At 43.9% G+C, this 1,153,433-nt stretch overlaps 5 protein-coding genes and 1 long non-coding RNA gene across 10 annotated transcripts in view; 4 read left to right on the top strand and 2 right to left on the bottom strand.

Annotated features, from left to right (window-relative positions):
• Window positions 1-30,083, top strand: part of smoc1 (SPARC related modular calcium binding 1) — a 214,958-nt gene extending 184,875 nt beyond the window's left edge. For all 3 annotated transcript variants that reach the window (XM_067991284.1, XM_067991283.1, XM_067991285.1), the window contains exons 11-13: window positions 498-746; window positions 9,783-9,832; window positions 29,466-30,083. In XM_067991284.1, coding sequence (XP_067847385.1) covers window positions 498-746; window positions 9,783-9,832; window positions 29,466-29,482 — 316 coding nt within the window. In that variant the 3' untranslated portion in view covers window positions 29,483-30,083. The remainder of the gene's footprint in view (window positions 1-497; window positions 747-9,782; window positions 9,833-29,465) is intronic.
• Window positions 30,084-208,548: 178,465 nt separating this feature from the next.
• cox16 (cytochrome c oxidase assembly factor COX16) lies at window positions 208,549-257,317 on the top strand. Its single transcript, XM_067990981.1, has 4 exons — window positions 208,549-208,695; window positions 225,424-225,501; window positions 246,332-246,400; window positions 256,913-257,317. The coding sequence occupies exons 1-4, from the start codon at window positions 208,645-208,647 to the stop codon at window positions 257,009-257,011; spliced, it is 297 nt and encodes a 98-aa protein (XP_067847082.1). The 5' UTR covers window positions 208,549-208,644; the 3' UTR covers window positions 257,012-257,317.
• Window positions 257,318-288,471: 31,154 nt separating this feature from the next.
• slc8a3 (solute carrier family 8 member 3) lies at window positions 288,472-800,699 on the top strand. Of its 2 annotated transcripts, XM_067991281.1 has the most exons (7): window positions 288,472-290,305; window positions 626,919-627,025; window positions 635,743-635,760; window positions 695,224-695,348; window positions 722,269-722,368; window positions 777,977-778,249; window positions 791,076-800,699. In XM_067991281.1, exons 1-7 carry the CDS (start codon window positions 288,540-288,542, stop codon window positions 791,450-791,452), a joined length of 2,766 nt encoding a protein of 921 aa, XP_067847382.1. In that variant the 5' UTR covers window positions 288,472-288,539; the 3' UTR covers window positions 791,453-800,699. The 2 variants fall into 2 exon arrangements, with proteins under 2 accessions (XP_067847382.1, XP_067847383.1); XM_067991282.1 differs by lacking the exons at window positions 288,472-290,305; window positions 626,919-627,025 and adding an exon at window positions 629,238-629,335.
• A 51,178-nt stretch (window positions 800,700-851,877) lies between these two features.
• On the bottom strand, window positions 851,878-913,667 carry LOC137326771 (uncharacterized). Its single transcript, XM_067992166.1, has 7 exons — window positions 913,428-913,667; window positions 912,932-913,088; window positions 912,655-912,791; window positions 908,285-908,357; window positions 905,619-905,712; window positions 883,549-883,690; window positions 851,878-852,123 (listed from the first exon to the last, which is right to left on the bottom strand). The coding sequence occupies exons 1-7, from the start codon at window positions 913,665-913,667 to the stop codon at window positions 851,878-851,880; spliced, it is 1,089 nt and encodes a 362-aa protein (XP_067848267.1).
• A 190,270-nt stretch (window positions 913,668-1,103,937) lies between these two features.
• Window positions 1,103,938-1,128,370, bottom strand: synj2bp (synaptojanin 2 binding protein). Its single transcript, XM_067991280.1, has 4 exons — window positions 1,128,213-1,128,370; window positions 1,112,218-1,112,354; window positions 1,110,110-1,110,205; window positions 1,103,938-1,108,234 (listed from the first exon to the last, which is right to left on the bottom strand). Exons 1-4 carry the CDS (start codon window positions 1,128,271-1,128,273, stop codon window positions 1,108,118-1,108,120), a joined length of 411 nt encoding a protein of 136 aa, XP_067847381.1. The 5' UTR covers window positions 1,128,274-1,128,370; the 3' UTR covers window positions 1,103,938-1,108,117.
• Window positions 1,128,371-1,128,514: 144 nt separating this feature from the next.
• LOC137326105 (uncharacterized) lies at window positions 1,128,515-1,152,348 on the top strand. 2 transcript variants are annotated; one of them, XR_010964102.1, is made up of 4 exons: window positions 1,128,515-1,128,588; window positions 1,129,448-1,129,572; window positions 1,147,200-1,147,288; window positions 1,148,189-1,152,348. It is a non-coding gene; the product is annotated as an uncharacterized lncRNA (long non-coding RNA). The 2 variants fall into 2 exon arrangements; XR_010964103.1 differs by lacking the exon at window positions 1,147,200-1,147,288.
• The last annotated feature ends 1,085 nt before the right edge of the window (window positions 1,152,349-1,153,433 follow it).

The following is a 1,153,433-nucleotide window of genomic DNA, read 5'->3' as shown; positions in this document are numbered from 1 at the left end:
AAAAATAATTCAATGGCCGTGAAGTGCTTTGGGACAACCTGAGGACATGCAAGGTGCTATATAAATGCAATTCTTTCTTCTGTTCTTTAAAAAGTGTTCCTTTTCTGGGGGTTCTTCCCCATCAAACGACAAGGTCAAGCAACAGCTTCTGGTGCCTCAAACCTTCGTTTGTGTGAATTTTTGGATAAAGAATCATCCTACTTGCCAAAAGGCGAATAATCTATTAATGCCTTCCTCCAGGCTGCCTCATTCACAAGCACAGATTGCCAATTGCTGTTGGCACTAATGCGCCAGTCCTTTGTGTGGTGCTTTGCTATTGTGTTGTTGTTCCGTGTGGGTTAGTGAAGCTAAAACTGTAAAAAGCTATTGAACAGTAAAGGCTCTTTGTTGTCGGTCAACTAAAAGTAATCACGGCGCTAACAATGTGTTTCAGCTGTGTTTATTCTTCGTGCCAGTCGTCAATCAGAACTGACGGGGCCCTTGTGTTTTTGGTGCAGGTTTCCTGAACCCGATCCAAGCCACACATTGGAGGAAAGGGTCGTGCACTGGTACTTTGGTCAGCTGGACAAAAACGGCAGCAACAACATCAACAAGAAGGAAATGAAACCATTTAAGCGATTCTTGAGGAAGAAAGCCAAGCCAAAGAAATGTGGACGGAAATTCACCGATTACTGCGACTTGAATGAGGACAAAACCATTTCACTGAACGAGTTGAAAGGATGCTTAGGAGTAAAAGAAGGAGGTAGGTGGCTATTGTAATTAAAATGATCAATTGACCACTGCAGATTAGACAGAATCAAACCAATAGTGACAGAACCGTTACCTTTTGCCCATTTCAGCATTGGCAAAACATTTAACATGGGTGAATTACATTTTAGTCAAATGGAAAAAGGCATTTCAAGTAAAATGAACTCCCATCTCTCGGGCTAGCGGATTTTTTTTTTCTCTGCTCTCTGTTGAAGGTGCTGACTGATTTGTGTGCATCAGTTTTCCAATCTTTCATTGAACCCATAGACCTTTTTTAGACAATATTTACAGTTTGTTTCCGCACCGTTCTCTCTTATGAATTTGTTAGAATATTGAAGTCCTTTCATTCCATAATCCTGTAACACTCGGTCTAAAAATGTACATAGATCATCTGGTAACCCTTAGTAAGCAAGCTACACAGTGACTTTACCTGAACAGCAGCTCTCAACCTTGGTTGAAGGATTGTAAACAATTTTACAACACCAAGTTATAGTCCAGCAATTTTATTTTAAATTCACAAGCTTTCGGAGATTTTCTCCTTCCTCAGGCAAATGTTTCAAGATCTCCTTGAAGCCTACGCAAATGCGTAGGCTTCAAGGAGATCTTGAAACATTTGCCTGAGGAAGGAGAAAATCTCCGAAAGCTTGTGAATTTAAAATAAAATTGCTGGACTATAACTTGGTGTTGTAAAATTGTTTACAATTGTCAACCCCAGTCCATCACCGGCATCTCCACATCTTGGTTGAAGGAAGCTGCTTTCCTCTTGCCTCTTAGCGCTGCCTTTTTGTACCTCCCAACTCTTCTTAAAGAACACACACACTGCAACATCCTCTTTTTCATGATAAGTGAAGGAGGAGAAAAGGCTGCAAGTGGAGCTGGGAGTACCTCCAGTACAAAACTCCTCTGTCTCTGCAATTAAAAAACAGAGTGTGCCGACCTTCTTGATAAGACACATCTTTGTTTGGTAACATATTTTGCCTGTTAGGATGGCCCATCAGTTTGGGTCTCCTCTCGCACTATGAGTAGATCCAGTGGCATGGGTCATAGGTACATCTCAGAGGAGCTCCATTCAATAATACTTAAGAACACTGACTTGGACATATATGGTCATTCCTTCATTGTCACTGGGTCAAAGTCACATTATTTAAATTAGCCAACTATTTAAATAATAAATAATTATGAAGCTGCTGGTTGAACTTAATAAATTGCTGACTGGGTCTATCAAGTGATTAACATGCCGATTTCAACTGACTTTTAAAAAATAATAAGGGGCTCGATTTTCGGACGTCCGAGCCGGCGGGTTCGTGGCAGGGGGGGGGGGGGGCTCCAAAAATCAGGGATTCCCGGGGCGGGTCCGGAGCCCGGCTCCAACCCGCCCACTTCCGGGTTCCCCAGTGACGCGCTTAGATGCGCGCGCAGCCCCCGCATGCGGGACTCCCACCGGCAATTAAAGCCGGCGGGTTCCCACTTAAACCAATTAATTACATGGTTCAGGTCGTTTGCAGACCTGATTGACATGATATTTTAGGAGGGGTGGGATTTTCAACTCAACTGAGCGTGTTTCCCGTACTGGGGGAAATACTCCCAGTTGAAATGGACGTGTTGCAGCCATCAGCCTGTGGCAGCTGCAAAGGTCCATATGACAGGTGGGGGGAGGGGGGGTGGGGGGAGACCCTCACTCATTGCAGGAGGCCACTCTGTCACTTTGGACAAAGTTTGGCCTCCACCACCCTCCTCCTGACAATCAAATTCACCAACTTGGAACCTCAACCCCGGTGTCCAGAGACATGTACCTACCTTGCGGACCCCCTCAGATGTACATCTTCCGGATGGGGGCTGCCGTAGCTGCAGTCATGACCTCCTCGGAGGGCGAACAGCATCACCAGCCTCGCCGTCTACCTCTGACACGTGGAGCTCCACAACAGAGCGCTGTGACACATCCACCTGTACAGCAGGAGGGAGGGCAACCGCAGAGAGAGATGCGTCGCAGAAGGCACTACCCTCACCACATGGTCTACAGACCGAGGCTCAGCTTCCTGGACCTCTCTGAGCAGCAGTGCACACGGAGGCTCAGAGTCACTCGACATGTAGTCATGCACATCTGCAGCCTCCTTCATGCCGAGCTGCTCCCGGCTGGCCCGAGCACCATCTTCTTACCTGTCGCTGTCAAAGTCACCACTGCCCTCAACAACTTCTCCTCCGCATCCTTCCAGGGTGCCACCAGGGACATTGCCGACGTCTCTCAGTCGTTTGCACAAAACAGCCCTGCAAATACACCTACGCCCACTCTGCAGTGACACAATGGGTGGCATCAGTTGTGGGTCTTCATGGTGATCCTCAGGAAAGGGCATTATTGCACAAACCAGACAAGATTTGCAAAGACCTGGCAGTAGTGGTGACAATATAATATGTAATGTGAGTTGATCAGAAATCAAATATAAGTAAAAACCTTAACAAACCCTCAAACACCCTTGTGCATCCCCTTCATGCTCACGACACGTTTGCCTTATGCTTCCTACTGCACACATGTGATGCATGCCCTGTGGCTGCAGCACAGATAGTGGCAGGTTGGGTGATGCTGACCGTGAAAGAGATGCATCAGAGGGTGAGTATGAGATAGAGCCGTGAGATTGTATGAGGATTGGGTTGAGTGGTAGTGGCGGGATGAGTACTTGCGAGGTGAGTAAGTGCAGGTAAGATGAGGATGAGCTTTGAGTGGGTATGAGGGGTGGTGTGACAGAGTAGTGTTGGCAATGCAGAAGGAGATGTGGGGTGGGGGCAGTGATGTGGCAGACAGAATGTAGGGGAATGAGTAAGTGTACTCACTTTGGCTGACCTACTTAGGTCATTGCAGCACCTCCTGCACTGTATGCAGGTGCGCGATATGTTGGTGGTGCAGGTGACCTCCTCTGCCACCTCGAGCCAGGCATCCATGGTGGCAGAGGCAGGCCGCTTCCTCCCGCCCGCCGGGGTGAAGATCTCTGTCCTCCCCCTCCTCCTCACCCCATCCAATAAGACCTGGAGTGAGCCATCATTAAACCTGGGAGCAGCCTTTCCCCTGGGCTGCTCCAATCTGTAATTTTGCCTATTTTCTGCAGCATCAGTCAGTGGAGGACTGCCCCTTTAAATAGGGCTCCTCCAGCTGACAGCCTATGATGCGGGTGCGCAGTCCGCCCGCTGCGCAGCTTTCCAGCACGAAACCCGGAAGCCAAAGTAAGTACCTCCAATTAGGCTGCGATCGCGTGCGGAGCACCCCGAATTCACTGGGCGTGTTACCCACGTGCCCAGTCAACCCCCCCGCTGAAAACCCGCCTCCCTCCTAAAATTGAGGGCAAGATGAGTGTATGAATTTAAAGAATTCCTTTTTGAAAGTGTGTTACATGTCAATGAGCTGTTGACAGCAATTAGTGAAGAGTGTAATAATTGTCTGATTTTATTAATTAGCTGTGTTTCTACCAACCCATGCACTTTTGCCCTTCTGATCCCCATCCATTGGTTCAATCTGCTGCCGTTATTCCAGATGAAGTACTGCCGGCTTCTCTCCAGTAACCACCGCTCAACTCCAAATGCACTTTCTGTTTCTTGCATCTGCCAGTCTCTGACTGTTACCGCCTTGAACTCTTTCCTCCAATTCAGTACTCCTGCTGAAAAAATCGGCCTCGTCTTTTGGGGAGATTTTCCCAGGCCATTCCCAACTCGAACATTCATGGGAAGTCTGCGGGACGGATGGAACCGTTGCGTTCGACATCACTGATCCAATGCCAACCCTTCCTTGGGTTTCCCCCTCTGTCTCCAATTCTTCATGGTTTCTGTCTCCGCTTTCTTGCTGCTTTTCATCCTTCGTGGCCTGTTTCTTCTCTTTGCGTGACTGATTTTCTCCGTACTAAAGTTGTATTTTAGTCTTACCTTATCTGGCTCAAGTTCAAGTGGCAGTTTTGGCTGAGCAAAAATTAGCTTCCATGAGTCCGAAGAAAAGCCCAACTAACTCAGCAGAGAGTAATTTTTTGAATATTTTTCGTTATCAGCCAGGAAGCAATCTGTCTCTTTTGGGGTTGAAGGCGGGGCAGGGAAATGGTTATCTTGCAGGGGAGGACTCAGAGTCCAAGTGGGTAACTTATTTTCACCACCATTGCTTAGATGCAAAATTTAAGCTTTTACCCACAAGAGTGAAGTGTTTGAGAGATTTTAATGGTCTCAGCTTATGCAAATGATATCTATCCTGCCAAAGACCTTGACATAATTGCCACATTTTGTGGTATAGATGTTGCTTTTGCACATGTTGGGTTCTCTGCACATGTGACATGTTAGCTGAGACATTGGAAGTTGCTACGGGGAAGGTTTTTCCACCTCCAGAGATGCACCCTTGATCCACTTGAGCCCCCAAGAGTCATTTGAAAAATGTTGGTGGGCTCCCAAGTCCTTGTCAGGGTTGGGGGGGGTGGGGGGAAGATTGGCTGTGGCAGCTTGCCACGGCATAGCATGGATGGTGGTCTTTGTGCTGACACTTGAAAAATTGGGAAAAAATGTGTGTTTTTAAAGGCGGCCCTTTGCCCTCTAAACTTGAAATCTGACCTTCACAGCGCATAGCAACACTTGATACCAGGGACAAATAGGCACCCCTTATGACCAGGGAGCTCCTGGTGCAAATGATGAAAGGTACGTCAAATGATGTATTTCCATCATTTGCAAATCATTACAATATGACTGATCACATATCGACAAACAGATTGTACATCATTGATCATTTCTGGCAGGAGATCAGATGGTAGAGGAAAAAAAATGGACAGGGTCCCAGAAGACCCCATTTCCCAGCCCAGCCCAGCCTGATACCTCTGGAAAAATCAGTGAAGGAGGGGCTGAAAATCTAGGCCATTAAGTTTGCTTTGTGCCAGAAAGGAGAGCAGTCACCTGCACCCAAATCATCAGCTGTTAAACCATGAGGCACAAGATTTCTGCTCCTGACTGATGTAAATATAGCTCATAATATTTGTAGCATTTTGAGTTTTACCAGAGCAGAATTTTGTTAATTTCTGTTTATCGATATTAAATGCAGCATGTAGCAGCATTGTAAACCTCTCCGCCTCTTCCTCCTCCTTTAAGACGCTCGTTAAAACCTACCTCTTTGAACAAGCTTTTGGTCACCTGTCCTAATATCTCCTTTTTGGCTCAGCATCAGTTTTTTGTCTGATAACTCTCCTGTGAAGCACCTGAGGACGTTTTACTACATTAAAGGCAATATATAAATGCAAGTTGCTGTTGTTGATTTTCTTGCATTAGGACCCCCAGATCCCTTTGTACTGCAGTACTTTCCAGTTTCTCGCCATTTAGATGATAACTTGCTCTCTGATTTTTCCTGCCAAAGTGCATAACCTCACATTTTCCAATATTGTATTGCATCTGCCAAATCTCCGCCCACTCACCCAGCCTGTCTATATCCCCTTGTAGGTTTTTTATGTCCTCCTCACTCTCTACTTTCCTTCCCATCTTTGTATCATCTGCAAACTTTGATATGTTACACTCGGTCCCCTCCTCCAAATCGTTAATATAGATTGTAAAGAGTTGGGGACCCAGCACCGACCCCTGCGGAACACCACTGGCTACTGGTTGCCAGTCAGAGAATGAACCATTTATCCCAACTCTCTGCTTCCTGTTAGATAACCAATCCTCCACCCATGCCAGAATATTACCCCCAATCCAGTGATTCTTTATCTTGAGCAATAATCTTTTATGTGGCACCTTGTCGAATGCCTTCTGGAAGTCTAAATACACTACGTCCACTGGTTCCCCTTTATCCACCCTGTACGTTATGTCCTCAAAGAACTCAAGCAAATTTGTCAGACATGACTTCCCCTTCATAAAGCCATGCTGACTTTGTCCTATTAAATTAAGTGTTTCAATTCTTCACTGCATCTCATTCGCAAATGCCAGCGCACTCTGAAAGTGACTGCTGAGCACCCACAGGGTATCCACTCATCCCTCCACAAAACTGAAGAATTAAATCACTTCCTCACAGGCAAGTTTAACTGCAACATTTTGGCTAAAGGAAATGGCAGATAAAGGAAGAAGGTTATCTGTCCGTACAGTACAGTTGTGAACCTGTTAGAGAGCTTTTCGGGCAGGGTCCAGGAACTGTGTGTTCTGTTTGAACTTTAGTATTGTGCCCTGTATCTTTGACGGAGGATTCGTTATTGTGTGAATAATTCTGTACAATGCTGAGAAAAAGGCGGCTGTCTTTACATTTGCCACAGTTGAGAGATTCTCCATCCTCCCCCCTCGCTGGGGTGCAATTCCACAGGAGGCATTGGCCTTCTGGTACCTCAATCAATTGGCCAATCTTCACGTGTGACTCTGGACGCCGTGTGTGTCAGCAGGATATTTGACAAAGGCATCGCAGCCAAGCCCAAGTCAGGAAGTCACCTAACATCCACATGCACGCACTTTCCAGTCGCAGTGACTGGGTACCAACTATTTTACGGTTATGCCCCCCTGTTCTGTCTTTTTTAAGCTTAGTGTTGTTTTGTTCCAAACTGATGGAAGGCACATAGAAGGCCTACCTGCAGGCCTCTTGCCTGCAAGCCCTGCAGGCCCCGTTGAACAGAATGCTCGGAGGTGCATGAAGATGGCCCAGGGTGATGTAGAATCTGGTTTGGCCTGCATACTAGAAAAGATCTCCCCTCAGCACTTATATACAGAACTTGCCATGTGTAAAACTGCCATGGAAACTGCACACCTTCCAATTTGGTGGCATGGCACAGTGGTACATAAAATGAGCCACGGCAAGGCTGGTCATCCGGCTCTTTCCCTCACAAATATACTGCTTCCCAACAGCGAGAGCAATCACGGAGTCCATATAATTCATTAAAAGGTGTTTCAACCAAAATGCTTGTATACTCATTACATGCTTAGACAGATTAAGGAGATGACTAGTAGATGTGAGTCAAGTGCTATAAATGGACCAAAAAGTAAGTTGACATTCTTTTGCGTGTAGTCACCAAGAAACATCTTAGAATGTGGCGGACTGAGCCAATTTGCACAATATGTTTCAAATTAATATGTGTGTAAAAGAACACTGTGGTTTTTATGGACGAGCAGAACATTACTGCAAACACTGGGTTTCTGGTCGCAGTAACTTTATTTTTACACTGCTTCAGCAATTTTTTTTTTGTCTTTTAACTTGTGGTAAGGGGATGTGATGCTAATTAAATTTCACCCTCATAGTTGAATTTGGCACATTCAGGCAACACAGAGTAAAAGAGTTGGGAATTCTCCTCAACTCCAATTTTAAACCAAGTAAATCCTCAGGCTTTTAGGACTAGTCATCTCCAGTGGTGGATACAATTTTTGTACTGATCGGTGAAATGAGGCAAAAAGTCCGGACTATAAATGAAAAAAACCCAGCGGCCTCTAGATCTTGTTAAAGAAAGCTCTTCCAGTAATGGAGATTTCTGCATTAATGATGTTTTTTCTTTCATAACACCTACTACAGGTAATTCAGTATGTGTATTGTTTTCATCGTCCATGCATTCTCACTGTGTTGAAATCGAGTTGTTACCCTCTCCTACTCTAATTCACTCTTTCCTGGGACCTTATAGCTCTTTACTTTCCTCAATTTTTCATTCCCCATACAAAGTTAAAAGAAAGAACTTGCATTTATATAGCGCCTTTCATGACTTCAGGACATCCCAAGGCGCTTACAGCCAATTTGAAGTGTAGTCACTGTTGTAATGCAGGAAACACAGCAGCCAATTTACGCACCGCAAGGTCCCACAAACAGCAATGTGATGATGACTAGATAATCTGTTCGAGTGATGTTTGTTGGGGGGAGAAGTATTGACCAGGAGAACTCCCCTGCTCTTCTTCGAATAATGCCATGGGATCTTTTACGTCCACCTGTGAGGGCAGACGGAGCCACGGTTTAACGTCTCATCTGAAAGACAGCACCGCCAACAGGCTTCTTAAAGCAAAACTTTGCATTAACAAATTGTTATTTTCAAATTGATCTAGTCTTCTACTCTACTTTTCTCAGTGAGCTCCTTGTCTTATGGCCCCCTTGAGCTGGGATTCCCAGTTTCAAACAGTTTTATGCTTCTTTTCCTCTATCTGAGAGTTGTGTTTTCCAGGACTAGTCACCAACATAGTGTGTCAAATAAAAAAAAACTAAAAGTTGAAGTCGGTCGTTAATGAAAGTGGTAAAAAAGCTCAGTTCTTGCAAAGGCCAGGAAGAGCCTGCACTGAAAATTCCACACCGGGACACATGCTGGCACCAGTTATGATATCTGCTGCAGCACGGGCTTTTGTAAGATGCAGCAGCCTATTTTAAAATGTAAACTTATTTTCTCACGGCGATACTCTAGTATTAGCAATTACAACGATATCACTGTGTCGCTGATCTTATCAGGCCCATCTGTTTCTAAACAGGGTAAAGAATTGTTCTCTCAGGATGAAATTGGATGGGGACTGGATGAGCACACTAGTCCACTCACTTCTGGGGCCTGGGTTTGAATCCAGCCCACATAGTCTCATTCATTTGGGTTTAAAAATGTGAACAGTTATAATCATTTGCCCCCAGAGAACCACTCTGTTTTCCGTTGCTTTTCCTGCCAGTTTTCTTTCTTTCTCCTCTCTTGATGGGGTATAGTTTCCATGGTTACTGATTCCCTCCAGTATCTTGCCCAAATGGCCATTCTTCACGTGCGAGCTTAACAGTGAGCGTCAGCAAGCTGTTCAACTGTGGGGGCTATCAGGAGCCCTGGATGATTTCCCCTCTATCTAGCTACACTTGAAACCTCTACACTTGCCACAGCCGAGATCAGCTGATTCACCAGATGAAACCTTGGACATTCTGTTCTTATGGCTTAGTGCTACACAAAGGGCCTCACCCACTGGGCTCCTGATTGAGTTCACTCCATATATTTAAATAGATTTGCAAGTAGTCGCACTCCTTTTTGATCATAAATCTAAATGCTTGCATTTCTCCGACGTTGACAGGGCATCTAAACTAACCTTTGAACTTTTTGTCTTTTCTCCGCAGGTAGCAGTGCTGGTGGCCTCTCAAATGGAAGACGACAAGGAGCGAACCCTTTCAGTAAGGCTCTGCTTCTCTCACTGCTTGCAGCTATCACTGACTGGGATCTGACACCCAGGGGATGGGGTGATTGACAGGTGCAGCTGGAGAATGGTGCAGAGTAGAATCCCCAAAATTAAAGCAAAAAGGTTAATTTTTCATATTCTTAGCTCCCCTCCTCCTCCTTCTCCACAAAGATTGCATTTCAGGATCATGTTGCACCCGCTAAGTCCCTCTGCACTGTTGGAGCCTGTGGGCTTGTAGACAAGAAAGATACGTTTTTCCCCTCTAAAGTCCTAAGAGGAAAATATTAACCTCAAGCTAGTTGTATACAATAGTTTGCAATGAAGATGTAATAACTTGCATTTATATAGTATCCATCATGTGGAAGAACATCTCAGAGCACTTCACAAGGGGGACAGAACGGGACAGTGAGCAAGAGATGGGGAAGATTCAGAGAGGGGGAACTGAACAGGCGATCAAAGAGCGATGTGTTTAGAAGGATGGAAGAAAGGTGAGACGGTGCAGTGCTTTAGGGAGAATGTTTCAAAGAGTAGGGACTTAGTGACTGAAAGATCCCCCTCCACTATTGGAGGGGGAGAACAACCAGTCAGAGGAGCAGTGGGTGCAGGAGGACCAGTGACTACCAGAGTTGGAGGGTGCAGGAGGACCAGTGATAAACCAGAGTCAGTGGGTGCAGGAGGACCAGTGACTACCAGAGTCAGTGGGTGCAGGAGGACCAGTGACTACCAGAGTCAGTGGGTGCAGGAGGACCAGTGACTACCAGAGTCAGTGGGTGCAGGAGGACCAGTGACTACCAGAGTCAGTGGGTGCAGGAGGACCAGTGATAAACCAGAGTCAGTGGGTGCAGGAGGACCAGTGATAAACCAGAGTCAGTGGGTGCAGGAGGACCAGTGACTACCAGTCAGAGGGTGCAGGAGGACCAGTGATAAACCAGAGTCAGTGGGTGCAGGAGGACCAGTGATAAACCAGAGTCAGTGGGTGCAGGAGGACCAGTGACTACCAGAGTCAGAGGGTGCAGGAGGACCAGTGATAAACCAGAGTCAGTGGGTGCAGGAGGACCAGTGATAAACCAGAGTCAGTGGGTGCAGGAGGACCAGTGATAAACCAGAGTCAGTGGGTGCAGGAGGACCAGTGATAAACCAGAGTCAGTGGGTGCAGGAGGACCAGTGATAAACCAGAGTCAGAGGGTGCAGGAGGACCAGTGATAAACCAGAGTCAGAGGGTGCAGGAGGACCAGTGATAAACCAGAGTCAGTGGGTGCAGGAGGACCAGTGATAAACCAGAGTCAGTGGGTGCAGGAGGACCAGTGATAAACCAGAGTCAGTGGGTGCAGGACGACCAGTGATAAACCAGAGTCAGAGGGTGCAGGAGGATCAGTGACTACCAGAGTCAGAGGGTGCAGGAGGACCAGTGATAAACCAGAGTCAGAGGGTGCAGGAGGACCAGTGATAAACCAGAGTCAGTGGGTGCAGGACGACCAGTGATAAACCAGAGTCAGAGGGTGCAGGAGGATCAGTGACTACCAGAGTTGGAGGGTGCAGGAGGACCAGTGATAAACCAGAGTCAGAGGGTGCAGGAGGACCAGTGATAAACCAGAGTCAGTGGGTGCAGGCTGGGGCGTACAGCTGGATTAGATCGTTCAGATAAGATGCATGGTACATTGGGGGGATTGGAAAATTATTCTGCACAATGCTCGAAGTAAACAGAGCAACAGCTATCAGTGAAAATTCAGTGTGAGCAATTGAAATTTCCAATAGCTGCATCCTCACTATTTTTCCACTAAGATTTCAATAATAATGGTGGCTGGGTGACATTTTTCTATATACTATTGAAATGTCAAATCCATCCAGCAGTGCAATTATAGATTTTAATTTTTAAACTTAGGCTATGTCTAGAGAAAGAAAGATAATTTGCATTTATGAAGCAACTTTCACTTCCTCCAGACAATCCCAAAGCGCTTTACAACCAGTGAATTATTTTTGAAGTGTAGTTCCTGTTGTTATGAAGGTAAACATAGCAGCCAATTTGTGCACAGCAGATGAGCAAATGACCAGTTTATCTGCTTTGGTGGTGCTGATGAGGGGTTGATTGTTGGCCAGGACACATGGAGAATTCCCCTGCTCTTCTGTGAATACTGGCCACGGGATCTTTTATGTCCATCTTCTAGCTTCTTTATATTTTTAAATCTCCCAAGTCTTGTGACTATTTTCTGAGCCTATTACAACGTATCAGTGTTCTTTTAGGGGAGAGCACCCAAAAGTGCACACAGTATTTCAGATTACCTTGTCAATCAGTTACACCAGGGTGTCACATCTTTCTATGATTAATAATCAAATGGTTTGATGATCCATCTCCACACTCAAGCAGCCTTGTAGTTAACAGGTCAGCACTGACTGGATATTTTGAGTGTACTGTTGATAATCACAACCAAATCCTTTTTTATTGTTGCCGGTGACCACCCATCCACTCTGTACAGATGTTTCACATTTCCTGTTCCATTGTGCATTACTTCCCATTTATCCACATTAAATACCATCTGCCATTTCTTAACCCATCTACTTAACTTGTCCAGATCCCTTTGAATGCTATCAATCTCCCTTACATAGGTCACCTGGCCACATAGCTCGGTGTCATCAGAAAATTTATATCACTGGAAGTGGTCTCCTCCATTATCATTGATGAATCGTTTGAGCCATCGGATAACTCATCCAGTCACACAGCCCCCACAATCATGGCTTATCCTCCGGTCCGGAACTCTACTTTCTATTGCCAACCCTATTTTAAATTTAGCCAGTTAATTTTAATTAATTCTATATGTTTTTGTTCCTTTAAAAGCCTCTGATGAACTTTATCAAATGCCTTCTGAAATTACAGCTATTATATATATTACATATATATCTTTAAAATATACTTAGAAGGGGCCCTCATCAACAAACTTTAGTTCCATCTGTAAAGAATTCCAGTTGATTTGTGATGCACGACTTACTGCTTCTTAAACCACTCGGACTTGCATTTGTGGCCTCTGAGCTCTTTAGATGGACATTGATAGCATGCCTATAACGTGTGGTCAAGCATTTCCTGCACTAACAGTCGATGTTTATTGATCACTAAGGGAGTACGCACTTACTCACGGTGATCTTTGTAGCTTTCATTTTTAAATTTGTACTTTCGCTTCAGCACAGAGCCCTCTAATCAACCATTTCATTGAGGGTAGAATGGAGCAGAGGTGCTGACTCACCTCTGTCAAAGGGATCCCGTTGCAGTGGGTGCACTTCATATTAATAACAGTCTGCTCTCCCTCTCTCTCTTTCTCCCTCTCGAGACCAATTACAGGCCAGCTGGGTCGAAGAGCTTTTTAGAGCCTGAGTATTTGCTGAAATGTAACAAATACTCACTGGAGACTTTAAAAAAATGCCCAGCTGGCCTGAAGCCCAGCTCCGAAGAGACCAGTCACTGTGCTACCAATGATACAGAGCTGACGAGGGATTTCTTGCAACAGAGCCCAACCAGTGGCTCTGTGTCGTTGAATGTTGTACAAAATGGATAAGCTTCGCTCGGGGGTCCTGAAATTGCAAATACATTAAAAGAAAGTAAACCTTTACAAATAATGAAACTAAAATCAGAGACGTGCTGTTTGGTTAGGTACCCAGAGTCACTAGTAGTGATCTGTACAGTTAGCTCTGTGAGTAACTACCTACTATCACTAGTACTTGACTCGGGCATAGGGAAAGAAAGAAACAAGTATTTATATAGCGCTTTTCACGACTTCTGGACGTCCCAAAGGGGTTTACAGCCAATTAAGTACTTACGAAGTGTAGCCACTGCTGTAATGTAGGAAACGCGGCAGCCAATTTGTGCACAGCAAGGTCCCACAAACAGCAATGAGATAACGACCACATAATCTGTTTTAGTGATGTTGGTTGAGGGATAAACACTAGCCAGGACACTGGGAGAACTCTCCTGCTCTTCTTCGAAATAGTGCCATGGGTTCTTTTAGGTCCACATGAGAAAGCAGACGGCCTCAGTTTAACATCTCATCCGAAAGATGAGATAACAATAGTAAAATTTGTTGATGGTCAACTGCAAGGATGACTGAGATACTTCAGGAGGACAAAGACAGGTTAGTTTAATGGGCAAGTAGATAGCAATTTAACATGGAGGAGTGCACAGTGATATATTTTGGGGGGAAAAGCAAGGAATGGGAGTATACACGAAATGCAGACATTGAAGGGTGTGGATGAACAGAGAAACCAAGGGGTTGAAACACATAATTCCCTGAAAGTGAATGTGCGGTAGGTAAAGCCATAAAATAAAAGCCAGCAGCATTTTTGGGTTTTATAAATAGAAGCGTAGAATACAAGAGCAAAGGGTTAAAGATAACTTTGTACAGACAACTGGGCTGGGCCACAGAGTACTGTGTGCTGTTTTGGCATCCCATTATAGAAAAGGAATTAAAGCCACAGTAAGCGTACAGCACAGATCCATCAGAACGATGCTTGAGATAGGAGATTAGGACTATGGGGAGACACTGGAGATATTTGGACTGTTTCCACTAGAGAAGAGAAAGCTATGAGATTTAATGAAGATTTTTAAAATTTGGGGAGTCAATGATGAGGAGTCATCAATTTCAAATTATCACTGAGAGTAAGGAGAGAGGTTAGGAGAAATTTCATCGAATACAAGTGATTGAGGCAGAGACCAATGTGTTTTTGGGGAGAAATTGGCTAAATAGTTGAAGCAGAGTAAGATACAGGCTATAGGGATAGAGAGTAGTGAAAGTAAATGTGGGTCCCTCAGAGGTTTAGACGGGAGAAATTATGATGGGGAATAAGAATGGCTGAGACGTTAAACAAATATTTTGTATCTGTCTTCACAGTAAAAGACATGAAAAACATACCAGAGATATTGGAGAAACAAGGGTCTAATGAGAGTGAGGAACTTAAAGTAATTAAGATTAGTAACGAAAAAGTACTGGAGAAATTAATGGGACTAAAAGCCAACAAACCCCTTGGACCTGATGGCCTACATTCTAGGGTTTTAAAAGAGTGGCTGCAGAGATAATGGATGCATTGGTTGTGATCTTCCAAAATTCCCTAGATTCTAGAACGGTCCCAGTGGATTAGAAGGTAGCAAATGTAACACTGCTAGTTAAGAAAGGAGGGAGAGAGAAAACAGAACTACAGACCAGTTAGCCTGACATCAGTAGTAGGGAAAATGCTGGAATCCATTATTAAGGACATGACAATGGGGCACTTAGAAAATCATAATATGATTAGGCAGAGTGAACATCGTTTTATGAAAGGGAAATCGTGTTAGACAAATCTATTAGAGTTTTTTGAGGATGTAACAAGCAGGGTAGATAAAGGGGAACCAGTGAATGTAGTTTATTTGGACTTTCAAAAGGCATTCAATAAGCTGCCACACCAAAGGTTGTTGCACAAGATAATGGCTCATGGGGTTGGGGATAATATATTAACATGGATAGAGGATTGGGTAAAGGACAGAAAACAGAGAGTAGGAATAAACGGGTCATTTTCAGATTGGCAGGCTGTAACTAGTGGGGTGCCACAAGGATCAGTGCTTTACAATTTATTGCCATTTACAATTTATATTAATGACTTAGATGAAGGGACCGAGTGTAATGTATCCAAGTTTGCGACGATACAAAGCTAGGTGGGAAGGTAAGTGGTGAGGAGGACACAAAGAGTCTGCAAAAGATTATAGACAAGTTAAGTGAGTGGGCAAGAAGGTGCCAGATGGAGTATAATGTGGGGAAATATGAGGTTATTCACTTTGGGTAGGAAGAATAGAAAAACAGAATATTTTTTAAATGGTGAAAAACTAGTAAATGTTGGTGTTCAGAGAGATTGGGTGTCCTTGTACACGAAACACAGAAATTAACATGCAGGTACAGCAAGCAATTAGGAAGGCAAATGGTATGTTGGCCTTTATTGCAAGGGGGTGGGAGTACAAGAGTAAGGAAGTCTTGCTGCAATTGTACAGGGCTTTGGTGAGACCACACCTGGAGTACTGTGTACAATTTTGGTCTCCTTAACTAAGGAAGGATATACTTGCATTAGAGGGGGTGCAAGATTAATTCCTGGGATGAGAGGGTTGTCCTATGAGGAGAGGTTGAGTAGAATGGGCCTATACTCTCTGGAGTTTAGAAGAATGAGAGATGATCTCATTGAAACATATAAGATTCTGAGAGGGCTTGACAGGGTAGATGCTGAGAGGATGTTTCCTGGCTGGAGAGTCTAGAACTAGGGGACAATGTCTCAGGATAAGGGGTCGGACATTTAGGACTGAGATGAGGAGGAATTTTTTCACTCAGAGTCTTTGGAATTCTCTATCCCAGAGGGCTGTGGATGCTCAGTTGTTGAGTATATTCAAGACTGAGATCGATAGATTTTTGGACATTAAGGGAATCAAGGGATATGGGGATAGGGCAGGAAAGTGAAGTTGAGGTAGAAGATCAGCCATGATCTTATTGATTGGCAGAGCAGGCTCGAGGGGCCGTATGGCCTACTGCTGCTCCTATTTCTTATGTTCTTAAGTACGGGCAGTGGGATTAGTTTTGTATTGCTCTGGACCACACCTGGAGTACTGTGTACAATTTTGGTCTCCTTACCTAAGGATATACTTGCCTTAGAGGGGGTGCCATGAAGGTTCACTAGATTAATTCCTGGGATGAGAGGGTTGTCCTATGAGGAGAGATTGAGTAGAACGTGCCTATACTCTCTGGAGTTTAGAAGAATGAGAGGTGATCTCATTGAAACATATAAGATTCTGAGAGGGCTTGACAGGGTAGATGCTGAGAGGATGTAAAATTCACACATGATCCAGGTGTTTATGGGGCAGGAAGGCCGCAGTTTCACACAAGACTGAGGTTCATTTTGGGTGGAAATGCCATGGCTTTGCATAAGACCTAGACATTTCTGGGTAGTCACTCACTCAGCATCTAAAAAGGATTAAAAAAATACCACAAAGCGAAGAATATTAAAATTGAGAAATGGAGTGCTTCTGAATTCCTAAACATATGTGTAATCACTGTTTTTCCTGTGCCCAATTTCTCAATGCCAGCCATTAACAATGCTTGTCTGTCCTTCTGAAAACCAATCTCCAACTATTTGGTTCCTAACATGACAATCTCATGTAGTCTGGAGGTGTGATGTAACTTCCCTATTCCTGACATTAAAATCTAAGCTCTCGACAGAAGAAAAAAATGTCGCTGTAACATTACCTACTTTTAAGATATTATTAAAAGCTTCTCCAAGATTTGACTCGCAGTCTTGCTGAGACTATCGACCTGACCCTGCTCGTGTCTGTCTCACTGGTTCCATGGAACGTACGTGACAGGTTCAGCGCTGTCAGAATCTGTGGGAACTTAAATACACTATTGCCATCACGCTTGTGTTGTAACCCTTTGCAGATCAGTTCTGAACTGAAGAGGTAGGAAGTATGAATCAAAAGCAAAGAAGGTGGTTGGAAAACTGCCAGTGAGAAACTACCAATCCCTCATGACCAGTCAGGAGAACCTACTAAGGAAAAAATAAAATAGGAAAACAGAAGTGAGAAAATGGAATCACCAAAAAGTTTTCCAAGAACATTTTTTCCACAGTAACTAAATTTTTTTGATGTTCTTAAGTTTTAAAATAAAGTAAAAACATCCATTTTCAAAAGAACAAATAATTAAATTCACCGATCCAATTGTCTTTTGATACCTTCATTAAAGTTTTTAGACGAAGTTCTCAGCCTTTCCCAAAAGCCTGGGGCTTGGACGTTATATTTGTGCCTGGGGCTTGGACGTTATATTTGTGCCTGGGGCTTGGACGTTATATTTGTGCCTGGGGCTTGGACGTTATATTTGTGCCTGGGGCTTGGACGTTATATTTGTGCCTGGACGTTATATTTGTGCCTGGGGCTTGCACGTTATATTTGTGCCTGGGGCTTGCACGTTATATTTGTGCCTGGACGTTATATTTGTGCCTGGGGCTTGGACGTTATATTTGTGCCTGGGGCTTGGACGTTATATTTGTGCCTGGACGTTATATTTGTGCCTGGGGCTTGCACGTTATATTTGTGCCTGGGGCTTGCACGTTATATTTGTGCCTGGGGCTTGCACGTTATATTTGTGCCTGGGGCTGTGACTCGGTTAGCCACGGACAGATCCTACAATCTGAGCATGTGCAGTGTGCACAGTTTCCCAGTAGCATATGTTCGCTCAACTGCTGCCATCATTCTCTTCAGCATTCAAAATTAATTGAAAAAAGCTCGAGGACAAATTTCAAAAGCTTTATTCAGATAAATCTGACATTTAGAGTTTTATGAAGGCTGCGATTGTGGGAGAAAAAGAGAGAAGGGAGCAACAGAAACGGGCAAAGACTTAAAATATAACAGACTGCACTGATTCCACAACTGTTGTAGATTTTATATTTGACTTCACATTTGAGGTCTTTGCCTGTTTATTTTACTCAGTTCAAAGGTCAAATTCTGTCTCTGTGTATATCAGTATTTCATTTTGTGTCTTTGGAAAATGATTTGAATACAAACTGGACAGTGAATTTGAGTAGGTTTTCAACCAAACGTTTAAATAAAAGCTATTCATTTTTAATTCAGACAGTGTGAGAGAGCGTGAGTGAGCGGGGGGAGAGATAGAGAAAGAGAGAGAGAGAATATGACAGATAAACGATGGGGGTAATGTTCAACTTCACCACCTGGGCGGTAACCTGGCAGAGCAGATCACCCACCCGATCCACCCCACCAGGTTACTGTTCAGGTGGCAAAGTTGAACATTACCCCTGATATTTTTAACTTGAGTTCTTCCTTCTTTTTCCCAAAATAAGGAAAAAGTGAGTTGAATTTTGAATGATTGGCAGAGAAATAGAAAGGGTGTGATGAACATCATCTGTGTTTTGTTGATAGTTAGAAAATGTAAACAGTCTAATGTGTGACAGACAGAGACTCAGACATCTAGGAAGCAATCATAAGATAACTGGATTCAATGTTTGAGATCTCGCTCAGAAACTTACAAACCAGCGCAGCCGGGCCCCGGGGCCTCGCCGCCCGCAGCGCAGCCGGGCCCCGGGGCCTCGCCGCCCGCAGCGCAGCCGGGCCCCGGGGCCTCGCCGCCCGCAGCGCAGCCGGGCCCCGGGGCCTCGCCGCCCGCAGCGCAGCCGGGCCCCGGGGCCTCGCCGCCCGCAGCGCAGCCGGGCCCCGGGGCCTCGCCGCCCGCAGCGCAGCCGGGCCCCGGGGCCTCGCCGCCCGCAGCGCAGCCGGGCCCCGGGGCCTCGCCGCCCGCAGCGCAGCCGGGCCCCGGGGCCTCGCCGCCCGCAGCGCAGCCGGGCCCCGGGGCCTCGCCGCCCGCAGCGCAGCCGGGCCCCGGGGCCTCCTCATCCCCTCACTGCTGATGGACCCCAGGAATCGACCAGTGAGCTGAACCCCACATCCCACTACCCAATTCTGCTAACCCTACTGCATCGTTCAATCTCACCTACTCAACCCCTCATTTATGTAGGGGGGGTAAGTAGGTGAGATTAACTATTGAATGTTGGTGTTCAGAGAGACTTGGGTGACCTCGTACAAGAAACACAAAAAGTTAGCATGCAGGTACAACAATAATTAGGAAAGCAAATGGCATGTTGGCCTTTATTGCAAGGGGGTTGGAGACAAGAGTAAGGAAGTCTTACTACAATTGTACAGGGCTTTGGTGAGACCTCACCTGGAGTACTGCGTACAGTTTAGGTCTCCTTATCTAAGGAAGGATGTACTTGCCTTAGAGGCGGTGCAACAAAGGTTCACTAAATTAATTTCTGGGATGAGAGGGTTGTCCTGTGAGGAGAGGTCGAGTAGAATGGGCCTATACTCTCTGGAATTTAGAAGAATGAGGGGTGATCTCATTGAAACATATAAGATTATGAGAGGGCTTGACAGGGCAGGTGATGAGAGGTCGTTTCCCCTGGCTGGAGAGTCTAGAACTAGGGGGCATAGTCTCAGGATAAGGGGTCAGATATTTAGGACTGAGATGAGGAGGAATTTCTTCACTCAGAGGGTTGTGAATCTTTGGAATTCTCTATCCCAGAGTCTGTGGATGCTGAGTCATTGAGTATATTCAAAACCGAGATAGACAGATTTTCAGACTCTAAGGGAATCAAGGGATATGAGGATCGGGTGGGAAAGTGGAGTTGAGGTCGAAGATCAGCCATGATCTGATTGAATGGCGGAGCAGGCTCGAGGGGCCATATGTCCTACTCCTGCTCCTATTTCTTACGTTCTTATGTTAAAAAAGAACATTGGCTTGCAACCCAGAACTTTCTGCATATTTAAGAAAGAGGGCAATAGTTACAAAAAGCTAAATCACAGAAAACAATGGTTTGATTTTATCAAACCACATCAAACAATTCACCTTTACCTACATCTAATTCATACACAACTTCATTCTGCAAGAATGTCTTAGTTGAGTTTAAGCCAGTCTTTTCTGATTGAATAAAATCAGCAATTTGGCAGAATTTATTAATTTTGGGGAGAGTAATCATTAGATGTGTTTGATTGATGTGGGGATGGGAGAATTATTAATCAGCAGTACTTATCAATTTAGGTCAGAATTATGTTAAATTTTTGCATTTGGGAATGTCACATTACATCAAATCGCATTGTATAATTTATAATTTAGGCCATATAATTTGATAAGAATTCAGCTGTTGTCTGCACTTTCAAGAAATGTGTGTGTAAGTGATGCCAGTGTCCTTGTTAATGGTTCAGTCGTTACTGTGAAAGAGTATTTAAAGTAACTGCAAAAAACAGATAATTCAGTCCAGACTCAATTATATTGTATGCTAACTGCAAATCCGTCACAAGGCTTCCACTGAAGCTCTTCTGACCCGTAGCCCACCAATACTTCCTTTCCACGATGTAAAATGAATCATGTTTTTACAAAAATGAACGTCCTCAAACTTAGGATGCTAGTCCCTACCATCCATAGATCCAGGAAGAAGTCCAGCATCATCCCACCATCCATGACACACATACGTGTGAGAAATGATCATCTTATGGACAAATTTTAAATATTGTACATCTCTCTGATAGAAAACAAGGTGGAAGAAATAGGTCTTTGGGCTTATTTTCATTCTGATCTGGTGATTATGAGAAACATTTAATAAACACAAAGATAATAGATTTGAAAAAAGGCCGTTTTCAACCCTGATGTGCAGGAGGCTCTCTGAGCTCCTTGGCCAAGACTATCACATGTGAATGAACTTTTCATCCAGACAGTCAGTAAGCAAAGAAAATCGAAGCAGAAATGATGAACTGAATGTCAAAAGATGAGTAAGTGAGAGGCCAACTCAGTAGGACTGGCACTAAATTTGCCCTAGTGGACAAATCAAACGAAGACCTGTACCACCAATTAACCAGCTTCGGTCCCAAATTTAACTGTACTCACTCAGTATTTGATTCAAAATTAATTATTTAGAGAAGATGATCTTAATTTCTTTGAGCATCAGATGGAACAGCAGCAGAAAGTTAACGTAACAAAAAATTGACCCTGCCGAGAGGATAAATAGAGGCTGATAGATCTGATCAACCCAGCACAAATTATTTAGGCCTGTCTTCAGTAGTTGGAGTGGAAAATAGTACTGGTCTCGATTTTACATGGACCGAGTTATTTTTGCTACTGATCATAACCTTTCCAAACTGCTCATTTGCACTCCCAAGGGGTTTTAAAGGGATCAGCACCAGAAGGACAGCTTCGAAAAGGAGTTTGGCTCCTGGCATTGTATTTTACTGACCTGGTACCAATTCAGCAAACTTTCAGTGTTAGCACGTGGAGCATAAGCACAGTTCAGTTCCATGGATCTAAATTTTGCCAACTGAGATTTATGGAGACGTCTTAACTCCACCCCAAGCAAATCTACACAGTAGATGCCTATCATGGGGAAAGGTAAACAGCTACAAGGCAACACTGATCGGTTGACATTTAATCAAGAAATTTAATTTGAATGACTGATGAGCAAGTATCAACCCAAATTCTTAGAGCTGCATTAGTTGGTCAGGTCAGTTCCATGCTTCAAAGGTATCCAAACACTGCCTGGATATTGAGCTTAAAAATACATATTTCGATTCAAATAGATCTCTTAAAATAAAGATAAGTCTTAATGAGCAGAAAACATCACTAGAACTTCCATTTTGGAATTTGCAAGGAGGTAGGCCATGCCACATGCAGTAGGCAGAATGATTCATAATGTTTCATAAATTGGCAGGGTCACAACAACTTACATTTTTTATAATGATAAAACAGTCCAAGATGGTTCACATAGGAGAGCTTGGATGCCAAGCAGTAATAGTCAGGAGAGATCACCGAATGCACAACTAAAAACAATAGGTTTTGAGAAGACTTTTAAAAGCAGGAAGAAAAGGAGCAAGGTGAAGAGTTTATAGAGAGAGTCCCAGAGATTAAGGTCAAGGCAGCTGAAACCTTTGCCACTGAGGGAGGATCAGCGGGAGGGTGGTGATGCACAGGACCGAGGGCGTGCGTTGGGATAGAAATTCAATGCATTTGGAGGATAAAGCAAGAACGTGACTTGTCACCTGTCTGCCCAATCCACTAAGTTTTCCTGAATTCTTTTACAGCCATCTTCTCAGTCTGCCGAACCCACGGTTTTTGTATCAGTTATTTTTTTCCCTCACAAACGAGCTTAAAACTTTAAAGTTGGAGAGATTGGACTATAAGGAGGGATTACATAAATCGGGCTGTTGATTCACTCAAATGCAAATTAGATAGTTTTTTTCAGAACGTAATATTTTGGGATACGGTATATGAGTAATTTGAGACACGACATATGGTAAGTGTAGCATGCTTGGTATTAACAGGTGACTTTGGATCTGTGGTTCCCAAAGCTTTCCACCACTTGTGGGTTTTCCTCACCTGATATCTGGGTCCGTTGTAGACTAATTGATGGCCATGATTAGTCAACAACTCCATTTTCGTTGTCATGTGACTACCAGGATGGTAGATGGCAGACTAGATGGACCGTGGTCTTTTTTCATCCAGCAATTCCTATGTTCCTATGTCAGCAAATTTCAATTTGCCAGGACCTACTCCATTAATGGTAGGGCATTGGGGAGAGTTATAGAACAAAGAGATCTAGGAGTACAGGTTCATAGCTCCTTGAAAGTGGAGTCACAGGTGGATAGGGTGGTGAAGAAGGCATTCAGCATGCTTGGTTTCATTGGTCAGAACACTGAATACAGGAGTTGGGATGTCTTGTTGAAGTTGTACAGGGCATTAGGAAGGCCACACTTGGAGTACTGTGTACAGTTCTGGTCACCCTATTATAGAAAGGATATTATTAAACTAGAAAGAGTGCAGAAAAGATTTACTAGGATGCTACCGGCACTTGATGGTTTGACTTATAGGGAGAGGTTGGATAGACTGGGACTTTTTTCCCTGGAGAGTAGGAGGTTGAGGGGTGATCTTATAGAAGTCTATAAAATAATGAGGGGCATAGATAAGGTAGATAGTCAAAATCTTTTCCCAAAGGTAGGGGAGTCTATAACGAGGGGGCATAGATTTAAGGTGAGAGGGGAGAGATACAAAAGGGTCCAGAGGGGCAATTTTTTCACTCAAAGGGTGGTGAGTGTCTGGAACGAGCTGCCAGAGGCAGTAGTAGAGGCGGGTACAATTTTGTCTTTTAAAAAGCATTTGGACAGTTACATGGGTAATATGGGTATAGAGGGATATGGGCCAAGTGCAGGCAACTGGGACTAGCTTAGTGGTATAAACTGGGCGACATGGACATGTTGGGCCGAAGGGCCTGTTTCCATGTTGTAACTTCTATGATTCTAATATCATACTCCCCATGCCCTAGTCCAATTCATCGAAATATTTTGAGAACAAAGTGGCCCCAGCACTCACATCTTTGATCCTTCTCCAATCCTATGGAGAACAAGTTAAAGCCAGTGACATAGGCCAGGAAATTCCTCAGAGATGCTACCGCTGTGATAGTGTTGCCTCAGTTTGCACACGTAGATGAGGTTTTTTTCCACACTTCCAGCAAAGTAACATTGGCAAAGTGAGAGCAGCTCCAAGGAATTTCCCTGTCATAGGAAGGAATCAATTGAAGTCCTGTAAATGGACTTTCAGGAATTAAGGGTCAGATTAAAGAACAGAACTTTAAGGGTAGTAATCTCAAGATTACCCCTCATGCAAAACAGTAGTCTGTATAGGAATAGCAAAATAAGGAAGATAAATGCGTGGCTGGACAGAAAGTCTTGGAGGGAAGGGTTCAGATTCCTGAGAAATTGGGACCACTTATTGAACAAGAGTGGCCTGAACAGGATGGATGGTCTTCACTTGAACAGGGCTGGGGCCATTACTGTAGAGGAGGGTGTAAACTAATATGGCAGGGACAATGACAAAGCAAGATGAGGAACAAGAAAGGAAAGCAAAAAGGGGCAAGGAGTGTAGGAAAAGAAAGAGAAAAAAAACAGGGAAGTAATAAGGAATAGATCAGAAGGAGAAGAATTAAAAAGAGTACAGTAACTAAAAAAGTGGAGTCAGAATGAATGGTGTATGAATTTGCAAAATGCTCAAATGAAATAGGAAGGTTCAAAGCATTACTAACTATGGAGGGGTGTATATAGCAGCTATAACAGGTGTGACTTTGTTCGGATAGGCCTGGAAACTTATTATTCTTGATTATAACTTTTTCAGGAGAGGGAAACGGAGGAGGTGGCTGTATTAATAAAGGATTCTATCACCATGCTAGAAATATAAGAATACTCCAGGGGGATGTGTTACGAAAGAATCCATACAGATAGAGTTAATGAATAGGAAGGGAAATGGTACAAACTCTGCATTACCAAACAGTGGAGATGTGATAGAGGAGAAGATTTGTAGATAGTTTAAAGAGCAATGTAAGAACAACAGGACCACAATATTGAGTGAACTATCCAAAGATAGACTGGGGTAAAGGTAGCATATGTGGTTAAAGTGATGAAAGCTTTTTCAGATGCATCCAAGATTGCATTCTAAATCGGTATATTACTAGTCCAACAAGGAAAGAAGCATTGCTTGACATAGTTCTGTGGAATGACATGGGGCAAATAACTGATGAGAGATTAGGAGAACAATTGGGAAATAGCAAACACAATATTGTTATTTCAGTAGAAAAAGATAACAATTGAAGATTAGGTTGCTGGAGTGGATTAAGGGAAAAGTTCAGCCAGATAACAAAGAATCGGACCCAAATTAACTGGGCAGGAAATTAGCAAAGATGCTCACAGTGAAAATCTTCATTGGGAGATGGATAAAGTACAAAATAGATATGTTACTATAAGGTAAAAAGGAGGGGGGGGGTACATCAATGGGTAGAGTTCCCTGGATTGAAAGTAAAACTAAACTGAAACTTAAAGGTGAAGTATATGATGAAACAATATTTAATTATGAGGAATATTGATTGAAGAGATGAAAAGTGCTAAAAGGTAATATGAAAAAATGTTTGCAGATAGTATAAAAGGAAATAGTAAACATATAAACATATTAGAAATAAAAGAATAATGAGAGAAAGTAGGGCCACTCAGGGATGAAGTGGGTAATCTAGTTATGGAGGATGAAGGTATAGCAGAGATGTTAAATATTCAGCATCCCTTTTTACAAATATGGGGGAAGTGAGAATGCGGGTGTACAAGAGAAAGATGTGGAACGATTGTTAGAGATAACTGTAGAAAAGTAATTGATTCAGGAAAAAGTAGCAGAACTGAAAGTTGATAAGTCACCAGGCTGTAATGTCATGCATCCCAGGGTGTTCCAGGAAGCCAGAGAGGAGATAGCGGAGACTCTGACCACAATTTTTCAATCTTCCTTGGGTTGGAGGAATGGAGGGTAGCCAGTGCAACACCTCTGTTCAAGAAGGGAGAGAAGGAAAAACTAGGTAACTATAGACCAGACAGTCTGTCAATTGTGGTCAAACTCTTTAGAATCCATAAATTGAGATGAAATTATTAAGCAATTAAAAATGAGGGGCTAATCAAGGTTATCCAGTACAGACTTGTTAACGGCAAGTCATGTTTGACAAATATAGTTTTTTTTGAAGAAGTGACTGATTATACAGATAAAGGGAATGCAGTATACGGATTTTCAGAAAGCAATTGATAAAAGTGTCTCACAGAAAGCTTGTTACAAAAGCTGATGCCAATATCTCATGCCAATATCCTCAGCTTTTGTAACAAGCTTTCTGTGAGTTAGTTGACAGACAGGAAACAAGGTTAGTGTTAATGGGTATTATACCTGACCTCAGGGTGCTTGATGCTAACACTGGGTGTAAAAAGTGGATGCGTGTTCCATTCCCATAATTGATGCCCAGCAACTCAATGAGGAAAAATATTCACTCAGGGCAAAGAACTTTTTAGAAATGACATGAGTTTAAAAATGTCAGATCCTGGTGCTAAAGGTTAAGCATTTCAGTAATTATTTTAATTATAAAAACTTCAATTACGAAACGTTTAATTCAGAAGTCCATTAAAGTATTTGGCATACTTTAATCAGCTCTGTCCTCTATTCCTGAATAGAATGCACTGCATCAGTCTTTATAAAGTAAAAATTACAGTTTTATTTCTCATGAGTATTCAAGCACTAATCACAGCGGTGGGGCAAATGTCGAGATCCACCTCAAACCAACTGTATTCAAAGAACTTTGGAGATTGGCAGATGGCATCATGTGCTCATGTCTCACCTCCGACTGGACCTATTCTCATATGGAGCTGTATGATTGGTACTAAATGAGATTGAAGTGGACTCCGCTCTCCTCCCCAAATGATTTTTGGCCACGTTACCGCTGAAGTCAGGCTTGAATTTTTCCTTTACGCGTGGCATAGGCTGATGCACTGAGACGCAATGGGGAGGATAGCATCCAACTGAACTGCAAAGCCAAATACGCCCAAATTCTTGGAGTTTAATTTAACCAAGGCAAATCCAGAGCTACGGAGAGTGAATGTGAATGTAGCTCATTTTATGAGTGAAGAATTTCAACTCTGAATATGCAACTTTTAGGATTTCAGAAAAATCACCAATTCAAGAATGAGCCTGTGCGTGAACTGAAGTACCAGACATGCAGGGGTAGAAATTGGTATCGCATTGGCGGCCTGGTACACGCCCTGTTACGTGCCGTGTTCTACGCCCTGTTACGTGCCGTGTTCTACGCCCTGTTACGTGCAGTGTTCTACGCCCCGCCTAATATTCAATTCTATTGATGCCAATGGAGCTGAATATCGGGCAGGGCGCAGAACAGGGCGTACAATGATTGGACCAATGCGATACCGACCCTATTTGCGTTACCTCCCGAGCCAAATTTCTAGCCCATATAGTTGGGGCTTGAAAAAAAAAATCACTCAGGTCAATTCAAATCTAGGTTCAGCTAAATGGAGGATAGTCAAACCCAGGTGGACCTGGGTCAGGTCAGCTCAGTTGTCCCTAAGTGCAAGTCAGACTTGGTGATGTAAAATTATATTTAAACCAGTGTGCATGTCGCTGGTGTAGCAAGAAATGGCAACATTCAAGGTGGATGACAGACAGAGCCCATCACTAATTTGACACAAGCCAGCTGCAGAACAAGGAAATACATTTCTGATGATAGCAACCTCAATATTACTTACAAAGCAAATAATTTGTACTTGCTTCGCAAACGAGAGAAAGAAATGTCAGCATTTTGTGCATCATAAAACACTGAGTTAATGATATTAAATTAGAATAGGTGGATGGCAGTTAATCTGCTTCCCAGCCACAGCAGAATCAGATGTCTGGGGAAGTGAAACATGAAAGTAATTGCTTCTGACAAGATGTTTTATTCATTCCATATTTACTTTATTATGCTCAGCTGCCATTGTCTAAAAAGGAAAGTATGGCATAGATTAGAAAACTATTCCCTGCTAGGTTTCTATGGGGTACAATTTACTCATTACACAAAATTTCCCAGAAGTTCACCTTCTCAGATACATCTGGATCCAATCTGATCTCTGTCAAAATACACTCTTGCCGAATGCCAGCTCTGCTACCAGTTTTTCAGCTACTAACATGCTGAGGCCATTCATGTACCACTAGGGACATGCTGCTTCACCCGTCTTATCAAAACATTGTTTCAAGTATATAAAAAGAATCCAAGCGGTGGGTTCATTCTAGGAATTTCCTGGACTGGATCAATGATCTGCCGCTGTGTACAAATTGTTTTGGATATTTTAAACTAGGGCTGGACTCAAGGTTGCACATCTCGTTTACACCGGGGGAACCCTGGGAGATGCAAACTATTGGGAAGGTTTATTTCTTTTTGTCAGTGCCCAGGGATTACTCCCTTATTCTTTGTGCTTATTATCGTGGGTTTTTTTTAGCATCCATCAAGACCTCAATTTAATGTCTTTTCCAACAGTTGGTGCTTGGATGTGGCCATTAGATTTAAACTCAAGCGCCCCAGCTGGACTTGAACCCACAACCTTCGAACGAAAAGGCAGAAATACTGCAGTCCACCCAATAGACCAAATATTGGTATTAGACACAAGCATTAGATCGGTTTATTTTATGTCAGCCAGAATGCCCTTGTTTTATAAAGTAAATGTTCCCCCTCTTGTACTCAGGCTTTTCTTTTTTTGCTTTTTCTTCTCTCTTTCTCCATTCTTAACTGTCCTTCCCAAACCTTGCTGTGTGCAAATTGGCTGCGTGTTTCCTACATTACAACAGTGACTATACTTTAAAGGAACTCATTGCACTTTGGGACGTCCGGAGGTCAAGAAAGGCACTATAAAAATGCAAGTTTTTCTTCCTTTATTTTTCCTTAATATATTCAAAATGGCTGTATTCAGATTTAAAATTCTGCCAGTGATTCTTCAACCAGGCATTATAGGTAAGTACTAATGGGTGAGGTGGCGGGGGGGGAACAAGTGTCATCATGACTCAGTCTTGTATCCAATTACAGAATGGCACTGTTGAATTCCCAGTAGGCCACCTTCTTGCCTTCTCAGTATTGCTTGGCATGAAAGAGAAAGCACTTTTTTTAAAAAGAAGGGCTTATGACTACATTTTGAAAGCCTAGCTATTTGTAATTAAAAGGGAACGCTAATTATAAGTACTCATTCAGTTCAAGAGTACGTTATGTTGGAAAAGTTATGAAATACCGAACTTTTGACATGGTGAGGTAACTCACTGGCACATCGCACATTAGATGACGGGATCACAGATGCAAACTCCTATCCTTAATATGATGAGTTCTCGACTCAGTAATGCTGCCATTGGAGAGGAACTGAACAAAGTGGGTAGACACTGCCACACGAGGCAGCGAAAAATTGGATAGTCACTTTGGACTGTTCTTGTCCTATTCCACATAGGCTGGCTATAGTGTGATATTACTGGAGCCATGAAGACAGACCTCCAGCCCTGTTTTCTTGGCCAGGGAGTGTTTGTGGAATGGTGGAGGGGGCAAGAAAATATATAAGTACCAGATTTGCATGCTTTGAGAATTGCATGCTTGATAACTAATTGCTCTTTATATAATCATCATCAAGCTGAAGATGAAAGAGAGTAACCATCTGAGTAGTTATTCTCTGCCAGAATAAATACTAATGCATTCTCATTTCTTTTTGTTTGTAGTAGGACGCTTGGTGTGAAGGACAAAGTGGAGCCTTGAGGGGAAGACGGTGGATAGAACCAGTGCTTCTATAAGTGGGCACGACAAAATGGCAATAACCTGAATGCAAGAAGTGTCGCCAAAAGTTTGCACTTTTTAAAAAAATGTATACCATTATAGATTGATTATAGAAGAAAGATGCAAGTTTCTAAACAGCTACTGATTTTTTTTTTAAAAAGTTAAACCTTAGTGGTTTGGACAGAACAAAACTTGAGGAGATATTTAATTGTACAGTTCTGATGTACAGTTGGTTGCATCACTGCGTCTGTGGCATTTAGTGCTGCCCTTGTCCTTAATCACATACAATGTATGTGTCGTTTCTATAATCAACAGGTTTTTCATTGACAGATTCTTTGTTGCTAATTTTAGTCACAACCTAAGGAACAAAGTACGACTAGTGAAAAAGACTGTTAGAACAGAAGAGAGCTCTACTCCAATGGCTAATGGAAGCAATGTCTTGTAGATGTCAAAGCTTACAAAAAATATTCAATCTTCTGGCTTTTTTTCCATTACAGATAAAATGCATATTGTTTTCCAACACAGTGCATTACTGATTTACTAATAAAACTGTATAGAATGAAGACCTTGTATGTTTTACAGATTATAATTATCTGAATGGTCCCTTGTTCCAGAGTCTCAAAGCTTTGTAAGACGAAAATGGTTCAATTTTGAAAGAAAGGGTGCAATATGGAGAATTTCTGATTTCACAACCCCCCCACCCCTCAATCCCACCCCGGCCCGAATCGGACAACTACTCAGTAAATTAGTTAACTCCTTAAAAATAAGGTCAGAGAACCAAGCAATTGTTGGTTTAGGTGGTGTGCAAGCCATTGTGTCACTTTTTTTTAGCCTTTGTGCTCCACTTGATACAGGTCTTATTTTTTTCAATAACTTTTATCAAAATATTAGAATGAACCTTCACTCCCAACAATAATTGAGTTCATGCACTAAACAAATAGCCCATTAGATATATGAAACTAAATAGCCTAATTAATAATTTGGTCATCGAGTGGACTGCGAGTTTTAATCACTGGCTAGGGCAAAAAAAAACTTAATTCCTAGTTAGAATATTGAAGATGACTTGAAATCATCTGCAACAAATGCCTTACACACAGCGTGCATCAAACTTTTAAGCGTGTCCATTGCACAAAAAAAATCTATCACACTTTTCTGATGGGTTTAATTTGAATTAAGAACACATTTTCTTCTTCCACTTACATCACTGCCTCTCACAAATTTATATCATGGGCTCAATTTTAAAATAGAAGTCCGTGGTGGGGGGGCAGAGGCGAAGAAAATTGGGATCTCCTGGAGCGGGCAGGAATCCTGGCTCCAACACGCTGAAGAACACACACGACCCAGAGCGATCTGGGTGCGTGCGCTGTTCCTGAACCCGGAAGTTGCTGGCTGAACAGTATTTAAACCAACAATTAAAGTACTTGAAATGTGCATGAATGTAATTAATTATGCTGGCAAGCGATGTCAACGCTGCCTCTGTATTTCCCGTGCTGTGTGAAACACGCCATGGTGAATGAGTCGTGTTTCAGCCGGCAGCCATTTGGACATTTAAACCCCTGTTTGACAGATGGGATAAGAGGTCAGTTATTGCAGCAGGGCAATCAGTTCTCTCAGACAAATGTTTGGCTAGGTGTTCTTTTGTGTTTAGACTGAAAATACTTAGTTTCCACTCAGAATTGTTCTGTTGACACAAATTTACCAACTTTCTGGACCCCCTCAAATTGATACCATCAGGATGGGGGGTGCGATGGCCGCATTCACCAGTACATCCGAGGACGAGGACCATCACCATCCTCGCCAGGCACGCCGTGCACTTCCGCCACTTGCAGCTCCACAACACAGTGCTGCACCACAGGCACCTGCACAAGAGCACAGAGGGGAACAACAGGGGGAGCAATGTCGCAGGAGGCACTAACCTCGTCAGAGGGTCTACGGACCCAGGCTCAGCTTCCTGGACCTCTCTGAGGAGCACTGCATATGGAGGCTGAGAGTGAGTCGCCAGGTGGTTGCAGACATCTGCAGCCTCCTTCGTGCCGAGCTGCTCCCGGCTGGGCCTGGCGGCATCTCATTACCCATTGCAGTTAAAGTCACCGCTGCCCTCAACTTCTTCGCCTCCGGATCATTCCAGGGTGCCACCGGTGACAGTGCCGGGGTCTCTCAGTCATCTGCACACAGGTGCATAAAGCAGGTCACGCAGGGCCTCGCAATACGTCACTTTTCCCATGGATGACCTCAGCCAGACGGAGAGGGCAGTGGGATTCTACTCTGTGGCTGGCTTCCCACATGTACAGGGTGCAATCGATTGCACGCAAATAGCAATCCGAGCACCTCCACACGAGCCAGGGCTGTTCATCAACAGGAAGGGGTATTATCACTCCAACGCTCAGCTCGTTTGTGACCACCACAAAAGATTTCTTCACGTGTGCGCCAGATTCCCTGCCATGATTCCTTCATTCTGAGAGACTCCAACATCCCGGGCCTCTTCCACACACCGAATACCCTTAAAGGCTGGCTCCTCGGGGACAAGGGATACCCCCTGCACACGTGGCTCATGACACCTCTGAGGAACCCCATCAGTGAGCAACAGAGTCAATACAACAACAACCACATCGCCAACAGGTCTACAATTGAACATCCAAAAGGGTTGCTGAAGATGTGATTTCAGTGCCTTGATCGTTCTAGGGGAGCGCTTCAATACGCACCAGTGAGAGTGGGTTGCATTACAGTAATGTGTTGTGTCCTGCACAACATGGCGCAACAGAGAAGGGTACCGTTTGAGAAGGCCCCATCCACCATCCACCAACCACATTTGCCATCCATATTGAGGAGGAGCAGGAGGAGGAGGACGACGAACCCATGGGCAGAGCAACAGCTCACCTGGCTGCTCGTGAGGCCAGGGAATCACTGATATGTGACCGGTTCTCCTAAGATCAGAAAGTGAGCAGAGTCCAGTCCTCACACCACCTGGAAAGAGCAGCGCCAATACCAGTAACCCCCCTCCACTCCATGCACAAAACATTCCTGCAACTACACATACACCCACTGTAAAGTGACCCAATGGGTGGCATCAAGTGTCGCCGTTCATGGTGAAGCACATATAGAGGCCCTATCACAAGAGCCAGTCAAGAATGAGCAAGACGTGGCAGTAGTGGTGAGAATGAAAACATTTAATGTGACTTTAACAGAAACCAAATATAAATGAAAAACATGACAGTCTGTTAGACACCCTTGTGCATTCCCTTTGTGATCACAAATCCTTAGCCTTTCTCTTCCTACCGCTTCTACGTGGTGCATCCCCTGTGGCTGCAGCAGAGGTAGTGGCAGGTTGCTCATGTCAACGACCAGACTGCTTAGATGTGTTCGGCCTACGCCCTCTGGGTCTTGGTGCCCATGAGTACCCCTCCATAGACTGCTCCACCTGCAGCTGTGCAGGAGCAGGCTTGGCCACCTGGAGAGGAGGCAGCATTGCAGGTACTGGTTGAGAGGGGGGCGACGGGTGAGAGGTGGGAGAGCTTTGAGTGGCATCCCCACTTCCATGTCCCCTTTCGCCATCATCCCTCTCCTGGGCCAGGCCCACATCACTCCTACCATTCTGCTGAACAACAGTGTGGTAGACATGTGTGAAGCCTTGTAAGGCCAGTGCTAGTGTATCTGTCAGCCTGTCTAAGGCGGCAGAATGTTGTTCTCCCTGAGTCCGAACGGCCGTTGTCAGGGCCTGAATGGACTCATTTGTGAGCCGTGCTTGAAGCTTAACAGAGGCTAGCCTTCCATCCATCACAGACATTCCCACACTCACCTGCGACACTATCTCAGACATTTTAGCAGTTACATGCAACACTATCTCAGGCAGTTGCTCACGTCCCTGCGACACTCTCTCAGCGATTCCCTCACGTCCTTGCGACACTATCTCAGCGATTCCCTCACGTCCCTGCGACACTATCTCAGCGATTCCCTCACGTCCCCGCGACACTATCTCAGCGATTCCCTCCTGTACCTGTGCCACCATTCCACTAATGCAATAGTTAGTCTCCTCCATCCTCTGGGCGATTGTGGAGAGTGTGCATGGCACCTGTTCCAGTACCTTGCAAATGTGCTGCTGTCCCTCGATCATTCTCCATTTTAAGGATGGCCCCCAGGGTTCAGCATCAGCATCCAGTTGAGCAGAGCCTGGAGAGGAGTGCGCCCACCAACGCAGACTTTCCACAGCTGCCCCTGCCACCAGTGTCTGCTCGTGCTCACATGTGTGTGGTAACTCACCAGGTGCCAACCCAACTAACTGAGGACTAGGACCCACCGAGGTGTGAGTATCTGCAATGATGGATGGCTCGCTAAGATGTGACGGTACACCCTCAGAGGCCAGCAGGTCCTCTGCGGAATCGCTCTCTGCCGTCACTGCAGTTGTTGAAGGGCCTGTAAAAGAACATAAGGCAATATTAAGCATCATCACAGATGTGTCATGTGATGAGCATACGGAGGTGTTCAACATGCCAAGCATTGTTAACATCAATTCACGTTGTGTGTGATGAATGTTAAAGTTGTGTCACCAGACGTTTGTGGGCTGTCAGTCTTGGCGTCCCCGACGGACAGGCCCTCGACAGTGTGGCTGATCTCCAAAGCCTCCTCCTCCGCCTCTGTGAGGACCACTATTTGTTGTGGCCCCCCTCCAGCCCTCGCCCTCTTGTGTGCATTTTGTGCTCTCTCCTCCTAGAAGAGGGGAAAGTACAGACGTGTGAGTGAGTGATGGTGAAGTTGCCAACCGATGAATGCATTGCTTTGGGTGAGGCTGACCGAGAAAGAGATGCATCAGAGGGTGAGTCTGAGATAGAGACATCACACTGGACGAGGATTGGGGTGAGTGGTAGTGGTGGGGTCACAAATGGGAAGGTGAGGAAGTGTAGGTAAGTTCAGGATGAGCTTTAAGTGGATGTGAGGAGTGATGTGATGGAGTAGTCTTGGCAGTGCAGAATGGTGTGAGGGGCAGGGGTGATGTGCAACAGGGAATGTAGGAGAATCAGTAAGTGTACTCACTTTGGCTGACCTAGTTCGGTCATTAAACGCTTCCTGCACTGGATCCAGGTGCGGGAGATGTTGCTGCTGCTGGTGACCTCCTCTGCCACCTTGAGCCAGGCCTTCTTGGTGGCAGAGGCAGGGCACGTCCTCCCGTCACCCCGGCCAGTAGCAGCTGAAGTGAGGCATCGTTAAATCTTGGAGCAGCCTTGCTGCTCCATTGGGTCTTCTTTCTCTTTGCTCCAGCAAAATCCATTGGAGCAATGTCCCTTTAAATTCAGACACTCCAGCCCACAGCCTGTCATGCGGGTGCGCAGCCTGCCCACTGCGCAGCTTTCGGATGGCAAACCCAGAAACAAGATTAATGGCCACCAATTAAGTCCTGATCGGGTGGGGAACAGTAAGGTTTTATTAGTCGTGTTTGCCACATGCCTATTGATCTTCCCCCCCATCCTTTTAAAATTGAGCCCCATATCTTTCAACTCACCTTGAACAACCTCATGAGAGCGCCACTAGTAATAATCTGGATTTGCTTTAGTATCTAACCAGCAAATCTTCTGGTGTTCGACCGCCCACACACAAAATTTATCCACCTGTGTCAGGCTAACTCAGATCTGTGCCTAGGATTTTCCGTTGCACCTCATGTTTTGGGAGTGAGCAAGCAATAATAACTGATTTGAATTGAAGTTTGTGTACAACAGTTAAACAAAGATTATAAAGTAACAAACTTTGGCCCTGAAGTTCTTCAGACTTCAACCTTGGCCATTACACTAGGATTGTGCTGATGGTGCTTTCCACCACTGATCCTGCTGGAGTATGGCAGGGCCATTGAGAATAGTCCACCTGTCCTATGCTCTTTAGCATAGGACTGGTGGACAATTGCCACTTCCGGCATTTCTCTGGCACCAACATACCTGCTAGAAATTCCATGGCCTCCACCCCTAAATCTCAGCAATGCAACTATTGGCCACCTTACAAGGGGGCTGAGCAGCATTCATTTTTTTGAAAAGAAAATTTTAAATTCTTTAGAGGTCCAGGCCGCTTGCTTGACACAGAACTCACCAGTAGGGCCCACACCCTGGCTGATAAGCCTGCACTCAGGGTACAAGCTGCCACGATTACCCTGGGACCCGGCTTAAGGAGGTCCCTCCCCTGCCTGAAGGTAATGTTGTCAGCAGCAAATGGAAATTCTGACCATTACAAGGCTGAGGAAATTCTTACTTTCCACTTTAAAACCACAAGCCATTAATGTTAGAACACCCATACAGGATCTGATTTTGTGGTTTTTCCTCCAGTGACCAATACCCTCTGACCTACTGTGCGTGAATATAATTATATGAATATAAATTGGAATTCAATTGAGGTTTCTAAAGCACTTAGCCAGACACGACAGAAGGAAAAGAAAATTATATTCATTACTGCCCGTGAAGCACTTAACTAGGAAAGAACTAATCCCAATGGACCAGGCTGGTATTGAAGATGCAGACAGTACTGTCCACATTTGCGTCACAGTGGTCCCATATCATGATCAGATTTTCCCTGTACTTCCATTTCTCCTGCATTTTCTGGCTGGGATCCCTGTACACATGCACAAAAATGGAAACAATGAGACTTTTTGCATATTTTTCTTGATGTGTTCTTACTCATGTGCAGATTGGAAAACTTTTTGATCCTGCTTTGAATATTTCAAACTGACTGGGGTGGAAATGGGTTATGGTCAGTTTGCGGACTCATAACCAACAGCAGGGCGCACTGACCATAGGCCCGAGGCCCGCCCAAAATTGAGCCTCAGGCCTTATTTCAATAATTTGGGCAAGCTGCCAGCTCCTGTCGCCCCTCCAGAGGCAGTTCACCCATTGGCAACGGATCACTTTTGGGCCGCTTGTCTCGCTGGCAGTGGCTCTCAGGTAAGTCCCGGGAGCAGGGGGTTTGGGGGGGGGCGTGGGGGGAAGGACAACAGGAAGGGGGCCGATCGTGGGCCGACTCCACATCAAACTTTAAAAAAAAAACATACCTTTTTGGTGGCTGCTTGCGAGGCTGCATCCATGCCAGGAAAACCAACAAGATAAAAAAAGAATTTCATCCCATCAGACTTGGCTGGATTAAATATCGATACCAGGGATGAATGTCCTAAATTGAACCCACTGTACCAGCCGATCTCCCATTTGGACAGTTTCAATCCAATTTCTGATGAATGAGTGTCCACGGGATGAATCTTAGTATAAATTGGCTTGTGTGGAATGAGTTTGGCCAGTCACAGTGTAGTTCCTGGTAAGATCGGGGATGCATTGCCAAGGTTTGTGTTGTTTTTGAAAGAAAAACACACAGCCCTCCCTTCAGTGCTCATTCTAAACGGGTACTAGGTCACTGCAGTGCTTCTCAGGCATTCCAGCTACATTATGGGGCAGCCGCCAAATTCAAATGAAAGTTAAGAGTTTAATGAGCCTCCCACACAGCTTACGCGCAGGCTTTTAGCCACCTTTGTAGGCCTCAGCACCCGTAACATGGGGAACAGACGCAAGATATGCTTCAGCGGACCAGGCATCTGCCATATTATCAACCCCAGATTAACTGGTGTTGTGTATAGACACTCAAAACACAACGCTACTGGCAAAAGAATGGTTAGCATCCCCTCACTAATCCAGATAGATCAGACACTCATGATCTTGCCCCCCACCCCACCCCTGTCCCCATATCAAATAGACCAAATGCAGTTAGATCTCAGCTCCAAAATAAAAGAAACATTATAGTAACTTTGCTAACTTTTATAAGAGGAAAGCTTCCATTTTTCTTCTAACTGTACTATACCTGACCCGAGTACTTGATGTAAACAGTGGGGGTGCTAAATTGGGCTACACGACCTCTCTGACATCCAAGATGGCATCTTGGAAGCGCATGCACGTTTCCAGCGTGGCGTGCGCCGGACGCCATCTTGGTATAGGAGCTAGCGCAGGAGCAGATAACGAACGCTGGAATCATGTAAAGTAGGGAGAAAATGGCTTCAATTAGTGTGCAACGCTGATTTAAAGTGATAGACAACATTTTGGGACTTAACGCTCAACTCAATGCACAGTCTTAACCCCGACCATCTGAGCGTGTCTTAGAGTGCCTGGAGGGCGCTATTTAAAGGGACCATACAGGATTTACAGGTTAGTGCCTGGATTCTTGCCTCTGGCTGCCGAGACATTTGTAACTGTTTTTGGAGGTCTCCTAGACTTGAATACTAGGACGCGGGGGCATGGCCTAACATTTAGAGCCAGGACTTGCAGGAGTTAAGTCAGGAAATGCTTCTGCACACAAAGGGTGGGAAACGTTTGGAAAGCTCTTCTGCAGATGGCAGTTGATGCTAGCTCACTTGTGAATGTTAAATCTGAGATTGATAGATTTCTGTGAACCAAGGATATCAAGGGATATGGGGCTAAGGCGGGTGTATGGAGTTAGGTCACAGGTCCACCGTGATCTCACTGAATGGTGGAACAGGCTCGAGGGGCTAAATGCCACTGCCACTTGCTGCCTCCTGATATGCACCACCTTCTCATGCAAGAAAGCGGGACGTGTTCCTGGGTGATGTGCCTGTCATGGTTGAATAGCTGCCAGTGTGTGTGGCCTGTGAGTTGTGGGTGGTAGTGTGTAAGGGTGAGAGGAAGCATCTGATTGGAAGAGTTGAGTACTGATGGAAAGAGTTTGTTGTTATGTGGGTGATGGGGGGTGTAGTGCATGGAGCAATTGGTATGAGATGCCACTTGACAGTTGACCTCACTCACCTTGACCACTCATGTCAAAGCATTGAACTTCTTCCTGCACTGCATCCGTGTTCACGATGCTGTGCACCTGGCATTGACTTTGTTCCCCGCTGCCTCCCACTGCCTTTTCGATACATGTCTGGAGGGCCTCTTGCACCCCACCCACCCCCCCCCCCCCCCCCCCTGGGCAGTAGGATGTCCATCCATCTGTCCACCTCTTGCACCAAGGTCGCTAGTACATCAGCAGAGAACCTTGGTGCACGCGCTCTCAGGCCTGGTACCAACTCAGATCGGCAGATTGGTGAGGTCTGGCGTGCAAATTGGAGGATGTGGGATTTAGTAGTGCGCAACCTTTATTCAATGTTTTACCATAACTCATCAGTGTGTAAACATAGGGATGGGACCTGCATCTGTCTTTTACGTGTGCGATGTCTGATCTCAGTTCAGACTCCGTGCAGACAGTAGACTGTTATTTTCAGCAAATAACAGGTACCAGCTACCTTTAAGAGATTGAACGCCCCCTGGTGGTGGAAAGTGCGAATTGCATTGATTCTTTGTTCAAGGCCTGGAATGAAACGCTGATTGCAGGTGAGTCCTCGGGCCGGCCGAAACTCGCATCCTGCCTGCGCAGGGGCCATTGGGCGCGGGGCAATAGCGCATTACGCTACCTATGCCCAAAAATGGCCCTTATCCAATTTTTATCCCTCCCCACCCCCCGCCCCCAACAGTGCCTTAAAAGGGAAGTGTTTCATTTCCCAGCACTGACGCCCCTCACCTTGATCAGCACAAAATTCACAAAAATACAAACACTGTTGTCATTGACTGTGCTTACGCTGAGGGATAATTTGTTACTCTGCTGACAACAAAACGTGGATATGGAGACCCTCATTTTATTTAAAAAAGGAGCAGACAAAACAGATGCTGATCTGAATCTTGCCCAGTACGAGTTGCCCAAATGTAAAATGTTTGGAATTAACTGAAGACACCAAAATATGCCAATCGGACGGTCTCAATCCAGATCCTAGTAAGCGAGTCTAAACCACAAAACCCACCCATCAGTCAATCAACAACATCCCAATGGAGGGCTGATGTGGCAAATGACAATGTCACACTGGCGCAGCAGTGGGCAATCACCAGAGATTGGAATTAAGGGACATTTTTGGGGGAACTTTACTGTGTATTGAGCCATTGATACTAGATTTGGGAGTGCTTGATTCCAGTGCAGAAAAAGGGTAATGTTCTGATCCTCAGTACCTTACAAGTACCGAATTCTCCCCTTCTCCACAAAAATATTAGAAGGTGCTGGTTGTAGGCTAGTACAGATTCACATTTATCAGATACTGCTCATTCCCTGAAACAACATCCAGCCTACCAAGTAACAAACTGGCTTTACACTCTGAAATGAAATGGTACCGACACACATATTGTGCAGTAGATCAGTGCAAACAGTTGGAAAAGGCACCGTTTCTGCCAAAATGTGAAAGATGGCTTTCTATAGCTTCTAACTAGTCTGTAAAGAATATATTGAGCAATTATGTTACAACAAACTAAAAAAACTCATCATATTAAATGATGTGGAGCACACATCGAAATTGCTGCCTTTCTGCTCGAACTACAGTCCAGCCCTCTCATCCAGCTTCTTTCTGTCTGGCACAATGTTTCCTGCAGAGATCTTAGCACAGACTTCAGTCCAACTAATGTGAATTTGTTTTACATTTTGTTTTGTTTTATTATTTAACCAACCTGTTAAAGTCTTGCTTGAACGCAATTTTTTTTTTAAATCACAGAAAGTTAAACAGATGTGAAATTTTATTTGTTTTGTACGAAAATACGTCAGCGCTGTCTGGCAGACATTCCATACACTGCATTTCAATCCGATGCTGCATTTACTTTGCAGTAGCCGCTGATGACAGGCTGAGCTTGGCAGCAACACTAAGGAAAACAAGGCAACACTGCTGCCCTGATGGTTCAGTGACCAACCAAAAAGAGCTTGCTTTTGGCAGCACCGTTGACGGCAAAAGTGGCCCCAACGAAAATATAAACATTGCTGGAGGCAGGAGTCACCATCGCTCTGGACCTCACCCCCCTCAGCTCAGCAATGCCTTTTCTCACTTGGTTGCATAGACCTTAATCCACCCAATGGGAAAGAGGTGGTGGCTAAGAAGAAAGTTGCAAACCACAAGTCCGTGCAGCTGTTTTTCATGTTCTGGTGAAGCGCCTTGGGACGGTTTCATCGTATTATAGTAGGTACAGCACTGGAGGAGACCATTCAGGCCATCCTGCTCTTTGAAAGAGCTCTCCAATGAGTCCCATTCCCCTGCTCTTTCCCCATAGCCCTGTAAATTTTTTCACTTCAAGTATTTATCTAATTCCTTTTTTGAAAGTTACTATTGAATCTGTTTCCACCACCCTTTCAGGCAGTGCATTCCAGATCATTACAACTCGCTGTGTAAAAAAATGTTTCCTCATGTCACCTCTGGCTCTTTTGCCGATCACTCTCAATCTGTGTCCTCTGGTTACTGACCCTTCTGCCATTGGAAACAGTTTCTCCTTATTTACTCTGTCAAAACCGTTCATGATTTTGAACACCTCTATCAAATCTTCCCTTAACCATCTCTGTTCTAAGGAGAACAATCCCAGCTTCTCCAATCTCTCCACATAACTGAAGTCCCTCATCCCTGGTATCATTCTGGCAAATCTCTTCCGCACCCTCTCTCTGGCCTTGACTGCGTTCAGTTCTGGGCACCGCACCTCAGGAAGGATGTATTGGCCTTGGAGGGGGTGCAGAGCAGATTCACCAGAATGATACCAGGGCTCAAAGGGTTAAATTATGAGGACAGGTTGCACAGACTAGGCTTGTAGTCCCTTGAATATAGAAGATTAAAGGGTGATCTAATTGAGGTGTTTAAAATGATTGAAGTCAATGGGAATCGGGGAAAACTCTCCAGTGGCTGGAGTCATACCTAGCACAAAGGAAGATGGTAGTGGTTGTTGGAGGCCAATCATCTAAGCCCCAGGGCATTGCTGCAGGAGTTCCTCAAGGCAGTGTCCTCGGCCCAACCATCTTCAGCTGCTTCATCAATGACCTTCAGAAATGGGGATGTTCGCTGATGATTGTACAGTGTTCAGTTCCATTCACAACCCCTCAAATAATAAAGCAGTCCGAGCCCGCATGCAGCAAGACCTGGACAACATCCAGGCTTGGGCTCATAAGTGGCAAGTAACATTCGCGCCAGACAAGTGCCAGGCAATGACCATCTCCAACAAGACAGTGTCTAACCACCGCCCCTTGACATTCAACGGCATTACCATTGCCGAATTCCCCACCATCAACATCCTGCGGGTCACCATTGACCAGAAACTTAACTGGACCAGCCATATAAATACTGTGGCTACAAGAGCAGGTCAGAGGCTGGGTATTCTGTGGCGAGTGACTCACCTCCTGACTCCCCAAAGCCTTTCCACCATCTACAAGGCACAAGTCAGGAGTGTGATGGAATACTCTCCACTTGTCTGGATGAGTGCAGCTCCAACAACACTCAAGAAGCTCGACACCATCAAGGACAAAGCAGCCCGCTTGATTGGCACCCCATCCACCACCCTGAACATTCACTCCCTTCACCACCAGCGCACTGTGGCTGCAGTGTGTACCGTCCACAGGATGCACTGCAGCAACTCGCCAAGGCTTCTTCAACAGCACCTCCCAAATCCGCAACCTCTACCACCTAGAAGGACAAGAGCAGCAGGCGCATGGGAACACCACCTGCACGTTCCCCTCCAAGTCACACACCTTCCCGACTTGGAAATATATCGCCGTTCCTTCATCATCGCTGGGTCAAAATCCTGGAACTCCCTTCCTAACAGCACTGTGGGAGAACCTTCACCACACGGACTGCAGCGGTTCAAGAAGGCGGCTCACCACCACCTTCTCAAGGGCAATTAGGGATGGGCAATAAATGCCGGCCTCACCAGCGACGCCCACATCCCATGAATGAATTTTTAAAAATGATTAAAGGAGTTGATAGGGTAGAAAGATAGAAACTAATTCCTCTGGAGGGGGATTCTAGAACAAGAGGGTATATCCTTAAAATTAGAGCTCGAACAGATCAGGGGTGATGTCAGGAAGCACTTCTTCACACAAAGGGTAGTGGAAATCTCGAACTCTCCCCCACAAAAAGCTGTTGAGGAGAGGTGTCATTTGAAAATTTCAAAACTGAGATTGATAGATTTTTGTTAGGCAAGGGTATTAAGGGTTACGTAACCAGAGAAAGAAAGAACTTCTATTTATATAACTTCTTTCACGACCTCAGGACATCCTAAATCGCTTTATAGCCAATTGAGTACTTTTGAAATGTAGTCACTGTTGTAATGTAGGAAACGCAGCAGCCAATTTTGCACACAGCAAAGTCCCACAAACAGCAATGAGATAATGACCAGATAATCTGTTTTAGTGATGTTAGTTTAGGGACAAATATTGGCCAGGACACTGGGAATAACTCTTTTACTCTTCTTCAAAATAGTGCCATGGGATCTTTTACGTCCACCTGAGGGGGCAGACGGGGCCTTGGTTTAACATCTCATCCAAAACACGGCATCTCTGACAGTGCAGCTCTCCCTCACTACTGCACTGAAGCGTCAGTCTAGATTACGTGTTCAAGTCTCTGGAGTGGGACTTGAACCCACAACCTTCTGACTCAGAGGCAGATGGAGTTAGAGCCATGATCTAATCGAAAGGAGGAACAGGCTCAAGGGGCTGAATGGCCTACTCCTGTTCCTATATTCCCAGTTCAACATCCTATTAGTTTTGGTGACTGCTGCTCTGCATTGGTTCCACAAGTAGTTTAGTGCCAAATCTACTAAGACTCATGGGTCTCTTTCAACTTCAACCCTTACCTATTTCAACACCATCATGGAGTAAGTGTGTCAACTATATTTCCTTCCTATGTGTTGCACTTTGCACCTTCCATTCTTCTGCCCACTTACATATTTGTCCGCCTCATGCTATAATTTCTGAACCGCCTCTTCTAATTCCACCGTCCCTCCTAGTTTGGTATCATCCTCAAACTTGGTGATTTTGCACAGAGTCTCTAAATCCAGGTTATTTATGTAAATTAGAAACAGCAGTCGTCCAAACACTAAGCTCGAGGACACGCCACTCGGTACTCCTCTCCCCAACTCTGACATAACTCCTCTAATAAGTATCCATTGTTTTCTACCCTTCAGACAATTTCTTATCCATTCCCAAGGTTGAATCCCCAGTTTTGATGTTAACGAACAGCCTTTCATGTAGAGCTTTGTCAAAGACTTTTAGAAGTCAAGGTAGGGATTTACACATTTCACCAGGGTTGTCACTTCTTCAGTCATCAAGGAGGTTGGTCACATGGGTCCTTCCCCTTCTGAATCTGCACTAGGTCTGTGCAGATAATCCTCAGGTTTACTGCTCATAACTGATTCCATTATTTTACATGGAATAGAAGTTTTGACTAAGGTCTCAATTTTAACCCCCCCTCACCCAGTGAGAATGCTGCATGGGAGGGGTTAAAATTAGGCCGAGACGTGATTTTAACATCCAGTCAGGGGGAGTCCTGCACTGTGTGGAACCCGACAGCTGAACCAGGGCAGGAGGTGCTGACTGGTCAGAGGAGGCTGAGGTAGGTGTTAAAAAATGACTTTTATCCAGAACTCCTTGTGGGCCATTAGGAGAAGAAGGAGTGCTCCCCTCCAGGCCCTGCAAGAAGTCCTTGGGCCTCCCCAGTCCCGGCCTTGCCTCTCCCTCTGCGCGCTGGCACGGCTGCTGAAGCCCTTGCCCAGCACTGAGGTTATGCCAAGGACTGTACCGTTGGGTCCCCAACATGCTAAAGCACGCACCCGCCAGCCCTGACCTCAGTCCTGCGGGTTTCGGGCAGGAGACAGTGCTGCATTATTTAAATGAGGCTCGGGCCACACGCTCCAATCCCCGTGAGGATTTCCCCCCTGCCCACACACCCGCCCATCCCGAACCCACCCCCCCAGTAAAAATTGAGGCCTAAGTCTGTAGTTATCCATGTCTTGTCACCCTTGCTGAATATGGGCCTCATGTTATTCTGTTTCCAATCCACTGATACCATCCCACTGTCCATTGACTCCTGCATCATGATCATCAGTGTCTCTTAAATCTCCTCCCCAGTCTCTCAGCATTCTGGGGTAAATACCATCTATCCCCGAAGATTTATTTTTCTGCAGGTCGACTCGATTCACGGATCAGGTAGTAGTGACACCAGATCCAGAGTCCCACGATACGTGAATCTCCACTATCAGAACAACTTGTGAAGTCATTTAAACTGGGAGAGCTGTCAACTGCACAAGACCCACTCAGAGTGACTCAACAGCACCCAAGTACCTCAAACATTTCTTTTAAGTGAGAAAAACCAAGAATTTCAAAGAATCATATTCAATGGTACCAAATCATTTATTCTGTTTCTTCTAGGGGTTTTCTTTTTAACACAGTAATCCATTCAGTGCTGGTGAGTTGCATACTTGCAAGAAAATGTGTTTATTTCACCTACATGTGAATTCTCTCTCACTCTGGTGAAACAGGATTTAAATGCCACAAAAGTATTACTTGCCCCTTTAGAATACGGTCAACTAAACACATCAGAATAGCACACTACATCCTTACACGTACTCGTGTGAAATGACTCACCACACCAGAGTCAGAAGAGACTATCATATGTTAACCTAAAAAATTTAAAAGCACAAGCATTTGAATCTTTAAAGTATGCCATTGATATGTTTTCAATTATATGTAAGCTCACTAAAAACTTAAAATAGTACCAGCAGTCCCACAGGTGATTCCCGAACATGTGATAGAATAAAGGGGTGAAATGCAGATATGACAAGTACTCATTGAGGCAATTTAGAGCAATTGTAAGATTGCTAATATTGCTGAAAATCATACGTGAAATGGGAGAACAGGAAATTGTGATTTACCCATCTAACAAGATCTGAAGGATCAATCAGACTAACAGTCATCTTGCAGTTGAATCTGTAGGAAACCACACATACAATCAGATTTGCGTAAATTCAGTGCTTCGCTTAGAATTTTTTAATATGGAAGTGTCGCATTCTCCATTTAACCGACTTCCAAATGATGGTGTTTGGTTGTCACTACTCCCCAGTGCTAATATTACAAACGGTACAATTATTCATTTTAGCAACCTCATAGTAAGTGAATCGGCAATGTGTTAAAGCTACACTTCAGAGGGCCATGTGACTGACTGCTGACACGGAGTACAAGGAAAGGAACAGCTGTAAGACATCTGCCTCTGACAGGAACATATGGGATCATTCAAAGACCATGAATTTCAAAGAAGCTTTGCAATGGCCTATTGCAAAGATGTATACAGCTACGAGGCCAATAATACCATGCAGTCAATGATCCACTGATGTTTCTACCACTGTAGTCTGGGCCATTGGCAATGGGTATCTGGTAGCACTCTCGCCTCTGAGTCAGAAGGTTGTGGGCCCAAGTCCCAGTCCAGAGACTTGAGCACAGAAATCTAGGCTGACACTACAGTGCAGCACTGAGGGAAAAAAGGAAAAGGAAAGGACTTGAATGCTGCATTGTATTTCGGATGAGATGTTAAATCGAGGCCCCATCTGCCCTCTCGGATGGATGTAAAAGATCCCATGGCTCTATCTGAAGAAGAGCAGGGGAGTTCTCCCTGGTATTCTAGTCAATATTTATCCCTCAACCAACATCACTAAAAAAAATTATCTAATCATTATCACATTGCTGTTTGTGGGACCTTGCTGTGCACAAATGAGCTGCTGCATTTCCTACAATTACAACAGTGAATTACATAGAATTTACAGCACAGTAACAGGCTATTTGGCCCAACTGAGCTATGCCGGTGTTTATGGTCCACAGAAACCTCCTCCCACCCTACTTCATCTAATCCTACCAGCATTTCAGTCTATTCCTTTCTCCCTCATGCACTTACCTGGCTTCCCCTTAATTGTATCTATGCTATTCACCTCAACTACTCCATGTGGTAGAAAGTTCCACAATCTAACCACTCTCTGGGTAAAGAAATTTCTCCTGAATTCCCTATTGGATTTATTAGTGACTATCTTATATTATGGCCTATAATTTTGGACTCCCCCACAAGTGGAAACATCTTCTCTAAGTCTACCCTATCGAACCACTTCATAATTTTAAAGAGCTCTATCAGGTCACTTCTGAGACTTCTCTTTTCGAGAGAAAAGAGCCCCAGGTCTGTTCAGTTTTCCCTGATAGTTATAATCTCTCAGTTCTGATATGATCCTTCTAAATCTTTTTTGCACCTTCTCCAGTGCCTCTATATCCTTTTTGTAATATGGAGACCAGAATTGTGCACAGTACTCCAAGTATGGTTTAACCAAGGTTCCACATAAGTTTAAAATAGCTTCTCTGCTTTTGAAATCTATTCCCTTAGAAATGAGCCCCAGATCTTTGTTTGCATTTTTTAATACTGTACTTCATAAGGACTTCAATGGTTGTAAATCGCTTTGCGGCGACCTGAGTTCGTGAAAGGTGCTTTATAAATAAAAATTCTTCTTCTCTGTACTCATGAATATGAACCCCTGTGGTGGCTGAAACAAACCCACTTAGCAATATTTGTGAAGTAGTTTGTCACTTGTGAGGTATCCTGATTTTCAATCTATTTAAAAGAATCAACAACTCCATCATTCTCATTACAATTCTGTCCAGATTACAAAGCAAGTCAGAATCCACAGGAAAACCTGTGACATGTCTATGCTGCTGGGCAGAGTCTGTGTTTGATATGAGCAATAGCTATCAAGGAAGGGGCAGGAGTTAAAGTAGAAAATCCCAGATAACTAATTTGCACAGGAGATAGCAAGTTGGATGTTCATCTATTTTTCATTCAGAAGTGTAACAAAAATAAAGAAATCTATTCCATATTAAAATGGAATGTCAACATTTCAGACACCCAACACTATCTAATGCAAATTTCTTTTGCGTTTCTAATGCATATTGTATTAGTACTGGAGCCAGAATATCTGAAGCTTCGTAATCGACCTTCCCACAAACAAAGATAGGGTTCTGGTCGGCAGCCTGACCGGTGAGTGGCATGAGCATTCTTTTCAAAAACGCTTTCGGATGAGAATAATACTGTGTGTTTTCCATGGTATAAAGTTCCTGTCCTTAGAAATCGACACATCTTCCAAGTTAATGTGATCAGTGCCATGGAAGAATACATGAACACCCTTGAAATTCGATGAACACTTTGTGCGACACTTCACCTTATTTAAACACAGGAGAGCAGTTGGCAACAGAGCAATTATATTTGTGCAACTAATTACTGTTTTACTAAAAAAAACACTTAGAGTTAAGGGACACCAAGGTATAACATGTGCCAATATTGCAGATGTTTCTGATCGTTTTCAGAGCCGGTTGTTGTGGGAACCAAACCTGTCCATTATTCCCCACTGAGGTAGAATATTTGCCGAATGGCATGGCTGGCCTTAATGATGTCTGCATATCTGCAGTGAGCCATTCAGAGATCCTTTGAACTTCATGGGCTCTGAATGATCCTATTTAACAATGGCTTTATAGATCTTCCAATTTACACGCAATTTTATCAGAAAAGCTTATTCTTTCCTTTTAAAGTTGAGTTTGGGTCGATAAGTAAAATAAGGTCAATGTCACCTTTTGTTTCATCTAATGAAAAGATGAAAGCAGAATATTTTAAGAATTTTTTTAAATCAAATTTAACAAGCAAGTCGCCTAAAGGGATAAGCTATATTCAGTTCAAAGTTGGGTTTGGTCCGATTTTAAACACGTTACTTTTAATGGCCATGTTTTCATATATTTAATGGTTGGCAACACATTGATTGCAGCTTCATATTTCTCTATTTTTCCCTATCTGGGTTTTTTTGTATGCAGCTGCCCCTCCAGTACAGGGAGAATCAATGTCAATGTTAATGTCGACACTCGAATTGTTTGACAAAAATCTCAGGTATTGAAACAAGTTAAAAAATGTTCGAGAATACGGTGTTAAAGGGGATCTTATTCAATCAATTATTTATGTTTTTGTCAGACAAAGCACATCAGAGAGCAGGGTCTGCAGCTGCTGCTGGTGTCCATGTTGTACAATCAGTACTTTGGTGTCAATCAGAACGGATACTCCAATAGGAGTCAAAATATTGATGACTGCATCAATATGTGACCTTCTTATTAACGCTGATGTCGAACTGATCTGACTAGTGCTTTATCCACTTCAGAGGTCCCAGTATTTGTCAACGTTGAACTGCTAGAGAGCCCTGGAATGAAGCAACTTTACCGCTGGACCTGCATTAGTCCCATGGAACCTAGGCCTCCTCTTTGGCCCTGTGAGTTACTGCAGAGTGCAGGCTGATTGATTTCTTGTTTATAGATTGCCTGAAGTGAATTCTCTTCCTAATCCTAGAACTGAAGGTTTAAGAAACCACAGAAAAAAAATCACTCCATCACGTGCATCAAGTTTGGACAATTTTTACAAAGCAACAAAAGGAATGATTGTGATCAGTCATTTTGCTCAAGCCTTAAAGTGCTGAGAATCCTACAGTGCCCATAGACAATTAAGGCAAGTGTCAATGGCTCGAAGGGATCCACAAGTGGGGGTGGGGGGGCGTAGGGACAGGGGTGGGGGGGGCAGTGGCAGAGGCGCAAGGTGGGGGCTCTTGCTACACACGCCTGTTCACAGGGTCACAGAGACCACATGAAATTGGTGCAGGCAGCTCATTATTATGATTCAGGCATGCAGCCAGCCTAGTGCTCTCTTGTCCTGCTTCACTGTGTCCATTGGGAAAGTGATGTGGGTTTTCCTCCTGGTGTAGAGATCCTCAGTCACCTCCCTGATACAACGGTGAACAGCAAACTGGGAGATGTCTCTGATGTCACCTGCTGCAGCCTGGAAGGAGCACGTTGCATTAAGGGCCATGGTGACCTTAACAACCACAGGAAGTACTGTCCATGCCCTGGTTTGAGGCTCCAGTTGTGGCTGCAGTAGGTGACACAGATGGGTAATAGCTCCTTTGTGAAGTGAAGATACCTCATACATTGCTCCTCAGTGAAGTTCAGGTAGAAGAAGTGCTCCCTGAAGATCCACTGTGAGTATGGTCTCTTGCCCAGTGACCTTCTCCTCTCTCTTCTCCCAGCTGTTCCTGCTCTCTCAGGCTGCTCCCTCTCCTCCTCTAGCCCCAACAGACCACCCATGACTGCAGTAAAACTGTTTTGAAGGCAAACAAAAGCAGTCCAGCACTAGCACAAAGTTGTTAGCAAAAATCAGAAATGTGTTGTAGAAGGCAGAAAATAGGCCATAAAAAAACACCCAAAAGTTAACCAGCAGCTTAAAATGGCAAACCAGTAACTAACCAATAGAGGGGATGAGCCCTTTAAATAGAGCTGCTGCCTGTTAATGCCATGATTTGCTGAGTGAGTTTATCGCGCGGCAAGTCAGGCCCTGGGGCAGACCAATATCACAAATGGATTCCACTACAAGTGTGGGGCCCTTACTTAAATATTATAACGAGTGTTTGAAATATTTGCGGCGTGCCCCGGATGCCGGAGCCAATATCGCAGGTAGCGCACTCCTGGCGGGAATGAGCGCGTGCGCACTGCTCACCATATTGGGCCCGTAGGTGCCCTTTTTACGCCAGTAAAACGGATGGAGTGCAATCGATTTTCTAGGCCAGCAACCCTATTATGTCTTTTGCTGCAGTGCAGGGCTCACTCAGCACAACTAAAATCTTATAGTTACATCACATACAAACCAGAGCAATTTACAACCATATATTCTTACACTATTGCGCAATTACCCACACAACAGTTCTGCTAGTTTTACTATGTGCCGCTCGAAAGAGAGAAGAAAAGAGTGAACGAGAGAAAGAGAGAAATGAAGAATTCGGCAGAAGCATGAAAGGGTGGAATGAGAGGGGATGTCAGATTTCCAGATAAACTGTAGGTCAGTCAAAAACCCCTGATCTGCTTCCTAAGAGCTAGAAGGTTGGGTGTCTTGAGGGTTTGTCTTTATAGCTTCACTCATTCCAACAGTCCATTATACCACCTACTTTAGTGGTAACAGAGCTGCTTTATCTTTGCAAATATTTTCCCAAAGCTCGCAAGTTAAAAGTTGAAATGCTCAGGCATACATTTAAAAATCAAAGTTTTAATTGAGATATTTGGATAATAACTCACAACCGGGGCTTAAAGACTAGGATGGGGAATGACACCTGTGTTCCACCCTTGTCTAAATAGCCATTATTCATGCATAAGCTTCAACGTAATTGTTGGCCAGCTATTCGATTCCAACTGGGGTGGCATCACAGCCAACTTCAATCCTTTCCTCACCCAGTGTCCATACATAAATAGATCCAGCAATCACTTCTGGATCTATCAGTTGGCATTGTCCCTTCCGTGAACCCTCGTGTGACGAATCAGTAACAAGCAGACCAAATACAGAAGGTCCTAGATAGATTGGGGTATAGAGCTGACAAGTCATAGATGTTGTTTAGTACAGACAAATACAAGGTGATGAGTTTGGGGAAGGGGAATAAGGGGAATAGAAGATGAATAGTAGACATTAGGACGTAACACAAGAGGGCCTGGGGATACTGATGGATAGGTTATTGAAACCATCAATGCATTGTGTGAAAGTAATAATGAGATCTTGGGGTTTAAAGCAGAGGGAATGAACATAAGTTGCAGGGTTAATGGTGAGCTTGTGTAGGGCACTGGGTCAGCCCACCTGTTTGTAAAGCAAAGATGTACTGAGATAGGCAACTAGACTTCCTTTTATTCATTCATGGGATGTGGGCATTGCTGGGAAGGCCAGCATTTATTGCCCATCCCTAATTGCCCTCGAGAAAGTGGTGGTGAGCCGCCTTCTTGAACCGCTGCATTCCATGTGGTGAAGGTTCTCCCACAGTGCTGTTAGGTAGGGAGTTCCAGGATTTTGACCCAGTGATGAAGGAACTGCAATATATTTCCAAGTCGGGATGGTGTGTGACTTGGAGGGGAACATGCAGGTGGTGTTGTTCCCATGTGCCTGTTGCCCTTGTCCTTCTAGGTGGTAGAGGTCATGGGTTTGGGAATTGCTGCAGTGCATCTTGGATAGGCTTCTTCAACAGCACCTCCCAAACCCACGACCTCTACCACCTAGAAGGACAAGGGCAGCAGGCACATGGGAACAACACCACCTGCACGTTCCCCTCTAAGTCACACACCATCCCGACTTGGAAATATATCTCCGTTCCTTCATCATCGCTGGGTCAAAATCCTGGAACTCCCTTCCTAACAGTACTGTGGGAGAACCTTCACCACACGGACTGCAGCGGTTCAAGAAGGCAGCTCACCACCACCTTCTCAAGGGCAATTAGGGATGGGCAATAAATGCTGGCCTTGCCAGCGACGCCCACATCCCATGAACAAGTAAAAAAAAATGTGAGCAGTGAATACAGTATACTAAATTGAAAGAAGTTCTTTCCTCCCCTCCCCTTCCTCTGTACTTGCTTAAATCCTGTTTAACCTTCAACTTCTTCCAGTTCTGACGAAAGATCATCGACCTGAAACGTTAACTCTGTTTCCTTCTCCACAAATGCTGCCTCACTTGCTGAGTATTTCTAGCATTTTCTGTTTTTATTTCAGATTTCCAGCATCCGTAGTATTTTGCTTTTGATATAGTTTCTTCAGTTACAGCTTTCTCCAAACTTCCCTAGATACACACTCACATTCCAGCTAAGCCTCCCAAACTTCTGTGCAGCTCTTTTCTGAGCTGAATTATTTCAACCAAGTCACCACAATTCTCCACTGCTATAATTCCCAACGTTTTTCAGCTCAACTACATGAAGCATAGCCTTAGATTGCTTACTATTGTACTCAGAATGAAATATAGGACTTGACATTTTTGTCAGAACTTCTGGAATCTCAAGATAAGCAAAATTCTGCACAATATGCAATAGAAAGTGATAAAATCTCCCACCATTTTGATCAAAGGATCTAAAAAACTTACAGCAGTCTGCCCAAATGCACCATTTTCAACAGAAATGATAAAAATCTTGTACAATTCTGATCAAAGACCCCAGATCTGAAACTTTATGAGTAGACTGCTGAATGTACATCATAGATTAGTCTACCATTTTACTGAATATGAAATATAGGCTTTGACATTTTTGTCAAAGCTGGCAGAATCAAGACTGGGAAATGATGCAAAAATGTACCATTTTCAATGGAAAATGATAAACATCTTGCACAATTTTGATCAAAGGTCCAAAGATTGAACCCTTGAGTATAGTTTGGTTTGGAGCTTGCCTTTAATTGGAAGATGCACTTTCAGCCTCGAGAACTGAAGGAGGCTCTGAATTTCAAACACATTCCCGTTATAATTTACTGGAACGTGAAGTTCCACCAAAAAGTTCAACTGGGCTAAGTTCTGGTTGAGATTCAGGGCTGATGTGCAATTTGATAAGCTCTGTATTTTCTATGTTAGAATAAGCACATTGGTTTAAAAAAATGGATTTCCCTCCTCTTGTCTGTAGACCGTTGAACTATTTCCCCCCCCACTTTTAACGCATTCAGTCTCCCACTCGATGCATTATTCCCTGGCTATGAAGGGAAGCAGGTGACTCAATGGCAGTTGAACTAGCTGGCTATAGTCCGCCTCACAAGTGGTGATTATATAAACAGTAATCAATTCAAAGCAACTTTTAGACTCACTCCATGCCAAGGTACTGTTCTAACATAACTCCAGCATGGTTAGCGTTTTAAATAAAATAAGTTTGGAGACAGAGCATACACATTACTGACGTCAGCAAACTGATGTTCGCTGGGGTCCCACTGACTCACTGGAGAACGCCACTTCACTGCTTTACACAGTGGATGGTTTGCTTTTAGGTTTCTATGGGGAAGCCCTCTTTTGGTGGTTTTGACTGCTTGCTGGGGTACAGTGCCACAGCACACCCAAGTGACCATTATTCATGTGTGAACTTTAGCAGTAAGTACCAGCAAACTGTTCACACTGCGGGGGGCATCCAAACCCTACTCTGTGCAAACACACACACACACATATATGTACACAAGTGTACACAGACAATTCCAGCAGGGGTAGCAACCAGCTGCAGGAATCCTGGGGCCTTTCAATCTGTATGACCTAGCTGCTTACTGACTAAATCTACTGAGCCAAACAGGGGAGTTCCCTGCCTATTCAAACATCATTTTTTAAAAAAAGAAATGCATCAAGAAATAGATATTAATCCTCAAACAATTGTCCCTTGAATGATTGCCTCCTCAGAAAGGCATCTGTCATAGCTTTGGGGATTTTTCGGGTAGAAACGTTCCTGGAGTAGCGAATTATGAAAAATGTTAGCAGTCCCAGTAATTGGCTATCAAGGGCAAAGTTTGTGCTGCAGCCTGTAGGTAAATGAAACATGACAAAATCTTCAACGTATGCATTATAAAATCTACATTGGAAGTCTGATGCAGCAATTGTGATTTTGAGCTGACCTACTCGATAATCTAAACATCTTTTAGTCTGCCGGTTACAGTAGAACAAAGCTTTTAACCTGTCTCTCCCGTGAACTCTGCAAACCAAGGAATATTATTTATCACTAATCATTGATACCATAAACAGCCACTGAGGGCTAGAGATTGTCAGTGGTCTCTCCACAGTTGGCAATGTTACTTTGCCTTAAGTCCACTTCAAGGTTGCACCTACAATTGTAATTAAGAAATCCACTAAAAAACATTCCATGCCATGGGGAATGATGGAGTATCCTTGGGCTTTCTTAACCACATTTTTGATTTTATTTCCCTTCTGTTGCCTAGGCCCTGAGCTCTGGAATTCACTCACTAAACCTCTCTACCTCTCTCTCCTCCTTTAAGACACTCCTTAAAACCTACCTTTGTGACCAAGCTATCTCCTTATGTGGTTCAGTGTCAAATTTTGTTTGATAATCGCTCCTGTGAAGTGCCTTGGGACGTTTTACTAAGTTGAGGGCGCTATATAAATGCAAGTTTTTGTTGTTTATCAAGGGCAGGCCAGACATGAAGTTGGGGTAAGAACCGTAGGTAACTTCCTGTGGAAGTGGATTAAAGTTTGTCACTAGGGCTACAACAATAAGTGGCCCACTGGTAGACATCAGTCCTTCTTATTGAGACTGATGTCCCATCTCTATAAAATGTGCATTCTGCACTTCAGGTACTTGTTTCTTTAACTTTTCTGGTCCTATTATCCCTTTTCCCTACAGCCTTAATTTCATGCATCTGGGACCGATGTGAACAAGGCACACAGCTGTGTATCTCCTTAACCAATCAGATTGAAGCATTGTTAATAACAACGCAGAGTCAGAACCAGGAAGTGTAAGTTAGAATAGTGAATTCAATGTCAAATCAGGTACAGAAAGAGAAATAAAAAGAGGGTAAGAAAGATTGAATTAAGAGACAGAGATAAAAGAGACAGAAAGCTAAAATTAAAAAAAAAGTATTTAATTTTTTTTTTTTAAAAGTCCAATAATTAAAATCTGAAGGATTGTGATTCCAAATTTGTAAGGTTAATTTTCAGTGCCAGAGAGGTTGTTTGGCAGTAATTAAGGCTTACCATGCTGTTAAAATTGTACTTAGACTTGAAAATGAATTGACTTAGCTTTTGTTGGCGAGTTTAATCCATATCTGCAACGTATGTATAGGAGCTTCACACTGTTCAATGCATTTGAATGGGGAGCCAGACAGTGAGGTGCTGTTTTCATGCAGCTTTTGGAGGAGCATCGCATCTCATCTCGGACGGCAAATTCCGGATTTCACTGCACCTGTGCGGTCACTGGAAGTTGCTTTCCAATTTGCACATGAATAATGGGGAGTACTCTTCCAAAATTCAATAGACTCTGGAACAGTTCCTACAGATTGGAGGGTGGCAAATATAACACCACTATTTAAAAAAGGAGGGAGAGAAAAAACAGGGAATTACAGCCAGTTAGCCTAACATCAGTAGTGGGGAAAATGCTAGAGTCTATTATAAAGAATGTGATTACAGAACACTTGGAAGGCATGAACAGGATTGGACAAAGTCAGCATGGGTTTATGAAAGGGAAATCATGCTTAACAAATCTATTGGAGTTTTTTGAGGATGTAACTAGTAGAATAGATAGGGGAGAATCAGTGGATGTGGTGTATTTGGATTTTCAGAAGGCTTTTGATAAGGTCCCACACAAGAGGTTAGTGTGCAAAATTAAAGCACATGGGATTGGGGGGAATATACTGGCATGGATTGAGAATTGGTTGACAGACAGGAAACAGAGAGTAGGAATAAACGGGTCTTTTTCCGGGTGGCAGGCAGTGACTAGTGGGGTACCGCAGGGATCAGTGCTTGGGCTCCAGCTATTCACAATATATATCAATGATTTGGATGAGGGAACTAAATGTAACATTTCCAAGTTTGCAGACAACACAAAGCTGGGGTGGAATGTGAGCTGTGAGGAGGATGCAAAGAGGCTCCAATGTGATTTAGACAAGTTGGGTGAGTGGGCAAGAACATGGGTAGTGGGTAGTGGGTAAGTTGTTAGAGGGTATTCTGAGGGACAGGATATACAGGCATTTGGAGAGGCAGGGACTGATTAGGAACAGTCAGCATGGTTTTGTGAGAGGAAAATCATGTCTCACGAATTTGATTGAGTTTTTTGAAGGGGTAACCAAGAAGATAGATGAGGGCTGTGCATTAGACGTGGTCTACATGGACTTCAGCAAAGCCTTTGACAAGGTACCGCATGGTAGGTTGTTACATAAGGTTAAATCTCACGGGATCCAAGGTGAGGTAGCCAATTGGATACAAAATTGGCTTGACGACAGAAGACAGAGGGTGGTTGTAGAGGGTTGTTTTTCAAACTGGAGGCCTGTGTCCAGCAGTGTGCCTCAGGGATCGGTGCTGGGTCCGCTGTTATTTGTTATTTATACTAATGATTTGGATGAGAATTTAGGAGGCATGGTTAGTAAGTTTGCAGATGACACCAAGATTGGTGGCATTGTGGACAGTGAAGAAGGTTATCTAGGATTGCAACGGGATCTTGATAAATTGGGCCAGTGGGCCGATGAATGGCAGATGGAGTTTAATTTAGATAAATGTGAGGTGATGCATTTTGGTAGATCGAATCGGGCCAGGACCTACTCCGTTAATGGTAGGGCATTGGGGAGAGTTATAGAACAAAGAGATCTAGGAGTACAGGTTCATAGCTCCTTGAAAGTGGAGTCACAGGTGGATAGGGTGGTGAAGAAGGCATTCGGCATGCTTGGTTTCATTGGTCAGAACACTGAATGCAGGAGTTGGGATGTCTTGTTGAAGTTGTACAGGGCATTAGGAAGGCCACACTTGGAATACTGTGTACAGTTCTGGTCACCCTATTATAGAAAGGATATTATTAAACTAGAAAGAGTGCAGAAAAGATTTACTAGGATGCTACCGGGACTTGATGGTTTGACTTATAGGGAGGGGTTAGACAGACTGGGACTTTTTTCCCTGGAGAGTAGGAGGTTAAGGGGTGATCTTATAGAAGTCTATAAAATAATGAGGGGCATAGATAAGGTGGATAGTCAAAATTTTTCCCCAAAGGTAGGGGAGTCTATAACGAGGGGGCATAGATTTAAGGTGAGAGGGGAGAGATACAAAAGGGTCCAGAGGGGCAATTTTTTCACTCAAAGGGTGGTGAGTGTCTGGAACGAGCTGCCAGAGGCAGTAGTAGAGGCAGGTACAATTTTGTCTTTTTTAAAAGCATTTGGACAGTTACATGGGTAATATGGGTATAGAGGGATATGGGCCAAGTGCAGGCAATTGGGACTAGCTTAGTGGTATAAACTGGGTGACATGGACATGTTGGGCCGAAGGGCCTGTTTCCATGTTGTAACTTCTATGATTCTATGGCAGATGCAGTATAACGTGGATAAATGTGAGGTTATCCACTTTGGTTGTAAAAACAGAAAGGCAGATTATTATCTGAATGGTGATAGATTGAGAAAAGGGGAGGTGCAACGAGACCTGGGTGTCCTTGTACACCAGTCGCTGAAAGTGAGTATTCAGGTGCAGCAAGCAGTTCGGAAGGCGAATGGTATGTTGGCCTTCATTGCAAGAGGATTTGAGTACAGGAATGTCATACTGCAGTTATACAGGACCTTGGTGAGACCACATCTGGAGTATTGTGTGCAGTTTTGGTCTCCTGATCTGAGGAAGGATGTCCTTGCCATGGAGGAAGTGCAATGAAGGTTTACCAGACTGATTTCTGGGATGGCAGGACTGACGTATGAGGAGAGATTGGGTCGACAAGGCCTATATTCACCAGAGTTTAGAAGAATGAGAGGTGATCTCATCAAAACATATAAAATTCTAACAGGACTAGACAGACTAGATGCAGGGAGGATGTTCCCGATGGCTGGGGAGTCCAGAACCAGGGGTCACAGTCTCAGGATACGGGGTATGCCATTTAGAACCGAGATGAGGAGAAATTTCTTCACTCAGAGGGTGGTTAACCTGTGGAATTCTCTACCACAGAAGGCAGTGGAGGCCAAGTCATTAGATGTATTCAAGAAGGAGATAGATATATTTCTTAATGCTAAAGGGATCAAGGGATATGGGGAAAAAGCAGGAACAGGGTACTGAGTTAGATGATCAGCCATGATCATTTTGAATGGCGGAACAGGTCCGAAGGGCTGAATGGCCTATTCTTGCTCCTATTTTCTATGTTTCCAACTTCGCTTCACCGTTATTTCTACAGCAAAATCTGGCCCAATATATTTTATTCAATTATCAAGCGCTAACACAAATATGATCCATCTCTGAAAAAGAGGCATGGTCAAAGAGGATACCATATTTTGAACCAAAGATTGCTAGGTCTTACTGGTCAATACCAGTAAATAATTGAAAACTGGGCATAATTGCATTCAGTCTGATTCAATATGCATGACCTGCAGATCTCATTCGGAAATATATGTAAATTCTCTGCTCTGACATCTAAGATGCACCAAAGCCTACTCCCATCCTAATGAGCTGGTAATTGAGTAGATTCTCTGGAGTAATTCTCTGGAGTTTCGAAGAACAAGAGGTGTTCTCATTGAAACGTATAAAATTCTTAGAAGCCTTGACAGGGTGAATGCTGAGAGGTTGTTTCCCCTGGCTGGAGAGTCTCGAATTAGGGATATAGTCTCAAGATAAAGTGTCGGTCATTTAGGAATGAGATGATCAAAAATTCCTTCACTCAGATAGTTGTGAATCTTTGGAATTCTCTACCCCAGAGGACTGTGGATGCTCAGTCGTTGAGTATATTTAAGACTGAGATTGATCGATTTTTGGACACTAAGGGAATCAAGGGATATGGGGATAGGGCGGGAAAGTGGATTTGAGGTAGAAGATCTTATTGAATGGCAGAGCAGGCTCGAGGGGCCGAATGGCCTACTCCTGCTCCTATTTCTTATGGAATGAAGTTATTCGGAGAATTGAGTTGTTCAAGCACTTGATAAACTTTAATCTAATTCCACAGGATGTTCAATGGTATTTTCAGTGGAAAAGAGCCTCAACTTCAGAGGACTGAAGTACTCTGCTTTGCCAAACATCACATCATTGCACTAATTCAGAAGGGGAGAGAGACAATCTAATGGAAACGGAGGACATGAAAGAATCCGGAGATATATGAGGGAATGGTTCATTTGTTGATTTTGGATTTTCCGGGAATTGAATATGCTTTAGCTTTTCTAGAAGACAATGAATTTAGTTCATGACAGCAAATATTAAACATTACATGTCTGTTTCGTAGACTAGTAAATACTGGTAACCATAGTAGGCTGTATTGACATTAATGATTTGTTAGTACATTTCAAACAGTATATATCACTTAGCAAAATGTGGAGTCAGAGGAGGTGTTAGCTCACTTGCCCTGAAAGCTGCACGCACAAAAAAACAACTATTTTGGTGAAGGAGCAGTCTCTTTTCCACTAGTTGTACCATTTTCATTCCAGACTGTTTTTAATTACTCCTTTTACTCAAAAATGTTTTGAAATCACTTAGTAGACTATGATAGACCAAATCTCAGTTTTCAATTGACTGCTTCCTTCCACCTCCTCCAAACTTCATATTTGTTTAGAATATAAATTCTTTGTCTGAAAAATGGCCGGAATTGTCAATTACAATAGCCCAGAAATGAATGTTTAGGGTTTGAGTACAAGAATACCTTACCAATGCTTGGTAGGTTGTTCCATTGCTGCCTCTGTTAAAGAAATGTCATACAAATACTTTAAGGATTTGTAGACAAATATCAAACTAAATTTCACCAAAATATTCACCAAAATACTAAGCCACATTCATTTACATTAGTCAAGTGGCTCATTTTCAATTAAAGCAGTAACTTTGAATAGTGCATCAGTACGTGGCTTAGAGAAGCAGTCTTCATGAAATTGGCAAGTATTTGTTCACAAGACACACATGCAATAATAAACTATATACGGTGCTGCTTATGTAACATATAATGAGAATGTTCTATGCCTATTTTTCCTTACCAAAGGTTTGTCAAGCACTTAAGACAATGATCTAAACTCACCCACTCAGTACCTTAAGACAATGGTATCCTAACTTGCACCAACTCCCGTTCACCCATCACTCCTGTGCTCGCTGATCTACATTGGCCCCCAGACCGGCAAAGCTTTGATTTTAAAATTCTCATCCTTGTTTTCAAATCCCTCCATGGCCTCACCCGCTTCCTATCTCTGTAACGTCCTCCAGCCTTCCGAGATCTCTGCACTCCTCCAATTCTGGCCTCTTATGCATCCCCAGTTTTCATTGCTCATGTGGACATAAAAGATCCCATGGCACTATTTCAAAGATGAGCAAGGGAATTATCACTGGTGTCCTGGTCAGTATTTATCCATCAACCAACGTCACTAAAAAAGATTGTCTGGTCAGTATCACATTGCTGTTTGTGGGATCTTGCTGTGTGCAAATTGGCTGCCACGTTTCCTATGTTACAACAGTGACTACAATTCAAAGGTACTTCATTGGCTGTAAAATGCTTTGGAATGTCCTGAGGTTGTGAAAGGCTCTATATAAATGCAAGTCTTTCATTCAGAATCTGTAATGCTCCAGCTTGTAACCCATTATATTAGAACCAAAATATCTGGTATTTCCTTTGAAATATCCTCCATACACTGCATCTATTCAATTGACACCAATTGAAATAATGTCCCAAAATACAATGGCCGGGAAATTCCTCGGATCTGTTCTTCCTTTGCCGGTGTTACTTCGCGTTAACGGGATTTCTGTCACACTTCCGGCGTAGACATGCCAGAAGAGTGGGAGCAGCTCCGAGGAATTTCTCAGCCAGTGTTGTACATCCTGATCCATGTGGTCAGTTCACACAGATCAGAACAAATCATTTCTCATTAAGGAATCAAGCTGTTGAAAACTCATTTGATCAAAGTACACAGTCTAATCTTTAAAGAAAACAAAACCAACTCAAACTTTATTACACATATCAGTAAATTGAGGCCTACATCTTGTACGACAGAACATGTTAGCAGCTTTGGCATAACAGCATTTTCATGAAAACAAGTTAAGACCTCTCAACTCATTAAACGTTGTACATTATTTACTCAAGTCATTACCGGGTCCTCTAGGTCACAACATACTCAAGGAACAGTTGAAGATTATATCCATCTGTTCTTTGAACAGGACCTGAGCAAAAGCAATACAGCAACTTGGTACAGACTCTTGATGAATATATATATAGGTAGTAATCCCTTAACCTTTATTCAGCGTTATCTATTTATAGGAAATGAACAAAGCCTGGTTTTACACACTTTTGATTTTGATGTAGAGAATGGTATCTAGCTTGGACAATGGCTGCCTATAGGGAAGTCTGAACTGGCTGGGGCTCTTTTCTCTAGAAAAGAGGAGGCCAAGAGGTGACCTGATGGAGGTCTTTAAAATTCTGAAGGAATTCGATAGAGTAGATGTGGAGAAGATGTTTCCACTTGTGGGGGAGTCCAAAACTAGGGGCCATAAATATAAGATAGTCACTAGTAAATCCAATAAAGAATTCAGGAGAAACTTCTTTACCCAAAGAGTGGTAAGAATGTGGAACTTGCTATCATATGGAATAGTTGAGGCGAATAACATAGATGCATTTAAGAGGAAGCTAGATAAACACACGAGGGAGAAAAGAATAGAAGGATACATTGATAGGGTGAGATGAAGTAGGGTGGGAGGAGGCTCGTCTGCAGCATAAACACCAGCATAGACCTCTTTCTGTGCTGTAAATACTATGTAATATCACCAGACACTATAAATTAGTAGACCTAACACCACATACGCAAGTGTCACCATTAGGTTTAAGAACATTGACTGTAGGGCAACACATTCACCAGCAGCCACTCCTAGCACAGCTGAATCTGCATTTTAAGTTCAGCACAACCCTCCTTAAACACATAAGGGCTAATTCTAACCAGGAGCTGGAGTCATGTGGGCAAGTCCACGGTGGACGGTAAACCATCCGAACCACTGCAGCGTGAGGCCCAGGAGATTTGAACTCGAGCCTCATCTGCAATCAGTCTCCCGCTCAAACCTCATGGGAAGCAGTAGCCAGTCGGTGGGCAGGAGTGGGATGTCAGGCAGCGTTTGGCCACAGCCGAGGATCCAAAGGAACAGTTCCAGGTACTCGGGTAAAAGTTTGGGGGGGGGGGGGTGGGAGGGAGGCCCTAGCCGTCATGGGAGGGGGATGGAAGTCCAGAGCAAGGGAGGCCTAAGGTTTCCTTGTGTGGACCAGAGGAACACTCCTACTCCTCCTGCTCCACAAAGAAAGTAAGAAGAAAATAAAATCCACTTATTTCCTGAACCTCTTCTGGCCCTTTCTCCTCTCCCCATCAGGTTGGCCAGGCAGGGAAACCACAACCGCTCCTCCACACCAGCTTCTGGTTAAAATTACAGTCTGCATATTTGAAGAAGGCTCCCGTTGTCTTCCAGCCAGTGTCCCGCTCGTCTGCTCAGAAAAGCAGGTTAAGATTGCAACCCAGGGGAAGGCAGTGGGATTGGTGCGGGTAAATCACACGGCTCCTTTTAACTGCCCCCCTGCCCGGTTTTCGCTAGCTGAGAGGGAGTGGAAAGTTTTGTTTAAGGCGGCAAAGTTCTGTCATGCATTTTCAGAAAGCAAAATCACCACAGATTTCATTACCATTTTGGGCACAAATCACAAGTACTGTTTTTATATTGTTCTTTTAATTTGGATTCCATCATCAGTAAACTGGCTCGTGGCTTTATGCTGTAAACTCTGTTTGCATAGACTGGTGGTATTCTCAAGAGACCCAACTAAAAAGTAAAATAGAAAAACATTCATCCACAAGTGAAGAAAGGTTTACTGAGTACTTTGCAAAGTCTGTGCCTCTAAGCCTCAACCTAGATTTCACACCCTTGAACATGTCCAATTCCTCAGAGGACTTAATTGAACAAGATGAACTGTTGGCCCAATTTGTAATTAAATTCTAAATGAGCTGCTTTTATATTTGACCAGTTCAAATGAACTCTTTCCAACAAATTTCTCCCTTAGGTAATTTGCAAAACAGTTCAAAGTCAAACTGTTTAATTTCTTCTCCAGAACGTGTTGCAAGCTTGATTTATTTTAGTCATGCCTGTTTGAGGCCCCCTTTACAAAATTGGATTGCACGGTGCAGTTAGTTTCTTCTGGCGCTTGGCAGCCAAACCAGAGGTCGACGGACCAACTTGCCATGGTGCTCCTGCCGGCCTCATTAAGCACCTGTGCTGCACCACGATCCTGCTCCGATTCGGATGGGATCCAAGTTCTAGGCCTCAGTGTTTACTATATGGGACATAGGGTGCAACCAAAGTAAACAATCCTTTCTTTTAGTGTCCAGGATAGTTTTATCATTCAGGAGAAGAATATCAGTCACATCAGATACCTTATGTAACAGGCTAAGTGACTGAACAGGTTTATTCATAAAAGGAGCGATTTACAGAAGTGGCAAAGCCCGTACAACATTCTGGAGTGAGTCCACAAGGCAACAATCAAACAAACTAGCCCAATGAGATCCTTTGAAAACTTTCTTGCAGAACTTGAGAAAACGTAGTTCAGGGTACTCGGGAAGAAATGTGCAGTGTTTGTTCTTAGCAAAAACAGGATACATTCTGTGCAGGCGTTTATGCAAGCACATGTTTGTGGAGTCACTCTCCATCCCCATATTTCACAGCAAGACAAGGCAAAACTAAATAAAAGTCAGCAGTTCTGTAACATTTACACTCAGGCTTCTCCTTTGATCTAAAAGCATTTTCCTTTCAGGTAATTCTCAGCGTCCTAATCAGATTTGCAATGCAAACCACATCATTTACATTTCGATTCAACGAGGTAACAAGCTACAGTCTGGTAAAAGCAATTGATGGCCAATTTAAGCAAATATTTCATGAGCATTGTTTTGGTGGGACAACTTTGCAAATAAAATATCAAAATGTAATCATGTCACCGCCAAAGGGTCTTTGTCAAGATTGTCCACTTCTGAACTCCTGGCGTGGCATACAAAGAAATTCCACACCCTCAGTATGTGACTTTCCTATCATTAATTTAATGGGCAGAACAACATGGGCTGATGGTGCAGAATATCCCAATATGCACTCAAGGCATGAGTGAGAAGCATTGAATCAGAAATTTTAGGCCCTCATCTCTGAGCTAACAAGCTGGCTCTTAATTGAATGTGTAGCCTTCACTTTGAGCGTTGTTGACTGTAATCAAGCTTAAAAAAATAAAATTCCATCTTTGTTACAATCCTCATAGTTCACTCTTTGTACTAAAATACTGTTCTATTCCAGTATTGCTCAAAAGTCTCAAATGATAGAAATTTATCCACAAATTAATTTCAGATGATTACTGAAAAACCTACATCCTGCTGTCAGCTAATTACCAATTACCTATTAAAAGGGACAGTCCTGCAGATATTCAAATGCCTTGGATATGACCTGTGTACAAGGTATTCCCTGCCCCAATTTAGCTCCAGACAGGGACAAAAATTTCAATCTTATATATAAGCATATCCACGTTGAAGGTGAGATTCTTCTCTTTCTATTAACTTCAAAGCTTTTTTTTAAAAAGAAAAAATCTCCTACCTGTTATTGATCAGATTGCACTGGGTCAGTGAATCGGGCTTCACCCTCGTTCAATTTTCCAGGCCAGAAAGGATGCCAATCTCTGTATTTTAAGACCAGTCACTTACCGATTCAAGCTAGTTGCTGAAATTAGCTGAGCAGAAATCCAAGCCTCCTCCATCCACTTTCCCCGGCAGAATGGTACTTGTCCAAATTAAATGGTGCTCCTCACAGGTAGGACATTCTGAAAAATAATGGTGGAATTTTAGGGCTGGGAGTAATTTTACTGCCGACTTGCTGCCTCTCAAGTTATGGGATTTGAATCATATTTTTTCCGCTGATGTATGGTTTAAACAGTTACCTCTTCTGAGTTTAAAACTCTAATTTGGTCAATTATCAGTGGGTGGGTTGCACTAACATTAGTCTGCTGGTTTCATACTGTTGCCAACAGTGTGTGTTCAATTCCATCCAACTTTTATTACTGATGCAGCAGTGGTCCAGGCACTGTTGCAAGCCACTTGTAGAGGATGTTTCATTGCAGCAACAGTACCAATAATTCACTATGAGGAGGAACAGGGCCAATGGGAGAGGCAACTTCAGAAAGATTGTTAGGAGGAGATTACCCAGGTCAAATGTTTTATGGGCTAAAAGATAAACATGTCTTGCATTACCTAAGAATCAGTGTGGAAAGAAACACAGGCTTTTTACTGAGGATACAATATTAGTTGGAGATAGATGTCAGGGGGCTGAAATTCTAATCGAAACACTTCAAAAAGCGAAGCACACATCCACCCAAGAGTGAAGGCTGCTGAGCCTGTCCCAAATTACGGGAATGGGGTCATTAGCATGGTTTAGGTGGGCACACTGTGCCTGTAAGGACGCATCAGCAGCACTCACCCTGGCTAAAGCCCAGTCGAATTGGCTCTTTGCCACTCCAGTGGAGCAGAGGAGATCCAGGAAGGGCCTTACAGGAACAGAGCAGCCCCGACTTTGCAACTCCCAAAGGAGCTATCGAGCCAAACTCCTGCTCCCTCTGGTATCACGGGGCCTTTACTTAGGCCCATAACAGAACCTACACACACCCCCAGCAGCCGTGGATTCTGTTCGGCCTATCAGAAGCCATACTGGGTGGAATTTCCTAGGGAAGCCTAGAAACCTCCCAGCTATGCCCGCCTTTTGATGAGAGGGAGAAGCTGATGGTGGGTTCGCCCACCAATCCCCCTATTGCAATTTCCTACCTTCCTCTCCACAGGGCAGAATCCTGACACATCCAATTTTCTACCCTTCTCCAGCAGCAAAACCGAAGAGACACCCAGTACAAGGGTGGAATTTCAAGTCCTTGATATTTAGCATTTCTAAGTGGGATTTAGCTGCATGGAGGGAGGCCTACTCCTGCACCTTGGTAACACTAAGGACAATCGTGGGATTTACCAGTACTGGGGGGTGGTTGTGGGATTTACCAGTACTGGGGGGTGGCTGTGGGATTTACCATTTCTGGGGGGATGGTTGTGGGATTTACCATTTCTGGGGGGATGGCTGTGAGATTTACCATTTCTGGGTGGATGATTGTGGGATTTACCAGTACTGGGCTTTGGCAAAACTAGGGTGGGGGTGCTGGAGTTTGACAGACAAAATTTTCAATGATTAAAAGTATTTTGAATGATTTGATTGATTCATCAACAAATGGTGTCCATGAAATATTCACATGTTTGGATAGGGCTTGGTCATTATAAATGTTTACATATGGATTTTCAATGTTAAGTGTTGACATGCAAAACATAACTCCAAATTGTGACACAGGAAGTAGGGTTTGTGGGCAGGAAGTGAGTACCACATGCAAGATTTTTAATATTATACTAGGACTTTGATTTATCGACATTAGAGGGTTGGCCCTGGGAGCTGGGAGCACTTGAGACTGAGAGCAGAGCAGGACTTGGAGGTGGTCTCAGGATCTGGGAGCTTTAGAAAGGGGTTCCAGGAACACTGGAGGGGCAGGTTCTGAGAACACTGGGGCAGATCTTCGGATCTTGGATCCCTAGGAAAAAAGATGCTGGAATCTGGGCGATTTGGAAAGTGAGGTCTCAGGATCTGGAAGCACTGTGGGTGATCCTGGAATCTAGACAGTATTAAGCGTAGCAGGATCGAGCGGCCATGTGAGGAGTTGGGCCCAGGAGAATGGGACCCAAATTGCTCTTGACTCCTTTCAGACCATCATGCACCACCTTTCCACCATGTTCATGCCCCCCCATCCTCTCCTGAACAGATTGCATCCCCTTTGTACCATCATGTTATCCCCACCCCCCCAACACTTTTACCATTGTTGTTGGTTCCTTTCTTTATATGCCTGCCTGAAAGTACCACAGGGCATTATACCATTAGTCTGGGTTGGATTAAAAACCTCACTCCCTAAAAAGAAAGAACAGTGTGCTCACCAACTGTGCTACGCAATTCCTCTCACCCAAAAGTAACCATTAATAAAGGACAGAATTTCCTGAATTATTATATATTAAAACGTAATTTATTTTAAAAGGCACTTTCCCCGATAAGGTTTCTGTGATAAAACAATGTCTTGAGTGGTTTGATTCTAGCTCTGAGCCTACAGTTCATATCAGATAGAGCTGAATATCCACAGCAAAGCCAGACTTTGAATGTTACAGAATAAAATGCAAACAATGCAAAGAAACACATAGAACTAGCCATTATGTGGTACACCTTAAAAGGAGATTAAAATGGCAATCTTACATCATTTGTAAAAATGGTGCGGTAGATGGTGATATAATCGTCACAGGACGGGCAAAGAATGTTGGGTATTTGAGGCTGTGTGTCAGGCTGAGGAGCTCCAAGTTTGGGGATTAATTCATTTGGATTAATCTCAAAACCAGCTGTATGTTTGAAGTTCAAATGAAAAATTAGAAGGACTGACCACAGTGCATGACAAGGGTGAGTACAAGAAATGAATTGATGTTAAATAATCACACTGTTCCGCGTAACATTTTTTACATCCATCATCTCAAATCATCTAAGGCTACAATTAAACAGTTCCTGGGTTGTGGGTCTCACAGCTTACCATTTATCCCAATATTTTGTTACTGTATATTGTTGAACGATTGTGCAAAGACAGCAATTTGAACTAAATATCTTCAGTCTCCAAGAGCACAGTTACACTACAGGTATTGGTTGAGACTGGTACATACTTCCACTGAAGAACAAACAGACTGAGTTAGACTGTAAGCTCTGCATCATTCTTTAGTCAGGGAGAACAGAGCTATGGGCATCACTCAGGAGTCAAAATGCTGATCAAATCTTAATGTTAACAAAGGACTAATGGGATAGTCTTAACATAAAACATTTAAAAATTAATTTTGAAAGTAAATTTAAAAAAAAATTTTGGCTTCATATTGGCTGCAAAATAATTTTTGTAAATTCAACTTGGGCAGCTGTATGGCTAAGTTACATGGTGAGTTCCAGACGGTGTAGTTACATGGTGAGTTCTGGAACAGTGTAGTTACATGGTGAGTTCCAGATGGTGTAGTTACATGGTGAGTTCCAGACGGTGTAGTTACATGGTGAGTTCGAGACGGTGTAGTTACATGGTGAGTTCCAGGCGGTGTAGTTACATGGTGAGTTATGGAATTGTGTAGTTACATGGTGAGTTCCAGATGGTGTAGTTACATGGTGAGTTCCAGACGGTGTAGTTACATGGTGAGTTATGGAATTGTGTAGTTACACGGTGAGTTTCGGATGGTGTCGTTACATGGTGAGTTATGGACGGTGTAGTTACATGGTGAGTTTTGGACGGTGTCGTTACACGGTGAGTTCCAGACGGTGTAGTTACATGGTGAGTTCTAGACGGTGTAGTTACATGGTGAGTTCCGGACGGTGTAGTTACATGGTGAGTTTTGGACGGTGTAGTTACATGGTGAGTTCTAGACGGTGTAGTTACATGGTGAGTTCTAGACGGTGTAGTTACATGGTGAGTTCCAGACGGTGTAGTTACATGGTGAGTTCTAGACAGTGTAGTCACATGGTGAGTTCTAGACGGTGTAGTTACATGGTGAGTTTTGGACGGTGTAATTACATGGTGAGTTATGGAACAGTGTAGTTACATGGTGAGTTCCAGATGGTGTAGTTACATGGTGAGTTCTAGACGGTGTAGTTACATGGTGAGTTCTAGACAGTGTAGTCACATGGTGAGTTCTAGATGGTGTAGTTACATGGTGAGTTCTAGACGGTGTAGTTACATGGTGAGTTTTGGACGGTGTAATTACATGGTGAGTTATGGAACAGTGTAGTTACATGGTGAGTTCCAGATGGTGTAGTTACATGGTGAGTTCTAGACGGTGTAGTTACATGGTGAGTTCTAGACAGTGTAGTCACATGGTGAGTTCTAGACGGTGTAGTTACATGGTGAGTTTTGGACGGTGTAATTACATGGTGAGTTATGGAACAGTGTAGTTACATGGTGAGTTCCAGATGGTGTAGTTACATGGTGAGTTCTAGACGGTGTAGTTACATGGTGAGTTCTAGACAGTGTAGTCACATGGTGAGTTCTAGACGGTGTAGTTACATGGTGAGTTCTAGACGGTGTAGTTACATGGTGAGTTTTGGACGGTGTAATTACATGGTGAGTTATGGAACAGTGTAGTTACATGGTGAGTTCCAGATGGTGTAGTTACATGGTGAGTTCCAGACGGTGTAGTTACATGGTGAGTTATGGAATTGTGTAGTTACACGGTGAGTTTCGGATGGTGTCGTTACATGGTGAGTTTTGGACGGTGTAGTTACATGGTGAGTTATGGACGGTGTAGTTACATGGTGAGTTTTGGACGGTGTCGTTACACGGTGAGTTCCAGACGGTGTAGTTACATGGTGAGTTCTAGACGGTGTAGTTACATGGTGAGTTCCAGACGGTGTAGTTACATGGTGAGTTCCAGACGGTGTAGTTACATGGTGAGTTCTAGACAGTGTAGTCACATGGTGAGTTCTAGACGGTGTAGTTACATGGTGAGTTCTAGACGGTGTAGTTACATGGTGAGTTCTAGACGGTGTAGTTACATGGTGAGTTCTAGACGGTGTAGTTACATGGTGAGTTCTAGACGGTGTCGTTACACGGTGAGTTCCAGACGGTGTCGTTACACGGTGAGTTCTAGACGGTGTAGTTACATGGTGAGTTCTAGACGGTGTAGTCACATGGTGAGTTCTAGACAGTGTAGTCACATGGTGAGTTCTAGACGGTGTAGTTACATGGTGAGTTCTAGACGGTGTAATTACATGGTGAGTTCTGAATGGAATAGTTACATGGTGAGTTCTAGACGGTGTAGTTACATGGTGAGTTCTAGACGGTGTAGTTACATGGTGAGTTCTAGACGGTGTAGTTACATGGTGAGTTCTAGACAGTGTAGTCACATGGTGAGTTCTAGACGGTGTAGTTACATGGTGAGTTCTAGACGGTGTAGTTACATGGTGAGTTCTAGACAGTGTAGTTACATGGTGAGTTCTAGACGGTGTAGTTACATGGTGAGTTCTAGACAGTGTAGTCACATGGTGAGTTCTAGACGGTGTAGTTACATGGTGAGTTCTAGACAGTGTAGTCACATGGTGAGTTCTAGACGGTGTAGTTACATGGTGAGTTCTAGACGGTGTAGTTACATGGTGAGTTCTAGACGGTGTAGTTACATGGTGAGTTCTAGACGGTGTAGTTACATGGTGAGTTCTAGACAGTGTAGTCACATGGTGAGTTCTAGACGGTGTAGTTACATGGTGAGTTCTAGACGGTGTAGTTACATGGTGAGTTCTAGACAGTGTAGTTACATGGTGAGTTCTAGACGGTGTAGTTACATGGTGAGTTCTAGACAGTGTAGTCACATGGTGAGTTCTAGACGGTGTAGTTACATGGTGAGTTCTAGACAGTGTAGTCACATGGTGAGTTCTAGACGGTGTAGTTACATGGTGAGTTCTAGACGGTGTAGTTACATGGTGAGTTCTAGACGGTGTAGTTACATGGTGAGTTCTAGACGGTGTAGTTACATGGTGAGTTCTAGACGGTGTAGTTACATGGTGAGTTCTAGACGGTGTAGTTACATGGTGAGTTCTAGACGGTGTAGTTACATGGTGAGTTCTAGACGGTGTAGTTACATGGTGAGTTCTAGACGGTGTAGTTACATGGTGAGTTCTAGACGGTGTAGTTACATGGTGAGTTTTGGATGGTGTAGTTACATGGTGAGTTCTAGACGGTGTAGTTACATGGTGAGTTCTAGACGGTGTAGTTACATGGTGAGTTCTAGATGGTGTAGTTACATGGTGAGTTCTAGATGGTGTAGTTACATGGTGAGTTTTGGATGGTGTAGTTACATGGTGAGTTCTAGACGGTGTAGTTACATGGTGAGTTCTACACTGACATTAAGAACATCTATAAACAGAACACTTTTTTTACATTTTGATCCATGAGCAATGCCATGGGAGATTAAATTTTAACACAAAATAAAACAAAATACTTTGCAAATAGAAAACACCAATTATAATCCAATTTGTACTTGTTATAAAGTTCAATTTTACTTCTATGGATGAAAATAAAGCACAATTGCCTTTTCAAACCAATTGCAATACATGCATTTACATTCATTATTCCTTGTTAAGGCAGGCACTTAAATTCCTGGATAAATAGCATTGACTGCATTCAACACATACTGAACTGGTTGTCCCAAAATTAGCACCTCTTTCTGTTCGTATGATGTTAAACAAGCCTCTCTTATTTCTCTGATGGGTCAAATGTAATTGTTTATTCAATTAAAGTATGGTGATCAGAATTTTTAATTACAAAAAAAATTCCTAATTAATTTGAATGTTAAAATAAGAAAAAAAAACAGCCTATAATGGTAAACTACACAAATCAAGAAGTTCCCAGTTTTACTGGCTGGTCTGTGCTGAGTTATCCAGTCTCATCTTGAGTAGCAGTAGGAACACTAAGATTGGCATGGGCACTGCTGGAAAGTGTGTGCGGGGAGGATTGTGCTGAGCAATGAAGCTTTCGGTGGTTAAATAGCCAGATGATTGTCACTATCTAGCTAGTGCATGAATATTTACTACTTGGGAGAAGTCCAGAGGGTAGTTGGAGGCCATGGAACTGAGAGTCAGTTCCAATTTGTTGTCACTTGTTTGTGCTACAATTAAGAGAGACAAAAATCGTGTTGAAGTGAGAGTTGACAACTCAATCCTAAATGAAAGTATTAGTATCTTTAATCAGATTAATACGTTCTTAATTGTTATAGATGAAAAATGAAAGGAAACCACATGGACTTTGAGGTCTAGCAGCAGGTCTACGAACTCTTCTACTGAGAACTGATGGAGTCAGATGTGCAAGGTCCTAGACTTAACTATACTTCTGAAGAGATTTCGACAAGTTTGGCAAGGGTGAAAAGTGGAAACGTGTTTCACTTCCCAGCACGTCAACCCTTGCCCTTTCAAACGCATACATTAAACAAAAATTAAGATGACGATGTGAAAACAAAGTTTGGCAAGAAGGATGTCCTACTGAAAGTGTCACAAGCAGAAAAGGTTCTGTAAATCTGAATATCAGAAGGTTTTTTGAATCCACATGGGAACCCAGGTACGTCAAACACTTTGGGCCTCTTGTAAAATCAACAAGCAGCCACTTTGTGGAATAATGTGAAATGTAGGATACAACAAGGCACAAGGCTCCTGTGGAAGAATTCGTAGCAGATGTCATTGGGGAAAGTGTGTGGGGGGAGAATTCCATATACATTTTTGTATAGAGGAAGATAGTTGCAAGATAAAGTAGAAATAATTATTAAAAGTACTGATTAGAACTCGGTAGGTATGGTTAGAAAGAGAAAGATAGAGGGGCATAAATAAAAATAATTCAAATGCTGTCTTCAGATGAACAGAACAATTGGAAAGAAGAGTTGTTGACAAACTGGGGATGAATTTCCTCCTTGTAATTTCAGGGCATAATCAGGGCAAGTAAGGTTTTGTAGTGGGAAAATGGGGAAGAAGCCATTTCTGCTGGTTTTCTGCCACAGGATTGATTCCCCCTGAATTCCCTCCCAATCCACCTGCCAAGTTCTGAGTGCCCTCATTTAAACATATTATAATGAAGACCAGTAACGCTGCAGCTCCAAGTTTCCTGATATTACACTCACTAAGCACTTGGGGTAACTTAGACTGGGAATTATAAAGCACAGCTGCTGCCAGGACCAGCTGAGATAGTCAGAAGTGAGGAGTTTGTGAGCTTGAAGAGTGTGGAGAGTTTCATTAGTGATTTCTGCAGCTGGGAATTACTTTTTGCAGTGATTATTTTTTTTTTGCCATTCTGCCTACGCAGACTTGCACTTGCTTCTCACTGGCTGTGAGAGATCACCAGGAGATTTTCACCCATCCAGCGAGGGCTTTGCAGGAGGAGGTATGGGATTCCCTATGGGCAGACCCTTGTATGCCGTCATCATGGAGGAGGAGGAACAGCACAGATGAAGCAAAGGAGAGTCAGTCAGCGTTTGACATGAGAGTGTAACCTTCTTCACCCCCACTTTCAAATAAAGAAACATTCCCTCAATCCGTTACCCATCCTACAACATGACAACACATCCGATCTCTTTTCATCAGGCCAATAATCATCACCCGATTGAATAAATCAGCACTAAGTAAGTGCACCCTTTGCTGTTTGACTCTAAACTCCATGAATAACAAAGCACAAAGTCAGTGCACATTCTATTTTATTACAACAAATTCCAAGGTGAACACAAGCCAACCTACTCTTTCCTAACACCTTGCTTTCCTGGGTGGATACAGTGCCTTTCTTTCACCTATTCTATTATTTCTTAGGTGCAAGCTGAGGTAAGTATTGTCAGAGGTGTGTGGCTGCATGTTCTACAAAAGGGTCATGGGACTGAGATAGTCCTCTTCTCGTGGTAGCTTGCTCCTGGCAGGGAGTCACTGCTGGCTACATCTGTGGAGCTGGTTCCTGAGCAGCTTGGTGTCGCTGCTGAGAGGGAAAGCCAGAGGCCTGGAACGTGCTGATGTCCTGGGAGACGGTAGCATCAGGCAGGTGGACTCCAGCTGTCCTCATTCCACTGGGCCCTGGATCTGTGTCCCCCCTGATCAGCAGGGTGGTTGGCCTAACGGTAGCTATCAGATGCTGAATGCTCTGACAGACAGCAGCATGCATCACGGTCGACATGGTCTGAAAGCCAGGTGCTGACTGTTCTCTCCGCTACTGCCACCAGAGCTGCAGTCTATGCTTCAGTGGAGGTGGAGCCACTGACTGGTCCCTGACCCATTCTAAGGTGGGGAGGTCTGCTGCAGATTTCAAAGAAGCTGCCACATGCTCCATGCGCGTCTACAACAAAGACGAAACTTCCCTGACGTTGCCGCAAGTGAGAGCTGTACACTCGAGAGTCACACCTGTCAGTCGCCACATATCCTCAGAGACTAACCTCGAGAGCCTGCACGTAGGTGTGATGTTCCTTGAACATCCTTCTTTTCAGTTGACTACCCACGAGTTCTGGGTCCCACGACTTTGAAGCTACATGTGACCTTCTCCTCTGCCTCCGCTGAGAGAGTTGCACAGTCTCACCCACTTCCTACTCCTCTGGCTCCCTCATGCTCTGCGATTCACCTGGTGCCACACTATCTGAGCTGGTGTATGAAGAGGTTAGTTATTCAATGGGTAAGTTGGTAGAATTTTGGGCCGAGGAACATGGGAGGATTGAAGTAACAGTTGTGCGGGTACCAGCCTGTTAAAGCGGAGGAAGCAGTTTGAAGATTGTGCATTAAAGTAATTGCTGTTAAGGGGGATTTTACGCTACAGCTACAAATCCCAAGTTAGAGACCTCCCCTTAACCAGAGTGCATTGTAAAGGGTTAGTTGTACAACTGTTCCTTTTAGCGAGTGAAGAGTGTGCTGGTGCACAGAGTGGCCAAGGAAAACATGGAAGAGTGTCTGATGTGTTTTCTTGCCTGTCCTGGAGAGGTCATTGAATTTACTGCAGCATTATGCAATCTGGGGGGTGAAAGAGTTGGCAGTCAGTGCCAGTGTCACCTCATTCCAGGTAGCACGACTGACATTTCTGGCAGGTTTCCTGCCTTGGACACTCAGCAGTCTGTGTCTTTTCGAGGAGGGCTTACAGGTCAGGCGCTGAGAGATTGGGGCATCTTTTCCCTGCCTGTGGGCTATGCCCTGGTGTCTTCTTTAGCTGCATGTACCAGCTGCTCCTGTGGTAGACATTGTTGAAAAGTGGCAGAAAAAGAATCATGAGACCTGCAGTCAAGTTAGCTGACAGTCACACGAGTGAGCTAAACATTGTTCCTTTTTACCTGTTAGTCCCCAGTCTGCTGATAGAGTTCAGCCAGATCTGCCTTTTTATAGGCTGCACTCTAATTTCCATGCAGTCCGGCAGGTTGCACCTGTTTTATACGGATTTATGCCAATGACTCCTCCAATCGATATGGAAATCAGAAGATCCATGAAATTCTCCTATAAATCAGTGTTGACCAATACACTAGCCACTATCCATAAGTGGCTAATTGGGAATCCAGGTGTGGCTAATTGGCATTTCTGATTAATAAAATGAGTGACAGACACCATCGTTGGGTATGTGATCTCAACACTCATTCACAGGGCAAATGCATGTGCACGTTGACCTTTTTGTGTGTTTGTTGGTAAAATAGTAAGACAAAAAGCAGAGTGTGAGAATGTTTGATTGTTGTGAGTGCTTTACTTCCTTGGCTACTGAATGGTGGTAGATGTTTGATAAGTAAATAGCCACGTGATCGTATTGTGAGTTTTCTACTAAAATTAGTGTATGTGGCTAAAGTGGTGTCACTTTAGCCACACCTGTGGCTCATCAGCAATTGCTATTGGACAGCACTGATATAAATACCTCTCCAGGCCATCTGGGGGCGCAAATCCTTTTCCATTGGCATTAAAGTGGTGCAACACACCGCACATTTCTAAATGCTTCCATTAAAATGTGTTAAAAATCCCAGACACAGGTGTCATGCCAGTCACCAAAGTATTATTAATTTAGTAACATTTTATCATCTGAACCTGAGAGCAGATTCATCCTGAGGGAACGAGAGCCACTATTGCGCCAGAAACCTGGACCCTGAGCGGTATCTTTGAGTGAGATCGCTTGGAATTAACTTGTGATCTGTGGAGTTTGGACTGGGGTCAGAGTTTGATGGGGTTGCATTCGATCAGATCTAACCATATCCTCTGGAGTGATGTCTCTTCATCTACTCCGTGGAGTGTTTATCTAACATTCAATCCAATCATGGTTTGGCATTACACTCAAATGATGCATGCTAACTTTTTTCACCTAAAACCTTTTTTTCTCCGAGGTCAATTATCTATCACAAATAAATCAATGCAAATTTTGTTGATGACTTCACTCTTAACTAAATATCAAAATAAAAGTGCAATCATTGGAGCCTTTAATTAACCATAATGCCCTATGATAACTCACTGGCAATCCATTAAATGCGTATGAATAAACGTGAAGTACACTAGCTGATTTAGCACAGCAATCCAAGTTCCAGTTTGTTGAACACCAGCTTATCATGTCCGATAACAGTGTGCATCTTGCTGTCACAAGGCCACATTCTGTGCTGGTGTTAAACCAGACAGCACTGTTGCATAAGAGTGATATGCAGCTGGCATCAGTGCAGCGCGAGAGCCAATATGATTGAGAAATGCAGCTGTAATATCTTGTTCTGAAGCACGGTTCACTCAACAAGTCTATTTAGCTCATTTGTACAGCTGAACGTCTGTTACAATTAAGCAACCCTCCTGATCTATTTTCCAACACCCAGTGCAAAGGATCATTTCCACAGGGGAGCCCATTTTTTCCACGAATTGAACGGTGACCTTATGTGTAAAGTAATCTAGAGGGTAACACACTCACGGTGAACGATGAACCCCTTTTGTTGCTGACAAGCTCACTGTGTATTGTAACTCTGCGTCTCTCCGACTGATGGGCAATAACACTGACAGACTGTTTATCTCAGGCTATAAACTATGAATCAGTTCACTTAAAAAAATATAAAATTGGCAGAAGCAATAATCAACTAAGAGCAGAAAGATGAATCACTGTGGTTTACTGAATTTACAAAATCTGTTTCAAAATAACAAACAAGATTTCAAAACTTCAGGAATTTCTTGTAAGCTGGAACAAACGTTTGTGAGGAAGACATGAAATTTGGTTATTTATGGAGTTGTTGGTTCTACCAGTGAGTCTTCACAAAAACTGAACTAGTCAACTGGGAGAAGGCTTTGGTTTCTATCATTGTGTCAGGCAGGCTCTGAGCATAGTGCTGTCAATCAGTACTAACGTCAGCCACCGTGGTTGAAGTGCCACCTGCAATAGAACTATACCTATTGGTGGGTAAGCAATCCCAAATGCATAGATTTGTCTCCTCCTCACAGAGGGGATAATCAATCTTTTAAAAGACTTGTATTTACATAGCACTTTTCACAACCTCAGCATTTCCCAAAGCAATTTACAGCCAATGAAGTACTTTTGAAGTGTAGTCATTGTTTTAATGTAGGAAACAATTTGCACACAGCAAGGTCCCACAAACAGCAATGTCATCATGACCAGATAATCTGTTTTTTTAGTGATGTTGGTTGAGAGATAAATATTGGCCAGGACACTGGGGAGAACTATGCTGCTCTTCTTTGGAATAGTGATATGGGATCTTTTACATCCATCTAAGGGGGCAGACAGGGCCTCAGTTTAATGTCTCATCTGAAAGACAGCACCTCTGACAGTACAGCACTCCTTCAGTACTGCACTGGAGAGTTAGCAGGATTATGTGCTGAAGTCGCCGGAGTGGGATTTTGAACCCACAACCTTCTAGCTCAGAGGCAAGAGTGCTACCACTGAGCCACGGCTAGACAATTACGTCTTCCTAGACAAAGTAAGTCTGAAATCTGAACACTACCTGTTAGTCCTCTATCCCTTCATTACCTATTAAACAGACAGCTGCAACCAACCCGGCTGTGGTAACAACTTGTGACCATGTAAGGTGAGACAATTTCCCGATCCCATAGTCTTAGGCCAATCATAGTTTCCTCAAATATAATTGAGGACATCTGAGAAGAAATTAGTTCAATGACACCCTATTTTAAAAAAGCCATGAGTCACTAATTACAACTGACCACCCAGTGCTCTCAGTCAGAGCAGTAAATAAATTGCAATGAACAGAGTTCCCATAAATAAATATTAAAAATATAAAGCTCTGATTCCACAATCAGACTCACAGGGAGTGTGAGTTAGGAAGTTGTAAGCCGCAGCCCGTGATTTTCTGACCATTAATCTGAAATATTCTAAGTCCATTGGTGCTTTGAGTTCACTCCTTTCACATTGTTGTGGGGTGGGGGAAGAAATTTTAAAACATCACCAAGTTGCACTCATAGCTTCAAGTTTAAGGTTGTGGAATTTCCTGTGTATTTGCACTCAGAGACACATGTAAAGCAAATGCCCGGCGTAAAAGATCGGGGAAACTCGAGCACAAGTTTGTTACGTGTATGATTATGCTACACCCAAAAGTCCTCGATCTTTTACGCCTGTCTATCGATCCCTATGTCCGAATGCATCTATAATAGCTCTGCCCCCAGGCTAAAGAATTGTATGTGTGAATTCCCTGCAATCAAAACGGGCGTAAAATTATGTCCAGAATTCTAGACACAACAGGAAACAAAGTTATTTTTCTGGTGTTTTATTGAGATTTTTAAAGCTATTTAAAAAAAATTATCCTCACTGAGACCTGCTTTGTATTTTCTGTTTCCTTGAATGCATTTTTATGGCATCAGTAAGAGTCACATTAAAAATTCAAATGCTTCCCCGATTGCAGGTTCTTAAAAATGCTGGCCCTGAATTTCCACTTTGGACGCAATCAGCAATTGGGCACAAATTGTGTCGGAAAACTGCACTGTCTGGGTTTTATTGCGAGATTCCACTAAAATGCATTAACATAATCACAAACGTAAAATCTTCCATCAATCAGCGCAATCCGGCAGCTTAATAGAGTGCAATAGTTTATTATTGCAATAAAAAATATTCATTACTCTATTTAAGAGTGGTGACCTGGTGCAGTTTTATTAATACAGCTGAAAATGGGTTTATCACAAAAAATAAGCATTTTGAACAAGAGTGCCTAGTCCTCCACCTGTGAGTAACCTGATCTTAAATCTCCGAAAACTTTTTAAAAAACCATACTGAAGCATTTACTACTTTCATTGATGTACGCTGGTCAGTTTCTTAGCAAATTAAATATTTTTTAATATTGGATAAAAACAAGTCAGCTATTGATCTTTCTTATTAAGTAGGTCACTCCAGTTTACAGCAAACCACTTCTGACAATGGTAATCTATTCACTCATACATAACGTACATACATGAAAATTATAATCTTTGTAGAACTACTTACAATATCCATCTGCTCCCACAATCCATCCAATGCAGTCCAATAGAATGAAAGCCTCCTCTCTCTTGAATTGGAAGGTAGCTACATGAAATGAGTTGGGACAATCTCAACCCAGTTCTTAGGGGATGCATGAACGTAACATAAAACTGCCCATAATGTGGTTCCAATCGGCACACTCACTCAGGCAGGTCACAAGGATGGTGGTGTAAGAGATGGAAATTTCACAATGGTGCAATGGTGTGTGCTCTTTTGAGTTGGAGTTAAGGCACATTTTAGGCCAGAGAAGAGGGATCTTCACTCTGAATATGGCGCATGCTACGCCAAGTGTGGGAATGTTTAATGCTGATCCTGGAAGCTAAAAGTAGAAAAGTGTCCCATTTTCTAGCACTGTATCCGTCACCTTGATTAGCACAAAAAAAATACGCAACATATTAAATTGTCTATCGTCACATAAAAATAATACACCATAGAGAAACCTTCCAACATAGATACCATACTGTAACAGAACAATTGCTGAATAGTGTAGTACCTGATTGCTACACTACTTGAAAAGTTGACCAATGTAACTATCACTTGTTATGTTACTAATGTTAGAGATTTCCCACTGCATGTTTTGTGACAGATTCATTCCATCAGTTGGAGTATATTCCACTATACGTTTTGTGATAGAGACACTCAGCCAGGCGACTGAGACAGGAAGGAATTTAGGTGAGGATGTGAGAGCTAAGAGTACATGACTGAGGGAAGGGGTTTAATGAACGTGTATCATATATTTAAGTTGTAAACCTTTCGTCACTAGTTATATGGTCAGGTTAATTTATGCAATGACATACCACAGCTGGTAACGGTTCATTTTCTCTTTGTCAATATGCTTGAAGGAAATGGCATTTGACATTGTTTCAAGTCATTTTCCTCACCTGCTCATAGCTGAACACTTCATGGAAAACCTGTTCAGTCAAGGGTTTTTATTAAACTTCTAGAGAAAAAAAGGGATTGGGGGTTGGGGGTTGGTGGTGGTATTAACCTGAGCAGGCCAACAAAAATAAACTTTCTTGCATCTTTTAACTTCCAAAAATGCTATGATGGGCACAGGAGAGGTGATTTACGCTGCAGCGGTTTCCAGTGTGGTTTATGGCAGTCTCTTAATTTGTTCTAATATTTACAAACTTCACAGCTCAGCCCGCCCAAGGGTACATGATGACCTCATGCGTATTATATTGTTAGACATTAAAGAGGTGAAATTGCTCTCTGTGCTAATTGTAATGATTGCATTAGCCTGCTTTATGAAAGCCCGCTGTGTGCTATTTTAAAGAAAGACTTGCATTTATAAAGCACCTTTCACAACCTCAGGACATCCCAAAGCACTTTACAGCTAATGAAGTATGTTTTTGCAGTGCTGTCACTGTTGTAATGTAGGAAACACAGCAGCCAATTTGCACACAGCAAGGTCCCACAAACAGCAATGTGGTAATGACCAGATAATCTGTTTTAGTGATGTTGGTTGAGGGATAAATTTTGGCCAGGACACCGGGGAGAATTCCCGTACTCTTCTTCAAAATAGTGCCATGTGATCTTTTATGTGACAGGTCAGAGAGGGAGCCTTGGTTTTAACATCTCATGCGAGAGACAGCACTCCATCAGTGCTACACTGGAGTATCGGCCTAGATTTTGTGCTCAAGTCCCTGGAATGGGACTTGAACCCACAATCTTCTGACTCAGAGGTGAGAGTGCTACCCACTGAGCCACAGCCGACACTGTACAGCTGTGTCAATTTAAGGCCTCCATTAACCAATTTAAAATAAAGAGATGAACAAACGCATTAATGAATTTCATATGAACACGCTAGCATCTTCATTACAGTACTTCTGAGCAATTACACTCTCAGAAGTGGCTTGCAAGACACTATACTGAAGGATAATGCCCCTTTAAATGCTCTCAACAGAAATGAATTAGCCAATTCATGGCTAAAAAGACTTCCATATCTTTGGGGATTTAAGCTGTAATTTGCTTTGAGAGCCAAGCAGCAATGTGATCTACAGCAATACAGAAGAGATTCAGTGAGGAATATTCACTGGCTGAGTGCCCAATGTAACTTCTCAGTTTCTTTCAATTCCCTACTCTCTTTACGATCCCATAGATGTATCACATACATCACCCACATGAAAACCTGAGCAGGCCATACTTTACACTGACAAGGGGAAAGATACAAAACCGGGAGTAGCTCTAGTTACTCAGTCTCATCTCATTCCTTCTCCGTGACCCCGCTAAAATATTTTAAAATTCAGACTTACCCACCAACCGAAGATGAGAATTTCAAACTGACGGGTGAGTTCTGTCTGTGCTAACACCATGCTCACTGAGCTCCCTGTATCCTCATGTCAGATTCTGAAGGGCTATTTGTTACAACCACAGCAAAGACCTGGCATTAGTATTCTCAGGTGAAGAACCAATTGAAAAAAGGAAATTTGTCATTACAAAACCTGTTTTAAAAATCAAACAATCCAAAATGCCTTCTATTTTTTTTCCATCTATTTCTGCTCACACAGAACGTTTAAAATATATATTGAGGTCACCAAGGGATCTCGCTTAAACTACTGGTAATGGGCAAATGTAAGTCAGGGGTCAGGAGAATTTCTTTGCCCAGGGAGTTATCAATAATTGGATGAGGTCAGGAGTCTGGACTCCTATGAATCACTAAGGTGTATATCAAAGAGTCTCAAGGGCCACATATATAAACTATAAATGAATGTTTCTGTTAATTTGCATGGAGCTAAAGCTGCAAACACCAACTGATCCTGGTGTTCAGATGTAACCACCAATGAGGCAACAAAGCTAAGTACAGCCCTTTCCAAACCCTCAGGTCGGCCCCTAAAATTCATGCAGTATAGCACAAGTAGAACCTTAGTTCTTTGTGTTTCATGGACCAAATTGCCAGGGGTTGTGGGCTCCATATGGCCTATGGGCCAGTTTGGACAACCCAGAGCCAGGTCTGTATTGGGAAGATAATAGAGTTGGTATTCAGGAAGGACGGGATAAAATGGGCTGAAGGGCATTCTTTGTCCAAACCTTTCTGATATACCGAGCCTGATAATGTAAGAGAGCCGAATTAGCCTAACTCGTTGACCCAGGCATCAGTTTCAAACACGTACACTGACGCAGCTCCCTCATTCAGTCACACTATGTAACTCTTTATGGACAGCAACCCAGGTGTCACCAATAGCATTCTTGAGTCACCAAATGCCTTGGGGCCCAATTTTGGTTTGATGTAGTAGTCGAGTGGATGGCCAGCATTGCAATTGTTCAGCTCGCCCGATGCAGCAACAAGAGGCTCGAACCATCTTGGTAATTAAAGGTTTAGAAAAAGTAAACACGGAATATTGCTTTAAATTAAACTGCGGGAATAGAACTTGGGTTCATGGTTTCAAACTAATAAAAAGTACCTTTAGTGCTGATATCAGGAAATTCTTTTTCACACAAAGCGTGATCAACATGTGGAATGAAGTGCAAGATAGAATAATGGAAACAGAAGCCATTTAAGAAACAATTGGACTCTACAATTGTGGGAGTGGGGGGGTAACGGTTCAGATCTTTCTGGATGGATAAACTAAGATGGGCCAAATGGCTTTCCTCATCCATAATTATCTTGTGACTTTGTGTCAGAAAAGTAGAACTAAAATTTTAAAAGGAGTCCCTCAAGATGGCGAACAAGTGTCTGGAATCTCTGGCACTGCACATAGATCAAGGAGGTATAATGTTGGCCAAAGAGTGGTAATCAGATGAGAGAGTTTGATAAAATTGCTGGATACTTTAAGCTCAATAAAATGACCGATGAGCCACTTACATTTCAATTACCCCTCCAAATATACATCCCATTGGTCTTTTAAAGCAAAATAAGCAAATTGGTGCCAGATAGCAAGGAATATGAAGAAAGTCTTGATTCATGTTCATGAGGAACTGCATTTCAAGATTGTCCAAAGACATTGCACTAGTAGGGCTTTTAATAGCAATCATAGCCATTGGAGAATGGAGAAACTCATCACATCTGTTTGGACTGGATTTGAACTGAGCTTCCAGAGGTGAAAGGCAGTGTTTTGTAACACCTTGTTCCTACCAATCCCTAAAATTCCTCAGTCCCTCTGCTGGGAAGGATTGCATGGCAAGAGGCAGCTAAAAGCCTTACATTAATTAAGGCAAAGTCTCTTTTCAATACTTGTATTGCTAAATCGGAAGTAAAAATAACAAGCAATAGCTGAACGGCCGGACTTGAACATTTAAATATTATTTGTACCTTAAGGACTTTGTTACATAACTTGCATTGCATATATAAAAACCCACAAATCAAAAGCCATCTGGCCCTGAAACAAGGCACTGACAGCTGGTATTCCAACTATGACTAATAAACTCAGCACTTTGTTTTGGGAACACTAATGAGTTTTTTTGTCTAGTGTACCATCATTGACAGACAACACAGGACAGGGAAAGGGGATCATAACTTCAGCAACATTTTCGTGCTAAACGTATATAGCAATTGTTTTTTATCCCAACGAAAAGACCTGAGAAGTTGGACTTGGCAATCCCTATTAAAGTGGCAGTAGACTGCAGTAAAACACCATGTTTTCATTCCTCATATGGAGTAACATTTTATTAGCTTTTTTGGTTCTGTTCTTGTGTTCATTAAAGTGTAATCAAACATAAAAGAAATTGCTTGCTACTTTGTTTCCTCTTTTTCCTGTTTTCACTTCAGTCAATTAAAGTAAAACTATTGATACAAATACGAACACAGAAAATGCTGGAAAAGCTCAGCGAGTGAGGCAGCATCTGTGGAGAAAGAAACAGAGTTAACGTTTCAGGTCGATGACCTATCATCAGAACTGGAAGATGTTAAACAAATAGAAATACAAAGCCTGCTCTGAACAGCAATTTGGGCGACTGAATATCACCCCCTTTTTTCTTGATTCTCCTGATAGATGAATCGCCTGCTTTTAAGTGTTGCATTAACCTAAACACTGCAAAGAAACATTTAAAGGCTGTCGTTCTGTTTGTTATAGCCTTCCATAACACACTTCATTGGGGAAAATCCCAGACATCCCATTCAGCCTACTGATGTGACATTACTTCACAAGTGCATTACAGACTCCAGTATTTCAGGATTATTCACCAGGATTTCATGACTTCTCCAGTTTACACATGCTGAAATTTGCTGCATGTTGGGTAATTCTCTGATACAGGCTGTTCCCATTGCTACCTAATGTTTCTGTCCATGTTTGGAGATTGCTGGTCGCACATGAAACTGATAACATCGCCCATGTAGGAGGTGCTACTGGACATTGATGTCATGTAAGCCTAATTAAATTTTCCCTTGTGTCAGTGGGTTTATTGGGGTATTGGCAGCCTGACAGCCAGTGTTTAATAATCAATGATATGCTTTGCTGATACTTGAATACATGATGGTACCACATACTTGGGTCTCTGAAGATGTAATGTAGATGTGTGTGTGGCTTTGATACAAGAGAATAACTAACACATATCTGCTCCATCACCAAGATCGCCTACTTCCACCTTTGTCTCCACCCTGGCCTCAGCTCATCTGCTGCTGAAACCCTCATCCATGCCTTTGTTACCTTCAGACTGGACTATTACAATCCTCTCCTGGCTGGCCTCCCATCTTCCACCTTCCATAAACTTGAGCTCATCCAAAACTCTGCTACCCGTATCCTAACTTGCACCAAGTCCCATTCACCCATCACCCCTGTGCTCGCTGACCTACATTGGTTACCGGTCCAGGAACGCCTCGATTTTAAAATTCTCGTCCTTGTTTTCAATGGCCTCTATGGCCTTGCTCCTCCCGATCTCTGTAAGCTCCTCCAGCCCTACAACCCTCCGAGATCTCTGCGCTCCTCCAATTCTTGCCTCTTGTGCATCCCTGATTTTAATCGCTCCACCATTAGCGGCAGGGCATTCAGTTGCCTAGGCCCGAAGCTCTGGAATTCCTTCCCTAAACCTCTCCGCCTCTCTCTACGTCTATCTTCTCCTTTAAGATGCTCCTTAAAACCTACCTCTTTGACCAAGCTTTTGGTCAACAGTCCTAATATCTCCTTATGCGGCTCAGTGTCAAATTTTGTTTGATAATCACTCCTGTGAAACGCCTTGGGCTGTTTTACTACGTTAAAGAAGCTATATAAATGCAAGTAGTAGTAGTAGTAGTTGTTGTTGTTGTTCCCACCTTGTAGAAGTAGCAGAGAAGCAGAGCTTATTGGGGTGGACAATCAGTTTGGGCTGTAGCACAAAACAGGCGGTAGTGAATCGGCCGCCCATTTTACACTCAGCCCGATTTTCTTGTTCAGTGTAAAATGGGCTGTCAATTCACTATTGCCGGCTTTGCACTACTGTCCAAGACAAATTTCGCCCTCCTTTGGCCAGAAATCGCGGCGAGGCAACACTCACTGCAGCGCCTGCTAATTAAATCAACGAAAATACTTGCCATGGGCTCTGTGCCGTCAAATTGGAACTTTAAACAAAATGGTGCGCTGTCATCCCAGTCTCTGAGCAGCGTGAGTTGCTGCACGCCTAGAAAAATCAGTGAGGAAAAGACACGCCCACAAAATCTGTCAGGCCGACAGATTCAGGCTCAAGCAGGCAAGCAGACTTCATTCATTGAAAGTTATATTTTGTATGTCATTGTAAATAAAAAAATTAAATATTTTTTTATAAAAAGCCAAAGAAATAATTGATTAAATTAAAGAGACCGAAGGGAAAAGTAAAACAAAAATTATTTTTTAAATAACCAAAAACTATTAAAATAAGGGGTAATATGAAACTCCACATTTTTAAAAGTTAATTACCGCCGAACAACTAAAAATTAACTTACCGCGTTGTTAAAACTTAGTTTAGACCTGTATTTTTAAACGTACCTGCTTGGTGGTGTAATTAGTTATTTTCCAGCTGGGCAGAAAACAAGTTAGCACTTTTTCAATGATTTCTCTGATTGCAGCGTGCGATGGGCCTTTAATTCGAAGCTGTCAAATCGCCAGCGAACCACTAGGCGCAAGTTCCGGATTTCCACGTTTCACTGCACATGTGCGAACATGGAAACTTGCTCCTTCAATTCACCACTAAAAATGGAGAGTGCTGTTGAGCTCCTCCATTATTTCGGGAGCGATTTCTGGCCCAATGTGTCTCAGAGGGTGGTGGGTGTATGGAATTCGCTGCCCAAATTGATGGTAGGGGCAGGGACCCTCAACTCTTTTAAAAAGTACCTGGACCTACACCTAAAGTGCTGTAAGCTGCAGGGCTACAGACCGGGTGCTGGAAAGTGGGATTAGAATGGGCACCTGGTTGTTCTTCGAGCCGGCGCGGACACGATGGGCCGAATGGCCCCCTTCTGTGCTGTATCTTTTCTATGGTTCTATATCACTAGGGGCAAATTAGCACCCGTGGCTTGCTATGGAAGAGGAAGAGTTCACAATCCCAACCACGCAGTCGAGGCTGTTGCTGATGAAAGGTTAGGACGCTTTCCAACTGGAGCAAACCTCGTGAACCAAGATTGGTATTGACAGAGTCAAAGTTGTCGGCCGCGTGCCCAACAGGCTGGTTGGTAGGTAGTGGAACATGGCAAAGGGGAACCAAAGAAGAAATAAATGGCATATGACTTTGCTTTACATCACTCATGTGAAAGGTCTATAATTCTCAAGTGCTCCACAGGTGCAAATAAATTACCAAAACTTGCTCCTGTAGCTCCAGTAATATTTAACTAACAGTGCAACACACTGATTTTATACATCTTTTCCAAATATGGAAAAAGGTCGCTGATGATAAATATTGAAATCCAAAGTTCCCCCTCCCCCACTTTCTCAGTGTGTAATACTACAAGTGGTGGGGGTTCCCATGGTAATGAGGTTTCAGTTCTGCTGTTGTGTTCAAATGGTCTTGTCCTGTTAACGCACAGCAGCACAGAGATACACTGAGCTCAGCTCATGCAGGATAACCCTTATAGTAGGCTTAGTGCAGCAACTAGGAATCTCAAGTGTTCATTTTCGATTTGCGCTGTGGAAATGAACAATGATAGGGACTGTGAATGCGACTGTAACAGATACATGAGAATGGGTAGGACACCTTTGAACTCCAGAAGTTAAAGGCCTGTTGTCTTCATGGAAAGGTGTCTGGCAGAGGGAGAAAAGCTGGAAGAGCCTCATTTTCTTTGCCATAATATCACGCACAGCTTAATATATTTCCCCTACCCAACTATCAAACCATTCATTTCTCACAGTCTTCAACATGTTACTTCTCAGGAACAGAAAAGCTAAGATCAGCGCCCTGATCCTGTAGTGAGATCCGTAAAGATAAGATGCCCAGATGGAAAAATAGCAGTAAAAAACAATGTAATTAGAATTTTTAGTGAGATAGTTCAGAAAAAAATACTTCATCAGATAGATAAAAACTCTGGAATCATTTAAGGGGCAGTTAGATGTTAGATGCTGGGGTGGGAGAACAAAAAGAAAAAAAAACTTGTATTTATGTAGCCCCTTGCCACATTCATAATCCCAAAGCACTTCATAATCAATAATTACTTTTGAAGCTTTCTCACTATTGTTACTTAGGCAAATATGGCAACTAATTTGTACAGAGCAAGAACCCACAAGCAGCAAAATGAGATAAATGATAAGTCAATTTGGTTGAGGAAGGAACATTGGCCAGGACATCTTTTCCATCCACCTGAACAAGTACACCAGGGCTTAGTTTAACAACTCATCTGAGCATCTCATCTCATCAATTTCAGTTCAATCTGAGCCCTAGTCTCCCCTTCACTCGCTCCCCTCCCCCCTCCACACGATGGTGTATAGTTAACTTTTTCTTCAGAGCAAATGGTAGGGCATTTGAATGAGCCTTTTCCATAAGCTTGGTGTGAATCACTTGTTTCTCAGCCCAAGGCAACTCCGAGGTTTTGAAATACTGAGCATCCAGAAGAAAGAATGTTGCACTATATATGGCCATTTGTTCGATTCAGACCATAACACATTGAAACTTGCAGCCCCAGTATAAACGGGGCTTCAGGCTGTTGGCTTCGAGAGAAAAAAAGGATGAAGGCACCGAGGTATGGAACATTTTTCACAGGTGCTCAAACCAAATCCAGATTTTGGCATTTTTACAGAACACACATTTTTCACATGTTTTCTTTTACCAACAGCCAAGCACTTCAAAAGCAAAATAAATGGGACTGTTAGCCGGGCAGGGGCTTTTAAAAAACGCCATGCAAACTAAGCAAATCACTTCTACATTTCTCTTGAGTTAACCGACCAACATTAATTTTGCTCTGCGTCGGATCCCATTTAAAAAATATATTGTTTATTTAACGGATGATGCGAATTAAGGGTAGAATACTGAACTGGTTAAGAAAAGTTCAGAGATCAAAAGAAATATTACAAATGCTGAAAAATTAAAATTAAAGTCAGAACGATAAATAGTGAGAAATAGATAGCAGCATCCGGGGAAAAAATGGTTAACATTTCAGGTGGGAGCCTCAATCAGGACAGACCTGCTATGTGTTTTCAGTACTTGCTGTGTTTTAAAAGATATATATATATAATACAATAAGATTACGCATGGCCTGGTTCATCCTACACGCAGGTGTAAAGCTTCTGTTTTATTGGAGTAACTATACTCGACTGCTCACAGTTACCACCGACCCACGAGAATGCTACTTTGGCATTTTTGCATGGTAATTGATAACTAACAGTGAGCTAAATCAACCGTGGAAATAATCTAATTAAATTTAGATTAGAAACCTTCAGAATTAGAAGTGGCCCAGTTTCTGCTGATGATGAAAGTAGAAAAGAACTTCAAATGTTGGTGAAAGATATCTGATTTTCTCCCCCACCCCCAAATCTCTTGGCAATACTGACTCTTGCAGGGGTTTAGATAGTTCTCATGGACACCAACTGCCTTTGGCACCTTGCCCAAGTGGACATTCTTCATTCCTGAATGACAGCAGCCATGAGGGTATTACAGATGAGCCTTATCCTCTCCACCACCTGATATCCATACCCATAAACTCTCCAGTGGGAATCACTACATAGCAATGAGTAGGAAGTCCGACGGGTTCTTTTATTCTTTTTCCTCTCCTTCACCTAAAGATGGTGGTGCTAATTATAGCATCCCAACAGCCATCTCAAGTGAGATTAGCCTACTCAGCACAGACCAGACATCAGATCTGGGACCGTTTCTGGTCTGCATAGCTCAGTTGCATATAGACTGGCAATTCCCCTCAAATGTCGCAACTCAGGTATAATAAGAGAGGCCATTACAGGCCCCCAAAATAAATTAACTGGAAACCATTTGGTGTAAAACTTCCTGGGGTAAAATAGCTCTCCCCTTCCTAAAATTAACACAGCTTTCAAAATTGAGAAGGATGCCCCGAAATGCAGATAGTACCTCAGCAACTTTAACAGGATGGCACCTTTGAAGGAGCCTTTTATAAAGATCTAAGAAGAAGGGGAAAAGGAGATGTAACCCCCCCCCCCACCACCCCCACTTCCAAGAAGTAGGTCTACGTTTCAACTAAAAGTAACCAGTTGAGTCCACTGATGCTTAATTCCAAAGTTATGTGCTCATTAAACACGCCTTCAGGAGCTGAGCCCTTCAGACCAGAAAGTCTATGTTAAACCAACTTATTTCAGTCAGGGTGGATCTGGGATCACTGTGGGTCTCTTCAGTGCCCCTGGATTTTGGAAGAGGAAAAAAATAGCCAGGTTCCTGTTTCTCATTGCTCTCCAGCAATACTTGCTGCAGGTGTGCTTGTGGACATCAATTGAGGAGAAGATAAAGGTCGGCGTGGCATGGTGACTTCAAAGTCAGAAGATTAGAGGTTCAAGCCCCACTCCAAGACTTCAATGTAGACTCAAGACAAAGTAGGCTGACACTCCAGTGAGGGAGAGTTGTATTGTTGGGAGTTCTGTCTTTCAGATGAGATGTTAAATTGAGGCTCTATCTGCATATCCACAAGGGTATAAAAATCTAATGATACTTATTTGAAGAAGAGTTCTCCTGGCTGACATTCTTCTCTCAAATATTGCCACCAACACAGATTATCTGGTCATTTACTTCATTTGCTGTTGTTGGGACTTCACTTTGTGCATTGTCTTAGCTTACATTACAACAGTAACTAAAAATAATTTATTGGCTGTGAAGCACTTTGGGACATCCTGAGGTGCTGCATAATTGAATAACATGCCAACATGCTCAAATGAAGCATATCCACTTGGGTGAAGTACTAATAGCAGCCCTGCCAATGGAACTATACCACAGCAAGTGTCAACACCATCAGGAGAGAAGGGAAAGAAACTGTAGGAACAAAACAAATTGTTTTAACAACATATGGAGTTCTTTCTTCCTGTAACGTGGGTTTTCAATTATTTTAGGTGAGAACAGGATTATTGAAAAAAACTGACAACACTCACTTTCTAGGATAACATGTGAAGAATGGCCAGTTGGTCAAGTGCCAGGAGTGGAGGAAGGAAGGGAGAGGGTTCATCCACATTTCCATTTATAACTTAATTTTCTGATGAAGACCCCATTGCTAAGTCAGAAAAGGAAGACGACAAAGAAGATTCAGAAGAAGAGGATTTGATTGATTCTTTTGGCATCAAAAAATTAACATTTATGGATATTGTTATGTTTTTGGGTCTTTTCTGCCTTTCTTACTCTAGATATTCAGCTTCTGTATCTTAAGTTACTCTCATAGCTCTGTATGTTCTCAAGAGTATCTTCACTGGCCCTGATATTTCCAGATAACATCCTCAGGAGAATGAACAGAAAACCATTTTCCATTAACTATTTTAGCTACTAGATCGATCCTGTGCCTACACTGGAATTTTCTTCTGTCTTTGAAAAGTGGCAGAGTAGCACAATATCACACCTAATTTTTAGATTACTAACTATCAAGTAAATTTATGGTTGATTTTTATGCACACAGTTTTCCTTTGTAGTCTTTTCTAACTATGGCAGGAGCTAGTTTAACCTATTACATAGAATGTATAGCACAAAAACAGGCCATTCGGCCCAACAGGTCTATGCCAGTGTTTATGCTCCACACAAACCTCCTTCCACCCTTTTTCATCTAACCCTATCAACATATCCTTCTATTCTTTTCTCCCTCGTGTGTTTATCTAGCTTCCCCTTAAATGCATCTATGCTAGTTGCCTCAACAACTCCTTGCGGTAGCGAGTTCCTCATTCTAACCACTCTCGGGGTAAAGAAGTTTCTCTTGAATTCCCCATTGGATTTATTAGTAACTATGTTATATTTATGGCCCCTAGTTCTGGACTCCCCCGCAAGTGGAAACATCTTCTCTACGTCTACCCTATCAAAACATTTCATAACCTTAAAGACCTCTATTTGGTCACCTCTCAGTCTTCTTTTTCCTAGAGGGAGTGTTTGCTAGTGCTGTTGGGGAGGGTTTAAACTAATGTGGCAGGGGGATGGGAACCGATGCAGGAAGTCAGTGGAAAGTAAAGTGGTGACAGAAACAAAAGGCAGTAAGGGAGAGTGTACAGAACATGACCGGACAGATGGTCTGAGAAAGCAGGGCAAAGACCAAGGGAAGTCTAGATTAAACTGCATTTATTTCAATGCAAGAAGTCTGATGGGCAAGGCAGATGAACTCAGGGCATGGATGGGTACATGGGACTGGGATGTTATAGCTATTACTGAAACATGGCTAAGGGAGGGGCAGGACTGGCAGCTCAATGTTCCAGGGTACAGATGCTATAGGAAAGATAGAGCAGGAGGTAAGAGAGGAGGAGGAGTTGCGTTCTTGATTAGGGAGAACATCACGGCAGTAGTGAGAGGGGATATATCCGAGGGTTCGCCCACTGAGTCTATATGGGTAGAACTGAAAAATAAGAAGGGAGAGATCACTTTGATAGGTTTGTACTACAGACCCCCAAATAGTCAATGGGAAATTGAGGAGCAAATATGTAAGGAGATTACAGATAGCTGCAAGAAAAATAGGGTGGTAATAGTAGGGGACTTTAACTTTCCCAACATTGACTGGGACAGCCATAGCATTAGGGGCTTGGATGGAGAGAAATTTGTTGAGTGTATTCAGGAGGAATTTCTCATTCAGTATGTGGATGGCCCGACTAGAGAGGGGGCAAAACTTGACCTCCTCTTGGGAAATAAGGAAGGGCAGGTGACAGAAGTGTTAGTGAGGGATCACTTTGGGACTAGTGATCATAATTCCATTAGTTTTAAGATAGCTATGGAGAATGATAGGTCTGGCCCAAAAGTTAAAATTCTAAATTGGGGAAAGGCCAATTTTGATGGTATTAGACAGGAACTTTCAGAAGTTGATTGGGAGAGTCTGTTGGCAGGCAAAGGGACATCTGGTAAGTGGGAGGCTTTCAAAAGTGTGTTAACCAGGGTTCAGGGTAAGCACATTCCTTATAAAGTGAAGGGCAAGGCTGGTAGAAGTAGGGAACCTTGGATGACTCGGGAGATTGAGGCCGAGTCAAAAAGAAGAAGGAGGCATATGACATGCATAGGCAGCTGGGATCAAGTGGATCCCTTGAAGAGTACAGAGATTGCCGGAGTAGAGTTAAGAGAGAAATCAGGAAGGCAAAAAGGGGACATGAGATTGCTTTGGCAGATAAGGCAAAGGAGAATCCAAAGAGCTTCTACAAGTACATAAAGGGCAAAAGTGTAACTAGGGAGAGAGTAGGGCCTCTTAAGGATCAACAAGGTCAACTATGTGAGGAACCACAAGAGATGGGTGAGATCCTGAATGAATATTTCACATTGGTATTTACGGTTGAGAAAGGCATGGATGTTAGGGAACTTGGGGAAATAAATAGTGATGTCTTGAGGAGTGTACATATTACAGAGAGGGAGGTGCTGGAAGTCTTAACGCGCATCAAGGTAGATAAATCTCCGGGACCTGATGAAATGTATCCCAGGACGTTATGGGAGGTTAGGGAGGAAATTGCGGGTCCCCTAGCAGAGATATTTGAATCATCGACAGCTACAGGTGAGGTGCCTGAAGATTGGAGGGTAGCAAATGTTGTGCCTTTGTTTAAGAAGGGCGGCAGGGAAAAGCCTGGGAACTACAGGCCGGTGAGCCTGACATCTGTAGTGGGTGAGTTGTTAGAGGGTATTCTGAGGGACAGGATCTACAGGCATTTGGAGAGGCAGGGACTGATTAGGAACAGTCAGCATGGTTTTGTGAGAGGAAAATCATGTCTCACGAATTTGATTGAGTTTTTTGAAGGGGTAACCAAGAAGATAGATGAGGGCTGTGCAGTAGACGTGGTCTACATGGACTTTAGCAAAGCCTTTGACAAGGTACCGCATGGTAGGTTGTTACATAAGGTTAAATCTCACAGGATCCAAGGTGAGGTAGCCAATTGGATACAAAATTGGCTTGACGACAGAAGACAGAGGGTGGTTGTAGAGGGTTGTTTTTCAAACTGGAGGCCTGTGTCCAGCAGTGTGCCTCAGGGATCGGTGCTGGGTCTGCTGTTATTTGTTATTTATATTAATGATTTGGATGAGAATTTAGGAGGCATGGTTAGTAAGTTTGCAGATGACACCAAGATTGGTGGCATTGTGGACAGTGAAGAAGGTTATCTAGGATTGCAACGGGACCTTGATAAATTGGGCCAGTGGGCCGATGAATGGCAGATGGAGTTTAATTTAGATAAATGTGAGGTGATGCATTTTGGTAGATCGAATCGGGCCAGGACCTACTCCGTTAATGGTAGGGCGTTGGGGAGAGTTATAGAACAAAGAGATCTAGGAGTACAGGTTCATAGCTCCTTGAAAGTGGAGTCACAGGTGGATAGGGTGGTGAAGAAGGCATTCAGCATGCTTGGTTTCATTGGTCAGAACATTGAATGCAGGAGTTGGGATGTCTTGTTGAAGTTGTACAGGGCATTGGTGAGGCCACACTTGGAGTACTGTGTACAGTTCTGGTCACCCTATTATAGAAAGGATATTATTAAACTAGAAAGAGTGCAGAAAAGATTTACTAGGATGCTACCGGGACTTGATGGTTTGACTTATAGGGAGAGGTTAGATAGACTGGGACTTTTTTCCCTGGAGAGTAGGAGGTTAAGGGGTGATCTTATAGAAGTCTATAAAATAATGAGGGGCATAGATAAGGTGGATAGTCAAAATCTTTTCCCAAAGGTAGGGGAGTCTATAACGAGGGGACATAGATTTAAGGTGAGAGGGGAGAGATACAAAAGGGTCCAGAGGGGCAATTTTTTCACTCAAAGGGTGGTGAGTGTCTGGAACGAGCTGCCAGAGGCAGTAGTAGAGGCGGGTACAATTTTGTCTTTTAAAAAGCATTTGGACAGTTACATGGGTAAGATGGGTATAGATGGATATGGGCCAAGTGCAGGCAATTGGGACTAGCTGAGTGGTATAAACTGGGCGACATGGACATGTTGGGCCGAAGGGCCTGTTTCCATGTTGTAACTTCTATGATTCTATGATTCTAGAGAAAAGAACTCCAGCCTGTTTACTCTTTCCTGATAGGTATAACCTCTCAGTTGTGGTATCATCCAAGTAAATCTTTTTTGCACCTTCTCCAGTGTCTCTATATCCTTTTTGTAATATGGAGACCAGAACTGTGCACAGTACTCCAAGTGTGTGACCTAACCAAGGTTCTATAAAGTTTAATATAACTTCACTGCTTTTCAATTCTACCCCTCTATAAATTAACCCCAGTGCTTGATTTGCTTTTTTATGGCCTTATTAACATGAGTCGCTACTTTTAGTGATTTGTGTATCTGTATCCCCAGATCCCTCTGCTCCTCTATCCCATTTTGACTATTATCCAAGCAGCATGTGGCCTCCTTACTCTTCCTACCAAAATGTAATACCTCACACTTATCTATATTGAAATTCATTTGCCAATTATACACCCATTCTACAAGTTTATTAATGTCTTCCTATATTTTGTCACAGTCCTCCTCGTATTAACTAGACCCCCCCCACAATTTGCTGTCTGTAAAGTTTGAAATTGTACTTCCGATTCCTGAGTTCAAATCATTTACGTAAATTGTGAACAACAGTGGTCCCAGCACCGATCCCTGTGGAACACCAATTCCCATCTTTTGCCAGTCTAAGTGACTACCTTTAATCCCTGCTCTCTGTTTTCTGTTTTGTAGCCAGCTTGCTATCCATTCTGCTACTTGTCCCCGAGTCCACGTGCTCTGACCTTAGTCATGAGTCTACAATGCGGTACCTTATCAAAGGCCTTTTGAAAATCCAAATATAGTACATTTACTGCATTACCCTCGTCTATCCTTTGTTACTTCAAAGAATTCAATAAGGTTGGTCAAGCCTGACCTTCCCTTTTGAAATCCAGGCTGACTATTCTTTATTATATTTTTGGTTTCTAGATGTTTTTCTATTATATCTTTGAGTAAAGATTCCATTATCTTTCCTACCACTGACATTAAGCTAACTGGTCTATAGTTCCCTGGAGTGGTTCTATCTCCCTTGTTAAATGTAGGCATCATATTAGCAGTCCGTCAGTCCTCTGGCACTATTCCCTTTTCTAATGAATTTTTATATGTATGTAATAGTGCCTCTGCTTTCTCTTCCTTAACTTCTTTTAATATTCAACGGATGCAATCCATCCGGACCAGGGCTCCTATCCTCTCTAAGTCTGATCAATTAATCAATTATCTCCCCTCTTTCCATCTTAAATGTCTTTATATCTTTTTTGATCTCTTCTTTTGACGTCATACCCACCATGTTAGTCTCCCTGGTAAATACTGAGGCAAAGTAATTATTTAATATTTCTGCCTTTTTGCTGTCATTACCTATGAATTTATCATGTCTATCCCTTCGTGGCCCTTTCTCGATCCTGATTTTTCTTTTGTTATTTATGTGTCTTTACTATTTCTTTTTATATTCCTTGACAATTTAATTTGTAGTTTCTCTTTGCCTTTCTAATTGTTTTTTTTAAAACTTCTTTCCGAACCTTTTTGTATTCCCTTTTGTCATCCTTTCCTTTATTGTCTATGTACTTAGAGTATGCTTTTTCTTTAGTTTCAATTTTGCCCTTATTTCTTTATTCATCCATGGTGTCTCATTACTGGCTAGTTTGTTCTTGCTTTTTAGTGGAATATATTTCTCCTGGACTCTATTGATCACCGTTTTAAATGTTTCCCACTGCTGTTCTATTTCTTTGATTGTCAGTAAATTTTTCCAGTTGATTTTCCCGAGTTCCATTCTCATCCCCTCAAAATCAGCTTTTTTCCAATTTATTACTTTGGTCTTTGTCTTACTTATGTCCTTCTCAATCTTTATCTTAAACCTTATTATGTTGAGATCACTATTGCCTAGATGTTCCCCTACGCTTATCTGTTCTGGTTCATTTCCCATTACAAGATCCAGCAGTGCTTCCGCTCTTGTTGGGCTTTTTACATACTGGGTAAGAAAGGAGTCCTGCACACATTGTAAAAACTCCATTCCATGTACCCGTTTACCTGCCAGTTTAATTGGGGGATGGTTAAAATCTCCCACGACTATTATTCTATGTCCTTGACTCATTTCACATATTTTCTTATATATTTCTTCCTCCACCTCCTTTCCACGATTAGGTGGTCTGTAGCATACCCCTATTAGTGTGATCGATCCCTTGTTATCTTTTATTTCAATCCATATGGATTCTGTTTTTATCCTTCTGTTTATTATGTCCCTTTTTTCTACTGCCATTATGTTATCCCTAATTAGAACAGCTACTCCACCACCACTCCCCCCCCACCCGAACCCCCACCCCGGTCAGTTCTTCCTTCAAGAGGTAATGTTATCCCTCTTGCTCAGGTCCTGCAGCCTTGCTGCTCCTCTTCCTGCTCCCAGCCGAGTCTCACTGTTCTTCTTTCTCCACACCCCACTTCCCGCCCCCCCAACCATTGGTCATCCTTCTGCTCCCACTGCCGGCCCGCATCCGGTGCCCTCACTGTCCTCGCTGCCGGCCCGCATCCGGTGCCCTCACTGTCCCCGCTGCCGGCCCGCATCCGGTGCCCTCACTGTCCCCGCTGCCGGCCCGCATCCGGTGCCCTCACTGTCCCCGCTGCCGGCCCGCATCCGGTGCCCTCACTGTCCCCGCTGCCGGCCCGCATCCGGTGCCCTCACTGTCCCCGCTGCCGGCCCGCATCCGGTGCCCTCACTGTCCCCGCTGCCGGCCCGCATCCGGTGCCCTCACTGTCCCCGCTGCCGGCCCGCATCCGGTGCCCTCACTGTCCCCGCTGCCGGCCCGCATCCGGTGCCCTCACTGTCCCCGCTGCCGGCCCGCATCCGGTGCCCTCACTGTCCTCACTGCCGGCCCGCATCCGGTGCCCTCACTGTCCTCACTGCCGGCCCGCATCCGGTGCCCTCACTGTCCCCACTGCCAGCTCCCACCCAGCGCCCTCCCACTGCCAGCCCGCACTTGGTGACCTTGATAATGTGGGGTAACTGATTTTGGGTGAAGCAAGAAAATAGGGGAGCATAAAGGCAAATACAAGCAGCAGCACTGACTGACTATATTTGTATCATTATTTTCAATAAAATCAAAATATATTAAATTACCTATGACCTAAAAAGCAAGGAAAAATAAATGTATTAAAGGAAATGTCTTTGTTTACTGAAGAATGTACCACAGTAGGCGCAACAGGAATCACTAAACCTCAGTGTCTAATGCCCCCTTGACTTAGGCAGACCCACATTAGCCTAGGTCCGAACTCCAACTGACAGAGTAAACTCGCTGACCTTTGCCCTCCAAATTGATCCTGGCCTGAGGTGAATCCACCTGTAGGTGTGGGATAGCTTTTGTATGTGAGCCAATATGGAGGCAGTCCAATATAAGCAACAACCAAATGTGCTGCTGTATCTAGACCATTTTGCTCGCTCGACCTGCCCATTCTGGTCTGGCCATTATATTAACAAGTGCATCTTTTCTTTGGTTTGTACGTGTGCAACGTTGCATGTGCCAGAAAAATGATCCACTTCAGCAATGGCTTGCCTTGTAGTGAACCCTTTGAGTAAACAATCCCACACCACTCAATCCATCAATACAGATTCACATGCTGAGCACTGATTAAGAATTGCTAATGCACAAGAGATAATCTCAGTGAAAGATTTAATGATTGCTCTCAATTGAATGCAGCCTACGCTCTTGATCATATTTGAAGCTGATGAGTAGTGATTGAATGAGATAACTTTTCCTGGGGATGGAGGCCAAAGGTTACATAAAGCCGGGGAGGGCGATGGCTAGTGTCCCTTCTTAATAAATTCTACTTCAATCACTGACAAGAGTCACAAGAAATAGAAAGATAGAAAAAGAAACTTTTGCTTAATCCATCAAAGCTCCAGAATGTTTAACTCACAGGCTGCAAAACGGAATAGCAACATTTTAACCGTGTCAATGGTGACGGTCTCAGAAAGTAGGACAAAGTAAGAAAAAAAAATAGGATGAAACACTCGCACAGCAAAAAAGAGGAACAAAAGGCACCTGGCTTGTTACTGCTTTAGTTGATCCTTCGAATGCTCCCCTCCTCTTGAAGGAGTCACTGCTTGGAGTTGGTGCTGAACTATTATTGACAAAAATGAAAGTAGGGGGGTTGAGAGCATGCATACAAAATCTAGAAAAAAAAACTTACAGGGCAGAGACCTACATGCTAAAGGTAAAAATGGAAATAAAAGACTCCAAAACTATTTGTAGACCTGGAAGGGGACTCAGGGCAGGAGTGGGGAGGTGGGGGAAGGATGGCAGTTTGTTATTGTATTGAAAGCCATTTTTAAGTTCATATTTTAAGTTCATGCTGTATGGTTCTATACTATTAGATTATACCAGAATTGGTTCTGTACTGTTACATTATACTGCTATTGGCTTTATTCCATTACGGGGTTGATTTTCATCTGCAGTGGTTGGTGAGATGACTGCTACGCCCACCCAATGATGTTGGCAGGAGGCCCGATCAATTTTGTTGGTCGGGCCTCATTTAATGTTGAACGACGGGCCGGCAGGACTAATCGCGCTGCTTACAGGCAGCTCGCCATTTGGGAGGGCGGGACATCCGGCAGCTCTGCCACTTCTTAAAGGGTAGCCATGATGTGGAGCCTGCACCTCTTAAACAGGAGGTGGAGTTTTCATTGGTGGTGTGTAGAAAGCACGTTTGTGAAGCAGCAGGCACAATGTTGATGCCTCAACCTTCGGCTGCTGCAGTGGAATTGCTTATTACACAGGTCAGGGTCAGGAAGGGGGTCCGGTTTTGTTCAGATTGCAGATGGATGGCACACCAGTAAGTTAGCAGGCATTGAGAGAGATGACGAGCAGGTCAGTGCCAGCAGCGTCATTCCTGGGACCTGGCTGCAGCGCCAGAAAAGAAAATAATGACCTTACCAGGACTGCCTTGGTAAGACTCCTCTTCACATCTCTCTTACTCTGAATACAGCCCTTTAACAACACACTTTTCCTCCAGCCCCAATAATCCTTCCATCCCCCACTGCAGAAGCCTCTCCTCCAATCACAATGGGACGCTTCACGACACCTCCTTCCACTATACTTAACACCTGCTATTGCCCTCAAATCTGGCACAAGCAACGTTCTGCTTTTATTTTGTTTTTACTTGGATCAGTTAACACATTTCTATTAAATTCTTTGATAATCACACTGCAAACGCTTTCTTTCATCCAACGACTCCCCCCCGCCCTCCCCACCCCTTGCACCACCTGCTTCTTGCCCTCAGTATTCACACAATGTTAAGCGGCCTCAAGAAATCTCCTTACCCTTTCACAGGACACACACTAACCCACTCCCACTCTTCTTACAGGACAAGTTGGCACACAACTGAGGGGAGGCTGCAAGAACCGGGGGAGTGCAGCCACGTTGCAAACTCTCACTCCAATGGAGGATGCAGCCATCTACATTATTGGAAAGGCAGGACACGGAGCATTGGAAATAGTGAGGCTGGAGGGCATGTGCAGCAGGGTGTTTGGTCATTTTCCCTTCCTTAACTCTTTCCACTTAACGGTCTAGCTCATACGCATACACAGCATTGCAACTTGGGGATGCATTATGCAGCCATTCTATGCTAATATCATAACATCATAATCCAGGCCCTTTTGCCCTTTATCTAGGTCCTTCCGATGACTCGGGTCTTGCAGATAGAGAGGGGAGGGTACCACCCTCCTGAAGAAGCATTGTCACATGCTCATATCTTCCCAAGCATCAACACAGAGGTTGGCACCCAGTTGATATAGATAGTGAGTTAGAAGGATCTGCACAGGGTGATTCACACAGCAGTCGCGAGCAGGGGCAGGTACAAATGAATAGGACAGACCAGGAAATGGCTCGCTGGAGGGCAGGCTTGGGTCCTAGCTCTGCTGAAGAGGACAGAGATGCAGACTTTAGGGGCCCAGCCTTCAGAAGAATAATGCTTACCATGCACTAGCAATTGTTCAATGCATTAGACTGTCTGCCAAGGAGCCACCGCACCATGTCGGAGCTGGTGGAGAAATTCACTACAAACTTGTGTTGGGTTTTGGTGCACAGCATTAGCACTCTGCAGTCAACCATGGAGCATGTGGTTGGGAGCGTAAGGATGTCTGAGTGCTCTCCTCCTAATCTGTGGTCTCCCTGCAACTGCAGCTCCATGTAGCCCTTCAACCTGTTGCTGCTGCCCCGTTTCCTCCTCTTCTTCCAGCCAGAATGCAAATGTCCAAGGGAACTCCCAAGCTTCCCAAAGGCTGTCCAGCAACTACAAATAAAAACACAATGATGCTGCACCCAAAAACAACAATGAATTAACAGCAATGTGTCCACCAAAAGTTCACAGCGATTTAAATGAGAGCAGGTGAGTGCCCTTTTAAGTAGCGCTGGAACTGGCCATCTCCTACACATGATTTTTGGTCAGCAGTAGCAGCGCTGAGTCAGATGAAAATGCAGTTTGGGTGCTAAGTAAGTCATAGATCCCTAATTTTAACATTAATTAGGCCCCTGCCTGATTCCAACATGACCGCTGGCCGCCTAAACCCAGGGCCATCTGAAAATTGCAACAGGCAGGCCACCAGCGTTAAGTGAGCATTTTATTTTACCATTTTCGTTTGCCCATCGTCCCGTTCACGCTGAAAAACAGTGCAGTAGGCAGATGAAAATCAGCCCCTATACATTTTATAATGTAGCAATGAACACCTACTTAAACAATGATTCAAATTCAGCACGGCCCAACCTAATACTCTCCTGCCATTCACTTTGGCAACTTGAAGGGTATTCATTGGAACCCTTGGAATGTATAAGAATATGACTATCTGATAACTGTTCCAGCAGAGGTAAGTTCACACTCAGGCCACCTACTCTACTGACTGATTCCCTTCTGACTGAGCATGGTCCAAGCTTGTATGTATTGAAACTTATATCTGTAAGTGTAGACAATGATATTTAACGTGGTACCATGGGTCTATATACGTGCAACGAGTCGCACAACACCAGGTTATAGTCCAACAGCTTTATTTGAAATCACAAGCTTTCGGAGCTTAGCTCCTTCATCAGGTGAAGTGAGGAGGAGTTGCATAAAGGGACAGCATATATAGTCAGAGAACAATGCCTGGTGATTACAGATAATCTTTCTAACTACCCTTTATCACACCTCGGCAGACAGATAATCACAGCAATCAAAGGAGTGTTCAAACAGGTTCGTCAGGGAAACATTACATCCAAGAATACTGAGGTGGGGTCACCAGGGGTCAAATGCAGCAGATGCTGGGGTTTGTATTAAAAACAGATAACTTTTTTTTGCTGGAAATCGCAGCAGGTCCGGCCGCATCTGTGTATGGAGAACAAGCCAACCACGACTTGAGTCTGGATGACTCCACGTCAGGTGGGGTTACATGTAGCGTGACACGAACCCAAGATCCCAGTTGAGGCCGTCCTCATGGGTGCGGAACTTGGCTATCAATTTCTGCTCGACGATTTTGCGTTGTCGTGTGTCTCGAAGGCCGCCTTGGAGAACGCTTACCCGAAGATCAGAGGCTGAATGTCCTTGACTGCTGAAGTGTTCCCCGACTGGGAGCGAACCCTCCTTTCTGGCGATTGTTGTGCGGTGTCCGTTCATCCGTTGTCGCAGTGTCTGCATGGTCTCGCCAATGTACCATGCTCCGGGGCATCCTTTCCTGCAACGTATGAGGTAGACAACGTTGGCCGAGTCACACGAGAATGAACCATGTACCTGGTGGGTGGTGTCCTCTCGTGTGATGGTGGTATCTGTGTCGATGATCTGGCATGTCTTGCAGAGGTTGCCGCGGCAGGGTTGTGTGGTGTTGTGGACGCTGTTCTCCTGAAAGCTGGGTAATTTGCTGCGAACAATGGTCTGTTTGAGGTTAGGTGGCTGTTTGAAGGCGAGTACTGGAGGTGTGGGGATGGCCTTAGCGAGGTGTTCGTCGTCATCGATGACATGTTCAAGGCTGCGAAGAACATGGCGTAATTTCTCCGCTCCGGGGAAGTACTGGACGACAAAGGGTACTCTGTTGGTTGCGTCCCGTGTTTGTCTTCTGAGGAGGTCCATGCGATTTTTCGCTGTGGCCCGTCGGAACTGTCGATCGACGAGTCGAGCGTCATATCCCGTTCTTACGAGGGCGTCTTTCAGCGTCTGTAGGTGTCCATCGCGTTCCTCCTCGTCTGAGCAGACCCTGTGTATTCGTAGGGCCTGTCCATAGGGGATGGCCTCTTTGACGTGGTTAGGGTGGAAGCTGGAGGAGTGGAGCATCGTGAGGTTGTCCGTGGGCTTGCGGTAGAGTGAGGTGCTGAGGTGCCCGTCTTTCATGGAGATTCGTGTGTCCAAGAATGAAACCGATTCTGAGGAGTAGTCCATGGTGAGTTTAATGGTGGGATGGAACTTGTTGATGTTATCGTGTAGTCCCTTTAGTGATTCTTCGCCGTGGGTCCATAGGAAGAAAATGTCATCGATGTATCTGGTGTATAGCATTGGTTGGAGGTCCTGTGCAGTGAAGAAGTCGTGCTCGAACTTGTGCATGAAAATGTTGGCGTATTGGGGTGCGAATTTGGTCCCCATGGCTGTTCCGTGTGTTTGGGTAAAGAACTGGTTGTCGAAGGTGAAGAAATTGTGATCCAGGATGAAGCAGATGAGTTGTAGGATGGCGTCTGGAGATTGGCTGTTGTAGGTGTTGAGTACTGAGGCTGTTGCAGCGATGCCGTCATCATGGGGGATACTGGTGTAGAGTGCCGAGACGTCCATCGTGGTGAGGAGTGTTCCTGGTTCAACTGGTCCGTGGGTGCTGAGTTTTTGTAGGAAGTCTGTAGTGTCGCGACAGAAGCTGGGGGTTCCCTGTACAATGGGTTTCAGGATGCCCTCGATGTATCCAGAGAGGTTCTCACACAGGGTTCCATTGCCTGATACGATAGGACGTCCGGGTGTGTTGGCTTTGTGTATCTTTGGGAGGAAAGGATGCCCCGGAGCATGGTACATTGGCGAGACCATGCAGACACTGCGACAACGGATGAACGGACACCCCACAACAATCGCCAGACAGGAGGGTTCCCTCCCAGTCGGGGAATACTTCAGCAGTCAAAGACATTCAGCCTCCGATCTTCGGGTAAGCGTTCTCCAAGGCGGCCTTCGAGACACACGACAACGCAAATTCGTCGAGCAGAAATTGATAGCCAAGTTCCGCACCCATGAGGATGGCCTCAACCGGAATCTTGGGTTCATGTCACGCTACACGTAACCCCACCTGACGTAGAGTTATCCAGACTCAAGTCGTGGTTGGCTTGTTCTCCATACACAGATGCAGCTGGACCTGCTGCGATTTCCAGCAAAAAAAAGTTATCTGTTTTTAATACAAACCCCAGCATCTGCGACATTTGACCCCTGGTGACCCCACCTCAGTATTCTTGGATGTAAGGGTTTCCCTGACTAACCTGTTTGAACACTCCTTTGATTGCTGTGATTATCTGTCTGCCGAGGTGTGATAAAGGGCAGTTAGAAAGATTATCTGTAATCACCAGGCATTGTTCTCTGACTATATATGCTGTGCCTATATGCATCTCTTCACTTCACCTGATGAAGGAGCAAAGCTCCGAAAGCTTGTGATTTCAAATAAAGCTGTTGGACTATAACCTGGTGTTGTGCGACTCCTTACATTTGTCCACCCCAGTCCATCACCGGCACCTCCACCTCCACATCACATCTATGTACGTGGGAAGACTCCAGAAAGGACCGGATCTCTTCGAGATGAAATGAAGCATCAAGTTAGAGCATCCTTATCAAAATAAATGTGTTGCCAGGCACCTGAAATGTCGGGTTTCGATCTCCCAACCAGGAGGAGCCATGATCTAAGGGGAACCAGAATTCGGAGGTTCTAAGAAGGAGGGTGAAATCTTGGGTGAGAGATAGAAAGCTTGATTCTCAGTATAACCACTCAGCTCAGAACTGTTCACCTGAAATAAGATTGCAAACCATTTGTAAATTGGGTAAAGAGGGTCTTTATGTTGAATTAGCCCATGGTCAACGGCAAAAAAGTTAATTCTTCCGAGGAAAAAAATAATAATTGAGTTTTATAAACAAGGCAGTTACTCTTATTAATTGTGCATACGCTAATTAAAAAAGGTTTTAGAATGAAATGGCCTCGTAACTTACAAAAGGTGCTTTGTCTCAGCATGGGGCTAATAATGGAGGGTTTGGCACAAATTTATGACAAAAGTTATATTAATATGCTTTTTCAGCAAAATGTACTCCAAATAATATATTCTTCAGCCAGCACGATCACTGAGCAGACATTATTCCTTATGATAATGATGAATGGTAGGGGTGAAGATACATAATATACTCTTATGCATACTCAACAAAACAATGCCAAGTCATGAGAACAGCTCATTTACTTTACATACAGTTACCTCATGAATCAAGATAACTGCAGCATAAGCCTATTTGTACATTGCTCTCCTTTACATTTCCCTCACAGTACATCTCTGTGCAAACCTTCCTGGGCCAGCCTGGACTACATTAGCGTGACACTCCCATTCGGCACACTCCCAATCCTGTGGTTCTCACAGCGCGATTGCTGAATCAGTGCCAAACACTGCGCTATTTATTTCTGCTGTGGACCAATTTGAACTTACGATAATTAACAGCTATTTTAAAGAGAGAGAGAGAGAAAAAAACACAAATCTGAGAGACACAGAATGACCGTCACCCTTTCTATATGGGTTAGATTCAAATAAAAAGTCTTATTTATATTTTATAGCTTCAAAACAAAGAATAACTACAACTAAACCATCACAGAAACAAACTGACTGGGGTTTACTAGATGCATGAACCATACCATCATCGCAATGCTTCTGAAGTACCTGCGTAACAATGTTCTATCTTTAAATATGAAGAGTAAATTGGTTTCATTTTTTTTTGTCTGCATTTGGCACCCCATCTGTTCTGCTACTGTTACTGGCGCCATTACATTTCAACTCTGTTTGAAGACTCCCTGCATGCAATCTAGTTTGGCAAATTCTACTATACCTACCTGGCAAACAAACTGTATAGTATTCGACTATTAAAAAGGGCACATCTGTTGAACATTATAAAGTACTAATTCACAACAGCAGATCCCATAACTTTTAACAGACAGGAGGCTCTGCAAGTAATACATTTTTAAAATTCCATCATGTATGAAATATTGTATTTTTAAGCGAATATGAATTCTGGGAGGAAGAATTGATTATTAATATTATTGATGTTTTGTTTAATGTGGGTCATGCGGTATCAAGCGAAGGACACAGCCGACCGTCCTTGGACTTGCATCTAGGGTTCCCAAACCTCCCGGAATGACCGGGAGTTTCCCGGAATTAGAGTTTCCTCCGCCGAGTGCTGCCTCCAGCAGCCAGGGAGGTCACCAGTTTAAATTTCCCGCCCTCCCTCGCCCGCTCCGTATCGTCACCAGCTGCTGTTGGAGACGCCTCCAGCTCAGTGGTGTCACCGCAGAACTGCAACCGTGAGGAGTGCAGTCGGGAGCAGGCTGGTGAGTTGGCAATAGGGGGGGTCTCGGCAATTGGGGGGAGGGGGTCTCTGAAGTGTGGGGGTTCCTCAGTTTCCCCTCTTCGCCTGCACACGAGCGGCCTCCTGGTTCTTGGAATTTCTTGCACAACAACTGCTGGCACGAAACCACAAACAAAAATGCTCAACTACAGGGTACCCAGCATTTATAAGGTAAATGCAATAACATTTGTGGGAGTCACATGGTCAGGCTGTCACGTGGTCAAACCTCCAGGAATGCCTCCAACCAGAGTTGGCAACCCTACTTGTATCATCAACATGGAGGTCCAGGAAAATGCAACAGAAGTATCGCAGTGTCAGGGCAATTTAATTAAAAGCTCCCTGAATTGCAAGAAAGAAACAGTTCACAGCTGCTCACCGATTGCTCAGCAGATTTATCCAGTGAGTGGCCGAGGTTACACAGGCCAGGAAGGTCCCAGGGTTTGTGCAGATCTCGGGTGGGACTGCACTAAGGCCTAAGTGCCTTGGAATAGGGAGGGGAAGATCAGTCAGGGTTCCTGCGTCTGAATTGTTATCCAGTGTGCATGTGTGAACACCAAATGAGGACAGTATCGGGGTTGGCTATGATGTGGTCCACAATGGATTAGCCTACAGATTTGTATCCAAACACCAGGGGCATGATTCTAACATGGCGGCAGGAAGTCAGCGGGTGGGTGAGTCGTCGTGTGGGAAACCCGGAGAAATTTACTGTGCGTTGTTTTGAACAATCGCAGCTGAATTGAAGGCCCTTAATTTTACCTCCGGGTTTTGCGTCTCCACGCTGCACAGCAGGCGTACTGCGCACCCGAGTGATGTGATGTGAACTGGAGTACTTAAAGGGCCATTGCAACCATGGATTTTGAAGGAGAAAGGAGGATAATTACAGAATGCAGCATCGTAGGGCAAAGGCAGCACCCCCTTTCAGCGACTCCTCCCTTGAGTTGTTACTGCCTGGTGTCAGAAGCAGGAGGGAAGTCCTGTACCTGGCTGATAGGAGGAATCGCCCTGTTTCTGCCACCAAGAAGGCATGGCTGGAGGTGGCAGAGGAGATCAGCAGCAGGAACACAGTGCCCAGGTCATGGGTACAATTCAGGAAGCGATTTAATGACCTAACCAGGTCAGGAAAAGTGAGTACTTATGGTGATTCACCCATATCCTGTGAAAAGAATCCTTCCCCCTCTCTCACTCTGTGTTGCTAAGCCTAGTCCATCACATCACCCCTCACATCCACTTAAGTCTCATCATCAACTGACCTTCACTTTCTGTGCACTTCCTCACCTCCCTATTTGGGAACCCACCACTCCCACTCACCCCAATCCTGATGCAATGTGATCAATCTGTCCGATACTCACCCTCTGATGCATCTGTTTCACAGTTAGCCTCACCCAAAGCAATGCATCCATCGGGTGAACACCTCACCTTCAGTCACTCACACGTCTGTTTTTTCTCCCTTTGTAGGAGAGAGCGTAAAATGCAAGGGAGAGGAGTAGAACTGGAGGGGGGGGCCACCACAAATATTACCCCTGACAGATGCGGAGGAGGCGGCGACGGACATAAGTCGCACAGTTGCATGCCTGGCCATCGGAGATGGAGAGACTGTCAACCCACAGAATGGCTGGTGACGGAACATTGACATCCTTCAAACATATCATGAATTGATGTCATCAATGATTGACCTGTTGCACCCATCAGTATGATCATTGGAGAGATTATAACTTCTCCAATGAATATTTAATATTGCTTTATGTTCTCTTCCAATCTGAAACTCGGGTCCTAAATCTAAACAAAGGAAGCTACAAAGGTATGAGGAGTGAGTTGGCTATGATAGATTGGGAAGCTTCATTAAAAGGCATGATGGTGGATAGGCAATGGCTAACATTTAAGGAACAAGTGTATGAATTGCAACAGTTATACATTCCTTTCTGGCACAAAAACATAAAAGGAAAAGCGGCCTAACCATGGCTAACAAAAGAAATTAAGTAAAGTATTAGATCCAAAGAGGAGTCATATAAAGTTGCCAGAAAAAGTAACAAGCCTGAGGATTGGGAGCAGTTTAGAATTCAGCAAAAAAAGGACCAAGAGATTGATTAAGAGGGGAAAAATAGAGTAAGAGAGTAAACTTGCAAGGAACATAAAAGTGGACTGTAAAAGCTTCTACAAGTATGTAAAAAGAAAAAGATGAGTGAAGACAAATGTAGGTCCCTTACAGTCAGAAACGGGAGAATTTATAATGGGGAACAGGGAAATGGCAGAGCAATTAAACAAATACTTTGGTTCTGTCTTCACGGAAGAGGACACAAATAACTTCCCAGAAATGCTAGGGAACCAAGGGACTAGTGAGAAGGAGGAATTAAAGGAAATTAGTATTAGTAAAAAAATAGTGCTAGAGAAATTAATGGGACTGAAAGCCGATAAATTCCCAGGGCCTGATAATCTGCATCCCAGAGTACTAAAAGAGGTAGCCATGGAAATAGTGGATGCATTAGTTGTATCTTATAAAATTCTATAGATTATGGAACAGTTCCTGCAGATTGCAGGGTGGCAAATGTAACCCCACTATTTAAAAAAAGGAAGAGAGAAAACAGGGAACTACAGACCGGTTAGCCTAACATCAGTAGTTGGGAAAATGCTGGAGTCTATTATAAAGGATGTGATAACAGGACACTTAGATAATATCAACGGGATTAGACAAAGTGAACATGGATTTATGAAAGGGAAATCATATTTGACAAACCTACTGGAGTTTTTTGAGGATGTAACTGGTAGAATAGATAAGGGAGAACCAGTGGATGTGGTTTATTTGGATTTTCAGAAGGCCTTTGATAAAGTCCCACATAAGAGGTTAGTGTGCAAAATTAAGGCACATGGGATTGGGGGTAATATACTGGCATGGATTGATAATTGGTTAACAGACAGGAAACAGAGAGTAGGAGTAAATGGGTCTTTTTCGGGGTGGCAGGCAGTGACTAGTGGGGTACCGCAGGGATCAGTGCTTGGGCCCCAGCTATTCACAATATATATCAATGATTTGGATGAGGGAACCAAATGTAATATTTCCAAGTTTGCTGACAACACAAAACTCGGTGGGATCGTGAGTTGTGAGGAGGATGCAAAGAGGCTTCAGGGCAATTTAAGCAAGTTGAGTGAGTGGGCAAATACATGGCAGATGCAGTATAATGTGGATAAATGTGAAGTTATTCACTTTGGAAGGAAAAACAGAAAAACAGAGTATTATTTAAACGGTGATAGATTGGGGAATGTTGATGTACAAAGGGACCTGGGTGTCCTTGTACACCAGTCACTGAAAGCAAATATGCAGGTGCAGCAAGCAGTTAGGAAGGCAAATGGTATGTTGGCCTTCATTGCAAGAGGATTTGCGTACAGGAGCAAGGATGTCTTACTGCAGTTAGACAGGGCCTTGGTGAGACCACACCTGGAATATTGTGTGCAGTTTTGGTCTCCTTACCTAAGAAAGGCTATACTTGCCAGAGAGGGAGTGCAGCGAAGGTTCACCAAACTGATTCCTGGGATGGCAGGACTGTCGTATGAGGAGAGATTGGGTTGACTTGGCCTGTAGTCACTCGAATTGAGAAGAATGAGAGGGGATCTCATTTAAACATATAAAATTCTGACAGGGCTAGACAGATTGGATGCAGGGAGGATGTTTCCCCTGGCTGGGGGGGGGGGGGGGGGGTCCAGACGAGGAGCCACAGTCTCAGGATACGGGGTAGGACATTTAGGACCGAGATGAGGAGAAATTTCTTCACTCAAAGGGTGGTGAACCTGTGGAATTCTCTACCTCAGAAGGCTGTGGAGGCCAAGTCACTGAATATATCTAGGATGGAGCTGGATAGATTTCTGGACACAAAAGACATCAAGGGGTACGGGGAGAGAGCAGGAATATGGTATTGAGATAGAGGATCAGCCATGATCATAGTGAATGGTGGAGCAGGCTCGAAGGGCCGAATGGCCTACTCCTGCTCCTATTTTCTATTTTTCTATGTTTCTTCCAGGGTCTTCACAGATTGAGGAGGAGGCAGTCACCATTGGGGAAGGTGATTCCTCAGAGGAGCTCAATTCCTCTGCGGGTACCATCACATCACATCCAGCCATGCACTAGTGCAGATACTCGCACTTCGGTGGTTCCTGTTAGCCAGTTGGGTTGTCACCTGGTGACTCAACACTCCAGTGAGCACAAGCAGACACTGGTGGCAGGAGCAGCTGTGGAGAGTCCGTGTCAGAGGAAGCACTCCTTTCCAGGCTCTGCTCAGCTGGACACAGACACTGAACCCCAGGGGCCAACGTTGAGATTGAGAATGGTTTGAGATGCAGCTCCACCTTTGCAAGGTAATGGGAAAGGTGCCATGCACACTCTCCACAATGGCGGATTGGGTGGAGGAGTCCAATTCTATCGTTAGTGGATTGGTGGCGCATGTAAGTGCAGGAATGTCTTCAATGGAGAGTGGCAGCCTCCATTGAGCTTCAAGCTTGCTCTTAAATGAGTCTATGCAGGCCATGACAACGGCTGTGCGGACTCCGGATGCCAACATGTCTGTCGCCTTAAACAGGCAGACAGAATCTTCATCCGTGGCCTTAGAAAGTGTCACATCTCCTCACCAGCCTGCTGTCCAGCAGAGTAATGGGAGTGATGTTGTGCTGGCCCCGGAGAGGGATGATGGTGATAGGGGACGTGGAAGTGGGAACTCCACTCAAATTGCTCTCACGTCTCACCCGTTACCCCTCCCCAACTAGTACCCGCAATGCTGCCTCCTCTCCCAATGTCCGAATCTGCCCCTGCACAGGTGCAGGTGGGAGCTGTCTTTGCCCGGGCCTTCACGGGCTCCAACACCCAGAGGTCGTCGGACAAAAGCATCTCATCAGTCAGGGCATGAATCTGAGCAACCTGCCACTACGTCTGCTGAAGCCACAGGGAAGGCACCTTGTAGAAGCACTAGGAAGAGAAAGGCTAAGGTTTTGTAATCACCAAGGGTATGCACAAGGGTGTCTGACGGAATGTCATGTTTTTTTATTATCTCCACATTAAATGTTATAATTCTCACCACCACACCCAGTTCTTTTTATCAAATCGTCCATTTATGTGCTTCACCATGAATGCCAAGACATGATGCCACGCATTGGGTGCGTGTTCAATGGGTGTATGTGTGGTTGAAGGACAGTTTGGTGCAAACAAAGGGTGGGGGTGGGGGGTGGGGGAGGTGGTTGAGGTGGTGATGGTTGTTCCAGGCGGTCTGAGTAGTTCACATTCTTCATTTTGCAGATCTCATTATGAGACCCCGTTAAATATCAGTGAACCACTGGCATCACGGGCATCCATGTGCAGCGCTGCACTGGTGATGGGTTCCCCATCTTCAGCCTCCTACTCCTGCTCCTCTTCTTCAATGTTGCCGGCAGATGAGGATGCTTCATAAGCGCAATCGAGCTCCTCCACCTGTAACCCTTTCTGTTGAGTGATGTTGTGCAGGACGCAACACACCACTATTATTCTGCACCACCCCCGCTGGTGAATACTGAAGGGCTCCCCCAGATCGATCCAGGCACCTGAAGCTCATCTTCAGCATTCCTATGGCTTGTTCAATGACAGACCTGGTGGTGATGTGACTTGTTGTACTGCTGCTGTGCCTCGTTGGTGGGGTTTCTCACAGGTGTCATGAGCCACATCTGCGGGGGGTATCCCTTGTCTCCAAGGAGCCAGCCCTTAACTGTGTCTTGTGTGTGGAAGAGGACCAGGATGTTGGACTCGCGCAAAATGAAGGAATCATGGCAGCTGGTAGGGAATCTGGCCCACACCTGCAGAAACCTCTTTCGGTGGTCGCACACCAGCTGTGCATTGATGGAGTGATATCCCTTTTGGTTGACAAACAGTTCTGGCTCATGGGGAGGTCCTCGGATTGCTACGTGTTTGGAATCAATTGCGCCCTGCACCCGTGGGAAACCAGCCAAAGAGTGGAAACCCACTGCCCTCTCTGTCTGACTGATGTCGTCGCAGGGGAGGTTGATGTAGTCGGATGATGTAGTCGGATGCCCTGGAAAACAAGCCATCTGTGACCTGTCATATACACTTATGTGTAGACGACTGAGAGACCTTGGAGATGTCACTGGTGGCGCCCCAGAAGGATCCGGAGATGAAGAAATTGAGGGCAGTTTTGACTTTAACTACGGCAGGCAATGTGTGGCCACCAGGTCCAGCTCTTCATGAAGGAGAGTGCAGGTGTCTGCGACCACCTGGCGACTCAATCTGAGCCTGGGTAGGCACTGCTCCTCAGAGAGGTCCAGGAAGCTCAGCCTCTGCCTGTAGAACCTCTCACATGGGTGGTGCCTCCTGCGACCTCAGCCCCTCCGTTGGTCCCCTCTCTTCTCCTCTGCAGGTCCTTGTGGCGCACCTCTGTCTTGTGCATCTGCAGAACCCAGAACTGCATGCCATGCCTGCCGCAGATGGTGATGTGCCTCCTCCTCAGATGTACTCTGGAATAAATCCATTGCGCCCCCCCCTATCCTGATCTTGTCAGTTTGAGGGACTCCAAAATGTAGGTAAATTTGTCTGAACAGAAGAATTCTCAGTCTGAATAAAGAAATCTCAGTCTAAACACAAAGAACTCCCAGCCAAAGGTTTGTTTGAGAGAACGGAGTGCCCTGCTGCAATACCTGACCTTCCATTCAGATGTGTCAATCACTGGTTTAAAAGGTCCAAATGAGGGTCGGCTGCAACTCGCCTCCGATTCCATGGCGTGTTTCAGAGGCCACGGGAGACACATTCGGTGCAAGTTTAAATCGTTTGTTTTGCTGAATACACAAAAATTTAATACCGTTAAGTGCTTTAAGCACGTTAATTGGCCCTTAAATATGAGCCCGCCTGCTTTAAGTGCCAGGGGGACATCTGGGGGTCTGTTGCATGCATGCGCAGCCAAAAGCTCCTTGGGTCAAACCTGGAAGTGGGCTCGTTGGAGCCGGGATGTGGTCCCGCTCCAAAAAGTTTTTATTTTAACCTCCCACTGCCCCCAACCCACCCGTTCTTGGGGGTTAAAATTATGCCCCCCCCCCCCCCCCGGTATCAGCAGAGGGGAAAATTGGTAAGGGGTGAAAGCATTACTTATTTAGAATATAGGCTGAGGAATTGCCGCAGCTGCACAAATCGCGGATAAATAACGTGTTACTGATAGTTTTCTGGAGAACTCTCTTCTGCCCATTAACTCTTGATATAGCTGTTTCTTTCTATCAAAAGTAAATCAAGCTCCCACCCACCCAGCAGGCCAGCCAATGGATAGTCTGGACATACTCAGCAATTGAGCATCCAGTTAAACCACTGCATTTGCAGATGGGAGAGCAGGGGAGGGGTTAGCACTGTGAGATTGCTGAGAAACTAAGGCTTCTTCAGTGCAATACTTAGACGATGCAGTGCTGGAGCTACTGGTACAGGACATGCGAGGTAGGAGGGTTGTCTTTTATGGGACCTCAAAAGTGGTTGGTAGGAGACAGCGGACAGGGTTAATGCTACCTGCATAATCTAGAGGATCTGGATACATGTCAGAAATAAGAGTCCGAATTTCAACCCAGCCCGCCCAGCGCAAACGGGTAGTTAAAGTTGCGGAGGGGGCGGTGTGGGGTGGTGATTCAAGCCGCGTTCCTGAAGCACTCATGCCCAATGCCATTTCTATGGACAAGATTCCGGCAGAAGGGAGGACAGGGCTTAATTAAAATGGGAAAGTTGCAGCCCAATGACATCATTGGCGCCGCAACGCGATTTTAACTCCAGGGATCGGGAGGCCTGCACAGTGTCGAACCCATCAGAAAAAACTGGTGGTAATCGCGCAGGTAGAGGCCCAAGTAAGTTGGAACAGGAGTGCTCCTACTGGCTCAACAAGGAAACCTTGGGCCTCCTCTCCCCTAAGCTTTCCCTCCCTCCTTCTATGACCATGATCATCCTGAGCCCCTCCTCTCCTCATTCACCTCGCTGCGACCATTCCCTTGGGTCCCCAGCAACAATGCCCTCCGATCCGATTTCCCGCTCCAGCCCCACCTGCTCTTAGATCGTGGTCAATACTCAGTGGGCTGATTGTCCCCCAGCAGCACTTCCTGGGATAAATTTGCATGAACGCTTGGGAGGGAGCATCAGTAGCTGAGTTACAAGTTATGAGGGAATATATGGCAAAGAAACCCTTACCATGGCAGCTTTCTTCAGGTCAGACACCTTAGCCCCAATTTTAACTCCAGGTACGTTCTGGGCTGGTGGGAAACCCCAACGGACAGCTGAGCCGAAGGCCTGGGCCAGTTTAACTCCAGGGCCTCATTTGCAATTATTTTTTTTTCATTCATGGGATGTGGGCATCGCTGGCAAGGCCAGCATTTATTGCCCATCCCTATTTGCCCTTGAGAAGGTGGTGGTGAGCCGCCTTCTTGAACCGCTGCAGTCCGTGTGGTGACGGTTCTCCCACAGTGCTGTTAGGAAGGGAGTTCCAGGATTTTGACCCAGCGACGATGAAGGAACGGTGATATATTTCCAAGTCGGGATGGTGTGTGACTTGGAGGGGAATGTGCAGGTGGTGTTGTTCCCATGCGCCTGCTGCCCTTGTCCTTCTAGGTGGTAGAGGTCGTGGGTTTGGGAGATGCTGTTGAAGAAGCCTTGGCGAGTTGCTGCAGTGCATCCTGTGGATGGTACACACTGCAGCCACAGTGCGCCGGTGCTGGAGGGAGTGAATGTTTAGGGTGGTGGATGGGGTGCCAATCAAGCGGGCTGCTTTGTCCTGGATGGTGTCGAGCTTCTTGAGTGTTGTTGGAGCTGCACTCATCCAGGCAAGTGGAGAGTGTTCCATCACACTCCTGACTTGTGTCTTGTAGATGGTGGAAAGGCTTTGGGGAGTCAGGAGGTGAGTCACTCGCCACAGAATACCCAGCCTCTGACCTGCTCTTGTAGCCACAGTATTTATATGGCTGGTCCAATTAAGTTTCTGGTCAATGGTGACCCCCAGGATGTTGATGGTGTGGGATTCGGCAATGGTAATGCCGTTGAATGTCAAGGGGAGGTGGTTAGATTCTCTCTTGTTGGAGATGGTCATTGCCTGGCACTTGTCTGGCACGAATGATACTAGCCACTTATCAGCCCAAGCCTGGATATTGTCCCGGTCTTGCTGCATGCAGGCACGGACTGCTTCATTATCTGAGGGGTTGCAAATGGAACTGAACACTGTGCAATCATCAGCGAACATCCCCATTTCTGACCTTATGATGGAGGGAAGGTCATTGATGAAGCAGCTGAAGATGGTTGGGCCTCGGACACTGCCCTGAGGAACTCCTGCAGCAATGTCCTGGGGCTGAGATGATTGGCCTCCAACAACCACTACCATCTTCCCTTGTGCTAGGTATGACTCCAGCCACTGGAGAGAGTTCCCCCTGATTCCCATTGACTTCAATTTTACTAGGGCTCCTTGGTGCCACACCTGGTCAAATGCTGCCTTGATGTCCAGGGCAGTCACTCTAACCTCACCTCTGGAATTCAGCTCTTTTATCCATGTTTGGACCAAAGTTATAATGAGGTCTCAAACTGTGTGGTCCTGGCGGAACCCAAACCGAGCATCGGTGAGCAAGTTATTGGTGAGTAAGTGCCGCTTGGTGGCACTGCAGACGACACCTTCTCTAGATTCAGGAACTGTCCCTCTAGATTGGAAAATTGCACATGTCACTCCGCTTTTTAAGAAAGGAGAGAGAGGGAAACCGGGGAATTATAGACCAGTTAGCCTAACATCTGTTGTGGGAAAAATGCTGTAGTCTATAATTAAGGATAGGGGGACTGAACACCTCGAGAATTTTCAGTTAATCAGAGAGAGCCAGCATGGATTTGTGAAAGGTAGGTCATGCCTGACAAACTTGATTGAATTTTTTGAAGAGGTGACTAAAGTAGTGGACAGGGGAATGGCAATGGATGTTTTGATATGGACTTCCAGAAGGCCATGGAATCGAGGGAAAAGTACGGACGTGGTTAGGAAGTTGGCTGAGCGAAAGGCGACAGAGAGTAGGGATAATGGGTAGGTACTCACATTGGCAGGATGTGACTAGTGGAGTCCCGCAGGGATCTGTCTTGGGGCCTCAATTATTCACAGTATTTATTAACAACTTAGATGAAGGCATAGAAAGTCTCATATCTAAGTTTGCCGTGACACAAAGATTGGTGGCATTGTAAGAAGTGTAGATGAAAACATAAAATTACAAAGCGATATTGATAGATTAGGTGAATGGGCAAAACTGTGGTAAGTGGAATTCAATGTAGACAAATGTGAGGTCATCCACTTTGGATCAAAAAAAGACAGAACAGCGTACTTTCTAAATGGTAAAAAGTTAAAAACAGTGGATGTCCAAAGTGACTTAGGGGTTCAGGTACATTAATCATTGAAGTGTCATGAACAGGTGCAGAAAATAATCAAGGAGGCTAATGGAATGCTGGCCTTTATATCTAGAGGACTAGAGTACAAGGGGGCTGAAGTTATGCTGCAGCTGTACAAAACCCTGGTTAGACCGCACCTGGGGTACTGTGAGCAGTTCTGGGCACCGCACCTTCAGAAGGACATATTGGCCTTGGAGGGATTGCAGCGTTGGTTTACTAGAATGATACCCGGACTTCAAGGGTTAAGTTACGAGGAGAGATTACACAAACTGGGGTTGTATGATCTAGAGTTTCGAAGGTTAAGGGGTGATCTGATCGAAGTTTATAAAATATTAAGGGGAACAGAGAGAGAAATTATTTCCGCTGGTTGGGGATTTTAGGAGCAGGGGGCACAGTCTAAAAATTAGAGCCAGACCTTTCAGAAGCGAGATTAGAAAACATTTCTACACACAAAGGGTGGTAGAAGTTTGGAACTCTCTTCCGCAAACGGCAATTGATACTCGATCAATTGCTAAATTTAAATGTGAGATCGATAGCTTTTTGGCAACCAAAGGTATTAAGGGATATGGGCCAAAGGCAGGTATATGGAGTTAGATCACAGATCAGCCATGATCTTATCAAATGGCAGAGCAGGCACGAGAGGCCGAATGGCCTACTCCTGTTCCTATGTTCCATCACTTTGCTGTTAATTGAGAGTAGACTGATGGGACGGTAATTCGCCGGATTGGATTTGTCCTGATTTTTGTGGACAGGACATACCTGGGCAATTTTCCACGTTGTCGGGTAGATGCCAGTGTTGTAGCTGTACTGGAACAGCTTGGCTAGAGGCGCAGCTAGTTCCGGAGCACAAGTCTTCAGCAGTACAGCTGGGATGTTGTCGGGGCCCATAGCCTTTGCTGTATCCAGTGCACTCAGCCGTTTCTTGATATCACGTGGAGTGAATCGAATTGGCTGAAGACTGGCTTCCGTGATGGTGGGGATATTGGGAGGAGGCCGAGAAGGATCAACCACTCGGCACTTCTGGCTGAAGATGGTTACAAACGCTTCAGCCTTGTCTTTTGCACTCACGTGCTAGACTCTGCCGTCATTGAGGATGGGGATGTTTACAGAGCCTCTTCCTCCCGTTAGTTGTTTAACTGTCCACCACCATTCACGACTGGATGTGGCAGGACTGCAGAGCTTTGATCTGATCCATTTGTTGTGGAATTGCTTAGCTCTGTCCATAGCATGTTGCTTCTGCTGTTTAGCATGCAAGTAGTCCTGAGGTGTAGCTTCACCAGGTTAGCACCTCATTTTGAGGTATGCCTGCTGCTGCTCCTGGCATGCTCTTCTACACTCCTCATTGAACCAGGGTTGATCCCCTGGCTTGTTGGTCATGGTGGAGTGAGGAATATGCCGGGCCATGAGGTTACAGATTGTGCTGGAATACAATTATGCTGCTGATGGCCCACAGCGCCTCATGGATGCCCAGTTTTGAGCTGCTCGATCTGTTCTGAATCTATCCCATTTAGCACGGTGGTAGTGCCACACACACGTTGGATGGTGTCCCCAGTGCGAAGATGGGACTTCGTCTCCACGAGGACTGTGCGGTGGTCGCTCCTACTGATACTGTTATGGACAGATGCATTTGCGACAGGTAGATTGGTGAGGACGAAATCAAGTTGGTTTTTCCCTCGTATTGGTTCATTCACCACCTGCCGCAGGCCCAGTCTGGCAGCTATGTCCTTCAGGACACAGCCAGGTCAGTCAGTTGTGGTGCTACCGAGCCACTCTTGGTGATGGACATTGAAGTTCCCCACCCAGAGTACATTCTGTGCCCTTGCTACCCTCAGTGCTTCCTCCAAGTGGTACTCAACATGGAGGAGGACAGTCTCTCAGCAATATTGTCTGCAGGAGTCATTTGGATCACTGCAAAATACCCTGCAAGGTCTGACTAGTCATGTGGAGAAGTCATCGATGCATTCACTGATGAATGGGTGCCTGCACTCCGGTCCACCATTGACTGTGCGGCAACTCCAGGGGCATTTGCAATGGAGTTGACAGTGACCCAAGTTCCAGTTCCAGTCATATTATCACCGATGAATGCTGAAGCTGTTGCATAGATGCCTTGGGCTCTCATATACAAATTACTTTCTTGTCCGGCTTCAACATGCTGGGGGATTAGATTGTGGCAAGGATTCTTAGACCTCATTATCCAAGAGATTAAGCTGCTGTCTTTCAGGCCAATGCCACATCTGGCCAATCCAATCCTCCTGAGCAGCAGGCAGAACCAACTAGCCACAGCAGCAATAGACATAACTTAATCAAATAAAGTATCATCTCAGGAACCAATGCAAGGAGACACAGGGCCACCTGAAATCCCAATCAGCTCCCACTGAAACTCAGCATCCAGCGAGCACACCTATTCCTTCCACAGGTTTGGAATTAGATAATGCACAGAATGTACCAGTTCATGGGGAAATCAGCACATTGGGCCAGAAATCGCTCCCGAAATAACGGAGGAGCTCACCAGCGCTTTCTGTTGTTAGTGGCGAATTGAAGGAGCAAGTCCCCATGTTCGCACATGTGCAGTGAAACGCGGAAATCCAGAACTTGCTCCTATAGGTTTGCCGGCGCTACGACAGCTTCAAATTAAAGGGCCATCGCATGCTGCAATCAGAGAAATCGTTGAAAAAGCGCCAACTTGCTTATCAGTTGTACAACCTCGCTAAAAAAAGTCATAATAAGAATAAAACCGGACGGACCACTAGGCACCGGACATGACAAATGCAAACCAAGCCCAGTCGACCCTTCAAAGTCCTCCTCACCAACATCTGGGGACTTGTGCCAAAATTGGGAGAGCTGTCCCACAGACTAGTCAAGCAACAGCCTGACATAGCCATACTCACAGAATCATACTTTTCAGCCAACGTCCCAGACTCTTCCATCACCATCCCTGGGTATGTCCTGTCCCACCGGCAGGACAGACCCACCAGAGGTGGCGGTACAATGATATACAGTCAGGAGGGAGTGGCCCTGGGAGTCCTCAACATTGACTCTGAAATCTCATGCCATCAGGTCAAACATGGGCAAGGAAACCACCTGCTGATTTCCACCTACCGCCCTCCATCAGCTGATGAATCAGTCCTCCTCCATGTTGAACACCACTTGGAGGAAGCACTGAGGGTAGCAAGGGCACAGAATGTACTCTGGGTGGGGAACTTCAATGTCCATCACCAAGAGTGGCTCGGTAGCAACACTACTGACCGAGCATGCCGACACAGCTGCCAGACTGGGCCTGCGGCAGGTGGTGAGCAAACCAACATGAGCGAAAAACTTACTTGACCTCGTCCTCACCAATCCACCTGTCGCAAATGCATCTGTCCACGACAGTATTGGTAGGAGTGACCAACGCACAGTCCTCGTGGAGACGAAGTCCCATCTTCGCACTGAGGACACCATCCAACGTGTTGTGTGCCACTACCAACGTGCTAAATGGGATCGATTCAGAACAGATCTAGCAGCTCAAAACTGGGCATCCATGAGGCGCTGTGGGCCATCAGCAGCAGCAGAATTGTATTCCAGCACAATCTGTAACCTCATGGCCCGGCATATTCCTCACTCTATCATTACCAACAAACCAGGGGATCAACCCTGGTTCAATGAGGAATGTAGAAGAGCATGCCAGGAGCAGCACCAGGTGTACCTAAAAATGAGGTGCCAACCTGGTGAAGCTACAACTCAGGACGACATGCATGCGAAACAGCGGAAGCAACATGCTGTAGACGGAGCTAAGCGATTCCACAACCAACGGATCAGATCAAAGCTCTGCAGTCCTGCCACATCCAGTCGTGAATGGTGGTGGACAATTAAACAACTAACGGGAGGAGGAGGCTCTGTAAACAGCCCCATCCTCAATGATGGCGGAGTCCAGCACGTGAGTGCAAAAGACAAGGCTGAAGCATTTGCAACCATCTTCAACCAGAAGTGCCGAGTGGATGATCCATCTCGGCCTCCTCCCGATATCCCCACCATCAGAGAAGCCAGTCTTCAGCCAATTTGATTAATTCCATGTGATATCAAGAAATGGCTGAGTGCACTGGATACAGCAAAGGCTATGGGCCCCGAAAACATCCTGGCTGTAATGCTGAAGATTTGTGCTCCAGAACTAGCTGCGCCTCTCGCCAAGCTGTTCCAGTACAGATACAACACTGGCGTCGACCCAACAATGTGGAAAATTGCCCAGGTATGTCCTGTCCACAAAAAGCAGAACAAATCGAATCCGGCCAATTACTGCCCCATCAGTCTACTCTCAATCATCAGCAAAGTGATGGAAGGTGTCATCGACAGTGCTATCAAGCGGCACTTACTCACCAATTATCTGCTCACCAATGCTCAGTTTGGGTTCCGCCAGGACCACTTGGCTCCAGACCTCATTACAGCCTTGGTCCAACCATGGACAGAAGAGCTGAATTCCAGAGGTGAGGTGAGAGTGATTGCCCTTGACATCAAGGCAGCATTTGACCGAGTGTGGCACCAAGGAGTCCTAGTAAAATTGAAGTCAATGAGAATCAGGGGGAAAACTCTCCAGTGGCTGGAGTCATACCTAGCATAAAGGAAGATGGTAGTGGTTGTTGGAGGCCAATCATCTTAGCCCTAGAACATTGCTGCAGGAGTTCCTCAGGGCAGTGTCCTCGGCCCAACCATCTTCAGCTGCTTCATCAATGACCTTCCCTCCATCATAAGGTCAGAAATGGGGATGTTTGCTGATGATTGCACAGTTTTCAGTTCCATTCGCAAGCCCTCAGATAATGAAGCAGTCCGTGCCCGCATGCAGCAAGACCTGGATAACATCCAGGCTGATAAGTGGCAAGTAACATTTGCGCCAGACAAGTGCCAGGCAATGACTATCTCCAACAAGAGAGTGTCTAACCACCTCCCCTTGATATTCAATGGCATTACCATCGCCGAATCCCCCACCATCAACATCCTGGGGGTCACCATTGACCAGAAACTTAATTGGACCAGCCATATACTGTGGCTACAAGAGCAGGTCAGAGGCTGGGTATTCTGCGGCGAGTGACTCACCTCCTGACTCCCCAAAACGTTTCCACCATCTACAAGGCACAAGTCAGGAGTGTGATGGAGTACTCTCCACTTGCCTGGATGAGTGCAGCTTCAACATCACTCAAGAAGCTCGACACCATCCAGGACAAAGCAGCCCGCTTGATTGGCACCCCATCCATCACCCTAAACATTCACTCCCTTTACCACTGACGCACTGTGGCTGCAGTGTGTACCATCCACAGGATGCACTGCAGCATCTCGCCAAGGCTTCTTCGACACCACCTCCCAAACCCGCAACCTCTACCACCTAGAAGGACAAGAGCAGCAGGCACATGGGAACAACACCACCTGCACGTTCCCCTCCAAGTCACACACCATCCCGACTTGGAAATATATCACCGTTCCTTCATCGTCACTGGGTCAAAACCCTGGAACTCCCTTCCTAACAGCACTGTGGGAGAACCTTCACCACACGGACTGCAGCGGTTCAAGAAGGCGGCTCGCCACCACCTTCTCGAGGGCAATTAGGAATGGGCAATAAATGCCGGCCTCGCCAGCGACACCCACATCCTATGAACGAAATAATAAAAAAAATTTAAAAATCTGCCCAGCTGGAAAGGAATTAATTGCACCACCGAACAGGAACGCTTAAAAATACCAGGTCTAAACTAAGTTTTAACAGCGCGGTAAGTCTTAATGACTGCCAAACAACTAAAAATTAAATTTTAAAAATGTGGAGTCTCATATTACTCCTTATTTTATTAGTTTTTGATCATTAAAAAATTCAATTTTTCATTTACTTTTCCCTTCTGACTCTTTAATTTAATCAATTATTTCTTTGGCTTTTTATAACAATTTTATTTTATATTTACAATGACGTACAGAATATAACTTTAAATGAATGAAGTCTGCTTGCCTGTTTGAGCAATGCAGCCTGAATCTATGGGTCTGACTTTTCTTCCTGATAGATTTTGTGGACATATCTTCTCCTCACACACTTTTCCAGCCGTGCGGCAACTCACGCTGCTCAGAGGCTGGGTTGATATTTGAATTTTTTTTTAAAAGTTCAAATTCAAGCAATTCAATGCCACAGAGTCCGCAATAAGTATTTTCATTAATTTACTACATTAAGGGCATTATATAAATGCAAGTTGTTGTTGTCAGAGGATTGAGTTATGAGGAAAGATTAGAAAAACCCAGGAATTTCCTTGGATGGTTCCCACTCCGCTGCCATGACTTTGCTGGAAGTGCAACGGAAACCCCGTTTATTTGTGTAACCTGGGTTTTCCGGGACACTTTCGGCGGAGTTCAGGCAGCGCAGCGAATGTAGCTCCAAGGAAATTCTGGACCTTAGACTATTATGCCTTGAAATCAGGCAAATGAGGGGTATATCAGATACTAAGTGGAACGGAAAAGGCTAGTTTTGAGCACTATTTCAGGTGAAAAATGATTGTGAAGGATCATAGGTCTAAACTAATAAAGGGCAAGTTCATGATAGATGACAGACTGATCTTCCAGTCGTGATCACTGACTGGAGTGGGGTAGGGGAGTGAGGGCAAACCTCTGGAGTCATTGGGAAGGCAGTTAGATGCTGTGATGGAGGTGGGAGGGGATTCTATGCAATATGCAGTAAATGAGCTAAATGGCCTCTTTTATCTGTACTTATCTTTGTGACTCCCTACTCTCTCATTGCAATCGTTGGTGGTCTGTTTCTGCCACGAACATCCCCAGAATACAGTTGTTACCACTCCAGGAGGAATGTGAAGGCCAGATATTTATTCATTAAATATTTGTCAGTGTAAGTGAGCTACACTCCATTGTGTAAAATTTTGACCCATTGATTCATGTGGTAAGATTTTGATCAAATGGTCCTACTTCTTGTTTTAGAAAAAAGTCAATGAATTAACTGTCTATCGCCCTAATAATGCTGGAATTCATAGGTATGTTTTGGTAGGAAAGGCAGCTAAATGTTGGGAAAATAAAACTCTGCTAACCACATTTACCACTAATTAGACCAACAATATCTAAAGGTGATGCTATGTAACACGTTGAACGATGTACCTTGTTATATTGCAGTTTACTTTCTTTTACCACAGTCATATTCAATGTGAACTAATGGCCCGGAATTTGCTCCAATAATAACCGAGAGTTGAACAGCGCTCACCGTTATTTAAGGGCAAATGGAAGAGCAACTTCTGACGAGCGCACATACGCAATCAAACACTCGAATCCGGAAGTTGCTCCATGAGATTCCCTGATCATTGGAAAACTGTTCGGGAAGGAGTTCTCGCCGGTGAAATTAATGGACCAACGCGAAGTTGCGGCTCTGCCCAGCTGGAAACAAACTAATCTAAACAGAAAAAGGTACGCAGGGTTTTTAGGTCGAAACTAACTTTTAATGGCGTGGTAAGTCTCAATGATTGCCAAATAACCTCTCCGGCACTGAAAATTTACTTTTGAAAATATGGAGTCTCATTCCACCCGATTTTAATTGTTGTTGGACATTTTAAAAAAGTTTCAATTTTTATTTTTTTTACTTTTTCTTTCTGTCACTTTTATCTCTGTTTTTTAATTCGATATTTCTTACCCTCTCTTTTTATGTCGCTTTGTCCAACTTATTTTAGATTGAATTTACTGTTGTAGCTTGTACTACCTGGTTCTGACTGCGCGGCTTGTCAAGGATGCTTCAATCTAATCGGTTGAGGGGACAGCAAGATCATTTCCCTGTTCACACAGCTTACAGATGCCCGGGAGAGGACGCTGCACTTTTTGCAGCTCACCATTAGAGGAAGTTCCCGCACTAAAGCCCGTGGATTGTTTGTGGGTAAGTTTCAATCTAATGAGCGACAGGTAACGTTCGTTCACCACCTTGAGCAAATTCCAGGCCAAGGTAAAGCTCAAAGGACTCGTCCCACATATTCACCACCATCCCAAGTAATTACTGTGTCAAAACTTCTGGACGTGCCAACATTTAGAAGCCATGAACATTTCCGGAATGAACTGGCTGACATATTGATGCTAATTCCCTTCCTTTTTATTTTATTTTCACTGAGTGATACATCTGCCGTTTATGGAATGAAGCTTTTGTGCCTCCTGGCAAGTGTGTACATGACCAATTAAACACGTAAAGGTCCATTCTAACCCATTGCTTAGCCTTTTGTTCAATAGAAAGGATTTGATTTAGTTGGTGATATTGTGCATTAATCTGTCATACTTTTGGGTATGGAAGGTTGACCTATGTCCACAATGACCCAGTTTAATGGTCCACTGAGCAGGAATGCAGGGGTAGAATAAACCTTCATCAAGACTAGTTCATAGACATTATAATTCCTTTTTCATGTCGCCACAAAGTTCAAAGGTATCTTTTATTTTTAGACATATTTGATGACTTGTAGTCCAGAAAGGTCAATCTGTTCCTCAGACCCACAGATTTCCTGTTATCTTGCCAGTGAAAAAATTATTGTAAGTTAAAAATTAATTTCTTCATCCCATACATGACAGGATGGGACAAGTCCACTTTATATATTTTTCAGTGTCAGGTGGATTTGTCTATTTGTGCATAGATATTATATTGAGAAGTATGATCACATATTTATTAGACCAGGCTCTCCCATAAAACTGGACCAGGGCAATGTCTAGCATTTCATCTAATTTACCCACATATTTTTTCACATGGGACATACAGGAGAACTGTCCAAGCCTATCACCCACATGCTTAATGTGATTGAAGTATCTAATACAGACTGAAGTGTACTCTCCTCACTAGCCTCCCATCCTCCACACTCCGTAAACATTAGCTCATCCAAAACTCTGCTGCTTGGCCATCAACCTGTCATCACTGACCGAAATTGATTCCCGGTCCCCCAACGCCTCAAATTTATAATTCTCATCCTCGTTTAAATGCCTCCGTTTCTCTGTAACCATCTCCAGTCCAACAACACTTCCCCCTCTCCCCCCACAACTTTCTGTTCCTCTGTCTTTGGTCTCTTGTACATCCCCCACCACCTTCATCCCACCATTGGTGGCCGTGACTTCAGTTGTCTAGGCACTAAGCTCTGGAATTCTCTCCCTAAACTGCTCCACTTCTCCACCTCTCTTTCTCCTCTTTTAGGACTCTCCTTAGCACCCACCTATTTGACCAAGCTTCTGTTCATCCCTCCTAATATCTCCTTCTTTGGCTTGGCGTCTATTTTGTTTTGATTACGTATGTTGTTCCTGTTGATGTTGGTTGAACATTTATTTGGTTTATATGCCAGATCTCCTATCCTGTGAATGTAACCTCTCCAGAGCTAAGTTTAGCTCAATGGCAACATTTTAAACATATTACATCACAGCCTCCCCCATGGAGAGTATATAATCCAAATCGATTTGAATTTGGTTTCAAATGAGAAGAACAATTTACATCTTTCTTTAAAATTTCTGTAGATTCATACTTCCATTAACTCAGAGTAAACAGAATATGCCTATTAGGAAGCCATACTTCCAAAGGTACAGAGCAAGTTTAGCACACACAGAGCTAATGGCAGATAATTCATAATAAGAACCACAATCCAGACACTTAGAAGTACATGAAAAAACTGTTGGTAGAATATTTAAAGGATTTTGCATTTTGGCAAAATTGCTATACTTTATAAAACTGCATGACATTTCTTGGCAATGGCCCTTGGCAGTCACAACTGGAGCTCACTTTCATGTCACTCAATCAAACTGATTATTTCAGTTCAGAAAATTCAGTTAAGAGAACAAATGTGTACAGTAGCTTAAAAAAATCTTGTACAGTGGTAACCACACGACGAGAATAACTTCATGACAACAAAAATGTCTCTTGATGGACTCTTCCACGAGACAAACACAGGGGGCTCGATTTTTGGACATCCGAGCCGGTGGGTTCGTGGCGGGGGTAGGGGGCTCCGAAAATCGGGGATTCCCGGGGCGGGTCCGGAGCCCGGCTCCAACCCGCCCACTTCCGAGTTCCCCAGTGACACGCTTAGATGCGCGCGCAGCCCCCGCATGCGGGACTCCCACCTGCTTATCCCACTTAAGGCAATTAATTACATAGTTCAGGTCGTTAGCAGACCTGATTTGTAGGATATTTTAGGAGGGGTGGGATTTTCATCTCAACTGAGCGTGTTTCCCCTACTGGGGGAAACACTCCCAGTTGAAACGGACATGTTGCAGCCATCAGCCTGTGGCAGCTGCAAAGGTCCATTTGACAGGTGGAGGGGGGGGGAGGGAGACCCTCACTCATTGCAGGAGGCCACTCTGTCACTTTGGATAAAGTTTGGCCTCCACCACCCTCCTCCTAACAATAAAATTCACAAACTTGGAACCTCAACCCCGGTGTCCAGACACATTTACCTACCTTGCGGACCCCCTCAATGTACATCTTCCGGATGGGGGCCACCGGAGCTGCAGTCATGACCTCCTCGGAGGACGAACAGCATCACCAGCCTCGCCGGCCACACCGTCTACCTCTGACATGTGGAGCTCCACAACACAGTGCTGTGACACATCCACCTGCACAGCAGGAGGGAGGGCAACCGCAGAGAGAGATGTGTCGCAGAGGGCACTCCCCTCACCACAGGGTCCACAGACCGAGGCTCAGCTTCCTGGACCTCTCCGAGCAGCAGTGCACATGGAGGCTCAGAGGCACTCGACATGTAGTCGTGGACATCTGCAGCCTCCTTCATGCCGAGCTGCTCCCGGCTGGCTCGAGCACCATCTTCTTGCCTGTCGCTGTCAGAAATTGCTTGGAAAAGAACGTTGAGCTCAACAGCGCTCTCCATCGTTAGTTGCGAAATGGAGGAGCAAGTTCTGGCGTTCGCACATGCTCAGTGAAACGCGGAAATCCAGAACTTGCTCCAACTGGTTCACTGGCGATATGACAGCTTCAAATTAAAGGTATATCGCACACTGCAATCAGAGAATCATAGAAATCATTGAAAAAGTGCAAACTTGCTCATCTGTCCAGCTGGAAAGTAACTAATATCTCCACAAAACACATACGCTTAAAAATACAAAGTCTAAACTAAGTTTTAATGTCTTATGACTGCCAGCAACTAAAAATTAACTTTTAAAAATGTGGAGTCTGAGCACTCCTTATTTTAATAGTTTTGGGTCATTAAATTTTTTTTTTAAATTTTCCCCTCTGTCTTTTTTATTTAATTCGATTATTTCTTACCCTCTCTTTTCTCGATGTCTACAGCTTTTCACAATGAGTTTAATGTTGTACCTTTCACTTCCTGGTTTTCACGTTCCAATCCTGCTGAGACAGTTAACGCAGCTTGTCAAAAATGCTGCAATCTGATTGGTCGAAGGGAGGGTATGATCTTCTTGCTTCTCCACGGGTCCTAGCTTCGCTTGAACTAACGCTGGGCTCTTTTCCGCACTCTATTAGGGAAAGCGGACCCAGTAAAGAGCGCGACAAGTAAGTTCATTAATTTGAAACCATGGAGCAGCGGTAACCGTTACTTCGCTGCTCCAAGTGATTTCTGCCCCAATGTTTCCCGAACTGAAAGTGTGTTTTCAGGGACTCAGATGACACAACAGTAACATCTTGTGTCATAAACATCATATGATGCCTTTAACAGAAGAACATCCTAAGTTGTTTGTCAGAGCAAATAAATTTTTAAAAAAGAGATAACACTCCATAGTGGGAAAGTTCATTAAACAGAGGAGGTTTAAGAAGGCTTTTAACATTTGTCTATCTGCAGCAAGCAAAGATGCTTATTTATGGAAGTAACACATAGACATGTTTGGACAGGACTGTGTAAGACTATTCTCCTGATTCTGTTCCTCTTGTATCTTGTGATGACTGCAACACCACCCCAACCACCAACCCCCCACCCAACATGTATTTGAAGTCAACATACTGTCAGCTTGTTGAAACTCACATGCTTTGTGTTCCCCAATGGTTTCAATGGGAAACAGAGCATTTCGAATTGAATTATAGCAACAGTGGGCTAAAAAGCATTTCGCTTGGGTTTTGCTGTATAGACTCTCTGGAGTCTGCAAAGTAAAAAAAAACACAGCTTCTGAAAACACAAGCAACTGTTACTGTGCATGACCCTCATTTTTCTATTGAAACCAATAGGAAAGCCTATATTTAAAATTGGCACCATACTAAGTGTTTGGCTTACATTATTAGGGCACCAAAGTGATATTCATTGTGAGTTACTATTGTGGGTACATTGTGTATGCAGACATCAGGGAGAGGGATTTTTTCAGTAAGAATGAATATTTTAGGCTGCAATGTAAATAAAGCAGCACATTTTAATTAATAACCTACAGAGGAGGCCCAATTTCATCTCCTCTATTCCATGGAGGCCTGGTGAGCTTTTCCAGCTGATGTGGCCAAAGAAATCATCCCACAAGAGTATAGAGATGTATCCATTATCCCTTTATTCAGACATAAGGGCAATAGACATGTGTGTGATAATCAGAGGAATTTCCCTTCTTGTCCTTGCAGGGAAAGTCCTTGCTAGGATTATCCTAAATGATTACATCGAGCATATAGCTGAGAAATTCTTGCCTGAAAGCCAGTATGGATTCAGAAAAGGCAGAGGTACTATTGAAAAGGTCTTTACTGCCAAACAACTTCTGGAAAAGTGTCGAGAACAATACTTGGACCTTTACTGTGTGCTGATCTCACAGAGGCCTCCGGCATAGTCAGCAGAGAGGGCCTCTGAAAATTATCGGCCAAAGTTGGCGGTCCCGAAAATTTCATCCAGATCATCCGCCAGTTCCATGATGGCCAGAGTCATGAAAGGTGATGAAGTTTCCAACCCCTTCCCTATCTCCAATGGAGTCAAACAGAGTCGTGTTTTTGCTCCCGCCTTGTTTAGTACCTTGTTTGTTTCTTTGCTCACGTGTACCTTCAGGAACTTGGATAAAGGAGTTTGTATTCGCTTCAGGATGGATTGCAAATTGTGCAATCTCCGCCCCTTACAGTCCAAAACTAAGACCTCTGGTTTGCTGATGACTGTGCCCTTGTTGCCCACATAGCAGAGCACCTCCGAGACATCATGGACCATTTCTCAGATGCTTGCAAGAAATTCGGCCTCACTATCAGTCTGAAGAAGGTGGAAGTTATATAACAGCCTGCCCTTGCCACCCAATAACAACAATGAAGGGCACATACTGTCTGCAATGGATAGGTTCACCAACCAAGGAAGCGCCATGTCCCGTGATGCGCTCCTAGATTATGAGGTGAATCACAGATCGTTTAAAGCTTTTGGAAGGCTGCATGTGAGGTTATGGGATAAAAAGTGCATTAAACTGGCAACAAAACTTGCAACAAACAAAACAAGGCAATAGTTATAACATTCTTACTGTATATGTGTGGTAGCTGGACCACTTACAGTCGCCATATCAGAAAACTCAATCACTTCCACCTAGGTTGCCTCAGAAAGATCATGAAAATTCAAAGGAGGCACAAGATTCCAGTGCACTCCCCTCCGGCTCACTCTCCCATTCCCCTGAGGTGTATGTCTCCGAGCTGGTGCTTGGGAGGGATAGAGTGAGTGAGGGTGCTGGTGTTGCCGTTGCTTCAGGGCCTGTTTTTTCCTCATGTTGTAGTACAGGTAGAAAAGGAAGAGAGGTGGGACTGGTTTCCTGAGATGCACAACTCACGTCACTTTTAGCAGAAGGAGCGATATAAGGGGTTTCACTGATAATTAATACAGGATGCAATAGGAAGATAAAGAAATGAAGCAGAACGTTTCCATGCATCAACTGTCACATGTCCTCCCACTTCTGCATTTCTGGCACTCTAAAGCCTCATCCCCCAGGATCAGCAAGGCTTCCTTCGAATAGGAGGTGAGAAAGGCAGAAAAATATACTTGAGGTGCAGATCAGCCATGATCTAATTGAATAGCGGAGCAGGCCTGGGGGGCTGAATGGCCTACTCCTGCTCCTAATGCTCCTTTGCGAGAGTTCTCAGAATTAGGAGACTGTCGCCGATATCTCCTGGCTATGAGGAGCGAAGAGTTGCCTTTGGTTCCTATAACATGCAGTAAAAACCCAGGTGTCAGCATTCAGCCTTTAAAAATCTGCAAAGCAGGGGGCTCTGTACCCTGGAGCTAATGCCTCTGATATTGGGACAACTTTGCTGCATCCAAAACAATTTTAAAGAAGCTTGGGTTTTTAAGATGTCTTGGGCCTTTAAATCCTGCAGCAGTACACGACCTCCCCACCCTCACCCAACAGGTGAACTCCCATTCAGAGGCATTTACAATGCCTGGAGCTCACCCAAATTATCCTAATTAAGCTGACCTCAGAATCTACGGCGGGGACAGAGCCAGTGATATTATGGCCCAGACCCACTACACTTCTGGCAGGGATCACGCTACAGTGGAAAATCCAGGCTGAAGTTTATTATCCCATCAGCCTACTTGTCAAAAGGAAATATTGAGGTGATCACTCATGTGGATCAAGTCTATATTTTAATCCAAACCAAAAGGTACCATTCAGTCATTTCTTTTCTACCCTGAAATTCCTCAAGGGTGAGATTGTCGACAACTTTTCTGCAAAAATTTCACTGGCGTCAGTGGAAAATGTAGTCACTTGTCAGGTAAATTTGAAACTATGTTCCATTTAACCCTGTTGTATCTTAATCTCAACAAAGTCACCTCATAAGAGAAGTCAAAAAACAGATTGTATCCAACTCTTCGGGCCCATTCAGCTGGAGTCCAGGATCGACCAGGTATTGATGGACCACAGACATTTAAAAATGGTGACTCAGGGAACCAGGCGATGTAGTAGGTTGGAAGACCAGGGCTGATTCTGCGGTGCGGTGCTGTGCTGTGCTCAGGGAGTGCCCCCCACCACCCCGCAAGGCTCGGGGGATCGGACCAGTAGGTCTGCGCACACGTGGCGCTCAACTGCCGATTTCACAGAAGCAGAGTTCAGATTTGTGAGGGCTCCAAATGTAGGTCTCGTTAGACACACCAAAATTATTTCAACTAATGATAATGGTACCCATGGAGCTATTAAGGCATCCAACATATATAAATTGCAAAGGATTCCATTCGATCAGTGTGATGCTGGTGTTGGGCCACCACGACACAATAATGCAGGTGACCGCAAGAGACAGTAGCCACACACGTGCAGTTCTATGGTACTACCTATAGTACAATGGCCCCACACCAATATGATGGTCCAAATAACCCAGCCTTCATTGTCATTCCTACATATAAGTACCCAACACTAACAACATGTCTGTTCTGTCCAAAAAATCCTCAAACGTTCCAAAGAATGTTTATTTCCCAGCTCCAAGTGTGTCCTTAGGGTGTATGCCATCTAGTTCCTAATCTTCTGCTCCTTCTAAATGTCACCTCAGTGGGAGGAGCAAGTAACGGTGTCTCACTGCTGCTCCTCAGTGGGGACCTTGTGGCTCACCTATGGCCTGTTTCTGCAGGGTCATTAGATGGCCGTGCCACTACTGCCAGCACTTCAGTGTTTGCACTGCCTGGTTGTTCCTGTTCTCTTCCTGTCTCTCCTATAGCGGGTCAGATTTGGCGTCACCCTGAGAGGTCAAGTCCTCATCTCCTGCCATACCACAGCTGCTGGCTCCCCCTGTGGAAACATGGCTGATTTCTCCCCCCTGCTTTTTAGCCTTGGGGCCAGCAACTGCAGTTACCGCCATCAACACCCTGATTGACTATCTCCGCACTTAATAGGACTAGAATCTGAGTCTTTCCTGGTCTGTAAGGCTGAGTACCACAGGACACGGATCACTGAGCCATCAATTTAGTCATACTTGAAACAAGTTGTCTCACTTTGAAAGAGCACAATAATGGCTGTTATGGGAAATGCAATCATCAGACTGGTGTCAAAGGAAGTGCTCTTCTGAAATTGGGGTTAAGGTAAATTGTTGCAATTAAGAGAGCTTTATCCTGCATCTATCAGGCACAATGCCTGAATTGCAAGAGCTCAATACAGACACTGAGTGCCAAGAGTGGAAAACTGGTACTTTCTCCGCTACTTATGTCCTTCATTTTGACATTCTCATTTTCTTCAATATCCTTGTGGCTTCACAGTGAGATTGTAAGTTTCAGCTGAATAATAAACAGTTGTGTGTCGTGAACTAGGAAGCAAGCTGAGACTTTCTAAACTCTTTTCACTGAGGACTCTGCTGCCATTGTCATGATACTTGAATTGCAAATGTCAACTCTACTATTTAACCATTCTGAAGATTCCATAATACTGCCCACATTTATATTTATGGCTACAATCATGTTTTGTCAGAGATGAGCTTACTTGTCAGCCTTGGCTCAGTTGGTAGCACTCTTGCCTCCGAGTCAGAAGATTGAGAGTTCAAGCCCCTCTCCAGGATTTAAGCACATATTATAGGCTGATGCTCCAGTGCAGTACTGAGGGAGTGCTGCATTGTTGGAGGTACCGTCTTTCAGATGTGACGTCTGCCATCTCAGGTGGACATAAAAGATCCCACAGCACTATTTCGAAGAGAAGCAGGGGAGTTCTCCCTGGTGGCCTGGACAATATCTATCCCTCAACCCAACATCACTAAAACAGATTATCTGGTCATTTATCTCAATGTTGTTTGTGGGACCTTGTCATGTGTAAATTGTCTGCCATATTTCCCTACATTACAGCAGTAACTACACTTCAAAAGTATTTTATTGGCTGCAAAATGTTTTGGGATACTCTGAGGTCATGAAAGGTGCTATATAAATGCAAGGTGGTCTTATTTCTTCTGACCCAAGGTTAAAATTTCTCCTTCAAGCTTTTACTGGGTCCTTTTTGTATCAACGCCCTCTGTTCATTGTTTCCTTTTCTGAAATGGAAAAGTCTCCTGCTGTTTTTGATTATCCCTTCATGTTGATGTCTTCAGATCAGATTAATTCTATTCACACATTTTAGAGGCAAGGAAAGATTACAGCTGTATTAGTTGAGATGGCAGACAACGACATCTACACATGACAAGCTATCAATAGAAAAATCTCATCCAGCAACAATTTTAATAATGTGGAACCTCAGACTAGTATTACCTGCAGTCCTCAAAAATATGGGGCATGACTTTGACTCTGAGCCAGGAAGGGGGTGGGGGGGGGGGTCAAATTGCGGTCGGTAAACCCGGAAGCATGGGTCTTTTATTTATTTTTGTCAGACTGACTGGCCTGATTTTTTTTTTATTCGTTCACGGGATGTGGGCGTCGCTGGCGAGGCCGGCATTTATTGCCCATCCCTAATTGCCCTTGAGAAGGTGGTGGTGAGCCGCCTTCTTGAACCGCTGCAGTCCGTGTGGTGAAGGTTCTCCCACAGTGCTGTTAGGGAGGGAGTTCCAGGATTTTGACCCAGCGACGATGAAGGAACGGTGATATATTGATAGGCTGGCCTCAGTCAGACGGGAGACCAGCCAGGGAGAGGACTTGTTCAGGTAAGTCTTTGTTTGTATGAGTGGGGGGGGAGCGGCATGAGGGGCATGGGGGAAGGATAGGGGGTCTATCACGGGGGGGGGGGGGGGGGGGGAGATGTGTCGGGCTCGGGGGTCATCGCGAGTTCTGCGATCATTGGGGGTGGGGGGGGGGTGGGAAATCAGGGTCGGGAGTCCACGATCATTGGGGGGGATCGGGGGTCAGGGTCGAGGGTCCACGATTGTTGGGGTGGGGGGGTCTGCGACCGTTGTGGGGTCGCTGCAGGTAGGCTTGTTGGGCCTGGGGGAAGCACTCCTGCTCCTCTGGGTCCACAAGCTCTGCTATAAAGGCACCTACCTGTTACTCTCGGGCCTTCTCGCCTCTTTTCACGTGGTGTGAAAGAGAAGACCCGGGAATCCCGACCCCCACCCCGGGGTTGAAATCGGAAACTGTGGAAAAATGGCCCACAGCCTTCTTGAAAGGTTTTAAGGCCTGACCCGCCTTCTGGGAGTGGGTTGGTCGCCCACCCCTCGTCCTGCCCCGGTGAAAATTGGAAATGGGCGGGTTGGTGGCGGGTCGGTAGTGGGTCCGAAATGGTTGCAATTTTGAATGCCCCCCTGCCCCCAACCCATCCGTTTTTCACTTTTAAAATCGTGCCCATAATCTCAATAATAACTCCACCTCAAAACATAGTCTGGATACCTGAATAGCCTTCAACAATATATCTTTTGGTCCAAACCAAAGCAATCGACCTACCACTCCTAAATTATAGACACTATCCACAAGTTATTACTTCAGTGCATTCACTTTAATGGTCCCTAATGCAGCATTTACTCCTTACAGAGGTTGAAGGAATATATATAGTCTCCATGGAAAACCCAACAGCCTTTTGGTGCATAGGATCAGTAGCAACATGCAATATTTTAACTTATAAATAGGAAGATTGATTATTGAGGAGTTTGGACCAAAAAGATCACAAGTGATGAGTTCTGAGCAGCCAGGTTCTAGCCAAACTGACCTCCTGACCAAACTTCCCACTGAAATGGACATTGGCAAGATTCGATCTCGTCATCTCCATGGTTGAGCCTATGCTTTTCACATTGTTTTCCATTCTGCCATGGAAGCCTTTCCATCCCCTGTTACAGATTGAATTCAGCTGTTTTTAAACTTTATTGCACTTCAAAATGGGTCTCACGCGTTATAGAAGCTAACCAGAACAGAATGCACCCTTTACATTCGCTCAGGTTGACATTAATTTCCTTCTGAAGACACATGAAGTCAGATGAGATCTATCCATTCCCCACATCCTACGCTTGCCAGCCTTTTTGCCAACAACTATCATGTCCTTTCCAGTTGGTGTGGATGTCAGCTCTCAACTGGGGAAAGACACCTTTCTGGGAACCTGGTTAACTCCCAGCTATCAATTACTGTCCTGGCTACCTTGGTGCCTATCAATTACTGTCCTGGCTACCTTGGTGCCTATCAATTACTGTCCTGGCTACCTTGGTGCCTATCAATTACTGTCCTGGCTACCTTGGTGCCTATCAATTACTGTCCTGGCTACCTTGATGCCTATCAATTACTGTCCTGGCTACCTTGGTGCCTATCAATTACTGTCCTGGCTACCTTGGTGCCTATCAATTACTGTCCTGGCTACCTTGGTGCCTATCAATTACTGTCCTGGCTACCTTGGTGCCTATCAATTACTGTTCAGGCTACCTTGGTGCCTATCAATTACTGTCCTGGCTACCTTGGTGCCTATCAATTACTGTTCAGGCTACCTTGGTGCCTTTCTACAATCTGCATCTGTGTACTGCATTGCTGGATCGGACTTGCATTTGTCTAAGTTCATTCATGTCCTTGCAATGGTGAAATACCTTAGCAAAAAAAAAATACATTTCTTTTCCAAAATACTTAATTCCTATTTGGTTACTATGAACCAATGATTTATGTTTAATATTCTAATTCACTCACTTCCCGCTGCCAGATGCCGTTGTTTATTACCATCAGTGAGGGAATATTATGTCCTAACTATTGACGTTACTCCCAAAATCCACCAAAAAGCATTAAAATTCCACAGGATTGCAATAATTTAAAAAATAAGTACAAAAAATAAAATGTCGTCAGTTCTAAAGTTACCATTTACTGGTTTGAACCTGTGCACATACTAAAAATGCGTAATAGTGTATATTGCGCCTCTAGCATGTTACACAACTTTAGCAAATGGTCCAAATCTGCTCAAACCAGAAAAAAAAGGTTAAAAAACTGAGTGAACAATTATGAAATCATATTATATCCCACTGTCATTTTTACACAATTTTTCTTCCCTTTTTTAGTCCACCCACACCATTCAGCCATTCCTTGAACAACAGCTTGTACACTTGCCTGCCCCTTGACTTCTACCAATCCTGCTCTGATACTGTATGCAAGGCAGAGGTGTGCACTATTTAGATGAGGTCACTTGCCCTTGATTTTCTCTGGGATTAACTAACCCTTACTGCACCAGTAAGATATTTGCATTCCTCACACTGGTTTGCTGGAAATTCAGGCACACTCCCTGTGCTTTGCCCAATGTACATATAGAGCCTGCAGGATTTATTCAAGGGAGCTGGCCTTGAGATCTCTGGTGAAGTCAGCTTTCCGACCTGTGGACGGGCGTGCGGTGCGCACACTCGAATGCAGTCCAAAGGTGCTGGTGCAACCAGAATTTCTATCTTGTGGTATCGCACCAGAACTCAAGCTTGGTATCCTCTGTTTAAAAACTTTTCAATTTGACGGCTGAGCTCTTCCACCTCTGCCCTTGCCAGCTTGCAATTTTCCACTGGGGAGTGCAGAAGCAGAAAATCCCAGCTGATGTTCCTAGATTCTTCATTCTTCCCATGTTGGTGTATTAGATCTGTATTGTGCCTGCATGTATGCTAAGAATAAAGTAGGAAGAGACCTAGGAGTCCTAGTAAACTCAAAGCTCAACATGTTCAAGCAATACAGAGCAACAATCAACAAGGGAATGTTGAACTATGCAGCTAAAAGAATGCAAGTCAGAGGAAGTTACAATCAAACTGAACATTATCCTGGTCGGACGGCACCTTAAGTACTGCACCCAGATCTGGCCACCAAGAAACTAGGGAGACATTCATGTACTGGAGGCAGTGCAGAGAAGAGCCAGGAGGCTGATCCCTAGTGTCAGGGGCCTGAGTTATTAAGAAAGATCGGAGAGACTTGCACCGGGAATTTCCTCAGGGCTTCTCCCACTCTGCCACCGTAACTTTGGCGGAGGTTTGACAGAAACTCAGTTTACACGTGCGAATGGGGTTTTTGCCAGTGGAGCGGAAAGAAGCCTCAAGGAAATTCATGGGGTTGAGTTTTTGAAGCGGAAAAAGAAGTATCGGAGAGGTGATTTTATAGAGGTATACCAAATTAAAAATGGTATGAAAAAGGTAAAGCTTGAAAACTACTTTAAATTAAACAGTGGGCAAAGATCAAACTAGTAAAAGGTAACTTTAGAACTGATATCGGGAGGTTATTCTTCACACAGAGAGTGGTCAACACTTGAAACGGACTTCCAGGCAGATCATTGGAGGCATAAATCCTGGAATCATTTAAGAAACGGTTAGATACTGCAATGGGTGTGGGGGCGGGGAGTGTAGAATCCTCTTCTGCAAGTATCTTGTATGTGAAATATGTGGAAAATATTTTGATACAAAAAGGGCAGAGATAAAAAGAAAAAAACTGCAAGTTCTGGAAATCTGAAAGAAACAGAAAATGGCGTAAACACACTACAGGTCAGTCAGCATCTTTTTTCAAAAATTCATTCTGGGGATATGGGCATCGTTGGCAAGGCTGGCATTTATTGCCCATCCCGAGTTGCCCTCGAGAAGGTGGTGGTGAGCCGCCTTCTTATAGCACTGCGGACTGCAGCGGTTCTAGGTAGGGAGTTCCTGGATTTTGACCTAGCGACGAAGAAACGGTGATATATGTCCAAGATAACTGAAAGATTTCATCCATGAACTCTCAGATGAAAAGTGGGCTCAGTGCTATAAATACATCAGCCTCATGTTACCGGATTCGATCCTGGCTATGAGGTTAAATGACAGTTACAGGAACCACAGTTTTTTTTCCCATACAATTCCCTTTGACTTATATATGAGAAAAATGTAACTATGGAGCACTGTGACTGTAATAAATGAGAGGTTCAGACAACTTGGCTGAAAGTGCATGTTTCTGTCTCTGCTGTGTCTGCAAAAACCCATAGTCGTTTCATATTGTTATGCAGATAATTTTTCTTTTTATTACCTCTCTCTCAACTGAATTTATGTAATATAAGTCACTGGGTCTTAAATTATATCACAAAGCTTGGTCTCTTTTGTTTTGCTCAACTAGCTTGTTGCACACAAAACCGAATTAATTGCAGAGAATTGATCTTTCCATATTAACAGAGGCTTATTGGTTTCTGTGTGCTATTCTTAGAACTAATCCATGCAAATGTGGAAAGCACCATTCGTCATATTCAGTGCTGTTTAAAATGTGTAACATATTAGTAAAAGTACTCATGATTCGGAGCTGATGCTGGGTGACAAGATAGGATACAGCACAATTCTATGACACTTCTGGGACCTGGACTCAAATCCAACTCAGACCAAATGGGACTAAAGTTTTCTCTAAAATGTCATGAAATAAATTATTTTTGACAGTATGAGCTTTGTTCATAGTGGGAGTGAGCCCACAGGACAGGCCTACTCCTACAGGATGGCTTGCATTTAAAGGGATGCAGCCACTAAAAGAGTCTGTAGATGGGGCCAAAAATTCTGTGAACTTTTATAAAGGTTGTAGGGGGAGGGGTGGGGAGGCAGGGGAGATCAACAGGCAAAATGAAGTGAGGTAAATCCAATATGGAGGCACAAAACAGTCTATGGGCAAGAGGCAGAGCAGCAGAGTACCATCCCATGTGATGGCTGGTTAAGTGGACCTGCTCCTGCATTAGGGGGATGTGATGCTGCAGGAGCTGGTGATATGGCTCAATCCTGTGTTCAGTATTTGCAGTCCCCAGAAATAGATGTGGGAGAAGATGACATACATTAAGGGATGTGTCACGTTAAGAATACCCAAGAATATCATGTATCAGGTAAACGGCCCAAGTATGCACACGAGTAAAATGTTGTCCGTCAACCTGATCCCATATTTACAGCTCGACCCTGCCAAGCACTCACACAACCATACAATTCTAGCTTAGCATTTCATGCAAACTCGTACTTCAGCAGGGCACACACTGAAGCTGCAACTTAGAACTGACAGCTTTGGTACACTAACATCTTCCAGACTCAACACATCGAATCATTGTAAAACAATCTAGCTACCTTACGCATGGTCACTTACTGACAGCCAGGATGCACTGCAGGTTGGGCATATGTTTGTGTATGTGTATGTGCTCCTTCAGCTCATAATGTGTCAAATACTTTTCTGCTTGCTCTATAAGATGATACATACTACAAGGAAATCGAGGTGAACAGAAGTCACAATCCTTTGACTCCCTCGGAGGTTGTGACAGATGAGAAATCTGTCCTGACAAATGTCATAGGAATCTTTATTATATTTTTGTTTATTAGGACTTGTGAGGGTACAGATTTAAATTGATTACTGCAGACACGATATACATACGGGAAGTTGGGGAGGTTGCAGGTGAGGTCGAAGGCGGCCGAAGAATCCGGCTTTGGACTCGGAGGTCCTGTCGAACTTAATGGCAAGGCATCTTTTGCACCTTGTAGCTCTGCCTCCCTCTCGGCAGCCGGCCAAATGGACATCCTGGCCAGCGGGCGGGAGGGGACGCCAGTGGTAGGAGGCTGCAGACAGGACCCTTGGGACAATTTCCAGTAATCGGGAGCGGGGTGGGGTTGGGGGGGGGTGGGGAAGAGAGAAGAGGTGGTCGGCAATCAGGAGGGGGGTTAGGCTGGAGATCGGAGCTGCGGGAGGCTGAAGGCTTCCTTGAGGGGCCCGGGGGGAGTACTCCTGGCCCACAAGGAGTGCTGAAAGAGGCATTTACCTTGGGGAGCCAGAAACTTTCGTATCCCTTTCACTGATGAGTCCCTGGGAAACCTGCGCAGCACGAGTTAATTTCAAATCTGGCTCCCAATTGCATTGTAGGAACCTGATTTAAACATGTTATTAAGTGTCCCTCCTCTTCACGGCGAGACACGCAGATGCCTTGATAGCCACCTCTGTAAAAATGGTGGCAGGCGCATGGCTGATTGGTTGTGATCGAGTCTCCCGATTTTTGCTTTTTAACCCCTGACCCTTTCCCACCTGTCGTGGAGGTGTTAATATCAAGGCCTAAGTCCCCGTGTATGAAGGGAATCCACATTCTCATATATGGCTGGAAATGCCAACTGATGTTATATAAGCAATCACCTCATTTTTCTGATTGTTTATTAAAACATCCCAGGATTATAGCAGGATATTACAGATCTGGTTGCTACAAACCCATACTATCATTCCTCTTGGTTAGGCTGTCAGACCCAGCTTTGTTCTCTAAAATAGCCAGGTACCATTGCTAATTGGTAATCCTGAATGTACATAACATGGTTTTTATGGTAGGGGCTGACTTGCGGTGTCCCTGGCAGAAGGAGCTGATTGTCAGTTCCATGTCTAGGCAGAAATATAGATATGTGACAGCTTTTGGTTGGTTCAACAGTTCTACTGCAGTCCATGCACACGAAGGCTCTGTGGGTAGACTCAGCCTAGTATGTAAGTTTTGAGTTATGGACATTGGTACAAGTTCAGTATTGTTAGGAGAGTTAGTGAAGCATCACAATGTTTATTATTTTGCAAGCCAAGAAATTGCAGGTTAAATGTTGCCATCGAGTGAAATCTACTGCTTTGATCTTTTGTAATTAATAGACCTGATTCATAGATTACAGCCTAAGCCACACTGTCTGACAATGATTATTCTTCCATTACCCAAAAATTAGGAGGACATAAGAGGGTTTGTGCCATTTTTCAATGAATCGATTAAGGCAATAAGGGTATTTAGTTCTACCCTGGGCAACATTATACTACAGTTGATAGGGAGCGTCGTTTACAGGAGCTGTGCTTTGCTCTGAGCATGTAAGTAATGTCCGGTGCAAGCCAAAAATCATAATGGGGATACCCTGATCATTCTTGCATACAGGAGCACAGAGCGAGTAAGAGGAGGTGAAGCAACAGGCCTCCCTCAAGCTCAAGGCTAGTACCTTCATGCTCCTATGTCTTGTTCCCCTTCATTTACAAAAGCAGCACACACAATATGGTGTCTCTCATAGCCAGCATTCGAACATTTGCTTCTTTTTTTATCATTGCAAGCCTGGAAGAGCAATCTGCCAGCACATTCAACAACCCAGAACAAGACAGGGTCCCTGGTTTGATCCCCTGTCTGTACTGAATTAGAGAGGCAGTAGGGAAATTATAGTAGGCCACTGTATTCTGGGTTAAGCAGAGGAAAATTGGCCTGGCTTCCCACTCCTGGTCACTCTCCAGCGATCCCTACTGGAAGCATAATGTGTGTGGATACCAATGGAGGATAGGTTCGGGCTTGGCTGTGAAGCCCTCCACAATTTGGTAGCCTGTTGACACTCATTTTCAGGGCTTGCATGTGTGCAATGGCCACTTTGGTGTGGAACATGGCAGAAGCTGATGCCCATGGATCCTTACCCAGTAAAGGAGTGAAGGCCTTGAGGGGAGGAGAGAAATTTCGAAGGAAAAAACATTTACTAAGGAAATACAGAGCATCACAGCCTGCTGCAGCACAGGGCATTGAACTAATTATTTTTGCTTACTGAATCTTATTGATGCTGATAAAAGGGGACAATAAGTATTTTATACATATTTCTCACCTAATGTGAGATCAGTACAAATATCAAAGTAACATTTCTCATTTACTAACAGTACCAAATACTTCATATTAAAAAGACTACTTATCAGGATCAAAACATTCTGATGAACTGTTGTCTCCTTCTCCCAACTCCACTTTCTGGCCCGATCCCCATATCCCTTGATTCCCTTAGTGTCCAAAAATCTATCAATCTCAGCCTTGAAGATACTCAATGACTGAGCTTCCACAGCCCTCTGGAGTAGAGAATTCCAAAGATTTCACAAACCTCTGAGTGAAGAAATTTTTCCTCATATCGGTCCTAAATGGCCAACCCCTTATCTTGGGACTATGTCCCCTAGTTCTATACTCTCCAGCCAGGGGAAAACAGCCTCTCAGCATCTACCCTGTCAAGCCCTCTAAGAATTTTATATGTTTCAATGAGATCACCTCTCATTCTTCTAAACTCCAGAGAGTAGAGGCCCATTCTACTCAATCTCTCCCCATAGGAAAACCCTCTCATCCCAGACATTTTAATACCATACACTGGTTGATATTATAGTTGAGAAATTGGAAAGTGTATCCTTCATTTTATTTTTCATTGTAATAAGAATTTGTAGCCCATCTTCACAATATTCTTTTTTCTAGATTTTAGTAGTAGTACTTGACAGTCTTTGTCACTTTAATGCCCGAGCACTATAAACAGGCTAATCTGCCAAGGTCAAGTAGCTCATTACCCAGTTGTCAAAGATATAATATGACACTTACCATCCGGTGTCCTAAATCAGGAAAGGCTGGCAGGGAAGGTGTTTTCTGTGCAACAGCACTCAATCATATGTACTTTATAAGTTGAGGACAGAATTGGAGGCACCATCATTTCAAAGAAAGAAACAAACTTGCATTTATATAGCGTCTTTAAGGATCTCAGGACTTTACAGCCAATGAAGTACTTTCGAAGTGTATTCACTGTTGCAATGTAGGAAATGCGGCAGCCAATTTAAGGTCCCACAAACAGCAACATGATAATGACTAGGTAATCTGTTTTAGTGGTTCTGGTTGAGGGATAAATATTGGCCAGGAAACCAGAGGGAACTCCCCTGCTCTTCTTCGAATAGTGCTGTGGAATCTTTTACATTCACCTGAGAGGGCAGACGGGGCCTCGGTTTAACGTCTCATCCGAAAGACGGCACCTCAGACAGTGCAGCACTCCCTCAGTACTGCACTGGAGCGTCAGCCTAGATTTTGTACTCCAGTCCCTCGAGTGGGACTTGAACCTACAACCTTCTGACTCAGAGTGCTAACACTGAGCCATGTCTGACACCTTCAGTTGCATATTTGTACTCCTAGGGAGACCTGACATCTTGAGCGTACAATTACACCCCAAGCCATTTAGGTAATGCAGTGCATGAGACAGTCCACAGGCAATTTGTGTATTTATATGGTAGCCCGCCCTTCAGACCGGCCTAGAGGCTGACCCTGAAAAAGACCATTATTAGCCGAGTACAGCTGCGTACTCAACTGGTACTAATTTTTCCCAGCACGGTTAGAGAGATTTTCAACAGCTAGCTGCCCGTTTCCCAGCAGAAAAATGGGCGGTTAGCAACTGAGAGTTTGGCGGGGTGGGGGGGGAATGCGGGGGTGAGTACTGTGGCTGCTCCTTGGACACCCAAGCCCCTCCTAATGTAGTTTTCAGATGGGCCCGCAAATGGCCACGCAGCCCACTCACCTGAACCAGGTCTGTGGCTGCTTAAATATGCAGAGTCCTACACTGGCAATTTTCAGTTATAAATCTAGTGGCGTGTGCGCTGTGCATGCTCCGCCCAGTTGCACCAGACGTTGAGCGGCCAAACCAGCAGTCGTTAAAGGGACCGCTGGTGCCGCTCAAAAAATGGCCCAAGGAATTCACTTTTTTTTTTTTGGGTGGGCCTGGGAGGAGCAGGAGTGGGCCTGGTGGCTGGCTCAGCGTGGGAGGCGGCCAATTTCCCACCGCTCACAGAACCGGTGAGCTGCAGCAGAGCACCCCCGGCTTTCCGGTGGCACGTTAACAAGGCTTGGGTCTCAAAATGGCTCAGGCCTCACACCGGCCCCAACGATTTGGGCGCTACTTGAAAATCGCTCCCCCAGAAATTTCTGGATCAGCCTGGACTCAGATAGAAAATACCAACTTCCGTTCAAATGATGGCGGAGTTGTCTTTTGACCTGTGCCATCAGGTATGAGCTCCAAGTCCAATTGGAAATTTTAAATAGCAGGAGAAATTTTAGGGTCAGTTGTGTTCCATAAATTGGCATGACCAGGGTGTAAACACTCTGAAGTATGGGCAGAAATGAATGTGTTCTACCTCTATCCACATAAATACAGAGGTAAATTAACAGACAGTTAGGTGGCAATTGGCCTTTACCAGAAAATCACACGATATAGTTGAGGAAGGTCATGAGGCCCACTTTCACGCAGAAAGACCCTACAGTTTCTGCATCACTGCACCCAAATGTTCCTTAAATTATTCTGAGTTTTTGCATCCACTGCCCTATCCAGATTATTCCATATGTTGATCACTCTGTATAAAGAATAACTATTTGACATCAGTTCGAAATTTGCCTTTCACTCACTGTCGCAGTTTGATTTGAACTGGTGTTCTAGGAATACATTTTCTATGCAATTTTTTTTTAAAGAAGTCACTCTCAGGATGTGGGTGTCACAGGCAAGACAGCATTTATTGGCCATCCTTAGTTGCCCAGCTTTGATACAATTGAGTGGCTTGCTCAGCCACTTCAGGAACAGTTAAGAGTCAACCATGTTGATGTGGGCTAGAGTCACATTTAGGCCAGACCGGGTAAGGACGGCAGGTTACCTTCCCTGAAGAACATTATTGAACCAGATGAGTTTTTATGACAATCCGATAGCTTTATTTACTTTTATTGATACCAACTTTTTATTTCCAGATTTTTTTAAAACTGAGTTCAAATTCTTAAATTGCCATGGTGAGATTACTAACTCATACACATCCATGGTGTCCTTTTTTAGTTCTCTTCTCTCGAGGCTGAAAAGCCCAAATTTCTCCAATGTTCCTCATGCTCAGTCCACAGTCACAAAGGAAATGTCTTCTGGCTTTTTTCTGAACTGCCCTCAGGTTGAATGCCTCCCTTGTGTCTTGGCATTGAGAGTGGGAAACAGTACTCAAGATGTAGTCTAACCAGAGCACTATACAGTTTAAGCATGAATTCCTCCAAATTGTACTGTACTGATTTGGCTATGTGTATAGTTCAGCATTCTATTTTCTTTATTGATTGCTGCTTTGCAGTGAGGGGGACATGTTGAACGTCAAATATTCTAAGACCTCTAAATCTTTTTCAACTTTATCTTTAGCTAGTTCAACACCACTAATGGAATACTGATGCCGCCTATGTTTTCCTTCTATGTGCAAGACTGTATTAAATTTCGTCTGCCATTGTTCTGCCTGCTTACATCCTTTTCCCAATGGGATTAGTTGTAAAAGAGCTGCTCATTTATTGCCAAGAGTATCTTCGCACCTGCTGATCTAAAAAAAAAAGCCCTCAATTTAGTTTTTTTTTCCTTTTCATTTTCCCAAGCAACATCAGCTAGTTCGTGAATAATGGGGGGGCTGAAGTTGCTAGGGCTGTGTTACATGGCAGGTGTTACATAGATAGCAGTCAGTAGTGGTTGAAGGAAGGAAATGGTAAATATAGCAGGACAGTAGCATGGAGAGCGAGGAGGTGAATCATGCAGGAGAGGGGTAACAAGGGAAAAGACGAGGAGAGTGTGATGTTGTATAAAGCGTTGACAATGTCAGACAGCAAGCCAATGGGATAGGGCTTACACTATAGTACCGGAAAATAGGTCCATGAAGTCCAGTGCAAATCAAGAACTAGTGATGCAAAAGAAAATCCCTTCATTTCATTCTGCATGTGTTCACATAGGAACTTCTTTCTTTCACAATGAAATGGTAAATCTTCTCCCTCTCTTCCCCCCCCACCCACATTGTATGGGGAGAATATTTACTGTGCAGCTTTAAAATATCATTCACTTCACTAAACCTTAGTGCTATCCAATGGCATGTTACGCAAACATGTGCCTTCCTCTCGAAGGTTACAATTTGTCATGTGACCTAACTTTGTTCTGGTGCCAGAAGAAAGCTCCCCTGAGCATACCGTAGAACTGTCAATTATCAAACTACATATAAGGTGCCCTGTTTTAACTTGATTGAAAGGAAGCTTACTTATAGAAAAAAAGAATGATTATTCCTGGGTCATTTGGTGGCAACCTTCTCGTGGGCATAAGTTTGCAGCACAAAATTGCCAGTAGTTTAAGTTCGTACAAATCTAATAATGTCAGCCGCCACAGTGCAGGTGCTTCTTTGTCAAAAGGCCCAAGAAAATGTCAGCGAAATGTCAGCAAGGAGACCTACAACAACTTGCATTTATATAGCACCTTTAACATAGTAAAATGTCACAAGAGCGCCATCAAACAAAATTTGACACTCAGGAAAATATCTCACAGCTGCAAAACATCAGAAGATTAACTAAGTCAGTATTGTTTCTAAATTCAGTATTTCATTCAACTAATTTCTCATAACTGCTTCATTTGAACAAAATAGTTCCTTTATGACTAGCTTACTTCCATTACATTTCCAAGCAGTGAAACACAAATCACGCAACACACTTAATACATCAACACGTTTACCAAAACTTTTATATTTCTTTACTAATACAGTAGAACAGCCAGTTGATAAATAGTATTTTGTTACAGACCCCCTTAATAAAGAGAGAGGACACTTGCCAATGGTTTCCTGTATTGCTCCATCCTCCAACAACATTTATGTAAAGCTAGTTGACCTTGGTAAACTGGGATATGTAAAAGATATGTTAGGTGCTGGTTTGCTATAGTTCATTTTTTACTATTATTACTATTGGCCAGCAATACCGTCTCTTCAAACATCTGACAGTTAGTAACTTTAATTCCAAGTGGGGGGCTTTAACTGATAGCCAGGTCATGTGCTTCACGAGCAATAAAACTGTCTTGTTTGCAATAGTTTTAGCTTTTACTCAAGAAATAAGAGCTCTTCAGAACTCAGTTCTTTATTTTTAAACTTTCTTCATTCCAAAATGTCTTTTTTTATTGGTTTTCTTTATTCTAGTTTTCCTTACCCTTCAGTGGCTCAAAAAGAAAGGCAGACGTGTTCAGAACTGATGCATTGTCATAAGGAGGTATGCAACTTGATACCGTGCTCACAATTTCCATAATGCGTGGTGGGTTCCTGATTTCAACTTGTCTTCGCAGAAGAGGCTGAGTGCAGGTGAAATGCTTCCCAACAGGAGAGGGGCAAAATTAGTGGAAGAGTCAACCTGGGGACTCATATCTAGTACAAATGATTTGTTGTCGCTCAGATTCACATAGAAACCTGCCTGTCTCCAGGGCTTGTTTCTTGTAGTATTCATGCAGCAAATTGTGCTACACGTGTCCACCAGATCAATAACTTTACTCATACCTACCTCCAAGTAGCCAACTATCGAGTGATAGAGGCAAAGGCACGTGATGAGATCCCATGCCCACCCCTCTCAGCCAAGGAATGGGGTAGAATAAAAAGAGGTTAGAACAAAAAAAAGTTAAAACAGGAAAACAATACATGACAATTTTCGAACATGTTATTTTCTCCCTGTCTGCTGCAAGCTACACAAGGCATTGGAAAAGATAACATTATTATTTTTTGAACAGTTCAACTCACTCTACCTTTTGCCTTTTTTCCATTGCTTTTTTTTTTGCACTGCTACACCTCCTCCTTCAGCGAGCAGGGCAAGTTGGTCTAAGCCATGCTGTAGACTGTCTCATTGTTCACCATTAGTGTCTCTCTACTCATCCACGAGGAATTGTGTTTCTGTAGGGGAGAGGGTGGGTTCATGAGAACAGGTTTTCTCCCTCCACCTAATGGCTTGATTAGGAACTAGCGAAACCCAGCAAAAACAGGCCAAATCCAGTTGCCCCAAGGCTAAGATTCGTACTCACAAAATAATGAGAGCTCAACGTCCTACCAAAGGAATTGGGCTGTGCAAAAAGATAGATCTTCAATGAATATCCCTTTTTAAAATACAGATAAGATGCAACTAGAAAAACCAAAAAATAAACAAGGGTATTTATTTTTCTTTTTAAAATAACTTATTTTTGGGTGAGTTTTGGTGATTGAGGTGAAGAAGGTCCACGTTACGAGATTAAACATATTCTTACACTTTGCCCCATGGATCAGCATCAATGTTAGGAAGTGGGCTGCACAAAAATGTAGCCCTTCAATAAAAGGGCCAGCTGAAGAATTAAAATCCCACTATTCTATTCCAATCCAATAACATGCCTCAACCTCAGCGGGCCACCCCCTACTGCCCCAGTGTGACAATGCCCATTTCCCACACAACCCATCCTTGTGGTCTCTCTGAATTACATTGCGGGCTGGATTTCCCACTGAAATCAGGCAGGGTAGTGGCAGTGGGGCAGAGAAAAAAAAGCCAGGGAGGCCTACCACTAGATTCCTCCTCTGAAATCAGGTCATGCAAATTTTCCTTAGCCCCCCCACCCCAACAGGGATCTCAGCCACCCATCCTTTAACCACTCTTCCGCACTTAAATTACAGCTGGGGGAGGGGTGGGCAGGAGCATAGGGTTAGGCTGCCCTCTCAGGTGGATGTAAAAGATTACGTGACACTATTTGAAGAAGAGGGGAGTTCTCTCCGGTGCCCTGGCCAATATTTATCCTTCAACCAACATCTTTAAAACAGATCATTTAGCCGTTATCTCATTGCTGTTTGTAGAACCTTGCTGTACGCAAATTGGCTGCTGCATTTCCTACATTACAACAGTGACTAGTACTTCATTAGCTGTAAAGCACTTTTGGACGTCCTGAGGACATGAAAGAAGCTACATAAATGCAAATCTTTCTTCTTTCTTTTCTGACCGTCCTATGGCTGCTAAAACAGCCTCCATTTTACAGAATATGGAGTTACCTCATCTGCTCTTTTAAAAATGAAAATCCGTTTTGAGAATTCCAAAAACGACACATCATTTATTAAATTTAATGCACAAGTTTTTTTTTCTTGCAATTATTTTGTGGTCAGCTAGAAAAAAATTGACGAGTGAAACCTTGTACATTTTTAAATACTTTGAAGCTCACATAAAAGACCTTAATAGACCTTTTCAAGTTTAATGGATGAGCCAAATAAATCAAAGAACTGGAGCTAATCCTGATCAGTAAATCAAAAGCATATACGTTATCAACACTTGACGATGTAAATGCTAGCAAGCAACCAGCAGGTTAAAGGTTAAGTGGCAACTGGAGCATTCAACCATATGAGCAATGTTAGTCTTAACCTCTTCGGATTTTATATGAGTAATAAACCCCCATAAATCACAGTCGAGATTGCAGCACACAGCACAGTGCAGGAGGCATTGTAGCTGTAATCCCTGCGAAATTAAACTCATAAATTCTCTCCATGAGATAAAGATATTGTAGTATATTAGGAATCACTCATTGTGGGCATGTACAAAATGATTCATCCAAAGCACATGGCAGTGGTCTCAAGAGTTACTTTAGCCCAAAGCTTGTAAACATTTTTTGTTGAGCCCTCCTTCGGAGATTCATGTCCCATGCTTGCCCCCCTCTTTCTACTTGCTCCGCTCACCTCAATCCAGCAAATTTGGGGGCATGTCTCGGGATATTCAGAACACTTTAATTTGAAACGGCAGATCGGTACAGATATCAATTCAGACAAAACATCATTTATTATCAAGCTGCTATAATAATTGTCAAAAGACACTGCTTACCTGGTGGGTGCCTGCAGCCACCTACATTAACAAGTGTGAGATCCACCTATACAGCCTTGCACAGCCAGAAGTGGTGAATTATGGTGCACAGACCGATTTGTAGAAGTGGACATTGGACCCACCAAAGCTGCTTCTGGTGCAACAGTCAAGCAGCTAATAGGCCCAGCGTCCACGTCTACAAATCCAGTGGGGATTCAAACATCCCACGCTATGCTGAGGCCATCTCAGAATGCACCACCTCTGGCCATGCAAGGCCACATCATTAGCTCTTGTACTTGTTAGCTTAGGCTAGCTCATCTTTCTTGCACCTCATGTCCCCTGCCCACCGAATAACCTTGTTACGTCCCCCAGTTTGGGAACTTCTGCTTTAGGACTTCGGAAGGAATTACTGCTCTGAATATTTCCCAAAATAGCAGCAAGACAGCGACAGTGAAAATGAACAGTGCAAAGAAGGAATGAAAAGATGCACAACCTTGATCTTGTTTTGCACAGGAGCCTTGAGGAAAGGTGACAGGTCACCCTGCCCAGCGAGCTTGCTCCTTTCATCTACCCCATCATGGAATCTCCTGAGGGAATGTTCTGTGTAAATATATCCTGTATCCCAAGGGAAATATGGAGAATATCGATCCATCTCCACAATTAAACCCCGGCTGGCTGCCCTCCACAGGTGCCAGCCCATAGAATAGGAATCATCGTGTCTAAATTTATCTTCGTAACCTTCAACCCTATTCTCAGATATTTACCTAGGTCTTTTTTAATCAAAATACTTTTGCTTGGAATCGAATCCATCACCCTGTGGGGGAAAACAATCTTCTTGTCTCACTCAATTGTAGCTCCCTACTGAGATCAGTTAATTCATCACAGACTAGGAATTGAACATTGGACCTTCTGATTTGTACGGCTCAGCTAGTCACTGCGTTAAGGTGCTGAGCCAATAGGAAAGCGGGGGGTTTGTTACCCCAGAACCTAGCACCTGACACAATCATGTTTATATTTTTGGTTTGTGTTGGCAATAAGATAAGTAAATGGATTTTGTTAATGGTTTAAGTGAGGACAACATGGAAAAGAACAGTTACATGCAAAAAATCCAGACCACATTGCCTTCATCGATACCTTACCCTTCCAAGTCTCACTCACTCACATGCACAAAAATACACACTTCATCTCTTTCAAACCAACAGAGTACACGACGAAGCAACTGGAGATGTCTATCAGAGGTAGTAGACATTAGAGGAAATTTTCCAACCGGAGAGATTGGCCTGCTGGTGAGATTTGTGCGGGCGGGTGCTGGGAAATTCAGCAGAGCTCAATCCCAGCCAGACCCACTGGAATCCTATCACCTATAATTTTGCATTTGGGCTCAACATCTGCATCTCTCATATTTTGTGCAAGAGTGTGAATTAATATTTAAATAAGATGATTACACATGCACTGTTTATGTTGGAATGCTGCTGCCCACACAGACAGCCATACAGCGGGTATAAAGGATATCTTAAAGGGGCAGAGCAACATTGGGATTTTTCTCCCCCCAAAGGCTTCTTACTGCTTTTAAAAAAAGTTATTTTCTCTGTGCTTTTCCTGTTTATTGGGTTATTTTGTTTTATTGGCACCAGAACATGGTTGGAATATTTCTGTGGACACAAAAATATTTGCAAAATCTTCAGGAATGGAACTATAATTTAAGTATTTACAAGAGTTCAGCAGAACAGAAAAATTGTAAAAGTAGATGAGACATAAAACAGGCCTATTGCAATACTCCAGCTCAAGGAGTGACGAACCAGCTAATACGACATTATAGAGTCCCGTGACACTTGGCAGAACAATTTAAAATGAATAATGGGAGTTGCATTTAAATGTCTGAATTGCATTGTTTCATGGTTGAAGAGATACAAGATAAAAGAGAGCCTGACAAGGAGATCAGCAGGCACAGGAGCCACTGTGCCCAAACCCAGGAATGTGCCACCAACTGTAACTGCAGGTGGTCAACATCCAACATGGAATGGGACTGCCAGTAGCAGGCAAGGTCACTACCTCCTATCCACTATTCCTGTGCTGGCCTCCTACTCAGCAAGCATAGGAGGCATCGGTAATATCAGCAAATGTGCTGGCCACATATGTATCAATGCTTTGGTCCGAACAGTGTGTGAGTGAGAGTGTGAGTGTCAGAAGGGCAGCTGGACACAAGAACCCAAGATACTAAAACTGAGCTTGCTCTACTTCCTTCTCTTATGTCCCAGGGTGGCCTCTTCCAGGGAAATGTAAGGTTTCTAATTCTGAGCCCTCCTCCAGTTTAAGAGCATTCCTTTTAATTCTTGCCATGCAAATATTCAGACAGTTCGTCTTCAGATGTTCTAAGTCAAAGAAGTACACAACTACAGTGACAAACATGTGCCTAGCCTGTAGGCCATCGTGGGTGTCAGTAAGCGACCAAGCATCACTTAGCTACGTTGTAATAGAGTGCCAGGATGTGCGAAGCCTTTTGAAGATGTAAGTGTGCCAAGACTTTCAATTGTAAGTTGAAGCTTGAACCTGTGCCCTGCCGGAGTAGGGGCATATCTGGTCAGCTGTAAAGTTGTGAGAGAGACTGGTATGGGTGAGCAGTAAATGTGGAACAGGTTGACTGATAACACTATGTGGCATGCATACTTGTTCCACTTATAGAACACAGAATCATAATTATGGGGAATTTCAGCTACCCGCAAATAAACTGAAAGGGGAGAAGGGGTTGGAGTTTTTACAGTGGGTACAAAACTCTTTCTGACCTAGTACTAAGAAGCCCAACAAAGGAGGTAGCACTGCTAGACCCAGTAATGGGAAATGAACTGGGGCAGATAAAAAAACTAATCGTGGGAGAATGTCTAGGCAGTATTGATCACAATATAATAAGGTTTAAGATAATGATTGAGAGAGATATAGATAGTACAAAGACCAAAGTAATAGGTTAAAAAAAAGCTAACTATGAGGGGACAAGGATGGAGCTCAGGAAGCTAAACAGGAGAAAAGAGGTAGAACAGTGAGCAATATATAAAGATGAGATCAAGAGAGTTCAGGAGAAATATATTCCACTAAAAAATAAGAACAAACTAGCTAAGAATGAGACACCATGGATAAATAAAAAGGTTAGGATAAAATCAAATCTAAAGAAAAGGCCTATGCAAAGTACATAAACAACAAAGGAGATGACAACAAAACGGAATATGATAAACTTAGGAAAGAGGCTAAAAAGACAAGCAGGAAAGCAAATGTAATTCCTATCTTCAAAAAGGAGGAATAGAACTAATTCAGGGAACTAAAAATCAGTTAGCTTAATATCAGTGGTCAGAAAGATCAAATAACAAAACATATAGAGGCAGAGAATATAATAAAAATAGTCAACATGGATTTCTAAAAGGAAGGTCATGTTTAACCAATCTTATTGAAATCTTTGAAGAAGAAAAAGTAGACAAGAGCAATGCAGTGGGTGTGGTACACATGGACTTTCAAAAGGCCTTCAGTAAGGTGCCACATAAAAGACTCATGACAAAGGTCAGGGCATGCGGAGTCACGAGCCAGATAGCAGAATAGGCTGAAAGATGGCTACAAAGCAGAAAACAGAGAGTTGAAGTTAAGGGAAGTTTAATGGACTGGCAGAAAGTGGAAAGTGGTGTCCCGCAGGGATCCATGCTGGGACCAATGTTGTTCACCATATACATAAATGATCTGGACTCAGAAATTGGAGGCATGGTTTCAAAATATGCAGATGATACCAAATTGGGGGGGGTGGGGATTACTAATAATGTGGAGGACTTCACCAAAATACAGGAAGACATAAACGGGCCTGCAAGGTGGATGGATATTCAATATAGTGAAGCAGAAAGTGGTTAATTTTGGTAGGAGGAATAAGGAAGCCACTTATTCCTTGAAAGGCAAGAAATAAAGTGGGGTAAAGAGATTTGGGAATACAGATACATAAATAGTTAAAAGTAGCAACACAAGTTGGTAAGGCCATAAAGCGTGCAAACAAAGTATTGGGGTTCATTTCTAAAGGAACACAAAAGCATGAGTTAATGTTAAATATAGGTAGAACCATGGTTGGACCACACAGAGGACAAGGTACAGTTCTGGTCTCCACACTACAAAAGGATATCGAACAAAGTACAGAAAAGATTTACAAGGATGTTAGTAGAATTGAGAAGAATAAACTATCAGGAAAGATTGAGCAGGCTGGGGCTTTTTTCTCTGGAAAATCGAGGACTAAGAGGAACTTGATAGAGTGGAAGTGGAGAAACTGCTTGCACTTGTGACTGAGTGCAGACAAGGGGGCATAAATATAAGAAAGCCACTAACAGACCAAATAAAGAATTTAGGAGCAGTTTGTTTACACAGAGACTGGTGAGAATGTGAAATATGGATTGGTTGAAGAAGAAAGAGTGAAAAGAAGTAATTAGTGTGGGAGAAGGCTCGTGTGGAGTATAATCACCAGCACAGACCAGTCGGGCCAAATGGCCTGTTCCTGTGCTACAGATTCTACGTAATATGGCAAATGGTACTGTCGGGTAGTCTTACCTTGGCAGCTTCTCAGGTGTGCCATCTTCTGCATCAATTCTCAGGGTACACAGCGTATAACTTGGCTGCCACGTCCTGTCAGCTATGCTGCAATGCCATTCCCTGAGGAGCGTGCCCTTGAGTGCCAAACAGGAAAATCTTTCACTTAGGCAACCGTCACACAGAGTGCTCAGGTACTGCCTCGCCATTATCTATTCAGTCTCCGTTTCCTGCATCCCTATTTATTTTGGTTGGCAGTGGTTTTTGCCAGCCACCTTTTTGTCCTGTATAGCCTATGTAAAGGCAGAAGAATATTTGCAACTTACATTTATGTGGCCACATCTCTTTTATAGGCTACTGACATACAATTACTTGTTCTTTCCCTTTAGCAAGCTCACAGTGCCAGACCCAGTAAGAGCCTGAATAAGTAACTCGGGCTCAACCTAGAAAATACCACAAGATTAGCTGGGCAGAAAGTTCATCCGCATTATGCACTCTTCACTCTAGTCTAGCCACTTAAGCAGCAGGACCAGCAAATTAATGTTGTTGGGTAATTTTGTCCTGCTATATTACCCTTCCTAGAGTAATAAGTTTACTTGGTACCAGTGGATCTCCCATAGCATTGTGTAAGTTGGAAAGTACAGTCTTACTCTTCCCCGTCTATGTTGTTTTTGCATTGCTGTTTCTCAGTCTCTCCTCTATTGTTTCTGTCTCTCTTTCCCTTCTGCTTTTCTCCCCCTCTTATTTTTGCATCTTTCTCTGTCTTATCCTCCTTCTTTCCTTTCAGGTGAAAGGTGGTGCAAGAGATGGCTGCATTTTTGGTGGAGGCTGTGGGGAAAATGTGGTTTTCAGCAGTTCTCTTCCCATCCTTTCGCTAATCACTTCTGCTTCCCACCCCTCCCTCCCTCCCCTGTCCCCTGTCCCCATCAATATTTTTACCTCTTCCCTTTTGAACTATCCGTGTATCCTCCCCTTCCCCTTGCTCTGTCACTCGCCCTTAAAACCTCAATCCACTTTCCTCCTTCCAACTCGCTCCCTCCAAAGGTTGATGGTGAGAAGCCAGCCCTCAACTTGTTACCCTCCCTCCTCCCCGCTCTGTCTGTTCTTTTCCCTCCAAGGGGCTTTCTTTGCTTTTCAGAAGCAGCTTTTTTATTTAAAGAAGGAAGAAACATAGTCTGTTTCTAACTGCCTACAAAACAAAGGTGAGATAATTGGAAGCTTCCTATTGATTTCAAAATTCATGTCTTCCTTTGGAAAATGAGATGAAATTACTGCTCTCCCACTCAGCTTAATACGCTTTCTGAAGTTAACAGAACGCAAAACAAAAGCTAGAACAGGTGTGTGATCAGTACACAGTCATTCTTTTCACACACACCAGCCGTTTAAAAAAAAATCAGTATAAACCTTACCTGAATATTGCTTTCAAAATTTGTCCTCTAGCTTTTCTTCAAATAATTTTGAAAAACAACTAAACAGAAACTACTAGAACCAAAAAAAAGTATTCCATCAGCTCAGCTGATTGAATGGTTTTGATGCACCCTGGGACATTAGGTACACTGCACATGCTCAGACTGTGTGATCTGCGTTCAACTGGGAAAATCACAGTGACGGGCAAAATAAACCCAGAATTATGGAAGGGTCTGAAGCTATCAAGTAAAAACTTTAACAAAGGCATTAAAAGACAATTCAATTAATACATTTAAACAGTTAGTGTGTAAAATGTATTTTTGACTATTTAATTTTGTTTAAAACTATAATTTTAAATTTCAGTTACTGAGAAAAATTGGCAGATGAAGTTTTTCAGAGAAAGCATTTTGAGTGATTAGTGGGAAGCAAATAAGAGCCCCCTGCAGAATGTGACATCTCAACTCAGCATTTAACACTGAAACTCCTATCACAACACCACCTAGTGGAATCCCCAAGGGTTACAGCAATGTCGACATTTTATTATGAGATTTTCCATGGAAAATATTGGCATAAGACTTTTGAATGGAACACGTGACATACATATCAAATTTAATATAATTATAGATTGGAATGAAAAGTCATTGATGACTCCTAAGAACATGCTTTTACATTTATCCATAATATTGATAAACAAAATGTGCTGGAGGGAAGTGTACAGTTGAATCCTGTGGAGGGAGTTTGTGATATGTGCAGTCCTCTGTGAGGTGGGCTTGTTATGTGCGCATGTGGCCTGTACTCAGCAGCTGTATGCAATGTGTTCCGTTACCTCCAAGTTAGAGGCAAAACACAAGCTTCCTAATAATCAATCTCAGTTTTGTCACTTTGTGGTTTTAATTTTTGAAAGAATAAATCAAAAAAACATGTTTTGGTGCAAAGTGGAAGTCATTAAACAGAAGAAACACACAGCGAGGGTGCAGGTGTGCTGAAGTTCTGGGATGCAGTGGGTGCCACTGAATTTACGTTCGATTTTATTGAGGCTATTTTTAGTGTAATAAACATGCCTTCTTGAAACAGTTGGCTCCTCTGTTCTTTTCATTAGGATGTGCTTTATAGATTAGGCAGACTTCAACAAGCCTGCGATGCCATTACCCGTGGCAGATATACAAGTCCACGATACAGATGTTCTTTCTCAGTCTTGCAGTTGCAGACTCAGATAAGACTAAGATTCATCCAGGCCGTATATTAGGAATGATGCAGAATTTACTTTTCAACTTTCAATGCAAGTCAGATTAGGCTGTAATTCATCTGTGGAAGATATGTATCGGTAAGTTCGAAAAAAATAAATAAACAGTGCTTGTGAGAGGAGGAGCAATCCAAGCCAGGGAGTAAAATGTATCATCATCATCATCATCATCATCATCTGCGACAGATTAAGTCAATGCCAGAGCTCAAGGGGAGGCTACGTGGCCATTATTTTAGCAAGAGATTAAATTTGTGTTCCCAATTTGTGTTGGTTCATCTCAGCCACGTGGGAGTGGGGCCTTTTTACAATTTGCTGCAGTGCTGTTGAACCAGGGCAGAAGCGAAAGAAAATCAGCCAGGGTTTCCAGCTTCTGATTGCTACTTGGAAAGTGTGGACATCAGGTCAGGACAAAATTGGGCTTACTTGTGTTGGGTTGAATAGTCTGCCAACTGTCAAAGCTCGCATACGATGATTAAGGTCTCATGTGACGTTCTTGTGGAACTGTACCCAGCAAGGAGTCAGCACCTTTAGGGGAGAAGGGGGAAAAGGAGAGAAAATTGGGGAGAAGAACAACAGCGAAAGCTTATTGCTCAACATGGGCATCCAGCGCTCACATACATCCAACACTTTTAATGCTTTAATGGCAATGAGGAATTCCATGGTAGGCCTATATTGGGGATTTTACTACAACAACCACTGATTTAGCAGTCCCGTTATCGCAGGCATGGTAAAACTCCCAATGTAAGCATGTCTTGCAGTTCTTTATTGCCTAGTGATATTCCAGAAATGCAGCGATGCTTCTTAGAGGGTCTTTATATAGGAATTATACAATAAAATAAATAAATATTAGACAAAGGCCTGCAACTCCCAGCCCACCAATGTGACATAGGTCAGGCGTTGTAAATTAAATGTTTCAACCTTGTTTCCAAAGATCCAGAATTCACCAGTCCTAAAACTGCTTCCAGCACAAAGTTTTGTGACTTACACTGCTATTAGTATCCCTATCTTCCCCTTCTCCTACAGTGCTCAGGCTTTTAAAAATTCAAACTTGGCGTCATCTGATCATTTATTTCTGAGTTACCTAACCTTCTCTCCTACTATTTTCAAACTTGGCAATGTCCTTCACCTGAGTTTCTCAGCTTTAAAAAAGAACACTTCCTTTGGTTTTACTCCCAGGCCGAGGTTTGGGTATAATGCTGCCTTTACACCACATTTTTGGTGTATTATAAAAATGGTCTTTATAAATCTTCCAACACAGGCCCTGTGAAGGTATTGGTGCAAGTGAGATCACTCTCAGGAGGTGGTCTCACCTCATTTATGGTGTATAGCTCCTGGAACTCAGAAAAGATCTCTTTTTGACTTTTAGTAGTTTGCTTTTAAATAACAAGCTCGGTGGGGGTGAGGGAAAGCAGATGGCTTTTTGAATTCTAACATACGAAAATGTCGGGCAGGAAAAGACCAGCTGGTCCATCAAGCCGGCCCCACACTCATGATGGCTGGAGCTTCATGGCTAGATGCTTCCTACCCCACTGCCCCCATCCCACCCCCTCCCCGCAGCCATGTAATCTCCTGAGGGAGGCAAAAAAAAACCAGAAAAAAAGACCAGGGCCAATAAGGAGGAAAGAAAAATTGGAAAATTTCCCATTCACACTTCTCAACCAAAAGAAATTGATTGAAGCCAAACCCAGTTAGTACGGCCCTGTGAAGGTATCTGACTTCAAATATTCCGAGCTTTGTCTTCCCCCATTCCCCGGTGATGTAAGGGTGCAGTGTAACTGAAGCTGTCTGCTCCTACTGATGTTGCAATATTGTTAGGTGCCAGTAGGTGCAGTGTGAAGACAACATTGTTATCTTGTCTGACTTAACAGTCATCCCCAAATTTACTTGAGATTTCTGGCGAGTTTGTCGCTTAAAATGAGCATTTTTGGAGGTGGACTGTGGGACAGGGTTCGTTTCCACTGATTTTCTGCCCTGTAATGAGTGCGCTGTAGTCTTGGTCTTTCCATATGTGCGCTCCATTGCAATCTAGGTCCTTCCATATGTGCACTCGGCGATACTGCTGGGACTCGTTTTCAGGCTCATTATACTTAATTAGTATATGAAAAGAAGACTGCTCAGTAATCCCATTTAGGAAAGAAAGAAAATCCCTCGACAGAACTCCCTATTTCAAATTAGCTGTGACAGTCTGCAAGTTTAAGAAACCACTTCGTAAACTATCTGAATTGTAATCTTCCTTTTCCAGTCATGGATGGAATTTCATTTAAATCTAATTATATTAATAGCTGAATATTAATATTTTAACAGATTAAAACACTGGGGGTAGTTTTGACTTTGTGCGACAATGTAAAACGGGAGATAGCGAATCGGCAGCCCGTTTACATCCCTCCATTGACTTCAATGGAAATAAAAATTGAGAGAGATGTAAAACAAGCTGCCGATTCACTATCACCAGTTTTACACTATGGCACACAGTCAAAATCCAGCTCACTATCATCAGGAAAGGAGAGATGATGGGGAAATATCAGAGGGGGACGTCGAAGAGGAGAGGAGGCGAGTTGCTCCATCATGCTACCTGAAAATGCTGCCACTGACAGTGGTATGAAACCTCTGGAAAGCGCCCATGCTGCCTCTGTTGAAGTTGTGTCTAGGTTTATGGTTTATGTACGTATGTGTGTAGAAATTACAAGTCTTGTGTTCTGTACACATCTGTGTCGTTGCACCTTTCAAAGTTGTTACGCTTGTAAGTGAAGTATCACATCTCAAAAGGGACCCAGCTCTGTGCATCATGGGCAGGATTTTCCTCAGATTGGCAGGTTGGTGGCGGTGCGGGGCTGGGCTGGGTTGGGCAAGGCAGGGCAGGGCAGGGCAGGGCGGGGCCGGCTGGGCCGGGTTGGGTGGGGTTGGGCCGGGCCAGATGGGGTGGGTTGGGCCGGGCGGGCAGGGCTGGGCTGGACGGGGCTGGGCCAGGCGGGCGGGGCTGGGCTGGGCCGGACGGGGTGAGCTGGGCCGGGCTGGACAGGGCTGGGCTGGGCCGGGATGGGTTGGGTGGGGCGGGGTTGGGCCAGGTGGAGGGGGGCTTGGCTGGGCCGGACGGGGTGAGCTGGGCCGGGGTTGGGCTGGGCCGGACGGGATGGGGCGGGGCTGGACGAGGTGGCGCGAGGCTGGGCTAGTCTGGGCTGGGCGGAGCAAGGCTGGGCTGGGCTGGGCTGGGCCGGAGGAGATGGGGTGGGGTGGGGTGAGGCGGGTCTGGGCCAGGTGGGGTGAGGCTGGGCCAGGTAGGGCGGGGTGGGGTGAGGCTGGACTCCACCCACTCATGTGACCCCATTGCTAACCTGCTGAAGTTTCCTGCTCTTCACCCTAAAACAGGCCTCTCCCTTTTGTTCTTTTCCTGTCCCCCCTCCCTCGCCCCTATTCCCTGACTCTGCACTTGCTTAAAAGCTTTTCATATTTAATGTCTTCCAGTTCTGATGAAAGGTCATCGACCTGAAACGCTAACACTGTTTCTCTCTCCACAGATGCTGCCCGACCTGCTGAGCGTTTCCAGCATTTTCTGTTTTTGTTTGAAGTTTCCTGGAGTACATCTCATTGTGTACGCACGCAGAGTGGGTTTACAGGGGTTAAACCACCGGTCACTGGATTACCAGCTCTGGAAGGGAGGGAAGTCAGGTTATGCTGCAGTATGAGAATAGCTGCAGTTGATGAAAGTGCCTGTCGCTTTTTGTCCATTCTAGAACGACACCACAGGAACTGAAAGACTGCAAGAGTGACTGAAGGAGAAGCAACCTTGGGGGGCAGACAGCAGCAGGAAGGGATCCCAGGTTTTCTGATGCATATGGATGACTACTGGCTGACACGAGGGCTAAAAAGGACGGAATCCTGGGGACTGAGAAAACCCTCTAAGACGGTGGTACAAACATTCTGGAAGGAGGAGTCAGAGGCAGTCAGTGCAACCTCCAGCACTGCACAAACTGCCAGTCATTACAGAAAGAGGCTTAATGACCTCACAAGTTTAGTGCTATTCCCTATGCACATCATGTATGAAGGATAGAGACATTACTCTTCCCCCTTACCTATCATGCCCTCTCTCTGACATTAAAGAAAGAACTTGAATTTACATAGCGCCTTTCACGACCTCAGGACGTCCCATAGCTCTTTACAGCCAGTGAAGTACTTTTGAAGTGTAGTCATTGTTGTAATGTAGGTAACGAGGCAGCCAATTTGAGCACAGCAAGGTCCCACAAACAGCAATGCGATATATGATCAGTTAACTGTTTCTTATTGATGTTGGTTGAGGGATAAATATTGGCCAGGACACCGTGGAGAACTCCCCTGCTCTTCTTCGAACAGTGCCATGGGATCTTTAACGTACACCTGAGAGGGCAGACAGGGCCTCGGTTTAACGTCTCATCTGAAAGGCAGCATCTCCAACTGTGCAGCACTCCCTTAGTACTGCAATGAAGTGTCAACCTGTATTGTGTGCTCAAATCTCTGAAATGGGACTTGAACCCGCAACCTTCTGACTCAGAGGTAAGAGTGTTACAGACTGAGCGATGGCTGACATCTGAACTGGATGAAAGGAAATCTGCATTATTCAACAGCAACTTCTGAAACCAATAATGCATCTTTTAAACTCCAAACCACTGTCTAAACTCATATTATCTGTCATAAGGGGCTTGTGTTAGTGTTGAAGGAGAGGTGTTTAAAGGCAGTCTACATCTGCAAGTTAACTGTTTCTTATTGATGTTGGTTGAGGGATAAATATTGGCCAGGACACCGTGGAGAACTCCCCTGCTCTTCTTCGAAATAGTGCCATGGATGCAGACACCTGGGTGAAGAGAATTGTCCCTCAGGTTCATTTATCACTGTGTGCTCTCTTTGCAAAGAACTGCAATTGGAGCGGGCATAAAGCCAGATAATTAGGAGACTGTAGGGAAGTCACCAGTATGAATAGAGCTAGTTGTGGATGTACTGGAAAGAGATAAGGAGGGAAGGCCATAACTGATATCCACTGTTTCTCATTAGTGAGTACAATGAACAAGAAATAGGTGGCATTGCGCAGATGAATTGAAAGGGATTACCTAATGAACATCACTTTACGTGGTGACGTAGTAGACTAGCGTACTCAAGTATTTAGATGTAGGTAGGATGTGTTGATGTAATAGCATCACATTAGGGGATGTAATTATCCCTATAAAGATATGACACACCAGAGCTCCTTAGGGACTTTGACCTAGTCTTGCTGAGGCTAGCATGAGCAGTCAAGATGACACGCTAATGATATCCCGATGAGTCATCTGCATGTGAGTTACTATCAGTACCAGTCTCATGGGCACTGCATGTAATGGGTTGTGTTATACTATTGATTTGATAAATAAAGGGTATCAACCAGACATCTCGGTGTTTCCTCATTCTCAAACTTGTATTAGGGGCAGGATAAATGACTATCCTATAATACCTCCACTTAAGGGCAAAGGATATATGATAATATCCAATTAAAACCCAACACCTCTGAACCTGTTTCATGCACCAATAGGCTGCAAGGAGTGGTTGCAGACGTCACTGTCTCTCATGACATGATAATGCTCCTACTTTTCTAAGGCCCCTTTCAATGCCAGCACCTGAAGGATCTTCAGACGTAGGCCCAGCAACCTTGACATAGCAAGAGTGTAAACAGGACCCTCAGGGACAGCTGCTTCACTGGGACAAGGATCAGTTCAGTCCTCAAAGGTTCCACTGGAAAAAGACCCAGCTATCCGCCTCTGAATTTCCTGTCACTCAAAGAACACCATGTAGAAGTAAAAGGTTAGGAAAACAAGTTAGAAAGAATTTAGGAACAAGGGGTAGACACGGTGATAAGAAGTACTAGTTAGTCTTTGAAATTATCGTTATGATTTGGAAAATATCGTACTGAAAAGTAAGAATTGTTTGATTTCAGAGTTCATTTCTCTGGATGTATTTAAATTAAAGTACTGAGTAGATGAAGTGTGAGATTTCTATTACTGAAGCAAAGTCTTTGGGAATACAAATTATAATGGTCTCACTGAGGGGGACTGATGTTTGCCTCATGTCTTGGGGGGATGTTTATGATGGGTTTGGTTCTAACCTTGGCTATTGTGATCAAAGTCAGTTGGTCAACTGGGCCTCGAATATGCCAATTGACTACCTGTTCAGGTGCTGTCTTTGTGGACTCGGCATTGGGAAAAACACCTTGGGCCGTAACAGCTTCAATGAGAACTACCAATCCACTATGGGATGTAAGGGAGAGAGAACAAATGTCTTTAAAATCATAAAAAAAGAAGGAAGGATTTGATGAAGGAAGAATAAATAAATGTATTAAAAAGCTTGTGTCGTTAGCAGGTACTGCACATGCACCGTGGGAAGTAGAATAATAAAGTCACCTTATCATGTAAGTAACTGGGTATAAGAGATTTTAGGGAAGGACTAACAAAGTTACTTTGATTTTAAACAAGTCTTGTCAAGTGGTAAATACATATTATATCAGTGAGATATAAAATACCGTTATCACAAGTTAGTCATGTGATATATTGCCTCAGCAAATTTGCTGTACTGTAGCATACTAAAGATGTTGGAGTAGATCTTGACTTTGTGCGACAGTGTAAAATGGGTGATAGTGAGTCGGCAGCCTGTTTTACATCTATCCCCATTTCTATTTCCATTGAAATCAGGGGAGATGTAAAACGGGCTGCTGACTCGCTATCAAATATTGCACAGTCAAGATCTACCCCGCTGTGTTTAGGCCTCATCAAGACCAGGATAAACACAAGAAACCATACTCCAGGTCACGGACTACCTGTAAGCAAAGCACAGGAGATCTACATTTACAGGTAAATTGTATCTGTCTTATAAATAGGTTTGCCTCTTAATTTATCAAAAGGCTATTCCAGTGTTCCATCCAAGAGATCAAGGTGTATTTACAAGGACAATACCAGAACCTAGAGGGTACAACTATCAGGAAATACTGAATAGGCTGGGGCTTTTTTATCTAGAAAAGAGAAGACTGAGGGGTGACCTGATAGAAATCTTTAAAATTATGAAGGGGATCGATAGGGTAGATGTAGGGAAGATGTTTTAACTTGGGGGGTCCAAAACTAGAGGCCATAAATATAAGATAGTCACTAATAAATCCAATATGGAATTCAGGAGAAACTTCTTTGCTCCGAGAGTGGTGAGAATGTGGAACTCACTACCACATGGAGTGTTTGAGGCGATTAGCATGGATGCATTTAAGAGGAAGTCAGCTAAGTACATGAGGGAGAAAGGCACAGAAAGATATGTTGATAGGGTGAGATGAAGTAAGGTGGGAGGAAGCTCGCGTGGAGCATAAACAACACTCAAGAAGCTCGACACCATCCAAGATAAAGCAGCCCGCTTGATTGGCACCCCATCCATCACCCTAAACATTCACTCCCTTCACCACCGGCGCACTGTGGCTGCAGTGTGTACCATCCACAGGATGCACTGCAGCAACTCGCCAAGGCTTCTTCGACAGCACCTCCCAAACCCACGACCTCTACCACCTGGAAGGACAAGAGCAGCAGGCACATGGGAACAACACCACCTGCACGTTCCCCTCCAAGTCACACACCATCCCGACTTGGAAATATATCGCCGTTCCTTCATCGTCGCTGGGTCAAAATCCTGGAACTCCCTTCCTAACAGCACTGTGGGAGAACCGTCACCACACGGACTGCAGCGGTTCAAGAAGGCGGCTCACCACCACCTTCTCGAGGGCAATTAGGGATGGGCAATAAATGCTGGCCTCGCCAGCGACGCCCACATCCCGTGAACGAATAAAAAAAAACACCGGCATAGACCAGTTGGGCCAAATGGCCTGTTTCTGTGCTGTAAAATTCTTTGTAATTCAATGTATTGCTTTCATAACCACACAATGGGGAAACACCGCCTCTGTGCACTAGGTGTGGTGAAATCGTAAACCCTTTCTTTTTAAGCTGGCTTACGATTTCACTGCAGTTAGAGCTCAGAATAAATCTGTCCCCAGCGTTCCTTTATGTTACTTTTGGATACCGCAAAATGAGGCAACTGCAGACCTTATTAGAAGCAAGTCAACATGTGCAACAATCTCAAACAAAACTTTTGGAATGGTACTTATTGTGTGATTTCAAGTAGCTTATTATTTCTTTTTATGTACTTCCTTTATCGTCCAAAAAGTCTGTTGAATAAAAAAAATCTTAAATTCCTTAAATGTGTGACCTTTAGAAATTGGCCACTACCACTTTGTCTCTTGTCATAACAGAAGATCCAGACTTAGTGGAAAAAGGAAGCACAATAAACAGATTCTACTTGATTGGCGTGGCTGGAATGCATTGTGTACGGTACAAGGAGAGAAAGAAAGCTCCTTACTCCCATTTAGGAAGTAATGAAAACCTCCAGACAGAACTCCTACTTCTTCAAGATTACGTGCAAGAGCCGGAACATTCAAGAAACCGCTTTGTAAACACATTAAATTGAATTGTAATCTTCCTTTTCTGGCCACTGACGGAAATTTATTTGCACCGAAACCTTAAAATGAATTATATTTATAGCTGAACATTGAAAGTATTTATTTTAACAGATTAAAGAATAATTTACATCCCATGACTGGGTCCCGCTGCACTCTGGCCAAGTTGTGGGTGAAGTTAATTTTTTGATTGTGTAGCTTTCATGTCCTTTTTATTTTGTTTAAATGTTACTTAAAAGATAACGAAAATAAATGATCATGAAGGATGAAAATTTCCTGTGCATATAAAAGAATACCACACACAGTGGCTGAAATATGATGTGGAGATGCCGGTGATGGACTGGGGTTGACAAATGTAAACAATCTTACAACACCAAGTTATAGTCCAACAATTTTGTTTGAAAATCACATGCTTTCGGAGGCTTCCTCCTTCATCAGGTGAATTTCAGGAAATCCTTGAACCTTTCGCATTTATATTCAGAGAACAATACCTGGTAATTACAGATAATCATTCCAACTGCCCGTTGTCAAGGCAATCAAAGTGTTCAGACAGAGAGGTGTTACCTACAGGACCACCGAATATACAAACGGCCAGAACACAAAACAGAGAGAGAGAGGGAGAAACATCCGAAAGGAGGAGAAAGACTGAAAATGACCCATTGAATTAAAAACAGATAACTTTTATTCTCTGGTGGGGTTACGTGTAGCACGACATGAACCCAAGATCCCAGTTGAGGCCGTCCTCATGGGTGCGGAACTTGGCTATCAATTTCTGCTCGACGATTTTGCGTTGTCGTGTATCTCGAAGGCCGCCTTGGCTGAAATATGACACTCGATCAGCACGATAATTTCTTTGTAAGATGCAATCCGAAAGCAGCAGATTCAAAAGGCATCCAGCACCAGAGTCCAATTTCTCATGTAATTTCTGTTTATTCCTGATTTTCGGCAGTCCTTTCCTCTCCTGGCGGTGCTGAGTCATCCTGGGATGCAATTCCATGGGCGTTGGCAGCCCTCCTGCATTACCTGCATTGAAATCCATCTGCCACAGTTTTGCCCACTCATTTAATCTATCAATGTCTCTTTGTAATTTTATGCTCCCCTCTACACTACTTACTATGTCACCAATCTTTGTGTCATTGGCAATCTTGGATATATGGCTCTCTATTGTGTTATCTAAGTCATTAATAAATATAGTGAATAGTTCAGGCCCCAGCACAGGCCCTTATGGGGCACCACTATTCATTTCCTTCCAATTCGAGTGCATATCCATTATCCCTACTCTCTGTCTTCTACCACCTGACCTATCTCCTAACCAGGTCAATAATTTGCCTTCAATTCCAAGGGGCTTTAATTTTAGCTAACAGTCTCTTACGTGCTCTTACTATAGTCATTTGAAGTGATTATTAGTTATCCGAAGGGGTGAAGCACTGTGCACAATCTCAAGCATTTCATGCTATTGTAAGTAGAACACACACAGGAACGGGAACCTGCCTCAATTTTTTCAGCTTAGGAGCTCTGAAGCCAAATGTAGCATCCTCTACTGTTATCTCCCTGAGATTGTCTAACTCAGCCCAGAGCAGGAATTGTTTTCCAGGTAATTCACCCTACTTCAGCAGAACAGTGGGAGTCCAGCAGAACAGCTGCAAACTCCACTGGGACCGGGAAACACCTGGTCCTGGCCTTACACTGTGGTTTCCAGTGATCTTCGTCCAGCCCAAACAAGGCCATTGACATGGGAGAGGGGGAACGGTTGAAGACAGGACTCCCTACCTTGGGAGTTCTCATTTCCTCAGCCTCAAAAGGGACCAGGCATAAGTTTAGAGACTGGTACACCAAGTGAGATGAAGTGTGCCAGCCTCCTCGGAGGTGGCATTAGGACTGTGCAATTACACTGGGTCCTGAGCCAGTCAGGGGCCTCGAGCGGATCCAGTGGAAGGACACCTGTGCAATGGTAATAGTCGATCCCTGATCATTTTGTCAACTATTTTTATTATTACCTATTGCAAACATGCTTGTTCACAATCATATGTGTGTGGATGAAGTAGATAGTATTTGGTGTCATTGCCTAGTAAAATGTAGGGGCCCCAAACTGTATCTTTGCACGAGGCCCCCACGAGGCAGGCGCCACTTCTGGGCCTTCTGAAAGGTGGAATCTTGGACGGTTGAAGTTGGAATTGGCGGCTGGGCCCCTCAAGATCAGGCGCTGGTGGGGTCATAAACTGTCACTTTCTGGGAGAGGGACACTGCAGCTGTAGCCAGCTAACTTTTGCCCATGTTCCCAGGGTTTTCAGTAGAGGGCACCACAGATACACCCCTGGATCACCAAAGGCCCCTTCTGGAGACCCTTTCTCCTGCCCCATAAACTTCAGTAGGGTCAAGGGTGCAGTTCCTCGATGTCATGATCACAGCACAAGTATCATTGAATCTGTTAACAGGGACAGAGTGAATGAGCATTTGGACAAATATGAGCTGATTAGAGAGAGCCAGCATGGATTTGTAAAGGGTAAGTCATGTCTGTTATAAACTGGATAGTCAGGTGGTGAAGGATAGAATATTAGAGCCTGGTCTTCAGTTGGTTCCAAGCCTTTATTCACAGAGCTCCACATTTACACCCACACCACACCCTAGATCAGCTCTCTTATAAATGGATACAAGAGAGTCCCCAATTGATAAGCACCACCTGAATACAATTAATACTAATTGATATAAATCACATGGATACAATTAACAATGTCTAACGAACCAAGTTGAAATTTTTGAGGAGGTAACAAACATGGTAAGTAAGGGGGTGTCTATGGGTGCTATTCAAATGGACTTCCAGAAGGCATTCAACAAGGTTCTACATATGAGACTGTTAACAAAAATAAGAATGCATGGAATTAGAGGTAACCTATTGGCTTGGATAGGAAATTGGTTTGGAGGTAGGAGACAGAGACTAGGGATAATGGGTATGTAGTCAAATTGGCAGGATGTGACAAAGGGTCTGTCCGGGGGCCTCAGCTTTTCACTATATTTATAAATGACTTGGATGAAGGACTAGAGAGCCGCCTATCCAAATTTGCTGACGACACTAAGTTAGGTGGCACAGTTAATAGTGTAGATGGAAGCGGAAAGTTGCAAAGGAAAATTGATAGATTAAGTGAGTGGGTAAAACTGTGGCAGATGGAGTTCAATGTGGAAAATTGTGAGGTCATCCACTTTGGGGCTAAGAAAGATAGATCAGAGTATTTTCTAAATGGCGAGAAGCTAGGAACTGTAGGATGAGCAGAGAGATTGAGGGGTCCAAGTACAGAATTCTCTGGAAGCTAGTGGACGGATACAAAAAATAATTTTAAAGGCTAATGGAATGTTGGTCTTTATCTCAAGATGTCTGGAATGCAAAGGGGTGGAAGTTATGTTACAGCTGTACAGAGCTCTGGTTAGACCCCATTTAGATTACTGCATTCAGTTCTGGGTGCTGCACCTCAGGAAGGACCCCTCGGATGGGGTGTAGATTCACCAGAATGATACCAGAGCTAAGAGGGTTAAATTATGAGGGCAGGTTGTTGTACTATGATCCTATGATTCTGATTCTATAATTCTATGTATAACGAGCGACTGAATTGATATTGCCCATTTTACACTATCACTCAGTCAAAATTACCCCCAATGTCATTCTGTTGGAAATATCCATGGGGAAGCTTAGTCCATTTAAAATACAAGTGTATGTCGTGCTGAGATCAAAATACATATGCTTTAGAAAGGATTTTCCATGTGGCTTTGGTCCAGGTCTCTGTACAGATTAGTAACATGATGGTACTCTAATACCTTTTTTCCAGACAAATAACCTTTCTTGTGTACATTTATAAAGCTATTATTGCAACAATTATGAATCATACCTATACTTACTAAAATGCAAGTGACACTTTAAGTATATGTTCTGATTGAGTGATTAAATCCCATGCAGTAATTACTCATTTAGTTGATTAATAACAGATTAGAGTTAAATTTCACTCAAATTTGCAACTGATTTATTTAAGCATCCTTTTAAAAATTATTTTAGTAATGACACAGTGACTATTCACTTTTAACCAATGAGTAATAGAGACTGCTCTTACTTTGAGTAAAGCAGTTGCACATGATTATTTAATTTGTCACATTAGAGATAATGAGATTGCATTTATTCGGTTTTGATGAGGTGAGGGCTGAGAGTCACAGAGTTGATTTATGTATTTTGTGTCTCCTATGTGATAGCAGTGCTTGATTACACAGTGCCTTGAACACCAAAGAATGACATTGTATTAACTTTATAAATTAATAGGTTTCAATAAGGCAACATTTATTAAAGTCAATCCATGGACTAACAGCACGTGTAATTAATTGGAGCCCCAAATTAAGGCCCAGTGTGAAACAGGTAGTATTGTACATTGGAGTTTGAATGTGATATGGTATAGAGTACTTTGCACTGGTAATCTGGTTAGCCCATTGAACTCCAGTAACACCCTCAGACATATTTGGGTGTCCCTAAGCTTTGGCTCTTGACAACCTGTGCATTAAGTTTTCTGAGCTTGGGTGAGTGAGGTGTGACCTTATGGCAAGAAAACATGCATTCATATTGGGCAAAAAGAAAGTACCTGTTTGGATTTGGTTTGGAGACTCTTGTTTAGTTCATAGACTTGCATCTGAGTCATAAACCTCACTATAAAACCTGAGTACATAATCTCGGCTGACTGTGCAATACTGAGAGAGTGATGCATTATCAAAGGTGCTGTCCTTCACTAAAGATCCCACTGACCGACCTTCTCTCAACTCACACCACCAAAAAAAAAGTAATTGCTCACTCTCCTCATTGTTATTTGTGGGATCTTGTGTATACACTTGGGTGGATAAGAACAGTCACTGTACTTCAGGGTAAAGCAATGTATGTGAAGTGCTTTGGGATGTTTCTGAGAGATGCGATAAGGCACCATATAAATGCAAGTCCTTCCTAAACATGGTATGGAATTGTTCAACTGCCACAACCTCATCCCTCAGAGTTCACCATCACAAGGAGGCACTGAGAGGAGGCCAGGCATTTCGAGCCAGAAAGAAAATAAAACAGCAGACAAAGGCCAGTCTCACACACCTCCTGGTGGCCAGTTCCAGAACAACTCTGGCAGGAGCTTGGGAGCAGCTGACCTGGTGGTGCTACATGTGGTGCCTCGTCAGAATGTGGAGGCCCAAGAAGAAGAAATACCTTTTGCAGAAAGTAAAAATAATAATGCAGTATCAGATTAAGTTTTTAAAAAAATTTCAAATTCCTGAATCCATATCTCAACTGTCGTTGCACACCTCATTTGCTTTCCATGTACAACTCAAATGTTCCCATCCTACTCACAGCAGCTGTTAGGATGTTCAAGGAGTAATATCTTCCATGGAGACATTCCCAGCCTGAACCATCCCGTCTTCCCTATTGAGGAGAATAGCAAGAAGGCCAAAGAAAATACAGAACAAAAATAATGGCCTCAATTGTAAACCCCCCCACCCCACCCCACCTCTGGACAGGGGCAGCAAAGGGTCAGGCAAGGGGTTAAAATCATGATTCCGCCTCCAGGCCACCGTGTTCCAGGCCGCCATAATATTAATGGCGACGATTCAGCCCAGCGACGAGGCGCCCACTAAAGGCAGGCTGGGGCCTACCTAACATGCAAAAATTGCGGCCCGATGTAATATTATTGTCAAGCCAAGGGGAGTCCCGTGCTGTCTGCTGCTCGGCAACAGAACTATGGCGGGAGGAGCCGACTGGCCAGAACAGGCCACGGTAATTTTTTTTTAAAAATTCCTTCTCCTAAGGAGTGCTCCCTCACAGACCCTTCAAGGAGTCCTTGGGCCTCCCTAGCCCCGGTCTCGCCCCAATCGCCGACTGCACAGAAACCCCCCACCCCACCCCAACCCACGTGCCGATCCTTGATTGCCCTTCACCCACTGACTGCTGGGGACTGTTCCCACGAGCCTCCGGCTGTGGCCTCCTGCGGCCAAATTCCCGATTCCACCTGCTGACCAGGTAGTGAATCTGGCTGGGTGTTGGGTGGGTGTCTGGGAACTTTTAAATGAATGAGGCCATTTAAGATTGCTATTACATAAACCATCATAAATGGTGCTCTAAATCTTTTCTATATAAAAAGTAAATGGACAGAAACAGGTGGAGACACAGATAATTGCATATTTCCCCTATTCTGTGAAGAAACTAAAGTATATTTTTATTCTGATACAGAAATGTACAATCCTCAGTGAGGCTGTGTGTGGTGATTTTCAGACACTTCAATATAGCCTGGGCATAAAGTTGTCTAATTTATCCCTTCTTCCTTCTTCCCATCCATCAATCGTTCATATGATGAGAGCCACACATTTGCCAATGATGGACCTGTTTCCCATTGTAAATTGAACACATTCCCAACATCTTGTGTGGCTAAAACCAGCCAACATCTCCAGGCATTACACTCTATTTTAACTGTCATTTCTTGCTCCCTACATTTTGACTACTTCAAACGAAAAGTTGGATATTTGTCTACATTATTACCCACATATCTGAGGGATCTTTTGATCAGGAAAAGGAATCTTTCCAATACTGTAGCATAAAGTTATTAATAACCATACTAATTTTGACAGTTTTCAGCTGTGATCATTTAAATGTGAATGCCTGTGGTTTAGAAGGCTGCCTCTGTCTCTGACTACATTAATAACATCATTTTTGTCTATTTTTTTCCCCATCCCCTGTTTTTTTTTTGAAGACCGTATCCTTGTGTTGGCTTGCACAAATCATGTTCAAATCAAATCTCCTGAAAACATAGCAATGAAAGTGTTTCAGCAAATTCCACATGAGCCTCATCAATCTGTTATGGTAGGGGTCAGGGTTCTTGCCTAATGCCTCTGGTGTCATAGATTAAAGTTCCAGCAACGGCTGTGAGGTCGGGATTTTTTTTTTGACATTCGGCCAGTTTGGAAGTGCTTTTGCTGTCAGCTAATCCACAGACTAGTGTTTGCACTGACAGTCACAGTTGAGTCTGCAGCCTGTCTGTCTGGGTTTAGATATGCAATTATGAGGGAAAGGACGGTGATAGAGAAGAGATGGAAAATACAAAGGCCAGAATGAAAATATGTGTAAATAGTGAAATGTTTTACAGGTTTTCAAAAGATAGTATTTATTATACATTAGATTTGTGACAGAGCAGCTGCAAGAGTAAATGCAATGGAGATAGTGGGATAAACTGAAGAAATAAACCCTGCATGTCTTATAAACAAGGAAGCTATCGCTCTCCAGAATGATCATTTCTTTTCAATGTTATATTTACGTCAGAACACTGCCACCAATGCCAGACCCAACTTCAGCAGCTGGCAACTGGCCCACCTCAGGAGGTGGTTTTCCTTCTGCTGCTACTGATGCTATAGCTGGCATAGCAACATGAATGGTTGCTACCCATGCTACAAGCCATCACTGGAGGACATTTTTTCTGGGCAAGGACAGGCTGAGCAAACAGCCCACCCATGAAGACCAACAGTGCTGTGTTTGCATTACTGATCTGCACAGCCTTCCCTGAGGAAGATCTTAGAGCCAGAAACAATTGTGTGTGCACAATCTTGCATGTGCAGTTATCCATTAACCTCAGAGATCTGCTCTGTGATGTAAGTGGAACAGATTTCTGCACCAGTAACTGAGATAAACAGAGTCAGTTCTATACGAGTTGGTTTGATATAATATAAAAGTGCTATTAGTAAAAACAAACACCATACTGGAAGATAGAGAGTGGTAATATCACATTGCTACAGGGGCACGTCCTACTGAATAGCACCTTTGTGGTGATAGTCACTTAACATGGACAACAAATGCTGAAGGTGGGAGGAATTTGGGCTCTTTAATATCTAACTGCTTGTCTTAGATATTTAGCCATCATCAATAATGCGAGTACTTTTCCACACAACCCTCCCCAGCCAGGTGGATGGACAGCTGACCTACCCATAGGCCTTTGCCAACTGCCAGGAGCAGTGTACAGGTCAACCCTGCGTCCCTCCCAGTGGGAAAGTAGCTGATGTCCATTCGGCCCTTTCCTTTAAAACAAAGCTGATTTCAGGAACATATGGCATTGGGATTCACCAGCATGTGCACATTTTTCAAATAGCCCCCAATTTTAATTTATTTGCCTGTCCCTTTCGGTTGCCCCACGCATCGAGCTCTATCTTAAGAGATATGCAGAGCAGAGGTGAAGACTTCCAATGGGCGAGGAGAGACAACAAGGTGGGCAAGCTGCTGTGATGCATTTCTTTCTGCTGCTTAAACACTAGATGTTCCTCATCAGCATTAAGGTGCAGTCAATAACCCAGCAGTACTTCTGTTTCACTATTTAATTGACCCAGCTCCCTCACCCCGCCAGACTCAGCAGTTCCTGCAAGCCACTCTATCAATGATGTCATCAGCACTCACTCTTCAAACAAGAAGTGTCAGCCCAACTAACTGAAAATCAAATTTAGGAAACTCAAAGATGTTGAGTTAACACCGTACCCCTGGTAAGAGGGCCAGCAGGGAACCTGCTGTGCTCGGAGAGAAGAACTGACCTCTGATTTTCTCTCCTCGCCCATTGGAAGTCTTCACCTCTGCTCTGCATATCTCTTAAGGTAGAGATTGACGCAAGGGAAATTACAAGCACCGACCTGCATCATGACCCTTCTTGGTACACTGCACCTGCACACTTATAGTTTGAATCTTGGAATGAGGAAACCCATTATGCCAGTCACTCTTTAATCATCTGAAACAGATACAGCGTGATTTTGGCTGATGTGAAACAAAAGAGGTGTGGATAAGAAAATGGCCCTTTCATCCGTGCATACTTATATTTAGTTCTAAACAAGCTGCAATCAATGTCAAAATTCATGGCCCCGTAATCAGTCAGGCCTTTCACATGGGCTGTATCTCTGATTGAAATGGTTGCAATTCAGCAGCAGTTTTGAAAAAAAAAGCTTATCAGTAATTAAAAAACTGAAACAACATTCAGAGAGAATTGAAAAGCAGCCAGAAGAACTCCGGGCCATCCTGAGTGCATTGATTAGAAAAAGGGAAAACTTGGAATCTGTGGCACACATTTTTGCCACTTATTTATGCAAGTTGTGTGAATATATGTTAGCATATAGTACAGAATGGTGTTAGTACACCTTAATTATATAGTACAAGATGGTGTTAATTTATGCTATCTATAGTACAAGGTAGTGTGAATGAATGTTACCAATAGTACAAAATAGTGTGAATATTTTTGCCATCGAGGGAGTGTAGCGAAGGTTCACCAGACTGATTCCTGGGATGGCAGGACTGTCATATGAGGAGAGATTGGGTCGACTCGAGTTTAGAAGAATGAGAGGGGATCTCATTGAAACATATAAAATTCTGACAGGGCTAGACAGACTGGATGCAGGGAAGATGTTTCCCCTGGCTTGGGGGGGGGGTCCAGAACGAGGGGTCACAGTCTCAGGATACAGGGTAGGACATTTAGGACTGAGATGAGGAGAAATTTCTTCACTCAGAGGGTGGTGAACCTGTGGAATTCTCTACCACAGAAGGCTGTGGAGGCCAAGTCACTGAATCTATTTAAGAAGGAGCTGGATAGATTTCTAGACACAAAAGGCATCAAGGGGTATGGGGAGAGAGCAGGAATATAGTATTGAGATAAAGGATCAGATATGATCATATTGAATGGCGGAGCAGGCTCGACGGGTTGAATGGCCTACTCCTGCTCCTATTTTCTATATTTCTATGTTTCTATATTTAACTTATAGAAAACAATAGTGTGAATATGTTAACTTATAGTACAAAATAGGATGAATACATGTTACTGTTACATTTTTGGGACTTTTCTAACCTTCTTACTCTAGATAATTTCAGCTCTCCTACCTTAGATCACTCTGTGAACACGTTCTGACCCCTCAAGGTTATCTGAGCCTTGAGATCAAGGTAAGCTTTTGTTAACCTGCCCAGAATAACAAAACAGAAAGCCCTGCCTGTTAACTACTTTTAGCTACTGGACTTATCTTATATCTTCATAGCATTTCTCTCATCTTTGATGCACGAATAGAGCATGAAACCTTCAGACCTCATTTTTAAGCTTAAAACCAATAAGTGAATTTATTACACAAAACATGAACAAGCAGATAAATACCAGTCAAATACTACAGTTTGATATTTGCAGCAAACATTCTTCTACCTAGCTTCCCAAATTGACAGAATGACAAACAGATTCCATTGTTAAGAACTAAGCTGATGCATCATAAAATGCTTTAAATACACACATTAGCCATGAAATCAGTGAGTTGGGGGAGGGTATAAGCCGCCAGTTGTGCATTTAGAGGAGCAGGGATTTTTGGCAGGGCCGATGTACTCCAAAGTTCCACTAAAGAAGCATCACAGTACGAATCCCGGTGAGTCCCAGGGCCCACTGAATGGTGTCCATCATCCCAGGAGCTGCCACATGCAAATGATGGAGTTAGGATGGGATGAGCTATCTCCTGAGACTTCAGTCTTGAACATACGAACATAGGAAATTGAAGGGCAGAAAAAGACTATCTGGTCCATCAAGCCTGCCTCACACCTATGCTGGCTAGATATCATGACTAAACACTTCCTCCACCTCCACAGCCATGTACTCGCCTGGGAGAGGCAAAAAAAATGAGAAAAAGCCCAGGGCCAATTAGGGAATAAATATTCTGTAAAATTCCTCTCCAATCCCATCTGCCAATCAAAACCAGTCCAGGTTATCACATGGACCATGAGATTGATTAAGAGGGGAAAAATAGAGTAAGAGAGTAAACTTGCAAGGAACATAAAAGTGGACTGTAAAAGCTTCTACAAGTATGTAAAAAGAAAAAGATTAGTGAAGACAAATGTAGGTCCCTTACAGTCAGAAACGGGAGAATTTATAATGGGGAACAGGGAAATGGCAGAGCAACTAAACAAATACTTTGGTTCTGTCTTCATGGAAGAGGACACAAATAACTTCCCAGAAATGCTAGGGAACCAAGGGACTAGTGAGGAGGAGGAATTAAAGGAAATTAGTATTAGTAAAAAAAATTGCTGGAGAGATTAATGGGACTGAAAGCCGATAAATCCCCAGGGCCTGATAATCTGCATCCCAGAGTACTAAAAGAGGTAGCCATGGAAATAGTGGATGCATTAGTTGTTATCTTCCAAAATTCTATAGATTATGGAACAGTTCCTGCAGATTGGAGGGTGGCAAATGTAACCCCACTATTTAAAATAGGAGGGAGAGTGAAATCAGGGAACTATAGACCAGTTAGCCTAACATCAGTAGTAGGGAAAATGCTAGATTCTATTATAAAGGATGTGATAACAGGACACTTAGAAAATATCAACGGATTAGACAAAGTCAACATGGATTTATGAAAGGGAAATCATGTTTGACAAACCTACTGAAGTTTTTTGAGGCTGTAACTGCTAGAATAGATAAGGGAGAACCAGTGGATGTGGTGTATTTGGATTTTCAGAAGGCCTTTGATAAAGTCCCACATAAGAGGTTAGTTTGCAAAATTAAAGCACATGGGATTGGGGGTAATATACTGGCATGGATTGAAAATTGGTTAACAGACAGGAAACAGTGATTAGGAATAAATGGGTCTTTTTCGGGGTGGCAGGCAGTGACTAGTGGGGTACCGCAGGGATCAGTGCTTGGGCCCCAGCTATTCACAATATATATCAATGATTTGGATGAGGGAACCAAATGTAATATTTCCAAGTTTGCTGACGACACAAAACTAGGTGTGATCGAGAGTTGTGAGGAGGATGCAAAGAGGCTTCAAGGCGATTTAGACAAGTTGAGTGAGTGGGCAAATACATGGCAGATGCAGTATAATGTGGATAAAAGTGAAGTTATCCACTTCGGAAGGAAAAACAGAAAGGCAGAGTATTATTTAAATGGTGATAGATTGGAAAATGTTGATGTACAAAGGGACCTGGGTGTCCTTGTACACCAGTCACTGAAAGCAAACATGCAGGTGCAGCAAGCAGTTAGGAAGGCAAATGGTATGTTGGCCTTCATTGCAAGAGGATTTAAGTGCAGGAGCAAGGATGTCTTACTGCAGTTATACAGGGCTTTGGTGAGACCACACCTGGAGTATTGTGTGCAGTTTTGATCTCCTTACCTAAGAAAGGATATACTTGCCATAGAGGGAGTGCAGCGAAGGTTCACCAGACTGATTCCTGGGATGGCAGGACAGTGGTATGAGGAGAGATTCCCTGTATTCACTCGGGTTGAGAAGAATGAGAGGGGATCTCATTGAAACATATAAAATTCCGACAGGGCTAGACAGACTGGATGCAGGGAGGATATTTCCCCTGGCTTGGGGGGTGTCCAGAACGAGGGGTCACAGTCTCAGGATACGGGTTAGGACATTTAGGACTGAGATGAGGAGAAATTTCTTCACTCAGAGGGTGGTGAACCTGTGGAATTCTCCAGCAGAGAAGGCTGTGGAGACCAAGTCACTGAATATATTTAAGAAGGAGCTAGATAGATTTCTAGACACAAAAGGCATCAAGGGGTATTGGGAGAGAGCAGGAATATAGTATTGAGATAGAGGATCAGTCATGATCATATTGAATGGAGGAGCAGGCTTGACGGGCCGAATGGCCTAGCCCTGCTCCTATTTTCTATGTTTCTATGTTATCTATAAAGACACTTCTATGTGATGTGATCTCTGCCCCAGTCAGGAACTGGTCCAGCTCCCTCTTGAAGGCAAAGAGTCAGCACCCACCACACCAGCCGACAATGTATTCTAGAGGTTCTCTGGGAAAAGAAGAACCGCCTAACATCCAGTCTATTCCTACTCTTCCATAGTTTAAACTTCTGTCCCCTGGTCCTCCCCAATCTGTTAAACTGGAATAATCTATCAATAGAGACGTTATCCAGCTCTATTATTATTTTGTAGACCTCTATCAGGTCACCTCTAAGTCTATGATGCTCTAAAATAAATAGACCAAGTTCCTTAAGCCTATCTGGTTTTATAAGCTAGGAACTATTCTTGTAGCTCTCCTCTGGACCTTTTCCAAGGCCACTATATCACCCGCCATGGGGGGGAACAAAACTGGGCACAGTCCTCCAGATGCGCCTGACCAGCATCCGATTCCACATTCCCAGTGGTAGAGTCACAGTTGAATGGAGAGTGGTTTGGAGATAGAGCTACAATGTTGTATTGCCAATTCTCCAACCTGCACTCCCAGTGAAGAACACTCCCTACTGGGATTATGGTATCACGGAATTGCTCCTTTTGTGTTAACATACAGCTCAAAATCGTGCTGTGTCTGCTCATGTAGAGTTTCAAGTGTTCAAATGAGTCATCATAAAAATGAAATAGAGAACTCCCTTTTCCCAAAGAATGAGAAAAAAAGAAAGACTTGCATTTATATAGCGCCTTTCACAAGGATGTCCCAAAGCGCTTTACAGCCAATTAAGTACTTTTAAATGCAGTCACTGTTGTAATGTAGGAAATGCGGCAGCCAATTTGCACATAGCAAGGTCCCACAAACAGCAATGAGATAACGATCAGATAATCTGTTTTAGTGATGTTGGTTGAGGGATTGGCCAGAACACTGGGGAGAACTCTCTTGCTCTTCTTTGAATAGTGCCATGGGATCTTTTGCATCCACCTGAGAGGGTAGACGGGGCCTCGGTTTAACGTCTCTTCTAAAAGACAGCACTTCCGACAGTGCAGCACTCCCACAGTACTGCACTGGAGTGTCAGCCTAGATTATCTGCTTAAGTCTCTGGAGTGGAACTTAAACCCACGACCTTCTGACTCAGGGATGAGAGTGCTACCACTGAGCCAGAGAGAACTGTCTCTTTTAGAAGGGAATGAGAAAAAAAAGTGAGACACCACCTCGTGGCTATATCAAGAGCAACAGTGGCTAGCACCTGGGAAGATATCACTGTCCACCTTTTCATTGATACAATCGTGTGTAGGACATGTGCAGGACTGGAAGGGGCAAGGGAGATTAACTAAACACAACCAAAATGATTAAATAAAGGGCTAATACCCCATGACTTCTTCTCAAATGGGAAGGCTTTTATTTAATGCACATTTACATTCCCTACATGAAATGAAAGCAAAAGGATTGATCAGTCTGTACAGTAAGAACAACCTGTGAGAGCAGTGTTGCCAATTCCACTTGCATACAAGACAGTACAGAGTAGCCAAACCCACAGATCCTCTTACTGGCTTTAAATGGAAGCAGCTGACTTCCTGTCTGAAGGGCAGCACTGCCAACTTGTAATGATGAAATGTCTGAATTCGCGCATCATTATGAAATCAAATATCTTCTGTAAACCCTTCAACTTTACGTCCTGCAAGTTTAGCGGTCTTGTAAAACCAGACTGTTTGGCGCTTCTTAATCTGGCATTTTAAGAACTGATTCCAGACACATTTTTTCCCCTCTTCTTTGTTTTAGTGAAATTGCTTTAAAATATAAAAAATATGACTTTCCTCCTTGTGCAGCCTGTTATATTAACAAGAAGAAAAGACCATTTGCTTTTCCAACTTGGAGTGAAGTTAACTGCTCACAGAACAACTCGTTTCTTCTGAAAGATAAGACCCAATTTTAACCCTGCCCACCTGGTGGGAATGGGGCCGGCTGGTGCTTAACGTGGCAGTAGGGCGATTCTTGCTGCGTTCCTGCCCACCAGCGTTTTACCTGTGCTATTTTTGGTTGCAGGAAAGATGTCCGCCACAGGCAGGTGGTGGCATAATTAATATGTAAAAGTCATGGTCCTATGATTTAATCACAATCCCAACTGGATTTTAACTCAAATTGGCGGAAGTCCCACCCAGTGCCCAACCTGCCAGTAAAATCTAGCAGGACTGGTGTGTCAGAACCGTTGAAGCTGTATACAAAGAGACAATCAGCTACTGGTCAGTGGATCAGAAGATCTCTTTGCTGTCTGGTTTTCCAGGAGAATTTCTAGCTTCCAGATGGCAACTTTCCTACATTTTTGCCTTATCACCCTCAGTAAGCTTTCTGTGCTTATCATAGTGCTAATTTCTTATGGGTGGAGGAAGACTTGAAGGAGCAGCAGCCTCAGAAGTCAACACCAACTCTAACTGTGCCTACCAGAAGACAGCAGGTGAAGGGGACTACTAGCAGGAGGCCATATCCAGCACACAGGGTGTACAGACAATCAATCAATTTCTTGGACCTATCTGAAGAAGTGGAAGCAGCAGCACAAGGAGGGCCATCTGAACGCCTTGCAGCAAGAGATGTGAGGGATCAGCTAATTGCTCAGCGATTCCAATGACTTGCTCATTCCCCTGCCTTGCGAACTGACACAGAGTCCCTCTGCTTAACAGTCTTGTTACATCCCTCACCACTCCCTGCATCCTGCTTTAAAGAACATTCAAACCATTCGCATAACTTCTATATCAATGACATACTCAAACTCATAATCTAGACTCAGAAGCTGCTACTAAACCACACTGCAGACTAACATGCCAAAACGTGATAAAGGAGACCCAATTTTTTGTCAGAAATTATAATTGCCGTCCATTCATTTCTCACCCAAGTGTTCAACCCATAACGCTTTTTTTTAAATGAAGGTTTACTTACTCTACTACTCCTACGAGGTGCTTCCCTGATGGCGTAAGCAAAGCTGGCGGAAGGCTGCTGTTCCTCATTTTGGGACCCTTACACGCTCGTGGTCGGTGTCTTCTAGGTGGTGTGAAGGCCCGGCTGCAGACCGCTGCAATTTGACGCTGTTTGGGCAGTCTGGCCCAGTGACATGCTGGCACCATGGCAGGTCTTGGTTGAGGAGCAGATGTGTAAGAGGGCAACACGCATTACTCCCATCACGCCACTGCCACTCCTGTGGGCTGGGGCTTATCATTTCCACTGATCTGTGGGAGAGCAGACTTCAGAAGATGAGTGACTCCTTGAAAGCCCCTGTCCATGTGCTCCATCAATCTGTCCGAGGTAGAGCTGAGAGCCTGTATGGCAGCTGTTTGGCTTCCCTCAAAAGCTGCAAAGGCAACGTGAACAATGAGGTGGGGATCGGGAGGGAAAATGTGAGTGAATTTGGAATGCGAAAGAGAGATGTTTCAGGGAGCCCTTTTGAACCTACGCTGAAGTAATGGAGGGGAGGGAATTGTTGAGAGTGATGGGGGAGGTGGGGTGACAGGACTGTTGTCAGGTGCTGTTGAGAGAGATGGCGAGATGAAGAACTGTTGCTGCTCTTGTGAGATCATTGAAACTCTTTTTAACTTGGACCCAGGTCCTGGGAGTGATGCTGGTGGTACTGACCTCATCAGCCACATCTGTCCTGGCCTCCATCATGGTGACCTTGGGGATGCTGGCGAAGATTACCTCCCTCCTTGCCCTGACTACGACCTCCAAGGAGGCATCAGAAAAGTGGGGTTCAGACCTTCTACTCATCTCAGTATCTAGGATATCTTCGCCGTTCTTCAATGAAAAATCCAAGCATGGATGAAACTTTGCTTGAAGAGGTCCATCCCCGCTTTATCTCGGCTTCGAGAATCGTGCTGGATATTGCGCACAACAGGTTGGCGGGCTGCCCGATTCCCAACGTGATCAGTTAAATGGAAATGAGGCCCAGGAGATAAAATCGTGCCGGCTTCATGTCAATAACATCACGGGGACTTCCCGCCCACCACATCCCTTGCCTGCCCAATTTACGCCCCGAGTTAAAATCGGGGCTATACAAAAGGGAGAATTGATTGTTATTTTAAAATGAATTTGCGCCATCTGTATTTTAATGTTACTGGATCTGTAGAAAGTACCTAACTATTGTGTCATGTTTACTTGGTTAACTTGATCCTCCCTGGATCTCAGATGGCCCAAAGGGCAGCAATGAAGCAACAACATCTGTTCCTATGCTCGACTCTTTTTGGTATTTTGTCAACATTGGGAATATTATTGTTTATATCTCTCAATGCCATTCTGCCCTACACATCACTCAGTCTACCAAGGTGCCTTCTCCCCTGAGATTGCCAGCTTATTTAGGTAGATGTCTATTATTCTTTACAACAAAAGCAAAATACCGTGGATGCTGGAAATCTGAAATAAAAACAGTAAATGCTCGAAGTACTCAACAGGTCAGGCAGCATCTGTGGAGAGGTAGGGTCCCCCTTGTCTTCACCTTCCACCCCACCAGCCTCCACATTCAACGGATCATCCTCCACCATTTCCGCCATCTCCTGCGCGATGCCACCACCAAAGACATCTTCCCCTCTCCTCCCCTTTCAGCATTCCAAAGGGACCGTTCCCTCTGCTATACCCTGGTCCACTCTTCCATCACCCCCAACATCCGCTCTCCTCCCCACGGCACCTTCCTGTGCGAGCGCAGGAGATGCAACACCTGCCCTTTCACCTCCTCCCTTCCCACCATCCAGAGCCCCAAACACTCCTTCCAGGTGAAACAGCAGTTTACTTGTACTTCTTTCAGTTTAGTATACTGTATTCGCTGCTCACAATGCAGTCTCCTCTACACTGCCTCTACACTGGAGAGACCAAACGCAGATTGGGTGATCGCTTTGCTGAACACCTCCACTCAGTCGGCAAGAGTGACCCTGACCTGCCGGTCGTTTGCCATTTTAATTCCCCGTCCCACTCCCACTCTGATCCCTCTGTCCTCGGCCTCCTACACTTTTCCACTGAAGCTCAACGGAAGCTCGAGGAACAGCACCTCATCTTTTGATTAGGCACTTTACAACCTTCTGGGCTCAATATTGATTTCAATAACTTCAGATCATAACCACTGCTCCCACTTTTTCGGACAGCAAATGCTGGTAATGATTCTGCTGTTGCCATTTACAGCTCCTCTAGACCCATCTTTTGTCTCTTTACTTGTCCCATTACCACCCTCCTTGCAACATCATCCCTTTTGTTATTTAATCACTCCTGCCCTCCATCCTATCACAGACCTTCCCTCTTGTTCTATCCTCCCCTACCCCACCCCCTTTTCCGTGGCTCTGCACTTGCTTAAAAACAGTTAAATCTTTACTTCTTCCAGTTCTGACGAAAAGTCTTCAACCTGAAACGTTGGGCCTGATTTTAGCAGGCCTGCGGGTTTCCGGCGGGTTGGGTTTTCTGGTGCGTGGCCTCCGCGCCCGGTGAAATTAGTGGGTTGCCCGCGCGATCGTAGCAGGCAATGCACTAATTGGAATCACTTACCTGCTCCTCCGGGGTCCGCGCTGCTGGTCTGCGCGTCGGGCGGGCTGCACATGCGCAGTACGATCTGTCAGCTGGAGGCTCTCTAGTTAAAGGGGCAGTCCTCCACTGACAGATGGTGCAACCAATGGAACAAATTACAGCATGGAGCAGCCCAGGGGGAAGGCTGCTCCCAGTTTAATGATGCCTCACCCCAGGTATCATCAGATGGGGTGAGGAGGAGGGGGAGGACAGAGATCTTCCACCCGGCGGGCGGGAGGAAGCGGCCTGCCTCTGCCACCAAGAAGGCCTGGCTCGAGGTGGCAGAGGGGGTCACCTGCACCACCAACATATCACCCACCTGCATACAGTGCAGGAGGCGCTCCAATGACCTCAGTAGGTCAGCCAAAGTGAGTACACGTAGTCTTTCCCCTACACTCCGTCTGCCACAACACTGCCCCCACCCCACATCTCCTTCGGCACCGCCAACACTACTCTGTCACATCACCCCTCATACCCACTCAAACCTCATCCTCATCTTACCTGCACCTACTCACCTCGCCAGTACTCACCCGCCACTAACACGCAACCCAATCCTCATACAATCTCATGGCTCTATCCCATACTCACCCTCTCGTGCATCTCTCTCACGGCCAGCCTCACTCAACCTGCCACCACCTGTGCTGCAGCCACAGGGCATGCATCGCATATGTGCAGTAGGCAGCGTAAGGCAAACGTGTCGTGAGCATGAAGGGGATGCACAAGGGTGTCTGAGGGTTTGCCATGGGTGTTACCTATATTGAATTTCAGAGCAACAAACATCACACATTATATTGGCACCACCACTGCCATGTCTCCGCGAATCCTGTCTGTTGTGTCCAATAATGCCCGCTTCTGGGTATCACTATGAGGACCCACCACTGATGCCACCCATTGTGTTACTGCAGAGTAGGTGCAGGTGTATTTGCAGGGCTCTTCCGCGCAGACGACTGAGAGACATTGGCGGTGTACCCGGCTGCACCCTGGAAGGATGCGGAGGAGAAGTTGTGGAGGGCAGTGGTGACTTTGGCAGCGACAGGTAAGAAGATGCTGCTTGGTCCATCAGGGAGCAGCTCGTCGTTAAGGAGGCTGCAGATGTCGGCGACTACCTGGCGATTGACTCTGAGCCGACGTATGCACTGCTCCTCGGAGAGGTCCATGAAGCTGAGCCTCGGTCTGTACACCCTGTGCGGAGGGTAGTGCCTCCTGCGACGCATCTCTCTCTGCGGTTGCCCTCCCTCCTGCTGTGCAGGTGGGTGTGCCACAGCACCGTGTTGGGGGGCTCCACGTCTCCGAGGCGGACGGCGTGGACTGCGAGGCTGCTGGGGCTGGTCATGCTGTTCGTCCTCCGAGGACGTCAACGCACCACCCATCTGGCAGGTGTTGGTCTGAGGGGTTGTGCAGGGTAGGTAGGTGGTTCCTCGCACTGGGGCTGCGGTTTCACGTCGGTCTGTCCTCTGGCTTGGCGGGGGGTGGTGGAGGGCAGGGGTTGCCCTACGTGACGCGGTGGCCTCCTGCGTGAGTGAGGGCTCTCCCACCCGCTGTGGAGTGCACCTTGGCAGCTGCCACAGGCTGCTGGCTGGAACACGACCGGTTGAAGGGAGACTGTTTCCCCCAGTGTGTGAAACTCACTGCCTTGAAGCTAAAATCCCACACTTCCTGCTTTGACAGCTGATTCAGCTCATTTAATGACCTCAACAAGCAAGGTAAGTACACTCAAGTGGAACCCCGCTGGCTTTAATTGCCTGCGGGATTCCCACCAGCGGGGCCTGCGCACGCAGCCCCGCACGTCAGCGCGGCACCCGGAAGTGGCCGGGATCTCGGCGCGATCCGGTCACGTGACTGGATATCGGGATTTTTGGGGCCCCCCCGCTGGAAACCCGCAGGAAACCCGACGGTAAAATCGAGCCCGTTAACTCTGTTTCTTTCTCCACAGATGCTGCCTGACCTGCTGAGTATTTCTGGCATTTTCTGTTTTTATGTCTATTATTTATTCTCGGTACACAACTATTGCCATTGATGGAGACTCACTTTCTCCATCGGAGAACGTTGGCTCTCTTACTTCTTGTTACATCTTCTTCATGCATTTATTGTTCCATTGGCTCTTCAAAATTTTCCTCATCTCACCTCTGAGTCAAAGGTTGTGGGTTCAAGTCCCCCTCCAGAGACTTGAGCATGTAGTGCCAGGTTGACACTCCAGTGCAGTACTGAGGTAGTGCTGCACTGTTGGTGGTGCTGTCTTTCAGATGAGACATTAAACCAAGGCCCTCTCAGGTGGATGTAAAAGATCCATGGCACTATTTTGAAAAAGAGCAGCGTGGTTCTCCCTGGTGTCCTAGTCAATATTTATCCCTCAACCAACATCACTAAAAAGCAAATTATCTGATCATTATCACATTGCTGTTTGTGGGACCTTGCTGTACGCAAATTGGCTGCCGCATTTCCTACATCACAACAGTTCAAAAAAGTACCCAATTGGCTGTAAATCGCTTTGGAACGTCCTGAGGTCCTGAAAGGCACTATATAAATTCAAGTCTTTCTATCTTTCTTATAATCTTAAAATAACAATCAGCAAAATGAAAATCTTGGGGGCTAGGTAAAATAATGCAAAGAAGCTGGATTCATTTATTTTTAAAAATGCCGTCACCATGTTAAAAACAAATGACTTTCACCTTCTCTTTGGGTTTTCAGTAACACAACTCCCCCACCCCCACCCCCGACTGAGAGCACATCTGGCTGACCAGCTCCCAAGCCTCTACCGATGGACAGAGCTCTGTAACAGCAGTTAGGAGGCATGAGAGGCCAAGTTGGGATGAGTGGCCTTCCGGGTTTTCTATGCCACCGTGGAACGCAGATCATCCAGCACCCCACACAGATGGACTGAGAATGTGATGTGTGTAAACTGTTGGTATGAAACTATATCCTGGTACTCAGCATACCAACCCATTATACCACTGAGCTACACTGGATTCATCTTTTGTTAAATGAAATTTATACAGAAAAGGAATAAGCATTACTGCAAGGAGGTAATATGACATATGGAATAATAATTCATCAACTTGTGTTTACAATGATTGGAATTTTCCAAGGAAAAAATATACTTAGAAAAGAAAATAAAGAACACCTTTTTCATCCCAAAACGGTTCACATCCAATGAATTACTTTTGAAGTGGAGTTATTATTGTTATATAGGCAAATGCAGCAGCCAGTCTGCACACAGGAAGGTCCCACATACAGCAAGTGAGGCGAAATGACTCACTGAAAACGGCCGTTTTTCCAGGAGTTCTGTCCATCACCAGGACAAGTTACGGCAGGAGACTGGGAGGAGCCCCGAGGAATTTCAGGGTCTCAGTAACTAGTGAATAACGCAACTCTAAAATAGACTGGCAATTTAGGTCGAGCCCATCACTTTCAGCAGTTTTTACTTTGTATAGGTTGGTGAATGTATACACTATTATCAGCTGTTTTGTTAGGGATTTGTTTTGTAGGCATTGGGAAAGTAGTCAGATTATTCGAGGAGAAAACAAAAATGCTCAGTGGATTTTGAACAGAGTAGAATAGCACAAAGATTATAAAGGTAGCAACAACAAAAAACCCTGTTTATTGGGTAATTGGTGGGTCTTGGTGACCTGCTCCCAATGATTAATAACCTTTGACGTCAGTGTTAAATCGCTCCTTATTGGGTGACAGGGTGCACTCACAAACTTCAAAGCAGCTGTGTTTTACAGGTGAACATTAGTCAGCCCACTTCCTCTTTAGTTCAGCAATACCTTTGCAGCCAACATCAAGAGTTGAGGAGCTCTTCTCTCCTCGCCAATTGAAAGATTTTATCTGGAGCACACACCTAAAGTTTCTGACCACGGTTCGCAAATCGCCCCAACTCACATCATTTTGTAACTGGTTTATGAATTTTGCACTTGTGTCCTTTAGTCCTGTGCTTAATACCGCCAAAGGCCCATAGTGCAGGACACTACCAAAGTTGGAAAGAAGAAGATGGGATAAATTAGGAAGTAGCGTTTAGGTAATGTTCATCTTAGGTTTTAAATGCCTTGGGTTGTAGGAGGAAGGAAATACTAATGGACAACAGGAGTTGCAGAGTTTAGAGATCCTGAGAAAAAAATAATGAGAGTAGGAGAAAATTCAATGAATTTCAATCTTAACACAGTGAAAATGCAGGGAAGAGAAAAGCATGTTTGGAGCTAAGGATAAAAAAGAGTGGAGCAATCACCTTTAGCAGTAATGTCAAACGAGTCTGTGCATTGGTGCTTCTAAGCAGTTCCTTCACTGGAGAGACAGTATCAGCAATGTTGCAGCAGACTGCATCGTTGATTGAAGGGATACAAGTTTGTGCCAACTATGGATGCTGGAATAGTATCCTTCCCAACAGAATTCCCTTCATTTGTGGCCCACTTAGCTGTGAAATGTTGCTGGGGGATTTAATGCTTTTCCCATTTCTACTCTTGCTCTTCAGGATGAGAATTCACAGTCAAGTCGGCCACAATAGAAGCATTCAGTCTGCCAGTGCCCACAGATGAGGGGTAGTTAGGCTACAGGTGGTCCTTGGGCCATATTATTATCACCACTGATTTCCAATGGATGGGAACAAGCATATGATAAGGCTTTGACAGACACCCCTCTCCAGCAGGGCCTTCTGAACTATGCATCAAATTGTTCTTGACTGTTTTGGTTGGAGGACCTCAGGTCAGTGCAAGTCACCATTGCTGGGCAGACATTACCATGCAGTGCAACAAAAATAAGGTCAGTTCAGGTTCAGTTGCAATCAAGGAATAGCTAAGGTTTGAAGTTTCATCAATGTCAGTTCAACAACTAAGTCTCAACAAAGTCATTGAGAACCATATGTGTTTACAGCACAGAAGGAAGCCATTCAGCCCATTGTGTCTGTCCCTCTTTGTAACAGCAATCCAAAACTAATCCCACTGCCCCACTTTCTCCCCAAAGCCTTGTATCTTCCTCTGTTTCAAATATTTATACATTTTCGTTAAACATGCAATGGTCTGTGCCTCAACTATTCCCTGTGGCAAAGTATTCCGTTCTCTAACCACCCTCTGTGGAAAGAAATTTCTCCTAACCTCTCTCCTCTCTCTCGCAGTGACAATTTTAAATTGATGACCCCCTCGTTACTGACTCCGCGGCCAAATTTAAGTGACTACCCCTTAAAATGAGACAGCTGGAACATCTGCTTTGAACAAAAATTAAAAACTGAACGATTCCATAATTCTCTTTATTTCATTCAAAAATGCTTTCCAAAATAACTGTAATTTGAATACAAAAGTCACCAAGATGCAATGTGACAGCGGTAGTGCTTATTTTTCAGAGTTGTTGATTAACTATGTTGTGTGACTAAGATGAGAGGCTCCAGTCAGACTGGAGCCTTCGGTCCTGAACCTTATAACAGATGAACCTGGCAGGAACTTCAGGGACTTTGTTTGCTGGCCTTGTCCCGCGTTTCTCAACTTCTCACTTATGATTTGCCAGTTTATTCCCAGTTAACAATTAGCCCAGTGCTCAAATTTGGCAGCTAAAAAGTAGCATTTCTCCCACCCAGAGTTAGCCACCTTTTGGAAAATCAATTCTTTTTTTTTATTCGTTCACGGGATGTGGGCGTCACTGGCAAGGCCGGCATTTATTGCCCATCCCTAATTGCCCTTGAGAAGGTGGTGGTGAGCTGCCTTCTTGAACCGCTGCAGTCCGTGTGGTGAAGGTTCTCCCACAGTGCTGTTAGGAAGGGAGTTCCAGGATTTTGACCCAGCGACAATGAAGGAACGGCGATATATTTCCAAGTCGGGATGGTGTGTGACTTGGAGGGGAACGTGCAGGTGGTGTTGTTCCCATGCGCCTGCTGCCCTTGTCCTTCTAGGTGGTAGAGGTCGCGGGTTTGGGAGGTGCTGTCGAAGAAGCCTTGGCGAGTTGCTGCAGTGCATCCTGTGGATGGTGCACACTGCAGCCACAGTGCGCCGGTGGTGAAGGGAGTGAATGTTTAGGGTGGTGGATGGGGTGCCAATCAAGCGGGCTGCTTTATCTTGGATGGTGTCGAGCTTCTTGAGTGTTGTTGGAGCTGCACTCATCCAGGCAAGTGGAGAGTATTCCATCACACTCCTGACTTGTGCCTTGTAGATGGTGGAAAGGCTTTGGGGAGTCAGGAGGTGAGTCACTCGCCGCAGAATACCCAGCCTCTGACCTGTTCTCGTAGCCACAGTATTTATATGGCTGGTCCAGTTAAGTTTCTGGTCAATGGTGACCCCCAGGATGTTGATGGTGGGGGATTCGGCGATGGTAATGCCGTTGAATGTCAAGGGGAGGTGGTTAGACTCTCTATTGTTGGAGATGGTCATTGCCTGGCACTTATCTGGCGCGAATGTTACTTGCCACTTATCAGCCCAAGCCTGGATGTTGTCCAGGTCTTGCTGCATGCAGGCTCGGACTGCTTCATTATCTGAGGGGTTGCGAATGGAACTGAACACTGTGCAGTCATCAGCGAACATCCCCATTTCTGACCTTATGATGGAGGGAAGGTCATTGATGAAGCAGCTGAAGATGGTTGGGCCTAGGACACTGCCCTGAGGAACTCCTGCAGCAATGCCCTGGGGCTGGGATGCTTGGCCTCCAACAACCACTACCATCTTCCTTTGTGCTAGGTATGACTCCAGCCACTGGAGAGTTTTCCCCCTGATTTCCATTGACTTCAATTTTACTAGGGCTCCTTGGTGCCACACTCGGTCAAATGCTGCCTTGATGTCAAGGGCAGTCACTCTCACCTCACCTCTGGAATTCAGCTCTTTTGTCCATGTTTGGACCAAGGCTGTAATGAGGTCTGGAGCCGAGTGGTCCTGGCGGAACCCAAACTGAGCATCGGTGAGCAGGTTATTGGTGAGTAAGTGCCGCTTGATAGCACTGTCGACGACACCTTCCATCACTTTGCTGATGATTGAGAGTAGACTGATGGGGCGGTAATTGGCCGGATTGGATTTGTCCTGCTTTTTTGGACAGGAGATACCTGTGCAATTTTCCACATTGTCGGGTGGATGCCAGTGTTGTAGCTGTACTGGAACAGCTTGGCTAGAGGCGCAGCTAGTTCTGGAGCACAAGTCTTCAGCACTACAGCTGGGATGTTGTCGGGGCCCATAGCCTTTGCTGTATCCAGTGCACTCAGCCGTTTCTTGATATCACGTGGAGTGAATCGAATTGGCCGAAGACTGGCTTCCGTGATGGTGGGGATATCGGGAGGAGGCTGAGATGGATTATCCACTCGGCACTTCTGGCTGAAGATGGTTGCAAACGCTTCAGCCTTGTCTTTTGCACTCACAGTGCTGGACTCCGCCATCATTGAGAATGGGGATGTTTGCAGAGCCTCCTCCTCCCGTTAGTTGTTTAATTGTCCACCACCATTCACGACTGGATGTGGCAGGACTGCAGAGCTTTGATCTGATCCGTTGGTTGTGGAATCGCTTAGCTCTGTCTATAGCATGTTGCTTCCGCTGTTTAGCATGCATGTAGTCCTGAGTTGTCGCTTCACCAGGTTGGCACCTCATTTTTAGGTACGCCTGGTGCTGCTCCTGGCATGCTCTTCTACACTCCTCATTGAACCAGGGTTGATCCCCTGGCTTGTTGGTAATGTTAGAGTGAGGAATATGCCGGGCCATGAGGTTACAGATTGTGCTGGAATACAATTCTGCTGCTGCTGATGGCCCACAACGCCTCATGGATGCCCAGTTTTGAGCTGCTAGATCTGTTCTGAATCTATCCCATTTAGCACGGTGGTAGTGCCACACAACACGTTGGATGGTGTCCTCAGTGCGAGGACGGGATTTCATCTCCACGAGGACTGTGCGGTGGTCACTCCTACCAATACTGTCATGGACAGATGCATTTGCGACAGGTAGAGTTGGTGAGGACGAGGTCAAGTAAGTTTTTCCCTCGTGTTGGTTCGCTCACCACCTGCCGCAGGCCCAGTCTGGCAGCTATGTCCTTCAGGACTCGGCCAGCAGTGGTGCTACCGAGCCACTCTTGGTGATAGACATTGAAGTCCCCCACCCAGAGTACATTCTGTGCCCTTGCTGCCCTCAGTGCTTCCTCCAAGTGGTGTTCAACATGGAGGAGGACTGATTCATCAGCTGAGGGAGGACGGTAGGTGGTAATCAGCAGGAGGTTTCCTTGCTCATGTTTGACCTGATGCCATGAGATTTCATGGGGTCCAGAGTCAATGTTGAGGACTCCCAGGGCCACTCCCTCCTGACTGTATATCACTGTACCGCCACCTCTGGTGGGTCTGTCCTGCCGGTGATGGAAGAGTCTGGGACGTTGGCTGAAAGATATGATTCTGTGAGTATGGCTATGTCAGGCTGTTGCTTGACTCGTCTGTGGGACAGCTCTCCCAATTTTGGCACAAGTCCCCAGATGTTAGTAAGGAGGACCTTGCAGGGTCGACTGGGCTTGGTGTTTTGCCGTTGTCGTGTCCGGTGCCTAGTGGTCCGTCCGGTTTTATTCTTGTTATGACTTTTCGTAGCGAGATTTTACAACTGAGTGGCTTGCTTGGCCATTTCAGAGGGCAATTAAGAATCAACCACATTGCTGTGGGTCTGGAGTCACATATCGGCCAGACCGGGTAAGGGCGGCAGGCTTCCTTCCCTGAAGGACATTAGTGAACCAGATGGGTTTTTACGACAATCCGGTAGTTTCATGGCCATCATTACTGACACTAGTATTTTAATTCCAGATTTTTATTTTAATTAATTGAATTTAAATTCGCCAGCTGCCGTGGTGGGATTTGAACTCATGACTCTGGATTTTAGTCCAGGCCTCTGGATTACTAACCCAGTAACATAACCACTATGCTACCATACCCATGAGGTAGAACAAGGCTCCATTGTGTAGGTTCTAATGTGTTCTTTGCTACTGATGAAAAATCATTGAAAACCATCATAGCTCATCAGTGGCTCGATCCATGAGATACAGAAACAAATGAGAAAGCGCAGACTTATAGGGGATAGTTTTAACCGAATTTGCCAGGCGGGAAACCCATGGGATCAGGTGGAACATGTCTTTTACCCCGCCTGGTATTAATCTCCATTGACTTCAATTGGGCAGAGTGTAAAACTAGCATTGCACCCAATCCTGTCAGTTTCCCGATGGGCGGGTTCGGTTAAAATTGCCCCCATAGTTTAAAAAAACGACTTTTAATTCTAAAAATGACTGTTGTGAGATGAACGCATAACATGTTCGTATGACATGCCATTGCTATTTTAAAGGAGGCATTAACCCATCATTTAAAACACATTTTAGAAATTTCTATTAAGCTTACTGGAAAACCTCAACTGCTGGTCAGAATTGCCCAGGTGGCAACGTTACCAGCATATGTGGAGATCGGTCTATGTGAAAGGCGTTCTACTATCATTTTACTAGAAGATGTAACTGCACAATAGAACAAGAGGATGTGCTCTTGTCCACTTTGTTCACTTGACATCTGCTACAGCCATTTGTGATACTAACTCTTGTAAGGTGGCATGAGGTTAGCTCCCCTGGTGCCTTAGCGACTGGAAGGGTCCCGAGTTTGATTGCCAGTCTGTGCAAGGTTAGCTAATTTCAGCTGGGGTAGTGGTAGAGACATGATAATTGCCTCAGTGCTCCTCTGGTATGGTAGGTGATTCCCACTTCTGATCACTGTCTAGCATCCCCCCCCCTCCCCCTCCACCCCCCCCCCCCACCCATTGCTGGAAATGCACCTGTGTGGAAGCCAAGTGAGGATTGGATCAGGCTTAGCTGTGATGCCTCCCACAGTAAAATAGCCTACCCACATTCAAGGCTAACATATAAATAATGGCCACTTGGGCACGAGACTGTGCTGGAAACTCATCAGCATGTTTAAGAGTCTCTGAACCGAGCTACTGAAGAATACACAACTGTTCTATTTGCCTGATACAGAATTCACATAATCTGCCAGTAGATGCACACCCCACTTAAAAGAATGACTTGAAAAAGAAATAACTTGAGTTTATATAGCGCCTTTCACAGCCTCAGAATGTCCCAAAGCGCTTTACAGCCAATGATGTAATTTTGAAGAGTAGTTACTATTGTAATGGAGGAAAACGCAGCAGCCAATTTGTGCACAGTAAGGTCCTACAAATAGCAATGTGATAATGATCAGATGAACTGTTTTAGTGATGTTGATTATTTAAATCCACAGAGCCTAGGAGCAGGTTGGCTGGGCCAAGGCTTAGAGACCCTTAACAATGTACAGGGACACTGTTCAAGTTTAACCAACTAAAACGGTGCTGTTTACCAGCATAGATCACTTGTAAGCTCCCTACTGTTTGTCCAGCTAGGACCACTCTACCTCATTAGGGTGTTGGTTTGCAGGATTATCTGGACCTGGGTAAGAAGAATCCCAGTTCCCAATGACAGATCTACCCCCTCCAGGTTCCACCAGTGAGCCAGACTGCCTGAGCACTCTCACCCCGAGTCAGAAGTTTGTGGGTTCACGTCTCACCCCAGGACCTAAGTGCGTAATCTAAGCTGACACCTCACAACAGTAATGACGAATTCTGCATTGTCAGAGATGCTGTCTTCTGGATGAGTCATTAAACTGAAGTCCTGTTTGCCTATTCTGATGGGGAAAAGATCCTATGGCATTATTTGAAGAAGAGCAAGAAAGTTCACCTACAGCCTTGGCCAACATGTATCTCTCAACCTACACCACTAAAACAAAGGTTAACTGGTCATTATCTAATTGCTGTTTGTGGGACTTTGCTGTGCAAATATTGACTGCCATGTTTGCCAGCTTAACAACAGTGATTACACTTCAAAAGTAATTTGTTGCCTGTGAAGCACTTTGGAATGTCCTGAGGATGTGAAAGGCACTATATGAATGCAAGTTATTTTGTTATTTCTTCTTTCTTTACCAAGTCTGTCATAGAGAGTTGGTATGCTTCCAAGCTTCCATCAACAGGCATGTCATCTTGGAGCCACCTTGACTCCAAAGAACCCTTGATTATTTCCTCATAAAGAGGCAGTTTGGTACTAGTGGACAACCAGTGACCATGGACCAATAAGCCAATTTGCCAGTAAGAAGTCAACACCTTCAGGAGAAAATATAAATGTGGGGAAAAAAAGAACAAGGCTTGTTTCTTGAATTTCTTGAAAGGTTTCTGTGTAAATACAGCATAAGATCAAATCTGATACGTTCCTGGTCTATATGACATAACTACTCACTGGCTAACGCATTAAGCCATCATGGGAATGTAATTTAGTAATTAAATGGAGCTGAGCTTTTTGGATGACTGGTGGAAAAACATTCATTTCCTTCACCACCGGCGCACCGTGGCTGCAGTGTGTACCATCCACAGCATGCACTGCAGCAACTCGCCAAGGCTTCTTCGACAGCACCTCCCAAACCCGCGACCTCTACCATCTAGAAGGATAAGGGCAGCAGGCACATGGGAACACCACCACCTGCACGTTCCCCTCCAAGTCACACACCATCCCAACTTGGAAATATATCGCCGTTCCTTCATCGTCACTGGGTCAAAATCCTGAAACTCCCTACCTAACAGCACTATGGGAGAACCTTCACCACACGGACTGCAGCAGTTCAAGAAGGCAGCTCATCACCACCTTCTCAAGGGCAATTAGGGATGGGCAATAAATGCTGGCCTTGCCAGCGATGCCCACATCCCATGAACGAATAAAAACAAAGCATCACGCAGAAGGTTTGCAGGCAAGGTACCTATTTTCCCCCACATTGTTAAATGCTGTGGCGCAGTTGGCAGCACTCTCACCTCATGCCAAAAGGTTGTGGGTTCAAGTCCCACTCCAGAGACTTGAACACAAAATCTAGGCTGGCAGCCCTGAGGGAGTGCTGCACTGTTGGAGGCCCCATCTGCTCTCTCAGGTGGATGGAAAAGATCCCATGGCACTATTTTGAAGAAGAGTAGGGGAGTCCTGGCTAATATTTATCCCTCAATCAACATCACTAAAAAAAAGGTTATCTAATCATTATTACATTGCTGTTTGTGGGTCCTTGCTATGCACAAATTGGCTGCCGCATTTCCTACATTACAACAGTGACTACACTTTAAAAGTAAAGCTGTAAAGCGCTTTGGGATGTCCTTAGGTCGTGAAAGGCACTATATAAATCCAAGTCTTTCTTTCTTTTTATATCTGACAATTAGATGCTCTTGCTCTCTATTGAATATGGACAGTTGGATAGACATTGCATACTACAGTCTGGATTAGCTAAGATCAGCTGTTCTTTTCTACTTGTTCCAAGTCTGTCTGTCACCTTCAGATACTGGGTTGCAAGCCAGAAATTCTTGTTCACAATACTCACTTGTTATCATGCTATTGATGCTGGTGCTTGGGGTGGGGCTGGCTGCTCAGGAGTTGTGTGAGAGAAAGTTACCTCTCAAGTCAGCATTAGATTCTCAGCTAAGATGAAGAATTTAATCCCTAATTATAACCAATTATATTCCATGTGTAAGATTACATGGAATTATGTTATTACCATGCGTGCATGGTACTGAACCAAACTATAATTTCTGTAACCAACTTGGGGTATATCTTCCTCTGCTGCTATTTGTAGTGAAGAAATAGACTCGAGTATAAAGTGATGCTCTCAATTTATACTGACACCTACTTTTGTTTGCTAAAGGAGGAAAATATCTTCTCAAGAAGCCTCAACAATAACAGAGTGGCCCCGAAATTCTGTGGAGCTTCTCTTGATTTGCTGTAATTTCAGTGGGAGGCTGGCAGGACCCCTAGAGAAATGACTGGAAAAGGCCATTTACACCATTTCTCTATTGGAGTTCTGCTGGTCTGAGGACCAGGAGAATCCCTGTGGAATTTCAGGGTCAGTATACTTAGCTTGAACAGAAACTCTGCCATGTATGTATGTAGAGTTATAGACACCGCCAGACTGAACATGTTGCCGAATGTGCCCAGCATTATTGTTGTCTTAGTTTTATTAAAAACCAAAGATGAAAACCAGATTGAGAAAATTGGTCCTGCAGCAAGTATAGCGTCTACTGCAGCAATAACTGATCTTATGTCTTTTGCTGAAGTTTTGCATTTATTGAGGTGAAAGAAGGAATGGAGCATTTTCCCATTTCATGCATCCAATGCCAGATCCAAGCTCTTCCAGGTCAAGATATGGTTAGATGCAGAGTAAAACTCCCTCTTAATATGCCTCAAATATCCATAACTTTCTCAGAAAACCACCCACCATTACACCAGTCTACCAATGGCTTCTCTGAACGAAATTGCCAATTTAATGCCCACTTTGTGCTATCAGTCCATGTTCATTTGGGACTGGTTTAGACTGTCCATACTCTTTATGTAAGACACCTACAGCTAGCAGCAAGAGGAGACTTTTATCCAATCCGTCTGCGTCAGATTTGAATCCTGAACTCGGAGGTGAAAGGGCAGTGTGTTAACCCATTGCACGTGTAAGTATGATGCAGCATCCAGCTTGGAATTGTGAGACAGGGTTGTTCCAGGACCTCGGCTTTCTGGAAATGATGACAACCACCCCCATCCTCCCCCCACCCATAAGAATAATATTTAAGAATGTTGCATGAAGAAATCCCCAGTATTTTAACATTGCTCTTACATAGCTGCCAAATGGTATTGAAAAATCAAATATAATTGCTTGCTCTGCCCCTTTAAAATGGTTTTCAAAAAAACAGATTGGCCTTGAATTATACCGGGCAAAGTGTTTGAAATCCCCTGGTGTGCTTCTTTGCCGGTTAAGGCTTCTGTGGCTCAGTGGTAGCACTCTTGTTCTGAGTTAGAAGGTCATGGGTTCAAGTCCTACTCCAGAGACTGGAGCACATAAACTAGGCTGATGTTTCAGTGATACACTGTCAGAGGTGCCTTCTTTCGGATAAGACTAAACATGGCACTATTTTGAAGAAGAGCAGGGGAATTCTCCCCAGTGTTCTGGCCAACATTTATCCTTCAACCAACATCAACATAAAAAAGATTATCTGGTATTTTATCTCATTGCTGTTTGTGGGATCTTGCTGTGCGCAAATTGGCTGCAGTGATTCCTGCATTACAACAGTGACTATACTTCAATGGCTGTAAAGCGCTTTGGGACGTCCTGAGGTCGTAAAAGGCATGATATAAATGCAAATCTTTCTTCAATATCAGCGAGATGGCATGATAGGTAACGGGGAACAGTAATGTCTCTATCCTGCTCAGGGAATAGTGCCAGCCTTGTGAGGTCATTAAACCTCTTTCTGAACTGTCTGGCAGCTCGTGTGACGTCTTGAGGTCGTGAAAGATGTAATATAAATACAAGTCTTTCTTTTCCGCTAAAATAGCAGGTCAAGAAATTTTGTATGAATGCATTAAGCATTTGTGCACTAATCTCCACCCAACATGTCCTCAAGGCCACTTTTATTCTAGTAGGCCAAGGAGCTTCTCACCTTGGCAACTCAATTGCTCAGTTGATACCGAACCTGCAGAGGCTTCTAAAAAAACAACATGATCTTACTTCAAAGGTAGACACCAGTTCAGCAAATCCTGAGCAAAAAGGGGTCTTCAGTGTTGAGTGATATTATAATGAGGAACACAGAAACAAAATTAACAGGTTCGTCCTACAAAGAACCCTTGCAACCAGCCACCATCAGTGTTTATAGCCACAGTGGCTCATTTCTTTGCCAACAGTGTTTTATTTTAAAATTCTACATTTTTTTTCAATTAACTCTGACCTCATTTATTTTGCAATGCTTGAATTCCTTTAATAGGCTTGCCACCTTTTACTAAGCACAAAATTGGACTCTGCCAGATATCCTGGCTATAACGTCTACTTTAGCATTTGAAAGCAGCCATCGGGGAATGATGCTAAAATGCAGTACAAGCCTGCAAAAATGTCTTAACTGCAGCAGCCATTCGCAGACTGCACCACCACGAGATGTTAAGAACTGGAAGGGGTTTAAATTGTCTCCTGGACAATGAAATGGTGCCAAATTGCTGCCAAGGTCACAGATGCAGCAACTCCACAAAGAGTGGAAAGAAAATGGGTGTCAGGTTCACATTTTAGATATTTTTTTGGATAGTGTGCACAAAAATCTGACTGTCTGATTCAAACCAGGTTGGGTAGCAACTCTGTTTAGCAATAACATAAGTACTGCTGTCGGGAATGGAGGAAGGCCAACACATCAAGATCAATTGAGCCCTTCAATTGACTGGACCCATAATAGTTCCCAAGTACTGTGCCTGTGCAGCAGTCTCATTGTTGTTTGATTGTAGTGCTGCACTTTTGAAAGGGGTGCCCAGAGATGAAATGGTAGATCTTGACTCCGTGGGATAGTGTAAAATGGGTGATAGCGAGACAGCAGCCCATTTTACATCTCCCTCGATTTTTATTTCCATTGACTTTAAGCTCGGGAGAGATGTAAAACGGGCTGCCGATTCACCATCACCTGTTTTACACTATCGCACAGAGTCAAACTCTGCTCCACTGAGTGGAGCCTTTGTGTTCGGAAATGTGGGCACTGGTACCTCAGGTTAGTGACTGGGCATAGCCAGTTTCATGAGGGTGTTTCAGCTATTGCATTGATGTCCTCAGTCTGATCTGATAGGGACATCCAGACAGTCATACTGCAGGATGGCAGCAGGTGATGAGTTTGGCAAGTCAAATAATTGATTCCGCTGGGAGTCGGCAATTCCAACATCATGTCACTGGGAACAGCGATCAATATTAGATTCTTGGCACCATAAAAAGATGACAAATGCTTGTGAGTGGGATGTGGAAATATTTGATAAAAAGCTGCCAAATACATTACAAGCCATGAGTAATTAAGTGGCAAGTGAGTTAATCAGGTGCTCACAAGTTAGATATTTCTCAAGTCAGTTCTATTTACACCATATATTTTATGATTGACACTTCCCACTGGGTTTAAAGGAAAACAGAATTGTGGCGGATGGTTTTGCTACTGGACGTTAGCGCTATGGAATGGAGATCTTCGCTATTTTTATTCAATGTCAGTAGCAAGCACTCTTGGGTTGGCGACAGACTGGGTAAACACAGAATAAAGATTCCACCACTCGATTCCCAATAATGTGCCTTAATGTCAACCCCAGAATAGTATCTCTGACTGCACCAATGTGACAATTTTATTTTCTGCTGGTTTGGTGGCCAGGTGTCTGGAGTGATGTCAGACTCCATCTTGCAGGAAAACCAGTGACACAGCAAGGAATTGGTGGCCAGAAAACAAGTTTCAAAATGGCATTAAAACAGAGCAGCAAAATTAGGCTATCCTTTGTGGCTTATCTGAGAGAAGCTGCCAATTCAGTGCCAAATTATGGGCAATTTTGTGGACTGATACCCACCAGGCGCCAGGTTGAGTCTACCCAAACTTATTTCACTCAAGACCCTTAAAGGAGATTTTCAGCCCATCAATTTTGGCAGACCTCTAATTTCCCAATTCTATTGAATGAAATTGTCCTGAAGCCGTCCTGCTGCCCTCATCCCAAATAGAAAATCCTAATTTTGCTGCTCTGTTTTAATGCCATTTTGAAACTTGTTTTCTGGCCACCAATTCCTTGCTGTGTCACTGGTTTTCCTGCAAGATGGAGTCTGACATCACTCCAGACACCTGGCCACCAAACCAGCAAGAGGAGGTGGGGCGGGATGGAAATTCCTTCTCCTGGCTGCCCAAGGCCCAACCCCTTTGTACGGATGACCCTGTGTGCACAGCCTTTTAAAAAGCTCTGTAGACGACGCCAACTGCAAGGAATTCTGACTCTGGAGAGTGCCTGCTGAGCTGAGGAAAGAGCAAGACTGAAAGAGGCAGACAGGGAGAGAAAGAAGAAGGAAGGATCTCTGCCACACATAGGAGAGCCATACAAAGGAGGAACACCACAAAGAGGAGGAGTGCCACACAGTAAGGACTTTGCTCAAATCCATTGCACCACCTTCTTGCAGCTTCCGTGAATTTGTAATGTCGGGAATTATGAATTTATTTCTTGGAAAGGCAAAATGAGCCTTTCCTATTCAACTTTCTTAATTCCCCGCCGTGCTGCATCTTTGTGTGGCAAGGATGGATCAGTTCACTGTGTGAAGTGGTTTGAGATGTTAACATGATAACTTTGCTATATTAACATAAATTGTGTGTGTTTCTTTCTTTCTGACCACTCTTGTTGTATAATGAAGTTTAGTTTTTAATTTTTTAACTTTATTTTCAGGTCAAACGGAACATTTGCAAATATTTACCGGTTTCATCTGGGACAGGAGAGCATGGGGTTAAAGTGTATCACTAATGCAAAGGCCTGCTTTATTGCATTCAGTAGGAGGTTACTGATTAAAGATCTGAAAATGCTTTTAAAGTGCATAGCAAAAACATGCAAGAATACACTTTTCTATGACTTCCCATGTTTGGACTCTTCCAAGCACGCATGAGAGTTGACTCTTGACCCATAATATCACAAGCAGGTTATTGGAATGTCCTGGGCCTGCAAGTCTGATTGAACAATGGAGGAGCAGTGAAATATCCTGTTAGGGTAGGCCTCAGAAGAATGCACTAAGAATTGCCTTCTAACTGTGCTGCTAGCATAGATATATTTCAGTATTTTATTACATTTAATGAATGTAGAGAAACTGACTTTTTTTCTGCTCACTAATTACATGTAATAAAATATTTTTTTTTGTTGGCGTCCTTACCTCTAGGACAGACGACTGGGGGTTTGAGTCACACACTGGTATCCGAGAATATAACCCAAGGTGAAACTCCAGTATAACGCTGAGATGGCACTGCATTGTCAGAGATGCTATCCTTGGAATGTTAAACCAATATTCCATCAGCCTCTTGGAATGGTTCAGGTAGATAGCAGTATTCGAAGAAAAGCCAGGAGTTCTCCATATATCCTGGCCACTTCCTCTATTAACCAATACCACTGAAACCAGATTAATTAGTCAGTCATTGTTTGCGGGATGTTCCTGCTATAAAATTGCTGTTGCTTTCCCCCTCTGTGTAGTAGCAGTCACTACACTTGAAAAATGATTCGTTACATGAAACACTATGAGATGCTTTGACATAATAACACTATGTAAATGCAGACATTTTATAATTTAAATATCTTAATATGGTAATTTTGTTAATTGTTTGCAGATAATCACTAATATATTATCAGTAACTTTGTGGCAATCACATGCAGATTATCACTCAATAAACTTGTACTGTGTATTATTAGCATTTACACATGTTGTCGTTCCAGTGCAGAAGCATCCCTGCGAGCAGCTAAAAAAAGTGTTTGCTGTCCATGCACAGCAGAAACTGATGCTGAACAAAATGTCTGAGTTGACAGTGATCCCAGGTTGTATAAAACTGCATAATGGTTTTCAAGCTATTCCTCTGAATGCCTATGCATCAGAAAAAGCTATAAACTGTAACAAAAAGAATACAAGTCACAAATCATGAATAAAGAACAAAGCTTTCTGTACTGTAAAGCTAACAGGCCTATATTCAATCACATACTTTAAGAAATAATTTGCAGAAAGTAGCAGATCCATCATTTTAATCTATCTTGTGAAATGCTGTGCATTATTTAATGTTGGTTACTAAAATAATATCACTAATATCACGTCAATATTACACACCCATATGTCAATGATAAAGTCCACATTAAATTATTCAATTTTTTCTAAACTGGGAAATCAAGGTGAAGGACTGTAGCGCTGGATATCACCAAGTTTGAAAACAGCAAAAGAGATGAGGTAAAATTAGGATGTGTGGTCAGCTAATACCAAGACTGAGTATTACAAGCCTGCAGGTTGTAGGAGGAAGGGGAGACTGAGGTAGGTAAGAAGTTCCACAGTTTTGAAGCCTTGGAAAAGAATGACATCAGTTTTGTCACCAGACCACCTACTTCCCCATGTGTTACGTGCCTTCAGCCGTCTAGGCCCCAAGCTCTGGGATTCCCTCACTAAATCTCCCTGTCTCTCTCTACTCATTTAAGATGCTCCTTACAACCTACCTCTTTAACCAGGCGTTTGGTCACCAGTCCTAATATCTCTTTCTCGGTGTCAATTTTTGTCTGATTACGCTCATGTGAAGCACTTTGGGACGTTTTACTATGTTAAAGTGGCTATATAAATGTAAGTTGTTGTTGTAACGTACATCCCGACCTCACCACCCCATCTTAACTGAAACCCTGATCATCTCACAGCTTGATTTCTTGAATGTTTTTCTTGCCAGCCTCTGAATTACACGCTGCATAAACTCCAAATCATCCTATCACTAGAGAAAAAGTACTAAGTAAACTAATGGGTCTAAAGGCTGACAAGTCCCCTGGACCTGATGGCTTGCATCCGAGGATCTTAAAGGAAGTGGCTACCGAGATAGTGGATGCATTGGTTGTAATCTTCCAGAATTCACTAGATTCAGGAAAGGTCCCAGCAGATTGGAAAACCGCAAACGTAACACCCCTATTCAAGAAGGGAGTGAGACAGAAAGCAGATAACTATAGACCAGTTAGCCTAACATCTGTCATTGGGAAAATGCTAGAATCCATTATCAAGGAAGTAGTAGCAGGACATTTGGAGACTCATAATACAATCAAGGAGAGTCAACATGGTTTTATGAAGGGGAAATCGTGACTGACAAATTTATTAGAGTTCTTTGAGGAAGTAACGGGCAGGGTGGATAATGGGGAACCGATAGATGCAGTATATTTGGATTTCCAAAAGGCATTCGATTAGGTGCCACATAAAAGATTACTGCACAAGATAAGAGCTAATGGTGTTGGGGGTAATATACTGGCATGAATAGAGGATTGGCTAACTAACAGAAAATAAAGAGGTCGATATTAGGAGGGAGGCGGGTTGGCAGCGGGGGTCGACTGGGCGCGTGGGTAACGTGCCCAGTGAATTCAGGGTGCTCTGCACGCAATCACAGCGTAATTGAAGGCACTTACCTTGGCTTCCGGGTTTCGCGTTGGAAAGCTGCGCAGCGGACGGACTGCGCACCCGCATCATAGGCTGTCAGCTGGAGTAGCACTATTTAAAGGGGCAGTCCTCCACTGACTGATGCTACAGAAAATAGGCAAAATTACAGCATGGAGCAGCCCAGGGGGAAGGCTGCTCCCAGGTTTAATGACACCTCACTCCAGGTCTTACTGGATGGGGTGAGGAGGAGGAGGAGGAGGAGGGAGATCTTCCACCCGGCGGACGGGAGGAAGTGGGCTGCCTCTGCCACCACGAAGGCCTGGCTCGAGGTGGCAGAGGAGGTCACCAGCATTACCAACATATCACGCACCTGCATACACTGCAGGAGGCGCTTCAATGACCTAACCAGGTCAGCCAAAGTGAGTACTCTTACTCATTCCCCTGCACTCCGTCTGCCACATCACTGCCCCCACCCCACACCTCCTTCTGCACTGCCAACACTACTCTATCACATCACTCCCACACCCACTGAACGCTCATCCTCATCTTACCTGCACTTCCTCACCTCCCCAGTACTCATCCCACTACTGCCACTCAATCCAATCCTCAAACAATCTCATGGCTCTATCCCATACTCACCCTCTCATGCATCTCTTTCATGGTCAGCCTCACCCCACCTGCCACTACCTGTGCTGCAGCCACAGGGCATGCATCACGAATATGTAGTAGGAAGCGTAAGGCAAATGTGTCGTGAGCATGAAGGGGATGCACAAGGGTGTTTGAGGGTTTGTCATGGTTTTTACATATATTTGATTTCTGATCAACTCACATTACATATTATATTGTCACCACTGCTGCCACATCTTGGCCATTCTTGACTGGCTTGTACAATAAGGCCCTTTCATGAGGTTCTCCATGAACACCCTTAATGCCACTCCTTGTGTCACACCACAGCGGGTGTATGTGTAGTTATACAACTACTTTTTGCAGGTGTCTGTTGTGCAGCACTGTGTTGTGTAGCTCCACGTGGCGGAGGTGGACAGCGTGCCTGGTGATGTTGCTCGTGCTCCAATGGAGTGATGAAGGCAACTATGGAACCCCCCCCCCCCCACACCCGCCATCCTGACAGTGTGAGTGTGAGGGGGTCTGTAAAGTAGGTAAATGTGTTTGGACAGCAGAGTTTAGGGTATGATGTAATAATTTTCAGTGTGGAGACAACGATGTAGCAGGCAAAACTTTGTCTGAGGTGACAGAGTGCCCTGCCGCAATGAATGAGGTATTCCCCACAACTGTCAAGGAATCCTCTGCATCTCCCAATGGCTGCCGACTGAAACACGTCTGCAACAACAGGGAGTGTTTCCCACAGCATGGGAAACACGCTGAGGAGAGTCCAAAATCACATCCCTGCTAAAATCTCTTCCCAATGAGGTCTGTCAATGACCTCAAGTACCTCCCTAACTATCTAAACTGTCATCCCGCCGGCTTTAATTGCGGGTGGGAGTCCCGCATGCGGGGGCTACGCGCGCACCGATTCGCGTCATTGGGGAACCCGGAAGTGGGCGAGTTGGAGCCGGGCTCCAGACCCGCTCCGGGATTCCCCAATTTTAGGAACCCCCCCGCCACGAACGCACCCGCTCGGCCATCCTAAAATTGACCCCAAAGTCTCACATACCCATCACCTTTGTCCTCACCAACCTCTGGTACCACTCCATTACCCAGCACACCAACTTTCAAATCTTTGCTTCTGGCTTCCTCTGACCTGAAACTGTAAATTTATAAGCACCAGCCAATCGGCAGACTTCTCTCACTGACAGCGATGAACCTCTAATAAACCTCAGGATTTACTGCAGTTAGACTTTGTGGCCTTAAAGGGCCAAGCCAACTTAAACACAGGTCCATATTAGCAGCAGTACAATATTTTGTGGGCTACATGGTCCAATGTCCACTTGTTATAAACCGGTGTGTCATCTGATTTATCATAAGCAATGCCACAAAAAATCCACTAGTATCTGAAATAATTATAGTTTTACAAACTTACACAACTACATTCTATTTATTGCAAAACCAAGATATTTTGTCTGCAGAAGAGTGCGTAACCTATTGTCCCCTATTCTTTTGATATTTTCTTCCACTTTTACATCACTTTCGGATCCTTGAGGTTTATATCAATGCATTGCAGCATACACTTCCTCTGAAAAATCTGACAACAAATCATTCTCATTATCCCTATGGAAGGTTAGTAGGTTATCACGCTGGTGTTATTTGATTCTTCCTGTGGCCATAGCGATGCATAAAAAACTTACCATACAAGTCAGAGTATGAGAACATCATTTACCCAACTCATTGTCCTGATTACATAGCACATGAGCCATGTATTCCTGGGTGTGCTATGTCCTGTCCGATTCCTGAGTTGTTGACGTACTGTATTAAACAAAGAAAGACCTGCCCTTATAAAGCACTTTGTTATTTCTACCAGAAACATTCGAAAGCACTTCACAGGCACTCAATTATTTTGAAGCTCAGTGATTGCTGTTATGTATGCCAAATGTGTAAGCCATTTTGCACACAGGAAGATCCCATGAACAGCAATGAGGTGAATGACTAGTTACTGTGGTGGTAATGGCCGAGATAGGGATCTCGGGAAAACTCCCTGGTGCTTTTTAAATTGTACCGTGGGATCCTTAATACCGAACTGAATCACTGGAGCTGGGATAGAGGACCTTGATTTAACATCTCAACTGAAGAACATCGTCTGTGACAATGCAGAACTCCACTGGAGGGTGTTAAACTGGAGCCAAGTGGTATTTTGTTTGCTACAGGAATATTAGTTTCATAAGTTTCAAAAAAATTGGGATAAAGGAAGAAAATGATAAATGGAAGGATCTTCCTTGTATAGATTCACGGTATTATAGAATACCACACTTGCACACAATGATTTGTGTCATGTCGCAACATCTGAGTCTTTGTAGCATGTGGACCTTGGAGAAGGTTTGAAGCAGATTAATTTCTGACGGCTTTTTTTTAAGAGGTAGTGCGTCCTTAAAACTCCAACAAAAAAGGGGTACATAGAATTAGATAGAATCTACAGCACAGATACAGGCTATTCGGCCCAACAGGTCTATGCCGGTGTTTATACCACTCTACTTCTTCCCGCCTTGGGTTGGAAGAGGAAAGAAGGAGACTCACAGTTTTGAGGTCCTGGAAAAGAATGAGTTAAGTAGGAGCCTGTGCAATAAGTCTTGATGTCAATGTGGGGGAAGAAGAAGGGTACGCAGGGAGATCTAACTGTGAAATTTGGTCTCATGGTGCTGCTCAGGAGAGTCCAAAGTGGTACCACGTTGATGCTGAACACTGCACTGGAGGCCACACCTATTTCCTAAATATATTATTGAATAGTATTCACTGGGACTACAAACTTTAAAAAATGAAACACCTCTTGGCATTACAGTCCCCACCACTTACAACATCCATGCTTATCACGGGCAGCCGCCTATATCGGGCAAATAGTGCTAATCATTTGCCAGTACCATAGGAGTTATTTACAAAGGTGCTGCTTGTAATGCATTAAGCACTCCGGCTATTTCAGGCAGTTCAATAAGTTCTTCGCATTTCATTAATCCCCTGTACTTACCGAATTGTTTTGAAATCTTGGAGGCAGGAGGTCAGCTTGGGGAAAGGGCCTGCTTGTGAAATCATCCCTTTACCTCGGTAATCAGATTCCAGCTGATTGGGCCCTAAAGTCACTAAGCGCTTTCTTTTTTGTCATTGGCTGTTGTGCAGCAGCCATATCTCAGTGACTCACTAATGCTCCTATCGGAGAAGCTGTGATGAAGTTAGGGTTGCCAACTCTGGTTGGACTTATTCCTGGAGGTTTCATCACATGACCCTCTGTCTCCAACCACACCACGTGGTCAAACAGCCTCTTTTCCCAGCTCCAACATTTTTATAACTAATAATAAATAAAAGTGTTTAAAGAATTTTTTTTTTAAATGCTCAATTTGATTTTGCTCCTGAGTTGCTCGCATCAGTGTCCAAGAGATCAATCTTTAATTCCTGGAGACTCCAGGGCCATCCTGGAGGGTTGGCAACCCTAGATGAAGTCCAGTGACATAAATGTACATAGTAATGAGGAGGCTTCATAAGCAGTGGAGACTGTATTTGGTAATACGTTCGACCAACTTGATTGTTTTGCCGTCCACTGCTTATAGTGGGCAAATCGCGTTAACACCAAAGCGCTTGCTATAAGCTGTGAGGACAGTATTTATAATCCTTCATTCTTTTCAAGTGCCATCTAAGCATCGAAAGCCTGAAATATAATTTTCCAAAATGTTATAAACTCCAGCTGCTGAGTTTAATACTGCATTAGTCACTTGTTAAAAAGTCCTTTGTCTACAAAATCAACCTGCAGATGATCATTTCAAAGATGTATCTATTTAATTGATCTTTACAGTGGCTAAGGGCAGGGGTTTTTGCTATAAATATTGAAGCTTGGATTTAAGGCTCTTAAGATGTTTGCCTACATAACAACAGACAATGCACTTTGAGGCCTTTCTGAGAGACCTTATAAGGTACTATATAACTATCTCTTTGAGGTATGCATGTTATTGCTTCTATTTTACCATACTGCCATCTACAGTTTAGATATAATAGCGCATCTTATTAAAGCTTCAGTGTTCTAAGTATAGCAATATTAAAACAAAAGGATCCAATAATTTTATCCCCTTCCCATTTTATCTCCTGAAACCACTGATTCCTTGCCATGGAACAGCTCTTTGGGCACTGGCTCCTCTCCAGTACCTTGCCCACTGTTCATGACTGCGCCTCGACACTGTGTGCTGAGTTCGGGTGCTTGCTTTACTGCTGATAAAAATTCATTAAAAACAGTAAGTAGTCTTAATAACCAATAATTTCACTTTTTAAGATATTGAGGTAGAGCAGAGTAGCAATTTGAGTAAAAAGGGGAGGGGATGTGGACAAGCAGTGAGATGTGGATTTGCAATAAAAAAAAATTGGCATCTGCTTCACATTTGAGAATTTTCTAGGCAGTAAAAAACCTGTCAGATCTAAAATCCAACAGGTTGTGATCCCAATACCTTGTTTATGTAGTTTAATAAAAAGAATGCATAACTTATAGAACACTGACCATCACAGCTCAACTGCCATTTAACAACAGTGCATGTAAATGAGACACAGGACTTTGAACATTGAAACAATGTTGGGTTAGGAGTAAAATTTCTGATCTTATTGAGTGAGTGGAAAGCCCATTTTAAATAAGTTGAGCTGTGGTTGATTTTTAAGAGTGATGAGGTTTTTTTTTAACACTAGATTTGGGTGAGTTGGGTTCAGTCTGAAGCACTGCTGGTTCTGCTCTCTGCACTGAGCCGGTCCCTCCGGAGCGGGATCGGCGCTGCACAGGCGGAAGCGGAAGCATGCGTGCACCGGTAAAATGTTTCCCCGGAGTACAAGCCTGGTTTGACTTCCTGCCTCCACCCGGGAGGAGTGAGAATCGAGTGGTTGTCGGTGGAGGCCTGGTCTGGTGTCATGGGACCGCTGAGCAGGAGCAAGACATTGAAGTACGGGGTACCCATGCTGGTGAGTGAGTGAGTGACAGAGTGAGTGTTGTGGGGGAGAGGGGAAGGATGTGGAGGGGAGGGGATGGCTTATTAAAGAGAGTATGGGATGTGGGAGGTGAGGGGAAGGCCTGGGTGAGGGGATGGGGTAGGAAAAAGGAAAGAGGAAAGAGGGAGGAGCAGAAGAAGTTCAGTCTGGGGAAGTGTGAGGTCAACCACTTAAGTTCCGAAAAAGACAAATTGGAATCTCTTTTGATGTGGAGAGACTAAGAGCTGTGGAGGAGCAAAGGGGTTTAGGTGTCCATGTGCACAAATCACTAAAAGCTAATGCACAGGTACAAAAATAAATCAAACGGGCTAACGGAATGCTGGCCTTTATTTCAAGAGTATTGGAATTCAAAAAGTGAGCCAGTGATCCTGCAGTTGTACAGAGTCCTGGTCAGACTCCATCCAGAATACTGCATTCAGTTTTGGGCACCAAACCTCACGGAAGATATATTGGCCTTGGAGGGGGTACAGTGCAGATTTATCACAATGATAGATTTTTGTTAGGTAAGAGTATCGGGGGATGTGAAGCCAAGGCAGGTAAATTCAGTTTTTTTTTCATTTGTTCATGGGATGTGGGTGTTGCTGGCAAGGCCGGCATTTATTGCCCATCCCTAATTGCCCTTGAGAATGTGGTGGTGAGCCGCCTCTTGAACCGGTGGGTGAAGCTTCTCCCACAGTGCTGTTAGGAAGGGAGTTCCAGGATTTTGACCCAGCGACGACGAAGGAACGGCGATATATTTCCAAGTCGGGATGGTGTGTGACTTGGAGGGGAAGGTGCAGGTGGTGTTGTTCCCATGTACCTGCTGCTCTTGTCCTTCTAGGTGGTAGAGGTCGTGGGTTTGGGAGGTGCTGTCGAAGAAGCCTTGGCGAGTTGCTGCAGTGCATCCTGTGGATGGTACACACTGCAGCCACTGTGCGCCAGTGGTGAATGTTTAGGGTGGTGGATGGGGTGCCAATCAAGTGGGCTGCTTTGTCCTGGATGGTGTCGAGCTTCTTGAGTGTTGTTGGAGCTGCACTCATCCAGATAAGTGGAGAGTATTCCATCACACTCCTGACTTGTGCCTTGTAGATGGTGGAAAGGCTTTGGGGAGTCAGGAGGTGAGTCACTCGCCACAGAATACCCAGCCTCTGACCTGCTCTTGTAGCCACAGTATTTATATGGCTGGTCCAGTTAAGTTTCTAGTCAATGGTGACGCCCAGGATGTTTATGGTGGGGGATTCGGCGATGGTAATGCCGTTGAATGTCAAGGGGAGGTGATTAGATTCTCTCTTGTTGGAGATGGTCATTGCCTGGCACTTGTCTGGCGCGAGTGTTACTTGCCACTTATCAGCCCAAGCCTGGATGTTGTCCAGGGATTGCTTCATTAATTGAGGGGTTGCGAATGGAACTGAACACTGTGCAATCATCAGCGAACATCCCCATTTCTGACCTTATGCTGGAGGGAAGGTCATTGATGAAGCAGCTGAAGATGGTTGGGCCTAGGACATTGCCCTGAGGAACTCCTGCAGCAATGCCCTGAGGCTGAGATGATTGGCCTCCAACAACCACTACCATCTTCCTTTGTGCTAGGTATGACTCCAGCCACTGGAGAGTTTTCCCCCTGATTCCCATTGACTTCAATTTTACTGGGGCTCCTTGGTGCCACACTCGGTCAAATGCTGCCTTGATGTCAAGGGCAGTCACCCTCACCTCACCTCTGGAATTCAGCTCTTTTGTCCATGTTTGGACCAAGGCTGTAATGAGTTCTGGAGCCGAGTGGTCCTGGCGGAACCCAAACTGAGCATTGGTGAGCAGGTTATTGGCGAGTAAGTGCCGTTTGATAGCACTGTCGATGACACCTTCCATCACTCTGCTGATGATTGAGAGTCGACTGATGGGGCGGCAATTGGCCAGATTGGATTTGTCCTGCTTTTTGTGGACAGGACATACCTGGGCAATTTTCCACATTGTTGGTAGATGCCAGTGTTGTAGCTGTACTGGAACAGCTTGGCTAGAGGCGCAGCTAGTTCTGGAGCACAAGTCTTCAGCACTACAGCCGGGATGTTGTTCGGGTCCATAGCCTTTGCTGTATCCAGTGCACTCGGCCGTTTCTTGATATCACATGGAGTGAATCAAATTGGCTGAAGACTGGCTTCTGTGATGGTGGGGATATCGGGAGGAGGCAGAGATGGATCATCCACTCAGCACTTCTGGCTGAAGATGGTTGCAAACGCTTCAGCCTTGTCTTTTGCACTGACGTGCTGGACTCTACTGAAGTTGAGGTACAGATCAGCCATGATTTGATTGAATGGTGGAATAGGCTCGAGGAGCTAAATGGCCTAACTCCTGTTCCTATGTTCCTAATGCCCTGGTCTGCCTATTCCCCCATTGCACCACGTGACTCTCAGCTGGCTGTCCCCCCACCCCTCCCCTTGCTAGAAGATCTCCTGCCTCCCTCCTCCTTGTCCTGCTGCCATCTTATCTTGGTTCAATTATCCCCCCCCCCCCCCCACCCAACCCTCTAACCCTGTTTTGATCTGAATAACACCCTTGGTCTTGACTGCACCATGTGCAATGCCATGGGGATCAATTTTTAATGTGTGAAATATCTGATGACCATGTGTACTTTCTGTCTGCAAAACCTTACTTCCGATTGTCATATTTTTCAGATGGTGCTTCCCATTATGAGTTCCGATGTCCACGGTTTAGAATAGAAACTTGTGCTGTAATTACAACCTCGCCCCAGTGGTGGCACTGCTGTGTCTGTTTTACATCTTCCAGCTCCTCAGCCGGAATTGCAGAGAAATTGGTGTACTCCCAACTACATTTGACTTCTCTGCTTCCCAAAGTTATTTTACGAAACCATAATATAAAATTAAATATTATTTAAAAATAAGAAAAATGTATAACTATTCCCCACCCTCTGATCCCACTCCATCTAAAGACTTGGCCCTGACTGCATGTGTGCAATGACACCAGAGATCAACTAGTGCACAGTAAATGCTTTACCTCTTATACCGTGCTTTATTTCTCTCTCCCACCATTTTAGTAGTCGCTCAAGTGTGGGGAGATGAGATTAGTGGGACTGTTGAGCAGGGTGGGATGGGATGAGGGGAAGGGTGGGATGGGATGAGGGGCAGAGTGGGACTGTTGAGAAGGGTGGGATGGGATGAGGGGAAGGGTGGGATGGGATGAAGGGCAGAGTGGGACTGTTGAAAAGGGTGGATGGGATGAGGGGCAGAGTGGGACTGTTGAGAAGGGTGGATGGGATGAGGGGCAGAGTGGGACTGTTGAGAAGGGTGGGATGGGATGAGGGGCAGAGTGGGACTGTTGAGAAGGGTGGGATGGGATGAGGGGTAGAGTGGGACTGTTGAGAAGGGTGGATGGGATGAGGGGCAGAGTGGGACTGTTGAGAAGGGTGGATGGGATGAGGGGCAGAGTGGGACTGTTGAGAAGGGTGGGATGGGATGAAGGGCAGAGTGGGACTGTTGAAAAGGGTGGATGGGATGAGGGGCAGAGTGGGACTGTTGAGAAGGGTGGATGGGATGAGGGGCAGAGTGGGACTGTTGAGAAGGGTGGGATGGGATGAGGGGCAGAGTGGGACTGTTGAGAAGGGTGGGATGGGATGAGGGGTAGAGTGGGACTGTTGAGAAGGGTGGATGGGATGAGGGGCAGAGTGGGACTGTTGAGAAGGGTGGATGGGATGAGGGGCAGAGTGGGACTGTTGAGAAGGGTGGATGGGATGAGGGGCAGAGTGGGACTGTTGAGAAGGGTGGATGGGATGAGGGGCAGAGTGGGACTGTTGAGAAGGGTGGATGGGATGAGGGGCAGAGTGGGACTGTTGAGAAGGGTGGATGGGATGAGGGGCAGAGTGGGACTGTTGAGAAGGGTGGATGGGATGAGGGGCAGAGTGGGACTGTTGAGAAGGGTGGATGGGATGAGGGGCAGAGTGGGACTGTTGAGAAGGGTGGATGGGATGAGGGGCAGAGTGGGACTGTTGAGAAGGGTGGATGGGATGAGGGGTAGAGCAGCTTGATGGGCAGTAGCTGAGAGGACTGTGGGTGGCATTTGAGCTCGGAACGGATGGAACTGAGTGAATGTCAAGGGGAAAGAAAGAGGGAGGACGTGTGAGTATGAAAAAAGAAAAACACTTACTCATTACTATTTAAAGGAACCTTTGAATTTCCTCTCCCAGGGGAGACCTGCATTTTTGGGTTATCACCCCTCCAGGTCACTTCAATCATGTCACTGGTGGGGAGAAGCATCCCGCATGCTGGTATGGCCCCATGTTTTAGGGGTTGTGACTTTGGCATTGGCTTGGGAGCTGATTCAGAGCCTCTTCACGCGAGGAAAGAAAGAATGAACTTGCATTTATACAGTGCCTTTCATGACCTCAGGGCATCCCAAAGCACTTTATAGCCAATTAAATACTGTTGAACTGTAGTCACTGTTGTAATGTAGGAAACGTGGCAGCCAATTTGAGCACAGCAAAGTCCCGCAAACAGCAACGTGATAATGACCAGATAATCCGTTTTATTCACGTTTGGTGAGGGATAAATGTTGGCCAGAAAATTCTTGGATGGCCCATGCTTTTTACTGATAACATTTCCCTGGGGTTAGGTGACTCTGGATCAGCTCCAATGCTTGTCTGAGTTTATAATCCTCTGTTGAATAAATGAAGCTGAATGGGGAATGCAGGCAAATCTTCACCAGAGTAAGAGAGTTCCAGGTAAGGCCTCCACTGGGGCAGGATGACTATTTAAAAACAGTAAAGAATATGTTTGTAGTTGGGTATTTATTACATAGACATGGGACAGTGCTTTAAACATTAAAACAAACTCCCCAAACTTTCTCTTCCTATTAAGGTGCAGGCATAATACATGTCCCTGTTCACGTATTGTACCTCACATTGCCAGACTTCCTAGCTATGTCTCATTGACAGGGTACAGTTGTCAATATCTGATTGAAATCTATAACGAGCACCCATTTATAAACCTGCCAGGGTCAGATGTAGAAATGTGTAAGCTGTTGCTGAAAGTTCGACCCGTACCGGGGGACGCGGGTCCCTTTCGACCCGTACCGGGGGACGCGGGTCCCTTTCGACCCGTACCGGGGGACGCGGGTCCCTTTCGACCCGTACCGGGGGACGCGGGTCCCTTTCGACCCGTACCGGGGGACGCGGGTCCCTTTCACCATCAGCAGAGGTCTCTACAGACCTTTGAAAGATCAGCAAATGGTATTAGGATTGGTACACATGCATCAAGGGGATATTGTACCGAGGTGGGTGTGATGGTCTTCTCCTACCTGAAACTCACTGTATTACCACTGGTGACATTTAGCAACATATCAGGAGCACTTAAACTTTCTATTTTTAAATTCACCCAGCTTAGAATGCCCTGTCCATTAGTAAGTCTCAGTAGTGACCCTCCCTGTGATCAAATTGGTTGCTCCATTAATCTGTCTCTTGTTTTCCATTCGCTGCACTCCTTTGAGATGTTTCCCACTCTTGGTACTTTTATGTGCGGCCTTGACCTGATTCCTTAATTGGCACTTATGTGCTATTGAAAACTAGCAGAATTCATATGTCTGTTATCGCACCAATATTGTCTGTCACACACAAAAAAATCCTGACTGTATCCTGCAGGAACTAATAACAAAATAGTTCCACGCTTACTTTACTGCCTCTGATCGGATCCGTCAAACAACTTTCCCTTGTGAAGTGGAAGGAGGGGACGGAGAAATTGGGAGCTAAGAATGGAACGTGGGATGAGGGGTGGAAGGAGAGTGGAGGGTGCAGATAGGTGAAGGAGCAGGGAGGAAAAGTTGGCCAACAGAGGCTAGTAAAACACCTTGGCGTGGGAGGGTTGGCTTGAAGACAGGCTCAGTGTAGTGGGGGGGTGCAGAAAAGTGGTTGGGGAGTTTGGTAAAGAGAAGTGTTACGCTTAATGAGGGTGGGGTGCAGGAGGACTGAAAAAGTTCCGAAACCGGGGAGAGGATGGATGGTCAGAGAAGTGAGGGGGGGGCGGTGAGAGGCCTTTAAAACTCGTAGTACGAGAGTACCTCACATGGACTTTACACTACGGCCCTTGTCAGGTTGGGAATCTGAATGCTTGCTTCCTTAACTGTAGAAAGTAATTTATTTCTTTCTAAAAGGCGAGATGGAGACAAGGCACTCTGAGTCAGATTATCTGGTGCACATTACAGTCTATTTGGGTGTGAAAGTTTGCCACACCGAACGTACCGGGGATGGTGTGCGGCCCAGACAACGTCCGAAGCAATGGGTCGGGAGAGGGTAATGATGGTCGGGATGCAGTATTTTTCTCCATTTCAGGATAGGGCTATTAAGAGAGCTGGTTGGGGGGGTTGAATTCTTAATAAGGATCAAAGTTGAGGAGCACAACTTAGAGGATAGCCATCAAGAAGCCCTGAGAATGAACCAGCTGTTTGGGGGGGAGAAAATAATACAGTGGAGATGCGGAATGAAGGTGTCCGGGGGAGGAAGAGGTGGCGGGTTAGACCCACAGCTGAAACATCGGCCCAGAATCTCCTGAAATTGTGTAACCGGCAAGTTATGCCAAAATTTCCTGAGAATCTCTCTGGCGTACACCAGAATTTAAAAAGTGGCATAAAAAGTGGAGCTCAGTGTAAACTATTGGGGCCGGAGGTAAGTGTCAAACTGATGCCATATTCCTGCTTATGCATGAAAATTAAAATCTGGAGCCATCAAACCATCACTTGTGCACATTTGGCAAAGCGTGTTTAAGAATCTGCAATCATGGAAGTTTTTCAATTTTAATTGCAAATCATTGTAATGCCGTAAGGTGCACGCAAAGATACAAAAAAAATTTGTTGGGTCTCGGTGAGCAGAATTTTTTTTAAAATCACTGAAAAAAATTGCCATAAAACATCAGAAATATGACTGGATCCTGTTGCGCTTAAAATTTTAGGCTTAAATTTACAGCGCATTAAGAGTTGTCTTAAATTCAGGAAATTTGCGTGAGCTGCACTTTTATATGGGGGCAGGGCTATGTTAATGACGGCAGAGAGTTTCAGCAGAAGTTTCGCAGAAGTAAAAGATCGCGGCAATTTGGACGTAGTGTAAATACAGGTGTCAGTCATACGCGCCCAAATTTCCTTGATCTTTTGTGCCAAAAATCGGCATTACACCATATGTCGTGGCCAGAATGTTTCGCCCTTCAAAGAGGAATCCATCGAGGGAATTAAAGATCCCCGTGTGGGCGACTCATCAGTCAGCTGAAGTCAGCAGGTGGTGAGGCAGAGCAACACTGAACAAGAGCTTCACTACTCCAGTAAAACAACAGGGGGAGCCCACAACCTGGAGGGTCAAAAGAAAATATCTTTAAGAAAATAAAAGGAAGAAAGAAGTGTAACTGTGTAAAATTAACCTTAAAATAACCATAGCTCAGAACAAGGTTAGCTTGAATAAAGCGCGCACGATGGCATAGGCAATTGGAGGGTGGCAAATGTAACCCCACTATTTTTTTAAAAAGGAGGGAGAGAGAAAACACTATAGACCAGTTAGCCTAACGTCAGTAGTAGGGAAAATGCTAGATTCTATGATAAAGGATGTGATAACAGGACACTTAGATAATATCAATGGGATTAGACAAGGTCAACATGGATTTATGAAAGGGAAATCATGTTTGACAAACCTACTGGAGTTTTTTGAGGATGTAACTGGTAGAATAGATGAGGGATAACCAGTGGATGTGGTTTATTTAGATTTTCAGAAGGCCTTTGATAAAGTCCCACATAAGAGATTAGTGTGCAAAATTAAAGCAGATGGGTTTGGTGGTAATATACTGGCATGGATTGAAAATTGGTTAACAGACAGGAAACAAAGAGTAGGAGTAAATGGGTCTTTTTTGGGGTGGCTGGCAGTGACTAGTGGGGTACCGCAGGGATCAGTGCTTGGGCCCCAGCTATTCACAATATATATCAATGATTTGGATGAGGGAACCAAATGTAATATTTCCAAGTTTGCTGACGACACAAAACTCGGTGGGATCGTGAGTTGTGAGGAGGATGCAAAGAGGCTTCAAGGCGATTTAGACAAGTTGAGTGAGTGGGCAAATACATGGCAGATGCAGTATAATGTGGATAAATGTGAAGTTATCCGCTTTGGAAGGAAAAACAGAAAGGCAGAGTATTATTTAAATGGTGATAGATTGGGGAATGTTGATGTACAAAGGGCCCTGGGTGTCCTTGTACACCAGTCACTGAAAGTAAACATGCAGGTGCAGCAAGCAGTTAGGAAGGCAAATGGTATGTTGGCCTTCATTGCAAGAGGATTTAAGTGCAGGAGCAAGGATGTCTTACTGCAGTTATACAGGGCCTTGGTGAGACCACACCTGGAGTATTGTGTGCAGTTTTGGTCTCCTTACCTAAGAAAGGCTATACTTGCCATAGAGGGAGTGCAGCGAAGGTTCACCAGACTGATTCCTGGGATGGCAGGACTGTCATATGAGGAGAGATTGGGTTGACTTGGCCTGTGTTCACTCGAGTTTAGAAGAATGAGAGGGGATCTCATTTAAACATATAAAATTCTGACAGGGCTAGACAGACTGGATGTGGGGAGGATGTTTCCCCTGGCTGTGGGGGGGGCGGGGGGGTGTCCAGAACGAGGGGTCACAGTCTCAGGATACGGGGTAGGACATTTAGGACTGAGATGAGGAGAAATTTCTTCACTCAGAGAGTGGTGAACCTGTGGAATTCTCTACCACAGAAGGCTGTGGAGGCCAAGCCCCTGAATGTATTTAAGATGGAGCTCGATAGATTTTGAGACACAAAAGACATCAAGGGGTATGGGGAGAGAGCGGGAATATGGTATTGAGATAGAGGATCAGCCATGATCATATTGAATGGCGGAGCAGGCTCAAAGGGCCGAATGGCCTACTCCTGCTCCTATTTTCGATGTTTCTTTGTTTCAATGGGAGAGACAGAACAGAAAGTTGCTCTTCATTGTCACCTGGTGGCTAGAACCTGCAGTTCTTAAAATGTGTCGTAGACCATCGCAATGGGTAAATCCTACTTAAAAACAGAACAGAACAGGGCAGGCGTCACAATGTCTAACGTAGGTGTGGACACAAATAACATTGAAAATCACATCAGAATTATTGGCATAGGATTTTTGAAAAGAACGATAACAGGACATCGATTTTAATGTACAGATTGTGTTCCATACTACAACACTGCTATCATTTCATAATATCCATCAACTCATTTTGAGCATCACCATAGCAGATCCACCAGGTGAGTGTATGGTATCAGCACTTTGTAATGTAATGAATTCCAGAGGTGAGGTGAGAGTGACTGCCCTTGACATCAGGGCAGCATTTGACCGAGTGTGGCGTAAGGAGCCCTAGTAAAATTGAAGTCAGTGGGAATCGGGGAAATCTCTCTAGTGGCTGGAGTCATACCTAGCACAAAGGAAGATGGTAGTGGTTGTTGGAGGCCAATTATCTCAGCCCCAGGACATTGCTGCAGGAGTTCCTCAAGGCAGTGTCCTAGGCCCAACCATCTTCAGCTGCTTCATCAATGACCTTCCCTCCATCATAAGGTCAGAAATGGGGATGTTCGCTGATGATTGCACAGTGTTCAGTTCCATTCGCAACCCCTCAGATAATGAAGCAGTCCATGCCCGCATGCAGCAAGACCTGGACAGCATCCAGGATTGGGCTGATAAATGGCAAGTAACATTCGCGTCAGACACGTACCAGGCAATGACCATCTCCAACAAGAGAGAGAGTCTAACCACCTCCCCTTGACATTCAATGGCATTACCATCGCCGAATCCCCCACCATAAACATCCTGGGGGTCACCATTGATCAGAAACTTAACTGGACCAGCCGTATAAATACTGTGGCTACAAGAGCAGGTCAGAGGCTGGGTATTCTGCGGCGAGTGACTCACCTCCTGACTCCCCAAAGCCTTTCCACCATCTACAAGGCACAAGTCAGAAGTGTGATGGAATATTCTCCACTTGCCTGGATGAGTGCAGCTCCAACAACACTCAAGAAGCTTGACACCATCCAAGATAAAGCAGCCCGCTTGATTGGCACCCCACCTACCACCCTAAAGGTTCACTCCCTTCACCACCGGCGCACTGTAGCTGCAGTGTACCATCCACAGGATGCACTGCAGCAACTTGCCAAGGCTTCTTCGACAGCACCTCCCAAACCTGCGACCTCTTCCATCTAGAAGGACAAGGTCAGCAGGCACATGGGAACACCACCACCTGCACGTTCCCCTCCAAGTCACACATTTCCAAGTAGGGATGGTGTATCACTGTTCCTTCATGGTTGCTGGGTCAAAATCCTGGAACTCCCTATCTAACAGCACTGTGGGAGAACCCTCATCATGTGTACTGCAACGGTTCAAGAAGGCAGCTCACTGCCACCTTCTCAAGGGCAATTAGGGATGGGCAATAAATGCTGGCCTTGCCAGCGACGCCCACATCCCATGAACAAATTTTTTAAAAAAGCCCATGTGCTCCAGTGTTTCGGTTTTCAGCTGAGGATCCCTGATTCAAATACCCTCTGGATCAACAAAAAAATCCTACATGAATAATTCCCTTGAGTAAGGGATTCATAAATGGGTTGCAGTCTGTTAAATCTGCATCGCTGGGAAGTCAGGTCTGGTCCTGGACCTGTGAAGGAGAGATGGGCATAGCTCATCTGTGATCAGGGGATGGTTGTGGTTTCAGTGCCACCTGACTTTCTATCCCCTCCCCTCTTTCTCCCTCCCATTGACCTCTGCCATTGGTATGAATGGTTGGGTAACAGATTTCAGCCATCCCTGGAGGAAACACAGCAACCTTCATTACTGCACCGGGTCATTAACATTTTATAGACCATGTTCTACTTCTGGGAGTAGAAATTGTTTTCCTGTAGATGGTGGTGGTGGTGGGGGGTGGGGGGGGGGGGGGCGGAGGGAGGGAGGAGAGTTCCTTTTGTTTACCATTTATACCAAAATCATAAAGTTCAATATAAAGAACATTTTTATGATTTTACTACAAATTGAAAATCTGTAGTCTGATGTTCAGAGCTTGGCGCACTGGCTGGTATTTACCCGCAGAGCATCCACTCCCTGCAGATGGGCTTGGGAAATTACATTTTCTTATTTATAAATTAGATGTGATCGAGTGGACTAAAAATCCAACAGTTACTTCATACATGAGGCTTTTGAGTGCAATGGTTCTACTGAATGACTATAATGTTCTGCAAGTGTTAAAATATGTTTGCAGACTTAATGCACAAAATAACTTTACCCTGTCAACTTAAAGCCTTCCAGTGTTTGTACTCAGAGATGTTTCCCCTCTCTCGCCAGTATTCTTGGGGAAGTAGGATCTGGCGGGGTTATGAGACTCAGATTTTCTCTTATTTTCCAGTGGGACTGTTTCCATGAGGAGATTTATCTAGGGTAAAATGTTATAGACTCACTATGGGATGGGGTGGTGGTAAGTAGAGGATTTCTTATGTAAAAAATAGCTTATGTTGGTGAATTCATGTGTGCTTGTGAAGGGAGTGTGAAAGTGTGTATATGAAAACATACAAGAATGTAATGGGGAGGGTGTGAAAATACAGTAAGCCTGTAAACTTTATCCCCTGAAGTAGTGCTGAGTAATAAGTCCAGTTATAAGATGACAGCAGCTGGCCTGGGTTTAAGTGCTGTATCTTTGCCTGGGGTGTTTCTCGCATCTGTAGTATTTGTTTCACTAGTGTGAAAAAAAACGTCTTTGGGCAACTGAACAAACGTGGTTCTCACACGCAGTCGCACTCTTTGCCTTTTTGCAATCTATTGAAAAGCTCTTTTTGAATTTAAAACTAGAAAAATTATTAAATTGGCATCAAAATTCTCAGCACAGAAATTAACTGCAGATTATTGTTCAATAAACCTGCAGTAACGGTATCAGTCATTAACGTTCTTGTGTGAATGTTATTGCTTCTCAAGGTCATGAAGCACATTCAAAATTTAGTATCTGCGCTGGCAGCTGCTGTTGGCAGAAAACAAGACCAAAAATAAAATAACTGCTCCGACATGTGGAAGAGAAACTATATTATAAAGCCTTTCTCGTCTTTTCTCCTGAAGGCATGGACCCCTGCTGGGCTACAGGTCGCAGATGCTGCCCATGCCCCTAGAGCGTCAGTGGACAATTTGATCATAGGGGAATCATAAGCAAATCTGTTCCTGTTCTCATCTGAGGAGCACAGGTACGCACTTTCCAGCAAGAGGCACTGGATAGTGACCAGGAGTGGGAATACGGTGAATTTTTTGGCTCCTGCTCACTAACCCTCTCCCCCTGCCAGCCAGCCAGGGGCACTAAGGCCAGCTGTAGTGTCCTGATTCTTTCCCTGGTTGAAGTTAGTTAGTTCACCCTAGACCAGGGGGTCATCTGGTCCATACAGCTTAGTGTTACATGAGGCAAGGCCTTTACTGTTAATTGTATGATTTATATCAATTAGTATTAATTGTATTCAGATGGTGGGTATCAATTGGGGACTCTCGTATCCTTTTTCTAGGAGAGCTTATCTAGGGTGTGGAGTGTGTGTAAGAGGAATCTCTGTGAATAAAGGCTTGGAAACAACTAAAGACCAGGCTCTAGTATTCTATTCTTCACCACATGGCTATCCAATTTTAAGATTTACTCTTTATACATAAACCATCATTACCCATGAACATTTTATTGAAAGGTCTAACCTCAAACATAGTCTTCCTTGCGGATCACTTTCAGAAATGCTCTAACATGTTGCACTATGGATAGATGGGGCCCATGGCTGCATCAGTAAATCCCAATACAGTGACCTCCTGATTTCATTCGTGCCACCACCAGTGACTATTTGCTATGCCTTGCTTTCTCCTTTTAGACAGTAAATGGAAACAGGGAACAGCATGAAATTCACGTTATGGAAACATGGCACAGCTGAACGGACCTTGGAATAGAAGTCCAGAGAAACAACAAGCTGCAAGTATTCCAAGGGTCATAGATGAGCAAGAAGTGGATCACCAGTGCCCCATATTACAAATACCAGTGTTACAAACTATATCCAACACAAGGGAGCGATTTCACAGTTAATGTTGGCTGGTTGATGATCTTGCAGTTTGATGCCTAACCACTCAATCTAGATTCCTGTCATGTAATTATTCCCAGGTATTGATTGTTCTATCTTTAACGGCTCAATGGTTTTCAAGTGTTGTATTTTGTATCGTGCTGCACACGGTGACATCTCTGAAATATTTTCATTTCATCATGGAGATGATCACTGAATGGGGAACAGATGGTGCTCAGTGGCTGAGAAACTGGGTACACATTGATAGTGCTGGTAGTCTGTGCAAAAAAAAAAGTTCATATTCAGAAGTAGTTTTGATTTTCACCTTTTATTATAAGCCAACTATATGATGATGCTTTGAGGGATATAAATTATGTTCTACCCTTGGCATTGACGTTACCTTGCAGTTGATGAAGTCGAGAGTTATCAGATCAGCCCAATTGTACATTGTAAATCTTATTCCACAGTATCTTGTCTTTGAACTACTACAAATTATGTTGGTGACAAAAATGATAGCAACACCCAGCACTTCTATTTATTGTCTTCATATTTTGAGAATTGCTTTGTCATTTGCATCAAGACTTTTTTTCCCCTGGGCCCCGCACATCTTGCAACTGACTTGCACTAAGGCTCCTGCCAATGCCATTCAGCACTTGTGGACAGCTTTCCTTTTGATTTTTCCTTTTTTAGCCTCCTTTGATGTTTCCTCAAAGCTGTGTGCTCAAGATCAATGATTTAGTTTGTGAGGAGCTGAACTGATGTCTCCCTACCATAGTTGTTTGTGTTGTTTGGAGTGGTTGTCTTCACAAAAGAACTCTTTCAACCTTCTTTGATAGTGAAGTCATTATTGTGATGGTCCTTTCTTACTGAGCATGTGTAGTCTATCGAAAGAACTGTCTTTCAAAAAAATACCGTTGAAATTAGAAAAGGCTTTTCTTACAATTGTCTTGTCCTGTCCTGCTGTTTAATACAGAGGATCCACTCTGACCATTTTCACCTCTCTCCTGCTTTGGTACTAAGCTAGTACCCCTCTACTCCTTGAATCAGGAATCTCCATTTCTTTTTGAGATTGGTTCAACAAAATCCACATTCACTGCACTTGGTGGCAGTTTAGTCTGTAGGCTGAATCTAAATGTGAAATAGTTAATCCATTCCACAAAATGAGAGGGCTCCACTTCCAGCCCAGTGATTTCTTTAATAGTGACTGTACCTTCTCCCAACAATAGCAGATTTAGATCCCGTCTCTGCTCTTGATAGCTCAGTGATCTTGGACTTCATACCACTTCATGAAGAAGAGCAGGGAAGTTCTCCCTGGTGTCCTGGCCTATATTTATCCCTCAATCAACATCACTAAAACAGATTATCTGGTTATTGTCACATTGCTGTTTGTGAAACCTTGCTGTGCACAAATTGGCTGCCGCGTTTCCTACATTACAGCAGTGAGTACGCTTCAGAAGTACTTCTTTCGTTCTAAATTGCTCTGAGGTCATGAAAGGCGCTATATCAATGAGGTTATGATAGAGTGGCTATAACGGAGACCTGGCTTAAACATGGGCAGAAATGGGAACTAACATTCCTGGCTACAGTGTAGTCAGGAGGGACAGAGAAGGAAAAAAAGACGGGGGTGGGGTGGAGGGTGTGGGTGGCAGTATTGATCAAGGATAATATTACAGTTCTACAGCGGGACAATATATTAGAGGGTTCAAAGATTGAATGTATTTGGTTAGAGTTAAGGAACAGAAAAGGAGCTGTTACATTGCTGGCTGTTTACTACAGACCCACAAATAGTGAGGAGGAGATAGTGGAGCAAATCTGTAGGTAAATTTCAGAGAAATGTAACAATAATAGAGCAGTCGGGGACTTTAATTACCCTAATATAAATTGGGGAAAAAACAGTGTAAAGGGCAAGAAGGGTGAAGAATTCCTAAAATGTGTACAGGAGAACTTTCTTAATCAGTATGTTTCTAGCCCAATGAGGAAGGAAGCAGTGCTGGATCTAGTTCTAGGGAATGAAGTAGGGCAAGTGGAGTGTGTTTCAGTGGGAGAACATCTGGTAATAGTGATCATGATATCATTAGGTTTAATGTAGTTATGGAAAGGGACAAAGAAGAGAGCCAGTTTCAGTGATTTGAGAAGGGATCTTGCACAGATGGACTGGAAACAAAGATTGGCCAGGAAAACAGTAAATGAGCAGTGTTAGGCCTTCAAGGCAGAGATAGTTCAAGTGCAAACCAAGTATAATTCCAAAAGGAGGAAAGAGGGGGCATCCAAAGCTAGAGCTCCCTGGATGACAAAGGAAATAGAGGTTAAAATAAAACGTAAAAAGGGGGTTTATGACACATGTCAGGTACAGAATACAGTGAGTCCAGGGGGAATTGAAAAAGGATATAAGAAGGGCAGACAGAGTATGAGAAAAGATTAACTGGTAACATAAAAAGAAACCCAAAAATCTTTTATACACATGTAAAAGGATAGTTAAGGAAATGGTGGGGCCGATTAGGGACAAAAAAGGAAATCATCTTGTGGAGGCAGAGGGCATGACTGAGATACTGAGTGAGGACTTTGCATCTGTCTTCACAAAAGAAGAGGATGAAGTTAATGTCGCAGTAGAGGAGGGGGGAGTAGAGATATTGGAGAGGATAAAAGTAGATAGAAAGAAGGTGCTAAATAGGTTGGCATCACTCAAAGTTAACAAGTCACCCAGTCCAGATGGGATGCATCCTTGGTTGCTGAGGGAAGCAAGGGTAGAAATAGCAGAAGCTCTGACCACAATCTTTCAATCATCTTTGGATATGGGAGTGGTGCCAGAGGACTGGAGGATTGGAAATGTTACACCCCTGTTCAAAAAAGGGGGAGAGGGATAAACCTGGTAACTACAGGCCAATCGGCAAATGTCAGTGGTGGGAAAAATACTAGAGACTATTGTCAAGGACAAAATTAATTCTCACTTAGAGAAGCATGGGTTAATAAGGGACAGCCAGCACAGATTTGTTAAAGGCAAATCATGTCTGACTAACCTGATTGAGTTCTTTGATGAAGTAACAGAGAGGGTTGATGACGGTAGTGCAGTAGATGCTGTATACATGGACTTTCAAAAGGCATTTGGTGAACTACCAACTAACAGCGTTTTCAAACAAAATTTGACACCGAGCCACATAAGAAAATGTTAGGACAGGTGATCAAGCATCGTCGAAAAGGTAGATTTTAAGGATCTTCTTAAAGGAGGAGAGAGGCGGAGAGGTTTAGGGAGGGAATTACACAGCTTAAGGCCTAGGCAGCTGAAGGAACGGCCGCCAGTGCTGGAGCGATTAAAATTGGGGTTGCACAAGAGGCAAGAATTGGAACTCGCTGTGTTTTAAAAAAAAAAAAATTCTCCTCATCTCCCCTCCGGTTCTTTTGCCAATTATCTTAAGTCTGTGTCCTCTGGTTACCAACCTTCCTACCAGTGGAAACAGTTTATCAAAACCCTTCATAATTTTGAACACACTTAACATTCTCTGCTCTAAGGAGAATAATTCCAGCCTCTTTAGTCTCTCCACATAACAGAAGTCCGTATTTACAAAAGTTAAGGTGCACCTGATAGACACCCCCAGAGTATTCACGTATGATGCACAGATTTACTTTAGTAACGGAAATGATTTTTTGTTGCAGCTGCTTATTGTTGGTGGATCCTTTGGTCTCCGTGAATTTACGCAAGTTCGCTATGATGTCCAAAAGGTGAAGAGAAAGGTAAGCAATAGAGGAATCTGCAGGCGATTCATAGCCGTAATCTGCTGTACAGCACATTAATCTGAAACTTGCCTTGCAAAATGATTGGTGTTACCGGCTGAAACCTAGTCTACAGCTAACCCTTCCTGTCTTAACTCTGCTGCAGTTTGCATTATTTTCACTGCCTTGCTTAATGTCCAGGATTTGCACTGTTGCAGAATGTCATTGAGGAATATTTTGCATAACTGAGCTGCTGCCATGTGTAGCAGTTGTTGAAGTGCTTCTGTTAGTGATGCCGTGGTATAATACTCATTATTAAATCGATAACATTGTTAATCCAGGAAGTGGAAATAATTTTTGAAGCAATGTTGGCCCTGAACGTAAGCTCTTTTTCAAATGGCTGTATGAGCTAACCATGACACAGTGAACATAGACACTTTCCCCTTCCCCCAACTCTGACTTTCTTAAGCTTGGCACTTTCGTAATTATTTTTGGCAACCAAAGGTATTAACGGATATGGGCCAAAGGCAGGTATATGGAGTTAGATCACAGATCAGCCATGATCTTATCAAATGGCAGAGCAGGCTCGAGGTGCTGAATGGCCTTCTCCTGTTCCTATGTTCCTATATTCCTATGTTCCTACAGAAGACCTGTTACCGTGTGTATTTTTCTTTCCACTTTCTCCCTGCCTCTCCTGAAGGTGCTGACTCTTGCTGGGAATTTTCTACTGCAGGAACCAGCAGGCATCTGGTATCTTGTCCAGGTGGCCATTTGTCACGTGTGAGCCAGGCCACTGAGTGTCAGCAGGTTATTCAACTGCAGAGGAAATCACAGCTACGTCAGATGCTCTCCTCACCAGCTATCCACGCATGTGTATTTTCCAGTCACTGGATAGTGATCGGAAGCTGAATTTTCCTTTTTAAAGGTCAGGAGAGTCATCTCTGGGTGGAATCAGCTAAGTCAGCATGGACTGGTGATCAACCCTGTCTGCGTTTAAGTTTTCATAGTTTGGTCGACTTGTACTCGAGATAGTGAGTTGAAGGGAAAAAAAATCTCTTCTCTAATCTGCATCTCATTTTATTTTGGTTGCATCTTAGTGTGGATGAGAGATATTAGATCTGACAGGTTTATGTTCTTTGCAGTTACCTGATTACGAGTATTGAAGGCTGTTTCTTTCAAAGCAGTAAATCTTCATCTGATCAGTATTTTCTTCTCTATCATCACATTTACAGCAATGGCATTGAAAGATTTTAGAAGGTGGTATAAGGGAAACTATTTCAGGTGGTTTCCTAGTCGAGGCAAGGGCTAGTGACTATCTTAGAAATTCAAGTAATGCTAAAGTCTCCCAAGCAGATGTTAAATTTAATTCTACTTCATCGGGTTTCAAGTAACATGAATACCCTGATTCTGCATTCTGGTGATTTGATACTTTTTCATCCTGAATGAATGAATGAACTTAATGCCTTTCGTGACCTCAGGAGGTCTCAAATCCCAAAGTTGTCACTGCTGTAATGTAGGAAACTCAGCAGTCAAATTGTGCACAGCAAGGTCCCTCAAACAGCAATGTGATAATGACCAAATAATCTGATTTAGTGATGTTGGTTGAGGGATAAACATTGGCCAGGACACTGGGGATAACTTCCCTGCTCCTCTTTAAAATGGTGCCATGGGATCTTTTATGTCCGCCTGAGAGGGTTTAACATCTCATCCGAAAGACAGCACCTCTGATAGTGCAGCACTCTCCCAGTACTGCACTGAAATGTTAGCCTAGATTTTGTGTTCAAGCCTCTGGAATGGGACTTGAACCCACAACCTTCTGACCCAGAGGTGAGAATGCTATCCGCTGAGACACGGCTGACACTTAAAGAGAACTCCTTATTGTACCAATGTGATATTTCTATTTCCTACGCCAGCCATCATATGGGCATTCTTATGACATTACTGATTTAGTACCAATCTTTGCCAGATATATTCAGTTTTATGTGGACTAATCCTCACAGGAAAGTGAGAGCATTTGCTTTTTAAAAATGCTAATCTTGGCTGACTGCATTGCAACATTTTACTAAAGACATAAATCTTTCTACTTCAGGTGTTTCTAAAATCTCAGCAAATTTCAACACCCATGGCAATTGTTCCATGTTTTCTTTGCTTTGTAGCATTTGATTCATATCTTTGAGTACAAGTCTTGATCTCTTTGCTATTAATTTGCTATAGTAGAAGTTTTGGCGTATTCCAGCTGTACGTGAATGCTTCCAAAGGAATGCTGAGCAAGTCCACTAACAATCACATTTAGTACTTGCATTTTTCTGAAAGAAAAAACAGGAAGGGGAACAAGAAAGGGAGCCACAGCACCGTTTGTTTTTTGGATAAGACATTAAATCAGGGTCTCCTGTTGTCTGATGGCTCAGGAGTTAAATATCCCTTGACAGTATTTGAAGGAGAGGAGGGGGTTCTCCTGGCAACTTTTTGACGAAGCTCCCAGTCACCCTTCCTAATACCTTCCACCATGCCTCAGCATCCATTCCTTTATTCCTATTTATTTTATCTTCTCCCTCTGTGAAGTGCAGTGGGAAATTTCCTATGTTAAAGGTGCTATATAAATGCAAATTGTTGGTCAATATCCCTCCCTCAACCAGCACCACCAATTGGTTATTCTTTTCACTGCGGTTTGTGGGATATTGTTAGCATAAAGTGGCTGCTGCTACAGTCACTGCACTTCAGAAATAATTCATCCTGTGAAACACTTCTGAGACGTTTTGATGTGGTAGGTGCTATTTAAGTGCAAGTATTAGTATCATTCCAACTGCTATATCTTTTAGATCTTATGCCCCTGTCCTCACTCTTACTCTTTTATCATCTAGATTTACTAGAATGATACCTGGACTCCAAGGATTAAATTACGAGGAAAGATTATACCAACTAGGGTTCCCTGGAATTTAGAAGATTAAGGGGTGATTTGATCGAAGTTTTCAAGATATTAAGGGGAACTGATAGGGTAGATAGAGAGAAACTGTTTCCACTAGTTGGGAAGTCTCGGACTAGGAGACATAGCCTAAAAATTAGAGCCAGGACTTTCAGGAGTGAAGTTAGGGAACACTATCATCCGAAAAAGGTAGAAGTTTGGAACTCTCCGCAAACGGCAGTTGATGCTCGCTCAGTTGTTAATTTTAAATCTGAGATTGATAGATTTTTGTTAACCAAAGTTATTAAGGGATTTGGGGCTAAGGCAGGTATGTGGAGTTGGGTCACAGATCCGCTATGATCATTGAATGGCTGAACAGGCTCGAGGGGCTAAAAGGCCTACTCCTGTTCCTATGGCCTATTATTATATCTTTCACTGTAGTTACCTTGACAATTGCAGCACTTGAAATGAATCTCATGGATGCTTTCTAATGCTGTATAAAATGTAGACCATTGAATCACTGTGAGATCTCTTGATCAGAAGATGAATGTTGTAATTGGTGAACTGACTTGTTGCATTGAGTGCCCAAGATAACAGGAAAAGCTGCGTTGGAGAATCTAGTGCACTTGATATCACTGAGTCTTTCATTTCTAATTTTAATATTACTGTACTTTTATAACTCTGTAATATAATACTATTGGATTTTGAGGCAGTTTGTAAATCTTTTCAGTATTAGGTAATCATCTTTGACAATTGCAGATGGAGTTTAATTTAGATAAATGTGAGGTGATGCATTTTGGTAGATCGAATCGGGCCAGGACCTACTCCGTTAATGGTAGGGCGTTGGGGAGAGTTATAGAACAAAGAGATCTGAGAGTACAGGTTCATAGTTCCTTGAAAGTGGAGTCACAGGTGGATAGGGTGGTGAAGAAGGCATTCAGCATGCTTGGTTTCATTGGTCAGAACATTGAATACAGGAGTTGGGATGTCTTGTTGAAGTTGTACAAGACATTAGTAAGGCCACACTTGGAATACTGTGTACAGTTCTGGTCACCCTATTATAGAAAGGATATTATTAAACTAGAAAGAGTGCAGAAAAGATTTACTAGGATGCTACCGGGACTTGATGGTTTGACTTATAGGGAGAGGTTGGATAGACTGAGACTTTTTTCCCTGGAGAGTAGGAGGTTAAGGGGTGATCTTATAGAAGTCTATAAAATAATGAGGGGCATAGATAAGGTGGATAGTCAAAATCTTTTCCCAAAGGTAGGGGAGTCTATAACGAGGGGGCATAGATTTAAGGTGAGAGGGGAGAGATACAAAAGGGTCCAGAGGGGCAATTTTTTCACTCAAAGGGTGGTGAGTGTCTGGGACGAGCTGCCAGAGGCAGTAGTAGAGGCGGGTACAATTTTGTCTTTTAAAAAGCATTTGGACAGTTACATGGGTAAGATGGGTATAGAGGGATATGGGCCAAGTGCAGGCAATTGGGACCAGCTTAGTGGTATAAACTGGGCGACATGGACATGTTGGGCCGAAGGGCCTGTTTCCATGTTGTAAACTTCTATGATTCTATCTTGTACCTTTTACTAGTGTCTCAATCAAAATAATTTGAGCAAAGTGAATGTGTTCCCTCATACTGCACATAAAAGAACTTTTCAATACCTGTGCCTAGTTTAGAACTTTCCTGTTTAGTCACAAATCTTGAAATTTGCGTGCTGATTATCCCAACCCTGATCTTCAGTGTGACCATGCACCGTTAATCAGATCCGTCTTACTTTGCATAGTTGCATGTTCTGAACTTTCCATTGCACAGAGATTTTGTGGAGTAAAAAATAAGTGATAATATTGACAATCAGGACCTCATTTGTACTCCTGTGCTGTTTATTTTCCGTTGTGCTGCTCAGATCTGCAATCTGCTGCTTCTAAAAAAAAAACAAGGCGTGAAGTGCCGAGTTTTCAGATAATTCCAAGTATTTTGAGTCAGCAGCAGATGGCTTGTTGGCAAGATGTAAAACCCAGATGTAGTGGAACAGCTGGAACAAAGGGATCTTTAATGGTGCTTTGCCATCAGAAATTTTTGTTGGGGGAGGGGGGGCATAATTGGCCTTCGCGAATACCCAGTATCAGCGAAGGCCTGTGAAATTGCAACTGTGCATCATTGCCCTATCATATAGCATACAGTGCATGGCCTAAAGGATTTTACAGGTGATTATAAATTTAAAAAAAAGATGCCAGAGGTAACTGGAAAGATAGATGTCTTGCAAAATTAGTCCTAATATATATCAATAGATGAGATGATTTTGCCATGGCCTAATTCATCGTTCCAGCAATCTTGTTTCAGCAAGTGTTTGTTGACTATGGAGTAGAACTTCTGCATTCAGGTTCCAGATGATGCATGTGTTTGAACTCAGTCTTCTAGTTAGGGAGCAGTACAAAAACAGATGTGGGGGTCACATTGACAGGTGGGAGAACTGTTTGGATTGAGGGGACTGCTACTTGAGTCTAAAAACACATTTTTATATATTTTTTTTAAACCCAGAACCTTACCAGTTCTTCCCGCTAAGTTCTGTATACGCTATGCCTATATTCTGTGGTGTTGCCAAAGTAAGTCAGATGATGCACTCTTTATAAGCATAGGGTCAATATCCCATGCAATGCACAAAGTTTTTTGTTACTAAGATGAAGCTACTAGGGCCACAAGTTTAATTGTTAAGAAGAAAATACTAGGGGAGGTCAGAGCTTAATTGCTCTTCGGGTTGCAGAACCCTTGGCTTTAATACCTTAATTGTGGGCCATCAGCAGCAGCAGAATTGTATTCCAGCACAATCTGTAACCTCATGGCCCGGCATATTCCTCACTCTACCATTACCAACAAGCCAGGGGATCAACCCTGGTTCAATGAGGAGTGTAGAAGAGCATGCCAGGAGCAGCACCAGGCATACTTAAAAATTAGGTGCCAACCTGGTGAAGCTACAACACAGGACTACATGCATGCAAAACAGCGGAAGCAACATGCTATAGACAGAGCTAAGCGATTCCACAACCAACGGATCAGATCAAAGCTCTGCAGTCCTGCCACATGGACTGAAGAGCTTGAATTTCAGAGGTGAGGTGAGAGTGACTGCCCTTGACATCAAGGCAGCATTTGACTGAGTGTGGCACCAAGGAGCCCTAGTAAAATTGAAGTCAGTGGGAATCGGGGAAAACTCTCCAGTGGCTGGAGTCATACCTAGCACAAAGGAAGATGGTAGTGGTTGTTGGAGGCCAGTCATCTCAGCCCCAGGACATTGCTGCAGGAGTTCCTCAAGGCAGTATCCTAGGCCCCAACCATCTTCAGCTGTTTCATCAATGACCTTCCCTCCATCATAAGGTCAGAAATGGGGATATTTGCTGATGATTGCACAATGTTCAGCTCCATTTGCAACCGCATAGATAATGAAGCAGTCCGTGCCCGCATGCAGCAAGACCTGGACAACATCCAGGCTTGGGCTGATAAGTGGCAAGTAACATTCACGCCAGGCAATGACCACCTCCCCTTGACATTCAACGGCATTATCATCGCCGAATCCCCCACCATCAACATCCTGGGGGTCACCATTGACCAGCAACTTAACTGGACCAGCCATATAAAAACTGTGGCTACAAAAGCAGGTCAGAGGTTGGGTATTCTGTGGCGAGTGACTCACCTCCTGACTCCCCAAATCCTTTCCACCATCTACAAGGCACAAGTCAGGAGTGTGATGGAATACTCTCCACTTGCCTGGATGAGTGCAGCTCCAACAACACTCAAGAAGCTCAACACCATCCAGGACAAAGCAGCTTGCTTGATTGGCACACCATCCACCATCTTAAACATTCACTCCCTTCGCCACCGGCGCACTGTGGCTGCAGTGTGTACCATCCACAGGATGCACTGCAGCAACTCGCCAAGGCTTCTTCGACAGCACCTCCCAAACTCGTGACCTCTACCACCTAGAACAACAAGGGCAGCAGACACATGGGAGCAACATCACCTGCACGTTTCCCTCCAAGTCTCTCACCATCCCAACTTGGAAATATATCGGCGTTCCTTCATTGTCACTAGGTCAAAATCCTGGAACTCCCTACTTAACAGCACTGTGGGAGAACCTTCACCACACGGACTGCAGCGGTTCAAGAAGGCGGCTCACCGCCACCTTAAGGGCAATTAGGGATGGGCAATAAATGTCGGCCTTGCCAGCGACGCCCACATCCCATGAACGAATAAAAAAAAATTGTGAATGATGAGCTAAGTTACAGACATTGTGACCCGAAATCGCCTGTAACGTTTTGACATAACTACGGCGTAAGAACGCCGTTGGGACGATTTTGTTTGTTGAGGAAATTCATGCATAACTGATTTACGCTGGTTTTACATTTAAACATCGCTATGCGTGAATTTCCTCAATTTTTTTTGCGCCACTTATGAGATACGGCCACAGAAACCCTCTGCTGCTCGTTTACATAGCCCCGCCCCCATGCAAAATATAAGCTCACATGAATTTCCTGAATTTATGTGTATAACGCACTGGCGTAAACTCACGCCCAAAAATTCAGGTGGAGTTTTAGCCTGAAGTCAACTGTTAGTAAGAAAATTTCAACAAGAAAAAGAAAATTGCTGAGACCCGCACTATACTCAACCAAACTGCTGAGAGTCTCAGTGCACCTGAAATTTTTTGTACCCCTGCCCCCCAACTCCCTCCTCACGTGTTCAGAAGGACTAAGCAGCTGGAGTGGCCTTCCCAATGGGCGTACCCTTGTTCTGCATAATATAGATGATGAAGAGGAGCAGCAGAAGCAAGAGGCTATGAGTGTGCCATGGCCGAACTCAACAGCCCATTCACTATAATCCCTATTAGTGTTGCTGTACCAGTTTTTATGTTCCGGCGCAGGTAAATGAACTCAGCTGGAAATTTCAGCATAAATTCCTGTTGGTATGATTGATGCAGAAGCAGGCATAAATTTTGGAGTAAGTGAAATCCAGGAAATTCAGGGCCTGTGTTCCCTGTGGGGCTTTGGAGGACTGCTGGAGGTTTCATTGGGTTATGCAGCAGTGCTGAGAGAAAGCCGATTGTTTGCCAGAAATGGGCAATGGAATGTGGACTCTGGCAGCGCTGGGTGTACAAAGGTCCGGGGTCTGGCAGCATTGGGAGTACGAAGGTCTAAAATCAATGAAAGGGGTGTTTATTGATCAGTTTTTGGAAAATAATTAGTGTTTCCTTTCGCCAGTGCACCTGTATAAACCAATCACTAAATAAACAATGAATAGAATTGTCAATACAGAAAAGAAAGTCTTTCCCACTTGTGTACTTTGTCTCGCATGCTCTCGTAGACTTGCTGAAGTTAAAAACAAAGTTGATAGCTTTCATGTGAAACCTTAGCTGAAAAAGGCTTCTTAAATTTATCTCTTAGCTAAATATTTGTAAAAACAAACTGAAATATTGTACACTGAACAAAGAATTAATTCAACTATAAACAGAAGAAAGCACAGGTGGTGTTATTACCTGCTTTCCCTCAACTTCAAGCCCAGGCTGTTGAGAGAGGCTGAGGCCTCCAAGTAAAAATATTAATCAAGGTACTCGGACACACAAAAACGACTTTATGGTAAAGTTTGGCCATGTTATTGTGAAATGTCGCTTTTAATGTGGTTCTGTTGGAAATCTTACTTTGAGCCTGTAGGCAATTTGCTGTGGAAGAGAACAAATTGGCAGACAAAAACTTTTGCGATAAGTACGTTGAGCAATTCATGTTTCCTAAAACGAGAATTGCTTATGACTGCCTATATACAAATTTATTAATTGTAATTCAATCTGCTAGAAGTAATTTGTCTTGATTTGGAATAAGCATGGCTTTAAGAAATTTGAAAATGGATGTGACTGAGGTGATTCAGGAAGTATGTTGAAATTGTGTGCTACATGTCCCCTTTTATAGATATTACAGTGAAACCTGTACAAATGGACACCCCCAAAAAATGGACACTTACTGAGTAACTTACATTGTAACAGATCAAGCTGTACCTTGAAACCACAGACACTCTCAAATTGCGAGCTACGGACAGCCTTCATTGCACCAAGTTCGTTAACAACTTAAAACATGGGACATGCAGGTCAGCGTGGGGCAGCTGCAGGTGAAAGAAACGGCTTTTGTGGAATGGGGAGCTCTTTACCCAGCATCCATGGCGGCAAAGTAACCGCTCTATCTCTGGGATTGAATGCTTGCATGGTCCTGTACCAACAAGTGGTAACTGGACCGGGCAACACCACATTTCACTCCACCAGTACGTCAGGCACTGACGAGCTGGTGACAGTCCTCCCCCAACCCCCAGCACTTCAAACTTTAGCAGCTGCAGTACACAGAAGGAGGGGGTCATGGACTGGGGTCTGCAGGAAATTAATTCCTCCCCCTCCCCCCTAAATTTGGCTGGGGTCTCCCAAGCACTCTGGCCCTACAGCAGCCTCCTTGCCCTGTGCAGGCAGCCAATGTAGCAGATCTCAGGATCATGACATCCCTCCCTCAATGGAAAAGGACCCTGTGATGGCAATGAACTGGACAACCTAATGAATAGAAAATGAACTGAAATCACATCCTGCTGGTAGGGCTCTGGAATTAGGCACAATCCTAGGTGAGGGTGAAAAAAAGGAATGCTGCAGGAGATACAGCCAATCCCGGGACATTTGGCTCATCCGGTTTAATGTACATAAAATGACCATTTTGAAAACGGGGACACCTGCAAATAAGGGACACCTAATGCAAGTCCCTTAGGTGTCCCTAATTTACAGGCTTGTGTGTCCATGTGCATCTGTGTCCGTCTGCCTGCCTGTCTTCTCTGTGTCCATCACACTTCAAATGCTGCCCATCAACCCCTCGTGCCCAGAAAGTGAAGTTATAAGTGTGGTGTCTCATTTTTCTTTCTTGGGTGGATGAGCTAAAATGGCTTTCTTCACCTGTGGCCTGAACCAGGAATTTAACATCATCTGATAATCTGCAAACCTCCTTCACCAAATAATGTCAGGATTCACCTATTTACAGCAATTAGATTTAGTGGCATCAAAGGGGCAGGACAAATTAAACATAGCTACACTTCAGCAGCAACACAACGGGGAATTTGCTATTTAGCTGGTTTTAAAAAAGTTCTACAATTCAGGTTTGTTTACACAAAATATTGAACAATATTTTGCTGAAGTTGCTGCAGTACGAAGTGGACGCGTGTTGAGTATCAAATGGTCTCTACTGCTTTCAAAATATGGACAGCCTTTCTATTAGGCTTTGGAAAAATGTTTTAACATTCAATTGTAATATGAAATGTGTAACATCACAACCTTTATTTGATTTTGCTCCTGAAATGTTATACTGTATTTCCCAGAGGTAAAGGATAAAACTCCACAACACACTGATACCAAAAGTATTAAAATGTTACTTTTTTGAACCAATTCTAGATTTCATATTGATAATGCTCATTTGACTTCCTTCATTGTGAAATTGGGGGAAAAAAAACATTTTTTTTGACATTTATTACAGGCAGGTATTTTCAACCTAAAATCTGGCCTGCTCCAAAGAAAAGGTTATGAAAGTGGCAGATTGCATTGGATGTAACAAATGGCAAATTGTTACCCACTCAGCAGTAGAGGCAGAAAATGTGCCACGTAGTCAAGCACGAATGCACCAGTTTAAAATTAAAGTGAAACCATGTGTGACTATCTATAAGGGGTCATTTGGGATATAATTCAAAGCCAGTGCTCTGCACAGATGTCAAATGCAGCCTACTATTCTACATCTCACATTCTAAGAGTTTACATATAAAAATATCATGCATACATTTATTATGTGTTTATTGATTTTCCAGAATACATAGACTCCTCTATCCTTCTTCTCTCCCCTTTTTTAAAAAAAATCCTGTGCTGTTAGCTTCACTCAATTAGTACACACTTGCCTTGGGGTCAGAAGGTTGTGGCTGTGAGCCTCGCTCTGAGGCTTGCGCTTTACTCCAAGGCTTGAGCTTGTATAGGCTGATGCTTCATTGCAGTACTGAGGCGGGGGGGGGGGGGGTGGGGGGTGTATTGCTGGAGGTTCAGGCTGCCCAGTGAGATATAAAACTGAAGTCCAGTTTCAGATGGATGTTAAAGATCCAATTTTTATACTCAGGGCAAGGAGTTCTCCCATTGAACATTCCTCCCTCAACCACACACACACACACACACACACACACACACACACACACACACACACAAGAATGGCTGTTTGTAGCTCCATAGCAGTCATTGCACTTAAAAATTTGATCTGTGTACAAAGTCAGAATTATGAAAATGTTGCAGAAGTGTGAAGCAGGAGACACATCTTGGGACCTGTTCCTTTGTTCTCATTATTACCCTTTCATTATATTTGTGCTGTCTCTACCAGGTGCAAGATGTTGGCTGCATATATTTATTGGAAGACAAGTGTTTATATGTAGGTGCAATTGAGGCTGTAATTCACTGGAGGGATTCTATTGCCATTCAACTACACCAGCTTCCTTGAAGTTTATAATGAGCTATAGCGTCTGACTTTCCCCTGCACCCTTCAGCTCAAAATATTTTTGTCCACAAAGTTGCTGAAAATGCAAACTAATAACGGTGTAGCAAGGTGAACAGGGCAATCAACAGGGTATCTCCTTAACCAATGAGATTAAAGGATTGAGAAATAAACAGAGGAAGGACTGTGAAGGAGGGTGAATTAGAGTGGGTGAATTCAATGTCAAATCAGGTACAGAAAGAGAAATAGAGAGGGAAAGTTACATAGAAACAGTTCTAAAAGCATTAGGCCAGATCTTCCTGTCAATATAACAGTGAGGCTGATGGCGCTCGCTGTTATTTATACATGAATGGTACAGCAACTTCAATGGTGAGAGGGAAAGAAAGATTGGACTAAGAGGAAAAAAGACAAAGGAAAAGTAAGAAAAAAAAATGTAACAATTTAAAATTTGACATTTTTAAAATCTCCTTAAACAATTCACAACCTGAAGAAATGAGACTCCGCACTTATTTTCAGTGCCAGAGAAGTTGATTAGCAGTCATTAACACTTACCGCATCGTTTAAAGGACAATGACACTGTTAATTACCAGCCCTAAATATCTGCGGCAGGTTTAGTTTATATCTACCGCGCAAATACAACAACTTCATGACATACGTTTCATTTCAACGGTGAGGCAGACAGCAGGATGCTGTTTTCGTGAAGTTTATGGTGGAGCGGCGCAACTTGGACAGCAACTTTTGGATATTCGCATTTAACCATGCATCTGTTCCTCGCCTGAAATTGCTGTACCATTCATGCATAAATAACGGCGAGCGCCATTAGCCTCACTGTTAGATTGACAGGAAGATCTGGCCTAATGCGTTTAGAACTGTTACTACGTAACTTGCTGTCAATCATCTATTTTTCCCCTCCATTTGACATGTACTGAATAGAAGTACATTATATTTTAACTTTTTGCTTGCAGTGAAGTTCTTACTTAGAGCATTGTTTGTCACAGATACATGGACTAACCTATATTATCATAGACGTGGCATCAATTGCAGGGACTGTGACTAGTGGCTTCTTCTGTTCCAGTGGCCAAAATTACTCCTCTGTCCTTTCCCTTATTAATATGGCTTTTGTTCCATCATCTCCTGAAGATGTTTACTCATGGGTGTCAGCAGCCATCTTGTACCTCATCCCATTTCTCAAGTGTTCGCCTAGATGGTGTCATTGGGGAGGGGGGCTTACCGTAAAATGAGTGTGTTTTATGTACAGTTTATTTTGTGCAACGCCAGTCCTTGGATCAAACACACAAATTTTGTGCAATAAATTTAATCAACACTGTCCTGCCTATTCCAGGATCAGTTTTTCCATGTGTCAGCACTATCCCGTTATCCCATCTGCTCCAATTGCGTCTCTGTACACCAGCACTGCTGCACCAGCTCCAAGTGTGTCTTCGTGTATTGGGATGGCCCACTTCTCTGCCTCCCCTACTCCAACTGTTCACCACCTGTGTATTAGCACTGCTCCAATTTCTGCCCCCTTTGCTTCAGCTGTCTCACAGTGTATGAGCACCCCCTACTTCTATCCCCCACCGCTACAGCCCTGTAATTGCTAAAGACCATGCATACAGAGACACAGCTGGAGCGGGAGATGCTGGTAAGATTGCATTTGTAATTAAATTGAAAACAAAATATTGAGAGGTTCAATAAGTTGCAACAGTATAACGTTTGTGATAGTAACTAACTGCTAGGATGTGGTGCAGCTAGTGAGATGTAATCCCACAAACAAAGAGTTGCATTTATATAAGTGCATTATCGCATCTCTAAAATGTTTCAAAATGCTTCACACACAATGAATTACTTGTATGAATTACTGTTCTGTAGGCAGGCATTCAGCTGATTGATGCACAGCAAGATCCCACAAACTGCATCAGACATGGGGCGAGCTCCCTGCTGTGCTTTGATTAGTGCCAGAGTTCTTCAACATCCACTTGAACAGATTGGCTGAGGTTTTGTGTCTCATTCAAAGTATGTCATCTCTGACCATGCTCCACTCCTTCAGTTATGCTGAAGTCCAAGTGTTGGGGCTTAAACCCATACCCTTTGGACTCTGAGGCAAGTTTGCTATCAACTGAGCCAAGTTGACTCCTGACACACAAACTTCATCTTGTTCTCGGGATAAGAGTTAGGGTAGCTATACGTGTTTAAGTATCTCTGATATGTTGGAGACAGCTTACATAATCCAGCAGTGACTGTTCAAGTACCTTTTGTAATAGTCTCCATTAAAATGAAATTGCTTTATTCCACTGCTTTATTAAGCCACCTTTAATCTAAATATATCAGAACCTACACTGAGATATGGTTAATAGGAGCTTGATTAAAGACTCACTTGTGGTTTCATAAAGTTATGAGTTATCCTGTCAGCAACTGCAGATATTTATCAAATTTATGGCAGTGACATGGCTTTTGTGTTAAGTGTACGATAATGAGACTCCACATAAATTTCTATATTGAGATTCACAATCTACATTGTGATCCCACAATCTTTAACAGGTTTATTAAAATTATTCCTGTAGGTCAAAATGAGAGTTATTGGTGCTTGGAACTGAGGTTTTATAGCCAGCTATAGGTCTCTGGAATGCTTTATTCCCTTGAAGTATGGGGAATAAAGATACAATTGGTGGAAAATGCATAAAGACATGAAGTTTGCATAAACTTGGTTTATATTCCCTTGAGTTTAGGCAGTTGAGTGGTGATCTAATTGAAGTGCTTAAAGTGATAAAAGGATTCGGTAGGGTAGATAGAGAGAAACAGTTTCCACTGGTGGGGGAATCCAGAACAAGAAGGACTTTAATCTTAAAATTACAGCTAGGTTAGTTAGAAGTGAAATCAGGAAGCCTTTTTTTACACATAGGGTAGTGAAAATCTGGAGCCGCTCTTGCCCCAAAAGGCTGTAGATGTTGGGTTAATTTAAATTTTCAAGACTGGGATTGGTAGATTGTTGTTAGGTAAGGGTATCAAAACGGAGAAAAGGCAAGAAAATGGAGTTGAGGTACAGATCAGGCGTGGACTAATAGAATGGCGGAACAGGCTCGAGGGCCTGAATGGCCTTGTGTTCCTAAGTTTTATTCATATACAGTAGCTAGTACAGTTTTTGAGTCACTAGGATATGAGGCCATGAGGAATATTGGACCTATGTCTAAAAATACCAGATGAGCACAGACCAGAGCGGTTTCTTTCTGGTGTACAAAGAAACCACCTTCTAGAATGTAAAGTGACAATTAAATCCTTTCTAAAGATATAACACTTTGGGTGGGGTGGGGGGGTGTTTGTATGCATGTACACGCTCACAAGCTTACAGCGATTTCAACTACTTTGTACTGGTAAAACTGAAACCTTATAAATTCTAACTAGCTTACTGGCCAGTATATCTGAAAGCAGGCTTTCTATAAACTGTAGAAAAATCCTACCTCAGCCAGCTAAAGTCAATTCAATCCAGTCAAAAGAACTCCACAGAAACACATTGCCTAGAAAGACTTATTGGCAGAAATTTGGCAGCAGGTCAACCCATAGCTGGTGTGCTGAGCATTAAAGTCTGGATCACTGGGGAATGTGATGTGCTTTGATCAGTAACTCTATGTATTAGGAAGTGGTTCGATTTTTGGGAATCTTGTACTTGGAGCTGTGATCTTTAAATTTCTAGATTCAGCAGTATATATAATAGATGCTGTTTGCTAATAATACAAGCAGTTTATGAACCCAAGCTCCTGGCTAATAAGGTGTTGTTTATGTCTCTCATTTCATAAAGTATTGTATATTGATACTGTCATAAATCCATAGAATTGCAATCCTGTACAATATTCATCTGTAGAAACCTAGTTATGATGTACTTATATGCCAAATTTTACATTATCCTTATCAGATTTATTATAGCTTTGTACATTGGGTAGTGTATTAAACAGAGTTCTGATACCTTAAGGGCACATTGTTTGTTTGTCACTGAAAAGAAAAATGCATGGATATAGATTCTATAGCAGTGTAATTTCACTTTTTATATGGTATAAGGTTGGGTATTGGATAATGTCAGCATTGTCATTGGGATTTCAGTTTAGAGAAATGGTGAGTGTTTGAAATTGTCATACTATTTCTTTGATCTCCTGTACAGAAAGTTAAACGTATTTTTAAAAATTTGCCTCAACAGCTTGCTTGTAATTTGGGTCCCAGGAATGCCCAGAAATGCATGTCTTAACCAGGCCTGCAACGTAGTTAGAACATAAATATTTCAATTTCAACTAAGTTTTATTTTAGTTATAACTCTTAAATGATTAGAGATTTTCAATTTATTTCAATATTTAGTTTTTGGTGTGGAATCATGATGGCTTCCTTCTGTATCTGTTGTAAAATGTGTTTCTTGGATTTGATATGGGCCACATGGTTAGCATGGACCATGTAGGAACTCTATATAGTCATACAGAGCCAAAACTATTCTTGAGGTATCTACTTAAAAATACACACCAGTGATCAGATTGCACCCTTCCAAATCTGGGTTGCATTTACATTTTTAGCTCTTGCAACACTAAGATGAAGTGCTAGTAATTAGTTCTACTGGTGATTGAAGTTAATTAGGTACTGTTATACAAGAAAGTTATCGGCGCAGGATGTGACTTTTTTTTGCTCTTCTGTAATGTTACCAGAATGCTAAATATGACCAGTGACAAGACTGCTTCATGCATGGATATTTGTAATGATGTGTAAGTACGAAAAGAAATTGATAGTGATGTGATGAAAAGGAGTGTTTATTAAGAATGCGACCTCTGAATGTGAAAAAGGACAGAGTAAACGTGAGTATGTTTGAACTGTCCTTTTATTTAACTGGTAGTTGTGGCTGTATGGTTTTACTTGGATGCTAGCTTTATTGGTTTGAACAGTAGTCACTACCAGCCATGTAAGCAGAGAAAGAGCCCAAAATTCCTGAAATCTGCTGTAAGCATGTTGCAGATGGGGTGCAGCACTCCCCTTTGCTTCACCGCAGTCTCACAGAAGCATAGCCTGTTGCATGAGTTTGACATTTTTCTCCTCATTCATCCTCCAAGTGAGAGTGCCACATTTGTTCCAAGCATTGGCAGTTTTGTGCTTCAGAACTGAGTTTGATATTATCCAAGCTGCTTTCACTTTAGTCTGCATATTTTAGCAGTGGTAGAACATTTGACTGTTGATCAAAAGGTCTCTATCAAGTGCAGAATGTCCCTTAATTTAAAAGATTCTCTACAGCCATTGGAAAAACTTGGCTTTTCTTTGGCTATGATTGGAGAAAAAGTTAATAATTAAATTTAGCATTTTAACCCAGAATCATTGACTATTTGCTATCATGACCCCTCTGTCCTTGCAAACTATCACCCCATCTCCAACCTCCCTTTCCTCTCCAAAGTCCTTGAACGTGTTGTCACCTCCCAAATCCATGCCCATCTTTCCCGCAACTCCATGTTTGAATCCCTCCAATCAGGTTTCCGCCCCTGCCACAGCACTGAAACGACCCTTATCAAAGTCACAAATGACATCCTATGTGGCTGCGACCGTAGTAAACGATCCCTCCTCATCCTTTCTCGACCTGTCTGCTGCCCTTGACATGGTTGACCAGATCATCTTCCTCCAACACCTCTTCTCCATCGTCCAGATGGGAAGGACTGCCCTCGCCTGATTCTATTCTTACCTATCCAGCTGTAGCCAGAGAATCACCTGCAATAGCTTCTCTTCCCACTCCATCTCCATTACCTCTGGAGTTCCTCAAGGATCTATCCTTAGTGCCCTCCTATTTCTCATCTACATGTTGTCCCTCGGTGATGTCACCTGAAAACACATGATCAGGTTCCACATATATGCTGATGACACCTAGATCTACCTCACTACCACCTCACTCGACCCACTCCACTGTCTCTCATTTGTCTTACTGCTTATCCGACATCCATTACTGGATGAGCAAAAATTTCCTCCAATTAAATATTGGAAAGACCAAAGCCATTGTCTTTGGTCCCCACCACAAACTCCGTTCCCCAGCCACCGACTCCATCCCTCTTCCTGGCCACTGTTTGAGGCTGAACCAGACCGTTCGCAACCTTGGCATCCTATTTGACCCTGAGATAAACTTCCGACCGCATATCCACTCCATCATTAAGACCACCTACTTCCACCTCCATAACATCGCCCATTTCTGACCCTGCTTCAGCTCATCCATGCCTTTGTTACCACCTAGACTCGATTCCAATGCTCTCCTGGCTGGTCTCCCATATTCCACCCTCCATAAACTTGAGCTTATCCAAAACTCTGCTACCCATATCCTAACTCGTAGCAAGGCCAATTCACCCATCACCCCTATGCTCGCTGACCTACATTGGCTCCTGGTCCGGGTTTAAAATTCCGATTTTGAAATTCTCATCCTTGTTTTCAAATCCTTCCATGGCTTTTCCCCTCCCTATTTCTGTAATCTCCTCCAGCCCTACAACTCTTCATGATCTCTGCGCTCCTCCAATTCTTGCCTCATGCGCATCCCCGATTTTAAACGCTCCACCATTGGTGGCCATGCCTTCAGTTGCCTAGGCCCTAAGCTCTGGAATTCCCTCCCTGAACCTCTCCGCCCCTTAAAACTTACCTCTTTGACCAAACTTTTGGTCACCTGTCCTATATGGCTCGGTGTCAAATTTTGTTTGATGACTCTTGTGAAGCGCTTTGGGATGTTTTTACTACATTAAAGGCACTCTATAAATGCAAGTTGTTGTTGTTAATAAGGCAGGAGGATGCCCCATTCCCAGTCATTGACAGCTAGTAGATGTGCAAGTGACAGAGGGTTTGGGTGATGGGTAATGCAGATATTCGGAATCTAACACTTTTTCTCCCCCAACCCTCAAGCTGGAAAAGAAAGAATTTGCATTGGTACAACATGTCTCAGAAATACTACAAAGAGCCTCGAGTACAAGTAATCACTTCAGCTGAATGAGGCAGCCACTTGTCGCACAGCAAAATCTCTCAAACAATGCGGCAAATGACCAGTTAGTCTGTTTTTGGTGGTGCTAATTGAAGAATGGGTTTTTATACCAGGGCATTGAGAGAACTCCCTGGTCTTTATACCATGGGATCTGGAACATCACTGATGCAGGCATACAGGTTATCGGCTTAATGCCTCATCTGTTACAAATTTCAGGACTGCACTCGATATTCTTCAGGTTGGTGTCACTGGTCACTCCCATAAGCAGGCACTGTGTCTCCTATGACCTGGAGCGTAACTTTACTGCCCAATATCTGGTTATATAATAGCATGACCGGCAGGCCATAACAATAAGATGCCTCGTTATGCGTGTACTGGATACCGTGATGTTGCATGTGTCCCGTATGTGTTTTTCCTATCGTCCAAAAGGGAAACAGATGAGCACTTTGGTGAGATGAGGTCAGTTGTAAACTCTGAAACTAGTTTATTTTACACAACATACAGGACTGACCAGAATATAGTTTTCAGTGAAATGCCTATGTTAAAGTGATGTGGAGATGCCTCAAGGCATTCCCACACTCACCTGACGAAGGAGAAAGCCTCCGAAAGCTTGTGATTTTCAAATAAAACAGTTGGACTATAACCTGGTGTTGTAAGATTCCTTACATATGTTAAAGTGTTACACTAATTATACCCTTCCACCAGTGATGGCACTGTAATCTCAGTTTTACATCTCCCAGCTCCTCAGCCTGTACTGTAGAGCAACTCCTATGTTCCAACCAACACCACTACTTTGCTTCCCAAATTGCTGTACCTTTTGCTTATTGAACTATAAATATATAATAAATATATAAAAGTGACATTGTATAACTTCAAAATGGTGACTGAATTACATCTACACGCTCTGGTCCAATTATCTCCTGCTCTCTAACCCTGCTTCACCTGAAGACCTCATTTAGCCTTGATTCCCTGTGTGCCATGCTGTGGGAGGTTGACTAGTAGTTTTATATTTGCAGTCGGCAACTTTCCATCTCACCTGTCGAATAGACAAACTTTTAAAAAGATCACAACTATTAAGAACCAAGCTGAACCTTTTGGGAATAACTGTTCAGTAGTGTTTCTCCTTTCAGGAATGTCAAATTTAGGTGATTGCTGACTGCCTTTATGAAATTTCAAATTGCCTCTCGTGGGATTTTCCAGCCATCCCTCGATTGAAACAAAACATTTTTTAAGCACATATATATTTCATAAAGGCAGTCAGCCATCACCTAAATTTGACGTAGAAAAGATTTTTTACCTCAAATTCAAAAAGGAACAGTCAGTTAAATGCAAACTGAAGCAATCACACAGCATTGATTTAAATTTGAACTACTGTATCTTTTTTTATCAAAATAAGCTTGGCACTGCAGTTGTATTTTTTTAACTGCTTATGTACAGTGATTGGATCAACGACTAACTACAATGAAACAAAAATACTTGATTTTTGTCACACGCTTAGAGGGGAGAGTCTTCCATTGAATCAAGCTGATAACTTGCCCATATTTAGTGCCTCGCCCTGCGGGTGTGGCCAAGATTGGGACCTTGCTGTAGAAGGCTAAGACTTCGCCACCTCTGTCTGGATTGGATTGGAAGCTGGATCTCCAGGATGACCGGACTGTGTCACCAAAATTCCCAAATCACCATTATATAAGAGTGCTTTAAACAAAATGGCCCTGAGTGCAAAGTCGCTCACAATTACTAATTTGGTGATCTTTGAAAGGTGTGCAAAGTAATGGATTTCATGAAATTATTTTCTATTTACAAAGTCAAATAAAAAGAAGCTTCAAAGCACCTGCTGTCAGAATATAATGCCATAATATGAACTCTTGTAGGAATAAAACGGGTGGTCCCCTTCAGTTCCCTACTTGGATAAAGGTAATACTAGGTGTGACGTTAAGCTACACAGACCAGAAGAACCCAGTCCACACTGATTAATCCCAGCCAAGGCCGGTTTTGCGATGCTGCAATTGGCTCCACATCCTTGCATTGAGGAAGGACAAAATGGATGAGAGTTCCTGCTCCTGGTTGTTATTCAGTGACCTCTTTTGGACATGCGTGGACATTAGGAGCTGATTGGGTCAGGCTTGGCTGGGATGCCCTTTGTGGTCAAGTAGCTTGTTGATGCCGGCTATTGAGACTTGCACATGAAGAATGGCCAACTGAATAAATGAAGCGATCCTTTTTTTAAATGTAATGTAAGAGGTAGAATGCTGAAAGTTCTGGGTTGCTGCACAGCTTTAATGTAGTTTGCTAATCATTTTTCAGTATGCCATGAAAGTTTAAATCAGTACTGAATTTGACCAGAATATCTTTTGTAACCTGATCAGATTTCAATGGACTATATTTGCAATTGTTTTTAGCTTCCTTTTGAGTTTTTTTATGTTAAATAAAATCATTTATTTTATCCCCAAATATTTTAGATCGATCCAGGTCTTGAAGCTCAATTAAGCAAGAATAAAGATAAGATTACAGTGGAATCAGAATATCAGGTAGAGTATAAGAATTATGCAGCCCCATGTGGGTCTCCTTGTTTCTTTGCTGTCCCCTAACCACTGATCTGCTTTCAAGTGCTTTAGTTGGTTACTATGGCCCTCTTTTGGTCTGCCCATCCCAATATCAGCAGTCTGAATGCTCCTCCAGACACCTTTACTTCTCTTTTCTGTCTGATTTCACTCAGCTGGCATTTCCCTGCATCATTGGTTTGCTATTTCATCAGAAAGATTAACACAGTTTCTTCAATAGTTCACACGTTATCCAGTGCGTAGATGATCCATACAGATTAGGAAGGTTCTAGGTTCAGTCCCTGGTCTGTGCTGAGTTAGCTAAGATTTTGGCCCAGATTTTGCTAGAGCGGGGCATCTTGCAGCGTGCCCCGTTAGTTAGATTTTTCTCTCTGCCTTCAGCTCGGAAAAATTTTTGCGCCGCAAATTGCTGGAAGTGCAAGCTGATAACGGCGCTGTGAGGGCAACGGGGTACCTGGGATCTTGGTGAACGACGAGACTAACAGTCTACCTCCTTAACCGATAAGATTTAAGGATTGAGAAAGAAACAGAGGAACAAAGGAGAAGGAAATAGGGTGAATTAGAGTCAAATTAGTTACAGAAAGAGAACTGAAGAGAGGGAAAGAAAGACTGGATTAAGAGAATGAGAAAAAAGACAAAGGAAAAGGAAGACAAAAAATTAAATTTAAAAAATCTCTAACAACAACTTGCATTTATATAGCGCCTTTAACATAGTAAAACATCCCAAGGCGCTTCACAGGAGTGTTAACAAACAAAATTTGACACCAGACCACATAAGGAGATATTGGACAGGTGACCAAAAGCTTGGTCAAAGCAGTAGGTTTTAAGGAGCATCTTAAAGGAGGAGAGAGAGGTGGAGAGGTTTAGGGAGGGAGTTCCAGAGCTCTCGGCCCAGGCAGCTGAAGGCATGGCCGCCAATGGTGGAGCGATTAAAAGCAGGGATGCACAAGAGGCCAGAATTGGAGGAGTACAGAGATCTCGAAGGATTGGAGGAGGTTACAGAAATAGCGACGGGTGAGACTATGGGAGGATTTGAAAACAAGGATGAGAATTTTAAAATCGAGGCGGTGCCAGACTGGGAGTCATTGTAGGTTAACTAGCACAAGAGTGATGGGAGAACGGGACTTGTTATGAGTTAGGATACGGGCAGCAGAGTTTTGGATAAGCTCAAGTTTATGGAGGGTGGAAGATGGGAGGCCGGCCAGGAGAGCATTGGAATCGAGTCTAGAGGTAACAAAGGCATGGATGAGGGTTTCAGCAGTAGATGAACTGAAGCAGGGGCAGAGATGGGTGATATTACGGAGGTGGAAGTAGGCGGTCTTGGTGATGGAGTGGATTTGTGGTCGGAAGCTCATCTCAGGGCCAAATAGGATACCAAGGTTGCGAACGGTCTGGTTCAACCTCAAACCGTGGCCAGGGAGAGGGATGGAGTCAGTGGCTAGGGAACGGAGTTTGTTTAGTTGGAGGAAATCTTTGCTTGTCCAATACTGGATATCGGACAAGCACCGTGACAAATCAAAAGCAGTAGAGGAGTTGAGAGGTGGTGATGAAGTAGATGTCATCCGTGTACATGTGGAACTTAACCCCTTTTCAGATGATGTCGCCGAGGGGACCAAGGATAGATCCTTGGGTGATTTCAGAGGTAACTGTGCGGAAGCAGGAAGAAAAACCATTGCAGCTGCTTCTCTGGTTACGAGTGGATAGATAGGAATGGAACCAGGTGAGGGCAGTCCCACCCAGCTGGACGATGGAGGAGAGGTGTTGGAGGAGGATGGTGTGGTCAACCGTGTCAAAGGCTGAAGACGGGTAGAAAAGGATGGGGAGGGATAATTTACCATGGACACAGTCACATAGGATGTCATTTGTGACTTTGATAAGGGCCATTTCAGTGCTGGGGCGGAAACCTGATTGGAGGGATTCAAACGTACGGGAAAGATGGGCAGGGGTTTAGGAGGCGACAAAACATTCAAGGACTTTGGAGAGGAAAGGGAGGTTGGAGAGGGGGCGGTAGTTTGCACAGACAGAGGGGTCAAGCATGGTTTTTTTGAGGAGGGGGGTGATGACGGCATATTTGAAGGGGAGGGGGACAGTACCCGAGGAGAAGGAACCATTAACAATATCAGCTAATGTGGAGGCCAGGAAGGGATGTTGGATGGTCAGCAGTTTGATGGAATAGGGTCGAGGGAGCAGGAGGTGGGTCTTGTGGACAAGATGAGCTTGGAGAGGGCATGAGGGGAGATAGGAGAAAACAAGGGGAAAATGCAAGTTCAGGGCTAGGGCAGGGAAAGTTTGGCTTGGTGGGCTAGGGGAAGGGAGAGAAATGACTGAGCAGATGGCCTCCATCTTAGTAACATAGAAGTCCTTGAGCTCCTAGCACTTGTTGGAGGTGAGGGTGAGGTGAGAGGAGAGGGGTTTAAGAAGATGGTTTGTAATGGAGAAGAGAAGCCGGAGGTTATCTTTGCATTCCAGGATGATCCTGGAATAGTGAGCAGTTTTGGCAGAGGAGAGCAGGACCCGATAGTGCTTTATGTGGTCCAGCCAGATCTGGCGAGGAATGGCTAAACAAGTTGTCCACCATAAACGTTCAAGACAGCGTTGCTTGGACTTAAGGGAGCGGAGATGAGGGCCATACCAGGGGGAATGATCAGGGCGAGAGAGAGTAATCGTTTGAATGGGGACAAGGATAGGTAGAGGTGAGGGTGTGATTAAGCAGATTGGTAGCTTTGGAAATGTCACGGTGAATGGGGGGACAAAGGCTAGACAGTTGGGAATTTGAAAGTGCCGTTGTAAGTGACTTGGAGAGTTTTTTTCCAGGGGCGGACACAGAAGTAAGTGGGGTTGGGAGGGGGATGGTGGTGTGAGTGGAGGGGGACTCGAGGAAGTGATCAGAGATGGCCTTATTGTGATTGACATGATGAGAGTAGAGACACCACGTGAGATTCAAGGTCGAGGGGTGGCTGTGAATATGGGTAGGGGAGTTTACATGGAGGGAGAGATTAAGGGAGGATAGGAAGGCAGTGAACTCAGAGGAGAGGGAGCATGATGAGTTGAAATGAAGGTTGAAGTCACTGAGGATGAGAAGTTGCTCAGTGCAGAGGCTGAGGGAGGAAAGCAGTGAAGATATGTGAGAAACTTGGCTTGGTACTTGGGTGAACGGTAGAGAACAAATTTTTTAAAGGAGAGGTGAGAAGGGTGGAACAAGGTGAAATGCTCAGAGGAGGAGAAGGTGCCAGAGGAGTAGGACTACAGACCAAGGTCTGATTTGGTGACCACCACCGCTACTGCGGCGGTCTGGGCAGGGCAAGTAGCGGTAGATATAGCCAGGCGGGAAGGCTTCATTAACGGGGAAGGCAACATCACCCGGCAGCCAAGTTTCCGTCAAGACCATGATGTTGATGTAATCATCCACAATAAGCTCATGGATGGCATGGGCCTCGTTCACAAGTGAACGGACACTATGGAGGGAGATGTGGCGAGGAGTGATGATAGCTGATCTGCTGGCAGAGTCCACAGGGTCAGCGCTGGGAGGGGTGAATGGGGTGGGAAGGAGATTGGCAAGATTAGCCCTCAGCGGGCACGCTGAGTGAGAAGGTTGGTGTGAGAGTAGGATGGGGCAGTTGGGTTCGCTGCTTGTAAGGAGTTAGCGACGAGTGCCTTGATGGGCCCTTCGGAGAATGCCAAGAGTGGCACAGAGGGAAGCTGTAGGCTTATACAAGAGGGAGTCAAGCCTGGGACAGTGGCAGGACAGCAGGAAGGTCAAGGAGTGCTGAAGGGTTGGGTAGAGATTTCGGAGGGCAGAGTACCCGAGGGGAGAAATGAAAGGGGGCAGGACAACAGGGAAGAGAAGGGGGATGGAAAGGGAAATAGAAGTAATGGGCTCGGGACCAGATTGGCAACCAAAACACACATGCGAATGGACACAAGGAAACTCAAGTTACATAGGTGTGGTTACATAGCAAGATTAAGATAGATAACAAACGGGGAATAGAGAGGAGACAGTAGGAGGGAGTCCAAAGTTAAAGTCAGAGGTAGAAAAACAGGTGCAAAGTTGGAGGTCATGAAATCCAGAAGTGGTGGAGAAATGGGCTTTGGGTCAGGAGAGTGAATTTCTGGCCAGGAACAATAAGGTAGAAAAATCAGTGGGACCAGTCAATAATTTACTGCCTGCAGGAATGAGACTCCACAGTTTCAGTTGTTCCCTTTCTGGGCTGGAGGGATTGATTGGCAATGCAGGAACATAAATCTCGTCGTTGCACTGTTAAGTACCAGCCCTAACTTTCTGCGATGAGTTTAATTCGTGATTGATGTGCAAACGCAACAATTTCTTGAAACCCAAGGGGAGGTTGGCAGCGAGCTGCCGTTTTTGCGAGGCTAATGGCGGAGCATTTACAACTCAGCGTCTCTTCCTCGCCACAAATTGCTGCGTTTTTTACACTGCAGTAACGGGGTGCACATTAAACTCTGTCATTTTAACAACAATATTCTGGCCTATGGTGTTAGGGATCCTACAAATGGTCTTGTGCTGGTGAGTAAAAAATCAGCAAGGATTCTCACTCCTGATTGTTATCCAGATAGTCCTGTTGAGCGTACGCACTTGTGAACAACAGATGATGAGAGGTTACCATTGAGCTCCGTGGTGATGTCTCCCGTAGCCTGCCAGCACAATGTCAAGATTTAGAAATGACTAGTGACCATGTAATAAGCTAGATAAGCACATGAGGGAGAAAAGAATAGGATATGTTGATAGGGTTCGATGAAGAGGGGCTTGTGTGGAGCATAAACGCTGACGTAGACCAGTTGGGCCGAATGGCCTGTTTCTGTGCTGTACGTTCTATGTAATTGATTGAGGTGTTGGAGGACAACTAGTGCCCGTAGAACTGTACCCCAGGAAGGAGGCATTAGCTTCAGGATGGAAAATTACAAGGAAAAGAATTGACAAAGGGAAAGTGTGTACAGCACTAATTTTATAAACTCATGATAGTCTCTTCCGGTGTTGATTACCAGAATATATTCTTTAATATCTCTTCAGTTTTTTTCCCCTTTCCTTAGAAGGTAAGTGGGACTGTTTGGGGTCAAGTTGTTCTGATGATTGACGTTTGGAACTGAGTGTGTCCCCTGGTAGTCTCAGTGAGCTGGTACCTGAGATGGGCAGATCTACAGTACTCCAGGATGCTGTTGATTGACCAACCAAATCTGGTTCATCGATTGGGCCTGGAATGGTGAACCTGAAGATTGGTATTCTTCCCACACAGCTCTAAATAATCCTGCAACACAGTGGATTGGATGATTCCAGCTGGTGAAGCTGCTGGAAGCTCACCAGTGCTCTGTGCTGATAGAAAACTGCACAATTTCAGCTGGTTAAACTCCAAACACATTTTGGAAACCCCAAGCCTTGCCTTCATTCAAACTGGATCTTAAGTTCTCTGGGCTTAAGCAGAGTTGCCCTTACAAGGAGACAATTTGCACTCCATATTAGGCAAAGAAAAACTACTTGTGTGGATTTCCTTGCTGTTTGGTTTGGAGAGTATTAATCATGGTAATGGATTCACCTGGTTCACTAAAAAAAAACAAAGGAGCTGTAGTCCTAAATTTACCCAAGTCATTGATTTCACAGAGAAGTAAGAATTATTTTTTAAAATCCTGGTCCTGTCCCAACAGTAGAGCATTAAAATGACTGGGCAAAGTTTAGCGTACCACAGCACCTCAACGTTTTTTTTTAATTTTCTGATTTAATGCTGTGGCACGAGCTGGTGAACATTCTTATCGCACAAGGGCCAATGCTGTTGTCACTTAACATCCACATCTGTGCACTTTTCAGCAGGAATTGCTGAATTGCAGTCAAAAGCTGGAGCCTTACCTTATTCCCCAGCTTGGACAGGTTAATTCAGCACATACAAAGGATCATCCCCGGAATCTTCCTGGTATCTAGGGCTCAATTCCAGACTGGGTGTTGCACTCGCTGTTTTTTGGTTTTGTTCTCCTTTCTTTTTCTGTTTTACACTATTCCCAGTCTCCACGTTGCTTTTTGCTCCTCCCTGTTTATTATCATTGTCATGGTTCTGTGCAATATGCTCCTTTTGGCTTTTGTTGCTTTCTCCTAACTGCTATAATGCACCACCCACAATTATATGATAGTTTAGTATGACTGTGGCGGTGAGGAAGGAAAGGGAAATGCTCTGTGGAGGACTTATACTGCTGGGATTGACTGACGTTTGCACAATGATTAATGTTAGACCACCATGAGCCATAGGATTGATTATAGTGACCTTTATGTCACCTGTTAACCATGAGAAGGATTTGACCCTTCCATTGGTAACTCTCATTCTGCCTAATTCTTTGTAAGCCAAGTGACGTGCACTGTGCAACAGGAGTGAACTCCCGTGGCATTTTCCACTGAAGTTTGGAACATTTCGTTTTTACAGGAGAAGCTAAGGTTCTCTGACTTGCAGCTAGAAATAATTTTTTTTAAAACTCAAGCTCATTAAATCATAAAATTTCTGCTTGGATTTAGCAGTAAAAATTTGTCTAGTGTATTATAAAATAGTTATGTCCATATTATACATTTCATATCTTCAAAGGCAAATTCTGATTTGGGGGTCAAAAAATAAGGTGCTAATGCGTTATTTATGATCTAAACTTCTGTGACGAGGATTGGAAAGTTTTAAATTTGGCACGCTTTGACTGCTGTTGTAACTGTAGGATGAAGAGACTCCTTTCTGGCTGTGCCACTGCTCTGTACAGACTTTGAGGTGGACAGTTGTTATTGGCTTGGTGTATTCAGTGAGAGCAACTGAAAGCAATGAGACTTGTCTGAATGTGACCATCGTAAGTGATGCTGTCGTAAGACTCTATACAACTACACTTTCTTTATCTGTGAAGCCAGTGGGGAGTGGGGTTGGAGGATGAGATAAAAGAAGATCTTCAAATGTAAAAGTATTGACTTTTATGTTTAAAATCACTTTTCAAGTATATAAGATTGAAATAAGGAATTGATAAAGAGGGAGAAAATTGAATATGAGAGTAAACTAGCAAGAAATATAAAAACAGATTGTAAGAGTTTCTACAAGCATGTAAAAAGGAAGAGATTAGTGAAAATAAATGTGGGTCCTTTAGAGACCGGAGAAATTATAGTGGAAAATAAGGAAATGGCAGAGACATTAAATATTTTGTATCTGTCTTCACAGCAGAAAGCACAAAAAACAATAGTGGGGAACCAAGGGTCTATATGAGTGTGAGGAACTTGAAGTAATTAAGATTAGTAAAGAAAAAGTACTGGAGAACTTAATGGGACCAAAAACCTGACATCCTGGGGTTCGAAAAGAAGTGGCTGCAGAGATAGTGGATGCATTGGTTTTGATCTTCCAGAATTTCCTAAATTCCAGAACAGTGCCCATGGATTGGAAAGTTGCAAATGTAACCCCACTATTCAAGACCCAGGTCATTTTCGGGTTGGCAGGTTGTAGCTAGTGGGGCGCCACAAGGATTAGTGCTTGGGCCTCGGCTATTTACAATATATATCAATGACTAAGATGAGCGGACCGAGTGTAATGTATCCAAGTTTGCTGACAATGCTAGGTGGGAAAGTAAGGAGGAGGACGTCGCAAAGAGGCTGCAAAGGGAAATATACAGGTTAAGAGAGTGGGCAAGAAGGTGGCAGATGGAGTATAATGTGGGAAATGTGAGGTTATTCACTTTGGTGGGAAGAATAGAAGAACAGAATATTTTTTAAAAGATGAGAGGCTAAGAAATGTTGGTAGTCAGAGAGATTTGGGTGTCCTTGTACACGAATCACTGAAATTTAACATGCAGGTACAGCAAGCAATTAGGAAGGCAAATGGTATGTTGGCCTTTATTGCAAGGGGGTAGGAGTATAAGAGTAAGGAGGTCTTGCTATTATATAGGGCTTGTGAGACCACACCTGGAGTACTGTGTACAGTTTTGATCTCCTTACCTAAGAAAGGATATACTTGCATTAGAGGGGCTGCAACAAAGGTTCACTAGATTGATTCCTGGGATGAGAGGGTTGTTCTATGAGGAGAGATTGAGTAGAATGGGCCTATATTCTCTGGAGTTGGAAGAATGAGAGGTGATCTCATTGAAATGTATAAAATTCTTGGGCTTGACAGGGTAGATGCTGAGAGGCTGTTTCCCCTGGCGGGAGAGTCTAGAACTAGGGGTCATAGTCTCAAGATAAGGGGTCAGCCATTTAGGACCGAGATGAGGAAAGATTTCTTCACTGAGGTTTGTGAATCGTTGGAATTCTTTACCCCAGAGGGCTGTGGATGCTCAGATCAATGGATATTTGGACACTAAAGGAATCGAGGGATATGGGGATCGGGCGGGAAAGTGGAGTTGAGGTAGATCATCAGCCATGATCTTATTGAAGGGCTCGAAGGGCCGTATGGTCAACACCTGCTCCTATTTCTTATGTTCTAATGTATAAGCAATCTAAAATATATATATATTTATATATATATTTTTATTTATATAAACATGCAGCAAAACCAAAATAACCAGTTGCAGATAAATAACTAACACATCACAGAGAAGTCAAATCATTTAACAAGAAAATTGTTGTAACGTGTACAGTGTAAACATTTAATTCAAATGTACTCCTTAAACTATAACCTGTGACTCCATCTGCAGGATGTTGGTTCATTGATGATTAGGATACAAAATTTATGCTACTATTAGTGGTATTTAAGTTACATTTGGCTGGATCTCGAGCAGAGACCCAACACCCTTATAAAGGCTACTATGAGAATGCTGGATGGGTTAGCATTTTTGCGTACGTAAAGCATTCCCAAAATCTTGATCCCTATGAAAGGATTTTTCTGCTCTCCAGAAAATCTTTGGAATCTTTCCTTGTATACAGTCAGATCCCTTCTGTACGGAGGGGACAGACATTTTCATTGTTGAGGTTTGGAATACTGCACTGGGGACCAAGTGGTGCTTCAGCTGAAACATTGCCCTGCCATGTCTGAGACTTGAGTTCAAATTCAGCCCAAACTAACAGGATAAAAGTCACCCCTCTCTGCAGGCTGTAAAGGTGCTAGGTCTCAAATGGAACACAAGTTCCAAGTGGACATGAGCATAAAACTGCCCTTCATTCAGCGTTGATTGGCTATTTATAATTTTAAATGGAGTTCTCTGTTCTCCATAGTGGAACTTTTGGACTGGGATAGCAAGTTTTTGAAAGTAGAAGGCTTGACAGTTTGTTATAGTGATAGTTCTGATAATCTGGTGGGAAAGAAGGAATATAGTACTGATTTCTGCAGCATACCATCTTGTCCTATTGCTCTTTCACTAAATCCTGTTACTGTACAGAAGGCACAAAATTATGCTGTTTATCTGATCGGTTTGAGGAATACCCTTGTTCGGACAGGTGAATAATTTGAGTGTTTTACTACATTACAAATATTAATTCAGGATAGGAACTGATGTGCAGCATGATGAATTAATTATTCATATTGCACACGGGAGGTGCCGCTGGAGTGGATGTGATGTTTTGAATAAGTGGTTTCCCACTTTTAAAGCAGTGCAGCTCACAAAGCTCTTTGCTGAGGGCTGCCTTGCTCAAGGGCACTTTCACAAGTGCTGCCATACACTGCTCCATTAGAGCAGGGGAGCCTCTGGGATTTCCCAAACACTAAGCTCCTGACTGCAGCTGTGTGATTGTGAGAAATTACCACTTACAGAAAGGCCTGGTATTTCCCCACAAAAGGGAGGGAGAGAGAAGACAGACATTCCCATTTGCTTCTTAACAGCCTACTATAGAGTGACAAGAGAGCAGGCCTCCAGCTTAAATTAATGTCTGACATATTCTCTGTTAGAGGGAATAAGTGCAGAATAGGAGAAAAATAAATTACTTGGGAAGGGAGGAGAAAAATTCTTTCTGCACGGAAGTGTTTTACTCTCCTCTGAGGTCTTCCTTTCTTGTTCCTGGTGCCAGGATTTAGCACTGTTCCTTCTTTTTCCCTTGCATTCCAGTGAGAGAAAACACCAGGAGATGCTATTGGAAAGCAAGTATTACAGAGTGTCCATAGCACAAGTGAGAGCTCAATAACAACAGCATCTTTCTCCTAATAGACTTCCCTTGCTTTCGCTCACTGAAGAGCAAGAAGAGGGAAGTGTTGAATCCTAGCACATCAACATCCCATAGCAAAAACAGACATTAACAGAAACACATGCAACAGCATCTCTGCAGGGAAAGAGGAAGCATTGACATCTAGAATACTACATTGTAACTACAAAGAGGTGGTAATAAGTGTTGAATGCTTTTGTGGGGGGAGAGAGGGGCGAGTCTTTGGCATCTGTAAAATGTGATGTCCTTCAAACCACTGAATTACTGCCATTTACATTATCCCATAGATGTTCAGTGGCCTATATGCTTTCCTTTCGGTTTGTGCGAGAACATAATGAATTGGCTATGTTTATGTGAGACAGTGAGAATGTACAACTCTTCCTTTTTAAAAACAGAAACTGCAAGAGCGTAACTTTGATGACTGGGTAAACATCCGAGGACCACGTCCCTGGGAAGATTCTAAAACTTACCAAGAGCAGCTTCGGAAGACTTAAAATGCAAACGATACTCAATATTAACTTTAATTTACTGATTCGTATACATGTACATCTGGTCACTGGATATTTAGCTGAGCTGATGGGTTTTCTGAAAAATGTGAAAATTGAACATTGTTTGTATTTTTGTATTAATTTAATAACGATGGGAACTTTATTGAAACATTGTAATTTAAAATGGCAGATCAGAGAATGTGAAAGAGGATCTCCTGATTATATTGCAAATCTGTCCCAATATATGAAATAGGTTTGGTTTTTGGTTTTTTAAAATAAAATGTCTTTAGAAGGTTTCATTAACAGTGCAAAGTGAGTTTTGTATGTCTTTATTTCCCCATTAAGTACTAGTACACTTCTCTCAAGCAGCAGCCTTCCTCTGTTTCCTAGCAACCAGTTCCAGTAGCTCTAAATTAACATGGCACTGGACCTGTGCAAGATGCTTCTTCTTGTGAGCTTGTTCATGTCGGCTTTCATTATAGAGCCTAGGAACCAAGCAATGTGTCTGTTTCCTGCTTTCGTATAATTGTCCCTATAATTGCACATCCCTAGAGATTCTCTCAATACCTTTTGAGGAATTTTCACTCAATAGACAGAACCCTTACTTGAACTTGGTTTATTCAGTTAACAGTTTGTTAAAGCAGATCCCCAGAGAAAAACTTTGTCTTTTTATTAAGTATCCCCCTTCAGTTTATTCACCAGCCCAAAGAAACACAAATAAGGTATCCTTGATGCTATTCATTAAATTAAATATTAGATGGATGAGCCCATCCTCATTTTGCCCCTCTCTTTCAATGTCCAAAAGCTAGTAGCTTGTGAACACAGACAATGCTATAAGAAATGGTAACTTTCAGCAAAATGCATATCTCCAACATTCTTCTGGCCCAAACAATTTCAGGTTCATGATCCACTTGCTTTATATATCCACATCTAGTGTATGAGCAATTTTTAATGGAAAAAGTAAAATTAAATTTTTTGAAAAAGCAGCCTGATACAGTTAACTGCTGTCTCCTGATGAATTTTCTATATGTGGGGTGGCTTGGTTCAGCTGCTTCATCAATGACCTTCCCTCCATCATAAGGTCAGAAATGGGGATGTTCGCTGATGATTGCACAGTGTTCAGTTCCATTCGCAACCCCTCAGACCTGGACAACACCCAGGCTTGGGCTGATAAGTGGCAAGTAACATTCGCACCAGACAAGTGCCAGGCAATGACCACCTCCCTTTGACATTCAACGGCATTACCATCACCAAAACCCCCACCATCAACATCTTGGGGGTCACCATTGACCAGAAACTTAACTGGACCAGCCGCATAAATACTGTGGCTACAAGAGCAGGTCAGATGCTGGGTATTCTGCGGCGAGTGACTCACCTCCTGACTCCCCAAAGCCTTTTCACCATCTACAAGGCTCAAGGCAGGAGTGTGATGGAATACTCTCCACTTGCCTGGATGAGTGCAGCTCCAGCAACATGTAAGAAGCTTGACACCATCCAGGACAAAGCAGCCCGCTTGATTGGCACCCCATCCACCACCCGAAACATTCACTCCCTTCACCACCGGCGCACTGTGACTGCAGTGTGTGCTATCTATAGGATGCAATGCAGCAACTTGCCAAGGCTTCTTTGACAGCACCTCCCAAACCCGTGACCTCTATCACCCAGAAGGATAAGGGCAGCAGGCACATGTGAACACCACCACCTGCACGTTACCCTCCAAGTCACACACCATCCCGACTTGGAAATATATCGCTGTTCCTTATCGTCGCTGGGTCAAAATCCTGGAACTCCCTTCCTAACAGCACTGTGGGAGAACCTTCACCACAAGGACTGCAGCGTTTCATGAAGGCGGCTCACCACCACCTTCTCAAGGGCAATTAGCGATGGGCAATAAATGCTGGCCTCGCCGGCGATGCCCACGTCCCATGAACGAATAAAAATAAAACCTTGAGTGGTGGTAAACTGGTCATCTCGGCTGAGCCATTTGGTGAAGAGGCCAAGCAGAAGCCAGGTAAGCATATGCTTAAATATTTTTGAATGTGATGGTTCCAGGCCTGTTGGCTAGATGGGTGTCATGCGAGATATTTTCTTGGGTTCAACATCACTGGCCTCTCCCGTAAGCAGATTTTGTGTCTCCTACAATCCAGAATGTACCTTAACCTGCCTAATATCTTGGTGAATGATGGCGAGACCCATTGATTGTAACAGAGACGTTTTACTCGGTACACCAACTACTGGAATGTATCAAATGCATCTTCTCTTTACAAAAAGCAGACTGAACATATACTCTATAAGACCAAGGCTCAGGCTCCAAACCAATGGACAGTTTATTTACATAAAACAGGGAAATGAACAATGTACAGTATAAAACAGTGAATCAGATACTTCACACTCCCACTTGATACCTAAAATAAGAAAGATGCTAATCACTTTCTCTCTATACTTAGACTTAAAACTTACACTGTGAAATAAGCTACAACTTCAAACTGGCCTAGTTTCTCTGCTGGGCTGGCACAGACACAATCTTTCTGCAGCTGAAAAATTAACAAATTAACTCTGGTAAAACAGAAATACAATCCTTTTGAAGTTATATTGAAACAAAAGGCTGCATTTCCCTTATCAATATTAAATATGTAGCCAATCTTTGGTGTATTATGCAATGTGAAATCTGCTGCCATATAACCCAATTAACCTTAACCCCTTATTGTGTTTTCCCTGACACTTCATACATTGTGAAGTCTACCACAGCCAGCCTGTCTGGTCACTGAGCTGATAGTTTTTTCGTTGAGAAATACAGTGTGACCATAGGATTTTAACCCCTCAGGTTGTTTCAGCCATAAGGAAACCCAATCAAAAATTTAATACAGACAAGAAGCACATTTTTGTCACAATGGACTGTCATTGGTGTTGAATAATTGTAATTTCAGGTTGCTATCCTGGAATTTTTATTTGATTACTTACTGGAGAATTGAGAAGAAATTCCAGAATCCTTTCTTAGAACTTCAATTGTTCACCTCCCTCATTAAATTTAGTAACTTCGGGAGATTCAGGAGAAAAGGACTTGAAGGACCAAATGGCCTTTTCTCAATGCATGGTTTTCCTCCCCAGGTTTCTTTGGGGGCGACGTGTGCTGGAGGAGCAAGGAGGTCTTGTATCTCGTGGGTGGCGAATGGCGCATGGCAGAAGAGGAGCTGGAGAATAAAGAATGGGAAGGACAAAATATTTTTAAAATTATGAATTCGAGAAAGAAAATAACCATGCTCATAGTATCTAAAAAATAATTTTCTGATTGTCCCTGTTGAAATACCAGATTAGATCCTTGTACTCTACATGTCTAATTTTACCCACTAAGCAATTTTCTGTATGAAACTTTTTTTAAAAATCTTGTTTTTTACAGAAATAGTGTAGGATGAAAGAACAACTATAATTCAAAATATGACTGGAATTCATTGCTCTGGTCGTAGGTGGTCTCCATTCAATCTTTATTCTGAGACCTGAGCAGAGGAGCCACAATTCAGCATTTGTTTATTATGAATGGAGAATGATGTCATGCACATTTAATGCAACACACAGTCCTGGGGAGCTGTTCTTGGGTAAGTTGTGTCATGGGTCTAAATATGGTAACGCAATACAAATTAAAAACCAAATCCTGAGGTAACAGCCAGTCATCTATCTTCATGCTGCTTTTCTTTGCTGTAAATGTCCTTGTAATGGTTTTACCACTTCACTGGTGCGCTAGGCTTAGGTAGAAGTTGCTTTTTAAGACAGTGTTCTGTACAGTGTGACATTATGGTCAGACTGGTTATTTGATATGTAATTGTTCATTTATAAAATATAGCATTCTGATTACCCAGACTTGATTGAGAATTCCTTGGCATAGCTGAGGATACTGTAAAAACAGCAGCCTTCAGATAGGATACACTGACTGTCCTCTGTACTGCTGATTGAAAATGGAGTTTCTGCCATCTGCACCAGGTGACTTCAAACATTAACTACATTATTTCAAAAATCTCATTCCCTCAATTATTCACATTATTCAAATGTCCACTTGAAGTAAGGAGTCTCAATGGTGTGGACTGCAAAGAAGAGCAGTCGGATTCAGAGATTCTCCAAACCCTGTGACTCTCCACTGAGTGAGTTTCTCATCTCAGCAATGACTGCTTCCCTTAAGCAAGGGAGATAATGAGGAGTGAGCAAATTACATTGCTCCCATACACCTCCTACACATTGGTTCATAGTGAACAATGCTTCCATCTCAACAGGGACCGTTTGATCCTAGAAGTATATTGTAGTTCATTTTATATATGGCAACTAGCTAAACTGGCAACTTTAATCTGCTAATTTTATGGCTTTTCCTTCATAATTGCAAAGAAAGGTAGTTCAGAACATAGCAAAGACACATTTAATCTGGGAATGGAAAGAAATATTTTGTGAAATTGTACAATAATCTATTATTGCTTAAGGCTTTATAACTTAAATGAATATCTGTGATGAGAGAAAACAAAATCATTGTGTTTGGATATTTAGCCTAATTTAAGATTAATTGCAAAGATATTAGAATGGTACCATAGATGAAAAACTTCAGTTACATGGAGAGACTAGGAAATTTGGGGTTGTTCTCCTTAGAACAGAGAAGGTTAAGGGAAGATTTGATAGAATTGTTCAAAATTATGAAGGGTTTTGATAGAGTGAATAAAGAGAAACTGTTTCCAGTGGCGGAAGGGTTGGTAACCAGAGTACACAGATTTAAAGTAATTGGCAAAAGAACCAGAGGCGACATGAGGAAAGAAAAGTTTATGCAGCGAGTTGTTATGATCTGGAATGCACTGCCTGAAAGGGTGGTGGAAGCAGATTCAATAATAACTTTCAAAAGAGAATTGGATAAATACTTGAAGTGGGAAACATTTGCAGGGTTATGGAGAAAGAGCAGGGGAGTGGGACTAATAGGATAGCTCTCTCAAAGAGCTGACACAGGCACAATGGACCAAATGGCCTCCTCCTGATTCAATTCTATGATATTTGCTTACTTCTAAAGGTTCATAATGATGCAAAGACTGATAATGACTCTCATAGTGCACGTCCTCACCAAAAACCTTATACTGAAACAACACACAACTCCAAACTGTCAATTAAAAAAAACTCAGCCAAGTGGACAAGGAAGGTTTAATTTCTTCTGTGCTGCTCAGCTGATTGCAGCAGGGTGCGGGTGCGGGTGCTACAAATAATTTCAGTGACCTTGGATAAGGGAGGGAGTAAACAAAGATCAGCCAGGGTTCATGACCTTGATTGCAATCTAGTGACGTCATGCATGAAAGTGCACAAGTGAAAATGGGAAGAGGATCGGCCTCAGGATGCCCTCAGTGATCAAATAACCTGATGCCACGGGCATCCACTTGGAGTGTCCACTTGGGATGAGGAATCCCAGCACTTGTCAGTGCCTTCAGGACACAAGAGAAGATGATCTAATATGTGCTGAAACAGTTGGTTTCCAGGAATTATCACTTGCAGTGATTACACCACAATCTTTAATTCTTCAATGTCGATGTGATCAATTATAATAGAGCGCCAGTTTAGTCAAATGAGATTTATTAACCAAGCAATGTCCTCTGAATCTCTTAATTATTCTGCAGCCTTGAAACACACTCCCCAGTACACATTGTTCATAGTAAACTAAACCCCAAAACTACACTGAGAAACTCAGTCCTCAAGAAATTCACCAATGTTAAAAATAACACAATTCCACCCTTTATCCTATTAAATGTGAAATGTAATTGCAGGATTAATTACTGTATTAACAGGAAATAATGGAAAGCAAGTACAGATTTATTAACTGAAAGCAGTAAGTTCCCTCAAGCCTATAGATCATATTTAATGGTGTCCCACTGGACCGCTTGTTGTTCCTTATTAGAGTATACATTATTGAATGTTTAGTGTGAGATTCCATATTGAAAATGTGGTTTCCTTTTAACAATTGCCTATTTTAAATAAACCAATGGGGGTGATGCTGGGTTTCTCACGGTGTCACTAACAGAAAGGCAACTGCAATGTGCCCCCTCATACTGAGGAGGCACCACTAATATAATTAAATATAAAATCTAATTATATGAAAATAAACTCATAATTTAAATCATATTATCAGTGTTGATGTAGAGCAAAGTAGGAGCTGTTTACATCTGGCTCTGCTATACCTAGCTGCATTAGTGCTGACACTGGGTGCTAAAAGATGCATTTCCCAATACTGACATTCCTCACACTGTTCAACTGACGAAGGAGGAAGCCTCCGAAAGCTTGTGGAATTTAAAATAAATTTGTTGGACTATAACTTGGTGTTGTAAAATTGTTTACAATTCCTCAACTTGATAACAACAGAAATAGCTCTTGTATGTATTTTATTTTAAAATACTGTATTCATTTACTTTTTTTTTACTTTCCCCCAAATGGAAAACAAAAGAAATCATTTTTATATTTGCTGATCATTTATCCACTAAAAGCACTGGGGTTGCTAAAATGACCATGTACATTTGTAGAAAATACCTTTTGGAGGGAGCTTTCCTATTTTCTCCTGTGTTCTTTAAAGAACGTAATGCAATTTGTTTTCTCCTTACATATTGATATTGCTTTTTGTTAATTTTTTTTTAGTATTTTATCCTAGGGTCTCCCCCAAGTCATTCATAGTTCCTGGCAGAGGGGACATGCAAGTTCTTTGCTCCTGGGCTCCTGCCAGTGCCATTCTGTTTTTGACCACTAGGAGGTGCATGAGAGCACTTCAAAGTGACTTCCTCTGATTTTGTTCTTTGTGAGGAAGCAGCTGGCCTCTGCACAGCACTACTCAAAGATGAGGGTTTCTGGTCTGTGCCCCCCTTCCCCCCCCCCCCAAGTCTTGGCAATCTGGTCGTCAAAGCCCAGGCATCTTAGTCTTATTTGCATCTACATTTCTTCCCCCCCAAGTCTTGGCAATCTGGCCATCAAAGCCCAGGCATCTTAGTCTTATTTGCATCTACATTTCTTATTTGCTGGTTTGACCAACTTGAATTTTGTTGGCCTGGAGATTTGGGAAAGCTGTTTTTAGAATAGTTGCCACATTGCTGGATAAATCCACACACCAATGCACCAAGATCTATTTGTTTCAGCAACTTGTGATATATGGAAATTAAAGTTTTAAACTTTGTACACGGCTCCTGAACTCTACGGTACACGCTGCTGCGGTCCACGGATACAAAAGTTTGGAAACTTGAGTTTAGGAATTTGCTGTATTAGCAACAACCAATCAATACTTAAGTCTTTTATTGTAAGAACACAGTTTACTAACAAAGAGGTGGTCTAGCATCTTATCATGTTGGTATCTACAGCTCTGGCATGAAGTATCTGGATGTGAATAAGAGCTCATGTTTCCTTTTCATGATTAAGTTCCAAACTTGCCTTGGAAAGGTAAAGAAAAATGAGGCACTCCATCTCCTTCTGCAAGGAAGAACGAAAATATATAAATCCAGTTTATTCTCTCGTGCCTCCAAATACCAACATTGGCCGAAGAGGAGTTCAGTTGTCTGACGTCTTGGCCAGGGAATGATGCAAACAAATCTAAAAGGGTAGGTATAACACAGTAATGCAAAATTGGAGTTTTATACATTTATGTAGCACCTTTTGCATCTTCAGCACATCCCAAAGCACTTTGCAGCCATTTAATTACTTTTGAATTGTTGCACCGTTGTTATGTCGGCAAATATGGTAGCCAATTTGTACAAGCTCCAACAAACAAATGAGATAAATGAGATAAATCTGTTTTGGCAGTGGTTAACTGATGAATGTTGGCCAGGGACCAGAATTCCTTGCCCCTTTGAATAGTGTCATGGGATCTTTTACGTCCACCTGACAAGGCAGTTAGGACTGTGGTTTCACATCTCATCTGAAAGACGGAACCCCTGACAAAGTAACAGTCAGTATACACTGAAGGGTCAGCCTAGACTATGTCTAAAGTCCTGGGGCGGGGTTGAACCCATGACTTGGGGTTGAAAGTGCTACCACTGAGCCAAGCTGATAATTAATAGACTGTTACTAGGGGCTCCCCCAATGGCTCAGTGAGTTTAGCTAGTGAACTGCTCAGCCATATAAACCAGGAAGGTCCCAGGTCAAATTCCTAATTTGTGGTGATTAACTTTATCTCAGCCAGGAAATGAGTAGGGATGTTTCCATTGGGTTCAGGACCCCTCAGTTAGAGGAGGGAAACTCAGCCAGTGTTCTCCCTCCTAATCCCTTTGTAGTGACCCCCTGCTGGAAATGCAGACATCCAGATAGCACAAGATCGGGCTCAAGCTTCATAAAGCTTCCTGATACTCGTCATCAAGGCTTATGCATGAATAATGCCCATTTGGGCATGGTACTGGAGAGCACTGATACCAAGGAGTCAAGGCTGTCAAAGAGGAAATGATGAATGTTGCTGGTAAGAAAAAAATGCTATCTATCACATGATGTGCAAGTATCAAAATACCATTATCCTGGGCTAGATCATAACCCTCCAATGCAACGAGGATGGAATTCAAACCCCAGGCTTAAAACGGCATGTATTTTAAGTATCAGCAGTCTCACTTCACTGAATGATTTGTCGAGAAACATCCAGTTGTAATTTAGTTGCCCTTATGGATATATGTGTGTTTATGCGATGTGAAAATTTTATTCTAGGTTCTATCAGTTGGAGTAATCTTTTAGTGAAACAAGTCAGATGTGTTAAAGCCTGTCCTGTAAGTAGAATGATTCTGTGCCAGGTTTTAGTCATAGCTCACTGATATATTAAAAGGCATAACTCAAAATGGAAAAATGACTTTATGGGCAAATAAGTACAATAGATATTTCCAGCCATACTTAGAGGCATGTGCCGCCATATTGAGCGTGTTGTCTCCAGATTCTCTGCACTAAAACTTTGAGTTTCTGGCCAATTAGTTCCATGTGGCAAGGTGGAGTGGTAACCTGGTGCAGTTTTATTAAAAGAGCTGAAAATGGGTTTATCAGAAACAATGAGCATTTTTAATCAGAATCTCTAGTCCTCCACCTGTGAGTAACCTGATTAAAAGTCATTTTCAGTGATTTAAAAAAAAAACTATTCTGAAGCATTTACTATTTTAATTGCTGTACACTAGTCAGTTTCTTAGTAAATTAAATATTTTAATGTTTAAAAACGTGCTTGTGCACCTAAGAAAACAAGCTTAATTTAAAGACCTGCCACAGGCGGGCGCTATCGGCAGAATCTCACCAGCCTTCTTGTTTCGATTGGGGAGCGTGGCCAGTTTTAAGCCACGCAAAAGATTGCGGAAACGTGAATTAAGCTAGCGTAAATTCCACCCAATGTAAATTGAAATTCCGCAATGTTTTGCACTAATTCGGCAGGATTGCACTGAGAAAGCCTGCACAATCTAACGGAAACTCAGGGCCTAAATACCGGGGTCTAATCCACTTTTCTGTTCAGTTCTTTGATCTGAATGTATAGACTATCTCTTTAAAATCCAAACGGTCCAAACAGTTTGGATTTTGTTAGTATTTGACTTTGAATTGCTAAGCTTACCAGATTTGCACAACCCTTTCATGCCGAGGAGATACATATATCTAAAAATGTGAATGCTCAGGTACATTATATTATGTTTTGACAGCATGGTGAGGACAGTTTTGCTTGAGTGATTTCCAACAGCATGAATCCTACACTTCACACCATTGGGGAGAAGTCAGGTAGGAAAGAACAATTTTGGAGGATTGTTTCTACAGTAATTCTCTGAACTTTAAAAAATGTTGCAATTACTTTTGGTATTTTACAGCAAATGAAGTACTTTTGAGTTGCTTTCTAGGGCTGGTTTGAACGATAGAGGCCGAGGTACAGCTCACATACTTTACCTCTTAATTCTGAAATAGTGGATGACACAGGAGGGTTCCTGAAGAGGAGGAAAGAAAAATACAATACAGAATGGGGAGGTGTGTACAGGCCTAAGCATCCATGTTTAATGGTTTCATTTTTGAGTTGCTTTCTAACACTCGACAGTAATTCTCTGAACTTTAAAAAATGTTGCAATTACTTTTGGTATTTTACAGCAAATGAAGTACTTTTGTAGTCATTGTCGTAATATTGGAAATGCAGCAGCCAATTTTGAACACATCAAGGTTGCACAAACAGGAATGAAACAAATGACCAGATCATCTGTTTTTAGGTATTGGTTGAGGGATAAATATTGGCCAGAATACTGGGAGAACTCCCCTGCACTTCTTCGAATAGCGCTGTGGGATCTTTTACAGGGGCCTTGATTTGACATGACCTCCATCAGTGCAGCACTTCATCGGTATTGCATTGAAGTATCAGCCTAGATTATGTGCTGAAGTCTCTGGAGCCAGGCTTCAACCCGCAACCTTCTGACTCAGAGGCAAAAGTGCTACCACTGAGCTAAGGTTAATGCCTTAGCAGTTGTATGTGGTCTCACATTATAGTGCTGTATTATCTTAAGGTGCCAAACTGATGGGGTGAAAGTGCTGGAGCCTCTATTCAAACATCCACAGTAATAACTGGATTTTCTCTATTCCTCTTTTGATAGAGCTAACTTGCTGCAATATAGTTCTATGGGTGTTGGCGATCCTCTGGTAACTCCCCTAAATGGCAACTCTTCATGTGTGATCCTAGGCAATGAGGCCAGAGGTTTTTAAGATCCCACACCACTGGCTGGGTCTTGCATAAAGCAGGTGCTTTCTCTGCGATTTTCTGTTTTTTGCTGTTAATAGACGGAAAATGGCAAGCAGTGTACCTGCAAATTTCCGATAAGTTGCCTACCGCCTGTGAGGGTCCTTGGGTGGTACAGGGCCTGGAAAGTTCCGCCCAAAGTGACAAGCAGGTTACGAACATGGAGGCATCACAACTGAGCCCATTCGGGTCCTTGCCCAACATCCAATTGTTCACTTTTTTTTTTAGCAAGGATCACTGGGAAAAAGATACTAGTAATCCGAAATAAAGAAGAAAGTGCTGGACCTACACAGCTGGCCCTCCAGCGTCTGCAAAGAAACATTAATATTTTGGGTGTGGACTCTTCTTTGGACAGATATCAATGGGCAGGAACCGTTGCTGATTATTTTTTCTCCTGCTCTAGCTCAGCAGTTCTGAAGTCAATTGCAGTATTTTCCCCTCTACCACCTCAGCTAACCAAGCATAAATGGGGGATCAAACCTAGGACCTAGGCCTCTGTGTATCAACTGAGCCATCAGGGAACCAACTCTAATTATAGCACCTTGAGTTCAGGGCGTTGTACCATATGGATATGCTGTCCTAGGAGGGAGAACAAAGAAGGGGCAAAGTAAGTTGATAAATGGGATTTGACACCTGAATTACAAGGGATAAAACTAGATATTAGGGATGTTTACATTAGAATATAGGTGACAGAGCTTAGCTTATTGAGGTACTTAAGATATTCAAGGGAATAGACAAACTGGATCTTAGAATGATCAATATTAACACAAGCCCTAGGACAAGGGGACATTGATTCAAACTTAGATGAGAAAAGGTGACACACAATTAAGATATAACTTCTTCACATAGAGGGTGGTAATAATGTAGAACAGCCTACCTATGGAGGTAGTGGAAGCAGAGGATGTTATAAATTTTAAGAGAGTGATGTATATTTTTGACAGTGCTTTTGAATGAATGGTTTTGAGAAAAAAGTGAGTAAAGTCTGTGACCTGGGGAACTGGCTTCATGGGTGGTTGTTTCCAGTCCTGTTCTGTGTTCCTAAGGAAATTGGACCAGATGGGGGTAGGTGCTTAGTTAGGTTAAGTATGTCTAGTGATGTCTTCTGCATCTTACTTGATTGCCTTGGAGAGTTGGGAAGGAATTTCATAGAGTTTTTCCTGAGATTGGCCACGATTTTTAAAAAAAATTTTTGTGTTACCCCAGGATACAACATCACTAGTGGTTGGGAAGGGTGGTGTGTGAGGTTTTGTCATCTTATAAACAGGCTGAATATGGATGAGATTTGTGGACTTTTCTCACCTTTTACATATGTTCAAAAAGCAAGCAGAAATGTCCATGTATATAATTTAACAGTTCCCTTTTTTTTAAAAAGCCCCATGAAACCTCAACCTACTGTAAAATGATGATTTGTCACTATGCCCAATGAGCAGAACACCACATTTAAAACAGCAGTGCTCTTTGTTGGTTAATATGGATTAATTACTCATGTAATATTGCCACAACCAAAATATCAATTTCCCCAACACTTTTGTATTTGATCCAGCTGAGGTTTACAAAGTACCTTATCTTCAATACCTCAACATTTCACTAGTCTATCCATTACAGCCTGTAATTTTTCCCATGGTGAAGAGTTGACAGCTCACTTGAACCCAGTTAATCTAGATTTACTTGGGTATATGCCTATGTTACTTTGATTATCAGAGGTTTAATTGATATTTGGGTCACTTCTACTAATGAGTATACAGGAAGGCCACAGAGGTCAAAGGGGCAAAAGATATGAAGCTTTTTTATGCTCTACCAGCTTCCACAAGAAAGTATTCTATCTCAAAGGAGATTAATCCATTTCATTTATAGACCATCAGTAGCAGCTTTTTATTCACGAAGCTGCAATGGATGTTGGTGCTGGGCATAATACAGAAATAGTAGAGTCTGAGACAAGAAAAGCATGATCTGTTGAGAAATTATTTTAATTTTCTAATGCACATTCAAACCAGAACAGACCAGGCAACTATTTATACATTTCAGTATGCTCAAATGAGCAACTTATGTGCTGTGTAAAATCTTATGCAGATGCACTGTGTGTAAATATGTACGGTCACCAGCTGTAACATTCTGTCTTTGTACGAGTCTCTGGCTACCATGTCCCAGTGTTTCTGTTACCCCTGTGCCTTACAGTAACAGAAACCACTTCATATCCTTTCAGAGCAGTTTATCCTCTAGAAAAAATGCATGATCTCCAAGTTCAGATGGTGGTAGTTATTACCCATGTTCCTCGACATAGATGAAAACACTCTCTTAGTGTGTGACAAAGGTGTGTGACAAAATTTAACTTCAGCCGTTAAATGAATTTAAAAGAGGATAAAAGAAAAAAAGACATGAATGAAGAGAGGAGAATGATTGACAAATAGAGCGATAAAAGAAATGCAAGAAAAAATGTAGACAAATGAAGTTAAAAGACATACAAGTAGGAAAGGATGTTGAGTACATGTGATAGAACTAAAATGACCTTAACTTGTTTCTGAGACATTGATCCTGTGATGCAAAAGTAGAAGAGAGTTAACTAGATACTAAGCAGTGGAGAACTAAAGGTTGCAGAAGTGGTATCACAGTCTGGTTCCATCCTGGTTGCATTTTCTCTTTTTTTTGTTGTTGATCAAACTATGACATTTCAATGACATCATTGCCAGTCGCTCCACTGTTTAACCATGGCACACGTCTCCATGACTGATGGACCCAAGAAAGTGAGTTGCAAAAGAATGTGCATGTGTATTTAAAAAAACACACAAAGACCATTGGAGCAGAAAATGCATATTTATTTTCAGAGTTTTCAAAACATGTTTTTTGCTGGTTTTTTTTTTAGCTTTCTGGATCATTTGGAAACTTGAGATCCTCCAAAGGAAGCTGACCCAGATGTGACAATCCGACATTGGCCCTTCTTCATGATGTAGCTATGATTCTATGTAGCTATGGGACTTCTCATATGATCAAATGGGAACATTTGAGATAGGTTCAAGCCCCACTACTGATTAGAGTGCAAAACCTAGGCTGCCACTCTGGTGCAGTAGGGAGGAAGTGTTGCATTGTCGGAGATGCTGGCCTGGAGTTTCCACCTCGGGTGCAATCAGCATTTGGGCGCAAATTGCACTGGTGCATTTTACACAGAGTTTCCGCTAAAATGCAATAACATAATCACAAACACAAAATCTGCCATGAATCAGCGCAGTTGGACAGCTTAACATAGCGTAATCGTTTATTATTTTGCAATCAAAAATATTCATTGTTGTATTTGAGATGTATTTAAGAGTGGTAACCTGGTGCAGTTTTATTAATGCAGCTGAAAATGGGTTTATCACTAAAATAAGCATTTTTAATATAGGTGTCCAGTCCTCTGCCCGTGAGTAACCTGATTTAAACTCACTGAAAATGACTCAAAAAAACTATACTGAAGCATTTCCTACTTTCATTGGTCTACTTTACTCAGTTTCTTATTAAATTTATATTTTTAACTATTTAAAACATTTAAGCCATACCTACTGTGCCTTTGCGCTTAAGAACATTAGCTTAATTTTAAAACCCTCCTCAAAGAGCTGCAAGCTGGCACAATCAGCGGAAACTCACCATTCTAGTTGTTTCGAGTGGGAAGCGTGGCCAGTTTTGTGGGCGGGGCTAGTTTCGGTGATTTTTTTTTAATGTTTAAAATAATTTTTTTTGAGCCATTGCAAAAGATCGCAGAAACTCAAAATACGCTGGGCGTAAATTATGCCCACGTAATTTGAAATTCCGTGATGTTTTGTGCTGATTCGGCCAAATTGCGCTGAAAAAGCCAGTGCAATCTAACAGAAACTCTGAGCCGCTGTCTTTTGGATGAGACATTTTAACTTAAGTCGAGGTCCTGGCTACCCGTTCAGGTGGATGTGAAAGAGCCCATGGCACTATTTGAAGAGCAGGGAGGTTCATCTGGTATCTTAGCCAACATTCCCCTCAACCAACACCCACTAAAAAAAATACCTGGTCATTTGCTCTTTGTGGGACCTAGCTGTGTGCAAATTTGTTGGTATATTTGCCTGCTTAATAGCAGTGGCTGTAGTTCTAAAAGGATTGTATTGGGTGTGTCCTGAGAACATAAATGGTGCTCTGAAAATGAAGTTCTTTCTTTACAAACAAGAAAATGGTAAATTCAATTAATCTATGGAATTCTACTATTTGCTGAATTTAGAGGATACAAGAGTAGAAATTACTGTTGCTGATATAATTGTAAACAATTTTACAACACCAAGTTATAGTCCAGCAATTTTATTTTAAATTCACAAGCTTTCGGAGGCTTCCCCCTTCGTCAGGTGAACGGCGTTCACCTGACGAAGGGGGAAGCCTCCGAAAGCTTGTGAATTTAAAATAAAATTGCTGGACTATAACTTGGTGTTGTAAAATTGTTTACAATTGTCAACCCCAGTCCATCACCGGCATCTCCACATCATTGCTGATATAACACACTGATGTCTGATATTTTAAAATTTGAATACCAGCACAGTAAGAGTTTCTACCACACCAGAGTGCACAATAATTTCTAGCCCGCAATGATATGGGACCTGGACTTGTATATTATGTGAGTGGTACTTCAGTAATATCATGGCTAGTTTGCTTATGCGATAATTTACCTGCATAACAATGTCAATAATAACAACAACTTGCATTTATACGGCGCCTTTAACAAAGTAAAACATCCCAAGGCGCTTCACAGGAGAGTTATCAAGACAAAATGTGACACTGAGCTACATAAACAGATATTAGGACAGGTGGTCAAAAGCTTGGTCAAAGAGGTAGGTTTTAAGGAGCGTCTTAATGGAGAGCGAGGTGGAGAGGTTTAGGGGGGGAATTCCACAGCTTAGGGCCTAGGCAGCCAATGGTGGAGCGAAGGAAATTGGGGATGTGCAAGAGGCCAGAATTGGAGGAGCACAGAGATCTCGGAGGATTGTAGGGCTGGAGGAAGTTACACAGATAGGGAGAGGTGAGGCTAAAAAATAATTAATTGTGAAAAACACAGAACTTTCCCAGTGAAAGGTGCTATCTAAATGCAGTATGTTGCTATAGAATGCAGGAGAATAGTAGTATAAAGGGAGTAATTGGCAGACGTTAATCTGGATTTTCCCATAATATGTACCTTGTCTTCAAATTAGTGCTAAAAAGTACATTGCTGACTTTTTTTTGGTACACCATTCCTTAAAATAAACACTGAAGTCCTTGATATTGCTCATCTCAAGTCTGGTCAGTTTATCAAAGATTGATGCCATGTAATGAGACACAGGGATTGAGTATCTGAGTATTTGAACCCCAGACGTAGTCTGTGCATGTAACCACATGACCCTGGTCCTACTGGGAGTCAGGACCGGCACTATTACCTTGTCTGGGATGGACAGCTGGGCCTGAACCTTCTTCCCTCCGTTTGTCAATAGAAGTTAACATCAGAGCATTTCGTTCTGAGGTGAAGGTTGAATTAAGCAGCTCCCAATTATCTTTCTTGTATTCCATTTGTTCCTCAATGGTACTGAGTTATTTAGGATTGTCACTTTCAATGACATGGATGCTGAAGATTCTGAGTTTGTCAGTTCTAATCCCTGCCGACTTCTCTTACTGCCAGCATCAATGAGTTTTGCTTAACTTACTTGTGACCATAACCAGCATCAACATAATACTTGAGTGGGTTTCTTCCTCCAATGACCATATAAGCCTTCAAGCCATCTCGGGCCACAGTTAGTAAAGGGCAAAGAGCCTTGTGCCTTGAACATTAAGGCAAGGTGACATCCATTCCACCCAATATTTGACATTACTTTTTTTTTATTCGTTCATGGGATGTGGGTGTCGCTGGCGAGGCCTGCATTTATTGCCCATCCCTAATTGCCCTTGAGAAGTTGGTGGCGAGCCGCCTTCTTGAACCACCGCAGTCCGTGTGGTGACTGTTCTCCCACAGTGCTGTTTGTTAGGGAGTTCCAGGATTTTGACCCAGCGACAATGAAGGAACGGCGATATATTTCCAAGTCGGGATGGTGTGTGACTTGGAGGGGAACGTGCAGGTGGTGTTGTTCCCATGCGCCTGCTGCCCTTGTCCTTCTAGGTGGTAGAGGTCGCGGGTTTGGGAGGTGCTGTCGAAGAAGCCTTGGCGAGTTGCTGCAGTGCATCCTGTGGACGGTACACATTGCAGCCACAGTGCGCCGGTGGTGATGGGGTGCCAATCAAATGGGCTGCTTTGTCCTGGATGGTGTCGAGCTTCTTGAGTGTTATTGGAGCTGCACTCATCCAGGCAAGTGGAGAGTATTCCATCACACTCCTGACTTGTGCCTTGTAGATGGTGGAAAGGCTTTGGGGAGTCAGGAGGTGAGTCACTCGCCACAGAATACCCAGCCTCTGACCTGCTCTTGTAGCCACAGTATTTATGTGGCTGGTCCAGTTAAGTTTCTGGTCAATGGTAACCCCCAGGATGTTGATGGTGGGGGATTTGACGACAGTAATGCCATAGAATGTCAAGGGGAGGTGATTGGACTCTCTCTTGTTGTAGATGGTCATTGCCTGGCACTTGTGTGGCCTGAATGTTACTTGCCACTTATCAGCCCAAGCCTGGATGTTGTCGAGGTCTTGCTGCATGCAGGCACGGACTGCTTCGTTATCTGAGGGGTTGCGATGGAACTGAACACTGTGCAATCATCAGTGAACATCCCCATTTCTGACCTTATGATGGAGGGAAGGTCATTGATGAAGCAGCTGAAGATGGTTGGGCCTAGGACACTTCCTCATGGTACAAGAGGTACTGGTACAAGAAACACAAAAAGTTAGCATGCAGGTACAGCAAACAATTAGGAAGGCAAATGGCATGTTGGCCTTTATTGCAAGGGGGTTGGACTGCAAGAGTAAGGAAGTCTTACTACAATTGTACAGGGCTCTGGTGAGACCTCACCTGGAATACTGCTTATAGTTTTGCTCTCCTTAGCGAAGGAAGGATATACTTGCCTTGGAGGTGGTGCAACGAAGGTTCACTAGATTAATTCCTGGGATGAGAGGGTTGTCCTCTGAGGAGAGGTTGAGTAGAATGGGCCTATGACTCTCTGGAGTTTACAAGAATGAGAGATGATCGTATTGAAACATATAAGATTCTGAGAGGGCTTGACAGGGTAGATGCTGAGAGGTTGTTTCCCCTGGCTGGAGAGTCTAGAACTAGGGGTCATAGTCTCAGGAAAAGGGGTTGGCCATTTAAGACTGAGATGAGGCATTTCTTCACTCAGAGCATTGTGAATCTTTGGAATTCTCTACCCTAGAGGGCTGTGGCTGTATGTTGTTGAGTATATTCAAGTGCAGTGAAGGTAGACTGAGTGAGGGGGAGAGGAAGGTTAGGGAAGGGAGAGGCAGCGAGGAGGAGGAATGGGGAGGGGAGAGAGGGCAGATAGAGGGTGAGAACAGGGGAGGGGTGGGGTGACAGAAAGATGAGGGGAGAAGAGGATGGTAAGAGAGAAGAGAGAGGGAAAATGAAAGAGGGGGGAAGGAATAGAGAGGGAGCAGGAGGAGGAGAGGGAGAGAAGTTGAGGTGGAGGAGGAGTGAAGCAGGTGAGGGGGAGAGAGGGATGAGTGGGGGAAGGGCCAATGAGGCAGGGGCTTGAGATTTATCCAATTTCTGGATAGGATGTCTTGGTGCTTCCCAAGAACTCGTTAACAAGTCCGATTGGTAGTTTCCTCGGCAGGTTGGAAGTTTGCTGAGTAATTTGTAGAACACGTACACCCGTCGCAGACACAAGTATAATTCAAGTAGATTTGTTAACAAACTTTTTCAATCATTTTTGGTTGGCTTCTGTGTTTCATTCTTTGGGGTTGCCTATTGCTCTGATTCTACGGTTGATTCTTTGTGTGTTTCCACCATCCTGGATTTCCACAGACGTTTACTCTTTGCAGGTTACACATCTTGCTGTATTTTTAAGGTACTCTACACTTCCTAATATGGAGTTGAGTTAGAAGATCAGCCATGATCTGATTGAATGGCGGAGCGGGCTCGAGGGGCCGTATGGCCTACTCCTGCTCCTATTTCTTTTGTTCTTATAGAGACTGTCTCCAAAACCACCACTGTGGAAGTGTTAGCAGAGATCCCTGGGTTACCCCATACAACACAACAGGCTAGGGCGGGGAGTTCTGAATGTGTTGGAGCAGGGCATGTTACTTTGGTTATCTCCCCCCCCATGCACCCCCATATGATGAGTGTAATGGGACGACATCACTCAGACAATTCCTGTCCAGTGACTTATAGGCTACACATATACAAAAGGGAACACCAGAGAAATAAAGTGGAGCGAAGCATGTGCGGGAGGATTAGTAGGGGTAAGTAGTTGTATCATCTATCTCATCCCTCATATTTTAATTTCGGGGGATAGCACATTTTTGGCAATCTAAAGTTACTCTCTTTGATCGGGTTAAATAAGGAAAAAAAAAACTAGTTGAACTCAGCAATTAGAAATGTAACCCGTAGCTTGTTTCAAAAACTTACCGATTCCCTATAATCGGAGTCACTGGCTTATGGTGACATAACACGTCAAATTCAATTTTTATTACATCAGGTTCTTGGGATCACATTCCAGGATCCATCTATTTATAATTAGACCCTCAGGTTTATGGTAACTGCACAAATTTTAAATTCCTCTCACACTGGGCGATTTTTTCAGTGAAAACGGCAGATCAAGTAGGCTTGTCTACTGTGTTCACGGTTTATTGCAGAAAGACAAATACAGGAGCCTAGGGAAAGGTGTGATCGGATGTTAGTGCCGTAGGGCGGTTCACATCAGAGCTTTAACCAAGCAGGTGATAACCTGAAGGAGCTGCAAAAAAATGAGATGGCAAAGACAATCAGTTCTCAGGCAAGTACAATAGAAAATAACTCACTGTACTTGCAGATCTGAAAGTAAAATCACCCACTCGTCAGATTTTCTCATGCCTGAGTTGACCTGTCGCTTTAATAAAAGGTGACTCCGTCCGATTTTTTGAGGGCTTCCCATATCAGACTGAGCATCTGGTGATGCGATGAATGTAAAGCGTATTTATTCCAGTTCAATTCATTGAATATTTAATGTTCCAAATAAACTTTAGCAAATGTTACAACTTTGGCAAATGTTGACACATTTAATTAAAGATTTAACCTCTTTGAGTCATGTTTTATTACTTAGCAGCAATTACAGTTCAACAACGAGGTAGTCATCCAACAAGCGGGACATGGCACCGACGGTCACAATCTTCCAGCCCAGGCAGCTACCCCCTTCCCAATAAAGGAGGAGAAAGAGGGGGTAGTAGAGACAGGAGGCAAATTCCCCCTGCTACCTCAAGGCACCCCGTTTGGCCCTGTCACCTAGACGAGCCCTTTGGTCAGCTGCAGTCCTGGTGGACCTTTGGTTGGTCCATGCTGATGCACATGTGCTCCTGGACCATGGTTGCTGTTGCCTGCATCCCGGGAGGGAGTTCTTGAGCTGCCTTGTTCAGCTTGCCATGTACAGGTGGCACTGTGCCTGCTGTTGGAAGGCTAGAACCTGGGTTGGTACTGCCACCCAAAGAGGAGGCAGCAGCAGACACTTGGGCTGCACCAGCTGCCCTATCACTGCGGACTTGATTTGCAGCCCCAGTCATCACCCTGATGGCTGGCACAATGGCAGCTGTCAGATATCAGAAGACCTCAATAAGAGACCAGAAGTCATGATTCATTGTACCCTTCAGTCTGTCACCCAAAGCCTCAAGAGCAGAAGTCTGAACTTCCATCATGATGGAAGCCCCATCTGCTCCCTCACCATCCCCTGCCAGTGGACCTGCTGCGTGCCCCAATGTAGCAGTCACCTGCTGCATTGGTGCTTGCAGTTCTAACATCGCCTGTGCGATGTTGGTGCTGAGCATTACGGCAGACTCAGAGGTCATACCTGCAAGAAGCACTATGTTACTGCTGATGGATCCCAGAGTCCTCGTGTCCCTCTAATGCTCCACCAGCAGGTGCCTCTTCAGGCCTGGCTCACCAGTCCATGGCTGCTTTCTAGCCAGCCTCTCCGGAGAGGTGGCAGCATCCTCCGCTCCCTCCCCGAAACTGGGTTGAGGCGCTCGCTCGCCATGGTGGAATGTGCCTGCGCTGGTACCTAGGAGGAGTGTTTGCTAGTGCTGTTGGGGAGGGTTTAAACTAAAGTGGCAGGGGGTTGGGAACCTGAGCAGGGAGAGAGAGGAAAGCGTAACAGGAAGGGACAGAAGGTATGGAGTAATAGGTAAAGTGTTAAAAAAGGAAAAAGCAGGAACTAAGCGTCACAAAACAGATTTGAAAGTTCTTTATCTGAATGCACGTAGCATTCGTAACAAAATGGACGAGTTAACGGCACAAATAACTACGTATGGGTATGATCTTGTGGCCATTACAGAAACATGGCTGCAGGGTGACAACGACTGGGAATTAAATATGCCAGGGTATTTAACAATCAGGAAGGACAGGCAGGAAGGAAGGGGAGGTGGGGTGGCTATGTTAATAAAGGAAGGAATCACTGTAATACAGATAAATGATATTGGGACAAAGCATCAAGATAATGAAACAGTTTGGGTGGAGATAAGGAATAATAAGGGGAAAAAAACATTAGTGGGCGTAGTATATAGGCCTCCTAATAGTTGCAACTCTGCTGGAAGAAGTATTAATCAGGAAATAGTCGGGGCATGTAATAAGGGAACAGCTATAATTATGGGGGATTTTAATTATCATATTAACTGGACAAATCAAATTGGGCAGAGCAGCCTTGAGGACGAGTTCATTGAGTGCATCAGGGATGGATTTCTTGAGCAGTATGTAACTGATCCTACTAGGGGGCAGGCAACCTTGGACCTGGTCCTGTGTAATGAGTCAGGATTAATTAATAATGTCCTAGTTAAGGATCCCCTTGGAACGAGCGACCACAACATGGTTGAATTCCATATCCAATTAGAGGGTGAGAAGGTTGATTCTCAAACAAGCGTACTGAGCTTGAATAAAGGAGACTATGATGGTATGAGAGCGGAATTGATTAAAGTGGACTGGGAAAATAGATTAAAGGGTAAGACGGTACATGAGCAGTGGTGTTCCTTTAGGGAGTTATTTTACAACTTTCAAAATAAATATATTCCACTGAGGAAAAAAGGGTGTAAAAGAAATGACAGCCATCCGTGGCTAAGTAAAGAAATCAAGGATAGTATCCGACTAAAAACAAGGACAAATAAGGTAGCCAAACTTAGTGGGAGGATAGAAGATTGGGAATTCTTCAAAAGACAGCAAAAAGTAACTAAAGGATTGATTAAGAAAGGGAAGTTAGATTATGAAAAGAAATTAGCAAAAAATATAAAAACAGATAGCAAGAGTTTCTATAGTTATATAAAAAGAAAAAGGGTGGCTAAGGCAAACGTAGGTCCCTTAGAGGATGAGACCGGGAAATTAATGGTGGGAAACATGGAGATGGCAAAAATGCTGAACAAATATTTTGTTTCAGTCTTTACAGTAGAGGACACTAAGAATATCCCAACACTGGACAAACAGGGGACTCTACGGGGGGAGGAGCTAAATACGATTAAAATCACTCAGGAGATGGTACTCAGTAAAATAATGGGACTCAAAGCGGATAAATCCCCTGGACCTGATGGCTTCCATCCTAGGGTCTTGAGGGAAGTGGCAGTAGGGATTGTGGATGCTTTGGTGATAGTTTACCAAAATTCCCTGGACTCAGGAGAGGTCCCGGCAGATTGGAAAACTGCTAATGTAACACCGTTATTTAAAAAGGGTAGTAGGCAGAAGGCTGGAAATTATAGGCCGATGTTATAGCTTAACATCTGCGGTGGGTAAAATTTTGGAGTCTATTATTAAGGAGACAGTAACGGAACATTTAGATAAGCATAATTTAATAGGACAAAGTCAGCATGGCTTTATGAAGGGGAAGTCATGTCTGACAAATTTGCTTGAGTTCTTTGAGGATATAACGTACAGGGTGGATAAAGGGGAACCAGTGGACATAGTGTATTTAGACTTCCAGAAGGCATTCGACAAGGTGCCACATAAAAGATTATTACTTAAGATAAAAAATCACGGGATTGGGGGTAACATTCTGGCATGGGTGGAGGATTGGTTATCGAACAGGAAGCAGAGAGTTGGGATAAATGGTTCATTTTCGGACTGGCAACCAGTAACCAGTGGTGTTCCACAGGGGTCGGTGCTGGGTCCCCAACTCTTTACAATCTATATTAACGATTTGGAGGAGGGGACCGAGTGCAACATATCAAAATTTGCAGATGATACAAAGATGGGAGGGAAAGTAGAGAGTGAGGAGGACATAAAAAACCTGCAGGGGGATATAGACAGGCTGGGTGAGTGGGCGGAGATTTGGCAGATGCAATATAATATTGGAAAATGTGAGGTTATGCACTTTGGCAGGAAAAATCAGAGAGCAAGTTATTTTCTTAATGGCGAGACACTGGAAAGTACTGCAGTACAAAGGGATCTGGGGGTCCTAATGCAAGAAAATCAAAAAGTTGGTATGCAGGTGCAGCAGGTGATCAAGAAAGCCAACTGAATGTTGGCTTTTATTGCTAGGGGGATAGAATATAAAAACAGGGAGGTATTGCTGCAGTTATATAGGGTATTGGTGAGACCGCACCTGGAATACTGCATACAGTTTTGGTCTCCATACTTAAGAAAAGACATACTTGCTCTCGAGGCAGTACAAAGAAGGTTCACTCGGTTAATCCCGGGGATGAGGGGGCGGACATATGAGGAGAGGTTGAGTAGATTGGGACTCTACTCATTGGAGTTCAGAAGAATGAGAGGCGATCTTATTGAAACATATAAGATTGTGAAGGGGCTTGATCGGGTGGATGCAGTAAGGATGTTCCCAAAGATGGGTTAAACTAGAACTAGGGGGCATAATCTTAGAATAAGGGGCTGCTCTTTCAAAACTGAGATGAGGAGAAACTTCTTCACTCAGAGGGTGGTAGGTCTGTGGAATTTGCTGCCCCAGGAAGCTGTGGAAGCTACATCATTAGATAAATTTAAAACAGAAATAGACAGTTTTCTAGAAGTAAAGGGAATTAGGGGTTATGGGGAGCGGGCAGGAAATTGGACATGAAGCTGAGTTCGGATCGGTCAATGACCTGTGGGTGGCGGAGAGGGCCCAGGGGCTGTGTGGCCGGGTCCTGCTCCTACTTCTTGTGTTCTTTAGATTTGTGGTTGGGATCAGATCAGCCATGATCTTATTGAATGGCGGAGCAGGCTCGAGGGGCCGATTGGCCTACTCCTGCTCCAATTTCTTATGTTCTTATGTTCTGGTCGAGGAGAGCCGGGTGATTCTGACTCTGCTTGGGAGTGGCCTGATGATCGGGGGGAGGGTGCACTCCCAGGAAAGAGTGTGCGGCTCTGGCTTTCCATCAATCCCTCCTCTGTAGCTCAACTGGGACAAGTTGCACAACAAAGCCAGGTTCTGTGTTCTCCAGCTCCTCCAGAAACTGTTTCCCCTATTTCACTCCCATCCTCATCCCCTCCTCCACTTCCACTCCCTCTTCCTTCTCCTCATCCTTCACAGCAACTGCCTTCTGGCACCTTGAAACAGCTGTGGGAAAAAAAAGCAGAGTTAGAATGATTGTCTTTGCCAGTGCTGAGACGCTCCGTTGGGAGGATGGGTAAGGGAAGCCTGGAACCCTGTACTGGAGCAGTGAGAGATAGCAAGTGGACAGGTACTCACCTGGCTCTGGACTCTTTCCCCCCCCAAGTGGTGTGGCAGCCCAGGAGCTCCACCGCCTTGTCATGTGGGGGCAGGCGGGGGGGTGGTCAGAGATCGGAGGTTTGCGAGCCTCCCCCCTGCCCTGCTTGTGTACCATCTTTCCCTGCAAAGTTAAAAAAAAAGTGGAAACTTATGCTTGCAGTTGTTTGAATGTGTGCAACAATTGAATGTGCTACTGATCTGTATCTTTCCGTGGGTTTTCGCTGCAACGTCACTGATCAACTGCTTCCGCCTCAGACACTTGAGTGTGGTACATACTGTGGGCAAGGAAGAAAGGGAGAACACGATGAGTGTCTTACCTTCTCTGTTCTGGTCAGGTCATTGAATTTCTACCGGCACTGCTGCACCATCCTGGGCATGATGGATGTGGCACTCAGTGCCTCTGCCATCTCCATCCACACCCGCTTCCTAACCACACGTGAGGGCTGGGATGTGGGGTAAATGAGGAGCCGGTCCCAACTTCCATCTATTGTGCAGGAGGGCCTGCAGGTATCGCCTGCAAAGTGGAAAGCCTTATTTCTGGCAGCCATCTCCTGTTAATCAACTATTTGTGAGAAGGGAAAGGTTTGAGATAATGGAGACTATCGATGGAGCTAGTTAAATGCATTATTCAAAATCTTTATGACAGAGCTGTTTGCTGCTTGCCTTGCACTCCCTCGCCTCACTGAAGGAAATTCTTGTCTCCCCCCACTTTTATAGTCCTCACCCTAACACCTTGAGACCCCATTAGTTATGTTCCAATTATGTTCAAATGACACTGGCCATTTACCTGATTTACAGACAAGTTATGTTTGGGTGTACCCTAATGAGATTGGCAGGATATTTGAGCATAACTTGACTGACAGAATGGGCATAATTTCAGGGGCAACTCCTGGGTTGCCACAGGAAATTCTGGGCCTCAATGCTACTGATTCTAATAATTTCCATCCGAAACCAAGGTTCAGTGGCAGGAAGCAAAGGGTAATGGTCACTGGGTGTTTTTATGACTGGAAGGCTGTTTCCAGTGGGGTTCCGCAAGGCTCAGTTCTAGGTCCCTTACTATTTGTGATATATAGATCAATGACTTAGACTTAAATGTAAGGGGCATGATTAAGAAGTTTGGAGACGATTCAAAAATTGGCCATTTGGTTGATAGTGAGGAAGAAAGCTGTAGACTGCAGGAAGATATCCATGGACTGGTCAGGTGGGTAGAAAAGTGGCAAATGGAATTCAATCCGGAGAAGTGTGAGGTAATGCATTTAGGGAGGGCAAACAAGGCAGGGAACGCGCAATAAATGGTAGGATACTGAGAAGTGTAGAGGAACAGAGGGACCTTGGAGTACATGTCCACAGATCCCTGAAGGTAGCAGGATAGGTAGATAAGGTGGTTAAGAAGGCATACGGGATACTTTCCTTTATTAGCTGATGCATAGAATATAATAGTAGGGAGGTTATGCTAGAACTGTATAAAACACTAGTTAGACCACAGCTTGAGTATTGCATACAGTTCTGTTCACCACATTACAGGAAAGATGTGATTGCACTAGAGAGGATACAAAGGAGATTTACGAGGGTGTTGCCAGGACTGGAGAATTTTAACTATGAGGAAAGATTGGACAGGCTGGGGTTGTTTTCTTTGCAACAGAGGAGATTGAGGGGAGATTTAACTGAGGTGTATAAATTGAGGGGCCCAGATAGAGTGGATAGGAAGGACCTATTTCCCTTAGCAGAGGGGTCAATGACCAGGGTGCATAGATTTAAAGTAATTGGGAGAAGGATTAGAGGAGAATTTTTTTCACCCAGAGGGTGGTGGGGGTCTGGAACTCACTGCCTGAAAGGGTGGTAGAGGCAGAAACCCTAATCACATTTAAAAAGTACTCGGATATGCACTTGAAGTGCTGTAACTACCAGGCTATGGACCAAGAGCTGGAAAGTGGGATTAAGCTGGATAGCTCTTTTTCGGTCGGCAAAGACACGATGGGCTGAATGGCCTCCTTCTATGATTCTATGCTGTAAACCAAGGCTACTAATTCTGGTAATTCGCATCCTAAATCAAGACAACCGATTCAGATAATTCACATCTTAAACCAAGGCTACTGAATCTGAAACCCAGTAGTGAATCAGGACTGATCTTCGCGCCGGTGCTATCATTATTCTGATGGGTTCTTGTGCCATTACCCATCTCGTTTTGCTTTTTTTTGCGCCATTGCGCTCAGGCAGTCTTTATCTACCGTGCACAAATTAAAAAGCTCACGGAAGCTAGTAAGGAGACTGCAGACGGGCTAAAACACTTGATAAGAATCTGAATGAAAAGGGTTGCTATTTAAGCCGCGCTGGCTGCCGGACGGTAGAGCAGAGAACTATCTGCTATTTCGACTGTATTTTGGGTACAACAGTTAGCTTGGGATAAAACAGCGCACGGCTTGCATCTGACTTATGGAAATAAAACAGGTGGTTTTCAAATTGTGCATTTAACTAGTTTGAAGATTTTGAATCAAACATGTGCAGGGCTCTTATAGAAATGTCACCTTCGCTTTACTCGTGATTTCATTTCATTTGGTTTCCATTTCTGATCCACAGCCCAGATGAGTCGGAGGTTCTTTTACATCAGAGGACGCGCCGAGGAGCACGTTGTTTAGTTTCTCTGCATTTCAGTCATTTGGGGGAGGATGGGGGTTGTGAACACCTGCGGGTGACGAGATGGCACTTTAACCCACGGTGGAATGTAGCTTTCGACAAGGCAACAAAAATAAATAAAATCCGGAGGTAAGTATTAAACCGAGTCTGCACAACGCCAGCAGATGTCATCGTGTTATATAACGGAGAGGGTCGACATATTGTAACAATATTGCAGAAATCGTCCACTTTGTAACCCAGGCTCAGGCTCAGTCTCCCCCCCCTCCCCTCCCCTCCTCTCCCCTCCCCTCCCCTCCTGAACTGCATCAATCCCGATGCTGTGTTGGGGTACAGGATGTGGGTTTCACAGCACGGACGGAACGGCTGGAAGAAGTCGCCCGCCGAACATGAATGAACGATGAGCCCCGGTCCCCCGGATAACGTGGAGAGATAACAGGTCGAGGATGAGCGAGAGCTCGGGGATGGCCGCTCATTCAGCACATGTTTCCCTGAGTTAATCTCTCCCAAGTGAGAAGACGGTGTTTCGGATGTCAGTTGTTTGTCACGGTGCAGTGCAGTTTGCCAGTGCCCCCTCTCTCTATCTCGGTGTATATTCTCGATATTGAACTGTGGAGCCGGGGTGACGTACAGACAGGCAGAGATTTGGTTCGGTTGAGCTGACACATCTGCTGATTTTTTTTATTTTTTTTTCCTCTCTTCCCCCTCTCTGCTGATGTCGAGTAGTGTCGGATTATAGTAAAGTCCCTCTCTTGGGGGAGGGCTGGGTGAATCTGTGGTCTCGGCGGCACACGTGGGCGGACTGTTCTCCCCCCCCCCCCCCCCCCCTCACTCTCTCACACACTGTCACCGCAGTGGGGGGTTTTTTTTTTGGACAAGTCAACCGGCACCATCAGCACCATCCGCCAACCCCAACAAACAGAAGCCTGCCATCTGAATGGAGCTCTATCACCAGCACATCTCCAGCAGCACATCTCTATCGACAGCTACAAAATCGCCCCGTTTTTAGCGAGCCAGGCAAGTTGGTGTGTGTCATGCACAGGATCCCTGTCTAGTTACTTGATTCCAGAGGATACAATGTGCAGTGTTTAGAATTAATTTTTTTTTTAGTTCTGTGTGTGCGTGTGTGGAGAAAGGAAACAGCAGGTAACATCATTTTTTTTATATATACTTAATTTTATTTAAAGGCACACTGTGGATTATATAACACGATCGGCAGAGCTCGATGTGCTTTTTTTCACCGTATTAATCGGTTGACTCGCTTTAAGTGAACAGAATTTATGCAAATCTACTTTAGAACGCATTGGAAAGAACCTGTTTTCTTATTGAAGGCTGATCGAAGGAACAGCTTTCCCCCCTTAGGATCCCCCCCCGACACGTTTTTTCCTTCTCTCTGTGGCCTTTTTTGCTTTTCCGATTGGTTGCAGCGTCAAAAAAAAAGCCAATCGACCCCCCCTCCCCCGAATGCAAATTCAGGAAAACCTTGCTTTGCATGCAGCCAAAATAAAATAACAGTTGTACTTTGCAACGCAATGGTGTTCTGCACAATATTTAGAATGTCTTTTTATTTGATCTGGTGTGTGTGTGTGTTGGGGGGGTTAAGGATGATCAAACAGTTAATGCATTTATATATATATTTTGCATTCTGTGGCCATCATGACAGCTGTCGTGTTCATTCACTTCTGCTGAGCTCTTGTTTACCTCGGTCAAATTTAGCGACTGCGCCACCGTCTTCCCTAAATAGGGCAAGCACTTTTCTTCCAGCAGACGTGAGCGGCTCGCGGATCCTGGGGGTTTGGGAACTCGCCTTTCACTTCAGCCCCTCCTCCAGCCACAGCTGCAGAATTGGTTGGACCGACCCACCTCCTCCTCCTCCTCCTCCTCCCATCTCGTCTAATGCGGGCGGGAAGCCGCAGCCACCTGGCAGCGCCCCGCACACTCCTGACTGACCCGTCACCAAAGTAAACAGGAATCCTGAAGGAAGCCCCCCAGAAGCGGCACACGTTGTTGTCGCGTGGACGGGCACGTCTGAATCAAAAGTTGCTCACTGCAAAGTGTGTGTGTGTGTCTCTTTTAGTTAATGGAGCAGGTTTCTAGGGGGAGGTTTTATTGCACGGTTTACAGTACACAATTCGGCTAGTTTGCACATTGTAAGTTTTTTTTTCTAATCTGCGACATTTCTGCTCTACCACTCGCACTTTTAAGCATTATTTTTACGTTGGAGCTTTGCTTTCCTGCTGTAAACCAATTTCCCCTTAAAATCGATTTTCGTCTTATGATGTTTTGCTATAAATTAGCAACGTTTATTGGATTGGTTGAATTGATTAATTTTCTTCGAGGTGGCATTCAGCTCTGCTTAATCTGCAGACCGGGTGCTCTTTGGTGCTGTGTAGTTCTTGTTTCTTTTAATAACTCATTCCTACAGCCACTTCCATCCTAAAACAGTGCCACCATGAGTGGCCATCATAATGCCTTTGTGCCTGGGTGCATGAGTTTCACACACAGACTAAGTGCTGAAGTCTGTGCCTTCTGTCACCGTTGCACCTTACAGATAAAGTCATTATTTATTTCTGATGTGTGTTTTAAATTTCTCGCAACTCCCCGAACAGTATTATATTACTGAACTGTACAGTGTTATGGGATTTAACAGACAGCAGAATGTCATCAGTGTGCTTGGTCGCAACTATTCAAGTATCTCTGGTGAGGTTCTAAAAATACTTATTCTCGGGATATGAGCGTCGCTGGCAAGGCCAGCATGTATTGCCCATCCCTAGATGCCCTTGAGAAGGTGGTGGTGAGCCTTCATCATGAGCCGCTGCAGTCCGTGTGGTGAAGGCGCTCCCGCAGTGCTGTTAGGCAGGGAGTTCCTGAATCTTGACCCATGGGCGTTGAAGGAACGATGATATATGTCCAAGTCGGGATGGTGTGTGACTTGGAGGGGAGCTTGGAGATGATGGCATTCCCATGCACCTGCTGTCCTTATCCTAGTTTATGCCGAGCCGCTTTAAATGGAAGTTAGTTCGTGTGCGGATCGGCCATGTTCTCACTGAATGGCGGAACAGGCTCGAGGGGCTAAATGGCCGATTCCTGTTCCTATGGAAGTAGTTTAGTGTAGGTTGGCCCCTGGCTCTGTAGAATCCAGCCCATTTATGGGGAAATATAAACAAGCGGGCTTGCAGTTAAAAGTTGTAATTGCAACGCTGTGGGAAGGTCTGTACAGGCCAGCGATGTGACAGCTGCCATGCTGCCCTGTACAAGATGAGCTGAGTTCCCAACCCACTCACGGCTGGGAAAAGAGGCTGAAGAGATAAAGTGCTATTGGAAGCACTTGTTTCTGTATACCTCTTGAGATGGTATTGCATATCGTCCAAGGCAGTAGCCCTGCCTGATTTATATTCTAGCACTGCCACTAAAGCCTGGGTTGTCACCAGTGGTAACATTGTAATATAAACGCAGCATTCATCGATGATTCATTAGTCTTTCAAAGGAGCATCGTTGGTGTGAAAAAAATGTTGGGCAACCTTTTTTCCCTTTGCTTGCAAGCAAACTGCATGAAGATGTAAATCGCATTGAAATGTGATAAAAGTGACACATGGATCTCACTTCCCAAACAAGAGTTTGGCAAACATTTCCCATGAAGTCTGTGCCCTTTCAAATCCGATGAGTGTGAACAACGTGAAGGTTTCTACTGCTGTTTAACGTGTTACTCTGAGGAAGTTGAGGAAGTCAGAGTTCACCCTCGTTAATAAACAATCTCTGGATTATATTCACTGGTAGTAGACTTCTTGCTACTAACTGGTTCAGAAATGTAGGATACATATTGAAAGAAAATATCATCTTGTTTTGATTGTTGTGAATAAGGAGCAAATGTTTCTCATTTTGCCTCATTAGAGTAATTCTCTTTTTAACTTCCTAAATCCATACATTATTCCCCGGCTGAGATCGGGTGGGCAACCTGCTCCCAGGGTGTGATGACTCAATCTCTAATTGTAATCTTTTTTTCTTCCTGCCTGTGAGGAGATCCTCGACCTCTGCTTGGTATGTCTTGCTGGCTCAGTGGGTGATACCACGTACTCGTGCTGTTTCGAAACCACTTCCTGCCACACCATGGTACAGCATATCAGAATGCCAATGTGCTGTCCCTCGCATTACAAATAGACATCTGTTTAAACAGCTCAGACACTGGACTGAACACTGTTTACTGCAGTTGATTGCTGGCAGCTCCTTGTGAGGCTCGTGCGATTTATTAACTGTGCAGCAGAGTAAGAGTTAGGACAGGAGTGCATCTCATTTTCGAAAAATCGCAGCTTGGTTATTGGTTCTAGTTTAAAGTATGTGTTTTCTTTTAAAATTTATTTCAGATCCTGCAGTGGAGGTTCTTCGCTTCTGAAGATTGACTTGATTCATAGAGGACGTTGGGACTGAGCCCGTTTGCATGGCGTGGTTTAGGTTGCAGACGTTCATGTCATTTTGCCTGCATTTGGGCCTCATAGCAGTATTGCTGCTAATGCACCCTCTTTATGTGGATGCAGATACACCTGGATCTACAAGTTCTCCAAAGCAAAATACATCCTGCGTGGGCACCTATGAATGCAAACCAGGAGTTATTTTGCCAATATGGTACCCAGAAGATCCATCCCTGGGAGATAAAATTGCTAGGGTGATTGTTTATTTTGTGGCCATGATCTACATGTTCTTGGGAGTCTCAATTATCGCTGACCGCTTTATGTCATCTATAGAAGTGATTACCTCCCAAGAGAAAGAAATTACCATCAATAAGCCTAATGGAGAGACGAGCACGACCACGATTCGAATCTGGAATGAAACCGTGTCTAACTTGACCCTGATGGCTTTGGGGTCATCTGCTCCAGAAATCATGCTATCCCTAATTGAAGTGTGCGGCCATGGGTTTGTAGCCGGTGAGCTGGGCCCCAGTACAATTGTGGGCAGTGCTGCCTTCAATATGTTTGTCATTATTGCCATCTGTGTCTGTGCCATTCCCGATGGCGAAAGCAGGAAGATTAAGCATCTGCGTGTGTTTTTTGTCACGGCTGCTTGGAGCATTTTTGCCTACATCTGGCTGTACATGATTCTCGCCGTCATTTCACCAGGTGTGGTGCAGGTCTGGGAAGGACTGGTCACCTTTTTGTTTTTCCCGGTTTGTGTCGTACTAGCCTGGATTGCCGACCGGAGACTTCTCTTTTATAAGTACATGCACAAGAAGTATCGAACCAACAAGAACAGGGGCCCCATTATTGGGACCGTCGGCGAGCATCCCAAAGGCATCGAAATGGATGGCAAGCTGGTGAACTCGCACTTCATTGATGGGACGCTGGCCGCTCTGGAAGGGAAGGAAGTGGACGAGTCTCGCAGGGAGATGATTCGCATCCTTAAAGATCTGAAGCAAAAGCATCCTGAAAAAGACCAGGATCAACTGGTGGAGATGGCGAACTATTACGCTCTTTCCCATCAGCAGAAAAGCAGGGCCTTCTACCGCATCCAGGCCACCAGGATGATGACCGGGGCGGGCAACGTCCTGAAAAAGCATGTGTCCGAGCAGGCCAAAAGGGGCACTAGCATGCATGAGGTGAGGGCGGAAACACCTACAGATCTCTGCTCCCGAGTCTACTTCGACCCCTGGGCTTACCAGTGCCTGGAGAATTGTGGCGCTGCTTCGCTGACCGTCGTTCGCAAAGACGGGGACATCTCCAAAACTGTGGTGGTGGACTATAAGACGGAGGATGGCTCGGCTAATGCCGGCGCAGATTACGAGTTTAGTGAAGGAACCCTGGTGTTCAAATCGGGCGAAACGCAGAAGGAAATCACAGTTGGCATCATCGACGACGACATCTTTGAGGAAGACGAGCATTTCTTTGTGCGTCTCAATAACATCAGAGTGATTGAACTGGAAGATCCCCTCGAACCAAATAACGTGCCCTACCCGAAAGCTTTAATCGTGTCCCCATTAGTTGCGACAGTGACTATTTTAGATGACGACCACGCGGGTATCTTTACATTTGAGAGTGATGTCCTCCATGTGAGTGAGAGCATTGGTGTGATGGAGGTGAAGGTGCTGAGAACATCTGGGGCACGCGGGACAGTCATTGTCCCCTTTAGAACAATCGAAGGGACGGCCAAAGGGGGCGGAGAGGACTTTGAAGACACCTATGGAGAGCTGGAGTTTAAAAACGATGAGACTATGTAAGTAGTGCTTTTATCCCTTCTCTTTGAATGTCTGTGTTTATATGTAGTTGGAAAAGCGACTGTTAAATACCTGTTTAGTTCAAAACGCAGAATTTACTGCAATGGTCGGTCAGGTTAAAGGAAGTTGCTGTTGAGCAGAATAAAGCCAGTGGAACTTGGGAAAAACTTGAAAGGGTGTTTTTTTAAAAAACATAATTTTAACCCGTGTGATTTAGTACTTGCACAAAGCTTAAAAAAAGTAGCATTCATACTTTTGTACTTGAATGCATTGGTTTCATCCCTGGAGAATCAATAACCCCACAATACATTATTGGCTTTGTAGCACTTCTATGGATTACCCAAAAATGTACATAAATGTTAATTTAATTGGGTAGTAACGGGTTCAGATATTGCTCATGACTGTTGGCTTGCTGGACTGCAAAGTTTGCAATGAAAGCAAGATCACTGATTTAAGTAAAATACTGTTTAAGTATTCAAATGTTGTTAAACTGGTGGAGTTGGGAGGGGGGGACTTTTCTAATTAGACTGCACACCAGTCTAGAGCCTCCCCTTGTTACGTTTCCTGCAGTGAACACTACATGTCGCCAGATCCCTCCATAGGATCAAGTGCTGGAATCTGCTGATGACTAACAGTCCAGTTGCCCTTTTAGGACATGTTACAAATGTAACACTCAAATAAATAATCACATTCCTGCTGCAATTTGTGTTTTTCAACAAGCCCCTTTTGCATTTATATTTTTTGCTACTCTTTATGAATCCTTTAAAATATTAGGTTAAAAAGTAAAGTCTGTATTTAAAGTGTAGTATGGTAGTGTACAATGTATCATTGGAGTTTCCTCCTTTACCACACTTCTTGGCGTGGACCTGTCCATTTCGGTTCTCTGAATATATACAAGCTCTTTTTCTTTTGTATGTAGATTAAGCACCTTTAAAAGAACGGTCAACTCTGGGTATCTGAATATGGATATGATATTTTGATCAAATAATCAGAGAAATTGAATGTAAACTGTATTGTAATCCTCAGAGAAAAATAAGGAATTAAATATTAAACATACAAGCTCATAATTCTTGGAAATATTGCTTACACCTTCCTTACTGACATGGTCTAGCACATGCTGCAGTGTCTCTTTTCTCAGTAGCTGGCGTTAATTATATGGGGTTATCGGGCAAGAATAAGCAGCACTGGTTTAAGAATGTGAAATTGGAGCTGGACTCAGGAGGCATGTTTCTATGGACCTGCTGCCTTCTACCATATGAAAGGTGGGAATCCAGCTGGAATAGACTCCATGCAACCCGCCCCTCACACAGATGGCTAGAAACTGGTTCACTGAAGTGATTTGCGTACCGTTATAATTTGCTCCTGAGAAAATAGGATCGGTAGTGATTCTGCTCTAAGTCTCTGGCCTTGCTCGTTCTGCTTGTCTCTTTAACAAATGACTAGTGTTTTCAGGAAGTGTTCTTGTAGGAATTGTAACTATAAATAGCTTTTGTTGAAATAAATGCTGTTCAGAAATGAATTGATTCAAAGGTTATCCAAACATTGCCCTCTGAATGCAAGATGTTTAGTGATGGGTATGGCAAATATTTAACATTTTTAATTGCAATTATTCTTCATTGACAAGACATAGTTGTACATTCATTCATCTTAGAGTAGTTCGGTGTACAGATTAGAGAGTGAGCTGCACACAATGGCTTCACAGACTGCTCAATGGACTGAGTCAATTGATGTGTTGTGTGCAGCAACTTTGGATGTTATTAGTTGTGTCATCATAGCCTCATGAGCTTTCAAATATCTGTTTTGCAGATCCGTGTTGATTATAAGCAGTCCGGTGGTTTTATTTACATGCAACAAATCCATTGACTTATTTTACTGTTTATTAACAAATCCTTGGAAATAGTCCATGTTGATTTTTTTTTTTCTCTCGTGCGATTGAATTGCTCCTAGTCAATATAGACTAGCATTTCAAAGTGATGTTTGTAGTGTGTTTAAACACTCAATGTGTTCCATGTCTTTCAGCACTTGTGGACATGCAACAGCCATTCTGGATATTCTGAGGCGTTAGGACAACTTAAAGTGGGTCTGTGTAAAATCGGTTTTAGTACAGGAAATAGGTACATCAGGCTTAAAGATAAATTGAACTATTCACTGCATAAAACAGTGCTGTGCGAGACTTAATTAGTCGCTTTGTGGGATTTAAACAAAATCCACGTGTGAATGAAAGGCTATTCAGAGTTTTAATTTGCAGTACAGATCTTGAGTTAACAATTTCTAACCAGTCTGTGCTAACTCACTCCTGCATCAGGCTTTTGAAAGGGCGCTAAGGATAAAAATTGTGAATAGACAGCGGAAACAATGTTTGTAGCTGTTGAACTGCTCACAAGTTTTAAAAAATGCAAAAGTGATGGAATCTGCCTGTAGGCTGCATTTTGGTTAGCCCAGCACTAGCGTTAACAGTTTAGACTGTCCTGTTATCATAGCATCACTTTTTTGACCTCTGCAGTGGGACATAAGTGTTCCATTAAAGGGATAGTAGAAGAATCTTCTTGGATAGTCTACATGGTGCACTCCAAAATCTGCAGCTAGTTTTGAGCTTGGATAGAAAGAATTATTGAAATAAATGCCTCTTAAAGTAAAAAGTACTACCTAACATCCCCAATTAAAACTAATCTCAATCATGATGGGCCGGATTTTGCTGTGAGCTGTGAACGAATGGCGCCACCCCTCGTTAGATCTGCACTTACCCATAGACTTTCTCTGGGGTTTTGCAGGGCAAGTTACTGTAAATTAGAGATCCATTCAATGCCTTCTACAGGGCATCTAGGACCTGTATGAACTGGATAAGCAACTGTGTGTTTCCGTAACCAGTCAGATTGAAGAATGGTTAATCAGCAGTGCAGATCTGAACCAGAATAGCGAATGCAATAGTGTAAGCAAAATAAAGAGAGGGAAAGAAAGATTAGATTAAGAGACAGAGACAGAAAGAAAAAGAGAATTGTTTTTTACATTTAAAAAAAAAAATGTCCAACAATAATTAAAAGCTGAAGGAATGAGACTCCACACTTGTAAACCTTAATTTTCAGTGCTAGGGGGGTTGTTTGGCAGTAATTAAGGCTTACCACACCATTAAAAGGGTTCTTACACTGGAATGGACAAGCACTAACTTTACTGTGGCGAGTTTAGTCCGTAGCTATGAGGTAAGCACAGGAACTTCATGCTATTCAATACGTTCGAACGGGGAGCCAGACGGCAAGATGCCGTTTTCAAGCAGCTTTTGGAGAAGCATCACATCTCAGACAGCAACTTCCGGGTTTAACTGCACCTGTGCATTCGCCGGAAGTTACTTTCTGATTTGCACATAAACAACAGTGAGCGCTGTTAGCCTCACCACTACTTTTACAGCAAAATCTGGCCCGATATATCTAAGCTATAAAATCTATATCATCTCCATGTCTTTTTACTGGCTTTCGAGATTTGAGCATAGGGTTCAAAATTCAATTCTGGTGGAGTCCAGTAGGTTAATGGAGTCTATGAAAAACCTATTTAAATTCTACAACCAACAACACAGCAGCAGCATCCCCTAACAAAGTCCCTTGACACTGAGCATTACTCACTTTGGTAAAGAAAGTAATGTTTGGAGTACTGATGAGCACTCAATTTGGGATCCAAAAGGACCAATGGCTATTTTACACTCCCACAAAGTTAAAATAATGATATTCAGGATTTAACCAACTGACTGGAAGGAGCAGGAGAACTAGTTGTGATGTGCTATTATAACATTTATTGAAGGGTTCAAGTGATGGCTCAATCATGAAAGGCACCTTCCAGTGTGGAACTGAGCCGTATCTACTAGGAAGTTCCAGATTTGACCTTTGGCTTTTGCTGGATTTGTTGATCTTAGCCGCGGTAGTTGTAGGGATTTTAGATTTAGCCCCTGGGCTAAGAAGGGGAAAAGTTAGCCAGGGTTCCCACTCCAATGTCCCCTGCTGGAAAGTCCACTTGTGCGGTCGCGGAGTGAGGTCAGGATGAGGCTCAGCTGTAATGCCGTCCACAGCTGAATGGCCTGCCAACACTCATCAACTAGACTTACACTTGAAGAATGCCCACTTGGGTGAGCTATCTGAGGGCAGCTGGTGCATGTGAATTCGTATCCCAGCATAAGTCAGTGCCTTTTGGAGAGAATTCTGTCGCATTAATCCATGGTAGTAGGTATGGAAACCATAGCTCGTGTGTTTGAATGTTGTGTGGAGACACTTTGAGACTGTATATCCCCTGATATAAAGATATAAATAAATAACTTTGTACTGGTTTCTGTAGTCCACCTGAAAATGGTGGCTGTGATCAGAGCTGGCTTTATTGAGTCTATTGATATTTTGCACTTTAAAAAAAAATCTAACAAATGATGATTAAACTTGGACCAAAGGGTAATGTGGGAAAAGGTCAGTGTAGGTTGAAACAGGATTCGGATAATGGACCTGAATGGGAGGAATAGCCATTCCCCATTCCTCCTTTCTCACGCTGAAATTACAGTTAAAATAAAACATATTAAAGGGAAGTTAACAGCCTATTTGAAGAGGAATCTTTCAAAGTCTACTGTTGACAATGTGTATTTTGAAATGATAGCATAATGTAGCATGATAAAATTTTTAAACAAAATTTTTTAGTTTGCAGCCCATACAGTATGGCACTGCACACTGACTACACTATCACAGTATGTGGGAAAGTTCTACTGTGCTGTAGCTTCAGTGCTCTTGGAAATTGGAAACAAAGAAAATTATTTTACACCTCAAGTAAAAACATAATCTGCCAGAGTTTATTTAATTCACATTTTCTCGTGTAGATCAAGGGTTTTGAGAATTTGTGCATGAATATTGCCAGGTGACCTTCTCAAACTGCATACATTGAACTGGAATTCATGACTGATCCAACTGTATGTCCAAAAATCCAATACATGGTTGACATTCCAATTTAGACATCGCAGAAGGGATCAACGTGGACAGCCTGCCGATTGTATTGCAAGTAAAGATCTATGCAATATTGATGTTAGATGCTATTAACACATTTAGGAAACACTGAATCAAATCATATGTACAAAGCGCTGCTAAAGATATTTAGAGGCTGGACATCATCACTACGCCAGGGATTTCCTCATTTGAACTCTTTGGCTCTGAAGTTCATGGGGAGGTCATGGAGGAGCAGATTTAGATGGAGTGGAACTTTTGCCTACTGACTGCTGACATCCCTGACCCTGTGCAAGATCCCAGAGTCAGGGTCATTTAAATGTTTTGGGTGGGTTTCTGCACTGTCTGGGGAAACAGAGGTGCCTGCCTGAGTAGGGGGATGGAGGGAAGGAATTTCACTGCACCTTGCTGGCCCACAGGCTCCTGTTTCCTCCTTCTGCCATTAAATTTTGAGACTCCTCACTCCCACACCCACGGCCCAAGCAAGACTGGACATCAGGGCCTCACAGGTATCTCTGCTGTCCAGCTTTGCCAAGGACATAAATGAAGTAAATACATCGTAAGATGTGGTTCCCTTATTTACATTGTGTCATCATGTGCCTGCCCATTTGTGAGCTAGTGTATTATGGGCCCGCTCCCAAAGATGCTGGGATATATATCAAATTCCAGCCACCAGGTGGCCAGTGCACGGGAAAATTTCCCTCTCCATCCCTGTTAATTCTGGGGCCTTTTAATCCAATATTGGTTCCAAAAAATTGGATTTGTAATCTGAAAGGGCTCTTAGTTTCACAATCCTCAAGACTTTCAACAATGACTACAGGAATTGTTTCCATGTTCTCTTCCTACCCATCCGTATTTAATTCAGTTACAGTAATATTTTGTCATTTTAGGCTCCTGCCCCATCATTCAATGTTCCCTAGCTATGGGTGTAGGCAACTGACCCTGTCGGTGACGCTCTGTAAGGAGCCAGTAGGAAGTGCACAAGAAGACTCTAGGCTGGTGTCCACCTGAGTTTTCATTCCTAGGGGTGAGCCTACGTTGTCCCATTCTGCAATACAGGACATTAGCATATCAACTTGCCATGCCACCAAGTTGTTCATCTCTTTGTGCATGTTTTTTTGCTATTCTTATTGAGGTTGTATCTTTCGGTACTTTTTATTTGGCAAACAAGATCTTTATTAATCTATGCATTAAGTTTTGCTACAGCTGTACAAAGCCCTGGTTAGACCACATTTGGAGTACTGTGTACAGTTCTGGGCACCGCACCTTAGAAAGGATATATTGGCCTTGGAAGGAGTGCAGTGTAGTTTAACCAGAATGTTACCAGGGCTCCAAGGGTTAAATTCTGAGGAGAGATTACATAAACTGGGCTTGTATTCCCTGGAATATAGAAGGTTAAGGGGTGATCTGATGGAGGTTTTTAGGATTTTGAAAGGAATTGATAGGGTAAATAGAGAGAAACTTTTTCTGTTGGTGGGGGAGTCTACAACAAAGGGACATAATCTTAAATTCAGAGCCAGGCAATTCAGGAGAGAAGTTAGGAAACACTTCTTCAGGCAAAGGGTGGTAGAAGTGTGGAACTCTCTCCGACAAAAAGCAGTAGATGCTAGCTCAATTAATAATTTTAAATCTGAGATCGATAGATTTTTGCTAGTCAAGGATATAGAGCCACGGTGGGTAAATGGAGTTGGGATACAGATCAGCCATGATCTCGTTGAATGGCGGAACAGACTCGAGGGGCTGAATGGCTTACTCCTGTTCCTATGTTCCCATGTTTCCTCAACAACTGCCATTGTTGGGGGCTTCATGGGTAGACTGACTATGCCAGGAACTGACCCTCCACAAGTAGCTCCCATCTGGAAGAGCAAGCTCCTTTTTAAATAGAAGCCTGGCTTTGGTAGGTCCAAATAACAGAACTTGAAGGCCATTATATTCCATCATCTCTCAAGGATTTAAATGGCAAAATCTGGAGTGGATAATAAAAACCAAAATAGTGGCTGACCGTTGCAACAAATTGTTGTGTTATAAGAACTTCTGCTGTGATCAGTGACACAAGCTGCATTTCTGTTATGACTTTTTATTCTTTTTATTTTGCTATAATTTTATAAGTGCATAAAATCAAACATCTTTCATGCTGCCATATTTGTCACACTGTGCTGTGAAATTGTGTAACCTGTGGCGTTAAGCTTGAATACTGAATTGTGGCAATGTCAGAAAAACACATTTAAAAGCATGTTTAGAAGCAACATCGTATGGAGTTGGACATAATGGAGCTGATGCAATTATATTTTTGTCTCCTATAGAAAACCAACAAAACTAGTGCTTGATTTTTAGAGTTCTTTGCTCCTTCTGTTTCTTTCCCTGCTGTCACGTGACCAGGCACCATTCCTTGGCACAGCAAGCAAAAAGCTTCTTTTGACTCTCTACACTACATTAGAGGTGTGTGAGCACACTCTGGATTGATATGACAACATCTGATTTTGGTTTACTTTTTGTTGCCTTCCTCAGGTGCTGTGGCTCTGCTTGGCACAGGACCATGCCAGTCAGCTTGGCTGAGACCAGTTGCTCGCCACCTGGGAGTCGGAATGAAAATGTGTATCCTAGCACTCCATGACATGGCATTAGGCTATTTGTACATGGCCCTTTCACGATAACTTCACATGAAATCAACCGATTACAAAAATTCCATCTCAATTCAAACTTAACTTCAGTAGAATGGTTTTGAAGGAAAAGTCATTTTTATTTTATTCCTTAAAACATTTCTAATATTTGCCATTCTTTTTGACCACATACCACCCAATATCTCTGGTCGAGAAAGTAGACCAGTGTTCTTCACTAGTGTTTCAGTGAAGTGTAATGATGGCTGTGTGAACTTTTCATACTTTGTCTACTTGAACTTAGGGGGCGAGCAGGGGTTGGGGGGACAGGGGAGGGGGGAGGGGGAGAAACAGCCAGCAGCACAATACAGATTTTATCCATTCAAACTTGGAGAGAGCACATAAGACGAGGGAGAAGTACTGCTGGTTACAGGTCTGCTGCAACTGATAGTGGGATCAATTTGAAGTGATGAGTATTGAATAGTTAGTGTTGGCACAACACAAAAACATATTGCTTAAAAAGAAAAAATGTGAATGCTGAAAATCTGAAAGACACACCCATAACTCTTTAACATCTTCCAGTTCTGACGAAAGGTCATCGACCTGAAACGGTAATTCTGTTTCTTTCCCCACAGATGCTGCCTCACTTGCTGAGCTTTTCCAGCATTTTCTGGTTTTATTTCAGATTTCCAGCATTTGCAGTATTTTGCTTTTGTTCTAAATGTAATCCATCCCTCCATATATTGGTACGAATATGCTAACAACTCTTCAGCACAGTGGAGCTGCAAATATACATAAAACAGTCAAGAGCTGTGTGCAGGGCACTAAGCTCCTCACTGGCCCTTTCCCTAAATGGCCGTGTATGGCTGTAAGCATTGTTCTGTGTATTGTCAAAACTAACGCAGCCTGAAAATGTATAGGGACATTGAAAGTGCATTTTCCTAAATAATAAATATGTACTGTTGTTTTGGGGCTTACCAGCTTTCCTTTTCCAGCTGTGACAAAACAGTTGGCACCTGAAACATTAATCTGACATTTCCTTTTTTTTGTCAAATGCTGACAGACCAGCTGTGTATGCAGGGATGTGTATTTCAGATTTTCAGCATTCACATTTTTTCTTTTTAATCTAACTGTTTCGTGCCTAGTTAGTTGGTGGTAAGGGGTGCACCTTCCTGCACCGTGTTCTGTCCATTGCCCCGAGTTGGTGTGCCCGCATCCATTGGACCAGTGGTTTTACAAGGGGTGGGGTGGTGGTGGTGGAGGACAGGGGCTGTCTCTGTGCAGAGCTAATTATCAGTATGGTTCTTCTGTGCGCTTGGGATTCTGCGTGGAATCTGCTAGCCCTGGTTTGTTGGGTTTCAAGCATAACTCCATGGAACTGTAAGGAGGACGCGATACTGCTTAGCCTCTAACTCTGCTCAAGATATTCCTGTGTTCAAAGTACAGATTGGAAGAGCCTCAGAAAGCAGTAGTGAATCTGAATAATTCTATTAAACTTTTAGATATTTTTTCCCTTTATACTGTATATCAGGTGATAGAACAACAGGGTTCAGCTGGAGGCAACCATTAAAAAAAAATCGACATCTCTGACCATGGTGCCACTGTTGAAACAGTAAGAACCACTTGGAGAATTTATACTGATGTGCTAATGGGCAAACCAGAGTTTTTTTTCATGGCCTATAGCTTGCTGCAAGAGATGAGCAGGTTGGCCCAGACGCCAGAGTTAATTTGATGTTGACTCATCGTTCACAGACAAAGCAACGAGATATCAATTAGACTAGACTCCGCTCTCCCTTCACAGGGACAGTGCCCCATAGACTCCACTCTCCCTTCACAGGTACAGTGCCCCATAGACTCCGCTCTCCCTTCACAGGTACAGTGCCCCATAGACTCCGCTCTCCCTTCACAGGTACAGTGCCCCATAGACTCCACTCTCCCTTCACAGGTACAGTGCCCCATAGACTCCACTCTCCCTTCACAGGTACAGTGCCCCACAGACTCCGCTCTCCCTTCACAGGTACAGTGCCCCACAGACTCCGCTCTCCCTTCACAGGTACAGTGCCCCATAGACTCCACTCTCCCTTCACAGGTACAGTGCCCCATAGACTCCACTCTCCCTTCACAGGTACAGTGCCCCACAGACTCCACTCTCCCTTCACAGGTACAGTGCCCCACAGACTCCACTCTCCCTTCACAGGTACAGTGCCCCATAGACTCCACTCTCCCTTCACAGGTACAGTGCCCCACAGACTCCACTCTCCCTTCACAGGTACAGTGCCCCATAGACTCCACTCTCCCTTCACAGGTACAGTGCCTCATAGACTCCACTCTCCCTTCACAGGTACAGTGCCCCACAGACTCCACTCTCCCTTCACAGGGACAGTGCCCCATAGACTCCACTCTCCCTTCACAGGTACAGTGCCCCATAGACTCCACTCTCCCTTCACAGGTACAGTGCCCCACAGACTCCACTCTCCCTTCACAGGGACAGTGCCCCATAGACTCCACTCTCCCTTCACAGGTACAGTGCCCCACAGACTCCACTCTCCCTTCACAGGTACAGTGCCCCATAGACTCCACTCTCCCTTCACAGGTACAGTGCCCCACAGACTCCGCTCTCCCTTCACAGGTACAGTGCCTCATAGACTCCGCTCTCCCTTCACAGGTACAGTGCCCCATAGACTCCACTCTCCCTTCACAGGTACAGTGCCCCATAGACTCCACTCTCCCTTCACAGGTACAGTGCCACACAGACTCCACTCTCCCTTCACAGGTACAGTGCCCCACAGACTCCACTCTCCCTTCACAGGTACAGTGCCCCACAGACTCCACTCTCCCTTCACAGGTACAGTGCCCCATAGACTCCACTCTCCCTTCACAGGTACAGTGCCCCATAGACTCCACTCTCCCTTCACAGGTACAGTGCCCCACAGACTCCACTCTCCCTTCACAGGTACAGTGCCCCACAGACTCCACTCTCCCTTCACAGGGACAGTGCCCCATAGACTCCACTCTCCCTTCACAGGTACAGTGCCCCACAGACTCCACTCTCCCTTCACAGGTACAGTGCCCCACAGACTCCGCTCTCCCTTCACAGGTACAGTGCCTCATAGACTCCACTCTCCCTTCACAGGGACAGTGCCCCACAGACTCCGCTCTCCCTTCACAGGTACAGTGCCTCATAGACTCCACTCTCCCTTCACAGGTACAGTGCCCCATAGACTCCACTCTCCCTTCACAGGTACAGTGCCCCATAGACTCCGCTCTCCCTTCACAGGTACAGTGCCCCATAGACTCCACTCTCCCTTCACAGGTACAGTGCCCCACAGACTCCACTCTCCCTTCACAGGGACAGTGCCCCATAGACTCCACTCTCCCTTCACAGGTACAGTGCCCCATAGACTCCACTCTCCCTTCACAGGGACAGTGCCCCATAGACTCCACTCTCCCTTCACAGGTACAGTGCCCCATAGACTCCGCTCTCCCTTCACAGGTACAGTGCCCCATAGACTCCACTCTCCCTTCACAGGTACAGTGCCCCATAGACTCCACTCTCCCTTCACAGGTACAGTGCCCCATAGACTCCACTCTCCCTTCACAGGTACAGTGCCCCATAGACTCCGCTCTCCCTTCACAGGTACAGTGCCCCATAGACTCCGCTCTCCCTTCACAGGTACAGTGCCCCATAGACTCCACTCTCCCTTCACAGGTACAGTGCCCCATAGACTCCACTCTCCCTTCACAGGTACAGTGCCCCATAGACTCCACTCTCCCTTCACAGGGACAGTGCCCCATAGACTCCACTCTCCCTTCACAGGGACAGTGCCCCATAGACTCCACTCTCCCTTCACAGGTACAGTGCCCCACAGACTCCACTCTCCCTTCACAGGGACAGTGCCCCACAGACTCCACTCTCCCTTCACAGGGACAGTGCCCCATAGACTCCACTCTCCCTTCACAGGGACAGTGCCCCACAGACTCCACTCTCCCTTCACAGGGACAGTGCCCCACAGACTCCACTCTCCCTTCACAGGTACAGTGCCTCACAGACTCCACTCTCCCTTCACAGGGACAGTGCCCCATAGACTCCACTCTCCCTTCACAGGGACAGTGCCCCATAGACTCCGCTCTCCCTTCACAGGGACAGTGCCCCATAGACTCCACTCTCCCTTCACAGGGACAGTGCCCCATAGACTCCGCTCTCCCTTCACAGGTACAGTGCCCCACAGACTCCACTCTCCCTTCACAGGTACAGTGCCCCATAGACTCCACTCTCCCTTCACAGGGACAGTGCCCCACAGACTCCGCTCTCCCTTCACAGGTACAGTGCCCCACAGACTCCACTCTCCCTTCACAGGTACAGTGCCCCATAGACTCCACTCTCCCTTCACAGGTACAGTGCCCCATAGACTCCGCTCTCCCTTCACAGGTACAGTGCCCCATAGACTCCGCTCTCCCTTCACAGGTACAGTGCCCCATAGACTCCACTCTCCCTTCACAGGTACAGTGCCCCATAGACTCCACTCTCCCTTCACAGGGACAGTGCCCCATAGACTCCACTCTCCCTTCACAGGTACAGTGCCCCATAGACTCCGCTCTCCCTTCACAGGTACAGTGCCCCATAGACTCCACTCTCCCTTCACAGGTACAGTGCCCCATAGACTCCACTCTCCCTTCACAGGGACAGTGCCCCATAGACTCCACTCTCCCTTCACAGGGACAGTGCCCCATAGACTCCACTCTCCCTTCACAGGTACAGTGCCCCACAGACTCCGCTCTCCCTTCACAGCGACAGTGCCCCACAGACTCCGCTCTCCCTTCACAGGGACAGTGCCCCACAGACTCCGCTCTCCCTTCACAGGTACAGTGCCCCACAGACTCCACTCTCCCTTCACAGCGACAGTGCCCCACAGACTCCGCTCTCCCTTCACAGGTACAGTGCCCCATAGACTCCGCTCTCCCTTCACAGGTACAGTGCCCCATAGACTCCGCTCTCCCTTCACAGGGACAGTGCCCCATAGACTCCACTCTCCCTTCACAGGTACAGTGCCCCATAGACTCCGCTCTCCCTTCACAGGGACAGTGCCCCATAGACTCCACTCTCCCTTCACAGGGACAGTGCCCCATAGACTCCACTCTCCCTTCACAGGTACAGTGCCCCATAGACTCCGCTCTCCCTTCACAGGTACAGTGCCCCATAGACTCCGCTCTCCCTTCACAGGGACAGTGCCCCATAGACTCCACTCTCCCTTCACAGGTACAGTGCCCCATAGACTCCGCTCTCCCTTCACAGGGACAGTGCCCCATAGACTCCACTCTCCCTTCACAGGTACAGTGCCCCACAGACTCCGCTCTCCCTTCACAGGTACAGTGCCCCACAGACTCTGTTGTGCATTGTTAAGTTCCAACATTGGGGAAAAAAAATCACTTTCTTAATGTGTTCAATATAGAAGATACTTGTGCTTTTTTGTCGTGCGATCAGTATCTTGGAACAAGCTCGGTATTTCCTCCGGATGTACTCATCCACCCTAGTGCTCCAGTACCAACTTTTTATATTGAACTTCCTTTAATGATTTAATTTAATATATAGTACGCCCACCCAAGATCAGAAGAAGGCTTAAGATAAACTTTTCTTCCACCTGTAAAACCTTTCCACATTTACTGCATTGTAGTTTGTAATGAACAAGGCCAATTGGATACGATCAAATTTTAAATAAATATTTTGAGTTCAGCTTAACCTTAAGATCAGTTTTCCACTCTCTGTCCCACAGTGCAGTGGATGAGTGGAACTCAGTGTTGTGAAGGACTACCACTAGTTGTCTAACATGGGTTACCACTGTATAATGTGGTACCACATTATACAGCCTGTCACCACATCTAGTGGTGGAAAATTGGTATTGCATTGGTACTTTTCATTTTGGTAAATTAAGAAATAGGAGCAGGAGTAGGCCATACGGCCCCTCGAGTCCGCTCCGCCATTCAATAAGGCTGATCTTCGACCTCCACTCACTTTCCTGCCCGATCCCCATATCCCTTGATTCCCTTAATGTCCAAAAATCTATCGATCTTAGCCTTGAATATACTCAATGACTCAGCACCCACAGCCCTCTGGAGTAGAGAATTCCAAAGATTCACAACCCTCTGAGGCTCATCATCTCAGTCCTAAATGGCCAACCCCTTATCCTGAGACTATGCCCCCTAGTTGTAGATCCTCCTGCCAGGGTTAACAGCCTCTCAGGCCCTCTCAGAATTTTATATGTTTCAATGAGATCAACTCTCATTCTTCTAAACTGGGTTCTGCAGATGACACCTCTCTGTCTGAACACGGTGATTGCCTTGGCAACGGGCAGTTGCAGGGGCAGTCTGTAAACACCATGTATTATTCAATATGTATAAATGCGTAGGCTTCAAGGAGATCTTGAAACATTTACCTGAGGAAGGAGAAAATCTCCGAAAGCTTGTGAATTTAAAATAAAATTGCTGGACTATAACTTGGTGTTGTAAAATTGTTTACAATCTTCTAAACTCCAGAGAGAATAGGCCCATTCTACTCAATCTCTCCTCATAGGATAACCTTCTCATCCCAGGAATCAATCTAGTGAATCTTCATTGCAGCCCCTCTAAGGCAAGTATATCCTTCCTTAGGTAAGGAGACCAAAACTCCAGGTATGGTCTCCCCAAAGCGCTGTACAATTGCAGCAAGACTTCCTTACACTTGTACTCTAACCCCCTGGAATAAAGGCTGACATACCATTTGCTATACTTGCATGTTAACTTTCTGTGATTCATGTACAAGGACACCCGAATCCCTCTGAATATCAGCATTTAATAGTCTTTCATCATTTAAAAAATATTCTGTTTTTCTATTCTTCCTACCAACACGAATAACCTCACATTTCCCCACATTATACTCCATCTGCCACCTTCTTGCCCACTCATTTAACCTGTCTATATCCCTTTGCAGACTCCTTGTGTCCTCCTCACAGCTTACTTTCCCACCTAGTTTTGTATCATCAGCAAACTTGGATACATTACACTCGGTCCCTTCATCTAAGTCATTAATATAGATTGTAAATAGCTGAGGCCCAAGCACCGATCCTTGCGGCACCCCATTAGTTACAGCCTGCCAACCTGAAAATGACCCGTTTATTCCTACTCTGTTTTCTATCTGTTAACCAATCCTCTATCCATGCTAATATATTACCCCCAACCCCATGAGCCCTTATCTTGTGTAACAACCTTTTGTATAGCATCTTATCGAGTGCCTTTTGAAAATCCAAATATACTACATTCACTGGTTCCCCTTTATCTACCTGCTAGTTACATCCTCAAAAAACTCTAATAGATTTGTCAAGCACGATTTCCCTTTCATAAAACCACGTTGACTCTGCCTAATCATATTATGATTTTCTAAGTGCCCCGTTACCATGTCCTTAATAATGGATTTGTATCTCTGATATCCAGATTAACAAGTTTAAAATTGGCACTAGAGGGAGTGCGCTCATTTAGGAAAGAATGCTGTGTGTGTTCCATGTGTTTGTGTAACTCCACAATGGGGTAATTGAGTGTTGGGTAAAGTGTCAAGAGGGAACTTGCACTCTGGAATGGAGCAATGTCACTGACTGATCACTATCCTGAAGTATATATCTGCTCAGGATCCTTCCTTTTAATATCTAACATAATAACCTGCACTTCTATTGCATAGCGCTTATCAAAAAGTCCAAGTTGATGCCTGTTCCTATCAGTAAGGTTTCTGCATTAAGTGTGGGGGAGAACCAATTTTGGGAAATTTTGAAGTACTGTGATTCTTTAATAGATTTCCCAGTGGCCAATGTTTAAATGAATATGACCGGTTAATGCAGGGCTGGCTTGTAAACAGCAGACCGTCTGAGAAGCTGACTTTGATATGCTGCACACTGACTGCATTGCTGGACTCTTTGGCAGGCAGATGTGTAGGCAACTTAGACTGATCCATAAATAGACTCGACATCGTTTGCCAGTGAAGTATTTCTGTCCGGGATTGTACGTGTGGTGCTACTGCTGCTGTTGCAGCTCTGTGTAATACTGTTCAGGACGTCTAGCATCAGAGATTAAATCCTCTGCACATACCCTTGATCGGTTTAATTGACGGAGCACCTGGCTGGCCTGATCTCATTTCTGCTGATTGGTAGATATTCAGTATACCATCAGCATGGGACTGGAATAGAATGAGGTTCTCATGTCCACCTCTCACTTAGCTTCAGATAACTGAAGCAGAAGAGCCTCACTAGTGAAACTCGGTCTACAGTTGCCATTTTTTGCTTGTGCAGCTTTTATAAGAACATTTTTAATAGACTAACTAGCATGTAGTTAAAGGCAACATTTGTGGAAGTAAATGGTTGAACAATATCAAGTTTTGTTAAGACAATTGAAAGTAATATTTGTCAAGTTTGGTTCTGAGAGGAACTGGGTAGTGCATTGAGTCTGCAAATTGTCCTTTCACCTCTCCTCGATTTGGGCTTGTATGCAGATGAGACTGATGGTGTGACGGCCTCCATTTTTTGCTGGCTGTCAGGGTTATAAATGAAGTAAGCTTGGGCTGTCTCAGCTCATTAGAAACTATCTATTAATCCAGAACAAATGGTACTAAGCTTTCAGTCTTCTCAAAACTGAGGAATGACTGATGTGAAAATTGACTTGGCAGCCTGGTGTGGTAGGAGATGGTCTTCTGAGTTAAATGTTGTTCAGGCAGAGTAGAGGAAACGTCACTGTCTCTGTGCTCATGATGCTATTCCTGTGTTAGGAATGTTAACCTTGATACTGGGTACAAAACAATGGAAAAATATTCCATTCCTCAGCGCTGACATCCCTCAACTTGAGCACAAAGTAAGAAAGAACTTTCATTTGTATAGAGCCTTTCAAAACCTCCGCACATCCCAAAATGCTTCAGAGGCAATGAAGTACTTTTGAAGTGTAGTTGCTGTGGCAGACAATTTACACACACATAGCTCCCACAAACAGCAATGAGATAAATGACCAGCAATCTGTTTTAGTAGTGTAGATTGAGGGATAAATGTTGAATGGATACCAGGAGAAATCTCATGCTCTTCTTTGAATATTGTCATGGGATTTTTTTACATCCATCTGAGAGGGCAAAATTAACAATCAGATTCATTGTTGCAGTAGCTGATATCATACCTATCTGTGCACTGCTTCAAAAACAACTAATTAACCTTCCATTCCCAGAAGAAGGATGTTATTGTAATTGCTTTTGTGTTTGTTTTGTATATATGTTTTTTTTTAAAGCTATCCCATTTCTGCCTGGGAGAAGTTTGACTTCAAAAATCGATGTCTCAGTGGGTATTGTAGAAAGTCACGGCACAGAAGGAGGCCATTCAGCCCATCGTGTCCGTGCCGGCTGAAAAAGAGTTATCCAGCTTAATCCCACTTTCCAGCTCTAGGTCCGTAGCCTTGTAGGCTACGCCACTTCAAGTGCTCATCCAAGCACTTTTTAAATGATTTGAGGGTTTCTGACTCTATTACCCTTTCAGGCAGTGAGTTCCAGACCCCCACTACCCTATGGGTGAAAAAAAATTCTCCTCAGCTCCCCTCTAATCCTTCTACCAATTACTTTAAATCTCTGCCCCCTGGTCACTGACCTCTCTGCCAAGGGAAATAGTTCCTCCCTGTCCACTCTACCTAGTCCCGTCATCATTTTATACACCTCAATTAAACCTCCCCTCAGCCTCCTTTATTCCAAAGAAAACACCCCCAGCCTATCCAATCTTTTCTCACAGCTAAAATTCTCCAGCTCTGGCAACATCCTCGTAAATCTCCTCTGTCCAGTGCAATCACATCTTTCCTGTAATGTGGTGACCGGAACTGTGTGCAATACTCAAGCTGTGGGGTAAAGGTGAACTGATTAAGTTGCCACTGTACACAGCACTGTAACTTCAGAAACATTCCAGCTTTCATGGGAAACCCCGTCCGATTTTCTGATGACTGAGCAGGCGGAGTTTCTCACTTCTATGCTTACCAGCCCACAACTTTCCTGTTCATTGAAATGAATGTGGGGAGAATTGCTTGATGGGGGCACACACATGGAAATCCCTGGCCAGCATTGTCTGGCACGCTCCCACTGGGAGAAGTCCTGTCTAATCCGAAATGTTTGACTGATCACCAGATCCAAATGTAACTGGGACAAGGAAGGCCATTTGCCCTATTTCACCCATCCATAAAAAGCCTACAGTCTCTCAACCCAGTACAGCATCCCACAGTTTCTCAAATGATTTCGGAGTTTTTAGCATAACTACTCTCCCCAGAAGTCCATTTCCAACGGGCTCGATTTTAAATGAAAATTGCGGGTGTGTTGGGGGCGGTGGGGGGGGGGGAGGGGCTGCGAAAATTGCAGAAATGCAGAGCAGGTTCGGAAGCCGGCTCCAACCCACCGACTTCCGAGTTCTCCACAGACGCACCTGTGTGCGCGGGCGTCCCGAATCTGGAAATCCAGCTGGCAATTAAAGCCGGTGGGATGATAGTTAGAGAACCAAATGTACCTCATTGAGGTACTTAAGGTACTTTACTTGTGACATAGTGGGTAGTTAGAACGATTTTTAACTTAACTGGGTGGCTGTCCCACGGCTTCCGATTTACGCCTCGTGAAACCAGGTGTGAAGGGCCGGATCAGGGAAAAAGAAACAAAACAAATTAAATAACAAACTATTGCACAAAGTTGAAACACAAAATCAACCTACCTTTCCACCCTGCTCCGATGTCCAATGTCTCCCTCTCCGATGTCCATCTCAGCCCCTAATGTCACCATCTCCGAGGTCCCCCGATCTTCCACTCTTCCCCTCTCTCTCTTTTCCCCCCCCCCCCCCCCCCCTGATCTTTCACTTCCTGACACCAGTTCTGAATTTACCTTCCACCAGTTTGAGTCTTGTCCTTTGTTGTGCTGTTATGGTTTGATTTGAAGTAGTGTTCCAGATTTACCTGTTCTACATCTTTTACAATCTTGTATACCTCAATGAAATCCTCTCATTTCCTTCCTTTCAAAGCTGAAAAGGCCCAAGATTATCCAGTCGTTCCTCACACTTTAATCCTCTGACGCTAGGGATCAGTCTGGTAGCCGCTCTCTGAGCTGCCTGAAGGGCTTTGATGTCTCCTTAATTCTCAGGTGTCCGGAACCAGACATAAGATGTGGTCTGACCAGAACACTAAGTTTAAGCATGACTTGCTCCATCTTTTATATTACTGTTTTGCCTCTATAGTTCAGCATTCTATTTATTTTGTTGATTTGATGGGTCTCTCAACTCTATTTTAAACCAAACATTAACCTTGTGCAGCAAAGCTGGAAGCATGTACAGTGGATAAATGTATTCGGGAAACAGGATTTTTAATTTTCAGGCACTGTCAATAGGAAACACTGTACTTATGAGCAATGTTATCTATGGTAACATCTGCTATGTAAGTTGCAGCTCCATTCCTGCCTGAGTGTCCCCTAAATTCATGTAAATTATAGTATCTTTTTGATTGGTTGTGTTTTTAATCAAACTGTTAGCCATAAATAGAAGGCATATTTATACATTTACTGGGCAGTTGTGTTTTATGAACCATGCCCACAAGAAGCTGGATTGAGAATGGCCAAACTCCTTTCATTTAGGACCTTCTGGTTTGCTTTGACAAAAAATATTGGACTAATATAACAACACCAGGTGGGGAAGAACCTGCGTGTTAGTGCAGCGGCATACTCTGCCATTGGCTGTCCACAACCAAACCTGTTTTAGTCGGAGGGATATATGGCTGCAGTCTTTGTAATGTCGCTTTAGGAAGTTTTATTTTGCCCAATCAAAGGGTAGTCAACATATTATTTACACAACGTTCACATGAGAAAGTAAGTGAATTACATTAGCCACAATTTACTCATCACTGTCAACTTCATTCACACACCAGCACCTTCAGGATAAAAATATTATGATAAACTTCACAACAAGTTGCAGGGGATGGGGAGGGGAATATTGTTGCGATTGATGGGGCTTGCTTCTTTCATTATATGTGTTCTGCATTTTCACCCCTCACGTGGGACAAGTCCAACTGACGGCATTGATTCTCTGCTGGTAAAGGAGAGCTGACTACAACTGTAATTGTGGACCTAATTGTATTGCAGCAAAGCATCTCTCTCCCCTCCTCCACACTCACGTGCGCACACGCCTGTTAAACATTGGAACTGTGTTGTTCTTGCTGTTGTAGTTGTATTTTTTGTAGACACCTGCAAAGTATGGCTACTGAATGTAGATGCACTGTCGACACAAAGCTGAATGAAGACTGGGAGTTTCCTGTCAGAATGGAGCAATAGTCTGACTTTGCATTGGGGGGTTGGGGTTCATGGGGTAGGAGGTAGTGAGCTGAACTGTTGGAGGAGTGACAGAGTGAGAGAAAGCAAGGAAAAACTGACGTAAAGCATGGGCTTGATTTCACTTGAATAAAGAACTAATGAGGCAATCCAGTTAAACTTTTCAAGATTATGAAGAGGTTGACAAAGTTGACCAGGCAAATGGTGTGTTACTATAATAAATAACCGTAATACCTTTCTTCTGAATTTTTAATAAGTATTGTTGTATTTGGAGCACAGTGGTGGGTGGGGGGGAGGCAGGGGGGGGGGGGGAGGCAGGGGGGGGGGGGGAGGCAGGGGGGGGGGGGGGGCGGTCACGTGAAGGGACAGAGTTATGGAAACAACAGACATGGCTGCCAATCTGCACCAGCACAAACAGCAATGAGGTGAACAACCAGTGAACTTGGTTTTTGGCAATATTTGTTGAAGGACGAATGGTGGCTGCAAAAACCAGTAGAACTCCCTGCTCTAATTCAATTAGTGCGATCTTTAATGTCCACAATACCCACCACCCCCCCCCCCCCCCCATCCTTTGCTGCAGATCCTAATTAAGATTTGCTCTGTTCAAATCATGTGATGTAAGCAGAAATTGTATTGGAGAATGTGTACTGAACAGCAACAATATTAGGATGTGTTTTATGCGTATTTCAGGTGACTATCACATTGCTAGTAAGCAATGCAGCCACTGTTTGCTTCGCTATAATAGAACTCCCCTCAGTAGCATTGCGGAGATGTTTTTATTGCACGCAATGCTACTTTCCTCCAATTTTCTCTTTCCTCCTAATTTTCTCTCCTGAAGCCACCGACTGTTTTTGGAGTTTGGTTCGGGTGCGAGGCACACACTGGTCTCTTACCTCGCCTAAATGGTCATTCCTCATGTGTGAGCCTAAACTGTGGTTGTCTGCAGGACTGACCCTTTCCTTAGCTGCCATCCATATTATCCCACAAGGATTGCTGCAAGGCGATCAGGAGTGAGAACCCTTGCTGATTTCCCCACTCCTCTCAGCCCAGGGCTGCTGAGAACAAATGTAGTGCTCCATTGTCACCCTGGCTGATTTGAGCTAAACTCAGCAAAGACATAGAATGACACTTGTTTTGACGCTGCACTGCAGTTAATTCTGCAGAGTTTTGGTCTTCAAACTCTTTTTCAATAACACACCCATTGGAAGCTAGGGCAAATGCTGTTTCAATAATCTGCAAGTGGAGCAGCCAAATGTATTGTATCGGAGGTCATTTTGTAGCCAGCTGTGTTGTTTTTGAGGTCACTTTATATCAGAGAGCATTAGAAAAGTGCAAAATCAGTTCTAATACTCTGCTTGTGGAGCCAACTTCTCGAATAGTTTTTGGCACCTGTTACAGGCTCAATTGTAGCTTGCATCTGTATTGTAAGGAGAAAAGATACCCTGCAGTGACTGCCTAGGGAATAATATCACAGAATAATGGCTTGGTTTATTTCTGTTGTTTTGATCTTAATGTGACATTGCAGTTGGCTTCCTGTACTATTTCTCAGATGAGATGTTAAACCGAGGTCATGCCTGCCTATCCTATTATTACACACACACACACACTTACACACACACACACTTACACACACACACACACACACACTTACACACACTTACACACACACACTTACACACACACACACACACTTACACACACACACACACTTACACACACTTACACACACACACACACACACACACACACACACACCCCCATCCTTTGCTGCAGATCCTAATTAAGATTTGCAGTATTGTGGACATTAAAGATCGCACTAATTGAATTAGAGCAGGGAGTTCTACTGGTTTTTGCAGCCACCATTCCTCCTTCAACAAATATTGCCAAAAACCAAGTTCACTGGTTGTTCACCTCATTGCTGTTTGTGCTGGTGCAGATTGGCAGCCATGTTTGCCGACACAAAAGACACTTTGAAGCACTTGGAGATGTTTTGTGTTTTTCCAAATGCAAGTTTTAAAAAAAATGTTCTAAATCTGAAGTAAGGGCTGCTGTTAAAAGATGAATATAAATGGGATTGGATAGGTTCCAGTTGGATTGAAGTTTGGAACATTAATAAGGCGATTATATTGTGAACAGAGTTTGGAATGTCTCTGCGGATTTCTACCTTTTTAAGTGTGAATGTAAAATAATTAAACTGTAGCAGGGATGTTGCAAAATCTAATGCTAATTAGGATTGGCACGAATGTGTGTGTGTGTGTCTCTCTCTCTCTCTCTCTCGCTCTCTCTGTGTGCCTATCTGCGTATGTATAATAATAACTTTTCGGGTTATTATTTATTGATGGTACATGGAGTTGTCCCATGTACACCTGTGTTAAGTGGTTATTGCTGTCATATTGAATCAAGTGTCTAGATAGGTGACTAGATAGTGAGGGGAGAAAAAAATTATTTCACATACAGCCTTACTGGCTTGTCACATCAAAGATACATGACCCCACTGACTGGGCAAAATAAGTAACTGCGCCCCGCTTGAGAATAAATGAATCTGAAGTACATTCCACAGCAACAGGGGCATGTTTGAGCCGGAGCCAAGTGTCGCACAATCCCAGCATTCTGTGTGTGGCCACTTCACCTGACAGCATGTACGCCAGGATGTAGAAACTCTCTCACTAAAGATCCTGCCTTTGCTTCTCCCATGTCCCCACCCTGATGGCTCAGCTGGTTAAGATGATGAGTGACTGAGCCATACAGAGCAGAAGGCTTCCAGGTTGGACCAAAAATCTGCAGATGCTGGAAATCAGAAAATGCTGTAAATGCCCAGTGGGCCAGGGAACATCTGTGGAGGGAACAAACAAGTTGACGTCTTGGGTGTGGACTCTTAATCAGAACTGATGAAGGGTCAGCAGTTCTGATGAAGGACCCACACTTGAGACATCAACTTGTCTGTTACCTTCACAGTTGCTGCCTGATTTACAGAGTGACTCCAGCAAGTTCTGTTGTTGTTCCCAAGTTTGATTCTTGGTCTGTACTAAGTTATTTGTTGGTGATCTGGGTATTACCATTGGCCTCAGGTGGCCTGGATTAAGGAAAAGAGAAAATCATCCAGGATCTTTGCTGCTCTTTAATATCCAGACACACTTGCTGGAAGTGCAGGCGAGTGGATGTTTGGTTGGAAAAGGATTGGGTTTGGCTGTGATGCCGCATGTAGTCAAATAGCTTGAAAACACTGTCTGGGCTCCTACTTAAAAAATGGTGAGATACTGGAGGGTGCCTAGCCCTCTGTGGAGCTGTACCCCCACAAGGAGTTAATATAATCAGGAAAGAAGAAGAGAAAGGGAGGGTAGAACACTGCTAAAAGAAAGCATTAGGCCTTCAGAGGGTGTAAGTTCACTGTGGGAATGTTTGCCTTGTGGTTTTTGCAGATTTGAATCAACTTTTCATTTCTGCGCAACAGGTTCCAGCCTATAGCCCCTTTGCCCTGCACATCTGACTGATGTTAATCAAAATAAAGGTTTGCAGATGAAGCATAACATAAATAGCCATACATAACAATAGTCACTGCCATTCAAAAAGTAATTCATCGCATAAAGGGCTTTGAGATGTTTCTGTTTGAAAGATGCCATATAAATGCAATTATTTATAATATGACAATTTTTATATTCTGAAGTGGTGAGCAGGATGGATAATTTGCATAAGCATCACCAGCAGTTTGACATGTACTCCCGACCGATGAATTTAATGACATGGATGTCTATTGAATTAGCCTAAAGCCGGTGCTATTTTTAGTTTAGTTCATATTTCAGCAACAGAACGGTTTCTTAATGACCAACTTCCCATCATCCCATGCCGTGGCACATCAGTGTCTGCAGAGAATCAAACCAAGACTGTCTATGTTGAAATACTTCAATTAAAAACTCTTTGCATCGCAGCTGGGGACAAGAGTGTGAGAATCCTCAAATACTTAATTCTCAAACTGGCATAAATGGCCGGAAATTCCTTGAGAAACTTTTAAAGTTTTTCAAGCCACTCTTTGGAAAGACGTATCAGTGCCATAAATTCTGTCTGTAGCTGTGTTGTTTTTAAAGTGGCATTGTCTTCATACAAAGTGTCTTGTCAATGGAAACTGTAGATTGCACTGAGTTAGTTGATCTAAGTGAGGGTATCATTTGAGGCTGTATGATTGGCATCAGCGACCTGGGTTAGGGAGGGGTAAATTGGCCTGTGTTCCTAGCCCTTATTACTATCCCGTGTCTCCTGCTGTAGTGTGTGCATGCGTGAGCAGTCATTGAAGAATGGTCACGTGAGCGATGTACTCCTGGCTCACTCAGAAGTCCTTAAGGAGAGGAGAGAAGAGAAGTGGTTCAAGTCCCACTCCAGAGACTTGAGTACACAATCTAGGCTGACACTTCAGTGAAGCACTGAGGGAGTGCTGCAATGTCGGAGGTGCCATTTTTCGGATAAGACGTTAAACCAAGGCCCCATCTGGCCTCTTGGCGGATGTAAAAGATCAAATGGCATTATTTGAGGAAGAACAGGATAGTTCTCCTGGTGTTCTGTCCAACATTTATCCTCTTGACCTACACCACAATAACAGATTCACTGGTCATTTATCCTCTCGACCTACACCACAATAACAGATTCACTGGTCATTTATCCTCTCGACCGACACCACAATAACAGATTCACTGGTCATTTATCTCATTACTGTTTGTGGGACCTTGCTGAACGCAAATTGGCTGTTGCTTTTTCCTACAACAGTGACTGCACTTCAAGAGAACTTCCTTGCCTGCGAAGGGCTTTGGGGCATCCTGAGGACCTGAAAGATGCTTTATAAATGCGAGTTCTTCCTTTCTTTTCTTAACTGATTGCCGATGAGCTAATTAGCCTTGTCTTCACATTGCAAGTAGTATGAGTTCTGTTTGCCTTTCTCAAGTCTCTCTGTGTCTGTGACTGACACATGCTAATGGCAAGAAAAAGATCTGCCACATGTCTCGCTGCCTCAGACGACCTCTCCAGAAGGATATATAGAAAAACAAAGACTCTCCCCTGATCCTTCCCTCAACTCTGGCAGCTCAGCAAACCAATCTTCGACAACCAATCAGTTTGAAAAGCATGTCGGAACGTGAAATACGGGCACGTAATGAATAAGATTCTGTTAGCAAAGATGTCAAGTGAAAAGATGTGGAAGCTTGCAGCTTCTGTTTAGCGGAGCCCTCTACCTGGCATAATGGATGAAAACTGGATAAATATCAATTGGACAGGATTGAATGCTATATGGATGATCAAATGCTTTCTGTAACACAGTTGCTTCTTTTGCTGAATTACAGTTGTGTCCTTGATGGACTGTAATTGTTAAATGTTGAGTGGTTTGGGAGAAATTTCACAGCTTTATCATCCTGCAGGTTGTACCTTTGATCAAGGCCTTCCACTAGCGATTGAAAGAGTTGACGGGAATCTATGTTTAGGGCACATTGTACACGGAAGAATGACAGGCCCATTGACCTTTACTGGTTCATGTTTTTGCATGCTGCTTTGGTGAAAAGGCACATTTTGCTTCTGGGCAAGTGTAGCTCTTTCCAGCCTGATGGCTGATATTTCCGATTGACCCAGTGTATTGTTTATATTTATCCACAATGCCATTTTCCATGTACTTAGGGAGTTGGCAAGAGGAATTTTTTTAATACACCCTCGTGGATAACAGTTTTTTTGTGGTGAGCATGTTTTTAAAAATAGCTCAAATTGTCCGGAGGTGGAATACTGTGCGTTCCATTGAACATTTCTTCTGGACCATTCTAACTATGAATTCTAAAAGCACGAAAGAAGTAACCAAGTAAGCCAGATAGTACCTCTTTAAAGCTTGACTTTGAACTTAGTGGGCAGCCTATATGACTTGGGCTTTCCCCATGGTGGGCATTGGCAACATTTTGTTGGTAAACCCACCCAAATGCTGACGACAACTGTGTTTCTGACAGGTTCATGCAGTAAATACAGCAAATAAAATGTTGTACCCTCTGGGAAACGGGAAGCTCATTACATTCATGGAATCTCTCGGAGACTGAATTGTGTCTTGTGACATTCCGTTGAGTACAACACATCGTGTTGCGTCTATTTATGAAAGAGCCATGAATGAAATGAATGATTCATATTCTTCCTTTCCCACTCCACCCAAACCTTTTATTGTAACTGTAAGCAGTGGAATGGTGATCTATTAACACATCACTTCTTCAAAGAGCAAATCATATAACCAGGACCCCTCTTACAAACACTTGTCATTAATATCAAGAGTCTTTTGATTTAACTATTCCAGATGTTTAAAAAAAAAATGTATTTTTGTTTTGCGAGTACTGATGAACTGTTTGGGGGAGCTGGCTGGGAGGAGTTGCTGAACCTGATTGTGCGAGAGAGCTGAAGTGATGTCAGGAGACAGAGATGGCCATTAATCCAGGTGCTTCAGCTTCAAATGGGGATGTTCTGCTGGAGGGCCCAGTAACTCAGTCCAGCCCGCTCCACTTATGATGCACTGGTGGTGACACTCAGTCTGAAGGTTGGCACAGAGAACTGTGTGCGAAACATATTGGGCCAGAATTTGCTGAAAAAATAACGGTGTGTGAACAACGCCTGCCATTATTAATGTGCAAATCAGCCAGCATCTTGTGGCGAGGAAGAGATACCCTGTAAATTGCGAATCACCACAAGTTGCTGGACGATTTGCGCTACTTTGCCATTAGCTTCACGAAAACAACATCTCACACTTAACCTCCCTGTGAGTTTCATGAAGTTGCTGCATTTACACATTAATTGCCCATTAAACTCACCACAGAAAGTTAAGTCTAGTAATTAATAGAGTAAGCACCCTTTTAACAATGTGATAATTCTTAATGACTGCCAATCAACCTCTCTTGCCCAGAAAGTGTACAATTTAAACTGTGGCATCTCATTCCCTCAGGTCGTGAATTGTTGTTGGAGATTTTAAAAATGTCAAATTTTAAAGTTTTATCTCCTTTTTCTTTCTTCTCCTTTCTGTCTCTTTTTTCTCTCTCGATCCAATCTTTCTTTCCCTCTCTTTATTTCTTTTTCTGTACCTGATTTGACATTAAATTCACGCACTGTAATTCACTCCTTCTCGGTCCTTCCTCTGTTTACTTCTCAATCCTTAAATCTCACTGGTTGAGGAGATACACCATCAGCCCCCTTGCCCTCACAGCGCTGTTATCAGCTCGCACTTCCAGCAACATTGTGGGCAAAATACTTTTGAGCTGATGGGTACAGGTAAAAGTCTAACTAACCAGTTGGATGCCCCGCTCCAGCAAATTTTGGCCCATTACCAGTTTATTGCATGGTCTGCCTAAAATGAACAAACTGTTTTGTAACTAAATGAGCCCTTTAATTTTAAACACCCAGTGCGAGAGATTTCACTGCAGAGGCACCCCTCGTCCTCTTGTCTTCTTATCATTACCTATGTAGAAGTCTCAGATAACTTGTCTGGCAAGAGTTGGCCTGAAACCAGATGCCTGTGTAGGTTATGTAAAAATTAAATGCCTGTTATTGATTTTGGCATTTCTCTGTCATAACATTTTAAAAGCAAAGAGTAAAATTTCATTGATTTGTAAAATAATATCATATTAGTGATGGAGGCAGCGAGTGCCTGATGTGATGTCAGCTGCAGTGACTGAGTCATTTATTGTACACCAGTGTTAGTGAGCAGCTAATATACAAGAGAGATCAATGTCTTTTCAGCTCCTTTTGAGCACACTGACAAAGAGGCAGGGCTGTGCCAGAAGGTGAAAGTGGAATTACTGAGAGTGAGATAACAAGAGAAAGTACATAGGACTCGCAGAAGCAGACCTCACTGTCAATTATTGTCAGTCAGACTGGTGCAGAGAACAGCATGAGGCTGATCCTAGGCATCAAATGATTGAGTCACAAGGAAAGACTGGAAAATGTGGGGCTGTTAGCCTTGAAAGGAGGGAACTGAGAGGGGACCTTTATAGAAGCATACAAGATATTAAGTGGTATAGGTAAGGTAAACCTGGAGCACTATTTCAAGGTATGCCAGGAGGCTAAAACAAGAGAGCATAGATTAAAACTGATGACAGGAACATTTAAGACAGATGTCAGGATGTACTTTTCCAGACAAGGGGTGATCCACACTTGGAATGGTCTTCTGGTTGGGGCAGTGAAGGCAACAAACTTAAATTAATTCATGATACAATTAAATGACACATTGGAGAAATGTAAGTCGTGTTTATTCAGGATGAGCAAACGACCTCGATCATCTGTATCTATCTTGTGATGTACTGTGCAATATCTATCATTATCACATTGCTGTTTGTGGGATCTTGCTGTGTGCAAATTGGCTGCCGCCTTTCCTACACCACAACCATGACTACATTTCAAAAGTACTTCTTTAGCTGTAATGTGCTTTGGGACGTCCTGAGGTTGTGAAAGGCGCTATATAAATGCACGTTCTTGCTTTCTACGTTTTTCACTTGCTGCAGTTCTTTTGTCAGCAAATAGACCAGAACCCCTTTATAACAATTATTTAGATCTTTTATGAATTGTTTTCATGCAGGAACTCATGGGTGAAACCAAGGCAAGTTCTGATGAAAGATCCCACCTGAAACGCTAACAGTCTTTATCCTTCAGACGCTGATGGATCTGCTGTACACTTGCAACATTTTCTGGTTTCATTTCAGAGTTCCAACATTCACACTATTCTTTTCTTTGTTCCTTGATGGTAAAGGCTTCTTGTATGAAACCTGCTTTGTTTGACTATAATTCTTACTCTTTTTAAAAGAATTCTGTAGCAAGTAGTCATGTGTAAAACAAACAAAAAAGAAACAGATTCCTGCTGGTATGATGGATGTAGCGAATGATGGATGTAGCACTTTGCTTTATAAATAACAGAACTTAGCCAAAGTAACTGGGGGAAATCTCTCTGTTTAGCTTGAAAATGAAGTCTCCAGTGATTTTCTTTTTTCCCTGAAATTCAGCTCAAAGTGAAAGGTTTTTGCCAGTGATAGCTACTCACCCACTTATTTAAAAATAATCCTAGGTGTCGATCATCCCTCATTAATGCGAGAACTGGAAGCTCTCTATTTTTGGTTTGTTTTCCTTTCAAGATTGGCAGGTTCTTTTTTTATTAAAAACCAACTACTGTATATTCGCCTTTTTACTGATGGAATGTTCCACAAGGTAGTCAAATGCTTCACAAGTGTACAGGTGATGACAGTAATGTAAAGTGCATGGTCTGGTTCCAGCTGCCCTTGGAGCTGGGACTCTAGTTAAAAGAGAGAGTTTGACCTATGTTGGGACAGGTGAAAGTGTTGGTGGTATTGTGCTGTTGATGGCTGCTGTTGGCAACCTCTTCAGCCTCATAATATTATTAGGCGCTTAATGTTTTTAGGCCTGTGGCGATGTTAACCTTATCTCCTTCTCCGTGCCAAAACTTTTTTTTAAAAAAGAATTTTGCGCTCATCAAAGCTCGCCTGGCAACCTGGAAGACTAGCACCAGCTGACCAACAGCTTCTCAAAAGCTGACACAGCCCTACAAAAGTGGACAGCTCAAAAATAGCCCTGAATATAGGCGTTACGCCATGTGAAGATCAGGGGGTTGCATTGAGAATGCAGTGGAACATATCAGTGATAAATGAACATACAACAATAACAACTTGCATTTGTATAGCACCTTTTAACGTAGTAAACTATCCCAAGACGCTTCACAGGAATGTAATCAAACAGAATTTGACACCGAGCCACATAAGGAGATATTAAGACAGGTGACCAAAAGCTTGGTCAAAGAGGTAGGTTTTAAGGAGTGTTTTAAAGGAGAAGAGAGAGATACAAAAGGCGGAAAGGAGGGAATTCCAGAGTTTAGGGCCTAAGCAGCTGATGACACGGTCGCCAATAGTGGAGCGATGAAAATCGGGAATGCATAAGAGGCCAGAATCGGAGGAGCGCAGAGATCTCAGATGGTTGTAGAGCTGGAGGAAGTTACCGAGATAGGGAGGGGAAAGGCCATGGAGGGTTTTGAAAACAAGGATGAAAATTTTAAGATCGAGTTTTTCCCGAACTGGGAGCCAGTGTAAGTCAACTAGCACAGGGGTGATGGGTGAATGGAACTTGGTGCGAGTTAAGAGTTTTAGATGAGCTCAAATTTACAGAGGGTGCAAGATGTGAGGCCGGCCAGGAGAGCATTGGAATAGTCAAGTCTAGAGGTAAGAAAGGCATGGATGAGGGTTTCGGCAGCAAATTAGCTGAGGCAGGGGTGGAGATGGGCAATGTTACGGAGGTAGAAATAGGTGGTATTGGCGATGGAGAGGTTAAGGGGTCAGAAGCTCAACATTTGACTCTTTTTACTGGATTGGTGAATTGAGAAATTACTGAGGGGGGTGGGGGGGAGGGGTTGTAAGAATTATCTTTGCATGAGATCTGGAGTTGTGCCACCTGTAGGTTTTCATGCTTTATTTGTACATTTCTGACTATTTTGGAGCCCATGTAATTCTGCCTGGAAGGGTCCCAGATATTTTAAATATTATGAAAATAAAAGTAGTTGCACAGACTAAAGAAAGTCAAAATAAATGAGTTAACACCCTCCATTAAAGTAATGGATAGAAGAACATCAAAGGAATGTGTTAGTATTCATCTGCTATTATCACCAGCAGTAATTTCGAGCCTGTTTTGCTTCTTTGAACCTGTCAAAAAGGTTTATTTTCTTATGCTGGAAATAAAAATCATTATACATAGCAATCATTTAAAAAAAAAAGTGGTGGACAAAATGTTGGTTTTCTGGACCAGGCACGACGAGCTGTATTAATAACCTCAGAGGCATTTGTCTGATGGCCTCCAGTCTGCTGGTGGCCATGATACTATTACTGATAATAATCACTCCCCATATTTCCAAGTGAATGTTGACTGCTCTAATATAAGTGATATTGGCCCTTTCCCTGAGCATTCCATGGTAACATAGGGATCTCAATGACGTGTGGAGTGTGATGGAATACTCTCCACTTGCCTGGATGAGTGCAGCTCCAACAACACTCAAGAAACTCGACACCATCCAGGAAAAAGCAGCCCACTTGATTGGCACCCCATCCACCACCCTAAACATTCACTCCCTTCACCACCGGCGCACTGTGGCTGCAGTGTGTACCATCCACAGGATGCACTGCAGCAATTCGCCAAGGCTTCTTTGACAGCACCTACCAAACCAGCGACCTCTACCACCTAGAAGGACAAGAGCAGCAGGCACGTAGGTACAAAACCACCTGCACGTTCCCTTCCAAGTCATACACCATCCCGACTTGGAAATATATCGCCGTTCCTTCATCGTCGCTGGGTTAAAATCCTGGAACTCCCTTCCTAACAGCACTGTGGGAGAACCTTCACCACACGGACTGCAGTGGTTCAAGGAGGCGGCTCACCACCACCTTCTTAAGGGCAATTAGGGATGGGCAATAAATGCTGGCCTTGCTAGCGACGCCCACATCCCATGAATGAATAATAAAAAATAAGCAAACATGAATCTAGCTAGGTGACAGAACATCACTGGGCACTGCGACTTCCACACAACGCTCTGTAAAATCCTTAATATGGGAATCTGTGCAATTTGTTTAAATTAAGTAAAACTCATCACCATTTCTACCCACTCTATTCCCAAACCCTGGTGATTCCACCAGTGCAATGGCAGGAATACTTAATAAAGCCAAATAAAAACACTGCAGCTGCAACTAGTCAGGAAGAAAATAAACCTTCGAATAAGACAACAGCTGCCCCAGAAAGTTCCTCTGAGGGAAAATTAAAGGGTTTTATAAGCTGTGTTTTATTTGTTGTATATAACTTTTTTGGTAGCAATGATTAAAACAGTCCTGGAACTCCAATTCTCAGAATCCATCTGCTAATCCCAGAACCTTTCCATGTCACGTCTTTGCACATCCAATAGGGAGAGAGGAAAAATCTGACCAATCAGATGAGCCCTGACATCCTCCCGTTGTGCCTTCAGACTGATCCGATTGGTTTATGTTGACAACCTCCAATCCCAATGAAAAAACCCCAGATTTTTCTTGAGATGCTGGCAAGCTGACAGATGGGTTGAAAATCTGGCTGTCAGCTTAAAAAGCTGATAGTTGGCATGCATGTCTAGATGAGGGATGTTGTGCTGAGAAATGGAAAGGTTTATTATTTTAGGCATCTGATATTAGAATCAAGTACTCTCAGCTCAGGTATAATACAGTTAGATGCAGGATAAAGGACCTTTTACTGTGCCCCAACCGAGTGCTATGACTTCAACCTCAGAAAAGCACCCTCCACTGAGTCGTTGTGCAGTCCTTTATTTTCTACACCGTCTTGCGGCCTCCTTGACTGAGATTGTCAGTTAGTGCCAAAATACGGGGTGGAGCTGTGCTCTGGGAACGAGACCAAAACCGCCCAAACTCATTTAATATACAATCCTTACAGTGGACAAACAGGAGGCTTTCATCACGCCTGCCTGAGCTGGCTTTCTACGCAGGCCCCTGAGGCAAAGGCCCAGTGCATGCTTAGTCTCCCTGAGAAAGACTTCAAATTTAGTGCTTTTCCCATTTTGCTGCCTTAAGCTGATTTAATGATGATAGTCTTGGTCATGTATTTAAAAAAAAAATAGATAGATCAATGATTAAATAGGGAATTAGAGGGATATGGATTATACACCAAGGCAGGAGAGAGCTGAAAATAGCCTCAGCACCTCCTGTGCCTGGGCCTACATGACAGGGTCAAATGAGTGGGTTGGATGCCTTTTCTAATGCTTACCTTCTATTAAAAGAATTATTTGCCACGTAGATTGAGGTGTAATGGTGGCACTTTGAGTTAGAGAACCAAGTTACAGTAGGCTGTCCAGTTCGTGTCCTCACTCTGCTGAGTTCCCAATTTCAGCCTTGCTATGTGCAGAGGTGCCAAATGAGCGCCAGGAATCTTCCTGGGGGGAGAGAAATCAAAAGAGATGTCTCCAGAGGACTGGTGTTGTTTTTCTCCCCGCAGCCAGATAGGAGCAGTAGTGGCACCATGTAGGAGCAGGGTACCCATCCCACCCTCCTCAGTCAGAGGGACATGGCATCGGATGCCCAAAAAGTGGGGAAGAAGGGAAAAACACAGGCCCATTTCTTCATTGGTGGGTAATGATTCTTCACTAAAAATACCATACAGATTACTTTCCAAACAGATGGCAGAAGGATCTGATCGTAATCTCTTTTGTTAGCTTGGCCCAATTTCAGCTGTGTCTTAGAACATAAGAAATAGGAGCAGGCCGATACGGCCCCTTGAGCCTGCTCTACCATTCACTCAGATCATGGCTGATCTTCAACCTCAACTTCACTTTCCTGCCCGATCCCCATGTCGAAAACTTAAACTTAATATTACTTATTCTATACAATGCATTAACACCCAAACACTTAATTCAGACAAGCGAGAATTTATTAAGAAACTTGTACAAGTGGAAGAGTACCTCAAACAATGGTTGAGGCTACGTCTTCGCTGAGTTCAAGAAACAGCTCACGTTTATACAGTTCAGTAACAACGCCCACCTGTCATAGAATATGGGTGTACACGTACATTCTTTATTGGCTCAGGTAGTTAGTCAATCAAGTAGTGAGCCTGCGCCCCCCCCGAACGTCCATAGCCCTTTATTACTTTAGCACGTAGGCCTGGGAAAGTGCTTTTCCCTAAGAAACTGTCTTTATTATCACTCAGTCTGTCGCTAGTCTCAAGGCTATTCGGTCATTCATTTCTGTTAGTCAGACAGTTATCAGCATGAGAAAGCTCAAAGTAATTACACAATTGTGCTTCTATGTGTTTTCGTGAGAAACTATTATGTGAGTTTTAAAAGTGAATTAGCTGGTCAGTTAATATGGTCAAATATCCATCATGCATTTCTACATTCGTGAGTTAGGTATATTAGAGATAGTTAATATGGTCAGGTATCTCTTTATGCATTTCCACACCCATATCCCTTGATTCCCCTAGAGTCCAAAAATCTATCTATCTTAATGACTCAGCATCCACAACCCTCTGGGGTAGAGAATTCCAACGATTCACAACCCTCTGAGTGAAGAAATTCCTCTTCATCTCAGTCTTAAATGGCTGACCCCTTTTCCTGCGATTATGCCCTCTAGTTCTGGACTCTCCAGCCAGGGGAAACAATCTCTCAGCCTCTACCCTGTCAAGCCCCCTCAGAATCTCATATGTTTCAATGAGATCACCTCTCACTCTTCTAAACTGCAGAGAGTATAGGCCCATTCTACTCAATCTCTCCTCATAGAACAACCCTCCTATCCCAGGAATTAATCTAGTGAACCTTCGTTGCACCGCCTCTAAGGCAAGTATATCCTTCCTTAGATAAGGGGACCAAAACTGTACACAGAACTTCAGGTGAGGTCTCACCAAAGTCCTGTACAATTGTAGTAAGCCTTCCTTACTTTTTCACTCCAACCCCCTTGCAATAAAGGTCTTAGCAATGCATGCATCCATCATTGAAGAAATCTAAAAGTACCTGAAGTTTCTAGAAATAAGCATGATACACCCATGATTTTGGACGCACATGCATTATACTAATTATCCTCAGACCCCACCTTCCCTCTTCCTCCACCCAGTGCACAGAGGGCAACAATGAGCAGAGGATATTTTCTTTTTAATTTTTTAACTATGAAGAGAATACTCATTTCATTTAGATAAATATCTCCCTCAATGCTTATTATGTTCTATAAAATTATCAGAAACTCATGGAAATCTGCTGACAAGTTTGTGGATTTTTAGATAATCCCTCTACTAACTGTAACTAACTAGACAAGAATAGCATAGAATACAATGGGGGCCGAGAGTCCAAACATAATCTGGAGTGCAACTATAGACAGCACTGTTCATGTCGCAGGATACTAGTGTCCAATCTGACAAGGATCAGCCCTTCTTTAGCTATTAGAGGTGAGGCATTTCATTTAATCTTCTGCGTTAGAGCCATGGTTCGTGATTGTTACCTGAATTAAGCAGAGGAAAGGACAAGAGAATAGCGGTGTATGACTGAGCTTGAGGTTTTATTGTTGTCTGGAGGCAGGATTTCGGATTGAAAGGATTAGCTCCTGAAATATTCTTTTGTAACGTGAAGCAAACCTGACGTAAGCAAATCTTGTCAAAATATTCTAACTTGTGGAAATAGCTACCAAATCTCACGTGTGCTCCTTTTCCCTGCCAGCGATGGTACCAACAGTCCTATCGTATAAAGAAAGAACTGGCATTTATGTTGTGCCTTATTACATTCTCAGGATGTCCCAAAGCATTTTATAGTCATGGATTACTTTTGAAGCACAGTAACTGTTGCTATGTAGGCAAACACAGAACCAATTTGCACAAGCAGCAGATGGAATGAATTGGTGGTGGTGGTTGAGGGAAGAATGTTAGTCAAAAAACAGGAGGCCTACCTATGAATAGTGTCATGGGGTCTTTTAAGTCCATCAAGTCCATCTGAGTAGGAGACCTTAGTATAATGCCTCATCCGACAATGCAGCTTTCCTTCCGTACTGCACTGACATGTATCCTAGATTATATGTTTAAGTCTGCAGTGGGGCTTGAACCCACAGCATTCTGACTCGAAGCGAGAGTGCTACCAAATGGGCCAGGGTGACACTTGTACAAGTTTGGTTATTTTTAGCTTTTGTTGCCATTAACGCATCCCAGACTACAAAAGATGAGATGTTAAACCATGGTGTGTCTGTTCTGGTGATTGGAGCAGATGTTGAAGATCCCATGGTACTATCTAAGGAGCAGAGAGTTCCCTCCATATTCCAATGAACATTCCTTCCTCAACCAATGTGACCAAAAACAAATGAACTAGACCTTTGTCTCCTGGTTGTTGGGGAAAGCCTCTGGTACAGGACTGCTGCCGTGTTTGCCTTACATAACGGTCACTGCACCTCAATAATAATTTAGTGTATGCGAAGCACTTTGAGATGTTTGGATGAGATAAGATGCTATATAAATGCAAGTCTTTTTTCATTATCACAGTATGTGATAGGTTTCCACTGCATCACATTGTTTTTGCCAGAATTAAAATGATACTCTTGAGCATTCCTAGTCACTGTCGAAATAAAATCAACCAGAATAATTGCTCGTGAGACACATTAATATGTTCTTGATTTTCTGTTTTCAATAAAAGAAAATTCCATACAAACCTTTCAACAGAATAAATTTGTAAATGTGATTTCTCTAAAGTCTCTGGTTTGGGAGCGGAGTTGCAATGCCTTATTAACTTGTGCAAACATCATTTTCATCTCAACTAGTGGTTGTACCAAATGGGAATAATAGGTCGGCTCTACACAATTTGCTCTTACTGCAGGGAATGCATGCCGATATCTTTATTCAATCAGCCGCATATCCATGTCAAACAATTAAAAGAAAAAGAATAAGGATGAACACTCTCCCTCCTCCAAGTCATACACTCTTATTTAGGCTTCTCTGGGCTCAATCGCTGCTCTGTGAGTTAACCAATTATTCTAAAATGTCTTATTTAAATAACTGGTACTGGATCTCTGCTTGACACAAATGCAAATTTGATTTATACAAACAGATGTCCCATGGCATTGAGCACAGGAAATCGTAGGATATATTGTTTTATACCAATGGGAGTACTAATAACAGAGTGTAATGGCAGCCGTGTTAACAGGAAGTAAGTGTGACTGTTGGGTTCTATGCTTGATATTCTACTCTGGTTCAGTGTCACTCACAGCTTTCATAAACAGGCCCTACAATCCCCTATGATCCGGAGTGTGCTTTTACTTGTCTAATATCTAGGTAAATGGAAGCAAGGCACATGGATTAACCAGAACACCCATATGCTGACTTCCTAGTTTGTACCATGTGCCACCACGATTTTCCTTGTGTTCAGTAGACGCGTTGAATATGCGCTCTATCAGACGCTCTATTAAACTGAGACTCTAGCCATAAACCAATAATTTTTTTTAACAAAGATTAGGTAAATGAACAGTATTCAGTCCAAACAGTATATGTTACAGCAGTTACAAAGTTAACTATCTTCCTCAATATATACCAAAACAATAAAGACGCTTTTCCCTGCACTATCCCTCACTTCCGGTCCCAGTGAAAAACTATGTCCGAACACACATCTTTAGTGCAACCATGATTTTATTGCTAACCCACTCTTTCTACCTCCCTACTCTCATTCCAACGTGCCTCCTCTCAGCGCCTCGGCCCTCTAGTGTGCCTTATAAATCCTAATCTCCAACGCCTTCTAGGTGTTCCCTCTATGGCAGGAATATGGGAAGAGGATGGTTACTGCATTCCTGCAGGAGCCATTTCGGACTGAGAAGGGCCTGCTGTTGGCTGCATTGCCTTTGCTATTGCAAGAACAGCATGCGCTTGCCTCTTTTCTTCCATAAGCGCAAGGAGGTAGTGGAGGGGGGCATTTAATATCAGAGCCGCCTTCCACTGCACCAAATTGGAATATCCAGGCCTCAGTTTGAGGCTGATACATAAAAATGGCCATATTGGCGAGATACCAGTGTGTGCCACACACCTGTTGAATCATACCCCAGGAAGGAATCAACATTATTGGGAAGGCAGAAAATTGGCCGCAAAAGAAAAGGGCAATGTCGCTCTTCGATTGCAAATCCAGAACAATTGAAGTATTAAATTATGAAACATGGTCCACAATTGGACAACTGTTTCCTACAAGAGAAATGGATCTCGGTAGATCCGTCTGAAAGTATTGGCCTGTAAATTGCTCTGAGCGGTGAACGAGCGGCGCTCGCCTCTCCATAGATATGTACGCATCCACTAACTTACCGCCACTGCGGGCGCTTCCTCTAATCGGAAGTTGAGAAAAGCCCAGCGTTAACTCCGGCGAAGCCACGACCCATGGAAGAAGCAAAAGGATCGATCGCATCCTTGAAAAGCCGCTAAGAGTCAAAACCTTGAAGTACAAGCTAGAAACATAAAAATCAGGAAGTGAAAGCTACAACAATAAATCATTTGCAAGAACGGTTATCGACGGTGAAAAAAAAAGCAAGAAATATCGAGTTAAATAAAAGAGACGGAAGGAAAATGTAAAAAAAAAATTGTGAATTTTTTTTTTAATGACTAAAAACTATTAAAATAAGGAGTAATGAGACTCCACATTTTTAAAAGTTAATTTTTAGTTGTTTGGCTGTCATTAAGACTTAACACGCTGTTAAAACTTAGTTTAGACCTGGTTTATTTAAGTGTACCTGTTTTGTGGCAATATTAGTTAGTTTCCAGCTGAGCAGATAAGCAAGTTGGCGCTGGTCTGTTGATTGCAGCCAGCGAGGTTCCTTTAACGCGAATCTGTCAGATTGCCAGTATAACAGGAAGAGCAAGTTCCGGATTTCTGCGTTTCTCTGCACGTGTGCAGACACCGGAACTCGGTCTTTCATTTGGCCACTAACAACAGTGAGCGCTGTTGAGTTCACCATTCTTTTTAAAGCAGCTTCCAGCCCAATGTGTTTTTTCTAAGCTAATATTTGGCTTGGTACAGTATTCTCTATAAAGCTATTTCCATGAGCTTTTGCATGGCATGTTGCTGTAAGTGAGAGATCCAATCAGTGCGACACCATCTGCTGGGCATCTGGGACCTGTGTGAACAGGGCAAACAACTGTGTAACTCCTTAACCAATCAGATTGAAGAATTGTTAATAACAGCGCAGTCTGAACCAGGAAGTGTAAGTTAAAATAGTGAATTCAATGTCAAATCAGGTACAGAAAGAGAAATAAAGAGAGGGTAAGAAAGATTGAATTAAGAGAGAGAGGAAAAAGAGACAGAAAGAAAAACATTTTTTTAAAAATGTAATTGATTTTTAAAAAATCTCCAACAGCCGTTGAAACCTGAAGGAATGAGACTCCACGTTTGTAAAGGTTAATTTTCAGTACCAGAGAGGTTGTTTGGTAGTAATTAAGACTTATCATGCCGTTAAAAAGGGCACTTAGACTGAAATGGACAAGCCGTGACTTTCTGTGGCGAGGTTAGTTCGTATCTACCATGCAAATACTCGTCATTCAATGCATTTAAATGGTAAGTCAGACAGCGCGATGCCGTTTATGGGAAGCTAACGGCGGAGCAGCGTACCTCGGACAGCAACTTCTGGATTTTCGCATTCCACCTCGCACCTGCCCTTGCCTGAAGTTGCTGTGTGATTTTGTGCATAAATAATAGTGAGCGCCGTTCTGGCCCATCATCTTATTTGAGATAATGCCAATTGATGCCGTTCTCTGATCATCAGGTGTAGTGGCATTTGAGGTTATGAATATTACTTATTATTGTGACGAGGTACAGGATACCTGACATGTTTAATCGGTGGGGGGTTGGAGGGGTTGGTGGAGGGCGGGGGCTGATGTGGGTGTTCGGAGACATAGCGGGATGGGGGGGATCTCAGCCACCGGGGAGGAGGGGGTCTCGGGGTGAATGTTGGTTTAAATCCTGACCAGCAATTTCTGAGATGGAGGTGGTTGGAGGTGAATGAGAGTTTGGGATTCTATGCGAGAATTTCTGCTCAGTAGTGGGGAGGAGAAGGTTTGTTGTCCTAACCTAGAACTTCTGCTATGTGTTTGTGGTCCAATGCTGGGGGGATGCATTTGGGCTTATGGTCATTTTTGGGGGGGTTGTTCTCAGATATATACTCATTGGCTTGGTTCCCAATTTTTGCTCAGTGGGTGAGGTTTGATTTGTTTTTTTTGCTCAGTTGGATGGGGCCCACGTTTATTATTCCATTGGGGATGTAGAAAATGATGCAATGGTGATGCTGCAGTTGGGTGGTGGGGAGAGGTTTCTTTTCATTGGTTGCAGTTTTTGCTAGTTGATCTCCCATGGCATTGCACATGGGGAGTCAAAACCAATGAAACTTTTCAGGTCAACCAAGGGAGATAATTGAACCAAGACAGGGAGGGGAGGGGTGAGAGAAAGAGAGAGGGTGAGAAGAGTGAAGGCAGACTGAGTGAGGGGGAGAGGAAGGGTAGGGAAGGGAGAGGCAGTGAGGTGGAGGAATGGGGAGGGGAGAGAGGATGAATAGAGGGTGAGGACAGGGGAGGGGTGGGGTGACTGAGCAATGAGGAGAGAGGGAAATTGAAAGAGGAGGGAAGGAATAGAGAGGGAGCAGGAGGAGGAGAGAGGGAGAGAAGAAGGTGAGGTGGAGGGGGAGAGAGGGATGAGTGGGGGAAGGGGCAACAAGGCAGGGGCTTGAGATTTATCCGATTTCTGAATAGGATGTCTTGGTGCTTCCAAAGAACTCGTTAACAAGTCCGATTGGTAGTTTCCTCGGCAGGTTGGAAGTTTGCCGAGCAATTTGTAGAACATGTACACCCGTCGCAGACACAAGTATAATTCAAGTAGATTTGTTAACAAACTTTTTCAGTCATTTATGGTTGGCTTCTGTGTTTCATTCTTTAGGGTTGCCTATTGTTTTGATTCTACTGTTGATTCTGTGTGTGTTTCCACCATCCTGGATTTCCACGGATGTTTACTCTTTGCAGGTTACACAACTTACTGTATTTTTAAGGTACTCTACGCTTCCTAATATGGAGTTGAGTTAGAAGATCAGCCATGATCTTATTGAATGGCGGAGGAGGCTTGAGGGGCCGTATGGCCTAACTCCTGCTCCTATTTCTTATGTTCTTATGTTTACAAACAGCTTTAGGTTTTATATTACTGACTGTATATTGGTGAGGAGAAGCCAGCAGGCAACAATACCAAAATTATACCAGGAAAGACCTGCAGCCAACGTACTGAAGTTGATCAGAGAGTCAATGGGAGCCACCAGCTTCTCGCCCCCACTGCAGTACATGCCTGTCTGCATTGAGGCTGCACAGGGAGGAGGGCATGAACAGCTGGCTCGAGATTCAGGCCAGGATTAAGGAACATATACCAGCGTGAGCAGGAGAGAAGCGATTTGATGATCAGTGTAATATAAGTAACATTCATATTTTGAGCTACCTAACAGCACCAGCACTAGCATAAACATTAAAAGATGAAAAGCGTAATGGATGTCCCTGGCAGTTATTTTCTGCTGCAAATGGGAAATGTGGATTCAAAGGGCCTGTCAACCACTGACGAGGGAAGATTCAGCTGAGGAAAAAGATGGACCTTTAGGAAGTCTAGTGTGGAAAGTAGATTTATTAGAGTAGATATGATGGAGAAGGAGAAAATTAGAGAAAGGGATGACGTATTTACTGGAATTGAGGTGGGAAGAAACACAATCCAAACAGTTGTGGGAGTCCGAGCTTGTAATAAATATCTATGGAAAGCCTATGGCCAAAGATGGGGAGAGAGAAAGCCAGAAAAAGAAGGGAAGAGATGGACCACACAAAGCTAAAGAATGGATAAGAATTGGAAACATATTTGGAATTCTATAATTTATATTAGCAAAAGAGCCAAGTTCTTATCAAATGTTCTGATTTTTTCAAGTAATTTGACAGCAGAATATTCCAATATTTCAGATTTTGTCATCATTCTTAAAAATATAAGCTTGTGCACATATTCAAGATTGATTCAGGATGTTAACAAGTGATTATTTTCTGAATCTTTGCTTTAATTGAGTGATGGCTGAAGAGTGAATAGAGACCCAACAGAAAGAACTCTCAGCCAAACATTTGCCTGAGAGAACTGAGAGACCAGCTGCAGTACCTGAGCTGTTATTGATATGTGTCAATCAACTTCAGCTGCATCTCGCCTCTGTTTCAATGGCGAGATTCAGAAGGCATGGGAAACCCGTGCAGGTGAAGTAAAATTTGTTACAGGTTCAGGGAGGGGGGAGGGACTGGGGTGAGATTGGGGAGTTTGCGAGGGGGTGGCTTTAGGATGAAAATGGCAGCTTGTTGCCTCATTACCTACAGAGAAAAACAAATGTACAAACCTTGAAATATGAGAAGCAAGGCTTCTCCTTACAACCAACAAAAGTCTAATTTATCTTGGTGAAATACCTCTGTAGTTAGCACTGGGCTCCCTGGAGACAAAAGGGCATTACAATGATTAAAAGGTTGTCAAAACAAATTATGGATGAGAGATAACTATAAAGGTTGACGGCCAAGTAATGTTCTTCGAAAGGATGCTTTTATTTTTAAAATAAGAATGTAAAAAACGATTAAGAACTGGCATTCCCAGTAACCACTTACCTCTTGTAACTGTTTGCTCTCAGCAGCCTACATACCTTAACAGACAGCTGCTTGGAGAAGCAATTAGGCTGATGGGAAATGGGGTTAGGCAATAGGAATATAACTAAACTGATGAGCGTGAAATAGATGAACAGTAGCTGGTGGCTGACGAAACTGATTGGCCGCACATAACCATTTCAGAAGCCCCAAATAGAGCTTGTTCATTAGCACTCATGCATATACAGCAAGTCTGCACGCCCTCCTTGTGATGAACCAGACTGTTTGCAATCTCAGAATCCTGTTTGAACCGGAGCTGAGCTTCCAACCCGATATCCTCTCCAACACAAAGACCACCTACTTCCATCTCCGTAACATCGCCCGTCTCCGCCCCTGCCTCAGCCCATCTGCTGCTGAAACCCTCATCCATGCTTTTGTTACCTCCAGACTCCACTATTCCAATGCTCTCCTGACCAGCCTCCAATCTTCCACCCTCCACAAACTTAGCTCCTCCAAAACACTGCTGCCCGTATGCTAGCCTGCACCAAGTCCTGCTCACCCATCACCTCTGCGCCTGCTGAACTACATTGGCTCTCGGTCCATCAATGCCTCGATTTTAAAATTCACATCCACGTGTTCAAACCCTTCCTATCTCTGTAACCTCCTCCAGCCCTACAACCTGTGAAGCACTTTGGGACATTTTCCTGTGTTAAAGGCGCTATATAAATGCAAGCTGTTGTTGAATGCAGCACCGCGGAGGTGTTAGAAACAGTCTTGTGATTCCCTGCCTGCATACTGTGAAACAGTTAGTGCTGAAGCGATTTCCAGAAGAGAACATCGTGACAGCTTTCATCGAGCACATTGACTAGCTACTGCTTAACCTTTTGCAGCCATGGATATTGTCTATTGCTAAGCCTCCAACAGACCAGTGAAGGCAGTGCTTATGTGGCTTGATTTACTTGACAGTGCAGAATTTTATTTTTGGCCTAAATTCTTCCCTTACTGACCCATGTGCAGCAGCTGTCCAAGTGGAGCCTAGGCAGAGAGTGTCAGCAGGCTATTCAACAGCACAGGGCATCACATATGAACTTGAGCCTGAACCGGCCCTCCCCCAACATCCATACACGTGCACATTCCAGCAGGAGCTATACTACACGGCAATTGGGAGCAGGATCTTTATTTCCTCCCTAGAAAAAGCTGAGGCCAACTACTGCAAAGCTGAGATCAATTAATGCAGCACAGACTGGGATCAAACCTGCAACCATCTGGTCTGTGTGGTTCAGTATCACACCATGCAGTGCACGTACACCACTCGCCTGCAGACAAAGCTGCTTTTGGACTCAGAATATTGCAACTTCCTTACAGATGCAGCAAGGGTGTTTTTTTGATGAATGTTATTATTTCTAGGTTTCAAACGTGTTGAAATCTCACAAATGAAGCAGGCACACGATGATTCAGAACCTGACATTATTTAGTGCAGTGAGATGGAACGTGTCAAGTTTTGGTCTATATACCGAATAATCTCACCAAAATTCACATTCGGAACTTGGAAACTCTCGGTTGAAATCTTAACTACCAACTTATTGTCCCCCCACCCTCCCTCGTCTATGAGACAGAGTGAAGCTGTCCATGAATCTGTCTAGGAGACAGTAGGAAGTCCTTGGAGATGATGGGAAATACTTGGAGACAGCAGGAAGATATCTATGAATTTTTCTGTAGACAACAGAAAATTGTTTTGGAGATGGCAGGAAGTTAAGTCAAAATATTTCTTCCCAGAGTCAAACTTCTATCTATAGTGGCCTTGCACAGGAAGATACTGAAAGATCTGTTACAGCAAATCTGGCAAGTATCATGGTTTTGAAAGGTGCTCTTCAGGTCTTCCTGAAAACATTCAAAATCTTATTGATTTTTAAGCCTGTAGATTATGAAATATTTTTTCACTTGGATGGCCAGTAAGCACAATAATGTCCAGCAATTGCCCTACAGAAAGTATATTAACAGTGCTTTAGAACCTTGTGGCAAGAACAAATTTTGAGCTGAGATCAAGTTGATTGACAGCAAACCCAAGAATCTCTTGAAACTGGACAATTTTGCTGCTGTCACTTTTATTCTGGAATTTTCTGGTCTTTGTACATTTAAGCCACTTTATTTCTAATGTATTTTTGTTTTGCCCTATTTTCAGAATACTCTGATTGGAATGATAATCACTTAAAAGAATTTAAAATCCTTGTCTACAAATCCCTTTATAATCTCATCCCTCACCACCTCTGGAACCTGCTTCAGCCCCACCTGCGTCCTTCAGTTTGTCGACTGCGGCCTTTAGTGCCTCTCCACCTCCCTCCTTCCACTCCATCTTCGGTGCTGCAGCCTTCAGCTGCCTTGGCCCTTTTCTTTTGGGAATTCCATTCCCAAACGTCTCCTCTGCTCTACCTTCCTCCCTGCCTTTAGAAGTCTTTTCAAAACATCATCCCTTCAAACAAGTCACCTCTTCTGACCCGTCCTGCAAAAGCTGGACAGCCACTCCCCTTGGGATGTTTTTCTATGTTAAAGGTACTATATAAATGCAAGCTGCAATTGTTGTTGTAGTTGTACTAGTAGTACAGTGCGAAACCCACTTTTTTTCAGTAAAATAATACAACGTAAAAAAGTACAGTTTATAAAGACTGTCCTGTGTACAGAAACTGACATCTCCCAGTCGCCCACTCTCTCAGTTAACTATCCAGTTCTGCCGGTAGATTTTTCCATGCTATCTAGACATTGCATTCCACACCATCCTCTGCATAAAGTAGTTAAATCTTCCCTCTTCTAAGCTTGTGCTCATGACCCCTGGTTTCAGAGCTTGTGGAAATCTCGAACATATTATCGAGGTTTGCTTTATCTATTCCTTTAAGAATAGTGAATCATTGAAAAATAACTCCCATGAGCTTTCTCTTTTTCAAAAGAAACAATCCCAGGCTCTTAAACTTCTCATAACTCAGATGTTTTAAGCTAGGTGTCGGTTTAGTTTCCCTTTTTTTCACTGCCCCCAATGCCTGGATATGTTTGTTGCAGTGCAACGACTGGAACTATACACAGTACTTCAGGTATCGCTGTACCAATGCCTTACACAGACTCTCGGAGGCTTCCTCCTTCCTCAGGTAAATTTACCTGAGGAAGGAGGAAGCCTCCGAAAGCTTGTGAATTTAAAATAAAATTGCTGGACTATAACTTGGTGTTGTAAAATTGTTTACAATTGTCAACCCCAGTCCATCACCGGCATCTCCACATCATTACACAGACTCATCATCATCTCCGGGGATTTCGTGCTCTATCCCTCTAGCTATACATCTCTCGATTTGTTAAGCTTTTCTTGCTGCTGCTGCACACTGTGCTGTTGGTTTCAGTGAGCCAATCAATATCCCCATATCCCTCTCCTATCTGTGTTCTGTAGCCTAGAATCATTTAGCTTATACTCCCACTGTGTTTTGCCTTTCCTCAGTCTCATTATCTTACAATTGCCCACATTAAATGCCATTTGCTACTCATTGGTCTACCTTCCCAACCTATCCAGATCTCTTTGTAGTTGGTTTATTCATTCCTATTGTTTGAACCCCCTCCCTAACAAAATGATGTCCTCTGCAAACCTAGGCAACCCCCAGTGTCAATCCCCAGCTCCAAATCATTGATTGCTGTGAACCCTGTTAGCGACTCCTTGTCACATCAACGCAGCTCCTTCTGCTTTCTATGGTTTAGTGGATTTTCAGTCTACCTCAGAAGCTTGCTTCCTACCTGGACTGTTCAATTGCTGTAATATGTTTCTACAAGAGGACACAGACGAACTCCTCTGAACAATGTCATTGACAACAATTGAGTGATGAGAATTTCAAGGCTTGAGGTCGCCCTAGTTGATAGTGTTTTGTGTCAGTGTGGTAACCATCTTGTGCCAGTTTGCACGTTTGGTTTGCTGGTGTTAGAAATTCACCAGAAATTTCAATAACCCAAGGGGAATATTTCCTTTTTACACCAGCGATAGTGAAATTGTGAGCTTGCTTATTGAAAATAGTATTTTGATTTCACTGCACCTTGTGAAGGAAATCTCCCCCTCCCTCACAGCTAATGTCTCCACACCTTAAAACCCAGAAGGAAAAAGAGGCTTCCATTTTATAAATCAAACTTTTGCTGTTATATTTTCTGTTTAGAAAATTCCCATCATCCCACATAAAAACCAGACGGGTCCAAATCTAGACATGTGACCGTCCAGTTTGTTGTGCAATTCAAGTGTGCATTAACACTGCCTGTGCTTATTGCTTACGATGGAAAGGCATGCAGTTGTAAAGCCTCAGTGCATCTCTTGAAGGCTGCACTGTGAGACACCACATATAACAAAACCACTCACAGTTGCGCATACAATTTCAGGCTCCAGAGGTGAGTACTGGATAACGAAGAGTAGAGATGCTAATGACCCTGCCTGCTGCACAGTGAATTCCAGCAAAGTTGCATCTCTACTACCTGTGTTGTATCACCTATCAAGCACAGCAAGTATCTCAAGCATCCTTGGTCTATTGGGCCTTCTCCCCACATGGTTCTGCATGTGTTACACTCTGGACTGCAGGAATCAAACTTGTACTCCAAATGTCTTATTCAACGAAAGGCCAAGCTTCTTTGTACTGTACATAACTTCAACCTGCTTTCTGCTGCAGTGTATGCACAGATGTCATTAGGCCTTTTTTGGCTCCTGAGGAAACAAAGCCCTGTAACAGAGCCCTGTGCGTGACACGAGCTACTGTACATTTAAAGGGGTACTGTCATCTGATGGAATGTTTTGCAGGAGCTTGCACTGAATTTATGAACACGGGCACACAAAGATGTGATTGGTGACAATAACATTTGCCCTGCTGAATTCTTTAAACTCTTGAAAACATATTTTTTGTTAAGAAAGAAAGACTTTCATTTATATAGCACCTTTCAAAACTCAAGACGTTCCAAAACACTTTACAGTCAATGAAGCACAAGGAGTAAGACATTCAGCCCCTCGAGCCTGTTCCGTATTCAGTTAGATCATGGCTGATCTGTATTTTAACTCCATTTACCTGCCATGGTTCTGCAACCTGTAATACCCTTGCCTAACAAAAATCTATCAATCTCAGTTTTGAAATTTTCAATTGACCCCCAGCCTCAACAGCTCTTTGTGGGAGAGAGTTCCAGATTTCCACTACTCTTTGTGTGAAGTGCTTCCTGACATCACCCCTGAATGGCCTAGCTCTAATTTTAAATTATGCCCCCTTGTTCTGGACTCCCCCACCTGAGGAAGTAGTTTCTCTTTATCTACCCTATCAACTCCGTTAATCACCTTAAACACCTTAGTTAGACCACCTCTTAATCTTCTGTACTCAAGGGAATACATGCCTTGTCTATGCAACCTGTCCTCATAATTTAGCCCCGGTATCAATCTGGTGAATCTGCGCTGCAGTGCGAATGCAGTCTAAAAACAATGTCTAATTGTGGCGAAAAAATACCTTCATGGCTTGCATGAAAAGTTTAAAAATATTTGCTGTACGATTGCTTTCCTCCAACATCCTGTGTCACCGTGCTAGAATAATCTATTTTTGTATGAATTTTGTACTCATTAAGACAGATGTTGGCGCTAGGAAGTGGAATGCCTTTCTATTTCTGGCACCAGTGTCAGCACTCGAGTCTTCCTATGTGGTGTTGTAGCGTAGATTAGATGAAGAGTAAATCTGCCCCCACTGTGTCCCAACGCATTGCCACCACCTCAACCCCTAAAGAGTGCTCTCTACTATTAGCTTGACATTCTCCAGTTCCACACTGGCAATATTATAGCGTGGCATCTCTCAGTGAGACTGTGGAAGTCAAGAAAGTGGTTTTGAAAATTGGCTCTCCAATGACCGAAAGGCAGGTCTGTTTTTAGAAAGCAAAAGAAAGACTTCTACAAAAATAGCCAGACCACTTGGGGAATCTCAGGTTTAAAAAAAAATGATCAAAATACTGTAGCGTGAGAGTACACATTTAATTGTTGCCCTGAATTCCCATGTTTTGGGCATGCTCAGCTGTTTTTTTTTTGTTATTTGTTTCCCCTCTCCACCCTGAAAAGAACTGCTGTGTAGCAGTTTTAGAAATTGTATTCTGATCTATCCCCTCCCCTCCTCTCCTCTCCCCTCCTCTCCTCTTCCCCCCCAACTTTCCCAATGTGATGAAGAAGTTCTAATTAAATCATCACCGACAGCTGCTGCTTTTTTATTCCCAGCATGCCCCAGGTGGGCACATATGATTTTTCAGTGCCCTGTCGATTATTGGCGTGCCTTTGGGCATGGAAACAGTTGGGAGTTTTGAACTCTGCGCTGTCACTGAGGAACAATATTTCACCCTGAGGCTATGCAGTTCAGACACCTGCAGTAAGATATTGTTGACGCTATAATATTGTCAGATGCAACACCAATTATCATTTATAAAAAGAATTAGCATATTAATATATTGACACTAACACCAGTAATATTAATGCTGACAGCTGAAGTCACCATAATAATGTCGGAAAGAAAACAGTGGCAAAAATATTGCTAGTGATGATTCACTGTTTATGGTGGTGGCTGGGAAGGCCATAGGGCTGTCTTGTTAGCAGTCCGCAGAAGCATAAGGCAGGCCCTGAGTATGTCTGTGCTGTCACTATCAGCATTATCATTATTTCTAATGAAGTCCTAATCAGATAGTGGGCTTCATTGTGTGAAAATAAGCTTGAAGAATTCCATTCTTCCTCAAAAGTAATTATAAGCACTAATGAAGAAAAGCCCGCCTACTTACGACCAAATTGCGCAGCGTGTATGATACGCAACCCCAGTCTGCATCTTACCAAGCATCACTGCACAGGTTTCCTCCCTCCAGTTAGCTCATGTAGGGCTGCTGAGTTCTCAGTGGTGCATGGCATTGTTACAGATCTGGAAAATTCCACTCTCAACTAGCCAGGCGTGAACTGTATCTCTAGCTTTAAGGGCTGAGAAACAGCGTGACACTTAGGTTGTTAGGAAACATCTATTTTCATCCTGCTGTCAACAATCCGTGACTTGTTCTACCTCTGTCTTCTTGCTTCATCCAACCTTTTGTGGCCCATTGTGATTCTTCTCTTGCCTCAGAGGGTAGTTCCTTCCACCACGTATATTTTATTCCCTCTATGAATTTATTTCCCAGGCTAAAGTTCAAGTAATAAAGGTACCTGACTTTTAGCAAAAGGTTTACAAAGACTTTGATACTTTTACTCCCTCGCACTGCACTCCCTCGTGGGCACCAAAGCTAGTGCCAGCCAACAAGAGGGATGCCATAACCCTTCAGGTGTCCTTTTTCCCATCTGGCCTCACAGTCAAGAACAATGAACATTACTTGCTGAAGGAGTCTGGTAGTCTGCAGTTCTGACACCCAAACTCAATAGATGTGAGCTATGTATCTGAACATTTTTACCGTACCTGTAGAAGCTGTATAACGAGTTATAAAAGAAATGTTGAAAGTGGATATCAGCACAGTGGTGATAGACACCCAGTTTCTAGATGTACTCTGAACAATGTGAAATTTGGTAATTTTTAAGATGATAGATGTCAGAAATTATCTTTAGACATTTGCCTCAGCCTCTGTCAGCATCATTCGCTCCTCAGGTCAGGTAGAGTGTGGCAAGATTCATAGTAAAGCCTGTCTTTGCCCTGAAGACACAGCTGAGATTGGGAATCATGTGTCTGGACTTAAATCATATACCATTCCACAGCTTTTTAGAATGTTCCACACTGCCATGGTGCATATCATCTCAAATTGTTTTCCCGCCCCCTCCCCCCCTTCAAACAGCAGCTATTTATATTACATTGACTCTAAAATTAATTTTATTGTGGGGTGTTATTTTTAAACTCTGTTCAACATGTGTAAGGTTCAACTTTCACCAGCATACTTAACCAATTATATATTTAACTGTTTTTGATATTTTGCTCAGTATTCTACATTTTTCTACCAATGTGCTTCAACTCCAACCTCAAAAGAGCTCTGTGTGATTTTTTTTTTTCCCCCTCCCATCAGCCATCTTTATGGCCTATCTGAGTGAGAGCGTCAGTTTTTGCCAGATTGTAGGCAGTTTTTATGCTATTGGCTTGTGACCACTGGAACTGGATTGAGGAAATGCAAACTCGTTTCATTCAAGTCTTGCAGCTGGCTGAGAGGGAAGTCTTTCATCTCATCAGTTCGGACTGGGTCTCTGAGGCGATGGGGAAAGTGTGCTGACTCCACTGCGTCACCTAATTCCCCCTCTCAACACAATTACTAGTTATGCTACTTGTCATCTCATTTGCTCTTTACAATGAAAGAAAGAATTTGTATTTATACCATGCCTTTCATATCCACGGGACATCCCAAATTGCTTGACAGCCAATTAATTACTTTTGAAGTGTAGTCACTGTTATTATTTAGGCAAACACCGCAGTCGATTTGTGCACAGCAAGGTCTCACAAACAACAATGAGATTAATAACCAGTTAATCTGATTTGGTGGTGTTGGTGGAAGGATAAATGCTAATCACGACACTGGGAGAACTTCACATCCCTAACGAATAGTGCTGTGGAATCTTTGGCATCCACTTGATCAGGCAGACAGGGCCTTAGTTTTAATTTTTCATCTGCAAGATGGCACCTCTGACATTGCAGCACTCCCTCAGTACTGCACTGAAGTGTTGGCCTAGATTATGTGCTCAAGTCACTGTAGGGAGGCTTGGACACATGACCTTCTGACTCAAAGGCAAGAGTGGTACCACTGAGCTAAGCTATCACAAGATATTGAATCATTATCATCTGGTCCAGTGGGAAGTACGTTCATGTGCAAGTATATTGTTTGTATAGAAAGTTGAAAGCATACAGAATTGGAGGCAACCTTGCGGCATAGGTTGGAAATTGGTTGGGAGGTAGGAGACAGAGAGTAGGGATAGAGGGTATGTACTCTGACTGGCAGGATGTGACAAGTGGTGTTCCCCAGGGTCCTTAGCTTTTCACCATATATTAATGACTTGGATGAAGGAATAGAGAACTGTAAATCCAAGTTTGCAGATGACACTAAGTTAAGAGGTCTAGCGAAACCAAGATGGGTAGATGGGGTTAAGATACAGATCAGCCATGATCTAATTGAATGGCGGAACAGGCTCGAGGGGCTGAATGGCGTTCTTCTGTTCCGTGTTCCTATGTTCCTATGACTCATTGTAGACGGCATTTCTACATACCCGAAGGTGCAGTGTGGTCTGAGCTTGATTAGTTGGACTTGAGGATATATAGTGTTAGACCAAAATTGACACCAAGTAGCAGGTGATGCATTTTGAGTGAAATGAAGGGAGGTACTGAGATGATTGTTTCGTATTAGTTTGTTTACTGTAACGCATGCTGGAATACTGCACTTAAAATTAAATGAAATTACAGGCACATAGTGGATATTGTGACCTGGGAGCAATAGCCTGCTTATGATGTCTCCACAGCAACCAATAGATACTCTCAATAAATGGAAAGCATTTAATTTGAAGCTTTTGTTTTACTTTGAATTATTAAAAGTTAGTTGTTGACAGTGAGATATTGGAGGAATGTTCTCAGTATCAAATAGACATTTTGCTTTAGTTGGCGACCCCAGGCTGCTGTGGTGTGCAACAGTATATATGGGGTCAGCGAAGGCCCGGCAATTGACACAGTGTCCTCTATTATTTCTCTAACTAAAGTAATTTCAGAATATGACCTTTCTTTAAGGTTGCTCACAACGCTCGCCTACCATCTAACCAAAGGACAGGTTCCAACAATAAGCCTGCTCCATCATTTTCATTAGCCATAGCATCTCTTTCCTTTTAATCCCTGAGCTGGAGCTGCGGGTGGATTTGCTGTGGAGCATCTGTGATGCTGAGACTATCGTGGATAGCACGTTCAGTGAGGTGGTCACACCGCAGGTAAAGATTACGCAGGCAGAAAGGAAATGGGTGACCGCCAGACAGAGTAAAAGGACTAGGCAGGTAGAGCAGGGGTGACCGCCAGACAGAGTAAAAGGACTAGGCAGGTAGAGCAGGAGTTCCCTGGGGCCATCTCCCTCTCAAACAGATATACTGCTTTGGATACTGTTGGGGGAGATGGCTTAGGAGGGGAAAGCAGCAAGAGCCAAGTTTGTGGCACCACGGTTGGCTCAGCTGCACAGGAGGGGAGGAAGAAGAGTGGCAGGGCTATAGTGATAGGGGAACAGATAGGCGTTTCTGTGGCCGCAAACGTGACTCCAGGATGGTATGTTGCCTCCCTGGTGCTAGGGTCAAGGATGTTGCGGAGTGGCTGCAGGACATTCTGGAGGGGGAGGGTGAACAGCCAGTAGTCGTGGTCCATATCGATACCAACGACATAGGTTAAAAAAAAGGATGAGGCCCTGCAAGGTGAATTTAAGGAGTTAGGAGATAAATTAAAAAGCAGGACTTCAAAGGTAATGATCTCAGGATTACTACCAGTGCCACCTGCTAGTGAGTATAGGAACAGGAGAATAGACCGGATGAATGCGTGGCTGCAGGGATGGTGTAGGAGGGAGGGATTCAGATTCCTGGGACATTGGGACCGGTTCTGGGGAAGGTGGGACCTGTATAAGTGGGACGGGTTACACCTGAGCAGGACCGGGACCAATGTCCTCGCGGGGGTGTTTGCTAGTGCTGCTGGGGAAGGTTTAAACTAGAGTGGCAGGAGGATGGGAACCTTAGCGGGGAGTCAGAAGGGAGTAAAGTTGAGAGCAGCAAGAAAGGGGAAGACCCAGGGGAAATTTATAATACAAATAGTACAAACAGTTGTTCAAGAGGGATATGGGCCAAGTGCAGGCAATTGGGACTAGCTTAGTGGTATAAACTGGGCGACATGGACATGTTGGGCCGAAGGGCCTGTTTCCATGTTGTAAACTTCTATGATTCTAAGAGCAAGTGAAAGGGAAAAGCGTAGAGCAGCAGAAAGAAAGTGTACTTTAGACACTACAGATAAAGTGAAAACTAGAAGGTGTAAGGCAATTAATCCAGCATCAAAGCTGAAGGTCAGGCTAGGGTGTTTGGCCCAACTAAGAGTTCTATATACAAATGCACGGAGTATAAGGAATAAATTAAATGAACTACAGGTTCAAATTCAAATTGGAGAGTATGACATGATAGCTATCACTGAGACATGGCTGCAGGATGGTCAGGATTGGGAACTAAATATACCTGGATATAAGGTCTACAGGAAGGACAGGGAAAATGGAAGAGGGGGAGGAGTAGCCTTAATGATTAGAGATGAAATCACTTCAATGATAAAGGAGGATATAATGAGAGGTAAGCAACCAACAGAGACCTTATGGGTTGAATTGAGAAATAGGAAAGGATCTAAGACTATAGTGGGAATTGTGGACAGGACCCCTGGCAGCAGCTCTGAAGTGCTAGATTGTAAAAAATGCGGAGATTAGACAAGCGTGTAAGAAAGGCATAGTGGTCTTAATGGGGGACTTTAACCTTCATGTTGATTGGGAAAAGCTGACTAGCAACTGTCAGAAAGGTAGTGAATTTCTTGTGTGTTCGGGATAGTTTTCTACAGCAGTATGTCCTGGAGGCAACAAGGGGGCAAGCCATACTAGATTTAGTAATGAGTAATGAACCAGATTTAGTTAACGGCTTAACTGTACGCGAACATCTATCCAATCGCGATCATAACATGATCGAGTTCAATGTAGTGTTTGAAAGGGAAAAAAGTGAGCCAACGGCTAAGTTTCTAGACTTAGGTAAGGCGGACTTCAAAGGGATGAGACAGAGACTGTCCACAGTAAACTGGGCAAATCTGTTAATGGGTAAAACGACTGATGATCAGTGGGAAATGTTTAAAGAAACATTTAACGAGATACAGAACCTCTACTTGCCAAAAAAAACAGCCATGGACAACTAAAGAGGTAAGGGACAGTATAAGACATAAGGAAAGGGCATACAAAAGGATAAAAAATGGCACAGATCCTGGCGAATGGGAAAGATACAAAGATCAACAAAGGGTCACAAAACAGATAGTAAGAGCTACAAAAAGAGAGTATGAAAAGAAACTTGCCAGGGATATCAAAACCAATACGAAGAACTTTTATAGTTACATTAGGAAAAAGAGGGTGGTCAGGAGCAGTGTTGGCCCCTTAAAAACTGAAAGTGGGATGGGCGGACATGTTGAACAATTACTTTGCATCAGTATTTACATTCGAAAAAGAGGATAGTATGCTGGAAATCCCAAGAAAACTAATATTGAATCGGGGACAGGGACTCGATAACATTAATAGAAGTAAAACAACAGTAATGAAGAAAATAATAGCACTCAAGAATGACAAATCCCCAGGACCAGATGGTTTCCATCCCAGGGTTTTAAAGGAAGTAGGTGAACACATTGCAGATGCCCTAACTATAATCTTTCAAAGTTCTCTAGATTCAGGAACTGTCCCTCGGGATTGGAAAATTTCACATGTCACTTCGCTTTTTAAGAAAGGAGAGAGAGGGAAACCAGGGAATTATAGACCAGTTAGCCTAACATCTGTTGTGGGGAAAATGCTGGAGTCTATAATTAAGGATAGGGTGACTGAATACCTCGAGAATTTTCAGTTAATCAGAGAGAGCCAGAATGGATTTGTGAAAGGTAGGTCGTGCTGACAAACCTGATTGAATTTTTTCAAGAGCTGACTAAAGTAGTGGACAGGGGAATGTCAATGGATGTTATTTATATGGACTTCCAGAAGGCATTTGATAAGGTCCCACATAAGAGACTGTTAGCTCAAATGGAAGCCCATGAAATCGAGGGAAAAGTACGGACTTGGTTAGGAAGTTGGCTGAGCGAAAGGCGACAGAGAATAGGGATAATGGGTCGGTACTCACATTGGCAGGATGTGACTAGTGGAGTCCCGCAGGGATCTGTCTTGGGGCCTCAATTATTCACAATATTTATTAACGACTTAGATGAAGGCATAGAAAGTCTCATATCTAAGTTTGCCGATGACACAAAGATTGGTGGCATTGTAAGCAGTGTAGATGAAAACATAAAATGACAAAGGGATATTGATAGATTAGGTGAATGGGCAAAACTGTGTCAAATGGAATTCAATGTAGACAAATGTGAGGTCATCCACTTTGGATCAAAAAAGGATAGAACAGCGTACTTTCTAAATGGTAAAAAGTTAAAAACAGTGGATGTCCAAAGGGACTTAGGGGTTCAGGTACATAGATCATTGAAGTGTCATGAACAGGTGCAGAAAATACTCAATAAGGCTAATGGAATGCTGGCCTTTATATCTAGAGGACTAGAGTACAAGGGGGCAGAGGTTATGCTGCAGCTATACAAAACCCTGGTTAGACCGCACCTGGAGCACTGTGAGCAGTTCTGGGCACCGCACCTTCGGAAGGCTTTGGAGGGAGTGCAGTGTAGGTTTACTAGAATGATACCCGGACTTCAAGGGTTAAGTTGCGAGGCGAGATTACACAAATTGGGGTTGTATTCTCTGGAGTTTCGAAGGTTAAGGGGTGATCTGATCGAAGTTTATAAGATATTAAGGGGAACGGATAGGGTGGATAGAGAGAAACTATTTCCGCTGGTTGGGGATTCTAGGAGTAGGGGGCACAGTCTAAAAATTAGAGCCAGACCTTTCAGGAGTGAGATTAGAAAACATTTCCACACACAAAGGGTGGTAGAAGTTTGGAACTCTCTTCCGCAAACGGCAATTGATACTAGCTCAATTGCTAAATTTAAATGTGAGATAGATAGCTTTTTGGCAATTAAAGGTATTAAGGGATATGGGCCAAAGGCAGGTATATGGAGTTAGAGCACAGATCAGCCATGATCTTATCAAATGGCGGAGCAGGCACGAGGGGCTGAATGGCCTACTCCTATTCCTATGTTCCCTAATCCCAATTCCCAGTTTAATCCTTCAGATATTTAAATGGAGAATCGCTTTTTATGTGCTATGTTCACAAAATCTAAGACATCAAGTTCAAATTTCCACCTCAACTGATTCTTGCAGTGATCCCCACTTGGGCAGGATTGTCCTTCTTGGCCAGGTTTTCAGATTCAGCCAAGGAGAGAAAAAGCTTCTTTATTATTCTGGAACCAATTTGATTTCAAATCACTGAAATTTAATGGAATGTCTAATTTAAGATAACTCAAAGTATTTGAATGCTTGCAACATGAAAAATAGGAATGTTTGTTGGGATGCCACAGTACATTTTGGGAATGAAGGGGTTCATATCCCTTCCCTAATTTTGTTTTTCTTCGTGGCAATTTACAGCACCAGAAAAAGCCATTTAGTGCTTTTGGCTGGTCCCAGTGATTGCTCATATGTTACATCCCCTCTCTGGTATGTTAGCCTTTATTGCAAGGGGGATGGAGTATAAGAATAAAGAAGTCTTGCTGCAATTGTATAGGCCTCTGGTGAGACCACACCTGGAGTACTTTGTACAGTTTTAGTCTCCTTACCTAAGGAAGGATATACTTGCCTTAGAGGCACTGCAACAAATGTTCACTAGATTGATTCCTGGGATGAGAGGGTTGTTCTATGAGGAGAGATTGAGTAGAATGGGCCTATATTCTCAGGAGTTTAGAAGAATGAGAGATGATCTCATTGAAACGTAAAAAACTCTTAGATGGCTTGACAGGGTAGATGCTGAGAGTCTCGAACTAGGGGTCATAGTCTCAGGTTAAGGGGTCGGCCATTTAGAACCGAGATGAGGAAAAATTTCTTCACTCGGGTTGTGAATCTTTGGAATTCTCTACCCCAGAGGGCTGTGAATGCTTAGTTGTTGAGTATATTCAAGACTCAGATCAATATATTTTTAGACACTAGGGGAATCAAGGGTTATGGAGATAGGGCGGGAAAGTGGAGTTGAGATCCAAGATCAGTCATGATTTTATTGAATGGCGGAGCAGGCTCGAGGGGTCGTATGGCCTATTCTTGCTCCTATTTCTTATGTTCTTATTTTCTTATGTTTTTATGTTCTCCCTGCTTCATATCCTGGAATAACTCCTAATGTCCCTCTCCAACTCTATATATGGGATCCAAAACTCTGATGCCCATATCCTAACTCGCACCAAGTCAGTGCAGTGGGAGGCATTCAAGGAGGAGATAGTGAGGGTTCAGAGCAAACAAAGAAAAAGGGTGGGACTCTCAAATCTAGAGCCCCCTGGATGTCAAGGAGCATACAGAGTAGGATAAGGCAAAAAAGGGAAGCTTATGTCAGATACCGAGAGCTCAATACTGCAGAAAGCCTCGAGGAGTATAGAAAGTGCAGGGGTGAATTTAAAAGGGAAATTTTTTTTTTATTCGTTCACGGGATGTGGGCGTCGCTGGCAAGGCCGGCATTTATTGCCCATCCCTAATTGCCCTTGAGAAGGTGGTGGTGAGCCACCTTCTTGAACCGCTGCAGTCCGTGTGGTGACGGTTCTCCCACAGTGCTGTTAGGAAGGGAGTTCCAGGATTTTGACCCAGCGACAATGAAGGAACGGCGATATATTTCCAAGTCGGGATGGTGTGTGACTTGGAGGGGAACGTGCAGGTGGTGTTGTTCCCATGCGCCTGCTGCCCTTGTCCTTCTAGTTGGTAGAGGTCGCGGGTTTGGAAGGTGCTGTCGAAGAAGCCTTGGCGAGTTGCTGCAGTGCATCCTGTGGATGGTGCACACTGCAGCCACAGTGCGCCGGTGGTGAAGGGAGTGAATGTTTAGGGTGGTGGATGGGGTGCCAATCAAGCGGGCTGCTTTATCTTGGATGGTGTCGAGCTTCTTGAGTGTTGTTGGAGCTGCACTCATCCAGGCAAGTGGAGAGTATACCATCACACTCCTGACTTGTGCCTTGTAGATGGTGGAAAGGCTTTGGGGAGTCAGGAGGTGAGTCACTTGCCGCAGAATACCCAGCCTCTGACCTGCTCTCGTAGCCACAGTATTTATATGGCTGGTCCAGTTCAGTTTCTGGTCAATGGTGACCCCCAGGATGTTGATGGTGGGGGATTCGGCGATGGTAATGCCGTTGAATGTCAAGGGGAGGTGGTTAGACTCTCTCTTGTTGGAGATGGTCATTGCCTGGCACTTATCTGGCGCGAATGTTACTTGCCACTTATCAGCCCAAGGAAAGCAAAGAGAGGGCATGAAAAAATATTGGCAAGGAAAACCCAAAGATGCTTTATAAATACTTAAAGAGCATGAGGTTAACTAAGGAACAAGTAAGAGACCAAAAAAGTAACTTATGTGTGGGAGGCGGAAGACGTGGGTATGGTTCTTAATGAATACTTTGCGTCTGTCTTCACAAAAGAAGGGGATGATGCAGAGATTGTAGTTAAGGAGGAGGAGTGTGAAATTGGATGGGATAAACATAGTGAGAGAGGAAGTATTAAGGTGTTTAGCATCTTTGAAAGTAGATAAATTGCCAGGCCTGGATGAAATGTATCCCAGGCTGTTAAGTGAAGCAAGGGAGGAAATAGCGGAGGCTCTGAGGGTCAGTATTAATCGTCTTTTAGAAAGGCAAGGATTACTCAAGCGTAGTCAGCGTAGATTTGTTCAGGGAAGGTTGTGTCTGACTAACTTGATTGAATTTTTTGAGGAGGTAACAAGGAGGGCCGATGAGGGTAGCGTATTTGATGTAGTCTACATAGATTTTAGCAAGGCTTATGACAAGGTTCCACATGGCAGACTGGTCAGAAAAGTAAAAGCCCACGGGATCCAAGGGAAAGTGGCAAATTGGATCCAAAATTGGCTCAGTAGCAGGAAGCAACGGGTAATGGTTGACGGGAGTTTTAGTGACTGGAAGTGGGGTTCCACAGGGCTCAGTACTAGGTCCCGTGCTTTTTGTGGTGCATGTCAATGATTTAGACTTTAATGTAGGGGGCATGATTAAGAAGTTTGCAGATGATACAAAAATTGGCTGTGCGGTTGATAGTGAGGAAGAAAGCTGTAGACTGCAGGAAGATATCAATGGACTGGTCAGCTGGGCAGAAAAGTGGAATTCGATCCGGAGAAGTGTGAGGTAATGCATTTGGGGAGGGCAAACAAGGCAAGGGAATACACAATAAATGGTAGGATACTGAGAAGTGTAGAGCAACAGAGGGACCTTGGAGTTCATGTCCACAGATCCTTGAAGGTAGCAGGACAGGCAGATAAGGTGGTTAAGAAGGCATATGGGATACTTTCCTTTATTAGCCGAGGCATAGAATATAAGAGCAGGGAGATTATGCTTGAACTGTATAAAATACTAGTTAAGCCACAGCTCGTAAGCATAGAAGTGAGAAACTCCGCCCGCTCAGTCATCAGAAAGTCGGACGGGGATTCCCATGAAAGCTGGAATGTTTCTGAAGTTACAGTGCTGTGTACAGTGGCAACTTAATCAGTTCACCTTTACCCCACAGCTTGAGTATTGCATACAGTTCTGTTCACCACATTACAGGAAAGATGTGATTGCACTTGAGAGGATACAGAGGAGATTTACGTGGATGTTGCCAGGACTGGAGAATTTTAGCTATGTGGAAAGATTGGATAGGCTGGGGTTGTTTGGAACAAAGGAGGCTGAGGGGTGATTTAATTGAGGTGTATAAAATTATAAGGAGCCTAGATAGAGAGGATAGGAAGGACTTATTTCTCTTAGCAGAGAGGTCAATAACCAGGGGGCATAGATTTAAAGTAATCGGTGGAAGGATTAGAGGGGAGTTGAGAAGAAATTTTTTCACCCAGAGGGTGGTGGGGGTCTGGAACTCACTGCCTGAAAGGGTGGTAGAGGCAGAAACTCTCATCGCATTTAAAAGGTACTTGAAGTGCCATAACCTACAAGGCTACGGACCAAGAGCTGGAAAGTGGGATTAGGCTGGATAGCTCTTTTTCGGCCAGCACGGACAGAATGGGCCGAATGGCCTCCTTCTGTGCCGTAAATTTCTATGATTCTATAAGTCCTGTTCACCCATTACCCCGGTGCTCGCTGACCTGCATTGGCTCCCGGTCCCCGAACACCTCGATTTGAAAATTCACATCCTCGAGTTCGATTCCCTCCGTGGCCTCGCCCCTCCCTATCTCTGTAACCTCCTCCAGCCCGACAACCCTCCGAGATTTCTGCACTCCTCCAATTCTGGCCTCTTGCGTATCCCCGACTTTCTTCGCCCACCATTGGAGGCTGTGTCTTCAGCTGCATAGGCCCTCAGTTGTAGAATTCCCTTCCTAAATCTCTCCGCCTCTCCACCTCTCTCGCCTCCTTCATGACACTCCTTAAAATCTACCTCTTTAACCAAGCTTTTGGTCACCTGTCCTAATGTTTCCTTCTTTGGCTCGGTGTAAATTTTTTTTTTGTCTGTTTATGCTCCTGTGAAACGCCTTGGGACGTTTTACTACGTTAAATGTGCTATACAAACGCAAGTTGTTGTTGTTTGAACCTTTACCACATGATATATTATTTTGATGGTTTGACGATCACCAGGGATGAGTCTAGAATTAAATAACACATATTCTGAAATCCAGACAAATTTTCATCCTGTAATATCAGCTACGAGGCTTTTTCTCACCTTGGTTGCACCTGATAACCTGCCCAGGAACAGCCACCCTGCAACGGTTGTGAAGAAGGAAACGTGCCAGAATTAGCTGAGGCAGAGATTTGAACTTGATCTCCTTAGTACTAATGTGTTGCATCAACACGACTGCGGATACGTTCCCTCTGGTTGAAGCAAAAAGGCCTTTGTTGCTGTTTCCATAACAACAGTTTCTTGTTGATTTATCACAATTACCACAATTATCACCATTTACAATTATCCTGGTAGGGAAAAAATGCAAATTCTCATGTTTATCCTGTGTTTAACACATCAAGATGCACTGGTATTTATTACCATGTTTGGAGCTGCAGTGCTTGAATAAATTTGCATAATTCAATACTTTTGCATAATCTTGTCAATTTTGGCATTTTGCTCCTGCACTCCACCCCAGAATTTCCTTAGTCAAATCTCCATCACAGTATCTTTGAAAAGCTGTTCACACCTAAGTTTAAGCTTCTCGCTCAGTGATTTATTGATGCTGTTAAAAAAACATAAATACATTGTAAAACTGACCAGTCAGGGACTGAAATGAATTGGTGTGTATCCCAAATACTGGGGCTTAGCATAATGCTGTTTAAAAGTATATTTTTATTCGAATCTTACAGCACAGAAAGAGGCCATTCAACCCATCGTGCCCGTGCCAGCTCTTTGAAAGAGTTATCCCACTAGTCTCACTCCTCTGCTCTTTCCCCATAGTTCTGCAAATTTTTCCTTTTCAAATATATATCCAATTCCTTTTTGAAGGTTCTCTTACCAATTATCCTAAATTTGTGTCCTCTGGTTGCTGACGCACCTGCCAATGGAAACAGTTTCTCTGTACTCTATCAAAACCCGTCAAAATTTTGAATTCCTCCATTAAATCTCCCCTTAACCTTCTCTGCTCCAAGGAGAGCAATCCCAGCGTCTCCAGTCTCTCCACATAACTGAAGTTCCTCATCCCTGGTATCATTTTGATAAATCTCCTCTGCACCCTCTCCAAGGCCTTGATGTCCTTCCTAAAGTGTGGTCTTCTTACACTTGAGCGTTTTAACTTAAAGTTGAAGGAAAGTCTAGAGAGAAACATTTTCTGTTGAAAGTACTAGGGATTGTACTTTTAAAAAAAATTAATAAAAACACTTTATCTTTTTTTAAAAAAATCTACAGAGCTGCTCAGGTGACAAGGCTGATGGGGGTGGGAGTGGGGAGGAAGCATTTTACTGGGGCCTTGCTAATTTGGTCTAGTCTGGGAGACAATTCTAGAGTAGCCCAACCCCAGGAAAACATGCTACCAGCTTTGTAGGCATTTAAGGAGAACTTTGAACAGGAAATATTTCCCCTTTTAAATTAACCTCAATTGTGCCTCTGTGGGCTGTTGTCAAGTGGGAAGCCAGGAGAGAGGTAAAATAAACCTATTGGTTCCAATTTAATAGGGCCCTTTCATTACTATATGGAAGCTGGGATAACCCTGCCTCTTACTAGCACTCACTTGCCTTCTTTTGCTGAAAAGCAAGAAAAAGAGAAGGGTTAGCATTGAGTCCCAGCTGAATTGACATCTTACAACCAGCAGGCCACGGGTGGAGGCCCACAGGTCCTTTTTAAACAAGTCTGCCAAGGGTTACAGGTGAAGGGGCGTTGGGCTGCAAGTGGCCTACAGGCCATACTTTGAGTACCACTGCTGCAGTGCAGTGCTTTATCTGACTTTGGCAGACAGCAGGAACTGTTGGGTAAACTGAAGAAGTTTTTAAATTGATTGATCTGTAGACTATTACACAAATGCTGAAGTTTCTTTTAAAGCGCGGTTTTAATATACTTTGCTTTTAATGGGGAAAAAAGTGCAGAAAATGTTGATTTTTAATATTGAAAATGTCAAGATATGCGTCAGCTTAACAGACAAATTCATCTTTGTGTTATCTACATTCTGTGCTGATGGCCACCATCTGAATTTCAGAACAGAGGATGTGTTATGTTTAGACAGTTGATGAATACTGTGTTTTAAATTGGGCATAAAGCACAGATGACAGTGCACTAATCTGCTTTCTATAACTAGTGAGTCAATCCACATCTTTCGAACAAGTGAGACAAAAGACAGCTTGTAGATAGAAATGACTGCAGTGTACAAGTACAAAGAGGTTGAATGTACAATTAATAAAACACTATTGTATTCTCACACATGATACTCTACTATTCTGTTAGGCTTCTATTTATTGCTATTATAGTATAATAGGAACTTCCTTGCACAGACTCTGCCTTGTAAGTATTCAAGTGAAAATAAAACTGCAATTGCATCAGAACTATTAACCTTTCAAAGGGCGTTAATAATCTCGTACTCATCAGGACAAGATGCGCCTGTCAATCATACTGCTAATTTTTTAAGGTTCCAAACGTGTGCTCCATTTTTCTAAATTGAGAAGCCTGGAAGAAAGGCCCAGGCTTATCATGCAAAACACCACCAAGGTTGAAAGCAGCTGAGAAGTCAGAAACCGATGGTTAGGTTTTGGCTTTGGTTTTAAAAACCTGTAGATAGTTGGAAGAAGAGAAGACTGAAGAAAGTAAGGAGTTTTGTGGTCGTGGCAAAGAAATTGAGTAGACGATGGTGATCGGGTCTACCTGCAGGAGGAAGAGTGTGTAAAATGGCATATTTGGAGCTGTGGAAGAATGGGAAAGTTAAGAGAGACAATAACCATGGTAGGAAAGGAATAAAAAAAATAAGAAAATTGTGATGGGCAGAGAGAAGGATCCCCTTTTGGACAACAAGCTTTTTCTTGTATACTGTCTAGGAGTGCAATACAGTTGCTAGAGGAGCCTCCTCGGATATGGGAATGATATTGAAGGCCTGGACGGATTTGTGCTTTCTGCCTCTCTGTGATGGCCCAAATGTAATCAGGAACTCACCAGAGGAGAGAGCGTATGCTTGAGCCTTCACCCAGCCACTCACTTCCATTCCCACACCAGCTGATATTGTGCTCATGTAACACAACCTCCACCAACCAGTAGCCCAAGAATTATCCTCTAACTGTATTCAGTATCAAAAAAAGTGATAAAGTACACATTTTCTCAAAATGGTGGAACTGAGATCCCCGCTGTTTCAAATTACAACATTTAGATGGATCTTTTCATTCAAATTTTAGCTGGGCCAAAGTTAGCAAATTGGTTCCACTAACTGCTTCCTCAAAGAGGTTTATCCTACCTGTGTGTGTGCGTGTGTGTGCGCGCGCGCGCAAGTTCATACATGTGTGTGTTTTTTGAGCAAATACATATAATTCTGGCTAGGGCCATTAGACACGGTCCAGGTGTTTTGATTTGCAAATCAGTCAGAATGCTTTTCCCAGAACTAATCCGATTATGCCTCATCAAAGCACTAATTGGGTATGCAAGGCATGGATGAGGTGCAAACTGTCATTCCATCAAAAGGTGCCATGCTGAAGATGCTCCACTATATCTTTGAAGCTGGCTTATTGACGGCTTTGTGCTTGGAGGCCTCTTTAGGCTGTGACAAACTTCAGAATTTGTTGGCCAGTTCAATAGTTCTCTAAAATCTATAAGATATCCAAGTCATTGTGGCAAAACAGAATGCCATGAGCTCCGAGATATGTGTTCATAGAAACATAGAAAATAGGAGCAAAAGTAGGCCATTCGGCCCTTCGGGCCTGCTCTGCCATTCAAAATGATCATGGCTGATCGTCCAATTCAGTACCCTGTTCCCACTTTTTCCCCCATATCTCTTGATCCCTTTAGCATTAAGAAATATATCTATCTCCTTCTTGAATACATCTAATGACTTGGCCTCCACTGCCTTCTGTAGTAGAGAATTCCACAGGTTCACCACCCTTTGAGTGAAGAAATTTCTCCTCATCTCGGTTCTAAATGGCATACCCCGTATCCTGAGACTGTGACCCCTGGTTCTGGACTCCCCAGCCATCGGGAACATCCTCCCTGCATCTAGTCTGTCTAGTCCTGTTAGAATTTTATATGTTTTGATGAGATCACCTCTCATTCTTCTAAACTCTAGTGAATATAGGCCTTGTCGACCCAATCTCTCCTCATACGTCAGTCCTGCCATCCCAGGAATCAGCCTGGAACACCTTCGTTGCCCTCCCTCCATGGCAAGGACATCCTTCCTCAGATAAGGAGACCAAAACTGCACACAATACTCCAGATGTGGTCTCACCAAGGCCCTGTATAACTGCAGTATGACATCTCTGCTCCTGTACTCAAATCCTCTTGCAATGAAGGCCAACATACCATTCGCCTTCCTAACTGCTTGCTGCACCTGAATGCCCGCTTTCAGCGACTGGTGTACAAGGACACCCAGGTCTTGTTGCACCTCCCCTTTTCCCAATCTATCACCATTCAGATGATAATCTGCCTTTCTGTTTTTACAACCAAAGTGGATAACCTCACATTCTGTTATACTGCATCTGCCATGTTCTTGCCCACTCATCTAATTTGTCTAAATCACATTGGAGCCTCTTTGCATCCTCCTCACAGCTCACATTCCACCCCAGCTTTGTGTCACCTGCAAACTTGGAAATGTTCCATTTAGTTCCCTCATCCAGATCATTGATATATATTGTGAATAGCTGGGGCTCAAGCACTGATCTCTGCGCTACCCCACTAGTCACTGCCTGGCACCCGGAAAAAGACCCATTTATTCCTACTCTCTGTTTCCTGTCTGTTAACCAATTCTCAATCCATGCCAGTATATTCCCCCCAATCACATGTGCTTTAATTTTGCACACTAACCTCTTGTGTGGGACCTTATCAAAAGCCTTCTGAAAATCCAAGTACACCACATCCACTGGTTCTCCCCTATCTATTCTACCAGTTACCTCCTCAAAAAAACTCCAGTAAATTTGTTAAGCATGATTTCCCTTTCATAAACCCATGCTGACTTTGTCCAATCCCGTTAATGCCCTCCAAGTGTTCTGTTATCACATCTTTTATAATGGACTCTAGATTTTCCCCACCACTGATGTTCGGCTAACTGGTCTGTAATTCCCTGTTTTTTCTCTCCCTCCTTCTTTAAATAGTGGGGTTACATTTGCCACCCTCCAATCTGTAGGAACTGTTCCAGAGTTCATGCAATAATTCAATTGAAAGGACTCTGAAAACAGCCTATAAGAATATCAGAACGATTTGTTGTGTTGAGCAGTATAGAATCATAGAATGATACATCACAGAAGGAGCCCATTCGGCCCATCGTGAAAGAGCTATCGAATTAGTCCCACTCTCCTGCTCTTTCCCCATAGCCCTGCAAATGTTTCCACTTCAAGTATTTATCCAATTCCCTTTTGAAAGTTACTATTGAATCTGCTTCCACCGCCCTTTCAGGCAGTGCATTCCAGATCATAACAAGGTGCAGCATAAATTTTTTTTTGTTCAATGAAAGTTAAGTGTTATATTGTCCTTTTATCTACTGATTTCACTTGCATCCCCCTTAATTTCTTTCTTGTAAGAAAATACAATTGTTGTTTAGCCTGATATAAATGATTTGGCAGTGTTGTATTTTTCCACCTGCTGGAGATTCTGGAGTGCATGGTGAGCAACCTGTAAAACCCAGTGGTAAGAGGATATGTTGATAGCCCCACATCCCACTCACTACACACATCAGCTTTAGTTTTGGTCCATAACAACAACAACTTGCATTTATATAACTCCTTTAACGTAAGAAAAGATCCCAAGGCGCTTCACTGGAGCGTAATCAGACAAGAAAAAGCTGACACCGGGCCAAAGAAGGAGACATCAGGACAGGTGACCAAAAGGTTGGGTAAAGAGGTAGGTTTTCAGGAGCATCTAAAAGGAAAAGGGTCAGGCCTGCTTAATGAAGCTGTATTTGTGGTGAGTGCAAATCATGTTTGGGAGGCAGTCCAAACTACAACAGATGCTTTGTCAATGTATTCAAAACCTTGCAGTATTTCAGTTGCACTTTGGTTCACTTATAGGTAACCTGGACAGTTCCATTCTGCTTGGCTATGTTTTGCAATTATGCAAAGTAAATAATAGTTGCATTATGCGCTATTCCATTGCTCTTATTGCACAAATTCGTGCTGGCTTTCATATATTTAACCATATTTTTCCAAGTGCCAATTAATTTTGTACCGGAATATTGTCTCTAAAAGTTTCCCCACCACTGAAGTAGGCTTATAGGCCTGTAATTGCTGTGTTTATTCCTCTCCCCTTTTTTGAACAAGGGTGTAACATTTGCAATCCTCCAGTGCTCTGGCACCACTCCCATATCTAAGGAGGATTGGAAGATTGTGGCCAGACCCTCTGCAATTTCCACCATAACTGCCCTCAGGAAGCTAGGATGCATCCCATCCGGACTGGGTGAATTTTCTACTTGGAGTGCTGCCAAACTTTTAGGTACCTTCTCTTTATCTATTTTTATCCCATCCAATTTCACTACAACCACCTCCTTTACTGCGACATTGGGAGCATCCTTTTCTCTAGTGAAGACAGACGAGAAGTACGTTTGTAATATCTGTATATTACTGGTAATGTGTGGTTTTAATGTCTGTATATTACTGGTAGTGTGTGTTTGGAATGTCTGTATATTACTGGTAGTGTGAGGTTGGAATGTCTGTATATTACTGGTAGTGTGAGGTTTTAATGTCTGTATATTACTGGTAGTGTGAGGTTGGAATGTCTGTATATTACTGGTAGTGTGTGGTTTTAATGTCTGTATATTACTGGTAGTGTGTGTTTGGAATGACTGTATATTACTGTTAGTGTGTGGTTTTAATGTCTGTATATTACTGGTCGTGTGTGTTTGGAATGTCTGTATATTACTGGTAGTGTGTGGTTTTAATGTCTGTATATTACTGGTAGTGTGTGTTTGGAATGTCTGTATATTACTGGTAGTGTGTGGTTTTAATGTCTGTATATTACTGGTAGTGTGTGGTTTTAATGTCTGTATATTACTGGTAGTGTGTGTTTGGAATGACTGTATATTACTGTTAGTGTGTGGTTGGAACGTCTGTATATTACTGGTAGTGTGTGGTTTTAATGTCTGTATATTACTGGTAGTGTGTGTTTGGAATGACTGTATATTACTGTTAGTGTGTGGTTGGAATGTCTGTATATTACTGGTAGTGTGTGGTTTTAATGTCTGTATATTACTGGTAGTGTGTGGTTTTAATGTCTGTATATTACTGGTAGTGTGTGGTTTTAATGTCTGTATATTACTGGTAGTGCGAGGTTGGAATGACTGTATATTACTGGTAGTGCGAGGTTGGAATGACTGTATATTACTGGTAGTGTGAGGTTTTAATGTCTGTATATTACTGGGAGTGTGTGGTTGGAATGTCTGTATATTACTGGTAGTGTGGTTTTAATGTCTGTATATTACTGGTAGTGTGTGGTTGGAATGTCTGTATATTACTGGGAGTGTGTGGTTGGAATGTCTGTATATTACTGGGAGTGTGTGGTTGGAATGTCTGTATATTACTGGTAGTGTGTGGTTTTAATGTCTGTATATTACTGGTAGTGTGTGATTTTAATGTCTGTATATTACTGGTAGTGTGTGATTTTAATGTCTGTATATTACTGGTAGTGTGTGATTTTAATGTCTGTATATTACTGGTAGTGTGTGATTTTAATGTCTGTTTATTACTGGTAGTGTGTGGTTTTAATGTCTGTATATTACTGGTAGTGTGTGATTTTAATGTCTGTATATTACTGGTAGTGTGTGATTTTAATGTCTGTTTATTACTGGTAGTGTGTGGTTTTAATGTCTGTATATTACTGGTAGTGTGTGATTTTAATGTCTGTATATTACTGGGAGTGTGTGGTTGGAATGTCTGTATATTACTGGTAGTGTGTGGTTTTAATGTCTGTATATTACTGGTAGTGTGTGATTTTAATGTCTGTATATTACTGGGAGTGTGTGGTTGGAATGTCTGTATATTACTGGTAGTGTGTGGTTTTAATGTCTGTATATTACTGGTAGTGTGAGGTTTTAATGTCTGTATATTACTGGTAGTGTGAGGTTTTAATGACTGTATATTACTGGTAGTGTGAAGTTTTAATGTCTGTATATTACTGGTAGTGTGAAGTTTTAATGTCTGTATATTACTGGTAGTGTGTGGTTGGAATGTCTGTATATTACTGGTAGTGTGTGGTTTTAATGTCTGTATATTACTGGTAGTGTGTGGTTGGAATGTCTGTATATTACTGGTAGTGTGTGGTTTTAATGTCTGTATATTACTGGTAGTGTGAGGTTTTAATGTCTGTATATTACTGGTAGTGTGTGGTTTTAATGTCTGTATATTACTGGTAGTGTGAAGTTTTAATGTCTGTATATTACTGGTAGTGTGAAGTTTTAATGTCTGTATATTACTGGTAGTGTGTGGTTGGAATGTCTGTATATTACTGGTAGTGTGTGGTTGGAATGTCTGTATATTACTGGTAGTGTGAGGTTTTAATGTCTGTATATTACTGGGAGTGTGTGGTTGGAATGTCTGTATATTACTGGGAGTGTGTGGTTGGAATGTCTGTATATTACTGGTAGTGTGGTTTTAATGTCTGTATATTACTGGTAGTGTGTGATTTTAATGTCTGTATATTACTGGTAGTGTGAGGTTTTAATGTCTGTATATTACTGGTAGTGTGAAGTTTTAATGTCTGTATATTACTGGTAGTGTGAAGTTTTAATGTCTGTATATTACTGGTAGTGTGTGGTTGGAATGTCTGTATATTACTGGTAGTGTGAAGTTTTAATGTCTGTATATTACTGGTAGTGTGTGGTTTTAATGTCTATATTACTGGTAGTGTGAGGTTTTAATGTCTGTATATTACTGGTAGTGTGTGGTTGGAATGTCTGTATATTACTGGTAGTGTGTGGTTTTAATGTCTGTATATTACTGGTAGTGTGAGGTTTTAATGACTGTATATTACTGGTAGTGTGAAGTTTTAATGTCTGTATATTACTGGTAGTGTGTGGTTTTAATGTCTGTATATTACTGGTAGTGTGAGGTTTTAATGTCTGTATATTACTGGTAGTGTGTGGTTGGAATGTCTGTATATTACTGGTAGTGTGAGGTTTTAATGTCTGTATATTACTGGTAGTGTGTGGTTGGAATGTCTGTATATTACTGGTAGTGTGAGGTTTTAATGTCTGTATATTACTGGTAGTGTGAGGTTTTAATGACTGTATATTACTGGTAGTGTGAGGTTTTAATGTCTGTATATTACTGGTAGTGTGAGGTTTTAATGTCTGTATATTACTGGTAGTGTGAGGTTTTAATGTCTGTATATTACTGGTAGTGTGAGGTTTTAATGTCTGTATATTACTGGTAGTGTGTGGTTTTAATGACTGTATATTACTGGTAGTATGTGGTTTTAATGACTATTACTGGTACTGTGAGGTTGGAATGACTATTACTGGTAGTGTGAGGTTGGAATGACTATTACTGGTAGTATGAGGTTGGAATGACTGTATTACTGGTACTGTGAGGTTGGAATGACTGTATTACTGGTAGTGTGAGGTTGGAATGACTATTACTGGTAGTGTGAGGTTGGAATGACTGTATTACTGGTAGTGTGAGGTTGGAATGACTGTATTACTGGTAGTGTGAGGTTGGAATGACTATTACTGGTAGTGTGAGGTTGGAATGACTGTATTACTGGTAGTGTGAGGTTGGAATGACTATTACTGGTAGTGTGAGGTTGGAATGACTATTACTGGTACTGTGAGGTTGGAATGACTATATTACTGGTACTGTGAGGTTGGAATGACTGTATTACTGGTAGTGTGAGGTTGGAATGACTGTATTAGTGGTAGTGCGAGGTTGGAATGACTGTATTACTGGTAGTGTGAGGTTGGAATGACTGTATTACTGGTAGTGTGAGGATGGAATGACTGTATTACTGGTAGTGTGAGGTTGGAATGACTGTATTACTGGTACTGTGAGGTTGGAATGACTGTATTACTGGTAGTGTGAGGTTGGAATGACTGTATTACTGGTAGTGTGAGGTTGGAATGACTGTATTACTGGTAGTGTGAGGTTGGAATGACTGTATTACTGATAGTGTGAGGTTGGAATGACTATTACTGGTAGTGTGAGGTTGGAATGACTATTACTGGTAGTGTGAGGTTGGAATGACTATTACTGGTAGTGTGAGGTTGGAATGACTGTATTACTGGTAGTGTGAGGATGGAATGACTGTATTACTGGTAGTGTGAGGTTGGAATGACTATTACTGGTAGTGTGAGGTTGGAATGACTATTACTGGTAGTGTGAGGTTGGAATGACTATTACTGGTAGTGTGAGGTTGGAATGACTATTACTGGTAGTGTGAGGTTGGAATGACTGTATTACTGGTAGTGCGAGGTTGGAATGACTGTATTACTGGTAGTGTGAGGTTGGAATGACTGTATTACTGGTAGTGTGAGGTTGGAATGACTATTACTGGTAGTGTGAGGTTGGAATGACTATTACTGGTAGTGCGAGGTTGGAATGACTATTACTGGTAGTGTGAGGTTGGAATGACTGTATTACTGGTAGTGCGAGGTTGGAATGACTGTATTACTGGTAGTGTGAGGTTGGAATGACTGTATTACTGGTAGTGTGAGGATGGAATGACTGTATTACTGGTAGTGTGAGGTTGGAATGACTATTACTGGTAGTGTGAGGTTGGAATGACTATTACTGGTAGTGTGAGGTTGGAATGACTATTACTGGTAGTGTGAGGTTGGAATGACTATTACTGGTAGTGTGAGGTTGGAATGACTGTATTACTGGTAGTGTGAGGTTGGAATGACTGTATTACTGGTAGTGTGAGGTTGGAATGACTGTATTACTGGTAGTGTGAGGTTGGAATGACTGTATTACTGGTAGTATGAGGTTGGAATGACTGTATTACTGGTACTGTGAGGTTGGAATGACTGTATTACTGGTAGTGTGAGGTTGGAATGACTATTACTGGTAGTGTGAGGTTGGAATGACTGTATTACTGGTAGTGTGAGGTTGGAATGACTGTATTACTGGTAGTGTGAGGTTGGAATGACTGTATTACTGGTAGTGTGAGGTTGGAATGACTGTATTACTGGTAGTGTGAGGTTGGAATGACTATTACTGGTACTGTGAGGTTGGAATGACTGTATTACTGGTAGTGTGAGGTTGGAATGACTGTATTACTGGTAGTGTGAGGTTGGAATGACTGTATTACTGGTCGCGTGAGGTTGGAATGACTGTATTACTGGTAGTGTGAGGTTGGAATGACTGTATTACTGGTCGCGTGAGGTTGGTCTGCCCATTACAGGTGGTTAAGTATGGAAAATTATAGTTCAAAAATGAATGCAGCAAAAATGTCGAACTTGTATGTATGTGTACATATAGTTGGAAAGACTGGAAGAAAGCTCAATGTCTCCATTTGTATTAGTTTTAACATTGGCCACGCACAATAAGACCTACCTGTACACATTTTCTGGAGGTCTGTCTTCATCCTAGCTCTACATGACAGGTTCCTAAAATAACTTATCCTTGCGGTCACCGATTTTGTACTGCAGAATTCATCATGCATACACTGTTTGATTCGCAAAACAGCAGGCACAGACTGAAGAGGATTAGTTAGCTCTCTGAGTCCTAATTGTCTCTGTCCCCTGTAGCATGCTGCACCCAAACAGCTTTCATCATCTCACCGCTGCCAACGCAGTATTCCATCATGAAAAGAAACCTAGAATAGCAAACAAATATTTGATTTTACTTTATTCCAAAACATTGTTCTGAAAAAGTCTAACTTATTTTTTAAAATCCACATTTCACCCCTCCTGTCTTGAAGCCGATTTTTGCTGGCATTTGGTTACACAAGAGCACACTGCATAACTCAACCCACAAATGCACCTCCTGTTTAGTCTTGGTTTTGACAAAGACCATAGTTTTACTCCGAGAGTTAGTGTGACTAATATTACACAGGCACAAGTAGTTACTGCAGCAGTGATACAAGTCCTAAAACAGAATACTTGCTGTAATGTTTCGGACTCCCACATGCCGCATTGTGTTGGTTGTTCAGAGATACGTAATTAACAACTGCATTGAGTTCTTCCAATGACAGTTTGTAAATTACAGTAATTTCCCAGTGTGGAACTGAGCTATACGGTCTGGGAAGGTCCCTGGTTGAACCCGTGATCTGTACGGAGTTTCTAATCTTAGATAGGGTAGGCTTAGTATCTCTGGGCTGGGGAGGGTAACAGACTCCTGTCTGTTTTCCAGTAACTCCTGCTGTGTAAATGGACATCGGTTGAGGACATGATCAGCCTCCCTCACTATCGACCTGATGGTCATTGAAGGATGGTTGCTTGAGTGAGGTACTGGAGGACTACCAGAGTCTATGGAACCATAGTCCAGCATGAGTCAGTGTGTTCAGGAGAGGAATGGATAAAAGAAAACACTGCACTGAAAATCTTAGCAGTGGAAATCAGACACAATCACCTTTTATCATTTCAAACTCATAGGAAGTGGCAGGAATTCTCTAATTGGGGTTAATCTCATCACAAAGATGAGTACAGATGAAGGATGGCCTTTGGTCTGGCTGATTCATCCATCCACAAAAAATCACAGTCTCAGCCTCACACAGTGACTCCAGAATTGTTGGCTTTCTACCCTCCCTGGAAGGCCATTCCAGGTATTAAACACTCTTTGTGTGGTGAAGTGCATCAGACCAGAATTTGACTTTTATTAGTTAGCACCTAAATCCTACAGTCATGGTTTAACTTGAAATAGTGCTCAGCATCAACATTTTCCATTCAGGTGTCAGCCGTGGCTCAGTGGTAGTACTCTCACCTCTGAATTCATGGGTTCAAGTTCCGCTCCAGATTGAGCACAGAAAATCTAGACTGACACTCCAGTGCAGTATTGGGGAAGTGTTGCACAGTCGGAGGTGCCGTCTTTCGGATGAGAGGTTAAATCGAGGCCCCGTCTGCCCTCTCAGGTGGACGTAAAAGATCTCCTGGCACTATTCAGAGAAGAGTAGCGGAGTTCTCCCTGGTGTTCTGGCCAATATTTATCCCTCAACCAACATCACAAAAATAGATGATCTGGTCATCATCACATTGCGTGTGAGAGCTTGCTGTACACAAATTGGCTGCTGTGTTTCCTGCATTACAACAGTGACTACACTTCAAAAGTACTTCATTGGCTGTTAAGCGCTTTGGGATGTCAAAAAGTTGTGACAGGCGTTATATAAATGCAAGTCTTTCTTTCTTTCTTTCTTTCTTTCTATCGTTCTTACCTCTGTAAGGTCTCTCATTTGCCTGCTTTCAAGGCTGAAGAATCTACATTTTTCTAACCTTTCTTCAAAGCTTAGTCCTCTAACATTAGGGATTGGCTTGGTAACCCTTCATTGAACCCCTTCCAGGGCTCAGATAGTTCCCTTGTGCCTTGGTGACAGTTTTGTATTCTAGTTGTGTCTACAATGGGGTTTCAGTAAGATCAGGGAAAACTAAGTTGAGTTCCATTGGGATGTTTATAATAATCAGAGTTTCCACTGGTCACTGCGCCTGGAGTCCATCTGTGTACAAAGCCACCTGACTCCACACTCAAAGATACATTCAGAGACTCAGACTTTAAAATATTAGAAAACCAGCGCTCTCGCGACTTGAAGACAGTCCCAAAGTTGAGCATTCCAGACATCTTTCAAAAGCTGCTGCATTGCAGAGAAAACACCTGCATTGAAAAGCCCTGTGAACGCGTCGTAAACAGGATCATTGCAGTCTCTCTGATTTAGTATGTAGCCCAGCTGACAGAATATGCAAGATTCAATATGTGCAAACATTTGCTAATATATTCTGCACTTCAGAATATTTGTGTGCCACATTCTTTTGGCACTTTGTGAGAATAAGGAAATAAGGTGCTTAAGTTCTAATACTAAAATATGAGCTCTATTTTTCCAGCACCTATCCAAAAAATGCCAGCTACCATATTGGGACATATCTGTATGCATAATGTTGGGTCACTGTTCACCAGTACATTACAAGGTCTCGTGCATATAGGGCTTATTGTACATGATGCAATTAAAATTATGTTTCTATTGAAATTTTATTCAAAAGACATTAGATGTGTGATCTGTCCGAGCTAGATTGTAAACGACTCCAATGCAATAGGGATCCTCAATGCCATTGGGACCATTCAAACCTGGTGTTTCGTTCACTCTTAAGTGTCAGCCTTGGCTCAGTGGTAGTGCTGTTGCTATACTTCAGGACGTGTATTAGTCAGACAAGGCTGCTGTTTGTGGATGCCTATGACGCACAGCAGTGGGTCATTGGTTTGGCAGTGCCAAGTGATCAGAATGGCACAACTTTCTTGGAAGATTCCCTGTGAGCTACATAGAATTTAGAGCACCGAAACAGCCATTTGGTCCAACAGGTCTGTGCCATGTTTATGCTCCACACGAGACTCCTCCCACCTTACTTAATCTCACCCTATCAACATAACCTTCTATTCCTTTCTCCCTCATGTACTTATCTAGCTTCCCCTTAAATGCATCTATGCTATTCGCCTTAACCACTCCTTGTGGTAGCAAGTTCCATATTCTCACCACTCTCTGAGTAAAGAAGTTTCTCCTGAACTCCATATGGATTTATTAGTGACTATCTTATATTTATAGCTCTAGTTTTGGACTTCCCCAAAAACAACAACTTACATTTATATAGCGCCTTTAATGTAGCAAAGTGTCCCAAGGCGCTTCACAGGAGCGTTATCAAACAAAATTTGACACCGAGCCACACAAGGAGGTATTAGGATAGGTGACCAAAACCTTGGTCAAAGAGATAGGTTTTAAGGAGTGTCTTAAAGGAGGAGAGAGAGGTAGAAAGGCAGAGAGGTTCAGGGAGGGAATTCCAGAGCTTCGGGTCCAGGCAGCACCTTCTCGATGTCTACCCTATCGAACCCTTTTATAATTTTAAAGACCTCTATCAGGTTGCCTCTCAGTCTTTGCTTTTCCAGAGAAAAGATCCCCAGCCTGTTCAGTGTTTCCTGATAGTTATACCCTCTCAGTTCTGGTATCATCCTTATAAAACTTTTTGGCAGTTTCTCCAGTGCTTCTATATCCTTTTTGTAACATGGAGACTAGAACTGTGCACAGTACTCTAAGTATGATCTAACTGAGGTTCAATATAAGTTTAACATAACTTCTCTGCTTTTGAATTCTATTCCTCTAGAAATGAACCCCATTGCTTTGTTTGTACTTTTTATGGCTTTGTTAACATGCTTTACTACTTTTAATGATTTGTGAATCTGTACCCCTAAATCCCTTTTGCACCTCTACCCCATTTAACTCTTATTTTCCAAGAGGTAGGTGGCCTCCTTATACCGCTTACCAAAATGCACAACCTCACACTTATCTATATTGAAATTCACTTGCCATTGACACGCCCATTCTACAAGTTTGTTAATGTCTTCTTGTATTTTGTTTGCAGTCTTCCTGTATTAACTATACCCCTCAATTTGCTGTTGTCCGCAAATTTTGATACTGTACTTCCGATTCCCAAGTCCTAATCATTTATGTAAATGGTGAACAACAGTGGTCCCAGCACCGATCCTTGTGGAACACCACTTCCCACCTTCCTCCAGCCTGAGTAACTACCTTTAACCCCTGCTCTCTGTTTTCTGTTTTGTAGCCAGCTTGCCACCAATTCTGCTATTTGTCCCCCGAGTCCACATGCTCTGACCTTAGTCATGGTTCTACTATGTGGTACCTTATCGAAGTTAAAAATTTTGATAGGCCACGTATATTACATCCAATGCATTACCTTTATCTGCTCAATAGTTAATGAAACACTAACCCTGTTGGGAGGATCTTAAGACAGAAGCTGCAAAAAAGCAAAAATTAATTCAGGCAAGTAGAACAGCAGCTACAGGGGTTTTTGTTCACTAATTGTTATCTGAAGCAGTGAAGTATTTGTTTCTTAATTATCCTTGTCTATCACCACCCCCTTCTCCCTTGGAAACAAGAGGGAATGCCAGTGCATGAGCTTCAGAATTCCATTTGATAGCTGATAAATGAACTTATAATCTGGAAGCTCCCCAGGGAATTTTTCTGGAAATTTCCCAAGGGACGTAAAAGAAAAGCAGAATGTGATTGTGTATCATTTTCTTTTTAAAAATCTGTTCATGGCACTGAAAGGATGCAGCAGGCACCATTGAGGCTCATGTAAGTGAAAGGTAAGGACTCTCCTCAGTATCATCTTTTGTAGGTTCATTCATATGCCTCCATTGGGTGGACACAATCGAGACTGAAAGGTAAATCGAAATTGGACACAATTGAAACTGCAAGAGTATCGTTGGTTAAAGCCGTTCAGATCTTTATTAACTTGAAATCTGTATGCCCTGACAACAAAAGACTCAAGCGATGATCATTACACAATTGAGGATCATCTGTTAATGAGTATCCAAAATAATTTAAACACACAAGTGCTGGCATTATGACTCAGAGTATAATTATTGTGCTATTAGGATAACTTATTAATGAGTCATACTAATTGGACCCAATTTATATGCAATTATATATGCAAAGTAGCTTCATTAGAATCCATATTTTCTCCTGTATCTCAAAACAACAACCAGCCCTGGCTCCCTGAACTCAGGAGATGGCACTATTTGGGGTAACATCTTTTGCTTTTGCATTTAACTCACCTATGCAAATACTGGAGGGGGAGGGTGAACAGCCAGTAGTCGTAGTCCATGTCGGTACCAACGACATAGGTTTAAAAAAAAGGGATGAGGTCCTGCAAGGTGAATTTAAGGAGTTCGGAGATAAATTAAAAAGCAGAACCTCAAAGGTAGTGATCTCAGGATTACTACCAGTGCCACGTGCTAGTGAGCATAGGAACAGCAGAATAGACCAGATGACTGCGTGGCTGCAGGGATGGTGTAGGAGGGAGGGATTTAGATTCCTGGGACACTGGGATCGGTTCTGGGGAAGGTGGGACCTGCACAAGCGGGACGGGTTACACCCGAGCAGGACCAGGACCGATGTCCTCGCGGGGTGTTTGCTAGTGCTGTTAGTGAAGGTTTAAACTAGAATGGCAAGGGGATGGGAACCTGAGCAGGGAGACAGAGGAGGGGGAAACAAGGATAGAAACAAAAGACAGAAAGGGAAGAAGCAATAGTGGAAGGCAGAGAAAACAAGGGCGATAAACAAATAGGGCCATAGTGCAAAATAAAACTAAGATGACTAGCAATCTTAAAAAGACAAGTCTAAAGGCATTGTGTCTTAATGCGTGGAGCATTCACAATAAGGAAGATGAATTAACAATGCAGATCGATATTAACGGTTATGATATAGTTGCGATTAAAGAGACATGGCTGCCGGGTGACCAAGAATGGGAACTGAACATCCAGGGGTATTCAATATTTAGGAAGGACAGAGAAAAAGGGAAAGGAGGTGGGGTAGCTTTGTTAGTAAAGAAGGAAATCAATGCAATAGTGAGGAAGGATATTGGTTCGGAAAATCACGATGTGGAATCTGTATGGGTGGAGCTAAGAAACACCAAGGGGCAGAAAATGTTGATGGGGGTTGTCTATAGGCCCCCAAACAGTAGTGGAGATGTAGGGGAGGGCATTAAACAGGAAATTAGAGATGCATGCAAGAAGGGTACAACTATAATCATGGGTGACTTTTAATATACATATAGATTGGTCAAACCAAATTAGCAATAATACTGTGGGGGAGGAATTCCTGGAGTGTGTACGTGATGGTTTTCTAGACCAATACATCGAGGAACCAACTAGAGAACAGGCGATCCTCGACTGGGTATCGTGCAATGAGAAAGGATTAATTTACAATCTTGTTGTGCGGGGTCCCTTAGGGAAGAGCGACCATAACATGACAGAATTCCTCATTAAGATGGAGAGTGAAGTAGTCGAATCCAAAACTAGGGTCCTGAATCTAAATAAAGGAAATTACGAAAGTATGAGGTGCGAGTTGGCTATGATAGATTGGGGAACTTTACTAAAAGGGATGACGGTGGATAGGCAATGGTTAATATTTAAAGAACGTGTGCAGGAATTACAACAATTATTCATTCCTGTCTGGCGCAAAAATAAAACAGGAAAGATGGCTCAACCGTGGCTTACAAAAGAAATTAGGGATAGTATTAGATCCAAAGAGGAGACATATAAAATTGCCAGAAAAAGCGGCAAGCCTGAGGATTGGGAGCAGTTCAGAATTCAGCAAAGGAGAACAAAGAGATTGATTAAGAGGGGAAAAATAGAGTATGAGAGTAAACTAGCAGGGAACATAAAAACTGACTGTAAAAGCTTCTATAAATATGTCAAGAGAAAAAGCTTGGTGAAGACAAATGTAGGTCCCTTACGGTCAGAAATGGGGGAAATTGTAATGGGGAACAAAGAAATGGCAGAACAATCAAACACATACTTTGGTTCTGTCTTCACAAAGGAGGACACAAATAACCTGCCAGAAATGTTAGGGAACCAAGGCTCGAGCGAGAGGGAGGAACTGAAGGAAACCAGTATTGGTAAAAAAAAATAGTGCTAGGGAAATTAATGGGGCAAAAGGCTGACAAATCCCCAGGGCCTGATAATCTACATCCCAGAGTACCAAAGGAAGTCGCCCGGGAAATAGTGGATGCATTGGTGATCATCTTCCAAAATTCTAGACTCTGGAACAGTTCCTACAGATTGGAGGGTGGCAAATGTAACCCCACTATTTAAAAAAGGAGGGAAAGAATAAACAGGGAATTACAGACCAGTTAGCCTAACATCAGTAATGGAGAAAATGCTAGTCTATTATAAAAGATGTGATAACAGAACACTTGGAGGGCATTAACGGGATGTGGACAAAGTCAGCATGGGTTTATGAAAGGGAAATCATGCTTAACAGATCTACTGGAGTTTTTTGAGGATGTAACTAGTGGAATAGATAGGGGAGAACCAGTGGATGTGGTGTACTTGGATTTTCAGAAGGCTTTTGATAAGGTCCCACACATGGGATTGGGGGGAATATACTGACATGGATTGAGAATTGGTTAACAGACAGGAAACAGAGAGTAGGAATAAACGGGTCTTTTACCAGGTGGCAGACAGTGACTAGTGGGGTCTGGCAGGGATCAGTGCTTGGGCCCCAGCTGTTCACAATATATATCAATGATTTGGATGAGGGAACTAAATGTAACATTTCCAAGTTTGCAGACGACACAAAGCTGGGGTGGAATGTGAGCTGTGAGGAGGATGCAAAGAGGCTCCAATGTGATTTAGACAAGTTGGGTGAGTGGGCAAGAACATGGCAGATGCAGTATAATGTGGATAAATGTGAGGTTATCCACTTTGGTTGTAAAAACAGAAAGGCAGATTATTATCTGAATGGTGATAGATTGGGAAAAGGGGAGGTGCAACGAGACCTGGGTGTCCTTGTACACCAGTCGCTGAAAGCGTGCATTCAGGTGCAGCAAGCAGTTAGGAAGGCGAATGGTATGTTGGCCTTCATTGCAAGTGGATTTGAGTAGAGGAGCAGGGATGTCTTACTGCAGTTATGCAGGGCCTTGGTGAGACACATCTGGAGTATTATGTGCAGTTTTGGTCTCCTTATCTGAGGAAGGATGTCCTTGCCATGGAGGGAGTGCAACGAATGTTTACCAGACTGATTCCTGGGATGGCAGGACTGACGTATGAGGAGAGATTGGGTCGACAAGGCCTATATTCACTAGAGTTTAGAAGAATGAGAGGTGATCTCATCGAAACATAGAAAATTCTAACAGGACTAGACAGACTAGATGCAGGGAGGATGTTCCCGATGGCTGGGGAGTCCAGAACCAGGGGTCACAGTCTCAGGATACGGGGTATGCCATTTAGAACCGAGATGAGGAGAAATTTCTTCACTCAGAGGATGGTGAACCTGTGGAATTCTCTACCACAGAAGATAGTGGAGGCCAAGTCATTCGATGTATTCAAGAAGGAGATAGATATATTTCTTACTGCTAAAGGGATCAAGGGATATGGGAAAAAGTGGGAACAGGGTACTGAGTTAGACGATCAGCCATGATCATTTTGAATGGCGGAGCAGGCCCGAAGGCGGAATGGCCTACTCTTGCTCCTATTTTCTATGTTTCTTTGCTTCTATGATAAATCAAGAGAATGGTGCAAAAGGCTAACTTTGGAGAATAGCATCACTTGACCTTCAACCTCAGGGAAAACTGTAACAACGGAGGGCTAAGAGACCTAGTTCATTAAGTTGGCACACTTTTTTTATTACTATGGCATTGCCAAAGTATTCGTATGATGCCACATTATTTTCTTTGTTGACAAACCTGGGTGAAGGGCTGTAGTGCAGGGCACAAAAGAATAGGAGTCAGGACAAGAGAAACCAAGAAGGCATTAGGTGATGGCAAGCTTGATTCTTAAAAGTCTACATTGTAGAAGAAAGGGAAAATTGAGCGAGATCAAGACCGTCACAGTATTAAGATCCTAGGAAAGAATTTTAAGAGTAAGAGATGGTGCGTTGAGTCTTAATTTCAATACTAAGGAAGGAGGGTGTCGGAATAACCCGTAGGACATTGTGCATTTGGAGCTTAGAAAGAACCAGACAGGAAAGTTCAGAAAAGCTGCATGTGTTCCATTTCAAAGTACTACCATCCCTCACCTTGATGAGAACAAAATTTACTGGTTCGAAAATAGCCCTACATAGGAATGTATTTCAATGGCCCCAACAACTGCAGTTATGCTACTTTCATTCCACAGATGGAGACTCCCACTGCCTTGAATACCCCAGGTCATGCCTTTGACTGGTATTGTCACTGTGCCACCAGCCCACTGTCACATGTAGGTCTCCACATCTCATTACTTTCAGTGAGACCTGCAGTGCCATTAGTTTCACTTCAGCTGCTGTGGGACACAATTAGTTGGCAACTGGCTTGTACCGTACAGTGGTTCTGGAGTATACACATGACAAAACAGTTGTTGGAGTATTTTTTAAGGAACTCTGTTATTCAATTAAATGGACCAAAATGCCATTTCATCGGTTCTGTTGTGGTGAAACTTGATGGTATGAGCAGCACACAACAAACAACTCTTCACAGCTACTTCACATAGATACATTTATTGTTAATGTAGAGGATTTTCATGTTTAATGGGAAACTTAGATGGAAGTCTAAGGTCCATTGGGTAAGACACCAAGGAGACTGAAAAAAGTAGGATAGAAAGTGAGGTAAATAAAGTAGTGGTAAGGTGGATGCCAAACTTAGGGTTTAAAAATCTTTAGGTTGTAGTCGAAAGGAGAGGTCTATGGATAGAATGAGTTAGAGCGGGAGATGCTTCAGTGGGTCGTCATCACAACACAATGAGATTGCAGGGAGGCAGAAGGTTGTGTCGGGAGCTCAGGAGAAACAAAAGAGGAAAGTTCCTCCTTACTTTGTAAGGAACCCAGAGTTGAGTTTTGTCCTAGTTTCAGGGGAAAAGTAAGCATGTTTTACTTGGAGTGAGCTGTGATGGGAAAGGCACTGAAATAATTTTTAAAAAGCTGTTCCATTTTACAATCTCAGTCTAGCCTACACATAATGGAGTTCCCTGTGTCCAACTGCAAAACTACAGTAAATGGTACAAATGACTGAAATAAAAACAGAAAATGCTGGAAACCACTCAACAGGCCAGGCAGCATCTGTGGAGAAAGGAAGAAGATTAGATTAACATTTCAGCTCTGTGACTCTTCATTCAAACAGGAGTTGTGTATATATTTCCTTTGCATTTTACTTGGTGACTTTTAAAATGGCTACTAGCATTTTTAACCCCCCCACCCCACCCCTTCCAAAAGAAACAACACTCAAGAATTTTAACGACTAAATTGTTTACTCCACTGACTGGTTGCCTCAGGACTGTGTCTACACTGTGGTTGCCTGAGGGAAGGGGCCTCTGTTGGTTTGGTTTCTGGCGCCTAACACAGTTTTACTGCAGATTGACAAGGACAGTAGCTGGGAATGTGAGGTATTATTAGAATATCGAAAAGGTGGGAGTGATTAATGTGGTATTTATATTACAGCACTGCCTTCGGAGGGAGGTTGTGCTTCAGATATAGTGTCCTCATGTACATAAGTTTGATGCTAGTGCCTCGAAAAGCATTGAGGCACCACCTGCTGTAATGCAGCCAACGGCAAGTGTAAATCTTTCTTTCAATTTGCCTGCAGAAGATACCAGTGCGCTTTTTACATCACCGGCTTGTAGACACACTCCTACATGGAGGAGATTTGTCCCCGCAATGTAAAAATCCTGGATTTTTGAGCAAGTTGGGCAGTTGTTTTAAAGTGACAATCACGTGATTTGAACAAGTGCACGTGTGCAGTTGTTTCGGTGTTCACCAGGACTGTGATTCTGCCCCACAAGACAATCGGGTGAGCTCCGAGCACCAGCAGCCTCAGCATGTCGTGGAACTGCTTCTTGTGGCAGGAATACCGTTGTATAAACACAGCACAAGAGGGAGCGCTGGATAAGAGGGGTGCTGTTGATTAGAGGCCATTGTTAAGCAGAGAGTCAAGAGGCTCAGATGATATTATAAACTACTATAGACCGAGCAGGTTCCAGCTGTCATCTGAATCCTGGGATTATCTTGCAACCTGGGAATTACTCCCTGATATCTGTTTCTTTATTTTAATGTGTATGGTCTCACTTTTATAGGCTTTTGCGTTTGTATTTGTGATGCAGGGTGACGTGTACTCATAAGAATTAATGACCGCTATTCCTGCAGATTTATTATTCATGAGTTTTATAGGATTTCAGAAAAGGCCTTTGGGAAAGGCAGCTGCAAAGTGGGAAGGTTTTATGATAAAGAGCAGATGACTTTCTAGTCTCTCTAACATACGGTAGTAGGATGCATATTTTTTGACCATTATTCCCTCATATGGTCCCGGTTGTGCTGTCTGGAAGGAGGCACTTAGTGTAGATCCAGAACTTGTGTACAGTGACTCCTGTCTGCTGCTACAGACAAGTAATCGTGTACAGCTTAGTAAGGAGTCAGGTGATGCTAGCTCCGCCCAATCTGTTCCGTTATTGTGCTCGTCTTCCTGTTAATTACTTCTGTCATTACCTGGTACCTTAGAACAATATTAATGACTGAAATCGCCTGTGATTGGGTATAAAGAAAACAAATCTGGACCATGACTTCAAGTTAACCCCTGACAATAGGAAAAGCAATTTTAGAACTGATGAGGGCCAGTTCTTCTTCACATAAATAGTGATCAACAAGTGGAATGCGCACCCGGATCAGGAAGCAAAGGCAAAAATAGTCGGCAATCATTTAAGGAGTTGTTGGTTGCCGTGACTCGGGAGGGACTGTGGGTTTGTCCTGCACATTCCTCATTGGTTTCCATCTTGTGATTTTCCTCTCATGATGCAGATAGTGCGGCAGAGTATCAAACTGACATCGTTGAGTGGAAATTTTAGAGGCTCCTTTTAAAAAAAAATCCCCCAAAATACTGTTGCAAAAGCACAGGTCGCATTCTGGCAGACGGCTCCTGACATTTATGTTACGAAATTCAGCACCCTTATCCTGGTGGTCGAATCACATGCCCAGTTTGTATTAAGTAGCTGGTTCTTGTTACACTGGGGGTAATTATAACCTAACCTGCCCATCGGGAAACTGATGGGATCGGGTGCAAGGCTGGTTTTACACCCTGGCATTGAAGTCAAAGGAGAGTAATGCTGGGCGGTGTAAAACCAGTATTCCATCTAATCCCGTGGGTTTCCCGCCTGGTGAGTTAGGTTAAAATTACCCCCTATGTAACTGCGTGAATATCAGTTTGCAGTTAGAAGCAGATTACTGTTGAGATCTGATACTTTGATCTGATTTCATAGCAAGGCCCACATTCCTTGGCCTGAAAGCACCTGTGTACAATTTTGGTCTGATAACCTAATAAAAGGGAGTGGGGAGCTTAGAATGATAGTGTGGGATCCATAGAACAGGATGGGAGTGCAGTGTCCTGGGTAGAATTAGTCAGGAGCGTGTAGCATTGCAGCACAAGTGGGAGCATGCTGTCCATCTGTGATTGAACAGAAGTGGAACAGGATGTCTGCCCCTGACTGAATTGAAATATTGTAAAACAGTTGACGCTTTGATCTCTGAGGGTGATCTGTGTACAGCCTTGCATCTGCTTGTAGAGATCCACAGAGTATCTCAGAAGACCAGTAGTAGACAGCAGTCTTTAGTGGCAAGCAGCTCTTGCGCTTTCTTTCTTTGAGGATAAGTTGCCTGGGGTATAGGCATTCCTCTGAGAATTTGTGACTTATTTCATAATCTTGTTTGAGAGAGGTACAGTCTATCATAGTAGGTACAGATACAGCACAGGAGGAGGCCATTCAGCCCATCATGCTTGTGCCAGCTCTTTGAAAGAACTATCCAATTAATCCCATTCCCCTGCTCTTTCCCCATTGCCCTGCAAATTTATTCCCTTCAAGTATTTATCCAATTCTCTTTTGATAGTTACTATTGAATCTGCTTCCACCACCCTTTCAGGCAGTGCATTGCTTACAACTCGCTGCATAAAAAATGTCTCCTCATGTCACCTCTGGCTCTTTTGCCGATCGCTTTAAATCTGTGTCCTCTGGTTACTGACCCTTCTGCCACTGGAAACAGTTTCTCTTTATTTACTCTATCAAAACCATTCATGATTTTGAACACCTCTGTCAAATCTCCCCTTTACCTTCTCTGTTCTAAGGAGAACAATCCCAGCTTCTCCAGTCTCTCCACATAACTGCAGTCTCTCATCCCTGGCACCATTCTAGTAAATCTCCTCTGTACCCTCTCTCAGCCCTTGACATCCTTCCTAAAGTGTGGTGCCTGGAATTGAACACAATATTCCAGCTGAGGCCTAACCAGTGTTTTATAAAGGTTTATCATAACTTCCTTGCTTTTGTACTCAATACCTCTATTTATAAAGCCCAGGACCCATATGCTTTTTTGACAGCCTTCTCAACCTGTCCTGCCACCTTCAAAGATTTGTGTTTGTGCCCCCCCCCCGGGTCTCTCTGTTCCTGAACCCCCTTTAAAATTGTACCATTTAATTTATATTGCCTCTCCTTATTCTTCCTACCAAAATGCATCACATCACACTTCTCTGCATTAAATTTCATCTGCCATGTGTCTGTTTCACCAGTCTGTCTATGTCCTCCTGAAGTCTGTTTCTATCCTCCACATTGTTTACTACATTTCTGAGTTTCGTGTCATCTGCAAACTTAAAAATTATACCCTCTGTACCCAAGTCCAGGTCATTAATATATAATCAAAAAGAGCAGTGGTCCTAATACTGACCCCTGGGGAACACCACCGTATACTTGCCTCCAGCCTGAAAAACAACCATTCAACACTACTCTGCTTTCTGTCCCCTAGCCAATTTTGTATCCACATGCTTCCACTGTAGAGCTGGGTGTCAACAGAGTATATGTGGAAGCTGATCCTGGGTGATGTTGCCAAAAGGCAGCATGTAAATGAGCAAGAGGAGGGGTCCAAAGATGGATCGTTGAGGGACTCTGGAGGTAACTATAGAGGAGCAGAAAGGGAAGCAATTGCTGGAGATGCTCTGGCTACAATTGAATAGGAAAGAGCGGAACCAAGGTGAGGGCAGTCGCATTGGGCCGGACAACGGTGAAGGTGGAGGAAGATAGTGTGGTCGACTGTGTCAAAGGCTGCAGAGAGATTGAGAAGGATGAGGACCGATAGTGCGCCATGGTTACGGTCACATATGATGTCATTTGTGACTTTGATTAGGGCCGTTTCAGTGCTGTGGCAGGGGCGGAAACCTGATTGGAGAGACTCAAACATGGATTTGCGGGAAAGATGGGCACGAGCGTGGATTTGAGAGGTCAACAACAAGGACTCTGGAAATGGGTAGTGGTTTGTAAGGACAGAGGGGTCGAGGGTGTTTTGAGGAGAGTGGCGATCCCAGGATTATGGAGGAGTAGAAAATTGGCCAGGGTCCTGCCCCTGGTCACTGTTGACTGCCCTTTGCTGGAAAGTACGCGGATATTGAATGCGAGCAGAATCAGGCTCAGCTGTGATGCTCCGTGTGTCCTAATAGTCTGCTAACACTTATGGCCTGAGCATTCGAGTCAGTCTAATGGATTGGCCAGTGCCCATGGACCAGTACCTTGAAAATTGAACATACAATAAAGACTCAAACAAATTGATCATAATCATTGACATAAAGGCAATAAATGTGAGAAAATAAATGTTAATATACTTGGAAGTAGAGTAAAACCAAAATCAATATTAGGAGTGAGTATAATAAAAATGAAGCATGAGGTTAAGTAATAAACAGGAAAATGAAACAGAGGAAAACAGAAACAGAAAGGAAAGGAAACAATTGTATTATAATTCTGTTTAAGTTAAAAAGAAATATATACACTACAAAATTAGTGAGGAACATAGCAGAGGTAAGTGAAGATCAGAGGAGATGCAGATGGACGAAGAGAGGGAAAGATGAGGGCGAATTGTAGATAGAGAGGATGGAAGAGAGAAGACAGGAAGAGATAAAGAATATAAGAGCAGCTATCGATGGAGGCACAGTACAGCAGTTTTAGCTCTCAGCTGATAAAATCTAGGAGCAAGTGTCTTCTTAAAATGTCTGTCTGGTGAAGTCTGTTTACGAAAGTTACCCAATTTACAGAAGTCAGACCCACACAATGCAATCACTGAAATTACAGTTGTACTTTTAATTTTTACACACAACAGATGGATTTAATTCAGACAAAAGCCTTTTCCTCAGGTTGCCACATCCTGTTGAATGTGAGTTGCAAATTGCAAGGTTCAAAGACAGGAACAGTAATGATTTACCAGGTACAATGAAATACATTGGCTCTGTTTCAGAATTTTGATTTCAGTACAAGTTGTATTATGGAATGAGTTTACAGTCAGATAACGATAATCCGCAGTGTGGCTGAAAGTAGGACACTGAAGGCATCATTTAGATGCAGTCTCTGATTTGAATGGTAACATTTTTTCATGTTTAGGCAAGGAGGTAAATAGCAAAGATCTTGAGAAAACTAAATAGAAAGCTTTGGGACCAATTAGGGACAAAAAAGGAGATCTTCTTGTGGAGGCAGAGGGCATGGCTGAGGCACTAAATGAATACTTCGCATCCGTCTTCACTAGAGAAGAGGATGCTGCCATTGTAGCAGTAAAGGAGGAGGTAGTAGCGATATTGGATAGGATAAAAATAGATATAGAGGAGGTACTTAAAAGATTGGTAGTACTCAAAGTAGAAAAATCACCCAGTCCAGATGGGATGCATCCAAGATTATTGAGGGAAGTAAAGGTGGAAATTGCGGAGGTTCTGGCCACAATCTTCCAATCCTCCTTACATATGTGGATGGTGTCAGAGGACTGGAGGATTTCAAATGTTACACCCCTGTTCAAAAAAGGGGAGAGGGATAAACCCAGCAATCACAGGCCAGTCAGCCTAACATCGGTGGTGGGGAAACCTTAAGAGACAATAATCCGGGACAAAATTAATTGGCACTTGGAAAAGCATGGGCTAATAAATGAAAGTCGGCATGGATTTGTGAAAGGAAAATTGTGTTTGACTAACTTGATTGAGTTCATTGATGAAGTAACGGAGAGGGTTGATGTGGATATTGTGGTTGATGTGTATATGGATTTTCAAAAGGCATTTGATAGTATACCACCAATGGACTTGTTAGCAAAATTAAAGCCCATGGGATTAAAGGGACAGTGGCAGCGTGGATACAAAATTGGCTAAGAGACAGAAAGCAGAGAGTAATGGTGAATGGTTGTTTTTCAGACTGGAGGGAAGTTTACAGTGGTGTCCCCTAGGGGTCAGTATTAGGACCACTGCTCTTTTTGATATACATTAATGACCTGGACTTGGGTATAGAGGGTATAATTTAAAGTTTGCAGATGACATGAAACTCAGAAATGTAGTAAACAATGTGGAGGATAGAAACAGACTTCAGGAGGACATAGACAGACTGGTGAAATGGGCAGATGAAATTTAACGCAGAGAAGTGTGAAGTGATACATTTTGTAGGAGAGGCAATATAAATTAAATGGTACAATTTTAAAGGGGGTGCAGGAACAGAGAGACCTGGAGCTGCACATACACAAATCTTTAAAGGTGGAAGAACAAGTTGAAAAGGCTGTTAAAAAAGCGTATGGGATCCTGGGCTTTATCAATAGAGGCATAGAGTACAAAAGCAAGAAAGTTATGCTAAACCTTTACAAAACACTGATTAGGCCTCAGCTAGAGTATTGTGTTCAATTCTGGGCACCACACTTTAGGAAGGATGTCAAGGCCTTAGAGCGGTTACAGAAGAGATTTACTAGAATGGTACCAGGGATGAGGGACTTCAGTTATGTGGAGAGATTGGAGAAGCTGGGGCTGTTCTCCTTCGAGCAGAGAAGGTTAAGGGGAGATTTGGTTGAGGTGTTCACAATCATGATTTTGATAGAGTAAATAAAGAGAAACTGATTCTAGTAGCAGCAGGATCGGTAACCAGAGGACACAGATTTAAGGTAATCGGCAAAAGAGACAGAGGTGACATTTGGAAACTTTTTTTACGCAGCGAGTTGTAATGACCTGGAATGCACTGCCAGAAAGGGTGGTGGAAGCAGATTCAATAGTAACTTTCAAAAGTGAATTAGGTAAATACTTGAAGGGAAAAGAATTGCATGGCAATGGGGAAAGAGCAGGGGGAATGGAACAAATTCGACAGCTCTTTCGAAGAGCCGTTCACAGGCATGATGGGCCAAATGGCCTCCTCTTGTGCTGAACCTACTATGATATTATGATATGCACACAGTGCACTTTTGGTGTATTTGGTCCTTTTGTTAATGAGGGTTACCTTTAATAATAACAAAAGATTAATCTGCAGAACCAAAACTCTACAGATTGCTCACACAGTCGAAAATGGAAATATAAATACATAACATTATCTAAAATTAAAATACAGATACACGTACAATCAAAGATGGAAATAGATTACCGTTTAAAATGGACCTCCAGATACATATATTCTGTTTAAATTGAATTTGCACATACATATACAGAGTCTAAAATGGAAATAGGGATGCACAGACAGGTCAGATTTCCCTTTGGAGTTATGTCAGCTCCCTGATATAACTCCAGCAGCCGAGGGAAGAAAATCATGTGGGGAATTCTTGGCTGGCTCCCTGCCGTCACTTACACGATTTCCCACTGACGTGACAATGGGCATGCAATACTGGTGCCCAAATACTGGTGGGCACATTAAAATTAATTTAATATGACTGGACTACATCATATGACGAACTACCCGTCATATCCACACTAGGAATCACATGCGTGCCAGTGTACAGCATCACTGTGGTGTGCAAAGGAGGATTTAAAATTGAAATCCCTCAGCCCCAGCTTTGCTAATTAATGGCTACTCCACTGCATGTATGTGAGGTCAGCACCAGTGATTTCCCTTCTTCCCCTTAGGTGGGCTCCCCAACGCAGGTGGGAAACCCACCTCGTGCCAAGTGAAAAAACTCTACTGAAGAAATTCGGCTGGGGTTCGGGGTGAAAATATCAAGTGAATGGAAGTCTCACCTTGCTGAAGTTGTGATGCTGCAGGAGCTGAGGGGAAAGTCGGGCCCCAGACAGTCTTAAAAGAAATATTGATGCACACACACTGTCTGAAACAGAAATACACATACACAGTCTGAAATGGAAATGCAGATACACATACACAGTCTGAAATGGAAATACAGATACACAATTTCAAATGGAAATACAGATACACATACACAGTCAGAAGTGGAAATACAGATATACGTACACAGTCTAGGCATGACTGTCAGTTAACTTTCTTAGTTTGATCATTCATGGATATGATTCTTTTCTGTCATGTTTGACTCAGAGCCACCTATTACTGGATTGCATATTTGAGCAATGGATAATAACACATGTAATGTGCCCTGAACTAACACATTACAGGAACAAACTTGAATGTTTTATGTATTTCAAATGTTTTATTTATTTCAAAGTGTTTGCTGCTGACCAGTAAGAATTTCTGACCTCTGGAATGCTGTCTTTGACACAGTTTAGGAAATTGCATCATGGCATCAGGGCTAAACAAATGAGAGCTTGAGTACTGGGATTCGACAGTCGCCACTGAGTGTTCATTCAGTCACACGTAATTTCCTACACAGCTGTCCTCTTCAGGTCTGCACCATTTGTGAGGAGATGCAAATTTGTGGATTCCATATGTAAAGAAAATGACAGAATTCCCAAGCAACCAAGCACAGCCTGTTTCAGCACTCTTACAGAATGTTCACTGAAATAAAACAAGTTAGTGATGCCACTCATGTATCCAAATCTTAGCAGACTGAAGAAAATAACTGATTACTTTTAAACAGTGAACTTGAATGAAATATGAGGGAGTGAATGATGTAGGAGGGGGCCCTATTGACTGAAGGGCCCAGCAGACCCATTAACTTGCCAACCTTTGCTTATACTTGCAGGAGTGAGTTAGGATATTGGCAACACCAGTATGTTTCTTTGGGTCTCCAACCATGCGACCGTGCATTGAAATATTGTAGAATCTTTTGTCATTGCTTTCATTATCACAAGTCAGTTCAGACGATTCAATTATCTTTTTCCTATTTCCTATCCTTTGGCCAGAAAATGAGCCATGAATGTGGTAGAAGGGATCCTTACATCAGTGGATCGATTGTCATTTTGCAAATGCTCAAGAAGAGGTGAGGGAGTGATTAGGAAGATAGGCCATTTAACCCCTTGAGCCTGTTCCACCATTCAATGAGATCACGGCTGACCTGTGTCCTAACTCCATATACCCACCGTAGCCCTATATCCCTTCATACCTTTGGTTAACAAAAACCTATCAATCTCAGATATAAAATTAACAATTGAGCTAGCATCAACTGCCATTTGCGGAAGAGAATTCCAAACTTCTACCACCCTTTGCATAGAGAAGTATTTCCTAACTTCACTCCTGCAAGTCCTGGCTCTAATTTTTAGGCTATGTCTCCTAGTCCTAGACTCCCCAACCAGGGGAAATAGTTTCTCTCTATCTACTCCATCAGTTCCCCTTAATATCTTGAAAACTTCGATCATATCACTCCTTAATCTTCTAAATTCCTGAGAATACAACCTTAGTTTGTGTAATCTCTCTTCGTAACTTAACCCTTGGAGTCCAGGTATCATTCTAGTAAATCTTCGCTGCACTCCCTCCAGCTAAGCTGCGATGCCCAGAACTGAACACAGTACTCCAGGTGTGGTCTAATCAGGGCTTTGTATAGCTGTAGCATAACTTCTACCCCCTTGTATTCTAGTCCTCGAGATATAAAGGCCAGCATTCCACGAGCCTTGCTGATTATTTTCTGTACCTGTCCATGACATTTTAATGATACATGTACATGGACACCTAAGTCTCTTAGGACCTACATTATTTCGAGCTTTTTACCATTTAGAAAGTACTCTGATCTATCCTTTTTAAGTCCAAAGTGACCTCACACTTGCCTACATTGAAATCCATTTGCCACAGTTTTACCCATTCACTTAATCTATTAATATCTCTCTGTAATTTTATGCTTCCATTTACACTGGTTACAATGCTGCCTATCTTTGTGTCATTGGCAAACTTGGATATGTGGCTCTTAATCCCATCATCTAAGTCGTGAATAAATATGGTCAATAGTTGAGGCCCCAACACAGATCCCTGTGGGACACCACTAGTCACATCCTGCTAATTTGAGTGCCTGCCCATTATCTCTACTGTCTGTCTCTTGCCACTCAGCCAATTTCCCAACCAGGTCAACAATTTTCCCTCAATTCCATGAGCTTCAACAGTCTCTAACAGTCTCTTATGATGGACTTTATCGAATGCCTTCTGGCAGTCCATATAAACAACATCCATAGACATTCCCCTGTCACTACTTTAGTCACCTCTTCAAAAAATTTATTCAGGTTCATCAGGCATGACCAACCCTTTATAAATCCATGCTGGCTCTCTCTGATCAGCTGAAAATCTTCAAGGTGTTTTTTTTTATTCGTTCATGGGATGTGGGCGTCGCTGGCGAGGCCGGCATTAATTGCCCATCCCTAATTGCCCTTGAGAAGGTGGTGGTGAGCTGCCTTCTTGAACTGCTGCAGTCCGTGAGGTGAAGGTTCTCCCACAGTGCTGTTAGGAAGGGAGTTCCAGGATTTTGACCCAGCGACGATGAAGGAACAGCGATATATTTCCAAGTCGGGATGGTGTGTGACTTAGAGGGGAACGTGCAGGTGGTGGTGTTCCCATGTGCCTGCTGCTCTTGTCCTTCTTGGTGGTAGAGGTCGCGGGTTTGGGAGGTGCTGTCGAAGAAGCCTTGGCGAGTTGCTGCAGTGCATCCTGTGGATGGTACACACTGCAGCCACTGTGCGCTGGTGGTGAAGGGAGTGAATGTTTAGGGTGGTGGACGAGGTGCTAATCAAGCGGGCTGCTTTGTCCTGGATGGTGTTGAGCTTCTTGAGTGTTGTTGGAGCTGCACTCATCCAGGCAAATGGAGAGAATTCCATCACACTCCTGACTTGTGTCATGTAGATGGTGGAAAGGCTTTGGGGAGTCAGGAGGTGAGTCACTCGTTGCAGAATACCCAGCCTCTGACCTGCTCTTGTAGCCACAGTATTTATGTGGCTGGTCCAGTTAAGTTTCTGGTCAATGGTGACCCCCAGGATGTTGATGGTGGGGGATTCGATGATGGTAATGCAGTTGAATGTCAAGGGGAGGTGGTTAGACTCTCTCTTGTTGGTGATGGTCATTGCCTGGCATTAGTCTGGCACAAATGTTACTTGCCACTTTTGAGCCCAAGCCTGGATGTTGTCCAGATCTTGCTGCATGCGGGCTCAGGCTGCTTCATTATCTGAGGAGTTGCAAATGGAACTGAACACTGTGCAATCATCAGCGAACATCCCCATTTCTGACCTTATGATGGAGGGAAGGTCATTGATGAAGCAGCTGAAGATGGTTGGGCCTAGGACACTGCCCTGAGGAACTCCTACAGCAATGTCCTGGGGCTGAGATGATTGGCCTCCAACAACCATTACCATCTTCCTTTGTGCTAGGTACGACTCCAGCCACTGGAGAGTTTTCCCCCTGATTCCCATTGATTTCAATTTTACTAGGACTCCTTAGTGCCACACTTGGTCAAATGCTGCCTTGATGTCAAGGGCAGTCACTCTCACCTCAACTCTGGAATTCAGCTCTTTTGTCCATGTTTGGACCAAGGCTGTAATGAGGTCTGGAGCCGAGTGGTCCTGGCGGAACCCAAACTGAGCATGGGTGAGCAGGTTATTGGTGAGTAAGTGCCGCTTGATAGCACTGTCGATGACACCTTCCATCACTTTGCTGATGATTGAGAGTAGACTGATGGGGTGGTAATTGGCTGGATTGGATTTGTCCTGCTTTTTGTGGACAGGACATAGCAATTTTCCAGATGGTCTGGTCGATGCCAGTGTTGTAGCTGTACTGGAACAGCTTGGCTAGAGGCGCAGCTAGTTCTGGAGCACAAGTCTTCAGCACTACAGCCGGGGTGTTGTCGGGGCCCATAGCCTTTGCTGTATCCAGTGCACTCAGCTGTTTCTTGATATCACGTGGAGTGAATCGAATTGGCTGAAGACTGGCTTGTGTGATGGTGGGGATATCGGGAGGCGGCCGAGATAGATCATCCACTTGGCACTTCTGGCTGAAGATGGTTGCAAATGCTTCAGCCTTGTCTTTGCATTCACGTGCTGGACTCCGCCATCATTGAGGATGGGGATGTTTACAGAGCCTCCTCCTCCCGTTAGTTGTTTAATTGTCCACCACCATTCACGACTGGATGTGGCAGGACTGCGGTGCTTTGATCTGATCCGTTGGTTGTGGAATCGCTTAGCTCTGTCTATAGCATGTTGCTTCCGCTGTTTAGCATGCATGTAGTCCTGAGTTGTAGCTTCACCAGGTTGGCACCTCATTTTTCGGTACGCCTGGTGCTGCTCCTGGCATGCTCTTCTACACTACTCATTGGACCAGGGTTGATCCCCTGGCTTGTTGTTAATGGTCGAGTGAGGAATATGCCGGGTCATGAGGTTACAGATTGCGCTGGAATACAATTCTGCTGCTGCTGATGGCCCACAGTGCCTCATGGATGCCCAGTTTTGAGCTGCTTGATCTGTTCTGAATCTATCCCATTTAGCACGGTGGTAGTGCCACACAACACGTTGGATGGTATCCTCAGTGCGAAGATGGGACTTCATCTCCACGAGGACTGTGCGGTGGTCACTACTACCACTCTATCCTTAATTCTCGACTCTAGTAATTTCCCGACAACAGATGTTAAGCTAACTGGTCTATAATTCCCTTTTTTCCCTCTCTCACCTTTCTTAAATAGCGAGTGACATGTGCAATTTTCCAATCTAAAGGAATGGTTCCTGAATCGAGAGAACTTTGGAAGATTATAGTTAGGGCATTTGCAATGTTCTCACCTACTTCCTTTAAAACCCTGGGATGGAAACCATCTAGTCCTTGTGATTCGTCACTCTTTAGTCCCATTATTTTTTTCATTACTGTTATGTAATGATTTCATTAGCAACTTCATACTGGGCTTTTGTATTCTTTGGAACAGCAAGATTAAATGGATGAGGTGAGGTGCAACAGAAAATGGCAATTATTCCCACCTAGGTGATTGGGGGAAAAAAATGTTTCTCCTTTTTAAAAAAATTTCCTCTCACTTCTTGAAGATGGTGACATATGATGGAGGATATGCTTCGATGAAGGATATGGTTCAATGGAGACAAGCAGCTCTCCTGTACTTCACTCAAACAGTGAAGACATTGGGAGTGAAATTGGTCAACACCAGTAGAGAAAAACAGGGCTGGTGGTGAATCGGCCGCCTGTTTTATACGGCGCCCAATTTTGTTCAATGGAAAAAAAACGGACTGGTGACTCGCTTTGAGATACTGGCGTAGACCAATTTCACCCCATTGCATTGGGACAAGCTGTTTGACTGTGGACATTATCACGGCTCAGTCTGATCCTATCCTCACCTGATGTCCACATGTGCTTATTTTGCAGCAAGAGTCACTGGAGAGTAATTGAGAGCAGGAACCCTGGCTGATTGCTTTTTTGTTCTTCCTCCCAGAGAACTGAGGCCAATTGTCACACCCCAATAGACAATAGGTGACTTAGCACAGACCAAGAAACTGAAGCTGACGCTTTCTGATCTGTTGTACAATCAGCTGGGAATCCAAAACAGAATTAGAACCAATGTCCTACTTGTGACAGCCTTGGCTGCAGTACTCTCACTCTGAGTCAGGAGATCCTGGGTCCAGGACTTGAGCGCATAATCTAGGCTGACACTTCAGTGCGCTACTGACAGAATGTTGCACTGTCGAAGGAGGTAAAAAGAAAAGATACAATTACTTATGAAGTGCAGTCACTGTTGCTGCAACCATTTCACACAAAGCAAAATCCCATAAATTTCAATTACATAAATGACCACTTACTCTATTTTTGGAGGTGTTGGTTTAAGGAGGAATGTTTCCCAGAACTCCCTGCCCCTCTTCTAATAGCACCATAGGATCTTTAACTCCACCTGAACTTGCAATTGGGGCCTTTGCTTTAACACTTTATTAAAAGGATAGCACCTTCAGCAATGCAGCAATCCCTATGTGCTTCCCTTAAGTGCCCGCCTAGGTTAAGAACTCACAGCCTAACTGAACCAACGTTGACTAATTGTTTTTTTTTGCAAAGCCTATGTTTCGGATACATTTTTGGCAACTTCAAGGTCACTGATAACGTCAGTGAAAGAACAGCCTAGAAGCGGTCTTGCTTGCGGAATATAATCCATTTGAATCTGATATGTGTATTTAGTAGATGAATCACATCTACAAGCAGGATAACATGTTTAAATAGTGCATTAGCCGCCCCTGGAAACACACTAGTACGATTATGTAGCGCACTAGCTGTGTAAAGGGTCTGAACTTATCCCATAGATTTATTTTCACATTTAACAATCTCAGGTCCTGAACCATTGTGTTTATATTGGGGAAAAAAGAAAATAATTCAAGCTTGCATTGACAACAAATGTGTCTGAGTGGAATTGCTGTGAAAAGTTGCCTGTCATGTACTTTTGATGCCAGGAAACCTTTGCCACAGATGAACCGATGAGATGGCATTTTGGTCCATTTAATTGAATAGCAGAGTTCCTTAAAAAATACTCTAACAACTGTTTTGTCATGTGTATACTCCAGAACCACTGTACGGAACAAGCCAGTTGCCAACTAATTGTGTCCCACAGCAGCTGAATTGAAACTAATGGCACTGCAGGTCTCACTGAAAGTAATGAGATGTGGAGACCTATAGGTGACAGTGGGCTGGTGGCACAGTGACAATACCAGTCAAAGGCATGACCTGGGGTATTCAAGGCAACAGGAGTCTATGTCTGTGTGATGAAAGTAGCATTACTGCAGATGGTAGGGTCATTGAAATGGGTTCCTATTTAGGGCTATATTTTAATCAGTGAATTTTATTCTCACCAAGATGAGGAATTGTAGTGCTTGGAAATGAAATGCTCATTTTGCGCACCCAGTGCATTCCTAGGTGATCTGTACAGTAGATGCACAATAAAAGCCTCCCTACTCTGCCCCAATAATATACTGAACCCACACTTGTGAACCCCTCCACTATAGTGTGTCTTTTCCTTTTCCCACACCAGGCCTCTCTGACTGTGATTGTCACTTTAGTGGCAAATTATAGGGAATTTTTTATTCTGTTGGTCCATGGCCACCCTGAACAGAGCTGAAATTTCCCAAGTAGACTTCATTATAAGATCCTTTTAATCTGAAGAGACTATTTCTCCATTTAGTGTCCTTTTGGTATAGACCCTTATGGGAAGCAAAGTTGAAGCATTGGATTAACTTCTGACTGGTCCCGCGTTCAAATCTCAATCATGACTGTTGTTCACATGGTGGCTTCCCCCCAAGAGGATGAGGTTGTCAGTCTGAGCCAAGTGGTGTGCAAGAGACCGTACCTTTCCTTTTCTCAATAATAACAATGTTACTGATGATTCCAAACCGCTTGCTGTTGCGATTTCTGCTGAATGTTTGTGCTTGTGTACGTGGACTGAGGTCAGGATGGGACAATGCGAAACGTTTGTTAAGGACCTTTCTGCTCAGCCCAGACAAAGTACCATCCGCAGAAGAACACACTATCACTTGGCTTCTTCATTTTGAGTTTAATTGTTGTTGGTTTGGGGAATTCTGTAGTCTTTATTTTAAAAATGGGGTAAAAATTGTGTGAGCTGCAAAAAACAGCAATTCATTTTTGACTAGCTTTATAGTGATTTTAGCACTTGTCTTTCCTATTAACAACAACAGTGTCCATTTTTATAGTGCCTTTAATGTAAAGACATAGCCCTAGTGCTTCACAAGTAGTTGCAAAGAGAATTGCCACTGAGCATAATTACCATTTTGTACATCTCGCCTTCGACGATGTGCTGGAGAGGGAATGAGAAAACACTGTGCACCAGTGGAAGGAAGCTAAATTTCAAAACATGCACTAAAATCATCAGACTGTAGCAAATCTCACAAGTTGCTAATTATCAGGTGAAAATCAATACCAGCTGAAAATGAAGAACCGTCCATATCCCACACCAAGCATCCTTGTGGTCTTGCTAAGTGAGATTAGAATCATAGAAAGGTTACAGCACGGAAGGAGGCCATTCGGCCCATTGATTCCACGCCGGGTCTATGCAAGAGCAATCCAGCTAGTCCCACTCCCCCACCCTATCCCTGTAGCCCTGCAAATTTTTTCTTTTCAAGTACTTATCCAGTTCACTTTTGAAGGCCATGATTGAATCTGCCTCCACTACCCCCTCGAGCAGTGCATTCCAGATCCTAACCATTCGCTGTGTAAAAAAGTTTTTCCTCATGTCACCTTTGGTTCTTTTGCCAATCACTTTAAATCTATGTCCTCTGGGAACAGTTTCTCTCTATCTACTCTGTCTGGACCCTTCATGATTTTGAATATCTCTATCAAATTTCCTCATACCTGTCTCTGTTCCAAGGAGAACAACCCCAGCTTCTGCAGTCTATCCATGTAACTAAAGTCCCTCATCCCTGGAATCATTCTAGTAATTCTCTTCTGCACCCTCTCTAAGGCCTTCACATTTTTCCTGAAGTGCGGTGCCCAGAACTGGACACAATACTCCAGTTGTGGCTGAGCCAGTGTTTTATAAAGGTTCATCGTGACTTCTATAGTTTTGTACTCTATGCCTCTATTTATAAAGTCCAGGAACCCGTATCCTTTTTTAACCGTTTTCTCAACCTGCCCTGCCACCTTCAACGATTTGTGCACATAAACCCCCAGATCTCTCTGTTGCTGCACCCCTTTTAGAGTTGTGCCCTCTAGTTTATATTGCCTCTCCTCGTTCTTCCTACTGAAATGTATCATTTCGCATTTTTCTGAGTTAAATTTCATCTGCCACAAGTCCGCCCATGCCACCAGCCTGTCTACATCCTCTTGAAGTCTATCACTATCCTCCTCACTGTTTACTACCCTTCCAAGTTTTGTGTCATCTGCAAATTTTGAAATTGTGCCCTGTACACCAAAGTCCAAGTCATTAATATATATCAAGAAAAGCAGTGGTCCCAGTACCGACCCCTGGGGAACATCACTGTATACCATGCTCCAGTCCGATAAACAACCATTCACCACTACTCCCTGTTTCCTGTCCCTTCGCCAATTCTGTATCCATGTTGCTACTGCCCCCTTTATTCCATGGGCTGCAATCTTGATGATAAGCCATCAATAGCATCTATTGATGTTATGTTATATGTAGTTTTGAGCCAGGGATATTTGCGTCCATTAGGAACTGGGTAGTTTTGAGCCAGGGATATTTGCGTCCATTTGGAACTGGGTAGTTTTGAGCCAGGGATATTTGCGTCCATTAGGAACTGGGTAGTTTTGAGCCAGGGATATTTGCGTCCATTAGGAACTGGGTCGAGATTGCCCCAAACTCATATCACTTCTAACCCTTATGACTAACAACCCATCAAGCCTGGATTCAAACCTGGATCCCAGAGGTGGGAAGGGAAAATGCTGACCCACTGCATCAACAGAACTTCAAAATGGTCCATTTATATAGAAGGTTTTTGACTTGAAAATCAAGAGGACAAGGCCTATTGAATAATTAATTTTTAAAAAAATGAATTACATAAAAACAAGAACAACTACATTGTTTTGAAATAATATTCTTATAAATGCAATAGATCTGTGAAACACTCAGAGTTCCAGATTATTTGATGATGCTTTGGGACATTTATGGAGTTTAATCTGACCTGATGGATGGTTGTTAATAGCCTGGAATGCTGCCCTGCCGTTCTCATGCTGTATATTTCTACTTTATGATTATTTCCCTTCCTCTGCTTCTTCACTTAATGCACAGGCTCATTAGTTACATGACAGTGATTTTCATGGGTCGTTTGGAGATTTCGACATTTGATTGAACAGTAGACAAGAAATGTTTGAAACAACGGTAATTAGTCTTCATATCCACAGTAATTCTGTTGTTAGAGGCAACTCAAGTTTAAAACAAAAAATGCATTTCAATATTGCGCTCATAAACAAAATCATCTCTCAAGTGGTCTCTCAGAATCATAGAATTACAGCACAGAAGCAGGCCACTTGGCCCATCAAGTTCGTGCTGGTGTTTTTCTCCACATGAACTACTAAATCTAATCCCCCTCTCCTGCTCACTGCCATGCCTTTAGTATTCTTTTTCAAGCAAATGTCTAATTCCTTTTTGATTCAGTTTATGGTTTGTGGTTTCAAATTCTGATCACCCTCTATGTCAAGAATTTTTTTCAAACCTCTTATATTTTGTGATTATCTTAAAGTTGTGACCTGTTGTTATTGTCTCACCAACCTGTGGAAACAATCTGTCATCATCATACCCAATCCCCAGGACCCGAAGTTTTCCACCCCAGGGTTTTAAAGGAAGTGGGTGAGGAAATTGCAGATGCTTTAGCCATAATCTTCCAAAGCTCTCTCGATTCAGGAATTGCCCCTATAGATTGGAAAGTTGCAAATGTAACTTCATTACTTCATTAAGGTAATTGTAAACAATTTTACAACACCAAGTTATAGTCCAACAAATTTATTTTTAATTCCACAAGCTTTCGGAGGCTTCCTCCTTCGTCAGGTGAACGCCGTTCACCTGACGAAGGAGGAAGCCTCCGAAAGCTTGTGGAATTAAAAATAAATTTGTTGGACTATAACTTGGTGTTGTAAAATTGTTTACAGTTGTCAACCCCAGTCCATCACCGGCATCTCCACATCATTAAGGTAAGAAAGAGAATCCAGGAAATTTTAGACCTGTTAGTCTAACATCTGTTGTGGGGAAGTTATTGGAATCTATAATTAAGGAAAGTGTTACTGAGCATTTAGAGAAATTTGAGTTGATCAGAGAGAGCCAACATGGATTTGTAAAGGGTAGGTCATGTCTAATGAACCCAGTTGAATTTTTTGAGGACGTAACTAAAGTAGTAGATAGGGAATGTCTATGGATGTAGTTTATGTGGACTTCCAGAAAGTATTCGATAAGGGTCCAGATAAGAGACTTAGCTAAAATTAAAGCTCATGGAATTGAAGGCAAATTATTGACCTGGTTAGGAGATTGGTTAGGCAGTAGAAGACAGAGAGTGGGGATAATGGATATGTACTCGAATTGGAGGGAAATGACTCGTGGTGTCCCACAAGGATCTGTGCTGGAGCCTCAACTATTCACTATATTTATTAATGACTTAGATAACACTATAGAGAGCCATATATCCAAGTTTGCCAATGACACAAAGATTGGTGTGATAGTAAGTAGAGCTTAAAATTACGAAGAGACATTGATAGATTAAGTGAGTGGGCAAAACTGGCAGTTGGATTTCAACGTAGGTAAGTCTGAGGTCATCCATTTTGGGCCAAAAAAAGATAGATCACAGTATTTTTTAAATGGTGAAAAGTTAGGAACAGTGGAGATCCAAAGAGATTTAGGGGTCCAGGTACACAAATCACCAAAATGTAGTAGTCAGGTACAAAAAATAATCAAAAAGGGCCAACAGAATATTAGCCTTTATAACTAGAGGGCTAGAATATAAAGGGGAGGAAGTTTTGCTGCAGTTGCACAAAGCCCTGGTTCGACCACATCTGGAGTACTGTGTACAGTCCTGGGCACTGCACCTTAGAAAGGATATATTGGCCTTGGAAGGAGTGCAGTGCAGATTCACCAGAATGTTACCAGGACTCCGAGGGTTAGATTATGAGGAGAGATTACATAAACTGGGCTTGTATTCCCTGGAATATAGAAGGTTAAGGGGTGATTTGATTGAGGTTTTTAGGATTTTGAAAGGAATTGATAGGGTAAATAGAGAGAAACTTTTTCTGCTGGTGGGAGAGCCTAGGACAAGGAGACATAAACTTAAGGTTAGGAAACACTTCTTCATGCAAAGCATGGTACAATTGTGGAACTCTCCCACAAAAGGCAGTAGATGCTAGCTCAATTAATAATTTTAAATCTGAGAACGATAGATTTTTGCTAGCCAAGGATATTAAGGGATATGGAACCAAAGCGGGTGGATGGATTTTGAGTATAGATCAGCCATGATCTCATTGAATGGTGGAACAAGCACGAGGGGCTGAATGGCCGACTCCTGTTCCTATGTTCCTGTGTTTATCATAACTGAATTGTGGGTCTGCAATGGATATTCTGTTACAATCAGCGTTACTGGTCCCTCCCTTAAATGGACTCCGTGCCCCTTATGATCAGGAGTTTACCTTCACTGCCCATATCTAGTCATATGATAGCAGGACCAGGGGGTTGTAACAAGAAACCCCTTGCTTTATGAACTGGATACTATCATTTCAAATGCAAGCTCACATACATTTTTCCTATCTTCCGAAAGACATTCTGATGAACACTCCAGTGAATTGAGGCCAGTTATAAGTCATCAAGTAGATTTATTTTACATATAAGATTGAATAGAGCAATTACTGCATTCAATTTTAACAGATTTTGTAATGTTTCTTGTCACACAGAAAATAACAATGCCTGCCACACAACCCGATTAGTTCCCTTAACATACCTTTGTGGCTAGCAGTCTCCCTGAATCTACTTGGCACATTGCTTAAGGTCAAAGCCTTCCCTCTCTGTGTCCCTTCCTTACCCGAGTTTGCTGCAGACAGTTTCTGCAGGCCATTAGGTAAATTTTAATGGGGAGCTGGGAAGAGGGTGGGGAAGTTCCTGATGGGAAACCCGGATGTATGGGTTTCCCGGATTTCCTTACGATTTTGACGTAAGGACGTCTTTCAGTTTTTTTCTGTAGGTTTCCTGCCCGACAGCCAGTCAGATTGACAGGCTGACTGTCAGTTGGATGGGAGAGCAACAGGGAGCGGATGCCAGCAGGTAAGTCTTAGATTGGGTTGGGGGGGTGGGGGTCGGGGTCGGTCGTGGGAGAGATTAATCATCATGGTGGTGGGGGGGGGGAAGGTCGGCCGATCGTGTGTGTGGGATTATGGCAGGTGGTTGGGCCTGGAGGAAACACTCCTGCTCCTGGCCCACAAGCTGTGCAATAAAGGCACTTACCTGTTGATCCGGGCCTTCTCGCCTCCTCTCACGTGGTGTGATGCAGAAGGCCTGGGAATCCCGGCCCCTAGGGGTTGAAAATAAAAAAACTTGTCAAAATGGAGGCCCGCAGCCTCCTTAAAAGATTTCACTGACCGACCCGCCTCCTGGGAGTGGATTGGTCGCTCGCTCCTCGACCCGGCTCCATTAAAACTGGAAGTGGGTGGGTTGGATGCAGGTTGAGGTCGGGTTTTACTTTTTTACAATTTTTACCTTCCCACCCACCCTCAACCCACCCGTTCGTGGGGTTAAAATTTACCCCAATGTATTTGTTTCTTAGCTTGATAGGAAGTTGAGGCCTCCATCACCCGTCTGTGTCTGGGGATTGGCCAGTCAAGCTGTCAATTAAATTAGTTACTGCTGCTTCTCTTCTAGGGCGGAGTTCCCCGACAGCATCCCCACATGAATGAATCCATTCTGATACTTTATGTGTGAATATCACTTGGAAGTGTTGGAATATGTTAACAATCTCCCCATTTCCTCAAATTGATATGTTTAACAGTTTTGACAGCTGGCCCGTTAGCTTTCAAGGCAGCCCATCAACATACCTTGTCCCCCTTGGTTCCAGCAGCTCCAGGCTTTTCTCTCTTACGTTTAAAAAAAACCTTGCGCTTTTGGGAATTAATCCTTAGAATCTGGATGTGACATTATGTCAAGAACGCATTATAATTTAAATCAAAAATCCCGTCCGGGCTAAGTAGTAACAAATCTTGAAATGCAAAAATAGCCCTTCATGATCTTGAAGATCTTTATCAGGTCATCGCATAGTCTTTTCGGCATCGCTGAGAAAAGCCCTAACGTCTCAAGTCTGTTGTCAAAACTATAGCCACTTACTCCTGCTAAAATCCTAGCGAATCTATGCTGCTACCATCTCCTTTTTTATATGGGGTGGATAAAACTCTACACAATACTCCAACTGCAGCCTAACTCAGGTCTTGTACAAAATTACCTCCTTGCATTTGTATTCTAGATATTCAACCAAGGATTTAATTTACCTATTTAATCCAGAAGCGACATGAGGAAACATTTTTTTATGCAGAGAGTTGTTATGATCTGGAACGCACTGCCTGAAAGGGTGGTGGAAGCAGATTCAATAATAACTTTCAAAAGGGAATTGGATAAGTACTTGAAGGGGAAACATTTGCATTGCTATGGGGAAAGAGCAGAGGTGTGGGACTGATTGGATAGCTCTGCCAAAGAGCCGGCACAAGCGCGAGGGGCCAAATGGCCTCCTTCTGTGCTGCATCATTCTGTGATTCTATATCTACTTGTACTGTCACCTTTAATAACCTGTGTGTGTACCTGCTCCTCCACTTGAAATTAAAATGAATGTGGCCAGATGAATAGAGAAACTACTGGAGCACAGAAAGCAAAGGGTAAAAGGATGTTTCTTGGACTTGAAACGTGTGTGGAATAATAAACAAGGAATGCCTTTTTCTCCATAGTTTTTCAAAATTCATTCTTGGAATGTGGGTGTCGCTAGCAAGGCCAGCATTTATTACCCATCTCTAGTTGCCCTTGAGAAGGTGGTGGTGAGCCGCCGCCTTCTTGAACCGCTGCAGTCCGTGTGGTGAAGGTTCTCCCACAGTGCTGTTAGATCGGGAGTTCTAGGATTTTGACCCAGCGACAATGAAGGAACGGCGATATATGTCCAAGTTGGGATGGTGTGTGACTTGGAAGGAATCTTGGAGGTGATGTTGTTCCCATGTACCTGCTGCCCTTGTCGTTCTAGTTGGTGGAGGTCGTGGGTTTGGGAGATGCTGCCGAAGAGGTTAATGACTAGCAAATAGAATCATGGGACTGCATGGCTTTTATACTTCGTGATTCTTGAGAATGCGATTTTGGTAGAGGGTTATTGTTCATAGGTATGCTCTTGCTTTTTATTAAAAGAGGAATTTCAATATGTCAAGCTGTTTAAACAGAGCATATCCTTTGTTTTTCATTCGGTACGTGCATGTGTTGTAATTTCAGCTAAATAAGCTAAACAGCATGAAGGTAGAACCCCACATCACACTTTTGTTTAATGTTAGTTGTAAGGAACTTCGACTCACAGAGAGCAAATATGTGGGACTGGCTTCCAGCATTCATACTATCCTGATGACAGGATTGAGAGCCCACATTTTTGTGAAGCACTCGGTTTCTGAAGACTAGGCTTCTTTATATAGTGGACTGCAGCTAGTGGGCTTGTGCATCTGCAGTCCTTGCGCTACTACTGTGCAACAGTGCCTAAAGACACCCCACCAGTACCCTTCATAGGGTATCTAGTTACCGGAACAATAAAAGCTGCCTTTGTAATGTTCTGATGCTGGGTTATTGTCACCGACTCCTGGTGTTGGAGCTCGCGCAGCTGGCAGCAACACTAAAGTAAACTCACCAGATTCCCTAAGGTGGAAGGCTGGGATGATATGGCAAATGAATGGCCTTCCTGGTTGCTTTTCTCAAGTGAATCTGTCAAGATTGCTTGGGTGTTGCCGCCAGCTGCAAGGGACCCGTCCATTGGGAGCCAGTGGCACTAGCGTGACACTAAGCACAGTGTAAAAGCAGGCAAAGTGAGGTGTGAGTGGGGTAGTACTGCCCTTCGCCCACTCGAGGAGACAAATGATAGCCTTCCACTGCTCTCTCATCTTTTCCTGACCAGCACTCTCACTTCTGAGTCAGAAGGTTGTGGGTTCAAGTCCCTGTTCCAGAGAGCTAAGCACAAAATCTAGACTGACATTCCAATGCAATATTGAGGATGTGCTGCACTATCTTTTGGATGAGACATTGAACTGAATCTGCCCTCTCAGGTGGACGTGAAAGACCCCGTGGCACTATTTCAAACAAAAGCGGTGTCCTGGCCAATATTCCTCAACCAACATTACTAAAACAGATTAACTGGTTGTTATCACATTGCTGTTTGTAGGAGCTTGCTGTGTGCAAATTGGCTGCTGTGTTTCCTACATTACAACAGTGACTACACTTCAAAAGTACCAAATTGGTTGTAAGGCGCTGTAGGATATCCTGAGCTTGTGAAAGGTGTTATATAAATGCAAGTCTTTCTTTCTTTCAGTTCCACTGCCATGCTTCAATTCTACAGCAAACTCAACTCTGCTGCAATCTGAGTGAGCTCAGTCCGATTATTAGCTAGGCATGCACACAACACGGCTAACCACCGATGTTTACTTGTTGACAGTTTGATTCAATCATTTTTAAAGAAAGCAACAAATATTTTAAATACCTGGCATATGGGTAGGTTACATTGTTTGCATAGCCATGGGAGTGATTGCATTTGCACGGGAAATGACCTGTGATGAGTTACAGGAGAGAAAACAGGAAAGTTTGTAATCCCAAGACAGGAAGCATATTGGGGGATGGGTAAGAGATAGAGACAGAGAAAGAAAGAATGTATCTGTGTATTTTAAAACTGGGAGATTGCAGATGAAGTGAAACACAACAGGCAGAACGTGCGTTTTCTATGGGGATGTAACCAGGAACCACCAAAATAGCAATTTGCAATGCATGGGGCCCATTATGGACATGGCACTTGTAAGTTAATGAGGTACAGCAGCCGTGGCCAGTTGTAATCATTGTATTTCTTTATTATTTAGGAAAGGATGAACAGTGCATTATTTCTGTACCTTTCTTTGGTGTGTTTTCACTCTTGTAGGAATACATTAATAAAAGAGCTATTAAAAAAAAGATATCAGGGACTGCTGGATAAAAATGTGTTTTTCACCCAAAGGAGTAGCAGAAATCTGGAATTCTCTCCCCCAAAAGGCTGCTAGGAGCTTTCAAGACTGAGGTAGATAGATTTTTGTCAGTTAAGAGTATCAAGGGATATGGAGCTAAAGCAGGTAAATGGAATTGAGGTACAGATCAGCCATGATCTAATTGAATGGCGGAGCAAGCCTGAGGGGCTGAATGGCCTACTTCTGTTCCTAGGCGATCCTGTATAAAGGGCCCACTCAAAATCAGGGAACTCGGATAATCCTGAAATGTTGAATCTGAACAAAAGCTGATGTTGTGGTAAAGGCTAACTATCTGTTTGGCGACTTTCTTTTTCTCCATCCATCTGGTGAGCAGTAGTATCTGTTAAGATTACACAGTGCAGCAACGTGGGCCCTGCTATGATGTACGACAAAATCATAGCTCGAGTTCATTCGACCATCAGAGGTCTGGCAGCCAGCAACGTTTTCCAAGCACTGTACATCTCATTTTTAAATGGGAAAAGCATTGCCTTTATTTGCACATGCAGGGAACTTGAATAGATAATCCAAATAGACCAATCAGAAACCTAAAAACTCACTGGCCAGGAAATTCTCTGGAGCTCTCTTGGAGTTACTTCACCAGAAGTGTGGCGCAAACCCTGGTTACTGCACTCCCAGTGAAATAACGTCGATGGAGCAGGGGAACTCTGGCGAGAGTTATTGGTTTTCTGCATTGTTTGATAAATTCTGTTTTCTTTCTTTTCCTTTTCGAGATGTAGGAATATTATAGAGTGCAAACCCACTGAACTAGCCCTTCACTGGGAGGTGAGCTAGAGTAGCCTGGGCAGTCAGCCAAACAAATGTTTTCCCATTCTCCCCTGAGGGAAAGTGTGTGGCTTCCTCTTCCTGCTGCTCCTCATGACAGCACATTGAGGTCAGAAACACTTCGTATGCATCATTTTGGGTTTGACCCCATTGCTCAGCTCCATTGTGCACTGGATCAGAGCTCCTGATCAATATTAATTCTGTTTTGTTAACAAAAATCATGCATTGTGCTTCAGACAGGGATGTCAGAAACAAAACAACAGTGGTTGGGCAAATGGAATCTTTGAGTCTCCTATTACCCCTCCATTCACATAGCTCCAATGATTGCCCCACAATCCCAGACAATATAGGAACAGGAGTAGGCCATTCAGCCCCTCGAGCCTGCTCCGCCATTTGATAAGATCATGGCTGATCTGCGATCTAACTCCATATACCTGCCTTTGGCCCATATCCCTTAATACCTTTGGTTGCCAAAAAGTTATCTATCTCAGATATAAATTTAGCAATTGAGCTAGTATCAAAGAAGAGAGTTCCAAACTTCTACCACCCTTTGTGTGTGGAAATGTTTTCTAATCTCACTCCTGAAAGGTCTGGCTCTAATTTTTAAACTGTGCCCCCTACTCCTAAAATCCCCAACCAGCAGAAATAGTTTCTCTCTATCCACCCTATCTGTTCCCCTTAATATCTTATAAACTTCGATCAGATCACCCCTTAACCTTCGAAACTCCAGAGAATACAACCCCAATTTGTGTAATCTCCCCTCGCAACTTAACCCTTGAAGTCTGGGTATCATTCTAGTAAACCTACGCTGCACTCACTCCAAGGCCAATATGTCCTTCCGAAGGTGCGGTGCCCAGAACTGCTCACAGTACTCCAGGTGCAGTCTAACCAGGGTTTTGTATAGCTGCAGCATAACTTCTGCCCCCTTGTACTCTAGTCCTCTAGATATAAAGGCCAGCATTCCATTTGCCTTATTGATTATTTTCTGCACCTGTTCATGACACTTCAATGATCGATGTACCTGAACCCCTAAGTCCCTTTGGACATCCACTGTTTTTAACTTTTTACCATTTAGAAAGTACCCTGTTCTGTCCTTTTTTGATCCAAAGTGGATGTCCTCACATTTGCCTACATTGAATTCCATTTGCCACAGTTTTGCCCATTCACCTAATCGATCAATATCCCTTTGTCATTTTATGTTTTCATCTACACTGCTTACAATGCCACCAATCTTTGTGTCGTCGGCAAACTTAGATATGAGACTTTCTATGCCTTCATCCAAGTCGTTAATAAATACTGTGAATAATTGAGGCCCCAAGACAGATCCCTGCGGGACTCCACTAGTCACATCCTGCCAATGTGAATACCTACCCATTATCCCTACTCTCTGTCGCCTTTCGCTCAGCCAACTTCCTAACCAAGTCCGTACTTTTCCCTCGATTCCATGGGTTCTATCTTAGCTAACAGTCTCTTATGTGGGACTTTATCAAATGCCTTCTGGAAGTCCATATAAATAACATCCATTGACATTCCCCTGTCCACCACTTTAGTCACCTCTTCAAAAAATTCAGTCAGGTTTGTCAGGCAGTGCATCTCTTCAAGCCCCGTGCAAATTCCATCATTGGTGGGGCACATTACACCTACCCTTCTGCTTTCAGCGTCCTTGATAAATGAATATATCACAGTCACTTAAGCACTCAACCATTGGTCTTGTCTGAACAGTGGTGAAGTACTGGTCTGTAGCAGGAACCTGACTACACCTGCTGTAGTGAACTCAAAGCTTTGTAACAATATTCTCTGGGCAATCCCGATGGCTAATTACACCACCTGAGCTGTACAGACTAGAATACATAACAGGGTGGGGAGGAATATAAAGTATCCCAAGCATTAGCATGAGAGAAGTTCAGATAAATACTCAAAATTTTATACAGCATGCTTTATTGAGGCAGATTTAAAGTTGACTCACAGCTTCAAAGTTCATGTGATGGAAGCTCTAAAGCTTAATGGCTGTGCAATTTACATTATGCATGTCTCATTAGGTGTATTCATTATGCTCGGTAAACTTTCACTGAAATACTGCACTGTATTACTGAAAATTCATTTGTGAAATAGATCATTGGTTTAATTTCCATAAAAACTATAGGGTCTAATTAGTGAACTTAAGCGGGCCTATTTCGTGAAGAATTAAGGGTAACCTCTTCAAAGATAAAGCCACTCTGTTTCCTATGGATAGAGAAAAGCTAAATTCCTGACAACTTTATAATAACATTTCTTGTGCCTGTCGTGACTGTCATCAAGTCTGTCAATGTTCCTTTTCCTCGTTTATTAATTGTCTTTCTAATTGGTTCTCTTTCTTTCTTGAAACTCTGACAGAGGTACACGGAGAGGGAAAGAGAGATACAGACGAGAGGAGGCAGAAATGAGAGACTTACATAAAGGAAATAAGAATAGCTGACAAACGCATGATTCTAAGTTAAAGAGGTGTACAATGAGAATGAGTAGGAGATAAACAGAAAGGCGGAAGGAGCTGGAAAGAATTAGATTGTGATATAAGCATAGAGACAAAGGAAAAGAAAAAGAATTAGGGAGTGGAAAATGAGCAGAGGCAGGAAGATGGAAAGATTTAGAGAGTAGGAGAGACATTTACAGGAAGAGAGTCACTTTTTGTGTCTGTGAGCAACGCTATTGGAGGTCATTAAGTACTTTTTTAAATTGAAAAACCTATGTAAAGGGGAAAGAGCTCTAGTAGACGACGCCATCAAGATTGAAAAGAATAGGAAAGATTAACCGAATCAGAAAGAATCAGGTGATATCAAGCTTGAGTTTTAAAAGTATTAGTAAGGGAAGACAGGGAGGTAAGGAGTTCGACAGTCTTGAGGTTCTGAAAAATAATGAGTTAAAGTAGGAGACAGCTCATTGAATCTTGAATTCAACAAAATGAGCATTGCAGGGAGAAGGAAGAGGAGTATGTAAAAGTACGTTCAGAGGAATGCTGATCATGACATTGCAAACTAGGAAGAGACAAGTAAGGTTGCAATAGAGAGAGAGAAGGTGATAGAAGGCTCGTTGTGAGAGAAGAACAGATGCTGAGCTTTCCCTTATGTGTTATCAAAAAGAGAGGGAGTTGTTCAGAGAGCCTCCCAGATATGTGGAGAAGTTTGAAAATGTTCCCTTTTTTTAATAGCAGAGATTAATAACAGGAAATCCGATGTTCTGTGTGCTTTGTGGTGCTGAGCTTTGCTATTCGCTCCTGCCAATCACAAATGGCCAGCGACCAGGAAGAGAGCTGCTGTTACCCAGCAGGTGTGTGTCTAGCTCTTAAGAGCTGCTATTGGGAGAAAAATAAATCAACGTCTTTCCAAGTTCTGTCATGATATGACACATGAAAAGGAAAAAAAATTGCAAATGCTAGAAATCTGAAACAAGCCCAGGAAATGCTGGAAATAAATAGCAGGTCTGTCAGTATCTGTAAAGACAGGTTAAGATTTCTGGTGTAGACCCTTCGTCAGTGTGAGGAAGGCAATAGACCCAAACATTAATCTGTCCTTATGGATGCTGATATTTCCAGTATTTTCTGTTTTCATTCCATAAGAAGCTGATGTTGTATGGAGATGAATGACTTTAGTTCCAGCCTGTGCTTCCGAATAATGCAATTATATAATTGTACTGCTTTAAATAGAGTATTCTCTGAAAGTATGGCTTTAAATATTTTATGGAGGACAATGAGATAGGGTAGGAGAAATGAGCTTTCACGAGCTCTAAAGCTGCAATTGCAGAAAAAAATACATGGATAGCACAAGTTTGAAAACCTTCATCATTACAATAAGGGATGAAGTCTGCTCCAGTCTACTTAGAACGACTCTGCTGTCTATTCATTCAGGTTACATTTCCCAAAAAACCATGATTTATTCATGATTACGCTGAAACAAATTAGCTTTGGTGCCAAAGGGACCTGATGTTTAACATGTCTTCTGTGGGTGGGCTGTGCAGTGAGGATCACACAGTAATGTTGAAGTATTTCTTAATGTAGTCTGTTTGGCAAGGCAGCCAGCCTTTGGATGATGCAGTCTCTGCCCAGTGGTGATTCCCCCTACTGCAGTATCTTTTTTGCTTTGATTTCTGTCTCTATTTTTCCTCCCCTCTTCTCTTGTCCTCTCCTGGAAGCGTTGACTCCTTCACCCTCTGAAACCCTGTCCTAGTGGCAATTGTTCATGTGAGCCTTAACGGTGAGTGTCAACAGACTGTTTGAATGTCAGCGGAGCATCATAGCCAAGCCCAGTCCTGCCCTTCCCTGAGGTCCATGGGATAGTGATCAGGAGCAGGAACTCTGGCCAATTACCCTCATCCTAACTAAAGGCACCTAGGAAAATTGTAGCATAAAGATCAGCTATCTCAGCACAGGCTAGGGAATGAATTTGGAACTTTCCTGATCTGCGTGGCTTAGCTGCTTACTGCTAGACTTGAGCAAAGGGAGAAGGAAGACCAAATTGTGTTTTTAAAGACAAGAGACTTTTGTACATTAACTGATTTATCCGAGGTAAAAGGAAGTTCAATAGTAACTTTCAAAAGGGAATTGGATATACTGCGTACTTGAAAAGGAGAAATTTGCAGGGCTGTGTGCAAAGAGTGGGGGAGTGGGACTGATTGGATAACTCTTTCAAAGAGCCGGCACAGACCCGGTGGGCTGAATGGCCTTCTGTGCTGTACGATTCTTTGATTCTAAGGTTATTCTGTTTGTAGTCTCATCACTTTTCTGGTTGTTGGCTGTTGTACGTGGAACTGGGTTCTGATTAAAATTGGAGATATCTGTCTGTACCATTTATTCCTTTTGTATTTGTTGACCCCCCATCCCCCGCCCCATCTTATCTCATCCAGCAGTTTACTAACAGAATGACAGCACCATCTCCATGCTTAGCTCCCTCTCCCCTCACAATTCACTTTCTGGAATGAAGTTGAAGCTTTAAAAGTCCATAATCTACAAGATTCCCTGATGACTGAATGAATCACACCATGTGGTATTGAGGAAAACCCCTGGTCTGTGTAAGTTAATTGGCCTCAGTGGTGGGGAAGTTGCTACAATTGGACTCTGATTCCATGGGTTGAGAAATTCAACAAGTAACCTCACCCAGGGCATCTACTGATATCACTCTTGAGAGGTGGCTATGAGATGTGTGAGAAGGCAACCAGTAATTTGTGCTAGGCCTCTGCCAACGGCACTCTTAATGTGGTCACATGGATTTGTTTACCAGTGGCTAGGCAAGGCACCCTCTTTTTTTTGTTTAATTCCCCCTTGTGAGGAGCTGTTTGTCCTTCCCTCTGTGGTTTTGATATACTAATTGTCAGCGCAAAGTGCTTCCAAATCAGGTACAGCACATAGGAACAGGAGTTGGCCATTCAGCCTCACGAAGCCTGCTCCACTGATTTGTTATCCATGGCAGCTGTATTGTTTTAATCCTAATTTCCTGCCGTTTCCCCATATCTCTTGGTACTATTATTTTTCTGGCCCTCTTGGACGATACGTTCCACTATCTCAGACTGCTCTGTGTGGAGGTTTTTCTTGGATTCATTTTTAACCTGTTTAACTCAAATTCTGAGATTAGAACAATAATCTGCTTGTTCTGGATTCCCCTAATAGAGGGAAGAGTTAATCCACATTTAAAATCAATTCCCTTCATTATTTTAAACATCTCAATCAGATCACCCCTTAATACCCTCATCTCCAGGGAATATATCTCCAATGTATCCAATTTTCCATCATAGTTCAGTCCCTTCATCCAAAGTATCATTCTGGTGAATAGTTGCTGGATTTTCATCAGCATCAGGATACTTTTCCAAAGGTAGGTGCCCAAAACTGAATACAATACTTCAAATGAGGTCTAACTTGCATTGTGTATAATTGCAGTAATACTTTCCTGCTTTTATATTCTATACCTCTTGTAATGAAGCCCAATATTCCATTAGCCTTTTTGATTGCTTTGTGCATTTGCTATGACTTATGCATTTGGACCTCTAATCCCCTTGTTCATCTACCCTCTTATCTATTTAGGTTGTACATCCATCTGTCATTCTTATGTTCAAAGTATGCTGCCTCACCCTTTTTGTTAAACTGTATCTGTCATTTTTCCTCCCATTCATTTAATCTATGTCCATTTGCAATTTTCTGCTCTCATCTTCACAATTCACAATGCCTCCCAACTTAGTATCACCTGCAAACATGGATATAGTCCCATCTACTCCCAAATCCAGGTCATTTATATACAGTGAAAAGCTGGGTCCCATTGGTAGACCACCAATCTGAGACTGTCCCATTTATCCTAACTCTCTGCCTCCTACCTCCTGTCCAGTTTCATGAATGTTCCACAAGGTTGCTTCTTATTCCATTTGTCTCCATTTGAGTTAGCAATCTCTTAGCAAATGCTTTCTGGAAATTCACGTGTAGCCATCCATTGATCCCCCTCTATCCACCACTTCAGTGCCTCTTTCAAAGAACTCTATTAGGTTTCACAAAACCATGCTGACTCTCCCTAATCAGCACAAGAGAGAGGGCGAGTAAAATATTTTGCAACCCCAATCTCAGAAGAATGTACTACTACATCGGTGTGGAGTTTTTTTTTTGTTCCATGCCCCACTTCAGAAATCCCTTTGTGGGATAGGTCAGGCCCTAACTTTTGATTTGCAGCATAACTTTAACATTGGTACAAACCACCTCCCAGTTTGCATCAACACTAAAGTTGCAGTGTAAGTGCAGGATTCCAGTGTTCAGAACAAGCAAGAGAGCGAGGCCAGATTGTACACAAAATTGAGGTGTTCAACATGTTTAAAATACATTACTTTAATCATTTCTCGAGCTGACGTCCAGGCCTTCAGAGGGATCGTGTTTTGACGTCATTAGGGACCTTACAGTCTTGAGCTACTAATGACTTCAATTCTGTCATTTCATTTTTAATGATGTCCTTCATAGGAAATAACACTTTTTATTTTAATTAAGTAAAATTCACTCTTGCACCATTCAGTTGAGAGGATTGGTCAAAATGTTACTGATGTTCTTTTGCACTTAAGAAGGAAGAAGTACTTTTAAATCCTTTTCAGATTCTAATAACCTTCAGGGTTATATTACTGTTGTTCAAAGGACTGCTCTTGATGGAAGAAAATGATAGTCTCATCTTGAATTTCTCTGTCCTTTCAAAAGCTCATCAATATTCTTGCCGATGTGGAGTCCATCGAGTTTGATCTTCCCCATCTGATGATCTCCCTCTGTGTCCCAATTAGTCTCCTTTGTATGGAGCAGCGACCTGAGAGCTGCTCTGGGGCTTCTTGACCACTGGAAATCACACTATAGATTGGGAACAGTCCATAGGGTAGGCCAGAATTTGGGGCTACAGGGAGGGAAGGAGGTGGAAGAGAGTCAAGGCAGGTGGCATAGCAACAATGCAAGCGTGACTGTGGGAGTTCAGAGTTATCATGTTTCATAGGAACATAGGAGCAGGTGTAGGTCATCCAGCCTCTCGAGCATGCTCCGCCATTCAACCATATCATGGCTGATCTATAGCTCAACTCCATTTACCCACCATAGCTCTTGATACACGTACCTAACAAAAATCTATCAATCTCAGTTTTGTAAGTTCCAATTGTTCCAGTATCCACAGTCTTTTGTGGCAGAGAATTCTAGATTTCTACTACCCTTTGAAAAATTTCAGTGAGTTTGTTGTCTAACATGGATCAAAGCCCAATGCACTCTCCTTCTCTTTACTCTTGACTCCAGCAAAAATATTTTATTTAATTGGGGACATTCTGCAGGAAAATGGCTTAATTTTATACAATTTCTTTGAAGAAGTATAGGAAATAGAAAAGTGTAAACCACATGACCAGGAGCAAAGCAGTGCACCATTTGGAGATCTTAGTTTTGATAGAAAAAGAAACATTAAGAGATTAATGAGCAGAGACTAGAGAAAATTGGAGAGCTAGTTCTCATAGAGCGTTCTTGGGCAACTCCTCGTCACCAACTCCAGGAAGCCAGCGGGAGCAGACCACTTGTCCATTCATCTTAGCTGCAGAATAAGTTGTGGCACAAGGATGGGGGGAACGGGGGAGTTTGAACAGAAAAAGAGAAAACAGATTCAGGCCTATTCAATAATAACTGGAGGTAACCAGGTGCTTTGTATTGCTATCCAATTACCATCATAGAAACTGGTACTGTATTCTTTCCCATGAACATGGGCCTCAAGCCAAAACACCGGTTGTGAGAAAATAATGAGGAGCCAGTTGTAACAATCCTTGCAGGTTTCTTTGAAATGTATGCAAACTCCACAAGCCAACTAAGGATTTCACAACAATTGACCTACACTGGCTTAAAACTAATGGATATTGTATCATCTGACTGCCCCCTGTCGCAATGAGAGGAAATCATGATAGAATAAACAGTTGTTAGTTGACCACCATTTAATTAATTTCTAATGCCCTGACTTTAATGCAGGTACGATTTATCGCACATCACATAGAACAATACAGCTGATCATTGGTGTTAGACGGATGTGCTATGCAAAAAAAAATAGATAAATTAGGGGTTTCAGCCTCAAAAAGGGACAGCATGGGGGCGACTTTATACAGATGTATAAGATACTTCATGGGATAAAGTAAACTTGAAGCAACACTTTGAGAATCAATACTACGTCATGAGAAGAGAACACAGCTTCAGGTTATAAAGAGAAAGTTTAAGATAAACACCAGAAAATATTTCTTTACACAGAAGGTGATCAACAGCTGGAATGGTTTGCCAAGAAGGGTGGTTGAAACCAAGGCACTGGGCTCATTTAAGAACCAGCCTGGTGCTGTAATGGGGAGGTGGTAGTGTTAATTTTCTGGAAGGAGGAGATCAAATGACTCGAAGGATCTTCTTCATCCAAACTTATCTTGTGATGCTGTCTGCTCAGGACATTTCTGCTGCAATTTTGTTGACTTTACTAAGAACAGCCAGCAATGCTGGGACGTAAGAAGGAGAAATGACTTTGGCTGATTGACAGAACTCGGCTGCCTACCTGACAGTACTGAACGTGGAGGGCAACTGTAAATGGGGCAGCTTAAAAAACAAATGAATTCCGATCATAATAGAGCCTTTGCCCTGGACAAACAGGGTTCCATTTCCAAGGGGAAAAAGGCACAATTAATCTGCAGTCTGTGTGGCTATTTATGTGTGTGTGTTCGTTCATGTATAAATGGATAGTTAGGTGTTACAAGATTATAATTTGTTGACTTGTGTGGATTTCTTGAGCATACTCTCTTAATTTGTATGTATATATGTCATCATGTGACTATATAATCACCTGCAATATTCTGTATTCTGCATCTATGTATTTGTAATGTTATGAAGAGATAAAATTTAGAATCTATGTGTGAAATAATCCCAAAGGTTTACAGCTTGATCCAACGCTCAAGAAATTACAGAGTACACACGAGAAAGGATATCTTAGATCATCCTTCCATAAACATTTAGGTACTGCCCCTGCTCCCAGGGTCGAACTGCATCTTGACTGATTCTGGAGTATTTGCCTCCACTATCTTACCCAGAATAAATTGAAATTGGAGGTGGGGAGGGAAACTAGAAAATGGAATGCAGTAGGAAACTGTCGTCTTTCCTTTGTAACCTGGGGCCAAACCTAGCTCAGGTTTATAGGATGAAAGTAGCCCTTCAGTGGGTAGTCTGAGCTTAATTTGTAGAGAGCATGAGTATTAAACATTGTCCATAAATCAGCAACTGTTAGCACTAAATTGTAACCACATTCAGAGAGGCAATAATGGAAATGTTTCACTGATCTCTAAGGGCTACTTTTCTATTGCTTGTTGTGGGAAAATAGAATGAACCTTATGCTGAAATCAGGATGTACAATACTTCACTTAGGAGAGCCTGCTGTTACCATTGGCTGTCAAAAGTGTTCCATCCTCCAGTATTGGTATCTCTCACCATTGAGGAGCATAAAATTCACCCAGTGTTTTTAATAATAAATTTTAAAGTGCATTGGACAACCTAAGGATAGTCATGTATAGTGACACCTAGTTCCATGTGCTTATTAATTTTTCAGTCAGGCTTATGTCATTCATGAGCTATGAGTCTTTTACACTTGTGAAAGAATTGGTATAACTCCCTGCTACTGGTCAGGGATCCTGCATTTATTCAGAGTTCAGCCAGCTTACTGGGGTAACTTCAACTTTGAGTTCTAACACTACAGGATCAGGTAGTGGAACGAGTATTGTTCTGGTCAAAACCAGTACCAGGAAGAGGACATGATTGCCATAAATGGTAGAAGTTTCCGATCCTGCTCATTTACATATAGTGACTCGTTCGGTGACTGCTTACCTTTGTGTCAAAAAAAGACTTAATCGGCACTACCCTTCCTTAGATTTCATACACAGGGGCTTTCAAAACATTCCCATCTATTCTTAGCTGAGGCTGTCAATGTACCACTCTGTACTGTGTCCACTGAGGCTCTACGTAGAGAAGCATACAAAAGAAATAATGAAGCGCTGACTACATTTCCAAGCATGTGTCCATTGTTCCAGCCTAAAACTGCAACGTGTGTTCCCTATATAGAGTGCTAATTAGTCACTATTTGAAAACTTTGTAAGCCTATTGTTATCGATTTAAGTGACTGTCTAACCACTAGGGATGAGAGTCAAATGCAGTTGTGCTTAATTTTTTAAGCATGTATAAGCCATCAGTGTTTTTTTTATTTTGTGTGCTTTTTTTCAATGTGTCCAGTTGAAATTGGCTGAGACGCACATACACGCACACACGCCCCTCTCGGAGGATTGCCAGCTTCTGTAGTGGGGGTGTTTTTTTTTGGTTACTTTCTCTCGTTTGCCTTGCCGTTCCCAGGCCTCACCACTGCTGCTGTGAGCTGAGCATAATGGGCACATGATTGCGGATTGTAGATAACTTTCTCCCTGATTCCACCCCCCCCCCCCCCTTAGACTCCTCTGCTTGGCATTTTCTCACGGTGGCGTGTCTGAGATTGGTAACTGTCCAGTGTGGGAGATCTCAGATATAACCCATGTCCTGCCGTGTTGTGGTGGTATGTATTGGTGCTTCAAAACCACATCACAGCTATCCAGCATGGTTTTATTTCTGGTGGTCTTATAGAGTAGCTGTTTGTGCATGGAGATTATTGTGTGTTAGAGGATGGGTGTTCTTACTTGTAAGTTACTCCTCAAAATAGTAGGGTTCACAGCATTTAATGTCAGTCATTCACATATTTATTAAGCATGCAGTGATAATTATTATTGGCAAGAATTAAGCATACACTTAACAGCAAGACTTACGACAAATCCGTGCAAGTTTTAGCCAGGAAATTCAAAACACATTACAGGTCTGAGCTCGGTGTACTTGGTTGGCCAAAGTCTCTGTCCAATGCACCCACTTTTTATACCCTTTTTCACAACTGGTACGTGACAATTCGCATGTTCCATAGCATTACCTAATACACAGTTTTGATTTGATTGTCCTGTCCTTGCCATGGATCGTACTCTCTAACTTGACTCACACTCCCTAACTTTCCAGATCCAGAAACCCGGAAATAATTTGAGCGTGTCAGATTGAGCGATCGCAACTCAATTGAAGGCACTTAATTTTACTTCCGGGTTTGGCATCTCAAGGCTGCGCAGCGGGCGAACTGCGCACCCGCATGACGTGATGTGAACTGCAGTATTTAAAAGGCCAATGCAAAATTGGATTTTGAAGGAGAAAGGAGGAACAAACGAAATGGAAGGACACAGAGCAAAGGCAGCGCCCAGGTTCACCAATGCATCCCTTGAGGTACTAACTCATCCCTAGAGATATTACTGGCTGGTGTGCGAAGCAGGAGGGAGGTCCTGTACTCAGCTGACAGGAGGAAGAGACCTGCTTCTGCCACCAAGAAGGCGTGGCTGGAGCTGGCTGAAGAGCTGAGCAGCAGGGGCACGGTGCCCAGGTCTTGGGTTCAGTGCAGGAAACGGTTTAATGACGTAACCAGGTCAGGAAAAGTGAGTACATTTGCTGATTCACCCACATCCTTTGAAATGCACCCCTCCCTCCCCCCCCCCCCCCCCCCCCCCACTCTGTGTTGGCTTGCCGACTCCATCACATCACTCCTCACACCCACTTAAGTTTCAGCATCAACTTACCTTCACTTTCTATGCACTTCCTCACCTCCCTATTTGTGCACCCACCACTCCCACTCACCCCAGTCCTGATGCAATGTGATGCATCTGTCTCATAGTCACCCTCTGGTACATCTGTTTCATTGTCAGCCTCACCCAAAGCAATTCATCCATCGGGTGACCCCGTCATCCTCACTCACTCACACGTCTGTTCTGTCTCCTCTTGTAGGAGAAGAGAGCACAAAATGCAAGGAAAGGATGAGGACTGGAGGTGGACCACCACAGATAGTCTAGTTGACAGATGCAGAGGAGGAATTGATGGACATCAGTCGCAGGTGGCTGGTGACAGAGCTTTAACATCCTTCACACACATGATGAATTGATTTTATCAATGATTCAGCTGTTCCACGCCTCAGTATGGTCATTGGAAAGATTGTCACTTTTCCGATGAATAATCAATATTGGTTTCTGTTGTCTTCCAGGGCCTTCAACAACATTCAGCCACAATGGAAGAAGGCGATTCCTCAGAGGATCTCATTCCTTCTGAGGGTACACCGTCAATGACATACATGACATGCACCAGGGCAGTTACTGGCACTTCAGTGGGTCATGTCAGCCAGATAGTTGGGTTTTCACCTGGTGAGTCACAGTTCACAAGTGAGCATGAGCAGACACTGGTGGCAGGGGCAGCTGTGGAGAGTCTGTGTCGAGGGTCGCACTCCTCTCCAAGCTCTGCTCAGTTGGACACAGATGCCGAACCCCGGGGGCCATTGTTGAGAATGAGAATGATCGAGGTGCAGCTGCACCTTTGCGAGGTGCTGGAAAACGTACCACGCACACTCTCCATGAGAGGATGGCAGAGTCCAACTCCATCGCAAGTGGTTTGGTGGCGCAGGGAAATGCGGGAATGTCTGCGATGGAAAGAATGCCCTCCATTGAACTTCAAGCACGCCTCTCTAATGAGTCCATGCAGGCCATGACAACGGCCGTGCGGACTCTGGAGGCCAACATGTCTGCCGCCTTAAACAGGTAGAGAGATTCTTTAGCCGTGGCCTTAGAATGCAGCACATCTGCTCACCAGTCTGCTGGCCAGCAGAGTGTGGGAGTGATGTTACGCTGGCCCGGGAGAGGGTGTTGCCCCCCCACCCCCCCAACCAGTACCCGCAATGAGGTCTCCTCTCCCAATGGCCGAGTCTGCCCCTCCACGGGTGTAGGTGGAGCAGTCTTTGGTGGGGCCCTCATGGGCTCCAAAACCCAGAGGTCATAGGCCTAGAATATCTAAGCAGTCAGGGCAGGGATCTGAGCAACCTGCCATTACCTCTGCTGAAGCCACGGCGGATACACCTCGTAGAAGCGGAAGGAAGAGAAGGGCTAAGCAATTGGAATTCATCAAGGGTATGCACAAGGGTGTGTGATGAGCTGTCATGTTGTTAGTTTATTTATGTTTTGTTTATGCCACATTAAATTTAATAATTCTCACCACCACTGCCACGTCTTGTCCATTGTTGAGTCCCTTTTGTGAATTCGACCTTTCGTGTGCTTCATCATGAATGCCAAGACATGATGCCACCCATTGGGCGCTTGTACAATGAGTGTATATGTGGTTGAATGACTGGTGCAAACAGAGTTGGTAGGGGGGAGGTGGTAGGGGGGAGGTGGTGTTGGTGGTGGTGGTTGTTCCAGACGGCCTGAGTATTCAAAGTCTTCAATTTGCATATCTCATCATGAGAACCTGTTAGAGATGAGGGAATCCTTGGCATCACGGGCAGCTATGTGTGCTGCTGCTCTGGCGACGGGTTCCCTATCTTCATTTTCCTCATCCTCCTCATCCTCTTCAATGTTGCCGCTAGATGAGGATGCTTCATGAGCGCATTTGTCCTCCTCCACTCGTAACCCTCTCTGCTGCGCGATGTTGTGCAGGATGCAATACACGACGATTATTTTACACACCCTCGCTGGCGAGTACTGAAGGGCTCCTCCAGATCTATCCAGGCACCCAAAGTTCATCTTCAGCATTCCTATGGCTTGTTCGATGACACACCTGGTGGTGATGTGGCTCTGGTTGTACAGCTGCTGTGCCTCATTGGTGGGGTTTCTAACAGGTGTCGGGGACCACGTCTGCAGGGGGTATCCCATGTCTTCAAGGAGCCAGCCCTCAAGTCTGTCTTCTGTGTGGAAGAGGGCTGGGATGTTGGATTTGCGCAAAATGAATGAATCATGGCAGCTGCCGGGGAATCTGGCACACAAGTGAAGAAATCTCTTCCGGTGGTCATTGATGGAGTGATATCCCTTTCGGTTGGTGAACAGTCCTGGCTCATGTGGTGGTCCTCGGATTGCTGCGTGTGTGCAATCAATTGTGCCCTGCAGCCGTGGGAAGCTAGCCAGAGAATTGAAACCCACTGCCCGCTCAGTCTAGCTGTGTTGTCGCAGGGGAAGTTGACGTAGCCGGATGCCCTGGCAAACAAGCCATCCGTCACCTGTCATATACACTTATGTGCAGACGACTGAGAGACCCTGGAGATGTCACCGGTGGCGCCCTGGGAGGTTCCGGAGGCGAAGAAATTGAGGGCAGTGGTGACTTTAACTACGACGGGCAATGCGTGGCCACCAGGCCCAGCCAGGAGCAGCTGTTCATGAAGGAGCGTGCAGGTGTCTGTGACCACTTGCTGACTCAATCTGAGCCTGTGTAGGCACTGGTCCTCAGAGGTCCAGGAAGCACAGCCTTCTGCCTATACACCCTCTCACATGGGTGGTGGCTCCTGCGACTTCGGCCCCTCCGTTCATCCCCTCTCTGCTCTTCCCTAGGTCCTTGTTCTTCTCCATCTGTCTTGTGCACCTGCAGGTTCCAGAACTGCATGCCATGCCTGCCGCAGATGGTGACGTGCCTCCTCCTCAGATGTACTCTGGAATAAATCCATTGCGCCCCCCCCCCGCCCTATCCTGACCTTGTCAGTTTGAGCGGCTCCAAAATGTAGGTAAATTTGTCTGAACACAAGACTTCTCAGTCTTAACAAAGAAATCTCAGTCTAAACACAAAGAACTTCCAGCCAAAGGTTTGTCTGAGAGAACGGAGTGCCCAGCTGCAATACCTGACCTTTTATTGAGATGCGTCAATCACTGGTTAAAGCTGCAACTCGCCTCCGTTTCTATGGCATGTTTCAAAACAACTCTATCCAGTAGGTCTCAGTGTTCCCAAAATGTGTATGTTAAGAGCCTCTGTTCCAAACAGGTACCTTTGCTTGGGAAACTCCTGTGACCATGACACTGTTAAAAGACATGTTGGTACTACATCAATGCTCTTTGGCAGCATGCCAGGGGACTCTTTCCAAAGACCTGAAGATGTGATGAGGTGTCTCATTACTGCAATCCGTAGGGAGTGTACCGTACCGATGGAGGGAGGCACAGTTAGGAGATGGCTTGTTATTGGCGACACAAAGGTTAAAGGTTTAAGATGTTGGAGCACAGTATGGATCCATTTTTCTAGCAACTCAGGGACTTTTCCTGGGATCAACAAACCAACCAAAACAAATTAAATTTTAGCTTCCACTTTGTAACTGCTAAAATCAGCTGCAGCTTGCATTCTCTATTTTCTGCTTACTCAGAATAACATGAGCAAGCCTGCACCTTCTGAATTACTCGTGTCTTTGAAGTAAACACTCACTGGGAGGGATAATTAACAAGATTGTTGCAAAAAAATATATTGGGATACTCTCAATGAAAACTGATCACAAAACGCTCCACAACAAAGGGGGCAAATATCGGGATAAGGCAAGAGTCTGATTTGAGAGATTTGCCAAATGAAAATGTGATATACCCTGTGGCTCTAGGATTAGGTTACATACCACTGAAAAGGCAGCAGACACAGATCAGACTATTTTGGTTTTTACAGAAACTGCTTTTGATTCCAGTGCTTGGCTCCTCAAGTGATTTGAGATTTGATGAGCTTACCGGCTGAAGTCTATGCCCTGTCCAATTGTGAATATGGATACTATTGAGACATGGATAGTGTATACGTGTACAAATGCACAACACACTGCAGCAGGTGTCTGTATCAGACTCAAAAATAAGAGTATCTGGTACCTCAGTATGAATCATGTGACGTATCACCTCAGTCAGGCCATAACAACAAGCAATGCGACTGCCTTTCCCATTCCACAATATCACACTTCGGCTGCTGATAACTTTTACCCCATTGGTAGCCCCCTTTAACCCAGCCAATGGATCCTCACTCTGTGCTCAATAATACTATGCAGAAAATTCTCCTTCTGTTGGGGACTGTCCATAGTTTCCAAAAGCTGAAGGAGTATTCTGGCCAGGGTGAAGGGGGAAGGATGAATGCTGTACTTCTGTTTAGAGGCATAAAAATAATAAGTTTTTTTTGCAGTAAATGTTAATTTTATGGGGTGGGAGAGCAGAAATGATGGACAGTCCTTCTATTTTTAAAAGTTCTGCAGGTTCTCGGGAAGGAGCTGTTGAGTGAGCAGGAGGGAGCTCTGTCTGGAGCCGGAATCAGTGGTCGACATGCGATAATGTAGATATACGTTGGCTGTCATGGTATTCCAATGTGCTGACTGAACTGATAGGATAGAAATGCTGGTCAGCGAAGTTCATTTAGGAACGTTTAATGCACACGTTACAGCTTGTCTCGGGTATAACGATGTTAGACATTCCCATAAACAATTTGAGCATCTTATGTTTTGGCAATGTATCCGCACTGCCCAATATGTAACTGTACAACAGTGTAATCTGGGGTGTAACAGTGGATATTTGTGTCGTTTGGATGTGTACTACTTCAAATTCTCCAAAGGGGGAGTGAGATGAGGCCAGATACAAATCTTTAAGCTGTTTTATTCCATGTGAACAAACAGGGCAACAGTTGTAAGGGGTTTCTTTTTTACTGTTTCTCGGGCTTATAATAGGTCAGCCAGTTATGTTTTTCCTGAGCTGCCCTGCCCGCAGTGCGGTTGCGAATCGCTTACCCCTTCCTGATTCTGAGCTGAGGACTTATCGAGTGGTAACAAAGACAGACAAACAGACCAGTGGATTGGTACAAGGAAAACCAATGTTTATTAATAAGAAAACTAAAACTACAAGGTAAACAGTATAATACAGAAGATAAAGAAATCGCTATGGATGTAATACAGTCTTACACTTATCGGGTTGAAAGAAACGGACACATCGAGGGAAAATTCTAAAATCACAAGTTTAGCAATATCCCTTAACCCCCAACCTTACACTTATGCTAGGTTGTCTTGTGGCGGCCAGAAAATTAATGCTCACCGGTGAAAACAGATGAAAAGGCCTGGCCCCTGTGCCTGCTGCTGCCGTCGACATGTGGTTGCGAGGTTTACTGGATGGCTTCCTTCTTAGTTGCTAGCAGACAGACAGGACAGGGCCAAGAGGCGAAGAGAGCAGCTCCAGCCCCTAGCCAGAAATATACTGGGCAGCTTCAGTTATACCCTCTTGGTAACAGGTTTTTTCATACCTTATCAGCTTGCTTCATTGTTTGATTTAAGCATGAAACGTAAGACAAAGGACCCCATCTCTGGCCCATTTACATTATGGCCGTTTCCTGTATCGATCTGTATGCTAACTGCTTTACCATTGTTCCGAATGTACCTTGATGGTTCACCTTTTGTCCTGCGATCACTTCCTGCTCGAATTTTGATGTGTTGGCCGGCCATGTTGATAGCTTGCCTCAGGGCTAGAATGCAGCTGCATTGTTTAAAGAAACCTGTCTGAGACACGAAACCTGCCAAGTTGTTGAGAATGCAATTTCAAATCTGCCGGTCCTCGGCCATGTGTCTGACTGCAGCCATTTTGAGAGACCTTGGATTTTTTAAAACAGTCACACCAGGGTTTCTTTAATAACTCCAATAAATCTTCGGGGTGGGGGGAACATGTGAAATTTTGCGAATCCCTTCACAGTTATGATCAAACACTAATTTCAATGAATACAACTTGTGCAATGAAACAAAATAATGAACACTCTACATCGGACTCATCTTGCTTGACTTAAACAAAGTAACTTATAACGACTCTAACCTTTTCGCTGCCTTTGCTGGACCTGACTGACAGTCTGTCGGTTTGTGTCTGTTTTCTTATTATTTTCCTTTGTTCACAGCTGAAAGGAAACGTCTTTCAGACCCCCCTGCCGAACTCCTAGGATAAGGGACTTCCTAACACAATGGGCGTGAGGTGTTTATCAATTAGCTAGAATACTAACTAATTGCTTATTATTTACAGTCTTCAGGGAAAACCAACTACCGTTTGCATCTTAACCTCCTTTCATCTAGGTGCCTTTATTTCTAAACTTTTGTGAATTAAGTTTTCTTAAAATACCCAACATTAAAAGTAACTTTCTTTTCAAAACCTTTCGGTGTAAAAATGGTCACAAACCCCCAAACCATGACAGTGCGTGTATTACCTTCCTTCCTAATGGGCCAGAAATTACTCACCTGAGTACGCCGCTCCATAATGGCGTCCTCTCCATCTGCTGGTGATTGATAGTGCAAGTTTGCGATTGTGCACATGTGCAATAAAACCCCAAAATTGCGAACTTGCTCCCATTGGTTCGCCGGCGGTTTGACAGGTACGAATTAAAAGGCCACCTACACTACAATCAATAAAATCAGGAAACTTTCGTAAACTTACCCAGCTGGAACGTTACCAAAAGGTACGCTGGAAAATGCCAGCCCTACATTACTTTTTATAAGTGCGGTGACTGTTAATGACGGCAAAACAACAAAATATTAAATTTTAAAAATGCGGAATGTCAAATTACTCTTATTTTAATAATTTTTGATCATTAAAATTTAAAAAAAAATTAAAAATGTAAATTTTTTTAAACTTTTAACTTCTGTAAGTTTCATTAAATTAAATCATTTGCTTGGCTTTTTATAATAACATATGTTACATTTTTATTTACACTAACATAGACAAGTTCACTTTAAATGAATGAGTTTTACTTGCCGGCTTGTGGGCGGGACTTCTCTTCTTGACGGATTCTGTGGGCGTGGCTTCCATTCCCACAGTCTATCGGTATGAAGGACGGTGCGCTGATATCACAGAGCTAAACTGAGAAAAAACTTAAAATGAAGTAAGTGGACGTCGGAGACCACGAGGTAAATATTTTTGTTGTCTTTATCCGCAGGTTGTGCGGACAGCCTTGCCACGCCGGTCGGAGCAAGTTCCAGCCCATTCTGTTTAAAATGAAATGATGTTGTTTTTGTTTTGTTTAAAGGAGCAGTAATCTATAACCGGCTGTGCTAATGTTGCTAACAATGCCAGTACCCCCCATTTTAGATCTGGTTGCGGCTGAACAGACTCCGGCTTCCACCCACTCTACGGCCTGACCCTGTTTTACAGGTTGCCCATGAGACTGTGACAGACACAATACGCTCATTGTCACTCCAGGCTGAAGGGAAAGGAGACTTGCTGGGTTAGTAGTGCACTAACAATAATAACTGATCGGATAGAAACATCACATAAGAATAAGTAAATGAAGTATAGTACTCCTTTAAATGAAAGGAAAAGGAATGTGTTCTGCAGCCAAAGCTATAGATACAGTAGCTTGCATTAAGAAGCTATTGATCACGAATATATCTCAGAGTCTCGGTCCTGGAGTGGTCAGGTGAGGTGCCAAGCTGGCAGCAGGCCCTTCCTTATAAAGTGAGAGAGTAAATCAAAGAGCAGTCACTGGGGCTATTCTTGTGCGCCTTCAAGCAGCTGGTTACAGGCTACAATTAGCGGAGGCCTGGAACACCATCTCAGCTGGGAATGATATTCAGTGGAATACAAGCAGCAGGTGGATGGCGTTTGAGGGAAAATAAGAGGAAATCCAACGAAAATCATAAAATGTATAATCTGGCTAAATGTATTTCTCTTAAAATTTGGACTTCCAACTTTCATTAGGATGTTTTGGATTAAGATGAAATTCCACATATGCTAGAAAACCCCAAGTCAATCAGAATAATGTAAGGGTTATAGTCCCTCCCACCACGGACCATCTTTATCAGTTTGAAAATTGTATTCAGGTCTGGGCACTGAAGTGGGAGTGGGATTAATTCATAGGTCCATCACGACAGTAACTGGCACACTGTATACTAGGAGATTTCACTGTTCACTCAATCCAATGCTGATTTTTAAAAAAAAAATTGCTGTATTTCTGCTAAGTAAAGAAAAAAGGAAGAACTTGCATTTATATAGTACCTTTCACAGCCTTGGGACATCCCAAAGCACTTTACAGCCAATTAAGTACTTTTGAAGTGTAGTCACTGTTGTAATGTAGGAAACACAGCAGCCGATTTGCGTAAGGCAAGATCCCACAGACAATAATGTGATAATGATCATATCATTTGTTTTTTTTTAGTGATGCTGGTTGAGGGATAAATATTGACCAGGTCTCTGGGGAAAACTCCCTTGCTCTTCTTTGAATAGTGCCATGGGATCTATTATGTCCACCTGAGAGGGCAGATGGGTCTTGGTTTAATATATCATCTGAAAGATGACACCTCTGACAGTGCAGCACTCCCTCAGTACTGCACTGGAGTGTCAGCCTGGGTTACATGTTCAAGTCATTGGAATGAGACCTTCTGATTCAGATGCGAGAGTGCTACCACTGAGCCACGGCTGACAGGTACAGGTAATTGTAATTCCTTTTAGAAAAAAAGGATTAAAATCTCCACAAGGCACTGTGGCTTTACAAAACCCTGGGTGGCATGCACACAGTGTTTGATGCTACAGGACACTAACAGCTAGGCATGAGCAGAAACATCTATCATTCAGAGCCTGTTCTCCATACCTCCTGCTATAATTAAATCTGCCTCCTCATTAGTCATTTGCAATGTGGCGTTAATGGCCATTTTCTGGCTCTGTGTCGCATCAAAGTGAAATGTTAGTGATCACAAAGTAACAGCCCTGATTATTAAAACAAACTGATTTGTCATTGTGGTTATACTTCAGTAATTTTTTGTGGCAGTTTGTCAAAGGAAAATTGCGGAGTTGGGAAAAAAAATCACAGTTGAAAAAACACTAGGTGTAAGCTAAAAAATACAAAGTGAATTTATTACATTTCATAACCTTGCACTTTCAGCACCTGCATAGTCTCTTTGTTCCTGTGTTCTCTGTTTAGAAGATGAAAGTTTATACTTACATTGCACCTGGCGAATGTGATCAATAGTTCTGAACCATGCTGGTCAGTGGCTAATAGCCAAATCTTGAGGTATCTCCATGGGCCCCTTAACTCACAGTTAACTCAGTCCTGGGACCATTGTATTCTCAGCTGCGCACACTTTTTATATAGAATTTATAGCACAGAAACAGGCCATTCAGCCCAACAGGTTTTTGTCATTGTTTATGCTCCCACTACTTCATCTAATCCTATCAGCATATCCTTCTATTCCTTTCTCCCTGATGTGTTTATCTAGCTTCCCCTTAAGTGCATCTTTGCTTTTCGCCTCAACTACTCCTTGTGGTAACAAGTTCCACATTCTAACCACACTCTGAGTAAAGAACTTTCTCTGAATTCCTTATTGGATTTATTATTGACTTTTATATTTATGACCCCTAGTTTTTAAAATGTAATTTTTTTTTAAACTGGTAATTTAACTCAGGCCACAAGGATGGCTCCCATGGTAATTGGAAAAGTCAATGGTGCAGTGGTCCTGAGGCCAAGGGTAAGGCATATTGTTGGAGCAGAGTAGAAGAAACTTTACTTTGCATCTAACCCACGATAAGTCTGATCTGGGAGTGCTTGATAATTCATACCGGGTGTCCCAAAGTGGGAGGATGTTCCATTTTTCAAATCTTCACCTCAACAATAAAAATATCAAGCTTCTACTTTTATAAAGTTTTGCAAGATCTCAATCTTGTTTTTGAATTCTATGTTACATTTCTTAGTCTAAGACTTCATAAACAAAATGGTAACCTATCTTAGCTGATCAGTGAAAATGGTGTTTGTGCATCAATTGGCCGGTTTTCAGAATTGCATGATGGGTGTTGACGAGTATCTGTGATCTTCATGGCCAAATAGTGAATAAACATATCTCTAGCGGCACATTGAGCTATCCAGTGAGCAAGTACTTTAAACCAGAAGGATAGTCATAGAACAACAGAAGTTTACAGTGGAGAAGGAGACCACTCGGCCCATCATGTCTCTGCTGGCTTTTTGCTGGGGAATCCAAAACGAATCCCACTGCCTTCCTCTCTCCTTATAGCCCTATGTTTTCCTCTGCTTCACATATGTATCCAGTTTTCCCTTAAATGGTCTCTGACTCAACCACCCACTGTGGCAAAGCATTCCATGCTCCAATAACCCTCTTTTGTTTATGACAAAAATGGAAAACCAAGCGGAGAATATCCTGATAAGTAGACCATAAATGTTCTGTCCTATGAGCAGAGCTCAGCTTTCTTTTCTTAAAAAAGGAGTTTGTCTTGAGACAAAATAATATTTAGCTTGCTTCGCTTCACTTTTACTGAAGTAATTTATCAGTGCTAGTGTCATGGTGACCATGACTATCATACACCATTGTGTTCCTGCACTTCATTTCCCATTTAATTGATAGTTAAACTTGAGGCTTTAGCATAAATTTGGGATGGGGGGAATGCAGGAGATAAAAGTCTTTGTGGCTATTAATTTGTACATCAGGAACCTGCTAGCAAAAGCTGCAGATTTATTGATACAACGTTCCTGCCTCTTTCCAATTTATATGTAAATGAAATTGAAATCGCTTGGATTGATCAGCTGGATGTACAAACCTCTGTTTCCTCCTCACTGCCTCTTCAACATCTTTCACTGCACAGCAGCCATTAATTATAAGATTGCGGATAGAACCCACATCTCAGACACTTGGAAAATGTCAACAGGCAGCCTGACGAGGATTGCAGGCCTGAGTGAAAATACACAGCACCAGGAAATGTGAGACTGGTCGATTATCTGGGTATCACATAGTAATGTAAGGGTTAAATCTGAGAATTGGAGCAATTTCTAATCCCTTCATGTCACAAGTGTGAAGTCTTAAATGTCAATAACTAGCCCTTTTTTGTCCTCTGCCAGTTTCCTTCTCCTCCTCTCCCAAAAATGTTGTGAGCTTAACAAATGGCAGTGACTTCTCCTTCCTTCTAAAGGGAGAGGTGAAGTTTGATACTTCTTTGTTTACCCTGTTTTTGTTTACAATGTTGTTTACTCTCTAATGAGACCTACAACATGTAATGAGTGTGCCATATAACTTATACACATGTTTAACACTGACATGCTCTTTTTTATGAAGGCATTTGTTAAACTCACAGCTTGGTCACAAAGGCCACATTACACCCTTTTTGAAAACTTCTGGATGAGAAAAATAAAAATTAGCAGGAGGTGAATAGCATTATCTTGTGACATTTTTGACAGCTTCTGATTGTTCAGGAATGACAGCCACATTCTTTGGAAGGCTGGTGACTGATGAATCATCTTGCCTCATTGAGAAAGGGTGCTCTGTCTGTCACAACTCTATCCACTGCTCTGAACTATAACTGATGATAACAGTGCAGAGAAGCCTGGGCTGTCCTTCAGAGTAGGAAGAAAACAGTTGCAGATGAGGGTGCAAGCAGGTTCAAAATACAAAACTGGACAAAGTCAATAATGCGGAACAGAACAGAAGGAAAAATCAAGGACAAGAAAAGATCATTTAGCTCATCTCTCTAATATCTCAACTTACCCAACCTAGCATCCAATAATGTCTCAACTCACCCATTGTATCATTCAGCTGTATCTTGGACGTCTCCAACTTCTTTGATTCGACTACCTTCCCTCCAAATGTTTCTTGGCCTATGAGTAAAGATTTTTTTTCAAGGATCTGTTCTAAATTTACTTTTCATTAGTTTTAATTTAAATTCTACTGACCTGGCTGACCACAAAGTAATATTCTGGGTTCACCTTATCGATTCCATTTAGACTTTTCTGTGCCTCAGGAGGTTGGCCTTTAACTACCTCCTCTCTAGACTTAATCAAAAGCAAAATACCGCGGATGCTGGAAATCTGAAATAAAAACAGAAAATGCTGGAAAAGCTCAGCAAGTGAGGCAGCATCTGTGGAGAAAGAAATGGCGTTAAACGTTTCAGGTCAAAGACCTTTCGTCAGAACTGGAAGATGTTAAAGAGTTAAAGTTTTTAAGCAAGTACAGAGCCGGGGAAAGGGGGGATGGAGGGGAGGAAAGAACAAAAGGGAAGGTCTGTGATAGGGGAGAGGGCAGGAGTGATTAAATGACAAAAGGGATAATGGTGCAAGGCAAAGGGGGTGGTAATGGGACAGGTTTAGGAACAGAAGATGTGTCTAAAGGAGCTGTAAATGGCAACAGCAGAACCATTACCAGCACTTGCTGTTCGAAAAAATAGAACCAGTGGTTATGATCTGAAGTTATTGAAATCAGTGTTGAGTCCGGAAGGTTGTAAAGTGCCCAGTAGAAAGATGAGGTGCTGTTCCTCGAGCTCCCGTTGAGCTTCATAGGAACAGTGTAAAAGGCCGAGGACATAGGGGTCAGAGTGATAGTGGGACGGGGAATTAAAATGGCAAGTGACCAGCAGGTCAGGGTCATGCTTGCGGACAGAGCGGAGGTGTTCAGCAAAGCGATCTAGGGGGTATTCAGCATTCCGAAGGGACTGCTTCCTCCTCAACACCCTGGTCCACTCTTCCAACACCCCCAACACCCGCTCTCCTCCTCACGACACCTTCCCGTGCGAGCGCAGGAGATGCAACACTTGCCCCTTCACCTCCTCCCTTCCCACCAACAGGGCCCCAAACACTCCTTCCAGGTGAAACATAAGAACATAAGAACATAAGAAATTGGAGCAGGAGTAGGCCAATCGGCCCCTCGAGCCTGCTCCGCCATTCAATAAGATCATGGCTGATCTGATCCCAACCACAAATCTAAAGAACACAAGAAGTAGGAGCAGGACCCGGCCACATAGCCCCTGGGCCCTCTCCGCCACCCACAGGGCATTGACCGATCCGAACTCAGCTTCATGTCCAATTTCCTGCCCGCTCCCCATAACCCCTAATTCCCTTTACTTCTAGGAAACTGTCTATTTCTGTTTTAAATTTATCTAATGATGTAGCTTCCACAGCTTCCTGGGGCAGCAAATTCCACAGACCTACCACCCTCTGAGTGAAGAAGTTTCTCCTCATCTCAGTTTTGAAAGAGCAGCCCCTTATTCTAAGATTATGCCCCCTAGTTCTAGTTTCACCCATCCTTGGGAACATCCTTACCGCATCCACCCGATCAAGCCCCTTCACAATCTTATATGTTTCAATAAGATCGCCTCTCATTCTTCTGAACTCCAATGAGTAGAGTCCCAATCTACTCAACCTCTCCTCATATGTCCGCCCCCTCATCCCCGGGGTTTACTTGTTGTACTTTCAATTTAGTATACTGTATTCACTGCTCACGCTGCGGTCTCCTCTACACTGGGGGGGACCAAACGCAGATTGGGATCACTTTGCTGAACACCTCCGCTCTGTCCGCAAGCGTGACCCAGACCTGCCGGTCGTTTGCCATTTTAATTCCCTGTCCCACTATCACTCTGATCTCTCTGTACTCGGCCTCTTACACTGTTCCAATGAAGCTCAACGGAAGCTCGAGGAACAGCACCTCATCTTTTGTTTAGGCACTTTACAACCTTCTGGACTCGATATTGATTTCAGTAGCTTCAGATCATAACCACTGCTTCCATTTTCTCGGACAGCAAATGTTGGTAATGGTTCTGCTGTTGCCATTTACAGCTCCACTAGACCCACCTTTTGTCTCTTTACTTGTACCATTACCACCCTCCTCGCCTTGCACCATCATCCCTTTTGTCAGTTAATCACTCCTGCTCTCCACCCTATCACAGACCTTCCCTTTTGTTATTTCCTCCCTTCCCCTCCATCCCCCCTTTCCCTGGCTCTGTACTTGCTTAAAAACTTTAACTCGAACATCTTCCAGTTCTGACGAAAAGTCTTCGACCTGAAACATTAACTCTGTTTCTTTCTCCACAGATGCTGCCTGACCTGCTGAGTATTTCTGGCATTTTCTGTTTTTGTGTCTATTATTTATTCTCGGTACACAACCATTGCCATTGATGGAGTCTCACTTTCCCCATCAGAGAACGTTGTCTCTTTTACTTCTTGTTACATCTTCTTCATGCATTTATTGTTCCATTGGTTCTTCAAAATTTTCCTCATCTCATTCATGGCTCAGTGGTAGCACTCTCACCTCTGAGTCAAAGGATTGTGGATGCTTTGGTGATAGTTTTCCAAAATTCCCTGGACTCAGGAGAGGTCCCGGCAGATTGGAAAACTGCTAATGTAACACCATTATTTAAAAAGGGTAGTAGGCAGAAGGCTGGAAATTATAGGCCAGTTAGCTTAACATCTGTGGTGGGTAAAATTTTGGAGTCTATTATTAAGGAGACAGTAACGGAACATTTAGATAAGCATAATTTAATAGGACAAAGTCAGCATGGCTTCATGAAGGGGAAGTCATGTCTGACAAATTTGCTTGAGTTCTTCGAGGATATAACGTATAGGGTGGATAAAGGGGAACCAGTGGACGTAGTGTATTTAGACTTCCAGAAGGCATTCGACAAGGTGCCACATGAAAGATTATTACTTAAGATAAAAAATCACGGGATTGGGGGTAATATTCTGGCATGGGTGGAGGATTGGTTATCAAACAGGAAGCAGAGAGTTGGGATAAATGGTTCATTTTCGGACTGGCAACCAGTAACCAGTGGTGTTCCACAGGGGTCGGTGCTGGGTCCCCAACTCTTTACAATCTATATTAACGATTTGGAGGAGGGGACCGAGTGCAACATATCAAAATTTGCAGATGATACAAAGATGGGAGGGAAAGTAGAGAGTGAGGAGGACATAAAAAACCTGCAAGGGGATATAGACAGGCTGGGTGAGTGGGCGGAGATTTGGCAGATGCAATATAATATTGGAAAATGTGAGGTTATGCACTTTGGCAGGAAAAATCAGAGAGCAAGTTTTTTTCTTAATGGCGAGAGACTGGAAAGTACTGCAGTACAAAGGGATCTGGGGGTCCTAGTGCAAGAAAATCAAAAAGTTGGTATGCAGGTGCAGCAGGTGATCAAGAAAGCCAACGGAATGTTGGCTTTTATTGCTAGGGGGATAGAATATAAAAACAGGGAGGTATTGCTGCAGTTATATAAGGTATTGGTGAGACCGCACCTGGAATACTGCATACAGTTTTGGTGTCCATACTTAAGAAAAGACATACTTGCTCTCGAGGCAGTACAAAGAAGGTTCACTCGGTTAATCCCGGGGATGAGGGGGCGCACATATGAGGAGAGGTTGAGTAGATTGGGACTCTACTCATTGGAGTTCAGAAGAATGAGAGGCGATCTTATTGAAACATATAAGATTGTGAGGGGTCTTGATCGGGTGGATGCAGTAAGGATGTTCCCAAAGATGGGTGAAACTAGAACTAGGGGGCATAATCTTAGAATAAGGGGCTGCTCTTTCAAAACTGAGATGAGGAGAAACTTCTTCACTCAGAGGGTGGTAGGTCTGTGGAATATGCTGCCCCAGGAAGCTGTGGAAGCTACATCATTAGATAAATTTAAAACAGAAATAGACAGTTTCCTCGAAGTAAAGGGAATTAGGGGTTATGGGGAGCGGGCAGGAAATTGGACATGAAGCTGAGTTCGGATCGGTCAATGCCCTGTGGGTGGCGGAGAGGGCCCAGGGGCTATGTGGCCGGGTCCTGCTCCGACTTCTTGTGTTCTTTAGATTTGTGGTTGGGATCAGATCAGCCATGATCTTATTAAATGGCGGAGCAGGCTCGAGGGGCCGATTGGCCTACTCCTGCTCCAATTTCTTATGTTCTTATGTTCTTATGTTGTGGGTTCAAGTCCCCCTCCAGAGACTTGAGCATGTAGTGCCAGGTTGACACTCCAGTGCAGTACTGAGGTAGTGCTGCACTGTTGGTGGTGCTGTCTTTCAGATGAGACATTAAACCAAGGCCCTCTCAGGTGGATGTAAAAGATCCATGGCACTATTTTGAAAAAGAGCAGCGTGGTTCTCCCTGGTGTCCTAGTCAATATTTATCCCTCAACCAACATCACTAAAAAGCAGATTATCTGATCATTATCACATTGCTGTTTGTGGGACCTTGCTGTACGCAAATTGGCTGCCGCATTTCCTACATCACAACAGTTCAAAAAAGTACCCAATTGGCTGTAAATCGCTTTGGAACGTCCTGAGGTCCTGAAAGGCACTATATAAATTCAAGTCTTTCTATCTTTCTTATAATCTTAAAATAACAATCAGCAAAATGAAAATCTTGGGGGCTAGGTAAAATAATGCAAAGAAGCTGGATTCATTTATTTTTAAAAATGCCGTCACCATGTTAAAAACAAATGACTTTCACCTTCTCTTTGGGTTTTCAGTAACACAAACTTCACCCCCCCCCCCCCCACTTCTTTCCCCACGGATGTTGCCTGACTTGCTGAGCTTTTCCAGCATTTTCTGTTTTTATTTCTCTCTGGACTTTTCTTGTAGCTCATCCCCATTACGTTTGTATTCATTCCTGTTGTTCTTCTCTGCACCCTTTCCAATATATCTATGACACTTTTGTAATGTGATGACGAGAATTGCATGCAATCTTCCAAGTAAGGTCTGACCAGTACATTATAAAGCCTTAGCATAACCTCTGTACGTTTGTACTCCAATATTCTGGCTATTTATCCCTACATTCTATTTGCTTTTTAATTGCCTCTTCACATTGAAAGTGCTGAATTAACAGCTAGCACAATAGTCCTTACGATCTTTCATAATGCTGCAAAACAGCAAAGTTCTGATCAGGTCATTTATTATACTGTTTGGACTAGTAATTCAGGGAGGAAAACATCAAGTCCTTATTACATAGAATGTACAGCACAGAAACAGGCCATTCGGCCCAACAGGCCTGTGCGGTGTTGATACTCCACACGAGCCTCCTCCCTCCCTACTTCATCCAAGCATATCAGCATACCTTTCTATTCCTTTCTCCCTCATGTGCTTATCTAGCTTCCCCTTAAATGCATCTATGCTAGTCACCTCAACTACTCCTTGTGGTAGCGAGTTCAAATTCACCAATGCTACCAAATAAAAAATGTACTGAGCCTGTTTTCTAAATGAGATCACTTAGACCATTTAAAGCTAATGAAAAAGAATTAAGTGGAGAGCAGCCAGTGTTTAATACCATTTGGCACATCTTTGTTTGTTACAAAATTCCCACTTTGAAAATCCCATTTTCCTCCTGAAACACATTTGCCTCATCAATCTTTAGATTGGCACAATACTGCTGCTCTCCAGGGTTCCTCTTAATGGATAAACTGTATTAATAAAAGCTTCAAGCATGTGTTTTTTAAATTTGTTCATGGGATGTGGGCGTCGCTGGCGAGGCCGGCATTTATTGCCCATCCCTAATTGCCCTTGAGAAGGTGGTGGTGAGCCGCCGTCTTGAACCGCTGCAGTGCGTAAGGTGAAGGTTCTCCCACACTGCTGTTAGGAAGGGAATTCCAGGATTTTGACCCAGCGACGATGAAGGAACGGCGATATATTTCCCAAGTCGGGATGGTGTGTGACTTGGAGGGTAACGTGCAGGTGGTGTTGTTCCCATGTACCTGCTGCTCATGTCCTTCTAGCTGGTAGAGGTTGTGAGTTTGGTAGATGCTGTCGAAGAAGCCTTGGCGAGTTGCTGCAGTGCATCCTGTGGATGGTACACACTGCAGCCACAGTGCGCCGGTGGTGAAGGGAGTGAATGTTTAGGGTGGTGGATGGGGTGCCAATCAAGCGGGCTGCTTTGTCCTGGATGGTGTTGAGCTTCTTGAGTGTTGTTAGAGCTGCACTCATCCAGGCAAGTGGAGAGTATTCCATCACACTCCTGACTTGTGCCTTGTAAGTGGTGGAGATGCTGTGGGGAGTCAGGCGGTGAGTCACTCACCGCAGAATACCCAGCCTCTGACCTGCTCTTGTAGCCACAGTATTTATATGGCTGGTCCAGTTAAGTTTCTGGTCAATGGTGACCCCCAGGATGTTGATGGTGGGGGATTCGGCGATGGTAATGCCGTTGAATGTCAAGGGGAGGTGGTTAGACTCTCTCTTGTTGGAGATGGTCATTGCCTGGCTTTTGTCTGGCGCGAATGTTACTTGCCACTTTTGAGCCCAAGCCTGGATGTTGTCCAGGTCTTGCTGCATGCGGGCAAGGACTGCTTCATTATTTGAGGGGTTGCGAATGGAACTGAACACTGTGCAATCATCAGCGAACATCCCCATTTCTGACCTTATGATGGAGGGAAGGTCATTGATGAAGCAGCTGAAGATGGTTGGGCCTAGGACACTGCCCTGAGGAACTCCTGCAGCAATGCCCTGGGGCTGAGATGATTGGCCTCCAACAACCACTACCATCTTCCTTTGTGCTAGGTATGACTCCAGCCACTGGAGATTTTTCCCCCTGATTCCCATTGACTTCAATTTTACTAGGGCTCCTTGGTGCCACACTCGGTCAAATGCTGCCTTGATGTCAAGGGCAGTCACTCTCACCTCACCTCTGGAATACAGCTCTTTTGTCCATGTTTGGACCAAGGCAGTAATGAGGTCTGGAGCCGAGTGGTCCTGGCAGAACCCAAACTGAGCATGAGTGAGCAGGTTATTGGTGAGTAAGTGCCGCTTGATAGCACTGTCGACGACACCTTCCATCACTTTGCTGATGATTGAGAGTAGACTGATGGGGTGGTAATTGGCCGGATTGGATTTGTCCTGCTTTTTGTGGACAGGACACATCTGGGCAATTTTCCACCTTGTCGGGTAGATGCCAGTGTTGTAGCTGTACTGGAACAGCTTGGCTAGAGGCGCAACTAGTTCTGGTGCACAAGTATTCAGCACTACAGCCGGGATGTTGTCGGGTCCCATAGCCTTTGCTGTATCCAGTGCACTCAGCCGTTTCTTGATATCACATGGAGTGAATCGAATTGGCTGAAGACTGGCTTCTGTGATGGTGGGGATATTGGGAGGAGGCCGAGATGGATCGTCCACTCGGCACTTCTGGCTGAAGATGGTTGCAAACGTTTCAGCCTTGTCTTTTGCACTCACATGCTGGACTCCACCATCATTGAGGATGGGGCTGTTTACAGAGCCTCCTCCTCCCGTTAGTTGTTTAATTGTCCACCACCATTCACGACTGGATGTGGCAGGACTGCAGAGCTTTGATCTGTTCCGTTGGTTGTGGAATCGCTTAGCTCTGTCTATAGCATGTTGCTTCCGCTGTTTAGCATGCATGTAGTCCTGAGTTGTAGCTTCACCAGGTTGGCACCTCATTTTTAGGTACACCTGGTGCTGCTCCTGGCATGCTCTTCTACACTTCTCATTGAACCAGGGTTGATCCCCTGGCTTGTTGGTCATGGTAGAGTGAGGAATATGCCGGGCCATGAGGTTACAGATTGTGCTGGAATACAATTCTGCTGCTGCTGATGGCCCACAGCGCCTCATGGATGCCCAGTTTTGAGCTGCTTGATCTGTTCTTAATTTATCCCATTTAGCACGGTGGGAGTGCCACACAACACGTTGGATGGTATCCTCAGTGTGAAGACAGGACTTCATCTCCACGAGGACTGTGCGGTGGTCATTCCTTCCAATACTGTCATGGACAGATGCATTTGCGACAGGTAGATTGGTGAGGACGAGGTCAAGTAAGTTTTTCCCTCGTGCGGGTTCGCTCACCACCTGCCACAGTTCCAGTCTGGCAGCTATGTCCTTCAGGACTCGGCCAGCTTGGTCAGTAGTGTTGCTACCGAGCCGCTCTTGGTGATGGACATTGATGTCCCCCACCCAGAGTACATTCTGTGCCCTTGCTACCCTCAGTGCTTCCTCCAAGTGGTGTTCAACATGGAGGAGGACTGATTCATCAGCTGAGGGAGGGCGGTAGGTGGTAATCAGCAGGAGTTTTCCTTGCCCGTGTTTGACATGACGCCATGAGATTTCATGGGGTCCAGAGTCAATGTTGAGGACTCCCAGGGCCACTCCCTCCTGACTCTATATCACTGTACCGCCACCTCTGGTTGGTCTGTCCTGCCGGTGGGACAGGACATACCCAGGGATGGTGATGGAAGAGATGTAGCCTATAGTCTTGTGGTATACTGGCTGAGAGCGCCTGTTGTTTTTAAGTATATAAGTTTCCATTTATTCTATTTTCATCTTTCCCTCCCTTTTTCTGTCTTTCTTTCTTTCTTTCTGTCTTTCTGTCTTTCGTTCTTTCCTTCCTTCCCTCCCTCTCCGAAGGCATTGACTAATGGTGAGATACATTTGTATGGGCACACCCTGACTCCTGGAGCCTTGCCCAAGTCGTCATTCTACATGTGTAATGCTAGAGTATTGGCAGATTATTCAACCATGGAAGATAGGACAGGCAAGCCTGATTGTTATCTTGCCTGATACCCACATACACACTTTCCAGTAGGAACATTTAGCTGAATATTTTGAGTCTCTCTTTAGCTCAGGGGTGATGAAACTAGTTTTAATACTCTGTCATTGTCCTGGCTGAGATTATCTAACAGCACAGACAGGGATCAAATCTAGGACATTTCTGGTCTGTATGGCTTAGTACTTTTTAAAAATTCATTCTTGTGATTTGGGCATCACAGGCAAGGCCGGCATTTATTGCCTATCCCTAGTTGCCCTTGAGAAGGTGGTGGTGAGCCACCTTCTTGAACTGCTGCAGTCCATGTGGTGAAGGTACTCCCACAATGCTGTTAGGAAGGGAGTTCCAGAATTTTGACCCAGTGACAATGAAGGAACGGCGATATATGTCCAAGTCGGGATGGTGTGTGACTTGGAGGGGATCTTGCAGGTGGTGGTGTTCCCATGCACCTGCTGCCCTTCCCGTTCTAGGTGGTGGAAGTTGCGGGTTTGGGAGGTGCTGCTGAAGAAGCCTTGGTGAGTTGCTGTACTATAAGTAGGACACGCTGTAGCCACAGTAGGCTGGTGATGGAGGGAGTGGATGTTTAAGGTGATGGATGGGCTGTGGATCAAGGGGACTGCTTTGTCCTGGATGGTGTCGAGCTTCTTGAGTGTTGTTGCAGCTGCACCCATCCAGGCAAGTGGAGAGTATTCCATCACACTCCTGACTTGTGTCTTGTAAGGTGGAGATGCTGTGGGGAGTCAGGCGGTGAGTCACTCACCACAGAATACCCAGCCTCTGACCTGCTCTAGTAGCCATGGAATTTATGTGGCTGGACCGCACTGCATTGAACAGTCAGCCTAGATTATTCACTGAAATCCAAGATTTTTCACTCAAGTGCTGGTGTGGAACTCAAACCCACAACTTCCTGACCTAGTGATGAGCGTCATTCGGCCAAAATACTAACCCAACTGCCTATAACCCAGGCCCTAGACCTATGGCTTCCTCTCTTTTCAAATCAAGATTATTGTGAACTCCCCTCCTTCCACTTCCTCTCCCTCCGACCCGAGTAATGAACTCACACTCCTCACTCCTCGGCATGAAGAAGTCATTTAATTGTAAGGTAAAAGTCAATTTGCTCCATTACTGCAAAAGCAACTGGTCTTCTCAAAAATTTGAAGGATAAATTGCCCTTTCAAACAGACTGGCTTCACCTTGTTATCCTCCTGATGTGCTCCTGCTCGTCTCTCAGGCCTGGAAATTGTTTCTGCCTCCCTGACAATGCTAATAATTACAGCTTTGCAAGTAGATTGAAATACCATGTCCCTTGTGAATAAGCCTTGCAAAATAGACTGAGATCTAAATTAAATCTGGCACTTTATTGGGCACATCAGTATTGAAGTTTGACAGTTGCAGTATTTTTGTATTTTATATAGTGTTTTAATTAAAATCTGAATCTCACGGTATTCAATCTGGATTGTATATGTTCTAATTGAATTTTGATTTTACACTAATTATTCGGAAATGTATATTTAAGTGTAAAACAGTGGAGAGGGACGGGGAGGAGAAACATTTGTGAAGCATGATGGCGTGATATTAATAAGCCAGTGATTGTAATTTAAAATTAAATAGAATATCTCTGAAGAATACCACCGACTGGGGTTTTTGTTTAAAGGCAGGAGGCTTCAGACTTTTTTCAAATCGTAGCTTTGGAGACAGATGCAGAGGTAATGTACATTAGGTAAAAACTTTAAATATTCTCTCATCCTCTGTTTACATGACACAGTTGCCTTCAGAAGCAACTCCTTTGTTGAAGTCTGTCTTCGTGCCTCCAAATACAGGTCTGTGACACAAACCACAAGTGGTTGTGGAGCTGTTAGGACTTATGTCAAGGGTGCGTTTTTGAGGAACTTCTGGAGGTAAAATGTCAACAGCAGCAACTATAAACGTGTGTGTGGACAAGTGTGTGCGTACGTGTGTGTATCAGTGTGTGTTTGTGTTGTAAACACTGGAAGGTAAATATGGCTGCCGTCCATAAAGAAGCCATTGGATTATTTGCTAGGTGTGCTGCTTGAGGGAAACTGTATTTTCCTTTTAAATTACCTCTGACTCTGGCAGGTACATAACTTTGAATGTAACCAGGCTGAACAGACCACAACTGCATCAGTCTAATTAATATACATTTTTTAAGGGTAGGTATCATAGAGGGATGAAAGTACAACACACTGACCTTTACAAACCACCCCATACTTTACTACAGTACAGCTTTTCCCCTTTCCTTAGGCAGAGAATCTCTGCTTAGCCATCATCTGATGTGCTTTATGCATCACAGATCATGTGGGTGAGAATAGTCTCAATATGAAAGGTCTATGTGTCAGTTGGATCTAGGTTTGTCGTTACCTCAGGGACAGCATGTCGGGAATAGTCTTGTAACATTGAGAGATGGGCTTTCCCTGCTCACACTTCAGAAGATATTTGGCTAATGGACATTTACAAAGGAATCTGTCCAATTGCACTTTATTAAATCTACCATAAAGTAGGACACATTGGTAAGGGTTGTAAAGCCGAATGACCCTCTCTTTCTCCTCCATTATTTTTCTGTTGAAATTCTTGCACCTCAGCAAAATAAACAACTGTGAAGGGGGAGGGGGAACAAATTCCAACTGGAAATGCTTTCACTTCTTGAGATGTTAAAATGGCAACTTTTCTGAATTGAATTGGAAGTAATGTCTTTTCGCTTCTGTGCTGTTCATGCCTGTCCCTGCACTTCAGGTGTGGGAGGGGAAGAGGGGCATTGACTTTTAAAAAATTTAAAACTGGAGTGTTGTGTCCAGTTCTGGGCACCCTGTTCAGGAAAAATGTGAAGGTCTTAGAAAGGGTGCAGAAAAGATTTACTAGTGATTCCAGGGATGAGGGACTTTAATTATGTGGATCGACTGGAGAAGCTGGGGTTATTCTCCTTGGAACAGAAACGGTTGTGAGGAGATTTGATAGAGGTATTCAAAATCATGAAGGGTCTAGACAGAGTTGATAGAGAGAAACTGTTCCCATTGGCGGAAGGGTGAAGAACCAGAGGACATAGATTTAAGGTGATTGGTAAAAGAACCAAAGGTGACACGAGGAAAAACTTTTTAACACAGTGAGTGGTTAGGATCTGGAATGCATTGCCCGAGGCAGATTCAACCATGGCCTTCAAAAGGGAACTGGATAAGTACTTGAAAGGAAAAAAACTTGCAAGGCTACGGGGAAAGGGCGGGGGAGTGGGACTAGCTGGATTGCTCTTGCAAAGAGCCGGCGTGGACTCGATGGGCTGAATGGTCTCCTTCCGTGCTGTGACCTTTCTATGATTCTATAAATCTAAGGGATTAAGTCCCATGGTAAATTAAAAAGAGAACATGACATGGTTGTGCTAAATCTGAATCCAAATAATCCCAGCCCTAGGGTAGGTTTCATGCTGGTACTAATTCAGTGCAATATAAACTTCTGTTGGGTTCCCGACTGCATAACATCCATCCTGTACAAACTATCTTTTCTATTTAGCACTTGACATTGTGCACAGGTTCTAACTGCACATATATGTGCAAAAACAGCTAATTAATAATTCTGGCTGCACTTGCTAAGAGCTAAGAGTAAATTCAGAGAGGCTGCACTCCATCGGCAGCCATGCATTCATATCCTGTGACATAACCTGCCCTCTCAGGTGGACGTATGAGACCTCATAGCATTATTCGAAGAAGAGCAAGGGACTTCTCTGGGTGTCCTGGCTAACGTTTAACCCTCAACTAACATCACTAAAACAAATTATCTGGTCATTTATCTCATTGCTATTTGTTGTGTGCATATTACTGCAGTCTTTCCCTACATTACAACAGTGACGAAACTTCAAAAAGTAATTCATTGGCTGTGAAATGCTTTGGGACATGCTGAGTTTGTGAAATGTGCTATATAAATACAAGGTCTTTTTCTGTGTGAATGGCATAAATATTGCAACATGTACTGTGGCTTCTGTCCACATTGTATAGTCTTGTGCCTCATCAAAACTGAGGCACAAGACTATACAAAACTTCGATGTAATCTTTATAGCACTGTATAAACTCTGTAAACAAAAAAACGTCTGATCTTGTGGCTACAATAGGAGTTGCAAACTGCTCAATCTTTACTGCCATGATTTGTGAAGTTATCTGATTACCTCTATTGTTTTACTACTTTGTAGTCACTCCATTATTCTCTGTGGAGTCACTCCCCAGAATGTCCCATTATTCTTTATTTAATCACTCCCAGTGATCATTATTTCCTTTATGATTACAGCTGGCAAAACATTGTTCTCTATAAAAATTACTTAGCTGCATAAGAAGAGAAACTTAATGAAAAGGTTAGTGAACCTAAAATGGATATGCCCCAAGAATAAATCAACCTGCCAAGTTTTAGCTAAGAGATGCAGGGCAGCAATATTGCATTTTTCACCAATTTCTCCCTCAAGATCATTGGCGTAACAAAAAATATCAGCTTCAAAAAAAAATCCTTTGAGCCACAACCTGAGAACACTAAGCAAAGACGATCCAGAGAGCTTTATATTCTGCTCCATAACTGAATCTGTGAAACACCAGGATTCCAAACCTAAGACTGCGATAACCACATCAGTGGAAAGCAAGAGACCTGAAAATGCTCTTGTGGCTGGCTGCATAGAGATTTGTTTTGTGATGAATGTGACAATACAAACATCCATCATTTTGAATCCGTTACTGAGGAACATGTTTGTTTAAATTTTTGTTTTGTTTTGCTTGATGAAACCAGTTTGCAGCTTGTCCTGGAAATGCCACACAACAATTTAGTTTTACTGTGAACTGCTGGTTTGATAAAGCCTGTTAACTTGGAGTCACATGCTCTGCAGTAGACCAAATGTCATTTTTAAATTATTTGTGAGAGTTTGTTTCTTTTTGGGAGTATTTCCTCTATATCTTTTTCAAATAAATGAGAAACAGATTCAGATTTTAATTGTGATTTTTTAAAAAAAACAAATGCGCCTTGTCTGATTGTATTAATATAACAGTTCAGCCTAAGTTTTTGGAATTGGTTGCTATGGTCCTGTGCAGCACTCTGCTCTCTTATTTCCCATCCTCATACTAATCTCAAACCACTCTATAGCTTTTCTCCCATCTTCAAATTCATCATTTCTTCGATCCCGGCCTCCTCCCAGCCCATTGGCATACCACACAGCTACCTCTCCTTGACCCAATGTTTGCTGATATCAACAACTCTTTCTTCAGGCTCTGTTCTTCCACGCTTCAAAACTGCCGTCATTGACCCATTCCTCACCCTTGATTTGTCTGTCCTCTCTTAACTGCCTTGCCATCTCTGACCTTCCTTTTCTCTTCAAGGATCTTAACACAAACCATCACTACCCCAGTTCCATGTTTACCTCCTCCATCACTCCCTATCCAAATCACTTCAGTCCAATTTCCAGCCGGCACATAGTGCTGAGGCTGTCTTGGTCAAGGTCACTGCAATTGTTGTGCTACCATTTCTTGTCCTCCTCTATCTCTCTCTGTGGTGTTCACCATATACAACCACTCTGCTGTCTGTCCTTTGTGGTCCATCTCCATGACACCATGTTTAGCCAACATATCTCCTATGCACTTCTTCCCATCCTCGCACAGTCACATCGCGTGTGCTGAAAAACGGGTATGAATTTAGCAGAATAGCCACTCCGCGTTCCAGTCCATTTTGCCCTGAGGCCCCAACCCAATTCAGCCTTGGGCCTCATTTAAATGCTGCTGGTAGGCTGCGGGCGCCAGATAGGCACCCTGCTGCAGCTCGCCGGTTGGAGAGAGCTGGAAACCGGCTGGTTATTGTGTCTGAGTTAAACATTCGGGATCCTACAACTGGCGTAGGACTTTGATTTGCATATTGAAGGAACGCCTGTTTCAGGCCTGTTCCCATGACGACTAAAAGTTGCCTGAGCCAAGACGGTGTCCGGCGCACTTCCAGTCTCAATTAAAGTAGGACAGTTATGGTACACTGTAAAAAGCAGCAGTGAGCTGATTAAGGGGGATGGTAGGCATCCTGAATGGTAACTAAACAAAAGATCAGCAGGGACTGAGGGAGACAAAATAATATAGTCAGTCCATAATTGGTCTGAAAGCAGATCAAAGCCAGTGACACCAGTTGTAGGAATTGGACGTACTCTTTGGGAGAAATCCTCGTGGCTGAAGTCACCTCTACTGTTTCAATCTGCAAATTGATTAGGAGTCCATACTAGTTAGTCTGCTGCTGTGTGTGTCTGTGTATACACATATATATAAAATTCTAATATATATATATAAAAAATCTACATTCACTTCCTGTTGACAAAACCTTATTTCCTGTTGCCACATTTTTACCCACTTTTTTGTCAACTTTTTCCATTATAAATTCTAAAGTCTACATTTATAATGAAGGATGCCTCACCTCATCTTCTCATGATAAACGCGTCATGTTGTAATTACACCCTCTAGCCAGCAATGGTGCTGTAGAGGCTTCAATTAGCGCCTACCAGCTCCTCAGGTTGCACTACACAGAAACACTTATGTTCCAACCAACTCCACTACTCTTTTTAAACGGCTATAAATTTTGCTACGTAACTATTAATCAGTCACAAATGTAAATTCTTAGGTCTGTGAACAATTCCTGTCTGCACAACCTGACTTCCTGCTTTCATGTTTTTGTCACACTTAATGTCAACAGTTTCTGATCATAAATTCCCATGTCTATTTATTCTGGGTTTTGCCGATGTAAACACATCATTCTGATTGTGCAATCAGGACACTGGGTTCCCATAATTCACTCAGAATGTTTACTGAAAATTGTTTTTCAGCCACCATTTTTTCCCTCAGTAATTAAAATTTCTTATGTCCAAAATAAGGAACATAGGAACAGGAGTAGGCCATTCAGCCCTTCGAACCTGTTCCACCATTCAGTGAGATCATGGCTGATCTGTATCCTAACTCCATATCCCTTAATACCCTTGGCTAGCAAAAATCTATCAATCTCAAATTTAAAATTATTAATTGAGCTAGCATCTATTGCTTTCTGTGGGAGAGTTTTCCACATTTCTACCACCCTTTGCCTGAAGAAGTGTTTCCTAACTTCTCTCCAGTATGACCTGGCTCTGATTTTAAGGTTATGTCCCCTTGTCCTAGATTCCCCCACCGGTGGAAAAGGTTTCTCTCTATCTACCCTATGAATTCCTTTCAAAATCCTAAAAACCTCAATCAAATCACCCTGTATTCTAGGAAATACAAGCCTAGTTTATGTAATCTCTCCTCATAACTTAACCCTTGGAGCCCTGATAACATTCTGGTGAACCTGCACTGCACTCCTTCCAAGGCCAATATATCCTTTCTAAGGTGCAGTGCCCAGAACTGTACACGGAACTCTAGATGTGGTCTAACCAGGGCTTTGTATGGTTGTAGCAAAACTTCCTCCCCTTTATATTCTAGCCTTCTTGTTATAAAGGTTAATATTCCATTAGCATTTTTGATTAATTTTTGTACCTGAGTACTACATTTTAGTGACTTGTGTACCTGGCCCCCTAAATCTCTTTGGACCTCCACTGTTCCTAGCTTTTCAGCATTGCCCACTCACTTAATCTATCAATGTCTCTTTGTAATTTTATGCTCCCGTCTACGCTACTTACTATCACACCAATCTTTGTGTCATCAGCAAACTTGGATATATGGCTCTCTATTATGTTATCTAACTCATTAATAAATATAGTGAATAATCAGCCATGATCTTATCAAATGGCAGAGCGGACTCGAGGGGCTGAATGGCCTACTCCTGTTCCTATGTTCCAATGTTGCTGCACAGCTTTCATTTTCATGAATTACTTTATGGGCACGAGCAGGCTGAAGGATATTTGAGTGTATAACTTCATTAAACAGGCCATTTGAGATGTCTTTAATCAGGGGTAATCTCCAGTTAAACAAAGTTTAGCTTGATGTTAAGTGAGGATGATGCAGTCCAGATGACAGTGCTTTTTTAAAAACTATTTTTGTATCAAGTACTTCACAGGAATACACAGACGGAGATAACACTACACACAGTGTGGACTCTTCTTCAAATTCTTCAAACCCTAATTTTATTCTTTACATATATATATAAGTAAAATACATTAAATTAAAAATCTTGGATATAGTCCCTGTAAGCATCACAGGCACTGTGACTTCCTATCACACTTCAGATGTCACAATTTAGTATATCCTCTGACTCACTAATGCCCTAAAATTAAAGCTCATGGAATTGAAGGCAAATTATTGACCTGGTTAGGAGATTGGTTAGGTGATAGAAGACAGAGAGTCGGGATAAGGGGTATGTACTCGAATTGGAAGTAGGTGACTAGTGGTGTCTCACAAGGATCTGTGCTGGGGCCTCAACTATTCACTATATCCTTGTGGGACATCAATAGTAGATTGTGCTCTGAGTTTTTTCTGTAACAAAGTACCTTTTTACATGGACAGGTCGTTAGGCCGACTCACCCTGCCAGGAGAAGTCTGTGTGATTAAGCTACTAATATATGGGCACCGTTGTGGATATTACCAAAAAAACTCTCCTTCAAACACAATAGACCCCCTCCATAAAGGTTTCTGGGGAGAATATGCAGTGCGTTTATAGAGCAGCTGCTTTGATAATTTCATTGTTGGGAAGGGAGGCCTGAATAAAATATGTTTTATTGGAGGTAGTAATAATGTTTATCAGTGTTATAGTGAGGTTTATTGGCATTTATATTGTACGTTATGAACTATTTCAAAATGTTTCACATTGCTTTTGAAGAGCAGTGACTATTGTTATTATAGGCAAACATAACAAAAGTTTATCAGTTCTGTAAAATATGATGGATTCTCCATCTATTCCTCAGTGTTTTTCAGTAAAAATAGAATACAGTACTTTCAAGTCCAGTAAAGATGGTTTTTGTACGTAGAGGAACAACTTTAGGATTTCTCCATATCATCCCTGAGAAAAATATTTTTGTGTTGTATAAACCAGTGGCTTTCAAACCTTTCTGTGTGTCCTACAAATTTTGACGCCTTCTGGGGAACCCCCCCCCAAATTTTGAGATATTCAGGGGACCTCCTCCACCCACAAATTTTGAGACATTTCGGGGAAACCTACACCTCCACGCCTACAAATTTTGATACAATCCCGGGAACGCTCTCTGCAAATATTGACACAATGTCAAGGACCCCTTGCAATATTAGCATACTGCCTGGGGGGGCCCCCCTGCTCTAAATTCTGAAAGGCTGCATAAGCTACCGAAAGAAAAATGATCCGACCATTACATAAAATATTCTTTGTATTACTACACAGTACCAGAACTAATGTGGTAGCCAGTCAACAAATGGAGAAAAATACAGAAATCAAATCACAGGCTGACACAGAAATCTGACTTCATGGACCCATGGGACACCCTTGTGAATCCTCTATGATCCATGGAAAGGTATTCTTTGTATGACTGACAAATCCTTTCCTTTTCTCCTATCTTGTTCTTTCTTGAATCTCTCTTTAGAGGCTACGATTCAGAGGCTTTGCCACTGCGTGTGTTGGAAGGCCTGAGCTATAACATAAATGCAGTCTTGTGTGACTGGTAACTTCTGTAGCAGAATGTACAATGTGCTGAATATTACAATTCAGGCTTCAATTGCTATTTTTTCTCATACCCAACATGAAAGCCAAGCCCCATAACCAAGCCTGCGCTTCCCATGGACTGAATTGAGACCGTGTAAATTTGGGATAGCATGCCCAGTGCAAACAACAGACTTGTTTATTGTCCCTAGATTTACACATAGGATTTCCACTGTACATCCATGTCATTTCAGAGGACAATTAATAGTAGTTACACCCGACTCTTTCATAACAGACTAAACTACTAAAAAGGTTTATTCACAAACAGTAACAGTGACTTGTTAAAGTCAGTCCGATAAACAAAGCAGCTTTGAACCAGTTCACTACGGTTAAACAAACAAACCAGTCAGTTGAGTTCCATTGATTGGCCTTCTTTGCAGATACCTGTAAGATGGACAAACACTTGTCAGAAGGAGATCAGCCACTGATCCCTTGCCGGTTATAGTATTTATCAGGATTATGTAGACGTTCCTAACTATGAATCTGCATCTTGCCTCCGTGCCTCTTGGACCTAGTTCAGAACTGTAACGAGTCAGTACATCCTTACACATAGTAAACCCTTTGAAATCCAGTCTCACGAGTCTGCAAGACAAAGCTACTTGATCAATTGTTAGCCAGTGCCGTAAGATATGCACAAAAAGCATGCCGATGTCCACCTATAATGTCTGGCAAGTGCTGTCTATGCTGGAGCAGTGCTGATTAGAATTAAGTCTGATTAATAGCCTGGAGATACATGTTATTTATTTGTATGAGTTGGGTGTGTTTGGTGACTTGTTTTCCCAGATCAATATATTATCAACTGTAGAGCTAAACGTACATAAACTATTCTCACAGCATTCAATTTCAGAAGTCATTTTGAAGGTAGGGTGTAGTTGTAACACGTGCCTGAACCAGAAGGCCCGAGGTCAACCCTAAATTGGGCCTAGGCCCTCATTAATATCCATTGGGCTGGCTGCCAGTGCTTGTCACGCCTTCACAGGCAGCTCGCGAACTTGAAGAAAATGAATATCGGGCTATTTGACCTCCCCTTCACAAATCCATGCTGACCCTCTTTGATCAGCTCATACCTGATCAAATGCTCCGTCACTCTGTTCCTGATGATAGATTCTAGTAACTTCCCCACAACTGACGTTAAACTGACAGGTCTATAGTTTCCTCCCTCCCTCCCTTCTTAATTAATGGAGTGACTTTGCAATTTTCCAATACAAAGGCACAAGTCTTCGGAAACTTATGACGATCACGCCTGCAATTTCCCCACCTGTTTCTTTTAATACCTTAAGGTGGAAACCATCAGGTTTCCCATACTATATTTTCTCAACCTGCCATCATTGTGAATCTGTGCTGTTTGATCTCTAGGGGCTAGAAATTGGGCCGTGTAGTGCAGCATGTAAGGTAAGGAGAATATGCTTTAAGTCAGTGTGCGACGCTGATTTAAAGGCATAGACACCATTTTGGCACTTAATGCTGCAGCCAATGCACTGTCTTAACCAAGACCAGCTAAACATGTCCTAGACGGCCTGGAAGGGCCCCCCGCCAGCGTTATTTAAAGGGACTATGCAGGATTTACAGGCTAGTTGCTGGATTGTTGCTTTTGGCTGCTGTTGCATTTGTACCTGTTTTTGGAGGTCTCCTATACTTGAATACTAGGACAAGGGGACATAGCCTAACATTTAGAGCCAGGACTTGCAGAAGCGAAGTAAGGAAACGCTTCTACACGCAAAGGGTGGGAGAAGTTTGGAACGCTCTTCCGCAAACGGTCGGTGATACTAGCTCAATTCTTAATTTTAAGTCTGAGATTGATAGATGTTTGTTAACTAAGGGTATTAAGGAATATGGGACTATGGCGGTATATGGAATTAGGTCACAGATCAGCCATGATCTTACTGAATGGAGGAACAGGCTCGAGGGGCTAAATGCCACTGCCACTTGCTGCCTCCTGTTATGCGCCACCTTCTCCTGCAAAAAAGCGGGACACGTGTCAATGCGTGTCCTGCATGATGTGCCTGTCATGATTGAATAGCTGCTAGTGTGTATAACCTGTGTCTTGTGGATGTGCAGGTTACAATAGTGGTAATGTGTGAGGGTGAGAGGAAGCATCTGATTGGAAGAGTTGAGTACTGATTGAAAGAGTTTGTTAGTATGTGGGTGATGAGGGGTGTAGTGTGTGGAGCAGCAGATGCGGCTCGTGGTGTAGTTGGTAGGAGATGCCACTTGACAGTTGACTTCACTCACCTTGACCACTCGTGACAAATCATTAAACTTCTTCCTGCACAGCATCCATGTTTGTGGTGCTATGCGCCTGGCATTGACTTCGTCCCCTATTGCCTCCCACTGCCTGGGGGGCCTCTTGCCCTCCTGCACACATTGGATGCCCCTCCTGCTATCCACCTCTTGCACCAAAACTGCTAGTGCATCATCAGAGAACCTTGGTGCACGCTCTCTTGCAGGCCTGGTACAAATTCCGATTGACAGACTGGTGAGGTGTGACATGCAGATTGGAGGATGTGGGATTTAGTAGTGCACAACCTTTATTCAATGTTTTAACATAATTCAACAGTTTGTAAACATAGGGGTGGGACCTGCATTTGTGTTTTACACGTGTGATGTCTGATCTCCGTTCAGACTCCATGCAGACCCGTATCCTATATTTTGCAAATGAGAGGTGTAGGCTGCCTTTTAGAGGTGCGAGCAACTGACCCGAGATTTGGGCCCCCCCCCTGCTGGTGAGGAATGGAGATACAAATACAGCTCGGGCTCAATGCTGCGCATCTATCAGGTAAATGAAGTTGCAATGCCTATCTAATGTGCTGGCTGTGTCAGTACCACCGGGCATGGGCTAATCACGCACCGCGATGACCGCGCCCGGATTTGGGGGTTAACCAATTTAACCCCCTACGACTTTAATGCCCTTCCAAAACGGAGTGTCCAAAATTACACACTGTATTCTAACTGTAGCCTAACCAATATTTTGTACAAATTTATCATTACTTCTTTGCTCATGTACTCTATGCTCCGTTTATAAAACATCACATTTGATCGTCCTTTTTTATGTACCTGCACTCACATAGTTTGCATTCAGTACTATTTCTAACAATGGTAGAATTCTATCCCTGAGGCCCATTACACACCATTCAGTCCACAGGTTAAGGTTAAGTTTTGTTTCATGAGAGGCATGAACATACTTATTGAAACTGCCTTTTGCAGTGAGAATTAATAAAGAAGGTTGGCACACAGCCCAAATTGTAACCATTGTGCCTTATTGCATCTCTCAGAAACATCTCAAAGCACTTCACATAAAGTGGATTATTTTGAAGTGTTGTCATTATCTAGGTACATGTGCCAACAACTTTGTGCACAGCTAGATCCCACAAATAGCAATTGAGATATACTAGCAATTAATCAATTTTTGGTGGTGTTGGTTGAGGGTGGAATGTTGACCAGGACACCAGAAGAACTCCCTACTCTTCTTCAAATCAAATCCACCTTTACCACAAGAACAGGACCTCGATTTAATGTTTCATCTGAAGGACAGCACCTTTGGCAATGTAGTGCATCCCTCATTGGACAGTCAGACTAGAATATGTACTCAAATCCTGGACTTGAACTCACAACCTTCTGGAGGAAAGATGGGAAAGGGATAAAGATTCATTCGAAGTGCTATAAGGGACAAATGGAAAACCTGTGTTTAATGGGGAACTCAAATCCATTTCCTTGGCATTATAAATTATGAAGTAATACATTGAGTAAGGATATATAATTGAAAAGATGTTGTAGAGTGTGAATACTAGCTGCTCCATTATCAGAGGTCCCTGTTGTCAAGTAATTTGTGCCATGTCGATGTGCCACTTTTCTAATTTCTCATTGAACACAGCTTCGTATCAGGCATGTAACAGATTGCCGGTTATTCCGAAATTCAAACAGCATATGGACTATGTCTTTTGAAGTATTGCATATATATTAATAAATCATAATGACTTTCTCCAAGGAACAGTTGGGCCACAAGATTTATTTATATTGGCGTTCATAACACAGCCTCCCCAACACCTGTGGCCCTCGGCAGACTGCCTCTGGACCTCCATTCATGGCTTGTACATATGTGGGATGTTGACCGAGTTAAAATTCAGTGTTGCTCGCTCTCCATAACCCTTCAGCAAAAGAAGACAAGGGAATGTTATTAGCAGGCAGAATTATTCTAGTCTCTATGCACATATGAAAGGACCTTGCTTAGAACTATTGTTCCTACATTTATTTTTTCTTCCCGTCTATGGAAAATTGCCTGGCCTCAACTTGGCCACTGCGCACAGAGCCTTGATCATTGTGTGGAGAATTCAAGGAGTAGATCGATGGCCCATCACTCCACGTTGCAGCATTCCAAAGAGTAGCCTTCAAACAATATATTAGCTAGGATTGTGGACCATAATAAAAAGTCTTGGAGTAACACTGCTGTCTTGAAAAGCAGCCATCTCATTTCATCACAGTTTCATTACATAACTCACGACAATGCTGAGATGTCCTGTTCTTCCTCCAGGTGTTGAATCTCTCTCTCCTTTCCTTTCCCCTTGAATCAAGTTACATTCCAGCTATGGTGAGCTCAAGATTGATGGAGTTGCCCAGCCACTGAATAACGCTGGTATGTTTATCTGCCGCCTGTAATCTGTAACATTGTCGGTAATACAATGGTGCCACCTACAACAACAACGATCCTACCATTGGGTTCTCCTGTGTTCACTCGCCTGGTAAATTGTCTTTAGCAATTCCATGTTCACCAGAAGGCATTGGCCTTTAACATCATGCCTTCCGATTCCAACAGTTGAACCATGACCAGAACCCTAAGCATAACCTTCTCCTTAATTTTGCTAATAATCTCTCATTTTCAGCCAGACCACGTCATAAAGAGTTCGGGAAACATAAAATTACCCGTATAAAATTACTGAAGGAGTGCGAATCTTATTTCTTTTCCCCTCTCTTGCATTCTTTTTGGGCTGTTATTAAAATCATGAGTAAAGTAAGGGTTCCTCTTCAGTTCTGTGAAAGAAAATGCAACAGACGATGTTATTAGATTTTATACAAAGGAAATGAAGCACAGATGGTACCTCACTGGCATTTCCCATCTACTGAGGAGAGATGCTGGAAGATAAACCATAATGGAGCTGGTGTAGAATTTGTTAGTTGTTCTCATGTGTATTGCTGATGCATAGTGGGACATCACCCAAATGAACTTGGGATTTAGAATTCCATATACTGGTGTGAGCTGATAGAAAGTCATTACTCTTCATGTGAAGAAAGAGAGGACACTTTGGCCAGATTGAAGTGAATAAGTCAAAAATCAAAAGGTACTTTAAGCGGCTGTGCAGTTGGTGATTCGCTTGTGGCAGGCCCTCATTGACAGTCAGCACTCACCCTAAATCTCTGAAGCCATGAAATTTAGTTGTTTGATATTCAAGATTGATGCCATCTAATAGCAGTTGCAATAAAGTGCAGAGATCACATTGGCACATCTGCTTGACAGTGTTGTTCCTTGAAAATGTACAGCTTCAAATTTTTCAACACTTTAGTGGAAAATATATCCCAGGCAATGAAGATTAGTTGCAGTGATATTTGTGCACTTCACGCTTAAGGGATTTTAGATTCCCTCGTTCAAAAGTATTGGATTATTTCTTAGATTAAAAAAAGACAGGAACAGAACACTCAACTCCTAAAGTAGGATATTTTCTTCAGCTCTTCCAGTGTATTTTCCAAGATTGCAAGATAAATACAGATGAGGGAGACCATGTAGCCCATCTTAGCTGCTTCACCCAAGGAGGAGAAAAATTGCAGCTCTCCCCATCATGTCAAAAACTGGATCTTCAATGAATCTAAGGTTTTTGCCTCCACTGCCAAACATTGATCACTCTTTGGTCAATTTAAGAAGAACTTAATACATTCAGCATTCATCTTGTCGGTAGTCTTTATTGTACTATCATGGCGCTCTGGATTTACCTTTTCAAACAAGTTAATGGGGGTAATTTTAACTTTTGGAGATAATATAAAATGGGTGATATTGGCTCGGCCACCTGTTAAACATCTCTTCCCATTTCCGTCTGCGTGATTTCAATGGAACCAAAAATAAGGAGGTATTTAACGGGTGGCCGAGCCTATTACGCCCATTTTATACGATTCCCAAAAGTCAAAATTACCCATAATGTCTTTATTAGGTCCCATCTCAGTCACCTCCTTTGCTCAAAACCAGAATTTAGCTGCTGATCTTTTCATCCTCATCCCTTACTTTTTCTCATGGGCGTGGGGTGGGCGAGGTTGCACTCATTGACAAGATGATATATTAGTGCTAGCAATGGAACATTTTCCATTTGGGGTCAGGTACAGCATGGGCCAGGCAAGAGTAAAGATCCCCCAAACATCGGGCTTGACCCCAGCTTCAGAAAAACACCTTCTGTGATACCAATGTGACATTTTTTTCAGTTGCCTCACCAGCCATCTTTGGCACCTCTCTTGTGACACTGTAAATTTACTAAAAATTAGTGCTGGTTACAGGCAGTTTTGTTCTGTGGATTCATGCCGTGGAAGAATCAGGTCACACTCATTTCAATTAGGACCCTCACGGCTAGGTAGAGAGAAAAGATTTTTATCCCATCAGTTTGGGTGTGATTCGAACTTTAGTCCCATAGATGAAAATTCAACGGCCAGTGCAAACTAGAGCAATTGAGCTTTTATCCTTGCTCATTACATCTTATATCAAACTTTGTATGAAGTGTTAACGTTTTTCTACCTTTACAATCCTGGTACAGTATCTTGGAAGAAAAGTTACCAGAAGATAAGGCCCCTTTAACAGACGATAGAACTGGCTGGTTAAAGATGTACTAAAATAAAGCAAAAGAGTAAGATTTTAAAAAAGTAAAGAGTAAGATTTTTTAAAAAAGTTGTTTTGGTTTGGCTTGAGTTAGGTTTACAATATAAGGTCAAGTTTCAGATTGCTGAGATCTCCTCAGCTTGAAGGTCACAGAGCCAAATTTTGGTGAATTTCATCTACTCTTGGGCTAGGCTGCTGGATGGACCACCAGAAGGAGACAAGAAGGACTACTTAGGGAAAAATAAAAAACAACATTGTCCACTGATGAGCATGGAGAACATCATGCCATGAACACCAAACATCTATACAGATGGAGGAAGGTGTATGATGGGTCACCAGATACATTATTAGCGAGAATTGATAGGGATAGAGAGGGAACGACCAATCTAATCCAATAATAGTCAGGGCTGTAGGCTGCTGTGCTCTTATTCTACCTAGAGAATGGGGTGTATTGTAATAGTAAAGCTAGTATTGAACAAACAGGTTAACAGACAAAGCGGTAGCATAAACTATAATGGAATGGCCACTGCTTCCATGGAATAGCGAGCATGATGAGTGGAACTTGAAAGAACATAGCCAAAATAACATTCTCACAGTTTGCAATTTGTTTGTTAAATGGCCATCTAAGCTTGAGACAAGCAGGTTGGAATCTAAATCTGGAATGCTATACATGTACTCCTTCCACACCATCAATCAAATGTATTTTGGATTTTACAAATATATATTCAGACACTAACAGAGTGACAAATTGTTTAGCCTTAATGAGCAATTCCATCTCTTAAATGTAGAATTTTTTATTGTGTTTTGCATCACGAGTTTGCTAATTTGCTCAGTGGGAAGACAATTACATCAAAATAAGAGCTTGGAAGTATAATCCATTTTTAATTGTAGAGGAGCTACGTCAAAGAAAAGAGTTATTGCTAATCTTTGATTAAAATAAATATCAAACAGACTGTAATTTATTATAAAGCAGGAAAGATAGCAGTGATAAATTTATCACGCAACAGTAATACAGACTCTTACACATATTGAACGATTGAATTAAATGTAAAGTTGTTTGTGATTTATCATTGTTTAGTTCCACTTTTAAACAGTAAAGTGCTTTATCAGATGTTGTTAAATACAATCTGAAAGTGGAAGAGCTGCAGTCTTAACCTGAACTTCATTAAATGAATCCAACATTGTGTAAGGGCATGCACAGTCTAATCCAGATACTTGTTCTTAATTCTTCTTGACTGCCACATCAGTTATGGCTGGGCACATCAACAGTGTACCAGCTATTCATGGACAGTGATGATCATCGCTATAGCTATTGTTTTAGTTGTGCTTTTGTGACAAAAATGGATTTTTGCTCATGTTGGATTTCAAACTTGTATGTTGTATTGCTAGAAACAGCATGTAAGGGGTTATTAGCCAAGGTCACACAGCGTACTTCTCAACAGGAAAGCAACAATCTGAGTCCAGAAGGATTAGTTGCAAGGTGCAAAGGTGCAAAGTCTTAGGAGAAAGCAGCATAGGGAGTCCAGGATGTTAATAGTTTACTTGGTCGGAGCTATCGCATTCAACCACAAATTTCTTTGCCATTGTCAAAGATTGGCTATTCATTTAATATTGATGACTTTTGATCTGGTGTGATTATGATATGCATTTGTCTACTGCCTTTTGTTTCTGTACAACTTTAAAGTGTTTTGTTCATATTTCTTTGGCATGAGACATGCAGTCAACAATTGGTGACAATTTTGCAACGGGCAGCTAGGGGTAGTTTAATTGTAAGTTTAGTTCCAAGTCAGCAAAGAAGTTGGGCCAGATTGAAGTAAACTTCTGTTTACAGTCTATCTTTAGAGAGAAAGTGAGCGGTGTCTTTATTATGTGCATCAAGGAGGGTAAAGAAATTTGTGATTTATAGTGTTTATTTTTCATTCACCTGTCTTATAGAAATAAAACCATTTGTTCGTTCAGAGCCCAAGTTTCGGCTTAATAGCAGGCCTATTTGGTCTGCTGTTCAGAGAGAGGAGAATCATATGGTGTTGTGTGATATATTCCACTAGCTGATGTACAGAGGAAGAGCTCTCAATTATGACCCCTGGGTCTTGCTAGCATTTACATAGATATTTAAGGTGGAGTCCAGATTCTCGGAACGTGAGGTTTGCTTACAGAAGTGCCCAGTGACACTGATCCCAAGGAAATAGCTAACATGAAAACCTCAAAATGTGATAGCTACTAATTGTCATTTTAATAGGAATGCAGTTCAGTCTGAAACTCCAAACATCTTTACTGGATAAAACTATGAGTAAATTTGAATATTGTCAGCGCAATGGAAAAAGACAAACATAATGGTATATTTTTTTCCTGAATGGCATATGGAGTACTGTGTGTTTAGTGAGGAGGGGGTGGGGAGAGTGAGTTGCTGGTCAGTAGCAAATCAGTTTAATCAATGACTATAGAGAAGTCCATGGAGTAAATTTTAACCCCAAGAACAGGTGTGTTGGGGGGCAGGTGGAAGGTTAAAATCCCAGCTCCAAATCGCCCACTTCTGAGTTTAACCCAGGCAGGTTTGCCTGTGTGTGGACAGCAGTCACCAGGAAGTCAAAGCTGGCAGGCCAATACTTAAAAGGACAATGTACCTCACTGAAATACTAGAGGTACTTAACATGTTGTGTATTGGAACATTAAAATTAATTTAACTTTACCTGTTTGGGTTTCCCATCGCTTCTGAATTGCATCAGGTGAAGGTAGGTGGGTAGGGCTGGATTCATGAGGTGAGGGCCTTTATTATACTGCTTGTAGGCCCGGAGGAGCAGGAGTGCTTCACCCAGGCCCAACAAGCTCATCTGGCCACAGGAACCCTACGATTGGCCAACACCCCCCCCCCACCCGCCCAATGGTGGACCCCTCCCCCCACCCCCTGATCTGCGTTGATGGCTGACCCCCCCTCATCCAATTTCTGTTGTTGGCTGCCTGCTCCCCCCGCCACCGCACCCCGGATGTCGTCGCTGGCTGACCCCCCCACCCCGATCCCCGCTGCTGGCTGCCCCCCTCCCCCAATGTCGCCCACTACCACCACTTTGATTTTTGATTTGCAGCTCCTTTCACTGCTGAAAGCCTGTCAATCTGGCTGCCCGGCGTGTGGGAAACCCACTAGCTCAAATACTCACCTTCAGTTGAGTTGCGATCGCAGATTGTGACGCACTCAATTTGCTTCCGTGTTCCCCGTGCGATTATCTGGGGATGCGTGGGGTACCACCCTGCTTGGAGTAAAAATCATGCCCCATGACTCAGACCAGGAAGACTAGAGAGTGTGTCGTAGTTTTTAAGGCAATGGAAGGACCATGCAAAAGCATGTATCATTTCATCGTGTCCTTGGGAGAGTTTGCTGCTAAGAAGGCATGGCCGGGTTGTGAGATTGAATGACCTAATACAATGGGACATCCTATCTCTGGGAAAGGAGAAAATGGCATCGACACCAAAGAACTAACTATTCTGGGCAACTCACTGTACGAGAAGAGAAACAAACTTAAGTAAATGATGGCAATGGCATTCACATATTAAGTTAAAGCATTTATATGTATAATCGTTGTGATTGTATCTGTTAGACAGACAATTTCTGAAATTGCTATGTCCTGGTTTCTAAAAAAGCAACCGTTCACCACTACTTTCTATCCCTTAGCCAATTTTGTATCCATGCTGCCACTGTCCCTTTAATCCCATGGGCTTTAATTTTGCTAACAAGTCTATTATGTGGTACTTTATCAAATATCTTTTGAAAGTCCATATACACAACATCAACCACACTACCCTCATCAAACCTTTCCATTACTTCATCAAAGAACTCAATCAAGTTAGTCAAACACAGTTTTCTTTAAACAAATCCGTGCTGACTTTCATTTATTAGCCCATACTTTTCCAAGTGCCAATTAATTTTGTCCCGGATTATTGTCTCAGAGTTTCCCACCACTGATGTTAGGTTGACTGGTCTGTAATTGTTGGGTTTATCCCTCTCCCCTTTTTTGATTCAATAAAAAAAATCTATTTTGTGATTTTTTTTTTTCTCCTTGAAGATACCTGTCTCTGAGACACCTGTCTCTTATGATCACTCTTGAAAAATCTACTCTTCGACCATGTAAAATCTTTCCTAACATTGTGAATGTATAGAGTCTGAGCTCAGTCTTCCTTAGCAAGGTGACAGAATGAACAAGCATAGGGTGAGAAATTTAAACACACACTAAATGGTACAATTTTAAAGGGGGTGCAAGAACAGAGAGACCTGGGGGTTCACATCCACAAATCTTTGAAGATGGCAGGACAAGTTGATAAGATTTTAAAAATCTTACAGGATCCTTGGCTTTATAAATAGAGGCATAGAATACAAAAGCAAGGAAGTTATGCTAAACCTTTATAAAATACTGGTTAGGCCTCAGCTGTAGTATTGTGTCCAATTCTGGGCACCACACTTTAAGAAAGATGTCAAGGCCTTGAATAGGGTGCAGAGGAGATTTACTAGAATGGCACCAGGGATGAGGGACCTCAGGCTATCCCAATATGTTTCACAGCAAATTAAATACTTTTGAAGTGTAGTCACTGTTGTAATGTAGGGAAATGCAGTAATCAATTTTCACACGGCAAGGAGCCACAAACAGTAATGAGATAAATGACCGGATAATTTGGTTGAGGGATGAATATTGCCCAGGACACCAGGTGACCTCCCAAGGTCTTTGACAAGTGTTATGGCTTCCAGAGAGGGAAGTCAGCATTTCAGATAGTGCAACACTCCCTCAGTACTACACTGGTGTCAGCATAGATTATGTCCTTAAATCCTGGAGTGGGGCTTGAACATACAGGGCACAATAAGCCGTCAGGAAGAGTGTGGGGGGGTGATTTGCAGGCGCCAAACCCGGAAGGGAAGTCGGCGGGTTGCGATCGCAACCCTAATGAGGCCAATCAAAGCCTCTTCCGGCTTTTGCGCCCGGTAGCCAGCCTGACAGGAGCTGCACATCCGAGGGGGGGGGGGAAGAGCAAGAGAGAGAGAGAGAGAGACCGCATCGGCAGTTAGGATAGAAATGGTGGTGGTGGTGGTGGGGGGGAGAGAAAGATTAGAGTGGGGACATCGGGATCAGAGGGCGGACATCGGAATCAGAGTCGGGGGAGGGGATCCAGGCATCATTGGTTTTTAAGGTACGTTTATTTAGTTTGTTTGCAATGGGAAATGTAATTTAATTTATTTTGTTTATTTTTGCCTGATCCGGCCCTTCCCGCCCAATTTCACCAGGCGTGAATCGGAAGCCGTGGGAAAGTTGCCCAGGTAACGTTAAAATCTCTTTAACTATCCAATGTACAAAAAATAAACTACTTTAAGTACCTCAATGAGGTGCATTTGCTCCTTTAATTATTAGCCCACGGATTTAAGTGGGGGCCGGACTTCCTGGTGACTGCTGTACGCACGAAGACAGATCTGCCTGAGTCTCGTTCAAAAATGTACGGGTTCCAGCCGGGATGTCTGCCCGCTCCCAAAAACAGCAATTTTGATTGCCCCCAACCCACCCGTTTTTCCCTTTTGAAATCATGCCCATAACCTTCTGACTTAGAGACAAACATGCTACCACTGAGCCAAGAGATACCCTTATCCTCTTTCTTTCTGTTAACAGCATCTAGCTGTTTCTTAAATAAATCTAGTGTCCTGCCCCCAACCATCCTTGCTGACAGCTGTCCTCTCTGTGTAAAATGATACTTCCTAATGTCTGTTCTAATTTGCCCTTCACAACCATGAACCAGTGCCCTCTTGCCCTGCTGCCCCAGCACAGCTGAAGGTATTATTTTGGATTTATTTTCTCTACCTTGTTAAGTATATATACTTCTAGAAGTTCCCCTCAGATGTGCTTACACCTTTGATAAATACAGATCTTATTTGTTGTTTGCTTACTGACAAGCATTGCAAATAGCTGCCCTTGGACGCTGGATAAAGTTGATAAAGTTCTTGTGCCTTAAGTGGAAGGCAGAGTGTTGCCAGCACACCTTTATTACTGCTTTAGCATTCACTAACATCATACGTGAGGTGTTCTGCTTTCATAAGCTGTTGTAGGGATGTCACAGGGATACCTAGCATTGTTACACATCTGAAAGAGTTGGCATTCTCACTCTTTTCAAGCTTAGAAAGGCTCTGCAGAAGAGGTCCTTCAGGGAAAGCTGTCAGCAGCCGACAAGCAAGTTCTAGTCTTTGAGTGGGATGGCATCAGAGGTTTATGGCAGCCCACTGCCATTAACAATGAGAACTGCCAGATACCTCACCAAGCGCCTGTATCTATTCGGTGATTTACAAAGACGCAGCAACAGCCTTGTCGCGAGGGCAGGGAATTTTGCAGTGATAACTAATGGGGATATTCAGGATTTGTTAAGTACAGCAGGCAGTAATTGGCTGTGCTCAATATCAAAGTGTACGCTTAGATCCGTAAGCACATATCCAAAATAGAAATTTAGGTACCAGCTGCTTTCTCTGTGTTTCTTAGAAAAGCATTAGCATCTCCAGCAGTTTGTCCTGACAGTTGAGAAGGTCCCTCTTTTGGATTCAAAACATTCAGTAGGAAAATTGGATTTTCCAGTCTGGCTATTGGATAGGTTTTGTAAATCTAAACCATCCAATTAGATCTCCAGTTTTTCATCAATCGCATGTCTGGTATATGATTGTTATGTCTCACTCACCCACTCACTTTCTTTTTTCTGTCTTATGTCTCCTTCCTCTTGTCTCCCTTCCTGTCACAGTTATCAATACTACTATGATCATTGATGCTACATTTGTTCTGCCTAAGCTCCACATTCACCAGCCCACACCCTCTTCCTACTCCCTGTTTTGAAATCATGACTAAAATTGTGCCATCTCTGACTGGCTCGATCTCTCCCAGAAACTCAAAATTATCGATCGACTTACTTCCTTCAGTCGTCGCTCCCTCCGAAAGTTTACCAGGATTTTAAAACTCAAACTTTAAATCACGTAATCACTGTTACTTGATTGAATCCATTCGACTCTTCCCAGTAGTGGTGTCGTGCAGTGTGGGTTGTGGCTCTTCACCTAGGTTTCTCAACGATAAAAAATATGGCACAGAATGTATAAACTGTATATATATATATATATATATGTAAACTATATGTATTAGTAGCAAGATGGATTGACTTCAGCCTTGAAACCATGGGGATGAGGAACTTTCACCTATTTAATGTTTAGAAATCTACACACGTTCAGTAACAAAAGCGCCATTTACAGTCACTCTTTGTGTAGTTCTGAGGTCCAAGAAAATGCAGATGTCATCTTTATTCTTAATTTTAAAACGTCCCCTGACAGTAGTGTATAAAAGCCAATGGAAAGCAACAGGGTGCCATAAAACAACAACAACAACACCACATTTATATAGCACCTTTCAGGTAGGTAAATAAGATCGTTCAGTCAAAAATCAAAATATAGCTGGGAGGTATTTTTTCTTAATGGGACAATATATCAGGAACCTTTACGGCAGCTTCTGTGTCTGAATCAAAACTGCTCCCAAATATCCAATATGGTGGCTGCCAGAAAAAATTCCCACTGTAGCAGATGCTACATCATTGCCGTGTGACATTTTTGATGCGTTTGTTTTTTCTTTTGCAATGTGATCATTTTTAGTCAGGGTATTATAAAAAGAAATAGCATGCGCTGCCAGATGCCCCCAGTGGTATGGCAACATCAATCATCATATCATTGTGCACTCACCTGTATATAGACCTGATAAAGAATCTTGGAGGAAACTTTACCGTGGTGACAGCTGCCCTTTAAAGAAGCAAGAAATTCATTGTGATGCTGCATAAATAGTGTCTGCTAGCTCTTTCAAGTGTCTGGTTATGGAGAATTCATATTATGCATAAAGGTGACAAGGCAATTGCAGCCTGACAGGACATTAGTCACTGAGAGAGACTGTGGACAGATTGTGGGAGGGGGGGAAGGGGTGTGAAAGTGTCATAATGATGAATACTGTCCTAGGGTTGGGTTTAAAGCAATATTATAAGGTACTACTGCTATTCATGTTCCTATGTTGTACTTAAACTGGGTGTGCTTAAAGCCCCAGCTGGAAAGAGGAAATTCCCCTGCCATGAACATCCTTCATTTGGGCATAACATTTGTTCCCTTCCCCCTACTCTAAACAACTTTGACAGGAAGCAACTTTTCAGAGGTTTTCCTCACAAAGTTAAATGGGTTGGGCAGAGTCCATTAGCAGAGTGGATTTTCCATAATCAGTAGGCTTTATAGGCTGAATGGCTTCTATGGAATCCATGCTTCAGCACATTTTTATCTTCAGTTGATACTGTTGGAGATAATTGCTTTGTGGAAAAAATTTGCTTGGAAGAGAATTTCTGCTAACTGGATTCCTGATTACCCAGACAGTGGAGGCTTATGGGTCTTTCACCAAGGCAGTTAAAAATGGTTTGATTGGATCCTCCACATCAGGACTACTCAAATGCAATGTGCATCAGCACTGCAAAGCCGTACACCTGGATCTCAGACTGGCAAATGATTAGCTGTGCACTGCCTGTCTCCTGGCGGCCACAAGTGAGGAAGTCAGGATAGACTGGATGGGCGGGTGAGACAAGCAGAGGTTGGATTTATCCAGTTGTGTGACAATATGTTCAGTAATAAGAAAGCTTATGCAAACTGTCAAAAGTGTTGAGGATGAAGCTGTTTCTTCTGCCTTGTTATTTCTTTTTAACATCGTTTCAGTGCCATCCAAGGTTAGAAAGTATCTGCTCGAAGAAATTATGGAAAGCTTAATCAATGAAGCCAGTCTATTCTTGTGCATTGTTCATCTGCAACTATGTCTTTGAAGCTAAAAAGAACATCCTGTCAGCTTGTCAGTTCACCATTCACTTTTGTTCTTCAATCCACCTACTTCATAATTATAAGCCTGTATGCTAGCCTGTAGAAAAGCTATGTGGACCTAAACAGTTCAAATGAGCTCAATGACTAAATGGCCTTTTCTCATGTTCCTCACTATAAAGAACAGACAATTTGCAAACCTTTGCACTACAGACCATTTAATCACCCAGTCAGTGATTCAATCTGAATGAAAACAACAGAAAATAATGAACTAACACCTATAATTTGGTTAAAAGTGATTAGTTTTCAAAAATGTACTGCTGTCCCTAGATGCAATTTGACAGTGGTTTAATTATATTTAATGTAGAAAGCATTCAACAGGAACAAATAGATAATTGGGGACTCTTTTCTGTTCCTACATAATGGGAAGGAAGAGAAGATGACACATAGACCTCATCCAATTGTATCGCTCCAGCTCATTCTCTCTACTCAATGCTGAAGCTAGTGGTTACTCTGGAGCTGCCCCATAAACAGGGAGTTTTCTTAGAACTTATCATTCGCTGTGGATAGAGGATCTCTCCAAGGTGCTCAAACGTGTTCTTATCTCCCAACTCCATACCTATCTTTCCCAAAGCTCTTGCTCGAATCTCTTCAGTGTGGTTTCTGCCCTGCTCCTGTCATTGTGGTCATCTTAGCGAAAGTCACAAATTCCATCCTCTGTGATGCTGAAAATGATACTTTGTCCCTCCTCAAATTCTCCACAGTGTTTAATTTGGTTGAGCATGCCATCATTTTCCATTGCTTCTCCTCTGTTGTCCAGTCCAGTGGAATACTCTTGCGTAATTCCATTCCAAATCTGTTTGATCGCAATCAATGCACGTCCAGTGATGGCTTCTTGCCTGGCATGGTCACCTTTCAGAGTTTGTCGAGGGTCGATCCTTGGTCCCCTTCTCTTCCTCAGTTACATCATGCCCTTCAATGACATTATCCACAGGATATGTATAAACATCCATTTATTTGCTGACCACACCCAGCTCTACCGTTCCATCACTTCCCTTATCCTCACAACTACCTCTGTGCTGTTATTAAGTAGTAACATTTCCTCCAACTGAACATCAGGAACACCAAAGCCAGAGATTTCACCCCTTACTGTAAACTCTGCTCCCTTATCATTGACTCTATTCTCCTTTCAGACCATTTGCTCATGATAAGCAGACCATGGAAATATCACTTACCTATAGCTGAGCGTCAAACTCCATTTCCTATCCATTACCAGACCGCCTTACATCTACCATCTCCAATGTTACCTGTGCCTGCTCTAACCTCAGCCCCATCACCTGAAATCCTTCTCCAAGTTTTTCTCACTTCTACACTCAGTTTCTACAATGCCATCCTTGTCAGCCTCCAACCTTCACCCTGCATAAGCTCCCAACTCACCCATGCCCTGTCTTGCACTGCATCCAGTTTGCCACTTACCCTTGTCGTCACTTATCCACACTTCCTCCTTGTTCCCCAATACACTGAATTTAAAATTCTCATCCCAACTTTCAAATCTACCCAAGGTCTCTTCCCACCCTACCTCCACAACCTTCACCAGCCTATGATCCCAGCAGCACCCTTCGGTCCTCTGATTCTGGCCTTTAATGAACCCGCCCACCCCCCCCCTCTCTCTTGGCCACACTGTTAGTAGCAGAGCCTTCAGCCACCTTGGCCCTACTCTCAAACTCTCACCCCAAATTCCCCCACCTGCCTACTTCTCCCTCCACCATAAAAAACCTTCTCGAAACCCATCTTTTGTCCAAACCTTTAGTCACCTCTCCTAACTCTGCCACTCTGACTCGATGGCCATTTTATTATTTTTGCCCTTTGTAAAATGCCTTGCCATGTTTATGTATGTTAAAGGTACTATATAAATGCAATTTTTTGTTACTAATGATGGTACCAATGTGTAGAATTATCACAAGGTTTTAATTATCGATGATGTTGATCCAACATTACCTTCACTTTAAATACTTATAATAACAAGCAAGTTCACATTGTCCATTTAAATACTTATCATTGATAACACTAACCAGCAGAATTAACTTTCTCAGTAACTACTCAATGATATTAACTCCTATGCCGTTTCCTATCCCCTTAAGTACTTAGCATTGATAGTAGTAACCTAAACTGTGCGTCATACTTACCAAAATAAAACACGCACAAATAGTTCAGAGGTGATTTTTTCTTATTCGTTCATGGGCTGTGGGTGTCGCTGGCGAGGCCAGCATTTATTGCTCATCCCTAATTGCCCTTGAGAAGGTGGTGGTGAGCCGCCTTCTTGAACCGCTGCAGTCCGTGTGGTGAAGGTTCTCCCACAGTGCTGTTAGAAAGGGAGTTCCAGGATTTTGACCCAGCGACGATGAAGGAACGGCGATATATTTCCAAGTCGGGATGGTGTGTGACTTGGAGGGGAACATGCAGGTGATGTTGTTCCCATGTACCTGCTGCTCTTGTCCTTCTAGGTGGTAGAGGTCGTGGGTTTGGGAGGTGCTGTTGATGAAGCCTTGGCGAGTTGCTGCAGTGCATCTTGTGGATGGTACACACTGCAGCCACTGTGTGCCGGTGGTGAAGGGAGTGAATGTTTAGGGTGGTGGATGGGGTGCCAATCAAGCGGGCTGCTTTGTCCTGGATGGTGTCGAGCTTCTTGAGTGTTGTTGGAGCTGCACTCATCCAGGCAAGTGGAGAGTATTCAATCACACTCCTGACTTGTGCCTTGTTGATGGTGGAAAGGCTTTGGGGAATCAGGAGGTGAGTCACTCTCCATAGAATACCCAGCCTCTGACCTTTTGTAGCCACAGTATTTATATGGCTGGTCCAGTTAAGTTTCTGGTCAATGATGACCCCCAGGATGTTGATGGTGGGGGATTCGGCGATGGTAATGCCGTTGAATGTCAAGGGGAGGTGGTTAGACTCTCTCTTGTTGGAGATGGTGATTGCCTGGCACTTGTCTGGCACGAATGTTACTTGCCACTTATCAGCCCAAGCCTGGATGTTATCCAGGTCTTGCTGCATGCAGGCTCGGACTGCTTTCTTATCTGAGGGGTTGCGAATGGAACTGAACACTGTGCAATCATCTGCGAACATCCCCATTTCTGACCTTATGATGGAGGGAAGGTCATTGATGAAGCAGCTGAAGATGGTTGGGCCAAGGACACTGCCCTGAGGAACTCCTGCAGCAATGTCCTGGGGCTGAGATGATTGGCCTCCACCAACCATTACCATCTTCCTTTGTGCTAGGTATGACTCCAGCCACTGGAGATTTTTCCCCCTGATTCCCATTGACTTCAATTTTACTAGGGCTCCTTGGTGCCACACTTGGTCAAATGCTGCCTTGATGTCAAGGGCAGTCGCTCTCACCTCACCTCTGGAATTCAGCTCTTTTGTCCATGTTTGGACCTAGGCTGCAATGAGGTCTGGAGCCGAGTGGTCCTGGCGGAACCCAAACTGAGCATGGGTGAGCAGGTTATTGGTGAGTAAGTGCTGCTTGATAGCACTGTCGATGACACCTTCCATCGCTTTGCTGATGATTGAGAGTAGACTGATGGGGCGGTAATTGGCCGGATTGGATTCATCCTGCATTTTGTGGACAGGACATACCTGGGCAATTTTCCACATTGTCGGGTAGATGCCAGTGTTGTAGCTGTACTGGAACAGCTTGGCTGGAGGCGCAACTAGTTCTGGAGCACAAGTCTTTAGCACTACAGCTGGGATGCTGTCGGGGCCCATAGTCTTTGCTGTATCTAGTGCACTCAGCCATTTCTTGATATCACGTGGAGTGAATCGAATTGGCTGAAGACTGGCTTCTGTGATGGTGGGGATATCGGGAGGAGACCGAGATAGATCATCCACTCGGCACTTCTGGCTGAAGATGGTTGCAAACGCTTCAGCCTTGTCTTTTGCACTCATGTGCTGGACTCCGTCATCATTGAGGATGGGGATGTTTACAGAGCCTCCTCCTCCCGTTAGTTGTTTAATTGTCCACCACCATTCACGACTGGATGTGGCAGGACTGCAGAGCTTTGATCTGATCCGTTGGTTGTGGAATCGCTTAGCCCTGTCTATAGAATGTTGCTTTCGCTGTTTAGCATGCATGTAGTCCTGAGATGTAGCTTCACCAGGTTGACACCTCATTTTTAGGTACGCCTGGTGCTGCTCCTGGCATGCTCTTCCTCATTGAACCAGGGTTGATCCCCTGGCTTGTTGGTAATGGTAGAGTGAGGAATATGCCGGGCCATGAGGTTACAGATTGTACTGGAATACAATTCTGCTGCTGCTGATGGCCCACAGTGCCTCATGGATGCCCAGTTTTGAGCTGCGAGATCTGTTCTGAATCTATCCCATTTAGCACGGTGATAGTGCCACACAACACGTTGGATGATGTCCTCAGTGCAAAGACGGGACTTCGTCTCCACGAGGACTGTGCGGTGGTCACTCCTACCAATACTGTCATGGACAGATTCATTTGCGACAGGTCGATTGGTGAGGACAAGGTCAAGTAAGTTTTTCCCTCGTGTTGGTTCACTCACCACCTGCCGCAGGCCCAGTCTAGCAGCTATGTCCTTTAGGACTCGGCCGGCTCGGTCAGTAGTGGTGCTACTGAGCCACTCTTGGTGATGGACATTGAAGTCCCCCACCCAGAGTACATTCTGTGCCCTTGCTACCCTCAGTGCTTCCTCCAAGTGGTGTTCAACATGGAGGAGGACTGATTCATCAGCTGATGGAGGGCGGTAGATGGTAATCAGCAGGAGGTTTCCTTGCCCATGTTTGACCTGATGGCATGAGATTTCATGGGGTCCGGGGTCAATGTTGAGGACTCTCAGGGCCACTCCCTCCTGACTGTATATCACATTTGCAATGTGACATTTTGTGGTGCAAGTCCTGTATTTGCAAAAGGCACCTTCTCTTTAAGGGGACGATTTCTCCTCTTGCATTCTGCCTGATTTCCTTTCCCGTGCAGTATGCCGGACTGAGAAGATAAAAGAATAACTTGTTCCCAAGACGTGTGCATTCGGTGACTGACTGCACCTTTAAACTCATATCTCCTGTAACAGCTGGCATATAAGTTACAACACCATACATTTTTTATCGTCTCTTAACTATTGTGGGAGTTACTTCTACACCATTGGACTGCAATATTTTTTTGTAAATTTTATACTCCACAAGGTGAAGGATGCTAAGGCTATAGAATGGAGCACATAGTGTCAGCATCAAGGACTCCCAGGTCAGGTATATCATGGTAAGAAGCAGTCTGCAGCCCCCACAATGAATCCCAACCTTGGCAGTGCACTTCTGATGATATTTTCCTATTTACTGCACCAGCTATCCACAGCCTTTCTGAGTGAGTTTTTCAACTAGCTGCAAATAAGGCTGGCTTTGTGCTTTGAGCACTTGTCAATTAACAATCGGATTGATATTGCCCAAATGCGCTATTTTGTTTCACTATAAATAAAAACTGTAAAACAGTTGAGATTTATACAGTATGTTTTATGGTAATACAGTGCAGAGTACGGCAATGTACACCATGATTATACCCTTTAATGAGACATGCAAATATACTATTTAAATATATGATGTCACTGAAGGTGATTAATCTCTTCTGATAATACTAATCATATTAGTTTTTATTGTTGACAGTGTAATTAAACAACTGACAAACTAGGAGATCTCGCGAGCAAAGGTAACGTAATTATTAAATTTATTAAAAATGATGTCCATATATAACTATATAACGCAGCAGATTCTCCAATCTGAGTCACATGGAGCAGTAAACACCAATCAGAGGCTGCAGTGTGTATCAGTCAGCGGGCGGGGAATTAGATAGGAGAATCACGAGGCCATTCTTTGAAGCTTTCCAGTTGGCCAGTATCGGGATCTTATCTATAGGTGTCAGGACAGGTGGATGAAGCAAGGGGATCAAAAATACAAAACTACACAGGGAATAAAATCTATTGTCATACAAAATAAAATTCCCAAAAAGGCTGTATTGCCACACAAATCCTGTCATGGGCTCAGTGGTATCTACTACTACTACTACTACTACTACTACCACTACAACAACAACAACAACAACAACAACAACTCGCATTTATATAGCACCTTTAACGTACTAAAACATCCCAAGGCGCTTCATAGGAGCGATTATTAAACAAAATTTGACACCGAGCCACATAAAGGAGATATTAGGGTCGGTGACCAAAAGCTTGGTTAAAGAGGTCGGCTTTCAGGAGCGTCTTAAAGGAGGTGGAGAGGTTTGGGGAGGGAATTCCAGAGCTTAGGGCCCAAGCAGCTGAAGGCACAGCAACAAATGGTGGAGCGCACAAAATTGGAGATGTGTAAGTGGTCAGGATTGGAGGAGTGCAGAGACCTCGGAGAGTCGTAGGGGCTGGAGGAGGTTAGAGATAGGGAGTATAAAACACCTGTTTATTGCTGAGAGATCTCATGGAATTGCATGCTGATTGCATGCAGAAGACTTTCCTGACAGAATGGTGAGCTTATGAAAACACGGTCTGATATTAGCAGCGTAAGATGATAGAGGCACCTGTCGGTGGCTGACTAACAACTTTGTTACAGTTCCTTCATTTGTATAGGAATGAGCTTCCTTTCGGGGGGTCTGACTTCCTGAAGTTTCTCTTCAATCAAAACCTTCCCTCTGTATGCTCACCATTTATATCTACAACATGTTAGTACCTTAATTCCACACCTGTAGTATATTTTCCCATTCAGAGACTATAGCAACACATTACCGAAACACTTAATTGCACAATCGGGCCTTATTTGATTTCTCCACTCACTTCCTCCAAATAAAAGGTGTCGCTATGGGAACCTACATGGGTCCTAGCTATGCCTGCCTTTTTGTGCAATACGTGGAACATTTTTTGTTCCAGTCCTACCCAGATCCCCTCCCTCACCTCTTTTTTCGGTAAATTGATGGCTGTATCGGTGCCGTTTCCTGCTCTTGCCCCGAACTGGCAAAATTCATAAACTTTGCTTCCAATTTCCACCTTTCACATGGTCCACCTCCGTCTCTTCCCTTCCTTGACTTCCCTATCTCTATTTCTGGGGATAGGCTGTTAACCAATATCTACTATAAGCCCACCGACTACCACAGCTACCTTGATTACACTTCCTCCCACCTCGCCTCCTGTAAGTACTCTATTCCCTTCTCCCAGTTTCTCCGTCTCCGTCACATCTGTTCTGACGATATGTCTTTGTTTTTCCTCAACCAAGGATTCCCCTCCACTGTAGTTGGCAGGGCCCTCGACCTTGCCCATCCCAGTTCCCACAATTCTTCTCACCCCTTCCCCTCCCTCCCAGAACCAGGATAGGGTCCCCATTATCATCACCATCCACCCCACCAGCCTCCACATTCAACGGATCATCCTCCGCCATTTCCGCCACCTCCAGCGCAATGCCACCACCAAACACATCTTCCCCTTGTCAGAAAGATTCGACTTGATTCCAATTGGATATAGTTATACTTTATTAAGTTTACGCAAGGATTAACGCACGCAAATATCTAAGCAGTAGTCGTCAGTGCAGAACAAGAAATTTATTACTTGTTTTGTTCTGGGTAGAAGCTGTGTCTGCTTCTCGCTCCCCTTGCTTCTACACTAACAAAGTCTCAGACTCCTCCAGTTATACCCCAAAAGAACGGAACTGCAGCAAAATACATCCAATCAAGTATTCCCCAAAACAACACGTACTTGTCCAGATGGGACACGACCTTGTCACCCCCTTATTTCTCCTTATTCTTAACACAATGTTCCTTAGTTCCTGAAGTTGATGGATCATCCTATAGGCCTTGAAGCTATCAAGAGTTCTAGCTAGCTTCAGCATTCTTGTATGTCTGAAGGAGTGAAGATACTATTGTGTTCTTTCCCCCTAGCTTGCAATAACAGGATGCTCATGGCTGTTAATCGTCCTGCAGCCTCAGTAAGTTAATTCAAAAGCAGTCTATTTGGTGACACAGCAATTTCAGCTGCAGCTTTGACTATTTAACCCTTTCTTCTAAATACCTGGTTCTCCTAAATACCTTTGAAACCAATATTTCATTGCACCCTCCCCTCCCCTTTCAGCATTCCGAAGGGACTGTTCCCTCCGCAACACCCCTGGTCCACTCTTCCATCACTCCCAACACCCGCTCTCCTCCCCACGGCACCTTCCCGTGTGAGTGCAGGAGATGCAACACTTGCCCCTTCACCTCCCCCCTTCCCGTTGTCCAGGGCCCCAAACACACTCTCCAGATGAAACAGCAGTTTACTTGTACTTCTTTCAATTCAGTATATTGTATTCACTGCTCACGATGCGGTCTCCTCTACACTGGAGAGACCAAACGCAGACTGGGTGATCGCTTTGCCGAACACCTCCACTCAGTCCGCAAGTGTGACCCTGACCTGCCGGTCGCTTGCCAATTTAATTCCCCGTCCCACTCCCACTCTGACCTCTCAGTCCTCAGCCTCCGACACTTTTCCAATGAAGCTCAATGGAAGCTCGAGGAACAGCACCTCATCTTTTGATTCGGCATTTTACAACCTTCCGGACTCGACATTAATTACAATAACTTCAGATCATAACCACTGCTCCCATTTTGACAATTGTAAACAATTTTACAACACCAAGTTATAGTCCAACAATTTTATTTGAAATTCACAAGCTTTCGGAGGCTTCCTCCTTCCTCAGGTGAATGTTGTGGAAATGAAATCCTCGAACCCTTCGCATTTATAAATCACAGAACAATACCTGGTGATTACAGATAGTCTTTCCAACTGCCCGTTGCCATGCCAATCAGTGTGCAGACAGAGAGGTGTTATCTAAAAGGCCACCGAATATACAAACCACAAAAAAAAAACAGAGAGAGGCAGAAACATAGAAAAGACAGCAAATGACCCGTTATATTAAAAACAGATAACATTTGTTATCTGTTTTGTCAGACAGCAGGTGCTGGTAATGGATCTGCTGTTGCCATTTACAGCTCCTCTGGACCCATCCTTTGTTTCTTTATTGTCCCATCACCACCCCCTTTGCCTTGCACCATCATCTCTTTTGTTATTTAATCACTCTTGCCCTCCACCCTATCACAAACCTTCCCTTTTGTTCTTTTGTCCCCTCTCCTCCCGCCCCCCACCCCCCGGCCATCTCCTTTCCCGGGCTCTGCACTTGCTTAAATCTTTAACTTCTTCCAGTTCTGACGAAAGGTCATTGACCTGAAACATTAACTCTGTTTCTTTCTCCTCAGGTGCTGCCTGACTTGCTGAGTATTTCCAGCATTTTCTGTTTTTATTTCAGATTTCCAGCATCTGCAGTATTTTGCTTCTTATTTGATTTCTATTGGATTGATCTTTTTGAAGTGATAGAATGCACTAGTGGTTAAATATATGTTCTTATCGCTGCCCAGTGGATCTGTTATAAGAATGGTGCAATCTGAACACTACTGCGACTTGAACTCAGTGCTGCTTTGGGATCCAGGCCTCTAAAAGGAACAAGTGGATTGCTTGATCAGAAAGAGGGTTGAAAACCCTGTCAAGATTTGTCCCATCTCATAGAAGCACATTTGCCAATCATAAAACAGCATTGACGAGGATTATTAAATGTCCCCCATGGACCAGGCCACGTGCACTCTGTCTGTCTCTGTTGCCTAAATCAATAATCAGGGAGTTGAATATGGATAGGCATTTGGGTCTTTTGGTTGGTTAAAGCTAAATGTGTTTAGATGGTTTGATGACTCAAACTCTGGCTTCAGAGAAATAGACCAATTAAAAGCAAAACTTGTCTTTTGTTTGTAGACCAACTGCACCGAGCAGAAAGCCAAATACTTAATGCTGAATGCTGTCAACAAAATAAAATGATTGGGGGAACCTGGAGAGGGAAGGGAGGTGCATTACACCATCATATTGGTAGTGCTTCAAGAGTGGTTGCAGTAGGCTACTTGAACTTGTATTGGTATCGTTGTTGCTATGAGTCAAAGGGAAAGGCATTAGCTGAGTCCCTTCTACCTGTAACAGTTAACTGTCCTGGTACTATTTCAAGAAGTGCTTGGAGCATTTACCAGTTAGGTTTATAACAATTTCAGGTATTGCTCATTAATATTCCTCAGCAATATTATGGGGCTTGATTATATCTCCATAAACATCTGCATTGGTATACTGCAGACCAGTAATTTAGGTGAAATCTGGAATGTAGCATGTAAATGTGGGATGTAGAATTTAGAGTGCCATGATCATCTCAAAAAGGGTTTCAGGTCAGGGTTATCAAAGCAATTCTGAAAAGGTCATCAGCCCATCCACAAACAGGGATATCAATCCTAGAAATTTCTCTGCTGGCTATAGCTTAATTGCAATGTAGAGAAAGCAAGCAGGCTCTGTTCATCTGTCTGGGGCGAGTTCAGATCCATTACCTGCTTGTCAGGTTTGTGACATTGGAATAAATACTGAAGTACAAAGGACTAAAAATGATCTCACTTTTTTAGTAATGTCTGAGAAGGGAAAATCTCATTTGGATTCTAAATAGAGAATAATGGTTTCTCAGGAGTGATTACATGGCATTGATCTCATTGAGGGGTCCGATGATATCATAAACCACAGGAGCGAAGCAAGAGCAGTTTTTAATTTATCCTCTGAACCCTGATCATTGCTATGAAGTTGTATCTGTTATTTTCCGTAATATGTAGTGGGGAGTTGCTGGGAACAGTTTATTTTTCTGTTTTTGCTGTTTTAGGCTCAGAGGTGAGAATCACAGTAGACATCAGCCAGGATGCTCTCAGCAGTTGATACTTGGTAACATCCTCACTGAAGGTTTAACAAGTGTGAGAGAATCCCTGCCAGTTTACTGAGTGCTAATCAGCAGATAATTACCAGAGAAAAACATAATCTGTGTATGGCTTGAAGTTTTGGTCGTGGAACACATTGTGATAAGGTCCATTTTGGGCGGTGGTAACGTGATGCTCTGCCACCCTATGCCCGACGAACCCTGTGCAGGCAGGATGCAAGTTTGGACCCAAGGGAACATTTACCTGCAATAGGCGTTCCTTTCCAGGCCTTGCCTGGAGGGAGCTCAATTTCTTAAAGGGAGGATGTTTCTTAGAAATCTCTTAAAGGTAGCTGGTACCTGTTATTTGCTGAAAATAACAGTCTACTGTCTGCATGGAGTCTGAACAGAGATCAGACATCGCACACGTAAAACACAGATGCAGGTCCCATGCCTATGTTTACACAGTGATGAGTTATGTTAAAACATTGAATAAAGGTTGCGCACTACTAAATCCCACATCCTCCAATCTGCACACCAGACCTCACCAATCTGCGATCTGAGTTTGTACCAGGCCTGTGAGAGAGCGTGCACCAAGGTTCTCTGCTGATGCATTAGAGACCTTGATGCAAGAGGTGGACAGAAGGTGGGACATCCTATATCCGCAAGGGTGGGGGCGGGGGGGGCAAGAGGCCCTCCAGACGTATACTCAAAAGGCAGTGGGAGGCAGCGGGGAACGAAGTCAATGCCAGGCACACAGCATCATGAACACGGATGCAGTGCAGGAAGAAGTTCAATGCTTTGAGATGAGTGGTCAAGGTGAGTGAGGTCAACTGTCAAGTGGTGTCTCCTACCAACTGCACCACGCACTACACCCCCCATCACCCACATACCAACAAACTCTTTCCATCAGTACTCAACTCTTCTAACCAGATGCCTCCTCTCGCCCTTACACATTACCACTGTTTCAAGCCACCCACCCACAACTCACAGGCCACACATACTGGCAGCTATTCAACCATGACAGGCACTTCACCCTGGCACACGTCCTGCTTTCTTGCAGGAGAAGGTGGCGAATATCAAGAGGCAGCAAGTGACCGTGGCATTTAGCCCCTCAAGCCTGTTCTGCCATTCAATGAGATCACGGTGGACCTGTGACCTAACTCCATACACCCGCCTTAGCCCCATATCCCTTAATACCCTTGCTTCACAGAAATCTATCAATCTCAGATTTAACTTTCACAAGTGAGCTAGCATCAACTGCCATCTGTGGAAGAGCCTTCCAAACGTCTCCCGCCCTTTGCGTGTAGAAGCATTTCCTAACTTCACTCCTGCATATCCTGGCTCTAAATGTTCGGCTATGTCCCCGCGTCCTAGTATTCAAGTCTAGGAGACTTCCAAAAACCATTATAAGTGTTTTGGCAGCCAGAGGCAATAATCCAGGCACTAATCTATAAATCCTGCATGGTCCCTTTAAATAGCGCTGGTGGGGGTCCTCCAGGCACTCTAAGACACGTTCAGATGGGCGGGGTTAAGACTGCGTGTTGAGTTGAGCGTTAAGTCCCAAAATGATGTCTATCACTTTAAATCAGCATTGCACACTGATTGAAGCCATTTTCTCCCTACTTTACATGATTCCAGCGTTCGTTATCTGCGCCTGCGCTAACTCCTATACCAAGATGGTGTCTGGCGCACGTCACGCAGGAAACGTGCGTGCGCATCCAAGACGCCATCTTGGATGTTGGAGAGGCCGTGTAACGCCGAAACAACGGGCGCTACACGGCCCAATTTAGCGCCCATTAAGTTCAAGCTCTTAGGATGGAAAGTAAGGCACTCATTTAGTGTGAAAACCCCAAAGTGAAAGAGGCAGAAACGTAAGTGGAAGAAGCCTGGAGAAGGTCAACAGCCCCATTCTGGAAGGACTTTGGGCACCTACTGCCTTTTTTTCTCTAGGAAACTTTATTGACAGAATACAATCAAGAGGCCTGAGCATCAGTAAGGCTGGATCAGAGATGGTACATGAAGAGAGAGAATGCCTGTATTGTATATCAGTTTAGAGACTATTTGCATCTTATATGGTCTAAATAGGATACCCTTTGGGTTAATTAATTAGTTTTGTTTTACTGATTTTATTTTTTTTTCCTGATCAATCATGCATAATGTTCAGAGATCCAGGCCCCGATATTAACGGGGAGGGGGCGGGGGAGCCTGGAAGCAGGCAAACAACCCAGCAAGACCGCGGACATTTGGGCACTGCCAATCTTAATGGCAGAGCCTCATTTGAATACTCTTGGGCCGACTCCCATCCGACAGCCGGCCAGAGTGACTGCCTGGCCGGCAGACGGGAGCAATATGTAGCGGCAGGAGGCCGCAGCTGGGGACATTGGCACAGAGAAGTCATAAAGACAGCTGGTCTATTGCCCAAAATTGGGTCTTGTAGCATTAAAATCCACTTCACAGGCTCATGGACTTAGAGCAAGAATTCTGTGCAATTCTTGAGCTTGTGTGGGGTTTTATATCCCTGGTAGTAGAACAAAAGGTGAAGAACAATTTTAGAAATGAACTTGCTATTGAAATGAATTGTTAATTAATGGAGTTGTGAACTACAAAGCAAAATATTTGTAGACTCCATTCATTAATGTCCTCGCAGGGACTCAACAGATTTTAATGATAGCGCATGTCTGAATGAGCCTCAAATCTTAGTCAGTTTACAGCCAGTATGTGCAATAGTGTGAACATACACCCCCCTCATAGTTAGATCACTAATTGTTATCCTTTTCTGGGGATCCAAAAGAGAGAGAGGAGTAAGTAAACATTGATTATAAATTGAGAAATCTGCACTGCATATTTCAGTTAAACGTAGATTTATTTCCCAAATGGTTGGAGTCAGACAACAATAATTAAAATAAAACTTCTGGTATGAATATTTAAAATAGGTGCTGAGAGACTGATTTGGTGAAGAGTCTCACTTGAACTTTCCAGTGCTCCTGTGGATCATGAGGATGTCAGACACAGTGCAGGCTGCAGTATTCTAGCTGACTTTAACAGGTTTTATTGGGAACATAAATAAATAAACAGAATGATAAAAAGGAAAATCTACAAATATGAAACAAAAACAAACAAAAAATGCTGGAAATCCACAGCAGGTCGAGCAGCATCTGTAAAAAGATGTTAACATGTCTTTTCTCTAAATAAATAGAAACATTCGCACAGGCAGATTGGTTTTAATTCAGTTGTTGGTGAGCTCGTAGAATCTAAAATACAGAATACGTATAAGTATTTGGAGAAATATTAGTCAGTCATAACCAGCCAGCATGGATTTTCTGAGCATTTCTCCCAGACACAGTCATCTGATTGGAAATCAAATCCAGGAAAAAATAATTCTCTCAGCAGCTTTAACACAACTCAACACATCCCTGGTGCTATGATATAGGGAAATCCTCAAGGCCCAGTGGTTTTAATTGTAAAATGTTGTACTCTGTTTCTGCCCCCCCGCATCTACTCCAATCCCCAGTGCCCTGCTGTGTTCCAACCGCTGCCTCCCCATTAACGGGCTCTGGCTACCAACTCCCTCCCACCACTGTGATCCATTCTCCAGCCATCCATCCCTCCACTGCGCTCCAGTCTCAGTACTCTGCCCCACGCTTCCCCATTTTGCTCTGCTCCACCACCCATTCCTCCACTGCTACGCTTGGCCCCCAGCCTCAGAATGGGAGCACGCTAAACACCAGGACTGCTCTACAGATCCCAGACTGTGTGTGAACAATGCCAAGGCAGAGCAGCCAGTATTTTGTACATAAGAACAGTCACACCTGGTCTGCATTTAGTGAACAGATTCTGTTCCCAGTTTTATGCTGGCAAAATATTCTCTGCCTTAAATCGAATAATTATTGCCTGCAGGGAATTAAATGTACCAAAAAACAGGACTTACGATTGCCAGTGGGGGTGAAGATTTGGATTTACTGCTCTAAATGTTCATATTTTGTGACACAATTACACAGACATATTCAGTAACTCGTCACAGAAATCATAATTTTAGTTGTTGTAGCTTGCTATAAAATTTGGCAACTAAGGGAAGAAAAAGAATTGCTCTGGCCAATTTGTATAGCAACACTAAATGTGTTCCCAAAGATTTCCTCTGGAGAGTATCCCTAGCGAAATTGGGAATTTATTCTTTTTGAGTTGTTCCCCTGTTAGTTGACTTTAAAAAAAAAGCTGTTCTCACATTTCAGTATTGAAAATTGGTTCATGATTATAATTAAATTTATGATGGACGAAACATTTTTGGTCAAACTGGTTGCTGTGTGCGAATGAGCAGATCAGCACAAAGCTCACTTATTAGGTCAGTATTAGGACCACTGCTCTTCTTGATATATATTAATGACCTGGACTTGGGTACATAGGGTATAATTTCAAAATTTGCAGATGACACGAAACTTGGAAATGTAGTAAACAATATGGAGGATAGTAACGGACTTCAGGGGGACATAGACAGACTGGTGAAATGGGCAGACACATGGCAGATGAAATTTAATGCAGAGAAGTGTGAAGTGATACATTTTAGTAGGAAGAATGAGGAGAGGCAATATAAACTAAATGGTACAATTTTAAAGGGGGTTCAGGAACAGAGAGACCCGGGGGTGCACAAACACAAATCTTTGAATGTGGCAGGACAGGTTGAGAATGCTGTTAAAAAAGCATATGGGATCCCGGGCTTTATTAATAGAGGTATAGAGTACAAAAGCAAGGAAGTTATGCTAAAGCTTTATAAAACACTGATTAGCCTCAACTGGAGTATTGTGTTCAATTCTGGGCACCACACTTTAGTAAGGATGTCAAGGCCTTAGAGAGGGTGCAGAAGAGATTTTCTAGAATGGTTCCAGGGATGATGGACTTTATATGAAGAGACTGGAGAAACTGGGATTGTTCTTCTTAGAACAGAGAAGGTTAAGGGGAGATTTGATAGAGGTGTTCAAAATCATGAACCGTTTTGACAGAGTAAATAAGGAGAAACTGTTTCCAGTGGAAGAAGGGTCAGTAACCAGAGGACACAGATTTAAAGTGATTGGCAAAAGAGCCAGAGGCGACGTGAGGAAGCATTTAAATTTTTTTACGCAGCGAGTTGTTATGATCTGGAATGCACTGCCAGAAAGGGTGGTGGAAGCAAATTCAATAGTAACTTTCAAAAGGGAATTTGATAAATACTTGAAGGGGAAAGAATTATATGGCATGGGGAAAGAGCAGGAGAATGGGACTAATTGGATAGCTCTTTCAACGAGCTGGCATTGGCACGTTGGGCCGAATGGCCCCCTCCTGTGCTGTACCCACCATGATACTATAATACTACTGTCAACTCCAGTCTACAAGTTAAGTGTCTGTAACATCTTCCCCTTACTGAAATGACCACTCATAGAAATAATAGTCAGGCTACTGATCTACATACAATAGCTGTCCAGTTGCCTACCAGATAAAGCTAGCTCATTGTAATAAGAGTAGCTCATTGTAATATTTGATTTTGACTACAATGTGTTGTGCCCAGGTTATCAACTATAGAGATTTTGTAGCCATGGTTTAACTTCTGCATCTGATCTACAGTAACACACAGTCTACAAAGAAAGAAAGAATTAGCATTTATATAGCGCCTTTCACAACCTCGAGACATTCCAGAGCGCTTCACAACCAATGAAGTACTTCTGAAACACAGTCACTGTTGTAAAGTAGGAAACGCGGCAGCCATTTTGCGCACAGCAAGGGGTCACAAACAGCAATGAAATAAGTGACCAGATCATCTGTTTTAAGTTTTTGGTTGATGGATAAATGTTGGCCAGGACACCAGGGAGAACTCCCCTGCTCTTCTCTGAATAGTGCCATGGGATCTTTTACATCCTCCCAAGAAGGCATACAGGGCTTTGGTTTAAAGTCTCATCCAAAAGACAGTAGCTCCGACAATGCAGCACTCCCTCAGTACTGCACTGGAGTATCAGCCTAGATTATGTGTTCTAGTTGTGGAGTGGGACTTGAACCCACAACCTTCTGAATCTGAGGCAGGAGTGCTACCACTGAGCCAAGGCCACACCATATACAATACTCAATGCTCCCAGTATCGATGTTAAGGAAATGTCAAACAGATCAATAATACTTTCATTTAACTTGCCCTTTTAAGGCCAAGTGTTCTGTTGTGATTTTATCTCTGGCCTTTGCAATTGATTTTACTCAAATAAAAAATAACTCTGTTTCATATTTTTATTTTTCAATTTGAATTCTTTGAATGATAACCTTATTTAAAAGAGTCAGATTAAAATAATGTGATACTGCTTAGTTCACAAAAAATAGTGCTACTTTGGATTTGGCAGAATAATAGCAGTGATAAGGGAGTGATTTCTATCTTAAAAGCTTATCTTTAATTGATAGTATTGGATAGAATCAAGCAGAATTATTCAAGGGAAGTTGGAACAAATCCTAGAAGTGTGCTCCAGAGAAATTTAAAATCCAGAAGGTTTTGGACCCTGTGGTGCATGGTCCAATCAATAACATTGGGACAAATGTTTGGCAAATCTTTCATACTTGCAAAGCAACACAAAATAAACACTGACCTACATTAGCTCCCTGTGACCCCAATGCCTCATATTTAAAATGCTCATCCTCATGTTTAAATTCCTCCAGGGCCTTGCCTCTCCTTATCTCTGTAACCTCCTCCGGTACTACAACCCCCACCCCGGCCGAGTTCCATTCCGCTGACCCCAGACTCTTGGGTGTCCTCCTCCCTCTTCCTTACCATTGGCGGCCGTGCCTTCAGCCACCTAGGCCTCATGCTCTGGAATTCCCTCCACCTCTCCAGCTCCCTCTCCTACTTTAAGACCTTCCTCAAAGCTCACTCTTTGACCCTCCTAATATCTTTTCCAAGGCCTCTGAAATGACTTGGGATGTTTCCTATGTTAAAGGTGCTGTACAAATGTAAGTTGTGGTTGTATTAAGTGAAATGAGTTTGGGCCGACTCGACCTATTTCCAAAATTGGTAGTGTTCGCAGCATAAAAATGCTTAGAAGGAATTCTCCTAAACTTCTGAGAGTAGTACTGCTCATATATAGACTAGGCAGTTCAAAAAATAATGTAAAACCTAGATGAAGGATCAAGGCCTCTGACATAGGACACCACCAAGGTTGAAAAGAGCAGGAAAGGAGATGAAATAAATTGAGCATTAATGGTTTAGGATTTAAAAGCCTGTAAATTGTAGAAGGAAGAGATGACTGAAGTGATGAGGGGTTCTATAGTTGTGAAAGAATGAGTTGCAGTGACAGTCAGTATGCTAAATGAATTCAACAAAGATTGAGGGAAATCAGGAGTTCTGTTTATGTTGTGTCGATTGACTCCCTGAAAGAGGTGCTGGATAAATATGTTTAAAGGTGGGACTGAAGGTTCTAAGCATCGACCCAGGTGATCATACTTTACAAAACACCATCATTTCTGCATTAAAACAGAAGCGAAATACTGCGGATGGTGGAAATCTGAAATAAAAGTAGAAAACACTGGAAACACTCAGAAGGTCAGGCAGCATCTGTGGCGAGAGAAACAGAGTTAACGTTTCAGGTCAATGACCTTTCATTATTCCTGCATTGTTGGGTGCAGGGATGAGTCACCTGTGTAATACAACTAGTAAAAGGTGTAAGTTTGAGTTAGATCAATATTCTGAAATCCTGACTTCACAGAGCTTTACCTTCTCGGAAGTTTTGCCTGTGATTGGCTGCCTCCCTCAGGAGATCGAGTCAGTTGAATAGAGCCCATTATAGTGCAAGTTGTACATGGTCTGAAGGGTGTTGGTTTAATGGTCATCTTCATAATTTCTTACATTGTTTGTAGTTGGTTCAAATTAGCATTAAATTGGCAGTCTCGGTGTTGGCAACATTCGCAATTCACTCATGTGCCCCAAGATTTGCGCCAATTTGTTTTAATTCATGAGGAAATGTAAGCATTGGCTGCTGCATGTTTAGATGTCCCACATTGAATAATGAGCATTAAATCTGGAGTAATAGCAATGCTACAACCTCACATCAGGAAGCCACAAGGATGGCTGGTATGGGAAATGGAAACATCATGCTGATACAGGAGGGGCGAGTCTTCTGAGACTGAAGCTAAGGAACACCAGTGACAGAGTATGGGGAGCTTTACTCTGATGCTGTATCTAATCTGTGAGTGTTTTGATGTTGAATGTGTAAAATGTCCCATTCCTCAGCATGCAGATTCCTTACTTTGATGCGCACAAGCAGAAAACACAATTTTGTTAAAACAAATCAAAGATGGTGCACACCAGGTACCTGTTATAAAAAGCATGTTATTATGAGACTCATGGCTAACCACTTTCACCCACAACTTCAGAGATGTCTCTCTGACCATGGAGAGTGTGTTCAGGATGTGTGTTCACACTGTATGGTTTATTCATTTACTTTAAGCATGTGAGGGATGGAATATTTTTCTGCGCTTGTTAATATTGTCATAATAAGGTCAAATTAGATGCAGTTTTGTACTTTTCTTTTATGTCTATTGGCAACTGTAATGAAGCTAAAACCTGACTTCAGTGAGGAGCCTTAATGGACAATCACAGCCATTTTGCAGAGGAAAGGTAGATCCAACAGCTGTGATGAATATGATGGCCAGGGATATGATGCACAGGTGACGTGATGATATTTTTGCAATGTTGTACAATCTGGCACAATTTTTGTTCTGTTACCAATTTATATACGTGGACTATAGTTTAGAAGAATGAGAGGGGATCTCATTGAAACGTATAAAATTCTGACAGGGCTAGACAGACTGGATGCAGGGAGGATGTTTCCCCTGGCTTGGGCATGTCCAGAACGAGGGGTCACAATCTCAGAATATGGGGTAGGACATTTAGGACTGAGATGAGGAGAAATTTCTTCACTCAGAGGGTGGTGAACCTGTGGAATTCTCTACCACAGAAGGCTGTGGAGGCCAAGTCACTGAATATATTTAAGAAGGAGCTAGATAGATTTCTAGACACAAAAGGCATCAAGGGGTATGGGGAGAGAACGGGAATATGGTATTGAGATCGAGGATCAGCCATGATCATATTGAATGGTGGAGCAGGCTCGAAGGGCCGAATGGCCTACTCCTGCTCCTATTTTCTATGTTTCTGTGTGGAAGGCGCTATATAAATTCATGTTCTTTTTTTTTTCTTTCACATTTCCTCTTTCCCCTCTAGAAGATGCCTCTGCTTGGCACTTGCTCACTGAATGTGGGGGCTGAGTGGAATGGGACTTGAGCCTCTGTTTGTTCTCACTCTATGGCCCTGGGAGCTAGTCCTCAATGACTGAACTGTCCCATTTTTTCTGTAATGTTAATATTCATCAAGTTTTATTATCTGGGACATTAAATGCAGTGACACCACCAATAAGATCCCCAAAAAGCAATCCCGGTATCCATTTTGAAGCATTATTTTCCTTCACAAATTACTTTGAGCCTGGTGACAGCAAAACTCAATTAAGACTTTTCTTCAATCAGCCCAGGTTAGTCACAATGAGGTTTAATTTTAATGGGATGGAAATGTTCTAATCGACACCAGACTAATAGCCCTACACACACCTCAGTCTGTGACTCATACTGCAATTTCTCTCAGTAATTTATTATAAAAATTCAATTTAAAAGCTGTTTCATACTTTCCTAATTTCAAGGAAAAACAAACCTATTTCTTCACTTTCAATCCCATAGTCTTTTATTTCAAATGTTACAGTAAGGCCAGGCTGAAAAAGATCAGAAGTGCACTTAGGTTATTTTAATTTTATGGTTTCATTTTCTTTTTCTGTATAGAATTTTCAGCTTTTTTTCTGAAAGTTTTTTTTAATAATAAGTGATAGGACTATCAATTATCTAATATTTTCCAGATTTTTGATGCTAGGATCATTGGGGTACAACATGACGTGACTGTTACTGGGCAGTGCAACTTCCCCAGTCAGTTACTCCACTGTCTCTGATTTGTCATGCTGCTTGTTCGACATCCAGTATTGGATGAGCAGAAATTACCTCCAATTCAATATTGGGAAGACCAAAGCCATTGCTTTCGGTCCCCGCCACAAACTGCATTCCCTACCCACCAAATCCATCCCCCCTCCCTGGCCGGTCTGAGGCTGAACCAGACTGTTTGCAACCTTGGCATCCTATTTGACCCTGACCTGTGCTCCCGACCCCGTGTCCTCTCCGTCACCAAGATCGCCTGCTTCCACCTCTGTAACTTTGCCCATTTCCACCCTGCCTCAGCCCATCTGCTGCTGAAACTCTCATCCATGCCTTCATTACCTCTAGATTCGACAATTCCAATGCTCTCCTGGCCGGCCTCTCACTCACCACCCTCCGTAAACTTGAGCTCGTTCAAAACTTTGCTGCCCGTATCCTAATTTGCGTTAAATCCCGTTCACCCATTACCCCTGTGCTCGCTGACCTACATTGGCTCTCGGTCCGGCAAGGGCTCAATTTTAGAATTCTCATCCTTGTGTTCAAATCCCTCCATGGCCTCATCCCTCCCGTTCTCTTAAAAAGGTGTTGGTGAGGAGAGAATCTGATTGAGACTGATTGGGTCATGCAGGAAGGAATAGATCCACAACAATTGTCTGCAATTTTTGCCATTAACCCCCACAACTGCCCGGCAGTTTTTGTTCTGCTGAATCCCTTGCCCTAGCAATGACTTAGTGACATCACCAAGTAGTTTACATCAGACCCAGTCTTAAAGGGGCATTGCTGTGGATTTTGGAGCAGGCTCAGTTCTTGGAACGACTCAGAACAGGCTGCTCCTAAAACGCCGCTTCAGAGCCACTGTGCTGACAGACTATGGAAACTAGCACTGGAGCAGATTCCACAACTGGCGAATCTTGTACCTTGAGGAACTATTGTGTTGGGGTTTTCATGTTCAGCCTTAAAAGACAATTATATTATAGACATAATTGGTAATGTGATGACATCACTGCATCACCAACCTCATCATTTTCAAATGGGCCAAGAGGAAGAATTTGTTTGGTTGCTATGCAGATGCATTTGTACTTCCTCCATTTTTCGTGTCTAGTAAAATTGTAAATGTATTGTAAAGGAAAGTATTGATGATTTTTCTAGAAATACCTGGCAGAGGAAAACTTACATTAATGCACTTGCATTGATACTACTCATGGTGCCCAGAGGAAATCTTACCTACAGGCAGTTTAATGTATTGTTGAATTTCTTTCAAGTGAAATTCCAGTAATTATATCTATACCATTTATTAATTAGTTGCCGACCACTGACCACACTTTAGGAAAGATGTGCAGGCCTTAGAGAGAGTGCAGGTTAGATTTACTAGAATGATTCCGGGGATGAGGGACTTTAATTACGTGGATAGACTGGAGAAGCTGGGGTTGTTCTCCTTGGAACAGAGAAGGTTGAGAGGAGATTTGTTAGAGGTATTTAAAATCATGGGTCCGGACAGAGTAGATAGAGAGAAACTGTTCCCATTGGTGGAAGGGTCAAGAACCAGAGATTTAAGGTGATTGGCAAAAGAACCAAAGGTGATATGAGGAAAAACTTTTTTACACAGCGAGTGTTTAGGATCTGAAATGCATTGCCCGAGAGGGTGGTGGAGGCAGATTCAATCATGGCCTTCAAAGGGGAACTGGAAAGTACTTGAGAGAAAAAAAAATTGCAGGGCTATGGGGATAGGGAGGGGGAGTGGGATTAGCTGGATTGCTCTTGCATAGAGCCGGCATGGACTCGATGGGCCGTGCTGTAACCATTCTATTATTCTATGACCAATCTTAGCTTCCTATTAAAATGGAAGGACAAAAAGTAATAGAGGCAGTCAATAATTTTTTTTCCAACATGGTTTGCAGATAATGATGTCAATGAGTTGGCCTGTTAGTTTTATTAAATGTGCAGATGGGATGGAAGGAGAAGAATTTATGAATCAGTATTGCGTGCATTTAAGGGTGAGAGGCTCCTTTTTAACCTAGCTCGGTGATCTGCTATCTTAAGAAAATGGCTGCTTGTAGCATAGGTAATTATAGTGGACAGAGAAAGATCTTTAACATATTGGTGAACTTCTAGTCTCAGTATGGTTTGCAGTCTGGTAATTTGGAAACAAATTGATTTGTAAGGAATATGTTTGGGGTTGTTTTCTCAGAGTTTCCCTTTAACTGACTTTACTACTAGAAATGTCATAACAAGGCGAGATCTGTACGGCAATTCCTGTATTCCGTCAGCACAACAATGGTCACTGACGAATAGACAAAGGAGTTCACTGGTCTTTTCTCCTTTCCTGTCAGACAGCAGCTGAATAATTATACCACAGCCATTATTTATGGGCTTGGGCCCATGCTACAAGGATATTGCAGGAAAGTAGTTCATTGGATGTGCCCTGAAAGCACTTTGGGAGAGCAACCTGTTAGGAGTACATCGTCATGGATCAAAAGACATTGAGATTATTTATACTGAATCCATGAAGTGTATTTGAAAATTCAACCTTGTTTTGGGGTTTTGTTTTATAATATTTTGATGCTGGTTCTAGGACTGTTCACTCAACACTGGCAGTAATTGCTGCTATTTGTGTGTGTTTATATTTATTGTAAACAATTTTACAACACCAAGTTATAGTCCAGCAATTTTATTTTAAATTCACAAGCTTTCGGAGGCTTCCTCCTTCCTCAGGTAAATGTTCAGGAGCTCCTCGAAGCCTACGCATTTATACATATAGAACAATACATGGTGTTTACAGAATGCCCCTGCAACTGCCCGTTGCCAAGGCAATCACCGTGTTCAGACAGAGAGGTGTCACCTGCAGAACCCCCGAATACACATTCAACAAAAAAACAAACAGGAAAAAAAACAGAGAGAGGCAGAAACATCCGGAAGGCAGAGAAAGCCAGCAAATGACCCATTATATTAAAAACAGATAACATTTGTTCGCTGGTGGGGTAACGTGTAGCGTGACATGAACCCAAGATCCCGGTTGAGGCCGTCCTCATGGGTGCGGAACTTGGCTATATATTTATTGGTCATGCGTTGTTGTCTCCAATTGTTAGACACCCTCCTTCTCTTCTCCCGCAGTCCCAGAAGTCATAGCACAATTCTTGAGATCTTGCTAAAAAAGTACGTGCCGGAATTCTTCAGAGGTTTCCACTAACCTACCCATCACTCATTGTCTGCCCCAAACCCCCCCCCCATGCCAGCTCCATAATCAGATACAGGAAAGTAAAATTATGCTGACAGGTCCTTTCCTATAATTAACTGTATACATTCTTTCTCCCTTCATAGTTACTGTGAGTGTCTCTCAGCAGTCTCGTTGGATTCTACAGCAACTTATTCAGGTCACTTAGGTTTCCGTGACAACATTGGTAAGAGCTAAGAAGTATATGGAAGTGATTTAATTGAAGGTCCCAGGTTTATTCCCATGATTCACTAAGACAGAAGGCGCCTGCCTGTTTCATGATAGTGTTGCTATACTGAGGAGTAGTCACATTGCTCAGTGCGGAGATGGCTACTGTAGCAAGGAAAGAATCATTGTAACTGATAGAGAATGCTGGTGTGAGGAATTGGACTGTAGATAAGATGCCATCATTTGGTACAAACATGCATCAATTGTGGGAACCAACAGAAGTACCAGTGTCAAAAATAATACACCACAAATAAACCACCAATATTCAGTCCGCTTGAGTTGTGTGAAAAGGAAATATGTACACTGTAATTGAGGAATAAAATCCCCATTATACTCATGACACTGCCCAATGTGGTGCTGGGCCATGCAGACTAGGTAGGTCCGAGGTTCAATTCTCATTTTATGTAGTTGGCCCCATGTCCTGAGAGGCAAAAATGTAGCCATGGTTCTCATTTCTGATCGTTATCTAATGACCCCTGCTAAGTAAGTCTATGGAGTTGAATTTCCATGGAGGTTCTCCAGATCCTCTGCCATAACTTTGGCAGAAGACTTGCTGAAAGGCCAGAGAAATGGTGTAAACACTTTATGCTGATTCTCTGGGGTTTCAGCAAATATTCTGCCAAAGTTACAGTAAACTATTGGGAGAACCCCTCCCTCACCACAGCGCCCCCCCACCCCCACCCGAGAAATTCAACCCTATGTATACAGACATCAGGTTAAGGTAGGACTTTGCATACCTATGGCAGCACTGTAGGGGTGAGTCATTTGCTGTCTCAGTAAGAAAGGCCGCTTGGACAAGATACATGAGTCAGCACCTTCAGGAAAGGAAAAAAGAGAATTGAACCAAAAACCATGCTGTCTTTATCTCAGGAGTAGAACAATGCAACAGCTGGCTGTTATTTTTGCACCAGATGTCACAATCATATTACGCATTTTGTGACACAGGCACACTTTATGATAGACTTTGCATCATTGCCTCACAGTCTTTGGGAAACAGTAAAGAGGTTTGCCAAGCACTTCAGCAAGGAAGCTGCTTCTTAAACTTGATACATAACCTGTAACATGGATGGTAGACGCCTGCTACAGAGGAGCTCTGGGGAGTTCCTGCATTTGTTAATATATCTGGTAAGCTGGGAGGACAGCAGCTTCTAACCCTCCCGTCATTACTGTTGCTATGGTGATGTGGTTTGTTTACAGAGTGTGTGGATTTTTGTGCTTTTCTTCACGTAATCAGATATAAAATCACAGTTGCATTGACTTGGAGAAATACGGACCATGATAAGGTGGTGATGACCAGTAGTTGTGTTCAGTGAGCCATGTGTAAAAGGAAAATGAGCCACAAGAAACTTTTTTTTGTCTGTGGTTTGTAGCCAGATGTGCTCTTGACTGTAACTGGAATCTGAAGATTTGCATTATGGGAGCATTGGCACAACTTCATAGAGCAGCAAAACACCGAAAGAAAAAGCTCTTGCTTGCATCAGCTGGAGACAAGTATTATGACATATGCTACATATTTCAGACCTCTTCTCTTGTTCACCTGAAGTTGCCAATCTGCCATCTTGCACAGTCTCCCTCCTCCGTGTATTCTAACTGTTTTGAAATCAAGGCTGATCACATACATCATACTCTACCATAACTCCTTCTCAGCACGTCAATTCCTTACCTGCCCCCCTTCCTCTTACAGTCTACAAGGGTTTTAAAACCCAAATCACCTAATCACCAACTTCATCTGCCCTTTCACCTCTCTAAGCCGGATAATATTGTAGGGAGGGAAAGCCAAGTAAGGGAGAGTGAAAAATAATATTTTTGGTTGTTCAAGGAGACTGCTCCTGTTTTCAACCTCACTGGTATCCTGCACTTCAATCTCAACCATCAGTACATCCACAACAGATGTTTACAATAACTTCAAATTTTATCTCAGTAGCAATGTAGAATCAGTTCTTGGCCTTGGCCCTTCATGTAGATTCCTTAATTGAAAAGAACCATTGTGAAATATTATACGTGATGCAAATCAGGGAAGGATTTAACTAAGTGTAATGTTATGTATTTTACTCAGCTTTCAGTAATACTCAGACATTCAAACTTTCAGATATGGGAGGGGAGGAGATTTGGCAAAATGACCTCTGATATCCTCCAATGATATTTTTCTAATGCTACTTAATACGACTTATAAGAAAAAAATATTTGTGGGACTCTGGACTCCATAACGGTAAACGCTCCTCTTTCTAGTTAAGTACTGCGTTAGCAACTTTGTATTGTAGAGCAGATAACAAGAAGAACAAACCCCTCATTAGTTTGTAGCTTTTTTTTTTGTTGTTCTTTTCAATTTCCTTCACTGGCTATTTGTCATCCTGTCAGAGTAGACCCTCTGTGTCCTTTGTATTCAAGTGCATTTATAGCCTGTAACAGGTCAACCTGGCAGTAAATCTGATGCTTTGATAGTTTGATGCCGTGTCCTGAGTTTCTATTACAGCCATTTCATCTTGTGAGGCCCTGGATTTTTTTTCAGACGGAACGGGGAAGACGGGTATCAGCTTGGCTGTGCTTCTCTTGCACCTTCCCCCCCCCCCCCCCCCCCCATATTGTTTTCCTGCATGCAGTTGTGTCGTTTGGGAGATATCAAGAATACTCTTGCTTTCCCCCACCCTTGTGTTTCACCCCCCTTCCCCCAGACCACAAAAGTGATGGCAGAAAACTGTTAGTTGAATTACCAATCGGATTGAAATTTTTTCTCGAGATTGATAGATTTTTGTTAGGTAAGGGTATCAAGGGATATGGAGCCAAGGTGGATTAATGGAGCTGAGGTACAGATCAGCTATGATTTAATTGAATGGCAGAGCAAGCTCGAGGGGCTGAATGGCCTACTCCTGTTCCTATGTACCTATTATCATTTTCCATCTGACTTGAGCACCCGCCCCTCTCTCTCAGTAGGGAATATAATAGGGAGAGAAAGCCAAGCAAATATTAAGAGAGAGTAAAATAATATTTTAGTTGTTGAGGGAGACTACCTTTCTTTAAACTGTTTAATTTTCTCTCCTCTTTCCATACTTCTCGGCATCCAAGTGCAGCATTCATGATTCTAGTCCAAAACAGGCTAAAGAGGGTGCTCTAAAGAAGAACTTGGAAATGACAGAAACTGTGGCAGTTCATAGTCTTGTACGAGACTAGTAAATTAAGATGAGCAGCATGGGTGGAGGGGTAGTTAGTTGCTTTTAATGAGTATTTCTTTAAAGGTAATTTGTTCTGTAGTAAAGGGAAGTCCTCTCAATAATTGTACTGAAGAAGTCAGAGTGAAATTCCATTTTGTGCTCGTGCCAACCTTTCTTTTTGCTAAAATTATGAATAGGAGACATTTCACGTCAAGATGTCACCTGCTCCCTAAAGCGGGAGATTGTATAAATTCTTGTCAACCCATGGTTGTAAAATTCTGATGAGCTCTATGACGAGCTCTTGGAGTGACTCAGTTCCACAACATCCTGCTGCAAAATCATCAAGTTGGCTGTCATGGCAAATTTGCACTCCATTATATGGCAGGACTGAAGTTATCCCTGCCTCCTTCTCCCTCACTCCCACCCACTCATAGCCAATAGACAAAAGTCCCACCTCAAATTTGCTCCCTGCAATTATATCTTTATGTAATATATAACAAGGTGAACACATTTCAAAATTCATTCATCAGGTGTGAAGTGATTGGAATATCCTCTGAGATGTGATGAGTCATTATATAAATGCTCTCCCTTTTCTTTCTTACTAGTTAGTATTGGTAATCAGTGGTAGAGTGAAAGGCATGGACTGCAGTGAATTGACCGCCTCGGTTGACAACATACCTCTGAACTGTTCATTTTATTTGGGATGGCCTGACATTATGCAACAACTACTACTACTACTACTACTTGCATTTATAGAGCATCTTTAAAGGTTCCGAGGCACTTCACAGGTAATCAGACAAAATTTGACACCGAAGCAAAGAAGGAGCCGTTAGGATAGGTGACCAAAAGCTTAAGCAGCACCACCGAGAAAAGTAGCAGCAATGTACAAAACTCAGCTGACTTGGGGGTTCTACAGAAAACTATGCCAGTGCCCCAATTGTGGGCCCGGGTTTCACCCTCTCAACACAAAGTGATGGAAGGTTTCGTCGACAGTGCTATCAAGCGGTACTTACTCACCAATAACCTGCTCACCGATGCTCAGTTTGGGTTCCGCCAGGACCACTCGGCTCCAGACCTCATTACAGCCTTGGTCCATACATGGACTAAAGAGCTGAATACCAGAGGTGAGGTGAGAGTGACTGCCCTTGACATCAAGGCAGCATTTGACCGAGTGTGGCACCAAGGAGCCCTAGTAAAATTGAAGTCAATGGGAATCAGGGGGAAAAATCTCCAGTGGCTGGAGTCATACCTAGCACAAAGGAAGATGGTAGTGGTTGTTGGAGGCCAATCATCTCAGCCCCAGGACATTGCTGCAGGAGTTCCTCAAGGCAGTGTCCTCGGCCCAACCTCTTCAGCTGCTTCATCAATGACCTTCCCTCCATCATAAGGTCAGAAATGGGGATGTTCGCTGATGATTGCACAGTGTTCAGTTCCATTTGCAACCCCTCAGATAATGAAGCAGTCCGTGCCCGCATGCAGCAAGACTTGGACAACAAACAGGCTTGGGCTCATAAGTGGCAAGTAACATTCACGCCAGACAAGTGCCAGGCAATGACCATCTCCAACAAGAGAGCCTAACCACCTCTCCTTGACATTCAACGGCATTACCATCGCCGAATCCCCCACCATCAACATCCTGGGGGTCACCATTGACCAGAAACTTAACTGGACCAGCCATATAAATACTGTGGCTACAAGAGCAGGTCAGAGGTTGGGTATTCTGCGGCGAGTGACTCACCTCCTGACTCCCCAAAGTCTTTCCACCATCTACAAGGCACAAGTCAGGAGTGTGATGGAGTACGCTACATCATTAAATAAATTTAAAACAGAAATAGACAGTTTCCTAGAAGTAAAGGGAATTAGGGGTTACGGGGAGCAGGCAGGAAATTGGACATGAATTTAGATTTGAGGTTAGGATCAGATCAGCCATGATCTTACTGAATGGCGGAGCAGGCTCGAGGGGCTGATTGGCCTACTCCTGCTCCTATTTCTTATGTTCTTATATTCTTATTGCCTGGATGAGTGCAACTCCAACAACACTCAAGAAGCTCGACACCATCCAGGACAAAGCAGCCCGCTTGATTGGCACCCCATCCACCACCCTAAACATTCACTCCCTTCACCACCGGCGCACTGTGGCTGCAGTGTGTACCATCCACAGGATGCACTGCAGCAACTCGCCAAGGCTTCTTCGACAGCACCTCCCAAACTCCTTTACCACCTAGAAGGACAAGAGCAGCAGGCACATGGGAACAACACCACCTGCACATTCCCCTCCAAGTCACATACTATCCCGACTTGGAAATATATCGCCGTTCCTTCATCGTCGCTGGGTCAAAATTCTGGAACTCCCTTCCTAACAGCACTGTGGGAGAACCTTCACCACACGGAATGCAGCGGTTCAAGAAGGCGGCTCACCACCACCTTCTCGAGGGCAATTAGGATGGGCAATAAATGCTGGCCTTGCCAGCGATGCCCACATCCCATGAATGAATAAAAAAAAACATTGTAGGCTGAGAAATATAGATTATGAAGAGTTGGCATTGACAGCACCGACTCTTTAAAGTGAGAAAGCCTGCAGCACATCAAGGTCAGATTTTCCCATCTTGCTTTGTGGTTATAGAATCATAGAATCGTTACAGCACAAAAGGAGGCCAAACGGCCCATCAAGCCCGTGCCGGCTCTTTGTAAGAGCAATGCAGTTAGTCCCATTCCCCCGCTATTTTCCCATAGCCCTGCAAATTTTTTCCCTTCAAGTATTTATCTAGTTCCTTTTTGAAAGCCACGATTGAATCTGCTTCCATCATCCTTTCAGGCAGCGCATTCCAGATCATAACTACTCGCTGCGTTAAAAAGGTTTTTCCTCGTGTCGCCTTTGGTTCTTTTGCCAATCACCTTAAATCTGTGTAACCTGATTCTCGACCCTTCTGCCAATGGGAACAGTTTTTCTTTATTTACTTTACATAGAAACATAGAAAATAGGAGCAAGAGCAGGCCATTCTAACAAATTTCTAGCAAATCTCCTCTTACCTTTCTCTGTTCTAAGGAGGACAACCTCCGCTTCTCCAGTATAGCTACGTAACTGAAGTCCCTCATCCCTGGTACCATTCTAATAAATCTCTTCTGCGCCCTCTCTAAGGCCTTCACATCTTCCTAAAGTGCGGTGCCCAGAATTGGACACAATACTCCAGTTGTGGTCAAACCAGTGTTTTATAAAGGTTCAACATAACTTCCTTGCTTTTGTACTCTATGCCCCTATTTATAAAGCCCAGGATCCCGTATGTTTTTTTAACCGTTTTACAGTTTAAATCAACGTTCACATTAACTTCCATCTATCTCCAGTTGCTGATACTAATACTAATGGTGTTGAAAATTCAACCAGGATAAACCAGCAGATAAGAGACATTAGCTCAAATAAGGACTTTCAGACCTGGTTTGTAAGGGTCTAGAGATCCCAGTTTGGACATAGAATCATAGAATCATGGAAGTTACAACATGGAAACAGGCCCTTCGGCCCAACATGTCCATGTCGCCGAGTTTATACCACTAAGCTAGTCCCAATTTCCTGCACTTGGCCCATATCCCTCTATACCCATCTTACCCATGTAACTGTCCAAATGCTTTTTAAAAGACAAAATTGTACCCGCCTCTACAACTGCCTCTGGCAGCTCGTTCCAGACACTCACCACCCTTTGAGTGAAAAAATTGCCCCTCTGGACCCTTTTGTATCTCTCCCCTCTCACCTTAAATCTATGCCCCCTCGTTATAGACTCCCCTACCTTTGGGAAAAGATTTTGACTATCTACCTTATCTATGCCCCTCATTATTTTATAGACTTCTATAAGATCACCCCTTAACCTCCTACTCTCCAGGGAAAAAAGTCCCAGTCTGTCTAACCTCTCCCTATAAGTCAAACCATCAAGTCCCGGTAGCATCCTAGTAAATCTTTTCTGCACTCTTTCTAGTTTAATAATATCCTTTCTATAATAGGGTGACCAGAACTGTACACAGTATTCCAAGTGTGGCCTCACCAATGCCCTGTACAACTTTAACAAGACATCCCAACTCCTGTATTCAATGTTCTGACCAATGAAACCAAGCATGCCGAATGCCTTCTTCACCACCCTATCCATCTGTGACTCCACCTTCAAGGAGCTATGAACCTGTACTCCTAGATCTCTTTGTTCTATAACTCTCCCCAATGCCCTACCATTAACGGAGTAGGTCCTGGCCCGATTCGATCTACCAAAATGCATCGCCTCACATTTATCTAAATTAAACTCCATCTGCCATTCATCGGCCCACTGGCCCAATTTATCAAGATCCCGTTGCAATCCTAGATAACCTTCTTCACTGTCCACAATGCCACCAATCTTGGTGTCATCTGCAAACTTACTAACCACGCCTCCTAAATTCTCATCCAAATCATTAATATAAATAACAAATAACAGCGGACCCAGCACCGATCCCTGAGGCACACCGCTGGACACAGGCATCCAGTTTGAAAAACAACCCTCTACAACCACCCTCTGTCTTCTGTCGTCAAGCCAATTTTGTATCCAATTGGCTACCTCACCTTGGATCCCATGAGATTTAACCTTATGTAACAACCTACCATGCGGTACCTTGTCAAAGGCTTTGCTGAAGTCCATGTAGACCACGTCTACTGCACAGCCCTCATCTATCTTCTTGGTTACCCCTTCAAAAAACTCAATCCTGCTGAGAAGATCCTAGGTGTGAGTGTGATGCAAAAAGATGACCTGTTCCTGTATTTGTACCTTTTAAGAATAGACTATTAGCATATTCAGACACTTTTTGCAATGTGGCTCTGGGTGATTAATGGTTGAAGGCTCCTGCTCAACGTTGAACAAGGTCACCTTTAGATTACTGGGACATGTTGCAGGTGGAAAAATGTGTTAATAAGCATAATATCTTGTATGCACTTGGAATCCGCTCTCAAATAGGAAAGCACTCAGATGTGGGCAAGCTTGCAGTTAACGAGATGACGAATGTGAAAGTGCAGCCCACTCAGAAGGCAGTGTCATGGTGTAATGGAATTTTCTTGTGAGTCAGCACTGCAGCCAGGGAGTACTGAGCTCAGTGTTCAAAACTCCCAGGTCATTGTGTTCCAAAAGTGAGTGCTGGGCCCCTGTAATGGCCCGGAGATTAAATATCATAAAAAATAAAATGCCTGGGCATGAGGGCATGAGTTAACTTCATAGGTCACTCTGTACCTAAAGGGGCACCATCGCTGTGGAAAAAAAAGCACTCAGCAAGCCTTTTTTTCATTTGTTTACAAGCACGGGATGCAGTCAAATGACATGATTGGTATTGTTTGTGTGTGACATTATGATGTAATGAGGTATGGATCTTCTGGCTTTTCTCCTTCCCTGCACAAAGTGTGTTCCTTTAAGGAAGCCTTGGCTCAGTAGTTGCACTTTTGTCTCTGAGTCAGAAGATTGTGGGTTCAAGCCTCACTCCATAGACTCGAGCACCTAATCTAGGCCGACACTGAAGGAGTGCGGCACTGTAGGAGGTGCTGTCTTTCAGATGAGATATTAAACTGAGACTCCATCTGTCCTCTTAGGTAGACATAAATGATCCCATGGCACTACTCGAAGAAAAGTAGTCGTGTTCTCCCCGGTGTCCTGCCAATATTTATCCCTCAACCAACATCACTAAAACAGATTGTCTGTTCATTCTCACATTGCTGTTTGTGGGACCTTGTTATGTGGAATTTGGCTGCTGCGTTTCCCTACAACAGGGACTACATTTGAAAAATATTTCATTGGCTGTGAAACACTCTGGGACATCCTACGGTTATGAAAGGTCCAAGAGAAATACAAGTTCTTTACATGGTAAATGCTCAGACAAAAAACATCTGGTTGGTTTTGTCTAGGGCAAATGAGGAATAACCCCTTTGTTTATTTCTGTTTCTTTACTTTTTAATTTGTAAGTCTTGTACGTTTGTAATGTCGGCTAGCAGCCACTGGGACTTGGGGCGTGACTGCGTAAACTCCGTTCAATTACAACCCTTATAACCAGCAGAGAGAAGTTACCTTTTATTCCATCAGTCTAGACTGAATTCAGATCTGGCCTTGACAGCTGAAAGATCAGTGTATTAACGGCACCCAGTTCTCCCAGCTATGAGAATTTATAAAAGCAATTTGAGTGCACACACAGAGAGGAAGCCAAGTGTTACAGAAAGAGTGAGAGGGTGGTTTATATGTAAAAACACCAAATTTGTCCATTCGTCTACCCTATTTATATATGTTGTCAAACTCATTACCAGAAGAGTTTGTTCAATAAATTTGTCAGACAAGTAAGACTAATCTTGTCTTACTGCGTAGATCTGAAATTCTCCAGGATCAAGTACATAGTGAAAATGGATTTAGTGGTGATTGTTTCCATGGAAACCAAGTCGTCATGCTGTTGTAATCCTTTGAAGAATCCAATTACATTTTTGTTTCCACGAATGTCAGTAACGCAAACTTGTGTGGGTCAAAATCCTGTTGCCTAGTTTTGCAAGTACGTCAGTTTCATTAGTGGGAGTTGGAAATGTGGCAACAAGGGATTGGCTGGGAGACCTGGGTAAATGGACTGCCCTCTTCCTTTAGAATATTCAGGATTTTGAGACAATTCAGCTTCCCTGCATCTCTGCCTAGTAAGCAGCACTCTCATATTTTTCGAAACTTTTCTCTGCTTTATGCTCTGTTTTTGTATTTCTCCCTCTTGCCAACTCCCCCCGTTTTCCCGTATATTTTATTGGCCGCCTTTCCCTGCCAGTTCTCCACTTCATCCCACTCACACACTCTCTCTCTCTCTCTCTCTCGTCCAGTGTGTCTCTTTCTTTCTATGTGTTTATTCTTTGCTCATAATATAATTAATAAAGAGTTGTTTGCTGCTGTCACCATACATTTTCGGGTGGAGGAGTGAGGGGCAGAAGAGAAAACATTTGCAAGGCAGCACCTGCAGCTCACCTTGAAGAACTGTCATTATTTCAATTCAGTAGTCCCACTACCGTTTTGCAAACATTTCTTGGCGGTACTATCATTTAAACGTTGCAAATAGATGCACCGTAACCGACTAAATGTTACATTTTGGAAGTCCTTTCCATTAGCAATCTCATAATACATGGAGATCATCACATATAGCCGACATGCACTGGGTAAACATTCAATATTGGACTTTCTGCCATTCTGCTCTATCCAGATCATCACAAGAGGAGTTAGAATGGTGCCTTCGAGTCCAAGGTAAAAGGATGCAAAGGGTGTTGTGAAATGAAATGAAGCCTTTGAGTTCATGTTCTGATTTAAAGCTGATAAGGAGCAGCTGAAACCTGTGGTGAAGTGAAGCGGTAATTCTTGGATGGGACCATCAGTGTTAGTGAAGAAGATTTTCCCAGAATTTTTAGCTGACAGGGAAGTTTTCAAATATATCCTCACCGCCTGACATCCAGTTTTATTGGGGCGGGGTGTATAACGGGCGACCAATGTGATCCCGCCCATTTTACACTGCGGCCCAGGACGAGTTTCTACCCCATTCTCTTTGATACTGTATGTGGAGTCTATGACTTCTCCATTAAGTGTGACACCTCGGCCCTGATATTTACGGGGGGCGGGGGGGGTGCGGCTGAGGCAGAGGGTCCTGCCGAACTTAACAGCCCGGCCAGCGGACGGGAGAGGGAACGCCAGTGGCAGGAGGCCGCAGCCGGGGACCCTTGGGGATGGTCCCTGGCAATCGGGAATGGGGAGGGGCCCGTGATAGGGGAGGGGGGAGAGGCCAGCGTTCGGAGCGGGGGAGTGAGGCCCACAATTGGAGTGGGGAGATGCCAGCGATCGGAGGGGGAGAAGCCCGCGATTGGATGGCGGAGAGACCTGTGATCAGGGCTTGGGGGGAGAGGCCCGCGATCGGGAGTGGGGAGAGGCCCGTGATCAGGATGGATGGGGGGAGGCCGGAAGCTTTCTTGAGGGGCCTGCCCCTCCTTGCCCATGAGGAGTGCTGAAAGAGGCATTTACCTTGTGGAGCTGGCAGCTCCCGTCTCCCTTTCACTGCCGAGTTTTCCGACCCCTGGCAAACCCGTGCAGCACGAGTTAATTTCAAATCGGGCTCCCAATTGCAATGTGGGAACCTGATTAAAATGTGTTAAGTAAATGAAGTTGGACACTTGACCCACTGATAACCACTGCCGTACAAAAGGCAGCACCTTTCGTGGGGGGGTTAATATCGAGGCCCAGGTGTTCCTAGAGAGATAACTACGCTAGGGAGGCGGAGACGAAATGACACCTGGGGCAGGATTTTAACTGTGAAAAATGGGTGGGTTGGGGACGGGGACAGGGGGCATTGAGAATTGCAACAATTTCAGACCCACCTCCAACCCGCTCATTTCTGGCTTTCACCGGGACGGGACGAGGGGTGGGCGACCAACCCGCTCTCAGGAAGTGGGTTGGTCACTAAAACCCTTCAAAGAGGCTGCGGGCTTCCATTTTGAAAGGTTTTGCGATTTTAACCCCTGGGGCCGGGATTCCCAGGCCTTCTCCTTCATGCCGCATGAGAGAAAGCGAGAAGGCCCAAAACTGCAGGTAAGTGTCTTTCTGGCACAGTTTGTGGGCCCGGAGGAGCAGGAGTATTTCCTCCAGGCCCAACGAGCCTATCTGCAGTGAGCCCCCCAATGATTTCGGACCCCCCCAAATGATAATGGATCCCCATGATGACCCCGGTTCCTGACCCTGACCCCCACCCCCGGTGACTGACACACAATCACCACCACCCCTCCCCCCCCCCACCCCCACCCCAAGACCCCAGATCCCATCCCTCCCATGACTGAACCCCCAGTGATTGACCTCTGATGACGCACCTCCCCCCGCCCCCTCCGATGACTGACCCCTCCCACCGCCATGACTGACTCCCTGGTGACTGACCTCCGATGACTGACTTCCTCTCCCCCCGATGAATGCCCCCCCCCCCCCCCCCCAACCATGACTGACTCCCCGATGACTGGCTTCCGATGACTGACTTCCCCTATCTCGATGACTGCCCCCCCCACCTTGCCCCATGCCCATCCATGTCCCCGTGACTCCCGATGCCCCCATGCCCAGCCATGACCCCATGCCCCCTCCTCCCCAGCCATACAATCTAAGCCTTACCTAAACACTTACCTGAAGATGTCCTCTTCCTTGCTCTGCTCCCGACCGACTGAGACCAGCCTGTCAATCAGGCCGGCCTGTCAGACGAGTAACCGACAAAAAAAGATAAAAGATGTCCTTACGTCAAAATCGTAAGGACGTCCAGGAAGCCTGTACTTCTGGGTTTCCCATCTGCGATTCGATCCCCCAGCCCCCTTCCAGGCTCCAAGTCAAAATCCTGGCCCTGATTTTTTTTTGTCATTCTCGGGATGTGGGGATCACTGGCAGGGCCGGCAATTATTGCCCATCCTTAGTTGTGCTGAGAAGGTGGTGCTGAGCCTTCTTCTTGAGTAATCTAATACAACTGAATGATTTGCTAAGCCACTTTAGAGAGCATTTAAGAGTCAACCACATTGGTGTGGGACTGGAGACACGTTGACCGGCAGGTAAAGACGGCCGGTTTCCTTTCCTAAAGCACATTAGTGAACCATTTGCGTTTTCACAACAGTCTGACAGCTGCATGGTCACTTTTGCTGTTACCAGCTTTTTATTTCCAGGTTTTTTTTAAAACATCCATGATGGGATTTTAAACTCGCTTTCTCTGGATTATTAATCCAGGCCTTTTGGATTACCAGCCCAGTAACATAGCTACTACGCAACCGTACTCAAAACCAAAATTCTATATTGCACTTAGGTATACTTAAGAAAAGTTTGTATCTCGAATTATAATAACTGAGACTTCACAGGGTAGATACGATTGAGGATGGCCTTTCATCCAATTTAGTGTTCCTGTCCAGAAAGAACCTACAGTCACTGCTCCCCATCAAGGCATCCATCTGTTTCTTAAATTATTTCATGTTTTTACCTATATTGCTATACCCAGAGCATATTCCATGTGTTAATCACTGTTTATATGAAGAACCTGACATCAGCCCTAAAAAGGCTTTTCACTGGCTTGAACCTGTGTCCCCTTGTCCTGCTGTCCCAGTCCAGTTTGAAGTTAGTGTAGTGGATCTATGCTATTTATTATCTTACTTTTATGAGGTCACCTTCCTTCAAGAGGAAAAAGCCCAGATTTTCCAGTCTTTCCTGATTAACTCCATTCCGTATCACTAGATTAATCTTCTGCCACGTCCCTGAAACACCTCTAGCACCTGAGCTGCTTCCTTGTCTTCTAGCGACCAGAACTGGGTGTGGACTTCAGGGCACCGTCCTCATGAAATAAAACAAGTTTGGCAGACCCTTTATTTATTTGTGAGCACATAATACACTGATGTAAATCACGTCAAAAGGCAGCATCGCATCACTTGTGCTAATGCGTTAGTAATGTAATGAGTCTTCTCTTGCTCTGAACAACAAAAGCTTTGCCAAGCCCTTATTCATCAAGACCGTGCCACCTTTAACTAAGTGATCTAGCCATAGTAACATTGCTTTGGAGAAACCCAGCTTTCTCGCAGTGCAAATTCTAGGCCGCAGCTGCTGACATGCTGTGCAATCTGCTTAGTGCAATTCTGATTCTGCTCATTGGAATTCAGCAGCTACCAATCAATTTTCATTTAACATGTTTTCTGGCAAGGAACGTATACCTATTACCAAAAAAAACCATTCAGCGCACCTTTCTTGCTGATGCAATTTCTTTGAGGACATATGATAGTACAATTACCGATTCTTTAGAAAAAGGGAGTGAGTATGCAAAAAGAAAAGACAGCTCTCCTGATGATTCAATGGGTAAATACTAAAACAGAGCAGTAAGGTCCCAGATTGAATCCCCAATCTGTTCTGAGTTTACTCATCTCAACTGGAGTTGCAATGGATGTAAATGTTACAATTTTGTTTTCTCCCAATTCTTTTAACTTGTGTTCACAATTACCATGTGTTCACAATTACCATGTGCAGACCGCGCCTCAATGCGGTGAATGGGATATTACGTCTCAAGACAAACAATTACCTTTTAAATACACTACAATGCACCACCAAACACAAAGGATATCTACTACACTCTTCTGTATAGATTGAGAAACTGGAAACGCTGCACTGTCAGACTATTAGCTTCAGGCTAAAACTAATGGGAAATTTAATTACAAGTAATATAATTACATGGAATCAGTAACACACAGCAAGTACCAATGCTACAGATACTTAAGGGTGAATTTTAACTCTCCCCGATCAGCAGGAACGGAGTGGGGGAGCAGGTAAAAAGGAGCAGGCTCCATTTCCTGCTCTGTTCTGCGATTTTAACTGCTAGTTTTGGCAGCAGCTGACCTCCTGTGGGAGCCTCATCAATGAATGCAAATTGGGGTAAGGCACCTTGGAAAGGAGAAATTGGCCTTGGAGGGAGTGCAGCATAGATTCACCAGAATGTTACAGGGCTCCAAGGTTTAAATTATAGGGCGACATTACATAAACTAGTCTTGTACTCCCTGGAATTAAGGGATGATTTGATTGAGGTTTTTAGGATTTTGAAGGGAATTGATAGGGTTAAAAGAGAGAAACTTTTTCCACTGGTGGGGGAGTCTAGGACAAGGGGACATAAACTTAAATTTAGAGCCAGGTGATTCAGGAGAGAAGTTAGGAAACACTTCTTCACGCAAAGGGTGGTAGAAGTGTGGAACTCACTCCGACAAAAAGCAGTAGATGCTAGCTCAATTAATAATTTTAAATCTGAGATCGATAGATTTTTTTGCTGGCCGAGGGTATTAAGGGATATGGAGCCAAGGTGGGTGGATGGAGTTCGGATATAGATCAGCCATGATCTCACTGAGTGGCGGAACAGGCTCGAGGGGACTGAACGGCCTACTCCTGTTCCTACGTTCCTACCATGATCAGGAGTGCCCCGCTGGGCCCAATAGGGAAAATCTGGGTCTCAGCTGTCCCGAGATCCTTCACCCTCCCCAGCAGCACCCTCCACCACGGCCCCCCTCCCCACCCGGACTCGCACGCTGCCGGCATCCTTCTTCTGACGCTGGAAGACAGCCTCTTGGCTGCCTGACCTTCGTTCCTCTCCCACCGGCCAGCTGCCACATTCCACCAGAAACAGCCGAGCAGCTGACCAGAGGGATTCAAATTAGGCCCGGCAGTTAAAATCTGCTGAGCCTCTGAATCACATTCCCTCGTGGGGACTGCTGACTGCTCCTGCTGGCTTCCCACCGGGAATTAAAATCAGCCGTTTAGAAATCAATAAGGATAAATCAGTCGACAAGTGACCAAAATATCTTCCTCTAAACATATTCTGTACACAGTCTGATAATCAGCAAGACTTTGAAGGAAACAGTTTTGCTTAGATTTCCTAATATGATATTTGTACATGACTGAGGTAATATTGCTGCCCACTGCATGAAGTTTAAATGTCAGATGTTCTGATTGGTGTTATTTTAACACTTGTGTGTACCACCAGCATTAAAGTACTGCTCATCGGAAAATCCAGGCTCTAACAATCCAGAAACTAAGTGCAAAGCTTCAAGTCTAAACTAAACTGAGTCACTATGGCAATGCCGTTCTGTCAAAAGAAGCTGTTTATGACACAGGTGATAACTATGAGGGTTTACATCTCCCTGTCACATATAGTCTTCAATGGGTTTTCTGCTTTTGTGCTCGCCAACCCATCATTTTCCATCCATTAAAATGAATGGGCGGAGAATCGCGGGCTATGAATTAGTCTGCGTCCTCAGGCCTGCAAACTCACATACATAAACACTTACCAGCAGTAATCGCTGATAGACAGTTGTTGACATTTAGAGATCAAATGCCTATTGTCCTTCAGGGGACCACTAATTCATTTAATGTTTAGAAAAAAGCTCCGAGTGTCTATTGGAATCACTGTGTCAGCCATTGAGTTGCACTGTGTCAGGCAGCGATTTGGAGACAGGGCAGGACTTATGACAGGACTCACAGCAAACAGTCTATTTTACAGCAAGCAATGTCTATTTAATCAGCAAACAGCAAACTGAGTCTATTTAAACAGCAAACTACAGCTATTTAAAAAGAGTCTGTACCAACTACAGCAAACAGAACCCATGACTGAAACCACAGCAACATCTCCCGACAAAAGCAGGATGATTTCTCCGACAAAATGCATTGAGCAGAGGATCGTTACATATTACAAATTGATTATTTCTCCAGCAAAATGCAGTGGGTGGAAGATAGTTAAATTATGAGCATAAAATGAATCCCAGTTACTTACAGCAGTGCGGTCTCCAGGTATGATTGACGGGGGAATTACCCAATCATTTCCATTCTGGCCAGGAATAGTGATGTCACTCTATGCAACCTCTATTGGCTATTACTGACAGAATGACATGGAAGTGAACTTTTAACATAAGTTTTCCTTGGTCAGCTCATGAGCATAGCTTCGGAAGTAAATTTTGATTAATCTATAGAGCAGATTAGTGGTGGGAGAGATAAATTGACATAAGTCAAATTTAAAGGGATGGGTCAATTAAAGGGGAATGTCTCAGCAGGTGGAGGTCATTGGTTTGTGCCAGTCTATTGGGCAGCATTACATCATGCCTGCAAGGAAGTGGAGGCAGGCTTGATGTTACAGCTGATTGCTTTTTACTGGATGTGTCAGTGCTATACAGCATGGCAGCTGCAATTATCCTTGAACTTGATGGTAAAGATCTGCATTTGCCTGAGAAGATAGTCCCCACAGTCATTGCCAGTTAGCTTAGCCAGAGCCTATATAATTTTTACCATTTAATAAGCCTGATTCGTAGATTACATCCTAACCCTCCCAGTCTAATAGAGTGGTTATTCTTTAATTAATCAAAGGCTCGGAGGACACGAGAGGGTTCATCTGAATTCTGGTGAGCCAATTACAGTAACAAGGGTGTTTGTTCTGTTCAATCCCTGGATGGTTCCATGTTATCAGATATTTTGCTTGGAAGATCACATTTTGGTTCGTTGGGGGCGCGGGTTTTTTGGGAGTGATCGTTGGCGTTAGAGATACCTGGTTCAGCCCAGAGACCTGTTCACATAAACAAAGGAAATATTTTATCTGCATCTGTCAAGGTGGTGTCCAATATATTGGTAGCGTTGCTTTAAGAGTGATCTGGGATCATGGCATTGTCTATAATCCACTTGCTTTGCTTAAGTATGTAACCAGAGAGGACTAGTTATTGTAGAGTGAATACAGAGAAAGCATGAAGTAAACTTTCAGTGTGCAGTTCCTTTATTAACATGTCTCTATAAAAGATACACAGACAGACACATTATAATATATATGGTACAGTTGGCTTCAGTGCCCCTGGGCTAGGAAAGGCAGAAAATGTGCTGCTGTTGACTGAAACCCAGTGACCCCCGCTGGAAATTACACTTGGATTCGGTTTGGTCCTTGTGACCGACTACCGTGCTGACACTCAATGTCTCGGCTGACACATGAAGAATGATCACTTGGGCAAGGTGCTGGAGAGCAGTTTCTGGTTGTGGAAGCAAACTCCAATACGATGCACCACCTTCAGGGAAGGAGGAGAAAAAATTGGGAGAAAGAAAAAGAAAACTCAGACCATTTAAGGGTTCATCCATGACATTCAGAAGAGCAGAAAGAGAAGGGGAATTTGTATTCTGTGTACAGGCTCCATTCAGGGAGGGGAATTTATATTCTATATACATGCTCCATTCCAGAGGGGAATTTGAATTACATATGTACACTCAATTCATCTACCTCTAGCCATTTATACAGTACATTTTTGGGGGGGAGGGGAAGGAGAGTTAATAAGTATATCAGTAGCCATTTGAATAATGTAGTGATTCTAAATGGTCCGTAAACCAATTCATAATTAGAGCTAAATCCATTACTTTTAGCCTCTGACATGATATGTCCACAACACAGCGGCAGTGGTAGAAGCTATAGCTAATATAGATTTTCTTGACATGTGCCTTGAGGGAAATACATAGGCCAGGACACGAGTTTGCTCATTCATGCAGATAACATTACACTTAATTCATGTTGAATTAGCTATTCTTGTCTGACCTTATTCTAAAATTTTCCTTTTGCTTTGTTTATATAATTTCTGATGCAAAGAAGATATTTATCAGGATTCATATGTTTACAGTTCAGGAATATAACAGCGTGTTCTAATTTATTAAACAGTGACAAAAGATGTAGGGAACATAAGAACAGGAGTAGGCAATTCAGCCCCTCGAGCCTGTTCCGCCATTTAATTAGATCATGGCTAATTTGTATCTTAACTCCATCTACCAACCTGGCTCCGTAACCTTTAATACCTTGCCTAACAAAAATCTATCAATCTCAGTTTCGAAATTTTCAATTGATCCCCAGCCTCAACAGCTTTTTGGGGGGGAGAGTTCCAGATTTCCACAACCCTTTGTATGAAGAAGTGCTTCCTGATATCACCTCTGAACGGCCTAGCTCTAATTTTAAGGTTGTACCCTCTTATTCTGGACTCCCCCATCAGAGGAAATAGTTTCTCTCTATCTACCCTATCAATTCCTTTGATCATCTTAAACATCTCAATTAGATCATCCCTTAATCTTCTATACTCAAGGGAATACAAGCTTGGTCTCTGCAACCTGGCCTCATAATTTAACCCTTTTAACCCTGGTATAATTTTGGTGAATCTGCGCTGGGGGTCAGCAAACTGCCTGTGCCTGCAATAGTAGCAGGCTGCAGCAGTCATTTAAACTAGGAAGTAAGGGTGGTTCCCACAAATCCAGCCTCATTTTCCTGTTCCTTCAATAGTCAGACACACATTTAGCCCTAAGGTCTTGTGCCCAGATAGTCTCAATGAGAAAGGTGAAGAGGGACAGGAAGCAAACCTGTAAGATAAATACCTTTTCTTCTTATCTGTACCATCGAGCCATGAATGTGTTGCAGGCCTTTTGGCTGTTGTGTTTGGATAGCAGTCGGACCATAGGAACAGGAGTAGACCATTCAGCCTTTTAAGCCTGTTCTGCCATTCTATTAGATCATGGCTGGTCTGTATCTTAATTTCATTTGCCCATCTTTGTTTGATATCCTTTAGTACCTACCTATGCCCAACAAAATTCTATCGATTTTGATTTCAGTCTTGAAAATTCCAATTGACTCAGCATCCACAGCCTTTTGGGGGAAGAGAGTTCCAGATTTCCACTACCCTTTGTGTGAAGCACCGATTTCACTCCTGAATGGCCAAGCTTTAATTTTAAGATTATGCACCTTATTCTGGAATGCCCCACCAGAAGAAATAGCTTCTTTGTATCTACCCCATCGAATCCCTTTATAATTTTAAAAGTTCTCAAACTTCTCAATTAGATCACCCCACAACCTTATAAACTCAAGGGAATACGAGCCAAGTTTATGCAACCTAGCCTCATAATTTAACCCTTTGAGTCCTGGTGTCAATCTGGTGAATCTACACTGTACTCCCTCCAAGACCAGTATATCTTTCCTGAGGTTTGGTGCCCACAACTGATTGCAACACTCCAGATGGGGTCTAACCAGAGTTCTGTACAACTGAAGCAATAATTCTTCACTTTTGTATTCCATCCTTCTTAAGATAAAGGCCAACATTTTATTAGCCTTTTTGATTACTTTTTGTATCTTTTAGTGATTTGTCTACATGGACACCAAAATCGATTGTTCCTCCACAGCTCCTAGTCTCTCCCCATTAAAAAAAATTCCGATTTGTCTTTCTCAGATCCAAAGTGGATGATCACATTGAATGACATCTGCCATAGTTTTGCCCACTTACTTAGTCTGTCTATGTTCCTTTCTAACCTACTGTGCCTCCAAACTTAGTGTCACCTGCAAACCTCGATGTTCAACTCTCTATTTCTTCATCCTAGTCATTAATATTTATGGTGAAAAGCTGAGGCCCTGGGGAACACTGCTTGTCACATTCCGCCAATCAGAGAATGTTCCCTTTATCCCTACCTACTCTTTGTCTCCTACCTCCCAACCAATTACCGACCCTAATCACACAGCCATTGCTGCTGCAGCAGGCCCACCAGATTTGGGTGTACAGATGCCAGATAGGAACAACATACTTCAGGTGCATTGCACTTGTCCAGCATCTGGGCATGACATCAGGAAAATCAGCCCCAAAGTCTCTCCAGAGAGGTGTGATTGTCAGTATAAGACTGGCCACCTCTTTTCCAGCAACAGGATGTGTAATTACAAGGTCCGCTGGAAAACCTGCAGCAAATGGAGGGAACAGAAGCAATTTCTTACATGAACCAACCTCAGCAATGTTTTACAGTACTTGACTTAGCGATGAGAGTTAATGCCAACCGAAGGTATATAATTCATGACATTATCAGAACTTAATTGTGCTACTGCAAGTTATAAAGAATCTCGTGGCATGCTGTATGTAACATATACCAGATAGCAAGCCTCTTAGGATCACACAGCACTACTGAAGCTCCTTGGGATGTTTTACCACGTTAAAGGCGCTATATAAATTCAAATTGTTGTTGTTGTCGTTGTCGCATCCTCTCCTCCCTGCAGTAACAGAAAATAGTTCACTCCATCTTCGTCCATCTGCGAAAGTAAGGTAAAATCCCTGAATGTCGTGCATGGCAAAAGTCATCAGTGATAGAAAATGCCAATCCACAGGGCATATCGTGAGAGGACTTGAACTGCTTGACTCTGGGCTGAAATGTCATATTTAATTCTAGGCAGTTGGTTCGTTTATATGCAGATTTCTCCCAGCAATCATTTTTTTTAAAAGGGAAAAGTAGTCATTTGGAACGTAAAGAAGGCACGACCAACAGAAAGCACTTCATTGATACAAGAGTCAGGTTCTTTGTATTGTATCACTTAGAAAGTAAGCTTGGTAATCACACTTTATCTTAAAAAAAGAGGAAGAAAGCCACAAACTTCATTCTGGGCTCTGACTTGCAACCTGAACTCTGACCGTACCCGTAACAGTTCCCAGTTACCTCACCAAGCAATTCCATTCTGATTGACCTGAGGCTCTGTTGAGAAATGCAGCTCACCTTATAGATTTATGCCCAACACACTGAAGACAGTACACTGGTAATCATGCAAGTCAATCACATAATGTACAAAGAAACTTTCCCACCAAGAGAAAAGAAACCTTCTAATTGGCTTCAGGAATCACAATTTTAAAAAAAATATTTAAAAAAAACTATCTGACCTCTCCCTCGTCCAAGAAGGCACAGCCTGCTTTGTGGCCTTAAAGGGACAGAATCATTTACACATAGCTGCACTTCAATAGAATAATACATTGTATGTCATAAGGCACACTGATAGTGCCTTTATAAAAGAACCTATCCTGCATCCTGCCATGAGACATACCGTGGGAGATTTGCTAGTTAGTGAATGGTAATTATAAAGTTGCAATGACAAGGTTAGTCATCAAACGCCAGTGATCTAGTATGTAACTGCAAAAGTATTATTGTGACATTAATGCTTTATTTGAAGCTCCATTTACTTTGTAATTACTGTGCTAATGTACGGTTATTGGTGGAACTACAGTGAAACCCTGTGTAATACCAGATGTATTGGTATCAATTAATGATATAATTGCTGTTGTTACTTTAGAATATATCCATAGCACTATAACCCCTGCTAGCTCCGGAAATCTACATCTCTTAACTCAATATGGAGTACATGGGATAACTGGGAGTGATTATCAACAGTTTTTTGGTCACACCTGATGTACAGAAACCCACCAGCATGTTTAAGAGTCTCCAAGCCAAGCTGCTAAGAATTCTACACAAGCAAAATTCCTGTTGTCCTGATATTCCTCTCTCCCTGTAGAGACAAACCCCATTTGCCCAGGTTCAGCCAGTGCTTTGGCATCTCTAAGTGTGCACGTAGATACTGCTCAAGTTTAACCAGCTAAAGTCGTATAGTTTACCAGGACATGAGCACTGGAAAGCTTCCCATTGCTTGTCCAGCTAGGTCCGTTAGAGCATAAGCTTGCAAAGGTATCTGAGTCCCAATAAGCGGTCTACCGCCACCCCCCCCCCCCCCACCCCAGGTTCCATTAATGAGCCTGGCTGGCTAGTCAATCATCAACAGTGCCCAGGAGTGGTGCAGACTTGCCTGGCTTAGTTATCTGTTGAATTGGTCTAGCATAGAAAATTGACTTGGTTCAAATCTTCCATTACTGGGGATGTCATCTGTGAACCAACTTGACACCAATGAGGTCCTTCTTACCTCTTCTCCTCCTGTCCCAGTAGTCACCAGTGTGTTATTAAACAAGCGACAACTGAAGTTTGAGCCTTCAGGAGGCAGATACCACATACCAGGAACTGCTCACAAATGGCATGGTACACAGCACAGCTTGCCATAAAATATGAGTCCATTGCCACCATTGTTCTGACCACAGCATGGACACACACCATACCCAATGGAAATGGTGGTTCTACCAGATGGAGGAGCGAAGCTTCAGCAGGATCTGCTTGCCCATCTGCCACATAAACACCAAACAGTATTCTTACCCAGTACGTTTCCGGCCCAATGAGGAAGGAGGCATTGCTGGACTTGGCTCTATGGAATGAGGTGGGCCAAGTGGAGCAAGTTTCAGTGGGAGCAGCGATCGTATCATCACAAGATTTAGTATAGCTATGGAAAAGGACACAGATCACTCTAAAGTAAAAATACTCAATTGGAGGAGGGCCAATTTCAATGGGATGAGAAAAGATCTGGCCCGGGTAAATTGGAATCAAAGATTGGCAGGCAAAACTCTTATTGAACAGTGGGTGGCCTTTAAGGAGGAGATGGTTCCTGTTCAGTCTGGGCACATTCCCACGAGACAGAAAGGTAGGGCAACTAAAGCCAGAGCTCCCTGGATGACAAAAGAGATAGTGAGTAAGATGAAACGGGAAAAAAGGGGCGTATGACAGATGTCAGGTTGATAACACAAGTGAGAACCAGGCAGAATACAGAAAGTTCAGAGGGGAAATGAAAAAGGAAATAAGAGGGGCAAAGAGAGAGTATGAGAATAGACTGGCAGGCAACATAAAAGGGAATCCAAAAGTCTTCTACAGGCATGTAAACAGCAAATGGAGGGGTGGGGTCGATTAGGGACCATAAAGAATATCTACTCATGGAGGCAGAGGGGATGGGCGAGGTACTAAATGAGTACTTTGCATCTGCCTTTACCAAGGAAAAAGATGCTGCTAGAGTCTCAGTGAAGGAAGATATTGTTGAGATACTGGATGGGCTAAAAATTGATAAAGAAGAGGTACTTGAAAGGCTAGTTGTACTTAAATTAGATAGGTCACCTGGTCCGGATGGGATGCTGAGGGAAGTAAGAGTGGAAATTGTGGAGGTACTGGCCATAATCTTCCAAACATCCATAGATACGGGGGTGGTGCCAGAGGACTGGAGAATTGCAAATGTTACACCCTTGTTCAAAACAAGGTATAAGGATAAACCCAGCAACCATAGGCCAGTCAGTTTAACCTCAGTGGTGGGGAAACTTCTAGAAACAATAATCTGGGACAGAATTAACAGTCACTTAGACAAGTGTGGATTGATTAGCGAAAGCCAGCATGGATTTCTTAAAGACAAATCTAACCTGATAGTGTTTTTTGTAGTGGTAACAGAGAGGGTAGATGAGGGCAATGCAGTTGATATGGTGTATATGGACTTTCAAAAGGTGTTTGATAAAATGCCGCATGGTAGGCTTATCATCAAGATTATGGCCCATGGAATAAAGGGGGCAGTAGCAGCATGGATACAGAATTGGCTAAGGTACAGGAAACAGACAGCAGTGGTGAATGGTTGTTTTTCGGACTGGAGGGAGGTGTACAGTGGTGTTCCCCAGGGGGTCAGTGCTGGGACCACTGCTTTTCTTGATATATATTAGTGACTTGGACTTGGGTGCACAGGGCTCAATTTAAACTTGGAAGGATAGTAAACAGTGAGCATGATAGTGATAGCCTTCAAGAGGATGTAGACAGGCTGGTGGCATGGGCGCACATGTGTCAGATGAAATTTAACGCAGAAAAATGCAACGTGATACATTTCGGTAGGAAGAATGAGAAGAGGCAATATAAACTAGAGGGCATAATTCTAAAAAGGGTACAGGAACAGAGAGATCTGGGTGTATATGTGCACAAATCATTGAAGGTGGCAGGGCAGGTTGAGAAAGCAGTTAAAAAAGCACACGGGACCCTGGGTTTATAAATAGAGGCATAGAGTACAAAAGTATGGAAGTCATGATGAACCTTTATAAAACACTGGTTCGGCTACAACTGGAGTATTGTGTCCAGTTCTGGGCACCGTACTTTAGGAAAGATGTGAAGGCCTTAGAGAGGGTGCAGAAGAGATTTGCTAGAATGATTCCAGAGATGAGGGACTTCAGTTATGTGGATAGATTGGAGAAGCTGGAGTTGTTCTCCCTGGAACAGAGACGGTTGTGAGTGGTTAGGATCTGGAATGTACTGCCTGAGGGGGTGGTGGAGGCAGAGTCAATCATGACCTTCAAAAGGGAACTGGATAAGTACTTGAAAGGAAAAAATTTGCAGGGCTAAGGGGATAGGGCGGGGGAGTGGGACTAACTGGATTGCTCTTTCATAGAGCCGGCACGGACTCGATGGGCCGAATAGCCTCTTTCCATGCTGTAACCTATCGATGATTCTGTGATTCTAACATGGATTTTGTAATATTTGTTCACGTAATGTGGGCAACACTGGTATGTCAGCATTCATTGCTCATCTCAAGTTACCTGTACAACTGAGTAGCTTGCTAGTCTAGTTCAAAGGGCATTGAGTCAAATTAAGGCCTGATTGGTTAGGGGTAGCTGATTCCTTTCCAGTTGGGCTTCTTTGTGGTCATTTTTTCTGATGCTACCCCACCAGATTTATTGAATTCAGTTTTACAACTTGCCATTGTGTGATTTGAACTCACAACCTCTGGGCTGCTGGTCCCCAATATCCTCAGCTTCCTGATAACCCCATCCTGGAGCTATTTCTGCATCAACTATTCAAGGGGCATCTACCTTCAGCATGATGGAAGGATCTACACAGGACAGCCTGTAATGTGCCTGCTGCCTTTATATTCTAGACCTCCAAATCCAATGCTGCATGTCAAGTATACTCATCACCAACTGCTTAATACACATGTGAGAGGCTTTGGTAAATAGATGTACCTAACGTGAGGCTGACTCCCATTGCAAGTTGCATAGCAACAGGTCAATATAGACTACAGCCCTTCTTCTCTGTTTTCCCTTTTTGCCATTGGAGAAAGATCAAAGCAACCATTTCAGCATAATCCTCAAAAATTGTGTCCAAGCTAAAGTTGGTGTTCACCAGGACCCCCAGGTACCAATATGAATCAACAATTGGAACAGATGACTCTTATGACTTCCAATCAATGTCTTCAAGATCCCTCGTGAGGTGCAAAGTTATTCCGCACCTGGCAGCACCCGCCATCAAACATCACTGGTTAACCAATTGTTCAGGATGGTGAGTAGAGCACACTAGACCCACAGGATAGTCCACCAAGATCTCAATATCATCAGCCAAAGTTTTCAGATGTTGCCATAAACTGCAAAAGTGAAGCTTGAATAAATGATCATGATCTTCTGAGGTAAAGCATGAGATTAAGCCTGAGTAGTTATAAATATATGACACAAAATTGCAGGTATATAGCACAGCCACTTGGGCGCACACCACAAATTGGGATGGACCTTCACACATTGCATACTTACTTCTTTGTAATTGAACCATTTGGCACTATCTGGTATGTAATGACACTATTCGTAGCCTGAATTTATCTCATAACATGATGCAGCAATACCCTGAATTTGTTTGCGGCATTGTAAGGTAAATGAAGCAGTGTATCTTCACCCAGTGATGCAGGTTTCACCAGGCTTCTCCAGAGGTAGAAGAGCCAAAAGAGCCAAAAGAGTAATGTACATGACTGTTGATGGCCATGGATGGTTTATGAGCACTTGGCCTGGCTATACAGGTCAGTAATGTGGTTTTCCACTTTCCATCCTGTACAGATTACGGGTACTCACTTGTTGTAGTACTGGGGGAGTGTTGCACTGTCGGAGGTGCCACCTTTCGGATGAGATGTTAAACCGAGGCCCCGTCTGCCCTCTCAAGTGGATCCATGGCACTATTTTGAAGGAGAGCAGGGGAATTTTTCCCATGTCTCCTGGCCAATATTTATCCCTCGACCAAATCACTGAAACAAGTTATCTGGCCATGTATTTCATTGCTGTTTGTGGGACCTTGCTGCTGCCACATTTCCCTACATTACAACAGTGACTACACTTCAAAAGTAATTCATTGAGTGTAAAGCACTTTTGGACGTCCTGAGGTCATGAAAGGTGCTTTATAAATACAAGTTCTTTCTCACTTAGGATGCTTGTTCACATCCATTGTCAGGTAAATATTATGAAAGCACAGAAATGTGTGAGCTTCAAGGTGAAGGTGGCGACTGGGACTAACCAGAGTAATGTGTCTCTGCCAAATTGTTAAAACCTCATTTGACTCTGCACGAGAAAATGTTATAGATTCAAATTACATGAAGCCTCCATTTTTAAGCCATGACACAACTGGATACTGTGGTGCGAACAATCCTGGATCAGCATAAATCAACTTTGCATCTTTTGGGTCCTAGCTTCATGAATAATTATGTGAAGTACAGCCAGATCGGCCGCAGACGCCTGGAAGCTCCAAAGTTGAAATCCCATTTGTCGGCCGCTTTTGAAATTGTGTAGAAATATATTTCTGTCATTTCTTTTTGTTGAAAAATCCCATGTGAAAAAGGCTGAAGGCTCATTTTATCTGTCTGCATTTCTGAAGCTGATCTCTTCGGGGCTGAAATGTGCTCTCAAACCCAAACAATTGATATTTTACAGCATTTCAAGACTCGCTGGCTGGCTGTGACACACGGTCATCAATTCCTTCCCGAGTCTTTCTTAGGATTCTGCAAAGAGTTACCAGCAATGTGACTGCAGGGAGCAAAAATTGTTGCAGGACTCGGTGCCTTGTTTAGCAGAAGTAAATCCAAATCCAAATCCAAAATGATCACATACAAATTGAATCCCTTTACTCTATTGTTAAAAAAAAAATTGGACATAAAGCTGAGTTCGGATCGGTCAAGGCCCTGTGGGTGGCGGAGTGGGCCCAGGGGCTGAGTGGTCGGGTCCTGCTCCTACTTCTTGTGTTCTTTAGATTTGAGGTTAGGATCAGATCAGCCATGATCTTATTGAATGGCGGAGCAAGCTCGAGGGGCCGATTGGCCTACTCCTGCTCCTATTTCTTATGTTCTTATGTTCTTATTGACTGTTAACACATCAACAAGTAAAAGTGTGGTAAACCTAATTATCATCTTCTTTGTTAACATAAGAAATAGGAGCAAGAGCAGGCCATACAGCCCCTTGAGCCTGCTCCGCCATTCAGTAAGATCATGGCTGATCTTCGACCTCTAATCCACTTTCCCGTCTGATCCCCATATCCCTTGATTCCATAAGAGTCCAAAAATATATCGATCTCAGTCTTGAATATACTCAACGACTAAGCATCCACAGCCGTCTGGGGTAGAGAATTCCAAATATTCATGACCCTCTGAGTGATTAAATTCTTCCTCATTTCAGTCCTAAATATCCGACCCCTTATCCAGAGACTATGTCCCCTAGTTCTAGACTCTCCAGCCAGGAGAAACATCCTCTCAGCATCTACGCTGTCAAGCCATCTTAGAATCTTATATGTTTCAATTGAATTCCTCTCATTCTTCTAAACTCCAGAGTGTATAGGCCATTCTACTCAATCTTTCCTCATAGGACAACCCTCTCATCTCAGGAATCAATCTAGTGTACCTTCGTTGCACCACCTCTGCAAGTATGCCCCTCCTTAGGTAAGGAGACCAAAACTCTACACAGTACTCCAGGTGTCGTCTCACCAAAGCCCTGTACAATTGCAGCAAGACTTCCTTACTTTTGTAGTCCAACGCCCTTGCAATAAAGGCCAACATAGCATTTGCCTTCCTAATTGCTTGCTGTACCTGCATAATAACTTTCTTTGTTTTGTGTACAAGGACACCCAAATCCCTCTGAACACCAACATTTAATCGTTTCTCGCCATTTAAAAAATATTCTGTTTTTCTATTATTCCCACCAAAGTGAATAACCTCATTTTTCCCCACATTCTTGGGATGAGAGGGTTGTCCTATGAGGAGAGGTTGAGTAGAATGGGCCTCTACTCTCTGGAATTTAGAAGAATGAGAATTGAAACATATGAGATTCTGAGGGGGCTTGACAGGGTCGATGCTGAGAGGTTGTTTCCCCTGGCTGGAGAGTCTAGAACGAGAGGGCATAGTCGCAGGATAAGGGGTCGGCCGTTTAAGACTGACATGAGGAGGAATTTCTTCACTCGGAGGGTTATGAATCTTTGGAATTCTCTACCCCAGAGGGCGGTGGATGCTGAGTCGTTGAGTATATTCAAGACTGAGATAAATAGATTTTTGGACTCTAGGGGAATCAAGGTATATGGGGATTGGGCGGGAAAGTGGAGTTGAGGTTGAAGATCAGCCATGATCTGATTGAATGATGGAGCAGGCTCGAGGGGCGGTGTGGCCTACTCCTGCTCCTATTTCTTTTGCTCTTATGTTCTTATTATACTCCAACTGCCACCTTCTTGCCCACTCACTTAACCTGTCGATATCCCTTTGCAGACTCTTTGCATCCTCCTCACAGCTTACTTTCCCACCTCGCTTTGTATCATCAGCAAACTTGGATAAATTACACGATACATTAATATAGATTGTAAATAGCTGAGGTCCAAGCACCGATCCCTGCGGCAACCCACTAGTTACAACCTGCCAACCCGAAAGTGACCCGTTTATTCCTACTCTGTTTTTGTCCATTAACCAATCCTCAATCCATGCTAATATATTACCTTTAATTCCATGCTCTTACATGGCACCTCATCGAATGCCTTTTGAAAATCCAAATATATTACATTCACTGGTTCCCCCTTATCTACCCTGCTAGTTGCATCCTCAAAAAACTCTTACAGATTTGTCAAAACGGTTTCCCTTTATAAAACCGTGTTGACTCTGCTTAATCATATTCTGATTTTCGAAGTGCCGTTACTAATAATAGATTCTAGCATTTTCCCTACTACTGATGTCGGGTTAACTGGCCTATAGTTCCCTGATTTCCATCTCCCTCCTTTCTGAATAGCGGGGTTATATTTGCTACCTTCCAACCCATGGGGACCGTTCTAGGATCTATGGAATTCTGGAACATCAAAACCACTGTATCCACTATCTCTGGAGCCACCTCTTTTAAAACCCTAGGATGCAGGCCATCAGGTCCAGGGGATTTGTTGGCTTTTAGTCCCATTAATTTCTCCAGTACTTTTTCTTTACTAACCTTAATTACTTTAAGTTTCTCCCTCTCATTAGACCCTTGGTTCCCCACTATTTCCGGTGTGTTTTTTGTGTCTTCTACTGTGAAGACAGATACAAAATATTTGTTCAACGTCTCTGACATTTGCTTATTGTCCAGTATAATTTCTCCTGTCTCTGCCTCTAAGGGACTCATGTTTACTTTTGTTAATTTCTTCCTTTTTATATACTTGTAGAAGCTCTTAGAATTTTTAAATATTTCTTGCTAGTTTACTGGGTCAAAATCCTGGAACTTCCTTCCTAACAGCACTGTGGGAGAACCGTCACCACACGGACTGCAGCAGTTCAAGAAGGCGGCTCACCACCACCTTCTCAAGGGCAATTAGGGATGGGCAATAAATGCTGGCCTCGCTAGCGACGCCCACATCCCGTGAACGAATAAAAAAAAAACTCTCATATTCAATTCCCTCCCTCTTTATCAATTTCCTGGTTATCCTTTGCTGATTTCTAAAACCCTTCCATTCCTCAGGCTTACTACTCTTTTTGGCAACATTGTTAGTCTCTTCTTTTAATCTAATACTATCCTTAAATTCTCTCGTTCGCCATGGTTGGTTCACTTTTCCTGTGGAGTTTTTGGGCTCCATTTTAGCACCCGCTATCGGGTGCGTTCCTGACGGGGTGGCTCCGAAAATCGGGGAATCCCGGAGCGGGTCGGGAGCCCGTCTCCAACCCGCCCACTTCTGGGTTCCCCACAGACACGCCGATGTGCGCGCGCAGCCCCCCGCATGTGGGACTCCCGCAGGCAATTAAAGCCAGTGGGGTGCCACTTAACAGTATTTACTTAGGTATTTCAGGTCATTAACAGACCTGATTAAGTGAATATGTCAGGAGGGGTGGGATTTTAGAAACAACTGGGACTGTTTCCCATACTGGGGGAAACACTCCCAGTTCAAATGGACGTGTTGCAGCTGTCAGCCTGTGGCAGCTGCAGAGGTCCATTTGACAGGTGGGGGGGGAGACCCTCACTCATTGCAGGAGGCCACTCTGTCACTTGGGACAAAGTTTGGCCTCCACCACCCTCCTCCTGACAAGAAAATTCACCAACTTGAACATTTACCCCGGGGTCCAGAGACATGTACCTACCTTGCGGACCCCCTCAGATGTACATCTTCCGGATGGGGGCCGCCGTAGCTGCAGTCATGACCTCCTCGGAGGGCGAACAGCATCACCAGCCTCGCCGGCCAATCCGTCCACCTCTGACACGTGGAGCTCCACAACACAGTGCTGTGACACATCCACCTGCACAGCAGGAGGGAGGGCAACCGCAGAGAGAGATGCGTCCCAGGGAGCACTACCCTCGCCACAGGGTCCACAGACCGAGGCTCAGCTTCCTGGACCTCTCTGAGCAGCAGTGCACACGGAGGCTCAGAGTCACTCAACATGTAGTCGTGGACATCTGCAGCCTCCTTCATGCTGAGCTGCTCCCGGCTGGCCCGAGCACCATCTTCTTACCTGCCGCTGTCAACTTCACCACTGCCCTCAACAACTTCTCCTCCGCATCCTTCCAGGGTGCCACTGGGGACATCGCCAACGTCTCTCAGTCATCTGCACAAAAGAGCCCTGCAAATACACCTACACCCACTCTGCAGTGACACAATGGGTGGCATCAGGTGTGGGTCTTCATTGTGATCCTCAGGAACGGGCATTATTGCACAAACCAGACAAGATTCGCAAAGACGTGGCAGTAGTGGTGCCAATATAATATGTGATGTGAGTTGGTCAGAAATTAAATATAAGTAAAAACCATGACAAACCCTCAAACACCCTTGTGCATCCCCTTCATGCTCACAACATGTTTGCCTTACGCTTCCTACTGCACATATGTGATGCATGCCCTGTGGCTGCAGCACAGGTAGTGGCAGGTTGAGTGAGGCTGACCGTGAAAGAGACGCATGAGAGGGTGAGTATGGGATAGAGCCATGAGATTGTATGAGGATTGGGTTGAGTGGTAGTGGTGGGATGAGTACTGGCGAGGTGAGTAAGTGCAGGTAAGATGAGGATGAGGTTGTGGGTGTGAGGGGTGATGTGACAGAGTAGTGTTGGCAGTGCAGAAGGAGATGTGGGGTGGGGGCGGTGATGTGGCAGACGGAGTGTAGGGGAATGAGTAAGTGTACTCACTTTGGCTGACCTACTTAGGTCATTGCAGCGCCTCCTGCACTGTATGCGGGTGGGCGATATGTTGATGGTGCAGGTGACCTCCTCTGCCACCTCGAGCCAGGCCTTCCTGGTGGCAGAGGCAGGCCGCTTCCTCCCGCCTGCCGGGGGGAAGATCTCTGTCCTCCCCCTCCTCCTCACCCCATCTAATGATACCTGGAGTGAGGCATCATTAACCTGGGAGCAGCCTTCCCCTTGGGCTGCTCCATGCTGTATTTTTTCCTATTTGTTGCAGCATCTGTCAGTGGAGGACTGCCCCTTTAAATAGAGCTCCTCCAGCTGACAGAGCTTACTGCGCATGCGCAGTCCGCCCGACGCGCTGATCAGCAGTGGGGAACCCGGAAGACCGGGTAAGTGGATCCAATTAGGCTGCAATCGTGCGCGGGGCAGACTGATTTCGCCGGGCGTGTTACCCACACGCCCGATAGCCCCCCCGCCGCGAACCCGCAGCCCTGGCAATATCGAGCCCTTTATTTCTCAAGGCTATGTATATTCGCGGGGAATTATGAATTATTTCTTTAAATGTTCACCATTGCTTTACTACCTATCTTTTAAACTAATTTCCCAATCTACCTTAGCCAACTCGCCCCTCATACCTACATAATTGGCCTTGTTTAAATTTAAGACCCTCGTTTCGGACTTAACTACATCACTCTCAAACTCAATATGAAATTCTATCATATTGTGATCAATCTTCCCCAGAGGATCCTTTATTATAAGATTACTAATTAATCCTGTCTCATTACACAAAACTAGACCTAAAATAGCCTGTTCCCTAGTTGGTTCCTTGACATACTGTTCTAGAAAACTATCTCAGATACTAACACTAATGAACTTATCCTCCAAACTACTTTTGCCAATTTGGTTTGCCGAGTCTATATGAAGATTAAAGTCCCCCACGATTATTGCATTACTCTTTGTTACATGCTCCTCTAATTTCCTGATTTATACTCTGTCTAACACTATAACTACTGTTATGGGGCCTGTAAACGACTTCCACCAGTGTTTTCTGCCCTTTGTTATTTCTTAGCTCCACCCATATTGATTCTACATCCTGATTTTCTGAGATCCTTTCTCACTACTGTCTTTATCTCATCCTTTATCAGGGCTATCCCACCCCCCACACCCCCTCCTTTTCCATTTTGCCTGTCTTTTCTAAAAGTCAAGCACCCTGGAATATTTAGTTCCCAACCTTGGTCACCCTACAGCCACATCTCAGGAATGGCTACTAGATCAAACCCCTATCAAATCTTTATTTGTGCCATTAATTAATCTATCTTATGAATGCATCGTGCATTCAGAATCAGCACCTTTAATTTTAACTTTTTACTATTTTTTCCCTGATGTGACCTTAGTCACCAATGCCCTATTACCTTTGTTAAACTCTCTGTCCCTTCCTGACACATTCTGCTTGTTTTCACCCAAATCGCTACTCTGCTCTACTGCCATGACTTTTATCTTTAGACTGATAAAATTACCCTTCCCTGAACCCTCAAAAGGATGCCACCTTGATGAAAAAGTGTTTGGGAGCAAGAGCAGAGCCATGCATCCATTTCATTATTTCATAGGTGTCAGCCTTGGCTCAGTAATAGCACTCTCACCTGTGAGTCAGAAGGTCATGGTTTCAAGCCCACATTGGTTCAAAGATTATTGCACGTATTCTAGGCTGACACTGCAGTACTGAGGGAGTGCTGTACTGTGGGAGGTGTCATCTTTCAGATGAGACGTTAAACTGAGGACCCATCTACTCTTTCAGGTGGATGTAAAAGATCCCATGGCAATATTCAAAGAAGAGCAAAGTTCTCCCAGTGTCCTGGCCAACATTTATCCCTCAACCAAAATCACTGAAATGATTATCTGGTCATTTATCTCATTGCTGTTTGTGGAACCTTACTATGTGCAAATTGGCTGCTGCATTGCCCTACATTATAACAGTGACTACTATTCAAAAAAAAAAGTACTTAATTGGCTGTGAAGTGGGCCATCCAGGCCTGCAAGCTTGTTTGTTCTTTCTTAATAACATCACACAAAAGTAGCATAAGTGTTTTTCAGTACAATACTTGCCATTGTATTGTTTGTCTCCTAACGAGAGAAAAAAATGCACAAAGATAGTGCTCCTTTAAAAGAGAGGGTATTGCAGCATCTGGTACTATGTGAAAACAGATGAGATTTATTGGGGTAGAATTTCTGTGGGAGTTCTCCTGATGTCCCGGCATAATTCGACGGAAGATCAACAGAAACCCCGGAGAAATGTCAGGAGAACCCCCCGCAGAAATTCCACCTTGTTGCATCAATAGCTGATATAATGAACCTCTCCTCAACACATGGGCACTCACACTACTTGCACGGAGATGCAGCCAATCCCACCTCCCTCCTTGTCAGTTGGAGTGACTGATGCAGCAGTGAGCAGACTTCATCTATCGCTGTACCGTGTATTGTCGGGGAAATGGGTTCCCATGTACAGCAGCTGAGTTCTTCTCTGCTCAGCCAACACTCCTGCAAACTCTAGTAAGGCAATATAAGGATTCTGTCCCACTATTAATTGAAAAAAAACAATGGCTCACTTGATATATGCTTCGCCAAGTGCAGAACTGAGCCATATGGAGCAGGATGGTCCCAGGCTCAATCCCTGGCCTTCATTGAATCAGATTATGGCTCTTGGGCTATAAATTGAAAAAATCAACCAGGGTTGCTCCTGATTGCTAGAAAAAGAACACAAGTTGGACAGGGTTAAGCATGATTGTGATGCCCCTTCAAGTTTGAATAACACTGCTTCAGCTTACATTGTGGCCTCTGAGTCAGAAGGTTATAGGTTCAAGTCCCACTCCAGAAACTTGAGCACTAAATCTAGGCTGACATTGCCGTGCAGTACTGAAGGAGCACTGCACTGTTGGAGATGCCGTCTTTCTGTTGAGATGTTAAACCATTCTGCCCTCTCAGGTGGACTTGAAAAATCCCATGGCACTATTTCGAAGAAGAGCAGGGGGAGTTCTCCTGGTGTCCTGGCCAATATTTATCCCTCAACCAACACCTAAAACAGATTATCTGGTCATTTTCACATTGCTGTTTGTGGGAGCTTGCTGTGCTCAAATTGGCTGCCACATTTCCTACATTACACAGTGACTACACTTCAAAATAGGTTGTAAAGTGTTTTTGGACGTCCTAAGGTCATGAAAGGCGCTATATAAACCCAAGTCCTATATGAAAGTGATAGATGCAGAATTAACTGGAGTATTTAAAAAATAGTTACATACTTGGAAAGGAAGGTTATTAAGGCATATGAAGAAAGGATGGGAAATTGGGATTAAAAGGACAAAGAATTACCATAGCTAACAGAATAACAGAACAGGTCTGCTGAACTGAATGGCCTATTCCTGTCCCTATGTTCCCAGTGTAGTTACTTTAGCAAAGTACCAGAGAGTGGCCAGCACCTATGGAACTTTACCTCAACATGAGTCAGTGCCTTCAGGCGAGGAGAGAAAATTGGAGAAGTAAAACAAAAAAATCAAATGTGTGTTCCCATTTGCTAAATTGCTGTAACCAAGTCATAATGTTAGCGATTCATCTTCCAACTGTGCCAGTTAGAGGAGCAAGATCAGGCTGTAGTCATTATATTAGGGCATTTTCCGACTGCTTATATATGTATGATGCAATGATGTACTTGCAGAATGGGCATTTAATTGGCAAATTAATTTCAATATAGATAAGTGTGAGGTATTACATTTCGGTAGGAACAATAAGGGGGCCAAGTACTGCTTGGATAATAAGAGTCTAAATGGGATAGAGGAGCAGAGGGATCTGGGGGTACAGATACACAAATCACTAAAAGTAGCGACACGGGTTAATAAGGTCATAACAAAAAGCAAACCAGGTACTGGGGTTCATTTCCAGAAGGATAGATTGAAAAGCAAAGAAGTTATGTTAAACTTGTATAGAACCTTGATTAGACCACACTTGGAGTACAGTGAACAATTCTGGTCTCCATATTATAAAAAGGATATAGAGGCAATGGAGAAGGTGCAAAAAAGATTTACTAGGAAGATAGCAGAACTGAGAGGTTATACCTAGCGGGAAAGATTGAACAGGCTGGGCTCTTTTTCTCTAGAAAAGAGAAGACTGAGGGGTGACCTGATAGAGGTCTTTAAGATTATGAAAAGGTTTGATAGGGTAGACGTAGAGAAGATGTTTCCACTTGTGGGAGAGACCAGAATTAGGGGCCATAAATATAAGATAGTTACTAATAAATCCAATAAGGAATTCAGGAGAAATGTCTTTATCCAGAGAATGGTTAGAATGTGGAACTCGCTACCGCAAGGAGTAGTTGAGGTGACTAGCATAGATACATTTAAGGGGAAGCTAGATAAACACATGAAGGAGAAAATTGTAAACAATTTTACAACACCAAGTTATAGTCCAGCAATTTTATTTTAAATTCACAAGCTTTCGGAGGCTTCCTCCTTCGTCAGGTGAACGATCACATTGTTCACCTGACGAAGGAGGAAGCCTCCGAAAGCTTGTGAATTTAAAATAAAATTGCTGGACTATAACTTGGTGTTGTAAAATTGTTTACAATTGTCAACCCCAGTCCATCACCGGCATCGCCACATCATGAAGGAGAAAGGAATAGAAGGATATGCTGATAGGGTTAGATGAACTAGGAAGGGAGGAGTGTGCAGCATGGATCCGTTTGAGCCAAATGGCCCGTTGCTGTGCTGTGCGTTCTATGTAATTTTATGTAATTGTATGTAGTTTCCATCAGAAAGTTTTATTGTGATACCGAACACTCATGCCTTATCTGTACATGATGTACATGGCAATGTTCCTTCTTTGTAGGCAAAGCTCCTTCAATGATATGAGTAACAATGAGATAACAGTAAGTCCCAGTGCAGTGTTCTCACCTTGAAGTTTAATGGAATAATTGCTCCCCAACCAAAATTTTTTTGTGAAGTACTGTTACCTTTTACAGAATGTTCAGACTTTGACTTGTTAGTCAAGTACATCTTACTGATATTCTATAACTTCATAAATAGTCCCACTCTAATTGAATTAATCGACTCCTTGAGTTGCCTAATTATATTTCAGTAGTGACATCCTCCCTATGGCTCTTATTTGAATACACACACAAACACTTATGCACACTCACACTCGGCTTTATTTCTCAGTTGGCCATCGATGTGTAACGACAGCTGCTGCAGTAAGATGCCGCGCAAATGAGTTTCTCGCGTGTGCAAGGTAAACATTTCAGGAGGTAAAAGTCTAGCATGCTGATAACAAGCTGGAGTTCGTTAATGCATGTTAGTCACTGCTGTTGCCATTGTTTCACCCACCAAGAGTGATTCAGTATTTTGCTCACCTTGGTAACTGGAGCAGTGGTTTTATTTCAGCACTCATTTGCATGGTTCTGTCAGTGTTATTAAAATAAATTTGCAGAGGTGAACCATACCACATTAACCGATGTGGATCTCAGAAGCCAATTGGTCTATCATGGATTGATCTATTTGTGAACAGCAGGCTTTCAATTTAAGGATGGATTGTGAATTGCTGCCATAAATTAACAGTGGCTAGTCAGGAACTTTGCTGTAATGCAACTTGATTAATACAAAACTCTTTAAACCTTTAAGCTGACAGTATGTTAAATATGGTCACCAATCAATTAATGTGTTTCTGAAATAACAGGACTTCTCACTTGCCATGAATAATGAATGATACGGTATGCCAAATTGGGCGGGGCTTATTCTTGCATAATTCTCTGTTACGTGGGTTGGGGTTGCCAAGGAGGCTTAAAGGTTTAAAATGACAGAGCCATTTCCTGGTGCAGAATCTCATTTTGAGGATTTGTTTAAGCCTCAGTCGTGACTATGAAGCAGAGAGAAGAGGATTACAAGGTAGCTTGATAGTATATCACTCTGATCTCTGTAATTAATGGCTTGCAACTTTCTACACTTAACATTCCATCTGTTGTCCAGTCGACAGCAGGCACTGAATACTTTAATGAGTGCGGACATTGAAATTCTCTCCACACAAACAACAACAAAAGAGACGTGATCAGGGTTTGCCAATGCTTATTTGCTGGTGATTCTTTGTTGTAAACTGTTACTTCTTAAGTTTGCAAAGAAACTTTTTAAAAAGGAAACAGTGGGGCCCATATGTCATCTTATCCAGTTTACCAGCCAAGTACAACTTGCTGGAATGAATGGCTGTGGCTTTTAGCAGGTGTCGGATTTGATGGAAAGCTCCAGCTTTAATTAAAAAAAAATATAGGGAAGATGTCCCGTTGGCTTTGGGGGGTGGGGGATGAGGGGAGAAAAATAGAGAAAAATATTTAGTACAAAAAAAAGAGAAAAGCAACCAAAATAAAATTAAGAGAGAGGGACTGAGGTGTAATACAGGAGGCAAAAGGCAATGAGAATGATCGACTGTTGCCAATCAGAATCAGAAGAGATAAAATGTTTAATTCGATGAACGTGTGGAGCTATTCTCAATGTCAGATTTTCAATGGGCTTCTGATAGAACCACTTATATGCTGGGCTGCTGTGAAAAATGTATTGTATCTTAAGGGCGACTACAATGGAATTAAAAATGTTATAATATTAGCTTGGCTCAGTGCACTCTCACCTCTGAGTCAGAAAGTCATGGGTTCATGCCAGGCTGCAGAACTTGAGCACAGTGCAGTAGGAAGTTTTATATTGTTGCAGGTTCTTTGGATAAGATATTAACCTGAGACCCTATCTGTCTGTTCAAGTGGACGTAAAAAATCTTATGCCACTTTTTTGAAGAAGAACAGGGGAGTTCTCCTGCTGTCCTAGCTTACGTCTATCTGTCAATGCAACCAAATGACATTAACCAGTCATTAATCCCATTGCTCCTTGTGGGGCTATCTGTGTGAAAATAGGCTGTTGTCTACAAAACAACAGTACCTACACTTCAGGAATAATTCATTGTTTATAAAACACTTTGGGACGTCCTCAGAATGTGAAAGAAGCTATATGAACACAAGTCCAAGTTCGTTCTTTCTTAAAAGATTATTCCATTGCATCTCAGTAGAATGGAGGCTCCTCTGATGTTTGATTGAGTTAAGTGAGTACCTGAGCCATACAGACCAGGAAGGTTGTAGGTTCAATCTGAGCTAGCTGATCTCGTATCCCTTGGTTACAGTGGGAAAAATCAGTTTGACTTCATGCTCCTGATTACTATCCAGCAACCCCACCTGGAAGTGTGCATGTGTGGACATTGGGGTCCAGATAGTGCTGACGTGTGAGGCCCCACAGCTGAATAGCTTGCCACTACTCATTGTCTGTGATCTTCAACTATGGAGGCATCACATTTGAGATAAATGAACAATAACCGCACGGGCGAACTAAGAGAGGAACTTTATTCCAGCCAGATGTCAACCCCTTCAGAAAAGAATGGGAGAAAATTAACAAGGAAAAAGCTTATTTCATGAAAATTGTAGTGCAGATGTACTGATCACCAAAACCTGAAGAGAGAAATATTTTGTTGATTTTTTGGGGGGACCAGTCGTTGTAGAGCCATATAGAAGAATGTCTCTTTAGTTTTGGTTATACAAAAATCTAATTTTTTCCTAACCCTTGTCCTCCCCAGGCCACATACCATCTGCAGCTCGATGATGAGTTTGTGAGAAAGTATGCAAGATGGGATAAGAGATGAGGATCCCTCCAATTTTCTTTCTCAAGACTAGTGTCCCCCCCAAGACAGTGTCACTAAGAAACAGTTCAGTAGCGTGGAATCAGCAAGTTTATCCGGAGAATAGCTGGGCCAAACGGACCAGGAAGATGCATGGTTCAGTTTGCTGGGTTAGCTGGCCTGAGCCAGGACAACAGTGGAGGTGCTACAAGTTTCTCCAGTACCCTCGTGTTAGGAAGGAGAAGATCAGTCAGGATTCCTGCTCTTAGTAACATGTTACGTACGTCATCCTTTGAAAGATCTTTTTAAATTTACAATTTTTTATTTCCTTAAGTACATAAAGCCATAACTTGTCAAGCTGGAGGGAACACTTGCTCATCATAAAAATTGTGTACAATACAAAACAGTATAAAAAGATGAAGAGAACAAAAGGATTGTGTGCTGTTGAGCTGCAATTGAGGTGTCAGCCATGGCTCAGTGTAATGCATTTAATTAAGTTCCACATGTGAGGATTTTAAAGATGATTAAAGCTGCTGGAACCAATGACAAGTAAGCTAGCTGAATTGAGAGTTGTTTAGGCAGTAGAAAGCAAAAGGTGATGATAAATGGAAACAAGTTTTGGGTAAGGGTTGGGCACTGGTGCAATTTGCATTGGTGTGTTCTAGATCCTGTATTGTTTGCACTCTTCATGAATGATATGAAGGAGGGCAATTCTATTAATAATATAGCATTTGATCACAGCAAGCTGAACAGATGACCAGTATAGAGGAGATTGACAGCATTCAAAGTAATCTAAAACAATGAAGTGAATGTGTTGCGGAGTGGTGGATGCATTTTTCATGTGGATAAATGAAAGAAAACGCACAACTTTGATTAATGGGCATCTGTTACCAAAAGTGGAAAGGTAAAAGGATTTTTGTGAGTATTGACTATTCATTGTAAGTATCCCATCAATGTAAGACTATTTGCAATGAAGCCAATCAAGTATTGGATACATTTCGTGGCATTTAACCTGTCATACCAGACGTGTTTATACCTGCCTAAATCACTGATAAGACAGCAATTGGAATATTCTTTTGGGTACCTTACCTTGAAAGGAACGGTGATGCATTGGACAGGGTACAAAGAAAAACAATGTGATTCTGATACTTAGGACTCAGTTATGAAGGTAGACTTCAACATGTCATCGATGACGACGAACACCTCGCTAAGGCCATCCCCACGCCTCCACTACTCGCCTTCAAACAGCCACCCAACCTCAAACAGACCATCGTTCGCAGCAAATTACCCAGCTGTCAAGAGAACAGCGTCCACGACATCACACAACCCTGCCAGGGCAACCTCTGCAAGACATGCCAGATCATCGACACAGATACCACCATCACACGAGAGGACACCACCCACCAGGTACATGGTTCATACTCCTGTGACTCAGCCAACGTTGTCTACCTCATACGTTGCAGGAAAGGATGCCCCGGAGCATGGTACATTGGCGAGACCATGCAGACACTGCGACAATGGATGAACGGACACCGCACAACAATCGCCAAACAGGAGGGTTCCCTCCCAGTCGGGGAACACTTCAGCAGTCAAGGACATTCAGCCACCGATCTTCGGGTAAGCGTTCTCCAAGGCGGCCTTCGAGACACACGACAACGCAAAATCGTCGAGCAGAAATTGATAGCCAAGTTCCGCACCCATGAGGACGGCCTCAACCGGGATCTTGGGTTCATGTCACGCTACACGTAACCCCACCAGCGAAAAAAGAGGTATCTGTTTTTAATACAACTGGTCATTCTCTTTCTTTCTCTCCCTTTCGGATGTTTCTCTCTCTCTCTGTCTTTGGGTTCGGACCGTTTGTATATTCAGTAGTCCTGTATTTACTGTCTCTCTGTCTGATCGCCTTGACAACGGGCAGTTGGAAAGATTATCTGTAATCACCAGGCATTGTTCTCTGACTATATATGCGGTAACCTTCAAGGAATTCCACACTCACCTGACGAAGGAGAAAGCCTCCGAAAGCTTGTGATTTTCAAATAAAACTGTTGGACTATAACCTGGTGTTGTAAGATTCCTTACATAAAAGAAGAATGAAAGTGAACATCATGTGGATCAACGCAATCATGAGAAGAATGGATAACGTAGATGCAAACATGTTAATTAATGTAGATTGTGAGTGCAGAATTAAAGGACATGAGTAAAAATAATAACCTGCCTAAAAGACTCAAGATGAGAGTCAAGTTTGTAGAATGGCCTCCCATTCAGTCAATGCTGTGTCTTATTATTTTTTTTAAAAGTTGGATACATAAACCAATGAAGAATGGATTGCAGGATATAAGGATAAATATAGAAACCTATGCTCAAATACATTAAAGGACACAACTGCATGCTTCTGACACAAGAGATTGGGTCTGTGGAATGCAACTGAGCATAGTTGAATAGAATAGGTTTTGCAGTAGGATCAATAACCATGGTTACTTGATTACCTTTGAGAGTGGAAGAAATCTAACAGAGTCTTGAGCTTCATCTTGGAGGTTCTATCTCGCTAGTTATTTCCCTCAAGAGACCTAATGGATTGGATAGGTTCTGTGAAAGGGCGAAATGTTTATAGTCTGTGGAGGGAATGAGCTTGATGGGCTAAGTAACCTATTGGCTCTACTTTTTATGCTCTTAAGAGTCATGTGCTGCAATGTCGTGGAGAAATCGGATTTGTAATGCTGCAGATGCTGACTGCCAATTTAGAAGATGCTTACATTAGTAATTGAATCTTCACTGTAATGAACCAGAACCTCAAGAAAGCCCAACTGAACTGCATTAGGCCTGCAGAATCTCATTCTTCGCCCGTCATCTTCAATTACTGAAGAGTATTCTGGACTGGAAAAAAAACAAATCTGTCCCTGTTTTGGAAGTGTCACTATGAGTATCTTTCAAACATGTCCCAGGAGCCAATTTACCACAATGGAATTAAAGCTGAATTGTCTCGCCCTCTGTCTCCTAGAAAGATGGGGCGGATTTGATGATCTCCCATATGCCTTACCCTTTTGCTTTGTTCCTTACCCTCTTCATCTTCTCATTCCCTCTCTCAGTCTCAGCCTCCTATACATTTAGATTTTCAGTTTTGTTCTGCCAAGCCTCCCAAAAGCTTTCCTGCCTGGTTCTTTTGTGGAGACCGGCAGTGTTAGATGGACTCGGAAAGTAGATTGCAACCATTGTTATTTAATCATACAGTAGGCGAAAGTGCAACAATTTACTCATATCCTCTCCCCATATTCCCCCTGGATTCTGATCACAATTTGCACGTGTACACAGGTGGAATCTGACTCCCTGTGGCACCTATACACAGGAGGTTGCAGTTAAGGCAGTGCAGAGGGGATTTTACCCAATGGGCCTGTAACCTGAGAGAGCTTGATGTTGACACCAGAAATGCACAAAGCAGAAGTGTCCCATTCCTCAGTTTTAACATCCCTCATCTTGATGAAAAGAAATTCCCACAAAATATAAACTTAATCAATACTAGATTAACCAGATCATATTTAAGGAGTGATCCCTGTGATCAGCTGATTCCTGTGACTGTACATTTCCCAGGATGCACCCATTTGCAAGTGCTGCTTCCTGTTTGAAGTGCTGGATTGTGTGTGGCCGAGCAGACGCAGGACGTCCCGCCCAGCTGGACCGTACCCCACCACCTGTCCCAGGTGGAGGTGTCCCTGAGGAGGAACCACTTCGACCACAAGGCCGTCAGACAGTGGTCGACATGGAACGTTCTGAGAGTCCTGCAGGAAAAGGAGAGGGTGGATCCGATCGGGCAGTTCCCCGACCAGACGGTCGATGCCATTTGGCAGAATGTCTTGTCACCAGAACTGACCAACAAGCACCAGGATGTAGCCTGGATGGCGGTGAGAAGGCCCCTCCCAGTGCGGTCCTTCCAACACGCACGGAATCTCAGCGCCACCGTGAGCTGCCCTCGAGGCTGCGGTGGGGAGGAGACCGTCGTCCACCTCCTGATGGGCTGCCCCTTCACGCAGAGGGTGTGGAGAGAGGTGCGTTGGTATCTGTCCTGGTTCATCCCCAACAGTTCGGTAATACGGGACGCTGTGCTCTATGGGCTGTTCTCCGCGATGTACACTAAGACAGATATCAACTGCAGCTGGAAGACCATCAGCTCGGATAAGGAGGCCCTTTGGTCCACCCGAAACCTGCTGGTCTTCCAGCTGAAGGAGCCGTCCATAACCGAGTGTTGCTGACGGGCACACTCCAAAGTCCAGGAGTATGAGCTGCAGGATACACTGAAGCAAAGTGTGGCCTAAGCAAAGGCTCTAAGGAGAAAAGCCACCATGTAAGGCCACCCCACCCTGTATTGTACAGCATGTATTATAAGACATGAACTGTATTTAAAATTGTAATATTGGAATCATACTGTGTACGATCCGTGTTGTATTGTTTTGAATTGTATTGCCTTGGAATTGTGGTATCTTTAAATTTTATGAAATAAAGTATATTTTGAAATATTTTTTAAAAAGTGCTGGATCGTGCTAGGACCCATTTAGAAGTATTCGAGGAAAATATGTATTTATTTGCAAAACAAATATTTAAATAATACCTCTAGTACACCTTGAAGTTGGGACACTTTGAATATTAATGCATGAATGCTTAATGTGTGAATTAGATTGTTTTGTCCACTATTTTAACAGTGTTAACTCATTTATTTTATCAGGGTAATGCCCATGTTACATAGCAATGGAGTTCAACATCAACACATTAAAGATTCATGCTGTAATATTCAAAGAGCCCAATTTTAAGGTTTTAGTGCCCTTTTTATGGAACCGGAAATGTTTGCAACAGGAAATTTCCCTTTATAGATTGAGGGTTCCCATTGTCAAAGAAAGTGTAAGTGTAGGGAGAGTTTAATAACTGATCTACATTCTCACCAACATCAGATAATGAGATAGAAAAATAGAGTAGAACAGTAAGTGGAATCACATCCAATGTTAAATTGGAATAATGTAGGCTTGATTTCCCCTTCAGCATGTAGCAACCTACAGCCAATGCTCCAGGCTGCTAACAGATTTTATCACAGATGATAAGCACAGTCACAATTGCCTCACTTGACTGTCTGCCATCTTTATTTGTAACCATAAGGGAAATACTTCCAAACGGTTCTTCTGAAATGGGAATGTTGTCGCAAACAGAACACGATTTGTCTTTGTATTTTTAAGCATGCAGATAAAGCTGCAAATAGATACTGTCTCAGACATTACAAAGTTTTAATACTTTATATTCTGTCGAAGCGACAGCAGGATAGAGAGAAATGAATTTGTGTTTTGTGTAGTCTAATCCAATCGAGACTGGCTGAATTCCTTTCTAGTTAATGAGCCTGTGACTTGTTTCAGTCTCTGAAGGGTTTACTTCCATGTTCACTAATGCTGTTGCTTAGCGGTTTGTACCGTATGGTTTTTTTTTGCTGGCGTGGTTGGAATTTGGGACATAATGGAAATTTTAATGAGGGGTTTAATTGTGATTGTTCTGGCCAAAAAGGATGAACCAATGAATAAATATTACTTAGCCTGGAAAAATCTGCATTGTTACCACATATATTAGCACCAAAGAAACATGACACCAAATGTGGCTGTCTTATAGCTCAGTCTGTACCAGATCCAAATAACATTTCCTCTTGTATATTAAATATCTGGCCTTAAAAATCTCATTGGAATTGTATTACTTATAAAACTTGTAAACGTTGACCGGGACTGTTGAATTGCCTGAATGTGTAGTGCTGAGGCACTGGCCAGGGCCTTTCTCTTCTCTCTCCTTACTGAAAATGCTTACCCTCAAAATGTGTTCCTAATTCATCACTTTCCTTCCCATCCCGCAAAAAAAAAATCTTTATTTTTGTCTAATTTCTTTTCCTTCAAATGCCCACATTGAAGATAGTTGCATGGTTTGATCAAATTATTTGTAATACGTTGGCTTTCTTAAATAATTTAACTCTCAAGATTATTGAGACAAAAGAGAATCCATCAGATGAAGGTGCACATTTATTACCGGCTTTGAGCATTAATTACTTCCTTAAGTTTAACCATTTAACGTTATTTTGCAGTAGTGCTGCGGAGTTTAATTTTTTTCCGCTTTTCCCACATGTTAAGCACTCCCAGGTTAAACACAAGACAGCCACATGCCAACATAACTATGCCTTCAACTTGAGCTAAGAGGAGAATCTCCTGCTGCCAGTGGCACGGAGATCCTTATTGCCTCATAGGAACATGAGTAGGCCATTCAGCCCTTGAGCCCGCTCTGCCATTTGATAAGATCATGGCTGATCTGTGATCTAACTCCATATACCTGCCTTTGGCCCATATCCCACATCGGGTGATGTTCCAAATTTAATGCCACTTAGTGCATTAGTTCTAATTGACTTCCTTTGTCCCACCATTGGCGGCCGTGCCTTCAGCTGTCTAGGCCCTAAGTACTGGAATTCCCTCCCTAAGCCTCTCCACCTCTCTCCTCTTTTAAGTCACTCCTTAAAACCTACCTCTTTGATCAAGCTTTTGGTTAATGTCTCCTTCTTTGGTTTGGTGTCAGTTCTTGTCTGATTACGCTCCTGTGAAACACCTTGGGACGTTTTACTATATTAAAGGTGCTATATAAATACAAGCTGTTGTTGTTGTTGTGGTAGTGCTGAATTATGGGCAGCACTTTCAGGGGAGAATGAGGGAAAAGGAAGCTTCTTTATCAAGGAATTTGCAAATCTCTATATACCAGACCAGTTGAGGCATTCTGTTACTTTGTAGTAAAATTATTTGTTATACCCGCAAGCCTGGGTTCGTAATCAGAAATATTGTGATGCAATCATTTTTGCCATGCATGTCTGAATTTTACTGGTAGTTAGTAAAGCAACATAATTAAACTTTTTCAAATCTTTGTAATGGAAGCAATTTTCTGCTCATTAAGCTAACTGTTGTAAGTACCAGTGGCACTCCTAAGTGAGATGTAATATGGGGTCGACACAGGGTAGATAGATTCTTCTACTATATCCCAACAATGGAGAAAGATATCCTCTATGCTGTGTGTAACAAAATTATGGTCATGTTTATGTAGAACGCTTTCAGGATTTCACTAAACACAAGATGTCCTCCCGAATAGGTTTTTGTTACAACCTCAGAACAGTCTATTCCACAACAACAACAACTTGCATTTATGTAGCGTCTTTAACTTAGTAAAAGAATGTGACATTTTCTATCTTCCACCTTATCAGTTCCCTGTGATCTTTGAGCGAGACAGCCCGTTATCTCCAAATTAGGGGGAGTTTTGTGCAATGGACCCAGATTCCTCAGGATCTTAGTTGAGATTGACACAAACTTATTTAAATACTTACGACTCTTTAAGTTTTTAATTCCCTCTGTGCACCGTTTTAAGTGAACTCATTAATGCTTTTGCAAAAATTCCTGTCTGCACCATTTTTATTGCAGACAAAAATTCATGTAAACGTGTTAACAAGTGCATTAAAAAATAATGTACAGGGGGAATTAAACCCATTAACGTAATTAACGAGAGTAGACTTCTCATCTCATCAACCTGGGACTATTAAAAATCCCAGGATCCCAGGTGTAAAAGAAGAGTGTTCTAACCTTCTGCGTCACTCAGTTCCCCTGGAGTTATTTTTATGTTGAAGTTCAGTCAGAAATGTGCTTGAGTTCAGCATAGGAACCAATAGATGAGACAAAGTGGTGCTTTAATGGATAGTTCTGTGGTTATTTTTGCTTGTAACTTGGGAAGTCGTCTCCTGAGGAATGGTGTTTTGCTTGGTCGAAGTTTATTAAGGGGAATTTAAGTATGGGAATTTACATCAAGCCAACACTGCTTGTTTTCTGCCCACTCAGATTCTTGAGGGAGCTTCAGTGCTGTTTTTAGCATTGTTAATTATGGAAGACTTTTAACCTACACAACTGGATAGCCAGTGCGAAGGATAAATGTCTTCTTAAGGATCTACCGAGAGTACATTAAGATGAAATGATATGACAAAACGTCAAGCAATATTAATCAATTAGCTCTCTTTATCTTTATCATATTATAATTATTATTTTAGAACATTCAAAGAAAAGGTAGAAGATTGCTTTCCACGTAATTACGACTTCCTGCATCTTTTTCTTAAATCCTGAAGTATCCAACTGTTAGGAAAGAGAATTATTTTTCTACATTATTTCATGAGACCTATTTCCCAGGTCTCTGATCCCCTCCTGAGCTGCTCTGAAGCAGCTCCATTTGACCATGGGAGCTTGTGCTGTTTACTGACCAGCTAAAGCCTGGAAAATAATGTTACTGACTGGGTACTACTAATGCTCATTGTGCAGATTTTCAGATGAAGGCTGCCAATTTGGGGTAGTATCTGAAGGTTTGTAGAATCATAGAATGGTTACAGGACAGAAGGAGGCCATTCGGCCCATCGAGCTTGTGCCAGCTCTTTGTAAGAGCAATCTAGTTAGTCCCATTCCCGCGCTCTTTCCCTGCAGTCCTGCAAATTTTTTCCCTTCAAGTATTTATCCAATTCCTTTTTGAAAGCCATGACTGCATCTGCTTCCACCACCCTTTCAGGCAGCATACTCCAGATCATAACTACTCGCTGCGTAAAAAAGTTTTTCCTCATGTCGCCTTTGTTTCTTTTGCCAATTACCTTAAATCTTTGTTCTCTGGTTCTCGACCCTTCTGCCAAAGGGAACTGTTTCTCTTTATTTACTTTATCTAAACACTTCATGATTTTGAACGCTTCCATCAAATCTCCTCTTAACCTTCTCTGCTCTAAGGAGAATAACCCCAGCTTCTCAAATTTATCCACCTAACTGAAGTCCCTCATTCCTGGAACCATAATAGTAAATCTTTTCTGCACCCTCTCTAAGGTCTTGACATCTTTCCTAAAGTGCGGTGTCCAGAATTGGACACAATACTCCAGTTGTGGCCGAACCAGTGTTTTATAAAGGTTCATCATAACTTCTTTGCTTTTGCACTCTATGCCTCTATTTATAAAGCCCAGGATCCCGTATGCTTTTTTAACCGCTTTCTCAACCTGTCCTGCTACCTTCAAAAATGTTTGCACATATACTCCCAGGTCTCTCTGTTCCTGCATCCCCTTTAGAATAGTACCATTTAGTTTATATTGCCTCTCTTCATTCTTCCTGCCAAAATATATCACTTCACACTTCTCGGCGTTAAATTTCATCTGCCATGTGTCCACCCATTTCACCAGCCTGTCTATGTCCTCTTGAAGTCTATCACTATCCTCCTCACTGTTTACTACACTTCCAAGTTTTGTGTCATCTGCAAATTTTGAAATTGTGCCCTGTACACCCATGTCCAAGTCATTAATATATATCAAAAAAAGCAGTGATCTTGGTACTGACCCCTGGGGAACACCACTGAACACCTTCCTCCAGTCTGAAAAACAACCGTTCATCACTACTCTCTGTTTCCTGTCACTTAGCCAATTTTGTATCCATGCTGCCACTGTCCCTTTTATTCCATGGGCTTCAATTTTGCTGACAAGCCTATTATGTGGCACTTTATCAAACACCTTTTGAAAGTCCATATACACCACATCAATCGCATTGCCCTCATCAAAAAACTCAATCAAGTTAGTTAAACACAATTTGCCTTTAACAAATCCGTGCTGGCTTTCCTTAATTAATCCATACTTATCCAAGTGACTGTTAATTCTGTCCCGGATTATCGTTTCTAAAAGTTTCCCCACCACCGACGTTAAACTGACTGGCCTGTAGTTGCTGGGTTTATCCTTACACCCTTTTTGAACAAGGGTGTAACATTTGCAATTCTCCAGTCCTCTGGCACCACCTCCATATCTACGGATGTTTGGAAGATTATGGCCAGCACCTCTGCAATTTCCATCGTTACTTCCCTCAGCAACCTAGGACACATCCCATCCGGACTGGGTGACTTATCTACTTTAAGTACAGCCAGCCTTTCTAGTACCTCCTCTTTATCAATTTTTAACCCATCCAGTATCTCAGGCACCTCCTCTTTTACTGTGACTTTGGCAGCATCTTCTTCCTTGGTAAAGACAGATGCAAAGTACTCATTTAGTACCTCAGCCATGCCCTTTGCCTCCATGCATAGATCTCCTTTTTGGTCTCTAATCGGCTCCTCTTACTACCCGTTTACTATTTATATTCCTGTCGAAGACATTTGGATTCCCAATGAACTGTACCTTCAGCAATAGAAGGACAAAGGAAGAAAATTAAGAAATAGCAAGAAATGCAGAATGTTGATTACCCGAGATGCCACCATCAGGAAACTGGTGGAAGGCTGTTCTGACCCTTGTCGCTCCTAAACAAGACATGGTTTCTCAAACCATTTGCCATGAAGATAGTTCCCATTTAAGATGGTAGCCATATTTAACCTGCTGCTGTCACTGGCAGCAATGAGCATCCATTGTTTAACCACCTTCAGCTCTTGGATACAATCTACACATGGAGTCAACATCCCTGGCACTCCAGGGATTTTAACCTTGTTCGATATGTGAATTTTTTTGGTGAATTTATGTTAATCAAGGCGAGGAGGTGTTGGTGCTCAAAATGGAACACTTCCAATTTGGGTTCCCACTGTCAGCATCAAACCCTCCCAGTTCTGGTCAAATACAAAGTAAAGGTCCATAAAGTGACACAGCTCCAACTTCGGATGAGTTCCCCCCACCACTACCACCACCCTGCACCAGCATGACAGCTTTACATTTCTCGCATCAAACAAAAGAAATTGCACTTATACGGAGCCTTTCATCTGCTCATGATATTGCAAAACATCTTGTGGCCAACTTACTTTTGAAGTGTAGACACCTGTTTTTATGTAGGCAAACACAGCAAGATCTCACATGCAGCAAATGAGCTGAATGACTACTTATGTGTTTGGTGGTATCGATTGAGGGAGGAGAGTTGGCCAGGACAACCGGAGAACTCAGCACTCTTCTTCAAATAGTGCCATGGGATCTTTTAAGTCCACCGGGCCTCAGTTTAACATTTGATTGCCAATACTGCTGCAGTCCCTTAGTGCTGCACAAACTTATCTAGATCTGTGCTACAGTGGTGCTTGAACCCACAACCTCTGATTCAGAGATGACAATGCTACCAACTGAGCCATACTAACTCTCAAAACAGCCTCAGAAGAGTATTTTTGAGTGAGATTGCCACTTTAAGAGTTTAATTTCCTTTGCTAACGCTCTGGCTAACGGATTCACATAAAATTGCTTTGTGCAGTCACTAACCCATTTAATGCAGAGGAACTTAAACTCCATTGAGGATAGAGTATCTAAACACCTTGAAAATTTTCAGCTGATCAGAGAGAGCCAGCATGGATTTGTAAAGAGTAGGTCATGCCTGATGAATCTGAATGAATTTTTTGAAGAAGTGACAGGGGAATGTCTATGGATGTTGTTTAGATGGATTTTCAGAAAGCATTTGATAAAGTCCATCATGAGAGACTGTTAGCTAAAGCTGAAGCTCATAGAATTGAGGGCAAATTATTGACCTGGTTGGGAAATTGGCTGAGCAGCAGGAAACAGAGAGTAGGGATAATGGGCTGGTACTCGAATTGGCAGGATGTGACTAGTGGTGTCCCACAGGGATCTGTGTTGGGGCCTCAACTATTCACTGTATTTATTAACGACTTAGATGACAGGATAGAGAGCCACATATCCAAGTTTGCCAATGACACAAAGCTAGGCAGCATTGTAAGCAGTCTAGATGGAAGCATAAAATTATAGACAGCTATTAATAGTTTAAGTGAATTAGCAAAACTGTGGCAAATGGATTTTAATGTAGGCAAGTGTGAGGTCATCCACTTTGGACTTAAAAAGGATAGATCAAAGTACTTTCTAAATGATGAAAAGCTCGAAACAGTGGAGGTCCAAAGAGACTTAGGCCTCCATGTACATAGATCATTGAAATGTCATGGACATGTACAGAAAATAATCAAAAAGACTGATGGAATGCTGGCCTTTATATCTAGAGGACTAGAATACAACGGGGTAGAAGTTATGCTACGGCTATACAAAACCCTGGTTAGATCACACCTGAAGTACTGTATTCAGTTCTGGGCACCACATCTTAGGAAGAATATATTGGCCTTGGAGGGAGTGCAGTGTAGATTTACTAGAATGATACCTGGACTCCAAGGGTTAAAACACGAGGAAAGATTACACAAACTAGGGTTGTATTTCTAGGAATTTAGAAGGTTAAGGGGTGATTTGATTGAAGTTTTCAAGATATTAAGGGGAACTAGTTAGGGAGAAACTACTTCCGCTGGTTGGGGAGTCTATGACTAGGGGACATAGCCTAAAAATTAGAGCCAGGACTTTCAGGCGTGAAGTTAGGAAACACTTCTACAGGCAATGGTTGGTAGAAGTTTGGAACTCTCTTCCACAAATGGCAGTTGATGCGAGCTCAATTGTTAATTTTAAATCTGAGATTGATAGATTTTTGTTAACCAAAGGTATTAAGGGATATGGGGCTAAGGCAGGTATATGTAGTTAGGTCACAAATCAGCCATGATCTCATTGAATGACGGAACAGGCTCGAGGGGCTAAATGGCCTACTCCTGTTCCTATGTTCCTACATTGTGTTAAATTTGGACTGTGGGTCTACTAAGAATTGGATTGAATCGGCCCAGGCTCATGTCATATAGGTGTATTACATCAAGCCATCGGCCTGGGCTGGCTTCCAATGTAGGTCCCAAAGGTGAGAGTACAGTGCCTAGCCCGCTGACTCATACTACGTGTAATTAATATCTTTCGACACATACAAGCAAAATGATGAGAGTTTCAAAGATGGGCCTGAAATGTCTGTGGCAAAGACTTAGTAATAAACTATTAATGGAGAATTATAAAAATGTTAGTCAGGTTCACTCTTTCCAGATGTATTACTTGTCAAACATAATCTGATGTTGTTGACATCTTCGATCACGACCACTATTGTGTTGGAGCAACAAAGTCAAGAAAGAGACCTGATGATTTCTCCGCTAAGCCCTTCTGCACTGATAATTTTCTTTTTGTCTTTTGTAATTTCCAGAATTTATAATCACATGTATATTTTATCAGGCATTGTACCTTGTGTTTCCAAGAGTACATTGAGTACAGGGGCACGAAGGTTTCTTGGCATAATTATGGTTTCGCTGGCAGCAGTGCAAGTTTAAGAGTTGAAATGTATTTGTTCTTGGTCGTCTTGGTTGCCCTTGTCTGTCAATGAGTGAGTTGCTGTTGTTGGTCACGTTGTCTCCATCAGAGGAGCTTTGGTTGTTGTAGGAAGGAAGGAATTGTGCTGAGTAAGCTTCTGATCATCCAAATATTCTAATTGTGGGGAGGGTGTCACAATCCAGGTCTGTCATGCTATTTATCTCGATTGAACATATCTGTCATTTTCCAACTATGCAGGGATGATTAAACTTTCTCAAAAATGGTTCAGTGTCTCTGTTTTATAGTAACATTTGTCACATTCTCTGGAAGATCTGAGTGACAAAATGTGTGTCGATCATCAGCTTAGTCAAGTAGCAAGGAGTAACTGCAGCTTCCTGGTATCTTCCTTCACATCCTTTCATTTCACCCACTGACCACTTTGCTGACATCCAGTCCCATGCTGCACCCATCAAGTGGATGGCCCATGAACCAGCAGGGGTTGGGTTCCCTTGGTAAGCACCTATTCCAGCTGCCTGACAGCACCACTCCAACCCACAGTGATTACTATTGGCAATGTCAGCAATTATCTGATGATGTTTGATACATAATACACCCAATTTTGGATAGACCTTAGATATCGCCTTGGGTTCAGCGGTGCTAGTCACTCCCGTAAATGGCCCCAAGTCTTAACGTTCAGGAATGTGCTAGTACTGCCCAATATCCAATCAATATCTAATAGCGTAACCCAGTGGACGTAACTGATTCATACTTTTAAAGAGATGAGGCCAAATCCAAATCCACAACTAGATTATTTTCTAATTGTTAAGTGGCCAAACAGAAACATTTGTAGTATTTGTAACCACATCAGGACTTGTTTCTGTATCACTCCTCACAGCAAATAAAATAATGAACTATCCCACACTAACCCTATTAGCGAGATCACTTAACTTTTTCTGGTCAGCCTTATCACTGAATCCCATTGGCACCATCAAGGTCCAGTTGGCTCTCTTGAACATGGAAATCCATCCACCCCTTGTCTTTCTTAACAGATCGTACACCAAATTGAACGGCAAATATTTTCCTTTCTTTTTTTTCTTACTTTTGGCCACAGGAAGTGGGGGGGGGGGGCGGGATATGCCTGACTACCTCCCTATTCATTGATTCGCCAGTGGGTCTGTTAATAAAACCAGCCACTCACCTTCCTCCCTCCTCACCATGAGTGGATTCTGAATAGACGCCCCATGTTGGACTAAAATGAGTAGGGTCATCTGAACGATAATCGGTATGGAAGTTGGAGGAAGTCTGAAACAAAATAATAAATCAACTGTTGCTCCCAGTCATTGTGGAACACATCTTCACTGTCTAGCTCATTAACATGTAATCTCTTCTTTGTTTCAGTGGTTGCAGCATATGGCTGTAAGTGAAGTTTTACATCATTTAAAATGTAGCTCATTTCCAAATACTTTCTGTAGAAAAATGGTCAAAAATCCTGAAATGTGACAATGACGCTGAGCACGCCTACCACGAAGACACCACATTCAGTACTATTCTATGTTGAGTTAGCTCCTTTTAATCAGGCAACACTGGGGCATTATTGTTGGCCTAATTGTCCAGAAGTTAGTGAGGAGAAATTTCAGCCAGGGTTCCAGTTCCCGATCACTGCCGACGACGCACACATTTGAATGACGGATGATGACAGGATTGGGCTCAATCACAATGCTGCCCAAAGTCAAGTAGTCCAGTGATGTTCACTGTCTAGGATTGAATGATAAAATGGACACTTTGGTGAGGTATTGAATGGCTGATGATGTTTGTGGAGAATGATCATCTTCTGGAGAAGAGTAAAGGAAGGGAATACGTTTTTTAAAAAACTTTGTTAGAGAAATCTGAATTTCCATTTTTTTGAGAAATGTGATCATATTTGCCTGTGTATGTCAAAGATATTTATATGTATTCAGTGAGGAATACTGACAATATTTGATGTTTCACCATCTAAGATTAATATCTATTATATTGGTGTTTGTGTAACTTAAACTGGCAAAGTGCAGAGATAAAAAGAATGCCTTAACCATGATTTTCCTATCACACCATTTCCCCTTTTAAGAAAAACACACTCTAAAGCCATTCACAATGACACCAGCCAAAAGAAGCCAGTTAGAGACCAAAGCCCTGTACAATTGTACTCTTGTACTCCAACCCCCTTACGGGGTAGGACATTTAGGACTGAGGTGAGGAGAAATTTCTTCACTCAGAGTGGTGAACTCTCTACCACAGAAGGCTGTGGAGGCCACTTCACTGAAGATATTTAAGAAGGAGCTAGATAAATTTCTAGATGCAAAAGACATCAAGGGGTATGGGGAAAGAGCGGGATTATGGTATTGAGATAGAGGATCAACCATGATCATATTGAATGGCGGAGCAGGCTCGATGGGCCGAATGGCCTACTGCTGCTCCTATTTTATATGTTTCCTATGTTCTCACCGGATATAATGGAAATTCCTAAAACCTCCTAATACTATACCAGGTGAATTCCTTAATACTGGGCCTTAAAAGACCACTGTCTCATGAAAAAGGTGTTTTGAAAACTATGCTTTTGTTTGGCAAGTGCAAAAAAACAGAAGTGCCTTGTGTCACCTTTGTAACAATCACATCATATTATAATGTTACAAGCAATGCAACAGTGTTTTAACGAGTTTTCATTATTTGTTTATACGCAAGCAAAAAAAACATGTTTTCATGAAGATTGTACTCCTTTAAATCCAGAAGAAAAGTTGGAAAGTACCCCACCATAGAGAAGTACTGTTAATTTTTTTTAGAAGTCATATATCCACGAGGTTATAAAGAAATTAATGAAGCATCCTGAGGTCTTCAACCACTTCACATTATTGTGACCTCCCTCTTGCATCTGTTAATGAGCTCAGGACAATGAAAGAGATACATTTTTAGAACAATTCGATGATTCCTAGCAATTGATGCTGAATATTTAGGTAAACGGAAAAAGTCCAACATAAAGCCTATAATAGGTTCGTATGTATCAAACCAAATCAAAAATGTGGAGGTCTAGAAAAATGCACTGTAGATTCAAATATGGATCCGTGTCCATCAACTATGGAGCCCTTGAGTGCCAGTGGAATTGAACACCGAGTAGCACAGAATGGAGTTACAATCTCAATTGTGCTATTCTATAAGATACAGAGGAAAGGACCGTTCATGCGATGTTGTCCTCCAACCCTATTACCCTCCGAGATCTCTGAGCTCCTCCAATTCTGGCCTCTTGCATATCCCTGAATTTCATCGCTCTATTATTGGCGGACATGCCTTCAGCTGTCTTGACCCTAAACTTTGGAATTCCTTCTCTAAACCTCTGTCTCTCTACCTCTCCTCTAAGGTGCTCCATAAAATCTACCTCTTTGACCAAGCTTTTGCTCACTTGTTGTCATAAGGACATAGGGACATAAGAAATAGGAGCAGAAGTAGGCCATACGGCCCCTCGAGCCTGCTCCACCATTCAATCAGATCATGGCTGATCTTCAACCTCAACTCCTGCCCGATCCCCATATCCCTTGATTCCCCTAGAGTCCAAAAATCTATCTATCTCAGTCTTGAATATACTCAACGAGTCAGGACCCACTGCCCTCTGGGGTAGAGAATTCCAAAGATTCACAACCCTCAGTGAAGAAATTCCTCCTCATCTCAGTCTTAAATGGCCAACCTCTTATCCTGTGACTATGACCCCTAGTTTTAGACTCTCCAGCCAGGGGAAACAACCTCTCAGCATCTACCCTACCAAGCCCCCTCAGAATCTTATATGTTTCAATGAGATCACCTCTCATTCTTCTAATCTCCAGAGAGTGTAGGCCATTCTACTCAATCTCTCCTCATAGGACAATCCTCTCATCCCAGGAATTAATCTAGTGAATCTTCATTGCATCGCCTCTGGGGCAAGTATATCCTTCCTTAGATAAGGAGACCAAAACTGTACGCAGTACTCCAGGTGAGGTCTCGTCAAAACCTGTACAATTGTAGTAAGACTTCCTTACGCTTGTACTGCAACCCCCTTGCAATAAAGGCCAAAATACCATTTGCTTTCCTAACTGCTTGCTGTACCTGCATGCTAACTTTTTGTGTTTCTTATACAAGGACAGCCAAATCTCTCTCAACATCAACATTTAATAGTTTCACGCCATTTAAAAAATATTCTGTTTTTCTATTCTTCCTACCAAAGTGAATAACCTCACATTTCCCCACATTATACTCCATCTGCCAGCTTCTTGCCCACTCACTTAACCTGTCTCTATCCCTTTTCAGACTCTTTGTGTCCTCCTTACAGCTTCCAACCTAGCTTTGTATCATCAGCAAAATTGGATACATTACACTCGGTCCCTTCATCTAAGTCATTAATATAGATTGTAAACAGCTGAGGCCCAAGCACTGATCCTTGCGGCACTCAACTAGTTACAGCCTGCCAACCTGAAAATGACCCGTTTGTCCCTAGTCTCTGTTTTCTGTCCGTTAAACAAATCTCTATCCATGGTAATATGTGACCCCCAACCCCATGAGCCCTTATCTTGTATAACAACCTTTTATGCGGCACCTCATTGAATGCCTTTTGAAAATCCAAATATACTAGATCCACTGATTCCCCTTTATCTACCCTGCGAGGTACATCCTCAAAAAACTCTAATAAATTTGTCAAACACTATTTCCCTTTCATGAAACCATGTTGACTCTGCCTAATCATATTATGATATTCTAAGTGTCCCGTTACCACTTCCTTAATAATGGATTCCAGCATTTTCCCGATGAGTGATGTCAGGGTAACTGGCCTGTAATTCGCTGTTTTCTCTCTCCCTTTTCTTGAATAGTGGGGTTACATTTGCTACCTTCCAATCCGCTGGGACTATTCTAGAATCTAGGGAATTTTAGAAGATCATAACCAATGCATCCACTATCTCTGCAGCCGCCTCTTTTAAAACCGTAGGTTGTAGGCCATCAGGCCGAGGGGATTTGTCGGCTTTTAGTCCCATTAATTTCTCAAGTACTTTTTCTCTACTGATATTAATTACTTTAAGTTCCTCAGTCTCATTAGCCCCTTGGTTCCCCATTATCTCTGGTATGCTTTTTGTGTCTTCTACTGTGAAGACAGATACAAAATATTTGTTTAATGCATCTGCCATTTATTGATTGCCCATTATAATTTCTCCTGTCTCTGCCTTTAAGGGACCCACATTTATTTTTGCTACTCTCTCTTCCTTTCTACATACTTGTAGAAGATCTTACAATCCGTTTTTATATTTCTTGCTAGTTTACTTTCATATTCTATTTTCTCCCTTTTTTCAATTTTTTGGTCATCCTTTGCTGGAACTTTTCTAAAACTCTCCCAATCCTCGGGCTTACTACTCTTCTAGGCAACATTATAGGCCTCTTCTTTTAATCTAATACTGTCCTTAACTTCTTTAGTTAGCGACAAATGGATCACTTTCCCTGTGGAGTTTTTATTTCTCAATGGAATGTGTATTTGTTGAGAATATTGAAATATTCCTTTGAATGTTTGCCATTGCTTATTAACCGTCATATGCTTTAATCTAATTTCCCACTCTATCTTAGCCAACTCGCCCCTCATACCTATGTAATTTATTTAAATTTAAGACTCTAGTTTCTGACTTAAGTACATCACTCTCAAACTCTATGTGAAATTATATCATATTATGATCACTCTTCCTCAGAGGATCCTTCACTATAAGATTATTAATTAACCCTATCTCATTGCACAATACAAGATCTAAAATAGCCTGTTCCCTGGTTGACGTATTGTTATAAGTAATATCTCCTTATGTGGCTGGGTGTTAAATTTTGTTTCGTAACGCTCCTGTGAAGCGCCTTGGGACATTTTACTATGTAAAAAGCGCTATATAAATGCAAGTTGTTGTTGGGCCATAGGTCGGCTCCTCCTAGTGGTCATCAAGAAGTGACAACAGTGGAAGAGAACAAGGAGTGGATGATAGAGGCTTAGATATCCCTTAACCCCATAGCCAAGAAGACCAGGGAAGTAGTGAGAGATATGCTCACACCACATTCAATACTATTCAATGTTGAGGGAGTTCCTCTTAATCAATGGGGCATTACTGTTGACCCAAGTGTCCACAGGTTAATTAGGGGACATTTCAGCCAGGGTTCCAGTTCCTGATCACTGCCCAGAAATGCTTGCTGGAAGGTGCATACATTTGACTGACAGATGATGACAGGATTGGGTTCAGCTGCGATGCTGCCCACAGTCAAATAGTCTTGATATTTTTTTCTGGAAAAAAACCTCTGCAAATAATGGAGAAATGCACAAATATTTTGCTTGTAAATGAAGACTAAGACCATAAGATATAGGAGCAGGAGTAGGCCATTCGGCCCCTCGAGCCTGCTACGCCATTCAATGAGATCATGGCTGATCTGATTTTTACCTCAACTCCACTTTCCCGCCCTTTCCCCATATCCTTTGACTCCCTTGCTGATCAAGAATTTGTCCAACTCAGCCTTGAATGTATTCAATGACTCAGCCTCCACAGCTTTTTGGGGTAAAGAATTCCAAAGATTCACGACCCTCTGGGAGAAGAAATTCCTCCTCATTTCCGTCTTAAACGGGCGACCCCTTATTCTGAGACTATGCGCCCTAGTTTTAGATTCCCCCATGAGGGGTAACATCCTCTTAACATCTACCCTATTGAGTCCCCTCAGAATCTTGTATGTTTCAATACGATCTCCTCTCATTCTTCTAAACTCCAATGAGTACAGACCCAACCTGTTCAATCTTTCCTCATAAGACAACCTTTTCATACCCTGAATCAACCTAGTGAACCTTCTCCGAACTGCCTCCAATGCAATTATGTCTTTCCTTAAATAAGGGCACCAGAACTGTATGCAGTACTCCAGGTGTGGTCTCATCAGCACCCTGTACAGTTGTAGCGTGCTTTTATACTCCATCCCCCTAGAAACAAAGCCCAATATTCCATTTGCCTTCCAGATTACCTGCTGCACCTGTATGTTGACTTTTTGTGTTTCATGTACAAGGACACCCAGATCCCTCTGTACTGCAGCATTTTGTAGTATTTCTCCATTCAAATAGTATTTTGCTTTTTTATTTTTCCTCCCAAGGTGGATGACTTCATATTTTTCCACATTATATTCCATCTGCTAAATTTTTGCCCATTCGCTTAACCTGTCACTATCCCTTTGCAGACACATTGTGTCCTCATTGCTTTTCCACCTATCTTTGTATCATCAGCAAATTTCGCCACATGACACTCTGTTCCTTCATCCAAGTCATTGATATATATTGTAAATAGTTGAGGCCCCAGCACTGAGCCCTGCGGCACCCCACTAGTTACAGATTGCCATTTTGAAAATGACCCTTTTATCCCAACTCTTTGTTTTCTGTTAGTTAGCCAATCCTCTATCCATGCCAGTATATTCCCCCCAACACCATGAGCTCTTATCTTGTGCAGTAATCTTTTATGTGGCACCTTATCGAATGCCTTTTGGAAATCCAAATATACTGCATCTATCGGTTCCCCTTTATCCACCCTGCCCATTACTTCCTCAAAGAACTCTAATAAATTTGTCTGACAATATTTCCCCTTCATAAAACTATGTTGACTCTCCTTGATTGTATTATGAGTCTCCAAATGTCCTGCTACTACTTCCTTAATAATGGATTGTAGCATTTTCCCAATGACAGATGTTAGGCTAACTGGTCTATAGTTACCTGCTTTCTGTCTCACTCCCTTCTTGAATAGGGGTGTTACGTTTGCGGTTTTCCAATCCGTTGGGACCTTTCCAGAATCTAGTGAATTCTGGAAGATTACAATCAATGCATCCACTATCTCGGTAGCCACTTCCTTTAAGACCCTCGGTTGCAAGCCATCAGGTCCAGGGGACTTGTCAGCCTTTAGACCCATTAGTTTACCCAGTACTTTTTCTCTCGTGATACTGATTGTTTTTAGTTCCTCCATCTCCTTTTGCCCCTTGATTTTCTACTATTATTGGTATATTATTAGTGTCTTCTACTGTGAAGACAGATACAAAATATCTGTTCAATTCCTCTGCCATTTCCTTGTTTTCCGCTATTATTTCCCCAGTCTCCTCCTCTAAGGGACCAGTGTTTACTTTAGTTACCCTCTTCCTTTTTATGTACTTGTAGAAGCTTTTACTGTCAGTTTTTATATTTCTTGCTAGTTTACTCTCATAATTTATTTTTTCCCTCTTTATTATTCTTTTAGTCATCCTTTGCTGGTTTTTAAAGTTTTCCCAATCTTCAGGCTTACCAGTAATCTTTGCCATGTTGTATGCTTTTTCTTTTAACCTGATACCATCCTTTACTTCTTAGTTAGCCATGGTTGGTTCACCCTTTTTGTGGAGTCTTTCCTCCTCACAGGGATATATTTTTGTTGCGAGCCATAAAATATCTTTTTAAATGTTTGCCACTGCTTATCCACCATCATACCATCTAATCTGAATACCCAGTCCATTTTAGCCAATTCCGCCCTCATTCCTTTATAATTGCCCTTATTTAAGTTTAATACAGTAGTTTCAGACCCAAGATCCTGGCTGTCAAACTGGATGTGAAATTCTATCATGTTATGATCACTGCTTCCCAAGGGATCCTTCACTTTGAGATCATTAATTAATCCTGTTTCGTTACCCATTATCAGATCCAAAATGGCCTGTTCCCTGGTTGCTTCCCCGACGTATTGGTCTAAGAAACAGTCCCGAATACACTCTATGAACTCCTCCTCAGGGCTGTTTTTGCCAATTTGATTTGTCCAATCTATGCGAAAGTTAAAATCGCCCATGATTATTGCATTACCTTTTTTACAAGCCCCCTTATTTCCTGATTAATATTTTGCCCTACAGTGTAGCTATTGTTAGGGGGCCTATATACTACTCCCACCAGTGATTTCTTTCCCTTGCTATTTCTTACCTCCACCCAAATTGATTCGACATCTTGATCTTCTGAGCCAAGATCATTTCTCACTATTATACCAATTTCATCCTTTATTAACAGAGCTACCCCACCACCTTTACCTCTTTTCCTATCCTTCTGAAATGTTAAATAACCCTGAATATTAGCTCCCAACCTTGGTCACCTTACAACCACGTCTCTGTAATGGCCACGAGATCATACCCATTTGTTTCTATTTGTGCCGTCAATTCATTTATCTTATTACGAATGCTGCGTGCATTCAGATAAAGAACCTTTAATTTAGTCTTTTTACCATTCTTTCCTACCCCGGCCCCATTTGCTAGTGCACTCTTATGTTTGTACGCTCTGTCCCTTTCTGACACACTCTTTATCATTACCCCCATTACTTTCCTGTACTACTTCCTTGTCCTTTCTCTTTATCAATCTAAACTTCGCCCCACCTGAGCCCTCCCCCCTTCTATTTAGTTTAAAGCCTTCTCTACCGCCCTAGTTATTCGGTTTGCCAGAACACTGGTCCCAGCGTGGGTCAGGTGAAGCCCCTCCCAACGGAACAGCTCCCTCTTTCCCCAGTACTGGTGCCAGTGTCCCATGAATCGAAACCTACTTCTCCCACACCAATCTTTGAGCCACGCATTCATCTCCCTGATCCTATTGACCCTGTGCCAATTTGCTCGTGGCTCAGGTAATAATCCTGAGATTATCACCTTTGTGGTTCTGCTTTTTAATTTAGTCCCTAGCTGCTCAAACTCCCTCAGCAGAACCTCTTTCTTAGTCCTACCTATGTCATTTATTTATCCATAAGACTGACTTATGGATAAATAAATCTGTGTTTTCAGCAGTGTGAGCTGCAGTGCTATTCTCTCATGATCCATGTATTACCTTGCAAACATAAAATTTAAAAAACCTAATGGATCCCCCTGTGACATTGTTCATGGTAAGGTAGATGATACGTTATTTTATAAGGATAGAAGGATTATACCAAGTTATGTATGTTCTTCTGCTCAGGTGAAGCTGTGACCTTCGGATCACAAAGTCTATTTGCTGCTAAGTAAACACAGGATTAGGGTAGATCAGAGTTCACTGAAGCTTGGATGGTGCTTATTAATTTTAGGTTTCAGGTCAATAGCTTTCTCTTTTTTAAAAATTGCATCTGTGCAAAAGTGTGATGTCTGCTGTGTCTAATTTGGAGTGTATTGGATGCATACTGGATGCAAGATTTCTTATTTTTATATGCATAATGTAGATGTTTCCTTTTGATGGTGATTGCTAAAGGTAAGCATTCCAGTGGTTCTTTCAGGTAAATAGACCACATTTTTAACTTTTAGCTTTTTTTTAAAGCAACTAAATTTCAGACAAGAAATGTAAGAATTATTAAAATTTAACAGTCCCAACTCTGCTTTGCAATGCTGTGATACTGATGATCTGGATTCTTTCCCCTCAGTCTGGTTCAGTAAAAACTGAAGTCGAATATATTTTAAAGTTCATCACAACTTTAATAGTAGGTCTTAGTCTGTAGCTTCAATTCAGATTCCTGAGAGAATCCGAACGATTCTAACAGAATAAGGAGACAAAGACAAAGACAAAAACTCATACCTTTATACAGATCGATAGGGGTTGGAACATCATTAACACAAGAGTCAACACCAATCATAAGCCGGGCACAGGTTGCCATGCGGGGTTACATTATTTCCGGCCAATCATAGATCGTCCATGTGCTGACCATGTTGCTGTTAGACATCAAAGGGGATACTTCCTCACCTTCCAACTTGGAATGTTCTTCCCTGTTCCTTCTGTTCCTTATCTCCCAACCTGGAATGTCTTTCAACTTTGGCTAAGCTCGTTACCTATATTGATCTACCATAAACATGAAGACATTCAGACCAGTCCTTGAATCACATCAAAGACTCTACATTGATAAGACAATGCAAACCTGCTGACTACGCAAACATACGGCCCAGCAGGAGGCCAAGCCACCTGTACCAATCTCAGTTACTAACTAATTAACCCTTTCTAACCATTTTGCATTCTGCTTCTTTGCCACGTAGGCATTTTAGTATTTTACCAAAAACTGACCACGTAGGGATTCTCAATACCACTCTCATCAACAATAAACTGTGTGTGGCTTTGAAACTGGCATCCATATTCCATCATCCACTTTGAACCGGCTGTGGATATAAGTCACTCGTGTCCAATCAACATGGCCTGACACCATCTGCTGTCTGACCGGCTGTTTGAAAATGTTGTGAAGATTGTACTGCATTAAATTCTGATGAAAGGTTGGAAAGTAGCTCTACCTGCGGAGGTGACTTTGCTGTTGCAAGTAGGGGGCCTCTTCCTGTGAAATGAAATATAGAAAGTGTGAGAGAAGACAACTTCAGAAATGGAAAAGTGTAGCTGGTGTGAGGTGAGTATAAATACAATCGTGCTTTGCAACATGGTGGGTTCTACCAATTATTATTATTAAATCCTGTTCAATAGATTGCCCTCACACAAAACTTTTCTTGTTAGTCATGTGAGTCAGGTCCAAGGGTTCTCAAGTCCTTCTCCCTCAAAAATGGAAGCAAGCTCTCCACAGAGAGATAGAGGCAAAATGTGAGTCAGCGGGGGGTTGACTGGGCGTGTGGGTAACGCGCCCAGTGAAATCGGGTTGCTCCGCATGCAATCGCAGGCTGATTGAAGCCACTTACCTTTGCTTCCGGGTTTCGCGCTGGAAAGCTGCGCAGCGGGCGCACTGCGCATGCGCAGCATAGACTGTCAGCTGGAGGAGCCCTATTTAAAGGGGCAGTCCTCCACTGACTGATGCTGCAGAAAATAGGCAAAATTACAGCATGGAGCAGCCCAGGGGGATGCCTCACTCCAGGTCCTACTGGATGGGGTGAGGAGGAGGGGGAGGACAGAGATCTTCCCCCCAGTGGGCGGGAGGAAGTGGCCTGACTCTGCCACCAAGAAAGCCTGGCTCGAGGTGGCAGAGGAGGTCACCTGCACCACCAACATATCGCGCACCTGCATACAGTGCAGGAGGCGCTTCAATGACCTAAGTAGGTCAGCCGAAGTGAGTATACTTACTCATTCCCCTACACTCCGTCTGCCACATCACCGCCCCAACCCCACATCTCCTTCTGCACTGCCAACACTACTCTGTCACATCACCCCTCACACCCACTCAAACCTCATCCTCATCTTACCTGCACTTACTCACCTCGCCAGTACTCATCCCACCACCACCACTCAACCCAATCCTCATACAATCTCATGGCTCTATCTCATACTCACCCTCTCATGCATCTCTTTCACAGTCAGCCTCACTCAACCTGCCACTACCTGTGCTGCAGCCACAAGACATGCATCACATATGTGCAGTAGGAAGCGTACGGCAAACGTGTTGTGAGCATGAAGGGGATGCACAAGGGTGTTTGAGGGTTTGTCATGGTTTTTACTTATATTTAATTTCTGATCAACTCACATTACATATTATATTGTCATAACTACTGCCATGTCTTTGCGAATCTTGTCTGGTTTGTGCAATAATGCCCTTTCCTGAGGATCACTATGAAGACCCACAACTGATGCCACCCATTGTGTCACTGCAGAGTGGGTGTAGGTGTATTTGCAGGGCTCTTTTGTGCAGACGACTGAGAGATGTCGATGATGTCCCCGGTGGCACCCTGGAAGGATGCGGAGGAGAAGTTGTTGAGGGCAGTGGTGACTTTGACAGCGACAGGTGAGAAGATGGTGCTCGGGCCAGCCGGGAGCAGCTCGGCATGAAGGAGGCTGCAGATGTCCACGACTACATGTCGAGTGACTCTGAGCCTCCATGTGCACTGCTGCTCAGAGAGGTCCAGGAAGCTGAGCCTTGGTCTGTAGACCCTGTGGCGGGGGTAGTGCCTTCTGCGACGCATCTCTCTCTGCGGTTGCCCTCCCTCCTGCTGTGCAGGTGGATGTGTCACAGCACTGTGTTGTGGAGCTCCATGTGTCAGAGGTGGCCGGCGAGTCTGGTGATGCTGTTCGCCCTCCGAGGAGGTCATGACTGCAGCTACGGCAGTCCCCATCTGGAAGATGTACGCTTGAGGGGGTCTGCAAGGTAGGTACATGTGTCTGGACCCCGGGGTAAGTGTGCAAGTTGGTGAATTTTATTGTTAGGAGGAGGCTGGTGGAGGCCAAACTTTGTCCAAAGTGACAGAGTGGCCTCCTGCAATGAGTGAGGGTCTCCCCCCCAACACCTGTCAAATGGACCTTTGCAGCTGCCACAGGCTGATGGCCGCAACACGTCCATTTCAACTGGGAGTATTTCACTCAGTACGGGAAATAGTCCAAGTTGATCTGAAAATCCCACCCCTCCTAAAATATCAGGTCAATCAGGTCTGTAAACGACCTGAAGTACCTGGTTAATTACTTCAAGTGGCAACCCGCTGGCTTTAGTTGCTGGCGGGAGTCCCACATGCGGGGGCTGCGCGAGCATGTCAGTGCGTCACTGGGGAACCCGGAAGTGGGCGGGTTGGAGCCGGGCTCCTGACCCGACCCGGGAATCCCCGATTTTTGCAGCCCCCCCTCCCCGCCACGAATGCACCCGCTCGGGGGTGCGAAAATCGAGCCCTATATATTGAAGTATCAACACCACTGTGTCTGCCAATGAGTTGCAGGCGGGACGGAACTTACATCAATCTATTTAAACAGGATCTCAACAAACTACGGCGGAGTCTCCCAATAAAAGCAGGATTATTTCTCCAGCAAAATGCAGTGAGCGGAGGATAGTTACATACAAATTATGCGCATAAAATCAATCCCAGTCACTTCCAGCGGTGCAGTCTCCAGGCGTGATCGATGGGGGAATTACCCAATCATCTCCATTCTGGCCGTGACTTGTCACTATATTCAACTATTATATATTTCTTCCTATATCATTTAATTACATATATAGAGAATATTGAATGATTTTCTAAATTAGATCATGTTAAAATGAAAGCTCACTTTTCTCTCAGCTGAGAATGTGGTCAGGCTGTCTGCAAGAAGGCAGGCCAAATTGTTTGGCCTGATTGAGTTTAGGAATACTGGGGTAAATTTTCATCTTCACTGCCTGGGGCAGATCTGGTGGGGCAGATCATCTGCTTGTTGTAAAAACCCACCTGATTTGCATTCATTGAATTCTAGGGAATGTAACTGGAGCGGGTTCTTTTATGGCTGTCCGATCCACTCCACCAGAATACCGCCCAGGCAGAAGATGAAAATCCACCCACTGTGTTTGTATGATGAGGCAGATGAATATCGTGTCACATCAACATTCCTTAGTATTACAGGCACAGGGTGATGTGGCTCATTAACATGGGTATGCTACCAACTGTGCTCTTCTGTTGATTAGTATCTATTTGTATCAAGAAGCTGCCTGAACCTGGGCATAAGCAAGATGAGTTTTTGCTAATTCACTTCACGTAATACATTTACTTATCACAGGTCTATGTCAATGTGGCAAGATGGGACTACAAAGAGCTTGAAGTGAGCATGATTATGTATTGCTCAAACACAATTGTAAAGACTTTAGGAAAGGACTGAGTATCTTGATAATCATTTGTTATGTTGATCTCAAAAAACAACTTTGTGTCCTCATGAAAATTAAGTAATTTAATTTATTGCTGTCTTATCTGCTAATTTATTTTGCTTCTGCTTAACTTTACTTCTTACAATAAATTTGATTAATAATATTTAGCCTAAGCCAAATGGTCTGTCAGCATGCTGTTTTTAGTTGATTCAGAGATATGGAGGATACAGTGTGCAAGCTATACTATTTGGGGTGCATTCCCAAATTGTATAAGGATTCATTGTTTGCCCTCTGGCATGCTCTGTCATTTTTGTTATGCATAAGGGCTAGTTTATTGAAGTTTTCATTTACCCAGAACAAAATCAAAAAGCATTGGCAAATACCTTGAATCATAACAAAAGCCACTTGGTAGAGTTGTTCTTGGACTTTTAACTATGCACATTGGCAGCAGTTTAAAATCAGCTAGTAGAAAGGCCCACCAGAAATGGGCATATTTTTATTTTTCGAAAGGGAAAAAGTCACCTTTCAACTGCAGTCCAGATTTTGAAAATTGGAGACCACTCTGTCACCTCTGCTTAATTGTTAAAATGTCCCCATCAGATTGAACATGCTGGTTCCATGGATCTGAGCCCACAACTTTGAGCTGTGCCGTCCCCAACTCCACAGCAGGACATTAAATGAACAATGGGAGGCCTTCACAAAGAGGAGATAGTTCTGGTACAGACTAGACACATTCCCACGAGGGGAGAAGGAAGGGCATCCAAAGTTAGAGCTCTCTCGAAGACCAAAGATATAGAGATTAAAATGAATCATAAAATGGAGGTTTATGATAAATGTCAGGCTCATAATACTCTAGAGAACCAAGCTGTTACAGAAAGAACAGGGGAGAACTGAAAAAGTGGGATTACCTGGGATTGTACTACTGCCACCTCTCATGCACACTGCAAAGTCACACGACGATATTCTGGTGCCCTGGGAATGGGCGTCTTATTTCGATCATTAAGTGACTGACTTGCCTCATCTCTTTTCTACCGTAGAGGTGTTTTGCTCTCCGGGCTTTGGCTCTACAAGAATCAACAACAACAACTTGCATTTTTATAGTGTCTTTAATGTCGTAAAACGTCCCAAGGCACTGCACAGGAGCAATTATCAAACAAAATTTGACACCGAGCCACTTAAGGGGATATTAGGACAGCTTGGTCACATAGGTAGGTTTTAAGGAGTGTCTTAAAAGAGGAGAGAGAGGTGGAGAGGTTTAGGGAGGGGTTTCCAGTGCTTAGGGCCTAGGCAGCTGAATGCACGGCCGCCAATGGTGGAGCGATTAAAATTGGGGTTTAAAATCGGGGTTAAAAGCAGGCTTTTTAAAACTAAGAATCAAACTTTCTTCCCCTGCTTTCTCAGTCTTTATGTACTTTTATACTGGTGCTTCTTTAGTTACGAATCTGGGAGACAAAGTCCTAAGTGCCAGGAGCCAGGCTTTATATTGCTAAATCCAGCTCTCTCATGCTGTTGCCAGAATCGTAGATCCAGTTTTTCGTGAGTCTGTGATTTTGCTCCAAGGATAAGGGACCCACGTTTAGAAGCTGTGAACAGGGGAGCCAACAAATGGGTGCCAGTCTCCTGGAATCCTAACTGTAATAGTGCCTCGTAACAACCTATCAAGCACCTATTTCCCTCCCCCTATCCCTGCGTCAAAACAATAGTCTCGGGGTAGCTCCAGAAATACATGCTAATTGACTTGGGCAGCAGTGATTTCCTTACGTTCTTGTAATTTTGCAATGTGTCACAAAACATTGATCTGTCGTTTTGCAGTTCTGCTGTGAGAAATGTGACCAAATCCTTTCAGATGGAGAGCACGCTGTGCTTGTACCGATACAGCCCATGGAGCACTCAATGCAATGCAAATGATCTTTGAATACCTAACAATTTTACTGATCCAAAATTAATAGAGTACAAAACCCTTAAGGTTGGTCAATACCGACCCAACGACAAAAGCCAATTATATACTGTCAAAGTTAGCTATTAATTAGATCTTACTTTGCAGGATAAGCTAACAGAAGCTGCTGTGCATTGTGTAATAGTACTACTGTCTGCAAGTCCCTACATACCTGAGTCAGTTTTGGAATTATAATTCAATTCCGGATTTCTGGGAGCGTGTGTGTCGGTGATCTGTAATATTTGCCTACAGTCTCCACACTGCTATAATTCTCTGGCACTTTGCCTGTATTTCATAATCTAACATTCACACAAATCGTATTCATTGGACAGTTACGATGTATTTTTCAGAAGTTGTGTTTCATGAATGAATTTTAAGATGAATTGCCACGGTGAACAATGTGACTTTTAATGTTGCTATGCTCTGACTCACGATGTGTTTTCTACTTGGCTGGGATTGCACATGCATCTAAGCTTTGGAAGTGACAAACTAACATGCCTGTTCATAAGATAACAAGATAGTTACAGATGAGGAAGGCCATTTGACTCATCTTAATTCATCCGTCCAGTGAAATTCTAATGTCCATCCAGTGTAGCATTCAATTGTTTCTAGAGTTTTTGCCTCCACTGCTCGATCTGGAAGTTTATTCCACATGTTGATCCTTCTTTGTGTGGAAGAATTTACCCAAAATTATCTTTTACGAGTTTGAACTGGCGTCACCTAGTTCCACTCCTGCAGTTTAATTTACAGTAATATTCCAGGTTAACTTTTTCTATACCCTTAACAATCTTATAAAGCTCTATGGGCTCAATTTTAAAACTCAATTGCAGGTACTTTGGGGGCGGGGGGGGCTGCGAATATGGCGAAAATCCCGAGCGGGTTCGGAAACCGGCTCCAACCCGCCGACTTCCGGGGTTGCCATAGACGCACCTGTGTGCACGTGGGCTTCATGAATCCGGAAGTCCCGGCAGCAATTAAAGCCGGCGGGATGATAGTTAAAGAACCAAATGGACCTCATTGAGGTACTTAAGGTACTTTATTTCTGACGTCGTAGATAGTTAAAATGATTTAAAACTTAGCTGGGCGGCTTTCCCACGGCTTCCGATTCACGCTTGGTGGGCCGGATCAGGCAAAAATAAACAAAATAAGTTGTTCTAATCTCAAACTAAATCTGGAAAGCACTGCCCAAGGGGGTGGTGGAGGCAGATTTAATCTTGGCCTTCAAAAGGGAACTGGATAAGTACTTCAAAGGAAAAAAATTGCAGGGCTACGGGGAAAGGGCAGGGGAGTGGGACTAGCTGGATTGCTCTTGCATAGAGCCGGCGCCAACTCGATGGGCCGAATGGCTTCCTTCCGTGCTTTAACCTTTCTATGATTCTATGAAATTAAATAAAAAACCATTGCACAAAGTTAAAAAAGAAAATAAACCTACCTTTCCATCCTGCTGTGATGTCCAATGTGTCTCTCTCCGATGTTCCCCTCTCCCCCTGACATCCCCCTCACCGATGTCCCTCTCAGCCCCCGATGTCTCCCTCTCCGATGTCCCTTTCACCCCCCCTCCGATGTCCCTCTCACCCCCGATGTCCCTCTCACCCCCGATGTCCCTCTCACCCCCCATGCCCCTCTCACCCCCCATGTCCCTCTTCGATCCCCCCCGATGTCCCTCTCCGATCATCCCCTCTCTCCCCCCGATCTTCCACTCTCCCCCACCCCCCCCAGATCTTCCACTTCCCCCCCCCCCCCGATCTTCCACTCTCCCCCCCCGATCTTCCACTCTCCCCCCCGATCTTCCACTCTCCCCCCCCGATCTTCCACTCTCCACCCCCGATCTTCCACTCTCCCCCCCCGATCTTCCACTCTCCCCCCCCCACCTGATCTTCCACTCTCCCCCCCCCACCTGATCTTCCACTCTCCCCCCCCACCCGATCTTCCACTCTCCCCCCCCGATCTTCCACTCTCCCCCCCCCCCGATCTTCCACTCTCCCCCACCAATCTTCCACTCTCCCCCCCCCCCCCCCCGATCTTCCACTCTCCCCCCCCGATCTTCCACTCTCCCCCCCGATCTTCCACTCTCCCCCCCCGATCTTCCACTCTCCCCCCCCCACCCGATCTTCCACTCTCCCCCCCCCCACCCGATCTTCCACTCTCCCCCCCCACCCGATCTTCCACTCTCCCCCCCCGATCTTCCACTCTCCCCCCCCCCGATCTTCCACTCTCCCCCACCAATCTTCCACTCTCCCCCCCCCCCCCGATCTTCCACTCTCCCCCCCCCGATCTTCCACTCTCCCCCCCCCGATCTTCCACTCTCCCCCCCCCGATCTTCCACTCTCCCCCCCCGATCTTCCACTCTCCCCCCCCGATCTTCCACTCTCCCCCCCCGATCTTCCACTCTCCCCCCCCCCCGATCTTCCACTCTCCCCCCCCCGATCTTCCACTCTCCCCCCCGATCGTCTATTCCCCCCCAGATCTTCCACTCTCTCCCCCCCCCAGATCTTCCACTCCCCCCCCCCCAGATCTTCCACTCCCCCCCCCCCCGATCTTCCACTCTCCCCCCCCCCCCCCCGATCTTCCACTCTCCTCCCCCGATCTTCCACTCTCCCCCCCCGATCTTCCACTCTTCCCCCCCCCCCCGATCTTCCACTCTCCCCCCCCCGACCGTCTATTCCCCCCCAGATCTTCCACTCTCCCCCCCCCCTATCTTCCACTCTCTCTCCCCCCGATCGTCCACTCTCCCCCCCGATCTTCCACTCTTCCCCCCCCCCCCGATCGTCCACTCTCCCCCCCCCCCCCGATCGTCCACTCTCCCCCCTCCCCGATCTTCCACTCTCCCCCTTCCCCGATCTTCCACTCTCTCCCCCCCGATCTTCCACTCTCTCCCCCCCGATCTTCCACTCTCTCCCCCCCGATCTTCCACTCTCTCCCCCCCGATCTTCCACTCTCCCCCTTCCCCGATCTTCCACTCTCTCCCCCCCGATCTTCCACTCTCCCCCCCCGATCTTCCACTCTCCCCCCTCCCCGATCGTCCACTCTCCCCCCTCCCCGATCTTCCACTCTCCCCCTTCCCCGATCTTCCACTCTCTCCCCCCCGATCTTCCACTCTCTCCCCCCCAGATCTTCCACTCTCCCCCCCCATCTTCCACTCTCCCCCTCGATCTTCCACTCTCCCCCCTCCCCGATCTTCCACTCTCCCCCTTCCCCGATCTTCCACTCTCCCCCCTCCCCAATCTTTCACTCTTTCCCCCCGATCTTCCACTCTCCCTCCTCCCCGATCTTCCACTCTCCCCCACCCCCGATCTTACACTCTTTCCCCCCCCCGATCTTTGATGCTGTCCACTCTCTGTTCCAGTGTTGGATGACGTTTCGCGCTCTCTCTTTCTCCCCCCCCCCCCCACCCCACTTCCCCGGCGTTGCAGCTCCTGTCAACAGCCAGCCTGTGAATCTGGCTGGCTGTCGGGTGTGAAACCTGTTGAAAAAATTTAAAACAGGTCCTATCATAAAAATCGGCAGGACCTGCAGGAAACCCTTACTTCCGGGTTTCCCGTCTGCAAATCCTCCCCCACTCTCTTCCCGCCTTGGAGTTCATATCCAGCCCAGAACTTGAAGGTCTCTCCTGCCCTTGGTGACCGGAACTGGATGCAATATTCGAGATGTGGTCTGACAACTTGATCCTTATCGTCACTGACTTATATTCCACTCTTTTCACTGTGTAGTTCAACACCCTACTGGCTTTGATGATTGCAGCTGTGCATTGGTTGGACATGATTAGCGTTGAACCGACTATGGACTCGTAGACCTCTTTCAGCTTTATCCTTGGGTATTTCAACATTATTCATGGAGTATGTGTGTCATCTAGTTTTCCTTCCTATGTGTAGCATTCTACATTTGTCTGCAGTAAATTTCATCTGCCATTGTTCTGCCCGCTTGTATTTTTTGTCTGACTCATTCTGTAATTTCTCAGCTGCCTCCTCCAATTCCACTGCCTTTCATTTTTTGGTACCATCTGCAAATTTGACCACTTTACATTGATTGTCTGTGTCCAGATCATTTCTATAAATTAGAAACAGTAGTGATCCCAACACCGAGCTCTGAAGTACCCGACTCAGCATCTACCGCCCCTACCCCCCACTCTGACATAACTCCTCCAGTGAGCATTCGTTGCATCCTAACCTTCAACCAGTTCCTTATCCATTCCTAGGGGATACTCTGAATCGCAACAGCTTTCAGTTTAATTAATAGCCCATTGGAAGTCAAGGTACACCACATCATCGGGCTTACAGTGGTGCACTTAGGTTGTCACTTCCTAAGTGAGGTCGAGGAGGTTGGTTATGCAGAATCTTCCCCTGTTGAATCCATGCTGACTGCTGTTAACCAGATCATTGTTGTACAGATGATCAGATGATCCTCACGTTCACTCCTCATAATCAATTCCATTATTTTACATGGGTTGTGGTTGCCTGTTCTGTTGTGACACCCTTTTTGAATATGGGCAGCATATTAGCCTGTTTCCAATCTACTGGTATCTCCCAAGTGTCTCTAATAACCCCCCCCCTCCCTACTACATTGTAGTTCCCTAATGCCACATCAGCCTCCAATTCTGATATCTGCCTTTGATCAATTCACCATTATTCAATCTGGGAAGTTTCATTTAAAGATCAAACTCACAGCCCAAACTATTGAGACCAGGACAGTTCTTCTCCAGGCTGGTGCTGTATATTTACAAGTTCCATTATATTCCTGTGTTTCTTTACAGTTGTCAGACTTTTGTGTCAAAATGTCTCAGTTGTCATCCCTAGCGTCAGACATCCATTCTTCATTACCCATGTCCTCCTCACACACGAGAACATTCTCCTGAGGCAATATTAGCTATTCCTCACTGGCACAAAAAGCTTGTATTTTATTTAAGACTTTAAAAAAAGTAAACTTCATTCCACAGTGCATTCTGGAAAACGTAGAAACAGTAGTGATTGATGGGCGGACTCTGTAGGTGTCATGCCATGATTAGTTTCGGTAGGGAGTTGTTTTGCAGATTGTACTTTATTTTAATTTCTGGTGCTTCATTTGTTTCTCTCATGTGAGTCTGAGGCTGTGGGGCTTCTATCATATTAATTACAATGGAAAGTAAAATTAGGCAGCGTGTAATACGGACGGCCGATCTGATCTTGCCGGGCGAGTTAGATTAAAATTATCTCCCCTCCTCCCCGGTTTGACCCAAGCATTGGTGACAGGGCATCATCCACTGTGCCAATTAGAAAGGCATATTACCACACATGCCTGCTGCAAGGGACATCAGGCATTGGGGCCGTTTCCTATAGTGCGGCATAACAGGTCAGCGAGACAAAGCAATTCAGGGTCATAAAGGACTCACTGTGATTTGGTGGCAGTCAGGAACTTCTAGAGGGAAAATAAATGCCTAGGAAATAATTCTTCCAGTAAGTAAGCTCGAGCAACATTTGTAATGCAACTCGTGGTTTGAGGCTACATCCCAAGATTGTCCCTTTAACAAACCTTTAAATGACATCTTTTAAAAAAAAAATGCAGCTCTTCCCATAGCCTGTATAGAAGATTAATGTTACAACAATATCGAATGCATAGTGCATGTGTCTAGAATTTAGCAGAATGAGATATGGTGTTTGGAGCTCAAAGATATTAGTCAGTGTTTAAAAAGCAGATTTCAAATTAACTTGTGCTAGATTTCCCAGGAGGATTGTGTGCTTTGAATTTCAACAGCAGAAAATGTTAAAAATACAATAATCCATAACATGACTTTTTTTTTAACACATATATTTATTTTAAAAATATGGAGATTGTGCTGCCTAAATGAATCTGTGCAAAGATGGTTGCCATGGATACGGGGTCAGATCACGGATTCTGAATCTAGAAACAGAAGAGGCACTAGGCCAGCCCTCGACAGTAGCACCAGCCCTGACTAATCTTCGTTGAAATGTCTGGAGCGTGGCATACTGCAAATTAGTGGCAAATGATTGCCATATTATTATTTAAATGTTATTCCAAAGGGAAAGCTAGTTCAGATTTTCATTCTGAGCTGTATTAAAAATGTATAAACACTCTGATAATTGAAATAAGGGTTGTAGGATATCTTAACAAAATTTAATTTCCCAGTATAAGTTTGTGGAGGGATTTTAAGGGCATCCTCTGTTAATATATTTTTCCTGTGCAGTTATGTTTAATTAACAGGAGGCGCAGGACTCTCTTATTGTTACTGAATATTAAATGACTTTTCCCAACAGCTCCGCTGCTCCCTCTGTCAGCTCTTGCTGGTTTTTCTGAAAGATTAGAAACTTCGGTTATCATGGTCAAAAGCTGTCTCATATGTTTAGTTCGAGTTAGTGGTCTGTCAAACCAGCAAGAGTATCTCATCTTTTCCTATTGCCACTAAATGAATTCATGAAAACTTTTTTTTTTATGTATAGTTGCCAGTTCTTAAAGAAACTGAACTAAAAACTGATGGGAGTAATTTTGTGCTCAAGGTGAAGGATGTATCAGTGCAGAAGAATGATGCACCTTTTTTGGTTTTTGAACCCAGCGTCACCACCAAGCACAGGTTGAATCCAGAGTAAAGGGCTCTCTGTTCCACCCCAATAATGTGCCTTAACTCCAACCTCTGAGAAGCATGATGCACAACCAGGAGCGGACTGGCTTTGAATGGACACGGGATTCTCATGGAAAAAAGGGGATGATTGAGTTGGGAGATGACAAAGACATGTATGAGGGTTTCAACAGCAGATGGGCTGAGGTAGAGGATAAAAGTTGGCTATGGTGGAAGTAGGTGATGGTTCAGAAGGTCAGCTGAAGGTTTAACAGGATGTCGAGATTCAGCCTGAGAGGAGGATGGAGTCAGTGGTGACAGTATGGAGATTATGGTGGGAGCCAAAGATGATGACTTCAGAGGAAGTTAAATCAAATGCAAGAATGGAAGTCAGACAAGCAGCATGGAAACAGTGAGGGGTTGAGAAAAGTGGTGAAGAGTTAGAGCAGGCTATCATTGGAAACTGACCCCATGTCTCCAGATGATGTCACCAAGGAGCAGTATTTAGATGAGGAAGAGGTGGGGGCCAAGAATGTATCCTTGGGGACTTAAGAGGTGACAGTTGGGGTAGGAGGAGAAGCCATTGCTAGAGATGTTCTAACTACAATTGGATAGGTAAAAGTGGGACCAAACAAGGGCAATTCCCAGAGGTCAACGAGGGAGGAAAGAACGAAAGACTTGCATTTATATAGCGCCTTTCACGACATCCCAAAGTGCTTTGGAAGTCTACCGGGTTGAATGCTGCAGAGGGGTTGAGGAGGATAAAGTACCATGGTCACAGTCACAGAGACTGTTGTTCATGACTTTGTTTATGGCCATTTCAATGCTATGGGAGGGATGGAATTCTTACTAGAGAAATTCAAGCAGGGTGTTCAGAAATATATGGGAACAGATCTGGGACGGGAACAACGTGTTCAAAGACTGGAGAGGAAATGGAGATTGGAGATGGGACAATAGTTAGCAAGGACAAGAGTGTTTCTTTGAGGGTGTGAGGGACATAAGGAAGTGGTCAGAGATAGTTTCGTCAGTGACTGAGGGCATGGGAGATGGAACGGTCAAGGTGGTCGCTGTGAATATGGGTAAGAGGGTTTACGTGAGAGGAGAGGTTTAGAGGGGACATAAGGTTGGTGAATTCAGAAGCAAGGAGAGCTAAGATGAAGATTAAAATCACCAAGTTGGAGGAGTCATTTTGTCCATAAACTGAGGAAGAAAGAAGGGAGTATATCTCAGAGAGGGGCATGGTAAATGACAAGGATGTTAATGCAGAGGCAAGGCAGATAGAACAGGGTGAGGTTCTCGAAGGAGGAGAAGGTGAGAGGCCAAGGTATAATTTGGTGATAAGGGCCACATACTTGTTAAATTATTTTTGCTATTATCGCTCAACGCAATTTCAAAGCCTATGATGTCTTTTGTTTATAATAATATGTAATTGTGCCTCGATTTTGCTCTTAGTGAACTTTATTGAGTTACCACCGGCAGTGAAGCCACAAATCAGTGTTCTCCACATTAATAGTGACCACAGAGTAAGATATTCAAATGGCTGTCCTTCAGACTATTGGTGGTAATTGGGCTAGAAATGTGACCACTGGTGGTAAAGAGTGGATGGAAAATGTGTATTTGAACATGAGCAACACTTTATGTGTCATCTGTAGTTCTGTGTTAGCACACTCGCCTCTGAGTCAGAAGGTTGTGGGCTCAAGTCCCACTCCAGAGACTTGAGCACAAAATCTAGGCTGACACTTCAGTGCAGTACTGAGGGAGTGCTGCACTGTCGAAGGTGCTGTCTTTCGGGTGATATGTTAAACTGAGGCCCCGAATGCCCTCTAAAAGATCTCATGGCACTATTTCGAAGAAGAGCAGAGGAGTTCTCCCCAGTGTCCTGGCCAACATTTATCCTTCAACCAACACTTAAAACAGATTATCTCATTGATGTTTGTGGGACCTTGCTGTGCGCAAATTGGCTGCCTCGTTTCCTACATTACAACAGTGACTGCACTTCAAAACTACTTAATTGGCTGTAAAGCACTTTGGGACGTCCTGAGGTCATGAAAAGCACTATATAAACACATGTTCTTCCTTTCTTTACATTGTTATATATAGAGAATGCTATTGAACGCACCGTAACTGCGACAAAATTTGAATAGGATGTGGAATAAGTTCATACTCCAGCAAGAATGTATTATTCCCCAATATACTGGTACTGCAGCAGGGTTTTGGAACAGCATGGTCTAGAGCTAAGTCTTCCTAAAATCTTCATTACACTGCATCCCTGCCACTTTAAGATGATTTGATGAGACTTTTTAAATGGATTGAACACTTTTATTATCTTTCTTTTAATGTGACTTTTATGAACCCTCATTCCTTATGAGAACCCTGCTTCCCGCTGTGTTTTTTTTTTATTCGTTCATGGGATGTGGGCGTCGCTGAGACAGTGGTGGTGAGCCGCCTTCTTGAACCGCTGCAGTCCGTGTGGTGAAGGTTCTCCCACAGTGCTGTTAGGAAGGGAGTTCCAGGATTTTGACCCAGCGACGATATATTTCCAAGCCGGGATGGTGTGTGACTTGGAGGGGAACGTGCAGGTGGTGTTGTTCCCATGTACCTGCTGCCCTTGTCCTTCTAGGTGGTAGAGGTCGCGGGTTTGGTAGGTGCTGTCGAAGAAGCCTTGGCGAGTTGCTGCAGTGCATCCTGTGGATGGTACACACTGCAGCTACTGTGCGCTGGTGGTGAAGGGAGTGAATGTTTAGGGTGGTGGGTGGGGTGCCAATCAAGCGGGCTGCTTTGTCCTGGATGGTGTCGAGCTTCTTGAGTGATGTTGGAGCTGCACTCATCCAGGCAAGTGGAGAGTATTCCATCACACTCCTGACTTGTGCCTTGTAGATGGTGGAAAGGCTTTGGGGAATCAGGAGGTGAGTCACTCGCTGCAGAATACCCAGCCTCTGACCTGCTCTTGTAGCCACAGTATTTATATGGCTGGTCCAGTTAAGTTTCTGGTCAATGGTGACCCCCAGGACGTTGATGGTGGGGGATTCGGCGATGGTAATGCCGTTGAATGTCAAGGGGAGGTGGTTAGACTCTCTCTTGTTGGAGATGGTCATTGCCTGGCACTTGTCTGGCGCAAAAGTTACTTGCCACTTATGAGCCCATGCCTGGATGTTGTCCAGGTCTTGCTGCATGCAGGCTCAGACTGCTTCATTATTTGAGGGGTTGCGAATGGAACTGAACACTGTGCAATCATCAGCGAACATCCCCATTTCTGACCTTATGATGGAGGGAAGGTCATTGATGAAGCAGCTGAAGATGGTTGGGCCTAGGACACTGCCCTGAGGAACTCCTGCAGCCATGTCCTGGGGCTGAGATGCTTGGCCTCCAACAACCGCTACCATCTTCCTTTGTGCTAGGTATGACTCCAGCCACTGGAGAGTTTTCCCCCTGATTCCCATTGACTTCAATTTTACTAGGGCTCCTTGGTGCCACACTCGGTCAAATGCTGCCTTGATGTCAAGGGCAGTCACTCTCACCTCAACTCTGGAATTCAGCTCTTTTGTCCATGTTTGGACCAAGGCTGTAATGAGGTCTGGAGCTGAGTGGTCCTGGTGGATCCCAAACTGAGCATCAGTGAGTAGGTTATTGGTGAGTAAGTGCCGCTTGATAGCACTGTCGACGACACCTTCCATCACTTTGCTGATGATTGAGAGTAGACTGATGGGGCGGAAATCGGCCGGATTGGATTTGTCCTGCTTTTTGTGGACAGGACATACCTGGGCAATTTTCCAGATTGTCGGGTAGATGCCAGTGTTGTAGCTGTACTGGAACAGTTTGGCTAGAGGCACAGCTAGTTCTGGAGCACAAGTCTTCAGCACTACAGCCGGGATGTTGTCGGGGCCCATAGCCTTTACTGTATCCAGTGCACTCAGCCGTTTCTTGATATCACGTGGAGTGAATCGAATTGGCTGAAGACTGGCCTCTGTGATGGTGGGGATATCGGGAGGAGGCCGAGATGGATCATCCACTCGGCACTTCTGGCTGAAGATGGTTGCAAACGCTTCAGCCTTGTCTTTTGCACTCATGTGCTGGACTCCGCCATCATTGAGGATGGGGATGTTTACAGAGCCTCCTCCTCCCGTTAGTTGTTTAATTGTCCACCACCATTAACCAGACTGTACACAGTAAGCCTATTGTATTAATCGCTACGCCAAATGGTGCATGGGAAAAGATGTGGGCGTGGGACAGTCTGCTCAGTCCCCTCCCCCAACTACAATGCAATGGTGCTTGTAATTCACTTTTAAAAAATATATTGAGATTCTCATTGCCAGCAATGGCTGGTGAAGACATGCTGCCACCTTAAAGTCAATTTGCTTTGTATATGTTCTGTTTTTATTCAGTCACGTTGGAAGCAAGACTTGAAGCAAGATCTTGTGACTCTTTATTCATTGGACTTTGGTGACAGCAGAGATCAGCCTGTTAGGAATCTGTACACCCAAACTGCTTCAAAGGTCATTTTACGTGTTTAAATTTGGCCTCCGGTTAGAGCTGGCAATAAAATAGAAAGACCCATCCGTTACAACACTGTATCAATACTGACCGCACAGCCAACTGTAAGGAACGTTCCTTTGGTGCCTGAAGGAATTGCAAAGTTCACATGCCTGTATTATTAGAGCAGATAGATTTGATTGTTCAGGCAGAAACTGAAGTAACACAGCAGTTTTTAGACATGGCCTTTTGCCAAATTCGGGGGAAGATATGTCAATAGATGGGATAGTGGGAGGTGAAAGGATATTAATGTGAGCGTGACAGTGACTGTTTAGTTGTGGAGAAGGTTGGTCGTGATGGGGAGGGGTAAACAAGAGGAATTGCTTCTGCTATTGATTCCCTTGCCCAACCTCCACTCGATGAGGTGGAGAGTTTCTCAGTACAGTGCAAGTTCAGCATTTGCTCATTGACATTATTCACATTCAGCACAGCACAATGGCCTTTGACACACTATAGGCCTATAGGGGATGGATTTCTCTTCCAACCAATTGCTAGAAATAGGAAAAAGAATCAGTTCAGACTGGACAGCACTATGTACAGTAGAGCCATTATTACACACACTTTATTATATACTTATCTTTCTAACAATGCTTTTTTGTTACTGACAGACATAGTCAATAGAGGAGTTAATAAAGTAGAACCCTGTTACACAGGGTTACTTTGCCACCAGTGAGACAGAGAGACATGCACAAACAGACAGGGAGAGAACAAACACAGACAGAGAGAGAGACACATAAATACAGAGGGGTTGATTTTTGACTTTTGAGGCTATTACTGCCCCAGTAACACCAGGTGCAACAAGTTAAAATCGCCCCAGACATAGAGACACACAAAGACAGACAGACTGACCCTGACTTCATCCCATTAGTCTGTACTAAATTCAGAGGCAAAAGAGCAATTTGAATTTTTTTTCACTTTTTAACAGTATTTTCTTTTTTTTTAAATAACTGAAGCACCACAACATTTTTCTAATATGCCTTTAAAATTCAATGCTGCTTGTCAAAGCATTCTTTTTATTTGTGTGTCAATGATTGAAATTATTAACAATAATGCTCGCCTATACAGGTGGAGTTTGATAAATTAACGGATGAATACAATTAAAGACATAGTTCAGCAAACTGATTTTTGTAACAGTCAAAATATGACTTGAATATTTTGTCATTTATAAAAGTATAGTCTACCAAACTGCTCTATCATCCAAACTGCTAGAACGGAAAGACTTACTGTTGTCTCTCTCAGGCACTTTTTGCTATCACGTTTGATGTGTTAGGAAGAACCTACAGTCCGCCCCCTCAATGCATTTGACTGTTTATTAAATGATTCTAGGGTTGAACTAAAATGATGCTGAGCTATATAACCAAACTAAGGTAGTACATGTCAGCAGGTGTACAGTGTTCTGCTCAGACCATACTTTGAGTGCTGCATCTCGTTCTGATCACCGAGACCCAAAGGAGACATTTATGCCCTGAAGAAAGTGCACAGAAGACTGAATTATGAGGAAAGACTGGAGAAACTTAGGCCTTTCAGCCTTTAAAAGAGGAGACTGCGGGTGACCACGGAGAGCTAAGATGGTATATTCTGTGGAAAAGGGAAATCCAAAGCACCACTTCAAATTAAACAGGTTCAACGTAGTGAAATGTAAATTTAGGACAGATGTTAGGAAGGTCTTCACACACAAAGTGATCAGTACGTAGAATAGACTTCTGGGTAGGATAGTGGAGGCAAAAACTCTGGAATTATTTGTTCTGATGCTTCCTGCTCGGCGATGGTTGGACAGGATGATTGTTGAGTCTACAAATAGGTCCTTTAAAACTTAGTTATTTCAACACCATTCATGAAGTAATTATGCCATTCATACTTTGCAGTTGTCCATATTAAATTTCATCCTCCATTGTTCCACGCACTTAAATGTTTTATCTAACTAATTTTCTAGTTCCTGGGCTTCCTTCTCAGAGTTAACTGCCCCTCCGAGTTTGATATTGTCTGTAAATTTGACCAGTTTACATTCAGCTTCTGAATTTAAGTTGTTAATATAAATTAGAAGCAGTCCTCAAAACTGATCCTGGGGCACCCCACTCAGGACTTCCTCTCACTTAAAACATATCCACCACTTTCCGGCCTGCAGCCAATTTGTTATCCATTCTCAGGTTTTACCAGGTATCCCCATCACTTCAAGCTGGAGTAACAGCCCTTTGTGTTGAACCTGTTCCAAGCTAAAGTCTAGGTGCACTGCATTGCTCTAACTGAAGACTCATTGTCGAAGCAGATCAGAGGGAGCCTCACTCTGAATCTAACTGTGCTGTGACTGAGCTTGGACTAGTTGTAAAATATGTAATAACATTGATTTGTAACCACTGCCATCTCTCACCTGGAACAGGTAGGAAGTTAGATCCAAAATAAAATAAATTTGAAGTTTGAAGAGGCCACGGATCTTGTCAGGATTTTAGTGGGCTCTAAAAGTTTTCTTTCCCAGAATAACCAAAATGTTTTTTTAAAAAAGTGAGTCAGACTTTCTACCCTTCCATCTTTCTCTCTTCCTTTCTACCCTTCCTTCTTTCTCTCTTCCTTTCTACCCTTCCTTCTTTCTCTCTTCCTTTCTATTCTTCCTTCCTTCTCTCTTCCTTTCTACCCTTCCTTCTTTCTCTCTTCCTTTCTACCCTTCCTTACTTCTCTCTTCCTTTCTACCCTTCCTTACTTCTCTCTTCCTTTCTATTCTTCCTTCTTTCTCTCTTCCTTTCTGCCCTTCCTTCTTTCGCTTTAATGGTTCTTTGTCTCTTACTTCTTTTTTCTCTCTTTTCTTATTTTTCTTTCTTTCCTTAACTTCTTACATTCTCTCCTTTGTTCTTCTTTTTTTCTCTATCTTTTATTCTCAGCTTTTTCTATCTCACTCCTCTTTTCTTCTGTCATTGTTTCTCTTTCTTTCACTCTTTTCTTAATCTCTTGCTTTCTGTTTCCCGTACGCGACATACACTCATTTATTTTCGTCTTCTCTCTGGGTCTTCCACTGTTCCTCTGGAAGGTGACATCTCCAAACTGTTTTGTCTGGTAAAAGTATGAGATTTTCTTAAATTTTTAAGTCTGTGGCAACACGTGGGGAGCAACAGAATGAACTCTTTAAACATTGTTCAATCTAGTTGTTGTGCTAACTTGAGGGGTTAATATGTCACATCAAATTCTTTCGTGCTGTGTTTTAATGCCGCTTCTACTTCAGTCATGGCTAATGTGGCAGGACAGCTGGGGCCCGTCGCATGCACGTCCTGTGCGATGTGGGATCTCCAGAACACTTCATGTGCCCTGGAAAACCACATATGCAGGAAGTGCTGCCACCTGCTCGAGCTCAGAATTCCTGAGCTTGAGGGGCAGCTGGGTCACTTCACTGCATACGGGAAGCTGAGAGTTTTGTGGCTGGCACGTTTCAGGAGGTGGTCCCCCTGCAGCTACAGAGAGTTCAGGTGTAGAGGGAGTGGGTGACCACCAGGCAAACTAGGAGGAAAAGGCAGGCAGTGCAGGTGTGTGGCACTCGCAAACCGGTATTCAGTGTTGAACACCAGTGAGGGTGTTGACACCCACGGGGAGTGCAGTCAGGAGCAAATCCACGATACCGTGGGAGACTCGGTTGCACAGGGAGCGCAAGAAAGTGTAGACGTGCAGTTTTTAAAGGGGATTTGATAGTCAGGGGAATAGACAGGCTTTTCTGCAACTGCAGACGTAAGTCCCTAATGATGTGATGCCTCCCTGGTGCCGGAGTAAAGGACATCACTGAGCTGGTGCAGGACATTCTGCGAGGTGAAGGGGGACAGCCAGAAGTCATGGTCCATGTGGGAACCAATGACATAGGTAGGAAAAGGGTCGAGGTCCTGCAGTCAGAGTTTCAGGAGCTTGGGAGGAAGTTAAAAAGCAGGACCTCAAAGGTAGTAATCTCTGGATTACTCCCAGTACCACGCGCTAGTGAGTATAGGAATAGTAGGATAAGACAGGTTAATGCGTGGCTGGAGAAATGGTGCAGGAGGGGGGGCTTCAGATTCTTGGAGCATTGGGACCAGTTCTGTTGCAGGAGGATCTGTTCAAGATGGATGGGTTGCACCACAACAGAGCTGGGACCAATGTCCTCGCAGGGAGGTTAACTAGTGCTGTGGGGGAGGGTTTAAACTAATTTGGCAGGGGTGGACACCAGGATGTATCGATAACGAAGATGAACAAGGTGCACAGAGGACTAGAATAAAGAATAGTTCAGAAATAGGAGGAATCAGACAGGGAGCAAATGCGAGGCAGTCTATGATGAGTTTGGAGTGAATGTGTGTAAATGCATGTAGCGTGGTAAATAAAGTTGGTGAGCTGCAGGCTCAAGTCGCTGCATGGGACTATGATATAATGGCAATAACAGAGACCTGGCTCAAAGAAGGGGAGAATTGGGAATTTCATATTCCTGGCTGCAAGGTATGCAGGAAAGATAGGGAAGAAAAGAAAGGAGGGTTTGGCAGTATTGATCAAAGACACTATTATGGCAATGGAAAGGGATAATGTAGTTGGGGTCGAAGACAGAATCTATTTGGTTAGAATTAAGGAACAATAGAGGAACTACTATGCTACTGGGTGTATACTGTAGGTGACCAAATAGTGGGAAGGAGATAGAGGAGGAAATTTGCATTTATAGAAACTTGCAAGAACTATGGAGTAGTGATAATGGGGGACTTCAGTATAGACTGGGATAGTAACAGAGTAAAGGGCAAAGAGGGGGAGGAATTCCGGAAATGTGTACAAGAGAACTTTCTTGATCAGTGTGTTTCCAGTCCAACAAGGAAGGAAGCAATGCTTGATCTAGTTCTGGGGAATGAAGTGGGGCAACTGGAGCATATTTCAGTGGGGGTGCATTTGGGGAACAGTGATCATAATATCATCAGGTTTAGAATAGTTATGGAAAAAGACGAGGAACGATCAAGCATATAAATACTTAACTGGAAGAGGGATAATTTCAGTGAGTTAAAAAGGGATCTTACTCAGGTGGATTGGAATCAGAAATCGTCAGGCAAAACAGTAATTGAACAATGGGGGGCCTTCAAGGAGGAAATGGTTCACGTACAGAGTAGACATATACCCACGAGGGGGAAAGCAAGGATATTCAAAGCTGGAGCTCCCTGGATGACTAAAGATATAGAGATTAAAATGAAACAGAAAAACGAGGCTTATGATAATTGTAAGATTCATAATACAGAACCAAGCTGAATACAGAGAGTACAGAGGAGAACTAACAAAGGAAATAAGAGGGGCGAAGAGAGAGTATGAGAATAGATTAGCAACTGACATAAATGGGAACCCAAAAGTCTTTTATAAACATCTAAATAGTAAACGGGTAGTCAAAGGAAGGGTGGGGCTGAGTAGGGACGAAAAAAGGAAATGATCTTGTGAAGGCAGAATGTGTGGCTGAGGTAATAAATGAATACTTTGCATCGATCTTCACTAGAGAAGAAGATGATGCCAGTGTCACAGTAAAGGAGGAGGTAGTAGTGATATTGGAGAGGATAAAAATAGATAAAGAGGAGGTTCTTAAAAGGTTGGTCGTACTCAAAGTAGAAATGTCACCTGGTCCAGATGGGATGCTTCCTAGGTTACTGAGGAAAGTAAGGGTGGAAATTGCGGAGGTTCTGGCCACAATTTTCCAACCCTCCTTAGATATGTGGATGGTGTCAGAGGACTGGAGGATTGCAAATGTTACACCCCTGTTCAAAAAAAGGGGAGAGGGATAAACCCAGCAATTACAGGCCAGTCAGCCTAACATCGGTGGTGGGGAAAGTTTTAGAGACAATAATTCGGGACAAAATTAATTGGCACTTGGAAAAGTATGGGCTAATAAATGAAAGCATTTGTTAAAGGAAAATCGTGTTTGACTAATTTGATTGAGTTCATTGATGAAGTAACCGAGAGGGTTGATGAGGGTAGTGCGGTTGATATATGGACTTTCAAAATACATTTGATAAAATACCATATTATAGACTTGTTGGAAAAATTAAAGGGGCAGTGGCAACGTGGATACAAAATTGGCTAAGGGACAGAAAGCAGAGAATAGTAGTGAACAGTTGTTTTTCAGACTGGAGGGAAATATACAGTGCTGTTCCCCAGGGGTTGGAATTAGGACCACTGCTCTTTTTGATATATATTAATGACCTGGACTTGGGACTACAGGATATAATTTTAAAGTTTGCAGATGACATGAAACTCGGATATGTAGTAAACAATGTGGAGGATAGTAATAGATTTCAGGAGGACATAGACAGACTGGTGAAATGGGCAGACACCTGGCAGATGAAATTTAATGCAGAGAAGTGTAAAGTGATACATTTTGGTAGGTAGAACGAGAAGAGGCAATATAAACTAAATGGTACAATTTTAAAGGGAGTGCAGGAACAGAGAGTTCTGGGAGTGCACAAATACAAATCTTTGAAGGTGGCAGGACAAGTTGAGAAGACTGTTAAAAAAGCATATGGGATCCTGGGCTTTATAAATAGAGGCATAGAGTACAAAAGCAAGGAAGTTAAGCTAAAACTTTATAAAACATTGGTTAGGCCTCAGCTGGAGTAATGTGTTCAATTCTGGGCACCACACTTTAGGAAGGATGTCAAGGCTTTAGAGAGGGTGCAGAAGAGATTTACTAAAATAGTACCAGGGCTGAGGGACTTCAGTTGTGTGGAGAGACTGGAGAAGCTGGGGTTGTTTTCCTTAGAACAGAGAAGGTTAAAGAGAGATTTGATAGAGGTGTTCAAAATCATGAACGGTTTTGATAAGTGTAAATAAAGAGAAACTGCTTCCATTGGCAGAAGGGTCGGTAACCAGAGGACACAGATTTAAGGTGATTGGCAAAAGAACCAGAGGTGATGTGAGGAGACATTTTTTTATGCAGAGTTGTTGTGATCTGGAATGCACTACCTGAATGGGTGGTGGAAGCAGATTTAATAGTAACTTTCAAAAGGGAATTGGATAAATACTTGAAGGGAAAAAATTTACAGGGCTCTGGGGAAAGAGCAGGGGAATGGAACAAATTCGATAGCTCTTTCAAAGAGCTAGCACAGGCATGATGGGCCAAACAGTCTCCTGTGCTGTGCAATACTATGATACTGTGATATTAATAGGATAATAACTGCATTAAATTTGTGCACAAAAAAAATTGTATTAGATAGCTGTCTGCCAAAGGAATTGAATCCCCTAAACTTTATCTCTGTCTGTCCAGCAGTGTGAGGGTTATGTAGGCTTTGTTTATGGGCTAGGTTTCATCAGTTGCTAATTGAGCCTGTAAAAGAAAGAAAGACTTGCATTCATATAACGCCTTTCATGACCTCAGGACACCCCAAAGCACTTTACAGCCAATTAAGTACTTTTGAAGTGTAGTCATTGTTGTATTGTAGGAAACGTAGCAGCCAATTTGCACACAGCAAGCTCCCAAAACAGCAATATGATAATAACCAGATAATCTGTTTTTTTTTGTGATTTTGGTTGAGGGATAAATATTGGCCAGAACATTGGGGAGAACTGCCCTGCTCTTCTTTGAAATGGTGCATAGGATCTTTTACGTCCACCTGGGAGGGCAGACGGAGACTCGGTTTAAATTCTCATCTAAAAGATATCACCTCTGACAGTGCTGCACTGGGAGTGTCAGCCTAGATTTTGTGCTCAGGCCTCTTGATTGGGACTTGAACCCACCACCTTCTGACTCAGAGGGGAGAGTGTTACCACTGAGTCACGGCTGACATCTAAGCCTACTGCACCAGGTATTCCCATTTGGTCTCCCATCCAAGTACTAACCAGGCCTGACTTTGCTTAATTTCTGAGATCAGGGACACAATTTTAAAACAAAAGTGCGGGTGCATTGGGGGCGGGAAAATAAAATTGCGTTTTTGAGGAGTGGGCAGAAATCCCGGCTCCAACATGCCTAAGAATGTGGATGACCCAGAGCCATCTGGGTGCGTGCGCTGTTCCCGAACCCTGAAGTCCTGCCGGCTTTATTTAAAGCAGCAATTCAACTATTTAAAGTCATTAAAAAATCCATAAATGCAACTAACTATGAAGGCATGCGATTTCAACGCTGCCTCAATGTCTTTCCCGTGCTGTGTGAAACATGCCATGGGAAACGAGTCGGGTTGTAGCCGGCAGCCATTTGGACATTTAAATCCCTGTTTCACAGATGGGGATAAAAGGTGAGTTATTGCAGCAGGTCGCTCAGTTCTCTCAGACAAACTTTTGGCTGGGAGACCTTTGGGATTAGACTGAGAATTCTTGGTTCACACTCAGTATTGTTCTGTTTACATATTTACCAACTTTTCGGACCCCCTCAAACTGATACCATCAGGATGGGGGGGTGCGATGGCTGCATTCACCACTACATCCGAGGACGAGGAACATCACCATCCTCGCCAGGCATGGCGTGCATTTCTGCCACTTGGAGCTCCACAACACAGTGCTGCGCCACAGGCACCTGCACAAGAGCATAGAGGGGAACAACAGAGGGAGCGACGACGCAGGAGGCACTACCCTCACCACAGGGTCTACAGACCAAGGCTCAGCTTCCTGGACCTCTCTGAGAAGCAGTACATTCGGAGGCTGAGAGTGAGTCGCCAGGTAGTCGCAGACCTCTGCAGCCTCCTTCATGCCGAGCTGCTCCCACTGGGCCCGGTGACATCTCATTGCCTGTCGCTGTTAAAGTGACCACTGCCCTCAACTTCTTTGCCTCCGGATCATTCCAGGGTGCCACCGGTGACATCGCCGGGGTCACTCAGTCGTCTGCCCACAAGTGCATAAGGCAGGTCACCGACAGTTTGTTTTGCAGGGCCTCGCAATATGTCAACTTCCCCATGGATGACCTCAGCCAGACGGAGAGGGCTGGCAGAGGTCGTCCATGGGGACCACCGCAAAAGATTTCTTCATGTGTGTGCAAGATTCCCTGGCTGCTGCCACGATTCGTTCATTCTGAGTGAATCCAACATCCCGGCCCTCTTCCACGCACCAAACAGCCTTAAGGGCTGGCTCCTTGAGGACAAGGGATATCCTCTGCACACATGGCTGATGACCCCTCTGAGGAACAGCATCGATACAATGACAGCCACATCGCCACCAGGTCTGTTATTGAACATGCGATGGGACTGCTGAAGATGCGATTTTGGTGCCTCAATCATTCTGGGGGAGCGCTTCAATACGCAGCAGCGAGAGTGGGTCACATTATAGTAGTGTGTTGAGTCCTGCACAACATGGCGCAACGGAGAGGGGTACCGGCTGATGAGGCCCCAATGCCCTCATCCAGCATCCACATCTGCAATCAACATTGAGGAGGAGCAGGAGGAGGACGAACCCATGGGTAGAGCAGCGGCTCACCTGGATGCTCGTGAGGCCAGGGAGCCACTCATAAGAACACAAAGTGAGAATAGTCCAATCCTCAGACCACCTGGAAAGAGCAGCGGCAACACTAGCCCCTCCCCCCCGCATTAAACAATCCTGCATCTACACATACGCCCACTGTAAAGTCACTCACTGGGTGGCATCAAGTCTCGCTGTTCATGATGAAGCACATGAAAGGGCGCTATCGCAAAAGGCAGTCAAGAATGGGCAAGATGTTGCAGTAGTGGTGAGAATGATAACATTTAATGTGATTTTATCAAAAACCAAATATAAATGAAAAACATGACAGTCTGTCAGACACCCTTGTGCATCCCCTTCGTGATCACAAATCCTTTGCCTTTCTCTTCCTGCTACTTCTACGTGGTGCATCCCCTGTGGCTGTAGCAGAGGTAGTGGCAGGTTGCTCATGTTCATGCCCGGATTGCTTAAATGCTTTCATCCTATGCCCTCTGGGTTTTGGAGCCCATGAGGGCCCCTCCAAAGACTGCTCCAGCTGCACCTGTGCAGGGGCAGACTCAGCCACCTGGAGAGGAGGCAGAATTGCGGGTACTGGTTGAGAGGGGGGCAACAGGTGAGACGTGGGAGCGCTTTGAGTGGTGTCCCCACTTCCATGTCCCCTATCGCCATCATCATTCTCCTGGATCAGGCCCACATCACTCCTACCACCCTGTTGGAGTTTGGAGGACATGTGTGATGCCTTGGAAGCCTGGTTATAAAGATTTTGTCTGCCTGTTTAAGGCGGCAGAATGTTGTTCACCCTGAGTCTGAACGACCGTTGTCAGGGGCTGAATGGACTAATTTCTGTGCTGTGCTTGAAGCTTAATGGAGGCTGGCCTTCTCTCCATCGCAGACATTCCCGCAGTTACCTGCGACACTATCTCAAGACATTTCAGCAGTTACCTGCGACACTATCTCAGACATTCCCATACTTACCTGCGACACTATCCCAGACAGTTGCTCACATCCCTGAGACACTATCTCAGAGATTCCCTCACGTACCTGTGCCACCATTCCACTCATGCAGGAGTTGGACTCCTCCATCCTCTGGGCTATTGTGGAGAGTGTACATGCGCCTGTTCTGGTATCTTACAAACGTGCTGCTGTCCCTCGATCATTCTCCTTTTAAAGGATGGCTCCCAGGGTTCAGCATCTGCATCCAGCTGAGCAAAGCCTGGAGAGGAGTGCGCCCACCGACGCGGACGCTCCACAGCTGCCCCTGCCACCTGTGTGTGGTGACTCACCGGGTGCCAACCCAACTAACTGAGTGATAGGACCCACCGAGGTGTGAGTATCTGCGCTGGTGGATGGCTCACTAAGATGTGACGGTACACCCTCCGAGGCCGGGAGCTCCTCTGAGGAATCGCCCTCTGACGTCACTGCGGTCGTTGAACAGCCTGTAAGAGAACAGAAGGCAAAATTAAGCATCATCACAGATGTGTCATGTTGCGATGAGCAAACTGAGGTGTTCAACATGCCAAACATTGTTAACATCAATTCATGTTGTGTGTGATAAATGTTAAAGTTGTGTCACCAGACGTTTGTGGGATGCCAGTCTTGGCGTCCCCGACGGACAGGCACTCGAGGGTGCAGCTGATCTCCAGCGCCTCCTCCTTCGCCTCTGTGAGGACCACTATTTGTTGTGTCCCCCCCTCCAGTCCTCGCCCTCTTGTGTGCATTTTGCGCTCTCTTCTCGAAGGGGAGAAAGTACAGACGTGTGAGTGAGTGAGGATGAAGTGGTCAGCCGATGAATGCATTGGGTGAGGCTGACCATGAAAGAGTTGCATCAGAGGGTGAGTATCAGACAGAGATATCACAGTGGATCAGGATTGGGGTGAGTGGTACTGGTGGGGTCACAAATAGGGAGGTGAGGAAGAGCTCAGGAAGCGCGGGTGAGTTTGGGGATGTGCCTTAAGTGGGTGTGAGGAGTGATGTGATGGAGTAGTCTTGGCAGTGCAGAATGAGTTTGGGGGGGGGTGGGAGACGTTGATGTGCACCATGGAATGCAGGAGAATCAGTAAGTGTACTCACTTTTGTTAGGTCATTGAAACGCTTCCTGCACTGGACCCTGGTGCAGGATATGTTGCTGCTGCCGGTGTCCTCCTCTGCCACCTCGATCCAGGCCTTCTTCCTGTCAGCCGGGTAAAACAGTTCCCTCCTCCTCCTCCTCACCCCAGCCAGCAGCACCTCAAGTGAGGCATCACTGAATCTTGGAGCAGTCTTGCCGCTATGCTGCTCCATAGTGTCTTCTTGCTCCAGCAAAATCCATTGGAGCAATGGCCCTTTAAATCTAGACTCTGCAACTGGCAGCCTGTCATGCGGGTGTGCAGTCCGCCCACTGCGCAGCTTTTGGACGGCAATTATGGAAATAAGATTAATGGCCACCAATTAAGTCGTGATCGTGTGGGAAGCGGTAAGTTTTTATTATTCGGGTTAGTCGCGTGCCCATTGACCCCCCCCCCACTGCTGCCATCCCACTGCCTTATTAAAATCATGCCCCAGATGTTTTCACAGTCATGTGCCTGTAGTAGGTAAGGAGTGAGAGGACAGCAATAGCGGCCTATTTGCATGTGCTGGTACTGGATGGTGCAGAGGAATCCAAGCTGAATCGAATCACTATAGCACTGTAGAAGCAATCTGAAGCTGATGTGTTGCCCGGCAGCTCCAGCCAACGCCAACCAGCAGTGGCGGCTTCTAAACTGTAGCTCGCCATTTAGGGATGGGCAATAAATGCTGGCCTCGCCAGCGACGCCCACATCCCATGAACGAATAAAAAAAAAATCTGCTCTCAGACACTTGTGACTGGTGAATGCTGCGAGCTGTCATTATGCTCCACCAAACTGCCTTGCCATGTTGCTGATAAGCGATGTTGTAAAGGAGTTGCTCTTCATCCTGGGGAAAGGTTGTCTCCATATAGCGCTGAAAAATGTTGCAAATGTTAACTTTTTTTGTTTATTTTTCAACCTACGTCCCAAGTATGTTTAAAAAGTTTGGCTTTAGTTTGTCCTTAAAAAGTTTTATTTACAGGAAGCAATTACTGAAATATTTCCCACTTTAACATTTTTCATTTAACAAGTGCATGGGGAGAAACGTACAGCAGCCTGAACTCTTTTACTTATCATTGAGGAAGCTGGGTGAAGGGCTAAGGCATCTAGTGCAGGATACCACCAAGTTTGAAAAGAGTAGGAGAGAAGACAAGGGAAGTCAGGAAGAAATGGTCACGTGATGTCAAGTTTGGGTTAAATGCCTGTGGAATGGAGGACAAAAAGTAGACAGAGGGAGGTAAAGAGATTCAAGGTGTTGGGATCCACAGTAATATGTGCTGTGCGTTATGAGCTGAATAAGAAAACAGTTGTATTTGACTAAAACTTATCACAATGAGGTATATTTTTCTATGTTCACTAATTTTAGAAGAAAAAAGTGTGTCTACTTTTTACATTAAAATCAGCAAATATAGGAAAATGGTGCCCCTTTGTTTCTTGAGACCTTGCAGCATTACCAATAGTGAAACACTCTCCACGATGGTAATGCACTACTCCCAGAGAGTAGTGAGCCTCTGGAATACGTTGCCAGCTTATGCGGTGGGTGCTGATGCTCTGCACGCCTTCAAGAGGGAGCTGGACTGGTTCTTGGCTGGGGCAGAGATCGCATCATATAAAACGTAAGTGGATTAACAGTTAACGTACGCATGGTCAATGTGACCTCCTGGTCTGGTTTCAATTGCCTTAGGGGGGTCGGAGAAGAATTTTGCGTATTTTTTTTTCCCTTGTTAAGAGGCTTTTGTTGCCTCTCCTCATTCTTCGTACCAAAATGAATCACTTCACACTTCTCTGCGTTAAATTTCATCTGCCATTTGGCTGCCCATTTCACCAGTCTGTCCATGTCCTCCTGAAGTCTGTTTCTATCCTCCATACTATTTACTACATTTCTGAGTTTCATGTCATCTGCAAACTTTGAAATTATGCCCCTTATACCCAAGTCCAGGTCATTAATATATATCAAAAAGAGCAGTGGTCACGATACCGACCTCCGGGGAACACCACTGCACACTTTCCTCCAGTCTGAAAAATAACTGTTCACCACTACTCTCTGCTCCCTGTCCCTTAGCCAATTTTGTATCCATGCAGCCACTGCCCCTTTAATCCCATGAGCTTTAATTTTGCTAACAAGTCTATTATGTGGTGCTTTATCAAACGCCTTTTGAAAGTCCATATACACAACATCAACCACACTACCCTCATCAACACTCTCCGTCACTTCATCAAAGAACTCAATCAAGTTAGTCAAACATGATTTTCCTTTAATAAATGCATGCTGACTTTCATTTATTAGCCCTTACTTTTCCAAGTGCCAATTAATTTTGCCCCAGATTATTGTCTCTAAAAGTTTCACCACCGCCGACATTAGGCTGACTGGCCTGTAATTGCTAGTTTTATCCCTCTCCCCTTTTTTGAACAGGATTGTAACGTTTGCAATCACCCAGTCCTCTGGCACCACCCTTATCTAAGGAGGATTGGAAGACTGTGGCCAGAGCCTCCGTAATTTCCACCCTAGCAACCTAGGATTCATCCCATCCGGACTGAGTGACTTTTCTACCGTTGAGTACTGCCAACTTTTTAAGTACCTCCTCTTTATCTATTTTTATCCTATTCAGTTTCTCCACTACTTCCTCCTTTACTGCTGCATTGGCAGCATCCTCTTCTTTAGTGAAGACAAATGCAAAGTATTCATTTAGTACCTCAGCCATGCCCTCTGCCTCCACAAGAAGATCTCCTTTTTGGTCCCTAATCGATCCCACCTTTCCTTTGACTACACTTTTACTGATATATGTTTATAAAAGACTTTTGGGTTCCCTTTTAAGTTACTCGCTAATCTATTCCCATGCACTCTCTTTGTTCCTCTTATTTCCTTTTTCAGTTCTCCTCTGTACATTTTGTATTCAGCTTGGTTCTCTACTGAATTATGCACTTGACATTTATCATAAGCCTCCTTTGTCCATTTCATTTTAATCTCTATTTCTTTAGTCATCCAGGGAGCTCTAGCTTTGGGTGCTCTTCCTTTCCCCCTCGTGGGAACGTGTTTGGTCGGTACCCGAACTGTCTCCTATTTGAAGGCCTCTTGTTACTCAATTACTGTTTTACCTGCCAATCTTTGATTCCTGTGCGCCTGGGCCGGATCTCTTTTCAACACTGAAGTTAGCCCTCCTCCAGTTGGGTATTTTCACATTTGATTTTTCCTTGTCCTTTGCCATAACTACTGTAAACCTAATGATATTGAGAAGGGCTTCTCTACTGGGGACCAATATATTCACCTTGAAAAAAACTGTTCGAGAAAGATAGCAACACGGAATATGAAATCTAATATGAAACATAATACAAAATCGCTGTGGGAGACAAAAAGCTAACTGGACGTTATACCACTGCATTAGATTATTAAATTGTATGCAGCAATTCAATATATATTCTAATATCGTTCTGGCCCAGGAAGCTTTATTTAGGTATTCTGCAGTTAGCGCGATTTGCTTTTGGGAGGTCAGGACGAAAGGATCAGTTCTGTATAAGATTAAATAGTTTGGGTGGATTTAGTAGATTGTAACATGGAGGGAATAGAAACCCTCTTTGTTCCAGTCTTTGTTAGGCCCTTTAAAGGAAAACGTCATTCTATTGAACGGTCATATACAGGCTATGCTATGCAGAAGTGCGTGTGTGTACAGTCGAACATTGTAGAATACGTTGTATTGAATGATTGTCATCTGACCAATATAAAAGTGTGACATCTGCACACTTGCCTTTTGTGTCTCAGTTAGTTATTCCTTGTCACTGAGTTTTATGCTTTAAAACCAATGGTGAGACTCATCCTGCAGACCAGTGCCAACCAGTCAGATTTAGTCATGTCAGTGGGGGTATCTTACTTGCATGTTCAGATGAGGACACTGATAGCGCAGTCATTTAGTGCTCTGCTCTTTCACCTCTGGAACTTGGGTTTGAGTGCAGCCAGAGTCGGGAAGAAAATCCCCTCTTTCTACCTGCTGTGTAGGTCCTAAGAGGGACGTTTTTTGGGCTGTCTGGTTTCTAGTGGGTATAAATCTACAGAAGAAACCTGGCCAGACTTCTTCTTAAATTGCAAGTTTCACTCAGGTCATATGGATTGCTACTGTGGGAGATGGTAGTAAAATCGTAATGTACGGTTGATGGGGCACTCCTGTGGCTGAAATGAGGGCACATTGTAAAAGAAGTTGGCCTAGGTGTGCTGGGTACCAACATTGGGTGCCAAACAAAGAAGTGTTACATTTCTCATCTTGATATGCCAAAAATACAGAACAAAAAAAACTTAAAAAGAACAATCTGCCAGGTGGACACGGAAGAATTGTGTCTCTTCAAATTAATTTTTTTGATATATAATTCCTTGACTGACATAACTGTTCTTTTATTTTTAGAATTTTGTTGTAGAAGTTCTGGCATCTACAGTGGCAAGAATTTGTTACGACGTGCGGCATGCTAGCATTGTAATGGGCATTTTGAAATAGAGAGTGCCCAACAAGTCCCCCAGTAAGACCTTGAAGTGATAACATGCATTGTCAAGGAATATATCAGACAATAAACAGAGTGGGAGCCGATTTTAGTCATGAAGCAGCAAGCCCAGACATTTAATCCAACCAAGTGTATATCTATTACTGAGGACAAGAACACATTTAAAATGAGTATCTGTCGAATGGCATGGTGGCATAGTACAGTGCAATATTGACATACTGGGTCTTGGAGTCAAGTGAGGTGAGTTCATCCCTGTGATGGCCATGCCAACGTGGGGAAGCAGTGATAGGAGATGGCACATCCGAAGAATAATTGAAAGAAGCATCCCCAAACTACCCTCATTTATTTAAAGGGTCTGACTTTGGAAAAGTGTTGACAGGAGCCTGGAAGCAGGTGATCTGCTTGGCCTATCATTCTGAGATAGTGCATGGCTCAGGCAAAAATACAAGTGTGAAAAAATCTTCAAAAAAGGTGTTACACTTTCAAAAAAAGTAACAGTGTATCCTTTGAAATCATAATATGTGACATACTTTGTTTGTTGTGATTGGGTGATGGTCATTTGTTATATGTCAAAGCATAACTTGATCAAATTTCTCAGCCAGATGTTTTATGTTTGACCTATGATGACATCAGTTGGGGTTTTCCGCTTTGTGTTTGCTAGCCTGTGATTTCTCCGCCCATTAAAACGACTGAGCTGAAAATCGCAGGCTGGCAAGCGCGAAATCAGTAAAGTCTGGCCATTGTGTCCAACTAGAGCATTAAGTATTCTGCTCCTTGGATCTTTGTCCGAGTTGTACACTGTCTAGGGTGTGAGAAGTGTCTGTGGATTGAGGAAAATGTCCACCGGGTACACAAAACCATGCTGAGTGGCTCAGATGTCCTATTCACCAAAAATCAATGAATCACAAACAATCTGTACGGCAAAGCATGCTAATTGATTAAAAAGCAAACAAAAACAAAAATATTTTACCAAATAATTTTATCAAAATTTCCCATCACTAAAAAGTTACCAATGAACCACCACAAAGCCAACCAGTATTCAGGCACCTTTCAGCCAAGATGTTGGATCAACAAACCATATAATCCTGAAAATAGAATTTATAACATCATAAAGTCATAAAATGTTAAAGGGACAATAATCACTTCTACAACTTTACCTTGCATCGGTCTGCTTTTCTCTTAGGAACTTTGGTTTGCTCTCTGCTCTGTTCCTGGTCCTTGGATCAATTAAGGGGACCTTGGGACATTATATTTTCAGCCTCTGTGCATGTGTGAGCTGTTAGGCCTTCACAGTTGTGAGACCTCCCTGTCCTTCAAACTCAAGCCTGTTTGCAGAAGAGTGTTAGGGTCCTTGACGTGTGACCATGTCCATGTCTGCAGAACATTCTTGGAAATGCAGTCATATCGCCTGGGATTTTATTATTGATTTTCTCAGTTAGTTGATTGATGATGTAGTACAGAGTTCCTGCACCCTCACCTTCCTTTGTTAGTGTATATGCAGTGGCATTTGCCGTCTGCTTGTGCTCATATAGTTGAAGTAGTGACAAGTTGGACTGGAGCACGGGGTGGGGGGAGGGGATGGAGATATCAACATGATATCAACGCGTTGAGCATTGGCCAGTTAATATTGCACAGTATAATTTTCAGGATTCGATCTCTAAAAGCTGTATTATTGAATGTGGTTTGCCAGAGCTAGCCCCTTTCATTGAACTTTGTCACCCTTGATGACATTTTATCACCAAATTACATCAGACATATAGGGGATGATTTTAAACCCCAAGAACGGGCACGTTGAGGACGGGTGGGAGTTGAAAATAGTTATTTTTTTGGGTCGCAATCGCAACATTTTCGGACTTTGCATTCTCAGTGGGAAGCCTGTACTTTTACACACCGACATTAAACCCGGAAATAAAGTCGGGTTGTGGTTGCGACCCAAAAAAACAACATTTTTCAACTCCCGCCCGCCCCCAACCCACCCGTTCTTGGGGTTTAAAATCACCCCCATGGTGTTCTGGGGTAAGTTTGGTGAGAGGAAGAGAGAGAGATTGTGGTCAATTGAAGTAGTTTCATTTTTGCTATAAAATGGCTAATAAAAGCACAATTAGGAAAAAAATCTCTAAGTTGTTAATGTGTAGCGAACGGGCAGAACCCCTGATATGTGGCATGGGTTGGGGGTGATGGCAGCAGTTCAGACAGCCTGTCTCGCTTGGTTACATGAGCAGGCACAGATCTTTAGCCCGAGCCTCAAGGTACGTTTCTTCCCACAGAAAATCAAAAAGGAAAAATTACACTCCCCACCATGACTGGTTGAGAAAATATCCAGAAATGAGATCAGGTAAAGTAACGTTTGTGGATTTGCGTGCACATTCGCCAGGATAAAAACTATGCAGCAATGTTCAGAACCGTTGCTATAGCAACCCCACCAGCTCTCAACAAGCCATAAAGATTTATTTAAAAGAGAACGTTGGCTATTTTTCTTGCCGAAAGAGAGACATAGAAATAATTTAGAAAAGATTCAGAGAAAGAAAGATACAGAGGCGACGACAGAAAGTACAGATTTGTCTTTTGATGAGCAATGCCACAGGCGATCAACTAGTAATTTAATAGTTTCTATACTATAAGTAATGTTTTAATTGCAAAGTACAAACTGTTTGCAAGGTCCTTACACTATATCACACCATGATATCACAGCAACGACATTATACAACAGCCTAATTGTCTATAGTGTTTGTGTAAGTGTTTGGCTTTGCATTTGTTCATGGGAAGACATTGCAGTAATGTAAATCGCATTAAAATTATCATCGTATTACTTGCTCATGACAGAAATAATGAGTGTTTTACTGCTGTTTCTGAGTAGAACAGGTTTGTCAAACACTTTTTTCACGAAATCATTCTCCTTTCAATATACTACACCAAAGTACTTTGTAAATTTGCCTGCAAAAATGATAGCATAGAATATATAATTGGCACATGTGTAATGTCTATTTACATTTCACCGATGAGAGTCGCTCACATAACTCACTCGAGACTTCGTTGATGATGAGCGATAAGGGCAAATGTTGCTCTTTTGCCTGACCACCGCTGAGCCTTACCCCCAGCTGCACAGATGTGGGAATCCACTGTTCAGAGCCCATGACTTTCTCTCCTTAAAATGAATGGATAGAAAACCGTGAGCTATTCGTGCATGTTTTCGCGATGTGTGCACCTGGCAGACAAGGCTGCACAGCCGGAGAGCAAAAGCAGAAAATTTACTGGATAAGGTCATTCTAATATCAATAGGTAATACATATTCCCTAACAGAGCATGCTGAGCATAGATGTTCGGAGTGAATTTTAATCTCAGCGAAAATCTGAAGAGTAAGCAGAATATCTCACCCGGTGATGTTGCATCATTATGATATTCATTGAAAAACCTTTGTAATGTGATTCTTCCTGTGAGTCTTTCTCCACTTGGGAACAGATTATCATATTAAATTGATAGCTTGTTGCTGCATGTAACCTCAGCAGAATCTCGTTAGAGCATTGTTTGGGAACAAGGTAAATAGTGGATTATAACGAGGGGATGTCATGGCTATATTGATTAACATACAAATATGTTAGAGTATTTCAAAGGGGTTATGTCTTGTGTGTACAGCATCTTGCATAAGACTTCAAATTTCAAAACAAAGGCATATGCAGTGACATCACTGGTACATTGGGGTCAATTTTAACCCCACGAACAGGTGGGTTGGGGGTGGGTGGGAAGGTGAAAATTGTTAAAAAGTAAAAGCCGTCCCTGACCTGCATCCGACCCGCCCACTTCCGGTTTTAATGGAGCCTGGTCGAGGAGCGGACGACCAATCCGCTCTCAGGAGGCGGGTCGTTCAGTGAAATCTTTTAAGGAGGCTGCGGGCCTCCATTTTGACAGTTTTTTTATTTTTAACTCCTGGGGGCCAGGATCCCCGGGTCTTCTGCTTCACACCATGTGAGAGGAGGCGAGAAGGCCCGGATCAACAGGCCTTTATTGCACAGCTTGTGGGCCAGGAGGAGCAGGAGTGTTTCTTCCAGGCCCAACAAGGTTCCTGCCGCGATCCCACACACTCGATCGGCTGATCCCTCCCCATGTCCGACCCTCCCCACGATCTCCGACCACCCCCTCACGATCTCCGACCTCCCCGATGACTGACCCCCCCATGACTGAGCCCCAGATGACCGCCGACCCCGATGACCAACCCACCTATGACCCCTGACATTCGATGACCCCAGCCCCCCCCAATGAACCCTGAGGCCCCCCCCCCAATGTCAGAATTACCTGCTGGCATCCACTCCCTGGCTGATCTCCCGTCCAACTGACAGCCAGCCTGTCAATCTGGCTGGCCTGTCGGACGGGAAACCTACAGAATAAAAATGAAAGACATCCTTACGTCAAAATCGTAAGGACGTCCGGGAAACGCATACTTCCTCGGGTTTCCCATCATGAATCTCCCCCACTCCCCCACCCCCCCCCCCCCACCCCCGCCCTCTTTGCGGCTCCCCGTTGTGTCACCAATTATATCCATGTAATCCATCACTATATTGTTTGAAAAATCAGCATGAAAAGGAATGAGCCACAAAAATTCACACTCTGGCAGATGCAAATATTCAGATTTTTTTGACCAATTTGTTTCTTCCCTCTCCACTGTCCCCTTTCCCTTTTAAGGGCTAATGGGCTGTGGTACAGTCCCGGTGATGCTTCACGTGTGAGCTGAGGTGGTGAATGATGGCGCACTTTACAGACATAACAGCTGAGCTCAATCCTATATCCTCACCTGGCATCCGCACATGGGACTTTTCCAGCACAAGTCACTGGTTAGGAATCAGGAGTGGGAATCCTGGCCGATGTTCCGATATTCAATTCCCTCACCCAGGGCACTGAGGCCATTTGCAGCATCCCTACTGCTGGGGAGCGGGGGGAGTTTCAACCTAACTCGGCAGGTGGGAAACCCATGAGATGGGGTTTTACACGCTGCCCAATATTAGTTCAATGGATATAGTTTTGGAGCTGACAGTTGCAGGAGCAGCGCCCGATCATCAAGCATGATTTTTACTCGGAGCTGGGTACCCCACGCGTCCGCAGATACTCGCGTGGTGAAACCGGAAGTGGATTGAGTGCGTCACAATTTGCGATCGCAACTCAATTGAAGGTGATTATTTGAGCTTCCGGGTTTTCCACAGGCCAGGCAGCCAGATTAACAGGCTTTCGGCAGCTGCAAATCAGAGAGGGCGGTGGGAGGGAGAGAGAGATTATCGGCTCTGCAAAAAATCGGAGGGGGGTTGGTGGAGGTGGGGGGACGTGGACGACATCCGGGAGTCCAGCCAGCACAGAGATTGGGTGGGGGTGGGGTGGGTCAGTCAGCATCAGAGATCAGGGAGAAGGGTGTGTGTCAGTCAGCATCGGGATCGGGGCGGGGCTGGACAGCATCAGGGGTCGGGGGGTGTCAGTCAGCATCAGGGGCTGGGGGGAGTCAGCCGGGGTCGGGCGGAGTCAGCCAGCATCGGGGATCGGGGGGAGTCAGCCAGCATCGGGGGTCGGGGGGAGTCCGCCAGCATCGGGGATCGGGGGGAGTCAGCCAGCATCGGGGATCGGGGCGGGGGGGGAGGTCAGCATCGGGGATCGGGGTGGGGTGGGGGGGGTCAGTCAGCAACGACATTGGGGGGAGTCAGTCAGCATCGGGTTCAGGGGGAGTCAGCCAGCATCGGGTTCGGGGGGAGTCAGCCAGCATCGGGTTCGGGGGGAGTCAGCCAGCATTGGGGATCGGGGGGGGCTGGGGGGTCCAGCGTCGGGGGGAGTGTCCACTGTGCAATTGTGACTCAATTCAATGAACAGGTTTAGGCTTTACACAATGTGCTGTTTAAACTATGCTTCTAACAATCAGCCTCTGTGTCACTGGATTAGAGAGAGCAGAGGTCAGCCAGGGTTCTGACTCCTGATTGCTATCCATTGATTCATGCTGGACGATGCTCATAAGTCGATGTCCACTAATGACAGAATTGGGCTTGGTTGTGATTCCCCTTTAGTTGAATAGCCCACCGACATTTGGAGGTTGAAATAACCTCATTAAGCAAAAAGTGGGAGAATCCCAACCTTCTTTGTAGATGATGACCCACTAACAAAGTTATATTCTCAGACATCACATGGTTGAAAGGTATATGGGTTCCCACGGTTTAGCTAATGGGCCGAACAAAATAGACTTGTTGCCATTTCTCATTTTCTATGTCTGTGCTCTAAGATAAAAAAAACAGCCACTTGCATGATTCAGCACCTTCGGGAGAGTAGTGGAGAAAACTGGGGATGGGCTACCTGAAAACAAATCACGCAGAATTAATCATTATGTCTTCCAATTCCCCCTCCTGTTCGATAAATCAAAATGCTTTGGTGTCTATCCTCCAGCCACTAAAAGCTGAATCCAACAAGGTCAATTTCATCCTGAATTTATTAAAGTGCTCCGGTAATTCTGAAATGACATTGTGTCTGTACAGATAGAGCTTATTAATGGAGTGCCATTGAATGAAAATGTACAGAGTCCTACCCGGTTACTTCCTATATACCTTGAATCACACATGTCCTTCAAAATACCACAGGGTAGATTTTATGAATTCATGCTTCCAGCGCAAAGCTCCATAATGTGAATTTACAAAATCTCTCCAAATATTATTTCTGCTGATCAAGGTCAATTGTGGGAAGTGAGCCACTTTTCCATATTTCTCGACTGTGTGTGTGTGTGTGTGTGTGTGTAGTGTGTGTGTGTGTGTTCCTTTATTAAATTAAAGAAAAATTATTTCACGAAACTGTCGTTAGTTTATAAAAAAAAAAATTCAGCACAGAAGAAAGCCATGTGTCAGTGCCAGCTCCACACCAGACCCATCTACTCTCGTCCTGTTTTTCTGTTATTTCCCCGTGCACTTTAACATTTGTCTTCCTCAGGTGTTTATCTAATTCCCTCTCAAATGCCATGATTGACTCTATTTTAATAATCCCTTGTGGTAATGTGTTCCATGTTCTAATAACTCTCTACGTGTATGGTAATGCTTCTCCCAAGTTTATGCTCCTTTGCTACTGATTCACTGACCAGCGCTGATAATCTTTCATTGTTTCTCTCCATCACAAAGTCCAGCGACTTCCACCTCCATAGCATTGCCCACCTGAACCCCTACCTCAGCCCATCCTCATCCATGCATTTGTCATCTCCAGGTTTGACTGTTCCAATGCTTTCTGAGCCAGCCTCCCACCTTTCACCATCTATAAACAACAGTTTATCCAAAGCTCTGCTGCTCATAACTTATTTCACACCAATAACACCCATCCTCGCTGACCTAGATTGGCTCCTGGTCCTCCAACACCTCAAATTTATAATTCCCATTATTGTGTTCAAATCCCTCCATGGCCTTGTTCCTCCCTTGGTTTTCCGACTCTGGCCTTTTGTGCATCCCCCACACCTCCCTTTGCCCCAACTTCAACATTTACAGCCCTTCCTTCAGTTATCTAGGCTGCAAGCTCTGGAATTCCCTCCCAAAATCCTCTGCCACTCCACCTCCCTCTCCTCCTTTAAGAGCCTCCTAAAAAAAAATGTTTCACATCTTTGACCAAACTTTTGGTCACTCACCTTAATACCTCCATCTTTGGCTCAGTGTCCATTTTTGTCTGAGTGTGCCTTTGTGAAGCACAGTGGGACATATTTCTACATTAAAGGTTCTATGTAAAAGCAAGTGGTTCTTGTTGGTGGATAGCACACAGGGTAAGGCTTAGTTCTGTTTGTACAGAAGCTGATTCTGAAGAAAGTATCTACATTTAAGACATATCACAAGCAAGGCATTATTGCTTCTATTATCATTGTTGTTGAACTTGAGAAGAGCAACTGACCTCAGTAAAGACTGGTTCCTAGACACAGAGGATTACTTGTGTGTATTGTATGTGTGGTATTGTGCATGATTTAAGGTACTATGTAGTGAGGACAGCAACTGTTAATGAATAGCATAATCATGTTTTATTGAATGGAAGCACTCTGCGCAGATGTCTAACTCAGGTTAAGTAACTCTTCTGAGACTGTTAAAGTTTAACAACTTGTTTGTTGGAGCTGAGCAAGAACATAAAAACATAAGAAATAGGAGCAGGAGTAGGCCATACGGCCCCTCGAGCCTGCTCCGCCATTCAATAAGATCATGGCTGATCTTCAAACTCAACTCCACTTTCCCACCCTATCCCCATATCCCTTGATTCCCTTAGAGTCCAAAAATCTATTGATCTCCGTCTTGAATATATTCAATGACTCAGCATCCAAAGACTCTGGGGTAGAGAATTCCAAAGATTCACAACCCGCTGAGTGAAGAAACTCCTTCTCATCTCAGTCTTAAATGGCTGACCCCTTATCCTGAGACTATGACCCTTAGTTCTAGACTTTCCAGCCACAGGGAAACAACCTCTTAGCATCTACCCTGTCAAGCCCTCCAAGAATCTTACATGTTTCAATGAGATCACCTTTCATTCTTCTAAACTCCAGAGAATATAGGCCCATTCTACTCAATCTTTCTTCATAGGACAACCCTCTCATCTCAGGAATCAATCTAGTGAACCTTCGTTGCACCACCTGTAAGGCAAGTATATTCCGCCTTAGGTAAGGAGACCAAAACTACACACGGTACTCCAGGTGTTGTCTCACGAAAGCCTTGTACAATTGCAGCAAGATTTCATTACTGTTGTACTCCAACCGCTTATGTGGTACCTTATCGAATGTCTTTTGAAAATCCAATGTACCACATCCACTGGTTCCCCCTTATATACCCTGCTAATTACACCCTTAAAAAAACTCTAATAGATTTGTCAAACACGATTTCCCTTTCATAAAACCGTGTTGACTCTGCCTGATCATATTATGATTTTCTAAGTGCCCTGTTACTACGTCCTTAATAATAGATTCTAGCATTTTCCCTACAACTGATGTCAGGCTAACTACTCTGTAGTTCCCTGTTTTCTCTCTCTCTCCTTTCTTGAATAGCAGGGTTACATTTGCTACCTTCCAATCCACGAGGACAGTTCTTGAATCTCAGGAACTCTGGAAGATCAGAAACATTGCATCCACTATCTCTGCAGCCACCTCTTTTAAAACCCTAGGATGTAGGCCATTGGGTCCAAGGGGTTTGTCGGCTATTAGTCCCATTAATTTTTCTAAAACATTTTCTTTACTAATCTTAATTACTTTAAGTTCCTCCCCCTCATTAGACCCTTGGTTCCCAACTATTTCCGGTATGTTTTTTGTGTCTTCTACTGTGAAGACAGATACAAAATATTTGTTTAATGTCTCTGCCGTTTGCTTACAATCTTACAATCTGTTGTTATATTTCTTGCTAGTTTACTCTCATATTCAATTTTCCCCCTCTCTATCACTTTCTTGGTTATCCTTTGCTGATATCTAAAACCCTCCCAATCCTCAGGTTTACTACTCTTATTGGCAACATTGTAAGCCTCTTCTTTTAATCTAATACTATTCTTAACTTCTCTAGTTAGCCACGGTTGGATCACTTTTCCTATGGACTTTTTATTCCTCAAGGGTATGTATATTCGCTGGGTATTATGAATTATTTCATTATATGTTCTCCATTGCTTATCTATCGTAATATCTTTTAATCTATTTTCCCAATCTACCTTTGGCAACTCTCCCCTCATACCTACATAATTGGCCTTGTTTAAATTTAAGGCCCTGGTTTCGGACTTAACTATTTCACACTCAAACGTAATATGAAATTCTATCATATTATGATCACTCCTCCCCAGAGGATCCTTAACTGTAAGGTTACTAATTAACCCTGTCTCATTACACAATACTAGATCTAAAATAGCCTGTTCCCTAGTTGGTTCCTCCACATATAGTTCTAGAAAACTGTCTAGAATGCATTCCATGAACACGTCCTCCAAATTACTTTTGCCAATTTGATTTGCCCAGTCTGTATGAAGATTAAAGTCCCCCATGATTATTGCATTACCCTTGTTACATGCTCCTCTAATTTCCTGATTTATACTCTGTCCAACAGTATAACTACTGTTATGGGGCCTGTAAACTACTCCCACCAGTGTATTCTGCCCCTTGTTATTTTTCAACTCCACCCATACTGATTCTACATCCTGATTTTCTGAGCTAAGATCCTTTCTCACTACTGCCTTTATCTCATCCTTTATCAGGGCTACCCCCCCACGCCCCCCATCCCCCTCCTTTTCCATTTTGTCTGTCTTACCTAAAAGTCAAGTACCCTGGAATATTTAGTCCCCAACCTTGGTCACCCTGCAACCACATCTCAGTAATGGCTACTAGATCAAACCCATTTATCTCTATTTGTGCCATTAATTCATCTATCTTGTTACGAGTGCTTCATGCATTCCGATACAACGCCTTTAATTTTAACTTTTTACTATTTTTTCCCTGATGTGACCTTAGTCACCAATGCCCTATTACCTTTGTTAAACTCTCTGTCCCTTCCTCACACACTCTGCTTGTTTTTACCCAAATCGCTACTCTGCTCTACAGCCTTGACTTTTCTCTTTAGACTGATAAAATTACCCTTTCCTGAACCCTCCCCCCTCTCCCCATTAGTTTAAAGCCCTATCTACTGCCCTGGTTATTCAATCCACTGGAGTAAAATTATAAATCCTAAAAGCTGAAAACGACCATTTTGAAATGTGAAATTTGCGGAGCCTTCAATGACTGTCAGCGTGTGGCTCCTGTAAGAATGATACAGTATTGCTCTGAGACTAAAAGCTTGTAAGGGCCACAAACTCAAAATGAAAATCCAGATCCGCGGCCAGTCAGTTGGATCATTGTTTTGGCTATTACACGATTGCTGTTTGGGCCTGGCCCGTTTGCCAGGCAGTGGTCTGGGATGCTGTAGATTGTCAAGACTTTAGATTTTACGCTGCTGTGATTTATTTTCATGAAGTGATGCACGTGACTCAGCTTAAGCTTTTGTCAAGTAAACAAAATGTATTTGTGAAGTCTTTTTGTCTGTGATGTATTATGGTGTTAGCTGCTTTCCTTCTGTCTTGTTGCATGTGAGGATAAAAGCCCTGGTTCATCCACAGAAAATTGCCCAGCCTATTTTAACGCACTAGAGCATCAGAATTGATGTTGGGGTAAATTTTTGTCTGGATGGCTTGCCCCACGAGAATAATCAATTCCCGACTATCTGCCTTGCTGGCAGTGACCCTCGGGTAAGTTCCACGAGGGATGTTGGAGTGGGCATTGGTGGGGTGGGGGGCAGTTGGGGCGATTGCGAGGACTGTGGGGTTGGGGGAGCACTCCTGCTTACATTTAGTTGCCGGCCACAGTGGTGGCTAAAGAATCCTGTGCAGGGCAGGCTCGACTTGCCCGCTTATTGGCAACGGATTTGTAGAGCAGTACTTCAACAGGTGTTAGGCCCCTCTTTAATGTATCCATTGTTTGGACATCTTTTGCATTTAACAGTCACATTCTAGCTTTGACCCAATTATTTTTTGGAACGATTAGTGACACAATGCCGCCACTTCCAGTTTTGGGCATCTATGACTTCACTTCTGGGCCAGGCTATGTAGCCATTTCTGATATCGGAGCTCTGATGACATCACCTCCTGGTTGGACAGCCCAATAACATCACTTCCTTGCGCACAAAATTCAAAGTTCCAGGAGCCCCATGCCTTGTTGCTTGAAATCAATCTGTGCTGCTAAATTAGAGTTTTCCTCCATGTGGTCCCAAATCTACCCTTTGCTGCGCACTGAGGCCTCTTCCATGTGCTCTCCCCTGCCCTGTGCTGCACCTAAAGCCGCAACACATTTGGTGAGGTCCACTAAAAGTTCCTTGTTCACCACGTGCCGAGGTTTTCCCCCCCCGTGTTCACCATGTGCGTTTTCCCCCCCGTGTTCACCATGTGCGTTTTCCCCTCCCGTGTCCACCATGTGCGTTTTCCCCCCCCGTGTCCACCATGTGCGTTTTCCCCCCCCGTGTCCACCATGTGCGTTTTCCCCCCCCGTGTCCACCATGTGCGTTTCCCCCCCCCGTGTCCACCATGTGCGTTTCCCCCCCGTGTTCACCATGTGCGTTTTCCCCCGTGTTCACCATGTGCGTTTTCCCCCGTGTTCACCATGTGCGTTTTCCCCCGTGTTCACCATGTGCGTTTTCCCCCGTGTTCACCATGTGCGTTTTCCCCCGTGTTCACCATGTGCGTTTTCCCCCGTGTTCACCATGTGCGTTTTCCCCCGTGTTCACCATGTGCGTTTTCCCCCCCGTGTTCACCATGTGCGTTTTCCCCCCCGTGTTCACCATGTGCGTTTTCCCCCCCCCCGTGTTCACCATGTGCGTTTCCCCCCCCCCGTGTTCACCATGTGCGTTTTCCCCCCCGTGTTCACCATGTGCTTTTCCCCCCATGTTCACCATGTGCGTTTTCCCCTCCCGTGTCCACCATGTGCGTTTTCCCCCCCCGTGTCCACCATGTGCGTTTCCCCCCCCCGTGTTCACCATGTGCGTTTCCCCCCCCCATGTCCATCATGTGCGTTTTCCCCCGTGTCCATCATGTGCGTTTTCCCCCGTGTTCACCATGTGCGTTTTCCCCCGTGTTCACCATGTGCGTTTTCCCCCGTGTTCACCATGTGCGTTTCCCCTCCCCCGTGTTCACCATGTGCGTTTCCCCCCGTTCACCATGAGCGTTTTCCCCCCTGTGTTCACCATGTCCGTTTCCCCCCGTTCACCATGTGCGTTTTCCCCCCATGTTCACCATGTGCGTTTTCCCCCCATGTTCACCATGTGCGTTTTCCCCCCATGTTCACCATGTCCGTTTCCCCCCATTCACCATGTGCGTTTTCCCCCCATGTTCACCATGTGCGTTTTCCCCCCTATGTTCACCATGCGCGTTTCCCCCCTATGTTCACCATGCGCGTTTTCTGCCCTGTGTTCACCTTGCGAGGTTTCCCCCCATGTTCACCATGTCCGTTTCCCCCCGTTCACCATGTGCGTTTTCCCCCCATGTTCACCATGTGTGTTTCCCCCTATGTTCACCATGCGCGTTTTCTGCCCTGTGTTCACCTTGCGAGGTTTCCCCCCTGTGTTCACCACGCTCCGAGGTTTTCCCCCCTGTTTTCACCATGCGCGGTTTCCCCCATGTGTTCACCACACGCCAAGGTTTTCCTCCCTGTGTTTCACCACGCTCCGAGGTTTTCCCCCCTGTTTTCACCATGTGTGGTTACCCCCCGTGTTCACCATGCGCCAAGGTTTTCCCCCTGTGTTCACCATGTGCGTTTCCTCCCCGTGTTCACCATGTGCGTTTCCCCCCTGAGTTCACCATACGCGCACCAAATGCACTGGGCTCCACGTGCGGCCTGTGGCGGACTATACCCATGAACTTTCACAGAGTGAAAACCTGAAGGATTCGCCATGGTGAATTTAGCATAACATACCATACTCGCGTGGGCTAGTGCAACCAGGAAAAGTGTGAGACCACGTGGAGCACAGCACCAATCTTGTGTAATTACTAGGAGACCATGAGTCAATACCATGGTTAATGTGGTCGTTGGTAGTGATTACCACCACGAATCGCTACTGAGGTTATTAGCACTGCAATTGAACAACTGAAATAGTTGATCAGATAATCAATTGTAGTGGTATGAGACCACATGGAGCACAGCAACATCTCGTGACACTACCAGGAACCTACTAACAACTAAGATTAATATCATAACAATTTATGTTAAAGTTTTTTTCTTTCCATTTTCTTTGTTAGGCCTGTAACTACTGAAAATCTGGTGTGTCATTGCTTCTGTTCATGTTAATTAATTTTGCCATTTATAATCTAAGCCATGGTTTAACGGATTGCTTATTCTACCAGCTTCCTAAGCCAGGGGAGATCATGTGATCCAAACAATAGCTGAAATAAAGAAATATGGGTTTTCTGTTTGATTGGTGAGCTCACTACAAATGACCTAGATATTGGCCAGTCAAGGCACGTGGGTGCGTTCGTACATAGGGAGGTAAGTATGGGAGTGGTCTGAGATATTGACCCCAAGAAAAATATCTAGACGAGAAACCCAAAAAGTTAACAATAATCCTTTGCCTGAGACTGATCTGATTAAGCACCATCAATCATTTCCATTACATTTTCTGAAGAGATTTTATTGACTATTTTTCCTTTGACTACGGACATATTTTGCTTGAACTTTTATCCGTCAAAGAGTCATGTTGCTTTCCTTTGCCGTGACTGGTCATTCACCTACCATAAACTTTGTTAAAAAGGAGCTCCTTCGGTAGCTTTAACAAGGCATTAACCAGTGTAGACCTCAGTTGTATAGAGATAGCAGGTCCATGTGCAGCCTGAGTTAGCTAATGTCAGCCAGAACATCAAACAGGGTTCCTGCTCCTGATTGCTATCTATGTGCATGAATGTCATGGCAAATATATCCGTAATAATGAATTTAAAGCAGGAGATGATCTACCCAACTAACCTGTCCACCAATTATTCCCTTTCTTTTTTGTGAAATACCTCTATCATTTGTAAAATGTTACAGCCATTAATCCTTTCAGATGCAAGAACTTACCTGTTTCCTTTTTGAAAGCCCTTAAAGGTTTGGTCATCTGTGCTTCAATTTTTTTCACATATTGATCATTCTTTTGCTGAAAAAGCTCTGTATGAACTGCCTATTTACTGTTATCCTCATCTTGAATGTGTGCCCCACTGTTCTGAAATCCTGCGCACTGTATCAAATCCTATCTGTTTTCAAATGACCAAACCTCTTCATAATCTTAAAAAATTCCATCAAATCTTCCCTTCCCAAGACTGAAAGTCCCAGGGTGCACAATCTGGTATTCAGCTCATAGTCCTCCTCCAATAGCATGATGGGGTAGAAATAGATTTTTCGGGTGTAAAATGGGTGCAAAGCATAGCAGTGAGGCAGCCTGGACACAATCTGCGCAGGCATTGGTCCCACTGCTAAATTTGTTGGGCCTATTTTTTAGGTGTCCCTAAAACTGATTGATGTCTTTGCTCGGCACGAGCCGCCTGTGGTGGTGCGACCAGTGCTGGCAGCTCGTGCTGAGTGTGCTGGTGAGGCCGGAGGGCCAATTCTCAGTGATCCTTGCGCTTCTTGCTTCGGACATGCGCTAAGTGTGCAGCACCAAGTCTGGGCCGAAATTCGGGCCCAGACAAAAGTCTACCCTAATTTCTGTTTTGAAGAAGTGGATGCAGTACTCCAGATGAGGTCTCACTAAGCCTCCCACAGTTTTAAAGTAATCTCTTCCCCCTTTGCTCTCCAGCCCGTCTATTTGCTTTCATTACTACCTGGGAATACTGGGCTGCTGGTGTGGAGTGAGCTCCCTCTCTAGCATTTTGAGATCTTCTGCTCCACTGTCTTCACTGTGTTCCTGTTGAGTACATGTTCTATCCAACCTTTTCTTTGGCCAAATCTCATCACTTTGTATTTTCCTGAATTAAAATGTATTTGGCAGTTTTTTCTGCCCACACGCCAAGCAAATTCAAATACTATTGAATTCATGCACATTGGTTCTCAATATATTCCACTGCTCCCATTTTGATGTTGTTTGAAAACTTAGACACCTTTGCATTAACTCCTATCTCTAAGTCATTTACAAATAATTTAAAAAATGATGATAAACACCAGAGATCCCAACACCAATCCCTGTGGCACACCACTAGCAACTGAATCCAATCAGATAGAAACATAGAAACATAGGAGTAGGAGTAGGCCATTCGGCCCTAAGAGCCTGCTCCACCATTCACTATGATCATGGCTGATCCTCTATCTCAATACCATATTCCCGCTCTCTCCCCAAAACCCTTGATGCCTTTTGTGTCTAGAAATCTATCTAACTCCTTCTTAAATATATTCAGTGAATTGGCCTCCACTGCCTTCTGTGGTAGAGAATTCCACAGGTTCACCACCCTCTGAGTGAAGAAATTTCTACTCATCTCAGTCCTAAATGTCCTACCCCATATCCTGAGACTGTGACTCCTCATTCTAGACCCCCCAGCCAGGGGAAACATCCTCCCTGCATCCAGTCTGCCTAGCCCTGTCAGAATTTTATACGTTTCAATGAGATCCCCTCTCATTCTTCTAAACTCGAGTGAATACAGGCTGAGTCAACCCAATCTCTCCTCCTATGACAGTCCTGCCATCCCAGGAATCAGTCTGGTGAACCTTCGCTGCACTCCCTCTATGGCAAGTATATCCTTTCTTAGGTAAGGAGACCAAAATGGCACACAATACTCCAGGTGTGGTCTCACCAAAGCCCTGTATAACTGCAGTAAGACATCCTTGCTCCTGTACTCATGTCCTCTCATTTACTGTTATTCATTGCTTTCTTTCAACTAAACACTTTTATTTAATTCAATGCATTTCATTTTTCTCCATGAGGTTTTGTGCAACAGTCGCTTATGTGGGACGCTGTTGACACTTTGAAAATCTTGGCGAGGACAGGAACAGGCTTGACTCTACAGTTGAATAGCCTGCCAACACTCACTATCTAAGCTGAGAGATGGGGCACGATTTTAACTTTGAAATCTGGGTGTGTAGGGAGAGAGGGGGGCAAACAAAATCAGGCATTTCCGGAGTGGGAAGGAATCCCGGCTCCAACCCGCCGAAAAACGCGCACGACCCAGACCCATCAGGGCGCGCGTACCTCACGAAGCCGGAAGTCCCGTCCGCAAATAAAGCCGGCAAGACGATATTTAAACCAAGAATTAAACTACTTAAAGTAATTAAAATCTTCATTAATGTAGTTAATCATGCTGGGAAGCAATTTCAATGCTACCTCAACGTCCTTCCCGTGCTGTGTTTGAGAGACGGGGATAAAAGGTGAAGTTTTTTTTATTCGTTCATGGGATGTGGGCGTCGCTGGCGAGGCCGGCATTTATTGCCCATCCCTAATTGTCCTTGAGAAGATGGTGGTGAGCCGCCTTCTTGAACCGCTGCAGTCCATCTGGTGAAGGTTCTCCCACAGTGCTGTTAGGAAGAAAGTTCCAGGATTTTGACCCAGCGACGATGAAGGAACGGTGATATATTTCCAAGTCGGGATGGTGTGTGACTTGGAGGGGAACGTGCAGGTGGTGTTGTTCTCATGTGCCTGCTGCTCTTGCCCTTCTAGGTGGTAGAGGTCGCGGGTTTGGGAGGTGCTGTTGAAGAAGCCTTGGCGAGTTGCTGCAGTGCGTCCTGTGGATGGTACACACTGCGGCCATTGTGCGCCGGTGGTGAAGGGAGTGAATGTTTAGGGTGGTGGATGGGGTGCCAATCAAGCGGGCTGCTTTGTCCTGGATGGGGTTGAGCTTCTTGAGTGTCGTTGGAGCTGCACTCATCCAGGCAAGTGGAGAGTATTCCATCACACTCCTGACTTGTGTCATGTAGATGGTGGAAAGGCTTTGGGGAGTCAGGAGGTGAGTCACTCGCCACAGAATACCCAGCCTCTGACCTGCTCTTGTAGCCACAGTGTTTATATGGCTGGTGCAATTAAGTTTCTAGGCAATGGTGACCACCAGGATGTTGATGGTGGGGGATTCGGCGATGGTAATGCCGTTGAATGTCAAGGGGAGGTGGTTAGACTCTCTCTTGTTGGAGATGGTCATTGCCTGGCTCTTGTCTGGTGCGAATGTTACTTGCCACTTATGAGCCCAAGCCTGGATGTTGTCCAGGTCTTGCTGCATGCGGGCTCGGACTGCTTCATTATATGAGGGGTTGAGAATGGAACTGAACACTGTGCAATCATCAGCGAACATCCCCATTTCTGACCTTATGATGGAGGGAAGGTCGTTGATGAAGCAGCTGAAGATGGTTGGGCCTAGGACACTGTCGTGAGGAACTCCTGCAGCAATGTCCTGGGGCTGAGATGATTGGCCTCCAACAACCACCACCATCTTCCTTTGTGCTAGGTATGACTCCAGCCACTGGAGAGTTTTCCCCCTGATTCCCATTGACTTCAATTTTACTGGGGCTCCTTGGTGCCACACTCGGTCAAATGCTGCCTTGATGTCAAGGGCAGCCACTCTCACCTCACGTCTGGAATCCAGCTCTTTTGTCCTTGTTTGGACCCAGGCTGTAATGAGGCGGAACCCAAACTGAGCATTGGTGAGCAGGTTATTGTCGAGTAAGTGCCGCTTGATAGCACTGTCGATGACACCTTCTATCACTTTGCTGATGATTAAGAGTAGGCTGAAGGGGCGGTAATTGGCCACATTGGATTTGTCCTGCTTTTTGTGAACGGGACAGTAATTGCAGCAGGACACTCTGTTCTCTCATACAGACTTTTGGTTGGGAGATCTTTTATGTTTAGACTGAAAATACTTGGTTCACACTCGGAATTGTTCTGTTTACACATATTTACCTATTTTTTGAACCCCCTCAAACTGACACCATCAGGATGGTGGGGGCGCAATGGCTGCATTCACCAGTACGAGGTCTCTCAGTCGTCTGCACACAAGTGCATAAGACAGGTCACCAGTGGATTATTTCGCAGGGCATCCCACTATGTCAACTTCCCCATGGATGACTGAGAGGGCAGTGGGATTCCACTCTGTGGCTGGCTTCCCACGTGTACAGGGTGCAATTGATTGCACGCAGATAGCAATACGAGCACCTCTACAGAGCCAGGACTATCCATCAGCAGAAAGGGGTATCACTCCATCAACGTGCAGCTCGTTTGTGACCACTGGAAAAGATTTCTTCACGTGTGCACCAGATTCCCTGACAGCTGCCACGATTCATTCATTCTGAGGGAATCCAACATCCCGGCTCTCTTCCACGCACCAAACAGCCTTAAGGGCTGTCTCCTCGTGGACAAGGGAACACCCCCTGCACACATGGCTCATGACACCTGTGAGAAACCTTATCAGCGAGGCACAGCGTCGATACAATGACAGACACATTGCCACCAGGTCTATAATTGAACATGCGATAGGGTTGCTGAAGATGCGATTTCGGTGCCTTGATCGGCCTGGGGGAGCGCTTCAATACGCACCAATGAGAGTGGGTAGAATTATAGTCGTCTGTTGTGTCCTGCACGACATGGCAGATTAGGGAGGGTTACCAGCTGATGAGGCCCCGTGCCCTCATCCAGCATCCACATCTGCCGTCCACGTTGAGGAAGAGGAGGAGGATGAGGAGGAAGATGAGGAGGAGGAAGAGGAACCCATCGGCAGAGCAGCGGCTCACATGGCTGCTCGTGAGGCCAGGGAGTCACTAATATTTGAACGATTCTCTTAAGGACACCTGCAAAGTGAGGATAGTCCACTCCTCAGTCCACCTGGAAAGAGCGGCACCAAAACCAGTGGCACCCCGCCCCCCCCCCACCGCACAAAACAGCCCTACAACTGTACATACACCCACTGTACAGTCACCCACCGGGTGGCATCAAGTGTCGCTGTTCATGATGAAGCACATGAAAGGGCGCTATCACAAAAGCCAGTCAAGAATGGGCAAGATGTGGCAGTAGTGGTGTGAATGATAACATTTAATGTGAATTTAACAAAAACCAAATATAAATGAAAAACATGACAGTCTGTCAGACACCCTTGTGCATTCCCTTTGTGATCACAAATCCTTAGCCTTTCACTTCCTACTACTTCTATGTGATGCATCCCCTGTGGCTGTAGCAGGAGTAGTGGCAGGTTGCTCATGTTCATGCTCTGACTACTTAGATGCATTCATCCTAAGGCCTCTGTGATTTGGAGCCTGTGAGGGCCCCGTCAAAGACTGCTCCACCTGCACCTGTGCAGGGGCAGACTCGGCCACCTGGAGAGGAGGCAGCATTGCGGGTACTGGTTGTGGGGGTGGGGCAACGGGTGAGACATGGGAGTGCGTTGAGTGGCGTCCCTACTTCTATGTCCGTTTTCACCTTCATCCCTCTCCTGGGCCAGGCCCACATCACTACTACCACCCTACTGGACAATAGTTTGGAGGACATATGTGATGCTTTTGAAGCCCAGTTGTGAAGTTTCTAACTGCCTGTTTAAGGAATGTTGTTCACCGTGAGTCCGAACGGCCGTTGTCAGGGCCTGAATCGACTTGTTTGTGAGGCTTGCTTGAAGTTCAATGGAAGCTAGCCTTCTCTCCATCGCAGACATTCCTGCGCTTACCTGCACCACCATTCCACTAATGCAAGAGATGGACTCCTCCATCCTCTGTGCTATTGTGGAGAGTGTATGTGGCACCTGTGCCAGTGCCTCGCAAATGTGTTGCTGTCCCTCGATCATTCTCCTTTTTAAGGATGGTCCACTGGGTTTAGCATCTGCGTCCAGCTGAGCAGAGCCTGGAGAGGAGTGCGCCCACTGACGCGGACTCTCCACAGCTGCCTCTGCCACCAGCGCCCGGTCGTGCTCACTTGTGTGTGGTGACTCACCAGGTGCCAACCCAACTGACTGACTACTAGAACCCAACGTGGTGTGAGTATCTGCGCTGGTGGATAGCGCAGATAAGATGTGATGGTGCACCCTCAGAGGCCGGGAGCTCCTCTGAGGAATCGCCCTCTCCCGTCACTTCAGTCACTGAAGGGCCTGTAATAGAACAGAAGGCATAATCAACATCACAGATGTGTCATGTTGCGATGAGCATACTGAGGTGTTCAACATGCCAAACATTGTTAACATCAATTCACGTTGTGTGTGATGAATATTAAAGTTGTGTCACCAGACGTTTGTGGGGTGCCAGTCTCGCGTTCCCGACGGACAGGCACTCGAGGGTGCGGCTGACCTGCAGGGCCTCCTCCTCCGCCTCTGTGAGGACTACTATTTGTTGTGGCCCCCACCCCCAGTCCTTCCCTGTCATGTGCATTTTGCGCTCTCTTCTATAAAGGGAGAAAGTACAGACGTGTGAGTGAGTGAGGATTGAGTGGTCAGCCGATGAATGCTTTGGGTGAGGCTGACCATGAAAGAGATGCATCAGAGGGTGAGTATTGGGGTGAATGTTAGTGGTCAGTTCACAAATGGGGATGGGAGGTAGTGCTTAGGAAGTGAAGGTAAGTTTCGGAATGACCCTTAAGTGGGTGTGAGGAGTGATGTGATGGAGTAGACTTGGCAGTGCAGAATGATGTGAGGGTGGGGGTGAGGGATGATATGCAACACAGAATGTAGGAGAATCAGTAAGTGTACTCACTTTTGCTGACCTATTTAGGTTATTGAAACGCTTCCTGCACTGGACCCAAGTGCGGGAGATGTTGCTCCTGCTGGTGCCCTCCTCTGTCACTTCGAGTCAGGCCTTGGTGGCAGAGGCAGGGCACCAGCCTGTCAGCAGCACCTCAAGTGAGGCATCACTGAACCTTGGAGCTAGCTTGCCGCTGTGCTGCTCCATTCTGCGTGCTTGCTCCTTGCTCCAGCAAAAGCCATTGGTGCAATGGCCCTTTAAATACAGACACTCCAGCTGACAGCAAGTCATGCGGATGCGCAGTCCGCCCGCTGTGAAGCTTTCGGACGGCAAACCCGGAAACAAGATTAAGGGTCATCAATTAAGTCGCAATCACTTGGGGAAACGGTAAGATTTTTCTACGGGTTATCCGGGCACCCATGCCCCCTGCTGCCATCCCGCTGGCATTTTAAAATAGTGCCCGTGAAGAATGACCACTTGATTTGTGAAGTATCAGTGAACTGTGTATGGGCATGAGTAGGCACCTTTAGTAAAGGAGGGCAGAAATAAGTGTTTAAGATGATTGAAGGATTTGATAGGGTAGATAGAGAGAAACTATTTCTTCTGGTGGGGGAGTTAAGAACAAAGGGGCATAACCTTAAAATTAGAGCTAGGCCGTTCAGGGGTGATGGCAGGAAGCACTTCATCACACAAAGGGTAGTGGAAATCTGGAACTCTCTCCCCCAAAAAGATGTTGAGGCTGGGGGTCAATTGAAAATTTCAAAACTGAGATTGATAGATTCTTGTTAGGCGAGGGTAATAAGGGTTACGGAACCAAGGCTGGTAGATGGAGTTAATATACAGATCAGCCTTGATCTAATTGAATGACAGATCAGGCTCGAGGGGCTGGATGGCCTCCTCCTGTTCCTATCTTCCTAAATAAGCGAGAAAAGTGCAAAAGGAAGGATCATGGTGTGAAAGGGCAATAATGAGATGCCACTGTTGATATCATTCTGTGATACTGAGGCATTGATGGAAATGCTGATACTTACTGAGGACACCCCCAGAGCCTCGTGTGAATCTATTAATAGCGACAGGGGATTAAGGAGATAGCGCTTGATAGCATGTTGCAATTGAATGGAAAATTCCCAATGGAGTATTGCAATTTGGTAAAATGAATTGCTGCACAGGCAGTCACTGATGCTTTGTCTCCATTTGTATATAGTGCCTTTATACACAGACTTTATTTAACCACTTTTATACAAAGTATTGATCACGGTACTATAAACGGGGACTCAAAATTACACGAGGCACATATGTTTCTTAGATTAATGACTTATTTTCTCTAGACTTAAAGGGCTATAAATTGGACTGTGTAGCGCCCGTTTTTTAGACACTACACGGCCTCCGAAGTTCCCGAATTGGCATCCGGAATGCGGGGGCACCGTGACATGCGCCGGACGCCATCTTGGTAAAGGCATTTGCGCCCAGGCATATAACAAACACTGGTCCATGTGAAGTAAGGTGCAACACTAATTTAACAGGACAGATAACATTTTGACCACGAACAACTGAACATGTTGTAGATGGCCTGGACGACCCCCCATCAGCGCTCTTTAAAGGGACCATGCAGGATGTACGGGTTAGTTGCTGGATTATTACGTTTGGCTGCTGATGCATTTGTACCTGTTTCTGGAGCTCTCCTATACTTGAATACTAGGACTGGGGAACATAGCCTAAAATTTAGATCCAGGACTTGCAGGAGTGAAGTTAGCAAACACTTCTACATGCAAAGGGTGGTAGAAGTTTGGAACTCTCTTCTGCAAATGGCAGTTGATGCTAGCTCAATTGTTAATTTTAAATCTGAGATTTATAGATTTTTGTTAACCATGGGGCTAAGGCGGTTATATGGAGTTAGGTCACAGACCAACCATGATCTCATTGAATGGCAGAACAGGCTCAAGGGGTTAAATGCCACTGCCACTTGCTACCTCCTGTTATGCGCCACCTTCTGCAAGGAAGAGGGACGTGTGTTAGTGAATGTCCTGCAGGATGTTTGGGTGATGTGCCTGTCATGGTTGACTAGCTGCCAGTGTGTGTGACCTGTGAGTTGTGGTTGTACAGCTTGCAACAGTGGTAATGTGTGAGGATGAGAGGAGGCATCTGATTGGAAGAGTTGAGTACTGATGGAAAGAGTTTGTTGGTATGTGGGTGATGGGGGGTGTAGTGCGTGGTGCAGTTGGTAGGAGACGCCACTTGACAGTTGACCTCACTCACCTTGCCCACTCATGTGAAAGCATTGAACTTCTTCCTGCACTGCATCCATGTTCATGGTGCTATGCTCCTGGCATTCGCTGCGTCTCCTACTGCCTCCCACTGCCTCTGGAGCATATGTCTGGAGGGCCTCTTGCCCTCCTGCGGATATAGGATGCCCCTCCTTCAGTCCTTCTCTTGCACCAAGGCCTCCAGTGCATCATCAGAGAAACTTGGTGCACGCACTCTCGCAGGCCTGGTACAAACTCAGTTTGGCAGATTGGTGAGGTTTGGCATGCAGATTGGAGGATGTGGGATTTAGTAGTGTGCAACCTTTATTCAATGTTCTAACATAACTCAACAGTTTGTAAACACAGGGACGGGATCTGCATCTGTGTTTTACGTGTGTGATGTCTGATCTCCATTCAGACTCTGTGCGGACCCGTATCTTATTTTTTGCAAATAAGAGGTGCAGGTTGCATTTAAGAGGTGTGAGCCACTCACGAGGTATCTGGGCCCCCCCTTGCTGGTGAGAAGTCACTAAACAACACAGCTAGGCCTGCCTGCTTACGCTGGAATCAGGTAAGTGAGCAGGCAGCACGATTCTCATGTGCTGCCTGCATCAGAACAACTGGGCGCAGGTTAATCGCGCACCGCAACCCCTGCGCCCGGATTTGGGGGTTATCGAATAAACCCCCAAATAGTTTGTAAATGGGCTGGAATATTCATATACATTTTGGGATTCTCCTATGAAGGTGAGTGTCAGTTAATGTGCAGTGTGTAGAGGAGGATTGAGCGTTTTAATTTCCACAACTCTGAATTTTGTCCGTGAATTCCTGAGACAACTCCTAATCCTACATACGAAGCCTATAGATTTGAACCATTTTGAAATGCATACGTTATCCGGAATCCATGGCCTAGGAATTAGATGGCGCCCGAATCGGGGCTCGATTCCGATTCTGTGCGTGCTGCACGTGCCTATTGAGGTCGGCAGCAAATTGGTCCGCCGGCCTCATCAGTTCATTACTGGTGATCTGCAGAAACTAGTCACGGCCCCAGAGACAGCTCGCCGGTCACGGGATGCACCAAGATCGGCTGGCTTAGACACTGCCTGGGGGTGAGGGGGGGAAGGCAAGCGATAGCCAGCAGCGGCCCGTGAATTTAATGTACGGCCGGGAGGAGCACACATGCTTCACCAGGCTCCACAATAAGATAAATAAAAAAACTAAACTTAATGGTGGCAGCCTCCAACGGTCCCTTTAAGGACCGTTCATTTGGCTGCAAACATCTGAGAATACTGACCGTAGCAGTGCCGGTCAGTTGTAAATAATTTTTGCAAAGGGGGCCTCAAACAGCTGATGGCCCTCTTATTTGCATTTGCGAAGTGCCTGATGCCTGTCGTGGGAGCCGTTTCCAATATGGCGGGCGGCGCACTTCCAGCGCGGATTTAGTGTATGCCGTCCACCATATTGGATGCTTAGGCGCCCGTTTCACACCTGTAAAATGGACACGGCACCATTACATTTCTAGTAGATTTACCAGATGAGTAGATTTGGCGTTCACTTTATTTAATATGTACAGAGCTTGGGTCCAGTTGTAACAGATTGTGTGGCACAAAAGGAGGTGTTTCTCACAGCAGGATCAAGTGTGCTTATTTCCTTTGGAGGAAGAGAACTTTTCCCTTGTCCCATCCCTCCCCCGGCAACAAGTGCAGTGTTTTCCAACTACATGGTTGTCGTCTTTCTCAAATCCCAAACTGGATGAGGCGCAGAAAGAAGCTGAGTAACGGATGGAATCCTCGCTTCTGTTCTGGTATTTATGAAAATTAATTGAAATCTTTAATAGCTAATGCCTTCACATCATGGGGCACAGAAGATAGTGTAAATATTAACCTCTGTTATACAAATCAGGTTTTTGGCATCCAGGTTTCATTTGGTACACTTCTGGAGCACACCACTCAAAACAAGGATTGTCCAGTCTAAAATAAGACAAACAGTAACTCCACCCAAAGGTGACCATTTGTAAAAATACACTCTTGAATCTGAAGCACGACCACCTGTCCAACGTGCATTGTTAGGGAATAAAAGGATCCCTATGGACTGTGGAATAACTTTGTTCAAGTGGCTTGGAATTTAGTGTTGCATCTCAGCAATGGTGTATGGCTGTGTAAAGAAACCACATCAGGGGAGTGATAAGGCTCAGCAACAAAGTTTGGGTGTAAAAAGAGGTCACATCAGGTCATTCTCCAACATTGCAGAAAAGAGTGGTCGTGTTAGAAGGTTCAACTACATTGAAATAAATGGCCCAAAGTGCCTTTATTTTCTGGTAACTGAAGAATTTAAGAATAAATATTACATTCAAGACAATTCATTAGCAGAACTGAAAGAGACTGCATTGAAGAGACTTCGTTTATTGTAAACCTAGGGTGAAAGAGACAAATTATATATATAAATACACACATACATTTTTATCCATGTCTGTGTTTGCATCTGAATCATGGCAAAAAAATTGAAATACATTGCATGATCACTGTCTATGTTGGTGTCATTTCGGCATCAACGGTCCAAAGTACTTCAATGCTGTAGATAGAAAATTGTTTGCTGGTCCAATTGATACAGTACTGTCATATGGTAACCAACTCATGTCCTGATCTATGTAACATACTTGTTGCTTATGAAGTGTGAGGCCAGATCAATTGTGGAGTATTTTCAATGTTCAAGAACATAGGAAGAGTCTCTTCCATAGCTCCATTCAGAGTCCTTGTCTGATTATTCTGTCATGGACTTCCCTCCCACACTGCCTTTTATATTATTGTCGTATTATTGATCTCTCTATAACCCACAAATCTTCCTTCTCAATAAATATTGATTCTACTCCCTTTTAAAGTTGAAGCATCTTCTTCGAGATCAGTTGGAGTTCCCCACAAAGAAGGGTCAAGGGATAACCCATGGCTTTAAAACAAAATCTTCTTTGTCAGTACAGATCTGTCTATATTTGAAAGATTTGGTGTGGTATTAATATTTGCACCTCCTAATACTTGGATCAAGTCCACAAATGTTATAGTACCAGCATAATCCTATTAGAAAGTTATAGAAGCAATGGTGCAATGTAATAATTTATTTTAAGCCACACAAGAGCTTTCAAAGCCATAGAGGTCATTTCTTTGTGTGTCTAAAAGGGCAACTATTGAACTGCTAAAGGTTTGTATATAATAAAAAGTCCAGCTGCTCTTAACATGATTGTGTTATTGAGATTATTTTGGCTGTGTTAATAGTAGTCGAGGATTAATATTGGGAGCCTGTTTCTTCAAGTAAGGGTGCATCAATATTCATTTAGTTATATCTCATTTGTATAACGAAGTGTCATTCAGAAGGATGGGCCTGCTCTATAACGTATGACTAGATGCAGACCATCAATTCATGCTGAGAGGGATAATGTGAAGATCAGTATAAATTTGGTGCTTCAGCATTGCTACTTCTCCAGGATCTGCATTAAAGGAGATATATGGGCCAGTGAGACCAAAAAGGGGAGAAATGTGAAATTATCCACTTTGGTGGGAAGAATAAAAGTGCAGAATATTTTTTAAAAGGTGAGAGACTAAGAAATATTGGTAGTCAGAGGGATTTGGGTGTCCTTGTTCACGAATCATAGAAAGTTAACTTGAAGGTACGGCAAGCAATTAGGAACGCAAATGGTATGTTAGCCTTTATTTTAAGGGGGTTGGACTATAAGAGCAAGGAGGTCTTGCTACAATTATACAGGGCTCTGGTGAGACCACACCTGGAGTAATATGTACAGTTTTGGTCTCCTTACTTAAGGAAGGATATAGATGCCTTAGTGGGGGTGCAACGAAGGTTCACTAGATTAATGAGAGGTTTGTCCTATGAAGAGAGATTGAGTAGAATGGGCCTATATTCTCTGGAGCTTAGAAGAATGGGAGATGATCTGATTGAAATGTATAAAATTCTTAGAGGGTTTGACAGGGTAGATGCTAAGAGGCTGTTTCCCCTGGCTGGAGAGTCTAGAACGAGAGGGCATAGTCTCAGGATAAGGGGTCAGCCATTTAGGACCAAGATGAGGAAAAATTTCTTCACTCATAGTGTTGTGAATCTTTGGAATTGCCTACCCCAGAGGGCTGTGGATGCTCAGTCGTTGAGTATATTCAAGACTGAGATCGCTAGATTTTTGGACACTAAGAGAATCAAGGGATATGGAGATCGGGCAGTAAAGTGGAGTTGAGGTGGAAGATCAGCCATGATCTTATTGAATGGTAGAGCAGGCTCAAGGGGCCGTTTGGTCTCCTCCTGCTCCTATTTCTTATGTTCTTAAAATGGAGAAAAATTATGGGCTAACACTTATTCAAAACATCCAGCTTTTTGAGTTTTATAAAAGCTTTTTAGTGGTGAGACTTCATGCTTGTTTTCCTTTCACTTTTCAGTTATAAATTTTTATTTTGTTTTAATACTCAACAATTCAGGGATGTTAGTAAATGAAAGCCTTTTCCATCTTGTACATTCAGTTACTGAGAAAAGCTTCTCTTGCTTAATCCTAAGAATGTCTCTTGACAACCCCCACCTTCAGCCTCAGCAGAGTACCACTCCCTGCACCAGAGTAACAATTCCACTTCTGGCTTTTCTCCAACGTCATTGTCTTCTCTACATGCCTAGTAGGCAATTTCCATAAACTTGAGCATAAATCTAGGCTGGCACTCTAGTGCAATACTGAGGGAGTGCTGCACTGACGGAGGTGCCGTCATTCGGATAAGAAGTTAAACTGAGGCCCCTTCAGGTGGATGTAAAAGATCCCATGGCACGATTTGAAGTAGAGAAAGGGAGTTCTCCCCGGTATCTTGGCCAATATTTATCCCTCAACCAACATCACTAAAAAAAACATATTATCTGGTCATCATTTCATTGCTGTTTGTGGGACCTTGCAAATTGGCAGCCATGTTTCCTACATTACAAGAGTGACTGCACTTCAAAAGTACTTCATTGGTGAAAAGCACTTTAAGATGCCCTGAGGGTGCGCGCACGCTATATAAATATAAGTTCTTTCTTTTAAACAAACTGTGTCTCCTGTGAACCAAAACCTGCACCTTTTATATATGTCATGTATGGGTGGATGTGGTCAGATTTTACCTCTAATTGTGATAAATTGCTCCTGGAAAATACATGGGATGTCCACCACGTTCTCCTATCTCTTCTAATAGATTGAAAATACACATCATCAAACCAATGTGTACAGGCTAAAACTACTTGATCATATTTATTCACAAGCTGAAAAACATACAGAAGGAGACGACATTTAAAAAAAAATCAATAACATTAGAATCAGACCATAGGTAGTTAATGTACTCTTTCTAGAACCAGTTTCTTAGAGTCTGGTCAACATTGGGACTTGTGGGTGAGTCCGTTTTTTTTCTTCATAGGTCTTTGAGGCTCAATGGAGGTAATTTTCACTTTAAGCGCAGGTGGAAAACCAATGGTTTCAGTTTGGCCACCTGAGGCGGCTGATTTTGAGAAAGCCACAACCGGTGAGCTGGATTGGGATGCCCAATTGGCATCTGCAGCTTGCCGGTATTGTGTAGATGAGACCCAAGGACCAATGTCTTCACCCTTCACCATCGGCGCATTGCCCACTTTGCGCTGGTTTCCGGCACAAAAACAATTTCCGAGGCAATGTATGCAGTTTGCCACTGAGAGAAATAGACTGAATCATTATTTATAAGACTGTCTCCTCAGGAGGGAGACAGGAGTTGTCTGCCAGACATGCTGTGGAGATCTCAAAGTTAGTGATCTTGAACTAGTGGTTCAGTTCAACTGGATTTTCAGGTCATTACAGGGAGATAAACCCCATAAACTCCAAAGTATGCATTTATGTGAAAAGTTCAGGTAAAGGACAATAAAAGAAGACTGCAAGAATCTCAGAACGTCTAAGCATCCAAGAGCGTTAAGTATTGTATTGCTATTTGATCTGCTGATTTAATTTGCCTCGGTTCATGTTTCTTTCTTATAATAAATATTTCATAATTTAGCCTGAGGTCTGGTCTGAGAGCGTGATATTTTTCCACCTCTTGGAGAGATTCGGAATATATGGTAGGAAATCGGTATTATTTCCGATATAACTCAGCAGTAAAAGGGTAGCTTGTTAGCCCTGAGGCATTCATTCGCTACATGCATATAGTTAAGTTTTGGCTCCTAAGAGGCACGGGCCTGCTTCTTTCTGGAAGCTACTTTTTGTGGTGAGCATGATTTGGCAAGAGTCATATTGTAACATTAGCGACCAGCTGTGTTTCGAATGTTTCTATCTCTATTATCTCACCTGAAAGCTCATTCCAAACATGAATTAGAAAGAACGGGACTCATTGCAAAAACCAGCTAAACATACTACTTTGTGAGCAGCTTTTACCTAGGTTGAAATAATTGACAAATGCTTAACATGTATGTCTCCTCTTCCCCACCCCTCCCACCTCACCAAATAAGAATCTTCAACGTGAGCAAGATTTACGACACACTTGCAGCAGCTCATTCTGTGGGCCTGTATCTATTTGAAATGGAATTGGCGCATTAGCAAATACTAATGTAGTAATTTGTTTTCCAGCAGTGTGGGTGGTTTATTGGCAAAATATGAAACCTGCACTTGGGAATAGGGGAGTACTGAAGTGTTTTGAGGCAAAGCGTGGGTGCAAGATGAGTTTCGTGCTGCAGTAAATTAAAATATGGATTTGGAACTTTCAAAATCTCAACTGGTGCAAGATGATTTAAAATGAAGAGCTGCTAGGCATTTTATGAAAAATGAATTATCCTTTAATGAGGCAACTAAAGTTTATGTTTCAATCACACTGGAGGAGAGGAAAAAAAGAGTTGATTAAATTTTTTTTTAATATACTGTATTCATTTATTATTAAAAACGAGCAGCTTTTACTGTCAAGTGCAGATTATGAAATGCATTTGTTACAATTTTCTTCTCCCCCCTCTGCTGATGGTGCTGACCCAAGATGGAAGTACAGCTCAATAGGTATCAGCTGCCCTGCGGTACCTCAGCTAAATGGCAATTCTTCGTAAATGAGATATGGCTGAGAGTGCTGGTGAGCTATTCAACCGGATGAGGCATCATGTTTGAGCCCGATCCTTTCCTCACTCGACGTCCCCACTGATAAACTTTTCCAACGGGGTCGCTAGGCAAAAAGGAAGAAAGATTTGCATTTATATAACACCTTTCATGACCTCAGGACATCCCAAAGTGCTTTACAGCGAATTAAGTATTTTGGAGTGTAGTCATAGTTGTATTGTAGGAAACGCAGCAGCTAATTTGTGTACGGCAAGGTCCGTGATAATGACAAGATCATCTGTGTTTTTTAGATGTTGGTTGAAGGATAAATGTTGGCCAGGACACTCGGAAGAACTCCCCTGCTCTTCTTCAGATAGTGCCATGGGATCTTTTACATCCACCCATGAGGGCAGGCAGAGCCTCGGTTTAACATCTCATCTGAAAGACGGCACCTCTGACAGTGAAGCACTCCATCAGTACAGCCCTGGGAGTGTCAGCCTAGGTTATGTGATCAAGTCTCTGGCGTGGGCTTTAATCCCACAACATTCTGACTCAGAGGCAAGAGTGCTACCACTGAGCCACGGCTGACAATGTGATGGTGTATATGGCTGCCACCTGGCATGTATGGAGTGCTGTGTGGGGCTGGTGCAGTTTCCCTTTCTGTCCACTTTTTTTGGTTTTGTTTTCTTTAGTACTGAATGAAAAGCAAAGGCGAGTGTAGCTGGGTGGTACGAAGGATTGGGTCAGTGCAACACCTGGACCTGCTGCAATCCACCAGTGCAGAAAGTATGGAGTCACCAACCTATAAAGTGGAGAAGGCACAAAGAGAGAGAGAGACAGTGACAGAAAATCAGTGCAGTCGGGATCAGATGACATCATTCAAATGACATTCAATTATATTTTCCCTGTCTCTGTTCAGGAGATTGCTCAGGAGTTAAGTAGCAGTTTATCTTAGAACTGTCACTTTCACAGTTAGAATGATGGTTATAATTATTGTACTGTTAGTTTGGGCAGTTGTGCACTCATGCACTGCACAGACTCTGATATGAGGTGTCCAGTTCTGTTTATTCCATAATGACCATGGGAGTCTGTTGGATGTGCCGGCGATTTTGTGTAAATTAGCTAAGGGTAGAAATGGGTTTCGGACATGATTGGGAATGTAATCCCAACTTGCACATTAACCACACAACACCAACAGGGACACATTCCACACATTATCCAAGTTCAACAGGCTGAGAAATAGAGCTGTCCAGAAAGCAAAATTGACGGAACTGAAGATGAGACTAAGTTGTACGTTTCCTGTGACCGGACACCCAGTGACGTATTCTGTGAAGAATTAGTATCTCGTACTGTAGTTATTCTACACCTCTGAGTGGTATTAAACATGACTCCAGCAGATATTTTCAGTCACTACGTTGAGTGAGGTAGTTTAAGTATCAGTTTAATTTTCTACTAAAGTTTGCTTCCATCAGGAGGTTTTATTCAACTGACTCATTTCTGTCCATAGAAGTAGCATATTTGTGTCCATTTCAAAAACATTCTCCCATTGCATTGCTCATGGACAGAAACTTTAAAAAAAAAATTCTCTTTTCCTTCTACTATCGATCACTCTCAAATTCTTTCTCTCAAACTCTCCGGGGGTGGGGGGAATTTAGGGCGGTAGAAAAGGAGCAGGCCAATCGCAGTGCTCCGTGGGGATTTTAATACCGCAGTTATTGGCCTTCTACATTTTATGCAAATTGGGGTCCTATTATGAATGAATGAACGAACTTGCATTTATAAAGCACCTTTCACAACCTCAGGACATCCCAAAGCGCTTTACAGCCAATGAAGTATTTTGCAGTGTAGTCACTGTTGTAATATAGGAAACATGGCCACCAATTTATGCACAACAAGGCCCCACAAACAGCAATGAGATAAATGACCAGATCATCTATTTTAACGATGTTGGTTGAGAGAATTCCCCTGCTCTTGTTCGAACAGTGCCATGGGATATTTTATGTCCATCTGAGAGGGCAGACACGGCCTCGGTTTAACGTCTCATCTGAAAGACGGCACCTCCTACTGTGAAGCACTCCCTCACTACTGCACTGAAGTGCCAGCCTGAAGTATGTGCTCAAGTCTGTGGAGTGGGACATGAATCCACGGACCTCTGACTCAGAGGCGACAGTGCTACCACTGAGCCACAGCTGACCCCGATAGCCATTTGATCGCGGTCTGAGTGGGGCACCTACCATGGCCGTCCCACTCACTGAAAGCTGCTCTGAAGACTGAAGAGGCCGCAAAAGGTAACTCTTAAATTGTGGTATCCGGAGGAACACTCCCCACAAGGAAATTCTCGGCCTCTGCTGCCCTGGGCTCTCACCACACTTTCCCACCCACAAGTCCCTGCCGAAATTTCCCCCTCCCTTCCACTTACCTTCCAGCCTGTGAGCGGCCTTCAGGCCATGCGATTTTAATCAGTCGTTGGCCAGGCAGCTGCCTCTTTCCGCCGGTTTCAGGTGGGCAGCTGGCCAGCAAGATGCAAATGAGGCCAGGGACTTAAAATAGCAATGGGCCTCAAACTGATGAAACGGGCGGGTTCGATGCTGCCCCCGCCATGCCCCCTCCCCACCTGCCTGAAACCCACTCCGAGTGAAAATCCCCCACTCTGTCTTTATTTGACTCCACTCTTTCTGCCTCCCTTTTTCTTTCTCTCTCTTATTTTCTCTTGTCATCTCTGTATTTCTCTCTATGCCTTTCATACATTCTGTTACTATCTCTGCATTTGCCTGTGATTCTTTGTTTTTTCCCCCACTCTACCCCTCCCCACTTAGTCTTTATCTCTGTCCTTTTTCTGTATGTGTCAGGCACTTCCACTATGCTTCTCATAAACATTCTCTCTGTATGTGTCTTTCTCTCTGCCTCTTTCTAGCATTGTGTGTGCCTCTCATGCACATTATCTCTCTATACCTGGATCTTCCTTTTTTCTAGCTATCATGCAATTTCCTCCAAGATCCAGAGGTGGAGCCTCATTGGTAGGGAGTGGGAGGAAGGAAGGATGGAGATGGGTACTGAGCTCAGAAGGAGGCGGGGACTTCTGAGAACAAACTCCAAAGAGATTGCTTCTACGTCATAGGACATCAGATGGATGAAATTCCCAGGGCCGGCTGCTAGTTCTTAGTTCTGTTGCATTGCCGACATATGTTAGGGTGCATCAAACTCCATTAGCTGACAGTTTACACATTACTACCGGAAGGAGCTGGAAGGAAAAAACAGACTCTTTTAAACAGTCATTCCAGTTCTATGTATTATAAATTACCACTTACATCGAGTCACATCGAAACTACAGCACAGAAGCAGGCCATTCGGCCCAACTGGTCTATGCCAGCATTTATGCTCCTCCTTCCCTACTTCATCTAACTCTATCATGATACCCTTCTATTCCTCTCTCCCTCATGTGCTTATCTAGCTTCCCCTTAAATGAATCTATGCTATTTGCCTCAACTACTCCTTGTGGTAGCGCATTCCACATTCTTACACTCTTTGGGTAAAGAAAGTAAAATTCCCTAATGGTCTTATTAGGGACTATTTTATATTTATGACCTCTAGTTTTGGACTCCCCCACAAGAGGAAACATTTTCTCTAAGTCTACCCTATCAAACCATATCATTATCTTGAAGACCTCTATCAGATCACCCTCAGCCTTCTCTTTTCTGGAGAAAAAAGCCCCAGCCTGTTCAGCCTTTCCTGAGAAGGATATTCTCTCAGTTCTGGCATCATCCTTGTGAATCTTGTTTGCACCCTCTCCACTGCCTCTACATCCTTTCTATAATATGGAGACTAGAACTGTGCACAGTACTCCAAGTGAGGTCTAACCAAGGTTCTATACAAGTTTAGCATAACTTCTTTGCTTGTCAATTCTATCCCTCTAGAAATGAACCCTACTGCTTGATTTGCCTTTTTTATGGCCTTGTTAACCTGCGCCACTACTTTTAGCAATGTGCTATGTTATATCTTGAAACAAAGGAAAAAAAATACAGGACCTTAACCAATGAGGAAAGTTCCATGGGACGGGGTGGGGGGAGGTAGAGAACACTGGGACTACCCGACTTTGTTTGGAGACACTGAAGAAAATGATGGTATACTCCCATCTTTCTTCTCGTGCCAACCTGTCCCTTTTTGTCTGGGTGAGTGTGGGCCTGTGTGTTTTGGAGTTGCTGATCATTATTTTCTGTTAAGGATGATGTGTTAAATGAGATCCCATCTGTGTGTCAAAAAGTTTAAGCCGTGCATTGGTGCTCCTTGTAATGACTTCGGAAGGACTGATACTCCAGTAAAATACTGAATTGTCAAGGATGCCCTCCTTTGGATAAGATATCCAATTGAGTCCCTGTCCACCTGTACCAGTGATTCAGGCGGACATTAAAGATCTCATGGCAGCATCTGAAGAAGAGCAGGGAGTTCTCCTAATACCCTGGACAATGGTCCTCCTTCAATCAGCACCAATAACAATAAAAACTCAGCATTCGTTCATTTCTATTGTGCACAAAAATGGCTGCTGTGTTTGCCTACATAATAACATGATGTGGAGATGCCGGTGATGGACTGGGGTTGACAATTGTAAACAATTTTACAACACCAAGTTATAGTCCAGCAATTTTATTTTAAATTCACAAACTTTCGGAGATTTTCTCCTTCCTCAGGCAAATGTCCGAAAGCTTGTGAATTTAAAATAAAATTGCTGGACTATAACTTGGTGTTGTAAAATTGTTTACATAATAACAGTGTAACAAAATAGTTAATGGGAGATGAAGCAGTTCAAGAGATGAGATGAGGCATTATATAAATGCCAGTCTTTTCTTCCATGCATGAGCTAGCAGCCAGTACTAGAACAACGGGAATGTCCTGAGCACAGCTCACCTGCTTTTTCAGCTGAGGACACTATAATTTTGTAGATTATTCAATATTTACTAATTATTTGAAAATCCCTTTCACTGGCACTGTCTTCAATCATGTATCTCCATGAAACCCGTGGACTTGCTAAAAGTTGAAAATGCAGTTTCCATTTCTGTGGATCACCAAGTCACTTTCAAAAATTCCCAGTAAACCAGCTAGCAATCTTGCAGTTAAATTAGGAGACGGAACTGTCAACATTTGATGGCCGTATCAAAATAGTCGTAAAACAGCAAGAAATAAACTACAGAAGGTCACAGATGAGGCAATGCACTTGTGCAGGTTTTCAATTTTGGCTCATATGAAGGGAAAGCTGAAGAATTAATCAAATCTTTAGTTAAATTCAAATACGGTGCAGCAGTCCCTAAGTGGAGCTTATTTTTGAATTACTGAGGAATTTCCATGCAGGGTCAAAGCCCACAATGCAGGGCATCATCAAGGTTAAAAGTGTTAGAACAAAGCAGATTACGGGTCAGATAGAAGTGTTCAAAAGTCTGAAAGGATGGGACAGGGTAGATAGAAACAGACTGTTTCCAGTAATTGAGGAGTCAAGAACGAGAGGCCATAGATACGGAATTAAATGAAGAGATTTAGAACAGAGGGCAGGAGAAACTTCTTCATATGGAGAGTTGTGAGACTGGAATTCACTTTTAGGAGTAGAGGTTGAGACAGAAACTGTGTCAACATTCAAGATTAGATTGTACAGGTGAATGAAGGAAAAGGGTTAAGGATATGGGTAAATGTTATTAGAGCTCTTTGCTTGTATGGAGGGTAAACACCGATATGGCCTGTTTTCGTGTATTGACTTCTATATATGTATGAGTAGGAGAAAACAAGAAGTGGTGACTGGGTACCATCAAGGTTATTTTTCTTTTCCCCTTCTCCTTTTCCCACACTCCTCCCTTGACAACATCGACTCCTTGCTGGCATACAGATGCACAGACATGAGGTACCCTTCGGTTCCTTGCCTGACTGGCTTTTCTTCGTGTTTGAGCCTAGACAATGAGTGTCAGCAGGCTAATCAAATCAAAAGTTTCACAGCTGAGCTCCATCCAAAGACCACACAATTGCACTTCCAGCAGCTGGACAGGGTTTGTTAGTACTCAAGTGTCTGGACATAGATTGTTAGCGCTGGTGCGACTGGACTGGGATTGTTAGTACTCGAGCGACTGGACTGGGGTTGCTAGTACTTGAGCGACTGGACAGAGGTTGTTAGTACTCGAGCGACTGGACAGAGGTTGTTAGTACTCGAGCGACTGGACTGGGGTTGTTAGTACTCGAGCGACTGGACTGGGGTTGTTAGTACTCGAGCGACTGGACTGGGGTTGTTAGTACTCGAGCGACTGGACTGGGGTTGTTAGTACTCGAGCGTCTGGACTGGGGTTGCTAGTACTCGAGCGACTGGACAGAGGTTGTTAGTACTCGGGCGACTGGACAGAGGTTGTTAGTACTCGAGCGACTGGACTGGGGTTGTTAGTACTCGAGCGACTGGACTGGGGTTGTTAGTACTCGAGCGACTGGACTGGGGTTGTTAGTACTCGAGCGACTGGACTGGGGTTGTTTGTACTCGAGCGGCTAGACTGGGGTTGTTAGTACTCGAGCGACTGGACTGGGGTTGTTTGTACTCGAGCGACTGGACAGAGGTTGTTAGTACTCGAGCGACTGGACTGGGGTTGTTAGTACTCGAGCGACTGGACTGGGGTTGTTAGTACTCGAGCGACTGGACTGGGGTTGTTAGTACTCGAGCGACTGGACTGGGGTTGTTAGTACTCGAGCGACTGGACTGGGGTTGTTTGTACTCGAGCGGCTAGACTGGGGTTGTTAGTACTCGAGCGACTGGACTGGGGTTGTTAGTACTCGAGCGACTGGACTGGGGTTGTTAGTACTCGAGCGACTGGACTGGGGTTGTTAGTACTCGAGCGACTGGACTGGGGTTGTTAGTACTCGAGCGACTGGACTGGGGTTGTTAGTACTCGAGCGTCTGGACTGGGGTTGCTAGTACTCGAGCGACTGGACAGAGGTTGTTAGTACTCGAGCGACTGGACAGAGGTTGTTAGTACTCGAGCGACTGGACTGGGGTTGTTAGTACTCGAGCGACTGGACTGGGGTTGTTAGTACTCGAGCGACTGGACTGGGGTTGTTAGTACTCGAGCGTCTGGACTGGGGTTGCTAGTACTCGAGCGACTGGACAGAGGTTGTTAGTACTCGAGCGACTGGACTGGGGTTGTTAGTACTCGAGCGACTGGACTGGGGTTGTTAGTACTCGAGCGACTGGACTGGGGTTGTTTGTACTCGAGCGGCTCGACTGGGGTTGTTTGTACTCGAGCGGCTCGACTGGGGTTGTTAGTACTCGAGCGACTGTACTGGGGTTGTTAGTACTCGAGCGACTGGACTGGGGTTGTTAGTACTCGAGCGACTGGACTGGGGTTGTTAGTACTCGAGCGACTGGACTGGGGTTGTTAGTACTCGAGCGACTGGACTGGGGTTGTTAGTACTCGAGCGACTGGACTGGGATTGTTTGTACTCGAGCGACTGGACTGGGATTGTTTGTACTCGAGCAACTGGACTGGGGTCATTAGTGTTCAAACTACTGGATGGCGATCGATAGTACTTGAGCTACTGAATGGGGGCACTTAGTACTTTAGCGGCTGAATGGGGATCATTAGTACTCGAGTGACTGGACTAGGGTTGTTAGTACTTGAGCGGCTGGACAGGGCTTGTTAGTGCTTGAGCGACTGGTCTGCAGATGGTAGTACTCGAGTGGCTGGACATGGCTTGTTAGTACTTAAGCGACTGGTCTACGGTTGGTAGTACTCGAGCGACTGGACGGGGTCATTAGTGTTCAAGCGGCTGGATGTCGATTGTCAGTACTCGAGCACTGGATGGGGGCTGTTAGTACTTGAGCAGCTCGATTGGTGTTGTTAGTACTCTAGCGGCTAGATGGGGATCATTAGTACTCGAGCGGCTGGACTGGGATTGTTAGTACTCGAGCGGCTGGACTAGGGTTGTTAGTACTCGAGCGGCTGGACTGGGATTGTTAGTACTCGAGCGGCTGGACTAGGGTTGTTAGTACTCGAGCAGCTGGACTGTGATTGGTAGTACTTGAGCGGCTGGACTGGGGTTGTTAGTACTCGAGCAGCTGGACTGTGATTGGTAGTACTTGAGCGGCTGGACTGGGGTTGTTAGTACTCGAGTGGCTGGATGGCAATTGTTAGTACTTGAGCAGCTAAACTGAGGTTGCTAATGCTCAAGCATTGAGAGTGGGATTGAAGTCACGAGCAATGAGACTAGAGTTGCTGATACTAAAGGTTGAATTTTAACTGGGAGCGGGTTTAGACCGGGCGGGGTCAGCGTGAGTGCGAACGCACCTGATGCCGGCAACGAACGATTTTAACTGCCAGGTCTCATCAGCAGCTGGCCGGCAGGCAGGAGCGGAAGTTTGGGTTGTAAGAGGCCACTGATTGGCTCCAAAGGAAGGCTCGCCAGCAAGTACTAACGATTCCCGTCCAGCCGCTTGAGTAATAACAACCCTCGTCCAGCCGCTCGAGTACTAACAACCCTCGTCCAGCCGCTCGAGTACTAACAACCCTCGTCCAGCCGCTCGAGTACTAATAACACCTGCCCTCCTGGCCCACAAGGAAGTAAAGAAACTTACCTTAAATGGCCTCTTCTGGTCCCAGATCCTCATCTAGCTGTCTTCACCTGGCAGGAAAGCTGCAGTGGCGTCTCCACAGAGGCTAGAGTTAAAATTGCAATCAGGGCTCAAAGACATCATCGGACCTCACCGTACATATTTAAAGAAGGACCCTGCTGACTTCAAGCTGGTGCCTTTGTCGCCTGCTCAGAAGAACAAGTTAAAATGGAAGATGGCGAGTAAGTCACCCAGACAATTTTAACTGCCTACCCGCCCAGTTTGTGCTGGCTGGGTAGGGTTACAATCACCCCCGTATTTCATAGAGTTGCTTATCAAGCAACTGGTCATGGATTGATTAGGTAGGCGAGGTTGCTGGCGGTTGAATGGCATGGCCAGCAGTTGCGAATGCTGAAATGACTAGGTTGGGGTTGCTAATTGCTTGGCTGAGCTGGAATTTCTAATCCTCAGGCTTGAGGTTGCTAATAATTGGGCATCAGGGCCAAACCTCCGAACATTTTAGTGACCAGGTAAGGGTTGTTAGTATTTGAATGACCAGGCCCGTACTTATTCTTGAAACACTAATTCTGAATACTTCAGTTATGGGAACACCCCAGCTGAGCTAAGCAGGCCAGAGTTTCGCCTGGCCCCTGTTAGCATTGTTTATTTTGTTTATGCCTTTATTGGACAACATTATGGCGCAGAATGAGATTTCTTTATTGGTTTTCTCCCTGTGCAGTGGGGTGTGAAACAGGATCCAAGTGATTTAGGAGGTCCAGAACCTTGCCTGAGTTAGAAACTCATTCCCAATGTCGGATTCCAGGCGTGATCTATATGTAGGTGCCGTGTTTATCACAGCGCTGTAAATTGAGGTGGATGGCCGTCCATCAGCTGTTCTGAACATTTGTGAGAGCTTAAAATGAACCAAAGATTGGAGCATCATTGAAGTTTCAAGCCATTTATTTGGTGAGAGGAATGAAAGACAAAGAAAAGCAGTTTGCTTCTATCCAAATAATTTTGTTTTGTGTAATGGCATGACATATAATTTTATGTGATCGTTTCCTACAACGGTTCAATACCGGGTCAGTGCAATGCATCAGTTCTATGAGAGATATTCAAAGCAATAACATAGTGGTTTGAGGGTTGGGAGCATGGTTTGATTAATCTTTTTCACTTATTACATCCAGAACTCAGGGCAAGAATTTTGATGGGGATTTGGTTAACAGCATCAACATTACAGCAATATCTTGCTGTGGTGATGGTACACAAATGTGAACACATAAACAGAGATTGCAGTGGAACATAGGAGTAGGCCGTTCAGCCCCTCAAGCCTGTTCCGCCATTCAGTTAGATCATGGATGATCTGAATCTTAACTCCATCTACCCGCCCTGGTTCCGTAACCCTTACCTAACAAAAATCTATCAAACTCAGTTCTGAAATTTTCAATTGACCCCCAGCCTCAGCAGCTTTTTTGGGGAGAGAGTTCCAGATTTCCACTACCCTTTGTGTGAAGAAGTGCTTCCTGACATCGTCCCTGAACGGCCTAGCTCTAATTTAAGGTTATGCCCCCTTGTTCTGGACTCTCCCACCAGAGTAAATAGTTTCTCTCTCTCCACCCTATCAAATCCTTTAATCATCTTCAACACCTCAATTAGATCACCCCTTTATCTTCTATACTCAAGGGAATACAACCCTAGTCTTTGCAACCTGTCCTTATAATTTAACCCTTTTAGCCCTGGTATTGTTCTGGTGAATCTGCACTACACTCCCTCCAAGGCCAGTATATCCTTCCTGAGGTGCGATATCCAGGACTGAACACAGTACTCTAAATGGGGTCTAACCAGAACTTCACATAACTTCCACCCCTTTGTACTCCAGCCCTGTTGAGATAAAGGCCAACATTCCATTAGCCTTATAGAGTATTTTTGTACCTGTCCACTAGCTTTTAGTGATTTTTAGTGAACGGCATGTAAAGCATTGCTGCTGATCCTCCAAGTTGTCTCATCCTGTCCATCACTCCCACTCTTCACTGAGTCGAAGAGCCTCCAACCGCCTTGGCCTCTGGAACTCTCTCCCTAAACCATGTTACCTCTGACTACACCTTGAAAAACCTGATCAACACCAACTTCTTCAACTATACTTTTGATCGCCTCCCCTAGTTCTTTTCCTATTACTGTTTGTATCATGGTAATAGTAGTAGTAGTGTCATGTAGTTTATTGGTAGTAGCAGCAATAGCAGTATGAATAGCAGTAGAAGCCTAGTTTTCTAATGTATGTGAATAGCTCAGAGATTTGAGTGGACACGTAGTACAAGCAATGCATTACTCTTGTGAAGTGTCACATTGTGCACAGTGATTTACAAGCAATTCAGAGCAGCAACATTCTGCTCCATAATGAGTTTGTGGTGTTCAGACCCATTGTGGCATTGAATGAAAAATGTTTCCCCAACATTGAGTTGACCATGCAGCATCTTGGCTGAGAGCTATAACCACCACAATTTAGTACCGTGTCCATAACTTCCACCAGCAACTGGGCCAAAAGCCACGTCCCCAGTTTAAGTGAATGACTGACTCCTGGTAAAATTCAGTAGCTTTGCCCAACGTATTGCTGAACAGCTGTCAAAGTTGGTCAGAATTAATAAAGTTTTACCCACCCAAAAATATTGGGCTCCACAATATGTGATTATTGGTGTGCTAGATTTTTAGTGTTGTATGCTCACCGGAAACTGGAGTTAAGACTTCCCTTAGAACCTCACAGCACACTTGGCATCCATCTACACTGCACGTGGACAGTCGACATTTAGATTCCCTGTTCACTTGACTGCTTTTGTGGATGAAAATCAGTACGACACTTGAAGCTGCTGCTCCAGGGGATCAAAACTCTGCCATCCTTGGGAATTGGGAATTCTTGATCTTCTGCTGGTTTCCCGAGCTGAAAAATTCCTACAGACTGCATAGCGGAGTTTTGGTCCTTAGAACAGCAGCATCCGGGAGGGGTAAAGAGACAATTGAGGCAATGCAGTGTCACCATAAACTGGGAGGTAGAGGTGGAGAAGTAGAGTGACAGAGCTGGGAGTAAGGGTGGAGAAGAGTGGTAAAGTGAACTGGGAATAAGGGTGGAGAATTAGAGTAGTAGAGTGAACTGGGAGTAAAGGTGGAGAAGATTAGTAGAATGAGCTGGGAATAAGGGTGGAGAAGAGTGGTAGAGTGAAGTGGGAGTAGGAGTGGAGAAGAGGAGTGAAGTGGGAGTAGGGGTGATGAAGAAGAGTGAATTGGGGATAGGGGTGGAGAAGAAGAGTTGCACAGTGAATTGGAGAGATGGGGGGAGAAGAACACCATCAGTGTGAGCTGAGGACACAGGAGGAGAAAAGGAGTGAACTTCGATGGGGGGTGTGTGTGGGGTGCAGTGCAGTGTGAACTGGTGGGGAGAGGAGAATGAGACTGCCTTTGTGTCATTTTGACTCCTGTTTAAACAATTTTGAAACAATTTAACATTTAGGTTTAGAGTGGACCAGTATCATTCAGAATAACCCTCAGTTTCTCCACAAGGAATGAGGGAACACCTCTACAGTTTGTCCGACCATCGTCCATTATGCAAGTTGTGTATTCTTGGGTACACGTGCAGCCAATGTCATGACAAGCCCTTCACCCCACTTCACAATCAGTGTAACAAACTTGCAGAATGGGCGTGTAAATGGCAAATTAATTTCAATATAGATAAGTGTGAGGTTGTGCATTTTGGTAGGAGGAATTAGGAAGGCACATACTCTTTGGATAATAAGAGTCTAAATAGAGTTGAGGCGCAAAGGGATCTAGGGGTACAGATTCACAAATCATTAAAAGTAGCGACACAGGTTAACAAAGCCATAAAAAGTGCAAACAAAGCACTAGGGTTCATTTTTAGAGGAATAGAATTCAAAAGCAGAGAAGTCATGTTAAACTTATATAATGCTTGGTTAGACCACACTTAGAATACTGTGCACTCCATATAACAAAAAGGATATAGAAGCAGTGGAGAAAGTGCACAACAGATTTACAAGGATGATACCGGAACTGAGAGGATACAACTGTCAGGAATAACTGAACAGGCTGGGGCTCTTTTCTCTGGAAAAGAAGACTGAGAGGAAACCTGATAGATGTCTTTAAAATTCTGAAGGCATTTGATAGGGTAGACGTAGAGAAGATGTTTCCACTTGTGGGGGAGACCAAAACTAGGGGCCATAAATATAAAACAGTTACTATTAAATCCAACAAGGAATTCAGGAGAAACTTCTTTACCCAGAGAGTGGTAAGAATGTGGAACTCGCTGCCACATGGAATAGTTGAGGCAAATAGCATACATAGATGCATTTAAGGGGAAGCTAGTTAAGTACATGAGGGAGAAAGGAATAAAAGGATATGTTGATAGGGTGAGATGAAGTAAGGTGGGAGGAGGCTCGTGTGGAGCATAAACACTGGCATGGACCCGTTGGGCCGAATGGCCTATTTCTGTTCTGTAAAATCCTATGTAATTCTATGTAACAACATATCATAGGTCTAAGTCAGCTTTTCAAAGCTGTTGATCCGTTTTGCTAATTTTCTAGTGTAAAATGTATGCTTTTAAAGCCAGCTGAGAGAGAGGGAAGCTTCATCCCTTCAGTCTGGGAATAGATTCAAACCCAGATACCAGATGCTGAAAAAATAGTGTGCTAGCTTGATGTTCCACCCAGTCAACTGCAATGAGCATTTGACAGGGACAGAAATAATCATGTGATCGGACACAAGAAAACACAGATTAGGAAGGAGATAATTTCCAGCAAATACAAGTGATATCGGAACCTGCGTGTGTGTATATATCTCTTATAAATCTATTACTTTTAGAAAACAGACAACAATATTCATCAACAAGAAAAGTGCAAATAATGCCTATGAGATTATTACTGATAAATTACTAAATGCAATCTATGTACATAACTCAGGGCTGCAGTGGTAAAGTATCACTGTCACAAGCTTACATTGAGTCACAGGTAGCTCTGGCTAATGTATTGTGTTGTTTACTCACTGTGGGGCTCACAGCAGGGAGTTGATGCGGACTAACACAGCCATAATTGCCCTCAGAGAAACACTGTGGAAGCCCAGGCTGAGTTACAAATGGGAAAATGAGCAGCCAACCATCTAAACCTTGGGAAGGGAAGTGCGAACCTGATTCTATGAAGTTTTGTATTATTGTAATATTGGAATTTTACTCTGCAACAATCGTTTCTTGCATATAAATAAAAAGGTTACATTACTCCTTCTGTGCCATTTGAACAGTGTGTGGATTTGACAATTACTCAGTTGTTATGTCAAGTCTAGGCCCAATTATTGTTTAAATGTGTTATTGCACCCGGGGCAATGGTACGAGGCACCAGGAGGATCCAGTGAAAGGTTATTATGCAATGGTAATAGCTGATCCCTGGTCATCTCGTCAACTGTTTATAACCTGTTGCAAACATGCCTGTTCATAATCCTTAATCTAGGATTTGATACCAGATCCTGGGTTGTACAGTCCCCATTGCTTATAGCGGGTGTGACCGTGCGAACACAATTTGCCCGCAATACTTGATAGCCCTTGTAATGTGGTAGCGTTGATTTCGAGTTATGATGATATTGTAGGGAGCTGTGGCAATTTTGTCTGTTAATTAAATGAAAAACTTGTACAAAAAAATAAGAGGGGAAATGGTGAGAGACAGCGATTCTGACAGTAGTAGGAAAATTATGGTATACAGCAATCCAGGATTTTCTTTGGCCAGCTGTTTTTCACTGCGGTATGGGGGAATGCTATGTTTTCCCCCAGAGTTGTTGTTGATTTTGTGGCTTTAGTCGTGACAGTTCCCCGCCATGGCACAGAATTGATTTTCGATGAACAGAAGTCAAGGGGAGGAACTTAGTGGATTTAATATAAGTTTTTTAAAAATAGTAATGGAGAAAATAATGGGACTTAAGATAGACAAATCTCCAGGACCTGACGGTTTCCAGAGTATTAAAAGAAAAGGCAAGCAAATTGCATATATATTAGTCATAATTTTCCTAAGTTCTCATTGAAGCGCAGTGCATTTCCAAATAAACCATGTGTACGAAATCAGGTGTGTCTCACTGATGCAACAGCATGCTTTTCTAAAGAAACTTAGGACATGTGTCTCTGACCATGATTCATTTCATGCATATCGCATTCCTGATTTCCGGAGGGCACCAATTGGATGCCATTATATGGGGAGGTAGGAAAAAATGGGTGGAAGAAGGGAAAACCAGAGGATTATTTATTCCAGGATATAATGTGGGAGTAAATCTGCAGCTCACCTTCCTGCACAGATCACGTGTAGTGACCTAAAAGGAGATTAAGAAGATAAATTGACAGGAGGGTCAGGAATAATGAATAGATCAATAATAGCTAACGATGGGAGAGGACGTCTTCTGATTGCTGTGTGCAGCAACACCGTCAACATATTTATGAGGCTTTCTTGTAGTGCAGTAAAGGGAGAAACAGTGAACAGTAGAAATCCATATTTATGATGTTGCTACACATTAGCGTTTATTTATTTATTCATTATTCCCGACCCTTCTGTGAATTTATCCTCCTACCTTCTTTATATGATTTCCCCAGCTCTGCCATTTTGTAGTGAAATAAATTCCTCCTGTAAGTTCAAAAGCTCCAGTTTAATAAAAAGAAATGGGTTAATCTCTAGATTTCAGCTTTCAGTCAATAAAACCTTTCCAGTGAATAGCTGCCTTGGTAAACGTGAGTATCATGATTTGTCTTCTGCATTTAAATCCTTCAGTGGAAATTAATGTACAGCTTTTGTAAACTAAACTGGGGAATCATTTTTGAATTGGCTTCCTGTTTTTCTCTTTTATCTTCATTTAGCATTCCACCACTTAAATAGCTGGTTGATATTGTCCAAACTAATTTCTCCCAGCATCCTCATCAACCTCCTCCTGTAAAACAATCTCTTTAAAGAAGAAACAATACTCAGGGCATTATCTTCATCAAAAAAGTGTTTAGCAAACCTTTGACTGTATGCAGTGTGGTCGGTGGAATGCAACACGAAAATTTGGTAACCTCAGCATGATGATGGTAAACTGTGGGTGTCCTCTCTCTCAGGGGCCAAAACAGGTCCTTCTACAGATGTAGAAGTTATTCACCCCCTATACTGACAGGCTGCTGCTGTTTCGCATCCCTGACCTTTCTTTGGGAAAGCACTCTGGCATATTAGAGATGGGTCGTGTGTGTTGTTTTCTAGTGTGTTCCCTCCCTCACCTGCCCCTAGATTGGGCTCAATCATCAAGCCTTTTGCTGCACTGAAATGTAGAGAAATCTGGCAACGTGATTGGATAAAATACAAAAATTTGGGACTTTTTTCCCCCCTATTTGAAGCCGATCGCTAATATCTGCTTTTTTTTGTGGTAACAAGATCCCCAGCAAAATGGGTGGAAGAATGGGTTAAAACAGGGGCCTTTATTTTACTTTTGGGGATCTGGGTGTTAATCAGCCCAGGCTGGTGGGATCAAAGCTTTGTTTCTGTCTTGGATTTAAGGGTCCTATGTCAAATGAGCTTGGATTCATACCTACTGACAACTGGGAGGAAAATTGAGGCTGCCACAGCACAAACTGCCCACAGTTGCACACAGGTTGTCAATCCGAGGAGGAGAGCTGGTGTGGGAGATGGAAATGTCACTGCCTTTCATTAGGGGGGGGCGCTCTCTTGAGGTTATTGCTAAAAGTATATGGGTGAGAAATTGGGCCATGTAGTGCCTGTTGATTCGGCACTATGCGGCCTCCCGAAGTGCCAAGATGGCGTCTTGGCTGCGCACTCACGTTTCCAGCGTGACGTGCGCTGGACGTCATCTTGGTATGGGTATTAGCGCATGCGCAAATACTGAATGCCGGCTGCATGTAAAGTAAGGAGAAAATCGATACAATCAGTGTGCAACACTGATTTAAAGTGATAAGTTCCAAAATGGTGTTTAACGCTCAACTCAAAGCACAGTCTTAACCACGAACATCTGAACATGTCTTAGAGTGCCTGGAGAAACCCCACCAGCGCTATTTAAAGAGATCATGAAGGATTTGCAGGTTAGTGGCTGGGTTATTGCTTCTGGCTGCCGAGACATTTGTACCTGTTTTTGGAGGTCTCCTATACTTGAATACTAGGACGCGGGGACATAGCCTGACATTTAGAGCCAGGACGTGAAGGAGTGAAGTTAGGAAACGCTGCTACAAGTAAAGGGTGGGAGAAGTTTAGAACGTTCTTCTGCAAATGACAGCTGATGCTAGCTCAACTGTGAATTCTAAATCTGAGATCGATAGATTTCTGTGAACCAAGGGAATTAAGAGATGTTAGGCTAAGGCAGGAATATGGAGTTAGGTCACAGGTCCGCCATGATCTCTGAATGGCGGAACAGGCTTGAGGGGCTAAATGCCACTGCCACTTGCTACCTCCTGATATACGCCACCTTTTCCTGCAAGAAAGCAGGACGTGTGTCTGGGTGATGTGCCTGTCATGGTTGAATAGCTGCCAGTGTGTGTGTCCTGTGAGTTGTGGGTGGGTGGCTTGCAGCAGTGATGATGTGTAAGGGTGAGAGGAAGCATCTGATTGGAAGAATGGAGTACTGATGGAAAGAGTTTGTTGGTATGTGGGTGATGGGGAGGTGTAGTGCGTGGAGCAGTGGATGCGGCTAGTGGTGCAGTTGGAAGGAGATGCCACTTGACAATTGACCTGACTCACCTTGACCACTTGTGTGAAAGCATTGATCTTCTTCCTGCACTGCATCCATGCGCCTGGCATTGACTTTGACCCTGCTGCCTCCCACTGCCTTTTGGTCATATGTCTGAAGGGCCTCTTCCCCCCCCCACTCCACCCCCCCCCCCCCCCTCACCCCCGCAGATATAGGATGTCCCACCTTCTGTCCACCCCTTGCACCAAGGCCTCTCGTGCATCATCAGAGAACCTTGGTGCACGTACTCTCGCAGGCCTGGTACAAACTCAGATCGACAGATTGGTGAGGTCTGGCATGCAGATTGGAGGATGTGGGATTTAGTAGTGCGCAACTTTATTCAGTGTTTTAACATAACTCATCAGTGTGTAAACATAGCGAAGGGACCTGCATCTGTGTTTTACGGTGTGTGATGTCTGATCTCCGTTCAGACTCCATGCAGACAGCAGACTGTTATTTTTAGCAAATAACAGGTATCGGCTACCTTTAAGAGATTTTAAGAGACATCCTCCCTTTAAGAGATTGGGGCTCCCCTACTGGTGGAAAGTGTGAATTGCATCAAATCGACATGCAAGGCTTGGATTTCAACGCAGATTGACAGTGAGTACTGAGGCTGGACGAAGTTCTCGTTCTGCCTGCGCAGGGTCGATTGGGCGCAGGTTAATAGCGGATCACGCTACCTACGCCCAATAATAGGCCCTATCGAATTTTTCCCTCAATGTCTTTGACGGTGGAATGGGGAGAGCGTTCCTCTGCATCTAACCCAGCCTAGCAAACTAGGCCAGAGAATACCGAGGGCAGAAAGTGGAAAACGAGGCCATTGCATAACCATCACCCCATTAAAATGGAATGAATAAAACCATGGGCTTCAAACTGCCTACTGGCTGGTAAAGTCAACACCTTGCACCTTTGACAGCTTTGTATGGGTAGGGATCCTCTTGAGTCACAGCATGTCAGCAACATGATCCTGCTGTCAGAAGCTGTCAGCTCCTGCCAGGTCAGTCTGCACTGCCTGCAAAGTGTCAGGACCACCAGTCAAGGAGGCCTGCGTTTAATGTCATGTCAGCACGTTGTTGAAACCTTGGTGATCACCCACACCAGCCCTCAATTCTGCTTATTGTAAACACTTGTAGCAGTGTGAGACATCTAAACATAATCTGGCCTGGCTTTGCATGTATAGTGCAGAACAAGGTTAGACTTCAGAAATATATAACAGCCCATATTGATTCCTGTTACCTTCCCTGGGACCAATACCCAGATATCTGTGCTGAAATTTGGTGTAGACCGATAACTGAGGTTGTTATTTTCGATTTTTTTTTAATGTTTGTGATAATCAATAATTAAAATCAACACTTATTTTGTATCCTAAATTTGATTGTTTTAGATTCTTGTTATTACTTTTGATATAAAATGTATTGACTGGTGCTTTATCGGTTCTTTGTAATACAAGGAGGTGTAATTGGCTGCCCTGTTGTTTTGTTTGGTATACTTTTAATTCAAGGTCAGGAGTTTGATAATTTACTCACAATGGCCTGGTATACGTGTGTATTTTTTCTCTTCTTATCTTTGCTAAATCTTGCAACCCATGCTGGAATACCTCACTCAGATGGTCATTATATGCCGGCCTGGACACTAAAGGGTCAGCCGTATATTCCACTGTGGAGACATAACAGGCGAGCCAGGCTCTGTCCTCCGCCATCACCCACATCCACACGTTCACTTTCCAGCAGGAGGCACTAGGTAGCAGTCAGAAACAGGACCATAATGAAAGCCTGGAATGAGAGAGGCCTTGCAGCCCATCAAGCCTGCTCCTTCTGCAATGGTATACGACTCTTAACTGATTCCACCCCCTCCCCCTCCCGAATAGTTATTCGGAAGATACTCTGCTTCACAGAGATATAACGCTCTCTATGTAAATTATGTATAGAGTTATGGAGAGTAATTAAAAGCCAATAATCTGATCAAGCGACTCAAAGTCTCAAAGAGCAGAGTGTTTATCATGTTAGTCCAAGATAACTGACAGGACACTGAGATGCGATTGTAGCCTTGAAACGACAGCAGGGTCTGTATTAAATATTTATACTGTGAATTCACCCATGGTCTGATGATTTCTGACTTCATCAGAACTTCCCAGTCAAATTCCAGCCTGGTTACTAACAGCTGTCTGTTATTCAGTATGTATGATGTGGAGATGCCGGTGATGGACTGGGGTTGACAACTGTAAACAATTTTACAACACCAAGTTATAGTCCAGCAATTTTATTTTAAATTCACAAGCTTTCAGAGGCTTCCTCCTTCCTCAGGTGAATGTTGTGGAAAATTTTCCACAACATTCACCTGAGGAAGGAGGAAGCCTCTGAAAGCTTGTGAATTTAAAATAAAATTGCTGGACTATAACTTGGTGTTGTAAAATTGTTTACAATTCAGTATGTACATATAGTACGTATATTTGTACATATGTATGTATATTAAAGGGAGACTAAAGCAGATGTAAATATATGCAGAAAGGAGATTATTGCCATTAGTTCTTATAAATGAAAGAACATACTTTAAGGAACGTTATGGGGAGTACTTACTATTCAAGAATTTTTATTTTTTAATGTACATTTGTTTTATCAATGGAAAGTTTAACAATGCTCTGAGTGAACATAGGAGTTTTACATTATATTGTACAAGCAGTGATCTGCTCAGGGGATAACTAATAACCATTGTGTTGATTACTGAGTGTGCTGGAACACTGGCATTTTACTCTCTTAATCCTGAATAAGCCTCATACTGTGGGAGAGTTTGCGATAAACCCATCAACGTATTATTGTGAAATTCCTTTGTCCGACATTTTAACACAGCTAAGCACCCATGTATTTTAGACTGGCCTTTGTTAAAATAACAGGCAAAGGAATTTCAGACAAACACATTACTGTGTTAGTGACTAAAATGCATCTGATCACAGAGTGGAGCTTTCCAAGTTTTGTATGTTGTTCGTCCACAGGTATAGTACAGTTCATCACTGACAATGTGATCTCTGCTCTGGGGTATTAATAAATTGCCCTTGTGGGGTGATACTCAGCCATCACTGCAACCATGGTCCCACCCTTCCCCTACCCACCTTTCTCCTCCCCCTTCCTTTCCCTTCCCTTGTGACATTATTGTTTTTCATTTGCAGCAAAAGAGTTCAGATCAAAATAATTGATGATGAGGTGTATGAAAAAAACAAGAGTTTCTCCATTGAGCTGACGGACCCACGCATGGTGGATATGAGTTCACAGAAAGGTGGAGTACTCGCCAGAATGAGCCACTGCTGAAGGCCCTCCTCTTTCCTTCTTTCTTTCCCTTTCTCTTATTCCCTGCCCCCCCCTCTCTCTTTGTCTTGTTTGACTGCTTGATTCCCAAGAGATATTTAACACTGCTGCACTCTCGCAGTCAGATCTGTCACATGCCGCCCATTTCAATCTTGGTGTATTAGTGAGGTTCTAATCTGGCCCAGTTTCACTGCTTCAACAACCTGCCAACTCTGAGCCTTTCTTGCTGACACCGTGCCTTTTCCTGTTGCCGACAGCTTGCCTGGTTTTCCAGTCTCTTGTGTCCCGGTAGAAAGCAAGGCACATGAGCATAGGTCACTGTGCGGGTCCAGCTTTGGTCCTTGCATGCTAAATAACATGCCCCCTTGATAACGCTGAACTGCTTCAAGCAGAATGGTGCTGTGGAATCAATCCCATTGCTTTTGCAGAATGAATTCAACAGCATCGCTGACAACGGGGAACCGTTGCATATTCGCGCTGTTTAAATGTCGTGAATCATGCCGTTTAGTTCTGGGAGGTGGGGGGGGGGCCTGCACAGCTCAACACTATATAGCCTGCCACACGCACGCTAAACCGGTTTGCAGTCTGAGGAGTTGGACTGTCGCTTGACCCTAGATTTAGGCCAGTTTGAATGGGCTCCATGACATGCATTGGATTCTGGGGTTCAATTAATAATATGCAAGTACAATATACATCAGTTGTATCAGCTCAAACTGTTAAGACAGCAGCCAAAACAGCACTACTGCACTGCCAAACATGAAGTGCAGGAGGTAGATCTGGGATTCAGCTGCTCTGAAATATGATTTTCACTCTGAATTTACACTGCACGGCATGTAAATACCAGATGAAAATTGTATTAATAACAAGGACATCACTGATACTATACTGTTGCCACGCAAGGGAGCATTACACTTACTCAATTCGGATGTTATACAGGAGCAGGACATTACACTAGTACAGTTGAACCGAATGACATAAGGTTATTCTGGGATTATCACACTGAATTTATGGTGGTGAATCCTGGTACAATACAGCTGAACGATCTGATTACATTGCTCTGCTTGTAGTGAAATCATCTCAAAAGGTTATACAGTATGACATCCGGAGCAGAAACCAATGCGCATATTTTGAAACTATTCCAAGTACTTACCAGTGAAAATCCATCACCCCGTCAAGCCAGTAGATTCAGGCCGGTAAATAGATTTAAGCGAGGGAGATGCCACTTGTGAAGTAGGTGTTCTAAATGTATCCAAAAACTCAGAGTGCCACACCGCACATCCAGGTATGTACGCACAATGTCATCGGTCACACATCCGTGCCTGTGAACTGGCGGTGAAACGCTGAGCTTTGGTTGAATTTGACTACTGGCCAGGGTGAGTGAGGTGGCATTAAATTTGCTCCATTCATGGTGGAATTCATCTCTTTCAAAAAGGCTTGGCCTGACCCTGCGCTTTGGATTTCCAACTCTGGTTGGACATATTCCTGGAGGTTTCATCACAAGACCTCCCACCTCCAATGGCCCTGTATAACCAAACAGCCTTTTTTCCCATTTCTAATATTTCTATAATTAATAAATGAAAGTGTTCAAAGAAAATGAAAAAAAATCCAAATTTTTTGTCGCGCCCCTATGATTTTTCTCCTGGGTCGCTCGCAGTAGCGTCCAGGAAAGTAATCTTCACTTCCTGGAGACTCCAGGGCAAACCTGGAAGGTTGGCAATTCTACCTGCATTACCTGTAGGCTACACAAGTCTTTCCCCACCTGTCTTGACCTACCGCGACAGGATTTCACCAGGCAAGCATGCAGTGACAAAGGTGTCCAAATGAAAACTGGGTACTTGTTGCCTTGCCCATTTGGCTCGAGTTGTGATTACGTTGCCTTCAGAATAAAACTGCTCAGAGTTGGACACTCGAAGGGTTTGGCAGATTATGTGACTGGAGCTCTGCCATTCCTTTATCAGTACCTGTTATAATTGGGAGGGGAAAAAACAAAGGAGGCCCAAATCTAGCTTAACACATTCTACTAATAAGCCAAGAAAATGGTGGCATGTGACACCAATCTGGATGTGCTGCAGGCCGCCTCCCACTAACCGTCAAGCAAGTTTAAAAAAAAATTGCATGTGTGACTGCAGTGGTTTCGTAGCAACCCATTGTACATTTTCTTTCTTATATCCTTACAGGAAAACCATAAGCGTTAAAATAAATGATGATGAGGAATACGAAAAGCAAGAACATTTCTTCATTGTGCTTGGTGAACCGAAATGGATGAAACGAGGAATATCAGGTGTGAGATCCTGAGACGCTTTTTGAGAAAATCTATTATTTTTCCTCCTGTATTCCCGCTCTCACCCTGTTTCGGTCATCTATGCCTAGTGCTTTTTTTGTTTCTCTCCTCGACGATGTGCACTGTACTGCCTCGGCCTAGTTTATTATTTGTACTGATCGCCTCGCTGCTACAGGGCGCGAGGCTGCTTCTTTATTTCTGTAAGCTGAACTCCAAAGATCCCGAGGCAATGCAATGTCTTCATTTTCCTGTGATCAGCTTAATCCTGTTGCTCTTTTATTCATCATTTAAAAATAATTATTATTATAAAATTAGCATTCTTGTGGGACTCCTTCCAGCCAGTCAGTCATACACATTCATCACTGAGGAGACAGCATCCGCTCTGTTTGAACGACAAAGAATGTTCTTTGAATATTTTTTAAAGGGGGTGTGTGTGTGTGGGTGTGGGTGGAGAGGGCTGGGAAGAGGGAGGGGGGTTAGCGCGGGGTTTAACTCCAGCAGAATCCCAGAGGAATTGCAGCAGCCACATCCATTTTATTGCCTTAAATTTACTGCAACCGACCATGTGTACTGTTTCAACTTACCTGACTTTCAATTACTGCACTCGTAACGACAGTGCTATTTTCTGTGACCCCCCACCACCCCCCTCACGTTCCGTCCTTCCTCTCTTGAAGCTGCTGACTGATGCTGTGGTAAGCAGCCTCCCCAAGTGACCGGTTCTTCATTGAATGAGAGGAGGTTTTTCAAGTACAATATTACAACAGGGCCCGGTCCTGCCCTTGCTCGATGCCCACAAAGGGGGCACTCACTAGTAACGGTCAGCGATGGCGAGTGGGAACCCTGACTGATTTCCCGCCCTTTCTTCGTTTATAACTTGCTGTTGTGATATGAGGCTGCAATGAACTCTGGGAACCAGAAAGCTTAACCCCAAGGTTAACAGCAAGTGATCAGGCAAAATGGTAATAAGCAGTGGAATTCAAAGCAGCTGTAAACGAATGATTCAAACTAATAATGTCTGTTGAGCACATTGTGGTTTGGAGCTAGTTGAGGTCTGGTGAGGGCCCACGATATAGTGGCACATGTCTGATTCGAGGCAGCTTGAGAGTCATGGCAATGACCGTTAATGACCCATCATGATGAATGACCTGTGTCACTCCTCGTACTTTCAGTTCCTGCCCCACTTCTTTGAAGCCTAAATTCTACATGGAAGAATTATTTTAATAAATTGCCTAAAGTAGCTGTTTTCAGATGGGTCTTTCAAGTACTGTAGAAAACTGTGTGTGTGTGGGCTAGTAGGATCCCAAATCCATCCTGTGGTGGAGTTAAGTACTCAACTTGCAACTTAATTACTTCTGGATTAAAAGATCAGGTTGCACAGAATACTTTCCATATTCCGTAGTTATTAATGTGGTCACTGCCCGCCCAGTGTTGATGGGATAGCACAGTATGTGTGTGGGTTGTCTAGAAAGTTTGAAAATGGAAACCAGATACCAGAAATCCAGTTTTAAAAACAGAATACATTTGACCCCACTTACTTCTGTGTCTTACAATATGGCAGAATTAGCTGTTGAAATTATTAATGTTTCCAATGAATATTCGTGGCTGCTTGTTAAAAAAAACTCAGCAATATTAAACTCCCATAAAGTGTTTTGCCTGATTGAATGTTGTTCATCTTTTAAATGATGAAAATATTAAATGAGCTGTTTTTACATTTGTCCTGCTGATCGGGTGAGCTTCCTGTCTGTTTAAATGCACCGATTTCTTACAGCTTTAGAAAACAATTTCAAGTTGCAGCTTTTAAATTTCAAATGATTTTCCTTTCCTTCCTCACCTCAATAAATAAAAACAGGTAACATTCCTGTCCAGGATTCAGTCGGGTGATATCTTCAGCTTATATAGTGCTGAATAGTAATTACAAAGGGGATGCTGTTTCTTTAAATACACTTTCATTTGTGCTTGTGATACGTTTGGTAGTGCTGTCACCAGTTGAGTACACTTCTTTTCATCTATTTGCTCTCCTATCTGTTGCTGTCCTGCCTGTTGAATGACCAGCTGTGTTGTATTTATTTTGGTTAAAGAAGCATGCCAGTGAAGCTCTGAGACTCACCATGGCAGAAACTATCAGCAAAATGGAGGCTCTGCAGGTTTGATAAAGCAACAGTATCATTCTTGTGATCTACACAAACCGGATTCAATTACTATGTTAAAAATGTAACTTGCACAGTGTTCCCTAATCCCAGATCCTTTAACCTCCTCTGGATCTCTGCACCTTTTAGTTGCATTGGCAATACGTAGGTTATAGCAGAGACAAAGGTGGAAGAGTCACCAACCTTTGATATGCAATGTTGTTTATGCATGTTACAAAGATAGCAAAGAAGTGTCTAAATTATTGAGCACAGACACTGCGGCTTGGTTTACTTCGACAGTATTTGTTTTCGGGTAAGTAGCACACTTTGGAATGCTTTGGGGGGGGTGGTGGTAAGGGGGAATCTTCCCTTTTAACATAAGCCAGGACCTGATCACCTGATATTCCTGAAGAAGTCCATCCACTGTGACTTTTTTGCATTTATTTTTTTGAAAGTGATCTGGAGTTCTGAGCGTGTGCAGTGCAGAGCCGGGAGCTTGGCTCGCTGCAAGCCGATACTTCAGATTATGACACGGTGCACATAGGGTTGCCAACTCCAGTTGAATGTATTCATCACATGACCTCCTGCTTCCAACTGCCCCGCCCTCTCGCTGCCACCATTGGTCGCCCAACATATCCATCCTCAGGGCACACCACTTTCCCATACCAATTTTGTTACCCGATTGGATGATTCTTGACTGCTAGACAAACAGCCTTTTCCCCATCTCCGATATTTTTATAACTAATAAACAGAAGTGTTCAAAAACACTTTTTCTTAATGCCCCGATCTATGATTTTTTTTCTCCCAGGTTGCTCTCAGCAGTATCCTGGAGGTTAATCTTCAATTCCTGGAGATTCCAGGACAATCCTAGAGGGTTGGCAACCCTAGGTACAGAGCTGAGTCAACTCAGACCATGAGCAGCCCATGAACAAGTAAACACATACAAAACAGAAACTTCTTTAGAAAATAAACATTTTTTTTATGGATTTAAAAGATTGGTGCTGCAAAATTCCACTAATGTACTTATATGAAGCTATGCTTTACTCCGTCCCTTGATTTAAAGTTACTATGGGTTGTAGAGTATAATATATGTATTTTATATATATAAATATATATATATATATATATATAAATATAAATGCGTGTGCTGTATGTATATACCAATAAATGCTGCAACACGGATTTGATTCCTAGCTCCTCCCTCACCCCTGTTCTGCTGAGGTCCTGCTTTCAACTGTGCTGCCGTGATGGGGGCAGGCATCTAGGCGAAGGGGAATGAGAGGGATGGAAGTCGTGAGGTGGCTGCTGCTCCCCACCTCTCAGCAGCTGGCTCAACAGAGGTATAGCCAAAGGCTTGGAGCACATCACTCGCTCACCCTGTGGGTCACAAGGGCCATATGACCCACTGTAGTGGAACAAGGGCAGAAATATGAGAGAGAACTGCAACGGTAGTGTGATAAGATAAAACATTTTTAAAAAGCTGCAAATACTAGAAACCAAAATACAAAAGGAAAATGCTGTAAATACACAACAGGCCCGTTAACATTTGAAATGAGAAAAGACAGGTTAATGTTTTGGGTGCAGGCCCTTTGGAGTTATATTGTCATGTATTGAGGTCGGGAAAAGGAGATTCAGGTGAAGTGTCCACACCCAAAATGTTGAATTGACTTTTCTCTCTACAGGCACTGAAGGGCCTGCTGTATATTTCCAGCAATTTCTGTCCTTAAAAAAAAAACTGAACTGAAAAATTAGCCACTTACATCAAGGAAAGTTACCAATGAAAATGACGAGCAGGAAAAGACCAGCTGGTCCATCTAGCCTGCCCCACACTCATGATGCCCGGAGCATCCTGACTCGACACGTCCTGTACCCCTCCCCCCACCCCCACTGCACCCATGTAATCTCCTGGGAGAGGCAAAAAAACACCAAAAAAAAGCCCATGGCAAATAAGGGGAAAAAAATCTGGAAAATTCATCTCCGAGGCCCTCAGGCGATCGAAACCAGCCCAGGAGATCACGTTGACCTTGCTTCCATTTTACATTTTGAAGTAATTTGACTGAATTAGATGTACCCAACTGAGTAGTTTCAAGATTACTGGTGTTTTAATTGCAGGTAAATATATTTTAAATGGGACAGGTCTAATCGATCAGCTGGCCTTTCCCATTTTCATATGTCCATATACTTTGTAACATCTTAAATTTAAAATTGAAATATCCAATTCGTCAATTTGGTTTGAGCTAATTGGATGTGCAAGTCTGCATTGTCCAGTCAGCTGGCTTCTCTCCCCAGGTTACCATGTCGCTGGGCGCAGTGAATCAAAATGACTCAGATGACAGTTAACACAGATCGTTGCATTTATTTTAATCAATTTTTTATTGCAAGTTTAAAAAAAAGTTTTTGAAATGTTTTATTCTGTTGCTTTCTCCCTTTATTTAAAAAAGTGGCCAAAGGGGTTAAATAATTACAAAAAGGGATATGTTCTGGAGAAGGAGTGAAAGGACGGCCCAGCCGTTTTACACTGTGTATTGTTAGTCAAGCTCCTGATGCGTGTATTTTAATTTGGGTTGTTTGAAATCCGGCCTGTGTACATTGAATTGAATGGATACTGTTGACTCCCCGTGGTTTTTTGTTTGACTCATTACTTAATCCCTGTGCAGAGCAAACGGTTGCTACAAAAAGCATCTCCTAATAAAATAAGCGATATTAAAAAGACTATGTAAAAATGCTTTATTTGGTGTGGAACAGGACTTTGGAGGTGGTGTAGTGTTCTATCATTCCGGGGCACTAGATCCAATGATTGCAGAGCACTGTTGGGAATTCAGACTCCACTCTGAATAAACGTTTGTTTGGTCCAATTGACATTTGTGTCCCGAGGCAAAGTTCCAGTATGCAGGATGACTTTTCCTTCATCCTCATTATGCAGATATCCTGGTCTGGGCATATTTGTAACGTGTGTAATGTTGATCCCAATTATCCCCAATTTCACAATTTGCATTTTGATATAACGCCTTATCACATCGGAACAAGCCAAAGTACTCCATGGAATCAATGACTTTGAAGTATAGTGACTGTCGTTATATATGCCAATCTGATAGTCATTCTGTACCAGGAATATCACATAAGCAGCAATGAGCAGAACGACCAGTTAAACTGTTTTCTTTATGATGCAGTATGTTAATAATGTTCAGGACACTGAATATTGTCAAGCTATTGCATCATTTAACTTGAAAATAATATCCCATTAAGTTCTAATTCTATGGGTGTTAACAACAAGCACATATATAATCTCCCCATCACAAATAAGGTCTCTGCCCCTGCCTCAGCCTACCTGTTGCTGAAACCCTCATCCGTGTTTTTGTTATCTTCAGACTTGACTATTGCATTGCTGTCCTGACTGGCCATCCAGCTTCCACCCTGGCTGCCCGTATCCTAACTTGCACTAAGTCCCGTTCATTCATCATCCCTGTGCTCGCTAATCTACATTGGCTCCTTGATTTAAAAATTCTCATCTTCGTGTTCAAATCCCTCCATGGCTTTGCCCCTCCTGATCTCTGTAACCTCCTCCAGCCCTACAACCCTTCCAGAACTCTGCATTCCTTCAACTCTGGCTTCTTGTGCATCTCCTACTTCCTTCACTCCACCATCGGTGGCTGTGCCTTCAGTTGTCTAGGCCCGAAACACTGGAATTCCCTCCTCAAACCTCTCCGCCTCGCTCTATTCCTTTAAGACCCTCTTTAAAACCTACCCCTTTGATCAAGCTTTTGGCTTGGTGTCAATTTTTAACTTATTACACTCCTGTGGAGCACCTTGGGACGTTTTACTACGTTAAAAGTGCTATATAAATGCAGAGTGGGAACCCTAAAAAACAAGTTGAATTGGATGGTTGAAACATAAAGCACCACGAAGTAACCATGACGCACTTAGCAACTTGCTAGGAGAGTTGCCTCAGTTCAAGTGTAAAATGAATGTCCCCTGCTTAATGCCTTTATCAGGATATAATCATATTGCATAATGCCCTAAAATAAATATTTCTTCCTGTTCCATATCCCTAAGCCACTATTTTGGATGTGCTAATGAAACACATTTTGGTATATGCTGTGCAAAAGTCACAACAATAAAAACTGGGTTAAAATGTCAAACGTTTCAAGCCAGGGAGATGAAATGAGTTGAGAATGATTGCTAGCTGCAGTCCACCTCTTCTGTTCCAAGCACAATGGAAAGATGCTAATAATTGTACCTGAGATTTGATCTTTTCTCTCTTTTCCTTCCCTTTCTCCACAGCGCTCTTGTTGGCACAGGGTAAGCAGATCTTTCCTGGTTTTTCTAATGTCATTTTTTAACCCATTCTGCTTGAATGTACATGGAGATCTGTTTTGGAGATGAAAGTCCTGGCAGAAAAGTGACCTCAGTTTTAAAATGTTAGAGTTTATATTTTTAAGAAGCAGTTTCACGTAGGAAACATCACAGGCTAGACGTTGAGAATATAGGGTGGGACCTTCCGAGATCCCTTGCCGTTGGTGAAGTATGGCATACTGACTACACGGATTGGAAAATCGTGGGCACACTGTCTCCAATTTTCGGATCGTGTTTGCTGCGTGTGAGATTCCACCATTGGCACGCAGGCTCGAGAAATGTCCCCCCCATCCTGCCCCACCCACCCCCCATGTATCGGTAACATTCTTTTAAATTAAGATTGGAAGAAATAAATGAGCAAATTAATGCAAATTTTTGTAAAGTTTCTATCGATGCCTCTCGCCATCAGAATCTTCCTCCTTCAGAGGAGAGAGCAGGATAGTCCAGTGCGCCATTTGGTACTGCCATACTCTTTCTGGTTCAGCTGAGAGAGTGGGGCAGTCTGGTCTTCTGTCATGCACTGCCATGTTTCTTCCTTCTTTAGCTGGGATGGTGGCAAGGCCTAGGCAGTGGACTAAACGGCAGCCATCAGTGTTATTCTGTGACCAGCTTCCACAAGCCAATCTTCTGTAGGGCAGGAGCGAGGAACAAAATAAAGGATAGACCATGGAAAGGCCATTTAAAAACATAATAATCTTTAGGAGCAGGAGAAAAATTTAAGGCCCAATAAGACCACTCCTTTCTCCTAGATCAATCCCACCTCCATGCCTTGTCACCATATCCATCAATCCCTTCTCCCTCCAGAAATGCATCTAATTGTGTGAAACCATTTACATTGTCTGCTTCAATGCAACATTCCCATTGATTATATACAGTTGGCTGTATTGTGGACTCTACCTAACCAGGTATAGATGTGACTATAACATGCATTTGTAATTAAACAAAATGTTTTTCACGATGGTATAATCCAAAATGCCAAGATTGTAATTTATTTAGAGACAGTCCTACATTCTCATTATTTGTCTTCTAAAGTGCCTTTTTTCATGAGCATGCTCTGGCTTGAAACTATGCTATTAGTAACAAACACATTAGTTTATTTTAAATCGGTTAACTACTTCATGAAAATAGCAGACAAAGGAATGTCATATTAACACATTTGTTATAATACTGCACCACACAATTTCACCCCAAAAGACTTTAAAACTATCTTGAGATCTTCATTTACATTCCTGGATTATTTAGTCCTGTTGTGCTTCCTTCTCACCAAACTTTGCGTGACCGTTACTTTCTGATTTATAATGCTGGACTTTTCCTAGAAGACCATGGTTTGGAATAAGTCAGACTGTGAATGCTGGTTTGTTCATTGTGCAATTCATACCTGAATGAATGATGTAGTGAATGGATTCTAATGCTAGTACACCTGGTCTCCTCTGTATACTTGTTTTGGTGCTATGCATTATATAACTCAGTGATTTCATCCCTGCATGAGATACGTATTTAGAGTGAGACAAAGTTGAAAGCAATATTTTTCTTCATTGAATTATTCTGTGTGAACTATGTTGAAATGCATTCTGAAAACCAACAGCACTCCTGCTATGAGCCGATCCAGTAGAATAGATTTAGATCTCTTGCTTCACCTCTCCATGACTGTGGGGAGTACTAGGCAGGCCTGCTGCTCACGTCATCTAGTGATATGTGTGATGAGCTTCATGACCTCTCGGCCAGGCTGCAGCAGAGGAAGGGAAAGTGAACACGGGGAGCATGCATTCCTCTATCCAACAACAAGACCAACCTTCTCACATTGAGAATGATCCAGGTGACTTTCTTCCTACTTCTAGCTCAAACTGGAGATAAGCCAAATTGGAAACCGGATGTAACTATTTCTAACACCTTACCTCAACTATGGTGCATCGGTAACTGAGGGTTACACATTTAAGATCAGTACCAGAAGCAGAAAGGTGGAGATAAAAAGAAATATTTTTACCCAGTGGATCATTAGAATATGGAATATGGCTGTTAAAACCAATTCAATCACAATGTTTAAGAGGGAGCTAGATAAATATTTGAAGCTAGAAAAATATGTACAGGGAAAGAACAAGAAAGTGAGATTAGAGTTGCTATGTTTGGCTTGGAGCTAGCACAGTGGGCCAAAATGTCTCCTTCTGTGCTTACATTTCTATGATTCCAAGCATTACAAAGCAATAAAGCACACTGGGTGTTAATCTGTTGTTACTTAGGACAGTGGAGGTTTACAAGAGTGAATACAGATGCATCAAAATCCCCAGTCACAGGTATTTTAATGAAACACATCTAGTCCCACATGACATATCTTTCATATATTTTCTAAAAACTCTACATGCAAAATTGCACAGCACAACTACAGTTGATGTGCACAGCTACTGCTCACTAGAACCAGGATTGAGATTGAAGAAACAGAATAGTTTAGTGGACTGTCCTCTCACTTTAATTCCTGTGCTAAATGTTGACCAGGACTTTCCTGACCATCCCAGGTGGTGGATGCTCCATTGTTACTAGCACTGCTTTTGGCAGAGTTTGTATCTAAATGTGCTGACTGGGAGTTCTCATCCAATCCCTGTCAATGTCTCCCGGCACCATGCGCATATCCTTGCCCAGAGAACTAACAATAGACTTCTTCGAATGTCACCTTTGACCTGGCTGCTGGGAGGTCCACAGCGTAGGCTGACCCTTCTACTTCCCTTAGATGCATGATATAGGAGCAAAAAAAAACTTTAACCTAATTTTACATTTACATAAGAATATCCTATACATACACATACACACAAAACTCTAACATTCCCATGCATCTGCAACTTCCTCTATGAAAGCATACATCAAGCCCCATCTATCAGATTATCAAATTACTTGCTATATACCCCATTATACACAATTCCTGGTCCAACTTAACAAATATATTTTCAAGAACTAAACATTAAACTTTCAGAAGTTATTCATTTTGCCGTGAATAATCAGGAACAAATATCATCATCCAGTAATAATTCACATGTTCACAAAAGATTCTGTGTTGTATTTATAATGTTAATTTATAGCCTGAGTGATCTAATGTTACAAACTCCTGACTACTTTGCCTGTGTAATAGTCAGAGTGGGAGAGTAAAGAGGGCTGTGCTGTCAGTGTGACCTTTTCCATATATTTTCATTATTCATGCAAGAACCACAGCTCCAACACTTGTAAAACTTCAGAAGGATTTTTTGTTAGGATAATAGGGCCTCATAGTATTGAAGTATGCTGATGATATGCAAATGTGATTAATTACACTAGACTTGCCTTCATAGATCAAAAACAATTAATCCTAACTTTAAGAACCTTCAAGGGCATAATCTTGTCTTGTTGGGGATAACATATTAATTAATGATGCTAATTAGACCTACAACAACAACTTGCATTTATACAGCGCCTTTAATGTAGTAAAACGTCCCAAGGTGCTTCACAGGAGCATAGTCAGACAAAAAGAAAATTGACCCCGAGGCAAAGAAGGAGACATTAGGACAGGTGACCAAAAGCTTAGTCAAAGAGGTAGGTTTTATGGAGCGTCTTAAAGGAGGAGAAAGAGATCGAGAGGCTTAGGGGACTAGACAGCTGAAGGCATGGCCGCTAATGGTGGGGCAAAAGAAGTTGGCGATGCACAAGAGGCCAGAATTGGAGGAACGCAGAGTTCTCGGAGGGTTGTAGGGCTGGAGGAGGTTCCAGAGATAGGGAGGGACCTAATTTACACAGGCTTTCCCTAAGAATACTAGTACTATAAATGTCTCTTATCTAGACAAATATTAAAATAGTATTACACCATCACTATATGTTTCATAAAAAGGCAGTTGTAATCCTGATGTAGGTGTAAGAGGGAACTATTTCTGCCACTTCAGCGTTTCTAGACCAGGGAAGCTCTTTCCCTATTTGTTACCTGTCTATTGGCATTCTGATTTTTGTTGAGGAACAAAACAAGTAAATGATTTAAATAGTTACAGCCCAAACCACATGACAAGGCATTAACCGCTTCAAGCTACCATGTTGCATTCAGTTTCATCATTATATCCAACAGAGCTACTTTGTATACAGTTTATCAAGGCAATTGAATCAAGTGGCTATTGCTGTTTCATACACAATATATCACAAGCTACTGGCAGGATGATATCACAGACATTACAGTTGCACCATTTGCTCAGTCCAAAATCAAATTTTGGGGGGGGGGTATTAAAATCATAGTGGCGCCGATTTTAATATTTGGTGCGTGTCAGCCCTGGCCATTATTTAAGGCCCAGTCCTCCTTTGTGTGCTATTGTTGCCAAACTGGTGCTCCAAGGCAGCTTGCTACTTGGAGAGGGTGGGAAATGGGCTGGCCCCTATATCAAGCTAATTGACGTTTGAGGGGTAATTTTAACCTCGGAGGTTGAGCGGGGGGGGGGGGGGGGGCGGGGGGAGTTAAAATTTCAAAAATGGGAAACCCGACCCCAACGCGCCCACTTCCGGTTTAACGGAGGCGGGTTTGGGTGCGGCTGAGTAACCCACTCTGCGAGGCGGGTCTGTCATTATAATATCTTAATGAAGGTAGTTTCATGAGATTTTGGCAGCAATTTGAAATTAACACCTACAACATGGGTTTCTCGGGACTTGGGAAACTCGGCATTAAAACGGAGCGGAGATTGAACGGCACTTCATGGAGCTGGTTGAAGGTCAGGAGTCCCGATAACAATAAAGGCTCAGTGCTCACAGCTGCTTTCTCAGAACTTTCTGGTAAACGGTTTGCTGGGAGTTCTTGTGGTGACTGATGTATTGGAAAACTTTGGAGGTTTTCAAACAGAAAACATCAGGATGGGTGGCGCCACGGTTACTTTAGATTGGACTTCGGACGAGGAAGACAATCACCATCCAACAGGGAGGTGGACAACAGAGAGGAGAGCAACAGAGAGGAGAGCAACAGCGGGGCCGAGTTCACAGGAGGCACTACCCATCTAGCAGGGTTTACAGACAGAGGCTCAGCTTCCTTGACCTTGCTGAAGAGCAGTGCTACCGGAGGCTCAGATTGACACGGCAAGTGGTCACAGACATCTGCAGCCTTCCAGAAGAAGAGATGCTCCCTGCTGGACCTGGTGCCCACGCATTGCCAGTCGCTGTGAAACACACCACTGCCCTCAATTTCTTGCCTCTGGCCCCTTCCAGGGCACTACCGGAGACATAGCAAGGGTCTCCCAATGGTCTGCACATAAATGCGTACGGCAGGTGACGGATGGGTTGTATGCCAGGGTGTCGACTTATGTAAACTTCCCCTATGACTACAATAGCCAGAATGAGTGGACACTCGTATTCACATCTCTGGCTGACTTCTCACATGTACAGGATGCCATTGATTGCACACACACTGCAATCAGAGCACCACCAGATCAACCAGGAGTACTCGTCAACTGCAAGGAATTGCATTCCATTAATGTTCAGCTGGTGTGCAACTACAAGAAAAGGTTCATGCAGGTCTGCGCCAGATTCCCTGGGAGCTGCCACGATGCTTTCATCCTGTGGCAGTCCAACATCCCCTCCCTCTTTGTACCTGGAAGCAGACTTAAGGGCTGGCTATTAGGAGACAAAGGCTACCCCCTTCAAACTTGGCCAATGACACCTGTGCGGAACGCCACCGATGAAGCCCAAGAGCAGTATAACGAGAGGCGTATCACCACCAGATGTGTTATCAAGCAAGCCATCGGCATGCTCAAGATATGTTTCAGATGCCTGGACAGGTCTGGAGATGCCCTTCAGTACTCGCCAACGAGGGTCTCTAGGATAATTGCAGTGTGCTGAGTTCTGCACAACATTGCGCCGCAGCGAGGATTAGAGGTGGAGGAGGAAGAAGGCGCTCATCACTCATCATTTGATGACGAATCTAATGAAGAAAAGGAAAAGGAGGAGGAGGAAGATGAAAATGCGGCACCCAATGCCAGACCAGCCGCTCACATCTGCGCGGGATGCCAGGGATGTCCTTATAGCTCGAAGGTTCAGTTGGTCACTCACACTGGACCAAAGTAACTATCACATCCCTCGGCATTCCCCCCCTCCCCGCCACTTATACAAAGTAGTCCTCTAACCAACCACCCACCCATTGCACATCCCCCAATTGGTCCCCGTCAATCCATGTCTTCACATTCATCACAAGCAACTGAAAAGGCGAATTTGCCACTCGGCATGCAAGAATGGGCAACATGGGGAAGTGCTGCGAAATTTTATGTGAGGTCATAACAAAAGGAAACTTAATAACATAACATTTTCACAAATACCCATGTGCTTATCCTTGGTGAATTACAATGTTTTTCTCTTCCTTTGCCTACCACTCCTACATGGTGCAATCCCTGTGGCTTCAGCAGAGGTAGAGGCATGCTGCTCTGAACCCTGCTCTGGCTGTTGAGATGACCTCTGGGTGTTGGAGCCCATGAGGGCCCTGCCAAAGACTGCTCCGCCTGCACCTGTGCAGGAACAGACACAGCCATTGGGAGATGAGGCAGCATTGCGGGTATTGTCTGAGGGGCGGCAACAGGTGAGACGTGGGAGCGCTTTGAGTGGGGTTCCTACTTCCATATCCCTTTTCACTATCATACCTCTCCTGGGCCAGCGGCACATCACTCCTACCACTCTGCTGGAGAACAGCCTGGTGCAGAACAGTGATGCCTTGTAAGGCCACAGATAAGGTATCTGTCATCCTGTTTTAGGCGGCAGACATGCGGACATCCGAAGTCCACATGGCCGTGTTCGTGGCCTGCATGGACTAATTTGATTGCCATGCTTGAAGCTCAATGGAGGTGACCACTCTCTCCAAGGCAGACATTCTCGCAATGGCCTGCGACATCAATCCACAAATGTGGGAGCTGGACTCCTCCATCCTCTGTGCTATTGTGGAGATTGTATGTGGCATGTCCGCGAGTACATCACAAATTTGCTGCTGTCTCTCTATGATTCTCCTTTTCATCGAGGTTCAGCATCAGGGTCCAGATAAGCAGAGGTTGGTGAGGAGCGTGCCCCCGACATGGACTCTCCACAGCTGTCCCTGCCACCAGTGTCTGCTCGTACTCACTTGTGAACTATGACTCACCAGGTGAAAACCCAACTAGCTGTCTGACTGGACCCACTGAAGTGCGAGTATTTGCGCTGGTGCCTGCTAGAAAGTCCTTTGATGGTGCACCCTCAGAAGGAACCAAGTCCTCTGAGGAATTATCCTCAGGAAAGTCAACAGACTGCTCCTCTATGCATGAAGGCTCTGGAGGAGAGAAAAAATGGATATGAATTAGTCTTTGCAATGTAGCAATATTGCCACTCAGTATAAGTACGCTTATCATATTGATGCTGAAATCAAGTCAACATGAATTGGTTTTGCATGAGATGTGGGTCAGAGATATTTTTAATTCTGTCACCAGGCAGCTGCGAAGTCCCAGTCTCTCCATCTCCGATGGTCAGGGTGGCAGAGATGCCACTGATCTCCATGGCCTCTTACTCTGCAGCTGTCAGCTGCACAATCTGTGGCGAGCCACATCCAGTCCTCTCCTCCTCCCGTGTGTTTTGTGTTCTTTTTTCCTGCAATAGGGGAAAGAACAGACCGATGAGTGACTGTAAGGCATGTGTTCACCCGATGGATGCAGTGCATTCAGTGAGGGTGAGTATCAGGCAGATGCATCACATTGCATAAGGATTAGGGTGAGTGGCAGTGCTGGATGGATAAATGGGGAGGTGAGGAAGTGTGTAGAAAGTATATAATGGGTGCTCTTGAAACTTAAGTGGATGTGAGGAGTGATAAGATGGTGTAGACGTGACAAGACCGAGTGAGAGGGGGGTTGTGTGCACTACACGATGTAGGTGAATCTGCAACCGTACTCTCCTTTCCTGACCTGGTTATGTCATTAAAGTGCTTCCTACACTGGATCCAGGAGCAGGCCACAATGCTTCTGTTGTTGACCTCCTCAGCCACCTCCAACCAGACCTGACAGCAGCAGGTTGCTGGGGAAAATGATCTCCTTCCTGCTCCTCACTGCACCCAGCAGTACCTCAAATGAAGAGTCGTTAAATCAGGGCGCAGCCCTTGACAGTCCAGAATTCATGTTTAAACTTTGGGTTCACATCAGGCCCGCTGTCGTGATTGGAGGCGTGAAACACGGAAGTAAAATTATAATTAGGCAGCGATGATGAAATCGGACATTCTGACGTGCCGAAACTTCTTGCGGGTTTCGTGCCCGCTCTCTCCCACCCCCTGCTCAGAAGCCGCCTCTGCATTATTATCGGGCCCTTGCTGTATGGGAGGGGAAGGCAATCCCTGGGAGGACTTGCACGGAGGGATTAAGGCCGGAGCATTTTTTGTCCCTCCTGGCCCCACAAAAATAAAATTTAAAAATATCTCTCTCTATTTTTTAAGTGGCCGCCAGCGGTCCCTTTATGCACTGCTGGTCAGGCCACTCAGTGCCAGTACACAAGGCCGGGGCATTAATGGTACACACTCCACGCACGTACATTTGTACCTCAAGATTGCAATTGGGGTCCGACACACATCATAGGACCCTAATTTACATATTACAAATGGCCGTCCACCTGAAACAGGCAGGCTCTCCAGCTGCCCGCTGTCAGGACCCTCCCAATATGGTGGTGGCCGGAACGCCAGTTAAATGGAGCTGTAAGCAACTGGACATGATTTTCAGGCCGCTGCCTCCCCATTTACTCCAGGTGGAGGCACTTAAAATCGGTCCCTCTGATTGAGTTCGATTGTGCGTATGAACCTGGTTCATTCACACAAGTGCAGTCATTAAATGGGTCAGCCTGACGTTGCGCACAGTGTTTAATTTTAAGTGCAGCAGCTGAAAACTGGGGTTCATTTCGAGGAGGAATAGAATTGAAAAGCAGAGAAGTTATGTTAACTTTGTATAGAACCTTGGTTAGACCACACTTGGAGTACTCTGCACAGTTCTGGTCTCCATATTATAGAAAAGATATCGATGCATTGGGGAGAGTGCAAAAAAGACTCACAAGGATGATACCGAAACTGAGAGGATATACTTATCAGGAGGACATAGACAGCTGGTAGAATGGGCGGACACGTGGCAAATGAAATTCAACACAGAAAAGTGTGAAGTAATCCGTTTCGGTAGGAAGAATGAGGAGAGGCAATATAAACTAAAGGGTATCATTCTAAAAGGGGTGCAGGAACAGAGAGATCTGGGGGTATATGTGCACAAATCGTTGAAGGTGGCAGGGCGGGTTGAGAAAGCGATTAAGAAAGCATATGGGATCCTGGGCTTTATAAATAGAGGCATAGAGTACAAAAGTATGGAGGTTACGATGAACCTTTATAAAACACTGGTTCAGCCACAACTGGAATATTGTGTCCTGATCTGGGCACTGCATTTTAGGAAGGATGTGAAGGCCTTAGAGAGGGTGCAGAAAAGATTTACTAGAATGATTTCAGGGATGAGGGACTCCAGTTACGTGGATAGACTGGAGAAGCTGGGGTTGTTCTCCTTAGAGGAGAGAAGGTTGAGAGGAGATTTGATAGAGGTATTCAAAATCATGAAAGGTCTGGACAGAGTAGATAGAGAGAAACTGTTCCCATTGGTGGAAGGGTCAAGAACCAGAGGACATAGATTTAAGGTGATTGACAAAAGAACCAAAGGCGACATGAGAACAAACTTTTTTACACAGCGAGTGATTGTGATCTGGAATGCACTGCGGCGGGGGTGGTGGAGGCAGATTCAATCATAGCTTTCAAAAGGGAATTGGATAAGTACTTGAAGGGAAAAAATTTTCAAATCTACGGGGGTAGGGCGGGGGAGTGGGTCTAGCTGAATTGCTCTTGCAAAGAGCTGGCACGGACTCGATGGGCTGAATGGCCTCCTTCTGTGCTGTAACCATTCTATGATTCTACGTTTCTAGGAAAGGCTGAACAGGCTGGGGCTCATCTCTCTAGAAAAGAGAAGGCTGTGGGGTGACCTGATAGAGGTCTTTAAGATAATGATAGGGCTTGATAGAGAAAATGTTTCCACTTGTGGGGGAGTCCAAAACTAGAGATCATAAATATAAAATAGTCGCTAATAAATCCAATAGGGAATTCAGGAGAAACCACCTTACCCAAAGAGTGGTGAGAATATGGAACATGCTGCCACAAGGAGTAGTTGAGGCAAATAGCAAAGATGCGTTTAAGGGGAAACTAGATAAGCACATTAGGGAAAAAGGAATAGAACGATATGCTGATAGGGTTAGATGAAGTAGGGAGGGAGGAGGCTCGTGTGGAACTGGCATAGACCAGTGGGGCCGAATGGCCTCTTTCTGTGCTGTAGTTTCGATGTAACTCGGTAACTGGACTTCAGCTGTCCAATTTTCAATGTCAAGATTACACCCCCTAAAATGGAGCTGCCTGGTTCAAAATTGGACACGGTGGCAGCCCTACCTGTTACAGAAGCTACGCATTGCTGAAAATGATCAGTGAGAGAAGAAAGGCCAGAGTCGAGGGGAGAAAAAGAGAACGTGGAACATACTGAGAGGCTGAAGAGAAAAAGAACAGCATTTCAAAATCCAATCAAATTATACTCAAAGATTTTCTTTAGAAAACTGGAGGATGTCAATCTTCACCAGAACTTGGCACGCTTGCCTCTCTGCCTGTATTGCCAATGCAGTGGCTTTTGTACAAGATCGATGTACAAGGAGGGGGAGCACATCACTGTAGTGCCCTACCAGCAACCTTGGCTGCGATCAGCTAACTTCGTGCAGACCAGGTACAGAATCTTGAATTTTCTCGGTACGCACGGCTCAATATACACCAGGTGCTGCATCTACATGTGGAATAATCAGGGAGCTGTGCTGATTAGGTCCAATGTGGGACCTAAAGTAGAACTCAAACATAGCACATAAAAATGTATTTTTTTTAAATCAGAAGTGTTGAAAATCAGCTATTAATTAACAATCAATGTGAGTATTCAAACAAAATGCCACCCTCCCTGTTCGACATAGGTGTAAACATCTGAATAGTGGTTGAAAAACACAAGCAGCCCCATTCCATATTCCCTATAATTACATGTTCATACAAAAATCTCAGACCGCATATATAAAACTTAATTTAAATCTAATTTTATGCATGGCCACTCTGCATATTGAAGCTTAACTGCAAAAGGACTAATTTCTAAAGCATTGCTGCTGAGACTGCTGCACCTTTACCCTTCTTCATGGGTTTGTAACCCGAGGAAGTAAATGAATGAGTTTCTACTGTTCAGTGTTCCCTACCAGTAGAAAATAGACTGCTGTTTATTTCTTTAGTGAGAGCAGGCAATCAGAAGTGCAAGATGATGGACATTGGCAGGGACAACCTCAGGGTCACTTCCAGATTGAACATGAAATGCATCAGAGCATGGAGCAATTTGTTTATCTGCAGTGTCACAGGATGCTGACCTGAAAGTCAAACTACTCCAGAGGGCGAAGAGGGGCAAGGCAACAACACATGGAGCTCAGCAATGAAAGGTCATATTCACCAAGCAGCAGAGCTTTGAGCTGTGATCTCTGCCTCCGAAAGATGGAGCCCATTGTGTTCGAAGGAGAAATTTGATGTGGCACATTGGTGCCGTGGTATCATTAAAAAGTCAACTATAACAGCAAACCGGCCTTCTGCTAGCTCTGTAAGAGCACAAATAGCCTGATCTGAATCCACTGTTAGGCTGATGCAGCCTAGCAGTGTGACAGTTCCATGTCCCATAATAAGCATCCATGAGCCTTCTCCTATTGAGACTGCCAAGTTATCTCCAATTAATGCCAAGTTATGGATAGGTTTGTTGCATGCACTCCTACTCATTTGAAACTGCCCGCTACAATTGGGTTGGGCTCAGCTGTGATGCCCCCCTACAGTCAAATAACCTGCCCACATTGGATCTGTAGGCTCAGACATGACGAGTGGTCACTTGAATGAAGTACTGGGTTGCTGCCAATGCCAGAAGAGGGGCAACAAAAACACATTCAGGCTTGCTTGAGGTAAAAATAATCAGTACTTTATTTCCGATCTTTGTTCTTATCGGTACTAAAATACCAACTGAAACAAATGATTTTTCATAGTTGGTGTCGTTGTAGATGTCACTTATCACAACTAAGCAGTTGTAGACCTTTGGCCAGGGCAGGATATTAGTCTGTAGTTGGCACATTGTGAAACTGGCAGCTATTTCATTTGATGATCCTACATGGGCATGGAATTCAAGGCTTAAAATTCATAATAGTTTGGATGCCCTAGACGACTAAATGAGGGGTTGGAATTCAACATTCAAAATGTTGGAATTAATGTTGGCTGCTTATTTTTCCTGTATAGATTCCCTTTTTGTAACAACGCATGCATTTTGCTACCTTTACATAGTAGAATAGTACATATTATTACAATAAGGAGACTGCTGGTTTTAGGAACGCAAGCAAGAAGGAGACTGAATTCACTTATTAATAATCAACGCACTTGTGCTACTAACATTTTTTGATGGGCTATCAGATTTAATCTGTAAGTAGTCCTATTAGCTGTCAACAAAGGAAAAACAAAGAGCCCAGCTCTAGATTTAGTATTGGTTTCTAATCCACTTTTAATCTCTCCTGTTCCTCCACTTGAATTCTTCTTTACTATTCCTTTTGTTACCACACATCCTCCTTCAGAACGGGTAACAAGGCAATCTGGGTCACAATCTTCTCCATTTTTTGCTGTCAACAATTACAATGAAAGTATGCTTCCACGAGGCAGATTGGGTACACTTACAGCTTTACTTTTCTTCCCCTCCTCTCCCATTCCAATTTGAAGTTTTAAGGAGAATCTCAAAGGACTGAGATAGGAGGAGAGGCAAAGGAGTTTGATGGTTTTGGTTTTCCCAGTGTTTAACTGCAGGAAATTGCGGCAAGCAGTCTGACAGAACAGTGACAGTGGAGAGATTGAGAGAGAATTGGGAATGAGAAAATAACAACTATCCTACTCAGTTCACTGTTGTTCTGGACAGACATATCCATCATTACCTTCCTCCAAATCTTGGTTTGTTTCCTGTCACTCCCTTGTTAATAGAAGATTTGTCCATTTGTTGCGTAAACAATTCAATATATTTTGCGTTCACTGTACTCAGTGCCAGATCATTCCACAACTCTTAAGTGTGAAATATTTTTGTGTTAATCCAAATTTTTAATTTCAAGTTTACTAATCTTCTATTCATTTCTCCTAGTTTTTCATTCCTGGTTCTCAAGTAAGATTTTTCCAGCTTTTTTTAAAAAAAAGTTCATACTCTTAAACAATTTAACATGTTCTATACCATTGCACTGAATCTTTGTTTATTCCAAACAAAAATAAGTTGGTGTATTGTACGCTTTAATTTTAATGCAATGATTGTGTCATAGCCTTTCCAAACTGAACACCATGAATGTCCTGGTGATATTCATAAACTGGTCGTAACCTAGTTTTCATCACAAGCTATATCTCAGTCAATAATCTGTTATCAATAACCAAGGATTGTCTGGTGGAAAGTGGGTAGAACATAAGAAATAGGAGCAGGAGTAGGCCATGCAGCCCCTCGAGCCTGCTCCACCATTCAATAAGATCATGGCTGACCTTCGACCTCAACTCCACTTTCCTGCCCTATCCCCATATCCCTTGATTCCCTTAGAGTCCAAAAATCTATCCATTTCAGCCTTGAATATATTCAATGACTCAGCATTCACAGCCCTCTGGGGTAAAGAATTCCAAAGATTCACAACCCTCTGCGTGAAGAAATTCCTCCTCATCTCAGTCTTGAATGGCCGACCCCTTATCCTGCGACTATGCCCCCTAGTTCTAGACTCTCCAGCCAGCGGAAACAATCTCTCAGCATCTACCCTGTCAAGCCCCCTAATAACCTTATACATTTCAATGAGATCACCTCTCATTCTTCTAAACTCCAGAGAGAATAGGCCCATTATACTCAACCTCTCCTCAAAGGACAACCCTCTCATCCCAGGAATTAATCTATTGAACCTTCGTTGTACCACCTTTAAGGCAAGTATATCCTTCCTTAGATAAGGAGACCAAAACTGTACACAGTACACCAGGTGGGGTCTCACTAAAGCCTTTTACAACTGTAATAACAATTCCTTACTCTTCTATTCCAACCCCCTTGCAATAAAGGCTAACATGCCATTTGCCTTCCTAATTTCCTGCTGTACCTGAATACTAACTTTTTGTGTTTCTTGTACGAGCACATTACAAAAATGGTACAGGAATTCTATATCTCTGTGGAAAGGTCAATGAGCTTAAACATTGAGTTAAAAGGAAGAACACTGACAATGCAGAGATTTTAACAGTGGGATTTGGAAATCCTGATTGAAATTGCGGATCTCATTTAAGGGCTCTTAAACGAACACTAAGAAGAGATCTGGCCTAACATGTTTCAAATCCTTCCTTTATGAAGAAAATGTTAAATTTGCTCAAAATCAAAATACTAAATATTGGTAAAGACATGCAGGTCCAACTCTTACCAGAATCGTCTACTGAGGTGCAATCGGCCAGCGTTTGACCAAGTGGAGCATCACCTGAGAGGCCTTATCTCTATTACTCCATATCATATATGGCTAGTCTCTGGTTTCTTTTTTCCTGACGTCCCTCTAAACATTTTTTGCCACCTGTCATCATTGGAGGAAATTGAAGCCTTCCTGGAGTTCAGATATAAAGGGCCCGATTTTAGCAGGGGTGCGGGTTCTCGGCGGGTGGGCAAGCCGCGCCCGGTGAAATTAGTGGGTTCCCCGCTGCTGGTCTGCGCGTCGGGCGGGCTGCGCATGCGCAGTAAGATCTGTCAGCTGGAGGCGCTCTATTTAAAGGGGCAGTCCTCCACTGACAGATGCTGCAACAAATAGCAAAGATGACTGCATGGAGCAGCCCAGGGGGAAGGCTGCTCCCAGTTTAATGATGCCTCACCCCAGGTATCAATACATGGGGTGAGGAGGAGGGGGAGGACAGAGATCTTCCACCAGGCGGGCGGGAGGAAGCGGCCCGCCTCTGCCACCAGGAAGGCCTGGCTCGAGGTGGCAGAGGAGGTCACCAGCGCCACCAACATATCACCCACCTGCATACAGTGCAGGAGGCGCTCCAATGACCTCAGTAGGTCAGCCACAGTGAGCACACGTAGTCTTTCCCCTACACTCCGTCTGCCACATCACTGCCCCCACCCCACATCTCCTTCTGCACTGCCAACACTACTCTGTCACATCACCCCTCATACCCACTCAAACCCCTACTCACCTCGCCAGTACTCATCCCGCCACTACCACGCAACCCAATCCTCATACAATCTCATGGCTCTATCCCATACTCACCCTCTCGTGCATCTCCCTCACGGCCAGCCTCATTCAACCTGCCACCACCTGTGCTGCAGCCACAGGGCATGCATCACATATGTGCAGTAGGCAGCGTAAGGCAAACGTGTTGTGAGCATGAAGGGGATGCACAAGGGTGTTTGAGGGTTTGTCATGGTTGTTACTTCTATTGAATTTCAGAACAACTCACATCACACATTATATTGGCACCACTACTGCCATGTCTTCGCGAATCCTGTCCGGTTTGTGCAATAATGCCCGCTCCTGGGTATCACTATGAGGACCCACCACTGATGCCACTCATTGTGTCACTGCAGAGTGGGTGTAGGTGTATTTGCAGGGCTCTTCTGTGCAGACGACTGAGAGACATCAGTGATGTCCCCGGTTGCACCCTGGAAGGCTGCGGAGGAGAAGTTCGGGAGGGCAGTGGTGACTTTGACAGCGACAGGTAGGAAGATGGTGCACGGGCCAGCCAGGAGCAGCTCGGCATGAAAGAGGCTGCAGATGTCCATGGCTACATGTCGAGTGACTCTGAGCCTCCGTGTGTACTGCTGCTTAGAGAGGTCCAGGAGGCTGAGCCTCGGTCTGTGGAACCTGTGGCGAGGGTAGTGCCCTCTGCGACGCATCTCTCTCTGCGGTAGCCCTCCCTCCTGCTGTACAGGTGGATGTGTCACAGCACTGTGTTGTGGAGCTCCACGTGTCAGAGGTGGACGGCGTGGATGGCGAGGCTGGTGAGGCTGGTGATGCTGTTCGCCCTCCGAGGAGGTCACGACTGCAGCTACGGCGGCCCCCATCCACAAGATGTACATCTGAGGGGGTCCGCAAGGTAGGTACATGTCTCCGGACCCCGGGGTAAGTGTGCAGGTTGGTGACTTTGACCGTCAGGAGGAGGGTGGTGGAGGCCAAACTTTGTCCCAAGTGACAGAGTGGCCTCCTGCAATGGGTGAGGGTCTCCCCCCGCCACCTGTCAAATGGACCTTTGCAGCTGCCACAGGCTGACAGCTGCAACACGTCCATTCGATCTGGGAGTGTTTCCCCCAGTGTGGGAAACAGTCCCATGTTGATCCAAAATCACACACAGTCCCTTAATCAGGTCAGTTAATGACCTGAAATAGCTACATAAATACTCTCAAGTGGCATCCCGCTGGCTTTAATTGCCTGCGGGATTCCCACCAGCGGGGGCTGCGCGCGCACGCCGGCGCGTCAGCGGGGAACCTGGAAGTGGGCGGGATCCGGTCGGGATCCTGGATTTTACGATTTTCGAGGCCCCCCCGCCGAGAACGCACCCGATAGCGGGTGCTAAAATCGGGCCCAAAGAGTCTACCCTTCCAATAGAGCTTCTTCTGGAGCCCAGCATTTGACTTGGTAAGACTGTTTCGATGCATTTTTTTCTTAGTGTTTCCTGTGACCAAATCATGAGTTATTTGAAATGGTTGGAAATGTTGTGTGATGAGATCTGCACTCAATCCCATTACCTTCTCGTTGAAAGTAAGCTGAGTAACCAGCCAAGATCTATCTTAATTGTTCCACATTATCTTTTATTATGTATGACTGAATGAGAACCTTTACTCCCACTATGCGCTTGATACCTTGTCAGATAAATGTGCGCATAATTACTAATACAGCCCTCTTACCGATAAAGTTGATTAGTTTACGACAGAGTCTTGTGCTCGTCAAACCTTCAGCTGAGACAAATTTAAGTGCAAGATATTTGAGATTAGTACGATGGTATCATGCAACATGAAGGGTATTAATAGCCCCATTAAACAGCCCAAAGTCTTGACCAAGCTAAACTCTCTCAAATGGTATTTAGGTTTACTTTAAATACCATGCCTCATTGGCTCTGAGAGCATCAAATTGTGGAAAAGCTGGGTAGGCAGTGTGTGTCATTTTATGAGGGAATCAGATACTTAGAAAACCCTCATACCTCAGGATCATTGAGATAGTATTTACCTGGCAGGATTGCTTTGCCATATTTATGGCAGCAAGGTAATTATTATAAATACCTACGCTCCCAACCTGAATATCTTTTCCCTTTAAAATAGTACTGTCCCAATTAGTCAATATAGCTACTCTTTATAAAGAGGCTTTGGGGTCCTGTTTTAGATCCTGTCTGGCAAGATCAGTCCTTGACCTTGGCTCAGAACAGCTCAGTTTTATGAGGCAAATGGGCTTGGTAGATGCATAGCATGCACACCACCCAAGTAGCTGTCACTAATAATATAATAGTTCAATACAGAGTTGTGTAAATGCACACAATTTTTACATGACTTTCATTTGAAAGCCATACATCTAGGCCTAGCGGATTCGTAAATTATTCACAGGATTGTTTTAAGCTTGTAATTGGCACAGCGTGAAACAGATCTAAATGATCCTATGCTCCAGGATAAAAGCCTGCTCCCGATTCTAAAGGATCATTAGGGCCTCAGTGAAATCAAACTGCAAGAAACACAAAAGCCTATCTTCACAGGAAAATCATTCCTTCTATCCAATTTAAAAAATGGAAGAGAATCCTGAAGAAATCCAGCATAAAGATGGAGGTCAACAGCCTGAAACCGAGAACATGTAATACCAATTAGCACTTTCAAATATCTAAAGGTTACAAAATCTAAACTGAATTCAAACATCTTCAGGTTACATTAAATCCCGGGTAATTGTACTTTTGACGTGGGAATAAAGGAGGATGCTGCTACTGGTTCAGTAGCTGAAACAAAGAGAGATGCCTCAAGCAATTGCCAACATCAAATTACCTAGTGCCACAAGCAACTTTAACCCATGCCTCTTAGAGATTTATTTTAGTATCATCTGTATAGATCAGAATGTTTCTCATTAGAGGAAACATTCTGGTTTTTTGTTCAGAAAGATTAACATTCCACAGTTTTCAAAAGATGTTACTTGACTGAAAGAAATTTGCCATTGACGTTACAGCACCGAAGAGACCACTCGGCCCAAAGTGTCTTTGCTGACCTTTTGCTGGTGTAATCCAGATCTAATCCCACTGTCCCCAGTTAATTGCAGGTTGGCTGACTTTTCATCTGTTCTTCTTCACGAAAAAAAGCACAAGCTACAGCCATACTTATTGCAACTGAGGAATGAGTGTTCCATGCTGCTTATATTTCAATCCTGCAAAAATCTAATGAAGGCCCATTGGAATGAGCCAGATAGGTACATTTGCATGAAGGAGAAAGGTAGGACAACTGAAGCCAGAGATCCCTGGATGACAAAAGAGAGAGAGTAAGATGAGGCAGAAAAAAGGGGCGTATGACAGACGTCAGGTTGATAACACAAGTGAGAACTAGGCTGAATATAGAAAGCACAGAGGAGAAGTGAAAAAGGAAATAAGAGGGGCAAAGGGAAAGTATGAGAATAGACTGGCAACTAACATAAAAGGGAATCCAAAAGTCTTCTATAGGCATATAAATAGTAAATGGGTAGTAAGAGGAGGGGTGGGGCCGAGTCGGACCAAAAAGGAGATCTACTCACGGAGGCAGAGGGCATGGCCGAGGTACTAAATGAGTACTTTGCTCCTGTCTTTACCAAGGAGGAAGATGCTGCCAGAGTCTCAGTAAAGGAAGATGTAGTTGAGATATTGGATGGGCTAAAAGTTGATAAAAAAAAGAGGTACTAGATAGGCTAATTGTACTTAAAATAGATAAGTCACCCGGTCAGGATGGGATGCATCCTAGGTTGCCAAGGGAAGTAAGGGTGGAAATTGCAGAGGTACTGGCCATAATCTTCCAAACATCCGTAGATACGGGGGTGGGGCCAGAGGACTGGAGAATTGCAAATGTTACACCCTTGTTCAAAGAAGGATGTAAGGATAAACCCAGCAACTATAGGCCAGTCAGTTTAACCTCAGTGGTGGGGAAACTTTTAGAAATGATAGTCCGGGACAGAATTAACAGTCACTTGGATGAGGGTGGATTGATTAGGGAAAGCCAGCACGAATTTGTTAAAGGCAAATCGTGTTTAACTAACTTGATAGAGTTTTTTGATGAGGTAGCAGAGAGGGTTGATGAAGGCAATGCAGTTGATGTGGTGTATATGGACTTTCAAAAAGCGTTTGATAAAGTGCCGCATAATAGGCTTGTCATCAAGATTGAAGCCCATGGAATAAAAGGGGCAGTTGCAGCATGGATACAGAATTGGCTAAGTGACAGGAAACAGAGAATAGTGGTGAATGGTTGTTTCTCGGACTGGAGGGAGGTGTACAGTGGTATTCCCCAGGGGTTGGTACTAGGACCATTGCTTTTCTTGATATATATTAATGACTTGGACTTGGGTGCACAGGGCACAATTTCAAAATTTGCAGAGGACACAAAACTTGGAAGTGTAGCGAACAGTGAAGAAGATAGTGATAGACTTCAAGAGGATATAGACAGGCTGGTGAAATGGGGGGACACGTGGCAGATGAAATTTAACGCATAAAAATGTGAGGTGATACATTTCGGTAGGAAGAATGAGGAGAGGTAATATAAACTAAAGGGCACAATTCTAAAAGAGGTACAGGAACAGAGAGACCTGGGGGTATATGTACACAAATTATTGAAGGTGGCAGGGCAGGTTGAGAAAACGGTTAAAAAGCATACGGGATCCTGGACTTTATAAACAAAGGCATAGAGTACAAAAGCAAGGAAGTCATGATGGATCTTTATAACACACTGGTTCGGCCAAACTGGAGTACTGTGTCTAGTTCTGGGCACCGCACTTTAGGACGGATGTGAAGGCCTTAGAGAGAGTGCAGAAGAGATTTACTAGAATGATTCCAGCAATGAGGGACTTTAGTTACGTGGATAGACTGGAGAAGCTGGGGTTGTTCTTCTTGGAACAGAGAAGATTGAGAGGAGATTTGATAGAAGTATTCAAAATCATGAAGGGTCTAGACAGAGTAGATAGAGAGAAACTGTTCCCATTGGTGGAAGGGTCAAGAACCAGAGGACATAGATTTAAGGTGATTGGCAAAAGAACTAAAGGTGACATGAGGAAAAACTTTTTTACACAGCGAGTGGTTAGGATCTGGAATGCACTGCCCGAGGGGGTGGCGCAGGCAGATTTGATCATGGCCTTCAGAAGGGAACTGGATAAGTACTTGAAAGGAAAAATTTGCAGGGCTATGGGGATAGGGCAGGGTAGTAGGACCAGCTGGATTGCTCTTGCATAGAGCCGGCACGGACTTGATGAGCCGAATGGCCTCCTTCCGTACCATAACCTTTCTATGATTCTATAGGCCATCTTCGTCATAGGTGCTAACTGTAAAATGTGGCCAGTCCTTTAGAAAGGTGTTTCCTGGGACCCTCCACCCTGATCAACAATGGTTCATTGCCACAATACATTTGGAGCATCAACGTGCTGGGAGATGGATGATGCATGTTTGCATCTTTGGTTGCTCACCCAGAAAGTTTCTGATCTACAGTTCAAAACTGAAACTGGTCTGCTAGACAGGGATGAAGGCATTCATCAACAGATTAGTGAGAGTGTGACTGGTCCAATGGCCCAGTAAATGTTCTGGTGCCAACATGTGCTCAATGCTCTGTGAGCTCACGCTCCAGAAGTTTCTTGAGCAGGTTTTCTTTATAAACTGCTCCTGGAATACTTGTGTGCATTAGGCACTAGGAGAAAGGAGTAATGCAAAAATGAGAGACAACAAATGGGGGCAAGAGAACCCGCACCCCCCTCCAAGGAGGTCCCTTTATGTGACAGTGACTTTCATGGGTTACGGTGACTCTAATTCTTCTGTATTCTATGAGAATTTGGCTTTAGTAGTGCCTCGATTCTTTGGGCTTGCATACTTTATAGCAGCTTGTCCTTCTCAGTCGATACGGTGAAAGATGTCAGTTATCCCCACTGCACTTTATGTTAAGCAATAGGCTGCTTGAATTGGGGTTTATAATGTCATTAGGTTCTGAACTAGGAAACTCCATTCTTAAAATTATTTAGTAAGGGACAGTACCTACATTTTTAGTGTTTGTTGCATTGATGGACCAGTTGACGTTGATCAGCTGTTGGTCTTGTTAAGATTCTTCAGAATAAATTCTCAGGTGCACTGTTTTAGGTGGCTATCAGAGGAAGGCCGTGACCAAAATATCGGTACAGTCCAGGAGGACAGATATGAGGGCAATTCAACTCAACTTGCCCTCATGTACCTCTTTGCAGTCACTAATTAAGTGACATTGGTAAAGGCTTCAGAACGGGCCTCTTGCTGTCCCTTGTACCTAAACAATTGCACAGGGGAGTTTAAAAGTGAGAATACAATGTTAAAAAAGACTTTAAAAGAGTTATTTTTTTAAAACTAGGTTTTAAGTGCACCTTTTCTTAGCCTTGTGCTGTTGTGTTGAAAGACCAAGGAGGTCCCTTTATGTGACAGTGACTCTAATTCTTCTGTATTCTATGAGAATTTGGCTTTAGTAGTGCCTCGATTCTTTGGGCTTGCATACTTTATAGCAGCTTGTCCTTCTCAGTCGATACGGTGAAAGATGTCAGTTATCCCCACTGCACTTTATGTTAAGCAATAGGCTGCTTGAATTGGGGTTTATAATGTCATTAGGTTCTGAACTAGGAAACTCCATTCTTAAAATGATTTAGTAAATTGGATCCCAGATGAACAGAACTGTATGTTTTCATGTTCTTAACCTGTGGGTTGAACAGGTTGCCTGGAATTCTTCCCCAGGATGGAGGAGGGGGGTGCGAGTTCTCTTGCCCCCATTTGTTGTCTCTCATTTTTGCATTACTCCTTTCTCCTAGTGATTACATTATAAGGCAATTTTCAGTGAAAGTACAGAGCATAAATGTACTATGGATAATTTCTATAATCAGTGTGTGTCATTATGTGAGAGACATTGGAAAGATTCCTAGTGTGCATTAATCGTATTTGATGCTTTTATGTTCTGTATTTTCACTAAATGTTACATTATAATATAACCACTAAGAGAATGGAGTAATCAGATGAACTTCTCTGTTTGCTTAAAGAATAAGTGGGTCAGGTCAGAAGTGGGGATGTTCGCTGATGATTGCACAGTGTTCAGTTCCATTCGCAACCCCTCAGATACTAAATCAGTCTGTGCCCGCAAGCAGCAAGACCTGGACAACATTCACGTTTGGTCTGATAAGTGGCAAGTAACATTCGCGCCAGACAAGTGCCTGGCAATAACCATCTCCAACAGGAGAGAGTCTAACCACCTCCCCATGACATTCAACGGCATTACCATCGCCGAATGCCCCACCATCAACATCCTGGGGGTCACCATTGACCAGAAACCTAACTGGACCAGCCACATAAATACTGTGGCTACAAGAGCAGGTCAGAGGCTGGGTATTCTGCAGCGAGTGACTCACCTCCTGACTCCCCAGATCCTTTCCACCATCTACAAGGCACAAGTCAGGAGTGTGATGGAATACTCTCCACTTGCCTGGATGAATGCAGCTCCAACAACACTCAAGAAGCTCGACACCATCCAGGACAAAGCAGCCCGCTTGATTGGCACCCCATCCACCACCCTAAACATTCACTCCCTCCACCACCGGCTCACCATAGCTGCAGTGTGCACCATCTACAAGAGGAACTGCAGCAACTCTCCAAGGCTTCTTCAACAGCTCCTCCCAAACCCATGACCTCTACCACCTAGAAGGACAAGGGCAGCAGGCATATGGGAACAACACGACCTGCACGTTCCCCTCCAAGTCACACACCATCCCGACTTGGAAATATATCGCCGTTCCTTCATTGCCGCTGGGTTAAAATTCTGGAACTCCCTACCTAACAGCACTGTGGGAAAACCTTCACCACATGGATTGCAGCGGTTCAAGAAGGGGCTTACCACCACCTTCTCAAGGGCAATTAGGGATGGGCAACAAATGCTGGCCTTGCCAGCAATGCCCACATCCCATGAATGAATTAGGAAAAAAAAGTGCTCCCACAAGTAATCTTTTATGAACCAAACCCTGTGTCTGCTTCAGTATTTCTAGGGCAGTCTTAGCCCAGATCCAAGTGAGCATTGAGTTCACAGCACAAAACTCCTCAATTCAATTCAAGCTGGCACTAAATTGGTACATATGGAGTAATTGTGCAGTGGCCCTGCTTGCATGGAGTGCACGTCAGACATAGAGCTACAGCACTGCAGCCCCAGTTCTCCAACTCGTGCTCCCAGTGAGTGCAGCTCCTGCTGGGAGCACAGGTGTGTGGAATTACCCTTAACATCAGAAAGGCCGATCGGGGTAGGCAATAGGAAAACTGGTGCAGTAGGGTGAGGTAGGAGGCATTTGATGTAGTCTGTATGGATTTTAGCAAGGCTTTTGACAAGGTCCCACATGGCAGCATGGTCGAAAAAGGAAGAGTGGCAAGTTGGATGTAAAATTGGCTCAGTGGCACGAAGCAAAGGGTAATGACTGGAAGGCTGTTTCCAGTGGGGTTCCGTAGGGCTCAGTACTAGGTTCCTTGCTTTTTGTGATATATATTAATGATTTGGACTTAAACGTAGGGGGTATGATTAAGAAGTTTGCAGATGATACAAAAATTGGCCGTGTGATAGTGGGGAGGAAAGCTGTAGACTGCAGGTAGATATCAATGGACTGGTCAGGTGGGCAGAAAAGTGGCAAATGGAATTCAATCTAGAGAAGTATGAGGTAATGCAAAGGAGCACACAATAAATGGGAGGATATTGAAAGGTGTAGAGGAAGTAAGGGACCTTGGAGTGCATGTCCACAGATCCCTGAAGGTAGCAGGACAGATAGATAAGATGGTTAAGAAGGCATATGGAATACTTTCCTTTATTAGCCGAGGCATAGAATATAAGAGCAGGGAGGTTATGCTGGAACTGTATAAAACACTGGTTAGGCCACAGCTTGAGAACTATGTACAATTCTGGTCACCACATTACAGGGAGGATGTAATTACACTAGAGAGGGTACAGAGAAGATTTACGAGGATGATGCCAGGACTGGAGAATTTTAGCTATGAGGAAAGATTGGATAGGCTGGGGTTGCTCTCTTTGGAACAGAGGAGGCTGAGGGGTAATGTAATTGAGTGTACAAAATTATGAGGGGCCTAGATAGAATGGATGGAAAGGACCTATTTCCCTTAGCAGAGAGGTCAATAACCAGGGGGCATAGATTTAAAGTGATTGGTAGAAGGATTAGAGGGTAGCTGAGGAAAAATGTTTTCACCCAAGGATGGTGGGGGTCTGGAACTCACTGCCCAGAAGGATGTAAAAAGTAACTGGGTGTGCACCTGAGGTGCCATGATCTACAAGGCTACGGACCATGTGCTGGAAAGTGGGATTAGGCTGGCCGGCTCATTTTCGGCCAGCGCGGACACGATGGGCCAAATGGCCTCTTTCTGTGCCGTAAGTTTTCAATGATTCTATGAATCTATGAATTTACTGTACATTAGGCCATGCTGTACCTGTCTTGAGAAAGTTCGATGCTCTGTGTAAAGTTAGAGAAAAAGGTTCTTTTGCTAAATGGTAAACCTCCCCAGTTTAGTAAAAGAATTTTCTCGAACTTTCCACGCAGAGCAAAATATAGTCCCAGACGTAGTTATATTCTAAAGTGTTTCATTGCTCAGCAGTTATATCCCTCATCTTGATGAAAACGATACAGTAGTGCCCCTTCAAAGAAGTTAAACCCTTACAAAGAATCATTATTAACTTTAACTCCCTGTTAATATTTTTGTCTGTATTTTTTGTGAACTTGTTTAATAATGGGAAGGCGGTAGGGTGGGTATTCTGGAAGCTGAAGGGCCAACTTCTCCGGTTATGTCTATTGTGCTTGTAATTAATATAGTTTTGTTTCAATAGTGGGAGAATTGGCCACGAAGAGTCATCTGAGCCGGTCCCTTGTTTTATTTGTTTTTAAAAAAAAATGATGTTAAAACAGTAGCTTATATTTCTCGAATGCGTTATGGTGGCAACGGGGAACCTCGATCATCACCAGCGCATATCGGAAAATCGTAGGCACGCTGCCTGTGACTTCGGGGTGATTTTAAACCCCAAGAGCGGGTGGGTTGGGGGCGGGTGGGAGTTGAAAATAGATGTTTTTTTGGGCCGCAACCATAACATTTTCAGACTTTGCATTCTCAGTGGGAAGCCTGGACTTTTACACGCTGATGTTAAACCCAGAAATAAAGCCGGGTTGCGGTCGCGACCCAAAAAACAACTATTTTCAACTTCCACCCGCCCCCAACCCACCTGTTCTTGGGGCTTAAAATCACCCCCTTCATGTCCATTGATCGATAGACGCTGGTGGCGGGCGGGGTTCGCACACGCTCAGAAGCTCAGCCCCAGCGACAGAATGACTTGATTTACAGAGGGAAGCACTGCTGGTGAGCCTCACTCTTTAACATAAAAAGATCCAAACAAATGATGCAATGGTACACTTTAAAGCTGTATCTTTTATAGGTAGGCGAGCTAGCGTGCATACAGATTAGGTTAGGGTAATTCATTCATTTAATGATCTTGCACACCAGGTACTGATAGGGAATTTGTATCGCTCCACACGTTTGTTCTAGTATTAATGCATTTATTATACACATTGTGAAATTGGTTTGAACCGTAGTAAAGGCTTTTCATATTTCCAGTATTTCCCGAGAGCATCATGTAATCAAGAGGCTTTAATCTTCAGAAAAGAAATAGCTGCTTTTTGTTGTCCTGCAGAAAGATAATTAATCGTGGACCTTATTGTATTGTTGTTCTGCGATGTCCTACCAAGTTTGCTGTGCATGAAGGAACGCAATTAGCCTGGAGTTCAAGCTCTGCTTGCATCCTGCAAACCATGCCATCAGAATGACTGATGGGTTAATACTTGTAAGGTTATTTTGGCTATCACTATACCAGTAGTAGAACAACCAATGAAGAGCTAGGTATATTTGGTCAATGGGCTTCTGTTCATTACCAAGACATAATTTCATTGCTCAGTTAGAAATAGCTATCCCAAGCTATACCCTAGTTCACCATACAAAATAAAATGAATAGCTTCTGCAGCAGCCATATTTAGAAGGATTTATTCCAAAGCATTTAATTCTGTTCTGAACGATTATTTGGAGCAGAGGTGTGCAAACGCACTGCGCCTCAAGAGGACAATGAAAAGGAAATCATGATTGCAACGTAGCTACATTTGACCCTTCAAGGGTGCCACTAAAGCTGTCAATGAGTAGTCAAATACTGGAGTACACAATTGTACCTGAGATTTGATCTCAGAGTTGATTTATTTTCTGCATGAACGTTCGACAAGCCCTGTGATGTGCCTCAGACATAATAAAACAAAAAAGACAGCCTATAAGCACTGAGGATGGAGTCAACGACCACTAGACGGGACCCATTTCAGGATAGAGAAGGAATGAGAACACACCTGCCATTTTATTAGTGGGTCAAATCAGCAGGAAGGATCAAATATTCAAACTCAATCATGTGCTAGACAATGCAGGGTATTCAAAATTTTCCTGTAATCTACTATAGACTATTTACTGATAATATGGCATAATGATGGGACAAAGAAGGGTAATAACCAATTGTTTAGTTAATGGACAATGCACAACAGTGCCTCTTGCAATGATAATGTTGTATTCATAAGCACCAACACTGGAAAAGATTGTAAAGCAGAATTTTTTTTATGACTTGAGTGTAAGGGAAAAAAGAATAGTGGATAACAACAACAGAACTTGCATTTAGACAGTGCCTTTAACGTAGTAAAACATCCCATGGCTCTTAAATAACTGGGAGTGATTACAAGGCATTAATACATGGAGGAGTTCAGATTGTTTATCTGCAGATTAGTGGATATCGAGGAGTGATTACAAGGCATTAATGTATATATTCATTCCTAGATATCAGCTGATTTGAATACAAGCAATCTGCCCTGGCCTTCCCTCCCCCTCTCCCGACTGCAATCACCTCTGTACATCCTCCCCACCATGTACCTTATGCCAGGGATCAATCCTTCCAGTCCCCACCTGAAAACACGCTCCCGTCTGCATCATTCCCACCAAGTTCGTGTGGGAGACTTTCCTGCAAAGTGAAAATGAAGTCAAGCTGTTAAAATTTGCTGGACCTCCCCACTGCCATTGAAGACCGTTTGTTAGGCCACGTTCCAGCCCGGAAGTTAAAATCGATCCCTAGCTGTCAGTAGGCGATTTATTGGCCCCGATATTTACGGGGAGACGGGGCGCATGTCAGCGGCCGAGAAGTCCAGAAATACCGGGAAGGCGGAGGTTCTGCCGAATTTAATGGTTTAAAGATTGTGAAGCCGGCTGGCTACCGGGCGGGAAAGCCTGCTATAGAAGACTGCAGCTGGGAACCGTTGGGGATGCAATCGAGAAGATCAGAGATCGGATCACGGCGGTGGGAGGGCTCATAGCATGGCAGTGAGAAGGGAGGGAGAGATCATGGCGGGGGGGGGTGGGGAATAGAGATCGCGGGGGGGAGAGATAGAGATGGCAGGGTGTTGGCAGATTACAGGGGGATCGGCCGATCACTATCGGGGTGGGGGGGGGGGGGTCGACCGATCACAGGGAGAAAGAGATCTCGGCAGAAGATGTGCTTGCGGGGCCTGCTCCTCCTGGACCACAAGCAGTGCTGGTAAAGCACTTACCTGCTGGAGCCAGCAGTCCTCGCCTCCCTTCAGCTGCTGTGTTTCCCAAACTCTGGGAAACCCGTCCCACAACCGTTAAATTTAAATGGCTGCCAAAATCTGAGGAACACAGCCTCATTTAAATATCAAAATCACTGAGCCCCCTCTCCATAGCCGGTTACTCGGCGGCCTCCCAACCCGCCGCAATTAAAGGAGAAGTAGGAGTGATCCTCTCCTGCCTGTCCTGAGATGGGAGGGGGGTTAAAATCCCCCCCCCCCCCCCCCCCCCCCGAGTGTGTTATATTTACAAAACATGCTAAAGACATCCAGGACTGAACATGTTTACTATATTCAGTTTGGATTAGACTAGTATCCAGGTCTTAGAAGTGACAGGGCAGTATACTGAAATTAGATTGGGGCTGAAATTCATTGAGCAGTATTTTCAGGTTCCTGGTTAAAGTGCTGGTATAAAATTCCTCTATGAACTATTTTAACTCAATATTAACATGGTAGGAGATGTGATGGGAATCCTACGTTACTACAAAATAAGGTCTTGTTAATCCTGGGCCACACAGCCTAAAATTTACAATCCAGAATCAAGAGGGGCGCGACTCACTCACACAGAATTTGGTACAAAAGGAAACAGTGTTTAAGAAAGCTGAACCCAATTAAACAGGTTAACAATTTCAAGAATAGCACACAAAGGAATTTTACACATGCAGGTTAACCAGTGCATTAGAAATAGCACTGTGGACTTTCAACTCCATTCTGGATACGAAACTGCCACAGACACTGACTGGCAGAAGATGAACCCAAATGTTCTGGCTTTCTTCAGGTCTCTTACATCATGTCATCCTTGCAACAGCTGTTTTGATTTCACTATAATCCTAAAACCATTAGGCATTTTGTCCACAGATCAATTAATTCAGTTTTGTGGAACCACTTTATCCAGTATAGTTAATAAAGAGACACGTTGCCTAAAGGTTTCACTGAAAATGGTGGGAAACATCAGGACTAATTGACCTTTGTTAGAAGTGCCACGCAGGAGGGAATGAATAACTATATTAAATTAGACCAAATAATGATTAATCCAATAGAAAGATATCTCCAGGCCAGTGTCACCTGGTGGATTTTTTTCATATTTTGGGTGAGGTTGCAGGGTACAGATATTGACTAGAATGTGGAGCATTCAGAAAGAAATCTGCAGGGTCCTAGACTTCAACGAAGGTTCTGAATAATTAGGTTGCTCAGTTTCTAAGGTGCACGAGTTGCTATTTGGTGCAACATACATATTTTTCTGGGAAATATTACATTAAAGAAATGAGAAGCATATGAAGGAAAGAGGTATTGGGGCTGATTTTGCTCAGCACGCCGACCTATATGTGCCTATTTCCAGGACGCTATGTTAACGAAAAAGGGGCAGAGACCTCTTGCACACAGTTCTGCCCCACTTGGACTTGACATGCATTTCCAATTGCATGTTGAGCAGGGGTTAAGATATCGAGCCTGAAATGGGCGTTGGCATTTAAGTTGAACGTAAACGAGCAGGAAGTGATGTCATTCTGGCCTGCATGTCTATTTTCTCCCCTAACGTTGGTCGCAGGTTATGCGCTAATACCATGCATATAAACTGTTGGCTCTCTGTTGCAAGGTTGTGTCTGACATGCACACATGTTTAAAGAGACAGGCGCCAACCTGGATTATGACTGGAAAATTGACTTTTGGGCAGTTAGGAGACCACAATTTAAACGTTCACTGCTGCGTAGGGCTGTACTGTGTCCCAGAGCTTTTCACAAGATCATAAGATAATTACGGAAGAGGGAGGCCATTCAGCCCATCTCACCTCATCCATCCGGAATGACCCTAAAGTCCCCTCATCGCACCATCCAATTGGTTCTTAAGTAACTCCAGGGTTTTCGCTTCCATTATTTTATCTGGGCGCCCATTTCATGTATTGATCACCCTTTGTGAAGAAGAACTTCCTGTTATCAGAAGTTACATTACTGTAGTGGTTATGTTACTGGCTTTGTAATCCAGAGGCCTGGCCTAATAATCCAGGAGAACATGAGTTCAAATCCCAGCATGGCAGTTTGAGAATTTAAATTTGAGGTTTACTACAGTCTAATTGGGATGTTGCTTCCTCAAAGAAGTCGAGGAGGTTAGTCAGGCATGTACTTCCCCTTCTGAATCCTCATTGATTGTTGTTAGTATTGTACAGATAATATTCAAGTCTATACCTTTTTAAGGAGACCTCTACCACCTAGAAGGACAAGAGCAGCAAGTACATGGGAACAACACCACCTGCACGTTCCCCTCCAAGTCACACAACATCCCGACTTGGAAATATATCGCCCTTCCTTCATCATCACTGCGTCAAAATTCTGGAACTCCCTTCCTAACAGCACTGTGGGAGAACCTTCACCACACGGACTGCAGCGGTTCAAGAAGGCGGCTCACTACCACCTTCTCAAGGACAATTAGGGATGGGCAATAAATGCTGGCCTCGCCATGAACGAATGAAAAAAAGAGAGCTGGGAACTTGCACACAGTTTTCTTCTTCCACCACCCTCCTTAGTGCAATAATGGATGCTCCATTGTACACGTGCTACTTGTGGAAGAGGAGCAGGAGGACGAGGAAGGACTTAAGAATGCCAGGGACGTGCAGCATCATTGTTAGAGGAGGGCTCCGATTTGTTGTTCTCCTTCCAATCAAATATATCGGCCACAATGGAATTATCTGCGCCTGACAGAGGAGCCTTCAAAGGCTCCATTTTAACAAGGAGGCAATGGCAAAATTTGTGTAATCTGCTGCTGGAGGACCTGCAGTCATAGAGCTGCTAATAGCAGTGAAGGTAGCAGCGGTCTTAAATTTTCCAGGGGGGCTTGCGACTCCCTGCACCATATATTGCAGATGAATGCCAGTCTCCCATGCAGCAGTCAAGATGCATCTCATTTTATGATGCTCCACCAGATCACCATTATTTGCAGATACCTAGCAAGTCAAGGGTTTGATCTTGGGAGACAAAGGATATCCGCTGCTGCTTTGGCTTATGACTCCTCTTCAGTATCTCCGCACACCAGCCGAGCACAAATACAATCAGGTGCAAGCTTTCACCCAGTGTCTTAATGAGCACACTGTAGGCATGACGAAGCAGTACTCCTGATGCCTTGACAGGTCTTGGAAGCTCCTAGGCACCCCAAAGGCTCCAAACATTTCTTGAAAAGCATCTTCTTTAAAAAATTGGGTCTTGGAAGTAGGGTTGCCAACTTTGGTTAGATGCATTCCTGGAGATTTCTCTTGTCTCCAACTGCCCCGCACAGCCAAAAGTCTTTTTTCCCATCTTCATTATTTTTCAAAGTAGTAAACAAAAGTGTTCAAAGAAAGTGAACACACAGTTTTTTTAATGGCCCTATGATTTTTCATTGCTCGCAGCAGTGTCCAGGAGATTAATCTTTAATTCCTGGAAACTCCAGGACAGTCCTGGAGGTTGACAACCCTACCTAGAGATTATGATCCCTGCTCATCAGCTATGAATGGAGACAACATCTCCCTCTAGCTAGGCGCTTCCTGTTCCTCCGAGACCACCTCCATCTTGTCTCACAAGGAAGAGTTGCAAATCCACTACTATTCCTTAAATAAAAATAAATTATGCCCTGATTTAGTGTGAGGGAGTCCCTGCATGGCTAGTACCTCGCTATGGCACCACCTTTGCTGAGTTCCCCACCATCAACATCCTGGGGGTCACTGTTGGACAGAAGCTTAACTGGAGAGGTAGGTTTTAAGGAGCGTCTTAAAAGAGGAGAGAGAGCTAGAGAGGTGGAGAAGTTTAGGGAGGGAATTCCAGAGCTTAGAACCTAGGCAGCTGAAGGCACAGCCGCCAATGGTGGAGCGATTAAAATCGGGGATGCGGAAGAGGCAAGAATTGGAGGAGTGCAGAGGTCTCGTAGGGTCGTAGAACCTTTAATGTAGAAAAACGTTGCAAGGTGCTTCACAGAGGCATAATCAAAAAAAAATGCTTGCTAAGCCAAAGGAGAAATTAGAAGGGGTGACCAAGAACTTAGTCAAAGGGGTAGGGTTTAAGGAGGGTGATAAAGGAAGGGAATTCCACAGCTTGGGTCCTGGACAGTTGAAGGCACAGCCACCAATAGTAGGCTATGGGAGGGAGGGAGGATGCACTCGAGGCTGGAGTCAGAGAAACAGAGTTCAGGGGGTGGGGGATTGTAGGTCAATCTTTGTGATGGAGATAGGGTGAGAAGCTCCAACATTGTCTGCATGATATTAGGTCACACAACCAAGGTTCTAATTCCCTGTTTGTGATAAGTGATCCCACTCACGGCAGTGTTTGGGGCAATAATGTTGGGAAGGAAAACAGCCAATGTTCCATCTCCTGGTCATTGCCCGGTGACCTCTACTGGAAATTTTATATATTGGGGGGTGGGAGGGGTGAAGTTCCACTATTCCCTTTCCTTCTGCTACTCTTGACAAAATTAGTGAAGCAAAGCATATTTATTAGCTAGGTAACACAAATTAAATATGTAAATTCTGGGTTTTTAATAACTTTGATCTCAACAAATTGTTGCGGCCTTGTGGGAGACAGAGATACAGTGGGCAATTTTACAGCAGAAAACCCACATGATCGGGTGGAGCACTGGATCTACACCCTGCCCCATCCTACTCTCCGTTAACTTGAATTATCAGGGTGTAAAACCAGTGTTGCACCTGATCCCATCAATTTCCCGACAGGCGGGTGAGGTTAAAATTACTCTCACAGATTCTGATGGTATTTTTCAAAAGATGTTGTTACAAGTGGTCAAATCCAGCCAGAATTCAAAACTCATACAAGCAAATTATTGTCAGTGTCCTGGATGATTCTAATTGTTTCCAAGTGCCACTTATGGTCCTTAGTGGTACAGAAATGCTCAGATCTGGTTATCAGCAACTTGCCATCCTTTTAAATACAACTGTACTTAAAAATAAGAGAGCAGCCATAATTGTAAACACCTGTAAAATTATTCATTAATTTTAGAGGTGTAACTAGGCTGAGTCACTTTACAAAAGCCCGAGAAATATAAGGATGTCTAGATGCGCCATTCCATGATTAATGTTTTTATGGTTATTGATGGTTATTTTCTTCATTTTCCTAACTTCCCCTACTTGGGTCTCCCCAGTGTCAGTTTGGCTCAGTTGGTAGCAGTCCCATCCCTGAATTGGAAGATTATGGGTTCAAGCCCCACTTCTATACCTAGGCTGACACTTCATTGCAGTACTAAGGGAGTGCTGCATTGTTGGAGTTGGGGCCCTTTAGATGAGATGTTAAACCAAGAGCTGTCGTGAAATGTCTGCCTGTTTAGGTGGACGTAAAAGATCCCATGACACTTTTTTGATCAAGAGCGAGGAGTTCTCCCAGCGTCCTGGCCAACATTCCTCCCTCAACCAAGATCATCAAAAAAAATGGTCATTTATCTCATTACTGTTTGTGGGAGCTTGTTGCATGCAAATTGGCCGCCACATTTGCCTCAAAGCATCAGTGAATACACTTCAAAAGTAATTCATTGACTGTGAAATGCTTTGGGACATCCTGAAGACGTGAAAAGTACCATATGAATGCAAGTTCTTTCTTTTCTTGCTTTGCTCCACCTACTGACCCAGAATGAGTGAAGATCTGCTCACAAGTCTCCTCAATTGTTTTTCTATGCCTAACCACCATAAATTGTGTAAGAGTGACCGACAGTTCTCACTCCCACTGGGTTGCTCACCAGCTGACCCCTACTCCCTATAATCAGGAGCTCACTGTGTATGGAGAATCATAGCACAACCTTCAATTAGGTTTAGAAAATGGTGGCTGGTCATTCATAAAAATAGCCAACTATAGAAATAGAACCTGCCCATTGGAAAGGAAAGTCCTTCCACAATGAGCCGGTTAGCTCAACTATTGTTATTAGCTGGAAGGTGCATCATTCCTTCTTTGATGGAGTGTAGCTCTCCCCACAACAAAATTAAACACATACAATCAGAATGAGTGTTGTTTGGCCTCCACCTAGAACTGGGAAAATTCCAAACAGTCCAGGGGTTGTTCTTGGAGACTCATACAGCACAAACTACCTTCTTAGCACAGCAACCCAACCACTGGCCATGAGGAGCATCGACCCCAATGCACATGACCACCAATGTGCAGGGCCCCCTCTCTCTGCCCTAACGAACTCCCAGAATACAAGATCAAACAACCTGTGTTGCTCCCACTGCAAGTTATGCCAAGAAGCCTGAATGTGTTGATGCATTTCTCTTGAAGGCACCGTGCTGCCAGGGTGTGCAATCTCTTCATGAAATACACATGGGAATGTACACTTTCATAAAATGTGTGTATCAATGTTTTTTTAAAAATTTATTCGTTCGTGGGATGTGGGCGTCGCTAGCAAGGCCAGCATTTGTTGCCCATCCCTAATTGCCCTTGAGAAGGTGGTGGTGAGATGCCTTCTTGAACCGCAAAAGTCCGTGTGGTGAAGGTTCTCCCACAGTGCTGTTAGGAAGGGAGTTCCAGGATTTTGACCCAGCGACGATGAAGGAACGGCGATATATTTCCAAGTCGGGATGGTGTGTGACTTGGAGGGGAACGTGCAGGTGGTGTTGTTCCCACATGCCTGCTGCTCTTGTCCTTCTAGGTGGTAGAGGTCGCGGGTTTGGGAGGTGCTGTCGAAGAAGCCTTGGCGAGATGCTGCAGTGCATCCTGTGGATGGTACACACTGCAGCCACTCTGCACTGGTGGCGAAGGGAGTGAATGTTTAGGGTGGTCGATGGGATGCCAATCAAGCGGGCTGCTTTGTCCTGGATGGTGTCGAGCTTCTTGTGTGTTGTTGGAGCTGCACTCATCCAGGCAAGTGGAGAGTATTCCATCACACTCCTGACTTGTGCCTTGTAGATGGTGGAAAGGCTTTGGGGAGTCAGGAGGTGAGTTACTTGCCGCAGAATACCCAGCCTCTGACCTGTTCTTGTAGCCATAGTATTTATGTGGCTGGTCCAGTTAAGTTTCTGGTCAATGGTGACCCCCAGGATGTTGATGGTGGGGGATTCGGTGATGCTAATGCCGTTGAATGTCAAGGGGAGGTGATTGGACTATCTCTTGTTGGAGATGGTCATTGCCTGGCACTTATCTGGCACGAATGTTACTTGCTACTTATCAGCCCAAGCCTGGATATTGTCCACGTCTTGCTGCATGCGGACACGGACTGCTTCATTATCTGAGGGGTTGCGAATGCAACTGAACACTATGCAATCATCAGCGAGCATGCCCATTTCTGACCTTATGATGGAGGGAAGGTCATCGATGAAGCAGCTGAAGATGGTTGGGCCCAGGACACTGCCCCGAGGAACTCCTGCAGCAATGTCCTGGGGCTGAGATGATTGGCCTCCAACAATCACTACCATCTTCCTTTGTGCTAGGTATGACTCCAGCCACTGGAGAGTTTTCCCCCTGATTCCCATTGACTTCAATTTTACTGGGGCTCCTTGGTGCCACACTCGGTCAAATGCTGCCTTGATGTCAAGGGCAGTTACTCTCACCTCACCTCTGGAATTCAGCTCTTTTGTCCATGTTTGGACCAAGGCTGTAATGAGGTCTGGAGCCGAGTGGTCCTGGCAGAACCCAAACTGAGCATTGGTGTGCAGGTTATTGTTGAGTAAGTGCCGCTTGATAGCACTGTCGATGACACCTTCCATCACTTTGCTGATGATTGACAGTAGACTGATGGGGCGGTAATGAGCCGGATTGGATTTGCCCTGCTTTTTGTGGACAGGACATACCTGGGCAATTTTCCACATTGTCGGGTAGATGCCAGTGTTGTAGCTGTACTGGAACAGCTTGGCTAGAGGCGCGGCTAGTTCTGGAGCACAAGTCTTCAGCACTACAGCTGGGATTCTGTCGGGGCCCATTGCCTTTGCTGTATCCAGTGCACTCAGCCGTTTCTTGATATCACATGGAGTGAATCGAATTGGCTGAAGACTGGCTTCTGTGATGGTGAGGATATCGGGAGGAGGCCGAGATGGATCATCCACTCGGCACTTCTGGCTGAAGTTGCAAACGCTTCAGCCTTGTCTTTTGCACTCACGTGCTGGACTCCGCCATCATTGAGGATGGGGATGTTTACAGAGCCTCCTCCTTCCGTTGATTGTTTAATTGTCCACCACCATTCACGACTGGATGTGGCAGGACTTCAGAGCTTTGATCTGATCCGTTGGTTGTGTAATCGCTTAGCTCTGTCTATAGCATGTTGCTTCCGCTCTTTAGCATGCATGTAGTCCTGAGTTGTAGCTTCACCAGGTTGGCACCTCTTTTTTAGGTACGCCTGATGCTGCTCCTGGCATGCTCTTCTACACTCCTCATTGAACCAGGGTTGATCCCCTGGCTTGTTGGTAATGGTAGAGAGAGGAATATGCCAGGCCATGAGGTTACAGATTGTGCTGGAATACAATTCTGCTGCTGCTGATGGCCCACAGCGCCTCATGGATGCCCAGTTTTGAGCTGCTAGATCTGTTCTGAATCTATCCCATTTAGCACGGTGATAGTGCCACACAACACGTTGGATGGTGTCCTCAGTGCGAAGACGGGACTTCATCTGCACGAGGACTGTGCGGTGGTCACTCCTACCATACTGTCATGGACAGATGCATCTGCGACAAGTAGTTTGGTGAGGACGAGGTCAAGTAAGTTTTTACCTCGTGTTGGTTCGCTCACCACCTGCCGCAGGCCCAGTCTGGCAGCTATGTCCTTCAGGACTCGGCCAGCTCAGTCAGTAGTGTTGCTACCGAGCCACTCTTGGTGATGGACATTGAAGTCCCCCACCCAGAGTACATTCTGTGCCCTTGCTACCCTCAGTGCTTCCTCCAAGTGGTGCTCAACATGGAGGAGAACTGATTCATCAGCTGAGGGAGGGCGGTAATCAGCAGGGGGTTTCCTTGCCCATATTTGTCCTGTTGCCATGAGATTTCATGGGGTCCAGAGTCAATGTTGAGGACTCCCAGGGCCACTCCCTCCTGACTGGATATCACTGTACCGCCACCTACTGGTCTGTCTGTCCTGCCAGTGGGACAGGACATACCCAGGGATGGTGATGGAAGAGTCTGGGACGTTGGCTGAAAGGTGAGTATGGCTATGTCAGGCTGTTGCTTAACTAGTCTGTGGGATAGCTCTCCCAATTTTGGCACGAGTCCCCAGATGTTAGGGAGGAGGACTTTGCAGGACTGGGCTTGGTTTGCCTTTGTCGTGTCCGGTGCCTAGTGGTCCGATGCCGGATGGTCCATCCGGTTTTATTCTTATTATGACTTTTTTTAGCGAGATTTTACAACTGAGTGGCTTGTTCGGCGATTTCAGAGGGCAATTCAGAATCAAACACATTGCTGTGGGTCTGGAGTCACATGTCGGCCAGACCGGGTAAGGACAGCAGGTTTCCTTCCCTAAAGGACATTAGTGAACCAGATGGGTTTTTATGACAATCCGGTAGTTTCATGGCCACCATTACGGATACAAGTTTTTTTTTAAATTCCAGATTTTATTTAATTAATTGAATTTAAATTCCCCAGTTGCCGTGGCGGGATTTGAACTCATGACTCCGGATTATTAGTCCAGGCCTCTGGATTACTAGTCCAGTAACATAACCACTATGTTACTGTACCCCTAATGTACACCTATATCTACAATATTTTCATATATATGTGAATGTGCATTTAAATATATAGTGGCATTGTAAAATATATGTGTGAATCTATAATGTAGAATTACTTCATGAAATGTGAATGTACTTTCTTGAGAAAGTAAAAGAAGAAGAATCATAGAAGTTCACAGTAGAAAAGGAAGTCATTCAGCCCATCGTGTTTGTGTTGACTCTTTGCTGCAGCAATCCAAAAGAAAGCTCACTGACTTGTATCTTCCTGTGCCTCAAATGTTATTTTTCTATTCACTTAAGAATGCAGTGGTCTCTGCCTCAACTACTCCCTGTAGCAAAGCATTCCGTGCTCCAACTCTGTGTAAAAAAAATTGCACCAAATGTTCACCAGTAACAAGTTACACTTACTCGCAGCCAATTAAAACCTGCATATTTGGAATTCTAATGGTAACAATGACTTCAAACTAAGGATTCTAGCTTGTGTTCATAACCAGTGTTACCTAGTTAGAAATCCTAATTACGGATTTTCCTGGGTTTTAAAATGCGTATGCTAGGTATTGCTTTTTGAAATGTACACGAGCCAAAAGCTTATCTTTCTATTTTTCCATTCATTCAGCTGAGTTAGATCAAACAGTGTATGGCTGCATAAAGGCAGCTTTTATTATAGTGATGCGGAAGTGCACCAGGTTTGTCATTGGTGCTTTGCTCATTTGTTTTTCAAGTAATTGGTTTTACCCCCTGCTGGGCAACAAGAGTCTATAACCTGGCAATTGCACTGTGTGCACAGCACTGCGGAGGTTTGCGTGACTCTAAATATTGCTTCATGCAAGCAGTAGAGTGCTGAGGGGAGAAATGTTACTGTAATTTAATGACACAGCATATGCGCTAAAGAGAATTATGCATAAGTCGAACTTGAGTGGGAGATGCCCTAGTTCAGTGTCGACTACCTGCTCGAATTCCTGATGAGTACAGCAATGGATTTTTTTCTAGGACAATTGCTCAGAATATCCACTTGTAATTCAATGTTATTATTTCAGTGGCTGGCCTTAGGGGTGAGGGAACCTTACTGAGGTTTTTTTTCCAGCGATCTCTCCTGAAAGCTCTGCAGACACTTGCTGGGGTACGACTCCAGGGCTGATGGAAGCCACCCCATATCTCATTCAGTGGGGCATGTTCAATGCGTCAGTCTTCGCCCTGAGCATCAGCAGGCTGTTTAGCTGTGGTCATGGGGGAGGGAGAGGGGGGAGAGGGAGAGGAGATATCCTCACAGCTGAACTTTTAACAACCCAACATCCACAGGCTCTCACTTTCCAGCATGGGTCATTCAATGTAGGCATACTCTTTAATGCTGCTTCACTGAGTACTGATGAAATCAGACACTCTTATAGCTGATACTGTATCACTGTATAAGGTAGAATCAGACCCTCTGGCCTAAATATTAACCCCCCACGAAGGGAAGGGTCATGGGGGGTGTGGGTTCAAAAATTATAAATCGGGGAACGCATCACCAACCCACCATGTACGTGCTCGTCCCCGATTTTACTAAGCTGGATAGCGAGGCCTGTCTTGGAGAGACGGGACACTATATTATCATATTTAAATCAGGCTCCCACTATGCAATTGGGAGCTTGATTTAAATGTAACAGCTGCAGCCAGGTTTCCCAGGGCTCAGGAAACTCGGCAGCGAAAGGGGGGTGCGAGAGCAGCCAACTCCGGAAGGTAAGTGCTTATTAGAGCACTGCTTGTGGGCCAGGAGGAGAAGGAGTGCTCGCCTCGTCCCTTCAAGGAAGCCTTCCGCCTCCCTTCAGCCTCTCCTCGCTGCCGTGATCTTTGACTACCCCCCGCCCCCAAGCCCCGAACTCTCCCTCCCTCCATCGCCATTGCCGGGCTCTCCCACCCCCATAACCAAGGCTCAGTTTGAAGCCCTGATCTCTCCCTCCGTCCCTCATCATTGTCAAGCTCCCCCCTACCCCACCGATCTCGGATCTCTCCCTCGCCATTGCTGGGCTCTCCTCCCACCACCCCACCCACCAACCCCCGATCTCTCCCCCCTGATCACCGGGGACCGTCCCCAATAGGCCCTGGCTGCAGCCTCCTGCTGCAGGATTTCCACTCAGCAGCCTGTCAAACTTGCCAGCTGCCGGGCAGGAAATGGAAGAATAAAATTATAATGTGCTCCTGCTATTAAGTTCAGCAGGACCTTTCAAACCCCAGCCTCTCCGTTTCCCCCCCCCCCCCCCCACTCCCAACCCTGCACTACTTCTGCCCTCCCCTGCACCCACCTACCTCCCTGTAAATATTGGGGCCTCTGTCTAATACTGTATCACTGGGAGTTAGGTGAGAATCAGGCACTCTAATACTGTATCACTGAGAGTAAGGTGAGAATCAGACACTCTATCTAATACTGTATCACTATGTGTACGGTGAGAATCAGACACTCTATCTAATACTGTATCACTATGTGTACGGTGAGAATCAGACACTCTATCTAATACTGTTTCACTGAGAGTAAGGTGAGAATCAGGCACTCTAATACTGTATCACTGAGAGTAAGGTGAGAATCAGACACTCTATCTAATACTGTATCACTATGTGTACGGTGAGAATCAGACACTCTATCTAATACTGTATCACTATGTGTACGGTGAGAATCAGACACTCTATCTAATACTGTATCACTATGTGTACGGTGAGAATCAGACACTCTATCTAATACTGTATCACTATGTGTACGGTGAGAATCAGACACTCTATCTAATACTGTATCACTATGTGTACGGTGAGAATCAGACACTCTATCTAATACTGTATCACTATGTGTAAGGTGAGAATCAGACACTCTATCTAATACTGTATCACTATGTGTACGGTGAGAATCAGACACTCTATCTAATACTGTATCACTATGTGTACGGTGAGAATCAGACACTCTATCTAATACTGTATCACTGAGAGTAAGGTGAGAATCAGACACTCTATCTAATACTGTATCACTATGTGTACGGTGAGAATCAGACACTCTATCTAATACTGTATCACTATGTGTACGGTGAGAATCAGACACTCTATCTGATACTGTATCACTATGTGTACGGTGAGAATCAGACACTCTATCAAATACTGTATCACTGAGAGTAAGGTGAGAATCAGACACTCTATCTAATACTGTATCACTGTGAGTAATGTGAGAATCAGACACTCTATCTAATACTGTATCACTGAGTACGGTGAGAATCAGACACTCTATCTAATACTGTATCACTGAGAGTAAGGTGAGAATCAGACACTCTATCTAATACTGTATCACTGTGAGTACGGTGAGAATCAGACACTCTATCTAATACTGTATCACTGTGAGTAAGGTGAGAATCAGACACTCTATCTGATACTGTATCACTATGTGTACGGTGAGAATCAGACACTCTATCTAATACTGTATCACTATGAGTAAGGTGAGAATCAGACACTCTATCTGATACTGTATCACTATGTGTACGGTGAGAATCAGACACTCTATCTAATACTGTATCACTGAGAGTAAGGTGAGAATCAGACACTCTATCTAATACTGTATCACTGTGAGTAAGGTGAGAATCAGACACTCTATCTGATACTGTATCACTATGTGTACGGTGAGAATCAGACACTCTATCTAATACTGTATCACTGAGAGTAAGGTGAGAATCAGACACTCTATCTAATACTGTATCACTGAGAGTAAGGTGAGAATCAGACACTCTATCTGATACTGTATCACTGAGAGTAAGGTGAGAATCAGACACTCTATCTGATACTGTATCACTATGTGTACGGTGAGAATCAGACACTCTATCTGATACTGTATCACTGAGAGTAAGGTGAGAATCAGACACTCTATCTGATACTGTATCACTGAGAGTAAGGTGAGAAACAGACACTCTATCTAATACTGTATCACTGAGAGTAAGGTGAGAATCAGACACTCTATCTAATACTGTATCACTGAGAGTAAGGTGAGAATCAGACACTCTATCTGATACTGTATCACTGAGAGTAAGGTGAGAATCAGACACTCTATCTGATACTGTATCACTATGTGTACGGTGAGAATCAGACACTCTATCTAATACTGTTTCACTGAGAGTAAGGTGAGAATCAGACACTCTATCTGATACTGTATCACTGAGAGTAAGGTGAGAAACAGACACTCTATCTAATACTGTATCACTGAGAGTAAGGTGAGAAACAGACACTCTATCTAATACTGTATCACTGAGAGTAAGGTGAGAATCAGACACTCTATCTAATACTGTATCACTGTGAGTACGGTGAGAATCAGACACTCTATCTAATACTGTATCACTGAGAGTAAGGTGAGAAACAGACACTCTATCTAATACTGTATCACTGAGAGTAAGGTGAGAATCAGACACTCTATCTGATACTGTATCACTGAGAGTAAGGTGAGAAACAGACACTCTATCTGATACTGTATCACTATGTGTACGGTGAGAATCAGACACTCTATCTAATACTGTATCACTGAGAGTAAGGTGAGAATCAGACACTCTATCTAATACTGTATCACTGAGAGTAAGGTGAGAATCAGACACTCTATCTAATACTGTATCACTGAGAGTAAGGTGAGAAACAGACACTCTATCTAATACTGTATCACTGAGAGTAAGGTGAGAATCAGACACTCTATCTGATACTGTATCACTGAGAGTAAGGTGAGAATCAGACACTCTATCTAATACTGTATCACTGAGAGTAAGGTGAGAATCAGACTCTCTATCTGATACTGTATCACTGAGAGTAAGGTGAGAAACAGACACTCTATCTAATACTGTATCCCTGAGAGTAAGGTGAGAATCAGACACTCTATCTGATACTGTATCACTGAGAGTAAGGTGAGAAACAGACACTCTATCTAATACTGTATCACGGTGTGTAAGGTGAGAAACAGACACTGTAATACAATTTGACTGTGTGAGGTGAGAACCAGACTCTATCTGATACTATGGCCCCGATATTACCAGGGAGGCGGGATGGCAGCGGGGGGGGGGGGGAGGCAACTGGGCATGTGGGTAAACAGCCCTGTAAAATCCGTCCGTTCCCCACCTGATCGTGGGTAAATTGAAGGCACTTATCGTGTCTTCCGGGTTTCCCATCGTCAACCTGCGCAGTGGGTGGACTGTGCCACCGCATCACAGGCTGTCAGCTAGAGGAGCCCTATTTAAAGGGGCAGTCCTCCAATGCTGCTCCTGCAGCAAACAACCAAAAGTACAGCATGGAACAGACCAGGGGAAAGGCTGCTCCCAGATTTAACAATGCCTCACTCCAGGTCCTACTGGATGGGGTGAAGAGGAGGAGGGATATTTTCTACCAAGCGCACGGGAGGAAGTGGCCTGTCTCTGCCACCAAGAAGGCTTGGCCCGAGCTGGCAGAGGAGGTCACCAGCAGCAGCAACGTCTCCAGCACATGGATCCAGTGCAGGAAGCGCTTCAATGACCTAATTAGGTCAGCCAAAGTGAGTACACTGACTGATTCTCCTACACTCCGTCTTCCACATCACCGCCCCCACCCCACAACTCCTTCTGCACTGCCAACACTACTCTATCACATCACTCCTCACACCCACTCAAAGCTCATCCTGCACTTACTCACCTCCCCAGTACTCATCCCACCACGACCACTCAACCCAATCCTCATACAATGTCATGGCTCTGTCTCATACTCACCCTCTGATGCATCTCTTTCACAGTCAGCCTCACCCAAACCAATGCATTCAGCGGTTGGCCACGTCACCATCCCTCACTCATATCTCTCTACTTTCTCCCCTTATAGGAGAAGAGACCCAGAATGCACGGGAGAGGGCGAAGTCTGGAGGGGGGCTGCAACATCTGGTCGTCCTCACAGACACGGAGCAGGAGGCTCTTGAAGTGAGCCGCACCCTTGAGTGTCTGTCCGTCGGGGACGCCGAGACTGCCACCCGACAAACGGCTGGTGACAGAACTTTAACATTCAGCACTCACAATCGCAAATGATGTTAACATGCCTTGCCATCTTCAGCACCCCAACATCTGTCATCATGCTTAATATTGCCTTCCGTTCTCTTACAGGGCCTTCAGCGACCGTCGTGACGGTGAAGGGCAATTTCTCAGAGGACCTGCCGGCCTCTGAGGGGGCACTGTCACATCTGAGCGAGCCATCCATCAGCGCAGTTATACACACCTCGGTGGATCCCCATCCTCAGTTAGTTGGGGTCGCACATGGTGAGTCACCACACATGTAAGCACGAGCAGGCACTGGTGGCAGGGGCAGCTGTGGAGAGTCTACGTTGATGGGAGCACTCCCCTCCAGGCTCTGCTCAGCTGGACACAGATGCTGAACCCTGGGGGCCATCCTTTAAAAGGAGAATGATCAAGGGGCAGCAACATATTTGCGAGGTGCTGGAACAGGTGCCACACGCACCCTCCACAATCGCGCAGAGGATGGAGGAGTCCAACTCCTGCATGAGTGGAATGGTGGCACAGGTACAGGAGGGAATCTCTGAGATACTGTCACAGGGATGTAAGGGCATCTCTGAGATAGTGTCGCGGGTAAGTGCGGGAATGTCTGCGATGGAGGGAAGGCTGGCCTCCATCGAGCTTCAAGCACGGCTCACCAATGAGTCCATTGAGGCCCTGACAACAGCCCTTCGGACTCAGGGTTAGCAACTTTCTGCCACCTTAAACGGGCAGGCAGATACACTAGCATTGGCCTTACAAGGCTTCACACATGTCCTCCAAACTGTCGTCCAGCAGGATGATAGGAGGGATGTGGGCCTGACCCAAGACAGGGATTATGGCAAAAGGGAACATGGACGTGGGGACGCCACTCAAAGCGTTCCCACGTCTCACCCGTTGCCCCCCTCTCAACCAGTACCTGCAATGCTGCCTCCTCTCCAGGTGGTTGAGTCTGTCCCTGCACAGGTGCAGGTGGAGCAGTCTTTGGAGGGGCCCTCACAGGCACTGAAACTCAGAGGGTGTAGGCCCAAAGCATCTAATCGGTCAGGGCATGAACAAGAGCAACCTGCCACTACCTCTGCTGCAGCCACAGGGGATGCACCACATAGGAGTAGTCGGAAGCGTAAGGCGAAGGTTTTGTGAGCACAAAGGGGATACACAAGGGCGTTTGACGGTTTGTCATGTTTTTTATTTATATTTGATTTTTATTAATGGCACATTAAATATTATTATTGTCACCACTACTGCCATGTCTTGGCCATTCTTGACTGGCTTGTGTGATGAGTCCCTTTCATGAGGTTCACCATGAACACCCACACTTGATGCCACCCATTGGGTCACCCTGCAGTGGGTGTATGTGTAGTTGCACGACTATTTTGTGCAGGTGCCTGTGATGCAGCACTGTGTTATAGAGCTCCACGTTGCGGAGGTGGACAATATGCCTGACGAGGCTGGTGATGTTGCTTGTCCTCGGATGAAGTGATGAATGCAGCTATGCGCCCCCCCATCCTGATGGTGTGAGTTTGAGGGGCTCCAAAAGTAGGTAAATGTGTTTGCACAGCAGAGTTTAGGGTATAAATTAATAATTTTGAGTGGAAAGATAAAGATGTTGCAGCCAAAACTTTGTCTGAAGTGACAGAGTGCCCTGCTGCAATAAATGAGGTTTTCCCCCCAACTGTCAAATAATCCTTTGCATCTCCCACTGGCTGCTGGCTGAAACATGTCTGCTCCAACAGGGAGTGTTTCCCACAGCACGGGAAACACGCTGAGGATCCTTCAAAATTGCACCCCTGCCAAAATCTGCAGTCAATGAGGTCTGTCAAGTACCTCAACTATCTAAATAACAATTGAAAGCAGCAGCCCGCTGGCTTTGATTGCCGGTGGAAGTCCCGCATGTGGGAGCTGCGCGCGCATCCGAATGTGTCATTGGGGAACACGGATGTCAGCGGGTTGGAGCCGGGCTCCAAACCCGCTCCGGGATTCCGCCATTTTAGGAACCCCAACGCACGCGCTCGGCCGTCCGAAAATCAGCCCCTATATCGCTGTGTGAGGTGAGAATCAGACACTCTATCTGATACTGTATCACTGTGAGTGAAGTGAGAAACAGACACTCTAATACTGTATCACTGTGAGTGAAGAGCATCAGGGACTCTAGCTGATACTGTATCACTGTGTATACAGTGAGAATCAGACACACTAATACTGTATCACTGTGAGTGAGGAGCATCAGACACTCTATCTTATACTGTATCACTGTGAGTGAGGAGCATCAGGCACTCTATCTTATACTGTATCACTGTGAGTGAGGAGCATCAGACACTCTATCTGATACTGTATCACTGTGAGCGAAGAGCATCAGGCACTCTATCTGATACTGTATCACTCTGTGTGTAATGTGAGAATCAGACACTCGATATGGTATTGTATCACTGTATGTACATTGAGTACTGTTCCACTTTGAGTAAGATGTGAATCAGATACTATCTAATACTGTATCACTGTGTGTAAAGTGAGAATCAGACACTCTATCTGATACAGTATCACTGTTGTAGGGGGTGGTGGCGTGTGTCAGCTTCACCTCTGACTTCTGAGCGGTCGAATCGCTCCCACTCCCTGGGTTCTAGACCTTGGACTTATTTGGGGGTTGTGACAAAGTGCAGCAGATAACCAGTTTTGGTGCAAGAAACTTTGACCTTTATTCAAGAGAGAAAATACAACACAACAATCTTAACACTCTAATAAAATGGGGAACACTTTGGTACACACGAGGGAAATTACAGTGGAAAGATACCTCACCCCTCCCAAACCCACTGTACTAGCTAAGTTGGACTCTAAAGGGCCAGAGATAATGCTCACCAAACAAATCCTTGACAGTAATTCACCCAGAGGTAAGTCAGGAATAGATTGTAGAGTGGAAACTTTGCAGATCTTCGGTTTTCTCCCGAGTTGGTTTTCTTTGGTCGCGGTGGCCCAATATTACCCGGTTGGTTGGTGGCAATATTCAGTTGGTTGTTTTGTAAGGCCCTTGTTGCTGCGAGGTGTCTGATGGTCGCTGAGGCTGTTGCTCTGGTTGTTTCTTGTGTGTCGGCCTGCTTCTAGAGCTGCTGACCTTCTCTCTGTTGCCCCCTCGCCTTGTTGAACTGTCACCTCCCGAGCCGTTGAACAATCCTTTGCCCTTGCAGGTCTGCTGACCGGTTCTCTCACGTAGGGGTCGTTGGTTTCACTGGAAGCTGCTCTCCTTCCAGAGACAGGCAGAACAAGACAAGCAGCAAACAAGAGCCAGCAAGAGCCAGAGAGAGAGAGAGGTTTTGAGTTTCCACTTCTATATCCCGCTTTTACAATGGTCTTCGTCACTTTAAAAAAAAAGGGGCTTCATGTCTGTCTAAACAGTTCCTACAAAGTCCGTAAGAATCTTTGATGGCTTTTTGATGGTCCCTCATCATGTTGCAATTGCTTCTCCCGATGGGTCATTGTTAATTCCGATTTTTAGAGCTTGTCACACAAGGCTTCCTTTTGTATCCAACGTCCAAGGTGTTGATCGGTTTTGCTTTAAAACAAAGACATGGCCCCATCATGTCTGGAGCAGTTGCCTCTTTCAATTGCCTACTGCCTTTCGAATTAGTACTGAGTGTTGACCACCTGCTGTAGATTTTGCATTAAAACAGAGTATTGTCTGAAGCAGTAATTCTCCCACATTCCACTGTGTGTGTTGTGGATTTGTCTGGTGACGTCTCACCTATCCTTCCATCTTAGGATTTTAGTCAATGGCCAAAGTCCTCAACATTGACTCTGGACCCCATGAAATCTCATGGCATCAGGTCAAACATGGGCAAGGAAACCTCCTGCTGATTACCACCTACCGTCCTCCCTCAGCTGATGAATCAGTCCTCCTCCATGTTGAACACCACTTGGAGGAAGCACTGAGGGTAGCAAGGGCACAGAATGTACTCTGGGTGGGGGACTTCAATGTCCATCACCAAGAGTGTCTCGGTAGCACCACTACTGACCGAGCTGGCCGAGTCCTGAAGGACGTAGCTGCTAGACTGGGCCTGCGGCAGGTGGTGAGCGAACCAACACGAGGGAAAAACTTACTTGACCTCGTCCTCACCAATCTACCTGTCGCAAATGCATCTGTCCATGACAGTATTGGTAGGAGTGACCACCGCACAGTCCTCGTGGAGATGAAATCCCGTCTTCGCACTGAGGACACCATCCAACGTGTTGTGTGGCACTACCACCGTGCTAAATGGGATAGATTCAGAACGGATCTAGCAGCTCAAAACTGGGCATCCATGAGGCGCTGTGGGCCATCAGCAGCAGCAGAATTGTATTCCAGCACAATCTGTAACCTCATGGCCCGGAATATTCCTCACTCTACCATTACCAACAAGCCAGGGGATCAACCCTGGTTCAATGAGGAGTGCAGAAGAGCATGCCAGGAGCAGCACCAGGCGTACCTAAAAATGAGGTGCCAACCTGGTGAAGCTACAACTCAGGACTACATGCATGCTAAACAGCGGAAGCAACATGCTATAGACAGAGCTAAGCGATTCCACAACCAACGGATCAGATCAAAGCTCTGCAGTCCTGCCACATCCAGTCGTGAATGGTCGTGGACAACTAAACAACTAACGGGAGGAGGAGGCTCTGCAAACATCCCCATTCTCAATGATGGCGGAGTCCAGCACGTGAGTGCAAAAGACAAGGCTGAAGCGTTTGCAACCATCTTCAGCCAGAAGTGCCGAGTGGATAATCCATCTCAGCCTCCTCCCGATATCCCCACCATCAAGGAAGCCAGTCTTCAGCCAATTCGATTCACTCCACGTGATATCAAGAAACGGCTGAGTGCACTGGATACAGCAAAGGCTATGGGCCCTGACAACATCCCAGCTGTAGTGCTGAAGACTTGTGCTCCAGAACTAGCTGTGCCTCTAGCCAAGCTGTTCCAGTACAGCTACAACACTGGCATCCACCCGACAATGTGGAAAATTGCCCAGGTATGTCCTGTCCACAAAAAGCAGGACAAATCCAATCCGGCCAATTACCGCCCCATCAGTCTACTCTCAATCATCAGCAAAGTGATGGAAGGTGTCGTTGACAGTGCTATCAAGCGGCACTTACTCACCAATAACCTGCTCACCGATGCTCAGTTTGGGTTCCGCCAGGACCACTCGGCTCCAAACCTCATTACAGCCTTGGTCCAAACATGGACAAAAGAGCTGAATTCCAGAGGTGAGGTGAGAGTGACTGCCCTTGACATCAAGGCAGCATTTGACAGAGTGTGGCACCAAGGAGCCCAAGTAAAATTGAAGTCAATGGGAATCAGGGGGAAAACTCTCCAGTGGCTGGAGTCATACCTAGCACAAAGGAAGATGGTAGTGGTTGTTGGAGGCCAATCATCTCAGCCCCAGGGCATTGCTGCAGGAGTTCCTCAGGGCAGTGTCCTAGGCCCAACCATCTTCAGCTGCTTCATCAATGACCTTCCCTCCATCATAAGGTCAGAAATGGGGATGTTCGCTGATGACTGCACAGTGTTCAGTTCCATTCGCAACCCCTCAGATAATGAAGCAGTCTGAGCCTGCATGCAGCAAGACCTGGACAACATCCAGGCTTGGGCTGATAAGTGGCAAGTAACATTCGCGCCAGATAAGTGCCAGGCAATGACCATCTCCAACAAGAGAGAGTCTAACCACCTCCCCTTGACATTCAATGGCATTACCATCGCCGAATCCCCCACCATCAACATCCTGGGGGTCACCATTGACCAGAAACTTAACTGGACCAGCCATATAAATACTGTGGCTACGAGAGCAGGTCAGAGGCTGGGTATTCTGCGGCGAGTGACTCACCTCCTGACTCCCCAAAGCCTTTCCACCATCTACAAGGCACAAGTCAGGAGTGTGATGGAATACTCTCCACTTGCCTGGATGAGTGCAGCTCCAACAACACTCAAGAAGCTCGACACCATCCAAGATAAAGCAGCCCGCTTGATTGGCACCCCATCCACCACCCTAAACATTCACTCCCTTCACCACCGGCGCACTGTGGCTGCAGTGTGCACCATCCACAGGATGCACTGCAGCAACTCGCCAAGGCTTCTTCGACAGCACCTCCCAAACCCGCGACCTCTACCACCTAGAAGGACAAGGGCAGCAGGCGCATGGGAACAACACCACCTGCACGTTCCCCTCCAAGTCACACACCATCCCGACTTGGAAATATATCGCCATTCCTTCATTGTCGCTGGGTCAAAATCCTGGAACTCCCTTCCTAACAGCACTGTGGGAGAACCGTCACCACACGGACTGCAGCGGTTCAAGAAGGCGGCTCACCACCACCTTCTCGAGGGCAATTAGGGATGGGCAATAAATGCCGGCCTTGCCAGCGACGCCCACATCCCGTGAACGAATAAAAAAAAATACTCAGGGAAAAGGTGAATTTCTTTAGGGTTTTTCTCCGAGTTTTGGGGGATCTGTGAATTTTGAGAATCTTACACTGTGTGAACGGTGAGAATCAGACACCCTATCTGATATTGTATCACTGTGTGTATGTTGAGTATTGGACACTCTATCTGATACTGTATCACTGTGTGTACGGTGAGAATCAGACACTCTATCTGATACTGTATCACTGTGTGTACGGTGAGAATCAGACACTCTATCTGATACTGTATCACTGTATGTACGTTGAGTACCGGACACTTTATCTAATACTGTACCACTTTGAGTAAGATGAGAATCAGATATTATCTAATATTGTACCACTGTGTGTAAAGTGAGAATCAGACACTCTATCTGATACTGTATCACTGTGTGTACGGTGAGAATCAGACACTCTATCTAATACTGTATCACTGTGTGTAAGGTGAGAATCAGACACTCTATCTAATACTGTATCACTGTGTGTAAGGTGAGAATCAGACACTCTATCTGATACTGTATCACTGTGAGTAAGGTGAGAATCGGACACTCTATCTAATACTGTATCACTGTGTGTAAGGTGAGAATCAGACACTCTATCTGATACTGTATCACTGTGTGTACGATGAGAATCAGACACTCTATGTAATACTATATCACTGTGTGTAAGGTGAGAATCAGACACTCTATCTAATACTGTATCACTGTGTGTACGGTGAGAATCAGACACTCTATCTGATACTGTATCACTGTGTGTAAGGTGAGAATCAGACACTCTATCTGATACTGTATCACTGTGTGTAAGGTGAGAATCAGACACTCTATCTAATACTGTATCACTGTGAGTAAGGTGAGAATCAGACACTCTATCTAATACTGTATCACTGTGTGTAAGGTGAGAATCAGACACTCTACCTGATACTGTATCACTGTGTGTAAGGTGAGAATCAGACACTCTATCTGATACTGTATCACTGTGTGTAAGGTGAGAATCAGACACTCTACCTGATACTGTATCACTGTGTGTAAGGTGAGAATCAGACACTCTATCTAATACTGTATCACTGTGAGTAAGGTGAGAATCAGACACTCTATCTAATACTGTATCATTGTGTGTAAGGTGAGAATCAGACACTCTATCTAATACTGTATCACTGTGAGTAAGGTGAGAATCAAACACTGTATCGAAAACTGTATCACTGTGAGTAAGATGTGAATCAAACACTCTATCTGATACAGTATCACTCTGTGTAAGCTGAGAATCGGACACTCTCTCTGATACTGTACCACTATGTGTACGGTGAGAATCAGACACTCTATCTGATACAGTATCACTGTGAGTAAGGTGAGAATCAGACATTCTGTCTAATACTGTATCACTGTGTGTACGGTGAGAATCAGACACTGTATCTGATACTGTATCACTGTGTACGGTGAGAATCAGACACTCTATCTGATACTGTATCACTGTGAGCGGTGAGAATCAGACACTCTATCTAATACCGTATCACTGTGCGAAAGGTGTGAATCAGACACTTTTTCGGATACTGTATTACTGTGTGTAAGGTGAGGACCAGACATCGTATCTGATTCTGTATCAATGAGTGAGGTGAGAATCACACACTCCGTCTAATACTGTATCTCTGCATAAGGTAAGAATCAGGCACTCTATCCAATACTGTATCACTGTGAGTAAGGTGATAATCAGGCACTCTATCTAATACTGTATCACTGTGAGTAAGGTGAGAATCAGACACTCTATCTGATACTGTATCACTGTGAGTAAGGTGATAATCAGACACTCTATCTAATACTGTATCACTGTGAGTAAGGTGATAATCAGACACTCTATCCAATACTGTATCACTGTGAGCGGTGAGAATCAGACACTCTATCTGATACTGTATCACTGTGAGTAAGATGAGAATCAGACACTCTATCTGATACTGTATCACTGTGAGTAAGATGAGAATCAGACACTCTATCTAATACTGTATCACTGAGAGTAAGGTGAGAATCAGACACTCTATCTGATACTGTATCACTGTGTGTAAGATGAGAATCAGAGACTCTATCTGATACTGTATCACTGTGTACGGTGAGAATCAGACACTCTATCTGATACTGTATCACTGTGAATAAGGTGAGAATCAGACACTCTGTTTACTACTGTATCACTGTGAGTAAAGTGAGAATCAGACACTCTGATACTGTATCACTGTGAGTAAGGTGAGATTCAGACACTCTATCTAATACTGTATCACTGTGTGTAAAGTGAGAATCAGACACTCTATCTCATACTGTATCACTGTGAGTATGGTGAGAATCAGACACTCTGTCTAATTCTGTATCACAGTATGTAAGGTGAGAGTCAGACACTTTAGCTAATGTGTTGGTCAAGATGAACCTTAGAAACTGCGGGAGAGAAATTCAAAAAGCAAAATACTGCTGATGACTGAAATGCAATAAAAATGTTAACTTCTGGAAGCACTCAGCAGGCCAGGCAGCATCTATGGAGAGATGAAGGTAGGGTTAACATTTTGGGTCAATGATCTTTTGTCAGAAGCAAGAGAGAAATTCAGCTAGTTACATCATTTCATCCCTGGGATCTCTTGCTCCCATTCAACATGATCTAAATTGTGTTTGTCATGTTTCATGATTTTTGACCACATTTCCACAGAATGGTAATCCTTCACCAGGGCATCGTGAGCAGCCAGCGTCTCACTGTCCCCTTATGTGCATTCCATTCACCACAACCAAGTAAAAGTAAGGAGTCAACCTATCTATATCATGTAACTGGCCGCCTCATACCTTAAGAGCTCATAGAGCCTCCTGGTTTGCGTGGCAGAATTTCGAAGAGACCAGCTGTGGTTTTCCTTGTGGCCTGTCTCAACACATTAAAACCCCTGACCTCATTGTCTTCTGATCCCTGACTTTGGCTTGGCTGTCCCTTCCAGCCTCGCTCAAGGCGTGCTGAGCAGTTGACTTGATGAGCAGTTCGTCCGTGGGAAAGTGTACAGCATCTGGCCTCCCAACCGTGCAATGTTTTACCTGTGTTTGCGAGGTCATAAAACCTAGCTGCTCAAGAGTTTTACCCTCCTAATCAAGTAACCAGATTCTTAAACCATCTGGAACCGTTTCCACAATTCTGCCCCTCAGCTCACATCCATTGTGTTGGGAGGTGCTTGGCCGAGGTTGTTTGGCCTTCCATTCAGGCTATGAACATGGGGATATAAACAGAGACAGAGACAATCACTCAACAGTCAGGTTTTCAGATGGAAAACTATAAGGATAGGCTTTCACCAACCTCAGTACGTTAGAATTCAAGAGAGACAAGAGGGTAGTTAGAAGTTATTCTGTATAAATCAGGCAAGACGACCCACTGACTGGGGGAGAAGTGTAGCATGTTCATTATCTTATATTATTACACGATGACCAGTTGTACTGATTGAATTCAGTGAGTCTGATCATAGTTATATGTTCAATTACCATGAAGTAAAGCAGCTTAACGATACATACTTGGCCTCGTCCTACCACGTGTTTTATCTGTTCATCTTCGAAAAATTGGGAGATGTGCACATGCGAAAGACATGAACATCCAGTTCAGGTCATAAGGGGTTACTATTGTTGCACCCTGGGTTATGCTATTGTTTTGTTAGATATTGGGCAGTAGAGGCACACTCCTGACTGTAAGACGCTCACACCACTTGCAGGAGTGATTAACGCTGCTATACCCAAGAGGATAGCTGAGGCAAGACTCGAAACTTGGATCATTGATATTCTGCATAATATGCAACTATTCAGGTTTTGTACCTTTTCCTGTTTCCTGAATACCAGTTTCCATTTACATTTATTTACTGGCTGTGGTGGGAGTGGGGTTGTCATTGACCAGAAACTCAACTGGACCAGCCACATAAATGCCGTGGCTACTAGAGCAGGTTAGAGGCTGGGTATTCTGGTGAGTGGCTCACCTCCTCACTCCCCAAAGCCTCTCCACCATCTAGAAGACATGTCAGGAGTGTGATGGAATACTCTCCACTCGCCTGGATATGTGCATCTACAACAACACTCAAGAAGCTCAACACTATCCAGGACAAAGCAGTCCGCTTGATCGACAGCTCATTCACCACCTTAAAAATCCATTCTCTCTACCATCGGTGCACCGCGGTTCCAATGTGTACTATCTACATGTTGCACTGCAGCAACTTGCCAAAGCTTCTTCAACACCACCTAACCCATGACCTTCACCATCTAGAAGGACAAGGGCAGCAAGTGCATGGAAACACCATCATCTCCACATGCCTTCATTGTCGCTGGGCCAAAATCCTGGAACCCCCAATCTAACAGCACTCTGGGAGTACCTTAACCACATGGACTGCAGCCGTTCAAGAAGAAAGGTCCTCACCACCTTCTCAAAGGCAACTGGGGATGGACAATAAATGCTGACCTTGCTAGCAACGCCAGAATGAATTAAAAGAAATGTTTAAATGGCTGGCTCTCAGAAGTTCATTTAACCAACTATTGCAGTGAATGCCATAACTTCTATATAACTCCTTCTCTCAGGATTTTCATCATTGTAAATGAGCTCTTTTAGGTCCAAAGGTTTATCAGAAGAAGGCGGCTCTGAAATATCAAAGCAGGAATTAAATAGTTGTAAACAGGGTTTCAATAAGTTATTGGGGTTTCCTATGCATTGATGTTATTTGGTTAGAGCATTTTCCAGTTCAATTGCGTAACAATCCAGCTCTTTCTAACTAGCAAGATTCCTGTTACTAAATTAATGATCCAAGTTACAGAAATTTAGAAAATAGAAGCTATTTCTGACTCAACCTGATTCCCAAATGATAAAATCAATCTTCCTGATTCTTCATGAAGTGAATTCTAACAGATGTGTAATTATTGGTTGTCAGCAATTCCTGTTCTGGCGAACTTGGGGACAAAACCAAAATTGGCCTGTATCCACTGGCATTGGAATGTGAAATGAGTCAGGCACTAGGTACAGGTGGGGAGGCATCTTTGGCAATATCAAACCTATCCAAAAGTTCAAGGATTGTCTACAATGTGACATTTAATTAGGGCCCATGCTTCATGCATCAATCTAATGCTTCAACTTTGTGGTTTTATTGGTGCATGAAACTCTCATGCTGAAAGTCCAGTGTAATTTTGTCCTTCAAATTGCCCACAAATGGTAAGCTTTAAAGAGGATGCAAAGGATTTGCACTGAAGTATTCTAAGAATGATAATAATGGATAGATGAGAGTTATCACAGGGCAGCGATCTGATGAGGCTACCGATAATACCTGGAAGTTGAGCAGTTTATAACCATTATCTGGATACCTAAACAAGATCGATGACCCGTAAACACTCCCAGGTATCTATTATTCTCTATTTAAAATATCGCACGAACCTTATGCTATGGTTTTGTTCAGTCTGAGAGGCTTCATTGGAAGCAGCAGCAGCTTAGTCCTCACTCAAGGATTAACATTTGTGACAAAGTTATAACAAGTTCATCGAGAAATAATTTGCAGTCGATTACATGGAAATATGAATACATCCCAATCCATCATTGGGATTGCTAATAAAGTTTTAATTTTTGCACTATATGGAAGATCACAATAATGTACCATTGTAATGAACATAACAAATCTCTAATTGTTTTTCTACTGCTCATGTATATGAAAGGATGTGGGTGTTTTATTATAGCAGCGGTCCTGTGGAATTATTAGACCAAAAGGCGTTGTAAATTTTAAATTAAATAACATACAGAATGATCGTCAATGAAAAGTTGTTCCCTGAGATCTTTGATATTATTAGCCTCCAGTGTGGAGTTTTGAGGAGGTGGAAGTAATTTGTTTGTGATGAATTTTCAAATGAAAAATTGGTTAAGAACACAAAGAACATTATAATTGCAGACTGTGGAGATGACTCAAAATCCAACAAAAGGTATCCGATTGAGTTATGCTGACTATTTTGATTCACACTGTTCTCAGATGGGTTGGAAGGATTCAATAGTTGTTGGAGTCAGGACTGGAAGGTTGCACTCAACAACTAATAGCAAGTTGCTTCTCAACCTTTTGAGCTTACTCCCCTGTCTACTTGCATCTACTTTCTCATTAAACCACCCACAGAACAACATATACCCCCTAAGTGGGAATGGCTTTTAAAATATTTTCCCAGTGCTGGTTTGAAGGGGTGAGGTGGGATTTTGAATGCAGGGCAGGATTTAATGTGGGTCAGAAGGTGCTGCAGTCCGATGTGACTTGAGTCAATTCTGTTTCTGGCTCTTTGACATTGTTGGAGTGCGGAAATGATAATGTATTCATGAACTTGCAACTGGATACCAAGGAATACTGTGTAGGTTCCCCAGTGAACCTTTGGAAAGCTAGAATTCAGCAGTTTCAAATCCTGATGATATGTGCACTATGATGGTCAACCAGTGCCAAGTCCATTGGGAAAGTCAAGCTTTGGATTGTTCCTTGCATTTTGAATAGCTTCGTATGAAATATGTTCCAATCCTCCTCTTATTTCATTTGAGCTTTCACCTTTTTTTTGTACTGTACGGCATTTGTTTTACCCTTTGTTAAGATACCCATTGCTGCTCCCCACTACTGCACTTCCTCCATCAAAACTGAACCCAAATTGTGACAGGAAGTGCACATCTGCAGTGTGATTTTCCATGCTTTATCTTCTCCCCCTTCCTGCCCCTCCCCAGAGATGCAGTGCTCCACAATCTTTCATTACATCCCATCTGTGCCAAACAAAATGTGGCCGTTAATGGAAACTGAGGGCAAATCACAAGCAAGGATGGGGTCGATAGGACGAACTCTGCAAATGGGAATCCAGCGCTGCGGTGCTAAAGTTACCACAACTCCTTACCCCCATTCCTCGCTTGAGTATCTTTGATAGATTGTTCTTATGTGCAAGGCAAAGTGATTAAGCAGATCGTAGAAGCCTGTCGCTGCAAAAGTTCATTATTATTCTTACTAAGCCATCACTAAGTTCCTGGAAAACAACCTGCATTTTTATCTATATTGCTTTCTCGAGTCGTCACTCAAGAGAATTCTGAAAGGTCAACATCTTCCAGATGACTGGTAATTTTTATTTGGTGTGACAGCTTTGTTTACTAACCTATTTTTAAAAAATACTGTGGCATAAGGTTTATGCAGTCTGATATATTTGTAGAAATACCAACAAGATATCCTGGGCTTTTACACTGATAAAGCTTTCATCAGCTGCTCCTTAAAATCATTTGGTGCTTGTGACAAAATCAACCGAAGTGGTCTCAGTGTGGCTATCTGGCTTCATGAACATCTGAGGGTGCATTTACACGACAAGCTTAATATAACTGGGAAGGGTTTGGGCTTTGAACTGTCACTAAACATGGAGTGTAAATCAGATGTTAAGGCCCAAACTGACTCTGAACTAAAGTGGAATGAGACTCTTTCCTCCCATGGAGACTCACTCCACTGTGCTGAGGTGTTAGTTCAAGCCCTGACTCTGGATTCAGGCTGCATTTGTGCTGTAACTGCAGCATTGATGTGAAGAAACAATTATTCATGACTCTACCCCTGTCTAAAGAGCATTCCTTGGCCCTAAGAGTGGGCAAAGGCACTGCCAACATTGTTTTATAACAACAACTTGCATTTATAGAGCACTTTTAACATAGTAAAATATCCCAAGGCGCTTCACAGGAGCGATTATCAAACAAAATTTGACACCGAGCCACATTAGGAGATGTTAGGTCAGGTGACCAAAAGCTTGATCAAAGAGGTAGATTTTAAGGAGTGTCTTAAAGGAGGAGAGAAAGATAGAGAGACGGAGAAGTTTAGGGAGGGAATTCCGAAGCTTAGGGCCTAGGCAGCTGAAGGCAGGACCGCCAATGGTGGAGCGATTAAAATTGGGGATGCACAAGAGGCAAGAATTGGAGGAGCGCAAAAATCTTGGAGGGTTGTAGGGCTGGAGGACGTTACAGAGATAGGGAGGGGGCGAGGCCAAAAGAACACTAAAGGTGCACGAGAGCCTCACAAAATGACTCCCTCTCTATTTCTCTTTCTCGCCTCCTCCAGCAGACGAAGTAAGACCGGGACCTCAGCATATGGGGATTCACCCTTGGCACATGGTCCCTCGACAGAGTGTGCTGGAATATTAGATTGTTCTCTCTTTGCTTTAGTCTTTAATTAATAACCTGGTAGCCTTTGCCCATTTACAAAATCATGTTCAGATCCTTCAACTATAAAATGGTGACAACCACCATAGGATAATAATACTCCTAAATTCAGCAAAATGTAAAAAAACTGAAAAAGAAACTTAGTCAGCTACTATCATGTCTGAGTCAAAACTACAAAATCTGAAACTGTTTCGAAACCATTAACTACCTCCATTTCTCATCAATCAGTGATATAATTAGCACAAATGCTCGATGTGGAATAGTGGTACAGTGCTTTGATGTATTAACAAGCCAAACCATGGAGTACTAGAACATAGGTCCATGTTCATGATTCCCAGGCAGCAAGGTCATGACCTTGCCACTGTCTTCTGAGGAAAGTGCCAGTGGGAATAGCCAGAGGGTGAGAGGTGAAGATTGAAGGGTAAATTACCTTGGACTACATATGCACCCCTCCTGGTGGCTGGTTCAAACCTTCTAACCAGATGAAGATTTTATGTGGATGAAGATTCAGCCAGTCACCAAAGGCATGGAATGTATCCAAATTTGGTGGAGATTCAGGCGTTTAGTACAAAATCATATTGACGTACAATACTTTAGTGTGTCCAATTTTGGTACCAAGTTTGAATTTTGGTCTTCACTGATACAATCAGGCGTCTGCTATAGAGTGAGCTTTGACTTGCTACCTCAAGTTGTGTGGCTGTGTGTGAGAGAAAAAGAAGGAAGAGAGTCCAACATGCCATTTCCCACATCAAGCTTACTTCTTGACCACTCAATCCTAGCAACAACGTGATCCCATTCCTAGAAATGTTTGTCCAGCACTCTTGACTGAGGAGGGTGGTGTGGATACCTGGGAAAGGGAGGAGAAAAGATACTGAGAACATTACAAACAAAAACTAGTCACGAGCCAGTGTACTTTCATCTTATCCATAATTTTAATTTAGTTTTAGTTCTGTTTGTTCCTTTCAGTCTGTGCTAAGAAGAAAACGTTGAAACCAGAGGCAGGCCAAAGTCACTCAGGATTGGAGTGTAAATGTAAGATTAGATTCTGCAGGATGTTTTTTTATTTGTAACCAATTTAACTGCTCAGAGACCAGCCTGGATCGATACAAAAGTTACATGACATCATCGACAATCGGCTTGTGTCTCTTGGAGTAATGGTGCAGCCTCCTTGGTATCAGTTTCTCTCCAGTCTCTAGAAAGTACTAGAAACAATTGGGAAAGTCACGTGTACAGGAAATACTCCACACTGTAGCTTTAATTGATGAATAAAATGTTTGTTTTGCAGAGGACCCTGGCCGAAAGCTGACAATTGAAGAGGAGGAGGCGAAACGGATTGCAGAAATGGGAAAACCCATTTTGGGTGAGCATCAAAAATTGGAGGTCATCATTGAAGAATCGTATGAATTCAAGGTAAGAGATCATTTTGTTTCATTTATAAACTATTATAGAGCACTTGATGAACTAGAAAAATGAAAATAAGTAAATAGTGAATAATATGGATGTAATTTACCCAACAGGCCTGGGTAGTTTATGGAAGTCTTTGGGGTATTGAGATTAAATTAAAGGGATTTATTCACACTGTGCCATCTATACTTTGTTCTGACAAAATTACAGTTAAAAGTCTCTGAAATAAATTTAGAAGACTGGGTTACTATTATGAGGTCATCACTGAATAATGACACATGAATAAAGAGAATTCTTTTATGTTTTAGAACCAGAATTAAGAGAGAGTTGGAGCCAAGTGTACCATAGGAGCACAGAAAATTTGGGGTGTGGGCGACCCTGGCAAGGCACATTTATTGTCCATCCCTAGTTGCCCAGGTGGTGGTGGGCCTTGAACCTCTGTAGTCCCCTTGCTGATGATACTTCCACGATGGTGTTAGGTCCTTACGCTGTCGCAACTTTGATGGAGTGAGATTTTCACTCACCCCACATCTGCACTTCTGATCCTGGAGGATTTCCTGGGATCAGGATCATTTGAATATGTTCAGTGGGCACCTGGCAGGATTCCTGCTTGGGTCAGGTGCCCATCTTGGGGAACGGAGGTAAATCACTACTGGCGGCTTCTGAAGCAGCAAACTTAATTTGCCTCATAATCGATTACATTCCCTTGAGGCCGTTAAAATTTAAATCTCTCCTCGTCATGCCAGAGCAGCGCCGTATGCCAAGAATGCACATCATTCCAAGCATTCAGAGTTGCTGTGGTACAAATGATGGTTAATATATGGCATATTCCTGTCATTTGCATCTCATTAGAATACAGCTGCTCGTATTTGGGCAAATGTATCGTATGGCTGACAACAGTTCCAATGGGAAATCCCAGAAGTGGTGTCAGGTCATGGAGAACCGGTGGAATAGCTGCTTGCTATTCCCCCCCCCCTCCCCCACCTCACCCCTCCACCCAGCCACTGGATTTATGCCGATGCGCCAGTCCTTTTCCAGAGGAATCTCTATCCTTACCTAGTGCGGCTTCATACTGTCCAAACAGTTATATCTGGTAATGAATGTATTCTCTTTGAAGTACCTCTCCAGTTTCATCTTGAAGAAATCTAAGTTACTTGCCCCTCCAATGTCTCTTGGCAAGCTACTTTAAAAACCAACCACCCTCTCAGCAACGTTTCCTTACGGTTGGCCTAAATCTCCCTTTTCTCAGTTTATGCTCACGTCAGCTTATGCTCGTATTGCCTTGATCTGCTGTCTCCTACCATTTCAAATAGTCCTGACTGATGATCTATATACCTGAGGATATTGTAAATCATGGGAGATGTTGATTTACTCAACAATTCCCTCGCCTCCACTTTTGATGGCTTGACCCCTGCAAAACCTTCACCGTATCTCATCCCGGTTGTTACCCAGGTACAGGTCCCATCTTTGCTCACTCAACTCCAAAGGGAGCAAAACTGAGCATATCTGGAACACAGCTGGCTTAGCCATCCATTGCTAGGTTTGGCTTACCACCTCGCGCTCTACTGGGCCTCATTCTTCTCTGCCAAAACCATCCACTACCACAGGATCATCCTGGAGAACAAAGATAACTCCCGGCTTCTTTACTCCATTACCAACTGTCTCTTCAAACTCTTCTCCCCTGCCCATTATGTCCTTACCTGTAACAACAAGTGGGAGGAGCTCATGGATTTCTTTGTCACCATGATGGAGAACAATTGTTCAGTTGCTTGCGTTGCATCTCCTCCTTCCCCTTACAAAAGCCAAATCTTCTCCCCTCCAGGCCTCCCCCGACCCTAGCCTTGAGCCCTTGTCAGCCTAGATTCTCTCCCACCTCTCTCTCGAGGCATTATCACCCACTCTTTCAAAACCACTGTCATCACCCCCCCACCAAAAAATCAAATCTTGATTATCGCGTCATCTCCACCCTTCCTCTCCAAAAGCATGTCGCCTTACAGATCCATGCCTGTCTCTCCTGCGACTCCCTGTTTGAATTCCACCCCTTCCATTGCACCAAAATGGCTTTAACCAAAGTCACGAATGAAACTCCCAGTGACTGTGACTGTGGTGCATGATCCCTCTTTGTCCTCCTCAAACTCTGCAGCAATTTACACAGTCGACAGCACTATCCCCCTCCAATGCTTCTCCGTTGTCCAGCTTGGTGGGACTGCCCTCACTTAGTTCCACGCTTACTTATTCCTTCATAGCCAGAATACCTCCACCAATAGAAATGAAAATCGGGTAGGTTCTACAATGGGCAGGCTATCCGCTCCACCGGATTACTGCCCAATAGACCAAAATCTACTCCATTACCCTTTAATATGGACGGGGCAGAATAGCACTCAAGGAAAATTTGTGTTTTATTGTGGAAATCAGCTCAAAATTGAACAAGATCAAGGAACATTGTAATTTATACTCTCAGTGTTACTGTATGTTTTTTTGTAACATTTTTAAAGAATTTTACACAAACATTGAAGAGTTGATGGTTTTAGCCAACCTTTAACCATGTATAGGCCCTAACAGGCCTGGCTAGGAGGAGGTTTTGGCCTAGAAATTTGACTGTGCAACGTTCATTTCTTGGGTGCTAAATGGTCTTCTAAACTTCCAATATAGCAGATAGGAAACGCCATTACAAACCTGAAGTGCGCCGCCCGCCATATTGGTATAGGCAACTCGGTTGGCATCAGGAGCCTCTGTCAGAATTATTTAAAGAGTTGAAGAGGATATTTAAATTAGAGTCCTGCTCTTATTGCAGCACCCGTTTGCAATTTTGGTCTCCCCCAGTGCATGACTCGCGATCTGCTGAATTCGCTCAGCAATACGTGGCGCGAACCGGCAGGAAGGACCCCTCACCAGCGCGAGTTAAAGGGATCATACAGAACTTACAAGTTAGTTGCTGGTTTGTCATTTCAGGCTGTTGGTTAAGTTCTGGACATTTTTTGGTGTGTTTATCACTCTGGACAGTTCACTAAAGAGAGCAAGATTTTGCTGCTGTTACACTGTTGATAGTTTGGTTGCAGTCATGGGTGGTCTCATAGCTGCCTTGGGGGCTGGAGGATGAGGGGGGGCAGCAAGGAAGACAGCAAAGAACAAGAGCAGCTGCAACAAGAGGGAGGAGGAGGAGGGCACTGCACAGGAGACCATATTCACAGTGGGCATTCAGGGAGCACTTCTCCTACATTAACTTTACTGAGGAACAATGTCTGAAGTGCCTTCACTTCATCAAGGAGGCTTATAAGACCATAAGAGATAGGAGCAGGAGTAGGCCATTCGGCCCCTCGAGTCTGCTCCGCCATTCAATGAGATCATGGCTGATCTGATTTTCACCTCAACTCCACTTTCCTGCCTTTTCCCTATATCCTTTGACTTCCTTGCTGATCAAAAATTTGTCTAACTCAGCCTTGAATGTATTCAATGACTCAGCCTCCACAGCTTTTTGGGGTAAAGAATTCCAAAGATTCACGACCCTCTGGGAGAAGAAATTCCTCCTCATTTCCATCTTAAATGGGCGACCCCTTATTCTGAGACTATGCCCCCTAGTTTTAGATTCCCCCATGAGGGGTAACATCCTCTCAGCATCTACCCTATCGAGTCCCCTCAGAATCTTGTATGTTTCAAGAAGGTCTCCTGTCATTCTTCTAAACTCCAATGAATATAGACCCAACCTGTTCAATCTTTCCTCATAAGACAACCCTTCCATACCCGGAATCAACCTAGTAAATCACCGAGTTATCACCAAGCTATGTCACCTGCTGCAGCCACAATTCGAGCCTCGAACCAGGGCATGAACAGCATGTGGTTGTCAAGGTCACCGTGGCCCTGAACTTTTATGCCATGGGTTCTTTCCAGGCGGCAGCAGGTGACATCATATCATATCTCCCAGTTCATAGTCCACGGGGAGGTGACTGAGGCTCTCGACATCAGGAGGAACGCCTCCATCTCCTTCCCTATGGACAACGGGAAGCACAATTAGAGAGCACTAGGCTTTGCCCGCATTGCAGGCTTCCCAGGGTCCAAGGTACTATTGACTGCACCCACATCGCCTTGTGTGCTCCCCTTCACCAGCCTGGCATTTTTATCAATCATAAGAGATTCCACTCCCTCAACGTGCAGCTGGTTTGCGACCACAGGCCTGTGCATCATGCAGGTATGTGCCTGGTATTCTGGCAGCAGTCACAACTCTTTCATTCTGCACCAATCCTCTGAGTCGCCTTTACTCCAACCAGGCCGTCAAGTTACAGGGTAGCAATTGAGTGACAAGGGCATATCTCCTCCGGATATGACTCGTGATTCCAGTCAGGAACCCAGGCACAGCTGCACAGCTGGCCTACAAAGAGAGCAATGCCACCACCAGAAACGTTATTGAGCAAACAATCAGCATGCTCAAACAATGCTTGGACCATTCCGGAGGAAACTCCACAACTTCACTATCATGAGGGTCCAGCCTTTACCACCACTTCGGCAACAACAATTGCAGGAGGAGGAGGAGGAGGAGAGGAAACGACCACCAATCCTTACCACCATCCGATTGCCTTCCTTCAGTCCAGACTTATGGGTTTTACTATCACTTCATTACAAAGATAAACACTAACACCAAATCCAAAACAAATTTATCAAACAAATGTATGTCATCCTTAATTAAAAACATTACGAATCACCCTTACGCCCGTACCTGGATTTGATCAGTGAACCATCATGTCTCTTATCCCTGATGGTCACCCATCAACTGGGACCGTACCTCAGCACTCCTCCAGCTCGGCTTGAAAAGAGTGCAGGAATAATGTTGTGCTCTGGAAACCTCTGTCAACAGTGGCCCCCAAAGTCAAGATGGCAGCCACCTGAGCTTCTATGGCAGCCGTAGGAGCTGTCAGGAGGGGCTCCATGATGGATGGAGCAACTGTCATGTTCATGGAGCTGATCGCTCGGTCAATGTTGGACAGAATGGTCTCCATGCGATGTACGAAGCATTAACACAAATTGGAGCTGGACTCCTCCATGCTCTGTGACATTGTGTGCTAACTCGTTGGCAGGTTCCCAGTGCACCTGGCATTTCCTGATTTTTGTCCAGGAGCCTTCTTTGGTAGGCTGGGCCCCCTCAAAGTCAGCATCTGAGTCCTCGGCACCAGAGTTAGTGTGTGATCTTCCCTCAGGTGAGCTGGCACCTGAGGCATCATATCCCCCTGCCCTAGCTCTGGTGCCCAGTGATTCACCATGCCTCCTCTAACCTAGCCTCCAAAGTACGTGTGATGCCAATATCTGAGCTGGTGCTTGTGAGAATGAGATCGGCTGACACTGCATCTTCAAGAAGTCTGGCCTCCTGTTCCTCCACTGGCACAGAGGCTTACACATCTTCAGCACCTGAAGTGAAAGAGAGGAACCAGGATTAGCTTTTAATGTGAAGGGAGAGCAAAGAGACAGAGGTGGCTGGTGAAAGTATCTGCAGTTTGTCATGTAGAGTGTGTAGGGTGAGATAGAAATAAGAAGGGAAAAAGAGGATATGGTGTGAAGAAACCCTGTGCAATGTCTCCTCGAGTGTTGCCACTCGCCACGGATATGAATCTCCTCCTGCCTGTGATGGCCAGCACATTATCTTCGAGGGGGGAGATGGGGTGCAGATGGGCTCTTCCTCCTCCCCTGGCAGCTTCCTGGCAGAGGTTATGCACGACCTTTTCCTGCAGGAAAGAAGTGGGGGCGGGGGGTGTTCGTTACGGTGTTTTGAGAATGTGCCTGTCACGGTGCAATAGCTGGTATGCAGTGTGTGCGCTGTGAGTCATTGTGCAATCAGAAGGGGTTAATTAATAATCTTGTTGTGCGGGGTCCTTTAGGGAAGAGTGACCATAACATGATAGAATTCTTCATTAAGATGGAAAGTGAAGTAGTCCAATCCGAAACTAGGGTCCTAAATCTGAACGAAGGAAACTACGAAGGTATGAGGAGTGAGTTGGCTATGATAGATTGGGAAGCTTCATTAAAAGGCATGACGGTGGATAGGCAATGGCTAACATTTAAAGAATGAATTTCACCAATTATACATTCCTTTCTGGCGCAAAAACACAAAAGGAAAAGTGGCCCAACCATGGCTAACAAAAGAAATTAAGGATAGTATTAGATCCAAAGAGGAATCATATAAAGCTGCCAGAAAAAGTAGCAAGCCTGAGGATTGGGAGCAGTTTAGAATTCAGCAAAAAAGGACCGAGAGTTTGATTAAGAGGGGAAAAATAGAGTAAGAGAGTAAACTTGCAAGGAACATAAAAGTGGACTGTCAAAGCTTCTACAAGTATGTAAAAAGAAAAAGATTAGTGAAGACAAATGTAGGTCCCTTACAGTCAGAAATGGGAGAATTTATAATGGGGAACAGGGAAATAGCAGAGCAATTAAACAAATACTTTGGTTCTATCTTCACAGAAGAGGACACACAAATAACTTCCCAGAAATGCTAGGGAACCAAGGGACTAGTGAGAAGGAGGAATTAAAGGAAATTAGTATTAGTAAAAAAATAGTGCTAGAGAAATTAATGAGACTGAAAGCCGATAAATCCCCAGGGCCTGATAATCTGCATCCCAAAGTACTAAAAGAGGTAGCCATGGAAATTGTGGATGCATTAGTTATCATCTTCCAAAATTCTATAGATTATGGAACAGTTCCTGCAGATTGGAGGGTGGCAAATGTAACCCCACTATTTAAAAAAGGAGGGAGAGAGAAAACAGGGAATTACAGATCGGTTAGCCTAACATCAGTAGTCAGGAAAATGCTAGATTCTATTATAAAGGATGTGATAACAGGACACTTAGAAAATATCAATGGGATTAGACAAAGTCAACATGGATTTATGAAAGGGAAATCATGTTTGACAAACCTACTGGAATTTTTGAGGATGTAACTGGTAGAATAGATAAGGGAGAACCAGTGGATATGGTTTATTTAGATTTTCAGAAGGACTTTGATAAAGTCCCACATAAGAGGTTAGTGTGCAAAATTAAAGCAGATGGGATTGGTGGTAATATACTGGCATGGATTGAAAATTTGTTCAACAGATAGAAACAAAGAGTAGGAATAAATGGGTCTTTTTTGGGGTGGCAGGCAATGACTAGTGGCGTACCGCAGGGATCAGTGCTTGGGCCCCAGCTATTCACAATATATATCAATGATTTGAATGAGGGAACCAAATGTAATATTTCCAAGTTTGCCGATGACACAAAACTAGGTGGGATTGTGAGTTGTGAAAAGGATGCAAAGAGGCTTCAAGGCGATTTAGACAAGTTGAGTGAGTGGGCAAATACATGGCAGATGCAGTATAATGTGGATAAATGTGAAGTTATTCACTTTGGAAGGAAAACAGAAAGGCAGAGTATTATTTAAATGGTGATAGATTGGGAAATGTTGATGTACAAAGGGACCTGGGTGTCTTTGTACACCAATCACTAAAAGCAAACATGCAGGTGCAGCAAGCAGTTAGGAAGGCAAATGGTATGTTGGCCTTCATTGCAAGAGGATTTGAGTACAAGAGCAAGGATGTCTTACTGCAGTTATACAGAGCCTTGGTGAGACCACACCTGGAGTGTAATGTGCAGTTTTGGTCTCCTTACCTAAGAAAGGATATACTTGCCATTGAGGGAGTGCAGCGCAGGTTCACCAGACTGATTCCTGGGATGGCAAGACTGCCGTATGAGGGGAGATTGGGTCTACTCGGCCTGTATTCACTCGAGTTTAGAAGAATGAGAGGGGATCTCACTGAAACATAAAATTCTGACAGGGCTAGACAGACTGGATGCAGGGAGGATGTTTTCCCTGGGGTCACAGTCTCAGGATACGGGGTAGGACATTTAGGACTGAGATGAGGAGAAATGTCTTCACTCAGAGGGTGGTGAACTTGTGGAATTCTCTACCACAGAAGGCTGCGGAGGCCAAGTCACTGAATATATTTAAGAAGGAGCTAGATAGATTTCTAGACACAAAAGGCATTAAGGGGTGTGGGGAGAGAGCGGGAATATGGTATTGAGATAGAGGATCAGCCATGATCATATTGAATGGCGGAGCAGGCTCGAAGTGCCGAATGGCCTACTCCTGCTCCTATTTTCTATGTTTCTATGTGAGGGTTGGAATAATGGTGAGTGTGTGAGCATGCGGAGATCGAAGTTTAGTGAACTGTGGTACAGTGATTGTAGGAGAGTGAAGGGTAGTGTAGTGGGGCAGTGTTGCAAGTTCTATCAGTGTTATAATTAATCAGGCTGTGAGTGGTGCAGCTGTGATCAGAAAGTATAAGAGCAGTGGTCTTACCTTAACAACCCTAGTTAGATCATTCAATTTTTTTCTGGCTTTGCAGCCATGTTCTTCATGCAGTGCTCCTGGCATTGACATATTCAATGATTTCTTCCCACTGTCTAAGAAGATGATGCCAGAGAGCATGCTGCCTCCCAGGGTGAAGAGACTATCGGGTCTCAGCTCCACTGCCTGCACCAAGGCTTGCAGTGCAGCATCGGAGAATGTTGATGTACGTTTGCTCCTTCAGCCATTTGTTCAACAAGTTGTTCCTGCGTATCTGCAGCCAAAATTCACCTCCCTATTAAAAGGTGCTGGCTGCCTTTAAGTAGCGTCATGGACTCCCGATATCCAGCCCCCTGATAGGCGGCAGCCAATGAGTAGCGCTGGTAGTGCTGGCTGCATGCCTGGATGATTCAAATCAGCAGGCAGCACAAATATTGTGGAAAAGGAGGTGTCGGGAAGTGTGGTGCAGTGATAGTAGGAGAGTGAAGGGAAGCGGGAGAGGGGAGTGTTGTGAGCAGAGAGTAAGAGAGCAGTATTCTTGCTTGACAACTCTGGTAAGATCATTGAACTTTTTCCGGTATTGCACTCATATCCTCGGTGCTAAGCTGCTGGCATTAACATGCTCTGTGATCTCTTCCCACTGTCGCTGGAGCTGGTGCCCGGAAAGCTTCCTGGCCCCAAGGGGAGAAGAGGATGTCCCTCTGTCTGTCCACTGCCCAGACCACGGCCTCCAATACGACATTGGAGAACCAGGGGGCCCTGTCTGCACCTCTTGCAGCCATCTTCTTGAATCTGGGCAGTTTCCCTGATGTCTGCAGCCAGAGTACACCTCCCCTTTAAGATGTGCTGGCTGCCTTTAAGTGGCGTCATGGATGACAGATATCCAGCCCCTGAGAGAGGCGTGCAGCCAATAGCATTAGCTGCACGCTTTAGTGATTATAATCAGCAGGCAGATATTAGGTCGACACTAACAGGTGCGTGCAGTTTGCGCTCCGCCCCCTGTGCGATCGATTCCGGGTGTGATCGAATTTCTAGGTCACTGTGTCTAATGGCGTGAGGGAGCTAAATTAAGAGGTTTGAAGTCTGCTGAGTTTAGAAGTATCCAGGATTAATGACTAAACTCTGGTGTCAGCGATGGAAGGTGTCGTCGACAGTGCTATCAAGCGGCACTTACTCAACAATAACCCACTGCTCACCGATGCTCAGTTTGGGTTCCGCCAGGGCTACTCGGCTCCAGACCTCATTACAGCCTTGGTCCAAACATGGACAAAAGAGCTGAATTCCAGAGGTGAGGTGAGAGTGACTGTCCTTGACATCAAGGCAGCATTTGACCGAGTGTGGCATCAAGGAGCCCGAGTAAAATTAAAGTCAATGGGAATCAAGGGGAAAACTCCCCAGTGGCTGGAGTCATACCTAGCACAAAGGAAGATGGTAGTGGTTGTTGGAAGCCAATCATCTCAGCCCCAGGACATTGCTGCAGGAGTTCCTCAAGGCAGTGTCCTAGGCTCAACCATCTTCAGCTGCTTCATCAATGACCTTCCCTCTATCATAAGGTCAGAAGTGGGATGTTTGCTGATGATTCACAGTGTTCAGTTCCATTTGCAACCCCTTAGATAATGAAGCAGTCTGTGCCTGCAACATCCAGGCTTGGGCTGATAAATGGCAAGTAACATTCGTGCCAGACAAGTGCCAGGCAAAGACCATCTCCAACAAGAGAGAATCTAGCCACCTCCACTGCAGCACTGTGGGAGAACCTTCGCCACACAGACTGCAGCGGTTCAAGAAGGCGGCTCACCACCACCTTCTCAAGGGCAATTAGGGATGGGCAATAAATGCTGGTCTTGCCAGTGACACCCACATCCCATGAATGAATTTTAAAAAATTAATTCCCCTACTGCTGTTAAACACGAGCTGCTGTAACACATCTCAGCATTTCGTACGAGTTCAGAAAGTCCGCCCAGACTATCAGCAGTAAAGTCTCAAATACCACTTCTCCTGCCAGGGGCAACATATCGCAGATAGTTCTCATCTGGAATTTTACCAGTATAGGTAGAGTTTAAATATTACGGTTAATCATCACTGTTACCTCTAGACTCGACTATTCCAATGCTCTCCTGGCCGGCCTCCCTCCCATCTTGCACCCTCCATAAACTTGAACTCATCCAAAACTCTGCTGCCAGTATCTTAACTCACAGCAAGTCCCGTTCACCCATCACCCCTCTGCTCGTTGACCTACATTGATTGCTGCTCCAGCAACACATTGATTTTAAAATTCTCATCCTTGTTTTCAAATCCCTTCATGGCCTCGCCCCTCCCTATCTCTGTAACCTCCTCCAGCCCTACAACCCTCCGTGATCTCGGCGCTCCTCCAATTCTGGCCTCTTGTGGCTCCCCGATTTTCATTGCACCACCATTGGCGGCCGTGCCTTCATCTGTCTAGGCTCTAAGCTCTGGAATTCCCTCCTTAAACCTTTCTGCCTCTCCACCTCTCTCCTTCGTTAAGAAGCTCCTTAAAACTTGCATCTTTGACCAAACTTTTGGTCATTTGTCCTAATATCTCTTTATGTGGCTCGGTGTCAAATTTTTGTTTGATTACGCTCCTGTGGAGCGCCTTGGGACGTTAAAGGCGCTATATAAATGCAAGTTGTTGTTGTTACTGAACCAGGGTTGGGGGGGTGGTGGGGAAACAGGTTTTAAGGGTATGGGAAATCCACACCTTGCTTGTCATTGCCTCCATTCAATTGTATTGAGCCTTTCTATGCCCACAGCACACATCAAGGTCAGAGTCGTGAGATGTCTGCTGTTGTCATGTTTGTCACTGGCTGCACCCTGCAGGTACACTGCACATTAGAAAACAGAATTCTGGCTGTCAGATCGTCCAATTATATTATCAGTGGCAGTGACTATTTAAAGAGAAATAAGAGAGCATTAAATTTAATCATTATTTTTTTAAACAGTCCTCTTTCTAATAGTAAACTTAGATAATTATTTTAAACCAGTTGTTATCAGGAATTAGGTTGTTACAGATTTTAAAATGTGATTTAGAAACAAAAGCACTGATATTGAGAAAATTGTTCAATAGCTACAAATCAGCTGCATGGTTACATTTTTGTGAGACAGTAGCACATAGTGATAATGCCGTTTTATTCATTTAGCAACGACTTGCTTTTTACTAGATGGATTATTTATTTACTTTGTAATGCTTTGCTTACGGCCAACACAGTAACAGATCTACAGACAGCAGTACTAATGTTATAATGGAACACTGAATTGTAATCAACTCTGTGTTAACATGATCACAAATAAGTACTCTGTACTCACTAATGGACATGCACTGTTCAAATCCGCCAGATTCATTGTGAATTCCAACACCATCAATTTCCTTGGTTGCCCCCTCGGGCTGAATCCTCTGGTGTGAAATTTCAGTATCCTGTTTAATCCTAAATTGAGCTTCTTTATCCCACATGTTGGTGAAATCAGATTCTTCTACTTTTGCAACCTTACCTCTGCCCAGTTTCTAATGGTGGCCGAACCTCTAGTCCACGCCTTCTTCACCCATGTGGCAACGATGTCAATTGTATGGAAGAGTATCAACAACAACTTGTGTTTATATAGCGCCTTTAATGTAGCAAAACGTCCCAAGGCCGCGCTTCACAGGAGCGATTATCAAACTAAATTTGACATTGAGCGACATAAAGGGATATTAGGACAGGTGACCAAAGGCTTGGTCAAAGATGTAGGTTTTAAGAAGCATCTTAAAGGAGGAGAGAGGTAGAGAGGTGGATTGGTTTTGGGAGGGAATTCCAGAGCTTAGGGCATTGGCAGCTGAAAGCACGGCTGCCAAAGGTGGAGCGATTAAAATCGGGGATGTGCAATAGGCCAGAATTGGAGGAGCGCAGAGATCACGGAGGGTTATAGGGCTAGAAGAGGTTACGGAAATAGGGAGGGGATGATGCCATGGAGAGACTTGGAAACAAGGATGAAAATTTTAAAATCGAAGTGCTGCCAGACCAGGAGCCAATGTAGGTTAGCGAGCACAGAGTTTCAACAGCAGATGAGCTGAGGCAGGGGCGGAGACGGGCGATGTTACGGACATCCTCATGTACTCTGTTCTCCTGGGTTTTCTTCTCCACCCCAACCCCTCCCCAATCCATCCCCAAATTTAAAAAAAGAGTTTCTCCAATGGGGCTGGTGGGTAAATGCACTGCCTCCACATGGTACTCAGCCACATAGAACAGGAAGATCCCAAGGTCGATCCCTGGTCTCAGCTCGGGCGGTGATGGAAGCACTGCAATTGATCTCAGTGTTCTTAGGCTAGAGAGAATAAAAATCAGCACTCCCGATCCCTATCCAGCAATTCTTGATGAAAAATACATGTGGCGACGTCAGGTGCAGGCATGACCTGGCCTCCATACCTATTGTTGACACTCACTGTCTAGGCTCCACAAATGAAAAACGGCCATTTGGATGGCATACTTGGGGTGCTGACGGAGCCTGTGGAACCGTTCCCCAGAAAGAGTCAGCGCCTTCCGGATGGGAGGGAAGTCAAAGAAAAATTATGTTTGGTAAATATTTATTTTGTGCAGCGAAGAGAAATGCCTCTTGAAACTATCAGGCTTTGTCGTCACTTTGGTTTTAATAAAACCAAGCCTATATAGGCCTCACAGCTTGCTCTTTTAACTTGCTGCGGGTATGTATTAATGACAATGATGAGATCTCATTAAGCCCACTGTAATTTCCATTAATATTGAAATCCGCAGAAGTTATAATAGCACTGACACCCCCCTTCTGTGCTTCAAATTGAGTTTGGTGCTTCATCGTGCAACCTGTCACCGGTGCAGAAAGCAACATAGAGACAAAGCAGAGACCAATTTAAAAGAGCAGCGCACCTTAATTGGTGTCAGCTTGCGGCAGAGTTGCTAACATCTCACTGCCAACACTCTGCCAATTAAAATACAACGTTTAAAAATGTTTTTTTTAAGTGCAGTGCCACTCCGGCTACCCCCACTGGAACTGGTGTTTTTAGTGTGGGCATGCTGAGCAAATTGCAGTTGTACGTTATCCATGCGAGCATGGATCCATTCCCCAGGCAGAAAAGGTGACACAAGTGTTAAGCTAGCTGTGTGCACGCAGGACCCTGTAGGTTAGGAGAGCCCCTGACTTTCTTTTTAATAGTAATTCTTGTTTTAAAAATAGCACTTTCTTCTTGTATCGTTTAAAATCAAAACAAACAGAAAAATTGGCACACTGCTGCTTTAATTAATAGCATTATAACCACAACAATTAAAATCACTCACAGCGATCTTTTTGTAAATAGTCATGTCAAGCTTTCTTCCAAAATAACAACCATTTTGTTAGAGTAACAATTTCACAGAGCGATTGCAAGATGTAACCCCCTAAGGTTCTCTCACTAGTTAGGAAGTACACTTTGAAGTTTGCTCAGTACCCACTTGACAGCCTCATCTGTTTACCAGTGTGACTGCTGTTCAGATGTTCGTGTGCGAATGCACTGGAGCCTCACAAGGCTGAGAATCAAAATTTATTTTGCTGATGGGAAAAGGGGACAGCGGAGATTGGGAGTTAAAGCATAGGGCAAAAATTTGGAGTTTTCCTGAGAAACAGGTGGGAGTGCAGAGAGACAGACAGGTAAACAGAAAAATAGAGGATCACAACAGGATATATTTTCCTCTGTTATTTTTTTAGTAAACAAAGGAAAACAGATCACGTGATGAGCTGATTCAGGCTGCAGTTAAACTCGGGGTTTAACTTAGTTGGGCTGCAGTTGGATATTTGTGTACTGTTTGAGCAGCCCATTATTGGAAGGATATAAAAACGATAGGAAAGGTGCAGTATCGTTTCACTAGGATGGTACCAGGAGTGAGGGGTCAAAGTTATGAAGAGAGACTTGAGAAGTTAGGTCTTGTTTCACTGGAGCTTAGATGTTTAAGGGGCAACCTGATTGAGGTCCTCAAGATTATGAAGGGTTATGATTAGGTAAATAGTGCATAGATTGCTCCCACTGATTGGTGAGATGGAAACAAGAGGGCACATGTTTCAGATAATCACAAAAGAGTTAACGGGGAGGTTAGAAAAATTATTTAAACAGAGAGTGGTTAGAAAGAAAGAAAGGCTTGCATTTGTTGTGTATATGGACTTTCAAAAGGCATTTGATGAAGTACCACATAATAGACTTGTTATCAAAATTAAAGCCCATGGGATAAAGGGACAGTGGCAACGGGGATACAAAATTGGCTAAGGGACAGGAAGCAGAGAGTAGTGGTGAACGGTTGTTTTTCAGACTGGAGGGAAGTATACAGTGGTGTTCCCCAGGGGTTGGTATTAGGGGTCGGTATTAGGACCACTGCTCTTTTTGATATATATTAATGACCTGGACTTGGGTATAGAGGGTATAATTTCTAAGTTTGCAGATGACACGACACTCAGAAATGTAATAAACAATGTGGAGGATAGTAACAGACTTCAGGAGGACATAGACAGACTGGTGAAATGGGCAAACACATGGCAGATGAAATTTAATGCAGAGAAGTGTGAAGTGATACATTTTGGTAGGAAGAACGAGGTGAGGCAATATAAACTAAAGGGTAAAATTTCAAAAGGGGTGCAGGAACAGAAAGACTAGGGGTGTATGTACACAAATCTTTGAAGGTGCCAGGACAAATTGAAAAGGCTGTTAAAAAAGCATATGGGATCCTGGGCTTTATTAACCGAAGCAGAGTACAAAAGCAAAGAGGTTATGCTAAACCTTTATAAAACACTGGTTAGGCCTCAGCTGGAATATTGTGTTCAATTTTGGGCACCACACTTTAGGAAGGATGTCAAGGCCTTAGTGAGGGTGCAGAAGAGATTTACTATAATGGTACCAGGGATGAGGGACTTCAGTTATGTGGAGAGACTGGAGAAGCTGGGGTTGATCTCCTTAGAGCAGAGAAGGTTAAGGGGAGATTTGATAGAGGTGTTCACAATCATGAACGGTTTTGATAGAGTAAATAAGGAAAAACCGTTTCCCATGGCAGAAGGGCCGGTAACCAGAGGACACAGATTTAAGGTGATTGGCAAAAGAACCAGAGGCGATATAAGGAAACATTTTTTTACGCAGCGAGTTGTAATGATCTGGAATGCACTGCCTGAAAGGGTGGTGGAAGCAGATTCAGTGGTAACTTTCAAAAGGGAATTGGATAAATACTTGAAGGGAAAACATTTATAGGGCTGTGGGGAAAGAACAGGGGAGTGAGATTGATTGGATAGTTCTTTCAAAGAGCTGGCACAGGCACAATGGGCCGAATGGCCTCCTTCTGTGCTGTACCTACTATGATACAGCCAATGGAGTACTTTTGAAGTGAAGTCACTGTTGTAATGTAGAAAGTCCATAAATTGTTTTGAGGTAGTTAGATGGTTGCTTGAAAAGGAGGAATATTAAATGCCAAAGTGAGTGAGCAGGAGAGTGGAATTAGGAGGCCCATGTAGAGAAAAACACAGACACAAACTTGATGGGCTAAATGGCCTGCTTCTGTGCTATGACCATCTCTCATTCTAGTTACTGGTTTGAGAATAGCACCTGATAAGAGTGATATAGAGCGGAAAGAACCAAGTTATATTAGCATCTCTGCATCAACACTAAAACGGTTGTTACTGAAGGGGTGCAAAGTGCACCTTGGAATTACTTAAACTTCACTTTACACCAGTCGGTGAAAAGATAACAACAAAAGGTGGTCTCATGCCACTTGCTAAAGTGTAACGTGATGTCAGCTTGTCAATCACACATGCTACACATTTTTTGTCAGTGTGGAGCAGAAACCACTTCACACTGGAACAAAATACATGGAAAACTGGCCTTTTAATGTAGTCAAGGGTCATAAGAGCAGCAGAAAACCACAGGGTAAAAAGTCTGATCGTTTTGGAACTGTACTGTTAGGGATTAAGAATTGAACCCAAGTAATTGAAGGTGAACTTGGCCCAAAGAAATGAGTCCACCGATTGTTAGCTGTGTAAAAGCAAAAACATTTGACACTCGGACACAATCCTTGCACAATGGCCATAAATCAATCAGTTGTTTGCTGGCACAGCTGGAAAGCAATAATAACATAATTAATCAGCATGGAATAATGCAATCAGTATTCAGAAGAGCATTCAAACAGTGCTGAACAGTGACTGAGACAAGCCACCTGCTGAAGCATTGAGCGTATAAAGCCCCATGAATTTTAATGGTGAGCTGTCTTTGTGGTGAGAGAAAAGATCACTATGATAAACTTGCTTGCAGGTGTTACGATGGCCTTGATTTTCACAGTGGTTGGGGGGAGGGTGGGATGTGGGGGAGCCTGGTAGCGGGCGATGAACCCGGAAAGGCCGGGGATGTAGAGGCCTTGCCGATCTTAACAGCAGGGCCTCATTTACATAAAACCCTGCAGAGATCCGCCCGACTCCCGCACAGATTGACTACCTGGCTGGCAGGCGGAAGTGGAAATTTGGCCACTTGTGTCTATAACTGGGATTGCATTACTGAGTAATTAAATTCGACTTTATATACTTTCATGAATTATTAAAGATTGAGGGAAATTTTGATAGGGATTGAATTGCTGGTGTGAGCTGAACTTGGATGGCTATTTCCTTTGCACTGTGTGCATTTGCACATTGCTGATCGTCAGGGCCCCTTCCCTGAGTACAGAGTGATTAACAGGGCACTGGCAGAGTAGGACAGTACACACATCCAGCACTGATCCTGCGAGTGTCCCCATTCATTGACAATTGGAGAAAGGTACAGCTTCATCTCAGAGGCAGCCAGGCTTCCCCTCAAACTCAACACTCAGGGAAGGTCACTCGCTGACTGCAGAGAAAGGCTCTCTTATCCTATCTACAAGCAGTCTGTGGGGGACTGGAGTGTAGTCTGGAAATGATCATGAACTGCTACCAATAGTGAGGGTGAGGGTTTGATTGGTAGGCCATTCAATTAAACCTGTCCAGGGCAGTATCTGGCGGCGAGGAGACACTTTTTATTTACAAAACTGAGTTTAATGTTGAAACGCGTTCCATTTAATTGAAAGGTTAGATGCTTTCATACACATGAGTTCTATTTATAAACTGCTGTGAAAACTTAAACAGCCCTGACTTCTCCGCCGCAAAAAGGACACTTGAAGCATTTATTTTGATTCTTCTTGGTCAATGTTTTATTACAGTATGCTACACGGGGAAATACTCTTTTACTTGCCGGGCAGCAGACAGCTTGGGACTCACCCTGCGTGGACGTTAAATTTACATCATGGTGCCGATGACATCATCAGGCCGCGACTTTTAAATCTTAAGTAGGCCCCCGCCTGCTTTTAGCAGGAGCCTCGTCCAGGGCCTGAATCACCACCGTTAATATTACGGCAAACGGGAATGCGGCAGCTGGATTTTTAGGATTTTAACCTCTCATAGTGGGAGGCGGAGGTTAAAATCGAGGCCGATGTGTTTTGACTGGACCTACCCCATTGTTTGTACAATTGAGTTGAAGACCGAGCTGGGCTAGTACTTTTTTTATTCACTCTTGGGATACGGGCGTCACTGGCAATGTCATTTATTGCCCATCGCTAGTTGCCCTGGAGGCATTAAGAGTTAACCATATAGTGTGGGACATAAGTCAGATATAGGTCAGACTGGGTAGAGGTGGCAGGCTCTCTCCCTGAAGCACATTAGTGAACCTGTTGGGTTCTTTAGAAAACCGGCAGCTTTCCGGTCATTTTATCTGGTGCCAGTCCACAAATTTAATTTCCCAATTTCCCATGGTGAGATGTGAACTCACAACCTCTGAACTGTAACCACCAGGCTACCGTACCCATAGCTCAGGCTGTTAGTAAACGGTTGCTGCAAGCGAGGCCCAGTGGAAGTAATGTTTTAAAAGCTGTAACCTCAGTTGTGAATTAGCAACTTCCACAAGTGAGCGAAATTAATAGTGGCTGGAACTGCAGCATTCTTCTCCTCATCTTCACTCCACAGAGAGGTTGATGGACACTAAAAGCCCCATTTGTGGCTTTATTAGGAGACAAAATTGGATAAACGTTTCAAGCAGAGGAAGATAAGTGGCCAAGGGAAAAGAGCAGGCTAGAGGGATTCATTTTATATTGCTCTGGTAAAGAGGCAGCACATATAATGGGTCAAACAGTTCCTTCTGTTGAACTGGCTGAATTTTATATACTAATAAAAATGTGTTATGGAAAATAGAAAGCACACATATCTTTGAATTTCTTGTTGTTCCCACAAGCACATAAATAAAAAGAATGCCAGAGCAATTACAGTTCCCCACACTGCAATATTCTATAGGCACTTTTATATTGATACTGAGTGCTGCTCAAGGTGAGTCCTCAAAAAAACCCACTCTCGATGCCTCTGCCCTTGAAAACCACTGTCCCGTCTTCAAACTCCCTTTCCTCTCAGTCCTTGAACTTGCAATTGCCTCCTTAATCCCTGCTCATCTTCCCTGGAACTTCATTTTTGAATCTCTCAAATCAGGATTCTGCCCCTGCTACAGCATCAGAACAGCCCTAACCCAAGTGACAAATGACATCTTCTGTGACTGTGACCATGGTGCATCTCTCCTCAACCCCTCTGCGGACTTTGACATAGTAGAACATACCTCCTCCATCACCTCTTCTCCATTATTCAGCTCAATGGGACTTCTTTCCCTTAATTCTAATTTTACCTATGTGATCATAGCTAGAACACTTCCAGCAATGACTCCCCTTTCCACCCTCATATCATTACCTCCAGAATCCCCCAAAGATCTATCAATAGCCCATTCTTGCTCCTCATCTACATGCTGCCTCTTGACAACATCATCCGCAGACATAGGTCAGGTTCCACATGTACGCTGATGACACCCAGGTCTACCACCTCTCTCAACCACTCCACTGCCTCTGTATTGTCTGACTGCTTGACCGATATCCAGTCTTGGATGAGCCACAATTTCCTCCAGTTAAACATTGGGAAGACTGAAGAAAGAAAAGAAAGAAAGAACTTGCACTTATCTATCATCTTTCATGACCTCAAGATGTTCCAAAGTGCTTTACAGCCAATGAAGTACTTTTGAAGTGTAGACACTGTTGTAATGTAGAAAATGAAGCAGCCAATTTGTGCACAGCAAGGCCTCACAAACAGCAATGTGATAATGACCGGAACATCTGTGTTATAGTAATGATGGTTGAGGGATAAACATTGGCCAGGACACTGGGGAGAACTCCCCTGCTTTTCTTCAAAATAGTGCCATGTGACCTTTTATGTCTGCATGAGAGGGCAGATGGAGCCTCAATTTAATGTCACATCCAAAAGACGACCCTTTTACAGTGAAGCACACCCTCAGTACTGCACTGAAGTGCCAGCCTAAATTTTTTGCTCGATTCTCTGAAGTGGGACTTCAACCCACACCCTTCTGACTCAGAAGATCACCCTGACACATATCGTACATGAATTGGACAAGTTTAAAAACCTTTTGGAAGGGACGTCTACGCTTCTTAACTGATCACTAATCCTATCTGAAGTGCAAGCTCTTTGGTCTTTATGGTTCACTCAGTCAACCATATTTCCACTTCATGGCATGTCACGCTGAAGTGCCCATGCTACATTAATTCAAGAATCAGTTTGAGGACTCTGAAAAAGACAATGAGCACTTAGAATATTTTGTTATTTTGGTTTCAGAAAAATGGTTTCAAGTATTGGTATAAACTACTGTGTGGTCATTTATGTGTTGAGTTGGCTTGCTTCTGTATAAATTTATGTCTAGCAAATTATCTGATTTTGTAGATTTAGCCTAATCTATTGGCGTGTGCTTTTCTACCTATTGAAGTGATCAGAAGCACACGTTTGGCATTCTGTACAGCTTCATTAAAAAGGTGATTGTTAATCCTGCGGTACAGTTACCCATTCACTCCAATCACAAAATTTGGAGGTTTTGTTCATAGGAGGCATGGGCCTGCTTATGGAAACTGCTTTGTTGCTGTGAGTATGGAAGAATCATATAAAATCATGAAGGGGAAGTAAAATTGTAATTTATTGTCCTTCCTAATATTGAATTGATATCCAAATCTTAAGCTTCATTACGTTTAGAGAGGGATAAATTTCAGAGTCTTCTTCATTGCCCCCTCTGATGGTCTCATCTCCTCACCTGAAAGCGGTAATTACCCCCCAAGTACACTGCACCGAGCTACTTCCTCTCGTGGCTATTCTTCATGCCTTACATTGAAGACTGAGGCCCCGAAATTTGGCGGCTCCCTCTCCGCCGGCAGAAGTATGACATTGTGGAAATCCCAGCTCTCTGTGGAGATGTCCGCACACCTTATCCCAAATTGGATGGGATTCATCAGGGCATCCATCCCAATGCGCCATTGAAAGTCGGAGAGGACCACAGCCACTCAGCTAGGAGGACCCAGAAGTCCTTCTCAGGCTGAAGATAAAATCAGATATTTTCTACTTCAACTCCTAAAGGAGCTTGGGACATATGTTTAAAGTTGATCAATCCCTTCTGGGATTATTTACTTTTGTCTTAATAAGTGTTGGGCCATTATTCGGCCTGAATGGAACTAATTTCAGCTCTCAACTGGCGAGAGTTCTGTTGGGAAGCCCAGAAAACATTGTGGACGTGCCGCGTTGATGTTGGGGGATGTGGGCAGGTGGAAAACTTGCCCTCGTGCTCCTCCTCACAGACTGGAATTTCTAACACTTATCTCGCTAGGTGAGGTTTTTTTCTATTCGTTCATGGGATGTGGGCGTCGCTGGCGAGGCCAGCATTTATTGCCCATCCCTAATTGCTCTTGAGAAGGTGGTGATGAGCTGCCTTCTTGAATCGCTGCAGTCCGTGTGGTGAAGGTTCTCCCACACCGCTGTTAGGAAGGGAGTTCCAGGATTTTGACCCAGCGACGATGAAGGAACAGCGATATATTTCCAAGTCAGGATGGTGTGTGACTTGAAGGGGAACGTGCACATGGTGGTGTTCCCCTGCGCCTGCTGCCCTTGTCCTTCTAGGTGGTAGAGGTCGCTGGTTTGGGAGCTGCTGTCGAAGAAACCTTGGCGAGTTGCTGCAGTGTATCCTGTAGATGGTACACACAGCCATAGTGTGCCGGCGTGGAGGGAGTGAGTGTTTAAGGTGGTGGACAGGGTACCAATAAAGTGGACTGCTTTGACCTGGGTGGTGTGGAGCTTCTTGAGTGTTGTTGGAGCTGCAATCACCCAGGCAAGTGGAGAGTATTCCATCACACTGCTGACTTGTGTCTTGTAGATGGTGGAAAGGCTTTGGGGAGTCAGGAGGTGAGTCACTCGCCGCAGAATACCCAGCCTCTGACCTGCTCTTGTAGCCACAGTATTTATGTGACTAGACCACTTAAGTTTCTGGTCAATGGTGACCCCCAGAATGTTGATGGTGGGGGATTCGGCAATGGTAATGCCATTGAATGTCAAGGGGAGGTGGTTAGGCTCTCTCTTGTTGGAGATGGTCATTGCCTGGCACTTGTTCTGTCGTGTCGGTGGGACAGGACATACCCAGGGTTGGTGATGTCTGGGACGTTGGCTGAAAGGTATGATTCTGTCAGGCTGTTGCTTTACTAGCCTGTGGGACAGCTCTCCCAATCAAGCAAGTAAGAATCAACCACATTGCTGTGGGTCTGGAGTCACATATAGGCCAGACTGAGTAAGGTTCTAAAACCAGATGGTTTTTTATGACAATCCTATAGTTCCATGGTCACCATTACTGTTACAAGTTTTTATTCCAGATTTTATTTTAATTAACTGAATTTAAATTCCCCCAGCTGCCATGGAGGGATTTGAATTCATGTCTCCAGATTATTAGCCCAGGCCTCTGGATTAGTAGTCCAGTAACATAACCACTATGCTACCGTACCTGTACAGTGCAGTGCAAGGCAGTGTGATGCATTCAACCATCTATAGATAAATTTCATAGTTCTTTTGGAAGCTTATTCATTTGCCTCAGGAGACCAAATAAATTGGACCATGATAGGTCCTTAGATATCTCATGGGGAGTCTCTGACATTTTTGAGGGCATGTATTCATAAATGATGTGGTGGGAAGTGCAACTGAAAGATTTGTTGAAATAATACAGGTCTGTTTCCAAACACAATGGGCCCGATTTTAGCACCCGCTACCGGGTGCGTTCTCGGCGGGGGAGGCCCCGAAAATCCCGAAATCCAGGTGCGGGACCGGATCGCGCCTCGATCCCGCCCACTTCCGGGTTCCCCGATGACGCGCCGGCGTGCGCACGCAGCCCCCGCTGGTGGGAATCCCGCAGGCAATTAAAGCCAGCGGGATGCCACTTGAGAGTATTTACTTTGCTTGTTCAGGTCATTAACTGACCTGATTAAGGGACTGTGTGTGATTTTGGATCAACATGGGACTGTTTCACACACTGGGGGAAACACTCCCAGTTGAAATGGACGTGTTGCAGCTGTCAGCCTGTGGCAGCTGCAAAGGTCCATTTGACAGGTGGTGGGGGGGGAGACCCTCAGCCATTGCAGGAGGCCACTCTGTCACTTGGGACAAAGTTTGGCCTCCACCACCCTCCTCCTGATGGTCGAAGTCACCAACCTGCACACTTACCCCGGGGTCCTGAGACATGTACCTACCTTGCGGACCCCCTCAGCTGTACATCTTGTGGATGGGGGCCGCCGTAGCTGCAGTCATGACCTCTTCGGAGGGCGAACAGCATCACCAGCCTCGCCATCCACGCCGTCCACCTCTGACACGTGGAGCTCCACAACACAGTGCTGTGACACATCCACCTGTACAGCAGGAGGAAGGGCTACCGCAGAGAGAGATGCGTCGCAGAGGGCACTACCCTCGCCACACGTTCCACATACCGAGGCACAGCCTCCTGGACCTCTCAGAGCAGCAGTGCACACGGAGGCTCAGAGTCACTCGACATGTAGCCATGGACATCTGCAGCCTCTTTCATGCCGAGCTGCTCCTGGCTGGCCCTTGCACCATCTTCCTACCTGTTGCTGTCAAAGTCACCACTGCCCTCCCGAACTTCTGCTCCACAGCCTTCCAGGCTGCAACTGGGGACATCCCCGATGTCTCTCAGTCGTCTGCGCAGAAGAGCCCTGCAAATACACCTATACCCACTCTGCAGTGACACACTGGGTGGCATCAGTGGTGGGTCCTCATAGGGATACCCAGGAGCGGGCATTATTGCACAAACCGGACAGGATTCGCGAAGACATGGCAGTAGTGGTGCCAATATAATGTGTGATGTGAGTTGTTCTTTAATTCAATAGAAGTAAGAACCATGACAAACCCTCAAACACCCTTGTGCATCCCCTTCATGCTCACGACACGTTTGCCTTACGCTGCCTACTGCACATATGTGATGCATGCCCTGTGGCTGCAGCACAGGTGGTGGCAGGTTGAGTGAGGCTGGCCGTGAGAGAGATGCACGAGAGGGTGAGTATGGGATAGAGCCATGAAATTGTATGAGGATTGGGTTGCGTGGTAGTGGCGGGGTGAGTACTGGCGAGGTGAGTAGGTGCAGGTAAGATGAGGATGAGGTTTGAGTGGGTATGAGGGGTGATGTGACAGAGTAGTGTTGGCAGTGCCGAAGGAGATGTGGGGTGGGGGCAGTGTTGTGGCAGACGGAGTGTAGGGGAAAGACTACGTGTTCTCACTGTGGCTGACCTACTGAGGTCATTGGAGCGCCTCCTGCACTGTATGCAGGTGGGTGATATGTTGGTGGCGCTGGTGACCTCCTCTGCCACCTTGAGCCAGGCCTTCTTGGTGGCAGAGGCAGGCCGCTTCCTCCCGCCCGCCGGGTGGAAGATCTCTGTCCTCCCCCTCCTCCTCACCCCATCTAATGATACCTGGGGTGAGGCATCATTAAACTGGGAGCAGCCTTCCCCCTGGGCTGCTCCATGCTGTAATTTTTGCTGTTTGTGGCAGCATCTGTCAGTGGAGGACTGCCCCTTTAAATAGAGCGCCTCCAGCTGATAGACCTTACTGCGCATGCGCAGCCCGCCCGACGCGCAGATCAGCAGCAGGGAACCCGGAGGAGCAGGTAAGTGGATCCAATTAGTGGATTGCCTGCTACGATCGCGCGGGCAACCCACTAATTTCACCGGGCGCGTTTTCAACGCGCCCGCTGGCCCACCCGCCGAGAACCCGCACCCCTGGTAAAATCAGGCCCAATATGTCAAAGAGGAAACCAAGGGTAATCATATACTAAATCTAGTGTTTAGTAGCAAGCCTAACTTGGTATCAGACCTCTGGGGGAACACCTGGGGGAACGTGACCACAATATTGTAAGGTTTCAATAGAACCAAAGGTACTGAAAATCTACAATTATTTCCAGATTTCAAAAGGGCTAACTTTAATAGAATGGCAGAGGATTTGGAACAGGTCAATTGGTCAACCCTATTGGGTGGGGATGATACCAATATAGAATATAAATGGCAAGTTTTCAAGAGCAAACTTAAACACGTAGATGCCATGTACATCCCCAAATGCAAAAGAAGGGTTTGTGGTAAGAAGTCAAAGTGGCTGACTGATCGTGTACAAGACAAATAAGACGCAAATAATTTTTTTTGTAAATTAAAAGCACAGCAAAACAAAGTCACATACCAAAAACAATTAAAAATAACTAAGACTGCTATTAGATCAGCTAAAAGGTTAATGGAAAAGAGCATCGTTGACAACTGTGGTAGTAATGAGAAAAGCTTTTTCAGCTACGTTGAGAGTCAGAGGACCATCAAAGACTGTATTGGGCCATTGAAAGATGCTCAGCGACGGGTCAGAAAGGACTCTCAGGGCATGGCAGAGATACTAAATGAGTACTTTGCTTCACTCTTGAAGATAATGAGCCACCGACAGCATTAAATGCTGCTAACAATAAAATATTAACATTAAAATAGATAAGGATATGGTTTTAGAAAGAACAGCTTGCTTGAGTAGGTGACTGTTCCCTTAGACTGGAAGCATGCCAACGTAGATCCAATTTTTAAAAACAGGGATAAGGCAAAACCAGGTAATTATAGACCCATTAGCTTGACGTCAGAAATAGGTAAGATACTCGAGGGAATCATTAGGGATGTAATATATGACCACGTGGACATAGAAGGCCATATCAGAGACACCCAACATGTCTTCTGGAAAAGAAGATCGTTTCCGACCAATTAGAATTTTTTGAAGCCACCAGGTTAGTGGATGAGGGTAACCCGGTAGACATTATCTACGTGGACTTTCAGAAACTTTTGACAAGGTACCTCACAAGAGGCTTCATTACAAGATAGAATCTTATGGAATTAGTGGTAATCTGCTACAGTGTATTGAGAATTGGCAGAATGCCTATAGACAAAAAGTGGTTATCAATGGATTTGAATCTGCTTGGAGCCTGGTTACCAGTGGTGTTCTGCAGGGTAAGTGTTAGGACTTTTGCGATTTATTATTTTCATTAATAGTCTAGATGTATGTGTTGGGGGAATGATCTGCAGGTTTGCAGATGACACCAAGATATGAGTGAGAGTTAGGACTCTAGAGGACGTTCAACTACTACAAGCAGATCTAGATGCACTGGGCAGTTGGGCCTGAGTTTGGCAAATGATTTTTAACATAGAAAGTATCGTATTATGCTCATGGGTAGGTCAAATGCTAAACCTACATACACCCTAAAGGGAAAAGAATTAAAGCCAGTGGTGAAAGAAAGAGGGGGTGTTTTAGTGCATCCATCTCTGCAGGGCCATGACCAATGCCATGAAACTATAGCTAAAGAAAACAGGGTGTATTCACAGGACAATTCACTATAAAACAAAGCATACCATTTTGTTCTTGTAGAAGACCTTAGTTTTGCCTTGGTTAGAATACTGTGCCCAGTTTTGCTCTCCTCATTTGGTAGGTGATATTGAAGCTTTGAAAAGGTGCAAAGGAGGGCCAAAAGATGAATTCCCAGTTTATAACAGCATAGTTACTCAGATAGGCTGAACAAGCTGGGTCTCTGTACTTTAGAGAAGTGTAGACTTAGGGGTGATTTGATTAAGGTTTATAAAATAATGAAAGGACCGGGTTGGGTTTATGTAGATCAATTATTTCAACTGAATAGGTTAGGGAGGGCCAGGAGTTATGCTTACAAGTTATGTAAGGGCAGAATTAGGATGGATGTTGGGTGTTTTTTCTTTTCCCTGAGAATAGTGGACCTGTGGAACAGGTTGCTGGTTCGTGCAGTGAACGCTAATGCACTGTATTCTTTCGAGCGAGAGCTGTACCTGTTTCTGACTGGGGCGGAGATCACCGCGTACAAGAAATAGGTATTCTGTTATGTAAATCAGGGCCATGTGATCTCTTGGACTTGTTTCGATCACCTAAGGGGGTCAGAGATGCATTTTCTATTTTGTTTCCCCCCTAATTGGCCTAGGTTTTTATTGTTTTTTCACCTCTCTCAGGAGATTACATGGCTCTGAGTGGAGTGGGGAGTGTCTTGTATTGTGATCCATAGGGCATCACAATTGTGTGGGACAGGCTGGATGGACCAGTAGGCCTTTTCCTGTCCGTTATTTTCGTATGTAAAAGCATTATTTACAAAAACAGATTACACAGCAGATGTGTTTTTTGTCCAGTGGTTTATTCTGTGTCCTTTAACTGGCAGAGCACAGTGGACAAGCTCATAAAGAAGACGAATCTTGCACTCGTGGTAGGGACACATTCCTGGCGGGATCAGTTCATGGAGGCCATCACAGTCAGTGCTGGTAAGAAATATTAGCTTAAAAGCACCTGTTTTGTAGATTGTATTTAACATGGGACATAACCTTCCTTTGATCTAGAAACAAGACTAAAAGCTGTTACAAAGCAAAACCTAGACATATGCAGAAGCTGCTTGGCCATGACCCACAAGGACAGCATTCTTTGCCAAGGCACTTACAAAGTTTCTCACACTTTTGAATAGATTTTGTCACTGGAGATGCTAGGATGCATTGTTTGGCCACCTAAAGTTGCAGGGTAGTCACTAAATAATAACTTTCTCACCATGTTGGCAAACAAGGAAGCTGTTTAGAGAAGGGCTAAGCTTTGAGCAACCCAGTTCTGTAGAAACCCAATCCTGTGCAATGTCAACTGATCAATATTGTTTAAGTAATTTATTTGAATAATTTTGGCTCAGAAAAATTCATATAATACAGTTAAGACAGTAATAATACAGGAAGAAAACAAAGTATTCACGAGGTAAATGTTCAAAAATATTTTACAGCCGTATAGTTGCCATTTGCCTTTGCAACAGTTGCACTAAAGCATTATCGTATCTCCTAGCATGTCGCCCAAGACCATGGAATGTGTCAGTTTGTATCACTTATTATCAGAAACATTTTGGAAAACCAGCAAATTTCAGGTGGACCATTCAGACAAACCAGTTTGCCAGCAACAGTGGAAATCTTTCTCAGAATATGCACTAGGAAATAGTCTATTGTGGAAGTGTTGTAGAATTGATAGAAACCAATTCATTTTTTCCCAGATTTTCTTTGCAAGCTCAGATTCCAGTGGCAGGTGTGCAACAATCTTTTCACTGCCAGAGCCACCTTAAAGATAGTAGTGTTGGAGAATTTTCAACTGTGCATGAAAGATTTGAATGGACGGGGCCCATACCAACATCCAGTCAATGAGTTGGTGCTCATTTCTTATCCTTAGTGATGAGATGTGCTGGCATATTATTTATGCTGTGGGAACCATCCAACATATAGACATGAAGGGGACTAGCAAAATCAAATGTGGCAATTGGTTCTTTTTGGTGAAAGATCCCATTACATGGGGACACAAGATAAAAAAATGAGGACGTTTGGTATAAGAGCCTCTTTATAGAAACATAGAAACATAGAAAATAGGAGCAAGAGTAGGCCATTCGGCCCTTCGGGCCTGCTCCACCATTCAAAATGTTCATGGCTGATCGTCTAACTCAGTACCCTGTTCCTGCTTTTTCCCCATATCCCTTGATCCCTTTAGCATTAAGAAATATATCTATCTCCTTCTTGAATGCATCTAATGACTTGGCCTCCACTGCCTTCTGTGGTAGAGAATTCCACAGGTTAACCACCCTCTGAGTGAAGAAATTTCTCCTCATCTCAGTTCTAAATGGCATACCCCGAATCATGAGACTGTGACCCCTGGTTCTGGACTCCCCAGCCATTGGGAACATCCTCCCTGCATCTAGTCTATCTAGTCCTGTTAGAATTTTATATGTTTTGATGAGATCATCTCTCATTCTTCTAAACTCTGGTGAATATAGGCCTAGTCGACCCAATCTCTCCTCATATGTCAGTCCTGCCATCCCAGGAATCAGTCTGGTAAACTTTTGTTGCACTCCCTCCATGGCAAGTATATCCTTCCTCAGATAAGGAGACCGAAACTGCACACAATACTCCAGATGTGGTCTCACCAAAGCCCTGTACAACTGCAGTAAGACATCCCTGCTCCCGTACTCAAATCCTCTTGCAATGAATGCCAACATACCATTCGCCTTCCTAACTACTTGCTGCACCTGAATGCTCACTTTCAGCGACTGGTGTACAAGGACACCCAGGTCTCGTTGCACCTCCCCTTTTCCCAATCTATCACCATTCAGATAATAATCTGCCTTTCTGTTTTTACAACCAAAGTGGATAACCTCACATTTATCCACGTTATACTGCATCTGGCATGTCATTGCCCACTCACCCAACTTGTCTAAATCACATTGGAGCCTCTTTGCATCCTCCTCACAGCTCACGTTCCACCCCAGCTTTGTGTCGTCTGCAAACTTGGAAATGTTACATTCCGTTCCCTCATCCAAATCATTGATATATATTGTGAATAGCTGGGGCCCAAGCACTGACCCCTGTGGTACCCCACTAGTCACTGCCTGCCACCCGGAAAAAGACTTGTTTATTCCTACTCTCTGTTTCCTGTCTGTCAACCAATTCTCAATCCATGCCAGTATATTCCCCCCAATCCCATGTGCTTTAATTTTGCACACTATCCTCTTGTGTGGGACCTTATCAAAAGCCTTTTGAAAATCCAAATACACCACATCCACTGGTTCTCCCCTATCTATTCTACTAGTTACCTCCTCAAAAAACTCCAGTAGATTCGTTAAGCATGATTTCCCTTTCATAAACCCATGCTGACTTTGTCCAATCCTGTTCATGCCTTCCAAGTGTTCTGTTATCACATCCTTTATAATAGACTCTAGCATTTTCCCCACTACTGATGTTAGGCTAACTGTTGTGTAATTCCCTGTTTTTTCTCTCCCTCCTTTTTTAAATAGTGGGGTTACATTTTCCACCCTCCAATCTGTAGGAACTGTTCCAGACTCTATAGAATTTTGGAAGATGACCACCAATGCATCCACTATTTCCAGGACCACTTCCTTTAGTACTCTGGGATGTAGATTATCAGGCCCTGGGGATTTGTCAGCCTTTTGCCCCATTAATTTCCCTCGCACTATTTTTTTACTAATACTGGTTTCCTTCAGTTCCTCCCTCTCACTAGACCATTGGTTCCCTAACATTTCCGGGAGGTTATTTGTGTCCTCCTTTGTGAAGACAGAACCAAAGTATGTGTTTAATTGTTCTGCCATTTCTTTGTTCCCCATTACAATTTCCTCCATTTCTGACTGTAAGGGACCTACATTTGTCTTCACTAATCTTTTTCTCTTGACATATTTATAGAAGCTTTTACAGTCAGCTTTTATGTTCCCTGCTAGTTTACTCTCATACTCTATTTTTCCCCTCTTAATCAATCTCTTTGTTCTCCTTTGCTGAATTCTAAACTGCTCCCAATCCTCAGGCTTGCCGCTTTTTCTGGCAATTTTATATGTCTCCTCTTTGGATCTAATACTATCCCTAATTTCTTTTGTAAGCCACGGTTGAGCCTTTCCTGTTTTATTTTTGCGCCAGACAGGAATGAATAATTGTTGTAATTCCTGCACACGTTCTTTAAATATTAGCCATTGCCTGTCCACCGTCATCCCTTTTAGTAAAGTTCCCCAATCTATCCTAGCCAACTCACACCTCATACTTTCGTAATTTCCTTTATTTAGTTTCAGGACCCTAGTTTTGGATTCGACTACTTCACTCTCCATCTTAATGAGGAATTCTATTATGTTATGGTCGCTCTTCCCTAAGGGACCACGCACAACAAGATTGTTAATTAATCCTTTCTCATTGCACAATACCCAGTCTAGGATCAATGTAAGGAATCTTACAACACCAGGTTATAGTCCAACAGTTTTATTTGAAAATCACAAGCTTTCGGAGATTATCTCCTTCGTCAGGTGAGTGAAGGAGATAATCTCCGAAAGCTTGTGATTTTCAAATAAAACTGTTGGACTATAACCTGGTGTTGTAAGATTCCTTACATTTGTCCACCCCAATCCATCACCAGCATCTCCACATCAGTCTAGGATCGCCTGTTCTCTGGTTGGTTCCTCAATGTATTGGTCTAGAAATTTTGCAAGACAATATCCTTCCTCACTATTGCTTTGATTTCCTCCTTTACTAGCAAAGCTACCCCACCTCCTTTCCCTTTTTGCCTGTCCTTCCTAAATATTGAATACGCCTGGATGTTCAGTTCCCATCCTTGGTCACCCTGCAGCCATGTCTCCGTAATCGCAACTTAATCATACCCGTTAATATCTATCTGCGCTGTTAATTCATCTACCTTGTTGCGAATGCTCCGTGCATTAAGACACAATGCCTTTAGACTTGTCTTTTTAAATTGCTAGTCATCTTAGTATCGCCTTATTTGTTTTTCGCCCTTGTTTTCTCTGCCTTCCACTATTGCTTCTCCCCTTTCTGTCTTTTGTTTCTATCCTTGCTTCCCCCTCCTCTGTCTCCCTGCTCAGGTTCCCATCCCCCTGCCATTCTTGTTTAAACCTACCCCAACAGCACTAGCAAACACCCCCGCGAGGACATTGGTCCCGGTCCTGCTCAGGTGTGACCCGTCCCGCTTGTACAGGTCCCACTTCCCCAGAACCGATCCCAATGTCCCAGGAATCCAAATCCCTCCCTCCTACACCATCCCTGCAGCCACGCAGTCATCTGGCCTATTCTCCTATTCCTATACTCACTAGCACGTGGCACTGGTAGTAATCCTGAGATCACTACCTTTGAGGTCCTGCTTTTTAATTTATCTCCTAATTCCTTAAATTCACCTTGCAGGATCTCATCCCTTTTTGTATATAAACGGTAGTAGAATTCTGGACTATACCAGGGAAGGCCTTTTGAAGCAGAGAGTAAAAGTGGGTAGAAGAGGTAGCTGGATGTGGATTTGTTGGGAAGATGGGTAGCTGAGGTTGAGATCAGTCAAAAATGGAGGGGCATTTTGGACCGGATGCCCTGCCTGGTTGCTAAATAAATTCATATTCTTATATTCACTGTCTCCTCCTCATTGAGAGCTGTGAGGATATTCTTCAGATCCTAGATATGCAGAATTGTCGGAATCAGAACTGTCCTGTATTCATTAAAAATTCAGTCCCCAATATCATGTGCCCAAGAATACATTGGACAATGATGCACGGAGCATATTAATTTTTTAAAAAATTTGCAGGGCAGTGTATCTAGCTGGTAATTTCCAAAATGTGGAATGGAAACCGGAAAAAAAGAGTCTGCAACCAGAACCACATAAGGGTATTTCCCTTTGGCTGGACCCCAGAGAATGTAAATCCCCTTTCAAATCCATTGTCAGCTGCTGCCTGGAAAGAAAAGCTGCATCTGCTCTGTACAAGAGCACCGTAAAGATGGCACATAAATAACACGGATAGAAGAGGCACGTGCATCTCCAGTTACTGGATAGGCCGTCTCACATGGCAGGCCTCCTCACATGGCTGACAACATGGCAGCTGTGGAGATGATTCTTATTCCTGCAGTTGCCAGGCTAAGCAAACATTATAAATTATCATCCTGACATCTTAACACTAATTCAACTGGTCCACACATGCTTATAAGCAACAGGATATTTTCTGTGGAACTAGCGATGAGCCAAGCATGAACCACAAGGCCCGCGTCACAGTATCCTGTCTGGCAGCATTTAAATCACTAAGAGTACTGTTGCCATTTGCTTGGCTTGCAGGTTGATTTAGTTTGACAGGCCAGTGTTCTGTCAAAGAGTGAAAGTTATGTTTTTTGATAGCGAACATTCAGGGAGTCCCCATTTTGTCAGATTTCAGAGTCTGAATTGACTGTCCAGTAATCTAAACAATTATCATAAGTATTTTGCATCCATGTCGTAAAGTTTAAGTACTCAATTTACTCAATGGACACCAATATCATAAAAATCAGTGTCTCTTCATAGGAGGAGAAACAAAAAGACAGTGCAAAATGTTGGACTGAGTTTGTGCACGATCTATTTTGTGTTTTTATTTCTTTTATTTGTTCTCACTGGCAAGGCTGGCATTTATTGCCCATTCCTGCTTGCCCTAAGATCTTTGCATCGGTTTGATACAACTGAATGGTTTGCTAGGCCACTTCAGAAGGCAGTTAAGAGTCAACCATGTTGATGTGGGCTGGAGTCACATATAGGTCAGTCCAGGTAAGGACAGCAAGTTTCCTTCCCTAAAGGACATTGGTGTCCCACGCTCTGGACCTTCATTGGTGTATGGTCATTGAAGGTACGCCTGGTCAGATCTCCCATGCCATCAGCAGTTGTAGGGCCCATCTGGGTTACAGGCAGCAACATTTTTTCAAAAATTTTTTAAATGCCACTGTGCAAAAGGGACTGTAACATGTTTCTGGGGAGAGAACCAGCATCCACCTCCCAGTCAGGCAATTTTTGGCTGGGCTATCTGGCCTCTTTGGCAGGCAAGAGCCCGTAGTGACGGGGGAACCCGCCAATAGCAGGGAAATAAGGGAGCCCCCTTCTGACCCTAGAAAGTCTGGCAGTGTCAGCAGCAGAGGCTCCCTGCAGGCACAATCCCAGCAGAATTGCTCTCCTGTGCATCTGCCCAGAGTTTGGGCAGCTTCCTCTTCCTGCGGACTCAGGGTCTTCCATCGTCATGGATCTCCCTCATTGGTATTTCTCTGACGCTGGCTGTAGCCCAGCATTTGCCTTGGAGGGAAAGAAGACTATCTTACAAGCCTGTGAGTGGCACTTTCCCCATATGAGCGCACACATCCGACAACGATGAGAATTGGAAGCACATTGTTGTTGAAGACTGGTGGTATCCCTTGTGGCAGGAATTGTGAGTCAAGACAGTGGCTGGTGAGTGTATTAGGCTTTTGTATTAGGAATTCCCCTGACACCCAGGTGGTGAGTGAAGACTCTATTCGTAGTATGAGTGTTGGCACGAATGTCTTGACTTAACTTAGCCACCATTATGAGATCATTGAACCTGTTTCCACACTGCGTTGGCAGTTCTTGGAGTGCACTGATAGTCTTTGCCACCTCCATCCATACAGCCTGTACTACCCTCTTATGGGGCTACCTAACTTCAGTGTCCATGACATGGTCCTGCCTTGCCCTGACTTCTGCCGGCAGCATGTCCACCATGGTGCACTTGTTGCTCCTGCCATGTCTGAGATTTCTGCTCCCTCAACCTTCTTGCAGTAACTGAAGCTGTAAATGTAGGGTCCCCTTAAACTGGCTGCACCAGAACAGTATTTCCCTCCCTTCCGGTAGTGGTAAGCCAATGAAGGGCACTTTCTTGGCCTCCAAAATTCCTTGCATGGCTATTGAGGGTTCTTGGAGGAAATAATGGCAGGTTGGTTGCAGTTTCATGGGTGTTAGAACCACCCCACGACAAACCTGCCAGCGGGAGGAGAATCCAGGCCATCATATCAGAAACCTACGGCATCTCGTTTGTCAGCTCCTGAGTCTCTGCGTTTTGCTTGCCTACATGAACCATCTCCTGCTGATCTCAGGGCCAGCCTGGGCAATGGTTAGGAGGTCTTTTTATAACTACAGTGCATTTTACAGAGAATTTCAAACTGAATTTAGACCTAGCGACCTGAACTGAATTTGATCTGACTGAGGACATTGCCTTCCAAGGCAGCAAAAGTCGGCAGCATATATCGGTTTACAGTTCAACATGTGCGGTGTGCTGCACGGAGCTAGGGAGGGAGAGGGGCAGGAAATCAGGAGGAATTCCAATCATGTTCTTTACGTGAACTTGAAATGAATACTGTTGGAAATATGTTATTATTAATGCTGCCAAGGGTTGTTAATCCTTCTTGATGATTCGGGGCCGAGTGTGACCTAACATGCAAGCTTTATTATAAACACAAGAACAATGTTCTGATGTGGTTATACCAAACAACAAGTATTTATATAACAATATTCAAATACTGTTATATCAAATAAACAAGCATTTGTATAACCTGGTTTTCCTGCGGACTTCAAGGTGATCAAGGTTAGCTTTCGTCGGGTGCATGGACCTCCGCCAATCCCGAGAGCTTGCTTCTAACTTTTAGTCGGACAGTGCCTCAGTTCTTATTTCTTTCTGAAGCATATTTGCTTCCAGTAGCTCAATGGCATTAGCCTCATGATGTCATCTGTTCTGGACATCTTCCTCCCAGAGTGTTCATGGTATAAACTGTTTGCCCAATACCTTTTCTCTGAGGTTAACTGTTGTCAGTTCTATCTAGCTTATGGGGGAGGGACATGTCCTTACCTTTCTGTGTATTTGGATTGTTTGGATGCAGATATTTAAGATGTATCATCCTGTTTTTTTTTATTCGTTCATGGGATGTGGGCGTTGCTGGCAAGGCCAGCATTTATTTCCCATCCCTAATTGTCCTTGAGAAGGTGGTGGTGAGCCGCCTTCTTGAACCACTGCAGTCTGTGTGGTGAAGGTTCTCCCACAGTGCTGTTAGGTAGGGAGTTCCAGGATTTTGACCCAGCGACGATGAACAAACGGCGATATATTTCCAAGTCAGGATGGTGTGTGACTTGGAGGGCAACGTGCAGGTGGTGATGTTCCCATGTGCCTGTTGCCCTTGTCCTTCTAGGTGGTAGAGGTCGTGGGTTTAGGGAGGTGCTGTCGAAGAAGCCTTGACGAGTTGCTGCAGTGCATCCTGTAGATGTTACACACTGCAGCCATGGTACGCTGGTGGTGAAGGGAGAGAATGTTTAAAGTGGTGAGGACGAGGTCAAGTAGGTTTTTCCCTCGTGTTGGTTCGCTCACCACCTGCCGCAGGCTCAGTCTGGCAGCTATGTCCTTCAGGACTTGGCCAGCTCGGTCAGTAGTGGTGCGACCGAGCCACTCTTGGTGATGGACATTGAAGTTCCCAACCCAGAGTACATTCTGTGCCCTTGCTACCCTCAGTGCTTCCTCCAAGTGGTGCTCAACATGGAGGAGGACTGATTCATCAGCTGAGGGATTGCGGTAGATGGTAATCAGCAGGAGGTTTCCTTGCCCATTTTTGACCTGATGCCATGAGATTTCATGGAGTCCGGAGTCAACGTTGAGGACTCCCGGGGCCCCTCCCTCCTGACTATATATCACTGTACTGCCACCTGTGGTGGATCTGTCCTGCCGGTGGGACAGGACATAACCAGGGATGGTGATGGAAGAGTCTGGAGCGTTGGCTGAAAGATATGATTCTGTAAGTATGGCTATGTCAGGCTGTTGCTTGACTGGTCTGTGGGACAGCTCTCCCAATTTTGGCACAATTCCCCAGATGTTGGTGAGGAGGACTTTGCACGGTCAAACGGGCTTGTTTTGCCTTTGTCGTGGCCGGCGCCTAGTGATCCGATGTTGGGTGGTCTGTCCAGTTTTATTCTTATTGTGACTTTCTGTAGCAAGATTGTGCAAATGAGTGGCTTGCTAGGCCATTTCAGAGGGTGATTAAGAATCAACCACATTGCTGTGGGTCTGAAGTCACCTATAGGCCAGACCGGGTAAGGGCGGCAGGTTTCCTTCCCTAAAGGACATTACTGAATCAGATGGGTTTTTACGACAATCCGGTAGTTTCATGGCCACCATTACTGATACCAGGTTTTTTTAATTCTAGATTTTATTTAATTAATTGAATTTAAATTCCCCAGCTGCCGTGGTGGGATTTGAACTCATGACTCCGATGTTATGATGTTATTGATGTGGACTTCCAGAAAGCATTTGATAAAGTCCCACATAAGAGACTCTTAGCTAAGATAGAAGCCCATGGAATCAAGGGAAAAGTACGGACTTGGTTAGAAAGTTGGCTGAGCGAAAGGTGACAGAGAGTAGGGATAATGGGTAGGTACTCACATTGGCAGGATGTGACTAGTGGAGTCCCGCAGGGATCTGTCTTGGGGCCTCAATTATTCACAATATTTATTAACGACTTAGATGAAGGCATAGAAAGTCTTCTTTCTAAGTTTGCCAATGACACAAAGATTGGTGGCATTGTAAGCAGTGTAGATGAAAACATAAAATTACAAAGGGATATTGATAGATTAGGTGAAATGGCATTCAATGTCGGCAAATGTGAGGTCATCCACTTTGGACGAAAAAAGGATAGAACAGGGTACTTTCTAAATGGTAAAGTTAAAAACAGTGGATGTCCAAAGGGACTTAGGGGTTCAGGTACATAGATCATTGAAGTGTCATGAACAGGTGCAGAAAATAATCAATAAGGCTAATGGAATGCTGGCGTTTATATCTAGAGGACTAGAGTACAAGGGGGCAGAAGTTATGCTGCAGCTATACAAAACCCTGGTTAGACCGCACCTGGAGTACTGTGAGCAGTTCTGGGCACCGCACCTTCGGAAGGATATATTGGCCTTGGAGGGAGTGCAGCGTAGGTTTACTAGAATGATACCCGGACTTCAAGGGTTAAGTTACGAGGAGAGATTACACAAACTGGGGTTGTATGATCTAGAGTTTATAAGATATTAAGGGGAACAGATAGGGTGGATAGAGAGAAACTATTTCCGCTGGTTGGGGATTCTTGGAGTAGGGGGCACAGTCTAAAAATTAGAGCCAGACCTTTCAGGAGTGAGATTAGAAAACATTTCTACACACAAAGGGTGGTAGAAGTTTGGAACTCTCTTCTGCAAACGGCAATTAATGCTAGCTAAATTGCTAAATTTAAATCTGAGATAGATAGCTTTTTGGCAACCAAAGATATTAAGGGATATGGGCCAAAGGCAGGTATATGGAGTTAGATCACAGATCAGCCATGATCTTATCAAATGGCGGAGCAGGCTCGAGGGGCTGAATGGTTTGAAATTTGTGAAGTTCGGTGATTGTTTTCACTTCACAGTCACAAACTTTTTACTTAACGCATAACTTTCCCTCTTCATTTCTTGCCTGTTTGTGCGGCACAGGCTGCTTACAGTAGGTAGAAACCTAGATTTTCCTCCAGGTAGGCTCGCCCCTCCCAGAGAAGGATCAGGCAGGACTTCTTCCCACCACCGTGACCCCAACCCATTTTTTCAGGTTGGAGATCATTACTTATGCAGGGTGGGTTCCCCAGGAGAAAGTCCACCCCTGTGGGGAGCTGCCGTATCAAGATAGATGCAGGCCGAATTAAAGGGGGCAGAAGAGCTCCAAAGGCCTGCATGAAATTTTTCCTTAAGGTCTGAATCGGGCCGAGGCCTAAAAAAAAGTCAGTGGACAGAGCCAGTAGAGTGGGACGGGCGCCCATAACTGAAACGTATCCTTCCAAAAAGGGTTTCAGCGGGCTCTCCACCGCTACCCCAGGGTCTACCACCAGTCTTTCCTGGTGGTCCCTGAGGGCGGCTGCTGTAGTGGAGGAAGGCAGGGAAATCATCTGGGCTTTCAGGGACCACCTTCCCCGTCTTCCTTGCTGGGGCAGGGGGATAAAAATGAAGAGCGGTACTGATAGGAGCACGGTCACATGGTTTTCCTTTCCAGCCCATTTTATACCACTGGTGACTCCTGCTTGGTTCTGCATGTTTCAACTTTTTCTTCCTCTTTATTGCACAGTACTATGTTTGTTCCCCCCCCCCCCACCTTATGTTTCTCAGTCTTAAGTTAGTAGTCCTGGGAGCACTGGTAATTCCTGTCCCAGGCCATTAATATGCAGGTCTACTCACTGGAAGGGCCTAGCAACGGCAGAAGAGGGACAAAATTTGAGTGCAGTTGTGGGCATTTCAAGCCTGCAGCCGTGCATTGAGCCTCCAAGATAAAGGCCTTCTCGCTGCTGATGGAAAAAGCCCCATTTACATCCAAATATCCTGGAGAGAGATCCTTAAATATAAGTACACTTGCCTGCCTGCCAGTCTTTGGCCTGTCCAGGACACATGACGACTCTGTGGTATGTTGGGGTCTGGGGCAAGCCTTAGCATCATTTTTCACTCGGTGTACTGTGGTTTTTCCAAAGAAAAATGGGTTGGGAGGCCATTCCTGCTCAGTGTCTGATCAAACATTTATGAATCACCTTGGGGTGTTTTACTGCCTTAAAAACAAAAATTGACCTTTTATCAGTGTTGAACTTTTATTGCTAGAAACAGCATGTACAGCGGTCAATAAATAGCCAAGCTCTGACAAAGTATTTTTTTTAGCAGGAAAGCCTTCAGCTCAGATCACATAGTTTGGCTACAAGAATTCCTCAGGTGAAAGTTTCTACGACCAAAGTTTCCCTCCCTAAACCTCCCCAGCTCTCCACCCTCTCTCTTCCTTTAAGATGCTTCTTAAAACCCAGCTCTTTGACCAAGCTTTTGGTCATCTGTCCTAATATCTCCTTATGTGGCTCGGTGTCAAATTTTGTTTGATAATCGCTCCTGTGACAAGCCTTGGGACGTTTTACTACTTAAAGGCGCTAAATAAATGCAAGTTGTTGTTGTTCCTATTCATAGGCCATCACACCAAGCTTTACTTCTTTGTCCCCACCTGGGACTCCATGCCTATTGCTGTGCTGTCGGGCTGCCTGTTCAACGTCAATCTATCGATGAGCCAGAATTACCTCCCGCTGAACACCATCGACAGGATGGAAGCCAATCCCGGTCAGCCTGACCAGGAACTCCCCTCGCCTCCCCGTTCTATCCCCCTCCCAACCCCCGTACTCAGGCTGAACCTGACAATGTGGAACCTTGATGCCCTGCTTGGTTTTGAGCTGAGTTTTACTCTGTAACATCACCTGGCTCCATTTCTACCTTGCGCCCACCGCCAGTGAAACCTCATCCACACCATCGTCACCTCCAGGATCAACTTTTTCCGACGCCTTCCTAGCAAGCCTCGCGAGCACCACTCTACACAAGCTCCACATACATCCAGAACTCTACTGGCATCCCATTTACTCTTCAACCCAGTGTCTGCTGCCACCACTGGCTCCCTGTCCCACAACGCATGATTTCAAAATTCTCATCCTTGTTTAAAAGTCCCTCCCTGGCCTCACCCCACCCTACCCTACTTCTTCAGCCTCCTGAGGAGGATAGTAGCAGACTTCAGGAGGACATAGACTGACTGATGAAATGGACAGACACATGGCAGATGAAATTTAATGCAGAGAAGTGTGAAGAGATACATTTTGGAACTAAATGAAACAATTTTAAAGGGGATGGAGAAACAGAGAGACCTGGGGGTGTACGTACACAAATCTTTGAAGGTGGCAGGACAAGTTGATAAGGCTGTTAAAAAGGCATAGTGGATTCTTGGCGTTATAAATAGAGGCATAGAGTACAAACACAAGGAGGTTATGCTAAACCTTTATCAATCACTGGTTAGGCCCCAACTGAAGTATTGTGTCCAATTCTGGGCACCACTGTTTAGGAAGGATGTCAAGGCCTGGAGAGAATGCATAGGAGATTTACTAGAATGGTACCAGGGAAGAGGGACTTCTGTTATATGGAGAGACTAAAGAATCTGGGCTAGTTCTCCTTTGAACAGAGAAAGTTAAGGGAAGATTTAATAGAGATGTTTACAATTATGACAGAGTAAATAGGGAGAAACTGTTCCCAGTGGCAGAAGGGTCGGTAACCAGAGGATACAGATTTAAGGTAATTGGCAAAAGAACCAGAGGGGTGATGAGAATTTTTTTTTAATGCAGCGAGTTGTAATGATCTGGAATGCATTACCTGAAAGGGTGATGGAAGCAGATTCAATAGTAACTTTCAAGGGGAAAAATTTGCATTCCGATAAGAAAAGAGCAGGGGTGTGAGACTAATTGTATAGCTCTTTTAAACAGCCGGCACAGGTTCGTTGGCCTCCTTCTGTGCTGTATGATTCTATGATATGATCTCCCAGCTTGCCCTCTCTGCTGTTTAGAGTCTTGACTACTGCATGTACACTCCACTATCACTGGCAGAAACTTCAACCATCACTTCCCTGCACTCTTGAAAGATTTTCCTCAATCCTTCCACCTTGCTATATCACTCTCCACTATCAAAAGTTCTCTCAAAATCTCTTGTTACTCTCACCTTTGCCGAACTTGGGAGGCCATGAATGTCCCTCCCACCTCATTTGCATCAGTGGGGGTGCAGTTCCCCCCCCCTCCCACCTCATTTGCATCAGTGGGGGTGCAGTCCAGCCCCCCCCACCTCATTTGCATCAGTGGGGGTGCAGTCCAGCCCCCCTCCCCTCCCCCCCCCTCCCCCTCCCCCCTCCCCTACCCCCCCCTCCCCCCCCCTCCCCCCCCTCCCCCCTCCTCCCCCCCTCCCCCCTCCCCCCCCCTCCCCCCTCCCCCCCCTCCCCCTATGGGAATATTCTGCCATTGTAGTCGCTTTGAGTCATCGGGAATAATGCAGCAAGCATTGATAGCGTCCCTCTGGGAAGATTGCTGCATTAGTCTTTTACTAATCAAAACATTTGATTGACAAAACTTGAGCATTTTGAAACTGAAGCTGGGAGTAAACCTGCAACATGCTGCTGGCCATCTTCAGAAAATTGCTCAAAGGTTAATTTGTTTGAAATGTGAAGTTGACACATGGACAAGTGCTGAAATTCCTGCTGGGATTATGCCTGCAGGGAGTCTCTGTTGCTGACGCTGCCAGGTTTTCTGGGATCAGAAGGGGTGGGGGGGGGGGTTCACTTATTTCCCTGGCAAAATTGAACAGGATCAGTTTGCCGTTGTAAGCACAGAGTTAGTTCAGGAAAACTGAGAATCCAATTGGGAGAGACTGAGTGAGACAGGGCACAGTGCTGTTGTGTGTATTGAATCTGAGAACAGAATTCAAAGATTTGAAGTCAAAGGGACACATGAATCAATTTATTCCTCCCACATGGCAATGTCAATCAGAATGTTCAGCTCGTAACAGGTGGTGCAGAATCCCCACTAAATTATAATTTTGCTCTGAGAAATATCTAAGCATATACTAAGAAATGTTGGGTTTTTCACCCCATTAATGTGTTCAGTTGGTAGCACCCTTGCCTCTGAATTACAACATAATTTAGGCTGCCTTTCATGTGAGATGTTAAATCAAGACCCTCTGTTCAGAACGATGTTAAACATCCCAGGGCACTATCGTAGAAGAAAAGGGAAATCTGATGCCTTAGCCAGCACTCCCGCCTCGGCCAACATCATAAAAAACAGATTGGGGTCGGTTTTAACTTTTGGGTGGCCAACCAGCGCCCTCCCATCCCAGGGGTGAAGAGGCTGGAACCATTTTGAGGCCCAAGCCCCATTTAAATGGGACCAGCGAGCTGCAGACATCAAACGGGAAGTCCTGATGCAGCTCGTCAGATTCAGGCCAGCCCAATATCAGGCAGCCCAGAGGCCGCTGAGCCGAGAGCAAGATAAGTATGAAGATGGGTGTCACGATCTCAGAGCGGGGGCAGCTCGGGACGGCAGCAGCCCAGATTATTTGTGTGGGCCCTGGAGGAGCGGTTCTGTTCTAAGATGGCAGTCGAGGTCCTATGTATGTCATAGGACCCTAATTTGCATGTTAAAAGAAGCCTATCACCTGAAACAGGTGGTAGGCCCCTGTGAAAGTGGCAGGAGGTCGATCGGAACCGATAACGAGGGACATGTCTACTGACTCCATTTTAGGACCGTTACTGCCCCGTTAACGCCAATTTCGGCAAGTTAAAATCAAATCCATCAACTGCTCGTTCATCTAATTTGCTGTTTGTGGGGCCTTGCTGTTGATATATTGGCTGCCACATTTGCCTACACAATAATGACTGAACTTCAAAGTAGTTCATTGGTCATGGAACGCTTTCGGAGGTTCTCAGAATGTGAAGTAGCAGTATATAAATGCAAGTTATTACGTTAGTGTCCTTAGGCAGAGCAATTTCTAGGTACTTATGTGGTAATTCATGGTAACCAATCTAAGTAGATGTATTATACTGAGGTTAGAAAACATCTTCACTCCTATTAATTGACTTCGTGATTGACTGTACTAGCACGTCTGCTGTTGGTGTTGCTCATGCTATGTTAGAAGATTTGGGGGTAAAATTGAAGTAAATGGAAATGAAGGTCAGGTCGGGTGTATAATGGACAGCCTACCTGCTACACCCGTTTGGTGCCCCTGCCAAAGATAAATTTCAGCCCTGTGGTCTTTTATAATGACAGGAGTGTAATACCATGTAATGCTTAAAGTATTATTCTGCTGCTGAGTAATTTCTGTGCGTAACATTGTTTGTCCCTTTAAGGCCACAGTGACTTATTTCACTAGCTAATCACATCTTGAAGTCAATTGGAGGCTAATTGCTCTTAGTTATATCCTGAGTTCAAATGGAGGGTATTTTCCCACTGCCGAAATGATTGGTTTTCTATCTCCCTTTCTATACTTTAAAAAAAAATGTGACTGAGAAATTTTCATGTGTGGCAAAGTATGCCAGACACATCTCAAAACTTTTATATGGCTGGGTTACCTCCCACTTATCATTTGAAAAGATTATGTCACAATCAATAATCCGGCAACGTGTGGACCGAAAAGTGAAAGAAAGAAACTTGGCCACGAACTGCACAGACTTGAACATTTAAACATCGAGGTGGTTTGTATGGCGCCTGCTGCTCTGTGTATGTCCTTTCACCCTGGATGTCCATTGCGTAGCTTGCAAGGAAACTTTGGCCTGGATTTTCCATTCCCGCCATCCATTGCAGACTAGCAGAGTAAATTGGTAGTGCAAACTGGATGGGAGTTATGTTCTGCTGGAACTCTATCCCTTTAGCACTTGCCTCATTTTCTGATATAATTTGCATCACCTTTCCTTCCACAAGGTGCCATCATTTATTCACCAACTCATTAAGCACCCATTTATGCTAACTGAACGTATGTATTTTTCAAACACAAAGTTTGCACACACAACTTTAATGCCACTGTAATTTTATTGTCAATCCATACTGTGTGCATGTCTAGTGTTTCTTAACCACCGTCCTTCCCATTGGTGCCAATGTAATGAAATATGAACTCTTAATGCTTAACTGGCACTTATCCTAGGTGCTACCCGAGACACAGGAGTGTGTGAGGTGACTGGTTATTGCGTGTCAATACAAGCCTCTTAGGACTGAGGTAGCCCTCATCTCATGGTAGCTAAGTCCTGAGATGGACCTACTGTAGGCTGCACCTCTTGTGCTGCTGCATGGACAACATGGTCTTACCCCCTTTCTGTCTTGTGCAGGCATTGGGGGTAGCTGGCGGGATGGCATACACGTGCTGCTGTCTTGATGGATAGCACCATCATCTGAGCACATTCCTGCCATGCCACTAGTACTGGGCAACGGCAGTAGATTGCCATTAATCTGCAGCAAAGCAGACTTAATGGTACCACTAAGAACTGCGAAGCAGGGAGGGATGGTCCTCTCCAATCTGGCATCCAAGCCATCCGCAGAAGCAGCCTGAGTATCCAAAGAGGAATCACAGATTGCCCTGAGTGCCTCTGTCATGCAGCAGATACTCTGAGCTGTCTTGTGCTCCATAGTGGACTGTAGTGCTGGTAAAAAGCATCTTCCAATGAATTTTATTAGTTTCTAGTGGACTCCTCCATCCAAACCGCTATCTGCAGCGTACTGCCTGTTAAGGCCACCACCGCCTGCACCAACACTTTATGCATTGCCAACATCGTTCTTTTAAATGGAGAAGCCATGAACTGCCAACCCACTGCTCTTCAGTCGAAAGGTGATAGTCCTGACCCTCCAACCAGCAACATCTTCCTCCTCATGTGACACCGCCAGCTTCTCCTCCACGCTCAAGCTGTGTGTGTCACCCAGTGCCCTCCACTGTATCTCACTCTCCCAGGGTGGAGGTCTCCGAGCTGGTGCTTGAGAGGAATAGAGTGGGTGAGGGTGCGTGCTGCGAAGTGCTGGCATCGCCAGATGCTGAGTGGCCTGCTTCTTCCTCATGTTGTGGCACATTTAGAGAAGAGGGTGAGCTTAGAATGATTTCCTGAGGCGCAGTGCTTACATGTCACTTTAAGTAAATGGGGTCACATGAGGATTTCATGATCTGGTTCACTGACAGTCACAAGTAAGAAGAGAAGCAGCATGCCATAATGAACTCTCCTACTTCTAGATCGATAGTACCTATCCTAGAACCCTCCTAGATAGAGAGAAACTGTTCCCACTGGTGGAAGAGTCAAGAAAGAGAAGAAAACGATTTAAGGTGATTGGCAAAAGAACCAAAGGTGACATGAGGAAAAACCTTTTTACACAGCAAGTGGTTAGGATCTGGAATGCACTGCCCGAGGGGGTGGTGGAGGCAGATTCAATCATGGCCTTCAAAAGGGAACTGGATAAGTACTTGAAAGGAAAAAAATTGCAGCGCTAAGGAGATAGGCCAAAGGAGTGGGACTAGCTGGATTGCTCTTGCATAGAGCCGGCGTGGGCTCGATGGGCCGAATGGCCTCCTTCCATGCTGTAACCATTCTATGATTCTCCATCGCGGACACTCTTTAATGCCTCCCTCCCCAATACCTGCAATGTTTCCTCCTCACAAGATCTCAACGTAGGGGACCACCACATGTCACCGATTTCTTCTAGCAGTTTAAAAAGAAAATTCAAAAAATTATATTACATTCAATCCTATAACATACATTAAACTGAAGTGTCAGCATGCAACCCTTAAGGTTGTGCTGAAAAGTGAATGTAGGAAGTTCTATGTAAGGTTTTTGTGAGTTGAATGCACATAAGGATGTGAGGTAAGCAGCACTTCCACGTGGAGGCTGGGGGTGTAAAGGCCACAACACAAACTAATGGTGAGTCGCGGCAAGCAATTCAGACACTTTAACACAGTCTATGGGGAGGCCATTGTAAATGGCAGATGAACTTAGCACATTGTTGGAAGGCAGGCTTGACTTCTTTTACCTTGCCTGACTGGATAACGTCGTTAAACTTTTTCCTGCACTGAACGGCTATGCTTGGGATGGTTGAACAAACACTCAATGCCCTGGCTACCTCCTTTCACTGGTTCAGCAGCTCTCCTTGGGGCCCTCCATCTATCCACTCTGAAGAGGGCCTTCCACCACATCCTAACATCAAGTAGTAGTGTCCTGGCTAATACTTATCCCTCAACCATAATCACTAAAACAGATTATCTGGTCATTATCACATTGATATTTGTGGGACCTTGCTGTGCACAAATTGGCTGCTGCGTTTCCTACAATTACAACAGTGACTACACTTCAAACGTACTTCATAGGCTGTAAAGTACTTTGGGATGTCCTGAGGTTGTGAAAGGTGCCAATGAGACAGCCAATTAAATACTTTTGAAGTGTAGTCACTGTTGTAATGTAGGAAACGCGGCAGCCAATTTGTGCACAGCAAAGTCCCACAAACATCAATGTGATAATGACCAGATAATCGGTTTTAGTGATGTTGGTTGAGGGATAAATATTGGTCAGGACACCCTGGAGCACCCCCCTGTTCCTCTTCGAATAGTGCCATGGATTCTTTTACGCCCACCTGAGAGGGCAGACATCTCATCTGAAAGACAGCACCTCCAACAGTGCAGCACCCCCTCAGTGCTGCACTGAAGTGTCAGCCTAGATTATGTGCTCATGTCTCTGGAGTTGGACTTGAACCCACAACCTTCTGACTCAGAGATGAGAGTGCTACCACTGAGCCAAGGGATTCTTCATACACTGCTCCAGATAACTCTACTAGCAAATGCTGGATAAAATAGTCCTAGCTGGACAAGCACAGGAGGTTTACTAGTGTTCTCTATTGGTAGACCGTGCAGTTTTAAATGGTTAAACTCGAGCACTACCTTTGCACAAACTTGACAGTCCCTAACCTTTGATGATGCCAACCTACGCCTAAGCTGTAGGGACTGTGTAAGCGGGATGACTGTGTTCCATATTGAGCAAACACTATTGCATCTGTATTATTTTGTAGTAATATAATGAAAATGCATGTAAGCATCTTTAAATAAATCTTTTAAAAGATCTCTTTGCACTGCCTATTCTACTCATATGCTCAATCCACCTCAGTTTACACCTGCCACTGCATCATGGATCCTTGCAGCCTGCAGTCTCAATATAATCTCTTGGCTTTAATTGTAGCCTTGTCACTTAAGTTTCAGGATCCAATCATAGATTTTGTGATTGAGAACCGTTACTGGTCCCCTGTTTTTAGTATCCAGATCTCTGCTTCTTACCAGGCTGGGGTGAGGACACATTACTAGTAATTATTGTGTGAAGTTGCATCAACTTTCTCCAAAATATCTTCCTGTCAACGAATGTTGCTATTATCTATTATAATTCATGGCTTAATCTCCCAGGACACCTCATGGATTCAACATTGTTCTGAGATATTCCACTCATTGTGAAGGTTCAGACAGATGGGCTTCTGGCTTTCCCTAACATCTGCAAAACAAATTAATTTTTAATTTCTTCAGTATTGATGCTGTACCAATTTGGTTGTTTTTTTTAGACTGCCCTTGTAAATGAATGCCATCCACAAATCTCAGGCTATTGATAAGCTCATCTTATCTGCATCTTTGTGAGGGACTTAGTGGATCCATCATGATTAATTGGAAAGACTGAGCACTCAGCCTACACTATGATCCAATCTCAGCTAAATCTTCTAGCTGTGTTAAACAGAACTAATGGCCTGGAATTTGCTCCAATAATAACCGAGAGTTGAACAGCGCTCACCGTTATTTAAGGGCAAATGGAAGAGCAACTTCTGACGAGCGCACATACGCAATCAAACACTCAAATCCGGAAGTTGCTCCACGAGATTCCCTGATCATTGGAAAACTGTGCAGGAAGGAGTTCTCGCCGGTGAAATAAATGGACCAACGTGAAGTTGCGGCTCTGCCCAGCTGGAAACAAACTAATCTAAACAGAAAAAGGTACGCAGGGTTTTTAGGTCTAAGCTAACTTTTAATGGCGTGGTAAGTCTCAATGATCGCCAAATAACCTCTCTGGCACTGAAAATTAATTTTTAAAAATGTGGAGTCTCATTCCACCCGATTTCAATTGTTGTTGGACATTTTTTAAAAAATTTATTGTTTTACATTTTCTTTCTGTCTCTTTTACCTCTGTCCTTGAATTCAATATTTCTTATCCTCTCTTTATTTCACTTTTTCTAACTGATTTTATAATGAATTCACTATGTAGCTTTTACTTCCTGGTTCTGACTGCGCGGCTTGTCAAGGAAGCCTCAATCTGATCGGTTGAGGGGACAGCGAGATCATTTCCCCACTCACACAGCTCACAGATGCCTGGGAGAGGATGTTGCACTTTTTGCAGCTCACCATTAGAGGAAGGTCCCGCACTGAAGCCCGTGAATAGTTTGTGGGTAAGTTAAAATGTAATGGGGGTTAAATTGGTTAACCCCCGAATCCGCGATGCACCATTAACTCGCACCCAGCGGTTCCGATGCAGGCAGCATGAGACGTTCGTGCTGCCTGGTCATTTACCAGATTGTAGCACAGCCATCAGGCCTAGGTGCGAAGTTCTCACCACCTTCGTATTTCTTGCCAGCAGGGCGGGCCCAAATATCACTTGATTTGCTTGCACCGCTTAAAGGCAGGCTGCAAATCTTAAAGGCAGCCTGCAGCTCTTATTTGCAAAAAAATAAGGTGTGGATCTGCATGAAGTCTGAACGGAGATCAGACATCGCACATGTAACACACAGATGCAGGTCCCGTTTACAAACTGTTGAGTTATGTTAAAACATTGAATAAAGGTTGCATACTACTAAATCCCACATCCTGTAATCTGCATGCCAGACCCCACCAATCTGCCGATCTGAGTTTGTACCAGGCCTGCGAGAGTGCGTGCACCGAGGTTCTCTGATGATGCACTAGAGGCCTTGGTGCAAGAGGTGGACAGAAGGAGGGGCATCCTATATCCACAGGGAGGCAAGAGGCCCTCCAGACATATGCTCCCCAGGCAGTGGGAGGCAGCGGGGGACAAAGTCGAATGCCAGGCACATAGCACCACAAACATGGATGCAGTGCAGGAAGAAGTTCAATGCTTTGACACGAGTGGTCAAGGTGAGTGAGGTCAACTGTCAAGTGGCGTCTCCTACCAACTGCACCATTAGCCGCATCCGCTGCTCCACAAACTACACCCCCGTCACCCACATACCAACAAACTCTTCCAATCAGATGCTTCCTCTTACTAGTACACCCACAGGTCACACACACTGCCAGCGATTCGACCATGACAGGCACATCACCCAGACATCCTGCAGAACACTTACTGACACACGTCCCACTTTCTTGCATGAGAAGGTGGCGCATAACAGGAGGCAGCAAGTGGCAGTGGCATTTAGCCCCTCGAGCCTGTTCCACATTCAGTGAGATCATGGTGGACCTGTGACCTAACTCCATATACCCGTCTTAGCCCCATACCCCTTAATACCCTTGGTTCACAGAAATCTATCAATCTCAGATTTAAAATTAACAACTGAGCTAGCATCAACTGCCATTTGCAGAAGAGTGTTGCAAACTTCTACCACTCTTTGCGTGTAGAAGCGTTTCCTAACTTCACTCCTGAAAGTTCTGGCTCTAAACGTTAGGTTATGTCCCCTAGTCCTAGTATTCAAGTATAGGAGAGCTCCAAAATCAGGTACCAAATGTATCAGCAGCTAAAAGCAATAATCCATCAACGCACCGTAAATCCTGCATGGTCCCTTTAATTAGCGCTGGTGGGAGGTCCTCTCGGCACTCTAAGACATGTTCAGCTGGACATGGTTAAGACAGTGCATTGGCTGGAGCATTGAGTGCCAAAATGGTATCTGTCCCTTTAAATCAGTTTTGCACACTGATCTAACGCATATTCTCCTTACTTTACATGCTGCCGGCATTCGTTGCCTGCGCAAACCCCTTTACCAAGTTGGCATTGGGCGCACGTCATGCTAGAAGCGTGTGTGCGCATTCCGGATGCCATTTTGGGACTTCAGGAGACCACGTAGCGCCTGAAAAACGGGCGCTACATGGCTGAATTTCTAGCCCATAGAGCAGCGGGCACCATTCGTTTGCCGATCAGAGCAAATTCCGGGTCTATAACTTAGTACAGTCCTGTAGAAATCTCAGGATAGATGTAAAAAATTAAATTAGTAAGTTCCATTTGAAGCAATTGACATAAATGACTTGCCAATAACCAAACACTTAGGTGCGTTAGCAAAAAGCACAGTGACCCTATTAAATGTGCACTGATATTACAATGTGACTTAATCCGAATATCTCTCTTTTTCCATCAGAGCATTCCTTTCCTGGCCTTTTGCCACATCCATCATGTATAAGTTATGCCATCAAGCCTGTATCCTAAAAGATTACTATGGTGACACAAGAGAATTATTGACAATTGGTGTTCCATCCTCTTATAATTGGTTTTAGAACAAAGCAGATCACTAGCTAATCCATTATCAGATAAGGTTGTCATCGGCATCCCTTGCAATCTGTGATAACATGGCCACTGTTTTCACAGCGTGCAGCTCAATGCAGAATATCAAGGCTTCTTACACAACAGCTGTTATCATTGGCAAGAGTAACTCTTGTGTTCCCTCTGGTGGGACTAGGCATTGCATTTAGTAAATATTGGGCAAGTTTGTGAAACAGCAGTGAAGAAATGCTTCAGCATATCGTCAATCAGAACAGGAAGTACGTTTAGTTCAGCTCTCACTCATAACGCATAGTTAAACGGAAATAAACTGTGGTTCACTGGTTAGTCACAAGCTAACTACAGATAAAGCAGCCGTTACATTATTCCCATCATGTTATCTAAGGCCCCGATATTTATGGGGAGGCGGGAATGGTGCAGGGGAGCCGGTAGTGGCGGGGAGACCCGGCAAGGTCGGGGATCGGTGGGTTGGAAGTGGGGGAGGGGTGGGAGAACCTGGGGCAGGCTGGAGATCGGTGGGTTGGAAGTGGGGGAGGAGTGGGAGAACCTGGGGCAGGCCGGAGATCGGGGGTTGGAAGTGGGGGAGGAGTGGGAGAACCTGGGGCAGGCCGGAGATCGGTGGGTTGGAGGGGGTGGGGGTCGATTGTGGGGCAGGCTGGAGATCGGGGGTTGGAGGGGGGAAGGGGAGGTCAATCATGGGGCAGGCCAGAGATCAGGGTTAAAGGTGGGGGAGTCCGGCGATCGGGGGTTGGAGGGGGGGGAGGGGAGGTCAATCGTGGGGCAGGCCGGAGATCGGGGTTGGAGGTTTGGGAGTCCGGCGATCAGGGGGTTGGAGATGGGGGAGGGGAGGTCGATCGTGGGGCAGGTCGGAGATCGGGGTTGGAGATGGGGGAGTCCGGCGATCAGGGGGTTGCAGGTGGGGGAGCCCGGAGATCGGAGGTTGGAGGTGGGGGAGGCCGGAGATCGGGGGTTTGTAAGTGGGGGAGACCTGAGATCAGGGTTTGGAAGTGGGGGATGTCAACCACGGGACAAGCCAGAGATCTTGGATTGGGGTGGGTAGTGGGGGGGGAGGTCGATCGCTGGCTTCAGATTGGTGGTTGGCGGGGGTCGGCCGATGGCGGCGGGGGCAGAGGCTGTGATTGGCAGAAGGGAGGCCGAAGGTTTGCTTGAGGTGCCCGGGGGGAGCACTCCTGCTCCTCCTGGCCCACAAGCAGTGCTCTAAAAAGCACTTACCTTCTGGAGCCAGCAGCTCTCGCCTCCCTTCCGCTACCGGGCTTCCAAAGCCCTGGAAAACCCGGCCCGCTGCAGCTGTTAAATTTAAATCAGGCTCCCAACTGCACTGAAGGAGCCTGATTTAAATATGATAATGAAATGTCCCGCCAACTCTAAGATGGGACGCGCACACCTCGAAACCCGCCGCCATAAAAATGGCAGCAGATGCATAAACAGCACGTTGGGGATGCGTTCCCCACTGTTTGGTGTTTAACCACCTTCCCCGACCTTCTCCCACCCATCGGGGGGTGGTTAATATTGAGGCCTAAATGTTTCTTGAACAAATTTAAGGTTTTTACCTTCACTAACCTACTTGGTAAACTACTCCAAGTGTTGATCACTCTGCACGAAGAAGTGCTTCCTGACATCTACCCTAAATTGTACTTTACCAGTTTTAATCTACTCCCTTTGGTTCTAGTGTTCTGGTACACCTTGAAGTAATCTTCCAGGTTTAACTTAAGCAACCAAGTAGAGTAGTGAACATTGGGGACTGTGATGTTAGCCAACTAATGGGGAGAAAAGTCCCAAAAATTATTTTATAGGTTTCTTTCGTACTTTGTTCTGTTTATTTTGTCAACTTAGTCAATGTCCATGTTTCATGTGCTTGTTTCTGTCTGTGTGCCTGTCTATGAGAATGTAGGTGTGTATCTATATATTTCCTATTGCTCTCTTTCCTTGCCACTCTCTCCTTCTCTCTGTATCTCTTGCTCCATGTCCCTGTCTAAATGTGTCTCGCTCGCTCTCTCTGCCAAATGTGTTTTTCACTCTCTGTGCGCTGTTACTTTCTGTATTTTTGCACCAATCTGTGTGTGTCTCTCTTTCGCACTCTTTCAGTGTCTTTTTTCTGCCTGTATGTGTGCTTGTATCTGTATGTAAGCTTCTCTGTATGGGGTAGAAATTAGTCGGCACCCGAACTGAGAGGCCTGCAGCCAGCCCAAAATTGGGCCACGTGCCTCATCTAAATATTGCAGGCGAGCTGCCAGCATCTGTCGCACCTCCACAGGCAGCTCGCCCTTCAGGAAGATTGAACCAGGACGGGGAGCGGGGCAATGGGCGTCAGGAGTGCTGTGAAGCCGAGAGGAGCACTCCTGCTCCTCCAAGTTCCCTATTAACATTTAAAAACATCTTTTTTACTTACCTTTTTGGCCGACGCCGCTTGCTAGGCCGCATCCGTGCCAGCAAAATCATGCCAGCAAAGTCCAGCGTCTACTCCGTTCAGGGAAGCCCATTTTCCAGGAGGTGCAGGAGGGAGGGCTTCAGATTCTTGGGGCATTGGGACCAGTTCTGGGGCAGGAGGGACCTGTTCAAGTCAGATGGGTTGCACCTCAACGGAGCTGGGACCAATGTACTCGCGGGGAGGTTCAGTAGTGCTGTGTGTGTGGGGGGGGTTTAAAATGATTTGGCAGGGGGATGCGCACCAGGATGTAGCATTAGAAAGGAGAAAAAAGGTGCAGAAAAGATTGGGAGAGACAGATAGCACGAGAATAAAAAATAGTACAGTAATAGGTGGGATCAGACTAAGAGAGAATACAAGAAGGTCTAAGACAAGTTTAGAATGCGTGTGTGTAAATGCATGAAGCATGGTAAATAAGGTTGGTGAGCTGCAGGCCCAAATAGCCACATGGGAATATGATGTAGTGGTGATAACGGAGACCTGGCTCAAAAAAGGGCAGGATTGGGTACTAAATATTCCTGGATACAAGGTGTTCAGGAATGATAGGGAAGGAAAAAAAGGAGGGTGACAGTATTGATTAAGGAGATTATTGCAGTGCTGGAGAGAGAGGATGTTTTTGAGTGGTCAAGGACAGAATCTATTTGGTTGGAGTTAAGAAACAATAGAGGTGCCATTACACTACTGGGTGTATTCTATAGGCCACCAATTATTGGGAAGGGTATGGAGGAGCAAATTTGCAGGAAAATTACACAGAGGTGCAAGAGCTAAAGAGTAGTGATAATGGGCGACATCAATAATATAGACTGGGATAGTAATAGTGTAAAGGGAAAAGAGGGGAAGGAATTTCTGAAGTGTGTTCAGGAGAACTTTCTTGATCAGTATGTTTCCAGCCCAACGAGGAAGGAGGCATTGCTGGATCTAGTTCTGGGGAATGAAGTGGGTCAAGTGGAGCAAGTGATAGTGGGGGAACACTTAGGGAGCAGTGATCGTAGTATCATAAGATTTAGATTAGTTATAGAAAAGGACAAGGAGCAATTTAGAGTAAAAATACCTAATTGGAGGAGGGCCAATTTCAGTGGCCCAGGTAAATTGCAATCAAAGATTGGCAGGCAAAACTATATTCGAGGAGATGATTCGGGTACAGTCTAGGTACATTCCAATGAGGGGGAAAGGCAGGGCAACTAAAGCCAGAGTTCCCTGGATGACGGAAGAGATAGAGCGTAAGATGAAGCAGAAAAAGGGGGCGTATGACAGATGTCAGGTTGATTACACAAATGAGAACCAGGCTGAATATAGAAAGTTCAGACGGGAAGTGAAAAAGGAAATAAGCGGGGCAAAGAGAGAGTATGAGAATAGACTGGCAACTAACATAAAAGGGAATCCAGAAGTCTTCTATAGGCGTGTAAACTGTAAACAGGTAGTAAGAGGAGGGGTGGGGCCGATTAGGGAACAAAAAGGAGATCTACGCTTGGAGGCAGAGGGCACGGCTGAGCTCCTAAATGAGTACTTTGCATCTGTCTTTACCAAGGAAGAAGATGCTGCCAAAGTCACAGTGAAAGAAGATGTAGTTGAGACATCGGATGGGCTAAAAATTGATAAAGAGGAGGTACTAGAAAGGCTAGCTGTGGTTAAAGTAGATAAGTCACCTGGTCCGGATAGGATGCATCCTAGGATGCTGAGGGAAGTAAGGATGGAAATTGCAGAGGTGCTGGCCATAATCTTCCAATCCTCCTTCGATATGGAGGTGGTGCCAGAGGACTGGAGAATTGCAAATGTTACACCCTTGTTCAAAAAAGGGTGTAAGGATAAACCCGACAAGTATAGGCCAGTCAGTTTAATCTCGATGGTGGGGAAACTTTTAGAAACGATAATCCGGGTCAAAATTAACAGTCACTTGGACAAGTGTGGATTAATAAAGGAAAGCCAGCACGGATTTATTAAAAGCAAATCGTTTTTAACTAATTTGATTGTTTTTTTGATGAGGTAACAAGAGAGGGTTGATGAGGGCAATGCAGTTGATGTGGTGTGTATGGACTTTCAAAAGACTTTTGATAAAGTGACACATAATAAGCTTGTCAGCAAAATTGAAGTCCATGGAATAAAAGGGGCAGTGGCAGCATGGATATGAAATTGGCTAAGTGACAGGGACTAGGGAGTAGTGGTGAACGGTTGTTTTTCGGACTGGAGGAAGGTATACAGTGGTGTTCCCCAGCGGTTGGTACGAGGTCCACTGCTTTATTTGATATAAATGACTTGGACTTAGGTGTACAGGGCACAATTTCAAAATTTGCAGATGACAAACTTGGAAGTGTAGTAAACAGTGAGGAGGATAGTGATAGACTTCAAGAGGATATAGACAGGCTGGTGGAATGAAATTTAATGCAGAGAAGTGCGAAGTGATACATTTTGGCAGGAAGAAGGAGAGGCAATATAAGCTAAATAGTACAATTCTAAAAGGGGTGCAGGAACAGAGAGACCTGGGGGTATATGTACACAAATCTTTCAAGGTGGTAGGAAGGTTGAGAAAGTGGTTAAAAAAGCATACCGGATCCTGGGCTTTATAAATAGAGGCATAGAGTACAAAAGCAAGGAAGTTATGTTGAACCTTTATAAAACACTGGCTTGGCCACAACTGGAGTATTCTGTCCAATTCTGGGCACCGCACTTTAGGAAGGATGTGAAGGCCTTAGAGAGGGCGCAGAAAAGATTTACTAGAATTGTTCTAGAGATGGGGGACTTCAGTTACGTGGATAGACTGGAGCAGCTGGGGTTGTTCTCCTTAGAGCAGGGAAGATTGATAGAAATGATCAAAATCATGATGGGTTTAGATAAAGTAAATAAAGAGAAACTGTTCCCATTGACGGAAGGGTCAAGAACCAGAGGACACAGGTTTAAGGTGATTGGCTAAAGAACCAATGGTGACATGAGGAAAAACTTTTTTGCTCAGCGAGTAGTTATGACCTGGAATGCGCTGCCTGAAAGGGTGGTGGAAGTAGATTCAATCGTGGCTTTTAAAAAGGAATTGGATAAATACTTGAAGGGAAAAAATTTTCAGGACTACGGGGAAAGAGCGGGGGAATGGGACTAACTGGATTGCTCTTACAAAGAGCCGGCACGGGCTCAGCGGGCCAAATGGCCTCCTTCTGTGCTGTAACGATTCTCTGATTCGATACCACAAAGCATGTCTCTCTCTGTCCCTGTGTCTGCCTATGTGTATGGGTCTCTCTCTCTAAATATGCGCCTGTATGTCAGTCAAATGGTAGATACTGGAACTGAATGAACGTGAAGAGCAACAAGAACCTTGCCTTAACCAACCATTTCTGATGTGTGTGAACAATCCTCCTTGAGGAAAAATGAATTAAAAATTACATGAAAGCTATATTTTTTCCTCTGAATGTCAGTCTTTTTGGCATTGTACCAGTACTCTGTGAGTAGTTTAAAAATAGATTATTTTCAGATTGTGAGGCTTGTTGAGTGGAGCAGCTGTGTTAGCAGGGTATAGTATTAAAAGGCTTATGTTGTCAGGAATTTCTAGCTTGTCAGTTCCTTTTTTTAACCAAAAAAAGTATGTGATAACACGGGTGCTGACAGAGGCATCAGATTAGAAATCCCAAAGATGGCAGTAATTTTGTTACAGGAGTTACTTGTATGATTGCATAAAAGGTCATCAGCCTGAGATCACCTCACCATACTGCCAGTTGACACTTGCCTCCATTTTGACAATGCCTTCTTGGAGATATCTACAAAATATCCTATAGTTCAGCAGGCAGCAGGACATTCAAAATCTTAAGAGGTTGTTGAATGAGAATTGGCCCGAATTTGTAGAGATTTGCTGCAGAGAATCTAAACTTCATTACCAACTCAGAGCCTTTTAGGTTTGGTTGTGCTCCGTCCCTTTAAAAAAAACATGATAAATGGGTAGGTGTGCAGAGTGGCAAAAATGCCCCCTCTTCACATGCAAAATACCATTTCTTTTGTGTGTAAATTTTTTCTGCAATAATTATGGTCGCTATGACTGCAATAGCCAGAGTGTGTTTTTAATTATTATTGTGCAGTTTTCTGATTAGTTCTGGTGAGAATTCGATTTTTCTCAGCAGTCAGAATTGAGTTTAGCTTTTGCCTTGTCAAAAAAAAATAGCATATTGGTAGAACCAAATCTGAACTCAAGACCCACTACCAATTTGAATTAAGTCCTACAGATCTGCCCAGTATACCACCATCACAAAGCAAAAAATGGAAATAAAGTTTATGTTTATAAAGAATCAATTGAGTTACAGATTCACCCTAGCTCTGCAATTTACTACTGAATCAGTTTGCATTTAGGCAAAGGTGATGCTATTTATTAGAGCTGCCGTCATTACTTAACATCAGGGACTGGGGGCAACATACGTACATGTCATTCATTTCTCAAAACGGAATAACCTTATCATCACTTGGGAAATAGTTCAACAGTTTATAGATCAAATGTGGTAATGTATGACATTACATCAGTAAATAGTACGAGTCAGAGTATATTCAGAAGCCTCTCCCCCTGCAACACTGGGGTGGAAACCATCCTGTATATTATTGGTAACAAATCTGTCTTCTGAGTTGTGTGAAATTTCCCTGTTACTTGAGCAAAGGCAAAATCCTGTTTAAAATCATTAGGTTTTGTTCACACTCATTACTAATACTGCACAACGCGATGTCAACCCTTTCTCTGACACCCAACCCACAATACTTTATTTCCAGGAATCAGAACGGGCAATTTTTCTTTATTTGAACACGTTCATCCGGATAGAGCAAAGAGAACGTACGTGCCCTTTTACATTAGTCCCGAGGGGAGTGCAGTTAGTGTTGCTGATGAACATCATGGCAATGACTGAAGTCGCTTGAGCTGAGTAGAATTTTAAAATTCAGGTATCTCAACCCTTGCCATTTCCGAAGGAGAACAATGAATACTAACTTACCAGGGTCAGGCAGACGCAATCAATACCAAATTGATGTTGTCACTGCATTTACTGTGCTGGAGTCCGGTTGGAGTGATCAGACAACACGAAAGATGTCCCTTGAACACTTTCAAGTGCCAAGACAGACTTAATTTTCTTCAAACTGAAATTCTATTACTGCCTTAGTCTCTCGAGCATACAATGTTGTTACTATAGAGCTGTGAGGTTTGTATTGATTCATTTGGATTACATTAAAGAGCTCTGATCACATATGTGAATGCTGGGATGGTGTGGGGATGGCACTGTGACTGGTGAGTTTAGAAGTATTTTGGATGCCCTCTCATGGCTTGGTGGTTAGATTCCTCCTTCCCCACCCCCCACCAGGTGTGGTACTGAGCCATACAGGCCAGAGTGGTTTGGGGTTCAGTCCCTGGTCAGTACTGTTGGGTTGCAGGGAGACACTTCATTGGTCTCAGCGTCTCTGATTGCACATTGGATGAGATACAGAACAGAAAGACTGTACTAAAATACAGCTACTGGAACAGCAACTTACATTTGTAAAACAACATCAACATAACTAAATGTCACAAAACAGCACCAAATGCTGCACAGAAGACATAGCATGTCAGAAGATACATAGGAACATAGGAACAGGAGTAGGCCATTCAGCCCCTCGTGCCTGCTCCGCCATTTGATAAGATCATGGCTGATCTGTGATCTAACTCCATATACCTGCCTTTGGCCCATATCCCTTAATACCTTTGGTTGCCAAAAAGCTATCTATCTCAGATTTAAATTTAGCAATTTAGCTAGTATCAATTGCCATTTGCGGAAGAGAGTTCCAAACTTCTACCACCCTTTGTGTGTAGAAATGTTTTCTAATCTCGCTCCTGAAAGGTCTGGCTCTAATTTTTAGACTGTGCCCCCTACTCCTAAAATCCCCAACCAGCAGAAATAGTTTCTCTCTATCCACCCTATCTGTTCCCCTTAATATCTTATAAACTTCGATCAGATCACCCCTTAACCTTCGAAACTCTAGATCATACAATCCCAATTTGTGTAATCTCTCCTCGTAACTTAACCCTTGAAGTCCGGGTATCATTCTAGTAAACCTACGCTGCACTCCCTCCAAAGCCAATATGTCCTTCCGAAGGTGCGGTGCCCAGAACTGCTCACAGTACTCCAGGTGCGGTCTAACCAGGGTTTTGTATAGCTGCAGCATAACTTCTGCCCCCTTGTACTCTAGTCCTCTAGATATAAACGCCAGCATTCGATTAGCCTTATTGATTATTTTCTGCACCTGTTCATGACACTTCAATGATCTATGTACCTGAACCCCTAAGTCCCTTTGGATATCCACTGTTTTTAACTTTTTACCATTTAGAAAGTACCCTGTTCTATCCTTTTTTGATCCAAAGTGGATGACCTCACATTTGTCTACACTGAATTCCATTTGCCACAGTTTTGCCCATTCACCTAATCTATCAATATCGCTTTGTAATTTTATGTTTTCATCTACACTGCTTACAATGCCACCAATCTTTGTGTCATCGGCAAACTTAGATATGAGACTTTCTATGCCTTCATCTAAGTCGTTAATAAATATTGCGGGACTCCACTAGTCACATCCTGCCAATGTGAGTACCTACCCATTATCCCTATTCTCTGTCGCCTTTCGCTCAGCCAACATCCTAACCAAGTCCTTACTTTCCCTTGATTCCATGGGCTTCTATCTTAGCTAACAGTCTCTTATGTGGGACCTTATCAAATGCCTTCTGGAAGTCCATATAAATAACATCCATTGACATTCCCCTGTCCACTACTTTAGTCACCTCTTCAAAAAATTCAATCAGGTTTGTCAGGCACGACATACTTTTCACAAATCCATGCTGGCTCTCTCTAATTAACTGAAAATTCTCGAGGTGTTCAGTCACCCTATCCTTAATTATAGACTCCAGCATTTTCCCCACAACAGATGTTAGGCTAACTGGTCTATAATTCCCCAGTTTCCCTCTCCTTTCTTAAAAAGCGGAGTGACATGTGCAATTTTCCAATCTAGAGGGACAGTTCCTGAATCTAAGGTAGTAACAAATGACATTTTAATACAGTTTATGAAGAGAGTTTCAAATTGGATCTTTGGCATAGGAAAGGTAGTACTGCCAAATAAATGGATTAATATGTCTGCTGATATATAGTGGTGAGTGGGATATCAGGCGAATGCATTAATCATTTGTATGCTAGAATCCCACAGAGTAATTTCAAGGCTGCAGGAAGACAGCACTGTGTAGAAAATTGGATTTTCTGTCTTTAGTCTATAAAATGATTTAAAAATAGCTAAGGTTATCTTTAGATACAACAAGAAAGACAGACCCCTAGCTGTGGGAAACTAATAGCTGATAATAGAATTCCCTTTGGTGACTGGAGAGAACAGGTTAATATATGTAGCTCGACTGAGATGTAACATTTATAGTACTTTAGTGACTGTGAATTAACTACTGGATGCAGATTGCCCTGTGCTTCGTGATTGTGAAGTAATTGAAGTTTCACTGTAAAGTGTGGTTTAAGATTGGCATCACTGTCTCGGGGTAAGATGCCACTATTGCTTTGATGCCAACTGCAGTCAGAACTGAATGGGTAATACTATTTTCAAGGTGAGACATTCTTCTAATCTAGGAGCCTTCTTGCGGACTTAATTACTCGATTTTCCACACCTTCATAAATGTAATCTCAGTAAGAATAATCTTACGTTTTCCAATTAGAGGCATCTCTGGCGGAGTGGGACTTCTGCCCACCATGGAGATGTCCCCCCCAACCCCAGACAAATTTCCAGCCCTGGGGTCATTAGCATGCAGGAGGCATGCCCAAAGTGGGCGGAGTCATGACAAGGCGGGTGTCTGGTCTCTCCTAGCTACCAGGAAAAAGGAATTTTTTTAAAAAAAGAAATTACTTTTATCTTTGGGTTTGTACAACGCAGTGCACTATGAGCGATCGTGCAAGCCCCCACATCAGTAAACAGTGCTTCACTCCCTTCTGCTCACCATACATCCACCTTTCAGTGAGGTCAAATGGGGGAAATACACTGGAGGCCTATTTCCCTAATTTAAATTCCATTTGCACACACCTACCCACACATGAGCATTTTAGGCCGCCAGACCTGCCCCCTGGGAAATGGGGGGGGGTGGCAGGGACATGACCCCGAGCAAGATTGCACCCACCTCTTACCCAGATCCGTAAAAGAATCAACGATGCGGGACAGAAAATCTAGCCTTACGCTTCTAAGGGAAGCTGCAAGCATTGTGCGCTCTGTCTCTCTTTAAACAGTCAACCCAATTTGTCTGTGAGTATGGACATACAAAAAAGATCAGGAAAAGACTGAACTCGTCCATCCAACCTGTCTCTTGTCCCATTCTGACATGGTGTAACCTGGAAGCACCATCAACCGCTGCCCCCCCTCCCACCCCCGCCAGTCATGCAATCTCCTTGGAGAAACAAAAAAAAAGTCAAAGAATCCAATTTAGGGAATACAAACTCTGGGAAATTCCACTCTGACTCTTGGCAATCAAGCAGGCTCCAGGAAATTGCAGTAACTGATGGTTACAGCTACCCTACGTTCTATAACTTGAGATGCCTTCTACTGTAAGGAACTTGTCCAGCTCCCTTTTGAAGTCTTGTAATGAATCCATACTTACTGCACATTCTGCCAATCTATTCCAGAGGTCAATAGCATTTAACCGAGCTCTATGTTTTTTTTATTTTGTACTGATGCTCCTTCCAATCCCTATCTAGCTTAACTAACCTATCCACCCAAATAGAATCAATTCCCTTAATTTTAAAGACCTCAGTCATAACAACTCGACATCTCCAGTGGAAAAAGCTCCAATACCCTGACTCCATCCTGATAACGAAGAGCCTTGAGTAGGTATCACTCTGGTGGCCCTCATCTGGAGCTTCTCTGGGGCCTCGGGTTGCCAATCCTGGTTGGACGTATTCCTGGAGGTTTCATCACATGACTTCCTGCGTCCAACCGTCCCACCCCCACACTCCCGCCATTGGTCGCCCAACATGTCCATCCACACGGCGCAGCGTCATCCCACACCAATTGGGAAGGGAACAGACTCTTCGTTACCCGATTGGATGATTCTTGACTCTCAGTCAAACAGCCTTTTCTCCCCATCTCCAATACTTTTATCGCTAATAAACAGAAGTGTTCAAAGAAAACGAAAGAAAACATTTCTTTTTAATGTTCCGATGGTTTTTCTCCCCGGGTTGCTCGCAGCAATGTCCTTGAGATCAATCTTCAATTCCTGGAGGGTGGCAACCCTACTGCAGCCTCAATGTACCTAACACGTGAGGAAAACAAAATTGAGCACTGGCTGCCACCATATTAAGTATGTGTTTTTATATTGACCTGTCATAGCTACACACCCTAGCACCCCATTAATTTTCCCTATGGCTTTGTGACACTGGTAGTGGATCTTCAATGTTTCTTGAACTATGACCCTCCCAGGTCCTTCTCCTGTTCCACAGCCATAGCAGATAACATGCCAGGAATTACATCAGCCCAGATATATGCCGCTGCATTTATCTGCGTTGAAGGACATCTATCATATCCAGACCCATTCCTCTAATATATGTAGATCAGCCCACAGTCTAATTCATCTCAATTCCTAACTCTCGCACACATCTTTGTGTCATCAGCAAATACATTTGGACAAGGTTTAGCTTGTACAGTGTTATAGAGATGTCATACTTTTCCACCTTCTGACATGACCATGGTGGGCATCTCATGTTTTCTCCAGTAAGTAATTTAACACAAATGGGGTTAATTGTTGGATGTAAGCTGCACTAAACCATACATTGCAGAGAGTCAAGACACAAGTTTAGGTTCATAAATGGCTTGGTTTGCTTACGGAAAACATCAATCCATAAATACAAGAATCAGGGAGAAGGTGTGTTGTTGTTTAGTAGGAGATTTGTAGTTACTTAGACTGAGGTCTGCTCGTGGATAAAGCCAAACAGTGTAAGATACAACTTAAAAATTGGCAAGAACAAAACAAAAGGAGCACCACTTTGTAAAGGGCTCACGCAGGTGCTGGGAGAATTTGAAAATTTCACAGGTAGAAATTCCATTGTCCAGTGTTAGTAATAAACATATTAATGCCTTTGTATCAACTTCTTTTGTCCATTATTTTAATAAAGGAGTTCATTCATTTAAAATAACTGGGTTAAAATTTTATACCTTTGTTAAAATAGCAGACAAAGGAATTTGAAACATTTGAAGCCATTCAAGGCCAGTATCACACAATGCGAATTCATCCCAATAGTTGCTTGAGTCTTACCTTCCTGATGGCATCTCACAACATTGTAGAGTTATTGGGCAGGAAGTTTGAAGAAAGGGTAGAGAATCAAAAAACTGAAAATACAACAGGGATACAAACCATGACAGATCAGACTGTAAGCAGCAAGTTTTTTGCTCTCTTCAACCAAAACCAACCAGTTATTATTTTTCTAATCTAATGGATTTTGAATATGACAATTTATCTTGTTTGAATTATTATCCCTTATGATTGGTGGCCCGTGTTGTCATAATTTTGTGATCTCAATTTTAATTAATCCTCTAGCTGTTCCATTGGAGTGCTCTATTTCAATTGAGTTTTAATTAGTCTACTTTATTGATACGTATTTTTTGGATGCAGGATTATTACGCATTTAATTTTTAACAATAATGGGCAGTAAATAATGAAAACGTGATTAATTATTTAGTCATCAGTGTGTAAAGACGGATAACAGTCCTGATACCTCAATGACATTGTAGAAATTTGGCCAAGTACTTGACCTCACATAAGTTAATTGGGTGTTTAATATGGTACATTCTGATATTAGGTGCTGTAACGGTAGTTACAAATGGTGCTGTTAAAATTCACAATAGCTGTGGATAGAATGCTGGAGTCCACGGGACTGGGTTAGATACAGATTTTCATCATCTGGGATCTACATTCAAAACCAGCTCAGAATAATGGGATGAAACTGTTTGCTAACTGTACAGGTTCTGTATGCAATCAGTTTATCCAGTCTCAACTCCAGTTCGTAGTGGCTGCAAGCCCAAAATACATTCCGACACTTATGTAGGCAAATGCAGCAGCCACTTTGCACACAGCAAGACTCCACAAACAATATGAAATGTTCTTTCACCTCCTTGTATCTCTATAGTGTTGAAATCAAGACTTATCGCACAATGTCTTCTCCTAGAATCATGGAATGGTTACAGTACGGAAGGAGGCCATTCGGCCCACCAAGTCCGTGCCGGCTCTCTGCAAGAGCAATCCAGCTAGCCCCACTCCCACGTCCTATCCCCATAGCCCTGCAAATTTTTTCCCTTCAAGTTCTTATCCAATTTCCTTTTGAAAGCCACGATTGTGACCACACATGGTATATTCCTGAGCAGAGGCCAGCAAAGAAAATACTAATCATCCCAAGTGGCTTTTGCATGTCACACAGCAGGATTGGTAGAGGCTTAACATTGGTTGTGAAAAAGGTCAAGATGGTGGCCTGGTCTGGGCTAACGTGCCCTCTAGTTTCCTATCATTGCACAGAAGGGCCTTATCTAAAACTCACTTTAAAATGAACAGGTAAATTTTTACTGAACTTTCAAAAACAGTGTTAAAGATTACAGGAGTTAAGTAATGGTAAAGCACCTCAACCCATCGCAAATGTATTCCACGCCGAGTCAAAGCCATTTATATTGCAGTATTTGCTCCAGAAGCATTTCTCTATTCAGAGATAGTAATGCAATATAAATTAGGTGCTCAACTACTTCCAGAGGCAGAACACATAATTTTACAAAGTGGTTTCAATCCCTTCTTTCATAGACAAAACATCTATGGTACCATACATAGCTACCACGGAGGCAACATGTTCTTCTGGTCAGCTCTCAGCCCATTCGTACAAGCCAGCAATGTGATTTTCATACTGCTGGCACCTAGGACTGCCGCGGTCATTTGGAATGGTCACAGACGAGAAGCATAGAATCACAAGAGCTACTTCTGAGCACATATGCATTAGCAAACCTCGTGTATGCCCAGTTGTTACAGCACTCCCCGGTGCTCCAAATCTATCTTGAAGTATAAATGGGGCGAATTTGGAAAACTAGCACCAGCATCAAATAAAAAATATAAATGGGACACGAGTTGGTCCTTTAATTTATATAAAATTATTAGTTCAGGTTAATAACCTAACTCATCCTTTCCTGTGGAACCCCTTACCACTCCCACTCCAGTTTTGTCCTACAATTTTCAGGATTTTAAAACCCAATATGATCACCACTTCCAAATCACTTTGTCTTATCATCTATTTTTTTTTATATCCAGTGGTGGGGAGGTGATGGTCTGCTGAAAATTACAAGGGTGATACCAGAACTGAGAGGTTATAACTATCAGCAAAGATTGAACAGAATGGGGCTCTCTTCTCTAGAAAAGAGAAGACTGAGGAGTGACCTAATAGAGGTCTTTAAAATTATAAAGGAGTTTGAGAAGGTTGACATAGAGAAGATGTTTCCACTTGTAGTCTTAAATATAAGATAGTCACTAATAAATCCAATAAGGAATTCAGGAGAAACTTCTTTACCCAGAGAGTGGTTAGAATGTGGGACTCGCTACCACATGGAATAGTTGCGGTGAATAGCATCGATGCATTTAAGGGAAAGCTAGATAAGTTCATGAGGGGAAAAGGATTAGTAAGGATTAGGGTTAGATGATGTAAAGTGAAAGGAAGCTCATGTGGAGCATAAAGACTGGCATAGACCAGTTGGGCCGAATGGTCAGTTTCTCTGCTGTGAATTCTATGTAATTCCAGGTCAAAATTGACTAGAATGCATAATTTTTAAGTAAAAATTCAAAGTCTTATGGGGGAAGCATGCCCCCAACTCTCCCTAGAAAAGCACCACCATTTTGTGCCTTTAATATTTGGATTTTCCCTTCAGTATTTCATGTACTGTAAGTATGGTTTTTGCCCCCTCCAATAAAAGTAAAAGAACGTTGGGTATTCCTACAGAATAAATAACAAAGTCCCATGTAACTTCTTGTTTTATAATAAAGTCCTTTTTAATTTGTCAGATGTTGGTGAGCTACTGCCAGTTTTCTGGATCAACATGAATGGACATGGGCAATATTGAGAGTTACATAGTGTGATGTAATGAGATCTCAAAAAAGACAAACATATGGATTGTTACTGGCAATATTACGAGATTAGTACTAATAGTTAGCAAGCAAAAGGCTCCATTTGTAGTCGAGGAGTTATAAGATGTTGGCTGTTTGATGAGTTTATTCATTCTACAGGCTCATGTGGTGGAAACACCTGTGTTTGATTTTTTTTTAGTAGAGACATGTAGTGGTCTATTGAATATCTCACCAATTAGGACTAGAGCATTCACAACTGTCTGCTAATTGTGCAAAGGTGACACAAATTAATTGCTCCTCTTTTCCAGGGTCAAGTGTTTCGGACCAAATCTGGCAGCTAAGGTTGCACTAATTTGTAATTTAATTTAACTAGTGAAATATGATGATGCGACCACTGCTTTGTGCTGTAACCAAATCCAGTTAACTGAGGAGTGTGAAGAAAGGCTCAGCAGAAGCTAGAATGGACAGTGAAAAGATTAGAGTGTGACATTCCAGCTGTGATTTACCTTTGCTAGAAAAGCAGACTGCTGTGTATATATTTGCTCATGTTAAACTATAGCCCTTTATGGAGAGTAATACTCCTGGATAACTGTTATAGATTAAAGATGCAAATGTCTTTACAACACCCATCTTAACTAGTTCTGAATAAATGAGGCATACTCCATTGGAATTGTTACCGGCAATGTTAAGAGATTAGTATTAATAGTTAGCACGTAAAAGGATCCTATCGCATTGCAATATAGAGGTGGTGCATTGCATAACTGGTTTAAAACAACAGATGGCAATACACCACAGATATATCAGAATATTCTAGTAATTTGGGTGTCAGCTGTGGCTCAGTGGGTAGCACTCTCACCTCTGAGTCCCGAAGGTTTAGGTTCAAGTCCCGCTCCAGGGACTTGAGCACAAAATCTAGGCTGACACTCCAGTGTAATACTGAGGGAGTGCTGCACTGTCGGAGGTGCTGTTTCCCAGATGCGATGTTAAATTGAGGTCTGCCTTCTCAGGTGAACGTAAAAGATCACATAGCACTATTTTGAAGAAGAGCAGCGGAGTTCTCCCTGGTGTCTTGGCCAATATTTATCCCTCAACCAACATCACCAAAACAGATTATCTGGTCATTATCTTATTGCTATTTGTGGAATCTTGCTGTGCGCAAATTGGCTGACGTGCTTCCTGCATTACGACAGTAACTACACTTCAATGGTTGTAAAGCGCTTTGGGACATCCTGAAGTTGTGAATTCAATATAAATTCAAGTCTTTCTTTTTCTTTGCATCTTTCGCAGCTGTTTTTGCCTCAATTTTCCCTGGGTTTTATCAGATTTAATTTGGAGACTTGGAGAAAGGGAAAAGACTTGGTGATGTAGTGTTTTATCACACTGATCTTTCAGCTCTGTGGCCTCCATCTGAATCCAATTCAGACTAATGGGATGAAAGTCTGCTCTGTGTGGTTGGCTGCATGGGTTCTTTGTTTTGGACAGTCACAACCCAGTGCCCACTGGGCATGAGCCCACAGGGCAAGGCTGTCACAAATTAGCATGAACTTTGCAGTCTGAGCCATAAGGATGGGTGATGTGGAAAGTGAAGATATTGACATTGGTGGATTAGGGGGTTGCTCTTCCGAGGTTGGAGCTAAAGCACAGTGCTGGCACAGAACAAGGGAGCTTTGTTCTGCAGCTGGCTGTGCTGTATCTGATCTCAGAATGGCCAGTTTTGGCACTGGATGAATTTAATCTTGATAACCACTAAAATTTACCCTTTTTGAAAAGCACTAACGAATAATATGATGAAAGCGAGATCTATCATGCCTCAAATAGAAATATTTCTCTATGTGTTTTTAGATAGACTAATATAATTCAAAGACCAGCCCTGGGTAACTATTCTAAAGAGTTATTTTGACTTTGTGGGGAGAAAGTCAGTACAGGAAAACTATGTTGAGGCATCCATATTTCAGTTGGAGGCCATCTGGCCTAACTAGTTGCTAGCTGTGATGTTGTTGCCTGTTTTCATAAATTAATTGCATCAGAAAGTATATAATGCAGATGAGAAAAGCAGAAGAAGCTCATTATTGCCAATGATTGAGCCTTCAAGAAAGTTTCACTCTATTTGAAATTCCAATGAGCATTGTTTTAGGCCTTGGTGAGTACGAAACCCAGCTGATGTGTGTTAGAATTATCATCAGTATTTCCTCTCAGTATTTAATATAATATTTTTCATTTTGAGTGGTGAAGAATGTCCATGAGAAAAACAAAAAACATTCTATATGAGCTGTGGGGTTTCTGAGGATCTTTATTTAATTTTTTTGATTGCCTGTCGAGCAGTAAAAAGAGATCCATGGACCTTTGCTACATACATTTCATCAGAGACTCAGTCAAAATATTTGCAAAGGACTCGTAAGATTTTGGACTTTGTTATTTTCAGAACAATTTAACCCTTGTACTCTTGGTTATTTGCTGTGTTCTCGTACATTCTGAAGGGGGAGGGTGAACAACCTGAGGTCGTGGTCCATATCGGCACCAACGACATTGGTAAAAAAGGGATGAGGTCCTGCAAGCAGAATACAGGGAGTTAGGAAATAAATTAAAAAGCAGGACCTCTAAGGTAGTAATCTCAGGATTACTCCCAGTGCCGCATGCTAGCGAGAGCAGAAATAGGAGAATAGATCAGATGAAAGCGTGGCTTTAGAGATGGTGTAGGAGGGAGGGGTTTAAATTCCTGAGGCATTGGGACCGATTCTGGGAAAGGCGGGACCTGTACAAGCTGGACGGGTTGCACCCAAGCAGAACCGGGACCAATATCCTCGCAGGGGCATTTGCTAGTTCTGTTGGAGAGGGTTTAAACTAGTATAGCAGGGGGATGGGAACGAAAGGGCAGGTACAGACAGGACAAATTCAGACCAGGAAACGGGAAGTAGAAAAGCAGTTCGTGACGTAGTTAGTGACTCAGAAAGGCAAAAGAAGCAAAGGTTAAATAGTGTTCAGCACAGGAATTTGACGGGGTTAAAGGGTATATACTTCAATGCAAGGAGTGTTACAAATAAAGCAGATGAGCTTAGGGCACAGATAGACACATGGCAGCATGATATCATTGCTATAACAGAAACCTGGCTTAAAAAGGGGGATAATTGGCAGCTCAATATCCCTGGATAGAGTTTTCAGGCAGGATAGAGTGGGTGATAAAAAAGGAGGGGGGTAGCATTATTGGTTAAAGAATCAATTACAGTTGTGAGAAGGGATGATATGCTAAATGGATCATCAATCGAGGCCATATGGGTTGAGCTAAGAAATAAAATAAGGGGCAGTCACACTACTAGGAGTGTACTATAGACCCCCGAATAGCAAAAGGGAGATAGAAGAAAAAATATGTAGGCAAATTTCTGAGTGCAAAAATAAGAGGGCAATAATAGCAGGGGACTTCAACTACCCTAACATCAACTGGGATTCAAACAGTGTGAGGGGCACAGAGGGCGCAAAATTCTTGATCGGTGTCCAGGAGAACTTTTTTAGCCAGTACATGACAAGCCCAACAAGAGGGGATGCAATTCTAGATTTAGTCCTGGGAAATGAAGATGGGCAAGTGGGTGAAGTGACGGTGGGTGATCATTTTGGGGATAGTGACCACAATTCCGTTAGTTTTAGCATTATTATGGAAAATGACAGAGTTAAATCAGGAGTAAACGTTTTAAATTGGGGGAAGGCAAATTTTACAGAACTAAGAGGTGATTTGGCAGAAGTGGACTGGACACAACTACTTGAGGCGAAATCAGTGGCAAGCCAGTGGGAGGCACTAAAAAGTGAAATTCTACGGGTACAATGCAGATACGTCTCCTCAAAGAAAAAAGGTGGCACTGCCAAATTTAGAGTCCTCTGGTTGTCTAGAAGTATACGGGGCAAGATAAAGCAGAAAAAGAAAGCTTATGACTGTCACAGAAAACTAAATGCTGCAGAACGCCTAGATGAGTATAGAAAGTACAGGGATGACGTAAAAAAGGAAATAAGGAAAGCAAAGAGAGGGCATGAAAAAATATTAGCAAGTAAGATTAAAGAAAACCCAAAGATGTTTTATCAGTACATTAAGAACAAAAGGATAGCTAAGGAAAAGGTGGGACCTATCAGGGATGATAAGGGTAACTTGTGTGTAGAAGCAGAGGATGTGGGTAGAGTTTTAAATGAATATTTTGTCTCCGTATTCACAAAGGAAAGGGATGATCCGGATGTAGTAGTTAAAGAGGAGAGGTGTGAAATATTGGATATGGTAAACATAATGAGAGAGGAAGTACTAGAGGGACTGGAATCCTTGAAAGTTGATAAGTCACCAGGGCCGGATTGTTTCCTAGGCTATTGAAGGAAGCCAGGGAGGAAATAGCAGATACTCTGGGAATCATTTTCCAATTCTCACTAGATACAGGGGAGGTACCGGAGGACTGGAAGACTGCAAACGTAGTGCCATTGTTTAAAAAGGGTACAAGGGAAAGGCCAAACAATTATAGGCCGCTCAGTCTTACCTCGGTGGTGGGCAAACTATTAGAATCAATACTGAGAGATAGGATAAACTGTCACTTGGAAAGGCATGGTTTAATCAGGGATAGTCAGCATGGATTTGTTCAGGGAAGGTCATGCCTTACAAATCTGATTGAATTCTTTGAGGAAGTGACAAGGAGGATCGATGAGGGTCGTGCAGTGGATGTTGTCTACATGGATTTTAGTAAGGCATTTGACAAGGTCCGACATGGCAGACTGGCCAGAAAGGTAAAAGCCCATGGGATACAGGGAAATGTGGCGAATTGGATCCAAACTTGGCTCAGTTACAGGAAACAAAGGGTAAAAGTCGATGGATGTCTTTGCGAATGGAAATCAATTTCCAGTGGTGTGCCACAGGTTCAGTGTTGGGTCCCTTGCTGTTTGTGGTATATATTAATGATTTGGACTTGAATGTAGGGGGCATGATTGGCAAATTTGCAAACGACACAAAAATTGGCCATGTAGTTGATAGTGAAGAGGATAGCTGTAGACTCCAAGAAGATATCAATGGGTTGTTGGAGTGGGCGGAAAAGTGGCAAATGGAATTCAACCCGGAGAAGTGTGAGGTAATGCACTTAGGGAGGGCAAACAGTAAAAGGGAATACGCAGTAAATGGGAATATATTGAGAGGGGTAGAGGAAGTGAGATACCTTGGAGTGCATGTGCACAGGTCCCTGAAGGTGGCAGTACAGGTAGATAAGGTTGTGAAGAAGGCATATGGAATGCTCTCCGTTATTAGCCGAGTTATAGAATACAAAAGCACGGATGTAATGAAGGAACTCTATAAAACGCTGGTAAGGCCACAGCTGGAGTATTGTGTGCAGTTCTGGTCACCACATTACAGGAAAGATGTAATTGCTCTGGAGAGGGATTAACAAGAATGTTGCCTGGGCTTCAAAATTGCAGCTACGAGGAGAGATTGGATAGGCTGGGATTGTTTTCCTTGGAGCAGAGGAGGCTGAGTGGTGACTTGATTGAGGTGTACAAAATTATGAGGGCCCAGATAGAGTAGACAAGAAGTACCTGTTTCCCCTAGCGGAGAGTTCAAGAACTAGAGGACATAGATTTGAGCTGATTGGCGGAAGGATTAGAGGGGATATGAGGAAAAACATTTTTACCCAGAGGGTGGTGGGTGTATGGAATTCGCTGCCCAAATTGGTGGTAGAGGCAGAGACCCTCAACTCTTTTAAAAAGTACCTGGACCTGCACCTAAAGTGCTGTAAGCTGCAGGGCTATGGACCAGGTGCTGGAAGGTGGGATTAGAATGGGCACCTGGTTGTTCTTCGAGCCGGTGCAGACACGATGGGCCGAAGGGCCCCCTTCTGTGCTGTATCTTTTCTAAGGTTCTACATCTTTGTATCATATGATTTATAAATAAATATGACCATTAGTTTTAGCCTGAATAGTACAGTCTGATACTGTGGTATTTTCTGCTGTTGGAAGTGGATAGAAGAATGTGATGAGGAACCCATGTGATCTCCAACAAAAAGTGTCATGGCATTAGGTTAATTTGGTCGTGTGGCATGTTACCTTATTCATATCACACATAAGGTTACAAGTTTCAGATAATAGGTGATGTGGGCCTTTTTGTTGTGAACCTGAGTAAAGAGTGTTGAAAGGGATCCTAAATTGTAACCAGTATCACCTAACACACAGAAAAACTAAGCTTGCCTCCCTCACAAGAAATTTAATAGTATCATGAAAAATATATTGTTAATGAATTATTCCCAAGTTATTTTGTAACCTGGATGTAGAGAATTCTAGTGCTGTTAGTCATAAGAGCATAAGAAATAGGAGCAGGAGTAGGCTATCTGGCCCCTCGTGCCTGCTCCGCCATTCAACAAGGTCATGGCTGATCTTCTACATCAACACCATTTTCCTGCTCTATCCTCATATCCCTTGATGCCTTTAATATCTAGAAATTTATCGATCTCTGTTCTGAATATACTCAATGACTGAGCCTCCACAGCCCTCTGAGCTGAGAATTCCAAAGATTCACCACTCCCTGAGTGAAGAAATTTCTCCTCATCTCAGTCCTAAATGGCCTACCCCTTATTCTGAGACTGTGACCTCTGGTTCTAGACTCCCCAGCCAGGGGAAACATCCTCCCTGCATCTACCCTGTCGAGCCCTGTAAGAATTTTGTATGTTTCAATGAGATCCCCTCTCATTCTTCTAAACTCTAGAGAATACAGGCCTAGTCTACTCAATCTCCCCTCATACGACAATCCTGCCATCCCAGGAATCAGTCTGGTGAACCTTCGTTGCACTCTCTCTATGGCAAGTATAGGTAAGGAGACCAAAATTGTACACAATACTCCAGGTGCGGTCTCACCAAGGCCCTATATAATTGCAGTAAGACATCTTTACTTCTGTACTCAAATCCTCTTGTAATAAAAGCCAACGTAACATTTGCTTTCCTAATTGCATTATACTTTATAATTCTACAGTTGGCTGAGGACTGCAATGTCTTTAAGGATCCCATTAATTAGATGTCTGAGTAACATCATTGTAACGTAGCAGTTGTGCACCTCACTCTTCCTTAGCCCAGTGTTCCAGGTTAAAAGTAGGATTCAGTGTCATGACATAAGTGTGAAATATCAGTTGGAGGGACTGCTCTCAGGTTGAGAGTATTGTCTAAGATCACCTCATACCTATTGAGGCACAAAGACATTTAGAGCGTGAAAACATCAAGGGAACTATACTCTCAATCAAACAAATTCACTCCAGTGAATGTAACAATTGCAGGTCACAAGCTCATTGGAGTGATTTTCTGTTATTTTTTTATATAAATGAATTTATGTTTCCAGACCTCTGCTAATGATGAGGCAACCTCTAATGCTTGTTGGTTAGTCTTTTTAAATATCTGTATTTGCTTGGGTTTGTGTTTGCTTGTGAACTTAGCCCTTGGTTTAACCCAGTGCAGTATTCAGGCATAATTCTAGTGACATTAATCTATCCTGTGCCCTGAGTGAGAGCAGATTGAATTACATGGTGATGCCAGCCCTGCTTTCCTTAAGGGTCCAGTTGGCCATGCTGCCCTTTGCACGCCCTCAAAAGGTAAATGACATGTTTTCTGTGTGGAGTCTATTCCTCCCCCAGCCCCACACAGGCATATATTGGTCGAAAGGTGTGCCAAATGGTAAGCTCAGATACAAATCTACAGCTCAAGTACTTTTTTATCCTGATTTGCTAAGGAAATATTTTACACAAATCTTCATGGGCTTTGTAACTGAGGAGCAGCCCCACTTGCAGTCGGAATCTTCCTCTTCCTGATGCTTACTGACTCGCCATGCAGTTGCAGTTTTTCTTTGTCTTTTCATTGCTAGTTTAATCTGTGTGCAAAGCCAAAATTCACTATGGAGCATAATAGATTGTACTTCATAATTCTACAGTTGGTTGTAAGGATCTCATTAATTAGATGTCTGAGTAGCATCATCGTAACGTAGCAGTTGTGCACCTCACTCTTCCTTAGCCCAGTGTTCCAGGTTCTTCCTTAGGTGTCAGCTATGACTCGGTAGTAGCACTCTCGCCTCTGAGTCAGAAGGTTGTGGGTTCAAGCCCCACTCCGGAGACTTGAGCACACAATCCAGGCTGACGCTCCGTGCAGTACTGAGGGAGTGCTGCACTGTCGGAGGTTCTGTCTTTCAGATGAGATGTTAAACTGAGGCCTGCCCTCTCAGGTGGATGGAAAACATCCCATGGCACTATTTTGAAGAAGAGCAGTGTCCCAGTGTCCTGGCCAATATTTACCCCTTAACCAACAGAGATTATCCAACAGTCATTATCACATTGTTGTTTGTGGGAGCTTGCTGTGTGCAAATTGGCTGCCACTTTTCCTACATTACAACAGTGACTACACTTCAAAAGTACTTCATTGGCTGTAAAGCGCTTTGGAACATCCTGAGGTTGTGAAAGGCACTTTATAAATGCAAGTTCTTTCTTACTTTCTTTTAGCCCAGTGTTCTAGACTGTCTGTTAGGAGTTTAGAGTTTTGCTTTGGCTATTCTCTCCAGTATAGTGATGCTAATCACTCCTGTCTATGCACCTTACATTTAAGAGTGTGCCCATGCTGTACATTACCTAACAATATAATAGCATAACAGACCTTGTGGTCTGAACTGGATACCTGTGTATTTGCACGTGTGCTTCGATCTCTGCGAAGGTGACTTAAGAAAACACTTGGGTGAGACAAAGCCAGATACAAATCATCAAGCTGCTTTATTTCACAGCAAGTGAACATACAGAGTAACAGTTATGATTCGATTCACTTAATTGAAACAGTGCAGCTTGTCTTCGCTTAATAATATAAAATAACGAATACGCTATGGTTTCCCATGACAGTGGATCATCTTACATAACTTCTAATTACTCTTTTGCATTCTAAGCTGCTTGTAATCTTCGCTGGCCTTGACTGCCTGCCTATCTCTCGTCCTCTGTTAGTTTTATCATCCACAGCTAAAAAGAACCAGAGACTTCCCAACACATTAGGTGTGAGACAGTTAGCAATTGTCGAATTGCTTATTATTTACACTCTTTGGGGAAAACAGCTGCCATTAGCATATGAACCCCTTCACATCTAGGTGCTCTTTCTCACCCCCTAAAGTGTGTGAATATACTTTGCTTAAAAAACCCAAGTAACTCTTTTCCCAACTCTTTTCTATGCAAAAAAATGGTCAGGAAATCACAAAATATGACACTTTCCTTTTGCCTGTTTTCCAGACTCTCCGTTTGTCCCTTGTTCCCGACTTTCCCTTCACTCTGTGCTCACTATCAAAGTGCAATTCTCATTCCCTAATCGAACCTGAGTAGCTGCTGAAAAGTTCCATCTTTTTGTAAAAGCTTTTTCTGTTGAAATATAAGAAAATTGTACATTTTGTTCACTCATATCATAACATTTTTCAGAGTGTCTCCTCTATGCTTCCTGAGGTGACTACTACTTACTTTCACATGGAACTGTTGACTGCCCTGGCAGTGCAAGTTTGTATTATCTGCCATAATGTAATAATGTCACATTGGTTAATGAGACCTACCAAGTTATCCATGGAAGTGTCAATCAAAAAATTCAAAACTTCCTGATCAGCAAAGGTTACAAAATATGTCAGTTCTTATAGTAGAATGAACACCCAATTTTATTTCAAACTAGAAGTGTCTCGGACTGGGCCATTTTGGTTCTGTTTTGCTTAGAACTGAACTTGCCCCCAGTTTAGACTATTTTACATTCTGTAGTGGCTTGATGGCAGACACAGGGTGAAAATGTGAAGTGCGTACAGTGGAGGGGGGGCATTGGGGATTTTAGGAGGGATGGTTGGAGAGATTCTTAAACAAGTTGCGGACAAGGTAAGTAGTGTGTGATGAGCAGAAAGTGGCTTTACAGTGGATTGGTCACTATCTAGTGAGAAAGGGCTCAGGGCACATGTGCAGCGGCTGGCGGGAATGTCCACCTACACCTTACTAACTTGCCCTAACGCAGTAGGAGCCAAAACCTCCATGATGACTGCAGAGTGGGGCAGGCAGCAGTGTTTTTGCTGTTAATGTGATACACCCAGAGATAGAGTGGACTCATCCCCAGTATGATTTCATGCACAAACAACAAGGATTATATTTGATTGAAGTGATGGATATCTTCATGACTAAGAATGATGCCATTGTACAGTGAAAGCAAAATGATTTTTTCTGGCATGGAAATACAATGCTTTTCAAACTTGCAGGGTACCTTCAGCAAATATTGACTCACTTCTCTGTACCTACATGTGTAAACAGGCTTCCTGCTGCACCTCCAGCAAAATTATGGCAGAGCGGAGTGGAAGAGAGCTCGGAGGAAATTCCCAGTCTTAGATTTGCTTGCCATCCAAATAAGAAATGGACACTCCAACTTTTGAGGGGACTGTTGACAATTTAAAAAAACATAAACTGGAACACCTAACGCTAAATGTTCAGACTGCGCACTTGGAGTGTGGAGCCTTGCCAGCTGGGAGTGAATATTGGAAAATCATGCATTCCGTGATTTTCAGTCCATTAATCGGAACATTTACCCTCTAAGGTCTGATTGTTATATTGTGCGTTCATAGCTTATAGTGCAGAGTCATTAGTTATTAATCATAAGGCTGTTCACAAAGTAAATGTTAGAACTCATGATCACCCCAATCACTCCAACCCAGTCACGTCCTGCCCTCTGTCCAGTTTTGCACTTGAGAAAAAATGGCAGCTTTACTTCCATTTCAGATATATACTTTATTGCCACAATGGGGCCAAAAATCAGTAGATGGGCGCATCCTGATATAAGTGCCCAGGACCTCCACTACCAGTCCCACCATAGTTTGCTGGAATCAATTACCCCAAGTGGGCCCCACATTCACCATTTTGAGGCCTAGTATGCCTGGCTTCATCATTGTCTTTGGTCCCTGCCACAAATTCCGTTCCCTAGTCACCGACTCTACCCCTCTCCCTGGCCACTATCTGAGGCTGAATCCGACCGTTCACAACCTTGGCGTCCTATTTGACCCTGAGATGAGCTTCCGACCACATATCTACTCCATCACTAAGACCGCCTACTTCCACCTCTGTAACATCACCCGTCTCCACCCCTGTCTCAGCTCAAGTGCTGCTGAAACCCTCAATCATCCCTTTTGCTACCTCTAGACTCGACTATTCCAATGCTCTCCTGGTTGACCTCTGATTGTCCACCCTCCATAAATTTGAGCTCATCCAAAATTCTGCTGCCCATATCCTAACTCACACCAAGTCCTGTTCTCCCATCACCCCTGTGCTCGCTGACCTACATTGGCTCCCAGTCTGATAATGACTGTGGGCTGAGCTTTAAGTTAACATATAGCATATAACTACATTTTAAAAACTAAACTTAATTTAATTAATCTAATTAAATGAGGTAAATAATTTGATTAACACTAAATTAATTAATTAAATAAATAAAATAATGGGAGAACAGGAGATGTGTTGCTGCTGCAATATGTGGGAGCTTGTGGACATTTTTGTCCAGGCCGACTACATCTGCAGAAAGTGTCTGCGGCTTGAGGAACTTCGACTCCGAGTTGAGGACCTGGAGTCCGAGCTGCAGACATTGCAAGACATCAGGGAGGGAGAAAGCTACCTGAACCTTTTGTTCCAGGAGGCAGCCACACTCCTTAGATTAAATACTTCAGAATTGACACGTGGTCAGGGACAGGAGGGTGTGACTGCGAGTGAGGCAGGTACGGGGATCCAGGAGGTAGTATTGCAGGAGCCTCAGTCCCTGCACTTGTCCAATAGATTTGAGGTTCTTGCAACCCTTGTGAACAAGTGCGGGGACTGCGGGGAGGATGAGCAAACTGACCACGGCACCGTGGTACAGGAAGTCGTTCAAGTGGGGGGAGTAAAAAGGAATGTGGTTGTAGTAGGCGACAGTATAGTTAGGGAGATAGACACTGTGCTCTGCAGCCAGGAACATGAGTCCCGAAGGCTATGTTGCCTATCCAGTGCCAGGGTTAAGGACATCTCCTCTGGGCTAGAGAAGACCTTGGAGTGGGAGGAGGAGGATCCAGTTATTGTGGTCCACATAGGTACCAATGACATAGGTAGGACTAAGAAAAAGTTTCTGCTGAGAGAGTTTGAGCAGCTCGGGACTAAATTAAAAAGCAGAACCACAAAGGTAGTAATCTTACCTGAGCCACGTGCAAATTGGCATAGGGTCAATAGGATCAGGGAGATGAATGTGTGGCTCAAAGACGGGTGTGGGAGAAGTGGGTTTCGATTCATGGGGCACTGGTACCAGTACTGGAGAAAGAGAGAGCTGTTCTGTTGGGACGGACTACACCTGAACCATGCTGGGACCAGAGTTCTAGCAAATCGAATAACTAGGGAGTTTGATAGGGCTTTAAACTAAATAAGTGGGGGGGGGGGGGAGGGTCCCAGTGGAGAGAAATCTAGAATGCCAAAGAGAAAAGACAAAGAAGCAGTGCAGGTAAGTGATTGGGGTAAGGATAACCAGATCGTGTCAGGAAGGGACAGAGCGTACAAACAAAAGAGTGCAATAACAAATAGGGTCCGGGTAAGAACAAATAGGGCCATAGTACAAAAAAAATGCTAAGAAGTCTAAAAATGTTAAAAAGACAAATCCAAAGGGACTGTATCTGAATGCACGAAGCATTCGTAATAAGGTAGATGAATTAACAGCACAAATAGATGTAAACGGATATGATATAATAGCAATTACAGAGACATGGCTGCAGGGTGACCAAGGCTGGGAGCTGAATATCCAAGGGTATTCTATATTTAGGAAGAACATGCAAAGAAGAAAAGGAGGTGAGGTGGCGTTATTAGTAAAGGATGAAATCAGAGCAATAGTGAGAAAGGATATTGGTTCAGAAAGTCAGGATGTAGAATCAGTCTGGGTGGAGTTAAGAAGCACCAAGGGGCAGAAATCACTGGTGGGAGTTGTCTATAGGCCTCCAAACAATAGTGGTAATGTAGGAGATGGGATCAAACAGGAAATTAGAAATGCATGTAACAAGGGCATGTAACAGTAATCATGGGTGACTTTAATCTGCATATAGACTGGCCAAACCAAATTAGCAGTAATACTGTGGAGGATGAATTCCTGGAGTGTGTACAAGATGGTTTTTTAGACCAGTATGTTGAGGAGCCAACCAGGGAACAGGCTATCCTAGATTGGGTATTGTGCAATGAGAAGGGGTTAATTAATAATCTTGTTGTACGGGATCCTTTAGGGAAGAGTGACCATAATATGATAGAATTCTTCATTAAGATGGAAAGTGAAGTAGTCCAATCCGAAACTAGGGTCCTAAATCTAAACAAAGGAAACTACGAAGGTATGAGGAGTGAGTTGGCTATGATAGATTGGGAAGCTTCATTAAAAGGCATGATGGTGGATAGGCAACGGCTAACATTTAAGGAACGAATGCATGAATTGCAACAATTATACATTCCCTTCTGGCGCAAAAACACAAAAGGAAAAGCGGCCCAACCATGGCTAACAAAAGAAATTAAGCATAGTATTAGATCCAAAGAGGAGTCATATAAAGTTGCCAGAAAAAGTAACTAGCCTGAGGATTGGGAGCAGTTTAGAATTCAGCAAAAAAGGACCAAGAGATTGATTAAGAGGGGAAAAATAGAGTAAGAGAGTAAACTTGCAAGGAACATAAAAGTAGACTGTAAAAGCTTCTACAAGTATATAAAAAGAAAAAGATTAGTGAAGACAAATGTAGGTTTCTTACAGTCAGAAGCGGGAGAATTTATAACGGGGAACAGGGAAATGGCAATTAAACAAATACTGCTGGCCTAGTAAAGGGTGAGCAGAAGCACTCCTCTTACAAGGCCCTGCAGAAACTCTGATGGAAGGCCAGGGTCTCAGCCTAATTTCAGAAACTTCCGGCGCACTCCAGCCGGAGTCAAGTTCCCCGAACGTACAGATACGACGCATGTTTTCTCATTTTGAATAGGTGGCATTGTTGAAAGAATTGCTGGTGGTCAGACTCCTTCTGGTCGTCAGGACCCAAAGCCCTAAGTTCCACTGGTCTCCTGACCTGAAGCTAAATATCAAGAGCTGCAATGGTAGTTAATCGTGCCAACTACTGAATATTTAAATAGTAACTACCTACGCTGCTGAACCCAGAGTCTGAAAACATCTTTATTAAACTCGACCCCCTCCACCCCCCATCACCAATTTCTAGGTAACTCCTGACTCCCACAAACATTCTGGTGGATAGCGGGTTTGTGCATATGTAAGGCTTCACTGTAAAATACTTTTTGACAGGTCTAACAGGATACCTGCCTCCCTCCCATCTACCTGTCTTGCTATGACTGGTATGTGCATACAGACACGGAACTGTCAACTGGCGCTTGTTGAATAATGGGAACATGTTTTTAGTGGGAGTCTCCTGTGAAAAGATTTGTAATGTGTGACACAGTAGTGCTTAAAAGTATCCATGTGTTATTTTGTACCTCATTGTAGGAACCGAATAAAGGTTGTCACCCAGACTAGTGCAATTGTCAGCCTGTATTGAGCAGCTTGTCAACACACCTTTGATGATAATGCATTGTCTTGTTCTGTCTGCAAATTAATTAATCTTTGGAATACAAATTACATATTGTGCTATTTATAAATAAATTATAAAACCAGCCGACTGGAAGGGAAAGTGCAGGAATCATGGCTCTTAATATATCCTCTGCATTGCATTTAAGAAAGAACTTGCATTTATATACCACCTTTCACAACCTCTTTTAGCTTTACAGCCAATGAAGTACTTTTGAAGTGTAGCCACCGTTGTAATGTAGCAAACGCAGCAGCCAATTTGCCCCACAAATAGCAATGAGATAAATGACCAGATAATCTGAATTTAGTGATGTTGGTTGAGGGAGAAATATTGGCCAGGACGCCAAGGAGCATGCTCTTGCTTTTCTTCAAATAGTGCCAGGGAATCTTTTATGTCCACCTGAAAGGGCAGACTTCTTGTCCGAAGGATGGCACCTCCAACAGTGCAGCACTCCCTTAGTACTGCACTGGAGTGTCAGCCTAAATTCTGTGCTCAAGTCTCTGGAGTGGGGCTTGAAACCTTAACCTTCTGACTCAGAGATCAGAGTGCTACCAACTGAGCCAAGGCTGACACTTGAGCCATTTAACCAAAGCCATTTTCAAAGCCAGCTAAGAAAAGGAGTGTAGCTATTTGTCTGGAATAGAGTTTAATTGTAAAAGGCAGAAAATAATCAAACAGAACAGTTGTTCTTTCCAGTGTTTAGCACATTTAGATCTACAGTGCATCAAAATGATGCTGCACAGAAGAGACAGCCGAAGGATGGTGTTCCATTCCAGAGACAGAGTGATGAAATGCTTATAATGGAAACATCAGGCTGAAGATAAGAAGCTGTCTTTTAATGCTAATTTTTCCTTAGAAGCTGTAATCCCTCTTAGTGTACAACGTGGCTCTTGCAGGGAAGATACCGCACAATATTGTACACACTAAAAAAGTGAACACTTATGTAAATTCAGACTTTAAGCCCGATTTTAACCCAGAGCCGGAATCGGGCAGGTGGGAGAGGCAGAAACGTCCTTGATCATGGCAAAGTGAGGCCTGGGTGATTTTAACTCCCAGACCTCATCTGCATGTCCCCCTGGTCAATTGCGCGCCCAAAACGGGCAGGAAGTAACAGCTGGCCGGTGGGCGAGAGTCGAATGGCGGCAGGGGGACACCGACTGGGACCGAAGGAACAGCCGCTGGCACTCGGGTAAGTCGCGGAGAGGGGGTTCCAGGAGAGCTTCGCATCTGGGAAGGGGGCAATCCCAGGGCTAGGAAGGCCTAAACTTTCCTTTCAGGGCCTAGAGGATCACTCCTGCTCCTCCTGGCCCCACATGGAGAGTTAAATTAAAGTGAAAAAACTTAACTGTTTGGTCCTCTTCTGGCCCCGCCTCTTTCGGCTGACTTCACCTGGTGGGAAAGCCACAATGGTTTCCCCACTTAGCCCACCAGTTACAATTGCAGTTGGGGTCCGATGGTGTCTGACTGTGTGATGCATATTTAAAGAAGGACCCTCACCAACTTCAGGTGGGAGTCCTCGCCACCTGCTCAAAAGAGCAGGTTAAAATAGAAGACAGCGGGAACGGAGAGGGCGTTGACAGGTAAGTCTCCTGACTGATTTTAACTGCCCGCCTGCCCGTTTCCGCCATGTAGGCAGGGTTAAAATCGGCCCTTTTGGGTCTGGACTTGATTTTGTCCCCAAGACAAAAGAAGAGGGCTTGCCCAGTGATTCGGTGGGTAAACGTTGTGTGATATTTAAGCCCTACAGATCAGGAAACACCCAGGTTTCCCCTCGCCTGTACTGAGTTCAGGTGACATTGTAGGAAAGGTGCAGTTGACCTTAGTGCATGTTGCCCATCTGTCTGATCAAATTTCTGTAAATCTGAATGATGCTTTATGAACACTTGTGTGTGCTATTGCAACCCATTAAAATAAAAGGGTTAATATCGCCATTAAAATAGCAAAGGAATTTCATTTAGCAATTTTAGTAAAATGTTGATATAATTATTCAACGACAGATGTTCAAAGACACCTGTGCAGCAGCTGGAGCTTTGGGACTGTACTGAGAACTTCAGGAGAATCAAACCTGGCAGATGGCAGGATAAAAGGCTCAAAAGACAAAATGTTTAGAAATTATAAACTTGCTTTTTCTTTCTGGTTTTTGTCTCCCTTTCTTTCCTGAAGGTAGTGACTTGCTGGTGCATAGTTCCGCAGGTACTGACAGCCCACCAGTACCTCTCCCTCACCCAGTGGCTATTCTTCATCTGTGAGCCTGGATAATGAGGGTCAGCAGGCTATTCAACTGTGGAGGACATCACTGGCCTTACTTTACTACCGCATGTGTACACTTTGCAGAAGGGGGTCACTGGTTGACGATCAGAATCTGCTGTTCTCTAGTCAAAGGATGCTGAGGCCAATTATTACTCAATGCAGCTCAGTAGAGTCAGTGAATCAAATCGGGCCTATCTGATTCAGATCCACACTATCAAGGGAGCATGCTTGCGTCTTCTTGCCTGTGTGGATTTCGTTCAAACGGTATACTTGTGAGGTTAACTTGCTTGTGACCCATGTGATTTCCTGCTGATTTAATATGATCCCTCTCTGATATGTCCACCAGGTGATGAAGAGGATGAAGAAACAGGAGAGGAACGGCTGCCCTCATGTTTTGACTATGTGATGCATTTCCTGACCGTCTTCTGGAAGGTTCTGTTTGCCTGTGTGCCTCCCACTGAATACTGGAATGGATGGGCCTGCTTCTTTACGTCCATTTTCATCATTGGCATCCTGACAGCCATCATTGGTGATCTGGCCTCTCACTTTGGCTGCACAATTGGCCTGAAAGATTCAGTCACAGCTGTGGTATTTGTAGCTCTTGGCACCTCAGTACCAGGTAAACAAACATGAGGAGAAAAGAATAATCTGAATTCTGCTCACCTTTAGGATGCCACATCCTGTTTATATGTTTTCTTATGTTCGGTTTTTTAAACATTTCTCAGGAATCTTCATTTTAACTTCAAAAGCTTCAACTTGGGTGAAAGAAAATAATTTATATCTTGTCTTATTATGTATCTCAGAAATGTCTCAGAACGCTTCAGATGCAATGATTTACTTTTGAAGTGCAGTGATTGTTGTTATATAAGCAAAGGCAGCAGCCATTTTTCACTCAACAAGATCTCACAAACTTGCCTGGATGAGTGCAGCTCCAACAACACTCAAGAAGCTCGACACTATCCAGGACAAAGCAGCCCGCTTGATTGGCACCCCATCCACCATCCTAAACATTCACTCCCTTCACCACCGGCGCACAGTGGCTGCAGTGTGTACCATCCACAGGATGCACTGCAGCAACTCGCCAAGGCTTCTTCAACAGCACCTCCCAAACCCGCGACCTCCACCACCTAGAAGGACAAGAGCAGCAGGCACATGGGAACAACACCACCTGCACGTTCCCCTCCAAGTCACACACCATCCCGACTTGGAAATATATCGCCGTTCCTTCATCGTCACTGGGTCAAAATCCTGGAACTTCCTTCTTAACAGCACTGTGGGAGAACCGTCACCACACGGACTGCAGCGGTTCAAGAAGGCGGCTCACCACCACCTTCTCAAGGGCAATTAGGGATGGGCAATAAATGCTGGCCTCGCCAGCGACGCCCGTATCCCATGAACGAATAAAAAAAAAGGTGAATGGCCAGTTTAATGGGGCTGATTTTTCTCTGCTTGCCACTTGGGTTATACCTATTTCATAGGCTCAAAGCAGAGGAAGGAGCAGCAGAGTGTGACTGCCTGAAGAACAGACAGCCATATGTACAGCAAATATAAACGACACAGGAGTAATGTTAGAACACCTCCCTTGTCATTTTCTTGGGTTTTCTGATTGAAGCTAAAATGCAGCAGCCCCCACTGAAAATGGGGCCCGGAGGTTGCATCAGGCCCCCTTAGATTGGAGGATCCGAGAAGGGTCAGGACCCGAGGATCACTGCAGGCACAAGCCGACGTAATTGCCAGGATCACAGGCCCATGCATTTTCAGGGCCAGCACCTCTGACAATGCAGCACTCCCTCAGTACTGTAGTGAAGTATCAGCTCAGGTTCTGGAGTAGGGCTTGAAACCACAACCTTCTGACTCAGAACAGCTTACCTCTGCCACCACCACTGAAACTTTCATCCGTGCTTTCCTCACCTCCAGGCAACGCTCTCCTCCCCTTCTCCACCCACCATACACTGCAATCTGCCCAAAACTTTGCCGCCCACATCATCTCCTGCACTCACCTATCGCCCCTGCCCTTGCCAATTTCCATTGGCTCCCATCCCCCAATGCACTGACTTCAAAGCCTTTGTCCTCATTTAGAAATGCCCCACAGCCTCCTCACCGCCTTTCTCTGCAACCTTCTCCAGCCCTGATGCCAGTGTGCATCTCCACTCTTCCAACTCTGGCCTTTTACACCCTCCCTCCCTCTGTTCCATCGTCAGTTGCGGAGCCTTCAGCCATGTGAGTTCTACACTCTGGAATACTCTTTCTAAACCCTTCTAACACATTCCAACCAAGTGTTATCGAGTATGTAATACCATGTAAGCTGTGTGCCATCCTGTATACAGCAGACTCCAGCCCATATGTTACGCTTTGCACAACACATTCCACGCTGTGTTATTCTGTATTTTGGCACATCTCAGAAGCTCACCATACGGCGGAGGCTGCAGAATTGCGGCAAAGGTTTCCCACTCCGGCAACACTGCAGCCCTCCCGGAAAATTGTTTCAAAATGGCCCGTTGTCCCGTTTATAAGGGAGCGGAGAAAGTTAATGTCCTATAAACATTTTCTACAGGGACCCTGTAACTGCTGCTCTTTTGGCTGGTACGCCTCATTCTTCTGGTAGTACCGACCAAACTGCTAATGTGCTGCCAAACTGGGAACAAGGAAACACCTGAGCTAGGTGTCCTCGCCCCTGGCCACATCTCCTATGACATAGGGACCCAAGTTTGAGACAGATGGAGCTCCCAACCCAAACAAATTCCCTTGGAAAATTGGCAACAAGGCTGGGACCAACATTCCTCCCTTAACCAACAGCACTAAACAAAAAATTGACTGATCATTTGTCCCATTGTTGTTTGTGGGACCTTGCTGTACACACTCTTACCTAGAAAGCAACAGTGACTACACTTCAAAGGTGTGTTATATGTAGGGTGATTATGTAGGCTAGAGTGTGTTATATGGCAGTAACCTGTCAAGACGTTTTAACAATGTCATAAACCATGAGAATGAAGGTCAAGCAGTTCATTAAGGACATGTCCCTTGATCTGTGTTAAATCTTTAGAACATACTTTATCCTGTGTTATTCTTTATAACGTGCATAAAATTCCCTTTCATGAGGACGATTTATTCTGTTTTTGTCAAGTTGCTGGCACAGGGAGTTGTGGCAGACAGCGAGAAGAGCAGACTTGTGATCAAATCACCCAATTTGAACTGCAGTGGTTTTGTCTTTAATTTCACTGCACTTTACTGGTAATATAACAACAACTTACATTTATACAGCATCTTTAACATAGTAAAACATCCCAAGGTGCTTCACAAGAGCGTAATCAGACAAAAATTGACACCAAACCAAAGAAGAAGACATTAGGACAGGTGACCAAAAGCTTGGTCAAAGAGGTAGGTTTTAAGCAGCATCTTAAAGGAGGAGAGAGAGGTAGAGTGGTGGAGAGGTTCAGAGGGAACTCCAGAGCTCAGGGCCTAGACGGCTGGAGGCACAGCCGCCAGTGGTGGGGCGAAGGAAATGGGGTGATGCACAAGAGGCCAGGATTGGAGGAGCACAGAGATCTCAGAGGGTTGTAGGGCTGGAGGAGGTTACAGAGATTGGGAGGGATAAGGTCATGCATGGATTTGAACACAAGGATGAGAATTACATTTTTTTTTAAATGAGAAAAGCAAACCCTGTCCATATTGTGAGGAGGTAGCACATTGCAAAATACTCAAAACACAAAATCATGACGTGCACAAGGACTTTCTAAAAATTGCATTGAGGATATTTCACTCAGATCATGAAAATAACCTAAAACTCACCATTCCTCACCCAAATTAATCACTAAAAATTAGCGAGGCTGATCAACCTGAATCGAGATGATCATTTTATTTATCTGTCTTTTGTTTTTGCTTATCACTGAAAAACAGGGCGAGTGATTCATGATCCATCGGATCCACACAGAGTCTGGCATGAAAGGCAAAATTACAGTATTTGGGCCATAAATCGGGCTACACTCGGTGCCTGGAAATTGGTGGGGTTTGTTGTGCTGCCCGAAATCACTTGCCCTGCTGAGACAAAGGCCCCGATATTTCCAGGGAGATGGGTAGGGAGCGGGGACACCTGTCAGCGGCCAGGAGACCCGGAAATACCAGGAAGGCGGAGGTCCTGCCGAATCTAATGGCAGGACCAAATTAGAATTTTTTTACTCCGTTTCCCGTCAGGCGGAGAGATCGGATCGCGGGGCAGAGAGATCGGATCATGGGGAGGGGAGATCGGAGCGCGGGGAGGGGAGATCGGAGCGCGGGGAGGGGAGATCGGGCCATGGGGGAGAGAGATCGGAGCGCGGGGAGGGGAGATCGGAGCGCGGGGAGGGGAGATCGGGCCATGGGGGAGAGAGATCGGAGCGCGGGGAGGGGAGATCGGAGCGCGGGGAGGGGAGATCGGGCCATGGGGGAGAGAGATCGGATCGCGGGGAGGGGAGATCGGAGCGCGGGGAGGGGAGATCGGGCCATGGGGGAGAGAGATCGGAGCGCGGGGAGGGGAGATCGGAGCGCGGGGAGGGGAGATCGGAGCGCAGGGAGGGGAGATCGGGCCATGGGGGAGAGAGATCGGATCGCGGGGAGGGGAGATCGGAGCGCGGGGAGGGGAGATCGGGCCATGGGGGAGAGAGATCGGAGCGCGGGGAGGGGAGATCGGATCGCGGGGAGGGGAGATCGGAGCGCGGGGAGGGGAGATCGGAGCGCGGGGAGGGGAGATCGGAGCGCGGGGAGGGGAGATCGGAGCGCGGGGAGGGGAGATCGGAGCGCGGGGAGGGGAGATCGGAGCGCGGGGAGGGGAGATCGGGCCATGGGGGAGAGAGATCGGATCGCGGGGAGGGGAGATCGGATCGCGGGGAGGGGAGATCGGATCGCGGGGAGGGGAGATCGGAGCGCGGGGAGGGGAGATCGGAGCGCGGGGAGGGGAGATCGGATCGCGGGGAGGGGAGATCGGAGCGCGGGGAGGGGAGATCGGACCATGGGGGAGAGAGATCGGAGCGCGGGGAGGGGAGATCGGATCGCGGGCGGGAAGAGATCGGATCGCGGGGATGGGAGATCAGATCGCGGTGAGGGAAGATCGGAGTGCGGGGAGGTGAGATCGGATCGTGGGGAGGGGAGAGATCTGAGCGCGGGGAGGAGAGATCGGATCATGGGGGGGTAGATCGGAGCGCGGGGAGGGGAGATCGGATCGCAGGATGGAGAGATCGGATCGCAGGGGGGAGAGATCGGATCGGGGGGTGGAGAGATCGGATCGGGGGGGTGGAGAGATCGGATCGGGGAGGAGAGATCGGATCGGGGGGGGGAGAGATCGGATCGGGGGGGAGAGATCGGATCGGGGGGGAGAGATCGGATTGCGGGGGGAGAGATCGGATCGGGGGTGAGAGATCGGATCGCGGGGGGAGAGATCGGATTGGGGGGTGGAGAGATCGGATTGCGGGAAGGGCAGCAGATCACGGCAAGTTTGCTTGGGGGCGGGGGAGCAGCACTCTGCAAGCAGTGCTGGAAAAGCACTTACCTGCTGGATCCCGCCTCCCCTTAGCTGCTGGGTTTCCCCATGCTGGAGGCGTTAATTCCAAATCACTGACAAAATCTGAGGAGCGCAGCCTCGTTTAAATATTATAATTACCGACCAGCCTCTCCAGAGCAGGTTACTTGGCAAACCCCCAACCCAATCAGAAGTTGGCGGGTTTGTGGTAGGTTGGGTTCGGGTTTCCCATTTTAACTATTTAAACCCCCCCCCCGACCCTCTCCTGCCTGACTGGGGGGAGGGGGGAGTTAAAATTCCTCTCAAACAGTTTGAACTTTGTCTTCAATGAATTAGCTAACAGAGAGCTAAGGTTCAGCTTTGAAGTTCTGAATCCAGCCTGTCTGTGAGTTACATGACCTGACCATAACTATCCTTATTACATCAAAACGATAGCTTTAGGAGCTCATTTATAAAATAATTTTGCATTTGATGAGAAACCTAGAGTGGCTTTTACTGGACAAATTAATAATAATGATTTTGTAAAAAGTTCCATCTCTCTTAGAATCATAGAATCTTACAGCAGAGAAGGAGGCCATTCGGCCCATTGTGCCTGTGCCGGTTCTTTGAAAGAGCTGTTCAATTTAGTCCCACACCCCAGCTTTTTCCCCATAACACTGCAAATTAATCCCTTTCAAGTACATGTCCAATTACCTTTTGAAAGTTCCCATGGAATCTTAATAACCCTCTGTGTGAAAAAAATTCTCCACATTTCCCCTCTAGTTCTTTTGACAATTATTTTAAATCTATAACCTTTGGTTACCGACCCACTTGCCAGAGAAAACAGTTTCTCCCTACTTGCTCTATCAAAACCCCTTGTAATTTTGAATATCTCTATCAGGTCTCCCATTAATCTTCTTTGCTCTAAGGAGGACAATCCCAGCTTCTCCAATCTCTCCACATAACTGAAGTCCTTCATCCCTGGTAAACCTCATCTGTACTCTCCAAGGCCCTGACATCCTTCCTAAAGTGTGGTGCCCAGAATTGTATACGGTACTCTAGCTGAGGCCTAACCATGATTTGTAAATTTGCATGACCTCCTTGTTTTTGTATTCAGCGCCCCTATTTACAAAGCCAAGTACCCCGTACAACTTTCTTATCCACCTTACCAACTTGCCCTGCCACCTTCAAAGATTTGTGAGTTTGCACCCCCAGGTTCTTTTGCTCTTGCACCCCCCCCCCCTCAAAATAGTACCATTTAGAGTATACTGCCTCTCCATGTTGTTCCTCCCAAAATGCATCATTTCACACTCGTCATATAAGTATATATGTATATTATGTATGTGTATATATATGGAATTTGGATCTCCACTATTAGATCTCCTGTGGCATTGCTCACTCCGAGTCAGCGGATATGCTGTTTGACAACGATTGTAGTGCCTTATCGTTCCTTGAGCTCTCCACATGGTTCAACACCGTCTACATGCCACCCTCCTCCAACTGTGGTGATTTTACAATCCTAGCCCCTTTGGGACTATCCCAGATCAGGCGTACTTCTCAGGCGTTCACTCTTAACCTAAGGTTGAGGTAGCCAAATCCTAAGGACACTGAATGGGTTTGAAGGTCTGGTCCATCTCTCCCCAGGGAAAGGGATCACCCGATAATATTACCGTCCTCCAGATGGTGTTTCTAGCAAGTTCCAGCCAGATTGTAATATCCCGGATATTGTGAGGGTCCGGGGGTTTCTCCTAGTAATGTACCTCTTCACCAAAAGAGTGTCCGGAGATGGGGGTCACGAGTTAGTGATACAGAAGATTATGCGAGACAATATAAAAACTATACAAAGGTTTATTGATGAAACAATTTGCAATCTACAGCTGGTGAAACCGGTCAATCGCAACATTAACAGTTTTTTAAAAAGGTAAAAATTATAGTTCTTAAAAGTATTTAGTCAGGATATCCATCAATTATCAAGGTAACTTTTACCTTAAATCCCCGAGTAGTAGAAGTCCATAGGGTCACCTTACTCTGATAGTCAAGAGACGCTTCAGCCCTTCTAAGCGAATCTAAAAACTTGATCTGACCTCTCAGAATTTATACCATATTTTCCGATTACTTCATCTTGGCTGTGAGCATTCTTGTTGACAAGGCTCTTGTTGATTAACTTGGTTTCAATTCTTACTTATTAATATTAATCAAAACTAGTTACATTTTAACTGACCGCTGCTTTTCTTCAGCCTATGTTCATTGTAAAGAGTTATTTCAAGTACTGGTTAAAGGTAGGTGCCCTTGAGCCAGCTGCTGTTTTCAGCTTTTTGCTTATCTGTGACCCATTGTGAAGGGTTAGCAAGCAATGCTCTAAGGCAGACCCTCTTGACCGTATCTGCTGTCTTCATCATGTGCTTATTTGTGTCCCATTGTGTAGGATTCATCAACTACTTGTCAAAGATATGTCTCCTTGATGAAATCAATCATCCATGATTTAGCTGACTGGTGTTTTCAGCATTTCGCTTACTGCAAAGTATTTTCAAATGATTATTTAAAAATGTTAAAAGTTTGTTGTAAAAGGTCTTCAAATGATTATTAAAAGTAGGTACCCCTTGTCCCCAAATTCCTTCACACAACGTCTCTCCTTTGTTGTGCAACTCTGTAGGACTACCTTAGCACCTTAGCATAGTTCCACTCCTACCTATTTGAATATAGCCAGAACATCTCCAGAAATGGCTTCATCATCCACCTCCACGCTGTCACCTCTGGATTCACCCTTGACCCCCCCTCATCTTCCTCATTCACGTGCTGCCTCTTGGTGACAAAATCTGTAGACACAAGGTCAGCTTCCACATGTACACCAATAACACCCAGCTCTATCTCTCCACCACCTTTCTCAACTCCTCAAGTGCCTCTACTGTAAGACTGCTTATCCAACATCCAGTTTTGGATAAGTCTTAATTAACTCCAGCTCAACATGAAGAAGACTGAAGCCATCGTTCTTTGCACCTACCACAAACTCCGCTCCCTTGCCACTGATTCCATCCACCTCCCCAGTCACTGTCTCAGGTTAAACCAGACTCGTTAAAATGTTAAATCCCTGGTGCTAAGGTAAAGGAGATCACAGAATGGGTACAGAACATTCTGCGCAGGGAAGGGGAACAACCAGAAGTTGTAGTCCATGTTGGAACTAATAACAAAGGAAAGAAAAGGGTTGAGGTCCTACAGACAGTGTTCCAGGAGGTAGGGAGGAAACTAAAGAGCAGGATCTCAAAGGTGGTAATCTCAGAATTACTCCCAGTGCCACGCGCTAGTGAGTATAGGAACAGAATGATAAAGCAGGTTAATGTGTGGCTGGAGAATTGTTGCAGGAGGGTGGGCTTCAGATTCTTGGGCCATTGGGACCAATTCTGGGGCAGGAGGGACTTGTACAAGGTACTGGGGTTCATTTCTAGAGGAGTAGAATTCAAAAGCAAAGAAGTTATGCTAAACTTGTATAGAACCTTAGTGAGACCACACTTAGTACTGTGTACAGCTCTGGTCTCCATATTATAAAAAGGATATAGAAGCACTGGAGAAAGTGCAAAAAAGGTTTACAAGGAATGTACCAGAACTGAGAGGGTACAACTATCAGGAAAGACTGAACAGGCTGGGGCTCTTTTGCCTGGAAAAGAGAAGACTCAGAGGTGACCTGATGGAAGTCTTTAAAATTTTGAAGGGATTTGCTAGGGTAGTCGTAGGTAAGATGTTACCACTTGTGGGGTGTCCAAAACGAGGGGCCATAAATTTAAAAAAAAATTTTTTTTTTATTCGTTCACAGGATGTGGGCATCGCTGGCAAGGCCGGCATTTATTGCCCATCCATAATTGCCCTTGAGAAGGTGGTGGTGAGCCGCCTTCTTGAACCGCTGCAGTCCGTGTGGTGACGGTTCTCCTACAGTGCTGTTAGGAAGGGAGTTCCAGGATTTTGACCCAGCGACAATGAAGGAACAGCGATATATTTCCAAGTCGGGATGGTGTGTGACTTGGAGGGGAACGTGCAGGTGGTGTTGTTCCCATGCGCCTGCTGCCCTTGTCCTTCTAGGTGGTAGAGGTCGCGGGTTTGGGAGGTGCTGTCGAAGAAGCCTTGGCGAGTTGCTGCAGTGCATCCTGTGGATGGTGCACACTGCAGCCACAGTGCGCCAGTGGTGAAGGGAGTGAATGTTTAGGGTGGTGGATGGGGTGCCAATCAAGCTGGCTGCTTTGTCCTGGATGGTGTCGAGCTTCTTGTGTGTTGTTGGAGCTGCACTCATCCAGGCAAGTGGAGAGTATTCCATCACACTCCTGACTTGTGCCTTGTAGATGGTGGAAAGGCTTTGGGGAGTCAGGAGGTGAGTCACTCGCCGCAGAATACCCAGCCTCTGACCTGCTCTTGTAGCCACAGTATTTATATGGCTGGTCCAGTTAAGTTTCTGGTCAATGGTGACCCCCAGGATGTTGATGGTGGGGGATTCGGCGATGGTAATGCCGTTGAATGTCAAGGGGAGGTGGTTAGACTCTCTCTTGTTGGAGATGGTCATTGCCTGGCACTTATCTGGCGCGAATGTTACTTGCCACTTATCAGCCCAAGCCTGGATGTTGTCCAGGTCTTGCTGCATGCGGGCTCGGACTGCTTCATTATCTGAGGGGTTGCGAATGGAACTGAACACTGTGCAGTCATCAGCGAACATCCCCATTTCTGACCTTATGATGGAGGGAAGGTCATTGATGAAGCAGCTGAAGATGGTTGGGCCTAGGACACTGCCCTGAGGAACTCCTGCAGCAATGCCCTGGGGCTGAGATGCTTGGCCTCCAACAACCACTACCATCTTCCTTTGTGCTAGGTATGACTCCAGCCAGTGGAGAGTTTTCCCCCTGATTCCCATTGACTTCAATTTTACTAGGGCTCCTTGGTGCCACACTCGGTCAAATGCTGCCTTGATGTCAAGGGCAGTCACTCTCACCTCACCTAGTCACTAGTAAATCCAATAAGGAATTCAGGAGAAACTTCTTTACTCACTTAAGAGAGTGTTGAGAATGTGGAACTCGCTATCACATGGAGTGGTTGAGGCTAATAACATTGATGCATTTAAGGGGAAGCTAGGTAAGTACATGAGGGAGAAAGGAATAGAAGGATATGTTGATAGGGTGAGAAGAAATATGGTGGGAGCAGGCTCGTGTGGAGCATAAACACTGGCATAGACCAGTTGGACCAAATAGCCTGTTTCTGTGCTGTAAAATTCTATGTAATTCCACCTCGGCAACATTGCCTGCACCCCCTCCTCCCCCCCACCCCCACCACAATCCTTCTGCCGGGAAACTCGTATATATACCTTTGTCACCTCCAGACTAGATTACTCCAACGATCTGCTTGCTGACTTCCCATGCTTCACCTCTATGACCACCAACTTATCCAAAACACTGCTACACATGTCCTATCTTGCAATAAGTTCCACTTGCCCCTGATCTGACCGATCCCCATCTCCCAACATCTCAAATTTAAAATCCTGTCCTCATCTTCAAATCATTTCATGGACTCGCCCCACCCTATCTCTACAATCTACATCTAGACCTATATTCGAACCCCAAAAAATTCAAGTCTTCTGATTCTGGCATCTCGTGAACCTTTCCTTCCTTCACCTCACCATTGATGGTACAGCCTTCAGCCATCTAGGTCCCACTCTCTGGAATTCCCTCCCAGACTCCTTTGTGTCTCTACCTTTCTCTCCTCCTTGACCAAACTCCTCAAAACACATCTCTTCAACCAAGCTTTTGATCACCCCTGCAAATCTCTCCTTTACTGGCTCAATATCTGTTTTCCATATGCCTATCCATGAAGGATATTTTTTACGTTAAAGGCACTATATAACAACTATAAAATTACAGGGGTGTTATGCCATGTAACACACAATATATTATCAAGACGACTGAGTAACTGTGCCTGAATAAATCCAACTTTTCTTCTGTCAAATCAACAAATTGTGTCGGGGTAAGTGTGACACTTGACGTCCTAAACACAAAGCTTTAAAGGTGGATGTTCCCGACTTTTATCTCCAGGGACTGCGCCTCCAGTAGATGCAGGCCAGTCAGAAACATGTAAATGAGGCTGGAGAGGTGGTTCCCAACCTCCCAACTCATTGCCAGGATCGTTCGTTTGCTGGGCACCTCAGGGCAGGGGCACCCAGAAAATGTGGCACTATGGCCAGGCCCTGGATCCCCGTTGACCAGTGGAGGAGGTTCCAGTGATGGGCTGAAAGTTTCAGGTAGAGCCATTTATATGAGTATCAACCCTCCAGGATCTTCAGATCAAATGGACCTTATGGCTGCTGATCTACATCAGGAGCCAGAAGGTTCAGATTACCGAAATCCAACATGCAGTTTGGCTGCACTGCTCCTGTCTAGCACTGGGGGATGGGGGCAGGAAAATCCGCCCTTTAATATATTATCATTATATATAGGTGTAGGGTGGGGAATTCCCCTGTAGTTCCTGCTCATGGTATCTCTGTGTTTTCCATGTCACAAATCGCTACCTTAGTAATCTTTCAATTTATCCAGGAGGATTGCAAATTGGCTGTGTCAGCTCCTGACTCCTGATGTTGCATAAATAAACCTCCCTTCTGTACTGTTCTGTTGTCCCACGTGGAGCCATGCTGTCAGAAGGCTTGCCTGCAGCTTCGGGAGTAAGGAGCCGGCACATGAAGTGATCCAGGATTGTCCTGGTTGACGAGGTTCCGTTTGATCCCATATTAAAGCACCAATATTTCATTACATCCAACATTACTAATCCGGTATTCCATCCATCCATCACAAGTAAGAAAAGATTTGTATTTATATATTCTCTCAAAGACATCTCCAAATGCCTCACACAATGAATTAGTTTAAAATGCAGTGACTGTTCTGATGAAAGTAAATGCAGCAACCATTGTGCAGCAAGGGCCCACAAACAGCAATGAGATGAATGACCAGATCATTTGCTTTGATGGTGTTGATTGAGGATGGAATGTTGGACATGACAGCGGGAGAATTCCCTGCTTTTTTTTTTTCGAATATTATCTTGGAACCACCAAAACAGGCAAACAGGGTGGTGAGTGTCTGGAACGAGCTGCCAGAGGCAGTAGTAGAGGCGGGTACAATTTTGTCTTTTAAAAAGCATTTGGACAGTTACATGGGTAAGATGGGTATAGAGGGATATGGGCCAAGTGGGCGACATGGACATGATGGGCCGAAGGGCCTGTTTCCATGTTGTAAACTTCTATAATTCTATGAAGTGACTCCTTCCTGCTGCAATTATATAGGGCTCTGGTGAGACCACACCTGGAGTACTGTGTGCAGTTTTGGCCTCCTTACCTAAGGAAGGATATACTTGCCTTAGAGGGGATGCAGCGAAGGTTCACTAGATTGATTCCTGGGATGAGAAGGTTGTTCTATGAGGAGAGATTAAGTAGAATGGGCCTATACTCTCTGGAGTTTAGAAGAATAAGAGGTGATCTCATTGAAACATATAAAATTCTTAGAGGGCTTGACGGTGTAGATGCTGAGAGGCTGTTTCCCCTGGCTGGAGAATCTAGAACTAGGGGTCATAGTGTCAAGATAGGGGGGTTGGCCATTTTGGACTGAGATGGGGAAAAGTTTCTTCACTCAGAGGGTTGTGAATCTTTGGAATTCTCTACTCCAGAGCGCTGTGGATGCTTAGTATATTCAAGACTGGGATCGATAGATTTTTCGACACTAAGGGAATCAAAGGATATAGGGATAGAGCGGGAAAGTGGAGTTGAGGTTGAAGATCAACCATGATCTTATTGAATGGCGGAGCAGGCTCGAGGGGCCGTATGGCCTACTCCTGCTCCTATTTCTTATGTTCTTATGTTCCCATTCACATTCTTTTGGGTAATTTCTGGTACTGCAGAGAATGATGTGGAAGTTTTTGCCTATTCATGTTCTGATCTGTTGCACCTCTTGTTACTTTACAGACACCTTTGCCAGCAAAGTAGCGGCCTCCCAGGACTACTATGCAGACGCCTCCATTGGAAATGTCACCGGAAGCAATGCAGTCAATGTTTTCCTGGGCATAGGATTGGCGTGGTCTATTGCTGCCATCTACTGGGCAGCCCAAGGCAAAGAATTCCGTGTTGACGCAGGCGCCTTGGCCTTTTCTGTCACTCTCTTCACTATCTTTGCTTTTGTCAGCATCAGCATCCTGCTGTACAGGAGGCGGCCGCACATCGGGGGAGAGCTCGGGGGTCCACGGGGACCCCGAATCATCACGACCATGTTATTTGGGGGATTGTGGTTACTGTACATTCTGTTTTCTGCCTTGGAAGCCTACTGCTACATAAAGGGGTTCTAAAGCAAATGAGGCCTGTGCTACCCCCAAAGAGACACGTCACTCGAATCTCTTCGAACACAATGCAATACTTGCCAACAATATTCCACTCTTTAAAAAAAAGACACTGGAGATGGTCCCATTGAAGAGGGCAGCACACGTCCTACAAATAAAAAACACAAGACATTTTGTAGAGGACTGTACTGTGTCTTCATCAATCTCTCCTGAGCTTTCTTGCCTTACAGAAGGGTTTTTATTAAACCACAGTGGGTGGGGTATTTGTTTCCTGTTGGGTTATTTGAATCGAGTTGGATGAAGGTTTATCAATTAAGGAGGAAAAAAGAACAGCGATGAGAAGTGCCCTTCTTGAGTGGAAAGACCTGCTGCGTGTCCAAAGCAATTATTATGTTCAGTCCTTGCTGTCAAGAGGTAATCCATCCAAACAAACCAATGTTTCACAGAAAGAACTGGACAACACTGTTTAGATGCATCACGGCTGGCAGTAGAATTCACTTGAAAACTTGCCTGTTGCAAAGACTCCCTTTAATGTGATTACATATTCTGTATATTTTGCAAACCGGTTTTTATGTGCCAATAACATATTGGGAATCTTGCTCCTGTCATCACAAACGGAAAGAGTCAAAGCATTTGTGGGGAAGGGGTGCATCAGCTATAGGTCAACTCATCTCTCTTCAGAATACTTGTTCAGTTCTTTTTGAACAGCAAGTTTAACAAAACCCATGCAAAGGGTTTTAATGTAAATACTATTTTAAATTGTCCTCACACGAACCTAAAGGCAAGCATCATTCAGAGTCTTTTCACATTGCTTCCAGTTGATGCATAAATGATGGGTCTTAAACTGCGATGATATCAAAATTGGGGGTGAGGGGGTGGGTGGAAGGTATCTCATTTCACACAACACAACAGATTTTACAGTGACACATGGCCCATACAGCCTGACTATGAATGAGATGCTGGGAGTAACATTGCAAAGATGTATGGGAAAATATCTATTTCTAATTGTTTATACACATATAACAGAACATTCAGTTTCCTGGTTGAACGGTCTACATTCTGCACAATTTAAACAGGACACATAAATACATACAGAGGATAACTAAGGAAAGATTAGGGCCTATTAGAGACCAAAAAGGTAACCTATGTGTGGGAGGTGGAAGATGTGGGTATGGTTCTTAATGAATACTTTGCTTCTGTCTTCACAAAAGAGGGGGATGATGCAGAGATTGTAGTTGAGGAGGAGTGTGAAATATTGGATGGGATAAACATAGTGAGATAGGAAGTATTAAGGGGTTTAGCATCTTTGATAGTAGACAAATCACCAGGTCCGGATGAAATGTATCCCAGGCTGCTAAGCTAAGCAAGAGAGGAAATAGCGGAGGATCTGACCATCATTTTCCAATCCTCACTGGTTATAGGTGTGGTGCCGGAGGATTGGAGGACTGCTAACGTTGTACCGTTGTTTAACAAGGGAGAAAGAGATAGACCGAGTAATTATAGACCAGTCAGTCTAACCTCGGTGGTGGGCAAATTATTGGAATCGATTCTGAGGGACAGCATAAATCATCATTTAGAAAGGCACGGGGTTAATCAAGGGCAGTCAGCATGGATTTGTTAAGGGAAGATCATGAGTGACTAAATTGAATGAATTTTTTGAGCAGATAACAAGGAGGGTCGATGAGGGTAATGCGTTCGATGTAGCGCAGATGGATTTTAGCAAGGTTGTTGACAAGGTCCCACATGGTAGACTCTCAAAAAAGTAAAAGCCCATGGTATCCAAGGGAACGTGGCAAGTTGGATCAAAAATTGGTTCAGTGGCAGGAAACAAAGGTTAATGGTTGACAGGTGTTTTTGCGACTGGAAGGCTGTTTCCAGTGGGGTCCCGCAAGGCTCAGTACTAGGTCCCTTGATTTTTGTGCTATATATTAATGATTTGGACTTGAATGTGGGGGGCTTGATCAAGAAGTTTGCAGATGATACAAAAATTGGCAATTTGGTTGATAGTGAGGAGGAAAGCTGTAGACTGTAGGAAGATATCAATGGACTGGTCAGGTGGGCAGAAAAGTGTCAAATGGAATTCAATCCAGAGAAGTGCGAGGTAATGCATTTGGAGAGGGCAAACAAGGCAAAGGAGTACACAATAAGCAGGGCAGATAGATAAGATGGTTAAAAAGGCATACCGGATACTTCCCTTTATTAGCCGAGGCATAGAATATAGGAGCATGCTGGTTATCCTAGAACTGTATAAAACATTGGTTAGGCCTCAGCTTGAGTACTGTGTACAGTTCTGGTCACCACATTACGGGAAAGATGCGATTGTACTAGAGAGGGTACTGAGGAGATTTATGAGGATGTTGCCAGGACTGGTGAATTTTAGCTATGAGAAAAGATTGGATAGGCTGGGGTTGTTTTCTTTGGAACAAAGGAGGCTGAGGGGAGATTTAATTGAGGTATATAAAATTATGACAGGACTAGATATAGTGGATAGGGAGGACCTATTTCCCTTAGCAGAGGGGTCAGTGACCATAGTAATTGGTTGAAGAATTAGAGGGGAGCTGAGGAGAAATGTTTTCACCCAGAGGGTATTGGACGTCTGGAACTCACTGCCTGAAAGGGTGGTAGAGGCAGAAACCCTCAACTCATTTAAGAAGTACTTGGATGAGCACTTGAAGTGTTGTAACCTACAGGGCTACGGACCAAGTGCTGGAAGGTGGGATTAAGCTGGATAGCTCTTTTTCGGCAGGCATGGACATGATGGGCTGAATGGCCTCCTTCAGTGCCGTAATTTTCTATGATTCTACGTCACCAGATAAGATTGTTGAATGCATTATAGACTGTAAATATTGAACCAGGTACATATAATACCTTGTACTTGCCATAAAATATCTTGTGCTTACCATACATAAGACAGCAAGGAGCAAGTGGCACAATAAGAATGTAAGAGAATAAGAAATAGGAGCAGGAGTAGGACATACGGCCCCTCGAGCCTGCTCCGTCATTCAATCAGATCATGGCTGATCTTCAACCTCAACTCCACTTTCCCACCCGATCCCCATATCCCTTAATTCCCTTAGAGTCCAAAAATCAGTCGATCCCATTCTTGAATATATTCAATGACTGAGCATCCATAGCCCTCTGGGGTAGAGAATTCCAAATATTCACAACCCCGTGAGTGAAGAAATTCCTCCTCATCTCTGTCTTAAATGGCCAACCCCTTATCCAGAGACTATGTCCCCTAGTTCTAGACTCTCCAGCCAGAAGAAACATCCTCTCAGCATCTACCCTGTCAGCCCTCTTATAGTCATATATGTTTCAATGAGATCACCTCTCATTCTTCTAAACTCCAGAGAGTATAGGCCCATTCTACTCAATCTTTCCTCATAGGACAAACCTCTCATCCCAAATATCAATCCAGTGAACCTTCGTTGCACCGCCTCTAAGCCAAGTATATCCTTCCTTAGGAAAGGAGACCCAAAACTGCACACAATACTCCAGGTGTGGTGTTACCAAAGCCCTGTACAGTTGTAGTAAGACTTCCTTACTCTTGTACTCCAACCCCCATTTGCCTTCCTAATTGCTTGCTGTACCTGCATGTTAACTTTCTGTGTTTCATGTACAAGAGCACCCAAATCCCTCTGAACACTAACATTTAATAGTTTCTCACCATTTAAAAAATATTCTGCTTTTCTATTCTTCCTACCAAAGTGAATAACCTCACATTTCCCCACATTATACTCCATCTGCCACCTTCTTGCCCACTCATTTAACCTGTCTATCCCTTTGCAGACTCTTTGCATCCTCCTCACAGCTTACTTTCCCACCTAGCTTTGTATCGTCAGCAAACTTGGATACATTACATACGGTCTCTTCATCTAAGTCGTTAATATAGATTGTAAATGACTGAGGCCCAAGCACAATCCTTGCGGCACCCCAGTAGTTATAACCTGCCAGCCCAAAAATGACCCGTTTATTCCTACTCGCTGTTTTCTGTCCGTTAACCAATCCTCAATCCATGCTAATATATTACCCCCAATTCCATGAGCCCTAATCTTGTGTAACAACCTCTTATGTGCCACGTTATCGAATACCTTTTGAAAATCCAAAAATACTACATCCACTTGTTCTCCCTTATCTACCCTACTAGTTAATCCCTCAAAAAACTCTAATCGATTTGTCAAACACAATTTCCCTTTCCTAAAACCATGTTGACTTTGCTTAATCATATTATGATTTTTTTTAAGTGCCCTGTTACTACGTCCTTAATAATAGATTCTGGCATTTTCCCTACTGCTGATGTCAGGCTAATTGGCCTATAGTTCCCTGTTTTCTCTCTCCCTCCTTTCTTGAATAGGGGGGTTACATTTGCTACCTTCCAATCCAAGGGGACCGTTCTAGAATCTAGAGAATTCAGGAAGATCAAAACCAATGCATCCACTATCTCTGGGTCTTTTAAAACCCTAGGATGTAGGCCATCAGGTCCAGGGGATTTGTCATCTTTTAGTTCCATTAATTTTTCTAAAACTTTTTCTTTATTAATATTAATCACTTTAAGTTCCTCCCTCTCATTAAAGCCTTTGTCCCCACTATTTCCAATATGTTTTTTGCGTCTTCTACTGTGAAGACAGATATTAAATATTTGTTTAACGTCTCTGCCATTTCTTTATTCCCCATTATAATTTCTCCTGTCTCTGCCTCTAAAGGAGCCATGTTTACTTTTGCTAATCTCTTCCTTTTCATATACTTGTAGAAACTCTTACAATCCGTTTTTATATTTCTTGCTAGTTTACTCTCATATTCAATTCTCTTCCTCTCTATCAATTTCTTGGTCATCCTTTGCTGTTTTCTAAAATCCTTCCAATCCTTCGGTTTTTGACAACATTGTAAGCCTCTTCTTTTAATCCAATACTTTTTTTTTATTTGTTCATGGGATGTGGGCATCGCTGGCAAGGCCAGCATTTATTATCCATCCCTAATTGCCCTTGAGAAGGTGGTGGTGAGCCGCCTTCTTGAACCGCTGCAGTCTGTGTGGTGAAGGTACTCCCACAGTGCTGTTAGGTAGGGAGTTCCAGGATTTTGACCCAGCGACGATGAAGGAACGGCGATATATTTCCAAGTCGGGATGGTGTGTGACTTGAAGGGGAACATGCAGGTGGTGTTGTTCCCATGTGCCTGCTGCCCTTGTCCTTCCAGGTGGTAGAGGTCGCGGGTTTGGGAGGTTTCTGTTGAAGAAGCCTTGGTGAGTTGCTGCAGTGCACCCTGTGGATGGTACACACTGTAGCCACAGTGCGCCGGTGGTGAAGGGAGTGAATGTTTAGGGTGGTGGATGGGGTACCAATCAAGCGGGCTGCTTTGTCCTGGATGGTGTCGAGCTTCTTGAGTGTTGTTAGAGCTGCACTCATCCAGGCAAGTGGAGAGTATTCCATCACGCTCCTGACTTGTGCCTTGTAGATGGTGGAAAGGCGTTGGGGAGTCAGGTGAGTCACTCGCCGCAGAATACCCAGCCTCTGACCTGCTCTTGTAGCCATAGTATTTGTGTGGCTGGTCCAGTTAAGTTTCTGTTCAATGTTGACCCCCAGAATGTTGATGGTGGGGGATTCGGCGATGGTAATGCCGTTGAATGTCGAGGGAGGTGTTTAGACTCTCTCATGTTGGAGATGGTCATTGCCCGGCATTGGTCTTGAGCGAAAGTTACTTGCCACCTATCAGCCCAAGCTTGGATGTTGTCCAGGTCTTGCTGCATGCGGGCTCGGACTGCTTCATTATCTGAGGGATTGCGAATGGAACTGAACACTGTGCAATCATCAGTGAACATCCCCATTTCTGACCTTATGATGGAGGGAAGGTCATTGATGAAGCAGTTGAAGATGGTTGGGTCTAGGACACTGTCCTGAGGAACTCCTGCAGCAGTGTCCAGGGGCTGAGATGATTGGCCTCCAACAACCACTACATCTTCCTTTGTGCTAGGTATCCTTAACTTGTCTAGGTAGCCATGTTTGGATCACTTTTCCTGTGGAATTTTTATTCCTTGAGGGTATGTATATTCATTGGTTATTATGAATTATTTCTTTAAATGATCGCCATTACTTATCTACCGTCATATCTTTTAATCTAATTTCCCAATCTACCTTAGCCAACTGGCCTCTCAAACTTACATAATTGGCCTTGTTTAAACTTAAGACCCTAGTTTCAGACTTAACCACATCACTCTCAAACTCAATATGAAAGACTATCATATTATGATCACTCTTCCCCAGAGGATCTTTTATTATAAGATTACTAATTAATCCTATTTCATTACAGAATACTAGATCTAAAATAGTCTGTTTCCTGATTGGTTCTTCAACATATTGTTCTGGAAAACTGTCTTGGAATCATTCCATGAACTTGCCCTCCAAACTACTTTTGCCAATTTGGTTTGCCAAGTCTGTATGAAGATTAAAGTCCTCCATGATTATTGCATTACCATTGTTACAATTATTAAAAGCAAGCCCTTGCTTCTGACAACAACAACATATCTTGAGAAGAATATTTTTAACCCACAAACAGCATACGGTGAAAATAGATCTACAGGACCTGAGGCATTAATAGTTCTAGGGAGAAGATGGAGGGGATAGTTTGAATGCAGAATCGCTGGGATAATCAAATGGACTGCAATTAAAAAAGTAGCTACTCAAAAGTGCTCTTATATTTCCTGCTGCTAGTGGCTTGTATATCTGTCTGCTTGAATAATGCTTTTCTTTTCGATGGGAAAATAAAAGCCAGTCCTGTACAAGTAGTTTTTTTTTTGACGGGGCAATATGTTAGCCAGTCTGTGAAGCCCAGTGCTATTCCTTCTGATGAGTTCATTGGATTGTTGGTTTTGTCCAAAGTATTATACCTTTATCATCAGAGGAAGTCTGCATGGATAACTTCATCATATTTGTGAGCAATTCTTTCTGGTTATAAAAGGCTTGTGTAATATCACAAAAAAAAAGGAATTACAAAAAAAAATTAGTAACTTTTTTCTTATTAGTTAAATTTGCTCTGGGTTTTGATGTCATAGTTTGTGACTGCGTTGATGCTGGACAGTTGCTTTTGATTTAGTCGCACCCTCATTCTTGTAATAGTGATAAAGCTAACCTTTTTGTGCTTCGCTCAGGGTAAATTTCTAGTGAAAAAGGCTCTGAGATAAGCAAGAAGAGGGTGTGAGAGCCCTAAAAACAACCACGATGACAGCTCAACCTCACTGACTGATAAATTGAGGATATTCTGCCCATTGTTGGGATTGGTATTAAAGAATAAGTGCAAGTCAAGATCAGGGTGAAGAGGGAGCACGGGACAACATCTCAATAGTGCATGTATAGTCTGGGCCCACTTGACAATACAAAGGTAACATCACTATCCATCAGATAGAATGGCTGCTGTCTCTTTGGTCTAAGAAAAGGTATTCTGAAGAAATGTAAAAACAGTTAAAAAAAATGTATTTGCAAACAAGAGCCTTGAGGTAAATTTTTACTTTGATTCTTCTTTTTCTATCCTCCCCTTCCCACACACACACACCCACCGCAATGGCACGAATGAAACCGTTAATAATTATGAGACTTTCATCTGGGTTGGTCTTGTAGCAGGTATTTGCCCAAGAAGATTGCAGCACGAAGGAAAGTAAATGTTGATGACTGACGGTGTGACATGGCTGGTGTGGGCTGGCCAGGTCAAGTGTTTGCCTTGAGTATATTCTATAGTTCATCATAAGAGGCCCTAATTTGCTATATACAGTCATGTTCCACCGTGTCATTTAATATACAAAACCACTTTATGCAGTGATTACTATTTAAAGCCTCTTTCTACACACTACAGATGCCCACTTTATATCACATGATCGAACACAGATGGTTTACATGCTAATGCCATTAAGGGCAGACACTTTAAACAAGAGTGATTCCCTGTCAGCCGACCCTTTATACAGACTGTATCACTGCCAATTGATCCTTTATGCAAAGTGATTCACTACAGACATTACCTTTTAAACATTGATTCATTATAACTGGCCCCTTTATAGAGCAATTTACTGTTAATTGACCCTTTATACAGAGTAACTCAGTGCAGTGTACGTAGCTACACACTATAGCTGATTCTTTATCCTGGAGGATCACTGTATATTGTAACACTAGAGTGATAATGGGGTGTTTGCCACAGATTCTCAGTCCCACTTCAAAAGTAAATTTAAGATAATCCCCATAATTTGTCAAAAATAATCTACAACAATTAATCTCTGAAATGTCCACTCAATTCTCTGACCCACAGGGTGCAGCTTCTACAGCAGTTTCTGACACTAGGGGTAATTTTGACTATGCGATAGTGTAAAATAGGTGATAGCGAATCGATAGCCCGTTTTTCATCTCTCCTGATTTATATTTCCATTGACGTCAATAGAATAAAAAAATTGGGAGAGATGTAAAACAGGCTGCCGACTCGCCAGCACCCGTTTTACACTATCGCACAGAGTCAAAATCTACCCCAACATGTGCTTATTTCTTCTGTAATGAATCACTGTGTATATGAATCATCATTTTGGCCCTTGTGATACTGGGGCATGTGGAAGCACCTCTTGTTTAAAAGACTTGTGAACTTGCTGGACTTAGTTGTAACAGATTCAGCTTCAGAGGCCAATGATGAACGGAAGCAGAATTAAAAAAACAGGCATTAAAGACAAAGCATCAATACCATAAAACGACCCCTTGGCCCTGCCCACTGCCACGTGTAGTGTACACAGAAATCACAACTGTTTTGTTGCGTAAACAGACCGCATTCAACTTAGAGCCCATCTGTGGGTATTGGTGGTTGTCCCCTTCAATCTTTCATCTGTAGTCTGCATGCCTTGCATGTTGCATTGACTGGAATTGTTTACTTATTTATTTTTTCTTTCCACTGCTGTCTTTCGTTTTTTTCTAATTTATATTTATTCTTTCACTGCATCAAAGAGATTCTGTACACGATACCATGTGACTGTAATCATAGCTACCTGAAATAGTTCCACTTGCTGTACGTAGTGTACTTGGCAATCACAGCTAGATTTGTTAGAAGGCAGGATTGCTCACCTTGAAGTACTTCATTGGGAAACCGACTTCAGGAAAACTCTAGGCAGACGGGTGATCGAACTGCCTGTTCACCTCGGCCCATCGGTGTGAACACCCCAGACTTGCATACAAAATTGCTTTGTACGGTAACCTGAAGGGAAAATGTGTGAACATTTACAATAAAAGACTGAAAACTATTGAAGAATTTGAAGTGCTCATTTTATCCTGAACAGCTAGAGGTTTATCAATCACCTCTCAGGTGGACGTAAAAGATCCCATGGCACTATTCTGAAGAAGAGCAGGGGAGTTCTCCCTGGTGTCCTGGCTAATATTTAATCCTCAACCAACACCTAAAAAAACAGATTATCTGGTCATTATCACATTGCTGTGTTTCCTAGATTACAAAAGTGACTATGCATCACAAGTACTTCATTGGCTGTAAAGTGCTTTGGGATGTCCTGAGGTCATAAAAGAAGCTATATAAATATAGGTCTTGCTTTCTTACCTTCTTTACACTTACCTTCCTACTAAAAGGTTCAGAAGTGTTCAGTATCTGAGGTCAGAACTGCTTTGGGAGTAGAGTGACAAGTGTTCATGCTTGCTGGGAGTTGTACCAGGCTCACCTGGCATGGTTATGCAGCACTTTTGGGGGCCAGAGCTGATGCCATGAGATATTTTCATCATCCGACTCCGAAAAATATTCTTCCAATCTCAGCTGTGCTGGGATAAATAAAACGACCTACCGCATAGCATTGTTTGTTTACACTGACTGGTGTAGCTACGACCAGTCTCCTAACATTATATGAGGCTAACAGCCTGATATTTTATATCATGATCATCAGGTGAGGGCAGAATCAGGCTTGATTGTGATGTCTCCACAGATGAACACTTGTATTTAGAATCACTCCATAAAAAAGGTAGTGCCTGTAGAATGACATCAGAGCAGAGTCAATGCCTATAGAAACACACCATAGCAGATTCCGTGCCTGTAGAAATACACCGTACCAAAGTCAGAGCCTGTAGAAATACACCATACCAGAGTCAGAGCCTGTAGAAATACACCATACCAGAGTCAGAGCCTGTAGAAATACACCGTACCAAAGTCAGAGCCTGTAGAAATACACCATACCAGAGTCAGAGCCTGTAGAAATACACCATACCAGAGTCAGAGCCTGTAGAAATACACCGTACCAAAGTCAGAGCCTGTAGAAATACACCGTACCAAAGTCAGAGCCTGTAGAAATACACCATACCAGAGTCAGAGCCTGTAGAAATACACCGTACCAAAGTCAGAGCCTGTAGAAATACACCATACCAGAGTCAGAGCCTGTAGAAATACACCATACCAGAGTCAGAGCCTGTAGAAATACACCGTACCAAAGTCAGAGCCTGTAGAAATACACCGTACCAAAGTCAGAGCCTGTAGAAATACACCGTACCAAAGTCAGAGCCTGTAGAAATACACCGTACCAAAGTCAGAGCCTGTAGAAATACACCATACCAGAGTCGATGCCTGTAGAACCACATCATACCACAGTGAGTGCCTGTAGAACCACATAATTCCAGAGTCAGTGCCTGTAGAACCACAGAATTCCAGAGTCAGAGCCTGTAGAATAACACCATACTGGAGTCAATGTCTGTAGAACCACACCCTACCAGAGTCAGTGCCTGTTGAAACTACACCATACCAGAGTCAGTGTCTATAGAACAACACCATACAGGGTCAGTGCCTGTAAAACCACATCATATCAAGGTCAGTGCCTGTAGAACCACACCATACCAGAGCCAGTGTCTGTAGGACAACAACCTACCAGGGTCAGTGCCTTGAAATGCAAAGGGGAGAAAATTGAAAGAAAGATATATATTTTTTTATAATTTGAAAACCTGTGTTGCTGTGATCTGGTAAATGTATTACTATGGTCAGGCACTTCTGTTTTCTAATCTCAGAGTGTACAACATATACATCTTATCACAGAAAACCAATCAATGCTAGTGCACCCAGTCAATATAATTGCTCAATGTGATTTGCTACAAGGAACCACTTCCCCTCCCCCAAATTATAACTCTCGTGTTCCTTTTTTAGAAAACATACTAGGTGAAACATTGATAGGATGAACGTCTCCTCTTTCTGCCAGCAGGGTGGATAAATCTGACATAACTCTGTTCCCAGAAGGTGTGAACCTACAGTACAAAACTGACCAAATAAGGCACAAATTAGGAATTTCTCCAAGGTGTTATAAGGATACCTACGGCATGTAGACAATGTGCAGTAGGGCATGCTCTTCTGAGCTTGGATTAAAACGCTTTGTTAAGGCAGTGTAGTAGAAGCTTTACCCTTGTGTCCTGCGGTTGATGCTGATGTTGAATAACAAGATGTAGAAAAGTGTTCTGGTCTCCAGCACTGACCTCTCTTGCTTTCGTGAGCTTCAAATTTCATCAAAAATTTTAAGTAACGGCATTGCTCTCTAAAAACGTTTTATTGAAGTTTTCAAGTGCAGCCTGGAGTACTTCTTTAGGCAGGAAACTAGCAGTGAGAAGATTAGTAGTCACTTATAAGAATAACCTAAGCTCTAAAATTCAACTGTTTACCTCATAAGGAACTGTCTCGTAGATGAATAAAAATAACCTCCAGACAAAAAGATCTCTGCCTCCATGTTAACTGAGTCTCCAGTTTTGAGTGTTTTCTCCCCTCCCTTCCTCTCCTGACAGTAGGGGTTGGACTTCCTCTGGTAACCCATCCCTGTGGCTATTATCCACGTGTGAGTGTTGGCAGGCTACTCAACTTCAGAGTTATCAGATCCGAAGCTGATTCTCTTACCAGCCAAGTACACTTACAGCAGGTGTACCTCGATAGCATTCAGACACAAGAACCCTAGCTGATTGTCTCTTCCCCAATCTAGGAATGCTGAGCCCAATTTTTGCACCCTACCAACAGCCCATCTGACCAGTTATCTCTGCACAAACTGGGATGTAACCCGTGGTCTTCCAGGGTCCGTATCATTTGGCCACTCAGCAGGCAAACTTACTAAACAATCATCGGATCTAACAGAGATTCTTAATTATGCTTTTCAAAAGCCTTCATTCCAGTTGATATACTGGAGCTAGTTAATCTCAGGGTGGTAACCTCTTTCCAACATATGCAGTCAGTTTCAGGTAAAGTTCACCGTTGGGAAAAAAAAGAAAGAATACAGCATTTTTGTTGAGTTAATGAGTCTCTGAACAAGTTTTGGGAAAAATATCACAAAGGCAGAAAAGTCAAGGCTACTGGACAGTTTGCTGCTGCCGATCTTCAACTGGTTATATAATATAACAAGTTCAAGATCAGATTCAGAGAATCTAAATCTAAGGGTGATGCACGAGGGGAGAGAGCCTTTACATGTCCATCATTGAACTTAAATTTATATCATCTCTTCCAGTAACCCTTAAAAACTGATATAGACTAACTAATAGAGCATCAGGAATTGACAGTATATACTCCTGGATTCAACAGCTCAGATGGAGACATATTTTTCAAATATACACTCTTCATATAAAATGATCAAACTCATGCTTTCACAATTACCTTAGAAGTGATTATTGTGAACTTGGTTGAGGGCTCACAATTTTCAACTGTCATATTTGAGTGGTTCCACAGATGACAACAGGGAGCAGCACCAACCCAATCTCTATCGTTATGGCGCCGTCTACAAAATTGTCCAATGTTCCTCCTCTCCCTATTGCTGTCCTATTAATCTCTGATATCCTGGCCAGCCAACCCTGGCTGCGATTCCTATCATTTTCAGCAATATAATCAAACTCCCGGCAATTAAAACATTTAACCTCCAGTGAATCTAAATTGGGCTAGAATTGTTCTTTCTGCAGTAAATTTTACTGTCAAGTTGGTAGGAATGACCACCGCACAGTTCTTGCAGAGCCCCAATCCTCTTTTCACTCAAGCTGTTGTCCATCATGCCATATGGCACTACCACCATGTTAAGTGGGATAGATTAAGAACAGATCTAGTAGCTCAAAACTAGGCATCCATGAGGCACTGTAGGCCATCAGCAGCAGTAGAATTGTATACCACCATAATCTGTAACCTCATGGCCTAGCATATCCCTCACTCCTCCTTATGCAGGCCAACTTCCATATGGATATCAATCTCTATGGTTATAGGACTGAGAACCGAGTGGAAAAGACACAGCACATGTGCCAGAACACTCCAGAAAGTGGAAGCATAGAACACAGGACCATCTCGCAGCTCATACTCCACCATTTTTATTTTTTTATATATTTGAAGTGATAATCTGTTTCCAGCAGCAAGGAAAAGCTGTCTGAGCATAGAGGTGAAGAAAAATCATGTTTGACTCAACGACTTTAAATTTAAAAAGGTAAATCTTTTTGATATTTTTGATCATGATATGAAATTAGTATTTAGATGCACTATTGGATGTCATTGTTGTAAAGTTTTGTTACAAAATACTTGATGCATCACTTTGAAAGTGAAAATCGCACTAAGAACGAGAACATTTAATTGGACTGACATATCAGTCACCGTGATACTTGAAGCAGCCCTGACAATCTTGCGAAAAAACAGGATAAATCTAAACAGGCCAACTGATGGCCTGTTAGCTTCTGCCCAGTCATCTTGGACATAGAGCATTGATTCTTCATCTTCAATGCATCAATATCCTGGAATTCTCTATCCAGTGGGAGCACAATCACCACAGGGACTGTAGCAGTTCAAGGAGAAGTCTCACCACCACCTTCTCAGGGCACCTTGGGGTGGGCAATAAATGCCAGCCTTGCCCGTGTTGCCCACATCCTGAGAACAAAATAGAAATAGAAAATGTTACATTGTCCAACATTGTGGACTCTATGATAGAGAAAATATAAGATTTATCTGTGCCAAAATTATTAGCACTTGTGTGTTGTTAACTTGCACCTACTGTAAACTAGGTTGATTCAAACTCATTTCTCTTAGGACTCTTATAGCAAGAAAAAGACAAGATTTTGATTCAATCAGACTGTGAACTCCAACAGTACTTTCTAATGTACAATGTGGGTATTTATTATTTAGTCTCCTGCAGTTGAAATAATGTGAGACAATCTACATCATTACTTCAAAACGTTATATAAAGTAAAATTAAAAGTGCTATATTGAGAACAGTTGGGCACCTGAGTCGAATATTACTGTAATGATGTTAGCAGTTTAAACTGTTGAAACTCTGAACACTAGATGGTGTGAGCAGCAAGGAGCATTGGCAAACTGTTCCTGCCCGAAACTATTGGTGCAATTCACTTTTCCACCTTTAGAGGGTGCTATCATTACAGGTATTACGGTTGAATTCAATGGAAACTGAAAAGACTACATTCTATTAAAGGTGATGTATCTCTGAGAAAATGATTGGCCAACTTTTTTTTGTTTGAAGAGGGAGAAAAGCCAGAAAAGCTACTTGCCAATATTATTGTGATGACGATGTGTACAAATGATACAATCATGGTACAATGAAACTTTGACGTGTTTTACGCTATTGTGTCTGTTGGAGAAGACATGCTTGATGAAGTTGTATTCTGATTCCATCTTGAATTACATACTCCATTTTATGTGTAAAAGGCAGCCTCTTCAGAGATTTGCTGAAATACCAAGTATCTGGAGAATGTCAATAAGACAGTCAAATATGTAAGATTGATACCACTGTCTGCATCTAAGATAGATTTGGAAGCTCTGCCCTTCTCATGGATACATCTATCTGGTTGACAACTAAATGTTTATTCTTTTCTGTATATGTAAGTAGATAAGATAGTTTATGTTATGTCCTGGGACCGTGCTGTGGAACCTTTTACCACCTGATACCATGAGACAGTGAGTCTTTGGCATGTTGAGTTTTAACCAAGAGTGAAGGTTATGGAGGAGGCGATGTAATGGAGCTTCAGCTGAGTTTAAAAAGTGAGACTGTCGGAAGGAAGTGAAGGAGCTCAAGGGTTGGCTTGCCTGCAGCTTGAGCTCGGCAACCGGAAAGTGAGGTCACCTGCAGCCTTTACATCACCATGTCTGTTGTCTGAGTATCATTCCGAAAATAAAATCTGTAAATCTAAGACCCTGCATTTAGAATTTTAATTCCTGGCACAGAGACAACAGCTCCAAGCTGGTTTCTCTAATAGTACTAATCAACAGTGCCATGTTTTGCGAACAAACAAAAAATAGATTTGCTGATGGTGAAGATATGCCTTTTTATTTACTTAGTTAACCAACCTATAAAATGGAACTTGAGTAGTTTGTTTCATGATACCGTTGCTATTTTCTCTTTGAATAGCTCCTTTAAATATCAGTTAGTAGAACACTTGCCTCCGAGTCAGAAGATTATGGTTCCACTGATGTAATCCAGGCTCGATGTTTCAATGCAGTAGTGTTGAAAATGCTCTCTTCCAGATGAGATGTTAAACTTTAGCTGCATCTGCCTGTACAGGTAGACATAGAAGCTTTCATGGCATGATCGAAAGAAAGTTGAGAGTCTGCCAGTACCTCGGCCAACATTCATCCCTCGGCCAACATTCATCCCTCGGCCAACATTCATCCCTTGGCAAAATCATCCCGTGGCAAAATCATCCCTTGGTCAACATTCATCCCTTAGCCAAAATCATCCCTTGGTCAACATTCATCCCTCAGTCAACATTCATCCCTCGGCTAACATTCATCCCTCGGCCAACATTCATCCCTTGGCAAAATCATCCCTTGGTCAACATTCATCCCTCAGTCAACATTCATCCCTCAGTCAACATTCATCCCTTTGCCAAAATTCATCCCCCGGTCAACATTCATTTTTTGGACAACATTCATCCCTTGGCCAAAATTCATCCCTCGGCTAACATTTATCCGTCGGTTAACATTCACGCCTTGGCCAAAATTCATGCCTCGGTCAACATTCGTCCCTCGGTCAACATTCATCCCTCGGTCAACACTTATCCCTAGGTCAACATCCACTTTTTGGTCATCATTCATCCCTTGGCCAAAATTTATCCCTTGGCCAACATTCATCCCTTGGTCAACATTCATCCCTCGGTCAACATCCACTTTTTGGTCAACATTCATCCCTCAGTCAAAATTCATCCCTCAGTTAACATTCACCGCAGGCCAAAATTCATCCCTTGGTCAAAATTCATCCCTCGGTCAACATTCATCCCTTGGTCAAAATTCATCCCTCGGTCAACATTCACCCCAGGCCAAAATTCATCCCTTGGCCAAAATTCATCCCTCGGTCAACATTCAGCCCTCAGTCAACATTCATCCCTCGGTTAACATTCACCGCAGGCCAAAATTCATCCCTTGGTCAAAATTCATCCCTCGGTCAACATTTATCCCTGGGTCAAAATTCATCCCTCGGTCAACATTCACCCCAGGCCAAAATTCATCCCTTGGCCAAAATTCATCCCTTGGCCAAAATTCATCCCTCGGTCAACATTCAGCCCTCAGTCAACATTCATCCCTCGTTCAACATTCATCCCTTTAGCCAAAATCATCCCTCGGTCAACATTCATCCCTCGGCCAACATTCACCCCTTGGCCAAAATTCATCCCTTGGCCAAAATTCATCCCTTGGTTAACATTCAGCCCTCAGTCAACATTCATCCCTTGGCCAACATTCATCCCTCGGTCAACAATCATCCCTCGGTCAACATTAATCCCTTTGCCAAAACTCATCCCTTGGTCAACATTCATCCTTCGGTCAACATTCACTTTTTGGTCAACATTCATCCCTTGGCCAAAATTTATCCCTCGGTCAACATTCATCCCTCGGTCAACATTCATCCCTTGGTCAACATTCATCCCTTGGCCAACATTCATCCCTTGGCTAACATTCATTCCTCGATCAACATTCATCCCTTTGCCAAAATTTATCCCTCGGTCAACATTCATCCCTCGGTCAACATTCATCCCTCGGTCAACATTCATCACTCGGTCAACATTCATCCCTTTGCCAAAATTCATCCCTCGGTCAACATTCATCACTCGGTCAACATTCACTTTTTGGTCAACATCCATCCCTTGGCCAAAATTCATCCCTCGGTCAACATTCAACCCTCGGTCAACATTCATGCCTCGGCCAAAATTCACCCCTCGGCCAAAATTCATCCCTCGGTCAACATTCATCCCTCGGTCAACATTCACTTTTTGGTCAACATTCATCCCTCGGCCAAAATTCATCCCTCGGTCAACATTCATCCCTTAGTCAACATTCATCCCTCGGTCAACACGCACATTTTGGTGAACATTCATCCCTTGGCCAAAATTTATCCCTCAGCCAAAATTTATCCCTCGGCCAACATTCGTCCATCAGCCAACATTCATCCCTCAGTCGAAATTCATCCCTCAGTCAACATTCACCCCAGGCCAAAATTCATCCCTCGGCCAAAATTCATCCCTTGGTCAAAATTCATCCATCGGTCAACACTCATCCCTTGGTCAAAATTCATCCCTCGGTCAACATTCACCCCAGGCCAAAATTCATCCCTTGGCCAAAATTCATCCCTCGGCCAACATTCATCCCTCGGCCAACATTCATCCCTTTGGCCAAAATCATCCCTTGGTCAACATTCATCCCTCGGTCAACATTCATCCCTCGGTCAACATTTATCCCTCGGTCAACATTCATTTTTTGGTCAACATTCATCCCTTGGCCAAAATTTATTCCTTGGTCAACATTCATCCCTCGGTCAACATTCATGCCTCGGCCAAAATTCATCCCTCGGCCAAAATTCATCCCTCGGTCAACATTCATCCCTCGGTCAGCACTCATCCCTAGGTTAACATCCACTTTTTAGTCAACATTCATCCCTTGGCCAAAATTTATCCCTCGGCCAACATTCATCCCTTGGTCAACATTCGTCCCTCGGCCAACATTCATCCCTTGGTCAACATTCATCCCTTGGTCAACATTCATCCCTCGGTCAACATCCACTTTTTGGCCAACATTCATCCCTCGATCAAAATTCATCCGTCGGCCAACATTCGTCCCTCGGCCAACATTCACCCTAGGCCAAAATTCATCCCTTGGCCAAAATTCATCCCTCGGTCAACATTCACCCCAGGCCAAAATTCATCCCTTGGCCAAAATTCATCCCTCGGTCAACATTCAGCCCTCAGTCAACATTCATCCCTCGGTTAACATTCACCGCAGGCCAAAATTCATCCCTTGGTCAAAATTCATCCCTCGGTCAACATTTATCCCTGGGTCAAAATTCATCCCTCGGTCAACATTCACCCCAGGCCAAAATTCATCCCTTGGCCAAAATTCATCCCTTGGCCAAAATTCATCCCTCGGTCAACATTCAGCCCTCAGTCAACATTCATCCCTCGTTCAACATTCATCCCTTTAGCCAAAATCATCCCTCGGTCAACATTCATCCCTCGGCCAACATTCACCCCTTGGCCAAAATTCATCCCTTGGCCAAAATTCATCCCTTGGTTAACATTCAGCCCTCAGTCAACATTCATCCCTTGGCCAACATTCATCCCTCGGTCAACAATCATCCCTCGGTCAACATTAATCCCTTTGCCAAAACTCATCCCTTGGTCAACATTCATCCTTCGGTCAACATTCACTTTTTGGTCAACATTCATCCCTTGGCCAAAATTTATCCCTCGGTCAACATTCATCCCTCGGTCAACATTCATCCCTTGGTCAACATTCATCCCTTGGCCAACATTCATCCCTTGGCTAACATTCATTCCTCGATCAACATTCATCCCTTTGCCAAAATTTATCCCTCGGTCAACATTCATCCCTCGGTCAACATTCATCCCTCGGTCAACATTCATCACTCGGTCAACATTCATCCCTTTGCCAAAATTCATCCCTCGGTCAACATTCATCACTCGGTCAACATTCACTTTTTGGTCAACATCCATCCCTTGGCCAAAATTCATCCCTCGGTCAACATTCAACCCTCGGTCAACATTCATGCCTCGGCCAAAATTCACCCCTCGGCCAAAATTCATCCCTCGGTCAACATTCATCCCTCGGTCAACATTCACTTTTTGGTCAACATTCATCCCTCGGCCAAAATTCATCCCTCGGTCAACATTCATCCCTTAGTCAACATTCATCCCTCGGTCAACACGCACATTTTGGTGAACATTCATCCCTTGGCCAAAATTTATCCCTCAGCCAAAATTTATCCCTCGGCCAACATTCGTCCATCAGCCAACATTCATCCCTCAGTCGAAATTCATCCCTCAGTCAACATTCACCCCAGGCCAAAATTCATCCCTCGGCCAAAATTCATCCCTTGGTCAAAATTCATCCATCGGTCAACACTCATCCCTTGGTCAAAATTCATCCCTCGGTCAACATTCACCCCAGGCCAAAATTCATCCCTTGGCCAAAATTCATCCCTCGGCCAACATTCATCCCTCGGCCAACATTCATCCCTTTGGCCAAAATCATCCCTTGGTCAACATTCATCCCTCGGTCAACATTCATCCCTCGGTCAACATTTATCCCTCGGTCAACATTCATTTTTTGGTCAACATTCATCCCTTGGCCAAAATTTATTCCTTGGTCAACATTCATCCCTCGGTCAACATTCATGCCTCGGCCAAAATTCATCCCTCGGCCAAAATTCATCCCTCGGTCAACATTCATCCCTCGGTCAGCACTCATCCCTAGGTTAACATCCACTTTTTAGTCAACATTCATCCCTTGGCCAAAATTTATCCCTCGGCCAACATTCATCCCTTGGTCAACATTCGTCCCTCGGCCAACATTCATCCCTTGGTCAACATTCATCCCTTGGTCAACATTCATCCCTCGGTCAACATCCACTTTTTGGCCAACATTCATCCCTCGATCAAAATTCATCCGTCGGCCAACATTCGTCCCTCGGCCAACATTCACCCTAGGCCAAAATTCATCCCTTGGCCAAAATTCATCCCTTGGTCAAAATTCATCCCTCGGTCAACATTCACCCCAGGCCAAAATTCATCCCTTGGCCAAAATTCATCCCTTGGTCAAAATTCATCCCTCGGTCAACATTCATCCCTTGGCCAAAATCATCCATTGGTCTACATTCATTCCTTGGTCAATATTCATCCCTTGGTCAATATTCATCCCTTGGCCTTCATTCATCCCTCGGTCAACCTTCATCCCTTGGCCAAAATTCATCCCTTGGTCAACATTCATCTCTTGGTCAAAATTCTTCCCTCACCCAAAATTCATCCCTCAACCAAAATCACCTTAAACAGATTAGTTGGCCATTTATCTCTTGCTGTCTGTAGGACCTTGCTATGTGCAAATTGGCTGTGGTTTACCTACATAACAGTGACTAGACTTCATAAGTAATCCTTTGGTTGTGCAGCTCTTTGGAAGTGTGATGAGGCACTGTGTAAATGAAAGTCCTTTCTTAAATCTCCATGCAAAGCTGTCCCTATATCGCAACAAATGCACCATTTTTTACTTGCTCCATTACTTCAAGCACTTGACATAATTTGCAACAAGCTCACTTCAGTCATGTGCCAAAGGCCGGTATTTATAAATCAGTGAGTAGTGAATAGGTAAAAAAGAAAGGCAAACCAAAAACACAGCACAGATTTACAGCTTGTTATTTTTTTGCTTTTTTGACAACCTTTGGCAAATGTGATTATCTGCAGGAAGAAACTGTGACTTATGCTGTATTTACATATTTGAACAACATAAGTCATTGAAGTGGTGCTGCTGCTTCCAGAGGTGATGAACACCATTAAAAAGGGAGTTTTTGCATGGGTACCTCTGAAGATAGTGCTATCACATTAATAGACTCAAGGTTACAGACAAAGGTGTTGATCCAATATGCATTGCAACGCATCACTGAGTCACCAAAACATCATTAAATTAAAACAATGGGATGGATTTTGCTAAAGGCAGCGAATGAACAGCACTAGCCGTTAGTTAGATTTGCACTAACCCATAGAAAAGCGCAGGACCCTCTACAGGGCATCTGGGATCTGTATGAACAGGGCAAGCAGCTGTGTACCTCCTCAATCAATCAGATCGAAGCATTGTTAATGAACCAGGACGTGTAAGTTAGAATAGTGAATTCAATGTCAAATCAAGTACAGAAAGAGAAAGAAAGAGAGAGAAAGAAAGATTGGATGAAGAGAAAGAGATAAAAGAGACAGAAAGAAAAAGTTATAACATTTTTTTAAATGTGCAACACTAATTAAAATCTGAAGGAATGAGACTTCACACTTGTAAAGGTTAATTTTCAGTGCAAGAGAGGTTTTTTGGCAGTAATTAAGACTTACCACACCATTAAAAGGTTGCTTACACTGGAACAGACAAGCCCTGACTTTTTTTGGCGAGTTTAGTCCATATCTATGAGGCAAGTACAGGAACTTCACCCCGCGGTGTCAGACGGCCAGATGCTGTTTTCGCACAGCTTTTAGAGCAGCATCACATCTCGGACAGCAACTTCTGATTTCCAAGTTGAACTGCGCCTGTGCGATCGCCGGAAGTTACTGTCCGATTTGCACATTAATGATGGTGAGCGCTGTTAGCCTCACTGTTACTTTTACAGCAAAGTCTGGTCCAATGTCAGTTGCACGCGATATCATGAGTGAAATTGATAGACAGTTGCTCCAGGTTTTCAACAGCAAAGCAGAAATGACAGTGGGTAAGACATTTCTTGGGTGGGCAGAAAATAAAGAGAATTTTGCACCTAAAACTTCTAAATTAGGAGCAATCTGGTCCTTTGTCAAAACTGTAGCTTAAGGTCGTGCCGCTCTGAAAGTACAACATTCTATCAATGCTTTGACAACCCAAAGTAGCAGCCTAAAAAGGATGGAGAAGCTGCAAGTTAATTTTCTGAGCCATTAGACTATAACTACAGACATTTACAACTAAGAAGATTAAAGATCTTCCGATGGATGATGTCCCCAGTATCAGGGCTGCAGATGCAACTTAATGGGAACCTTTAATGCAGCTGCTCCCCCAAAACCTCGTCGTCCCCTCCTCCACGTGGACTAATATTACCTTTATAATATGGTGCTGTAGCAGGTGGCAGCCCCATCTTCACTGATGGTGCTTTAAATTAAATGAGCTGGTGCTAGTGTGGTGCAGTTGATAGCACTGTAGCCTCTGAGGCCAGAGAGGTTTGTAGGTTCAACCCCTAGGACTTGAGCCCATAATCTAGGCTGATACTTAAGCACAGTACTGAGGGAGTGTTGCATTGACAGAGGTGCCATACTTTAGAGAGACCCTGTCTATCTATTCAGGTGGATATAAATGATTGCAAGAGCAGAAAGTTCTTCTCAGGTCCAGGCCAACATTCATCCCAGATTAACTGGCCATTTATCTCATTGCTATTTGTATATACCTTGCCCTGCACAAATGGTCACTACATTGACCTACGAAACAACAGTGACAATACTTCTTGGGATGTACTGAAGAAAAGTACTACATAAACTCAAGTTCTTTCTTTCTAGCAGTATGGCTACCATCTGGAGAGATGGGGATGCTCCTATGACAAACATAAATAGCTGCCTCCAGTGCCACTCGATGCCACATTCTCTCGATATTTGTTCCGGTCATTGGCTGGGCCAGCTTCTTTGTAGGCCAGTAACATGGCTTTTGGACTGGTCACCTGACCAAGCTTATGGCCAAAATATGGAATGTTTGACTGCAATTTTTAAATCACTGTGTGTCCTCAGTTGTTTTGAGTTACTGCCATTGTTCTGAGTCTGCCTGGCAGATCACTAGGAGTCAAGACAAACAAACCACTTCTATTTAAACAAGAACTGCTGCATGAAGCTAGGGCCCCTTTAACTGACTGAATTGGTGAAATGCTTGCCCTCAGCACTTTCCTGTTTTATTATCCATTTACTCAGCATATTTTTAATAAAATATAAGTGTAAAAAGCGGGTAGATGGAGTTAAGATACAGATGAGCCATGATCTAATTGGATTGTGGAACAGGCTCGAGAGGCTGAATGGCCGACTCCTGTTCCAATGCTCCTATGTTCATCCTATGTTCCTATCTTCAATGATGTTTCTCATAGATCCAAGACTGAGAATGAGTTATATTCTCTCTGGCGTACCGTGCTCTGACTCTATATGCCGGCGGCTGTCTATGTGTCTATTCCCTCTCTCCTGTTATCCCAATTGTTATCGTTTAGTCGTTTTCACTCTCCCAGTATAACAAAATAAACTTTTAAAAATCACCAGCACGTCATTAAAATTGGAAGGCCGGTAACTGCAAGAAATATAATGATGCAGGAGCAACAGTTGTTTCCTGGAAAAAACTCAAAGGCTGAGAATGGTCATGTGATACTATTGTCCAATGCAATTGCTAGAAAGCAACACTTAACATTTGGAATGATCACGTGAGTCACATAGGGCCCGATATTACCAGGGCAGCGTGATCGCGGCGGGGGGGGGCGCGATTGGGCGCGTGGGTAACGCGCCCGGTGAAATCAGTCTGCCCCGCGCGCAATCGCAGGCTGATTGGATCCACTTACCTCTTGTTTCGGGTTCCCCACTGCTGATCTCCGCATCGGGCGGGCTGCGCATGCGCGGTAAGGTCTGTCAGCTGGAGGAGCTCTATTTAAAGGGGCAGTCCTCCACTGACTGATGCTGCAACAAATAGAAAAAATTACAGCATGGAGCAGCCCAGGGGGAAGGCTGCTCCCAGTTTAATGATGCCTCACTCCAGGTATCAATACATGGGGTGAGGAGGAGGGGGAGGACAGAGATCTTCCCCCCGGCGGGCGGGAGGAAGCGGCCTGCCTCTGCCACCAAGAAGGCCTGGCTCGAGGTGGCAGAGGAGGTCATCTGCACCACCAACATATCGCCCACCTGCATACAGTGCAGGAGGCGCTGCAATGACCTAAGTAGGTCAGCCAAAGTGAGTACACTTACTCTTTCCCCTACACTCCGTCTGCCACATCACCGCCCCCACCCCACTTCTCCTTCTGCACTGCCAACACTACTCTATCACATCACCCCTCATACCCACTCAAACCTCATCCTCATCTTACCTGCACTTACCTCGCCAGTACTCATCCCGCCACTACCACTCAACCCAATCCTCATACAATCTCATGGCTCTCTCTCATACTCACCATCTCATGCATCTCTTTCATGGTCAGCCTCACTCAACCTGCCACTACCTGTGCTGCAGCCACAGGGCATGCATCTCATATGTGCAGTAGGAAGCGTAAGGCAAACGTGTCGTGAGCATGAAGGGGATGCACAAGGGTGTTTGAGGGTTTGTCATGGTTGTTACTTATATTTAATTTCTGATCAACTCACATTACATATTATATTGTCACCACTACTGCCACGTCTTTGTGAATCTTGTCTGGTTTGTGCAATAATGCCCTTTCCTGAGGATCACAATGAAGATCCACACCTGATGCCACCCATTGTGTCACTGCAGAGTGGGTGTAGGTGTATTTGCAGGGCTCTTTTGTGCAGACGACTGAGAGACGTCGGCGATGTCCCCGGTTGCACCCTGGAAGGATGCGGAGGAGAAGTTGTTGAGGGCAGTGGTGACTTTGACAGCGACAGGTAAGAAGATGGTGCTCGGGCCAGCCGGGAGCAGCTTGGCTTGAAGGAGGCTGCAGATGTCCACGACTACATGTTGAACCTCCGTGTGCACTGCGCTCGGAGAGGTCCAGGAAGCTGAGCCTCAGTCTGTGGACCCTGTGGCGAGGGTAGTGCCCTCTGCGACGCATCTCTCTCTGCGGTTGCCCTCCCTCCTGCTGTGCAGGTGGATGTGTCACAGCACTGTGTTGTGGCGCTCCATGTGTCAGAGGTAGACGACGTGGCCGGTGAGGCTGGTGATCCTGTTCGTCCTCCGAGGAGGTCATGACTGCAGCTACGGCGGCCCCCATCCGGAAGATGTACATTGAGGGGGTCCACAAGGTAGGTACATGTGTCTGGACACCAGGGTAAGTATGCAAGTTGGTGAATTTTATTGTTAGGAGGAGGGTGGTGGAGGCCAAACTTCGTCCAAAGTGACAGAGTGGCCTCCTGCAATGAGTGAGGGTCTCCCCCCGCCACCTGTCAAATGGACCTTTGCAGCTGCCACAGGCTGATGGCTGCAACACGTCCATTTGAACTGGGAGTGTTTCCCCCAGTACGGGAAACAGTCCCATTTGTTTGTAAAATCCCACCGCTCCTAAAATATCTCGTTAATCAGTTCTGTAAACGACCTGAAATACCAAGATAAATAGCTTAAGTGGCAAAGCCAGCGGGAGTCCCACATGCGGGGGCTGCGCGCATGTCAGCGCGTCTGTGGGAAACCCGGAAGTGGGCGAGTTGGAGCCGGACTCCCGACCCGCCCCGGGAATCCCCGATTTTCGGAGCCCCCCCCCGCCAGGAACACACCTGATCGCGGGTGCTAAAATAGAGCCCATAATTACCATTAGCCAATAAAGTGGCTCAAAGATACATGGCAAATTTTGTTTTAATGAATGTACAGGTAATTTACACCATCGACATGGTGGGTTAGGCTGGTGATTGGAGGACAGATTCCAAAACAACAGCAATGTCAATGTGAGTGAGACAGGTCAATAAAATTGATCTTTTTAAAAAAAATAAATGAACCACTGCATTTCATCATTTAAAAAATGTCCAGGCAGAGTCTGGTTATCAAATTCTGAAGTGCTATTGATTTTAATTAAGGCATATGACTCTTTCAAAATCTTCATTTCTATTCATGATGACCCTGACCTCAGAGACTGAACTAACAACTTATTCTGGTATGCATTGAAGGATAGGGAATTCTATCTTAAGATGACTATGGACCAAAATTATTCATGAAATAGTGTGTTTTTTTTCCCACATGCTTCTTGAAAATATAATTTTCTCCCTTTGGAAATGATCCCACAGCTTCGTTCAGCCTGAACTGGACACCTGTGCTCCGTGGAGAGCAGGTGGGAGGCCGGCCTCCAGACTACACTTGATATCCTCATAGCAGGTCACCAGGAAAGCCTCAAGTGTGACTCCAGCTGACAATTTTCTGTCCCCTTTGCAAGGATAGTCGTTACTCGGTGTCTCTTTGCTCAGTGGCTCAAAACAGGAACTAGTGGGAAAGGGGATCAAATCTGCCTGTCTCCTCCATGGCTCAAAGTGTGAGCAGCAGTAGTACCTTACAGCTCAATTGAACCGTATCACTCACAAAACTGTTGCTCTCAAGTGATATTAGGTGTTTCTTGTGGTATTTTACACGGCAGTGAATAAGAAAGGTTTTGTAGCAAAGTGTCAGCTTGGCTGAGTTGCCAGCACTCTCATTTCTGAATCAGAAGATTGTGGGTTTGAGCCCCATTCCAGGACATGATAATCTAGACTGACACTTCAGCGCAGTACTGAGGGGGTGCTGCATTATCTTTCAGACGAGACATTAAACCAAGACCCCGTCTGCCTGTTCAAGTTCCAAGGCGCCGTTCAATGAAGAGCAGGGAATTCTCCCAGCGTCCTGGTCAACATTTATCACTCAACCAATATCAGCAAAACAAATTGTTTGGCGATTTGTCTCATTCCTGTTTATGGGACCTTGCTATGCTGAAACTGACTGCAGCATTTGCCTACATAACAGTGACTGTACTTCAAAAGTATTTAATCAGCTGCGAGCTGACGATGTGAAAATCACCAAGTTCTTTCTTTCTATACAGCGACTGTTAGATAGATGGGTCTTTAATCTGTAATCATTGTTTTTTTTAGCCTCTTAATTATTTATATCTTACTTTCACTTCTTGGCCTAGCCAGATGCTCGTTGCTGCTGCAACTCCTCCTTCAAGTTATTATCTTGATGGCAAGAGACTGGAAAGTACTGCAGTACAAAGGGATCTGGGGGTCCTAGTGCAAGAAAATCAAAAAGTTAGTATGCAGGTGCAGCAGGTGATCAAGAAGGCCAACGGAATGTTGGCGTTTATTGCTAGGGGGATAGAATATAAAAACAGGGAGGTATTGCTGCAGTTATATAAGGTATTGGTGAGACCGCACCTGGAATACTGCGTACAGTTTTGGTGTCCATACTTAAGAAAAGACATACTTGCTCTCGAGGCAGTACAAAGAAGGTTCACTCGGTTAATCCCGGGGATGAGGGGGCGGACATATGAGGAGAGGTTGAGTAGATTGGGACTCTACTCATTGGAGTTCAGAAGAATGAGAGGCGATCTTATTGAAACATATAAGATTGTGAAGGGGCTTGATCGGGTGGATGCGGTAAGGATGTTCCCAAGGATGGGTGAAACTAGAACTAGGGGGCATAATCTTAGAATTAGGGGCTGCTCTTTCAAAACTGAGATGAGGAGAAACTTCTTCACTCAGAGGGTAGTAGGTCTGTGAAATTTGCTGTCCCAGGAAGTTGTGGAAGCTACATCATTAAATAAATTCAAAGCAGAAATAGACAGTTTCCTAGAAGTAAAGGGAATTAGGGGTTACGGGGAGCGGGCAGGAAATTGGACATGAATTTAGATTTGAGGTTAGGATCAGATCAGCCATGATCTTATTGAATGGCGGAGCAGGCTCGAGGGGCCGATTGGCCTACTCCTGCTCCTATTTCTTATGTTCTTATGTTCACCCAGGACTGTGGTTCAGACTGGACCCCAGACTTCTCCTTGCCCACTTTCATCGCGACACTGTACTTGACTGACCGTTGATATGTTTCCACAGGGAGGACTGACATTACTGGTTTTCCTTCTCCCGGCACCTTCATGCCTACCCCTGCTTCTTCAAATCTAATGCCAAAAAGAACAGGCAAAACACCTCCAGTTTTCTGGTTGGCTGCCAATACACTATCCCTAGAGTTAACAAAACTCCTGGGGACAATATTGTAACATCATAACTTTCAAAAACAGTCAATAGTTGTTCACATCACATGACTGTATTGTAATCACTTGAAATACCAAGTCCACATTTTTGGTTAAAAAGTGTCTGACAAAGCTGACTCAGCTTAAAGCCAAGAACAGACTGTTCTGTGATCAGGTCAGTGCTTTCTGCATGTAACTGAGCGTTACATTCTGATCTCATTGGGTCAATACATAATCACATAATCCCATAGCTGAGAAACGGCCAAAACAAAAAGTAATAAAAAAGCACACGCAATTTTTTTTGGTTCAAGACTTACCTCAGCTTAGATGATTAACTCTTTTCTGTGAAGTTGATAACCATGAAGGCAGTGTTATTTTAGCATGTGATCATATATCTCAAGAAGAACCGTTTTTGTATAGCTCAAAAAAAGTTCCTTCTCCTCCCTCCAATCTCTTTGCATCATTGATCAGGACAGGACTGGTCAAGCTGCTCCAGATAAATCCCACCTTCCCTCAAAGCAGTTTGCTTTCTCCCCTCCCCTCCCCATCCCTGTCCCAAGGCAGCCATGTCAATTGATCTCATTAAAATTGAATTTGACATATTTTGCTCTTGTCCTGAAGGCTGGGCAATTAAGATAAACGGTGCTATAAAATTGGTTGTCGATCTGATTCAGAGAAAGTATTTCAAAACCAAAGACAAAAAACTGCCACAACAGAGGAACTCCAGCTTCCTGGTCTCCCACCACTTATAAGAGGAAGTCCTGGAACTCTTGGGGCAGGCATATGGTGGAAGCAGCGGGAGACAGGGTAAGATGCCAGTTGTAGTTTGGTCATTAAACTCCTCGTATCATGTTTCATCATTTTCTGTTGCTCATATGCAATTGTCCACTGACGTTGCCTGAAAGAAAGCAATGGTATAGCAGTCGAGTGACAGTGACTTTTACTGCCACTGGCAGTGCCTCTGGTAGAGGTGTGCTCCAGGCCTGGCACAACTCCATTATTGCCTCATGATGAAGTGCAGTCTTCTCAAGCACTACTGAACCATGAGCTTCAGATATGACCACCTGCATTTATATTCACAGAGGTGCGGTTGAGGACCAAACATTGCCTATGGTGCCTGATCAGCCTAGCTTCCCAGCATAAGTTCCTCCTGATCATTCTCTTCTTCCTCTTCATAGCAGAGGAAAAGGGGAATCCTGAGGCCACAAAAAATAATGAGTCTTGAGCATCGAACTAGCAAACATTTGCTCAGGGTGGCCTTTAACTCCACTTCCACCTGGAGGAAGCCGTTTGGTAACCCTGAACACCTCTTTTACACTGGCATTCATTTCAGGAGGTGGACCGCAGGCAGCAAAGGAGGTAAATATAACCTTCAACATGAAAGGGAAATGTAAATATCAGTAGTGTGCAACGGGCAGTATTGTAGTGGGCGTGCAGGCTGCCTACATCGTACTCCAAGGAAAGTTGCGACAGACGTTTGTACAGGTGGGGGATTGGGCCTTATACCTCCTGACAATATTTTCCTCTTTCAACTGCCTGAATCTGCCTGAAAAAGTGAGGGAAATCCAGGCCTATGTGTGAAATCCCAATCACTGTAAGTAAAAGCCAATTATAATTTCATTTAGAACATGTTTGCTGACTGCTTTGTATATCTTTCTGATAAGGAACTTTGGGTACCAGCTACCTGTGACTGTCCATCCATTGAAATCAAAGGTACCACAGCATCAGACTTCCATGGACCATGTGCTTCTGACAGCCATCTATCAGGTCTTTCTTCTCCTTTAATTAATGCAGCCACTGTGGACTGCTGCACAGTAAAGGCGTCGTGACATGAGGAATGATATTTCTGTGGAAAGATACCACCTGAATATTAATTGGAAGCAAAATTTTTCTGTTCATGTGGGCCAAGGGGTTGATGAAAAGAGGCCTAATGCCTATCTGACTGCCTTCATAATACCCTGAACTGGAGGGAACTCAGCCCTCAGTGGAAGCTCTACACCCTGTCCAGCTGATGCCTGCTTTCCATAGAATTCCCTTTTCTCATCATTTAGTTTTACATATGATCTTGTTTATTTCAGTTCTCACAGGTCTAATCAACAGACAATACCTTCTTACTTTTGATGACTCCACCTTTAGTCCTTCTGATCTATGGACCTTCTTGACCTCACTGTTTCCTCTGACCACAAGTGCAATTCCCACATCTCCGTTGCTAAAGCTGCTTCTAGGAAGTGCTGTTTCCTATTTCGTATCAAACCCTTTTTCCTCCCAACAATGGTTGACCCCATACAAAGCCCCCAAGTCTGCTCCCATATCTGGCGAGATTCTCTCAACACCTCCCACACTTCTGGACAAGATTCAAGAAAAATGTTTGTCATTTCATAGATGATCCCTCTCTCATCTGCAGCCATCCTTTCTCTGTCATAACCTTCCTTCTCTCTTCCCATTTTATTGACACTACTATGTGAGCTTTCTTGCTTCAAATAAGCTGTAAATATGCTTCCCGTAGGCCTTTCCTTCTCCCTACATCCTCACTTTGTTGAAATCATGATACATTGCAATGTCTCCCACTCTAGCTGATTTTCTCCCAGGTCCTCAAAATGTCCTTTAGTCTTTCCTTCCTCTAAAACCTCCAGGCTTGGCATCACTTCCTCTTTTATCTTGTTTTTTGCTTTTGCTCTTTTTTACCCGGGTCCTGCACGATGGGCTTGGGGCCTTCATTATGGTTCCTCAATTTAGGGGACATTTCCCAATCACATGACAATCATATATTAACACAAAAGAACCAAAAGGTTTACTATTAACAATATAAAAAGCAGTGAGCTGAAGGCATTTGTTCTGTGTCCCCCTTCTTACAGAGAATTCACTGACCTGACCTCAGAACAGTTTCTTCTTGGCTTAAAGCACAAATAATTCAGGCTTTTCAGATCAGTAGAGGGCACGTTTTAATCCACAGACATAGTCTTGTGGAGTGGAATCACAAGTGTAACAAGCTAAAACCCAATTAATACAAATTGAAATGTCTAACATGAACTGTAAAAGATGTGCAGTGGGAGAGACAAGAAAGGATTTGTTTTCATTGTGTTTATTCCAGTTTTCTCTCCTGTATATGCTGAGTCATGACTGGATACGGATCCATGGGCACTGTCGGTCCTCCAAGACTTCATTCAAGTTGCCAGACTCTGTGTATGAGCCTGGATACAAAGAGGATTAAACTATTCTTAACGTACAGACAGCGTGTTCAATGGGAGTTAACAATCTCCATAGTAATGCCCACCTCTAGAAATAGAGCACCGTGGACCATTTCATGTGTGGAGCGCACAATATCTGGGAGACATGGAAAGAATCTGCAAAGCAAGATTTACAGATCGTGATCTACAGATTATAGTAAATGGTCTGAGGACAGGAGAGGGGGGCGGCATTGGGGGGATGGGTGGTGGGGGAGGTGGTGAAGAGATTTATCCACCAGTGCCCAAAGGAAGAGGCAGGCATGGAAGTCCATCAGCCAAGAGGTCAACACAGAGTCACATACCAGGAGATTCTTAAAGGATATCTGGAAGATGGTGTCAGACTTGAAGAGAAGTACCAAGGTAAGAAAAATAGAATTAATGTGAAGAAATAGAGCTTGACATACATGGAGACAGCCACATATATATAGGTAGTCACTAAATCACAGGTGTCGGCTGAGTTTGCCTGAGCACCTTAGTACACTTAGCTCAATTTAATCCAATAACCTACTGCAAATGCATCACAAAGGGAATGAATGAAATGGCTGGAAATTAGGATCACAGGATAAAGAAGGAGAACCTAGGATGATGCAGCTGAGAAAGATTGAAGACTGACGAAAATTATCCACATATAGCACTGATAATTGAAGTGCACTCAGTCAGCTCTCAAGCATTCCGTGGGTCTGGTTCAGGTAAGCCGTGTGTAATGTCATAGAACTAACTGTTGCCTAAAATGTATAGCACACAACATTTTATCATTCAATAGATATTTATCTCCTCCTTACAAAATAAGTTGGTTCCATCAAAGGGCACAATCACAGACAGGTCGAGGAACTCAGCAGGCCAAACATCTCATAAGGACAATATCATAATGATAATCCACTGGGAAGCTATACATAGCACGGGTGACACACAAGCTGGAGAAGAGGAATATGCTCCTGCTATGCGTGATTATAATTGCACGCTTTCTCTCTGCTAATTCATTTCAGCGGGTGTAAAACAGTGTAACACGCCAGGCATTGTCGGTCCAACAACAGTATCATTCCTAAGGCTTATCACGTGCCTTTTGTTTTGGTTATGGAAATGCTGCAACCCTCACAATCCTCACCACGGTCAGCAGTCAATGACATCAGAAACGCAGACTCCAGAGGATTTTAGTGATTTAGAAGAGGAAGCATGCAGTAAATCTTTTCTTATGGGTGTGGAAGAGGCTGAGGTGATAGCTGAAGAAGGGCCTGGCTGCTGCTGAATGAAAGCATTTCGTAGCTATGGGCTCTGTTGAGTCACTTCATGGTTCCATCCTCATGGGGCCAGTTATCAAGCAATGATACTTCACAAGTATGAGCAGGTGGGCCACGGTCACACTGCAAAGTGGGTTCACTACACTTGAGCAACGAAGCAACCATTTATGCACTGTCATGAAGCAAGAGTTAAGTAGCCTGCACCAGCAGTGGCATTAGCAAGGGAGACCTCAGAGGCACAAGCAATTCGCACTAATGATGTTGAGGCATTGAGATCGACACAACCAACAGATCAGGTCAAAGCTTTGCAGTCATGCCACAGCAAATGGTGATGGCTCCATGAACATCCCCATCCTCAATGACGGCAGAGCCCAGAAAGTGAGTGCAAAAGACAAGGCTGAAGCGTTCGCAATCATCTTCAGCCAGAAGGGCCAAGTGGATGATCCTTCTAGACCTCCTCCTGAGGTCCCCGTTATCTCAAATTGCAATCTTCAGCCAATTCGATTCACTCCATGTGGTATCAAGGAACGACTGAGTGCACTGGACACAGCAAAGGCTACGGGTTCTGACAACATCCTGTCTGCAGTGCTGAAGACCTGCGCTCCAGAACTAGCCACACCTCTAGCCGAGATGTTCCAGTACACTGGCATCTACCTGACAATGTGGAAAATTGCCCAGGTACATATTGATGTATATTAATGACTTGGACTTGGGTGTACAGGGCATAATTTGAAAATTTGTTGATGACACGAAACTTAGAAGGGTAGTGAACAGTGAGGAGGATAGTGATAAACTTCAAGAGGATATAGACAGGCTGGTGGCATGGGCGGACATGTGGCAGATGAAATTTAACACAGACAAATGCAAAGTGATACATTTCAGTAGGAAGAATAAGGAGAGGCAATATAAACTAGAGGGCACAATTCTAAAAGGGGTGCAGGAACAGAGAGATTTGTGGGAATATGTACACAAATCATTGAAGATGGCAGGGCAGGTTGAGAAAGCAGTTTAAAAAGCATACAGGACCCTGGGCTTTATAAATAGAGGCATAGAATAAACAAGTATGGAAGTCATGATGAACCTTTATAAAACACTGGTTCGGCCACAACTAGAGTATTGTGTCCAGTTCCAGGAACATAGGAACAGGAGTAGGCCATTCAGCCCCTCGTGCTGCTCCGTCATTTGATAAGATCATGGCTGATCTGTGATCTAACTCCATATATCTGCCTTTGGCCCATATCCCTTAATACCTTTGGTTGCCAAAAAGCTATCTATCTCACATTTAAATTTAGTGATTGAGCTAGTATCAATTGCCGTTTGCGGAAGAGAGTTCCAAACTTCTACCACCCTTTGTGTGTAGAAATGTTTTCTAATCTCGCTCCTGAAAGGTCTGGCCCTAATTTTTAGACTGTGCCCCCTACTCCTAAAATCCCCAACCAGCGGAAATAGTTTCTCTCTATCCACCCTATCTGTTCCCTTTAATATCTTATAAACTTCGATCAGATCACCCCTTAACCTTCGAAACTCTAGAGAATACAACCCCAATTTGTGTAATCTATCCTCATAACTTAGCCCTTGAAGTCTGGGTATCATTCTAGTAAACCTACGCTGCACTCCCTCCAAGGCCAGTATGTCCTTCCGAAGGTGCGGTGCCCAGAACTGCTCACAGTACTCCAGGTGCGGTCTAACCAGGGTTTTGTATAGCTGCAGCATAACTTCTGCCCCCTTGTACTCTAGTCCTCTAGATATAAAGGCCAGCATTCGATTAGCCTTATTGATTATTTTCTGCACCTGTTCATGACACTTCAATGATCTATGTACCTGAACCCCTAGGTCTCTTTGGACATCCACTGTTTTTAACTTCTGGGTATCACACTTTAGGAAAGATGTGAAGGCCTTAGAAAGCGTGCAGAAGAGATTTATTAGAATGATTCCAGGGATGAGAGACTTTAGTTACATGGATAGACTGGAGAAGCTGGATTGTTCTCCTTGGAACAGAGAAGGTTGAGAGGAAATTTGATAGAGGTATTCAAAATCATGAAGGGTCAAGACAGAGTGGATAGAGAGAAACTGTTCCCATTGGCAGAAGGGTCAAGAACCAGAGGGCATAGATCTAAGGTGCTTGGCAAAAGAGCCAAAGTTGACATGAGGAAAAGTATTTTTACACAGTGAGTGGTTAGGATCTGGAATGCACTGCCTGAGGGGGTGGTGGAGACAGATTCAATCATGGCCTTCAAAAGGGAACTGGATAAGTACTTGAAAGTAAATAATTTGCAGGGCTACAGAGATAGGGCGGGGGAGTGGGTCTAGCTGGATTGCTCTTGCATAGAGCCAGCATGGACTCGATGGAACAAACGGACTCCTTCTGTGCTGTAACCTTTCTATGATTCTGTGATTCTAGGTATGTCCTGTCCACAAAAATCAGGAAAAATCAACCCAGCCAATTACTGTCCTATCAGCCTACTCTCAATCATCAGCAAAGTGATGGAAGGAGTTGTCAACAGTACTATCAAGTGGCACCAATAACCGACTCAGTTTGGGTTCTGCCAGGACCACTCGGCTCCAGACTTCATCACCGCCTTGGTCCAAACATGGCCACAAGAACTGAATTCCGGAGAGTGATTGCCCTTGAAATCAAGGCAGCATTCTGAATTCACCTCCCAAACCCGTTGCCTCCACCATCTAAAAGGACAAGGTGCATGGAAACACCGTCACCTCCAAGTTCCCCACCATGTCACACACCATCCTGATGTGGACATATATCTCCATTCCTTAATTGTAGCTGGGTCAAAATCCTGGACTTCCCTACCTAACAGAACTGTGGGAGCATCTTCACCACACCGACTGCAGTGGTTCAAGAAAAAGGCTCACCACCACCTTCTCAAGGGCGACTAGGCAATAAATGCCGGCCTTGCCAGTGATGCCCCCACTTTGAGAATGAGCTTTTAAAAATAGTATGCCAAGGAATAAGTGAATGGGAGGTGGGCTACAAATGATCCCCGCGCCAGAATTAGTGGGGAACCAAGGGTCTAAGGAGAGTGAGGAACTTAAAGTAATTAATATTAGTAAAGAGAAAGCACTGGAGAAATTAATGAGACTAAAAGCCAATAAATCCCCTGGACCTGATGGCCTACATCCTAGGGTTCTAAAAGAGGTGGCTGCAGAGATAATGGATGCATTGGTTATGATCTTCCAAAATGCCCTAGATTCTAGAACGGTCACCATGGATTGGAAGGTAGCAAATGTAACACTGCTATTCAAGAAAGGAGGGAGAGGGAAAACAGAAAACTACAGACCAGTTAGCCTGACATCAGTAGTCAGGAAAATGCTGGAATCCATTATTAAGGTGAAAGGGAAATCGTTTTTGACAAATTTATTAGAGTTTTTTGAGGATGTAACTAGCAGGGTAGATAAAGGGGAGCCTGTGGATGTCATCTATTTGGGTTTTTGAAAGGCATTTGATAAGGTGCCACATAAAAGGTTGTAACACAAGATAAGGGCTCATGGGGTTGGCAGTAATATGTTAGCATGGATAGAGGATTGGTTAATGGACAGAAAACCAATAGGTTTAATATGTTTAATTCAGTAGGAATAAACGGGTCATTTTCAGGTTGGCAGGGTGCCACAAGGATCGGTGCTTGGGCCTCAGCAATTTACAATTTATATTAATGACTTAGATGAAGCGACTGAGTGTAATGTATCCAAGTTTGCTGATGATACAAAGCTAGGTGGGAAAGTAAGCTGTGAGGAGGACATAAAGAGTGCTAAATTGGGCCGTGTAGCACCCGTTGTTTCGGCATTACACGGCCTCTCTGACATCCAAGATGGCGTCTTGGATGCGCACGCACGTTTCCTGCATGATGTGCGCCAGATGCCATCTTCGTATAGGAGTTAGCACAGGCGCAGTTAACGAACGCTGGAATCATGTAAAGTAGGGAGAAAATGGCTTCAATCAGTGTGCAATGCTGATTTAAAGTGATAGGCACCATTTTGGCACTTAACGCTCAACTCAACGCACAGTCTTAACCCCGACCATCTGAACATGTCTTAGAGTGCCTGGAGGACCCCCCACAAGCGCTATTTAAAGGGACCATGCAGGATTTACAGCTTAGTGCCTGGATTTTTGCCTCTGGCTGCCGAGACATTTGTAACTGTTTTTGGGGGTCTCCTAGACTTGAATACTAGGACATGGGGACATAGTCTAACATTTAGAGCCAGGACGTACAGGAGTGAAGTTAGGAAATGCTTCTACACGCAAAGGTTGGGAGATATTTGGAACGCTCTTCTGCAGATGGCAGCTGATGCTAGCTGACTTCTGACTGTTAAATCTGAGATTGATAGATTTCTGTCAACCAAGGGTATTAAGGGGTATGGGGCTAAGACGGGTATATGGAGTTAGGTCACAGGTCCACCATGATCTCACTGAATGGTGGAACAGGATCGAGGGGCTAAATGTCACTGCCACTTGCTGCCTCTTGATATGCGCCACCTTCTCCTGCAAGAAAGTGGGACGAGTGTCTGGGTGATGTGGCTGTCATGGTTGAATAGCTGCCAGTGTGCGTGGCCTGTGAGTTGTGGGTGGGTGGCTTGAAACAGTGGTAGTGTGTAAGGGCGAGAGGAAGCATCTGGTTGGAAGAGTTGAGTACTGATGGAAAGAGTTTGTTGGTATGTGGGTGATGGGGGGGTGTAGTGCATGGTGCAGTTGGTAGGAGACACCACTTGACAGTTGACCTCACTCACCTTGACCACTCATCTCAAAGCATTGAACTTCTTCCTGCACTGCATCCATGTTCATGATGCTGTGTGCCTGGCATTGACTTCGTCCCCCACTGCCTCCCACTGCCTTTTGAGTATATGTCTGGAGAGCCTCTTGCCCCCACCCCACCCCCCCATCCTCCTCCTGCGGATATAGGATGTCCCTCCTTCTGTCTTGCACTCAAGGTCTCTAGTGCATCAGCAAAGAACCTTGGTGCACGCTCTCTCGCAGACCCGGTACCAACTCAGATCGGCAGATTGGTGAGGTCTGGCGTGCAGATTGGAGGGTGTGGGATTTAGTAGTGCGCAACCTTTATTCAATGTTTTATCATAACTCATCAGTGTGTAAACATAGGGATGGGACCTGCATCTGTGTTTTACATGTGCAATGTCTGATCTCCATTCAGACTCCATGCAGACAGTAGAATGTTATTTTCAGCAGATAACAGGTACCAGCTACCTTTAAGAGATTTCTAAGAAGCATCCTCCCTTTTAGAGATTGAGCTCCCTCTGGTGGTGGAAAGTGCAAATTGCATTGATTCCACATGCAAGGCCTGGAAAGGAAGGCCTATTGCAGGTAAATGCTCCCTTGGGTCCAAACTTGTGTTCTGCCTGTGCAGGGGCCACTGGGTGCGGGGTACTAGCGCATCGCACTACCTGCAACCAAAAACGGCCCCGATCGAATTTTTGCCCCAAAGAAGCTGCAAAGGGATATAGACAAGTTAAGTGAGTGGGCAAGAAGCTGGCAGATGGAGTTTAATGTGGGGAAATGTGAGGTTATTCACTTGGGTAGGAAGAATAGAAAAACAGAATATTTTTTAAATGGTGAGAAACTATTAAATGTTGGTGTTCAGAGAGACTTGGGTGCTCTTGTTCATGAAACACAGAAAGTTAACATGCAGGTACAGCAAGCAATTAGGAAGGCAAATGGTGTGTTGGCCTTTATTGCAAGGGGATTGGAGTACAAGAGTAAGGAAGTCTTGCTGCAATTGTACAGGGCTTTGGTGAGACCTCACCTGGAGTACTGTGTACAGTTTTGGACTCCTTACCTAAGGAAGGATATACTTGCATTAGAGGGGGTGCAAAGAAGGTTCACTGGATTGATTCCAGGGATGACATGGTTGTCCTATGAGGAGAGATTGAGTAGAACGGGCCTATACTCTCTGGAGTTTAGAGGAATGAGAGGTGATCTCATTGAAACATATAAGGTTCTGAGAGCCACCACATTACAGAAAAGATGTGATTGCACTAGAGGGGATACAGAGGAGATTTACGAGGATGTTGCCAGGACTGAAGAATTTTAACTATAAGGAAATATTGGATAGGCTGGGGTTGTTTTCGTTAGAACAGAGGAGGCTGAGGGGAGATTTAATTGAGGTGTATAAAATTATGAGGGGCCTAGATAGAGTGGATAGGGAGGACCTATTTCTCTTTGCAGTGAGGTCTATAACCAGGGGGCATAGATTTAAAGTAATTGGTAGAAGGATTAGAAGGGAGTTGAGGAGAATTTTCTTCATCCAGAGGGTGGTGGGGGTCTGGAACTCACTGCCTGAAAGGGTGGTAGAGGCAGAAACTCTCATCGCATTAAAAGGTACTTGGATATGCACTACAAGGCTACGGACCAAGAGCTGGAAAGTGGGATCAGACTGGATAGCTCTTTTTCGGTCGGCAAAGACACGATGGGCCAAATGGCCTTCTTCTTTGCCATAAATTTCTATGATTCTATGAGAGGGCTTGACAGGATAGGTGCTGAGAGGCTGTTTCTCCTGGCTGGAGAGTCTAGAACTAGGGGGCATAGACTCAGGATAAAGGGGTTGGCCATTTAAGACTGAGATGAGGAGAAATTTCTTCACTCAGAGGGTTGTGAATCTTTGGAATTCTCCACCCCAGGGGGCTGTGGATGCTGAGTCATTGAGTATATTCAACACTGAGATCGATAGATTTTTGGACTCGAAGGGAATCAAAGGGATAAGGAGATCGGGGGGGAGAATGAAGTTGTGGTCGAAGATCAGCCATGATCTGATTGAATGGTGGAGCAGGCTCGAGGGGACGTATGGCCTACTCCTGCTCCTATTTCTTATATTCTTATGTTCTTAGGCTGCAATGAGGTCTTCTGTGCATCCAACCAAAATAGCTGCCAGGATGGTGCAGAAGATCCAACACTAGAGAATGGGACATGCTGACACACTGACTAGAAAATCAGAATACAACATATGGGCTGGGGCTTTTCCGTGAGGGTGAATTTACTGATCACCGTGGCAGTAAGGGAAATGTGGCAGAAGAAAAGGAGCAAAGGTAACTTTACACATCTCTCCAAAGCTCAAACAAAGAGCAATATTGTGCCTTCCATGATGATGGCTGCAAGCCAGAGAACTAAAATGTGGGCGGGGTGTGTGACAGGGAGAAAAAACAGAAAGGTAAAAGAAAATGGCTGCTGGAATGGGCCAGATCTTCTGACAGCAAGAACTCTCCCTCATGATGGGTCGGCACCTGAATCAGGCTAGCCCAGCGAAAGCAGTTATTAATTCCAGTCAAACTATGATGTTGTTACTCACAAGCTGTTTATAGATTTATTTTGTTAGAGCACTTGATAAAGCAAAGCACACAGAATGTCATCTAGTTAGGCCATTGATTACAATAGTTGATGAAATAGATATGAGTGTGGACATTCATTATAACAGATTCTGATTACGATCCTTTCATTATAATAGCCTCGAATTGTAATCCTCTCATTATAGCTGAATCTGATTACAATCTTTGCAGTACAACATGCACTGATAATAAATTATATCATTAAAACAGATTCTGAATAAAATCGTCCCAATATAACCAATCCTATTACAGTAATTTCATCAAAACAGACTCGTTATAACCCTGATTACAAGGTAGGACAGACTCGTTATAACCCTGATTACAAGGTAGGACAGACTCGTTATAACCCTGATTACAGGTAGGACAGACTCGTTATAACCCTGACTACAAGGTAGGGCAACCAACGCCAGAGCTGATGAAAGAGATACACAGTAAGATGACGCAGAAAAAGGGGGTGTATGACAGATGTCAGATTGATAATACAAGTGAGAACCAGGCTGAATATAGAAAGTACAGATCATGTAGATCTTTTAGATCTTGTATTGTGTAATGAGTCAGGGTTAATTAGTAATCTCACAATAAAGGCTCCTCTGAGGAAGAATGATCATAATATGATAGAATTTCACATTGAGTTTGAGAGTGACATATTTAAGTCCAAAACTAGAGTCTTAAACTTAAATTAAGCCAATTACATAGGTATGAGGGGCGAGTTGGCTAAGGTAGATTGGGAAATTAGATTAAAGGGTATGACGGTAGATAAGCAATGGCAAACATTTAAAGAAATATTTCAATATTCTCAACGAACATACATTCCATTGAGAAATAAAAACTCCACAGGAAAAGTGATACATCCGTGGCTAAATAAAGAAGTTAAGGATAGTATTACGTTAAAAGATGAGGCCTATAATCTTGAGAAGAAGAGTAGTTAATCTGAGAATTGGGAGAGTTTTAGAAACCAGCAAAGGATGACCAAAAAGTTAATAAAAAGGGAGAAAATAGAATATGAAAGTAAACTAGCAAGAAATATAAAAATGATTGTAAGAGCGCCTACAAGTATGTAAAAAGGAAGGGAGTAGCAAAAGTAAACGTTGGCTCCTTAGAGGCCGAGACAGGAGAAATTATAATGGGGAATAAGGAAATGGCAGAGAAGTTAAACAAATATTTTGTATCTGTCTTCACAGTAGAAGACACAAAAAGCCAGAAATAGTGGGGAACCAAGGGGCTAATGAGAGTGAGGAACTTAAAGTAATTAATATCAGTAGAGAAAAAGTATTTGAGAAACTAATGGGACTAAAAATCGACAAATCCCTAGACCTGATGGCCTACATCCAAGGGTTCTAAAAGAGCTGGCTGTAGAGATAGTGGATGCATTGGTAGTGATCTTCCAAAATTACCTAGATTCTAGAACAGTCCCAGCGGATTGAAAAGTAACAAATGTAACCCTGCTATTCAAGAAAGGAGGGAGAGAGAAAACAGGGGACTACAGACCAGTTAGCCTGACATCAGTCATCAGGAATATGCTGGAACCCATTATTAAGGAAGTGATAACAAGGCACTTAGAAAATCATAATATGATTAGGCAAAGTCATCATTGTTTTATGAAAGGGAAATTGTGTTTGACAAATTTATTAGAGTTTTTTGAGGATGTAACTAGCAGGGTGGATAAAGGGGTACCAGTGGATGTAGTATATTTGGATTTTCAAAAGGCATTCGATAAGGTGCCACATAAAAGGTTGTTACCCAAGATAAGGGCTCATGGGGTTGGGGGTAATATATTAGCATGGATAGAGAATTGGTTAATGGACAGAAAACAGAGTAGGGATAAATTGATCATTTTCAGGTTGGCAGGCTGTAACTAGTGGAGTGCTGCAAGGATCGGTGCTTAGGCCTCAGCTATTTACAATCTATGTTAATGACTTCGATGAAGGGACTGAGTGTAATGGATCCAAGTTAGCTGACAATCAAAGCTAGGTGGGAAAGTAACCTGTGAGGAGAACACAAATAGTCTGCAAAGGGATTTAGACAGGTTAAATGAGTGAGCAAGAAGGTGGCAGATGGAGTATAATGTGGAGAAATGTGAGGTTATTCACTTTGATTGGAAGAATAGAAAAACAGAATATTTTTTAAATGGTGAGAAACTATTAAATGTTGGTGTTCAGAGAGATTTGGGTGTCCTCGTACAAGAAACACAAAAAGTTAGCATGCAGGTGCAGCAAGCAATTAGGAAAGCAAATCTCAGGATAAGGGGCTGGCCAGTTAAGACTCAGATGAGGAGGAATTTCTTCACTCAGAGGGTTGTGAATCTTTGGAATTCTCCATCCCAGAGGGCTGTGGATGCTCACTCGTTGAATATATTCAAGGCTGAGATAGATGGTATTTTGGACTCTAAGGGAATCAAGGGATATGGGGATCAGGAGGGAAAGTGGAGTTGAGGTCGAAGATTAGCCATGATCTTATTGAAAGACGGAGCAGGCTCGAGGGGCCGTATGGCCTACTTCTGCTCCTATTTCTTATGTTCTTATATATAAGAGAAGTGAAAAAGGAAATAAGAGGGTCATAGAGTATGAGAATTGATTGGCGGCTAATATAAAAGGGAATCCAAAAGTCTTCCATTGGCATATAAATAGTAAATGGGTAATAAGAGGAGGGGTGGGGGGCGATCAAGGACCAAAAAGGAGATGCTGGAGGTACTAAATGAGTACTTTGCATCTGCCTTTACTAAGGAAGAAGATGCTGCCAAAGTCACAGTAAAGGAAGAGATAGTTGAGATTCTGGATGCGCTTAAAATTGATAAAGAGGAGGTAGTACAAAGGCTGGCTATACTTAAAGTAGATAAGTCACCCGGTCCGGATGAGATGCATCCTAGGTTGCTGAGGAAAGTAAGGGTGGAAATTGCAGAGGTGCTGGCCATAACCTTCCAATCCTCCTTAGATATGGGGGTGGTGCCAGAGGACAGGAGAATTGCAAATGTTACACCCTTGTTCAAAAATGCGTGTAAGGTTAACTCGGCAACTACAGACCAGTCAGTTTAACGTCGCTGGTGGGGAAGTTTTAGAAATGATAATCTGGGACAAAATTAGTAGCCACTAGGACAAGTGTGGATTAATAAAGGAAAGCCAGCACGGATTTGTTAAAAGCAAGTCGTGTTTAACTAACTTGATTGAGTTTTTTGATGAGGTAATAGAGAGGGTTGATGAGGGCAATGCAGTTGAAGTTGTGTATATGAATTTCCAAAAGACGTTTGATAAAGTGCCACATAATAGGCTTGTCAGTAAAATTGAAGCCCCTGGAATAAAAGGGGCAGTGGCAACATGGATACGAAAGTGGCTAAGTGACAAGAAACAGAAAGTAGTGGTGAACAGTTGTTTTTTGGACTGGAGGAAGGTATACAGTGGTGTTCCCCAGGGGTCAGTACTAGGACCACTGCTTTTCTTGATATATATTAATGACTTGGACTTGGGTGTACAGGGCACAATTTTAAAATTTGCAGATGACACAAAACTTGGAAGTGTAGTAAACAGTGAGGAGGATAGTGATAGACTTCAAGAGGACATAGGTAGGCTGGTGGAATGGGTGAACACATGGCAGTTGAAATTTAATGCACAGAAGTGCTAATTGATACATTTTGGCAGGAAGAATGATGAGAGGCAATATAAACTGAATGGTACAATTCTAAAGGGGGTGGAGGAACAGTGAGACCTGGGGATTTATGTGCACAAATGTTTAAAGGTGGCAGGACAAGTTTAGAAGGCAGTTGAAAAAGCATACAGGATCCTGGGCATTATAAGTAGAGACATGGATTGCAAAGCAAGGAAGTTATGTTGAACCTTTACAAAACACTCGTTCGGCCACAAGTGGAATATTGTGTCCAATTCTGGGCACAGCATTTTAGGATGGATGTGAAGTCCTTAAAGAGGGTGCAGAAAAGATTTACTAGAATGGTTCCAGGGATGAGGGATTTCAGTTACGTTGATAGACTGGAGAAGCTGGGGTTGTTTTTTCTTTATTCGTTCATGGGAAGTGGGCATCGCTGGCAAGGCTAGCATTTATTGCCCATCCCTTATTGGCTTTAAGAAGGTGGTGGTGAGCCGCCTTCTTGAGCCTCTGCAGTCCATTTGGTGAAGGTTCTCCCACGATGCTGTTAGGTAGGGAGTTCCAGGATTTTGACCCAGCGACAATGAAGGAACGGCGATATATTTCCAAGTCGGGATAGTGCGTGACTTGGAAGGGAACGTGCAGGTGGTGTTGTTCCCATGTGCATCTGCCCTTGTCCTTCTAGGTGGTAGAGGTCATGGCTTTGGGAGGTGCTGTCGAAGAAGCCTTGGCGAGTTGCTGCAGTGCATTCTGTAGATGGTGATGGGAGTGAATGTTTAGGGTGGTGGATGGAGTGCCAATCAAATGGGCTGCTTTGTCCTGGATGGTGTTGAGCTTCTTGAGTTGTTGGAGCTGCACTCATCCAGGCAAGTGGAGAGTATTCTATCACACTCCTGACTTGTGCCTTGTAAATGGTGGAAAGGCTTTGGGGAGTCAGGAGTTGAATCACTCTCCGCAGAATACCCAGCCTCTGACCTGCTCTCGTAGCCACAGTATTTATATGGCTGGTCCAGTTAAATTTCTGGTCAATGGTGACCCCAAAGATGTTGATGGTGGGGGATTTGGTGATGGTAATGCCGTTGAATGTCACGGGGAGGTGGTTAGACACTCTCTTGTTGGAGATGATCATTGCCTGGCACTTATGTGGCAAGTAACATTCACACCAGACATCAGCCCAAGCCTAGATGTTGTCCAGGTCTTGCTGCATGCAGGCACAGACTGCTTCATTATCTGAGGGGTTGCAAATGGAACTGAACACTGTGCAATCATCAGCAAACATCCCCATTTCTGACTTTATGATGGCGGGAAGGTCATTGATGAAGCAGCTGAAGATGGTTGGGCCTAGGACACTGCCCTGAGGAACTCCTGCAGCAATGTCCTGGGGCTGAGATGATTGGCCTCCAACAACCACTACCATCTTCCTTTGTGCTATGTATGACTCCAGCCACTGGAGAGTTTTCGCCTTGATTCCCATTGACTTCAATTTTACTAGGGCTCCTTGGTGCTACATATGGTCAAATGCTGCCTTGATGTCAAGGTTAGTCACTCTCACCTCAGCACTGGAATTCAGCTCTTTTGTCCATGTTTGGACCAAGTCTGTAATGAGGTCTGGAGCCGAGTGGTCCTGGTGGAACCCAAACTGAGCATAGATGAGCAGGTTATTGGTGAGTAAGTGCCGCTTGATAGCACTGTCGACGAAACCTTCCATCACATTGCTGATGATTGAGAGTAGACCGATGGGGCGGTAATTGGCCGGATTGGATTCATCCTGCTTTTTGTGAACAGGACATACCTGGGCAATTTTCCACATTGTCAGTGGTAGATGCCAGTGTTGTAGCTGTACTGGAACAGCTTGGCTAGAGGCACAGCCAGTTCTGGAGCACAAGTCTTCAGCACTACAGCCGGGATGTTGTCGTGGCCCATAGCCTTTGCTGTATCCATGCCCTAAGTCTCTTTGGATTTCCACTGTTTCGAGTTTTTCACCATTTAGAAATTACACTGATCTATCCTTTTTAGGTCCAAAGTGGATGACCTCACACTTGCCTGCATTGACATCCATTGGCCACATTTTTGCCCATTCACTTAATCTATTAATATCTCTCTGTAATTTTATGCTTCCATCTACACTGCTTAAAATGCTGCCTATCTTTGTGTCATTGGCAAACTTGGATATGTGGCTCTCAATCACGTCATCTAAATCATTAATAAATACAGTTAATAGTTGAGGCCCCAACACAGATCCCTGTGGGAAACCATTTGTCACATCCTGCCAATTTGAGAACCTCATTGTAACAGGGCTCTGATTAGATCCTCATTGTAAATATATTCTGCTTAGAACCTCATTGTAACAGGGCTCAGATTAGAACCTCACTAGAACAGAACTCTGACTAGACCCTCATTATTACAGGACCCTTATTAGAACCTTATTGTAACTGAACATTGGTTAGAACCGCATTGTAGCAGAGCTCTGATTAGAACCTCATTGTAACAGAGCTCTGATGAGCAGGGGATTGCAACAGAGCCCTGGTTAGAACACATTGTAACAGACCTCTGATTAGCACCTCATTGTAACAGGACTCTGATTAGAACCTCATTGTAACAGGACTTTAGTTAGAAACTCATTGCAACAGAACTGTGATTAGAACCTCATTTTAATATGATTCTGGTCAGGACCTCCTTGTAACAGAACTGTGATTAGAACTGGATTGAAATAGGATTCTGGCTAGAACCTCATTGTAACAGATCCCTGCTTAGAACCTCATTGTTTTTTTTAATTAATTCATGGGTGTGGGCGCGCTGGCAAGGCCAGCATTTATTGCCCATCCCTAATAGCCCATGAGAAGGCTGTGGTGAGCCGCCTTCTTGAATAGCTGCAGTCCATGGGATGAAGGTAGCTCCATAGTGCTGTTGGGTAGGGAGTTCCAGGATTTTGACCAAACGACGATGAAGGAACGGCGATATATTTCCAAGTCAGGATGGAGCGTGAGTGGGAGGGGAACGTGCAGGTAGTGGTGTTCCCATGCGCCTGCTGCCCTTGTCCTTCTAGGTGCTGGAGGTCGGGGGATTGGGAGGCACTGTTCAAGAAGCCTTGGCGAGTTGCTGCAATGCATCCTGTGGATGGTACACACTGCAGCTATGGTGCACCGGTGGTGAAGGGAGTGAATGTTTAGGGTGGTGGATGGGGTGCCAATCAAGCGGGCTGCTTTGTCCTGGATGGTGTCGAGCTTCTTGAGTGTTATTGGAGCTGCACTCATCCAGGCAAGTGGAGAGTATTCCATCACACTCCTGACTTGTGTCTTGTAGATGGTGGAAAGGCTTTGGGGAGTCAGGAGGTGAGTCACTCACTGCAGAATATCCAGCCTCTGACCTGCTCTTGTAGCCACAGTATTTGTGTGGCTGGTCCAGTTAAGCTTCTGGTCAATGGCAACTCTCAGAATGTTGATGGTTGGAGACTTGGCGATGGTAATGCCATTGAATGTCATGGGGAGGTGGTTAGACTCTCTCTTGTTGGAGAAGGCCATTGCCTGGCATTTGTCTGGCACGAATGTTACTTGCCACTTATCAGCCCAAGCCTGGATATTGTCATCCAGGTCTTTCTGCATGTGGGCAAGGATGCTTCATTATCTGAGGGGTTGCGAATACAACTGAACACTGTGCTATCATCAGCGAACAGCCCCACTCCTAACCTTATGATGGAGAGAAGGTCATTGATGAAGCAGCTGAAGATGGTTGGGCTTAGGACACTGCCCTGAGGAACTCCTGCAGCAATGTCCTGGGGCTGAGATGATTGGCCTCCAACACCCTGCCATCTTCCTTTGTGTTAGGAATGACTCCAGCCACTGGAAAGTTTTCCCCCTGATTCCCCCTGATACATTACAAAAGGACAGTCATTAGAACCTGATTGTAACATAACTCTGATTAGGCAAACTTTGTAATATTACTCTGATTAGGACCTCAGTGCAACAGGACTCTGGTTAGAACAACATTGTTACAGAGCTCTGATTAGCACCTCATTACAACAGGACTCTAGTTAGAAACTCATTGCAATAGGACTCATATTAGAACCTCAATGTAACAGGACAATGATTTGAACCACATTGTAACAGGACCATGAATAGAACCGAGTTATAACCAGATTCTGATTGGAACTTCATTGTAACAGATCTCTGATTAGGACCTCATTGTAAAAGGACTGTCATTAGAACCTCATTGTAACATGACTTTGTTCAGGACCTAATAGCAACAGAACTCTGACTGGAACCTCATTGTATCAAAACTCTGATTAAGACCTGATTGTAACAGAACTCTGATTCGAACGTCATCATAACAGAACTCTGATTGGAAGCTCATAGTAACAGAACACTGATTAGAACATCATTGTCACAGAACTCTGATTAGAACCTTATTGTAACAGGATTCTGATTACAACTGAATTGTAATAGGATTCTGATTAGAACGTCATTGTAACAGAACTCTGATTAACACCTCATTAACAACTGTAGTTGAAACTCATTGAAACTGGACTCTGATTGGAACCTCATTGTAACAGAACTCTAGTTAGAACTTCATTGCAACAGAGCTCTGATTAACAGCTCATTCTAACAGAATGCTGATTAGAACTTCATTGTAACAGGACTCTGATTTGAACCTCAATTTAACAGAAATCTGTTTGGAACAATATTGTAACCAAACTCTGATTAGAACCTTATTGTAACAGAATTCTGATTCTAAACTCATTGTAACATAACTGTGATTAAAAAATCATTGTAACAGAACTCTGGTTAGAACCTCATTGTAACAGGACTTTGATAAGAACCTCATTGTAACAGAACTCTGATTAGAACCTCATTGCAAAAGGACTCTGCTTAGAACCTGTTTGTAACAGGATTCTGATTGGAATCAGATTGTAACAGGATGCTGATTGCAACCTTGTTGTAACAGGACTCAGATTAGAACATTGTTATAAGAGAACTCTGATTAGAACCTAAATATAACAGAACTCTGCTTGGAACGTTATTGTAACAAGATTCTGATACAAACCTCATTGAAACAGAACTCTGATTAGAGCCTTTTTGTAACAATACTTTGATTACAACCTTGATGTAACAGGACACTGATTAGAACTTCATTATACCAGGACTCTGATTAGAACCTCATTGGAACAAGACTCAGATTACAAACAAATTGGAACAAAACTCTGACTAGAACCTCATTATAACAGAACTATGTTGCAACAGGATTCTGATTAGAACTTCATTGTAACAAGACTCTGATTAGAACCTCATTGTAACAGGATTCTGATTAGGATTTTATTGAAACTGAACTCTGATTACAACCTCATTGTAACAGGATTCAAACCTCAAACAGAACTCTGGTTAGATCACATTGTAGCAGAGCTCTGATTAGAACCTCATTGTAAGACCACTCTAAATAGTACCTCATTGTGACAGAATTCTGATTATAACTTCATTTTAACAGAACTCTGATTAGAATCTTAATGTAACAGGATTCTGACTAGAATCTCGTTGTAACAGGATGCTGTTTACAACCTCAATGTAACAGGACTCTGATTAGAACCTCATTGTAACAGGACAATGATTATAACCTCATTGGAAAAGGATTCTGATTAGAACATGGTTGTAACAGAGCTCTGATTAGGACCTCATAGTAACCGTACTCTGAGTGGAACTTAATTGTAACAGAAATCCGATTAGGACCTCATTGAGGCAGAACTCTGCTTAGAACCCCATTGTTACAGGACTGTAAATAGAATCTTATTGTGACCAAACTTCAATTAGAACCTCATTGTAACAGGACTCTGATTAAAACCTCAATGTAACAGGACTCTGATTAGAACCCCATTGTTGTAGGGCTCTGATTAGAACCGCATTGTGACAGGATTCTGATTTGATGCTCATTGAAACAGAACTCTGATTAGAACCTCATTGTAACAGGACTCTAATTAGAATCTCATTCTAACAGGATTCCGATTAAAACCGAAGAGTAACAGCGCTCGGATTAGAACCTCATTGTAAGAGAACAATGAGTATAACGTCATTGTAACAGGACTCTGATTAGTACCTCATTGCTACAGGACACTGAATTGGAACTTCATTGTAACAAGACTCTGAGTGCAACCCCTTTGTAACAAGATTCTGATTCGAATTTTATTGAAACAGGATTCTGATTGCAACCTCATTTTAACCGGACTCTGAGAAGAACTTCATTGTAACATAACTCTGATTAAAGCACTTTGTAACAGGACTCTGATTAAAACCTCATTGTAACATAAGAATGATTAGTACCTCATTGGACAGGATTCTAATTAGAACCTCATTGTAACAGGACAATGATAACAACCTCACAGTAACAGGACTATGATTAGGACCTCATAATAACTGAACACTGATTGGAACCTCATTGTAACAGACTCTGATTTGTACCTCACAGTAAGAGAACTCTGATTGGAAACTCATTGAAACAGAACTCTGATTAGAATCTCATTGTTGCAGGACTCTGATTAGAACATCATTAAAACAGAACTCCGAATAGTTCCTCATTGCAACAGAACTCTGATTAGGACCTCATAGTAACTGAGCTCTGATTAAGACCTCCTCGTAACAGAACTCTCATTAAGACCTCCTCGTAACAGAACTCTCATTAGGACCTCCTCGTAACAGAACTCTGATTAGGCCCTAATTGTAAAAGAAATGTGATTAGAACATCATTGTAACAGATCTCTGATTAGAGCCTCACTGTAACAGGATTCTAATTAGAATTTCATTGAAACAGGACTCTGATTACAGCCTCAGCGTAACCAGGCTCTGATTAGAACCTCATAGTAACAGAACTCTGATTAGAATTTCATTGTAACAGAACTCTGATTAGAATTTCATTGTTTCAGGACTCTGATTAGAACCTCATTGTATCAGAACTCTGATTAGAACCTCATTATAACAGGATTGTGATTTGAACCTCATTGAAACAAAACTCTGATTAGAACCTCATTGTATCAGGACTCTGATTAGAACCTCATTGTATCAGGACTCTGATTAGAACCTCATTGTATCAGGACTCTGATTAGAACCTCATTGTATCAGGACTCTGATTAGAACCTCATTGTATCAGGACTCTGATTAGAACCTCATTGTATCAGGACTCTGATTAGAACCTCATTGTATCAGGATTGTGATTTGAACCTCATTGTAACAGGACTCTGATTAGAACCTCATTGTATCAGGACTCTGATTAGAACCTCATTGTAACAGGACTCTGATTAGAACCTCATTGTATCAGGACTCTGATTAGAACCTCATTGTATCAGGACTCTGATTAGAACCTCATTGTATCAGGACTCTGATTAGAACCTCATTGTATCAGGATTGTGATTTGAACCTCATTGTATCAGGACTCTGATTAGAACCTCATTGTAACAGGACTCTGATTAGAACCTCATTGTATCAGGACTCTGATTAGAACCTCATTGTATCAGGACTCTGATTAGAACCTCATTGTATCAGGACTCTGATTAGATTTACATTGTTACAGAACTCTAAATTGAACCTAATTTTGACAGGACGATGTTGAGAAACCTTTCATGCTAAACCTTTCCTCTGATCGTGGCAGATTCTCCATTTTAATTAATGGAAGGGATCAAACCTCAATAAGATGAATTGCTGGACCCACCCACCTCCTCACTCATCTCTGACTGAAAGAACAACTTAGTTGTCCTATGTCTGCAACAATGGTTGTCTGCATACTGTAGCTTGAATGGGGATACTACAGAATAACAAGAAACATTCGATTCAGCTAATTAAACCAAATACACGCACATACACACACGCGGGCACACAGATAATATACACTGAAACAGACAAGATAAGAAATACTTACTGAAAGTAAAAATCAGTTTATTGCTAACCGAATTTAGCATTTGTGAATCACTGACAAAGGATCTGATCTGTGTTTAGTAACTTAAAAAAAGTTATATTATCTTATATATAAGATAAATTAGACTCTAAACAGTAAGAGAAGAATTAGGTCTGTAAAATTTATCAGATTATTAGCAAATCCATCTTGGATAAAATGTGGGCAATTTTCCTTCCCCTTCCCTCCTTCCCCTGAGGTGGGCTCCACCTGACCTGGCCTGAACCGGCCTGTATTTTTGGGTTCATATCTTCTGCACAAGTCTGACATACTCCAGGCATAGGCCCACCTCATGGCAGGGAAATGGAATTTGTTCCAGAATCCCCTCATAACTATAGTTTATCATCCCTGGCATCATCCTGGTTAATCTACACTGCGCACTTTTTATGGCTTTAATGTCCTTTCTACAATGTCCCGGCAAAAACTGCACACAATAATCTAACTGCCAATTTTTTTTGTTATTGAGAAATTTTTGCCTATAGTGCAGGACATCACCAAGATTGAAAAGAATAAAAGAAAAGACAAGGTAAATCAGAAAATAGTTGTTTTAAAAGCCTGTAGATTGTAAGAGGAGGGAAAGACTGAGGGAGGTAAGGAGTCCCATAGGTTTGAAGTCCTGGGGAAGTATGGTGAGTTTTGAGTTCACCAAAGTGAGGGTGCAGAGATGAAAAGTGTGTAGGAACTTGTGAGGAACAAGAGACACTTGTTCAGGGGTTCAAAGCCATAGTATTATCAAGAAAACAGACAAAAGAAAGGCTGCAATGGAGTGGGAGAGAGAGGTTGTATGCTCGAAATGAGAGGATGGTCACCTATTAGATGAAAAACTTTCTCTTTGTCCTGGCCAACATTTCTCCCTCAACCAGCACCTAAAGCAGATGATCTGGTCATTTATCTCATTGCATTTGTGGGTCCTTGCTCCACGCAAATTGGCTGCCGTGTTTCATTACAACAGTGACTACACTTCAAAAGTACTTCATTGGATGCAAAGTGCTTTGGGATGTCCTGAGGTCGTGAAAGGCCCTATATAAATGCAAGTCTTTCTTTCTTGTAACTCATGCAGTAGTGCAAGAGAGGTACTACAAGAGTCCCTGTAACAACTTTGAATGGTTAATAAGAAATGAAACCGTAAAAATAAAGGCATGACTGAGAATACAGAATTGTACAGTAGCTAAAGTGGATCACTTTGGCCAAATCAGAGGCAAACTTAAAATTTGCAAAAGAGTCAAAATTCTTACAGTGTGCTAAAGTTCAGCTGGAATTTTTCTTTATTGAGGAACTCTACCTTATGAATAAGTAAGTCCCACTTAAAAATGAGTTCTAAATACAGTTTGTGTTTGGTTTGTTTTGGAACTCCTCCAGCTGAGTAAGCTGTTGCCCTCAGGATATCAGGAATTCACAGGAGCATATCACTGCACATCACTCTATCACCATTTTGTCTTTCTCTTGCGTGTTTTAATATCGCAATCAATGACTTCTAGGTCAGGTATAGTATGCTTAGATGCAGAATGCAGCTTCTTTTACTCTACCCTAACAATATGCCCTCAGTTCCAGCCTCAGAAGAACACCCTATACTGCACCATGGTTACACTTATCCATTTTTTACACCAGCCATCCTGTGGCCTCTCTGAGCGAGCCTGCCATTTAATGCAGTGAGCCTTAGTCCCATAGGAACTGGGTTGAGTTACAGGGCCCTTACAAGAGACTTTCATTCACTGTGGGCTGGACTCAAACTCTGATAAAACAAATGTCTAACCGACAGCACACCATACAGCACTACCGCCACCTCCCGTGCCCAGGAACTTCCTGTGAATCGTGCCCCATTCTCTGACAGACGCTTAGATCTGCTGTGACTACACCTTGTCTTTTACTCCTCCCCAGTAAATGTATTATTACACAAGACAAGTGTAAATGAATCATTTCCAAAATTCAAAACAACATTTAAAGAAAACCCATTGATGCAATTTCTTTCCAAAACGGAAATAGGAACCGCTCTGCATGAGGAAAGTGTTACTGTTCCAGCATACGATCTGCTGCAGATAAACTACTTAAAGGGTCACTATCTTCAGGAGGAAAAAGAGTATTTGGCAGATCTTTTTAAATTTCGTTTGGGAAAGGAGAAAAACCAGATGCATCATTTTCATGATGATGCTTCAGAAAAGTTGCATGATACATTTTGAAGCAATTTACTTTACTGTATTGCATATTTAAAAACAAAACAGAACAAAAAGATTTGGCAAATTATTCATAGAATCTTACAGCATGAAAGGAGGCCATTCAGCCCATCATGCTTATGCTGTCTCTTTGAAAGAGCTATTCCACTCCCCCGCTCTTTCCCCTTTGCACTGCAAATATCTCCTTTTCAAGTATTTATCCAATTCCCTTTTGAAAGTTACTATTGAATCTGCTTCCATCATCCTTTGTGATATTCCACATCATAACAATTCACCGAGTAAATAAAATTCTCCTCATTTCCCCTCTGGTTCTGTTGCCAGTTATCTTAAATGCTTTATCATGAAGACAGTGCTCCTTTATAGAGGCAGTCTCACTCTCGGGACTACCTTGCAGAGATCGTATCTAGTGTATAAATCACTGTCCAGTTTTACGATTGCCAGTCTATAAGGACCTTTAAAATCAATTTTATTGCCAATTTAAAGACCCATTTTTTTCAGGTTTTATTGTTGGTGTAAAAAAAATTGGAGAATATCAGTGGAAAAAAATTGGACCACAAAAAACAGGGGGATAAATGCGGAAAACAAATCAGTAAAAACAGTTTTTATTTTGAATATCACTAAAACTCAAGAAGACAAGCAAGGGACGGAAAAGCTAATGGACAGGCCACGTTTATTTATACAGTTAATAGATGGGGCTCACCATCAAATTTTAACTTAACCCTTAGATAGTCCTTTCTTAATTCAAAGTAAATTTAAGGAACGTGGCTCCAGCCACTTACCTGCCACTTTGATGGCAACATATTAAAAATAGTTGGCAATTTATGCACAGGGAGGCGGTTGTGATCTTGCTTTTAATAACTAATGCATTGGCGTATGATCTGAATCAGCCTTTAATCGATGACTTCAGTAACTGTATCAGTGCACGGCTGCAACTTGCTACATAACCAACTAGGAATGAAAGGCTGACATTTGCTGTCGGATAAAGAATATTGTCCTCACAGCAGTGTCGATGATCCAGGTCCAAATTGCACTGCATTCATTTCTTCTCCTACTGAGGCACACACATCACATAAGTGACCTCAGCATGGCACGTATAGCACAGCGTGCCTGTTGTCCTCATGGATATGATGCACATGCATCTCCAGACCTGATTTTTGATAAGAAAACAATGGCAAATTTTGGGAGGAAATCGTTTTTTATTGAATTACCACCCAAACAAAAAAATCCAGGAATTTACCACTGGAAATCCGTAAAAACTGATCATAAAACTATCATTCTGTTATAATCCTTAAAGGGGCGCAGCCAACAGTAGCTGTGTGGGTCTACAAATCTGCAATTGAATTTAATGCCGCCTGGTGCAGCAGAATAAACAGGAGAGCCAGTCCCACATGTTTGCTCTCGCAAGCAGCTGGATCTCCTTTGGAGCACTGCAGGCCTACAAAGACTGGCACCCAATACTAATCATAAACAGACGCATCCAAGAAGGAACAATCTTCTAATGTAAAGTTAAAGCACTTTATAAGCCCTACCCATATTATTCATTCCCAGTGTCGGAGGATATAAAATATATAGGAACATGCAGCTAATACGGCAGATATTACAGGAAGATAAAATCCACATGTGTGTAAAGCTGCTTTTATAACGCAACGTTAGTGCCAATGTGGCACTGATCTCTCACTATTTTGATAATCAAATTGATGAGACTGCTAGGTGGCTGTTTCCCATTGTAGTCACTGCCAAGCAGTGGGCTGATAACACCTCTGGCAACTTTCACTCCATAACAACTATGCTATACATGTTGGCAGGAACCTGCAAGGGTGTGTAGAGCTAGATGGATTGTAAAATCTCAGCCCCTGACCTCCTAGTGGTAGCGTGGACATTATTATCCCATCCACTCTCACCACAATGAAAAATGCATCGGTGGCAGTAACAGGCCGGTGACAGTAAACATTCCAGCTTTGCTCATCAGCTGCTTTAGCTGTTTGGAAATGGCAACAACATAAGGAAGTAAGGGATATCATAGAGTGATTACCTACCAGTAATCCAACCCAGGGGCTGAGGTAACATCATAAACCACAACAATGGACCTTTATAACCTGAACCTTGGAATGAGTTCACCTCACTTCCATATACTCATTCGGTTTTATTACATATACTGTGGAGTTGGTGGGGATGATTTTATTCTAGTTCTTGCCATCATTTACTTTTGTCGGCCTGAGGGCATCACAGTTGCCAAAGTCAGCCACTAGACCCCACGGGGTAGATTTTCAACTGGCAGCCTGGGCTTCAAACTGGGCATTGCGGATTGGCAGCTCGTTATAGAAATCGCTTGATTTTCATTTCCAACTGATTTCAATCGTAATGAGAATTGGGCAGTTTCTATAACGGGTGTCCGATCTGACCTACCTAGCAGTTTTATGCCCAAGCAGCAAGTTAAAAATCTAGCCCCATGTCACTGATGTGTGAGGGCATCCTGACTAATGATTGTGACATAATCACTTTAATAAGAAATGAATGAGTTTTTTTGTTTTGGGCAGCCAGCTCTTAAACCAAATCTAACATGTAATAAGGATATCAAGTATTTTACGTTGCAATTTTTAAATGCATCTTGTTTCAGAGGAGTTAGTTCCACATGCAAATGTCCAGATTCCAGATTAGAGGGGACATGAGGAAAAACCTTTTTACCCAGAGGGTGGTGGGTGTATAGAATTCGCTGCCCGAATTTGTGGTACAGGCAGGGACCCTCAACTCTTTTAAAAAGTACTTGGACCTGCAACTAAAGTGCTGTAAGCTACAGGGCTACGGACCGGGTGCTGGAAGGTGGGATTAGAACGGGCACCTGGTTATTCTTCGAGCCGGCGCGGACATGATGGGCCGAATGGCCCCCTTCTGTGCTGTATCTTTTCTATGGTTCTATGGTTCACATTTGGAATGGGGAGCTGAGCTGGTAAACTGTAGGTAAAATGGCTCCTCTGTTTGTACCGAGATCCAGAGAGCAAACACTCAGGGCTGACTCCCCACTTTTAAATTCAGAGAGACCGGCAGAATTATAGACCCATAACAGTGTCCTGCTTTTACACTTGGAGTGAGGGAGTCGAGTCAGTATCTGTAAGCGCACTAGGCCTAATACAAAGACCTTGAGAGCAAACACTCAGGACTAACTCTTTGCATTTACATTACAGAAACCAGCAGGATCGTAGACTAGGGTTGCCAACTCTGGTTGGACGTATTCCTGGAGGTTTCATCACATGATCTCCTACCTCCAACGGCTCTGAATAGTCAAATAGCCTTTTTTCCCATTTCCAATAATTTCTATAACTATTAAATAAAAGTGTTCAAAGAAAATAAAAAAAACACACAATATTTTTCAATGCCCCTATGATTTTGCTCACAACGGTGAATCCTGGAGGGTTGGCAACCCTATCGTAGACCCACGTTGTCTTCGGGTTACAATGGCCTCAGTTTCCAGAACCTGGGATTATTTATATTTATGGAGCGCAGCTGATGTTGGGAGACTGTGTCAGTCTGCTGCACTTCTGTCGCGTAAACCTATTTTTACTGAGGTAAAATTACACTGAAAGTTGTGTTTGTTGCAGAGGTGATAATGTGGGTGCAAAGCCCATATATTTGAGAAATTCATCCATCTATAGGGCAAGTGATTTGCTGTGGCACGTAATTTATTACTTTGAAAGAACTAACATTTTCTCTGTCTCCAGGATGTTTAACGCAAATTGCTGAACGTGGGCAGAAAATGGCAAGATAAGTGTAGAGATTTAAGTGTAGAAATTTACCGTCTCAAATCGCTTGTCCTATTCAATGTTAATGAATTACTGTGGAATAAATGAATCATAAGGTCATGACAAACACCAGTCCTATAGACAATGGCATGTGTTAGTCTTTATCAGAGCTGAGGGCTTTTAATACAACACATTTTGCTCTAAATTGTAAAAAGAAGAAAATAGCATTTCAATGCAGCACCCGCTATAGCCTGTGTGTCAGTACAGCACCCTCTATCTGTGTGTCAGTACAGCATTCCTTACTGTCTGTGTGTCAGTACAGCATTCCTTACTGTCTGTGTGTCAGTACAGCATTCCTTACTGTCTGTGTGTCAGTACAGCATTCCTTACTGTCTGTGTGTCAGTACAGCATTCCTTACTGTCTGTGTGTCAGTACAGCATTCCTTACTGTCTGTGTGTCAGTACAGCATTCCTTACTGTCTGTGTGTCAGTACAGCACTTCCTACTGTCTGTGTGTCAGTACAGCACCCTCTATAGCCTGTGTGTCAGTACAATACTCCCTACAGTCTGTGTGTCAGTGCAGCACTCCCTACAGTTTGTGTGTCAGTACAGCACTCCCTACAGTCTGTGTGTCAGTGCAGCACCCGCTACAGTCTGCGTGTCAGTGCAGCACTCCCTACTGTCTGCGTGTCAGTACAGCACTCCCTACAGTCTGTGTTTCAGTACAGCACCCGCTACAGTCTATGTGTCAGTACAGCATTCGCTATAATCTTTGTGTCAGTACAGCACTCCCTACTGTCTGTGTGTTAGTACAGCACCCCCTACTCTCTGTGTGTCAGTACAGCACCCGCCACAGTCTGTGTGTCAGTACAGCACACGTTACAGTCTGTGTGTCAGTACAATACTCCCTACTGTCTGCGTGTCAGTACAGCACTCCCTACAGTCTGTGTGTCAGTGCAGCACTCCCTACAGTCTGTGTGTCAGTACAATACTCCCTACTGTCTGCGTGTCAGTACAGCACTCCCTACTGTATGTGTGTCAGTGCAGCGCTCCCTACAGTCTGTGTGTCAGTACAATACTCCCTACAGTCTGTGTGTCAGTACAATACTCCCTACAGTCTGTGTGTCAGTACAATACTCCCTACAGTCTGTGTGTCAGTACAGCATTCCCTACTGTCTGTGTGTCAGTACAGCGCTCCCTACAGTCTGTGTGTCAGTACAGCGCTCCCTACAGTCTGTGTGTCAGTACAGCACCCGCTACTGTCTGTGTGTCAGTACAGCGCTCCCTACAGTCTGTGTGTCAGTACAGCACCCGCTACAGTCTGTGTGTCAGTACAGCACCCGCTACAGTCTGTGTGTCAGTACAGCACTCGCTACAGTCTGTGTGACATTACAGCACTTGCTACAGTCTGTGTGTCAGTACAGCACTCGCTACTGTCTGTGTGTCAGTACAGCACTCGCTACTGTCTGTGTGTCAGTACAATACTCACTACTCTCTGTGTGCCAGTACAGCACTCCCTACAGTCTGTGTGTTAGTACAGAACCCCGTCTGTGTTTCAGTACAGCACTCGCTACAGTCTGTGTGACATTACAGCACTTGCTACAGTCTGTGTGTCAGTACAGCACTCGCTACAGTCTGTGTGTCAGTACAGCACTCGCTACAGTCTGTGTGTCAGTACAGCACCCGCTACAGTCTGTGTGACATTACAGCACTTGCTACAGTCTGTGTGTCAGTACAGCACTCGCTACTGTCTGTGTGTCAGTACAGCACTCGCTACTGTCTGTGTGTCAGTACAGCACTCCCTACTATCTGTGTGCCAGTACAGCACTCCCTACAGTCTGTGTGTTAGTACAGAACCCCGTCTGTGTTTCAGTACAGCACCCGCTACAGTCTATGTGTCAGTACAGCATTCGCTATAATCTGTGTGTCAGTACAGCACCCGCTACATTCTGTGTGTCAGTACAGCACTCGATCCAGTCTGTGTGTCAGTACAGCACTCGATCCAGTCTGTGTGTCTGTAAAGCAGTCCGTACAGTCTGTGTGTCAGTACAGCACTCCCTACAGTCTGTGTGTCAGTACAGCACTCCCTACTATCTGTGTGCCAATACAGCTCCCCTTGTCTGTGTGCCAGTAGAGCACCCATTACAGTCTCTGTGTCAGTAAAGCACCCGCTACAGTCTTTGTGCAAGTACAGCACTCCCTACAGTCTGTGTGTCAGTACAGCACTCGATCCAGTCTGTGTGTCAGTACAGCACTCCCTACTGTCTGTGTGCCAGTACAGCACCTGTTTCAGTCTGTGTGTCAGTAAAGCACCCGCTACAGTCTGTGTGTCAGTACAGCACTCGATCCAGTCTGTGTGTCAGTACAGCACTCGCTACAGTCTGTGTGTCAGTACAGCACTCCCTACTGTCTGTGTGCCAGTACAGCACCTGTTTCAGTCTGTGTGTCAGTACAGCACTCGCTACAGTCTGTGTGTCAGTACAGCACTCGATCCAGTCTGTGTGTCAGTACAGCACTCGATCCAGTCTGTGTGTCAGTACAGCACTCGCTACATTCTGTGTGTCAGTACAGCACTCGATCCAGTCTGTGTGTCAGTACAGCACTCGCTACAGTCTGTGTGTCAGTACAGCACTCGATCCAGTCTGTGTGTCAGTACAGCACTCCCTACTGTCTGTGTGCCAGTACAGCACCTGTTTCAGTCTGTGTGTCAGTAAAGCACCCACTACAGTCTGTGTGTCAGTACAGCACCTGCTACAGTCTGTGTATAAGTACAGCACTCGCTACAGTCTGTGCGCCAGTACGGCACCCCCCTGCTGTTCGCTAGACTGGTATCCCCAAAGTGATTGAAGAATACTGTAACATCTTTTAAAAAATTGGCAAAAGAATGTATAAGCTATGAGGTCAATCCTCAGCTCAGTAGAGAAACGTCTTGCTTCCAGTCAGATTGTTTTTTTACAAATATATTTCCCTTCGGATATCATTGCTAACACTGTATAGACGGTCTCATTGCGCAGACATTGCGATTGATGGTAGTTTTTTTCACGGAGAATGCAATACAAGAGAAAGGTTGGTTGTCAAGGTGAAACGTGCAGAATAGGTGTTGTAAAAAAGATCTGGACTAGCGTCTGGGAGGTAGGTTCCAAAATCATTTTCTTGTTAACCCAGACATCTAGGCACTAAGTTCTTGACGGTCACTCAGTTGTCATACCTGACTACCACATTGTACCTCTCACTTAAGACGTAATGCCACAGCGGTTTTCAACCGGTGCTAGGCCTGTGCTTTAAAGGCTGTCACAGAAAGTCTACAAAATACAGATATGAAAAAACTGGAAAAGGGTCAGAGAAGTTACGATTCAGAGACATTGTTAGACTCTGGTGTGTCTGCAGGTCCTGGTGGTTCCTGAAGCGGACACAGAGGCTGAGGTGGAAGGTGACTCCTCGTCTCCCGTGTCACTCTGATCGTCCTTATTTAGGCCCTGGCTGCTGATGTGGCTCTGGAGAGCTGCGGGCGTGAGCCATTCCTTGGGAAGGCAACTCTGGAGGAATGGAATGCAGGAACTGAAGTAAGCCAGACGGTTCACCCAGCGGGGGATCTCCTTACCGCACAATATCTGGAAAACAACAAGCTCAGCTTCAGACAGTAGAACATCTTTCAGTCGCAACATGGGTGACTGAATGTAATTCTGAGGACAGATCAGTCAGCAAATATACAAAAGCAGAGGAGGCTGGTGTGGAGCATAAACACCGGGAATGGACCTGTTGGGCCAAATGGCCTGTTTCTGTGCTGTAAATTCTATGTAATTCTATGAAAAATGACAAAGGAAATACAACTCTTCTCTGAAATACTTTTTAGTTCCTTTATGCTCAGGCAAGGAATGTAAGTGCTGAAGAATTTAAGACTTTTAAGACTACTGGGGACATCCAGAATCAGCATAAACCATCCAGTCCCTTAGTGCAACTCTTAAAGTTATTTGCAGACCTAACTTTTGATTGTTTTTGATAGCTCCTGAGTACTGAATCTCTGCTCCACATTGTTGGTATTTAAATGTATATCACTTTCACGATGGACTGTTCCCCTGGATGAATGCAGCCAACATTTTATTGAACAGCATAGCTGATTCTGAAATGCAATATAACACGTGGAATTTGTAAAACTGTCTGTGATATAAATCTCAGTATCCTTCCTGGCTGTAATGACATACAGCATTTATAGATGTCCCCTTACTTCAGCAAGTGGCACTGTTTCCTTTCAGTTTGAGTGTTAGCATTTATAGACAGTCCCTTAACAATCTGACACCTTCATCAATCAGGCAGAAGTAGACTGTAGAAACCAGTCAATCTGCAAGGAGTTTATGACCTAGTAGGAGCTGCAGCATTTACTGTCTTCTGTATATCAGTCCAACCAATGCTTTTGAAATCAGTGGCTAAGGAGAAAGAAACTTCACCAACAAACAACAGACAAACTAATGACAATTGTCAAATCTGAATTAATCAGTCAGTCAATCCCATAAGGTGCCAGGTTATAGAACGTGAAGTTATCTTGAAGCTGAATAAATCTGTTCCTTTATCATCCTAGCTTGGATTTTAATGAAACTGATAACAAGTTGAGCAGAAGAAGATGCACTGGCCCCATCGTGTGATATAATACCCTGAGCAGGCTAATCGTGTGGTTCAAAGGCCAGAGCTTTCCGTCTGTCACTGATCACCATGCTGCTAAAGAAATGAAAACAGAAAAAGGTGAGAATCTGCATTCCTGCACTCGTACATATTACAAAGCCTAGAATGGTGCAGGGGGCAGGGTGCGGGCTACACACGCCTGTTCACAGGGTCACAGTGAGCATGTGAAATTGGTGATGGCATTTCATTATCATGAATCAGGCGTACAGCCAGCACTACTCATGCTATTCATTGGCCACCTGCCCGTTTGGGGGGTGGGGAAATTGGGCTTGAGGCCACTTGCAGGCAGCCAGCACCTCTTAAAGGAGAGGTCTACTCTGGCTGCAGGCAGCAGGGAAACGTTCTCAAATGGATACAATGACTGGAAGAAGTACAAAGAAGGCACCTCCGTTCTCGGATGCAGCTCTGGAGGCCCTGGTGCAGCTGTTGACAGACATGACACTCCACCTCCTCCTCCTCACACAATCTGCACCTCCTACTCGCACTGCTATTGCAGCCCTCACTTCCCGAAAGCTCACAGCTTACACCAAACATACAAGCTATTCGAGCATAATATGCACATTCTCAAAACACTCCACAAGACTGTCACTGACAGACTCCCTTCTTTCTTGCAGAGATGCTCGCGCACAGCATGAGGCAGGAGGCAGCGACTGGGGGAGGCTGGGCCCACCTGCACACCCTCTCCCCTCCAGATAAAAACATGCTGGTGATCGCGGACAGGGGGCGAGTCATGGCCGCGGCAAGTGGCAACGCTGGAGGAAAGGTCACGCAAGGTTTGTTCACCTTACCCCCCTTTTCCCTTCTTACTTCGATCTCACCCTACACACTCTGAATGACAAACTGCAGCGGCTTATCTCTCTCTGCTCCCCCTTCACACTAAAAGCGAACACTTGTCTCTCTCTTTCATTTCAGATGCTCAATATATCGATGTCCCTGTGCCAGTGATGGAAGAGGAGGCCAGACATCTTGAAGATTCAACATCACTCGATATGATCCTAGTAAGCACCCGCACAGAGACTCGCACCACGTATGCATTAGAGATGGGGTGAATCGCCAGCCACAAGCGTGCAGGAGCTAGGCAGGAAGATAGGACATCACAGGTGCCAGCTCGCCAGAGGGCGAGATCATGTACTAGATCTGCTGCAGAGGACTCAGATGCTGACTTGGGGGGCTCAAACTGCTGAAGAAAGCTGTTGGGCATCTACCAGGAAATGCTAGGTGCACCGGGCAGCCTGCCAGTGAGCTTGTGCACAATGTCTCAGAGAATGGAGAAGTCCAGCTCCAAGTTGTGTCAAGGCTTTGCGCAGAGCATGGACGAAGCGGTCAGCTCCATGAACACGAAAGTGGCTCTTACCATGATGGAGACTTTGTTGACACCTGTGACAGTACAAACTGCTGCCTTGAAATCTCAGATAGATGCCATCTTGGCACTGGGGGCCAGTATTGACGGGGGCTTCCAGAGCGTCACATCTCTGTTCTCACGCAGAGCCGTACGAGGCGCAATCTCAGGAGAGTGGCTTTGGCTCCATGGGCGAGGCATCTGCTGTCCTCTCTCAGGACATCAGCAGGCCTCCTCCCCACTACCCACTCCACCAGTCTCCACATTAATGCCACTCAGCCAGCTGGACCAGAGTGGCCCAGTCCACACCGAGATGCTGCAGTTTGTAGCCGGGACCTCAAGGCCCAGAGCTGTTCGAGGTCGCCATCTGAAGTGTCCTCAATTGAAGCTCAGCAGCCTCCCACCTCCCAAGCTGTAACCACTGGGGAAATCACTTCATAGGAGGTAAACAAGCACACAAGACAGGCACTGGGGGTTGCACAAGGGTGATTCTTAATTATTCCTGTTAACTATTATACACCTAGGCAATTGAGTAAAGTTTTTATTTCTGGATTTGGTGTTGATGTTGATGAAGTGAGGGCAAGACCCATAAGGTTGGACTGAAGAAAGGCAATCAGATGGTGATAGTGAGGACAGTGATGATAAGGATTGCGGGACTGTTGGTGATTTGGAGGTGGGAGGGATGGTTCAGGCGAACGCTCTTAGATGAGTTTCTCTCTGAGAGCTCTGGCAGTTAGGGGCACGAGTGGTCGATGCTGCTCCAGCTGCACTTCTTGTTGCCTAGGTGGTGGTTTCCAACAGTTATGGTGAAGTTATGCAGCACACCATGACAAATCTGGATACCTGCTCAGGGGTGTACTGCAAAGCTCCTCCCAAATGGTCCAGGCAATGGAAGCGTTGAATGAGCATGCCGACTGTCTGCTCAATGACTTTCCCGGTGCCGGCATGGCTCTCGTATTACGCCAGCTGTGCAGCCATGCCCAGGTTACTGAAAGGAGTCATGAGCCTGAAGGGGATACCCCTTTTAGCCAGGGAGCTAGCCTGTAGCCTGATAAACTCGTCCAGCAAATCATGGCACTAACAGGCAGCAAGGACCTTTCAGCGGTGCTATGTAAAGAGATCATCCGCTCCATACATATTAGTTGCTGGTTTGTCCTTTTAGGCTGCTAGTTAACTTCTGGGTGTTTATCTCTTGCCTATTGTCTGCCTTCTACAACTGATTTCTGACATTTACTAACAACTTTATGCTGGTGCTGGACTGCTTTTGTTTGCCTTCAAAATGGTTTACTCCAGTCATGGGGGGTCGGGTAGGGCTGCCTTTGGGACTGGAGGAAGAGAGAGAACAGCAAAAAAGCAGGAGAGAGCAGGGGCAGCTGGGAGAAGAGGGAGGAGGAGGAGGAGGGGGGCACTGCGCAGGAGGCCATACCCACAACGGGTCTTCAGGGACCACCTCATACCTCAACTTCACTGAGGAGCAATGTCTGAGTTGCCTTCGCTTTACCAAGGAGGCTGTCATTTAGCTACGCCTCCTGCTGCAGCCACTACTCAAGCTTCAAACCAGGGCAAGGACATCACTGCCTGTGGCTGTCAAGGTCACCGTGGCCTTTAACGTTTATGCAATGGGCTCCTTCCAGGCTGCAGCAGGTGACATCAGAGACATCTCCCAGTTTGCTGTTCACCGTTGTATCAGGGAGGTGACCGAGGCTCTCTACACCAGGAGGAAAACCCACATCACCTTCCCAATGGAGAGAGCGAAGCAGAACAAGAGAGCTCTAGGCTTCACCCCAGGGGTCCATCCACATTGCCTTGCGTGCTTCCCATCACCACCCTGCTATCGTTCTGAATCATAAGGGATTCCACTCCCTCAATGTACAGCTTGTTTGTGACCACAGGCAGTGCATCATGCAGGTCTGTGCCCAGTTTCCTGGCAGCAGTCATGATTCATTTATCATGCGCCAGTCCTCTGCACCGTCTTAATTCCAACCAGGCTCCCCCTCCAGGTTTATATCAGGTTTACCAGACAAGCTGATGTTAACTACTTGATTTAATTACTTGATAAACCAGCATGGGAGACATCACAGTCACACATCAGTGACATGCAGGGTGCTGGCTATTGGCATCCACCGGAACCATGCTGCAGCTAACAGAGAAATCATCCAAGATTCAATGACATCACTTGTATGAATCAATTAAAAATGATAGATCCTATTATAAATAATAGGCTGCAATTTCAGCTCCCAGTTCAGATGATGGTCATAACACATGAGTGTTATTTGTGTAATTTGTGAATTTATCTGAGCCCCTCAGTTAGATTGCTCCCTTGTGATCATTCTTGAATATCCATGACTCTGTATTATGAACTATTTGAACCCAACTTATATCCATAGGTGATTCTAAGTTCTATTCAGACTGTTTGAAGTGTGTTGTAAAAATGTATGTCCATTACAGTGAATGATGTCCATGCTGGGGAATGGAGCATCATTTCCAGTGTCATCGGCCCCTGTCAGCCATTACAGTGTGGACACGTTCCTTGTACAAGCAGCGTAATAACAGTTTGCATAAGTTGAACTAGTCTCCTGTAAACCAAAATCAACTTCTTTCTTCCCTACTGACTGGATTGGTATTACCCTGGTGTTACAAAGTTTTGTGTCTGCACTAGATATTCGCTCAAGTTCAGCACTACCATTCAATTACATAAGTGGATCTTATGTCTCCTATATTCTGGAGAGCACCTTTACTAGTTAAACAATAGTGTGACCAGGGGATTGTAAAAATTAAAGCACTTGTGTGTAATATATACTATAATCTTGTTCACACCACTCGTACATTGTTCCTTTTTATAATTTTCTAAGTGCCTTGTCACCACTTCATTAAACTTAAATAAGGGCAATTATGAGGGCATGAAGACGGAGCTGGCTAAAGTGAACTGGGAAATTAGGTTAAGGGATAGGTCAGTAGAGATGCAATGGCAGACATTTAATGAGATATTTCATAACACTCAGCAAAGATACATTCCAGTGAGAAAGAAAGACTCTCGGGGAAGGACGTACCATCCGTGGCTAACTAAGGAAGTTAAAGATAGTACCAAATTGAAAGAAAAAGCATACAATTCTGCGAAAATTAATGGCAGGTCAGAAGATTGGACAGAATATAAAAAACAGCAAAGAATGACTAAAAGAATAATAAGGAGGGAGAAATTAGAGTACGAGAGAAAGCTAGCTAGAAATAGAAAAACGGATAGTAAGAGTTTCTACAGATATTTAAAAAGGAAAAGAGTAAGTAAAGTGAGTGTTGGTCCTCTAGAGAGAGAGTCTGGAGAATTAATAATGGAGAATAAGGAAATGGCGGATGTATTGAACAGATATTTTGCGTCCATCTTCACTGTAGAGGATACAAATAACATGCCAGAAATAATTGTGAATCAAGAGGTGACAGGGAGGAAGGAACTTAAAACATTTACAATCACCAGAGAAAGGGTTCTGAAAAAAATATTAGAACTAAAAGCTGACAAGTCCCCAGATCCTGACGGACTTCATCCTAGGGTCTTAAAAGAAGTGGCTGCAGAGATAGTAGATGCATTGGTATTAATTTTCCAAAGTTCCCTAGATTCTGGAAGGGTCCCATCAGATTGGAAAATAGTGAATGTAACTCCTCTATTCAAGAAAGGAGGGAGACAGAAAGCAGGAAACTACAGGCCAGTTAGCTTAACATCTATCATTGGGAAAATGCTAGAATCTATTATTAAGGAGGTTATAGCAGGGCACTTAGAAACTCTCAATGCAATCAGGCAGAGTCAACACGGCTTTATGAAAGGGAAATCGTGTTTGACGAATTTATTAGCGTTCTTTGAGGAAATAACAAGCAACATGGATAAAGGGGATCCTGTGGATGTGGTGTACTTGGATTTCCAGAAGGCTTTTGACAAGGTGCCACATCAAAGACTACTACATAAAATAAGAGCTTATGGTGTAGGGGGTAACATATTAGCATGGATAAAGGATTGGTTAGCTAACAGGAAACAGAGAGTAGGCATAAATGGGTCATTTTCAGGTTGGCAAGATGTAACGAGTGGAGTGCCACAGGGATCAGTGCTTGGGCCTCAACTATTTACAATCTATATCAATGACTTGGATGAAGGGACCATATGTAAGGTTGCTAAATTTGCTGATAACACAAAGGTAGGTAGGAAAGTAAGTTGTGAAGAGGATAAGGAATCTGCAAAGGGATATCGATAGGTTAAGTGAATGGGCAAAAATTTGGCAGATGGAGTATAATGTGGGAAAATGTGAACTTGTCCACTTTGGCAGGAGGGATAGAAAAGCAGTATATTATTTAAATAGAGAGAGATTGTAGAACTCCGAGGTACAGAGATCTGAGTGTCCTAGTACATGAATCACAAAAAGTTAGTATGCAGGTACAGCAAGTGATTAGGAAGGCAAATGGAATATTGTCATTTATTGCAAGGGGAATGGAATACAAAAGTAGAGATGTTTTGCTACAGTTGTATAGGGCACTGGTGAGACCACATCTAGAATATGGTGTGCAGTTCTGGTCTCCTTATTTAAGAAAGGACATAATTGCTTTGGAGGAGGTACAGAGAAGGTTCACTCGACTGATTCCTGGGATGAGGAGTTTATCTTATGAGGAAATGTTGGACAAGTTGGGCCTGTATACACTGGAGTTTAGAAGAATGAGAAGTGATCTTATTAAAACATATAAGATCCCAAGGGGACTAGAAGGGGTAGATGCTGAGAGGATGTTTCCCCTTGTGGGAGAGACTAGAACTAGGGGCTACAGTTTAAAAATAAGGGGTCTCCCATTTAAAAGGAGATGAGGAGAAATTTTTTCTCTCAGAGGGTCGTGAGTCTATGGAACTCCCTTCCCCAGAGAGCGGTGCAGGCAGGGTCATTGAAAATTTTTAAGGCTGAGTTAGATAGATTCCTGATTAACAAGGGAGTCAAAGGTTATAGTAGGTCGACGGGAAAGCAGGGTTCAGGTCGAATCAGATCAGCCATGATCTTATCAAATGGCAGTGCAGGCTCGAGGGGCCAAATGACCTACTCCTGCTCTTAATTCGTATGTTCGTATGCTGACCAGCACAATACAGATAAGAGAGAGCTGTAATTGGTCTATCAGGTGTTAATATGCCCTTTTCAGAAAGCTGTCTTTAACAGTTTCTTAAAATGGAAACAGTTCCTTTTGATGAATCAATGGGGCCTTCTCTGATTCTTTGGTGCACAGGCCATAAGCTTAAGGTATCTTCTCAGCACAAGATGTAACACATAAAATAGGTGAATCAAAAATGCCTGTGGAATCTGGTTCACTGAACCGCTGACCACTGAAAGACTCAAACTATACCTTTTAGTGCTGTCAGTCAATCATGACCATGAAGACAATGACATACAATGCTATTAAGAACTTAAACATATATTAAGACTCAAGCACCCCAACACCAACTATAGCCCAGCCTTTATAGTATGCAATTCAAGTTACACCTAGCTCAAAGTAACTTTATCATAACTCATTCCTGATCTAATTGCATTTTTCCCCTTGCTTTCTACCTGTCACTCTCCTGTCTTCTACTTTGTGTTTAGAAAAAGGGAACCTGACTGTCTTTACTCTTCCATTTTGTACCTCCCTGTTTGAACTGTACAGAACCAAAGACAGAAATTCCTATGTTGTTTTATCAGCGTCAAGCATTCTCAGATCAGGTGTGAGCTGTAGAACAAGCCCTGCATCCTCGGTACCAATTGTAAGAATCGGTGTACTAGGTAGAATAGCCATATATTTCTTTATTATAAAATATATACACACACATATTAAAGACTAATTCTGCAGTGGTTGCAAAAGTGCAAGGCCAGGCCTGGAACAACTGGAAACATCATCTTATTAACCATCCATGAGAAGAATATAGTATTTCAGTCAAGTAATTGTAGGGGAGATAATGTGGGCTGAATAGGCTTGTGTTATGGATGTCCTGGAAGGGGGTAAGAAGCAAGGCCATAACTGATACCCATAGTTTCGTATTAGTGAGTAAACAGATTTTATTGTGCAGACTCGTTGAAGGGAAATTAACCAAACGTAATCAGAATACACTGACATAATGCATTACATTAGGAGGATGTAATTATGCATGTAAAAGATACAGTCGCTGAGGTGCCGGGGCGATATTTTTAGTCTTGCTGAGGATAGTGTGAGCAGTTAATGATGACATGCTTTCTATCTCCTGAAGGGAGTCCCTGGTATGTGAGTTATACTTTTATAATTGATACCTATAACTCATATACACTGCACATAGAGGGTTGTATTTTATTATCTCGTTGATACGATTTAATAAAGAGATAATACCAGAGCTTCAATGTTTCCTAGTCCTGAAACTTGCATTAGAGGTAAAGGATATATGCCAATTTCCTACATAAACCCAACACCAATTTTCACACTTCCAATAGCAGCCATTCTTATGCCAAATCGGCACTAAGTTGGCAGTCCCATTCAGGGAGACCAGAGGATGGCTAATGTGGGAATTGTTCTTTGGAGACTGGGTCAGTGTTAATCACAGCAGAACAGTGACCCAGTCCCGAAAGAACACCCTCTGCATCAATGTGACATTGGGATAACCTATGCTTTACTTTACTAGTGAGTGCATGATGCTGACATTGGGCTGCGGTTGGGCGAGGTTTCATTTTTCCAAGCTCATGGTACCAATAGACAGCCTCACCCCCTGGCTGGGAAATCACAGGCGCACTGCCCACTAACTCCATCCATTAAAATGAATGAATGAAAAGTCGTGGGCAGTGCATGTGTGGCCAGTGTGCGGGGCACCCAGCCGATAGCCCATACTCAGAAAAATTGGCCCATCAATACCAGAAGTAGAAAAGTGTTGCATTTATCAGCACTGACATTTCTCACCTTGCTGAGCGCAAATTTCACAACAAAAAACAATGACATTTTAAAAAGCCAGATTTATTCTCCTGGTCATTGCAAATGGCCGACAATTAATTGAAAACTACACCTGTAAAATCTCCAGGGCTAACGCCATCTTGTGCCATTGACTCAGAATAGTTTGCCCAATCAAACAACAGCTCACATTCATAGTGATTGTTTTACTGGACCCTGGCATAGATTGGTCACACTCAACCACTACCCCAGGTAATTTGGAAGATAGAGGAGGGGGAATGGGTGTGCAGCAATGATTAAATGGAAAGCATACTCACCCACTCTACCCTGTATCATCTCTGATCCCTGTCCCAGAACCTCAGAAACCATTAGCCCTGCCAAGTCACACAATTTTGGCTTTTGTCCTTAGTTAATAATTCATAGCTGGCACCTGACCAAAGTTAATACTGTACTTTAATTCACATTTATTTAATTAATTAAATGGTCCAAACATGACAAGGCCCCTACTGCACAGCAGGACATACAAAAGGATTACACAATCAACATTTTGTGCCATAAAAACAACACAAATACAGTAAGAAACATGACTATTGACCCAGTCCAATATATAATCATCAATCAATGCCATGTAGCTGAGTACTGTAGTACATGACAGTCAGTACCAGGACACACTCATCACTGGGAGTGTGAGTAGGGGACAGTCAGCAGGACACACTCATCACTGGGAGTGTGAGTAGGGGACAGAGAGCAGGACACACTCATCACTGGGAGTGTGAGTAGGGGACAGAGAGCAGGACACACTCATCACTGGGAGTGTGAGTAGGGGACAGAGAGCAGGACACACTCATCACTGGGAGTGTGAGTAGGGGACAGTCAGCAGGACACACTCATCACTGGGAGTGTGAGTAGGGGACAGTCAGCAGGACACACTCATCACTGGGAGTGTGAGTAGGGGACAGAGAGCAGGACACACTCATCACTGGGAGTGTGAGTAGGGGACAGTCAGCAGGACACACTCATCACTGGGAGTGTGAGTAGGGGACAGTCAGCAGGACACACTCATCACTGGGAGTGTGAGTAGGGGACAGAGAGCAGGACACACTCATCACTGGGAGTGTGAGTAGGGGACAGTCAGCAGGACACACTCATCACTGGGAGTGTGAGTAGGGGACAGTCAGCAGGACACACTCATCACTGGGAGTGTGAGTAGGGGACAGTCAGCAGGACACACTCATCACTGGGAGTGTGAGTAGGGGACAGTCAGCAGGACACACTCATCACTGGGAGTGTGAGTAGAGAACAGTCAGCAGGACACACTCATCACTGGGAGTGTGAGTAGGGGACAGTCAGCAGGACACACTCATCACTGGGAGTGTGAGTAGAGAACAGTCAGCAGGACACACTCATCACTGGGAGTGTGAGTAGGGGACAGTCAGCAGGACACACTCATCACTGGGAGTGTGAGTAAGGGACAGTCAGCAGGACACACTCATCACTGGGAGTGTGAGTAAGGGACAGTCAGCAGGACACACTCATCACTGAGATAGTCAGCAATTGGTCATGGGAAGCGAGGCACTTAATGGTGAGACCAGACAAGAGTCTTGTGTTAAGAACAAGAGGCAGTGCCGTAAAGTATCAAATGAGATAGGAGCCTGCCGGCATATCTGACCATTCCACTCACTTTACCCCCTGTGGTGCAGTGGTGTAAGCAATGAAAGGAGTGAGAAGTGGATGTTCGTCTCAGATTGTATCATTAATGTGGTGAGAATTACGCATTGCACCTGGTCAGTGCTACCCTGACACTTGAATGACTGACCCACTGATACCAATGTGAACACGTTCCTCAGCAATTTATTGATTTTTCCACTTTTGAGGGAAAAATGGTCCCCATCGTGCCTGTTTTCTGGGTGCAAAATTCATGCTGGGGGACCAATTTCCAGGCCCAATCTCATATGCCCAATTCTCCCCGAGAATTGCGCCAAATTGGCAGCCGACAACTTCCGAGGGCCCGGGGTGCCTGCCTAGAACAGGTGTTAGGCCCCTTGAATACGTCTGTTTTGGGACCCTGCGGCCAAATTCAGCAGAAACTGGGCAGAGCTCCTTAAAGGGGCCGTTGGAGTCCGCCGAAGAGAAGGTAAGTTTTGTTTCTTTTACCTAATGTAAGGTGGAGCCAGGAGGAGCAGTAACAAAATACTGCGGGCTGGTGCTGGACCACCCTTGCCTCCTTCCTGTTCGCCTCATCCCTCACCCCATCCCACCCCCACCCATGTGACCATATTTGCAGGCCAATTTGGCAACCGAGCTGGACAATTTTAAGAAGGCCCCAACCAGCGAGTTGCACGGGGACGTCCAATAGGCATCCGCAGCTCGCCGGTATGATGCAGATGAGGCCTGAAGCCCAATTTCAAGCAAGCCTGGGACCTCCATCTTCGGACACGCATTCCAGATGCACTGCCCACTTCGCGCCAGTTTTCAGGACGAGATCAGTTTACTGGCCATTGTTGTAATGTGCACCCTTCTATCTCCTTAAATCACACACATTAAAAAACCATAGTGCAAAATTATTAAATTGCTAATGTGTTGGCAGTGGTGTTGTTGTTGATACCATCTGTTGCTCTGTACAAGATGCAAAAAAGCCCAATCCATCACATTGCTGAACACAAAACATCCCCCAAAAATCACATCTGAACTCTTTAGACAGTGAAGTGAGCCTTCTGACAGTTTTCAGTTAATGGCCTATTACTTTGGCTCCACATCCGCCAACTCTCCCCCCCACAACCTAATACAGCTCTGGAAATGAACAGTGCAAATCCTCTCCTCTGCTTCATCTGTGGAATCAGTCAGAACATGAAATATAAATTGATCCAGCCGTCCCATTAGTCAAGTGAGGTAATATAATGAGAGCATTAATGCTGCTGATGGCAGTGTTTGGATTTGTATTCTGGGCAGACACTCAGCCTACTGCTGACTTAGCTTCAACAAATGCCAAAATGTAAATGATGAGGTCCAGGGTAAATGAAATAAGATTCTGCTTCTGACCCAATACAATTACAAGCAGAGGCCCATGGGAAGAAGCCCAGGAAAGTGAGAGATAGCTCTTGACAGAGGCTATGTGAAAACTGATGGGATGTGCAAGAAATTGGAAAAAGCAAGATAAAACAACATAACAAATTGAGTGTCAAACGAGAGCTGCCATGTTACCAAGTGATTCAGTTAGACAGGGTACAGTACTGGAGGAAGCTGTCCCTCAGTATTTTCCATCTCTTTCTATTCCCTCTCATGTACACATGATAAATTGATGTCTCTCATGGGAAAATAGGATTTTCTCCTCCTTTGTTTAATATTTGGAAAGGACATGAAATTTTACAGACCCAGAGGCCAATGTCAGTGTCAATTCACAACTAACCACAGCAGAGAGAAAAATCCTCCATTAATCCAAATTTCAGAAATACCCTTCGATCAATTCTCCACAGCTTTCATCAATGGCTTCCATTCTCCAATTGTTAATCCACAACTATTTCAGATTAGCATTCATTCTCAACTCACTCCCATCTTGAGCAGCGTCAATCCACTATAGCCCACTCCCATCTTATGTAGTCTCAGTCCACTCTCAACTCACTCCTATTTTGAGCAGTCTCAATTCATAGAATCATAGGAAGTTAAGGCACAGAAGGAGACCATTCAGCCCATCGTGTCCGTGCCGGCCGAAAAAGAGCTATCCAGCATAATCCCACTTTCCAGCACTTGGTCCGTAGCTCTGTAGGTTAGGACACTTCAAGTGCACATCCAAGTACTTTTTAAATGAGTTGAGGGTTTCTGCCTTCCTCCCCTTTCAGGCAGTGAGTTCCAGACCCCCATCACCCTCTGGGTGAAAAAATTCCTCCTCAGCTCCCCTCTAATCCTTCTACCAATTACTTTAAATCTCTACCCCCTGGTCACTGACCCCTCTGCTAAGGGAAATAATTCCTCCCTGTCCACTCTATCTAGTCCTATCATAATTTTATATACCTCAATTAAATCTCCCCTCAGCCTCCTTTGTTCCAAAGAAAACAACCCCAGCCTATCCAATCTTTTCTCATAGCTAAAATTCTCCAGCCCTGGCAACATCCTCGTAAATCTCTGTATCCTCTCTAGTGCAATCACATATTTCCTGTAATGTGGTGACCAGAACTGAACACAATATTCAAGATGTGTTCTAACCAATGTTTTATACAGTTCTAACATAACCTCCCTGCTTTTATATTCTATGCCTCGGCTAATAAAAGTAAGTATCCTGTATGCCTTTTTAACTACCTTATCTACCTGTCCTGTTACCTTCAGGGATCTGTGGATATGCACTCCAAGGTCCCTTTGTTCCTCTACACCTCTCAATATCCTCCCATTTATTGTTTATTCCCTTGCCTTGTTTGCCCTTCCCAAATGCATTACCTCACACTTCTCTGGAATGAATTCCATTTGACACTTTTCTGCCCACCTGACCAGTCCATTGATATCTTCCTACAGTCTACAGCTTTCCTCCTCACGATCAACCACACGGCCAATTTTTGTTTCATCTGCAAACTTCTTGATCAAGCCCCCCACATTCAAGTCCAAATCATTAATATATAGCACAAAAAGCAAGGGACCTAGTACTGAGCCTTGCGGGACCCCACTGGAAACAGCCTTCCAGTCGCAAAAACACCCGTCGACCATTACCCTTTGCTTCCTGCCACTTAGCCAATTTTGGATCCATCTAGCAACTCTCCCTTGGATCCCAAGGGCTTTTACTTATTTGATCAGTCTGCCATGTGGGACCTTGTCAAAAGCCGTGCCAAAATCCATGTAGACTACATCAAATGCATTACCCTCATCGACCCTCCCTGTTACCTGCACAAAAAATTCAATCAAGTTAGTCAGACACGACAACCTTCCCTTAACAAATCCACGCTGACTATCCTTGATTAACCCATGCCTTTCTAAATGACGATTTATGCTGTCCCTCAGAATCAATTCCAATAATTTGCCCACCACCGAGGTTAGACTGACTGGCCTATAATTATTCGGTCTGTCTCTTTCTCTCTTAAACAACGGTACAACGTTAGCAGTCCCCCAATCCTCCAATTCATTCTGAACTTACTCCCACTTGAGCAGTCTCAACTCACTCTCAACGCACTCTCATTTTGAGCAGTCTCAATTCACTCTGAATTCACTCCCATCTTGAGCAGTCTCAATTTACTATAACCCACTCCCTTGAGATGTCTAAATTCACTATAGCCCACTCCTATCTCGAGCAATCTCAATCCACTCTCAACCCATTGCTTTTTTGAGTGGACTTAGCCCACACCCATCTTCAGGTGTTCCATCCATTCTCAGCCCATTCCCATTTTAGTAGTTGCAAACTATTCTCACTTTACACAGCCTTAACCCTCCTCACATTGAGCATAAGCATAGCAGAAACCCATACCACAATTCACAATTGGCAAAACAAAATGACATGAATTATCTGTATTACTGTATTGATCCCACTTCCTGCTGCTCCTGGAGTTTGTTGCAACCACTAGACATCCCTATAGACTTCTTTAATGTCGAGTTCTTGATGCAGCTTTCAGTAATCAAGTACAATTGGTCCAGAAGGTAGACCCCCTTGACAACAACTTGGCTGAGAAACTCAAGCCTACATGGAAAATGGAAATACTAACATCATTTGGTGCTGGCTGCCAATTCTGGGTCTTTGAGCCGTGAGCTCATTGCCATAATGTTGGAGATGCTGAACAGTCGCACGTGAAGTCTGCCCATAAATAACATCACACGGAGCGCGGAACTTTTGCTTTATTCTTTAGCTCTATCCCAAGATGCTGTTGTACCCTGAGGGAATTTGTAAAAATTCAGAACGGTAGAAATGACTATCGAACTAGATGAAAAGATTTGCAAATTTCCCTCCAGCAATTTACAAGAAAATAATTTGGTAAGTGCACTGAAGCAGAAACTGCTGTGTTGTGGAAAAACTCAACTGGTAGAAACTGTCCTTTGAATCCCCCTGGGGAGGGAAGGAGCTGGTAATTACTTTTCCTTTGCAATGTGTATTGTGGGAAGTTTTTATTTAAATTTGTTCTCCAGATGCCATATGTATTTTCTATCCCGAGTTGCCCTTAGAAGGGGACGGTGGGCTTCCTTCTTGAATAGCAATTGTTCGTAAAAATGAATGGCCACTTCAGAGGGCATTGAGAGTCACCCACCTCATGTGGACTGGAGTTACGTGCAGGCCAGATCAGGCAGGGTGCCAGCTTCCCTTCCCTGAAGGATACTTGTGAACCAGGTAGGATCTTTTTGACAATCACCAGCTTTCAAGGCCGTTTTCCCTGGTATCAGCCCTCAAATTAATAGATTTGTCGAATTCAGTTTCGTTACTTAGCACACTGGCATTTGAACTCGTGGGCCTGGAAATTCGATTACACCAAGCACCAGGTGTGTGGGGGCTGGGCGTACACTGCGCACTTAGCATTGTCCCGAGCAGCACGTAATATTTGTGCTGCCTGCTTATTATCATGGGTCAGGCGTGCAGTCAGCGCTACCAGCAGCCTATTCATTACCTGCATGCTTGTTTTGGTTGTGGGGGGGGAGGTGGTGGGGGCAGATATTGGGCATCTCTGATGTCACTGGAAGGCAGACTGCACCTGTTAAAGGGGAGGTACATTCTGGCTGCCGAAGAAAGGGAACAATCGGCAACACAGATCTGGCTGCAGAAATCACTGAGAGGGCACCAAGGTTCTCTGATGGTGTCTTTGGAGGCCCTGGTCCAGGTGGTGGACAGGAGGAGGGAGATCCTGTTCCCTCCCGGGGGCAGAACGCCCTCCAGTTAGAAGAGGTCGCTGAGGTGGTCAATGCCAGGAGCTTGGCTCCAAGGACATGGCTGCAATGTCGAAAGAAATTCAATGACCTCATCAGAGTTGTCAAGATAAGAGTACTGCTCTCTTACTCTCTCTTCACACCTCCACCACCTCCAGTCTCGCTGCTCACAATATCCCCTCCCCCGCTTCCCTTCACTCTCTTACAATCACTGCACCACACTTCACTCCACCTTCTTCTCCTCACACTCACACACTCACCACTAATGCAACCCTCACTTCCCCACACCTCACATCTTGCACACTTCATATCAGCTATTTCACCTTGCTAGGCACATTCGCTAAGCACCTCACAAGACTGTCACTAACACACTCCCTTCTTTCTTCCATGGGAAGGTCGGGCACAACTCCAGAGAGCAGGCTACCAGCAGAGGAGGCCCAACTCAACTGCACACCCTCTTTCCCCTCATAGAAAATGTGCTGGCCATCCCGGGCAAGGGCAGAATCATGGCCGTGGCAACTGGCAACGCTGGAGGAGACATCGCTCAGGGTTTCTTCACACCTTGTTGTTTATTACTTCTTTCTCACCCTACACACTCGGCATGACAAACTGCAGCACTAACCATTACTTTCTGCTCTCCTTTTACACTAAATGCTAACCCTTGCCTCTCGCTTTCATTTCAGGTGCTGAAAATGTGGATACCTCTCTGTCATAAGGACATAAGAAATAGAAGCAGGAGTAGGCCGTACTGCTCCTCGAGTCTGCTCCGCCATTCAATAAGATAATGGCTGATCTTCGACCTCAACTCCACTTTCTCCCCCGATCCCCATATTTTTTTTAGTCGTTCATGGGCTGTGGGCATCACTGGCGAGGCCAGCATTTGTTGCCCATCCCTAATTGCCCTTGAGAAGGTGGTGGTGAGCCGCCTTCTTGAACCGCTGCAGTCCGTATGGTGAAGGTTCTCCCATAGTGCTGTTAGGTAGGGAGTTCCAGGATTTTGACCCAGCGACGATGAAGGAACGGCGATATATTTCCAAGTCAGGATGTTGTGTGACTTGGAGGGGAATGTGCAGGTGGTGTTGTTCCCATGTGTCTGCTGCCCTTGTCCTTCTAGGTGGTAGAGGGCGTGGGTTTTGGAGGTGCTGTCAAAGAAGCCTTGGTGAATTGCTGCAGTGCATCCTGTGGATGGTACACACTGCAGCCACTGTGCACCGATGGTGGAGAGAGTGAATGCTTAGGGTGGTGGATGGGGTGCCAATCAAGTGGGCTGCTTTGTCCTGGATGGTGTTGAGCTTCTTGAGTGTTGTTGGAGCTGCACTCATTCAGGCAAGTGGAGAGTATTCCATCACACTCCTGACTTGTGCCTTGCAGATGGTGGAAAGGCTTTGGGGAGTCAGGAGGTGAGTCACTCCATGCAGAATACCCAGCCTCTGACCTGCTCTTGTAGTATTTATGTGGCTGGTCCAGTTAAGTTTCTGGTCAATGGTGACACCCAGGATGTTGATGGTGGGGGATTCAGCGATGGTAATGCCGTTGAATGTCAAGGAGAGGTGGTTAGATTCTCTCTTGTTGGAGATGGTCATTGCCTGGCACTTGTCTGGCGTGAATGTTACTTGCCACTTATCAGCCCAACCCTGGATGTTGTCCGGGTCTTGCTGCATGTGGGCTCGGACTGCTTCATTTTCTGAAGGGTTGCGAGTGGAACTGAACACTGTGCAATCATCAGCGAACATCCCCATTTCTGACCTTATGATGGAGGCAAGGTCATTAATGAAGAAGCTGAAGATGGTTGGGCCTAGGACACTGTCCTGAGGAACTCATGCAGCAATGTCCTGGGGCTGAGATGATTGGCCTCCAATAACCACTAACATCTTCCTTTGTGCTAGGTATGACTCCAGCCACTGGAGAGTTTTCCCCCTGATTCCCATTGACTTCAATTTTACTAGGGCTCCTTGGTACTACACTCAGTCAAATGCTGCCTTGATGTCAAGGGCAGTCACTCTCACCTCACCTCTGGAATTCAGCTCTTTTGTCCATGTTTGGACCAAGTCTGTAATGAGGTCTGGAGCCAAGTGGTCCTGGCGGAACCCAAACTGAGCATCGGTGAGCAGGTTATTGTTGAGTAAGTGCCGCTTGATAGCACTGTCGATGACCCCTTTTATCACTTTGCTGATCATTGAGAGTAGACTGATGGGGTGGCAATTGGCCAGATTGGATTTGTCCTGCTTTTTGTGGACAGGACATACCCGGGCAATTTTCCACATTGTCAGGTAGATGTCAGTGTTGTAGCTGTACTGGAACAGTTTGGCTAGAGGCGCGGCTAGTTCTGGAGCACAAGACTTCAGCACTACAGCTGGGATGTTGTCGGGGCCCATAGCCTTTGTTGTCTCCAGTGCACTCAGCCGTTTCTTGATATCAAGTGGAGTGCATCGAATTGGCTGAAGACTGGCTTCTGTGATGGTGGGGATATCAGGAGGAGGCCGAGATAGATCATCTACTCAGCACTTCTGGCTGAAGATAGTTGCAAACGCTTGATCCATATCCCTTGATTCCCCTGTAGTCCGAAAATCTATCTATCTCAGCCTTGAATATACTCAATGACTCAGCATTCACAGCCCTCTGGGGTAGAGAATTCCAAAGACTCACAACCTTCCTCATCTCAATCTTAAATGGCTGACCACTTATCCGGAGACTATGACTGTCAGTGGAGGAAGAGGAGGTTGGCATTTCTGATGATACTGCCCCACTCACCCTTGCAGGCACCCGGTCAGATACTGGCACTACGTGTACTTTAGAGGGTAGGCTAGAGGAGGGGTCTTCACATGGCGAATCACCGGGCACCATGCATACAGGAACTAGGGCAGGGTGATAGGATGCCACGGGTGACAAATCAGCAGAGGACGAGATCATATACTAGCTCTGCTGCAGAGGACTCAGATGCTGACACTGAGAACCCAGACTACCGAAGAAGGCTCATGGACATATACCAGGAAATGCCAGGTGCACTGGGCAGCTTGCCAGTGATGCATTATGCACATTGTTATCGAGCATAGCATAGAGAAGTCCAGCTCTAACTTGTGTCAAGGATTCGCGCAAAGCATTCAAGACCACTCTGTACAACATGGAACAAGTGGTCAGCTCCATGAACATAACAGTGGCTCCCTCCATCATGGAACCTCTCCTGACAGCTCTCACAGCTGCCATAGAAACTCCGATGGCTGCCATCTTGGCAATGGGAACCACAGTTGATAGCCACTCATTACAGAGCCATAGGAGTGCTGAGGCGCAGTCGAAGGAGAGTGGCCTTGGCTCCATAGGAGAGGCACCAGCTGTCCTCTCTCAGGACAACACCGTGCCTGCTCCCCTGCCACCCACTCCCCCTGTGTCCTTGTCAGTGCCACTCAGCCAGCTGGCCCAGACTGCCCCTGCTCACACTGAGATGCTGCAGTGTGCAGCAAGGCCCTCAAGGCCCAAAGCTGCTCAAGGTCACCCACCACGGCCATCTGAAGTGTCCTCAACGACAGCTCAGCAGCCTTCCACTTCTCAAACTGTAGCCACTGGGAAAACACTTCGTCGGAGCATCAGGAAAGGTAAACAAGCACAGAAGACAGACACTAAGGGCTTGCACACGGGTGATTCATAATTATTTCTGCTCCCTGTTAGATACAGATGGAATTGAGTTGTTTGATAAATCATTTTTTTGTTCTGGGTTTGGTGTTTATATTTGTTGTGAAGTGAGGGCAAGACCCATTAGGCTGGACTGGAGGGGGACAATCGGACGGCGGTAGTGAAGACAGTGGTAAGGATTGTTGGACTGTTGGTGTTTTGAGGATGAGAGGGATGGTTTGGGTGAAGTGCTCCTCGATGAGCTGCTCTCTGAAAGTTCTGTCAGCTAGTGGCACTGGTGGTTGATGCATCTCCTGCTTTTCATGCTTCTACTGCTCCTCCTGCTGCACTTGTTGTTGCCTAAGTGGTGGTAAGGGCTGGTCCCTCAGAAAGTTATGCAACATGCAACAGATAACCACAAATCTGGATGCCCGGTCAGGGGTGTACTGCAAAGCTACTCCGGAATAGTACAGGCAGAGGAAGTGTTGCGCACGCACGCCAATTGTTTGCTTGATAATGTTTCTTGTGGCATTAGGACTCTTGTTGTAGACCACCTCTGTAGCTATGCCCAGGTTCCTGACTGGAGTCATGTGCTATGTCCGGAGGGGATATCTCTTGTTGCCCAGTAGCCAGCCTGTAATTTGATGGCCTGGTGATGGCACAGAGGACTGGCGCAGGATGAAAGAGTCATATCTGCTGCCATGATAGTGGGTACAGACCTGCATGATTCACTGCTTGTGGTCACAAACCAGCTGTACGTTGAGGGAGTAGAATTGATGAAGATGCCAGGCTGTGAGTGCGGTCAGTGGCACCTTACACCCTGGGGAAGCCTGACTATGTGGAAGAATCCTAGTGCTCTCTCATCCTGCTTTGCCCTTTCCATGAGGAATGAGACGTAGGTGTTTCTCCTGGTGTAGAGATGCTCGGTGACCTCTCTGATACAGTGATGGACAGTGAACTGTGATACGTTGCTGATGTCACCTGCTGTAGCCTGGAAGGAGCCCGTGGCATGAAATTTAATAGCCACAATAACCCAGACGGTCACAGGCAGCGCTATCGATGCACTAGTACGAGGCTGGAGTTGTGGCTGCAGCAGGTGACATAGCTCGATGATAAGCTTCCTCGGTGAAGGGAAGGCGCCTCAGACATTGCTCCTTGGTAAAGTCAGAATCATAGAATCATAGAAAGGTTACAGCATGGAAGGAGGCCATTCGGCCCATCGCGCTGGCTCTATGCAAGAGCAATCCAGCTAGTCCCACTCCCCCGCCCTATCCCCGCAGCCCTGCACATTTTTTCCTTTCAAGTACTTATCCAGTTCCCTTTTGAAGGCCATGATTGAATCTGCCTCCACCACCCCCTCAGGCAGTGCATTCCAGATCATAATCACTCGCTGTGTAAAAAAGTTTTTCCTCATGTCACCTTTGGTTCTTTTACCAATCACATTAAATCTATGTCCTCTGGTTCTTGACTCTTCCGCCAATGGGAACAGTTTCTCTCTATCTACTCTGTCTCAACCCATCATGATTTTGAATACCTCTATCAAATCTCCTTGCAACCGACTCTGTTCCAAGGAGAACAACCACAGCTTCTCCAATCTGTCCACGTAACTAAAATCCCTCATCCCTGTAATCATTCCAGTAAATCTCTTCTGCACCCTCTCTAAGGCCTTCACATCTTTCCTAAAGTGCTGTGCCCAGAACTGGACACAATACTCCAATTGTGGCCGAACCAGTGTTTTATAAAGGTTCATCATGACTTCCATACTTTTGTACTGTATGCCTCTATTTATAAAGCCCAGGATCGCAAGTCCCCCCCTTGTCCTCCAGCCACAAAGACAACCCTATGAGACCTCCCATGACTGCAGTCAAATTGTTTATAAGGCAACCAAAAACAGTGCAACTCCAGCAAAACCTTCTCCTCAGCAGTCAAAATTAACTTTCCAGAGTCAGAAAACAGACCATAAAATGTCCAAAAGTTAACCAACAGCCTGAAATGACAAACCAGCAACTAACCTATAAGTACTACGTGATCCCTTTAAATAGCACTGTTGAAGGGTCCTTCCTGCCTTTTAGCGCCACGAGTTGGTGGGCGTTTAGCATGTGGCAAGTCAGGTGCTGGGGCAGACCAAAATTGGAAAAGGGTCTTCCAACAAACACAGAACACTAATTTGAATAAGTTATTCAGTATTTTCCATAGTTCTGGCATGCGATCTGGACACCGACGGAGAAGCCCTATCCAATATGGTGGGTGGCGCACTGCTGGCTCGAAATGAGCGTTGCCCTTCCTGCCCGTCATATTGGAGGCTTATGTGCCCAAAAACGGGCACGGCAGGATCGAATTTCTAGGCCATGACCTCTGGATTGCTAGTCCAACATCATCACCACTACCAATACCCAAAATTGGCATCATTGTGGCCAATCTATACTCTCAAGGAAAATTACAAATAATTTTTAGCTTCTAAAAAGATACCAAACATTTTTCCCTTACTTCGTCACAATTCTCCAGAATTTTTTGATAGCACAGCTACAGAATAACGTTGTCCTTCCCAAAGTGCTGAGAAAATGGTTTCCATAATAAAACACATTGTTATAAAATGGATCCCAGCAAGGGGTTTCACTTACAAGTATAATAAGATGTGATGGGATAGAATTCCAATTTAAACATGTTTTAATCCTGATTATGATTGTTGTTTCCTGATAATAGATTTTGTTGTTTGTGTCCTATTAGTGTGGCATTCTCTATGTAAGTTACAGTTATTGAGGGAAGGCACTGTTCAAAATGTTCATCTTAAAATAATTACAGTTAGCAACTGGAAATCTCAGGAGCAACCACAACTTCAAATAGAGCTTGGAATAAATCTGAAAATCCCAAATGAAGAATTCACTTCAGCTGTAAGATAAGCCACCTAATTAAAATGTCAGACTGCGATTAAAGGGATATCTTTAAAACAAGGCATCTTTGGTTCAGTCCAGGACAGCTCAATCACATTTGAGTTTTTTTTCATCTTCTGAGCCGTTCTTGATAAGTTAGGGCTCTGCAGCCTTGAAAAGAGGCATCCCATGTGGGACCAGATAGAGGTATTTAAGGTACCGAAGAGACAGAGAAAGTAAAACCCAGAGCAGTACTTTCAGATGCATCAGGGCAGCTGGACAAGAGGTCATGAAGGGCAAGTTTGGAACAGGTGTCAGGAACATTTCTATATTTCATTACTAAGAGGGTGAACAACAGCTGGAATAGGTTGCTAGGAACGATGGCAGAGGCCAGTATGCAAGTCATGTGTCAGAAGCAGCTCGATGCTGCTCAGTTCTTTAGGAAGGACATCATTCTGTAGCTGTGCTATCAAAGACCTTCTGGAGAACTGTGGCACAGGAAGGGAAAAAAATTGTTGGTATCTTTTTATACGCTAAAGATTAAGTGAAACTTGGGAAGAGGGTTGTGGTATTCTGGAAGGATGAGATCAAATTGGCTGAAGGACCTTCTTCATCCAAACCTCTCAAGTGAATTCCTGCCTGTGGATACATTGCTGCACACAGATTGGGCAAGTACGCATCACCACTACTCAGACCACATCCTCTGTTCCCTTCTCCAATCTCCTCCATTACAACATTGCTGCTGACAGCAACCCTGACTGGTTGGAAATGCTGTAGTATGAATGGGGTGTGCTACTGTCTTCAGGAGGGTGGGGGGGGGGGCAAGCAGACAACCATCTGAGGAGGGGCTTGCTGTCTATTTGTGGACCTTCCCCAGATCCTTGGATGGTGCCAGAGGACTGGAGGATTGCAAATGTTATTCCCCTGTTCAAAAAAGAGGAGAGTGATAATCCCAGCAATTACAGGCCAGTCAGCCTAACATCAGTGGTGGGGAAACTTTAAAAAACAATAATCCGGGACAAAATTAATTGGCACTTGGAAAAGTATGGGCTAATAAATGAAAGTCAGCACGGATTTGTGAAAGGAAAATCCTGTTTGACTAACTTGATTGAGTCCGTTGATGAAGTAACAGAGAGGGTTGATCAGGGTAGTGCGGTTGATGTTGTGCATATGGACTTTCAAAAGGCATTTGGTAAAGTACCACATAATAGACTTGTTACCAAAATTGAAGCCCATGGGATTAAAGGGACAGTGGTAGAATGGATACAAAATTGGCTAAGGGACAGAAAGCAGAGAGTAGTGGTGAACGGTTATTTTTCAGACTGGAGGGAAGTATACAGTGGTGTTCCCCAGGGGTCAGTATTAGGACCACTGCTCTTTTTGATATATATTAGTAACCTGGATTTGGGTATATAATTTCAAACTCAGAAATGTAGTAAACAATGTGGAAGATAGTAACAGACTTCAGGAGAAGAAAAGTGTGAAGTGATACATTTTGGCAAGAAGAATGAGGAGAGGCAATACAAACTAAATGGTACAATTGTAAAGGGAGTACAGGAACAGAGACCCGAGGATGTATGTACACAAATCTTTGAAAGTGGCAAGACAGGTTGAGAAGGCTATTAAAAAACCATATGGATCCTGGGCTGTATTAATAGAGGTATAGAGTACAAAAACAAGGAAGTTGTGCTAAACCTTTATAAAACACTGGTTAGGCCTCAGCTGGAGTATTGTGTTCAATTCCGGGGACCACATTTAAGGAAAGACGTCAAGGCCTTAGAGAGGGTGCAGAAGAGATTTACTAGAATGGTACCAGGGATGAGGGACTTCAGTTATGTGGAGAGACTGGAGAAGCTCAGGTTGTTCTCCTTAGGACAGAGAAGGTTAAGGGGAGATTTTATAGAGGTGTTCAAAATCATGAATGGTTTTGATAGAGTAAATAAGGAGAAACTGTTTCCAGTGGCAAATGGATCGGTAACCAGAGGACACAGATTTAAGGCAATCTGCAAAGGAGCCAGCGGCAACTTGAGGAAAAAATATTTTACGCAGTGAGTTGTAATGATCTGGAATGCACTGCCTGTAAGGGTGGTGTAAGCAGATCCAATAGTAATTTTCAAAAGGGAATTGAATAAATACTTGAAGGGAAAACATTTACAAGGCTATGGGGTAAGATGGGGTGGAATGGGACTAATTGGATAGCTCTTTCAAAGAGCCGGCACAGGTACGATGGGCCGAATGGCCTCCTCCTGTGCTGTACCATACTATGATACTATGAAAGACTGACTATGTACAGTTTTTTTTGGTTGCTACTGGTGCCATAGAATCCGCCCTGCTATGTAAATCAGGTGAATTCCACAGCTAATGGAACTCCAGCATATCAAAGAATAACATCTACTTGAAGCATTTCTATAATAGAAAAGGGTTATAATGTTGCTAATGTACAGCTGCATTAGGGTTAGGGTTAGGGTATTATCATACTCAATGAGCCATCCAAATGTATGCAGACTGTGACAAAAATGAAGTGCTTTTTCTAGTTTTGGCTTGGTGACTGTCCCTTGGTGAGGTGAGGAGTCAAGCCATATTCAAACTAACACATACTGTGGGGGTGATTTTGACTCCCTTCACCTGGCATTAATGGGGCATTAACGGCCTCAAAATGGGGTTGGTAGCCTTACCGTCCAGTTAACACCAGCGATATGGCCGGCTCCATTTTGTAACTGACTTACCGCCAGGTGTCCATTGTGACTGCCTGTTTCAGGTGATAGGCTCCTTTTAATATAGAAATTGGGGTCCTGTGTCTTAAATAGGACCCCAATTTCCATTTTAGGTCAGAACTGGTCAGAGCCTGTGCAATGCTAGGAACACAACCCTCCCCCCCGCCGCAATTTACCTTGCTGTCAGCCGCACCGGCCCGATTTTGCTGGCAGATGCACCGGGGCGTCTGTTTGGCACCTCGCAGCTCACCCACCAGATTTAAATGAGGCCGGGTCCTCAAATTCGTGGTGGCTTCTTTGCCGCTGGAATGGGCAGATGATCGACTCGCTCTGCCAGTCGGTTAATCCAAAAGTCAAAATAGACCCCAGTGTGTGATTAGTTCAGTGATTTGTGTGACGGTCAGTTACTCTTGAATCCACTATCAGCTAGAATCTGCTTGAAAAAGTTAAGTCAAGCTAGTCTAGCTTCTGCACTGGTCAGAAATGTAAAAAGAAAATAATTATTGTTTAGATAAAGTGTTAATGCTGAAGAATAGTGGTTTAGTATAGGGGTTGTGACAATTAATCATTTTCCTGTTGAAGATCTACCACCGTATGCACATATGTGTTATATTACTGCTATTTATTCACTTGTTCATTCTTTTGTTCAATAAATTTGCTTGTTAGTTTAAACCTAAAATGAGGTCTGATGTGTAATATTCTACTGAAGATGGGAGCAAAATCCTGTGGAGGCAGAGGTTAATTCCAATAATTAAAATAACTATCAGAAAGGTTTTCTCTTCATGATCCTGGACACTTTACCAAAAGTATACCTAGAGCTCAAGGCATATAAAAATACTCTTGGTCACAGGGAGGTGGGAATTGCTTATGAGAATAATCTAAAATATGGAAGCCATAAAATCTACAGTAAGAAATCAGAAAAGACTCAAAACATAACACTGATTATACAAAAGCAAATAGCTAGGCAAGATAGATATAGCAAAGAGCAATGGAATAACAAATTACGTCATTACCCAGTTGTGAATGGTGGTGGACAATTAAACAACAAACGGGAGGAGGAGGTTCTGTAAACATCTCCATCCTCAATGATGGCGGAGTCCAGCATGTGAGTGCAAAAGATAAGGCTGAAGCATTTGCAACCATCTTCAGCCAGAAGTGCAGAATAGATGATCCATCTCAACCTCCTGCCAATAACCCCACCATCACAGAAGCCAGTCATCAGCCAATTCGATTCACTCCACCTGATATCAAGAAACGGCTGAGTGCACTGGATACAACAAAGGCTATGGGCCCCGACAACATCCCGGATGCAGTGCTGAAGACATGTACTCCAGAACTAGCTGCGCTTCTAGCCGAACAGTTCCAGTACAGCTACAATACTGGCATCTACCCGACAATGTGAAAAATTGCCCAGGGATGTCCTGTCAACAAAAAGCAGGACAAATCCAATCCAGCCTATTACCGCCCCATCAGTCTACTCTCAATCATCAGCAAAGTGATGGAAGGTGTCGTTGACAGTGCTATCAAGCGGCACTTACTCACCAATAACCTGCTCACCCACGCTCAGTTTGGGTTCTGCCAGGACCACTCGGCTCTAGACCACATTACAGCCTTGGTCCAAACATGGACGAAAGAGCTGAATTCCAGAGGTGAGGTGAGAGTGACTGCCCTTGACATCAAGGTAGCATTTGACCGAGTGTAGCACCAAAGAGCCCTAGTAAAATTGAAGTCAATGGGAATCAGGGAGAAAACTCTCCAGTGGCTGGAGTCATACCTAGCACAAAGGAAGATGGTAGTGGTTGTTGGAGGCCAATCATCTCAACCCCAGGACATTGCTGCAGGAGTTCCTCAGGGCAGTGTCCTAGGCCCAACCATCTTCAGCTACTTCATCAATGACCTTCCCTCCATCATAAGATCAGAAATGGGGATGTTCGCTGATGATTGCACAGTGTTCAGTTCCATTCGCAACCCCTCACATAATGACGTAGTCCATACCTGCATGCAGCAAGACCTGGACAACATCCGGGCTTGGGCTGATAAGTGGCAAGTAACATTCGCGCCAGACAAGTGCAAAGAAATGACCATCTTCAACAAGAGAGCGTCTAACCACCTCCCCTTAACATTCAATGGCATTACCATCGCCAAATCCCCCACCATCAACAAGGGCAGCAGGCACGTGCGAACAACACCAATTGCACGTTCCCTTCCAAGTCACACACCATCCCGACTTGGAAATATATCACTGTTCCTTCATCATCGCTGGGTCAAAATCCAGGAACTCCCTACCTTCAGCACACGGACTGCAGCGGTTCAAGAGGATGGCTCACCACCGCCTTCTCAAGGGCAATTAGGGATGGGCAATAAATGCTGGCCTTGCCAGTGATGCCCACATCCCATGAACGAATAAAAAAAAACTATTTTTAACCAGCTTGCCATACATAAATTTTTAAAACATTTCCTTTAAAACAGATTTCTTCCACAGCACTGGATGGATATTGATCAATTTCTTCATTTGCAACAGTTACACCTACTCAGTCGGATATATAGAAGAGCAGGCAGGGAAGTTTAAAACTTCTTTTCCAGCAAAATAAGGCATCTTATTGTTATCAGTGAAGGTCTAAAAAGGAAAGCAATCAGAGAAAATAGGAAATGATTTCGAGATACCGCAATAATGGAAACAAAGAACTGACTAAGATAGAGCGGTTAGGCTGTTTGAAAGGATTAGAAGATTAATTCCAAGGTGACAGCAGTGATATCTGCAGGTAATGCATTTGTAAGGCTAAAAGCCGGGCTTTGTATCAAATGTATAGGCTTCGTGTTGAAAAGTTTGTGTACATTTGTATATCACACTTAAGATGAGTTATTTCAACATGGACATGGTTTCCAGACTTGAGTGCTATCCAGGGACCCATGTTGAAAAGTATTTGTGGTGTGGTTGTCAGGTGAGTACAGGATCAGGCTCTGCTGTGATGCCCAATGGTTAAGTATCTTGCTAACACTCACTGTCTTGGCTCAGAGATGAAGAACAACCACCCAAACAAGGCACCAGAGGCTGTCAACACTTATCAGAATGTACGCCAGTGTAAATTAAAACATTCAGGGGGACGCAATTGGAGGGATTGTTTTTAAAATAATTCTGTCAGCTGGCAGGAATGCCTCGGAGAGTATTGTTGTCTCCTTTCCAAGTGCCAGATTAGCTCAGTGGTAGAAATCTCCTCATCTCTCAATCAGACGATGGTGGGTTCAAATCCTACTACAGGACTTGAACACATAATTTAGGCTGACATTTCAGTACAGCAATGCAGGAGGACCACATTCCTCAACAGATCCACGCTTCCAGTTCAACCTACTAGGTTGAGTTCAGATGAGATGTTAAATTGAAGTCCCATCTGCTTGTTCAGATACACATAAACAATCCTGTGGCCCTTTTCCGAAGAATTTCTCCCAGTGTTCTAGCCAGCATTCGTCCTTCAACCAACACCACCAAACACCAAAGCAGATTAACTGGTCATTCGTTTTATTTGCAGTGTGTGGGACCTTGCCAAGCACAAGCTGGCTGCTGCGTTTGCCCATATAACAACAGTGACAGCACTTCAAAAGTACTTTGTTAACTGCGCTCTCTACAATTTTTCTCTATAAACTTTTAATAGAGGGAAGATTGTGAACACATTCCTGTCATTTCCCGATATGCCCGGCAAGTGGGTAAAGCTGCCCATCAGCAGCATGAATTCAGAAAATTATCCCCATTATTTCATCTAAATAAACTCAACCTAGTAGATTAACCTGTGAGCATGGGTCTGTTGAAGAATGTGGTGGACATCCTTTCTAATCTCCAGTGAGCACCTGATACAATTTGGAATTATTTATTAAGCCTGGGAATGCTAATCCTGTACACAATGGAGTTCATAAGGGGCTCCTTATAGAAACTGTAATCTAGCCGCAAACATGAGATAAAGTGTAACTTTAAAACATGCGAACATTCATATCCTGAATTCCATCAAGTGTTATTCTATGTGAAAACTGTACACATAGAACAAACATGTTTTAAATATTTTTTGTAAATCTTTTGTACTCTTATTGTATGTTTGATGAATCCAGTATTAATATCGAGTGACATCGAGACTACAGCACAGAAACAGGGCCAGTCCGTCCAACTGGTTTATGCTGGTGTTTATGCTCCACAAGAGCCTCCTCCCTCCCTACTTCATCTAACCTTATCAGCATATCCTTCTATTCCTTTCTCCCTCATGTGCTTATCTAGCTTCCCCTTAAATGCATCTATGCTATTCACCTCAACTACTCCTTGTGGTAGCGCATTCCACATTCTAACCACTCTTTGGGTAAAGAAGTTTCTCCTGAATTCCCTATTGGATTTATTAGCGATTATTTTATATTTATGACCTCTAGATTTGGACTCCCCCACGAGTGGAAACATCTTCTCTATGTCTACCCTATTCAACCCTTTCATTATCTTAAAGACCTCTATCAGGTCACCCCTCAGCCTTCTCTTTTCTGGACAAAAGACCCCCACTCTGTTCAGCCTTTCCTGATAAGTATATCCTCTCAGTTCTGGTATCAGTGTTGTGAATCTTTTTTTGCATCCTCTATATCCTTTCTATAGTATGGAGACTAGAACTGTGCACAGTACTCCAAGTGTGATCTAACCAAAGTTCTGTACAAGTTTAACATAATTTCTATGCTTTTCAATTCTATCCCTCTACAAATGAACCCCAGTTCTTGATGTGCCTTTTTTATGGCCTTATTAACCTGTATCACTACTTTTAGTGATTTGTGTATCCATACCCCAAGATCCCTTTGCTCCTCTATCCCATTCACATTCTTATTATTCAGGCAGTATGTCATCTCCTTATTCTTCCTACTAAAATGCACCACCTCACACTTATCTGATAACCAGGACTAAATATATGCGGGAGGAAGAGGTGGCATCATTCAAAGAGATTATAAAACAGGACTGAGACTGGCTGTATCAAGATGTAAATATTTAAATTATTATTTGTGCTGTATTGGATTGACCAAAAATCTTTGCTACTGTAAATTATTTAAGTATAAATAAATATGATTAGTTGTTTTAACCTGTACAAACTTGTGATATCTCCTGTCTCCTGATAGACTGAAGACATAATGGGAACTCTACATAAATTTCAGTAAACAATCTACCTGAATTATGGCTAATTATTAGACACGGGCTCTGTTAACTCTGTAAGGCACAAGTGATAGATTTAGATTTCAGACTGTTCGGGACACCATCTACTTACAGAAACTGCCATCAAACCATTTGAACAAAAAAATACAGTGATTTAAGAAACCCTCCTATAACAGATGAGATTAGATGGAGTAGACCCCTCCCCCCATCCCATACACATCTTGAGTAACCCCCACCCACCACATCCCTTGGTGGTACTGTAGTTTTATATATATTACACTTTCTCAAAAACACCATATTTCCATTCGTAAAAAACAGCCAGTGTCTGTTCAAGGTGAGTTGACTGCAAAGGTCGGAATGAGCGACATCTGGTCGTGTAGGAATAACAACTCAATGGCTTCTAACAAGCGATCACAACATAATTTGCCTCCTCTAAAGTACGACGATACAGCTTCTAGGGCCACACTTCTGAGGAAACAGGATGATGGACCTTGTACATATTCCATTTAATGGGTTATAGGGTCTCTTGGGGCTTCACTGATCACATGACATCTTTGAATTTTTGCCTCACCCTGGAGGTGGGGGGAAGGGAGGGTTGGTATATGGAGATAGAATTAGCCAAGGATGGGGCAAGAAGCTATGAGCCTGATACTGTTTTCTCTTCCTCAATACATCTACATAACCATACTTAGATTAACAGCTTTGGCATTGTGGAATCCTCCAACACAAATTGGATTACAGTGCAAAAGAGATGACAATACATTCATTTCACAGTGTCATGCAATGCAAATTAAACCCATTCCACAATTTACAAAGAAACTTAGACATTACTCTTGTTATTTTATTATTAATAAATTAATATATATTCATTGCTGCATGTGCAGGTTTATATTTTATTACATAGCAGTGCTAGAGTGCATTCACTGAGCCCCATGGTATCATACCTCTGCCATGCCTGCAGAGAAGTGGTTACAGTTCTTGTGCATGAGATGGTAGGCATTTCCCTTGAACTCCTTCCCAAGCTCTTCAATAATTTTGTCGACATCTTCCTCCGTGAAGTCTGTGGTGCCAAGGGCGATGGCCTCTCTGAATAAAAAAAACAATTTTGTTTTCAGGAATATATTATGTATGCGCAGATCTCCCGAGGCATAGCTCACGATGAGTCAGCAGATGTTCATGTCAATAAGGGCGTTCTAACATATATTACCAGGGGTCACTAATTAGCACTGATAAAATAACTCAATTTAAGTTTTCATTACATGACATTCTGAGATTTTTAATGGTGTTTTAGGGGTGAATTTCCAAGACGGCGGCCTTTAAGGGGGAGATGGTTCGGGTACAGTCTAGGCACATTCCCTCGAGGCAGAAAGGTAGGGCAACTAAAGCCAGAGCTCTCTGGATGACAAAAGAGACAGCGAGTAAGGTGAAATGGAAAAAAGGGGCGTATGACAGATGTCAGGTTGATAACACAAGTGAGAACCAGGCAGAATATAGAAAGTTCAGAGGGGAAGTGAAAAAGGAAATAAGAGGGGCAAAGAGAGAGTATGAGAATAGACTGGCAACTAACATAAAAGGGAATCCGAAAGTCTTCTACAAGCATATAAATAGTAAACAGGTAGTAAGAGGGGGGGTGGGGCCAATTAGGGACCATAAAGGAAATCTACTCATGGAAGCAGAGGAGATGGCTGAGGTACTAAATGAGTACTTTGCATCTGTCTTTACCAAGGAAGAAGATGCTGCCAGAGTCTCAGTAAAGGAAGATATAGTTGAGATACTGGATGGGCTAAAAATTGATAAAGAAGAGGTACTTGAAAGGCTAGCTGTATTAAAGTAGATAAGTCACCCGGTCGGGATGGGATGCATCCTAGGTTGCTGAGGGAAGTAAGGGTGGAAATTGCGGAGGTACTGGCCATAATCTTCCAAACATCTGTAGATATGGGGGTGGTGCCAGAGGACTGGAGAATTGCAAATGTTACACCCTTGTTCAAAAAAGGGTGTAAGGATAAACCCAGCAACTACAGGCAGTCAGTTTCACCTCAGTGGTGGGGAAACTTTTAGAACCGATAATCCGGGACAGAATTAACAGTCACTTGGACGAGGGTGGATTGATTAGGGAAAGCCAGCATGAATTTGTTAAGGCAAATCGTCTTTAACTAACCTGATAGAGTTTTTTGATGAGGTAACAGGGAGGATAGATAAGGGCAATGTAGTTGATGTTGTTGGTAGGCTTATCATCAAGATTGTGGTCCATGGAATAAAGGGGGCCATAGCAACATGGATACAGAATTGGCTAAGGGACAGGAAACAGAGAGTAGTGGTGAACGGTTGTTTTTCTGACTGGAGGGAGGTGGTCCCAGGTTATTGGTAGCAATGGGTGAGGTCCCCAGGTCTAGTAACATGGTCAATGGGGGCCCAGAGTCTGACTCCAATGGATGGGATATTAGGGTCTGGTGGCACTAAAGACAGGGTGAGGCCCGACCCACCGAGTGAGGCCCGACTCATGGACCGAGGCCCGACCCACAGAGCAAGGCCTGACCCACGGACCGAGGCCCGACCCACGGACTGAGGCCCGACCCACAGAGCAAGGCCTGACCCACGGACCGAGGCCCGACTCACAGAGCGAGGCCCGACCCACAGAGCGAGGCCCGACCCATAGAGCGAGGCCTGACCTACAGAGTGAGGCCTGAGCCATGGACCAAGGCCTGACCCATGGACCGAGGCCTGACCCACAGAGTGAGGCCTGACCCACGGACAAGGCCTGACCTACAGAGTGAGGCCTGACCCACAGACCGAGGCCCGACCCACAGAGCGAGGCCCGACCAATGGACCGAGGCCTGACCCATGGACCGAGGCCTGACCCACAGAGTGAGGCCTGACCCACGGACCGAGGCCTGACCCATGGACCGAGGCCTGACACACGGAGTGAAGCCCGACCAATGGACCGACGCCTGACCCATGGACCGAGGCCTGACCCACAGAGTGAGGCCCGACCCATGGACCGACGCCTGACTCATGGACCGAGGCCTGACCCACAGAGTGAGGCCTGACCCACAGAGCGAGGCCCGACCCATGGACCGAGGCCTGACCCACAGAGTGAGGCCTGACCCACGGACCGACGCCTGACCCATGGACCGAGGCCTGACCCACAGAGTGAGGCCTGACCCACGGACCGAGGCCTGACCCATGGACCGAGGCCTGACCCACAGAGTGAGGCCTGACCCATGGACCGAGGCCTGACCCATGGACCGAGGCCTGACCCACGGACCGAGGCCTGACACACGGAGTGAAGCCCGACCCACGGACCGAGGCCCGATCCACAGAGCAAGGCTGGACTCAAAGAGCCTGCTCAGTAAAGGATCACTGCCAGGAGTTGGGAGCTGAGGCAACGCTAGGAATTTTGGCGGGGCTTGACGACGCAGCACAATGCGTTAAAAAAAATAAAGGGCTAGTTTGAGTAGCAGCTAAAAACACAGTAAGTGGCAGGAAATTGGCTTAAGCAAGCATTAAATAAAAATAAAAAGCCTGAGTGAGGTGTAGATAAATGAATCACAAGTCCACCATTAAGTAGGGGATTATTTCTGTGTAATCCAATGGCTGGTTCATTTTATATCTTTTACATTGTTGTTTTTAACCATGATTATTGGGAGCTTTGGTGGCACAGCAGTTATTTAGTAATGTGCTGTCTGCTCCTGTGTAGCTCAGAGTAAATATGAGGCCAGTGCCAGGGGAATAAAAAATTGTCAATGTAAATAAGGCACAGGAGCCTGTGAATAGACCTCCACTGTACAGAGTTTATAAGAGTTGAGCTGAGAGCTATTTGCCTTCAGGCTCCTGTTAATTTGGAATCCTGAGCTCAACAGTTATCAGTAAAAGGGTTTGGAAATTGAATTTACATTAATGGGAATTAAAATTTACGTCCACTGAAGTCAACTCATATAAATGCTGGTGACCGGAAAATAAATGTTTATATCTGATCGGCATATAAAAAACCAAGACAATATTAGCTTATTCAGAGTGACGATTGCACATGTAAAATTCAACCATTTGATTAAGAAAATCTCTAATTGATATATTGATTGTTAGACTCTGATCTTTAATTTTAATTCATTTATGTGCTCACCAGAGCAAAGGATATTAATGCTCGGTGATAAGAAGCAGATTTTCCACTTTGCCACCTGCTGTCATCATCAAACGCTCAGGTTAGTAAAACTCCCTTTACTCTGTCACAACCACAGAACTGCGATTCCTTCTGCACCAATTTTCCACCACACAGAGCAGCCTGTGAGGTTGTCAATTTGAAATGGTGAGCAATCTCACGCTATTGAGACTGTAGTTTTGTGCCACGTATTCATCCAACTAGAACCTGGGGTCAAATTGTCCAAAAACTAATTTACATAGGACCCAGAGGGCCAGCAAAAAGATCAGGCTTTCATTCTGGGCTGGGTTTGAACCAGAGATGAAAGGTTGGTGTGTTAACCCACTATAACACTGAATCTCCCAGGTACTTCTCATTTAATAGGCTCATTGAAAAACACAGCTGTTTTATAATGTCCATTGTTACAAGTTAGGTTGGGAATACCATAACTATGCCATGGTTACATTTAAAGCTGTATTCCTAACCCGCATTCAATAGTCCATTGAAATTACTGACTTGCACATAGATGGTTGATTTCTCAATGGTTACAGAATGATAGGTACCTGGGAATGACTGCAGGCTGTAATCTCATGGAAAGGCTCATGCAATCATTGGCACATAAGTGAAACCAAACACTTCATAACTAGCAACTGAACCTTAAAATCAGATTGCAGCCATGAAATCACTCCCATGGTGTCTATTATAAAACCTATGTGTCGGCTTGGCTTAGTGGTAGTATTCTCGCCTCTGAGTCATAAACGCCATGGGTTTCAAGCCCCTTTGTGAGACTTGAGCACGTAATGTAGGATGACACTTAATTTTTGCCACTTATATCTGGAATTTGCATGAAGAGACTTGTGTGAATGAATCAAAGAGGAGCTTTAGGGTGCATTTACACTACAAGGGTCAAACTGAAACTGCTTTGCACTGACGCTGCAGTTCTCTGGCCTATTGAGCAAGTGTTACATTGTCAGAGGTCTTTCGATGAAATGTTAAACTAAGGCCCTGTCTGCCTGATCATGTGGATGTAAAAGATCCCATGTGCTATTCAAAGAAGAACAGAGGTTTATCCCTCGACAAACATAACCAAAACAGATTAACTGGTCATTTATCACGTTGCTGTTTGTGGGACCTTGCTGCAGAGTTTGCTTATATAACAACAGTAACTATACTTCAAAAGTAACTCTAGTTATGAAATGCTTTGGGACGTACTGAGGATGTGAGAGATGCTATAAAAGCAGGTTAGAAACATAGAAAATTTATGGCACAGAAGGAGGCCATTTGGCCGATCGTGTCTATGCCGGTCGAAATAGAGCTACCCAGCCTAATCCCACTTTCCAGCTCTTGGTTCGTAGTCTTGTAGGTTATGGCACTTCAAGTACATGTCCAAGTACTTTTTAAATGTGATGAGGGTTTCTGTCTCTACCACCCTTTCAGGCAGTGAGTTCCAGACCCCTACTACCCTCTGAAAAAATTTTTCCTCAGCTCCCCTCTAGTCCTTCTACTGATTACTTTAGATCTATATCCCCTGGTTATTGACCTCTCTGCTAAGGGAAATAGGTCCTTCCTGTCCATTTACATTCTATCCAGGCCCCTCATAATTTTATACACCTCAATTAAATCACCCCTCCTCTGTTCCAAAGGAAACAACCCCAACCTATTCAATCTTTCCTCATAGCTAAAATTCTTCAGTCCTGGCAACATCCTCGTAAATCTCCTCTGTACCCTCTGTAAAGCAATCACATCTTTCCTGTAATATGGTGACCAGAACTGTACGCAGTACTCAAGCTGTGACACGACCTTCCCTTGACAAATCCATGTTGACTGTCCTTGATTAATCCGTGCCTTTCCAAATGACGGTTTATATTGTCCTTCAGAATTGATGTAGTGTCCCTCAGAATATAGAAAATCTTTCTTTTTTCTATATTACAGATTATTTTTCTGTTTCTTTTAGCACAAAACACATAAACTGTACGCACATGGAATGCTTCCTTTTTGACAGCAACAGGTGTCACAAGTGTCACTCATGTAATCAATGCACAATGATGTGAATGATTAATGATTGTGAGCAGGAGAGAATTCAGGTAGTAGTTATTAGATACATGGTGATCTGACTTTTGCCACATTTATCTGGAACTTGCAGGAAGAGACTTGTGTGAATGAATTAAAGGGGAGCTTTAGGGTGCATTTACACTGCAAGTGTAACCGCTTTGCACTGACACTGCAGTTCTCTAGTGTAGGATCCCTCTTGACACCAGAGTGAAAGACAGTCAGAACCTTTGGAGGAAGGAGTCTCACTCTAATTCGCTTTGGAGCCAGTCCAAGACTTAATGTCGAATTTAGACTTCCCAAGTTTAACATTGGTGCAAAAGCCAAATTCATTGCATGCCAACATTAAACTAGTAGTGCTGGGGTGAATACAATGGCACGTACTTACCCCAGTGTCACACTGAATTTTTTTTTATTCGTTCATGGGATGTGGGCGTCGCTGGCAAGGCCAGCATTTATTGCCCATCCCAAATTGCCCTCGAGAATGAATGCGGTATATTTACGCCAACAAATGTTTTAGCGATGAAAAGAAAACGAAATGCTGGAATTCACAGAAATGCACAGCAGGTCAAGAAAGACAGCTTAAGGTTTGAGAATCCGATCTTAATCACGAGTTCCAACCAAATCAGTAACTGTCATTTTCTTTTTCAGATGCTGACTGGCCTGCTGTAGATTTCCAGATCTTCCTCTATCAGTATTTTAGCATATGAGATGAGATTGACATATGTCTGCAGATAAAAGACTGATGCTGGGGTCGGTATAGATCATTCAATGGCCTCATTGTGACTTTATAAGACTGATATCAGAATAAGTGTACAGCAATCACTTTACTTACCCTATTACTAATGAACTGGTGTATGGATGAATACACCGTAATCACTGCACTCACCCTATTACGAATGAACTGGTGTATGGGTAAATACACTGTAATCACTACACTCACCCTGTTACTAATGGACTGTGTATGGGTGAATACACTGTAATCACTACACTCACCCTGTTACTAATGGACTGTGTATGGGTAAATACACTGTAATCACTGCACTCACCCTGTTACTAATGGACTGTGTATGGGTAAATACACCGTAATCACTACACTCACCCTGATACTAATGGACTGCTGTATGGGTAAATACACAGTAATCACTGCACTCACCCTGATACTAATGGACTGTGTATGGGTAAATACACAGTAATCACTACACTCACCCTGTTACTAATGGACTGTGTATGGGTAAATACACAGTAATCACTGCACTCACCCTGATACTAATGGACTGTGTATGGGTAAATACACAGTAATCACTACACTCACCCTGATACTAATGGACTGTGTATGGGTAAATACACAGTAATCACTACACTCACCCTGATACTAATGGACTGTGTATGGGTAAATACACCGTAATCACTACACTCACCCTGATACTAATGGACTGTGTATGGGTAAATACACAGTAATCACTGCACTCACCCTGATACTAATGGACTGTGTATGGGTAAATACACAGTAATCACTACACTCACCCTGTTACTAATGGACTGTGTATGGGTAAATACACCGTAATCACTACACTCACCCTGTTACTAATGGACTGTGTATGGGTAAATACACAGTAATCACTACACTCACCCTGATACTAATGGACTGTGTATGGGTAAATACACCGTAATCACTACACTCACCCTGATACTAATGGACTGTGTATGGGTAAATACACTGTAATCACTACACTCACCCTGTTACTAATGGACTGCTGTATGGGTAAATACACAGTAATCACTGCACTCACCCTGTTACTAATGAACTGTGTATGGGTAAATACACCGTAATCACTATACTCACCCTGATACTAATGGACTGGTGTATGGATCAATACACTGTAATCACTACACTCACCCTGTTACTAATCTGGTCCATATCGGTACCAATGACATAGGTAGAAAGAGGGACGAGGTCCTGAAGCAGATTTTAAGGAGTTAGGAAAAGAATGAATAAGCAGGATGTCAAAATGTAGTAATCTCCGGATTACTCCCAGTGCCATGCGCTAGTGAGTATAGAAATAGGAGGATAGAGCAGATGAATACGTTGCTGGAGGGATGGTGCAGGAGGGAGGGCTTTAGATTCCTGGGGCATTGGGACCGGTTCTGGGGGAGGTGGGACCTGTACAAGCCGGATGGGTTGCACCTCAACAGGGCTGGGACCAATGTCCTTGAGGGGAGGTTTGCTAATGCTGTTGGGGAGGGTTTAAACTAGCTTGACAGGAAGTTGGGAACCTGGGTGTAGATTCAGATGGGACAGAATCAGAATTGAAAAAGGAAGGCAGAAAATTAGTAAGTGAGTTTGGAAGGCGGAGGAAATAAAGGTTAGAAAATAGACAACAAGGGAGTTTGGCAGTGCTTAATGGTATATACCTCAATGCAAGGTGAATAGTGAATAAGGCAGATGAGCTGAGGGCACAGAGAGACACGTGGCAGTACGATATCTTAACTATTACAGAAACATAGCTTAAAGAGGGGCAGGAATGGCAGATCAACCTTCCTAGTTACAAGGTTTTCAGACGAGATAGAGAGGGGGATAAAAAGGAGGGGGTGGGGCAATTTTGGTTAAAGAAACAATTACAGCTGTGAGGAGGGATGCTATGTTAGAAGGATCATCAAATGAGGCCATAAGGGTTGAGCTAAGGAACAAAAAAGGGGCAGTCACACTACTGGGAGTGTACTATAGACCCCTAAACAGTCAGAGGGAGATAGAAGAGCAAATATGTAGACAAATATCTGAGAAGTGCAAAAGCAATAGGACAGTAATAATAGGAGATTTCAATTACCCGAATATTAACTGGGATGCAAACAGTGTGAATGGTATAGAGGGCACAAAATTCTTAAATTGCATTCAGGAGAACTTTTTTGGCCAGTATGTAGCAAGCCCAACAAGAGAGGGGGCAGTTCTGGATTTAGTTTTAGGAAATGAAGCTGGGCAGGTGGAAGGAGTATCAGTGGGAGAGCATTTTGCTGGTAGTGATGATAATTCAGTTAGATTTCGCATAGAATAGGAGTTAAAGTTGGGGAAAGGCCAATTTTGCTAAGCTGAGAAATGATTCAGCAAAAATGGACTGGAAACAGCTACTTGAAGGTAAATCAGTGTCAGAGCAGTGGGGAGGCATTCAAGGGGGAGATTCAAGGGGTTCAGAATAACCATGTTCCTACAAAGAAAAAGGGTGGGACTGCCAATTCTAGAGCCCCCTGGATGTCAAGGAGAATACAGGGTAAAATATGGCAAAAAGGAAAGCTTATGTCAGACACCGAGAACTCAATACTACAGAAAGCCTAGAGGAGTATAGAAAGTGCAGGGGTGAAATTAAAAAGGAAATTAGGAAAGCAAAGAGAGAGCATGAAAAAATATTGGCAAGTAAAATCAAGGAAAATCCAAAGATGTTTTATAAATACCTTAAAAGCAAGAGGATAACTAAGGAAAGAATAGGGACTATGAGAGACCAAAAAGGTAACCTATGTGTGGAGGCGGAAGATGTGGGTATGGTTCTCAATGAATACTTTGCATCTGTCTTCACAAAAGAGAGGGATGATGCAGAGATTGTAGTTAAGGAGGAGGAGTGTGAAATATTGGATGGGATAAACATAGTGAGATAGGAAGTATTAAGGGGATTGGCATATTTGAAAGTAGATAAATCACCAGGGCTGGATGAAACGTATCTCAGGCTGTTAAAAGAAGCAAGGGAGGAAATAGCGGGGGCTCTGACCATCATTTTCCAATCCTCACTGGATACAGGCATGGTGCTGGAAGATTGGAGAACTGCTAACGTTGTATCGTTGTTTAAAAAGGGAGTGAGGGATAGACCAATTAATCACAGGCCAGTCAGTCTAACCTCGGTGGTGGGCAAATTATTGGAATCAATTCTGAAGGACAGGATAAACCGTCACTTAGAAAGGCATGGGTTAATCAAGGACAGTCAGCATGGATTTGTTAAGGGAAGGTCATATCTGACTAACTTGATTGAATTTTTTGAGGAGGTAACAAGGAGGGTCGATGAGGGTAACGCGTTTGATGTAATCTATGTGGATTTTAGCAAGGCTTTTGACAAGGTCCCACATGGCAGACTGGTCAAAAAAGTACAAACCCATGGGATCCAAGGGAAAGTGGCAAGTTGGATCCAAAATTGGCTCAGTGGCACGAAGCAAAAGGTAATGGTTGACGGGTGTTTTTGTGACCGGAAGGCTGTTACCAGTGGGGTTCCGCAGGGTTCAGTACGAGGTCCCTTGCTTTTTGTGATATATATTAATGATTTGGACTTAATTGTAGTGGGCATGATTAAGAAGCTTGCAGATGATACATAAATTGGCCGTGAGGAGGAAAGCTGTAGACTGCAGGAAGATATCAATGGACTGGTCCGGTGGGCAGAAAAGTGGCAAATGGAATTCAATTCGGAGAAGTGTGAGGTAGTGCATTTGGGGAGGGCGAACAAGGCAAGGGAACACACAATAAATGGGAGGATACTGAGAGGTGTAGAGGAACAGAGGAACCTTGGAGTGCATGTCCACAAATCCCTGAAGGTAGCAGGACAGGTAGATAAGGTGTTTAAGAAGGCATATGGAATACTTTCTTTTATTAGCCAAGGCATAGAATATAACAGCAGGGAGGTTATGCTGGAACTGTATAAAACACTAGTTAGGCCACAGCTTGAGTATTGCATACAGTTCTGGTCACCACATTACAGAAAGGATGTAATTGCACTAGAGAGGATGCAGAGGAGATATACGAGGATGTTGCCAGGATTAGAGAATTTTAGCTATGAGGAAAGATTGGATGGGATGGGGTTGTTTTCTTTGGAATAGAGGAGGCTGAGGGGTAATTTAATTGAGGTGTACTAAATTATGACGGGCCTAGATAGAGTGGATAGGGAGGGCCTTTTTCCTTTAGCAGAGAGGTCAGTAACTAGGGGGCATAGATTTAGAAACCATAGAAACATAGAAAATAGGAGCAGGAGCCTGCTCCGCCATTCAGTATGATCATGGCTGATCCTCTATCTCAATACCATATTCCCGCTCTCTCTTCATATCACTTGATGCCTTTTTGTCCAGAAATCTGTCTACTCCTTCTTAAATATATTCAATGACTTGGCCTCCACATCCTTCTGTGGTAGAGAATTCCACAGGTTCACCACCCTCTGAGTGAAGAAATTTCCCTTCATCTCAGTCCTAAATGTCCTACCCCGTATCCTGAGACTGTGACCCCTCGTTCTGGACCCCCCTCCCCCACAGCCAGGGGAAACATCCTCCCTGCATCCAGTCCATCTAGCCCTGTCAGAATTTTATATGTTTCAATGAGATCCCCTCTCATTCTTCCAAACTCGAGTAAATACAGGCCGAGTCAACCCAACCCAATCTCTCCTCACACGACAGTCCTACCATCCCAGGGATCAGTCTGGTGAACCTGCGCTGCACTCCCTCTCTGGCAAGTATATCCTTTCTTAGGTAAGGAGATCAAAACTGCACACAATATTCCAGGTGTGGTCTCACCAAAGCCCTGTATAACTGCAGTAAGACATCCTTGCTTCTGTACTTAAATCCTCTTGCAATGAAGGCCAACATACCATTTAGATCCTAACTGCTTGCTGCACCTGCATGTTTGCTTTCAGTGACTGGTGTACAAGAACACCCAGGTCCCTTTGTACATCAACATTCCCCAATCTATCACCATTTAAATAATATTCTGCCTTTCTGCTTTTCCTTCCGAAGTGGATAACTTCACATTTATCCACATTATACTGCATCTGCCATGTATTTGCCCACTCACTCAACTTGTCTAAATCGCCTTGAAGTCTCTTTGCATCCTCCTCACAACTCACGATCTCACCGAGTTTTGTGTTGTCAGCAAACTTGGAAATATTACATTTGGTTCCCTCATCCAAATCATTGATATATATCGTGAATAGCTGGGGCCCAAGCACTGATCCCTGCGGTACCCACTAGTCACTGCCAGCCACCCCGAAAAAGACCCATTTACTCCTACTCTCTGTTTCCTGTCTGTTAACCAATTTTCAACCCGTGCCAGTATATTACCCCCAATCCCATGTGCTTTAATTTTGCACACTAACCTCTTATGTGGGACTTTATCAAAGGCCTTCTGAAAATCTAATTAAATCACATCCACTGGTTCTCCCTTATCTATTCTACCAGTTACATCCTCAAAAACTCCAGTAGGTTTGTCAAACATGATTTCCCTTTCATAAATCCATGTTGACTTTGTCTAATCCTGTTGATATTTTCTAAGTGTCCTGTTATCACATCCTTTATAATAGACTCCAGCATTTTCCCTTCTACTGATGTTTTTTTTTATTCGTTCATGGCATGTGGGCGTCGCTGGCGAGGCCAGCATTTATTGCCCATCCCTAATTTCCCTTGAGAAGGTGGTGGTGAGCCGCCTTCTTGAACCGCTGCAGTCCGTGTGGTGAAGGTTTTCCCACAGTGCTGTTAGGTAGGGAGTTCCAGGATTTTGACCCAGTGACGATGAAGGAACGGCGATATATTTCCAAGTCGGGATGGTGTGTGACTTGGAGGGGAACGTGCAGGTGGTGTTGTTCCCATGTGCCTGCTGCTCTTGTCCTTCTAGGTGGTAGAGGTCGCGGGTTTGGGAGGTGCTGTCGGAGAAGCCTTGGCGAGTTGCTGCAGTGCATCCTGTGGATGGTACACACTGCAGCTACTGTGCGCCGGTGGTGAAGGGAGTGAATATTTAGGGTGGTGGATGGGGTGCCAATCAAGCGGGCTGCTTTGTCCTGGATGGTGTCGAGCTTCTTGAGTGTTGTTGGAGCTGCACTCATTCAGGCAAGTGGAGAGTATTCCATCACACTCCTGACTTGTGCCTTGTAGATGGTGGAAAGGCTTTGTGGAGTCAGGAGGTGAGTCACTCGCCGCAGAATACCCAGCCTCTGACCTGCTCTTGTAGCCACAGTATTTATGTGACTGGTCCAGTTAAGTTTCTGTCAATTGTGACCCCCCAGGATGTTGATGGTGGGGGATTCGGTGATGGTGATGCCGTTGAATGTCAAGGGGAGGTGGTTAGACTCTCTCTTGTTGGAGATGGTCATTGCCTGGCATTTGTCTGGCGTGAATGTTACTTGCTACTTATCAGCCCAAGCCTGCATGTTGTCCAGGTCTTGCTGCATGCGGGCTCGGACTGCTTCATTATGTGAGGGGCTCCGAATGGAACTGAACACTGTGCAATCATCAGCGAACATCCCCATTTCTGACCTTACGTTAGGCTGACTGGTCTGTAGTTCCCTGTTTTCTCTCTCCCTCCTTTTTTAAATAGTGGGGTTACATTTGCCACCCTCCAATCTGCAGGAACTGTTCCATAATCTATAGAATTTTGGAAGATGACAACTAATGCATCCACTATTTCCATGGCTACCTCTTCTAGTACTCGGGGATGCAGATTATCAGGCCCTGGGGATTTATCGGCTTTCAGTCCCATTAATTTCTCCAGCACCATTTTTTTACCAATACTAATTTCCTTTAATTCCTCCTTCTCACTAGTCCCTTGGTTCCCTAGCATTTCTGGGAAGTTATTTGTGTCCTCTTCCACGAAGACAGAACCAAAGTATTTGTTTAATTGCTCTGCCATTTCCTCGTTCCCCATTATAAATTCTCCCATTTCTGACTGTAAGGGACCTACATTTGCCTTCACTAATCTTTTTCTTTTTACATACTTTTTATAGATTTAAAGTAATTGGTAGAAGGATTAGAGGGGAGCTGAGGAGAAATTCTTTCACCCAGAAGGTGGTGGGGGTCTGGAACTCACTGCCTGAAAGGCTGGTGGAGGCAGAAATGTTCAACTCATTTTAAAAGTACGTGGAAATGCACCCAAAGTGTCATAACCTACACGGCTACAGACCAAGTGCTGGAAAGTGGGGTTAGGCTGGGTGGCTCATTTTCGGCGGCGTACATTTTCTATGATTTCTATGATCCCAACCTGTTATTAATGGACTGGTGAATGGATAAATACACTGTAATCACTACACTCAACCTGATACTAATGACTGATTATTGGATATACCATTACCAACAAGCCAGGGGATCAACCCTGCTTCAATGAGGAGTGTAGAAGAGCATGCCAGGAGCAGCACCAGGCGTACCTAAAAACGAGGTGCCAACCTGGTGAAGCTACAACTCAGGACTACATGCATGCTAAACAGCGGAAGCAACATGCTATAGACAGAGCTAAGCGATTCCACAACCAACGGATCAGATCAAAGCTCTGCAGTCCTGCCACATCCAGTCGTGAATGGTGGTGGACAATTAAACAACTAATGGGAGGAGGAGGCTCTGTAAACATCCCCATTCTCAATGATGGCGGAGTCCAGCACGTGAGTGCAAATGACAAGGCTGAATCGTTTGCATCCATCTTCAGCCAGAAGTGCCGAGTTGGTGATCCATTTTGGCCTCCTCCCAATATCCCCACCATCACAGAAGCCAGTTTTCAGCCAATTCAATTCACTCCACTTAATATCAAGAAACGGCTGAGTGCACTGGATACAGCAAAGGCTATGGGCCCTGACAACATCCCGGCTGTAGTGCTGAAGACGTGCTTCAGAACTAGCCATGCCTCTAGCCAAGCTGTTCCAGTACAGCTACAACACTGGCATCTACCCGACAATGTGGAAAATTGCCCAGGTATGTCCTGTCCACAAAAAGCAAGACAAATCCAATCCGGCCAATTACCACCCCATCAGTCTACTCTCAATCATCAGCAAAGTGATGGAAGGTGTCCTCGACAGTGCTATCAAGCAGCACTTACTCACCAATAACCCGCTCACTAATGCTCAGTTAGCGTTCTGCCAGGGCCACTCGGCTCCAGACCTCATTACAGCCTTGGTCTAAGCATGGACAAAAGAGCTGAATTTCAGAGGTGAGGCGAGACTATCTGCCCTTGACATCAAAGCAGCATTTGACCGAGCGTGGCACCAAGGAGCCCTAGTAAAATTGAAGTCAATTGGAATCAGAGGGAAAACTCTCAGTGGCTGGAGTGAAACCTTGCACAAAGGAAGATGGTAGTGGTTGTTGGAGGCCAATCATCTCAGCCCCCGGACATCGCTGCAGGAGTTCCTCAGGGCAGTGTCCAACCATCTTCAGCTGCTTCATCAATGACCTTCCCTCCATCATAAGGTCAGAAATGGGGATGTTTGCTGATGATTGCACAGTGTTCAGTCCCATTCGCAATCCCTCAGATAATGACGCAGTCCATGCCCGCATGCAGCAAGACCTGGACAACATCCAGGCTTGGTCTGATAAGTGGTAAGTAACATTTGCGCCAGACAAGTGCCAGGCAATGACCATCTCCAACAAGAGAGAGTCTAACCACCTCCCCTTGACATTCAACAGCACTACCATCACCGAATCCCCCACCATCAACATCCTGGGGGTCACCATTGACCAGAAACTTAACTGGACCAGCCACATAAATACAGTGGCTACAGGAGCAGGTCAGAGGCTGGGTATTCTGTGGCAAGTGACTCACCTCCTGACTCCCAAAGCCTTTCCACCATCTACAAGGCACAAGTCAGGAGTGTGATGGAATACTCTCCACTTGCCTGAATGAGTGCAGCTCCAACAACACTCAAGAAACTCGACACCATCCAGGACAAAGCAGCCGCTTCATTGGCACCCCATTTAACAACCTAAACATTCACTCCCTTCACCACAGGATGCACTGCAGCAACTCGCCAAGGCTTCATCGAAAGCACCTCCCAAACCCGTGATGTCTACCACCTAGAAGGACAAGGGCAGCAAGTGCATGGGAACAACACCACCTGCACTTTCCCCTCTAAGTCACACACCATCCCGACTTGGAAATATGTCGCCGTTCCTTCATCGTCGCTGGGTCAAAATCCTGGAACTCTCTTCCTGACAGCACTGTGGGAGAACCTTCATCACACGGACTACAGCGGTTCAAGAAGGCGGCTCACCACCACCTTCTCAAGGGCAATTAGGGATGGGCAATAAATGCTGGTCTTGCCAGCGATGCCGACATCCCAGAAACGAATTTTAAAAATATTCAGAGTCACCCACTGATACTAATTATAAGGAAATATATGTTTAGAAGGTATTTAAGAGAACCAGGCTCGAAAGTGTAAAATGGTTAAGGCTTTAGCTGGAACTGCAGTACCACGACATAGACTGCTTTTAAATTAACTTACTGCAGCTGCGGGATAACTAACAGCCATGAGCATCTTGTTATTGCAAACTAAAGGAGGAACATCATGGTACCCCCCTCTCCTTCCAACATACTGGAATGTTGAAGCGAGCTCGAACTCTTGTTACCTTCAAGGCCTATAGGGTGAATCATCAACTGCAGGTACAGAGAAACATTGTGCTAAGAATGAGAGATGGGGGGGGCCACAAGGCACTGTCTTATCTGGACAAGTACTTGTTTTCCACATGATTGCGTAAATTAAGGGGAGTATTGGGGAAAATACCTGATTGGATGTATTTTGCCGCAGTTCCGTTTTCTGGGGTATAACTGGGGGTTCTGAGACTTTGTTAGCATTGACGACAGAAAAGAAAGCACCAGATGTGAGTATGTGAATGAAGGATTGCGGAATGCGGTCACGGCTTCTACCTTAGGACAGCAAGGTAATATAATTCTGAACTGTGCTTTGTAAACTATTGCTTAAATACTGTATGTCTTGTTTTTGCTAAATAAAGTAATATGGCTATTAACCAATACAATGTCAGTCTTGAACAATTGAACAGGGAGTCAAATTGACTACAAATTGGCGAGCCAGCCAGGAGACTGACAAAATAGCCGTTGGCATATTTGGTGTAAGTGAGATCCTAGGACTGACGTGGATTGATCGCCTAGTCAGTTAAGGAAGGAAACCTTCGGGAGCATAGGACATTGCGATCTACCAATATATAGTGACAGTTCATCAACACTTTAGTGTCGATAGAATGGCTAGCTCAACCGATGTTGAGAGAGCCCCAGATAAGAAATTTGAGAAATTATGTGTAACAGATTTAGTGTCATTTTTGACCAGTCCTGAAGAGGACTTGTGTCAAAAGGTGACAGAATGGATGTTTGAAGCGAAAGAGAAATAGGAAAGAAATTGTACAGGAGGATGAGGAATTACAGTAAGAACTTCTGTCAGACATTGTGTGAAGTAGAGACTAAGTTGAAGAAGAGCCACAATGGATTTTTCATGTTTCTCTTTAAAACAGGGGACTATGGTTTTCGGGACCACAGAAGTTTTGGTGCAGGAAACAATCCAGCGGTGTTAAGAATTTAAGACCTTATCTGCAGACATCAGCAGAGATCAAGTTCTAAGTTTTAACACGGAGCCGGGAAGATGTTGTGGGGGGAGGGGGGATTTTCTGACAGGAAACCTGGAAGTATGGGTTTCCCAGATGTCCTTACGATTTTGACGTAAGGACGTGTTTTTTTTTGTTAATTTCCCGCCCGACAGGCCAGCCCGGTTGACAGGCTGGCTATCAGTCGGACGGGAGAAGAGGAGGGAAGCAGATGAGAGAAGGTAAGTCTTAGATGGAGGGGGGAGGGGTGTCGGGCATGTGGGTTCGGGGTCGGAGTCATTAGGGGTCAGGGTCGGGAGTCATTGGGGGTTGGGGGTCATGGGGGGTCAGGAATGGGAGTCATCGGGGGTTACCGGTGCGGGGGGGGGAGTGTCCAGAGTCATCAGAGGTCCAGAGTCATCGGGGGGGATCGGGAGTCATCGGGGGTTAGCGTGGAGGGTCGGGAGTCATCGGGGGGGGGGGGGTCGGGAGTCATCGGGGATCGGGAATCATTGGGGGTTGGGAGTCATTGAGGATCAGGAGCCATTGGTGGGGGGGGGGGGATGCCCGAGTCATCAGGGTTCTGGATTCATCAGGGGTCCGGAGTCATCAGTGGTCCGGAGTCATTGGGGGGGATCGGGAGTCATCGGGGGTTAGCGGGGAGGTTCGGGAGTCATGGGGGGGGGGGATCGGGAGTCATCGGGGATTGGGAATCAATGGGGGTTGGGAGTCATTGAGGGTCGGGAGCCATCGGTGGGGGGGGAATCCCTGAATCATCGGGTTCTGGAGTCATCAGGGGTCCGGATTCGTCAGGGGGATTGGGGGGTCATCGGGGGGGGGGGGGGCGGAGATCTTTGGGGGGGTGTCACTGCAGTTAGGCTTGTTGGACCTGGAGGAAGCACTCCTGCTCCTCAGGCCCATAAGCAGTGCAACAAAGGCACTTACCTGCTGTTTCAGGCCTTCTTGCTTCCTCTTATGTGGTGTGAAATAGAAGGTTAAAAATAAAAAAGGTTTAAAAATGGAGGCCCACAACCTCCTTGAAAGCTTTCAGTAACCAACCCGCCTCCTAAGAGTCTGTTGGTCGCCCGCCCCTCGTCCTACCTCTGTTAAAACTGTAAGTGGGCAGGTTGAGGGGTTTTAGATTTTTAAAATTTTTAGTGCTCCCCCCACCCCGCCTCCAACCCACCCGTTCATCTGGGTTAAAATTTAGACCCAAATGTCACAGCATGGTGATGTTTCGGACTAAGCCCTATCTAAAATTCAAAATTACATAGAGAAGGAAAAGCAATATAAACCAAGTTGCTTTTCCTCTTTTGAAAGAGCTTTGTCAAAATTACAAGCACTACTGTGTCTATTATAAAACCACAAAGCCTGGACATAATTGGTTTCTGAAATTGGAATTGATAAGATAAATTGATCTGAGTTGCTGTTTAAGCACTCGAGAAGGGAAAATTTGTCTGTAGTTTAAGAGGATAATCAAATTATATTTTAAAATAAAATGAGTCCAGTGTAAATGGCTCCTGCCCAATGCTGTGTATCAAGGAAGAAAGCATTTTGGAAGGGAAATAAAATTGTGCATTGACAAGTCCTGTAAGTCCAATAACACTGCTCTCTGGAATTGGGATAATGAAAAGCGGTTCAAGAAGAATTTAAGTAAAATACTCAAAAAAAAATGTATTCAGATATTGGACCAGACTGTAAATATTGTATTGCACAGTTAGGATCCTCCAGGGCTCATGATGGTCATATAAATGGTAATATAATGGGATGTGTAAAATTGGATGAGAGAAAGTGATTGAGTATATCAGATAGAAACAGGGAAATTGCACCACCAAATGGAAATTTCTCTAAAGTCATTGCCCTGGGTGATTTTGGGTACTTAAATCACCTGGGCATGATTTACCAAAAGATATCAATCTGGTATCAATGTACAATCTAGTGAAAGTCAGGAAAGTGTAGTTAAGAAGAGTAAATTGATAACTTTCTCTTGGAGATATTTGTGACCTTGTCTATACTGAACAATGAGAAAACTGCATTTGATAGCCTGGCCATTACTCGAGACATCAGGACCATGCAGGGGGAGACAAGGAAAGACTTCCAGACATCCCCCAATCTTTTGATAAGAAAGCCTGAAAAAACAAGAATGGCTACAGTGAACATGAAAGATATAAATGTATGTTGCCATCAACTGTAAATGGAGACCAGGATGAAGAAATGATTACAAAGGCCTAAGGCCTAGTGAGCTATTGGAACCACTCTTCAAACAGAGCTGTTGCCCTTACAGGATTAAATCTTGCTGATTCGCCAAGACCGTGAGGAAAAAGAAACTAGCCAGTAGAAAGTTAATATTTAAGAACATTACCTATGATATGTTGCTGGTGTGCGGAAATACATGATGAAGATGCAGTGAAGAACGGGTCTCAGACATACTCAGTTGCTGGACAACAGCACAACAAGAAATGGTTAATGTGGCTCAGGAGAGTGAGAAAACCTTTTAAATAAGGCACTGACACACGATCCATAGAGAAACCGACTAATTAATGGAACAATCAGGAAGCACTAGTACCAATTAGAGGGATTGAAATTAAAGTAATGAGGGACATAGTCATTTGGATTTCCAAAATTCAGGGTTAGGTTCCTTTCAGTTAACAATGAAATTGGGCTCCGGGGAAATAATAGTTAGCAAAAATATCCACAAGATGGATATTAGTAAAAGGAGAGCTGCAGAATCTTTTAAGTCCATGATTTCTTGATATTATGACCTGTTCCTTGAAACATATGCTTAAAATACTTGGTCAACGTGCCAACAACCTCGAGGTAGCAGGCCTATTGATGCAGGAAAGAAATAAGATTGATTAAGGAGTTGGAGGTGGACCCTCCTCCTCAAGGTGGGGACTATAAGGAAATATAGGTTTAGAAGGTATTTAGGGGAACCCGGCTCAAAAGGGTTAAATAGTCAAGGCTTTAGCTGGTACCGTTGTACCACAACATAGACTGCTTTTAAATTAACTTACTGCAGCTGCGGGATGACTAACAGCCATAAGCATCTTGTTATTGCAAACTAAGGGAGGAGCATCATAGTACCCCCCCTCCCTTTCGGACATACTGGAACGTTAAAGCTAGCTAGAACTCCTGTTACCTTCAAGGCCTATAGGATGAATCATCAACTGCAGGGACAGAGAAACAATGAGCTAAGAATGAGAGATAAGGGGGGGCCACAAGGCACTGCCTTATCTGGACAAGTACTTGTTGTCCACATGATTGGGTAAATTATGGGGAATATTGGGGAAAATACTTCATTGGATGTATTTTGCCACAGTTCCGTTTTCTGGGGTCTAACTGGGGGGATCTGAGACTTTGTTAGTGTAGAGGACAGAAAAGAAAGCACCAGGTGGGTGAACGAGAACGAGAGTACGTGAATGACCTTCTACCCAAAGGACAACGGGGTAATATAATCCTCAACTGTGTTTTGTAAACTACTGCTTAAATACTGTAATGTATTGATTCTAGCTTGTGCTAAATAAAGTCATAAGGCTATTAAGCAATAAGGTGTCAGTCTCGAACAATTGTTGAGTCAAATTGACTACACAATGAACTGGTGTATGATTCAATACACAGTAATCACTATATTCACCCTGATACTAATGGGCTGGTGGTTGAATAAATGTCCATTAATCACTATACCCATGCTGATACTAATGAACTGGTGTATGGATCAATACACAGTAATCACTATAATCATCCTGACACTAATGGATTGGTGCATGGATAAATAAACAGTAATCACTATACTCAATCTGTTACTAATGGACTGATGAGTGGATATATACACGGTAACCGCTATACTCATGCTGATACTTATGGACTGATTCATGGATAAATACACAGTAATCACTACACTCACTCTATTACTAATGGTCTGGTATGTGGATCAATACATTGTAATCAATATAGACACCCTCATACTAATGGACTGGTATTTGGATCAATACACAGTATTCACTATACTGAACCTGATACTAATGGACTGGATAAAGGATACATCCAGTGTAATGACTGCACTCAATCTAATACTAATGGACTGGTTAATGGATAAATGCACAGAAATCACTATACTCACCCTGATACTAATGGACTTATGTATGGATAAATGGAAAGTAATCATTATACTTACCCCAATACGAATGGACTGGTGAAAGGGTAAATACAAAGTAATCACTATACTCAACCTGTTACTAATGGATTGTGTATGGATAAATACACAGTAATCACTATACTCACTCTGATACTAATGGACTGTGTATGGATAAATACACAGTAATCACTATACTCACCTTCATACTAATGAACTGGTGGTTGGATAAATACACAGTAATCACTATACTCACCCTGATACTAATGGACGGTGTATGGATAAATACAAAGTAATCACTACAGTCCCCCTGATACTAATGGATTGGTGAATGGATAAATACACAGTAATCAATCACTACACTCAAACTGATACTAATGGACTGTGTATGGATAAATACACAGTAATCACTACACTCACCCTGATACTAATGGACTGTGTATGGATAAATACATAGTAATCAATCACTATACTCACCCTGATACTAATGGACTGTGTATGGATAAATACACAGTAATCACTATACTCACCCTGATACTAATGAACTGGTGAATGGATAAATACACAGTAATCACTATACTCACCCTGATACTAATGAACTGGTGAATGGATAAATACACAGTAATCACTATACTCACCCTGATACTAATGAACTGGTGAATGGATAAATACACAGTAATTAATCACTATACTCACCCTGATACTAATGAACTGGTGAATGGATAAATACACAGTAATTAATCACTATACTCACCCTGATACTAATGAACTGGTGAATGGATAAATACACAGTAATTAATCACTATACTCACCCTGATACTAATGAACTGGTGAATGGATAAATACACAGTAATCACTACACTCCCCCTGTTACTAATGAACTATGTATGGATAAATACACAGTAATCATTGCACTCTAGCTGACACCAGCATTACCACAGTTTTCTTGCAAGTCCCACAATTTACACAAGTTTTTTTTAATACTTGTGCTTCATGGAGGAATTGCAGTGCTGTAGGAAGCCACATTTGCACTCACCACATGAAAAACAAGTGGTTTATAAAACAGTCTTATTCCCCAAACTCTCAAGTAAATTTCAAACATTATAAATTTTGCGATAGTAATGTTTCCTGGGAATGGGAGGGAAATCAGAACTTTAAACATGGGTCTAAATGGATTTGAAATATTTACTGAAAGAAATCATGTTATAAGAAGATATCTAACCCAACATATACAAATTGTTAGCATGTCCTGATGTTTTTCATTTCAATACCTTGATAGAACTACTCTGTGCTGCAACTTCTTATTGTCCATTCCGACTTATTACATACAACAGGATTCCAATTTGTGCATCAGATTTGTGCAGTATTGCATTTCATTTACTCCAGTAAATCCTTACTTGAATTTAAAGGTTTCTCCCAACTCAGCAGCATTTCCAGGAGTGATCTCGAATATTCCACTGAATGAGTAGGGGTGGCCACCATAGGCATACTCTGACAAAGAGAACAGAGCAAAGGTTACTGAAACAAAGGTCAGCCACTCGCAAATGCAAGGCAATGTGTTTGAAATTGTTTCTGTTTTGACAAGGTGCAATATTTAATGCCGATTAATGTGAGGGCTGTCAGTTCTGAGGAACAGAATGCCTTTCTACCTTTTGCACACAGATTGTAAACAGCACAAACTAGATACAGAGTAATGATCTCACGATTCTATCCCAATGATATGCTTCATTTACAGCCTCCGAAGAACACTCTCTCCCCCACCAATGTGACATTTCCATCTCCCATCCCAGTCACCCTCATGGTCTCAGAATGGGACTCCCAGTTTAGTCTTAATTAATGTTGAATTGTGGGCAGTTTTGTGACCACCTGCAGCTGGATTGACCCTGCCCAAATATATTACACTTGGGACCCTCATCGCTGGCGGGGGGAGAAAACTTTCATTCCATCGATCTTGGCTGGAACCAAACCCAAGTACTATAGGGTGAAGCAACAATATTCCAGATCACTGTGCCACCCAATTTTTCATAACAACTTGTGTAAAATTAAAGGTCAAAGTTGAGTACAACACAAACTGTGCACAGTAACGCACCTGTACAAGTCAAATAGACAATATTGGCCCTGAATTTCCTGGAATGGCACGAGCGGTGGCGTACGCCGGAAATTACGCCGTTTCGTGTGTCAATTGTCCGGTTGCAAATTTGCACCAAAATTTCCTGGAAAAGTAATTTGAATACGCCACAGCGAGCATAATGGCGAATCAGGGACCTCGAAAGCAGTGCAACGAATGGCTTATGCCATCTACATTAATAAACTAGTTATGCAGATCAATATTGGCATGACCTGAGTCAGAGAATTCTGAATTTAAACTACCTAAAAAGTCTCAGATTAAACAAGCCTTCACTTTCATCAGTGGCATATGCAGGCAACATAGTGACCTTCACTCCACGCAACATACAATAAACCTAAAACATAATGGCGAAGAAAAAATGTTTTGATGGGTTTTAGCTCAGAATTAAATATATCAACAAAGAGCTTTATCTTGAACACATGAATTTAAATACATTCACAGTCAAATAAATTGCTCTTATGATTTTTGCACTTACCCCGACAGCTCTGCTTCAGAATGAACACAATGGTAACTTATTTTAGATGGTGGAATGTCAAAGCCTATTTTATAATATATACATAAAAGTCCATTCACGTGATTCCAGACTGCAGAGATGAAGCTCCACAGCTTTTATGGTCGTCCCAGGCTGAGAATCATGTGAGAATCATAAATTACGTTGATACCAGGTGACCAAGGGCCCACCCATTATTTTTCAGTCTAAGTGGCTGTGGCGAGAATACTAGCTTAAGTACAGATATTTGCAATCGTCTTTCACTTGAATTGGGAAGGGGGAAGGGTTCCAAAGCTATGATAATCAACTTTTCAGTGTCGCCGAATTTCGTATCACCTAACTATTACTTCTCAATTTATCTCATCTTGTCCCCTAACCTCTTCAACCTAGTATAGACCTTAGCCATTCACCTAGGCTTCTCGATAATTAAAATAAAGTCTGATCATGACAAGCTAGCACTGTTGGTGTAACAGTGCAAAGCTATGGGGAGGGAGTGGAGTTGGATGGTGTTGGAAAATGAAAGGGAGAAATATTCAAAGTGTCTTATCTGGATTAAGAGATTTGGCAAAGTAATTGAGGAGTATGAGAGATAGAATAGTGTATGTTAGTGTATATTCTGGGACCGGCCAGATAGACCACAATGGTCCCTAACATAATCATAGTATCATAGTATCATAGTATAGTAGGTATGGCACAGGATGAGGCCATTCGGCCCATTGTGCCTGTTTCGGTTCTTTGAAAAAGCTATCCAATTAGTCTCGTTCCCCTGCTCTTTCCCCATAGCCCTGTAAATTTTTTCCCTTCAATTATTTATCTAATTCCCTTTTGAAAGTTACTATTGAATCTGCTTCCACCACCCTCTGAGGCAGTGCATTCCAGATCATTTCAACTCACTGCGTAAAAAAATGTTTCCTCATGCCGCCTCTGGCTCTTTTGCCGATCTCCTTAAATCTGTGTCCTCTGGTTACCGACCCTTTTGCCACTGGAAACAGTTTCTTCTTTTTTACTCAATCAAAACTATTCATGATTTTGAACACCTCTATCAAATCCCCTTTAACTTTCTCTGTTCTAAGGAGAACAATCCCAGCTTCTCCTGTCTCTCCCTATAACTTAAGTCTCTTATTCCTGGTACCATTCGAGTAAATCCCTTCTGCACCTTTCTAAGGCCTTGACAATCCTACAATATATTTGTGCAAACCTCAGATAGATAATAGAACTATGGACCACTCTTGAGCCCAGTATTAAAGGATAAATGAAGTTACAGCTGTTTTACTCTGAGTTGGATTTAGACACTAATACTGACATAAATGGTTTCTTGGTGTTTTTGACTAGCTATTAACTGTCTGAATTACTCCAGAGAAGTCTGGTAAATTGAAGCCTGAGGCTAAACTGAGAAGAAATGGGGTGTGGGTGAGGAGTATACAGTACAATATCTTTGTGCTTACCTCTTCCATAGATCTCAATACCAGAATGAAAAACCCCTATTCCAAGTGTGGATGTGTACTCATTAATCCAATACTGCAAAGGAAACACAAAGGGTAAATAAATGGTGCATTAATGAGATGCTCATGAAGCTTAGCATTACAGTATCTAGATGCCAACAAAGCATTAAACACATAATTATTTTGTTTGTCATTTTCAAAATAAATGCATTTACCTTTTTAAGGAATTTAATTTCACTGTTAAATATACCATCACACACAATAACCTTCACTGTGATGAATAAGCACTAGTTCTATGGCCAAATATTGTGAGAATTATTCTAAAGATTAAGCATTGTTGCAATAAATTGTTCCCATTGTACAGTGTACATCATTGATGTGTGAGGATACCTCAGCTTGGCATGTGTTGGGTTAATTTTAGAAGGCAAATTTCAAAGAAAAATTACCAAAGATTAAAACTTGCTGGGAAAGAGCTGACTCTGTGAAATGCAGGTTGGAACTAAGGCACTTCATTGGGATCAAGTGAGCTTTAGTCTACGTCTAACCATGCTACACCTGACCTGGGAGTCTTCTATTCCCCGGCACTAACACCCCTCACCATGATCAGCACAAATTATCACCAAAAAAAATCCCTTTTATGATTAGACATCATCACTCTTGCTAGAAGAATTTGAATCTGCTTCACTCAAGTGGGCTTAAAGCAGCCCTGTGAACAGGTATTTCAGGCTTTAATGTTCTAACTACATGCCAATATGGAAAAGGAATGGAAAGTCCACTGTTTCTCAGCAGTTTTGATGACAGTATCATCATCCAGAAGCTCTTCAGAATTGTTAATTTAAAAATGGCAGTAGATTCAAATTTGACCACTATCTTGAATAGACAGAATCGAATGGTTCCATTATTAAAAATATATCATTCTACAGAACAGTTACTCCCAACCTTAGTTAACACAGAACAAAAACCTATGCAGAAACATATAGGGTGTGCCAATGCAATGACCAGTTCCAAATATTAATGGGCACAGAAGCTTGAGGCCCATTCTACACCTAATCTGTTCCAGCCAGCCAGGTAGATGCTGAGAGGTTATTTCTCCTGGCTGGAGAGTCTAGAACTAGGGGAGCATAGTCTCAGGATAAGGGGTTGGCCATTTAGGACTGAGATGAGGAGGAATTTCTTCACTCAGAGGGTTATGAATCTTTGGAATTCTCTACCCCAGAGGGCTGTGGATGATGAGTCGTTGATTATATTCAAGGCTGAGATAGATAGATTTTTGGACTCTAGGGGAATCAAGGGATATGGGGATCAGGTGGGAAAACAGAGTTGAGGTCGAAGATCAGCCATGATCTTATTGAAAGACGGAGCAGGCTCGAGGGGCCGTATGGCCTACTCCTGCTCCTATTTCTTAAGTTCTTAAGTTAATGTAACCATATAGTGCATGGTGGACTGGGAGAATGTGCATATCACGTGCTCCAGAATTAATTTAAATTAGATGTGACTGGTGCTCCAGTCACTAAGGGGGTAATTTTAACCCCAAAGAACGGGTGGGTTGGGGGCGGGTGGGAGGTTAAAATAACCGCTTTTTGAAGCACGACCGCAGCCCAGCCCCAACATACCCACTTCCAGGTTTAACCCAGGCTCGTTTGGATGCACGGCGCAGCTGAAAACCGGAAGTCCTGTCCCCACTTAATGCCAGCGGGCTGATTATTAAAGAGCCAATTTACCTCATTGAAATAGTTAAGGTGCTTAATTTTTTGTGGATTTTAATTGTGAAACTAATTTAACCTCACCTGCATTGGTTTCCCATGGCTTCTCAATCTCGCCAGTGAAACGGAGACGAGATTCGTGTAGAAGCTGATTTAGCCCTATAAACCTGTGATTGACACATCTCAATAAAAGCTCAGGTATTGCAGCTGGTCTCTCAGTTCTCTCAGGCAAACGTTTGGCTGAGAGTTCTTCTAGTGCTGAGACTGAGAGTCTTTTATTGAGACTGAGAGTCCTTTGTTGAGACAGCGTTAGGAAGACTTTGGAGCTTCTCAAACTGACAAGGTCAGGATGAGGGGCGCAATCAATGTATTTCAGAGGACATACGAGGAGGAGGAAAATGATCATGCACGACAGCCACTTCATGCTGTGTTGGGATCTGCTGGTGTACAAGATAGAGGCGTGCAACAAAGACCTGGAGAACAGCAGAGAGGGGACCAACAGAGGGGCCGATGTCGCAGGAGGCACTACCCACATGATGGAAGTTGATTTAGCAAAGGCTGAGCCTCCTGGACCTCTCTGAGCAGCAGTGCCTAGGCAGGCTCCGATTGAGGTGGCAGGTGGTCACAGACATCTGCAGCCTCCTTGAGGATGACCTGGTGGCCACCCATTGCCCATCACAGTAAAAGAAACGACTGCCCTCAATTTCTTGGCCTCTGGGTCCTTTCAGGGCGCCACCAGTGACATCTCCAGGGTGTCTCAATCGTTGGGACATTAGTGTATAAGGCAGGGGATGGATGGGTTGTTTGCCAGGGCGTCTGATTAAGTGAACTTCTTCCGCGACAACAACAGCCAGAATGAGCAGGCAGTGGGTTTTGCCTCTCTGTCTGGCTTCCCGCAGGTGCAGGGCACAATCGATTGCACACACATAGCAATCCGAGGATCACCACATAAACCAGGAGTATTCATTAACTGAAAGGACTATCATTCTATCACTGCGCAGCAGGTGTGTGACCACAGGAAGAGATTTCTGCAGGTGTGTGCCAGATTCCCTGGAAGCTGTCATGATTCCTTCATTTTGGGCGAGTCCAACATTCCTCTTCCAGACAGGGGACAGACTTAATGGCTGGCTCATCGGAGACAAGGGATTTCCCCACCCAATGTGGCTCATGACACCTGTGAGGAACGCCACTAATGAGGCACAAGAGCGATACAACCAGAGCCATATGACCACCAGGTGCGTCATTGAACAAGCCATAGGCATGTGGAAGGCACCTGGATAGGTCTGGGAGAGCCCCTCAGTACTCGCCAGCGAGGGGCTCCAGAATAATCGTAGTGTGCTGCGTCCTGCACAACATAGCGCAGCAGAGAGGTTTAGAGGTGAAGGAGGACGAAGGCATTCATCAAGCATCCTCTGCTGGCGGCAACATTGAAGAAGAGGAAGAGGATGAGGAGGAGGATGAGGAGGAGGAGAAGGAAAATGAAGATGGGGTACCCATCGCCAGGCCCGCTGTGCAAATTGCTGCCTGTGACGCCAGGGATGCCCTCATCTCTAACGGGTTCTAATAATGAGAGTTGCAAAATAAAGAAATTGAGATACTCAGGCTGCCTGGACAACCACCATCAAACCCCCCAACCCTCACCTTTGCACAAAACAATCCTTCAACCACACATGCATCCATTACACATTCACCCAATGGGTATCGTGAAGTATTGGCATTCATGATGAATCAAATGAAAGGGTGACTTGACACTGGGGAGGCAATAATGGGCAAGATGTGGTAGTGGTGATAATCAATAAATGTAATGTGCCAATATAAAAAAAGGAGAATGCACAACATAACATTTCGTCAAACACCCTTGTGCATACCCTTCATGAACTACAATTGCTTTAACTTACACGTTCTACTGTTTCTACATGGTGCATTCCCTGTAGCTTCAGCAGAGGTAGTGCAGGCTGTTCAGATCCCTGCCCTGACCGCTGAGATGCTGTCGGCCTATGATCTCTGGTTATGGAGCCTGTGAGGGCCCCGCCAAAGACTGCTCCACCTGTACCTGTGCAGGTGCAGACTTGGCCATTGGGAGAGGAGGCAGCACTGTGGGTACTGGTTGTGGGGGGGGGGGGGGGGGGGGGGACGCAACGGGTGAGATGTGGGAGCGCTTTGAGTGGAGCTCCCACTTCCATGTCCCCTTTCGCTATCATCGCACTCCTGGGCCAGTGCCATATCACACTCACCACTCTACTGGAGAGCAGCTTGGTGAACAATTGTGCCGGATTGTAAGGTAATGGATAAGGTATCTGTCATCCTCTTTAAGTTGACAGATATGTTGGCATCCAATGTCTGCATGACCGTGGTGATGGCCTGCATAGACTCACTTGAGAGCCGTGCTTGAAGTTCGATAGAGGTGGCCACTCTCTCTCTTGCAGACATTCCAGCAATTACCTGCGACAACAGTTACCAGTACTTCGCAAAGGTGCAGCTGTACCTCAATCATTCTCCTTCTCAACGATGGCCCCCGGGGCTCAGCATCTGTGACCCGTGAGCAGAGCTTGGAGAGGAATGCGCCCCCCACCGACACGGACTCTCCACAACTGCCCCTGCCACCAGTGTCTGCTCGTGCTCACTTGTCAGTGGTGAATCACCAGGTGACAACCCAACTAACTGTCTAACAGGACCCATCGAAGTGCGAGTGTCTGCGCTGGTGCATGGCTCTCTGTCCTGTGATGGTGCACCCTCAGAAGGAATGAGGTCCTCTGAGGAATCGAGGTCTTCCATCTCGCCACATTCTTCTTGACTGCGTGAAGACCCTGGAAGACAACAGAAAGCGAAATTAATTATTCATCAGCAAAGTGACAATCTTGCCAATCACCATACTGAGGTCAGTCAGAATTCTGTCATTGATGAAATAAAGTCATTATGTGTGTGAAAGATGTTAAAGTTCTGTCACCAGGCATCTGTGGATTCCCAATCTCTCCATGTCCGAGGGATAGGAATGCAATGGTCCCATTTATTTCCATGGCCTCCTCCTCCGCATCCGTTAGCTGTGCTATCTGTGGTGGTCCACCTCCAGTCCTCGTCCTTTCCCGTGTGTTTTGCGCTCTCTTCTACAAGGGGAAAACGAACAGACCTGTGAGTGACTGAAGGTACCGTATTTACCCGACGGATGCATTGCTTTGGGTGAGGCTGAGTATGAAACAGATGCATCAAAGGGTAACTATCAGACAGATGCATCGCATTGCATCAGGACTGGGGTGTGTGGCAGTGGTGGATGCATAAATGGGGAGGTGAGGAAGTGCATAGAAAGTGAAGGATGGTTGATGCTGAAATGTAACTGGGTGTGAGGAGTGATGTGATGGAGTAGGCAAGCCAACACGGAGTGAGATGGGGGGTGGTGGGGGCTATTGCAGAACAGAGGATGTGGGTGAATCAGCAAATGTACTCACTTTTCCTGACCTGATTAAGTCATTAAAACGATTCCTGCACTGCAGCCAAGACCCTGGCACCGTGTTCCTGCTGCTGACCTCTGCTGCCACCTCCAGCCACGCCTTCTTGGTGGCAGAACCAGGTTTCTTCCTCCGATCACTTGGGGAGATGACCTCCCCCCTGCTTCTCACAACATCCACCAGTACTTCAAGTGACGCATCCAGGAACCCGGGTGCTGCCTTCGCCCTATGTGCATCCATCGCTTCACTTCCTCCTTTCTCCTCCAAAATCCATTTTTGCATTGACCCTTTAAATAGTGGATTTCGGATGGTGTTATGCGGGTGTGCAGTGCACCCACTGCACAGCTTGGGGACGCGAATCCCTCAAGTAAAATTAAGTGCCTCCGATTTAGTTGCGATCGCAGATTCCGACGCGCTCATTTTACTTCTGGTTTTCCCACACGGTTATCTACCACCCCCCACCGCCCCCCCCCCCCAACCCCACTGAGTTCCCGGCTCCAGGTAAAAATCATGCCCTAAGTGTCTGTTTGAAACAGGTGCTTCAGGGGAGGCCGGTAGGGATTGAAAGAATTTTTGATCCTTTGAGTGTTCTGTTTCCCAGCACTAATATCCCTGACCATGGTGAACATAAATGTTGATCCTTGACATAGGGCCATTCTTAGTGTTGCCCTTGACTTTTTTGGTTGTTCACTGGTCATATCCTGCAAGGGGGACGTAAGTCTCCAGAGGCTGGAGTCCAGTGGAATAAACGGCAGCAATGACTGGGCAGCTAGCAACCCTTTCACAGCTGCTGGTGCCCAACATTCTGGCATCACGAGCCGGCAAATTATGTTAAGTGAGCCGAACTGACCTTTAGGGTCAAGGTCAGCTCATTTGGGTGCAGGTGAAGCCAGGGCTTTCGGAAGGATCCTGACGTACAGCCAGGATTGCACTATTGGCCCCACTGTATAGCAAAATATTTTGGGAATGTAAGGAGCTACTTATTTCATTGATTTTTGCCTTGTGTATACTTGAATGCCAATAAGAGGCTCATAGGATTTTATCTGGATTACGGGATTTGAAAATTAAGCAGATAAGGGATTTGAACATTAAGTAGATAATTTAAATCCAAAACGGAAGTTCTTTACTGCCATATTAAGCTATTAGAGATTGAACGATCTAATTCAAGAGTAATTCTAATGTATACATTTCTCATTCATTCGAGTTAAAATAAGCAAATGGAATCTGGGTGGGATTTTAATCCAGGTAGGATGCTTGCTTTGCTACAATCAGTCAATCTGCTGCTGCCAAATTCAGAATAAGGAAGATTGAATTTTATGATATTGAGCTTATTTTAATTCGGTCCTTAAATAGTTTGTATCAGCAGAGCCTTGAACGTGTAGGTTTTCCAGCACAAACTCAGTGAACTGCAGTTTAGACTTATTTGGTAAATTTCCTGAAATGCAAACCAAGCTTGCAGAAAATTTGCTGAAAATTGTAAAATGTTAGTGAAGAGTTGATGATACAGAAACTTGGCACAACTTTATCACTCTGATTCATCAGAATTTCTTTGCCACTTTAAATTTACATCTGGTGAGCTTTTGTCTTTAAAGTGTTGAGAAAGCTTACAAGAACTGGATTAAAAGGTGATCTCTATTATTATGTTACAGCCATAAGAACGCCACAAGTAACAGTAGACTTTTAAAATATATACATTTTGGAAGTTTCACACTACGAGTTCCAGCTGCTTGCTGTGTCAATCTCTGTCCAGCTCTGGCTAAAGGTTCATAACAGATGCTAAGCAGAAGCAATATGTGAAGGAGGTAAACCATAAAGAGCCAAGGATTGTTGGGGGACCAGCATCTGCTTAAGAGGAGCTGAGGAGCCATGCAATCCTGTCTCCTGAGGCCTAAAACAGGATGAGTGAATTCCTATGCTCCTCCCAGACTGACTGAAAAGTTTTGGTGTCCATCTCCATTTGAGTCATTTCCGCACTAACATTCAACATAATTTTTGACACACTACACTTCGCAACGACTCTACACCTGCTTAAATCATTCAGACATTTTTTGTCGAAAATGTATTGTTATGGGTTCTCAAAGCTTAGCTAGTGGAGGCCAATGTTTGTAGCAGAGATATTACAGGCTATTAGTATACTTAATGAAACAAGCATAGATGGAACTGGAGTGAAGATAAATATTTTCTTTATTAGAGGAGAATGAAAGGCCGGGGGGTGTAAGTTCTTTACAAAGTTCTGTCCATCTCGCTTGTTTAAAAATAATATCAAAATATCTTAGGAGATGCTCTTGTTTGAATGTTGTATTTTTGGCTGAATGGAGACTCGCCATTTTGGATCTCTGCTCACCTTATGACCCTTTGTTGCAAAGTAGGTCATGGAGGGAAGCTTGGGCCACAGAGGGGCTCTGTTCATATTAATAGGAACGGGTGGTGCCTGCCCAGTTTCCGCTAGGCAGAGAGTTAAGATTCCTCACACCATTTCAGTGCATGTGCAAACTTTATAAACACGTTCTCTCGTTTACATTCATGGTTTATTGCGTTTCACTGAAAGAAAAAAAAAATTGCTATATATATTCATCGAAATCCACCATCTTTTGTCATCTTGATCAGAGGCAAAATCAGCAGGTTTCTATAAAGCAGTAACGAAATCAGCAGTTCAGCAAAGCCTACACAGTAGCAGTCATCGAAAGACAACCAACTCGTTTTATCCATTAACGGTTGCTAACTGAGCTTTTCTCACTTTACAGTGAAATACTGTTATTTGTGCTTGATGCTAGTTAAGTGAGTATTGAGATAAAAAGATTGCACTATATTTGCCTTTTGATAATATAAATATTAAAAAATCAGTTTCTGTGCAAAATCACTGAATGTTTTCCAGTTAATGGAATAGTTGCCAACATTTGCTGACCCAAGGAGGGAAGGAAGAGGATGCTAGGCTGGGCTATAGCAGGGAGGCCATGTGAAGGGTAAAAGGAGAGTAAGTGGGGCTGTGATGGAGGTAAAGGCAGTGTTGGGTTTAGGGAGGGTAAATGAAGTTCGATGAGGAGGAAAGAATGTGAAGAATGAAGATAAGATAGCATTGAGATAAGGGAAAGACCAGGAGTGGCTGGGATAAGGGGGGAAGGTGAAATCAGGCAGAGTCGGGGTACAGGAAAAGGGAGACTGGCCACTGTCAGTCCACTATCAGAGGGCAGAGAAGAAATGAGAAAAGATCAAGTGTAAGAGGAGAGCGAGGTCGGGCAGCATCACAACAGGGGGAGCTGGTTAGGAAAACAGACGGGTGCGACAGAGAAAGGAGGAGGGAGGAGAATGATGCTGTCAACAATGAGCTTCTGCAGATTGAGTGAGTTGGAGAGATGCTTCTTGTGGGATGTGAGGCTGTTTTCAGAAAAAGAGAAAATCTTTCAAAAGACTGGGGCAAGACTCGGGATTTCGGACAATAGTGTGAAAATTGGGATTGTCTTCAAAAATATCCATGGGAGTTGGCAAGTAGGTGAATATTTCACCCGTGCAGTCTCAGTTAAGTACAGCTCAGCCCTGTCCTAGAAGAGAATTGTAAACAATTTTACAACACCAAGTTATAGTCCAACGATTTTATTTGAAATTTACCTGAGGAAGGAGGAAGCCTCTGAAAGCTTGTAAATTTCAAATAAAATCGTTGGACTATAACTTGGTGTTGTAAAATTGTTTACAATTGTCAACCCCAGTCCATCACCGGCATCTCCACATCATGACTAGAAGAGAAAGTGCAAAGAGAAAAGATGCTTAAAATTACTTTGAAACTACAGCTTTAAGATGAAATAGTCTTAACGGTCTAACAGTCTCACAATTCAGCATTTATCTCACTACCAATTAAATCAGCTTTAGAGTTTCATTAATTTGGTCTTTGTGCGTAGATTTTTTAAAAAATTGCACTCTGATCTACTTGCGAGTGAGCGTTAATCCCAGATACGGCAGCATGTTCTAAGAACTTAATTTAAATTTTGAAAGCAGTATCAACTGCCACACTATCTATTCACCATGAGTCTTCTGAATACATTATGGTAATGCTGTCAGGTTTCCGCCAAAGCCTGCTTCCCAGCTCGTGTCCAACTACAGACAAGAATGTTCAGCTGTACCGAACACAACTATAGGGGCAATTTTAACTCTATCCACCGGAGGGGGAAATCGGGTGGGTGGACCGTTAAAATCGGCCGAGTGACGTGTCTCCCGTTGTCCCGCGTCGATCCCGCTGTCTTGAATTTTTACCTACTCTTCTGAGCAGGTGGTGAGGCCACCCACCTGAAGCTGTCGGGGTCTTGCTTTAAATATGCAGATCGAGGTCCGATGATGTCACGGGCTCCGACTGAAATTATAACTGGTGGTCTGAGCAGGGAAGTCGTTAACAGGATCCCAAATAGGTACGTTTTTTAAACTTTGTTTTTTTAAGTTTTCTTTGTGGGCCAAGAAGAGCAGCAGCCCCACAAGGAGAGTTTAGACCTCCCCTGACACAGCACCTACCCCCTTCCCTCCCACAGGACCCTCACCAAAGCCCCTCCCCATGACTTACTTTAACGGCGGCAACTGTTCCTTCGGTGCCAGCCTCTTGCCGCCCAAAATTCCGCTTCTGCTTCCTGGACAGCTGCTGCTTCCTGCTCATTTTCAGGTTTATCGGCGGAACATAGTTGAGGCCTGAGAGTTAAAATCGCCCAAGTCTCACGCTGCCAAGGTCATGGGGGTTTGGAACTCGCCTTAACTCCTGACTGCCTGATTCCTGCTGCCAGTTAAAATCGGGGCTTAGATTTGCTCTGTAAAGGGGTTAAGGGTAGCTATTCAGACAGGCAAAAGGTGGGAAGTGGTGTTCCACAGGGATCAGTGCTGGGACCACTGTTGTTCACAATTTACACAAACGATTTAGATTCGGGAATCGGAAGTACAATTTCAAAGTTTGTGGATGACATCAAATTAGGGGGTATAGTTAATACATAGGAAGAATGTGTCAAAATGCAAGAGAACATTAATTAACTTGCAGAATGGGCATGTGATTGGCAAATAAATTTCAATATAGATAAGTGTGAGGTTTTGGTAGGAAGAATAAGAAGGTCACATTCTCCTTAGATTAATAGGAACACAGGAAGATAGGAACAGGGTAGGCCCCTCGAGCCTGTTCCGCCATCCAATGAGATCATGGCTGATCTGTGACCTAACTCCATATACCCGCCTTAGCCCCATATCCCTTAATACCTTTGGTTAACAAAAATCTATCAATCTCAGATTTAAAATTAGCAATTGAGTTAGCATCAACTGTCGTTTGTGGAAGAGAGTTCCAAACTTCTACCACCCTGAAAGTCCTGGCTCTAATTTTTAGGCTATGTCCCCTAGTCCTAGATTCCCCAACCAGCGGAAATAGTTTCTCTCTATCTACTCTATCAGTTCCCCTTAATATCTTGAAAACTTCAATCAAATCACCCCTTAATCTTCTAAATTTCAGGGAATACAACCCTAGTTTGTGTAATCTCTCCTCATAATTTATCTTAGATAATAAGAATCTAAACAGGATCGAGGAGCAGAGGGATCTCGGGTTACAAATAAACAAATCACTAAAAGTAGCGACGCAGGTTAATAAGGCCATAAAAAAGGCAAACCAAGCACTGGGGCTCATTTCTAGAGGGATAGAATTGAAAAGCAGAGAAGTTATGCTAAACTTGTATAGAACCTGGTTAGACCTCACTTGGAGTATTGTGCACAGTTCTAGTCTCCATATTATAGAAAGGATGTAGAGGCATTGAAGAGGGTGCAAAAAAGATTTACAAGGATGATACCAGAACTGAGAGGGTAATCTTATCGGGAAAGGCTGAACAGGCTGGGAGTCTTTTCTCTTGAAAAGAGAAGGCTGAGGGGTGACCTGATAGAAGTCTTTAAGATTATGAAAGGGTTTGATAGGGTAGACATACAGAAAATGTTTCCACTTGTGGGGGAGTCCAAATCTAGAGGTCATAAATATAAAATAATCGCTAATAAATCCAATAGGGAATTCAGGAGAAACTTCTTTACCCAAAGAGTGGTAAGAATGTGGAATGTGCTACCACACGGAGTATTTGAGGCAAATAACATAGATGCATTTAAGGGAAAGCTAGATAAGCACATGAGGGAGAAAGGAATAGGAAAATATCCTGATAGGGTTAGATGAAGTAGGGAGGGAGGAGGCTCGTGTGGGGCTTAAACACCAGCATAGACCAGTCGGGCCGAATGGCCTGTTTCTGAACTGTAGTTTCGATGTAAAAGAAAATGCAGGGCTCACCAGTTCACAAGGATGTGTATTTTCTGGAATAATCCTGAGCTCTAGCTTTGCTGTCCTCACAGGGCTTAATCCTGGGATTCAAGATTCCAGGTTCGCTACTTGATTTGCACTGAGTTCACTGGTCTCAGCCGGGGCAGCAGTAAGGGTGCTGCAATTACCATCAGTGCTCTTAAGCTATGGAGGGAAATAAATTGGCCAGAGTTCCCATTCCTGATCATCATCCAGTGAGTCCTGCTGGAAAGTGCACATATGAAGGTGAAAACAGGATCAGGATTGCCTGTGATGCCCTCCACATCATCCCGTTGCTTATTTTAATGTATGTGCAGCACGTACAGTACCTCGCCGAAATGGCCATTCTTCATGTGAGAGCCTACGCAGCAAGGCCCCACTGGTGTTATGATACCATATTAACCAGGGGAGACACCTTTATCAATTTCCCAGTGCAGAGGGCGCAGAACATTTCCCTCCTGGTAGGATCCCCATGAATGCAGAGTGTTCTAGCAGGTGAGTCAAAACATTGAATGAACCGTTTCACACACCTGATTTTATGACAGCTTTCTTGGAGCTTGAAAGAGAGGCTGTGCTACAGGCATGCTTGGGCCTCACTGATGTGGGTCCATTCATCCAAGAAAAAGGTTGTATAGCATTTTCCTTGCCCACAAAAACTGTGTGTGAGTGTTGAGTAGCTGAGGCCTGCGTATGGGGAGCTTTGTAAAGATATTGTTTAGGCTGCTTGTTAAAGTTGATGTATAAACATGGAGTCAGATCAGCAATCGGACTCAATACCACGGTGGGAGCTCAAAGTAAATTCCCAGGTATCTGGGGATTATTACCTCAAACTGTAAGTCCCTGACCGCAGTGTAAACATGGTCTTCATACCCACAACTAGCTCAGGAGTATTTGTTCTCTGTTACTGTGTACAGTGTAAATATACCCTGAAAGCCAACTCCAGAGTGTCTCCGGTAGAGATCGTACACAGAATTACACAGCACAGAAACAGGCCATTCTGCCGAACAGGTCCACGCCAGTGTTTATGCTCCACATGAGCCTCCTCCCTCCTTACTTCATCTAACCCTATCAGCATATCCTTCTATTCCTTTCTCCCTCATGTGCTTATCCAGCTTCTCCTTAAATGCATCTATGCTAGTCGCCTCAACTACTCCTTGTGGTGGCGTGTTCCACATTCTAACCACTTGCTGGGTAAAGTTTCCCCTGAATTCTCTATTGGATTTATTTGTGATTATCTTATTTTTATGGCCCCTAGTTCTGGTCTCCCCCGCAAGTGGAAACATCTTCTCTATGTCTACCCTATCAAACCCTTTCATTATCTTAAAGACCTCTATCAAGTCACCCCTCAGTCTTTTTTCTAGAGAAAAGAGTCCCAGCCTGCTCAATCTTTCCTGAAAGGTATAACCTCTCAGTTCTGGTATCATCCTAGTAAATCTCTTTTGCACCTTTTCCAGTGTCTCTATATCCTTTTTGTAATATGGAGACCAGAACTGTTCAACATAACTTCTCTGCTTTTCAATTCTATCCCTCTAGAAATGAACCCCAGTGCTTGGTTTACTTTCTTCATGGCCTTATTAACCTGCATCGCTACTTTTAGTGAGTTGTGTATCTGTACCCCCAGATCCCTCTGCTCTTCTACCTCATTTGGACTCTTATTATCCATGCAGTATGTGGCCCTTCCAATTCCTGAGTCCAAATCATCGTGACTGATCCCTGTGGAACACCACTTCCCACCTTTTGCCAGTCTGAGTAACTATCTTTAACCCATACTCTCTGTTTTCTGTTTTGTAGTCAGTTTGCTATCCATTCTGCTACTTGTCCCGTGACTCCACATGCTCTGACCTTAGTCATGAGTCTATTATGCGGTACCTTATCGACGGTCGTTTGAAAATCTAAATATATTACATCTACTACATGACCCTTGTCTACCCTTTCTAGCCTATTAGATGTTGGAGGCACAGGGGAGAAGAATCAGAGAGAGGAAAAAATAGAAGCTCTGTAGTTATTTATTTTGTCTTCCTCTCTCCAACTAAAATTAATATTATCTAAGCAACTGACAGGGTACCTTTACGAGCTCCTCTCCTGAGAGGGGATATCCTTGCTGACCTTTAACACCTACTTTATGGTGGATTTCAATGCTGGGCAGGAAACCAAGTACATGATTTTACATGGTGTGCAAAACAAAGGGAGAGCCAGTGAGCTAGGGAGCCTTCATTTTTGTAGACCCCGCTTGCTCCATTACGGAATGGTTTTCTGCTGAGCAGAATATACCCATAGGGATTAAAGTGAAGCTTTTGAAGTGAATACCTAACTGGTTGAGTCAGGGGATGCAACAAGTAGCTATTAAGGGAGCAGTATCTACATGGAAAGCAGTGATGAGTGGGGTACTGAAGGGATCGATTCTGAGGCCTTCACTGTTTTCGATGTATGTTAATGAGTTGGAGGAAGGGACGGTAACTAATCTCTTCAAATTTGTCAATGATACCAAACTGAGAAGAGTCGTAACGAGGGAAATAGTGGAACAATTTCCAAATGGCTGGGTGATTAGACCAAAAAGTATAGCTGTTTAATATAGAGAAATGTATAGTCATGAAATTAGGGAGGGAAACATTGAGAGTACAAAATAAATGGGAACAATCTACAGGAAACAGCACAGGGGAGGAATCTAAAGGTTTTAGGGGAAAACAATATTTAGTGGTGATGGAAATCGCAAATAGGATCTTAGTATACATGGCCAGAGAGGGACAGCACATGTCCCAGGAAGTGATAATTAATTTGAACAAAGCACTGGTCCCTGTCCACCTTGACTAATGTGTACGGTTCTGGGCAGCACATCACGGGACGAAACATCCCCGGGCTTGGAGACAGCTTCAAAGAAGGGCAAGTATGTTGATAAATGGGATTGCACACCTGAGCTGTGAGGAAAGATTAAGGGAACTAACGATGTTGACATTGGAAAAAAAAGCAGCTACAAGAAACCTGACTGAGGTATTTAAAATCTTCAAGGGAATTCTCTACCCCAGGGGGCTGAGTTAGTCATTGAGCATATTCAAGGATGAGGTAGATAGTTTTTTGGACTCTAGGGGAATCAAGGGATATGGGGATCGGACGGGAAAGTGGAGTTGGGGGTCTAAGATCAGCCATGATAGTATTAAATGGTGGAGCAGGCTCAAGGGGCTACATAGCCTACTCCTGTTCTTATTTCTTATGTTCTTATGAATGGATAAACTGGATCCCAGTTTGATCAATATTAATACAAGCTCCAGGACGAGGGTGCATGGATTCAAACTCAGAGAATGGTAAACATGTAGACTAGCCTGTGAAAGATGTTGAAAGTGGAGGATGTTGTAGATTTTAGGAGAGAGACAGTAGCAGAGGTAAAATGGGTTAAGAAGTCTGTGATCTTTGCAACTGGTCTGGTGGATGGAAGTGGCTGTTCCCAGTCCTGTTTAGTCTGTGTTTCTAAGGAAATTGAGACATATGGGGATGGGGAATGGGCTAGTTTAAATATGTCTAGTGATGCATCGTGGTTTACCAGAGCTTGCTTGATCGCCTTAGGGAATTGGGAATTTAGTCCATAGCATTTGTTAACTTGAATTTCTATATGGGGTTTTTCTATATCAATGTATTTTGTTTGTAGGCCATGAGGGAAGACCTTAAATAAGATTTTATCTCCAGCTTGCTCATCATTGCATTTCCAACATGGTTTCCTTTAATGACTTCTCACCAACTTATAAATTTCAGATGAGAAAGATTCTTCCATTCTGTGCAAAATGCAAACTAGTGATTTTAAGCAACTGAAAGATGCTCAATACTCAGCATCATTACAATGCAATCCCTTTCATTCATTGTATGCCCAGCCTTATGATTTATCACTCTTTAATATAGTGAAAACTACTTTGTTTGTGCATTCTCGTCTATGGTCTGTCAACCATATTTTAATTTTTGCTATGAAGTCAATAACAATAACTGAGATTGAAATCTTCCACCAAAAAGAACACTTTGCTGCTGCAGATTTTAACTCACAATTGCACCTCTATGTGTTTGACCTCTCACAGGCAGCTTGAAGCAAAGACTGGAAATTGCCTTACAAATCGATTCACCCCCCCTCCCCAACCTTGAACGTCCACCTCCGCCCTCATCTCATCGCTACAGTCACTGAAACCCTTCTCCGTGCTTTTGTGACCTCCAGACTCAATATAACCCGATATCTTCCCTCAGACAACATGTTAATCCCACATCCAGGAAACTCCTCTCAGTTATCATTCTCTTTCAAGACTATCTAGATATGATCAGGTAATACAATGGACAGCAATGTCACATAGTACGCTCCCGACTCCACAGTTCACCTGGAGGAGAAGGAAAGCAAAGAAAGAACTTGCATTGATATAGTGCCTGTCACTTCCACAGGACAACCCAAAGGGCTTCACAGCCAATGAATTACTTTTGAAGTGTAATCACTGTTGTTATTTAGCAGTCAATGCGTGCATAGCAAGGTCCCACAAGCAGCGATGAGACAACTGACCCGTTAGTCTGTTTCGGTAGTGTTGATCAAGGAATAAATGTTGCCCAGGACACTGGGAGAACACTCTTGCTCTTCTTCGAATAGTGCCATGGGATCTTTTACATCCACCTGAATACATAAGAACCTAAGAACATAAGAAATAAGAGCAGGAGTAGGCCATATGACCCCTCGAGCCTGCCTCTGCCATACAATAAGATCATGGTTGATCTTCGACCTCAACTCCAATTTCCTGCCCAATCCCCTTATCCCTTGATTCCCTTAGAGTCCAAAAATCTATCAATCTCAGTCTTGAATATACTCAATGACTGAGCATCCACAGCCCTCTGGAGTAGAGAAGTCCAAAGAGTCACAACCCTCTGAGTGAAGAAATTTCTCCTCATCTCAGTCGTAAATGGCCGACCCCTTATCCTGAGACTATGCTCCCCTAGTTTTAGACTCTCCAGCCAGGAGAAACAGCGTCACAGCATTTACCCTGTCAAGCCCTCTCAGAATCATATATGTTTCAATGAGATCACCTCTCATTCTTCTTAACTCCAGAACGTATAGGTCCATTCTATTCAATCTCTCCTCATAGGATAACCCTCTCATCCCAGGAATCAATCTAGTGAACCTTCATTGCACTGCCGCTAAGGCAAGTATATCCTTCCTTATTTAAGGAGGCCAAAACTCTACACAGTACTCCAGGTGAGGTCTCACCAAAGCCCTGACAATTGCAGCAAGACTTCCTTACTCTTGTACTCCAACCCCCTTGCAATAAACGCCAACATACCATTTGATTTCCTATTTGCTTGCTGTTCCTGCATGTTAACTTTCTGTTATAGGCAGATGGGACCTCGATTTAACATCTCAACTGAAAGATGGCACCTCCGACAATACAGTGCCCCCTCAGTACTGCGTTGAAGGGTCAGCCTAGATTATGCACTGAAGGCCTTGAGTGGGAAGGAGGAGAAGGAGAAAGGGAAGAGTTATCTTGAAGGAATACTTAGTAATTTTAATCAACATAATTGATTGACACTCAATAGCCACCACTACACCTGTTGTCATAGTGATTCTGAGGAGACTAAGCGGCAGATATTTTTTTCCTTTCAATTTCCCAGCATACTTCGAAGCTGGCCTGTTATTTTCATTATAGTCCATTAGCATCATTTCAGTCTATGTGTAGCCTAACCTTGAGAAAGCCTTTATGCATCCAGCTCATCATTATGCTGATCTCTCCTGTGTAACTGTGAGACACAATGAGTATTAATGATCACTCAGTCAGACCCACTATCTGAAAGTCACAACTTTTCATTCTGCTCCACTTAATCCATAAATCAGATGGATGGGATATTCCTGCTTACCTGAAAGATGAACTTATGAGTGTACAGGAGAGGGCCTGTACTGACTAAAAGCAATGTGAACTGAATTTAAACACAGCATAATGTGTATCATAGAATCATCGGGGGGAAAAGAAATTGGATAGGGGCCATTTTTGGGCGCGGATAGTATGATGCGCTATTACTCTGTGCCCGATGGCCCCAATGCAGGCAGCACGTGAACTTTGTGCTGCCTGCTAATTGCCATGTTAGCTCTGTGCAGCCAGCGCTACCCGTGCTGCTCAGAAGCGGCACGGAGAATGAGGAAGTTGGAAATGGGGCGTGCTCAACGCATGTCATCAGCAGGCTGCACATCTTAAAGGTGCAGGTGCACATTTTAAATGGGACATGCACAGTTCACTAGGATGACCGCGAGGATGGCAGGAGCGGTGCGAGAGCGGGCCCCATGCTTCTCCGATGATGCCCTGGTGGAAGGGGGTGGATGAAAGGAGGCCCAACATATACCCACAGGGCGGCCGGAGACCCTCCAGACTGCAGCTCTGCAGGCATTGGCAGGCTGTGGTGCAGGAAGTGAATGTCAGGAGCATTGCACCATGCACGTGGGTGCGGTGCCGAAGGAAGTTCAATGATTGGACGCGAGTGGTCAAGGTGAGTGAAAGGAAGTGTCAAGTGGCACATCCTACCAACTGCACCATTGCTCCACCCATCATACCCCCCGTCACCCACTCACCAACAAACACTGCCCATCCATACGCAATGCTGCACTTGGCATGCTGCATCTCACCCGCACACATTACCACACTTGCAGGCCACACAACCATCACTCACAGGTCACCCACACTGGCAGCTATTCAACCATGACAGGCACATCACCCACACACCTTGCAGGATACTCACTGACACACTGTCCTCTGTCTTGCAGGAGAAGGTGGCGCACAACAGCCGGCAGCAGGAGAGACCTGAGGCTGGACGGGGACGCATACACGTCCTCACCCCCTTGGAGGAGACAGTGCTTCGGATCATTGGGCAGGCCGTCGCTGCAGCCATGACAACATGCAGAGCTGGAGGTCCCAATAAAGCGAGTTCCTACCTATCTAATGCTACTTCTCCTTTCCTACATCCCCCGCCTCCCATAATCTTTTCTGACTCACTTGCTGCACATGCTGTCAGCACCCACAAATTTTACTTGCTCCTCTCCCCGCTCCACAACTCAAGCTGTTTCCCTTTGTCATTGCAGATACCCAAGAATGTGTGGTGCCACCATCCGAGGAGGAAGAGGAGGAGGAGGAGGAGGAGGAGGAGGAGGAGGAGGACACTGAAGCCACACCGTCACTCAATCTGACACTCACTTCCACCAGCTCAGAGACTGATACTGTGCGTCCTTTAGAGGACTCTGTGCGTCCTTCTTATTGAAACATATAAGATTCTGAGGGGGCTCGATAGGGTAGATGCTGAGAGGATGTTACAACCTCATGGGGGAATCTAAAACTAGGGCGCATAATCTCAGAATAAGGGGTCACCCGTTTAAGACGGAAATGAGGAGGAATTTCTTCTCCCAGAGGTTTGTGAATCTTTGGAATTTTTTACCCCAAAAAGCTGTGGAGGCTGAGTCATTGACTACATTCAAGGCTGAGTTAGATAAATTTTTGATCAGCAAGGGAGTCAAAGGATATGGGGAAAAGATGGGAAAGTGGAGTTGAGGTAAAAATTAGATCAGCCATGATCTCATTGAATGGTGGAACAGGCTCAAGGGGCCGAATGGCCTACTCCTGCTCCTAGCTCTTATGGTCTTATAGGAGGGATCTGCATGTGGTGAGACACCGAGTACAAGTGCGCAGGAGCCGGGGCAGTTGGAACAGACACCATAGGTGCCATCTCGCGGAGGGCGAGGTCGCTCACTAATTCTGCTGCAGAGGAGTCAGATGATGATTTCGATGGGCCAGGCTACAGAAGATGGCTGATGGGCGTACACCACCAAATGCTTGGGGCACTGGAAAGCCTGCCAGAAAGCCTGTGCACAATGAGAAGGGGCATGGAGGAGTCCAGCTCCAACTTGGCACAGGGCTTTGTGCAGATCTTGGAGCCCATCCTTTCCAACGCGGAACGGGCGGTCACCTCCATCAGCACCCAGTGGAACCCCCCGATGCAGCGTCTGATGGCCAATGTCGCGGCTTCCATTGCAGCACAGACCAATGTCATCAAAGGTCTGCATGCTACGATTGCTGCTCAGACTGCTGCAATGGAAGCTCAGACTGCTGCTATCGTGGCTCTGGGGACCACAGTGGAACGAGGCTTCCAGGACATCACAGCACTCCAGCGATCCGTTCTCTAGCTGATCACCAGGATTGCTGAGGTTCCACCCGGAAGAGTGGCAGTGGCACCATGGCAGTCGGACCTGCTCAGGAAGACAGCATTCCTGCTCCCACCCCTGCCAATCTGCCAGTCCCCTTATTGTTCCCTAGCAGCCTGCCAGACCGGACTTCTGCAGCCCATGCTGAGATGGTGCAGTCTGATGCCGGGCCCTCCCGGTCCAGAGCTGCTCGAGGTCGTCCTCCAAGGCCATCTGCACGCTCCTCCATCAAAGGCCAGCAGCCTCCCATTACCCATACTCCAGCTGCTGGGGAAGCACCTCGTAGGAGCACTAGGATAGATAAAGAGACATGAACAACAGGCACTAAGGCAATGCACAAGGGTGAATAGTTCTGTCATGTTTGCATAATTTCATTTATTCATTGATAAATGAGACTTTGAATTTGCATTTGGTGGTGGTTTTTATTTGCGCAATGAGCTGAGGGGGATACCAATGTGCAATCAGATGGAGGGCGATTTGATTGTCCTGTGGGAGTGGAAAGGTGGGGAGTGTAGGACTGTTGGTGAGTTGGGAGCTTTGGTTGAAATGATTGCTAGTGGGCACGGATCAGGCGAGCCCACAGAGGCCTTGCAGACAAGGCGTGTGGTCCCTGTTGCACCCTTATGTCTTCCTCCACTTCCTCTTCCAGCTCCTCCCCCTCCTCCTCCTCTTCTTCCTTCTCCTCCTCCTCCTCCTCAGCCTCTTCCTCCTCAGCCGACTCCTCCTCGACCTCTGGCTCAGGGTCTTCTCCGATCATTGGTGGCAAAGGCTGGTCCCTCATGATAGCGAGGTTTTGCAGCATGCAGCATATCACCACAAATCTGCCAACGCGCTCAGCGGACTACTGCAGGGCTCCTCCTGACCGGTCCAGACGGAAGCGTTGTTTCAGGAGACCTATGCGGTGCTCCACGACATTACGTGTGGCAGCATGGCTCTCACTGTAGGCCTGGTGTGCACGTGTGCATGGGTTCCTGACCGGCATCATGAGCCACGGCATGAGGGGATAGACCTTGTCGCACAGTAGCCAGCCTTTGACTTGCTGAGCCGGGTGAAAGATAGCTGGCACTTTGGACTGCCGCACGACGAACTCGCCGTGACTGCTCCCAAGGTAGCGAGCATCGACTCCATGATTCAATGTGTGTGGTTGCACACCAGCTGCATGTTGAGGGAGTGGAAGCCCTTTCAGTTGACCAAGACGGCCGAGTTGATATGCGGGGCATGCAGGGCAATGTGCGTGCAGTCAATGGCACCCTGCACCATGGGGAAGCCAGCAATGCGGGCGAACCCCGGCGTTCACTCGTCCTGCTTGTCTCTGTCAAGAGGGATGGTGATGAACCTGTTCCTCATGTGGTACAGTGCATCTGTGACCTCCCTTATGCAGCAGTGCACTGCACAATGCGAGATGTTGCACATGTCCCCAGCAGAGGCCTGAAATGCTCCTGAGCCGTAGAAATTCAGCACCACGGTGACCTTCACAGCCACAGGCAATGCTGTCCTCGCCCTGCTCTGAGGCTGCAGTTGTGACCACACCAGTTGACAGATCTTGGTCACGGCGTCCTTGGTGAACCTCAGGCGTCGGATACAACGCTCCTCAGTCATGTTGAGGTAAGAAAATTGGTCCCAGAAGGCCCTCATTGGATACGGCCTCCTGCTCAGTGCCCTGCGCCTCCTCCTCTTCCCTCTCCTCGCAGCTTGACTTGCTGCGCGTGGCCTCTCTGCATGCTCCCAGTCATGCTCAATGCCCAGCGGGAGCCCTAGCAGACTGCCCATGTTACCAGGAATGTTGTTCAACCAGGGTTGTAACTTTCCGAACCGTAAGGCAGTACCTGCCAAACCACTCTCAGATGTACTGTAGCAATTTTCAGTAACTATAGGGAGCTTCAAAAAACACTTCCTACTCCACCAGCAGCCCAAAGCGATAATCCAGCAACTAACCTGCAACACCTGCATGGTCCCTTTAAATAGTGCTGGTGAGGGGTCCTCCAGGCACTCTAAGACACGTTCAGTGGTTGGGGGTTAAGACTGTGTGTTGAGTTGAGTGTTTAGTGCCAAAATGGTGTCAATCACTTTAAATCTGCGTTGCACACTGATTGCACATATTTCCTTCTTACTTTACAGGCTGCCTGCGTTCGATATTTGCGCATGCACTAACTCCTATACCAAGATGGTGTCTGACGCACGTTGCACTGGAAAAGTGCGTGCGCAGCCAAGACGCCATCTTGGATGATGGAGAGGGCGCGTATCGCCAAAACAATGGGTGCTACACAGCCCAATTTAGCGCCCATAGAATCTTACAGCACAGAAGGAGGACATTCGGCCCATTGTGCCTGAGCTGGCTCTTTGAAAGAGCTATCCAATTAATACCATTCTCCCACTCTTTCCCCATAGTCTTGCAAATTTTTCCTTTTTAAGTATTTATCCAATTCCTTTTGACAGTTACTATTGAATCATGTTTAACTAACCTGATAGAGTTTTCTGATGAGGTAACAGAGAGGGTAGATGAGGGCAATGCAATTGATGTGGTGTATATGGACTTTCAAAAGGCTTTTGATAAAGTGCCACAGGGTAGGCTTATCATCAAGATTATGGCCCATCGAATAAAGGGCACAGTTTCAACATGGATACAGAATTGGCTAAGGGACAGGAAACAGAGAGTAGTGGTGAACAGTTGTTTTTTGGACTGGAGGGAGGTGTACAGTGGTGTTCCCCAGGGGTCAGTGCTGGGACCATTGCTTTTCTTGATATATATTAATGATTTGGACTTGGGCGTACAGGGCACAATTTCCAAATTTGCAGATGACACAAAACTTGGCATGGGCAGACACGTGGCAGATGAAGTTTAATGTAGAAAAATGTGAAGTGATACATTTTGGTAGAAAGAATGAGGAGAGGCGATATAAACTAGAGGGCACAACTCTAAAAGGGGTACAGGAACAGAGAGATCTGGGGGTATATGTGCACAAATCGTTGAAGGTGACAGGGCAGGTTGAGAAAGTGGTTAAAAAACCTTAAGGGATCTTGGGCTTTATAAATAGAGGCCTAGAGTACAAAAGTATGGAAGTCATGATGAACGTTAATAAAACACTGGTTCGGCCACAACTGGAGTATTGTGTCCAGTTCTGGGCACCGCACTTTAGGAAAGATGTGAAGGCCTTAGAGAGGGTGCAGAAAAGATTTACTAGAATGATTCCAGGGATGAGGGACTTTAGTTATGTGGACAGACCGGAGAAGCTGGGGTTGTTCTCCTTGGAACAGAGAAGGTTGAGAGGAGATTTGATAGAGGTATTTAAAATCATGAAGGGTCTAGATAGAGTAGATAGAGAGAAACTGTTCCCATTGGTGGAAGGGTCAAGGACCAGAGGGCATAGATTTAAAATGATTGGCAAAAGAACCAAAGGTGACATGAGGAAAAACTTTTTTACACAGTGATTGGTTAGGATCTGGAATGCAATGCCCAAAGGGGTGGAGGAGGTAGATTCAATCATGGCCTTCAAAAGTTGTACATCATACGTGTGTTGCATGAAGCGTATATCACATACATTATGATAAATGTAAGGTTCATAATACAGCAGAGGACCAGGCTGGATACAGAAAATACAGAGGAGATCTAAAAAAAAGGGAATAAGAGAGAGTATGAGAATATATTAGTGGCTAACATAAAAGGGAACCGAAAAGTCATTTATAAACATATAAATAGTAAAAGGGTAGTCAAAGGAAGGGTGGGACAGATTAGGGACAAAAAAGGAGATCTTCTTGTGGAGGCGGAGAGCATGGCTGAGGCACTAAATGAATATTGCACATTTGTCTTCACTAGAGAAGAGGATGTTGCCATTGCAGCAGTAAAGGAGGAGATAGCAGCAATATTGGATAGAATAAAAAGAAATAAAGAGGAGGTACTTAAAAGATTGATAGTACTCAAAGTAGAAAAGCCGCCCGGTCCAGATAGGATGCATCCTAGGTTACTGAGGGAAGTAAGGGTGGAAATTTAGAGGCTCTGGCCACAATCTTCCAATCCTCCTTATATATGGGGGAGGACTGGAGGATTTCAAATGTTACACCCCTGTTCAAAAAAGGGGAGAGGGATAAGCCAGGCAATTACACGCCAGTCAGCCGAACATTGGTGGTGGGGAAACTTTTAGAGACAATAATTTGGGCCAAGTAAATTGGCACTTAGAAAAGTATGGGCTAATAAATGAAAATTAGCACGGATTTGTTAAAGGAAAATCGTGTTTGACAAACTTCATTGAGTTCATTGATGAAGTAACGGAGAGGGTTGATGGGGGTAGAGTGGTTGATGTCATGTATCTGGACTTTCCAAAGGCATTTGATAAAGTACCACATAATAGACTTGTTAGCAAAATCAAAGCCCATGGGATTAAAGGACACTGGCAGCATGGATACAAAATTGGTTAAGGGACAGAAAGCAGAGAATAGTGTTGAATGGTTGTTTTTCAGACTGGAGGGAAGTATATGGTGGTGTTCCCCAGGGGTCAGTATTAGGACCATTGCTCTTTTTGATATATATTAATGACCTGGACTTGGGTATAGAGGGTATAATTTCAAAGTTTGCAGATGACATGAAACTCGGAAATGTAGTAAACAATGTGGAGGACAGAAACAGACTTCAGGAGGACATAGACTGGGGGAATGGGCAGACACATGGCAGATGAAATTTAACACAGAGAAGAATGAAGTGATGCATTTTGGTAGGAAAAATGAGGAGAGGCCATAAAACTAAATGGTAAAATTGTAAAGAGGGTGCAGGATCAGAGCGAATCTTTGAAGATGGCAGGACAAGTTGAGAAGGCTGTTAAAAAATCATATGATGTCCTGGGCTTTATTATCAGAGGCATAGAGTACAAAAGCAAGGAAATTATGCTAAACCTTTATAAACACTGGTTAAGTCTCAGCTGGAATATTGTGTTCAATTCTGGGCACCGCAGTTTAGGAAGGATATCAAGGCCTTAGAGAGGGTGCAGAAGAGATTTATTAGAATGACACCATGAATGAGGGACTTCAGTTATGTGGAGAGACTGAAGAAGCTGGTGTTGTTCTCCTTAGAGCAGAGAAGTTTCAGGGGAGATTTGATAGAAGTGTTCGAAATCATGAACAGTTTTGATAGAGTAAATAAGGAGAAACTGTTTCCAGTGGCAGAAGAGTCAGTAACCAGAGGACACAGATTAAGATGATCGGCAAAAAAAACAGAGGCGACATGAGGGAACATTTTTTTACTCAGCGAGTTGTTATGATCTGGAATGCACTGACTGTAAGGGTGGTGGAAGCAGATTCAATAGTAACTTTCAAAAGGGAATTGGATAAATACTTGAAGGGAAAAAATTCACAGGGCTATGGGGAAAGAGCAGGAGAATCGGATAGCTCTTTCAAAGAGCCGGCACAGGCATGATGGGCCGAATGGTCTCCTTCTGTGCGGTACCTACTATGATACTATGATTACTTTTATCAGTTCCTGTAGCTGATTTAATAGGAAATGAATGCTCGCCTCTCCATCATCCTCCTGTCGTAAGAATATAAGAATCTTTAAGGACATGCCTTTTTGATTCATCTCAGCAGATCTGAACTGGTGATGCCATTTCTCCACCTACCCATCTCATCATATCTCTTTCCAGAAAGACATTTAACTATCCTCCTGAAGCTATTTATACCAGCCCTTTTGAATGGCCATCTTTGATAACTTATTTCACAAAACTATTACCTTCTGTGCAAAAATGTCAAAACACTGAGGAGAAGTAGTTTCATTAAAAAGATCCAAGGCTAGAAATGTGTTTCGGCCCAAACATTCCTCAAATTTTTTTCGGCCATGTGCGGAATCAATTTGGGTTTGTGCACTGATGTAAACCTGTGTGTGCCACCGTAAAAACAAAATCACAACTTTGAATAGCAGATCTTTTTAGAAAACATTATTCAGGGTATATAACAAACACAGAACAAATGTACAACGTTTTGGATAATTGTAAAGGCGAGCTGTCAAGGATTTTTAATTAAACAAAACTGGTGATAGAAATTTCAGAAGTAAACACTGCCACCAGAGGAAAGGGGACATCCTGACTGAGACCCAGGCCCTGATATTAGCGGGGAGGCGGGATGGCAGTGGGGGAAGGGGGCGATTGGGCACGTGGGTAACCCGCCCAATAAAATCTGTCTGTTTCCCACGCGATCGAGGGCAAATTGGAGCCTCTTAACATGGCTTCCAGGTTTGCCGTTGGAAACCTGCGCAGCGGGCGGACTGCGCACCTGCATCGCAGGCTGTCAGCTGGAGGAGCTCTATTTAAAGGGGCAGTCCACCAATGGCTGCTCCTGGAGTAAAAACCCAAATAGCACAATGGAGCAGCTCAGGGGAAAGGCTGCTCCTAGATTTGGGGATGCCTCATTCCAGGTGCTACTGGATGGGGTGAGGAGGAGGAGGGATGTCTGCTACCCGGCGGACGGGAGGAAGTGGCCTGCCTCTGCCACCAAGAAGGCCTGACTCGAGGTGGCAGAGGAAGTCACCAGCAGCAGCAACATCTCCCGCACCAGGAAGCGCTTCAATGACCTAACTGGGTCAGTCAAACTGAGTACACTTACTGATTCTCCTACATTCCGTCATCCACATCACTGCCCCCACTCCCCAACTCATTCTGCACTGCCAACACTACTCTATCGTATTACTGTTCACATCCACTCAAGGCTCATCCTCAACTTACCTGCACATCCTCACCACTTCCTCACCTCCCCATTACTCACCCCACCACTACCACTCAACCTAAACCTCATCCAATGTCATGGCTCTGTCTCATACTCACCTCTGATGCATCTTTTTCACGGTCAGCCGCACCCAAACCAATGCATTCATCGGTTGGCCACGTCACCATTACTCACTCAGGCGTCTGTACTCTCTCCCTTTATAGGAGAAGAGAGCCCAGAATGCACGGGAGAAGGCGAGGACTGGAGGGGTCCGCAACAGATCGTCATCCTCACAGACGCGGAGCAGGAGGCGCTGGAGCTGAGCCGCACCCTCGAGTGCCTGTCCGTCGGGGACACCGAGACTGGCACCCGACAAACGTCTGGTGACAGAACTTTAACATTCAGCACACACAATATGAATTGATGTTAACATGCCTTGCCATCTTCAGCACCTTAACATCTGTGTTCATGCTTAATATTGCCTTCTGTTCTCTTACAGGGCTTTCAGTGACCGCTGTGATGGCAGAGGGCGATTCCTGCCGGCCTCTGAGGGGGCACTGTCACTTCTGAGCGAGCCATCCACCAGTGCAGATACATACACCTTGGTGGGTCCCCGTCCTCACTTAGTTGGGGTCGCACATGGTGAGTTACCACACACGTGAGCACGAGCAGACTCTGGTGGCGAAAGGGGACATGGAAGTGGGGACGTCACTCAAAGTGTCCCCACTTGTCACCTGTTGCCCCCCTCTCACCCAGTACCCGCAATGCTGCCTCCTCTCCAGGTGGTCAAGTCTGCCCCTGCACAGGTGCAAGTGGAGCAGTCTTTGGAGGGGCCCTCATGGGCACCAAAACCCAGAGGGCGTAGGCCCAAAGCATCTAATCGGTCAGGGCATGAACAAGAGCAACCTGCCACTACCTCTGCTGCAACCACAGGGGAAGCACCACGTAGGAGTAGTCGGAAGCGAAAGGCGAAGGTTTTGTGAGCACAAAGGGGATGCACGAGGGGGTTTGACGGTTGCTCATGTTTTTTATTTATATTTGCTTTTTGTTCAACGCACATTAAATATTATTATTGTCACCGCTACTGCCACGTCTTGGCCATTCTTGACTGGCTTCTGTAATAAGGCCCTTTCATGAGGTTCACCATGAACGCCCACTCTGCCTGCCACCCATTGGGTCACTCTACAGTGGGTGCATGTGTAATTGCAGAACTATTTTGTGCAGGGGGCAGGGATGGGGGGGGTGGTGGTGTGGCCGCTGCTCTATCCAGTTGTTGCGGACTGGACTCTTCACACTGTCTGATGTTAGGAGAACCGTTCACATATCAGTGACTCCCTGGCCTCACGAGCAGCCAGGTGAGCTGCTGTTCTGCCCATGGGTTGCTCCTGCTCCTCCTCAATGTGGGTGGCAGATGTGGATGGGGCCTCCTCCAGCGGCACCCCTCTCTGTTATGCCCTGTTGTGCAGGGTACAACACACGACTATAATGCGTCCCACTCTGTCTGGTGCGCATTGAAGCGCTCCCCCAGAATGATCAAGGCACATGAAGCGCATCTTGAGCAGCCCTATAGAATGCTCAGTTATAGACCTGGTAGCGATGTGGCTGTCGTTATATCAACACTGTTGCTCGGTGATGAGGTTCCTCAGAGGTGTCATGAGCCATGTGTGCAGGGGGTATCCCTTGTCCCCGAGGAGCCAGCCCTTGCAGGTGTTCGGTGCGTGGAAGAGGGGCGGGACGTTGGATTCCCGGAGGATGAAGGAATCGTGGCAGCTGCCAGGGAATCTGGCGCACACGTGAAGGAATCTCTTGCGGTGGTCACAAATGAGCTGAGTGTTGATGGAGTGATAGCCCTTCCTGTTGATGAACAGTCCTGGCTCGTGTGGAGGTGCTCGTATTGCTATATGGGTGCAATCGATTACACCCTGAGCCCGTGGGAAGCCAGCCACTGTGTGGAATCCCACTGCCCTCTCCGTCTGGCTCAGGTCATCCATGGGGAAGTTGACGTATTGCGAGGCCCTGTGAAACAAGCCGTCGGTGACCTGCCTTATGCACTTGTGTGCAGATGACTGAGAGACCCCGGCAATGTCCCCAGTGGCACCCTGGAATGATCTGGAGGCGAAGAAGTTGAGGGCAGTGGTGACTTTGACAGCGACAGGTAAGGAGATGCTGCTCGGCCCAGCCGGGAGCAGCTCGGCATGAAGGAGGCTGCAGATGTCTGTGACTACCTGCCAACTGACTCTGAGCCTCCGTATGCACTGCTCCTCAGAGAGGTCCAGGAAGCTGAGCCTCGGTCTGTAGACCCTCTCACGAGGGTAGTGCCTCATGCGACGTCACTCCCTCTGTTTTTGCCCTCCGTGCTCTTGTGCAGGTGCCTGTGGCGCAGCACTGTGTTGTGGAGCTCTACGTGGCGGAGGTGGACGCCGTGCCTGGCGAGGCTGGTGATGTTGCTCGTCCTCGGATGAAGTGATGAAGGCAGCCATGGCACCCCCCTATCCTGACGGTGTGAGTTTGAGGCGGTCCGCAAAGTAGGTAAATGTGTTTGCACTGAAGAGTTTTGAATGGAAAGTAAGGATTTTGAGTGGAAACACAAAGATCTTGCAGCCAAAACTTTGTCTGAAGTGAGAGTGCCCTGCTGCAATAAATGACGTTTTCTCCCCATCTGTCATATAATCCTTTGCATCTCCCACTGGCTGCTGGCTGAAACACGTCTGTTGTAACAGGGAGTGTTTCCCACAGCACTGGAAACATGCTGAGGATCCTTCAAAATTGCATCCCTGCCAAAATGTCTAGTTAATCAAATAGTTCAAGTACCTCAACTATCGGACAAACTATGCAAAGTATCATCCTGCTGGCTTTAATTGCCGGTTGGACTCCTGCATTCAGGAGGCACGAGCACACCCCGACACGTCACTGGGAAACTCAGAAGTCAGCGGGTTGGAGCTGGGCTCCGAACACACTCCGGATTTCTACGATTTTAGGAGACCCCCCGCCCCGCCCCCAACACACCTGCTCCACCATCCGAAAATCGGCCCCCCAGAGTCTGTAGGTGACAGGCCAGATGATGGAGAAGAGGGTGACTGTCTCTGGTTCCGATGTTTTTCTCTTCTGCCTCTCCCTCTCTTCCAGTGTTTATATTTTCTGTCCCGATTTACTTCCTTACCACTTGACACATGAGATTTGATCTGCATAAGCACATCAAGGTGATTTTCTTTCAAATCTTTTTGTGATTTTGTTTTTATATTATTCATATGGCTGAAGCCACACTCACATTCAGCATTTGAAGCTTGAAACATGAAATTATCCACTTTGGTCGGAAGAATAACAAAGCAGAATATTTTTTAAAAGGTGAGAGACTAAGAAATGTTGGTATTCAGAGGGATTTGGGTGTCCTTGTACATTAATCACAAAAAGTTAACATGCAGGTACAACAAGCAATTAGGAAGACAAATGGTATGTTAGACTTTATTGCAAGGGGGTGGGAGTATAAGAGTAAGAAGGTCTGGCTGTAATTATATAGGGCTTTGGTGAGACCACACATGGAGTACTGTGTACAGTTTTGGTCTCCTTACCTAAGGAAGGATATTCTTGCCTTAGAGGGGGTGCAGCAAAGGTTCACTAGATTGATTCCTGAGATGAGAGAGTTGTCATATGAGAAGAGATTGAGTAGAATGGGCCTATACTCTCTGGAGTTTAGAAGAATGAGAGGTGATCTCATTGAAACATATAAAATTCTTGGAGGGCTTGACAGGGTAGATGCTGAGAGGCTGTTTTCCCCTGGCTGGAGAGTCTAGAACTAGGAGTCATAGTCTCAGGATAAGGGGTCAGCCATTTAGGACTGAGATGAGGAAAAATTTCTTCACTCAGAGGGTTGTGAATCTTTGGAATTCTCTATCCCAGAGGGCTGTGGATGCTCAGTCGTTGAGTATATTCAAGACTGAGATCGATAGACCTTTGGACACTAAGGGAATCAAGGGATATGGGGATAGGATGGGAAAGTGGAGTTGAGATAGAAGATCAGCCATGATCTTATTGAATGGCAGAGCAAGCTCGAGGGGCCATATGGCCTACTCCTGCTCTTATTTCTTATCTTCTTATGACTCCTAAGTAATAAAACAGTATTTAACTTACTGTAAATCAGAGGTCCTGATAATAATACATTCCAACATCCCTAATGTTATTTAAAAATACCATTGCGGGAATTCTTAAAAAATACACTTGCTTCTTAAATGAAAAAAAGCGAAATCACTCAAGTTGTTTGATTTAAAAAGGAGTATTAAAAGGGGATGTTTTGACTTTTAAAGAGAGGTGTTTTCTTCTTTGCAGAGAGTCGCACATGTGCAGCCACTGCCCCTTTAATTAGCATTTTTGTGGCAGCTGAAGAGATGGGGGGGGGGGTGGGGAGGTTTCGGAGCTGGAACTGGGCAACTGAGCCCGTGCCCCGGGCTATTGTTCTGGTGTGGAGCACGAATGAGCTCGTGACTCTTTCAGCAGAGCACAGCCTCTCTCAAACAGCTGAAATTGTTTCATGTTTTATTTGATTTAAAAAAAAATCGCACGTAGAATTTTCCCATTATGTGCAGACTTGGACCTCCAGGCTATTACCGCTGTCCCGCTGCGTAGCAGACACAGCACCTACGAGAACGCAGTCCGTCCCGGGTCACAGAAGACCCTTTACTCGATTTACATTGATTCCAACTCAGTCTTTTTTTCGGGTTCTCACTGCTGTTTGCAGTCACCATTTTAACCTGTATAGAATTCAGATTGTACAGAACACCCCCCCACTCCCCGGACAACCCCCACCGGCCCCCTAACACCAACCACACTGTCCCCACCCCCACTTCCTTCCAGCTGGGACTCCTCGGGACTGCTTGTTGAATAAGACAATATCGCGTCCTTCTAGAGGACTTTGTGTTTATAAAAAATAAGTAAAAGAAAAGCCGCTCAATTAGATTGGAGAGGCTTCAGGTAAACCGTGCCCTGAGCTTTGAAACATCTGCAAAAGTCAAAAAAGATGTGTTGAGAGCAATGACAGAACACACAGGGGCCGGGACAGCGCGGACAGAATGAGGAAGTGAGCGGCACACAACAGCAGCTTAGAGGGAACAGTGGCCCCAACTGAGAGGCCTGAGGAAGGCCTGAAATTGGGCCTTGGACCTCATTAACATTTTATCTGCCAGCTTCTTTTTTATTCGTTCATGGATGTGGGCGTCGCTGGCGAGGCCGGCATTTATTGCCCATCCCTAATTGCCCTCGAGAAGGTGGCGGTGAGCCGCCTTCTTGAACCGCTGCAGTCCGTGTGGTGACGGTTCTCCCACAGTGCTGTTAGGAAGGGAGTTCCAGGATTTTGACCCAGCGACGATGAAGGAACGGCGATATATTCCCGAGTCGGGATGGTGTGTGACTTGGAGGGGAACGTGCAGGTGGTGTTGTTCCCATGTTCCCATCCGCCAGCTTCCGGCACCTGTCACTCCTCCACAGGCAGCTCGCGCAGTGGCCGGAAGGTAAGTCCTGAGATGGGGGTTGGAGCGACCAACGTCGGGGGCGGGGAGGGGTGGGTGTGATCTGTGGAGTCGAGGGAGAACTCCTGATTCTTCTGGCTCCACAGAAAGGTTTTTTTAAAAGCTTAAATTTAAAAAAAAACCTTACGTTTCTGAGAGGGGCAGGCCCGGCACCTGGTCCACTCATTGTAAACTAATTTTCCAGAGGAGTCCTTCAACAGGCATTAGGCCCCTAATTTACATATGCAAGAAGCCTAATATCTGTTTTAGGCAGGTGACTGTAACACCTGTAAAGCCACCTACACCAATATGGCAGCGCATGTAACACAGGCACTAATTGTGCGTGGAATGTTGCACCCCAAAATCGTTCCCTTTTAGCCCCCGTTTTCAGCAGAGAAAATGGGCGCAATGAAGATCAATTTCTAATCTTTGCTATAAGCCTATGCTCGTTACCTTTGTTTCTTAATGTAAACTATATATATATCTATATATTTAGAATGGGAACTGTCTATGTAAACTTGTTGTGCTATAATTACATCCAGTGTTGCATGTGCCAGCTCCTCAGTGCAAAGGAATTCCTATGCTCCAACCAACTTCTCTGCTTCCCAAATTGTCATATGCTTTGTTGTTTATCTGTAATTTACCATAAATTGTTATTTAAATATCAATTATATTATCAAATTCAAAAAATAAAACTAAAGACAGAGTGTAGAACTTTGGGGGCTGAACTATATGTGTGTGTTCCACATAAGAACATAAGAATATAAGAAATAGGAGCAGGAGTAGGCCACATGGCCCCTCGAGCCTGCTCCGCCATTCAATAAGGTCATGGCTGATCTTCGACCTCAACTCCACTTTCCTGCCCGATTCCCATTACCCTTGACTCCCCTAGAGTCCAAAAATCTAACATTTCTCAGCCTTGAATATACTCAACGACTCAGAATTCCAAAGATTCACAACCGTCTGAGTGAAGAAATTCCTCCTCATCTCAGTCTTAAATGGCCAACCCCTTATCCTGCAACTATGCCCCTTGGTTCTAGAGTCTCCAGCCAGGGGAAACAACCTCTCAGCATCTATCCTGTCAATCCCTCTCAGAATCTTAGATGTTTCAATGAGATCACCTCTCATTCTTCTAAACTCCAGAGAGTATAGACCCATTCTACTCAATCTCTTCTCATAGGCCAATCCTCTCATCCCAGGAATCGTCTAGTGAACCTTCACTGCAGCGCCTCTAAGGCAAGTATATCCTTCCTTAGATACTCCAGGTGTGGTCTCACCAAAGTCCTGTACAATTGCAGCAAGACTTCCTTACTCTTGTACTCCAACACCCTTGCAATAAAGGCTAACATGCCAATACCTTTGCTGTACCTGCATGCTAACTTTTTGTGTTTCTTGTACCAGGACACCCAAGTCTCTCTGAACACCAACATTTAATAGTTTCTCACCATTTAAAAAATATTCTGTTTTTCTATTCTTCCTACCAAAGTGAATAACCTCACATTTCCCAACATTAAACTCCATCTGCCACCTTCTTGCCCACTCACTTAACCTGTCTATATCCATTTGCAGACTCTTTGTGTCCTCCTCACAGCTTGGTCTCCCACCGAGCTTTGTATCATCAGCAAACTTGGATACATTACACTCGGTCCCTTCATCCAAGTCATTAATATAAATTGTAAATAGCTGAGGCCCAAGCACCGATCTTTGCAATACTCCACTAGTTACAGCATGCCAGCCTGAAAATGACCCGTTTATCCCTACTCTCTGTTTTCTGTCCATTAACCAATCCTCTATCCATGCTAATATGTTGCCCCCAACCCCTTGAGCTCTTATCTTATGTAACAACCTTTTATGTGGCACCTTATCGAATGCCTTTTGAAAATCCAATATACTACATCCACTGGTTCCCCTTTATCTACCCTGCTAGTTACATCCTCAAAAAACTCTAATAAATTTGTCAAACACGATTTCCCTTTCATAAAACGATGTTGTCTCTGCCTAATCATATTATGATTTTCTAAGCGTCCTGGTACCACTTCCTTAATAATGGATTCCAGCATTTTCCCGACGACTGATATCAGGCTAACTGGCCTGTAGTTCCCAGTTTTCTCTCTCCCTCATTTCTTGAATAGCAGGGTTAAATTTGCTACCTTCCAATCACTGGAACCATTCTAGAATCTAGGGAATTTCGGAAGATCATAACCAATGCACCCACTAACTCTGCAGCCACCTCTTTTAGAACCCTCGGATGTAGGCTATCAGGTCCAGGGGATTTATCGACTTTCTCAAGTACTTTTTCTCTACTGATAATAATTACTTTAAGTTCCTCATTCCCATTAGCTCTTTGGTTCCTCCTTATTTTTGGTATGCTTTTTGTGTAAAGACAGATACAAACTATTTGTTTAATGCATCTGTCATTTCTTGACTCCCCATTATAATTTCTCCTGTCTCAGCCTCTAGGGGACACATGTTTACTTTTGCTTCTCTCTTCCTTTTTACGTACTTCTAGTCCAATTAGCCTTGAACCTCAAACCTTCTTAGTGCCACAGGTTATCAACTAGTGTTTGTGTACATATATGTGTGTAGTGCGTATATATATATATATATATATATATATAAATAAAATTAAAATTTGATTGGCTGAAATAACCATGAGACTTGCTTAAAGGTAAACAGGTAGGAAATACTACCAGCAACTATATTGTTTCCTCATCTGCCCTACTATATATCTATACAAATAACATTTGTAAGATAACAAACACATAAATGCAAGAATTCTGAAAAACAACTACAAAACTTACCAATACAGTTACCCATTACTTCTTACTATACATTCACCATTTTGTCCACTTCCTTCATTACTGTGCTTACTCTGTATAAATCAGTGTTACCCTCATGATCAATCTCCCTGCAGGTATTATTCTCCTCCCTGCCTTTCATGGCTCACCTCCCATGCGACCTTTGACCTTCTGCGCACCTGTGAACTTTGTCCTGTTGAACCTCACCACTAATGCCAAGGGTATCCAACCGAACAATACCATGGGAGATCAGCTAGCAAATAACAATAGAAATATCAAAGCATCATCTCATCTGGACATATGATGGACCCGGCCCAATGTATCACAAACTGTATACGCTACAAAGAGTGATATGACACAGATCCAGCAGCTCACCTTTCTGCCTAGGATACTAATTGAAGTCAGCTCATCAGCAGTCATTATGTTGATTGTGTGGTTCCCTTATTCCTGAGAGGGCTGACATTAGCCTGTAAAAAGTTCAGCTTATTAATTACCCTTTGAAGAAAAGGATTTCATGAAAATTACTCATCTGTCAGGGCTTCCAAAGACACATGTGTGAGAATTCTACTGTCACTTTGACGTCCAACACTCTGAATCACCAGGGTCTGGTTACATCTGTTGCTGGAAGATTGAATCTTCCCTGTTGTAGCCCTCGAGCAAGTCAGAATTAAATCCAGCACGCAAGCATGGATTTCAATTAGCCGTTGATTAAACAGAGATTAATTACATGTTATGAAACTTTATTTTTCTCTTGTACTGTACAAAGCAGAAGCCATTCAATTTGGATTGGTCTTAAAGAGAAAAAATGATGAAAGATAATGTAAAACACCAATTACAAATTATTTTAATGAACGTTTTTATTGCCTATTATTGTTAGTTTGACCTAACAGTTTTATGAGTTCCTCATGACTTTTTAAAATTCATTCTCGGGATATGGGCGTCGCTTGCAAGGCCGGCATTTATTGCCCATCCCTGTTTGCCCTTGAGAAGGTGGTGGTGAGCCGCCTTCTTGAACCGCTGCAGTCCGTGAGGTGAAGGTTCTCCCACAATGCTGTTAGGAAGGGAGTTCCAGGATTTTGACCCAGTGACGATGAAGGAACATCGATATATTTCCAAATCGGGATGGTGTGTGACTTGGTACTCTTCCCAAATGGAGAATAGAATAGGCAACTTGAGGAGAACATCTTTATTCAGAATTTATATCTGTCTAAAGCATTTCAGATTCACCTCAAATAAAGATCCAAAGGATACCAACTTACCTTCCCTTACCCCTACTTGAAATAGGCATCTATGTCATTATTCCCCATTACACAATCTACCTTTAACTCATAGTGAACAGATTCATGTATTGTGAGTTGTTTAAACATACTATGTGGAATAAGAATAAATCTATGATTTACCCAATGCAATTGCTGCTTCCAAGCTTGGAAGTGTAGGTTAACAAGGCTGTTACTGTATACACATTGGAACAGAGTAGGAAGGATATATAATGAGCATCCCTGATTTCCATCACCCCACCACTGGCGGGCGTGCCTTCAGCTGCATAGGCCTTAAGCTCTCGAATTCCCTCCCTAAGCCTCTCTGCCTCTCTACCTCTCCCTCTCCTTTAAGATGCTCCTTAAAATCTACCTCTTTGACCAAGCTTGGTCACCTGTCCTAATATCTCTTTATGTCTCTCAGTGTCAAATTTTGTCTGATTACGCTCCTTTAAAGCACCTTGGGATGTTTTATTACATTAAAGGCGCTATATAAATGCAAGTTGTGGTTGTGACCTTTACTATAAACCAGGTAGAATGGAATTGGAGGAAGGATAATGAGATCAAACAACGCTCTCGTATTTGCTGGACTCTTATGAGTGACATTATAATCTCCTGCTGTATTACCTCAGCATCCAATGCCTGGATGGACTGTGCTATAATTCCCTGCATTTATTTTGCTTTCTTCTTGGATTCAGAGCCATCACAGTAGCCATAGAAATTTGGATGCCCTCAATTAAACCCACGGGGGAAAAAATTGGATAGGGGCCGTTTTTGGGCGCAGGTCGTGAGATGTGCTATTATCCCGCGCTCAATGGCCTCTGCACAGGCAGGATGCAAGTGTTGGCCCACCCAAGGACTCACGTGCAATCAGCGTTCCATTCCAGGCCTTGCACATGGAATCAATGCAATTCACACTTTCCACCACCAGGGGGAGCTCAATCTCTTAAAGGGAGGATGTTTCTTAGAAATTATCTTAAAGGTAGCTGGTACCTGTTATTTGCTGAAAAGGACAGACTACTATCTGCACGGAGTCTCATCAGAGATCAGACATCGCACACGTAAAACACAGATGCAGATCCCATCCCTATGTCTACACACTGATGAGTTATGTTAAAACAATGAATAAAGGTTGCGCACTACTAAATCCCACATCCTCCAATCTGCACGCCAGACCTCACCAATCTGCCGATCTGAGTTTGTACCAGGCCTGCGAGAGAGCGTGCATCAAGGTTCTCTGCTGATGCACTAGAGACCTTGGTGCAAGAGATGGACAGAAGGAGGGACATCCTATATCCGCGGCAGGGTGGGGGGGTGGGGTGGTGCAAGAGACCCACCAGACATATATTCAAAAGGCCGTGGGAGGCAGCAGGGGATGAAGTCAATGCCAGGCGCTCAGCATCAAGAACATGGATACAGTGCAGGAAGAAGTTCAATGCTTTGACACGAGTGGTCAAGGTGAGTGAGGTCAACTGTCAAGTGGTGTCTCCTACCAACTGCACCACACACTACACCCCCCCATCACCCACATACCAACAAACTCTTTCCATCAGTACTCAACTCTTCCAACCAAATGCCTCCTCTCACCCTTACACATTACCACTGTTGCAAGCCGCCCACCCACAACTCACAGGCCACACACACTGGCAGCTATTTAACCATGACAGGCACATCACCCAGATACACGTCCCGCATTCTTGCAGGAGAAGGTGGCGCATATCAGGAGCCTGCAAGTGGCAGTGGCCTGTAGCCCCTCGAGCTTGTTCCGCCATTTAATGAGATCATGGTGGACCTGTGACCTAACTCTATATACCTGCCTTAGCCCCATATCCCTTAATACCCTTGGTTCACAGAAATCTATCAATCTCAGATTTAACTTTCACAAGTGAGCTAGCATCAACTGCCGTTTGCAGAAGAGCGTTCCAAACATCCCCCACCCTTTACGTGTAGAAGCATTTCCTAACTTCAATCATGCACGTCCTGGCTCTAAATGTTAGGCTATGTCCCTGCGTCCTAGTATTCAAGTGCAGGAGACCTCCAAAAACAGTTGTAAATGTCTGGGCAGCCAGAAGCAATAATCGAGCCACTAACCTGTAAATCCTGCATGGTCCCTTTAAATAGCACCGGTGGGGGGTCCTCCAGGCACTCTAAGACACATTCAGATGGTCGGGGTTAAGACTGCGCGTTGAGTTGAGCGTTAAGTCCCAAAATGGTGTCTATCACTTTAAATCAGTGTTGCACACTGATTGAAGTCATTTTCTCCCTACTTTATATGATTCCAGCATTCGTTATCTGCGCCTGCGCTAACTCCTATACCAAGATGGCATCTGGCGCACATCACGCAGGAAACGTGCGTGCGTATCCAAGACGCCATCTTGGATGTCAGAGAGGCCGTGTAGCGCCGAAACAACGGGTGCTACACGGCCCAATTTAGCGCCCATAGGCCTTAAAACGTTGAAAGGACTTTCATTACTGCTATAGACATTGGGGTAGCCCGCTCTATAGCATTATTTTTCTTTTAAAGAAGGAAAGAAAGAAATTCCACTTATATAGCATCTTATCACGTTTCTTAGCACCAAAGCACTTTGCATACAATGAATTACTTTTTGAAGTCCAGTATCTGATCTTAAGCAGGCAAAACACAGCAATTATTTTGTACACAGCAAGAACCCACAAGGAAGGAGATGAATAACCAGTTGATCTGTTTTGGTGGCATTGATTGAGAGAAGAATGTTGGTCAGGGCAGTGAGAGAATGTTTTGCTCTTCATTAAATAGTATGATGGGGTCTTTAATGCCACCGAACCAGGCAGAGCGGGCTTTGGCTTTACGTCTCATCTGCAGGATGGACTTTGCCAAGTTTCCCAATTAAAACAAAAAGTAGAATGAAAAATGAGGAAATGGTGATGACACTTTTACCACACAGCAAAATATAATGAGAGGGTGGATAAAGAGGCCTCTCTCTTTAATAAGGTAGGATGATGAGATAATAAGAACTTTGTCGTACAAGTGCTAACTGCTGACAGCTGTAATGTGATTGACCTGGAAAGCTGGCCCAGTGGAGTTAGACCAATCGAAGCAAATTAAACTCAGTTTATTACATTACTATATGAGGCGGTGTGAGCAAAGCTTTCATTGATCAGACCAGAAACATTATCACAATAGGAAAAGGAAATAGTTTCTATGAGGAGGACACAAAGGGGGGGAAATTTGGATAAGGACCATTTTTGGGCGTAGGTAGTGTGATGTGCTATTACCCCGCGCCCAATGGCCCCTGCGCAGGCAGGACACGAGTTTCGGCCGGCCCGAAGACTCACCTGCAATCAGCATTCCATTCCAGGCCTTGCATGTGGAATCAATGCAATTTGCACTCTCCACCACCAGGGAAGCTCAATCTCTTAAAGGGAGGATGTTTCTTAGAAATCTCTTAAAGGTAGCTGGTACCTGTTATTTGCTGAAAATGACAGTCTACTGTCTGCACTGAGTCTGAACGGAGATCAGACATCGCACACGTAAAACACAGATGCAGGTCCCATCCCAATGTTTACACACTGATGAGTTATGTTAAAACATTGAATAAAGGTTGCACACTACTAAATCCCACATCCTCCATTCTGCACGCCAGACCCCACCGATCTGCCGATCTGAGTTGGTACCAGGTCTGCGAGAGTGCGTGCACCAAGGTTCTCTGCTGATGCATTAGAGGTCTGGGTGCAAGAGGTGGACAGAAGGAGGGACATCCTATATCCGTGGTGGGGGGGGGGGAGGTGGGGGCTAACAAGAGGCCCTCCAGATATATATCGAAAAGGCAGTGAGAGGCAGCGGGGGATGAATCCAATGCCAGGCGCACAACATCATGAACATGGATGCAGCGCAGGAAGTGCAATGTGGTTGATTCTCAATTGCCCTCTGAAATGGCCCAGCAAGCCATTCAGTTGTAAAATCTCACTACGAAAAGTCAAAATAAGAATAAAACCGGACGGACCACCCGGCGTCAGAACACCAAGCACTGGACACAACAAAGGCAAACCAAGCCCAGTCGACCCTGCAAAGTCCTCCTCACTAGCATCTGGGGACTTGTGCCAAAATTGGGAGAGCTGTCCCACAGACTAGTCAAGCAACAGCCTGACATAGCCATACTCACAGAATCATACCTTTCAGCCAACGTCCCAGACTCTTCCATCACCATCTCTGGGTATGTCCTGTCCCACCGGCAGGACAGACCCACCAGAGGTGGCGGTACAGTGATATACAGTCAGGAGGGAGTGGCCCTGGGAGTCCTCAACATTGACTCTGGACCCCATGAAATCTCATGGCATCAGGTCAAACATGGGCAAGGAAACCTCCTGCTGATTACCACCTACCGTCCTCCCTCAGCTGATGAATCAGTCCTCCTCCATGTTGAGCACCACTTGGAGGAAGCACTGAGGGCAGCAAGGGCACAGAATGTACTCTGGGTGGGGGACTTCAATGTCCATCACCAAGAGTGGCTTGGTAGCACCACTACTGACCGAGCTGGCCAAGTCCTGAAGGATATAACTGCCAGACTGGGCCTGCGGCAGGTGGTGAGCGAACCAACATGAGGGAAAAACTTACTTGACCTCGACCTCACCAATCTACCTGTCGCAGATGCATCTGTCCATGACAGTACTGGTAGGGGTGACCACCGCACAGTCCTCATGGAGACGAAGTCCCGTTTTCGCACTGAGGACACCATCCAACGTGCTGTGTGGCACAACCACCGTGCTAAATGGGATAGATTCAGAACAGATCTAACAGCTCAAAACTGGGCATCCATGAGGTGCTCTGGGCCATCAGCAGCAGCAGATTTGTATTCCAGCACAATCTGTAACTTCATGGCCCGGCATATTCCTCACTCTACCGTTACCAACAAGCCAGGGGATCAACCCTGGTTCAATGAGGAGTGCAGAAGAGCATGCCAGGAGCAGCACCAGGCATATCTAAAAATGAGGTGCCAACCTGGGGGAGCTACACCGCCGCCCTATATGCATGCTAAGCAGCGGAAGCAACATGCTATCGACAGAGCGAAGCGATTCCACACCCAACGGATCAGATCAAAGGTCTGCAGTCCTGCCACATCCAGTCGTGAATGGTGGTGGACAATTAAACAACTAACGGGAGGAGGAGGCTCTGTAAACATCCCCATCCTCAATGATGGCAGAGTCCAGCACATGAGTGCAAAAGACAAGGCTGAAGCGTTTGCAACCATCTTCAGCCAGAGTGCCGAGTGGATGATCCATTTCAGCCTCCTCCCGATGTCCCCACCATCACAGAAGCCAGTTTTCAGCCAATTCGATTCACTCCACGTGATATTAAGAAATGGCTGAGTGCACTGGATACAGCAAAGGCTATGGGCCCCGACAACATCCCGGCTGAAGTGCTGAAGACTTGTGCTCCAGAACTAGCCGCGCCTCTAGCCAAACTGTTCCAGTATAGCTACAACACTGGCATCTACCCGACCATATGGAAAATTGCCCAGGTATGTCCTGTCCACAAAAAGCAAGACAAATCCAATCCGGCCAATTATTGCCCCATCAGTCTACTCTCAATCATCAGCAAAGTGATGGAAGGTGTCGTCGACAGTGCTATCAAGCGGCACTTACTCACCAATAACCTGCTCACCGATGCTCAGTTTGGGTTCCACCAGGACCACTCGGCTCCAGACCTCATTACAGCCTTGGTCCAAACATGGACAAAAGGGCTGAATTCCAGAGGTGAGGTGAGACTATCTGCCCTTGACATCAAGGCAGCATTTGACTGGGTGTGGCACCAAGGAGCCCGAGTAAAATTGAAGTCAATGGGAATCAGGGGGAAAACTCTCCAGTGGCTGGAGTCATACCTAGCACAAAGGAAGATGGTAGTGGTTGTTGGAGGCCAATCATCTCAGCCTCAGGACATTGCTGCAGGAGTTCCTCAGGGCAGTGTCCTAGGCCCAACCATCTTTAGTTGCTTCATCAATGACCTTCCCTCCATCATAAATTCAGAAATGGAGATGTTCGCTGATGACTGCACAGTGTTCAGTTCCATTCGCAACCCCTCAGATAATGAAACAGTCCGTGCCCGCATGCAGCAAGACCTGGACAACATCCAGGCTTGGGCTCATAAGTGGAAAGTAAGATTCACGCCAGACAAGTGCCAGGCAATGACCATCTCCAACAAGAGAGAATCTAACCACCTCCCTTTGACATTCAACGGCATTACCATCGCCGAATCCACCACCATCAACATCCTGGTGTCGCCACTGACCAGAAAATTAACTGGACCAGCCATATAAATACTGTGGCTACGAGAGCAGGTCAGAGGCTGGGTATTCTGCGGCAAGTGACTCACCTCCTGACTCCCCAAAGCCTTTCCACCATCTACAAGGCACAAGTCAGGAGTGTGATGGAATACTCTCCACTTGCCTGGATGAGTGCAGCTCCAACAACACTCAAAAAGCTCGACACCATCCAGGACAATGCAGCCAGCTTGATTGGTACCCCATCCACCACCCTAAACATTCACTCCCTTCACCTCCGGCGCACAGTGGCTGCAGTGTGTACCATCCACAGGATGCACTGCAGCAACTCGCCAAGGCTTCTTCGACAGCACCTCCCAAACCCACGACCTCTACCATCTAGAAGGACAAGGGCAGCAGGCACGTGGGAACAACACCACCTGCACGTTCCCCTCCAAGTCACACACCATCCCGACTTGGAAATATATCACCGTTCCTTCATCGTCACTGGGTCAAAATCCTGGAACTCCCTTCCTAACAGCACTGTGGGAGAACCTTCACCACACGGACTGCAGCGGTTAAAGAAGGCGGCTCACCACCACCTCTCAAGGGCAATTATGGATGGGCAATAAATGCTGGCCTTGCCAGCGACGCCCACATCCCATGAACGAATAAAAAAAAAGTTCAATGCTTTGACATGAGTGGTCAAGGTGAGTGAGGTCAACTGTCAAGTGGTGTCTCCTACCAACTGCACCACGCACTACACCCCCCATCACCCACATACCAACAAACTCTTTCCATCAGTACTCAACTCTTCCAACTAGATGCTTCCTCTCACCCTTACACATTACTACTGTTTCAAGCCACCCACCCACAACTCACAGGTCACACACACTGGCAGCTATTCAACAATGACAGGCACATCACTCAGACACACGTCCCGCTTTCTTGCAGGAGATGGAGGTGCATATCAGGAAGCAGCAAGTGCCAGTGGCATTTAGGCCCTCGAGCCTGTCCCACCATTCAATGGTGTACCTGTGACCTAACTCCATATACCCACCTTAGCCCCATATCCCTTAAAACCCTTGGTTCACAGAACTCTATCATTCTCAGATTTAACATTCACAAGTCAGCTAGCATCAGCTGCCATCTGCGGAAGAGCGTTCCAAATGTCTCCACCCTTTGCGTGTAGGAGCATTTCCTAACTTCACTCCTGCACGTCCTGGCTCTAAATGTTAGACTATGTCCCCACGTCCTAGTATTCAAGTCTAGGAGACCTCCAAAAACAGTTACAAATGTCTCAGCAGCCAGAAGCAATAATCCAGCCACTAACCTGTAAATCCTGCATGGTCTCTTTAAATAGCGCTGGTGGGAGGTCCTCAAGGCACTCTAAGACATGTTCAGATGGTTGAGGTTAAGACTGTGCGTTGAGTTGAGCGTTAAGTCCCAAAATGGTGTCTATCACTTTAAATCAGCATTGCCCACTGATTGAAGCCATTTTCTCCTACTTTACATGATTCGTTATCTGCACCTGCGCTAACTCCTCTACCAAGATGGCGATCGGCACACGTCATGCTGGAAACGTGCGTGCGCATCCAAAACGCCATCTTGGATGTCAGAGAGGCCACGTAGCACCGAAACAACGGGTGCTACACGGCCCAATTTAGCGCCCAAAGAGTCTGCAAAAGGATATAGACAGGTTCAGTGATTGGGCAAGAAGGTGGCAGATGGAGTATAATGTGGGGAAATGTGAGGTTATTCACTTTGGTAGGAAGACTAGAAAAGCAGAATATTTTTTAAATGGTGTGAAACTATTAAATGTTGATGTCCAGAAAAACTTGGGTGTCCTGGTACAAGAAACACAAAAAGTTTGCATGCAGGTACAGCAGGCAATTAGGAAAGCAAATTTTTAATTTTTTTATTTTTTTTTATTCGTTCACGGGATGTGGGCGTCGCTGGCAAGGCCGGCATTTATTGCCCATCCCTAATTGCCCTCGAGAAGGTGGTGGTGAGCCGCCTTCTTGAACCGCTGCAGTCCGTGTGGTGACGGTTCTCCCACAGTGCTGTTAGGAAGGGAGTTCCAGGATTTTGACCCAGCGACAATGAAGGAACGGCGATATATTTCCAAGTCGGGATGGTGTGTGACTTGGAGGGGAACGTGCAGGTGGTGTTGTTCCCATGCACCTGCTGCCCTTGTCCTTCTAGGTGGTAGAGGTCGCGGGTTTGGGAGGTGCTGTCGAAGAAGCCTTGGCGAGTTGCTGCAGTGCATCCTGTGGATGGTGCACACTGCAGCCACAGTGCGCCGGTGGTGAAGGGAGTGAATGTTTAGGGTGGTGGATGGGGTGCCAATCAAGCGGGCTGCTTTATCTTGGATGGTGTCGAGCTTCTTGAGTGTTGTTGGAGCTGCACTCATCCAGGCAAGTGGAGAGTATTCCATCACACTCCTGACTTGTGCCTTGTAGATGGTGGAAAGGCTTTGGGGAGTCAGGAGGTGAGTCACTCGCCGCAGAATACCCAGCCTCTGACCTGCTCTCGTAGCCACAGTATTTATATGGCTGGTCCAGTTAAGTTTCTGGTCAATGGTGACCCCCAGGATGTTGATGGTGGGGGATTCGGCGATGGTAATGCCGTTGAATGTCAAGGAGAGGTGGTTAGACTCTCTCTTGTTGGAGATGGTCATTGCCTGGCACTTATCTGGCGCGAATGTTACTTGCCACTTATGAGCCCAAGCCTGGATGTTGTCCAGGTCTTGCTGCATGCAGGCTCGGACTGCTTCATTATCTGAGGGGTTGCGAATGGAACTGAACACTGTGCAGTCATCAGCGAACATCCCCATTTCTGACCTTATGATGGAGGGAAGGTCATTGATGAAGCAGCTGAAGATGGTTGGGCCAAGGACACTGCCCTGAGGAACTCCTGCAGCAATGCCCTGGGGCTGAGATGATTGGCCTCCAACAACCACTACCATCTTCCTTTGTGCTAGATATGACTCCAGCCACTGGAGAGTTTTCCCCCTGATTCCCATTGACTTCAATTTTACTAGGGCTCCTTGGTGCCACACTCGGTCAAATGCTGCCTTGATGTCAAGGGCAGTCACTCTCACCTCACCTCTGGAATTCAGCTCTTTTGTCCATGTTTGGACCAAGGCTGTAATGAGGTCTGGAGCCGAGTGGTCCTGGCGGAACCCAAACTGAGCATCGGTGAGCAGGTTATTGGTGAGTAAGTGCCGCTTGATAGCACTGTCGACGACACCTTCCATCACTTTGCTGATGATTGAGAGTAGACTGATGGGGCGGTAATTGGCCGGATTGGATTTGTCCTGCTTTTTGTGGACAGGACATACCTGGGCAATTTTCCACATTGTCGGGTGGATGCCAGTGTTGTAGCTGTACTGGAACAGCTTGGCTAGAGGCGCAGCTAGTTCTGGAGCACAAGTCTTCAGCACGACAGCTGGGATGTTGTCGGGGCCCATAGCCTTTGCTGTATCCAGTGCACTCAGCCGTTTCTTGGTATCACGTGGAGTGAATCGAATTGGCCGAAGACTGGCTTCCGTGATGGTGGGGATATCGGGAGGAGGCTGAGATGGATTATCCACTCGGCACTTCTGGCTGAAGATGGTTGCAAACGTTTCAGCCTTGTCTTTTGCACTCACGTGCTGGACTCCGCCATCATTGAGAATGGGGATGTTTGCAGAGCCTCCTCCTCCCGTTAGTTGTTTAATTGTCCACCACCATTCACGACTGGATGTGGCAGGACTGCAGAGCTTTGATCTGATCCGTTGGTTGTGGAATCGCTTAGCTCTGTCTATAGCATGTTGCTTCCGCTGTTTAGCATGCATGTAGTCCTGAGTTGTAGCTTCACCAGGTTGGCACCTCATTTTTAGGTATGCCTGGTGCTGCTCCTGGCATGCTCTTCTACACTCCTCATTGAACCAGGGTTGATCCCCTGACTTGTTGGTAATGGTAGAGTGAGGAATATGCCGGGCCATGAGGTTACAGATTGTGCTGGAATACAATTCTGCATCTGCTGATGGCCCACAGCGCCTCATGGATGCCCAGTTTTGAGCTGCTAGATCTGTTCTGAATCTATCCCATTTAGCACGGTGGTAGTGCCACACAACACGTTGGATGGTGTCCTCAGTGCGAAGACGGGATTTCATCTCCACGAGGACTGTGCGGTGGTCACTCCTACCAATACTGTCATGGACAGATGCATTTGCGACAGGTAGATTGGTGAGGACGAGGTCAAGTAAGTTTTTCCCTCGTGTTGGTTCGCTCACCACCTGCCACAGGCCCAGTCTAGCAGCTATGTCCTTCAGGACTCGGCCAGCTCGGTCAGTAGTGGTGCTACCGAGCTACTCTTGGTGATGGACATTGAAGTCCCCCACCCAGAGTACATTTTGTGCCCTTGCTACCCTCAGTGCTTCCTCCAAGTGGTGTTCAACATGGAGGAGGACTGATTCATCAGCTGAGGGAGGATGGTAGGTGGTAATCAGCACGAGGTTTCCTTGCCCATGTTTGACCTGATGCCATGAGATTTCATGGGGTCCAGAGTCAATGTTGAGGACTCCCAGGGCATGATGGCCTTTATTGCAAGGGGGTTGGAATACAAGAGTAAGGAAGTCTTACTACAATTGTACATGGCTTTGGTGAGACCTCACCTGGAGTACCGTGTTACAGTTTTGGTCTCCTTATCTGAGGAAGGATAAACTTGCCTTAGGGGCGGTGCAACGAAGGTTCACTCGATTGATTCCTGGGATGAGAGGATTGTACTATGAGGAGAGGTTGAGTACGTGGGCCTATACTCTCTGGAGTTTAGAAGAATGAGAGGTGGTCTCATTGAAACATATAAGATTCTGAGGGAGTTTGACAGGGTAGATGCTGAGAGGTTGTTTCGCCTGGTTGGAGAGTCTAGAACCAGAGGGCCTAGTGACTGGATAAGGGGTCAGCCATTTAAGGCTGAGATGAGGAAGAATTTCTTCACACAGAGGGTTGTGAATCTTTGGAATTCTCCACCCCAGGCTGCTGTGGATGCTGAGTCGTTGATTATATTCAAGGCTGAGATAGCTAGATTTTTGGACTCTAGGGGAATCAAGGGACTTGGGGATCGGGTGGGAAAGTAGAGTTGAGTTTGACAATCAGCCATGATCTGATTGAATGGTGGAGCAGGCTTGAGGGGCTGTATGGCCTACTCCTACTCTTATTTCTTATGTTCTTATTCAGAAAGTGTTCCTTTACACCAACAATAACTTTACTTCAGAAGAAGAGGTCATTAATGAATACTCTTATTGATCTGCAGCTGGCTCTTCCCATTTTAATAGAAATAAGCTGCATCACTTTGATCTTCTGTTTTATCCTGCTCTCTTTCAAACTGCACCCCCTCACAATTCATTTTGATGAAATTAATACGTTCAGCTAAATGAAAAACTTGTGTTTAAAAAGACAAATTCAATAGCTTCATTTTTCTTTGCTCAGATAGGTAGGTTGATGATTTGGATTGGATTTATGTTCCATTTGCAGACGCAGTGCAGAACCTAGGTGAAGGACATTACCAGGGTTGAAAAGAGAGAAGATGAGTTAAATCAGGAAGCTGTGATTAAGTGACACAGGCTTGGGAATTAAAAGCCTATGGATTGTAGGAGTAAGGCAACTTTGAGGGAGGTAAGGAGTTCCACAGTCTTGAGAGCCTGGGAATTGACCAAGTTGTAGTTTTGAAGACTGGGTGAAGATTGCAAGGCTTAAGTGCAAGGTCCTTTCATGAGCCACTGACAGTCTTTTTTTTAAGACTGCCTGTTGAAGGACTGCAGTTAGATCCTTGATTTGTGAATTTATAATGCAATTTTTAGGCATATTACTGTTGGGGCAAGGATCTCTTTTGCTGGGTTAGGATGGTAAGGTGACTGAGTTAATTCCTGTCAATACCCCTTCCCAGATTGGAAATAAGTGCGTGAATGTGTGCAAATATCCTCCTTGCCCTGAGGCCAGAACTAGTCTTCGTGGCTTCCTGCACAGCAACGGTGAGATATGTGGAATTATACAGTGCAAAACCCAAACGTCACTGAATGGAACATGTGTGAAACATGCAGTTTAACAGGAGCTGTAATCAAATTCTGGAAATCAGGAACCTTTGTGGCCCATGAATTATTTTATTGTATGAATCTATACCTCTACCAATAACCTCTCATCACATTCCCAAGCAGATAACTATCCAGCTCTATTTTGAAGGAGTTAATTGACTCAGCCTCAATGGTTTTCACTGGGACTGTGTTCCACAAACTTTGCAGTGGGCGGGGGGAGAAGTCTCCTCTAATCACCTTCCAATTCAGGTAGTTAGATTCAAATGGCAGCTGGGATGAAATTTGAATTTGGGTTGTTTAAGTTGAAGGTACAATGTCAGCTTGGCTCAGTTGGCAGCCATCATGCTCTGATTCAGATGGTTGTGGAATTAAACCCAACCCCAGTATAGTTATGGAAAAGGACAAAGACAGAGCAGGAGTTAAAGTTTTCAATTGAGGAAAGGCCAATTTTACTAAACTGAGAAGTGATTTAGCAGAAGTAAACTGGAAACAGCTACTTGAAGGTAAATCAGTGTCAGAGCAGTGGGAGACATTCAAAGGGGTGATTCAAGGGGTTCAGGGTAAATATGTTCCCACAATGAAAAAGGGAGGGGCTGCCATATCTAGAGCCCCCTGGATGTCAAGAAGCATTCAGGGTAAAATAAGGCAGAAAAAGAAAGCCTATGATAGACACCGGGAATTCAATGCTACGGAAAGCTTAGAGTGTATACAAAGTGCAGGGGTGAAGTTAAAAAGGAAATTAGGAAAGCAAAGAGAGGGCATGAAAAAATATTAGCAGGTAAAATCAAAGAAAACCCAAAGATGTTTTATAAATACATTAAGAGCAAGAGGATAACTAAGGAAAGAGTAGGGCCTATTAGAGACCAAAGAGGTAACCTATGTGTGGAGGTGGAAGATGTGGGTATGGTTTTTAATGAATACTTTGTATCTGTCTTCACAAAGGAGAGGGATGATGCAGGAATTGAAATTAAGGAGGAGGAACGTGAAATATTGGATGGGATAAACATAGTGAGAGAGAAAGTATTAAGGGGATTAGCATCTTTGAAAGTGGACAAATCACCAGGGCTGGATGAAATGTATCCCAGGCTGTTAAAAGAAGCCAGGGAGGAAATAACGGAGGCTTTAACAATCATTTTCCAAACTTCACTGGATACAGGCATGGTGCCGGAGGACTGGAGGACTGCTAACGTTGTCCATTGTTTAAAAAGGGAATGAGGAATAGACCAAGTAATTACAGGCCAGTCAGCCTAACCTCGGTGGTGGGCAAATTATTGGAATCAATTCTGAAGGACAGGATAAACTGTCACTTAGAAAGGCATGGGTTAATCAAGGACAGTCAGCTTGGATTTGTTAAGGGGAGATCGTGTCTGACTAACTTGATTGAATTTTTCGAGGAGGTGACAAGAGGATCGATGAGGGTAGTGTATTTGATGTAGTCTACATGGATTTTAACAAGGCTTTTGACAAGGTCCCACATGGCAGAATGGTCAAAAAAGTGAAGGCCCATGGGATTGAATGGAATGTGGCAAATTGGATCCAAAATTGGCTCAGTGGCAGGAAGCAAAGGGTAATGGTCGATGGGTGTTTTTGTGACTGGAAGGATGTTTCCGGTAGGGTGCCGCAGGGCTCGGTACTAGGTCCTTTGCTTTTTATGGTACACATTAACGATTTGGACTTAAACGTAGGGGGCATGATTAAGAAATTTGCGGATGACACAAAGATAAGCCGTGTGGTTGATAGTGAGGAGGAAAGCTGTAGACTGCAGGAAGATATCAATGGATTGGTCAGATGGTCAGAAAAGTGGCAAATGGAGTTCAATCCGGAGAAGTGTGAGGTAATGAATTTGGGGAGAGCAAACAAGGCAAGGGAATACACAATAAATGGAAGGATACTGAGAGGATTAGAGCAAGTGAGAGACCTTGGAGTGCATGTCCACAAATCCCTTAAGGTAACAGGACAGGTAGATAAGGTGGGTAAGGAGGCATATGGAATGCTTTCCTTTATAAGCCAAGGCATAGAATATAACAGCAGGGATGTTATGCTGGAACTGTATAAAACACTAGTTAGGCCACAGCTTGAGTACTGCACACAGTTCTGGTCACCACATTACAGGAAGCACTAGAGAGGGTGCAGAGGAGATTTACGAGGATGTTGCCAGGACTGGAGAATTTTAGCTATGATGACAGATTGGATAGGCTGGGGTTGTTTTCCTTGGAACAGAAGAGGCTGAGGGGTGATTTGATTGAGTATTCTGCGGCGAGTGACTCACCTCTTGACTCCCCAAAGCCTTTCCACCATCTACAAGGCACAAGTCAGGAGTGTGATGGAATACTCTCCACTTGCCTGGATGAGTGCAGCTCCAACAACACTCAAGAAGTTCAACACAATCCAGGACAAAGCAGCCCACTTGATTGGCACCCCATCCACCACCCTAAACATTCACTCCCTTCACCACCGGCGCACAGTGGCTGCAGTGTGTACCATCCACAGGATGCACTGCAGCAACTCGCCAAGGCTTCTTCGACTGCACCTCCCAAACCCGCAACCTCTACCACCTAGAAGGACAAGGGCAGCAGGCACATGGGAACACCACCACCTGCACGTTCCCCTCGAAGTCACACACCATTGCGACTTGGAAATATATCGCCGTTCCTTCATTGTCGCTGGGTCAAAATCTTGGAACTGCCTACCTAACAGCACTGTGGGAGAACCTTCACCGCACGGACTGCAGCGGCTCACCACCACCTCTCAAGGGCAATTAGGGATGGGCAATAAATGCTGGCCTCGCCAGCGACGCCCGTATCCCAAAACTATTCAAAGAAGAGCATGAATTCCTTACAAACATTCTTTCCTCAACCAACTCCACCAAAGGTCAATTAACTGGCCAAATATCTAACTGCTGTTTGTGCAATCTTGCTATGCACAAAATGGCTGCCACGTTCATCTACATAACAAAAAGTAACTCATATTGTCAAGCACTTTGGGTTGTCCCAAGTGATGTGAAAAGGTGTTGTAATGACATGAGTTCTTTCCTCTTCCACATCTTGCACTGAGTTTTCATTGTGGTCAACAGGAGCAACGTAATATAAATGTCAAAGTGGAATTTTTCTTGCTGTCTTAGATGGTTTATGTCAAGTGGTATAACAAAGGTAATTAATTGCAGTGGAGACAAATAGTCCTCATGACTTACTGTCATCCTGGCTTGTTGCCTCTGCTCATTCTCAGTACACACATGCCATTTTGCATTCAATCATGAAGAGGAACACTCTGCACCTCAAGCTGAAAAGTACAGCTCTCACTTGCTGGTGCAGCAGGGAATGTAACTGATGCTATAATGCGACATGATTAATTATGCTTCGCTTCTTCAGACTACTGACAATTTATTTTGAAAATGATTATATTTTGAAACCAGTTGGGCAAAAGAGGTGGAAATTTCTAAATGAGTGCTCTTTTTTTGGAATTACTAACATATTTCACATTGAATACTAAAAATTCATCAATTGCTGTATTATATAAGTCTGCCTTCACAATGACTAGAGATATAGGGGCAGACAATTTGAATGGTCAGACATAAAGACATGTTGGACAGTTCTCCAGCTGTAATCTTGTACATTTACTGCAGAGTCCTCGATGTTGAATTTTCAACTTATAGTTTGTGGGAAAATGCCCAATCATTCAATAATTAAAATTAATTTACCACTCAACGAAGTGGAAATCAGCTGCTTAAGCCAAATGAATGAACGTGATTGATTATTAAACAGAAAATGGCAATGAGAAAGTATCTCATCGGAGAACATGTTATCAGAGCTGACCTGTTTGTATTAGCAAAATACAGCACGTCAAATTCCCCCATATATCTTTTTTGTCACCATGGCAGCCTTGTGTACAACAGAAGGCCCCTCAATAGCTCCAGGACAGCAGTGTGTGAAATGTCAACGGTTCTAAAAAGCAAAGGACTTCAGGAAATCCATTTGTAACTGCACACTGTGCGGCTGATTTTCATCTGCTGTCGTAAATCAGTCCTGTACAGTTAACTGGTGCAAATGTCTACAGAATGGTAAAAAGAAAGAAAGAAAGCCCTGCATTTATATAGTGCCTTTTGTAATGTACTGATCGCATGTAATCCTCCCTGGGTTCACTCATTAACATAAGCAATCATAAAATTTGGATGTGTGTAGAAAGGTAGCTTAGTATTAGCCTTGGCTCAATGATAGCGCTCTCACCTCTGAGTTAAAGGTCATAGGTTCAAGTCCACTCCAAAGAATTTAGCACCTAATCTAGGCTGATACACTGTCAGAGGTGCTGTCCTTAGGATGGGATGTTAAACAGAGGCCCCATCCGCCTGCTCACTGGCTGCGAAATGCTTTGGAACATCCGGGGCCATGAAAGGCGCATTATAAATGTAAGTTCTTTCTTTCCAGGGGTGGGAAAATTGCTATTCAGGTGGAATTGAAAGGGAAGTGGACAATTAAAGGGAAGTGGCAGAATATGGGGACAAAAATCCTTGTAGCATTAGTAAAAGCTCAAAAGGCATTTCAACCCACTGGCAGTCTTTGCCAAGGCTAAAGGGGGGAGAGGGCAAATTAGTGTCAGGCAAAAATGAAAGGGTAGGGACACCCCCCCCCCACCCCCCCCCCACCCCCCATCCCCATCCCAATGTGAAGGCATGAGTCTGCAACCCAGTGACAGCACTGTCCAGCATCTGACTCCTGTTTGATGGCTACTGAAGTGCAGGCGCATGAGGTGGTTGCAAGAAATGTGGTCCTGTCTGGCACACCATGGCCTCATCCTCATTGCAGTGTGCTTAGCACGAGGTAGCATGCAGGTTGGAAGCTGCAAATAACTCTTATTGTTGCTGATGTTACCAGCCCTAATGTGTATGTTCTCTGCGGGTGTCCTTTCACCTGACTCCCTGCTGATCTGGAGCCTGTCGGCTACAACAATAACAACTCGCGTTTACATAGTACTCTTAATGTAGAAAAAAACATTCCTGGGTGCTTCACAAAGACGGAGATATTAGGAGGGGTAACCAAACGTTTGGTCAAAGAGGTGAGTTTCTAGGAGGATCTTAAAGGAGGAGAGGGTAGTAGAGGGGTTTAGGGAGGGAATTTAGAGCATGGGGCCTAGGCAATTGAAGGCATGACCACCAGTGGTGGGTGAGGGATGCAGGGGGTGGGATGTAGACAATAAGGATTTTAAAGGAGATGAGGGGAATTAACAAATTGAGGTGCTTGAAAGACAATGGGGCAAAAAGATTTGATAAGGCCGATTATCAGGTGTAGGATCCACTATTAACCCTTGCCCGATGGCCCCTACGCAGGCAGCACATGAATTTCAAGCTGCCTGCTACTTACCACGATAGCTCCTTGCAGCCAGCACTACCCGCGCTGCTGAGAGGCTGCACGGAGAATGAGGAAGCCCGAAATGGGGCCTGCTCAGCTCACGTCATCGGCAGCCTGCACCTCTTAAAGGTGCAGATGCACAATCCGCTCGGAGGAGGGAAAGATGGCTGGAAAGATGGCAGGATCAGCACGAGAGGGGGCCGATGATGTACTGGAGGTCCTGGTGGAGGGGGTGCACGAAAGGAGGGCCAACATGTACCCACAGGGTGGCAGGAGACTCTACAGACTCCAGCTCCAAAGGCATTTGCAGGCTGTGGCTCAGAAAGTCAATGCCAGGAGCATTGCACCACATACTTGGGTGCAGTGCCGAAAGAAGTTCAATGATTGGACACGAGTGGTCAAGGTATTTGAATGCAAGTGTCAAGTGGCACATCCTACCAACTGCACCACTGCTTCATGGATCACACTTCCCGTCACCCACCCACCAACAAACACTGCCCATCCATACGCAATGCTGCACTTGGCATGCTGAATCTCACCCGCACATAGTACCACACTTGCAGGCCACACAACTACCATTCACAAGTCACAAATACTGGCAGCTATTCAACCATGACAGGCACATCACCCAGGCTCCTTGCAGGATACTCACTGACACACTGTCCTCTGTCTTGCAGGAGAAGGTGGCGCCTAACAGCCGGCAGCAGGAGAGACCTGAGGGAGGACGGGAACTCACCCCCTTGGAGGAGACTGTGCTTCGGGTCATTGTGCGGGCCATCACTGCAGCCATGACCACATGCCGCATTGGAGGTCCCGATGAAGGGGGTCTCTGCATAGCTCATGCTCCTTCTTGTTTCCCACATCTCCCTCCTCCCATTATCTTTTCTGACTCACGTGGTGCACATGCTGTCAGCACCCACGTCTTACTTGGTCCTCTCCCCGCTCCACAACTCAACCTGTTACCCTTTGTCATTGTAGATACCCAAGAACATGTGGCAGCACCGTCCAAGGAGAAGGAGGAGGAGGAGGGGGACACTGAAGCTACACCATCCCTCGATCTGACACTTGCTTCCACCAGCTCAGAGACTGACGCTGCACGTCCTTTAGAGGTTAGGTTAGAGGAGGGATCTGCACTTGGTGAGACATCGGGCACAAAAGCGCAGGAGCCCGGGGCGGGGGGAATGGATACCACAGGTGCCTGCTCGCCGGAGGACAAGGTCGCTCACTAGTTCTGCTGCAGAGGAGTCAGATGATCACTTCATTGGGCCAGGCTACAGAAGACGGCTGATGGGCGTACACTACCAAAGGCTTGGGGCACTGGAAAACCTGCCAGAAAGCCTGCGCACAATGAGAAGAGGCATTGAGGAGTCCGGCTCCAACTTGGCGCAGGGCTTTGTGTAGAGCTTGGAGCCCATCCTTTCCAACATGGAATGGGCGGTCACCTCCATCAGCACCCAGTGGAACCCACCATGACGCAGCGCGTGATGGCTGATGTCGCGGTTTCTATTGCAGATGTCATCAAATGCCTGCAAACTATGGTTGCTGCTCAGACTGCTGCAATGGAAGCTCAGACTGCTGCGATGGAAGCTCAGACTGCTGCAATGGAAGCTCAGACTGCTGCAATGGAAGCTCAGACTGCTGCAATGGAAGCTCAGACTGCTGCGATGGAAGCTCAGACTGCTGCAATGGAAGCTCAGACTGCTGCGATGGAAGCTCAGACTGCTGCGATGGAAGCTCAGACTGCTGCGATGGAAGCTCAGACTGCTGCGATGGAAGCTCAGACTGCTGCGATGGAAACTCAGACTGCTGCGATGGAAGCTCAGACTGCTGCGATGGAAGCTCAGACTGCTGCGATGGAAACTCAGACTGCTGCGATGGAAGCTCAGACTGCTGCGATGGAAGCTCAGACTGCTGCGATGGAAACTCAGACTGCTGCGATGGAAGCTCAGACTGCTGCGATGGAAACTCAGACTGCTGCAATGGAAGCTCAGACTGCTGCAATGGAAGCTCAGACTGCTGCGATGGAAGCTCAGACTGCTGCAATGGAAGCTCAGACTGCTGCGATGGAAACTCAGACTGCTGCAATGGAAGCTCAGACTGCTGCAATGGAAGCTCAGACTGCTGCAATGGAAGCTCAGACTGCTGCGATGGAAGCTCAGACTGCTGCGATGGAAACTCAGACTGCTGCTATGGAAGCTCAGACTGCTGCAATGGAAGCTCAGACTGCTGCAATGGAAGCTCAGACTGCTGCAATGGAAGCTCAGACTGCTGCAATGGAAGCTCAGACTGCTGCGATGGAAACTCAGACTGCTGCTATGGAAGCTCAGACTGCTGCGATGGAAACTCAGACTGCTGCAATGGAAGCTCAGACTGCTGCGATGGAAGCTCAGACTGCTGCGATGGAAACTCAGACTGCTGCGATGGAAGCTCAGACTGCTGCGATGGAAACTCAGACTGCTGCAATGGAAGCTCAGACTGCTGCAATGGAAGCTCAGACTGCTGCAATGGAAGCTCAGACTGCTGCGATGGAAACTCAGACTGCTGCAATGGAAGCTCAGACTGCTGCAATGGAAGCTCAGACTGCTGCAATGGAAGCTCAGACTGCTGCGATGGAAACTCAGACTGCTGCAATGGAAGCTCAGACTGCTGCAATGGAAGCTCAGACTGCTGCAATGGAAGCTCAGACTGCTGCAATGGAAGCTCAGACTGCTGCAATGGAAGCTCAGACTGCTGCAATGGAAGCTCAGACTGCTGCGATGGAAACTCAGACTGCTGCTATGGAAGCTCAGACTGCTGCAATGGAAGCTCAGACTGCTGCGATGGAAACTCAGACTGCTGCAATGGAAGCTCAGACTGCTGCAATGGAAACTCAGACTGCTGCAATGGAAGCTCAGACTGCTGCGATGGAAACTCAGACTGCTGCAATGGAAGCTCAGACTGCTGCAATGGAAGCTCAGACTGCTGCAATGGAAGCTTCGATTGTTTCTATGGAAGCTCGGACTGCTGATATGATGGCTCTGGTGACCACTGTGGAACGGGGCTTCCAGGGCGTCACAGCACTCCAGCAATCCGTTCTCCAGCTGATCACCAGGATTGCTGAGGCCCCGCCCCGGGAGAGTGGCAGTGATGCCATGGCAGTCGGACCTGCTGTCCTCTCTCAGGACAATAGCATTCCTGCCCTCATTCCTGCCACTCCGCCAGTGCCCTTGCTGTTGCCTATCAGCAAGGAGGCCAGACTGCTGAGATGGTTCTGACAAAAGCCGGGCCCTCCCAGTCCAGAGCTGCTCGAGGTTGTCCTCCAACCTCCAAGGCTATCTGCATGCTCCTCCATTGAAGGCCAGCAGCCTTCCATCACCCATGCTCCAGCCACTGGGGATGCACCTCGAAGGAGCACTAGGATAGGTAAAGGCACACGAACAACAGGCACTAAGAGAATGCACAAGGGTGAATAATTCTGTTCTGTTTCCATAATTTGATTTGTTAATTGATAAATGCGACTTTGAATTTGCATTTGGTGGTGGTTTTTACTTGTGCAATGAGCTGAGAGGGAAACCAATGTGTAATCAGATGGAGGGCGATTTGATTGTCTTGTGGGAGCGGAAAGGTGGGGAGTGTAGGACTGTTGGAGAGCTAGGGGATGTAGTTGATATTGTTGATAACAGGTACAGAACAGGCGAATGGTGGTGGACAATTAAACAACTAACGGGAGGAGGAGGCTCTGCAAACATCCCCATTCTCAATGATGGCGGAGTCCAGCACGTGAGTGCAAAAGACAAGTCTGAAGCGTTTGCAACCATCTTCAGCCAGAAGTGCCGAGTGAATAATCCATCTCAGCCTCCTCCCGATATCCCCACCATCACGGAAGCCAGTCTTCGGCCAATTCGATTCACTCCACGTGATATCAAGAAACGGCTGAGTGCACTGGATACAGCAAAGGCTATGGGCCCCGACAACATCCCAGCTGTAGTGCTGAAGACTTGTGCTCCAGAACTAGCTGCGCCTCTAGCCAAGCTGTTCCAGTACAGCTACAACACTGGCATCCACCCGACAATGTGGAAAATTGCCCAGGTATGTCCTGTCCACAAAAAGCAGGACAAATCCAATCCGGCCAATTACCGCCCCATCAGTCTACTCTCAATCATCAGCAAAGTGATGGAAGGTGTCATCGACAGTGCTATCAAGCGGCACTTACTCACCAATAACCTGCTCACCGATGCTCAGTTTGGGTTCCGCCAGGACCACTCGGCTCCAGACCTCATTACAGCCTTGGTCCAAACATGGACAAAAGAGCTGAATTCCAGAGGTGAGGTGAGAGTGACTAACCTTGACATCAAGGCAGCATTTGACCGAGTGTGGCACCAAGGAGCCCTAGTAAAATTGAAGTCAATGGGAATCAGGGGGAAAACTCTCCAGTGGCTGGAGTCATACCTAGCACAACGGAAGATGGTACTGGTTGTTGGAGGCCAATCATCTCAGCCCCAGGACATTGCTGCAGGAGTTCCTCAGGGCAGTGTCCTTGGCCCAACCATCTTCAGCTGCTTCATCAATGACCTTCCCTCCATCATAAGGTCAGAAATGGGGATGTTCGCTGATGACTGCACAGTGTTCAGTTCCATTCGCAACCCCTCAGATAATGAAGCAGTCCGAGCCTGCATGCAGCAAGACCTGGACAACATCCAGGCTTGGGCTCATAAGTGGCAATTAACATTCGCGCCAGATAAGTGCCAGGCAATGACCATCTCCAACAAGAGAGAGTCTAACCACCTCCCCTTGAGATTCAACGGCATTACCATCGCCGAATCCCCCACCATCAACATCCTGGGGGTCACCATTGACCAGAAACTTAACTGGACCAGCCATATAAATACTGTGGCTACGAGAGCAGGTCAGAGGCTGGGTATTCTGCGGCGAGTGACTCACCTCCTGACTCCCCAAAGCCTTTCCACCATCTACAAGGCACAAGTCAGGAGTGTGATGGAATACTCTCCACTTGCCTGGATGAGTGCAGCTCCAACAACACTCAAGAAGCTCGACACCATCCAAGATAAAGCAGCCCGCTTGATTGGCACCCCATCCACCACCCTAAACATTCACTCCCTTCACCACCGGGCACCGTGGCTGCAGTGTGTACCATCCACAGGATGCACTGCAGCAACTCGCCAAGTCTTCTTCGACAGCACCTCCCAAACCCGCGACCTCTACCACCTAGAAGGACAAGGGCAGCAGGCGCATGGGAACAACACCACCTGCACGTTCCCCTCCAAGTCACACAACATCCCGACTTGGAAATATATCGCCGTTCCTTCATTGTCGCTGGGTCAAAATCCTGGAACTCCCTTCCTAACAGCATTGTGGGAGAACCGTCACCACACGGACTGCAGCGGTTCAAGAAGGCGGCTCACCACCACCTTCTCAAGGGGCAATTAGGGATGGGCAATAAATGCCGGCCTTGCTAGTGACGCCCACATCCCGTGAACGAATAAAAAAAAAAGGCAAGCACTCAGAATCCTTGCAGACAAAGCATGTGTTCCCCATTGCACCCTTGCGCCTTCCTCCATTTCCTCCTCCAGCTCCTCCCCCACCTCCTCCTCAGCCTCTTCCTCCTCCTCCTCCTCTTTAGCCTTTTCCTCTTCAGCCTCTTCCTCCTCCTCCTCCACCTCTGGCTCAGGGTCTTCTCCGATTATCAGTGGCAAGGGCTGGTCCCTCATGATGGCGAGGTTGTGCAGCATACAGCATACCACCACGAATCTTCCCACCTGCTCAGTGGACTACTGGAGGGTTCCTCCAGAACGGACCGTATAGCAAAGCGTTCTTTCAGGAGGCCTATGGTGTGCTCCACGATGTTACGTGTGGCAGCATGGCTCTCATTGTAGGTCTGCTGTGCACGTGTGCGTGGGTTCCTGACCGATGTCATGAGCCACGGCGTGAGGGGATAGCCCTTGTCGCCCAGTAGCCAGCCTTTGACTTGCTGAGCCATGTGAAAGATAGCTGGCACGTTGGACTGCCTCATAACGAACACGCCGTGACTGCTCCCAGGGTAGCGGGCATCGACCTCCATGATTCGATGCGTGTGGTCGCACACCAGCTGCAGTTGAGGGAGTGGAAGCCCTTTCGGTTGACAAAGACGGTCGAGTTGATATGCGGGGCACAAAGGGCAATTTGCTTTGTGCAGTCCATGGCACCCTGCACCATGGGGAAGCCAGCAATGCGGGCGAACCCCCATGCTCGCTCGTTCTGCTTGTCTCTGTCAAGAGGGACGGTGATGAATCTGTTCCTCATCTCGTACTGTGCATCTGTGACCTCCCTTATGCAGCAGTGCACTGCACAATGCGAGATGTTGCACATGTCGCCAGCAGAGGCCTGAAATGATCCTGAGCCGTTGAAATTCAGCACCACAGTGACCTTCACAGCCACAGGCAATGCTGTCCTTGCCCTGCTCTGAGGCTGCAGTTGTGACCACACCAGTTGACAGATCTCGGTCACGGCCTCCTTGGTGAACCGCAGCTGTTGGATGCAATGCTCTTCGCTCATGCTGAGGTAAGAGAATTGGTCCCGGAAGGCCCTCATTGGATACGGTCTCCTGCTCAGTGCCCTGCGCCTCCCCCTCCTCCCTCTCCTCGCAGCTTGACCTGCTGTGCGTGGCCTCTCTGCATGCTCCCAGTCATGCTCACTGCCCAGCGGGAGCCCTAGCAGACCGCCCATGGTTGCCAGGAATGTTGTTCAACCGCAGTTGTAACTTTCCGAACCGTAAGGCCAAACCACTCTCAAATGTACTCTAGCTCTCAGCAACTATAGGGAGCATCAAAAACCCCTTCCTATTCCACCAGCAGCCAGAAGCAATAATCCAGCAACTAACCTGCAACACCTGCATGGTCCCTTTAAATAGTGCTGGTTGGGGGGGGGGGGGTTCCCCCAGGCCGTCTAAGATATGTTCAGGTGGTTAAGACTATGCGTTGAATTGAACGTTAAGTCCCAAAATGGTGTCTATCACTTTAAATCAGCATTGTACATTGATTGTATGCGTTTTCTCCCTAGTTTACATGCTGCCGGCGTTTGGTATTTGCGCATGCACTAATACCTATACCAAGATGGCGTCCGACGCACGTCATGCTGGAAACGTGCGTGCACAGCCAAGAAGCTATCTTAGCACGTCAGGAGGCCGCGTAGCGCCAAAACAACAGGCACTACACAACCCAATTTCTAGCCCAATGTGCCAAAAGAGTAGTGGGAGAGACCAAGGTTTGACTTAGTGATAAGGGAAACACCACTACCATGGCAGTTTTGGTGGGGCTGGTGGTAGAAAGCATAGCCAGATGGCTTCAGTAAGGGCCAAAGTGTCACCATCCATGAGCCACAATAAGATTGTAGATGGCACGGACCTTGTTCAGAGTGAACGGTCCTGGAGAGTGGTGGTGGTTGATCCTCTGGCAGATTCCAAGTGGGAATTGATGGATGGGGTAAGCAGGATGGGAAGGAAGTTGGCGAGTCCTCAGAGAGTGCACTGTGCGGGAAGGTTGGTGAGAGAGGAGTATGGGATAGTAGATGTGCCAGGCCCTGCAGGCATGGTTGGTGGCATCTTGGCCAATGTAGCCAATCAGGTTATGTTGGCTGTTAGTCAGCCTGGCATGCATTCCTCCATGACATACTGTAATTACAGTGAATAACCATCCAGCATTATGGTTAGTCAGACCTTCATATGTTGCCTTTGTAACATTGGGTCTGCTGTCACGCCTTCCTTTTGGAATTGGTGCCCCTGCATATACTAATCCTTAGCCAAAGCTAAGTATGTGCGCTAACATCTGTATATGTGGGGGTGAGAATGGGCACAAAAGACTTATGTTGTAGCCTGACCTGCCTGTATTCCCTCTTTTGGTCCTCCTCTCCTTCCACCAAAAAGCACCGAGATAATGTTAACCTAACTCACCCTCCGTATTACATGCCGCCTGATTTTACTTCCCATTGACTGTATGGGGGTTCCCGATGGGAAGCTCATTGGTACCACTAATGCAGCAGTATGAAAAGAAAGCATTAGAACAATTGTCACAAAGGATCCAGAAAAAATACACACACAAAAGGCATAATGGAGATGAAAATCACCCTCCCATATATTTAAGTTGAATTCAAAACACAAGTTTAAAACAAGTTATTCATGCCAAAAAGGAGATACATGGTGCATGAAAATTACTACCATGGAAATGCTAAATACTTTAAGCTTCTATAGTTCTCTCTTCCTATTTCACACATAGATTGAAATGCTTCTGCATGTTACCTATTTAATCTCTTTGGCACAGCTCTTACAGTTTCTGGAATGTTTTGTTACATGATGCTCATTTATCCTGTGGGTACTAATTTTATTGTCATATTCGTACAGCAGGTAATTGCCTCATACCGGCTGAAACATCATTAATTATTTTCTCCACAAAAATGTTGGCTTCTGGAAACACGTCTTAACTGTCCATTTACAATAGTGCATTTATCTGACGTAATGCAAATAAGTTAATTGCATATATTGGACTAAGCAACAGTGACAGGGGGAAAAGTAATTAGTTTTGCTTCATGATGCATCAGAAGACATCAGTAGAAAACACACACTACATTAAATTTGTCAGCAACAATGAAAGCTGGTCAGACTGTCACTTAAAATACTGGTGGCACAGGTGTTTGGAAATACCAGAATATCCAGTGTTACTTAAACTAATTGGATTTGCTCCCCAATTGACTAAAGTGTTTTTCGTTCCATGACTTTTTTCACTGGGTTAAACTATATCAGAGGTAACTCTGGTAAAAGTATCTTTACCACAAAGACACCACATTTTTAGCTGACAGTAAATCAGCAGCAAGATTTATATTCAGTTTATACTAACTATTTGTACCATTAGTAAAAGTAAGCATTGGCAAATTTTTCTGATGTAATTCTTGCATTTATATAGTGCCTTTCAAGTCAATATGTCTCAAAGTGCTTTGCAGAACGAATCACATTTTCAAGTACAGCAACTGTAGATATGTGGGGAAAAATAACAATAGTGTCCCCTTATAAGATAATGGAAGTTTACTGGTAATCAAGTCCTTTGGCTCCTGTCCCTTAATTTGCTGCTTTCAGGTATAAATTCATCTTGGGGGCAGAAACGCATAACAGGTGATAGTAAATCAGCAGCGCATTTTGCACTTGGCTCGATTTTCTTTTCCACTGAAGTCAATGCAAACCAGGCTGTCAATTTGTTATTGGTCGTTTTGCACCACTGGCCAAGATTAATTTATTTCCCCTTTGTTTTTGGTGTATAAATGCCACCAATGAGAAGACAAATGTCTCCTGCAATATTAAAGAAAGGTGGTTTGATAAATTCCCAACCAAAATTCTTATTGTTAAAATAGGAGTTTGGCTATTTTATTGGATATCTAATTGAATCCATCTAATTCCCCAAAGTTACTGGTACAAGTACAATCCTCTCCACACCATTGGTCGCCAGGGTTAGGCTCATCTCAACCATTTGATTTGACATTTTGTGGTCATTCTACCTCCTTCCTTTCCACATAATTTATTTTCTTCTGTCATTTATACCATTTTATTCATTTTAATTGGTGAATTTGTGCTCACCAAAAGGAAAGGTGTCAATGCTAGGGATTGGAACATTTATGCACCTTTCACATTTTGATAAATGGAAAGTCATGAAAACATGCTTTCAATCTTCCAATATGTGTTCCCAGTGGATGAGGCTCTATGCCAGGATCATGCATTCAGAAAAATGATCCTCTGGTGCCAACTTCTAACACTATTAAATCAGGTCCTGCTGGGGTTAGATACCGAGTAAAGCTTCTACTGTTGCCTTAAACCCAGTCCAGAATATTCTATTGGCCATGTATTGGTACTTTCTAAAATTATGCAAACTGTTGTTAACCCTTAAATTATTCATCGCTGTGAAGGTTCAGTCTAATCCATGATTGTCAGTGTGTTTTTGGCACGGCCATTTCAATGATGACCTTGTTGTCTATGTTAAGTACTTTTGGAACTTTGCAGTTGAATGTTATGGTGAATTAGGAAAATAGGATTGTACAGAACCAGAAAATAAAATTGCAGTCATCTGACCAATCCCAATGCTTAGAAAATGTCATATCCCATAATATCCCTCACACTCAGCAGGTTCTCATCCAATTCTCTGAATTAGCTCCTCTTGCATCCCTGGCCAGTGCATTCCATGCATTCACCATCTTTTGCATAAAGTAGTTAAATCTAAACTGTCTCTTCAATCTCCCTTCCACTCTGCATATATCAATTTCCTTAGGTTGCGTGTCTTTGCCGTGCAACAGCTGAATCGCTACATCTTGATTTCCCAGAAAAAAATCTTGTTTCTTTTCAATCGTGTCTCTCACAAGTCTAACCAACAACTATCACCTCCTACACAAAAGCAAAATACTGCAAATGCTGGAAATCTGAAATAAAAACAGAAAATACTGGAAACACTCAGCAAGTCAGGCAGCATCTGCATAGAGAGAAACAGAGTTAATGTTTGTGGCCTGTTACAAGAATACTCTGCTTGTGTGTTCTTGCATTTGTTTGATTGCCTTTCTTTTTAATGCACCGATCCATCTATCTTGCTCAATCTCAATTAGACATGGCAGTCAACCATGTGCAGAAAAGGACCTCATCTATTCCTTTAGGAACAAAAGAAAGCATGGAACATAACATGGTATGGTGCCCACAAGACCACTCACAGCTGTCTCCATCAAGGAGTCTATAACTATGGATTGAAAATATACTGAGGGTTATTTTCAACTTCGCCCACCTGGATGGCCAGCTGGCAGAGCGGATTGCCATCTGTTGCAGAACCCCCCGATTATCATTCCATTGAAATCAATGGTTCTATAAAGGATTGGCGATCCGCTCTGCCAAGTTACTAAGGCAGTGAAGTGGAAAGTCACCCCCACTGTGTGTTAACACGTTCTCATGAAATTCCTTTGTCCGCTATTTTAATGAAAGCGTTATCCTGTTCTGAATGGGATAGCACCTTTGTTAAAACAATTTGGTAGGAAACCCCAAAAACAACTGATCAAAACTCCATAACGTTTGTCTCCATTTAATCAAACTGGTTGGTTGCTTTCCACATTTCCATAGTCACAGCTTCTGTTAAGAGTATTTGATTATGTCTCTATATTTATCATGATAACCTTCAGTCTCATTCCTAACCAGATATTGCTCCAAAGCTGTTTTTGCAACAGCGATACAGGAAGGAGCTAATCAAAGCAGAAGTGAGGTATTCGCTCAGGAAGAACCTAATCCTGATGAAAGACCTCAAAGTCAATGACCCTATGAACAGAGATCTTGGTCTTAGACTGCATTCACAATGTCGACATGGTTGGCACCGTTATATAAATAAGGTGCCACCTCAAGAGGTGCCAAATGGAAAGAGCCTCTCTGATGGCCAAAGGTACCATTGGCACCATTTTGTCTGGTGGTGTTCAGGTTGGTTATACAGACCAACAATACAGTTACTGCATTGCTGGGGGAAGGCCGTAGCCAGAAAATTTAAATCTTAAGTTCAACTTTTAAAGAACTGTACTGTTGAAATCTGCCTGCAACTTAAACAAGGCAGAATTGAGGACCACAGGAGTCGTAACCTAAAGAACTGGTTTACTGTGTTTCTGTGCAAAATGGCCATCAGGCAGCAGTTACTGAATTTCTTCAATGGCTGCCTGGAGTGGAATTCCTTTAAACAGCAAGTCGCTATGTGTAAGAAATAATGCAAACACATCAAGAGTGAAAGATCAGCACCAAAGTGTGTAGGAGGCATTTGACACAGAAGATAGAGGAGGCGAAGATATATGCATGTAGTTTGTAGTAAACTGGATAAAATGAATAGAATATAATTATTATTTGAATTTTTCCCAAATATATTTTTACTAAAGAATATAAACACAATATAAATGTATGTACAAAGTTGAAATCTATATCATAAATTTATTTAAAATTTTCTGCAATCTGCTGTTCTTTTAGTAATAAAACTGATTTATTGAAGCTATAGCGTATGGACATTAAGGTTGTATAGTGCAGTGGGAGGTGAAGAATGGAGAATGAAAATGGAGCGAAATGGAGGGTAAGAGAGTAGAAAGAGGAAGAATGAGGGAGAGGGCAGAATGGAAAGAACGATGGGAGAGAAAAAAAATTACAGAGCGGGAGGGCAAGAAAGTGAGGTGGAGAGCAAGGATGCAGAGAGGAGCAGGAAGGATATGGGAGAATGAATGAGGGAGATGGACGATGCAGGCAGGGACAGGAGGGATATGAAATAAAGAGGAAGAAAGAGATAGGGAGGGTAAGAAGCAGTAGACATAACAATTACAGCTGGCAATGTTATCGGATGAACGCTAACATCTTTCTATGATGTTCCTCTGTCCACTATTTGAACAGATGTGTTAGCCCATTTAGACCATAGGGCTAAGGCCTCTGCTAAAAAAGCAGGTAAAGGAATGTCATACAAACATTGGTATCCTTTGGTTAATATCACCAGTAGTAATATCTAGTCTCAGAAGATGGAGAGAGAGGTGCAGCGAGGGACGGGAAGAATGGAGGGACGAGGCTGAGAGAGGTAAGTATATAAAGAATTAAAGCACTAAATCCTATTGCGTTGAGTAGCTCTACTAGTTTAGCATTCTCTGTTTACAAAAGTCTTGTCTGGAATCTAACTTGATTTAGAAGATTCATCAGAAATTTAAATGGCTTCATACAATGCTTTCTAACCTTTTCCTTCACAGTTTGTTTATGGCCTATACATTTTCACTGGCAGAATTTATCTAATTCATTGCTTTTTAAACACAACCATCTACAATGGCAGTTATAGGACAAACATGATACTTGATGCGGTTTGAATCTCACCTAAAGTTTTGGGATTAAAAACTCCTCTCTTTGCAATCTGTAAGGTTACATTTTGGGGTAGTGTCAACCCAGTTCCCAGTGGTTACACAAAACCAGTTTACTTTTACTTTAGACTGAGACAGTTTAATGATGAAGGCTGGGTTGACTCAAGAATTTTCTGAACCTTTCAACAAATGACCCTGAGGCCTTCATCATAGAAGCTCAGCTTGTCCACAAGATGCCTCCTCGGTTCCAAAAACTTAGGGCTAAACAAATAAGGTCATCTGTGCAGAACATAAACATGCTCTAAACTTTATCAGAGGATTTCTTCATGAATGGGCTCCAATTCTCTAACATTTCTCTTATTTAATCGTTTGCATATAAGTCTAAAGCATAATTCACCAGCAAAACCATTACTGTGACAACTACTCTATTTGAAACAAAAATTAAGAAACTTCTCAATAATGATGCCAGGGCCCTGTTTTGTGCCTGCTTGGGTACAGGGGCTGAGATCAGGAACTCTCAAGAGTGCCCTGTCTACCTCATTGCTCTCCTATGTCTCTCCTTCCATCTTTTTACATTTATAGGCTCTCCCAAAGCCGTGCACATGCTGTGACCAAAGGGACAGGCTGGGTAGCACATGGGCAGCCAGTAGAGTCTGATAAAGGGAGGTGGGGGGGTGAGGCGAGATCGGGCCGGCAGTAGGCCTGAAGATATCTGTGAGACCCGGAGGAACACTCCCACTCCTCCTGGCCCTAGAAAAATCTTTTTAAAAAACGTACCTTTGGGAGAGTTGGCCAGTGGTCTCTTTAAGAATTGCCGGTTAGGCCTCCCAACGCTAAAAGTGATGGGACTAGCATGTGCCGTGCATGCTTTGTTCATTTCTCCTTCTAAGTTGCAAACAGGATCCACAACAAGTATCGGACCCCGATTTACATATTTAAACAGCCTCCTACTTGTTTTGGGCAGGAGTACTGGGCTCTCATTGAAAGGCCTGACTGAAAGTTGAATCAGGCGGCCAAATGGGTGCACAAAGTCCCAACCAGATTTTCAACTGCAGGTCGCCTGTTTTTCAGGTAAGAAATTACATAGAATTTACAGCACAGAAATAGGCCAGTTGGTCCAACTGGCCTATGCTAGCATTTATGCTCCACACGAGCCTCCTCCCACTCTACTTCATCTTACCCTATCAACAAACCCTTCTATTTCTTTCTCCTTCATAGAAACATAGGAACATAGAAAATAGGAGCAGGAGTAGGCCATTCGGCCCTTCATGGCTGATCGTCTAACTCAGTAACCTGTTTCCGCATTTTCCCCATTTCCCTTGATCCCTTTAGCATTAAGAAATATATCTATCTCCTTCTTGAATACATCTAATGACTTGGCCTCCACTGCCTTCTGTGGTAGAGAATTCCACAGGTTCACCACCCTCTGAGTGAAGAAATTTCTCCTCATCTCGGTTCTAAATGGCATACCCCGTATCCTGAGATTGTGACCCCTGGTTCTGGACTCCCCATCCATTGGGAACATCCTCTCTGCATCTAGTCTGTCTAGTCCTGTTAGAATTTTATATGTTATATGAAATCACCTCTCATTCTTCTAAACTCTAGTGAATATAAGCCTAGTCGACCCAATATCTCCGCATACGTCAGTCCTGCCATCCCAGGAATCAGTCTGGTAAACCTTCGTTGCACTCCCTCCATGTCAAGGACATCCTTCCTCAGATAAGGAGACCGAAACTGTACACAATACTCCAGATGTGGTCTCACCAAGGCCCTGTATAACTGCAGTAAGACATCCCTGCTTCTGTACTCAAATCCTCTTGCAATGAATGCCAACATACCATTCGCCTTCCTAACTGCTTGCTGCACCTGAATGCTCACTTTCAGCGAATGGTGTACAAGGACACCCAGGTCTCGTTGCACCTCCCCTTTTCCCAATCTATCACCATTCAGATAATAATCTGCTTTTCTGTTTTTACAACCAAAGTGAATAACCTCACATTTATCCACGTTATACTGCATCTGCCATGTTCTTGCCCACTCACCCAACTTGTCTAAATCACATTGGAGCCTCTTTGCATTCTCCTCATAGCTCACATTCCACCCCAGTCGTCTGCAAACTTGGAAATGTTACATTTAGTTCCCTCATCCAAATCATTGATATATATTGTGAATAGCTGGGGCCTAAGCACTGATCCCTGCGGTACCCCACTAGTCACTGCCTGCCACCCAGAAAAAGACCCATTTATTCCTACTCTCTGTTACCTGTCTGCAACCAATTCTCAATCCATGCCAGTATATTCCCCCCAATCCCATGTGCTTTAATTTTGCACACTAACCTCTTGTGTGGGACCTTATCAAAAGCCTTCTGAAAATCCTCATGTACTTATATAGCTTCCCTTTAAATATATCTATGCTCTTTACCTCAACTACTCCATATGGTAACAAGTTCCACATTCTAACCATTCTCTGGGTAAAGAGGTTTCTCCTGAATTGCCTATTGGATTGGATTTATTGGATTGGAGAAATTGGTGACTGGCAAATGGAAGTCTCCCCCTCCCCTACTGCCTTGAGTTTCACAATGGACTGTGGCCTGTTAATTCTACTGATTTCTTGTTCAGCCAGATGTCTTGAGGATAGCAGCAGTATGCCTCTTTTAATTAAAATGATAAGGAGGCACTGGGTTGCCCCAGTGTCATCAACCCAAAAAAATCTATCAAAACCTTTTAGAACATAGATAAAAACCCAAATCATAAAAAACAAAGGAAACTGATCAAATTAAATAATAATGCTGTTCGCATTATCCACAGTGCACGCCAGTCCCTGCAGTGCCCACCAGTAGCAGTAGTATATAATTTCCTCTGACAGGCCGTCTTATTTATCATGCAAGTCATCGCCAAACTATTCAGCACTAGTGTGACGGATGTGTTGTTTACAGCGATGTAGTATGAGGCTTTCAAGATGAAATAAAATGCCTCTCAACAAATCTAAAAAAGGAATTCCATCCAATGCCTCATTATCACAATGGAACCTGACAACATATTTCCTTTGTTTTTTGCTTTAGTTGCATTTTACAATATGACATAAAAAAGCAGTGACAGAGAAAGACCTTCAAGAAGGAATTTAATTTAGTTTGTGCAACTATTCTATTTTGTGTCTTAGTCTGTCTGGACTAAGACAAGCCCAGTTAGATTCTTAAATTATCAGACTTGAACAATGATTTCCTGGGAGATGAAAAGCCCAAATTTGGATCTAGAAATCTGTGGGGAAAATGGACCAATTTCGTGGGGCTGATTTCTGCACCCCAAGGATGCCTGAAAGATATCTGACCCCATATTTGGGTCGAGCGATTTTTCAAACAACCTTGGATGCCGCTCAAAACAGGCATTAGGCCTCTTGCATCCGTTAATGAGGGGCCTAACGCCTGTTAAAGGACCCATTACTTACCTATGCCGGGCCTGCTACGTTCAGTTTTTTGGTGTCTGATACAGCCTAACCAGTGGTTCTTAAAGGGACCGCTGGGGGCCGCCACCAAAATGGTGTGTCTTTTATATACTTGCCTCAATGTGGAGTAGGAGTCTGACAGGAAAACCCAGAGAGGTGTCTAACATGCGGCCAATCTTTACACGACCGTCAAAAGACCGCCCCCCCCCACAGTCTCTTAATGCTCTCTATAGTGACCTAGCAAGCTGCGTGGTTGTTAGGGGAACTAGGTCAATAAAATATGACCTTACCAGTGTTGCCCAAATCCTGAGGACAAACAAAAAATACTAATTATCTATCTACATTCAGAGAAAGTGAAAAGGCCTGTAGAAAATCCCTTTATTGTATGTCTTCAAATTAAAAGCAAATAAATTATTTACACATAATACAGATTTTCTTTAAAATAGTTGACATCTGTACCAGATTATATTACTATAGTCTGTACTCGACAACTTTAATATTCGTAGATGGAATCTTCACAGGGTTAGGCTTGGCGGAACATGGCACATCACTTGCATTGACTCGCTCTGTACCACTGATTGTCAAATAACTCCATGGATTTCTGACTGGTGACCTGAGAGGTGGTTGGCTAGTTGTACACAGGTATGGTCAGACTGCACAGTAACCGACTCACATATTTGGCTGTCTCTGCGCATTTTGACCCCTGCAATTGACGGTTTCTTACTCTTTTGCTGATGAACTGCATTTTACAGAGGTGGTCTTGGAGAAGTTCTTCCCCCGACCCTCCCCCTCCCCCCCTCCCCCCCCCCCAACGTGTCCTCTACTCGACATATCTTCAGAGATGTTTGCTGTTCCTGGGGCGTTGACTCCTGCGAACCTTCGGACTCACTGCTTCGCCCCTCCTTATAATCTTCATACTTCTCTTCCCCACTCTCATCAGAACCATAATGGATTCCTCACCACAACATGTGTTGGTATCTTCTGATGTAGTTAAATAATCTGTGAGGACAGAAACATTGAAATAATGAATGTATGGCTTTATCTTTTAGAAATACTGCATCAGATTGAATTCTAATCAATATTCAAATTTATGCAATGCAGATACGACGAATATTAATACTTTTAACAAAATGTGACATTGTCATCCATACGTAGCGAACTTAAATAATATTATATCTGCAGAGAAGAAATGGCATGATAACCAATGTATTTTGAATGAACTTACCCGAAACAGAGGAGCCAGTTGTTCAGGTCTCCTCCCCTATAAGAATAAGGCAGATGATGTCCATTCTCTTCTCAGTCGCTGGTAAAGAGGGGATTTTGATGACCACGGTTTTAACTTTGATGATTGTTTTTCCCTGCTGAGTGAAATTCAGTCCAGCGTCCTGTTTTCACTTACTACGACAATTTTTGCAGTCTCTTCTATATGTTTGGTTACGTGGCTTATTTTGTTTGACGTGACATCTGAGCCAAACCTCCCATAAAGACAGCACAGCTTAGGGCAGAGGTGAATGGCTACTAAATGGTGAGGTCCAAAGAGGCAGTTGACTTGAGTTTCTTCAACAGCTAGAGTCCCTTTTTTTAACCCAAGTTTCTTGACACCTCTAGAAGGTGATGCCTGTTGAGCAGTACCAACAATGTCTGTCATCTTAAAAAATCTTTGACTAAATCTTTCAATTCTAGTTACTGAAAGAAAGTGTCAACTCGGTTGGGTATATGCACCTCCTTAGTACCGCCGTTGGAAGTGAAACCAGGCTCATTAACAAGTGGTTCATTTTCCAGTTATTCAAATGGAGAATTAGCATTTTATTTAACTTGCGTCCAATTATAAATGACCTCTGAGAAGGTACCATCCTTGCAGGATGCAGTAAATACCCTGCTCTTTGAGTATAGTTACTGCCAATAAGATTCTGCCAAGCACCATATTAGACAATTTCTTGAAGATTGCATTTTTCAAACGGTATCAAATTATTGCAAAAATTGCTAAGGAACATTTTGATATTCCTGAGCTTGAACGTAAAGCACCAAGACTATCCAAAACTATTTCTATTGAGCCAAGCTTCCCATAAAGAGAGCATGGTTTAGGGCATAGGTGAATGGCTACAGTTCGGTGGAGCTCAAAGAGGCAGTTTACTTGAGTTATGCGCTCCAACGGTTCTATGTTGGAACATCATGGCAACGCCTAATAACTTCCTTAATGTACTGTCCATTGGCAGGAGAGAGAGATTTTCCATGAGCAATTCATCACAACATTCCCCAGCACAAAATCACATGGTAACTACCAGCAAAGTGGGCAGGATAGGTTGTGCTGGTCACATGCCAGCTAGACACTGATGGAACAGAATCCCTTCCTGTTAAGGAATTTCAAGTGGTTTAATGATGGGGTCCCATCTACGGGTTCCTGTACTTTGGGGAGTTTTATGACCGTTCTGCTGGTATGCAATCATGCCAAACTTAATAACATTCTTAGCTTTGCAAAACAGAGCATGGTGAGGCCAGCATTTATTGCCCATCCCTAATTGCCCTTGAGAAGGCGGTGGTGAGCCGCCTTCTTGAACCGCTGCAGTCCGTGTGGTGAAGGTTCTCCCACAGTGCTGTTAGGAAGGGAGTTCCAGGTTTTTGACCCAGCGACAATGAAGGAACGGCGATATATTTCCAAGTCGGGATGGTGTGTGACTTGGAGGGGAACGTGCAGGTGGTGTTGTTCCCATGTGCCTGCTGCCCTTGTCCTTCTAGGTGGTAGAGGTCGTGGGATAGTTACAGCCTAGAAGGGATCAGTGGTATAAAAAAAACTGAGAGCTCTTATCGTTTTGACTGCCAATGGCAGAGCTGGTTAGACCCCATTTAGAGTACTGCGTTCCCCATTCTGGGCACCACACCTCAGGTAGGATATACTGGCCTTGGAGGGGGTGCAGTGCAGATTCACCAGAATGATACCAGGGGTAAAAATTATGAGGACAGGTTGCATAGACCAGACTTGTAGTCTCTTGAATATAGAAGATTAAGAGGTGATCTAATTGAGGTATTTAAGATGATTAAAGGAGCTGATGGGGTAGATGGAGTTAAACTATTTCCTCTGTTGGGTGAGTCCAGAAAAAGGGGGCATAACCTTAAAATTAGATCTAGGCTGTTCAGGGGTGATGTCAGGAAACACTTCTACACACAAAGGTAGTGGAAATCTGGAACTCTCTCCCCCAAAAAGCTGTTGAGGCTGGGGGTCAATTGAAAATTTCAGAGCTTGATAGATTTTTGTTAGGCAAGGGTATTAAGGTTTACGGGACCAAGGCAGATAGATGGAGTTGAGATACAGGTCAGCATGATCTAATTGAATGGTGGATCAGGCTCGAGGGGCTGAATGGCCTACTCCTGTTCCTATGTTCCCATATTCATTGGATCTGAGCCACAGGTCCAGAAAGTGGCACGGGTCACCCAGATCATCCTTGCTGAAGCTCAGTCTCCTGAGGCACAATTCCTCATTCATGAATTCATATGACCACCGGGGTCTGTAAACTCATATGGGGAGTAATGGCGGGAGGGTCTCGGCCTCGTGTGGTGTGGCCAGACCCTCTAGGCCTTTCCTTCTTCCATGAGGATGGTGAATAGAGGGATCCCCACCGGAAACCCATGGTGCTGGCTTTTTAACTGTTGTGGGGAGTGATGGTCTCCAGGGATTCGAAGGCTGAGGCAGGGTGAAGGCAAACTCAGCTGATCCTTAAAGGGGAAAAAAAATTAAATTGCTCCAGAAACAGAGCTACGACAGGCAAAAGTTATCCAGAGGGGGGAAAAAAAAACTCACTTCTGCCAGGATCAGCTGATCCCAGCAACCACGTACACTACTTTTTGAAGGCATACTTTATCTTCAGTGGAATGTGAGCAGAAATGACAGGACTTCTAATGTATGGCATCATCCACAGATTGGTATATCATTTAATTACCTCCTCTGGGAAAGTAGCAGGCATAGGAAGCAGCCACCCCCACTTCCAGTAAAAATTTGTCTGCAGCCAAAAGGGGAGAAAATCCAGTGCAACTGGATCCCGCCCACAACCCACCCCCAGACAAGCTCCACCCACCTCCATTGTGTTCTCAGTGCACCAAAAACCTAGGGAAATTCAGGGCCAATGGGGTAGAAATTGGATAGCAAATCGACAGCCCGTTTTACACGCCGCCTGATCTTTTTTCATTGACTTCATGGAAAAGAAAATTGAAAATCTGTATCCCAGAGGTTCAAATCCTACCAGAGGCAAGTTGTGAAACTAAAATCAGTACATCTGGTGGGCTGGCACCAGAACTGGTCTATTTGTGTCCTTCAGGGAAGGGAACCTGGTCTGGCCGACATGTGATTCCAATCCCACATTATGTGGGTGACCCTTAATATCCAGTTGTAAACAATTGTTCAGTGATAGCAAAAAAATCAGCACCATTTACGGGTGCACCATCACCACAGGACTGCGGCAATTCAGGAAGAAGACCAACTACCACCTTCTCAGGGCAACTAGTGATGGGCGATAAATGTGTCCTTGCCAGTATCACCCACACATCCTGAGAACAATTTTTTAAAAAGTTTAGGAAACACTTTCTCCTTTTAAGTGCCAGATTTGAATGAACATATTTGGGTATAAAGGGATTTTACTTTCCGCTCTATAAGAGGACAAATACCCATAATTTCCATTAGTTACAAATGATAGAAATTTAAAATATTATCAGCAAATATTATTTATTATTATTGTTATTTTCCTTTTCCCCCTTTCTCTTTACTCACCTTTTTTTCGAGTCTACTTATGCCATCAGTGCCAAGCACCATTTTGTAATGAGAAGGGACATACACTGGGCAGACTACATGCTTCTGTACTTCTGTTTATCAGAAGAACAAATTAGATTTGTCTTATAAATTCCTTCCTGTCCCCACTCAACTAGCACAGAAACTTCTTGCCTCTGCTCAATATCCCCCCCAAGATGAGATCAAGAATTCACCATGTGGAAAATTGTAACAGCTCAGGAAGAAAAGGTACATTTTACAATTATGAATATTTCAAAATGATAAGCTTCCAAATTCTTCAAATTTATTCCAAACGCAAAGGGGATTAATTTTCTGACTAAATGGCAATTTGTATCGAAAGAGACAAAGGAGATGAGTTCTTCAGCTGATCCCAGGGTGGGAGAAGGAGTTATTAATCTAGAGGCTGGTATCTGTAGATATAGATCTGTATAGATCTGTAGATATGTTCCTATCCAGTTCCTAGTGAGCATGGACCTGCAGTACAACATTGTCCCTATTTTGGGAACCTCAATCAGAGAGGCCACAGGGTGGCTAGTGTGAGAAATGGAAAATTGTAACAGTAGAGGGTGCAGTTCTGAGTTTGGAGCATTATGAGGTGGGTGCCTCGTTTAAATAGAACTCTTGGGCTTAATGAGCCCAATGCACTGGCTCCCAGCCCTCTTTGCATTCCCCGCCCACATTGTGGCATGCTGAATGCCTCAGGCAGTTTGTAGGCCTTGGGCCACCGTGTGCAATTTTCTGGGGAGCGCGTGCCTGATGTGCTTCAGACCCTAAATGCAAGAAATGGGGAAGGGTTCCATTCCTCAGTATTAACAGCACTCACCTTGAGCACAATAAAAGAAGAAAAAAGGGCTGGACTACTTTGGAAGTAAAACAGTGGCCGGGTATCTGCGCTGGTGCCTGCTTCAAGTTGAGGTGGTGACAATTTGTGTTCAGGTGTGTGGTGCTTTTCAGTAGTGTCTGGTCAACCACTGGGCCCTCCTTGCTCTGTGAAGAGAGCAGCTGGAGCATTTTGTCATTACATGCATTGTTATGCATCTGTCTATGGACACTTTAATGTCATGCAATGTGCAAATAATAATTAATAAAGTACATTCAAGTAGTTTTCTACACCCTTCCATTCTTAACAATCTTAATACTTTCCAGATGCTCTCTCCTAAATAAAGTCAATTTGTGTTCAGGTGTGTGGTGCTTCCTCATATTATGGTAGAAATTACGATTAGTGTTGGTCTGACATGGTTTTCTGGATTCCTCCTGTGCTATTTTAAGGCGGGTGCTCAACTGTGTTAAAGTAACACAGAGTGAAATTTGGTTTGAACACGTTAAATGCTTGTATGAGAACAGTGCTGATTGTAATTTCTATCCTATTAAGTGAGCTGTTACATGTCTATATTGTGCCCTCTTGTCTTGCTTTTTTCTTTAAATGTAAGAGCAGTGAGGACTAAGAAAGGGTAATTTGGCCCATGGAGGTTTCTTCCTCTAGTAAATTCACTTTCCCATCATGACCGTGTCATACATTTTTGGGGTTTTTTCCTAAATATTTTTCTTGGGTTCAGCATCTCAAACACTGATTAGCCCTCACTACCTTTGACCCACAGTTTATCTTTACTTGCCCAATATTGAGGTAATTTATAGCGAGGTTAGGGAAATCCCTCTTATTGTATCTTAGCTGCTGGTTATATCACATGCCCTCATGTGATCTTCCTCAACTTCAGAAGATGGTGGAAAAAAACTTTTTGCTAGTTTGGAAGATAGAAAAATAACAGTCGCATCTGCTACACTAAACTGCAATGTAAACTGGCCCATAGACAAGGTCCCATGAATATTAACTTTACACAGCAGTTTTTTGCCTGCTATTCATGGATTTCTCTGGCTCATGTATCTCCCTATTTATTGGCTGCAGACAGACTTCTCAGTTTGAACAAAACAGGCTGAGGAATACTTATTCAAGAAATGGCTCGGACAAAATAAGACTGAACTGTGTCTCTTTAACTCAAAAAGACCTAAAAAAAATCAAGCATATTATATATATAGATAAAACCCACAAGATGCTTACATTTGAATTGAATGGCTTGGCTCCTTCTTCAGTCATCTGGACAGGCATCAATATTCTGGGCTACTGTATCAAAACAAACTTGGATTTTTCTGTGAGTGAACCTGGTTTTTAACCCCATATGACAGACGGAAAGAAGCTAATTATGTACATTATTGATAAAATGCCCTGGTCCTGAAATTGCTCAGCTGTTCCAGCAGACTTCTGCCGAGGAGACCAACAGAACGGCCACAAACTCCTTCAAGATCCAGAAACATCAGGTCCGGGCCAGCAGGCTTCTTTGGGCTGGGATTTCCATCCGTCCCAAACAAGGCCATTGACATATAAGGCTGGGACTGAGGGCTGGGATATTCTACACTGCCTTGGTCCAAAAGGGACCCAGTGTAAGTTTGTAGGCTGGTACACCAAGTGAGATAAAGCATACTGTCCTGTTGAATGGCACAACAGGCCAGTATGGTGATGGTGGTAGTGGGGTGGTGGGGCGTCCAGGCTGGGTTTGGGACCTGGACCCCCCCCACAATGATTGGGAAGGGGGCCACTTTCTTGGGGGGGGGGGGTTGCTGGCAACCCCTTGGAACAGGAAAGTTGCACCAGAGTTTCCAGTTTGTGGGATTAGGTGGGCGCCTGAGATACGATCTTAGTGACACAGGTGCCCACCAGTCACATACAGGGCAGGTATCCTCCCCTGATCCCATGTACTCCATTGGAGATAGTGTTGGAAGGCAATCTCCATGTAAGTGCTGGGATTGCGGCCTGTGCTAACTCAGGTCTTCATTTTTGTCACAACGTGTGTAATGTGATCTGATTAATCCTGCTCTTCCACATCTTCAACTTTATTTGCTATGGCAACATTTTTCTGTGTAAGTAAAACAGTTTTGCATATCTTTAACAATTACTTTCTTTTCTGTCCACCTATGTCCTGCTTTGCTACATTACAGTAATGCTCCAGTTATGCTCTTCTTTAAGTAATTCAATTTCTTCCGGACATCTAGCCAGGTTATACCTGAGACCAGTGGGCACTTTCAGTGACATATTGCCATGTTCTGTGCCTCCATAGCGTATTTGGGGGCCAGCTTCCGCCATCAGAAATGTGCTTGTGATGGTCTATTGTGGAGTTTACCCGCATGGGCAGGCCTCACCGATAAATCAGGGTATTCTCAATTGCTGTTGAGCCAGAGTACTGCAGACTCTGCAGCTCAATTAACAATCTTTTGTCCATTTATACTGCTTGAATCGTTCATTGGCTGCACTGAGAATTGTTAAAGGATCGCTATTGGAGGTGCATCATGATTGGCCACCAATCAGACTGCGTAGTCAGCAATCTTGCATTTCAAAGATGTGTGTTCCTGTGATTTTGTTACTGGGTCAGTGATTAAAGTGAAAATGGGCAATTCTCCTCCATTTTTCAAAGAAAAAGGAAAAGCTAGCTCAATGCATTTGGACACTTGAAGCTCAAAGAAGACTATACTTAAATGGTTAATTGATAAAGATAATGGGACAGTTAGCATCTGACTATGCATATTTCATAGCGTTATTATTACTGACCCTACCTATTCCACTAGGTGCCAAAGGTCAGTTAATATTGTAATATGCTGTATAATTTCAGACCTCCTGAGACAGTTGTAGATTCTTTTTTCCATACGGCAAGCTGGGAGTTTGGGAAAGCTGGATGAGAAAGTAAATGGTCTGCTACCTCCATTACAGAATGGAACATGTTTAACATACGCTGACAAAATGTTCATATTCGGATTGGTCATTGGTTGTTCATCAAAATTGAATGAAGGCTACCGTCCTTCAACAACTCGCAACAAAACCGTCACCAGACAAACATACCCATATATTCAACTCTTACATGTTCTCTGCATTTGAATTTGAGCACAAAATCTAAGCTGACACTCCAGTGCAATACTGAATAAGTGCTCCACTGTCGGAAGTGCCATCTTTCAGATGAGACATTAAAACAAGGCCCTGTCGTTCCTCTCAGGTGAACATAAAAGATCCCACTGCACAATTTTGAAGAAGAGCGGGGGAGTTCTCCCCGGTGTCCTGGTCAATATTTATCCCTCAACCAACATCTAAAAAACAGATTATCTGCTCATTATCACATTGCCACGACCTTCTGAGTCAGAGGCAAGTGTGCTACCACCAAGTCACAGCTAACAATCGTATTTAACCACCTTGTTCATATATCCCTTTATCCCCTTTTCTTTCATCCACCTCTCCAATCTAATCTTGAACGTTGACATAGCTTCTGCCTCAGTCACTAACCCTGGAAGTGAATTCCACAGCCTCACTACTCTCTGTGTGAAGAAGTTTCTCCTGCCCTCTGTTCTAAATCTCTTACATTTAATCTTGCATTTACGGCCTTTATTTCAAAATTCTACAACTACTGGCAACAGTTTGCTTCTATTTACCCTGTCCTATCCTTTCATAATTTTAAACACTTTCATCATATCACCCCATAATCTGTTTTGCTCGAACGAGAAAAGCCCAATCAGTGAGACAAACCTGGTAACTTGTGAGTGATGAAGTCAGAATTGAGTTATGTTCTGTACAAGACTGGGAATTGAAGTATTTTTTTATTGGCCTCCACAGATGCTTTTAATTATAAAATCATAGGCAGAGGGGGAGGATGAAGATTTCCTATTTCTAGAAAAATAAGCGTGCTCTGTTAAAACGCTGTAACGATTTTTCTAGACATAGTGAAAATAGGAAATCTTTCTAGCACATAGCGACGAGAGAAAACCTTGTCCCTTTTAAAAAAAATACAGCAGGTCCATTCCAGCAATGTTCGAAGCCTCACAAAATTGCCCCTGCAAGCTACATAGAGAAGGACTTGGAGAAATTGTGCCTGGTACCAAAAGGCAAGTCAGAGGATTTCCGTAGGTCATTGCATGTTCTAACACCTCAGATGTGAATTTATAGCTTTGGTACTGGATTTTTTTCAAAATTTGGCAGACAGCAACGCTGCTAATTGAATACTTTTTGCACCTTTGTTGCCCATGGTCAATATTGAGCTCCCTACAGAGTAAAGTTCCCTTTGGTCTGCCCTGCAATGTGCCTCAGCCCCAACCTCAGAAACACACCCCCTACTTATTGCACCAGTGTGAACCTTTAGCAACTATCTTTATGGCTTCTCTGAGTGACACTGTCAATTATGTGCCAAATTATGGGCTGTTTTGTACAACAGAACTGCCTCCGTTAGGAATATGATCGAGACTGTCTAGTAATTATTGATTTTAACTTGTTTGTCTCAAACTTCTTTTTCCTTCTTCTATTTCTTATTCCTGATTTTCATATCTCATGTTTGTTTCACTCTTATCCTCTGTTAATTTGTGCTGCTTTGTTTTTCTCTCCTTTGCTAAGCCACCCTCTCTTTCCCGAGCTCTCTTTTCTTGTCTGACTCTCGCTGTGCCCTTCAAGATGTAATGTCTAATGATCATGGTCATGCTGATTGAAAAGCCATTCCATGCCTCCATTTATGACTTGTTGAAATGGCATTTAATCGAGGCATGCCTGCCCGAGGAGATGACTTTTGAGATCTTTTCCTGTGTACTTTACAACATAATACCATTAGATCTGATCTCTACATCAGAAACGTCACAACAGGAAATCTCTTTTCATCTGATACACGTGAGTGTTTAGAGGAAGAAAAAATGAATGGGCCATAACTTGCTGATAAAATATCGGGTAACGACACACGCCGTTATTAGTGTGAAAATCGGCTCGCAAGTTCAGGGGATGAAGAGATACCCCGTGAGTTGCGAATCTCCAGAATTTGCTAGTTGACTTACACCACTCCGCCGTTTGCTTCGCACAACCAGTAACTCGCCCTTAGCCTCCCCGTTATTTTTAAGAACTTGCTGGATTTGCAAGTTAATTGCCTGTTAAACTCACCACAGAAAGTTAAGTCTAGTAATTAATAATGTAAGCACCCTTTTAACGACATGAAAATTGTTAATGACTTCCAAGCAACCTCTCTGGTACAGAAAGGGGACAATTTAAGCTGTGGAGTTTCATTCCTTCAGGTAGTGAATTGTTGTTGGAGTAAATTAAATTTTAAAATTTTTTTCTTATTTTTCCTTTCTGTCTCTTTTCTCTCTCTCTTAATCCAATATTTATTTCCCTCTATTTCTCTTTCTGCGTCTAATTTGACTCTAATTTCATAATTTCCTTTTCCGTTGTTCCTCTGTTCCTTTCTCAATCTTTAAGCCTCATTGATTAAGGAGATACCCTGTTTGTCCCGTTGTTCACTAAGGTCCCAAATGCCCTGTTGCCCTCGCCGCCGTTATCAGCTCGCACTTTCAGCAAGTTATGGCCCAAACATTTTTTGAGCTGAAGGGCGCAGGAGAAAGTCTAACTAACTGAGTACGCCGTGAGATGCCCCACTCCAGTAAGATCTGGCCCAATGTGTGCAGTGATTGATCAGTAACTTGGGGGATGTTACAAGGAAGTAACATACAAGAGACCAGATGACATCACCAACCGCAAGAGTGAAGCATCAATGGTTTACAAACATCACTGAATTTCAGGGGAGGAAGGGAGGTCTCAATTCCTCTGGCAGTGCACTGGTTAACATGTTCACGTAAAATTCCTTTGTGCACTATTTAACACAGTCATTTCCCTGTTCATTTTATACAATTATGTTAACTGGAACGCTACCGGTTAAGCCTTGAATGCAATCCCAGTCATTTATCATTGTCTACGCCCAGTGGTTTTCAAACTTCTGTGTGTAGGGGAGCTCCCTACAAATATTAATGCACTCGTGGGGCCCCTGAGAAATCCCTGGGAACTCCTTCCAAATGCTGACACACACCTGGGTCCAGTTGGAAATATTGACACATCTGCAGACCCCAGCAAATCTTGACACAGTCCCGGAGACCCTCTGTGAATGTTGACACATTCTGGGGGACTCCTTGTAAATGCTAGCACAATCCCAGGGACCCCCAATGTAACTTCAGATAGACAATGCCAACTGCTCAAAGGAAAATAGTGATATCATTGCACAGAACTGTTTTATTATTAGTGTACAGCAACGGAAATAAGATACTACTGAGTCAGCAAATAGAGGAAAAAGGTAGAATCAGAATTGTCAAGACACATTGCTCGCAGCAGCCCCCTTGCCCCAGATGGACAGGAATCTGATCTCAAGCGCACACCAGGCTTCACTTACGTTGGTTTGAAAACCTATGACCTAGGATATCAGCACCATTTTGCGTATGAGAGGAAACAGTGTTTGGCATTAGGTTGAGATTCAATGAAGTCAGCGAATAGGAAGGGAAGGTTTGGCAAAGGAAAATACACTCTGGGGCCGATTTTCCTCTTATTCTACCTGGGTGTAAAGGAATGCCTTGGTGTATCACATCAAGGAAAATAAGGTGGGGAGGATTACATGCCTGGACTGGTTCCTGCCAGATAAATGAATGGATTGAAGATTGGACGTATGGGTGTATCATCCTCCCTGCCCGACCTTCCTCCATGTTCTGCGCTCAGGACAATTCTTTCACCCAAATATCATAGAATCATAGAATGGTTACAGCACAGAAGGAGGCCATTCGGCCCATAGAGCCCGTGCCGGCTGTTTGTAAGCGCAATCCAGTTAGTTCCATTCCTGCGCTCTTTCCCCGTCGTCCTGCAATTTTTTCCCTTCAAGTATTTATCCAATTCCTTTTTGAAAGCCACGATTGAATCTGCTTCCATCACCCTTTCAGGCAGTGTATTCCAGATCATAACTACTCACTGTGTAAAAAAGATTTTCCACATGTCATCTTCGGTTCTTTTGCCTTAAATCTGTGCCCTCTGATTCTTGACCTTTCCGCTAATGGGAACCGTTGCTCTTTGTTTACTTTATCTAAACCCTTCATGATTTTGAACACTTCTATCAAATCTCCTCTTAACCTTCTCTGCTCTAAGGAGAACAACCCCAGCTTCTCCAGTCTATCCTCATAATTGAAGTCCCTCATCTCTGGAACCATTCTAGTAAATCTTTTCTGCATCCTCTCTAAGGCCTTCACATCCTTCCTAAAGTGCGGTGCCCAGAACTGGACACAATACTCCAGTTGTGGCCGAATCAGTGTTTTATAAAGGTTTAACATAACTTCCTTGCTTTTGCACTGTATGCCTCTATTTATAAAGCCCAGGATCCTGTATGCTTTTTTAACCGCTTTCTCGACCTGTCCTGCCACCTTCAAAGATTTGTGTACATATACCCCCAGATCTCTCTGCTCCTCCACCCCCTTTAGAATTGTACCATTCAATTTATATTGCCTCTCCTCATTCTTTCTGCCAAAATATATCACTTCACACTTCTCTGCATTAAATTTAACCTGCCATGTGTTCACCCATTCCACCAGCCTCTCTATGTTCTTTTGAAGTCGATCACTATCCTCCTCACTGTTTCCTACACTTCCAAGTTTTGTGTCATCTGCAAATTTTAAAATTGTACCCTGTACACCCAAGTCCAAGTCATTAATATATATCAAAAGAAGCAGTGGTCCTAGTACTGACCCCTGGGGAACACCACTGTATACCTTCCTCCAGTCCAAAAAACAACTCTTCACCACTACTTTCTGTTTCCTGTCACTTAGCCAATTTTGTATCCATGCTGCCACTGTCCCTTTTATTCCATGGGCTTCAATTTTGCTGACAAGCCTATTATGTGGCACTTTATCAAGCGCCTTTTGAAAGTCCATATACACAACATCAACCGCATTGCCCTCATCAATCCTCTTTGTTACCTCATCAAAAAACTCAATCAAGTTAGTTAAACACAATTTGCCTTTAACAAATCCGTGCTGGCTTTCCTTTATTAAATCACACTTGTCCAAGTGACTATTAATTTTGTCCCAGATTATCATTTCCAAAAGCTTCCCCACCATCGAGGTTAAACTGACTGGCCTGTAGTTGCTGGGTTTATCCTTAGATCCTTTTTTGAACAAGGGTGTAACATTTGCAATTCTCCAGTCCTCTGGCACCACCCTCTTAACTAAGGAGGATTGGAAGATTAGGGCCAGCACCTCTGCAATTTCCACCCTTCCTTCCCTCAGCAACCTAGGATGCATCCTATCCGGACCAGGTGACTTATTTACTTTAAGTACAGCTAACCTTTCTAGTACCTCCTCTTTATCAATTTTCAGCCCATCCACTATCTCAACGACCTCCTCTTGTACTGAGACTTAGGCAGCTTCTTCCTTGGTAAAGACAGATGCAAAATGCCCATTTAGTACCTCAGCCATGCCCTCTGCCTCCATGTGTAGATCTCCTTTTTGGTCGCTAATTGGCCCCACCCCTCCTCTTACTACCCGTTTACTATTTATATGTCTATAGAATACTTTTGGATTCCCTTTTATGTTAGCCGCCAGTCTATTCTCATACCCTCTCTTTGCCCCACTTATTTCCTTTTTCACTTCCCCTCTGAACTTTCTATATTCAGGCTGGTTCTCACTTGTGTTATCAACCTGACATCTGTCATACGCCCCCTTTTTCTGCTTCATCTTACTCTCTATCTCTTTCATCATCCAGGGAGCTCTGGCTTTGGTTCCCCTACCTTTCGCCCTTGTGGGAATGTAGCTAGGCTGTACCTGAACCATCTCCTCTTTAAAGGCCGCCCTTTATTCAATTAAAGTTTTGCCTGCCAATCTTTGATTCCAATTTACCCGGGCCAGATCCGTTCTCATTCCACTGAAATTGGCTCTCCTCCAATTAAGTATTTTTACCCTAGATCGCTCCTTGTCCTTTTCCATAACTAATCTAACCCTTATGATACTATGATCACTGTTCCCTAAATGTTCCCCCTCTGACACTTGCTCCACTATTACTATCCCAGTCTATATTAGGATAGTTGAAGTCCCCCATTATCATTACTCTATAGCTCTTCCACCTCTCTCTAATTTCCCTGCAAATTTACTCCTCTATATCATTCCCACTAGTTGGTGGCCTATAGAATACACCCAGCAGTGTAATGGCACCTCTATTGTTTCTTAACTCTAACCAAATAGATTCTGTCTTTGACCCCTCAAGGACATCCTCTCTCTCCAGCACTGAAATATTCTCTTTAATCAATACTGTCACCCCCCTCCATTTTCTCCTTCCCTATCTTTCCTGAACACCTTGGAGGGCGGCGGGTTTGCAGCGGGGGGTCGACTGGGCGCCTGGGTAACGCGCCCGGTGAAATCAGTGTGCTCCACACGGAATCATAGGCTAATTGGAGCCACTTACCTTGGCTTCCGGGTTTCGCGCTGGAAAGCTGCGCAGTGGGCAGATTGTGCATGCGCAGCATAGACTGTCAGCTGGAGGAGCCCTATTTAAAGGGGCAGTCCTCCACTGACTGATGCTGCAGGAAATAGGAATAATTACAGCATGGAGCAGCCCAGGGGGAAGGCTGCTCACAGGTTTAATGATGCCTCACTCCAGCTCTTACTGGATGGGGTGAGGAGGAGGGGGAGGACAGAGATCTTCTCCCCGGCGGGCGGGAGGAAGCGGCCTGCCTCTGCCACCATGAAGGCCTGGCTCGAGGTGGCAGAGGAGGTCACCTGCACCACCAACATATCGCGCACCTGAATACAGTGCAGGAGGCGCTGCAATGACCTAAGTAGGTCAGCCGAAGTGAGTACACTTACTCATTCCCCTACACTCCGTCTGCCACATCACCGCCCCCACCCCACTTCTCCTTCTGCACTGCCAACACTACTCTATCACATCACCCCTCACACCCACTCAAACCTCATCCTCATCTTACCTGCACTTACTCACCTCACCAGTATTCATCCCACCACTACCACTCAACCCAATCCTCATACAATCTCATGGCTCTCTCTCATACTCACCCTCTCATGCATCTCTTTCACGGTCAGCCTCACTCAATCTGCCACTACCTGTGCTGCAGCCACAGGGCATGCATCATATATGTGCAGTAGGAAGCGTAAGGCAAATGTGTTGTGAGCATGAAGGGGATGTACAAGGGTGTTTGAGGGTTTGTCATGGTTTTTACCTATATTTAATCTCTGAGCAACTCACATTACATATTATATTGCCGCCACTACTGCCACGTCTTTGCGAAGCTTGTCTGGTTTGTGCAATAATGCCCTTTCCTGAGGATCACAATGAAGACCCACAACTGATGCCACCCATTGTGTCACTGCAGAGTGGGTGTAGGTGTATTTGCAGGGCTCTTTTGTGCAGACGACTGAGAGACGTCGGCGATGTCCCCGGGAATCCACAATTTTCGCAGCCCCCCCGCCACGAATGCACCCGCTCGGGGGTGCGAAAATCGAGCTCCTTGTATCCAGGAATACTTAGTGCCTAATCCTGCCCTTTTTTTAGCCAGGTCTCCATTATTGCCACTACATCAAATGTGGCTCTTTGCGCCTGCAGCTCACCAACCTTATTTTACCACGCTTCATGCGTTTACACACATGCACTGTAAAACTACCTTAGACCTTCTCGTATTCTCTCTCAGTCTGATCCCACCTAATACCGTACTAATTCTTACTCTAGTGCTATCTGTCTCTCCCAATTCTTTGTGCACCTTGTTTCTCCTTTCTAATGCTACTCTCAATTCATAAGAAGAAAATCTGCCCCTTGATTTTACTCGTGATTAACACTATGTTGTAGTGTCTCGAATGACAATTACCATCATTTATCCCAATTTCAGAGTGCATTTGAAAGCTGATTTCCTTCAAATTATGGAGATACATTTACACTGGAACCTTGCTGTGCAGCTGAAGTCTGAGTCTGCTGCAGTTAAGAGTTTAGGTGTCACAGTTTACTGACTCTGCTGTTGCTCTCCCTTTTTTTCAAGTTGTGTCAGCCTTAGCTCAGTGGTAGCACTCTCATCTCTAAATCAGAAAGTTGTGGGTTCATGACCCACTCCATGAGACTTGAGCACAAAAATCTAAGCTGACACTCCCAGTACAGTACTAAGGGAGTGTTGTCACTGTTGGAGGTACTGCCTTTCAGGTGAGACATTAAGCTGAGGCCCTATCTACTCTCTCAGGTAAATGTAAAAGATCCTGTGGCACTATTTCAAAGAAGTCCAGAGGAGTTCTCTCTGTTCTCCTGGCCAATGTTTATCCCTCAACCAACATCACTAATTATCTGGTCATTATCACATTGCTGTTTGTGGGACCTTGCTGTGTGCAAATTGGCTGCTGCGTTTCCCTACAACAGTGACTACACTTCATTGTCTGTAAAGCGCTTTGGGAAGTCCTGAGCCCGTGAAAGACGCAAGTCTTTCTTTTTTCTGTTAACCTCCTGTCAGCACCTGTGCCAATTAAATGGGAAACTGCCTTGGTCATGACTAACACTCCCGTTCACATTATTTTTACAGCTCATTGGACTCTAGGGAAATGACAATTCCGCACCTGTTCAGAACAGGTTGTTTAAACTTTTTTTTAGTTTGGAGTTTTCCTCCAGCCTCCTTATACATTTCCTGCACCCCACATGCGGACCACGGATCACAAGTGCGAGCAGCTGAGCTGTTCACTGGTGAGTGCCAGTGGTGCTGTGGGATGTACTTGGCTCCACCTCCGACAAGATTGGGAACCCATTGTGAGAGCAATCTGTGTCTTATCATTCTGCAGCACAACGCAGGAAACACACATTCCCAATTGGTCACGGGTAACACAATAAGTCATAAAAATTAGCATTGGCAGATTAAAAATTGCCAGAAGTATAAAGTACAGCTTGCCATGTGGCAAGAACGACTCTCTGTTCCCCTCCCCGCCTTCTCCTCCCCATGGTCACCGGGAGGGGAGGGGAAGGGAGGCTAGTTCTTGCCTCTTATCCCCTACCACATGGCAAGTTCCAGATGTTTGGAATTTCCTCGGATCTGTCCACACTGCACCGCCATAATTTCACCGGAAGTGCGGATGGATTCCCGTTTACGCCTGTGAATAGGGTTTCCGACGCATTTCCAGCGAAGTTATGGTGGTGGTGTGGTAGCAGCTCCGAGGAAATTCCCAGCCATAGCCTGATTGTCAGGAAGAAGCACCGAGCAGGAGGGAGGGAACACTGGAAAATGTATCACATAGCGGTTGGATATTAGAGATCTGGTAGCAGGTCACTTGGTCTCAACCACAAAATAGTACACAGGAAGGTTATCTACAAGGAAGGAGAAAAGAGAAAAGGACCACACTGTTATAGTTCCCACACACTCTACAATCTTGGATAAGAAAAGTTTTGTTTTCATTGAGAGGTTTGCGCTGTGATATCAGCTGCAGCTACATCTGAAATGTACAATCTCACTATCATGGGTGTTTTTTGCCAGCTATTCCTTGTCTGGATACCATCTAATCCTAACGTCACTCACCCACAGACAATGCGAATGCACTTAGCCTTTAGAAACCAGTAAATAATAATATTAATCAATCACAATGATGAAGAGTTTAGTGAAGTGATGAAGCCCAGAGGGAACTCTCCAAGGAGGAGGCCCATAAACCATCCTCCTCTAACTCAAGGGTCAAACAATCAGGTAAGGAAAAAAAAAATCAATGACATTTCTCTTCACCCAATATGTCTCATTTGCTTTCAGCAGGAAGTGCTGAATAGTCCCTGTGGGGCCTGGTGAATGGGCTACAGCCTCGTGCTGAGGAGAAATTTGTTTATTGAAAGAGCTTACAACCTTGGCAGTGATACTATAGACTTTGTGTCTCTAACATGTAATACTGCCTTCTGTGGCAATCAGTTCAAAAGATTATATGAAGGTTTTTGCAAGTTGTGAAAATTCTGCTTCAGTTGGCGCAGAGTATTGCCAAATTTTCTTGCAAAGAGCATGTTCCAAGTGTGTGCACAGCCACAATGACGGCCCCAAGGCATCGATGTCTTTTCCTGTAAATATCATGTCACAAAATGTATGAAATCAAAAAATATATGTTTGAATTCATTTTTCTGAACAAAATCAATTTTTTTTCAAAAAGAAGTAAAATGATTGAAGAGCGAAAATTACTCTCTCTCTCTCTCTCTGTTAACTGTGAAGGGGATTATAAGTAATTTAAGGAAGATGTAGAGAAATTGATTGATAGATGCCAAATAAAATTTAATGCAAGTGATGCATTTCTGGAGGAAGAATAAGGAAAGCACATATAGATTATATGGTAAACCTTAGAAAGGAATGGAGGAGCAGAGAGACTTAAGGGACACAAACCTTTAAAATGGGGAGTTGATAAAGCTATTTAAAAAAAAGCCTATGGCTTTAGATTTTATAATTGTAAACAATTTTACAACACCAAGTTTATTTTAAATTCACAAGCTTTTGGAGGCTTCCTCCTTCGTCAGGTGAAAATGTGAAAATGAAATCCTCGAAATGAAATCGCATTTATAATTCACAGAACAATGCTTGGTGAGTACAGACAGTTTTTTCAACTGCCCGTTGCCAAGGCAATCAGTGTGCAGACAGACAGGTGTTACCTGCCAGGTCTCCGAATATACAAATCACCAAAAAAAAAACAACAAACAAAAAAAACAGAGATAGAGGTAGAAACATAGAAAAGACAGCAACTGACCCGTTATATTAAAAACAGATAACATTTGTTCGCTGGTGGGGTAACGTGTAGCGTGACATGAACCCAAGATCCCGGTTGAGGCCGTCCTCATGGGTGCGGAACTTGGCTATCAATTTCTGCTCGACGATTTTGCGTTGTCGTGTGTCTCGAAGGCCGCCTTGGAGTACGCTTACCCGAAGGTCGGTGGATGAATGTCCATGACTGCTGAAGTGTTCCCCGACTGGGAGGGAACCCTCCTGTCTGGCGATTGTTGCGCGGTGTCCGTTCATCCGTTGTCGCATGGTCTCGCCAATGTACCAGATTTTATAAATAGAGGTATCGAGGAGAAAACGAAAGAGGTAACTTTAAACCTATTGGTTAGGCTGCAGTTAGAATATTATGTCCAGTTTTGGGCACTTTACTTCTGGACAGATGTCAAGGCCATGGAGAGGGTGCAGAAGAGGTTCCCTAAGATGATACCAGGGAAGAGAGTTTAGTTATAAGGAGAGACCAGAAAAACTGAGGCTCTTTTCATTTGAACAAAGAAGATTAAGAAGAGATCGAACCTTGTGAGGCTCTAATAAAGGAAATGAGGAAAAAACTATTTCAATTGTTGGTTAGTCAGTAACTAGAGGACATAAAATTCAGACCAAAGAGAATTTTTTTTAATGCAGTGTGTTGTTAGAACATGGAATGCCCTATCAGAAACAGTGGTGAAAGCAGAATCCAGAATAGATTTAAAAGGGAAATGGATAAACATTTAAAAAAGAAAATGTAAAATGATATGGGGAAAGGGCAGGAGAATGGGACTAAGACTCTAAGAGTGGCAGAATGCTGACTGCAGAATATTTAATTACTGGAAGCCTGGGGCTTACTGTCGGCACTAGATAACACTTTCAGTGGCTAATTAAACATTTGCTGGTGTCTGTAATCCTTTATCAGGGTCAAACGATCAAAATTACAAGCTCTGTTCTTAATGTTTGTAATATGAGGACAACGGCTGGCAACATGAGGCAAAAGAAGGTCACCTCATTTAGAGAAAAAGGCCTAAAAAGCCTTCAGAATATGGCGGGCATGAAGTGCGCTGCCCACCATATTGGATAAGGTAGATGCGCTCACAGCAGGAGCACATGTCAGGAACATTTTAAGTACAGAATAATTTATTTCAATTAGGGTCCTGTGCTTCTTGCAGGACCAGTTTCTGATTTTCGAATGTCCCAGCACTTTTCACACAGCACAACATGGCGCCAACCGACAGGAAGGCCCCCATAGTTACCTAAATGTGGAGCCAGGGGGAGCAGGAGTGCTCCTCCCGACCCCACATTAAAAGAATGTGAGCCGCTGATGGCTGCCGCTACCCAGCCCTGATCGCCAACGCTACCTCCTCATCGATCACAGCCACTTCCCCCTCCCCACCGATCGCTGCTGCTTCTGATCCCCCGCGGTCAATGATCACTCGCCTTCTCCCCCAGGCCCTCAATCTCTCCCACCCCCCTGAGGCGCACAATCGCTTCCCTCCTCGAGGCCCAATTTCTTCTCCCGGGGCATGATCTCTGTTCCCCCTCAGAAGCCCGATCTCCCCAACCCCCCCACCCACCCAGTTTCTGATCCCTCCCCATCCTCCGTTTTCACCCACCCCACATTGGTCTTCACTTATCTGAGGGCCTCTGTGACACCTGCTTGTGTTAATGAGGCCCGAGGCTCAATATCGGGGGCTCCTCAGACCTCACCATTCAGGCGCAGGGATCGTACTCTGCGCACCCTGCGCCCCCAAAAATTGACGTATGACACCATGTGGTGTGGTACTAAGTAATACAGACTAAGAAGTCCCAGGGTTGTTTCTACTTTAAGGAGAGTTAACTGATCTTAGCAGTAAAGGTGCAACAATTGATCTTAATACTCCTGGGCTATGGAGAGGAAAATCTGTCAGGGTTCCTTCTCAACCTGTAAATTTGGATATCAGAGACACCTACTGTCAAATCGGTGGCAAATGGCCAGAATTAGGGACACTATTTCACTATGTATGGTGCCATCAATGTTTAAATAATATAATATCTTCATTTTTTGCGATTATTTATGTGTAAGTAATGAGTATAATGCATTGTTACGGTTTGACCAAATCCAAATTAAAAGAGTTTATATTTGAAGTGTGCTTAATTTGTTTTTTTTCCAGACTTCTCAATTAGGTGAATTAACACCTTATTGCATTTGTGATGGAATATAGTTTAAACCTTAAACTGCGTACCAACAAAATACAAATCTCTCTGACTGAGAAGTCTGTGGAAAATTAATAAGTTAAGCACATACCAGACTTCCTTTATCCCCCAGCTCCAATATTAATCTTACAACACCAGGTTATAGTCCAACAGTTTTATTTGAAAATCACGAGCTGACGAAGGAGAAAGCCTCCGAAAGCTCATGATTTTCAAATAAAACTGTTGGACTATAACCTGGTGTTGTAAGATTCCTTACATTTGTCAACCCCAGTCCATCACCGGCATCTCCACATCACACCAATGTTAATCAATCATGTTGTCAGCTTGTCTCAGTAGCACTTTCACCACTATGTCAGAAGGTTGAGGGCTCAAGGGCCACTCCTGGACCACATCGTCTTGGCTAATGCTCAAGTGCAGTATAGAGGGAGTCCGGCATCGTTACTGATGCTGCCTTTTGGATGAAACTTTAAACCATGGTCCTGTTCACCTTTTCAGGTGAATGTAAAGGATCCCATGACACTATTTGATGAAGGGCAGTGAGTTCTCCCAGTGTCCTGGGCCACATTTCTCCCTCAACCAACACCAGCAAAAACAAATGGCCATTCATCTGATTTGCTAATTGTGGGACCTAGCGGAGGACGAATTAGCTGTCATGTTTGCTTATAAAACAACAGGGACTGCACTTTAAGAAGGAATTAATTGGATGTGAATCTCTTTGGGACATTCTGGGGATGAGATAAGGTTCCATAGAAATACAAGCAACATCTTTCTTTCTTATAACTCCAAATGACATCTTGAAGGTTGCAATAGTTTCAGAATTCTGGGAACGCTGCACAGTCAGTGAAAGCGGATTAAAATTAACCTATAAAATCAGGATGTCTCAATAAATTGGGACTGTCCCGAGGTAATATTCCTGCTCTGACAAATCTATTAGAGTTTTTTAAGGATGTAACTAGCAAGGTAGATAAAGGGTAACCAGTGGATGTAGTATATTTGGATTTTCAAAAGGCATTCGATAAGGTGCCACACGAAAGGTTGTTACACAAGATAAGGGTTCATGGGGTTGGGGGTAATATATTAGCATGGATAGAGGAGTGGTTAACAGACAGAAAACAGAGTAGGAATAAACAGGTCATCTTTGGGTTGGCAGGCTGTAACTAAAGGGGTCGCAAGGATCGGTGCTGGGGCCTCAGCTATTTACAATCTATATTAATGACTTAGATGAAGGGACTGAGTGTAATGTGTCCAAGTTTGCTGACGATACAAAGCTAGGTGGGAAAGTAAGTTGTGAGGAGGACACAAAAAGTCTGCAAAGGGATATAGACAGGTTAAGTGAGTGGGCAAGAAGGTGGCAGATGGAGTATAATGTGGGGAAATGTGAGGTTATTCAATTTGGTAGGAAGAATAGAAAAACAGAATTTTTTTTTAAATGGTGAGAAACTATTAAGTGCTGTTGTCCAGAGGGATTTGGGTGTCCTCGTACATGAAACACAGAAAGTTAACGTGCAGGTACAGCAAGTAATAAGGAAGGCAAATAGTGTGTTGGCCTTTATTGCAAGGGGGTTGGAATACAAGAGTAAGGAAGTCTTGCTGCATCTGTACAGGGCTTTGGTGAGACCACACCTGGAGTACTGTGTACAGTTTTGGTCTCCTTGTCTAAGGAAGGATATACTTGCCTTAGAGGCGGTGCAACAAAGGTTCACTAGATTGATTCCTGGAATGAGAGGGTTGTTCTATGAGGAGAGATTGAGTAGAATGGGCCTATACTCTCTAGAGTTTAGAAAAATGAGAGGTGATCTCATTGAAACATATAAGATTCTGAGAGGCCTTGACAGGGTAGATGCTGAGAGGCTGTTTCCCCTGGCTGGAGAGTCTAGAACTAGAGGACATTTGTCTCAGGATAAGGGGTCAGACATTTAGGACCAAGAGGAGGAAAAATTTCTTCACTCAGAAGGTTGTGAATCTTTGGAATTCTCTACCCCAGAGGACTGTGGATGCTCAGTTATGGCTGAGGTTGATAGATTTTTGGACACTAAGGGAATCAAGGGATATGGGGACTGGGCAGGAAAGTGGAGTTGAGGTCGAAGGTCAGCTATGATCTGATTGAATGGCGGAGCAGGCTCAAGGAGCCATATGGTCTACTCCTGCTCCTATTTCTTGTGTTCTTACGTTATAGAATCATAGAAAATAGGAGGAAGAATAGGCCATTCGGCCCTTCGGGCCTGCTCCACCATTCAAAATGATCATGGCTGATCGTCTAACTCAGTACCCTGTTCCCGCTTTTTCCCCATATCCCTTGATCCCTTTAGCATTAAGAAATATATCTATCTCCTTCTTGAATACATCTAATGACTTGGCCTCCGCTGCCTTCTGTGGTAGAAAATTCCACAGGTTCACCACCCTCTGAGTGAAGAAATTTCTCCTCAACTCGGTTCTAAATGGCATATCCTGTATCCTGAGACTGTGACCCCTGGTTCTGGATTCCCCAGCCATCGGGAACATCCTCCCTGCATCCAGTCTGTCTAGTCCTGTTAGAATTTTATATGTTTCGATGAGATCACCTCTCATTCTTCTAAACTCTAGTGAATATAGGCCTAGTCGACCCAATCTCTCCTCATACGTCAGTCCTGCCATCCCAGGAATCAGACTGGTAAACCTTCGTTGCACTCCCTCCATGGCAAGGACATCCTTCCTCAGATAAGGAGACCAAAACTGCACACAATACTCACCAAGGCCCTACACAACTGCAGTAAGACATCCCTATTCCTGTACTCAAATCCTCTTAATGAACGCCAACATACCATTTGCCTTCCTAACTGCTTGCTGCACCTGAATGCTCGCTTTCAGTGACTGGTGTACAAGGACACCCAGGTCTCGTTGCACCTCCCCTTTTCCCAATCTATCACCATTCAGATAATAATCTCTTTCTGTTTTTACAATCAAAGTGGATAACCTCACATTTATCCACATTATACTGCATCTGCCATGTTCTTGCCCACTCACCCAACTTGTCTAAATCACATTGGAGCCCCTTTGCATCCTCCTCACAGCTCACATTCCATCCCAGCTTTATGTCGTTTGCAAACTTGGACATGTTACATTCAGTTCCCTCACCCAAATTATTGATATATATTGTGAATAGCTGGGGCCCAAGCACTGATCCCTGCGGTACCCCACTAGTCACTGCCTGCCACCCTACTCTCTGTTTCCTGTCTGTCAACCAGTTCTCAATCCATGCCAGTATATTCCCCCCAATCCCATGTGCTTTAATTTTGCACACTAACCTCTTGTGTGGGACTTTATCAAAAGCCTTCTGAAAATCCAAATACACCACATCCACTGGTTCTCCCCTATCTATCCTACTGTTAAGCATGATTTCCCTTTCATAAACCCATGCTGACTTTGTCCAATCCTGTTAATGCCTTCCAAGTGTTCTGTTATCACATCCTTTATAATAAACTCTAGCATTTTCCCCACTACTGATGTTAGGCTAACTGGTCTGTAATTCCCTGTTTTTTCTCTCCCTCCTTTTTTAAATAGTGGGGTTACATTTGCCATTCTCCAATCTGTAGGAACTGTTCCAGAGTCACTGTTCTTATGTCCTGGTTGCTATCCAGTGATCCCTACCGGAAAATGGCTCGACACAGACTGAGGACGGGATTGAGCCGAGTTGTGACATCTCCTATGGTTAAATAGCTTGCCGCCACTCTCCATCTATTTTCACATGTGAACTTGCACTTGGGTGAGGTATTGGTTCCCAAGCACTAGACAGCAAGGGAGGGGGGAGAATATTAGCTTTAAAAAATCAAGCATCAAAACAATTTGAAACAGAAACCCTCACCTAAAAATAAACCAGCTATTTACATGCAGCCAACTAATGACTCTTCCCCTCAAACTTTCGGGTGGGAATAACTAATGCAGGTCCCAAGGACCATGTGTGCTCTCAGTATTGGTTTCATTCAGAATCTTCAGGTGTCTTTCTTTGTGTATGACGTTCATGCAAATAGGGTCAATGTGATTAACAAAATGTCTGTGCAAAAATCCATGAGAAACGTACGCATGATTAATTAAAACTTTAAAGAATAAGCATGTTTAAAAAGTCATCATGATCTAGTTATTCACCGTATACCAGGACTGAATGTAGAGCCTTAGTGGTCTATATAACTCCAGGCAGTGCATTTAGTCACAGAACCATGGAAGTGGGAAAAGCACAGAAAGCTTTTTTTAAGAATAGGGTTTAAAATGATTTTGTGTTGGTTTACAAAGGGTACTGGAGGCCTTAAGGAAGGTTAGGCATTCATTCTGCTATGAGCAGGTCTGGCACTGGGTTTAAAGAGGTGTCTCTGGAATTCCCTCCCTAAACCTCTCTGTCTCTCTACCCCTCTCTCCTCCTTTAAGATGCTCTTTGAAACCTACCTCTTTGACCAAGCTAATGTCTCCTTATGTGGCTTGGTGTCAAATTGTGTTTGATAACGTTCCTGTGAAGCGCCTTGAGACGTTTTACTAGTTAAAGGCGCTACATAAATGCAAGTTGTTGTTGTATCACTGCTGCTGTCCAGTGACTCACGTGAGGACTGTTACAGAAATGCCAGCAGCACCAAAAACGGATCCTTAAGCTCTGTCCTGAAGCTATCCCCCGGCATGAAAAAAATCTGTCAGCATTTTGGCTCCTGATCAGAATCAGGGTCTCATAGTCACACTGGCATTATTGTAAGGTTACGAGTGCAGCTTGCCCTACCCATGCCCATACGGGTAGAAATCCGTTTGCGTTTTTTTGCCCAGTTTTCAGGCACAAATTCAGCCTTCCACTTACCAATTTCGCGGTGGGACGTCGCGCGATGGAAGTGTACACAAAATGCGGCGGCCGCCATATTGGCATTGCATGCCCCAAACCAGCCATGTCTGAACAGGGCAGTCTGCATTTTGAATGTACTGTCCTAAAATTTCGAGAGATGTAAACCAGACACTTGCTTCTTTGTCTTAAGATATGGAGACATTAGTTAAGTGAACGAGGTTTTCAACAAATTGTTGTTGGCAGGAAAGGAAACTGGAAAATGTCCCGCCTGAAAAAGGAATAAAGACAAAAGGAGCATTTTTTTCTTCAGTTTCATTCAAAACCCAGTTCCACACACAACATTGATGATTGGAGAAACCAGCCACTGTAAGTGAGAGAAAAACAAACAAAACAACATACATGGTTTACAAGGCTGCAATCAATGTGGCTTCTCTTGCCTGTATTTGATGCACATGCTGACCAGAAGTGGCTAAAGAATTTTGAAAGAGCAACGACTGCATTTAACACTGCTGCATACAAACAGAACAGTGCTCTTCATGTTCATTGCGGTGGGAAGGAGTTACGTGAAATTTTCAACACAATGGCTAATGATAAGTGTGAAAAGAGTACTAACCAATCACTTCACCTGCAAGGAAAATATTGGGCCAGATCTTGTTGGAGCGAGGCATTTCACGGGCGTTAAACATTTTTCTGTACTCTTCAGCTCGAAATTTTTTTGCGCTGTAACTTGCTGGCACTGCAAGCTGATAACAGAACGATGAGGGCAATGGGGTATCTGGGACCTTAGAGACCTCCAGGCCCAACATTGTATCTCCTTAATCAATGAGATTTAAGGATTGAGAAAGAAACAGAGGAACGACAGAGAAGGAGGGTGAATTAGAGTCAAATCAGGTACAGAAAGAGAAATAAAGAGAGGGAAAGAAAGATTGGATTAAGAGAGGGAGAGAAAAAAGAGACAGAAAGGAAAAGTAAGAAAAAAAATTAAAAATTAAAAATTTGACATTTCAATAATCTCTAAGAAGAATTTACTACATGCAGGAATCAGACTGAACAGTTTAAATAATTCCCTTTCTGGGCCAGAGAGGTTGATTGACATTGGACTAACAATTATCACTTTGTTAAAAAGGCACTTACACAATTAATTGCCAGCCTGAATTTTCTGCGGCAAGTTTAACAGGCAATTAATGTACAAATCCAGCAAGTTCTTAATAATAACGGGGCGGCTAAGGGTGAGATGCCGTTTTGTGTGAAGCAAACAGCAACTCATGGCATATCTCTTAATCCCCTAAATTTGCCGGCCGATATGCGCATTAATAACGGCGTGCGTCATTAACAGGCTGTTATCCTTCCAGCAAGATCCGGCCCATTATCTATGGAACAATCTTCTTTCATCAGCTCAACCGAATGTGGGAGAGATAGAGGGTGAATTTTGTACTGCACTAAAGCAGTTGACAAGGTACTGAAGTAGGATTTCCAGCATGTGAATTGTCAGCACCATTTCCCCTCATTACAGAAAGACCTTGAGCTGAATGAAGTATTGAAACTGGTCAATTGAACTACAGTACCAGAAACCAGTGTGGAAAATACACCAGAGATCACTGTCAAGAAGTTAAATATTAAGTAAAGGAAATACCAAAACAGAAAGGACACAAAAGCTCAAGGCAGGGAGTGTTAATATTGTACTGGTGGACATCTACATGTGGTTCCAGCAAAATGGATTCACTAAAGCTAAAGAAAGCCGCATTGTTGATAAATATGGAATAAATTTCCAAATGTCTTCAACAGCAACAATGAGCTGAAGGGCGTTTACATGAAACTACACATAGAGCAGTCCATACAGCCTGTCACATGACCATATCAGGAATCTCCGTTCGCAGTAAAAGAAGTTAAATGAGCAAATGGAAAGTGATATAATTGAAGATGTAGGTACCCTTGAATATTACCAATAGTAACAAACCCTAAAATTTCTGTAATGTTACATTTCACTCTAAAAGCTAATTTTAAATATATGTACAAGAATGCTATCTATTTTTTAATGACCTCAAAGTTAATTGCTAGCCACCAAGTACTAAGCAAGTCAACATGTCTGGCAGATGCTTTATGCCATATTTGAACACAACTTTTGACAGAAAGGAGGGACGCGGTGTTTTAAGATCGCATTATGTAATTGCATATGTGTGCAGCAGAGGGAGCTAGTCAAGGAGGTAATGCCTCCATTCATTTGGAGAGCACTTGAACGCCATGTGGTGGTCATTAGGTTAGAAGAAGGTCTGTTGAAAGAGAGAACAAAGGTGGAGGAAGTAACTTTGTAAAAGGATTGGTCTCTTCAGTTTTATTCAGAACCCAGTTTCACACACAACATGCAGGACTCAACTCCCATATAGATATCACTTTTGTTTAGGATGTCTCAGTAGCTTCCTAATCTTAGTACAGCTCTGATGAAGGACCATCGACCTGAAATTTTAACTCTGTTTCTCTCTCTACAGATGCTGCCTGACCTGCTGAGTATTTTCTGTTTTTATTCCAGATTTCCAGCATCTGCAGTATTTTGCGTTTGTTACGTTTAAAACTAGTTTTTTTTTACTGCCTACTCTTTTAGTTGTGGTATAAACAGAATGAACAATAGGGAATAAAGGAAACCCCCTTTAATTCCACTTGTCAGGTACACTCCTATAGTACACAAATATGACACATTTGGCTTCAGCAGTAGTGTGGCAGTCATGGTGCTCTGAACTTGTTCTCTTTATACTGCAATCAGATGTGGAGCACCCCAGTGGCATCACGGAAACAGTTGTTCAAACGTCGCAACTGTAACTTTCTGGCTGCAGACTCCCCCTAATACTGGGGGAAGGGTATTACAGGTCAACAATGTCAAAAACACGTCGCTAGTCTATTAACGTGGGCTGAATGCTCAGAAACAATGGCAGCCAGCACTGCCACTGGTAGTTGTTTCTGTTTGCCTTCAATGATATTTTGTCTTTGGAGGCCTCTCTTTGGCCTCCCTTTGGGAGATCCACCTTGTGAGGTGAGTCACAGTGCTGCATTCTAAATGCTTTATTATATTACTCACTCACCAATAACACTGTTGCCACTGTCAATTATTCTACAAAGCAGAGGAGGCTGGTGATGATAGTTATCCACTCTATTGAAATGAGCACTGGAACCTTGTCAGTTTTATTGTCATAGTAACATGACAACTGTAACAGCACAACAGAAGTCAACTGTCCATGAAAGAATCACTAATTTTCTCCTCTAGACATGTTTATTGTATCCATCTTTTTCTTTTTAACACTTCATACTGAGCTCACATAGTCAAGTGGAGAATGCTTAAGTTAAACACTGCAATCAAAGCATAAATTAACAAGGACATCCATATTAATAACACTTCAACAAGGCTGGCAGGCAGAGCACTCAAGAAGTAACTATTCCATCCACTCACAAACGCAATGAGGAATAAAAAAAACCAGCAGTAGCTCATAAATTATGTGATTTTTTTTTAGAAAAAGATTAGTTTACTGATGCACCGAACACTACACAAAAGCTCAGGTTGCCATAATACTGGAGTTATTCGCAACAATAGGAGCAGAGGCCTGTAAGTAAAGTCTCGGGGGCTTTCATTAAGAGTATGGCTTTGAACTGTCAGATCTGCTCATACCATGACAAAACTCTAGAAGAAACCTGTGGAGTAAAACCGCACAGCAAATTGAGCCGGCAGCTGATTCAGCTTATTTGCATGATATCACTAGAACCTGAGTAACTGGAGACATAACTTTCTGCCTTTTTCTCCTGTTTATGTTTTAGTTGAGGTGTGTCAATGTTTGTTAACTGCGGGCTGTTTCATTGAGGATTTCCTAAAGTATTGTTGTGTATTCTTTACGATAGTGTTAACACAGCCTGGCATAATTTACAGCACAATTCACCACTTGACATCGATCTGACTGGCAACAAACTCTCATTACAGAAGATGGAGTCAGACGTGAGGCATCATGTAAATCCAGTTGGAATTTCTTTCACGCTGATGCACATGACAGACTATCAATGAGTAGGTCACTGAATTAGAGAACCACATTCACCTTGCATCTCAGAATTGAAAAATTTGCTAATCAGTGAGGTGACAGCACATTTACAATCTAACTGCTCCAAGCAATGACAGGACTTGGGTTCATATCCAACATTCCTTCACAAGTAGTGTAGAGTTGAAGCTCCCCCGTAGGGATAAATAAGTTACAGGGAGAGACATTTTGTCACTCATTGAAAAGCCAGGATGAATGGCCAAGGCACAGATTGCAGAGCACCACCAAGGTTGAGAAGAATAGGAGAGAAAATTGGATACGTAAAGAAATAAGTCACGTCAAGCTTGGGTTATAAAAAAATCTGCAGGCCATAGATTGGGAAAGGAATGGAGTTGGACAGAGTGCAAGGAGTCTTGATTTCAATGCAGTGCAGATCTTCCTTGGTGGAGGAAGAGCATGTAAAATGAAAAGTTTTTATTGCATCCTGTGCTCTCCTGCACCACCTCGCGGCAAATTAGAGACCGACGTTGGCCGAAGCCTGGGAGCATGTTGTGTTGGGCATGCTATGTGTCTGATGTTTGTGTGGCATATCATGCATATATAATAACAACAACTTGCATTAATATAGCGCCTTTAATGTAGTAAAATATCCCATGGCTCTTCACAGGGGCGATTATCAAACAAAATTTGACACCGAGCCATATAAGGAGATATTAGAACAGGTAACGGTCACAGAGGTAGGTTTTAAGGAGCGTCTTAAAGGAGAAGAGAGAGGCGGAGAGGTTTAGGGAGGAAATTCCAGACCTTTGGCCCAGGCAGCTGAAGGCACAGACGCCAATGGTAGAGCGAAGAAAATCAGGGATGCATAAAATGCCAGAATTGGAGGAACGCGGAGATCTCAAAGGGTTGTAGGGCTGGAGGGGCAAGGCCATGGAGGGATTTGAAAACAAGGATGAGAATTTTAAAATTGAGGCTTTGCCGGCCAGGGAGCCAATGTGGATCAGCAAGCACAGGGGCGATGGGTGAACGGGACTTGGTGCCAGTCAGGATGTGGGCAGCAGAGTTTTGGATGAGCTCAAGTTTACAGAAGGTGCAAAGTGAGAGGCCGTCCAGGAGAACATTGGAATAGTCGAGTCTAGAGGTAACAAAGGCATGAATGAGGGTTTCAGCAGCAGATGAGCTGAGGTAGGGACGGAGACGGGTGATGTTACGGAGGTGGAAGTAGGTGGTCTTGGTGATGGAGACGATGTAGGGTCAGAAGCTCATCTCAGGGTCAAGTAGGACGCCAAGGTTGCGAACAGTCTGGTTCAGCCTCAGAGAGTGGCCAGGGAGAGGGATGGAGTCAGTGGCTCGGGAACGGAGTTTGTGGCAGGGACCAAAAACAATGGCTTTGGTCTTTCCACTATTTAATTGGAGGAAATTTCTGCTCATGCAATACTGGATGTCAGACAAGTGACAAATCAGAGGCAGTGGAGAGGTCGAGAGAGATTGTGGTGAGGTAGAGCTGGGTGTCATCTGCGTACATGTGGAACCTGATATGTTTTCGGAGGATGTCACCGAGGGGCAGCATGTAGATGAAAAATAGGAAGGGGCCAAGGATAGATCCTTCGGGGACTCCAGAGGTAACGGTGAGGGTAGAGAAGCCAATGCGGCAGATTCTCTGGCTATGACTGGGTGGATAGGAATGGAACCTGGTGAGGGCAGTCCCAGCTGGACAACAGAGGAGAGATGTTGGAGGAGGTTTGGTCAACCGTATCAAAGGCTGCAGACAGGTCGAGAAGGATGAGGAGGGATAGTTTGCTGAGGTCGATGTCATTTGTGACTTTGATAAGGGCCATTTAGGTGCTGGGGCAGGGGCGGAAACCTGATTGGTGGGGTTCAAACATGGAGTTGCAGGAAAGATGGCATGGATTTTGGAGGTGGCAACTCGTTCAAGGACTTTGGAGAGGAATATAGTTATGTGCTTGTCACACGTGTATATAGTATGTCTGGTACATGGAGTATATCTGGTGTATATGGTACGTGTCTGATCATAGGAACAAATGAACCAGGAGTAGGCCATTCTGCCCCTCGAACCTGTTCTGCCATTCAATTAGATCATGACTGATCTGTATCTCAACTCCATTTATCCGCCTTTGTTCCACATCCCTTGATATCCTTACCCAACAAAATTTTATCAATCTCAGTCTTGAAAATTTCAGTTGACTCAGCATGTACAGCCTTTGGGGGAAGTGAGTTCTAGATTTCCACTACCTTTTGTGTGAAAAAGTGTTTCCTGATTTCACTCCCAAATGGCCTAGCTCTAATTTTACAATTATGTACCCTTGATCTGGATTCCCCCACCAGAGGAAATAGTTTGTCTGTATCTACCTTATCAACTTCTTTAATCATGTTAAACACCTCAATTGGATCATCTCTTAATCTTCTATATTCAAGGGAATGCAAGCCTAGTCTATACAACCTGTCCTCATAATTTAACCCTTTAAATCCTGGTATCATTCTGGTGAATCTGCGTCGTAACCTTTGAAGGACAATATGTCTTTCCTGAGGTTCAGTGCCGAAAAGATGGGGTCTGACCAGGGCTCTGTAGAACTGAAGCATCACTTTCTCACTTGAATTCCAGCCCCCTTGAGATAAAAGCCAATATTCCATTAACCTTTAGATTACCTGTGCACTAGATTTTAGTGATTTGTTTACATGGACACCTAAATCCCTTTGCTCCTCTACAGCTCCTAGCCTCTAACCATTCAGAAAATGTTCCGATATGTCTTGCTCATATCCAAAGTGGATGACCTCACACTTTCCCACATTGAACTGCATTTGCCATAGTTGTTCCCACTCACTTAGCCTGTTTATGTCCCTTTGTAACTTCCTCCTCCCGTCCACGCAACTTACGTGCCTCTTAACTTAGTGTCACCTGCAAACTTGGATATACAACTCTCTATTCCCTCATCCAAGTCATTAATATATGGCCTGATGTATGTGTGGTATATATATGATATGCATCAGTGTATGTTTGATGCATGGTGTATACATGATATGTGTTCAGTGTGCATCTGATGAGTGGTTGTGTATGTTTGATAGGTGGTGTAGGTATGTTTTTTAAAAATTTGTTCTAGAGCTGTGGGCGACTCTGGCATGCAACATCTATGGTTAACTTGAGAAGGTGGCGGTGGGCCTTCTCCTTGAACTAGCCTTTGTGGTGATGGTGCTCCCACAATAGTGTTAGGTAGGGAATTCCAGGATATTGACCCAGCGATGATGAAGGAATTATGTTATATGTCTAAATTAGGATTAGTTACCAGCCACTTGTCAATCCAAGTCTGGATGTTGTCCGGATCCTACTGTAGATTGGTATGGGTTGGCCCCTTATTGAAGGACTTTTGAATTAAGCTACACACGGCGGAATTGTCAATAAACATTCCCATTCCTGATCTTAGGACAGAGGGAAGGTCATTGAGAAGCGGCTGAAGATAGTTGGGCCAAAAATGCTGCCCTGAGTAACTACTGCAGCGATGTCTTTGGGCTGTGACAAATGGTCTCTGATAGTCATGGACAGGTTCCTGTGTGTCAGCTATGACTCCAGCGACTGAAAAGTTTACCCATTGAGTCTCATTGACATGAGTTTTACAAAGGATCCTTCGTGCCATACTCTGCTACCATGATATTGAGGGCTGCTACTCTCACCTCTCCTCTGGCATTAAGCTCTTGCACATATGGTTGTGACGAGATTAAGAGCCGAGTGGTTCTGGCGGAACCCAAACTGAGTGTAGCAGAGCAGGTTATTGGTGAGTAGGTGTTCCTTGATGGCAAAGCTTTTCTATTCTGCCAGAAACTGGTATTGAATAAAGAGAGTCTGAACAGTGAATTCCAGCACTTCTAATTTACTGCTCATCAATTATAAACAAGAGCCATTAGCTAATGAAGATTACTAACAAGGACATTTCGAATTCCCAGTTACTTATTGATTACAGGGTAGATCTACTGATTAGCTAAAGATTAACAGAGGAAACTTGCATTTCCCTTGTGTGTTGATTATTGATTGAGAGGCACAGAACTACAAAGTAAAATTAATTTAAGACCATGAATTAAAACTAGAAAATGAAAATAGCAAAAAATCTCTAAGAGGAGAACTGGAGGAAGAGGGTCGCTGGAACGGGAACACTGGGAAAATGCTGGAATTTTGTATAATGAATGATGATATGAGTTGATACAGCGAAGCATGCCATTTTTTTCATGAGCTTTATAAGGTGAATGACATCATTAGACAAGGTTAAACCTCAAAAGGACAATTAGCCATTAAGTCAACATGAATCAAATTCACAATTGAATAGGAATGATGGATCTGGTGTAGATCTCACATACATAGATTGGTGTACCAATGCTAAACCTGGAGTGTAAATCTGGTGTTACAGTCTGAACTGACTCCAAAGCGAAGTGTAGGGAGACTCCCTCCTCTAGGAATCTCTCTTTGCTTCATTCCAGTGTCAAAGTGACATTCAATTCAGCCTGTGCTTACACTATAACTGCAGTGTCGGTGTGAAGTGAAACTGCTTGTAGTGTAAGTGCACTACATCCTTAAAGGGGCGGTGACTTTCGGTGGGGGGGGGTTGAGGGAAGAGGGGTCAAGCACCATTCTTATCACATCACACGCAAGTGATATGATGGTGGGTTTCTTTTTTTAAATCATTTTCCTCCCTTCCTTTCCTGGAAATGCCAGAGTACGCTTCATGATTGCTTACAGTACCTCGTGCATGTGGCAGTTCTTCAGGTGTGAGGTTGGAAAGTGAGAGTTAGAAGACATCACAGCTGAGGCTGATCCTGTTCGAACCTGACACCTAAATACGTTCACCTTCCAGCAAAGGGTCACTGCATAAAGACCAGGAATGTGAACTCTGGCTGATTTTTTCCCCTTAGCTTGCCCAAGGGGATATTCAGGATAATTGTAATGCTCCCATCACTGCCCCAGCTTATACCATCTAACTCAGCACTATATGTGTGAGTGTACATTGGCAACAACATTTGCACGCGTGTGTTTTTGTGCTTGTGTGCATGTTTGTGTGTGTGTTTGTCTGTACATGTCTTTGTGTGTGTTCACGTCTTTGCATGTTCATGTGTTGGTGTGTTCACATCTTTGTATGTTCATGTGTTTGTATGTTCATGTGTTTGTATGTTCATGTGTTTGTATGTGTTCATTTGTTCCTCTGTACACATGTGCATCTGACTGTGAATTGTGCGATGGTGTGAATGTCTGTGCATATGATAAGTTACTCTCTCTATGCAGGCTTCAAAGCCATGAATTCTCTGCCAGATTTTACCATTATTCATAAAGTTAAGGTAACTCCTGGAGTGTATTGCTCCATCTGTTAGAAATGAAATGCAGTTCCATTTGATTTGCTCGTCACTGCACAAAAGCATTAATACATCAGCAGGTGCAGATGTGCACAGCAAAGAAAGTACCATTGGGTTCCTTCAGCTTTCACCTCCCTGGATTTGTCCAAGGTCAGTGACAGGAATATGAGAAATCGGAGACTGTCATGCTTGTGTTTCTATACACAGAGAAAGCATAGGTGACTACAAAGTGTTCTATAAGAGTTGAGCATGTATCTGAATCAGCCACTTCTTGTTCTCAACATGACTCAGCAAGGCTTTATACAAAAGAATTATGTTCTTGTCAATATCTGATTGTCTCTCCATTTAAAACCTTTCAGCTTCAGCTCTCTTGAAAAGAATGTTATGGACTCATAGCCTGTCACTGCACTGAATCCTGAAGTCGATTTGATTTTATTAATGACCAGAGTTTTCATTCAATGTACTAAACAGCCAGCACAATGATGACATATTTTTAAAGGGGCATTGTTACGTTTGTATAAAGTCCCTTTGCCGGGGTTGTGTGAGTGAAATGTCCAGTTGCACAACGTTGTTGCATCAGTTTATTAAAACAAAGCAGTGGGCAACAGAGAGACAACACAAAGGCTGGCTCTGCACACCACTGAGCACAACTTTACTCTCATACATCGACAGGAATACACGTGTGTAATTTCTGGCTGCCTGGCTTGTTCTCGCCAGCATCAAAAATGCGAGTGTGAGATGGAAAGTCGGACAGAGAATCTCCTTCCTAGGATCCCTGCCAGATTTGTACAATCGTCAGCTAGGCCTTTCAGCCCCACCAAAACTGGTCTCACACAAAAACCCTGATTTTTTTCAGGATCCTGCAGGTCGGAGCTAGATTAAAAATTCTTGGGGCCCTGGGCGCTAAGAACATTCAGGGCCTCCCTCTCCAGCATAAACTCCCCCTCCCCTACTGATCCATTAAAACACAAGCATGTAGTAAGATGCAGGAAAAAATAGTCCCATAGAATGTTTACATTCTGCATTAATACTAAAGCAAATCATATCACAATATACTGAGCTTAATGAAACTGATCCAATTTTCCTGCTATGGTGATTTTTACCAGGGCCCCATATTTGGCTACTGTTTTATTGCTAGGAAAAAGAGAGAGGGGGAAATGAATCAATCAGTGGGCAAAGAACTAAAACAACAAGCGGGAAACTAGCTTTTGGAAAGGGACAGTTAGGCCACATACTGAATGACATGAGCCATACTAATGGTTTATGAAGATTTTTTTATGTTCGCTGTTTCCAGTGAAGGCATAATGTTCCACTAGAACGTGGTTTACAATTTTGATAGAAATACCAAACTGAGGAAACCTTCACAAAGTCATTTATGTTGTTGCTACCCTTAATGACTAGAAAAATTCTTCCCTCTTCTATATATTTTGCATGTGAGCTCACAAGAACAAACCTTTTCCTTAACTTCACAGTTTAATTAATTTCTGCTATTATTAGCTCTGCTGTCAAATTTTTATTTTAGTTTTATGGGAATATTAATTTCAGTTAATTGTTTTCTTCTGCCCATATCCGAACCCGCACCAAGTCCCGTTCACCCATCAGCCCTGTGCTCACTGACCTACATGACTCCCGGTCCACTAACAACTCAAATTTAAAATTCTTATCCTCGCATTCACATCTCTTCATGGTCTCACCCCTCCCTATCTCTGTAACCTTCTCCAGCCCTATAACTCTCTAAGAGCTCTACACTCCTCCACTTCTGGCCTCTTCTGCGTTCTCCACGCCCTTCGCCCCACCAATGTTGGCCGTGGCTTCAGCCGCCTACAGTTTGGGCTTGATGGACTGTAGTGGTCTTTCCGATCCTATGTTGCTGTAATGAATCATAATGGAACCATAGTATGGCATACAAGCAAGGTGGCCCTCATCCTATGGCTGAAGGAACAGGTAGATGTGAGGGTGTTAAAGTGGAGGAAAGGGACCTGGGGTCGTGCAAGGTAAACTTTGTGTGTCAGGGGAGCTGTGTAGTTTTAGTGTATGATAGGGACTTGGAGGTGCCCCAATCCAGAGAGCATTTTGAAGGGTTAGTTGTGGAACTGTTGCCTTAAGAGAGTGAAGAGTGTGCTGATGTCCAGGGTGGGCAGTGTGTTGGCTTGCCTGCCCTGCTAAGCACGTGGGACTTCTTGAGGCACTATTCTGTCATCCTGGGGGTGAGGGAGTTGGCAGTCCCACTTCCCTCCAGATGGCACGAGTGATAATTCTGGTGACCCACACCCTGGAGTCTGTTCGCCTACCTTCGAGGCCCCACCAGGGAGGGCTTGAAGGTCTGAAGGAGTGAAGCTGTGCTTTCGTCAACTCTGCCTTGATGTCATCCCCTGGACACAGATGGCGCTTGAATAGTCATAATTCAATCCAAGTGTAATAAAAATATTGGTAAGACATGCAGTGAAGTAATTTTAGAGAGAAATGGAAGAGATGAGCTGTGTTCCTGCCTCACCTTCTTGTCTCCCAGTGTTCTGCTGAAGAGCGCAGGCTGAACAGTAGAATTAAAAGGCTGCTCAGAAGTTTCCAACTGGTTCAGCTGTTTGCATTAGTTTTACGTCAGTTTTACATCAATGCTTGTGCCAGTGGATATGCAAATGAGAATACCCATGAAACCTCCATGAATCTCCTGCTAAAGATGCAACAGCAGTGTTAATCACATTGAGGTGATTCTGGGCCTTGATTTATTATTATGAACAAATAGCATCGAGGTTGAAGAGTAGAACAGAAAATTAGGAAAATTAACAAGTAGTTAAGTTTCATCGAGATTGGGTTTTAAAATACTGCAGTTTATAGGAAGACAGGAAGATTGAGGAGTTGGACATTTTTCAGGTTCTTTATGATGAACCTTGATTTCAACACAGTGAGGATGCAGAGAGGCAGAAGAGAGTGTACGACAGTGCACTTTGAGCTCGGGAGGGACAACTATGCTCAGCATCCTTAGGTTTGAAAAGGGATCAACCATCAGGATTCTTGCTCCTTACTCCTTATTGTAATCAGTGACCTCTGCTGGATTTGTGCCTCTCTGGACATTAGATGAGAACAGGATTGAACTCAGCTGTGATGTCCCCTACGGTCAGATTCCCATTGACACAAAGGCTAATGGATGAAGAACAGGTGAGGTACCGAGGGTTGTCGACAGAATCATACGGCAACAAGAGTCACCCCTTTAGGAAGGATGAGTAAAGAGAAAGAAAGATTTGCATTTATCTAGCGCCTTTCACGATTTCAGGACGTCTCAAAGCGCTTTACAGCTAATGGAGTATTTTTGAAGTATAGTCACCGTTGTAATGTAGGAAATGCGGCAGCCAATTTACACACAGCAAGGTCCCACAACAGCAATGAGATAAACGACCAGATAATCTGTTTTTTAGTGATGTTAGTTTAGGGATAAATATTAGCCAGGACACTGGGGAGAACGCCCCCCGCTCTTCTTTGAATAGTGCCATGGGATCTTTTGCATCCACCTGAGAGGGCGGTTGGAATCTTGGTTTAACATCTCATCTGACAGTGCAGCACTCCCTCAGTACTACACTGAAGTGTCAGCCTGGATTATGTACTCAAGGCTCTGGAGTGGAACTTGAACCCTTTTGACTCAGAAGTGAGAGTGCTACCAGTGAGCCAAGGCTGACACATTCAGAAAATGAGAGGAAAAAAGCTGCAGTCCAACCAAGCTTTCCATTTGCATCTCATCAATTTCCTGAGTTTGCAGTTAACAAGCTGAGGGCCTCTGCGCTCAGGGCCATCAATAAACAGATTACTGCAATACAATTAAAACAGCTTTAAAGAAAACAGATTAAGATACTATTATAGATGGTCCAGATTTCACTGGAGGCCAATAAAAAGCTGAAGATGGGAGGCATTCCAGCTTTAATTAAATATATATATCCCTGTCAGCGATGTGTAAACATTAGTCTTTAGTAATCAACTAATTAAAAAATTACATTGTAACACCCTTTCATTTAACATCAAACTAGCCTGTCTAAATGAGCTTGGGTAAATTTGTTATCCTCGAGTGAAATACTCAATTGAGTTTGTATTGTGGGTTGAGCTCTGCTAACATTAACCCATCAGCACAATAACCTGAAGGTAAATACAACTAATTTGCTTGTAATACAGTTTTAGCCTGTTAAGATACTGCTGTCTTTGACAGGAACTTTTATTAATTTATCAGGATAGTCATTTTTCTATTCTCACTCCACATATAGACCAGTTGTACCATACATTTTGCACTAATGCAAAGCAGTTTTGCTTTCAAACCACTGCAGAGAGTCAAAATTAGGTGTGCAGAAACTACTTTTTTTGGGACGTCCTGAAATTGTGAAAGGCACTATATAAATGCAAGTTCTTTTTTTACTTTAGACAGGCAGTGTTAGACCACCTTGAGATAATCTCACACTACTTCACCTTCACACATGCAGCATTATATGGGCCACTACTGTAAAACAAACTTTAAAAAGTCTATTGGGCTGTTTGGCAACTGTTTACTTTTATCTCTCACCCTTTTTCTCCCCCCTTTGCTTGGGTACAGTTCCACTGGTGCCGCTCGCCCTCTGGTATCATGCCATTATTCAAATGTACGTGAAGCATTAGGTATTGGTAAGCTTTTCTACTACAAGGGAATTTGATCTTGTCCTTAACCAATATTCACACACATGCCTTTTCCAGCCGGTGTTATTAGATAGTTACCAGAAACAAAAAAAGCAGACTGATTTTCCCCTCCCTAACTCGGGGGCACTGAGGGTAGTTGTACCAGTCCTCCAGCTGAAATCAACCAACTCAGAACAAACCAAGGATTAAACCTGGGACCTTATTTGTCCACTCAGTAGATAACGTTACTGTGCCATCGTGGAGCAATGTAACTGTTTAATGCTGACTAGCGATGATGTACAGTTGGCAGTATCATTTGGATACTGAATTCAAACTGCTGTCTTTAGTATAAGAACTCCCGCACAAAGCAGCACCATTTGGTGCATGTGCAATTCTCAGTGATTAAACTTGGGCGGGGGGGGGGGGGGGTGAATTTGGTGCAGCAAATTCTAAGGTTAAGAAGATCTAACTCCAAAGTGTGATTTATTCTAGTTAATGATGCACATTAATGTCTCAAACATTATTGCTGCTGCAGTCATTATATTTGTATGGCAAGGAGCAAATGGGTAGTGACGATTTTGAAAAGGAAGCAGTGGTGCAAGGCCCTGACAGAAGTAAAGAATGCAGCAAACAAAAGGCATGGGACATCCTGCCATTTCAACAACAACAACTTGCATTTATATAGCGCATTTAACATAGTAAAACGTCCAAAGGTGTTTAACAGGAGCATAATCAGACAAAAACTGACACTGAGCCAAAGGAGATATTTCAAACAACATCAATGTATATTGCATGCTATTGATTGAACCATCTATCTCAACTATGTGCTCCACCTCATACCATCCCTGAACACTGCATGCGTCAACCACTGCATCTATCACAAAATGTGAAATGAATCTATCATGAAATATGGAGTGCACCCATCACACAATATGGAGTGAATCAATCAAATAATGTGGAATGGGTCCATCACAAAGAATGGAGTGGATTCCTCATCAAATGTGGAGCTGATCTATAACCATACAACAGATGTCATCTAGAGAAAGCTAATGACAATGTAGCACAGAACTAAATGTGAGGGCATTAATTGCAAAATATCACAGTTGCAAGAAGTTGGAGTAAAGGAGCAGTGTTTTGATCTTCAATTGGAAAGGGAATGGTAACTTCTTCTACTGCCTGAGGGAAAATAAAAACTGCACAACCAGCAAACAGACATCCCTATATGTTTTACAAAAAACTTTTCTGTGCTTGTTTACCTTGAGCAGTTCAAGAAAATAACTATTTAATATTAATATAACTTAAGTTTAAAACACTGAGGTGGATTATCCGGAAAGTTCAAGTAGTTCCTATTTTCAAAAACGGGACAAATCAGAACTGGGGAACTACAGGCCTATCAGCCTGACAACCATTATTGGGAAGATGCTAGAAGGGATTGTAAGAGATGCCCTTTATGATCACTGGGAAAGGGAAGGGGCCATTAGAAATTCACAACAAGGCATCCGAAAAAATAGGTTGTGCTTAATAAATTTGTTAAGTTTTTTGAGGACGTCATTAGGGAAGTGGATGAGGGTAATCTGGTAGACATTGTCTACCTGGACTTTCAGAAAACCTTTGATAAGGTACCTCACACTAGGTTACTTCACAAGATAGAATCTTGTGCTATCAGTAGAAATTTGACACGTTGGATTAGGAATTGACTCCAATCCTCCAGCCAAAAATTTGTAGTTAACAGATGTGGTTCAGCCTGGAGACATGTTACTAGAGCTGTCCCCCAGGGATCAGTCCTGGGCCTGCTACTCTTCACGGTCCTTATTAATGACCTGGACAGTGGTGTTGGGCGTATGGTCAGTAAGTTTGCAGATGACACCAAAATCTGTGCAAGGGTTAAGATGGTAGAGGAGTGCAATCAAATCCAAAAAGATTTAGATGTGCTTGGGCAGTGGGCCACACATTGACAAATGGCATTTAATTTAGATAAATGTAGTGTCATGCGTGTTGGTAGGGCCAACACAGAGTACACATATCATTTGCAGGGAACAATACTGAAAGAAGTTGAGAGAGAAAAAGATCTTAGTGTTATTATGCACAGATCACTAAAGGTTCATGACCAATGTAGAGGAACTGTAGCTAAAGCTAACAATATATTGGGTTGTATTAATAGAACCATTCAGTACTGTGCCCAGTTTTTTTCCCCCCACATGGTGGGTGATATAATGGCCTTGGAAAAGGTCCAGAGGAGAGCTACAAGAATGATTCTGAGCTTAAAGAACCTCAGCTACTCAGATAGGTTCAAGGGCCTTGGTCTATTTACTTTAGCAAAGCGTAGACTTAGAGGTGACCTGATAGAGGTCTATAAGATAATTAAAGGGCTGGATAGCATTCCTTTGATAAATTTTTCCAGTTTAACAGGTTAGGGAAGACCAGGGGACAAGAGTTTAAACTATGGAAGAGTAGGAATAGACTGGATGTTAGGCGGTTCTTCTTTTCCCAGAGAATTGTGAGCCTCTGAAATACCCGGCTGGTGTGGTGGGTGCTGACACTCTGCCATCAAGAGGGAGCTGGACCAATTCCTGACTGGGGCAAAGATCACATCATATAGAAGGTAAGTGTCTATATAGATAACACTTGGTCCATGTGATCTCCGGGACTGGTTTTGATCGCCTGATGGGGTCGGAGAGGAATTTTACAGGGTATTTTTTCCCTCATTGGCCCTGGATTTTTTCTGCTTTTTGCCTCTCCCAGGAGATTACATGACTGCTGGGGTGGGTGTGAGGGAGGGAGGTCAGGGGAGGGAAGAAATGTTTGGCCATAATGGTCCGTCCATCATGGTGTGGGGCAGGCTTGATGGATTAGCTGGTCTTTTCTTGCCTGTCATTTTCGTATGTTCGTATAAAAGTGTTTTCATCAGAGCTATTTCAATTATTAGCACAGAATATTAAAAAGATGTTTGTCAGCAGTGTTTTGTTGGAAATCGTACTATCTCCAAGCTGTCCACGGAGTAACAGGTGTGGTGCCTCAGAGCTGAAAGATATAAGTTCTGAGTTCCTGATCTGAGAGACAGTACAGGGGGATGGTGGTGGGGGATGGGGTGCAGTGTTGGGGTAAAGGGGTAGGGAGGGGAAGAGGGGACAAGCAAAGCCATTTCTTTCCACCTCGCCCATTTTCTCCTGAAGGTGCACACTCATAGTGAGTATGGACCAACAGTTATCAGTGGCTCCCTCAAAGTGGTCATTCTTCATATCAGCCTCTAGGTAATAAATATCAGCAGGATATTCCACCAAAGGGGTCTTGGGGGTTCACAGGTGGGTTCGATCCTGTCCCCAGCAGATGACAGTGGGGGGAGGGTGGTCACTGGACAGCAATCACAAGCAGGAACCCTGGTTGGTTTTCCCCCTCCCTCGCCTAAGAAGCCCAGGAGAGTTCACCTACAGCAATTCCCAGTGCACTGCTCCCAAGTCAGCTAACTCCGCACAGATTGGAGATCAAACCTGGGAGTTTGTTGGTCTGTATGAATCAGTAGCATACTGCAGTGTGGGGTTACTTAACAAACCCATTCATTTAAACTTATATTTATTGTTACTATCTTTTTTTAAATCAACAAATATTAAAAATTTATGTTACCAATGCCAGTGTTATAGTTAAATGTATTATTAGAGCTGTTCAGTCACTCTGTCAGAACAATTCCCGTGGCCTTGTCATCTTTCGATGCATTTCAGCTATTTATTGCCATTCATTCAACTGATTTAAATATCCTTGTCATCATTTTCAAATCCCTCTATGGTTTGGCTGTACATTATCTAAATGATCTTCTGCAGCCATATGTCCCAGTTCACATTCTCTCCTCCTCCAGCTTCCAATTACTGCTCATCCCTTCTCCCTTCTGTTGCACATCGCTGTTCTTTGGAACTCTCTCCCAAAACCCCTTAGCCTTGGAACCTTTTGCCCTTTCTCTGGAATTCGCTTATAAACCTATCTCTGACCTATCTCTCGATTCCCTGCGAATTTTCCCCCCATCTCCTGCTCACCATCCCTCTCTTCTTCTTATAGAAACATAGAAAATAGGAACAAGAGTAGGCCATTCGGCCCTTCGGGCCTGCTCCGCCATTCAAAAAGATCATAGCTGATCGTCTAACTCAGTACCCTGTTCCCGCTTTTTCCCCATATCCCTTGATCCCTTTAGCATTAAGAAATATATCTATCTCCTTCTTGAATACATCTAATGACTTGGCCTCCGTTGCCTTCTGTGGTAGAAAATTCCACAGGTTCACCACCCTCTGAGTGAAGAAATTTCTCCTCAACTCGGTTCTAAATGGCATACCCCGTATCCTGAGACTGTGACCCCTGGTTCTGGATTCCCCAGCCATCGGGAACATCTTCCCTGCATCTAGTCTGTCTAGTCCTGTTAGAATTTTATGTTTCGATGTGATCACCTCTCATTCTTCTAAACTCTAGTGAATGTAGGCCTAGTCGATCCAGCACTATAAAGCACTAGGGGGCATGTGGGCTGCTACACAAATGTAAGTTGTTGTTGTTGCTGCCTGGACATATCTTATGGGACAGGAATACAATCAAATAGATCACAAGCCATTAATGATTCTTATAAGGTCACATCAGTTCCTCGGTTCTATTTTGGGTTTGTAATACAATATCCAAACAAGTTATTTTTTCCTTTTGCTGATGTATTGCCTTTTTCAATTTTGCTGTGTTGCTCAGCCACTGCCACCAAGTTTGACTTTTTAAAAATTGATTCTTGGGATGTGGACATCGACCAGCATTTATTTCCCATTCCTAATACAACTGAGTGGCTTGCCAGGCTACTTCAGAGGGCAGTTAAAAATCAACCGTGTTGGTATGGGACTGGATTCACCTATAGTCCAGATCAGGTAAGGACAGCAGGTTTCCTTCCCAAAAGGACATGAGTAAACTGGTTGGTTCTTTCTTACGATGGTTTCATGTTTAAACGTTTATTGATACCAGCGTTTTATTGTTTTTAAACTGAATTCAAATTCAAATTCTCAAACTGCCAGGGTGGAATTTAAACATATGGGGGTAAATTTTAACCCCCAAGAACGGGTGGTTTGGGGGCGCGCGGGGAATAAAAAGTTCTCTGTTTTCGGAGCGGGACCGCATCCCGGCTCCAACGCATCGACTTCCGGGTTTGACCCAAATGCGATAGGGTGCGCGCGTGCTTCTGAAACCTGGAAGGCCCGTCGGATTTAAAAGGCCAACTGAGGTACTTAAAGTCGTTAAAGATGTTAAATTTTTGTGTATTGACCTCCACAAGCCACTTTAACAGCTTCTGAATGTGTCTCCTGTGGCCTCTGAAACACGCTGTGGAAACAGAGGCGAGTTGCAGCAGGCCCTCATTTGGACCTTTAAACCACTGATGGACACGTGAAGAAAAGGTGAGTTTTTGTAGCTGGGCACTCAGTTGTCTCAGACAAACCTTTGGCTGGGAGTTCTTAGTATTTAGACCGCGGTTTCATGGTTCACACTCAGATTTCTTCTGTTCGTTCAAATTTACCTACATTTTGGAGCCCCTCAAACTGACAACATCAGGACAAATGTAAACAATCTTACAACACCAAGTTATAGTCCAACAATTTTATTTGAAAATCACAAGCTTTCGGAGGCTTCCTCCTTCATCAGGTGAATTCGTCACATTCACCTGACGAAGGAGGAAGCCTCCGAAAGCTTGTGATTTTCAAATAAAATTGTTGGACTATAACTTGGTGTTGTAAGATTGTTTACATTTGTCAACCCCAGTCCATCACCGGCATCTCCACATCATGAACATCAGGACAGGGGGGCGCAATGGATTTATTCCAGAGTCCATCTGAAGAGGAGGCACATCACCACAGTGAGGCACGGTGTGCAGTTCTGGGAGTTGCAGGTGCACAAGACAGAGGTGCGCCACAGAAGAGTAGAGGGGGGACAAACGGAGGGGCTGAGGTCACAGGAGGCACCACACACGAGAGAGGGTGTACAGGCAGAGGCTGAGCTTCCTGGACCTCTCTGAGAAGCAGTGCCTACCCAGGCTGAGATTGAATCGCCAGGTGGTCGCATCTGTTCCTTCATACAGAGCTGCTTCCGACTGGGCCTGGTGGCCACGCATTGCCTGGTGAAGTTAAAGTCACTACTGCCCTCAATTTCTTCACCTCCAGATCATTCCAAGGCGACATTACCAGGATCTTTCAGTCGTCTGCACATAAGTGTATATGACAGGCCACGGATGGCCTGTTTGCCAGGGCATCCGACTACGTTAACTTCCCCTGTGATGACATCAGCCAAACTGAGAGGGCAGTGGGTTTCCACTCTTTAGCTGGTTTCCCACGGGTGCAGGGGGCAATTGATTGCACATGTAGCAATCCGAGGACCTGTACATGAGCCAGGAATGTTCATCAGCCGAAAGGGCTATCACTCCATCAATGCACAGCTGGTGTGTGACCACCGGAAGAGGTTTCTGCAGGTGTGGGCCAAATTCTCTAGTAGCTGCCATGATTCCTTCATTTTGCACGAGTCCAATATCCTAACCCTCTTCCACACACAAGACAGGCTTAAGGGCTGGATCCTTGGAGACAAGGGATACCCCCCACAGATGTGGCTCATGACACCTGTGAGAAACCCCACCAACGAGACACAGCAGCGGTACAACAACAGTCACATCACCACCAGGTCTGACATTGAACAAGCCCGAGGAATGCTGAAGATGCGCTTCAGGTGCCTGGATCGATCTGGGGGATCCCTTCAGTATTCACCAGCGGGGGTGGTGCAGAATAATAGTGGTGTGTTGCGTCCTGCACAACGTCGTTCAACAGAAAGGGTTACAGGTGGAGGAGCTCGAATGCGCTCATGAAGCATCATCATCTGCCGGCAACATTGAAGAAGATGAGGAAGAGGAGGAGGAAGAGAAGGAGGAGGACAAAGATGGGCAATGCATCGACAGAGCAGCTGCACATGTGGCTGCTCGTGGTGCCAGGGAGTCACTCATATCTGATAGATTCTCATAAGGAGGAGATCTGCAAACTGGAGATAGTGAAATGGTCAAACCGCCTGGAACAACCACCAGCAACACCAGCCCCGCACCCCCACCACCTCCACTTGTACAAATCAGTCCTTCAGCCACACATACACCCATTGTAAATGCGCCCAATGGTTGGTATCAAGTCTTGGCGTTCATGATGAAGCACATGCAAGGGCGCTTTCACAAAAGAGGCTCAAGAATGGACAAGACGTGGCAGTGGTGATGACAATTATAACATTTAATGTGGAGTTAACAAAAAACAAATTGAAATGAAAAACATTTGTCAGACACCCTGTGCATACCCTTGGTGATTACAAAACCTTCGCCTTCCTCTTTCTACCGCTTCTACATAGTGCCTCCCCTGTGGCTTCAGCAGAGGTAGTGGCAGGTTGCTCGTCCCTGCCCTGACTGCTGAGATACTCTCGGCCTACGTCCTCAGGGTTTTGGAGCCTGTGAGGGCCCCGCCAAAGACTGCTCTACCTACACCCGTTCAGGAGCAGACTCGGCCATTGGGAGAGGAGGCAGCATTGCGGGTACTGGTTGAGAGGGGGCCAATGGGTGAGACGTGGGAGTGCTTTGAGTGGAGTCCCCACTTCCATGTCCCCTTTTGCCATCATCCCTCTCCAGGGTCCCGGCCACATCACTCCTACCACTCTGCTGGGCAACATCTTAGAGGACATCTATGACATGCTGTGAAGCCATGGCTAAAGAATCTGTCTGTCTGTTTAAGGCAGCAGGCTAGTTGGCATCCTGAGTCCGCATGGCCGTTGCCAGGGCCTGAATGGACTTATTTGAGAGCTGTGCTTGAAGCTCAATGGAGGCTGCCATTCTCTCCATCACAGACATTCCCGCACTTACCTGCGCCACCATCCCACTAACACTGGAGGTGGACTCCTCCATCCTCTCCGCTATTGTGGATAGTGTGCGTGGTATGTCTTCCAGTACCTCGAAAAGGTGAATCTGTACCTCAATCATTCTCAATCTCAACAATGGTCCCTGGGATTCATCATCTGCGTCCAGCTGAGCAGAGCTTGGAGAGGAGTGCGGCCCACAATGTGGACTCTCCACAGCTGCCCCATCACCAGTGTCTGCTCGTGCTCACTTGTGAGTGGTGACTCACCAGGTGACAACCCAACTAACTGTCTAACAGGACCCACAAGGTGTGAGTATCTGCGCTGGTGCATGGCTCGAGATGATGTGACGGTGCACCCTCAGAGGCCGGGAACTCCTCTGAGGAATCGTCCTCGACCAGGTCTTGTGGCGCTTCAGCAATCCTTGAAGGCCCTGAAAGAGAACATAAAACAATATTAAGAATCATTGCAGAAGTTATGTTGCGATGAGCATCCTGAGGTGTGCAACAGGTCAATCATTGATAACATCACTTCATAATGTGTGTGTGAGGGATGTTAAAGTTCTGTCACCAGACGTTTGCGCAGTGCCAGTCTCGGCATCTCCGACAGCCAGGCATTCAACCGTTCGGCTTAGTTTTAAGGCCTCTTCCTCCACCTCTGTGAGGGCCATGATTTGTGGTGGCCTCCCCTCCTGTCCTCACCCTCTCCGTGCATTTTGCGTTCTCTTCTCCTAAAAGGGGAGAAAGAACAGACGTGTGAGTGAGTGAGGGTGAAGGGGTCACCCGCTGGATGCATTGCTTTGGGTGAGGCTGACAATGAAAGAGATGCACCAGAGAGTATCAGACAGATTCATCACATTGCTTCAGATTGGAGTGAGTGGGAATGATGATTTCACAAATGGGGAGGTGAGGAAGTGCTCAGAAAGTGAAGGTAAGTTGATATTGAGCTTAAGTGGATGTGAGGAGTGATATGATGGAGTAGACTTGGCAGGACAGAGTGAGAAGGGCGGTAATGTGCACCACAGGATGTGGGTGAATCAGTAACTGTACTCACTTTTCCTGACCTGGTTAGGTCACTAAAGTGCTTCCTACACTGCACCCACATCCTTGAGATGGCGTTCCTACTACTCAGCTCCTCTGCCACCTCGAGCCAGGCCTTCTTGCTGGCAGAGGCAGGGCGCTTCCTCCTGTCAGCCAGGTACAATGTATCCCTCCTGCTCCTCACACAGGCTGGTAGTCACTCAAGAGAAGAGTCACTGAACGGGGTGCTGGCCTCATCATTTGTTGCTCCATTTGGTTCAATTCCTCCTTTCTCCCTCAACATTCATGGTTACGATGTCCCTTTAAATAATCCAGCTCCCAGTATGTCATTCGGGTGCGCAGTGCGCCCGCTGCGCAGCTTGGAGACGCGAAGCCCAGAAGTCACATTAAGGGCCTTCAATTGAGTCGCGCTTGCTCACGAAAAGGCGCGAAAATTTTTCCGGGTTTCCCACGCGCGTATTAACCACCATCCCCCCACACTCCCGCCTGCTGAGTTCCCGGCGGAATGTTAACATTTACCCCATGTTCTCTGTTTTTAATCCAGGCCTCTGGATTACTAGTCTAGTAACATAACCACTACACTAACCTACCGAACACAATTATGGATCAACTGAGGGTGCTTCTCCTCCACCCAACCCCCACTGATTTGGCACGTGGACTTCGAACGGCCGGCAATCACCGCAGTTCACACAAAGAAATCTGTTAACAGGTGATTCTTCCCCAACCTTTGATCCCAGCCTTTCCGGTCATTTTTTCCCCCCCCGTAAGTTAAAACTTCTTTCCTCCGGTAGCTGCTAATATTCTATTTTTGGGGAGTAAGATATTTTCAAAATGTAAAAAATCAAGGGCTCTATATTGAACCGTGTAACGCCCGTTGTTTCGGTGCTACGCGGCCTCCTGAATATCCAAGATGGCATCTTGGATGCGCACGCACGCTTCTCGTGTGATGTGCGCCGGACGCCATCTTGGTAAAGTGTTTAGCACATGTGCATAGAACGAACACCAACATCATGTAAAGTAGGGAGAATATGCGTTAGATCAGTGTGCAACACTGATTTAAAGTGATAGACACCATTTTGGCACTTAACGGTCCACTCAACGCACTGTCTTAACCATAACCATCCAAACATGTCTTAGAGGGCCTGGAGGACTAGCGCTATTTAAAGGGACCATGCAAGATTTACAGGTTAGTTGCTGGATTATTGCTTCTGGCTGCTGATGCATTTGTACCTGTTTTTGGAGGTCTCCTATACTTGAATACTAGGACGAGGGGACATAGCCTAACATTTAGAGCCAAGACGTGCAGGAGTGAAGTTAGGAAACGCTTCTACACACAAAGGGTAGGAGAAATTTGGAACTCACTTCTGCAAACGGCAGCTGGTGCTAATTTATGCTAAGTTGATGTTAATTTTAAATCTGAGATTGACAGATTTCTGTGAACCAAGGGTATTAAGGGATATGGGGCTAAGGCGGGTATATGGAGTTAGATCACAGATCAACCATGATCTCACTGAATGGCGAAACAGGCTCGTGGGCTAAATACCACTGCCACTTTCTGCCTCCTGTTATGCGCCACCTTCTCCTGCAAGAAAGTGAGAAGTGCGTCTGGGTGATGCGCATGACATGGTTGAATAGCTGCCAGTGTGAGTGACCTGAGTTGTGGGTGGGTGGCTTGAAACAGTGGTAGTGTGTAAGGGTGAGAGGAAGCATCTGGTTGGAAGAGTTGAGTACTGATGAAAAGAGTTTGTTGGTATGTGGGTGATGGGGGGGTGTAGTGCATGGTGCAGTTGGTAGGAGACGCCACTTGACAGTTGACCTCACTCACCTTGACCACTCGTGTCAAAGCATTGAACTTCTTCCTGCACTGCATCCATGTTCATGGTGCTGTGCGCCTGGCATTGACTTCGTCCCCTAGTGCCTTTTGAGCATACGTCTGGAGGGCCACAAATGTCTCGAGCTACCTGCGACAGGTCAACTGGGCACGGGTTAATCGCCCAATGCCATGCCTGCGGCCGTTTTCGGGAGTTAACCAATTTAACCCCCATGGAGTTTTAGACCCACAAAACTGATTATCTTTTCATTGTATTTCTATCACTACTGTCATATCTCTTACAAAAGAGCAGTGCTTAAACATAATTTTTTGTAACCATCTACCAGCTATCTTACTTTAATTGTATAGTTTTATTAAAATGTATTATGTCCCCTACAAACCCAGGTGTGTTTTTACCTGCCCAATATCTAGGTAAACGATAGTGAGCCCCATGTGAAGCAGAGCTCCCTTTCCGCTCTATTCTGACTTACTGGAATGGATCACGTGCAGCCATGTGATTTTCCTCATCTGTGGTGGGCAGATTGCACATACGCTCTGTCAGACTAAGGCTGTAAACCAACAAACGGTTTATTTAACATTGACCCAGCTTCTCTGTGCACTGTTGCATATTGCTACATCTGTCACAGCATTGCCTCCCACTCAGGTAAACTACTGTGCTGCTTCTCTCTACAAACAAACAAAATGAATTATCCCACTGCAATTTATATGCGTGACACATAAGTCTAGCTTGTGCCCAGCTATTGAATAAGCTAGGTTTTGAACTAATTTTACCTATATTTCTCCCATAAACTTCTGCCTGGAAAACAGAGGCTGCCTCTTTATCCAGTCAGCCAGTCATTCTTCCAGGCTCCACAATGGCCACTTTCGAAAGGTATTTCTTCCTTCGGAGAGTACTGTGTACAGCACGTGCGTGGTTTTCCAGCTGTCAGTGGCAGTCTGTATGAGTAAGTGGCAAAACTCCAAAGACCCACTGGCATTGTAGATCCACATTTTCAAGGGTTCTGCCAGCTGCCATAAGGCTCCAACTAAAACTAAGCACAGAGCTGGGTTTCCTGTCTTTTACCAGTTAATTGTGGGTCTCCAGTCTCTCTTAATTTGCAGTGACGACAGGGAGTAGAGTTCCAGAAAGCCAAGTTTAAATGTCAAAGTGCCTTTAGCTTTTCAATGGTCCCATCACCGTGATAATGGAAGAATTGGTGATTTGCAGGGTAGAGGGAGTGGGACTTGATCTGAGGAACAGCAGAGCAAACCAGCCCAACACAAAACTTCTTTTGAAAACACTAGGACCCATCAATCATCTTACCCCCCCTCTACACCCCACCCCCACCTGTTCCTGCCTCTGATGCCTGTACTTCCTTGTTTTCTCTCCATCTCCTAATTGGGCCTTGATTAAACCTTTACTTACCTTTCCCCTAGTCCCCAGAGAGGAAGTTCAAACATCTTGCAGCTTCGACATGTGTGATATTAGATTTATGATGTATTAAGCCTGTTACATAGTAATACTATAAAACAATAGAGCTGGTAGGGAGGGAGAGTTAAAGACTATAATTCAATCTCAGGATTCTGCTATCATTCTCAGATTACAGAAGTGACCTGGTGTGTGTAATAATTCCTTAAGTCTTTGGCTTCAGGCATTGTAGTGAATTCTTAGTCAATACTCAGTCACTGCGGGAGCTCAGAAGAGCAGACGATGTATCTATATATGGTGATTAACCAATATTAGCACTGTCATTTAGAGGCTTTCATTGAGAAATCCAATGAACCTTAGAGAAGATTTCACAATCTTTCTGAATGTAGAAAGGCTGAAAGAAAGAGCATCCAGTGGAGATTAGTAAAACTGTTTATACACTTCTTTTCAGGCAGACTGGCAAGCACAAAATATAGAACCTGAGGCAGAGCTGACTAACCCTTAGCTAGGCGGGTCAGTGCACTCTCTGTCCACCTATGAAACTGGAAGCATAAGGTTCCTACATTTCATTTTCTGCCATAATTATTCCTACGCTTTACAAATAAGCCTCTTACATCCTGGTTGGTCAAGAGGAAAATGGAGTGTACCACATAGGAACTCCATAGACAATATCAACACTTGAGCAGTGAGCGGAAGACTATAGGGGTGATTTGAAACCCCAAGAATGGGTGGGTTGGGGGTAGGTGGGAGTTGAAAATAGTTGTTTTTTTGGGTTGCGACCGTAACCCGGCTTTATTTCCGGGTTTAACATCGGTGCGTAAAAGTACAGGCTTCCCACTGGGAATGCAAAGTCCGAAAAATTTTGTGGTTGCAACCCAGAAATACAACTATTTTCAACTCCCACCCGCCCCCAACCCACCCGTTCTTGGGGTTTAAAATCACCCCCTATGTTTGTGGCAACAAGCTGTTTCAAGCTGCTCTGTCTCACCCTCCTCAAAAAGATGATACAGTGCCTTTAATTTTCTTATATGTCAGACTTACTTGCACAGACACATCTGTTAAATTCAAGAAAGATTTAAACTTACAAGCAGCTTGAATGAACTCCCCTGTATGGAAAAGTCATGAAAGATCAATGATAATTGTGTACCCTGGGCTCTCTCCCCCTCACCAGCTTGTAAGTTGCTTCTTCCTTTTTCCCAGCTGGCAGCAGAGTTGAAGTACCATTTCCCTGCTGCTGCCCTCATCAGTGCCTCTCACTCACAATCTCTCTTGGGCTTTAACCCAGCTGTCTTCTGCACAGCGACACAACATCCTTCTAATCCTTGGAGCAAATATTCGGGCTCCTGAAGAATTACCTGGTTGGGGGGGTGGTGGAGATTTTGAGGCCTCCCGCCCATTGGAAACAGGCAGTAGTGCCCCAAAAATGGCGTGGATCAACTTGCTGCCCCATTGCTGCAGCCGCCTCCATTTTGCCAGGGTCCTCAGAGTAGGCAGTCCTGGTTTCTGCCTGAAGAGGGCATGCAGCTAATTTAGATATTTAAATTGGGGTCGTATGTCAATAGGGCTCCGATGCCATTTTAGGACCGAACTGGGCAGAGCATGCGCCATGCACTCTCACTAAATATCAGCTGAGTGAGGAGCCCAAAGGTAAATACTTCTTTATTCTTGTAGGGCCGGGAGGAGCAGGAGCTCGATTTCCGCCAGCCTGATGCTAATGATGGCTGGCCCTCAAAAAGAACTGGGCCTTCCACCGGGACTATTCCACATTCCACAGGCCAGCTACCCGAAGTCTAGGGGGAGAATCTACCCTGCCTTTTTTTTGTCACAGGCCAGCAACCTGATAGCAAAACCTAAGTCAGCTCCTTAACCTTGCCATAGTTTTCTTTCAGCATCATGCTCAGGCACTGCAGCGAATAAAATAATTGGAAAGCACATTATTCAGACAGTATCTAACCTATTGTATACCTGACCTGGCAGTGCTTAATGCCAACAGTGAGCGTCAAAGGTAGTGAAATGCTCCATTCCCCAGCAATGACACACCTCCGAAAAGTACAAAATTCATTCACTCATCCATAATAAATGAATGAAAAAACTCTGCTATGTCTCGTTTACACAGAAAACAGCTCATTTTCTGAGGTAATTTGAGCCCTAAAGACTGATTTGCTGTCTACAAACAGTATCATTAAAGAGTGAGCAGTAAAGCCACTTACAGTTATTTCAGCCTTCATAAACCAACCCTTATTTAACTAAATGCTAGGGTAATGGCAGTAACAGCCATTTATACTGTGAAGGGTCATGTGCACAATCAGATCATGTATTTATTACATTGACCCCTGGAAGAAAATGAAAAATGAAATTCAAGAAAAAGAATATTAAAAAGTAGAAGAGATCTACAACCTCGCTTTATTGCTGTTGAGCTCAATGATAGTTCTGTGCCTGATGTAATTTGTTGACAACTATAGAGGGTCAGAGTAGTCAGATTCCTACTCTACTGAACAGTAGCACACATGGAACTTGACCTGAATGAACGATATGCTGTACAGTGCGATGCTACCCTAAGGCTAGCACTGTCTTCCCCCTGGCCTCTAATTCCAATTTTCCTGAGCAGTTCGCTTGACCTGTCATTTGCAAAATCTTCTAATTACAGTCTGGAACCATTCAAGCTTTGTGCTGCTTCCTCTCTCTCAGTGCAGTTACAAAAGGCATTTCCCAATGAGTCAGGCATCTCAGTCAGGGATTCAGCACTTTCATATCTTATTTTGATTTTGTTCTTAATAACCAGGTCTCTTTCTGTTTTGATACATTTGTAATCAGAAATTATTGCCAGGTAGCAAGAACCGCCTCAGTCAATCCCACCCCTCTTCTGTACCAGGGCAAGCCTTCCTTCACAGGGTCACTGTCTTCATCAAAACACATTTGGCAAACTTTTCTTATTGTCTGTTTGCAAACATCTGATGTAATATTAAGGAGAACGGATAGGGTGGATAGATAGAAACTATTTCCGCAGATTGGGGATTTTAGGAGTAGGGAGCACAGTCTAAAAATTAGAGCCAGACCTTTCAGGAGCGAGATTAGAAAACATTTCTACACACAAAGGGTGGTAGAAGTTTGGAACTCTCTTCCGCAAAAGGCAATTGATACTAGCTCAATTGCTAAATTTAAATCTGAGATAGATAGCTTTTTGGCAACCAAAGGTATTAAGGGATATGGGCCAAAGGCAGGTATATGGAGTTAGATCACAGATCAGCCATGATCTTATCAAATGGCGAAGCAGGCACGAGGGGCTGAATGGCCTACTCTTGTTCCTATGTTCCTATGATATAAACAGCGCTATGCACCATTATGTCACATGGATGACATTGGGCTCTTCTTTCTCCCCAAGCAAGAGGTTTCCATGAAGCCAGGGACCCTATAACTAGATTAAATAAACAATAAGAGATCATGGAAAGAGACCCCTCCCCACATATACATGTGTACACATGTTTGACTGACCGTTACTTCATACAGAGCATACAAGAATTTCATTCTCTTTGATTGTATGCATGAAAATTGGTCAGCTTATTGCATGGCAGTAAGGTCACACAGTAATGTACAAACAACATGTGGCATCAAGGGTGCAAGAGAATAGCTGGTATCTTATATCAGAGTTGGCAATTACAGAAAAATAACCTACAATTTCTAGCATTCGAATGTACAGGTTACAATTTGGGATATCTGAAAATACAGGGGGGTAAAGTTCTCTGGCTATATTACAACGTAATAAATCAACACATACTGTATGATTATTCAAAACAATTCCTTTGGAACACATACTACTACATTTGGGTCTTCAATGTGAAGCCTGGAAATTGAGGCTTATCCAGACTTGAGTTATTCTAAGCTTGTACAAAAGCTTCCTTGAACTGAAGCCCCAACAGTGAAATGGAGTTTGCTCCTGCATTTGTCTTCTCCTTATTGGAAGTCTATAGACTGAGCTTCCTTCTATTTCTGCAAGATAAATAACAACTCAAACTGAATTGATTGCAAGCCAAAAAGAGAACACAGGCAATATTCAGAGTAAACTGAAAAAGAAAATAGACCAATTGTACTGCGTACTGACGAGAACCAGATGATCTTTAAGGGAGTCCCTTTGGCTTTCCTCATCACAGTGGGTCCCCACCGCTGCTTGGCGGTTATGGAAGTTAACAAGGCTCCATAGAGATATCCTCTATTGAGAACATTCAGAAAATGAACTGTTAAAAAAATACATATTGGGACTCCTCTTACTAACATATCTATATCCTAGAACTGACTGTAATATTAAAAAACATTATTCAAAAAAGTGAGTCACATTCAACACTATTGTTTTGGCCAGTCCTCTCATTGTTTCATGGTGTCACTTGCCTTGCAGACTCCTGCACAGTCCTTTGGTGTAGGTTGTGCTAGCATCAGCATTCTAAAAGGGTACTTTGCTGTTCAATTTAAATCTCGTGAAATATATAAATGGTTACTTCATTCTATAAGGGAGAAATTCCACATAAAGCAATACTCAGGATTTCTTGGAGTGAAATTAAATTCTGAATCAAGAGCCAACTCTAATACTTGTTTTAATTTATCTTCCTGCCACAATGCAGGCAATTTGCTTTACTTTTCAAAACAAGAAACATTCAATCTTTTTTCGCTCTTAGATTATCAGGCCTGTCAAATGTCACTTCTAAAATTAGTTCTTATCGTTCAATAATCAAGTGTTGACTTTCCATTAGGACAGGAGGGGGGGATCAGGACTTGAGGTGGGGGGGACAGGACGGCGGTGGGGGGGAGGACAAGACAGGGGGGGGTCATTCTTGGAGGGAGGGAAACTGGTGTGGGGATGGCCTCGGTTCTTTTTCTGGAGCCCAGAGGAGCACACCTGCTGCCTCCTGGCCCCAAAAAAATAAATAAAAAACCTACCTTTGGGCTCCTCTTCGGCCGGACCGCCAGCTGATAGTGGGCTGAACGTACACAGCGCTCGCACTGCCCCGTTGAGTCCTAAAATGGCACCGATGTCCTAGGATCCCGATTTAAATACCTACATTAGCTGTGAGCATGCTTCAGGCGACTGCCCAGGCTGCATGTTCCGACAAATTGGGAATAATCACAGCGACGGTGGGGAAAGTTCTTCCCCACGATATCTGGAGTGCTCGGGCCCGGTATTACCAGGGCGGCGGGTTCGGGGCGGGGGGGCGATTGGGCGCGTAGGTAACGCGCCCGGTGAAATCAGTCTGCCCCGAACGCAATTGCAAGCAGATTGGATCCACTTATCTGGTCTTCCGGGTTCCCCGCTGCTGAACTGCGCGTCAGGCGGACTGCACATGCGCAGTAAGGTCTGTTAGCTGGAGGAGCTCTATTTAAAGGGGCAGTCCTCCACTGACTGATGCTGCAAGAAATAGGAAAAATTACAGCATGGAGCAGCCCAGGGGGAAGGCTGCTCCCAGGTTTAATGATGCCTCACTCCTGCTCTTACTGGATGGGGTGAGGAGGAGGGGGAGGACAAAGATCTTCCCCCCAGCGGGCGGGAGGAAGCGGCCTGCCTCTGCCACCAAGAAGGCCTGGCCCGAGGTGGCAGAGGAGGTCACCTGCACCACCAACATATCGCCCACCTGCATACAGTGCAGGAGGCGCTTCAATGACCTCAGTAGGTCAGCCGAAGTGAGTACACTTACTCTTTCCCCTACACTCCGTCTGCCACATCACCGCCCCCACCCCACATCTCCTTCTGCACTGCCAACACTACTCTGTCACATCACTCCTCATACCCACTCAAACCTCATCCTCATCTTACCTGCACTTACTCAACTCGCCAGTACTCATCCCGCCACTACCACTCAACCCAATCCTCATACAATCTCATGGCTGTATCTCTTTCACGGTCAGCCTCACCCAACCTGCCACTACCTGTGCTGCAGCCACAGGGCATGCATCACATATGTGCAGTAGGAAGCGTAAGGCAAACGTGTCGTGAGCATGAAGGGGATGCACAAGGGTGTTTGAGGGTTTGTCATGGTTGTTACTTATATTTAATTTCTGACCAACTCACATTACATATTATATTGTCACCACTACTGCCACGTCTTTGTGAATCTTGTCTGGTTTGTGCAATAATGCCCTTTCCTGAGGATCACAATGAAGATCCACACCTGATGCCACCCATTGTGTCACTGCACAGTGGGTGTAGGTGTATTTGCAGGGCTCTTTTGTGCAGACGACTGAGAGACATCGGCGATGTCCCCGGTTGCACCCTGGAAGGATGCGGAGGAGAAGTTGTTGAGGGCAGTGGTGACTTTGACAGCAACAGGTAAGAAGATGGTGCTCGGGCCAGCCGGGAGCAGCTCGGCATGAAGGAGGCTGCAGATGTCCACGACTACATGTTGAGTGACTCTGAGCCTCGTGTGCACTGCTGCTCAGAGAGGTCCAGGAAGCTGAGCCTCGGTCTGTGGACCCTGTGGTGAGGGTAGTGCCCTCTGCGACGCATCTCTCTCTGCGGTTGCCCTCCCTCCTGCTGTGCAGGTGGATGTGTCACAGCACTGTGTTGTGGAGCTCCACGTGTCAGAGGTAGACGACGTGGCCAGTGAGGCTGGTGATGCTGTTCGCCCTCCGAGGAGGTCATGACTGCAGCTACAGCGGCTCCCATCCGGAAGATGTACATCTGAGGGGGTCTGCAAGGTAGGTACATGTGTCTGGACACCGGGGTAAGTGTGCAAGTTGGTGAATTTTATTGTTAGGAGGAGGGTGGTGGAGGCCAAACTTTGTCCAAAGTGACAGAGTGGCCTCCTGCAATGAGTGAGGGTCTCCCCCCAACACCTGTCAAATGGACCTTTGCAGCTGCCACAGGCTGATGGCTGCAACACGTCCATTTGAACTGGGAGTGTTTCCCCCAGTACGGGAAACAGTCCCAGTTGTTTGTAAAATCCCAACCCTCCTGAAATCTCTCGTTAAATCAGTTCTGTAAACGACCTGAAATACCTAAATAAATACTTTAAGTGGCACCCTGCCGGCTTTAATTGCCTGCGGGAGTCCCACATGCGGGGGCTGCGCACGCATGTCAGCGCGTCTGTGGGAAACCCGGAAGTGGGCGGGTTGGAGCCGGGCTCCCGACCCGCCCCGGGAATCCCCGATTTTCAGAGCCCCCCCGCCAGGAACGCACCCGATCGCGGGTGCTAAAATCGACCCCATACTGTTTATCCCTTCCACAGGAACATCATCACACACATTGGGGGTAATTAGGACTTTGGATGATAGTGTAAAACGGGTGATATCGATTCAAATGCCCATCATACACCTCACCCTATTTTGGGAGTGGTGTATAACGAGCGGTTGAATCTGTATCACTTGTTTTACAAAATCACCAAAGTCAATATTACCCCGCTGAGCGACTGCACGACAACAAAGGCTCCAGAACTGAATCAAACTGCTTGTAGTACTGGAACAATATATGGTGTGAGTAACAAAAACCAATAACAGAGTGACTCCAAGGCTGCAACCTCATCTCAGGATTCAAATAACAGTTATAGATTTTTGTAAATTAGAAATCGATTTGAATTTCTCAATCAAGTTACTGACTTGTGATCACTTGTAGACATCCATTATTTAATGTACTATTTGATCCCTGTCCTGCTGCTGATGAACATATTTTTTAAAATTGGAATTGAGTGGACTTCAGCAACTGACACGACTGACTGGGCCCGTTCAGAAATTGAGTCCCGAGTTTGTTCAGAGACCCGACACTTAACCAAACTCAAGCCTTTAACTTAGTTAACATTTCAATTAAAAATTTAATTTTTAAATGTCAACCTACATCAATTTATTTTAAGTAACAACATTTAAAGGTTGGTTAAAGTTATTTCAATGGGCTTAAACTTAGTGTGCAATTGATATGGCTGCCTTCTGTGCTTGTTGTGAAATGTGATTATCACATTTGATTGGTCCTTGCCAAACAAATGATCAATAACATCATGTAGTTAGCATGGACCAATAAGAAAGCAAGTTGAAGGCTACGTTCAGATATTTCAACAGTCACGAAAACTTGCATTATCTAAATTATTTACAGTGTGAAAATAATCAATTGTATGTCTGAAATTCAAAGGTATATTCAGTGTTACCTTTATTAGACCCAGCTGAAGACTGGCTTAAGGAGGAGTACCTCTCTTTAAAATATTTGGCAAGGTTTTGTTTTATTTAGGGGAGATGATCCATCTATAATTGTTATCATGATGACACTGCATGTGAGTGCCAAATAGCTGTTTTGTCATATCCAAAGAAAGATTTGCCAAGGATTTTTATATGAAGCTGGTGCCTCTTTAAATTACCATCCACTTACAGTGCGTTTTATTTTGGCCATGTTGATGTATTCATTTTGAGCCCTTTTCCGTAGATTGAGAAACATGTACTCTCTATATCCAAAGGCATTGAAATTCAGTTTCTGTAACACTTTCATTATAGTGTCTCCTTTGATCTTTTCCCTTTCTCACTAATCCTCTAATCTTCAGACCCTATTGGTGAGGCATTATCCAAGCTGTGAATCAATCAATATTTTAACTTTTACTTTGAGGAAAGAGGAGAAAGGGAGATTTAAAAAGTAATTTATTTCAACAAATGACTTAAAGCCACAATCCATGCTCTGACAAAATCCTCATTTAAGGTTAGAGAGTATTGGGGGCGGGGAGGTGAGTGTAGAAAAACATTTCTCAGAACAATTCCGATCCAAATTTAGAACATATAGAGCTGATCATGGAACATAGGACTAGGAGTAGGCCATTCAGCCCCTCAAGCCTGTTCTGCCATTCAATGAGATCATGGCTGATCTGTCTCCTAACTCCATCCACCCACCTTGGCTCCACATTCCTTAATACACTTGGCTAGCAAAAATCTATCAATCTCAGATTTAAAATTATTAATTGAGCTAGCATCTACTGCTTTTTGTGGGAGAGAGTTCTACACTTCTACCACCGTGGAGAAGTGTTTCCTAACTTCTCTCCTGAATTGCCTGGCTCTGATTTTAAGTTTATGTCCCCTTGTCGAAGACTCCCCTACCAGCGGAAAAGGTTTCTCTCTATCTACCCTATGAATTCCCTTCAAAATCCTAAAAACCTCAATCAAAATCACCCCTATTCCTTCTATAGTCCAGGGAATATAAGCCTAGTTTATGTAATCTCTCCTCATAATCTAACCCTTGGAACCCTGATAACATTCTGGTGAATCTGCACTGCACTCCTTCCAAGGCCAACATATCCTTTCTAAGGTGCGGTGCCCAGGACTGTACATGGAACTCCAAATGTGGCCTAACCAGGGCTTTGTACAACTGTAGCAAAACTTCCTCCCCATTATATTCCAGACCTCTAGTTATAAAGGCTAACATTCCATTAGCCTTTTTGATTATTTTTTGTGCCTGACGACTACTCTTTAGTGATCTGTGACCCTAAATCTCTCTGGACCTTCACTGTTCCTAACTTTTCGCCATTTAAAAAATACTCCGATCTACCCTTTTTTGGTCCAAAATGGATGACCTCACATTTACCTGTGTTGAAATCCATCTGCTACAGTTTTGCCCACTCACTTAATATATCAATGTCTCTTTGTAATTTTATACTCCCGTCTACACTACTTACTGTGCCGCCAATCTTTGTGTCATTGTCAAATTTGGATATATGGCTCTCTATTATGTTATCTAAGTCATTAATAAATATAGTGAATAGTTGAGGCCCCAGCTCAGATCCTTATGGGGCACCACTAGTCACTTCCTCCCATTTGAGTACACACCCATTATCCCTACTCTCTATCTTCGACCGCCTAACCAATCTCCTAACCAGGTCAATAATTTGCCTTCAATTACATTAGCTTTAATTTTAGCTAACATTCTCTTATGTGGAACCTTATCGAATGCCTCTAGAAGTCCAGATAAACTACATTGATGGACATTCCGCTGTCTACTACATTAGCTACTCCCACAAAAAATTCTATTAGGTTCGTTAAACATGACCTACCCTTTACAAGTCCGTGTTGGCTCTCTCTAATCAGCTCAAATTTCTCTAAATGCTCAGTAACACTTTCCTTAATTATAGATTCCAATAACTTCCCCACAACAGATGTTAGACTAACAGGTCTATAATTTCCTGGTTTTTTTCTCTCACCTTTCTTAAATAATGGAGTTACATTTGCAATTTTCCAATCTAAAGGGGCAATTCCTGAATCGAGAGAGCTTTGGAAGATTATGCCTAAAGCATCTGCAATTTCCACACCCACTTCCTTTAAAACCCTGGGGTGGAAAACTTCGGGTCCTGGGGATTTGTCAGTCTTGAGTGCCATTATTTTTTCTAATATATTTTCTTGCTTACGTTAACTTCAGCGAGTTCCAGTCCTTGATTCATTATTAGTTTCTCTGCAATGTCAGGTATATTATTCTCTTCCTCTACTGTGAAGACTGACACAAAGTAATTATTCACCAATCTGCCATTTCCTTATTTTCATTTGCAATATTACCTGCATTTGTTTTTAAAGAGCCCACATCACCCTTTTTTTTCTAATATAATTGTAAAAACTTTGTGTTAATCTTGATATCCCTTGCAAGTTTCTTTTCATATTCCCTTTTTGCAGTTCTTACTTTGTCTTCCTTTGCTGTTCTTTGTATCTCTCCCAGTCCCCTGGATCTAAACTATTCTTTGCACTTTTATATGCTCTTTCCTTTAGTTTTATGTTATCTCTCACCTCTTTTGTTGACCATGTCTGTTTTATTTGGTAAGTAGAGCTCTTGCCCCTTAGGGGTATATATGGCTCCTGTATTAAGCTAAATTCCTTTTTGATCTGTTCATCTGTAGTTTTATCCTATAATAGTTTTGATCAGTTTGCTGTCATCAGTTTCTGTCTCATCCTGTTAAAGTTAGCCTTACCAAAATCTAGAATCTTAGTAACAGTGTTAGGTTTGAAAAGGAGAAACTTAACATTGAATTTGATTGTATTGGGGGTGATTTTAAACCCCAAGAACGGGTGGGTTGGGGGTGGGTGGGAGTTGAAAATAGTTGTTTTTTTGGGTCGCGACTGCAAAATTTTTGAACTTGGCATTCCCAGTGGAAAGCCCGTATATTTCTGCGCCGACGTTAAACCCGGAAATAAAGCCGGGTTATGGTCGTGACCCAAAAAACAACTGTTTTCAACTCCCACCCGTCCCCAACCCACCTTGGGGTTCTTGGGGTTTAAAATCACCCCCATTATGATCATTGTTAAATAAATGTTCCTTTAGATTATTAACTAAGTCTAGCTCATTACTCATTACTAAATCTAATAAGGCCTGCCCTTTTGTTCGTTCTAGAACATATTTAGCCAGACAACGATCTTGAATGCGCTCAAAAAATTTATTACCTTTCTGACTTGAGCTACTCTACTCTTCCCAATCTATATGAAAATTAAATTCTCCCATTAAAACAACTCTGCTTTTGTTACAAGCGCCTCTAATCTCTGAATTAAAATGTTCTGCCACTTCATTGCTATCAGGAGGCCTGTGGACAACTCCCACTACAGTATTAAGTTATCTCTTATTCCTCAATTCTAATCACAGAGGCTCCGCTGATTGCTTTCCCTTACCTAAATCCTCTCTTACTAATGCAGTAATAATATCTTTAATCAATAAGGCTACCCCTCCTCCTCTTCCAGTTTCCCTATCCTTTCTAAAGACCTTATAACCTGGAATATTTAACTCTCAATCATGACCAGCTTGCAACCATGACTCAGTAATGGCCACCATGTCATACCCTCCAAGCTGTATTTGAGCCACTATTTCACTCAATTTATTTCTTACACTCTGTGTTAGTATATAAAACTCTTAATTGGGCAAAAGACCCTAACCTGTCCTCCAGCCCTGATGCTGTGTTTCTCACACCGTTTAACTTAACACATTTCTTATTTGTCACTCCTGCTGTAACTACTTTAATTATTTTAGTATTCCCTTCACCAGGAGTATCTATATCACGGTTTGTGACCTGAACTATGCTCTTGTCCCTTTTTTTAGCTTTAAACTATCATTTTTATTATTGTTTCTGACTGAGCCCTCCATCCCATTTATTAGTTTAAAGTCTTTTTTACCACCCTATTCATCCTTTCCACTGGGACCTTGGTCCTTCCCAATGGTACAGCTCCCTCCTGTCTCAGTACTGGTGCAGTGTCCCATGAAATGGAACCCCTCCTTCCCACACCGCTCCTTTAGCCATCTGCTCACCTTCCTGATCTGTTTCTCCCTATGCCAATTAGCATGTGGCTCGAGTAATAATCCTGAGATTAGCACCCTTGAGGCCTGCTTTTTAATTTAGCTCCTAACTCCTGATTCTCCCTCAGCAGGACCTCCTCCCTTTTCTTTCCTATGTCATTGGTCCCCACATGGATCATGACGACTGGATCTTCCCTCTCCCTTTCCAAATTCCTTTCCAGCCACATTGATATATCCCTTACCCTGGCACCAAGTGGGCAACACACTCTTCGGGACTCTCGATTGTGGCTGCAGAGGATACTATCTATCCCCCTAATTATTGAATCCCCTATAACTACTACATTTCTATTCTGCTCCTCCCTTTGGACAGCCCTCTGCTGCCCGGTGCCCGGACGTCCCATCGTATCAGGCAACGGAACCCTGTGTGAGAACCTCTCTGGATACATCGAGGGCATCCTGAAACCCATCGTACAGGGAACCCCCAGCTTCTGTCGTGACACTACAGACTTCCTACAAAAACTCAGTACCCACGGACCAGTTGAACCAGGAACACTTCTCACCACGATGGACGTCTCGGCACTATACACCAGTATCCCCCACGATGACGGCATCGCTGCGACAGCATCAATATTCAACACCAACAACAGCCAATCTCCAGAAGCCATCCTACAACTCATCCGCTTCATCCTGGATCACAATGTCTTCACCTTCGATAACCAGTTCTTTACCCAAACACACGGAACAGCCATGGGGACCAAATTCGCACCCCAATACGCCAACATTTTCGTGCACAAGTTCGAGCAGGACTTCTTCACTGCACAAGACCTCCAACCAACACTATACACCAGATACATCGACGACATTTTCTTTCTATGGACCCACGGCAAGGAATCACTAAAGAGACTACACGATAACATCAACAAGTTCCATCCCACCATCAAGCTCACCATGGACTACTCCTCAGAATCAGTTTCTTTCTTGGACACACGAATCTCCATCAAAGACGGGCACCTCAGCACCTCACTCTACCGCAAGCCCACGGACAACCTCACGATGCTCCACTTTTCCAGCTTCCACCCTAACCACGTCAAAGAGGCCATCCCCTATGGACAGGCCCTGCGAATACACAGGGTCTGCTCAGACGAGGAGGAACGCGATGGACACCTACAGACGCTGAAAGACGCCCTAGTAAGAACGGGATATGACGCTCGACTCATCGATCGACAGTTCCGACGGGCCACAGCAAAAAATCGCATAGACCTCCTCAGGAGACTAACACGGGACGCAACCAACAGAGTACCCTTTGTCGTCCAGTACTTCCCCGGAGCGGAGAAACTACGCCATGTTCTCCGCAGCCTTCAACATGTCATCAATGAGGACAAACACCTCGCTATGGCCATCCCCACACCTCCACTACTCGCCTTTAAACAGCCACCCAACCTCAAACAGACCATCGTTCGCAGCAAACTACCTAGCTTTCAAGAGAACAGCGTCCACGACGCCACACAACCCTGCCGCGGTAACCTCTGCAAGACATGCCAGATCATCGACACAGATACCACCATCACACGAGAGGACACCACCCACCAGGTGCATGGTTCATACTCCTGTGACTCGGCCAACGTTGTCTACCTCATACGTTGCAGGAAAGGATGCCCCAGAGCATGGTACATTGGCGAGACCATGCAGACGCTGCGACAACGGATGAACGGACACCGCGCAACAATCGCCAAACAGGAGGGTTCCCTCCCAGTCGGGGAACACTTCAGCAGTCATGGACATTCATCCACCGACCTTCGGGTAAGCGTACTCCAAGGCGGCCTTCGAGACACACGACAACGCAAAATCGTCGAGCAGAAATTGATAGCCAAGTTCCGCACCCATGAGGACGGCCTCAACCGGGATCTTGGGTTCATGTCACGCTACACGTTACCCCACCATCGAACAAATGTTATCTGTTTTTAATATAATGGGTCATTTGCTGGCTCTCTCTGCCTTCCGGATGTTTCTGCCTCTCTCTGTGTTTTTTTTCTCTGTTTTTTTTCCCTGTTTGTTTTTTTGTTGAATGTGTATTCGGGGGTTCTGCAGGTGACACCTCTCTGTCTGAACACGGTGATTGCCTTGGCAACGGGCAGTTGCAGGGGCAGTCTGTAAACACCATGTATTGTTCTATATGTATAAATGCGTAGGCTTCAAGGAGATCCTAAACATTTGCCTGAGGAAGGAGAAAATCTCCGAAAGCTTGTGAATTTAAAATAAAATTGCTGGACTATAACTTGGTGTTGTAAAATTGTTTACAATTGTCAACCCCAGTCCATCACCGGCATCTCCACATCATTTCTCCTTATCCTCACAGGTATCAAGTACATTGTACCTGTTGGATAGGACCAGCGTCTGCGGGACCTCCTCCTCCATCTCCCCTCTGTTCCCCTTACCCTGCTGACTGACGGTCACACTCTCCCATTCCTGCACCTGTGCTTTCCTCTGAGGTGTGACTGTACTCTGGAGAAAACTATCCAGAAATTCCTCCCCCTCCGTTATGTGTCGGAGTGTCTCTAACTCGCACTCCAGCTGAACCAGACCCTTGGTGTCCTATGTGACCCTGAGATGAGCTTCCGACCACGTATCTGCTCCTCAACAAGACCACCTACTTCCACCTCCATAACGTCGCCTATCTCTGCCTCTGCCTCAGCTCATCTGCTGCTGAAACCCTCCTCCATGCCCTTGTTACCTCTAGATTTGACTATTCCAACATTCTCCTGACCGACCTACCACCTTCCACCCTCCATAAACTTGAGCTCATCCAAAACTCTGCTGCCCGTATCCTAACTTGGACCAAGTCCCGTTCACCCTTCACCCCTGTACTCGCTGACCTACATTAGCTCCCGGTTCACAAAAGCCTCAATTTTAAAATTCTCATCCTCATGTTCAAATCTGTCCATGGTCTCACCCCTCCCTATCTCTGTAACATACTCCAGCCTTGCAACCCTCCGAGAACTTTGTGTTCATCCAACTCTGTTCTCTTGTCCATCCCCCGCCCCCCACCACCCATTCTTTCACAGCACCATTGGGGCCTGTGCCTTCCAATTCTCCACCTCTCTCTCCTACTTTAAGACCCTCCTTAAAACCTACTTCTTTGACCAAGCTTTGGGTCACCTGTCCTAATGTCTCCCTCTATGGCTCGGTGTCAATTTTTGCCTGGTTATGATTCTATGAAGTTTGGGATGTTTTACTACGTTAAAGGTGCTATAAAAATGCAAGTTGTTGTTGTAGTTAGACCAGTATATAAACTCTTATTTATTCATCTGTTCATCAATTGGTCAATAAACTGATTTAACGGTTAAAGCCTAAAATAAGGTCTGTTTTGTAGTGTTACTCTATTGCTTTAGAAGGTGGAAGGAGTGTACTCTGGAAATATGGGATAGTAGCTGAAGAAAGCCAAAGAAAGGTTATTCTGGACATGCTATCTTACCTAGATACCAGAACTAGTGAAAATACTTTTAAGGCCATAGGGAGCCAAGACTGACTTATGAAAACAAAAATATCTAGCGTAAAAAGGGCAAAAAAACTTAAAAATATAACAAGGACCATCACTAATTATAGATTGAGATTCCAGGTTAAACCACCAATAAAATAACACTAGAACAACAATTCTCAAAAAAGGATTTTTTAATGGAATAAACACTGGGAAAAGGAAAATGCTACTTCAGCTGACTATGAAAACAGCCTTTCAAATAAAATTCTGTGCTCTTTTCAAAGTTTTCAGCTTATAATCAGTAATAACCTTCACCAATAGAGTTATCTTCCCCAACAAAGATTTCAAAAATTGATAACATAAACTCAGATGAGTCACATGATGACTTTTTGAAGTGAACACTGCATCATCAGTTCCATCGGTTCCTGGTTTATTTGGTTGCTCATTGGATAGGCAGGAATTGGTTTACAATCTAAATAATGAGCAGCTAGCCAGCGGCCTTGTACCCAGTCTACAGCCTCACAATGAGCATCGTGGACATTTGATGAGAAGGTGGAATCATTTGCGTCATGGGCAGAGCATGAACACTGTGGAGGATTATGCATTTCAGTTTTCCTGATGACTATTGTCGAAGAAAAACATTACCGAAATTCTGGCTTACAAGTTTTGATGTGTGACTATACCAGTTTTACCTGGAAGGACAGCTATTGAATTTCCAATCATTTAGTTACACTGACTTAAAACAAACTGAGAAATGTTACGCAAAAGTCATTTCAGTCACCATGCAACTAACTGACTCTTTCGAAATTGATCATTTATTTTAAAAGGGAGAGAGATGCAGATTCCAACGATGTATGAGTTTGCTTGAGCTATGGTGGAATCTAACATTAGTCTCAACCAAATCGATGGCTTAGTGGGTGAGCTACTCACTGGAACTCTGTCCAAGTCTACTCAAATCGCATTTCTTTTTATTTGTTCTCGGGATATGGGCAACGCTGTCAAGGCTGCATTTGTTGCTCTATGGGAGTGGTGTTGGGACTTCTCCTTGAACTGCTGCAGTCCTTGTGGTGATAGTGCTCCCAAAATGGTGTTAGGTAAGGAATTCCAGGATATTGACTCAACGACGATGAAGGAACCGCAATAAATGTGTGATTTGGAGGGGAGCTTGGAGGTGATGCTTTTCCCATGGCATTACTGCCCTTGTACATATGTAGATTGTACATATTGCAGCCACAGTGCAGCATCTCCTCAAAGTTTTTGAAGATGACCTTGCACACACTAAAGAATTAGTAATAACGTTGACAACTAATTATAATGTCAGCCATGCATTGTGACCCAGCAAATACCATTCTATTTCCTATGACAAAAATCAAGGTGGAAGATGTACAATAATGGTAGAGTGAAAAGTTGGACAAGCATGCAATCTTGTTTCCATCACTGCACTCTTGAAGAAAGCCCGAGGAATTTATGAGCTTTTTCTGTCAGAGATGCTTGCCATTCACTTGATCATGTTGGTAGGAATGGGCACCACAGCTCTGCAATGCTCAAAATCTTCAATGGTAATGAACATCCTATCTGCCCAGATGGGTTCTGATGTAAAAATAACCTCATCCAAGTAATTTTCACTCAAATTCATTTTGTCCTCATTACCACAGTGCTTCAGATCATTGCAACATGATGAACCATTTTTGGCCTATCAAGATGAACCAATTTGCAGAAAGCAAGGATTGTAGAATTCATTGACTTCAGCAAGTGGCACCACTAGTTTCATTACTCATTCTGAGCCTTCTTACAAATTAAATAAAAATAAAGTCTTTGGGGTGGCTTTGCCCTCTTTAAAGCTATCTCTTGATTCTCCTGTCCCATTGCACTGCCGCCGAATTTTACCACCTGACAGTGGTGGGTTTCCCCTGTGAGAAGGTACCTGCCCCACATTTTCAGTTAAGCCTAATGGCAGGGTCAGCGCAGTGGATAGAAGTCCCACCCTGACCCACTTCTAGCAGCAAAAACGGCCTGGAGGGAAATCTAGCTCAATGTCATATGATCTTAATATTTTAGACAAAGATAGCCACAAAGACCGCAATTCCATGTAGTTTCAAACCCCACTGTTAATCCAGATTTCTGGTTCATTATTGAGAACCACAATTTTTAAACTCTTTTTTAAAAATAACAGCCATTTTGCTAAATTAATGAAAAGTCTCAAATTTGGCCAAAACATGGATACCTAAAATAGGAAAAACTAGAAACTGCAAGTTGTAACAATAGGTAAAGAGAGAAAGAGCTTGCAATTTTATAGCACCTTTCACATCCTCAAAATGTCACAAAGTGCTTCACAGACAATTAATTACTTTTGCCTACATTACTGTTGTAATGTAGGCAAATGCAGCAGCCAATTTGCGCAAAGCAAGGTCCCACAAACAGCAATAGAAAGAAAGAAAGAACTTGATACATATAGCGCCTATGACGACCTTAAAACATCACAAAGCACTTTATAGTGAATTAAATACTTTTGAAGTGAAGTCACTGTTGTAATGTAGGGAATCGCAGCTGATAATTTTCTTTTAGTGATGTTGGTTGAAGGATAAATATTGGCCAGGACACTCCTGATCTTCTTTGAATAGTGTCATGGAATCTTTGATGTCCACCCAAAAGACAACCCTTCTGACAGTGTAGCACTCCCTCAGTACTGCATTGAGTGTCATCCTAGAATATGTGCTCAAGTCTCTGGAGTGGGGCTTGAACCCATAACCTTCTGATTCAGAGGTAAGAGTGATACCACTGAGCCAAGGCTGACACAATGAATAACCAGATCATTTATTTTTGTGGTGTTCATAGGGGGATAAATATTGGCAGAACACTGGGAGACCTCCCCTCTACTTATTAGTGTCAGTACTGAGCGATGAAGTTACCATCCCCTTTAACTTACTACCACAACCAACTAAGCAAAATAGCCTTCATTAACAGTGTAAACAAAGCACCTACTTGGCAATACTTAATATGGCTGTGATTTGTGCTACCTTTTCAATGACATTACTTTGAAACATTTGATTCACTGACGAGATAACTCATTTTGGCAATGGCTACTTTGCTTGACTGCTGCCAAGTCATCTCATCAAGTGAGCAGAGCATCTGAATTTCCCCTGCTCAAAAAGGCCATCTTACTAATCTTACCACTTAAATGGCAAATTAATCTTTAAATTCCTGAGATCTGATTGAAAATTTGGCTGAGGAATGGAATGCAGGGATCCATTGGAACAAAAGGCAAGAAAAAAGTTAACATCTGTGTGAGTATGGGTGTATAAGGAAGAATATTTGTTTTTATTTTAGGATATTGTCATACATCTTTTACCTCTAATACAAGTTCGAAGACTAAGAAGTATTGAAACATCTAGGAACGTAGGATTATGGGAGCAGGAGTCGGCCATTCAGCCCCTCGTGCCTGCTCCGCCATTTGATAAGATCATGGCTGATCTGTGATCTAATTCCAGATACCTGCCTTTGGCCCATATCCCTTAATACCTTTGGTTGCCAAAAAGCTATCTATCTCACATTTAAATTTATGATGTGGAGATGCCGGTGATGGACTGGGGTGGACAAATGTAAGGAATCTTGCAACACTAGGTTATAGTCCAACAGTTTTATTTGAAAATCCCAAGCTTTCGGAGGCTTTCTCCTGCGTCAGGTGAGCAATTGAGCTAGCATCAATTGCCGTTTGCGGAAGAGAGTTCTAAACTTCTATCACCGTTTGTGTGTAGAAATGTTTCCTAATCTCACTTCTGAAAGGTCTGGCTCTAATTTTTAGACTGTGCCCCCTACTCCTAGAATTCCCAACCAGCGGAAATAGTTTCTCTCTATCCACCCTATCTGTTCCCCTTAATATCTTATAAACTTCGATCAGATCACCCCTTAACCTTCTAAACTCTAGAGAATACAACCCCAATTTGTGTAATCTCTCCTTGTAACTTAACCCTTGAAGTCCGGGTATCATTCTAGTAAACCTACGCTGCACTCCCTCCAAGGCCAATATGTCCTTCCGAAGGTGCGGTGCCCAGAACTGCTCACAATACTCCACGTGCAGTCTAACCAGGGTTTTGTATAGCTGCAGCATAACTTCTGTCCCCTTGTACTCTGGTAAGACTCTTTACTAAATCAAGTCAATGAGATAATAAAATGCAACCCTTACATGCAGTGTAAATGAGCTATAGGTACAAATTATGAAATTATAACTCACATACTAAGGACTCCTTCAGGATTGTAAGTGTGTCATCCTGACACCAGCCTCAGTAAGGCTAAATCAAAAGTCCCCAAGGAGCTCCAGTGTCTGTATCTTTTATATGTTTAATTACGTCCTCCTAACGTAATGCCATTATGTCAATGTGTTCTAACTATGTCTGGTTAATCTCCCTTCAGCCAATCTGCGCAATAACATTTGTTATTGTACTCACTAATGAGAAACCACAGGCATCTGTTATGACATTCCTTTCTTATCTCTTCCCAGTATATCCATAACACAAGCCTATTCATACCGTTGCTTCCCTACAATCTCCTTGACTGATTTACTGTATTTCTTATCTCTTTTCATGGGCAATTAATTAGATATTGGCTTGGATTTTGTGCTGAGCAGTGAACGAGCAGCGCCTGCCACTTGTTAGATTTGAACTTACCCACAAACTATCCACGGACCTTTGGGCACCAACTTGCTGTAATGGGGAGACGAGAAAAAGCGCAGTGTCCCCTCCCGGGCATCTGTGAGCTGTGTGAGTGGGGCAAGCTATCCCTTTAACCAATCTGATTGAAGAATTGTTAATGACCAGGAAGCGACAGTTAGAATAGTGAATTCAATGTAAAATCAGTTACAGAAAGCAAAATAAAGAGAGGGTAAGAAATATTGAATTAAAAAGACAGAGATAAAAGAAAGTAAAAAAATATATATTTTTTAAAAATGTCCAACAACAATTAAAATGTGAAGGAATGAGACTCCACACTTATAAAAGTAAATTTTCAGTGCCAGAGAAGGTTGTTTGGCAGTCATTAAGACTTACCACACCGTTAAAAGTTTGGTTAGACTAAAAAAAACTGGACGTACCTTTTTCTGGTGAAAATAATTTGTTTCCAGCTGGGCAGAAGAGCAACTTCGGCATTGCAACCATTTGACCGGTGAGTCAGCCAGCAAGATCTCCTTCCCACAAAGCTTTTGGATGAGCATGACATCTGCTAGAAGAACGTCCAAATTTCCCTGTTTAACTGCGCATGTGTGGTCGCTGGAAGTTGCTCTACCAATTGCACTGAAATAAGGGTGAGCTCTGTTAGGCCCGCTTTTATTTTTAGAGCAAATTCTGGGCCTATGCCCCCACTGCTCCAGGCCTGACCTTGTATGGCCATAGCAGAATGAGTACTAATATGTGGATATATATCTTAAAAGCTTACTATGGCTATTCTACCTTGTACACCTACACTTACACCGATGTTAAAAGGGATAGAATAAGTAACAAATAATATTGAAGTTAAAACAGTAAAAATAAACAAAATAGAGAGAGATGGAGGTGAAAGATGGCAGAAATAAAGTTTTCAAACTTATACTTTTTTGAAGTATTTTAGTATAATGTTACAATAATAATGATATTTCTGATATTCGATCAGCATTACTGTAATATTAGTGTCATTATTGTAATATTAGTGTCATTACTGTAATATTAGTGTTTGATTCAATTTTTTTCAAATCCAAAACATTGGCTGTCCCATGAAGCTTGGAATTCCAAAGTTTGTGAAGCCAATCTTGCACACCCCAAAGAATTAATGAAAGCTGTGGACATTTCTGTGACAATTGATATAAATTGACATACTTGGTGATCCAGCTGCCACCATCTTATCTACTTTCTGCGGGACTTCTGACAGTCCTAAGATTAAATATTGTAATCTTCCCCAATGTTATCGGTAAGGGGTTCTGAGCAACTTTCACAATTCTTCATAGCTCCAAAAGTGTACAGCTCATGCCCCTTCAACTTGCGGATTATCAAAACTGCACTAAGGGAGGCAGGGTTAGAGCATGCATTTTAATAGGAGTGCTCTATTCATGAAAAGTCTTTGGCAAAACCGTTTTTGTTTGTGGAAGGTCAAAGAACCAGGACCAGCCCTGCGTTGTTTCCATTGAGATGACTTGATGCTATAGTAACACAATAATATATTTCAAGGTGATTTGCAAACACACAATATTGGGTGAATATACTAGTTTTAAAAAAAATAAATAAACTTTTGTGAGAGCGATGCCTCACTGATATATAGTTGTTGTTCTCAGCAAACTACCTCAACCAGTTTTTGAATATATAAATTAACTACCACTGCACCCTGAGGCCGTACAAAAAGAGTAGATTAAAATGATATTCTCCCACAAACTGAAATATTAATGCACTGGAAATTCAATGCTTTTTAGAATTATAAAGTAATTCTGAAAAAAACTTAATTCCATTTTATGGCAGAGGCATTAATATCACAGTTCTGGTGTATTGGCAAAGCTGCGGAAAGAACTTTTTGAGGATTTCGCTGAGAACCAATCAGTTTATTCATTTCCGATGTTGACATCTGGGTGACATATTTGAAGGAACTGGTGATTTTATTCAGGGTGAATTAATGCTGAATGTGACCGAGTTTTCTGACTCACAAACAGCATTGCATTCTGGGGTGTCAAGTCAGTGGCCAGCTTTTATTTTATAAAAAAAAGGCACCCAAAGAGCACAAACACAAAAGGCCTCAGCACAAAATGCTTCATATTGTGGCAAGAATTTATCACTAAGTAGCATAGTAATGTATTTCAGGCAGATCTATCTCCTCTACCCATCTAAATATTCCAGGTTTTATTCCCTATGAAATATGTTTGTATAATCATTTCCAAAATGCAAGATTCTCCAAATGCCAAGGGCCTATCTATTTCCATTTGAAACCACTTCTGGTTCTTGGTTTAACAATTTGTGTCGGTCGCTCGTTCAATAGGTTAATCATCAGGAAAGATAGGGAAGGGAAGAAAGGAGAGACGGTGGCAATATTGATTAAGGAGAATATTGTAGTGCTGGAGAGAGAGGATGTCCTGGAGGGGTCAAGGACAGAATCTATTTGGTTAGAGTTAAGAAACAATAGAGGTGCCATTACACTACTGGGTGTATTCTATAGGCCACCAACTAGTGGGAAGGATATAGAGGAGCAAATTTGCAGGGAAATTACAGATTGGTGCAAAAGCCATAGAATAGTGATAACGGGGGACTACAACTATCCTAATATAGACTGGGATGGTAATAATATAAAGGGCAAAGAGGGGGAGGAATTTTTGGTGAGTTCAAGAGAACTTTCTTAACCAGTACATTTGCGGCCCAATGAGGAAGGAGGCATTGCTGGATCTCGTTCTGGGGAATGAGGTGGGCCAAGTAGAGCAAGTGTCAGTGGGGGAACATTTAGGGAACAGTGATCATAGTATCATAACATTTAGATTAGCTATGGAAAAGGACATGGACCACTCTAAAGTAAAAATACTCAATTGGAGGAGGGCCAATTTCAGTGGGTTGAGAACAGATCTGGCCTGGGTAAATTGGAATCAAAGATTGGCAGGCAAAACTGTAATTGAACAAAGGGCGGCCTTTAAAAAGGAGATGGTCCAGGTACAGTCTAGCTACATTCCCACGAGGGAGAAAGGTGGGGCAACTAAAGCCAGAGCTCCCTGGATGAAAAAAGAGATAGAGAGTAAGATGAAGCAGAAAAAAGGGGTGCATGGCACATGTCAGGTTGATAACATAATTAAGACCAGGCTGAATATAGAAAGTTCAGAGGGGAAGTGAAAATGGAAATAAGAGGGGCAAAGAGAGTATGAGAATAGACTGGCAGCAAACATAAAAGGGAATCCAAAAGTCTTCTATAGCCATGTAAACAGTAAACAGGTAGTAAGAGGAGGGGTGGGGCTGATCAGGGACCAAAAAGGAGATCTACTCATGGAGGCAGAGGGGATGGCCGAGGTACTAAATGAGTACTTTGCATCTGTCTTCACCAAGGAAGAAGATGCTGCCAGAGTCTTAGAAAAGGAAGATGTAGTTGAGATACTGGATGGGCTAAAATTTGACAAAGAGGAGGTACTAGAAAGGCTAGCTGTACTTAAAGTAGATAAGTCACACGGCCCATATGGGATGCACCCTAGGTTGCTGAGAGAAGTTGCGGAGGTACTGGCAATCTGGTACTGGTATCTTCCAAACATTCTTGGATATGGGAGTGGTGCCAGAAGACTGGAGAATTACAAATGTTACACCCTTGTTCAAAAAAGGGTATAAGGATAAACCCAGCAACTACAGGCCAGTCAGTTTAACCTCGGTGGTGGAGAAACTTTTAGAAACGATAATCCGGGACAGAATTAGCAGTCACTTGGACAAGTGCGGATTGATTAGGGAAAGCCGGGACGGATTTGTTAAAGGCAAATCATGCTTAACTAACTTGATAGAGTTTTTTGATGAGGTAACAGAGAGGGTAGATGAGGGCAATGCAGTTGATGTGGTGTATATGGACTTTCAAAAGGCGTTTGACAAAGTGCCGCATAATAGGCTTGTCATCAAGATTGAAACCCATAGAATAAAGGGGGCAGTAGCAGCATGGATACAAAATTGGCTAAGTAACAGGAAGCAGAGAGTAGTGGTGAACGGTTGTTTTTTGGACTGGAGGGAGGTGTACAGTGGTGTTCCTCAGGGGTCGGTACTAGGACCGCTGCTTTTCTTGATATATATTAGTGACTTGGACTTGGTTGTACAGGACACAATTTCAAAATTTGCAGATGATACTAAACTTGGAAGTGTAGTGAACAGTGAGGAGGATAGTGATAGACTTTAAGAGGATATAGAAGGCTGGTGAAATGGCGGACACGTGGCAGATGAAATTTAACGCAGAAAAATGCAGAGTGATACATTTTGGTAGGAAGAACGAGGAGAGGCAATATAAACTAGAGGGCACAATTCTAAAAGGGGTACATGAACAGAGAGATCTGGGGGTATATGTGCACAAATCGTTGAAAGTGGCAGGGCAGATTGAGAAAGCTGTTAACAAAGTATACGGGATCATGGGCTTTATAAATAGAGGCATAGATTACAAAAGCAAGAAGTCATGATGAACCTTTATAAAACACTGGTTCGATCGCAACTGGAATATTGTGTCCATTTCTGGGCACCGGACTTTAGGAAAGATGTGAAGGCCTTAGAGAGGGTGCAGAAGAGATTTACTAGAATGGGATGAGGGACTTTAGTTACATGGACAGACTGGAGAAGCTGGGGCTGTTCTCCTTGGAACAGAGAAGGTTGAGTGGAGGTTTGATAGAGGTATTTAAAATCATGAAGGGTCTAGACAGAATAGACAGAGAGAGACAGTTCCCATTGGCAGAAGTGTCAAGAACCAGAGGACATAGATTTAAGGTGATTGGCAAAAGAACCAAAGGTGACATGAGGAAAAACTTTTTTACACAGTAAGTGGTTGTGATCTGGAATGCACTGCCTGAGGGGGTGCTGGAGGCAGATTCAATCATGGCTTTCAAAAGGGAATTGGATAAGTACTTGAAAGAAAAAAAAATGCATGGCTACAGGGATAGGATGGGGAGGTGGGACTAGCTGGATTGCTCTTGTATAGAGCCGGCACAGACTCAATGGGCCGTATGGCCTCCTTCCGTGCTGTAACCTTTCTATGATTCTAAGATTCTATCCTTTTGCTGCATTAGTTCTGTCTAAATTGCCTAGTCAAGTTTTGCTTACCTTGAACCCATGCTTCTCGGTTCTAGAATTCTGTACACATTGCAAAAATCTCTTTCCAACTGTCAAACCCCTTCAAAATCTTAAAAATGTCTATCACATTTCCCATTATTCTTCTCTTCTCAACTAAGTGATAAATCCCAGACTACTCTTCATAGATTTGTCTTTAAAGCTCTGGAATTAAACTTGTGAGCCTTCTCCGATGACATGACATCCCTTTTAAAGTAATGGGACCAAAACTGGGCACAGTACGCTGGATGATGTTGACTAAGCCCCATACAGTTTTAAAATCACCTCTTTCACTTTGTGTTGTACCCTTTGCTACATAGCCCAATATTTTGTTTGCTTCCTTTACTTCCTAAGGCAGAAGGTGAACTGCGCCCCACCAATATTCTGAGGTCTTCTCTCTCTGATGTCTCTCACTGAGTATTTATTCCATGTTACCTTTTGTCCCCCGATAATGGGGTTGAAAAGGGTTCTAGGGTGGGGGATGACTTCAGAGCTTCTCCTGCTCCACTGCCGATACTTAGGTGGAAACCCTATTTGCCCTTGTTAACGGGGTTTCTGCTGATGTTACGATGGCGGAGCAGGAGAAACTCCGAGGAAATTCACCCTCCGAGACACAACTTTCAAATACAGACAGATTAGTTTAGCTTGTATTTGACTGACAGTTCCTTTTTGAATTTGAGGGGTCGTGTATTCAAAACCCTCAATGTCCTGGTAACTCATTTCTGGGATAAAAAAGGAGCTGTTCTGTTAAAATGGGCATCTGGTAGTTGGAAAATCTCATGTGAGCAACAGTTCTGAGATCTCAGAGAAAACAAAGACGTTTGAAAATCAAAAAGACAGGTCGATACTCCTGAAAGACAGGAGAGACGCTATGGGGTAGATTTCCTTCTTCAGTACCTGGGCATTAAGCATTGCCTGGATGAAGGAAAATTGAGCCAGGAGCATCACATGCTAGTTACAGAGTCTGCCTGATTTTCCTTCAATTAATTTAAATGGATTTAGGTGGACTCTGTCATCATCATGCAATGCTCTGCGCCCGATTTACCTTTCTGCATGCCAGCTAGGCAATGCCCAAAACCAAGGCAGTGAAGAATAAAATCAATCCCTATATATTTAAAAAACATTTACAAAGGATTAGGTTATTTCATAGAGTTGCAGCCTTTTATTATTTTGTCTAGTCGAAGAGTTAGATAAAATGCATTCTGCTGTAGATATGTAACGTATTATCATTGTAGGTACAGCACAGGAGGAGGCTACCCAGCCCATCATGCATGCGCTGGCTCTTTGAAAGAGCTCGCAATTAGTCCCACTCCCCTGCTCTTTCCCCAGAGCCCTGTAATTTTTTCCCCTTCAAGTATTTATCCAATTCCCTTTTGAAAGTTACTATTGAATCTGCTTCCACCACAATTTCATTGCATTCCAGATCATTACAACTTGCTGTGTAAAAAACATTTCCTCATGTCGCCTCTGGCTCTTTTACCAATCACCTTAAATCTGTGTCCTCTGGTTATCAACCCTTCTGCCGCGGGAAACAGTTTCTCCTTATTTACTCTGTCTAAACCGATCATGATTTTGAACATCTCTATCAAATCTCCCCTTAACCTTCTCTGCTTGAAGGAGAACAACTCCAGCTTCTCCAATCTCTGCACATAACTGAAGTCCCTCATCCCTGGTACCGTTCTGGTAAATCACTTCTGCACCCTCTCCAAGGCCTTGACATCCTTCCTAAAGTGTGATGCCCAGAATTGAATACTCCAGCTGAGACCTAACCAGCGTTTTATATAGGTTTCGCATAACTTCCTTGTCTCTATTAATAAAGCCAAGGATCCCATATGCTTTTTTAACAGCCTTCTCAACTTGCCTTGCCACCTTCAAAGGCTCGTGTACATATACCCCCAGGTCTCTCTGTTCCTGTACGCCCTTTAAAATTGTACCATTTAGTTTATATTGCCTCTCCTCATTCTTCCTATAAAAATGTATCACTTCACACTTATCAGTGGTAAATTTCATCTGCCATGTGTCTGCCCATTTCACCAGTCTGTCTATGTCCTCCTGAAGTCTGTTACTGTCCTCCACATATCAAAAAGAGCAGTTGTCCTAACACTAACCCTTGGGGAACACCACTGTATACTTCCCTCCACTCTGAAAAACAACTGTTCACCACTACTCTCTGCTTTCTGGCCCTTAGCCAATTTTGTATCCACACTGCCACTGTCCCTTCAATCCCATAGGCTTTAATTTTTCTAACAAGTCTATTAAGTGGTACTTTATCAAATGCCTTTTGAAAGTCCATATACACAATATCAACTGCACTACCCTCATCAACCCTCTCCGTTACTTCATCAAAGAACTCAATCAAGTTAGTCAAACATAATTTTCCTTTAACAAACCCTTGCTGACTTTCATTTATTAGCCCATACTTTTCCAAGTGCCAATTAATTTTGTCCCAGATTACTGCCTCTAAAAGTTTCCCCACCACCATCGCTAGGCTGACTGGCCTGTAATTGCCGGTTATATCACTGTTAGATTATTCCTTTGTTCATTATTTCATTGTTTAAACTCAGAACAAGGCCTTCAAAAGGTGAAATGAAATGTATTGGAGATATAAGATAGTCCAGTAGTTAAAAGCATTTGCCAAACACGGTTTTCTGTTTGTTTATCCAGGTGTGTTACCGAAAGCTAACCTAGATCTCAACTCAAGGAGAAACAATCCCGAAGATATGGGGAGTTGGGACTCATCCATAAGAGTAATGCAAGATATAAGAATTGAAATAATGTTGGGTGATAAGTTTAGAACAGATCCAAAAAAATAACACCTGTTTGTCTGCCAAATGTTATCACTGTATATTTACCTGTATTAAACTGTATTTGCCACTTTTCTATCCACAAGCCCAGCATCTCAATCATTCGGAATTCAAGCACACTGATTCCAGTTTGGTGTCATTTGGAAATTGATACACCTTTGAACTAACTTCTGTCTCCGATTCATTTATAAGAATGATAAAGCAGTGATCCCAAGACTACACCCTAATTTGGCATTAATTTGTAATCTCACGCAAAGGCCTAAGGGCAAGAATTGGAAATGACACAGTAATGCTGTATAGGTTGCTCTTCTGAGGTATAGGCAGAGTACTTTTCATCAGGCTATGCTATTCTTCACCTGACAGTGCTCAGTGTTGACACTGGATAGAAGTTTTCCATTCCCACCACTCAGCTGGAAGATGATAAAATTCACCAAAAAGCAAGAACTACTCTGCTCATCTCTCTCAAAAGTAAATGTCTCCCCAAGACTTGAATACTACTCCCGTATTTGAGGATACTCTTCCAACACTTCTCTCTCATCCTCCTGGACAAAATTGGGCATCAGATAGCTAATCCCTCTCTAACCTCTAGTCTCCAACCTCTCTGTCTCTCATACACGCACACAGAACCTTGCTTAGCTTTCATTTTTTAAATGATGATCGATTTACTAAACTTTGCTCACTTATTCTTCCGAAGCACCAACTTTTCAAACCTTGGTGGCATCCTGCACTATGAGCCTTGGCCCTTCACCTAGACTTCTCTGTAGAGGAAAAGAAACAGTTATGCAAAGAGAGTAAGAGACTATTTTCAATAATTCTGGTTGGTCTTTCACACCTGCCACAATCTTGTACACTCCCGAACCGCCTTCTGTTTGTTTATTGAAATTTCTGGCATACAAGTTGGAAAACCTGGTTCTAGTGCCACTTAACATTATAATTCGTGACAGCTTTCACTGAACAGCATGAGTAATATTCTCCAAAATTAGACATCGAATAAACTACTGAGATGAATCATGTCACTTCAAATCAGTAGGAGCTGAAGCTCAGTATCATAGCTATCTGTTTTTTCTTGTTGTATAATTGATGACTCACATTATCAGCTAGTGGCCATATTGGCCTCCTAGTAATGAGGCAATCAAGATGCTCACTTCACAGTGCTGCAATTGTGGGCTCCGAAAGCAGCACTCATGGAGACTTGAGTCTGCTGCCCACGTTTATGCTTTCCTTCTCTTTGTGCATCTGTGAGTTTTGCATTCATTAACATGAGCTATGAGAGTGTTGGGAAATGCAACAGGGCAGTGTCAAGCACTTGTAGCTTGTCAGCCAGAAATCTCTATCAACAGAAGGCACTTGGAACTAGATTATGGCAGATGCGCAGGGCCAATCGGAAGTTGCGAAGATGGTTTCTGTGCATAACACTGCTAGTTTAAAAATAGCATTACATAAGCACAGTATAGTGGTCTACCTTCAATGTCTCAGTTACAACTTATACGAACACTTCTTAATATTTTCAATTCACAAACCATCTACTCTTTGACTGACATTGTAAATTGATGCCAAATTTAGCTGTCTCAGTACACACTGCCCACTTACAGACAGTCTCATGCCATGGATCGGCAACTACCAGGACTGGGGAATTGGGTGGGAGAAAAGCCAAGCCAAGCCAAACCAAGCCAACCAGATGTCAGATTCTTGTCAGTTGTTGTCGCTGCACAGAGGATTGCTTCTATCCAAATGGCAAACTGGAGGCAGCGATGTGACTGGTGTGAGAAATGGAAAATATCACACAGGTGCAGTCAGGGAGGTTGGAGGTATAGTAGAGGGACCTTTGCTATGCAGCTAACTGTGCTGGGTGTGAAACTGTCCCATTTCCCAGATTAATGTCCCTCGTCTTCAGGAGCAAAAAAAGTACTCAAGATCACAAGAATAAGGAAGGTCATTCGGCCCATCTTAATTCATCCATCCAGAGAGATCCTAATGGCCAGTGGGGAAATTAGCAAAACATTGAAAGGAAGACTATCCTTTCTTCTTGTTATGGGCCAATCATGAGAAATTCCTACAGAATTACATGGAGGGAATATAAACAAAAACTGAGAATAGAACTACAGGTCAGAACTAGCATTAGTCTTAGGAACAAAGGTAACAGTTTAGAACTATCAGCTTTCAGAGAATATAATTTTTCCAAGGGCTTGGATGCTGTCTTGAGCTGGAGTAGGGCCAATTCCCAGCCCTGGAGGATCATCACTGCAGATCCCGAGCTCCCTCAGAATGGGTTTGTATGCTCAATTATTATTATTTACTTGTAGATTTATTTTTAACTGTTTTTATTATGATTATTTTTAATTGCATTATATTTATTTCATTATTAATTCTGGTCATGTCTCATAGGTTCCCGCTACTGCCTACCGCCCCCACCTCCCCCACAGAATAATCAGCCCCTCGGCTAGTGATTCACTTCAAACTGCCCCAAAAATAACTGGGCTCTGAATAGCACAGATGCTCCAGTGAAATGAGACAATCAGCACTGAAAGTTAAATGAACAAGATTGTAATTTGCAAAAGCAGACACTTGTAAAAACGCAATTTTTTCCATCTCCATTAGCCATCTAGGATATGTAATTCTCCTGGCCACACAGTACAGTACGCTTGCAAGTTTGCGACCAAAGAAACAAAAAACACCATTGCCATTTCTGCTGGATTACATTGCTTGTTTGCAAAAGTGAACTTTTAGTCAATTTATTGCAAAAGGAAAGTGCAACAGTTTATATGGTGCACAAGATTCATGATTTATAACCATTCAGCTTATATACTGAAGACATTTATTGAGAGTAGTGTTTAAATTGTGCTTCAAAATTTACTACCAAATTACTGTTTTACTGGCCTAGTGCATGTAACATCTATTAGGCCTCACTTGCAGTGATAGATTAGAAATAAACCATGACCTTTAACACTAACCTTGTTTTATTAAAGACAATTGACCAAAAAATAATTTTATAACTTCTCCACTACCATCAGTTGCATATTTTTCCCTGAGAAAAATCAGGGTGATTTTTTAAAATATCTTGACTTAAATTTAAAAAATCTGTTCCAAATATTGTCAAATGCTGAATTCACAGTGCACAGTTGATCTATAAGGATCCCCTCCCCACTCTAAAATAAAGTTAAAAGGGAAGAACGACTGATTGAAGTACCTTATTACAAAGTAGCCCCCATTTTCTAAAAGAAAATTTCAAAATTTCTTACCAACAATGGAGGCCCTCGGTAGGGAATCCCATACTGCCAGGCTATTCTGGTGACATCCAGTCATGAAAAGCCACACCACAGGCTGCATTCACAGTCTATAGTATGGTTCCCCACTTAAATCAACTTGAAGGTCTCCATGTCAGTAACAATATTTCACTCTTCCTCGGAATTTTTTCTATAAAGTAAAGCATTGACAATCAATATGAGGAAGTCAATGAACACTGGCAGGTACCAGAGGATTGGGAAAAGAGTGTCCATATTCAAAAAGGGTGACAAAACACAGGCAACTATAGACCCATTAGTCCTACTTCCATTCCATGTAAAATAATGGAATCAGTTATCAAAAGTAAACATGATAATCATCTGTGCAACAATAATCTGGTTAACAGCAGTCAGCATGGATTCAGAAAGGGAAGATTCTGCCTGATCAACCTCTTCAACTTCTTTGAGGAAGTGACAACCCAAGTGGACTGTGGTAAGCCCTATGATGTGATGTATTTCGACTTCCAAAAGGCTGTTGATAAAGTTCCACATGAAAGGCTGTTAATTAAAGTGAAAGCTGTGAGGACTCAGAGTAAACCCTAGGAATGGATAAGAAACTGGCTGAAGGTTAGGAATCAATGAGTGTGCATTAGGGGAGTTACGTCAGAGTGAAGGGGATATGCTGAGTCAGGTGCCTCAGAGATTGGTACTAAGACCACTGCTATATCTAATTTATATAAATGACTGGGATTCTGAAACTCAGTGCAAACTGTTCAAATTTGCAGATGATACCAAACTAGAAAGGGCATTGGAGGAGGCAGCTTTAATATAGACAAGTGTAAAGTGCATTTCACATTGGATCCTTTACAACCAACAGACAGAGGAGGCTTTTATGCCATCCTAAACTCAGGTGAAAGGCAGATGTCTAATTTACTGCCCTATCACCATTACTTAATCCTCAACAAGTTTGGAACCTTGGAGGACTCCCACGGTGACCTTGCTGGGACGGGAGGAGTGGCCCCTGCTAGAGAACAGTTCTGGATCAGGTGCTGGGGCCACAGTCAGTGCTTGAGTCAAAACAACAGCACTGATTCACCTCTGGATGGATGAGGTTAAGTTACAATTTCATTCAGTCCCCCAGCTCCCCGCCCCGTCTTCCCTTTCTCTCTTGATGGTACTGTCTCAGACAGGAGCTGGTAGCTCTCTGGTACCAAAAATAAGAACAACAACTTGCATTTATATAGCGCCTTTAACATCGTAAAATGTCCCAAGGCACTTCACAGGAGTAATTATCAAACAAAACTTGATACCGAGCCACATAAGGAGATATTAGGGCAGATGACCAAAAGCTTGGTCAAAGAGGCAAGTTTTAAAGAGCATCTTAAAGGAGGAGGGAGAGATAGAGAGGCGGAGAGGATTAAGGAGGGAATTCCAGAGCTTACCATGCCCAAATGACCACTTTTCATGTGTGAGCCTAACAGTGAGCAGTGGCAAATAGCACAGCTGAGCCTGAGCCTGTCTACACTTTCCAGCAGGTGATCAGAAATGTAGACAGTCGATATCTTCCCTTCCCTACCCCAGGGCACTGAGGCGGACTGCAACATCCACTCAACCAAGCTAGCTTATTCCAGCTAACTCAGCATACAACAAGGTATCTGGTTTTTTTAAATATCCAAAGCTTATGCCTTACAATTCAATTAAACCCAGCATTTTTGATCACTATTGTCAACAAGAAAGAACCGGTGTTCAATATTTATTAATAAAAATCAATTTACAAACAAAACACATGGCTCCAAATGATTCGCGTTCCAGAAAAGGTCAAAATGTTCCACACCGAAATTCAAAGGGCGCTGTAGTATTCAAACATTACGCACAGCTCAGTGGAGACTAGGTTCTGGATCTGCTCAGAAAATTGTTAATGAAAGAAAAGAAAACAGTTGTTAAAAGGGAATATTCATTCCGACGAAGTATATTGCATTGTCCTTTGGGTTCGGCTAAGAAATCTGTGTTGCTTTCAAATGCAACAGCTGCACAATCCACCTAAGATGGCAGATGGTAGAAAAGGTCACAGTGTCTCTTTGTGGGTGTGCAGCTGGTATCCTGTCAAAAAAGTTCCCTTTATTTCATGGTCCTTGATACTTTGGCCCCGATATTAGCGGAGAGGCGGGATGGCAGCGGGGGGGGGGGCGATTGGGCGCGTGGGTAACCCAATAAAATCTGTCCATTCCCCACACGATCGCGGGTCAATTGGAGCCACTTAACGTGGCTGGTTTGGTGTTCGGGCGGACTGCGCACCCGCATCACAGGTTGTCAGCTGGAGGAGTTCTACTTAAAGGGGCAGTCCTCCAATGGCTGCTCCTGGACCAAACACCCACACAGCACAATGGAGCAGCACAGGGGAAAGGCTGCTCCTAGATTTAATGATGCCTCACTCCACGTGCTACTGGATGAGGTGAGGAGGAGGAGGGATAGCTTCTACCCGGCGGACGGGAGGAAGTGGCCTACCTCTGCCACCAAGAAGGCCTGGCTCGAGGTGGCAGAGGAGGTCACCAGCAGCAGCAACATCTCCTGCACCTGGGTCCAGTGCAGGAAGCGCTTCAATAACCTAACTAGGTCAGCCAAATTGAGTACACTTACTGATTCTCCTATATTCCGTCTTCCACATCACCGCCCCCACCTCCCAACTCATTCTGCACTGCCAACACTACTCTATCACATCACTCCACACCCACTCAAAGCTCATCCTCAACTTACCTTCACTTCCTCAGCACTTCCTCACCTTCCCACTACTCACCCCACCACTACCACTCAACCCAATCCTCATCCAATGTCATGGCTCTGTCTCATACTCACCGTCTGATGCATCCCTTTTATGGTCAGCCGCACCCAAACCAATGCATTCATTGGTGGGCCACATCATCATCACTCACTCACGCGTCTGTACTTTCTCCCCTTATAGGAGAAGAGAGCCCAGAATGCACGGGAGAGGGCGAGGACCAGAGGGGGGCCGCAACAGATCATTGTCGTCACAGATGCGAAGCAGGAGGCACTGGAGCTGAGCCGCACCCTCGGGTGCCTGTCCGTCGGGGACACCGAGACTGGCACCCGACAAACGTCTGGTGACAGAAATTTAACATTCAGCACACACAATATGAATTGATGTTAACATGCCTTGCCATCTTCAGCACCTCAGTATGCTCATCGCAATATGACACATCTGGGATCATGCTTAATATTGCCTTCCGTTCTCTTACAGGGCCTTCAGCGACCACTGTAACGGCAGAGGCAATTCCTCAGAGGACCTGCCGGCCTCTGAGAGTACACCGTCACATCTGAGTGAGCCATCCACCAGTGCAGATACACACACCTAGGTGGGTCCCAGTCCTCAGTTAGTTACCACACACGTGAGCACGAGCGGACACTGGTGGCAGGGGCAGCTGTGGAGAGTCCGCGTCGGTGGGAGCACTCCTCTCCAGGCTCTGCTCAGCTGGACACAGATGTTGAACCCTGGAGGTCATCCGTTAAAAGGAGAATGATCGAGGGACAGCAGCACATTTGTAAGGCGCAGAGGATGGAAGAGTCCAACTCCTGCATAAGTGGAATGGTGGCACAGGTACGGGAGGGAATCTCTGCGATACTGTCACAGGGACATGAGGACATCTCTGAGATACTGTCACAGGGATGTGAGGGCATCTCTGAGATAGTGTCACGCGTAAGTGCGGGAATGTCTGCGATGGAGGGACGCCAGCCTCCATGGAGCTTCAAGCCGCCTTAAACAGGCAGGCAGATACACTTGCACTGGCCTTACAAGGCTTCACACATGTCCTCCAAACTGCTATCCAGCAGACTGGTAGGAATGATATGGGCCTGGCCCAGGGGAGGGATGATGGCGAAAGGGGACATGGAAGTGGGGACGCCACTCAAAGCGCTCCCACATCTCACCCTCTCAACCAGTACCCACAATGCTGCTTCCTCTCCAGGTGGTCGAGTCTGTCCCTGCACAGGTGCAGGTGGAGCAGTCTTTGGAGGGCCCCTCACGTGCACCGAAACCCAGAGGGCGTAGGCCCAAAGCATCTAATTGGTCAGGGCATGAACAAGAGCAATCTGACACGACCTCTGCTGCAGCCACAGGGGATGCACCACATAGGAGTAGTCAGAAGCAAAAGGCGAAGGTTTTGTAAGCACAAAGGTGATGCACACGGGTGTTTGACAGTTGATCATGTTTTTTATTTATGTTTGCTTTTTGTTAAACTCACATTAAATATTATTATTGTCACCACTACTGCCATGTCTTGGCCATTCTTGACTGGCTTCTGTAATAAGGCCCTTTCATGAGGTTTAACATGAACGCCATACTTGATGCCACCCATTGGGTCACTCTACAGTGGGTGTATGTGTAGTTGCGGGACTGTTTTGTGTGGGGGGGCGGGGTTTGCTGGTGTGGGCGCTGCTCCATCCAGGTGGTGAGGACTGGACTTTTCACACTGTCTGATGTTACGAGAACTGTTCACATATCAGTGACTCCCTGGCCTGATGAGCAGCCAGTTGAGCAGTTGTTCTGCCCATGGGTTGCTCCTGCTCCTCCTCCTCTGCCTCCTCCTCAATTTGGGTGGCAGATGTGGATGGGGCCTCCTCAAGTGGCACCCCTCTCTGTTGTGCCTACGACTGTAATGCGTCCCATTCTGTCTGGTGTGTATTGAAACACTCCCCCAGAATGATCAAGGCAACTGAAGTGCATCTTGAGCAGCTCTATAGCATGCTCAATTGTAGACCTGGTAGTGATGTGGCTGACATTATATCGACGCTGTTGGTTGGTGGTGGGGTTCCTCAGAGGTGTCATGAGCCAAGTGTGCAGGGAGTATCCCTTGTCCCCGAGGAGCCAGCCCTTACGGGTGTTCGGTGCGTGGAAGAGGGGCGGGATTTTGGATTCCCGGAGGATGAAGGAATTGTGGCAGCTGCCAGGGAATCTGGCGCACACGTGAAGGAATCTCTTGCGATGGTCACAAACGAGCTGAGTGTTGATGGAGTGATAGCCCTTCCTGGCTTCTGTGGAGGTGCTCGTATTGCTATATGGGTGCAATCGATTACACCCTGCACCCGTGGCAAGCCAGCCACAGCATGGAATCCCACTGCCCTCTCCGTCTGGCTGAGGTCATCCATGGGGAAGTTGACGTAGTGAGAGGCCCTGCAAAACAAGCCGTCGGTGCACCTACCTTATGCACTCGAGTGCAGACGACTGAGAGACCCCAGCGATGTCCCCGGTGGCACCCTGGAATGATTCAGAGGTAAAGAAGTTGAGGGCAGTGGTGACTTTGACAGCGACAGGTAAGGAGATGCTGCTCGGGTCAGCCGGGAGCAGCTCGGCATGAAGGAGGCTGCAGATGTCTGCGACTACCTGGCGACTCACTCTGAGCCTTTATATGCACTGCTCCTCAGAGAGGTCCAGGAAGCTGAGCCTCGGTCTGTAGATCCTGTGGCGAGGGTAGTGCCTCCTGCCCTCCGTGCTCTTGTGCAGGTACCTGTGGCGCAGCACTGTGTTGTGGAGCTCCACGTGGCGGAGGTGGACGCCGTGCCTGGTGAGGCTGGTGATAATGCTGCTCCTCAGATGTAGTGATGAATGCAGCCATGGCGCCCCCCATACTGATGGTGTTCGTTTGAGGGGGTCCACAAAGTAGGTAAATGTGTTTGCACTGCAGAGTTTTGGGTGGAAAGTAAGAATTTTGAATGAAAACACAAAGGTCTTGCAGCCAAAACTTTGTCTGAAGTGAGAGTGCCCTGCTGCAATAAATGACGTTTTCTCCCCATCTGTCAAATAATCCTTTGCATCTCCCACTGACTGCTGGCTGAAACACGTCTGTTGCAACAAGGAGTGTTTCCCACAGCACTGGAAACTTGCTGAGGATCCCTCAAAATCCGCCAAAATGTCTAGTCAATCAAGTAGTTCAAGTACCTACCGGCTTTAATTGCTGGTGGGCCTCCTGCATTTGGGAGGCGCGCTAACACCCGGACGCTTCACTGAGGAACCCGGAAGTCAGTGGGTTGGAGCCGGGCACCGAACCCACTCGGCATTTTAGCGATTTTCGGGGCCCCCAACGCACCCGCTCCATCACCCGAAAATCAGCCCCTTTGAGTCACAGCATACATCAAATGTGTCGGTGGGAGGAGAAAAGAGAATCTGTATCTTACTAATGTAGAGGTGGGTGTGAATCCATACCGTCTGATTGTCTTGGCAGTTCACTTGTTGTTGCTGCTGCTTGTTTGGATGAGCCTGATTCTTGGGGGTGTAGCGGTTGGCTGATGTTTCTGTGCTTTCTGGCGATCAAGAAAAGTTTAACCAATATTGAGATCAGGCTTCAACTCCCCAACTATCTGAATGTTAGGATCTCTGAACCACAAATCAACCCCCATGCTTATTCATAATACTGTACCTAACAGAACATCAAGCCAACTCAAACTACGCCAGGCTTTGAATCTTCTGCAAATTAGCAAAGCTTGGGATTTTGCTAGAACTACTGAAAACATATTGTTGACTTGTATCCTATTTATCAGTCACAAAATAGGATCAGATCCAAAACCTGTAAAAAAGAAACAATCTCGGCAGATAACCTCTGCAAATTATACGTATATTACCAGCTCAATGCCTCAACTGAACCCACTTCTGGGCAATATTTCAATTTAGGACCAATTCTGAGGCAGCATTTTATAAACAATCACTGGATAGCTACACTTCCCTGTGTACATGCACATTTTGGCTGCCGCTCCAGACCTGAGCCCATTACTTCTATTTCCCTTTGTTTTTCTGTCTTTCATTTCGTCTTTTCTTTTTATCCCTCCTAGGTCCCTCTCTCCTGTCATCATGCTCCCTTTCATTTCTCCCCTCTCAGAAACTCTGCCCACACAAATCCCTACCCCAACCCTTCAGCACTCCTCAATCTTCCTACTCTCCTGCCGTCGTCTCAGGCTTGGCTCCCTCTTAGATACAGCTTGGCATCCTCCGAAGGGCCCATCGAGGCACTCATCACTGCCTCCTTAAGAGCAGCAACCCCAACTGCCCCATCGACTCTCTCACCGACCTTCCAACCCAGCGTGCTCGCTGTAGGCTTATCTTGTCATTCTCCTTCCCATTCCACTCACCCTTCCCAGCGCTGACCCTGTGGACTCTGCCAGTGGATCAGCTATCATCACCCCTCTCTGCATCTCCCTCCAGACTGTCTGTTCACCTGTGAACAAGGCCCTTGCCATTCATGAGATTATTGTGGATGATTACATTGACATCATGGCCTTGACGGAAACTTGGCTAACAGGTGATGACATCTTCCCTGTTAACGAAACCTCCCCACCTGGCTATATCTACCACCACTTGTCCCGCCCAGACCGCCACGGTGACGGTGTGGCCCTTATCACCAAATCACACTTTGGTCTGTCCCCCTACCCCTCTGGCACCTACTCCTCCTTTGAGCATCTCACTTTGTTCGACCCCTCTCGCTACTCCTTTAAAACTCTCATTCTCTACCACCCACCCAAGTACCAGGGCAAGTTTCTCACCGAAATGTCTTCACTGCTTTCCTCCCTCAGCCTCTGCACCGAATGACTTCTCAACCTTAGGGATTTCAACCTCCATCTCAACTCATCATGCCCTGTCTCCTCTGAGTTCATTGCCCACCTATCTCCCTTAATCTCTCCCTCCATATAAACTCCCCTATCCATATTCACGGCCACCTCCTCAACCTTGCCATCTCAAGTGGCCTCTCTACTCCCATCGTGTCAATCACGGATAAGGCGATGTCTGATCACTTCCTTATATCCCTCTCCACTCACATCCCACTTCCTCCTCCTAACCCCACTTCTATGTCCGCCCCTTGAAAAACTCTCCCCCAAGTCACTTACAACAGCACTTTCAAATTCCTAACAGTCTAGCCTTTGGCCCTCCATTCGCCACGACATTTCTGCAGCTACCGATCGTCACAATCACACCCTCACCTCCATCTTTGATGCCCTTGTCCCCATTAAAACCATTACTCTCTCTCACCCTGATTGTTCCCCCTGGTACGGCCCTCATCCTCCCTCCCTTAGGTCCACGGGATGCAGACTTTAAAGTTTATGGCAGACAAACGGTTTAACCATTCATCGCCAGATCTGGCTGGACCACATAAAACACTATCGGGTCCTGCTCTCCTCTGCCAAAATTGCTCAAAGATAACCCCCAGTTTTTCATCTCCACTACAAATCATCTTCTTAAACCCCTCTCCCCTGCCTCCTCCACCCTCATCTCCAACAACAAGTGTGAGGAGATCATGGATTTCTATGTCACGAAGATTGAGACCATCCGTTCAGCTGCCTCTGCCGCTTCCCTCCCTTCCCCTAGCCCACCAAGCCAAACTTCACCTAAGGATCCCCCCTGCCCTAGCCCTGAACTCACATCTTTGTCTAGTTTCTCTCCTTTCTCCCCTCATGCCCTCTGCAAGCTCATCTTGTCCATGAGACCCACCTCCTGCTTCCTCAACCCAATTCCCACCAAACTGCTGACCACCCAACTTCCCTTCCTGGCTGATATTGTTAACGGTTCCCTCTCCTCAGGTACAGTCCCCCACCCCTTCAAATCTGCCGTCATTACCCCCTCCTTAAAAAACTCACCCTTGACCCGTTGTCTTCGATCCCCGCCACAAACTTCATTCCCTAGCCACCGGTTCCATCCCTCTCCCTGGCCACTGTCTGAGGCTGTCCAGACCGTTCGGAACCTTGGCATCCTATCTGACTCCGAGATGAGCTTCCGACCCCCATATCCACTCCATCAACAAGATTGCCTAATTCCACCTCTGTAACATCGCCTAACTCCGCCCCAGCCTCAGCTCATCTGCTGCTGAAACCCTCCTCCATGCCTTTGTTATCTCTAGATTTGACTATTTCAATGGTCTCCTGACCGGCCTCCCATCTTCCACCCTCCACAAAATTGAGCTCATCCAAAATTCTGCTGCTCGTACCAAGTCCCGTTCATTCATCGCTGACCTACATTGGCTCCTGGTCCGGCAACGCCTCGATTTTAAAATTCTCATCCTTGTTTTCAAATCCCTCCATGGCCTCACCCCTTCCTATCTCTGTAACCTCCTCCAGCCCTACAACCCTCCAGGCTCCTCCAATTCTGTCCCCTATTTTAAATCGCTCCACCATTGGCGGCCGTGCCTTCAGCTTCCTGGGCCTTGAACTGGAATTCCCTCCCTAAACCTCTCCACCACTCTCTCTCTCTCTCTCCTTTTTTAAGACTCTCCTTAAAACCTACCTCTTTGACCAAGCTTTTATAATAATTCCTTATGTGACTCGGTGCCAAATTCTTTTTGATAATGCTCCTGTGAAGAGATTTGGATCTTAAATTCCTGCCGCCAATAATTTTTGCAAAATAGTCAGCAAAACTGCAAACCAAGGAATCGCATTTCTTTTATCATGCCATCTGTTTTGATAAAATTATCAGCTGGAGGAATTTCACCCCCTTACATTCTTGGGGATTTACCTACAGTTATACACCTTCCTTCAAAGCCTTGGCTCACAGGACTTTGACTGCAGCCAAGGGGTAAGTGATCCAAGTCAGCGATGGTACATAATCCAGGGAAATAAAGAAGTTAAAGCACAAAAGTAGATGAAGCTTTGTCGATGAACTAAATAAAAATACATGTTGCAGCAAATTTCTATTTGTGTGCATCTATGAATTATCTTCTGTTTGCAAATAGGAATTTTTGACATATACACCAGCAATTCCTGATAACCTTCCCCTTTAAGGCCATGCCTTTAGTAAAGGTTATTCTCATCCATCCAATCAAATGTCCAGCAGCATTTGTGTGAACTATGAAAGCTCCAGACATAGAAGCAGAAATCACTTTTCAAATTGTACGAACTACAGAGGAAATGGGTTCAAGAGGTAAATATTCGTGGGACTGACACATCAATACTTATTTATAGAAGACCTTTGTAATAGGTTTATTTCAGATGCTTGACAGATTTGTCCCTTCCTTTCATTCAGTCAAAGATTTTGTCACTTGTTTGGATGAGACATGATTAAGTAGAAAATCCACCACTTCCCATATATCACGCCAATAAAATAATGGCACATAATTATTCCAGTCTCATTCTTTTGGAAAAAAACGAGTACAATAATTCAGTTTGGATTCTCTGACCCTATCCTAGCTTGCTCTGACGTTCACATTGATTTCCAGCTGTTGAATAATCAATCTAGCCTAATCCAAGTCACCTAAATTGCATGAACTGTATTTTAGGAATAAGCTGAAGTACACAGGGAGAATACGGATAAGCAATCGGGTGGGGGAGGCGGGTAATCTGGATTTGTTAGGAACCTGGAAAGAAGTGTAAATATTGAGGGCATTGCATGAATGGGAATATCCAGTTCAGACCTCAGGAAAGATCTAACACTCATCTCTAATTTGCTAACAATCCAATGCTCATGCCACACACATTAGCCTAGAAATTGCCATTTGTAATATTAGTGGATGAATGTTTAGCATATGCTATTCCTCTGTTATATAATATATTCACTTCTGTATATATATATATATATATCTTACGGCATAACAGACTTTTTGATTTAATATAATATGCCCTGTTTACAGAGCTATTTCTGTTTTTTGCCTTTCCCAGGAGATTACATGGCTGCAGGGGTTGGATATGAGGGGGGAGAGGACGGGGGAGTGAGGCAGTGTTTAGCCATGATGGTCTGGCCATCATGGTGTGGGGCAGGCTTGATGGACCAGCTGGTCTTTTACTGCCCGTCAATTTCATATGTTTGTATGTTCGTATAACACTCCTGTATATTTTATATACATGATGCTTGTGTATATCATATGATTTGCTCCATCTACAGATATATATCATTTCATCCTATATCTTGCTATATAACATGCCTGTAAATAATATGTTCCACTTACAGAGGTGTAATACTCCTGAAAATATAATAACCTAACAAAAAGAATCACTACTCAATAAAACGCCATTTCTTCTAAAATCCACTGGTTTGGTCTCGTAACTAACTTTCTGAAGTTGTCCTTTTCCTGTTAAGCAATATGAGGCTACACAGCGAGACTAGACAGCCATAGCTTGGCAGTTAATGGGAGTAAAGAAAAAATTAACAATAATTACTAAAACAAAAGGATTTGGTGCATATAACAATATATTAAAATTATTGTTAAAAAGAACAAGTATGCTTTAGGCTATAACACAATCCCTGTATTTTGCTATCCTCTATTAAAAGTGTACTATTTCCTCTGCAACAATTTATATTCCATCAGCTGTATGAATCCTCGACTAAAGAAGATCAACACTAAAATGGAAAGTAGAACATGTCCCAATATCACCTACCAAAACTATACTGTGGAGGAAAGATATCCTCAAGTCACCACATATTAGTGATAATGGGACAATATCCCATGTTGGTTATCTCTCAAAAAATATTTTTAAAAGCATTCTAAAAGAACACATAAACAATTTGGCTAGAAACAGTAGCCCAAGGAAATCCTGCAGTTCGGTTTATGATATGGTTAATGGATAGCAACCAGAGAAAATCTCCCATCCTCCCACCATCCTCCAAACCGGTACAGGCTCGACGGGCTGAATGGCCTCCTTCTGTGCTGTAATCATTCTACGAATCTTTCATTGGAGCAGAAGGCATGTCTCACTGCACGTGAGCTCAATACAGCTGCAGTTGCTAAAGCATGTTTTTTGTAAAGACAGGTATATTTATTTGATAAAACAGACTTGCAGATCGTGTGGGACTTATCTGCTTCACACCCAGATAGATCTGCTTTGAGGCAAAATAGAAATGTTGCCATGGAATAATTGATAATGCCTTTTAACTGTTTATCACTACACATTTTCTGAACTTGACATGCAATGGGCTCTTTGTACTCTGAGGTAATGAATAACAAAACAAAACCATGTGTGACATGGAACATCATTTACACAGTTCTGACAGAGCCAGCTCCTGGTACCACAGATTATGTGAGGTGACATTAAGAAATTAGAATCAGACAATAAGAAAAAAATTATACAGATACAACACATTAAAAAGTCATAATAGGTGGTACAATGCAGGTGTAGCTCATTTTCAAATTACAAAAAAACTTTGATCCTGTTTTTAAGACACGTACAGCACTGATGTATAAAGAATATTCCAACCGTCTCTATGAGTAAATGGTTTGTTCTAATTGCTTGGCCATAAGATGAGCTGTTGAACAGAGTGTGCTAAGTGGTGGAGGGCATAGTTATGAAACAGTTTCTAAACGGGGAATGCAAGCATGAGTGTTTCGTTTCTTAAAGAGATATTGTTGTCCTTGTGAATATATGGCCCCAATATTAGCGGGGAGGTGGGTTGGCAGTGGCGGGGGGGGGTGCGAGAGGGCGATTGGGCGCGTGGCAAACCCGCATGAACCAAACTTACCGTGTCCGACACGATCGCACGTTGATTGATCGTGGTTAATGACCTCTCTGGGTTTCGCGCCCAGCAGCTAGCCTGATTGACAAGCTGGCTGCCGTCAGGAGCTGCAACGCGAGGGGGGGGGGGGGGGGGGCTAGAAAGAGAGAGAGCCAGACCTCAGCCGGCGCTGGACTGGAAGACCGGGGGAGGAGGGAGAAGACTGGGAGGTTGAGATCGGGGGGGACATCGGGAGGGTGAAGAGAGGGACATCGGAGCTGGAGACATCGGACATCAGAGCAGGTTTCAAAGGTAGATGCATTTAGTGTTTTCACTTCCTCGCATGTTTTTTATTTAATTTATTTAGTTTCTTTTTCCCTGATCTGGCCCTTCACGTCTGGTTTCACCAGGAGTGAATCAGAAGCGGTGGGCAAGCCGCCCGGGTAAGTTAAAAATCTTTCTAATCATTTCATCTGTCACAAGTAAAGTGCCTTAAGTTTCTAAATGAGGTACATTTGGCTCTTTAACTGTCATCCCGCCGGATTTAATTGCCGGTGGGACTCCCGGTTTCGGGTCGTCTGTGCGCACACAGGTGGGTCTCTGGGAAAATTGGAAGCCGGCAGGTTGGAGCCGGCTTCCGAACCCGATCGGGATTTGCGCAATTTTCAGAGACCCCCTGCCCCCAACGCACCCGTGTTTACCTCCTAAAATCACCCCCATGCTCACTAGCACCCTTTTGTATGATGTTATTAGTGATATGCATAACATCCTTGTAGATTCTATACAATACGCCCTGTTTTCAGCATTAAACACTCCTGTATATATCTTTTACATATAGCATACTTCTACATATTATATAATTTTCTCTGTTTATGGAGGTATATCACCAGCCTTTATCTTGCTATCTAACATTCCTATATATAATATGCTCTGTTTACCGAGGTTTATCTAGGCACCAAACATGGTGACAATTCTCTTTTAAGTACTTTTGAACATTAAAAGTAAGGAAGATGAAGGTGGGTATTTTGAATAAAAAGTACTATCTGTAAACTTTCCTTCCCTTTAATTTATGAGCTCAGTGATATTGTTGCTTTATATGTGATTGATTGCTGTACAGTTTCTATGTCTATTCAGAGCAAAATGGCAACTCAATATCACAACGAGCATGATATTTACATGACAGGTGGTCCCATTCCTAACAGCTATTCAGCCCACTATTCAAGCACAACTGGCTTATGATGGAATATAGTTAGTCATCATGCTGGACTTCTCTGATGGTCAACTCATACAACTAATGACTAAGATTTTATATAACTATAACTATATCAACTGTGTGGTGTTGCAACAGGTGTCTTATAAACTGAGTCAGATATTTTAACTTGTATAGCGTCTGTCAATATTTGTGTGTGATTAGGTAGTTAATGATCTTTTATTAAGTCTTTTCTTACAATACTATGCAGCATCCCTGGCCTGTGGTTTTCTAAGGCATTTGTTGAGTATGGTGACAGTGTTAGACAGTTTAACCTAGTAAGTGTGCTTCTGTTTCTGCCTTTGACCCAAAGTAGAGTTAATCTTATTATACTGACAACCAACATAGTGTAACTTGGAAAAATAATAAGCTGCCTTTTAATGTGACTAGAGTGGTTTGGAACTAAATTAATCAGTTATTTAATGTGTAGACCTTTTTTAATGATGTCTATTTTTCCATTTCAGGAATCAATATAGAAATAGAAAAAACATTTTTAAATAATTTGGCTGGGGATGGAATAGCATAGTGGAGGACCAAGTTGTTATTTCACAGTCAGCCCCGGTGCACAGTGAGCTCTCCATCCTGCCTGTGTTATCATGGCAAGGTGCCAGGCACACTTTCCCACAGGAAGGGAAGGAATGTCAAAGGGAAAGTCACCCTCAGTTGCTCTCAAAGATGCTAGATGCGGTAGAGCGGGTAGGCACATTTTTCCAATCAGTGTTGGGACTCCCACAGTGTTCAAAGAGGCTCAGTTATCCTGCGGAATACAAGGCAACCAGTTGAGCCACTTAAGCAGCAGGAAAATGAATGAGTTAATAATCTCATTTGCCCTTTCAATATTATTTTGTCGGTTTTCCCTATGTGGTTTGGTCTGCCTTTCCAACGGTAGTTTGCTTCTGATACTCCTGCTTTCATGTAACCTCCTTAACGTTGTAGAACGGCATTGCAAATGGCATTGCCTTCAAAGCAGATCATCGGCCCACTGCCTTGAGCAGAATGTATGTGACATTGGAAAATCAACATAGGAAAATGCAAGAAAGTAACAAATACCTACAATAATTCAGGTCCAAGCATCTTTTATGTGGGGATAGTCTGCATAACAACAAAAGCAACATTCCAGTCTAAGATCTTGATTGTATGCTATTTTTAAAATAGTGTAGCTGTGCTTTGCCCCAGCCATTCCCAGGTTAGGAAAAGGCACTAAATTGAAAATTGTATCTAACAGCTTAAGCACCCTACCTTCTCTGCCCATTACCAGTCGAGTTTCTCTTTTTCCAAATTGCTGGCTTTTATAGTCAAAATATTATGGTTAGACAGCATGCAAAATATGCCCGTAAATCCATGCTAGCATGAGGAATGATATAAATGTAGCGTTCACATGCCAAAGGGCTGTACATGGACAGAAATCAACAAGATCAATTGTAGAAAATGCCCGTTTGAGAGGCAGATGCAAGGAAGGTTTGGTACATGCCAATGGTACCAGCATGATGTCAGCCATTAAACACTGGGCCCAATGATTTCACACAAGCATTTGGGAAACAAGTATGGATCTAAAAGTTTAAACCAAGTACTGGATAATAAAATAAACTCTTTTAATTAAATAACCACCATGTATCCACAAGGGTAAGAAAGTAAAAGGGCTAATACAGATTTTGGACTGAAATCAAACATCTGGCACGTGAGGAAAAGGATGTCCATGTTTATAGACTGTTCCTGTATAACTTTAATACAGTAAACTGAGACTTTAGAATTAATTACAGGTTTTATTTTTGAATTAAACACAGGGTAACACACAGTCTGCAGTGTGATAGAAGGCTGTCACAACCGTGAAGCCCGAGAGGTATATGTATGTCACCTCAACCCTAAGATGTGTTACTACATTGGGACACTCGCCAGAATTGTTACTCTTTATAATGAATACAAATTCATTTCTTACAAGTTGTTCAGGTTTTAGTTAATTGAGGTGCCTCAGTGAACAAGATAGTTCCCACAACTGCATCATGTGATTTGAACAGAAGCCGTTTGTATGGCATGACTTGCGCCTACTTCCACCTCTGTAACATCGCCTGTCTCCCCCCTCCGCCCCCCCCCCCCCCCCCACCCCCTCAGCTCATCTGCTGGTGAAAACCTCATCCATGCCTTTGTTACCTCTTTGTTCTAATGCTCTCCTGGACGGCCTCCCACCTTGCGCTCTCCGTAAACTTGAGCTCATCCAAAACTCTGCTGCCCGTATCCTAAATTGCATCCTAAGTCCTGTTCACCCATCACCCCTGTGCTGGCTGACCTACTTTGGCTCCTGGTCCAGCTGTGCCTCGATTTTAAAATTCTCATCCTCGTTTTCAAATCCCTCCATGGCCTCGCCCCTCCCAATCTCTGTAACCTCCTCCAGCCTTACAACCCTCCAAGAATTCTGCACTCCTCCAATTCTGGCATCTTGCACATCCCCAATTTTCTTCACTCCATTGGTGGCCGTGCCTTCAGCTGACTAAGCCCTAAGCTCTGGAATTCCCTTCCTAAACCTTTCTGCCTCCGTACCACTCTCTCCTCCATTAAAAAGCTCCTTAAAACCTACTTCACCTGTCCCAATATCTCTTTAAGTGGCTCGGTGCCAAATTTTGTTTAATTACACTCCTGTGAAGTTAAAGGTGCTACATAAATGGAAGTTGTTGATATAAGTATTAATAATTTCACTGTATGTTATAGGAAAATATCACACTATTGTATGTTATCTAGAATGTAATGCATGACTGGGAGTGGTTATAAGTTAGTAGTCGCACTGAGAGGCACAGACGATAGTCTAAATCACTACAGCAAAGCTTGAGTAATTTATCACTTGAAACCTAAACTGAGATGACAGCCTTCAAACTACTCCTGGGTGATTAGTTTCAGGATGAGACTCTTGATAGGTATTTTCTTTCCCACCTCCTTCACTCCTCCATGTCATTCACCTTCTCGGGGCCAGGGTCAGGGAAGCAACTCGCTCCCTCGTCTCTGCTAACACTGCTCTGAAACCAACCATTAGAAAGTGCACCAGAGCAGCCAAAGGTGGCTCTCCCTGCTTATGAGGAAATGCCCAACCTGCCACTCAACAATCCATTACCAATACACATTATACATTGCTAAGTGATTTATTATTTGCATTCCATATTATTTTGTATTATACAAACACAAAAAGGCTGGGAAATGTTTCACTGCTAGATCTTCAATAACAGAGGAGTCCAGCTGTTGTATTTCTCCACGCCTCCGTGCCATAAAGTAATGTCACTGAGAACGCTTTTACCGAATGCACCAATATAACATTCAGGAATAATGCTAAAGATGTCATAGGATTGCAAAGCAGAAAAAAATCTATATCTAACATTATGTTTCATGCACTCAAACGGAGACATTCCAACCTTAAAGAGAAAACAGAGATTCGTCCTCAGGCAGAGAGCTACTTATAACTCTTAAATCCAACGTAAATGCACAACATCATCCAAACTGTCAATTTCAGCTAATGTAGATTTTATTCCTCCTGCAACAGAGATGGAGCCATTTAACAACCTCTGGGGAGCAGGGATAACACTGACCCCTGTATTTACTCATATATCAGTACCTACCAGCCAATCGGGTTTTATTTGTAATCAATCAAATGGGTGCTTTTTAGCACTTACCATATCGTAAACATTGAGAATGACTGGTTCATTTGCCATCGCTCGTTGCAGAGATCATACAGTTCCAATAATCCTTAAATCAATTACTGGCCCCAGTTCGTTCTCACTGGCCCACGCTACTGTTGCATCCAAGATCAAACATGCGGAACAATTTTTTTTTACGGGATCGGAAATCTATCCAGTCTCCAAAAATACACGGTGAGGATTGGATTCCCTCTACTTCGTGCAATGTGATCGAGTGTAGTGACAGCTCATCCATAGGTAGTGCCCCTCTCTACAAATCCAGTCTGCACGCTAGCAACAACATATTAAACCAAAAAAAAAAAAAATGCATCAGTTAGAAATCATTGCATTAGACGCCTCTGACCCATTGGAGAATGCTTCATGTTCACTGATCTTCCTCGTTTCAGCAGAGATTGGAGATGGAGCCAGTTGAAGTGTAGGTTACTTTCTCCCCTCCGGATTCCGGAGGCTGGCAGCGGCGATTGCTGATCGGCGCTGTCCAGGGTGCTGATGCAGCGAAGCTCTCGCTCTCCTGGATGGAGTAGGAATGACATCACTTGAACCGAGCGTTGAAGCGGCTCCCCAGCCAGGCTTTTAAAGCAGCCCCAGCAAATTGAGATGGAGATTGCTGCGATCTGGTTACATCATAAACGTCCACATCTCCAAAAGGCCCGGGCACGCTTAAAGCTGGACTGCAACCGGAGAGAGAACTTCTTGTTTAAATCACCGACGGTTCGAGTGCATTAGATGCATTTTAAAATCAACAAGAACTCAATTTAAAACGTTACTTTTTGAACCAATGTCAACTCCGTTCCCATAATTGAGAGAGCACCTTTAAAGAGAAGCTTCTTGATTTCATTTAAAGCTTTTGGTCAGTTGAACAGAAGGAGAGGACTCGTTAACCCTGATTTAGAGGTGTTCACTCCGAAATAAGAACTTGTCACTCGAGTAATCCGACAGCATTGTAAAGGGAGTGGATCGTGTTAAAAATGTAGTCACCGGTTGCTAATAGTGCCGTCAGCGTGACTTGGAAGACATGCTTACAGCGTATTGCATTACGACTGCAGAAAGCTCATTTTCTTAAGGTGCTGCTCCAAGTTTGTTCTAACACCAGCACAAAGCATTGGCACCGTTCAGCTTTAAATCCAGGCAATTGGAATTAGTAAGCGATAGCATTTCAGCAATCCAAAAATAAACCATCTCATCCGAACCTTTAACAGAGCAGCAGAGGGCTACCAACACGTGATTTCCTTGTGGTTTCAAAGAGGATGGATAAAACCACATCCAAAGCAATTCCAGCTCATTTATACTTCAACTGGTGATTCATGCTTCATATGATGAGCCCTAAGGAAAGGGCCTATAACAGCAGATACAGTACCCCAATATTCGGGCAAATGGATTCATTTATACTTGAACCATTCAATCTCCCCATTCCCGGTTTTTAAAAAAAATCATAAAACAATTCCTAACAGACACATAAAATGAAAAACAGCAGCATCCAACCCTCTTAACCCTTAAGTTGCTTTTACGTTCTTGAAAGCTATTTGCCAACAGCTGATGGAGAATGGGGGGCAGGTAGGAATGTAAATGGTGGTCAGCACCACCAGGGGACTAGTATAGTACTGTCACCTGCAACAGGAACTGCAAAATAAAAGCACCTTTTGGGTGAATTCACACTATGGAGTGTCTGTGTGATTAAATTTCACTTCAGACCAACGTAGCAATTGTAGTGTAGGTGCAGCCAAGTCCAGACTCAGGGCTCAACCTGGCACTACCCTGAAGCAGTCAGTGTCAACTTTGGAGTCAAGTTTGAGACTTGACATCCAATTTACACTTCAGAAGTTTAGCATCAGTGAAAAACTGAAACTGCCTGTAACCAGTCCTAACCTTGTAGTGTGAATGTACCTTTGTACTGTCACAACTCCAGGAAATTCTGCATCCATGGTCTTTTTAAAAGATTTTAACACAAATACCTTAATGCTGAAACACCCCATCTATTGCAGTGATTTGTTATTCAGAGGTCAAGAGCAGCTTAATAACTGTAACATTAAGCCTATACCACTAAAATAAACTTTTTTAAAACGATAAGAAAAATAAAATGTTTCCAAAACTTTGCTTCTACTCTGGTACCTTCATTTTCTCCCCTCTTTCCCACTTCAACACTTAACATTTTACATTATTAACTACTTAAGTATTACTTATTTAAGTTTTCTGCCTCCTCCATCCTTCCGTTTGTGACTGAGCAAACATTCAGTAGCCCAAGCTGGCATGAGCATTCGTCCAGATAACTTGCCAGTGACCGGGAGTTAAGGGGCACTGAAAAAGTTATAGTTGCGGGTACTTGAAGGGTTAATTACTGAGCTATGTAACATTTAGTTTGGAATGTTTAAGTTTGCAGCTATCAGTTAGTTAACCATCTGCATGTCACTAGGATCATAGCCATTAATACAACCATCTGCAGTTAGAGGCAAGTTTAACTGGGTGAACATTTGCATTTGCTTTTTTTATATAGGAATTCAGCTTCAAATCTGGAGTTGGGGTTTTCAAAGCTGAAGATCCAGTCTTTTTTATACTAGTTGGTTTAGCACTACAGTAATTCAAGGACTGCAGACTTGTGCATCTCTATTTGTTGGTTGCATTCCATGGTGTAAACAAGCTTGAGTTCCAAAAACCAAAAACATCATAGACCCACAAAAATATAGGCCTGTGATTCTAGTGTCAGGGTATTGGAGCAGGTTTTAGTAATGAAAATGTTGGGCCTGCTTGTTTGTTCCTGTGGATCTCATAAAAACAGAGCCCAGCACAAATGTGGAAACCAGCTTCCCAATCTGTGTAAAAGAAGGAAAGCAACACATGGAGGTCACTCTTCTGTAACAATTGTAAAAATACCTCTTGGTCCACCGAAGAACATAAACATATCTCCCTAACAACCAGGAAAAATGGGAGCATATACATCTTACAACCAAAGATCCCCAACATTACCAGGGAAAACAGATCAATGCTCTACCAGGGAAAATAGTTGGAGATGTGGGTCCAAAGAAAATAGATACATTCACCACAAAACTGTGAGATGAGATGCCCCTCACTAAATTGACAGGAATTAGATGCCACAAGCTACACCATGAATAAAAGCAGAGACATGCATACCTTTGTGACAAAAATGAAGTATTTTTGTCTTGTTTTAGCTTTGCAGTGGTCCCTTCAATTCAATAATCTATAAGGTGTTAATAACCAGCGCATTCAGAATCCAGCCCAGCTCGAAACAAGTGTAGTGTCCAAGGTTGTTGGGTTGAGGGAGGAGGTATGCCTTGCAATTTGTACAGTTATGAGCAAGCTGAGCAGTTCCTTTTGAATTTAGTTAACATTTATTCAAATTCATAAACCCAGTAACTGGTAAGGCAGTATTTGAGCTTGAGCTTTTCAACAATCTTTGATTTGGTCTGGAACATCATAGGGATCACATCAGGTCAGTTAGCTCCATATTTGCTAGGACTATAATAAATGTGCATATAAGAGTTAATTATAAAATATATAGTTTAGTATAGAGATTTGCAAACTATTACTTGCCTTGTTTTGAGGAGTTAGTATACTGTAGGCTACTGTAAATATATTATTTTTACCTGTTAATTTATTGTTCAATAGTTTCATTTGGCACTTAAAGCCTAAAATGAGGTCCGGTGTGATATTCTGCCACATCTCAGAAAATGTAAGGAGAACCTGTGGAGGCTTGGATTATCCAGCAGCTAAAGAAATCTAAAGAAAGGCTTTCTCTTCATTGTTCCGGGCACATTATCAAAACTTGCTTAGATATCAGAACCAGTGAAGATACTTACTCTTGAGGCTATAAGATTCACCTCTGAGTGTAGTCTAAAATACAGAAGTTGATATAAGAAAGGGCAGAAAAGGCCCCAGAAAGTAACACTCTAGATCATCAGAAAAGATGACTTGTAACCCTAAATCACCAAGAGCTGGGCCCTCCACTAAATTGCCAGAAGTAGATGACTTCTGCATTTGACTACCAGGTAATTAATGTAAAAATCCAATTATAATTCCACAAAAAATACTTTTCTTTGTCTCTGGACCCAGATTGCAGCTGATTTCTTGTCACACACTAATGTTACACAGGTGTAACAATTTTTGTGGTAGATATTCTCTTGGGTTCAAGTTATCAGTCATTCCCATAAGGGGAACTCATGTCCACCATGAACTCTAGTACACCTTTTGCTGGCCAATATCTAGTTAAATAATAGGGATCATAACAGAGAATCCTAGATCCACAGATTGGCTACTAAAATATCACCATGTGTTCTTCTCTCTCCACTGAATGCAGACTGAAAAGCACTCTACTGAGATGAGGCACAAATTCAAATCAACAACTGGTTTATTTTACATAAAGTACATGAATGGACAGTATACAATTTACACAGAGAGACAGACAGACATAGTGATAGACTAAGTGTGAAAAAGAGGTGAGAAAAAGAAAAAAAGAGAGTTGGAAAATAGTCAATGTGCAAATTGGAAGCCAGATGCACAGAGGTGCACCTTAAGGGAGTTGTAATCCAGAAATTACCTCCAGTCGAGCAGAATTGGTGAATTAATCAGAAACAGGCATATTTTGATCCCTTCACGTCAGCACTTGTCCTGATTGCTTCCCTTTAGAATCTTAAGCCAAATGCAATGAAGTTTCCTTTACTGCATGTTAGAGGAATGCTAAACTCTCCAATGTGAGCAATGCTGTAGGTGTACAGTGAATACACTATTCTATTAGAGGGGCTGCATATGGAGGAATACCACAAAAAGTCACCCTTCAGGTGGCAAGTACGTCTGTAAATTATCATAAATCACAGTAGAACTGTACGTATTACATTGCTAATGTGACATTACTTACTTTTATTTATAATTGGTAACATTTGCCAAATGATCTCCATCTTTTGTTCACTATAGACAGTACACTGCACCACTTATTATAATACATAGAAGCAATGTGGTGGACTTGTAAGTGCTAACAGTTAAGGAATGAAGAGAGGACTCAAAAATGGATTGTGTTCAAGTGGTACTGATGAATTTTATTTAATAAGATCTAACCAATACTTTACCAATGAGTGAGATTAGATTTACATCCTCAGTCACCAAATTTACATTCATAGCTGCTGTTTATCAACCATGACGAACAGTGAAAATAGATCCTCCTGGAGATTGGGGGGGCAACACCACTGCCACTTCTCATGGACATTGCTAAGTCCCACAACAATGTCCTACCGGCCTGGGGTTGTCAGATCTTTTTTACTATTTCCCTATTCACTTTATTGAACTTCCCCCAAACACACTTTTGGTTCTTCACCTTATCAGTTAAGGACCACTGGTTGGCTGCCAAGCGCCTGAAGAAGCTGACCGCAGTGTGCAATCCAATTCTGCAAAGGGGCTTCAAAGGGCTGTTAGGCCCCCTATTTACATATACAAAGGGCCTAATGCTTGTTTTAGGTGTGCACCCTGGATGCCTATAGGGGTTGGTTCTATTCAAAGTCCTTTTTTATCTATTGAAATTCTTATCTACCTCTAATCTCAAATAAAGCTTCCACATCTCCTCCACCTTGCAATCAAGAAGATTTGTCTCCTCTCTTACATCACACATCTTTTTCACTTTAATCACATCTCTTATCTCTCTATAAAGCCTGTGTCCATCAAAGACATTAATATTGCTCCCCATATCTGGGAGGATTTTTCTGCCACTTTTTTTGCTCTTCTGGGCAGGTTTGCAGGAGACCAGCTGACATCAAGTCCTTCTCTCTTCTCTAGCCTATAATCTCCTGGGGTCTCTGTCACAAAACATTTCTTGTCTTTCCATTTGGTTGATACTAATATAATCATTGTTCCTTTGAGCTTTCTTTTCTTGTTCCTGATAAGTTCTAAATTTATAGACCTAAGCTCTTCCTTCTTACATTCTCACTGTGTTTAAATCAGGTTTCATCACATCATCGCCTACTCTAAGTTTATCTTTTCCAGCTCCTCAAAGCTATACAGTTCCTTACCTCCTTCAGTCTGTTCTTCCTCCTACAATTTACAGGCTTTTATAACCAAAGTTTTGCAATTACCTAAACATTACTTTTAATTTTACCTCATCTTCTTTCACATCCCTCCAACCTTGGCAGTGCCCTGAACTGTAGGCTTTGCACTTGACCTAAGTTTCTCAATAATGAAGAAGGGTACGGTATTTTTGTTCTAAAGTAGAATTATAAGGGAATTAAGAGCCCAGTGGTACTATAAATGGATCAACACATCAGGTCCTATTTGCACTTCAATTGAATTTTTAAAAATTCATTCTTGGGATACGGTCATCGCTGGCAAGGCCAGCATTTATTGCCTATCCCTAGTTGCCCTTGAGAAGGTGGTGGTGATGGGCCTTCTTCTTGAACCGCTGCAGCCCATGTGGTGAAGGTACTCCTGCAATGCTGTTAAGTAGAGAGTTTGACCCAGCGACAATCAAGGAACAGCAATATATGTCCAAGTTGCGATGGTGAGTAACTTGGAGGGGAACTTGGAGGTGATGGTCCCATCCACCTGCTGATTTTGTCCTTCTAGGTGGAGAAGGTCACGGGTTTGTGAGGTGCTGCCGAAGAAGTCTTTGTGAGTTGCTGCAATGCATCCTGTAGATAGTACACACTGCAGCGATGGTACGCCGGTCATTGAGGTAATTGATATTTAAGCTGGTGGATGGGGTGCCGATAAAGCAAAGTTCTCTGCCCTGGATGGTGTCAAGCTCTTGAGTGTTATTGCAGCTGCACCCTTGCAGGCTTGGTCTGATAAGTGACAAGTAACCGGTAGATTGGTGAGGATGAATTCAAGTAAGTTATTCCCTCGTGTTGGTTCTCTAACTTCCTGCCGAAAGCAAAGTCTGGTGGCTATGTCTTTCAGAACTTGGCCAGCTCGATAGGTGGTGGTAATACCAAGCCACTCTTGGTGATGGACATTGAAGTCCCCCACCCAGAGTATATTCTGTGCCCTTGCTACCCTCAGTGCTTCTTCCAAGTGGTGTTCAAAATGGAGGAGTTCTGATTCATCAGTTGGGTGAGGATGATAGGCGGTAATCAGCAGAAGGCTTCCTTGCCAATGTTTGACCCAAAGCCATGAGACTTCAGGGGGTCCGAAGTCAATGTTGAGGACTTCCAGGGCCATGTCCACCTGACTGTATACACAGTGCCCTCACCCCTGGATGGTGATGGAGGAATCTGGGATGTTGGCCGATAGTATGGCTGTGAGTATGACTATATCAGTCTGTTGCTCAATTAGTCTGTGGGACAGTTCTCTCAACTTTGGCGCAAGTCCTCAGATATTAGTGAGGAGGTCTTTGCAGGGTCAACTGAGCTGGGTGTGCCTTCATCATGTTGTAATTCGATGCCTAGGTTGCAGCCTTGTTCTTTGTAGTGGTTTAATATAACTGAGTGGCTTGTTTGCCCAATTCAGAGGGCAGCTAAGATTCAACCACGTTGGTGTGGGACTGTATATAAAAAAGGACTTCAGCGCAGTTTATAAGCGATCTCTCACTTACGAATTATAACCTGATATTTCAGTGCCCACAGCCTTCCTGATGTCACAATGACTTGTTACATAGAATACCTGTCATTAATTCATACTGCATATGGCCCTGAAAATATATATTTGGACAGATGAAAACTAATAATTCAACAAACTTTTACTAATTTTACAAGGAGAATTGCCACAGCATAGCTGAGATTTGCCTGATGATTTTTTTTAAAGAAAGAAAGACCCTTAAGACTGCAGATGTAACTAGGGAAAATCCTGTTTCACGGGGATGATTGGCTTGGTTTTCTGCTCAAAGCATGGTGACACCAAAATAAACATCAATATTACTGACTATAAAGCTACTGTTGCTGCCTGACCCCACATTTATCTATAGTAGAAATCAATAGCGCTCACCAAAATAGCTCATCACAGCACAATTCCAGATTTAAATCTGTTCAGTTTGTGATATATGATTTGAAAATTTGCTGAACTGAATTTATAAACATTGCTGTTTATTTCTATTCTGCTTCTGCACGTCACAGAATTGGAAACATCCTTGGTTATGGGGAAATTCTGGACTGATACCAAATCAGTTAAGTACCAAGTGTCATAAATTTATAGATTTTCTTAGTGTATTTGTAATTTAAGAAATAGATGGTGTGCTTTGATCGTGATCAAAGTAGTTTAGTTGATTGATTAGGATGGGAGTAAAGGACAGATGTGAGCATTAATTATGTTTGTATCAATTCCTTGCTTAAGAGAGTATGTTATATTGTTTTACAATATCCAGATAATATCCAGATGATGAGAAGACCAAATCTACTGAATTCTCCTTGTCAAAAAACAGGACTTTGTTTTAATGAATCATCGGAAACTGTTACACCTTCAGAAGTCATTCTTATAATCAGTAATTGTCCCTTTATGAACTTGCTCGTTGAAATGGCTTTTAGTATTTACCATTTTTGTTCTTCCTATCTCAATTTAATTATAAAGATATTAGTTGCTTTAGTCCTTTAAAATCTCTGGTTTGAATTTAATACTCACCAATTCAGAGTGTTCAGTAGTGCATAGAGTTACATAGAATTAAATACAGTCTACAGCACAGAAACAGGCCATTCAGCCCAACTGGTCTATGCTGGTGTTTATGCTCCACATGAGCCTTCTCCCACCCCTCTCCATCTAACCCTATCAGCATACCCTTCTATTCCTTTCTCCCTCATGTGCTTATCTAGCTTCCCCTTAAATGCATCTATGCTATTCGCCTCAACTACTCCTTGTGGTAGTGAGTTCCACGTTCTTACCACTCTTTGGGTAAAGAAGTTTCTCCTGAATCCCTTATTGGATTTATTAGTGACTATCTTATATTTATAACTTCTAGTTTTGGTCTCCCACGCAAGTGGAAACATTTTCTCTCTGTCTACACTATAAAATCCTTTCATAATCTTAAAGGCCTCTATCAGGTCATCCCTCTGACTTCTCTTTTCTAGAGAAAGGAGTCCCAGCTCCAATATGTGACTGTTTAATCTAGCAAGGAGATTACTTCAAGTAGGGTCATCGTTAAACCTTGGGGTACACAGTCTACCCAAGATTATTGGAAAGGTAGAGTTTCTAGGTCATAGGTGACAAGCTCCACTTACAGGAACTGCTATTAAACCACTGAGAGAGAAAAAAAGCTTCTAAAATAACCCAAAGTTGTAATACTACCTTTTCCCATTTTAATAGTAGGAACATAGGAACAGGAGTAGGCCATTCAGCCCCTCCAGCCTGTTCTGCCATTCAATTAGATCATGGCTAATCTGTACCTCAACTCTATTTACCTGCCTTTGATCCATATCCCTTGATACCCTCACTTAATATAAATCTGTCGATCTCAGTTTTGAAAATTTCAATTGGCCCAGCATCCAGTTTTGTGGTGGAAGACAATTTCAGATTACCACTACCCTTTGTATGAAAAGTGCTTCCTGATTTCACTCCTTAATGTCCTAGCTGTAATTTTAAGATTGTGCCCCCTTGTTCTGGATTCCTCCACCAGAGAAAAAAGCTTCCCTGTATATACTCTGTCATATCCTTTTATCATTTTAAACACCTCAATTAGATCACCCCTCATCCTAGTGATTAATACAAAGGGGATGCAGTTTCAGTATTGTGTTGCGTAGCACCTTGAAGCAAAATTTGTCTCTCTCTTGTATGCCACTCACAGCTCAACATTGCAGAATACTCCAAGGAACCACAGAAAAAAGATGCATTAAGCCAAATACCACTCAAAATACCCCCACACAAAACAGGATTTATTTGAATGGTTTTAAGTCATGAAAGATAGGGCAGAAATGTACATAAAAGTATTTAAGATGCTATATACTGTAAAGAGCATTCATTTGTTTACAGAAAATAAAGCCTGGTAGGAGTGCAGGCGACCTTTTCTCACTTGTTGAGCTCATAAGTTGTATAGCCCAGGTCACCTCGATAAGGTACTGAACAGTTTAAGCCATCATAAGTTACTTTGCTTCTGCAATTCTGGCAGGCATGTAAAAGATAGACAGGAAAATGCAGCATCATTTTATGAGACATCTGTTCTTTTTAAGAGTTATGCTGCTCAATCTGTAATATATAAAAAAGGTCTGGCAGTGGCTAACTACACTGCCTGGTGCGGCAACAAGCTGTATTGACCAGGAAGGTTCCAGCTCCCTGGATGGGGTGACAAGTTAGCTGATCTCAGCAGGAACAGCAATAAGATTTCTACAATTGGCCTCAGTGTCACTGAACTGGGGGAGGGAGGGAGGGGAGGAAGAGGGGAATAAAATCAGCCAGTGCACCCACTCATGATTATTATCCTGTGACCACATTTGGAAAGTGCACGAGTGTGAATGTCAGGCAATGACAGGATTAGGCTTGGCAGTGAAACTTGCCATGGAAAAATAGCTCAGTTCATCCTTGAAAATTGGTCATTTGGATAAGTCGTCATAAAGCTGCCAATGCCCATTAAAAATTACCATAAAAGGAGAAAATCAGACAATAGGAAACTGGACAGGGTATTCATAATACTTGCTTAAGCAGTTAAATGGACTTTTGGCTGAGTAACAATTGCTTTAAATGATGGCGACTTTGCAGTGTATAGGGACGATATTTTAATTATCTGCCAGTACGAAGTTGAGAAGGATTCCCTTTCTGTAAACCGTGAGAAAAATATGAACTTGGAGCTCCTTTGAAGGTTTCAGCTAAACAGTAACTAATGTCACCATCTGTCAAAGCAGCTACACAGGGAATGCATTGCTGTTTTCATGTTGGCAGAGCTAAGCTTATAAATTAAACACTGAAGCAGGGAAGGCTATTATAGTTAGACCTCCAGAATTAGACTAAGAGGTTTGGAACATTTACATTGATATTAAAAACACAAGAACATAAGAAATAGGAGCAGGAGTAGACCATACAGCCCCTCGAGCCTGCTCCATCATTCAATCAGATCATGGCTGATCTTCGACCTCAACTCCACTTTCCCGCCCGATCCCCATATCTCAGTCTTGAATATATTCAATGACTCAGTATCCATAGCCCTCTGGGGCAGAGAATTCCAAAGATTCACAACCCTCTGCGTGAAGAAATTCCTCCTCATCTCAATCCTGAAAGGCCGACCCCTTACCCTGCGACTATGCCTCCTAGTTCTAGACTCTCTAGCCAGGGGAAACAACCTCTCAGCATCTACCCTGTCAAGCCCCCTCATAATCTTATATGTTTCAGTGAGATCACCTCTCACTCTTCTAAACTCCAGAGAGTATAGGCCCATTCTACTCAACCTCTCTTCACAGGACAACCCTCTCATCCCAGGAATTAATCTAGTGAACCTTTGTTACACCGCCTCCAAGGCAACTATATCCTCCCTAGATAAGGAAACCAAAACTGTATGCAGTACTCTGGGTGTGGTCTCACTAAAGCCCTGTACAACTGTACTAAGACTTCCTTACTATGTACTCCAATCCCCTTGCAATAAAGGCCAACATGCCATTTGCTTTCCTAATTGCCTGTTGTACCTGTATACTAACTTTGTGTGTTTATTACACTGGCTTCAGAAAATATCACTGCATGTGACATCCAAATTGGTTTGACACTGTTATAAATTAGAAAGACTTAAATTTATGTAGCACATTATCTGGACTCTCAAACATTTCAAAGTATTTTGCATACAATGAATTATTTAAGTACACTGACTTTTATATAGGCAAATGTGGTAGCCAATGTGTTCACAACAATTTCCTACATCAATTGGACAAATGACCAATTAATCTCCATTGGTGGGGTTGGTTGACAGAGGAATGTTGGTCAGGACAACTCTCAGCTCTTCTCTGAATAGTGCCATTTTCCACAGAAACAGATGGGACCGGGTCCAACATCTCACCCAAGGAATAGCAATGCAGCACTCTCTCAAAATTGCACTGGAGTGTTAGCCTAGTTTGTGTGCTCAAGCCCAGGAGCAGAATGTGAAATCACAGTCTTCTAACTATAAAGGTGAGGACAGTACAAAATAAGGCAAGCAGAAGTGTTAACTTATCGAAGACCCGATAAATAGGTATGACCTTGAGACTAACAGACCCATACTGATGTTATGGTATGAGGTACTGGACCAAAATGCCTCACAAGTTGTAGCTTGACAGATTACATCATGCAGCAATGTGTACATATCCCTAGTGCTCTTATTCCTGATAATCTTTATCAATCTAGTGCAACAGGAAACCACAAAGTTTGAAAGCCAACCTGCGTCACCCTCACAAAACTTCAAATAGCACTTTCACAAGCAGCACTGGGACAAGTCCAAGTATATGTTCACTGCCTGCCCTCTCAGTGCCTTATATTGGAGTCTAATTTCTCCCAAGGTCAAGCATCACACCTATATTATTAAGTTTTGTGCTGCTATGTAAAATAATTAAAAAGTCGCTTGATGACTGCATGGAATTCTACTTTCTAAAGAATATTAGACTATCATAATGTGGCTTTCTGATGGTTGATAATAATGTAGACCCCTACAGTACAAGGTAAATTGAATGATGGGACCAAATACCCATAATATTGCTAGAGATAATATTGTAGCTATATATAGAAATTTAAATCAATTTTATATTAAGTATACATTTTATGATGTGAACTGTTTCCTACAAATGGACATTGAAACAATACATGCATAATTAATACAGTGCATCTGTAAAAGAACAGTTCACTGTGATGAGCATTAGATCTTGTGTTTTGCTTCTTGCATAGTAATGAGCCTGAGGGGATTCATAGAATAGTCTCATAAGTACTGCAGTTTAAAGAAAGATGCTTTCAAATGCTTGTAACCAAGGCATCTGGGAAACCATTTGACAACTATGAACAAGAATGATAGGAATATGATCCTGTGTGAGGGCAGTAAGGCATGTTTGGCAGTAACTATTTACAAATAGCAGGTGTTTATCACTGTATCATAAGCTCAGCAACAATCTCCTGGTAATTTAAAAGCAATGTTGACCTTCAGTTTGCTATGGATAAATGTACTTTTCCTCGCATGGTTGGGTGGTGTGGCAATTGTCACATTGTCTCCAGTAGCAACTTTCTGTTCTGAAATGTTGGGCTGGCAGTGACTAGACGACAATATTTTTCTTTCTTGCCACTCGATTGAAAAAAAGTAACTTTTGTCATTGGCTTTTGGCCAAATGCCCAATTTTATTTTGAAAGCCATTTCTACTTCCAAAATGGAAGCTTTACAAACCCAGGAATTTTACTACATTGTTTTCAAATCAACTGTGGTGGAAACATAGTCAGTGGCAAGGCCAAAAAATCATCTGCAAGCTCCTCACCACCTCCATGGTTAAAATATTCTTTAATGAGACTGCCCCCCCTATCTGAACAATCCACAATTTGATTACATACTACCTTTGGAGGGAGGGCTTAAAATGGGATACTAGCAGGGGGGAAATGAAGGGGCATAAAGAGAGAAATAGAAAAAGGAATTAACAATTTGATTTAGGTAGGGAATGGTTTAAGCAAAATGCTGCAAATAATGTGCTATGAAAGCAGAAACACAGAATACCCCCAGAAATACATTCAAAGTAATTTGCTCCAAATTTGATCGGTCTCCGTTCCTCGACTCTGTTAACCCTACTGTTTAGGAATCTTCACTGGAATAAAGAACATGACAGGAGGTGTCTAACAGGTTTTCAAAATTACAAAAGGTTTTGAGGGCAAACAGTGAAAGATTGTTTTCACTGGTTTGCAAATTGGTAACAAGGGACCAAGGATCATCATTAGAAGAATATAGGGGTAAGTAGAAGAAACTTTTTAAGAAGGTTATTAGAAAAATTACATTTTTACCCTTGTTGCATTCCACATTGTGGCTTTCAATCCCACTGAGGATAGTGGTGTTACTCAGAAAAAGGGCACCAGGGTCATGGAATGAAACTTCTTCCACACAAAGGCTGCTGAATTCTGCTCCATTACTCAGGGAATTACTTCCAATGCTACTTCTGACATTAACCGTTTGCCAGAAAAAAAGACACCCAGAGCCAAGCAATTCAGTCATTAGCACGTAAAAGTTGCCAGAGTTCATGACTTTGTAGGCTGGGCCTTTCAGGTGGCAGTGCTCAGATTAATGCTTTAGGTCAAGGGCACAAGACCTGCAGAGTGGCTTGTTTCCCCTCACAAAGTTAAGTAGATCCTGGTGATTTTCTGGGGAGCCAGGCTCCAAATATCACTTGTCACATAAAGTAAACGTATTGTGAGAAAAGGAAAGGCACGAGAATGAGAGGCTGAAAAGTCCTGTTTGGAATTAATGTTGGATTGTGGTTTGTTTGTGAATGGCTTGTGTTAAATGCAGCTGTGCTGCTTGTGTTTTGTCAAGTTGAGAGAGTAGAAATGTAGGAGAGGACGGTGTTAAGCGATAGGTTGTGAAATGTGAGTTGTTGTGAGAAATATGTGTGTAGGAATGTTGGTTTTGCTGCAGGGATAGTGAACTTCATGGCTGGCACTGCCTGATAAGTCATGCAAGAAGGGTAAATGATGTGTGTTTTATGTTTGCTTAGGAGGAATCAGTGCGAGGCAGCTCAGTAAGAGTACAGATTTTGGAGGACACTTTTGGAGCATTGCACTGCTCGATTGTCAGGATGGCCGAGTGGTCTAAGGCGCCAGACTCAAGGACTGCTAATCCTTACCTTACTAAAGGTTGGTGAAAGGTTGGTCCCTTTCCAGGAGCGTGGGTTTGAATCCCACTTATGACATTAGCTTTTTATCCACACAAATGCTGTTAGCGTCAAAGACCCCGCTCAACTCTGCTTCAATTTACATGTGGCCGCTTCAAGTACCTCATTAGTATTGCTGACAAAAGCGAATTAGTTCAATACTTGAAGGGAAAAAATTTGCAGGGCAATGTGGAAAGAGCAAGGGAATGGGACCAATTGGACAGCTCTTTCAAAGAGCTGGCACAGGTACGATGGGCCGAATGGCCTCCTCTTGTGCTGTACCTACTATGATACTAACATGGATACCACAGAGGCAGAGACCATCAGTTGAAAAGTAATATAAAAAGGACGCAGGGTAATAGGATTAGATAGGTCCTGTTCTAGAGCTTGTATTGGCACTGGATGGGCCCTTTCTATGCTGTATTTTCTGCTTCTTACTGTTACTTCTGTTTTACTACCAAGTTTACAGCTTCAGTTACTTTGATGCTGCTGCTAAAATTAAACAGAAGGGTTTTACTCATCTCAAAATAAAAAAGTTCATTATTCATGAACACAGATCTCTGACGTTATAGATTTTTATATATAGGCACCTGAAATCTTAGATTTTGATATAAAAAACATTTTTTAAAAAATGCTTAGCAAGGCTAATAAAGCAAATTAAAGTACTACCAATTTACTGATTCAGCACCTGTAAATGCATCAAGAGATTGTAGATCCAATTTCCTCCTCTGCAATTAGCTGCAGATATATATTTTCATACATTTTGCACCTTCTGCAAACTGACACTTCTGCACAATTCTCATAGAACGATACAGCACAGGAGGCCATTCGGCCCATCTCGCCTCTGGCTCTTTTGTCAATCACCTTAAATTTGTGTCCTCTGGTTACTGACCCTTCTGCTACTGGAAACAGTTTCTCCTTATTTACTCTATCAAAACTCTTAAATGATTTTGAACACCTCTATCAAATCTCCCCTTAACCTTCTCTAAGGAGAACAATCCCAGGTTCTCCAGTCTCTCCACAGAACTGAAGTCCCTCCTCCCTGCTATCATTCTAGTAAAACTCCTCTGCACCCTCTCTAAGGCCTTGACATCTTTTCTAAACTGTGGTGCCCAGAATTGGACACAATACTCCAGCTGGGGCCTAACCAGTGATTTATAAAGGTTTAGCATAACTTTCTTGCTTTTGTACTCTATGCCTCGGTTTATAAAGCCAAGGATCCCATATGCTTTTTTAACAGCCTTCTCAACTTGTCCTGCTACCTTCAAAGATTTGTGTATGTGCACCCCCCTTTAAAATTGTACCTTTTAATTTATATTGCCTCTCCTTATTCTTCCTACCAAAATGCATCACTTCACACGTCACTGTGTTAAATTTCACCTGCCATGTGTCTGCCCGTTTCACCATTCTATGTCCTCCTGAAGGCTGTTACTAGTCTCCTCACTGTTTACTACATTTCTGAGTTTCGTGTCATCTGCAAACTTTGAAATTATGCCCTGTATATCCAAGTCCAGGTCATTAATATATATCAAAAAGACCAGTGGTCCTGATATCGACCCCTAAGGACACCGCAATATATGCCCTTCCAGTCTGAAAAACCAACCGTTCACCACTACTCTCTTTGTCCCTTAGCCAATTTCATATTGACGCTGCCACTGCCCCTTTAATCCCCTGGGCTTCAATTTTGCTGATAAATCTGTTACTTTAGCAAACGCCATTTGAAAGTCTATATACACATCAACCGCACTACCCTCATCAACCCTCTCCATTACTTTGTCAAGGGACTCAATCAAGTTAGTCAAACACAATTTGCCTTTAACAAATCTGTGCCAGCTGTCTTTTATTAACCCATACTTTTCCAAGTGCCAATTAATTTTGTCCCGGATTACTGTCTCAAAGTTGCCCCACCACGGACATTAGGCTGAGTGGCCTATAGTTATCAGGTTTATCCCTCTCCCCTTTTTTGAACAGGGTGTAATATTTGCAATCCTATGTCACCGCTCCCATATCTAAGGTGGACTGAAAGATTGAGGTTGGAGCCTTAGTTATTTCCACCCTTACGTCCCTCAGTAACCTAGGATGCATCCCATCTGGACCAAGTGACTTTTCTACTTTGAGCACTGTTAATCTTTTAAGTACCTCTTTATACTTTTTATCCTATCCAATTTCTCTACTTTATTGTGACATCGGCAGCATCGTCTTCTTTAGTGAAGACAAATGCAAAATACTCATTTAGTACCTCAACTATGTCCTCTGTCTCCACTAGAAGGTCTCCTTTTTGGACCAATTGGCCCCATCCTTCCTTTAACTACCCGTTTGCAATTTATATATTAAAAGGCTTTTGGGTTCTCTTTTATGTTACCCTTTAATCTATTCTTGTACACACTTATTTCCTTTTCAGTTCTCCTCTGTACTTTTTGTATTCAGCTTGGTTCTCTGCTGTATTATGAGCCTGACATTTATCATAACCCTCCTTTTTCTGTTTAATTTTAATCTCTGTATCTTTAATCATCCAGGGAGCTCCAGCTTTGGATGTCCTTCCTCGTGGGAATGTATCTAGTCTATACCCAAACTATCTCCTCTTTGAAGGCCTCCCATTGCTCATTTTCTCCTCGTCAGTATTTGGCCAATTGTAAGGCACGCTCACTCTTCCTGTGTGTTCAGGTGTAAAGCACTTACATATTCGTCCTAGATGTGTCCTGCACCTTACTAAAACCAAGCACATTAATGTGAATAATTATATTTGCATTTTTAAAAAATAAGACAGCATGGGCAGATTGTGGATATTTTAGTCCTACATCTGATTGGTGGAGTGCATCAGTCCAAGACATAAAACAAAAATTGCCAAATTAATTCACGAATACAGGGCAGTAATAGGTGAACAGAACTTTTAAACCTAATAATCATTAGCCTGAATAGATTTCACAGAGGAAATTTCCTATTATCACTTTCTATGATCTACTGCCAGAGTGTGGATACTTTCTTTGCCAAAGATTATTCCCTCTCTGTTTGCCAGCCACACTGCCTGATGCATGAAAGTCCACCTCCTATTGAATTATCTCTTTCCTATTCATTTTTCTTTTTTCCAACACCACCTTGCTACATGGCAGATTCAAAGATCAGTCCTAATTATTCAATATACACCATGTATTTGTGATTCTAATGTGTATTGCTCCAGCAGTCAGATTAGTGTTCACAGAAGTGTCCACTTCCCACCCACTGCAACACAATTTATCAGAACAATTGCAGACCAATACTCATCCAAATCAGTCCATTTGCATGCAGTTTTTATTTATTATTCGTTCATGGGATGTGGGCGTCGCTGGCAAGGCCAGCATTTATTGCCCACCCCAAATTGCCCTTGAGAAGATGGTGGTGGTGGTGAGCCGCCTTCTTGAACCGCTGCAGTCTGTGTGGTGAAGGTTCTCCCACAGTGCTGCTAGGTAGGGAGTTCCAGGATTTTGACCCAGCGACGATGAAGGTACGGCGATATATTTCCAAGTAGGGATGGTGTGTGACTTGGAGGGGAACGTGCAGGTGTTGTTGTTCCCATGTGCTGGTCAATGGTGAGCCCCAGGATGTTGATGGTGGGGGATTCGGCAATGGTAATGCCGTTGAATGTCAAGGGGAGGTGGTTGGACTCTCTTGTTGGAGATGGTCATTGCTTGGCACTTGTCTGGCGCAAATGTTACTTGCCACTTATCAGCCCAAGCTTAGATGTTGTCCAGGTCTTACTGCATGCAGGCATGGACTGCTTCATTATCTGAGGGGTTGTGAATGGAACTGAACATTGTGCATCATCAGTTAACATCCCCATTTCTGACCTTATGATGGAGGGAAGGTCATTGATGATGCAACTGAAGATGGTTGGGCCTAGGACACTGCCCTGAGGAACTCCTGCAGCAATGTCCTGCAACTGAGATGATTGGCCTCCAACAATCACTACCATCTTCCTTTGTGCTAGCTATGACTCCAGTCACTGGAGAGCTTCCCCCCTGATTCCCACTGACTTCCATTTTTACTAGGGCTCCTTGGTGCCACACTCGGTCAAATGCTGCCTTGATGTCAAGGGCAGTCAGTCTCACCTCACCTCACCTCTGGAATTCAGCTCTTTTGTCCATGTTTGGACCGAGGCTGTAATGAGGTCTGGAGCCAAGTGGTCCTGGCAGAACCCAAACTGAGCATTGGTGAGCAGGTTATTGGTAAGTGCCGCTTGATAGCACTGTCGACGACACCTTCCATCACTTTGCTGATGATTGAGATTGGGGAAAGGAAAAAGCATCTAATGCTAATTGAAACCGTAAAGTCTATTCACTGTTTAATGTGTATTCTGTCACATATGGGATTCACAACATGGCTACTTTTGAAAAGAACCAAATTGATTTTGAATGCTGTCTAAAACTGTCTTTAGTTTCGTGAGGGGACAAGTTATCTTCATGGTGCCTTAACATCAAACCTATGCTTTTCACTTAGAGGGGATTAAGAATGTATGTAAACAAATTTGGAATTGAAAATTGCTCATATTCTTACATTAAAAACTTGATACATTAATTATCCCAATAAAAATGGTACATAATTAGCCTTGACTTAATCTACTTCACTTACTGAAAATAGAAATAGCCATGTGCCTACAAATCTAAGGCTTGAGTAACCAGTCAGAATCAATAAGAAACCAATCTTCAGATGGGACATATGGAATAACTCCAAAAAATATATACTATTTGTAAATAAGTCTCGCATATGACTTCACCCACAGTTCAGTATTCAATTTAGAACAGGTTTTGAATAAACTCAATGGACAATGGAGTTTTTCCATGAGTCTTCCCAACCAACATAATAACATAAGAGATAGGAGCAGTAGGCCATATGTCCCAAGCCTGTTCTGCCATTCAATAAGATTATGACTAATCTTTTACCTCAACTCCACTTTTCCACCCTATCCCATGATTCCCTTCAAGTCCAAAAATCAAATCGATCTCAGTCTTGAATATACTCAACAAGTGAGCATCCACAGCCCTCTGGGGTAGAGAATTCCAAAAATTCACAACCCTCTGAAGAAATTTTTCCTCATCTCAGTCCTAAATGGCCAACCCCTTATCTTGAGATTATGACCCCTAGTTCTAGACTCTCCAGCCAGGGGAAACAGCTTCAGCATCCACCCTGTCAAGCTCTCAGAATTTTATACATTTCAATGAGATCACCTCTCATTCTTCTAACTCCAGAAAATATAGGCCCATTCTACTCAATCTCTCCTCATAGGACAACCCTCTCATCCCAGGAATCAATCTAGTGAACCTTTGTTGCATCCCCTCTAATGCAAGTATATCCTTCCTTAGGTAAGGAGACAAAAACTGTACACAGTACTCTAGGTGTGGGCTCACCAGAGACCTATAAAATTGCAGCAAGACCCCCTTGCATTAAAGGCCAACACACCATTTGCCTTCCTAATTGCTTGCTGTACCTGCAAGTCAACTTTCTGTGATTAGTGTAAAAGGACACCTAAATCCCTCTGACTACTAATTCTTAGACATTGCTTAGTCTCCCACCTTTTAAAAAATATTCTGCTTTTCTATTCTTCCTACAGAAGTGGATAATTTCACATTTTCCCATATTATACTCCATCTGCCACCTTCTTGCCCACTCATTTAACTTGTCTATATCCCTATTGCATCCTCCTCATAGCTTACTTTCCCACCTAGCTTTGTATCACAGCAAACTTAGATACATAACACTCAGTCCCCTCATCTAAGTCATTCATATAGATTGTAAATAGCTGAGACCCAAGCACTGATCCTTACGGCACCCCACTAGTTATAACCTGCCAACCCGAAAATGACCCATTTATTCCTACTCTGTTTGCTATCCGTTAACCAATCCTCAATCGAAGATTCCTAATCTTGTGTAACACCTTATCGAATGTCTTTTGAAAATCCAAATATACTACATCCACTGGTTTTCCCCTTATCTACCTTGCTAGTTACACCCTCAAAAAACTAATAGATGTCAAGCACCTTTTCCCTTTCATAAAACCTGGTTGAATCTGCCTAATCATATGATTTTCTGCTACTACATCATTAATAGATTATAGCATTTTCCCTACTACTAATGTCAGGCTAACTGGCCTATAGTTCCCTGTTTTCTCTCTCCCTCCTTTCTTGAATAGCAGGGTTACATTTGTTACCTTCCAATCCATGGGGACCCTTCTAGAATCTAGGGAATTCTGGAAGATCAAAACCAATGCATCCACTATCACTGCAGCCACCTCTTTCAAAACCCTAGGATAGGCCATCAGGTCCAAGGGATTTGTTGGCTTTTAGTCCCATTAATTTCTCCAATACTTTTTCTTTACTAATCTTAATTGCTTTAAGTTCCTTCCTCTCTTTAGGCCCTGGTTCCCACTATTTTTTGTCTTCTACTGTGAAGACATAAAATATTTGTTTAACGTCTCTGCCATTTCCTTATTCCCAATTGTAATTTCTCCTGTCTCTGCCTCTAAGGGACCCACATTTACTTTTGCTAATCACTTCCTTTTTACATACTTATAAAAAGATTGTAAGAGCTTCTACATTTCTTGCTAGTTTATTCTCATTCAATTTTCTCCCTTTGTCAATTTCTTGGTCATTCTTTGCTGATTTCTATAACCCTCCCAATTCTCAGGCTTACTACTCTTTTAATCTAATACTATCCTTAACTTCTCTAGTTAGCCATGGTTGGATCATTTTTCCTATGGATTTTTTAATGCTCAAGGGAATGTATATTCGTTGAGAATTATGAATTATTTCTTTAAATGTTCACCATTGCTTATCTATAGTCATATCTTTTAATCTAATTTCCCAATCTACCTTAGACAACTCACCCCTCATACCTACCTAATTGGCTTTGTTTAAATTCAAGACCCTAGTTTCAGACTTAACTGCATCACTCTCAAACTCAATATGAAATTCTGTCATATTAGGATCACTTTTCTCCAGAGGATCCTTAACTATAATACTAATTAACCCTGTCTCATTCCTTAATACTAGATCTAAAATAGCCTGTTCTATTTGGTTCCTCGACATATTGTTCCAGAAAACTGTCTCGAATGCATTCTATGAACTCGTCCTCCAAACTACTTTTGCCAATTTGGTTTGCCCAGTCTATATGAAGATTAAAGTCCATGATTATTGCATTACCCTTGTTGCAAGCTCCTTTAATTTCCTGGTTTATACTCTGTCCAACTACTGTTATGGGGCCTGTAAACAACTCCCACCAGTGTTTTCTGCCCCTTGTTATTTCTTAGCTCCACCCATACTGATTCTACATCCTGATTTTCTGAGCTAAGATCCTTTCTTACTGCCTTTAATCTCATCCTTTATCAGGGCTACCCCCCATCCCCCTTCCTTTTCTAAAAGTCAAGTACCCTGGAATATTTAGTCCCCAACCTTGGTCACCCTGCAAACACAACTCAGTAATGGCTACTAGATCAAACCCATTTATCTCTATTTGTGCTATTAATTCATCTATCTTGTTACGAATGCTTCATGCACCTTTCATTTTTTTTTTACTATTTTTCCCTGATCTGACCTTAGTCACTAATGCCCTATTATTAAACTCACTCTCCCTTCCTGACACACTCTGCTTGTCTTTACCCAAATCACTACATTGCTCTACGGCCTTGACTTTTCTCTTTAGATTTATTAATTTACCCTTAGCTGAACCCCCCCCAAACCACCAAATTAGTTTAAAGCCCTTTCTACTGCCCTAGTTATTCCATTCACCAGGAAACTGGTTCCAGCCCGGTTTAAGTGGCGCCCCTCTTTCTCTTGTACTGGTGCCAGTGCCCCATGAATTGAAACCCCTGCTTCCCACACCACTTTCAGCCATACATTTAATTATCAAATCTGTTTGTCCCTATGCCAATTTGCACATGGCTCAAGTAGTAACCCAGAGGTTATTACCTCCGAGGTTCTGCTTTTTAATTTGGACCCTAGCTCCTCAAACTCCCTCAGCAGAACCTCATTCCTAGTCCTACCTATGTCATTGGTTCCTACGTGGACCACAACTGGATCCTCCTCCTCCTGCTTCAACTTCTTCTCCAGCCACAAGCCTCCCAAACCCGCGACCTCTACCACCTAGAAGGACAAGAGCAGCAGGCGCATGGGAACACCACCTGCATGTTCCCCTCCAAGTCACACACCATCCTGACTTGGAAATATATTTTCACATCGTTCACCTGACGAAGGAGGAAGCCTCCGAAAGCTTGTGAATTTAAAATAAAATTGCTGGACTATAACTTGGTGTTGTAAAATTGTTTACAATTGGAAATATATCGCCATTCCTTCATTGTCGCTGGGTCAAAATCCTGGAACTCCCTTCTTAACAGCACTGTGGGAGGACCGTCACCACACGGACTGCAGCGGTTCAAGAAGGCGGCTCACCACCACCTTCTCAAGGGCAATTAGGGATGGGCAATAAATGCTGGCCTCGCCAGCGATGCCCACATCCCGTGAACGAATAAATAAAAAAAAAATATCCTTAGCCCTGGCACCGGGGCAGGCAACACAGTCTTCACGACTCTCCGTCACGGCTGCAGAGAACAGCATCTATCCCTCTGACTATACTATCCCCTAACACTGCCACATTCATTTTCGCTCCTCCCACTTGAATGGCCTCCTGTACCATGGCGCTGTTCAATTTGCCCATCCTCCCTATAGCTTTTGTTCTCATCCAGTCAGCATTTACCTTGTACCTGTTGGACAAGGACAACGGCTGAGGTTCCTCCACCACTGCATCTGGGGTCCCCTCACCTGACTGACTCGCAGTCACGTGCTCCTGACCACTAACCAAATCTAAACCACTACCTAACCTAAGGGGTGTGACTGCCTCCTGGCTCAAAGTGTCCAGGTAACACTCCCCCTCCCTGATGCATCACGCTGTCTGCACCTCAGACTCCAGCTCAACAACTCAGCCGAAGTTCCTTGAGTTGCAGACACTCACTGCAGATGTGGTTGCCTGGGATCATGTTGCTCTCCACCAACTCCGACATGCTGCAGTTACTGAATTCCACCTGCACTGCCATCTCTAACTAATCTTGTATTTATTTACTTAAAGTTTTTATGTAATTAATTCACTTGGTTTATTTTTAGTTATTTTTTAAATTATTAACTTAAACCAGATAAATTAAGAATTAGCAAGTTATAGGTTCTTAGTTTAAACCACTCCCCTAGCTTAGAGAGCAAAAAAATGTATTACTCACCAACCAGCTGTCCTCTGATGTCACTCCTTCAAACTTCTGCCTGTGTTTGACTTGGTCTCTGCTTTATGTGCTCTGCTCCCTTTATCCCCAATAACCACTAAAAAGTAAAAACACTAACCAATGAACTAAATATTTACTGACCTACCCTCGGCACTTCTCTTTGCCTTGTTCTGATTCCTCGTGAGGCTCCCTTCATGCTCCGCTCAGTCTTAGTCTATAGTTCTTTGGTTTAAATCACTTAGCACCTCCTTCTCCCTCTGCACCTAATTCCCACACTCACCAAATTCCCAGTTGAATGTCCTCACTCTTTTGGTGCTTCATTCCATTTAAGGTTTACACTCTGTCTTTCCCAACCTCTGTGCTCAAGCTCTTAGACCTTAGTATTCAGATGTTTCATTTTGGTGATGTGTACTAACGTTGGTTTATTTTGAGATGCTGTTTCCTTACAGCTTCATCTAATTTTATGCAGAGTCAATACAGCAGCAACAGCTATCAAGCTGCTATTTACAATACTCATTCCCTTTCAAAAGTACTCTGGGAATTGTATGTGGAGTCAAGAGTTGTAAGAATAGAAAGATAGTGCAGTTCACTTCCATTTGAGTAAATAAAATACAAAGATTCTTTAAAAAGGCAAATATTTGACAAGTAACTTTATGAATAGCATTACAGTAATGGTTCTATTTCAGGCATTTCCTCTACAGAATTATACATAAATATAACATTTTTATCTGGATACATTTGTTTTGTAGCAGTCATAATTTTTGCAAAGCATCCATTTTTGTTCAAATGCCTAACTGCATTGGTAGTGATATAGATCAGACCTTCACAACATGCTCATTAACATTACTGCAGTCATAAAGACTATATTTTTCAACCATTATACAATTTTCAAAGTTAATTAGCAGCACTTCAGGTCTATACTCTTACTATATATAAAAATCAAACTTTATGACCAAAATGACCATTTTGATTATAAATCTAGGCAACACATGGACAAAAAGGACGTGGTTTCATTAACACATTGAATGCACACATCAATTAAAAGTGTCAGTTCTGGCAGTTTTATTTTCATCTTCATAGAAAAGGTGAAGTTATATTGAAACTGATATTAAAACCTCATTTAAAAAAAACCTCACTACTAAAGGCAGCATTTGGCATCACTCCCACAGCAGGCACTGGCACTAGGAAAAGAACTAATGGTTTCAGCACAGTTGGCGGAAGTAGGTATAGCAAAGGCAGCATGTAACAAGAGACTACATTTTTGAGATGAAGTTATCAATGATCTGTCACACCAAATGAAGGAGATTATTTGTGCCAATGTATAGCCCATATTGTACTAATATTGCAAATTATAGTCGTGAAACAAAAGTTGCCATATGTGACTACTGTTAACCCCATTTTACCACGCTTATAGATCAAACAAGTTTAGGATTAAACTGGCGGCAAAGCTCTTCTGTTCAAATAAAAACATTTTTATATAAAAATTGTAATTGTTGGTTTAAAATATTTTACCAGATCAGCTATAGATTTTCGTGCAAGATTTCTTTGATTGTTTTAAACAAAATTATACAGCACACTTTTTTCCCCGAAGTTACTCATTTACAGTGTCTGAGACCTAAAATTCATCTTCATCCTTGCAACAGTTCTTGGAAGCCAAGCAGCTTGCAGGTTATAAAGCAAGATACATGCTACAATTAACATACTACAGTCTGAGAAAATAACACGTAGAGAGGCTAACAAAGGTAGTGCCAGCATACAAGGATAGGGTGTGCTGATATTACAATGTTTATTGCCTCATGTTTACTTCAGCCATGAAACTTTGATTTCTCTACACAGGACAGTATCCCTGCTTACAATCTTCAACATTGGCATAGTATTAAACTACAAAAGGTTCTGTACTGCAGCAGGGAACAGACAGCTGATCAAGGCAGGAGTTAAGGCATGTGCTTTAATTAGATCAAGGTTTCCCAACAGGGCCCTGTATGTTCAGACATTGTAGTCATTGGTGGGTCGTCACTTACGAAAGCGTGCAATGCCAATTTGAATTTGTAATCGGGCTTCTACAGAAAGGTCCCCATCTACTGTTAAGATATACTTCACACTGAGGTCAGTCCCCCGTGTTCTAGAAAAGTACTTGCACATTCAAACACTTTTGCAGGAATGCACATTATGTACTGTGAAGTCCTTGGCGGTTCTGTTAAACAGGCTCTTCTAGAATGCCATTGGAAATTAAGACAATTTTCCTTTAACTTGCTATTCAAACCACAGGCTCAATACCCAGATATGGAGATGGCTTGAAATTTCTATGTACATTACAATTCAAAAAACACAATGTTCTATTGGTCTAATATGTACAATCCCAGAGATTTCCATATGTGGTGTGGTTCTACAACGTCTACCTGATTTGGGCTGAAGTAGGAAGACAGTATTATAAAAGCACATTGCCAGTTAAAATATTTTGTACAATATTTGGATTTTTTTTCTTTAAATCACATTTAAAGGGATTTTTGAATTAGAACAAAAATTGCCATCAAGTTCCCATGAAATGTGTTAATTTTTAAACAGTAGATTGTTGTAAAATAGACTTAAGCTGAAAGTTTAAAAAAAAACAAAATTACAGATTGAAGGCTGTGACGTGTATCCTTTTTAAGCCAAAAGATGACAGAAAATTAACATGCAGTATTGATCTTTCAGTGCACCAGCCCTATGCACTTTACCAACAGAGGGGGCAAACTCAGGATAAGTCAACTTTGCCTATTTACATGCAGGCCTGGCATAAGAATAGAAAAAAAAAGTGGAAGCACGTTATCCATCTATTCCTCTTTAAAGGATAATGGAACCTTAAAGTGGAAGGAAAAATGGATACTGCACAGCACATTGGAAAACACATTAAACTGAAGTGTTTGTCAGTTACCACTGCCAAACTGTGTCTTTTTAGATTTCAAATCAAACATGTAAACAGTGTATGTATTTTAATCCATTAGTATACACTATCAACAGTAAGTGACACATGAATATTAAAACAACTGGATAGTAAATGGGGGGGAAAGTACATTTTTTTGTAGGTCATAGGTAGTTTCAATAGCAGTCACGTTTTGGTTTGTGACTCCTGAGCAACATCGTAATCCTATTTCGGCAGGAGTTCCGTAGTATATCCCAAAGAACCAAAAACATTTGGCAGGATTTTTGTAAAAAATGTTCTTCATTATTCAGCTTGTTGGCAATAAGCCTCATAGTCTCTTCCAACTGGAACAGCAGGTCAGTGAGGGCCAGAGACTCATCCACAATCTTTACCATGGCTTGGTGACCAGCCAGCTGGGGAGGTGTGACTCAAACAGACTTGGCAATTGTATTAGCCTACTGCAACTTTTGACATGGAGTATATCCAGCAGCCAAAGGAGTTGAGGCAGAGTGCTCATTTTAAGCACTAAAATTCAGAACTGCATAATCAGCTGTACCAGCAGAAAATGTGCAGGACTTATCTGCAAGAGGCACAAAACGGTTGTGGCAATGTGTACAGGACTTGTTTCCTAGGGATTTGTCCAACATTAGCATTTAGTGTGTCTGACTGACTAAAATAATTGACATAAGCTGGGTCTTGCAGGAATTAATTTATAGCATCTATTTCATCAATCTGCAATAACCATTTTGAAAGCCAAACAGCTGTAACAGTAGGTTAATTTTCTTGAAAATAGATAGTAAAACGAATAAAATACTCGATAGTTCCCCTGTTTCAGCCCAACATATGAATATCTCAGATTTTGTGAAGTCATTGCAGCATTATGAAGTAAACCTGCTAGTGCAGCAAGACTTCCAAATTGAAATATAGTACAGAACTCTGTTGGAAAACCTTTACATGGGAACTATGCAGACTGGTTAATACAGCATTCTACGACAAGATGCAATTAACTTTACTAATTAGGCAACAGGACTATAGTACACAAAATTACTCAAGTTACATGGTTTAGGTACAAATGCTGTAGTGAAGTTTATGAAGTCAGAAAACATGGTTGGCACACTATAAATCCTTATGTTGGTATATTCTCAAAAGTTGTGCCTAGTTACTTTCATGCGCTGCCAATGAGACAACCTAGTAAAAATTGTAAAATTGACTCAGATTGCACAGTATGGAATTAAAGTGTTGGAAATTTGCTAAGTGAAAAACAGTCACTATTTGGTCCGTACTGTTTTAAGGTTTTAAAATATTTCAACCACTATATTTTGAGAAATGTGATTCTATAACACACAAATAGTGCAGGTGTTGTATTTTCTAATACACTCAACTGTTTGAACACAGAACTTACAGAAAATCAGCTGTTGGGAGATATTAACTGTCAGAACCCATAGATTACTCAACTGGATTCTATACAGGGTTTCCTCCAGTGTCTAAGAGACCCTACACTGAAATTTCAGAGAGATTTTAACCCTTAATTTTTTTTTAATGCCTTCTAGCTATGAAAACTTTGCTTGATCGCTTACTCCTGCAGAATCTTCTAAGTCCTGTTTTTAAAAAATTCCAGTGTATAGGTTGCACCATTGTTTGCGTCCTCTAATTATAGGAGATCTTCATTCGGCTCTTCACAAAAATTACATCCAGGAAATAATGGAGAAAGCCGCAAAGCATTGCAACTTATTATCTGAATTCTGAGGCATATAAATGACTCAGACCATCTATGGATGTGTACGTTCCCTTTAAGATCCTATAGTCGCTGACAAATTTCAGTTAACATCTGGCTAGGCACACAAATAAGCAGCAGCAAATGTTGGATATCAAACATTTTTGGCCTACGTTAAAAGATGTGGGTGTTTGTTTCTTCATAACCTACGGCGATATTTCACATATACAAACATTGCCAACACTGTTATACCTAGTGCTGCCAATACTAGTGGTGATAAAGCAGACTCGTCGTTTTGATTATTCTTGATTCTTATCTGAAAGAAAAGATTAAATATATTAGTGGAATGAAATAAAACTCCAAAAGATCCAAACTGTATTTCTAGCTTTCAAAACACACCCATGTTTCTCAAGCTTCAGTTTAATCACCATTTTGGGTGTTAATATACCAATTTTTTTTTCCCAGCTGGCATAGCTTCTGGACTCATAGAAACCTATGACAGTGCATATACAGTTCAGCACCGTTTGGCTTAAAAAGTTGGTTTCTAAAATATTGAGCTTTTGAGCAAAAAGCAGGCTAATGTAAGCCCTGAATGTCTTCAAAATGTTTTCACCAATCATGTGTGAAGTGACTTATTGATTCCTCAGAGGCCCAGGCTAAATTTGTGATACTTTTGCTGGTAAACAAACTTTCCCTAGTGGATCTGGAGTGTCCTATGGGAGTAAATGTAATACAACTGTTTTGCTTTAGCTGTTTATTGTACGGTTTGGCTTCTCCGCTTGGCTGCTAACAAATTCCCATCTACATTATGGTATGAGGAGTCCTAATTGTTGCATAAATGCATAATCAGCCACAGTTCATTTCTGAATGTTCAAAAAAACTGAGAATAATGTTACTTTGAGAATTACAATACATTGCGAGTAACTTTCCTCACCAATGTAACCAGGGCATTGATGAAACCTTCACAAACAGGGGCTGACAGGTAAGAATTATCAAAATAATTTTTCCTGTTAAAGGCCTTGTCACAATTTTAATTAGCCCTGATTTTAAACACAAGGTATAAATTTTGACTTTGTGCGAGAGTGTAAAACGGGTGATAGCGAATCAGCAGCCCATTTTACATCTCTCGAATTTTACTTCTATTGACTTCAACGGAAGATTCTTATTCTACCCCTTTCATGAATCAGGAGGTTAGAACAGCCAGATCCTTAAGACTGAATGTACATCGACTGAAGCAGACTAAAATGTGTGTGGCAGAGCTAACCATGCACCAGCCATAGTCAGTAGCAAGGACGCTTGCTTAATAAACAACAGCTTTGTGAAATGCAAAATGTTTCATAACTGCCAACACTGATAGATATTCTTCCCAATGGAGGATTCAAAGAACTTGCATTTATATAGCGGATTTCACAGCTTCAGGATGTCCCAAAGCGCTTTACAGCCAATTAAGTACTTTTGAAATGCAGTCCCTATTGTAATGTAGGAAACGCAGCAGCCAATTTGCACACAGCAAGGTCCCATAGACAGCTATGAGATAATGACTGGATAGTCTATTTTAGTGATGTTGGTTGAGGGATAAATATTGGCCAGGACACTGGGGAGAACTCCCTTACTCATCTTCGAAAATTGTGAGTGTCATGGGATCTTTTACATCCACCTGAGATGATTTAACATCGCATCCAAAAGACAGCACCTCTGACAGTGCAGCACTCCCTCAGTACCACACTGAAGTGTCAGCCTAGATTATGTGCTCAAGTCTGTGGAGTGGGACTTGAACCCACAACCTTCTGACTCAGAGGTAAGAGTACGACCACTGAGCCAAGGTTGACTCAATAACTAACTGGAGCTCTTCACGTTTCCAGGAGTCATTATTTGCATCAGTGCCTCAGCCAAGGGGCTACTTGGAGATGGAATCATAGAATCATACAGCACAGGAGACGGCCATTCGGCCCGTTGTGCCTGTGCCGGTTCGTAGAAATAGCTGTCCAATTTAGTCCCACAACCCAGCTTTCTCCCCATAACCCAGCAAATTAGTCCTCTTCAAAATGGAAGATTCAAAACAATGTCAATATCTCCAAGAGTCTCGCCAAAAAAGAAAATGCCCCACGAGTTTTTGCAAGACATTAGCACCATTGTGACGTCTTGAAGGAGCCAGAAAGCAGAGTTGGGCTAATCAACACGCACACTTTACCTTTTTTAAAACCAGTAGCGTCGCCTCATCACCTGAATTTCTAAATATTTCCACTGCCTCCTGATGGGTCACGTTGCAGAGCTCTCGCCCATTGATCTAATTGGCAAAAGGAAATTTATTCAAAAAAGTTACTGGTGAGGTTGGAGTGCAATTTATATAAGTCAAGCACAGTTCTGTGGCTGTAAAAGGGTTAATGGGTCTAACGTAACAAAACTAATTGCATAACCCAAAAGCCAAAAATTAATTATCTTCAGTCATAACACCAGCTGGAGCCACTATTAAATCATTCTAGTTCTAGTAGGGAAGTCAAGTTCAATTGTATTCACACTTGAGTACGATCAGTAGCGTTTAATTTAGTATTAAGCCAATACTGAATTAAAGAAGGTCCCAAGTTCAATTCATTGTCTGTGCTGAGTTAGCTGATTCCAGCCAGGGTAAGTAGGGGCCCTATGAATGGCCTCAGTGTCCTTGATCTGAAGAGGTGGGGATGGGGGTGGGGAGGGAAGAAAGTCATTCCCACTCCTGATTGCTATGCAGTGACTCCCGCTGTGTGTGTGGCTGTGATGTCCACCAAAATTAAATTGTCTGCCAACACTCATTGTCTAGGTTCATCACTTGGTGCTTCGGTGCTTAGCAGTGAGTAGTTATCTACAGAAACCAGGTGGTCACAGCTTTGAGCACCAGTTTCTGCTGTGTTTGCTGATCTCACTCTAGGTAGTAGTTGAAATGCTGCAATTGACCTCAGCATCCTTGGGGGGGGGGGGGGCCCTCCCCTCGACTCCCAAGAGAAAGAGTCAGCTTCCCCCCACCACCACAGTCAGAAAACATACAATGGGCTGGACTGTGCTGTAAAAATAATGGTGAGGCTAACAGCGCTCACTTTTATTCACATGCAAATCAGAAAGCAACTTCTGGCAACCTGCGCAGTTAAATGCAGAAATCTGGAAGTTGCTGTCCGAGATGCAAAGCTCCTCCAAAAGCAGCGCGAAAATCATCAGCATCTCACCGGCTGGCTCCCCATTCAAATGTATTGAACGGCGTGAAGTTCCTTTACTGACACGCAGGTAGAGACTAAACTTGCCATTTCAAATCTAAGTACCATTTTAACAACCTGGTAAGTCTTAGTGTGAAACAACCTCTCTGGCACTGAAAATTAACTTTTACAAGTGTGGAGTCTCAATCCTTCAGATTTTAATTATTGTTGGACATTTAAAAAAAAGTAATTTTAATCTGTCTCTTAATTCAATCTTTCTTTCCCCCTCTATGTCGCTTTCTGTACCTGATTTGAAATTGAATTCACTATTTTAAACTTACACTTCCTGGTTCAGACTCTGCTGTTATTAACGATTCTTTAATCTGATTGATTAAGGAGATACACAGCTGCTTGCCCTGTTCACACAGGTCCCAGATGGTCTGTGGAGGGCGCCGCGTTGAATGGCTGTCCCGTTATCAGGACTTGCCGTGCAAAAGCTCAAAGTCTATGGGCAGGTGCAAATCTAATGAACGGCTGGCATCATTCGTTCACTGCTCACAGCAGAATCCGGTCCATTGCGTGTGGACATTACTAGTCTTCCAAAGTGAAATAGCCCACTGGCACCGGTGCTCAGACATCACCGGCTCAGATATGAGGACCTGATGGAGAGATAGCAGAATCCACAGAGCTGTCACCACCTTTAGTAGATGTAAGGGGGAGGGGTGTTAAAGGACAACGTTCTAGACACTGCTTGTGCGTGTTCCGCTTCTAAGTAGCCAACCTTATCCTGCCAAAAAATACGGTTGTGCTATTCACAATTCATGGAAGCGAACTAATTATATCACTTAATTTTTGCAAGGCACGAGCACAAACTTCTGCCTTCCTACAGGGGGAATTCTGAGTTAGTCAGTCTAGCAGGTAAAGCAGATTACACAGCGGGAGAGGGTAATTCTAACTTTAATCGATAGTGTAAAATGGGTGATATCTGATCAACCATCCATTGAAGTCGATGGAAAGGAAAATTGAGAGAGGTGTATAATGGGCAGCTGATCCAATATTGATCGTTTTACACTATCACCAAAAGTTAAAATCACCCCCATGGAGTGTTCAAAATGAAATAGGTTAGATGCCTTACTGCTAAGATTTGGTCTCGTTTCTTTAAACGCCCATCAAGAGCTGCAGGTCCATCATCTTTAATTTTGCTTACAAAGATTGCACTGCCATTACAAATGTGCTGGTGATCAGTTCCTCCAATAATATTGAATCCCAGCCCTACAGAAAAACAAAGCCACATGTAAACTCAGTTAACAGGAAAATAAAAAATATTGCTGCATCTGCCAGTGACTGCAGTAAAGTGAACATTTGCAATAATCTGCATTTCTTCAAAAAAAAAGCTATCCAACAGCAGCCTTTTGAGCAACTTTGAACAGGACATTTATTTATATTGCATGAATAGGCTGAATCCATTTTAAGTGCATAGACATTCTTGTGGCAAACTTCGATAACAATCAGCAAAAGGAAAAAGTACATAGACATGCTATATCCTACATCTGAATCATTTTTTTTTGGTTAAAGAAGCACGTTCTATACCCTCCCAGCAGGATTGAAGCTCACTTGCCTTTTTGAAGCATTTAAATATTTAGATGCTTGGTCCAGCCATTAGCTAATGTGTCTGATAATAGGCTTATTCTAAATTCTACATTCTTAATATAAATGAAAGTACTTGTTACACATTCAACAGAGAATGTGCTGCTCAATCGTTGCCTTGTTAGAACACAGCATTTTTGTGACTGATGCAATTTCTTTACAGCAGACTAAAATATGATGAAAATTAAGTAAAATCAACTTCCTTTTATCCTACTAAATTAGATACACTAGTGAATCTCCTGTGCTATTGCTTATAGGAAGTCTGGGGGCTACTGCATGGTTATGATGCTTGGCTGCTAATCAGGCCTGTCCCTTTAAGGCCACTAAAGTTGTAAATTCATGGGGTCAGAGGGCAATTCTACCCATGTAATTTTCAGCCTCCAGGTCAATCACTAGCTTTCTGTGATTCATACACGTGTAAAATTGTGCCATCTGCAGTGTGTTCGATGCACCCTAGACATATTGCACATCTGATAGATATTTATACTTACTTGTGGATCTCCTGTGGCATTCTTGATAAATTGGATGTTGTTTCATAAGGAGGAGTGTTACATCATGTAATGCACAATATATTATTACACAAAGTCGGCCTTAAAGGAACACAGCTTAACCTCATCAACAGAATACATTGAGCACTTCAAAGGATAATACTTATGTCCTTATAAAACAGTACATCATCTCATTTGCTGTTAACTATGCACTTGCTGGTAAATACGTACTTCATAGTACACTGCTCAAAGGAAGTCAAATGTTAGAAAATGATGCAATATTTGGAATTACATATAAATATGAAAATAAATCAATGTTAGTATGCAATTCAATTATATAAATTGTATATAAACATGATGATATGAAATCCAGTTATGATTGATTTTGTTTATTTTGCATGCTTGTTTCTGTTCTTGTGCCAGTGTTTGGTGAATTCCTTTGTCTTTCTGCATTTGCTGATTTTAGCTTCAGTTTTTGTGGCTGATACCGTTTGGCTGTAAGCATTTTACTGTGGCCATATTTGGTATAGGATTAGCAAGGAAAGCAGGAATGTGAATGAGAATGGGGAAGGGAATTTTGAATGGAAATATGGAGAGGGAACACTAAGCAAGTGGATATAGTGGGTTGGTGGCTTGTGGTATTGGGAAGAGGCCCAATGATAGCAGTGATGGGACTTAGGATCGGGTGAAAGATCTAGAGATGATGGCAGATCTAAATCTAAACAAAGGAAACTACGAAGATATGAGGAGTGAGTTGGCTATGATAGATTGGGAAGCTTCATTAAAAGGCATGATGGTGGATAGGCAATGGCTAACATTTAAGGAAGGAATGCATGAATTGCAACAATTATACATTCCTTTCTGTCGCAAAAACACAAAAGGAAAAGCGACCCAACCATGGCTAACAAAAGAAATTAAGGATAGTATTAGATCCAAAAGAGGAGTCATATAAAAGTTGCCAGAAAAAGTAGCAAGCCTGAGGATTGGGAGCAGTTTACAATTCAGCAAAAAAGGACCCGGAGATTGATTAAGAGGGGAAAAATAGAGTATGAGAATAAACTTGCAAGGAACATAAAAGTGGACTGTAAAAGCTTCTACAAAGAAAAAGATTAGTGAAGACAAATGTAGGTCCCTTACAGTCAGAAGCGGGAGAATTTATAATGGGGAACAGGGAAATAGCAGAGGAATTAAACAAATACTTTGGTTCTGTCTTCACAGAAGAGGACACAAATAACTTCGAAGAAATGCTAGGGAACCAAGGGACTAGTGAGAAGGAGGAATTAAAGGAAATTAGTATTAGTAAAATAATAGTGCTAGAGAAATTAATGGGACTGAAAGCCGATAAATCCCCAGGGCCTGATAATATGCATCCCCGAGTACTAAAAGAGGTAGCCATGGAAATAGTGGATGCATTAGTTGTATCTTACAAAATTCTATAGATCGTGGAACAGTTCCTGCAAATTGGAGGGTGGCAAATGTAACTCCACTATTTAAAAAGAGGGAGAGAAAACAGGGAACTACAGACCAGTCAGCATAACATCAGTAGTAGGGAAAATGCTAGAGTCTATTATAAAGGATGAGATAACAGGACACTTAGATAATATCAACGGGATTAGACAAAGTCAACATGAATTTATGAAAGGGAAATCATGTTTGACAAACCTACTGGAGTTTTTTGAGGCTGTGACTGGTATAGATAAGGGAGGACCAGTGGATGTGGTTTATTTAGATTTTCAGAAGGCCTTTGATAAAGTCCCACATAAGAGGTTAGTGTGCAAAATTAAAGCACATGGGATTGGGGGTAATATACTGGCCTGGATTGAAAATTGGTTAACAGACAGGAAAGAGAGTAGGAACAAATGGGTCTTTTTCGGGGTGGCAGGCGGTGACTAGTGGGGTACCGCAGGGATCAGTGCTTGGGCCCCAGCTATTCACAATATATATCAATGATTTGGATGAGGGAATCAATTGTAATATTTCCAAGTTCGCTGACGACACAAAACTAGGTGAGATTGTGAGTTGTAAGGAGGATGCAAAGAGGCTTCAAGGCGATTTAGACAAGTTGAGTGAGTGGGCAAATACATGGCACATGCAGTATAATGTGGATAAATGTGAAGTTATTCACTTCAGAAGGAAAAATAGAAAGGCAGAGTATTATTTAAATGGTGATAGATTGGGGAATGTTGATGTACAAAGGGACCTGGGTGTCCTTGTACACCAGTCACTGAAAGCAAATATGCAGGTACAGTAAGCAGTTAGGAAGGCAAATGGTATGTTGGCCTTCATTGCAAGAGGATTTGAATACAGGAGCAAGGATGTCTTACTGCAGTTATACAGAGCCTTGGTGAGACCACACCTGGAGTATTGTGTGCAGTTTTGGTCTCCTTACCTAAGAAAGAATATACTTGCCATAGAGGGAGTGCAGCGAAGCTTCACCAGACTGATTCCTGGGATGGCAGGACTGTCGTACGAGGAGAGATTGGGTCGACTCGGTCTGTATTCACTTGAGTTTAGAAGAATGAGAGGGGATCTCATTGAAACGTAAAATTCCGACGGGGCTAGACAGACTGGGTGCAGGGAGGATGTTTCCCCTGGCTGGGGGATCCAGAACGAGGGGTCACAGTCTCAGGATACAGGGTCAGACATTTAGGACTGAGATGAGGAGAAATTTCTTCACTCATGAGGTGATGAACCTGTGGAATTCTCTACCACAGAAGGCAATGGAGGCCAAGTCACTGAATATGTTTCAGAAGGAGCTAGATAGATTTCTAGACACAAAAGGCATCAAGGAGTATGGGGAGAGAGCAGGAATATGGTATTGAGATAGAGGATCAGCCATGATCATATTGAATGACGGAGCAGACTCGAAGGGCCGAAGGGCCTACTCCTGCTCCTATTTTCTATGTTTCTATGGATCAGAGCTCTTGCAGGCCCATGGTGCCTGGCCATAAAGGGAGTTACAACAGCCAGAGGGTCAAAGACCCAGTAGGTGAGGGTGTGAGGGGTGGTAGGTTGGAAAGTGAGATCAGCAGGAAAAAGATTTTAAAAGAGTGGAGGCTGCAGCGGCGAAGATGAGTAGAAATATAGTAAGAGGCTGCCATTTTAGTACTGCAAGGGTGTAAAACATGGTATGCGAAAGCAGGAAAAATCTTTTCTCCCCCTTTCTGAAGCAAATGTACATGTAGAATCCAAGGAAATAACTTGGACAATAGGGTGTCAGGACATGGTTGAGGAGGGCACTTTAATTTACTATTAGAAGCTCATCTGTGCTGTACAATGTTTCTAGAAGAACTCCAGTTGACAAACAAAATGAGACGTCAGTGACTTAACATCTGTTTGTGTTTCATTATGTAAATGAAAGTACTTGTGTGTTCAATGTAACCTACTTATGACTGCAGTGATTGAGTAATTCAGCTATTATTCCATTAGGATAATAACTGGTGCTAGAGTTCAGCACATAATTATCACAACTTGAATTATGTGTTTGAGTTTTTTCAACAAAATTTGATTCTTAATTTAATATACAGCGAATGGCAATTAATGCATAAATTGCGTGTACCTAGCAACAAAAAAATATTCTGCTACGTCCCATAGTGTTTGGGAACTGTTTGCCACCTTGTACACTCTAGGATACCAGTTTATCACTGAACTAACCTATAAAAGGAAGCACTTGCCCACTTGACAAAAGATTGCAAGTGTTTTTAATGTTTCAGCTACTACAGTTTGATTTTTTGGGAAGCAGCAAGGATGAATAAACAAGAAACAGACAATAAAGGATCAAAATCATGGACCCCCTCAGGCATTAATTGTGGCCACAGATGTGGAAATGAGTCTGGGAATTAAGCCTTGGTTTCTGAAAGATACACAAAGCATTAGTATGGAAATTCACCAAAGCTTTGATATAACCCATATTCAATTCTCCCCCTATTCAAAATGAGTATCAGGCACTTTTTCTCCACTGACAGTATCAGCGGCATATAACTGAGTGGGTGTAAAATTACTTGAAAGCCTTCTAGTAAATAAGCTTAAGAGGTTAATGATAGAAATGAAACTGCTCGGTGTCAAGGTTATTAGAAAAACAACCCAGTTGCGCATGAAAATACCAGTAAAGAAAAAAAATTCTGTAGTTGAGAGTTATATTGAATTGTGCAGCCATAAGCAAAAGTTCAAGGATTTTCAATTACTACCCATCCATCGGGATATATTTTATATAGGTTGGGACTAAAAGGCTCTAGAACAGCATGAATATATATCCTGCACTTATTTTCTTTCTTTACACCATGTTGGCCAGGGGCCTGCAGAAACTACTGAGTTTATTCCGAACTGCTGATACACAGGCAAAAGCAACTTTTGAACTGAAGTAACCTGAGTTCAGTCGCTGGCCTGAGCTGGCTGGAACCGGTTTGAATTAGCTAAGTTTTGTGAAAGACAAAGGAGGTGTGATGAGACACAAGTCCTTATTTAGAAAAGGAGTAATGAGGTAATGCTACCCAAGTCCTTGGGACAGAGCCAATGAGGAGAAGACACAGACTAGGTGAGCAAGCCTAAACCAAAGGGAGAGAGAGAGACAGCACAGCTTGAAGAGATAAGATTCGGAATAAGAATGAGGAATCTGGGGCGTGGAGCCAGAGCGAAGACTCCGGAGACCAACCATCACGGAAGTGGAAGGACCTACGTCAGGGACGTAGAGACGACGTTGGAAGAGAGAGATAACGGAAAGCCTGGCCAGCATCAGCTCTCCTTTTCAGGTATTAGCCTTTATATTCTGTGACCACTCAGGGAGTGTCAGAGAAACCTAGTGGGTGTGCTTTTAGATCTTAGTTTGGGTATAAAACTGTATAACCTGGTGCAAACTGCATGTCTATATCTAACCAGACGTATAAGCTATATGTATATGGTCTAACGACGTAAATAAAGCGAATTGAGAGTTAAGAGAGAATTGACTCTTCTCCTCTTCGTACTAAGCCAATAACCGTATCCGGTGACCTCCGGTCAACAACCATAAGTAAACTTCCACTTTGTGTGGCATTCTAGAAAATAAGGAGTGCATGAAAGGGTAGAAAGAAAATGGCAAATGTGATTTTCCATTAGTAAAAATCTGGAAAGATGTTTTAAAACACTATGATTCTCGTCAGTGCTCCAACACTATCATGGCTGGATGCTGTCACTTCCTACATGGCAAGTTTCCAATTTGGACATGCCATTATTGCAACAGTCCTGCAATGTTGCCTGAACTCTATGGCATCCACTTGATTTATACTGCAGAATGAATTCCATATCACTGGAACAACCACAAATGTGCAAACACAATGAAGGCCATTTCATTTTGTGTGTTTGTCGTGTTATTTCCCTTTAAATCCCCCCGCCCCCATTCTGTTCCTTTTTAAATGCTGTTCATCAGTAATATCTTCCAGTTCTGAGGAGGCATCCATACCCAAAATGACTTGTCTATTCTTTCCATGGATGTTGCCATGCCTGCTGAGTATTTCCAGCGTTTTCTGTTTTTGTTTCAGATTTCCAGCATCTGCAGTACTTTGCTTGTTAAAGAACAAACTTGCATTTATACAGCACCTTTCATAGTCCGAGGAATCCCAAAGTGCTTCACAGGCGATGAACTACTCTAAATATAGTTATGTAGGCAAAAATGGCAGCCAATTGGTGCACAGCTAAGCCCATGAACAGCAATGATGTATATAACCTGTTAATCTGCTCTAATGGTGTTAAGGAATACATTTTGGCCAGGAAGAATTCTGCTATTCTTCTTTGAATAGTACCATGGGATCTTCCGTGTTCACGTGAACAGGCAGAGGCGGCTGCACTTCAACATCTCTGACAATGTGGCACTTCTTCAGTACGACACTGAAGCGTCAGCCTTAGACCATATGCTCATGTCCTACTAGCACCATAGTGAGCATATATCCAACTGTTTTAGAGTTGTGACTAGCAGCTTTGTTTCTGTTCATCGTATATTCCCCAGTGCCAAGTCCAGAAATATCACTGGACTGTAAACATTGGCAAGAACAGACAACCCTTTTGTGCCCAGAAAAGGTGGCGACTTCTGCAAAATCCACTCTTCGGATGGATGTTGTTGCCTCCCTTACTTTACAGCTTTCAGACTGGGGGCAATGGGTGAGCAGGACATCGAGTCCACAGCACGGAAACAAGCCATTCGGCCCAACTGGTCCATGCTGACATTTATGCTCCACATGAACCTCCTCCCAACCCTCTTCATCTAACCCGCCATTCAATTAGATCATGGCTGATCTACCTCAACTCCACTTTCGCACCCTATTCCCATGTCCCTTGATTCCCTTATTGTCCAAATATCCATCGATTTCAGTCTTGAATATACTCAACGACTCAGCATCCACAGCCCTCTGGGGTAGAGAATTCAAAACATTCACAACCCTTAGTGAAGAAATTCCCCCTCATCTCAGTCCTAAATGGCAGACCTATTATCTTGAGCCAGATTGCTATCTATTCTGCTATCTGTCCCCTGACTCCACATGCTCTGAACTTAGTCATGACTCTACAATGCGTACCTTATCTTTGAAAATCCAAATAGATTACATCTACTGCATTACCCCGGTCTATTACGTTACTTCTTCAAAGAATTCAATAAAGTTGGTCAAGCATTGCTTTCCCTTCTGAAATCCATGCTGACTACTCTATATTTTTGTTTTCTAAATGTTTTTCTATTACATCTTTGAGTAAAGATTCTATTATCTTACCTACCACTGACATTAAGCTAACTGGTCTAAAGTTCCATGGACTTGTTCTATCTCCTTTCTATCCTAAATGTCTTCATATCTTTTTTGATCTCTTCTTCTAACGTCATGCCCACCATGTTAGTCTCCTTGGTAAATACTGAGGCAAAGTAACAATTGAATATTTCTGCCATTACTTATGAGTTTATCATGTGCATCCCTTAGTGGCCCTATCCCTATCCTGATTTTTCTTGTGTTATTTATGTGTCAGTAGAATACTTTACTATTTCTTTTTATATCCCTTGAAAATTTAATTTCATAGTTGTTCTTTGCTTTCTTAATTGTTTTTTTGACTTCTTTCCTAACCTCCTCTTATTCCCTTTTGTCATCCTCTCCTTTATTGTCTATGTACTTACAGTACGCCTTTTTAAGTTTCAATTTTATCCATATCTCTTTATTCATCCATGGTGTTTCATTATTGGCTACTTTTGTTCTTTTCTTTAAAAAATATATTTCTCCTGAACTCTATTGATCACCGTTTAAAATATTTCCCACTGCTGTTCTACCTCTGTCTGTCAACAGGGTGGATAGAGAGAAACTATTTCCACTGGTTGGGGATTCTAGGAGTCAGAGTCTAAGAGCCAGACCTTTCAGGAGCGAGATTAGAAAACATTTCTACACACAAAGGGTGGTAGAAGTTTGGAACTCTCTTCTGCAAACGACAATTGATACTAGCTCAATTGCTAAATTTAAATCTGAGATAGATAGCTTTTTGGCAACCAAAGGTATTAAGGGATATGGGCCAAAGGCAGTTATATGGAGTTAGATCACAGATCAGCCATGATCTTATCAAATGGCGGAGCAGGCACGAGGGGCTGAATGGCCTACTCCTGTTCCTATGTAACACTTTTTTCCAGTTTACCTTCCCCGTTCCATTCTCATCCCCTTAAAATTAGCTTTTTTCCAATCTATTGGGTATTGCATGGGTTAGGATTTAGGGGGCTGAATTCTGGAGGAGAGTGAGAGAAAGAGGGAGGAAAAAGAAAAAACTTATTTTATATAGCACCTTTCACAACCTCAGGGCGTCCCAAAGCCTTTCACATCCGATGATGTATTTCTGAAGTGTAGTCACTGTTGTTAATTGTATGAATTTCTATCAGTATTAATTATATTCAGGTGGTGGGTATCAATTGGGGACTCTCATCCATTTTACAGGCGAGCTTAGCTAGGGTATGGTGTGTGTAAGAGGAATCTCTGTGAATAAAGGCTTGGAAAGCAACTAAAGTATCCTATCCTTCACCACATGGCTATCCAATTTTAACAACAGTTGTAGGAAACACAGCAGCCAATTTGTACTCAGCAAAGTCACACAAACAGCAATGAGTTATATGATCTAAAACCTGCTTTAGTGATATTGGTTGAGAGATAAATGTTGGCCAGAACACCAGGAGAATTCCCTAATCTTCTTTGAAAAGTGCCATGAGATCTTTTACGTTCACTGAAGAGGGCAGACAGGGTCTTGGTTTAACTCCATCAGTACTTCACTGGAGTGTCAGCCTAGATTATGTGCTCAAGTCTCTGGAGTGGGGCTTCTAAATCAGAGGTGAAAGTGCTGCTACTTAGTCAAGGCTGGCACCTTAACTTGGAGTTTATGGAGATTAGAAGTTGGGAGAAGGGCACTGGTGAACTTGAGTCTAGAGGTGACAAAGGCATGGATAAGGATTTTGGTAACAGCAGCTGCAAGGCGGGGGGCAAAGGAAGGCAAAGTTGGGAAGATTGAAGCAAACTTGAAGGATTAGATATTGGGTTTGAAGCTCAACCTTGGGCCAACCAGGACGTTAAGGTTGGGCCAGGGTGGGTTTTAGATTCAGCGGAGGTGACCATGTAGGGCAGAAGAAACAGCTTCTGGATTGGGGCACCTAGAAGTAGTAACCACGGGTGGTGCCGAGGAGGTGAGGTGATGGAGGAGGATGGCTTGGTCAAACACCATGGAGAGGTCCAAGAAGGAAGCCTTTAGGCAGGGTAGTCTCGATATTGGGAGCAAGAGGAAATGCAAAAGGATGAATCCTAAAGCAAGACCTGTAAAAATCTTGTATTTCTACTGAAACAGCCGATGCGGAGTTAAGACTAGTCTTTCAATGGGATAGTGCTGCTCAAATTTGATCAGTTAAAAGCAATAATATTAACCTTTCAATTATTAGTAACAACTTTGGCATTTCAAAAGTAGCTCTGCAGCTTTTGCAGACTGACTAAAGCTGAAGACTCATTAATCAGAGTTTTTTCTCCACTCAATGATCCATCTTTATCAAGTTAAAAACTTAAAAGATTTATTTTTTCAATACGCATGCAAAGGGCATTGCACAGACAAAATGCATATAATCAACGTCTCAAATGTAAAATTCTCATCATCTTTAAACCCCTTCATGGTCTTGTCTTTCTCTATCTTTAATCTTTTCCAGCCGTAAAACCCGCCGAGAACTCTGCATTCCTCCAACTCTGGCCTCTTGTGCTTCCCCTCACTCCCATTGCCCCACCATTGGCGGTCATGACTTCAGCTGTCTAAAAGCCCATCACTCAGGAATTCTATCCCTAAACCTCTCCACCTGTCCACCAACCTCTCCTCCGTTAAGACCCTCCTTAAAACCTATCTCCATGACCAAGCTACTAGTCACCCCTCCTAATATCTCATTGTTTGGCTCAGTGTTGATTTTTGTATGATCGCGTTTCAGTGAAGTGCCTTCAGTAGTTTGACAGACAGTGAAATCAGACTGCAGTGGGTGGGAATGCTTAGCTGCAGTCTGTTCAGCATACTTGTAATTTAAATGCACCACTTCACTTATACAAGAACCACATTATTGGGCCGAATCTTGCGGGAAAAATAACGGCATGTGAATGATGCACACAATTAATGTGCAAATCGGCCAGCACGTTCAGGGGATTAAGAGATACTCCGTGAGTTGCAAGTCTCCAAAACTTGCTGGTCGATTTATGCCACTCCGTTGTTTGCTTCGCACAAAAGGCATCTTGCCCTTAGCCTCCTTTTTTTTTAAGAACTTGCTGGATATGCACATTAATTTTTCTTTCCCTCTCTATTTCCCTTTCTGTACATGATGACATTAATTCGCCCACTCTAATTCACCCTCATCCGTTGTTCCTCTATTTCTTTCTCAATCCTTAAATATAATTGGTTGAGGAGATACACTGTTGGTCCCGCCATTCACTAAGGTCCCAGATGCCCCACTGCCCGTCACCCCGCCATTAAGAGCTCACACTTCTAACGAGTTATGACAAAAAAAGTTTGCGCTGAAGGGTGCAGGGAAAAGTCTAACTAATTGTGTACGCCGCAAGATGCCCCGCTCCAGCAAGATCCAGCCCATTAGCTCGGCCAATTAAGGATACACCATTGTTAAAATATTCTGCAAGGAAGAGGGTGGTGGAGAGGTCTAGGGAGGAAATTACTGATTTTTGTTTGTTTGAAGAAAATGCGCAAATGATTCATCATAATGATGTGTTTCAACATAATTTGTTATGTTCTTATGCACAATGCGACAAGATAAGAAATAGGAGTAGGCCACCTGGCCCCTTGGGCCTGCTCCGCCATTCATTAAGATCATGGTTGATCTTCGACCTCAACTCTACTTTCCCTCCCTTGATTCCGTTAGAGTCCAAAAATCTATCGATCTCAGCGCTGATTATACTCAATGTCTCAACATCCACAGCCCTCTGGGGTAGAGAATTCCAAAGATTCACAACCCTCTGTGTGAAGAAATTCCTCCTTTCAGTCTTAAATAGCCGACCCCTTGTCCTGAGACTATGCCCCCTAGTTCTAGCCTCTCCAGCCATGTGTTCATATATAAATAAGGAATTGGCCAAAACACCTTTCAATAAAGACAATGTCACTTTGAAGCAGGCCGCTCTCATCAAGTGGCACTTCTGCTCTAAAAGCTTATAGCCAAGACTTATTTTAACCTGAACTTGGCATGAATTACACCAAAACGTATACCATACCACAAGAAACGTCACTGCATCAATTGCAAGTGCGATCATCCCACCAATTATATTCAATCTCCCCATTAAACACTTCTTCTGACAACCAAAATCTAACCATAGTCACACATTCACCTAGATTTTTCTAGCCTGCAAATTTGTAGGTACAATTTATGCACAAGTTGTGAAGATGTTCTGCAATTTAGTCATTCGGTGTAAACCTCACACATTCTACTCTTCCACCAGTACAACAGTACACTTAGGAGCAGAGTCCCAGCAAAACAATCATATCCGGTCACATCAAGCCAATTGCATTTTCCACAAACTACTGCTACCTAGTATAGATCTCCTATATTTCAAATGTTAATATTTCCCGTGGATCCTCACTCCTCTGCTGGATCCGTTGGTGTGCAGTACTAATCACCGAGACCACTCACCTCTGCTGGACCCCTGGATCAACCTATGCTGTCTCATGGTTGACTCTACATTTTCCACTAAACAACCTCCAGCAATGCACTGACTGATACACTGTCCTTCAATTAGCCTCCAGGCTCACTCACCCTCCACTAGTATCTCCAAACCTGGATATTGTTCGTCTACATTCCAATCTGACTACATGTTTACTTCACCCCACCAAAGGACCTCTGACTTTAACTTCAGGCTCTCTCGTGTGTCTCCTCCCTATCCTCTTGTTTAAAACCAGGATGTAGCTATCCTGAACTTTGCTATGCCTATGTAACCTGAATTCCCATTGTGTCCATTCACGTGTGCATTTTGGCTGCTGCTTTGGACCTGAGCTCATTAATTCTAATCTCCCTTCCCACACCCTCTTTTCTCGACTCCTCGTAGATCCTTCTCTCCTGGCTCCACCCCTTCCTGTCATCCAGTCATGCAACCTTACATTTCTCCCCTCTAGACTACTTTGCTGACCAACCCCTACCCCAACCATTCACTATTCCGTATCCACCCTACTCTTCTGCCACCATCCCGGGTGTGAATCACCTTTAGATAAGTTCACAGCAGCCCTCTGTGTCATGCCATTCTCTGAAGGGGCCCATTGAAGCTGTCTAATGTGTAGCAACTCCAACTGCCATTGACCAGAAGCTTAACTGGACCAGCCACATAAATATTGTGGCTACAAGAGGTGGTCAGAGGCTGGGTGTTCTGCGGCGAGTGACTCACCTCCTGACTTCCCAAAGCCTTTCCACCATCTACAACGCACAAGTCAAGAGTGTGATGGAATACTCTCCACTTGCCTGGATGAGTGCAGCTCCAACAACACTCAAGAAGCTCAATACCATCCAGGACAAAGCAGCCCGCTTGATTGGCACCCCATCCATCACCCTAAACATTCACTCCCTTCACCACCGATGCACTGTGGCTGCAATGTGTACCATCCACAAGATGCACTGCAGCAACTCGCCAAGGCTTCTTCGAAAGCACCTCCCAAACCCACGACCTCTACCACCTAGAAGGACAACGGCAGCAGGCACATGGGAACACCACCACCTGCACGTTCCCTTCCAAGTCTTATACCATCCCGACTTTGAAATATATTGGCGTTCCTTCATCGTCGCTGGGTCAAAATTCTGGAACTCCCTACCGAACAGCACTGGGAGAACCTTCACCACACGGACTGCAGCGGTTCAAGATAGTGGCTCCTCACCACCTTCTCAAGGGCAATAAATGCTGGCCTTGCCAGCGACGCCCACATCCCATGAACAAATTTTTTAAAAATGCACCTCGCTCGCTGACCTTCCTGCCTGCTGGAGGCTAATCTTGCCAACCTCCTTCCTTTCCGACTCACCCCACCCATCGCTGCCCCTTCCTACTCTGCCGGCCGATCACCTCCTCTGTATTTCCTTCAAGAATGACCATTCACTCACGAACAAGACCCTTGCCACCCATGACCTTATTGTAGATGACTGCACTGACATCATGGCTTTGACAGAAACTTGGTTCACCATTGGTGACACATTGCCCCCTAATGAAGCACCCCCGGCTATACCATCTGACCTTTCCGTAGCAGCGGTGTGGCCCTTACCACCAAATCTTACCTTGGTCTCTCCCCCTACTCCTCTTGCTCTTTCTCCTACCTCATCTTGTTTCGCCCCCTCACCTCTCCTTTAAAATTCTCATGCTCCACCCCAGCCCTACCCCGATTTTCTCAGATATTTTCATTCCCTCAGCCTCTGCATTAAAAAACTCCTCATCCTCGGAGATTTCAATCTCCACCTTAACTCACCTTGCCCTCTCTGCTCTAATTTCCCTTCTTATAAACTATATTCAATTTTACAACCACCCCCTTGACCTTGCCATCTCACGTGGCCTCTCTACTCCCATCATATTGATCACTCTTTGTAGGTTTGTTTACATGCTGTTTTATAAACAAGTCCCACAGAACTTCAGTAAATTCTCACTCACATGCAGATAGTCTCCATTACATACCCCAATCAAATTTGACAAGATTGAAATCCCTCATGATCACACCTGAAGACTTAACAACCATTATAGCCTCTCACAATATACCTGCCCACCATCACTAATTTTCCCCCTACAACTAACAAAAAAGACTGCCATGTCCAAAACCTTTTTTCTCAGTTACAGAATCCCTGCCTGACAAATAGTTCTACCCCCCCCTTCCTTTCTTAAGCACACATAATTCTGCAGGCTCACTCCATTCATCTTTCTCCTTTAGCCATATTTTATTTACTCATGTTCTCTATTTGATCCGTATTTATCATCACTTCCAGCATTTTAACATCATTTTGTTACTTATATTGCTCAGATTCATATAAACAGAATATCGGTCATCTTGCATCTACCTCCCCTAATCATCTTTAGTTGGTGGTCTGCTGCAAGAAATGTGTCAATTAGTTCAAGTACCTTATGTCTCCCTCCCCCACTCCAAACACCCAGAACCCAAGACCAAACATGGTGCTTCATCTCCTCCCCCTCCCACCCAACCCATATTATTCCCAGGGCAAGCACAGTCAACCAAGAAGCCTGGATACATTCCTCCCACAAGCACTTTGCAATCAAAATGTACAGAGACTTCATGAGTATGTGTCAGAATATACAACCAAATAATATATTGTGAATATATATTTAAATATACAATGGCTCCATAAAATGTGAATTTAGATCTGTATGTACAATAGATGCATAAAATATGAGATCTCCTTCTCAGCACAATTTGAACTCCTGATAAAGACACTTGGAGAGCTGGAAATCTATCTGTCTGAATTTAAAACCAAAAGCTATTCAAATAATAAAAAAAAGGAATCAAATGAATATATTTGTTAAAAAAAATGAAACTGAAAATTACACAGGAACCTTTGCTGTAACTGAAAAGCTTTTAACCGCTCCCAAATCTTGCTCTGATGGTTCACTCATGTACAACACAGGCTCGCCATCTGGGGAAAGGGAGAGCAATTGGCCCTGTTGCTCGTCCACTCCCACCTCACAAAACACCTTTTCCTTCCCTTCTCTCCTGTAAAAGCAAACCACACACCTCCCCCCAAGCACAGGCACAGGCACCGTGCCCTCCCCTCCCTTCTCCCACCCATATCCCCTCCCTTCCTCTACACCTCCATGCCCCACAAACCCTCTCCTTTCCCACCGTGCCCACACACCCCCTCGCCCTCGCCCACGCACCGTGCCCACACCCACCCGTGCCCACCCACCGTGCCCACACCCCCTCGCCCGCCCACCGTGCCCACACCCCCTCGCCCGCCCACCGTGCCCACACCCCCTCGCCCGCCCACCGTGCCCACACCCCCTCGCCCGCCCACCGTGCCCACACCCCCTCGCCCGCCCACCGTGCCCACACCCCCTCGCCCGCCCACCGTGCCCACACCCCCTCGCCCGCCCACCGTGCCCACACCCCCTCGCCCGCCCACCGTGCCCACACCCCCTCGCCCGCCCACCGTGCCCACACCCCCTCGCCCGCCCACCGTGCCCACACCCCCTCGCCCGCCCACCGTGCCCACACCCCCTCGCCCGCCCACCGTGCCCACACCCCCTCGCCCGCCCACCGTGCCCACACCCCCTCGCCCGCCCACCGTGCCCACACCCCTCGCATCCTTCCCCACCCCCCACCTCACCTCCCCCCCACCTCACCTCCCCACCTCCGCCCTCGCTCGCCCCCGCCCCCTTGCACGCCCCCCGGCCCCCTTGCACGCCCCCCCGTCCGCCCTCGTCCCCTCGCACGCCCCATCCCCCCTTTCCCTCCCCATCCGCCCCCCTTCTCGCCCTCCCCGCCCATTCGCTCCTCCCCCACAACCCTAACGGTTAATTACCTGAAGTCCCTCGCTTCAGGCGGATTTCCTCAGTCAGGGTGTCGAATGACGCGCAGCTCATGCTGATTGCAGAAGCGGCCGCCCCCACTCTCAGTCCCCCGCCGCCTGCACACTCGCCGATCCGGGACCTCACACAACCGGACACCGACCAGTCGCCTTGTGCATGCGCACTTGGGAGCACAACTCGCGCATGCGCACAGGTACGGGTTCTTGATCCTAATTCACGCATGCTCCAACTCTAGCGCAGGCGCAGTACATGTTATTTTTTGGACAGGCGGTCGATGGTGGAGGTTGAGGTGTTGTGGGGTTAAATGGCCGCCATCGATGTTGGTTAATGGCCGTCAACTTTCGGAGGCCCGGTCCACATATCAGCATTGTGAGTGCACACCAGCACCCTCCCCCCTTTTTCCTGTTTCTGCGTACTGTAGGCGGCAGTTTAAAGTAGCCACTGTATTCGAGCAGTGTTTAGGTCACCTGACGAAGGAGAAAGCCTCCGAAAGCTCGTGATTTTCAAATAAAACAGTTGGACTGTAACCTGGTGTTGTAAGATTCCTTACATTTGTCAACCCCAGCCCATCACCGGCATCTCCACATCATGTTTAGGGGAGATGAGGAAGGGGCAAAATGGAGGGGGGAAGACGGCAGAAGCGGGAAGCGACGTTTTGGGAGTGGGGAAAGAAGACTGCTACTACTAGGAACATATGATGTGGAGATGCCGGTGATGGACTGGGGTGGACAAATGTAAGGAATCTTACAACACCAGGTTATAGTCCAACAGTTTTATTTGAAAATCACAAGCTTTCGGAGGCTTCACTCACCTGACGAAGGAGAAAGCCTCCGAATACTGTGATTTTCAAATAAAACTGTTGGACTATAACCTGGTGTTGTAAGATTCCTTACTAGGAACAGCAGTAGACCATTTAGCCCTTCTAGCCTGTTCCATTACAACAACAACAACGTACATTTATACAGTGCCTTTAACATAATAAAACATCCCAAGGCGTTTCATAGGAACGTAATCAGACAAAAATTTGACACCAAGCCACAGGAGATATTAGGCCAGGTGATCAAAAACTTGGTCAAAAAGTTATGTGTTAAGGAGCATCTTAAATGGGGTTGCCAATTCTGGCTGGAGGCTTTCCTGGTGGTTTGACCATGTGCCTTCTACAAACATTGTATTTACCTTATCCTGGGTCCTCTGTAGTTGAAAATCTTTGCTTGTGGTTTCACGCCAGCAGCTGTTGTGCAAGAAGTTCCAAGAACCAGAAGGCCATCCGTGAGCAGGCAACGAGGGGAATCAGAGGGTGAGGAAGAGGGGAAACCGAAGGTGGAGGAGCGATTTGCAGAGGGGCTATCAGAGGTGGGAGGAACTTTGATTCCATCAGTAACTAATGATAACTCAGTAAAAGTGCACTGATAACTAATAGTAATACTGGTAACACTCAGATTCCCCTCATAACCAACAGTAATACAGTAACTCACTGATAGTCATTGGTGTAATGCCCTGATATTCTACCTATAACTGGTAGTAATCCTATAACCCACTGATATTTACCCTGAAATCATTGCTGGAACCCCCCTGCACTGCATGAGGTGTGGTCAGGCTCCCAGTTGATCCCACTTCTAATAGGCCCCATCTCTCCCCCTGTCTCCTTGGACACTGGTTTGGACTCGGGTTCTGTGTGAAGGTGACAACTCTGAACTGGGAACCTCAGTCAGAACCGATCTGTACTTGGACTTCACTCAACAAAACCGGCCGGTACAGACCGACCTGAACCAAACCGAGAGATTGCACAAAGGGCAGCGGGCTCAGTGTTTGGGGCAATTTTCACAGAGCACATTGTCCGAAACTCAGCTCAGCACCAACATTTCTAAACCATTCCCTGGGCTCAGTCTCAATAAAGGAGAGTTTTCATAGAATTATGGAAATTACAGTAAAGGAGGAGGCCATTCGGCCCCCTGTACTGGTGCTCTCTTGTATAACCCCATTCCCCCCTGATCCTTTTATGTTCCTCCTTTTCGAATATTTATCCCCTTCCCTATTAAATTATGTTTTAGTCACTACCTCAATAGCCACATGTGGTGAAGGATCCCACGGTCTAATAGCCCTCAGTTCAAGAACCTTCCTCCTCCCTTCCCCCATTGGTTCTTCCAGTGAGAATGCTTGGTTTCTGTTCCCTAGTTCCCCATTCACCCACCAGTGGAAACGATCTTTCACTATTTACCCACAGTAAGGTCCCCAGGGTTCACTTACTCCATTACTGGCTGCTCCTCTCTCAGTGACGCTTCCACTGAGTTGCTGCTGCTGCTCCCAACTCTGCAGGAAATGCTGGTCTCCGCGCCCACCCAATTCTCCCCCACCAGCTTGAGCCCCAATTCCCTGACCCCCCAGTTCACTTATCTCCCCTACCTCCCATCCCATCCCATGATCCGCTATCCCCTGTCTCCCTCATTCTACTGTGTCTTTGTGAACTGGGTCCGGATGCAGTCTGAACTGGGGTGTGGTTCTATGCCAGAGAGTGACTGTTGTAACTTTTACGGATGGTCTCTTTGATCCAAATCCAAAAATCAGTGATTTTCCTTTTTTTGATGAAAAATCTATCAATTGTGAAGTATAAAAGTATTTAAAGTTAACCAGACATCAGCATTTGTAACATAAAAATTCAAAAATTTCCAGGAATCGTGCTTTGGACTACCCTAGAAATTCACCACTAATTTTGTGCTTTCAACATTTGGATTTCTTCCTTCAGGTTTTCATATACCTATGTTTTTTTTCTTACCAGTACAACTAAAGGGATATTGAATATGCCTATAGTACAAAGCCCCATGTAACTTCTTATTTTCACATTATAATCAGGATCATTCTTAAATTGCCAGCCTTTAGGGGCGTTATTAGCTGTTTTGAAGCCGTTGATCAGATTTTGCTAGTTTTTTCAGTTGGCATGTGAGCAGAGCTCAAAATAACCTGACACAGCCTCAAAAAAGTTGCCCCTCAATAAAGACTTCTATCATGCAATTACACTGAAATTGTAGTGAAGCACTGGCTTGCCTTAACTTAAAGTGCAAGTATGTCCAATATTCAATCACTTGCATAGTGACGACTAAAGCAATAATCGTGGGATTCTTCCTCATTTCTTGCAGGTAAATTGTGGGCTATTGTAAATATGTATTGGAATTCTGTTAACTATAACTAACTGTTAAACTTTTAAAATAGATTATATGGTTGTCACTGTGACAGAGTTTCCCCCTCCTCCCCCCAAGTTCATGCTGGCACTTTTTTTCGATCCTCTCATGCCCCACTCACACTAGCATTCTTTGTTCCCTCCCATCCAGTGCATTCTGGCACGCTGCTCCTTTGGCCCCAGTTGACACTAGTGCTCTTCCTTCCACCCCCACCCCCATCCCCTCCCCTCCCCCTCCCCCTCCCCCTCCCCTCCCCCTCCCCCTCCCCTCCCCCTCCCCTCCCCCCCCCCCTCCCCTCCCCCTCCCCCTCCCCTCCCCTCCCCCTCCCCCTCCCCTCCCCCTCCCCCTCTCCCTCTCCCTCCCCCCCCCTCTCCCCCCCTCTCCCACCCCCCTCCCCTCCCCCCCCCTCTCCCACCCCCCTCCCCTCCCCCCCCCTCTCCCACCCCCCTCCCCCCCCCCTCTCCCACCCCCCTCCCCTCCCCCCCCTCTCCCCTCCCCCCCCTCTCCCCTCCCCCCCCTCTCCCCTCCCCCCCCTCTCCCCTCCCCCCTCTCCCACCCTCCCTCTCCCCTCCCTCCCCCCCCTCCCCTCCCCCCCCCCTCCCCTCCCCCCCCCCTCCCCTCCCCCCCCCCTCCCCTCCCCCCTCTCCCACCCTCCCTCCCCCCTCCCCCCCCCCCTCCCCCCCCCCTCCCCCCTCTACCCTCCCCCCCATAAGGAGATATTAGGACAGGTGACCAAAAGCTTGGTCAAAGAGGTCGTTTTTAAGGAGCGTCTTAAAGGAGGAGAGAGAGGCGGAGAGGTTTAGGGAGGGAATTCCAGAGCTTAGAGCCTAGGCTGCTGAAGGCACGGTCGCCAATGGTGGAGCAATTAAAATCGGGGATGCGCAAGAGGCCAGAATTGGAGGAACGCAGAGATCTCGGAGGGTTGTAGGGCTGGTGGACGTCACAGAGATATGAGGGCGAGTCCATGGAGGGATTTGAAAACAAGGATGAGAATTTTAAAATCGAGGCATTCCTGAACCGGAAGCCGATGTAGGTTAGTGACCACAAGGGTGATGGGTGAATTGGACTTGGTGCGAGTTAGGATATGGGCAGCAGAGTTTTGGATGAGCTCAAGTTTATGGAAGGTGGAAGATGGGAGGCTGGTCAGGAGAGCATTGGAATAGAGAACTGAAGAGGTAACAAAGGCATGGATGAGGGTTTCAGCAGCAGATGAGCTAAGGCAGGGGCGGAGATGGGCAATGTTACAGAGGTGGAAGTAGGCGGTCTTGGTGATTGAGCGGATACGTGGTCGGAAGCTCATCTCAGGGTCAAATAAAACGCCAAGATTGCAAACAGTCTGGTTCAGCCTCAGTCAGTGGCCAGGGAGAGGGATGGAGTCAGTAGCTAGGGAACGGAGTTTGTGGCGGGGACCGAAGTCAACAGCTTCGGTCTTCCCAATATTTAGTTAGAGGAATTCTTTGCTCATCCAGTACTGGATGTCGGACAAGCAGTGTGATGAATCAGAGGCAGTGGAGGGGTTGAGGGAGGTGGTGGTGAGGTGGAGCTGGGTGTCATCAGTGTACATGTGGAACCTGACATTGTGTTTTTGGATGATGCCACTGAGGGACAGCATGTATGAATGGGAAGGGACCCAGGATGGATCCTTGGGGGACTCCAGAGATAACGGTGCAGGAGCTGGCAGTTTCCTCCTAACCTTCAGTTTGTGCTGGAAAACTCTTCTCCCTTCCCCCAGTTCATGATGACATTCTTTTCCTCTGCCCTGCCAGTGTTGTCCCTGGCTTCTACCTGTTGCTATTCCGGGGATGTAATTCTGATCTTGGAAAACCATCGTAAGAAGTGCTTCCTATATCAGAGTTCCTCAGTGAAGCAGAAAGTACGAGTTGAGAGCAGCACTGGAAGATGGAGGAGTTGTGGGGGGTGGGGGGGTGCGTAGACATCTTATCCTGCTTCTGTTTCAGGATCATCTTCTGTTATTTGCTGAGGCTGGCTCCCTTCTTTTACCTGCTTCGTATTAAAGGCCTTTTACTGGATGAAATTGTGTAGGGCGTAGTGGACTCCAATAATCTTGATACCTTGACTGGGCTGTACTGCAATACTCCATGCTTTTAACATCTAGATGGTGTGCTCCATCAAGACCTAGCTATGTGCATCTTATTGTACCTTTCTTCAGGTCTCCTGCTCAGCAACACACATGTTCATGTTTCAAATGGGTCGTGAGCCATCTGCTTAGTAGCTCTGGTAAGCAGTTGTTTGTTGGTCCAGCGATTTAACTGATTATTTGATGAATTGTTTTGCTTTCAGTACTGAGACTATTCAGACCTTCTTAAATCTGCACATATATCCCGTTTGGTTGTGTGCACAGCCTAAATAGGATATATGGGTATCCCACTGGCATTCCTCTTTATATGAACTACGGATTTACTGCTCTTTTTTTTCTGCTTTCAGTACTGAAACTATTTTTAAAGCTGCACTCTGATCCCAGTAGGTAGCCTTGTTCCTCTAGCAATCATTCAACCAGTCATCCTGGCTCCAGAAATAGTGGTAATACCATGAATTTCATTGTCTATTAAGCGCTTAGAGACATTTCTGAGAGCTGTGATCAGGTGCCATATAAATGCAGTTCCCATGACAAACTTTCATTATTTGCTTTCTCTGCTAGTGATGGGGAAAATAAGGGGTGTTGCTGTTGACGGTACCCGCTGCCCACTGCAGACCAAACATAATTCCATGTGAAGGATCAAGGTCTATGGTACAGGACACCATTATGGTTAAAAAGAGTAGGGTCCAGATTTCCTGGGCGGTGGGGGGAGGGGGCTTTTTGGTGGTGGATCTTTGGTGTGGCAAACAGATTCTAACTACTTAATCTTTTAAACTGGTCTCCACTGAAACTTTCCAGATCTATGGGGGGGGGGGGGGGGGGTGTAATTTTAACCCCAAAGATCAGACGGGTTGGGGGCATGAGGGAGCATTTTGAAGTGCAACCACAACCCGGCTCCAATGCACCCACTTCCGTTGTTAACCCAGGTGTGTTAGGATGCGCGCAAACATCCAAACCCGGAGGTCCCATCCCCACTTAATGTCAGCAGGCGGAGGGGCAATTTACCTCATTGAAATAGTTGAGGTACTTAATTTTTTCTTGATTCTAAGTCAGAAACCAATTTTACTTTACTGGCATGGGTCTCCCATGGCTTCTCAATCTTGCCAGTAAAAAGGAGGTGCGAAGGACTGGATCCATGAGGTAAGTGCCTTTATAGCATTGCTTCTGGGCCAGAAGGAGCAGGAGTGTCCCTTCCAGGCCCAATAAGCTTACCTGCCGCGATCGAACCCCCAGAAGCCCACCCTCCGCCAACACCACCACCAATGGCCAACTCCCAGCTGAGGAGAGCGAGAGCGGAGGCCCGGAGCGAGGATAAAAGGAGCGGGAGCGGCGGCCCGAGTGGCGAGCGGGAGTGGTGGCCCGAAAGGAGAGCGGGGGCGGCGGCCCGAGAACGGAGAACCTTTTTTTTATACGTTCATGGGATGTGGGTATCGCTGGCGAGGCCAGCATTTATTGCCCATCCCTAATTACCCTTGAGAAGGTGGTGGTGAGCCGCCGCCTTGAACTGCCACCTTTACCTCTACCATCTAGAAGGACAAGGGCAGCAGGCACGTGGGAACACCACCACCCGCATGTTCCCCTCCAAGTCACACACCATCCCGACTTGGAAATATATCGCCGTTCCTTCATCATTGCTGGGTCAAAATCCTGGAACTCCCTCCCTAACAGCACTGTGGGAGAACCTTCACCACACGGACTGCGGCGGTTCAAGAAGGCAGCTCATCACCACCTTCTTAAGGGCAATTAGGGATGGGCAATAAATACTGGCCCTGCCAGCAAAACCCACATCCCATGAATGAATTAAAAAAAAACAAAGAGAGATAAATTTGCAGGTTAGGGCGGGGGAGTGGGACTAGCTGAATTGCTCTTGCATAGAGCCTACGCATACTCGATGGGCCGAATGGCCTCCTTCCATGCTGTGCCCTTTCTATGATTCTAAATGCATTTGATCTAGTAGCCATTACTGAGATGTGGTTGCAGGGTGACCAAGGTTAGGAACTAAATATTCCAGGCTAATTGACTTTTAGGTAAGACAGGCAAAATTGAAAAGGAGGGGGGTGGCTTGGGGTAGCCCTGATAAAGGATGAGATAAAGGCAGTAGTGAGAAAGGATCTTAACTCAGAAAATCAGGATGTAGAATCAGTATGGGTGAAGCTAAGAAATAACAAGGGGCAGAAAACACTGGTGGGAGTAGTTTACAGGCCCTGTAACAGTAGTTATTGTGTTAGACAGAGTATAAATCAGGAAATTAGAGGAGCATGTAACAAGAGTAATGCAATAGTCATGGGGGACTTTAATCTTCATATAAACTGGGCAAACCAAATTGACAAAAGTAATTTGGAGGATGAGATCATGGAATACATCCTTGACAGTCTCGTAGAACAATATGTTGTGGAACCAACTAGAGAACAGACTATTTTAGATCTAGTATTGTGTAATGAGACAGGGATAATTAGTAATCTTATAATAAAAGATCCTCTGGGGAAGTGTGATCATAATATGATAGAATTTCATATTGAGTTTGAGAGTGATGCAGTTAAGTCCAAAATTAGGGTCTTAAATTTAAACAAAGCCAATTATGTAGGTGTGAGGGGCGATTTGGCTAAGGTAGATTGGGAAATTAGGTTAAAAGATATGACGGTAGATAAGCAATGGCGAACATTTAAAGAAATAATTCATAATTCTCAACGAATATACAAACCCTTAAGGAATAAAAACTCCACAGGGAAAGTGATCCAACAGTGGTTAACTAGAGAAGTTAAGGATAGTATTAGATTAAAAGAAGAGGCTTACAATGTTGCCAAAAAGGGTAGCAAGCCTGAGGATTGGGAGGGTTTTAGAAATCATCAAAGGATAACCAAGAATTTGATAAAAAAGGAGGAAGTTGAATGTGGAAGTTAAGAAATATAAAAACAGATTGTAAGAGCTTCTACAAGTATACAAAAAGGAAGAGATTAGTGAAAGTAAACGTGGGTCCCTTAGAGGCAGAGACAGGAGAAATTATAATGGGGAATAAGGAAATGGCAGAGACGTTAAACAAATATGTTATATCTGTGTTCAAAGTAGAGAACACAAAAAACATACCCGAAATAATGGGGAACCATGGGTCTAATGAGATGGAGGAAGTTAAAATAATTAAGATTAGTAAGGAAAAACTTTTAAGAAAAATTAATGGGACTAACAGCCGACAAATCCCCTGGACCTGATGACCTGCATCCTAGGGTTTTAAAAGAGGTGGCTGCAGAGATAGTGGATGCAATGGTTTTGATCTTCCAGAATTCCCTAGATTTTGGAATGGTCTTCGTGGATTGGAAGATGGCAAATATAACCCTGCTATTCAAGAAAGGAGGGAGAGAGAACATAGGCCAGTCAGCCTGACATCAGTAGTAAGAACTGAATTTTATTCTTTTTGAGAATAGCAGTGCGAAATGCAGATCTGTGACACAAAAAGTGATTGTTTTGTACTGTTTCACAAATGAGGATTCATAAACTTAAAATGTTACTCTGGCTCATCCCTGATATTGGGGGGAAAATACCTCACAGAAAAGTTAAAGAAGTTATGTCCTCCCCAATCAGGCCATTTCTATAACCAGAACATAAGAAATAGGAACAGGAGTAGGCCATAGGATCCCTCGAGCCTGCTCCACCATTCAAGAGGATTATGGCTGATCTTCAACCTCAACTGCACTTTTCTGCCCAATCCCCATATCCCTTGATTCCCCTAGAGTCCAAAAATCTATCTGTCTCAGTCATGAACATACTCAACGACTCAGCATCCACAGCCCTCTGCAGTAGAGAATTCCAAAGATTCACAGCCCTCTGTGTGAAGAAATTCTTCCTCATCTCAGTTTTAAATGGCTGGCCCCCTAGTTCTAGACTCTCCAGCTAGAGGAAACAACCTCTCAGCATCAACCCTGTCAAGCCCCCTCATAATCTTATATGTTTCAATGAGATCACCTCTCATTCTTCTAAACTCCAGAGAGTATAGGCCCATTCTACCCAGCCTCTCTTCATAGGACAACCCTCTCATCCCAGGAATTAATCTAGTGAACCTTCGTTGCACCAACTCTAAATCAAGTATATCCTTCTTTAGATAAGGAGACCAAAACTGTACATGGTACTCCAGGTGAGGTCTCACCAAAGCCCTGTACAATTGTAGTAAGACTTCCACACTTTTGTACTCCAACCCCCTTGCAATAAAGGCCAACATGCCATTTGCCTTCCTAATTGCTTGCTATACCTGCATGCTAACTTTGTGTTTCTTGTACAAGGACATCCAAATCCCCCTGAACACCAATATTTAATAGTTTCTTACCATTTTAAAAAATATTCAGTTTTTTTTATTCTTCCTACCAAAGTGAATAACCTCACATTTCCCCACATTATATTCCAATTGCCACCTTCTTGCCCACTCACTTAACATGTCTATATCCCTTTGCAGACTCCTTGTGTCCTCCTCACAGCTTACTTTCCCACCTATCTTTGTATCATCAGCAAACTTGGATACATTACACTCGGTCCCTTAGGAAGTCATTAATATAGATTGTAAATAGCTGAGGCCCAAGCACCGATCCTTGCGGCTCTCCACTAGTTACAGCCTGCCAACCTGAAAATGACCCGTTTATCCCTACCCCCTGTTTTCTGTCCAATCCTCTATCCATGCTAATATGTTACCCTCAACCCCATGAGTCCTAATCTTGCGTAACAACCATTCATGTGGCACCTTATCAAATGGCTTTTGAAAATCCAAATATACTACATCCACTGGTTCCCCTTTATCTACCCTGCTAGGTACATCCTCAGAAAACTCTAATAAATTTGTCAAACATGATTTCTCTTTCATAAAACCACGTTGAACCTGCCTAATCGTATTATGATTTTCTAAGTGCCCTGTTACCACTTCCTTAATAACGGACTCCAACATTTTCCCGACAACTGATGTCAGGCTAACTGGCCTGCAGTTCCCTGTTTTCTCTCTCCCTCCTTTCTTGAATAGCAGGGTTATGCTTGCTACCTTCCAATCCACTGGGACCGTTCTAGAATCTAGTGAATTTTGGAAGATCACTACCAACACCTCCACCATCTCTGCAGCCACCTCTTTTAGAACCCTCGGATGTAAGCCATCGGGTCCAGGGGATTTATTGGCTTTGGTTTCTCAAATACTTTTTCTCTACTGATATTAATTACTTTAAGTTCCTCACTCATTAGCCCCTTGGTTCCCCATTATTTCTGGCTTTTTGTGTCTTCTACTGTGAAGACAGATACAAAATATTTGTTTAACGTCTCTGCCATTTCCTGATTCCCCATTATAATTTCTCCTGTCTCAGCTTCTAGGGGACCCACATTTACTTTTGCTACTCCCTTCCTTTTTGCATACTTGTAGGCGCTCTTACAATCCGTTTTTATATTTCTTGCTAGTTTACTTTCATATTCTATTTTCTCCCTTTTTATCAATTTTTTGGTGGTCCCTTGCTGGTTTCTAAAATCTCTCCCAATCCTCAGGCTTCCTATCCTTCTTGTCAACATTATAGGCCTCTTCTTTTAATCTAATACTATCCTTAACTTCTTTAGTTAGCTATGGATGGATCACTTTCCCCATGGTGTTTTTATTTCTCAGTGGAATGTATACTCGTTGAGAATGTTGAAATATTTCTTTAAATGTTTGCCATTGCTTATCTACCATAATACCTTTAATCTAATTTCCCAATTTACCTTAGCCAACTCGCCCCTCATGCCTATGTGATTGGCTTTATTTAAGTTTAAGACTCTAGTTTCTGATTCAAGTACGACACTCTCAAACTTAATGTGAAATTCTATCATATTATGATCACTTTTCCTCAAAGTCTCCTTTACTGTGAGATTACTAATTAACCCCGTCTCATTACACAATACAAGATCTAAAGTAGCCTGTTCCCTGGTTGGTTGTATGACGTAATGTTCTAGGAAACTGTCTCGAATGCATTCTATGAACCCGTCCTCCAGACATCCTTTGCCAATTTGATTTGACAAGTCTATATGAAGATTAAAGTCCCCCACGATTATTGCATTATCTTTGTTACAAACTCCTACTATTTCATGATTGATACTGTGTCCAATGGTATAGCTACTATTAGGGGACCTATAGACTACTCCCACCAGCGTTTTCTGCCCCTTGTTATTTCTTATCTCCACCCATACTGATTCCACTTCCTGATCTTCCAAGCCAAGATCCTTTCTCACCACTGTCCTTATGTCACCCTTTATTATTAGGGCTACAACCCCTCCTTTTCCATTCTGCCTGTCTTTTCTGAACGTGATGTACCCTGGAATATTTAGTTCCTAATCTTCGTCACTTTGCAAGCATGTCTCTGTAATGGCTATTAGATCAAATCCATTTATCTTTATTTGTGCTATTAATTCATCTATCTTGTTACGAATGATCCATGCATTCAGATAAAGAGCCTTTAATTTTAACTTTTTACCATTTTCCCTGCTTTGACCTTATAGGCTGATGCACTATTATCGGTAAACTCTCTGGCCCTTCCTGCCACACTCTGCATATCTTTACCCAAATCACTACACTGCTCTGTTGCCTTGACTTTTCTCATTGGATTTCTAAATTTCCCCTCACCTAACCGTTCCCCAACCCCTTTTTAGTTTAAAGCCCTATCTACAGCGCTAGTTATTCGATTCACTAGGATGCTGGTCCCAACGGAACAGCTCTCTCCCCAGTACTGGTGCCAGTGCCCCATGAATTGAAACCCCAGACTCTCACACCACTCTTTGAGTCACACATTTAACTCTCTGATTTGCTTGTCCCTATGCCAATTTGCCCGTGGCTCAGGTAGTAATCCAGAGATTATTACCTTTAAGGTTCTGCTTATTAATTTAGACCCTAGCTCCTCAAACTGTCTCAGCAGAACCCCATTCTTAGTTCTACCTATGTTGTTGGTCCCTGCATCGACCACATCAACTGGATCTTCCCCCACATGCTCCAAGTTCTTTTCCAGCGGAGGGAGATTCACACTGCCAGATTACCACAGAGGCAGCGAAGTTGAAAATTACCCTCAGGGTCTACAAGATTTTAAAAAATACATTGAATTGATTCTACCTCCCTCCCCCCTCTCTGATCCCCAGCTGTTTTCCCTCCCGACAGGGAGCCTGCCTGTCAATCTGGCTGGCTGTTGCGCGGGAAACATGGAAGCAAAAATAATTACCTTCCATTGAGTTGCAATTGCAGATTCCGACATACTCAATTCACTTCCGGGTTTCCCACGTGAATATCTACCCACCCGCTGAGTTCCTGGCTCCCGGTCAAAATCATGCCCATGATCTTTCTCAGGCAGGTGCTTATCTTCAAGGTCTCCCAACTAATGAATGAACAAAGGGATCTTTTTTGCCTGTTCTGTGTCTGTGACTTCTAACCATTTTAAGATATTACAATTGAAGAATCATATTTCCCTACTTTGTTATCTTAGCGATAGTTTCACTCTTGTTACTATTCTACCAAGTAAAACTTCCAATTATAAATCTGTACCATTCTCTACCAATCTCCTGCTTTTGAAAAGGATGATGTAGTCACAGATGTTCCCTTCTGCAGAACTTGATGTCAACTAATTAAAGTTCTCTGCAGTATGCACTGGAATGTCTTTTAATTAGGTTTATTGTCTAAATTGACCATTGCTTTATGTGGTCACTACATCTAAATTGACTTATACTTCCTCACTTAATAGGCAAAAGCTAAAGGTTACCATTACTACAATATCAATAGCAGTATAACATTAGCAGACTTTAAGACAGTCTGATTAACCCTTTCCTTACACATGAACAAAATAGATGGTTGCTTGAAGAATAATAATATTAAATGGTATGGGGAGCGAGCGGAAGAGTGAGATTAGACTAGGTGGCTCATGTGGAGAACAAACACTATCACAGACTTAATGGGCCAAATGGCCTTTTTCTAGGCTGTAACTTTTTATGATTCTATGAAAATAAAGGAATCATGACAGTTACCAGGCCTTAACGTGCACGATTCCCTATTTATGGTCAGCTGCATATTCATGGGGTGGAACTTCTTTTTGTCCTTAAGAGGCTGGCATTGTCAAATAGGTACTGTCAATAATGCCCTGCACTTTAAGGAACCCAGCCAGACAATAAAAGAGCAGGGCTCTTTCATACTGCCTGCTTTTCACGAGGAGATTTATGAAATCAGTGCCACGTGCTACAGTTCATCTGTCACCTGCAGGATGCAACTGTGTACTGAGATTTAACAGATATCTCCTGCTGATCTTAAAAGGATCCAGTGACATAAAAAGTTCAAAAAAGCAGTCAGCTTGACATTCAGATACTTGAAAGTCCATGTCCTTGAAGTTGTTTCTAGGTCTGGCTTCCAGAAACTGCACAGTTCTGTCATGACCTCATTGGAGAATCACAGCCTCCACATGCAGATATCCTTGGATATAGCCAGATACAATTGGGTTGGTCCCTACTCACAGATGGTAATATAGGGAGCAGCTCCTTTTTGAGCATCTAAGGTGTAACTGTGACTGTCTGCACGCCTCCTCTGATCCTTTTGTTCTTCCAGACCTGCAGATAGACAGCAGTGACTAGCAGCATACCACTCATATGAACTATTTAAGCTGCACACAATTATAGATTTCTTAGCAAACAGCCCCAGCTAGGAAATAGGATCCAGCTTTAAGAAAGTCTGAATAGCTGAAAGCAAGTTTTTTTTAGCAAACAAGCTGTCGAATCCCATGACCAACACGTAGCTACTTGCTAAAATTACCAGGCAAACTTGCCTTTAAGAAAGAAAATCCAAAATGGCTAAATGGGACGACCATTCAGCACATATTTTAAATGGGTGCTGAGAGTCCGCCTCACTGTGTAGTTGCTCCAAATATATTATAGGACGATCAGATTATTAACATAATTTTGGTGTTTCAAAAGAGCTGATTGTATACCTGGTGCACTCGGCACCACAGGTGCTTCCTGAGTGAAGAAGGCATACTTTAGGCCTTGGCGCTTGATTAAAGGCCGCCTGTGCCCAATGCACACGTGTGCATCGTTGGCCCCGATATATTCAAACTACCTTTTTAAATGTTAAGCAGTATGTAGCACTTGCAGTTGTAATGCTTTTTATAATCAGTAGGTGTCGCCATGAATGTTTGTTTGTCATTTTCAAAGTGTACTCAAATTATGAAGTCCATGGGCTCAATTTTAAAATGGTGGCGAGTTGGCAGCGGGAGGGTGAAGGTGTGTGTGGCAAACCCGAATAAACAAATCTTATTCCGACGCGATTGCATTGTAATTGATGGTGATTAACATGCTCTCCGGGTTTTGCTCCCGGTAGCCTGCCTGATTGACAGGCTGGCTGCCGTCAGGAGCTGCAATGCGGGTGCAGGGGGGAGAGAAAGAGAGAGAGCGAGATGTCATCTGGCACTGGAACGGAAGATCGGTGTGGGGGGGGGAGAGGGGAGGATCGGGGGGTTGAGGAGAAGATCGAGGGGGAGAGGGGAGGATCAGGGGGAGAAGGGAAGATCGTGGGGGGGGGGGAGAGGGGAGGATCGGGGGGAAGATCGAGGGGGAGAGGGGAAGATCGAGGGGGAGAGGGGAGGATCAGGGGGAGAAGGGAAGATCGTAGTGGGGGGAGAGGGGAGGATCGGGGTGGAGAGGGGAAGATCGAGGGGGAGAGGGGAGGATCAGGGGGGCTAGGGGAAGATCGAGGGGGAGAGGGGGAGGATCGGGGGGAGAAGGGAAGATCGTGGGGGGGGAGAGGAGGGAGGGGGGGAGGGAGAGGGGAAGGGGAGAGGGGAGGATCGGGGGGAGAGGGGAAGATCGTGGGGTGGAGAGGGGAGATCGGGGGGAGAGGGAAGATCGAGGGGGAGAGGGGAGGATCGGGGGGAGAGGGGAGATCGGGGGAGAGGGAAGATCGGGGTAGGGGATCGGGGGAGAAGGGAAGATCGTGGGGGGGGAGAGGGAGGATCGGGGGGAGTAGGAGAAGATCGAGGGGGAGAGGGGAGGATCGGGGGGAGAGGGGAAGATCGAGGGGGAGAGGGTTTCACCAGGCGTGAATCAGAAGCGGTGGGCAAGCCACCCAGGTAAGTTAAAAATCGTTCCAACCATCCAATATGTCACAAGTAAAGTGCCTTAAGTACCTCAATGAGGTATATTTGGCTCTTTAATCACCATCCTGCCGGCACTCGGGACGCCCATGCGCACACAAGTGCATCCGTGGGAGGAGCCGGCTTCCGAACCCGGATGGGATTTCCCCGATTTTCGGAGCCCCCCGCCCCCAACGCACCCGCAATTTCCCAGGAAAATCGAACCCCATGAGTCTCATTCTCTTTTGGGAATCTGCTCCTTCCTCCATTTTCCTGATTTTCTCATTTACTTCCACCTATCAGTTACTGAGCAGGAGGTCTGATAAATGTTTTCATGTCAGGTATCAGCTTTGGCTCATTGGTAGTACTCTCATTTCTGAGTTAGGAGTCTCCCACTCCAGAGACTTGAGCACATAATCTCGGCTGACACTCTAGGGCGATATTGAAGGAGTGCTACACTGTTGGAGGTGCTACTTTTTAGATGAGACGTTAAACTGAGGCCCATTGTCTACCCTCCCAGGCAGACAAAAAATCCCTTGGCATTGAACTTAATCTTAAGCAGTTTCTATCCTTAAATGCTTTTATCCATATTAAGATGTATTTAGTGCTCTAGCCAATGGACACAACCTTTTTGTAGTAGTCAGCATATATATCCAGTCACCATACCTCTGGCTCGATGGTAGCCAAACTCCTCTCTAGACAGTCCTGGCGAGTGAAGACCGGAGCTCCGGCTCTGAATTCTGGGTTGACATTCAGCAGGGATACTTACGTCAGATGAATGTGGGTGGCTTCCCCTCATCGTATGGGTTGTGGGATCCCATAAAACCCTCCCGCCCCATTGCTTGGTATAATGATGTTAACAGCCACGGAAGGAGCGTTCATGTCACGGCATGTCAAGACTGTTAATCAGACTGTGAATCCTTCTACTTCTTCACTCTGTTCCCCAAGAGAAGAGTGTGAAGATACGAAAACAATAACCATACATCCAACCGCAATCAACCGCTGTCTTATCTTTCTCTATTTCATCAATGCTACTATGGCCATTCCTTCTTGCTTTTCCTAACCTCCAAATGTCCTATTTTCATTCTCCTTATGTTAAAATCAAAATTCATCACACCATTGCCTACTCTGACTTATGCCAGCTTGGAGGATACACGGATAAGACAGCGGGAAGGATAGCATCGCCTTTGAGGCCTTCTATCGTGGCAAAACCTGCAGTTGATGCCATCTGATTACTTACTGCCCACTTGCCTCAGCACCAAATCTACTCGGAAAAAGGAGCACGGAACCTGACAACAAAACTGGTGATTGGGAAGGAGAACGGGATAGCCTCAGGCACACTTAATTTGGAAACAGAATGATAGCAAAATGAGGCATAACAGGAGGCCATGTGACATTGAGAGAGACCAAAAAATTAAAAGCAGGGATAGCCATAGGCTGGAATACTTGAATGAAAAGGAAAATTGGGCAGGGTATAAAACAAGCGGCTGACCCATTACTGCCCAAACAGTTAAAATTGATTTCATGGTGATGACTGGATGACGGTCAGTGGGTGAGAGAGAATGAACAAGTCTCCAGGTTGGGGGTGCATCTAGCTTCAACCTCACTCACTGCTTCTATACTCTTAGGCCTAAGGATTTGTAAAGTAGCCTCCTCAAAAGTGCACAAGGACAAGTAAGTTTGGGGCTTTCTGCAGTTCTGATCTCCTCCTGTCTGTCATGTGCAACTGCATCCTTCAATCAAACAAGTAGTTTTGAGGTGCTGCAAGTATCAGAAATACATACAGTGACATCCAAGTGTCTATGCTGCTACCCATTGTATGTACAAGTACATGAACATGCAACATGCAGCTTTGCTTTGTTAGAAGAATTTGTCGTGAGAAAACCTTTTAATATGTCAGAGTACCAAGGGTTTGAGTGATAAGTTGCAGCTTAAATTGGTTCCCTGCTGCTTTGTGGCCATTCATGGTAGGCATTCAAAGCCTGCAACATATTATGAGGTTGTAGTAAATGTGTAACAGGGTGTGAGGAAATATTTTGTGATATGCATACTTTGCCGACCTACTTGGTGTTAGGTACTGGTAGGTGGTTTTACTTTGCTTCATTGCTTCAGGCTCACAGACCATGTTAAGCACTTGTACCATCTCTTGTTGGGCACTCTGCATTACTATTCTGTGGGAAGAGTATCCTTTAATGCAAAAAGGGTCAACCTTCCTTTCCCCTACATCTTGCAACAGCAGTTCTAATGCGGCATCAGAAATCTGGGGGCTCTGCTGGCTCAATCATCAGTTTGTACAATGCAAAGTATTAACTAACCAGTATATTTTTCCACTATGTGCTACTCCCACATGAACATTTATTTTAAATGGGTTAACTTCTGCATTAAATAAGCGCACAGAACAATTCAGTATGATTGGTATGGGAACGGCACAGGTCAGAAAATATACCTCTAAATTTTCAGACAAGTGCCAGGTAATGACCATCTCCAAAAAGAGAGTGTCTTAACCACCCCCCCCTTGACATTCAACAGCATTACCATTGCCGAATCCCCCACCATCAACATCCTGGGTGTCACCATTCACCAGAAACTTAACTGGACCAGCCACATAAATACTGTGGCTACAAGAGCAGGTCAGAGGTTGGGTATTCTGCGATGAGTGACTCACCTATTGACTCCTCACACACCACTTTCCTCCATCTACAAGGCACAAGTCAGGAGTGTGATGGAGTACTCTCCACTTGCCTCCACTTGGATGAATGCAGCTCCAACAACACTCAAGAAGCTCGACACCATACAGGACAAAGCAGCACTTGATTGGCACCCCATCCACCACCTTAAACATTCACTCCCTCCACCATCGGCGCACCGTGGCTATAGTGTGTATCATCTACAAGATGCACTGCAGCAACTCGCCAAGGCTTCTTTGACAACACCTCCCAAACCCACGACCTCTACCACCTAGAAGGACAAGGCGCTTGGAAACACCATCACCTGCACGTTTCCCTCCAAGTCTTGGAACTATATCATCGTTCCTTCATCGTCGCCTGGAACTCCCTTCCTAACAGCACTGTGGGAGTACCTTCACCACACGGACTGCAGCGGTTCAAGAAGGCGGCTCACCACCACCTTCTGAAGGGCAATTAGGGAATGGGCAATAAATGCTGGCCTTGCCAGTGAAGTCCACATCCCATGAATGAATAAAAAAAAAAGGTTAGCCTGGAAAAATTTACCTACTATTTAAATAGCAGCTGCAGCCCTTTAAATTGTTGCAGGTATGCTGGATATCATGTTCTACCCCCCCCCCCCCCCCCAAATCTGTGACCTACCACAACTGGCAAATGACACACTGGAAGCTTACAGTGAATACATGGTTAGGCCTGACCCAGAAGATTTGTTGGGTTTAGGTGTGCGATACCTGTGAGTATGTAGCCTACACTATCATGCTTTCCTACAATCTGCGAACATCACTGTTAATCTCCCCTACTATGTGATTCAGAAGGTGAAACTCTTATCAAATTAAATATATTATTACATCTGGATGTTAAAACTGTGTTTGGTTGTAAGAATATGATGTCTCTAATTACTTTCTGATTTGTTCTGTGGTAACCATGTGATGTTTTTCAGTCACGTGGTTAGTAGGGACCAATCAGATCCAAGGATCACAAGAAACAAAGAAGGCAGTCATTATAGCTTCACAACCAGAAACTGAAAATGTAAGTAAGCAAGTTGCAATAACTCTAACCATTTAAAAGTTGCAACTGAAAGTTTAACAAGCTAATTAAGTTGAAGTAACGTAAATATTCAAGTTCTAACTGAAATTTCAATGCCTGTTCAAGAAAAGAAAGAAGTTGTATTTATATAGCACCTTACATGCCTCATAGAAACATCTCAAAGCACTTCATATATGATGAAATAACTGTTGTTATGAAAGCAAACAGAGCAGTTATTTTGTGCAGAGCAAGATCACACAACCAGCAATCAGATAGTTAGCTGTTGGTGGTGATAGTTGAGGAACCATGGTCCTGAGCCACAACAGAGTTTGAATTGCCAAGATTACAGAGGGGTTTATCTTTTCAAAAGTTTCAAAGTTCAGAGGGGAATTTTGAGTTCTGGGCGGGAAGCTGGCGGGGTGCATAGGCCGCCCCCTGGGAGCTGCTGTGGGAAGTGCAGTCCATTTTAATGGTCAGGCCTGATTAACATCCCGCCGGTTGGCCGTCTGTCAGAAACAAGCGCCCAGAAGATTGTGGGGTGGGGTGGGGGGGTTCAAGAGGGTTTTGTGGGGGTGGGGGGAGCGCAGAGCAGCAGTGGCCCCGACTGTCTTTGTGGAGGAGCAAGAATCTGGGCCCCACAAAGATAAGTTTTACATTTCCCTAACAGGGTCTCCATTGGGTGTCCGTCCAGCAGCTGTCTTCAGTGGATGCGCTGCTCAATAGGCAGTTAAAATAGCACTCGGGTCCTATCTAAGTAATAGGACCCTGATTTGCATATATTTAAGAGGCTCCTTCCTAAGTCAGGCATGCACCTCAGATGTCTAAGAAAACAGGGGTGTTAAAATAATGGCAGGAAATGAGCGGTAAGTTTACCACTTATATTTTAATTCCCATTCCATCCAGTTTCTGCCGGGTCTTAAGTAGTTTCAGATAGTGGACTTCAATTTGCAAGTATGGATTTCAGAAAATACAACAAGACCTATGGATTCAGACACACAACCTTACCACTAAAGTACCCAGAAACCACCAGAAAAGTGGACAAAGATATTTAAACTGCATAAGCGCTTAATGAAGAAAGCAAAAGGTCAAGATGTATATCTAGCTCTGTTTGATTATCATAACTCACCTGGAGATGGCATAATGTCATGAGCACAATTGTTGATGGGCCATAGAATGAAAACAACATTTCCCATCTCAGAGCGACTATTCAAATCAAAAGTGATCAATGGAATTTCACAATGGTTCAAGAACAAAAGCAAACAAATGAAGAATTGTCCATTAAACGCATTGCTATCCGGAGGTACAGTAAATGTGTATGAGGCTAAGCAAAATTAATGGATGACAGGAATTGTTCTCTATAAGAGTGATGAGCCACGCTCTTATTACAGCAGGGGATCTCTTCAAAATGTCTGAAAGTTTGAGCAAGTGTAAGAAGAGCTGATTGAAGTAATTAAAATAACAACAAACTAAACCTGAGATGAGTAAGAGTGAACTGGAATGAAAATACCAACAAGAATCCAAAAGTCACCTGACGGATTAGACAATATAAACACATAATCCACATGTACACTTTAGAGTTTAATTGAATGTTCAGTTTAGTTGAAACAACTTACAATTTTCTGAAAGATGCAATAGTATGTAAAAGCGGTATAAGGCTATCTAGTGGTCAGATTTGGATTGATCTATATTATGTCATGGGGCTGAAAATTTAGGCTGATTTTGGCGAGATAGAAATGTAATTCTGGTGCACACAATTTTGAGGGTCGATTTTTTAGGCGGGACCCATTTCTGCCAATGCTACACCTATTTCCAGCATTTTCTATTCATTGTGAGGTACTTGCTTCTTGATGTTCTCATCTCCTGTACACAGAGGCAGCAATCAGTGCCATTACTGCTGGCAGCATGTGAAGACGAGGATTGGGGCCTATCCACTCATTAGCCACTGGACTTGGGTAGGAGGGGACTGGTTGGCAAGAGGGGGCGAGGAGAGAGCACAAGATGCAGAACAAGGTGAGATGGCAAAATTCATAGCGAGAGAGGAAATGGGACTGGATGGAAGTGAAAGGGGGAAGTGGATGTTAGTGAAGAGGAGAGGGAAGGGGGAAATCAATGGCAATGAGTGGAGGCAAATGGATTGCAATAGAGGGAATGGATGGTAAGGAAGGGAAGAAGAAGGGTATCAGGGAGGGAGAGTACCAGTGTGAACTATGAGCAGGAGCAAAAAGTGGCAGCATGCACTCTGGGAGACAGCGAAAGAAGCCACCTTGAACAGGAGAGCGTATAAGAAAAGTGCCAGTTTAGCTAAGTTGGTAGAGAAGTGAAGGTTGAATTGTTGAGGGAGAGGGAGACGAGTGCCAGCATGAACTGTGAGGTTGAAGAACAGAGTGCCTCTGTGAAAGGCTGGGGTATTAGATCAGATGCAGTGTCTCTGTGATCTGGATCGGAGAGTGCAGAGTGCCTTTGTGAACTGGGGGGAGGCGTTGAATGTATGAGAGTTGGAAACATTTAAGAGTATAATTGGTTGCTCCTATGCTATCATTTATTAACTAAAGATTATGGGCCAGAATTTACTGGGAGCAGCAAATGAACGGCACCCGCCATTCAGTAGACTTGCCTTTGCTCTTGCCCATATACTCTCCATGAGCTTTTGCACTGGACGTTACTGGAAGTTAGAGATCCTCTACAGGGCATCTGAGACTTGTGTGAACAGGGCAAGTAACTATGTGTCTCCTTAACCAATCAGATTGAAGAATCGTTGATGAGCAGTGCAGAGTCTGAACCAGGAAGTGTAAGTTAGAATCATGAATTCAATGTCAAATCAGGCACAGAAAGCGAAATAAAGATAGGGAAAGAAAGATTGGATTCAGAGAGAAAGATGAAAGAGACAGAAAGAAAAACATTTTTAAAAATTTAATTTTTAAAAAAACCTCCAACAACAATTAAAAGCTGATGGAATGAGATGCTACACTTGTAAACGTTAATTTTCAGTGCCAGAGAGGTTGTTTGGCAGTAATTAAGACTTATCACGTCATTAAAAGGGTGCTTAGACTGGAATGGACAAGCTCTAACTTTTTGTGGCGAGTTTACTCCATATCTATGAGCTAAGTACAGGAACTTCACGCCGTTCAATGTATTTGAATGGTGAGTCAGACAGCGAGATGCCATTTTCGCGAAGTTGATGGAGGGCAGCACATCTCGGACAGAACGTTTAACTGCGCGTGTGCGCATGTTGGAAGTTGCTGTCCAATTTGCGCATAAGTAATGGTGAGCACAGTTAGCCTCAGCGTTATTTTCACAGTAAATTCTGGGCCGATGTTTTGTTCTCCTTCATTTAAAGTACAATGAGACTTCCTGCCTTTGAGGAACATTATAGAAATATAAGTTGACACTGTATTCTTTATATCAATGTTTCTTGCTTTAATAATACTCTATTATTTGTCTTTTTCAATAATGTTGTGATAATGTAAATAAGCCTGCAGAACATTATTTATATTATTACCTCATTCAGTTATGATACTGCATATTTGTAGCCCTGTTGTATTATACTCACTATTACCTGCTGATGATGCAAAAATTACGAGTCAATTGTGATCCATAACAACTTTTATTTCAGTATTTAAAACATGCATATGTAACCATTTCAGGATCAATTCTTTTTGGCTTCAGTACACTTCAAAATGCTGGAAAACACACCAAAATGTGTTAAAAATTAAAGTTCCAGCAGTTGGGGGACATGCTTCCAGATCCCCGCAGGAAAGAAAGTTTGCACCACCAGAGTTCACTTCTCCTTCCAAAATTTCTAAGTTCACTACTGCAAAAAGTACATTTTTGAGTGTGTGTGTTTTTTTCCTATAGTAAATTGGATGGATTATTGGATATAGCTGCAACTTGAGTCATAACAAGTTCACGACCCACTGTACTCCTATTGTAAGTTATATGTGAAGCCATTGGGTTTCAGTTTTCACAGAAAATTAAACTGAATTGCAGAATGTGATCCCAAAACACTAATAAATATCCTGAAATCCAATGTAATAAAAAGGAATTTACTTTATTCAGTTGCCTTGAAGCAGTGGGCTTGGTCCAAGGTCATTATTCAGGGCTGTTTCTCAATTGTATGTTGTTTTTTGAGTTGTCAGCTTTTTGGAGGACTGTTCTGAGTTTTCTAGGTTGGCATGTACACAGCAACCAAGGCTAATGCCTTCAATTGTCTGCAACATGACTTTTAACATCTAATTTCCCTGTGTTGTATTTATTTAAGCCATTGCAATAAAAAAGACACTTTCCTTTATTGGCAGGCAGTTTGACTATGCTAAAGGTGCAAGATTAGTATAGCAATCAATAACTTCACTTATATTAGCCTTGCCTGGCTGATTCTAAAATATGCAACAACTTCACTAGAGATTAAATGCTAAAACTTGTACGATATGTCAAAGTATACTGAGATTTGCCCCAACTTGAGACTACCCTTTACTCTCTTCCATCTTGATCATTCTCCTCTCCCCATCTTTGTGCCATCAAATCCAAGGGTTGGAGACTTGAGCGTATCTGGTGCACATCTGGTTTAGCCATCCATCACCAGATCTGGTTGAACCACATCAAATTCTAACAGCCCTTGCTGCTAAAACCACTCCCTGAAATTGTACCTCATAAAACCTATTTTACAAAGCCCGCCAGCTGAATGTAAGGCCCTAAAGGCAACACAGGGCTTCGTGATATCAGGACTTGTATTTCCAAGGGTCTTACGGATATAAGGATTGGACCCTTTTAATATACCCATTAGTTACAGTTTGACCGACAGATGTGGAGGCAAAACTTGGCTCTGTGGTGTTACAGTTGTCACAAATCTGTGTTACACAGTTCTGAGAGCCTGCAATTAATGGGAATTGGACAGCTATGCCCTTTCTGAGAAGTGCTTGTTCGAAAGATTTGAAAGCAAAGCTATTTAAAAGAACTGAACTATTTGGTTTGTCTGTTTAATTCTTTCATGAACTGATTCAAAGTTGCTGTATTTGGACTGACTTCAAAAACAAAGTGTCACTGCTGGTTGCTTAAATCTGCGATTAAACCTGTTTGCTAATTTAATCTGTTACAAAAGTGTCTGGTGTGATTGGTATTAGTTGTCCTCTGAAGTGGTCGGGCATGCAATGCAAATCCGACGCATAATCCATAGACAATAAACAGATCACTCAGGCAAGACTAAAAATGAAAGCTCTAAACACTTAGCTGATGTAGGTGCAGTCAACACAGCTCACGAAGACACATGCAATTATCCAGACAGTTCACTTAGATAAAATTGTATGAAAGATTAATAAATACACCACACCAAGGATAATAAAAGGCCCATGTTGTTTTAATCATGGTTAACAATTGCATTTGATAAGATCCAATATGAAAATAAGATTGATGTGAAACAGAATTGATTGAGGAGCTGAGAAGTCGTTTGGTCATCCTCCTGTTCTGGAATGGTGGAACCTAAATGAGCGGGCAATAAGCATGAACTTCTTTGTTCATTTGTTGAATAACAATTATTGCACCGCACCCTCGTATTATTATTCTCTTTCAGTCTGAGGACATTGTTCCTCACTGGTGGAGTAATGATCAGTCAATCTGCCTCCCTCCATCCAAGCATGGGTGATGCTGTCAGCAAATATAACCTGAAACATTCCGAATTAGAGGTGAATGATTACATTTGCCTGCTGTAAAGTCCATGGGGCAAAGGTTTTGAGGGTAGGAAATACTTGCTCGTCAAGATGAAGGCGTGGTTGCAATTTCCCTACCTTCATGCAACAAAATTAACCAGCATCAAAAGATTCCAAATAAAGTACAGATAAGAAGTTTGCCTAGCCAAAGTATTGGCTGATGTACCATTGTGATATTACTGTTTTACTTCCTCTCAGAGCAAAATTGTGACATTTCATTGTGCTTCGGGATTGGATAGCCTCTACATCTGCTGGCCACCAAGTATCTCAATGTACTTTAGGATTGGACAGTCCCTGCATGTGATGCCTAGGTTGATCAAACTCTTGTATAAGTCACAACCCATCATTGGATACAAACAAGGAATCCATGATGGTCCCCTACTCTCTTGGCTGGCTTGTTGAGATACACTACAGCTTTCAAGAATCTTTATTAGCTTCAAAGGAATGAT

This window comes from Heptranchias perlo, chromosome 10, assembly GCF_035084215.1.
Source record: "Heptranchias perlo isolate sHepPer1 chromosome 10, sHepPer1.hap1, whole genome shotgun sequence".
Taxonomy (NCBI): Eukaryota; Metazoa; Chordata; class Chondrichthyes; order Hexanchiformes; family Hexanchidae; genus Heptranchias; species Heptranchias perlo.
Note: the sequence above shows the minus strand (reverse complement) of the source record. Positions and strands in the feature narration are given on the sequence as shown.

Excerpts from the sequence above, each read along its gene's own strand:
- synj2bp (XM_067991280.1), bottom strand. The coding sequence starts at position 1,128,273 with ATGAGCTGCGCGTCATTCGACACCCTGACTGAGGAAATCCGCCTGAAG. Across the intron at positions 1,112,355-1,128,212 it reads CCTGAAGCGAGGGACTTCAG|GGCTGGGATTCAATATTATT; the intron begins GTAATTAACCGT and ends GTTTTTCTGTAG. Across the intron at positions 1,110,206-1,112,217 it reads AACGAGACCAAATCTTAGCA|ATCAATGGGCGAGAGCTCTG; the intron begins GTAAGGCATCTA and ends TTTGCCAATTAG.
- cox16 (XM_067990981.1), top strand. The coding sequence starts at position 208,645 with ATGGGACCGCTGAGCAGGAGCAAGACATTGAAGTACGGGGTACCCATG. Across the intron at positions 225,502-246,331 it reads TCCAAAAGGTGAAGAGAAAG|ATCGATCCAGGTCTTGAAGC; the intron begins GTAAGCAATAGA and ends CAAATATTTTAG. Across the intron at positions 246,401-256,912 it reads CAGTGGAATCAGAATATCAG|AAACTGCAAGAGCGTAACTT; the intron begins GTAGAGTATAAG and ends TTTTAAAAACAG.
- LOC137326771 (XM_067992166.1), bottom strand. The coding sequence starts at position 913,667 with ATGGATGCACATAGGGCGAAGGCAGCACCCGGGTTCCTGGATGCGTCA. Across the intron at positions 913,089-913,427 it reads ACTTAATCAGGTCAGGAAAA|AAGAGAGCGCAAAACACACG; the intron begins GTGAGTACATTT and ends TTCCCCTTGTAG. Across the intron at positions 912,792-912,931 it reads TGGGAATCCACAGATGCCTG|GGTCTTCACGCAGTCAAGAA; the intron begins GTGACAGAACTT and ends GTTGTCTTCCAG.
- slc8a3 (XM_067991281.1), top strand. The coding sequence starts at position 288,540 with ATGGCGTGGTTTAGGTTGCAGACGTTCATGTCATTTTGCCTGCATTTG. Across the intron at positions 290,306-626,918 it reads TTTAAAAACGATGAGACTAT|CAAAAGAGTTCAGATCAAAA; the intron begins GTAAGTAGTGCT and ends TTTCATTTGCAG. Across the intron at positions 722,369-777,976 it reads GGCCATCACAGTCAGTGCTG|GTGATGAAGAGGATGAAGAA; the intron begins GTAAGAAATATT and ends TATGTCCACCAG.